The following is a 1,112,500-nucleotide window of genomic DNA, read 5'->3' as shown; positions in this document are numbered from 1 at the left end:
GCACTTAAACACCGAACCCTTACGGAAGCAAGCAATGTTTCTTTAAACAATGAAGTAAAGTGGATGAGAGGGAGGTGTGTGACGCAGAGGACAGCTTATACTGCGTTACTGTGGGGTTCCAGCCAAAAGAAAACTGTCTCTCGAGAATATAAGCAATGTGCAGCCGGGAGAAATTCAATCTGTGGAAAGCTGCCCAGGGTCCCTGTACCATAAACGTGCCCTGCAGTATTGTTGAAGATGGTTAAAGTTAGCTCTCGACTGTCCATCTGGGTTTGTTCCAGCAAACAGGAAGAGGCCATGAATCTTAAAGCCTAAAACAGGCAATTCTTTAAGTCCTAATCAGCCCAAATCAGAGTTGAAAAGGACCAGAACAAGAGCTGGATTTAAAATCTAGTTCAGACGGCTGGGATGGAGAGCTGCTCGCTGCCTCTTGTCTGGAGAGTCCATATAAATTAATTTCAAGTTCTGCAGTCAGGTTCCCTGTGGGCAAGTGTCCACAGCACACAAAAAAACACTGCATTATCAGCACACTGTTAATCAGGACATTCTGAAAATGATAGAATAGGGGCGCAGCTAAATGCTGCCGAGTTTGTTTGACCTCTCTTGGCCCACCCAGTCCCTCAGCTCCCCCGTCAAGTCTTGATAAATGTGCTGGTTTGCTGCTAGCTCTTTTGTTCAGGCAGGATTTTTGTAAGCTGCGATTTAAAGGAGGAGGCGTAGGTTCTGTGTAAATACGGTCCCCGCCACGTGTACCGCCTGCAGTTATTGTGGCCAGACGGTTATACCGGTCAACTGACGTTAACCATTCCCGGAGAGGTCAACGACAAAGTCACCGCTAACACCATGTTAAACTCTCCGGATATTTCGAGCAGACTCAGTTCGTGACTTTTATTAGCAAATGGGGCTTAAATGAAGTTTGTGAACCCTCAAACATGCTGATTTATTTTGTTTACTGGTGATTTGAAAGAAAGAAAGAACTTGCATTTATATAGCGCCCTTCGTAACCTCAGGATGTCCCAGCACCTCACAGCCAGTGAAGTACTTTTGAAGTATGGCTACTGTTTTAATATAGGAAACACGACAGCCAATTTACACACAGTAAGATCCCACAAACAGCTATGAAATAAATGACCAGATAACCTGTTTTAGGTGTTGGTTGAAGGAAAAATATTGGCCTGGACAACTCTCCTGCTCTTCTTCAAATAGTGCCCTGGGATCTTATACATCCACTTGAGAGGGCAGTTTAACATCTCATCCGAAAGACGGCACCTCTGACAGTGCAGCACTCCCTCGCTACTGCACTGGAGTGTCAGCCGAGATTTTGTGCTCAATGTCTCTGGACTGGGACTTGAACCCACGACCTTCTGACTCAGTAGGCGAGAGGGTTACCCACTGAGCCGTGGCTGACACCAGGTATTTGCTTTTCTCAAAAAAAAATCAGTCTATCTATTCCTCTGGAAAAGTCTTCCGCACATCTCCTACCCGGGACACATCAAATGTCACACATGGCCTAATCCAAATTTCCATATCACACTTTTAAAAAGTGCAAAGAACCAAAAAGAGTCGTTTGGAACAGGAGATACTGGAGCTACAATGTCCACAGCCTCGTAACTGAACTGAGTGTTTGATTAACATCAATTGGACGTTGTAGCCTTAAAGGGGCAGCACACTAACACATCAGCAGCAGAGTAGGACATTGGGTCTGAAATTGGGTCTCGGTCCATTGCCGAAAGTGCGAGCAGGGCGGGTCTTCTGACTGCCATTTGGAAAGGCCGGTAACACTGTCCCAAATCCCAGGGACAGGATCAATTTAATATGCAGGGCAGGGGGCAACACACCTGTAGAGGTACAACAGAGGTTCTCACCTCAATGAGGTACTGGAAAATCAGAGCAGCAGCCTGCCAATCTGAGCCAGAATATCTGCAGCCTCTTAATTAACCTCTGACTGAATTCAATACAATTAGACTTTTTGGTTGCAAAGTGTCACAGCTTCACCTTAGCAGCAGAATGCATTACATTCATGTTAAAACACTCCCAGACTTATAAAACAGTGCATCATCCAACTTAGTGTGAACAATCCTACGGGAGATCTGTTAACATATGTAAAAGTCTTGCATTTGTCACATTCCAGATGTCACAGTTTGTTACAGATACAAAACAATGTTAAAATTGAGAGGAAGACAGTCGCTGACCCGGAGCGTGAAATTTACAGTTGTCACTGCCCTCTGACCCCAACTGTTTGCAAGGAGCTACAGTTATTGGGTTTAGAGCTGTGGCCTTAAAGGAACAGGCAAGGTTAGCAACTAAACATCACCACTGTGCTCCAAATCCAAGGTTATCTATAAACAATGCCAGGAAGAGCCATTAATAGAATCATATAATCATAGAAGTTTACAACATGGAAACAGGCCCTTCGGCCCAACATGTCCATGTCGCCCAGTTTATACCACTAAGCTAGTCCCAATTGCCTGCATTTGGCCCATATCCCTCTATACCCATCTTACCCATGTAACTGTCCAAATGCTTTTTAAAAGACAAAATTGTACCCGCCTCTACTACTGCCTCTGGCAGCTCGTTCCAGACACTCACCACCCTTTGAGTGAAAAAATTGCCCCTCTGGACCCATTTGGATCTCTCCCCTCTCACCTTAAATCTATGCCCCCTCGTTATAGACTCCCCTACCTTTGGGAAAAGATTTTGATTATCTACCTTATCTATGCCCCTCATTATTTTATAGACTTCTATAAGATCACCCCTTAACCTCCTACTCTCCAGGGAAAAAAGTCTCAGTCTATCCAACCTCTCCCTGTAAGTCAAACCATCAAGTCCCGGTAGCATCCTAGTAAATCTTTTCTGCACTCTTTCTAGTTTAATAATATCCTTTCTATAATAGGGTGACCAGAACTGTACACAGTATTCCAAGTGTGGCCTTACTAATGTCTTGTACAACTTCAATAAGACATCCCAACTCCTGTATTCAATGTTCTGACCAATGAAACCAAGCATGCCGAATGCCTTCTTCACCACCCTATCCACCTGTGACTCCACTTTCAAGGAGCTATGAACCTGTACTCCTAGATCTCTTTGTTCTATAACTCTCCCCAACGCCCTACCATTAACGGAGTAGGTCCTGGCCCGATTCGATCTACCAAAATGCATCACCTCACATTTATCTAAATTAAACTCCATCTGCCATTCATCGGCCCACTGGCCCAATTTATCCAGATCCCGTTGCAATCCTAGATAACCTTCTTCACTGTCCACAATGCCACCAATCTTGGTGTCATCTGCAAACTTACTAACCATGCCTCCTAAATTCTCATCCAAATCATTAATATAAATAACAAATAACAGCGGACCCAGCACCGATCCCTGAGGCACACCGCTGGTCACAGGCATCCAGTTTGAAAAACAACCCTCTACAACCACCCTCTGTCTTCTGTCGCCCCCAACACTTAAACCACCCACACTTAAATCGGACAATCGTTCAAATCGCCCAAAAAGTGTAAACCATTTTCCATTCCCATTATAGTCAATAACAAGGGAAAGAAAAGATAAATTAGTTCATCAAAATAATTGCAAGAAAGAAAAGCTCTGTGTCGTTTTTTAATAAAAGAATTGCTTAACATTATAGTGTATTTTTCCACTCGAGGAGATAGATTGTGGATTTTCTACTGTAAATATCTAATTCTAATATAACTGTTGGACTATTTGCTTTTTCATTGTTTGTTTATCAAATTGGCTTCATATTTTAAATTTAACATAGATATGACGTAATGTTCTACCACTTCCAGAGACAGAAGAGGGAACCTGTGGAGGCATCTGATCAATTCCAGTAGCTTAAAGCTAATTGCCAGACAGGTTTGCTGTTCATTACCCCAGGCACATTACTGAAAGTTCAACAAGGCTGAGACAGACACTCAGGAGATACGGGGAGTCGGGCCTCACCCACGAGAGTCATTGAGGATCGAGAGTAAGAACGTGAGAAAAGAGCCAAGAATGCAGGTTGTCGTGCTATCCCTCCAGCGGAAGAGCACTGCCCGCCATTTTGGTTAGGGCTGCTCAGTAAGCGTCCAGAGTGCGTGCCTGAAACTGGCTTTAGCTCATGACATCTGCAAATCAGGGGCCTTTGCCAAATCAGTCTGTGAATGACTGCAGCTTCTTCAGTGTCTTTAGGCACTCAGCAGCCAAACCAGTGTCCACACTGAAACCAGGGGCTGCTGCCGGCCACTGCTCACCCCCTCCTCCTCCCAGACTCTCCTGAGGCCCTTGTCAAGTGCCCGAGCCGGACAGTTTTGCTCCCCCTCTCCCTCGCTGCGTGACCAATGAGCTGCCTCTGGGGCCGCGAGTGGTACCCATAGCTCTCCGTTCCTATCCCAACGAGCCCTCAATGGGCATGTGCTGCATGTGCTGCACTGGGATCATGGCCCGATTCGGGCACAAACCAATTTCTAGGTCACGGTGATTCTGTAACAAGGGTGATTCCGCAATCCAGCACTCCCAGAAGGAGCGGTGCCCACAAGGAGTGATCTCCACAGGGAGCTGTACCCACAGGGAGTGATCTCCACAGGGAGCTGTACCCACAGGGAGTAATCTTCACAGGGAGCTGTCTCCACAGGGTGTGATCTCCATGAGGAGCTGTACCCACAGGAAGCTGTACCCACAGGGAGTGATCTCCACAGGGAGCTGTACCCACAGGGAATCATAGAATCATAGAATCATAGAAGTTACAACATGGAAACAGGCCCTTCGGCCCAACATGTCCATGTCGCCCAGTTTATACCACTAAGCTAGTCCCAATTGCCTGCACTTGGCCCATATCCCTCTATACCCATCTTACCCATGTAACTGTCCAAATGCTTTTTAAAAGACAAAATTGTACCCGCCTCAACTACGCCTCTGGCAGCTCGTTCCAGACACTCACCACCCTTTGAGTGAAAAAATTGCCCCCTGGACCCTTTTGTATCTCTCCCCTCTCACCTTAAATCTGTGCCCCCTCGTTATAGACTCCCCTACCTTTGGGAAAAGAATTTGACTATCTACCTTATCTATGCCCCTCATTATTTTATAGACTTCTATAAGATCACCCCTTAACCTCCTACTCTCCAGGGAAAAAAGTCCCAGTCTGTCTAACCTCTCCCTATAAGTCAAACCATCAAGTCCCGGTAGCATCCTAGTAAATCTTTTCTGCACTCTTTCTAGTTTAATAATATCCTTTCTATAATAGGGTGACCAGAACTGTACACAGTACTCCAAGTGTGGCCTCACCAATGCCCTGTACAACTTCAACAAGACATCCCAACTCCTGCATTCAATGTTCTGACCAATGAAACCAAGCATGCCGAATGCCTTCTTCACCACCCTATCCACCTGTGACTCCACTTTCAAGGAGCTATGAACCTGTACTCCTAGATCTCTTTGTTCTATAACTCTCCCCAACGCCCTACCATTAACGGAGTAGGTCCTGGCCCGATTCGATCTCCCAAAATGCATCACCTCACATTTATCTAAATTAAACTCCATCTGCCATTCATCGGCCCACTGGCCCAATTTATCAAGATCCCATTGCAATCCTAGATAACCTTCTTCACTGTCCACAATGCCACCAATCTTGGTGTCATCTGCAAACTTACTAACCATGCCTGCTAAATTCTCATCCAAATCATTAATATAAATAACAAATAACAGCGGACCCAGCACCGATCCCTGAGGCACACCGCTGGACACAGGCATCCAGTTTGAAAAACAACCCTCTACAACCACCCTCTGTCTTCTGTCGTCAAGCCAATTTTGTATCCAATTGGCTACCTCACCTTGGATCCCATGAGATTTAACCTGATGTAACAACCTACCATGCGGTACCTTGTCAAAGGCTTTGCTGAAGTCCATGTAGACCACGTCTACTGCACAGCCCTCATCTATCTTCTTGGTTACCCCTTCAAAAAACTCAATCAAATTCGTGAGACATGATTTTCCTCTCACAAAACCATGCTGACTGTTCCTAATCAGTCCCTGCCTCTCCAAATGCCTGTAGATCCTGTCCCTCAGAATACCCTCTAACAACTTACCCACTACAGATGTCAGGCTCACCGGTCTGTAGTTCCCAGGCTTTTCCCTGCCGCCCTTCTTAAACAAAGGCACAACATTTGCTACCCTCCAATCTTCAGGCACCTCACCTGTAGCGGTGGATGATTCAAATATCTCTGCTAGGGGACCCGCAATTTCCTCCCTAACCTCCCATAACGTCCTGGGATACATTTCATCAGGTCCCGGAGATTTATCTACCTTGATGCGCGTTCATTCCACAGCTCCCTGTGGAATGATCTCCACAGGGAGCTGTCTCCACAGGGAGCTGTACCCACAAGGAGTGATCTCCACAGGGAGCTGTACCACAGGGTGTGATCTCCATGAGGAGCTGTGCCCACAGGGAGCTGTTCCCAGACGGAGCTGTTACCAGAGGGAGCGATCGCCACAGGGAGCTGTGCCCACAGGGAGTGATCTCCATGAGGAGCTGTACCCACAGGGAGCTGTTCCCAGATGGAGCTGTTCCCAGAGGGATCAGTGCCCACATGGTGTGATCTCCACGAGGATCTGTACCCACAGGGTGTGATCTCCACAGGGAGCTGTGCCCACAGGGAGTTGTCTCCACAGGGAGTGATCTCCACAGGGAGCTCTACCCTGAGGGAGTGGTGTCCACAGGGAGTGATCTCCACAGGGAGTGGTGCCCACAGGGAGTGATCTCCACAGGGAGCGGTGCCCACAGGGAGCGATCCCCACAGGGAGCGATCCCCACAGGGAGCGGTCTCCACAGGGAGCAATCCCCACAGGGAGCTGTCCCCACAGGGAGTGATCCCCACATGGAGTGATCCCCACAGGGAGTGATCCCCACAGGGAGCCGTCTCCACAGGGAGCAATCCCCACAGGGAGCTGTCCCCACAGGGAGTGATCCCCACATGGAGTGATCCCTACAGGGAGTGATCCCCACAGGGAGCGGTCCCCACAGGGAGCAATCCCCATAGGGAGCAGTGCCCACAGGGAGCTGTCCCCACAGGGAGCTGTCCCCACAGGGAGTGATCCCCACAGGGAGCGGTCCCCACAGGGAGCAATCCCCATAGGGAGCAGTGCCCACAGGGAGCTGTCCCCACAGGGAGCTGTCCCCACAGGGAGTGATCCCCACAGGGAGCGGTCCCCACAGGGAGCAATCCCCATAGGGAGCAGTGCCCACAGGGAGCGATCCCCACAGGGAGCGATCCCCACAGGCAGCGATCCCCACAGGGAGCGATCCCCACAGGCAGCGATCCCCACAGGGAGCGATCCCCACAGGCAGCGATCCCCACAGGGAGCGATCCCCAAAGGGAGCAGTGCCACAGGGAGCTTGTCTTGAGAAATCGTAGAACATGGCCTGTAATTTCCAGAGACACACTCCCTGCGAGCAGTATCAGCTGTATAGCGGAATCGCAGCACATCCATTCAGTGTGGAAAAATCCTTGGAAATACTAATAAAAAATTTATCAAGGTCAAAATCACCAAACCACCAGTTTGTATGAGATGACTGTAATATAATTTCAAAGTGATGGTACCTGCTAATGCCTGACGTTGCACAGGGTGGTAGAGTCTCATGTCTATGTGGTGTACATTGTAAGGAAGGTTTGTGCTGCACTTTACTCCTACAGTTTCCAATCATGATTCAGTTCCGTCTGGGCCTGATTGTTGCCTCCAGCTTTCATCAGCAACAATGCAGGGAGAGAGATGGCAGCTTGTGCCAGAGTCACTGACTTGTTGTGCCTGTGAGTCTTGATGTGGAGATGCCGGTGATGGACTGGGGTTGACAATTGTAAACAATTTTACAACACCAAGTTATAGTCCAGCAATTTTATTTTAAATTCACAAGCTTTCGGAGGCTTCCTCCTTCATCAGGTGAACGATGTGAACGATGTGATTTCACATCGTTCACCTGACGAAGGAGGAAGCCTCCGAAAGCTTGTGAATTTAAAATAAAATTGCTGGACTATAACTTGGTGTTGTAAAATTGTTTACAATTGTGAGTCTTGAGGCCTTGGATACTGGGTTGGTCTTACATTCCCCCTTATTTCTTCTCCCTGGGATATCTGAAGGAGGTGTTTTCCATGAGTGACCCTCAGATTGTCCCACCAGCGTTACTTAAAACCAGTGCATTAACCCGTTCACTTTAAATGGGTCAACATCATGTAATGCTGACTGGAACAGCTAGGGGGTCGATCTTAACCCTAACCGGGTGGGAAGGCTGTTAATAACAGGGGGGTTATTTACCCACTTGGTTCTGCGATTAAGGTGCCCCCCTAAAGCAGGGGCCTCATAAATTTATGCAAATCAAGGTCCTACATCAACAGGAACCCCGATTAGCCTTTTAACCTGGGCCTCAGCAGAGAAGCCAGCCTGAAGCTGTGTCCCTCCAAGGAAGGTGTGAAACTTTCCTTTGTGGGGCCAGGAGCAGCAGGGGTGCCTCCCCTTCCTCCCTCTCGCGTGACCCCCCTGAAACCCCCTGCTTGCCACGAGCCTTCCCTCAGTGCCGGCCGCCCGAACTTCAGCTCCCACTCTCCGACCAGCTGTCGCTTTCCGCTAGTTGCAAGCAGGCAGCTGCCCGGCGGAACGTAGACGAGGCCGGGGAGTTAAAATAACTCAGGCCCGTGAGTCCCTTTTGCACTCGCCCCCACCCTCCGACCGCCCGTCCGGAAACCGTCGGGGGTTAAACTCGACCCTTAGGACTTCCATGTCCAATGGGCCTTGGGCTGAGGGTTCTCAAAGGTAGAGATAGGCAAGAAATTGGTGCCATTTGGTGGGTGGGCAGAGACGTCCACCAACAAGACTACGGGGTCTTTTACTGTCGGGGCAACAAGGTACAGATTATCCCAGACTGTAATGCACTGTTGGAAGTTCCGTCTTTTGAATGAGTTGTTAAACCGAGGCCCCATCTGCCTTCTCAGGTGGACATAAAAGATCCCGTGACTATTCAAAGAAGAGCAGGGGAATTCTCCCTGGTGTCCTGGCCAATATAGATTATCTGATCGTTATCACATTGTTGTTTGTGGGATCTTGCTGTGCACAAATTGGTTGCCATGTTTCCCACATTACAACAGTGGCTGCACTTCAAAAGATATTTCATTGATGGTGAAGCACTTTGGGAAGTCCTGAAGTGGTGAAAGGTGCTATATAAATGCAAACTCTTTTCTTTCTTTAAGGGCTGGTACAGTTGGCATTTGTTCATGCCTCAGGTAAAGAGTGAGGAACCCATGTTAGCAGTTTCGATATTGTAGCTGGATATTATTGGATTGAGGGAGAGCACAGTTTTAATGGTTCCAGGTCATGATCAGACTTCTGTGGTTTGTACAGTTTTCCTGTGCACACATTTAAGTGAAAATATGGAAACAGTAGAATCTACGACAAACTATGTCAGTTCAGGCTGAATAATTCAGCCAATTAAAAATAAATCCCAGCATCCACCTGGGGTATGATAATAAGCTTCATTGCGGACAGCAGTGAACAAATGAACCTAACTATTTAAAAAAAACCTTTGAATCCTGAACTAGTAATTCTATAGAATCAATGAGGCCTCGTCTGGTTAACTTTACGGGCTGCTCCCAACTTATAGAATTGTAGAATGACACTGTAGAGAAAGAGGCCATTTGGCCCATCGTGCCTGTGCCGGCTCTTTGAAAGAATTATCCAATTAGGCCCACTCCCCTGCTCTTTCACCATAGCCCTGCAAATTTTTCCTTTTCAACTTAGGATGTCAACGACTTAGGATGTGGTCTGAATCCTGCGGAGTTACCAGATGTCTCCGTGTGGGAAAAGGCACACTAAATGTGGGGCTGAGTCACGAGACTCTGAAGGTTGCTGATCTGGGTTGAGTTAGCCGGTCCTTGACGGGAGAGACTCTAGGCCGTTAAACCTGGCCTTAACACTCCTGGGTGAGGGAGGGAAAATACTATCAGCCTGTTTCTGGTAGCTATCCAGTGATCCCTCCTGTTTGAACGCCCTGCAGACACTCTCGATCTAAGCTCACATGTGAAGTAGACGTAGAGAAGATGTTTCCACTTGTGGGGGAGTCTAAAACTGGGGGTTATAAATATAAGATAATCACTAATAAATCCAATAAGGAATTCAGATCTTTACCCAGAGAGTGGTTAGAATCTGGAACTCGCTCCCACAAGGAGTAGTTGAGACGACTAGCATAGATACATTTAAAAGGAAGCTAGATAAACACATGAGGGAGAAAGGAATAGAAGGATATGCTGGTGGGGTTAGACGAAATAAGGAGAGAGGAGGCTCATATGGAGCATAAACACCAGCATAGAACATTTGGGCCGAATGGCCTGTTTCTGTGCTGTAAATTCTATGTAATCTATGTAAAGTTTGATCAGTTGTATGAGGTGCCAGTGGATCCCGTACCTCAGCAAGAGTCAGCACCATCAGTGGACGGGAGAAAGCTGGAATAATAAAGGGATGTCCTGTCTCTCCCAGGATGAATGAAATATTAATACACACAAGGGTATGCAGCACAGTTCTTTAAAACAACACCCTCCCCTCGCTAACATACAGAACGCATACCATAGCCTGACTGCAGCAGCAACTGTGCTGTTAAATCCCCAATGCAGAGCTTGTTCTATCAAATATTTATAGCTTGTTATTTAAAGTCTACCCATGTAAAAGATGCAGTAAAATCCAAACACTCCCAGGGCAGGTACAGCATGGGTTAGATACAAAGAAAAGCTCCCTCTACACTGTCCCATCAAACACTCCCAGGGCAGGTACAACACGGGTTAGATACAGAGAAAAGCTCCCTCTACACTGTCCCATCAAACACTCCCAGGGCAGGTACAGCACGGGTTAGATACAGAGTAAAGCTCCCTCTACACTGTCCCATCAAACACTCCCAGGGCAGGTACAACACGGGTTAGATACAGAGTAAAGCTCCCTCTACACTGTCCCATCAAACACTCCCAGGGCAGGTACAACACGGGTTAGATACAGAGTAAAGCTCCCTCTACACTGTCCCATCAAACACTCCCAGGGCAGGTACAGCACGGGTTAGATACAGAGTAAAGCTCCCTCTGCACTGTCCCATCAAACACTCATAGGGCAGGTACAGCACAGTTTACTGCTGAGCAAAACTCTTCCTACGCTCTCCCACAGTGTGTCCCCCAACCTGACACATCTGCCCAGGTATTGAAACAAGCAGCAACTCACTACATTAGCAGCTCAAAATCTTTTTGTTTAACATTCAGTCTCAGTACAAAGTGATTTCTCTTTCTGTGGCCTGAAAATAAGTGTGAGGTGGGCCCCCTGCCGTGTGTGGGCCCCCTGCCTGGGTGGTACCCCTGCGCAGGTGGAACCCCTGCTCGGGTGGGCCCCCTTCCCGTGTGTTGGCCCCCTGCCCCTGTGTGGACCCCCTGCCCATGTGTTGGCCCCCTGCCCATGTGTGGGACCCCTGTCTGGCTGAGACCTGTGCCCGTGTGGGACCCCTGTCTGAGTGGGACCCGTGTCCGGGGTCGTACGCCTGCCCGAGTAGGACCTTTTCTCAGGTGAGACCCCTCCCCGGGTGGAACCCCTCCCCAGGTGGGACCCCTGCCGCAAAATTAGCAGAGTCACAACCAAAAGCCTCTGGGACTGGTGTAGTCCCCACAGACAGGACAGCATCTCTTGAATACAACACAATGTACACATGGGGAGAACCTTCACTTGGCAGAATCGAGACCTGTGGACACCACACGAAACCCACAGTTTCTTACCTCTGAGCAACAATGGATCGCTCCTGACTGCCCGTGTGCTCTGTGCAATATTAATATGGGCTGTGGAAGGTCAGGGTTTGAAATGGTACTGACTGAAAGGGGCCTGTGGACCTTCAAAGGGCAGTGTCCTACCGGCTCAAACACCAGCCTTTGATTCTGAGACTGCACGTGGAGAAAGACGAGTTCAAACAAACGTTCTCCAAAAAAAAAATTGGCACCGTTGAAACCTGTCAACAAGAATAACACAACCTGTGTGTTTTCCATTCGTTCTGAGGGGCACTTCAACTGTTAAAAGCAGAAAAGCTGGAAACATAGGCCAGAGCCTGAACGTCTGGATAGCATGGAGGCAGGTCAGGGCTTCAGATATAGACAGCAGCACTGGAGGATCCCTGGAAACATTAACCAGTCTTTACTCTGTCCGGATGTTGACTGAGTTGCTGTGTATTTCCAGCTCCTACTGATTTTGTTTTCGATTTCCAGCAAGTTTGTTTTCTTTCTATTAATTTGGCTCTGGTTTCAAAAAGGAAAGAACGTATTTTTAAAAAAATCTATACTTGCAACTTATTAGTAACTGAAAATAACAGTTGATCTTTCCAGAACTGGGGAAATGTCTTCTAAAAGCTAATGCACAGGTACAAAACGTTATCAAAAAGGCTAATGGAATGTTGGCTTTTATCTCAAGGGGGCTGGAATGCAAAGAGGTGGAAGATATTCTTCAGTTATATGAAGCTCTGGTCAGGCCCCATCTGGAGACTGTGTCCAGTTCTGGGCACTGCTTCTCAGGATATATCGGTCTTGGAGGGGATGCAGCACAGATTCATCAGAATAACACCGGGGCTAAAAAGGTTAAATTATGAGGACAGGCTGCATAGACTAGGCTTGTATTCCCTCGAGTATAGACTTGAGGTGATCTAATTGAGGTGTTTAAGATGATTAAAGGATTTGATAGGGTGGATAGAGAGAAACTATTTCCTTTGGAGTCCAGAACAAGGGGGCATAAGCTTATAATTAGAGGAGTGAAATCAGGAAGCGCTTTTTCACAAAAAGGGCAGTGGAAATCTGGAACTCTCCCCCATACTGACAACAGGAAGGGGAAATCCCCAGTGATATAAACCTTGGGGGGTAATTTTAACTTGGGGGGTGATTGGGAGGTGAAAATCACAGCCTTTTGGGTCGTGACCACAACCCGGCTCCAACGTGCCCACTTCTGGGTTTAACGTGGGTGCGTTTGGATGCATGCGGGGAACGTACTCACTGAGGTCACGTTCCCAGTTAGTGCCGGCCAGCGGGAGCCTTCACGGGGAAATTAACGTCATTAAGAAACATCAAGTCGGTTATTTTGAATTGATTGTAAACCAACTTCAAAATTAACGTCTCCAGCACGGGTTTCCGGGGGCTTCTGAATCCCGTCAGTGAAACGTAGGCGAGATTGTGTTGCAGTTCATGTGGGTTTTTAAACTTGTGATTGCCCCATCTGAATAAAAGCTCAGTCATTGCAGCTGGTCTCTCGGTCCCCTCTGGCAAACATTTGGTAGAGGGTTCTTGTGTTGAGACAGATTTTGCAAAACTTTGGATCCTTTCAAACAGACACGGTCAGGATGGGGGTGGGGGGGCGCAATTTCTTGAGAGGACATCTGAGGAGGAGGAAAATGACCATCCATGGCAGCGACCTCATGCTGTGTTGGGATCTGCTGGTGCACAAGAGAGAGAGAGGTGCACAACAAAGATATGGAGAACAGCAGATGGAATCATAGAATCATAGAAGTTACAACATGGAAACAGGCCCTTCGGCCCAACATGTCCATGTCGCCCAGTTTATGCCACTAAGCTAGTCCCAATTGCCTGCACTTGGCCCATATCCCTCGATACCCATCTTACCCATGTAACTGTCCAAATGCTTTTTAAAAGACAAAATTGTACCCACCTCTACTACTGCCTCTGGCAGCTCGTTCCAGACACTCACCACCCTTTGAGTGAAAAAATTGCCCCTCTGGACCCTTTTGTATCTCTCCCCTCTCACCTTAAATCTGTGCCCCCTCGTTATAGACTCCCCTACCTTTGGGAAAAGATTTTGACTCCCTACCTTATCTATGCCCCTCATTATTTTATAGACTTCTATAAGATCACCCCTAAACCGCCTACTCTCCAGGGAAAAAAGTCCCAGTCTGTCTAACCTCTCCCTATAAGTCAAACCATCAAGTCCCGGTAGCATCCTAGTAAATCTTTTCTGCACTCTTTCTAGTTTAATAATATCCTTTCTATAATAGGGTGACCAGAACTGTACACAGTACTCCAAGTGTGGCCTCACCAATGCCCTGTACAACTTCAACAAGACATCCCAACTCCTGCATTCAATGTTCTGACCAATGAAACCAAGCATGCTGAATGCCTTCTTCACCACCCTATCCACCTGTGACTCCACTTTCAAGGAGCTATGAACCTGTACTCCTAGATCTCTTTGTTCTATAACTCTCCCCAACGCCCTACCATTAACGGAGTAGGTCCTGGCCCGATTCGATCTCCCAAAATGCATCACCTCACATTTATCTAAATTAAACTCCATCTGCCATTCATCGGCCCACTGGCCCAATTGATCAAGATCCCGTTGCAATCCTAGATAACCTTCTTCACTGTCCACAATGCCACCAATCTTGGTGTCATCTGCAAACTTACTAACCATGCCACCTAAATTCTCATCCAAATCATTAATATAAATATCAAATAACAGCGGACCCAGCACCGATCCCTGAGGCACACCGCTGGACACAGGCATCCAGTTTGAAAAACAACCCTCCACAACCACCCTCTGTCTTCTGTCGTCAAGCCAATTTTGTATCCAATTGGCTACCTCACCTTGGATCCCATGAGATTTAACCTGATGTAACAACCTACCATGCGGTACCTTGTCAAATGCTTTGCTGAAGTCCATGTAGACCACGTCTACTGCACAGCCCTCATCTATCTTCTTGGTTACCCCTTCAAAAAACTCAATCAAATTCGTGAGACATGATTTTCCTCTCACAAAACCATGCTGACTGTTCCTAATCAGTCCCTGCCTCTCCAAATGCCTGTAGATCCTGTCCCTCAGAATACCCTCTAACAACTTACCCACTACAGATGTCAGGCTCACTGGTCTGTAGTTCCCAGGCTTTTCCCTGCCGCCCTTCTTAAACAAAGGCACAACTGAGTGGGGAACAACAGAGTGGGGAACAACAGAGAGGAGAGCAACAGAGGGGCCGAGTTCGCAGGAGGTACTACCCATGTGACAGGGAATACAGGCAGAGGCTGAGCTTCCTGGACCTGTCTGAGGAGCAGTGCCTACACAGGCTCAGAATGAGTCAGCAGGTGGTCCCAGACATCTGCTGTCTCCTTCACGAAGATCTGGTCCTGGTGGCCACGTGTCGCCGTAAAAGTCACCACTGCCCTCAATTTCTTTGCCTCTGGCCCCATCCAGGGCGCCACTGGTGACATCTGCAGGATGTGTCAATCGTCTGCACATAAGTGTATAAGGCAGTTGACGGATGGCTTGTTTGCCAGAGCATTCGATTACGTTAACTTTCCCTGAGACGATAATAGCCAGAATGAGTGGGCAGTGGGTTTCGCCTCTTTGGCTGGCTTCCCACAGATGCAGGGTGCAATCGATTACACACACGTGGCAATCCAAGGACCTCCACATGAACCAGGAGTTTTCATCAACTGAAAGGGGGTTCACTCCATCAAAGGACAGCTGGTGTGCAACCACAAGAAGCGATTTCTACAGGTGTGCGCCAGGTTCCCTAGCAGCTGTCATGATGTGTTCATTCTGCGCCAGTCCAACATCCTCTTCCAAACAGGAGACAGACTTAAGGATTGGCTCAATGGAGACAAGGGACAACCCCTACAAACGTGGCTCATGACACCTGTGAGGAGCCCCACCAACGAGGCACAAGAGCCACATGACCACCAGGTGTGTCATTGAGCAAGCTCTAGGCATATTGAAGATGTGTTTCAGGTGCCTGGGTCGGACTGGAGGCACCTTTCAGTACTCGCCAGCGAGGGTCTCCAGAATAATCGTGGTGTGCTGCGTCCTGCACAACATAGCGCAGAAGAGAGTTTTACAGGTGGAGGAGGAAGGCGCTCGTCAATCATCATCTGTTGGTGACAACATTGAAGAGGAGGAGGAGGAGGAAGATGATGTTGGGGCCACCCATCGCCTGACCACCTGTACACATTGCTGCCCGGGGATGCCAGGGATTCCCTCAACTCTCACAGGTTCTCTTAGTCAGAATGGGAAAAAAGAGACAGTGAGATACTCAGGCCGACACAACCGCCACCACCAACCCTCCCCCCACTTTACACAAAACAGTCCTCAACCACACAAGCAATACATTTTATCTGCCAATATTAAAAAAAAGAAACTTAACAACATAACATTTCTTCAAACACCCTTGTGTAAACCTTTGGTAAACTATAATTTCTTGAACTTAAGCTTCCTACCGTTTCTACGTGCTGCATCCCCTGAGGCTTCAGTAGAGGTAGAGGCGGGCTGCTCAGATCCCTGCCCTGACTGTTGAGATGCTTTTGGCCTACGACCTGTGGGTTTTGGAGCCCGCGAGGACCCTGCCAAAGACTGCTCCACCTGCACCCGTGCCGGGGCAGACTGGGCCATCGGGAGAGGAGGCAGCATTTCAGGTACTGGTTGGGGGCGGGGAGTCAACGGTTGAGATGTGGGAGCACTTTGAGTAGAGATCCCATTTTCATCTCCCCTTTTGCCATCATCCCTGTCCCAGGCCAGCGCCACATCACTCCCACCTCTCTGCTGGACAGCAGCTTGGTGCACATCTGTGACGCATTGTAAGGCCACGGATAAGGTACCTGTCATCCTGTTAAAGGGGCAGACATCTCCTGCACGGCCGTGGTCATGACCTGCATAGACTCATTTGTGAGCCCTGCTTGAAGCTCCATGGAGGCGATCACTCTCTCCATTGCAGACATTCTCGCAATCACCTACGACATCAATCCATTAATATTGGAGTTGGACTCCTCCATCCTCCCACTATTATGGAGAGTGTGTGTGGAACATTTTCCAGTACCTCGCAAAGGTACAGCCGTACCTCAATCATCCTCATTCTCATCGATGGTCCCTGGGATTCAGCATCTGTGTCCAGCGAGGCAGAGGTTGGGGAGGAGTGTGCCCCCCGACACGGACTCTCCACAGCTGCCTCTGCCACCAGTGTCTGCTCGTGCTCACTTGTGAATTGTGAATCACCAGGTGAAAACTAAATTATCTGTGTGACTGCACCCACCGAAGTGCGAGTATCTGCACTGGTGCATGGCTCTATGTCCTGTGACGGTGCTCCCTCAGAAGGAGTGAGCTCCTCTGAGGAATCGTCATTAATCTCCGATGATTGTTCTTGTACACATGAAGGCCCTGGAAGACAAAAGAAAGCGATCTGAATTAGTCAGATCAAAGTAACAATCTTGGCAATCACCAGGCTCAGTCTTCTCATAGTGCTGTCAGTCATTGATGAAATGAAGTCATCATGTGTGTGAAAGATGTTTAAGTTCTGTCACCAACCATCTGCGTGTTCCCAGTCCCTCCATCTCTGATGGATAGGGATGTAGATGTCCCATTTATCTCCATGGCCTCCTCCTCCGCATCTGTCAGCTGCACTATTTGTGGAGGGCCACCCCCAGTCCTCGTCCTCTCCCTTGCGTTCTGCGCTCCCTTCTCCTACAACGGGTGAAAGGACAGACCCGTGAGTGACTGAAGGTGCCGTATTCACCCGATGGATGCAGTGCATTGGGTGAGGCTGACTCTCAGACAGATCCATCACATTGTGTAAGGATTGGGGTGAGTGGCAGTGGTGGATGGATAAATGGGGAGGTGAGGACGTGCATAGAAAGTGATGGATGGGTGGTGCTGACACTTAAGTGGGTGTGAGGAGTGATGTGATGGAGTAGGCTTGGCAAGACAGAGTGAGAGGGGGGTGTTGAACACCACAGGATGTGGGTGAATCAGCAACTGTACTCACTTTCCCTGACCTGGTTAGGTCATCAAATTGCTTCCTGCACTGCAGCCAAGACCTGGGCACCGTGCCCCTGCTGCTCATATCTTCTGCCACCTCCAGCCACGCCCTCTTGGTGGCAGAACCAGGTTTCTTCCTCCCATTGCTGGGGTAAATTACCGCCCTCCTGGTTCTCATTGTACCCAGCAGTACCTCAATGGAACCACCAGTGAACCTGGGCCGCTGCCTTTGCTCACTTTGAATCCAATGCTTCATTTCCTCCTCTCTCCTCCAAAATCCATTTTTGCATTGTCCCTTTAAATAGTGGGCTTCAGATCGCATCATGTGAGTGCACAGTTCACCCGCTGCTCAGCTTGGAGACACGAAACCCGGAAAAAGAATTTAATTAATTTGCGATCACAGATTCTGACACGCTGACTTCGCTTCCGAGTTTCCCACGTGAAAATCTTCATCCCCTCTCCCCCACCGCTCTCCTCCCGGCTCCAGGTCAAAATCATGCCCAAAGTGTGGGCCCTTTTCAGACTCCAGTGGAGTGGCAGGGTTATGTAGAGCTCCTATAACACCTGCCACCCTAATTCCCAGAAAGAACAGGCAGCTCATGGCCTGGATTGAGTCAAAACTCAGTTTTGAGAAGAGAAGGGATAGTGTTTTAAACCACTGCACCCCACGTCTACACCACTCCCCTCAACAGGAGACGTATTGTAAGGGTGCACGAGATCACTCTTTGTAGGTCCCTTTATTCATCTGTGATGTCTCCAAACCATCTCAGGAGCCATAAATGTTTCTCCCCATCCCATCAATCTAACTCCTCAGTGTGGAGTGTGTTTTTGGAGATATCACAGCGGGGTGGCCAGGTTTGTAGACTAGAATCCAACACCTGAGCCAATGTCTCCAGCTGATCTCAGCAGGTCATAGGTGAACTGCAGTTCGACTCAGCACCCCTGGGTAAAGAAAGGAAAAACTAGCCAGGGTTTCGACTGTGTGATTGTTGGGCGATGTCAGGAGCTGCTCACCTGCGATGCCACGCACAGTTGAATAGCTGACTGTTTGGCTCACAATTGGACTGGCCATTTGGGTGAGGGAGGGGGAGGGGCAGTTCTCGTTGAACTCTGTCCCATTGAGAGGCAGCACCTTCAGAAGAGGGTGGGGAGAAAGTTGTGGGGATGGAGGCCTGAAGGTAAGGTCTCATTTGTCACGCACCTGGATCTGTTGAGAAAGAGGGGAAGGGTGTTGAGGGCTAGCAAGATATTAAGTGCACTGCATGATGGGAAGGAACTTAGTGGCCGACTTTGAGCACGATCCCAGCGGCAGACACGCACCACACCTAAACTGAGGAGTGAGCGCACTGTGCGAAACCGGCCCTCTCCCATCGTCAGGACTCTCCCGGTGTGGTGGGGTCACCAATCGCCCCCCAAGGGGCAGTGTGCCGGCCCCAATGAAGACAAAGATCAATCAGCACCGGGAGGGGTGGGGGGTAGGAGATCGGGAGGGGTGGGGGAGAGGAGATCGAGAGAGGTGGGGGGTAGGCGATTGGGAGGGGTGGGGGAGAGGAGATCGAGAGGGGTGGGGGGATAGGCGATCGGGAGGGGTGGGGGAAGGAGATTGGTGGGGGTGGGGGTAGGTGATCGGGAGGGGTGGGGGAGAGGAGATCGAGAGAGGTGGGGGGTAGGCGATTGGGAGGGGTGGGGGAGAGGAGATCGAGAGGGGTGGGGGGGTACGCGATCGGGAGGGGTGGGGGAAGGAGATCGGGGGGGGTGGGGGTAGGTGATCGGGAGGGTTGGGGGAAGATCGGGAGGGGTGGGGGAGAGGAGATCGGGAGGGGTGGGGGAAGGAGATCGGGAGGGGTGGGGGAGAGGAGATCGGGAGGGGTGGGGGTAGGAGATCAGGAGGGGCGTAGAAGATCGGGGTGGGGGGGCAGGAGATCAGGAGTGGGTGGGGGCGAGCGGTGACCGGCAGTTTACTCATGGAGATGGGGGTGAGCACTCCTCCTGCTCTTTCTGGCTGCACATTCAGGTAAGGAAAAAATGTTGTACTTAGCTTTTTGATGGCGACCTCCAGCGGCCTCCAGCAGCCTGAGGAAACTGACCGCAGTGTGCATGGCGCATGCTATCGTCAGTTGCAATCCAATATGGGAAAGGGCCTGAAATAGGCATTAGACTCCCCATTTCCACAGGCAATGGGCCTAATGCCTGTTTCAGGCAGGCGCACCCAAACCACAATGGCGTGCGGCGCACACCTGGTACGGAATGAACGCGCGCACCCCACAGGCCATATTGGACCCTTTGCCGTCCGTTTTTCATTTGAACATCGTGCGACCAAGTTTCTAGGCCTGTGATTTTTAAAGTGGGGGAGGGGGAGTCCATGATCAAATGATCAGACATGGGCTCCAGAGTGATCGGACCTGATAGGCCGAATGACCTTTTCTTGTTTGGATTTCTAGTGTAGTTTTATTTGATGAGTATAATTTATTTTTAATCAATTTCAAATTACTCACTAAAGCCAGTAATTATGGCACACAAATTACTTGCAGATAAATTGAAAAAAAAAGATTAATTAGCTTGAACACTCAGGGCATCTCTACTCTGCCCTTTATCCACTGTTCAGATAAGCCCTCCCTGTCCCACAGTGTGCGGGGGAGTCTCTTCCATTTCTATACTGTGTTACGGGGTCCTTTGACACCTCAGAGTTCCATGTGACATCTCAGAGTTCCATGTGACATCTCAGAGTTCCATGTGACATCTCAGAGTTCCATGTGACACCTCAGAGTTCCATGTGACATCTCAGAGTTCCATGTGACATCTCAGGGTTCCATGTGACACCTCAGAGTTCCATGTGACATCTCAGGGTTCCATGTGACACCTCAGAGTTCCATGTGACATCTCAGGGTTCCATGTGACACCTCAGAGTTCCATGTGACATCTCAGAGTTCCATGTGACATCTCAGGGTTCCATGTGACACCTCAGGGTTCCATGTGACATCTCAGGGTTCCATGTGACACCTCAGGGTTCCATGTGACATCTCAGGGTTCCATGTGACACCTCAGGGTTCCATGTGACACCTCAGGGTTCCATGTGACATCTCAGGGTTCCATGTGACACCTCAGGGTTCCATGTGACATCTCAGGGTTCCATGTGACATCTCAGGGTTCTATGTGACACCTCAGAGTTCCATGTGACATCTCAGGGTTCTGTGTGACCCCAGGGTTCTATGTAACCCCCAGGGTTCTGTGTGACCCCAGGGGTTCTATGGTGTTTTCGATAGGTCACAGCTGATCCTTCAAGGTTCTGTTCCAGTTGTGGATGGAGGGGCAAGAGACAAACATGCAATTCTGTAGCATCTAAAAAGGCCTTAGCTGATACCACAGTCTGATGGTATTCAAAGTTCTGAAGGCATAGTCAGGACAATATCTTTAAAGTAGTTTCAGATTCTACAATAAACGGGTAATTTTCAGGTTGGCAGGTTGTAACTTGTTTACAATCTATATCAATGACTTAGAAGAGGGGACCAGTGTAATGTATCCAAGTTTGCTGATGATACAAAACTAGGTGGGAAAGTAAGCTGTGAGAAGGGCACAAAGAGGCTGCAACGGGATATGGGTGAGTGGGCAAGAAGGTGGCAGATGGAGTATAATGTGGGGAAATGTGAAATTATCCACTTTGGTAGGAAGAATAGAAAAGCAGAATATTTTTTAAAAGGTGAGAGACTAAGAAATATTGGTATTCAGAGGGTTTTGAGTGTCCTTGTATGCGAAACACAGAAAGTTAACATCCAGGTACAGCAAGCAATAAGGAAAGCAAATGGTATGTTGGCCTTTATTGCAAGGGGGTTGGAGTATTAGAGTAAGGAGGTCCTGCTGCAATTATATAGGGCTCTGGTGAGACCACATCTGGAGTACTGTGTACAGTTTTGGTCTCCTTACCTAAGGAAGGATACACTTGCCTTAGAGGCGGTGCAATGAAGGTTCACTAGATTGATTCCTGGGATGAGAGGGTTGTCCTATGAGGGGAGATTGAGTAAAATGGGCCTATATTCTCTGGAGTTTAGATGAATGAGAGGTGATCTCATTGAAACGTATAAAATTCTTAGCGGGCTTGACAGGGTAGATGCTGAGAGGCTGTTTCCCCTGGCTGGAGAGTCTAGAACTAGGGGGTATTGTCTCAAGATAAGAGGTCGGACATTTAGGACTGAGATGAGGAAAAATTTCTTCACTCATGGGGTTGTGAATCTTTGGAATTCTCTACCCCAGAGGGCTGTAGATGCTCAGTCGTTGAGTATACTCAAGATTGAGATTGATAGATTTTTGGACACTAAGGGAATCAAGAGATATGGGGATCGGGCGGGAAAGTGGAGTTGAGGGAAAAGATCAGCCATGATCTTATTGAATGGCGGAGCAGGCTCGAGGGGCCACATGGCCTAGTCCTGCTCCTATTTCTTATGTTCTTATGTTCTTACAACAAGAGGGCACATTATGAAATTTAGAAGAGTGAGTGAAAAGAAATTTTAGATTTAACTACTTCACACAAAGGGTGGAGAATGAGTGGAATGGCCTGTTTGGGAATTCAGCGAGAATCGATTGTATTGATAAATTCAAGAGAGAGTTGGATAGGTACCCGGAAAAAAATCTGATAGATGGTATGAGATGTACAGTGGGGTATTTTTCCTGGACTCTGGAATCAGATAGCTGGACCAAAATATGAACATGTGAAATTGATGGGCAGGGAAAGACCAGTTGGTTTATCAAGCCGACCCCACACATCGATTAGATGTTTGTAGCATTATGACTAGAATAGTCCTTTCCTGGTCCTCTACATTCCTAAAGCTCAGCACTTTAGGGGTCTCAGTTGATACCCAACAGATGCAAACCCATCATACAACTTAGTGCAATCTTGAAGGTGCTTCTGCTTTTCTTTCACATCAATAGTGTGTCACTGGGGCAAAGTTTAAACTCCTACACTTTTCTTGGAAATTGTTAGCAGTTTTTGACTCTGAAGCTAAATATATCTGCCAAATGAATCATCAGATTACAGGTTCTGGAGAAAAAAGTACAAATCAGCCCAAGTAAATCAGTCATTAATATCCAACAAGAAAGAGAGCTCCCAAACACAGTGTCCAAAAGATAATTATTTGTGAAAAAATGCACCACAGAGCTCGCTCACCACTGCAAGATATCGAATTTCTTCTGTGTTTGTGAACTGTGTGCAATATTTCACACACACAAACCACGCTGCGCCTGAATGGCACATTGACATGACAGATCTCTTCAACCATACTGGGGAAGGGGAGTTAACCTGGGCCTTCCAGACCAGTAAAAGAGTGAGTTACAGGCTGGAATCTAATCGAGGGGTTCGGGGGGTTTATGTATACAATAACAGATACCTGGGAGTGATTTACAGGCTGGAATCTAATCGAGGGGTTCGGGGGGTTTATACATAGAATAGCAGTTACCTGGGAGTTACTAACAGGCTGGAATGTAATCAAGGGGCTTGGGGAGTTTATGTATAGAATAACAGATACCTATGAGTGTGGGGGCGGGGTTATATATAGAATAACATAACTGGGAGCGAGTTACAGGCTGGAATCTAGTCAAGGGGTTCGTATGGTTTATATATAGAATAATGGATACCCGGGAGTGAGTTACAGGCTGGAATCTAATCGTGAGGTTCGGGTGGTTTGTATATAGTATAATACATGCCTGGGAGTGAGCTACAGGCTTGAATCTAATCGAGGAATTTGGGTTATTTAAATACAGAATAACAGATACCCGGGAGTGAGTTACATGCTGTCATCTTACAGAGGGGTTCAGGTAGTTTATATTTAGAATGACAGATACCCGGGAGTGAGTTACAGGCTGGAATCTAATCGAGGGGTTCAGGGCCAGCCATATAAATACTGTGGCTACGAGAGCAGGTCAGAGGCTGGGTATTCTGCAGTGAGTGACTCACCTCCTGACTCCCCAAAGCCTTTCCACCATCGACAAGGCACAAGTCAGGAGTGTGATGGAATTCTCTCCACTTGCCTGGATGAGTGCAGCTCCAACAACACTCAAGAAGCTCGACACCATCCAAGATAAAGCAGCCCGCTTGATTGGCACCCCATCCACCACCCTAAATATTCACTCCCTTCACCACCGGCGCACAGTGGCTGCAGTGTGTACCATCCACAGGATGCACTGCAGCAACTCGCCAAGGCTTCTTCGACAGCACCTCCCAAACCCACGACCTCTACCACCTAGAAGGACAAGATCAGCAGGCACGTGGGAACAACACCACCTGCACGTTCCCCTCCAAGTCACACACCATCCCGACTTGGAAATATATCGCCGTTCCTTCATTGTCGCTGGGTCAAAATCCTGGAACTCCCTTCCTAACAGCACTGTGGGAGAACCTTCACCACACGGACTGCAGCGGTTCAAGAAGGCGGCTCACCACCACCTTCTCGAGGGCAATTAGGGATGGGCAATAAAATGCTGGCCTCGCCAGCGACGCCCACATCCTGTGAACGAATAAAAAAAAAGGGCGTTTATATATAGAATAACAGGTACCCGGGAGTGATTTACAGGCCGGAATCTAATCCAGGAGTTCGGGGGGTTTATATATAGAATAACAGAGTGAACTACATATTGGATGCAGTCAGTAGGTAAGACAATAGAAAGGCCTGTTTGCTGTTCCCTGCCTGTGAAGCAGAAGGCAATGTTGCTCGATGTGAAGATTGTCTAATTCAATGAATTGAAATCTAATCAGTGATACTGACTGCTCGTCGATGGCCCTGATTATTTATACCAGAGCTCCCTTGTGTTGGAGGGCAGAGTGTGTCCCTATTGGCCCTTTTTGTTTATCACCCATTGCCTCTGGCTGGGAGTTGGTTCTAATTGGAGCTTTGTCTGTGTTGTTGGATAGACACCGTTCCTAGCTTAAAATGATGGAGAATTGAGCTGTAACTGGTCAGGGGCTGGGGGGGGAGGGGGGCAGATTATTACAGGCAGTGGGTACACTGTTATGCTTTGCAGTTACAGGAGTTTGCCATCTAGCTACATTTCTGGCACCAGTGTTAGTACTTATTTGCACTCGATTTTAACATGCTACTTCATCACAAACGCTCCCATATCGAACAGAGTATCTGTTATTTCATAAATAAACCATCCAAACCTATTGCTCTAACCTACTCCAGAAATCATTTTTCAACTACACCTCAGCAGGTCAACGTTGCCCTTTCCATTTGCCCCACAGCTGCCTGTACGTCCTCTCTGAGTGAGAGTAAATTTAGTGCCTTTCATTATTATATAATGGATGGTTTTGTGTTGTAAACTCACGCCCAACTAGGAACTGCCACAGACATATTTCAAGCGAGATCCATCGAACCGTGAGGGACAGGAGTCTTGAAGCTGGGCTCGGTTTCAGAAATAAAAGTAAGGTAGGCCGGGAATTTCCTTGGAGCCGCCATAACTTAGACGGAAGCACGGCGGAAATCCCGCGAGCCCGCGTAAAGCAGGACTTCCACTGCACTACCGCCGAGGTTATAGCAGCAGCGCGGGAGCAGCTCCCAGGAAATCCCCGGCCATAGTGTTGATGAGGCCAATGAGGCTATTGAGTCCATCTCTTTCCTTTCCTTTGTCCTATTATTTATCTTCATCTCTTCCATCCCCTGTCCCCACACCGAGTCCCAACCACAGTCAAGGAATGGTGAGGCATAACAATAGTTAACCTGTTCCCAGTCTCTGCTGAGTGTCTGTATGTAACCCGTGCTGTACCTGCCCTGGGAGTGTTTGATGGGACAGTGTAGAGGGAGCTTTACTCTGTATCTAACCCGTGCTGTACCTGCCCTGGGAGTGTTTGATGGGACAGTGTAGAGGGAGCTTTACTCTGTATCCAACCCATGCTGTACCTGCCCTGGGAGTGTTTGATCCAGACACTGGGAATGTATTTAATTACCGTTTTGACACTCATCACGTTTTATATGTTACGACTATACAAACACAGCTCATTTTGCTGAATGGAAATGAGATTGTAAAAATTGAATTCATTTTTTCAGTAATTCAAAGGCAAAGTAGCCCCATGCTGCCTGAATGAACAACAGTCACATCGGTCCCCAGTGGCTTGGCCTTTAAGAATACCGCTGAATGTGGCACTGAGCTGTGCAGACCAGGGAAGACCCTGCTTTGATCCCCAGGCTATGCTGAATTATCCCATCTCAGACTGTAATTGGCCTCAGTGCCGCTGGGATAAGTAGGGTAAATCCAGCTTGGGTTCCCTTTCCTCATCTGGTGACTCTTGGACTTTTCAGGTGATGACTGTAGCACACCTGACTGCGATGACCTCCATGTGAAAATAGCCCGGTGACACTCACTGTCTGGGCTCGTGCCTGAAAAATGGCCATCTGGGTGAGGCACAGAGGGTCCTCAAGCCTGTGGAATTATACCGCACCATGAGGACAGCAGGGGGGCAAATGGGTCAAAGAGTGGGCACCTTTGGATCAGTAGATTGGATGGTGGATGAAGGAAAAGGGGTTGACGGGATATAGGAACAGGGAGGGTAACTGTGATTAGGAATATTTGCTCATGTGGAGGGTAAACACCGACACAGATTGGATGGGCCAAATGGCCTGTTTCCATGTTGTAACTTCAGTGTATCTCCTTATGGCTGGTTTCATGTCAGTTTTGGTGAGGCTTTATAGTGGGCCACCTGTACATTGTCTACATCGTGAAGGATACGAGACCCCCAAAAAGGGGGAGAGGTGACAATATCTGTACCTTAGGAAAGAAAGCGTCACCTTGAAACAAATACTGACTCTACACACAGTGTATCGATGGTTGTCGGCAGAACTAACTCCCAGAACAGCCGGGTGCAGGGTCATGCCCTCGGTGCCCTCAACGCCAAGATCTTAATTCGATCCCTACCATCAGGGGAGACACTGAATTGAAGCTCAAATTCTTTCCACTGGAGAGAATCGGAGGTGTAAATTATAAATTTATTTCCCTCAGGTTGGCGTCACACAAAATAAAAGAAGGATTTGCACTTTTACAGCAGCTTTCACAACCTCAGGACGTCCCAAAGCACTTTACAGCCAACAAAGTGCTTTTTGAAGTGTAGTCACTGTTGTAATGTAGGAAACGCGGCAGCCAATTTGTGCACAGCAAGATCCCACAAACAGCAACGTGATAATGACCAGAAAATCTGTTTTAGTGATGTTGATTGGGGTTAAATATTGGCCAGGACACCGGGGAGAACTCCCCTGCTCTTCTTTGAATAGTGCTGTGGGATCTTTTACATCCACCTAAGAGGGCAGTCGGGGCCTCGGTTTAACTTCTCATCTGAAGGACAGCACCTCCGACAGTGCAGCACTCCCTCAGTACTGCACTAGAGTGTCAGCCTGGGCTTTATGCTCAAGTCTCTGGAGTGGGTCTATGAATCCACAACCTTCTGAGCTCAGAGGCGAGAGTGCTACCCACTGAGCCATGGCGAATGGTCAGCCCATTTGTCCAGCCTTCGTGTCGTATTGGGTGTGTGAGGAGTGGTGGGGTGACATGGGAAGCCTAAAGAGGAGAGAAAGGAGGAAATACATGTTAAAAAATGGGGGCGAGGGGTGCTGAGGGAACTTTGCGCAGTTTTAGAGCTCATTTTCTCTGCATGATATAATCACTTTTGCCCAAGGCCTCACTGTCCTGTCATAGCTAGGCCTCTCTCATGTACTCATGGCCCAGTCGGAGCAGCGGGAGGGATTTTAACCCTCCCCACTCAGTGGGGGAGCAGATGAGCAGTTAAGATGAAGCATTTCCCGCCGATTGCGGATTTTAACGCCGCTGCTTTGGCGGTGGATGAGATGCCCGTGAGAGCCTCACGAGTGAATGCAAATTGGGGTCCAATCGGGACCCCAGCTCCACTTTAACCCTGGTCGGAGCGGGGAGATTGCTGTGGCTTTCCCGCCAGTTAAAACTGGGTGGGGAGGAAGAAGAGGTCCTCTGAGGTGAGTTAAAACCTTTCCTTTGTGAAGCCAGGAGCAAGAGCACAAGGAGAGTGACGGCCTCCCCTTCCCCGGACCCCTCCACCCCACTTCTCTCCCGCCACACCTTCCCATCACCTACCTGCTTGCCGTCAAGCCTGCTTTGTGCTTTGAGACATGACGTGTCTGAAAGAAAAAGAAGCTGAAGACCAGCCCTCACCTATCACACAGGCACCAGTCTTCCAGGGACACTGCAGAGTTACATTAACATTGAATCACAACGGGTTATTCTTTGCCTCAAATGTACAGGAATTATCAAAGTCAGGTGTTAATGAGGGGACAATATGAGATTGAAATGAATCTGACAGTCTCTTTATATTTCAGAATAGAGTTAATTAGCGACTGAGACCAACAACAGGCGTCTCTGTTTTGTGCAACTGTTCCATTAAGGGGGTTTGGCACAATGATGCAAAAGGGTGTTGGGTATTCATAAAGGCAGTTGCGACTTGGCTTAAAATAATAGCACTCTCCACTCTCGCCTCTGAGTCAGCAGATTGAGGATTCATGCCCTCATCCAGCTCTCCCAAACTAAAGTGACATTCCAGTGCAGCACTAAGGGAGTTCTTCATGACTAAAGGCACTGCTCTTCAGATAAGACATTAAACCAAAACCTCTTCCAGTGATTCAGGTGGATGTGCAAGATCCCATGGCACTATTTGAAAAAGAGCAGAGTTCTGCCACTATCCTGCTCAACATTCCTCCCTCAAACAGCATCACCAAAAAAAAATCAGATCAACCAGTCAACTCATTGCTGTTTATAGGATCGTGCCATGTGCAAAATGGCTGCCATGTCTTCCTATGCAAGAACAGTCACTGCACTTCAAACTCATTCACTGCAGGGCCTTTCCATGCTCCTGGCCTGGAGATTAGAGCATCTGGAACACATTTCGCAAAAATGCATTCCCGCAGCCTGTGATCTTCTCTCCGCTAAGCTGAGTGGATGATAAACCATGCACAATTTCCCGAGATGCGCTCGCAGTGGGCAAAGTTCTACACTCGGACTGCGCAGGCTGAGAAATTACTCCTGTATGCGAGCGATTTGAGACACAGCAACATAGGAATTGCTAGACGTAAAAAGACCGCGGTCCATCTCGTTCACCTTCTACATTCCAGGTAGTCCCACGATACAACGATGATGGAATTGTTGATTAATCACAGTGATCAATCTCTATCAATGAGTCTACAACAGACCCGGACATGAGGTGAGGAAAACCCCAGTGGTGGAGAGTTTTGGGAACCATAGGTCCCAAGTCACCTGTTCCTCCCAAGCCTGTAACACTCACCACTTGTCATGATTCTAATTACTCATAGACTGTATCCCAAAATATTATTTACTAAAAGAAACCTATCTAATTTACACTTGAATGAATCAATACTAACTGTTTCCACCATCTCTCCAGGCTCTAGGGATCCTGGTCCATAGATTAACCACTCACTCACTAAAATAATGTTGCCGCAAATTCGTTTTGAATTTTCTCCCCTTCAAGCGCAGACCGTATCCTCTGGTTCTACTGTTCTGGACAAGGTGAAACAGCTTGTCATGGTCTACATTATCCAGTACCATTAGAATCCTAGGAATAGCCATCATATCACAACATCAGAACACGCTCAATTTACATAATCACTCCTCGTAATCCAATCCCTCCATCCTCTCAATCATCTGGTTGCTTTCTTCTGTATCCTTTCAATAGCTGCAATATCCTTTTTGTATTGTGGCGACCAGAATTGTACACAGTTTTCTACGTGTGATCGCACTAATGATTTATAAAGTGGAAGGATTACTTCACTATTTTGGTCCAATATTGACCTTCTAATGCATCCCAACATCTGATTTGATTTACTCACTGCCACCGAGCATTGTAGTGATAGCTTCAATTTATTGTCAATCAAGGCCCCAGATCTCTTTCATTTTCCATGCACATTATTTTCTTTCCATTTAGGTAATATTTCCTTCCTGGATTGTTTGTCCCCATGTGAAGCACTTTGCATTTCTCGTCATTGATTTCCATCTGCCCCCTGTCTGCCCAATTCCCAAGTATATTCAAATCCTCCTGTTGCTTCTCCTGTTCAGCTCTGGAGTCTCCCACCTTCATTAGCTTTCTATCATCTGCACATTTGGCCACTGTGCTTGTGACTGCTAGCTCCAGATCATTTATAAAGATATTAAACAAAAGAGGTCCCTAAACAGACCCCTGGAGGGACTCACTGGTAACATTCTCCCAGGCTGATGACAATCCCTGGACCCCCACCCTCAGGGTTCTTTCGGTCAACAAAGTACGTATCCATTGTAAAATATTTCAGACCGGAGGGAATTATACAGTGGTGATCCCCAGGGGTCAGTATTAGGACCACTGCTTTTTTTAATATATATTAATGACCTGGACTTGGGTATAGAGGGTATAATTTCAAAGTTTTCAGATGACAAGAAACTTGGAAATGTAGTAAACAATGTGGAGGATAGTAACAGACTTCAGGAGGACAGAGATTGGTGAAATGGGCAGACACATGGCAGATGATGGCAGGACAAGTTGAGACGGCTGTTACAAATGCATACAGGATTCTGGGCTTTATTAAGAGAGGCATAAATTACAAAAACAAGGAAGTTATGCTAAACCTTGATAAAACACTGGTTAGGCCTCAGCTGCAGTACTGTGTTCAATTCTAGGCACCACACTTCAGGAAAAATGTCAAGGCCTTAGAGAGGGTGCAGAAGAAATGTACTAGAATGGTACCAGGGATGAGGGACTTCAGTTATGTGCAGAGACTGGAGAAGCTGGGGTTGTTCTCCTTAGAGCAGAGAAGGCTAAAGGGAGTTTTTACAGAAGTGTTCAAGATCATAAAGGGTTTTGACAGAGTAAATGAGGAGAAACTGTTTCCAGTGGCAAAAGAGTCGGTAACCAGAGGACACAGATTTAAGGTGATCGGCAAAAGAGCCAGAGGTGACACGAGGAAACATTTTTTTACGCAGCGAGTTGTAATGATCTGGAATGCACTGCCTGAAAGGGTGTTCAAAGCAGATTCAATAGTAACTTTCAAAAGGGAATTAGATAAATACTTGAAGCAAAAAAGTTTACGGGGCTATGGAGAAAGAGCAGAGGAGTGCGACTAATTGGATAGCTCTTTCAACGAACCGGCAAAGGCACGATGGACCGAATGGCCTCCTCTTGTGCTGTACCTACTATGATACTATAATACTATAATACTATGATACTATAATACTATGATTCCTGCTTTCTTTATTTTCAGTACCAGTCTTTCCAGAGGAACTGTATCAAAGGCCTTACTGAAATCCAAATACATCACATCCACTGCATCACCTGACCAAGCTCCATTGTCACACCCTGAAAGAAAACCAGTAAGTTAGATTGGCAAGGCCTTCTCTTCATGAGCCCATACTGCTTATTTTTTATGATTTTATTTCTATCCAGCTGCTCCATGATCTTATCTTTAATAAGGGTTTCCATAACTTTACCCAAAATGGACATCAAAATCTCTGGTCTGGGATCACTTTTGCTACCTTTTTGAAAAATAGGAGTAACATCTGCCTTTCCCCAGTCCCCAGTCACCTCTCCAGTATTCAGCGGTTTCTGGAAGATTTGTGCTAGTGTTCCTGCAATTTCCTCCATAATTTCCTTAAGGATACTCGGATGCATCTTATCCAGCCCCTGAGATTTATCTACCTCCAGTTTGCTCAACTGTTCAGCAACCGTGGTGGTAATGTGAATAATGTCACAACCTATCTCTGCAACACTCTCTTGTTCCCTTTCCAGATCAAATAACTTATGTCTCCTCCTTAGTAAAGACTGAGGCAAAATATTTATTTAGCATTTTTGGCAGCCTGTGTAGCATCAGTTATCATGCCCTCACCTGATCCCACTTTCAATGGTCCCACTCCATCCCTTGTTTTACTTTTTCTCTTAATATAACTGAAAAACTTTTTATTATTATCCTTCATTTCTCTTGCCTTGTTCAATTTGAAATTTTTCTTTGCCATTCTAAGCCTTTTTTACACTTGTGCCATACCTTTTGGTACTGAAACCATCTTAAATCTGTGCCAATTTCCTTCATGGCTATAAATGCTTTTTTCCCCCTTCTTTATGAGGCGGGAGTGACTTCAAGCTCGGCATCTTTGCTTTACATGGGTACACGTTGGTCCATTGCATTCAGAGTCACCTCCAAGAAGGAACTCTTTAGTTCCTCCCCTCTCCTAGCCATATTGGGACTAGCTTAGTGGTATAAACTGGGCGACATGGACATGTTGGGCCGAAGGGCCTGTTTCCATGTTGTAAACTTCTATGATTCTATATTCAAACCTTCCAGGCCCACTCTGACAAAACTTCTCAAGTGCATTAATATTGTTTCCCTTAAAATTTGGCAATTTTGTTCGGATTTTAGTGACCGCTCCAATTCTTGTAATATCAAATGTGATCACAGTATGATCTCTGGTACATAAAGTCTCACCCACCTGTGTGTTGATGATTTGATCATCTTTATTACTCATAATCAAATCCAGAATATTTTCACTTTGTTGGCTCTTTTACAAATTGAGTCATAAACAGTCTTCCATTAACTCTAGAAATCCCTTCCTTGTCTTACCAGTAGAGACATTATTGTCCCAGTCAATCTTCAACTACTATAGTTGGTTGCTTGCTAGTCACCTTACTTATTTCATCCAGCCGTTCCAGATCAAGGCTTTCACCCTGGCCTGGGGGTCTGTAACATACCCCCAGTAATAGTTTACCTCTGTTACCATCATTTCATTCTATCAAAGTGATTCTGTGTCTGCCATTTCTTTTTTTATATTCTGTCTCACTTGTGCCTCAATACTGAAGTTTATATATACTGCCTCACCACCTCCTTTTCTCCCGTTAAGGCTCTTATAAACAATATATATCCTTCCAGATATTTATCCCATTGATTGGAACCATTCCACCATGTCTCTGTGATGTTAATGATGTCCAATCTATCAACCCCTGTAGGGCCTTCCCGGTCTGACATCCTATCAGATTTTTTGCATGAATGCAAGCACAGCTTCAGTGCTTTTTACCTTTCCCATTTACTTTATTAACATTTCTGCTTTGTTTATCAAACAAACCCATTGGAATTAGACTTATTAAACTTTGATTAGTGTTTTCACTGGTACGCCTTAAGGTTTGCTCCAGTCGATGCGGGTGTTCTCTTACACCGACTGCAACCACTCCCGCATCTAGTTTAACCACTCCCCCACCATTCTATCTATCCTGCAGACTAACACCTGGACCACCCTTTTGTTTAAGTGGAGCCCATCCGGTCTGTATCGGCTCCCCCTATTTCAAAAGATGTCCCGTTGTTTGAGGAACTGAAGCCTAGATTCCCTGCACCAAAGCCTTAGCCACGCGTTCATGCCTAATGACCCTCTGTCTCTCTTCACTTTAGCGTGAAGGACCTGTGGTCTACTTCTACCCATGTTATTCGTTCCCACATGGACGACAACAATTGGTTCCTCACCTGCTCCCTCCAGCATTCTGTCAACCTGGGACGTCAGATCCTTGACCCGTGCACGGGGGAGGCTACACACCATTTATTTTAAACAGAATTCTGTCTGTAAACTAAATAACCGAATCCCCCAATACCACAACTTGCCTGTTACTCTTTCTCTTTTCCCTCCTTCCCTAACAGACTGCTGGAATAAGGTGCACCAGTAAAATCATAAATCAAAGTTTAATTCTGAAAAGAAAAAAGCACGTCCTCGCCTGTAACAGCCACCACTCGAGTCTCCACATTATCTCTCTCCAGAGGAGAACATTGTTGATATGCACCAGGATGTCTGCTCCTGCCCCATTACCTGACCACGACTTCTGGCAGAGATTCACCCTCCTTCTCGAGTACAGGAGTCTCCTCTCCTACTCCGATCCCGTGGAATTCTCTAATATCTCATCTACAAAAACATCACCCTCCGTGATATTTTGATGTGTGGCCAGTCGATCACTTAAGCTGGTTACTTCAGCCCTGAGTGCATCGACCAGCTTGCAGTTGTTGCAGAAGAAACACTCCAGAATCTGGGCCTAGAAGGCAAACATTTCACAACACCTACAACACACAAAATACTCCATCCTCGTGCAACTTTAAAATTTGAAGTTTGTCTCAGTTACAAAAATCCTTAAGGAGAAAAAATAAGACAAAAACAAACCCCTTCCTTTACCAGCTCACTCCGCTCCAGCTCACTCCGCTCCAGCTCACTCTACTGTTCTCTCTGCTCCAGCTCACTCCGCTCCAGCTCACTCCGCTCCAGCTCACTCTTCTGTTCTCTCTGCCCCAGCTCACTCCGCTCCAGCTCACTCCGCTCCAGCTCACTCCGCTCTAGCTCACTCCACTCCAGCTCACTCTACTGTTCTCCCTGCCCCAGCTCACTCCGCTCCAGCTCACTCTACTGTTCTCTCTGCCCCAGCTCACTCCGCTCCAGCTCACTCCGCTCCAGCTCACTCTACTGTTCTCCCTGCCCCAGCTCACTCCGCTCCAGCTCACTCCGCTCTAGCTCACTCCACTCCAGCTCACTCTACTGTTCTCCCTGCCCCAGCTCACTCCGCTCCAGCTCACTCTACTGTTCTCCCTGCCCCAGCTCACTCCGCTCCAGCTCACTCTACTGTTCTCTCTACCCCAGCTCACTCCGCTCCAGCTCACTCCGCTCTAGCTCACTCCGCTCCAGCTCACTCTACTGTTCTCTCTGCCCCAGCTCACTCCGCTCCAGCTCACTCCGCTCCAGCTCACTCTACTGTTCTCTCTGCCCCAGCTCACTCCGCTCCAGCTCACTCCGCTCCAGCTCACTCTACTGTTCTCTCTGTCCCAGCTCACTCCGCTCCAGCTCACTCCGCTCCAGCTCACTCTACTGTTCTCTCTGCCCCAGCTCACTCCGCTCCAGCTCACTCCGCTCCAGCTCACTCTACTGTTCTCTCTGCCCCAGCTCACTCCGCTCCAGCTCACTCCGCTCCAGCTCACTCCGCTCCAGCTCACTCTACTGCTCTCTCTGCCCCAGCTCACTCCGCTCCAGCTCACTCCGCTCCAGCTCACTCTACTGTTCTCTCTGCCCCAGCTCCAAGAGAGATGTGATGAAGCACCATATAAATGCAAACAGAAAATGCTGGAGAATCTCAGCAAGTGAGGCAGCATCTGTGGAAAAAGAAACAGAGTTAACGTTTCAGGTCAAAGTGGTGCGAAAGATCTTCGACCTGAAACATTAACTCTGTTTCTTTCTCCACAGACGCTGCCTGACTTGCTGAGCTTCTCCTGCATTTTCTGTTCTTATTTCAGATTTCCAGATCCGCAGTATTTTGCTTTTGATATAAATGCAAGCATTCTTCCATATAGATTCCCTTCTGAGTTGATAAAAAAGATTAGGTTAGTTACGTAGCACATAAGGGGAATCGATATAAAGTGTGTTATGCTTTGGAATTATATCTTGTTCTGAGGTAAGCTAACTTATATTTTAATATCAGCTGGTGATATGAGGTTGCTTTATAAATTCAGTAAGTGATCTGCTGCAGAATTGCATCCTTCCACGTCTGATATACAACACACTGATTCAGGAAACAAATCCCTGCATGCAGTCTAAGAGCCCTCCCCATTTTAACCATAAGCTTTTGCCTTCTCTCGGTCTACATTAGATATTATAGCAATTGGAACACCTTAAGGTGCACCAGTAAAATCATAAATCAAAGTTTAATTCTGAAAAGAAAAATGAACCTGCATTTCTATAGCACCTTTCACCACCTCAGGACATCCCAAAACACTTTACAACCAATGAAGTACTTTTAAAGTGTAGTCACTGTTGGAATGTAGGAAACACGACAGCCAATTTGCACACAGCAAGATCCCACAAACTGCAGTGAGATGATGACCAGACAATCTGTTTTAGTAATGTTTATTGAGGAGTAATTGGCCAGGACACCGGGGAGAACTCCCCCACTCTCCTTCAAAATAATGCTGTGGGATCTTTTCCATCTACCTGAGAGGGCAGCCAGGGCCTCAGTCTTAAGTCTCATCCGAAAGATGGCACCTGCGACAGTGCAGCACTCCCTCAGTACTGCACTGGAGTGTCAGCCTGGATTATGGGCTCAAATCTCTGGAGTGGGGCTTGAGCCCACAATCTTCTGACCCAGAGGCGAGAGTGCTACCACTGAACCACAGCCGACACATTAGAACAACACTGTTTCCACTGCAAACCTCTCGAAATTTCTTTCCCAGTTTTTCATGGTCTGGAATGTAACTCCCAGTTATTTATTAAATCAATCCAGACAGACTCTGAACACCACCATCAATAAAACCTTTCCTGTCAGTGGTGGAGATATTTAGTTCATAGAGCCACCACTCCTCATTCAGGTTCAATTTTAACACCTTGCACCTGGCAGGAGCCAGGTGAGGGGGGGCGGGGGGCGTGGTTAAAATGGAGCGGCCCCGATATACCGGCTCATGTCCCACCCCAAGCTGCGATGTCCTCCTTAAATAGGCAGGTTGGGTTCCGATGACATTAGTGGCCCCATTTCACGCTCAAATATATATTAGTGCCCCCGTTTCACGCTCAAATATATTTTGGTGCCCCTGTTTTATGCTCAAATATATATTAGTACCCCCATTTCACACTCAAATATATATTCGTGCCCACATTTCACACTCAATTATATATTAGTGCCCCCGTTTCACGCTCAAGTATATATTAGTACCCCCATTTCACACTCAAATATATATTAGTGCCCCCGTTTCACACTCAAATATATATTAGTGTCCCCATTTCACACTCAAATATATATTAGTGCCCACATTTCACGCTCAAATATATATTAGTGCCCCCGTTTCACACTCAAATATATATTAGTGCCCTCGTTTCACACTCAAATATATATTAGTGCCCCGTTTCACGCTCAAGTTTATATTAGTGCCCCCATTTCACACACACATATGTTACCATCCCCGGTTCACATTCGCACATACATTAGTGCCCTCGTTTCACACTACGCAAATATTAGCACCCTTGTTTCACACTCACAAATATCAGTGCTCTATTTCACACTCAAATATACATTAGTTACCCCCATTGTATGCTCAAATATACATTAGTGCCCCCATTTCACACTCAAATATATATTCTTACCCCTGTTTCACGCTCAAAAATATATTAGTGCCCCCGTTTCACAATCAAACATATATTAGTGCCCCCGTTTCACGCTCAAATATATATTAGTGCCCCCGTTTCACAATCAAATATATATTAGTGCCCCCGTTTCACACTCAAATATATATTAGTGCCCCCGTTTCACGCTCAATTATATATTAGTGCACCCGTTTCACGCTCAAATATATACTAGTGCCCCCGTTTCACGCTCAAATATATATTTGTGCCCCCGTTTCACACTCAAGTTTATATTAGTGCCCCCGTTTCACACTCACACATATGTTACCATCCCCGGTTCACATTCACACATACATTAGTGCCCCCGTTTCACATTATGCAAATATTAGCACCCTTGTTTCACACTCACATATGTCAGTGCTCCATTTCACACTCAAATATACTTTAGTTACCCCCATTGTATGCTCAAATATACATTAGTGCCCCCGTTTCATGCCCGAATATATATTGGTGCCCACATTTCACGCTCAATTATATATTAGTGGCCCTGTTTCACACTCAAATGTATATTAGTGCCCCCGGTTCACGCTCAATTATATATTAGTGCCCCCGTTTCACGCTCAAATGTATATTAGTGCCCCCGTTTCATGCTCAAATATATATTAGTGTCCCCGTTTCACGCTCAAATGTATATTAGTGCCCCCGTTTCACGCTCAAATATATATTAGTGTCCCCGTTTCACGCTCAAATATATATTAGTGTCCCGTTTCACGCTCAAATATATATTAATTAATGCCCCCATTTCACGCTCAAATATATATTAGATACATATGTTGCCATCCCCGGAACACATTCGCACATACATTAGTGCCCCCGTTTCACACTACACAAATAATAGCACCCTTGTTTCACACTCACATATGTCAATAGTCCATTTCACACTCAAATATACATTAGTGCCCCCCAATGTATGCTCATATATACGTTAGTGTCCCCGTTTTACACTCATGTACATTGGGTCCCTGTTTCACACCCTCATATACTTTAGTTCCCCCATTTCATACTCTCATATACATTAATTCCCCCGTTTTACACTCTCATATACATAATTCCACCAATTCACACTCATATATACATTAATTCCTCTGTTTCACACTCACATATAAGTTAATTCCTCCGTTTCACACTCACATATAAGTTAATTCCTCCATTTCACACTCACATATAAGTTAATTCCCCCATTTCACACTCACGTATACGTTAGTTGCCCTGTTTCACACGCACATATACATTAATTCCTCTGATTCACACTCACATATAAGTTAATTCCCCCGTTTTGCACTCACATATATGTTCATTCCCCCATTCCACACTCACGTATACGTTAGTTGCCCTGTTTCACACTCACATATGTGTTAGTGTCCTCCGTTCACACTCATACATACTTTAGTGCACCCGCTTACAATCATGTGGTCCATTTCATGCCCAGATTTATTTTAGAATAGACTGGCCCCTGACCAGAGTCCACCCCTGTCCCGCCCCTTTCTGCTTCAGACTGGAGAAAGATGGCTGTCTTATCCACAACCTTCTCGAGAGGCACAGAAAATCACAATCCAATTTGACAACATCCTTGCCTTGAGCATACGGCATTTCTGTTACACGAACAATACCGTAAAAAACTATGTAGATGTGTGTGATTGGTGTAAAGCAACAAACGCCAACCCTGTGGGACACCAGAACAGAGTGACTTGTTAAATCAAACTGACTGATGTTCCCATGCCTGACTAAGAACAGCTTTAAATCCCAACTTGCATCTCTATATCAAACATCTAACCTCATTTGCTGTCTGATCTGGTGGTGACCCTACAATCTCTACAGTTTTACATGGATCTACAACACTTGAGTAACTGCAGCAGTTGTTTAGAAAAGCCCAGAGCTCGCTCCCTGACTTGGTAGATCAGTGTGGTGATGTAGCATGGCACTGAGCCATCCAGACCAGGAGGGGCGCCGTTTGTCCCTGGCCTGTGCGGAGATAGCCCAGGAGTGTCCGAGCTTTTTATCTTCATAAGCTGCACAGTTGTTTATCGTGGAGCTTCAGTGACCAAGTCTGACATTTAAATCCAGCAATGGGGGGGACCAAAGCATCTCTCCCAATGGATAAATTAAGATGGTTCCTCATCCATAATTATTATGTGATCCATATTCCCCTTAATTCTCATCTATCTCCAGTTGCAGACACCAGCAGATCTTGGTGCTCTGATTTGGGATTTATCCACCGATGGGGCAGCAGCACTAATAACAGCCTATCCCAAATGTCCAGGCCAAGGACATTCAAACAGGACCAACCGGCGAGTTAGAAATAGAGGGGCAAATAGGAGTGAGGCGTCCGTGCTTAGAGGGCCAGACTGCCAGAGCTGGAAAAGCGAGGCCTCAGGGATCGCATGTGAGTTGACTGATCTCAGCCAGGGCAGTGGTAGGGGACTATTGTTGGCCTTAGCATCTCCAGGCTGGAGAGACGACAATTCAGCCAGACACCCTGCTCCTGATCACAAGCCAGTGACTGTTGTTGGAAACCACGTGCATGTGGTCATTGGAGGAGAATAGGATAAGGCTAGACTTGATGCACCCCATAGTCAAATAGCTTGCCAGACCTCACACAAAGGCGGGCCCTTTAGTGAGGTACAATTGGGGCACCAGGCTCCTGCCAAATGGTCTCCCAGTCTACCTTTATGAAAAGGTCAAACACTGGGGAGAAAATAAGGAGGGAAATGCTGAGTGGGAATGAATGGGTCGTGGCCTCTTTAAAAAGAACACACGCTGATGACAGGCACCTATTGCTTCCACTTTGCTGGCATTCCCGTTAAACAAATTCTTCGCAAACTGTGACAAGACTCGGCTGCAAATTCCCGTTAAACTAAATCCTGCATTGCACACTCCACCTCGTTACTAGTCCTAACCCGCATCTCACTCTGCATCACACTACCATAAAATCAGCATTATAACTTACTCTCTGTATAAGTCGCCACCCCCATTTACACCCTTCCTCAGCCCACTTCAAAAAAAGTTGCAAAACGTCACGTATGGAACACCTCAAAACAGGCAGTAAACCAGCTCTTATACACCGGGACTTATGGTATTTTCTGTTTAGAAAACTTACAGGCTAAATACAATGAAAACAGCAATCAGCCACAAGATGTATCTTATAATAAATATGCGTATGGACACACAGAGTGCGATAGTAATTGTACAAAACATGCCAGGAGTATCACACACATTGACTGCTCTGTGTGAGCTGACACACAGACACAATTCAGACAAGGACGTCGTACAGAGACGAACCATCGCAGGCTGGGCTTCGAAGGGTTAACTCATCCTTGCAGGGCAAACTTGATACTTGCGACTAAAAGAGCAGCTGTTAATGAGGGGTGTAAATGCAAAGGCTGGAAGACGACCAATTCTCCGCGCAGTTACAAAATAAAACAAAATGTAATGATTTTTTTTTCATCAATTTACCAGCAATGCAGCAACAGACCAGGTCTCAGAAGACAGCCAAGTACACACGGAATAGGTTGAGATACTGTCCGACCACTGTGTGAACCGTAAGACGCCCCCTCCCTGAGCCCCTCTCACCACTGGTACGGACAAAGCAAACCCCAATAATTAGGATATGTTTCTGATCTTTTCCAACCCACGATCAGCTGTGATTTCAGGATAATTCCAGGCAGACAGCAACAGATACGACATTATTGATCGTGCTTCTGCAATTCAGTTTTAAGATTCATTGTGAAAAACTAGAAACATACTCACCGATGGGAAATTGCCTTTCCTTTCTGCTGAGATAAATGTTATATTTCACACGTGTAAATATCTTTTGCTCTTTGTCATTCCCTCTAACACGAGTCCAGGAATCAAGGCATCGTTTATTCTCTACCTTCTCGCCATCTAAGTGGAGAGGCTCACAGCTAAAAGCGACCCTAACATCACCATGGTAACCTACCTGACCCACTTATCCAAACTGTCAGCAGCACCAGAACCTCAAACATCCAGGACTGCACGACATTATTGGTTTAAAAATCAAATCAGACCAACAGCGCTATAAACACACGCACACACACACACACACACACACATCCGCCTCACCAACGAGCAGGCTGGCCAAGATCAACACAATCATTAAAATGCAGGAGGTGCTCAAGGAACAGGAACGGGCTAAAAATGTCTCTCTAATTGCTTCTCTATTTAGTGCAAGGAATAAATTAACCGCCCCTCCCCTCCCCTGCTCAGTGAAGAAGCTGTTTTTATTCGGATTGGTCTAGAATACTGTAAAATGCGGAATAATTATATAGCCCGAACAATTAATTAGCAGTTCAATCCAACTGGCTGTGCCACTTTCCGATGAGCTGTCATGAATTATTGTTCCCATAACAGGCAGGGGTAATGTTCCGACTGTTTATTGTATCCAATGTCCCTCCGCTCGCCTGATGCGCTGCCTTGCTGGGGTACAGTTCCACAGGTAGCAGCCAACTTCTGGCACCTCCCTCAAGTGGGCCTGCGCTGTGCTGGAGCCCAGACGGTGAGAAATGTTTCTTGGGCATTATTGTTTCGACCGGCAGTTACAGGCCCCGCACCATATTCCGTTGCTTTGGCTTCGATATCGGGCGGGGCCTATAATGGGCAACCAATACGACGCCAGTTGAGACAAATTTCTACCCCCGAGTGCTGGCTTTGGCGAAGCATTCGCAGACAAGTCTGACCAGACGTCACCCACCCACGCAACGTTCCAGCAGGGGAGACTAAACAGTGATCGGCAGCAGGAGCCCTGATGTATCCCAATCCAGACCAGGGGCACTGAGGCCAATTATAGCACTGCTGCTACACCTGCTCAGGTCAGCTCACTCAGCACAGACAGGGGATTGACCAAAGCATCTTCCTGCTCTGTGTGCATCAGACCAACACTGAAGCACAGCATTAACCATTTAAGTGGGGATGGAGTGAAATTATGGGGTGTCATTCTCATCTTCACCTCTGGCAGTGTAATCTAACAAAATGGATCTCCCACCTGTTGTAAAACCCGTCTGAAATCAATACAATGAAAATCAGACAGGTTCTACATTGGGCGGGGAATCTGCTCCATCAGATTACCCTAACCCTAACCCTAACCCTAACGCTAACACTAAACCCAACCCCAACCCTAACCCAAACCCTAACATTAATCCTAACCCTAACTGTAACCCTAAACCTAACCCTAACCCTAACCCTAATGCTCCACCAGATTACCCTAACCCTAACCCTAACCTTAAACCTAACCCTAACTTTACCCTAACCCAACCCCAACCTTACCCTAACCCTAACCCTAACCCCAATTCCAACCTTATCCCTAACCCTAACGCTAATCCTAACCCTAACCCAACATCATGGTGATCATCTGACATCTATAACTAACAATACTAGGGATTTTGAACTCATCACATAGGCAGTGTGCCTTACAATAACAGAAAGGTACTTGGAATCTGTACACTCAGGCAATGGGTGTGAACTGATCTTATGGCTTCTGTGAACCCTTCTGTGAAATGACTTCCTTAAAATCAATCCCAGATAATTAAATGCTTTCTCTGTCTGCCTCACACTCACATGATGAGGAACTGTGGCAGCATTCTGAAATCATGGGTTAACTTTTCCAACAATTCATAGTCAATGGGCCAAAAATCCAGCCCCACACCTCAAGCTGAAATTGTAACCCTCCATATTCTCCTAAATAGGTTGTACAGACAGACGTACTTCACGGGTCTTTGTGTCTTTGATGCGCTCTATCTCACTCCAGGTTGTATTGGCCCACTGTGCATTACCAATCAGATGACTGTTTTGATAGTTAAGGGGTAGTTCAGCAGTATTATTGCAGATGAGCTCTGACTAACCCTTCAGGTCTATACTTCTTGAAACTCATCGAACATTGAGTAAAACCACACATTGCTGCCAAGTATACTTAAAATATTAACTTTATTTTCACCCATTCTAGTAACACATAGGAACATTAAGAACAGGAGTAGGCCTTTCAGCCCCTCGAGCCTGTTCTGCCATTCAATTAGATTATGTCTGATCTTTACTAATGGATACGAAGGAGCTTTTTCCCTTCGTTGAGGGTTCTATAACAAGGGGACATAGATTCAAGGTAAAAGGCGGGAGGTTTAGAGGGGATTTGAGAAAGAACTTTTTCACCCAGAGGGTGGTTGGAGTCTGGAACTCACTGCCTGAAAGGGTTGTGGAGGCAGGAACCCTCACAACATTCAAGAAGCATTTGGATGAGCACTTGAAATGCCATAGCATACAAGGCTACTGACCAAATGCTGGAATATGGGATTAGAGTAGACAGGGCTGATGGCCGGCGCGGACACGATGGGCCGAAGGGCCTCTATCCGTGCTGTATAACTCTATGACTCTATGACTCTTTACCTCAATTCCATTTACCCGCCTTTGATCCATATTTAACCAGAGAGTGGTTAGAATAAGGAACTCGCTACCACAAGGAGTAGTTGAGGTGACTAGCATAGATACATTTAGAGAAGCTGGATAAACACATGAGGGAGGAAGGAATAGAAGGATATGCTGATGGGGTTAGATAAAGTAAGGTCGGAGGAGGCTTGTGTGGAACATAAACACCGGCATGGACCTGTTGGGCCGAATGGCCTGTCTCTGTGCTCCACATTCTATGTAATTCTATGGAAATCGCTTGATTCCCTTACCCAACAAAATTCTATCTCAGTCTTGAAAATTTCCATTGTCCCAGCATCCACATCCACAATCTGTCCACACTCTCCACCTCCAACCCCTCCCTGGGCAGTTCATTCCACACACTCACCACCCTCTGTGTGAATTATTTCAATCTAAACCGTCTCTGCACTTTCCGTCTTCTTAGCTTCAGCCTGTTTCCACCTATTCTAGAGTTTGTGCCAAACGGATTATCGGGGTTCAATTGATCAGTTCCCTTCGGGCCTTGAATAATCTCTCCCTCAATCCTTCTCTTCTCCACAGTAACCAATCCCACCCTCTCCTCATAGCCTAGGTACCTGAAGCTCGGGATCAGATTGCTTGCCCTTTTATGCACTGCCTCCTTGCTTTTTTTTTATTCGTTCACGGGATGTGGGCGTCGCTGGCGAGGCCAGCATTTATTGCCCATCCCTAATTGCCCTCGAGAAGGTGGTGGTGAGCCGCCTTCTTGAACCGCTGCAGTCCGTGTGGTGACGGTTCTCCCACAGTGCTGTTAGGAAGGGAGTTCCAGGATTTTGACCCAGCGACGATGAAGGAACGGCGATATATTTCCAAGTCGGGATGGTGTGTGACTTGGAGGGGAACGTGCAGGTGGTGTTGTTCCCATGTGCCTGCTGCTCTTGTCCTTCTAGGTGGTAGAGGTCGCGGGTTTGGGAGGTGCTGTCGAAGAAGCCTTGGCGAGTTGCTGCAGTGCATCCTGTGGATGGTACACACTGCAGCCACAGTGCGCCGGTGGTGAAGGGAGTGAATGTTTAGGGTGGTGGATGGGGTGCCAATCAAGCGGGCTGCTTTATCTTGGATGGTGTCGAGCTTCTTGAGTGTTGTTGGAGCTGCACTCATCCAGGCAAGTGGAGAGTATTCCATCACACTCCTGACTTGTGCCTTGTAGATGGTGGAAAGGCTTTGGGGAGTCAGGAGGTGAGTCACTCGCCGCAGAACACCCAGCCTCTGACCTGCTCTCGTAGCCACAGTATTTATATGGCTGGTCCAGTTAAGTTTCTGGTCAATGGTGACCCCTAGGATGTTGATGGTGGGGGATTCGGCGATGGTAATGCCGTTGAATGTCAAGGGGAGGTGGTTAGACTTTCTCTTGTTGGAGATGGTCATTGCCTGGCACTTATCTGGCGCGAATGTTACTTGCCACTTATCAGCCCAAGCCTGGATGTTGTCCAGGTCTTGCTGCATGCGGGCTCGGACTGCTTCATGATCTGAGGGGTTGCGAATGGAACTGAACACTGTGCAGTCATCAGCGAACATCCCCATTTCTGACCTTATGATGGAGGGAAGGTCATTGATGAAGCAGCTGAAGATGGTTGGGGCTAGGACACTGCCCTGAGGAACTCCTGCAGCAATGCCCTGGGGCTGAGATGATTGGCCTCCAACAACCACTACCATCTTCCTTTGTGCTAGGTATGACTCCAGCCACTGGAGAGATTTCCCCCTGATTCCCATGGACTTCAATTTTACTAGGGCTCCTTGGTGCCACACTCGGTCAAATGCTGCCTTGATGTCAAGGGCAGTCACTCTCACCTCACCTCTGGAATTCAGCTCTTTTGTCCATGTTTGGACCAAGGCTGTAATGAGGTCTGGAGCCGAGTGGTCCTGGCGGAACCCAAACTGAGCATCGGTGAGCAGGTTATTGGTGAGTAAGTGCCGCTTGATAGCACTGTCGACGACACGTTCCATCACTTTGCTGATGATTGAGAGTAGACTGATGGGGCGGTAATTGGCCGGATTGGATTTGTCCTGTATTTGGTTGTAGCTGTACTGGAACAGCTTGGCTAGAGGCGCAGCTAGTTCTGGAGCACAAGTCTTCAGCACTACAGCTGGGATGTTGTCGGGGCCCATAGCCTTTGCTGTATCCAGTGCACTCAGCCATTTCTTGATATCACGTGGAGTGAATCGAATTGGCCGAAGACTGGCTTCCGTGATGGTGGGGATATCGGGAGGAGGCCGAGATGGATCATCCACTCGGCACTTCTGGCTGAAGATGGTTGCAAACGCTTCAGCCTTGTCTTTTGCACTCACGTGCTGGACTCCGCCATCATTGAGAATGGGGATGTTTGCAGAGCCTCCTCCTCCCGTTAGTTGTTTAATTGTCCACCACCATTCACGACTGGATGTGGCAGGACTGCAGAGCTTTGATCTGATCCGTTGGTTGTGGAATCGCTTAGCTCTGTCTATAGCATGTTGCCTCCGCTGTTTAGCATGCATGTAGTCCTGAGTTGTAGCTTCACCAGGTTGGTACCTCATTTTTAGGTACGCCTGGTGCTGCTCCTGGCATGCTCTTCTACACTCCTCATTGAACCAGGGTTGATCCCCTGGCTTGTTGGTAATGGTAGAGTGAGGAATATGCCGCGCCATGAGGTTACAGATTGTGGTGGAATACAATTCTGCTGCTGCTGATGGCTCACAGCGCCTCATGGATGCCCAATTTTGAGCTGCTAGACCCGTTCTGAATCTATCCCATTTAGCACGGTGGTAGTGCCACACAACACGTTGGATGGTGTCCTCAGTGCGAAGACGGGACTTCATCTCCACGAGGACTGTGCGGTGGTCACTCCCACCAATACTGTCATGGACAGATGCATTTGCGACAGGTAGATTGGTGAGGACAAGGTCAAGTAAGTTTTTCCCTCGTGTTGGTTCGCTCACCACCTGCCGCAGGCCCAGTCTAGCAGCTATGTCCTTCAGGACTCGGCCAGCTCGGTCAGTAGTGGTGCTACCCAGCCACACTTGGTGATGGACATTGAAGTCCCCCACCCAGAGTACATTTTGTGCCCTTGCTACCCTCAGTGCTTCCTCCAAGTGGTGCTCAACATGGAGGAGGACTGAATCTGCTTGCGGTGACCAGTATTGTACCCAGTACTCCAGGTGAGGCCGCACCAGTGCCTTGTAGGGACAGTGCATTGGGGTAGATCTTGACTTTGTGTGATAGTGTAAAATAGGTGACAGTGAGTCAGCAACCTGTTTTACATCGCTCCCCATTGAAGTCGGTGGAAGTAAAAATTGCGGGAGATGTAAAACAGGCTGCCAATTCACTATCACCCGTTTTACACTGTCGCTCAAAGTGAAGATCTACAGCACTATCACATCCTGGGATTTGTGCTCTATGCACTGTGCTGTTGGTTTCAGTGGGATACATACCATCACCCCAGGTCCCCCTCCTGTGTTGTGTCCTCTAGATCAGAGCCATTCAGTTTCCCTTCCCTAATCTGCTTACCTTGCATTGTTCACATTGAATGCCATTTCCCACTCCTCAGCCCACCTTTCTGACATATCCAGGTCTATTTATGTTTGGTTTGTCTCTCCCCTAATTGATGTTATCTGCAAACTGAGACAGCTCTGCTTCTGTCCCCAGCTCCAAATAGTTTCTCTACACCGTGTCCAGTAATGGCGTAGGCACTGAGCCCTGTGCCACCCCCCTGGTGACCCCCATGCCGTGTCGATGTTGCTGTATTGTTTTCTCTGCTTCAGCCAATTCTCAATTCGCCTCAGAAACTTGCCTCCCTATTCTATTCCTTCCTACCCTGTGGATTCATTGCTTGTGTGGCACAGCATCAAAAGGCTTGCTGAAATCTAAATATATCCCATCTGCACAATTACTGTTGTCAACAAGGTCTGTCATTTTCTTGAACTGCAGTAAATTAGTTGGGCAAGTCTGCCCTCCCATAAATCCACGCTGACTCCTTCTGACCATCCCATACCCTCCACGTGTTTCATTTCTCCCTCTTTCAGGCCTCCCTTCTAATGCTTAACTCACAACTGACTCAGGAGCCTGTTGTTTCCTGGGTTGTCCCTTTGCCCTTTTCAAGCACTGCTGTACTGCTAGGTCTTCCCTGTCCTCTGGCACAACTCCCGTTGTTGATGATTTTCTAAAGGTAGTGCCAAGTACGTGACTGATTTCACTGGCCATTTATTTAAATACTCTGTGTGAAGTCCATCTGGGCCTTCTCATCCTTTCACTTCCTCAGCCCATCAGTGAGGACCTGATTTGAAATTTCTGTTTCTTTCAGTGCTTCCTCCACCCCCTGGAAATTCGGATTCCATGGGAGGAAAGGCCCACCCTGGTCTCCCATGGCAGTACAAAGCACTTGGTCACTTGATGTCTTGTCATCTTTCTGATCGTCCCTCTTTACTTGCTTGCTGTGAATATGTAGAAGTGTTTGCCTTTTTTCATATTCCCTGATCTCCTAACTTCATTTTCTAATTCATCTCCCCAGTTTCTTGACTTCCTTTTATCTTTTGTATACCCATGGGTGGAGTAGTGTGGTGGTTCTGTTTCTGGACGAGTATTCAGACAATGTGAGTACAAATCCCACCATGCCAGTTTGAGAATGTGAATTCAGTTTAAAAATTCTGGAGGCCCAGAATGCAGACAGCACCCAGGTGAAGGGTTAGGGGTCAGAGTGCACCAAGGACAGCACCCATGTGAAGGGTTAGGGGTCAGAATGCACCAAGGACAGCACCCAGGTGAAGGGTTAGGGGTCAAAGTGCACCAAGGACTTCCCAAAGGTGAAGGGTTAGGGCCTCCTATCAGGCTGCCAGGGGTGCAGTTCTGCCAGTCACACGTGCACTGAAGCAGGTGAATGAGGCGTGGTACACCAGGGCTAAGGACACTACTACTTTTCCTAAAGACTTGACCGTCGAAAGGAGAGGGCTCTTCTCTTTTTCACAATGGCCGTCTTCTCTAAAGCTCAAGGCCTCATGGCTGGAGCCCCTGGTGCTGCCTGGGCTCCTTTCATCAATCCCATGGCATTTACAAACAGGAAGGGGTTTGTGCAAAACCCGGAGAGGCCCCTCTCCACGCTTGCAATGCACGGTACTCCTGTACACTCCTACCTGTGCCACATAATATGTCAGCTGTGGCTCAGTGCCAGCACTCTCGCCTCTGAGACAGAAGTTGTGGGTTAGAACCATAGAACCATAGAAAAGATACAGCACAGAAGGGGGCCATTCGGCCCATGGTGTCCGCGCCAGCTCGAAGAACAACCAGGTGCCCATTCTAATCCCACCTTCCAGCACCCGGTCCGTAGCCCTGCAGCTTACAGCACTTTAGGTGCAGGTCCAGGTACTTTTTAAAGGAGTTGAGGGTCCCTGCCTCGACCACCAATTCAGGCAGTGAATTCCATACACCCACCACCCTCTGTGTAAAAAGGTTTTACCTCATGTCCCCTCTAATCCTTCCGCCAATCAGCTTAAATCTGTGTCCTCTAGTTCTTGAACTCTGCGCTAGGGGAAACAGGTACTTCCTGTCTACTCTATCTGGGCCCCTCATAATTTTGTACATCTCAATCAAGTCACCCCTCAGCCTCCTCTGTTCCAAGGAAAACAACCCCAGCCTATCCAATCTCTCCTCGTAGCTGCAATTTTCAAGCCCTGGCAACATTCTTGTAAATCTTCTCTGCACTCTCTCCAGAGCAATTACGTCCTTCCTGTAATGTGGTGACCAGAACTGGGCACAATACTCCAGCTGTGGCCTTACCAGCGTTTTATACAGTTCCATCATTACATCCCTGCTTTTGTATTCTATACCTCGGCTAATAACAGAGAGCATTCCATATGCCTTCTTCACAACCTTATCTACCTGTACTGCCACCTTCAGGGACCTGTGCACATGCACTCCACGGTCTCTCACTTCCTCTACCCCTCTCAATATATTCCCGTTTACTGCGTATTCCCTTTTACTGTTTGCCCTCCCTCAGTGCATTACCTCACACTTCTCCGGGTTGAACTCCATTTGCCACTTTTCTGCCCACTCCACCAACCCATTGATATCTTCTTGGAGTCTACAGCTATCCTCTTCATTATCAACTACACGGCCAATTTTTGTGTCGTCTGCAAATTTGCCAATCATGCCCCCTACATTCAAGTCCAAATCATTAATATATACCACAAACAGCAAGGGACCCAACACTGAGCCCTGTGGCACACCACTGGAAACGGATTTCCATTCGCAAAGACATCCATCGACTTTTACCCTTTGTTTCCTGTTACTGAGCCAATTTTGGATCCAATTCACCACATTTCCCTGTATCCCATGAGCTTTTACCTTTCTGACCAGTCTGCCATGTGGGACCTTGTCAAATACCTTACTAAAATCCATGTAGACAACATCCACTGCACTACCCTCATCAATCCTCCTTGTCACTTCCTCAATCAGATTTGTAAGGTATGACCTTCCCTGAACAAATCCATGCTGACTATCCCTGATTAAACCATGCCTTTCCAAGTGACAGTTTATCCTATGTCTCAGGATTGATTCTAATAGTTTGCCCACCACTGAGGTAAGACTGACCGGCCTATAATTATTCGGCCTTTCCCTCGTACCCTTTTTAAACAATAGTACTATGTTTGCAGTCTTCCAGTCCTCCGGTACCTCCCCTGTATCTAGTGAGGATTGGAAAATGATCCTCAGAGCATCCGCTATTTCCTCCCTGGCTTCCTTCAATAGCCTAGGAAACAATCCATCCGGCCCTGGTGACTTATCAACCAACTTATCAGTCAAACCCTGGGCTTAAGTCCCAGTCCAGAGACCTGAGCCCATAATCTAGACTGACACTCCAGTGTAGTACCGGGGGAGTGCTGCACTGTTGGAGGTGCCGTCTTGCAGATGAGACATTAAACCAAGGCCCTGTCTGCCCTCTCAGGTGGACATAAAAGATCCAATGGCACTGTTTCGCAGAAGAGCACGGGAGTTCTCCCCGGTGTCCTAGCCAATATTTATCCCTCAACCAATATCACTAAAACAGTTTATCTGCTCATTACCTCATTGCTGTTTGTGGGATCTTGCTGTGCACAAATTGGCTGAGTGCACTGGATACAACAAAGGCTATGGGCCCCGACAACATCCCAGCTGTGGTGCTGAAGTCCAGAACTAGCCGTGCCTCTAGCCAAGCTGTTCCAGTACAGCTACAACACTGGCATCTACCCGACAATGTGGAAAATTGCCCAGGTATGTCCTGTCCACAAAAAGCAGGACAAATCCAATCCAGCCAATTACCGCCCCATCAGTCGACTCTCAATCATCAGCAAAGTGATGGAAGGTGTCGTCGACAGTGCTATCAAGCGGCACTTACTCACCAATAACCTGCTCACCGATGCTCAGTTTGGGTTCTGCCAGGACCACTCGGCTCCAGACCGCATTACAGCCTTGGTCCAAACATGGACAAAAGAGCTGAATTCCAGAGGTGAGAGTGACTGCCCTTGACATCAAGGCAGCATTTGACCGAGTGTGACACCAAGGAGCCCTAGTAAAATTGAAGTCAATGGGAATCAGGGGGAAAACTCTCCAGTGGCTGGAGTCATACCTAGCGCAAAGGAAGATGGTAGTGGTTGTTGGAAGCCAATCATCTCAGCCCCAGGACATTGCTGCAGGAGTTCCTCAGGGCAGTGTCCTATGCCCAACCATCTTCAGCTGCTTCATCAATGACCTTCCCTCCATCATAAGGTCAGAAATGGGGATGTTCGCTGATGATTGCACAGTGTTCAGTTCCATTCACAACCCCTCAGATAATGAAGCAGTCCGTGCCCGCATGCAGCAAGACCTGGACAACATCCAGGCTTGGATGATAAGTGGCAAGTAACATTCGCGCCAGACAAGTGCCAGGCAATGACCATCTCCAACAAGTGAGAGTCTAACCACCTCCCCTTGACATTCAACAGCATTACCATCGCCGAATCCCCCACCATCAACATCCTGGGGGTCACAATTGACCAGAAACTTAACTGGACCAGCCACATAAATACTGTGGCTACTAGAGCAGGTCAGAGGCTGGGTATTCTGCGGCAAGTGACTCACCTCCTGACTCCCCAAACCCATTCCACCATCTACATGGCCTATGTCAGGAGTGTGATGGAATACTCTCCACTTGCTTGGATGAGTGCAGCTCAAACAACACTCAAGAAGCTCAACACCATCCAGGACCAAGCAGCCTGCTTGATTGGCACCCCATCCACCATTGGCACCCCATCCCCAACATTCACTCCCTTCACCACCAGTGCACCGTGGCTGCAGTGTGTACCATCTGCAGGATGCACTGCATCAACTCGCCAAGGCTTCTTCGACGGCACCTCCCAAACCCGTGACCTCTACCACCTAGAAGGACAAGGGCAGCAGGCACATGGGAACAACACCACCTGCACGTTCCCCTCCAAGTCACACACCATCCCAACTTGGAAATATATCGCCGTTCCTTCATCATCACTGGGTCAAAATCCTGGAACTCCCTTCCTAACAGCACTGTGGGAGAACCTTCACCACACAGACTGCAGCGGTTCAAGAAGGCAGCTCACCACCACTTTCTCAAGGGCAATTAGTGATGGGCAATAAATGCCGGCCTCGCCAGCTATGCCCACATCCCATGAACGAATAAAAAAAAACGTCTGTTCCTTTCTTCCACACTTCCTTATCTAACTTCCTCTTAAAGTCATGAATTTATTTCCATTTTCAATTTTGACTACATAACAGTGACTTCACTTCACATGTAATTCCGTGGCAGTGTGTGAGATTGTGTGGCAGTGGGTGAGATTGTGCGGCAGTGTGTGAGATTGTGAGGCAGTGGGTGAGATTGTGCGGCAGTGGGTGAGATTGTGCGGCAGTGGGTGAGATTGTGCGGCAGTGGGTGAGATTGTGTGGCAGTGGGTGAGATTGTGAGGCAGTGGGTGAGATTGTGCGGCAGTGGGTGAGATTGTGCGGCAGTGGGTGAGATTGTGTGGCAGTGGGTGAGATTGTGCGGCAGTGGGTGAGATTGTGCGGCAGTGGGTGAGATTGTGCGGCAGTGGGTGAGATTGTGTGGCAGTGGGTGAGATTGTGCGGCAGTGGGTGAGATTGTGCGGCAGTGGGTGAGATTGTGTGGCAGTGCGTGAGGATCCTCACTGCCAACATGTACTTGGAAACTTTCGGCAGGTGAGTTAATTTGAGGATGTTGGAATTGCTGTCTGGGTTATTTGTAGCTTTCAGTTTATCACATTTGTAACAAATTTCTGGTACTCAATAAAGAAGTTAAAAAAACAAATTTGCGGGAATACATTACCCAATGTATTAAAAATAACCCAGAGATACACCCCGATATTTGAAGTGACTGTTTCCAGTTGTGTTATTTCATAATATTTTCTCAACTTAAGTAAAGTTTTATTTTTATTGATCATGTATGTTAGCGTTTTCTGGTGAAGGAAGATAAAACAGAAGGAAAAGAGTGGGGGAAAGGGAGAGCCAGTGTAATCAGACTCGTACACAGTAAAACACATGGTACAGACCCTCAGTAATAAACAGCATGACGTCACGCACAACAAAAAGGCAACCACGGTATAACTGCATCCATTGTGTCATAGTGAGTTATCTCACTAAACAAAACTTAATCAATTTAGAAAGCTGAAGCTTGGACCAAACAATCTGACCCACTTTAGTTTACTTTCATCCTTTGACCCAGATCTGTCGACAGACTATCAGCGCTATGCCACAGGGATAAGATTGCGGCAGGGTTTGGATTCATACCCCTCTCTACGGCTCCCAAAATTCAGGTTATCCAAGTCTGAAATCCCTAATTAAAATGATGGTAGATCACAGAGACACAACTTCCAAGAACAGCACAGACCTTAAATGAATATACCCTATCAGAAGGATGAAATAAAGCGCCACCAATCAGACAGGTGGACCATAGATCCACCAATCAGGTAGATGGATTAATGCACCAATCAGATCAATGGACTAAAGCACCACCAATTAGATAGATGAACCAAACCACCAATCAGATAGCTGGAGCATAGAATCATAGGAAATTTACGGCACAGAAGGAGGCCATTCGGCCCATCGAGTCTGCGCCAGCTGAGAAACGAGCCACCCAGCCTAATCCCACTTTCCCGTATTTGGTCCGTAGCCCTGCAGGTCACGGCTCTTCAGGTGCACATCCAGGTATTTTTTAAATGAGTTGAGGGTTTCTGCCTCTACCACCCTCTCAGGCAGTGAGTTCCAGACCCCCTCCACCCTCTGGGTGAAAAAACTTTTCCTCATTTCTGCTCTAATCATTCTACCAATCACTTTAAATCCATGCCCCCTGGTTATTGACCCCTCCGCTAAGGGAAACCTATCCACTCTCTCTAGGCCCCTCATAATTTTGTCACCTCAATCAACTCACCCCTCAGCCTCCTCTGTTCCAAGGGAAACAACCCCAGCCTATCCAATCTGTCATCATAGCTAAAATTCTCCAGTCCTGGCAACATCCTCATAAATCTCCTCTGCACCCTCTCTAGTGCAATTACATCCTTCCTGTAATATGGTGAGCAGAACTGTACACAGTACTCAAGCTGTGGCCTAACTCGTGTTTTATACAGTTCCAGCATAACATCCCTGCTTTTAAATTCTATGCCTCGGCTAATAAAGGAAAGCATTCCATATGCCTTCTTAACCACTTTATCTACCTGTCCTGCTACCTTCATTAAAAGGTATGACAGTGGATAGGCAATGGTTAACATTTAAGGAACGAATGCATGAATTGCAACAATTATACATTCCTTTCTGGCGCAAAAACACAAAAGGAAAAGCGGCCCAACCACGGCTAACAAAAGAAATTAAGGATAGTATCAGATCCAAAGAGGAGTCATATAAAGTTGACAGAAAAAAGTAGCGAGCCTGAGGATTGGGAACGGTTTAGAATTGAGCATAAAAGGACCAAGAGATTGATTAAGAGGGCAAAAATAGAGTATGAGAGCAAACTTGCAAGGAACATAAAAGTGGACGTAAAAGCTTTTACAAGTATGTAAAAAGAAAAAGATTAGTGAAGACAAATGTACATCCCTTTAGGTCAGAAACGGGAGAATTTATAATGAGGAACAAGGAAATGGCAGAGCAATTAAACGAATACTTTGGTTCTGTCTTCACGGAAGAGGACACAAATAACTTCCCAGAAATGCCAGGGAACCAAGGGACTAGTGAGAAGGAGGAATTAATGGAAATTAGTATTAGTAAAAAAATAGTGCTGGAGAAATTAATGGGACTGAAAGCCGATAAATCCCCAGGGCCTGATAATCTGCATCCCAGAGTACTAAAAGAGGTAGCCATGGAAATAGTGGATGTATTTGTTGTCATCTTCCAAAATTCTATAGATTATGGAACAGTTCCTGCAGATTGGAGGGTGGCAAATGTAACCTCACTATTTAAAAAAAGGAGGGAGAAAGAAAACAGGGAACTACAGACCAGTTAGCCTAAATGCTCGAGTCTATTATAAAGGATGTAATAACAGGACACTTAGAAAATATCAATGGGATTAGACAAAGTCAACATGGATTTATGAAAGGGAAATCATGTTTGACAAACCTACTGGAGTTTTTTGAGGATGTAACTGGCAGAATAGATAAGGGGGAACCAGTGGATGTGGTTTATTTGGATTTTCAGAAGGCCTTTGATAAAGTCCCACATAAGAGGTTAGTGTGCAAAATTAAAGCACATGGGATTGGCGGTAATATACTGGCATGGATTGAAAATTGGCTAACAGACAGGAAACAGAGAGTAGGAATGAATGGGTCTTTTTCGGGGTGGCAGGCGGTGACTAGTGGGGTACCGCAGGGATCAGTGCTTGGGCCCCAGCTATTCACAATATACATCAATGATTTGGATGAGGGAACCAAATGTAATATTTCCAAGTTTGCTGATGACACAAAACTAGGTGGGATCGTGAGTTGTGAGGAGGATGCAAAGAGGCTTCAAGGTGATTTAGACAAGTTGAGTGAGTGGGCAAATACATGGCAGATGCAGTATAATGTGGATAAATGTGAAGCTATCCACTTCGGAAGGAAAAACAGAAAGGCAGAGTATTATTTAAATGGTGATAGATTGTGAAATGTTGATGTACAAAGGGACCTGGGTGTCCTTGTACACCAGTCACTGAAAGTAAACATGCAGGTGCAGCAAGCAGTTTGGAAGGCAAATGGTATGTTGGCCTTCATTGCAAGAGGATTTGAGTATAGGAGCAAGGATGTCTTACTGCAGTTATACAGGGCCTTGGTGAGACCATACGTGGAGTATTGATGTATTTTTTATTCGTTCACGGGATGTGGGCGTCGCTGGCGAGGCCAGCATTTATTGCCCATCCCTAATTGCCCTCGAGAAGGTGGTGGTGAGCCGCCTTCTTGAACCGCTGCAGTCCGTGTGGTGACGGTTCTCCCACAGTGCTGTTAGGAAGGGAGTTCCAGGATTTTGACGCAGCGACAATGAAGGAACGGCGATATATTTCCAAGTCGGGATGGTGTGTGACTTGGAGGGGAACGTGCAGGTGGTGTTGTTCCCATGCGCCTGCTGCTCTTGTCCTTCTAGGTGGTAGAGGTCGCGGGTTTGGGAGGTGCTGTCGAAGAAGCCTTGGCAAGTTGCTGCAGTGCATCCTGTGGATGGTACACACTGCAGCCACAGTGCGCCGGTGGTGAAGGGAGTGAATGTTTAGGGTGGTGGATGGGGTGCCAATCAAGCGGGCTGCTTTATCTTGGATGGTGTCGAGCTTCTTGAGTGTTGTTGGAGCTGCACTCATCCAGGCAAGTGGAGAGTATTCCATCACACTCCTGACTTGTGCCTTGTAGATGGTGGAAAGGCTTTGGGGAGTCAGGAGGTGAGTCACTCGCCGCAGAATACCCAGCCTCTGACCTGCTCTCGTAGCCACAGTATTTATATGGCTGGTCCAGTTAAGTTTCTGGTCAATGGTGACCCCCAGGATGTTGATGGTGGGGGATTCGGCGATGGTAATACTGTTGAATGTCAAGGGGAGGTGGTTAGACTCTCTCTTGTTGGAGATGGTCATTGCCTGGCACTTATCTGGCGCGAATGTTACTTGCCACTTATGAGCCCAAGCCTGGATGTTGTCCAGGTCTTGCTGCATGCGGGCTCGGACTGCTTCATTATCTGAGGGGTTGCGAATGGAACTGAACACTGTGCAGTCATCAGCGAACATCCCCATTTCTGACCTTATGATGGAGGGAAGGTCATTGATGAAGCAGCTGAAGATGGTTGGGCCTAGGACACTTCCCTGAGGAACTCCTGCAGCAATGCCCTGGGGCTGAGATGATTGGCCTCCAACAACCACTACCATCTTCCTTTGTGCTAGGTATGACTCCAGCCACTGGAGAGTTTTCCCCCTGATTCCCATTGACTTCAATTTTACTAGGGCTCCTTGGTGCCACACTCGGTCAAATGCTGCCTTGATGTCAAGGGCAGTCACTCTCACCTCACCTCTGGAATTCAGCTCTTTTGTCCATGTTTGGACCAAGGCTGTAATGAGGTCTGGAGCCGAGTGGTCCTGGCGGAACCCAAACTGAGCATCGGTGTGCAGTTTTGGTCTCCTTACCTAAGAAAGGATATACTTGCCATGGAGGGAGTGCAGCAAAGGTTCACCAGACTGATTCCTGGGGTGGCAGGACTGTCGTATGAGGAGAGATTGGGTCGACTCGGCCTGTATTCACTCGAGTTTAGAAGAATGAGAGGGGATCTCATGGAAACATATAAAATCTGACAGGGCGAGACAGACTGGATGCAGGGAGGGTGTTTCCCCTGGCTGGGGGGTCCAGAACGAGGGGTCACAGTCTCAGGATACGGGATAGGACATTTAGGACTGAGATGAGGAGAAATTTCTTCACTCAGAGGGTGGTGAACCTGTGGAATTCTCTACCACAGAAGGCTGTGGAGGCCAAGTCACTGAATATATTTAAGAAGGAGCTAGATAGATTTCTAGATACAAAAGGCATCAAGGGGCATGGGGAGAGCGCGGGAATATGGTTTTGAGGTAAAGGATCAGCCATGATCATATTGAATGGTGGAGCAGGCTCGAAGGGCCAAATGGCCTACTCCTGCTCCTATTTTCTATGTTTCTACTTTCAGGGATCTGTGGACATGCACTCCAAGGTCCCTCACTTCCTCTACACCTCCCTTTTATTGCCTTGTTTGTTCTCCCCAAATGCATTACCTCACACTTCTCCGGATTGAACTCCATTTGCCACTTTTCTGCCCATCTGACCAGTCCATTGATATCTTCCTCCAGTCTACAGCTTTACTCCTCACTATCAACCACATGGCCTATCTTTGTGTCATCCATAAATTTCTTAATCATGCCCCCTACGTTTAAGTCCAAGTCGTTAATGCATACCACAAAAAGCAAAGGATCTCGTACCGAGCCCTGCGGCACCCCACTGGAAACAGACCAAAGCACCAACAGATGGATGGACCAAAGCACCAACAGATAGATGGACCAAAGCACCAACAGATAGATGGACCAAAGCACCAACCAGATAACTGGACTAAAGCACCAATCAGATAGATGGACCAGAGCACCAACAGATAGATGGACCAAAGCACCAATCAGGTAGCTGGATTAAAGCACCACCAATCAGATAGCTGGACCAATGTTCTGCCAGTGAAGTCGATGGACTAACCATCACCAAAACACCATCATGAATCCCATGGTCACTGGCCTTGATTTTCTAATCGGGCATAAGTTTGCCCTGAAGTTCATATCTGCCCGATGTCATGAAACCCAGGGGTTGAAATGACGGCTGGTTAGAGTTCGGCATCAAGCCAGGGGATAGGGCACTGCCCCTATTTAACCCTCCACACCTCCCCCCCTCCCCCACCGTTCTCGTTGTGTTAAAACCATCCCTTTAAATCTTGTTCACTTCCCTTCTGCATTGTGAATGACATGTTGAGCTCTTTAAGAGTTTTGGGGTAGGGAGAACTTTTAAGACTGTTTTCAGGCCACCCCTTGTAGCTGAATGATCCAAAACTCACAGGTGCCTTTACTGCCCTCCATTGAGCCACGTCTAATGCTGCCATGTCTTGTCATGGTTATGTAGGTAAATAAATATTGTGGTTTTTGTTAAGTAGCTTTTCGGTCTCTTTGATTGATTTTCAGTCCTGTTACTGGCATGCAAGGCTTGTTGCTGATTCATCAATTGTCCCCATGTTTTCAGCCAGTATGGTTCATGTGCACTGACCTCAATTCACTAGACTTGGCAAAGGAGCCTAGATTCATCCAAGCACCTTGCTGAGCACAGATTCAGTGAGATAGGAGTGAGAGGCTCTGTAAAATCAATAGGAAGGAAGAGGAGTAAATGTGTTAGTAGAGTTAATTTTTAAAACATTATTTCCATTTTTTTCCCTCCTCTCCCGACAAACTCCCCTGGGGTACAGCGCCATGGATGCTAGCTGCTCTCCAGATTTTTTTTTACTCATTCTTGGAATGTGGGCATCGCTGGCAAGGCTGGCATTTGTTGTCCTTTCTGAGTTGCCCTGAGAAGGTGGAGGTGGGCTTTCTTCTTGAACCGCTGCAGTCTGTGTGGTGTTTGGTAAAACTGAATGATTTGCTTGACCGCTTCGGAGGGTAGATAAGAGTCAACCATACTGGTGTGGGACTGGAGTCACATATAGGCCCAGACCAGGTAAGGACAGCAGCTTTCCTCCCCTAAAGGACATTAGTGAGCCAGTTGGGTTTTTACAACAATCCGACCGCTTCATGGTCACTTTTACTGAGACCAGCTTTTAATTTCCAGATTTTTAAAATTTGAGAATTCAAATTCTTAAACTGCCCACGGTGGGATTTGAGTTCACATTCTGTAGATTACTAGTGCAATAACATAATCACTGTAGTACCGTACCCGAGTGCCCTGCCCCATTGGTCATTTTTATGTGTAAGCCTGGACAGTGGGTGAGGAAAACTAGAGATAAAAGAAAGGAAAATCAAACAGTCTGTCCGCGAGCACCAGTGTCCCATACCCCGGAATTGAAGATTGCACACACACACTCTCTATATACACACATCTTATATACACACACTCTCAATATACACACATCTTATATACACACACTCTCTATATACACACACTCTCAATATACACACACTCTCTATATACACACACTCTCTATATACACACATCTTATATACACACACTCTCTATATACACACACTCTCTATATACACACATCTTATATACACACACTCTCTATATACACACATCTTATATACACACACTCTCTATATACACACATCTTATATACACACACTATATACATACACATCTTATATACACACCTTATCTACTCACCCTATATACACACACATCGTATACACCGTACACCCTATATACACACATAACTTATATACAACACATCTTATATGCACACACCCTATATACACACACCCCATGTATATATTTACACACATACCCTATATATACACACATGCAGACAGACTCCCCATACACACAACCTATACACACACAACCTATGTACATACACACCCTATACACACATGCCCTATATATGAATGCCCTACATACACACACCCTGTGTACATACATACTCCATATACACACAGTGTGTATATATTTACACACACACCCTATATATACACACGTGCAGACAGACACCCTATACACACACCCTATAAATGTACACATACAGACAGACACCCAATGCACACACCCTATATGCACACACACCCTTTTTACATAAAAATACACACTATACACACTACACATCCACCCTATACACATATTACATATAGATACATGCCCCCTGTATACACACGCACACGCTATATGCACACACCCTACATACACCCTATATAATAAATACACACCCTATACACACAGACGGACATGTCCTACACACACATCCTATACACACAAACACACACTATACACACACACACGATACACACGGCCCATACACACATACCTTATAAACAGATGCATGCCCCCTATATACACATGCACTCCCTATACACACACATCCTATACACACACCTTATATACACACACTGTATAAACACAACCCCTATACACACACCTTATATACACACACTGTATAAACACAACCCCTATACACACACCTTATATACACACACTGTATAAACACAACCCCTATACACACACCCTACATACACACACTGTATAAACACAACCCCTATACACACACCTTATATACACACACTGTATAAACACAACCCCTATACACACACCCTATATACACACACTGTATAAACACAACCCCTATACACACACCTTATATACACACACTGTATAAACACAACCCCTATACACACACCCTACATACACACACACCCTTTATACACCTACCCTATGCCATGAAACTACCGGATGTCGTAAAAACCCATCTGGTTCATTAATGTCCTTTAGGTGAAGGAAACCTGCCGTCCTTACCCGGTCTGGCCTATATGTGACTCCAGAGCAATGTGGTTTGATTCTTAATTGCCCTCTGAAATGGCCTAGCAAGCCTCTCAGTTGTACAATCTCGCTACAGAAAGTCACAATAAGAATAAAACCGGACGGACCACCCGGCATCAGACCACCCGGCATCGGACCACTAGGCACTGAACACGACAAAGGCAAACCAAGCCCAGTCGACCCTGCAAAGTCCTCCTCACTAACATCTGGGGACTTGTGCCAAAATTGGGAGCTGTCCCACAGACTAGTCAAGCAACAGCCTGACATAGCCATACTCACAGAATCATACCTTTCAGCCAACGTCCCAGACTCTTCCATCACCATCCCTGGGTATGTCCTGTCCCACCGGCAGGACAGACCCACCAGAGGTGGCGGTACAGTGATATACAGTCAGGAGGGAGTGGCCCTGGGAGTCCTCAACACTGACTTCAGACCCCATGAAATCTCATGGCATCAGGTCAAACATGGGCAAGGAAACCTCCTGCTGATTACCACCGACCGTCCTCCCTCAGCTGATGAATCAGTCCTCCTCCATGTTGAGCACCACTTGAAGGAAGCACTGAGGGTAGCAAGGGCACAGAATGAACTCTGGGTGGGGGACTTCAATATCCATCACCAAGAGTGGCTCGGTAGCACCACTACTGACCGAGCTGGCCGAGTCCTGAAGGACATAGCTGCCAGACTGGGCCTGCGGCAGGTGGTGAGCGAACCAACACGAGGGAGAAACCCACTTGACCTCGTCCTCACCAATCTACCTGTCGCAGATGCATCTGTCCATGACAGTATTGGTAGGAGTGACCACCGCACAGTCCTCGTGGAGACGAAGTCCCATCTTCACGCTGAGGACGCCATCCAATGTGTTGTGTGGCACTACCACCGTGCTAAATGGGATAGATTCAGAACAGATCTAGCAGCTCAAAACTGGGCATCCATGAGGTGCTGTGGGCCATCAGCAGCAGCAGAATTGTATTCCAGCACAATCTGTAACCTCATGGCCCGGCATATTCCTCACTCTACCATTACCAACAAGCCAGGGTATCAACCCTGGTTCAATAAGGAGTGTAGAAGAGCATGCCAGCAGCAGCACCAGGCATACCTAAAAATGAGGTGCCAACCTGGTGAAGCTACAACTCAGGACTACATGCATGCTAAACAGCGGAAACAACATGCTATAGACAGAGCTTAGCGATTCCACAACCAATGGATCAGATCAAAGCTCTGCAGTCCTGTCACATCCAGTCGTGAATGGTGGTGGACAATTAAACAACTAACGGGAGGTGGAGGCTCTGTGAATATCCCCATCCTCAATGATGGCGGAGTCCAGCACGTGAGTGCAAAACACAAGGCTGAAGCGTTTGCAACCATCTTCGGCCAGAAGTGCCAAGTAGATGATCCATCTCGGCCTCCTCCCGATATCCCCACCATCACAGAAGCCAGTCTTCAGCCAATTCGATTCACTCCACTTGATATCAAGAAACGGCTGAGTGCACTGGATACAGCAAAGGCTATGGGCCCTGACAACATCCCAGCTGTATTGCTGAAGACTTGTGCTCCAGAACTAGCCGTGCCTCTAGCCAAACTGTTCCAGCACAGCCACAACACTGGCATCTACCCGACAATGTGGAAAATTGCCCAGGTATGTCCTCTCCACAAAAAGCAGGACAAACCAATCCGGCCAATTACCACCCCATCAGTCGACTCTCAATCATCAGCAAAGTGATGGAAGGTGTCGTCGACAGTGCTATCAAGCGGCACTTACTCACCAATAACCTGCTCACCGATACTCAGTTTGGGTTCCGCCAGGACCACTCGGCTCCAGACCTCATTACAGCCTTGGTCCAAACATGGACAAAAGAGCTGAATTCCAGAGGTGAGGTGACATCAAGGCAGCATTTGACCGAGTGTGGCACCAAGGAGCCCTGGTAAAATTGAAGTCAATGGGAATCAGGGGGAAAACTCTCCAGTGGCTGGAGTCATACCTAGTACAAAGGAAGATGGTAGTGGTTGTTGGAGGCCAATCATCTCAGCCCCAGGACATTGCTGCAGGAGTTCCTCAGGGCAGTGTCCTTGGCCCAACCATCTTCAGCTGCTTCATCAATGACCTTCCCTCCATCATAAGGTCAGAAATGGGGATGTTCGCTGATGATTGCACAGTGTTCAGTTCCATTCACAATCTCTCAGATAATGAAGCAGTCCGTGCCCGCATGCAGCAAGACCTGGACAACATCCAGGCTTGGGCTGATAAGTGGCAAGTAACATTCATGCCAGACAAGTGCCAGGCAATGACCATCTCCAACAAAGGAGAGTCTAACCACCTCCCCTTGACATTTAACAGCATTACCATCGCCGAATCCCCCACCATCAATATCCTGGGGTCACAATTGACCAGAAACTTAATTGGACCAGCCACATAAATACTGTGGCTACAAAAGCAGGTCAGAGGCTGGGTATTGTGCAGTGAGTGACTCACCTCCTGACTCCCCATACACACACACTGTACACACACACCCTGCACACAGCCTGTGTATGCATACACACCCCCTCCATACACACGCACACCCTATACACAAACACACACACACCCTGAACACATATGTACACATGCATTAGCACACATGCTTAAAACACAGGCACATGCACAAACACACATACACCCTATATACACACATACATCCTAACACGCATGCACACATACAGAACCTATACACAAAATCACACGCACACACCCTATATGCACACACTGAATACACACATCGAATACACACACGCTATATATATAGCTTATATACGCACCCTCTGTATATATACACACACCGTATATGCATACACGCATACCCTACACACACACACCCTTACACACACACCCTTTATGCACACACCGTATATACATAAACACATGCCATATACACACAAACACCCTATACACACACACCCTATACTGAAACACTCTGTATATACATACACACCCTTTTAATACACACAAACACCCTATGCACATATGTGCACCTGATACACACCCCTATACATACACACCCTGTATACACACAACACACACACTCTATACACACAGACCCTACACACACACATACACAAACAGACATACATGTAGACATAGACACCTGTACACAAACACACACACATCCTACATACATATGCATGCACGCGCACAAGCACACATGCTGAATACCGCAGGAATATACACAAACACACATACACCCCATATGCACACATACACTAAGACATGTACAGAACCTACAAAATCACAAGCGCACACACACACCTTATGCACAAACACATGAACATGTACATACACATCCTATATACACACACAGTATGCACACATTTAGTACACCCATACATCCAAAATACACACGCCCTACATACGCACATGCCTTATATGCACACGCTCGGTATATATACACACACTATATACATAGACACATATCCTACACACACATAAACACACACACATTTACATAAACATACACCCTATACACACACTACACACACCCTATACACACACTACACACACACCCTATACACAAACACCCTGTATATACATGGACACCCCCTTAATACACATGCACACCCTTTACACACATGCACACCTGCTACACACACCCTGTATACACACACACTCTATACATACACATGCTGCAGACACACATACCTGTATTCACACACCTGCCCTATATACACATACACTATACACAATCATACAACCTATATGCATACACACACTATATACACTCATGCACCACCCTATACACATACACACCCTGATACAGACAAACACACACACCCTACATTCACACTTACCTACATAAAACACATACAGCCTAACACACGTGCACACTGACACCTTATGCAGAAACACACACATAACCTATACAAAACACAACTATACACAAACACACACATCCTATATACACGTGCACATACACAAACACACATGCATCCTATTCACACACACATCCTAACACACATGCATTCATACATAACACATACAGAAATGCACACACTTTCTACACAAACATATGCATACATCCTATACATACACATATATGCATACACACCTTATACACACACACCCTATACACCCACAACCTGGACACACATAAACACCCTATATATGTGCACACAACTGATATACACATGCCCCCTATATACACACATGTACATACACACATACACAAACACACATGCACCCTAACACACATGAAGACATAGACACCTATACAAAAACACAAGCACACACCCTATACACAAACACACACATATACCGAACACATAGGCATATACACAAACACACATACATCCCATACACACATCCTAACATACACACACCTTATGCACAAACATATGCACATAAACGTACACACCCTATATACACACAGTATACACACATCTAATGTACACACGTATCTAATATACACACACATCTAATACACACACACACCCTATATTAACAGACACATACCTTACACACGCACACACAAATACACAAATACCCTATATACTCACCCTATACACAAAAACACACACTCCCTTTAAAGAAACACCCTATATATACATACAAACCCCTTTAATACACACCCTATACACATATGAACACCTGAAACATACACCCTATATGCACACACCCTGTATACACATACACTCGAAACACAGACCCTACATACACTCACCCTACATACATACACCCTGTATACACACATACACCTTGTATACACCCCCCCAAATATACATACACAACCTAGGCACACACATCCTATACACATACATACAACCCATATACACACACACCCTAATACACACCCTATACACAAACACAAACATGTAGATACATGCACATATACAAACACACATACACCCTAACACATGTGCACATATATACACCCTATGTAGAAACACACACATACAACCTATACAAATCACACAAATCTATATGCAAACACACACCCTGTACACACACATGCACATACACAACCACACATGTATCCTATACACACACATCCTAACGCACATGCATACATACATAACATATACACAAATGCACGCACTATATACACAAACACATGCACACACTCTATACATACACACATTATATGCATACACAACTTATACACACACCCACCCTAGACACACACAACCTAGGCACACATAAACACCCTATATACATGCACACAACCTATATTCACATACCCTATATATGCACACCCTACACACACATATACACACACACATGCACAAACACGCATGCTCCCTAACACACATGCAGACATCGATACCGACACAAAAACACAAGCACACACCCTATGCACAAACACACACACCCTATACACACACCCTATACACAAACACACACACTAGACACAGCAATGCACGCACACGCACAAGCACATATGCCGATCACATAGGAATATACACAAAAACACATACACCCATACACACACCCCTCCAACACATATGCACACATACAGAACCTACACACAAAATTGCATGCACACACACCTTATGCACAAACATACGCACATACACATTCACACCCTATATACACACAGTATACATGCATCTGATATACACACACATCCTGTATACACACATGTCTGATATAGATACACACCCTATAAACAAACCCTCTGTATATATACACACACCCTATAGACATAGACCCATACCCCACACACACAAATACACACACACCCTATGTATAAACACATACCCTATACACAAACACACACCCTATACACACAAACACAAACCCTAAATACACACACTACACACACCCGATACACAAACACCCTGTATATACATACACACCCCTTTAATAAACATGCACACCCTATACACACATGAACACCCAATACACACAACCTATATGCACACACCCTGTATACACATACACTCTACACACACACCCTATATACACATGTACACTTTGTATACACCCACCCACCCTATATACATACACAACCTAGACACACACACACAATACACGTACATACAACCTATATACACACACCCTATATACATATAGACACACCCTACACACACATATATACATACACAAATACACAAACACACATACACCCGAACACACACGCATACAGAGACACCTATGCAGTAACACATGTGCATACCCTATGCACAAACACACACAAACCCTATACAAAAACACAGACACCCTATACACACACCTTATACAATCATACACCCTTCACACACAAGAATGCACACAAGCGCACAAGCATACACACCTAATACACATGCACAAACACAAACACACATACATCCCATATACACACACCATATACATAAACACACCCCCTACGCATACACCATACAAACAGACACACCAAACATACCTTATACAAACACACACCTTATAAGCACAAGCTGTATAAGGAAACAATTACAGTTGTGAGGAGGGATGATATTTTAGAAGGAGCATCAAATGAGGCCTTATGGGTTGAACGAAAGAACAAAAAAGGGGCAATCACACTGCTGGGAGTGTACTATAGACCCCGAAACAGTCAGAGGCAGATAGAGGAGCAAATATGGAGGCAAATTTCTGAGAAGTGCAAAAACAATAGGGCAGTAATAGTAGGGGATTCCAACTACCCGAATATTAACTGGGATTCAAACAGTGTGAATGGTATAGAGGGCGCAGAATTCTTAAATTGCATACAGGAGAATTTTTTTAGCCAGTATATAGCAAGCCCAACGAGAGGAGGAGCAGTTCTGGATTTAGTTCCAGGAAATGAAGAGGGGCAGGTGGAAGAAGCAGCAGTGGGAGAACATTTTGGTTGTAGTGATCATTATACAGTTAGTTTTAGCATAGTTATGGAAAAGGACAAAGACAGAGCAGGAGTTAAAGTTTTCAATAGGGGAAAGGCCAATTTTACTAAACTGAGAAGTAATTTAGCAGAAGTAAACTGGAAACAGCTACTTGAAGGTAAATCAGTGTCAGAGCAGTGGGAGATATTCAAAGGGGTGATTCGAGGGGTTCAGGGCAAACATGTTCTCACAAAGAAAAAGGGAGGGGCTGCCAAATCTAGAGCCACCTGGATGTCAAGATAAGGCAGAAAAAGAAAGCCTATGATAGACACCGGGAACTCAATACTACGGAAAGCTTAGAGGAGTATACAAAGTGCAGGGGTGAAGTTAAAAAGGAAATTAGGAAAGCAAAGAGAGGGCATGAGAAAATATTAGCAGGTAAAATCAAAGAAAACCCAAAGATGTTTTATAAATACATTAAGAGCAAGAGGATAACTAAGGAAAGAGTAGGGCCTATTAGAGACCAAAAAGGTAAACTATGTGTGGAGGCGGAAGATGTGAGTTTGGTTCTTAATGAATACTTTGCATCTGTCTTCACAAAGGAGAGGGATGATACAGGGATTGAAGTTAAGGAGGAGGAGTGTGAAATATTGGATGGGATAAACATAGTGAGAGAGGAAGTATTTAGGGGATTAGCATCTTTGAAAGTAGATAAATCACCAGGGCCGGATGAAATGTATCCCAGGCTGTTAAAAGAAGCCAGGGAGGAAATAGCGGAGGCTTTAACAATCATTTTTCCAAACCTCACTGGATACAGATATAATGCCGGAGGATTGGAGGACTGCTAACGTTGTATCGTTGTTTAAAAAGGGAGCGAAGGATAGACCGAGTAATTACAGGCCAGTCAGCCTAACCTCGGTGGTGGGCAAATTATTGGAATCAATTCTGAGAGACAGGATAAACTGTCACTTAGAAAGGCACGGACAAATCAAGGACAGTCAGCATGGATTGGTTAAGGTGAGGTCGTGTCTGACTAACTTGATTGAATTTTTGGAGGAGGTGACAAGGAGGATCGATGAGGGTAGTGTAATTGATGTAATCTACATGGATTTTAGCAAGGCTTTTGAAAGGTCCCACATGGCAGATTGGTCACAAAGTAAAGGCCCATGGGATCCAAGGGAATGTGGCAAATTGGATCCAAAATTGTTTCAGTGGCAGGAAGCAAAGGGTAATGGTCGATGGGTGTTTTTGCGTCTGGAAGGCTGTTTCCAGTGGGGTCCCACAGGGCTCAGTACTAGGTCCTTTGCTTTTTGTGGTATATATTAACGATTTGGACTTAAACATAGGGGGCATTATTAAGAAATTTGCGGATGACACAAAGATAGGCCGTGTGGTTAATAGTGAGGAGGAAAGCTGTAGACTGCAGGAAGATATCAATGGACTGGTCAGATGGGCAGAAAAGTGGCAAATGGAGTTCAATCCGGAGAAGTGTGAGGTAATGCATTTGGGAGAGCAAACAAGGCAAGGGAATACACAATAAATGGGAGGATACTGAGAGGTGTAGAGGAAGTGAGGGACCTTGGAGTGCATGTCCACAGATCCCTGAAGGTAGCAGGATAGGTAGATAAGGTGGTTAAGAAGGCATATGGAATGCTTTCCTTTATTAGCCGAGGCATGGAATTAAAAGCAGGGATGTTACACTGGAACTGTATAAAACACTAGTTAGGCCACAGCTTGAGTACTGCGCACAGTTCTGCTCACCATTTTACGGGAAGGATGTAATTGCACTAGAGAGGGTGCAGAGGAGATTTACGAGAATGTTGCCAGGACTGGAGAATTTTAGCTATGATGACAGATTGGATAGACTGGGGTTGTCTTCCTTGGAACAGAGGAGGCTGAGGGTGATATGATTCAGGTGCACAAAATTATGAGGGGCCTAGATAGAGCGGATAGGAAGGACTTATTTCCCTTAGCGAAGGGGTCAATAACCAGGGGGCATAGATTTAAAGTGATTGGTAGAAGGATTAGAGCGGAAATTAGGAAAACATTTTTCACCCAGAGGGTGGTGGGGGTCTGGAAATCACTGCCTGAGAGGGTGATGGAGGCAGAAACCCTCAACCCATTTAAAAAATACCTGAACATGCACCTGAAGAGCCGTGACCTGCAGGGCTACGGACCAAATGCGGGAAAGTGGGATTAGGCTGGGTGGCTCGTTTCTCAGTCGGCATGGACACGATGGGCCGAATGGCCTCCTTCTGTGCCGTAAATTTTCTATGATTCTATAATACAGACGCACACCCTATACAGACTCACACACCTTTATATACACACACACTGTACACACACACCCTGCAAACACACACACCCTGCATACGCACATACCTTGCGTATATACACACACACCCTATATGCATACACACAAGCCCTGCAATCCCCACACATACACTGGTGGACACTCTATATACACACACCCTAACGCACATGCACACATACAGATCCTATACACAATTGCATGCATGCACACACACTATACACAAACACACCCTATATACACATGCGTACCTCCTATACACACACATGCACATCCCCTATACACACGCCCTGTACACATGCCCTATATACACATGCCCTATATACACATGCACCCTATATGCACACGCAAACACACACCCTATACACACACACCATACACAGCCCTATACACACACACCCTATAGACACCACACGGATGCACCATATACACACCTTATACACACACAACATACATACACACACCCTATAGACACACTCATTCCCTATACGCATTGTGGCCTGGGGTGAGCTCACTCTGTCTTAGGCAGGACTATCTGTCCGTCTGTCTGGAGATAGCCCTCGGTTGGAGTACTGGTGTCTGGTGCTTGTAGAACCACGCGGCAGCACCAGGCAGAAGGAGGGTGAGACTGGGGAAAATTATTGAGAAGGGGGGTAAAAGTCCTCCCCATCTCTGGAATTATTAGCTCCCCCAATATTCACACCTGTTTTCTGAAACAAATTTACATTTCAGTCAGTCTTGTGTCCCCTGTGAGAAAATCCAGCAATGAGTTTATGAGAAACAGAGCAGTAAATCCAGGACATCACATTTAATCTACTTAAATAATTATCACTTATGGACACACTGTTTTATGGATGTAACATACAGCAGTGACATTAATCATGAGCCACACAAACACTAACACGTTATTTATGACTGAAAAGCTCTTTGCGTCTAACAGGCTGCACACAATAAGGTCGCAGGACTGGGTAATGTAATATTCTGTGGATATTAACAATGCCACGGCACTGTGTTCTGCTTTGCCTGGCGACCAGAAGTCAAGGAACGTCTGACTGATGCTTAATAGGAACATGGGGAACAGGAGGAGGCCATTCAGCCCCTCGAGCCTGCGTCGCCATTCAATTAGATCATGCCTAATCTGCACCTCAACTCCATTTACCCTCCTTTGCTCCATATCCCTCGAAACCCTCACCCAACAAAAATCTATCGATCTCAGTCTTGAAAACTCCAATTGTCCCCCAGCATCCACAGCTTTTTTGGGGAGAGAGTTCCAGATTTCCACTCCCCTTTGTGTGAAAAAAGTGCTTCCTGATTTCCCTCCTGAAGGGTCTTTACCTTCTTTTTCCAAAGTTCTCTCCTTGTATTCTGAAAGCAGTGGGGTCCAGTTTTACAGGAACAAGTCGCTCTCTTACCCAAGGTCAGGTGTTGTTCATGTGTGGTCCTGGTCAGTGAGGTGGGGTGGGGGGCAGTTACAATGGAGCACTCCCTCCCCGACCCATTCCGATTTTAAATTGCCTGACCTTTCAGGCGGGACCCTCATTCACTTATGCAAATCGAAGCCCTGGTACTCCATTAGGACCCCAGCGCCACCTTAACCCAGTCGGCGGGGTGCCCACAGAGGCTGCCCGACAGCGAGAACTTGGGCAGATCCTCAAAGAGGTCCTTTCAGGTGAGTTTAAAACTTCCCATTTAAGGGCCAAGAGGAGCAGGGGAGCCACAAAGGTAGAGTGGGCGTCCCAGGCTCAGACTCTTCCCCTCTTTCCGCATCGCTGACTGCTCTGGGTCCCCCGTCCCCTCACCAGTCCCCATGTTTACCTTGTGCTCGATGGGCATTCTCTGGGCTGCCCAGCTTTCTGCCAGTTGCCACCTAGTTCCTGGCCGTGTTTTTGACGGTAAGTCGGCCAGTGGCAGGTTAATGAAGCCTGGCCTCTATAATCGGCTGGACCTCCCAGAGAGGTTGGTCGCACACTGGGCGGCTTTTCCACCTGGGAGCTAAATACCCCTCCTTAGTGTCTTCAGGCTGCTTTACCTCCGAGGACATCACAGGCACAGCTAATCCGAAACAGGAGAAATGTTTGCGGTTTGATAACCCGTGATTTTCGGAACAGAATTCAGCCCAAAAATTAGCTGGCTGATTTCCCAGGACATGGCTCATGGGACAAGGCGGGGGGGGGGGTGGGGGGGGAATTCATTGCATCATAGAAGTTACTGCAGAGAAGGAGGCCATTTGGCCCTTTGTGCTAGTGATAGGTCTTCAAATGGGGCTGTCTTTTCCCTGCAACCCTTTATGTTTTGAAAGACTTATTTTGCTTTTAGATGGTCGCAGCCCCTTGTGGTAAAATAATCGAAGTCGTCAAAATATTACATCTCGCCCTATAGCGATAATCGTCTCACAACTTGACCTTTGCCCTGAGGCTGCGAATTTTCCAACCAGAGTCAACGATCACCGTTCCACTCATAACTGAGTTTCACCGATGAATTAACTTGGAAGTGTTGTAGGGAAATGGTAATTTTCTGTCAGCCGTGTCTCAGTGGGTCGCACTCTTGCCTCTGAGTCTACAAGGTCTTGGGTTCAAGTCCCACTCCAGAGACTTGAGCATAAGGTCCGAGGCTGACTCTCCCAGTGCAGTACTGAGGGAATGCTGCGCTGTTGGAGGTGCCGTCTTTCAGATGAGATATTAAACTGAGGCCCTGTCAGCCCTGACAGGTGGATGTAAAATATCCCATGGCACTATTGGAAGAACAGCAGGGGGAATTCTCCCCGGTGCCCTGGCCAGAAGATTTGATCATTGCTGTTTGAGGGATCTTGCTGTGTGTAAATTTACTGCCACATTTCCTACATTCAAATGTGACCACAATTCATAAAATTGGCTGCAAAGTGCGTTGGGACTTCCTGAGGTCATAAAAGGCGCTATAGAAATGCAAGTTTACTCATACATCACCCAAGGTGGACACACACAAGGACTGATGCTACACTTTGTGCGTCTGGGTGTATTGAAGGTTAGATGAAGTGGGGTGAGAGGAGGTATCGTGTGAAGCATAAATACCGGCATCGACCAGTTGGGCTGAACGGCCTGTTTCTGTGCTGTAAATTTGATGTAACTTTATGTATAGGATGGCCTGGGCAGACCGTGTAGATGGGGATTGGGCAGGGTGGATCACACACCCTAAGAGGAGCTTGCCCCACTTAATTTAATCAGATGAAAATTGGCGCAGGCCCCATCACGAGCTCTGTGGTTTCCCCAGCGGGATCGCAGATTGACAATGAGGAGCAGGAAACTTAGCCCAGAGAAGCTAATCTAGACCAGACCAGAGACTGAATCTGGCTCAGCACCTCGCCATCTTTTCTTTATTGCTTCTGTGGGTTGTGAGTGTTGGTGGCAAGGCGTTTATTGCCCATCCCTAGTTGCTCTGAGAAGGTGGTGCTGGCCCTTCTCCTTCAACCACTGCAGTCCATGTGGCGATGGTGCTTCCAATGTGGTGTTAGGTAGGGAATTTCAGGACTTTGACCCAGCGACAATGAAGGATCGGGGATATATGTTCAAGTCCCACGACATTGCTGCATTTGTTCTTCTTGGTGGTAAAGACCGCAGGTTTGGGAGGCGCTGTTGAAGAAGCCTTGGAGAGTTGCTGCAGTGCGTCCTGTAGATTGTACACATTGCAGTCATGGTGCGCTGGTGGTGGAGGGGGGGATATTGACCCCGCTGACTGGGGCATCAGTCAAACAAACTGCTCTGTTCTGGATGGTATGGAGCTTCTTGAGTGTAGCCGCAGCTGCACCAATCCAGGTGAGTGGTGAATGTTCCCTCACACTCCTGACTTGACCTTTCAGATGGTGGAGATGTTTTGAGGGGTCAGTTGGTGAGCCACTTGCCGCAGGTCACCCACCCTCTGCCCTGCTCTTGTAGACATGGTGTTGATATGGCTGATCCAGTTAAAATTCTGGTCAATGGAGACTCACAGGAAGTTGATGGTGGGGGACTCACTGATGGTGATGTGGTTGAAGGTCGGGGGGGAGATGGCTGGTCTTTCTACCTCTGACCTTCACTGGCACCATCGCTCAGTCAGCGGGGGTGCTGTGTGGGGGAGTTGGCCTCTGTCATCAGCAGCAGGAGCGACGGCAGAGAATCACAAAGATAAGGACAAATGAGGGAGGCCGTTGGTCCCATCGAGCTCACCCTTCCACAGGAGCTTACGATTCCCTCAGCACGGCATCTAACTGCCTCTTAAATGCCTTCAGAGTGTTTTCCTCCACTCCACTACCCAGAGCCCATTTAACCACTCTGTATGAAGGAGAGCTTCCTGACATCAGTCCCGAACTGGCCTTTCACCAGTTTGTCCCTGTGCCCAGGATTAACACTTTCCATCCCACTTGGTAGCTTCTCTTCCTCTGTTAAGGCCTACTCTCATTCACTTCCTTTAAAGATTAAGAAATGCACATTTTTTGAACCTTTTCTCATAGCTCAGTCCCTCCGACACGAAGGATCAGCCTCAAGGCCCTACTCTGCACCACCTCCAGAGTTTGGATATTTCCCTTGTGTCTCTGTAACCAGAAGTGAACGCAATGTTCTGACCAGATCAGTACATAGCTTCAGAACAGGACAACCTCAGACTTGGACTCCACTGATCTGACAGTTTGACTCAGCTTTCCTCTTATTTTGTTGAGTGCTGCTGTGCAAAGACTGGACATGATGAATGTTGCGTCTACCACACTCCCAGAGACCACCCCCAGATCTCCTTCAGACCCCTCCTTTTGTTGAGTATGTCCTCCATTTGCTCTTCCAGTGTGTAAGACTATTCTGTAAGAATGTCATGTGGTGTACTCTCCCCATTTGTAAATATTGTCCAGGCCCTTCTGTAGTTCCAGGCTCCTTCATAGAATCATTGAATCATAGAATATTACAGTACAGAAGGAGGACATTCGGCCCATCGTGCCTGTGCCGGCTCTTTGAAAGACCTATCCAATTAGTCCTGCTCCCCTGCTCTTTCCCTGTAGCCCTGCAAATTGTTTTGCTTCAAGTATTTATCCAATTCCCTTTTGAAAGTTACTATTGAATCTGCTTCCACCGCCCTTTCAGGCCATGCATTCCAGATCAACACAACTCACTGCATAAAAAATGTTTTCCTCATGTCACCTCTGGTTCTTTTACAAATTACCTTAAATCTGTGTCCTCTGGTTACCGACCCTTCTGCCACTGGAAACACTTTCTCCTTATTTACTCTGTCAAAACCCTTCATGATTTTGAACACCTCTATTAAATCTCCCCTTAACCTTCTCTGCTCTAAGGAGAACAACCCCAGCTTCTCCAGTCTCTCCACATAACTGAAGTCCCTCATCCCTGGTACCATTCTAGTAAATCTCTTCTGCACCCTCTCGAAGGCCTTGACATCCTTCCTAAAGTGCGGTGCCCAGAATTGGACACAATATTCTAGCTGGGGCCTAACCAGTGTTTATAAAGGTTTAGCATAACGTCCTTGCTTTTGTACTTTATGTCTCTATTAATAAAGCCTAGGATTCCATTGGCTTTTTTAACAACCAGCCAAACTTGTCCTGCCACCATCAAAGATTTATGTTCCTGCACCCCCTTTAAAATTGAACCATTTAGTTTATATTGCCTCTCCTCATTTTTCCTGCCAAAATGAATCACTTCACACTTCTCTACATTAGATTTCATCTGCCATGTGTCTGTCCTGCCCCCTCCCCCCCAAGTTTAGTATCACCTGCCGTCTGGATTGGGGCAGAAAGTCGAAAATCGACTGGTGGATGTAGTTTAACTTCAGAAGGCAAGGATTGTCAGGGAGAAGTGAGGAAAGCCCGAGAGATTTCAGACAGAGCTCGGGATGAGTCAGAAACTCACCCATGGGCTTCGACCAGTCACCGTAGAGTTACCTGAGCAGGCCATGGGCAGCAGAGACGGTGAGTGCTGGTCTCTGTGGTTCCACTTGAATATTCCACTAGAGAAACAGCAGCCCATGGGACGGTGAGAACACTATGGACAGGAGCAGGAAGCATTCAGAGATCGATCAGTGCCTGAGTCACTGTCTCACCACCTCCATACTTACTAATCTCTCGGTGTGAAAATAAAGATACCCATCTGTGAGATACATCTTTCCCGTTACACACTCACCCCACACACAACACCTCAAGCCAACTTTTAAACACCCTCAATGTTCTGACTTTGGTTAACATTTGACAAACCCAGAAACCCATAACTGATGTCACTCTCCACATCACTCAAATCACCATTTTAGTATTTTTAATTTATTTTGGATAAGTTTTTGATCTCATCAAGATGATGGTGTCAGTGCTGAGAATAGAATCTTTCTCCACATCAGGCATCCAGTAACACCATCAAACAATACCAGGTCAAATAGAAAAACGCTAAATGCAGAGTAAAGCTCTGTCCCACCAAACACTCCCAGGGCAGGTACAGCACGGGTTAGATACAGAGTAAAGCTCCCTCTACACTGTCCCACCAAACACTCCCAGGGCAGGTACAGCATGGGTTAGATACAGAGTAAAGCTCCCTCTACACTGTCCCACCAAACACTCCCAGGGCAGGTACAGCAAGAGTTAGATACAGAGTAAAGCTCCCTTTGCACTGTCCCATCAAACACTCCCAGGGCAGGTACAGCACGGGTTAGATACAGAGTAAAGCTCCCTTTGCACTGTCCCATCAAACACTCCCAGGGCAGGTACAGCACGGGTTAGATACAGAGTAAAGCTCCCTCTACACTGTCCCATCAAACACTCCCAGGGCAGGTACAGCACGGGTTAGATACAGAGTAAAGCTCCCTCCACACTGTCCCAAGTTTCATTTCCACTGACTTCAACGAAAAGGAAAATCATGCTGAGTATATAATGGGCCGGGAATATAACAGGAGGAGTATATAACGGGCGTGGTGTATAACGGGAGGGATATATAATGGGCGGGATTTATAACGGGAGGAGTATATAACGGGCGTGGTGTATGACGGGAGGGATACATAACGGGAGGAGTATATAACAGGCGGGGTGTATAAAGGTAACAGGGTTTATAATGGGTGGGGTATATAAAGGGCGGGATATATAACGGGTGGGGTATATTACAGGCGGAGTATATAATGGGTGGGGTATATAAAGGGCAGGATATATAATGGGTGGGGTATATTACAGGCGGAGTATATAACGGGCGGGGTATATTACAGGCGGAGTATATAACGGGTGTGGTATATTACAGGCGGGGTATTTAACGGGTGGGGTATATTACAGGCGGAGTATATAACGGGTGGGGTATATTACAGGCGGAGTATATAACGGGTGGGGTATATTACAGGCGGAGTATATAACGGGTGGGGTATATTACAGGCGGAGTATATAACGGGTGTGGTATATTACAGGCGGAGTATATAACGGATGGGGTATATTACAGGCGGAGTATATAACGGGTGGGGTATATTACAGGCGGAGTATATAACGGGTGGGGTATATTACAGGCGGAGTATATAACGGGTGGGGTATATTACAGGCGGAGTATATAAAGGGTGGGGTATATTACAGGCGGAGTATATAAAGGGTGGGGAATATTACAGGTGGAGTATATAACGGGTAGGGTATATTACAGGCGGAGTATATAAAGGGTGGGGTATATTACAGGCGGAGTATATAAAGGGTGGGGTATATTACAGGCGGAGTATATAAAGGGTGGGGAATATTACAGGCGGAGTATATAACGGGTGGGGTATATTACAGGCGGAGTATATAAAGGGTGGGGTATATTACAGGCGGAGTATATAAAGGGTGGGGTATATTACAGGCGGAGTATATAAAGGGTGGGGTATATTACAGGCGGAGTATATAAAGGGTGGGGTATATTACAGGCGGAGTATATAAAGGGTGGGGTATATTACAGGCGGAGTATATAAAGGGTGGGGTATATTACAGGCGGAGTATATAAAGGGTGGGGTATATTACAGGCGGAGTATATAAAGGGTGGGGTATATTACAGGCGGAGTATATAAAGGGTGGGGTATATTACAGGCGGAGTATATAAAGGGTGGGGTATATTACAGGCGGAGTATATAAAGGGTGGGGTATATTACAGGCGGAGTATATAAAGGGTGGGGTATATTACAGGCGGAGTATATAAAGGGTGGTGTATATTACAGGCGGAGTATATAAAGGGTGGGGTATATTACAGGCGGAGTATATAAAGGGTGGGGTATATTACAGGCGGAGTATATAAAGGGTGGGGTATATTACAGGCGGAGTATATAAAGGGTGGGGTATATTACAGGCGGAGTATATAAAGGGTGGGGTATATTACAGGCGGAGTATATAAAGGGTGGGGTATATTACAGGCGGAGTATATAAAGGGTGGGGTATATTACAGGCGGAGTATATAAAGGGTGGGGTATATTACAGGCGGAGTATATAAAGGGTGGCCACTTCCATATCGCCCATTGGACATCATTGCCCACAATGAAAATTATCCCCAGTTAATTTTGAGGTGCAGTAACTGTTGATGTATAGGGAGGTGTGACAACCATTTTGCGCAAAGTAATATCCCACAAGCAGCAATTGGGTGAGTGACCAGGTAATCTGCTTTTGGTGGTGTTAGTTGAGGGAGGAATATTAACCAGAGCACTTCTTCATTCAATTGTGTCAACAAGAACCAGGAGGCAGAACTGCAGTTTAACAGCTCTGTTCATTCAAAGAATGGCACCCCAATAAAACAGCCGTCCCTCAGTCTCTGAACGCACCCCCCGGCTCTGAGGCCACAGTACCTCACAGACTCACAAGTTACACACTTTTAGAGACAAGTGTCTGCCCATACTTGGTGTCTGGTTACGGGAGGGTGAGCAGCAGCCTGTGACTTGGTGATGTATTCAATATAAATTGATTCATGCCTTTCACTTGAACAAATTGAAAAAGTTTCACAGAAATTCACATGGGGATGGTCCATGCTAATTATTATATATTGAATAACAGGTATCTGGTAGTTACAGACCAAAATCTAAACGAGGGGATCGGTGGGTTTATATATAGAATAATGGAGACAGAGGAGCGAATTATAGGCTGGAATCTAAATGAAGGGAGGTTTATATATAGAATAATAGATACCCAGGGAGTGAGTTACAGGCTGGAATCCAATCGATGGGTTCAGGGGGTTTGTATAAAGAATAACAGATACCCAGGAGTGAGTTACAGACTGGAATCTAATTCAGGGGTTCGGAGGGTTTATATTTAGAATAACAGATACCCGGGAGTGAGTTATAGGCTGGGATCTAATGGCAGGGTTTGGGTGGTTTATATAGAATAACAGACACCCAGGAGTGAGTTACAGGCTGAAATCTAATCGAGGAGTTTGGGTGGTTTATATATGGAATAACAGATGCCCGAGATTGAATTACACACTGCAATCGAATCGAGGGGTTTGGAATCATAGAATCATAGAAAGGTTACAGCATGGAAGGAGGCCATTCGGCCCATCGAGTCTGCGCCGGCTCTATGCAAGAGCAATCCAGCTAGTCCCACTCCCCCGCCCTTTCCCCATAACACTGCAATTTTTTTCCTTTCAAGAACTTATCCAGTTCCCTTTTGAAGGCCATGATTGAATCTGCCTCCACCACTCCCTCGGGCAGTGCATTCCAGATCCTAACCACTCACTGTGTAAAAAAGTTTTTCCTCATGTCACCTTTGGTTCTTTTGCCAATCACCTTAAATCGATGACCTCTGATCCTTGACCTTTCCGCCATTGGGAACAATTTCTCTCTATCTATTCTATCTAGACCCTTCATGATTTTGAATACCTCTATCAAATCTCCTCGCAACCTTCTCTGTTCCAAGGAGAACAACCCCAGCTTCTCCAGTCTATCCAAGTAATTAAGCCCCTTATCCCTGGAAGCATTCTAGTAAATCTCTTCTGCACCCTCTCTAAGGCCTTCACATCTTTCCTAAAGTGCGGTGTGTAAGATTCTCAAAATTCACAGATCCCCCAAAAACTCAGAGAAAAACCCTAAAGAAATTCACCTTTACCCTGAGTATGGGAAAACTTTGACCATTGACTATAATCCTAAAATGGAAGGATAGTTGAGAGGTCACCAGACGAAATCTACAACCCACACGTGGAAGGTGGGAGAATTACTGCTTCAGACATGTCTCTGTTTTAATGCAAAATGGACAGCAGGGGGTCGATAAGGACTCCCATTGAAAGAGATAACTGTTTCCAGACTGGTGGGGCCATGCTTTTGTTTTAATGCAAAACCTATCAACACCTAGGATGTTGGATACAAAAGGAAGCCTTATGTGACAAGCTCTAAATCAGAATTAAAAACAATGACACATTGGGAGAAGCAATTTGCAATATGATTGGGACCATCAAAAGGCCATCAAAGAACTCTGTAAGAATTGTTTAAACAGACCATTGTAGAAGAGACAGCCACAAGGCGAAAGCTCTCTCTCTCTCTCTCTCTGGCTTGCTGGCTCTGGTGGGCTGCTTGTGTTGGTTCTGCCTGTGTCTGGAAAGAAGAGCAGTTTGTAGTTTCCAGCAAACAACAAGGCGAGGGGAAGGCAGTTTGACAAGGAAGATCAGCAGCTCTAGAAGCAGGCCGACACACAAGAAGAAACTGTCTTGGTTCTGCCTGTGTCTGGAAAGAAGAGCAGTTTCCAGCAGACAACAAGGAAAGCAGTTCGACAGGGAAGGACAACAACTCTAGAAGCAGGCTGACACACAAGAAGAAACCAGAGCAACAGTCCCAGTGACCATCAGACACCTCGCGGCAACAAGGGCCTTACGAAACAACCAACCGAATATTACCACCAACCAACCGGGTAATATTGAGCCACCGCGACCAAAGAAAACCAACTCGGGAGAAAACCGAAGATCCGCAAAGTTTCCACTCTACAATCTATTTCTGACCTACCTCTGGGTGAATTACTGTCAAGGTTTCGTTTGGTGAGCATTATCTCTGGCCCTTTAGAGTCCAACCTAACTAGTACAGTGGGATTTGGGAGGGGTGAGGTATCTTTCTACTGTAATTTCCCTCGTGTGTACTGAAGTGTTCCCCATTTTATTAGAGTGTTCAGATTGTTGTGTTGTATTTCCTCTCTTGAATAAAGGTCAAAGTTTCTTGCACCAAAACCAGTTGTCTGCTGCACTTTGTCACAACCCCCAAATAAGTCCAAGGTCTAGAACCCAGGGAGTGGGAGCGATTCGAACTGCTCAGTAGTCAGAGGTGAAGCTGACGCACACCACCACCCCCTACAAAATGGAGACCCAGATGGGACCTTGGCAAAAGGGATGCGATACAGTGGACACTGATTTGGAAGAGAGAACTGTAATGGAAGAGAGGATTTCAGATTATGTGTTCAGTAAGGTGAATATGGAAAAAAAATGGGTCACTAATCTGTTAAAGGCTGGGCGCCCGGTAGATGCTGCAGCTAAATGGACAGGAGGGAAGGATCATAAAAAATCCATAGAAAAGGCAGTCTGGCTGATGTGCTTCAAGAAACAGATCCAGCTTTTGGACAGGCTCGTTGAAGCACAGGCAGCTGAGATCCGGCAGTCAGCCCTGGAAGTCCAAACAAAGGCCCTAGCAGGGGAAAAGTTACTGTTAGCATTGCAGGCTCTGAACCAGGAAAGGGTGCAGTTAGTGAGGGAGCATAAGACCCAGCAGGAATATTTACAGTGTCAGGTCACCGAGGCCAAGAACAACGAGCTGAGGTTGCGGGAAAAGAATGCCCGTCTGGCAAGTCAAATAAGAGAGCAGGAGGAGAAAGTAAAAGGCTTACAGGCAGCCTATAAGATAGTGAGCACACAGAGGTTTGAGGATGCAGACCATGGCCCCTGCCAGAAGCAGATAGAGAGTCTGAACCTTGCTCTAAGGACGGCAAAAGGCCTGGTGTGCCTCATAAGCCCGAGTGCAGCCCAGGTCGACTTCACAGGGAACCTGGGGAGGACGGTTCAGACACCACAGGTAGTGCCAAGGGACGACCCGGTTGAGGAGCAGGAGGGCCCACGACCACCACCCGTAGCACCAAGCTTTAGCGAAATCTGGCAGGGGGGGGGTTGAATTAGGGGCAGAAGCTGAGGAGGAAAACCCCGAGCAAGAGAGGCTGGGACCGGGGCCGATGTGCCCGGCCCGGCAGCAAAGGTTCGGCCCGCCCGCTGATAACGGGGATGAGGGACCCCTCCAAAACCAGTTCGTAGTTCCCCACGGCACCCAACAGCTTAGGGCCATGGGAAGCCATTTAACTAAACTTGCTGCAAATGGGGACCCCTCGGTCCACTTCAGGGAAGTGGAACAAGCAGCATCAACGAGTGCAATGATGCTGAACAGGCCAAAATGCTGCTATTCTCCCTGGAGAGTCAGCTCTTCCAGTCCCTCTCTGACCAATGTAAGATGGGACAGTGTGATTATGGGGAGCTCAAGGAGGAAGTTCTTGAGGCCATGGGAATGAATGAGGGAAGTCCTTTCTCCCGGGTGGAAAAAACAGTGCAGCTCGTAGGAGAACCCCCGCAGGCTTTTGCAGACAGGTTGTGGCCGGTGTATAGGAGTGCATGCAGTGGGACGCCTAACCGAGCTAACCTGGACCAGGATCAGCGGGCCCACTGGCTCCGTTGCCTGGTGGCAAACAGCTTGCCACAGGTCAGGGCCGCGGCAGGAATGTGGTTTGACCCAAAGAATCCCCTGACTACCGAACTCACAGTGGTCAGACAATTGACCATAGCTTACCGTAATGGTAAAGGAACCGATGCACACCGACCTAAAGGGAAAGTGCATGAAATGAAACCCGGCCAGGGTAGGAAGGAGTGGCATCAGGAAGGGAATAACCCTTCCAGCACAAAGCTCAACTGTTATGGGTGTGGGAAGGATGGACACTGGAGGAAGGAGTGTAAGAATCCTTGGAAAGATAACAAGGGAAAGAATTCCTCAACCCCAGCCCAAAGGGCAGAGACAGGAATCCCTCCCGCCACAGTCGAGTCATTTTTGGACGCCATGAGAACCCTATTGACTGGCCCAGGGAAGGTAGCAGCCACCACCGGCGCTCTGACCCCATCAGCCCCATCTAACCCACAACCCTGACTAGAGCCAGCGCAGCCTGTTTACCTGTGTTCCCTTACCTACGACTTATGGAAGAGACCCCTCGTTGAGATGGAGGTAGAAGAGGTAAAGGGGACCTATCTGTTGGACACGGGAGCATCATGTACCGTGATCCATTCAGCTCACCCCACCACCTCACCTCTATCTAACGGGGTCCCAGACAGTCTGTCGGGATTCACAGGTAAAGAACAGGCTGGCTCATTTTCCATCCCGCTGACCATTCGTTTAGGAACACTCCGCTGTAAGTGGACCTGTGTCCTAATGAAGTGGGAAATGGAGGGTGGAAAAGGGATCCTGGGAGCCGACTTTATTGTAGGCCACGGGATCCTAGTGGATTTGAGGAATCACTGCCTGTGGGGGAAAATACAGGAAAGGAAGGCGGAGTGGTAGTCATCCCAGGGAAACAGGGGAAGGGGACCCTGTGCACCATGAAGCCTAAAGAGGGTTATAACCTCGAACGCATGGTCAGCAATACCCCAAGGGAGTTCCAGGCATTTGTGCGAGCCCACCGAGCCACATTTGCCACACACAAACACGACTGTGGGAGGGTCAACGGGTTCGAGGTCAGTGTAGACAGGGACCCTATGGCCCGACCACAAAAGCAATATAACTTCCCCAGGGAAGCGGAGCCAGACATGGAAGCAGCCATGTCCTCCTTAGTGCAACAGGGGGTCCTGAGACCGATAGCCACCCACATGAACTCTCCACTGTGGCCGGTTAGAAAACCGGACAACTCCTGGAGGGCCACAGTGGACTATCGGGTGCTCAACAGTAACATCCCAGCCTGTGCACCCACGGTAGCAGCAGTTGCCGACCTGATAGGAAGTATCCCAGCATCCGTGACCACTTTCACGGTGCTGGATATCTCCAACGGGTTTTGGTCCATCCCTTTAAGGAGAGAGGATCAGTACAAGTTTGCCTTTACCTTTAAAGGGCAACAGTACACCTGGAACTGTCTGCCTCAGGGCTTCCACAATAGCCCCAGCATTTTCCACCAATGCATGGCCAACAGTTTAAAGGGCTTCAGCCAGCCCAGGCAGCTGGTACAATACGTGGATGACCTGCTCCTATTCACCGATTCGAGAGAGGAGCATGGCCCACTTCTGGGCGAACTGCTGGAACTGCTCGGGCAGGAAGGTTTTAAAGTGAACCCAAAGAAAGCACAGATCGGCCAGCAGGAGGTGAAATTCCTGGGCCTGACAATACGCGCTGGGGAAAGGGCCATAGATAAAGCTAGAAGGGAAGCAGTATAGGAGTTACCAGTCCCCAACACAGTCACAGGAGTGAGATCGTTTCTAGGGCTAACCGGGTACTGCAGAGACTTCATTGAGGACTATGCGGCCACAGCAGCCCCTCTGCTCCGACTCCTGCATAAGGGAGTGGAGTGGGTTTGGGATGAGGGTTGCCAGGCAGCATTTGTCAGGCTCAAGAAAGATCTGCAGACCGCACCAGCTCTAGGGGCCATAGATGGAGGGAAAGAGTTCTTCCTGGAGGTAGCAGCCAGCGGGGACAGCCTGAGTGCTGTGCTGCTCCAAGAGCGGCATGGCAAGCTGAGACCGGTGGTCTACTCCTCCAGGATACTCACAGATGCGGAGAAGAGCTACTCCAATTGTGAAAGGCACCTCTTGGCCACATATTGGGCTGTGAAAAGATCGCTGATCTTCACAGGCACCTCTCCCATCACCCTCCTCACCCATCACACGCCCACCCAGATGCTCCTGGACGGGAGAATCAAGGATGGGACTGAGCAGTGCCCGCATTGCTCGCTGGACCCTGCTTCTCTCACAGATGGACCTGAAAGTAAAAGGGCTCTGCGAGCCAAAGCTCGCAGCTAACCTGGTATATCCTGGAACAGCCCACCGGTGTTCCATAGAAGGGGTTTGGGAAGTAAACATAGGTTTACGGGCCGGGATACACCCCACAGGCCATGAAATCTATGTGGATGGCTCCAGCACAGTATCTGCTGGTGAGCGACTCACGGGGTGTGGAGTTTATGACCCAGCGGCAAACCTTGCCCTGGCAATTAAGCTCCTCAGCACCATGAGCGCCCAGCAGGCTGAACTGTCCGCGGCAGTGTACGTGGTTACACACCCCGAGATCTTCCCCACCCCATACACGATTTGCTCGGACAGTATGTTCACATGCAATTCGTGAACGGAGTACCTGGCCATCTGGTCCCGCCGCGGATACACCTCCGCTGACGGGAGACCCCTCACAGTGAAACCCTTGCTGGAGAAAATCTTAGCAGCAGTGGGGGAGGAAGGGGAGGTTTTCATCCATAAGGTGAAAGCCCATTCCTCCGCAGAACCCCGGAGTGAGGGCAACCGCCAGGCCGATGTGCTAGCTAAGGAGGGTGCCCGCACAGGCACTTTCTGGGACCCATTTGGGTCCCGTCCTACAGCAGCAGTCACTGGTAGGAATGGGACACAGGGGAGTGCAGGGGTAGCTTTAACCCCGGACCTTAAGACGGTCCAAACCCCGTCCTCAAGGCAGTCCTCAGTGCAGTGGCAGAAGGGAAAAGGGTAGAGGGCCCTTACAGCACAGCAGCCCTCTCTGTAAAGGAGGGCATGCTGTTTAAGGGAGAGCAATGGGTAGTACCGCAGCAGCACAGGAGGGAATTCCTTCAACTGGCCCATGAGGGTCCAGGAGCGGGGCGTCCCAGGCCTGAGACCACCTGGCAGTGGGTGGAACAGGCAGGATGGTGGCCAGGACTCAGGGAAGATGTCCGCGAGTTCTGTGCCAGCTGTCTGGTGTGTGCTGCTAACAACCCTGACCCCCACAAAAGGAAAGTACCTATGGGACACATCAGGAGGGTAGAGTGACCATTGCAGTCGATCCAGGTCGACTACATCGGGCCCCTACCCACCGCCCAGGGAGGCTATAAGTACTGCCTAGTCCTGGTGGATGTGTTCACAAAGTGGGTAGAAGCCTTCCCCTGTCGAACAGCCACGGCTATGAGTACAGCCAGGATCCTGGTCAGGGAGGTGTTCTCACGATGGAGGCTACCACAGTACGTGGAGTCCGACCAAGGGAGCCACTTTACTGGGCAGGTCATGCAGAATGCCCTTATGGTACTCGGCATAGAGGGGAAATGGCACGTTGCACACAACCCACAGTCCTCAGGGATTGTAGAGAGGATGAACAGAACCTTGAAAGAAAGGCTGAGGAAAGAGACGGTAGACTCACCTAGAAAGTGGGTAGAAGTCTTACCGTTGGTCCTAATGGGGATCCGAGCCAGCCAGTCAAAAGGCACGGGGTATTCCCCACACGAGCTCATGACTGGTAGGGTGATGCGGACCCCCACCCATGTGCTAGCCCCGGTGCTCACGGAGGGTCAGCTCAGAGAGGTGAACCGGGACAGCTTCGTCAGGAATCTGTTTGAACACCTTAAACAGGTTCACTGGCAGGCTGCTAGCAACATGGGAAAACAGCATCGGAGTAACCGACTGCTGTTCGAACCCCTCAAGCACCACGAGTGGGAGATAGGGGATCAGGTTATGGTTAGGAATTTTGCTCGGGTCGGCAGTCTAGAACCATTATACATGGGGCCCTACAGCATTGTAGATAAGGCAAGCCCCATGGTATACGCCATAAAGCTGCCTCAGCGCACCAAATGGTTCCACATTAACCAATGTAAGTTGTTTAAATCCGAGAGAAGGGAACAGCCAGTTGGGGCAAGGTCTGAGGATAAAAATCCTCAGCCTGCAGCAGGAGCAAACTCCCAGACTGCACAGGCGGGTGCAGTGGCTTGTTTTAAGGGAAGGGCCATCCCACCCACCGTTTGGGACACTTCCCCGCTCATCTGGGACTCAGACGAGGTGGGACCTGAGGGCAGAGAGTTACCTGCCCCTGACACAGGTTTAGAAGAGGTACAGCCTGAGGATAGAAATCCCCAGCCAGCGGCAGTGGAGATTCCACAGACCGCACAAGAGGGGACAGTGGCTCGGGTTGAAGACCCACCAGCCAGAAAACCCCCACCAGCCAGAGTCCCTAGTAGGTCCCTATGAACGCCATGGCCAAAGAAACCGTGGTCACCGGCTTCCCAGTTTAAAAGGGCAGCCCCTCAAGTCAGGGATCGATCCGAGGACAGAGGTCCCCAGCCAGCAGCCGCAGGCTGCGAGGGACCAAAGGTACAGGACAGGGCGGCCACACCGAAGGGAGCAGTGTGTTGTAACCTGAACAGGGGGATTAGCCTGGCTGCCCGGGGACGGGCGGCGGATGTACATAGCTTCTGTTATTAAATTTTGAGATTGTTAAGTTTGGGTGTTTTAGTTAAATTTTATATAAGGTAGTTGGTAGTTTAAGTATTATTGTTCACCGTGTATTATTTTTCTATGTATGTACCGTATTTTCCAAGTGGTGCAGGGGTGTTGGACCCCCTCCGTGCTTGGATATGAATGGAACTGAATTCTGACCTGTGTCTGCATCTGAACCTAAAGGGGAATGCATGTTTTGGGTCTTAGATAGGTAAACTACAGGGGAAGGTTGGCTCTCGAGGATCGAGAATTTTGCTCACCTTTGACCAGTATGATACTTGAAGCAAGGTTAAAGTATCACAGGGGGGAGTGTAAGATTCTCAAAATTCACAGATCCCCCAAAAGCTCAGAGAAAAACCCTAAAGAAATTCACCTTTACCCTGAGTATGGGAAAACTTTGGCCATTGACTATAATCCTAAAATGGAAGGATAGTTGAGAGGTCACCAGACGAAATCTACAACCCACACGTGGAAGGTGGGAGAATTACTGCTTCAGACATGTCTCTGTTTTAATGCAAAATGGACAGCAGGGCGTCGATAAGCACTCCCATTGAAAGAGATAACTGTTTCCAGACTGGTGGGGCCATGCTTTTGTTTTAATGCAAAACCTATCAACACCTAGGACGTTGGATACAAAAGGAAGCCTTATGTGACAAGCTCTAAATCAGAATTAAAAACAATGACACATTGGGAGAAGCAATTTGCAATATGATTGGGACCATCAAAGAACTTTGTAAGAACTGTTTAAACAGACCATTGTAGAAGAGACAGCCACAAGGCGAAAGCTCTCTCTCTCTCTCTCTCTGGCTTGCTGGCTCTGGTGGGCTGCTTGTGTTGGTTCTGCCTGTGTCTGGAAAGAAGAGCAGTTTGTAGTTTCCAGCAAACAACAAGGCGAGGGGAAGGCAGTTTGACAAGGAAGATCAGCAGTTCTAGAAGCAGGCCGACACACAAGAAGAAACTGTCTTGGTTCTGCCTGTGTCTGGAAAGAAGAGCAGTTTCCAGCAGACAACAAGGAAAGCAGTTCGACAGGGAAGGACAACAACTCTAGAAGCAGGCTGACACACAAGAAGAAACCAGAGCAACAGTCCCAGTGACCATCAAACACCTCGCGGCAACAAGGGCCTTACGAAACAACCAACCGAATATTACCACCAACCAACCGGGTAATATTGAGCCACCGCGACCAAAGAAAACCAACTCGGGAGAAAACCGAAGATCCGCAAAGTTTCCACTCTACAATCTATTCCTGACCTACCTCTGGGTGAATTACTGTCAAGGTTTCGTTTGGTGAGCATTATCTCTGGTCCTTTAGAGTCCAACCTAACTAGTACAGTGGGATTTGGGAGGGGTGAGGTATCTTTCTACTGTAATTTCCCTCGCGTGTACTGTAGTGTTCCCCATTTTATTAGAGTGTTAAGATTGTTGTGTTGTATTTCCTCTCTTGAATAAAGGTCAAAGTTTCTTGCACCAAAACCAGTTGTCTGCTGCACTTTGTCACAACCCCCAAATAAGTCCAAGGTCTAGAACCCAGGGAGTGGGAGCGATTCGAACCGCTCAGTAGTCAGAGGTGAAGCTGACGCACACCACCACCCCCTACAGGTGCCCAGAACTGGACACAATACTCCAGTTGTGGCCGAACCAGTGTTTTATAAAGGTTCATCATGACTTCCTTTTGTACTCTGTGCCTCTATTTATAAAGCCCAGGATCCTGTATGCATTTTTAACTGCTTTCTCAACCTGCCCTGCCACCTTCAATGATTTGTGCTCATATGCCCCCAGATCTCTCTGTTCCTGTGCCTTCTAGTTTAGATTGCCTCTCCTTATTCTTCCTACCGAAATGTATCACTCCGCATTTTTCTGTGTTAAATTTCATCTGCCACGTGTCCACCCATTACACCAGCCTGTCTATATCCTCTTGAAGTCTATCACTATCCTCCTCACTGTTTATTACCCTTCCCAGTTTTGTCATCTGCAAATTTTGAAATTGTACCCTGTACACCCAAGTCCAAGTCATTAATATATATCAAGAAAAGCAGTGGTCCCAGCACCGACCCCTGGGGAACACCACTGTACACCTCCCTCCAGTCTGAAAAACAACCGTTCACCACTACTCTCTGTTTGCTGTCCCTTAGCCAATTCTGTATCCATGTTGCCACTGCCCCCTTTATTCCATGAGCCGCAATCTTGATGATAAGCCTACCATGCAGCACTTTATCAAACCCCTTTTGAAAGTCCATATACATCACATCAACTGCATTGCCCTCATCTACCCTCTCTGTTACCTCTTCAAAAAACGTAATCAAGTTTGTTAAACACAATTTGCCTTTAACAAATCTGTGCTGGCTTTTCTTAATTAATCCACACTTGTCCAAGTGACTGTTAATTCTGTCCCAGATTATCGTTTCTAAAAGTTTCCCCACCACTGAGGTTAAACTGACTGGCCTATAGTTGCTGGGTTTATCCTTACACCCTTTTTTGAACAAGGGTGTAACATTTGCAATTCTCCAGTCCTCTGGTACCACCCCCGTATCTACAGATGTTTGGAAGATTATGGCCAGGAGCTCCGCAATTTCCACCATTACTTCCCTCAGCAACCGAGGATGCATCCCATCCGGACCGGGTGACTTATCTACTTTAAGTACAGCTAGCCTTTCTAGTACCTCCTGTTTATCAATTTTTAGCCCATCCAGTATCTCAGCTATATCTTCCTTTACTGTCCTTGATAAAGACAGATGAAAGTACTCATTTAGTACCTCGGCCATCCCCTCTGCCTCCATGAGTAGATCTTCTTTTTGGTCCCTGACTGGCCCCACCCCTCCTCTTACTACCCATTTACTGTTTACATGCCTGTAGAAGACTTTTAGATTCCCTTTAATGTTGGCCACCGGTCTATTCTCATACTCTCCCTTTGCCCCTCTTATTTCCTTTTTCACTTCCCCTCTGAACTTTCTCTATTCTGCCTGGTTCTTACGTGTGTTATCATTCTGATATCTGTCATGCACCCCTTTTTCCCATTTCATCTTGTTCACTATCTCTTTTGTCATCCAGGGAGCTCTGGCTTTGGTTGCCCTACTTTTCTCCCTCGTAGGAATGTGCCTGGACTGTACCCGAACCATCTCCTCCTTAAAGGCCGCCTGTTGTTCAATTACAGTTTTGCCTGCCAATCTTTGATTCCAATTTGCCCAGGTCAGATCCACTCTCAACCCATTGAAATTGGCCCTCTTCCAATTGAGTATATTTACTTTAGAGTGGTCCTGTCCTTTTCCATAGTTACTCTAAACCCTATGATACTATGATTGCTGTTCCCTAAATGTTCCCCCACTGACACTTGCTCCACTTGGCCCACCTCATTCCTAAGAACCAAGTCCAGCAATGCCTCCTTCCTCATTGGGCCGGAACCATACTGGTTAAGAAAGTTATCCTGAACACTTTTCAAAAATTCCTCCCCTTCTTTGCTCCTTATATTAATATTGTTATCCCAGTCTATATTAGGATAGTTGAAGTCCCTCGTTATCATTACTCTATGGCTTTTGCACCTCTCTGTAATTTCCCTGCAAATTTGTTCCTCTATCTCCTTCCCACTAACTGGTGGCCTATAGAATATACCCAGTGGTGTAATGGCACCTCTATTGTTCCTTAACTCTAACCAAATAGATTATGTCCTTGACCTCTCCAGGACATCCTCTCTCTCCAGCACTGCAATATTCTCCTTAGTCAATATTGCCTCCCCCTCCTTTCTTTCCTTCCCTATCTTTCCTGAACACCTTGTATCCAGGAATATTTAGTACCCAATCCTGCCCTTTTTTGAGCCAGATCTCCATTATCACCACAACATCGTATTCCCATGTGGCTATTTGCACCTGCAGCTCACCAACCTTGTTTACCACGCCTCGTGCGTTCACCACATGCACCGCAAACCCGTCTTAGACTTTCTTGTACTCTCTCTTGGTCTGACCCCACCTAATACCTTACTATTTCTTACTCTAGGGCTATCCTTCTCTCCTAATCCTTTGTGCCCCTTGTTTTCCCTTTCCAATGATACATCCTGGTGCCCATCCCCTTGCCAAATTAGTTTAAATCACCGCCCCCCCCCCCACAGCACTAGCAAACCTCCCCATGAGGACACTGGTCCCAGCTCATTTGAGGTGCAACCCGTCCTACCTGTGCAGGTTCCACCTCCTCCAGAACTGGTCAAATTGCCCCAGGAATCCAAAGCCCTCCCCCCTGCACCATCTCTCCAGCCGCGCATTCATCAGCTCTATCTTCCTATTTCTATACTCACTAGCGTGTGGCACCAGGAGTAATCGGAGATTACTACCTTTGAGGTCCTGCTTGTTAATCTCTTTCCTAACTCCTTAAACTCTGTCTGAAGGACCTCATCCCTCTTCCTACCTATGTCGTTGGTACCGATATGGACCACGACCTCCGGCTGTTCACCCTCCCTCCCCAGAATGTTCTGCAGCTGCTCAGTAACATCCTTGATCCTGGCACCAGAGAGGCAACATACCATCCTGGAATCATGTCTGTGGCTGCAGAAACACCTGTCTGTTCCCCTAACTATAGAATCCCCTAGCACTATTGCTCTCCTGAGCTTTCTCTTCCCTCCCCTGTACAGCTGAGCTATTCATGGTGCTGTGGACTTGGGTCTGCTTTGTCTGGTTTATATATAGGGTAACATATACTCAGGCGTGAATCAAAGGCTAGAACCTAATCCATGGATTCGGGGCGTTTATATATAGAATAACGGATACCCGGGAGTGAGTTACAGACTAGAATCCAATCGAGGGGTTCGGGTGGTTTTTATAAGAATAACAGATACCCAGGAGTGAGTTACAGCTAGAATTTAATCGAGGGGTTCGGGTGGTTTACATATAGAATAACAGCTACCCGGGAGCGAGTGGTTTATTTATAGGATATCAGATATCTGGGAGTGAGTTACAGGCTGGAATCTAATTGAGGGGTTCAGGTGGATTATAAATAGAATAACAGATAGTCAGGAGTGAGCTATAGGCTGGAATCTAATCGAGAGGTTCGCGGGTTTTATATATAGAATAACAGACGCCCTAGAGCGAGTTACAGCCTGAAATCTTATTGAGGGGTTCAGTTGTTGTAACAAATACCCGGGAGTGAGTTGCAGGCTGGAATCTAAAGATTGCTTCAGGTGGATTATATATAGAATAATTGATACCCGGGAGTGACTTACAGGCTGGAATCTAATCGTGGAGTTCGGTGTTGGGAGGGCGGGATTATATATAAAACAACGGAAACCCGGGAATGAGTTTTTGACTTTTATCTAATTTGTGATTCAGATAACATCTTGGACTGTTCTAGTGAAGTCAGTGCAGTTTCTAAGTGTCCTAGGTTCCAGCCTTTGATTGGGTTGCTGTGTGAAACAGCTTGTGATGTTAAGTGGGAGTTCACAGTGTGGAACAAGTGAGAAGATTGCTGCTCGCAGACTTGTGGTACATTCACCCCACAGGATGGAGGGTGACTCTCTCACCATATCGCCTCCTTCCTCTGGGAGAAGGGTTGTTCTGTTTGTTAGTCGATATACGACAGGGATTCATTGTCTGGGAGTGGGAGGCGCTGTCGATCGAAACCTACCTTTTGCGATAAATGTTCGGGTATTCTATGAGAAAACTGGTATCCTGATAATAAACAGCAAACACCAGGATATTATACAGTGAACATAAATATTAATGACATTGACCCAATTGATATGAAACTGAGCAGACTCTATATAATATTTCTCCACTCTCTATTTCTGTTTTATGGATCAATCACTGACACATCATTGTTCTGTATTCTGTATAAATACTCCTGACTCGTTTTATTCTCTGCTGATAAATGAACAGCTTTCTGTCTGCCTCACGCCAGTTTGCAGGTTTAATTAAACACCATCTCACCCTGCGTCACATGGCCTGCTCGAGTTGTTTACTGAGCCCTTCCCGCAGATGAGAAGGGTGACAGCCCCACAATCCCCCTTTTGCTGGTTCACCAACAAAGTTAGCAGCCCAGGAAGTATCCCCCAGGTTTCACTTTGACCTGCGGATAAATGAGTCGGAATGGCTGATCACTGACAGGGACAAATCCAATTCCACCATAGGGTAATCCCAGAGAGACCCAGCTCAAGCTAGCAGCAAACATTAAACTGTACTTCCAGAATTCCAGCAGATTCCTAATATCCCCATTGATGTCAAAGGTGTTTGGACTATACGGCCTGTCATTGTGCTAAAAAGAGTTCCTTGTGGGTTTGGGTGAGTTAGACACCAGTTTTTCACTTCTGGGACCTGGCTACTTGAAGCCCAGATGGATCAATGACAGGTTTTGTTTAATATGCGCTTGGGATGTGGGCATCATTGGCAAGCCAGAGTTTATTGCCTTTCCCTGGTTGCCCTAAAGGCATTAAAGGTCAACCATATAGTGTGGGACAGGAGGCCAAGTCAAGGCCGGACCAGGAAAGGACAGCAGGTTCCTTTCCATGAAGGCATTGATGAACTAGTTAGGTTTTTACAAAAATCCGATCATTTCTCTTGTGCCGACCATAAATTACCATAATTATTGTGATGGTGGGATTTGAACTCAAGACCTCTGGGTCATTAGTCCAGTACTGCTAGGTCACCGTACCTCTAAAGCTTCCTCTGACTGTAAGGTAAAGGGATTTGGATGGTTCTGATTGGCCATTGGCACACAGCAGAAAAAGCACCCCTGATTTATCACTAATTGACACTCGCAGAGGCCACAACGGCCTGGTTCTATTTGTCATCACCTTTACCTCAACAGGCACAAAATTGAGACCAAAAGTGGTGCAGCACTGATGTCTTGTCCCAAGTACACCCTGTAATATCTTTTCAAAGCAGGTAAATTGTCTTAATCCCATGACAGTTGGGTGCTCATTGCGGTGAGCATTGTGGCAAAAATTAAACATTTGTGTCTAATTTCGGTTTGGTGGCAATGCCTTTAATCAAGTCAATACATAAGGTTGTTTAAAAATCAGCTACAGTCAGAATCTTATCCTCAGCCTCACTCGATAAAAATGTTGTGAAGTTTTGTTCAGTTTCCTCCAAGCAAACTTGTTTGAGGAAGGAACCGAACCACACACTGTAAATAAAAACACGCTGTGAAACTGGTTTGATTATGAGTATTACTGCCAGCTCTTTTTGAATTGAGCCGACAGTTATCCCAATCCAACAAGCCTTGGCAACTGTTTGAGGGGTACTTAAGTAGACTGAATTGTTTAAATCATTATGTCGGTCTGGAATCTTCCAAGAGATAGATCAGACCAGTTAGCTCCCACAGTACAGAGTGCGGAGGATGATAGCAGACTTCAGGAGGACATTCGCAGACTGGTGAAATGGGCAGACACATGCAGAGGAGAGTGAAGTGATGCAATTTGGGTAGGAAGAATGAGGAGAGGCAATATAAACTAAATGGTACAATTTAAAAGACGCTGCAAAGAGACCCAGAGGTGTACGTATACAAGTCTTTGAAGGTGGCAGGACAAGTTGAGACAGTTGTTAATAAAGCATACGGGATCCTGAGCTTTTTAAATAGAGGCATAGAGTACAAAAACAAGGAAGTTATGGTAAACCTTTATAAAACATTGGTTAGGCCTCAGCTGGAGTATTGTGGCCAATTCTGAGCACCACACTTTAGGAAAGATGTCAAGGCCTTAGAGAGGGTGCAGATTTACTAGAATGATGCCAGGGATAATGGACTTCAATTATGTGGAGAGACTGGAGAAGCTGGGGTTGTTCACCTTAGAGTAGAGAAGGTTAAGGGGAGATTTAATAGAGATGTTCAAAATCATGAACGGTTTTGAGAGAGTAAATAAGGAGAAACTGTTTTCATTAGCAGAAGGGTCGGTAACCAGAGGACACAGATTTAAGATAATTGGCATAAGAACCAGGGGGGAAGATGAGGAGAAATTATTTTATGCAGTGAGTTGTTATGATCTGGAATGCGCTGCCTGAAAGGGCGATGGAAGAAGATTCAATAATAACTTTCGAAAGGAAATTGGATAAATACTTGAAAAGGAAATATTTGCAGGGCTATGGGGAAAAGCAGGGGAGTGGGACTAATTGGATAGCTCTTTCAAAGAGTTAGCACAGGCATGATGGGCCAAAGGATATCTGTCCAAATCATGGTTTTCACTCGAGTTTAGAAGAGTGAGAGGGGATCTTATTGAAACGTATAAAATTCTGACAGGGCTAGACAGAGTGGATGCAGGGAGGGTGTTTCCCCTGGCTGGGAGGTCCAGAACGAGGGGTCACAGTCTCAGGATACGAGATAGAACATTTAGGACTGAGATGAGGAGAAATTTCTTCACTCAGAGGGTGGTGAACCTGTGGAATTCTCTACCACAGAAGGCTGTGGAGGCCAAGTCACTGAATATATTTAAGAAGGAGCTAGATAGATTTCTAGATACAAGAGGCATCAAGGGCTATGGGGAGAGCGCGGGAATATGGTATTGAGATAGAGGATCAGCCATGATCATATTGAATGGTGGAGCAGGCTTGAAGGGCCAAATGGCCTACTCCTGCTCCTATTTTCTATGTTTCTATGTTTCTATGGTCAGTACACCCACGATATCCCAATATGTATAGCTAGCGTACAAAGTTCCCTGCTGTCAGGGCAAGTTCAGAAAATTGGCCATTGAAGGCCTAGAACTTAACAGGTTAATACCTGTATTTAAATAGTGAATAAAATGGAGGAATATATCAACTGTTTATCCGTCAATATCACTAACAGTAACCTCTTGGCACCATTGTCTTTCCATTTAATAGTTACATCGCAATAATTAGTTGTTGACCATATTTGAATGTCTCACCATCTCACCTGGCCTCAAATGGACCTCCCACATCTCCTCCATTGCTACACCTGCTCCCAAAGAGCTTTGTTTTCTTTTTCATAGAAAAAATATCTCTTTTGCACAGACCACCTTAACTCTTCATTAAGTCCAAGTGTCTCCAAGTCTTGAATCTGCTCTTATATCTGAGGAGGCTCTTCTACCCCTCTCTCCCATCCCTCGACCGGCTACAAGAAAATATCAGATGCCTTATATCTGATTTTTCTCTCTCACAACTCTAAACTCCAAACTTCTTCACTTCATTGCATTTGTCCTCATTTCTGGACTTTATCAGCACTACTATATTGAACTTTCCTCTGTGTTCCTCCTAAACTCCAAATATCATGTCCTACCCACTCTTGCTTCTTCCTTCACCCGCACCATGTGGTAACCAACACTCATCAAACCATCTTCCACTTCGATTGGACCTCAAAATTGTGGAACTCCTTATCTCCAACACTCGTCCCTTCATTCTACAATTACAGCCTTTTACAACCCAAGCTTGCTGTCACCTAATTACCATTCCTGATGTAACTGCATCTTTTCTGCTCTTTGTAAACTCGTGATGTCCTGGACTGTGGGTCTTGGCCCTTCATGTTCAATTCTCCATTTATTTGTTTTAAAAAGCTGCAAATGGGAAAATTAAAGCCCCGTGCAGGGAACTGGGAATATGATCCAACTGTGTAAGTGCTAAACACAGACTCCTTCTCATCTGCTGCAGGTCTCACAAAGGAAACCATTCACCAACTATGAGAATTGCAGTATATTACTGCAACATGTTACTGTCACTTATTACTGCCACACATTACTATCACATGTTACTGTAAAAAATTACTATTGCATATTATATTCATGTATTGCTGTCACAGATTACCATCACAGATTACCATTACATGTTACTGTTACATATTACAGTCAATTGTTACAATCACACATCATTGTGACATATTACATTCACAAATCACTATCAGAAATTAGTGTTAGAATCAGTTGATGAAAATCAAACCAATGGAACATAGATTGTCCACAGAACAAACTCCAAAACAGGACTATCAGAAAACACATTTCAGTTGAAAAGACATTTTGACCATCCAATCAACATGTAGAAACTTAACATTCACTCTCAGAGGGATGCGTTATTAAAATGAAATACATTAAATTTGTCAAACAAAAAAAATGCTAATTAATACTTTGAAACACACAGAGACAGAAACAGAGGCGCACACACACACACACACACACACAGACATACAGAGACGTACAGAGACACTCAGACAGACAGACAGACCCACATACAGACAGAAACAGAGACAGAAACAGAGACAGAGGGACACACACAGACACAAAGAAACAGAGGCACACACAGAGACACAGAGGAACACACACACACAGGAACACACAAACATGCAGACATACAGACAGACAGACATATACGCACCGACATGCATACACACACACACACGTTCACACAAATACACCACACACAGAAAGTATGCACAGACACACACACACATAAATACACCCCGCACACAAATGCTCATAAACAGACACACATATACACACACCCAACATATACACTCACAGAAGGATACAGACAAGTTACATACTTACGCACATACGCTGACACACGTAAAGGCACACGCACACATATTTATTCACGGTTGGTGGAGGGAGTAATACTCACTGTATGTTGTTGGTTGGAGATCAGATTAGGTGATTGAGGTGACGGTACCAGGGTTGCACTGCGTACAGCTAAATCTCCTGTTGAATGCAGGCTGGAACAGAAGATTCAACAGCAAACTTCACTTTCACTCCATTTCTGAATTCAGAATACCAGACTGACTATCCTACACGTTCCCTGTGCTCCTTCTCCCTCTCACACCACAGCCAGAGTTAGTTGGCCATTTCTGAACACAGTCAAACAGCAAACCTGCTGACTGTCAAAGAAGCTTTAGTACTGAGGAGAAAACCGTCTTTCAATTCCCATTTTTGGGAATTGTTTTCGTTCTGTCACTCCCAGATGTGAACCATCCTCTTTGCTTTTCTTTATTCTCTCTCTCTCCCTCTCTCTCTCCTCTTGTACCGGCGTCCAGCAGCTTGTGATAAGCTATATCTTGAATACTAATAAGCTCTCAGAGCATGTCTGTGTGTTATTGGTTGCTATGCTGCAAAAACAGTCTCAAATGCTACCAGCTGAGGGCATTTCATCTCATCAAATGTTACATTTTCAGGTCAGTAGCGACTGTAAATAACTCATTGTGTGTGCGTGCAGCAGTTGTGTTCCCAAGCTGAGGATTGACATCTCTATCGGGGGGTGGGGGGTGGGTAGGCGAGAGGTACTGGGGAGGGGACGTTTCACGCATCTCCCCAACCAGCTCCTACCAGGTTTGGTCAGCGTCTGCAGGAATTTCCTTGCCCTCTCACTTGACCTAGATTCCACTCGAGTGGAGGTAGCTCCTCACCACCTGGTACTTCCCCCGATGACCTGCTCAAAGCTTGGGAGCTCTCCTTATCAAGAATCACAGGCTGGTTCAACTTCGGCGTAAGCACCCTGAAGGATATTCGATGGGAAACATGGGAGCGGGGAGAAGGTATCCATGGGGATTGGGAGAAGCAGTGGGTTGAACAATATTCTTTAACACCTGGTACCAAATCCTGCCCAGATTGATGGGACGAGAATACTCTTTCTCTCTGCCACCTGGAGCGTCCTACATGAAATTAATTTGGGTACGGTAGTGTAGTGTTGATGTTATTGGACCAATAATCCAGAGAACCTGAGTTCAAATGGCAGTTAAAGAATTTCATTTCACTTAAAAAAAAAAGCTGAAAATCAGAAAAATTAAACATGACCATGAAGCTGTCGGATTGTCGTAAAAACCGAACTGGTTGATCAATGTCCTTTAGGAAAAGAAACCTGCCGCCCTTACCCAGTCTGGCCTATATGTTACTCCAGACCCACACCAACGTGGTTGACTTTTAACTGCTCTCTTAAGTGGCCTGGAAAAACATTCAGTTGTATCAAACCTCTCAGCATTTCAAGAAGAAAGCCACTGCCCCCTTCTCAGGGGATCTAAGGGACAGGCAATAATGCGGCCTTGTTAGTGATGTCCACATCCCAAGAATGAAATTAAAAAAGCCTCGGCCCAGTCCTTGAGGATGAGAACTTTAAAGTTGAGGCGTTGGTGAACCAGGAGCCAAAGTAGGTCAGTGAGTAAAGGGGTGATGGGTGAACGGGACTTGGAGTGAGTTAGAATACGGGCAGCAGAGTTTTGGACGTCAGTGACTTCAGATGAAACAAGAGTAACTTGTATTTATATAACACTTGAACACAAAAGCATCCTAAGGTGCTTCACAGATAGGAAAATGAACATCAAGCCAAGAAGGGGGAGATTAGAAAGGGTGACCGAAAGTTTGGCCGAGAAATAAATCTTGAGTAGATTAGCACGGGTGGCGGAGAAATGGGGAGAGGGAGTCCAGAGAATTTATTGGATTGAATTCACTCTGTCAAACTGAATATAAGGTGGAGAACATTGCAGCAGGCATGATGATATATATTGTTAATGGAATAACCTGCGCGCACCTGAGAGATGGGAGCTGAAAGTCTCACTACCTTGAGATGTACCACCAGATTCCAGCTGGTACGAGGTGCAGAATCAGAGATTGTCTTTAAACAACTTCTCATTTTGGCCTCACTTTTCCTGAAGGTAATGACTCAAGTTGGGAAGCAATTCTGGGAGTGTTGGGTTAAAGTTCTGGGAATTTTGGGTTACAATTCTGAGAGTTTTGAGTTACAGTTAGTGCTGTGTTATGGTTCCCATACTGTTGTGTTACAGTTCCCCTAGTATTGTGTTACAGTTCCCTTAGTATTGTGTTACAGTTCCCCTAGTATTGTATTACAGTTCCCTTAGTATTGTGTTACAGTTCCCTTAGTATTGTGTTACAGTTCCCCTAGTATTGTGTTACAGTTCCCTTAGTATTGTGTTACAGTTCCCCTAGTATTGTGTTACAGTTCCCCTAGTATTGTATTACAGTTCCCCTAGTATTGTGTTACAGTTCCTCTAGTGTTGTGTTACAGTTCCCTTAGTATTGTGTTACAGTTCCCCTAGTATTGTGTTACAGTTCCCCTAGTATTGTATTACAGTTCCCCTAGTATTGTATTACAGTTCCTCTAGTGTTGTGTTACAGTTCCCCTAGTATTGTGTTACAGTTCCCCTAGTGTTGTGTTACAGTTCCCCTAGTATTGTGTTACAGTTCCTCTAGTGTTGTGTTACAGTTCCCCTAGTATTGTGTTACAGTTCCTCTAGTGTTGTGTTACAGTTCCCCTAGTATTGTGTTGCAGTTCCCCTAGTATTGTGTTACAGTTCCCCTAGTATTGTGTTACAGTTCCTCTCGTGTTGTGTTGCAGTTCCCCTAGTATTGTGTTACAGTTCCCCTAGTATTGTGTTACAGTTCCCCTAGTATTGTGTTACAGTTCCTCTAGTGTTGTGTTACAGTTCCCCTAGTATTGTGTTGCAGTTCCCCTAGTATTGTGTTACAGTTCCCCTAGTATTGTGTTACAGTTCCTCTCGTGTTGTGTTGCAGTTCCCCTAGTATTGTGTTACAGTTCCCCTAGTATTGTGTTACAGTTCCCCTAGCATTGTGTTACAGTTCCCTAGTATTGTGTTGCAGTCCTCTTTGTGTTGTGTTACAGTTCCCCTTGTGTTGTGTTACAGTTCAACAAGTGTTGTATTACACTTCCCCTAGTGTTGTGTTACATTTCCCCTGGCGCTGTGTTAAAGTTCCCGTAGTGTTGTGTTACTGTTCTACTAGTGTTGTGTTACAGTACCCCTTGTGTGGTGTTACAGTTCCCCTTGTGCTGTGTTACAGTTCAACAAGTGTTGTATTACACTTTCCCTAGTATTGTGTTACATTTCCCCTGGTGTTGTGTTACAGTTCCCGTAGTGTTGTGTTACTGTTCTGCTAGCGTTGTGTTACAGTACCCTTTGTGTGGTGTTACAGTTCCCCTTGTGCTGTGTTACAGTTATGCTTATGTTGTGTTATGTTCCCCTAGTGTTGTGTTACAGTTCCCATGTGTTGTGTTATCGTTCCCCTAGTGTTGTGTTACAGTTCCCCTCGTGTTGTGTTATAGTTTCCCTCGTGTTATGTTACAGTTCAACTTGTGTTGTGTTACAGTTCCCCTAGTGTTGAGTTACCGTTCCCCTCGTGTAGTGTTACAGTTCTCCAAGTGTTGTGTACATTTCCCTAGTGCTGTGTTACTGTACCCCGAAAAAGACCCATTTATTCCTACTCTCTGTTTCCTGTCTGTTAACCAATTTTCTATCCATGCCAGTATATTACTCCCAATCCCATGTGCTTTAGTTTTGCACACTAACCTCTTATGTGGGACTTTATCAAAGGCCTTCTGAAAATCCAAATAAACTACATCCACTGGTTCTCCCTTATCTATTCTACCAGTTACATCCTCAAAAAATTCCAGTAGGTTTGTGAAACATGATTTCCCTTTCATAAATCCATGTTGACTTTGTCTAGTCCCGTTGATATTTTCTAAGTGTCCTGTTATCACATCCTTTATAATAGACTCGAGCATTTTCCCTACTACTGATGTTAGGCTAACTGGTCTGTAGTTCCCTGTTTTCTCTCTCCCTCCTTTTTTAAATAGTGAGGTTACATTTGCCACCCTCCAATCTGCAGGAACTGTTCCATAATCTATAGAATTTTGGAAGATGACAACTAATACATCCACAATTTCCATGGCTACCTCTTTTAGTACTCTAGGATGCAGATTATCAGGTCCTGGGGATTTATCGGCTTTCAATCCCATTAATTTCTCCAGCACTATTTTTTTACTAATACTAATTTCCTTTAATTCCTCCTTCTCACTAGTCCCATGACTCCCTAGCATTTCTGGGAAGTTATTTGTGTCCTCTTCCGTGAAGACAGAACCAAAGTATTTGTTTAATTGCTCTGCCATTTCCTTGTTCCCCATTATAAATTCTTCCGTTTCTGACTGTAAGGGACCTACATTTGTCTTCACTAATCTTTTTCTTTTAACATACTTGTAGAAGCTTTTACAGTCCACTTTTATATTCCTTGCAAGTTTACTCTCATACTCTATTTTTCCCCTCAATCAATCTCTTGGTCCTTTTTTGCTGAATTCTAAACTGCTCCCAATCCTCAGGCTTGCTACTTTTTCTGGCAACTTTATATGACTCCTCTTTGGATCTAATACTATCATTTCAAGTACTTATCCAGTTCCCTTTTGAAGGCCATGATTGAATCTGCCTCCTCCACCCCCTTGGGCAGTGCATTCCAGATCCTAACCACTCACTGTGTAAAAAAGTTTTTCCTCATGTCACCTTTGGTTCTTTTGCCAATCACCTTAAATCTATGCTCTCTGGATCTTGACCCTTCCACCAATGGGAACAGTTTCTCTCTATATTCTCTGCTTAGACCCTTCATGATTTTGAATACCTCGATCAAATCTCTTCTCAACCTTCTCTGTTCCAAGGAGAACAATCCCAGCTTCTCCAGTCTATCCACGTTATTTAAGTCCCTCATCCCTGGAATCATTCTTGTAAATTTCCTCTGCACCCTTTCGAAGTCCTTCACATCTTTCCTAAAGTGCGGTGCCCAGAACTGGACACAATACTCCAGTTGTGGTCGAACCAGTGTTTTATAACCCATTATGTTGTGTTACAGTTCAACAAGTGTTGTATTACAGTTCCCCTTCTGCTGTGTTACAGTTATCCTTGTTTTGTATTAAGTTCCCCTAGTGTTGTGCTACAGTTCAACAAGTTTAATATTACAGTTCCCCTTGTGTTCTGTTACGGTTCCCTTTATGTTGTGTTACTGTTCCCTTAATGTTGTGTCACAGTTCTCCTTGTGTTGTGTTACAGTTACACTTGTGTTGTGTTACAGTTCTCTTAGCGTTGTGTTACATTTACCCTAGTGTTGTGTTACTGTACCCCTTGTGTTGTATTACAGTTCCCCTTGTCTTGCATTACAGTTCCATTTGTGTTGTGTTACAGTTCCACTCGTGTTGTATTACAGATCCCCTAGTGTTTGTTACAGTTCCCCTACTATTGTGTTACAGTACCTCTTATGTTGTGTTACAGTTCCTCTCATGTTGCATTACAGTACCCCTTGTGTTGTGTTACAGTTCCCCTCGCGTTGCGTTACAGTACCTATTGTGTTGTGATAAGTTCCCCCACTGTTGTGCTACATTTCCCCTTGTGTTGTGTTACTGCTCGCCTCGTTTTTTTCCTACAGTTCTCCTTGTGCTGTGTTACAGTTTCCTTTCTGCTTGATACAGTTACCCTTGCTTTGTATTAAGTTCCCCTAGTGTTGTGTTACAGTAACCCTTGTATTGTGTTACAGTTCTCCTTGTGCTTTATTACAGTTCTCCTAGTGTTGTGCTACAGTTCCCCTAGTGTTGTGTTACCATTCGCCTTGTGTTTTCCTACATTTTCCGTTGTGTTGTGTTACAGTCCCCATTGTCTTGTGTTACAGCTCCCCTTAGAATCATAGAATCATAGAAGGTCACAGCACGGAAGGAGGCCATTCGGACCATCGAGTCTGCGCCGGCTTTATGCAAGAGCAATCCAGCTAGTCCCACTCCCCCGCCCTTTCCCTGTTGCCCTGCACATTTTTTCGTTTAAAGTACTTATCCAGTTCCCTTTTGAAGGCATGCTTGAATCTGCCTCCCCCACACCCTCAGGCAATACGTTCCAGATCCTAACCACTCACTTTGTAAAAAAGTTTTTCCTCATGTCACCTTTGGTTCTTTTGCCAATCACCTTAAATCTATGCCCTCTGACCCTTCCGCCAATGGGAATAGTTTCTCTCTATCTACTCCGTCTAGATCCTTCATGATTTTGAATCCCTCTATCAAATCCCCTCTCAACCTTTTCTGTTCCAAGGAGAACAATCCCAGCTTCTCCAGTCTATCCACGTTATTTAAGTCCCTCATCCCTGGAATCATTCTAGTAAATTTCCTCTGCACCCTTTCGAAGGCCTTCACATCCCTCCTAAAGTGCGGTGCCCAGAACTGGACACAATACTCCAGTTGTGGTCGAACCAGTGTTTTATACAGTTCAACAAGTGTTGTATTACAGTTCTCCTTGTGCTGTGTTACAGTTCCCCTTCTGCTGTGTTACGGTTATCCTTGTTTTGTATTAAGTTCCCCTAGTGTTGTGCTACAGTTCAACAAGTGTTGTATTACAGATCCCCTTGTGTTGTGTTACGGTTCATAAGAACATAAGAACATAAGAAATAGGAGCAGGAGTAGGCCAATCGGCCCCTCGAGCCTGCTCCGCCATTCAATAAGATCATGGCTGATCTGATCCTAACCTCAAATCTAAATTCATGTCCAATTTCCTGCCCACTCCCCGTAACCCCTAATTCCCTTTACTTCTAGGAAACTGTCGATTTCTGTTTTAAATTTATTTAATGATGTAGCTTCCACAGCTTCCTGGGGCAGCAAATTCCACAGACCTACCACCCTCTGAGTGAAGAAGTTTCTCCTCATCTCAGTTTTGAAAGAGCAGCCCCTTATTCTAAGATTATACCCCCTAGTTCTAGTTTCACCCATCCTTGGGAACATCCTTACCGCATCCACCCGATCAAGCCCCTTCACAATCTTATATGTTTCAATAAGATCGCATCTCATTCTTCTGAACTCCAATGAGTAGAGTCCCAATCTACTCAACCTCTCCTCATATGTCCGCCCCCTCATCCCCGGGATTAACCGAGTGAACCTTCTTTGTACTGCCTCGAGAGCAAGTATGTCTTTTCTTAAGTATGGAGATCAAAACTGTATGCAGTATTCCAGGTGCGGTCTCACCAATACCTTATATAACTGCAGCAATACCTCCCTGTTTTTATATTCTATCCCCCGAGCAATAAAAGCCAACATTCCGTTGGCCTTCTTGATCACCAGCTGCACCTGCATACTAACTTTTTGATCTTCTTGCAATAGGACCCCCAGATCCCTTTGTACTGCAGTACTTTCCAGTTTCTCGCCTTTAAGATAATAACTTGCTCTCTGATTTTTCCTGCCAAAGTGCATAACCTCACATTTTCCAATATTGTATTGCATCTGCCAAATCTCCGCCCACTCACCCAGCCTGTCTATATCCCCCTGTCGGTTTTTTATGTCCTCCTCACTCTCCACTTTCCCTCCCATCTTTGTATCATCTGCAAACTTTGATATGTTACACTTGGTCCCCTCCTCCAAATCGTTAATATGGATTGTAAAGAGTTGGGGACCCAGCACCGACCCCTGTGTTGTGTTACTGTTCCCTTAATGTTGTGTTACAGTTCCCCAAGTGTTGTGTTACAGTTCATATTGTGCTATATTACAGTTCCCCTAATTTTGTGTTACAGTTCTCCGAGTGTTGTGTTACGGTATCCATTGTGTTGTGTTATAGTTCCCCTTGTGTTCTATTACACTTCACCTACTTTTGTGTTACAGTTCCCACAGTTCTGTGTTACTGTTCCCCTTGTGTTATTTTATAGCTCCCCTAGTGTTGTGTTATAGTTCTGCTAGTGCTGTGTTACAGTTCCTTTAATGATGTGCTACAGTTCATCTGGTATTGTGTTACACTACACTCAGTATTGTGTGATAGAGCATCTAATGTTCTGTTACAGATCCTCTAATGTTGAGTTACAATTCCCTTTGTTTTGTGTTACAGTTCGCTTTATGTTGTCTTACAGTTCTCTTCATTTTGTGTATAAGCTCCCCAGTGTTGCATTACAGTTTCCATAGTGTTGTATTGCAGTTCCACCACTTGTGTTACATTGCCCCTAACGTTGTCTTACAGTTCCCTTGTTTTGTGTTACAGTTCACTTTATGTCGCATCACAGTTTTCTTGATGTGTTAAAGCATTCCTGGTGTTGCGTTACAGTTTCCTTAACGTTGAGAACAGTTTCCCTACTGTTGTGTTACAGTTACCCCTGTGTTATGTTACAGTTCACCTAGTCTTGTGTTACAGTTCCCCTGGTGTTATAGAATAATAGAATCATAGACGATTACAGCATGGAAGGAGACCATTCGGACAATCAAGTCCGCACCAGCTCTATGTAAGAGCAATCCAGCTCGTCCCACTCCCCCGCCCTATCCCCGTAGCCCTGCACATTTTTCCGTTTCAAGTATTTATCCAGTTCCCTTTTGAAGGCCATGATTGAATCTGCCTCCACCACCCCCTCAGGCAGTGCATTCCAGATCATAACCACTCGCAGTGTAAAAAAGTTTTTCCTCATGTCACCTTTGGTTCTTTTGCCAATCACCTTAAATCTATGTCCTCTGGTTCTTGACCCTTCCGCCAATGGGAACAGTTTCTCTCTATCTACTCTGTCTAGACCCTTCATGATTTTGAATACCTCTATCAAATCTCCTCGCAGCCTTCTCTGTTCCAAGGAGAACAACCCCAGCTTCTCCAGACTATCCAAGTAATTAAGCCCCTCATCCCTGGAATCATTCTAGTAAGTCTCTTCTGCACCCTCTCTAAGGCCTTCACATCTTTCCTAAAGTGCGGTGCCCAGAACTGGACACAATACTCCAGTTGTGACTGAACCAGTGTTTTATAAAGGTTCATCATGACTTCCTTGCTTTTGTACTCTGCTTCTATTTATAAAGCCCAGGACCCCGTATGCTTTTTTAACCACTTTCTCAACCTGCCCTGCCACCTCCAATGATTTGTGCACATATACCCCCAGATCTCTCTGTTCCTGTACCCCTTTTAGAGTTGTGCCCTCTAGTTTATATTGCCTCTCCTCATTTTTCCTACCGAAATGCATCACCTTGCATTTTTCTGTGTTAAACTTCATCTGCCACGTGTCCGCCCATTCCACCAGCGTGTTCTATATCCTCTTGAAGTCTATCACTATCCTCCTCACTGTTCACTATACTTCCAAGTTTTGTGTCATCCACAAATTTTGAAATTGTGCCCTGTACACCCAAGTCCAAGTCATTAATATATATCAAGAAAAGCAGCAGCACTGACCCCTGGGGAACACCACTGAACACCTCCCTCCAGTCCGAAAAACAATTGTTCACCACTACTCTCTCTGTTTCCTGATTTAGCCAATTCTGTATCCATTTTGCTACTGCCCCTTTTATTCCATGGGCTGCAATCTTGATGATAAGCCAATCATGTGGCACTTTATCAAACGCTTTTTGAAAGTCCATATACACCACATCAGCTGCATTGCCCTCATCAACCCTCTCTGTTACCTCATCAAAAAACTCTATCAAGTTAGTTTATCATGATTTGCTTTTAACAAATCCGTGCTGGCTTTTCCTAATCAATCCACACTTGTCCAAGTGACTGTTAATTCTGTCCCAGATTATCGTTTCTAAAAGTTTCCCCACCACTGAGGTTAAACTGACTGGCCTGTAGTTGCTGGGTTTATCCTTACACCCTTTTTTGAACAAGGATGTAACATTTGCAATTCTCCAGTCCTCTGGCACCACCCCAGTATCTACGGATGTTTGGAAGATTATGGCCAGGAGCTCCGCAATTTCCACCCTTACTTCCCTCAGCAATCTAGGATGCATCCCATCCGGACCGGGTGACTTATCTACTTTAAGTACAGCTAGCCTTTCTAGTACCTCCTCTTTCTCAATTTTTAGCTTATCCAGTATCTTAATTATATCTTCCTTTACTGAGACTCTGGCAGCATCTTCTTCCTTGGTAAAGATAGATGCAAAGTACTCATTTAGTACCTCAGCCATCTCCTCTGCCTCCATGAGTAGACCTCCTTTATGGTCCCTAATCAGCCCCACCCCTCCTCTTACTACCCGTTTACTGTTTACATGTCTGTAGAAGACTTTTGGATTCCCTTTTATGTTGGCCGCCAGTCTATTCTCATACTCTCTCTTTGCCCCTCTTATTTCCTTTTTCACTTCCCCTCTGAACTTTCTATATTCAGTCTGGTTCTCACATGTATTATCAGCCTGACATCTGTCATACAACCCTTTTTTCCACTTCATCTTACTCTCTATCTCCTTTATCATCCAGGGAGCTCTGGCTTTAGTTGCTCTACCTTTCTCCCTCATTGGAATGTACCTTGTCTGTACCCAAATCAGCTCCTCTTTAAAGGCCACCCATGTTCAATTATAGTTTTGCCTGCCAATCTGTGATTCCAATTTACCCGGGCCAGATCTGTTCTCAGTTGCGTTACATCTACCTTAATGTTATGTTAACGTTCCCTTAATGTTGTGTTACAGTTCCCCTTGTGGTGTTTTACAATTCCCTTCATGTTATGTTACAGTCCCTGTGTGCTACAGTCCCTGAATGTTGTGTTACAGGTCCCCTGGTGTTATGTTACAGTTCCCCTTTTTTGTGTTACAATTACCCTAGTGTTGTGTTATAGTTCTGCTAGTGTTGTGTTACAGTTCCCCTTGTTTTGAGTTACAGTTCCCTTCATATTGTGTCAGAGTTTCCTTGATGTTGTGTAAGAGCTCCCCTGATGTGGCGTTACAGTTTTCTTAACTTAATAGTTCCCGAATACCATGTTACAGCACCCCCCCCCCCAGTGTTAAGTTACAGTTCCCTTTATGTTGTGTTACAGTTCCCTACGTGGTGTGTTACAGTTCTCCTGGAATTGTGTTACAGTTCCCCATGTATTATGTTGGAGTTACCCTGTTTTATGTTACAGTTCCCTTTTGTTGTGTTATAGTTTTCCTAGTGTTGTGTTACAGTTCCCCTTGTGTTGTGTTAGTTACTCTTGTGTTATCTTAGAGTTCTCCTAGTGTGTTGCAGTTCCCCTTGCGTTGTGCTACAGTTCCCCTAGTGTTGTGTTGTAATTCCCCTTGTGTTGTGTTACAGTTCCCAGACTGTTTTGTTACAGCACCCCTTGTGTTGTGTTATAGTTCTCATTGTGTTGTGCTACAGTTCCCTTTTTGTTGTGTTACAGTTCCCCTGGTATTGTGTTATAGTTCCCCTAGTGTTGTATTACAGTTCCCCTTTTGTTGTGTAATATTTCCCCTCGTTTTGTGTTATAGTTCCCCTAATATTGTGATGTGTTACAGTTCCTCCTGTGTTGTGTTACAATTGTATTGTGTTACAACTCCCTTAATATTGTGTTATAGTTCCTCTACTGTTATTTTACAGTTCCTCTAATGTTGTGTTATAGTTTCCCTCAAGAAATGTTACAGTTCACCTATTATTGTGTTACAGTTCCCCTAGTTTTGTGTTACTGTTCCGTTTTTGTTGTGTTTCAATTCCCCTAGTATTGCTTTATAATTCCCCTGGTGTTGTATTACAGTTCCCCTATTGTTGTGTTACTGTTCCCTTCGTGTTGTGTTATAGCGCCTCTAGTGTGGTGTTACAGTTCTCTTAATATTGTGTTACAGTCCTACTCGTGTTGTGTTGCCATTCCCATAATGTTGTATTACAGTCCCCCTCATGTTGTGTTACAGTTCCCCTGCAATTGAGTTGCATTTCCACTAATGTTTTGTTACGGTTCCCTTTAATGTTGTATTACAGTTCTGGGAGTGTTGTATTACATTTCTGGGAGTGCAGTGATACAGTTCTGGGTGTATTGTATTACAGTTCTAGGAGAATTGTATTACAGTTCTGAGGGTATTACGTTCCAGTTCTGGGATAGTTGTATTACAGTCCTGGGATGTTGTATTACATGTCTGGGAGTTTTGTATTACAGTTCTGGCGAAGTTGTATTTCAGCACTGGGGATGTTGTATTAAAGTTCTGCGCATGTTGTTTTACATTTCTAGGCATGTTGTATTACAGTTTTGGGGATATTGAGTTAAAGTTCAGGGAGTGTTGTATAACAGTTCTGGGTTTATTTTATTACAGTTCTGGGTGTGTTGAGGTACATTTCTGGGGTTGTTGTATTACAGTTCAGGGCATATTGTATTACAGTTATAAGGTGTTACATTACAGATCTGGGGTTGTTGTTTTATAGTTATGTGTGTTGCATTACAGTTCGGGGGTGTTTTATTACAGTTCTTAGGGTTTTCTATTATAGTCCTGCAGGTGTTTTGTTGCAGTTCTTGGAGTGGCATATTACAGTTCTGGGCATGTAGTTTTACACTTCTTGGAGTGTTGTATTACAGTTCTGCGAGTGATGTAATATATTTCTGGCAGTGTTGTATTACAGTTCTGGGGGTGCTGTATTATAGTTCGGCGGGTGTTGTTTTACAGTTCTGGGCCTGTTGTATTGCAGTTCTGGTGGTATTGTATTACAGTTCTGGGATTGTTGTATCACAGTTCTTGAACTGTTGTATTACAATTCTGGGCATATTGTATTACATTTCTGGGTGTGTTGTACTACAGTTCAGGGTATGTTGAGGTACATTTCTGGGGATGTTGTAGTAGAGTTCTGGGTGTATTGTATAACAGTTATGGGGTGTAGTATTACAGTTCTGGGGTTGTTGTTTTATAGTTATGTGTATGTTGTATTACAGTTCTGCGCATGATATATTACAGTTCTGGGGGTGTTGTATTGCAGTTCTAGGAATGTGGTATTACAGTTCTCCGAATGTTGTATTACAGTTCTGGGAATGTTGTATTACAGTTCACCAAGTGTTGCATTACAGTTCTAGGAATGTTGTATCACAGTTCTTCCAGTGTTGTATTACATTTCTGAGAGTGTTATATCCCAGTTCTGGGAGTGTTGTATTACAGTTCTGAGAGTGTTGTAATACAGTTCACCATACGGACTGCAGTGGTTCAAAAGGGCGGCTCACCACCACCTTCTCAAGGGCAATTAGGGATGGGCAATAAATGCCGGCCTCGCCAGCGACACCCACACCCGATGAACGAATTTTTTAAAAGATCATATTATCATATTAATTACAGCACAGGAGGAGGCCATTCGGCCAATTGTGCCTGTGCTGGCTCTTTGAAAGGGCTATCCAATTAATCCCACTCCCCCATTCTTTCCCCAAAGCCCTGTAATTTTGTTTCCCTTCAAGTATTTATCCAATTCCCTTTTGAAAGTTACTATTGAATCTGCTTCCACCGCCCTTTCAGGCAGCGCATTCCAGATCATAACAACTCACTGCATAAAAAAATGTTTCCTCATGTCGCCTCTGGCTCTTTTGCTGATCACCTTAAATCTGTGTCCCCGGGTTACCCACCCTTCTGCCACTGGAAACAATTTCTCGTTATTTACTCTGTCAAAACCATTCATGATTTTGAATACTTGTATCAAATCTCCTCTCAACCTTCTCTGTTCTAAGGAGAACAATCCCAGCTTCTCCAGTCTCTCCACATAACTGAAGTCCCTCATCCCTGGTACCATTCCAATAAATCTCCTCTGCACCCTCTCTAAGTCCTTGACATCCTTCCTAAAGTGTGATGCCCAGAATCAGCTGCGACCTAACCAGTGTTTTATAAAGGTTTAGTGTAACTTCCTTGCTTTTGTACTCCCTGCCTCTATTAATAAAGCTCAGGATCCCATTTGCTTTTTTAACAGCCTTCTCAGCTTGTCCTGCCACCGACAAATATTTGTATACGTGCACCCCCAGGTCTCTCTATTCCTGCACCCCCTTTAAAATTGTACCATTTAGTTTATATTGCCTCTCCTCATTCGTCCTACCAAAATGCATCACTTCACACTTCTATGTGTTAAATTTCATCTGCCATGTGTCTGCCCATTTCACCAGTCTGTCTCTGTCCTCCTGAAGTCTGTTACTATCCTCCACATTGTTTACTACATTTCCAAGTTTCGTGTCATCTGCAAACTTTGAAATTATACCCTCTATACCCAAGTCCGGGTCATTAATATATATCAAAAAGAGCAGTGATCCTAATACTGACCCCTGGGGAATACCACTGTATACTTCCCTCCAGTCTGAAAAACAACCGTTCACCACTACTCTCTGCTTTCTGTCCCTTTGCCAATTTTGTATCCACACTGCCACTGTCTCTTTAATCCCATGGGCTTAAATTTGCTAACAAGTCTATTATTTAGTACTTTATCAAATACCTTTCAAAAGTCCATATACACAATACCAACCACACTACCCTCATCAACCCTCTGCGTTACTTCATCAAAGAACTCAATCAAGTTAGTTAAACATGATTTTCCTTTAAGAAATCCGTGCTGACTTTCATTTATTAGCCCAGACTTTTCCAAGCGCCAATTAATTTTGTGCTGGAATATTGTCTCTAAAAGTTTCCCCACCACCGACGTTAGGCTGACTGGCCTGTAATTGCCGGGTTTATCCCACTCCCCTTTTTTGAACAGGGATGTAAAATTTGCAATCCTCCGGCACTGTTCCCATATCTAAGGAGGATTGGAAGATTGTGGCCAGAGCCTCCGCAATTTCCACCCTGACTTCCCTCAGTGATCTAGGGTATATCCCATCTGGACCGGGTGAGTTTTCTATTTTGAGTACTGCCAATCTTTTAAGAACCTCCTCTTTATCTATTTTTATCCTATCCAATATCGCTCCTCCTTTACTGCTCCAATGGCAGCATCCTCTTCTCTAGTGAAGATAATGTGAAGTATTCATTCAGTACCTCAGCCATGCCCTCTGCGTCCACAAGAAGATCTCCTTTTTTTTTCCACCCTTCCTTTGACTACCCTTTTACTATTTCGATGTTTATAAAAGACTTTTGCGTTCCTTTTTATGTGAGCTATTAATCTATTCTCATTCTCTCTTTGCCCCTCTTATTCCCTTTTTTCGATCTCCTCTGTACTTTCTGTATTCAGTTTGATTCTCTACTGTATTAGGAACCTTACATTCATCATTAGCCTCCTTTTTTTGTTTCATTTTAATCTCTATATCTTTAGTCATCCAGGGAGCTCTAGCTTTGGAGACCCTCCCTTTTCCCCTCATTAGGAATGCATCTACTCTGTACCTGAACCATCTCCTCCTTGAACCCTCCCATTGTTCAATTACGGTTTTGCCGACCAATTTTTGATTCCAATCCACCAGGGTAAGATCCCATATTAACGCACTGAAATTTGTCCTCCTCCAGTTAAGCATTTTCACATTTGATTGTTCCTCGTCCTCTTCCATAACTATTCTATGGGTGTGGTAGCATAGTGGTTATGTTACTGGACTAGTAATGTGAAGTCTATGCGTTCAAATCCTACCATAGGCAGTGAGGGAATTTAAATTTAATTAAATAAAATCTGGGAAAAAAATGAAACTAATATCAGTAATGGTGAGCATGAAACTGCTGGATTGTCATAAAAACCCATCTGGTTCATTAATGTCCTTCAGGGAAGGAAACCTGCTGTCCTTACCCGGTCTGGCCTATATGTGACTCCAGATCCACAGCAATAATGGCCACGAGGCACCGGACACGACAAAGGCAAACCAAGCCCAGTCGACCCGACAATTCCCCCTCACGAACATCTGGGGACTTGTGCCAAAATTAGGAGAGCTGTCCCACAGACTAGTCAACCACAGACTAGTCAAGCAACAGCCTGACATAGCCATACTCACAAAATCATACCTTTCAGCCAACATCCCAGACTCCTCCATCACCATCCCTGGGTATGTCCTGTCCCAGCGGTAGTGATACACAGTCAGGAGGGAGTCCTCAACATTGGAGGAAGCACTGAGGGTAGCAAAGGCACAGAATGTACTCTGGGTGGTGGACTTCAATGTCCATCACCAAGAGTGGCTCGGTAGCACCACTACTGACCGAGCTGGCCGAGCCTGAAGGACATAGCTGCCAGTCTGTGCCTGCAGCAGGTGGTGAGCGAACCAACACGAGGGAAAAACCTACTTGACCTCGTCCTCACCAATTTACCTGCCGCAGATGCATCTGTCCATGACAGTATAGGTAGGAGTGATCACCGCACAGTCCCCATGGAGACGAAGTCCTGTCTTCGCACTGAGGACACCATCCAACGTGTTGTGTGGCACCACCACTGTGCTAAATGGGATAGATTCAGAACAGATCTAGCAGCTCAAAACTGGGCATCCATGAGGCGCTGTGGGCCATCAGCAGCAGCAGAATTGTATTCCAGCACAATCTGTAACCTCATGGCCCGGCATAGTCCTCACTCTACCATTACCAACAAGCCAGGGGATCAACCCTGGTTCAATGAGGAGTGTAGAAGAGCATGCCAGGAGCAGCACCAGGTGTACCTAAAAATGAGGTGCCAAGTGAAGCTACAACACAGGACTACATGCATGGTAAACAGCGGAAGCAACATGCTATAGACAGAGCGAAGCGATTCCACAACCAACGGATCAGAGCAAAGCTCTGCAGTCCTGCCACATCCAGTTGTGAATGGTGGTGGACAATTAAACAACTAACGGGAGGAGGAGGCTCTGTAAACATCCCCATCCTCAATGATGGCGGAGTCCAGCACGTGAGTGCAAAAGACAAGGCTGAAGCGTTTGCAACCATCTTCAGCCAGAAGTGTCGAGTGGATGATCCAGCTCGGCCTCCTCCCAATATCCCCACCATCACAGAAGCCAGTCTTCAGCCAATCCAATTCACTCCATGTGATATCAAGAAACGACTGAGTGCACTGGATACAGCAAAGACTATGGGCCCCGACAACATCCCGGCTGTAGTGCTGAAAACTTGTGCTCCAGATCTAGCCATGCCTTTAGCCAAGCTGTTCCAGTACAGCTACAACACTGGCATCTACCCAACAATGTGGAAAATTGCCCAGGTATGTCCTGTCCACAAAAAGCAGGACAAATCCAATCCGGCCAATTACCACCCCATCAGTCTACTCTCAATCATCAGCAAAGTGATGGAAGGTGTCGTCGACAGTGCTATCAAGCGGCACTTGCTCACCAATAACCTGCTCACCAATACTCAGTTTGGGTTCCGCCAGGACCACTCGGCTCCAGACCTCATTACAGCCTTGGTCCAAACATGGACAAAAGAGCTGAATTCCAGAGGTGAGGTGAGAGTGACTGCCCTTGACATCAAGGCAGCATTTGACCGAGTGTGGCACCAAGGAGCCCTAGTAAAATTGAAGTCAATGGGAATCAGGGGGAGAACTCTCCAGTGGCTAGAATCATACCTGGCACAAAGGAAGATGGTTGTGGTTGTTGGAGGCCAATCATCTCAGCCCCAGGACATTGCTGCAGGAGTTCCTCAGGGCAGTGTCCTAAGCCCAACCATCTTCAGCTGCTTCATCAATGACCTTCCCTCCATCATAAGGTCAGAAATGGGGATGTTCGCTGATGATTGCACAGTGTTCAGTTCCATTCGCAACCCCTCAAATAATGAAGGAGTCCGAGCCCGCATGCAGCAAGACCTGGACAACATCCAGGCTTGGGCTCATAAGTGGCAAGTAACATTCGCGCCAGACAAGTGCCAGGCAATGACCATCTCCAACAAGAGAGAGTCTAACCACCTCCTCTTGACATTCAACAGCATTATCATCACCGAATCCCCCACCATCAACATTCTGAGGGTCACCATTGACCATAAACTTAACTGGACCAGCCACATCAATACTGTGGCTACAAGAGCAGGTCAGAGGCTGGGTATTCTGCGGCGAGTGACTCACCTCCTGACTCCCCAAAGCCTTTCCACCAACTACAAGGCACAAGTCAGGAGTGTGATGGAATACACTCCACTTGCCTGGATGAGTGCAGCTCCAACAACACTCAAGAAGCTCAACACCATTCAGGACAAAGCAGCCCGCTTGATTGGCACCCCATCCACCACCCTAAACATTCACTCCCTTCACCACCGGATCACTGTGGCTGCAGTGTGCACCATCCACAGGATGCACTGTAGCAACTCACCAAGGCTTCTTCGACAGCACCCCCCAAACCCGCGACATCTACCACCTAAAAGGACAAGGGCAGCAGGCACATGGGAACAACACCACCTGCACGTTCCCCTCCAAGTCACACACCATCCCAACTTGGAAATATATTGCCGTTACTTTATCGTCGCTGGGTCAAAATCCTGGAACTCCCTTCCTAACAGCACTGTGGGAGAACTTTCACCATACGGACTGCAGCGGTTAATGAAGGCGGCTCACCGCCACCTTCTCAAGAGCAATTAGGAATGGACAATAAATGCTGGCCTTGCCAGCGATGCCCACATCCCATGAATGAATTAAAAAAATTGTTCTAACCCGAATGACATTGTGATCACTTTTCCCCAAATGCTCCCCCATTGAATCATGCTCCACCCGCCCCATTTCATCCCCCAAAATTAGATCCAGCACTGCTTCCTTTCTGGTTGAGCTGGAAACACACTGATCTACAAAGATTTCTTCAACACATTTCAGGAATTCCTCCCCCTCTACGCCCTTTACACTGTTACTATCTCAGTCTATATTGGGATAATTGAAGTCCCCCATTATCACTACTCTATAGTTCTTGCATCTTTCTGTAATTTGCCTGCAGATTTGCTCCTCTATCTCCTTCCCACTATTTGGTGTCCTATAGTCGACACCCAGTGGTGTAATATCTCCTCGATTGCTCCTTAATTCTAATCAAATAGATTCTGTCTTTGACCCTCAACTACATCATCCCTCTCCAGTGATGTAATAGTTTCTTTGATCAATACTGCCCCCCCACCCCTCCTTTCTTTCTTTCCCTATTTTTCCTCAATACCTTGTAGCCAGGAATATTAAGTACCCAATCCTGCCCTTCTTTGAGCCGGGTCTCTGTTATTGTCACTATATTATAGTCCCATGTGGTGACTTGAGTCTGCAGCTCACCAACCTTATTCACCACACTACCTGCATTTACACACATGCACTCCAATCTCATCTTGGACTGTCTCACATTTGCCCCCTTTCTGATCCCTCCTATTTCTAGTGCTACTTGTCCCTCCCTGTCCTCTGTGCACCTTGTTTCTCCTCTTTAATGTTTCATCCTGGTGCCCATCCCTCTGCCACATTAGTTTAAACCCTCCCCCACAGCACTAGTGAACCTCCCCGCAAAGACATTGGTCCCAGCTCTGTTGAGGTGCAACCCATCCATCTTGAACAGATCCCTCCTGCCCCAGAACTGGTCCCAATGCCCCAGGAATCTGAAGCCCTCCCTCCTGCACCATTTCTCCAGACACACATTAACCTGTCTTATCCTACTATTCCTATACTCACTGGTGCGTGACACTGGGAGTAATCCAGAGATTACTACCTTTGAAGTCCTGCTTTTTAACCTCCTCCGTAGCTCCTGAATCTCTGACTGCAGCTCCTCGACCTTTTTACTTCCAATGTGATTGATTCCCACCTGGATCACGACTTCTGGTGTTCCCCTTCCCCCCATAAAAGTTCTGGCAGTTTTGGGTTACATTTCTGGGAGTGTTGCATTACAGATCTCGGAATGTTGTGTTACAGCTCTGGGAGTGTTCTCTTAAAATTATGCAGGTGTTGTATTACAGTTCTGGGGTTGTTATACAACAGTTCTGGGAGTGTTGTATTGCAGTTCTGGGTGGGTTGTATTACAGGTCAGGTGCTGTTGTCTTACATTTCTGGGTATGTTGTATTACATTTCTTTGAGTGTGGTGTTACATTTCTGGGAGTGTTGCATTACAGTACTGGAAGTATTATATTACAGTTCTGGGGGTGTTGTATTACAATTCTGAGGGTGTTGCTATACAGTTATGCGGGTGTTGTATTACAGTTCTGATAGTGTTGTGTTACAGTTTTGGGAGTGTTGTATTACAGGTCTTGAAGTGTTGTATTACAGTTATGGGAGTCTTGCACTATAGTTCTGGAAGTGTTGTGTTACAGTTCTTGGGATGTTGTATTACAGTTATCGGAGTCTTGTACTGCAGTTCTGGAAGTGATGTGTTACAGTTCTGGGAGTTTGTATCATAATTCTGGGTGTGGTGAGTTACAGTTCTGGGCATGTTGAGTTACAGTTCCATGGGTGTTGCATTACAAATCTGGGAATGTTGTATTGCAGTTCAGGGGTGTTGTATTACATTTCTGGGGTGGTTGTATTGCAGTTCTGGGGCTGTTGCATTACAGTTCTGGCAGCGTTGTATTACAGTTCTGTGGGTGTTTTACAGTGATGGGTGTGTTGTATTACATTTCTGAGGTTATTGTATTACAGCCTGGGAGTGTTGTATTACAGTTCTGAAAGTGTTGTATTACAGTTCTATAGGTGCTGTATTACAAATCTGGGCATGCTGTATTACAGTTCTAGGGGTGTTGTATTACAGATCTGGGAGTGTTGTATTATAGTTCTGGGGATGTTACATTGCAGAACTGGAAGTGTTGTATTACAGTTTTGGGGGGGTGTTGTATTACAATTCTTAGAGTTGTTTATTACATTTCTGAGAGTTGTATTACAGATCTGGGAGTGTTTTATTACATTTCTGGGAGTTTTGTATTACAGTTCTGGGGTTGTTGCATTACAATTCTGAGAATGTTGTATAACAGTTCTGGGAGCGTTGTAGTACAGTTCTGAAAGTGTTGTACTACAATTCTACGGGTGTTGTATTACAGATCTGGGTGTGTTGTATTACAGTTCTGGGAGTGTTGAGTTACAGTTCTTGGGGTGTTATATTACAGTTCAGGGCATGTGGTATTAGAGCTCTGCAAATGTTGTATTACAGTTCTTAGAGTTGTTTATTACATTTCTGACAGTGTTGTATTACAGATCTGGGACTGTTAGAATCATAGAATCATAGAAAGGTTACAGCATGAAAGGAGGCCATTCGGCCCATTGAGTCCATGCCGGCACTATGCATGAGCAATCCAGCAATCCAGCTAGTCCCACTCCCCCGCCCTGTGCCCGTAGACCTGCAAATTTTTTCCTTTCAAGTACTTATCCAGTTCCATTTTGAAGGCCATGATTGAATCTGCCTCCACCGCCCCCTCGGGCAGTGCATTCCAGATCCTAACCACTCGCTGTGTAAAAAAGTTTTTCCTCATGTCACCTTTGGTTCTTTTGCCAATCACCTTAAATCTATATCCTCTGGTTCTTGACCCTTCCGCCAATGGGAAGAGTTTCTCTCTATCTACTCTGTCTAGACCCTTCATGATTTTGAATATCTCGATCAAATCTCCTTGCAACCTTCTCTGTTCCAAGGAAAACAACCCCAGCTTCTCGAGTCTATCCACGTAACTAAAGTCCCTCATCCCTGGAATCATTCTCGTAAATCTTTTCTGCACCCTCTCTAAGGCCTTCACATCTTTCCTAAAATGCGGTGCCCAGAATTGGACACAATACTCCAGTTGTGGCCGAACCAGTGTTTTATAAAGGTTCATCAAGACTTCCTTACTTTTGTATCTATGCCTCTATTTATAAAGCCCAGGATCCCATATGCTTTTTAAACCGCTTTCTCAACCTGCCCTGCCACTTTCAACGATTTGTGCACATATACCCCCAGATCTCTCTGTTCCTGTACCCCTTTTAGAGTTGTGCCCTCTAGTTTATATTGCCTCTCCTCGTTCTTCCTACCGAAATGTATCACTTCGCATTTTTCTGCGTTAAATTTCATCTGCCATGTGCTCGCCCATTCCACCAGCCTGTCTATATCCTCTTGAAGTCTATCACTATCCTCACTGTTTACTACACTTCAAAGTTTTGCGTCATGAACAAATTTTGAAATTGTGCCCTGTACACTCAAGTCCAAGTCATTAATATATATCAAGAAAAGCAGTGGTCCCAGCACGGACCCCCTGGGGAACACCACTGTACACCTCCCTCCAGTCCGAAAAACAACCGTTCACCACTACTCTCTGTTTCCTGTTACTTAGCCAATTCTGTATCCATGCTACCACTGCCCCATTTATTCCATGGGCTTCAATCTTGATGACAAGCCTATTATGCGGCACTTTATCAAACGCCTTTTGAAAGTCCACATACACAACATCAACCGCATTGCCCCCGTACACCCAGTAATGCAATGGCACCTCTATTGTTTCTTAACTCTAACCAAATAGATTCTGTCCTTGACCCCTCCAGGACATCCTCTCTCTCCAGCACTGCAATATTCTCCTTAATCAATACTGCCACCACCGCCCCCCCAACTTTCTTTCTTCACTATACGTTGTATTACTGTTCTGGGAGTGTTGTATTACTGTTCTGGCAGTGTTGTATTGCAGTTCTTAGTGTGCTGTATTACATTGCTGGGATTTTTGTATTACAGTTCTGGGGTTGTTGCCTTACAGTTCTGGGAGTGTTGTATTACATTTCTGGGGATGTTGTTCTATAGTGCTGGGAGTATTTTATTACCATTCTGGGACTGTTGAATTACAGTTTTGGGGGTATTGTATTACATTTCTGGGAGTGTTGTACTACAGTTCTGGGGTCTTGCACTACAGTTCTGGAAGTGTGTTAATGTTCGGGGAGTGTTGCATTACAGTTCTGGGAGTATTTTATTACATTTCTGGAGTTATTGTATTGCAGTTCTGGGGCTGTTGCATTACAGTTCTGGGAGTGTAGTATTACAGTTCTGGGAGTGTTGTAGTACATTTCTGTGAGTGTTGTACTATAGTTCTGGGAGTATTGTATTATACTTCTGGAGTTGTATTGCACTTCTGACGCTGTTGCATTACAGTTCTTGAAGTGTGGTATTACAGTTCTGAGGGTGTTGTTTTACAGTTCTGGGAGTCTTGTACTACAGTTCTGGAAGCTTTGTATTACAGTTCTGGGAGTGTTGTACTACACTTCTTTGTGTGTTGTATTACGTTTCTGGGAGTGTTATATTTCAGTTCTGGGAGTGCTGTATTACAGTTCTGGTGGTGTTGTATTACATTTCTCAGAATGTAGTATTACAGTTCTGGGAGTGGTATTACAGTTCTCCATGTGTTGTGTTACAGTTCTGTGAGTGTTGCATTATAGTTCTGGGAGTATTGTATTACATTTCTGGTGTTTTATTGCAGCTCTGAGGCTGTTGCATTATAGTTCTTGGAGTGTGTCATTACAGTTCTGCGGGTGTTGTTTTACAGTTCTGCGGGTGTTGGATTACAGTTCTCTGCGTGTTGTATTACAGTTTCGGATCTACCTGTGATTATAGATATCACCATGATATTCAGCGTTCCTCGAACCACTGCTCTCGACACTTTCTGAGATCCACATTCCACACGCACGCTCTCGACCTCTCTCTCCAGCAGCACCGCCTCACTCTATTTCAGAGTTATCCTGGTCCTCAGTTACATTTCATCCTTTGCCTCATCCGGCACTTTAACAAAAACCTTTTTTCTTCCTTTCAGGTGTCAGGGACCGCAAGCTTCAACGACTCTTAGATACCAACGCCCCTCCTGATCCTTCTTCCCCTTCATTTTCCTCTGACCCCATCCCTCCCTCCAATCTCACCCTTTGTCATGTTTTAACTATCCCCTCTGACCATCCTCTCTCTGACCCCGAACGATCAGTCCTCAGCAAAGGCCTTAGCTTCATCCCCTTGTGCCCCCACCTCAACGAACTTTGAGCTCCACACGAAGCTGAGCTCTTCTTCCTCTGCACCCACTTCTTTGGCCAGGAATCTTCCCTCTGCACAACGGACCCTTTCTCCCATCTTCACGATTCTCATTCCATCTGGACCCCTCCCTCTGGCCTCTAACCCTCTCTTGATCATTTCATTGCGAACTGCCAGCGTGACATCGGCCGGCTCAATTTCTCTACTCCCCTCACTCAATCTAACCTACCTCCCTCTGAACTTGCAGCACTCCGTTCTCTCAGGTCCAGCCCTGACATTGTCATTAAACCGGCTGGCGAGGGCAGCACTGTTGTTGTGTGGCCAACTCTCCCACACCTCCTCCTACCTCCCGCTGGACCATGACCCCACCGCCGAACATCAAGCCATAGTTTCCCTGACCGTCATTGACCTCGTCCCCTCTGGAGATCTTCCCCCACGGTCACCAACCTCATAGTCCCTCAACCGCTTCTACCTCCTTCCCAAGATCCACAAACAGGACTGCCCTGGGAGACCCGTCGTTTCAGCCTGTTCTTGCCCCACAGAACTTATTTCCTCCTATCTCGACTCTATTTCTCCCCTTGTCCAGTCTCTTCCGACCTACATCCGTGACTCTTCTGATGCCCTCCGCCACTTTAACAGTTTCCAGTTCCCTGGCCCTAACCATTTCCTTTTCACCATGGACGTCCAGTCCCTCTACACCTCCATCCCTTACCAGGACGGCCTGCGGGCCCTCCGCTTCTTCTTTGAACGGAGGCCCAACCAGTCCCCATCCACCGCCACCCTCCTCCGCCTGGCTGAACTTGTTCTTACGTTGAACAATTTCTCCTTTGACTCCACTCACTTCCTCCAAATAAAAGGTGTCGCTATGGGAACCCGTACGGGTCCCAACTATGCCTGCCTTTTTGTGGGATACGTGGAACATTCCTTGTTCCAGTCCTACTCAGGTCCCCTCCCTCACCTCTTTTTCCGGTACATTGATGACTGTATCGGTGCCACTTCCTGCTATCGTCCCGAACTGGAAAATTTCATCAACTTTACTTCCAATTTCCACCCTTCCCTCGCCTTCACATGGTCCATCTCTGACTCTTCCCTTCCCTTCCTTGACTTCTCATTACAGTTCTGGGGGTGATGTTTTACAGTTCTGGAAATGTTGCATTATGTTTGTTGGGGTGTTTTGTTTTAGTTCTTGAGAGTGTTGTATTACAGCTTGGGAGTGTTGTATTACAGTTCTGGGAATGTTGTATTACAGTTTTGGGAGTGTTGTATTACAATTCTGGGGTAGTTGTATTACACTTCTGTGAGTGTTTTATTACAGTCCTGGAAGTATAGTATTGTATTTCTGGAGTAGTTGTACTGCAGTTGCATTACAGTTCTGCGAATGTGGTATTACAGTTCTGTGAGAGTTGTTTTACAATTTGGGGGTTTTGTACTACAGTTCTGGGAGTATTGCATTACAGTTCTTGAGATTTTGTATTACATTTCTCAGAGTATTATATTATAGATCTTGGAGTGTTGTATTATAGTTCTGTATGTATTTTATTACAGTTCTGATAGTTTTGTATAGTTTCTTGAGTGTTGTATTACAGTTCTGGGTGTATTCATTTACAGTTCTGGGACTGTTGTGTTATAGCTCTGGGAGTGTTGTATTATAATTCTGGGTGTGTTGTATTACAGATCTGTGGATGTTGTTTTACAGTTCTGGGAGTGTTGCATTTTTTTGCAGGAGTGCTTTGTTATAGTTCTGGGGTGTTGTATTACAGTTCTAGGTGATTTATATTACAGTCCTGGGAGTGTTACATTACTGTTCTGGGAGTAATGTAGTACGCTTCTGTGAGTGTTCTGGAAGTATTATATTACATTTCTGGGGTTGTTGTATTGCAGTTCTGGGGGTGTGAAATTACAGTTCTGCAGGTGTTGTTTTATAGTTCTATGAGTGTTGTATTACAGTTCTGGGGGTATTGCATTACAGTTCTGGGAATGTCGCATTACAGTTCCGGGAGTATTGTATTATGCTTCTGTGAGTGTTGTATTACATTTCTGGGGTTGTTGTATTGCAGTTCTGGGGCTGTTGCATTACAGTTCTGGGAGTGTGAAGTTACAATTCTACAGGTGTTGTTTTACAGTTCTGAGCATGTTGTATTACAGTTCTGGTAGTCTTGTACTACAATTCTGGATGTTTTGTGTTACAGTTCTGGAGTGATATATTACATTTCTTTGTGTGTTGTATTACAGTTCTCGGGGTTGTATTACTGTTCTGGTAGTGTTGTGTTATAGTTCTTTCAATGTTGTATTACAATTCTGGGACTATTGCATTACATTTCTCAGAGTGTTGTATTACAGTTCAGGGGCTGTTATGTTACAGTTCTGGGGGTGTTGAATTACAGGTCTGGGATTATTGTAGTGCATTTCTGATAGTGCTGCATTACATTTCCTTGAGTGTTGCATTACAGTTCTTGGAGTATTGTATTATTGTTCTGGAAGTGTTGTATTACAGTTCTCTGAGTGTTATATTACAGTTCTGGGTGTGGTCTATTTCAGTTCTGGGAGTGTTATATTACATTTCTGGGATTGTTGTATTAAAGTTTGGTAGTATTATATTAAAGTTCTGGGAGTCTTGTACTACAGTTCTGGGAGTGTTATATTACAGTTCTTTGATGTTGTATTACAGTTCTGGGGCTGTAGTATATACAGTTCTGGGAGTTTTGTACTACAGTTATAAAAGTGTTGTGTTACAGTTCTGGGAATGTTGTATTACAATTCTGGGAGTGTGGTATTACATTTCTCGAATGTTGTATTACAGTTCTGGGAGTGTTATATTACAGTTCTGGGAATGTTGTATTACAACTCCCCTAGTATTGTTTTATTGTTCCCATATATTATGTTACAGTTAGCCTAGTGTTGTGTTGCAGTTCTGGGAATGTTGTATTACAGCCGCAGGACATTGCTGCAGGAGTTCCACAGGGCAGTGTCCTAGGCCCAACCATCTTCAGCTGCTTCATCAATGACCTTCCCTCCATCATAAGGTCAGAAATGTGGATGTTCACTGATGATTGAACAGTGTTCAGTTCCATTCGCAACCCCTCAGATAATGAAGCAGTCCGAGCCCACATGCAGCACGACCTGGACAACATCCAGGCTTGGGCTGATAAGTGGCAAGTAACATTCGCGCCAGATAAGTGCCAGGCAATGACTATCTCCAACAAGAGAGAGTCTAACCACCTCCCCTTGACATTCAACGGCATTACCATCACCAAATCCCCCACCATCAACATCCTGGGGTCACAATTGACCAGGAAATTAACTGGACCAGCCATATAAATACTGTGGCTACAAGAGCAGGTCAGAGGCTGGGTATTCTGCGGCGAGTGACTCACCTCCTGACTCCCCAAAGCCTTTCCACCATCTACAAGGCACAAGTCAGGAGTGTGATGGAATACTCTCCACTTGCTTGGATGAGTGCAGCTCCAACAACACTCAAGAAGCTCGACACCATCCAGGACAAAGCAGCCCGCTTGATTGGCACCCCATCCACCACCCTAAACATTCACTCCCTTCACTACCGGCGTACTGTGGCTGCAGTGTGTACCATCCACAGGATGCACTGCAGCAACTCGCCAAGGCTTCTTCGACAGCACCTCCCAGACCGGCGACCTCTACCACCTAGAAGGACAAGGGGAGCAGGTACATGGGAACAACACCACCTGCACGTTCCCCTCCAAGTCACACACCATCCCGACTTGGAAATATATTGCCGTTCCTTCATTGTCGCTGGGTCAAAATCCTGGAACTCCCTTCCTAACAGCACTGTGGGAGAACCGTCACCACACGGACTGCAGCGGTTCAAGAAGGCGGCTCACCACCACCTTCTCGAGGGCAATTAGGGATGGGCAATAAATGCCGGCCTCGCCAGCGACGCCCAGATCCCATGAACGAATTTTTTAAAAGTTCCCCTAGTTTCCCCTAGTGTTGTGTTACAGTTCCCCTCGTGTTGTGTTACAGTTCCCCTCGTGTTGTGTTACAGTTCCCCTCGTGTTGTGTTACAGTTCCCCTAGTGTTGTGTTACAGTTCCCCTCGTGTTGTGTTACAGTTCCCCTCATGTTGTGTTACAGTTCCCCTAGTGTTGTGTTACAGTTCCCCTAGTGTTGTGTTACAGTTCCCCTCATGTTGTGTTACAGTTCCCCTCATGTTGTGTTACAGTTCCCCTAGTGTTGTGTTACAGTTCCCCTCGTGTTGTGTTACAGTTCCCCTCGTGTTGTGTTACAGTTCCCCTCATGTTGTGTTACAGTTCCCCTAGTGTTGTGTTACAGTTCCCCTCATGTTGTGTTACAGTTCCCCTCGTGTTGTGTTACAGTTCCCCTCATGTTGTGTTACAGTTCCCCTAGTGTTGTGTTACAGTTCCCCTCGTGTTGTGTTACAGTTCCCCTCATGTTGTGTTACAGTTCCCCTAGTGTTGTGTTACAGTTCCCCTCATGTTGTGTTACAGTTCCCCTCATGTTGTGTTACAGTTCCCCTAGTGTTGTGTTACAGTTCCCCTCGTGTTGTGTTACAGTTCCCCTCGTGTTGTGTTACAGTTCGCCTCATGTTGTGTTACAGTTCCCCTCGTGTTGTGTTACAGTTCCCCTCGTGTTGTGTTACAGTTCGCCTCATGTTGTGTTACAGTTCTAAGAGTGCTAGCTGCCTCCTGTATTTTGGACGAGCCTTTATCCTTTATCCTTTATTTGTGAGCCTTTTTCAATGATTTGACAATGGTGGAGGTAGGGCTGTGGGTTTAAATTTATCCAACATCTGCACACATGCACTGTCCAGCACAGGTCATTGATTAGCGATGAGGAGCCAGTGCCTTGCTGATCCTCTTTCACCCTAGTGTGCAGATGCTGGACCATGTGGCTTGGACCAGCTAACTCAGCACAGACCAAACCTGGGACCCTCCTGGTCTGTGTGGGTCAGTACCACAGCAAATGGTGCAACTACTCACTGACCCATTGGTGAAACAGCAGTCACTTGTAATGGCAGGCATGATGAACGACTCGACTGTGTTCCAATGGTTTGCAATGCTCCCTCCTCTTTACACAAACATGGTAAATTGTCTTGCAGGATATGTTACCATGGCAACATCGCTCCAATATACTTTCATCCGCAGTCTGTATCTCATTGTGCTCAGCGGTGACACCACTGGTCACTCAGGGAACTGCAGCAGGCGAGCAGAGACAGGAACTATTGCAAAAACAATTGTTTAAATTTTAAATACGATGCAGCACTGCCAGTCAGTTCATATTAGGCAACCAGACAGCATGAAAACAACCTACAATGTGACATCCAAACTGCAGGATGTGGTGTTGCTTATTCACCAATCTCAGCGTTCCCAACACTGAGCAGACTGAATTTATTTCCATTGTTTTCAGACTGGGCTAAATCTATAAGATATTTTTAAAAATATACTCTGACTTGGAGAGCTCGGGGCACAAGTTTAAGAATGGGGTGGTGAGGTGTGGGTTCATCTCCACAGTCCCCAGTACGACCTGGTCTTGGGTGGTTTGGGTTAGGGTCAGGGTTAGGGGTTAGGAGGGGGTTACTGATTACCGGAGCTGGGCTCCCCTCCGACACAGAAGCAGGCAATGCTGATGAATCGGCCTGAGGTGCACCCACAGTAGAGAATCATGGTGCCAGGACGGGGGAGTCAGAAACCTAAAGGGAAGAGAAATAACCAACAAACAACGAGAGGACTAGACACAAAATCACAAAATTTAATGTCCCGGCCAGTTGACTGTTACAGCTGTCTGGCTGCAAAGAAATTAGACCAAATCTGGGGCCTGCGTTCGTTGTAGAATTCTACAGGGAAAGGCAGGAAAAGCGTCTCAAACAACCGATTACCACAGAAAGCACAGGGAAATGTGACACACAGACTGTCCATAGGAAACTCCAGCAGTCCTTCAGACCCACGTTTTCCCAAAAACAATCTCCTGCTCCAAACTGTAAGCTGTCATTTTGTGACTGCAAAGCCTGTCAGTTCATCGGTGGCTGCGTCAGTGAGCTGGGTCACCAAACCTCCTTTTTGTGGCTCTCCATTGTGATCCCCCTCCCACCGTAAAATTAAAACTTGTAGCCAGCTCACTCACTCCGCCCATCTGCAAGGCATAGCAGGCTTTACTGAAAAGCTCTCCCTACATTTTATACTATCTTGAGGGGAGAAGGGTGGGGTTGTGAGCTCTGGTTGAACGTATTCCTGGAGATTTGATTGCGTGACATCAGATCACGTGACATCAGATCGTGTGACATCCGATCCCGTGGCATCCGATCCCGTGGCATCCGATCGTGTGACATCAGATCGCGTGACATCTGATCGCGTGACATCTGATCGTGTGACATCTGATCATGTGACATCAGATCACGCGACATCTGATCGCGTGACATCTGATCATGTGACATCAGATCACGTGACATCAGATCATGTGTTGTTTTCCAGTAGTGTTATTGCACTGAGCAGCCTGCCTGTCAATGCCCGGCCTCCCCTGCTCACTGAGCAGGAGTGGACAGCTCTTTTGGACAGCCTTCCTGCTCCAGGGCTCCAGATGAGTTGTCCTGGTTCACAAACCTTTCAGGGTACGTGCAGAGGCAATGCACAGGCAACTTCGGACTGACCCCACTGACAGCGCCTTAGCTTGAGTTGTGGAGGAGAAACATTTCAAACTAATGGAGTCTGACGTCCCACGTGTGCGGAACAGCCCTTTAAACACCAGCACCTTCACCCGAACCCCTACAGCAAAGACTGAGACAGCAGTTTATGTTAGATCCACACATATGTCCTTAACTTTCTTTACACAATCCTTGAATACAACAATAACACAAACCTCAAGCTCTAGATTCCCATAGATCCGATGTCTTGATGCTAACTGATAATAACTGGCAGATGGTCTGGGTCCTGCTCACTCCCATGTCTGACTGTGGAAATCCACCTTTCACAGAGTAAAGCTCCCTCTACACTGTCTCATCAAACACTCCCAGGGCAGGTACAGCAGGGGTTAGATACAGAGTAAAGCTCCCTCTACACTGTCCCATCAAACACTCCCAGGGCAGGTACAGCACGGGTTAGATACAGAGTAAAGCTCCCTCTATAGTGTCCCATCAAACACTCCCAGGGCAGGTACAGCACGGGTTAGATACAGAGTAAAGCTCCCTCTACACTGTCCCATCAAACACTCCCAGGGCAGGTACAGCACGGGTTAGATACAGAGTAAAGCTCCCTCTACACTGTCCCATCAAACACTCCCAGGGCAGGTACAGCACAGGTTAGATACAGAGTAAAGCTCCCTCTACACTGTCCCATCAAACTCTCCCAGGGCAGGTACAGCACGGGTTAGATACAGAGTAAAGCTCCCTCTACACTGTCCCATCAAACACTCCCAGGGCAGGTACAGCACGGGTTAGATACAGAGTAAAGCTCCCTCTACACTGTCCCATCAAACACTCCCAGGGCAGGTACAGCACGGGTTAGATACAGAGTAAAGCTCCCTCTACACTGTCCCATCAAACACTCCCAGGGCAGGTACAGCACGGGTTAGATACAGAGTAAAGCTCACACTACACTGTCCCATCAAACACTCCCAAGGTGCTGATAGGCAGTGGAGTACATAATGATGAGGAATACAGCAGGCAGAAGGCAAGAGACGCCCGAGCCACAAACGTGCCCAAAAGACTAAATACCTGTACTGGAATCCTACTTAACATCATCAATCAGAGGGTCCTGGGTCTGAAGAAAAAACAGGGGAAAATGTACTCAGCTCTAAAGGGAGCCAAGTACTATTTAATAAAAGGGTCTGGGCAGGGTCTAGGGCCTTTTTTAAAGGCTTCTGCAGGACTCACACCAGGCCTGCCTGACGATGGGCATAATTCCCAGAGAAGCCTGAGCTCTCCCCCAGACACGACCCATTGAAATGGGGGTGAGGGCAGAAGATCAGCCATGGCCCCCAAATTGGAATTGAAGGGGTGAGTGCAAATGGGATGCAATCTGAGCATAACCAGGTTCTAACCCAAATTCCTGGCCTCCTTCGGGGGGTGGGGGAGTAATGCTCCCTCCTCTCTCTGGCCGCAGGAATTTCAGGGTCTCACCGTTCAAACATATGTTCAGTCAAAACACTTGGCAACTTCCCCCCAATTTCCAATTTCAATGGCCAAAAGTTAGCAACACCCAGAATATCCATTAACAATGGAGGGAAGGTCAAGCTGTGATCCTCTTGAACCCCAGGTGACCCAGAGATTGTGCGATGTTCTAATTGTATCACTTCTCTTTTAACGGTTTGATAATATTTTTCTACTCATCAAGCCAAGGGATGTTAGATCCCTTTCTGGGACCCAGTGCAGTCGCCAGTCACTCCCAGCTCAGGTATAACATGGTCAGCTGCTCTACCCCGATCTCTCCCAGCCGCAGGCTCCTTCCTATAAAACATTCCCACTTCCCACAGTGCTCATCCGTGTGTCCACTCTGAGCAAGATTGCCAATTTTGTTCTAAATCTCAGAATCGTAGAATCATACAGCACAGGAAGAGGCCATTCAGCCCATTGTGCCTGTGCCAGCTTTTTGAAAGAGCTCTCCAATCAGTCCCACTCCCCTGCCCTTTCCCTATAGCCCTTCAAATTTCTGCCTTCAAGTATTTGTCCAATCCAGTTTTGAAAGTTACTTTTTAGGCCGTGCATTTCAGATCATAACAACTCGCTGTGTAAAAAAATTTTTGCCAAATACTTTTGCCAAATATCTTAAATCTGTGTCCTCTGGTTACTGACCCCCCCACCCCTGCCAGTAGAAACAGTTTCTCCCTCTTTACTCTATCAATTGCCATATTTAGATTGCCTGAACCGATTTCATACGGAGAGTCCTTCCAGCCGGTGCCCCATCAGACTGGGCTAGAGACAGACCCAAATCCCAAAAGTGAAAGCAGCAGTGTGCTGAGCCCCTGAACCCCTGACCACCCAGTCCCCTCCTGTAAAATGGGCTTGAACGGAAAGTTTAATATTAAAGTGGGGGGGGGCAGGAAATCTAATTCCCGCTGTTCTGCAGCCTCCTGCTGCTGGGAGGTTCACTCTGGGATTTTCCCTTCCTGTGTCATGACATGTATTCCCTTTTCTATATTTCCTTGTGTAGATTTCAGTGTGCATTGCCCTGTGTGTATTTCCTTGTTTGTATTTCCTTGTATGTATTTCCTTGTGTCCACTTCCTTGTATACATTTCCTTGTATACATTTCCTGTGTGTATTTCCTTGTTTGTATTTCCTTGTGTGTATTTCCTTGTGTACACTTCCTTGTATACATTTCCTTGTGTGTATTTCCTTGTGTACATTTCCTTGTGTGTATTTCCTTGTGTACACTTCCTTGTATACATTTCCTTGTGTACACTTCCTTGTATACATTTCCTTGTGTGTATTTCCTTGTGTACATTTCCTTGTGTGTATTTCCTTGTGTGTATTTCCTTGTGTACACTTCCTTGTATACATTTCCTTGTGTGTATTTCCTTGTGTACACTTCCTTGTATACATTTCCTTGTGTGTATTTCCTTGTGTACACTTCCTTGTATACATTTCCTGTGTGTATTTCCTTGTGTACATTTTCTTGTGTGTAATTCCTTGTGTGTATTTCTTTGTGTACACTTCCTTGTATACATTTCCTTGTGTACATTTTCTTGTGTGTAATTCCTTGTGTGTATTTCCTTGTGTACACTTCCTTGTATACATTTCCTTGTGTGTATTTCCTTGTGTACACTTCCTTGTATACATTTCCTTGTGTGTATTTCCTTGTGTGTATTTCCTTGTGTACACTTCCTTGTATACATTTCCTTGTGTGTATTTCCTTGTGTACACTTCCTTGTATACATTTCCTTGTGTACATTTTCTTGTGTGTATTTCCTTGTGTACATTTCCTTGTGTATATTTCTTTGTGTATACTTTCCTCTGTGTATTTCCTTGTATTTCCTTGTGAATATTTCCTTGTGTGATCAGCCCCTGGATGACCTGGTAGGTAACAACTCTGCTATACAAAGGGCCTCGTGTTCAGTCCACAGCACTGAATTAGCTGATGTCAACCCGGGGGAAAAGGGGGGCTGTGGTTAAGGAGCTCCAGTTGGCCTCAGGACCTTTTGTGTTGGGAAAAAGTAAAGAATCAGCCAGGTTTCCCATCCTGATTTCTGCCCAGTGACGCCTGCTGGGAGATGCGGATGGTAAGTGGTGGCAGGATCGGGCTCGGCTGTGATGCCTTTGATGGTCGAATAGCCTGCCAACTCTTAAAGGTCCCGAAATCCCTGGGCGCAGGAGAGCGTTACGAGAAGGCGCACCGAACAGGGGGCCGGAATTTGTTGTGGGAGCAACAAAACATTCCAACGGGGGTGAGAGATGTGCTTTATGGACCCTCCCTCCCCATGATGCAGGATCAGACCCCAGCGGAAGGGGGACCCACATTGCCAGTTTGCTGACGGCAGTCAGTCAGGAAACTACAAGATGGATCAGTTCTTTAGGTGAATGGACCATCTCCTTGACAGAGAAGCAAAGGTCCTCGATGGGTACTCTGCCCCCCCCACCCTTATATAAAGAACCCCTTCCCTGGGAGAGGGGCCGGGAGCAAGCTGAGTGGGTAAAAGTCCCGCCCCCTCGCAATTCCGATGGTGGAACAGATCTCCTGGACTATCCAGGCCCACGCGTAGAGAATGGGCATTTATCTGGGGTACTGTGGGGAGGGAGGGGATCGCGGTGGGAGCTGGCACTGGTATAACCACAACCCAGCACCAGCCAGCAAACACACGGAGAGCTGGGGAGAATATACTGTGCTCATACACACTGCGACTGCCACTAGCGTTAGCAGGAATTTGAGTGGTGCTGTTCCGATTACATTGAGTATTTTCCATAGTTGTTTGTTTTTTTGAGTGTGTAAACCCACAGATGCAACACTTTGAACACTCGCTATCTGGCTACAGGAACAGAAATCAAACTGACTAACCCACGTTCAATGAAAGCAGGAGGTGTCAGTGTCAGTGTTGCAGGCTATTATTTAAGGCACTGCTTTGAAAGGGAGATAATGCTAACCTATCACAGAATAAATGCTAACAGCTCACAGCAGGGTGACTGATACGATGGGGCTTGATATTCATGAGTATGATAGGATGCTCATTCAGGGAAGCTTGATGTTGATTTAACACTGGTCATAACTGGTCAGGAAACGTTGAATGGGCCAGGGCTTGGAGGCTCGGTGATGAGAGTTATGTGGCTCACAAGTGGGCATTCCCCCCCCCTAATAATGGTGTCTTTCACAGCCATACAATAGCATGTGAAAGGGTTATGTGAAGGAGAGTGCTTTATGTGGGGCTTTATAGTGAGGGAACTCTGAGACTCAATCCACATAGTACCAGAAACAAAGGCAGAAAATGCCCGAAACACTCAGTGGGTCAGGCGGCATTCATAGAGAGAACAGGCCAGATAATGTTTCAAGTGTGGACCCTTCATCAGGGCTGGAGGATATTACAGATGAACAGCATTTAAAAGGGAACAGAACAAAGAGAAAGGGGAGGAATAAACACGCAGGCACACGCGTACAAACACAAACATGCACAAACACACTCATACACATACACACAGAGGCACACAGACACACATTCACACACAGACCCACATACAGACACACAAACACACACAAACACACTCATACACATACACACAGAGACACACAGACACACATTCACACACAGACCCACATACAGACACACAAACACACACAAACACACTCATACACATACACACAGAGGCACACACATATGCACAGCCACACAGACACACATTCATACACACAGACATACAGACACAAACACAAACACACACATACACATACACACATACGCACAGCCACACACACACACATGCACACATGGACACACATACAGACATACATGCACAAACACAAATGCAAACACACATAAGCACACCCATACACATACACTCAGACACACACACATACATACAGACACACATACACACACATACACATAGACACGCACACACACACACAGACACGCACACACGTACACACACACAGACGTACACACATATACATATAATACAGACACACACACACATACATACAGATGCACACACAGATACATCATTCAGTTGAATTTGGATTGGTGCAATATATTATGGTGGGTGGGGGGAGTTATATTCACTCACAGCCAATAGGTGTACAATCCAACCCATTTAACATTGACCATTTCAGCACCAAGGAGAGCTCAGAAAACTGCAAAGGAATGTCTATGGTGAAGGAAGTCTCCATTTTGCAATTCCGGTCTTCATAATGAAAAAGAAAAAGATGTTTTGATGAAAATATCTGGACCACAAAGCTGTAAGTAAAGTGACTGGTAGGAGGTACTGACTGTAAGACCCCAGGTGTGGTCAATTGTGTTCCAGGAACTAAGTATGATCACATGAGAACTGAAAGTAACACTTTATACAATAGCATTCAGAAGAAGCTGGGAGCTGTGGGAGTTTCTGCCTTTTCTCCATTGACAAGTCTACCAGTGAGCTTTCTGACATCAATGAATGAAAATTCTGATCATTACTTGATAACGTGCATCATCCTTTTATTTACATGACAAGTTAATTGATGGCCAGTCCATCAAAAAGTAAGAAGAATGCTTTAAAAATTCGCCAAGAAAGGGACTGAATGCAAATCCAGAACAATGTGACTTTTGTAAAAATATTTCATACAGAAAAAAATTCAAATAGCATGGAAAGTACACAAAAGGCAAATAAGGCCAGAGGACTGACATATAAGATAACTCAACTTTGGAGCAGAGGATGTAAACCATTCTGATCAGTGGACTGGGGCGTGAATGGGGAGAGTTCATTAGTCCAGTTATTGAATGAAAGTGATGGTGTCCCATCAACATAAGACCTTGGAATGGACGAGGCAAGTGATAGCTCAAAACGTTTATTTCTTTTGGACAGAGAGCAAAAGAATGTGTGATGTTTGTGAGTGAATAAAGTCAAGGAGCTTGGTGAAACCGTTACACCCATCATGAAATAGCTGGGACACTATGAGCACAATATCAGCCAAGAACCAATAACCTGCAGGATTCAACGGGTGGGAACCCTGAAGAAAATATTCGTAAGATGGGGCAATATATAGTTAGGCTTAATAAGAGGACTGTCCCTTTAAAAAGGGGGGGATGGGAGGATTTGATTGGTACCAGGTTAAGATTAACTTGCATAAGTGGGATACAGGACATAGAAAAAGGACAGGACTGACTGCGGAGAAAGGAACCTTATCCATAAATGGTATGAACCGTTTAGAGAATGACGGTGAGGGAAGGATTAATGATGCAATGTAGCTTTGCAAGGAATACCTTGAACCGTCTCTGAGTGGGGGCTGAATGTCTTGTGCAGGGGTTTCCAGGGGTAAGTTAACAGGGTGCACCATCACCACAGATAAGTTGTTATGGAGGACGGTACCTGTGTAAAACCTCCCTGGGATGGCTGCACGTCCTACTGTCAGAGCATCTTTGAGGGATTAGCAATTAATACTTTCCCTGTGTTGCTGATTCCATAGGTCAAAAAGAATTCAATCCCAGGTGGGTTGTCAATCTGTAGCCCAGCAACATAAGGTCTTTATTCTTCAGTCTCAGATCCATAGATCTGTTTTCGGATGATGTCGCCAAGGGGCAGAAGGTAGATGAGAAATAGGAGGGGCCAAGGAAAGGTCCTCGGGGGACTCCAGAGGTAACGGTGAGGGAGTGGGAAGAGAAGCCATTGATTCTCTGGCTATGACTGGATAGATAAGAATGGAACCAGGCGAGCGCAGTCCCACCCAGCTGGACGATGGAGGAGAGGCGTTGGAGGAGGATGGTGTGGTCAATGTGTCAAAGGCTGCAGACAGGTGGAGAAAGATGAGGAGGGATAGTTTACCACGGTCACTGTCACAGAGGATGTCATTTGTGACTTTGATAAGAGCCATTTCAGTGCTGAGGCAGGGGCAGAAACCTGATTGGAGGGATTCAAACATGGAGTTGCAAGAAAAATTTGGGAGGCGAGAACATGTTCAAGGACTTTGGAGAGGAAAGGGAGGTTGGAGATGGGGCTGTAGTTTGCAAGGACAGAGGGGTCAAGAGTGGGCCCCGCTGTGCCTGAACCTTCTAACCTAAGATGGGTTTTGTCAATTTGCCTTCCTCACTGGAACAGTTATCCTCTCTGTACCAGCTAAGTAGTCTTTTGGTGTTGATACAGAGGAATGTGTTTGATGCTCTCCCTTATGGTCCAGGGTGGAGAGAATAAAAACGTTACCTTGCCACATTTATAACATTAGTGTCAGACATATAGTAACATCCTGTTTACCTTTCTCAAAAGTTGGCATTTACTCAGTGCCCTATCTTAATTAGGGGATCTCCTGTCGTGCTGCTCATGGATTCAAAGTCAGAAAAGGGATGGGAAAAGGGAAGGGCCAGCGTGGGTCTGGAAAGGTTTGGGCCGGACAGATGTGGCACGGGGGCCTAAAAAAGTCAGGGCCAGGAGGAACCAGAGTGGGGTGACAAAGACAGCTGGAAAGGCTGGAAGGAGCTTGGGAATAGTCAGGGGTGGGGTAGGAGGAGCAAGCCAGAGACCGGTCGGCTGGACAGGAATGGGTTAAAGGCTGGGGGAGGGGAGAAGCTGGGAGAGGGAAGTGGTGAAGCAGCACAGTGGGAGGCCTGCAACCGCACTGTGACTGGTAAGGACATCAGTGAACGGGTGCAGGACATTCTGTGAGGGGAAGGGGAACAGCTAGAAGTCGTGGTCCATGTGGGAACCAATGACTTAGGATGGAAAAGGGTCAAAGTCCTGCAGACAGAGTATCGGGAGCTAGGGAGGAAGTTAAAAAGCAGAACCTTAAGGGTAGTAATCTCTGGATTACTCCCAGTGCCTCGTGCTAGTGAGTATAGGAATAGTAGGATAAGACAGGTTAATGTGTGTCTGGAGAAATGGTGCAGGAGGGAGGGCTTCAGATTCCTGGGGTATTGGGACCAGTTCTGGGCCAGTTCTGGACCAATGCCCTCACGGGGAGGTTCACTAGTGCTGCATTATGGGTGCCGCCATATTGGTAAAGGTGGCTTTGTAGACACCCTTGGCGACTGGCTGATACAGGCGTTAGGCCCATTACATATGGAAATGAGGGGCCTATTTTAGGTCCCCTTGCTGAAATTGATTGGCTTTCAGTGAAGCAGGTGCCGGGGCCTCTGGATTCTTCAGCAGCGACTTCCAACAAAATATAAGTATTTTTGTTTTAAACTGATCAGTAATCGCTGCTGTGGAGCCAGAGGAGCGGGAGTGCTCCCCCTGAATCCACAGTATTTGTGATCGGCCCCCACCTGTTGCCTCCCCCCGCCCACCCCCCCCCCCCCGGGACTTACCTTTGGGCTGCTGCCGGCGGAGATGCGACAGGTGCCGAAAACTTGGCCCAATTAAACAATTGAGGCCCGAGGAACAATTTCATGCTGACCTTTGCCCTCCCACTTGGGACGTGCACTGTTGATGGCTCTAGCTATGGCCCTGAAAACAGGCCCGAACCAATTCCCAGCTCCTTTCTCTCTGGACACTTTCATCACTGGACACAATGGGGGCAAATTTCGATGGGGCCCATCTTCGGGCGCGGGTAGCGTGATTCGCTATTACCCCGCGCCTGCTGGCCCCTTCGCAGGCAGCATGTGAATTTTGAGCTGCCTGCTACTTACCTTGATATCTCCGTGCAGCCAGCGCTACCCGTGCTGCTGAGAGGCTGCACGGAGAATGAGGAAGCCGGAAATGGGGCGTGCACAGCGCATGTCATCAGCAGCCTGCACCTCTTAAAGGTGTAGGTGCACATTTTAAATGTGACATGCACAGTCCACTGGGAGAAGGAAAAGATGGCTGCAAGGCTGGCAGGACCACTGCGAGAGAGGGTCCCACACTTCTCCGATAATGCACTGGGGCCCTGGTGGAAGTGGTGGATGAAAGGAGGGCCAACATGTACCCGCAGGGTGACAGGAGACCCTCCAGACCCCAGCTCCGCAGGCATTGGGAGGTGTGGCCCAGGAAGTGAATGCCAGGAGCATTGCACCACGCACATGGGTGCAGTGCCGAAAGAAATTCAATGATTTGACACGAGTGGTCAAGGTGAGTGAATGCGAGTGTCAAGTGGCACATCCTCCCAACTGGACCACTGCTCCACACATCACACCTCCCATCACCCACCCACCCACCAACAAACACTGCCCATCCATACACAATGCTGCACTCGGCATGATGCATCGCACCTGCACATAGTACCACACTTGCAGGCCACCACTCACAGGTCGCACACACTGACAGCTATTCAACCATGACAGGCACATCACCCACACACCTTTCAGGATACTCACTGACACACTGTCCTCTGTCTTGCAGGAGAAGGTGGCGCATAACAGCCGGCAGCAGGAGGGACCTGAGGGTGGACAGGGATGTTTATATGTCCTCACCCCCCTAGAGGAGACAATGCTTCGGATCATTGGGTGGGCCGTTGCTACAGCCGTGACCACATGCCACGCTGGAGGTCCCGATGAAGGGGGTCTCTGCATATCTAATGCTCCTTCTCCTTTTCCACATCTCCCTCCTCCCATAATCTATTCTGACTCATGTGCTGCACATGCTGTCAGCACACACCTCTTACTTGCTCCTCTCCCCACTCCACAACTCAACCTGTTTCCCTTTGTTATTGCAGATACCCACGAACACGTGATGGCACCCGAGGAGGGGGAGGGGGAGGAGGAGGAGGAGGAGGAGGAGGAGGGGGAGGAGGAGGAGGGGGACACTGAAGCCACACCATCACTCAATCTGACACTCGCTTCCACCAGCTCAGAGACCTGACACTGTCCCTCCTTTTGAGGCTAGTTTAGAGGAGGGATCTGCATGTGGTGAGACACCGAGCACAAGTGCACAGGAGCCGGGGCGGGGGGAACAGATACCACAGGTGCCAACTCACCGGAGGGCGAGGTCGCTCACTAGTTCTACTGCAGAGGAGTCAGATGAGGACTTCGATGGGCCAGGCTACAGAAGATGGCTGATGGGCGTACACCAACAAATGCTCGGGGCACTGGAAAACCTGCCAGAAAGCCTGTGTGCAATGAGAAGGGGCATGGAGGAGTCCAGCTCCAACTTGGCACAGGGCTTTGCGTAGAGCTTGGAGCCCATCCTTTCCAACATGGAACGGGTGGTCACCTCCATCAGCGCACCAGTGGAACCCACCATGATGCAGCATCTGATGGCCGATGTCACAGCTTCCATTGCAGCACAAACCAATGTCATCAAAGGTCTGCAAACTACAGTTACTGCTCAGACTGTGCAATGGAAGGTCAGACTGTGCAATGAAAGGTCAGACTGTGCAATGGAAGGTCAGACTGTGCAATGGAAGGTCAGACTGTGCAATGGAAGGTCAGACTGTGCAATGAAAGGTCAGACTGTGCAATGGAAGGTCAGACTGTGCAATGGAAGGTCAGACTGTGCAATGGAAGGTCAGACTGTGCAATAAAAGGTCAGACTGTGCAATGGAAGGTCAGACTGTGCAATGGAAGGTCAGACTGTGCAATGGAAGGTCAGACTGTGCAATGGAAGGTCAGACTGTGTCGGACTGTTGGTGAGTTGGGGGATGTAGTTCAAATTATTGATAGTGGGTGTGGATCAGGCGAGCACGCAGAGCCCTTGCAGACAAGGCGTGTGGTTCCTGTTGCACCCTTGCGTCTTCCTCCACTTCCTCTTCCAGCTCCTCACCCCCCTCCTCCGCCTCTTCCTCCTCAGCCTCCTCCTCCTCCTTCACCTCTGGCTCAGGGTCTTCTCCCATCATTGGTGGCAAAGGCTGGTGCCTCATGATGGCGAGGTTGTGCAGCATGCAGCAGACCACCACGAATCTGCCCACCCACTCAGGGGAGTCCTGCAGGGCTCCTTCAGACCAGTCCAGGCAGCGGAAGCGTTGTTTGAGGAGGCCTATGGTGTGCTCCACGATGTTGCGTGTGGCAGCATGGCTCTCATTATAGGCCTGCTGTGCACATGTGCGTGGGTTCCTGACCAGTGTCATGAGCACGGTGTGAGGGGATCGCCCTTGTCGCCCAGTAGCCAGCCTTTGACTTGCCGAGGCAGGTGAAAGATAGCTGGCACGTTGGACAAAGGCGTGTGACTGCTCCCAGAATAGCGGGCATCGACCTCCGAGATGTGATGTGTGTGGTCGCACACCAGCTGCACGTTGAGGGAGTAGAACGCATTTTTAGTTGACCAAGGTGGCTGAGTTGATATGAGGGGCACCCTGCACCATGGGGAAGCCAGCAATACGGGTGAACCCCAGTGCTCGCTCGTTCTGATTGTCTCTGTCAAGAGAGAAGGTGATGAACCTGTTCCTCATCTCATACAGTGAGTCTGTGACCTCCCTTATGCAGCAGTGCACTACAGACTGTGAGATGTTGCACATGTCGCCAGCAGAGGCCTGAAATGCTCCTGAGCCGTAGAAATTCAGCACCACGGTGACCTTCACAGCCCCAGGCAATGTTGTCCTCGCCCTGCTCTGAGACTGCAGTTGTGGCCGCACCAGTTGACAGATCTCGGTCATGGCTTCCTTGGTGAACCTCAGGCGTCGGATGCAATCCTCCTCGGTCATGTTGAGGTGAGAGAATTGGTCCCGGAAGGCCCTCATTGGATATGGCCTCCCACTCAGTACTCTGTGCCCCCTCCTCGTCCTCCCTCTCCTCACAGCTTGACCTGCTGTGCGTGACCTCTCTGCACGATCCCAGTTGTGCTCAATGCCCAGCGGGAGCCCTAGCAGACCACCCATGATTATCAGGAATGTTGTTCAACCACGGTTGTAACTTTCTGAACCGTAAGGCAGTACCTGCGAAACCACGTTCAAATGTACTGTAGGAACTCTCAGTCAGTGTGGGGAGCTTCCTATTCAACCAGCAGCCAGAAGCAATAATCCAGCAACTAACCTTTAAATCCTGCATGGTCCCTTTAAATAGCGCTGGTGGGGGAGGTCCTCCAGACACTCTAAGGCACATTCAGATGAGTGTTAAGGTCCAAAATGGCGTCTATCACTTTAAATCAGCATTGCACACTGACTGTACCCATTTTCTCCCTACTTTGCATGCTTCCAGTGTTCGGTATTTGCGCCTGCACTAACTCCTGTACCAAGATGTCGTCCAGCGTACGGTATGCTGGAAACATGCATGCACCTACAAGAGGCCATCTTGGATGTTCAAGAGGCCATGCAGCGCTGAAACAACGGGCGCTACATGGCCCAATTTAGCGCCCAATCTTTTCATCATTTTATTTATATCAAAGAGTTGTTCCATGTCACACTATGCCTTGCTAACTCCCTCTCATTTCTAGAGATTAGACTGCCCTCCTCCTGTGCATTTGGTTTGGTCATTTCAATCCAAGTCCAAAATGTAGAACTTCTCTGGCCATTCTCTTCCCTGCAACAGTTCCTACCTCTTGTGCAGTGAGTCTGGATTGTTGGCACTGGTTGCCACTCTACAGTGTCACAGGCCTCAGATCTGACTTGTCCTAATTCTTAACTAATGATCCCTGACAATTGGCCAGTTAATCTGCTTTCTCAGTGGTGCTGACAGGAGAAGTCCCTGCTCTACAAATATAGTCTTGGGATCTTTGGTATCCACCTGATCTCCCATTTGAACGATATCACATCTAACAAGGCAGCACTCCCTCAGTACTGCACTGGAGTGTCAGCCTAGATCATACATTTAAATCCTGGAGTGAGGTTTGAACCCACAACCTTCTGACCTATTGGCAAGGGTGCTACCAACTGAACCAAGCTGGCATACAACTGGCTCTGCTGGTAAGGTAGGAGGTGTTGGATCAGAGAGGCAGAGTTTCTTAGTAATGATGTGTTCATGCCCAGCCATTGATACTGTTCTTTCAGTCAAGATGAACAGCAAAGACAATGAGCCAGGTGAAAGTTCAGGTCAATCCACATCCACATTATTGGGGACACGGGACCCCCCCCCAACACTAACTTTCTAACATTTGGAATAATAAAGGCCTCTATTGCTATATTTGTCCTGTTGCAATAAACACTGCAACATGTGATGCCCAAAGCTTCTTATCTACAAAGTACCAATCCATGACTGGAAAAGTCCAAATCCTGACTGTAATTTGAATCTGTGGGTTGGGTGCATTGTCCTCTGAAGATTTAGCAGTAGTTATTCATCTAATGACACCAGCGTAGGATAGAGTCATGTTCAGAAGACAGGAAGGTAAAGTTCATATCACCTTTTTGCTAATGCAGTATTTGTTGCATTAGATATTACTGTGGGGCATCATACATTATTCTTACACAGGTTGAAACTGGGCCGTTGTGTAGGAGGAGAAGCTAATTTTCGATATTTTGGATTCTGAGCTTCTATTTTATGAATTAATTAAGGAGTGTGGAGGAGTCAAACACAGCATGGTCTGACGAGGATCAGATGTTCAGCTCGGCTTGATTCAAAAGCTTTATTTTAATTGGACCATGTAATGTACTGGGTCAGCTCACTTTCACCTCTTGGCTCTGGGTTTTAGTGTCGTCCAGACCAATGGGGTGAAGGTCTCTTCTCTTTGCTAGTGGACGATGTAGTAAAAGTGGCCTAAAAATCCCCAGAGGTGTCCTAAAAATGGTGTTTGTAATAGTTCTGGGAAACCAAAAGAGTTAATAGTAAGAACCGTACGTGCTTAAAGATAGTACCATGTACTGTGAGAACAATTGTAAACAATTTTACAACACCAAGTTATAGTCCAGCAATTTTATTTTAAATTCACAAGCTTTCGGAGGCTTCCTCCTTCGTCAGGTGAACGATGTGAAAATGAAATCCTCGAAATGAAATCGCATTTATAATTCACAGAACAATGCTTGGTGAGTACAGACAGTTTTTTCAACTGCCCGTTGCCAAGGCAATCAGTGTGCATACAGACAGGTGTTACCTGCCAGGTCTCAGAATATACAAATCACCAAAAAAAAACAACAAACAAAAAAAAAACAGAGATAGAGAGGTAGAAATATAGAAAAGACAGCAACTGACCCGTTATATTAAAAACAGATAACATTTGTTCGCTGGTGGGGTAACGTGTAGCGTGACATGAACCCAAGATCCCGGTTGAGGCCGTCCTCATGGGTGCGGAACTTGGCTATCAATTTCTGCTCAACGATTTTGCGTTGTCGTGTGTCTCGAAGGCCGCCTTGGAGTATGCTTACCCGAAGGTCGGTGGATGAATGTCCATGACTGCTGAAGTGTTCCCCGACTGGGAGGGAACCCTCCTGTTTGGCGATTGTTGCGCGGTGTCCATTCATCCGTTGTCGCAGCGTCTGCATGGTCTCGCCAATGTACCATGCTCTGGGGCATCCTTTCCTGCAACGTATGAGGTAGACAACGTTGGCCGAGTCACAGGAGTATGAACCATGCACCTGGTGGGTGGTGTCCTCTCGTGTGATGGTGGTATCTGTGTCGATGATCTGGCATGTCTTGCAGAGGTTACCGTGGCAGGGTTGTGTGGCGTCGTGGACGCTGTTCTCTTGAAAGCTAGGTAATTTGCTGCGAACGATGGTCTGTTTGAGGTTGGGTGGCTGTTTAAAGGCGAGTAGTGGAGGTGTGGGGATGGCCATAGCGAGGTGTTTGTCCTCATTGATGACATGTTGAAGACTGCAGAGAACATGGCGTAGTTTCTCCGCTCCGGGGAAGTACTGGACGACAAAGGGTACTCTGTTGGTTGCGTCCCGTCTTAGTCTCCTGAGGAGGTCTATGCGATTTTTTGCTGTGGCCCGTCGGAACTGTCGATCGATGAGTCGAGCGTCATATCCCGTTCTTACTAGGGCGTCTTTCAGCGTCTGTAGGTGTCCATCGCGTTCCTCCCCGTCTGAGCAGACCCTGTGTATTCGCAGGGCCTGTCCATAGGGGATGGCCTCTTTGACGTGGTTAGGGTGGAAGCTGGAAAAGTGGAGCATCGTGAGGTTGTCCGTGGGCTTGCGGTAGAGTGAGGTGCTGAGGTGCCCGTCTTTGATGGAGATTCGTGTGTCCAAGAAAGAAACTGATTCTGAGGAGTAGTCCATGGTGAGCTTGATGGTGGGATGGAACTTGTTGATGTTATCGTGTAGTCTCTTTAGTGATTCCTTGCCGTGGGTCCATAGAAAGAAAATGTCGTCGATGTATCTGGTGTATAGTGTTGGTTGGAGGTCTTGTGCAGTGAAGAAGTCCTGCTCAAACTTGTGCATGAAAATGTTGGCGTATTGGGGTGCGAATTTGGTCCCCATGGCTGTGAGAACAAGAGCAACTTTCACCCTTGGCATCTGCTTCCGATCAGTGGCCAGAGTGAGGTACACCCAGGCCTGTCAAGGCTGAATAAAGAGTCTTCCTTATTTTGGTCCTTTATTTAAGGCCAGATAAGATGAAAGAAGTGTTCACAACTAGACTTGGGAGTGACCTTATTCTTGTCTGGATTGTTTTACCACTGTTATTTAGAGACGGAGGAAGCAAAAATAGTGTGTGAAATTCATAAATAGATCTGCCTTTTATCTGGTTATTAAGCGCATGACATGTTCTTCTCCAGGATATTATCACCAAATAAGGGAATCCTTGCAACAAGATGTATCACACAGACTGCTTCAAATTGCATCAAAAGAGTTCACTTTGAGAATCAACGGCACAAAAGATGCTGTTTTTTGACACAAGTGATCGTGAAAAAGAGAGGGAATTCAGGGAGAGAGGCCGGAGGTTACAAGAGATCGGAGAGGCTTTGGCTGAGATTCTCCCCTGCAATCCCACCCCAGCAGAAATTGTGAACGGTGAGTCCTGTCACTGTCTCACTACCCCCAGTGGAATTCCCCACCCCTGCCACCGATGGGACGGCCACTGTCCACTCCTCGCCTGCCCACTGCGTGAGAATGGTGGTGAAGAGTCGGGGCCCTCGGGCCCTGGTGGATTTTACTCCTATCCATCCTATGTATCACCGCTTCCCAGGAGTGCCATGGGGAAGGTGGCGGTCCAACCCAGGGTTTCCCCAGTGGAGGGACAGGGCCTCACAGTGGCCTCTCCTCCCCCACCCCACCACCTAAACATGGAATGTTGATTCCCAAACATTTCTTTGACAAGAAGTTAAGGTGAAATCATTAGGGATTTGTCTCAGGGACTTTGATTGATATTCCTTACGAAGTTGAATGGTTTGCTGCCCCCAGTGTTCTGATAGTCAACATACTACTCCTCTCACCCCTATCTTTGGGAAAAGATTTTGACTATCTACCTTATCTATGCCCCTCATTATTTTATAGACTTCTATAAGATCACCCCTTAACCTCCTACTCTCCAGGGAAAAAAGTCTCAGTCTATCCAACCTCTCCCTATAAGTCCCGGTAGCATCCTAGTAAATCTTTTCTGCACTCTTTCTAGTTTAATAATATCCTTTCTATAATAGGGTGACCAGAACTGTACACAGTACTCCAAGTGTGGCCTTACTAATGTCTTGTACAACTTCAACAAGACATCCCAACTCCTGTATTCAGTGTTCTGACCAATGAAACCAAGCATGCTGAATGCCTTCTTCACCACCCTATCCACCTGTGACTCCACTTTCAAGGAGCTATGAACCTGTACTCCTAGATCTCTTTGTTCTATAACTCTCCCCAACGCCCTACCATTAACGGAGTAGGTCCTGGCCCGATTCAATCGACCAAAATGCATCACCTCACATTTATCTAAATTAAACTCCATCTGCCATTCATCGGCCCACTGGCCCAATTTATCAAGATCCCGTTGCAATCCCAGATAACCTTCTTCACTGTCCACAATGCCACCAATCTTGGTGTCATCTGCAAACTTACTAACCATGCCTCCTAAATTCTCATCCAAATCATTAATATAAATAACAAATAACAGCGGACCCAGCACCGATCCCTGAGGCACACCGCTGGTCACAGGCCTCCAGTTTGAAAAACAACCCTCTACAACCACCCTCTGTCTTCTGTCGTCAATCCAATTTTGTATCCAATTGGCTACCTCACCTTGGATCCCGTGAGATTTAACCTTATGTAACAACCTACCATGCGGTACCTTGTCAAAGGCTTTGCTGAAGTCCATGTAGACCACGTCTACTGCACAGCCCTCATCTATCTTCTTGGTTACCCCTTCAAAAAACTCAATCAAATTCGTGAGACATGATTTTCCTCTCACAAAACCATGCTGACTGTTCCTAATCAGTCCCTGCCTCTCCAAATGCCTGTAGATCCTGTCCCTCAGAATACCCTCTAACAACTTACCCACTACAGATGTCAGGCTCAACGGTCTGTAGTTCCCAGGCTTTTCCCTGCCGCCCTTCTTAAACAAAGGCACAACATTTGCTACCCTCCAATCTTCAGGCACCTCACCTGTAGCTGTCGATGATTCAAATATCTCTGCTAGGGGACCCGCAATTTCCTCCCTAACCTCCCATAACGTCCTGGGATACATTTCATCAGGTCCCGGAGATTTATCTACCTTGATGCGCGTTAAGACTTCCAGCACCTCCCTCTCTGTAATATGTACACTCCTCAAGACATCACTATTTATTTCCCCAAGTTCCCTAACATCCATGCCTTTCTCAACCGTAAATACCGATGTAAAATATTCATTTAGGATCTCACCCATCTCTTGTGGTTCCGCACATAGATGACCTTGTTGATCTTTAAGAGGCCCTACTCTCTCCCTAGTTACTCCTTTGCCCTTTTATGTATTTGTAGAAGCTCTTTGGATTCTCCTTTGCCTTATCTGAAAGTTGTAAACAATTTTACAACACCAAGTTATAGTCCAGCAATTTTATTTTAAATTCACAAGCTTTCGGAGATTTTCTCCTTCCTCAGGCAAATGTTTCAAGAGCTCCTTGAAGCCTACGCATTTATACATATTGAACAATACATGGTGTTTACAGACTGCCCCTGCAACTGCCCGTTGCCAAGGCAATCACCGTGTTCAGACAGAGAGGTGTCACCTGCAGAACCCCCGAATACACATTCAACAAAAAAACAAACAGGGAAAAAAAACAGAGAAAAAAAACACAGAGAGAGGCAGAAACATCCGGAAGGCAGAGAGAGCCAGCAAATGACCCATTATATTAAAAACAGATAACATTTGTTCGCTGGTGGGGTAACGTGTAGCGTGACATGAACCCAAGATCCCGGTTGAGGCCGTCCTCATGGGTGCGGAACTTGGCTATCAATTTCTGCTCGACGATTTTGCGTTGTCGTGTGTCTCGAAGACCGCCTTGGAGTACGCTTACCCGAAGGTCGGTGGATGAATGTCCATGACTGCTGAAGTGTTCCCCGACTGGGAGGGAACCCTCCTGTTTGGCGATTGTTGCGCGGTGTCCGTTCATCCGTTGTCGCAGCGTCTGCATGGTCTCGCCAATGTACCATGCTCTGGGGCATCCTTTCCTGCAACGTATGAGGTAGACAACGTTGGCCGAGTCACAGGAGTATGAACCATGCACCTGGTGGGTGGTGTCATCTCGTGTGATGGTGGTATCTGTGTCGATGATCTGGCATGTCTTGCAGAGGTTACCGTGGCAGGGTTGTGTGGCGTCGTGGACGCTGTTCTCTTGAAAGCTAGGTAGTTTGCTGCGAACGATGGTCTGTTTGAGGTTGGGTGGCTGTTTAAAGGCGAGTAGTGGAGGTGTGGGGATGGCCATAGCGAGGTGTTTGTCCTCATTGATGACATGTTGAAGGCTGCGGAGAACATGGCGTAGTTTCTCCGCTCCGGGGAAGTACTGGACGACAAAGGGTACTCTGTTGGTTGCGTCCCGTCTTAGTCTCCTGAGGAGGTCTATGCGATTTTTTGCTGTGGCCCGTCGGAACTGTCGATCGATGAGTCGAGCGTCATATCCCGTTCTTACTAGGGCGTCTTTCAGCGTCTGTAGGTGTCCATCGCGTTCCTCCTCGTCTGAGCAGACCCTGTGTATTCGCAGGGCCTGTCCATAGGGGATGGCCTCTTTGACGTGGTTAGGGTGGAAGCTGGAAAAGTGGAGCATCGTGAGGTTGTCCGTGGGCTTGCGGTAGAGTGAGGTGCTGAGGTGCCCGTCTTTGATGGAGATTCGTGTGTCCAAGAAAGAAACTGATTCTGAGGAGTAGTCCATGGTGAGCTTGATGGTGGGATGGAACTTGTTGATGTTATCGTGTAGTCTCTTTAGTGATTCCTTGCCGTGGGTCCATAGAAAGAAAATGTCGTCGATGTATCTGGTGTATAGTGTTGGTTGGAGGTCTTGTGCAGTGAAGAAGTCCTGCTCGAACTTGTGCATGAAAATGTTGGCGTATTGGGGTGCGAATTTGGTCCCCATGGCTGTTCCGTGTGTTTGGGTAAAGAACTGGTTATCGAAGGTGAAGACATTGTGATCCAGGATGAAGCGGATGAGTTGTAGGATGCCTTCCGGAGATTGGCTGTTGTTGGTGTTGAGTATTGATGCTGTCGCAGCGATGCCGTCATCGTGGGGGATACTGGTGTATGGTGCCGAGATGTCCATCGTGGTGAGAAGTGTTCCTGGTTCAACTGGTCCGTGGGTACTGAGTTTTTGTAGGAAGTCTGTAGTGTCACGACAGAAGCTGGGGGTTCCCTGTACGATGGGTTTCAGGATGCCCTCGATGTATCCAGAGAGGTTCTCACACAGGGTTCCGTTGCCTGATACGATGGGACGTCCGGGTGTGTTGGCTTTGTGTATCTTTGGGAGGCAGTAGAAGTCTCCCACGCGGGGATTACGTGGGATGAGAGTGCGTAGGATGCTTTGAAGGTCTGGATCGAAGGTCTTGATCAGTTTGTTGAGCTGGTGGGTGTGTTCTTTGGTCGGATCTGCGGGTAACCGTCTGTAGTGTTCCTGGTTGTCCAGTTGTCGGTATGCTTCTTTGCAATAGTCTGTTCTGTTCTGTATGACTATGGCTCCTCCTTTGTCCGCTGGTTTGATGACGATGTTGCGGTTGGTCTTGAGAGCGTTGATGGCGTTGCGTTGTGCTCGGGTGACATTCTGGACTGTCTTCTGAGTGCGGCTGATGAATCTGGCATTGACGCATTTCCTGACAGCTTGAGCATACATGTCCAGCTGAGGGCAGCGACCCTCCGGAGGAGTCCAGTTTGACTCTTTCCTCTTCGGTTGCTGTACCGCGGATCCCTCTGTCTGCTGTTCCGGATCGTCGATTGTCTCATTGGGTTCGCTGCTGAAATCTTGGGGTTTGTGGTAGAATTCCCGGAGCCTCATTCTCCTGATGAATTCCTCTGTGTCCGCCGCGAGACTAGTGGGGTCCATTTTGGTAGTGGGGCAGAAATTGAGCCCTCGGCTGAGAACTTCGATTTCGTCTGGTTGAAGGGTGTGGTCGGATAAATTGACAATAGACTTCCCTGTGGTTGCAACCGTGGTACCAGGGGAAGCTTGGTCGTTGCTGGTGGTGATGCCGAGTTTCTCAAGCTTCCTGCTCTTGGTTTTCATGTAGGCAGCGTAGTTCCGTTGCCTCGTCTGTTTGGCGGTATAACGTAGCTGGTCTGCTGTGTCTTGAGTACAGGTTGAGAGTATGGACTCTATCTTGGTTTCGAGGTTGTGGCGTCTGCTGTAGAGTTGGTGTATGAGATGGTTGCGGAGTGTGCGAGAGGTACGGCGGCAGAGTCTCTCAGCGTAATCCGAGTTGTATGTGGACTTGAGTGGGTTCGTGATCTGGAGTCCTTTCGGGATCTTGTCTGCTTTCTTGCAGCTCTGTAAAAACTTGATGTCTGTGTCTAAATGCGCGATCTTCTTGGATATCCTTTCCACTGTGAGCCGGCAGTTTGTGGTGTCGATGGTAGTCATGATGTGGAGATGCCGGTGATGGACTGGGGTTGACAATTGTAAACAATTTTACAACACCAAGTTATAGTCCAGCAATTTTATTTTAAATTCACAAGCTTTCGGAGATTTTCTCCTTCCTCAGGCAAATGTTTCAAGAGCTCCTTGAAGCCTACGCATTTATACATATTGAACAATACATGGTGTTTACAGACTGCCCCTGCAACTGCCCGTTGCCAAGGCAATCACCGTGTTCAGACAGAGAGGTGTCACCTGCAGAACTTTCATCTTTCATCTGAACTTTCATCTGAAAGTGTTAATACACGCGTTCCTGTAGTGTGAATACACACTTTTCTTGAAGTGTGAATACACCCGTTCCTGTAATGTGAATACACCCGTTCCTGTAATGTGAATACACCCGTTCCAATAGTGTTAATACACCCGTTCCTGTAGTGTGAATACACCCATTCCTGTCGTGTTAATACACCCTTTCCTGTAATGTGAATACACCCGTTCCTGTAGTGTTAATACACCCGTTCCTGTAGTGTGAATATTCCCCTTCCTGTAATGTGAATACACCCATTCCTGTAGTGTTAATACACCCGTTCCTGTAGTGTGAATACACCTTTTCCTGTAGTGTGAATACACCCGTTCCTATCGTGCCCTGGATTATGTTTTTGAAAAGCCCACCAACCTCCCTTAATCTGCACAGGAGACATGTGCAAGCTGGCTGGCTGACCAGCAGCAACATCTGGCTGGCTGACCAGCAGCAACATCTGGCTGGCTGACCAGCAGCATCATCTGGATGGCTGACCAGCAGCATCATCTGGCTGGCCAACAGCATTTAAAGGCAAGCTGTTTGCCATTAAGTGGGGGACATTTCTTTTCCAGAACAGGCTGGCACTTGAGGCGGGCAATGGCTGGAATAAGCAACAGGTGATAAACAGCCCCTTTCATTGAATAATCCCTGGAGGTCCTCATTGGACCTGGGAGCAAATGCAAAATAAATTATCTGGTATTCACATAAGTGCTGAGGTAAGTGGACTCCCCTTTGCGAACTTGCTGTCTCTCTCACTCTGCGGACTGTGTGGCACAGACTATATCGTCTCCTTTCCCCCTCAGCAATACAGGATGAGGACAATGTATTAACATTTGCACACCCTTCCATGCACTGCGAGGTGCATGGTACATTTGCACAATAATACTGTAACATCTCTTACTTAATACTTGCAAGTTCTAAGAACATAGGAACATAAGAAATAGGAGCAGGAGTAGGCCCTACGGCCCCTCGAGCCTGCTCCACCATTCAATAAGATCATGGCTGATCTTTGACCTCAACTCCACTTTCCAGCCTGATTATCCCTTGATTGCCCTAGAGGCCAAAAACCTATCTATCTCAGTCTTGAATATACTTAATAGACTCAGCACCCACAGGCGTAGAGAATTCTCAATCCCTAGGGACCATTCTGGAATCTAGAGAATTTTGGAAGATCACAACCAATGCATCACCTATCTCTGCAGCCACCTCTTTTAGAACCCTCGGATGTAGGCCATCAGGTCCAGGGGATTTGTCGGCTTTGGTCCCATTAATTTCTCCAGTACTTTCTCTACTGATATTAATTACTTTAAGTTCCTCACTCTCATTTGCCCCTTGGTGCCCCACTATTTCTGGTATGTTTTTTTTATCTTCTACTGTGCAGACAGATACAAAATATTTGTTTGACATCTCTGCCATTTCCTTATTCCCGATTATAATTTCTCCTGTCTCAGCCTCTAAGGGACCAGCATTTACTTTTGCTACTCTCTTCCATTTTACATACTTGTAGAAGCTCTTACAATCCGTTTTTATATTTCTTGCTTTTTACTTTCATATTCTATTTTCTCCCTTTTATCAACTTTTTGGTCATCCTTTGCTGGTTTCGAAAACTCTCCCAGTCCTCAGGCTTATTACTCTTCTTGGCAACATTATAGGCCTCTTCTTTTAATCTAATACTATCCTTAACTTCTTTAGTTAGCCACGGAGGAATCACTTTTCCCGTGGAGTTTTTATTCCTCAATGGAATGTATATTCGTCAAGAATGTTGAAATATTTCTTTAAATATTCACCATTGCATATCTACCATCATACCTTTTAATCTAATTTCCCAATCTACCTTTGCCAACTCGCTCCTTATACCTATGTAATTAGCTTTATTTAAGTTTAAGTCTCTAGTTTCTGACTTAAGTACGTCACTCTCGAACGCAATGTGAAATTCTATCATATTATGATCACTCTTCCCCAGGGGATCCTTTACTGTGAGATTACTAATTAATCCTGTCCCATTAGACAGTACAAGTTCTAAAAATAGCCTGTTCCCTGGTTGGTTCCATGATATATTGTTCTAGCAAACTGTCTCAAATGCATTCCATGAACTCGTCCCCCAAACTACTTTTGCCAATTTGATTTGTCCAGTCTATATGAAGATTAAAGTCCCCCATGATTATTGCATTATTCTGCTCTAACTCAGTATTGCTACGACCAGGTTGTCCCCTCTGCCACACATTGGCTCCAGCAGGGAGCTCCCGCGGTCACTGGGGTGCTGTCTGAGCATTTGGTATGAGTTCCTGTAATATTTTTCAGTGTTTTCTGCTTGCAGGCCATGGCCCCATAACAGGTTAAGACTCTGTCTCCACATGAGAACATCCCTCGCAAAATTGTGGAGGGCATTGGAGAAGCCAGTTTTGGAGACAAAAGACCACTACCCAGCAAGTATCTCCACATTTTTGATGTCTTTCCCCACTGTTCCTGTCTTCCACCTCCCCTCAGGTGACCCATGCTACGCAGCTCTATCATGGACAGGATGTGTGATGTTCTTACCTATCTTTGAAGGCATTATGTTGGGGATGGATTGCAGGCAGTTGTCCTTTTCTCTTCCTGTAGGTGTGACCCAAGAGCAGGGCTCATGACCCAGTGACACCACGGTTTATTGTACAGGAGGACTCAAGCATTCTCCCAGCACCCAGCACCAGCCCAGCCATTAAAACCCCAGTGAGCAGCCAATTAGTGAGTCTGAGGAAAGGGCAGCAGGTGAAGCGCTTCTGATAAATGAAGAGGAGCAAGTGGAGTGGGCCGAGAGGAAGGTGGAAGATCAAAGCAGGCTGCCTGCCCATGCCATACCCTCAAATCATCCTCTTTCTCCTCTGTGCCAAGTAGCACATGAGACAACCCATTTCTTCCACTGCTTTTACCATCCAACTGATCCCAGTTTGAAGCATCTTAGCTTTCGAGATAGTCTCAATGAGCTGGGACTCTACACTTTGGAGAAGCGTGGGCTTAGGGGTGATTTGATTGAGGTTTATAAGATCATTAGGGGAATAGATTGTGTTTGTGTAGAAAACTTGTTTCAACTAAATACCAGGGATCACAGTTTTAAGTTGTATGAGGCCAGATCGAGGTTAGATGTCAGGAGGTGGTTCTTTTCCCAGAGAATAGTGGACCTCTAGAACAGGCTGCTGGCTCGTACGGTGGACACCAATTCACTGAATCCTTCAAACAAGAGCTGGACCTGTTTCTGGCTGGAGCGAAGATCACCTCTTACAAGAGGTAGGTAATATTATGCATAGGATTATCAGGGCCAGAGTGATCTCCTGGACTAGTTTCGATCGCCAAAGGAGGTCGGAGGGGAATTTCCCAGATTTGTTTCCCCCAAATTGGCCTGGGATTTTGCTTCTCCCAGGAGATCACATGGTTTTGGGTGGGGGGTGGGGAGTGTATATATTGTGGCACAAGGTATCACAATTGTGTGGGACAGGCCGGGTGGACCAGAGGGTCCTTTCCTGTCTGTCATTGTTTATATGTTTGTTTCATGCTCTGGGTTGATTCTTACATAGAATTACATAGAATTTACAGCACAGAAACAGGCCATTCAGCAGGTATTTATAGAATCATAGAATGGTTACAGCACAGAAGGAGGCCATTCGGCCCATCGAGCCCGTCCTGACTCTTTGTAAGAGCAATCCAGTTAGTCCCAATCCCCCGCTCTTTCCCCATAGCCCTGCAAATTTTTTCCCTTCAATTATTTATCCAATTCCTTTTTGAAAGCCACGATTGAATCTGCCTCCACCTTCATTTCAGGCAGCGCATTCCAGATCATAACTATTCGCTACATAAAAAAGTTTTTCCTCATGTCGCCTTTGGTTCTTTTGCCAATCACCTTAAATCTGTGTCCTCTGGTTCTCGACCCTTCTGCCAATGGGAACAGTTTCTCTTTATTTACTTTATATAAACCCTTCATGATTTTGAACACCTCTATCAAATCTCCTCTCAACCTCCTCTGCTCTAAGGAGAACAACCCCAGCTTCTCCAGTCTCTCCATGTAACTTATCCCTGGAACCATTCTAGCAAATCTTTTCTGCACCCTCTCTAAGAACTTATGCCAGTGTTCATCTTCCAGACGAGCCTCCTCCCACCTTACTTCATCTAACCCTATCAGAACATCCTTCTATTCCTTTCCTCCTCACCTACTTATCTAGCTTCCCCTTAAATGTTTCTATGCTATTTGCCTCAGCTAGTCCTTGTGGTAGCGAGTTCCACATTCTCACCACTCTTTGGGTAAAGAAGTTTCCCCTGAATTCCTTATTAGATTTATTAGTGACTATCTTATATTCATGGTCCCTATTTTTGGTCTCCCCCACAAGTGGAAACATATTCTCTACGTCTACCCTAATTGAACCTCTTCATAATCTTGAAGACCTCTATCAGGTCACCTCTCAGTCTTCTCTTTTCCAGAGAAAAGAGCCCCAACCTGTTCAGTCTTTCCTGATAGTTACACCCTCTCGGTTCTGGGATCATCCTTGTGAATCTTTTTGCACCTTCTCCAGTGCCTCTATATCCTTTTTATAATATGGAGACCAAAATTGTTCACAGTACTCCAAGTGTGGTCTAACCAAGGTTCTATACAAGTTTAATATAACTTCCCTGCTATTGAATTCTATTCCTCTTGAAATGAACCCCAGCGCTTTGTTTGCATTTTTTATAGCTGAGTTGCTACTTTTAATGATTTGTGAATCTGTACGCCCAGATCCCTTTGTTTCCATAACAAAGACCTTTCTAATGTGGACATGTCGTTGGCCTGACTCACAATCCCCTACCAGGAGGGCTGACAGTCTCCTCTCATCAGACGCGAGTAACACCGTTGGATGCCAAACCAGTATTCAGTGGCCAGAGCTCTCACCTCTGCTCGCTGGGGTTTACCCTCTAATGGCCCAGCTAGGAACTGGAGAAATGGAGTCATATTTCAGCTGATTGGGAATCAAACCCAAAGGAGTGCGAGAGGTGCCTCTGAGATCCTGTTCTGAAGCCGTCAGCTGTGCCTTTGTAGAACTATAACTCATGGTCAGGCCAGGATGAGATGCTGCTGTGGAATTCTGACTGACATCCTTTACAGTTATGAACTGGGTGGGATCCCAGAGGCCTGGAGTGTTTTGCAGAGAGCAGCAGCTCACAAAGTAACAGGCCTCCATCTGAGCATGTATTTGTGCTAAAGCACAAACAATCACCGAGCAAGGCCAAGTTGAATGTCAAGTAAAACCATTGCAAAATCGGCCAGTAAAATTACTGTCCACAGGAAACCTTATCATGGGGCGATGTCGGAGGAACCTGCAGCAATAAAGAGCTGGTCTGTTGCTCGTTTACAACGGACTCTCTGCTTAGCCAGGGATGTAATATAGTCTAGGGCACCCCCTGTCCCTGAGGCTGATTTGAGGAAAATATCTGTGTTTGCTCTTATCCCCCAGTCCTACAGGACTGGACATCCTCTGAAGTGTTGAACCATTTTCTGAAGGTTTAGCCTGATGATTTCTCTCATTTGTTCTTGACTCTACAGCTAAGAGTTTGCTCCATACAACTATTAATCTCTGAATGGTGATATAATGGCTCTCAGTTCGTTCTAAGTTTAAACACTTACCTTTTTGATCAGCCTTGCCGTAGCTTCTATTATACAGCTGGTTATAATAAATTTGTACAGGATGATGGTCAGACCATTTTTACAGCACTCTGTGCAGTTTTGGGCACCCCATTATAGGAAGGACATTGAAGACATAAAGAGAGCGTACAGCGTAAATTCATCTGGACAATGGCAGGGATGGGAAACTATAGGAATGAGGAGAGACTTAAGATACTGGGACTGTTTCTACTGGAGTATAGAAGGGTAAGAGGAGATTTAATGGAAGCATTTAAAATTATGAACAGCTTTTAAAGAATGAAGAAGGAAAGACTACGGGGATTAAATTGATAACCACCGAAACCGGGCGCGGGGGTCATGGTGCGCGATTAACCCGCGCCCGGTCATTGAGACGCTGGCAGCACATGAGATTCGTGCTGCCTGGTCATTTACCTGATATCTGCGAGCAGCCAGGCCTAACTGCGCTGCTGAGTGGCTTCTCACTAGCAGGGGGGCCCCAATATCGTGCGAATGGCTAGCATCACTCAAAGGCAGCCTGCACCTCTTATTTGCAAAACATAAGACATGAGTCCACACGGAGTCTGAACGGAGATCAGACATTGCACACGTAAAACACAGATGCAGGTCCCGTATATTTACAAACTGTTGAGTTATGTTAAAACATTGAATTAAAGTTGCACACTACTAAATCCCACATCCTCCAATCTGCACACCAGACCTCACTAATCTGCTGATCTGCGTTTGTACCGGGCCTGTGAGACAGCGTGCACCAAGGTTCTCTGATGATGCACTTGGTGCAAGAGGTGAACAGAAGGAGGGACATCCTATACCCGCAGGGGGGCAAGAGGCTCTCCAGATATATGCTCAAGAAGCAGTGGGGGACGAGGTCAATGCCAGGCGCACAGCACCACGAACATGGAAGCCATGCAGGAAGAAGTTCAGTGATTTGAGACGAGTGGTCAAGGTGAGTGAGGTCAACTGTCAAGTGACATCTCCTACCAACTGAACCACTAGCCACATCCACTGCTCCACACACTACACCTCCCATCACCCACCTACCAACAAACCCTCTCAATCAGTACTCAACTCTTCCCATCAGACACTTCCTCTCACCCTCACACATTACCACTGTTGCAAGCCGCACACCCACAACTCACAGGCCACACACACTGGCAGCTATTCAACCATGACAGGCACATTACCCAAACATCTTGCAGGACACTCACCGACACACTTCCCACTTTCTTGCAGGAGAAGGTGGCGAATAACAGGAGGCAGCAAGTGGCAGTGGCTCCGTGGAACATGAACCTGCTGTCCTCTCTCAGGATGACAGCATTCCTGTCCCACTCCGCCAGTGCCCTTGCTGTTGCCTGTCAGCTAGCCAGCCCACTCCCTGTAGAGTATTGAAACTTTATTATAGGAACAGGAGGAGGCCATTTAGCCCCTCGAGCCTGTTCCATCACTCAATGAGATCATGGCTGATCTGTGACCTAACTCCATATACCCGCCTTAGCCCCATATCCCTTAATACCTTTGGTTAGCAAAAATCTATCAATCTCAGATTTAAAATTAACAATTGAGCTAGCATCAACTGCCGTTTGCGGAAGAGAGTTCCAAACTTCTACCACCCTTTGTGTGTAGAAATGTTTCTTAACATCACTCCTGAAAGTCCTGGCTCTAATTTTTGGGCTATGTCCCCTGGTCCCAGTATTCAAATATAGGAGACTCCAAAAACAGGTACAAATGCATCAACAGCCAGAATCAATAATCCAGCAACTAACCTGTAAATCCTGCATGATCCCTTTAAATAGCGCTGGTGGGGGGTCCTCCATGTTGTTTACAACCTGTTCAGCTGTGCGAGGTTAAGACAGTGCGTTGGCTGGAGGATTTAGTTCCAAAATCACATCTGTCCCTTTAAATCAGCGTTCCACACTGATCTACCCCATATTCTCCCTACTGTATATGCTGCCGCTGCTCATTATCTGTGCGTGCGCAAACGCCTTTACCAATATGGCGTCCGGCACATGTCACGCTAGAAGTATGCGCGTGCATTCTGATCGCCATTTTGGTCCTTAGGAGGCCATGTAACGCCTACAAAACGGGCGCTACTACGCAGCCCAATTTATAGCCCTATTGCTCTGGAGAGTTAGTGACAAGGGGACATCAATTTCAAATTGTCATTAAATGAGTGAGGAGAGAGGCTGGGAGAGATTTCTTTATGCAGAGGGTTGTTGGTGCAGGGAATACTTTGCCACATGGATGTTTGAGGCAGGGACTATTGGACCTTTAATAAAGCATTTGAAGCAGAGCAAGGTATTGGGCTATAGGGAGGGTGCGGGGCACCGAGATGAGTTTTGGATTGCTCTAGCAAAGAGCTAGTACAGACACAATGGGCTGAATGGTTTCCTTCTGTGTTGTAAACCTCTATGGTTCCATGGTTCTACACCACAACCAATCCCCATCCGTCCTACTGTGAGACCATCTCTTCCAGGAGACGTGACTCAGTCACTTTAATGATAACGGAAGATTAGCAGTGACTGAGAGCAGATATATTAACTGTTATAAGACAGCGCACTCATAGTGAATGCAGCTTGCCACATTAAACCATGTCTGTTCTTGGCACAAGGAAATGCCGATACATACCGAGGACCCACAATTGGAAATTTAAGACCTGCCCATGTTCATTGCTGTGGGTTTCACCATTCTTTGCTCGGCACACTCTCATCCCCAGGCTTCATTCTATCTCAAGCAGTCCTGTCTGTGTAATTATTCAGCCCTGGACAGTCAAACCCAGGATCCTGTCCCAAGTAAGAGTCTTCAGCAAAGGGTTGATGAGATCATCCAGGGGGCATGAGGAACAATGCAGGTCCCAGCAGTGGCTGGGTTATCACTGGCTCATGCTGCTAGCCTCTCATTCCTACACACACAACTGACAGTCAGCAGAATACAAATTACAGGCTTCCAGAACGCGGGAGCTTTTTAATAAGAGTGTGTCAGCCAGGGCTGGATATTAATACCTCGCAATTACCAGCTGAAGCAAACAATGTTTGGAGTTTTGTTGAAACTATTTTTTCAGTGCAGTAAGACCCCCCATTTTCAGGAGTTGTGTGGGGGGGGATTCTATATGTACTGTTTTACAGCTATTTTATTATATATAGGAAAATAATCCACTGAATCTTGTGCTCCATGTATGGGATTTCATTAATGAGAATGGCCCACTTTCCCATTCCGTGCCCCTGGGGTGGGGTCTCCTCACGAGCAGGAATTCCCCGCCCGCATCACTCCACTTTCCCATTCCGTGCCCCTGGGGTGGGGTCTCCTCACAAGCAGGAATTCCCCGCCCGCATCACTCCACTTTCCTCCCAGAGCCTCCTCCCAGTGCAGGTTAGGAGCGGGAATACCGCCTCTCATTGGGTCACTGCCCCTGGGAGGGAGGGAAATTGAGTGGTGGAGCAGCCTTTGAAAGGCCGAAGCCAGTTAAAGGTTGTGGGGGGGGGGGGGGGAAATCACTTTTTGGAAACACAACTGCAAGAATGTCTGAAGGAGCCTCGGGGGAGCGGGGTCAGTGGTCATGACTAAAAGAGATGAACTATTGGGCAGCCCCATAGAGGATGATTCAGGCTGTGTGGAGGGAGGTGGCAAGAAGCTTCCATTACAACCCTGCCACCTCAACAAGCGCCACACAGTGTAGGAAGAGGTTTAATGACCTGCCAAGGCTGGCCAAAGTAAGTCAAGGCTCTGTTGCCAATCTACATCCTCTACCACTGATAGAGCCTTCATTACTCACCTCATTACTTAGACTCTCCCTCTCAGCATCTGGGTGTCAGGGAAACTCACCCGTGCAACTGGCAAGCTCTGTAAATACTTTTGGTGAATGTTGTTCTGGAAAGTAAACTTGGCTTGAGCACACAGAGTACTGAGTTCATTTCCAACTTTTTGGAGTTGGATGATGGCAGGGGAAATGTTGACTTCTGTCTTATGAGAGAAGTAGAGAGGAATCTTTGGCAATGAGAGACTTTGTGAGAGTGTATGGGGAGAACAGTGTGAATTGTGTTCATTAAAAGCACTGAGCTATCAGTTACTCCCTCCTGTCTCTGCCTGTCCTGTCCTGTACTTCCTGTGGACCCTCCTCATGCTATGGTGCGGGAGATCCTTTCACCCTCCACCCTCCCCATATTCATCATCACCTCCAGCTCCCAGAAACAGGAAGGCTTTCTTCATTGTGATGTTATGTAGATTCTGGAGACCCTCTCTGGGCCATGTTGCAGAGCTCCAGGCACCTAAAACAAGACTTCAGAATTCCTATAGTCTGCAGACTTCTTGTAGTCTCATGGGCCTCATTGTATCTGTTCGCCTCACTCTGTCTGCAGAAGCCTTTATGGAGTCATAAGCCATGACTGCAGGGACAGCAGCTCTGATCATCAATCTGATAATGGCTTTGAGACATCGGGGCTGGTATGGTAGATTGTCCCATGTATTGAGACAGCATCCTGGGTATTGGGCATTCATGTGCAGGGTAAGGTGATTGACATCACACACTAGCTACTTATTAATAGAATGATAGCTCTTCCTGTTCAGAAAATTGAGTGGTTTGTTAATCAAAGTAAATCAAAGGAAAATCTAGGTCCCAATATCTGCATCAAACTACAACAGATTGGGAAAATTGACATTTCAATCAAAGACTAGTGAAACATCTTCAAAGGCCCACACCTAGGACAAATACCAGAGGGGGAGATGAGGAGCACTTTTTTTACACAGTGAGTTGTTCTGATCTGGAATGCACTGCCTGAAAGGGCGGTGGAAGCAGATTCAATAATAACTTTCAAAAGGGAATTAGATAAATACTTAAAAGGGAAAAATTTTAAGGGCTATGGGGACAGAGCGGGGGAGTGGGGCTAATTGTTAGCTCTTTCAAAGAACTGGCACAGGCACAAAGGGCCGAATGGCCTCCTTCTGTGATGTACAATTCTATGGTTCTAAATACATTCCTAGGATTAGTAAGTGTAAGCAAAAAAACATGACCCTTAAATGGTTCAATAAGACAATCGAAGTGAAGTAGTAATAAAAATGAACTTCAGAGGGGCTCCAGGTGAAGGGGAGAGATTCAGTGGGAGGATTGCATTAAACATCAGGGCCTAGTCAAAAAGACTAAGGAGGAACTGGTAATGAGTGAAGCAGCAGATGGTAAACACAATAAGATGTTCTTCCAGTAGCAGAATAGCAAGTGGACAGTCTTAGATGATGCTAATGGGGTCAAACTGAGGATGAGCAGAGAATAGTTGATTTATTCAATGAATGCTTCCTTGAAGTATTCACCAGAGAACATTGCAATAACATGGTGTACTGTGTCAAGAGTAATTCCTGCAGACTTAAGTGGGTCGACTCTCACTGCCCTCTCCTGTTGTTACAATCTATATCAATGACTTGGATGAAGGGACCGAATGTATGGTTGCTAAATTTGCTGATGACACAAAGGTAGGTAGGAAAGTAAGTTGTGAAGAGGACATAAGGGGCTCTATTTTAGCACCCGCTATCGGATGCGTTTCCCGCGGGGGGGGCTCCGAAAATCGGAGAATCCCGGCGCGGTACCGAAGCCCGCCCCGAACCCGCGCACTTCCGGGTTCCCCGCTGACGCGCCGGCGTGCGCGTGTAGCCCCCGCTGGTGGGAATCCCGCAGGCACTTAAAGCCAGCGGGATGCCACTTGACAATATTTAGTTAGGTATTTCAGGTCATTAACTGACCTGATTAAGGGAATATGTGGGATTTTAGAACAAAATGGGACTGTTTCCCACACTGGGGGAAACACTCCCAGGTCGAATGGACGTGTTGCAGCTGTCAGCCTGTGGCAGCTGCAAAGGTCCATTTGACAGGTGAGGGGGGGGAGACCCTCACTCATTGCAGGAGGCCACTCCGTCACTTGGGACAAAGTTTGGCCTCCACCACCCTCCTCCTGACAGTCAAAGTCACCAACCTGCACACTTACCCCAGGGTCCGGAGACATGTACCTACCTTGCGGACCCCCTCAGATGTACATCTTGCGGATGGGGGCCGCCGTAGCTGCAGTCATGACCCCCTCGGAGGGCGAACAGCCTCACCAGCCTCGCCACAACACAGTGCTGTGACACATCCACCTGTACAGCAGGAGGGAGGGCTACCGCAGAGAGAGATGTGTCGCAGGGGGCACTACCCTCGCCACAGGGTCCACAGACCGAGGCTCAGCCTCCTGGACCTCTCTGAGCAGCAGTGCACACGGAGGCTCAGAGTCACTCGACATGTAGTCGTGGACATCTGCAGCCTCTTTCAGGCCGAGCTGCTCCTGGCTGGCCCGAGCACCATCTTCTTACCTGTCGCTGTCAAAGTCACCACTGCCCTCCACAGCTTCTCCTCCGCATCCTTCCAGGGTGCAACCGGGGACATCGCCGATGTCTCTCAGTCGTCTGCGCAGAAGAGCCCTGCAAATACACCTACACCCACTCTGCAGTGACACAATGGATGGCATCAGTGGTGGGTCCTCATAGTGATCCTCAGGAGCGGGCATTATTGCACAAACCAGACAGGATTCGCGAAGACGTGGCAGTAGTGATGCCAATATAATATGTAATGTGAGTTGTTCTGAAATTCAATATAAGTAACACCCATGACGAACCCTCAAACACCCTTGTGCATCCCCTTCATGCTCACAACACGTTTGCCTTACGCTGCCTACTGCACATACATGATGCATGCCCTGTGGCTGCAGCACAGGTAGTGGCAGGTTGAGTGAGGCTGGCCGTGAAAGAGATGCATGAGAGGGTGAGTATGAGATAGAGCCATGAGATTGTATGAGGATTGGGTTGAGTGGTAATGGCGGGATGAGTACTGGCGAGGTGAGTAAGTGCAGGTGAGATTGATGATCCGGATTCTTTCCCCTCAGTCTGGTTCAGTAATAACTGAAGTCGAATACATTTTAAAGTTCAGCACAACTTTAATAGCAGGGTTCTTAGTCTGCAGCATTGATTTGGACTCCTGATAGAGTCCCTCTATGCTGGCAGAGCAAGAACAAAAACATACAGAAATCCACACGTTTTTATACAATCAATAGGGTTGGAACATACTTAACGAGGGTCAACACCAATCATAAGCCGGGCATAGGTTGCCATGCGAGGTTACATTATTTCCGGCCAATCATAAATCGTCCATGTGCTGATCATGCTGCTGTTAGACATCAAAGGGGACACTTCCTCATCTTCCAACTTGGAATGTTCTTCCCTGTCCCTTCTGTTCCTTATCTCCCAACCTGGAATGTCCTTCAACTTTGGCTAAGCTCGTTACCTATATTGATCTGCCATAAACATGGAGACATTCAGACCAGTCCTTGACTCACATCAAAGACCTATCATTGATAAGACAATGCAGGCCTGCTGACTAAGCAAACATATGGCCCAGCAGGAGGGCCAGGCCACTTGTATCAATCTCAGTTACTAACTAATTAACCCTTTCTAACCATTTTGCATTCTGCTTCTTTGCCACGTAGGCATTTTAATATTTTACTAAAAACTGACCACGTAGGGATTCTCATTCCCCCCCTTTTATCATATCATGATAACCAATTATTACGGTGCTCACTGGTTCTGCAGCGCAGCAACATTTAAGTAAGCAATAAACTATAAGAATTATAACAATGAATATGACTAGCCCTTGAACTGGAGAAGTCCCAATGGAACACAGACATGTTTCATCAATACGCCTTTGTATCTTATCTGTTCTCAGGAACAGACTCCTTCTAAACATCTCTCAAGTAAGCTGCGAATGTCCTCGGTCAGCTCAACCTATTCATGTTAGTTTGAAAAGGCTAACATAGTCAAATATCCCATGGTGCTTTATATTTTGTTTCCAGCCTAACTAGACTGAATGGTACCTTTTAGACCATTTTACACCTGTGAATTAGTGCCCTCCCCATTATATCCCTTAATCCAAATTCTCCCTACAATATCCCGTTAGATGCTGTACCTCATCTTAACCAGGTTCTCTTCGTGTTGGCCACCAGTCCGGGTGGAAGAGAGGTAGAGCATCTGATAATCCTATCAAACTATAATTGTCTTCCCTTTTACATGCACCTTACCCCAGCGGGTGCTACTCCCGGTACCATTAAGATGTGTTCTTAGTTGAAACCACAGAGACAATGGGGACATTCTCACCCAGGCTCTGTTTTACTACCTTTGCCAAACCCTTCATCCTCTGCTTACATTTATTACATGCAATGAAAATCAAGAAGCACATTACAACAAACTGCACTACGACTAATAAATATGAAACTAATCTAATCCAAAGATGGATCTGTATATTCAGTCCCAAATTCCAGAGGTCATTTCACCAGGTGGTGACTTTAATTTGGTCAATGTCATGCTTAATGTTGTTATTGTCCTGTTGTAGGTTATAATAAACCTTCTGGGAGAGGCGTATCTCCATTCGCAATGCTTTCAAGTATTTAGGCAACAGGGGTGTCAGATACCCAAATGTGTCCTGATATGCTTTTAAGTCCTTTCTGACATTCTCAGAAACTTGTAAGGTGGTGAGGTTATGCTGGTGTATCTCTACCAGTTCCTCGGGTCCAATCCGAACCAGGACGTCAGAAATGGAGTAGAATTCTGGACTTAAAATATCACAAGTTAGATTGGCATATTTAAACGTTTTCAAATTAGTTGTAACACAATATTCGCCCTCTCCGGCATATACCACTTAAGTGGGTTTTAGATCCGCCTCTCGGGCCTCCATGGTACAGTTAATATCCAGATTGGTACCGGTATTATTAAACCCACACTGTGCTTCTAGGCTGTGTCCAACACTATGTGGACACACAGTGACAGCATGTCTAGTAACACATCCCTTTAATTTTGTTCCAGCCAATCAGCTTAAATCTACGTCCTCTAGTTCTTGAACCCTCTGCTAGGGGAAACAGGTACTTCCTGTCTACTTTATCTGGGCCCCTCATAATCTTGTAATTTTGTATCCATCGTGCGGATATCTTCTAAATATTGTTTCTCCCAATTTTATTGTTAACTGATGGGAACCTAACCCTGAATTTTGAAAATCCAAATTACTGTGTCCCTCTTTACTTTAATTTCAGTCCTTTTGATTGATACCAGTGTTTCCTGACTGTTTCATTAATTAGTTGGTTTCTCTATGGACCATGTGTCAGTGCCTTGTTTAAAAGGATTTCTCACTCGCCTGGACCACATTAACCATTTTCCTGTTGTGCTGTTGTCAAGTAACTGAGCCTGTCTGAGACTCATTCTTCAATGTATCTTCTTCATGTATCTCCGCATACTAGCAGCATCTCATAGGAATGAGCTTAGTGTTCTTGGATATTAACTTTCTGCTGGCCAGTCTCTTCATTCTCATGGTATTTCCGAACATTTTCCATGGCACACATCATATGTCCTGTAGGATTCAGTCCTGTAAAAGCAACTGGTTTGTTTAAAGAGTGGTTGCAATAGCTCACCAGGCCATAGGCCTTTGTAATCATGTTCTTCATCCTGGTCTCCATTTCAGATGATGGCAACATATATTTGTATCTTTTATGTCCACTGTAGCCATTCTTAGGTTTTCAGGTTATCTTATCAAAAAGATCAGGGGTGTCTCGAGTGCTTATCTCCCCCTGCATGGTCCCGATGTCAGGGTAGTGGCCAGGCTATTGAGTGTATTTTTCTCATTATTCATTATAGGCAAGGACACAAATATCTCCACGAGAAAGCTATCAATTTACTATTCTCAACTACACTTTCCTGACTTCCACTAGATTGTATATTTCTGCCAGATTGATTTTTTTATCATGCCCAATTCAATGACTTTAGAGAAATTCCCATATCTCCCCACCTCGAGCATTCTGTCTCGGAAGACAACAAATAGGCTAAAACAAAACAAATCAAAATGTTTTCAAAAGAAGAGAATCATTTATATCACCACGCTGTGAAATTTGGTATCTGCTGATGTCTGCAGCTAAAGTCTTAAATCTTTAACACCACTGGATCGTTTCCTGCACCAAATTTCTCCAGCAAAGGTTGCACCGTAACTTTGTAACTACTCTTGGTAATCCTGCACCATCAACACTCACGTGGTCCCAAAAAAAACCAGGGTCACCTGTTTTAAAAGAAACACAGAAAATCCATTGCGGCTCTTCTTGAGAGCCCAAGTGATTAATTTGTCAAATCTTCATTTATTATTTATTTATCCAAAGGAATAATCCCTATACCCAAAACAAATTCAGAAAACAAAACAGGAGAGAGAAATTGCCTAGTTCCACGCTCTCTGAAGCACGCAGCCTGTCTGAAAGAAACACTGTCTCTCCCACATACAGATGTACGCAGGGCTGCAGACTGGAATTTCTAACTCCAAGTCCTAATCTCTGTGTTTTCAAGATGTAACCACATTAAGCAGATATCATTAGCAGCCGCCTGCTAAGATATGTTATATTCCTCTTTTATTAATTTATTAATGGTTTGGGCATGTGTTTCTAGCACTGTAGCTATCCTTTGCAAATATATGGTCAGCATTTGATCCTCAGACAATTCCTTATCTGTATTTTCATTTATCTTTTAATATATCTTTAATGCGAGACCCTAAATCTCTGACCTTTTGATCTAATGTTGTCAAATCAATGGTGTTAACAACTGAGGCAAAGGCAGTTGCTATATCACTTATCACAGATCTTTACGTCTCCATATTTGCCTATCTCTTTTTACGATGTCCACCTCCATTCCATGTCGCTCTTTGTTTTAACACTTGAGTTAGGAGGTGTTGATCTAATTGTTGAGTTTTCTTAGCATTCTCAATGCGAGTTATATAATTTGTCAGGGAAGGTCTCCCCTCTTTGGTCAGATCTTGTATTCTACTATGAATTTCAAATAAAATTGAATAGCCCCAGAACTTGTCAAAACTTCCTTTATCATACTGTGGCAGGGTAAAACTGATAGGCGTTTAGTACCCTGTGTCAGTACATAGCTCAAGTAATGGACTTCCAATTGTCTAACCTATGCTTCCTTTTCATATGATTTGTTTTACATTCCTTTCTTATCAATTTTTCACTGTAGCGTGAAAACTTATATCTCAGTCAATTGTAGCCTTTGGCATTGCCGAGTGATTGGGACAATTTTACTAATATAACCTATACCAATTGTTACCCCATGTTCACCTGTGTTCTGGGCAAGCCTCAGACAGTTCTCAACCGACTGGGTCATTTCTATCTGTTTGAACTGGTCTTGGCATGACAGTCTGGCTTCTTGGGATGGAAGGGGTTAATATTAACTTGCTCTTGTGGTAGGAGTAACTTGATCCTTCTCCCTTTTGAGATTAAGTTCCCACCTTCAAAATTTCACTTCACACAGGTTTGACTGATTTTTTACTTCTCACATTTGTGGATTGCTTTGTACTATATTTTTGCACACTATTTTTTCACATACTTTTAATGGATGTGATTATAATCAACGCTCCGAGCTGTTCCAGCTTTCCGACTTTTCCTATCACAATGATACCAGATAGTTTTTTAATGTATCCCGTTAATTTTTAACCTCTTTTTAAACCACAGCCAATCACAAAATAAACATTCAAAATGCCAATTTTTTGAAGATCCCATGTCTGGAATTTAACATGCCCACACTTTATAAGAACCAGAATTTAATAGGTCACTTAACCTCAATAACTCCAATTTTAATTCAGCAATATCAGAATTAAACACACGACAAGACAGATACATTACACAAAGGAAGAAAACACACAAGACACAGTAAGAAGGGGGCGTAGCCCACAACACCGACAAAAAAAAACACTGATCAAAGACAGGCTTTTTAAAGGGACAGTACACTTACACAACAAAACCTTTCTTTTTCGGGTCTCTGTCTTTTAAACATTTGTCTAGTCACTTAATTCTATCCATTTTTTTTACAGTACTGTCTCCATAAAGCAATTAGTTCTTTGGCTGAGGTACCTCTGTTATTTTCCAAATTAATTCCTGAGCCTTTTTTCGGCATCTAAGTTTTATCAATAGTTCCTGTTTATATCCAATCATCAGGAACTTAAACCCTGACTACCCTCAGTGATATTAACCACTGACCTACCGCTTACAAGTTATTCCCTCAGTGATATTAACCACTGACCTACCTGCTATTTCTGTGTATTCGCCAGACTGACCTGAATCTTGTAAGGACGCACACGAGTGTTAGCGATTGGACGATTCGTCGTCAGACTGACGGATTGGAGGAAAACCGACGTAGTAAATTAAGACTACTTACATCGGGGCGCCATTTCCTTCCTCCGTGTCTGAGACAATCCGCCTCTTACTCCGCGAACTCTCTGTGAACGACCGTTAAAATCCCACTTCTGACACCAAATGACGATCCGGATTCTTTCCCCTCAGTCTGGTTCAGTAATAACTGAAGTCGAATACATTTTAAAGTTCAGCACAACTTTAATAGCAGGGTTCTTAGTCTGCAGCATTGATTTGGACTCCTGATAGAGTCCCTCTATGCTGGCAGAGCAAGAACAACAACATACAGAAATCCACACGTTTTTATACAATCAATAGGGTTGGAACATACTTAACGAGGGTCAACACCAATCATAAGCCGGGCATAGGTTGCCATGCGAGGTTACATTATTTCCGGCCAATCATAAATCGTCCATGTGCTGATCATGCTGCTGTTAGACATCAAAGGGGACACTTCCTCATCTTCCAACTTGGAATGTTCTTCCCTGTCCCTTCTGTTCCTTATCTCCCAACCTGGAATGTCCTTCAACTTTGGCTAAGCTCGTTACCTATATTGATCTGCCATAAACATGGAGACATTCAGACCAGTCCTTGACTCACATCAAAGACCTATCATTGATAAGACAATGCAGGCCTGCTGACTAAGCAAACATATGGCCCAGCAGGAGGGCCAGGCCACTTGTATCAATCTCAGTTACTAACTAATTAACCCTTTCTAACCATTTTGCATTCTGCTTCTTTGCCACGTAGGCATTTTAATATTTTACTAAAAACTGACCACGTAGGGATTCTCAAGATGAGGATGAGGTTTGAGTGGGTATGAGGGGTGATGTGACAGAGTAGTGTTGGCAGTGCAGAAGGGGATGTGGCAGACGGTGTGTAGGGGAAAGAGTAAGTGTACTCACTTTGGCTGACCTACTAAGGTCATTGGAGCGCCTCCTGCACTGTATGCAGGTGGGCGATATGTTGGTGGTGCAGGTGACCTCCTCTGCCACCTCGAGCCAGGCCTTCCAGGTGGCAGAGGCAGGCCGCTTCCTCCCACCCGCCGGGGGGACGATCTCTGTCCTCCCCCTCCTCCTCACCCCATGTATTGACACCTGGAGTGAGGCATCATTAAACTGGGAGCAGCCTTCCCCCTGGGCTGCTCCATGCTGTAATTTTTTCTAATTGTTGCAGCATCTGTCAGTGGAGGACTGCCCCTTTAAATAGGGCTCCTCCAGCTGACAGATCTTACTGCGCATGCGCAGCCTGCCTGACGCGCAGATCAGCATCGGGGAACCCGGAGGAGCAGGTAAGTGGATCCAATTAGTGGTTTCTCTGCTACGATCGCGCGGGAAACCCACTAATTTCACCGGGCGCGTTACCCACGCGCCCGATAACCCCCCCGCCGAGAACTCGCAGCCCTGCTAACATCGGGCCCAAGGAGTCTGCAAAGGGATATAGATTGGTTAAGTGAGTGGGCAAAAATTTGGCAGATGGAGTATAATGTGGGAAAATGTGAACTTGTCCATTTTGGTAGGAGGAATAGAAAAGCAGTATATTATTTAAATAGAGAGAGATTGCAGAACTCTGAGTTACAGAGGGATCTGGGTGTCCTAGTGCATGAATCACAAAAAGTTAGTATGCAGGTACAGCAAGTGATTAGGAAGGCAAATGGAATGTTGTTGTTTATTGCAAGGGGAATAGGAACATAGGAATACAGGAACAGGAGTAGGCCATTCAGCCCCTCGAGCCTGCTCCGCCATTTGATAAGATCATGGCTGATCTGTGATCTAACTCCATATACCTGCCTTTGGCCCATATCCCTTAATACCTTTGGTTGCCAAAAGACTATCTATCTCAGATTTAAATTTAGCAATTGAGTTAGTATCAATTGCCGTTTGCGGAAGAGAGTTCCAAACTTCTACCATCCTTTGTGTGTAGAAATGTTTTCTAATCTCACTCCTGAATGGAATATAAAAGTAGAGATGTTTTGCTACAGTTGTACAGGGCATTGGTGAGATCACATCTAGAATACTGTGTGCAGTTTTGGTCTCCTTATTTAGGAAAGGGCATAATTGCTTTAAAGGCGGTTCAGAGAAGGTTCACTCGACTGATTCCTGGGATGAGGGGGTTATCTTATGAGGAAAGGTTGGACAAGTTGGGCCTGTACACACTGGAGTTTAGAAGAATGAGAGGTGATTCTATAAAAGATCCTGAGGAGACTAGAAGGGGTAGATGCTGAGAGGATGTTTCCCCTTGTGGGAGAGACTAGAATTAGGGGCCACAGTTTAAAAATAAGGGATCTCCCATTTAAGACGGAGATGAAGGGAAATTTTTTCTCTCAGAGGGTCGTGGGTCTGTGGGACTCCCTTCCCCAGAGAGCGGTGGGGGCAGGGTCATTGAATATTTTTAAGGCTGAGTTAGATAGATTCCTGATTAACAAGGGAGTCAAAGGTTAGAGTAGGTAGACGGGAAAGTAGGGTTGAGGTCACAATCAGATCAGCCATGATCTTATCAAATGACAGAGCAGGCTCGAGGGGCCGAATGGCCTACTCCTGCTCTTAATTCGTATGTTCATATGTTACCGGGGTGGTAATGGACTCAGAATGGGTTCGGTCGCCTCACTGCTCCAGTAACAATGGCGATGCGGCTGGCGCCATTTTGAAAGGGGCCTCCCGCCGGGTGTCCAAAGCCCTGCCTGTTTCAGGCAATCGGCCCCTTTTAATATGGAAATCGGGAACCTATGACATAAAAAGGATCCCACTTGCCATTTAGGTGGGAACTGGGTGGAATCTGAGCCATGCTCACCATGACCAGTTCCACGGGCGATGGTACAGAAGAGGCCCAACAGGGATAAGTCTTGAATTATTGAATAATCTGGGCCGCTGCAGCCCAAGGACACCTGCCCTCCGCAATCGCAAGATGAGGAAAAATTTCTTCACGCAGAGGGCTGTGACTCTTTGGAATTCTCTATCCCAGTCGTTGAGTATATTCAAGGCTGAAGTCGATATATTTTTGGACATTAAGGGAATCAAGGGATCTGGGGATCGGGCAGGAAAGTGGAGTTGAGGTCAAAGATCAGCCACAATCTCATTGAATGGCGGAACAGGCATGAGGGGCCGTATGGCCTACTCCTGCTCCTATTTCTTATAATCTTACGTTCCAGGCTTTAAACTGGCAAGCTGGGTAGGATCGCCTGTTTGGCACCTTGCAGCTCACCTGGAGAATTTAAATGAGGCAGAGGCTTCAAAATCACAGCCAGAGTTCGCCACCAGAATGAGCAGCTGACCACGCCCTCCACCGATCGGTCAACATCTAACCCAAGGACTTTTGCATACAATGGGATTGAGGTTCTAGGAGAGATCAAAGGTTCTAAATCCCAAGGATGGATGATATTCATCCCAGGGTATTAATCTAATGCCCCTATTCAAGAAAGGGGACAAATCTAATCCAGGTGACTAGAGACCCATCAGTCTATCATCAATAACTGCTAACATAATGTAAACAGGAATCAGGGCCAAACTTGAGGACTACCTGTGTGAGAAAAATCTAATAAATGAACATTAACATGGCTTTAGAAAGTGACCGTCCTGCCTGATGAACCTCCTTGAGTTTTTGAGGAAAAGACTCAAGTGGACAATGGAAAACCATTTAACGTGGCGTACTTAGATTTCTAAAATGTTCCTCATGAAAGGCAGGTGCTGAGACTGAAAGCAGTGGAATTTAAGGTGTGGAGAATGAATTGGCTAAAGGGAAGAAATCTTTTCGAGGGTGGTGGAAGTACTGAGTGGAGTGACAAGGGTTTGGTGCTGGGACTTAGCATCAAAGGATTGAGTTAGAAGGAAAGATGGAGAAACTAGAGCTCATTAGCCTTAAAAAAAGATGCTGAAGTGTAATCCCTGTTGTAATGTAGGAAACGTGGCAGCCAATTTGCACACAGCAAGATCCCAAAAAGCAATGGGCTGAAAATTGCTTAAGAAGGAATGGTGAGCTCAACAGTGCTCACTGTTGTTGGTGGCGAATTCAAGGAGCAAGTTCCAGCATTCACACATACGCAGTGAAACTCAGAAATCCGCAACTTGTGAACATACGTACATACGGATTAAGAGCAGGAGTAGGTCATTCGGCCCCTCGAGCCTGCTCTGCCATTTGATAAGATCATGGCTGATCTGATTGCGACCTCAACCCCACTTTCTTGTCTACCTACCTTTGACTCAGCATAAAAATATTCAATGACCCTGCCTCCACCGCTCTCTGGGGAAGGGAGTTCCACAGACTCACAACCCTCTGAGAGAAAAAATTTCTCCTCATCTCCGTCTTAAATGGGAGATCCCTTATTATTAAACTGTGGTCCTTAGTTCTAGTCTCTCCCACAAGGGGAAACATCCTCTCAGCATCTACCCCTTCTAGTCCCCTCAGGATCTTATATGTTTCAATAAGATCACCTCTCATTCTTCTAAACTCCAGTGTATACAGGCCCAACTTGTCCAACCTTTCCTCATAAGATAACCCCCTCATCCCAGGAATCAGTCGAGTGAACCTTCTCTGAACCGCCTCCAAAGCAATTATGTCAATTAACCCAAATACTGGTAGGCTATAGAACCGAACATGTCGTGCATTTCCAAAATGTATCCGGCCATTGCGAGGTCACCAAAATTGGCAATTCTTAATATACTAATTCCATCCCGTCAAAATTAATTTTTAATACTTCAGTAGCAAACCTTGTTGACCCATTTACAGCGGAGAGCCCAATAATTTTCACGAGTCTGAATGAACTGAACTGAACTGAATACAATCCCTCGGGGTTCATTTCTTCTTGGGACCTTCAGATGTCATATATCAAAACCTTCAGAATGCATATAAATGCAAGGCTTAATATAGCAATGGTAAACTAAACTTCACCGAAAGATACAAGTAATATAGAAATAGATTATTGTCCAATATTGTCTTTTCTATTACACTGCAAGGCCAGGTTAGAATAGTTATTAATTCTGATGGCTGCTATATTTTGTCAGCAACATTAGTCAAAGATTAAAGTCTTAACCACTGTAGAAACATATTAACTAAATGTAATATGGAGTGTGTGTGCACAGAGTATTCTCCTCCTATTCCCACCCAAAAGCCATGAATTTACTTTGTCATTTTTTACTTCATAATGCACAGTTACGAAAACAAGAGCTGAAATTATGTCCATCTGCTGCTTGCTTTAACAAACAATGGTGAAGCAGTTCATTGTCATCATCCGTAAAAAAAATATTCGGATGAGTGGGGAAGGGGATAAATATGGGTAGAAATTCCTGTTGGTGCTATTAGCAGACAAACATTCAATGCAAACATAAGGCATTCTTTTGCCTGTTATTTTATCAGAGACTGTGATCCGTTGCTTTCAAACCGGGCAATGCGACAGAGGAACGGAATTTCAACACGAGAAGTGTCTGTCACTAATATCAACTACTGTTCTTTCTAGACTCAAATGCAAAAACTTATAACTAGCGAGTGTTTTGTTCAGAGTAGCAGCACATACGTAGAGTCAGCCCGAGGACAGAATTCTGTTGCATCCAAAAAAGGAAGTTATTGTTGTAAATATTTGCAATCTTAGGAAATTAAGCTTCGGGATACTGCTGCAGGGATCTTTCATTCTGGTTGGGAGTGATTCATTCAGTTTACAGAGAAAATTTAAAATCTAATAATACTCTCCCCTTAAATCTTTCAAATACCCCAAATTAAATTGTTTGAAACTCTATGTACATATTTACAAATTAAGTTATTACAGTAGATGGAATGCTGAAAGTGGACTGGCAAAAGAGGGCACATTGGGTTTCAAAGCAATATTTTCAACTTTCTAGGTAGTTTTCACACACTGAAACCTTAAAAATAATCTCCTCCGTCCACCTGCAATTGACAGATAAGGAGGTTGGACTGCATCACTAAGCCTGGTGCTTTCAGAAAGTTCTATTTAGGCAAATTGATACAAAACATGTTGCAACGTATTTCTTAGGGTGCTTTTACGAAGCAATTTCAAATTTGCAAAGACACTAAAATGGCAGTGTAAATCTGGTGTCAGCAAAGTGGAGTGAGAATCCCTGGACCAATACTGGCTCAGTGACAGATGTTGCTTGACACTGCATGGAGTGTAAATCTGTTGGATGCCCTCAACACTCGATAAACTTGAGCTTAAATTTAAATGCTTAGAAAGCAGGGATTCTCCTCTCCTCACTCAGTGTTTAAATTTCTAACTTTTGGGAGAGAGCGTTGCACATGTGTACCAAGGCATTGAAACTTGCTCCTTCTGGTTTGCCGGTGATCTGTTAGCTTCGCATTAAAGGGATATCTCCGGCTGCAATCAACAGAATCAACGGACCAGCGCCAACTTGCTCTTCTGCCAGCTGGAAATTAACAATATCACTACAAAACAGGTACACTTAAAAATATCAGGTCTAAACTAAGTTTTAACAGTGTGGTAAGCCTTAATGACTGCCAAACAACGAAAAATTAACTTTTAAAAATGTGGAGACTCATATTACTCCTTATTTTAATAGTTATTGGTCATTAAAAATTATTTTTTTTTTAAAAAATTAAAATTAATTTTTTTTTCACTCTCTGTAACTGTTTTTACAATGATTTCAGTGTTGTACCTTTCACTTCCTGCAGAAACTGTTCGCAGCTTGTCAAAAATGCTGCGATCTGTTGGTCGAGAGGAGAGACCGATCTTCTCACTCCTCCCACAGGTCCTAGCTTCACTGGAGCTAACGCTGGGCTCTTCTCCGCTTCCTATTAGAGGACGTTCACCCAGTTAGTGGGCTAGTATAAATCTATGGAATGGTCAGCACCGTTAGTTTACCGCTCTGAGCAATTTCTAGGCCAATGTGATAATAATCTGTTTTAGTGATACTGGTTGAGGGATTAATATTGGCCAGGATATCGAGGGATCTCCCCTGCCCTTCTTCAAAATAGCATCATGGGATCTTTTACCACCATGGGATCTTTTGAAAGTTATTATTGAATCTGCTTCCACCACCCTTTCAGGCAGCGCATTCCAGATCAGAACAACTCGCTGCGTAATTTTTTTTTTTCCTCATGTCGCCTCTGGTTCTTTTGCCAATTACTTTAAATCTGTGTCCTCTGGTTACCGACCCTTCTGCCACTGGAAACAGTTTCTCCTTATTTACTCTATCAAAACCCTTCATGATTGAGAACATCTCTCCATCAAATCTCCCCTTAACCTTCTCTGCTCTGAGGAGAACAATCCCAACTTCTCCAGTCTCTCCAAGTAACTGAAGTCCCTCATCCCTGGAACCATTCCAGTAAATCTCTGCACCCTCTCTAAGGCCTTGACATCCTTCCTAAATTGTGGTGCCCAGAATTGGCCACAATACTCCAGCAGGGGCCTAAATAGCATAACTTCCTTGCTTTTGTACTCTATGCCTCTATTTATAAAGCCCAGGATCCCGTATGCTTTTTTAACCACTTTCTCAATCTGCCCTGCGATCTTCAAAGATTTCTGTACATACACCCCCAGGTCTCTCTGTTCCTGCTCCGCCTTTAAAATTGTACCATTTAGTTTATATTGCCTCTCCTCATTCTTCCTACCAAAATGTATCACTTCACAATTCTCTGCATTAAATTTCATCTGCCATGTGTCTGCCCATTTCACCAGTCTGTCTCTGTCCTCCTGAAGTCTGTTACTGTCCTCCTCACTGTTTTCTACATTTCCGAGTTTCATGTCATCTACAAACTTTGAAATTATGTCCTGTGCACCCAAGTCTAGGTCATTAATATATATCAAAAGGAGCAATGGCCCTCCTGGACCCCTGGGGAACACCACTGTACTTCCCTCCAGTCTGATAAACAACCGTTCACCACTACTCTCTGCTTTCTGCCCCTTACCCAATTTTGTACCCACGCTGCCACTGTCCCTTTAATCCCATGGACTTTAATTTTGCTAACAAGTCTATTATGTGGCACTTTATCAAATGCCTTTTGAAAGTCCATATACACAACATCAATCGCACTCCCCTCATCAACCCTCTCCGTTACTTCATCAAAGAACTCGATCAAACTTAGTCAAACATGATTTTCCTTTAACAAATCCATGCTGGCTGTAATTTATAAAGCCAGATTTTTCCAAGTGACAGTTAATTTTGTCCCAGATTATTGTCTCTAGAAGTTTCCCCGATGCTATTTTAATTTTGTGTCGTGAGGTCAGCACCTGGTCACGGCCTCGACTGGGAATCCAGCCCCAAGGAGCAGCAGGCCCAGGAAAGAGTCGAGAAGGTAAGTCATTCTTTTTGTGAAAAGCTTTTCTTGTGGGCCAGGAGGAGCAGGAAACCCACACTGAAATCTAGTGCTCCCCACCCCTGACTGCGATCGCTTACCCTGCCTCCCCGCACCCCCCAACACGAAGACCCTTCCTACAGGTGACTCTCGCCCACCGGCCTGACATCATGACACAGAGTTCGGATGGGAGTCGGGCCTGGTGTTTTTAAATGAGACCCAGGAGTTAAAATGGCGTGGGACTCACATCTGTGGAGGCAAGCCTCACAGTTCCCTCCCACCCCGCAAACCCCCCCGCCCAGTAAAAAAAATTGGGACATTAGACTTATTCGAGAGGCAGCTAACTGACATGATGTGGGTTGGGGGGGGATGTCGGTCTTTTATTCTGGAGGGATGAGCTAAGGTGGGATGAAAAGCCACTCCATCCTGCCTAGATCCTGTGAGATTAGGAGCAGCTCTGTGCAATAGGCACATGCCCACTAGGAACTGTATGAACTCAGGAGAGTTCTCTATTTTAAAGCTATCATCTCTCATTTTAACATTCCCTCAATCCATTCTTTCCCCTGTATGTACCGTTTCCCAACCAGAAAGGCTCTCATCCTTACCTCTAACAAGCAGTAATGAGATATATTTCTGCGGTCCCAGATGATTGACAGAATATTGTTTAATAGAACAGAATATAATAAAACAGAATATTGTTTAAATGGTGAGAAACTATTAAATGTTGGTGTTCAGAGAGACTTGGGTGTCCTCATACAAGAAACACAAAAAGTTCGTATGCAGGTACAGCAAGCAATTAGGAAGGCAAATGGCATGTTGGATTTTATTGCAAGGGGGTTGGAGTATAAGAGTAAGGAAGTCTTACTACAGTTCTACAGGGCTTAAGTGAGACCTCACCTGGAGTACTGTGTACAGTTTTGATATCCTTATCTAAGGAAGGATATTCTTGCCTTAGAGGCGGTGCAATGAAGGTTCACTAGATTATTTCCTGGGATGAGAGGGTTGTCCTATAAGGAGAGGTTGAGTAGAATGGGCCCATTATCTCTGGAGTTTAGAAGAATGAGTGGCGATCTCATTGAAACATATAAGATTATGAGAGGGCTTGACTGGGTAGATGCTGAGAGGTTGTTTCCCTTGGCTGGAGAGTCTAGAACCAGGGGTTGTAGTCGCAGGATAAGGAGTCGGCCATTTAAGACTGAGATGAGGAGGAATTTCTTCACGCAGAGGGTTGTGAATCTTTGGAATTCTCCACCCCAGAGGCCTGTGGATGCTCAGTCATTGAGTATATTCAAGGCTGAGATCAATAGATTTTTGGACTCTATGGGAATCGAGGGATATGGGAATCGGGCGGGAAAGTGGAGTTGAGGTTGAAGATCAGCCATGATCTGATTGAATGGCGGAGCAGGCTCGAGGGGCCGAATGACCTACTCCTGCTCCTATTTCTTATGATACTGTTTGCTTTTTGTTTTCTTTCTCTACTAAGCCCTAACTTGACAACCTGGTCATTACTTTGATATTAACTCTCACTGCACTTTTTCTTACTCTAACTCATTCTTTCCCAGGGCCTCAAAACTGGGAAACCACAGAAGGAGGCCATTCGGCCCATTAAGTGTGTGCCAGCTTTTTGCCGGAGCAATCCAAAACTAATCCCAAGTCCAACTTTACTCCCCTTAGCCATGTACCTTGTTCTGCTTCAAATAATTTTCCACTTTTCTCTCAACAGATGCAATGATCTCAGCCTCAACTATTCCCTGTGACATTTGATGCTCCAACAACCCTTTGAATAAAGAGATTTCCCCCAACCCCTCTCCTCACTCTCTTGATGACAATTTTAAATTGACAACCCCTTATCACTGATTCCAAAACAAGAGGAAACAGTTTTTCTTTACTCAACATATAATTCATAATTTTAAAGACCTCCATTAAATCTCATCTTACCCTCCTCTGCCCCAGTGGAAATACTTCCAGTATCTCAAGTCTCTCCCCATAATTATAATTTCCCATCCCTGGCATCATCCTGGTGAATCTACACTGTACGCTCTCTATGGCTTTAATGTTCTTTCTATAATGGGGTGCCCAAAATTGTACATGGTACTCGAACTGTGGCCGAACCAATGTTTTGTACCTATTTGTGCGTCTTTACTCTGGTTCTCTGTGTCCCTCTTTAAAAAATTCAAAATTTTATCTTTATAAAACCCAAAATATTATCGGCCTTTTTATGGCTTTATGTACCTGCACTCACGAGTTCAGAGAATTCTTTATTTGAATCTCTCTGTTCATTCACACCTTCATCCCTCTCCTTTGGGTGTTTACTGCCATTCCTTGTTTTTTCTCCCCAAATCTCCATATTAAACTGCAACTGTCACCAGTCTGCCCATTGCTTTAACTTGTCAGTCCCCCTGAATTTTTGTACAGTCCTCCTGCTATCCATCAACCAGCTTTCTAGCCAGGCTGCTACAATTTGTCTTACACCGTATGTCAACAAGCTTCTTATGAGACACCTCTTCGAATGCCTCTGAAAATCCATAAGTACTGCATCCACATAGAATTACATAGAATGTACAGCACAGAAACAGGCCTTTCGGCCCAATAGTTCCATGCCGGTGTTTATGCTCCACACGAGCCTCCTCCCACCCTACTTCATTTAACCCCATCAGCATATCCTTCTATTCCTTTCTCCCTCATGTACATATCTAGCTTCTCCACGTTTGTATCCCTCCAATCAGGTTTCCACCCCGTCACAGCACTGAAACGGCCCTTATCAAAGTCACAAATGACATCCTCTGTGACTGTGACCGTGGTAAACTCTCCCTCCTCATCCTTCTCCACCTGTCTGTAGCCTTTGACACATTGACCACACCATCCTCCTCCACCGCCTCTCCTCCATCGTCCAGCTGGGTGGGACTGCGCTCGCCTGGTTCCATTCTTATCTATCCAGTCGTAGCCAGAGAATCACCTGCGATGGCTTTTCTTCCCGCTCCTGTACCTCTGGAATCTCCCAAGCATCTATCCTTGGCCCCTCCTATTTTTCATCTACATGATGCCCCTCAGTGACGTCATCTGAAAACACAACGTCAAGTTCTCCATGTACGTTGACAACACCCAGCTCTACCTCACCACCACCTCCCTCCACCCCTCTTATGTCTCTGATTCCTCACACTGCTTGTCTGATAAGCAAAAATTTCCTCCAACTAAATATTGGGACGACCGAAGCCATTGTCTTTGGTCCCTGCCAGAAACTCCGTTCCCTGGCAACCGACTCCATCCCTCTCCCTGGCCACTGTCTGAGGCTGAACCAGACCGTTTGCAACCTCGTCATCCTATTTGACCCTGAGATGAGCTTCCAACCACATATCCGCTCCATCACCAAGACCGCCTACTTCCACCTCCTTAACATCGCCCGTCTCTGCCTCTGCCTCAGCTTATCTGCTGCTGAAACCCTCATCCATGCCTTTGTTACCTCTAGACTTGACTATTCCAATGCTCTCCTGGCCTGCCTCCCATCTTCCACCCTCCATAAACTTGAGCTCATCCAAAGCTCTGCTGCCCGTATCCTAACTCGCACCAAGTCCCGTTCACCCATCACCCCTGTGCTCGCTGACCTACATTGGCTCCTGGTCTGGGAAAGTCTCAATTTTAAAATTCTCATCCTTGTTTTCAAATCCCTCCATGGCCTAGCCCGTCACTATCTCTGTAACCTCCTCCAGCCCTACAACCCTCCGAGATCTCCGCGCTCCTCCAATTCTGGCCTCTTGCACATCCCTGATTTTAATTGCTCCACCATTGGCGGCCGTGCCTTCAGCTGCCTAGGCCCTAAGCTCTGGAATTCCCTCTCCGCCTCTCTATCTCTCTCTCCTCCTTTAAGACGCTTCTTAAAACCTACCTCTTTGACCAAGCTTTTGGTCACCTGTCCTAAAATCTCCTTATGTGGCTCGGTGTCAAATTTTGTTTGAAAACACTCCTGTGAAGTGCCTTGGGACATTTCACCACATTAAAGGCACTATATAAATGCATGTTGTTGTTGTTGTTGTTGTTAAATGCTTCTATGAATTCTACTGCATCTGCTGCATTCCCTTTATTTATCCAATCGGTCACTTCTTCAAAAAAAACTCTATGAAATTTGTCAAACGTGACTTGCCTTTAATAAATCCATGCTGGCTGTCCTTGATTAACCTGTGCATTTCTAAACACCCAATAATTTTGTCTTGAATTCTGGATTCTAACAGTTTGCCCATAACTGATGTTTTGCTAATTGGTCTATAGTCACTCAGTGTATCCTCCTCTCCCTTCATTGAACAAGGCTGCTACATCACCCACTCTCCAATCTCAGAGCACAATTTGTATATTTAAGGAGGATTGAAAAGTCATGGCCAAAACCTTCGCTATCTCCTCTCTGACTTTCTCCAACAGCCTGGCTGCAGCCGTCAGGGCCAGTGGTTTATCCACTGCAATTTTGCTATTGAAAACCCTTTCTGCAGTTATCTCTAACAGTTGTTCCACATGTTCCTGTATATTCCTCTGGCCTCATTTCCACCATCATTTGTAAAAACTGGTGCAAAATATTGAATATCTCCACCATCCCTTCACAATTAGACTCCCTCCCTCATCTTTGAGTGATCCTATCCGTTCTAACTATTCTTTTACTTTTTATATGCTTATAAAAGCCCATACCATTGCCTTTTGTATTATCTACCAGTCACTGAAAGCGAGCATTCAGGTGCAGCAAGTAGTTAGGAAGGCGAATGGTATGTTGGCCTTCATTGCAAGAGGATTTGAGTACAGGAGCAGGGATGTCTCACTGCTGTTATACATGGCCTTGGTGAGACCACACCTAGAGTATTGTGTGCAGTTTGGCCTCCTTATCTGAGGAAGGATGTCCTTGCCATGGAGGGAGTGCAACGAAGGTTTACCAGACTGATTCCTGGGATGGCAGGACTGACGTATGAGGAGAGATTGGGTCGACTATGCCTATATTCACTAGAGTTTAGAAGAATGAGAGGTGATCTCATCGAAACATATAAAATTCTAACAGGACTAGACAGACTAGATGCTGGGAGGATGTTCCCGCTGGCTGGGGAGTCCAGAACCAGGGGTCACAGTCTCAGGATACGGGGTATGCCATTTAGAACCGAGATGAGGAGAAATTTCTTCACTCAGAGTGAACCTGTGGAATTCTCCACCACAGAAGGCAGTGGAGGCCAAGTCATTAGATGTATTTAAGAAGGAGATAGATATATTTCATAATGCAAAAGGGATCAAGGGATATGGGGAAAAAGCGGGAACAGGGTACTGAGTTAGATGATCAGCCATGATCATTTTGAATGGCGGAGCAGGCTCGAAGGGCCGAATGGCCTACTCTTGCTCCTGTTTCTATGTTTTCTATGTTTTCTATCTGTTAGTCATTTTTCTCTTTTAGCCCTGCTAATCTCCCTTTTCACCTCCCTGCTACACTTTCTATATTCCTCGTGATTTTCTTTAGTACTGTTAGCCCTAACTTTATTATGTGCCTCCCTTTTAAGTTTCAGTTTAGATTTAATCTATCTGTCCATGGAACTCTACACTTTCACATTCTGCTTTTTCACCTGATAGGAATATATCGAGTTGTTCCTCTAGCTGCCTTATATATGAAGATTCCACACTGCTGACTTGTTACTCTGTTTGCTAATTTTTCTGCCCAGTTATCTTGGGCTAGATTCCTTCTTCTCTCACTGAACTTTGCCTTTCTTCCAAACCAGCACCTTTATCTTTGACTCTTCATTATCCTTTTCTGTTCTTACATTGAACCTAACAATATTGTGATCACTATTTCCCAATTCTTCTCCTACTCTCATTTGTCCCACTTCATTTCTCAGAACAAAATTAAGCAATGTTGGACTAGAACTAGAATCAGACTGACCTGGGAGAAATCCTGGATGCACTCTGAAACATGCAGTACCTTTATTCCAGTCTGCTTGGGATTGATAAAATCACCCAATATTATTGTCCTGCTGTTCCTACATCTCTTTCCGAGCTGTCTGCAGATCTCCTCCTCAGTCGTATCCCACTGTTTGATGGTGTGTAATTCACACAAAGGATTGTACCATTTCCCTTCCTATTTCTTAACTCTATCCAGGTAGATTATGTCTTAATACAATCCCTAGGATATCCCTCCATTCTAACACTGTGATGGAATCCTTTCCTATCAAACCCCAGTCCAGCCCCTTATTCCCTCCTCATTTCTCCTGAAAATGTTATAAACAGGAATATTAAGTTCCCGGTCCTGTCTGAACTTAAGCCACGTCTCCATTATAGCCACTATATCATATCCCTCCATAGTTATTAATGCTCCCAACTCTCCATTTTGTGCATTCACATTCACATTTGTGCACTCAATCTAAGCTTTTGGATTGTTGACACTTATTCTTTTTCCTCGTTTTCTGGTGAACCTTTTCGATATTCCCTTCCCTTCTAAACAGTGTTTTCATCTCACTATCTCACAGCCTGTTTCTTTCCCTTTCTCCTGATATTATTTTCTCACTATTTTTTTCAACTAAGCCTTCTGTCTCTATTCCCCCATTATATTAGTTTAAATCCTTTCCTACTGATCTGTTTACCCTCTCTGGAAGGACATTGGTACCGTTTTGATTCGGGTGAAGGCCATCCCATCATTATTGCCTTTTTTTTGTTCCAGAACTCATTCAAATGCCCCAAGAATCTCTCCCTACACCACCTTCAGTCTTCCCTTCCTTTTACAACAGAAACTTCACATTGTCTAACCATTCCATCTGTTTATTATCTTAAGTGTTTCAGTGTTGGGGCTGCCTTACATTCTGGGCTTTGGCCCTTCCCTTTAGCCTCTTAATTTTGACAAACAAGACTGGGAAGTCCTGGTGCAGCCAGTTAGGTGGATCCTGTCCCTGTGCGGCACAGTGCTTTGCCTCACCAGTAGCCCACCACACACTGACCTTCTGACAGCCAGGTAGTGCATTCCACGTGACCTGATGTCACGTATTTTAAGACTCTAAAACCTAGATTTTCCACTCCTGGACTAGCCCAGCTGGAGGGGGAATGGGGTGGAGCACGATTCACACCCCTCCCAAGTCATGAGAATTGACCGCACAGTAATTATTTTAATAACTTGGGGGTCTCCAGAGGATAGAAAGGCCTCTGATTGGGAACTCACCCATGGGAAAGGGAAGGGTTGGGGAGGGGTGGGAAATAGGAAGAAGAAAGAAAGAACTTGCATTTAAATAGCACCTTTCACATCATCAGGACATCCCAAAACGCTTGACAACCAAGGAATTATTTTGAATTGTAGTCACTGTTGTTTTATAGGTAAACACAGCACACAGCAAGATCCCACAAATAACAACACAATGAATGGCCAGTTAATTTGTTTTGGTGTCACTTTTGGAGACAACACTGTCAGGCCTGGGGGACTCCTCTGGAGATCCCATGTTCTGCCCACCAAATGACCAACAGTAAGTACCCCCATTGACATTCAAGGGCTGTAGGTGGGCCCCACAATGCCGCATCCCAAAGGCAATCAATCTAAAGAGATAGGCTGTCATTGGGGGAGTGGCAAATCAGTGAGGGAGCAACTGTAAGTAGCAATTGCTGTATTTTAAGGCTAAGCCTGAAATGGCCAGGGCCTCTCTGATGGAGAGGCAAGGTGCTGCTTCAAAGCCCCACTGCCCTCCCCAGTAGTACCATTAATGGTTTGAGCACCCACACCTATTATTGAAATGACCCCATCCATGGGATTTGGGGCAGGTTAAGGGTGAGAGCTAATGGGTGGGGGGGAAGTCCCTCCCTACCCCCTCACAAATTCGGGTGGTGGAGCAGAGCCTCCGGATTTCTGGACCATTGTGTTGGGAATATCTGAAAGTGCTTTCAGGTGGTGGACTGAATGGGAAAGGTGAGTTGTTGCACAGAGAGAAGGACCCGCAGATGTTGAGATGTTTTTGGGGGGAGGGGGATGTAGACAGGACTGTTCATGCATGGACCAGTTGTGGGAGTCAGGAGAAGGCCTCCTCAATGAGAGTGAGAAAGAAAGGAAGGAATTTATTGCATTTATAAAGTGCCTTTCACGACCTCAGGACGTCCCAAAACGCTTTACAGCCAATGAAGCATTTTTTGAAGTGTGGTCACTGTTGAAATGTAGGAATTACGGCACCCAATTACACACAGCAAGATCCCACAAACTGCAATGTGATAATGACCAGATAATCTGTTTTTTTTAGTGATGTTGGTTAAGAGATAAATATTGGCCAGGATATGGGGGAGAACTCCCCTGCTCTTCTTTGAAATAGTGCCATGTGATCTTTTATGAGAGAGCAGATGGGGCCTCGGTTTAACGTCTTATCCAAAAGTCGGCATCTCCGACAGTGCAGCACTCCCTCAGTACTGCACTGAAGTGTCAGCCTAGGTTTTGTGCTCAAGTCCCTGGAGTAGGGCTCGAACCCACAACCTTCTGACCAGCACAAATGTCTCTTGCAGCCAACAACATGTGGTCCTCCGCATTCTCTTTGGGCTACTATTGCTCTTCAGGGTCTTCCTTCGCCAAGGACTCTCCGTAAGGCAGAACACCACCGTGATCTTTGAGACCTGAGCCAAACTGTGTTGTCCTAGATCGATCCAGTCCTGGAGCACACCTTCAACATGTCAATGCCATGCCCAGTTATGACTCCGGTGGATGCGTGGACCTCAGTGTACAATGCTTGGCTCATGTCCGGGAATCCTGCACATGTGTCAGGGGATAACCTTGAACTCCCAAGAGCCACCCGAGGGTTTTGCTTTAAGGCTGAAAATTGGTGGCATGTTGCATTGTCTTCAGTGGAAGGTGTTCTTTCAGGTCCCAGCAAAGCGAGCATTCATTTACATGATGTGGTGCTGCTAGTTGCGCATGAGCTGAGAGTGGGATCATTTCATGGGGGCACTGACCAAGGGAGTCCATGGGGCCATGTCGGCACAATCTATAACTTCATGGACCTTTGGGAGCCATGCTCTAGCGAGTTAGCTTGCCGCCCGCCCGCGGAAGAATAAGGTCTCTTCTGGCCCCGACCCCCTTCGTCTCTGGGCTGGCCTGGCAGGAAACTCATAAGAGCATAAGAAATAGGAGAAGGAGTAGGCCATACGGCCCCTCGAGCCTCCTCAGCCATTCAATAAGATCATGGCTGATCTTCGACCTCCACTTTCCCGCCCGATCCCCGTATCATGTGATTCCCCTAGAGTCCAACAATCTCACCGTGGTTTCCCGCTTGGTGCGGCGAGTTAAAATTGCACTTGATTCCTGATGATGCCAACGGAACCCCGCATGCATATGTCAAAAAAGGACCCCACCAGCTTCAGGAGGGTGTCCTTACTGCCTGCTCAGTTGAGCAAGTTAAAATCCCAACCAATCGGCTCCCGGCAGCTCTAGGGCAGGTAAGTAACCAAAGCGATTTTAACTGGCCACTAGCCCAGTTTCCGCTGGGCGTGTAGGATTAAAATCACTGCCAACATTTCCGCAGAACCTACTGACAGGAACTTGAGCCAACGCTAATAAGGCTGAAATGACGGAAATGTGTTGACTGCCCTTGTTACATAGGAACTTTAGGAACAGGAGGAGGCCATTCAGCCCCTTGAGCCTGATCTGTCATTGGATGAGGGCACTGCACCCCCTCCAAGGCCAATATATCCTTCCTGAAGTGCGGTGCCCAGAAATGAACACAGCACTCCAGACAAGGTCTAGCCAGAGCTTTATATAACTGGAGCATAACTTCCACCCCCTTATATTCCAGCCCTCTTGAGATAAAGGCCAACATTCCACTATCCTTTTTGATTATTTTTTGTCCACTAGTTTTTCGTGATTTCTGTACAGCCCCTTAATTTGTCTGCTCCTCCACAATTCCTGGTCTCTCTCCATAAAGAAAATATTCCAATTAGTCTTTCTCAGGTTTTTCAAGTGGATGACCTCACATTTCCCCACATTGAACTCCATCTGCCACAGTTTTGCCCACTCACCTAATGGCCTCGATGTTAACGAGGAGGCAGGGAGGGTGTGGGGGAGCCCGATAGCGGGCGATTAATCCGGCAAGGCCGGGGACATGGAGGCCATTAGATGAGGGGGGAGGGGGGCAGCTCAGTTCAAGGGAGGCCCAGGGCTTCCTTGTGAGGCCCAGAGGAGCACTCCCCACCCTCCGAGCCCACAAGGAAGCCTGAAATAAAACCTTTACACTTACCTTCTGGGCTCCCGACACTGCCCCCTCACCACCCCCCCACCCCCAGCTCAGGCCTCAGGTTGATATTACAGATCGATTCCTGATGACATTATCGGACTCAATCTGCATATTTAAAATAGGAACCCACTCCCTTCCTGTGGGTGTCCTGCTCAAAAGAGCAGGCTAATATGGGGACTCGGCAGGAGGAAAATGGGATCAGAGGAGGGGGGGGTCAGTGACGCCCGTTATTTTAACTATCCCCCCCGTCCGGTACCCACCAGGAGGGGGCAGTTAAAATCGAGGCCAATCTGCCTCTGTCCCTTTGTAACTTCCTTTTTTTTTATTCGTTCACGGGATGTGGGCGTCGCTGGCGAGGCCGGCATTTATTGCCCATCCCTAATTGCCCTTGAGAAGGTGGTGGTGAGCCGCCTTCTTGAACTGCTGCAGTCCGTGTGGTGAAGGTTCTCCCACAGTGCTGTTAGGGAGGGAGTTCCAGGATTTTGACCCAGCAGCGATGAAGGAACGGCGATATATTTCCAAGTCGGGATGGTGTGTGACTTGGAGGGGAACGTGCAGGTGGTGGTGTTCCCATGTACCTGCTGCTCTTGTCCTTCTAGGTGGTAGAGGTCGCGGGTTTGGGAGGTGCTGTCGAAGAAGCCTTGGCGAGCTGCCGCAGTGCATCCTGTGGATGGTACACACCGCAGCCACAGTGCGCCGGTGGTGAAGGGAGTGAATGTTTAGGGTGGTGGATGGGGTGCCAATCAAGCGGGCTGCTTTGTCCTGGATGATGTCGAGCTTCTTGAGTGTTGTTGGAGCTGCACTCATCCAGGCAAGTGGAGAGTATTCCATCACACTCCTGACTTGTGCCTTGTGGTGGAAAGGCTTTGGGGAGTCAGGAGGTGAGTCACTTGCCGCAGAATACCCAGCCTCTGAATACCCTGCTCTTGTAGCCACATCCACATTCCTGCTCCCATCCACATGACTTATTGAGCCTCCTAACTTAGTGTCGTCCTGATGGACACTCCCTGGGGCCGTAGGGAAGGACAGTACAAAATGGGATGGTTGCTAATGTGGGCTGGGTTCTGGCAGAACAGAAGTCCAGGCCCATCTTCCAGAGCCACTGATCCGGTTTAACACTAGTACAACAGAGGGCCAGGTGTGGACAATCCAGACTGGCGTGTGTTCCCCAGGGAGGGACACACACACTTGACGTGCTTGTGCTCACTCACTAGCTGATTGCTTTTGTTGGATGCCCACTCGGCTGGAGTGGATATTGAGTACTGAAGGGCACTGACTAATTTACCTGGAAATGGGTTTTTATATTTACAGTAGTAGGCCAATTGATAGCTGCTTGTAGAGCTAACTACAGCCTGGCAGTTAATTACCATTTACTGCGTTGAGAGCAACATTTCATTGATTTAGTTTTTGCTGTACCATCCTTGTGTTGATAGGATGCAATCAAAATAATTGCAGGCAGAGAGTCACAGGGACTGCGGTTGGGCAGTGCGTTGTTACAGCGATAAGAGGGAGATTTCAGTCTGATTTCACTGTGCTTCGAAGTCCTGCTGCAAGAGGCCTTTGTGTTTCTGGATCTTTCTTCTCCCCTCCCCTCAGAAACGTAGACTTTATAAGCTTCAAGAAAAAGGAAAAGGCCATTCGGCCCAATGAAGCTTTTGCTATTTTGACTGATCTCGAGCCCATCCCTCGATCCCTCCTCTCTCCGGAAATGCACCGTGTTGGTCCCTTGATCCAAGTGGAACTGTTTGCTTCAATGACCTTCACTAGCAACTTATTCCAGTTGGTTATTATTGCAAGGGGGCAACTCAGATGATCCCTGGTATCAGGAATCTAAGTTCTGCAGAAAGGTTAAGGAGTTGGGCTTGTTTTCTTTGGAATGGGCCTTGAGGTGACCTAATTAAAGGTTGTAATGTAGGGCAGTGACAGGGTTGCATCAGCTCAATTGTTGCCAACTCTGGTTAGACGTATTCCTGGAGTTTCATCACATGACCTCACACCTCCAACCTCCCCGCCCGCTCAAACGGCCTTTTTCCCAACTCCTCAATATTTTTATAACTAATAAACGAAAGTGTTCAAAGAAAATGAAAGCACACACAATTTTCTTCAATGCACCTGATGACATTTCTCCTGCTTCTCTGGACCCCACAACGGGAAGTTTTAAACTTACATTAGACGACCTCTTTGGGAGGTCTGCCCAGGTTCTCACTGTGGGCCCCCACTGACTTCCTGATTAAGAAGGCGCCGGGGTCCTAATGACATAATAAGACCCCAATTTGCATAAATGTATGAAGCTCGCCTAACACAGGTGGGCCCCTCATACGCCTGAAAAATCAGGCATTTTAAAATTGGAACAGATCGCGGGCGAATGGGGTAATTCATCTGCTCCATTTTAACTGCTCCCCCTGCCTGGTTTCCAATGGTGGGGAGAGTTAAAATTTCCCCAGTGTTCCTGTTGTCCAAATTTGTCGTATAAAATCCATGCAGAGTTGGCCCTAATGACATTTCTGTATTGTCCAGAGCTGACCTGTCACACACCACAGCCAAGTCTGAACGTGTGATGTGGCTGCTTTAAGTGCCTCCCATACTCAAAGTGTCCTGATACAAAATGGGATCTGATCACACCATACAGGGCTCAGTCAGGCTGCACCTTGACTATCGGGCCCAGTCCTGGTCACCAAGAAACAAGGGAGACATTCAGTCACTGGCAGCAGAGGCTCAGGATCAGGAGACTGATCCACAGGCTCAGGAGTCTGAGTTATGAGGAACGATTGGAGATACTGGGGCTTTTCAGGTTGGAGAGGAGGTGTCTGAGAAGTGATCTTAGAGGGGTACAAGATAGTAAATAGTATGGAAAGGTTAACCTGGAATATTGGCCCAGATCTTGTGGAGTGGGGCATCTCGCAGCGTGAGTCTTTAGTTAGACTTTTTCCTGCACCGGTCAGCTTGAAAATATTTTGCCCAGTAAGTTATTGGAAGTGCGAGCTGATAACGGTGAGGTGAGGACAACAGGGCACCTGGGGCCTTAGTGAACGATGGGATCAACAGTCTATCTCCTTAACCAGGGGCAGTCACACTACTGGGAGTGTACTATAGACCCCCAAACTGTCAGAGGGAGATAGAGGAGCAAATATGGAGGCAAATTTCTGAGAAGTGCAAAACAATACGGCAGTAATAGTCGGGGATTCCAACTACCCGAATATTAACTGGAATACAAACAGTGTGAATGGTATAGAGGGTGCAGAATTCTTAAATTGCATACAGGAGAATGTTTTAGCCAGTATATAGCAAGCCCAATGAGAGGGGGGGAGCAGTTCTGGATTTAGTTCCAGGAAATGAAGAGGGGCAGGTGGAAGAAGGAGCAGTGGGAGAACATTTTGGTTGTAGTGATCATTATACAATTAGTTTTAGCATAGTTATGAAAAGGACAAAGACAGAGCAAGGCCAATTTTACCAAACTGAAAAGTGATTTAGCAGAAGTAAACTGGAAACAGCTACTTGAAGGTAAATCAGTGTCAGAGCAGTGGGAGACATTCAAAGGGGTGATTCGAGGGGTTCAGGGCAAACATGTTCCCACAAAGAAAAATGGAGGGGCTGCCAAATCTACAGCCCCCTGGATGTCAAGATAAGGCAGAAAAAGAAAGCCTATGATAGATACTGGGAACTCAATACTACGGAAAGCTTAGAGGAGTATACAAAGTGCAGGGGTGAAGTTAAAAAGGAAATTAGGAAAGCAAAGAGAAGGCATGAGAAAATATTAGCAGGTAAAATCAAAGAAAACCCAAAGATGTTTTATAAATACATTAAGAGCAAGAATATAACTAAGGAAAGAGTAGGGCCCATTAGAGACCAAAAAGGTAAACTATGTGTGGAGGCAGAAGATGTGGGTATGGTTCTTAATGAATACTTTGTCTTCATTAAGTCTTTTGTCTTCACAAAGGAGAGGGGTGATACAGGGATTGAAGTTAAGGAGGAGGAGTGTGAAATATTGGATGGGATAAACATAGTGAGAGAGGAAGTATTAAGGGGATTAGCATCTTTGAAAGTGGATAAATCACCAGGGCCGGATGAAATGTATCCCAGGCTGTTAAAAGAAGCCAGGGAGGAAATAGCGGAGGCTTTAACAATCATTTTCCAAACTTCACTGGATACAGGCAAGGTGCCGGAGGATTGGAGGACTGCTAACGTTGTACCATTGTTTAAAAAGGGAGCGAAGGATAGATCGAGTAATTACAGGGCAGTCAGCCTAACCTCGGTGGTGGGCAAATTATTGGAATCAATTCTGAGAGACAGGATAAACTGTCACCTCGAAAGGCACGGACTAATCAAGGACAGTCAGCACAGATTTGTTAAAGGGAGGTCGTGCCTGACTAACTTGATTGAATTTTTCGAGGCGGTGACAAGGAGGATCGATGAGGGTAGCGTAATTGATGTAATCTACATGGATTTTGGAAAGGCTTTTGACAAGGTCCCACATGGCAGATTGGTCAAAAAAGTAAAGGCCCATGGGATCCAAGGGAATGTGACAAATTGGATCCAAAATTGGCTCAGTGGCAGGAAGCAAAGGGTAATGGTCGACGGGTGTTTTTGCGACTGGAAGGCTGTTTCCAGTGGGGTGCCGCAGGGCTCGGTACTATACCCACATCTTCTGCCTCCACACATAGGTTACCTTTTTGGTCTCTAATAGGCCCTACTCTTTCCTTAGTTATCCTCTTGCTCTTAATGTATTTATAAAACATCTTTGGGTTTTCTTTGATTTTACCTGCTAATATTTTCTCATGCCCTCTCTTTGCTTTCCTAATTTCCTTTTTAACTTCACCCCTGCACTTTGTATACACCTCTAAGCTTTCCGTAGTATTGAGTTCTCGGTGTTTATCATAGGCTTTCTTTTTCTGCCTTATCTTACCCTAAATGCTTCTTGTCATCCAGGGGCTCTAGATTTGGCAGCCCCTCCCTTTTTCTTTGTGAGAACATGTTTGCCCTGAACCCCTCGAATCACCCCTTTGAATGTCTCCCACTGCTCTGACACTGATTTACCTTCAAGTAGCTGTTTCCAGTTTACTTCTGCTAAATCACTTCTCAGTTTAGTAAAATTGGCCTTTCCCCTATTGAAAACTTTAACTCCTGCTCTGTCTTTGTCCTTTGCTTTTTGTGGTGTACATTAACGATTTGGACTTAAATGTAGGGGGCATGATTAAGAAATTTGCGGATGACACAAAGATAGGCCGTGTGGTTAATAGTGAAGAGTAAAGCTGTAGACTGGAGGAAGATATCAATGGACTGGTCAGATGGGTAGAAAAGTGGCAAATGGAGTTCAATCCGGAGAAGTGTGAGGTAATGCATTTGGGGAGAGCAAACAAGGCAAGGGAATACACAATAAATGGGAGGATACTGAGAGGTGTAGAGGAAGTGAGGGACCTTGGAGTGCATGTCCACAGATCCCTGAAGGTAGCAGGACAGGTAGATAAGCTGTTTAAAAAGGCATATGGAATGCTTTCCTTTATTAGCCGAGGCATAGAAAATAAGAGCAGGGAGGTTATGCTGGAACTGTATAAAACACTAGTTAGGCCACAGCTTGAGTACTGCGCACAGTTCTGCTCACCATATTACAGGAAGGATGTAATTGCACTGGAGAGGGTGCAGAGGAGATTTACGAGGATGTTGCCAGGACTGGAGAATTTTAGCTATGATGTCAGATTGGATAGACTGGGGTTGTTTTCCTTAGAACAGAGGAGGCTGAGGGGTGATTTGATTGAGGTGCACAAAATTATGAGGGGCCTAGATAGAGCGGATAGGAAGGACTTATTTCCCTTCGCGGAGGGGTCAATAACCAGGGGGCATAGATTTAAAGTGATTGGTAGAAGGATTAGAGCGGAAATAAGGAAAAATGTTTTCACCCAGAGGATAGTGGGGGTCTGGAACTCACTGCCTGAGAGGGTGATGGAGGCAGAAACCCTCAACTCATTTAAAAATACCTGGATGTGCACCTGAAGAGCCGTGACCTGCAGGGCTACGGACCAAATACGGGAAAGTGGGATTAGGCTGGGTGGCTCGTTTCTCAGCCGGCGCAGACACGATGGGCCGAATGGCCTCCTTCTGTGCCGTAGATTTTCTATGATTCTATGAACCAGTGAGATTAAAGGATAGAGAAAGAAACAGAGGAACGATGGAGAAGGGGGCTGAATGAAAATCAAATCAGGGACAGAAAGAGAAATAATGAGAGAGAAAGAAAGATTGGATTAAGAGAGAAAGGAGACAGAAGGGAAAAGTAAGAAAAAAATTTAAAATTGAAATGTTTTTAAATCTCTAAGAGTTGATTAACAGCAGGAATGAGACTCAACAGTTTAAATTGTTCCCTTCCTGGACTGGAGAGGTTGATTGGCATTGCATTAACAATTATCACATCGTTAAAAAGGTGCTTATGCTGTTAATTGTGAGCCATAACTTTCTGCGGCGAGTTTAATGGGCAATTAATGTGCAAATGCAGCGAATTCTTAAAAATAACAGGAGGTTGAGGGCGAGATGCTGCTTGTGTGAAGCAATTGGTGGCGCAGACATAAATCGACCAGCACGGTCTGAAGATTCACAACTCACAGCCTGTCTCTTCATCCCCTGAACTTGCTGGCCGATTTGTGCATTCATAACGGACTGTGTCTTTAACATGCCTTTATTTTACCAGCAAGATTTGGCTCATTACTTTAAAAGAGTAGAACTAGGGGATTAGTAAAATGGAACTTTAGGATAGATATCAGGAACTTCTTCATACAAATAGTGAGTAACACATGGAATAAACTCCCTGATGGAGGAGCGGAGACAGAACCCCTGGAATTATTTACCAAACAATTGGATACTGATATGGGGGGGGGGGGCAGGGGAAGGAGCATTAAGATCTATCTGAAAGAATGAATCAAATGGGCCGAATGGCCTTCCTCGTCTGTAATTGTCTTGTGATCTTGTGACTTAAGACGCTATCAGTGAATCTGCAAACAAGGGAGGCAGAACGTGGGAAAAGAAATAACGGCCAAAGGAAAGTAACCTGGGAAACCGATTTCCCTCTCAGTCGGCAGATTTCCTCAGCGAAGGTGAACTTTAAGGATCACCCATCGCACACGTGCTGCAAATTACTGGAACTGGACTGAGGCCCTGAAAAGAGATTTCAAAAAGCTTTTATACAGAAGAACCTCCAGTGATTGTAGAAAGAAGATAAAAAGGGAATTCTAGAGATAAAACTGTGGCATTGACTGTCAATAGCCCTGGGTGGGCAGCCCGCTGTCTCCCTCACTAATAGAGAATTTCACCAGTAAGATCACAAACTGTAAACGAATCACTGAGGGATCGACCAGTAACGGTACAAAATTCTAATTATCTAAATAGTAATTCATCACAAGAGAGGGTTGTGTATCTTTGGAATTCTCTACCCCAGAGGGCTGTGGATGCTCAGTCATTGAGTATATTCAAGACTGAGATCGATAGATTTTTGGACTCTCGGGGAATCAAGGGATATGGGGATCGGGCGGGAAAGTGGAGTTGAGGTCAAAGATCAGCCATGATCTTATTGAACGGTGGAGCAGGCTCAAGGGGCCGTATGGCCTACTCCTGCTCCTATTTCTAATGTTCTTATGGTCTGTAAGAATCTAGTCACTAAAGATTCTCCTCTAAATTAATATATAAATATCTGTAAAAGAAAGACCTAGGAATTGATTTGTGGGCCTGCTGGTGCAAACTCGGCACAGGGAATGGACCCTGTTCTTTTTTTAAATTGCCAACATGGATTTGTTAAAGGCAAATCGTGTCTGACTAATTTGATTGAGTTCTTCGACAAAATAACGGAGAGGATTGATGAGGGTGGTGTAGTTGATGTCGTGTATATGGACTTTCAGAAGGCGTTTGATAAAGTGCCACATAATGGACTTGTTAGCAAAATTAAAGCCCATGGGAAGACAGTGGCAGCGTGGGTACAAAATTAGCTGCGAGACAGAAAGCAGAGAGTAGTGGTGAACGGTTGTTTCTCACGATGATGTCTCGCATGGGTTGGTATTGGGACCACTGGCTGAAGGGTCGGGAAACAGAGGACGCAAATTTAAAATAATTGGCAAAAGAATCAGAGGTGAGACGAGGAGATTTATTTTTAATGCAGCGAGTAGTTATGATCTGGAATGAGCTGCCTGAAAGGGTGGTGGGAGCAAATTCAATAATACCTTTCAAAAGGGTTGAGTTTGCGTCAGTAATATCAGCACAATCTGGGCAGAATCGACCGAACAGCACAAAAGATTGGGGAATTTTAAACGTTAGTGAGCTAGGTCCAAAACCATTTACGTTTGGGTTTTCTGCGATCTTTTATACTGGTTTAAGATTCACCGGATCAGGCCCCGCCCACAAGCTGGCCCCGCCCCCAGGTCGACATTGCGAGTTCCCACCGATTGGGCTGGTCCAGGAGGGGCCTTCAAATTGGGCTAATTTTCTCAGGCACTCAGGCACCAGTAGGGACATTTTAAAACATTTTTCATATCAAAGAATATTTAATTTGCAAAGAAACTGACTAGTGTACACCAATGAAACTTGTAAATGGTTCAGTATAGCTTTTTAAAGTAATTTTCCGTGATTTTAAAATCAGGTTACTCACAGGGGGAGGACGGGACGCCACCATTATTAGTTTTGGTGATAAATCCATTTTTAGCACCAGGTTACCACTCTTAAATACTTCAAGGAATACTTTTAATGGAAAGAAAAGAAAGATTACGTTCTATTACACTTCCCAGATTGCGCTGGTTCACTGAAGATTTTACGTTTGTGATTATGCGAATGAATTTTATCGGAAACTTGAACTGTGACCAAACCAGCACAAATTCGAGGGTATTTTGGGTGCAATTTCCCGATTGCGCCCAAAGCAGAAACTCTACCCCATTGTGCATAGCAACCGCCTCAGTTACACAGCCTGTGTTACTATTTCTTTTCACATTGGGAGGATTGTTTTTGAGTTGTCAGGTTATTGGGGATTGAGGCAAATTTTTTGAAGGTGTTGCTCAGCTTTTGCTAATTTTCTAGGCTGACTGGTACGTGCAAAGTACTTTGGGACGTCGTGAGGATGTTAAGCTGCGATATAAATATCCGTCTTTTCTTTAATACAGGAAATTTTAAAGCTGTCTGAATGAATGTGTCTCAAAGTCCAGACTTTATTGCTGCAAGTCCTGCAGTCCTACTGTTGATCAGAGCAGTGCAAACCGCACTCGATTCAGATTTCTGATGCCCTGTTTTGAAGCCATTGAGTACCACCTTGTGGCGGATATGTCCTTTGCAAGACTTGCTGTCTTATTTCTGGTGTCCTATCACAGTCACTCTTCAGCAGACACTTCTGAATATTATACCTACCCCTTAACTTCATTTTGATTGACGACAGTTATGGTTGGGTGAACACTGCGTCAGGCAGAGCATTGGGACAGGTCCAACGAGCGGCAAATCTGAAACAGACAGGGTCAAAAAGTGACGTCACAAGACAAGGAGGCGGCCGAGGGTAAATCAGTGAGTATTTAGTTTATTGGTTGATGTTTTTAGGTGGTTTTTAGTGTGATTGATAGACAGACAGACAGACATGTACACACACATACCGAATATAAGTAGACTCTAAATAGAATGGAGGGAGAGCTGAAACCCTTTGCCTGCAATTCCTGCGCCATATGGGAACTCCAGGACATTTCCGGTGTCCTGGGTGACCATATGTGTAGGAAGTGCCTCCGGTTGCTTGAGCTCGAGCTTGAGAGGCGGATAGAATCACTGCAGGGCATACGGGAGGCTGAGAATTTCCGGGATCATATGTTCCAGAAGGTCACCCCACAACCACAGAGAGCTCAGGAGAGTTAGTGGGTGGCCATCCGGCAGGGTAGAGGAGGTAGGCAGTGCAGGAATCCTCCGGGAGTGTGTCGCTCACCAACCGGTTTTCAGTATTATTGGATACCGATGAGGGTGACGACACCATGATGGAGTGTAGTCCAGAGCATGACACCGCGGGGCAAAGGACTGCACAGGGAGGCACGGCGAAGTTTAGAAATACAGTGGTTATAGGCTATTTGATAGTCAGGGGGATAGGCAGGCATTTCAGCAACCACCGGCCTGAGTCCCGCATGGTGTGTTACCTCCCTGGGACCAGGCTAAAGGACATCACTGAGAGGGTGCAGAACATTTTGAGGAGAAAGTAGAACAGCCAGAGAAAAGAAAAGAGTCGAGGTGCTGCAGTCAGAGTTTCAGGAGCTAGGGAGGAAGTTAAAAAGCAGGTTCTCAAAAGGTAGTGATCTCTGGATTACTCCCAGTGCCACGCGCTAGTGAGTAAAGGAATAGTAGGATAATGTGTGTCTGGAGAAATGGTGCAGGAGGGAGGGCTTCAGATTCCTGGGGTATTGGGACCAGTTCTGGGGCAGGAGGGATCTGTTCAAGATGGACGGGTTGCACCTCAACAGAGCCGGGACCAATGTCCTCGCGGGGAGGTTCACTAGTGCTGTGGGGAGGGTTTAAACTAATGTGGCAGGGGGATGGGCACCAGGATGAAACATTGTAGAGGAGAAACAAGGTGCACAGAGGACTGGGAGGGACAAGTAACACTAGAGTAAAGAATAGTTCAGAAATAGGAGGGATCAGACAGGGGGCAAATATGAGACAGTCTAAGATGAGATTGGAGTGCATGTGTGTAAATGCAGGTAGTGTGGTGAATAAGGTTGGTGAGCTGCAGACTCAAGTCACCACATGGGACAATAATATAGTGACAATAACAGAGACCCGGCTCAAAGAAGGGCAGGATTGGATACTTAATATTCCCGGCTACAAGGTATTGAGGAAAAATAGGGAAGGAAAGAAAAGAGAGGGGGGTTGTTGGCAGTATTGATCAAAGAAACTATTACATCACTGGAAAGGGATGATGTAGTTGAGGGTCAAAGAGGGAATCTATTTGGTTAGAATAAAGGAGCAATCGAGGAGATATTACACCACTGGGTGTAGACTATAGGACACCAAATAGTGGGAAGGAGATAGAGGAGCAAATTATAGAAAGATGCAAGAACTATAGAGCAGTGATAATGGGGGACTTCAATTATCCCAATATAGACTGGGATAGTAACAGTGTAAAGGGTAAAGAGGGGAGGAATTCCTGAAATGTATACAAGAAAATTTTATTGATCAGGACACTTCCAGCCCAATGAGGAAGGAAACAGTGCTGGATCTAGATCTGGGGAATGAAGTGGGGTAAGTGGAGCATGTTTCAGTGGGGGAGCATTTGGAGAACAGTGATCATAATATCATTAGGTTTAGAGTAGTTATGGGAAAGGACAAGGAGCAATCAAGCGTAAAAGTACTTAACTGGAGGAGGGCAAATTTCAGTGATTTAAAAAGGGATCTTGCCCTGGTGGATTGGAATCAAAAATTGGGAGGCAAAACAGTAATTGAACAATGGGAGGCCTTCAAGGAGAAGATGGTTCAGGTACGGACTAGACACGTTCCCAGGAAGGAGAAAGGAAGGGCATCCGAAGCTAGAGCTCCCTGGATGAAGAAAGATATAGAGATTAAAATAAAACAGAAAAAGGAGGCTTAATACAGTAGAGAACCAGGCTAAATACAGAAAGTAGAGAGATCTAAAAAAGGAAATAAGGGGAAAAGAGGGATTAGTGGCTAACATAAAAGGGAACCAAAAGTCTTTTCTAAATATATAAATAGTAAAAGGGTAATCAAAGGAAAGGTGGGACAAAAAACGAGATCTTCTTGTGGAGACAGCTGAGGTACTAAATGAATACTTCACATCCGTCTTCACTAGAGAAGAGGATGCTGCCATTGGAGCAGTAAAGGAGGAAGTAGTAGCGATATTGGATAGGATAAAAATAGATAAAGAGGAGGTACTTAAAAGATTGGCAGTACTCAAAGTAGAAACGTCACCCGGTCCAGATGGGACGCAACCTAGGTTACTGAGGGAAATAAGGGTGGAAATTGCAGAGGCTCTGGCCACAATCTTCCAATCCTCCTTAGATATGGGAGTGGTGCTGGAGAACTGGGGGATTATAAATGTAACACCTGCGTTCAAAAAAAGGGGAGAAGGATAAACCCGGCAATTACAGGCCAGTCAGCCTAACGTCGGTGGTGGGGGAACTTTTAAAGACAATAATCCGGGACAAAATTTATTGGCACTTGGAAAAGTCTGGGCCAATAAATGAAAGTCAGCACGGATTTGTTAAATGAAAATTGTGTTTGACCAACTTAATTGAGTTCTTTGATGAAGTAACGGAGAGGGTTGATGTGTATATGGACTTTCAAAAGGCATTTGATAAAATACCACCAATATGAACAAGTGGTGTTCCCCAGGGGTCAGTATTAGGACCACTGCTCTTTTTGATATATAGTAATGACATGGACTCAGAAAGGTGGTAAACAATGTAGAAAAGAGTAACAGACTTCAGGAGGACGTAGATGGATTTTATTAATAGAGGCATAGGGCTCGATTTTACCGTCGGGTTTCCTGTGGGTTTCCAGCGGGGGGGCCCCGAAAATCCCGATATCCAGTCACGTGACGGGAACCCGCCACGATCCCGCCCACTTCCGGGTTCCCCGATGACGTGCGGGGGTGCGTGCGCGGCCCCCGCTGGTGGGAATCCCGCAGGCAATTAAAGCCAGCGGGATGCCACTTGAGGTTATTTATTTCGCTTGTTCAGGTCATTAACTGACCTGATTAAGGGACTGTGTGTGATTTTGGGGAAACATGGGACTGTTTCACACACTGGGGGAAACAGTCCTAGTTGAACTGGACGTGTTGCAGCTGTCAGCCTGTGGCAGCTGCAAAGGTCCATTTGACAGGTAGGGGGGAGACCCTCACCCATTGCAGGAGGCCACTCTGTCACTTGGGACAAAGTGTGGCCTCCACCACCCCCCTCCGGACGGTCAAAGTCACCAACCTGCACACTCACCCCGGGGTCCGGAGACATGTGCCTACCTTGCGGACCCCCTCAGATGTACATATTGCGGATGGGGGCCGCCGTAGCTGCAGTCATGACCCCCTCGGAGGGCGAACAGCATCACCAGCCTCGCCATCCACGCCGTCCACCTCTGACACGTGGAGCTCCACAACACAGTGCTGTGACACATCCACCTGTACAGCAGGAGGGAGGGCAACCGCAGAGAGAGATGTGTCGCAGAGGGCACTACCCTCGCCACAGGGTCCACAGACCGAGGCTCAGCTCCCCGGACCTCTCCGAGCAGCAGTGCACACGGAGGCTCAGAGTCACTCGACATGTAGTCGTGGAGATCTGCAGCCTCTTTCATGCCGAGCTGCTCCTGGCTGGCCCCAGCACCATCTGCTTACCTGTCGCTGCCAAAGTCACCACTGCCCTCCACAACTTCTCCTCCGCATCCTTCCAGGGTGCAGCCGGGTACACCGCCGATGTCTCTCAGTCGTCTGCGCGGAAGAGCCCTGCAAATACACCTACACCCACTCTGCAGTAACACAATGGGTGGCATCAGTGGTGGGTCCTCATAGTGATACCCAGGAGCGGGCATTATTGGACACAACAGACAGGATTCGCGGAGACATGGCAGTGGTGGTGCCAATATAATGTGTGGTGTTTGTTGCTCTGAAATTCAATATAGGTATCACCCATGGCAAACCCTCAGACACCCTTGTGCACCCCCTTTATGCTCACGACACGTTTGCCTTACGCTGCCTACTGCACATATGTGATGCATGCCCTGTGGCTGCAGCACAGGTAGTGGCAGGTTGAGTGAGACTGGCTGTGAGAGAGATGCACGAGAGGGTGAGTATGGGATAGAGCCATGAGATTGTATGAGGATTGGGTTGCGTGTTAGTGGCGGGATGAGTACTGGCGAGGTGAGTAGGTGCAGGTAAGATGAGGATGAGCTTTGAGTGGGTGTGAGGGGTGATGTGACAGAGTAGTGTTGGCGGTGCCGAAGGAGATGTGGGGTGGGGGCGGTGATGTGGCAGACGGAGTGTAGGGGAAAGACTACGTCTTCTCACTGTGTCTGACCTACTGAGGTCATTGGAGCGCCTCCTGCACTGTATGCAGGTGGGCAATATGTTGGTGGTGCAGGTGACCCCCTCTGCCACCTCGAGCCAGGCCTTCTTGGTGGCAGAGGCAGGCCGCTTCCTCCCGCCCGCCGGGTGGAAGATCTCTGTCCTCCCCCTCCTCCTCACCCCATGTATTGATACCTGGGGTGAGGCATCATTAAACTGGGAGCAGCCTTCCCCCTGGGCTGCTCCATGCTGTAATTTGTTCCATTGGTTGCAGCATCTGTCAGTGGAGGACTGCCCCTTTAACTAGAGAGCCTCCAGCTGACAGATCGTACTGCGCATGCGCAGCCCGCCCGACGCGCAGACCAGCAGCGCGGACCCCGGAGGAGCAGGTAAGTGATTCCAATTAGTGCATTGCCTGCTACGATCGCGCGGGCAACCCACTAATTTCACCGGGCGCGGAGGTCACGCACCCGAAACCCAACCCGCCGGAAACCCGCAGGCCTGCTAAAATCAGGCCCATAGAGTACAAAAGCAGGGAAGTTATGCTAAACGATTATAAAACATTGGTTAGGCCTCAGCTGGAGTTTGTGTTCAAGTCTGGGCACCGCACTTTAGGAAGGATGTCAAGGCCTTAGGGAGGTTGTGGAAGAGATTTACTGGAATGGTACCAGGGATGAGGGACTTCAGTTTTGTAGAGAGACTGGAGAAGCTGGGATTGTTCTCCTGAGAGCAGAGGAGGTTAAGGGGAGGTTTGATCTAGGTGTTTAAAATCAATGAAGGGTTTTGATAGAGTAAATAAGGAGAAACTGTTTCCAGTGGCAGAAGTGGTAACCAGAGGACACAGATTTAAGGTGATTGACAAAAGAACCAGAGGTGACATGAGGAAAGTTTTTTTTGTTAAACGCAGCGAGTTGTGATGATTTGGAATTCACTGCCTGAAAGGGTGGTGGAAGCTGATTCAATAATAACTTTCAAAAGGGAATTGGATAAATACTTGATTCAAAAAATATTACAGAGTAGGGGAATGGGACTAATTGGATTTGATCTTCCAAAGAGTCGGCACAATGGGACCAAAGGCCTCCTTCTGTGCTGTATCATACTATGATACGACTAATATACAATGTGTGAGTGAATGTTATACCATGGGGGTGAGTTTAAACCCCAAAAACAGGTGGGTTGGGGGTGGGTGGGAGTTGAAAATAGTTGTTCTTTGGGTCGCGACCGCAACCTGGCTTTATTTCTGGGTTTAACATCGGCGCAGAAAAGTACAGGCTTCCACTGGGAATGCAAAGTCCGAAAATTTTGTGGTGGAGACCCAAAAAAACAACTTTTTTCAACTCCCACCCGCCCCCAACCCACCCGTTCTTGGGGTTTAAAATCACCCCCCATGTGTCAGTGACGGGCCAAAATTGCTTTAAGAAGAATCATGTTTGACAAATCTATTAGAGTTTTTTGAGCATGTAACTAGCAGGGTAGATAAAGGGGAACCAGTGGATGTAGAATATTTGGACTTTCAAAAGGCATTCGATAAGGTGCCACATAAAAGGTTGTTACACAAGATAAGGGCTCATGGGGTTGGGGGTAATATATTAGCATGGATAGAGGATTAGTTAACAACAGAAAAGAGAGTAGTGATAAACGGGTCATTCTCAGGTTGGCAGGCTGTAACTAGTGGGGTGCCACAAGGATCGGTGCTCGGGCCTCAGCTATTTACAATCTATATTAATGACTTAGATAAAGGGACCGAGTGTAATGTATCCAAGTTTGCTGACGATACAAAGCTAGGTGAGAAAGTAAGCTGTGAGGAATCAGGGGGAAAACTCTCCAGTGGCTGGAGTCATACCAAGCACAAAGGAAGGTGGTAGTGGTTATTGGAGGCCAATCATCTCAGCCCCAGGACATTGCTGCAGGAGTTCCTCAGGGCAGTGTCCCAGGCCCAACCATCTTCAGCTGCTTCATCAATGACCTTCCCTCCATCATAAGGTCAGAAATGGCGATGTTCGCTGATGACTGCACAGTGTTCAGTTCCATTCGCAACCCCTCAAATAATGAAGCAGTCCGAGCCCGCATGCAGCAAGACCTGGACAACATCCAGACTTGGGCTCATAAGTGGCAAGTAACATTCGCGCCAGATAAGTGCCAGGCAATGACCATTTCCAACAAGAGAGAGTCTAACCACCTCCCCTTGACATTCAACGGCATTACCATCGCCGAATCCCCCACCATCAACATCCTGGGGGTCACGATTGACCAGAAACTTAACTGGACCAGCCATATAAATACTGTGGCTACGAGAGCAGGTCAGAGGCTGGGTATTCTGCGGCGGAGTGTGATGGAATACTCTCCACTTGCCTGGATGAGTGCAGCTCCAACAACACTCAAGAAGCTCGACACCATCCAAGATAAAGCAGCCCGCTTGATTAGCACCCCATCCACCACCCTAAACATTCACTCCCTTCACCATCGGCGCACTGTGGCTGCAGTGTGTACCATCCACAGGATGCACTGCAGGAACTCGCCAAGGCTTCTTCAACAGCACCTCCCAAACCCGCGACCTCTACCACCTAGAAGGACAAGAGCAGCAGGCACATGGGAACAACACCACCTGCACGTTCCCCTCCAAGTCACACACCATCCCAACTTGGAAATATATCGCCGTTCCTTCATTGTCGCTGGGTCAAAATCCTGGAACTCCCTTCCTAACAGCACTGAGGGAGAACCGTCACCACACGGACTGCAGCGGTTCAAGAAGGCGGCTCACCACCACCTTCTCAAGGGCAATTAGGGATGGGCAATAAATGCTGGCCTCGCCAGCGACGCCCACATCCCGCGAACGAATAAAAAAAAAGGAGGACAAAGAGTCTGCAAAGGGATATAGACAGGTTAAGTGAGTGGGCAAAAAGGTGGCAAATGGAGTATTATGTGGGGAAATGTGAAATTATTCTCTTTGGTGGGAAGATTGGAAAAACAGAATATTCTTTAAATGGTGAGAAACTATAACTTGGTGTTGTAAAATTGTTTACAATTGTCAACCCCAGTCCATCACCGGCATCTCCACATCATGGCTACCATCGACACCACAAACTGCCGGCTCACAGTGGAAAGGATATCCAAGAAGATCGCGCATATAGACACAGATTAATTCCTGGGATTGACAGAGTTGTCTTATGAGGAGAGATTGAGTAGAATGGGCCTATACTCTCTGGAGTTTAGAAGAATGAGAGGTGATCTCATTGAAACATATAAGATTATGAGAGGACTTGACAGGGTAGATGCTGAGAGGTTGTTTCCCCCGGCTGGAACTAGAGGGCACAGTCTCAGGATAAGGCGTCGGCCATTTAAGACTGAGATGAGGAGGAATTTCTTCAGAGGGTTGTGAATCTTTGGAATTCTCTACCGCAGGTTGCTGCGGATGCTGAGTCATTGAGTATATTCAAGGCTGAGATAGATTTTTGGACTCGAGGGAAATCAAGGGATATGGGAATCGGGTGGGAAAGTGGAGTTGAGGCCGAAGATCAGCCATGATGGAGAGAAATTTGTTGAGTGTATTCAGGAGGAATTTCTCATTCAGTATGTGGATGGCCCGACTAGAGAGGGGGCAAAACTTGACCTCCTCTTGGGAAATAAGGAAGGGCAGGTGCCAGAAGTGTTAGTGAGGGATCACTTTGGGACCAGTGATCATAATTCCATTAGTTTTAAGATAGCTATGGAGAAGGATAGGTCTGGCCCAAAAGTTAAAATTCTAAATTGGGGAAAGGCCAATTTTGATGGTATTAGACAGGAACTTTCAGAAGTTGATTGGGAGAGTCTGTTGGCAGGCAAAGGGACGTCTGGTAAGTGGGAGGCTTTCAAAAGTGTGTTAACCAGGGTTCAGGGTAAGCACATTCCTTATAAAGTGAAGGGCAAGGCTGGTAGAAGTAGGGAACCTTGGATGACTCGGGAGATTGAGGCACTAGTCAAAAAGAAGAAGGAGGCATATGACATGCATAGGCAGCTGGGATCAAATGGATCCCTTGAAGAGTATAGAGATTGCCGGAGTAGAGTTAAGAGAGAAATCAGGAGGGCAAAAAGGGGATATGAGATTGCTTTGGCAGATCAGGCAAAGGTGAATCCAAAGAGCTTCTACAAATACATAAAGGGCAAAAGGGTAACTAGGGAGAGAGTAGGGCCTCTTAAGGATCAACAAGGTCATCTATGTGCGGAACCACAAGAGATGGGTGAGATCCTGAATGAATATTTCACATCGGTATTTACGGTTGAGAAAGGCATGGATGTTAGGGAACTTGGGGAAATAAATAGTGATGTCTTGAGGAGTGTACATATTACAGAGAGGGAGGTGCTGGAAGTCTTAACGCGCATCAAGGTAGATAAATCTCCGGGACCTGATGAAATGTATCCCAGGACGTTATGGGAGGTTAGGGAGGAAATTGCGGGTCCCCTAGCAGAGATATTTGAATCATCCACCGCTACAGGTGAGGTGCCTGAAGATTGGAGGGTAGCAAATGTTGTGCCTTTGTTTAAGAAGGGCGGCAGGGAAAAGCCTGGGAACTACAGACCAGTGAGCCTGACATCTGTAGTGGGTAAGTTGTTAGAGGGTATTCTGAGGGACAGGATCTACAGGCATTTGGAGAGGCAGGGACTAATTAGGAACAGTCAGCATGGTTTTGTGAGAGGAAAATCATGTCTCACGAATTTGATTGAGTTTTTTGAAGGGGTAACCAAGAAGATAGATGAGGGCTGTGCAGTAGACGTGGTCTACATGGACTTCAGCAAAGCATTTGACAAGGTACCGCATGGTAGGTTGTTACATAAGGTTAAATCTCATGGGATCCAAGGTGAGGTAGCCAATTGGATACAAAATTGGCTTGACGACAGAAGACAGAGGGTGGTTGTCGAGGGTTGTTTTTCAAACTGGATGCCTGTGACCAGCGGTGTGCCTCAGGGATCGGTGCTGGGTCCGCTGTTATTTGTTATTTATATTAATGATTTGGATGAGAATTTAGGAGGCATGGTTAGTAAGTTTGCAGATGACACCAAGATTGGTGGCATTGTGGACAGTGAAGAAGGTTATCTGGGATTGCAACGGGATCTTGATAAATTGGGCCAGTGGGCCGATGAATGGCAGATGGAGTTTAATTTAGATAAATGTGAGGTGATGCATTTTGGTAGATCGAATTGGGCCAGGACCTACTCCGTTAATGGTAGGGCGTTGGGGAGAGTTATAGAACAAAGAGATCTGGGAGTACAGATTCATAGCTCCTTGAAAGTGGAGTCACAGGTGGATAGGGTGGTGAAGAAGGCATTCAGCATGCTTGGTTTCATTGGTCAGAACATTGAATGCAGGAGTTGGGATGTCTTGTTGAAGTTGTACAGGGCATTGGTGAGGCCACACTTGGAGTACTGTGTACAGTTCTGGTCACCCTATTATAGAAAGGATATTATTAAACTAGAAAGAGTGCAGAAAAGATTTACTAGGATGCTACCGGGACTTGATGGTTTGACTTACAGGGAGAGGTTAGACAGACTGGGACTTTTTTCCCTGGAGAGTAGGAGGTTAAGGGGTGATCTTATAGAAGTCTATAAAATAATGAGGGGCATAGATAAGGTCGATAGTCAAAATCTTTTCCCAAAGGTAGGGGAGTCTATAACGAGGGGGCACAGATTTAAGGTGAGAGGGGAGAGATACAAAAGGGTCCAGAAGGGCAATTTTTTCACTCAAAGGGTGGTGAGTGTCTGGAACGAGCTGCCAGAGGCAGTAGTAGAGGCGGGTACAATTTTGTCTTTTAAAAAGCATTTGGACAGTTACATGGGTAAGATGGGTATCGAGGGATATGGGCCAAGTGCAGGCAATTGGGACTAGCTTAGTGGTATAAACTGGGCGACATGGACATGTTGGGCCGAAGGGCCTTTTTCCATGTTGTAACTTCTATGATTCTATGATTCTATGATATGATCTGATTGAATGTCGGAGCAGGCTCAAGGGGACGTATGGCCCACTCCTGCTCCGAGTTCTTATGTTCTTATGTGAGTGCTCACCATTGTTAATGGCTAAATGAAAGCAAGTTCGCACATCCGCAGGCAAGCACGGAAATCTGGAACTTGCTCTTCCTGGTTCGCCACTGATCTGACAGGTTCATCTTAAAGGGATATCACCGGCTGCAATCAGCAGACCAGCACCAACTTGCTCATCTGCTCAGCTGGAACCTAATTAATATCACCACAAAACAGGAATGCTTAATTATACCATGTCTAAATTAAGTTTTAACAGCGTGGTAAGTCTTAATTTTTAGTTGTTTGGCAGTCATTAACTTGAAAAGGTGGAGTCTCATTATTCCTTATTTTAATAGTTTTTGGTCATTCAATTTTTTTAAAAAAATTAGACAACATTTTCCTTCTGTCTCTTTTTTAATTCAATTATTTCTTACCCTCCCTTTTCTCACTGTCGAGAACTGTTTTTACAAATGATTTTATCGTACTTTTCACCCCTGGTTATTTATTGATTTCACCCCCTGGCTATTTATTGATTTCAGCCCCTGATTTTTATTGATTTCACCCCCTGATTTTTTATTGATTTCACTCACTGGAGTTTTTTTTATTGATTTCACCCCCTGGGTTTTTTTTAATTGATTTCACCCCCTGGGTTTTTTTTATTGATTTCACCCCCTGGGATTTTTTATTGATTTCACCCCCTGGGGTTTTTTATTGATTTCATCCCCTGGGGATTGTTTTATTGATTTCACCCCATGATTTTTTGCTTGATTTCAGCCCCTGGTTTTTATTGATTTCAACCCTGGGGGGTTTTATTGATTTCACCCCTGTTTTTTTATTGATTTCACCCCCTGTTTTTTTATTGATTTCACCCCCTGGTTTTTTTATTGATTTCACCCCCTGATTTTTTATTGATTTCACCCCCTGGGTTTTTTTTTAATTGATTTCACCCCCTGGGTTTTTTTTATTGATTTCACCCCCTGGGATTTTTTATTGATTTCACCCCCTGGGGTTTTTTATTGATTTCATCCCCTGGGGATTGTTTTATTGATTTCACCCCATGATTTTTTGCTTGATTTCAGCCCCTGGTTTTTATTGATTTCAACCCTGGGGGGTTTTATTGATTTCACCCCTGTTTTTTTATTGATTTCACCCCCTGTTTTTTTATTGATTTCACCCCCTGGTTTTTTTATTGATTTCACCCCCTGATTTTTTATTGATTTCACACACTGGGTTTTTTTTTATTGATTTCACCCCCTGGGTTTTTTTTTTAATTGATTTCACCCCCTGGGTTTTTTTTATTGATTTCACCCCCTGGGATTTTTTATTGATTTCACCCCCTGGGTTTTTTTATTGATTTCATCCCCTGGGGATTGTTTTATTGATTTCACCCCATGATTTTTTGCTTGATTTCAGCCCCTGGTTTTTATTGATTTCAACCCTGGGGGGTTTTATTGATTTCACCCCTGTTTTTTTATTGATTTCACCCCCTGTTTTTTTATTGATTTCACCCCCTGGTTTTTTTATTGATTTCACCCCCTGTTTTTTTATTGATTTCATCCCCTGTTTTTTTTTATTGATTTCACCCCCTGGTTTTTTTATTGATTTCACCCCCTGGTTTTTATTGATTTCACCCCCTGGGTTTTTTTTATTGATTTTACCCACTGATTTTTTTATTGATTTCACCCCTGGGGTTTTTTTTATTGATTTCACCCCCTGGGGTTTTTTTTTTATTGATCTCACCCACTGATTTTTTATTGATTTCACCCCCTGGTTTTTATTGATTTCACCCCCTGGAGTTTTTTTTATTGATTTCACCCCCTGTTTTTTATTGATTTCACCCCCTGATTTTTTATTGATTTCACCCCCTGTTTTTTTATTGATTTCACCCCCTGTTTTTTTATTGATTTCATCCCCTGGTTATTTATTGATTTCATCCCCTGATTTTTTTATTGATTTCACCCCCTGGTTTTTGTTGATTTCAACCCCTGGGGATTTTTATTGATTTCACCCCCTGGTTTTTTATTGATTTCACCCCCTGGTTTTTTATTGATTTCACCCCCTGTTTTTTTTATTGATTTCACCCCCTGGTTTTTTTTATTGATTTCAACCCCTGGGGATTTTTATTGATTTCACCCCCTGGTTTTTTATTGATTACACCCCCTGGTTTTTATTGATTTCACCCCATTGTTTTTTATTGATTTCACCCCTGGTTTTTTTTTATTGATTTCAACCCCTGATTTTTTATTGATTTCACCCCCTGATTTTTTGTTGATTTCACCATCTGATTTTTATTGATTTCACCCACTGTTTTTTTATTGATTTCACCCCCTGTTTTTTTTATTGATTTCACCCCCTGGTTTTTTATTGATTTCACCCCCTGGTTTTTTATTGATTTCACCTCCTGGGGTTTTTTTATTGATTTCACCCCCTGTTTTTTTATTGATTTCACCCCCTGATTTTTTATTGATTTCACCCCCTGGGGTTTTTTTATTGATTTCACCCCCTGTTTTTTTATTGATTTCACCCCCTGGTTTTTTTATTGATTTCACCCCCTGATTTTTTATTGATTTCACTCACTGGGTTTTTTTTTATTGATTTCACCCCCTGGGTTTTTTTTTAATTGATTTCACCCCCTGGGTTTTTTTTATTGATTTCACCCCCTGGGATTTTTTATTGATTTCACCCCCTGGGGTTTTTTATTGATTTCATCCCCTGGGGATTGTTTTATTGATTTCACCCCATGATTTTTTGCTTGATTTCAGCCCCTGGTTTTTATTGATTTCAACCCTGGGGGGTTTTATTGATTTCACCCCTGTTTTTTTATTGATTTCACCCCCTGTTTTTTTATTGATTTCACCCCCTGATTTTTTTATTGATTTCACCCCCTGTTTTTTTATTGATTTCATCCCCTGTTTTTTTTATTGATTTCACCCCCTGGTTTTTTTATTGATTTCACCCCCTGGTTTTTATTGATTTCACCCCCTGGGTTTTTTTTATTGATTTCACCCACTGATTTTTTTATTGATTTCACCCCCTGGGGTTTTTTTTTTATTGATCTCACCCACTGATTTTTTATTGATTTCACCCCCTGGTTTTTATTGATTTCACCCCCTGGAGTTTTTTTTATTGATTTCACCCCCTGTTTTTTATTGATTTCACCCCCTGATTTTTTATTGATTTCACCCCCTGTTTTTTTATTGATTTCACCCCCTGTTTTTTTATTGATTTCATCCCCTGGTTATTTATTGATTTCATCCCCTGATTTTTTTATTGATTTCACCCCCTGGTTTTTGTTGATTTCAACCCCTGGGGATTTTTATTGATTTCACCCCCTGGTTTTTTATTGATTTCACCCCCTGGTTTTTTATTGATTTCACCCCCTGTTTTTTTTATTGATTTCACCCCCTGGTTTTTTTTATTGATTTCAACCCCTGGGGATTTTTATTGATTTCACCCCCTGGTTTTTTATTGATTACACCCCCTGGTTTTTATTGATTTCACCCCATTGTTTTTTATTGATTTCACCCCCTGGTTTTTTTTTATTGATTTCAACCCCTGATTTTTTATTGATTTCACCCCCTGATTTTTTGTTGATTTCACCATCTGATTTTTATTGATTTCACCCACTGTTTTTTTATTGATTTCACCCCCTGTTTTTTTATTGATTTCACCCCCTGGTTTTTTATTGATTTCACCCCCTGGTTTTTTATTGATTTCACCTCCTGGGGTTTTTTTTATTGATTTCACCCCCTGTTTTTTTATTGATTTCACCCCCTGATTTTTTATTGATTTCACCCCCTGGGTTTTTTTTATTGATTCACCCCCTGTTTTTTTATTGATTTCACCCCCTGTTTTTTTATTGATTTCACCCCCTGATTTTTTATTGATTTCACCCCCTGGGGTTTTTTTATTGATTTCACCCCCTGTTTTTTTATTAATTTCACCCCCTCGTTTTTTATTGATTTCACCCCCTGTTATTTATTGATTGCACCCCCTGAGGTTTTTTTTTATTGATTTCACTCCCTGGTTTTTTTATTGATTTCACACCCTGGGTTTTTATTGATTTCACTCCCTGGTTTTTTTATTGATTTCACACCCTGGGTTTTAATTGATTTCACCCCCTGGGTTCTTTTTATTGATTTCACCCCCTGGGTTTTTTTATTGATTTCACCCCCTGGGGTTTTTTAATTGATTTTACCTCTGGATTTTTGATTGATTTCACCTCCTGTTTTTTATTGATTTCACCCCCTGATTTTTTATTGATTTCACCCCCTGATTTTTTATTGATTTCACCCCCTGATTTTTTATTGATTTCACCCCCTGATTTTAAAGTTGCTGCTTGAACGTCAAGATTTTGAACCGTTGCGCCTTTTCAAGACAGCGGAAATCTGAATGGTCGAGGGGAGAGATCAATCCTCTCACTCCTCCCATGGGTCCTAGCTCCACCAGAGTTAACACTGGGATCTTCTCGGCTTCCTATTAGAGAAAGTGCCGCAGTAAAGACCACGGTAAGTTAGTGGGTCAGTATAAATCTACACACCGTTTGTTCGCTGCTCGAAGCAAGTTACGGGACATTATACCATGTGAGAGTGAATGATGTAGCGCGTGTGATAAATGAATCTTACCTGCCAGAACTCTTCAAAATGTGTGCAGGATTCAGCACACGGCCCGAGAGAACAGGAGGATAAGAGGCGCGGTCAGAGGCAAAGCCCGGAGTGCAGATGGAGGCAAGTCAGCACAGAGCCCGAGAGGGTGAGAGGCGCGGTTGGAGGCGCGGTCTGAGGCGCGGTTGGAGATGAGGTCGGAGGTGAGGTCGGAGGTGAGTCAGCACACAGCCCGAGAGTGCGAGAGGGTGAGAGGTGAGGTCGGAGGCGAGGTCGGAGGTCGGAGGTGAGGTCGGTGAGGTCGGAGGTGAGTCAGCACACAGCAAATCAACTCATCTCAGGCAGAAATCGAAAAAGTGACATCACACATCAGCAGGTAGGTGATTGGTTGGTGAGTATCACTTCTTTTTCGCTCTCCAGCTGAGAGCAGGGGTTTAACTAAGAGCTTAAAACAATAATTTAAACTAGATAAATTAATGTCAATAAAACTAAGAATAGCGACTGATTTAGAAATTCAAATAAAGTAAATAAATAAATTCTTGGTAGACAAGGAATGGCGGGTCAGGTGGTGTGTTGTAACTGCAGCATGTGGGAGCAGTGAGATCCCAGGCAATTCCAGCTGCTGTAAGTGTCTGCAACTCGAGGAACTTCAGCTCAGAGTTGGTGAACTGGAGTCCGAGCTGCAGACATTGCAATGCACCCGGGAGGAGGAGAGTTTCCTTGACATTTTGATCCAGTCTCACCCCTTAGATTAGGTAGCAGTTTAGTTTTGGTCAGTGGTCAGGGACAGGTGGGTGTGACTCCAAGTCAGGCAGGTAAGGGGACCCAGGATTATTGATGGAGGAGCCTCGGTCCTTGACCTTGTCCAACAGGTACGAGGTACTTGCTACCTGCATGGATGAGAGCAAAGACTGCAGGGAGGATGGGCAAACGGACCACGGCACCGTGGTACAGGGGCCAGTCAAGTGGGGGAGAGTAAAAAGGAATGTGGTAGTGGTAGGGGACAGTATAGACAGGGGGATAGAGACTGTTCTCTGCAGCTGCGAGTGGGAGTCCTGAAGGCTGTGTTGCCTGCCCGATGCCAGGGTTAAGGACATCTCTTCACGGTTGGAGAAGAACTTGAAGTAGGAGGGGAAGGATCCAGTTGTTGTGGTCCATGTAGGAACCAACGACATAGTTAGAACCAGGAATGAGGTTCTGCTTAAGACTGTTTGAGGAGCGAGGGTCTAAATTAATAAGCAGAACCTCAAAGGTAATAATCTCTGGATTACTACCTGGGCCACGTACAAATTGGCAAATAGATCAGAGAGTTAAATGCGTGGCTCAAAGAGGAAGGGGTTTCGGTTCATGGGGCACTGGCACCAGTACTGGGGAAAGAGGGAGCTGTTCCATTGGGATGGGCTCCACTTAAACTGGGCTGGGACCAGTGTCCTGACGAATCGAATAACTAGGGCTGTAGATAGGGCTTTAAAATAAAAGGGGAGGGGGAGGGGTCATGTAAGGAGAAATTTAGAAATCTAATGAGAAAAGTTAAGACAATAGAACACTGTAGTGACTTGGGTAAAATTAAGCAGAGTGTGGCAGGAAGGGACAGAGGCCGCTAAATTGGGCCGTGAGGCGCCCGTTGTTTCGGCTCCACACGGCCTCTCCGACATCCAAGATGGCGTCTTGGATGCGCACGCACGTTTCCTGCGTGACAGGCGCCAGACGCCATCTTGATATAGGAGTTTGCGCAGGCGCAGATAAGGAACGCTGGAATCATGTAAAGTAGGGAGAAAATTGCTTCAATCAGTGTGCAAAGCTGCTTTAAAGTGATAGACACCATTTTGGGACTTAACGCTCAACTCAAAGCACAGTCTTAACCCCGACCACCTGAACGTGTCTTAGAGTGCCCGGAGGACCCCCCCACCAGCGTTATTTAAAGGGACCATGCAGGATTTACAGGTTAGTGGCTGGATTATTACCTTTGGCTGCCGAGACATTTGTAACTGTTTTTGGAGGTCTCCTAGATTTCAATACTAGGACGCGGGGACACAATCTAACATTTAGAGCCAGGACGTGCAGGAGTGAAGTTAGGAAATGCTTCTACACGCAAAGGGTGGGAGACGTTTGGAACGCTCTTCTGCAGACGGCAGTTGATGCTCGCTCACTTGTGACTGTTAAATCTGAGATTGATAGATTTCTGTGAACCAAAGGTATTAATGGATATGGGGCTAAGACGGGTATATGGAGTTAGGTCACAGGTCCACCATGATCTCACTGAACGGTGGAACAGGCTCAAGGCGCTAAATGCCACTGCCAATTGCTGCCTCTTGATATGCGCCACCTTCTCCTGCAAGAAAGCGGGATGTGTGCCTGGGTGATGTGCCTGTCATGGTTGAATAGCTGCCAGCGTGTGTGGCCTGTGAGTTGTGGGTGGGCGGCTTGAAACAGTGGTAATATGTAAGAGCGGGAGGAAGCATCTGATTGGAAGAGTTGAGTACAGATGGAAAGAGTTTGTTGGTGTGTGGGTGATGGGGGGTGTAGTGCATGGTGCAGTTGGTAGGATTGACAGTTGACCTCACTCACCTTGACCACTCATGTCAAAACATTGAATTTCTTCCTGCACTGCATCCATGTTCATGATGCTCTGCGCCTGGCATTAACCTCGTCCCCCGCTGCCTCCCACTGCCTTTTGACTGTATGTCTGGAGGGCCTCTTGCCCCCCCCCCCCCCGCCACTGCAGATATAGGATGTCCCTCCTTCTGTCCACCTCTTGCACCCAAGGTTTCTTGTGCATCAGCAGAGAACCTTGGTGCACGCCCTCTCACAGGCCTGGTACACCCACTCAGATCAGCAGATTGGTGAGGTCTGGCGTGAAGATTGGAAGATGTGGGATTTAGTAGTGCGCAACCTTTATTCAATGTTTTAACATAATTCATCAGTGTGCAAACATAGGGATGGGATCTGCTTCTGTGTTCAGACTCCATGCAGACAGCAGACTGTTATTTTCAGCAAATAACAGGTACAAGCTACCTTTAAGAGATGTCTAAGAAACATCCTCCCTTTAAGAGATGGAGCTCCCTCTGGTGGTGGAAAGTGTGAATTGCATTGATTCCACCTGCAAGGCCTGGAAAGGATCACTGATCGCAGGTAAGTGCTCCCTTGGGACCAAACTTGTGTCCTGCCCGTGCAGGGTCCATCGGGCCCGGGGTGTTCGGGCATCGTGCTACCATCGCCCAGAACGGACCTTTATCCAATTTTTCCCCCGAGAGTTTACTAACAACAGTGCAGCAATAGGTAAGGAGAAAGCAGGGGAAAAAAACTGGTAAAAAGTCAACATTAAAAGGCTCTTTATCTGATTGGACAGAGCATTCAAAACAATATAGATGAATTAATTGCACAAATAGAGATGAATGGGTTTGACCCAATAGCCATTACAGAGACGTGGGGCTCGATTTTCACACCCGCGATCAGGTGCGTTCATGGCGGGGGGGCTGCGAAAATCGGGGATTCCCGGAGCGGGTCGGGAGCTCGGCTCCAACCCGCCCACTTCCGGGTTTCCCACTGACGCGCTGACATGCGCGCGCAGCCCCCGCATGTGGGACTCCCACCGGCAATTAAAGCCGGCAGGGTGCCACTTAAAGTAATTAACCAGGTACTTCAGGTTGTTTACAGACCTGATTGACCTGATATTTTAGGAGGGCTGGGATTATTGCAATGAACTGCGACTGTTTCCCATACTGGGGGAAACACTCCCAGTTGAAATGGACGTGTTGCAGCCATCAGCCTGTGGCAGCTGCAAAGGTCCATTTGACAGGTGGGGTGGGGAGACCCTCACTCATTGCAGGAGGCCACTCCGTCACTTGGGACAAAGTTTGGCCTCCACCACCCTCCTCCTGACAAGAAAATTCACCAACTTGCACACTTACCCCGGGGTCCAGAGACATGTACCTACCTTGCGGACCCCTTCAGATGTACATCTTCCGGATGGGGGCCGCCGTAGCTGCAGTCATGACCTCCTCGGAGGGCGAACAGCATCACCGGCCACGCCGTCCACCTCTGACACGTGGAGCTCCACAACACAGTGCTGTGACACATCCACCTGCACAGCAGGAGGGAGGGCAACCGGAGAGAGAGATGTGTCGCAGGGGGCACTACCCTCACCACAGGGTCCACAGACCGAGGCTCAGCTTCCTGGACCTCTCTGAGCAGCAGTGCACACGGAGGCTCAGAGTCAGTCGACATGTAGTCGTGGACATCTGCAGCCTCCTTCGTGCCGAGCTGCTCCCGGCTGGCCCGAGCACCATCTTCTTACCTGTCGCTGTCAAAGTCACCACTGCCCTCAACAACTTCTCCTCCGCATCCTTCCAGGGTGCCACCGGGGACATCGCCGACGTCTCTCAGCCGTCTGCACAAAAGAGCCCTGCAAATACACCTACACCCACTCTGCAGTGACACAATGGGTGGCATCAGTTGTAGGTCTTCATAGTGATCCTCAGGAAAGGGCATTATTGCACAAACCAGACAAGATTCGCAAAGACGTGGCAGTAGTGGTGATAATATAATATGTGATGTGAGTTGATCAGAAATTACATATGGATAAAAACCATGACAAACCCTCAAACACCCTTGTGCATCCCCTTCATGCTCAAGACACGTTTGCCTTACGCTTCCTACTGCACATATGTGATGCATGCCCTGTGGCTGCAGCACAGGTAGTGGCAGGTTGAGTGAGGCTGACTGTGAAAGTGATGCATGAGAGGGTGAGTATGAGATAGAGCCATGAGATTGTATGAGGATTGGGTTGAGTGGTAGTGGTGGGATGAGTACTGGCGAGGTGAGTAAGTGCAGGTAAGATGAGGATGAGCTTTGAGTGGGTATGAGGGGTGATGTGACAGAGTAGTGTTGGCAGTGCAGAAGGAGATGTGGGGTGGGGGCGGTGATGTGGCAGACGGAGTGTAGGGGAATGAGTAAGTGTACTCACTTTGGCTGACCTACTTAGGTCATTGCAGCGCCTCCTGCACTGTATGCAGGTGGGCGATATGTTGGTGGTGCAGGTGACCTCCTCTGCCACCTCGAGCCAGGCCGCTTCCTCCCGCCCGCCGGGGAGAAGATCTCTGTCCTCCCCCTCCTCCTCACCCCATCTAATGATACCTGGAGTGAGGCATCATTAAACTGGGAGCAGCCTTCCCCCTGGGCTGCTCCATGCTGTAATTTTTCCTATTTCCTGCAGCATCAGTCAGTGGAGGACTGCCCCTTTAAATAGAGCTCCTCCAGCTGACAGAGCTTACTGCGCATGCGCAGTCCACCCGCCGCGCAGCTTTCCAGCGCGAAGCCCGGAAGCACAGGTAAGTGGCTTCAATTAGCCTGCGATTGCGTGCGGAGCAGACTGATTTCATCGGGCGCGTTACCCACGCGCCCAGTCGACCCCCCGCTGCCCTCCTAATATTGGGCCCGTGGTTGCAAAGTGACCAAGATTGGGAACAAAATATTCCAAGGTACATGACATTTAGAAAAGACAGGCAGAGTGGAAAAGGAGGGGGTGTCGGCCTAATAATAAAGGATGACATAAGGACAGTGGTGAGAAAGGATCTTGGCTCCGAAGATCAGGAAGTAGAAACAATATGGGTGGAAATTAGAAATAACAAGGGGCAGAAAAGCTGATGGAGTAATTTATAGGCCCCCTAATAGTAGCAATATCGTTGGACAGAGGATTAATCATGAAATAACAGGAGCTTGTAACAAAGGTAATGCAGTAATCATGGGGGACTTTAATCTTCATATAGACTGGGCAAATCAAATTGGCCAAGGTAGTCTGGAGGACGAGTTCATGGAATGCATTTGAGGCAGTTTCCTAGAGCAATACATCATGGAACCAACCAGGGAACAGGCTATTTTAGATCTTGTGTAATGAGATAGGGTTAATTAGTAATCGCACAGTAAAAGAACCTCTGGGGAAGAGCGATCATAATATGATGAATTTCACTGAATTTGGAAGTAACATACTTAAGTCAGAAACCAGAGTCTTAAACCTAAATAAAGCCAATTACATCGGTATGAGGGATGAGTTGTCAAAGGTAGATTGGGAAATTAAATTAAAGGGTATGATGGTTGAAAAGCAATGGCAAATATTTAAAGAAATATTACAATATTCTTAACAAATATACATTCCATTGAGAAATAAAAACTCCACGGGAAAAGTGATCCACCCGTGGCTAACTAAAGAAGTTAAGGATAGTATTAGATTAAAAGAAGAGGCCTATAGTGTTGCCAAGAAGAGTAATAAGCCTGGGGATTAGGAGAGTTTTAGAAACCAAAGGACGACCAAAAAATTGATAAAAAGGGAGAAAATAGAATATGAAAGTAAACTAGCAAGAAATATAAAAACAGATTGTAAGAGCTTCTATAAGTATGTAAAAAGGAAGAGGGTAGCGAACGTAAATGTGGGTCCATTAGAGGCTGAGACAGGAGAAATTATAATGGGAAATCAGGAAATGGCAGATGCGTTAAACAAATATTTTGTATCTGTCTTCACAGTAGAAGACACAAAAAACATACCAGAAATAGTGGGGATCCAAGGGGTAAATGAGAATGAGCCACTTAAAACAATTAATTTCACTAAAGAAAAAATACTGGACAAACTAATAGGACTAAAAGCCAACAAATCCCCTGGACATGATGGCCGACATCCGCGGGTTCTAAGAGAGGCGGCTGCAGAGACAATTGGTTGTGATCTTCCAAAATTCTCTAGATTCTGGAATGTTCCCAGTGGACTGGAAGGTAGGAAATGTAACCCCACTATTCAAGGAAGGGAGGGAGAAAACAGGGAACAGCAGACCAGTTAGCCTGATATCAGTCATCGAGAAAATGCTGGAATCCATTATTAAGGAAGTGGTAACAGGGCACTTAAAAAATCATGGTATGATTAGGCAGAGTCAACATGGTTTTATGAAAGGGAAATCGTGTTTGACAAATTTGAGTTTTTTTGAGGATGGAACCAGCAAGGTGGATAAAGGGGAACCAGTGGGTGTAGTATATTTGGATTTTCATTCGATAAGGTGCCATATAAAAAGTTGTTACACAAGGTAAGGGCTCATCGGGTTGGGGGTAATATATTAGCATGGATAGAGGATTCGTTAAAGGACAGAAAACAGAGATTAGGGAGAACAGGTCATTCTCGGGTTGGCAGGCTGTAACTAGTGGGGTGCCGCAAGGATCAGTGTTTGGGCCTCAGCTATTTACAATCTACATTAATGACTGAGATGAAATGACCGAGTGTAATGTATCCAAGTTTGCTGACGATCAAAGCTAGGTGGAAAAGTAAACTGTGAGGACACAATGGGGGTGATTTTAAATCCCAAGAACGGGTGGGTTAGGGCCGAATATGAGTTGAAAATAGTTGTTTTTTGAATCGCCACTGCAACCCGGCTTTATTTCCGGGTTTAACATCGGCACGGAAAAGTACAGGCTCCCACTGGGAATGCAAAGTCAGAAAATTTTGCAGTTACGACCCAAAAAAACCAACTATTTTCAACTCCCACCCGCTCCCAACCCACCCGTTCTTGGGGTTTAAAATCACCCCCATTAAGAGAGTGGGCAAGAAGGTGGCAGATGGAGTATAATGTGGGGAAGACTAGAAAAGCAGAATTTTTTTAAATGGTAAGAAACTATTAAATGTTGATGTCCAGAGAGACTTGGGTGTCCTTGTACACGAAACATAAGGGTCTCGATGTTACCAGGGCTGCGGGTTCGCGGCGGGGGGGGCTATTGGGCACGTGGGTAACGCGCCCGGTGAAATCAGTCTGCCCCGTGCGCGATCGCAGCCTTATTAGATCCACTTACCTGCTCCTCCGGGTTCCCCACTGCTGAGCTGCGCGTCGGGCGGGCTGCGCATGCGCAGTAAGGTCTGTCAGCTGGAGGAGCTCAATTTAAAGGGGCAGTCCTCCACTGACAGATGCTGCAACAAATAGCAAAAATTACAGCCCAGGGGGAAGGCTGCTCCCAGTTTAATGATGCCTCACTCCAGGTATCATTAGATGGGGTGAGGAGGAGGGGGAGGACAGAGATCTTCCCCCCGGCGGGCGGGAGGAAGCGGCCTGCCTCTGCCACCAGGAGGGCCTGGCTCGAGGTGGCAGAGGAGGTCACCTGCACCACCAACATATCGCCCACCTGCATACAGTGCAGGAGACGCTGCAATGACCTAAGTAGGTCAGCCAAAGTGAGTACACTTACTCATTCCCCTACACTCCATCTGCCACATCACCGCCCCCACCCCACATCTCCTTCTGCACTGCCAACACTACTCTGTCACATCACCCCTCATACCCACTCAAACCTCATCCTCATCTTACCTGCACCTACTCACCTCGCCAGTACTCATCCCGCCACTACCACTCAACCCAATCCTCATACAATCTCATGGCTCTATCTCATACTCACCCTCTCATGCATCTCTTTCACGGTCAGCCTCACTCAACCTGCCACTACCTGTGCTGCAGCCACAGGGCATGCATCACATATGTGCAGTAGGCAGCGTAAGGCAAACGTGTCGTGAGCATGAAGGGGATGCACAAGGGTGTTTGAGAGTTTGTCATGGTTTTTACTTATATTTAATTTCTGACCAACTCACATTACATATTATATTGTCACCACTACTGCCACGTCTTTGTGATTCTTGTCTGGTTTGTGCAATAATGCCCTTTCCTGAGGATCACAATGAAGACCCACAACTGATGCCACCCATTGTGTCACTGCAGAGTGGGTGTAGGTGTATTTGCAGGGCTCTTTTGCGCAGACGACTGAGAGACGTCGGCGATGTCCCCAGTGGCACCCTGGAAGGATGCGGAGGAGAAGTTGTTGAGGGCAGTGGTGACTTTGACAGCGACAGGTAAGAAGATGGTGCTCGGGCCAGCCGGGAGCAGCTCGGCATGAAGGAGGCTGCAGATGTCCACAACTACATGTCGAGTGACTCTGAGCTTCCGTGTGCACTGCTGCTCAGAGAGGTCCAGGAAGCTGAGCCTCGGTCTGTGGACCCTGTGGCGAGGGTAGTGCCCTCTGCGACACATCTCTCTCTGCGGTTGCCCTCCCTCCTGCTGTGCAGGTGGATGTGTCACAGCACTGTGTTGTGGAGCTCCACATGTCAGAGGTGGACGGTGTGGCTGGTGAGGCTGGTGATGCTGTTCACCCTCCGAGGAGGTCATGACTGCAGCTACGGCGGCCCCCATCCGGAAGATGTACATGTCTCTGGACCCCGGGGTAAGTGTGCAAGTTGGTGAATTTTCTTGTCAGGAGGAGGGTGGTGGAGGCCAAACTTTGTCCCAAGTGACAGAGTGGCCTCCGGCAATGAGTGAGGGTCTCCCTCAACCCCCACCCCCGACTTGTCAAATGGACCTTTGCAGCTGCCACAGGCTGACAGCTGCAACACGTCCATTTCAACTGGGAGTGTTTCCCCCAGTATGGGAAACAGTCCCAATTGTTTCTAAAATCCCACCCCTCCTCACATAATCCCTTAATCAGGTCTGTTAATGACCTGAAATAGCTAGATAAATATTGTTAAGTGGCATCCCGCTGGCTTTAATTGCCTGCGGGAGTCCCACATGCGGGGGCTGCGCGCGCACGTCGGCGCGTCTGTGGGGAACCTGGAAGTGAGCGGGTTGGAGCCGGGCTCCCGACCCGCTCCGGGATTCCCCGATTTTCGGAGCCTCCCCCCCCCCCCCCCCCCGCTAGGAACGCACCCGATAGCGGGTGCTAAAATGAAGCCCAAAAAGTTAGTGTGCAGGCACAGCAAGCAATTAGGAAAGCAAATGGCATGTTGGCCTTTATTGCAAGGGGGTTGGAGTACAAGAGTAGGGGAGTTTTACTACAGTTGTACAGGGCATTAGTGAGACCTCACCTGGAGTACTACGTACAGTTTTGGTCTCCTTATCTAGGGAAGGATATACTTGCCTTAGAGGGGGTGCAATGAAGGTTCACTAAATTAATTCCTGGGATGAGAGGGTTATCCTAAGATGAGAGGTTGAGTAAAATGGGCCTATACTCTCTGGAGTTTAGAAGAATGAGGGGTAATCTCATTGAAACATTTAAGATTATGCGGGGGCTTGACAGGGTAGATGCTGAGAGGTTGTTTCCCCTGGCTGGAGAGTCTAGAACTGGGGGGCATAGTCTCAGGATAAGGGGTCGGCCATTTAATACCGAGATGAGGAGGAATTTCTCCACAGAGGGTTGTGAGTCTTTGGAATTCTCTACCCCAGAGGACTGTGGATGCTGAGTCATTGAATATATTCAAGACTGAGATAGTTGGATTTTTGGACTCTAGGGGAATCAAGGGATATGGGGATCGGGCAGGAAAGTGGAGTTGAGGTCGAAGATCAGCCATGATCTTATTGAATGTCGGAGCAGGTTCAAGGGGCTCCTGCTCCTATTTCTTATGTTCTTATGTTCATTATGTGATTTTTAAAATTTAAAAATTGTATCCTGGTGTGTTCATCATATCATTTTTAAAAATAGTATTTACAGGGGGATACATTTGTTATGAATATAGTAACTGTGTATATTAGTACAGTAAAACACTTCAAGATCAGGGTGATCTCAGAAAGGGGATAGATGTGAATTTCATTAGCTAATGTATCGGTTTACAATGTCTGGAACTGAGGTGCATTTTTTAAAAATGTTTAACACCTCGTTCTCAAGGTGTGAGATGTCTTACAATAGAGATAATTAAAGATGTCACAATGGATGATGGTGGAAAGTTTTTTTTAAATCAGCAAAGCTTTAGTCAGCGAAATACATACAGAAACCTAGCAGTTCTGGTGCCGGACTAGGGACTCAGAGGTCACGAGTTCAAATCTCACCTCAGCAAGTTGTAAACTTTGATTCAATAAATCAGGTAATTTGTGGGCTGGGAAGCATGAAGCTGTCGGATTGTCACAAAAAAATCAATTGGTTCACTAGTGACCTTCAGGCAAGGGAACCTGCCACCCCTACCTGGTCTGGCCTACACATGACTCCGGGCGCATGCTATGTCGTTGACTCTTAATGCCCTCAGGACAATACTGTTCTGCCTGTGACACCCACATCAAGAATTTTTTTTTAATTATTCCATTCAAGGAATTGATCAGAACCTGTGTAAGTGGACATGTTGGAGTACAGTCTGGAGATAGTGGCAGAGAGTTCTGAGAAAGGATGTTGTTCATTGTGGTGCAGAACCAGGAGTGTGTCAGATTCTGCTGGAATCAGATGTAGTAGGGATAACTGAAACATGGCTTCATAAAGAACAGGATTGGCATGTAAATGTTGCAGGATATTACGTATTTAATAAGGATAGAGAAGGAAGGTGGGGGTTTGGGGTAGCTGCACAAATTAGAGATAATATAATGGCAGTAGAAAAAAAAGGGACATAACTAATATTAAGATAGAAACAGAATCCAAATGGATTGAGATAAAGGATAAGAAGGGATCGATCACGCTAATAGGGCTATACCACAGACCACCTAATAGTGAAAGGGAAGTGGAGGAAGAAATATGTAGGCAAATCATAGTATGCTACAGCACAGGAGACGGCCATTTGGCCCATCATGCTTATGCCAGCTCTTTGAAAGAGCTATACAGTTAGTCCCATTCCCTTGTTCTTTCCCTTTCACCTTGTAATTTTTCTTCCTTCAAGTATTTATCCAATTCTCTTTTTGAAAGTTACCATTGCATCTGTTTCCACCACCCTTTCAGGCAGTGCATTCCAGATCATAACAACTCACAGTGTGAAAAAATATTTCCTCTATGAAATGAGTAAAAGACATAGAATAATAATCATGGGAGTTTTCAACTACCTCCAAACAAATTGGCAGGAAGAGTTAGTGAAAGGGGAAAGGAACTGTAGTTTTTACAGTGTTTAATGGTTTCCTTTCTTACCCAGTATGTGAGAAGCCCAACAAGAGAGGAATCACTGCTGGATCTAGTAATGGGGAATAAACCAGAGCAGGGGAGAGAAGTAAGCGTAGGGGAACATCTAGCCAATAGCGATCATAACATAATAAGGTTCAACATAATGGCCTAGAATTTGTTGAAAAAAAACGGCGCGTTAATGATGCACGCCGTTAGTAATATGAAAATCGGCCAGCAGCTTGTGGTGAGGAAAAGATACCCCGTGAATTGCAAATCACAAGTTTTTGGCCGATTTCCGAAAACGGCATCTCACCCTTAGCCTCCCCGTGATTTCCATGAAGTTGCTGCATTTGCACATTAATTGCCCATTAAACTCGCCACAGAAAATTAAGTCTAATAATCAACAGCGTAAGTACCCTTTTAACAAGGGTAAGACGGTACATGAGCAGTGGTGTTCATTTAAGGAGTTATTTTGCAACTTTCAAAAAATATATATTCCACTGAGGAAAAAAGGGTGTAAAAGAAATGACAGCCATCCGTGGCTAAGTAAACAAATTAAGGATAGTATCCGACTAAAAACAAGGACATATAAGGTAGCCAAACTTAGTGGGAGGATAGAAGATTGGGAAGTCTTCAAAAGACAGCAAAAAGTAACTAAAGGATTGATTAAGAAAGGGAAGATAGATAATGAAAATAAATTAGCAAAAAATATAAAAACAGATAGCAAGAGTTTCTACAGTTATATAAAAAGAAAAAGGGTGGCTAAGGCAAACGTAGGTCCCTTAGAGGATGAGACCGGGAAATTAATGGTGGGAAACATGGAGATGGCAAAAATGCTGAACAAATATTTTGTTTCAGTCTTTACGGTAGAGGACACTAAGAATATCCCAACACCGGACAACAGGGGGCTCTGGGGGGGAGGAGCTAAATACGATTAAATACGATTAAAATCACTAAGGAATTGGTACTCAGTAAATTAATGGGACTCAAGGCGGATAAATCCCCTGGACCTGATGGCTTACATCCTAGGGTCTTGAGGGAAGTGGCAGTAGGGATTGTGGATGCTTTGGGAATAATTTTCCAAAATTCTCTGGACTCAGCAAAGGTCCCGGCAGATTGGAAAACTGCTAATGTAACACCGTTATTTAAAAAGGGTAGTAGGCAGAAGGCTGGAAATTATAGACCAGTTAGCCTAACATCTGTGGTGGGTAAAATTTTGGAGTCTATTATTAAGGAGACAGTAGCAGAACATTTGGATAAACATAATTTAATAGGACAAAGTCAGCATGGCTTTACGAAGGGGAAGTCATGTCTGACAAATTTGCTTGAGTTCTTTGAGGATATAACGTACAGGGTGGATAAAGGGGAACCAGTGGACGTAGTGTATTTAGACTTCCAGAAGGCATTCGACAAGGTGCCACATAAAAGATTATTGCTCAAGATAAAGAATCACTGGATTGGGGGTAATATTCTGGCATGGGTGGAGGATTGGTTATCTAACAGGAAGCAGAGAGTTGGGATAAATGGTACATTCTCAGACTGGCAACCAGTAGCCAGTGGTGTTCCGCAGGGGTCGGTGCTGGGTCCCCAACTCTTTACAATCTATATTAACGATTTGGAGGAGGGGACCGAGTGTAACATATCAAAGTTTGCAGATGATACAAAGATGGGAGGAAATGTAGAGAGTGAGGAGGACATAAAAAACCTACAAGGGGATATAGACAGGCTGGGTGAGTGGGCGGAGATTTGGCAGATGCAATACAATATTGGAAAATGTGAGGTTATGCACTTTGGCAGGAAAAATCGGAGAGCAAGTTATTATCTTAATGGCGAGAAACTGGAAAGTACTGCAGTACAAAAGGGATCTGGGGGTCCTAGTGCAAGAAAATCAAAAGGTTAGTATGCAGGTGCAGCAGGTGATCAAGAAGGCCAACGGAATGTTGGCTTTTATTGCTCGGGGGATAGAATATAAAAACAGGGAGGTATTGCTGCAGTTATATAAGGTATTGGTGAGACCGCACCTGGAATACTGCATACAGTTTTGGTGTCCATACTTAAGAAAAGACATACTCGCTCTCGAGGCAGTACAAAGAAGGTTCACTCGGTTAATCCCGGGGATGAGGGGGTGGACATATGAGGAGAGGTTGAGTAGATTGGGACACTACTCATTGGAGTTCAGAAGAATGAGAGGCGATCTTATTGAAACATATAAGATTGTGAAGGGGCTTGATCGGGTGGATGCAGTAAGGATGTTCCCAAGGATGGGTGAAAGTGGAACGAGAGGGCATAATCTTAGAATAAGGGGCTGCTCTTTCAAAACTGAGATGAGGAGAAACTTCTTCACTCAGAGGGTGGTCGGTCTGTGGAATTTGCTGCCCCAGGAAGCTACATCATTAAATAAATTTAAAACAGAAATAGACAGTTTCCTAGAAGTAAAGGGAATTAGGGGTTACGGGGAGCAGGCAGGAAATTGGACATGAATTTAGATTTGAGGTTAGGATCTGATCAGCCATGATCTTATTGAATGGCGGAGCAGGCTCGAGGGGTCGATTGGCCTACTCCTGCTCCTATTTCTTATGTTCTTATGTTCTTATTGTTAATGACTGCCAATCAACCTCTCTTCCCAGAAAGTGAACAATTGTGGAGTCTCATTCCTTCAGTTAGTGAATTGTTGTTGGAGATTTTAAAAATGCCAAATTTAAAATTTTTCAATTTTTTTTCTTACTTTTCCTCTCTGTCTCTTAATCCAATCTTTCTCTATTTCTCTTTCTGTACCTGATTTGACATTGAATTGACCCTCCTTCTCAGTCCTTTCTCTGAAAATTTCTCAATCCTTTAATCACATTGGTGGAGATGATACAGGGCGCTAAATTGGGCCGTGTAGCGCCCGTTGTTTTGGCGCTACATGGCCTCTCCGACATCCAAGATGGTGTCTTGGATAAGCATGCACGTTTCCTGCGTGACGTGCGCCAGGCGCCATCTTTGTACTGGAGTTAGCGCAGGCGCAGATAAGGAACGCTGGAATCATGTAAAGTAGGGAGAATATGGCTTCAATCAGTGTGCAATGCTGACTTAAATTGATAAGTCCCAAAATGGTGTCTAACGCTCAACTCAACGCACAGTCTTAACTTCGACAATCTGAATGTGTCTTAGAGTGCCTGGCGGACCCTCCACCAGCGCTATTTAAAGGGACCATTCAAGATTTACAGGTTAGTGGCTGGATTATTGCTTCTAGCTGCCGAGACATTTGTAACTGTTTTTGGAGGTCTCCTAGACAATACCAGGACGCGGGGACATAGGCTAACATTTAGAGCCAGGACATGCAGGAGTGAAGTTAGGAAATGATTCTACACGCAAAGGATGGGAGACGTTTGGAACGCTCTTCTGCACACGGCAGTTGATGTTAGCTCACTTATGAAAGTTAAATCTGATATTGATAGATTTCTGTGAACCAAGGGTATTAAGGGATATGGGGCTAAGACGGGTATATGGAGTTAGGTCACAGGTCCACCATGACCTCATTGAATGGCGGAACAGGCTCGAGGGGCTGAATGCCACAGCCACTTGCTGCCTCTTGTTATGCGCCACCTTCTCCTGCAAGAAAGTGGGACGAGTGTCTGGGTGATGTGCCTGTCATGGTTGAATAGCTGCCAGTGTGTGTGGCCTGTGAGTTGTGGATGGGCGGCTTGAAACAGTGGTAATGTGTAAGGGTGAGAGGAAGCATCTGATTGGAAGAGTTGAGTACTGATGGAAAGAGTTTGTGGGAATGTAGGGGATGGGGGGTGTAGTGCATGGAGACGCCACTTGACAGTTGACCTCACTCACCTTGACCACTCATGTCGAAGCATTGAACTTCTTCCTGCACTGCATCCATGTTCATGATGCTGTGCGCCTGGCATTAACTTCGTCCCCCGCTGCCTCCCACCGCCAATTGAGTAAGTGTCTGGAGGGCCTCTTGCCCCCCCCCGTGGATATAGGATGTCCCTCCTTCTGTCCACCTCTTGCATCAGCGGAGAACCATGGTGCATGCACTCTCACAGGCCTGGTACCAACTCAGATCAGCAGATTGGTGACATCTGGCATGCAGATTGGAGGATGTGGGATTTGGTGGTGCACAACCTTTATTCAATGTTTTAACATAACTCATCAATGTGTAAACATAGGGATGGGACCTGCACTTGTGTTTTATGTGTGCGATGTCTGATCTCTGTTCAGACTCCGTACAGACAATAGACTGTTATTTTCAGCAAATAACAGGTACCAGCTACCTTTAAGAGATGTCTAAGAAACATCCTCCCTTTAAGAGATTGAGTTCCCTCTGGTGGTGGAAAGTGGGAATTGCATTGATTCCACCTGCAAGGCCTGGAAAGGAACGCTGATCGCAGGTGAGTCCTGGGTTGGGCCCAAACTTGTGTCCTGCCTGCGCAGGGGTACATCACGCTACCTAAGCCCAAAAACGGCCCCTATCCAATATTCCCCCACCCCCCATTGTTTGTCCCGATGTTCACTAAGGTCCCAGATGCCTCATTTCCCTCGCTGTGTCATTATCAGCTCACACTTCCAGCAACTTTGTGGGCAAAAATTTTTTGAGCTGAAAGGTGCAGAAAAAAGTCCAACTAACAGGGCATGCCCTGAGATACCTCGCTCCAGCAAATTCTGGGCCAATGATTGAGAAAGACATAAGTAAGACAAAGACCAACGTAATAGATTGGATAAAAGCTAATTTTGAGGGGATGAGAATGGAACTAGAGAAGATAAACTGGAAATAAATACTGACTGACAAAGAGAGAGCAGCAGTGGGAAATATTTAAAACGGTGATCAATAGAGTTCAGGAGAAATATATTCCTCTAAAAAGCAAGAACAAACTAGCCAATAATGAAACACCATGGACCAATAAAGAGATAAGGGTAAAATTGAAACTAATGAAACAGGCTTACACTAAGTACATAGACAATAAAGGAGAGGATGACAAAGGGGAATAGGAAGAGGTTTGGAAAGAAGTCAAAAAAACTTAGGAAAGCAAAGAGGAACTAAGGTATTAAATCATCACAGAATATAAAAAGAAATAGTAAAGTATTCTACAGACACATAAATAACAAAGAAAGATCAGGAGAGGGAGAGGGCCACTCAGGGATACACAAGATAAACTCACGGGTAATAACAGTGAAATGGCAGAAATATTGAATAATTACTTTGCCTCTGTATTTACCAGGGGTGGTAATATTTTATAATAATAATATTTAATGGGTGGACATGACATTAGGAGAAGAGATCAAAAAAGATATAAAGAAATTTAAGATGGAAAGGAGGGAGATAATTGATAAACTTAGCAGGGATAAAACCATGGATTGCATCTGCGCATACTAAATGAAGTTGGGGAGGAGATAGCAGAGGTACTATTACATATATATAAAAATTCATTAGAAAAGGGAATAGTGCCAGAGGACAGTCAGACAGCTAATGTTATACCTATATTTAAAGAGGGAAGTAGAACAAGTCCAGGGAACTATAGACCAGTTAGTTTAACGTCAGTGGTAGGAAAGATAATGGAATCTTTGATCAAAGATGTAATAGGAAAAAAAATCTACTCTAGATCAAGCCATTCAGCCCATCGTGCCTATGCCAGCTCTTTGAAAGAGCTATTCAATTAGTCCCACTCCCCTGCTCTTTCCCCATGGCCCTGTAAATTTTAGCCCTTCAAATATTTATCCAATTCCCTTTCTAACTGATGTCCCTCATCCTTGGTACATCTAGTAAATCTCTTCTGCATCCTCTTTATAACGCCTTGACATCGTTCTTAAAGTGTGATGCCCAGAAGTGAACATAATACTCCAACTGAGGCCTAACTAGTGATAAACCTGGGATAACTTCCTTGCTTTTGTACTCTATGCCACTATTAATAAAGCCCAGGATCCCATATGCTTTTTTAAACAGCCTTCTTAACTTGTCCTGCCACCTTCAAAGATTTGTGTATGTACACCCCCAGGTCTCTCTTCCTGCAGCCCCTTTAAAATTGTACCATTTAGTTTACATTGCCTCTCCTCATTTTTCCTACCAAAATGAATCACTTCACACTTCTCAGCATTAAATTTCATCTGCCATGTGTCTGTCCATTTCACCAGTCTGTCTACATCCTCCTGAAGTCTGTTACTATCCTCTACGTTGTTTACTACATTACGGAGTTTTGTGTCATCTGCAAACTTTGAAATTATGCCCTCTATACTCCAAGTCATTATTATATGTCAAAAAGAGCAGTGGTCCTAATACTGATGCCTAGGGAACACCACTGTATACTTCCCTCCGGTCTGAAAAACCACCGTTCATCACTACTCTCTGCTTTCTGTCCCCTAGTCAATTTTATATCCACGTTGCCACTGTCCCTTTAATCCCATGGACTTTAATTTTGCTAACAAGTCTTTAATGTGATATTTTATCAAATGCCTTTTGAAAGTCCACATACACAACATCAACCGCACTACCCTCATCAACCCTCTCCATTACTTCATCAAAGAACTCAATCAAGTTGGTCAAACATGATTTTCCTTGAACAAATCCATGCTGACTTTCATTTATTAGCCCAGACTTTTCCAAGTGTCAATTAATTTTGTCCCAGATTATTGTCTCAAAGTTTCCTTGCCACTGATGTTAGACTGACTGGCCTATAATTGCCGGGTTTATCCCTCTCCCCTTTTTTGAACTGTGATGTAATATTTGCAATTCTCCAGTCATCCGGCACAATTCTCATATCTGAGGAGGATTGGAAGATTGTGGCCAGAGCCTCTGCAATTTCCATCCTTTCTTCCCTAAGCAACCAAGGATGCATCCCATCCAGAACAGGTGACTTTTCCACTTTGAGCACTGCCAACCTTTTTTCAGAACCTCCACTATCTATTTTTGTCCTTTCCAATATCACTACTACGCCTCCTTTACTGCTACAATGGCAGCATCCTCTTCTCTAGTGAAGATAGATGCAAAGTATTCATTTAGTACCTCAGCGATGTCCTCTGCCTCCACAAGAAGATCTCCTTTTTTGTCCATATTCGGACCCACCCTTCCACTATTTATATGTCTATAAAAGACTTTTGGGATCCCTTTTATGTTAAATGCTAATCTATTCTCTTTACCCATTTTATTCCCTTTTTTAGATCTCCTCTATACTTCCTCTGTATTATGAATCTTATACTTGCCATAAGCCTCCTTTTTCTGTTTCATTTTAATCTCTATCTTTAGTCATCCAGAGAACTCTAGCTTTGGATGCCTTTCCCCCCCCCCCCCCCCCGCCATAGGAACCATCTCCTCCATGAAGGCTTCCCATTATTCAATTACTGTTTTGCCTGCCAATTTTTGATTCCAATCCACCAGGGCAAGATCTGTTTTAACTCACTGAAATTAGCCCTCCTCCAGTAAAGTATTTTCACATTGTTCCTTGTCTTTTTCCATAATTATTCTAAACCTAATGGAATAATGGTCACTGTTCCCCGAATGCTCCCCCACTGAAACATGCCCCACTTCATTCCCCAGAACTAGATCCAGCACTGCTTCCTTCCTCGTTGGGCTGGAAACACATTGTTCCAGACAGTTCTGTTGTACACATTTCAGGAATTCCTCCCCCTCTTTGCCCTTTACACTGTTACTATCTCAGTCTATATTGGGATAATTGAAGTTCCCCATTATCACTGCTCTATAGTTCTTGCATCTTTCTGTAATCTGCCTGCAGATTTGCTCCTCTATCTCCTTCCCACTATTTGGTGTCCTATAGTCGACACCCAGTGGTGTAATATCTCCTCGATTGTTCCTTAATTCTAATCAAATAGATTCTGTCTTTGACCCTCAACTACATCATCCCTTTCCAGTGCTGTAATAGTATCTTTGATCAATACTGCCCCCCCACCCCTCCTTTCTTTCCTTCCCTATCTTTCCTCAATACCTTGTAGCCAGGAATATTAAGTACCCAATCCTGCCCGTCTTAGAGCCGGGTCTCTGTTATTGTCATTATCTCATTGTCCCATGTGGTGACTTGCGCCTGAGCTCACCAACCTTATTCCCCACACTACCTGCATTTACACACAGTCTCATCTTAGACCGCCACACATTCGCCCCCTGTCTGATCCCTCCTATTTCTGAACGATTCTTTACTCTGGTGCTACTTGTCTCTCCCAGTCCTCTGTGCACCTTGTTTCTCCTCTCTAATGTTTCATCCTGGTACCCATCCCCCTGCCAAATTAGTTTAAACCTTATTGAATTATTTGAAGAAGTAACTAAGAGTAGGCAAGGGTAATGCAGTGGATGTAATATACTTGTGTGTTCAAAAGGCCTTTGATAAGGTACCATATAGTAGACTCATAACTCAGGTCAGAGCATGTGGAGTCAGGGGCAAGTAGCAGAATGGATAGCAAGCTGGCTACAAAACAGAAAACAGAGTAGGAAGTAGCAATTCATTCTGGCAAAATGTGGGAAGTGGTGTTCCATAGGGATCGGTGCTGGGACCACTGTTGTTCACCATTTACATAAATGATTCGGACTCAGGAATCGGAAGTACAATATCAAAATTTGCGGACGAAACCAAATTTGCAGGGGGCCTTTATAACTGGAGGGCTGGAGTTTAGTGGGGGGGGGGAGGGGGGAGCGGGGAAGAGGTTTTACTGCAGCTGTACAAAGCCCTGGTTGGATCACATCTGGAGTACTGCGTTCAGTTATGGGGACTGCACCTTAGAAAGGATATATTGGTCTTGGAGGGAGTGCAGCGCAGATTCACCAGAATGTTAGAACATAAGAACATAAGAAATTGGAGCAGGAGTAGGCCAATCGGCCCCTCGAGCCTGCTCCGCCATTCAATAAGATCATGGCTGATCTGATCCCAACCACAAATCTAAAGAACACAAGAAGTAGGAGCAGGACCCGGCCACACAGCCCCTGGGCCCTCTCCGCCACCCACAGGGCATTGACCGATCCGAACTCAGCTTCATGTCCAATTTCCTGCCCGCTCCCCATAACCCCTAATTCCCTTTACTTCTAGAAAACTGTCTATTTCTGTTTTAAATTTATCTAATGATGTAGCTTCCACAGCTTCCTGGGGCAGCAAATTCCACAGACCTACCACCCTCTGAGTGAATGTTACCCCCAATCCCGTGATTTTTTATCTTAAGTAATAATCTTTTATGTGGCACCTTGTCGAATGCCTTCTGGAAATCTAAATACACTATGTCCACTGGTTCCCCTTTATCCACCCTGTACGTTATATCCTCAAAGAACTCAAGCAAATTTGTCAGACATGACTTCCCCTTCATAAAGCCATGCTGACTTTGTCCTATTAAATTATGCTTATCTAAATGTTCCACGACTGTCTCCTTAATAATAGACTCCAAAATTTTACCCACCACAGATGTTAAGCTAACTGGCCTATAATTTCCAGCCTTCTGCCTACTACCCTTTTTAAATAACGGTGTTACATTAGCAGTTTTCCAATCTGCCGGGACCTCTCCTGAGTCCAGAGAATTTTGGAAAACTATCACCAAAGCATCCACAATCCCTAATGCCACTTCCCTCAAGACCCTAGGATGGAAGCCATCAGGTCCAGGGGATTTATCCGCTTTGAGTCCCATTATTTTACTGAGTACCATCTCCTGAGTGATTTTAATCGTATTTAGCTCCTCCCCCCGTAGAGTCCCCTGTTTGTCCAGTGTTGGGATATTCTTAGTGTCCTCTACTGTAAAGACTGAAACAAAATATTTGTTCAGCATTTTTGCCATCTCCATGTTTCCCACCATTAATTTCCCGGTCTCATCCTCTAAGGGACCTATGTTTGCCTTAGCCACCCTTTTTCTTTTTATATAACTATAGAAACTCTTGCTATCTGTTTTTATATTTTTTGCTAATTTCTTTTCATAATCTAACTTCCCTTTCTTAATCAATCCTTTAGTTACTTTTTGCTGTCTTTTGAAGAATTCCCAATCTTCTATCCTCCCACTAAGTTTGGCTACCTTATATGTCCTTGTTTTTAGTCGGATACTATCCTTGATTTCTTTACTTAGCCACGGATGGCTGTCATTTCTTTTACACCCTTTTTTCCTCAGTGGAATATATTTATTTTGAAAGTTGTAAAATAACTCCCTAAATGAACACCACTGCTCATGTACCGTCTTACCCTTTAATCTATTTTCCCAGTCCACTTTAATCAATTCCGCTCTCATACCATCATAGTCTCCTTTATTCAAGCTCAGTACGCTTGTTTGAGAATCAACCTTCTCACCCTCTAATTGGATATGGAATTCAACCATGTTGTGGTCGCTCGTTCCAAGGGGATCCTTAACTAGGACATTATTAATTAATCCTGACTCATAACACAGGACCAGGTCCAAGGTTGCCTGCCCCCTTGTAGGATCAGTTACATACTGCTCAAGAAATCCATCCCTGATGCACTCAATGAACTCGTCCTCAAGGCTGCTCTGCCCAATTTGATTTGTCCAGTTAATATGATAATTAAAATCCCCCATAATTATGGCTGTTCCCTTGTTACATGCCCCGACTATTTCCTGATTAATACTTCTTCCAGCAGAGTTGCAACTATTAGGAGGCCTATATACTACGCCCACTAATGTTTTTTTCCCCTTATTATTCCTTATCTCCACCCAAACTGTTTCATTATCTTGATGCTTTGTCCCAATATCATTTATCTGTATTACAGTGATTCCTTCCTTTATTAACATAGCCACCCCACCTCCCCTTCTTTCCTGCCTGTCCTTCCTGATTGTTAAATACCCTGGCATATTTAATTCCCAGTCGTTGTCACCCTGCAGCCATGTTTCTGTAATGGCCACAAGATCATACCCATACGTAGTTATTTGTGCCGTTAACTCGTCTATTTTGTTACGAATGCTACGTGCATTCAGATAAAGAACTTTCAAATCTGTTTTGTGACGCTTAGTTCCTGCTTTTTCCTTTTTTAACACTTTACCTATTACTCCATACCTTCTGTCCCTTCCTGTTACGCTTTCCTCTCTCTCCCTGCTCAGGTTCCCAACCCCCTGCCACTTTAGTTTAAACCCTCCCCAACAGCACTAGCAAACACTCCTCCTAGGACAGCGGTCCCGGCCCTGCCCAGGTGCAGACCGTCCGGTTTGTACTGGTCCCACCTCCCCCAGAACCGTTTCCAGTGTCCCAGGAATTTGAATCCCTCCCCCTTGCACCATTCCTCTAGCCACGTATTCATTTGAAATATCCTCCTATTTCTACTCTGACTAGCACGTGACACTGGCAGCAATCCTGAGATTACTACCTTTGAGGTCCTATTTTTTAATTTACCTCCTAACTCCCTATATTCTGCTTTTAGGACCTCATCCCCTTTTTTACCTATATCGTTGGTGCCTATGTGCACCACGACAGCTGGCTGTTCGCCCTCCCCCTCCAAAATGTTCTGTAGCCGCTCCGAGACGTCCTTGATCCTTGCACCAGGGAGGCAACACACCATCCTGGAGTCTCGGTTGCGGCCGCAGAAACGCCTGTCTATTCCCCTTACAATTGAGTCCCCTATCACTATAGCTCTTTCACTCTTTTTCCTCCCAGCCTGTGCAGCAGAGCTACCCGTGGTGCCAGGAAGTTGACTGCTGCTGCCTTCCCCTGATATGTCATCCCCCACAACAGCATCCAAAGTGGCATATCTGTTTGAGAGGGGGATGGCCACAGGGGACCCCTGCACTACCTGCCTGCACCTCTTACTCTTCCTGGTGGTCACCCATTCACTTCCTGCCTGTATACCCTTTACCTGCGGTGTGACCAACTCGCTAAACGTGCTATCCACGAGTTTCTCTGCATCGCGGATGCTCCACACTGAGTCCACCCGCAGCTCCAGCTCCGAGATACGATCGGTCAGTAGCTGCAGGTGGACACACTTCCCGCACACATGGTCGGCAGGGACACTGGTACTGTCCATGACTTCCCACATCTTGCAGGAGGAGCATATCACGGGTGCGAGGTCTGCTGCCATGACTTGCCTTAGCTGAGTTACCCCTTTTAAATTACGTTGAAATTAGAAAATGTTAACCATACTAGGGACCTAGGTTCACTAAAAAAAAACACTATCTGCTATAAAACCTGCAGACCTTCCCTTTCTTATTACTTTACTTACAGTAAAATGGTAGAAATACTCACCTGAACCTACTCACCAATCAGCTGCCTCCCCTGTGCCGCGTCACTTTCTGACTGGTGACGTCACCCCGAACTCTGCCGCTGGTCTCAGAGTCTCGCTCTCAGAGTAAGCTCTGGTCTCGCTCTCTCCCGCCGCTCACCGACTGAACTCTCGCTCTCTCAGCGCTGTTTTTATCCCTGCTCTGGTCTCGCTCTCTCCCGCCGCTCACCGACTGCTACCAGGGCTCCAAGGGTTCGATTATGAGGAGAGATTACATAAACTAGGCTTGCATTCCCTGGAATATAGATAGTTAAGAGGTGATTTGATTGAGGGTTTTAAGGATTTTGAAAGGGAATTGATGGGGTTGATCGAGAGAAACTTTTCTCGCTGGTGGGAGAGTCTAGGACAAGGGAACATAACCATAAACCAGAGCCAGGCCATTCAGGAGAGAAGTTAGGAAACACATCTTCATGCAAAGGGTGGTAGAAGTGTGGAACACTCCCACAAAAAGCAGTAGATGCTAGCTCAATTAATAATTGAGATTGATAGATTTTTGTTAGCCAAGGGTATTGAGGGATATGGAGCCAAGGTGGGTAGACGGAGTTAGGATACAGATCAGCCATGATTTCATTGAATGGTGAAACAGGCTGGAGGGACTGAATGTCCTACTCTTGTTCCTATTGTAACAGGCTGTTACTGACCCGGGACCCAGGAGTCAATTAGACACGCAGACTTATGGGGGGGGCGGGGTTTGAAGTCAAAATGACAGAAGTTGGAAGCAGGACTGCATCCCAACTTCAACGTGTCCGCTGGTGACATCTGCAGGGTGTGTCAGTAGTCAGCACACAAGTGTATAAGGCAGGTGACAGGTTGTTTGCCAGGGTGTCCGTCTACGTGAACATCCCCCCGTGACAACGCCAGCCAGAATGAGCAGGCAGTGGGTTTCGCGCCTCTGGCCGGCTTCCCACAGGTGCAATTGATTGCACACACGTGGCAATCCGAGGACCACCACAAGCCAGGAGTCTTCAACAACCGAAAGGGGTTTCACTCCATCAATGCACAGCTGGTTTGCGACCACTAGAAGAGATTTCTGCAGGTGTGCACCAGATTCCCTGGCAGCTGTCATGATGCTGTCATTTTGCATCAAACATTCCAGCCCTCTTCCAGACAAGAGGCAGATTTAGGGGCTAGCTCATCGGGGAACAATGTGGCTCATGACACCTGTGAGGACTCCACCAATGAGGTGCAACAGCGATACAACCAGAGCCACATGACCACCAGGTATGTCATTGAGCAAGCCATAGGTATGTTCAAGATGCATTTCAGGTGCCTGGGGCAAGCCCTCCAGTACTCGCCAGTGAGGGGCTCCAGGATAATAGTGGTGTGCTACGTCCTTTGCAATATTGCGCTGCAGAAAGTTTTGCAGGTGAAGGAGGACGAAGACGCTTGTCAATCATCCTCTGTCGGCTGCAGCATTGAGGAGGTGAAGGAATATGGCATTAGTGCACCCATCGCTAGACCAGCCGCACACTTGCTGACGGGATGCCCTCATCTGAGGTTCTCATTATGACATTCCAAAAATAAAGATATTTGAGGTACTCAGGCCACCTGGCAAAATCATCACCACGACCACCAAACCCCCACACACACATCATTGCACAAAACAGTCCTTCAGCTACGCAATGGACGTCATCATGTATTGGCATTGATCATGAAGCAAATGAAAGGTCCAATTGAAAGTCTGGAAGCAATAATGTAGAAGACTTGGAAGTAGTGATAATGGACAAATTTTATGTGCCAATGTGAAAAGAAATATAAATTACAACATAAACATTTCTTCAAACACCTGCATGCAAACCCTTGGTGAACTATAATTTCTTGAACTTAAGCTTCCTACCCTTCTACGTGCTGCATCCCCTGAGGCTTCAGCAGAGGTAGAGGCAGGCTGCTCAGATCCCTGCCCTGACTGTTGAGATGCTCTTGGCCTACGACCTTTTGGTTTTGGAGCCTGTGAAGTCCCCGCCAAAGACTGCTCCACCTGCACCTGTGCAGGGGCTGACTCAGCCATTGGGAGAGGAGGCAGCATTTCAGGTACTGGCTTGGGGGTTGCAATGGGCGAGACATGGGAGCGCTTTGAGTGGAGTTCCCATTTCCATGTCCCCATTTGCCATCATCCCTCTCCTGGGCCAGGGCCACATCACTCCCACCACTCTGCTGGAGAGCAGTTTGGGGTGAGGATTAGTGACACATTGTAAGGCCACAGATAACCCTGTTGATGGCAGCAGACATCTCCTGCACAGCCATGGTCATGACCTGCATAGACTCATTTGAGAGCTGTGCTTGAAGCTCCATGGAGGTGACCACTCTCCATGGCAGACATTCTTGCAATTACCTGCAACATCAATCCATTAATATTTGAGTTGGACTCCTTCATCCTCCCACTATTACAAAAGTGCAATAATTCTCCTTCTCTATGATGGCCCCCAGGGTTCAGCATCTGTGTCCAGCTGAGCAGAGCTTGGAGAGGAGTGCACCCCCGACACGGACTCTTCACCACTGCCCCTGCCACCACTCTCCGCTCGTGCTCACTTGTGATTCACCAGGTGACATCCCAACTATCTGACTAACAGCACCCACTGAAGTGCGAGTATCTGCGCTGGTGTATGGCTGTATGTCCTGTGATGGTGCTCTCTCAGAAGGAACGAGCTCTTCTAAAGAATTGACATCATCCATATTAGCAAAATCTGCTTGTAGGCAAAAAGGCCCTGGAAGACAAAAGAAAGTGAAACAACTTAGTGTTGGCACAATAACATTGGTGCCAACCTCCATACTCCGGCTTCTCATACTTCAGACATCGATTAAATAAAATCATCACCTTTGTGAAAGGTGTTTTAAATTGTGTCATCAACCATGTGAGCTTCCAGTCTCTCCACCTCTGACTGAGGGGACCAGAGATGTCCCACTTATCTCCATTGACTCCTCCTCCGCCTCAGTTAGTTCCACAATCTGTGATGGTCCATCACCAGTCCTCACCCTCTCTTGCGTTTTGCGCTCTTTTCGACTCCATTTCTCCTTTAAAAATCCATTGTTGAACTGTAAATGATGCAGTTACAATCACATCATCCGGGTACACAGTAGGCCCGCTGTGCAGCTGGAGACGTGAAACCCAGAAGCAAAGATAATCGACTGCAATCAGGATGCTCACTTTGACATAATTGTCTGTGGAAGTGGAACTCTCCATATCAGCACTCAATCCTAGAACATCACAAACAAATTCTGGTGCTGGCAACAGAGCCCATTCCTTGGGTTTTCCAGAGATTGGAACTAGTCTCTCGGGCTTTCTCCTTAACAGCTCCAGCTCTAACCGCCGCTCTTCGGCCACACTTTGCAGGATGAAGAGCGACTGTAGCTTTATCCGACCGCAAGCGTTTGGCTTAGTCCTTCATCTTGAAGCAACTGTCCCTCACTCCACTTGATTCCTGCGGTTTGCGCCTGCCTGTTGATTTGGTTCATCCGGCCCTCCTGCGGGTTTTATCCTTGCGATTTGTTCCTCTTTCCTCAGAGGAATCCTTCTTCCCCTTTCCCCAGTCCTTATTTGACCTCTGGGTGATGATTCTTCATTGCACCCTTCAACTGAAGTTTTAGTGGAGGCCCAATCTCCCGGAAACTCCAACCTGATTATGGGTTTAATCGGTCACTCCATTGACTCATCCATTTCTTCCCCTTTTGGAGCTTTTTCAGTGTCTTTACACTGGTGAAGTATCACCTTATCTGTTTCTGCCTTCTTTATAACTTCTGTTAGGATGGTTTCAATGGTTTCTTCACATAGTCCTCCAATACTTGGGTCTTGCTCTATAATTTCCAGATCCCCTCTGTCCTCAGGCATGGACTTACTCTCTTCCACTGCCACCTCCACTGAACTGACTTCATGTAACGTTTCCATCTTTTTCTCCTCTTTATTTGAACGTATGGTCTCAGACTCTGATTTCTTCCAGTTTTCTCCCTTTGATAGTCCCCTGCAGGAAAGCGAGTTGCTTGTGGAGTGTTTCGTTAGTCCAAGAACTCTCGTTGAAACCTGTCAACTTGTCTCTGCACTCTTCAAAGTCACCTTCAATCTCCTTGACCATCGTCAGTGTGTTGGAAAGATCCCTCTGTATTTTCACATATCTTTCCACCCGTTCATCGATGGATTGCCTCTTCTTTCCTGTAGGGAGACCTCCACGGGGAGCTTGACGCCCTCGGTGCCCTGCAGCTCTTGGAAATATATCGCCGTTCCATCATCGTCCCTGGGTCAAAATCCTGGAACTCCCTGCCTAACAGCACTGTGGGAGAATCTTCACCACACGGACTGCAGCGGTTCAAGAAGGCGGCTCACCACTACCTTCTCAAGGGAAATTAGGGATGGGCAATAAATGCTGCCCTAGCCAGCGATGCCCACATCCCATGAACAAATAAAAAATACAGCTCATCCTCCAGCTGGGTCCTCATCTTGGCCCTGTGCTGTTTGTTGAGGCGCTCGTGTTCCTTGTAGACCTGTCTAACCATTGGCCGCCTCTTCTCTCCATTCGCCGACTGAGCCTGCGGGGAGATCAGCTGCTGTTCTGCTTCGGCCTCTTCTCGCTCTCCTGGGTTTTTGTATTGGGTTTGGTCTCTTCAAGACAATAAACCACTCCAGACACCATCTGTAGCAGGCTGTTACTGACCCGTGACCCAGGAGTCAATTATACACACAGACTTATGGGGGTGATTTTAAACCCCAAGAACGGGTGGGTTGGGGGTGGGTGGGAGTTGAAAATAGTTTTTTTTGGGTCGCGACCGCAACTCGGCTTTATTTCTGGGTTTAACATCGGCGCAGAAAAGTACAGGCTTCCACTGGGAATGCAAAGTCAGAAAATTTTGCGGCTGCGACCCAAAAAAAAAAATTTTCAACTCCCACCCACCCTCAACCCACCCATTCTTGGGGTTTAAAATCACCCCCCATGGTATCCAAACCAGCTTAGTTTATTCACCCCTGATGGATCTTTACTTATAGCAACAAACCAGACAGACAGTCACAGGTATTATCTTAGGTCCTTCTGCTCCACACTTCTCTGTGTCACCCACATTCAGTCTTTACAGTGTACGGGGCAGGGGCCAGAGGCCGGGGCAGGGGCAAGGGCCGGGGCAGGGGTAGGGGCGGGGGCGGGGGCAAGGGCGGGGCCGGGGCAGGGGCAGGGGCCCTTTCCTGCTTACCACTTGTCCCTCATAGTTTCTATCTCTCCGTGCTCCTCTCTCGAACTAAATCATTCCCCCAGCCTTTTACAATCACAGCCTGAAGTTATTAAAGGCAATTAAGGCTTGGAGTTGTTAAAAGCAATCAAAGGTCAACAGCCTCTTAAAGTGGTACCCCTATCTCGGATACAACTCTCTCACCCTGTTAAATTATGTTATGGCCCGTGATTTTTCCAATTGCTGGGGTCCATCCCCAACAGTCCCCGGCTGCGGCCTTCGAACGCAGGCTTTCCCACCCAGCAGCCTGTCAACCTGGACAGCTGCTGGGCGGGAAACAGAATTTTAAAAATGGTAATGAGGTCCAGCCATTAAATTCGGTAGGATCTCCGCATTCCCAGAATTTCCGGGATGCCCCCCCTGCAAACACGCTCCCCCACTCCCTCCCCATAAATATCGGGGCCAATGTTCCAGATTCGACCTTTCTATACCATTTCCATTCTCCGATATCTCAGTGAGGTTCCCCTTATGTTGTCTCATTTCAAGTGTCAATAGCCCATGTTTCCCCAGTCTTTCATCAAAGCTCAGTCCTCGAACACTAGGGATCAGCCCCCCTGCCCTCCTCCGTGCTGACTCAAGGATGGAACATTTCTATTGTGTCGTGCTGATTAATAAAATCAATTTTAATTTGCATTTATAAAATGGCGAATAAATACAGTGAAACTAGAATATTCTTATAGTGATGCTGCAGGATGTGTGATATGAACAATTGGTTGCCACCCTGTTAATGTACAGATTGCTACACAATCGCCGAATTACCATCGCCGAATCCCCCACCATCAACATCCTGCGGGTCACCATTGACCAGAAACTTAACTGGACCAGCCATATAAATACTGTGGCTACGAGAGCAGGTCAGAGGCTGGGTATTCTGCGGCGAGTGACTCACCTCCTGTCTCCCCAAAGCCTTTCCACCATCTACAAGGCACAAGTCAGGAGTGTGATGGAATACTCTCCACTTGCTTGGATGAGTGCAGCTCCAACAACACTCAAGAAGCTCGACACCATCCAAGATAAAGCAGCCCACTTGATTGGCACCCCATCCACCACCCTAAACATTCACTCCCTTCACCACCGGCGCACAGTGGCTGCACTGTGTACCATCCACAGGATGCACTGCAGCAACTTGCCAAGGCTTCTTCCACAGCACCTCCCAAACCCACGACCTCTACCACCTAGAAGGACAAGAGCAGCAGGCACATGGGAACAACACCACCTGCACGTTCCCCTCCAAGTCACACACCATCCCGACTTGGAAATATATCGCCATTCCTTCATCATCGCTGGGTCGAAATCCTGGAACTCCCTTCCTAACAGCACAGTGGGAGAACCGTCACCACACGGACTGCAGCGGTTCAAGAAGGCGGCTCACCACCACCTTCTCAAGGGCAATTAGGGATGGGTAATAAATGCCGGGCTCGCCAGCGACGCCCACATCCCATGAACGAATAAAAAAAAGCAAGAGACTGTATTAAGTTTGTACAAGCTGTCAGTACATCCTCCTTATTGCTCACAGAATGGAGTAGAATGAACAAGCTGGACGGGTTGCACCTCAACAGGGCCGGGACCAATATCCATGCGGGGAGGTTTGCTAGTGCTGTCGGGGAGGGTTTAAACTAGCTTGGCAGGGGGTTGGGAACCTGAGTGTGGATTCAGATGGGATAAAGTCAGAACTGGAAATGGAAGGCAGAAAATTAGTGAGTGAGTCTGGAAGGCAGAGGGAACGAAGGTTAGAAAATAAACAACAGAGGAGTTTGGCAGTGCTTAAATGTATTTACCTCAACGCAAGGAGAATAGGAAATAAGGTGGACGAGCTGAGGGCACAGGTAGACACGTGGCAGTACAATATCTTAAATATTACAGAAACATGGCTTAAAGATGGGCAGGACTGGCAGCTCAACGTCCCTGGTTACAGGGTTTTCAGACACGATAGAGAGGGGGATAAAAAAGGAGGGGGGTGGCAGTTTTGGTTCAGGAAACAATTATAGCTGTGAGGAGGGGTGATATTTTAGAAGGAGCATCAAATGAGGCCTTATGGGTTGAACTAAAGAACAAAAAAGGGGCAGTCACACTACTGGGAGTGTACTATAGACCCCGAAACAGTCAGAGGGAGATAGAGGAGCAAATATGTAGGCAAATTTCTGAGAAGTGCAAAAACAATAGGACAGTAATGGTCGGGGATTCCAACTACCCGAATATTAACTGGGATACAAACAGTGTGAATATTATAGAGGGTGCAGAATTCTTAAATTGCATACAGGAGAATATAACAAGCTCAACGAGAGGAGGGCGGGGGAGGGCAGTTCTGGATTTAGTTCTAGGAAATGAAGAGGGGCAGGTGGAAGAAGCAGCAGTGGGAGAACATTTTGGTTGTAGTGATCATTATACAGTTAGTTTTAGCATAGTTATGGAAAAGGACAAAGACAGAGCAGGAGTTAAAGTTTTCAATAGGGGAAAGGCCAATTTTACTAAACTGAGAAGTGATTTAGCAGAAGTAAACTGGAAACAGCTACTTGAAGGTAAATCAGTGTCAGAGCAGTGGGAGACATTCAAAGGGGTGATTCGAGGGGTTCAGGGCAAACATGTTCCCACAAAGAAAAAGGGAGGGGCTGCCAAATCTAGAGCCACCTGGATGTCAAGATAAGGCAGAAAAAGAAAGCCTATGATAGACACTGGGAACTCAATACTACGGAAAGCTTAGAGGAGTATACAAAGTGCAGGGGTGAAGTTAAAAAGGAAATTAGGAAAGCAAAGAGAGGGCATGAGAAAATATTAGCAGGTAAAATCAAAGAAAACCCAAAGATGTTTTATAAATACATTAAGAGCAAGAGGATAACTGAGGAAAGAGTAGGGCCCATTCGAGACCAAAAAGATAAACTATGTGTGGAGGCGGAAGATGTGGGTCTGGTTCTTAATGAATACTTTGCATCTGTCTTCACAAAGGAGAGGGATGATACAGGGATTGAAGTTGAGGAGGAGGAGTGTGAAATATTGGATGGGATAAACATAGTGAGAGAGGAAGTATTAAGGGGATTAGCATCTTTGAAAGTGGATAAATCACCAGGGCCGGATGAAATGTATCCCAGGCTGTTAAAAGACGTCAGGGGGGAAATAGCGGAGGCTTTAACAATCATTTTCCAAACTTCACTGGATACAGGCGAGGTGCCGGAGGATTGGAGGACTGCTAACGTTGTACCATTGTTTAAAAAGGGAGCGAAGAATAGATCGAGTAATCTAGTCAGCCTAACCTCGGTGGTGGGCAAATTATTGGAATCAATTCTGAGGGACAGGATAAACTGTCACTTAGAAAGGCATGGAGTAATCAAGGACAGTCAGCACGGATTTGTTAAGGGGAGGTTGTGTCTGACTAACTTGATTGAATTTTTCAAGGAGGTGACAAGGAGGATCGATGAGGGTAGCGTAATTGATGTAATCTACATGGATTTTGGAAAGGCTTTTGACAAGGTCCCACATGGCAGATTGGTCAAAAAAGTAAAGGCCCATGGGATCCAAGGGAATGTGGCAAATTGGATCCAAAATTGGCTCAGTGGCAGGAAGCAAAGGGTAAAGGTCAACGGGTGTTTTTGCGACTGAAAGGCTGTTTCCAGTGGTGTTCCGCAGGGCTCGGTACTAGGTCCTTTGCTTTTTGTGGTATACATTAATGATTTGGACTTAAACGTAGGGGGCATGATTAAGAAATTTGCAGATGACACAAAGATAGGCCGTGTGGTTGATAGTGAGGAGGAAAGCTGTAGACTGCAGGAAGATATCAATGGACTGGTCAGATGGGCAGAAAAGTGGCAAATGGAGTTCAATCCGGAGAAGTGTGAGGTAATGCATTTGGGGAAAGCAAACAAGGCAAGGGAATACACAATAAATGGGAGGATACTGAGAGGTGTAGAGGAAGTGAGGGACCTTGGAGTGCATGTCCACAGATCCCTGAAGATAGCAGGACAGCTAGATAAGGTGGTTAAAAGGGCATATAGGATACTTTCCTTTATTAGCCGAGGCATAGAATATGCTGGAACTGTATAAAACACTAGTTAGGCCACAGCTAGAGTACTGTGTACAGTTCTGCTCACCATATTATAGGAAGGGTGTAATTGCACTAGAGAGGGTGCAGAGGAGATTTACAAGGATGTTGCCAGGACTGGAGAATTTTAGATATGATGACAGATTGGATAGACTGGGGTTGTTTTCTTTGGAACAGAGGAGGCTGAGGGGAGATTTAATTGAGGTATATAAAATTATGAGGGGCCTGGATAGAGTGGATAGGAAGGACCTATTTCCCTTAGCAGAGGGGTCAATAACAAGGGGGCATAGATTTAAAGTGATTGGTAGAAGGATTAGAGCGGAAATGAGGAAAACATTTTTCACCCAGAGGATGGTGGGGGTCTGGAACTCACTGCCTGAGAGGGTGATAGAGGCAGAAACCCTCAACTCATTTAAAAAATACCTGGATGTGCACCTGAAGAGCCGTGACCTGCAGGGCTACGGACCAAATGCGGGAAAGTGGGATTAGGCTGGGTGGCTCGTTTCTCAGCCGGTGCGGACACGATGGGCCGAATGGCCTCCTTCTGTGTTGTAAATTTTCTATGATTCTATGATTCTAATTGAATGGGCATGCTGATTAATCTAACCTTGAGTCTGATGACTACGCGTCCCAATGTTTGTTTGCAGCCCTGCTTTTTGTTTGAGGGATTGTTTTGATTTAAATCCTTGAATTTATACATCTTGTCACCTTGTCCAGTTGTCTCAAAGCGCTACACACAGCAAATTCCTTTTGGAATGCCGTGACTGTTATGGGGGGGAAATGTAACTGTAAACCGCAGGACACTGAGGAGCATTGTCTGAGGCACCTTCGCTTCACAAAGGAGACTGTTACCGAGTTATCTCACCTGCTGGAGTCACAACTCGAGCCTCGCACCATGGCATGGACAGCACTGCCTGTGGCTGTCACGCTCAATGTGGCCCTTAACTTTTATGCAACGGGCTGCTGTCAGACTGCCGCAGATGTCGTCAGTGACATGGAATCCTAGAATCCTACAGCACAAGACGAGGCCATTCGGCCCATCGTGCCTGTGCCAGCTCTTTTAAAGAGCTATCCAATTAGTCCCACTCCCCTGCTCTTTCCCCATAACCCTGAAATTTTTTCCCCTTCAAGTATTTATCCAATTCCCTTTTTGAAAGCCATGATTGAATCTGCTTCCATCTCCCTTTCAGGCAGCGCATTCCAGATCATAATAACTCACTGTGTAAAAAAAAAATCTCCACATCTCCCTTCTGCTTCTTTTGCCAATTGTCTTAAATCTGTGTCCTCTGGTTACCGACCCTCCTGCCAGTGGAAATAGTTTCTCCTTATTTACTCTATCAAAACCCTTCATGATTTTGAACACCTCTATTAAATCCCCCCTTAACCTTCTCTGCTCTATGAAGAACAACCCCAGCTTCTCCAGTCTCTCCACATAACTGAAGTCCCTCATCCCTGAAACCATTCTGGCAAATCTCCTCTGCACCCTCTCCAAGGCCTTGACATCCTTCCTAAAGTGTGGTGCCCAGAATTGGACACAATCCAGCAGAGGCCTAACCAGTGATTTATAAATGTTTAGCGTAACTCCCTTGCTTTCGTACTCTATAGCCCCGATATTAATGGGGAGGGAGCGGGGGGAAGGGAAGAAATACCAGGTAACGCGGAGGTCCTGTTGAAATTTTAAAATTTTCTCCATTTCCCAGCCGGCAGCCAGTAAGATTGAGGCAGTTGGGCAGGAAGGCCTGCGCTGGTAGGCCGCAGCCGGGGAGCGGAGAGGAGGGAGGGAGAGATCGTGGATGCAAGGTCGGGGTGAGATTGTGGGTCGGAGATCGGGGGGCATCGGATCGCGGGGAGGGGAAGCAGGTTAGCTTGAGGGGATGGGGGGGGAAGCTCTCCTGCTCCTCCTGGCCCACGAGCAGTGCTGGAAAGGCACTTACCTGATGGATCTGGCCGTTCTCCCCTCCCTTCAGCTGCCAGGTTTCCCTGGGAAACATGACCTGCAGCCTCATTAAAATATTTAAATTACTGATCTGCCTCTGGAGAGCGGGTTAGTCGCCTCCGTTAAAACCAGAAGTGGGTGCTTGGGGTTGGGTTTCCAATTTTTGAAATTTTAAACCCCCCCCCGCCCACCGATCCTGGGGGTTTAAAATCTCCCCACCCCCACGCCTCTACTTATAAAGCCAAGGATCCAATATGCTTTTTTAACAGTCTTATCAACTTGTCCTGCCACCTTCAAAGATTTGCGTACATACACCCCCGGGTCTCTCTGTTCCTGCACCCCCTTTAAAATTGTACTATTTAGTTTATATTGCCTCTCCTCATTCTTCCTTCCAGAATCTCCCAGTTTGCTGTTTGCTGTTTCTGGGAGGTCACCGAGGCTCTCTACACCAGAAGGATCACCTACATCTCCTTCCCCAATGGACAGAGCGAAGCAGGACGGGACAGCACTAGGCTTCACCCACATGGCAGGCTTCCCCAGGGGCACGGTGCCACAGACTGAACCCACGTTGCCTTATGTGCTCCCCATCACCAGACTGGCATCTTTATCAATCATAAGGTTTCCACTCCCTCAATGTCCAGCTGGTTTGCGACCACAGGCAGTGCATCATGCAGGTCTGTGCCCGGTATCCTGGCAGCAGTCATGATTCAATTATCCTGCACCAGTCCCCTGTACCACCGTTGTTTCAACCAGGCTGTAGGGTCACAGGTTGGCTACTGGGCGACAGGGGCAGTCTCCTCTGGACATGGCTCATGACTCCTGTCAGGAACCCGGGCCCAGTTGCAAAGCAGACCTACAGCGAGAGCCGTGCTGCACCAGAAAACATCGAGCAAACAATCAGCGTCCTCAAACAACACTTCCGCTGCCTGTACCGTTCCGGTGAAGCTTTGCAGTAAACCCCTGAGTGGGTATCCAGATCTGAGGTCATCTGCTGCATGGTCCACAACTTCACCATCATGAGGGACCAGCTCTTAACCACCACGTGGGCAGCAAGAACTGCAGCAGGAGGAGGAAGAAGAGGAGGAGGAAGAGGAGGAGGAAGAGGAGGAAAAGGAGGAGGAGGAAGAGGAGGAGGAGGACGAGCAGGAGGATGAGCAGAAGGAGGAGGAGGAGCAGGAGGAGCAGAAGGAAGAACAGGAGGAGGAGGAGCAGGAGGAAGAGGAGCAGGAGGAGGAGGAAGAGCAGGAGGAAGAACAGGAGGAGGAGGAGCAGGAGGGGGAGGAGGAGGAGCAGGAGGGGGAGGAGGAGGAGCAGGAGGAAGAACAGGAGGGGGAGGAGGAGCAGGAGGGGGAGGAGGAGGAGCAGGAGGGGGAGGAGGAGGAGGAGGAAGAACAGGAGGAGGAGGAGGAGGAGGAAGAACAGGAGGAGGAGGAGGAGGAGGAAGAACAGGAGGAGGAGGAGGAGGAAGAACAGGAGGAGGAGGAGGAGGAGGAAGAACAGGAGGAGGAGGAGGAGGAGGAAGAACAGGAGGAGGAGGAGGAGGAGGAAGAACAGGAGGAGGAGGAGGAGGAGGAGGAAGAACAGGAGGAGGAGGAGGAGGAGGAAGAACAGGAGGAGGAGGAGGAGGAGGAGGAAGAAGAACAGGAGGAGGAGGAGGAGGAGGAGGAAGAAGAACAGGAGGAGGAGGAGGAGGAGGAAGAAGAACAGGAGGAGGAGGAGGAGGAGGAAGAACAGGAGGAGGAGGAAGAACAGGAGGAGGAGGAGGAGGAGGAAGAACAGGAGGAGGAGGAGGAGGAAGAACAGGAGGAGGAGGAGGGGGAAGAACAGGAGGAGGAGGAGGAGGAGCAGGAGGAGGAGGAGGAACAGCATTGACCATCAGTGCCCCGAGCTACAAGAGCTCTCCGACAGCATTTTATCCAAGAGCGCTTCATGTGAACCATCCCCAAAACACCAACAGTCACACAATCCTTACCATCACCGTCCTTACCATCACCATCTGATTGCCTTCTTTCAGTCCAGCTTTATTGGTCTTGCTCTCATTTCACTGCAAATATAAACACCAAACCCAGAACAAAAAACACATTCATCAAACAACTAAACTCCATCTTTATCTAATAGTTAAAAGAAATAATTAAGACTCACCCTCGTGCATTCCCTCGGTCCTGTGTTCTGTGCTCCTTTCCCTATCCTGGTGCTCCGACGAGGTGTTTCCCCAGGGGCTACAGTTTGGGAGATGGAGGCTGCTGAGCTTCCATTGAGGACACTCGATGACCGTGGTGGGAGACCTGGAGCAGCTCTGGGCCTTGAGGGCTCAGCTACAGACTGCAACCTCTCGGCCTGGGCCGGGGCAGTCTGGGACACTCTGCAGCGGGGGCAGTCTGGGACACTCTGGGGCCGGGGCAGTCTGGGATTGGAGCAGTCTGGGGCCAGGGTAGTCGGGGGCCAGGGCAGTCGGGGCAGAGGCAGTCAAGGGCCGGGGCACTCTGGAGCCGTGACAATCTGGCCCAGCTGGCTGTATGGTTCTGACAAGGGCATTGGCGGAGTGGGTGGTGAGGGAGCAGGTGCCGCTCCCATGGAGCCAAGGCCACTCTCCTGGGAGTGGGCCTCAGCTCTCCTCCGGCTCTGTGTGAGAACAGAGTGTAGGAATGAGGTGGCACACTGGAAGCTTCAGTCAACACTGGCCCCCAAAGCCAAGATGGCAACTGTCAGAGTTGTCAGCAGAGGCTCCATCACAGTGGGTGCCAATGTTGTCCTAATAGAGCTGACTGCTCGGTCCATGTTGGACGGAATGGTCTCCGTGCTCTGCACCTTGGCACAAGTTGGAGCTGGACTCCTTGTTGCTCTGAGCAATTGTGCGCAAGCTCACTGGTGGGCTGTCCAGTGCACCCAGCATTTCCCAGTAGATGCCTGTCAGCTCTCGAGATCAGTATCTGAATCCTTTGCAGTAGAGCTAGTATGTGATCTTACCCTCCAGCGAGCTGGCACCTGTGGTGTCCTATCCCTCTGCCCCAGCTCCTGCACACTTGTGCCCAGTGATTCATCACATGAAGACCCCCCCCCCCACCACAGCCTAACCTCCAATGTATGCGTGGTGCCAGTCTCTGAGCTGCTGCTTGCTAGGGTGAGATCGAGTGATAGACATCCTGAAGATACACCATATGTCCAAGTCAGGATGGAGTGTGCCTTGGAGAGGAACTTGGAGGTGATGGTGTTCCCACAGCCAGTGGATCACAGTGAAGCTCTGCAGCCCTACCACATTCAGTCGACAATGGTGGTTGATAATCAGCAACTAATGGGAAGGGAAGGCACCATGAACATCCCCATCCTCAACCATGGTGGAGCCCAGCACAATCCCAAGGGACAAGGCTGAAATGTTTGCAAATATCTTCAGCCAAAAGCGCTGAACGGATGATTCTACTCCTCCTAACAAGGTCCCCACCATCAGATACCAGTGTCTAGCCAATTTGGTTTACTCTCTATGGCTTTAAGAAGCAGCTGAGTACACTGGACATAGTAAAGGTTATGGGCATTGACAATATCCCAGCTGTAGTACTGAACACCTGCACACCAGAACTAGCTGCCCACCTTAGCCAAGCTGTTCCAGTGCAGCTATGGCACTGGCATCTACCCGACAATCTAGATGTTTTCCCAGGTATGTCCTATTCACAAGATACAGGATAAATTTAATCCAGACAATTATTGACCTATCAGCCTCCTCCCAAATTCATTGCAATGAAAAGAAAAAGAGACTTGCATTCATGCAGTGCTTTTCACAACCTCAGGATGTCCCAAAGTGCTTTACACTTTTGAAGTGTAGTCACTGTTGTAATGTAGGAAACGTGGCAGCCATTTTGTGCAGAGCAAATTCCCATAAGATAATGACCAGATAATCTGTTTTAGTGATGCTGGTTGAGGGAGAAAGGTTGGTCAGGACACTCCTCTGTTGGGAGAATTCCTCTGCTCGTCTTCGAATAGCGACGTGGGATCTTTTACATCCACCCGAGATGGCAGATGGGAACTCAGTTTAATGTTTCATCCAAAAGTGCAGCGCTCCCTCAGTACTGCACTGAGTGTCAGCCTAGATTATGAGCTCAAGTCTCTAGAGTAGGACTTGAACCCATGACCTTCTGACTCAGAGGCGAGAATGCTACCCTCTGATCTACAGCTGACACCAACGATGGAAGAAGTCATCAATAGTGCCATCAGTGACTCTCAATTTAGATTCTGCCAGAACTAATCGGCCTCAGACTTAGTAGCAAGAGCCGAGTGCCAGTGGAGAGGTGAGAGTAGCTGCCCTCAACATCAAGGCAGCATTCAATTGAGTGTAGCAGTAAGATCCCTCGCAAAACTGAGGTTAATGGGGGTCAAAGGGAAAACCCTCCAATGGCCGGAGTTGTACCTGACATAAAGGAAAATGTTCATGATCGTTGGAGGGCAACCATCACAGCTCCAGGACTTTGCTACAGGAATTCCTTGGGTGTCCTTGGGCCAACCATCTTCAGCTGCTTCATTAATGACCTTCACTCCCTCATAAGGTCAGGTGTGGGACTGTTCACTGCCAATTCTACAGCTCCATTCATAACTCCTCCTCTGATGAAGCCAGCCTACAGAAGGCCTTGGACAACATCCAGATTTGGGCTGACAAATGACATGTAACTTTCATGTCACACCAGGTAATGACCATTTCCAACATGAAAAAGCCTAACTATTTCCCCCTGACCTTAAATGGCCCCAGCATTGCCAAATCCCTCACCATTAACATCCTGGGGGATCACCATTGACCAGAAGCTTAACTGGATGAGCCATATCAACCCTGCGGGTTTAAGAGCAGGACAGAAGCTGGGTACTCTGTGGCAAGTGTCTCACCACCCAACCCCTCAAAGTCTCTCCACCATACACGAGGCTCAGGTCAGGATTGTGATGGAATACTCTCCACTCACCTGGATTGCTGCAACCACATCAAAATTCAAGAAGCTCCACACCATCCAGGTCAGAGCAGTCTGCTTGACTGACCCTTGTCAATGGAGTCAATATCCACCCCCTCCATCACCGTCACACTGACCTTGATACATTTATGCAAATTGGGGTCTTATTACATCAATAGGCCCCTGACACCATCTTAACCAGGAAATCAGCAGCACCCCGAAAGTGAGAGCCCTGAAGTGGTCCTATAAGGTAAGTTTAAAACTTCCCTTTGTGGGGCCAAGAGAAGCAGGAGTCCCACAAAGTCACAGTTAAGATGGTGTCAGGGGCCTATTGATGTAATAAGACCCCAATTTGCATAAATGTATCAATGTATAATCTACAGAATACTTTGGAGCAATTCACCAAGCTTACTCCAACAGCACTTGTCCAATCGTCTCCTGACCCCATTTATACTGTCCACTTCAATGGCCTTCCCTGGTAACTTATTCCACAACTCGATTACCCTTTGCATAAATAATATTCCACCTGACTTGCCCTTTGACTCTTGCCTTCAGTGCATTTGGATGATAATTGACAGTGTCTGTGGGGCAAGTTCATTGATCTTTTTGTCCAAAGTGTCAATTTTGGAGTTGATTTGCGGAGGTGTTAAGCTTGTGAAACCCTAGCTTGCACTAAGTGCGACAGATAGGAATCTTTGGTAAAACTTGCAATTTATTCTAAGAATTTAGTCAATGGTTTTGTTCAGATTGGAGCTCGCTGCTGAAATTTCTAGGTGGGAATTTTAACTCCAGCACCTAGCGAGTGGCCGGCCCATCCGGGAGAGGCGGTTCAGGAAGGAGTCCAGGAGGGGGAGGCTTTCACTTCCCTTTGTGGGACTCCTGCTCCTCTTGGCCCCACAAAAGGAAGTTTTAAACTTACCTTATAGGACCACTTCAGGGGTCTCACTGTCAGGGGACCGCTGATTTCCTGGTTAAGATGGAGTCAGGGGCCTATTGATGTAACAAGACCCCAATTTGCATAAATGTATCAAGGTCAGGCGGTCACCTCATACGCCTGAAGAATCAGGCAATTTAAAATTGCCACAGATCGGGGACAGACCGGGTAATTCACCCGCTCCATTGTAACTGCCCCCACCCCCACCTGCCCCGTTTCAGGAAACTCCCCACCCACCCCGTGAAGGCAGGATTTAATTAAAACTTTTAGAAACTGAACAGCGAGATTTTATAAATTTTACCGGGTTTTCACCACAGCTTGTTTTGCCTGTACCTGATCCAGGTTTGTCATTTTAACAGACACTTCTGATGAACCATCAATGATGTTTGGGTCAAGTTGACAATCCAAAGGAGCTGGACAGCAACTGGGATCATTTTTATATTTGGGTTGGTGTAAGACAATGGAATTTAAGTCCACAGGAAGGCATGTGGATCCCTGACACTGGTGGATCCATGGAGGTCCAAGCTTATATTAGAGAGAATTGCAATTTAAAGAGATTCAAGCACATTCAATTACTTTAAAGTGCATTAACTGCTACATAGTATCCAATTTCTGCATACCAAGATCCACAAACAGCAATGGGACTAGTGGTCAATTAACCTGGTTTTTTTTGATTGGTGTTGGTTGAGGGAGATTTTGGCCAGGACACCGGGAGAACTCCCTAGCTCTTCAAATTGCGTCATGGAATCTTTAAAGTCCTCCCGTATTGGGTATAGGGTCTAGGGCTGCTCAGGGAGCCCCTGCTCTGCTACTTACTTCCCAGTTCTGAACGATTCGAGTTGGTATTAATTGGTTACAGTGCCAAGTACTTTATTGCAAAGAACGGTTTAATACACTCAGTATTTAAGCACAGTTTACAGAATGGAAACTGGAGATATATTACCCGCTTCCACACTGGGTACAGCTCGTGCCTTGGCCTCTTGCCTCTTAGAATCATAGAAGTTTACAACATGGAAACAGGCCCTTCGGCCCAACATGTCCATGTCGCCCAGTTTATACCACTAAGCTAGTCCCAATTGCCTGCACTTGGCCCATATCCCTCTATACCCATCTTACCCATGTAACTGTCCAAATACTTTTTAAAAGACAAAATTGTACCCGCCTCTACTACTGCCTCTGGCAGCTCGTTCCAGACACTCACCACCCTTTGAGTGAAAAAATTGCCCCTCTGGACCCTTTTGTATCTCTCCCCTCTCACCTTAAATCTATGCCCCCTCGTTATAGACTCCCCTACCTTTGGGAAAAGATTTTGACTATCGACCTTATCTATGCCCCTCATTATTTTATAGACTTCTATAAGATCACCCCTAAACCGCCTACTCTCCAGGGAAAAAAGTCTCAGTCTATCCAACCTCTCCCTATAAGTCGAACCATCAAGTCCCGGTAGCATCCTAGTAAATCTTTTCTGCACTCTTTCTAGTTTAATAATATCCTTTCTATAATAGGGTGACCAGAACTGTACACAGTATTCCAAGTGTGGCCTTACTAATGTCTTGTACAACTTCAACAAGACATCCCAACTCCTGTATTCAATGTTCTGACCAATGAAACCAAGCATGCTGAATGCCTTCTTCACCACCCTATCCACCTGTGACTCCACTTTCAAGGAGCTATGAACCTGTACTCCTAGATCTCTTTGTTCTATAACTCTCCCCAACGCCCTACCATTAACGGAGTAGGTCCTGGCCCGATTCGATCTACCAAAATGCATCACCTCACATTTATCTAAATTAAACTCCATCTGCCATTCATCGGCCCACTGGCCCAATTTATCAAGATCCCGTTGCAATCCTAGATAACCTTCTTCACTGTCCACGATGCCACCAATCTTGGTGTCATCTGCAAACTTACTAACCATGCCTCCTAAATTCTCATCCAAATCATTAATATAAATAACAAATAACAGCGGACCCAGCACCGATCCCTGAGGCACACCGCTGGACACAGGCATCCAGTTTGAAAAACAACCCTCTACAACCACCCTCTGTCTTCTGTCGTCAATCCAAATTTGTGGTCCTCTCAGCCCCCACCCCTTGGATCTCACAGATCCTACTCTCTGCAGACTTTTTCACTTCTTCAGACCACACAGGTGTTCGGTTCCTGCCAGCATTTACGTCCATCCGGACAAATCTAGTCTGCACCGTTGGGGTACCTCTACCCTGAACCTTTGTTTGAGCTGTATCTTTGTACACTGTTAGCTGAGGATCATGTGGTACGCTGACTTAACATCATCAATTTGTTGAAAAGTCCCGGCTGACGGCACTGACTTAACATTATCATCTTGCTGAGGAGACCAGACTTACCCTCTAATGAGGAGATTAGACTGGTAACGGTAATGTGTTCTAGATACTTAATGTTCCCCTTATCTCTTTTGGGGAATGTCGCTTGCCTTTTACCAGACATGCCAGATTCTTCTATGTCTATGAAACTCAAACAAAGTGTTAACTGTGGGGTTTAAATACACATTGTCCAGGCTAAGTACTTTAATATACTGAATAAATGTGGTTACCTAAAATAAATGTGGTTAATACAAATGTATGATTAATATAATACATGTGGTTACATATTAAATGCATTCCATGATTACATACATAGCATTGAACAATTCTTTTATACGTGTTACATTTTTAGTACACAGCAGCATAGTCTAATACCAGAATATACAACTGTTCAGCATTTCATCCAAAGGACAGCACCTCCACCAACGTAGCACTCTCCCACTCCCGCCCTGGCTTGTTAACTTAGGCCGTATGCCCAAACTCCTGGAGGGTGGGGCTTCAGCCCGCAACCTTCGAATCCAAAGGCAAAAAAATCTACCAGACAAAGATATTCCATAATGGCACACTTCTATGGAACAGAACCTTTCAAAGACTGAACCATCCTATCTGCATACATCTAGCCATGGTTTTCTTTAGTTGACTCTTTGATTATAACAATTTGGCAAGGGTATTTTTGTTAGACAAGGGTATTAAGGGTTACAAAACCAAGGCGGGTAGATAGAGTTAAGATACAGATCAGCCCTGATCTACTTGAATGGCGGAACAGGCTCGAGGGGCTGAATGGCCACTTCCTGTTCATATATTCTTATGTAACAGTGACTACACTTCATGGGCTGTGATGCGCTTTGAAACATCCTGAGATCTCGAAGGAACTAATATAATTGCAAGTTCTTTCTTTCTGATTACACTTGATCCATAGCTAGAAGAAGTTGCCTGTCAATCAGCAACTAATTGAAGTTTTGTTGACCAGTTTTGTAACAGTAACGGTGCCCACCTTCTGAAGAGCTAGTAATCCTGCCACAAGCAAAATCTGACCGCTAGTTTATTTAGTGACTCGTCTCCATGATATGTTGACACTGTGTTAGTACAAACACCCTATTTTAAATCAATAAACCGTCAGAGGAAATTATCAACTAGCTTGCGTAATCATTTGAGTGCACTGATTAACTCTTATCTTAATGATTATATGCTGAATAAACCAGCTGCCTTTGTGTTGAATTCTTCAATAGGCAACTAGAGTCTGGGCAAACAGGGTGATGGTGAATTCATTCACACCACACCAAAAACATCCCATGTTACTCTGAAATCTGCTGAACCGGGATTGTGATTACACTGTGAAGGAAGGCTAGTTATCCCAATAGCGCAATGCTGGGATGAGGAAGGAAGCTTATTGAAGAGGAGAGAAATCTCCTGGTCTCCCATGGCTGTTACTAGGGGTGAACTTCTCCTGATAATGCACCAGTTAAGTCTGAATGGATAAACTGTCCAAGCTGATAAACTACAGAGACTCCCCTGAGCTGGGTGACAGGTGGTATATACGTGTTTTAACGTTTATTATTACTCCACACCTGCCAGAAATATTTACGGGGAGGTGGGGAGAGAGAGGGGGAGGCTGAAAACGGCCGAAGATCCAGGCAAGGCTGGGCACGCGGAGGTCCTGCCGAATTAAACGGTCCCCGGCAATTAGGAGGGGGGAAGTTCGGCGATCGGCAGAGGGGAGGCTGAAGGCTTCGTTGAGGGACTGGGGGAAGCACTCTTACTCCTCCTGGCCCACAAGAAGTACCTTCTGGAGCCGGTACCACTCGCCCTCCCTTTCACTGCCGAGTTTCCAGACCCCTGGGAAACACGCGCGGCAACTGTAAAATTTAAATCCTGCTCCCAACTGCATTGTAGGAGCCCAATTTAAATACGTTAATGAAGTGTCCTGATTCTCCATGGCGGGACACTCGAACAACACAAAACCTACAGCTTTAAAAACGGCAACGGACGCGTGGGCGGCGGTTTGGGGCCACATTCCCCGTTTTTTCATTTTTAACGTCTTCGCCTGACGCTCTCCCGCCCGTCGTGGGGGGTTAATGTCGAGGCCAAAGTTTGATTCCTTCTGGCTTTACTGCCCTTTGCGAGTGTTGTACAGATGGCAGAGTTTGATATTATGCACCAGGGAGAAGTTTGGCAGGGCCATTACCTCAGGAGATGGAATGGGTCGAGTATAGTCCGTGACAGAGTGCATTGTACAGAGTGGCTCTGACCAGCTCTAAAGCAAGTATATCCTTCCTTAGGTAAGAAGACCAAAACTGTACACAGTACTCCAGGTGTGGTCTCACCAAAGTCCTGTACAATTGCAGCAAGACTTCCTCACTCTTGTACTCCAACCCCATTGCAATAAAGGCCAACATACAATTTGCCTTCCTAATTGCTTGCTGTACTTGCATGTTAACTTTCTGTGTTTCTTGTACATGGACACCCGTATCCCTCTGAACACCAACATTTAATAGTTTCTCACCATTTAAAAAATATTCTGTTTTTCTATTCTTCCGACCAAAGTGAATAACCTTGCATTTTCCCACATTATACTCCATCTGCCACCTTCTTGCCCAGTACGGAATGTTGGCTTTTATTGCTAGGGGAATAGAATATAAAAAGAGGGAGGTATTGCTGCAGTTATATAAGGTATTGGTGAAACCGCACCTGGAATACTGCATACAGTTTTGGTGTCCATACTTAAGAAAAGACATACTTGCTCTCGAGGCAGTACAAAGAAGGTTCACTCGGTTAATCCCGGGGATGAGGGGGTGGACATATGAGGAGAGGTTGAGTAGATTGGGACTCTACTCATTGGAGTTCAGAAGAATGAGAGGCAATCTTATTGAAACATATAAGATTGTGAAGGGGCTTGATCGGGTGGATGCGGTAAGGATGTTCCCAAGGATGGGTGAAACTAGAACTAGGGGGCATAATCTTAGAATAAGGGGCTGCTCTTTCAAAACTGAGATGAGGAGAAACTTCTTCACTCAGAGGGTGGTAGGTCTGTGGAATTTGCTGCCCCAGGAAGCTGTGGAAGCTACATTTAAATTTAAAACATAAATAGACAGTTTGCTAGAAGTAAAGGGAATTAGGGGTTACGGGGAGCGGGCAGGAAATTGGACATGAATTTAGATTTGAGGTTAGGATCAGATCAGCCATGATCTTATTGAATGACAGAGCAGGCTTGAGGGGCCGATTGGCCTACTCCTGCTCCTATTTCTTATGTTCTTATGTCCTCCTCACAGCTTACTTTCCCACCTAGCTTTGTATCATCAGCAAACTTGGATACATTACACTCGGTCCCTTCATCTAAGTCATTAATATAGATTGTAAATAGCTGAGGCTCGAGCACTGATCCTTGCGGCACTCCACTAGTTACAACCTGCCAACCTGAGAATACAATCTGTACGTTAACCAATCCTCTATCCATGCTAATATATTACCCCCAATACCATGAGCCCTTATCTTGCATAACAACCTTATTGAATGCCTTTTGGAAATTCAAATATTCTACATCCACTGGTTCCCCTTTATCTACCCTGCTAGTTACATCCTCAAAAAACTCCAGTAGATTTGTCAAACACGATTTCCCTTTCATAAAACCATGTTGACTCTGCCTAATTATATTATGATTTTCTAAGTGTCCTGTTACCACGTCTTTAATAATGGATTCCAGTATTTTCCCGACTACTGATGTCAGGCTAACTAGCCTGTAGTTCCCTGTTTTCTCTCTCCCTCCTTTCTTGAATAGCGGGGTTACATTTGCTACCTTCCAATCCCCTGGGACTGTTCTAGAATCTAGGGAATTTTTGAAGAACAAAATCACAATCTTTGCAGAGACCTCTTTTAGAACCCTCGGATGTAGGCCATCCGGTCCAGGGGATTTGTCGGCTTTTAGACTCATTAATTTCTCCAGTGCTTTTTATTTACTAATATTAATTACAATGGCACAGAAATTGCTCGCCCACAGCCGTCCCTAATGGCGTCCTGTCTCTCCGCCGGCAAACCGATTGTGCAAGTTCACACAAAACCCGGAAATCGCGAACTTGCTCCGATTGGTTTGCCGGCGGTTTGACAGTTCCGAATTAAAGGGACACGGCACGCTAAAATCATAGAAATCATTAAACATTCGCAAACTTATCCATCTGCCCAGCTGGAACAAAGATACTTTCACCACCAAAAGGTACGCTGGAAAATACCAGCCCTACACCACTTTTTAAAAGCTCGATGACTGTTAATAACTGTGAAACAACAAAAAATTACATTTTACAAATGTGGAATGTCAAATTACTCTTATTTTAATATTTTTTGATCATTAAATTTTTTAAATAATTTTTTACTCTTAACCTAAGTTTCATTAACCTAAATCATTTACTTGGCTTTTTATAATAAGATATGTCAAAGTTTTATTTACACAAACATAGAGAAGTTTACTTTAAATGAATGATTTTTACTTGCCTGCTTGTGGGCGGGACTTCTCTTCTTGACGGATTCTGTGGGCGTGGCTTCCATTCCCACAGTCTCTATCGTTTCGGAATGAACCTGCGCTGAAATCACAGCGCTGAACTTAAAAATGAAAAGGGAGCAAGAGGACGTCGGAGACCATGAGGTAAGTTTTCTCGTAGTCTCTGTCCACAGGATGTCCGGACAGCCTTGCCACGCTGGTCGGAGCAAGTTCCGGCCCTTTAAGCACCTCACTCTCATTAGACCCTTAGTTCCCCACTATTTCTGGGGCCTTGAAGGGACCCACGTTTACTTTTGCCACTCCCTTCCTTTTTACATACTTGTAGAAGCTCTTACAATCTGTTTTTATATTTCTTGCTAGTTTACTCTCATTCTATTTTCTCCCTCTTTATCAAATTTTTGGTCATCCTTTGCTGGTTTCTAAAACTCTCCCAATCCTCAGGCTTACTACTCTTCTTGGCAACATTATAAGCTTCTTCTTTTAATCTACTACTATCCTTAACTTCTTTAGTTAGCCACGGGTGGATCACTTTTCCCGTGGAGTTTTTATTCCTCAATGGAATGTATATTCGTTGAGAATGCTGAAATATTCCTTTAAATGTTCGCCATTGCTTATCTACCATCATATCTTTTAATCTAATTTCCCAGTCAACCTTAGCCAACTCGCCTCTCTTATTGGCTTTGTTTAAATTTAAGACTCTAGTTTCAGACTTAAGTACGTCACTCTCGAACTCAATGTGAAATTCTAGCATATGGGGCTCAATGTTAGCAGGGCTGCGGATTCGCGGCGGGGGGGGCTATTGGGCGAGTGGGTAACGCGCCGGTGAAATCAGCCTGCCCCCCGCGCGATCGCAGCCTAATTGGATCCACTTACCTGGTCTTCCAGGTTCCCCACTGCTGAGCTGCGCGTCGGGCGGGCTGCGCATGCGCAGTAAGGTCTGTCAGCTGGAGGAGCTCTATTTAAAGGGGCAGTCCTCCACTGACAGATGCTGCAACAAATCGGAAAAATCACAGCATGGAGCAGCCCAGGGGGAAGGCTGCTCCCAGTTTAATGATGCCTCACTCCTGGTATCATTAGATGGGGTGAGGAGGAGGGGGAGGACAGAGATCTTCCCCCCCCCCGGTGGGCGGGAGGAAGCGGCCTGCCTCTGCCACCAGGAGGGCCTGGCTCGAGGTGGCAGAGGAGGTCACCTGCACCACCAACATATCGCCCACCTGCATACAGTGCAGGAGACGCTGCAATGACCTAAGTAGGTCAGCCAAAGTGAGTACACTTACTCATTCCCCTACACTCCATCTGCCACATCACCACCCCCACCCCACATCTCCTTCTGCACTGCCAACACGACTCTATCACATCACCCCTCATACCCACTCAAAGCTCATCCTCATCTTACCTGCACTTACTCACCTCGCCAGTACTCATCCCGCCATTACCACTCAACCCAATCCTCATACAATCTCATGGCTCTATCTCATACTCACCCTCTCATGCATCTCTTTCACAGTCAGCCTCACTCAACCTGCCACTACCTGTGCTGCAGCCACAAGGCATGCATCACATATGTGCAGTAGGAAGCGTAAGGCAAATGTGTCGTGAGCATGAAGGGGATGCACAAGGGTGTTTGAGGGTTTGTCATGGTTTTTACTTATATTGAATTTCTGACCAACTCACATTACATATTATATTGGCACCACTACTGCCACGTCTTTGCGAATCTTGTCTGGTTTGTGCAATAATGCCCTTTCCTGAGGATCACGATGAAGACTCACAACTGATGCCACCCATTGTGTCACTGCAGAGTGGGTGTAGGTGTATTTGCAGGGCTCTTTTGTGCAGACGACTGAGAGACGTCGGCGATGTCCCCGGTGGCACCCTGGAAGGATGCGGAGGAGAAGTTGTTGAGGGCAGTGGTGACTTTGACAGCGACAGGTAAGAAGAGGGTGCTCGGGACAACCGGGAGCAGCTCGGCATGAAGGAGGCTGCAGATGTCCACGACTACATGTCGAGTGACTCTGAGCCTCCGTGTGCACTGCTGCTCAGAGAGGTCCAGGAAGCTGAGCCTCGGTCTGTGGACCCTGTGGCGAGGGTAGTGCCCTCTGCGACGCATCTCTCTCTGCGGTTGCCCTCCCTCCTGCTGTGCAGGTGGATGTGTCACAGCACTGTGTTGTGGAGCTCCACGTGTCAGAGGTGGACGGCGTGGCCGGCGAGGCTGGTGATGCTGTTCGCCCTCCGAGGAGGTCATGACCGCAGCTACGGCGGCCCCCATCCGGAAGATGTACATCTGAGGGGGTCCGCAAGGTAGGTACATGTCTCTGGACCCCGGGGTAAGTGTGCAAGTTGGTGAATTTTCTTGTCAGGAGGAGGGTGGTGGAGGCCAAACTTTATCCCAAGTGACAGAGTGGCCTCCTGCAATGAGTGAGGGTCTTTCCCCCCCCCACCTGTCAAATGGACCTTTGCAGCTGCCACAGGCTGACAGCTGCAACACGTCCATGTCAACTGGGAGTGTTTCCCACAGTGTGGGAAACAGTCCCAGTTGTCTCTAAAATCCCACCCCTCCTCACATATTCCCTTAATCAGGTCTGTTAATGACCTGAAATACCTACGTAAATACTGTCACGTGGCATCCCGCTGGCTTTAATTGCCTGCGGGAGTCCCACATGCGGGGGCTGCGCGCACACGCCGGCACGTCTGTGGGGAACCCGGTAGTGGGCGGGTTGGAGCCGGGCTCCAAACCCGCTCCGGGATTCCCCGATTTTCGGAGCCCCCCCAACCAGGAACGCACCCCATAGCGGGTGCTAAAATGAAGCCCATTATGTTTACTCTGTCCCAGAGGATCCCTTACTATTCAACAATCAACATATCTTCCGAGCTCCAGATTGCTCTTTCAGAGCACAGGCACAGATATGATGGACCATAGAAACATAGAAAATAGGAGTAAGAGTAGGCCATTTGGGCCTGTTCCGCCATTCAGAATGATCATGGCTGATCGTCTAACTCAGTACCCTGTTCCTGCTTTTTCCCCCATATCCCTTGATCCCTTTAGCATTAAGAAATATATCAATCTCCTTCTTGAATACATCTAATGACTTGGCCTCCACTGCCTTCTGTGGTAGAGAATTCCACAGGTTCACCATCCTCTGAGTGAAGAAATTTCTCCTCATCTCGGTTCTAAATGGCATACCCTGTATCCTGAGACAGTGACCCCTGGTTCTGGACTCCCCAGCCATTGGGAACATCCTCCCTGCATCTAGTCTGTCTAGTCCTGTTAGAATTTTATATGTTTCGATGAGATCACCTCTCATTCTTCTAAACTCTAGTGAATATAGGCCTAGTCGACCCAATCTCTCCTCATACGTCAGTCCTGCCATCCCAGGAATCAGTCTGGTAAACCTTTGTTGCACTCCCTCCATGGCAAGGACATCCTTCCTCAGATAAGGAGACCAAAACTGCACACAATACTCCAGATGTGGTCTCACCAAGGCCCTGTATAACTGCAGTAAGACATCTCTGCTCCTGTACTCAAATCCTCTTGCAATGAAGGCCAACATACTATTCGCCTTCCTAACTGCTTGCTGCACCTGAATGCTCGCTTTCAGCGACTGGTGTACAAGGACACCCAGGTCTCGTTGCACCTCCCCTTTTCCCAATCTATCACCATTCAGATAATAATCTGTCTTTCTGTTTTTACAATCAAAGTGGATAACCTCACATTTATCCACGTTATACTGCATCTGCCATGTTCTTGCCCACTCACCCAACTTGTCTAAATCACACTGGAGCCTCTTTGCATTCTCCTCACAGCTCACTTCCACCCCAGTTTTGTGTCGTCTGCAAACTTGGAAATGTTACATTTGGTTCCCTCATCCAAATCATTGATATATATTGTGACTAGCTGGGGCCCAAGCACTGATCCCTGCGGTACCCCACTAGTCACCGCCTGCCACCTGGAAAAAGACCCGTTTATTCCTACTCTCTGTTTCCTGTCTGTTAACCAATTTTCAATCCATGCCAGTATATTACTCCCAATCCCATGTGCTTTAATTTTGCACACTAACCTCTTGTGTGGGACCTTATCAAAAGCCTTCTGAAAATCCAAATAAACCACATCCACTGGTTCTCCCCGATCTATTCTACTAGTTACATCCTCAAAAAACTCCAGTAGATTTGTTAGGCATGATTTCCCTTTCATAAACCCACGCTGACTTTGTCCAATGCCCTCAGAGTGTTCTGTTATCACATCCTTTATAATAGACTCGGGCATTTTCCCTTTTACTGATGTTAGGCTAACTGGTCTGTAATTCCCTGTTTTTCTCTCTCCCTCCTATTTTAAATAGTGGGGTTACATTTGCCGCCCTCCAATCTGTAGGAACAGTCCCAGAGTCTATAGAATGGCCTCACCCGGCGCTGTACAATTCAATGAAATCTCTGATTTGGTCAAAGATCCCTTTAAGAAGTATTTATCCGCTGTCGTTCTAAAAATTGAAGACAGCGCCTTTAAGGGACGGGAGTTGACGCTGAGCTCTCGCGAGATGCGGGGTTTTTCCCCCCCCCCCCTCCCTCTCCTCCCCGAAGCGGCGCGGGAGCCATCTTGTTTCCGAACGGAATTTCCTCGCGGGGGGAGGGAAGTGAGCGGAGAAGGAGCGGCGCCACCCGGGTGACAGGAGGCCAGTCTGGGCGGTGCGCCGCAAGCTGCCGGGTGAGTGTAGCGGGCGGGGCGGAGCGGGGCGGAGAGGGGTCCCCGGGCCGGGCCGGGCCGGGCGGAGCGGAGCGGGGCCGGGCGGGCGGGCGCCATCTTTCCGCCGGGGTGTCCTGCCGCTCTCATTGGTGGACACGGGTCAGAGGTTTGATTGGTCTGAGGGCTGTGCCCGCTATTGGTCGGCGGGGCCTGCCCCGGACGCGGCCGCGGTTAATATTTGGCTTCGGCCCCGCGGGGAGAGCGGGGAAAGCCGGCCTGGCACTGCCGCCCGCCCCCGGCCCTGAGGATAATTCCGGCCCGTTTCCGCGCCATTTACTCCCGCTGTGCCTCACTCAAACTTGACCGGAGTTTGATTGATGTGAGTCTCCGCCAATCCCTGGGCGGTGATTGTGGAGCGCACTCTTGTTTTATCCAATCAGTGCGCCCTGGAGGCGGGGTCAGGTGCTGCCAGCAGGTTAGGTTGTTTCCGGTTAGCCTCACTGTTACCGGCAGCACAGATAAGGTTGGCCCAAAGTTTGGGGGGGGGCCACTCTGGCTCATTGGATGCACTGGGCCGGGGGGCCACTCTGGCTCATTGGATGCACTGGGCCAGGGGGCCTCTCTGGCTCATTGGATGCACTGGGCCTGGGGGGCCACTCTGGCTCATTGGATGCACTGGGCCGGGGGGCCACTCTGGCTCATTGGATGCACTGGGCCAGGGGGGGCCACTCTGGCTCATTGGATGCACTGGGCCTGGGGGGGCCACTCTGGCTCATTGGCTCATTGGATGCACTGGGCCTGGGAGGCCACTCTGGCTCATTGGATGCACTGGGCCTGGGGGGCCACTCTGGCTCATTGGATGCACTGGGCCTGGGGGGGCCACTCTGGCTCATTGGATGCACTGGGCCTGGGAGGCCACTCTGGCTCATTGGATGCACTGGGCCAGGGGGGCCTCTCTGGCTCATTGGATGCACTGGGCCTGGGGGGCCACTCTGGCTCATTGGATGCACTGGGCCAGGGGGGCCTCTCTGGCTCATTGGATGCACTGGGCCTGGGGGGCCACTCTGGCTCATTGGATGCACTGGGCCGGGGGGCCACTCTGGCTCATTGGATGCACTGGGCCAGGGGGGGCCACTCTGGCTCATTGGATGCACTGGGCCTGGGGGGGCCACTCTGGCTCATTGGCTCATTGGATGCACTGGGCCTGGGAGGCCACTCTGGCTCATTGGATGCACTGGGCCTGGGGGGCCACTCTGGCTCATTGGATGCACTGGGCCTGGGGGGGCCACTCTGGCTCATTGGATGCACTGGGCCTGGGAGGCCACTCTGGCTCATTGGATGCACTGGGCCAGGGGGGCCTCTCTGGCTCATTGGATGCACTGGGCCTGGGGGGCCACTCTGGCTCATTGGATGCACTGGGCCAGGGGGGCCTCTCTGGCTCATTGGATGCACTGGGCCTGGGGCGCCACTCTGGCTCATTGGATGCACTGGGCCTGGGGGGCCACTCTGGCTCATTGGATGCACTGGGCCAGGGGGTCCACTCTGGCTCATTGGATGCACTGGGCCGGGGGGCCACTCTGGCTCATTGGCTTATTGGATGCACTGGGCCTGGGGGTCTCTGCAGCCTTAACCTTGTTTTTGTTCTAAATCAGTATGCTCTTTACCCAGTGCTCATTGTCACCCATGGCTTCTTCCAGTGCTGCTTGGCCACAGCCACAGCTGATGGTAACCTGCCATAGCTTTTATTTTCCCTTGTGTCAGTTTGGCCTAGTGGTAGCACATAAGCCACGGCAGAGTCAGGAATCATGAGTTCAAGCCCCTCTCCAGGACTTCCCGTAATCTAGTCTGACACTTTTTGCAGTAGTGAGGGAGCCCTGCATTGTCAGAAGTGGATGTAAATGATCCCATAGCACTATTTGAAGAAGAGCAGGGGAGTTGTCCCAGCGAACATTTATCCCTCAACCTATTCAGATTAATTGGTCATGTATCTTCTTGCTGATTGTGGGACCTTTGCAGTATGCAAATTGACTGCGGTGTTTGCCTGCAAAATAACATTGACTGCACTTAAAAGTAATTCATTTGGTGTGAAATGTTTTAGGATGTGAAAGGTGACAGCTGTTGCTCATTGGCAGCACCCTCACCTCTGAGTCAGAAGTTTGTGGGTTCAAGTCCTACTCCAGAGACTTGAGCTCAAAATTTAGGCTGATACTCCATTGTAGTACGGAGGGAGTGCTGCACTGTTGGAGGTGCCATCTTTCAATGAGACGAGGCCCTGTCTGCCCTCTCAAGTGGATGTATAAGATCCCACGGTACTATTTCGAAGAAGAGCATGAGAGTTCTCCCTGGTGTCCTGGGCAATATTTATCCCTCAAGCAACACCTAAAACAGATTATCTGGTCATTATCACATTGCTGGTTGAGGGAGCTTGCTGTGCGTAAATTGGCTGCTGCAATTCCTACATTACTTCGAAAGTACTGCATTGGCTGTAAAGCGCTTTGGGACGTCCTGAGGTTGTGAAAGGTGCTACGTAAATGCAAGTCTTTCATTTTTATATGAAAGTTCTTATTTAGTAAGTGACATAACAGGATGCAGAGGGAGATAACAGTTGCACATAGAAATGAATTTGCCCTGGTGTTGTTTGTGAGACTTGGGGAAATTGTAATAGGTACCAAGTTGCAGGTTACCTACAGCCTGATGCATGCTCCAGGAACTCTGGTTCGACAAATGATGGCTAACTGTGAGAGAGGGGGTTCCAGGAGACGGCATGCACTGCGAGACTTTTTGCAGAAGCAGTGTGTCAAGTTTCACTGTTTGTATTCTGTGTGACTTTTATGTTTGATGCAAAATGTTGAGGTTCAACTGTTGCTGCCACAAATATAGGAGTCAATATTTAGCACTAGTAACTGTTACATTGCCCAGATTATAATCATGTAGCTAATTGATGTAACTGTCACATTCTTTTGACATTAGAGACTTGGGTGACTCATTTCCAGTCAGATCTACTGATCTGAACAGCTTTGAATTGCACTGAGTCTTGGAGCAAGATGTAAGTTTTCACTGTAATCTTTCATGGTGCAACAATATTCCATTAGGACAGATCATTGAAGTTTTTGACAGTGATAAGTAAAACCAAGTTTGCTTGAGCATTTCCATGATTTCATCAGTTTTCTCACCAACTTTTGCTGCTTATTTGTCCCGCAGCAGATCAGTTGGGATTACTAAACCAGGGAGCTGAAAATTTGTTATTATTGATGGAAATAGTCGATGGCATTGCTTAACTTTGTTGCAGTTAGCTTTACTATGATCAAACTTGGGTTTGGTCCATTTAAATTTGTTTCCTCTCCCTAGCCTGTCGTTGCCCTGTCCAATGCTAGTTTTGCTCTGCCTGTAGTTGCCCTGTCTAACCCTGGTGTTGCTTTGCCTGTAGTTGCCTTGCCAGACCCTGGTGTCGCTGTGCCTGTAGTTGCCCTGCCTGGCCCCGTTGTCGCTGTGCCTGTAGTTGCCCTGCCTGGCCCCGTTGTCGCTGTGCCTGTAGTTGCCCTGCCTGGCCCCGTTGTCGCTGTGCCTGTAGTTGCCCTGTCTGGCCCCGTTGTCGCTGTGCCTGTAGTTGCCCTGTCTGGCCCCGTTGTCGCTGTGCCTGTAGTTGCCCTGTCTGGCCCCGTTGTCGCTGTGCCTGTAGTTGCCCTGTCTGGCCCCGTTGTCGCTGTGCCTGTAGTTGCCCTGCCTGGCCCTGGTTTTGGTGTGCCTGTAGTTGCTCTGTCTGGCCCTGTTGTTGTGCCTGTAGTTGCTCTGTCTGGCCCTGTTGTTGTGCCTGTAGTTGCCCTTTCTAACCCAGATGTTGTGATGCCTGTTGCCCTGTCATACTCTGCTGTTGCTGACCCTGTAGTTGCCCTGTCTGACCCTGTTGTTGCTGTGCTTGTCGTTGCCCTGTCTGACCCTGGTTTTGGTGTGCCTGTAGTTGCCCTGTCGGGCCCTGTTGATGCTGTGCCTGTTGTTGCCCTCTCAGACACTGGTTTTGCTGTGCCTGTTGTTGCCCTGTCTGACTCTGGTTTTGCTGTGCCTGTCATTGCCCTGTGTGATGCTGTTGGTGTGCCTGTGGTTGCTATGTGTGGCCCTAATGTTGCTGTGCCTGTATTTGCCCTTTCTGACCTTGGTGTTGCTGTGCCTGTAGTTGCCCTGTCTGGCCCTGTTGTTGCTGTGCTTGTAGTTGCCCTCTCCGGCCCTGTTGTTGCTGTGCCTGTGGTTGTCCTGTCCGGCCCCGTTGTCGCTGTGCCTGTGGTTGTCCTGTCCGGCCCCGTTGTCGCTGTGCCTGTGGTTGTCCTGTCCGGCCCTGTTGTCGCTGTGCCTGTGGTTGCCCTGTCCGGCCCTGTTGTCGCTGTGCCTGTGGTTGCCCTGTCCGGCCCCGTTGTAGCTGTGCCTGTGGTTGCCCTGTCCGGCCCCGTTGTAACTGTGCCTGTGGTTGCCCTGTCCGGCCCCGTTGTCGCTGTGCCTGTGGTTGCCTTGTCTGGCCCTGGTTTTGGTGTGCCTGTAGTTGCCCTGTCTGGCCCTGTTGTTGTGCCTGTAGTTGCCCTGTCTGGCCCTGTTGTTGTGCCTGTAGTGGCCCTGTTGCTGTGCCTGTGGTTGCCCTTTCTAACCCAGATGTTGTGATGCCTGTTGCCCTGTCATACTCTGCTGTTGCTGACCCTGTAGTTGCCCTGTCTGACCCTGGTTTTGGTGTGCCTGTAGTTGCCCTGTCGGGCCCTGTTGATGCTGTGCCTGTAGTTGCCCTGTGTGATGCTGTTGGTGTGCCTGTGGTTGCTATGTGTGGCCCTAATGTTGCTGTGCCTGTATTTGCCCTTTCTGACCTTGGTGTTGCTGTGCCTGTAGTTGCCCTGTCTGGCCCTGTTGTTGCTGTGCCTGTAGTTGCCCTCTCCGGCCCTGTTGTTGCTGTGCCTGTAGTTGCCCTCTCCGGCCCTGTTGTTGCTGTGCCTGTAGTTGCCCTCTCCGGCCCTGTTGTTGCTGTGCCTGTAGTTGCCCTCTCCGGCCCTGTTGTTGCTGTGCCTGTAGTTGCCCTCTCCGGCCCTGTTGTTGCTGTGCCTGTGGTTGCCCTCTCCGGCCCTGTTGTTGTTGTGCCTGTAGTTGCCCTGTCCGGCCCTGTTGTTGCTGTGCCTGTGGTTGCCCTTTCTAACCCAGATGTTGTGATGCCTGTTGCCCTGTCATACTCTGCTGTTGCTGACCCTGTAGTTGCCCTGTCTGACCCTGGTTTTGGTGTGCCTGTAGTTGCCCTGTCGGGCCCTGTTGATGCTGTGCCTGTAGTTGCCCTGTGTGATGCTGTTGATGTGCCTGTGGTTGCTATGTGTGGCCCTAATGTTGCTGTGCCTGTATTTGCCCTTTCTGACCTTGGTGTTGCTGTGCCTGTAGTTGCCCTGTCCGGCCCTGTTGTTGCTGTGCCTGTAGTTGCCCTCTCCGGCCCTGTTGTTGCTGTGCCTGTAGTTGCCCTCTCCGGCCCCGTTGTCGCTGTGCCTGTGGTTGCCCTGTCCGGCCCTGTTGTCGCTGTGCCTGTGGTTGCCTTGTCTGGCCCTGGTTTTGGTGTGCCTGTAGTTGCTCTGTCTGGCCCTGTTGTTGTGCCTGTAGTTGCTCTGTCTGGCCCTGTTGTTGTGCCTGTAGTTGCCCTTTCTAACCCAGATGTTGTGATGCCTGTTGCCCTGTCATACTCTGCTGTTGCTGACCCTGTAGTTGCCCTGTCTGACCCTGTTGTTGCTGTGCTTGTCGTTGCCCTGTCTGACCCTGGCTTTGGTGTGCCTGTAGTTGCCCTGTCGGGCCCTGTTGATGCTGTGCCTGTTGTTGCCCTCTCAGACACTGGTTTTGCTGTGCCTGTTGTTGCCCTGTCTGACTCTGGTTTTGCTGTGCCTGTCATTGCCCTGTGTGATGCTGTTGGTGTGCCTGTGGTTGCTATGTGTGGCCCTAATGTTGCTGTGCCTGTATTTGCCCTTTCTGACCTTGGTGTTGCTGTGCCTGTAGTTGCCCTGTCTGGCCCTGTTGTTGCTGTGCTTGTAGTTGCCCTCTCCGGCCCTGTTGTTGCTGTGCCTGTGGTTGTCCTGTCCGGCCCCATTGTCGCTGTGCCTGTGGTTGTCCTGTCCGGCCCTGTTGTCGCTGTGCCTGTGGTTGCCCTGTCCGGCCCTGTTGTCGCTGTGCCTGTGGTTGCCCTGTCCGGCCCTGTTGTAGCTGTGCCTGTGGTTGCCCTGTCCGGCCCTGTTGTAACTGTGCCTGTGGTTGCCCTGTCCGGCCCCGTTGTCGCTGTGCCTGTGGTTGCCTTGTCTGGCCCTGGTTTTGGTGTGCCTGTAGTTGCTTTGTCTGGCCCTGGTTTTGGTGTGCCTGTAGTTGCTCTGTCTGGCCCTGTTGTTGTGCCTGTAGTTGCTCTGTCTGGCCCTGTTGTTGTGCCTGTAGTTGCCCTTTCTAACCCAGATGTTGTGATGCCTGTTGCCCTGTCATACTCTGCTGTTGCTGACCCTGTAGTTGCCCTGTCTGACCCTGTTGTTGCTGTGCTTGTCGTTGCCCTGTCTGACCCTGGTTTTGGTGTGCCTGTAGTTGCCCTGTCGGGCCCTGTTGATGCTGTGCCTGTTGTTGCCCTCTCAGACACTGGTTTTGCTGTGCCTGTTGTTGCCCTGTCTGACCCTGGTTTTGCTGTGCCTGTTGTTGCCCTGTCTGACACTGGTTTTGCTGTGCCTGTCATTGCCCTGTGTGATGCTGTTGGTGTGCCTGTGGTTGCTATGTGTGGCCCTAATGTTGCTGTGCCTGTATTTGCCCTTTCTGACCTTGGTGTTGCTGTGCCTGTAGTTGCCCTGTCTGGCCCTGTTGCTGTGCCTGTAGTTGCCCTGTCTGGCCCTGTTGCTGTGCCTGTAGTTGCCCTCTCCGGCCCTGTTGTTGCTGTGCCTGTAGTTGCCCTCTCCGGCCCTGTTGTTGCTGTGCCTGTAGTTGCCCTCTCCGGCCCTGTTGTTGCTGTGCCTGTAGTTGCCCTCTCCGGCCCTGTTGTTGCTGTGCCTGTAGTTGCCCTCTCCGGCCCTGTTGTTGCTGTGCCTGTAGTTGCCCTCTCCGGCCCTGTTGTTGCTGTGCCTGTAGTTGCCCTCTCCGGCCCTGTTGTTGCTGTGCCTGTGGTTGCCCTGTCCGGCCCTGTTGTTGCTGTGCCTGCGGTTGCCCTTCCTAGCCCAGATGCTGCGATACCTGTACGTGCTCTGTCATACCCTGGTGTTGCTGTGCCTGTGGTTGCCCTTTCTAGCCCAGATGTTGCGATACCTGTACGTGCTCTGTCATACCCTGGTGTTGCTGTGTCTGTAGTTGCCCTGTCGGGCCCTTTTGATGCTGTGCCTGTAGTTGCCCTGTCGGGCCCTGTTGATGCTGTGCCTGTGGTCTGTCTGACCCTGTTGTAGCAATGTCTGTAGTTGCCCTGTCAGAACCTGGTGTTGCTGTGCCTGTAGTTGCCCTTTCTGATCCTGATGTTGCGATGCCTGAAGTGCCCTGTCAAACCCTGGTGTTGCTGTGCCTGTAATTCCCTGTCTGATCCCATTGTTGATGTGCCTGTAGTTGCCCTTTCTGACCCTTATGTTGCGATGCCTGTTGTTGCCCTGTCAGACCCTGGTTTTGCTGTGCCTGTGATTGCCCTGTGTGATCCTGTTGGTGTGCCTGTGGTTGCTATGTGTGGCCCTAATGTTGCTGTTCCTGTATTTGCCCAGTCTGATCCCGGTGTTGCTGTGCCTGCAGTTGCCCTGTCGGGCCCTGTTGATGCTGTGCCTGTCGTTGCCCTGTCGGGCCCTGTTGAAGCTGTGCCTGTAGTTGCCCTGTCGGGCCCTGTTGATGCTGTGCCTGCAGTTGCCCTGTCGGGCCCTGTTGATGCTGTGCCTGTCGTTGCCCTGTCGGGCCCTGTTGAAGCTGTGCCTGCAGTTGCCCTGTCGGGCCCTGTTGAAGCTGTGCCTGCAGTTGCCCTGTCGGGCCCTGTTGATGCTGTGCCTGTAGTTGCCCTGTCGGGCCCTGTTGATGCTGTGCCTGTGGTTGCCGTGTCGGGCCCTGTTGATGCTGTGCCTGTGGTTGCCCTGTCGGGCCCTGTTGATGCTGTGCCTGCGGTTGCCCTGTCGGGCCCTGTTGAAGCTGTGCCTGTCGTTGCCCTGTCGGGCCCTGTTGATGCTGTGCCTGCGGTTGCCCTGTCGGGCCCTGTTGATGCTGTGCCTGAGGTTGCCCTGTCGGGCCCTGTTGATGCTGTGCCTGCGGTTGCCCTGTCGGGCCCTGTTGATGCTGTGCCTGTAGTTGCCCTGTCGGGCCCGGTTGAAGCTGTGCCTGCGGTTGCCCTGTCGGGCCCTGTTGATGCTGTGCCTGTAGTTGCCCTGTCGGGCCCTGTTGAAGCTGTGCCTGCGGTTGCCCTGTCGGGCCCTGTTGATGCTGTGCCTGCGGTTGCCCTGTCGGGCCCTGTTGAAGCTGTGCCTGCGGTTGCCCTGTCCGGCCCTGGTCCTAATGTTGCCTGATTGAGGATCTGCCCAAGCATGGATTCCGAATGCCAGACACAGAGAATGAGTTCACTTTGAGGAAGTTTTATTGTAGAAATAAATTATTTCTGTACTTCAGAATTCCATATTTAAACAATATTCTTGAGTTTTCTTTTATGTTTAAACCACCTCACAAGAGCTATGTGGCGAGATGCCTTTTAGTTTAGCAAAATTGTTGGTTTGAGCAATGTTGAGTCGAAGCGTGTGGTGAAGTGATGGTGAGCAGCACTCTGACTGTAAATGTCAATGGGAGAGGATCCCTCAGAATGACTCGATGGGTTTTTAATGATTGCTGTTGCTTTTGACCAATCGGATCCGCCGCGGCCTCCGGATGGAATGCTCGCTGAACGAAGCCGCCCAATGGGGACGGCGTGGGGGCGGGACAAGTTCGGTGAAGGGAAAAGCGGCGGAAAGTTTGCAACAAAAAAAGAGCCGCAATCTATTAAATGGGGGGAGAAACAAAGCAAGGTTACACGGCGGGGTGGGCACTGCGATCCGAGCCTGCTGCCATCACATACTCCCAAGGGGAAATGCCCAACTGCGCCCGCACATAAATGCAGGATTTTAATTTTCAGATTTGCTTTATTGCAAAACGCTGCGACCTTTTATTTGGAGCCCTAAAATTGCATTGTAATGTTTTGCATTAAACGCTGCTGCTCAGCGCGTCCTGCGCTCAGGCCTCTCCTACCTCCTCTGACCCCTAGTCTGTGGGGCAACCTAACCTGAAACCGGAAGTGTCAAGTCGCTAGCCGATTGACGTGGCGGCGCTCCAATCAGGACGCACGTTCCGCGTGCGAGGTGACGTCACGGACCAATTGAAAGCGGGCCTGCCGGGGAGGCGGGTCTTGAACGGGTAGCAGGTTGGGCTGAGTTTCAGCCTTCACTTGCCAGTGGGGAAAAAAGGCTGCAGGTTTGTTGTAGAGAGTTTATCACTGAGACAGGGGTCAAGTGAAAGACAAAGAAAAATGGCGATTGCGTTCATTTACTGGCTCCAGAGCAGCAAGGTTTATACTTTGCAATGTGTCCTGTCTGCATTGCACTGGAGCTTCCTTTGGGATTCTCTGAATTTGAGACGCTTTTGATTGTTGGCCTCCTTTTTTGGAGCCTAGGAGTGTCTTCCATTCCTCCCTTTTCCCCTCCCTCCGGACCAGGGGAGGGAAAAGCATTCCGTGAGGCTGGATGTTAGGGTAAGTTTGGGATTTATCTTAAATCTGAAAGAGCGAATGGCTGCATCGATGTTGTGGTGGGTTTGCAAAGGCTAAGATTTCCATCCTCTCAAAAAATCCGATGAAATTAATGTGAAAAAATGCTACTTGTATATTACTCTGCTCAAACATTTCTGCAGTGTCCTTCAGCTTTCCTTTTCTTTACAAACGAGATGCAAGCAATCGAAGGGCTTAGAGCAACCTTGAATTCCTTTCTTAAAAAGGCCAGTGAATAGGCACTGATTATTAAAGGAAATACAAATGTTTATTTTGACCTAGTTCTGCTTTGGAAGGATTTTACTTTGGTCATATTTATCTGTTGTTATTTAAGAAAAACAACTGTTAAATAATACCCAAGTCCACTAGTTTGGGGGAAAATGTGCACTACTTTTGAATTCTCCAGTCTTTTCCCACCCCTCAAAAAATCTGGTTTGGAATTTTTAAAAAGTCCACTATGAAAGCAATATTCTGGACTGTTAGACTTTGGAGTGGGTTAGAGTGGTTGTGGTGTGTATGTTCAGACCAGAGTGGCAGGTTCAACAGACTTTTCACAGTATTCCAAAACTGGATGGTAAATTTAATTAGAAGTTGTACATTTGTGAGTCTGACTGTTCAGAAATCCTGCTACTATCTTCTGATGACAGTCCCTTTATTGAATGCCTTGTAGTTCTTAATGGCTTCAGATGGTATTTCCATTATTGGCGGTGACTTTTTGATTACAGATCCCGGGACTTCACTTTGTTATTGGGATACAATTGTAGCAGTCTTATAGAAGACAAACCACTTGAAATTTAGTAGTCCTTCCTCAGTTACGTAGACAACATGTAATATCTCGTAAAAGGAGAAAAACAGACGAGTGCCCTGTGCTGTATTTTTGTTTGGCTTGAGAATAGTGAGTGAAGGTCACTGGAATGTTGGCTTGAATAGCTTAGCCAGTCAGTCACTATCAAAGTAAGTATTGAAACATCGAAGGAGAAATAGAATGGACAGTAAACAACACTTTTACTTTTCAATTTGTCTAAAAGCCCATTAGGATTCTTATCTGTATAGTGTTACAATGGCAGCCTGCCTGTTTCTGTTGTGAGGGGTTTGACGAAGTATGCTTGAAGTTGGCATAGCTGGGCCTTAAACTGAAAGTAAGTGACCTTGAGATACAGTTGCCTCGTTAGCTGTGCAAAGGGTGCGATTAACTCATTGAGTGGTAGGAAATGGGGTGCAGGTTATGAAAGCATTTTGCTACATGAAATGTTAAGCATTTCATGACATTGCAACAGGGTTTTCCATCTTGTAAGTAATTGTCTTCTGTATGTTTTGTAATTTGGATGAAAAGGTTGCAGTTTAGTAGAATAACTGGATTGATAACTTATGGTGATTGATAAGTTATTGTGATGTGCTGAAAACATTTCAAGAGAAATTGTGGCCAAGGAACAAATGCAGGATTGTCCTTCGTTTGTTTTTGGGATGATGTGATGCCAGCTGCTGTGTGCACACTATACAAAGGTGAGAGTTGAGTCAAAACAATCTGCTTGTGACAGATTTTGTTGTAACAGTGTATGGTTAGAGGACGGAAATATGCCCTTTTATTGGGATAAGTGTAAGGATGTAGTGCTTGATGGTTTAAATAGTTCCTGTAAGTTGTCCATCCAGTCTACAGTGCTAGATGTTGTTATGAGAGACACTACTTCTTTCACCTGTTTGGTAAACTTTATGTTGCATGCAAACACATGATATGATACACTAATTCACCTCAATGTGAATTACTTCCACAGGACGCATTGTGACAAGTAACGCACGATTCTTCTGGCTCCTCCCACTGTGTAAAAAGTGTGCCGTACACTTGAGAATGGTTCCCCTTGAAGTCCGCTCTTTGTCTATCCACAGAGGTGGAAAATACAGAGAATGGCTCACCTGTGTAGGGCATTTGCTTCTTCTAGATGAGACTGGGGGACCGCTATTTTCTTACCGACTTCTGCCAGCATTGCAGATAAGAACATGCAAATTCTTAGAAATAGGAAAGGGTCATTAGTTTTTGATCTCTCCTCCTACATATTCTTACATATTCCTTAATCTGTTCTCTCTCAAGACACACATTTAATTGTCTCTCGAGCACATTTATGTTGACCTTTCAACTTATCCCAGAACTCTTTTAGCCCCTGGGTGAAAACGTTCTGATTGTCTTCATCAATTTTTATGTGTCCCCTAGTGATTCCTTTGTTGTAACCCAAGGAATGGTTTGCTCTTGGTTACACACCAAGCTCTCATTCTTCTACAGTGCAAGATTACGGCCCACACCGTCAGAATATACCCATGCATGCATTTCTTCCACTGCCAGGATAAGTTACCACATGGTATATTGCCAGTTGCAAAACAAAAGTGGTTGTCATGTAAGTAGCAACCACAGCTCTGAAGGAATGCCATATTGTAATGTAGTAAACACAGACAGCCATTTCACTCAGGGATATGCTGGTGCTGTCCAAAATCCTCCCACAAATACAGCTTAGGGTTATGGTTATGCACACAAGCAAAGCTCTTTGTACTGCTACCAGTCTGAAATTGGTGATACTGGCTTGTCCAAATGGGGAAATTATGGGTGATATCTTGGAATTGAAGGGGTAGGTGGGATATTTTGAATAACTCAATAAAGCAATGCTGACAGTGTCCCTTCCTGTTGATGATTCACAGGATGCCTTCATCACTATACCGGCCTACCTGTTTCAAGCTGTAAACATTCTGTAAGATCGGAAGAGTTTCGCCCAGTGATATTTGATTACACTGAAACAAATGAGACTGCAGTTGGATGGTGTATCGATTAGGGGTGATTTATTGGTTAACTGGGAGCGCGTTATAATGTACCTGATGTTGGGTTCAGATATTCACAAACTGCTCAAGCCTTGCTCTCATTGTCATACTTAACATCACAATTTTCATATCTAAGAGGGCAAGTAGGCAGTCTGCTTCCAGCTCTTGCCTTTCCACTTATTGACATCTTTTCAAACATAGCCTGGGGTGATTTCTGCTCTGACTCTGTTATTGCCTTACAATGCTATTGTAGCAGCTATTACTACTCCCCTCTCCAGAAGAGCAAAATGTTGGGGTGTGTTTGCAGAATCTTTCCCACCCACCCTTAACAAATAGTAATTCACAGTAATCTGTCTATTAGTGCTCATAGCTTGCATTTTGATTAGAGTTTTGCTTTGTGATTGGCGAATCTCTCTCTTCCCATCGTTTACCAGTGTTTGCAGCTGGTGACAGTAAAGCCCAGTGGCTGGACTATTCTGCATCCCATCTATGTTTGTGATTAGTTTCTGCTGTGTGTTATATGTCAGAAGTTGGGTGTCCTTTTCTGTTGGAGCAATTTAAGTATCCCATTCCCGTCAAAATATCAAACCGCTTTCTGTCAGTTAGTGCGAGTTAATTGGAGGAGAGAAGAACCTGGTTTATTGAGGGAGACTGTTCTCTGTGCATTGAAGTGCTGACTTTCAGGGCCACAACCAAAACCAGTGTAGAGTGTGCTTCCCAGCAGTCGTACAGTATTATCTACATGGAGATGTTGAATGTTGTATCATTAAATATTGTGAATACACACACTTATTAAAGTTCTTGTACTATGAAAGCAGGGTGTGCTGGCGGGGTTTTGTCTTTAATAACGGCATCAATTGTTGACCGTTTCTCGCCCATTCCCACAATACCATCTACTCCACCCTTCATTTAAATGCAAGAGTGCTCATTTTAATTGCCAGTTGTACTGAATGTAAGGGATAAGAATGCCAGTTATTGCTGAGTGACCAACCACACCCTGGAATGTACTGAGAAATATTTAATTCTGTCCAAGAATCCGAAACAAAGCAAACTCTAACCTGTTCTAATCATGGTTCAGTATCTGACATTGCAATCAGAATCACGGGGGACTGGATACCACATTACAATAGAGGAAGTGTCAGCTTGGCTCAGTGATAGTACTCCCAGCTCTGAATCTGAAGGTTGTGGATTCGAGCCCCACTTGTGCACAAGCTAGCTTGATGCACCATTGCTGCATTGTCAGGGGTTTCATCCTTTAGATAAGACGCTAAACCCTGGAATTTTGGGTCATTGGAAGTTAAAAGACACTATTGTGCTATTTGAAGAAGAGCAGTAGGTTCTCCGTGTCCTGGCCAACACTACTCCAATTGATTATTTATCTCATTGCTGTTTGTGGGATCTTGCTGTGTGCAAAATGGCTACTGCATTTGCCTACGTAATAACAGTGACTATTACTTCAAAATAATTCTTCATATGTGAAGCAATTTGGGACATTTGAGGCCAAAGGCACTATATTAATACTTTTTCTTTCACTTCTGGGAGCTGGATTTGAATTCATTCTGGATTGATGGGATGTTAGCTGTAAGTCCTAAGGAAAATTAGTTTGGAGCAGCCTCAACCCAAGTCCAAGAAGGAATGAGCCCACTGCACAAAACTACTCCTAATTAGTACTGATGTGGAGATGCCGGTGATGGACTGGGGTTGACAATTGTAAACAATTTTACAACACCAAGTTATAGTCCAACAATTTTTATTTGAAATCTACAAGCTTTCGGAGGCTTCCTCCTTCGTCAGGTAAATGTTCAGGAGCTCCTCGAAGCCTACGCATTTATACATATAGAACAATACATGTTAGTACAAAATTGGTACACTTGGAAAAAGTATGGAAACAGCTGACGTGGAAAATGTGACTGTCAGAGTCAAGTAGGGGTTAAAATACAAGAGGAAACTTTGCTCTGCATCTATCTGACCTGGGAGTACTTTACTGGATGTTATAGAGAAAACTTTATTGTCTCTACATATAACCCACGCTGTACCTGACCTTGGCAATAAGATTGGGTACAGAAATGTTCCATGTGCCCAATGGGGACTTGCTAATTTATAATCCCACATTAAAAATTGCAACTACTTTTAAATGTTGCAAGGCTGGGAAATGTAACCTGCTAAAGTTGTTTTTTGTTACTGCTCAGAAATGCCAAAGTATCTTGTCAATTTGCAAGTGTCAGTGTATTTAGCCTTCCATCTCCAATCCGACCTTTTTTCTTTTTCAGCTTTCTTGTATTCGACCCACTGTGGGCTGTTGCATTGACTAGCTCATCGTTTTCAGCAAGGGATACTATATTCCTTTTTTTAAAAGAAAGATTTTCTCTAGAACATGCAAGTAAAGCCTCAATTTAAATGGGTGTCTAGTCAAGCACCATGTAACTTTAAAACCTTTTGCCCAGCCCTGACCGTTATAAGCAGCACAGCAGAAATTCGGTGCCAGCCAGAGAAAGAGCACCCCTTCAGATGGTATAGCAGACCCCTTGGATAATTGGAAACTGAGATGTGCATAGCCACAGTCTGGTGTTTGTGACTCGTGGTTTATTGAAGAGTTGGTCACTGTATGAGTGCAGATGCTGGACCATTCGAGCACAAGCTGAGGCAGCCACACATAATAGAATGTAGCAAGGATAAGAAGAAAGGAAAAAAAAATAGCAGTATAGATACCCCAGTCGTTTTCACCTGCCAGCAGTGTCCTCTGTTCGATCACTGGGCTGGTTAAGTTAGCTGATTTTAGTCGGGGCCGCAGCAGTATCTCTGCAATAAGTTACCGTATTCCTGGAGTCGGTAGGGGAAATATCATCAGGGTTTCTGCTGAGCACGTAAGTGTGGAAGTCAGGTGAAGCTTGGCTGTGACGCTGTTGTCATTTTGGGTGTTATAAGTTATAATTCAGGGTAGAAACTTGTAAAACACATCCGTAGAATCCAGATGTTTGTGTCTCGTTGTTATCCCATCTCACTATCTCATTATGAGCTTTCCAGACTTCAGGCACCTTGGTCTAGATCTGATTCATGGTTTGTAGAGAGTGTACTTGCAGATCTGCCATTGTATGAAAGTTGTAATCACTGTGTTTTGTTCTGCAGTGACCCTCCTAATGGTGTGCATTTAGTACAGCCTTTCGAGGCAGGTAGAATCTCTTGCTGGTTCATGCCTTTAGTAACTCACTCCATGCTTGATTTTAAAATTTCATGTAGAAGTAAGTGGCATGTGTCACACTTTATCCAAGGTGGTTGTGAGGCTGTAACACAATCCCAGGATTCGAGTGTCTTCACAAACTGCTCAACGTCTGAAACTCTTGTTTTCGTTGTGGGCTACCGGGATTTCAGATTTGTGCATGTGCTGCAGGATTGGTTTCATATTACGGCACTGTCTTCGGAGGCTGTAATATAACATAATACGGTATGTACCTGCTTCAGGCAGCGTCGAGGGCTCACTTCTGGAGCTGCCTGTGCTGCCTGCCACTTGAGGCAAAGTGTCAAGGGTGGCACAACTAAACTGTTACTGATGGTGGCACTCTCTGCTGAGTCTGATGTTTTATTCTGGTTGCAGGCAGGCTGACCTGCCCCCTCCCAAGTGCAGGCCTGTAGTGTGGATTGCTGAAAACCCTAACACTGGGAGGAGTCTGATCAGAATGCACGGTCCCATTTGTGACCATCGTTGATTTGACCGTGCAGTCCCTCTGTTCACCCTGTTGGGTAGCCTGGATCCATTCAGCGCTACAGGGATAGGGCAGGGAAGTGGGACTAGCTGGATTGCTCTTGCATAGAGCCGGTGCAGACTCCATGGGCTGAATGGCCTCCTTCCTGCTGTAACCTTTCTATGATTCTAACAGGTTATACATGGAACTGCTTCCATAGTGCCGCCTTCCTGCGATACCCTGCCTTCCCGCAAGCAGCATACTATTGAGTCTGCTTGAATCAGCTTAGGGAAAGTCAATAGATGGACAGTCCTCAGCAAAAGCAGGGTTTTTTTTTTAAACCCTACTTTAATGATTTCTTTGAAGGGCTAGTTCTTAACCAGATTTCAGAATCAGCCTCTTTTGCTTGAGGAGAGTTGGCTGAGCAACATATTTGTTAGTGACACAGTTTGCGATCACTATCTTGTTGCCCAAATCTGATAGTTTGTCCTCCAATCACATTACTGCCAGGCATTCAGAAGGTACACCATCTGTACCTTCAGATATCATTCTGATGCCTGGGTGTATTTTCAACCAAGATATTCACCTCCCGCTAAATTTCAGAGCACAGTGATCTAAATAGTGTGCAGTGTTTGCACCCATCCCAACTGCAAACACAATCCAGTGTAAGACTAGAAGACCCTGGCAACTTCATTTCATTGTTTTAATTGAAACTTGCATTTTAAAGTAACCCATGACACTCAACATGCAAATCCTACTAACGGTAAAAATCTCTGTTGAAACCCATACTGTACTGAATATAAACAGAATAAGAGTCCAATCTAGTAGGACAAATCCTATTTATTCTGAGAATTAAATTTTAGTCTTCAATCATAAGAGGTTTTAACCAGCAGTTCTTTAATAACATATTAAAGCAATTATATTGGTACCAGAATGTGGTTGGCATCTTCATATAATAAAGATTGTGTTGTTTTGAATTTTACATAATCTAAAATTAGAATTTCCCCCAAGCTTTCATTTCTTTACCATTTTTTAAAATAGATTTTTTTCCTTTTCCCCTCCCGAAATGCTGATTCTTGCTGAGGCACAGTCCTATGAGCTCCAGGCAAACCGCAGCACCTCACCCAATGGTCTGTACCTCATGTGTGAGCCTAGGCATTGAGTGGGACAGGTCATTTGACCACCTTGGGCTTCACAGACTGATTTCATTCTGTCCCCACCCATCCCACTGGCACATCGGTGATTCAGTCGCATTTTGTCAATTCTACTAGCACAGTAGAAAAGCACACCTGACACTTTAGAGTCAGTGTTATAAATATAGGAAATGTAAATTAATCTTTGGACTCCACTGTTACATGTGACCATTTTCCTTGTGAATTCTGAAGTATTATTCACAAATTGGAAGCTCAGAGTTAGTGCAAGGCAAGTGAAATCACGTGTGTTAGGTTTTTCCTAAAACTATTTATATTAAACCAAACAAATGCTTGTTTCCAACAAGATATTACTCTTGGAAGTAATTCATTACCCTGTACTGGTAACCTGAGAGTTTAAAGTTCCAGCTAAATTAGTAACTGGGGAAGTTTAAAAATTCTGAGAAGTGATAGATCTCCGATTAAAGTTGCTGAGTTCAGAGGTATGTCTTCAGTTTAACCGTTCTGATGATCCATAAGCTGGGCTGCCAGAGGGGACAATCTTCTTACCCGGAGGATGATGGGACCTATTACTTCTCATATATCCCCTTACATTTAGCCACATTCTAGATTTACAATTCTGAATTACATACTCCCACATTTGATTACATTGCCACCGCAGCTGATGTGGGCCTGTCTCTTGACATTGAAGGTTGGATTTAAGCCATTCTCTTTCCATTTGACTCCTGATATTCCAGTGTTGTCTCTTGGATTTTACTGAAGTGTAATGAATGTGTGAAATTTTCATAGCATGTCCCCTTGAACAGTGAAAAAACACCCAGTGGTAAAGTCATAACTTTTTTTCTTCCGGATTTGGTTTGTGTTTGGAGAGAGGATTTTGAGCTGAATAACACTGGGGTTATGTCTATCAGTGGCAGGAGTAACTTGAGGTGATGGTTAAGAGTTATCACATAAGATGCACATCATTCAACCGTAAAGTGTATTTGTTCAAGTGAGTTTTATTTTCTATAATTTATTGATCTGCCGAGTGGGAACACTGCTTTCGGTGATCCCTGAAGTTGGGTGTATGCAAGTATGTCCAATATGATGAGTATGGGATTGGCTATAGTATAATATCAGCTACTTTGTGATGGTCTTAACAGCCTAATATTGAAGTTGGCTACCAAATGATAAATTCTGTTAGGCCAGATTCTAATTTTGAGCTCTGACCTAGCTTCCCAGCTACTGAGTATTACTGCTTATGGATCCCACAGGATGAAAGGGGAAAAGGCTCCTTGTAATGACTCATGAAACAAGGGGAAAACTCTAAATTTATCATTGTAAATCTAATAATGATTGTATATGAAACCCATTTGGGGTCTCCTAGACCTAGCAGTTGGGGACCCAGTACTGTAGCTCAGACTGTTAAGATACCGCAATCTTGCCTCACCAATTTTTGGAAGGGAAATAAAAAGGGTGTTGTAGAGTTGGTGTTTCACCCACAGCAGCTTTGTTTTGCTCCTGGTAGTGACACTAGCACAGGCCTGCCCACAGTCTAAGATTGGAACTAAGAGGGAGAGAAATAAATGCTTGAAAATGGGGGCTGCTATCTCCCTCAGTGCCTGTGTTGGTAAATGTAAGTACTCAGTGTGAAAGTGAGTCATCCTGGCATCTGCTGGAAAGTGCACGTCTGGATGTCAGATGTGGCAGCTTTAGGCTCAGCTATGATGCTGTCTTGTGATTGAATAACCTAATGAATCTTGCTGCCGTGGCTGTGACGTGAAGATTGGCACCTTGAATGAGGTTCGGGAGAGCTGTACCCTAGCAAGAGTAAGGGCCTGGAGAAAATGGCTTTCTTTAAAAGGGCTGAATGAATGAGTGGGTGATGAGTGGGTGCATTAATGCATGTGTGATACACAAGAATCTGTCCATTATTTGACAACAGTGTCGCTTCAGTAATGTTTTGACTACCAGAAGCTCTGGTTAGTGATTTATGTTCTCGCAAAGGCACAGATAGTTTCTGGTGAGTACAGGATCAGGACGTTGCCTGCACTGAAACCTCAGATCTCTTTTTTAAAGATATGAGTGTGTAGAAAAATTAATTGTAAAAATGTGTTTCTAAAGAAGGCATTCATGATACTACACACAGCGTGCAGAGGAAATCTCTTCTGTAACCAGTGTGGCGTAGGGTGTTTAAAACTCTTGCTTCCGATTGCTTGCAGGTCTAGGAATGTCTGCCGCTGCAGATGGTTCGTTCAGTACAACTTCTCAGGGAGGTGGCAGCAGTGAAGCCCAACACTTGCTCCAGACTTTCTGGCCACGCGTCATGGAAGAGATACGCAACTTGACACCGGTACATTATCACCGCCTGTTCACTTCGCTTAACGCTCACGGCAATTTTATGAAAATCCTATGGATCGGGATTTTGAGCCCTAGATTTTTTTCAAGGGGCGAATGTACAAAAAATTGGTGTGAAGCAACAGTACTTGAAATTTAAACATCAAGTTAACTTTTACTTGCTAAACCACCACTACTGGGGTGTGGGTGAGAATAGAGGCCACAACATTCTTGGTGATGTGGTTTATAGACATGTCATATGTTGTGGTATGTGTTCGGGGTAAGAAAAAAACCATTAGGCACATGCTTGCTGTACTTACTGGACCAGTCCCTGTGTCCCAGACTTCCTCCTCTTCTTACCCCTCCCTTCCCATGAAACCCCTAGGAAAGTCAAAGAACAAAAACCTGTGGCCAATTCAAGAAACCTCTGTCAAAAATTCCCCTCTGACCTGTCAATCAGACAGACAATTCCCCAGGAGGCCCCAACCTATTGGTTATTACCAAAATCTAACCTTGCTTCTGCCATGACCTTGTTGTTTTCCAAAAATGCACCTAACACCTTCTTGAAGGACTGCAAGGAGTCCATCTTCACTACCCTCTCGAGTTATTCCACAGGTTCCTCTCCCACTGAGGAAAAATAAAATTTGTGCACAAAAATCCTCACTTCCCTACTTCCTCTCTATAAAAAGATGGCCCTTGGTTCTACCCAGCCCCGTCACCCCAAACAATTTAACCACTTGTACGTTATCAATGCCCTCAACAATTTGAAATATCTGAATCAGATCCACTTAAGGTCAACGCCTCTTCCGTGAAACCTAAGGCACGGAATCTGACTAAATAATTCGATGAGCTTAGGCTGGGGATCGGCCTCGTTGCCCCACTCTGAACCTTCTCTAGAGTCAAAATATCCTCCCTGTGCAGAGTGTGGATGGGACCAGCCCCTCATAACCCTACTGTCGTGGCCCTGGTTTTATCATGACCTGTTCGGGCAGTACCGTCCTGGAGCGTTTGCTATGGCTGCAGCCACTTGACACTGAGCTTGAACCTTTATGGAGCAGTTATTGACCACTCCCAACTATCTCACCCTTCCTGTCATCTTTAATCTACACTCACTCATGTTGTAAGCTGTACCTGAATTGTGTGCACTTGTGTGCATAACTGTACTGTTATCTACATTGAAGGACATTTGCCAATCTAGGGCCCACTTCCCCAATCTGTATAAATCCAGTTGTAATCTATTTCATTCTTCTATGGTCCCAGCTCTACTGCAAAATTTAGTATCAGCTGTGTAATTTAATAATCACACTATCTATACTCCAGATCATTAATAAACAGGAGGGAACCCAGCACCGAAGCCTGGGGCAGCACACTAATGACCAGACCCCATTGGGCAGCAGCCCCGTTTAAAACCACCATCTACCTACAGTCCTTTAGCTAATTTGCAGTCCATCTGCAATATCACCGGTGACACTATAGGACTAAATTTTAGCACAGAGTCACTCCTGTGGCACTTGATAGAAAGCGTTTTTGAAATGTCTGCATGATGACGTGTACCAGATCTCCCGTTCTAGTAACTTCTTCCCAAAAACAACTGGATCCAGTTTGTCAAACACGACTGCTATTTTCTGAAACTGCGTAGAGTATCCCCAATCAGGTGTGAGCGTTGTAGGTGATCATTAACACGATCCCTAATGGTGCTTTCCATTAATGTTCCCACCACTGAGAGTAAAACACTGGTCTATAGTTTCAAGGTTGTGATTTGAATCCTTTTTTAAATAAGCGTACAACATGCATCTTCCTCCAGCCATCCAGCACTTACCCAGTTCTTAGTGAACTATTGAAAATATATACTAGGGCATCATCAACTACCTTGGCCATTTCCCCCAGTATCCTAGGATAAATTAAATCGGGCCCTGGTAATTTTTCCACCTTGAGCTCCTTTGGTTTAGTGTGCACCATTTCCCTCGATATGTAAGCATGAGTTTTTGTTCTGTCTGTTATTCAAAGGGCAGATCCAACCCTCTCAGTTTAAAAACAACCTCTCTGCCGTGCTGTTGTCATTGTCTATAATTCTACAGATTTAGGTGTCAGCTATGGCTCAGTTGGTAGCCTCTGAGTCAGAAGATTGTGGGTTCAAGTTCCACTCCAGATACTTGAGCACAAAATCTAGGCCGACAATTCAGTACAATAATGAGAGAGTGCTCACTGTCAGGTGCCGCCTTTTGGATGAGATGTTAAACCGAGGCCCCGCCTGCCCTCTCAGGTGGACGTAAAGGTCCCATGGCAGAGCAGGGACATTCTCCCCGGTGTCCTGGCCAATATTGATCCCTCAATCACCTAAGAAACAGATTAACTGGTCATTATCACATTGCTGCTTGTGGGAGCTTACTATGTGCAAATTGGCTGCTGATTTTTTTCCCTACATTACAACAGTAACTACACTTCAAAAAGTAATTAGCTGTAAAGCGCATTGGGACGTCCTGAGGTCGTGAAAGGCGCTATATAAATGCAAGTCTTTTTCTTTATCCCAATCCTCCTGCAACAGTCCTATTTGTTTTCTAACAGACTTTTGAGCAAAAAATGCCTCTGCATTACTTGGCCACGTTCAACTATGTTCCTTTCTCAATTCATTTTAGCTTGCCTAATATTTCTTTTGGTTGACGTTAGCTGCTTTTTATACTTTTTCCTGTCTGAAAGACTATTAACTCATTTAATAAGCCTTAAAACAACTTTAAGCTCCAAAGAATCTCTGTGTTAATTCCCTTCATTATAAAGTTAATCCCTGCATACTGTGAGCTGTAATCTTAAAATGAATATTGGAAGTGCTGATGTTGTGAGGAGCAGGACTGCGCTGCTAGTGGGTGGCAGGTTGGAGATGGGGCTGTTATACTGCACTTCCAGTTCTCTGATCCACACCCAGAGCAGGACCTCGCAGTCTCAGACCAAAATGTGAAAAAATCCAGAATAGAGAACTAGTTGTCTTACTTCAGAGGGACTTGTGTAACTGGGGATCTGTTTGGAGTGGGCTGTAGTTACTGATCATTTGAAAACATCTAGTACAGGCCACCTATCTCGACTTTGCTTAAATGCAATAGGGGTAATTTCTCCGGTAGTTATTTATTCGGGATGATGTAGCAGCTTTCACAGTGTGTTTTAACCCACTCTTTCTGGCTCTTTTTTTTTCATACCTGACCCAACAGAATGATTTCAAGGTGCAAGATCTCCCCTTGGCTCGTATCAAGAAGATTATGAAGCTTGATGAAGATGTAAAGGTACAGTGATTGCTTATGCTGTGGTAACAGGGTGTCAGTCATGTTTACACATGAGCACTTCGTTCACTCATGCACTTGTAGCAGGAATTATTGGGAGTGGGAAGATTGGTTGATTTTTTTTTTTCACCCACCCTAACCCAGGGGCACAGATGCCAATTGTCTAATTGTAGCATTTCTGCTACCACTTAATCAAAGAATCATTGCAGCACAGAAGGAGGCCCATCAAGCCAAAGGACTGAGGTGAACCTTCTTGGTCCATACCTTGGTCTGCCCTCTGTCCAGCTGAGGCAAGGGAGAAGCCAGTTAATAACTCTTGTTGCTTTTACAAAGGGTGATCAGTGATGCCGTTCCCTTTAGAATGAAAATGTTTAGCCACAGATTTTATCAGTCTTGGTCCATTTTTCTGCTTTCTTTCTCTTAACCTAATCGCTTAGCAACCAAAACAAAACATTGTGTGACCATGATTTATCTGCTTGCAGCTCAAACGCTTAAAACATTCATTAAGAAAATCACACAACAGCCAACTGTTGATTCATTCTCTTTAAATCTCCATAAAAATGTTCCTTCTGGTTATGCAACAAGAATCCAATTTACTTTACTCAGGAATTTTTTTTAAAACCACAGTCATTAGCTGAATACCGCATGGTGGAAGTTTCTTATTATAATGGCAGTAGCTGCACAAAAGATGGGAGAGCTGGATAAAAATTGAAAGATTGCAGTTTCTTAAAAGATGGCTGGGAGTGTATGATAGGCTGTAACACCATGATAAGGTTATGAAGACTCTCTAAGTTTTGCTTTTTGACTCCTTCACCTGAGCCCTTTTGATTCTGTTACAGCCCTGAACCACACTCATTTTATTCCTCTGGAATGTGATATTTGCCGGTAGCCCAGTTTCCCAGCATTTGTGTGGGAGGACTGCCCACAAATATTCACTGACTCCGAGGGACCAGTTGTCTTTGGGTCTGAAAGACAGTATTGGGAAATCAGAGCTATCATTGTAGAAAAGTTCTTGATTGGTATACAGCAACAGAAATAATGTAAGTCAGCAGGTACAGACATCTGATGAGGTGGGCAGAAACCTGATGCCTTTGTGGGTCCTCGAGGGCCCTGAGCCTCCAGGGGCCTCAGTTTGAAAACTTATGCTGCAGCCGACTATAAATCCTTCGGACAGACCTGCAGTAACATAGTATGATCCAACACAGGAAGAGGCCGTTGTGCCTGTGTCGGCTCTTTGAAAGAGCCATCCAATTAGTCTCACTCCCCTGCTCTTTCCCCATAACCCTCTACATTTTTTCCCTTCAAGTATTTATCCAATTCTCTTTTGAAAGTTACTATTGAATCTGCTTCCACCACTGCTTCAGGCCGTGCATTCCAGATCATTGCTGCGTTAAAAAAAATTTCCTCATGTCGCCTCTGGTTCTTTTGCCAATCACCTTAAATCTGTGTCCTCTGGTTACTGACCCTTCTGCCACTGGAAACAGTTTCTTCTTATTGATTCTTATCAAAACCCTTCATGATTTTGAACACCTCTATCAAATCTCCTCTTAACCTTCTCTGCTCTAAGGAGAACAACTCCAGCTTCTCTAATCTTTCCACATAACTGAAGTCCCTCATCCCTGGTACCATTCTAGTAAATCTCCTCTGCACCTTCTCTAAGGCCTTCATATCCTTCCTAAAGTGTGGTGCCCAGAATTTAACACAATACTCCAGCTGAGGCCTAACGAGTGTTTTATAAAGGTTTAGCATAACTTCCTTGCTTTTGTACTCTGTCTCTATTTATAAAGCCCAGGCATCCCATATGCTTTTTTAACAGCCTTCTCAACTTGTCCTGCCACCTTCAAAGATTTGTGTACATAAATCCCCAGATCACTCTGTTCCTGCACCCCCTTTTAAAATTGTACCATTTAGTTTATATTGCCTCTCTTCATTCTTCCTACCAAAATATATCACTTTACACTTCTCTGCATTAAATTTTATCTGCCATGTGTCTGCCCATTTCACCAGTCTGTTTATATCAGCCTGAAGTCTGTTACTATCCTCCACATTGTTTACTACATTCCCGAATTTCGTGTCATCTGCAAACTTTGAAATTATACCCTGTATACCCAAGTCCAGGTCATTAATATGTCTCAAAAAGAGCAGTGGTCCTAATACTGACCCCTGGGGAACACCACTGTATACTTCCCTCCAGTCTGAAAAACAACCATTCACCACTTACACTCAGCTTTTTGTCCCTTAGCCAATTTTGTACCCACACTGCCACTGTCCCTTTAATCCCATGGGCTTTAATTTTGCTAACAAGTCTATTATGTGGTACTTTATCAAATGCCTTTTGATAGTCCATATACACAACATCAACCAAACTATTCATCAACCCTGTCTGTTACTTCATCAAAGAACTCAATGAAGTTAGTCAAACATGATTTTCCTTTAACAAAACCGTGCCGATTAATTTTGTCCCAGATTATTATCTCTAAAAGTTTCCCCACCACCGACAATAGGCTGACTGGTCTGTAATTGCCGGATTTATCCCCCTCCCCTTTTTTGAACAGGGGTTTAAGATTTGCAATCCTCCAATCCTCTGGCACTGCCCCATATTTAAGGAGGATTAGAAGATTGTGGCCAGAGCCTCCGCAATTTCCACCCTTCTCTGTGACCTAGGATGCATCCCATCTGGACCAGGTGACTTTTCTACTTTGAGTACTGCTAACCTTTTAAGTACCTCTTTATCTATTTTTATCCTATCCAGTATTGCTTCTACCACCTCCTTTACTGCTATATTGGCAGCATGCTCTTCTCTTGTGAAGACGGATGCGAAGTACTCATTTAGTACCTTAGCCATACCCTCTGCCTCCACAAGAAGATCTTGTTTTTTGCCCCAAATTGGTCCCACCCTTCCTTTGACTACCCTTTTACTATTTATATGTTTGTTTATAAGAGACTTTTGGGTTCCCTTTTATGTTAGCTGCTTATCTGTTCTCATACTCTCGCTTTGTCCATCTTATTCCCTTTTTTAGATTTCTCTACTTTCTGTATTCAGCCTGGTTCTCTACTGTATTATGAACCTTACATTTGCCATAAGCCTCCTTTCTCTGTTTCATTTTAATCTCTATATCTTTAGTCATCCAGGGAGCTCTAGCTTTGGATGTTCTTTCTTTTCCCCTTCCTGGGAATGTGTCTCTACTGTACCCAAACCATCTCTTCCTTGAAGGCCTCCCATTGTTCAATTAACGTGTTGCCTGCCAATTTTTGATTCCAATCCACCAGCGCAAGATCCCTTTTTAACTCATTGAAATTAGCCCTTCTCCAGTTAAGCATTCACCTTTGATTGTTTCTTGTCCTTTTCCATAACTATTCTAAACCTAATATTATGATCGCTGTTCCCCAAATGCTCCCCCACTGAAACATGCTCTTCATTCCCCAGAACTAGATCCAGCACTGTTTCCTTCCTCGTTGGGCTGCAAACGCACTGGTCTCTTCTGTACATTTCAGGAATTCCTCCCCCTCTTGCCCTTTACACTGCTACTATCCCAGTTTATATTGGGATAATTGAAGTCCCTCATAATCACTACTCTATAATTCTTGCATCTTTCTGTAATTTGCCTACAAATTTGGTCCTCTCTCCTTCCCACTATTTGGTAGCCCAGAGTATACACCCAGTAGTGTAATATCTCCTCTATTGTTTCTTAATGCTAACCAAATAGATTCTGTCTTTGGCCCCCCCAACTACATCATCACTTTCCTGTGCTATAATACCCTCCTCTCTTTCCTTCCCTAACTGAGTAGCCAGGAATATTAAGTACCCAATCCTCCCCTTCTTTGAGCCAGGTCTCCGTTATTGCCACTTGTGTCTGCAGCTCACCAACCTTATTTACCACGCTACATACATTTGTGCACATGCATGCCAAACTCATCTTAGACTGCCTTACATTTGTCCCATGTTTGATCCCTCCTATTTCTGAACGATTCTTTACTCTAGTGCTACTTGTCCCTCCCTGTCCTCTGTGCAGCTTGTTTCTCCTCTCTAATGTTTCGTTTCTGGTGCCCATCCCCCTGCCAAATTAGTTTAATCCCTCCCCCACAGCAATAGTTAACCTCCCCGCAAGGACATTGGTCCCAGTTCTGTTGAGGTGCAACCCATCCATCTTGAACAGATCCTTCCTGCCCCAGAACTGGTCCCAATGCCCCAGAAATCTGAAGCCCTCCCTCCTGCACCATTTCTCCAGCTACGCATTAACCTACTATTTCTATACCTATTAGTGCGTGACACTGGGAGTAATCCAAAGATTACTATCTTTTGAGGTCCTGCTTTTTAACTTCCTCCCTAGCTCCTGAAACTTTGACTGCAGGACCTCAACCCTTTTCCATCCTATGCCATTAGTTCCCACATGGACCATGACCACGACTTCAGGCTGTTCCCCTTCCTCCCTCAAAATGTTCTGCACCCTCTCGGTAACGTCCTTTACCCTGGCACAGGGAAGGCAACACACCATTCGGGACTCACGTCGGCAGTCACAAAAAGGTCTGTCTATCTCCCAGACTATTGAATCTCCTATAGCAACTGGATTGCTTTATTTTTTTGTGGTGCTCTGTGCAGTCGAATGGAGGGATAATGGAGAATGCAGTGCCTGACCATGAAATTTGGGAACTTTCACTACAAAATGGAAACGAAGATTCTATAGATGTGTGTCAATACATACTTGGGAGTCAGTTTTAAGGAAGTAACTTCATCTTAAGAGATTGTAATTCCATGTTCAGATGAAAATAACGGGCAGGAAAAGATAATCTGTTCCATCAAAATCATCTGTTCCATCAACCCGGCCCCTCACAGTCACGATACTTGAAGCATTAAACTCCCACCAACAGCCGTGTAATCTCCTGGAAGAGGCAAGAAACAGATACAAACCCCAGCCAATTAGGGGGGAGTAACTGGAAAATTCCTTTCCAACCCCCGTAGGCGACCAAAGCTAGTCCAAGAGATCACGTTAACCCTCCCTTATTATTAGTACCTCACCTACCTTCTGTATGCCATGACCTCTGCCCCAGCCAGGAACTGGTCTCTTTTGAAGGTTTGCAGAGAGTCAGCACTCACTGCAAGAGCCAGCAACTCGTTCCATAGTTCGACTATCCTCTGGGAAAAGAAGAACCGCTAAACATCTAACCTCAGCCTACCCATGTATAACTTATATGCATGACCCCAGGTCTTTGCCAAATTGAAATCATCTATTAATAGGAACAAAATCTAGTCTTTAACTATTTTATATACCTCTATTAAATCACCCTGAAGTCTACACATCTCTTAAGACCATCTGAGTAACTATGGTTGTTTAACAACAACGTCAGCTTACATTTATATAGCGCCTTTAGAGTCGTAAAATGTCCGGAGGCGCTTAAGCTGGGTATCGTTCTTGTGGCCCTGCTCTGAACCCTTTCCAAAGCTTCTATGTCACCCACCATATGAGGAGACCAAAACTGGATGCAGTATTCTAAATGTGGTCTAACCAAGGTCTTGTACAAGAACAAAATGGTATGCTTTGTTTTATATTCATAGTTCTGTTGATACAACAGAACCCTATTTGCTTTGATTATGGCTCCTCGGCATTGGTTATGAACCATTTAGAGAATTATAAATTATAAAGCCAAGATCCTTTTCTCTCAAACCGATTTTAGTTCTGTTCCATGTAAAGTGTAAGTATACTTGGTGTTGGTCTTGTCCACGTTCTTAACACTGTACTTATCTACGGTTAAATACCATTTGGCAGAGTTTGGCCCATTCTCCTAGCTCATCTAAATCTGCTTGCACAAATTGTTCTCCTAACACTCGCACAAATTTTCGTATCATCTGCAAATTTGCAGACACCTGTGGTCCAGGTCATTTTTGAAAATTCTAGAAAGCAGTGGCCCTAACATCAGTCCCTGTGGGACACCACTGGTAACTGGCCTCCAAGCAGATCCACAGCCATTAACAACTTCCTGCTCATGGGATTGCAGCCAAATTATAATCCATTGCAGCAACTTCCCACCAATTTCACCTTGCAGAGTAACCTGTTGTGAGGCATAGTTGGCAGAAGGTGTAAAGGGATGATGATCAGGGTATTTATACAGTTATTAGTTGAATCCTGTGGTGTTGCACACGGGCCCAAGGCCACCTGTGGTCTTATGGTGCTGGAGGGGTAACCAGACCAGGGTGTGCAGACATAAATCAGTCACCATATTAAAGTCATATATTTGCTTCTTTTTCTTTATATTGTCATGATCAGTTCTTATATCAACCCTTAGAATGGAAATTCCCTATGCAAACCTGTCACGCTGTAATTGCACTCACTCCACTCCAGTGCAGTACCTCCGCTAGGATTGATGGTATAATTGCAGCATAACAAGTTTGCATAGGCAGTTTCTATTACAAGTGTGAACATAGGAAATTATAATGGAATAAAGTTGACAGGGAATGTGTACAGATGTAAGATTTATAATATATTATAGATATGATGGAAGGATTGTTGTTTTGAGTGCAGTTTTGGATTCATAGAGCCATCTTGGTGAAGGTTTGTACATTAGGCAAAACACCAAATCATTAATGTGTTTCATGCATGTAACCTTGTATTTACTAATTGTGCTTGTGATAGTTAGTGGCAGAACATGTTATGTATCAATAGTTACTATGTTGACATCCTGTCTAATATGGGCACCTTCACTATTGTTGAATGGTGTCTTATTGAAATGGCCCCCATTTATTAGATACTTAGGGTAGTTTGGTCTGATGCTTTATTTTCTTTAACTACCACTCGATGCTCTTAATACACCAACAATGTTATATCCTGTAGTGTTGAACAAGTGAAATCTGCAGTGAGTGGTGTCTCACCTGATTGTTAAACAGACTCTAGGTTTTTGCTTTAACAAATAACCGAAGTTTGAATGTACCCCCTACAATTGTGAATTCTTGGTGGAAGGATAAATATCAACGGAGTTTTTGAAATCTTACTCTTTTTAATTTCCTGTCCAGGTTTGGAACGCTGATCATTTTATAAACTTTTAACAAAAAAATCCAGACTGCCAGTTGCTCGGTTTCAAATTGCACCAGAGTAACAGAAAATCAGGGACGGTTTTTAAGTCTATTATAAGCTGTTGGTCTGTGTGGGATTTTGCAGAGTGAGCAGTGCCTCTCAGCTCTGCATTAGTACAGCACTGTCAGTAGAAGTGCTTTGATCAGCCTGTTCTCATTAAGAGCAGATGACGGGAGCAGAGCCTGTTAAGATATAACCACCACATTCTCTTTCCTTTTATCTTGGCAGATGATCAGTGCAGAGGCACCAGTGCTATTTGCGAAGGCAGCTCAGATTTTCATTACAGAGTTATCCTTGCGAGCGTGGATACACACTGAAGACAACAAACGCAGGACTCTGCAGGTACTGTGCAAACTGTGGGCTGGCTGAAATCAGAAATTTGACTGGAGGGGAGGGTTTAAAACGAGACTGCAATAATCCATCTTCGAGAGGATCAGACTCTGCACAAGGAGGCCTGTCTCAGCTGATCTGCAGACTCGGACAGGGCAGGGATGTGGGTGTCAGCTGGGACCAAGGGGCAAAACTGTCCTTGGGAGGGTGTCTTTCCCAGCATCCTCCAGCACTCCTTCGCGCTGATCACATCCACATGGGACTCTTGTGCGCTGGCTGTCCCACACTCGCAGTCAAGCAGAATAGTGGAGAGGAGCTTTAACGTAATTCCTAAAAGCAGGATATATTATCCCACATACTGTCTACTCATCAATAGAAGCTGCTTAATTCATATTGTCTTTTAATTCATTATTTGTTTCAAGTAAAAACAGCACGTGTGCTGCTTTTTAATTTGAATGACTATTCCGGTGTCAGGTTATCCCTGTGGAAGTGGATATTGCTGGTGACTGGAAGTAGTTAACAGCTGGTGTAGCCAAAGTAACAGACTTTAAGCTGTTTGGTGCATATCTGCTTTTTTTTTGGGAGAGGGTATAATGCATTAACCTGTATCTGGTTGAACTGAATAGTCTTTAGCTGTAAGGTGTGGCTTCAAACCTCTGACTGACACACTCGGTCCAGTGTGTGAGGTCGCACCCGAGCTTACTTCTAAGCATAATTACAACTCTTGCTTTGTTAAAATCTTAACAAAAGAGGTGCTTCTCCACAAAGAGAACAGGAAGGTATGAATGAGCCCAGGTTGCTGTCAGCAGCTCTGAGGCTGTGACCAAGCAGTAATGTACGAAAGCTGGGAGCAGGCTGCTTGGCTGGTATAAAAGGATTTAAATGTATAAACAAGGAAGTGTAACTTTTAAACCTCCAATTTTTTTCCTCATAGCCTGCCTTCCCCTCTGGCTGGTGTATGATTCCATAGTTGGTGGGGGTGCTGTCAAGTGGTGGGGGTACAGTGTTACCTGGCACACAGCGTCCGTCAGGGGTGGCTTGGGCCATGAGTGTTGTCTGCTAATTAGCGGAGGGAGGGAGAACCAGAGTTGAACCAAATCCTGTTCTTATCTGAAGCCCACAGTGTTCATTTGCTGCAGGGATCACTCAATAGGAAAGATTGGGAACTGTGGCTGTTGGGAACAGTTCTGCTTTCCTCTCCTCCCCTCCCCTTCCCATTTGCCCAGAGATGTTGCAGTGAGTTATAGCACCTCCTCACTGCTGTAGCTGAGACTGAGCATTCAACACAGACCAGAATATAGCCCAGGGTCTCCAGTTTCTGTTGTGTTCAGTGTTTTACTCACCAGTGTTTCAAGGGGGAAAGAAATTCGAACACTTGGGGTTTCAATTCCGATGGATTTTGGGAGCCACCCATGCTGTGCATTAATAGAGTCCTATTTTTAGGGATTGGAGGGTTAACTGCTGTATAATACAAGCAAAGGTTAAAGGTCAGTATTTGGACAACTCTCGATTTGGCTGCTGCCTGGCATAAAAGATTTTAACTTTATTTTACTGCTGACTAAGAGTCTAACTGACTCAGCAGTAAAAGGTTTTAATGTAATATAACTGTACAGGAGGGTGCCCACCCAGCTTCTAAACTCGTAACACAAGCTTTTAGGAACAGGAAATGGGGCGTGCTGTTCAACATCCTATCCCTTCCTTTTTGACATATCAATCCCACCTACCCACCTTCTCATCATACCCCTCAATCTGTCAGAAACCTTTCAAACTGTCTAAGTGCTGGCCTAATCCAAGTTGTATGTTCATTCCAGGAGCTAGAACTAGAATAGTGCTTTAGGGCAAAAAGGGGGTGAACTTTCTATCATGAAATGAAGGTGTTGTGGATGGAAAACCTGTGCAACCTTGCCTCGCCAAATGAACTGGTGTTTGTTGAGAAATCTCCACTCCCGCAGCGAATTACCTGTTTGTATTGCTGCTTTGTGGCCATGCCTGTTTCTCAAGTACTTTTGGTGTTTCCCTTCCCTCCCGACAGAGGAACGACATCGCTATGGCCATCACAAAGTTCGATCAGTTTGATTTTCTGATTGACATTGTTCCTAGAGATGAGCTCAAGCCTCCGAAACGACAGGTAAGGAGAAAGAAAAATCATCTAAGAATGTTGGAGATCATCAGAAATCTGAATTGCACTCCCCCCTTTTAAGGCTGGTGGTACTGGCTGAGTATCACATTCTCCTCTAAGACTGGTGGTACTGGCTGAGTATCGTGACCCCTCTAAGGCTGGTGGTACTGGCTGAGTATCGTGTCCCCTCTAAGGCTGGTGGTACTGGCTGGGTATTGCACTCCCATCTAAGAGGGGGTACGGTCATTGGGGATTTCTCACAAGTAGTTGCATTGAGTTATTTTCTTCAGCAATGTGGAACAGTGCCTTCTGGTGGCAGAACACGCAAGCAAATCTTTTAAAATGTCTTTACCTTTCGTTAAGTTTTACATTCTCCATATTTGTCTTTTGTGAGTAGGAAAATAAAAAGGGAAACCTAGATTTATTTTTTTTTAATTTCGTTGTGTTCATTTTCTTCGTTTTTTGTCACAGTTTGTTCAGTACTGCTGATTTACAGGAACAAGATACCAACTTCCTCTGAGTTTGTTGCTAGTGGGGGATTAAAAGTTCACTGAAATATTAATAATCCCTGTGATGTAATTGTTTATTTAATCCCTGCTGTTAGGGCACCATCCTTTAGGTGGTGTGGATTTATTTTTATGACCCAAATGTAGGAGATACTTAATCTGAGGTGGTTGGAGTTTAGCGGTTTCTTGCGTTGCTGCCCTGTTACCTGTGGTTTTCTTAAGATCCTAATGAAACTTTAAAAGGGTCTGTTCTGAACAAAGTCCATAACATGTTTGCTCTTCTTCAATTTTAGACAGCTTTTTTTTGTGCTTGTGCACAGTGCGCTTCGGGCAAAGAAAATCCACCCTCAAAAAAAAAAAAAATCCACAGCTGAAAATACTCTGCCATGCACCAGTACCACACTGATGCTGCACTCCTTCAGCATGCATCTTGACAGTCGTTGGACTTTCACTCCAGTTGCTGACTGGCTTTTAATATTTTGGCATCGGTCACCAGCTTTCAGTACGCGCAGTCTCAGGAGGAATAGGGCACCTGGAGGAGGGCATACGGCCTCAGACAGGAAGCGACCTGAAGGGAATGTACCTTAAGACTGGACAAGCTGGTTAGCCGTAGGATACAGAGGAAGATGTCGTTTGATTCTAATAGGATCAGCTGTTTAGTTTTTGTAAGTGTGTGCTGTCTGTTTTTACCCTCTGACCATTCAGTTATGCTCTGGTGCAGCGGTCGTGTAAACATCTTTAACTGAAAGCTTTACATGATAAATACGGCTTTCAGTTGGATGTTTATGTTACCTTGCCACTAAAAGTCTCTGGATATCCTTGTCTCAAGTCACTGAACCAGAATCTATTTCTTGCTAAGTCACCTTCCTCAAAAAATTTGACTCCATAATAGTCTGCCTACCTTCTCACAGAAGCACTTGCCATGGTTCTAGCTGAATAATGACACTTGGGCCTCGTGGTTTCCAGAAAGGAAGGAGCTGGCTGTCGTTTTGTTTGGTTGGCTAGTGGTGTTGGAGTTAGACAATCCATTGTGGAGGAGAGATTTCCTTGATGGTTGAATTAGTTTGACTTTAATGAGCTTACATGAATACCACTGTTGCTTTGCACCTCTGGCTGGTTAGGTGTGTGCACCCGTATGAATTCTCAATGAAATCTACACCACGTCCTCTTGTTTCAGACTCAGACCAGAGTGATAATGGTATGATTGGTGACCATAACCAGCGGGTTACTACTGACTCTCCATTTGGTTAGTTAAAGTCTTGGTCTACTGGGGTTTTACCCTATACAGTGGGAGTCGCCCCTCATGGCTAGATAAGCTACACTGTATGTCTTACTGTTATGATTTCACTATGCTAGATTATTACCATATGCAGTAATGACTACACAAGTTCCTGGGCCTGCTTTCCACAGGGAGATGTGGAAATATCTTTTGAGGAGGGGTGAGGGGGGGTTCTTGTCCCAGGCGAGCACTGTAACTGTCTGGTCATAGTGTCATTGGTGGAAGTCTAGGAATAGTTCTCATGTTGGCACCTTGCCTAAGGAACAGGAAGTGGGGTAATGGAGTTATCAGGTTGGGATTTCTGTGTCATTGTTCCTTATCAAGTCTCTTCTTATGTGTACCGGTTGTGAGATTATCGCCACTGTAGTTCTAGTGCATGGTTTATGAGGCTTTAGTTAACAAGTGGCCCCTTACCCGTCTTGACCGTGCCGATTACTGGCAGTTTATGCTGCTGTAAACATCCTTGACTGGAAGCTGTGTGGAGATGGAAGGGCTTTCAGTCAGATGTTTGCAGCTGTTGGCTGCTGCTTGCTTCAATGATTCATTGCTTCTCTGTCATTCCATGGTTGAACAGCCCCATTGCATTATGTTTGTGTGTGGTAAAAGCTGAACTTCAGCGTGTAGGTGTACTTATGGTGTTCAGGGTGAGGGATGGGGAATAGAATAGGGTTCCTCCTGTTGTCGAACACTCCAAACTTAGCACAGCTTCAATAAACATTTGTCTTTTTCCTTTTTCCTCTTTCTCTCTTTTCCCCCCCCCCCCCCTCCCCCCCCGAAACGCGTGACTAGCCCTCAACCTTTGCCCAGTACCCTCCAGGTTGCACCAGTAAGACTAATGATCGTAGTAAATTTGAGTGAAGATTTTATAAATCGGCCTTCCCTTGCCACGTCCCAGTGCCTGGTTGACGGCGTGGGAAGGTTCTCTACTCCGAGCTTTGCCAATGACCACTTTAACTGGCAAGCTGGTAAAGACACGTGGCAGAAGCATAGAACCATAGAAAAGATACAGCACAGAAGGGGGCCAGTCAGCGCCGGCTCGAAGAACAACCAGGTGCCCATTCTAATCCCACCTTCCAGCACCCAGTCCGTAGCCCTGCAACTTACGGCACTTTAGGTGCAGGTCCAGGTACTTTTACAAAGACGGTTGAGGGTCCCTGCTTCTACCACCAATTCGGACAGTGAATTCTATACACCCACCACCCTCCGGGTAAAAAAAGGTTTTTCCTCATGTCCCCTCTAATCCTTCCGCCAATCAGCTTAAATCTGTGTCCCCTAGTTCTTGAACACTCTGCTAGGGGAAACAGGTACTTCCTGTCTACTCTATCTGGGCCCCTCATAATTTTGTACATCTCAATCAAGTCACCCGTCAGCCTCCTCTGTTCCAAGGAAAACAACCCCAGCCTATCCAATCTCTCCTCGTAGCTGCAATTTTCAAGTCCTGGCAACATTCTTGTAAATCTTCTCTGCATTGTCTTCAGAGAGTGCAATTACGTCCTTCCTGTAATGTGGTGACCAGAACTGCACACGATACTCCAGCTGTGGCCTTACCAGAGTTTTATACAGTTCCATCATTACACCCCTGCTTTTGTATTCCATACCTCGGCTAATAACGGAGAGCATTCCGTATGCCTTCTTCACAACCTTATCAACCTGTACTGCCACCTTCAGGGACCTGTGCACATGCACTCCAAGGTCTCTCACTTCCTCTATCCCTCTCAATATATTCCCATTTACTGCGTATTCCCTTTTACTGTTTGCCCTCCCTAAGTGCATTACCTCACACTTTTCCGGGTTGAACTCCATTTGCCACTTTTCCGCCCACTCCACCAACCCATTGATATCTTCTTGGAGTCTACAGCTATCCTCTTCACCATCAACTACACAGCCAATTTTTGTGTTGTCTGCAAATTTGCCAATCATGCCCCCTACATTCAAGTCCAAATCATTAATATATACCACAAACAGCAAGGGACCCAACACTGAGCCCTGTGGCACACCACTGGAAACGGATTTCCATTTGCAAAGACATCCATCGACTTTAACCATTTGATCCCTGTTACTGAGCCAATTTTGGATCCAATTCGCCACATTTCCCTGTATCCCATGGGCTTTTACCTTTCTGACCAGTCTGCCACGTGGGACCTTGTCAAATGCCTTACGAAAATCCATGTAGACAACATCCACTGCACTACCCTCCTCAATCCTCCTCGTCACTTCCTCAAAGAATTTAATTAGGTTTGTAAAGCATGACCTTCCTTGAACAAATCCATGCTGACTATCCCTGATTTAAACCATGCCTTTCCAAGTGACAGTTTATCCTATCTCTCAATATTGATTCTAATAGTTTGCCCACCACCGAGGTAAGACTGACCGGCCTATAATTGTTCAGCCTTTTCCTTGTACCCTTTTTAAACAATAGTACTATGTTTGCAGTCTTCCAGTCCCCTGTATCTGGTGAGGATTGGAAAATGATCCTCAGAGCATCTGCTATTTCCTCCCTGGCTTCCTTCAATAGCCTAGGAAACAATTCATCCAGCCCTGGTGACTTATCAACTTTCAAGGATTCCAGTCCCTCTGGTACTTCCTCTCTTGTAACGTTTACCTTATCCAATATTTCACACCTCTCCTCTTTAACTACGATGTCAGGATCATCCCTTTCCTTTGTGAATACGGAGACAAAATAGTCATTTAAAACCCTACCCACGTCCTCTGCTTCTACACACAGGTTACCCTTATCATCCCTGATCGGCCCATCTTTTCCTTAGCTATCCCCCTCTTTAAGCCAGGTTTCCGTTATAGTAATGATATCATGCTGCCATGTCTCCATCTGTGCCCTTAGCTCATCTGCTTTGTTTGTAATACTCCTTGCATTGAAGTATCTACCCTTTAACCCTGTCAAATTCCTGTGCTGAACACTATTTAACCTTTTGCTTCTTTTGCCTTTGAGTCGCTAACTACGTCACTAACTGCTTTTCTATTTCCCGTTTCCTGGTCTGAATTTGTCCTATCTGTACCTGCCCTTTGGTTCCCATCCCCCTGCCATACTAGTTTAAACCCTCCCCAACAGAACTAACAAATGCCCCCGCGAGGATATTGGTCCCGGTTCTGCTTGGGTGCAACCCGTCCGGCGAGTACAGGTCCCGCCTTTCCCAGAATCGGTCCCAATGCCTCAGGAATTTAAACCCCTCCCTCCTACACCATCTCTCAAGCCACGCATTCATCTGGTCTATTCTCCTATTTCTGCTCTCGCTGGCACGTGGCACTGGGAGTAATCCCGAGATTACTACCTTAGAGGTCCTGCTTTTTAATTTATTTCCTAACTCCCTATATTCTGCTTGCAGGACCTCGTCCATTTTGTTTCCGATGTCGTTGGTCCCGATATGGACCACGACCTCTGGCTGTTCACCCTCCCCCTTCAGAATGTCCTGCAGCCGCTCCGTGACATCCTTGATCCTAGTACCAGGGAGGCAACATACCATCATGTCTGCGGCCGCAGAAACACCTATCTGTTCCCCTTACGATGGAATCCCCTATCACTATTGCTCTCCCATTCTTTTTCCTCCCCTCCTGTGCAGCTGAGTCACTCGTGGTGCCACGGTCTTGGCTCTTGCTGCATTCCACTGATAAGCCATCTCCCCCAACAGTATCCAAAGTGGAATATCTGTTTGAGAGGGAGATGGCTCCAGGGGACTCCTGCTCTACCTGCATAGTCCTTTTACTCTGCCTGGCGGTCACCCATTTCCTTTCTGCCTATGTAGTCTTTACCTGTGGTGTGACCACCTCACTGAACATTCTATCCACGATAATCTCAGCATCACTGATGCTCCACAGTGAATCCACCCGCAGCTCCAGCTCCGAAATGCGGTTAGCCAGTAGCTGCAGCTGGACACACTTCCTGCACACATGGTCGCCAGGGACACCGGTAGTGTCCATGACTTCCCACATAGTGCAGGAGGAGCATATCACGTGTGTGAACTCTGCTGCCATGACTTGCCTTAGATTAAGCTCGTTAGTTACTCCTTTTAAGGAGTTTACTCCTTAAAATTACCCTTAATTTAGAGAATGTTAACTACACTAGGGACCTTGATTCACTAAAAAACACTACTTGCTATAAGACCTGCAGACCATCCCTTTCTTTTTACTTTAGTTACTGCATTGTAGAATAGTAGAAATACTCACCTGAACCTACTTACCAATCAGCTGCCACCCCTGAGCCGCGTCACCTCTGGAACTCCACCGCTGGTCTTAGTTTATCCCCCTCCGATCTCCCTTAGCTCAGCTCTCGGGCCCTCCTTTATCCCCCTCTGATCACCCTTAGCTCAGCTCTCCCGCTCTCGGGCCCTCCTTTATCCCCCTCCGATCTCCCTTAGCTCAGCTCTCCCGCTCTCGGGCCCTCCTTTATCCCCCTCCGATCTCCCTTAGATCAGCTCTCCCGCTCTCGGGCCCTCCTTTATCCCCCTCCGATCTCCCTTAGCTCAGCTCTCCCGCTCTCGGGCCCTCCTTTATCCCCGTCCGATCTCCCTTAGCTCAGCTCTCCCGCTCTCGGGCCCTCCTTTATCCCCCTCCGATCTCCCTTAGCTCAGCTCTCCCGCTCTCGGGCCCTCCTTTATCCCCCTCCGATCTCCCTTAGCTCAGCTCTCCCGCTCTCGGGCCCTCCTTTATCCCCCTCCGATCTCCCTTAGATCAGCTCTCCCGCTCTCGGGCCCTCCTTTATCCCCCTCTGATCACCCTTAGCTCAGCTCTCCCGCTCTCGGGCCCTCCTTTACCCACCTCCGATCTCCCTTAGCTCAGCTCTCCCGCTCTCGGGCCCTCCTTTATCCCCCTCCGATCTCCCTTAGATCAGCTCTCCCGCTCTCGGGCCCTCCTTTATCCCCCTCTGATCACCCTTAGCTCAGCTCTCCCGCTCTCGGGCCCTCCTTTACCCACCTCCGATCTCCCTTAGCTCAGCTCTCCCGCTCTCGGGCCCTACTTTATCCGCCTCCGATCACCCCTAGCTCAGCTCTCCCGCTCTCGGGCCCTCCTTTACCCACCTCCGAACTCGCTTAGCTCTGTCTCCAGCAGTGTCTCCAAATTTCAGCCTTGCCCCAAGTGAATTGCTGGTGCTCTGATTGGTGCTTCCCCCTGATGTTCTGGTCAAGCTCGGGAGGCCAGGGTGCGGCAAGAAACTGTGTCCTCATGCACCGCCTTTTGAGGGTTGTTTGGAGGTGTGGAATTCTCTGGCAGTGAGCCACACACTCCTCCAAGAAACCAAGGTGAAGGAATGCCACAGAAGTAGAAGAGGAGATGTTGTAAATGAAGAAATAAGGGGGAAATGATGCCAAGCTGGGCAACTGATTATTACTTAAACTGCGATTATTACTTAAACTGCTTCATTGACCAGTCCTTCACTTTGTTTGTGGTACAAAACTGATTGTATTTAGTGCCAGTTTTATTGCTGTTTTTTGAAAGTCTGGTTAAACTGTAGGATGTCCCCAGTGCCCTCCAAGATCAAAGTAGCACAGGACAGCACCAAAGTTGGAAAGAGTAGGAGACAAATGGAGAAGTAGTGGGTAGCTGTGGGGCATTGTGGGTGTGATCCCTACTCCAGCACAGTAGATCAGCAATCACTGGGCCATCCTGTTCTGGTTATTTAATTAGATGTAGGAAATCGCAGCCATACAGCAGATAACCTGGTAGTTGGAATGTGGCTCAGTAGGTTGCTAGGACATGTAATGGAATAGTGTCAGTAGATACTTGTCAGATTATTGGAACATTGACAAGTTGCCAATTGTAAGGGAAGAAATTAGAAAGGTAGTTAAATTTTATGGAATGTGTACGTGCTTATAAAAATCTTGGCAGTCAGAAGTAGATACGATTGTGTTGTTTGCAGAGATTCTGTATGTCAGGGTCATTGATTGACGTTGACCAGCAATCTATAAAAATAAGTTCAGAATCCCCACATTAGATGTGTTTTAAAGTTTATTCTTCCCCTGGCATAGAAGGCGGGCTTGGATGCCTGTTCCTATGGCCTTCCTTAACAGCATGTGATTGCAGACAGCTACTGACCGTCCATTATTGTTACTCTCATCCTCCTCTTCCTCGTGCCTTTGTTCAACAACTGTGTCTGAGTTAGAACTCGGCTGGGGAATCTGCCGCATCAAGTTAGAGCTGCGGTTTACTGTATCCCAAATGGTGTCTTAAATCGATGGCCATAAAGTGAATGGGTCTCTGGCTGAATATTAGGTAATTGATTTATAACATTTTTGATTAGATTACAGCCTTGTAACTTTCCCTCAATATCTGGGCCTGTTGAGTAACTCTATTAATTTCCTACACCTGTCTCTAATCTTTTAAGTGCATCTCAGCACTCCAGACGCACATTTCCAGAGCTTTGCTCACGTGCCACTCATCAGAGAGACGATACGGAGTCGCTTCATCCATTTTGAGACCCCTGGCAATTTTCGTTGAGCTGTGTTTGTTTTTATATCTGAACTCCCTGCTTTCTCAGATTTCATCGAACTATCTCCACAGTCAGCTCCTGGGTGTAGCTAAACTCCTCAGCAAGTTGAGACTATGAAGCAGGTCCATGTGGTAGTCTCCAATTTTGTACAGTGTGTGTATTGCTATAAGATGGACATCCATGGGCATTGTTGATATATGTATCAGTGACCTAGTGCTGAGTTTTACTCCAATATTCACCTGCAGTGTAATGCATTCATTACCATTGTAAATTGGTAATGTTCATATATATGTTCTACTTTAACTTGCTTTAGATTTATTGTTCTCTGGAAAGTTCCTGTTTGTATATCCCACAGTGTACGATATTTTGATATATTTTTGCCTATAACACTGATTCAATTTGTTGCATTGGGTGCTAGTAATGACTGCCTTCCCCAGGTAAAGGTACTCCACTACCAGATCAGGAATTAAAGTCTCTGCAGTTGTCCCCAGTACACAAGTCAGTTCCCCAAAATGTGCCAGTAGGTGTAAGGTATAACCCCGAGTTTTGTCGTTTTCAGTATAATGAATGAGTTATCTATTACAAACTAGCATGGGTTTAGGAGGAACACCTGTATTAACAGCTGTGTGTATCTAGTCTGACAGTACGCATATTGGTGATTTATAAAACAAAATCCGATTTAGACTTCAGTATCCCTCACAGTACTATTTGGAGATCCATTGTTGTCACTTGGTGTCATATCCACGTGCACTTTTGTGATTTTTTTTTTAATTATTTGGGTGTGGCACCCAAATTAAGAACTGTGGTTTGAAATGAGTGATAGGCCGTTGGCTGGATTGTGGTTTTGTGCCTAATTCACACCATGTAGCGAGGGAAAATTCACAGGTGCACACAGGGACTGCCTGTCTGTAAACAATGGTACTGAGAGAGAAGTAAACCCATGGGGTGGGTCCACTTCAAGCACAGGTTTGATCTGTTTGGGTACGGTACTGATTCCCATTTCCATTGTTGGTGACTGGCTATGAACAAGACTGTAGTTGAGAGAAAAGGTAAGAGTAATGTGGTTAGAGAGCACCTTTCTCTGTATCTCTTTTTCTAAGGTCCTGTACAAAAACAAACCAACCCAGAATCCCAACAACTCTTGTGTCAGTTCAGTGAGCAGTAATTCGGGTTCCTTGTGCTGTCGGCCTTGATAACTTTTGCCAGTTCCCATCATGAGGTCAACAGCACTCACTGTTCAATAAAATATAATCCTGGCCGAAGCTGCATAAGCTGACCTCCAACCGGGCCAGAGGTAGGAACACTACAGTTAGGGAAGCCTCCTGATTACTGTGTAGTGACTCCTGCTAGAAGTGCATGGGTGTAGAGTGTGGTGAGGAAAGGGTCAGGCTGAGCAGTGTTGTGCTGTTGTTCCACCCTGCCAACAGCCTGCTAACATCCACTGTCGAGCCTCTGACGTAGATAATGGCTGTTTGGGTGAGTTACTGAAAGTCAACCTGTGAAGTTATTCTCCAGCAAGAAGCCTTCAGGTGGAGGGGAAAGAAAGTTGGTTAGGGATGAATATTAAAGGAATAGGGAGAAAATGAACACGTCTTTTTAGTTTTTAAACCTGGTCCTAAATGTGGTGTTTACAGTCTCTTATGAGATACCAAGAAAAGGTACAAACACTGGAAAATGGTCGAAATGCACAGCAGCTGGGATGAGGCAGATTAATGCTTCAGGTGAGATCCTTGGTCAAAGTTTCTCTGTCCTGGTGAGGGGGTTACAAAATGTTAACCTGTCCTTTTCATTTACTGTTTTTACTTCTTTTTTGTAACTTCCCCTCCCTTTTCTCTCCCTGGTGTTTGAAGATCTAATACCGGAGTGTAGGAGGAGCACTGGGAGGAATCACAGTCCCAACACTGTGCTCTAGTGTGTGTAAACATCCTACACTCTCAGCTGTGGTGTGACTGAGCTGGGAGAGGGATGTTTGCTCATTCTGACACAGACTGAGCAGCAACGAGCCAGCAATGCACGCAAAGGATTGTACCGGACATGGTGGGGGCTGTGTCAGTCTCGTCGCTACAGAAAGATTAATTTTAAGGGAGAGAAACAATCTGTAAATGTGGAAATCTAAAATAGAAGCAAAGTGTTGAAAATACACAATGGGCCTGTCAGCGTTCGGATAAAAGACCCGTTAAATTTTCAGTTGGTGACCCTTTGTTTCACGGGCATAGGAGGCATCACAGCTGAATCCGATCTTGTTCTCTCCTCACCTCCACCTGTACGTTCTTTCCAGCAGGGAATGCTGGACAGTGATCAGGAACCCTTTTTTTCTCTTCCTCTTTTGCCCCTAGCCCAAGTTGTACTAAGGCCAATTATGGAGACCAATTGCTGCAGCAGCTGAGAATTAACAGACCAGGGATTGAACACAGGACTCTCTTGGTCTGTATGGTTCATTCCCAGGTTCTGTTTCTTAAAGGAGAAGCATATTCCATTAAATGACCCAATAATCTTGTGTTACAAGAGGTTGCCATTACCATCATTGGTGAGTTTCTGTGATTGCTGTGTACTGTGCTTTAAAAGCACAAGTGAGGGGTAACATTGGGGCAGAGACTGTTGTGTGGTAGCATGATATACTCCAGTGAGAGGGTCTGTGCGTCATACTCCCTCGTTCGTGATGTGGCTCAAATAGAACTCTGCTGTCACAATAAGGGGCACGTACAGTCTGTCTGCAAACAAATGTTAAACATGGCAACAGGTGACTGAAGGCAGCGAGGAAGTCTACAGAAATGAAGTTCAACCAGTTACACTTCCTCTTAACTGGCCAGCGTCCTGGTGATTTTGAAAGTGATGCGTTTTCCAGATTACCTGGGAGAGAATAGGAAGCTGTATGTCACCTAGTTACCACCTGAGTGGTACAGTCAAGATGCTGAGCTTTCTGTTTGTGAATGAGGAACAGCTGGTGTAAGCTCAATCATGTAGCCTGTGGGAGCATGTTGTATGAAGTGGATACTCATCAAGGTGAGAACAGTACTAGTACAGATTAAATTCTGAGCAGCCCCATTGTACAATACAGTACCGTGCCATCATCTTCAGGATAATATACTTGCTGTCTCATTTACAGCCTAAGAATCTGCTAATTTTGTTACGTACCTTGGCTGAGATTTTAGTGTTTTATCCCACTGTGACACCACCCTAAATGTAACAGAGGAATAGCAAACCTTCCCGCTGCCTCACCTCGGATAGATTGACTTTGTGTTTTGCTTTTGTATGTCAGGAGGAGGTGCGCCAGGCCATTCCAAGCTCGGAGCAGGTGCAGTACTACTTTACTTTGGCCCAGCAGCCCACAACTGTACAAGTACAGGGGCAGCAACAAGGACAGCAAAGCTCTGGTGGCACAAGCATTCAGCCGAGTCAGATCATCATCGGACAACCGCAGCAGGGACAGGTAGGGAGTTCTCCAGCTCTGAGGAGCAGCGTACGGTTTTATTGAAGAATAACTCCTGCTTGAAGTCAAATCCTTCCAGCCTTTCCCAAAGGTTTCTTCAAACCCACAGAAATCATGTATTCATGAACATTGAATGCTGGTTCCTTGTCTTATTGATAGTCACTGGTTACCTGAATTTCCAGGTGTTTGAGGAGCAACAGCCTTGAACTCCATGCTATGATTGCAGTGAGAAAGGATGTCTCACCGGCTAGATCTAAAACTCTTTGTACTGTCTTCTGGATTTCACTGCAGCCCCAACAGTAAACCGGCTGCAAATCTCAAATTGAGCTCATATTATCGGCATAATTCAGACCTTAAAAAAAAAAGCATTGCGATCTTATCCTTTGCTAGATCTTTAGAAACCCCCAATTGCAGCTTTCCCGATGGCTCACTGGGTTGCCCTGTGTGGAGCTATGTCATACGTTCTGTGCTCAGTTGTCTGATCTTGGCCAGAGTTCTGCAAATGATCTCAGTGCCCCATGGGCTAGAGAAGGCAAATTCAGCCCGAATTCAAGCTGCTGATCCTGTGGCCTTTGCTGGGTGTTGAATTCTGATGACGGGGCTGGACTGGGCTATATTATCCTTTTTCCTCCCTCCCACTTCCCCCCCCCCCCCCCCCCCCCCCCCACCTCGTGTAGTTCAATAGCCAGCAGACACTTGCTGTTTGAGCTGGAGTACGAAGAACTGCCAGTTGGGTGGGGTCCCAGAGAGCGGGTGATGCATGTAGAATCCTCCCCCAACAGGAGCCAGCATGATTCGGAAAAGAAAGAGAATTGGCACAAGAAAGCACCTAATTGAAATGGTACACAGTGGTACAGTAGGATCACAGGGTCAGCTCAGGCCAGTAATAGGCTCTTTTCCAGCTCACCCCAAGGAAAGTCCGGTTAGCTGTGCTATTGCTAATTGCTGCAGAAACTTTCTCTGCTGTTTTGGACTTCTTATGTGGTTGAGGCTTTTGTGGCAGTGTACGTCTCTGTCAGTGTACGTCTCTGTCTGCTTCAGTGAAGATCAGTGGACCAGGGTTTGAGAGATTACAATCTATGCCTCAGCAGTACTGTCACAAAAAGGTGTTATCCTGTGGACTCCTGGAACTCCTTTCATTATCTGCTGTAGTGAATACATTAGTCTTTCGGATGCGACGTTAAACCTCTCGGGTGGACAGAAAAGATCTCATGGCACTCTTCGAAGAAGAGTAGGGGAGTTCTCCTTGGTGTCTTGGCCAATATTTATCCCTCAACCTACATCACTAAAAAAGTTTAATTGGTTTATCTCGTTGCTGTTTGTGAAATCTTGCTATGCACAAATCAGCTGCCACATTTCCTACATTACAACAATGACTGCACTTCAAAATTATTTCATTAGCTGTGTCCTGAGGTTGTGAAAGGTGCCTTTATAAATGAAAGTCCTTTCTTTAATACCATGCTATGGCTAGCAGACAGTGACAGGGGATGTCCTGTGTGGGGCCTGCTGTTCTGTACACTGAGTGCCCTCTGTTTAGTTTTTAAAATAAAGGTTTTCCAGGGATGTTATAACCAGGTTCACTGAATCAATCAAATTGTGTTTATACTATATGAAATTCAAGAATTTTTACCAGTATTTTGGGGCTCAGGTTCAGTGATTCCATCCAGTTCTTCATACGAACTAGTGACTTTGGCCGGAATTGAGTTCATTTTATTTTTCTTTATATAAAGCTGTTTTTTTAAAAAAAAGTGGACAATTTTTTACATTCCTACCCCCAAACATTACTGTCATGTCCATGAATATTGAAATGGCTTGTAGTGGCCCAGTACTTTCACCAGAATAATGACCTGCAGGCCACAGGAGGGTGGTACGCTCAGTGTGTGCAATCCTCTTGTACCCTGCTGTCCTGGGAATAGAACATTGTGCTGTATGTTACTAGTTTGATTTGCTGATCGGGTACCACTACCAATACAGTCGATGTGATTCAAGAGCACTGCCTTTTTGGTTCATACTTCAATAAAGCTGTGGAGAGGCTAATGTTTTGAAATGTTCCATTCGCAGGTAGTGCAAGGAACCACCGTCCAGCAGCTGCAACAAGTACAGGTCGCACAGTCTCAGACTACAGCATCGCCCATCACGGTAAGATGTCTCCTGGTGGAAAAACAGCATGTGTGCTTTGCTCTTCTAGTTTATGCAATTCCCTGCCTTGATGTACAGCACAATGCTAATACATGTATCTGCTGTGTGCCTAAGCTCAGGAATTCCCTTCCTAAATTTCTCTGCCTCTCCAAATGTGTCTCCTCCTTTTAAGATGCTCCTTAAAACCTACCTCCTTCCCTGTCCTAATATTTACTTATGTGGCTCGGTGTCAAATTTTGTTTGATAACGCTCCTATGAAGTGCCTTGGGACATTTCACTACACTAAAGACGCTATATAAATGCAAGCTGTCGTATCATGCAGGTATTGTACATGATTTATACTGCGAGGATGGGCTTTACCGACACAAGATGATCCCTCCTAAAACCCAAATGGTTTATGCTTCTCCCAAGATTGACTGTTCCACTGTGGTGGATTCCAGTTGATAACATACATTCAGTGTTGTCACTGAAGTAAAACACAGCGATGGGCACATAAAATTATTCTGTTATCTCCACTTGGACTGTGAGAAAGACCAGCAGTACACTTCCTATCCTTCCAAGCAGAGTTTTTATCTGGGGAGTGCATTCTGAGCTGTATATCACTAGCGGAAGTACTGGTGGTTACAGGATTGTTACTGGTGCCGGGGAAATTTAAGACCATGAATTGAATATGGCACAAGAAGTGTACGGTACAAGCATTGTGTATCGGTACCAAACCATCCAGGACAAAGCAGCCCGCTTGATTAGTACCCCATCCACCACCTTAAACATTCACTTTCTCCACCACCGGCGCATCGTAGCTGCAGTGTGTACTGTCTACAAGATGCACTGCAGCAACTCGCCAAGGCTTCTTCGACAGCACCTCCCAAACCCACAACCTCTACCACAAAGGCAGCAGGCGCATGGGAACAACACCACCTGGACATTCCCCTCCAAGTCACACACCATCCCGACTTGGAAATATATCGCCGTTCCTTCATCGTCACTGGGTCAAAATCCTGGAACTCCCTTCCTAACAGCACTGTGGGAGAACTTTCACCACACGGACTGCAGCGGTTCAAGAAGCCGGCTCACCACCACCTTCAGGGCAATTAGGGATGGGCAATAAATGCCGGCCTCGCCAGCGACACCCACATCTCAAGAATGAATTAAAAAAATATATAAACACATCTAATGTCAAAACTACACACACAAGTGTTTACTTGCAGACCTAGCCAAAAAAATAGAGGGCAGTGATTTATGAGTGGTCAGCATTTTCTTGTGTGTGCTGTACTATATTTAAAATACTCATGTTCAAACACAGTTGAATTACTTTACAATGGAACCTCGGTAATCTGGCATTACAGAGGAATTCCCCACCCAGCGGATAATGGAAGTTAGCAGACAGTTGAGAACTCCCCTGTACTTAACCTGACACAGTGAGCTAAACTTCTGATTGGTCTGTTCAGATTAGATTACATGATCAAATTCCCAGCCCATACTAATAAGAGCCTTGCTTTTGTATTCTTAAAAGAAAATACTGGCACCCAACTACTAGTGGTCTCCCAAAGGCCTGACTGCCACTGGTGTCATGACCCAAATCTAGGTACCACAGCTGTACGTAGAATCATAGAATCGTACAGCTAAGGATGAGGCCACTCGGCCCGTGCGCCGGCACTTTGAAAGCACTATCCAATTACTCCCACTCCCCCGCTCTTTCCCCTGCAGATTTTTCCTTTTCAAGAATTTATCCAATTCCCTTTTGCAAGTTGTTATTGAATCTGTTTTCAGTGCCCTTTCAGGCAGTGCATTCCAGATCATAACGACTTGCTGCGTTTAAAAAAAAAAGTCTCATCTCCCCACTAGTTCTTTAGTAAATTATCTTAAACCTGGTTACCGACCCTCCTGCCAGTAGCAACAGTTTCTCCTTATGATCAAAACCCCTCATAATTTTCAAAAGTACAGTAAATTCCACTAGAAATTGCGTATCCCTACCCCACAATAACTACCTGCCCGGCCGTATCACAATCCCAGAGTCTGTTAAATCAGTTTAAACCACCCAATTTGTATTTTAGCTGATTTATGGAAAACAAAGCCCTGAGTCCCGGGAACGTCTTACAGGCAAAGGGAGTGCATGTAATGAGGTTCCATTGTATTACAGTTTTCAACAAATGTGCACAAACACTGTAACTGCTACAGAAATTAACCTTTTTCTCTCTCTCCTTACACTTATCCTTCTACTTACACCCTTTAAACTTCTAACTAGAACATTCAAAAATAGCCAGCCATACAAAGTACTATGTACTGACGTATTAATCAATTATTACTTGTGGCATGTTCAGGTTTCAGGTTTTAATTTCTGTTTGGATGAAGGGTCTCTACCGGAAATGTTCCCTATCCTTTCTCGGGTACTGCTGAGTATTTCCAGCACTTTCTATTTTAATCCCAATTTTATTGTTGCTTATTAATAGTAGACATGGGATGTGCCAGCAGTGAACATGAAAGCACTGCTCCCAAAAGGCAGGGAAGAACTCAAATCTCAGACTTACCTTTGCACTTGGTTTTCTGAGTTTTGTTTGGGGGAAGAGATGACTGTGCCGTTACCAAATAATGACTGTGCCGTTACCAAATATTCTGTAATGCAAGACTGGGAATTTAAGGCACTGTTTGGAGTTTAGGTAAGGGTTTGTTATGTACACAAATAAAACCAGAAAGTACTCCCCAGGCAGCCTTTCCTTCCCATTCTCAGTCAGGCTTGCTTTAAAACAAAAGGAAATGTATAAGAAGAAAGATTAGAAATGATAATTTTTTGCACTGGGTTAGCACTGTACTCGGCTGTGGCTGGGGCCCAGACTGTGTTCAGCTCCCGCTTGCTACATTCTGGGTGCTGGTTGTTGATTGATCTTGCAGCACTGTGGCTGGGTTCTGCTTGTCCACATCATTACAAGTACAGTTATCCACCTGTACCTGGAGTGCAGTGAGCGAGAGCTGACCACAGAGTGACACACATGCCACAGGTAAGTAAAGTTCAAGGAAGATAACTTCTGATCTTTTCTTTTGTCTTAAAGCAAGCCTAAGAAAAGGCAAGGCTTCTGGAGCGACTCGTTTCTATACAAAATCGTTGGGCACCTGCAGTTGGCCATTTTATTTTCACTCTTGTGTAGAGTCAGTGTCCTGATCCACTTTCTTTAGAACATTAAACCATATTCCCAGAGGTTGGGGGGACTGCTAACCAGGCAGCTCTCCAGGTCACAAGAGATTTGAAACTGCCGTTTGAAGGTAGGGCTGCTTGTGTCACTCAAAACCTGTTTTAAAAACACCACCATTAACTTGGCTGGATCAATGCATAGTGTCAGCCATGTCTCAGTTGGTAGCACTCTGAGTCAGAAGGTTGTGGTTCAAGTCTCACTCCAGAGACTTAAGCACATAATCCAGGCTGACACTCCAGTGCAGTACAGAGGTGCTGCCTTTCGGATGAGACGTTAAACCAAAATGCTTGCCTGCACTTTGTTCTAGAAGGCACGTGAGATTCAAGTGGTTGCTTACTTGCTGTCTTGTTGCAGAGTGCTCCGGTGACGATGCAGGTCGGAGATGGACAACAGGTGCAGATTGTTCCAGCACAGAACCAAACGCAGCAGGCTCAGACCAATTCAGGACAGACCATGCAGGTCATGCAACAGATCATCACCAACACCGGCGAGATCCAGCAGATACCAGTACGCACAGCTCTTTGGAACCACTTTGTAAAATTATAAAGCAAACTGATTTCAGGGACAGTTTGTTTCCCTCAAATGTGTGCACTTCTTCACACAAAGGGGAGTGGAAATCTGGAACTCTCTTTCCCCCAAAAAGCTGTTGTGGCTGGGGGTCACTTTAAAAATTTCAAAACTGAGATTGATAGATTTTTGCTAGCCAAGATTATTAAGGGATACAGAGCCAAGGCGGGTGGATGGAGTTAAGATACTGATTAGCCATGATCTAATTGAATGGCGCAACAGGTTCGAGGTGCTGAATGGTCTACTCCTGTTCCTATGCTGGCAGGAAGCCTCACCCATGGGCCATGTGTATCAGGAGATTGTGGGTGAGGTGCCCGCTACTTCCAACTGTGCATTGGTGAGGGTCCCTGACTAATGCAGGCTGAAAATTGTCCTTTTTAGTCTCTTCCCAGCTTTTTGGAGGAGGTATTTAAACTTAATGTGATTTGTGAACGTGATTTGTGCCAGTCCTGTCTGCTGCTGTTGTGAGGCTCCCTGTACTGAATTCCTTCTCCCAAATAGCTTTATTTTGTCAGGTTGCACAAACATGTTTTCTCGTGTCATGGTTTGACAGAGTGCGTGACAGCACTTGCAAATACACTGATGTAAAACAGTAAAAGCTGGTAACGCAACCAGTCACCCTGCATCGTTGGAGAGAACATATGTTTGTGTATGTAACTTTCTGAACTGAAAAATAAGAGACAGGTCGGCATAACAATACTATCTGAAAATGGGGAGCTATATATGAATATATTCAATCAGTGCAGTGATGTAGCAGATCATCTCAACCAAGTCATAGGCAGAAGGATTAAGAAACAAAGGATGTAAATAGCTGAGGAAGTGGGAGGGATGGAAAACTGGAATTAAAACAGATTTAAAATGAGGATATAGCTTAAAGTCTGAAGTTCATACCAGAGGGTTGCACATTGCCTAGAACCAAAGATGAGAGATTGTTTCTAAAGCTTGTATTGAGTTTTATTGGACCAGTGTACAAGGGCAGTGACTGAGGGTTCAGAGGGAATGGGTTAAAATGGTGAGCCACAGGTAGCTCAGAGTTACACTTGCAGACAGAACAGAGGTGGTCAGCAAAGTGGTCACTTAATCTGCCCTCAGTTTCCCCAGTGGAAAGGAGACTACACCTTGAGCATCGAGTACAGTATATGAGACTAGAAGTAAAAGTAATTCGTTGTCTCACACGGAAGGAGTGTTTGAAGCTCTGGACGGTGGTGTGGGAGGAGGTGGATAGGCAGATGTTACATCTCCTGTGTTTGTACAGGAAGATGCCAGCGGAAGGGCAGCTGGAAGTTGGGATGGTAGAAGAGTGTACCAGGGTGTATCTGAGAGAACAGTCCCTCAGGAAAGCAGGGGGAAGGGAGGGCATGATGTGTTTGGTAGTGCGATCATGTAGGAGGTGTCAGAAAAGGCACAAGATGATCTGGTGAATGCGGGGGCTGGTGCGGTGGGTGATAAGGACAGGTGGGGGACGCAGTCAAGTTGAGAGAGGAGTGAGGGCAGAAGTAGAGGAGATGGGATAGACCTGGTTAAGGGCCCTGTTGACGGGAATCATCGGCTAGGAGGACTTTCAAAAATCCTGGTGTGGAAGGTAGTCATCGAGGCAGATGAGAAACTGGGAGAAAGGGAATGGAGTCTTTACATGCAATGGGTTAGGAGGAAGTATGCAGCAGGTAGTTGTGGGAGTCTGTCCAGAATCATAGAATCATAGAAGTTACAACATGGAAACAGGCCCTTCGGCCCAACATGTCCATGTCGCCCAGTTTATACCACTAAGCTAGTCCCAATTGCCTGCACTTGGCCCATATCCCTCGATACCCATCTTCCCCATGTAACTGTCCAAATGCTTTTTAAAAGACAAAATTGTACCCGCCTCTACTACTGCCTCTGGCAGCTCGTTCCAGACACTCACCACCCTTTGAGTGAAAAAATTGCCCCTCTGGATCCTTTTGTATCTCTCCCCTCTCACCTTAAATCTGTGCCCCCTCGTTATAGACTCCCCTACCTTTGGGAAAAGATTTTGACTATCGACCTTATCTATGCCCCTCATTATTTTATAGACTTCTATAAGATCACCCCTTAACCTCCTACTCTCCAGGGAATAAAGTCCCAGTCTGTCTAACCTCTCCCTGTAAGTCAAACCATCAAGTCCCGGTAGCATCCTAGTAAATCTTTTCTGCACTCTTTCTAGTTTAATAATATCCTTTCTATAATAGGGTGACCAGAACTGTACACAGTACTCCAAGTGTGGCCTCACCAATGCCCTGTACAACTTCAACAAGACATCCCAACTCCTGCATTCAATGTTCTGACCAATGAAACCAAGCATGCTGAATGCCTTCTTCACCACCCTATCCACCTGTGACTCCACTTTCAAGGAGCTATGAATCTGTACTCCTAGATCTCTTTGTTCGATAACTCTCCCCAACGCCCTACCATTAACGGAGTAGGTCCTGGCCCGATTCGATCTACCAAAATGCATCACCTCACATTTATCTAAATTAAACTCCATCTGCCATTCATCGGCCCACTGGCCCAATTTATCAAGATCCCGTTGCAATCCTAGATAACCTTCTTCACTGTCCACAATGCCACCAATCTTGGTGTCATCTGCAAACTTACTAACCATGCCTCCTAAATTCTCATCCAAATCATTAATATAAATAACAAATAACAGCGGACCCAGCACCGATCCCTGAGGCACACCGCTGGACACAGGCATCCAGTTTGAAAAACAACCCTCGACAACCACCCTCTGTCTTCTGTCGTCAAGCCAATTTTGTATCCAATTGGCTACCTCACCTTGGATCCCATGAGATTTAACCTTATGTAACAACCTACCATGCGGTACCTTGTCAAATGCTTTGCTGAAGTCCATGTAGACCACGTCTACTGCACAGCCCTCATCTATCTTCTTGGTTACCCCTTCAAAAAACTCAATCAAATTCGTGAGACATGATTTTCCTCTCACAAAACCATGCTGACTGTTCCTAATTAGTCCCTGCCTCTCCAAATGTGCTGATCGACTAGCTGTGTGTTTCCAGCCTTTTCTGTTTTTAAACACTCAGCAATAACCCTCTCCACAACACCACAATGGAGCTGGTCAACTTTGCTTCATGTTATTTTCTCTGAGCTCGCTTGGTAAGTGCACTGCTCAGTGTGGGAGTGAGCCCCACACACCGGGAAAGTTCCAGCTTCAATCCCTGGTCTGTGCTGAGGTGGCCGATTTCACCCGGAACATTGGGAGAGGTTCTGAAACTGACAACAGCCAGGATTCCTATTGCTGACCACGCTCCAGTAATCCCCTGTGGAAAGTGCCCATGTGTCGATGTCTGGCGATATGGGATTAGGCTATAAGACCCCTCCATGGGTCAATAGTCTTTTGGCATTCTCTGTCCAAGCTTGCATATTTGGGCAAGGTACCAAAGGGAGGCTGGTTCCCATGGAACTGGATCCTTGTATAAAAAGAGTAGCATTTATATAGCAAGTCTCTCCAACATCTCAAAACACTTTCACATACAATGAGTTACTGTTATGAGGGCAAACAAGCCACTGTCTTTAGGAGAGATGAGGATGGGGACGAGAACACAAATGTAACTTCCTAGGTAGGTGGTAGCAAAACTTAGATTTTAACAAGCTCAATAAAGATAATATAGTTGCTGCTAAAATTTACTGTTGGACTTCACTCTTTTCTTAGACCCTGTAATAATGATCCCTGAATGTAACAAAAGAGGAATGTTCTCCACTCGGCTGGTTTGAGGAAATTTCTGCTTGCAATCTAAACCAGGTCACTTTAAACCAGAGGTCGAAGTCTCGTGAGGGAGTGGTTAGAAGTTTGTGCACTTAGCGAAGTAAAAGAATTTAAAGTGTTAGGGTTATGCATGCTTAGCTTGAAAGGTACTGAAAAGTTCTATGTTCTGTTAGGCTGGCCTGTGAAATGAGGTTCCTTCCTTCTGTTGTGATCCTTAGGTGCAGTTGAACGCTGGACAGCTGCAGTATATTCGTCTGGCTCAGCCTGTATCTGGAACGCAGGTGGTACAGGGGCAAATCCAGACCCTCGCCCCAGGCAATCCACAGCAGGTAGGCGCATGCCTTGTAGTGCACGCAGTCACCCCCATTTGGGAGACTGGACAGTTGGTGTTAAATTAAAACTTAACCAGTAGTGTTTGTTGGATTGAAATCGTTGGGGCTGATTGTGAACAGAAATATTCCACAGTGCAGCACAAGTGAATGCACTGAACACCAGGCTTCTGATCTCAGTGGGACCATCCTCATTGCAAACAAATGTTCAGGAATTGAATTTTAAAAAGAAATGATTTGTGAATTAAAGTGTCTCGGCACGTTTCTGAGACCAGATTCTTTGTCCAGTCTTGGAGTGGAAGGATTCTGGGGGCTGACGTTTGAGAGAATGTCATGTTTCACACCTGGAAGCTCTAGAAGGTGATGGCCCAGGTCAGGAGGTCAGCCTTATTGCTTTTATTTATTACAGGAAGCTTTTCTCTTTGTCGGACTACTCAAGAAAGCCATTCATTATCCTGCAGATTGCTATAATTTTTTCAATCATTTTTAATCTGAAATAAAATAAAGTTGTATCTCCTGGGAATGATTGGTGCACACTAAATATAATAATGAACAAAGCCGTGACCACTGTATGAAGCCTTGAACAGGGAAGTTCTGAGTGCAGTCAGTTTGGATGCACTCAGTACCTGCTGTCCATGAAGCTGTAGAAATGGGGGTCCATGTTCAACAACAACTACTTGCATTTATATAGCGCCTTTAACACAGTAAAACGTCCCAAGGCGCTTCACAGGAACCATTTTCAACAAAATTCAACAACAAGCCACATAAGGAGATATTAGGACAGATGACCAAAAGCTTGGTCAAAGGTTTTAAGGAGCATCTTAAAGGAGGAGAGAGAGGCGGAGAGGTTTAGGGAGGTGGAAGTAGGCGGTCTTGGTGATGGAGCGGATATGTGGTCGGAAGTTCATCTCCAGGTTGGATAGGATGCCAAGGTTGCAAATGGTCTGGTTCAGCCTTAGACAGTGGCCAGGGAGAGGGATGGAGTCGGTTGCCAGGGAACGGAGTTTGCAGCGGGGACCAAAGACAATGGCTTCGGTCGTCCCTATATTTAGTTGGAAGAAATTTTTTCTCATCGGACAAATTGTGACTAATGAGAGACGGTGGTGGTGAAGTGAAACTGGGTGTCATCAGCGTACATGTGGAACCTGACGTTGTGTTTTCGGGTGATGTCACCATGGGGCAGCATGTAGATGAGAAATAGGAGGGGGCCAAGGATAGATCCTTGGGGGACCCCGGAGGTAACTGTATGGGAGTGGGAAGAGAAGCCATTGCAGGTACGACTGGATAGATAAGAATGGAACCAGGTGAAGGCAGTCCCACCCAGCTGGACGACGGAGGAGAGGTGTTGGAGGAGGATGGTGTGGTCAACCGTGTCAAAGGCTGCAGACAGTTGGAGAAGGATGAGGAGGGATAGTTTACCACAGTCACAGTAACAAAGGATGTCATTTGTGAGTTTGATAAGGGCTGTTTCAGTACTGTGGCAGGGCGGAAATCTGATTGGAGGGATTCAAACATGGAGTTGCGGGAACAATGGACACGGATTTGGGAGACGACAAAACGTTCAAGGACTTGAGAGGAAAGGGAGGTTGGAGATGGGGCGGTAGTTTACAAGGACAGAGGGGTCAAGGGTGGTTTTTTTGAGGAGGGGTCAGTACCTGAGGATTTGAAGGGGAGGGGACAGTACCTAAGGAGAGGGAACCGTTAACAATATCAGCTAACATGAGGGCCAGGAAGGGAATTTGGGTGGTCAGTAGTTCAGTGGGACTTTTTTTTTATTCGTTCATGGGATGTGGGCGTCGCTGGCGAGGCTAGCATTTATTGCCCATCCCTAATTGCCCTTCAGAAGGTGGTGGTGAGCCGCCTTCTTGAACCGCTGCAATCCATGTGGTGAAGGTTCTCCCACAGTGTTGTTAGGATGGGAGTTCCAGGATTTTGACCCAGCAACAATGAAGGAACGGCGATAGATTTCCAAGTCGGGATGGTGTGTGACTTGGAGGGGAACGTGCAGGTGTTGTTCCCTTGTGCTTGCTGCTCTTGTCCTTCTAGGTGTTGAGGTCGCGGGTTTGGGAGGTGCTGTCGAAGAAGCCTTGGCGAGTTGCTGCAGTGCTTCCTGTGGATGGTACGCACTGCAGCCACTGCACCAGTGGTGAAGGGAGTGAATGTTTAGGGTGGTGGATGGGGTGCCAATCAAGCGGGCTGCTTTGTCCTGGATGGTGTCGAGCTTCTTGAGTGTTGTTGGAGCTGCACTCATCCAGGCAAGTGGAGAGTATTCCATCACACTCCTGACTTGTGCCTTGTAGTTGGTGGAAAGGCTTTGGAAGTCGGGAGGTGAGTCACTCGCCGCAGAATACCCAGCCTCTGACCTGCTCTTGTCGCCACAGTATTTATATGGCTGGTTCAGTTAAGTTTCTGGTCAGTGGTGACCCCCAGGATGTTGATGGGGGATTCGGCGATGGTAATGCCGTTGAATGTCAAGGGGAGGTGGTTAGACTCTGTCTTGTTGGAGATGGTCATTGTCTGACGCGAATGTTACTTGCCACTTGTCAGCCCAAGCCTGGATGTTGACTAGGATCAAGGGAGCAGGAGGTGGGTCTCATAGTCAAGATGAGCTCAGAGAGGGCATATGGGGAGATAGGAGAGAAACCAGAGAAAGATGTGAGTTCAGGGCTAGGGCAGGGGGGCTGCAAAGGGGAGGTTTGACTTGGTGGGCTAGGGGAAGGGAGGCAAGTGACAGAGGCAGCTGAATGGATGGTTCAATCATAGAGTTATACAGCACGGATAGAGGCCCTTCGGCCCATCGTGTCCGCGCCGGCCATCAGCCCTGTCCACTCTAATCCCATATTCCAGCATTTGGTCCGTAGCCTTGTATGCTATGGCATTTCAAGTGCTCATCCAAATGCTTCTTGAATGTTGTGAGGGTTCCTGCCTCCACAACCCTTTCAGGCAGTGAGTTCCAGACTCCAACCACCCTCTGGGTGAAAAAGTTCTTTCTCAAATCCCCTCTAAACCTCCTGCCTTTTACCTTGAATCTATGTCCCCTTGTTATAGAACCCTCAACGAAGGGAAAAAGCTCCTTAGTATCCATCCTATCTGTGCCCCTCATAATTTTGTACACCTCAATCATGTCCCCCCTCAGCCTCCTCTGCTCCAAGGAAAACAAACCCAATCTTCCCAGTCTCTCTTCATAGCTGAAGCGCTCCAGCCCTGGTAACATCCTGGTGAATCTCCTCTGCACCCTCTCCAAAGCGATCACATCCTTCCTGTAGTGTGGCGACCAGAACTGCACACAGTACTCCAGCTGTGGCCTAACCAGTGTTTTATACAGCTCCATCATAACCTCCTTGCTCTTATATTCTATGCCTCGGCTAATAAAGGCAAGTATCCCATATGCCTTCTTTACCACCTTATCTACCTGTTCCGCCGCCTTCAGGGATCTGTGAACTTGCACACCAAGATCCCTCTGACCCTCTGTCTTGCCTAGGGTCCTCCCATTCATTGTGTATTCCCTTGCCTTGTTAGTCCCTCCAAAGTGCATCACCTCGCACTTTTCCGGGTTAAATTCCATTTGCCACTGTTCCGCCCATCTGACCAACCCATCTATATCGTCCTCGCTATTTACCACCCGACCAATTTTTGTATCATCAGCGAACTTACTGATCATACCTTTTACATTCATATCCAAGTCATTAATGTAGACCACAAACAGCAAGGGACCCAGCACCGATCCCTGTGGTACCCCACTGGCCACAGGCTTCCAGTCACAAAATCAACCTTCGACCATCACCCTCTGCCTTCTGCCACTAAGCCAGTTTTGTATCCAAAGTGCCAAGGCACCCTGGATTCCATGGGCTCGTACCTTCTTGACCAGTCTCCTGTGGGGGACTTTATCGAAGGCCTTACTGAAATCCATGTATACCACATCCACTGCGTTACCCTCATCCACACGCCTAGTCACCCCCTCAAAAAATTCAATCAAATTAGTCAGACATGATCTTCCCTTGACAAAGCCATGTTGACTATCCCTGATTAATCCTTGCTTCTCCAAGTGGAGACTAATTTTGTCCTTCAGAATTTTTTCCAATAATTTTCCTACCACTGATGTTAGGCTCACTGGCCTGTAGTTCCCCGGTTTTTCCCTACTCCCCTTCTTGAATAATGGTATTACATTAGCGGTTCTCCAGTCCTCTGGCACATCCTCTGTGGCCAGAGAGGTTCTGAATATATGTGTTAGAGCCCCCGCAATTTCCTCCTTTGCCTCACACAGTAGCCTGGGATACATTTCGTCCGGGCCTGGGGATTTATCCATTTTTAGGCCTGCTAAAACCGCCAATACCTCCTCCCGCTCGATGTTAATATGTTCGAGTATATCACAGTCCCCCTGCCGTATTTCTATGTCTACATCGTCCTTCTCCATAGTGAAAACAGATGCAAAAAATTCATTTAGAACCCCTCCTACATCTGCCGGCTCCACACACAGATTGCCATTTTTGTCCCTAATGGGCCCTATTTTTTCCCTAGTCATCCTCTTACCCTTAATATACTTATAAAACATCTTAGGATTTTCCTTTATTTTGCTCGCCAGTGTGATTTCATGGCCCCTCCTTGATCTCCTAATTTCTTTTTTAAGTATCCCACTGCACTTTTTGTACTCCTCTAGGGCTTCCTCCGTCTTTAGCCTTTTGTATCTGCCAAAAGCCCTCCTTTTTTTCCTAATCCATTCTCGTATATCCCCTGACGTCCAAGGTTCCCTGGAGTTCTTGGAACCACCCTTGACCTTTACGGGAACATGTTGCCATTGTATGGTCTCAATCTCCCTTCTGAAAGACTCCCATTGCTCCGATGCGGATTTTCCTACAAGCAGCTGATCCCAGTCCATTTTGGCCAGATCCTGCCTTATCCTATTAAAATCGGCCTTCCCCCAATTTAGAACCTTTATTTCCGGCCCCTCCCTGTCCTTTTCCATGACCACCTTAAATCTCACCGAATTATGGTCACTCTCACCAAAGTGCTCACCTACTAGCACTTCTTCCACTTGGCCGGCCACATTCCCTAGAATTAGGTCCAGTACCGCCCCCTCTCTTGTAGGACTTTCTACATGCTGGCTCAAAAAGCTCTCCTGGATGCACGTGATCCAGGAGAGGGACAAAGAAGTCCATGAGCTGCTCATGCTTGTTGTTGGAGGTGAGAGTGGAGGGGGCAGGGGAGAGGGGTTTAAGAAGACGGTTTATAGTGAAGAGAAGCCGGGGGTTACTTTTGCATTCCAGAATGCAGTTTTGGCAGAGGAGAGCAGGACCCAATTGTGCTTTATGTGATCCAGCCAGATCGGGCAATGAATGGCTAAATCAGTTGTCCGCCATAAACGTTCAAGTCTGCGTCCCTTGGACTTGAGGGAGCGGAGATGAGGGCCAGGGTGAGAGTAGTGGTTTTAATGGAAACAAGGACATCAAAGGTGGAGGTGAGGGTGTGATTGAGCAGATCGGTAGCTGCAGAAATGTCATGTTGAACGGAGGGCCAAAGGCTAGACAGTTGAGAATTTGTAAGTGACTTGGGGAGTTTTTTCTGGGGGCGGACACAGAAGGAAGTGGGGTTAGGAGGGGGATGTGGGTGAAGAGGGATAAAAGGAAGTGATCAGAGATGGCCTTATCAGTGATTGACGCGATGGGAGTAGAGAGGCCACGTGAGATGGCAAGGTCGAGAGGATTGCTGTTAACGTGGGTAGGGGAGTATTAAGGGAGGATAGGAGGGCAGGGAACTCAGAGGAGAGAGAGCAAGGTGAGTTGAAATCACCGAGGATGAGAAGTCACTCGGTGGAGAGGCTGAGGGAGAAAAGCAGTGAAGATATCTCGGTGGGAAACCTGGCTTGGTACTTGTGTGGGCGGTAGGGATCGAGGATTTTAAAGGAGGTGAAACAAGGTGAGATGCTCAAAGGAAGAGAAGGTGCCAGAGGAGCCGAGGGACAGTCCAGCTTGTGATTTGGTGAGAAGGGCCACACCACCACTGCAGAGGTCTGGGTGGGGCAAGTGGTGAAAGGTATAACCAGGCAGGGAGGCTTCATTAAGGAAGAAGGTACCATCACCCGTCAGCCAGGTTTCCATTAAGGCCATGATGTTGACGCAATCATCCACAATAAGCTCATGGATGGCAAGGGCCTTGTTCACAAGTGAACGGACATTCTGGAGGGAGATGCGGAGAGGGGTGGTGATAGCTGATCCGCTGGCAGATGGGTAAGTGGGACAGGCAGGAGATTGGCAAGATTAGCCCCTAGCCGGTGCGCTGGGCAAGAAAGTCGGTGAGAGCGCAGGATAGGGCAGTTGGGGTTGGTACTCATAAGGAGGCAGCAACGAGCGCCTTGATGGGCCCTTCGGAGGGTGCCAAGATAGGCACGGAGGGAAGCTGTAGGCTTATCTTAGAAGGAATCAAGCCTGGGATGGCGGCAGGAGAGTAGGAAGGTCGAAGAGTGCTAAAGGGTTCGGGTTGGGATTGGTGGGGGGTGGGGGGGCCGAGTCCCCAGAAGGGAGAAATGAAAGGACACATGTCGATTGGAGAGAGGAGCCTAGGAGAGGTAAAGAGAAAGGAAAATGGGGAAATAGAAGAGATGGACTCGGGTCCAGAGCAGCAGCCAAAATGTACACGTGAATGGACACAGGGAAACTCGCGTTACATAGGCACTGCTGGTGGTATTTCCGTGGGAGTGAAGAGCCAGGAGGTGTGTAGAGTTAATCACGGGGCAGAAAAACAGCGGCAAGGTTGGAGGTCACTATAAGATCCAGAAGCAGTGGAGAAATGGATTACAGCCCAGGAGAGTGAATTTCTGGCCTGGAACCACTCTGTAGCAAAATAAAGCTGAAAAACCAGTAGGACAGTCATAAGCTCAGCAGGTAACAGCAGCGGTGGGGGATGGGATGTAGGCTGGACAAAGTTACTGTAAAACTTGAGCAACTGACTAGCAGATCGGAGTCACACCAGCTGAGTCTCGCAGTGTGGTCCACTGGAGTACCGTAGCCATGACGGCAGAGAAATCCAGGAATATAGAAGCCAAATTTAAGCAAAGATCCAGGGCTCCCTGATGAAAACAAAGAGCAGGCCTGGTCGGGGGATGGGCAGTGGGCCCAGGTAAATTTAAACTTGCAGCTTGAACTTGTAGTTAGGGCTTAAAATGTACCCACTATTAGAGCCAGGGGAATTTAAACAGTGGAAGAGAGATTAGGGGAGAAAGGGCAAAGGATGGCCACGGGTAGAGTTGCATAGCAAAGGAGGTCCCTCGGGAGCAGCCAACCCAGCAGCCATCCTGAGTCATTCGGTTTGGTTCAGATGGGCATATATGGCTGTCCGACATCTTCCCTGCTGATAGCGCAGGGACCTTCTCAAGAGGGTTTCCCTGCCTGCTTCCAGTGGGAAAGTGCCAGCTCTGTTGACAGCACGTGGCAACATATTGCTGGCCTCTCTGGCCTTTCTCCACTCGGGAGGTGAGCAGCCAGCATAATGGTCACAAATATGGCCTTGTGATAACTCCACCTGTGCCAATTGTCCTGCGGTCTAAATGGGCTGAACAGGGGAACTGGTTCATATTGTGGAACTGCTTCCGTCGGACATCACTGTTCGCAATTAGATAGGCTGACAGAAGAGTTTGTCTATCCCAGGAGACATTGACAACGTTATTGACCATTTTAGAAGCTAGATTTGGTAATTGGCAGGAACTTGCTGGTGCTCTGATTTACATTGCATTCACCTGTACTTGGATATGCATCAAGCAAGCAAGCAGCAACATTTACTGAACACAATATGATTTAAATTGTTTTCTCTTTGATGTGCAAACTCCTGTAGGAAAGCAGTTGGCCGCAATTGAGAATTTTCTGCAATTAATGATTTCCTAACTAACACTTAACTTAGTAGCTGTTTGATTAGCTGCTTGAAGGTCAGAACAAAAGGTTGGTAATCCCAGAACTGGAGTACTAGTGCTTTGTGCTGTGATTCCTGACTGTTGTTTGGCTGACAATCGTTCCCCTGTGTGTGGAGAAGGTCCATACAGGGCCCAGAAAGGGAAAAGCCCATCCCTGGCCTTTAGGGGATGGCGGAGATACTCCAGGTCACGGGTGACCACAAAGCTGACTGCCCATGCCTCTAATGACTAGCTGTGTATTGCTAGGTGCTTTCCCACAGAGAGGGAGAATTAGATGGGCAGGTAGCATGCATCTAACTACATAGGAATCGACTGCAGGGTGGGGAGTTAGGTCACCCCAGTGCGCTGCTACAGAATGATACATGAACTGGGGGAACCGGAGTACAGCTAAAAGTGGAAGCAGAAATATTGACTCTCATGTTTTGCATTTGCATCCTGTTTTGGTAAGTGCTTCTCCCCTTTTATTCCAGGTGGGACAAGCGGAGGTTCAGCAGGGACAACAGCAGCAGCAGCAATACAGCCAGTTTACTGACGGACAGGTATGCTGTTATCGTTAGTGATCATGTTCAACCTACCCCTTTATTTCCATGAATTGTATCAGAAATATTAGTAATCTGAGTTGAGTTTTCTGAACTACATGCAACATTTTGGGAATGTGGAACTTGCTGCATCCGTTCTCCATCCTAACATCAGTACGAGATAGATAGCCGTTAAATTTGTAATGTGGATTCTTGTGTTTTTAATATTTAAAATTTGCTAAACACAAGAAATATTTGTGTCACTGGGTGAAAATGGAACATGATTTGCAAACAAGTTGAACCATGTAAATGAGTTTGGCCCTTTTAAAGGGATTGTTGCCTTGGTGAGGAACTGTGGCGAATCGGCCTTCCTTACTGGCAGCCCAGTGATGGGCGTGTGAGAAATGTTTGTATATCAGCTGATGTAATGTCAACTTCTCCTTTGGGCCCATCATACTGCACCATTTATGGTAGTACAGGGTTCAGTAATATACTGGTTATGTTACTGGACTAGTAATCCAGAGGCCTGAACTAATAATCCGGAGAATGTGAGTTCAAATCCTGAATTTGAATTCGGGTTTTTAAAAAAAAATCTGGAAATAAAAAGCCGGTCTCAGTAAAAGTGACCATGAAGCTGTCGGATTGTCATAAAAACCCAACTGGTTCACTGGTGTCCTTTTTCGGGACGGAAACAAGCTGTCCTTACCCGGCCTGGCCTATATGTGACTCCAGTCCCACACCAACATGGTTGACTCTTAACCGCCCTCTGAACTGGCCTAGCAAGCCACTCACTTGATTCGAACCACCACATAGAACACGGTTCAAGAAGGCGGCCCACCACCACCTTCTCCAGGTAGCTAGGGATCGTCAATAAATGCTGGCCTTGCCAGCGAAGCCCACCTCTACAAATTTTTTTTTAAATGATTCATTATTATACCGCCTCTTGCTTATCAGAATACTTGCTCCCTTTTTACTACTTGCTCAGAATTATTAGTTTAAAAGTAAGAAATGATCTGAGGTATTTTGACCTTGCAGTTTGCCCATCTGCTAATGACATCTCCATTGTGCAATTGTCTAACCGGTGTGTCAATAAAAGAAAAGCCTCTTGTTTTTGAACAAATAACTAGACCCCTGTGAGGATCATAGCCTGAAATATGGTGCAATAATGATGGAGCTGTTAGAATCTTACTACAATTATTGCCATGTACTAATGAATTTACCATTACATTGCCAATGGTGAATCAGAGGATATGCTGTTTATAGTGTGGGCCCACTAATTACCAACAGCAGGCACCCCTCCTGCTCCCTAAGAACTAGAGTTGTGAGCCCCCAATTCCCTCCTTTACTCCCTCTCTTTCTTGCTGGGCAGCGGTGTTGCTGAAATAAACACAGCCAAGAGTTTGTTTATTTAAGATGGTTCCGGGCCTTTGTAGAAAAAGTACGGGTTGTAGGGGCATGGAGTGTTTTGCTAAAGGGAGTGGTTGAGACAAAGACCATTGTATCTTAAAGGAAAATTGGCTAAATTTTCAAAGCAGAGGAAGATACAGGAAAGAGAGCAAGTAGTGGGATTAGTTTTAGATTTCTTTAGCAAAGAGCCAGCACAGACATGGTGGGCTGAACAGCCTCCTTGGTTCTAAGCGCACTTTTTTTTTGTTGTTCCCTCTTTGATGTGGTAGTTAGCATACATTGTACTAGTAATGGCTGAGGCTGTAAAGGGAGTGCCAGAACTCAGTTGCAGTTGGTCATGCTCTGGAGCATGGGGCAGGGCTGTATTTCAATGATGGGGTTCTACTGGTGTTTGGAAACCACTCAAACAATCTCCTTACAGTTTATAAATTCACTGCAGCCCCCTGTTACAACCTGGTGTCTCACTCCACAGCATCCATTTGCTAGATATAAATGTCTGAGTTAAGGTTTAGCTAACCAAAAATAAATCATGTTGCAGGCTTATTTTAGAATGGAGTGTAGCATGTGAAGAGTGTGCCTTGCATTGGACAATGTTACTGCACCGTTGAAGACTGTGGGGTTTTTGGCCAAACTGCATATGGGATACTTCATCTGTAGTTCAATGTGATTGTGATGGGATTTGTTTCCACTTCCCTCTGGTACCTTGTCCAAGTGAGCATTGTTAATGTATGTTCCTAGTCTCTGAACCCTGGCTGGGATCAGCTGTTCAGCATTCACCTGAGGACCTTCTGAGAGTGTGGCTCACGGGGGGGGCTGAAATAGCTTTTTACTGTTGCCCACCAATTAGCAAGCAATGATCTTCAGTCAGTAACATTCCAAGGCATTGAGATGGAGACTATTACCCTCTGCATTCTCTAGTTCCAGGTTATATTTTGGGCATAAAGTGTCACTAAAGTATATTTATGAGCCACATTGAAAATCTGCTGTGAAGATTAACTAGTGTTTTGGACTTGGAACCCATCTCTCCTGCCAGTTTGCTCCAGAGAAGTCAAGTGTTTTGAATCGATGTTCTTTTTGGCCCATCTCCTCTTCCTGCTTTGCTTTCCTTAAAACTGGCCTCTGATCTCTTTTGTAGCCATGGGGTTAATAGTTCACCATCTGGTCTGCACTACACTGCTTTCCACTTCACTGACTACATTGACATTACAACTCATTCTTTCTGGGGCCTTAAACTCTGAAACTTTCTCCTCTCTTACTGTCTTCAGGTTTTTAAAACAGACGCTTGGTGTCTCCTGATCACTACTGCTTGATTTATCTTCTGTTTTAAAAAAAAAAGAAAGATTTGCATTTATATAGCACCTTCCACAACCTCAAGACGTCCCAAAGCACTTTCCGTACTTCTGAAGTGCGGACACTGTTGCAATCTTCTACATCCGTCAAGGAAGGCTGACCTGATAGTTTAATTTCTCATCCGAAAGACGGCACCTCTGACAGTGCAGCACTCCCTCACTACTGCACTGGAGTGTTAGCTTAGCTTTTGTGCTCAAGTCCGAGTGGAACTTGAGCCCTTGACCTTCTGACTCCGAGATGTGAGAGCTGCTGCTGAGCCATGGCTGACAACTGGGCCCTGACTCTTCCCCTGGTAGTGCCTGCTGTAGGGGCCCTAACTCCTCACCCTGATTTCTCAATGAAAAACAAATTGTAGCTCTCGCGGATGTTTGTCTGTATTTTTCTCCTTGTCTAATTGCTTTGCTTGTCTTCAGTATACAAGTACGACAACTTTGTCCGCTGTCCAGGACAACATTAAGCGGATATATAATTGGAGTGGGGGGGCGTGGGGGTGGAGATAGATGTAAATAATTTACAAAAAAATGACTTGGCTTCTGTGGAATTGCATTCCTAAGGGGTGAGAACGGGAAGAAATTCTGATACTATTAACTATATAAGTGTAATAAAGTGAAGAACTTCATAGGAGCTGCAGCAGTTACAGATATTTTATCTTGTCATTTAATTATACACACACACACACACACACACACACACACACACACACACAAAACCCAGGCTATAGCTGAAAAACCTGAACATAGTCTCACAATCTACATTGCAACCTGCCTCCCTCTCTTTTCCCCCCCCCCCTCCCCAGTGAGCCAATGTATCCCCACTTTATTAAACCAAAGGCAAAACCCTCCTTTTTACTCCTACCATCAGCTAAATGCCTTTGGCTTCAACTCCCTTCAACCTCCCAGCTGACAGGCTTAACCATTAGATGTGAGACGGTAGTTCAGCCCAGCACCCCCTCTCCCACATATCTCACCCTTTATTAAGACCCCTTTCTTCTCTACAGCATTACCTGTTTCTATCCCGCCGAGGGAGTGCTGCACTGTCTTTCGGATGAGTCGTCTGCCCTCTCAAGTGGATGTAAAAGATCCTATGACACTATTCGAAGTAGAGCAGGGGAGTTCTCCCCGGTGTCCTGGGCCAATATTTGCCCCTCAACCAACATCACTAAAACAGATTATCTGGTCATTATCATTGCTGTTGTGGGATCTTGCTGTTGCAAATTGTTTGGCACATTTCCTACGTTACAACAGTGCCCACACTTCAAAAGTACTTAGTTGGCTGTAAAATGCTTTGGGATTTCCTGAGGTTGTAAAAGGCCCTTTTGAAATGCAAGTCTGTCTTTCTTTTCCCTTCTGCCACTGAACCTTTTAGTCCACATTTTCACTGCAAGCTTCAATTTATCCAAAACACTGCAGCCCACGGCCTCACCTGCCCACAGTCTCGCCCTGCCATACTCTCACTGCAGCCCACGGCCTCACCTGCCCACAGTCTCGCCCTGCCATACTCTCCAAGTTCCACTGCCTCCCTGTGTTCCAGCAACTGACTTCAACCTTCAACCCTTTTCATGGCCTTGCTGCACCCTATTTCAGTGATCTCCTGCTTTGTGTCACACACATTAATTGTATCCATGTGATTTATATTGATTAATATTAATTATATTCAGATGGCAGGTATCAATTGGGAACTCTCTTGTATCCATTTATAAGAGAGCTGATCTAGGGTGTGGTGTGGGTAATGTTGATCTCTGTGAATAAAGGCTTGGAAGGAACTGAAGACCAGGCTGTAGTATTCTATCCTTCATTGCCTGACTATCGAGTTTATTACAACACTTACGTTCTCAGCTGCTCTTACACTGGGCTTCTTCTCCTCCCTTCTGCCATTGGTGGCACTGGTTCTGCCACTAAATCCTCACCCTCTGCAATTCACTGCCTCCTTCCACCGGCCTTAACGCCTCCTTCCCTGCTTTCAAAAAGTTGCTCAAAATTCTTCTCCACACTTTGTTGTGTATACCCCGCCCTACCTTTTCCTCTCCTGCCTGGTGTCCAGTGTTTATTTTCCTTCATTGTGTAAAGTGCTTAGAAGGCTATGCTGATGAGGTTAGATGAAGAGGGGTGGGAGGAGGCTTGTGTGGAGCATAAACCTGGCATGGACCAGTTGGGCCGAATGGCCTGTTAATTCTAAGTATTTTATGCTTTGAGATATCCTGCACCTGTGCGCCTTAGAAATGCACGTTCTTCCTTGTGTACTGTGTAAAGTTACTGTTTGATCTGTGGGAGATTCTAATATATGTCTACGTTGTTTGTCTTGTTCCCTACAGCAATTGTACCAGATTCAGCAGGTCACCATGCCCGCTGGACAGGACATCACCCAACCCATGTTCATCCAATCCACTAACCAGACTGCAGATGGACAGACTGCTCAGGTCACGGGGGAATAGTGCGATGCAATTGGAGAACGGAAATCAACTGCCACAGAAGCCATTGTATAAATAGTACAGTCACTAACCGGGACGGAAAATTACTTTTTTTTTTAAAAAGTGTTTTTTTTCCCCTTGCGTTGTGCTAAGCAAAAATAATTGTACATATATAAAATGCAATAAACTCCTTCTGAGTAGAGCTTTGTAAACTCGTGCGTGAGGGTAGATAGGAAGGAGAGTTCAAGCCTGTGCTGATTATCCAGTACCATCACTGACCATATTGCTATTGTCCTATTCAGCTGTACAATGTTGTGCCTCACTAAAGTTAATCAGCTTTTTTAAAAAAAAAATACAACTTTGAGCTTACAAGTAGACCTGGGTAAGTGGAAGCAAACGAGCAAGTTGTGTCCCTTGGCTGATTTAAGAAGCGACAGGCTAATCCACAGTTTCTCAGTAACAGGTTTATAAACTAGCGTTCCCACTCAAACTTGATAAATATTGAATTGAAAGACCTTTACATGCACGTTGGTCAAAATTCAAGAACAACAGATCATCAGGATGTGTTTACAGTGCATCATTAGCAGGCACTGATCCACACTGAAATTCAGGGTGTAGAGTAAATCTGGGGTTAGGGCCTGATCTCCTCCAGAGAGGAGCGGAATGGGACTCCCGGAGGATTATTCTCATAGCACTTGGGTTTGACACCACATTGAGAGTAAATCCAATGGAATGTCAAACACTGTTTGCAAACCACCCCCCATCCCAATAACTGCAACCTAGTGTTCTTAGCTGTTGGAGAAAATTCGATTAGATTGCCTTCTAATGCTTTTTTGACTTGTGTTAAAACTCCTTTTGATGTTTGTTTTATGAAATGTGAGAGTTTACTGGAGTTTGGGGTGTTGATGTTAAAGTGACTGTTCCTTCACTTGAATCTAGCTATGTATTGGCTGACCAGCGTATTGCACAGGGCCACGAAAATGGGCAGGTTGATAGGTCAGGTCCGGCAGTATACCTGCCAAATGTCCCGATCTATTCAGGAGGGGCCCCCAATCACCTGTGCTGGCTCCTAACTTTGCAGCACAGCTCCAGACCAGGGCGTCAGGCGATTTCCCTACAGCACTGGGAATTGTGGAGCCAGCACAGATGATCTGGGATGTTCTTAGGTGACTTGTAAGACGTTCTACAGTTAGCCTCTTATCCTCCATTACTCCAGTACAAATCACAAGATAAATATGGACAGGGGAGGCCGTTCCATCCATCCTACGGTACCCCCATTGCAGCATCCAGTTGTTTCTTGAATAATTCCATGGTTTTTGCCTCCACTACTCTACATGGGAGTCCATTCCATGTGTTGATTTTAGCATGAAGAATAACGTCCTGCCAATAGTCCAAATTTGCCTTTCACTAGCTTGAACATGTCTCCTTGACCTACTCATGAATTTGGTTTTCCAATTCTACCCATTTCTGTAGTGTTTACTATCTTGTGACCCTATTGCTCTCCTTCGATGAAAAGTCCAAGATTCTCCAGTCTTTCCTCATATCTGAGACCTTTGAGGCTACGGTTGAGCCCCTGGATCTTCTCTGCACTGTCTCCAGTGTTCAGTGTCTCCCTCGTGTTTCGATGGTCCAGAAACGGACACAGTACTCAAGATGTATTCTAACCTGAGCACTATAGCGTTTGGGCATAACTTGTACCCTACTGCTTCAGCTATGTAGTTGATCATTCAATCAGATTGTTAATTGTTGCTCTGCACAGTATTCATTCTGTAGGTGACGCTGGCAAGGCTGGCATTTATTGCCTATCCCTAGATGCCCTTGAGAAGGTGGTGGTGAGCCGCTGCCTTGAACTGCTGCAGTCCATGTGGTGAAGGTGCTACCACAGTGCTGTTAGGTCGGGAGTTCCAGGATTCTGACCCCAGAGTTTGTACATGTTTAGTGTTGAGTCTAATAGAACCTTCTAGGTCTCTTTCATTGTAATCCTTAGCCATTTTGACACCATTCATGGAGTAGCTGCTGCCCATTTCTTCCCCCATGTGTGGACTAAGTCAGTCAGTATTGTTTGATCAGTTTCTGCACTGTTTGAGCAGTTTGCTTTACTGGTCTTTTGCAATTTCCAAAATAAAATGTACCCTCGCATTGTTGCTAACCTGAAGAGGGTAACTGGTAACATCCTGTACAAAGCCTCAGCCGCACCTCAATTTGGCTTGAATGTACAGTCGAGTACCTGTATTTTCAAACGTGATGAACAAGGCCCCTTACATAAGGGCATTGGGTGGTGGTGAGTGAAACAAATCAGGGAACCCTTAGTCCATTTGAGTTTCTGTAATTATTAAATTTAGATCATTTCATGTTAATTAGTGTGTAGTAATTTGTTCTGATAATCCTGGCTGGAAGATGGTCAGTGTTGAGAGACCAGTAAGTGCTTGACTTTGAATCAGTGGAAAAATTTACTTGAGTTTGAAGGAATGAAAGCTTTCAATAATCCTTGTGGAGTGTTATGGTTTACTGTGGAGGCTACCAGACTGTAACCTGCCCCTTCTGACGTGATTTAATTGCAACCTTCTCTTCATCCTGACCAGCTGGGGTCTGATCACATTAATTTCTTAATCCTACTACTTGCATATCGAATGACACAGCATAGAAGTAGGCCGTTTGGCCCATCGTGCCTGTGCCGGCTCTTTGAAAGAGCGATTCTGTTAATCCTACTTCTCTGCCCTCTCCCCATAGCCCTGCAAATGTTTTCCCTTCAAGTATTTATCCAATTCTCTTTTGAAAGTTACTGTTGAATCTGCTTCCACCTCCCTTTCAAGCAGCGCATTCCAGATCCTAACAACTCCCCTGTGTAAAAATATGTTTGCTCATCACCTCTGGTTCTTTTGCCAGTTACCTTAAATCTGTGTCCTCTGGTTACCAACCCTCCTGCCAGTAGAAACAGTTTCTCCTTATTTACTGTATCAAAACCCATCGTGATTTTGAACACCTCTATTAAATCTCCCCCTTAACCTTCTCTACTCTAAGAAGAACATAAAGCTGACAGTCTGAGATATCTTGAGTAATGGGACATGTTGTACCCCTTAGATGTATCAGGACCAGTACCAGGACAGTTCAGTGTGTTAGCATGCTCTTCTTTCACATCTGACACCTGGGTTCAAATTCAGCCCAAAAAGATGAGATGGAATGAGCTGGCTTGAGATGGTAATAGCCCAATTCCTCGTAAGGTCCACAACATGGAACTGAGCACAAATTCTGAGCATTGCTCACTGATGCTTTAATGGTGACTAATGCGGGAAGAAGTAATATTCCCTCTGGAACAAAATAGGAGTTTTTCTCAAGATTGGACCTGGCCGTGCTTGATGTGAGTCTGGGTGCAACGTTCCCCAGTATCTATGACGCTCGCTTTGATGAGCAGAACAAATTGCACCAACTCCATAAAAAATTATTCCTCCTTTATGGATATTTGTGGAACTCTCACCTGGGCTGCTTTTCAAGGAACCTGTCATTCTTTCTAAACTCAGCTTTTTGGATTTTTAAATTAAGGTATTGCTTGGATAAAAAGTATTTCATCTGGGTCTATGAAGATGACTGGATTGCAATTAGAGTTAGGCTGAGGTCACATAGATGCAGATTTGATCCTTCAGTATTAGGATAGGACCATACATGACCTGTGTGTGTCTCCTACCTGTTGTGTTTCACATCTTTGGACAAATCATTGGTCTTAGCCCCTGGGTTAATGAGGAAAGAAATCAGTTTGGGTTCTAGTTGCTAATCAGAGAGCCCTGCTTGAAAGTGCAGTGTGTGTGGATATTGGGTGGGTATGATATTGGCCTGTTGTGATGCCCTCCGTCCTTGGTAAATAACTTGCCAGTATTCCCTGTCTAGGCTCATGCATGGTGATTAGTCCCTTGGGTGAGATCCTGGAGGGCTGAGGGGGCCCTTGGAACTCTCTCCCAGCATGATTCAACACCTTTGGGAGAGGGGGGAAAAGTTTTAGAAATGGTACCTAATGATGCTGAAACCTTATGTTTTATATATTCCCCAAAACTGGCTTTGCCCCATTAAGTCACTGAAAGGGTATTTGACTCCGACCAAACACAGCAATCGATTGCTGTTGAATTATGTGTTTTCCATATCCAATACATAAGTCTGTCTTTTTCTCCACCCTTACCTCCTGACTGGAAATCTCATTTTAACCTCTGATGCAAAATCTGCTTGCAGCTCAGGGTCACATTGGTTATTCTACAGATGTTCATGTGGCACCAGCCCATCCTTGGCCTTAACCCCTGCCCATTTAGCTGCCAAACCATGGATAAGAGGATCCTGGAGAACTTTGTCTTTTTTCTTCCCACCACCCCTTACTTCCCTTAATACAGAAAGATGTCAAAAACCATGTCCCATTGTTCCACAGTGAGAAAGAGCAACTAAGTGTTGTCCCTTCTGCTTCAGTTAAGGACATAACTGAACCACAAGGACCAGACAGTCCCCAGATTGAATTCCATGTTTGTGCTGAGTTAGCTGATTTTGGCAATGCTCCAGGTACATCTGCTATAGTTGAAGTCGCCACACAAGGGCTACAGAGAGGGGGCAGATGTCCTGCTACAGTGTCCCCCGCCACTGCTGAAAGATATCTGTGTGGACATGGAGTGAGCAGACCAGCATCTGAGATCTCCTTTCCTTCCCTCCCCCCACAATCAACAACGTGCTGGTCCTCACTGTCTGGACTTGCACAAAGAGATTGGGCACTTGCTAATGGTCAGTGAACTGATCATTAACAACGGTCCTCTCCTTCAGCATCGGAACAAACTGGCAAAATAGTTACAGGAGCTTTAATCCAGCTGGGTGTTCTTAATGGGTTTTCTAGAGAGCTGATTGATTCTGTGTGACACCGCGCTCCATCTTTCAGTTTTATGAATGGCAAACAGTTTATTCTAAGGAGTGTCCAACTTTTGTGTATACAATAGAACAAAATGTTTAGGCAGTGAGTCCATTAAATACTTGCAAACCCCTCCCCCCCCCCCCCCCGCCTTCCCCCGGTGATGATTCCCAATAGAGACCCACCTCCCTCCCCTCTGGCGATGATTCCAATTAAATCCCCCTCCCCCCCCCCCCCGGTGATGATTCCCATTAAATACCCTACTAGGGTCTGTGCTGAGACGACCCAATGTCCACACAGTGAAATCAGCCACTTGCGAGCTTCCACGTCCGTCCTTTTTTTAAAAAGAAGTTTTTTGCTAAATAAGCTTTTCAGGGAAGGTTGAGACATAGTGACTCCCCGTTCATTGGCATGGAATCACTCCTCTCCCTCACTGGTTGGATGTCTTTTCCAGGGTGATGAAAATATTCTAATTGTATGTTGGACCCTGTGTTACAATTGCTCACTCTTGCCCAACTCACCATGTTGTGTACAACACTGGGTGCATTTGTTATTGTTTGAAGCTGTCTTAAGAATTTTCTGATATCTGGAGTCTTTGGTATTATCCCACTTTTACTTTGTATATCTTTAGAAATAAAAACCTTTTGTTATAACACTTGTAATGATCTTTTTTAAAAAAAAATTTAGAGGGGGGTGCGGGGGGCAAAGAAGCATTTGGCCCATCGTGTCTCCAAGGGCCCTCTGCTAGAGCAATCCAAATCTAATCCCACCGTCCCACTCTCTCCCCATAGTCCTGGATCAATCCAAATCTAATCCCACTGCCCTGCTGTCTCCCCATAGTCCTCTATCAATCCAAATCTAATCCCACTGCCCCACTCTCTCCCCATAGCCCTGTATCAATCCAAATCTAATCCCACTGCCCTGCTGTCTCCCCATAGCCCTGTATCAATCCAAATCTAATCCCACTGCCCTGCTGTCTCCCCATAGTCCTGTATCCATCCAAATCTAATCCCACTGCCTCACTCTCTCCCCATAGCCCTGTATCAATCCAAATCTAATCCCACTGCCCTGCTGTCTCCCCATAGTCCTGTATCCATCCAAATCTAATCCCACTGCCCCACTCTCTCCCCATAGCCCTGTATCAATCCAAATCTAATCCCACTGCCCTGCTGTCTCCCCATAGCCCTGTATCCATCCAAATCTAATCCCACTGCCCCACTCTCTCCCCATAGCCCTGTATCAATCCAAATCTAATGGCACTGCCCTGCTGTCACCCCATTGCCCTGTATCCATCCAAATCTAATCCCACTGCCCTGCTGTCTCCCCATAGCCCTGTATCCATCCAAATCTAATCCCACTGCCCCACTCTCCCCATTGCCCTGCTGTCTCCCCATAGTCCTGTATCAATCCAAATCTAATCCCACTGCCCTGCTGTCTCCCCATAGCCCTGTATCAATCCAAATCTAATCCCACTGCCCTGCTGTCTCCCCATAGTCCTGTATCAATCCAAATCTAATCCCACTGCCCCACTCTCTCCCCATAGCCCTGTATCAATCCAAATCTAATCCCACTGCCCTGCTGTCTCCCCATAGCCCTGTATCAATCCCAATCTAATCCCACTGCCCCACTCTCTCCCCATAGCCCTGTATCAATCCAAATCTAATGGCACTGCCCGGCTGTCTCCCCATAGCCCTGTATCTCTGCTTCAAATAGTTATTTATTTTTTTCTGTTTGTTGGACCTTGCTGTGTACAAATTGGCTCCAACTTTCCCCTACCTTACAATAGTGACTACACTTCAAAACTACTTCACTGGCTGTAAAGCACTTTGGGACATCTTGACGTAGCGAAAAGTACTATATAAAAACAAGTTCCTCCTTTAAATAAATTTGTCTATTGGGTAATAGCCTGAGCCTCAGTCTGATAGAGGGGATCGCATGCCGGTATATGTACTCCAGTACAGTGACGAGGCTTCTCTGTTCAGTCCCTGGGTGTCGTTACATTTATCCAGATATTGGGTTCACAAACTCCTAACTTCACTTCTACACACATGGATTTCTGTATCTACTCCAGATTTAAATGTAAATTGAGGGACAGTAGCGCCTTGAGATGTTTTCCTACATTAAAGGTGCTGTATAAATTCCGTCTAAACCGCTCAATCCCGAGTTTCTGGAGGGTTCTCGGGTGCAGGAACCCAGCTGATTCTTTGTATTTTCTCTCCCTAACCTAGGGATTGGTGACACCAATTACCACTCATCCGAGACCAGCTAACTCAGGTCCAGCCCCCTCTCCGTGCTGAGACCTGCTGTTCTGTGTGATTCGGACCCCAGAGGTTCAGACAGTGCCTTCAAACCAACCATTGAAATGCACAGAATTTCCAATAGATCAGTCTCAGTCCTGTCTCCTGATTTTTTTAAAAAACATCATCCCCTGTATCAGGATCCTGGCAGCTGATGGGGCAGAGTGCTGAGGTTGTATTAAGAGCTATTGTGCACATTGCATGTCGGGGAGTGAGCATAACATTTTTCAGAAGTCTGCATGTGCTTTTAATGATAGAACCATAAAGCAGCAGGGATCTTAAAGGGAAATACTGTGCTACATGGTTATATGGGCATTTTAGGTGAGGGATGTGTCCAGGTATTAGTGTGTGAAAGCTCAGCGAGTTTTTTCCTTTGTAATTTTCAGACACCCCTTGACCTACAGAATCATGCAAAGAGTGGGTAATGTTTTACTGGTACATTAAATGATTCAGAGAAGATTCTTTAGCATTTTAGATTGAGTTACATCAAAACTACAGCACAGAAACAGGCCATTTAGTCCAACTGGTCTATGCCAGTGTTTCTGCTCCACACGAGCCTCCCCCCTCCCTACTTCACCTAACCCTGTCAGCATATCCTTCTATTCCTTTCTCCCTCATGTGTTCATCTAGCTTCCCCAAAATGCAACTATGCTATTCGCCTCAACTACTCCTTGTGGTAGCCAGTTCGACATTCTTACCACTCTGGATAAAGAAGTTTCTCCTGAATTCCCTATTGGATTTATTAGCGACTATTTCATTTTTATGACCTCTAGTTTTGGACTCAACCACAAGTGAAAACATTTTCTCTAAGTCTATCCTATCAAAGTCTTAAAGACCTCTTTCAGGTCATCCCTCAGCCTTCTCTTCTAGGGAGAAAAGCCCCAGTCTGTTCAGCCTTTCCTGATAAGTGTATCCTCTCAGTTCTGGTATCATCCTTGTGAATCTTTTTTGCACCTTCTCCAATGCCTCTATATCCATTTTATAATATGGAGACTAGAACTGTTCACGGTACTCCAACTGTGGTCTAACCAAGGTTCTATACAAATTTAACACAACAACTCTGTTTTTCAATTCTGTCCCTCTGGAAATGAACCCCAGTGCTTGATTTGCCTTTTTTATGGCCTTATTAATCTGCGTACTACTTTCAGTGATTTATTTATCTGTACCCCTAAATCCTTTTGCTCCTCTATCCCGTTTAGACTCTTATTATCCAAGCAGTATGTGACCTCCTTATTCTTCCTACCAAAATGTAATCTCTCATACCTATGTTAAAATTAATTTGCCACTTGCACCCCTATTAATGTCTTCTTGCATTTTGACGCATTCTTCCTTTGTATTAACTTCACCCCCCAATTTGGTGTCATCCGCAAATTTTGAAATTGTGCTTCCAAATCCAAATCGTTTATGTAAATGGTGAACAACAGTAGTCCCAGCACTGATCCCTGTGGAACACCACCTTCCCACCTTACCGTTAATTCCTACCCCGAACTGGAAAATTTCATTAACTTTGTTTCCCATTTCCACCCTTCCCTCGCCTTCACATGGTCCATCTCTGACTCTTCCCTTCCCTTCCTCTACTACTCTATCTCTATTTCTGGGGGTAGACTATTAACCAATATCTATTATAAACCCACCGACTCCCACAGCTACCTGGATTACATTTCCTCCCACCCTGCTTCCTGTAAGGACTCTGATCCATTCTCCCAGTATCTCCGTCTCCGTCACATCTGATCTGACGATGTGCTTCTGATATGTCTTTCTTTTTCCTCAACCGAGGATTCTCCTCCACTGTAGTTGACAGGGCCCTTGACCGTGTCCGTCCTATTTCCTGCACTTCTGCTCTCACCCCTTCCCCTCCCTCCCAGAACCACGATAGGGTCCCCCTTGTCCTCACCTTCCACCCCACCAGCCTCCACATTCAACATATCATCCTCCGCCATTTCCGCCACCTCCAGCGCGATACCACCACCAAGCGCATCGTTCCCTCTCCTCTCAGCATTCCGAAGGGACTGCTCCCTCCACAACACCCTGGTCCACTCTTCCATCACCTCCCGCTCTCCTCTCCGTGGCACCTTCCCGTGCGAGCGCAGGAGATGCAACACCTGCCCTTTCACCTCCTCCCTTCCCTCCGTCCAGGGCCCCAAACACTCCTTCCAGGTTAATCAGTGATTTACTTGTACTTTAATTTACTATACTGTATCTGCTGCTCACAATGTGGTCTCCTCTACATTGGGGAGACCAAACACAGATTGGAATGGAGGTGTTCAGCTTTGAACACCTCCGCTCTGTCCTCAAGCGTGACCCTGACCTGCCGGTCACTTGCCATTTTAATTCCCTGTCCCACTCTCACTCTGACCTCTCTGTCCTCGGCCTCTTACACTGTTCCAATGAAGCTCAATGGAAGCTCGAGGAACAGCCCCTCATCTTTCGATTAGACACTTTACAACCTTCCGGACTCAACATTGATTTCAGTAACTTCAGATCAGAACCACTGCTCCCATTTATTTATCTATTTATTTATTTTTGTTCAACTGCAGCTGCTGGTAATGGTTCTATTGTTACCATTTATAGCTCCTCTAGACCCATCTTTTGTTTCTTAACCTGTCCCATTCCCACCCTCCTTGCCTTGCACCATCTTCCCTTTTATCATTTAATCACTCATGCCCTCCACCCTATCACAGACCTTCCCTTTTGTTCTTTCCTCCCCTCCCTCCCTCCTTTCCCTGGTTCTGTACTCGCTCAAAAACTTTAACTCTTTTAACATTTTCCAGTTCTAATGAAAGGTCTTCGACCTGAAACGTTGTCTCTGTTTCTTTCTCCACAGATGCTGCCTCACTTGCTGAGCTTCTCCAACATTTTCTGTTCTTATTTCCAGCATCTGCAGTATTTTGCTTTTGACTTAACCCCTACTCTCTGTTCTGTTTTGTAGCTAGCTTGCTATCCATTCTGCTACCTGTCCCCTGACTCCACACGCTCTGTCGTTAGTCTTGAGTCTACAATGTGGTACCTTATCGAAGGCCTTTTGGAAATCAAAATATATTACATCTACTATATTACCCTTATCTACACTTTCTGTTACTTCTTCAAAGAATTCAATAAGTTTGGTCAAGCACGTTCTGAAATCCGTGCTGACTATTCTTTATTATATTATCGTTCTCTAGATGTTTTTCCAATACATCATTGAGTGAAGATTTCACTATGTTTCCTACCATCAACATTAAGCTAACAGGTTTATAGTTCCCTGGACGTGTTCTATCTCCCTTTTTAAATATAGCAATAACATTAGTTGTCCGTCAGTCCTCTGGCACTATTCCCTCTTCTAGTGATTTTATATATGTAATAGTGCCTCTGCTATCTCCTCCCTAACTTCTTTCAATATTTGCAGATGCAATTTAAAATAAGTACTTTATTTGTAATAGTAACCTTGCTAGCTAGTTACTCATCTAAAGACATCCTGCATTCATACAATGCCTTGTCTTAGAAACATCTCAAAGCACTTCAGTGACTCACTTCGAAGAGTAGGCAAACCTGGCAGCCATTTTGCACACCGCAACATCCCACAAGCAAGGAGACGAGTGAAAAGAAAGAATTGCTTTTATATAGCACCTTTCACAATGTCAGGACATCCCAAAGCATTACAGCCAATTAAATTTTTGAAGTGTAGTCCCTGTTGTAATATAGGAAATGCGGCAGCCAATTTACACACAGCAAAGTCCCACAAACAGCAATGTGATAATGATCTGCTTTTTTGGGTGATCACTTTGCTGAACTCCTCCGCTCAGTCCACAAGCGTGACCCTGACCTGTCGGTCACTTACCATTTTAATTCCCCCTCCCACTCCCACTCTGACCTCTCTGTCCTCGGCCTCTTACACTGTTGCAATGAAGCTCAACATAAGCTCGAGGAACAGCCCCTCATCTTTCGATTAGACACTTTACAACCTTCCGGACTCTACATTGATTTCAATAACTTCAGATCAGAATCACTGCTCCCATTTTTTCGGACAGCAGGTGCTGGTAATGGTTCTGCTGTTGCCATTTACAGCTACTCTAGACCCATCTTTTGTTTCTTAACCTGTCCCATTCCCACCCTCCTTACCTTGCACCACCATCCCTTTTATCATTTAATCACTCCTGCCTTCCACCCTATCACAGACCTTCCCTTTTGTTCTTTCCTCCTCCCCTTTCCCTGGCTCTGTAGTTGCTTAAAAATTGTTTAATTTTCACCTTTTTCCAGCTCTGACGGAAGGTCATCGACCTGATACGTTAACTCTGTTTCTTTCTCTACAGATGCTGCCTCACTTGCTGAGTATTTTCAGCATTTTCTGTTTTTATTTCAGATTTCCCGTATCTGCAGTATTTTGCTTTTGATTCTTCTTTTTAGTGATGTTGGTTGAGGGATAAATATTGGCCCAGGAGAATTCCCCTGATCTTCTATGTGTAGTGGCCGTGGGATCTTTTACCTCCACCTGAGAGGGAAGACAGAGCCTCAGTTTAACGTCTCATCTGAAAGACAGCACCTCCGACAGTGCAGCACACCCTCAGCGTCAGCCTAGATTATTTGCTCAAATCTCCGGATTGAGACTTGAACCCATAACCTTCTGACTTAGAGAGGCGAGTGCTACCCACTGAGTCATGGCTGACACTTAATCTATTTTTGGTGTCGTTGGCTGAGCAAGGATCGCTGCCCAGGAAACCTGGTAGACCTGCTCTCCTTTGAATAGTGCCATGGGGCTGATTTTTTGCTAACTTGGCAACTGTTTGCAGGCTGGTGCTATATACATAGGTACACTATTTGCTCAACCTGTCTCTAGAAGGGTTTGTACTTGGAGTTGTTATTGAAGCTAGTGGCTCTACCCTGTTACATGTGTGCAGTGTTGTGTTTTGTGGCTCTATACAGCAGCCAGTGATTAATGACACCCATTCTCCTTATAGCAGAGAAGGTTAAGGGGAGATTTAATTGAAGTGTTCAAAATTATGAGGGGTTTTGATAGAGTAGATAGGGAGAAATTGTTTCCACTGGTAGGAGGGTCGTTAACCAGTGGACACAGATTTAACTAAGGTAATTGGCAAAGGAACCAGAGGGGAGATGGGGAGAATTGTTTTTACGCAGCGAGTTGTTAGGATCTGGAATGCACTGCCTGAAAGGGCGGTGGAAGCAGATTCAATAATAACTTTCAAAAGGGAATTGGATAAATACTTAAAGGGAAAATATTTACAGGGCTATGGGGAAAGGGCAGGGGAGTGGGACTAATTGGATAGCTCTTTCAAAGAGCTGGCACAGGCACGATGGACCGAATGGCCTCCCTCTGTGCTGTAACATTCTATGATTCTATGATTTATATTGTGCAATTTTTTCTGCGATCTGCATTTGGTCTGAAATGATGGAATATAAACCGGTGACATTGGGTTCCAAGGAAAACTGGACAAGTTCCTGGAGGAGGCGTACATCACTGAGTACAGAAGGTCGGTGGGATGTTGGATGATGTACCTCGTGGTCACGGTTATCTCCTGGAACTCATTTTTTGATCATCTTCCGGGGTTGGAGAGAAATTTCCCAGAGTTCTTTTTCTCTGAATTGACCTGGGAGTTTAGTTTTAATCCATTTTTTTTGCGGGTCTGGTGGTGGGTGGGGAGTATTGGGGTCGTATTGCCTAGTTGCAACACCATTGAGCAGGATAGACTCAATGGGCCAGCTGGTCTTTTTCTGTCCGTTGTTTTCAGATGTTGCTATGTATGTTGGACTATTGGCATCCAAATTTCTGAGGTTAACTGTTTTGTGTAGGTTCAGGTAGTGAGTTGGCCACGTGCAGGAAGCATTAATGGTACAAGTGCTTGTACGTGAAATTTAAAGGGATGGGGACAATTAAAGGGGGGTGGCAGAATAGGTTGACAAAAATTCCGCAAGCCTTTGGAGGGCTACAGAAGGCACCTTAACCCATCATCAGACATTGCCAAGGCTGAAGGGCAGGGCACCAAGAAGTGAACAGGTAAAAAGGAAGAGAAAGAAAACCCAAGGTTTAGGGATGAACCTGCAGGCAAGTGATGGTGCAGCCCTGCACTAGAACCCCAGAATGATTGCTTCTGAAGTCCAGGTGGTGCCACATGGGGTGGTTGCAAGGACAGTGGCTACCCAACACCACCAACCCCACAGGGCAGCAGTGGCAGGTAGGTCCCAGGTGACTGATTTTGTAACTGCATTTGCCAGCTCTTTGCTGCCAGCCGTGGGTGTCCTTGCAGCAGATACAGATGTTGGTCATTGCCAGGTAAGATGTGCAGGGTCTGCATGTATGGTTAGTGGCATCATGGTGAATGCAGCCAATCCGAGATCATTATAAATCAAAGGTCACCTTGGCATGCCTCCCTTCATACTGTGCCACTGAAAGCATAGCATACAGTGCCACTGAAAGCCTGGCATATTGTGCCACTGAAAGCATGGCATATTGTGCCACTAAAAGCCTGGCATATTGTGCCACGAAAAGCCTGGCATACGGTGCCACTGAAAGCATAGCATACTGTGCCACTGAAAGCATAGCATACTGTGCCACTGAAAGCCTGGCATACTGTGCCACTGAAGCCTGGCATACTGTGCCGCTGAAAGCATAGCGTACAGTGCCACTGAAAGCATGGCATAGCGAGAGTCCGACGGGTGGGCACAGATCATATTATGAACTGCCTGAACTGCCTGGCTTCCCTTCATTGGCCTGTCTCTTCTCCCAAACACATCAGATAGGGACGTTCCCCTTTGCAAAACCCCATTGGTGCCTGTAATGGTGCTGGAGGCACAGTATAAATAATTTACAACAATTGGGCAGGGGCTCATGAGAACCTAAGTGGCAGCAGAGGAAGAAACGAGGGAAAACTTAAGAAATGTCTTAAATACACTTCCCTTTATAGAGAGTCTAACCATCTTCCCTTGACAGTCCACGACATTACCATCACTGAATCCCCCACCATCAACATCCTGGGGGGGTCACCATTGACCAGAAACTGAACTGGACCATCCATATAAATACTGCGGCTAAAAGAGCAGGTCAGAGGCTGGGTATTCTGTGGCGAGTGACTCACCTCCTGACTCCCCAAAGCCTTTCCAACATCTACAAGGCACAAGTCAGGAGTGTGATGGAATACTCTCCACTTGCCTGGATGAGTGCAGCTCCAACAACACTCAAGAAGCTCGACATCATCCAGGACAAAGCAGCCCGCTTGATTGGCACCCCATCCACCACCCTAAACATTCACTCCCTTCACCACCGGCGCACTGTGGCTGCAGTGTGTACCATCCACAGGATGCACTGCAGCAACTCGCCAAGGCTTCTTCGACAGCTCCTCCCAAACCCGCGACCTCTACCACCTAGAAGGACAAGAGTAGCAGGTACATGGGAACAACACCACCTGCACGTTCCCCTCCAAGTCTCACACCATCCCGACTTGGAAATATATCGCCGTTCCTTCATCGTCGCTGGGTCAAAATCCTGGAACTCCCTACCTAACAGCACTGTGGGAGAACCGTCACCACACGGACTGCAGCGGTTCAAGAAGGCGGCTCACCACCACCTTCTCAAGGGCAATTAGGGATGGGCAATAAATGCTAGTTATACATTTTTTATTTCCCGATATGCTGAGTGCAGTCAATCCTGTGATTATTGTCAGCTGGCAACAGCTGAACCTTTTAGAAATTGGATGAGTTTGGTGTAAATTCTAGTTTTGTATTCAGCGATCCCTTACTCCTGAGCTGGAAAATAAATAATTAAATGGGCTGCGGTTCACAGATTTACAAACTGGATTTTTTACAAAATGGAAATCCTGAATCGAGCAAGTTGGTTCTCTGTAAAACCAGTCACAAGAAACATTTCAGAAGTTGGCTGTTTGCTGCTTTCCACCTGTATATTTACCTGGCCACCAGGGGGTGGTCCAGTACCATGGCTGAGATGAGGTGACTCACTGGAGTGGCACTATACTGGCCCAACAAATAGTGAGCCAGTGTCAGCCTGTCAATATCGATCATTAGAATCCCTCGCCTACATTTAAATACAATTGGTCATAATCTGCTGTAGCGGGGCATCTAATGGCAGCTGCCGTTAGTTAGACTTGCCTTTGTATGTTTAGGTTTTTAAATTTTTTGCGTAGCAAGTTGCTGAAAGTGTGAGAAAAACAGGGCATCTGGGACCTGAGTGAACAGGGCAAGCAACTGGGTATCCCCTTAACCAATCAGATTGAAGGATTGTGAAATTAACAGCGCAAGGACTGAGAAGGAAGTGTAAATTACAGTTGGTGAATTCAATGTCAAATCAGGGAAATAGAGAGAGGGAAAGAAAGATTGAATTAATAGAGAGAGAAAAAAGAGGCAGAAAGGAAAATTTTTAAAAAATTAATTTCAATTTTAAAATTTTTATAATCTCCAACAATTCACAACCTGAAGGAATGAGACTCCACACGTGTAATAGTTAATTTTCAGTGCCAGAGAAGTTGACTGACAGTAATTAACACATCATGTTATTAAAAGGGTACTTAGACTGGAATGGACAAGACTTCGCTTTCTGTGGCGAGTTTAATTCGTATCTACCGTGAAAATACAGGAACTTCACACCATTCGATGTATTTCAATGGTGAGGCAGACAGTGAGATGCCGTTTCCATGAAGCTAACGGTGGAGTGGCGCATCTCGGACAGCAACTTTTGGATTTTTGAGTTTAACCTCATATCTGTCCCTCGCCTGACGTTGCTGTACCATTTGCGCATAAATAACGGCAAGCACCATTACCCGCACTGTTATTTTGACAGCAAAATCTGGACCGTTGATTTGTCCAACTTTCTTGCCTCCTCTCTGGGAGATGATCTCATGCTGGATACCCGATCAGTCACTTCTCCATCTGTGAGCCACATTCCATCTCCCATAGCAACAAGCATGGTCCTGTCCTCACCCAAAGTCCACACACACCACCTTTCCAGTTGGGATCACTGGATAATGATAAAGGAGCAGGAATCTTGGTTGATTTTTCCCCAACCTGATTCAGTGTCTCTGAGATTAGTTGAGTCGGTGCAGATTGAGGATCCATGTGACTCAGTACCACACCAAAAGGCGCTTTTAGCCATTCAGCCTCAGGGGGGGTCTCCATTTTCAATTTTCACCCCAGTCCACCCCTGCAGGAATCCCCGGTTGAAATGGCTGACAGACTGTCCCTTCACAAGCCCCTGTAATCGGTGTCAGCCGCAGCCCAGTGGCCTCCAAGTCAGACGGTTGTGGGTTCAAGTCCCACACCAGGGTGTAGCAGCTCGCAGATATTTATTTTTTCATGCCTTGCCCTTCCCTCATAGTGACAGACCTGAACCACAACGATACCATGGAGATACTGAACTTACTGACTACAGAACATGGCTAGTATGGACATAGATAAGTCAGGGATGAGAAAAGGCTGTTCACTCATCGAAGCCTATCCCTCTAGTACCCTAACTCTCCCATCGAAGCCTATCCCTCTAGTACCCTAACTCTCCCATCGAAGCCTATCCCTCTAGTACCCTAACTCTCCCATTGAAGCCTATCCCTCTAGTACCCTAACTCTCCGATTGAAGCCTATCCTTCTAGTACCCTAACTCTCCCATCGAAGCCTATCCCTCTAGTACCCTAACTCTCCCATTGAAGCCTATCCCTCTAGTACCCTAACTCTCCGATTGAAGCCTATCCTTCTAGTACCCTAACTCTCCCATCGAAGCCTATCCCTCTAGTACCCTAACTCTCCCATTGAAGCCTATCCCTCTAGTACCCTAACTCTCCCATCGAAGCCTATCCCTCTAGTACCCTAACTCTCCGATTGAAGCCTATCCCTCTAGTACCCTAACTCTCCCATCGAAGCCTATCCCTCTAGTACCCTAACTCTCCCATTGAAGCCTATCCCTCTAGTACCCTAACTCTCCCATTGAAGCCTATCCCTCTAGTACCCTAACTCTCCCATCGAAGCCTATCCCTCTAGTACCCTAACTCTCCCATTGAAGCCTATCCCTCTAGTACCCTAACTCTCCGATTGAAGCCTATCCTTCTAGTACCCTAACTCTCCCATCGAAGCCTATCCTTCTAGTACCCTAACTCTCCCATCGAAGCCTATCCCTCTAGTACCCTAACTCTCCCATTGAAGCCTATCCCTCTAGTACCCTAACTCTCCCATCGAAGCCTATCCCTCTAGTACCCTAACTCTCCCATCGAAGCCTATCCCTCTAGTACCCTAACTCTCCCATCGAAGCCTATCCCTCTAGTACCCTAACTCTCCCATCGAAGCCTATCCCTCTAGTACCCTAACTCTCCCATTGAAGCCTATCCCTCTAGTACCCTAACTCTCCGATTGAAGCCTATCCTTCTAGTACCCTAACTCTCCCATCGAAGCCTATCCCTCTAGTACCCTAACTCTCCCATCGAAGCCTATCCCTCTAGTACCCTAACTCTCCCATCGAAGCCTATCCCTCTAGTACCCTAACTCTCCCATCGAAGCCTATCCCTCTAGTACCCTAACTCTCCCATTGAAGCCTATCCCTCTAGTACCCTAACTCTCCCATCGAAGCCTATCCCTCTAGTACCCTAACTCTCCCATCGAAGCCTATCCCTCTAGTACCCTAACTCTCCCATCGAAGCCTATCCCTCTAGTACCCTAACTCTCCCATCGAAGCCTATCCCTCTAGTACCCTAACTCTCCCATCGAAGCCTATCCCTCTAGTACCCTAACTCTCCCATTGAAGCCTATCCCTCTAGTACCCTAACTCTCCGATTGAAGCCTATCCTTCTAGTACCCTAACTCTCCCATTGAAGCCTATCCCTCTAGTACCCTAACTCTCCCATCGAAGCCTATCCCTCTAGTACCCTAACTCTCCCATCGAAGCCTATCCCTCTAGTACCCTAACTCTCCCATCGAAGCCTATCCCTCCAGTATCCTAACTCTCCAATCAATGCCCATCCATCTAGTACTCTAACTCTACTATCAAAGTCCAATGCACTTTTCATAAATTTAAGTCTACACCTCTGGTCCTACGTACTCTGCAGTAAAATTCTATCTTACCATTTAATATTTTACATACGTTGATGAGGTCCCTCCATAATTGCCTTCTTTCTACAATATTAAGCTGGAGTTTCTCTAATCTTTAATCTTTCCTCATGGCTTTACGGTTGGGATCAGTCTCATTGCCCCTCTCTACACCATCCCCAAAACCGGCACAGCAGGGTGTCCATTGAATTGTATACCATGGAGTCCAGAGGCTGTACACACACAATCACAATACAAATTCTCTGAATTCAAGGAGTACAAGTAAAAGTCATGGAATCACAGTATCATACAGAACAGCAGGAGGCCATTCAGCCCATCGTGCCTGTGCCAGCTCTTTAAAAGAGCTATACAATTAGTCCCACTCCCCTGCTCTTTCCCCACAGGCCTGCTAATTTCTCCTGCTCAAGTATTTATCCAATTCCCTTTTGAACGTTATTATTGAATCTGCTCCCACCGCCCTTTCAGGCAGCGCATTCCAGATCATAACAACTCACTGCATCATTTTGCCCCTGTATTTTTTGCCAATTATCTTAATTCTGTGTCCTCTGGTTACTGACCCTCCTGCCAGTGGAAACAGTTTCTCCCTATTTACTCTATCAAAACCCCTCATAACTTTCAAACACCTCTATTAAATCTCCCCATAACTTTCTCTGCTCTAAGGAGAACAACCCCAGCTTCTCCAGTCTCTCCACATAACTGAAGTCCCTCATCCCTGGTACCATTCTAGTAAATCTCCTCTTCACCCTCTCTAGGGTTTTGACATCCTTCCTAAAGTGCAGTGCCGAGAATTGGACACAATACTCCAGCTGAGGCCTAACCAATAATTTATAAAGGGTTAGCATAACTTCCTTGCTTTTGTACTCTATACCCCTATTAATAAAGCCCAGGATCCCATATGCATTTTTAACAGCTTTTCAACTTGTCCTGCCACCTTCAAAGATTTGTGTACATAAATCCCCAGGTCTCTCTGATCCTGCACTCCCTTTAATATTCTACCATTTAGTTTATATTGCCTCTCCTCATTCTTCCTTCTAAAATGCATCACTTCACGCTTCTCTGCATTAAATTTCATCTGCCATGTGTCTGCCCATTTCACCTGAAGTCTGTTACTATCCTCCTCACTGTTTATTACATTTTTGACATTATACCCTGTATACCCAAGTCCAGGTCATTTATATATATCAAAAAGAGCAGTGGTCCTCATACTGACCCCTGGGGAACACCACTGTATACTTCCCTCCAGTCTGATAAACAACCGTTCACCACTACTCTCTGCTTTCTGTCCCTTGGCTAATTTTGTATCCACGCTGCCACTGTCCCTTTAATCCCATGGGCTTCAATTTTGCTAACAAATCTATTATGTAGCACTTTATCACACATTAACTGCACTACCTTCATCAACCCTCTCCATTACTTTGTGAAGGAACTTAATCAAGTTAGTCAAATGCGATTTGCCTTTAACAAATCCGTGTTGGCTGTCATTTATCAACTTGTGTTCTTCTAAGTGACAATTAATTTTGTCCAGGATTATGGTCTCTGGAGGTTTCCCCCCACCACTGACTGGCCTGTAGTTCCCGGGTTAATCCCTCCCCTTTTTTGAACAGGGGTAAAGTATTTGTAATCCTCCAGTCTTCAGCACCATCCCCATCTCTAAGGAGGATTGGAAGATTGTGGCCAGAGCCTCTGCTATTTCCACCCTTACTTCCCTTAGCAACCTAGGATGCATCCCATCCGGACCGGGTAGAAGTCAATGATAGAAGTAAGAGAGAATACGAGAAAATGTGGAAAGAATTTAAGCGAGGGATGAGGTAAGCAGGGCGTATCAGGAGAGAATCTGATGAAATACTAAAAAGAACAGTAAAGTGTTCTTCAAACCAATCGGAAAAAGAGAATTGTTAATTGTAAAGTGGGACCCCTGAGGGAAGAGGACCGGTTAAGGACAGTTTCTCAGAGGTTGGAGGTGGGTTGTCCCAGTTTGGGGTTGGTACACCTATTTACAGTGCTGCCCTCCGACTGGCAGATTCAGGATTCATTCACCAGCGAGGAGCTAACACCTACCGTCAGCTGGTGAACCCACGGCACAAGAAATAGAACAGTGAAGCACTTTTGTCATGAGATGAAGAAAGGCTCTATAAACGGAGATTTGTTCCATTTTTAGCCGACAGTGAGAGCAGACTGGGGGTGTGAGGGGAGGGGTGCTGTGGTGGGCTGGACAGGCAGGGGTTAAAATTAATTCTTACTTTAAGTGTGCAAATTACCTTGGTGGGGGGAGAGGGAGAGGTGGATTGGCTTCTACATGTATTCAGCGTGTTGTATCTGACGGTTAATATGTAGCTTGCAAGACTCCATCGCCCACATCTAACAGCCACATGTTGGTCCTGTGGGGCCTCCTGATGTTTTTGTGATTAGGTGACCAGAATGGAACACAATTGCGTATTCCAAGTGAGGTCTAAGTTTTTTCCAAGTTTTGTTCAGCTCAGGTGGTAATTAACCCTTTACATCTAATCTCCCAAGTCATTAAGAATTTACAATCTGACCTTCAGGTCTGTTTGAATATTTACAAATCAAAATTTTGCAGTGCTGAGTATAAAGACATTTTATTGAAGTTTCTTCTTTAAGTTTCGGGATTTGAGTTGAGTGCCTCAAGTTTTGTATTAGGTTGAAAATTTACTTGTTTCTACAGACATCAGAAGAAAGTCATCCCAGTCATAGCCTGGTGACAAGGCCAAGTAAAACTTAGCCTCTCAAGGGCCCAATTTTAACCCATTCATTGCCGTTTCTCAGTCTCCGACACAAATTGTTCCGATGGTTAGCTCTGAAGGCAACTGTAAGCACTCCTGCCTCTGCTCTCCATTAATTCAGCCTGGACATTGCTTGTTTGAAAAAACCAGGGGCATACAGTTGTATGGGTATTGTAACAGTCTTACAATACAATCTGCACAAAACATTTTTCGTGCTCAGAGAAAAAAGAACTGACTACAACATGCACAATATTTTAAAGAGGTCCGAAAAGGCTTAATGAACTACGTAATTGTTTTGATGGATTAGACCAAACTGTGAGGGAATTATGTTTTAAGGGGTAATGATTTTTAGTTTATTGGACAGTAAGGTTCCTCTAGGGCTCATGACCGAGATGAAATGATAATATTATGAGGATATGCAACTTAATTGGCAACAAGGAAGCTACTGGGGTATAAATAGGAAAATTGGGGTCTAAAATCAGCACCCTAGGTGATCATGGATGATCATGGTGAATTTTATGATAACCAGAACCAAGGGGTCAGGGAAAAAGATGTGAGTAAACTCACAAGAAACGTAAATCACCTGGGAACAACCACCAAAGGAATCAATCAGGAATCAATGCACAATCTAGTGAATGTCAGGAGAGAGTTGTTAAGAATAGTTAATTGATAGCTTTCTCTTGGAGATGGTTTGTGTCCTTGCCTATACTGAACAATGAGAAGAATGCATTTGATAGCCTGGCCACTACCTGAAACACTGGGACCATGCAGAGGGAAATTCTCATCAAACACCTCCAGATATCCCCCCAATCTTTTGATAAGATAGCCTGGAAACGCAGGAATGGCTTGGACCTGATGCCACGTATGACATGATCTCAGGATACCACTGTGTGTGCAAATGTGATATGTTGCACGTGAGGCAACTAGTATATGGGATGCTTGGTGAAGATGCACTGAAGAACGGGTCTCAGACATGGTCATGTTGACAACACCACTACATGGAATGGTTAATGTGCTCAGGAGAGTGAGGACAGATACTGGATCACCACTGATTTAAACTTTTTAACCAAGGCACTGATACATGCCCCATAGAGAAACCGACTTTTTACGTACAAATTAAGGAAACAATCAGGATAGAGTTAAACACACCGATTCCTATCAGAGAGATTGAAATTAAAGTAGAGAAGGACACAGAATTTGAAATTCCATAATTCAGGGTTGGGTTCCCCTGAGTTAACAGTGAAATTAGAACAATTGAGGGCTGGAGACAAATAATACTTTGTCAGAATTATCTACAAGGTGGCAGATGGAGGGTCACTAATTCCAGGGGATGATTTCTTGATAATATGTGGCATTTTGGGGGAACTGTTGCTTTCTGCACAATCTGTTATGATTTTCTTGTCTGTATCATGATGTTTAATATTAATCAATGCGACGCGAACAAGATGAGGTGTGGATCTAGAGAACATTTACAAGAGCCGCAAAGAAAGGAGAAAGAAGGACTTGCATTTTTACAGCACCTTTCACGATCTCAGGACGTCCCAAAGTGCTTTACAGCCAATGAAGTACATTTGAAGTGTAGTCACTGTTGTAATGTAGGAAACGCGGCAGCCAATTTGCGCGCAGCAAGATCCCACAAACAGCAATGTGATAATGACCAGATAATCTGTTTTAGTGATGTTGGTCGAGGGGTAAATATTGACCAGTTCACCAGGAGAACTCCCCTGCTCTTCTTCGAAATAGTGTCATGGGATCTTTTAAATCCACCGAACCCCAAACACCAGTCTGTTAGTCTTGAGACCAGGACGTCAAAAAGGAAGCCTTGAATGATAAATGTTTAGAAGGCCTGGAACATCTTAACAGAGACTAGTACCAGTTAGCACTGAGAATATGTGTATAAAAGGTTAAGCAATGCAGATGCCTATGGATTAGTGCAAATAGAAACAGTATAAATGGGGTGAGATTGTCGGCATAACTTGGAAGAAATTGGAAGAAGGAAAGAGAGGAGAGAGACGGTTGAACTGATCGAGTGTTTTTCTGCGGCAAAGTATCTTTTGTAATCTCGGTGTTGGCCGTGAGTATGTTTGTTCATTTAACCCTTCATGAGCCTGCAAGTGTTTGATTCCATGTTTCAAACTCAGTCTTAGCACCTTGGCAAAGGACTACAGCCTGTCTATATTACTACAAAAACACATTCCCAACAAGACTATATTACTACAAAAACACATTCCCAACAAGACCTCAGACTTTGACGTTGGACTCTCTCATATCATCCTCTCCCTGTCCTCTGATTCCAACAAGGACATGTCTCTCCTAATCTTTGCCATGTTCTATGTAACCTGAATTCCCACTCTGTCTGTTCATGTGCGCATTTTGGCTGCTGCTCTGGACCCGAGCTCATTGCTTCCATCTCTCCATTTTTTTCTTGACCCCTCTCGGGCCCTTCTCTCCTGTCTCTTCCCCTTCCTGTCACCTAGTCAAAGCTGCCTTTTATTTCTCCCCTCTCAGGTACTTTGCCCCCCAATCCCCACCCCAACCCATCGATACTCCCCTTCAAATCTGCCGTCATCATACCCCTCCTCAAAAAACCCCCACATCTCCAACCTCTTTCTTCTCTCCAAAGTCCCGGAATGTGTTGTCACGTCCCAAATCCATGCCCATCTTTCCCACAATTCCGCTGTTTAATCTCTCCAATCAGGATTCTGTCCCTGCCACAGCACTGAAACGGCCCTTATCAAAGCCCCAAATGACATCCTATGTGACTGTGACCGTGGTAAACTATCCCTCCTCATCCTTCTCGACCTGTCTCTAGACTTTGACATGGTTGACCACACCATCCTCCTCCAACACCTCTCCCTCGTTGACCAGTTGGGTGGGACAGCACTTACCTGGTTCCATTCTTATCTTTCCAGTCGTAGCCAGAGAATCACCTGCGATGGTTTCTCTTCCCGCTCCCGCACCGTTACCTCTGGAGTCCCCCAAGGATCTATCCTTGGCCGCCTCCTATTTCTTATCTACATGCTGCTTCTCAGCGACATCATCTGAAAACACAATGTCAGGTTCCACATTTCACTGACGACACCCAGATCTACCCCACCACCACCTCTCTTGACCCCTTCACTGTCTTTGATTTGTCACATTGGTTGTCCGACATCCAGTTCTGGATGAACCCTAATTTCCTCCAAGTCAACCTTGGGAAGAATGAAGCCATTGTCTTTGGTCTCCGCCATAAACTCTGTACCACCTACACTGATTCCATCCCCTTCCTCCGCCACTGTCTCAGGCTGAACCAGACTGTTCACAACCTTGGCGTCCTATCTGACCCTCAGCTGTGCTTCTGACCCCATATCCGTTCCATCACAATGACTACCTATTCCACTCCCGTAATATCGCCCATCTTCGCCTCTGCTTTGGATTCAAAATCCCTTTAACAAAAGACATTTGAAGGAAAGGGTTAACTGTGCCCCTTTTAAACAAAGACATTTGAAAACCTGCAAACACAGTAATGTGATAAACGGTGTTCTCTCAAATCCTGTTTTTCCCTCACTGACGCTGATGGCATTGGAGGAGTCTGAGTTTCGGGATCGAAGACATTGTACTGCGGATAGATATCTAGATTATTAAATAAATAAACTAGATGGATAATATTAAGCTTAAAGTGTTCTTAAACACATAGGCTTTTGAAAACACAAGCTTTTCAACACAACAGGGGGTAATGTAAGAGAAGGCAACAAGGGCATACATCAAAGGCTTCAGATCGGGAAAGCAATGATAGGTGAAAAAAGGCATTGGCCTCTCATTCCTATCAGGTAATCTGTTCAAAGAACTGGGAGTTGCGAAACATCAAGTGGTGTTGCATCCAACATATGGTCAAATGGTGTAAGGAATGGATTTGAAGCCATTGAAGCAATCAAAATTGGAGACGTCAGATCCATTAAGATTGTCTGGGCATAGACATGTAAGGGGCCATCTCTACATGAAAGGCCATAAACTGAGACAGTAAAGGGGCCTTTTACATTCTGTGGTTAGAGCACATGGTCTTTTCCACATCAAAGGGTCTCCAGTCACATGATTAGAGCCAAAACTGTCAATCATTGAAGTATGTTAATGATTGAGGCTTAGCAACAGGGAGCGATTGGACAAAAAGAATGACCCTCCCCAATCCTACGTCCTATTGGTAACAAAACAATATAAAAAGACTTTGAGAGAAGAACATAGAAACAGGAGTAGGCCATTTAGTCCCTCGGGTCTGTTCCGCCATTCAATGAGATCATGGCTGATCTGTGACCTAACTCCATATACCCACCGTAGTCCCATATCCCTTAAGACCTTTGGTTAACAAAATCTATCAATCTCAGATTTAAAATTAACAATTGAGCTAGCATCAACTGCCGTTTGCGGAAGAGAGTTCCAAACTTCTAACTCCCTTTGCGTGTAGAAGCGTTTCCTAACTTCACTCCTCTTCATCACACTGCAGTCGAACATCATGCAAGAAGAGGATCTCATGGACTGAAGAGCTGATCACTTTCAGGCCTTGATGAGTGTAATCCTTGGTTTACAGGTTGTATATGTATTAATGATTTGCCTGATGTGTTATAAATTGTTAAGTTTTGTTGATGAGGGCAATGCGGTTGATGTGGTGTATATGGACTTTCAAAAGGCATTTGATGAAGTGCCACATAATAGGCTTGTCAGCAAAATCTAAGCCCATGGAATAAAAGGGCAGCGGCAGCATGGATACGAAATTGGCTAACAGAGAGTAGTGGTGAACGGTTGTTTTTCGGACTGGAGGGAGGTGTACAGTGGTGTTCCCCAGGGGTCGGTGCTGGGACCACTGCTTTTTTTGATATATATTAATGGCTTGAACTTGGGTGTACAGGGCACAATTTCAAAATTTGCAGATGACACAAAACTTGGAAGGATAGTAAACAGTGAGGACACGTGGCAGATGAAATTTAACGCAGAGAAGTGCGAAGTGCTGCATTTTGGCAGGAAAAATGGGGAGAGGCAATATAAACTAAAGGGTACAATTCTAAAGGGGGTGAAGGAACAGAGAGACTTGTGGGTATATGTGCACAAATCTTTAAAGTTGGCAGGACAGGTTGAGAAAGTGTTTAAAAGAGCATCCGGGATCCTGGGCTTTATAAATAGAGGCATAGAGTACAAAAGCAAGGAAATTATTTTGAACCTTTATAAAACATTGGTTCAGGCACAACTGGAGTATTGTGTTCAATTCTGGGCACCGCTCTTTAGGAAGGATGTGAAGGCCTTAGAGAGGGTGCAGAGGAGATTTACTAGAATGGTTCCAGGGATGAGGGACTTCAGTTACATGGATAGACTGGAGAAGCTGAGAAGGTTGAGAGGAGATTTGATTGAAGTGTTCAAAATCATGAAGGGTTTAGATAAAGTAAATAAAGAGAAACTGTTCTCATTGGCAGAAGGGTCGAGAACCAGAGGATACAGATTTAAAGTGAATGGCAAAAGAACCAAAGGCGACATGAGGAAAAACTTTTTTACGCAGTGAATAGTTATGATCTGGAATGCACTGCCTGAAAGGGTGGTGGAGGCAGAATCAATCGTGGCTTTCAAAAAGGAATTGGATAAATACTTGAAGGGAAAAATTTGCAGGGCTACGGGGAAAGAGCAGGGAATGGGACTAACTGGGGATTGCTATTACAAAGAGCCGGTACGGATTCAATGGGCGAATGGCCTCCTTCTGTGCTGTAACCTTTCTATGATTCTAAGTCATTCCATAATAACATTGCGAATTATTACATTTATAACTGGATTTTATAGAGGAAGTCATACGTATGGTTTGATTTTGCTTCATGAATGCTCATATGAATTATAAATAATGACTTTTAATTAACGGAACTACAGTGAGTGAGGGTGACTTTTTTTGCTTGACTATTCGCCCAGTTCCAAGAATCACAGGAAATAAGGATCACCCGACACTGCCTCAGCCCATCTGCTGCTGAAACCCACATCCATGCCTTTGTCATCTCTAGATTCGATTATTCCAATGCTGGCCTGGCTGACCTCCCATCTTCCACCTTCCATAAACTTGAGCTCACCCAAAACCCTTTGGCTCGGCGTCTATACTTGTCTGATTACAACTCTGCGAAGCACCTTGGGATAGTATTCTATGTTAATGGCGCTATATAAACACAAATTGTTGTTGTTGTTGTTGTAGTATCATCTATAATGACCACGGGAGGGATCCACACAGCTGAGAGAAGAATCTATGCAGCAGAGGGAGGGATCCATATAGCACGGCAAGGAATGCATACAGTACGGGGGTGATCTATACAGCACAGGAGAGGGATCTATACAGCACATGGGAGGAATCTATACAGCACAGGAGAGTTTTTATTCGTTCACGGGATGTGGGCGTCGCTGGCGAGGCCGGCATTTATTGCCCATCCCTAATTGCCCTTCAGAAGGTGGTGGTGAGCCGCCTTCTTGAACCGCTGCAGTCCGTGTGGTGACGGTTCTCCCACAGTGCTGTTAGGAAGGGAGTTCCAGGATTTTGATCCAGCGACGATGAAGGAATGGCGATATATTTCCAAGTCGGGATGGTGTGTGACTTGGAGGGGAACGTGCAGGTGGTGTTGTTCCCATGTACCTGCTGCTCTTGTCCTTCTAGGTGGTAGAGGTCGCGGGTTTGGGAGGTGCTGTCGAAGTAGCCTTGGCGAGTTGCTGCAGTGCATCCTGTGGATGGTACACACTGCAGCCACAGTGCGCCGGTGGTGAAGGGAGTGAATGTTTAGGGTGGTGGATGGGGTGCCAATCAAGCGGGCTGCTTTGTCCTGGATGGTGTCGAGCTTCTTGAGTGTTGTTGGAGCTGCACTCATCCAGGCAAGTGGAGAGTATTCCATCACACTCCTGACTTGTGCCATGTAAATGGTGGAAAGGCTTTGGGGAGTCAGGAGGTGAGTCACTCGCCGCAGAATACCCAGCCTCTGACCTGCTCTCGTAGCCACAGTATTTATATGGCTGGTCCAGTTAAGTTTCTGGTCAATGGTGACCCCCAGGATGTTGATGGTGGGGGATTCGGCGATGGTAATGCCGTTGAATGTCAAGGGGAGGTGGTTAGACTCTCTCTTGTTGGAGATGGTCATTGCCTGGCACTTGTCTGGCGCGAATGTTACTTGCCACTTATGAGCCCAAGCCTGGATGTTGTCCAGGTCTTGCTGCATGCGGGCTCGGACTGCTTCATTATTTGAGGGGTTGCGAATGGAACTGAACACTGTGCAGTCATCAGCGAACATCCCCATTTCTGACCTTATGATGGAGGGAAGGTCATTGATGAAGCAGCTGAAGATGGTTGGGCCTGGGACACTGCCCTGAGGAACTCCTGCAGCAATGTCCTGGGGCTGAGATGATTGGCCTCCAACAACCACTACCATCTTCCTTTGTGCTAGGTATGACTCCAGCCACTGGAGAGTTTTCCCCCTGATTCCCATTGACTTCAATTTTACTAGGGCTCCTTGGTGCCACACTCGGTCAAATGCTGCCTTGATGTCAAGGGCAGTCACTCTCACCTCACCTCTGGAATTCAGCTCTTTTGTCCATGTTTGGACCAAGGCTGTAATGAGGTCTGGAGCCGAGTGGTCCTGGCGGAACCCAAACTGAGCATCGGTGAGCAGGTTATTGGTGAGTAAGTGCCGCTTGATAGCACTGTCGACGACACCTTCCATCACTTTGCTGATGATTGAGAGTAGACTGATGGGGCGGTAATTGGCCGGATTGGATTTGTCCTGCTTTTTGTGGACAGGACATGCCTGGGCAATTTTCCACATTGTCGGGTAGATGCCAGTGTTGTAGCTGTACTGGAACAGCTTGGCTAGAGGCGCAGCTAGTTCTGGAGCACAAGTCTTCAGCACTACAGCTGGGATGTTGTCGGGGCCCATAGCCTTTGCTGTATCCAGTGCACTCAGCCGTTTCTTGATATCACGTGGAGTGAATCGAATTGGCCGAAGACTGGCTTCCGTGATGGTGGGGATATCGGGAGGAGGCTGAGATGGATCATCCACTCGGCACTTCTGGCTGAAGATGGTTGCAAATGCTTCAGCCTTGTCTTTTGCACTCACGTGCTGGACTCCGCCATCATTGAGGATGGGGATGTTTGCAGAGCCTCCTCCTCCCATTAGTTGTTTAATTGTCCACCACCATTCACGACTGGATGTGGCAGGACTGCAGAGCTTTGATCTGATCCGTTGGTTGTGGAATCGCTTAGCTCTATCTATAGCATGTTGCTTCTGCTGTTTAGCATGCATGTAGTCCTGAGTTGTAGCTTCGCCAGGTTGGCACCTCATTTTTAGGTACGCCTGGTGCTGCTCCTGGCATGCTCTTCTACACTCCTCATTGAACTAGGGTTGATCCCCTGGCTTGTTGGTAATGGTAGAGTGAGGAATATGCCAGGCCATGAGGTTACAGATTGTGCTTGAATACAATTCTGCTGCTGCTGATGGCCCACAGTACCTCATGGATGCCCAGTTTTGAGCTGCTAGATCTGTTCTGAATCTATCCCATTTAGCACGGTGGTAGTGCCACACAACACGTTGGATGGTGTCCTCAGTGTGAAGACGGGACTTCATCTCTACGAGGACTGTGCGGTGGTCACTCCTACCAATACTGTCATGGACAGATGCATTTGCGACAGGTAGATTGGTGAGGACGAGGTCAAGTAAGTTTTTCCCTCGTGTTTGTTCGTTCACCACCTGCCGCAGTCCCAGTCTGGCAGCTATGTCCTTCAGGACTCGGCCAGCTCGGTCAGTAGTGGTGCTACCGAGCCACTCTTGGTGATGGACATTGAAGTCCCCCACCCAAAGTACATTTTGTGCCCTTGCTACCCTCAGTGCATCCTTCAAGTGGTGCTCAACATGGAGGAGGACTGATTCATCAGCTGAGGGAGGACGGTAGGTGGTAATCAGCAGGAGGTTTCCTTGCCCATGTTTGACCTGATGCCATGAGATTTTATGGGGTCCAGAGTCAATGTTGAGGACTCCCAGGGCCACTCCCTCCTGACTGTATATCACTGTACCGCCACCTCTCTATCCAGCAGAGGAGAGGGATCTATACAGCACAGGAGAGGGATCTATACAGCACAGGAGAGGGATCTATACAGCACAGGAGAGGGATCTATACAGCACAGGAGAGGGATCTATACAGCAGAGGAGAGGGATCTATCCAGCAGAGGAGAGGGATCTATCCAGCAGAGGAGAGGGATCTATACAACACAGGAGAGGAATCTATAAAGCTCCCTGGTCTATATAAGCCCACCATACAAGGCGACCCTAACTGGCCCTATATTGGAAACTCACTCAGAGGTCATGGAGAGGCTGGTGTGAGATGTAGAAAGTGTCAGTGGGGAGATGTTCGCCTGAGGTTTGGGGTGAGACACCCCAGCCTGAGCTTTATTCTGCAGTGGGCTGTGTTAAGCCTGACCCGGGACTGCTTGGCGTCGATGCCAGCTGCCCCTGGCATTGGTGCACCATACAGTATATCTGCAGGCAAGATTACTGCAAGCGTTAGTGAGTCTAAACCAGGTTAAAAAACCTAAAGTCACTGCAAGAATTGCTTTGTTCTGAACCTGTGTGAAGGCAGTGTCCTCTCTCTGATATACCCGCAGTGGCCAGCAGAGAGTGTTGTCACATTGCAGAACACATGCTGGATATTTCCACTATAATTAACCCCTTCCTTCACCCAGCTTCCGACTCACAAACCCAAACTTACCCGGTTCCTCAGATCATCCTGGTTGTAATTTCACCTGGACGTCTACAGTAGGGTAGATCCTCACTTTCTGCAATAGTGCAAAGCGGCTGATGGCGAATCAGCCGCCTGTTTTACATCTCTCCCCATTTTTATTTCCATTGAAGTCAGTGAAAACAAACGGGAGCGGTGTGAAACAGGCGGCCGATTCGCCATCACCCGTTTTGCACTATTGCACAAAGTCAAAATGCCCCCCCAGTGATGGAGCCCCTGCGAGCTGCCGTATTTTGGAATCGTTAATTTGGTCTGAGCTTGGGCTGGAGCCCAGTTTTCTGTAGAATCGGCAAATCAGCTGACTTTGTCGGACTGGCAGTTCGGCATTTTGCTGTTTAATGTCGGGACGTTCCGATAAGAGCAGGGAGAGGAGGACGGGATGGTAGGACACACCTTCCTTTTTCTGTAAGTGTGTCTCACATTTGTGCACAGTGATTGCAGAGCACCCATCGCCTAAATGTCACTGCAAGACAAGAAATGTTAAGGGCTCAGCCCCTTTAAGGGGAACACAACCTGGTGCTTTTGAAGAGAATTACTGCTGAGTTTGTTATTTTGCAGTCAGGTTGTCCTCCATACCTAGGGTTGCCAACTCTCCAGGATTGCCCTGGAGTCTCCAGGAATTGAAGATTAATCTCCAGGATATCTGCTGGGAGCAACTCGGGAGAAAAATCACAGGGGTGTTAAATAAAATTGTAGTTATTTTTATTTTCTTTGAACACTTTCGATTATTAGTTATAAAAATATTAGTGATGGGAAAAAAGGCTGTTTGACTGAGAGTCGAGAATCATCCATTCGGGTAACGAAGAGTCCGTTCATTTCCCAATTGGCTGTGGGAAGGCAGTACGCTGTGAGAATGGACATGTTGGGCGACCAATGGCGAGAGTGTGGGTGGCAGGCCGGTTGGATGCAGGAGGTCATGTGATAAATCTCCAGGAATACGTCCAACCGGAGTTGGCAACCCAATACAGCGGGAATCACAGCGGTTCCCCCATATCCTACTATTCCATGACATCACCAAGGAATGTAAGGAATCTTACAACACCAGGTTATAGTCCAACAATTTTATTTTAAAATCACAAGCTTTCGGAGATTATCCCCTTCGTCAGGAGATTATCCCTTCACCTGACGAAGGGGATAATCTCCGAAAGCTTGTGATTTTAAAATAAAATTGTTGGACTATAACCTGGTGTTGTAAGATTCCTTACATTTGTCCACCCCAGTCCATCACCGACATCTCCACATCATGATCACCAAGGAAAAGCAACAAGGTCGGAAATCAGCACAGGAATGAGAGGGAGGGAGAACCAGTAGCCGTGTTCGGGTGCTCCCTTCAGTGCCCAGGTTTAGGAAGTAAAAATCAGCCAGGTTACAATCTCGAGATTGCTGGCTGCTGACACAAGCTGGAAAGTGTCGACGGATTGTGCCCAGTTATGATGCCTCCCGTTGTTGAGCACCCAGCTGACAGTCACTACCTATGCTCCCTCCGAAAGACTGAGTGTCTGAGTGAGATACTCAAAGCTGTCTGTACACAGCAGAATTCAGGAAACTACGGGAGAAATTTATAGCGGGAAGGAGAATGTGAGCTCCCTGCAGTGACTCTGGCTGTGTAACAAGAAATTGCATTTAATACAGAAAAACATCCCAAGGAGCTTCACAGAAACATAATAGGAGAAAAATTAACACCAAGCCAAAGAAAGAGAGATTAGGGCAGGTGACTAAAAGCTTGGTTAAAGAGGAAAGAGAGGCAGCAAGTTTAGGGTGGAAATTCCACGGCATGGGGTCTAGGCCATGTCAAAGGCTTCAGACAGGTGGAGAAAGATGAGGAGGGAAAGTTTACCACGGTCACTGTCACAGAGGATGTCATTTATGACTTTGATAAGAGCCATTTCAGTGCTGAGGCAGGGACGGAAACCTGATTGGAGGGATTCAAACATGGAGTTGCAGGAAATATGGGCACGGATTTAGGAGGCGGGAAAATGTTGAAGGACTTTGAAGAGGAAAGGGAGGGTGGAGATGGGGTGATAAATTTCAAAAACAGAGGGATTGAGCTGGGATTTTGTAGGTGGAGGGTGAAATTGGAGATTTGAAAAAGAGCGGGTCAGTATCCAAAGAGACTGAACCATTTATAATGTCGCTAGCATGGGGGCCAGGAAGGCATGTTGGATTGTCAGCTGATCAGTGGGAGTGGAGTCAAGGAAGCAGGAGGTGGGACTCATGGACAAGGTGAGTTCGGAGAGAGCATGAGGGGAGGTAGGAGAGAAATTAGAGAAAGATGCAGATTAGGGCAATGGCAGTGCAGGGCTTTCAGTGAGGTTTGACTTAGTGCGCAAGCTCACTCTCACACTATACACTGTAAATAGTGACAACTCCCTCCCAGTGAGTCCGACTCACACTATATACTGTAAATAGTGACAACTCCCTCCCAGTGAGTCCACTCTCACACTATACACTGTAAATAGTGACAACTCCCTCCCAGTGAGTCCACTCTCACACTATACACTGTAAATAGTGACAACTCCCTCCCAGTGAGTCCACTCTCACACTATACACTGTAAATAGTGACAACTCCCTCCCAGTGAGTCCACTCTCACACTATACACTGTAAATAGTGACAACTCCATCCCAGTGAGTCCGACTCACACTATACACTGTAAATAGTGACAACTCCCTCCCAGTGAGTCCGACTCACACTATACACTGTAAATAGTGACAACTCCCTCCCAGTGAGTCCGACTCACACTATACACTGTAAATAGTGACAACTCCCTCCCAGTGAGTCCGACTCACACTATACACTGTAAATAGTGACAACTCCATCCCAGTGAGTCCGACTCACACTATACACTGTAAATAGTGACAACTCCCTCCCAGTGAGTCCGACTCACACTATACACTGTAAATAGTGACAACTCCCTCCCAGTGAGTCCGACTCACACTATACACTGTAAATAGTGACAACTCCCTCCCAGTGAGTCCGACTCACACTATACACTGTAAATAGTGACAACTCCCTCCCAGTGAGTCCGATTCACACTATACACTGTAAATAGTGACAACTCCCTCCCAGTGAGTCCGACTCACACTATACACTGTAAATAGTGACAACTCCCTCCCAGTGAGTCCGGCTCACACTGTGCACTGTAAATAGTGACAACTCCCTCCCAGTGAGTCCGGCTCACACTATACACTGTAAATAGTGACAACTCCCTCCCAGTGAGTCCGACTCACACTATACACTGTAAATAGTGACAACTCCCTCCCAGTGAGTCCGGCTCACACTATACACTGTAAATAGTGACAACTCCCTCCCAGTGAGTCCGACTCACACTATACACTGTAAATAGTGACAACTCCCTCCCAGTGAGTCCGACTCACACTGTGCACCGTAAATAGTGACAACTCCCTCCCAGTGAGCCCGACTCACACTGTGCACTGTAAATAGTGACAACTCCCTCCCAGTGAGTCCGACTCACACTATACACTGTAAATAGTGACAACTCCCTCCCAGTGAGTCCACTCTCACACTATACACTGTAAATAGTGACAACTCCCTCCCAGTGAGTCCACTCTCACTATACACTGTAAATAGTGACAACTCCCTCCCAGTGAGTCCGACTCACACTATACACTGTAAATAGTGACAACTCCCTCCCAGTGTGTCCGATTCACACTGTGCACCGTAAATAGTGACAACTCCCTCCCAGTGAGTCCGGCTCACACTATACACTGTGAATAGTGACAACTCCCTCCCAGTGAGTCCGGCTCACATTGTGCACCGTAAATAGTGACAACTCCCTCCCAGTGAGTCCGACTCACACTATACACTGTAAATAGTGACAACTCCCTCCCAGTGAGTCCGACTCACACTATACACTGAAAATAGTGACAACTCCCTCCCAGTGAGTCCGGCTCACACTATACACTGTAAATAGTGACAACTCCCTCCCAGTGAGTCCGACTCACACTATACACTGTAAATAGTGACAACTCCCTCCCAGTGAGTCCGGCTCACACTGTGCACCGTAAATAGTGACAACTCCCTCCCAGTGTGTCCGATTCACACTGTGCACCGTAAATAGTGACAACTCCCTCCCAGTGAGTCCGGCTCACACTATACACTGTAAATAGTGACAACTCCCTCCCAGTGAGTCCGGCTCACACTGTGCACCGTAAATAGTGACAACTCCCTCCCAGTGAGTCCGGCTCACACTGTTCACCATAAATAGTGACAACTCCCTCCCAGTGAGTCCGGCTCACATTGTGCACCGTAAATAGTGACAACTCCCTCCCAGTGTGTCCGATTCACACTGTGCACCGTAAATAGTGACAACTCCCTCCCAGTGAGTCCGGCTCACACTATACACTGTAAATAGTGACAACTCCCTCCCAGTGAGTCCGGCTCACAATATACACTGTAAATAGTGACAACTCCCTCCCAGTGAGTCCGGCTCACAGTGTGCACTGTAAATAGTGACAACTCCCTCCCAGTGAGACCGGCTCACACTGTGCACTGTAAATAGTGACAACTCCCTCCCAGTGAGTCCGGCTCACACTGTGCACCGTAAATAGTGACAACTCCCTCCCACTGAGTCCGGCTCACACTATACACTGTAAATAGTGACAACTCCCTCCCAGTGAGTCCGGCTCACACTGTGCACCGTAAATAGTGACAACTCCCTCCCAGTGAGTCCGGCTCACACTATACACTGTAAATAGTGACAACTCCCTCCCAGTGAGTCCGGCTCACACTGTGCACCGTAAATAGTGACAACTCCCTCCCAGTGAGTCCGGCTCACACTGTGCACCGTAAATAGTGACAACTCCCTCCCAGTGAGTCCGGCTCACACTGTTCACCATAAATAGTGACAACTCCCTCCCAGTGAGTCCGGCTCACACTGTGCACCGTAAATAGTGACAACTCCCTCCCAGTGAGTCCGGCTCACACTGTTCACCATAACTAGTGACAACTCCCTCCCAGTGAGTCCGATTCACACTGTGCACCGTAAATAGTGACAACTCCCTCCCAGTGTGTCCGACTCACACCGTGCACCGTAAATAGTGACAACTCCCTCCCAGTGAGTCCGACTCACACTATGCACCGTAAATAGTGACAACTCCTATCTAGTATATCTGACTCCACATTGTAACAAAAGAAAGAACCCTCAGTATATCCCAAAGTAATTGATAGTCAATGAAGTACTTTTGAATTGTAGTCACTGTTGCAATGTCGGAAACACAGCAGCCAATTTGCGCACAGCAAGATCCCACAAACAGCAATGAGCTAGTAACCAGTTCATCTGTTCTAGTGAAGTTTATTGAGGGGTAAATATTGGCTAGAACACACAGGAAAACACCCTGTTCTTCTTTGAAGTAGTGTTATGGAATCTTTTACGTCCACCTGAGAGGGCAGAAGAGGCCTCGGTTTAACATCTCATCTGAAAGATGGCACCTCTGACAGAGTAGCACTCCCTCCGTACTACACTGGAGTGGGACAACCTCCTGAATCAGAGGTGACATTGCCACCACTGAGCTAAGGCTGACTCAACACTGTAAATAGTGACAACTCCCATCTAGTGAGGCTGACACCCACTGTGTACTGTAAATAGTGACAACTCCCTCTTAAAGAGATATTAGGACAGGTGAAAAAACCTTGGTCAAAGAGGTAGATTTTAAGGAGTGTCTTAAAGGCGAAAAGAGAGGTAGAGAGGCGGAGAGGTTTACGGAGTGAATTCCAGAGCCTAGGGCCTAGGCAACTGAAGGCATGGCTGCCAATGATGGAGTGAAGGAAATCAGGGATGCGCAAGAGGCCAGAATTGGAGGAGTGCAGAGATCTCGGAGGGTTGTAGGGCTGGAGGAGGCTACAGAGATAGGGAGGGGCGAGACCATGGAGGGATTTGCGTACTCACATTGTGTATTGTAAATACACAATCTGGTGAATCTGACTCCACACTGCAAAGCAAAAGAAAGAACTTACGAACATACAAAATTGATGGAAAAGACCTGCTGGTCCATCAAGCCTGCCCCACACCCACGATGATCGGAGCATCATAACCAAAACCTCCTCCCCCCTACAGCCCTGCCCGCTGCCATGTAATCTCCTGGGAGAGGCAAAGAAACAGAGTAAAAACCCACGGCTAATTAGGAAGAAATACCCTGGAACATTCCTCTCTGGTGATTGAAACCAGTCCAGGAGATCACACGGACCAAGTGTTATCTATAAAAACACTGACCTTCCATGTAATGCAATCTCTGCCCCAGTCAGGAATCGGTCCAGCTCCCTCTTGAAGGCAGAGAGTCTGCGCCCACCACACCAGCCATCAATGTATTCCAGAGGCTCACTGCTCCCTGGGAAAAGAAGAACTGCCTATCCAGTCTATTCCTACTCTTACATTGTTTGAACCCCTGTCCCCTGGTCCTCATCAAGCTGTTAAACTGGAATAATCTATCAATAGGGATGCTATCCAGCCCTTTAATTATTTTATAGACCTCTATCAGGTCACCTCTAAGTCTACCCTGTTCTAAAGTAAATAGACCAAGGTCCTCAAGCCTATCTGAGTAGCTAAGTTTCTTTAAGTTGGGAATCATTCTAGTAGCTCTCCTCTGGACCTTTTCCAAGGCCACTATATTACTCACCATGTGGGGGGACCAAAACTGGGCCCAGTTCTCTAGATGCGACCAGACCAGCGACCTCTACAGTGTCAAAATGGTGTCCTTTGATTTATGCTGAGTGGTTCTATTAATACCACCCAATACCTTGTTCACTTTAGCTACAGTTTTTCTACATTGGTCATGAACCTTTAATGACCTGTGTACAATAACACCAAGATCTTTACCTCTCTCAACCTCTATTCAGTATTGTTCACTGCAAATGATACGTGTGCTCTGTGTTGGGCCTACTAACATGCATGACACTACTTTAATCTAAATTAAACGTCATTTGCCAACATGTGGCCCACTCCCCTAGTATATCTAAATCTTTTTGGATTTGATTGCACTCCTTTATTGTCTTAATCCTTGCACAGATTTTGGTGTCATCTGCAAACTTACTGACCATACTCCCAACACCACTGTCCAGGTCATTAATGAAGAGTAGCAGGCCCAGGATCGATCCCTGGGGGGCACCACTAGTAACATGTCTCCAGGCTGAACCACACCCGTTAACTGCAACTTTTTTGCTGCGGGATTGGAGCCAGTTCCTAAACCAGCATTTCAAATTTCTACTGATACCACATGGTTCTATCTTGTGAAGTAACCTAGTTTGAGGTACCTTATCAAAGGCTTTCTGAAAGTCCAGGTAGACAATGTCTATCGGATTACCCACATCCACTACCCTAGTGACGTCCTCAAAAAACTCTATCAAATTTGTTACGCACGGCCTATTTTCTCGGAAGCCGTGTTGTGTATTTCTAACGGCCCCTTCCCTTTCTCAGTGATAACAAAGGGCATCTCTGATGATCCCTCTAGCATCTTCCCAATTATGGATGTCAGGTTGATAGGCCTGTAGTCCCCTAGCTCTGATTTGTCCTCTTTTTGAAAATAGGAACTACTTGAGCGAGCTTCCAGTCTAAGGGAACTATCCCTGACTCCATTGAACTATTGAAGATACAGGCGGGGCTCACAGAGCACCTGTCCCATCTCTTTAACCATCCTTGGATGAATTTCATCCGGACCTGGAGCCCTATCAATTTTGAGCTTTCCTAATCTATCCAAGATGACATTACTATCTATTTTAATATTAATAATGAGATTCAATACTAAGCACCCCTCACCTGGAACATAGGCATCGTCTAAAGGAGCATAGACTGATACAAAATAGTCATTTAGCAACTCTGCCATAACCTGAGAATCAGTTTAAATCTGCCCTACAGTATCCTTTAATGGCCCTATGCACTCCTTTCTGGTCTTCTGACGACTGACATAGCTAAAAAAGCTTTTGCTATTACTGCCACAATTACTCACCATCTTCTTTTCCAGAGATCTCTTAGCTATCCTTATGGCTGTTTTCATCTCCCTCAATTGCATACAATACGTTCCTCTGTTCTCTTGTGCATTAAATGCCTTAACTGTGCAGAATGCATTCGGTTTAATCTGATTTACCTCTGTACATTCCTTGTTTTTCTTTTATTTGTTCATGGGATGTGGGCGTTGCTGGCGAGGCCGGCATTTATTGCCCATCCCTAATTGCCCTTGAGAAGGTGGTGGTGAGCCGCCTTCTTGAACCGCTGCAGTCCGTGTGGTGACAGTTCTCCCACAGTGCTGTTAGGAAGGGAATTCCAGGATTTTGACCCAGCGTCGATGAAGGAACGGCGATATTTTCAAGTCAGGATGGTGTGTGACTTGGAGGGGAACGTGCAGGTGGTGTTGTTCCCATGTGCCTGCTGCCCTTGTCCTTCTAGGTGGTAGAGGTCGCGGGTTTGGGAGGTGCTGTCGAAGAAGCCTTGGCGAGTTGCTGCAGTGCATCCTGTGGATGGTGCACACTGCAGCCACAGTGCGCCGGTGGTGAAGGGAGTGAATGTTTAGTGTGGTGGATGGAATGCCAATCAAGCGGGCTGCTTTGTCCTGGATGATGTCGAGCTTCTGAGTGTTGTTGGAGCTGCACTCATCCAGGCAAGTGGAGAGTATTCCATCACACTCCTGACTTGTGCCTTGTAGATGGTGGAAAGGCTTTGGGGAGTTAGGAGATGAGTCACTCGCTGCAGAATACCCAGCCTCTGACCTGCTCTTGTAGCCACAGTATTTATGTGGCTGGTCCAGTTAAGTTTCTGGTCAATGGTGACCCCCAGGATGTTGATGGTGGGGGATTCGGCGATGGTAATGCCGTTGAATGTCAAGGGGAGGTGGTTAGACTCTCTCTTGTTGGAGATGGTCATTGCCTGGCACTTATCTGGCACAAATGTTACTTGCCACTTATGAGCCCAAGCCTGGATGTTGTCCAGGTCTTGCTGCATGTGGGCTCGGACTGCTTCATTATTTGAGGGGTTGCGAATGGAACTGAACACTGTGCAATCATCAGCGAACATCCCCATTTCTGACCTTATGATGGAGGGAAGGTCATTGCTGAAGCAGCTGAAGATGGTTGGGCCTGGGACACTGCCCTGAGGAACTCCTGCAGCAATGCCCTGGGGCTGAGATGATTGGCCTCCAAGAACCACCACCATCTTCCTTTGTGCTAGGTATGACTCCAGCCACTGGAGAGTTTTCCCCCTGATTCCCATTGACTTCAATTTTACTAGGGCTCCTTGGTGCCACACTCGGTCAAATGCTGCCTTAATGTCAAGGGCAGTCACTCTCACCTCACCTCTGGAATTCAGCTCTTTTGTCCATGTTTGGACCAAGGCTGTAATGAGGTCTGGAGCTGAGTGGTTCTGGCGGAACCCAAACTGAGCATCGGTGAGCAGGTTATTGGTGAGTAAGTGCCGCTTGATAGTACTGTCGACGACACCTTCCATCACTTTGCTGATGATTGAGAGTAGACTGATGGGGCGGTAATTGGCCGGATTGGATTTGTCCTGCTTTTTGTGGACAGGACATACCTGGGCAATTTTCCACATTGTCGGGGAGATGCCAGTGTTGTAGCTGTACTGGAACAGCTTGGCTAGAGGCGCAGCTAGTTCTGGAGCACAAGCCTTCAACACTACAGCCGGGATGTTGTCGGGGCCCATCGCCTTTGCTGTATCCGGTGCACTCAGCCGTTTCTTGATATCACGTGGAGTGAATCGAATTGGCCGAAGACTGGCTTCCGTGATGGTGGGGATATCGGGAGGAGGCCGAGATGGATCATCCACTCGGCACTTCTGGCTGAAGATGGTTGCAAACGCTTCAGCCTTGTCTTTTGCACTCACGTGCTGGACTCCGCCATCATTGAGGACGGGGATGTTTGCAGAGCCTCCTCCTCCCGTTAGTTGTTTAATTGTCCACCACCATTCACGACTGGATGTGGCAGGACTGCAGAGCTTTGATCTGATTCGTTGGTTGTGGAATCGCTTAGCTCTGTCTCTAGCATGTTGCTTCCGCTGTTTAGCATGCATGTAGTCCTGAGTTGTAGCTTCACCAGATTGGCACCTCATTTTCCGGTACGCCTGTTGTCAACCAAAATGGATTTGTTTTGCTCGGTGACCTTCTTTTAACATGCTGCTGAGCATGGCTTTAAATAGAACCCACATATCCTCAGTACTTGAGCACGGAGGTTGGCAAAGGCAGAGAGTGAATCTCCAACGGAGTGAACTGGTAACAGAGTGAAGACTTTCAACTGGGAATTTGGTGAATGTGGGAATCATGCTAAGTGATTTAAACCAAGGAACTGTAAATGAATCTATCAAGTTTTAAAACTTAAATAAAAAAATACATAAAATTTAAAAATAAGACTGAGACTAAGACCGAGCGAGAAATCAAGAAATCAAGAAAAAGTCAAAAAGTGACGTCGCAAGACAAGGAGGAGCACCGAGGGAGAGTCAGTAAATATTTAGTTCATTGGTTATTGCTCTTAGTGGTTAATGTCTCTCGTGGCTGGTTAGTGTTTTTAGTGGTTAGTGTTTTCATGTTAGATAAACGGTAATATGAACGTAAGAATCAGGAGCAGGAGCAGGCCATATGGCCCCTCAGGCCAGCTCCGCCATTCAATAAGATCATGGCTGATCTTTGACCTCAACTCCACTTTCCTGCCCGATCCCCACATCCCTTGATTCCCCTAGAGTCCAAAAATCTATCGATCTCAGCCTTGAATATACTCATCCACAACCTTCTGGGGTAGAGAATTCCAAAGATTCAGAACCCTCCAAGTGGAGAAATTCCTCCTCATCTCAGTCCTAAATGGCCGACCCCTTATCCTGAGACAGTGTTCCCTAGTTCTAGAGTCTCCAGCCAGGGGAAACAGACTCTCAGCATCTACCCTGTCAAGACCTCTCAGAACCTTACATGTTTCAATGAGATCACCTCTCATTCTTCTAAATTCCAGAGAGTATCGGCCCATTCTACTCAATCTCTCTTCATAGGACAACCCTCTCATCCCAGGAATCAATCTAGTGAACCTTCTTTGCACCGCCTCTAAGACAAGTACATCCTTCCATAGATAAGGAGACCAAAACTGTACACAATGTCCTGTACAATTGTAGCAAGACTTCCTTACTCTTTTACTCCAACCCCCTTGCAATAAAGGGCAACATACCATTTGCCTTCCAAATTGCTTACTGTACATGCATGTTAACTTTCTGTGTTTCGAATACAAGAACACCCAAATCTCTCTGAACACCAACATTTCTTAGTCTCTCACTTTTTAAAAAATATTCTGTTTTCAATTTTTCCTACCAAAGTGGATAATTTCACATTTCCCCGAATTATATTCTGTTCTTCCTACCAAAGTGAATTTCCCCACATTATACTCCATCTGCCACCTTCTTGCCCACTCACTTAACCTGTCTATATCCCTTTGCAGACTCTGTGTCCTCCTCACTGCTTACTTTCTCACCTAGTTTTGTATCATCAGCAAACTTGGATACATTACACTCGGTCCCTTCATCTAAGTCATTAATATAGATTGTAAATAGCTGAGGCCCAAGCTTGTGGCACCCCACTAGTTGAAACCTGCCAACCTGAAAAAATGACTCGTTTATTCCTACTCTCTGTTTTCTGTTGTTAACCAATCCATGCTAATCTATTACCCCCAATCCCATGAGCCCTTATCTTGCGTAACAACCTTTTATGTGGCACCTTATCGAATGTCTTTTGAAAGTCCAAATACTCTACATCCACTGGTTCCCCTTTATCTACCCTGCTAATTACATGCTCAAAAAACTCCAGTAGATTTGTCAAACACAATTTCCCTTTCATAAAACCATGGTGACTCTGCCTAATTATATTATGATTTTCTAAGGGCCCCATTTTCACGCCCTTAATACTAGATTCTAGCACTTTCCCTACTACTGATGTCAGGCTAACTGGCCTGTAGTTCCCTGTTTTCTCTCTCCCTCCTTTCTTGAATAGTGGGGTTATATTTGCTACCTTCTAATCCACTGGGACTGTTCTAGAATCTAGGGAATTTTGGAAGATCATAACCAATGCATCCACTATCTCTACAGCCACCTCTTTTAGAACCCTCGGATGTAGGCCATCAGGTCCAGGGGATTTGTCGGCTCTCAGTCTCATTAATTTCTCCAGTACTTTTTCTCTACTGATATTAATTACTTTAAGTTCCTCACTCTCATTAGCCCCTTTGTTCCCCACTATTTTCGTTATTTTTGTGTCTCCTGTGCAGACAGATACAAAATATTTGTTTAACGTCTCTGCCATCTCCTTATTCCCCATTATAATTTCTCCTGTCTCAGCCTCTAAGGGACCAACGTTTACTTTTGCTACTCTCTTCCTTTTTATATACTTGTAGAAGCTCTTACAATCCGTTTTTATATTTCTTGCTGGTTTACTCTCATTTTATTTTGTCCCTCTTTATCAATTTTTTGGTCGTCCTTTGCTGGTTTCTAAAACTCTCCCAATCCTCAGGCTTACTCCACTTTTTGGCAAAACTATAAGCTTCTTCTTTTAATCTAATACTATCCTTAACTTCTTTAGTTAGACACGGAGGGATCACTTTTCCCGTAGAGTATTTATCCCTCAATGGAATGTGTATATTCGTTGAGAATTACGAAATATTTCTTTAAATATTTACCAATTCTTATCTACCATCATATCTTTTACTCTAATTTCCCAATCTACCTTCGCCAACTCAGCCCTCATACCTATGTAATTAACTTTGTTTAAGTAAATTGCCATAAAGCTAAACAAACAGTTTTAAAAACTGTGAGCTAACATGGCAGGACAGCTGGGGCCCATCGCATGCACATCCTATACCATGTGGAAACTCCAGAACACTTCATGTATCCCAGAAAACCACATGTGCAGGAACTACCGCCAACTGCTCGAGCTCGAGCTCGGAGTTTCTGAGCTTGAGGGACGGCTGGCGTCACTACAGTGCGTACGGGAAGTTGAGAGTTTTGTGGATAGCACGTTTCAGGAGGTGGTCACCCCGCAGCCTACAGAGAGTTCAGGCGGAGAGGGAGTGGGTGACCACCAGACCCGACTAGGAGGAACAGGCAGGCAGTGCAGGAGTCCCCTGGGAGTGTGGCACTCACAAACTGGGATTCAGTGTTGAATACCAGTGAGGGTGTTGCTGCCTCAGGGGAGTGCAGTCAGGAGCAAATCCACGGCACCGTGAGAGACTCAACTGCACAGGGGGGCAAAAGAAAAGCAGTTGTTAAAGGGGATTCAATAGTCAGGGGGAGAGACGTTTCTGCACCCGTCAACGTGAGTCCCACACGGTGTGTTGCCTCCCTGGTGCCGGGGTAAAGGACATCACTGAGAGGGTGCAGAACATTTTGAGGAGGGAAGGGGAACAATCAGAAGGAATAGACAGGTTAATGTGTGTCTGGAGAAATGGTGCAGGAGGGAGGGCTTCAGATTCCTGGGCCAGGAGGGATCTGTTCAAGATGGACGGGTTGCACCTCAACAGAGCCGGGACCAATGTCCTCGTGAGGAGGTTAACTTGTGCTGTGGGGGAGGGTTTAAACTAATGTGGCAGGGGGATGGGCACCAGGATGAGACATTAGAGAGGAGAAACAAGGTGCACAGAGGACTGGGAGGGACAAGTAGCACTAGAGTAAAGAATAGTTCAGAAATAGGAGGGATCAGACAGGGGGCGAATGTAAGGCAGTCTACCCTGAGATTGGAGTGCATGTGTGTAATTGCAGGTAGTGTGGTGAATAAGGTTGGTGAACTACAGGCGCAAGTCGCCAAATGGGACTGTAATATAGTGGCAATTACAGAGACCCGGCTCAAAGAAGGAGGAGGATTGGATACTTAATATTCCCGGCTACAAGGTATTCAGGCAAGCTAGGGAACGAAAGAAAGGAGGTGGGCGGCAGTATTGATCAAAGAAACTATTATATCACTGGAAAGGGATGATGTAGTTGAGGGTCAAAGACAGAATCTATTTGGTTTGAATTAAGGAACAATCGAGGAGATATTACATCACTGGGTGTAGACTGTAGGACACCAAATAGTGGGAAGGAGATAGAGGAGAACATTTGCAGGCAAATTACAAAAAGATGCAAGAACTATAGAGCAGTGATAATGGAGAACTTCAATGCAGACTGGGATAGTGACAGTGCAAAAGGCAAAAAGGGGGAGGAATCCCCAGCCGTGCCTCTTGCCAAGCTGTTCCAGTACAGCTACAACACTGACATCTACCCGACAATGTGGAAAATTACCCAGGTATGTCCTGTCCACAAAAAGCAGGACAAATCCAATCCGGCCAATTACCGCCCCATCAGTCCACTCTCAATCATCAGCAAAGTGATGGAAGGTGTCGTCGACAGTGCTATCAAGCGGCACTTACTCACCAATAACCTGCTCACCGATGCTCAGTTTGGGTTCCGCCAGGACCACTCGGCTCCAGACCTCATTACAGCCTTGGTCCAAACATGGACAAAAGAGCTGAATTCCAGAGGTGAGGGTGAGAGTGACTGCCCTTGACATCAAAGCAGCATTTTACCGAGTGTGGCACCAAGGAGCCCTAGTAAAATTGAAGTCAATGGGAATCAGGGGGAAACTCTCCAGTGGCTGGAGTCATACCTAGCACAAAGGAAGATGGTAGTGGTTGTTGGAGGCCAATCATCTCAGCCCCAGAACATTGCTGCAGGAGTTCCTCAGGGCAGTGTCCTAGGCCCAACCATCTTCAGCTGCTTCATCAATGACCTTCCCTCCATCATAAGGTCAGAAATGGGGATGTTCGCTGATGATTGCACAGTGTTCAGTTCCATTCGCAACCCCTCAAATAATGAAGCAGTCTGAGCCCGCATGCAGCAAGACCTGGACAACATCCAGGCTTGGGCTCATAAGTGACAAGTGCCAGGCAATGACCATCTCCAACAAGAGAGAGTCTAACCACCTCCCCTTGACATTCAACGGCATTACCATCGCCGAATCCCCCACCATCAACATCCTGGGGGTTACCATTGACCAGAAACTTAATTGGACCAGCCATATAAATACTGTGGCAACAAGAGCAGGTCAGAGGCTGGGTATTCTGCAGCGAGTGACTCACCTCCTGACTCCCCAAATCCTTTCCACCATCTACAAGGCATAAGTCAGGAGTGTGATGGAATACTCTCCACTTATCTGGATGAGTGCAGCTCCAACAACACGCAAGAAGCTCGACACCATCCAGGACAAAGCAGCCTGCTTGATTGGCACACCATCCACCACCCTAAACATTCACTCCCTTCACCACCGGCGAACTGTGGCTGCAGTGTGTACCATCCACAGGATGCACAGCAGCAATTCGCCAAGGCTTCTTCAATAGCACCTCCCAAACCCGCGACCTCTACCACCTAGAAGGACAAGAGTAGCAGGTACATGGGAACAACACCACCTGCACGTTCCCCTCCAAGTCACACACCATCCCGACTTGGAAATATATCGCCGTTCCTTCACCGTCGCTGGGTCAAAATCCTGGAACTCCCTTCCTAACAGCACTGTGGGAGAACCGTCACCACACGGACTGCAGCGGTTCAAGAAGGCGGCTCACCACCACCTTCTCAAGGGCAATTAGAGATGGGCAATAAATGCTGGCCTCGCCAGCGATGCCCACATCCCATGACGGAAGTCTAGATTAAACTGCATTTATTTCAATGCAAGAAGTCTGATGGGCAAGGCAGATGAACTCAGGGCATGGATGGGTACATGGGACTGGGATGTTATAGCTATTACTGAAACATGGCTAAGGGAGGGGCAGGACTGGCAGCTAAATATTCCAGGGTACAGATGCTATAGGAAAAATAGAGCAGGAGGTAAGGGAGGAGGGGGAGTTGCGTTCTTGATTAGGGAGAACATCACGGCAGTAGTGAGAGGGGATATATCCGAGGGTTCGCCCACGGAGTCGATATGGGTAGAACTGAAAAATAAGAAGGGAGAGATCACTTTGATAGGATTGTACTACAGACCCCCAAATAGTCAACGGGAAATTGAGGAGCAAATATGTAAGGAGATTACAGACAGCTGCAAGAAAAATAGCGTGGTAATAGTAGGGGACTTTAACTTTCCCAACATTGACTGGGACAGCCATAGCATTAGGGGCTTGGATGGAGAGAAATTTGTTGAGTGTATTCAGGAGGAATTTCTCATTCAGTATGTGGATGGCCCGACTAGAGAGGGGGCAAAACTTGACCTCTTCTTGGGAAGTAAGGAAGGGCAGGTGACAGAAGTGTTAGTGAGGGATCACTTTGGGACCAGTGATCATAATTCCATTAGTTTTAAGATAGCTATGGAGAAGGATAGGTCTGGCCCAAAAGTTAAAATTCTAAATTGGGGAAAGGCCAATTTTGATGGTATTAGACAGGAACTTTCAGAAGTTGATTGGGAGAGTCTGTTGGCAGGCAAAGGGACGTCTGGTAAGTGGGAGTCCTTCAAAAATGTGTTAACCAGGGTTCAGGGTAAGCACATTCCTTATAAAGTAAAGGGCAAGGCTGGTAGAAGTAGGGAACCTTGGATGACTCGGGAGATTGAGGCCCTAGTCAGAAAGAAGAAGGAGGCATATGACATGCATAGACAGCTGGGATCAAGTGGATCCCTTGAAGAGTATAGAGATTGCCGGAGTAGAGTTAAGAGAGAAATCAGGAGGGCAAAAAGGGGACATGAGATTGCTTTGGCAGATAAGGCAAAGGTGAATCCAAAGAGCTTCTACAAATACATAAAGGGCAAAAGAGTAACTAGGGAGAAAGTAGGGCCTCTGAAGGATCAACAAGGTCATCTATGTGCGGAACCACAAGAGATGGGTGAGATCCTAAATGAATATTTCGCATTGGTATTTACGGTTGAGAAAGGCATGGATGTTAGGGAACTTGGGGAAATAAATAGTGATGTCTTGAGGAGTGTACATATTACAGAGAGGGAGGTGCTGGAAGTCTTAACGCGCATCAAGGTAGATAAATCTCCGGGACCTGATGAAATGTATCCCAGGACGTTATGGGAGGTTAGGGAGGAAATTGCGGGTCCCCTAGCAGAGATATTTGAATCATCCACCGCTACAGGTGAGGTGCCTGAAGATTGGAGGGTAGCAAATGTTGTACCTTTGTTTAAGAAGGGCGGCAGGGAAAAGCCTGGGAACTACAGACGGTGAGCCTGACATCTGTAGTGGGTAAGTTGTTAGAGGGTATTCTGAGAGACAGGATCTACGGGCATTTGGAGAGGCAGGGACTGATTAGGAACAGTCAGCATGGTTTTGTGAGAGGAAAATCATGTCTCACGAATTTGATTGAGTTTTTTGAAGGGGTAACCAAGAAGATAGATGAGGGCTGTGCAGTAGACGTGGTCTACATGGACTTTAGCAAAGCCTTTGACAAGGTACCGCATGGTAGGTTGTTACATAAGGTTAAATCTCACGGGATCCAAGGTGAGGTAGCCAATTGGATGCAACATTGGCTTGACGACAGAAGACAGAGGGTGGGTGTAGAGGGTTGTTTTTCAAATTGGAGGCCTGTGACCAGCGGTGTGCCTCAGGGATCGGTGCTGGGTCCGCTGTTATTTGTTATTTATATTAATGATTTGGATGAGAATTTAGGAGGCATGGTTAGTAAGTTTGCAGATGACACCAAGATTGGTGGCATCGTGGACAGTGAAGAAGGTTATCTAGGATTGCAACGGGATCTTGATAAATTGGGCCAGTGGGCCGATGAATGGCAGATGGAGTTTAATTTAGATAAATGTGAGGTGATGCATTTTGGTAGATCGAATCGGGCCAGGACCTACTCCGTTAATGGTAGGGCGTTGGGGAGAGTTATAGAACAAAGAGATCTGGGAGTACAGGTTCATAGCTCCTTGAAAGTGGAGTCACAGGTGGATAGGGTGGTGAAGAAGGCATTCAGCTTGCTTGGTTTCATTGGTCAGAACATTGAATACAGGAGTTGGGATGTCTTGTTGAAGTTGTACAAGACATTAGTTAGGCCACACTTGGAATACTGTGTACAGTTCTGGTCACCCTATTATAGAAAGGATATTATTAAACTAGAAAGAGTGCAGAAAAGATTTACTAGGATGCTGCCGGGACTTGATGGTTTGACTTATAGGGAGAGGTTAGATAGACTGGGACTTTTTTCCCTGGAGAGTAGGAGGTTGAGGGGTGATCTTATACAAGTCTATAAAATAATGAGGGGCATAGATGAGGTAGATAGTCAAAATCTTTTCCCAAAGGTAGGGGAGTCTATAACGAGGGGTCATAGATTTAAGGTGAGAGGGGAGAGATACAAAAGGGTCCAGGGGGGCAATTTTTTCACTCAAAGGGTGGTGAGTGTCTGGAACGAGCTGCCAGAGGCAGTAGTAGAGGCGGGTACAATTTTGTCTTTTAAAAAGCACTTGGACAGTTATATGGGTAAGATGGGTATAGAGGGATATGGGCCAAGTGCAGGCAATTGGGACTAGCTTAGTGGTATAAACTGGGCGACATGGACATGTTGGGCCGAAGGGCCTGTTTCCATGTTGTAAACTTCTATGATTCTATGAATAAAAAAAGAATTTTCTGGATCAGTGTGTTTCCAGCCCAACCAGGAAGAAAGCAGTGCTGGATCTAGTTCTGGGGTATCAAGTGGGGCAGGTGGAGCATGTTTCAGTGGGGGACCATTTGGGGAAAAGTGATCATAATATCATTAGGTTTAGAATAACTATGGGAAAGGACAAGGAACAATCAAATGTGAAAATGCTTAACTGGAGGAGGGCTAATTTCAGTGAGTTAAAAAGGGATCTTGCCCTGGTGGATTGGAATCAAAAAATGGTCGGCAAAACAATAATTGAACAATGGGAGGCCTTCAAGGATGAGTTGGTTCCTGTATAGAGTAGACACATCCTAACAAGTGGACAAGAAAGGCATCCATAGCTAGATCTCCCTGGATGGATAAAGATATAGAGATTAAAATGAAACAGAGAAAGGAGGCTTTTGACGAATGTAAGGTTCATAATACAGTAGAGAATCAGACTGAATACAGGAAGTACAGAGATCTAAAAAAAGGGAATCAGAGGAGCAAAGAGAGAGTATGAGAATAGGTTGGCGGCTAACATAACAGGGAACCGAACAGTCTTTTATAAACATATAAATAGTAAAAGGGTAGGCAAAGGAAGGGTGGGACTGATTAGGGACAGAGAAGGAGATAGTCTTTTGGAGGCTGAGGGCATGACTGAGGTACTAAATGAACTCTTCGCATCGGTCTTCACTAGACAAGAGGATGCTGCCATTTTGGCAGTAAAGGAGGAGCTAGGAGTGATATTGGACAGGATAAAAATAGATAAAGAGGACGTGCTTAAAAGATTGGCAGTACTCAAAGTAGAAAACTCACCCGGTCCAGATGGGATGCATCCTAGGTCACTGAGGGATGTAAGGGTGAAAATTGCGGAGGCTCTGGCCACAATCTTCCAATCCTCCTTAGATATGGGGACAATACCAGAGGATTGAAGGATTGCAAATGTTACATCCCTGTTCAAAAAAAGGGAGAGGGTTAATCTCGACAATTACAGGCCAGTCAGCCTAATGTTCGGAGGTGGAGAAACTTATGGAGACAATATTCCAGGACATAATTAATTGGCACTTGGAAAAGTCTGGGCCAATAAATGAAAGTCAGCACGGATCTGTTAAAGGAAAATCGTGTTTGACTAACTTGATTGAGTTCTTTGATGAAGTAACGGAGAGGGTTGATGAGGGCAATGTGGTTGATGTTGTGTATATGGACTTGTAAAAAGGGTTTGATAAAGTACCACATAATAGTCTTGTAAGCAAAACTCAGTGGCAGTGTGGGTACAAAATTGACTAGGGACATAAAGCAGAGAGTAGTGGTGAATGGCTGTTTTTCAGACTGGATGGAAGTATACTGTGGTGTTTTTTTTTATTCGTTCATGGGATGTTGGCATCGCTGGCGAGGCCAGCATTTATTGCCCATCCCTAATTGCCCTTGAGAAGGTGGTGGTGAGCCGCCTTCTTGAACCGCTGCAGTCCGTGTGGTGAAGGTTCTCCCACAGTGCTGTTAGGGAGGGAGTTCCAGGATTTTGACCCAGCAGCGATGAAGGAACGGCGATATATTTCCAAGTCGGGATGGTGTGTGACTTGGAGGGGAACGTGCAGGTGGTGTTGTTCCCATGTGCCTGCTACTCTTGTCCTTCTAGGTGGTAGAGGTCGCGGGTTTGGGTGGTGCTGTCGAAGAAGCCTTGGCAAGTTGCTGCAGTGCATCCTGTGGATGGTACACACTGCAGCCACTGTGCGCCGGTGGTGAAGGGAGTGAATGTTTAGGGTGGTGGATGGGGTGCCAATCAAGCAGGCTGCTTTATCTTGGATGGTGTCGAGCTTCTTGAATGTTGTTGGAGCTGCACTCATCCAAGCAAGTGGAGAGTATTCCATCACACTCCTGACTTGTGCCTTGTAGATGGTGGAAAGGCTTTGGGGAGTCAGGAGGTGAGTCACTCACCGCAGAATACCCAGCCTCTGACCTGCTCTCGTGGCCACAGTATTTATATGGCTGGTCCAGTTAAGTTTCTGGTCAATGGTGACCCCCAGGATGTTGATTGTGGGGGATTCGGCTATGGTAATGCCGTTGAATGTTAAGGGGAGGTGGTTAGACTCTCTCTTGTTGGAGATGATCATTGCCTGGCACTTATCTGGCGCGAATGTTACTTGCCACTTATGAGCCCAAGCCTGGATGTTGTCCAGGTCTTGCTGCATGCGGGCACGGACTGCTTCATTATTTGAGGGGTTGCGAATGGAACTGAACACTGTGCAATCATCAGCGAACATCCCCATTTCTGACCTTATGATGGAGGGAATCATTGATGAAGCAGCTGAAGATGGTTGGGCCTAGGACACTGCCCAACTGTGTTCCGATGGGTCAGTATTAGGACCACTGCTCTTTTTGATATATATTAATGATCTAGTCTTGGGTATAGAGGGTATAATTTCAAAGTTTGCGGATGACATGAAACTCGAAAATGTAGTAAACAATGTGGAGGATGGTAACAGACTTCGGGAGGACAGAGACAGACTGGTGAAATGGGCAGACACATGGCAGATGAAATTTAATACAGAGAAGTGTGAAGTGATACATATTGGTAGGAAGAATGAGGAGAGGCAACATAAACTAAATGGTACAATTTTTAAAGGGGGTGCAGGAACAGAGAGACCTGGGGGTGTATGTTCACAAATCTTTCCAGATGGCCGGACAAGTTTAGAAGGATGGTAAAAAGCAAATGGGATCCTGGGCTTTTTTAATAGAGGCAGGGAGTACAAAAACAAGGAAGTTATGCTAAACCTTTATAAAACACTGGTTAGGTCTCAGCTGGAGTATTGTGTTCAATTCTGGGCACCACACTTTAGGAAGGATGTCGAGGCCTTAGAGAGGGTGCAGAGGAGATTTACTAGAATGGTTCCAGGGATAAGGGACTTCAGTTATTTGGAGACTGGAGAAGCTGAGATTGTTCTTCTTAGAGTAAAAAAGGTTAAGAGGAGATTTGATAGAGGTGTTCAAAATCATGAACGGTTTTGACAGAGTAAATAAGGAGAAACTGTTTCCAGTGGCAGAAGAGTCGGTAACCAGGGGACACAGCTAGTTGCCTCACCAACGTGCTGTGTAAGGAAACAATCATTGATGGTATCCACAAAAGTCTCAGCAACTCTCCCCACTGCACTAGTTGGACTACACTACACTAAACTTGTATTTATATTGACCCTTTCATGACCTCAGGATGTCATAAAGTGCTTTACAACCAATGACTACTTTTGAAGTGTAGTCACTGTTATAATCTAGGAAATGCAGCAGCCAGTTTGCACACAGCAAGATCCCACAAACAACACTGAAATAAATGACAAGATAATCTTTTATGGTGATTTTGGTTGAGGGATAAATATTAGTCCAGGACACCGGGAGAACTCCCCTGCTCTTCTTTGAATAGTGCCATTGGATCTTACATGTCAACCTGAGAGGGCAGACAGAGCCTCGATCAGAAAGACGGGACCTCTGACCATGCAGCACTCCCTCAGTACTGCACTGAGTGGGAGTGGGGCATTAACCCACAACCTTCTGACACAGAGAGGGACATTGCTAGCACTGAGCTGAGGCTGACTCAACAGTGTAAATAGTAACAACACCCATCTAGTGAGTCGACTCACACTGTGTACTGTAAATAGTGACAACTATTTCCCAGTGAGTCCGACTCACACTACAAAGTGTAAATAGTGACCAGTCCTTTCCGGTGAGTCAAGCTCATACTGTGTTCTGTAAATAGTAACAACTCACTCCCAGTGAGGCCGGCTCGCACTGTGTACTGTAAATAGTGAAAATTGCCACCCAGTGAGTCCGACTTACACTGTGTAGTGATCTAGTGTATCTGACTCCACAATGTAAAGCAAAAGAGAGATTCTGCATTTATATAGATCCTTAAACAACCTCAGGTTGTCCCAAAGCACTTTCATCCAATAATGTACTTTTCCAGTCGCATGGTGTCATAGTAGGTACAGCACAGGAGGAGGCCATTCGGCCCATCATGCCTGTGCCGGCTCTTTGAAAGAGTAATCCGATTAGTCCTATTCCCATGCACTTTTCCCATGGCCCTGTAATTTTTTTCCCTGCAAGTATTATTCCAATTCCCTTTTGAAAGTTACTATTATCTGCTTAATCACCACCCTTTCAGGCAGCACATTCCAGATCATTACAACTCACCGCGTAAAAAATGTTTCCTCATGTCGCATCTGGCTCTTTTGCTGATCACCTTAAATAAGAACATAAGAACATAAGAAATAGGAGCAGGAGTAGGCCAATCGGCCCCTCGAGCCTGCTCCGCCATTCAATAAGATCATGGCTGATCTGATCCTAATCTCAAATTTAAATTCATGTCCAATTTCCTGCCCGCTCCCCGTAACCCCTAATTCCCTTTACTTCTAGGAAACTGTCTATTTCTGTTTTAAATTTATTTAATTATGTAGTTTCCACAGCTTCCTGGGGCAGCAAATTCCACAGACCTACTACCCTCTGAGTGAAGAAGTTTCTCCTCATCTCAGTTTTGAAAGAGCAGCCCCTTATTCTAAGATTATGCCCCCTAGTTCTAGTTTCACCCATCCTTGGGAACATCCTTACCGCATCCACCCGATCAAGCCCCTTCACAATCTTATATGTTTCAATAAGATTGCCTCTCATTCTTCTGAATTCCAATGAGTAGAGTCCCAATCTTCTCAACCTCTCCTCATATGTCCGCCCCCTCATCCCCGGGATTAACCGAGTGAACCTTCTTTGTACTGCCTCGAGAGCAAGTATGTCTTTTCTTAAGTATGGAGACCAAAACTGTATGCAGTATTCCAGGTGCAGTCTCACCAATACCTTATATAACTGCAGCAATACCTCCCTGTTTTTATATTCTATCCCCCGAGCAATAAAAGCCAACATTCCATTGGCTTTCTTGATCACCTGCTGCACCTGCATACTAACTTTTTGATTTTCTTGCTCTTGGACCCCCAGATCCCTTTGTACTGCAGTACTTTCCAGTTTCTTGCCATTAAGATAATAACTTGCTCTCTGATTTTTCCTGCCAAAGTGCATAACCTCACATTTTCCAATATTGTATTGCATCTGCCAAATCTCCGCCCACTCACCCAGCCTGTCTATATCCCCTTGCAGGTTTTTTATGTCCTCCTCACTCTCTACTTTCCCTCCCATCTTTGTATCATCTGCAAACTTTGATATGTTACACTCGGTCCCCTCCTCCAAATCGTTAATATAGATTGTAAAGAGTTGGGGACCCAGCACCGACCCCTGCGGAACACCACTGGCTACTGGTTGCCAGTCCGAGAATGAACCATTTATCCCAACTCTCTGCTTCCTGTTAGATAACCAATCCTCCACCCATGCCAGAATATTACCCCCAATCCAGTGATTCTTTATCTTGAGCAATAATCTTTTATGTGGCACCTTGTCGAATGCCTTCTGGAAGTCTAAATACACTACATCCACTGGTTCCCCTTTATCCACCCTGCACGTTATGTCCTCAAAGAACTCAAGCAAATTTGTCAGACATGACTTCCCCTTCGTAAAGCCATGCTGACTTTGTCCTATTAAATTATGCTTATCCAAATGTTCCGCTACTGTCTCCTTAATAATAGACTCCAAAATTTTACCCACCACAGATGTTAAGCTAACTGGTCTATAATTTCCAGCCTTCTGCCTGCTACCCTTTTTAAATAAGGGTGTTACATTAGCAGTTTTCCAATCTGCCGGGACCTTTGCCGAGTCCAGAGAATTTTGGAAAATTATTACCAAAGCATCCACAATCCCTACTGCCACTTCCCTCAAGACCCTAGGATGTAAGCCATCAGGTCCAGGGGATTTATCCGCCTTGAGTCCCATTAATTTACTGAGTATCAATTCCTTAGTGATTTTAATCGTATTTAGCTCCTCCCCCACTAGAGCCCCCTGTTTGTCCAGTGTTGGGATAGTCTTAGTGTCCTCTACCATAAAGACTGAAACAAAATATTTGTTCAGCATTTTTGCCATCTCCATGTTTCCCACCATTAATTTCCCGGTCTCATCCTCTAAGGGACCTACGTTTGCCTTAACCACCCTTTTTCTTTTTATATAACTATAGAAACTCTTGCTATCTGTTTTTATATTTTTTGCTAATTTATTTTCATAACCTATCTTCCCTTTCTTAATCAATCCTTTAGTTACTTTTTGCTGTCTTTTGAAGACTTCCCAATCTTCTATCCTCCCACTTCGTTTGGCTACCTTATATGTCCTTGTTTTTAGTCGGATACTATCCTTAATTTCTGTGTCCTCTGGATACTGACCCTTCTGCCACTGGAAACAGTTTCTCCATATTTACTCTGTCAAAACTATTCATGATTTTGAACACCTCTATCAAATCTCCTCTTAACCTTCTCTGTTCTAAGGAGAACAACCCCAGCTTCTCCAGTCTCTCCACATAACTGAAGTCCCTCATCCCTGGAACCATTCTAGTAAATCTCTTCTGCACCCTCTCTAAGGCCTTGACATCTTTCCTAAAGTGCGGTGCCCAGTATTGAACACAATACTCCAGCTGAGGCCTAACCAGTGTTTATAAAAGGTTTAGCATAACTTCCTTGCTTTTGTACTCTATGCTTCTATTAATAAAGGCAAGGATCCCATGTGCTTATTTAACAGCCTTCTCAACTTGTCCTGCCACCTTCAAAGATTTGTGTATGTGCACCTCCAGATTCCTGCACCCCCTTTAAAATTGTACCATTTAGTTTATATTGCCTCCCCTCATTCGTCCTACCAAAATGCATCACTTCACACTTATCTACATTAAATTTCATCTGCCATGTGTCTGCCCATTTCACCAGTCTGTCTCTGTCCTCCTGAAGTCTGTTACTATTCTTCACATTAGTTACAACATTTCTGAGTTTCGTGTCATCTGCAAACTTTGAAATTATACCCTCTATACCCAAGACCAGGTCATTAATATATATCAAAAAGAGCAGTGATCCTAATACTGACCCCTGGGGAACACCACTGTATACTTCCCTCCAGTGTGAAAAACAACCATTCACCACTACTCTCTGATTTCTGTCCCTTAGCCAGTTTTGTATCCACACTGCCACTGTCTCTTTAATCCCATGGGCTTTAATTTTGCTAACAACCCTATTATATGGTACTTTATCAAATGCCTTTTGAAAGTCCATATAAACAACATCAACCGCACTCCCCTCATCGACCCTCTCCGTTACTTCATCAAAGAACTCAATCAAGTTGGTCAAACACAATTTTCCTTTAACAAATCCAGGCTGACTTTCATTTATTGGCCCAGACTTTTCCAAGTGCCAATTTATTTTTCCCGGAATATGATCTCTAAAAGTTTCCCCACCACCAATATTAGGCTGACTGGCCTGTAATTACCGGGTTTATCCCTCTCCCCTTTTTTGAACATGGATGTAATATTTACAATCCTCCAGTCCTCTGGCACCGCTCCCATATCTAAGGAGGATTGGGAGATTGTGGCCAGAGCTTCTGCAATTTCCCCCCTGACTTCCCTCAGTAACCCAGGATGCATCCCATCCGGACCGGGTGACTTTTCTACTTTGAGTACTGCCAATCTTTTAAGTACCTCCTCTTTATCTATTTTTATCCTATCCAATATCACTCCTAGCTCCTCCTTTACTGCTCCAATGGCAGCATCCTCTTCTCTAGTGAAGACGGATGCGAAGTATTCATTTAGTACCTCAGTCAGGCCCTCTGTCTCCACAATCGGTCCCACCCTTCCTTTGACGATCCTTTTACTATTTATATGTTTATAAAAGACTTTTGGGTTCCCTTTTATGTTACTCACTAATCAATTCTCATACTCTCCAAGTGAGTCCGACTTAAACAATGCAGTGTAATAAGTGACAACTCCCTCCCAGTGAGTCCGACTCACACTGTGTACTGTAAATAGTGACAACTCCCACACGGAGAGTGCCACTCACACTGTGTACTGTAAATAGTGACAAATCCCACACGGAGAGTGCCACTCACACTGTGTACTGTAAATAGTGACAAATCCCACACGGAGAGTGCCACTCACACTGTGTACTGTAAATAGTGACAAATCCCACACGGAGAGTGCCACTCACACTGTGTACTGTAAATAGTGACAAATCCCACACGGAGAGTGCCACTCACACTGTGTACTGTAAATAGTGACAAATCCCACACGGAGAGTGCCACTCACACTGTGTACTGTAAATAGTGACAAATCCCACACGGAGAGTGCCACTCACACTGTGTACTGTAAATAGTGACAACACCCACACGGAGAGTGCCACTCACACTGTGTACTGTAAATAGTGACAACACCCACACGGAGAGTGCCACTCACACTGTGTACTGTAAATAGTGACAAATCCCACACGGAGAGTGCCACTCACACTGTGTACTGTAAATAGTGACAACACCCACACGGAGAGTGCCACTCACACTGTGTACTGTAAATAGTGACAACACCCACACGGAGAGTGCCACTCACACTGTGTACTGTAAATAGTGACAAATCCCACACGGAGAGTGCCACTCACACTGTGTACTGTAAATAGTGACAAATCCCACAGGGAGAGTGCCACTCACACTGTGTACTGTAAATAGTGACAACTCCCACACGGAGAGTGCCACTCACACTGTGTACTGTAAATAGTGACAAATCCCACAGGGAGAGTGCCACTCACACTGTGTACTGTAAATATCGATAACTCCCTCACGGTGAGTCCGACTCACACTGTGTACTGTAAATAGTGACAAATCCCATCCAGTGAATCTGACTCCCACTATGCACTAGAAATAGTGACACCTCCCACACAGTGAGTCCGACTCATACTGTGTACTGTAAATAGTGACAACACCCACCTAGTGAGTCTGAATCACACTTTATCCTGTAAATAGTGACAACATCCATCTGGTGAGTCTTTCACATCTACTCAAGAGGGCAGACGGGGCCTCGGTTTGAAAGACGGCACTCCTGACAGTGCAGCACTCCCTCCTTACTACACTGAAGTGGGACATGAACAAACAACCTTCTGACACAGAGGTGACTTTGCTACCATTGAGCTAAGGTTAACTGTGTAAAGCGACAACTCCAATTTAGTGAGTCTGGCTCACACTGCATTCTGGAAACAGTGACCAGTCCTTCCTGGTTCGTGACAACACCCTCCCAGTGAGGCCAGCTCACATTGTGTAGTGTAAATAGTGACAACCCCCTCCTATTGTGTCCGACTCACATAGTCTACTGTAAATAGTGACAACATCCATCTAGTGAGTCTCCCTCACACCGTGTACTGTAGTGACAACACCCATCTAGTGAGTCTGCCTCACACTGTGTAGTGTAAATACTGATAATTCCCAACTACTCTGTCTGATCCCACAATGCAAAGCAGAGGAAAGAACTTGCATTTATATAGGTCCTTTCACGACCTCAGGACATCCCAAAGCTCTTTACAGCCAATGAAGTTCTTTTCAAGTGTAGTGACTGTTATATCACAGGAAATGTAGCAGCCAATTTGCGCACAGCAAGATCCCACAAACAGCAATGAGTGAACTGATCAGGTAATCAGTTTTAATGATGTTAGTTGAGGGATAAATATTGGCCAGGACACCGGGGAGAAGTCCCTGCTCTTCTTTGAAATAGTGCCATGGGATCTTTCATATCTACTCAAGAGGGCAGACAGGGCCTGGGTTTAACATCTCATTCGAAAGACGGCACTTCCAACAGTGAGACTAGAGCCCACAACCTTCTGACACAGAGGCGACTTTGCTACTACTGAGCTAAGATTGACTGTATATAGCGACAACTCCAATCTAGTGAGTCCGACTCATACTGCATTCTGTACACAGTGACCAGTCGCTCCTGCTGAGTCCGACACACTGTGTACTGTAAATTGTGACAACACTCTCCTGCTGAGTCCGACACACTGTGTACTGTAATTAGTGACAACACTCTCCTGCTGAGTCCGACACACTGTGTACTGTAATTAGTGACAACACTCTCCTGCTGAGTCCGACACACTGTGTATTGTAAATTGTGACAACTTCCATCTGCTAAATCAGTCTCGCAATATGCACAGTAAATAGTGGCACCTCCCAAACAGTGACTCCAACTCACACTAAGTACTGTAAATAGTGAAAACTCCCTTCCAGTGAGTCTGACTCACACTATGTACTTTTAAATAGTGACAACTCCGTCCCAATTAGTCCGGCTTACACAGTGTACTGTAAATAGTGACAGTTCCCTCCCAGTACGTCTGACTTATACTATGTAGTGTAAATAGAGACAACTCTCTCCCAGTGTGTCTGACGCACACGGTGCACTGTAAATAGTGACAACACCCATCTGGTGAGTCCGACTCACGTTGTGTACTGTAAGTAGTGCAATTCCCTCCCAATGCATCCAATTTATACTGTGTAGTGTAAATAGTGAAAACCCCCTCACACTGTGTACTGTAGTGACAACACCCATCTAGTGAGTCTGCCTCACACTGTGTGCTGTAGTGACAACACCCATCTAGTGAGTCTGCCTCACACTGTGTGCTGTAGTGACAACACCCATCTAGTGAGTCTGCCTCACACCGTGTGCTGTAGTGACAACACCCATCTAGTGAGTCTGCCTCACACTGTGTGCTGTAGTGACAACACCCATCTAGTGAGTCTGCCTCACACCGTGTGCTGTAGTGACAACACCCATCTAGTGAGTCTCCCTCACACTGTGTAGTGTAAATAGTGACAACACCCATCTAGTGAGTCTCCCTCACACTGTGTACTGTAGTGACAACACCCATCTAGTGAGTCTCCCTCACACTGTGTAGTGTAAATAGTGACAACACCCATCTAGTGAGTCTCCCTCACACTGTGTACTGTAGTGACAACACCCATCTAGTGAGTCTCCCTCACACTGTGTAGTGTAAATAGTGACAACACCCATCTAGTGAGTCTCCCTCACACTGTGTACTGTAGTGACAACACCCATCTAGTGAGTCTCCCTCACACTGTGTAGTGTAAATAGTGACAACACCCATCTAGTGAGTCTCCCTCACACCGTGTACTGTAGTGACAACACCCATCTAGTGAGTCTCCCTCACACTGTGTACTGTAGTGACAACACCCATCTAGTGAGTCTCCCTCACACTGTGTAGTGTAAATAGTGACAACACCCATCTAGTGAGCCTCCCTCACACTGTGTAGTGTAAAAACTGATAATTCCCAACTACTCTGTCTGATCCCACAATGCAAAGCAGAGGAAAGAACTTGCATTTATATAGGTCCTTTCACGACCTCAGGACATCCCAAAGCTCTTTACAGCCAATGAAGTTCTTTTCAAGTGTAGTGACTTATATTACAGGAAATGTAGCAGCCAATTTGTGCTCAGCAAGATCCCACAAACAGCAATGAGTGAACTGACCAGATAATCTGTTTTAATGATGTTAGTTGAGGGATAAATATTGGCCAGGACACCGGGGAGAAGTCCCTGCTCTTCTTTGAAATAGTGCCATGGGATCTTTTACATTCACCTGAGAGGGCAGACGGAGCCTCGGTTTAACATCTCATTCAAAAGACGGCACTTCCGACAATGCAGCACTCCCTCCATACTGCACTGAAGTAAGACATGAATCCACAACCTTCTGACACAGAGGTGACATTGCTACTACTGAGCTAAGTTTAACTGTCTATAGCGACAACTCCAATTTAGTGAATCCGACTCACGCTGCATTCTGTAAACAGTGACCATTCCCTCCTGGTGAGTCCGACACACACTGTCTACTGTAAATAATGACAACACTCATCTGGTGAATCTGACTCACACTTCGTACTGTAAATCGTGACAACTCCCTCACAGTGAGTCCGACTCACACTGTCTACTGTAAATAGTGACACCACCAACCTAGTGTGTCCGACTCACATTGTGCACAGTAAGTAGTGACAACTCCCATCTAGTGAATCCGACTCACGCTGTGTGCTGTAAATAGTGACAACTCTCTCCCAGTGTGTCTGACTCACACGGTGTACTGTAAATAGTGACAGCACCCATCTAGTGAGTCTGACTCACACGGTGTACTGTAAATAGTGACAGCACCCATCTAGTGAGTCTGACTCACATGGTGTACTGTAAGTAGTGACAACACCCAACTAGTATGTATGTCTTTCATTGTGTATTGTAAATAATGACAATACCCATCTAGTGAGTCCGACTCACATTGCATACTGTAAACAGTGACCAGTGCCTCCCGGTTAGTCTAACTCCTACTGTGTACTGTAAATAGTGTAACAGATCCGGAGGTGACACCAATTGATTTTCAATGTTTTATTTATTAATAGTCAAATCAAACATGTAAAGGTATCAAATATTTAGACACCAAAGATCAAAACAATATTACCCCGTTTGATCTCTGGGCAGAGGTCGTAATTAAGTTAGTGACCTGGTCATTTTGAGTTTTCTCACAGTGAGGTAGTCTTCTGATAGTCGGGTGTTCTTCTGACTGTGGTGTCATCTTCAGACAGCGAAGTGTTCTTCCCACAGCTGGTGGTCTTCACTGATCCCTCTGCCCTGAGCTCAAAAGATGTTGGTTTTACGTCCCCCCGACAGGAAACTCGCACCATATATGGAACAACACTCATAAGATCCTTATAGATTAACAAGTTGTTTTTCAAAGAATTCAAGATGGTCAGCTTGTTTTAACATTACTCATTTAACCATGAGACCCTTTTCAAGGTAGCTTTGTCTCGCTATCTCGTCATGGTCCTGGTCTTGTTGCTATCTTTGGATTATTGTTCTGCTTTTTGGGTCATTTTTCCTCTTTATCACATTGTTGCCATATCTAGCAGGGAGGGTGACAGGGGTCAGTCACTAGTCAGAGGTTAACAGTTTACAATTCAGCAAAATAGCTGCACACTCAGCAAAATACACAGCACAACCTGCAGAGCATGATGCTTAATAGCCTTAAGAAAAAAATGTCAATTTTTCCCTATTTCCAATATTCTTACAGATTCCTCACCTTGAGTGGGAGAAGACTAAGTCTTCGACCCCTCACTTATTTAATCAATCTAGTCCAATCGGGGAATGGTTTGGAATGGCACACATTCTGTTTTAACTTGGAGATCCACCTGCGGACCCAGCAGGTAGACACTATTAGGGATATGTAGGACTTGTATGATCAGGAAAGCATAGGACGTTAAATGTGCCCATGGGGATTCACCAGCATTATAGACATTTTCCCACCATGATTTAGCCCCAAGGGTTTGTATACCTTTCTCTATTTCCTTGTTATCCTGCTGCATTTGACCAGATGTTTCTGAGAAGTAACGCTCCTATCCAAGACGTCCTTAAGACTGAATGTAAGGGGGGAATGGGCTGCCCTAAACGAATTACAGCCTGTAATGCTTCCTCCATCAAGTCCCCATGTATCTTCAGTCTGGTGATGTCATGATCAACTACAGTTACCGGGGCGGCCCGATGGGACCCCACTTCGAATTCGTGGGAGGGGGTTACACATCCCATTGAGCATGTTAGTGGATACTTCCTACCTCCAGCTCATGTTCCTGATAGCACTTTTAAGTGCACTTGATGCATTTGCGGCCAAAATTTACCACCATTCATAAGCTTTCTGTCTGGAGGGTAATGTTTACTTGCATTTTTGTATCATTGTGACCATAAAAGGCACCAATATCTTAGCCCCAATTTAGTTATTCTGGTTGGTGTAATGCAAAGTGTTAACCGCCAAACCGGACATATGGTGTTGCCTTACGTGCAGTGCTTCTTGTTAGTTGTAACACAATACTCCCTCTCTCCGAATAAATGACATTGCTCCATCTCAAATTCAATAGTACAATTAGGGGTTTCTTCATCTAGGGTGAAACCACAAGCTGGCAGTGCACTTTGTAAAACATCACATCTGCACAACCAGGATCCACTTTTCCTGGAACAGCATCAAGTGTTCGGTGCAATCCAGATCACTTCTTTTCCCCTTTACTGATATCTTCGATCTTTGGATAATTTACAATTCCTTATATATATCATCCTCCAACAAGCCCATCGATTCCACTTTAGATACTTTCATTGGTTTTACATCAGCAGACAGAAATGGCATTGCCACTACCGCAGGAATCAGTCACAAAACAATGTCACTTTGCTTGCAAGGCTTCCTGGCATAATACACCAATCCAAGTCTTCACACTTTACACCAATCCATATTCCCGTCTGATTTCCAGATTTCCATTTGTTTGTACAATATAAAATTTGGGATCCAATTGTTTGATTGTTGGAGGCCCAGGACATTGCTGCAGGAGTTCCTCAGGGCAGGGTCCTAGGCCCAACCATCTTCAGCTGCTTCATCAATGACCTTCCCTCCATCATAAGGTCAGAAGTGGGGATGTTCGCTGATGATTGCACAGTGTTCAGTTCCATTCGCAACCCCTCAGATAATGAAGCAGTCCGTGCCCGCATGCAACAAGACCTGGACAACATCCAGCTTGGGCTGATAAGTGGCAAGTAACATTCACGTTAGACAAGTGCCAGACAATGACCATCTCCAACAAGAGAGAGTCTAACCCACTCCCCTTGACATTCAAAGGCATTACCATCGCCGAATCCACCACCATCAACATCCTGGGGGTCACCATTGACCAGAAACGAAATTGGACCAGCCACATAAATACTGTGGCTACAAGAGCAGGTCAGAGGCTGGGTGTTAGAACCATAGAATATAGAAAAGATACAGCACAGAAGTGGGGCCATTCGGCCCATTGTGTCCGTGCCGGCTCGAAGAACAACCAGGTGCCCATTCTAATCCCACCTTCCAGCACTCGGTCTGTAGCCCTGCAGCTTACAGCACTTTAAGTGCAGGTCCAGGTACTTTTTAAAAGAGTTGAGGGTCCCTGCCTCTACCACCAATTCGAGCAGCGAATTCCATACACCCACCACCCTCTGGGTAAAAAAGTTTTTCCTCATGTCCCCTCTAATCCTTCCGTCAATCAGCTTAAATCTATATCCTCTAGTTCTTGAACTCTCCGCTAAGAGAAACAGGTACTTCCTGTCTACTCTATCTGGGCCCCTCATAATTTTGTACACCTCAATCAAGTCTCCCCTCAGCCTCCTCTGCTCCAAGGAAAACAACCCCAGCCTCTCCAATCTCTCCTCGTAGCTGCAATTTTCAAGCCCTGGCAACATTCTTGTAAATCTTCTCTGCACTCTCTCCAGAGCAATTACGTCCTTCCTGTAATGTGGTGACCAGAACTGTGCACAATACTCCAGCTGTGGCCTTACCAGCGTTTTATACAGTTCCATCATTACATCCCTGCTTTTGTATTCTATACCTCGGCTAATAACAGAGAGCATTCCATATGCCTTCTTCACAACCTTATCTACCTGTACTGCCACCTGCAGGGACCTGTGCACATGCACTCCAAGGTCTCTCACTTCCTCTATCCCTCTCAATATATTTCCGTTTACTGCGTATTCCCTTTTACTGTTTGCCCTCCCTAAGTGCATTACCTCACACTTCTCTGGGTTGAACTCCATTTGCCACTTTTCCGCCCACTCCACCAACCCATTGATATCTTCTTGGAGTCTACAGCTATCCTCTTCACTATCAACTACACGGCCAATTTTTGTGTTGTCTGCAAATTTGCCAATCATGCCCCCTACATTCAAGTCCAAATCATTAATATATACCACAAACAGCAAGGGACCCAACACTGAGCCCTGTGGCACACCACTGGAAACAGATTTCCATTCGCAAAGACATCCATTGACTTTTACCCTTTGTTTCTTGTTACTGAGCCAATTTTGGATCCAAATTTGGGTATTCTGGGAGAGTGACTCACCTCCTGACTCCCCAAAGCCTTTCCACCATCTACAAGGCACAAGTCAGGAGTGTGATGGAATACTCTCCACTTGCCTGGATGAGTGCAGCTCCAACAACACTCAAGAAGCTCAACACCATCCAGGACACAGCAGGCCGCTTGATTGGCACCCCATCCACCACCTTAAACATTCACTCCCTTTACCACCGGCGCACTGTGTACCATCCACTGGATGCACTGCAGCAACTCATCAAGGCTTCTTCGACAGCACCTCCCAAATCCGTGACCTCTACCACCTAGAAGAAAAAGGGCAGCAGGTACATGTGAACAACACCACCTGCACGTTCCCTCAAAGTCACACACCATCCCGACTTGGAAATATATCACTGTTCCATCATCGTCGCTGGGTCAAAATCCTGGAACTCCCTTCCTAACAGCACTGTGGGAGAACCTTCACCACACGGACTGCAGCAGTTCAAGAAGGCGGCTCACCACCACCTTCTCAAGGGCAATTAGGGATGGGCAATAAATGCTGGCCTTGCCAGTGACGCCAATGTCCCGAGAATGAATTTTAAAAATCGCTTTTGAATCTGAACATTGTAAATACCCTCCATACATAATTGCCTTTAGGATAAGTTGTTCCTTAGTCCTTGTTAGTCTGAATGATTGCCAATATCCCTAACCTGTCTCTTTGCCAGTTGTTTTATTAAAACCAGGGACACCCCTTGTTCTGATATAACATCCCCATCTGCCTATTCATTCCTTTTGAGTAATCCCTCTCATTGCTTGTCCGTTATCTCGATGTGAGTTCACCTAAATCTCTTCCCAATTGCGCTTAGTAAATCTGTGTACCATTTCTCTTACTGTGATAAAAATCTAATACATTCAATTACATAAATCAGAAGACAAATGATACAGAAGGAAAAATTTAACAAAGCAGCTCTGACTGCAAATTATAACAAGCTCCTTGTGTTTGCATCACCACAAGTTCGTTCACGCATCTTTTGCAGTGCCTCCCATTTTAAAGTTTTAGGTTCAATTTTAGATCACGTTTACATTGTCTGCACTCAGACACGGGGCAGAGAAATATCCACATCAGCCCAGGTATCAGTTCCCCTGCTCGACACAACAATCCAAATTGGGCACCTTCTCTAATGCAGTTTTCCTGTCATAGACCGTTAACTTGGGCAAGTTTAGCCTTTGCTTCTCCGTCTAAATATCCCACAGAATGTGGTTCTGCCAATTTGATAAATACTTGGGTCGTAACATCCTCGATAAGTAAGGATAGGGTAAAAATCGAGGTTTATTCTTATCCCTAAATTGGCCCATTGGGTGAATAGGAGCATCCCCCAGATTGCGGATTGTTGATACAGGTGGAACTTCAACCCTTACATTTGTTTCCCCATTTCCCTTCGAATACCAATGGACGGTCGTGGTCCCTTAACATATCCGGGACTTCAGCTCGCATCAAAAACCTCAGTGTCTGATCAATAAACGAAAGCACACATGCTCCGTATGCCGTACAAACCGTTGCCTCTCCATTCCCTTTGCTCACTCATATCCCGAGTATTTTTTTAACCGCTTTCTCAACCTGCCCTGCCACCTTCAACAATTTGTGCACATATACCCCCAGGTCTCTCTGTTCCTGCACCCCTTTTAGAATTGTACCATTTAGTTTATATTGCCTCTCCTCATTCTTCTTACCAAAATGCATCACTTCGCACTTTTCTGCGTTAAATTTAATCTGCCATGTGCCCACCCATTCCACCAGCCTGTCTATGTCCTCTTAAAGTCTATCACTATCCTCCTCACTGTTCACTACACTTCCAAGTTTTGTGTCATCTGCAAATTTTGAAATTGTGCCCTGTACACCCAAGTCCAATTCATTAATATATATCAAGAAAAGCAGTGGTCCCAGCACTGACCCCTGGGGAACACCACTGTACACCTCCCACCAGTCTGAAAAACAACCGTTCACCACTACTCTCTGTTTCCTGTCACTTAGCCAATTTTGTATCCATGCTGCCACTGCCCCTTTTATTCCATGGGCTTCAACTTTGATGACAAGCCTATTATGTGGCACTTTATCAAACGCCTTTTGAAAGTCCATATACACCACATCAACCGCATTACCTCATCAACACTCTCTGTTACCTCATCAAAAAACTCAATCAAGTTTGTTAAACACGATTTGCCTTTAAGAAATTGGTGCTGGCTTTCCTTAATTAATCCACACTTGTCCAAGTGACTATTAACTTTGTCTCCGAGTTTCATTTCTAAAAGTTTCCCCACCACCGAGGTTAAACTGACTGGCCTGTAGTTGCTGGGTTTATCCTTACACCCTTTTTTGTACAAGGGTGTAACATTTGCAATTCTCCAGTCCTCTGGCACCACTCCCATATCTAAGGATGTTTGGAAGATTATGGCCAGCACCTCAACCCTTACTTCCCTCAGCAACATAGGATGCATCCCATCTGGACTGGTTGACTTATCTACTTTAAGTGCAGCTAGTCTTTCTAGTATCTCCTCTTTATCAATTTTTAGCCCATCCAGTATCTCAACTACCTCCTCTTTTACTGTGACTTTGGCGGCATCTTCTTCCTTGGTAAAGAGACATGCAAAGTACTCACTCAGCCATGCCCTCTGCCTCCATGCCTAGATCTCCTTTTTGGTCCCTAATCAGTCCCACCCCTCCCCTTACTACCCGTTCACTATTTATATGCCTATGGAAGATTTTTGGATTCCTGTTTATATTGGCCACCAGTCTATTCTCATACTCTCTCTTTGCCCCTCTTATTTCCTTTTTCACTTCTACATTCAGCCTGGTTCTCACTTGTATTATCAACCTGACATCTGTCATACACCCCTTTTTTCTGCTTCGTCTTATCTCTTTCATCATCCAGGGAGCTCTAGCTTTAGTGTGAATGTACCTAGACTGTACCTGAACCATCACTTCTTTAAAGGCCACCCATTGTTCGATTACAGTTTTGTCTGCCAATCTTGGATTCCAATTTACCCGGGCCGGATCTGTTCTCAACCCACTGAAATTGGCCCTCCTCCAATTGAGTATTTTTACTCTAGATTCCCGTTTGACCTTTTCCATAACTATCCTAAACCTTATGATACTATGATCGCTGTTCCCTAAATGCTCCTCCACTGACACTTGCTCCACTTGGCCCACCTCATTCCCCAGAACCAGATCCAGCAATGCCTCCTTCCTCGTTGGGCCGGAAACATACTGATCAAGAAAGTTTTCCTGAACACCCTTCAAAAATTTCTTCTCCTCTTTGCTCTTTACACTATTACTATCCCAGTCTATATTAGGATAGTTGAAGTCCCTCGTTATCATTACTCTATGGCTCTTGCACCTCTCTGTAATTTCCCTGCAAATTTGTTCCTCTATCTCCTTCCCACTGGTTGGTGGCCTATAGAATATACCCAGTGGTGTAATGGCACCTCTATTGTTTCTTAACTCTAACCAAATAGATTCTGTCCTTGACCCCTCCAGGACATCCTCTCTCTCCAGCACTGCAATATTCTCCTTAATCAATACTGCCACCCCCCCTCCCCCTCCTTTCTATCCTTCCCTATCTTTCCTGAACACCTTATATCCAGGAATATTTGGTACCCAATCCTGCCCTTTTTTGAATCAGGTCTCCGTTATCGTCATGACATCATATTCCCATGTGACTATTTGCGCCTGCAGCTCACCAACCTTGTTTACCACGCCTCGTGCGTTTACACACATGCACTGCAAACCTATCTTAGACCTTCATGTATTCTCTCGTAGTCTGATCCTACCTAATACCATGCTATATTTTACTCTAGTGCTATCTGTCACTCCCAATCCTTTGTGCACCTTGTTTCTCCTTTCCAATGCTACATCCTGGTGCCCATCCCCCTGCCAAATTAATTTATACCCTCCCCCACAGCACTAGTGAACCTCCCCTAAGGACATTGGTCCCGGCCCTGTTGAGGTGTAACCTGTCCGGCCTGTACAGGTCCCACATCCCCCAGTGCCGGTCCCAATGTCCCAGGAATCTAAAGCCTTCCCTCCTGCACCACCTCTCCAGCCACGCATTCATCTGCTCTATCCTCCTATTTCTATTCTCACTAGTGCGTGGCACCTGGGAGTAATCCAGAGATTAATACCTTTGAGGTCCTGCTTATTAATCTCTTTCCTAGCTCCCTAAAATCTGCCTGCAGGACCTCATCCCTCTTTCTACCTATGTTGTTGGTACCGATATGGACCATGACCTCTGGCTGTCCACCTTTCCCCCTCAGAATTTTCTGCAACCGCTCAGTGATATCCTTGACCCTGGCACCAGGGAGGCAACATACCATCCTGGAGTCACGTCTGCGGCCGCAGAAACACCTATCTGTTCCCCTAACTATAGAATCCCCTGAATCACTATTGCTTTTGTATTGAATACCTCGTTATCACACCTCTCTGTCCCACAGCATCTAACTGTAATTGTCATGTCCTGAAGATACTCATCTCTGGTCTAGTTTCTACCCCCATTATGTTTTCTATCACTCTCCACCTCTCATTCCCATTTTATCCGCACATCTTTTGTGGGCATTTATTACAGTACTGTATATTGGACGTTAGTCACTTACGGCACATTTTACAGTTTCTAAGTCCCTTCATATTATACTCCCCAATAATAAATGTAATTATTATCTCGTTGTCCATTTCGCTTCATCTGTGGAGAAAGCACAAAGAATTATTTCTTCCACCTCCAGTTTTTTTGGAGACTTGGAGTAGAACACCCTACACAGTCCTGACCTGATGTCTCAACAGTCTGTGGTCTTGGACTCTCTGTACTTTGCTACCGACGGCTGTAGACCCACAGAGTCAAAATGATCCCAAATGTGGCACTAATTCTGTGTTAGACAACATGATTTTAAAACTTCTTTGCAGTACTGACTGACAGAGCCAGCTTCATCACAGCAGCTCCAGACTCAGGCAGATTTCAACTCAATTTAAAGAAACTTTGCCGAATTGAAAAGAAAACAATTGATTTTGATCTCAAATCTCAGACATAATTAGAATATAGTCTCGTAACTGTATGATAATTCTTCAAACTCTTTTGACTTCTTCTTGTACATTTAACAGTGGTACTGTGCTAAGAAAACACAATGACTGAAATGCTTATATTAAACGACCGGGACTATAAAGGGTGAACGCTGCTTCAGTTTTGTGAAAAAAGTGGAAATGGAGCCAGCTGCAGCCTGCGTGCTGCAGAGTGTAAAAAACTTAAAGAGACAGGAGACCAAAAACCAAAGAAAAATCCAGATGGAATCTTCCCTTTTCACCTTTTCCCCCTGTTTTAAATCATCTCTCTATCTCTCATCTTCATTTTCAGTATCTGATGTTTCCTACTTAACTCAATTTTGTACCAATTCAAAATTTTGGCTCTCCTGTTTACAAGTTTTCTCCTTCCCCTCCGTTGCTGGAAGGACGGGGTATAGTGAATGGAAAGGGGGGACCAGGGAACCAGTTGGGAGTTCCACTCTCTTCCTCGGTTCACTTTCTAGAACCTCGACGACTGCCTCTCTCCCTTCTGGTCTTTTACTCTGTAACACGCTTTGGGTTTGCTTAAATGATCCTTTGACTTCTGCAACTTCGCTGTCGTGATCTAAAGTTTCACGATCTACTTTATTCTCATCATTGGCTCCTTGTGTCATTGTGTTGTCTGGGGAGCAATAGTTCACAGCCTCCTCTGCCAATCATCTCCTCCTCTCCATCACCACCCACTTGGGTCATTGTACATATACTATCTCTCTTAACTCTCAACTGTTCTTGGTACCATTGTGTCTGTTTCTGTTGTTGCTAGTCAGGAGGGTTATTAATTTATCTAATTTTTGTTCCATCCCTCCCGGTTTTTGGGGAGTTAAGGTCCAATTTCCCTCATTGTTTCTCCGCCAAGGTGGGGGCTGCATTACTCCGGCAGTCTATGGCGTAGTGACCCATTTTCTGACATCAGAAGCATCTGCCGTTATGACCTTCTGTTCCTCCCATGACTCCTCCACTACAGTGCCTTGTCGGTTTGTCCCGTAACTCCTGAATCATTAACTTGCACCGTGTGTGCTCTATCAAATTTATGGGTCGACATATAATCTCCCTTAAAGCCCCTCTACAGCCGGCGAGTTCCGACTCTAGTCTCCCATTTTTCTCTGTAAGTCTATCTCTCTCTCGTAATATTTTCTGACTCTGTAGTCCCTGTGATGTCGCAATCTTAGCCACCAACGGTGAACTCTCCAGCATCGTAAGGACATTGGTCAGACATTCTTTCAACCTCTCGTTTTAATCTGACTGTCTCTTAATTTCCTCTAACTGCTTCCTATTTTCCCTATTTAATTGTTCAATACGTTCCTCACTCTTAAGTGCACACAAGTTAGCCGCCCACATAAGGGTCCTTTTACCAACTCTCTCCTTCATCTTTTTATTTCAAACTTGCTCCTCGACCCATTCTATAGCTGTCTAATAAGCCTCATCCTTCTCCGCTATTTTGGAGATTAATTCTACTGGTTCCTTGGATCCCTTTAGTTTCTTTTTCAGTTTCTTTTCGAACATTTCATGGACACTTGCCATGATCACTTATGCTGAACAAAACCTCACTTCCGGAACTTGAACAAGTCGCATCTTTTGTGGTCAAATTAAGTCTGTCAATATTTAAACATATTTTTGTCTAGATGTTTGATTCTATGTCAACATGAAACATTGAATAGTCATCTCCTGGCTGGCTCGCCAATTGTAACAGATTCAGAGGTGACACCAATTGGTAATCAATGTTTAATTTATTAATAGTCAAATCAAACATGTAAAGGTATCAAATATTTAGACACCAAAGATCAAAACAATATTACCCCGTTTGATCTCTGGGCAGAGGTCGTAATTAAGTTAGTGATGTGGTCATTTTGAGTTTTCTCACAGTGAGGTAGTCTTCTGACTGTGGTGTCATCTTCAGACAGCGAAGTGTTCTTCCCACAGCTGGTGGTCTTCACTGATCCCTCTGCCCTGAGCTCAAAAGATGTTGGTTTTACGTCCCCCCGACAGGAAACTCGCACCATATATGGAACAACACTCATAAGACACTATAGGTTAACAAAGTTGTTTTTCAAAGAATTCAAGATGGTCAGCTTGTTTTAACATTACTCATTTAACCACGAGACCCTTTTCAAGGTAGCCTTGTCTCGCTATCTAGCTATGGTCCTGGTCTTGTTGCTATCTTTGGATTATTGTTCTGCTTTTTGGGTCATTTTTCCTCTTTATCACATTGTTGCCATATCTAGCAGGGAGGGTGACAGGGGTCAGTCACTAGTCAGAGGTTAACAGTTTACAATTCATCAAAATAGCTGCACACTCAGCAAAATACACAGCACAACCTGCAGAGCATGATGGTTAATAGCCTTAAGAAAAAAATGTCAATTTTTTCCCATTTCCAATATTCTTACAATAGTGACAACTCCCTCCCAGTGAGTCTGACTCGCGCTGTGTTCTGTAAATAGTGACAACTCCCTCCCAGTGAGTCCGACTCGCGCTGTGTATTGTAAATAGTGACAACTCCCATCTGGTGAATCTGACTCCCATTTTGTACTATAAATAGTGACAACTCCCTCCCAGTGAGTCTGGCTCACACTTTGTACTGTAGTGACAACTTGCTCACAGTGAGTCCAACTTACACTGTTTGTTGTAAATAGTGACAACTTCCTCCCAGTGAATCTGACTGTTACTATGCACTGTAAATAGTGACACCTCCCAAACAGTGAGTTTGACTGTGTACTGTAAATAGTGACAACTCCCTCCCAGTGAGTCCAACTCACACTATGTACTGTAAATAGTGACAACTCCCTTCCAGTGAGTCCAACTCACACTATGTACTGTAAATAGTGACAACTCCCTTCCATTCACACTGTGTACTGTAAGTAGTTACAACTCCCATCCAGTGAGTCCGACTCACACTGTGTACTGTAAATAGTGACAACTCCCTCCCAGTCCCTCGCTGTGTACTGTAAATTGTGACAACTGTAAGTCCAGCTTACAGTATGTACTATAAATAGTGACAACACCCATCCAGTGAGTCCGACTCATACTGTCTACTTTAAGTAGTGACAACTCACTCCCAGTGAGTCCGATTCCCACTGTGTACTGTAAATAGCGCCAGCACTCTCCCAGTGAGTTTGGCTCTCACGCTGTACTATAAATAGTGACACATCTCTCCCAATGAGTCTGGCTCACACTGTGTACTGTGAATAGTGACCACCCATTCCCAGTGAGTCCAACTCACACTGTATGCTGTAAATAGTGAGCACTACCTCCCAGTGTGTCCGTTTTATACTGAAATAGTACAACTCTCTCACAGTGAGTCCGACTCACACTGTGTACTATAAATTGTGTCAAAACCCCTCTAGTGTGTCCGACCCACACTGTGTACTGTAAATAGTGACAACACCCATCTAGTGTGTCCGACTCACACTGTGTACTGTAAATAGTAACAACTCCCATCTAGTGTGTCCAACTCACACTGTGTACTATAAATAGTAACAACACCCACCAAGTGTGTCCGACTCACACTGTGTACAATAAATAGTAACAACTCCCATCTAGTGTGTCCGACTCACACTGTGTACTGTAAATAGTAACAACTCCCATCTGGTGTGTCCGACTCACACTGTGTACTGTAAATAGTAACAACACCCATCTAGTGTGTCCAACTCACACTGTGTACTGTAAATAGTAACAACTCCCATCTAGTGTGTCCGACTCACACTGTGTACTGTAAATAGTAACAACTCCCATCTGGTGTGTCCGACTCACACTGTGTACTGTAAACAATAACAACTCCCATCTAGTGTGTCTGACTCACACTGTGTACTGTAAATAGTAACAACACCCACCTAGTGTGTCTGACTCACACTATGTACTGTAAATAGTGACAACTCCCATCTAGTGTGTCCGACTCACACTATGTACTGTAAATAGTAACAACTCCCATCTAGTGTGTCCGACTCACACTGTGTACTGTAAATAGTAACAACTCCCATCTAGTGTGTCCGACTCACACTGTGTACTGTAAATAGTGACAACTCCCATCTAGTGAGTCCGACTCACACTGTGTACTGTAAATAGTGACAACACCCATCTAGTGCGTCCAACTCACACTGTGTACTGTAAATAGTAACAACTCCCATCTGGTGTGTCCGACTCACACTGTGTACTGTAAATAGTAACAACTCCCATCTAGTGTGTCTGACTCACACTGTGTACTGTAAATAGTAACAACACCCACCTAGTGTGTCTGACTCACACTATGTACTGTAAATAGTGACAGCTCCCATCTAGTGTGTCCGACTCACACTGTGTACTATAAATAGTAACAACACCCACCTAGTGTGTCTGACTCACACTGTGTACTGTAAATAGTAACAACACCCACCTAGTGTGTCTGACTCACACTGTGTACTGTAAATAGTAACAACACCCACCTAGTGTGTCCGACTCACACTGTGTACTGTAAATAGTGACAACTCCCATCTGGTGTGTCCGACTCACACTGTGTACTGTAAATAGTAACAACACCCACCTAGTGTGCCCAACTCACACTGTGTACTGTAAATAGTAACAACTCCCATCTAGTGTGTCCGACTCACACTGTGTACTGTAAATAGTAACAACACCCACCTAGTGTGTCTGACTCACACTGTGTACTGTAAATAGTAACAACACCCACCTAGTGTGTCTGACTCACACTGTGTACTGTAAATAGTAACAACACCCATCTAGTGTGTCCGACTCACACTGTGTACTGTAAATAGTAACAACTCCCATCTGGTGTGTCCGACTCACACTGTGTACTGTAAATAGTAACAACACCCACCTAGTGTGCCCAACTCACACTGTGTACTGTAAATAGTAACAACTCCCATCTAGTGTGTCTGACTCACACTATGTACTGTAAATAGTGACAACTCCCATCTAGTGAGTCCGACTCACACTGTGTACTGTAAATAGTGACAACACCCATCTAGTGCGTCCAACTCACACTGTGTACTGTAAATAGTAACAACTCCCATCTAGTGAGTCCAACTCACACTGTGTTCTGTAAATAGTGACAACTCCCATCTAGTGTGTCTGACTCACACTGTGTACTGTAAATAGTAACAACTCCCATCTAGTGTGTCCGACTCACACTATGTACTGTAAATAGTGACAACTCCCATCTAGTGAGTCCGTCTCACACTGTGTACTGTAAATAGTGACAACACCCATCTGGTGTGTCCGACTCACACTGTGTACTGTAAATAGTAACAACTCCCATCTAGTGTGTCCGACTCACACTGTGTACTGTAAATAGTAACAACACCCACCTAGTGTGTCTGACTCACACTGTGTACTGTAAATAGTAACAACACCCACCTAGTGTGTCTGACTCACACTGTGTACTGTAAATAGTGACAACTCCCATCTAGTGTGTCCGACTCACACTATGTACTGTAAATAGTAACAACACCCATCTAGTGTGTCCGACTCACACTGTGTACTGTAAATAGTAACAACTCCCATCTGGTGTGTCCGACTCACACTGTGTACTGTAAATAGTAACAACACCCACCTAGTGTGCCCAACTCACACTGTGTACTGTAAATAGTAACAACTCCCATCTAGTGTGTCCGACTCACACTATGTACTGTAAATAGTGACAACTCCCATCTAGTGAGTCCGACTCACACTGTGTACTGTAAATAGTGACAACACCCATCTAGTGCGTCCAACTCACACTGTGTACTGTAAATAGTAACAACTCCCATCTAGTGAGTCCAACTCACACTGTGTTCTGTAAATAGTGACAACTCCCATCTAGTGTGTCTGACTCACACTGTGTACTGTAAATAGTAACAACTCCCATCTAGTGTGTCCGACTCACACTATGTACTGTAAATAGTGACAACTCCCAACTAGTGAGTCCGACTCACACTGTGTACTGTAAATAGTGACAACACCCATCTGGTGTGTCCGACTCACACTGTGTACTGTAAATAGTAACAACACCCACCTAGTGTGCCCAACTCACACTGTGTACTGTAAATAGTAACAACTCCCATCTAGTGTGTCCGACTCACACTATGTACTGTAAATAGTGACAACTCCTGAAGGGATTCGCAAAATTTCACATGTTCCCCCCACCCCGAAGATTTATTGGAGTTATTAAAGTAACCCTGGTGTGACTGTTTTAAAAAATCCAAGGTCTCTCAAAATGGCTGCAGTCAGACACATGGCCAAGGACCGGCAGATTTGAAATTGCATTCTCAACAACTTGGCAGGTTTTCGTGTCTAGACAGGTTTCTTTAAACAATGCAGCTGCATTCTAGCCCTGAGGCAAGCTATCAACATGGCCGGTCAACACATCAAAATTCGAGCAGGAAGTGATCGCAGGACAAAAGGTGAACCATCAAGGTACATTCGGAACAATGGTAAAGCAGTTAGCAAACAGATCGATACAGGAACCGGACATTAATGTAAATGGGCCAGAGTTGGGGTCCTTTGTCTTACGTTTCGTGCTTAAATCAAACAATGAAGCAAGCTGATAAGGTATGAAAAAAAACCTGTTACCAAGAGGGTATAACTGAAACTGCCCAGTATATTTCTGGGTAGTAGGAGGAGTAGCTGCTCTCTTCGCCTCTTGGCCCTGTCCTGTCTGTCTGCTAGCAACTAAGAAGGAAGCCATCCAGTAAACCTCGCAACCACATGTCGACTGCAGCAGCAGGCACAGGGGCCAGGCCTTTTCATCTGTTTTCACCGGTGAGCATTAATTTTCTGGCTGCCACAAGACAACCTAGCATAAGTGTAAGGTTGGGGGTTAAGGGATATTGCTAAACTTGTGATTTTAGAATTTTCCCTCGATGTGTCCGTTTCTTTCAACCCGATAAGTGTAAGACTGTATTACATCCATAGCGATTTTCTTTTATCTTCTGTATTATACTGTTTACTTTGTAGTTTTAGTTTTCTTATTAATAAACATTGGTTTTCCTTGTACCAATCCACTGGTCTGTTTGTCTGTCTTTGTTACCACTCGATAAGTCCTCAGCTCAGAATCAGGAAGGGGTAAGCGATTCGCAACCGCACTGCGGGCAGGGCAGCTCAGGAAAAACATAACTGGCTGACCTATTATAAGCCCGAGAAACAGTAAAAAACCCCTTACAGAAATGGCGAGCCAGGTAGGAGCTGAGGCGAAAGTGTGTAACAAGACAGACAGTGGTGCGGAGGAGGAATCCGCAATGGAGATAAGGTTGTCTGCCTATGTGTGCGGCAAGGTAAATATCGCGAAAAAGTGGGTGGGCGATATGTTAAAGGCCGAGCGTCCCATAGATGCAGCCGTCCAGTGGACAGCAAGTAAACAGTATAAGAAAAGTATTGAGAAGGCGGTCTGGCTCTTGTGTTTTAAAAAGCAGGTCTTGGTACTAGACCGTGCTGTAGCAGCGCGAGCAGCCAAGATTAAACAGTTGACCCTAGAGCTGCAGGAAAAGACAGCAGCCGAAGAGCAAGGGGTAGCAGCGCTCCAGGCAATAAACCAAGAAAGGGCGCAGATGGCAAGGGACCACCAGGCAAAGGTAGAGCGCCTGGAATACCAGATCGCTGAGCTCAAAAGTAGCGCTAGAGGTAGAATGGAACACCTGGAATACCAGGTCAGAGAGGCGAGAGGCAGTGAGGTTTGGTTAATGGATAAGATCCACAGCCTCACCCAAGAATTAAAAGAGCAGGAGGAGAAAGTAGGCGAGGTAAAGGCAGCATATAAGCTGGCCTGCGCCCAGGGGTTTGAGGACGCAGATCATCGCCCCTGCAGGCAAGAAATAGAACGTTTGGGCATGGCCTTAGCGAGGGCGAAGGGCATGGTATGCCTCCTTAGCCCGAAGGCGGGCCAGTCGGATTTTACCGGCAACCCAAGCAGGGAAGTCCCACAGGCAGCTCCCAGAACGACACTGGTTAGGGAACCAGAGGCTTCACGGCCACCACCCATAGCCCCGAGTTTTCAGGAGGTCTGGCAGCAAGGGGGGGTGGAGGATGAAGCATTAGGGGAGACCCAGCAAGCCCTGGTAGATAGACCAGGACCGGGACCAGTGTACCCCCTCCGACAACGGAGGTACGGCCCGCCCGCCGATGGCGAGGACCTAGGGGCCATCCAGAACCAGTTTGTAGTGCCGCATGGCACCCCACAGCTCAGGGCCATGGTTAGCCATATCCCTAAGCTTACAGTGAGGGGAGACCCCTCTCTACACTTCCGTGAGATAGAGCAGGCAGCGTGCGTTAATGACTGCGATGAAGCAGAACAAGCAAAAATGCTGCTGTTTTCTCTGGGGAGTGACCTCCTCCAAACCTTATCAGATGAGTGCAAAAGGGGGCAGAAAGATTACGAGGAGTTGAAGGATGAGATATTGGAGGCCATGGGACTAAATGATGGGAGTCCGTTCGCCCGGGTGGGAAAAACGGTACAGCTCCCTGGGGAGTCCCCACAGGCTTTCGCAGACAGGCTGTGGCCAGTCTACCGGAGCGCATGCCCGGGAATGCCAGGGCGGACACTCCTGAACAGAGATCAATTAGCCCACTGGCTCCGCTGTCTCATGACAAACTGCCTGCCCCAAATTCGAACACGAGCTGCGGCTTGGTTTGACCCCCGTAGCCCCCAGACCACCGAGGAAACGGTGATCCGCCAGCTCACGATAGCATTTAAAAATATCAGGGGTATCGAGACGCCCCAACCCAAAGGGAAAGTCCACGAGGTTAAACCAGGAGCCCAGCATAAAAGGGAATGGCACTAGGAAGGGAATCGTCCCGCCCAGGCTAAGTTAAACTGCTATGGGTGCGGGAAGAACGGCCACTTGCGCAAAGATTGTAAAAACCCCTGGAAGGATACTAAGGGAAAGAATCCCACCGCCCCAGCCCAAAAGGCAGCGATGGGGGAGGCAGAGACAGGAATTGCCCCCGCTGCCATGGAGTCATTTTTTGAGGCCATGCGATCTTTTATGGCCAGCCAGGGAAGAATAGCAGCCACTACCGGTGTGGTAGCTCCCTCAGCCCCCCCTGACGATGCCCCGCTATGACTCGAGAAGAAAGCGCAGATCGGTCAGCAGGAGGTGAAATTCCTGGGCCTGACCGTCCGCGCAGGGGAAAGAGCCATAGACAAGGCTAGGAGGGAAGCGGTCCAAGAGCTACCAGTTCCCAGTACTGTGGAGGTGAAAAAGCAAGCAGCTGGGATCCAACCCGAGGTTAGAAATCCCCAGCTCCCAGCAGCTCCCAGCTCACAGGCAGCACATGCAGGGGCAGTCAGGGGAGGAGTCACCCAGACCCCTGTCCTAACCACTCCCCCTCTCTTCTGGGACTCAGGTGGGGAGGAGGAGGAGCCCGAGGCAGGTAACCCCACCCCCGACCCAGGTTTTGAACCTGGAGAGGAAGACTCTCAGCCTCCGGCAGCAGGCAGCGAAGGGTTGCCTGTCCCCAGCTCAGACTTGGGAAGGGAGGAGCCACAGGGGAAAAGCCCCCAGCCAGCGAGGACTGCGACCCACAGCAAGGGTCCGCTCGCCAGGGTAGCCCCACCAACAGCACTTCCTAGGGGGTCCCCTCGGACACCCCAGCCTAGGAAGGCATGGTCACCGGCTCCCCAGTTTAAAAGGGCGGCCACTGGCTGGGGACAGAGGTCCCCAGCCAGTGGCCGCAGGCTGCGAGGGACAAAAGGTACAGGACAGGGCGGCCACACCGAAGGGAGCAGTGTGTTGTAACCTGAACAGGGATTAGCCTGGCCGCCCGGGGACGGGCGGCGGATGTACATAGCTTCTGTTATTTAATTTTGAGATTGTTAATTTTGGGTGTTTTAGTTAAATTTTATACAAGGTGGTTGGTAGTTTAAGTATTATTGTTTACCTTGTATTATTTTTCTATGTATGTCCCGTATTTTCCAAGTGGTGCAGGGGTGTTGGACCCCCTCCGTGCTTGGATATGAATGTAACTGAATTCTTACCTGCGTCTGCATCTGAAGGGGAATGTATGTTTTGGGTCTTAGCTTGGTAAACTACAGGGGAAGGTTGGCTCTCGAGGATCGAGAATTTTGCTCACCTTTGACCAGTATGATAATTGAAGCAAGGTTAAAGTATCACAGGGGGGAGTGTAAGATTCTCAAAATTCACAGATCCCCCAATAAACTCAGAGAAAAACCCTAAAGAAATTCACGTTTTCCCTGAGTATGGAAAAACTGTGGACCCTGACTAAAATCCTAAGATGGAAGGATAGGTGAGAGGTCACCAGACGAAATCAACAACACACACACCGTGGAGCTTCATACATGTCTCTGTTTTAATGCAAAACGGACAGCAGGGGGTTGACAATCACCCCCATTGAAAGAGGTAACTGTTCCAGACATCGTGGGGCCATGCCTTTGTTTTTAAAGCAAAACCACCAACACCTAGGACATTGGATACAAAAGGAAGCCTTATGTGACAAGCTCTAAATCAGAATTAAAACAATGACCCATTGGGAGAAACAATTTGCAATATGATTGGGACCATCAAAAAAAAAGCCATCAAAGGGCTTTGTAAGTACTGTTTTTAAACAGACCATTGTAAGAGAGACAGCCACAAGGCGAAAGCTCTCTCTCTCTCTCTCTGGCTTGCTGGCTCTGGTGGGCTGCTTGTCTTGGTTCTGCCTGTGTCTGGAAAGAAGAGCAGTTTCCAGCAGACAACAAGGAAAGCAGTTCGACAGGGAAGGACAGCAGCTCTAGAAGCAGGCCGACACACAAGAAGAAACCAGAGCAACAGTCCCAGTGACCATCAGACACCTCGCGGCAACAAGGGCCTTACGAAACAACCAACCGAATATTACCACCAACCAACCGGGTAATATTGAGCCACCGCGACCAAAGAAAACCAACTCGGGAGAAAACCGAAGATCCGCAAAGTTTCCACTCTACAATCTATTTCTGACTTACCTCTGGGTGAATTACTGTCAAGGTTTCGTTTGGTGAGCATTATCCCTGGTCCTTTAGAGTCCAACTTAGCTAGTACAGTGGGATTGGGAGGGGTGAGGTATCTTTCTACTGTAATTTCCCTCGCGTGTACTGTAGTGTTCCCCATTTTATTAGAGTGTTAAGATTGTTGTGTTGTATTTCCTCTCTTGAATAAAGGTCAAAGTTTCTTGCACCAAAACCAGTTGTCTGCTGCACTTTGTCACAACCCCCAAATAAGTCCAAGGTCTAGAACCCAGGGAGTGGGAGCGATTCGAACTGCTCAGTAGTCAGAGGTGAAGCTGACGCACACTACCACCCCCTACACTCCCATCTAGTGAGTCCGACTCACACTGTGTACTGTAAATAGTGACAACACCCATCTAGTGTGTCCAACTCACACTGTGTACTGTAAATAGTAACAACTCCCATCTAGTGAGTCCAACTCACACTGTGTACTGTAAATAGTGACAACTCCCATCGAGTGTGTCTGACTCACACTGTGTACTGTAAATAGTAACAACACCCACCTAGTGTTTCCGACTCACACTGTGTACTGTAAATAGTGACAACTCCCATCTAGTGAGTCCGACTCACACTGTGTACTGTAAATAGTGACAACACCCATCTAGTGCGTCCAACTCACACTGTGTACTGTAAATAGTAACAACTCCCATCTAGTGAGTCCAACTCACACTGTGTACTGTAAATAGTGACAACTCCCATCTAGTGTGTCTGACTCACACTGTGTACTGTAAATAGTAACAACACCCACCTAGTGTTTCCGACTCACACTGTGTACTGTAAATAGTGACAACTCCCATCTAGTGAGTCCGACTCACACTGTGTACTGTAAATAGTGACAACACCCATCTAGTGTGTCCAACTCACACTGTGTACTGTAAATAGTAACAACTCCCATCTAGTGAGTCCAACTCACACTGTGTACTGTAAATAGTGACAACTCCCATCTAGTGTGTCTGACTCACACTGTGTACTGTAAATAGTAACAACACCCACCTAGTGTTTCCGACTCACACTGTGTACTGTAAATAGTGACAACTCCCATCTAGTGAGTCCGACTCACACTGTGTACTGTAAATAGTGACAACACCCATCTAGTGTGTCCAACTCACACTGTGTACTGTAAATAGTAACAACTCCCATCTAGTGAGTCCAACTCACACTGTGTACTGTAAATAGTGACAACTCCCATCTAGTGTGTCCGACTCACACTGTGTACTGTAAATAGTGACAACTCCCATCTAGTGTGTCCGACTCACACTGTGTACTGTAAATAGTGACAACACCAACCGAGTGTGTCCGACTCACACTGTGTACTGTAAATAGTGACAACACCCATCTAGTGAGTCCAACTCACACTGTGTACTGTAAATAGTGACAACTCCCATCTCGTGAGTCCAACTCACACTGTGTACTGTAAATAGTTTCAACTCCCTCCCGGCGGTCTTACTTACACTGTATACTGTAAATAGTGTCAACTCCCTCCCAGTCCCTCGCTGTGTACTGTAAATTGTGACAACTGTAAGTCCACCTTACAGTATGTATTATAAATAGTGACAACACCCATCTAGTGAGTCCGGCTCACACTGTGTACTGTAAGTAGTAACAACTCCCATCTATTGAGTCCGACTCACGCTGTGTACTGTAAATAGTGACAACTCCCTCCCACTCCCTCGCTGTGTACTGTAAATTGTGACAACTGTAAGTCCAGCTTACAGTATGTACTATAAATAGTGACAACACCCATCTAGTGAGTCCGACTCACACTGTGTACTGTAAGTAGTTACAACTCCCATCTAGTGAGTCCGACTCGCACTGTGTACTGTAAATACTGACAACACCCACCTAGTGTGTCCGACTCACACTGTGTACTGTAAATAGTGACAACTCCCATCTAGTGTGTCCGACTCACACTGTGTACTGTAAATAGTAACAACACCCACCTAGTGTGCCCAACTCACACTGTGTACTGTAAATAGTAACAACTCCCATCTAGTGAGTCCAACTCACACTGTGTACTGTAAATAGTGACAACTCCCATCTAGTGTGTCTGACTCACACTGTGTACTGTAAATAGTAACAACTCCCATCTAGTGTGTCCGACTCACACTATGTACTGTAAATAGTGACAACTCCCATCTAGTGAGTCCGACTCACACTGTGTACTGTAAATAGTGACAACACCCAACTGGTGTGTCCGACTCACACTGTGTACTGTAAATAGTAACAACACCCACCTAGTGTGCCCAACTCACACTGTGTACTGTAAATAGTAACAACTCCCATCTAGTGTGTCCGACTCACACTATGTACTGTAAATAGTGACAACTCCCATCTAGTGAGTCCGACTCACACTGTGTACTGTAAATAGTGACAACACCCATCTAGTGTGTCCAACTCACACTGTGTACTGTAAATAGTGACAACTCCCATCTAGTGAGTCCAACTCACACTGTGTACTGTAAATAGTGACAACTCCTATCTAGTGTGTCTGACTCACACTGTGTACTGTAAATAGTAACAACACCCACCTAGTGTTTCCGACTCACACTGTGTACTGTAAATAGTGACAACTCCCATCTAGTGAGTCCGACTCACACTGTGTACTGTAAATAGTGACAACACCCATCTCGTGAGTCCAACTCACACTGTGTACTGTAAATAGTAACAACTCCCATCTAGTGAGTCCAACTCACACTGTGTACTGTAAATAGTGACAACTCCCATCTAGTGTGTCCGACTCACACCGTGTACTGTAAATAGTAACAACTCCCATCTAGTGAGTCCAACTCACACTGTGTACTGTAAATAGTGACAACTCCCATCTAGTGTGTCCGACTCACACTGTGTACTGTAAATAGTGACAACACCCACCTAGTGTGTCCGACTCACACTGTGTACTGTAAATAGTGACAACACCCATCTAGTGAGTCCAACTCACACTGTGTACTGTAAATAGTGACAACTCCCATCTCGTGAGTCCAACTCACACTGTGTACTGTAAATAGTTTCAACTCCCTCCCGGCGGTCTTACTTACACTGTATACTGTAAATAGTGTCAACTCCCTCCCAGTCCCTCGCTGTGTACTGTAAATTGTGACAACTGTAAGTCCACCTTACAGTATGTATTATAAATAGTGACAACACCCATCTAGTGAGTCCGACTCACACTGTGTACTGTAAGTAGTAACAACTCCCATCTATTGAGTCCGACTCACGCTGTGTACTGTAAATAGTGACAACTCCCTCCCAGTCCCTCGCTGTGTACTGTAAATTGTGACAACTGTAAGTCCAGCTTACAGTATGTACTATAAATAGTGACAACACCCATCTAGTGAGTCCGACTCACACTGTGTACTGTAAGTAGTTACAACTCCCATCTAGTGAGTCCGACTCGCACTGTGTACTGTAAATACTGACAACACCCACCTAGTGTGTCCGACTCACACTGTGTACTGTAAATAGTGACAACTCCCATCTAGTGTGTCTGACTCACACTGTGTACTGTAAATAGTAACAACACCCACCTAGTGTGTCCGACTCACACTGTGTACTGTAAATAGTAACAACTCCCATCTGGTGTGTCCGACTCACACTGTGTACTGTAAATAGTAACAACACCCACCTAGTGTGCCCAACTCACACTGTGTACTGTAAATAGTAACAACTCCCATCTAGTGAGTCCAACTCACACTGTGTACTGTAAATAGTGACAACTCCCATCTAGTGTGTCTGACTCACACTGTGTACTGTAAATAGTAACAACTCCCATCTAGTGTGTCCGACTCACACTATGTACTGTAAATAGTGACAACTCCCATCTAGTGAGTCCGACTCACACTGTGTACTGTAAATAGTGACAACACCCATCTGGTGTGTCCGACTCACACTGTGTACTGTAAATAGTAACAACACCCACCTCGTGTGCCCAACTCACACTGTGTACTGTAAATAGTAACAACTCCCATCTAGTGTGTCCGACTCACACTATGTACTGTAAATAGTGACAACTCCCATCTAGTGAGTCCGACTCACACTGTGTACTGTAAATAGTGACAACACCCATCTAGTGTGTCCAACTCACACTGTGTACTGTAAATAGTGACAACTCCCATCTAGTGAGTCCAACTCACACTGTGTACTGTAAATAGTGACAACTCCTATCTAGTGTGTCTGACTCACACTGTGTACTGTAAATAGTAACAACACCCACCTAGTGTTTCCGACTCACACTGTGTACTGTAAATAGTGACAACTCCCATCTAGTGTGTCCGACTCACACTGTGTACTGTAAATAGTGACAACTCCCATCTAGTGTGTCCGACTCACACCGTGTACTGTAAATAGTAACAACTCCCATCTAGTGAGTCCAACTCACACTGTGTACTGTAAATAGTGACAACTCCCATCTAGTGTGTCCGACTCACACTGTGTACTGTAAATAGTGACAACACCCACCTAGTGTGTCCGACTCACACTGTGTACTGTAAATAGTGACAACACCCATCTAGTGAGTCCAACTCACACTGTGTACTGTAAATAGTGACAACTCCCATCTCGTGAGTCCAACTCACACTGTGTACTGTAAATAGTTTCAACTCCCTCCCGGCGGTCTTACTTACACTGTATACTGTAAATAGTGTCAACTCCCTCCCAGTCCCTCGCTGTGTACTGTAAATATTGACAACTGTAAGTCCACCTTACAGTATGTACTATAAATAGTGACAACACCCATCTAGTGAGTCCGACTCACACTGTGTACTGTAAGCAGTTACAACTCCCATCTAGTGAGTCCGACTCGCACTGTGTACTGTAAGTAGTAACAACTCCCATCTATTGAGTCCGACTCACACTGTGTACTGTAAATAGTGACAACTCCCTCCCAGTCCCTTGCTGTGTACTGTAAATTGTGACAACTGTAAGTCCAGCTTACAGTATGTACTATAAATAGTGACAACACCCATCTAGTGAGTCCGACTCACACTGTGTACTGTAAGCAGTTACAACTCCCATCTAGTGAGTCCGACTCGCACTGTGTACTGTAAATAGTGACAACACCCACCTAGTGTGTCCAACTCACACTGTGTACTGTAAATAGTGACAACTCCCATCTAGTGAGTCCAACTCACACTGTGTACTGTAAATAGTGACAACTCCCATCTCGTGAGTCCAACTCACACTGTGTACTGTAAATAGTGACAACTCCCATCTAGTGTGTCTGACTCACACTATGTACTGTAAATAGTGACAACTCCCATCTAGTGAGTCCGACTCACACTGTGTACTGTAAATAGTGACAACACCCATCTGGTGTGTCCGACTCACACTGTGTACTGTAAATAGTGACAACTCCCATCTAGTGTGTCCGACTCACACTGTGTACTGTAAATAGTGACAACTCGCATCTAGTGAGTCCGACTCACACTGTGTACTGTAAATAGTGACAACACCCATCTAGTGAGTCCAACTCACACTGTGTACTGTAAATAGTGACAACTCCCATCTCGTGAGTCCAACTCACACTGTGTACTGTAAATAGTTTCAACTCCCTCCCGGCGGTCTTACTTACACTGTATACTGTAAATAGTGTCAACTCCCTCCCAGTCCCTCGCTGTGTACTGTAAATTGTGACAACTGTAAGTCCACCTTACAGTATGTATTATAAATAGTGACAACACCCATCTAGTGAGTCCGGCTCACACTGTGTACTGTAAGTAGTAACAACTCCCATCTATTGAGTCCGACTCACGCTGTGTACTGTAAATAGTGACAACTCCCTCCCAGTCCCTCGCTGTGTACTGTAAATTGTGACAACTGTAAGTCCAGCTTACAGTATGTACTATAAATAGTGACAACACCCATCTAGTGAGTCCGACTCACACTGTGTACTGTAAGTAGTTACAACTCCCATCTAGTGAGTCCGACTCGCACTGTGTACTGTAAATACTGACAACACCCACCTAGTGTGTCCGACTCACACTGTGTACTGTAAATAGTGACAACTCCCATCTAGTGTGTCTGACTCACACTGTGTACTGTAAATAGTAACAACACCCACCTAGTGTGTCCGACTCACACTGTGTACTGTAAATAGTAACAACTCCCATCTGGTGTGTCCGACTCACACTGTGTACTGTAAATAGTAACAACACCCACCTAGTGTGCCCAACTCACACTGTGTACTGTAAATAGTAACAACTCCCATCTAGTGAGTCCAACTCACACTGTGTACTGTAAATAGTGACAACTCCCATCTAGTGTGTCTGACTCACACTGTGTACTGTAAATAGTAACAACTCCCATCTAGTGTGTCCGACTCACACTATGTACTGTAAATAGTGACAACTCCCATCTAGTGAGTCCGACTCACACTGTGTACTGTAAATAGTGACAACACCCATCTGGTGTGTCCGACTCACACTGTGTACTGTAAATAGTAACAACACCCACCTAGTGTGCCCAACTCACACTGTGTACTGTAAATAGTAACAACTCCCATCTAGTGTGTCCGACTCACACTATGTACTGTAAATAGTGACAACTCCCATCTAGTGAGTCCGACTCACACTGTGTACTGTAAATAGTGACAACACCCATCTAGTGTGTCCAACTCACACTGTGTACTGTAAATAGTGACAACTCCCATCTAGTGAGTCCAACTCACACTGTGTACTGTAAATAGTGACAACTCCTATCTAGTGTGTCTGACTCACACTGTGTACTGTAAATAGTAACAACACCCACCTCGTGTTTCCGACTCACACTGTGTACTGTAAATAGTGACAACTCCCATCTAGTGTGTCCGACTCACACTGTGTACTGTAAATAGTGACAACTCCCATCTAGTGTGTCCGACTCACACCGTGTACTGTAAATAGTAACAACTCCCATCTAGTGAGTCCAACTCACACTGTGTACTGTAAATAGTGACAACTCCCATCTAGTGTGTCCGACTCACACTGTGTACTGTAAATAGTGACAACACCCACCTAGTGTGTCCGACTCACACTGTGTACTGTAAATAGTGACAACACCCATCTAGTGAGTCCAACTCACACTGTGTACTGTAAATAGTGACAACTCCCATCTCGTGAGTCCAACTCACACTGTGTACTGTAAATAGTTTCTACTCCCTCACGGCGGTCTTACTTACACTGTATACTGTAAATAGTGTCAACTCCCTCCCAGTCCCTCGCTGTGTACTGTAAATTGTGACAACTGTAAGTCCACCTTACAGTATGTACTATAAATAGTGACAACACCCATCTAGTGAGTCCGACTCACACTGTGTACTGTAAGCAGTTACAACTCCCATCTAGTGAGTCCGACTCGCACTGTGTACTGTAAGTAGTAACAACTCCCATCTATTGAGTCCGACTCACACTGTGTACTGTAAATAGTGACAACTCCCTCCCAGTCCCTTGCTGTGTACTGTAAATTGTGACAACTGTAAGTCCAGCTTACAGTATGTACTATAAATAGTGACAACACCCATCTAGTGAGTCCGACTCACACTGTGTACTGTAAGCAGTTACAACTCCCATCTAGTGAGTCCGACTCACACTGTGTACTGTAAATAGTGACAACACCCACCTAGTGTGTCCAACTCACACTGTGTACTGTAAATAGTGACAACTCCCATCTAGTGAGTCCAACTCACACTGTGTACTGTAAATAGTGACAACTCCTATCTAGTGTGTCTGACTCACACTGTGTACTGTAAATAGTAACAACACCCACCTAGTGTTTCCGACTCACACTGTGTACTGTAAATAGTGACAACTCCCATCTAGTGAGTCCGACTCACACTGTGTACTGTAAATAGTGACAACACCCATCTCGTGAGTCCAACTCACACTGTGTACTGTAAATAGTAACAACTCCCATCTAGTGAGTCCAACTCACACTGTGTACTGTAAATAGTGACAACTCCCATCTTGTGTGTCCGACTCACACTGTGTACTGTAAATAGTGACAACTCCCATCTAGTGTGTCCGACTCACACCGTGTACTGTAAATAGTAACAACTCCCATCTAGTGAGTCCAACTCACACTGTGTACTGTAAATAGTGACAACTCCCATCTAGTGTGTCCGACTCACACTGTGTACTGTAAATAGTGACAACACCCACCTAGTGTGTCCGACTCACACTGTGTACTGTAAATAGTGACAACACCCATCTAGTGAGTCCAACTCACACTGTGTACTGTAAATAGTGACAACTCCCATCTCGTGAGTCCAACTCACACTGTGTACTGTAAATAGTTTCAACTCCCTCCCGGCGGTCTTACTTACACTGTATACTGTAAATAGTGTCAACTCCCTCCCAGTCCCTCGCTGTGTACTGTAAATTGTGACAACTGTAAGTCCACCTTACAGTATGTATTATAAATAGTGACAACACCCATCTAGTGAGTCCGACTCACACTGTGTACTGTAAATAGTGACAACTCCCATCTAGTGTGTCTGACTCACACTGTGTACTGTAAATAGTAACAACTCCCATCTAGTGTGTCCGACTCACACTATGTACTGTAAATAGTGACAACTCCCATCTAGTGAGTCCGACTCACACTGTGTACTGTAAATAGTGACAACACCCATCTGGTGTGTCCGACTCACACTGTGTACTGTAAATAGTAACAACACCCACCTCGTGTGCCCAACTCACACTGTGTACTGTAAATAGTAACAACTCCCATCTAGTGTGTCCGACTCACACTATGTACTGTAAATAGTGACAACTCCCATCTAGTGAGTCCGACTCACACTGTGTACTGTAAATAGTGACAACACCCATCTAGTGTGTCCAACTCACACTGTGTACTGTAAATAGTGACAACTCCCATCTAGTGAGTCCAACTCACACTGTGTACTGTAAATAGTGACAACTCCTATCTAGTGTGTCTGACTCACACTGTGTACTGTAAATAGTAACAACACCCACCTAGTGTTTCCGACTCACACTGTGTACTGTAAATAGTGACAACTCCCATCTAGTGTGTCCGACTCACACTGTGTACTGTAAATAGTGACAACTCCCATCTAGTGTGTCCGACTCACACCGTGTACTGTAAATAGTAACAACTCCCATCTAGTGAGTCCAACTCACACTGTGTACTGTAAATAGTGACAACTCCCATCTAGTGTGTCCGACTCACACTGTGTACTGTAAATAGTGACAACACCCACCTAGTGTGTCCGACTCACACTGTGTACTGTAAATAGTGACAACACCCATCTAGTGAGTCCAACTCACACTGTGTACTGTAAATAGTGACAACTCCCATCTCGTGAGTCCAACTCACACTGTGTACTGTAAATAGTTTCAACTCCCTCCCGGCGGTCTTACTTACACTGTATACTGTAAATAGTGTCAACTCCCTCCCAGTCCCTCGCTGTGTACTGTAAATATTGACAACTGTAAGTCCACCTTACAGTATGTACTATAAATAGTGACAACACCCATCTAGTGAGTCCGACTCACACTGTGTACTGTAAGCAGTTACAACTCCCATCTAGTGAGTCCGACTCGCACTGTGTACTGTAAGTAGTAACAACTCCCATCTATTGAGTCCGACTCACACTGTGTACTGTAAATAGTGACAACTCCCTCCCAGTCCCTTGCTGTGTACTGTAAATTGTGACAACTGTAAGTCCAGCTTACAGTATGTACTATAAATAGTGACAACACCCATCTAGTGAGTCCGACTCACACTGTGTACTGTAAGCAGTTACAACTCCCATCTAGTGAGTCCGACTCGCACTGTGTACTGTAAATAGTGACAACACCCACCTAGTGTGTCCAACTCACACTGTGTACTGTAAATAGTGACAACTCCCATCTAGTGAGTCCAACTCACACTGTGTACTGTAAATAGTGACAACTCCCATCTCGTGAGTCCAACTCACACTGTGTACTGTAAATAGTGACAACTCCCATCTAGTGTGTCTGACTCACACTATGTACTGTAAATAGTGACAACTCCCATCTAGTGAGTCCGACTCACACTGTGTACTGTAAATAGTGACAACACCCATCTGGTGTGTCCGACTCACACTGTGTACTGTAAATAGTGACAACTCCCATCTAGTGTGTCCGACTCACACTGTGTACTGTAAATAGTGACAACTCGCATCTAGTGAGTCCGACTCACACTGTGTACTGTAAATAGTGACAACACCCATCTAGTGAGTCCAACTCACACTGTGTACTGTAAATAGTGACAACTCCCATCTCGTGAGTCCAACTCACACTGTGTACTGTAAATAGTTTCAACTCCCTCCCGGCGGTCTTACTTACACTGTATACTGTAAATAGTGTCAACTCCCTCCCAGTCCCTCGCTGTGTACTGTAAATTGTGACAACTGTAAGTCCACCTTACAGTATGTATTATAAATAGTGACAACACCCATCTAGTGAGTCCGGCTCACACTGTGTACTGTAAGTAGTAACAACTCCCATCTATTGAGTCCGACTCACGCTGTGTACTGTAAATAGTGACAACTCCCTCCCAGTCCCTCGCTGTGTACTGTAAATTGTGACAACTGTAAGTCCAGCTTACAGTATGTACTATAAATAGTGACAACACCCATCTAGTGAGTCCGACTCACACTGTGTACTGTAAGTAGTTACAACTCCCATCTAGTGAGTCCGACTCGCACTGTGTACTGTAAATACTGACAACACCCACCTAGTGTGTCCGACTCACACTGTGTACTGTAAATAGTGACAACTCCCATCTAGTGTGTCTGACTCACACTGTGTACTGTAAATAGTAACAACACCCACCTAGTGTGTCCGACTCACACTGTGTACTGTAAATAGTAACAACTCCCATCTGGTGTGTCCGACTCACACTGTGTACTGTAAATAGTAACAACACCCACCTAGTGTGCCCAACTCACACTGTGTACTGTAAATAGTAACAACTCCCATCTAGTGAGTCCAACTCACACTGTGTACTGTAAATAGTGACAACTCCCATCTAGTGTGTCTGACTCACACTGTGTACTGTAAATAGTAACAACTCCCATCTAGTGTGTCCGACTCACACTATGTACTGTAAATAGTGACAACTCCCATCTAGTGAGTCCGACTCACACTGTGTACTGTAAATAGTGACAACACCCATCTGGTGTGTCCGACTCACACTGTGTACTGTAAATAGTAACAACACCCACCTAGTGTGCCCAACTCACACTGTGTACTGTAAATAGTAACAACTCCCATCTAGTGTGTCCGACTCACACTATGTACTGTAAATAGTGACAACTCCCATCTAGTGAGTCCGACTCACACTGTGTACTGTAAATAGTGACAACACCCATCTAGTGTGTCCAACTCACACTGTGTACTGTAAATAGTGACAACTCCCATCTAGTGAGTCCAACTCACACTGTGTACTGTAAATAGTGACAACTCCTATCTAGTGTGTCTGACTCACACTGTGTACTGTAAATAGTAACAACACCCACCTCGTGTTTCCGACTCACACTGTGTACTGTAAATAGTGACAACTCCCATCTAGTGTGTCCGACTCACACTGTGTACTGTAAATAGTGACAACTCCCATCTAGTGTGTCCGACTCACACCGTGTACTGTAAATAGTAACAACTCCCATCTAGTGAGTCCAACTCACACTGTGTACTGTAAATAGTGACAACTCCCATCTAGTGTGTCCGACTCACACTGTGTACTGTAAATAGTGACAACACCCACCTAGTGTGTCCGACTCACACTGTGTACTGTAAATAGTGACAACACCCATCTAGTGAGTCCAACTCACACTGTGTACTGTAAATAGTGACAACTCCCATCTCGTGAGTCCAACTCACACTGTGTACTGTAAATAGTTTCTACTCCCTCACGGCGGTCTTACTTACACTGTATACTGTAAATAGTGTCAACTCCCTCCCAGTCCCTCGCTGTGTACTGTAAATTGTGACAACTGTAAGTCCACCTTACAGTATGTACTATAAATAGTGACAACACCCATCTAGTGAGTCCGACTCACACTGTGTACTGTAAGTAGTAACAACTCCCATCTATTGAGTCCGACTCACACTGTGTACTGTAAATAGTGACAACTCCCTCCCAGTCCCTTGCTGTGTACTGTAAATTGTGACAACTGTAAGTCCAGCTTACAGTATGTACTATAAATAGTGACAACACCCATCTAGTGAGTCCGACTCACACTGTGTACTGTAAGCAGTTACAACTCCCATCTAGTGAGTCCGACTCACACTGTGTACTGTAAATAGTGACAACACCCACCTAGTGTGTCCAACTCACACTGTGTACTGTAAATAGTGACAACTCCCATCTAGTGAGTCCAACTCACACTGTGTACTGTAAATAGTGACAACTCCTATCTAGTGTGTCTGACTCACACTGTGTACTGTAAATAGTAACAACACCCACCTAGTGTTTCCGACTCACACTGTGTACTGTAAATAGTGACAACTCCCATCTAGTGAGTCCGACTCACACTGTGTACTGTAAATAGTGACAACACCCATCTCGTGAGTCCAACTCACACTGTGTACTGTAAATAGTAACAACTCCCATCTAGTGAGTCCAACTCACACTGTGTACTGTAAATAGTGACAACTCCCATCTTGTGTGTCCGACTCACACTGTGTACTGTAAATAGTGACAACTCCCATCTAGTGTGTCCGACTCACACCGTGTACTGTAAATAGTAACAACTCCCATCTAGTGAGTCCAACTCACACTGTGTACTGTAAATAGTGACAACTCCCATCTAGTGTGTCCGACTCACACTGTGTACTGTAAATAGTGACAACACCCACCTAGTGTGTCCGACTCACACTGTGTACTGTAAATAGTGACAACACCCATCTAGTGAGTCCAACTCACACTGTGTACTGTAAATAGTGACAACTCCCATCTCGTGAGTCCAACTCACACTGTGTACTGTAAATAGTTTCAACTCCCTCCCGGCGGTCTTACTTACACTGTATACTGTAAATAGTGTCAACTCCCTCCCAGTCCCTCGCTGTGTACTGTAAATTGTGACAACTGTAAGTCCACCTTACAGTATGTATTATAAATAGTGACAACACCCATCTAGTGAGTCCGACTCACACTGTGTACTGTAAGTAGTAACAACTCCCATCTATTGAGTCCGACTCACACTGTGTACTGTAAATAGTGACAACTCCCTCCCAGTCCCTTGCTGTGTACTGTAAATTGTGACAACTGTAAGTCCAGCTTACAGTATGTACTATAAATAGTGACAACACCCATCTAGTGAGTCCGACTCACACTGTGTACTGTAAGCAGTTACAACTCCCATCTAGTGAGTCCGACTCGCACTGTGTACTGTAAATAGTGACAACACCCACCTAGTGTGTCCAACTCACACTGTGTACTGTAAATAGTGACAACTCCCATCTAGTGAGTCCAACTCACACTGTGTACTGTAAATAGTGACAACACCCATCTAGTGAGTCCAACTCACACTGTGTACTGTAAATAGTGACAACTCCCATCTCGTGAGTCCAACTCACACTGTGTACTGTAAATAGTGACAACTCCCATCTAGTGAGTCCAACTCACACTGTGTACTGTAAATAGTGACAACACCCATCTAGTGAGTCCAACTCACACTGTGTACTGTAAATAGTGACAACTCCCATCTAGTGAGTCCGACTCACACTGTGTACTGTAAATAGTGACAACTCCCATCTCGTGAGTCCAACTCACACGGTGTACTGAAAGTCGTTTCAACTCCCTCCCGGCGGTCTTACTTACACTGTATACTGTAAATAGTGACAACTCCCTCCCAGTCCCTCGCTGTGTACTGTAAATTGTGACAACTGTAAGTCCAGCTTACAGTATGTACTATAAATAGTGACAACACCCATCTCGTGAGTCCGACTCAAACTGTCTACTTTAAGTAGTGACAACTCACTCCCAGTGAGTCCGATTCCCACTGTGTACTGTAAATAGCGCCAGCACTCTCCCAGTGAGTTTGGCTCTCACGCTGTACTATAAATAGTGACAAATCTCTCCCAATGAGTCTGGCTCACACTGTGTACTATAAATAGTGACAACCCTCTCCCAGTGAGTCCGTCTCACAGTATACTATAAATAGTGACAACTCCCTCACAGTGAGTCTAAGACAATGATTCTCTATCAAGATTCTGTTCACATTCGTAAACTGCTCAAGTTTCACTCCCATGGTTAGTGATGTCACAAGACGGACATGATTGAATTACTCTCCTGTCAGTCTTTTATTATTCTGCATTCATTGGATTTTTTTAATGCAGTTAAATATTGTGCTTCTTGCATGTAAGATGATAATGGCTGCAAATCCAACAAGGCCATCCGAGTACCACATAAACCATCAGAGTGAACCTCAAGTGATGTGTTAATCACCCAAAAGCTGAGATTAGAATATTGTTAATTTCACCTACAGCTGCTCATGTCTGGCACACAGGACTGAATTTACTTGACAACTCTTTCTCTTCCCCATTGTAACAGACAGCCTGAAGATTGTGCAATTTGTCCTCTGTGAGTATTGATAGTAATATTTCCCACAATCATTGCACAAAAATTCACCATCTACGTATTATATGTAGAAACGGACCCAGAGTAACAGGCTGGAATCTAACTGAGGGGTTCAGGTGGTTTGTATGTATAGAATAGCAGATACCCGGGAGTGAGTGTTAGGATCAAAATTATATGGGGTTTTGATAGAGTACATAGGGAGAAATTGTTTCCACTGGCAGGAGGGTCAGTAACCAGAGGACACAGATTTAAAGTGATCGGCAAAAGAGGAAATATTTATTATGCAGCGAGTTGTTATGATCTGGAATGCGCTGCCTGAAAGGGCGGTGGAAGCAGATTCAATAGTAACTTTCAAAAGGGAATTGGATAAATACTTGAAGGGTATGGGGAAAAAGCAGGGGGGTGGGACTAATTGGATAGCTCTTTCAAAGAGCCGGCACAGGCATAGAATCATAGAATCGTAGAAAGTTATGGCACAGAAGGAGGCCATTCAGCCCATCGTGTCTGTGCTGGCTGAAAAAGAGCTATCCAGCTTAATCCCAATTTCCAGCACTTGTCCGTAGCCCTGTAGGTTACAACACTTCAAGTGCACATCCAGGTACTTTTTAAATGAGTTGAGGGTTTCTGCCTCTACCACCTTTTCAGGCAGTGAGTTTCAGACCCCCACCACCCTCTGGGTGAAAAAATTTCTCCTCAGCTCCCCTTTAATCCTTCCACCAAATGCTTTAAATCTATGCCCCTTGGTTATTGACCTCTCCGCTAAGGGAAATAGGTCCTTCCTATCCACTCTATCATGTCCTGTCACAATTTTATATACCTCAATTAAATCTGACCTCGGCCTTCTCTGTTCCAAAGAAAACAACCCCAGCCTATCCAATCTTTTCTCATAGCTAAAATTCTCCAGTCCTGGCAACAGCCTTGGAAATCTCCTCTGTACCCTCTCTAGTGCAATTACATCTTTCCTGTAATATGGTGACCAGAACTGTAAGCGGTACTCAAGCTGTGGTCTAACCAATGTTTTATACAGTTCTAGCATAACCTCCCTGCTCTTATATTCAATGCCTCGGCAAATAAAGGAAAGTATCCCATATGCCTTCTTAACTAACTTATCTACCTGTCCTGCTACCTTCAGGGATCTGTGGACATGCACTCCAAGGTCCCTCACTTCCTCTACACCTCTCAGTATCCTCCCATTTATTGTGTACTCCCTTGCCTTGTTTGCTCTCTCCAAATGTATTACTTCACACTTCTCCGGATTGAACTCTGCCCCCCTGACCAGTCCATTGATATCTTCCTGCAGTCTACAGTTTTCCTCCTCACTATCAACCACATGGCCAATTTTTGTATCATCTGCAAACTTCTTAATTTAGGCATGATGGGCCGAATGGCCTCCTCCCGTGCTGTACCTACTATAATACTATGATGCTATGATATAGAATAACAGATACCCGGGAGTGAGTCACAGACTGGAATCTAATGGAAGGGTTCAGGTGGTTTATATATAGAATAGCAGATACCCATAAGTGAGTGACAGGCTGGAATCTAATGGAGGGGTTAACGACTGAGGACTGAGAATCTCCTCTCTCTGCCAGCTCTGCAATGAGTTTGAATGAATTGAACCCTGTCCTCACTTGTCATTAACTGACATCACTAAACAAACACGAAGTTGGCAACAGATTGTCAAGCTGAGTCAGGGAGGAAAGAGAAATGCCGCCCTGGCTCAGTAGATGGTGCTGTTCTTGAGTTGGGGCTGAGGGATATTTTTGGGGCAGAGTCGAGAGTGAGATTGACTCTTAGAGTAACTCATGGACCTGATCTGGGACCCAGATACAATGCTGGCAGGGGTGCAGAAAGTCAGAGAGTCTCCCACTCCCCAGCACTGACATCCATCACCGTGATGTGAATAAGAATTCACCCCCCCACCAAAAAAAACAGACAGTGATCTAACCAAAGCTTCACTTCACTGTATCTTCACTGCAAGAGCTGATGTGCTTGAGTTGACTCTGGAGGTTGAGTTACTGTCTTAAATTCACCCACAGCTGTCTGGTATTTACAATGCTCTGTGAGAAGTCAATTTATATAAAAGTAGGTGTCAGTGCTGGTGGCTGGGTGTATTCAGCAGATTTGCATCATTCGTACATTGTGACACGTGTTCTGAGGCCTCACAATGTGACTTGTGGGTCCCACGAGTTGAGAGAACGCGAGCTTTGTGCATATAACTGGTTAATTCTCAATACTGAATTAGAAAGAGGGAAGAATCCTTATTTCTCCCTGGTAAACCAGTGTGTACCTGGTCCTCACCTGCTATTTCAGGAGTCCACTGCACAGGTACAAATGCCTCAATGTGATGCCTTGGTCGAAAGTGCGGTCTTCACTTGTCTGCGTTCCGAGTTTCCTTGGTCCAGCGGTGGAGAATGAGCAGACAGCTGTGTTGCTGAAAGACCCGTCACATCTGTAGTTTCAGTGAAGCCACGTGCGTTGGGCTGATGAAGGGGGAGGGAGAGGAGGGGAGGGAGAGGAGGAGGGAGAGGAGGGGAGGGAGAGGGTGACGAAACGTTACAAGCGGCAGTGTGTAAAAAGGGGGGAGGCGGAGTTGGAGCGAAGTGCTGGGTGCCCTGGAGGTGGGGATGTCAGCCTGTAAATGGCAGGTGGAGTGAGAGAGGCACCAGTGTGTGTGTGTGTGTGTGTGGTGTGAAGTTAAGTAATGTTGAAGTTGGATTTTCTCGAGTGAAAAGACGAGAGAGAGAAAGGACCGCTGGTTGTGTCTGAGGCAACTCACTGCTGGAGAGTCCTCGGACTTGTAGCTGAATAAGGCAAAAAGAGACACACACCCAGCAAGTGAAGAGCTAGAACTACCAGTCCATCAGAAGATAGCCCTGTCTCTCACTGGGATGCACACTTAAACTCCCCTAAACTGGGACTGGTGCACATCAGACTGGGCTTTGAGACTTTGCTCTGATCTTCTCCAAGTTTCACCTTGTCTTTTTTCCTCTATTACTGGTTTTGAGAGCCGCCCAGTTTCCTTTCACTCTGCCCGGCTGGCTGCAGCGAGAGAGCCGGGCTAGTGGCGCATGGTCAAGCCGAGCTTGAGTGCTCCCCGGGCGGCTGCTGCAGGAATCGGCTCCCGCTCCATCATCTCGACTTCTCGGTCTCGGACCGTGGCGATGCCGCGGAACCACGCGGATAACGGCGGAGTGCCGGACGACAAGCGGGTGGAGTTCGTGGGACTGACGGCGGTGGAGAGCGGCTCCTCTAGCCGGGAAGGGATGGCGGGAAACCCCGGGGACAGGAACCAGGGCAGCCGGCTCAGGCTAGCAGGTTGTCCCGGGGACGGAGAGCGGCTCGGACTGGCAGGGGTACCCGGGGACAGCGCGCAGAGTGCCCGCGTCGGGCTGCTGGGCAGACCGCTGCCCCTCAAGCACGGCAACAAGAGGAATGCCCGTTACCGAAAGCTGCAGAACTGCCTGTACAACGTGCTGGAGAGACCCCGCGGATGGGCTTTCATTTACCATGCCTTCGTGTGAGTACCGAGCACCCACCCGGGCACCCACTCACTCCCTGCTCCGTCAGGGCTCCAGCTCCCGAATATCTGCCGTGTTCTGGGCCAGTCTCACCTGGAACAGAACGGAACAGGCTGGAAAATCAGCAGCTCCCAATTTATTGGTTTAAAACCTCCCCACACACACACTACAATGTTTACAAACTACACTGGTGGTTTTATTAAAGTATATTTAAATATATTGCTTATATATTTTGGTGTGCATTTTAACTATATATATATATGTATATATATATTTAATTGTATATAATATATCTATATATATAGTTTATAAATTGCTGGTGTTTTTATTTTTAAAGTATATTTAAATGTATTGCTTATATATTTTGATGGTGCATTTTAAATATATTATAAACTGTGCTGGTGTTTTCAAAAGTACTTATAAGTACAATGTTTATATATTGTGCGGCTGCATTTTAAAAATATATGTATTTACAATGTTTATAAACTGCGCTGGTGTTTTTGTAGCGTACATAAATGCAATGCGTATAGTTTGATGGTACATTTTAAATGTATATATAGTTTATAAACTGTGCCGGTATTTTTAAAGTGTATATAAGTACAATGTTTATATCTTGAGCTGGTACTTCGACACGTATAACGAAATAATTGCAAATATTTATTTCAAATTACTCGCGAAAGTTGAAGGATTGTTTCTGCATTTTAAGTTTACTTAGAGATTGTAACATCGCAGCGCCCTTTAACTGTGTCCTCCTAAAATGTGACAGCCCGGGCTGTGCCGGGAATGGTTCAGTCCGGTGACTTTCTCCAAATCGGTTATGTTCGGTGTCTTTGCCCGGAGCCCCAGTGTTTGGGATGGTGCGGCGGCGAGATCTGTCCTCAGCCCATCTACAGTTAACAGTCAGTAACTCGGGACATGCCGCTCTCCCCCCTTCACAAGAGTTCCAAACACTAGGGGAGTTGAGTCAATTAGTAACTTTAACAATAGATGTGAGTGGTGAATTCGGCGAGTTGTCTTAAAGGAGTATCAGTACACAAAGTAAGACTGTTTTACAAGTACGTGTGAAGCAGCGAACTCGCGTGTGACCTTTAAATCCCATCAGTTAGTGTATTGTACCCTGGGCCAGAAATAAACAGGACACCACATAATGAGCTATGTTTGTGCAGGTCGGACTGTTTAGTTTATGTTCCATTTGTGTTTAGCGGTTGGAAATTACCCTGTGCCCCCTTCAAATAAAACGATCGATAGAGTGCGGTTATATCCCAAATTATCCCCCCTCCCTGTGTAATCTCATTCCCACTGAAAGATGTTCTCCGAACAATGTATTGACACTCAGTCCAGGTTTCCTCTTGTCTCCTGTAGTTGGGGACGAACTGGGGGTCAGATATTTTACTGTGAAAAAGTAAAGAAATGAAAGAGAAAAGTAATTGTTGAGAGAGAGACGTAGAGAGAGAAAGTTCCTGACACTTTGTAAATCGCAGCACAGGCTCGAAGTGCCAGCCCTGTCCCAGTTGGTACTGCGTTAGTGAGAAGTTCAGTGGCAGTGTTACTGCAGGGTGTGTGGACATCACCGATCTCCTGGGAGATCAGCTGGGCAAGGCTGCCGAATGGGGAGTCACCTGCTTGCTGGCAACTGACCCTGTGCTCACACTCACCTGTGCTCACACTCACCTGTGCACACCCGTACTTCAGTGATGAAGTAACCGTGACAGCAGCTGATCGTGATCTCTCATCTGAGCGAACGGACACATTACTTCAAACCAGCATGGAACATCCATAACACACAACCTGTCTCAACTATTAAAAGTTATTATAATTCAGATTACAGATGACAGTTATGATTTTTTTCTACCCCCAAAAAAAGACCTCGTGATGAAGTGTAAAAGTTTGAAGTCCAGCATAAATCCAGAGAGTGAGGCACCGGCCTTCCCCCTCTGGGACCCGTGTCCCAGGTTGAGCCCAGACTAGTAGGATCGAAATGTCTTGTTTTCTGTCCTTAAGCGTCCGGCATGAAAGGCGTTTGATCAGTTATAATGGGCGTGCGGGTGGGTGATGTGCCGGCTCAGCAGTAGCTGGTGTGAAGGTGGAAGCTTCACTTCGAAAGGCTGTAGCCGATGCTCACGGTGGGAAATGGAAGAATTTACAGTGAGGGACCTGCGGGTGCTTTTATGAGGTTAAGTTGGAGGAAAGCAGAGGAAGCTTTTCACATTTTACATAGAATGTACTCAATGGGTCGATGCCGGTGTTTATGCTCCACACGAGCCTTCTCCCACCGCTGTTCATCTCACCCTATCACCATATCCTTCTATCCCTTTCTCCCTCATGTTTATCTATCTTCCCCTTAAATGCATCTATGCTATTCGCCTCAACCACTCCTTGTGGTAGCGAGTTCACATTCTAACCATTTCCTGGGTAAATACCTTTCTCCTGAATTCCTTATTGGATTTATCAGTGACTATCTTATATTTATGGCCCCTAGTTCTGAGCAGTGAATTCTCTTATCTAGTCAAAAAATAACATGATTTTGGAAAGTGTCACATGAACAGGTCAAATAGATTCCTAAATCACTAAGATGACCTTTTAGCACCTATCTGGGCCAATTTCAGCAGCTGTATCAGGACGCAACAAGGAACGAGTGTGACCAAAAGGTCACAAAAGGTCACACTCGTTCCTTGTTGCGCCCTGATACAGAAAAAAAACACTTTTAAATTCTCAGATTCCCCACGGTTTCCCAATCTTTGACTTATTTTGAGGGGAGAGAGGCAGCGGGTACATTGCGCTCGTTTGAAACATATAATGGAACACAGTGAGAGAAATCCGGCCTTTCAGCCCTCTGAAGGGGACTGGTCAAATTGACCCTGGTGGCAAAGTTAGGAGGGAACGAGAGGTCACTCCCAGGGTCGCTTAGGAGGAAGGGCGCTGTAGCATCCAGCAGAGTTGAGAGAGTTGTGTTTTGGAGAGAGACAAGACGTGGTGGGAAGGAGGGGGTGGGTATGTGGAAGAAGGGGGTTATTATTGATGAAAGGACAGATTTTTTGGTCAATTCGTCTTTTACTGTTCCTTAAAACTCAAATGTTCTAAATGGTTTATTTCTGGGCCAAATGTTAGCAAACTGACCCCGGCACCCCGTTTAGCAGATTGAGGTAACCCGTGTCAAAAGTTTTATGTGATTTGAGGTTAATTTTAAGTTGCTGCTACCTCTTGTCCGATTCCTCCTGAGTTGTTCATTGGAAATTCAGCGAGTCTGAGTGGGTGAGGGTTTGTGTGACTTACTTATCGCGGTGAGTTTATATTGTTCCAGAACTGCATCGGTCGGAGGCGGTTGTGTGTGTGGTGTGTGTGTGTGTGTCTACTCTGGGTGTAGTGAACTGGACTGCGCTTTGTGTATGATGAGGCATTTAAAAGCTGTGATCGTGACTTTGTTGGGTGAAGATCGGTACAGTCCTGGACCGGTCCTGTGTGGCTGAGCTGTGGCCAGAATAAGTTCAGCTGTTCCCCTGGTGATAAAGTGTCTCTCGGGGTGGGTGTCTGTGCCAGTTGAGATATTGGCACCAGCTTCTTTATATCACGGCACTGCTGCTGAAATCAGGGTCCCAGGAATGTAGCACCAGAGCAGGGGGCTGTGATGCTCCTGAAATGGACATCAGCGGAGGTTTGAAAAATTGCTGTGTGAGGGCTCCGGTACGGAGCGGAAACCTGTATTATGGAGGAGGTGGGTGATGAGAGGTGCAAAAAGTTAAGTTCAGCGAGGGAGCATTTCTGGTTATTTTGGTAAGCAGTCAATTATCAGCCAGGAGCTGGTATTGAGTCTAAAAGAGATACTGGCAGCCTGGCGACTATCCATCTCGAGGAGAGTGCTAAGCCTCCCTATGCAGACAGACAGATTGAGAGGGGGGAGGCAGGACCTACTGCAGGGTACTAGAAAGACCAACACCAGATGTGGCGGAGATGGAGGGTGGGGGCGAGTGCCTGTGACAGCGAGCTGGTGCGTTCCAGGTGCCATTCATGGCCAAGTGCTAAATAAGGATGCCAACTCTGGCTCGACGTATTCCTGGAGGTTTCATCACATGACCTCTCATCTCCAACCGCCCGGTCAAACAACACTTTTTATCCTTCTCCAATATATTTTATAACTAATAAATGAAAAAGCTCAAAGAGAAAGAAGAAAACACAATTTTTTTGAATGCCTCTATGATTTTTCTCCCTGGTTTTCTCGCAGCAGTGTCCAGGAGATTAAACTTTAATTCCTGGAGACTCCGGGACAATCCTGGAGAGTTGGCGACCCTAGTGCTAAACGGGAGAGAGGGACATCCCCCCTCCCCTCTTCCCCCACCATCGGTGAGGAAGCTGAAGTGTCCTCGCCCACTCCTGGCTACTTCCCTGGTGGCTGGTTAGACTGAGCTTGGCAGAATATTGTCCACAGATGACCGAGGAAAGGAAGGCCCATTGTCTAGCCAGTCAGGAAAGTGCCAGGATTGGTTCCTGGTCAGTGCTGAGTAAGCTGATAGCTGGGTCGTAGTGCCAAAGGTGGGGGGAATAAAATCAGCCAAGACCCCCGCTCCAGTAACTCCTGCTGGGAAGTGTGACTGATGCAGGTGTGTCTTGTGGACATGAGTGGGGTCATCTGCAGTGCCCCCTGCAGTCAAACAGCCGGCTGCCCTTAACCATCTAGGTTGACGCATGACCACCAGGTGTAAGTGCTGGAGGGGCTCAGGGCCTGAGGAGCCCCTATCCCAATTACAGCCAACACCTTCACCACAGGTCTAGTCAGGAAAACTGGGAGAAGAGGAACAACAACTTGCATTTATATAGCGCCTTTAACTTTTGTTTTATTACAGCGATTATCAAACAAAATGTGACACTGAGCCACAAAAGGAGAGCAAAAGCTCGGTGAAAGAGAGAGGTTATAAGGAGCGTCTTAAAGGAGGAGAGAGGGAAAGGTTTAGGGAGGGAATTCCAGAACTCAGGGCCTAGGCAGCTGAAGGCACGGCCGCCAATGGTGGAGCGATTAAAATGGGGGATGTGCAAGAGGTCAGAATTGGAGGAGCGCAGAGATCTCGGAGGGTTGTAGGGCTGGAGGAGGTTACAGAGATAGGGAGGGGCGAGGCCATGGAGGGATTTGAAAACAAGGATGAAATTTTAAAATCGAGGCGCTCCTGGGCTGGGAGCTAATGTAGGTCAGTGAGCACAGGGGTGATAGGTGAACGGGACTTGGTGTGTGTTTGGATGCGGGCAGCAGAGTTTTGGATAAGCTCAAGATGGGAGAAAAGTGATAAAAGCCCAATAATTGTGTGAATGGCAGGGGAAAGCCGGGGTACGGTCAACACCAGATCAAGTTCAACAGACTGTGCTTCTCGGTAAAGAGCCTGTGCAATTATCAGTGCAAACTATCCATAGAAAAGGTGCGTGTGACCTTTACTGTCTCTGGCCCTGTGGAGACCATCTAACTCAAGTAAGGGTGAAGGAGCTTGCTTCGCTGCCCTGCGTCTACCATCTCTGTGTGTGCTGCGATTAGCCACTGAACAAAGCAGAACCAGCAAATCCATACAGGTTCTATCGATGTATGATAGCTCAGGGGGCTGATAATTTAATGTTCCTGCTCTGTCATCAATCACTTTTACATAATGCAACTAAAGCTCCTTTTTTAGATGACAATTCAATGTATACACATTGGGGGAGGGGGAGGAATCACAGAAGCGAGCTCACCTATGAGGGGGAAACTCGTCCAATGTTATTCCCAAGAATGCAAGGGTTTTGCCCACTGATTGTGTACTGGGATGGGAAGAACACCCCCCAGTCTGTACTCCTGGTGTTAACAGATGGAAATCACTGCACAAAGCCCTGCCCCTTAAATACAAAGGCAGAGGGTGCTAGTGAACTGATGATTAAAACACAAATTCTTAACCTTAACAAGCAGAGAGGCGCTGAGCACAGGCCCAAACTCCCAGTACGTTGGGGGTGGTGATGGGGAGTCAGAGGGAACTGCACTGCCTGGTGTAGGTTAAAGCAATTATGGGAGCAGCCTATGTGGCCATGCTGGGAGAAGGCTGTGAGGATGTTCTCTTTCTGTCACTCTGTCTCTCATACTCTGTCTCTCTGTCTCTCTCTCTCTCAGTCTCTGTCGCTCTCTCTCTCTCAGTCTCTGTCTCTCTGTCTCTCTCTGTCTCTCTGTCTGTCTTTCTCTCTGATTGATCTGAGAATGTGTTTTCTTAACAGCAGTTTGACCTTAGTTGGGCACAGCTTCACTTTAGCAGCAGAATAATACATAGGACATTACATGGTATAGCCCTCCCGCCTATCAACCGACCTCCCTTGAGCAACACCATGGGACATCCACATAACTAGATTAAACATAGGGCCAGAAATCGGTCCTGAAATAACGGAGGAGCCCAACAGCGCCCTCAGTTTTTGGTGGCGAATTGAAGGACCAAGTTCTCGTGTTTGCACATGCTCAGTGAAACGTGGAAATCTGGAACTCACTCCCAGTGATTCCCTGGCGATATGACAGCTTCGGATTAAAGGGCCATCGCACGCTGCAATCAGAGAAATCATTGAAAAATCGCCAACTTGCTTAATCTGCCCAGCCTGAAAGTAACTAATTACTCCCCAAACAGGTACGCTTAAAAATACCAGGTCTAAACTAAGTCTTAAAAATGTGGAGTCTCATATTACTCCTTATTTTAAATAGTTTTAGGTCATTAAAAAAAAATTAATTAAAAAATTAAACTTTTTTTTGACTTTCCCCTTCTGCTTCTTTAATTTAATTCAATCATTTCTTTGGCTTTTTATAAAGAAAAAAATAAATTTTTTATTTACAATGACACCCAGAACACTAACTTTAAATGAATGAAGTCTGCTCGCCTACTTGAGCAATGCAGCCTGAATCTGTGGGCGGGTCTTCTCTTCCTGACAGATTTTGTGGGCGTGTCTTCTCCTCACAGATGTTTCCAGCCGTGCAGCAACTCACGCTGCTCACAGGCCGGGTTGATAGCTCACAATTTTTTTAAGGTTCAAAATCAAGCAATTCGACACCTGAGAGCCCGCAGTAAGTATTTTCGTTAATTTAATTAGCAGGAGCTGCGGTGAGCGTTACCTCACTGCTTGGAGCGATTTCTGGCCCATTGTGTTCAGTGCTTCTACATTCCAGACATCACACTCTAAATCACACACTCGCATGTTAGAGATGAGAAATAATCTTATAATGCTGGCTGCTCCTGATTTGCAGCCTGAAACTGACAAGTGCATTCCAATCTGCACAATCCCTGACCAAACTGCAATGAAAGGCTGGCTGTCCTGAGCCGCACCAATTCAATTTCATGGCCTTAAAGGGGCAACTGAGCAGCAGAGTACACTGTGTGCTATGTGGAATCCCATCCTTATAAAACACATGAATCATCCGATTCATCAGAGTGACCTGGAGCATGAAATCTACAAGCCGTCACAATTGCATTCCGATCAACTTCAGCAGTTTAGAAGCAGCTGCAATAGTTTGGCTTTGCCTAATCAGAGCTGTGGCCTTAAAGGAACAGGCCAGGTTAGCAGCTAAACATCACAACAGTCCTTCAGATCCCAGACTACCCTTGAGCAATGCCATGGGAAATCCTGTAAAAAACAATTAATAAATGCTTGATGATGGCTTCACTGCCCTATTGATGTCAATTCCCATTCTCTTATCCCTGTTATACTTTGATTTCAGTGCTGCTGTGATTAACTTTATTCTTTATTCCCAATCTGTCTTTGATAGTACTTCAGAGGACTGAAACCTGCTACATTCTTGTTAAAGCTTTTTTTTGCACAATTTACAAATTGCAGAAACCACAAGGTGCGTAAAATAACGAGTAAGGATTCACAGTTAGTGATGGAGTTCTACAGCAGCCTGCCACTCGAACACAGCTGCATTGACTCCAGATTCAGGGGGGAGGAGAGATCAGCAGATTCTTATTGGGAAACCAGGTGAAGGACCAAAGCCCCCAGTACAGGACAGCAGCGTTGAGAAAAGCAGGAGAGAAGGTGAGTTCAGGTGACACCAAGGCCTGGAGAATCTAGAGGGCAGGGAAGACTGAGGGAGGGAGGTGAGTCACAGGCAGGAATGAGTTGTGATGGACAGAGCCACTAACTTTGTGACAAAGTGAAGTTCTGTTATTACATGGGATTCTGTAATTTTTACCAATATTTTGGGGATCACTTTTTAATGAGTGACTTTTTAATGAGTGTTCTTCAAACACATTGAGGATGCAGGGAGCAGGGCAATTGACTAAAGAAAGAAAGGAGAGAGGAGGGACATTAGATCAAGAAAGAGAATCTGAGCGGCAGGGGCTGAAGGTTGTGTCTCATTTCCATGGGTCCAAACTGGGGAAGTGGCTGGTTTTGTCCATACACCAATCGATGGGAGCATGTGGCTTTGAAATGTGCGAGTTCGGATTGTGATAGTTTGTTAATGATGGAGAAAGACTGTAAAAGAAGTATTTGTATGGGAGTGTGCCAGTATTCTCGAAACTCCCCACTCAGGTCAGCAATTGCTTTGATTCTGTTCTTTAATTGGCAAGAATGTCTGTGGCTAATTATTGTTAAAACTACCCTAGTTAAGTAATTGGCAACGTTACTCAGAGAGGCCACAGTATCGGTGATGCAAAAAATGGAAAAATATTACACTGGAATATTAGAGGTGCTTTTCTCAGCTCGGGACAGTGTAGAGGGAGCTTTACTCTGTATCTAACCCTTTACCTGCCCTGGGAGTGTTTGATGGGACAGTGTAGAGGGAGCTTTACTCTGTATCTAACCCTTTACCTGCCCTGGGAGTGTTTGATGGGACAGTGTGGAGGGAGCTTTACTCTGTATCTAACCCTTTACCTGCCCTGGGAGTGTTTGATGGGACAGTGTAGAAGGAGCTTTACTCTATATCTATCCCTTTACCTGCCCTGGGAGTGTTTGATGGGACAGTGTAGAGGGAGCTTTACTCTGTATCTAATCCTTTACCTGCCCTGGGGAATGTTTGATGGGACAGTGTAGAGAGAGCTTTACTCTGTATCTAACCCATGCTGTACCTGCCCTGGGAGTGTTTGATGGGACAGTGTAGAGGGAGCTTTACTCTGTATCTAACCCGTGCTGTACCTGCCCTGGGAGTGTTTGATGGGACAGTGTAGAGGGAGCTTTACTCCGTATCTAACCCTGCTGTACCTGCCCTGGGAGTGTTTGATGGGACAGTGTAGAGGGAGCTTTACTCTGTATCTGTCCCATGCTTTCGCTGGGAGTGCTTGATGGGACAGTGTAAATGGAGCTTATTGATAAACCAGATTTTAAAAATGGCTTGTAGATGACGCTACTCCACCCAAGGAGCTGTCCAATCATAGCAGAACTCTCCCACAGAGAGGGAGAGAGAGTTGTGGAGGGCGACTGACTCACTGGTGCCTTTCCCAGGATTGCATAGCGGGTGGTCGCACAGTACCAGGTGTGATAACACTGGCTTGGTTCTGCTTGCTGCTCCTTGGCTCGTACCTGAATGTACTTGTTCCTGCACTCTGTGCCCTGTGTGTAAACCAATGTGGGTTGTGTTTTGAGTAAATCTCAGGCGGCTGATGGGAGAGGGGCGGCCAGCGAGGGAATGGGGCATCAGTTCTGATCTGGTCTTTGCCGTTGATAATATGGAACATTGGCTGAGCGGCAGGAGACAGAGAGTACGAATCATGGGCAGGCACTCAAATTAGCAGGATGTGACTAGTGGCGTCCCACAGGGATCTGTGTTGTGGCCTCGACTATTCACTGTATTTATTAATGACTTAGATGACAGGATGGAGAGCCACATATCCAAGTTTGCCGATAACACAAAGATAGGCAGCATTTTAAACAGTGTAGATGGAAGCATAAAATTACAGAGAGATATTAATAGGTTAAGTGAATGGGCAAAACTGTGGCAAATTGATTTCAATGTAGGTAAGTGTGAGGTCATCCATTTTGGACCTAAAAAGGATAGATCAGAGTACTCTCTGATGGTGAAAAGCTCGAAACAGAGATCATTAAAATGTCATGGACGCATACAGAAAATAATCAAAAAGGCTAATGGAATGCCAGCCTTTATATCTAGAGGACTATAATACAAAGGGGTAGAAGTTATGCTACAGCTATACAAAGCCCTGGTTAGACCACACCTGGGGTACTGTGTTCAGTTCTGGGCACCGCACCTTCGGAAGGATATACTGGCCTTGGAGGGAGTGCAGTGTAGATTTACCAGAATGATACCTGGACTCCAAGGGTTAAATTACGAGGATAGATTACACAAACTAGGGTTGTATTCCTTGGAATTTAGAAGATTAGGGGGTGATTTGATTGAAGTTTTCAAGATATTAAGGGGAACTGATCGGATAGATAGAGAGAAACTATTTCCGCTGGTTGGGGAGTCTAGGACGAGGGGACATAGCCGAAAAATGAGAGCCAGGACTTTCAGGAGTGAAGTTAGGAAACACTTCTACACACAAAGGGTGGTAGAAGTTTGGAACTCTCTTCCGCAATCGGCAGTTGAAGCTAGCTCAATTGTTAATTTTAAATCTGAGATTGATAGACTTTTGTTAACCAAAGATATTAAGGGATATGGAGCTGAGGCGGGTATTTGGAGTTAGTCACAGATCAACCATGATCTCATTGATTGGCGGAACAGGCTCGAGGGGCTGAATGGCCTCCTCCTGTTCCTATGTTCCTAGCCTGCACCACCCTTCTTGTGCACTCTGTATTTTAGAATTTAAAGAAAGGACTTGCATTTACTTCAGGATGACCCAAAGTGCTTTACAGACAATTAATAAGTTTTGAAGTGTCGTCACTGTTTTAATGTAGGGAAATGCAGCAGCCAATTTGCGCACAGCAAGGTCCCACAACAGCAATCAAGTAAATGACCAAGTTAATTGTATTGGTGGCATTGATTTAGGGATAAATATTCGCCAGGACACTGGGAGAACGCCCCTGCTCATCTTCAAAGAGTGCCATGGGATTTTTTACATCCACCTGAGAGGGCAGATGAAGCCTCAGTTTAATGTTTTATCTGAAAGATGGCACACCCAGTGCAGCACTCCCTCAGTACTGCACTGGATGTGTCAGCCGAGATTTTGTGCTCATTGCTCTGGAGTGGGGCTTGAACCCATGACCTTCTGACTCAGAGTTGTGAGGGCTACACTGAACCACAGCTGACACCTAAATTTCCAGATTGTTCACTGAAAAACTGAACTGTCCGATCGAAAACCAAAGGGTGGCAGCCTAAAGATGCCCTAGTGTAGATACAGAATGGGCACTGGTTCACGGTGATGGTTTCAAATACAAGTTATAAATTAGCCAGTTAAGGAAACCGGGTGGAATATTACTTCCGTAATTGGGTCATGAAACAAGTTCCCAGGGAAGGACATTGAAGTGAACAGTGTAAATAGATTTAAGATAGAAGCAGATGAGTTACTAGGGTGACTGAGGAAGTAAAAAGAAAGGCTTGTATTTAGATAGCACCTTGTCACATCTCTCAGTCTTCATATGTTAACCAACATGCTGAGTGCCCAGTTCATCCGTGGTGCTCGTTGAGGGAGAAATATTGGCCAAAACCTCCTTTTTAACAACACAATAACATCAACTTGCATTTATATAGCGCCTTTAACGTAGGCTGAAGAGTTGCAACCATCTTCAGCCAGAAGTGCCGAGTGGATGATTCATCTCGGCCTCCTCCCGATATCCTCACCATCACAGAAGCCAGTCTTCAGTCAATTCGATTCACTCCACGTGATATCAAGAAACGGCTGAGTGCACTGGATACAGCAAAGGCTATGGGCCCCGACAACATCCCGGCTGTAATGCTGAAGACTTGTGCTTCAGAACGAGCCGCGCCTCTAGCCAAGCTGTTCCAGTACAACTACAACACTGGCATCTACCCAACAATGTGGAAAATTGCCCAGGCATGCCCTGTCCACAAAAAGCAGGACAAATCCAATCCGGCCAATTACCGCACCATCAGTCTGCTATCAATCATCAGCAAAGTGATGGAAGGTGTCATCGACAGTGCTATCAGATGGCACTTACTCACCAATACCTCTCACCGATGCTCAGTTTGGGTTCCACCAGGACCACTCGGCTCCAGACCTCATTACAGCCTTGGTCCAAACGTGGACAAAAGAGCTGAATTCCAGAGGTGAGGTGAGAGTGACTGCCCTTGACATCAAGGCAGCATTTGACCAAGTGTGGCACCAAGGAGCCCTAGTAAAATTGAAGTCATTGGGAATCAGGGGGAAAACTCTCCAGTGGCTGGAGTCATACCTAGCATAAAGGAAGATGGTGGTTGTTGTTGGAGGCCAATCATCTCAGCCCCAGGACATTGCTGCAGGAGTTCCTCAGGGCAGTGTCCTAGGCCCAACTATCTTCAGCTGCTTCATCAATGACCTTCCTTCCATCATAAGGTCAGAAATGGGGATGTTCACTGATGATCGCACAGTGTTCAGTTCCATTCGCAACCCCTCAGATAATGAAGCAGTCCGTGCCCGCATGCAGCAAGACCTGGACAACATCCAGCTTGGGTTGATAAGTGGCAAGTAACATTCGCGCCAGACAAGTGCCAGGCAATGACCATCTCCAACAAGAGAGAGTCTAACCACCTCCCCTTGACATTCAACGGCATTACCGTCGCCGAATCCCCCACCATCAACATCCTGGGGGTCACCATTGACTAGAAACTTAACTGGACCAGCCACATAAATACTGTGGCTACAAGAGCAGGTCAGAGGCTGGGTATTCTGCGGCGAGTGACTCACCTCCTGACTCCCCAAAGCCTTTCCACCATCTACAAGGCACAAGTCAGGAGTGTGATGGAATACTCTCCACTTGCTTGGATGAGTGCAGCTCCAACAACACTCAAGAAGCTCGACATCATCCAGGACAAAGCAGCCTGCTTGATTGGCACCCCATCCACCACCCTAAACATTCACTCCCTTCACCACCGGCGCACCATGGCTGCAGTGTGTACCATCTACAGGATGCACTGCAGCAACTCGCCAAAGCTTCTTCGACAGCACCTCCCAAACCCGCGACCTCTACCACCTAGAAGGACAAGGGCAGCAGGCACATGGGAACAACACCACCTGCATGTTCCCCTCCAAGTCACACACCATTCCGACTTGGAAATATATCACCGTTCCTTCATTGTTGCTGGGTCAAAATCCTGGAACTCCCTTCCTAACAGCACTGTGGGAGAACCTTCACCACACGGACTGCAGCGGTTCAAGAAGGCGGCTCACCACCACCTTCTCAAGGGCAATTAGGGATAGGCAATAAATGCTGGCCTTGCAAGCGACGCCCACATCCCATGAACGAATAAAAAAAGTAAAATGTCCAAAGTCGCTTTACAGGAGCGATTATGAAACTAAATTTGACACCGAACCAAATAAGGAGATATTTGGACAGGTGACCAAAAGCTTGGTGAAAGAGATAGGTTTTAAGAAGCGTCTTAAAGGAGGAGAGAGAGGGAGAGGTTTAGGGAGGGAATTCCAGAGCTCAGGGCCTAAGCAGCTGAAGGCAGGGCCACCAATGGTGGGGCGATTAAAATCGTGGATTCATAATAGGTTAGAATTGGAGATCTCTGAGGGTTGCAGGGCAGGAGGAGGTTACAGAGATAGGGAGGGGCGAGGCCATGGAGGGATTTGAAAACAAAGAAGAAAACTTTAAAATCAAGGCATTGGCGGACAACATGCCAATGTAGGTCAACGAGTACAGGGGGTGATGGGTTAACGGGACTTGGTACGAGTTAGGATACGGGCAGCAGAGTTTTGGATGCGATTGGAAGCTCATCTCAGGATCAAATAGGATGCCAAGGTTGCAAATGGTTTGGTTCAACCTCAAATAGTGACCAGGGAGAGGGATAGAGTCTGTGTAGACCCCTGGGATTTTTCATATTACATAGAATTACATACAATGAACAGCTCAGAAACAGGCCGTTCCACCCTACAGGTCCATGCCAGTGTTTATGCTCCACACGAGCCTCTTCCCTTCTTACTTCATCAAGGCCTATTAGCATATCCTTCTATTCCTTTCTCCCTCATGTGTTTATCTACCTTCCCCTTAAATGCATCTATGCTATTCACCTCAACTATTCCTTTTCATAGTGAGTTCCACATTCTCACCACTCTCTGGGTAAAGAAGTTTCTCTTCAATTCCCTATTGGATTTATTAGTGACTATCTTATATTTATGGTCCCTAGTTCTGGTCTCCTCCGCAAGTGGAAACACCTTCTCCATGTCTACCCTAGCAAACCCTTTCATAATCTTAAAGACCTCTATCAGGTCACCCCTCAGTCTTCTCTTTTCTAAGGAAAAGAGCCCCAGACTGTTCAATCTTTCCTGATAGGCATAACCTCTCAGTTCTGGTATCATCCTAGTAAATCATTTTTGCACCTTCTCCAGTGCTACTCACAGTACTCCAAGTGTGGTCCAACTAAGGTTCTATACAAGTTTAACATAACTTCCCTGCTTTTCAATTCTATCACTTTAGGAATGAACCCCAGCGTTCAGTGTTTGCTTTTTTATTAACCTGAGTCTCTACTTTTAGTGATTTGTGTATCTGTACCCCCAGATCCCTCTGCTCTTCTACTGTATTTAGACTCTTATTTTCCATGGAGTATATGGCCTCCTACCAAAATGTACCACCTCACATTTATCTATATTGTAATTCATTTACCAATTACACGCCCATTCTGCAAGTTTATTAATGCCTTCCTGTATTTACGCTGTCCTCCTCAATATTAACTATGCCCTTCAATTTGGCCTCATCCGCAAATTTTGAAATTGCATTTCCGATTCCCGAGTAAATGTAAATGGTGAACAACAGTGGTCCTAACACCGATCATTGTGGCACACCACTTTCCCCCTTTTGCCAGTCTGAGTAACTGCCTTTAACTCCTACTCTCTGTTTTCTGTTTTGTAGCCAGCTTGCTACTATTCTGCTACTGTCCACTGACTCCACATGCTCTGACTTTAGTCATGAGTCTACAATGCGGTACCTTATCGAAGGCCCTTTGAAAATCCAAATATATTACATTTACTACATTACCCTTGTCTACTCTCTCTGTTACTTCTTCAAAGAATTCAATAAGGTTGGCCAAGCACAACTTTCCCTTCTGAAATCCGAGCTGACTATTCTTTATTATATTTTTGTTCTCTAGATGTTTTTCTATTACATCTTTGAGTAAAGATTCCATTATCTTTCCTGCCACCAATGTTAAGCTAATTGGTTGAGAGTTCCCTTGAGTTGTTCTATCTCCCTTTGTAAATTTAGGAATAACATTAGCTGTCCTCTGGAACTATTCCCTTTTCTAATGAATTTTTATATCTATGTAATAGTGCCTCTGCTATCTCTTCCCTAACTTCTTTTAATATTCTTGGATACAATCCATCCAGACCAGGGATCTTATCCTCTCTAAGTTTGATTAGTTTATCAATTATCTCCCCCTTTTCTATCTTAAATGTCTTTATATCTTTTTTGATCTCTTCTTCTAATGTCACCTGAGCCACCAGAGAATGCTGACAATGCAGCACTCCCTCAGCAATGTGGTCATCTTAGCTTCAGATGCTCAAGTTCTAGAGTGGGTCTTGAACCCACCACCTTCTCACTCAAGAGGCAAGAGTCTTACCGACCGAGCGAAGCTGATGGTTGCAGAGACACTGTGTGAAAGCTGATAGGTAGGGCTAATTCGAGGGGCCTATAATTGGCTTTTCCTCTTCCTAAACACTTGTTATGCTCGTAAGGAAATGGGTTGGATCCCAGGTGCCAGTGACAAGGGCACAGAGTACCTACTGACAGTGCCAGTCCAGTCCCACTGCCCATGCCTGCAGCTGGTATATCTTAAACACTTTCAAAACAGGATTAAAAAATGCTACGTGAACTCCAGATATTTGATTCCTATTTTAGATCTAAACTTGCTTGTAGGTCAGAGTAAAAATTAATTCAGATGTAGCACTTCTACTTATGGGGCACATTCATAAATCAGTCTGAGTATAAACAACAAAGGCAAGCTTTTCGCACCAAAAGGGATGACAAAATAATAAATTATGGAAGTTAAATGAGTGCTTCCCCATTTCCATTTGCTCTCTGCTTTATCATGCATGGTCTTCAGCTTGTACAGTTTATATGAGGTCTACGTCTGGATGTCCAAACTGTGACCTATCGACCCCTCATGCCGCACAAGCCCTAGAATCCCAGGCAACTTTCCGATTTGCCCTTCGATTTATTATTCGCTGGTTTGTACTGTTTGAATTTTGTGTTCCTGGATGTTTGGAAAAGCCTGTTTTAGCGCTGATGCTTTTTGCTGGATAAACCCTAACTTAGAACATGGGAATCTGTTAGTTTTAGCAAACTGGAGATAGATATGAATGAATGGGAAGATTCATGTGAATGTTGTGTTTTGGAGACTCCATGGTGCGCTGTCCTGTGGCGTGGCCCATGAAAGCAAAAAGTTTGGACACTCCTGGTGCACCTGAGTGTGGGGTTACATTCACTGAGAGAGGCGCTGGGATACGGAGAAAAGGAGAGAGCGGGGATGTGATGAAAGGAGTGGGAGGGTGTTGTGTGCAGAGACCCTATCACACCCGTGGCTGTAAAGTGTTACTCTTTATGCAGTAAGAATGCAGAGTAATGTCTGCATTTTACCAAAGAATTTCATGTGCATATAAAAATAGAAATTCTGGAAATAAACAGCATCGGGAAAGAGAAGCGATTAATGGTTTGTGTGTGGACCCATCGTCAGAAGCTGTACATCCATATTTGTAGTGGTGGTGGTGTGGATAATGGTACAGTCTAATGCTCAACACTAGTCTGTGCATTCACTTTCCCTGAGACCCACTGCAACATCCTCAAACATCTGCATCACGATTTGGATGATGGAGCAAACCATTTAAAGCCCTACTGATGGGTTTAATGACCCTGTTTAAATCCCTGCTGATGGGGTTAATGACCCTGTTTAATGACCTACTGATGGGTTTAATGACCCTGTTTAAATCCCTACTGATGGGGTTAATGACCCTGTTTAATGACCGACTGATGGGGTTAATGACCCTGTTTAATGACCTACTGATGGGTTTAATGACCCTGTTTAAATCTCTACCGATGGGTTTAATGACCCTGTTTAAATCTCTACCGATGGGTTTAATGACCCTGTTTAAAGCCCTACTGATGGGATTAATGACCCTGTTTATTGACCGACTGATGGGTTTAATGACCCTGTTTAATGACCTACTGATGGGTTCAATGACCCTGTTTAATGGCCTACTGATGGGGTTAATGACCCTGTTTAATGACCTACTGATGGGGTTAATGACCCTGTTTAATGATCTACTGATGGGGTTAATGACCCTGTTTAATGACCTACTGATGGGTTTAATGACCCTGTTTAATGACCTACTGATGGGGTTAATGACCCTGTTTAATGACCTACTGATGGGGTTAATGACCCTGTTTAATGATCTACTGATCGGGTTAATGACCCTGTTTAATGACCTACTGATGGGGTTAATGACCCTGTTTAATGATCTACTGATGGGGCTAATGGCCCTGTTTAATGACCTACTGATGGGGTTAATGACCCTGTTTAAATCTCTACCGATGGGGTTAATGACCCTGTTTAATGACCTACTGATGGGGTTAATGACCCTGTTTAATGACCTACTGTTGGGGTTAATGACCCTGTTTAATGACCTACTGATGGGGTTAATGATCCTGTTTAATGACCTACTGATGGGGTTAATGACCCTGTTTAAATCCCTACCGATGGGTTTAATGACCCTGTTTAATGACCTACTGATGGGTTTAATGACTCTGTTTAATGACCTACTGATGGGGTTAATGACCCTGTTTAATGACCTACTGATGGGGTTAATGACCCTGTTTAATGACCTACTGATGGGGTTAATAACCCTGTTTAATGACCTACTGATGGGGTTAATGACCCTGCTTAAATCCCTACTGATGGATTTAATGACCCTGTTTAATGGCCTACTGATGGGGTTAATGACCCTGTTTAATGACCTACTGATGGGTTTATTGACCCTATTTAAATCCCTACTGATGGGGTTAATGACCCTGTTTAATGACCTACTGATGGGGTTAATGACCCTGTTTAATGACCTACTGATGAGGTTAATGACCCTGTTTAATGACCTACTAATGGGGTTAATGATCCTGTTTAATGACCTACTGATGGGTTTATTGACCCTATTTAAATCCCTACTGATGGGGTTAATGACCCTGTTTAAATCCCTACTGATGGCGTTAATGACCCTGTTTAATGACCTACTGATGGGGTTAATAACCTGTTTAATGCTCTTAGTGTGGAATTTATAATAACCAGAAAATGCTCAGTTTTCCCTGGTGTTGGTTTCAGGTGCTATGTTCACCTGCTGCTCCTGCGATGATGCCTTTTTTCAGCCAATTAACTGACACTAGAACTGGTCTAGCCAATGAACACTTCAGTACTGCAGCCATGGAGTGTCCATGGTGCTGGTCTCTTGCAATGGGACACCCTGCTCTGTCAATCACAGGAAGCTCCACGCACCCGGTGATCCATGCTGTATTTTGTTTCATAACGTCCTTCTGATGGGGTTAATGATTCTGTTTAATGACTTACTGATGGGGTTAATAACCCTGAAATTTTTGGGGCCTCTGGTGAGATCACACCTGGAATACTGTGTACAGTTTTGGTCTCCTTTCCTAAGGAAATATGTACTTGGCTTAGATGCGGTGCAACGAAGGTTCACTAGATTGATTCCTGGGATGAGAGGGTTGACCTATGAGGAGAGATTGAGTAGAATGGGCATGTACTGTCTGGAGTTTAGAAGAATGAGAGGTGATCTCACTGAAACGTATAAAATTCTTAGAAGGCTTGACAGGGTAGATGCTGAGAGGCTGTTTCCCCTGGCTGGAGATTCTAGAACTAGGGGTCATAGTCTCAAGATAAAGGGTCGGCCATTTAGGACTGAGATGAAGAAAAATTTCTTCACTCAGAGGGTTGTGAACCTTTGGAATTCTCTACCCCAGAGGCCTGTGAATGCTCAGTCGTTGAGTATTTTCAAGATTGAGATCAATAGATTTTTGGACACTAAAGGAATCAAGGGATGTGGGGATCGGGTGGGAACGTGGAGTTGAGGTAGAAGATCAGTCATGATCTGATTGAATGACGGAGCAGGCTCGAGGGGCCGTATGGCCCACTCCTATTCCTATTTCTTATGTTCTTATTTACAGTGGTAAATGTCAGGAGTTTTCTGTTCAGTGATTAATGGCGTTAGGATGCAAAAAAGCTGATCTCAGGAGTTAGACTACAGCAGTGCGATTAAATATTGCAAGGCAATCAGAAATTAATTTTTCAATTTCAATTAAAATCTGATTGAACCACACCTCATACGGTTTATGAAATGATAAGAATGTCAAATTCTATTTGGACTGTACTTCAATATATCTGATATCTTTTTGCTTTTCTGCCCCATGGCTTCATGCACATCTATGACGGAAACTCTGAAAGCACAAGTTTGAGACATGGCTTGGTGGTGAACAGTAGTCTGTCCATTTGGTGATTTGTCCCCTCAGCAATGTGTACGAAAGAGTACAACAGGATCTGATGCATTTTAGAAAAATTCCAAAATGGAAAATCAGAGTGTAAAAATGAAGAACAGTTTTAGTTGTCTTTAGTTGATAATGAATAATAAGTTGATGATTTGTGCCACATATTTAAAAAGATGGTTAACATGCTTTGCATATATCAATTTCTCCACAGGTGTTAACTGTAACTCAGTGGGCAGCACTCTCTGAGTCAGAAAGTTGTGGGTTCAAGCCCCATTCCAGAGACTTGAGCACATAAATCTAGGCTGACACTCCCAGCACAGTACTGAGGGAGTGCTGCGCTGTCAGAGGTGCTGTCTTTCGGATAAGATATTAAACCGAGGCCCTATCTGCCCTCTCAGATGGATGTAAAGGATCCCATGCCAATATTTCAAAGAAGAGCACAGCCGTTCTCCCCGGTGTCCTGGTCAACCAACATCACTAAAACAGATTATCTGGTCATTATCTCATTGCTGTGTGTGATCTTGCAGTGCACAAATTGGCTGCCGTGTTTCCTAAATTAATCACAACAGTGACCATGCCTGCCCAGTAGGGGGCACTGACACAAAGGGGGTGGATCTGGACACTCCTCACATCGGGGGGATGCCATGTCCGCGGCCTCTCCGAGGCCTGGTGGAGCGTTAGCAGCCTGACACCAAGCATACCAGGTTGGCGAGTGGTGGATGTGGAATCACCTTGGGGGCCGAGGCCTGGGCACATGGCTTGGACTCCCAACAATTCTGTTGGCAGGGCAGGAGCCCTCAACTCCCATATAAAGGGAGCCTTGGAGTGTATTTTTGAGAGGGTTCCAGCACTCACCCTGCACCCTCGGATGGTCACTGCCTATCTCAGTACTATGATGGGTGCTTGAGATGCGCTGTCAATGGCATTCAAATGAAAGGACCTCCCCCTGACCCTGCAAACTTTGCCATCAATGGTGGAGGTCGCTGGTTGGTGTGACCCTGGTAGTAATTGCTGGGATCACGACCTCCACATTTCCAGGGCCATGGTTTAATACAGATGGAGACTGCATATCCAGTGACTCCCGCTAGACTTCGGGGGGGGGTATAGATGAGCTCTATTGCGATATCTTCAACAGTTGAACAGACATTAATTGTCTAGGATCACGTTAAGATTGGGCAGTTGGGTGGCGTCCCATTGGGCAGCTATGGTCTTGTCGCTCTCAGCTTCAGGGGGCATTGGGAAACAGTATTAAAACCAGTCCTTGGTGAAGTGAGTTGCAGATGAGGAGATAGTGTCATATTTAAAAATGAATTGCTACAACTAGGAATTACCCCATGGTTATTGGTCTGTGCAAGTGTCCTGGATATTGTATGCTGCAACTTAGAGGATTCAGAATCTCCCTGTGCAATGCAAAGATAAACACAGCAATAATGGACTGGTTGCTGTTCATGGAAATGGAGCCATAAGGCCATTTATCAGTCTAGGGAAGAAAGGTTCAGTGCAGTTCATGACACTCATGTGGACCCTGAATATGGGAGTTACACTCAGAGTGACCCCACAGGGCATTATAGGGCAATGTTGCGTCATTAAAAGCAGGAAGGTTCATGGGGTCATCCCTGCCCTGGGCCAAGTTAGCAGTTGGGAATATTTCATTTGGCATAAGACCCTGAGTTAGGGAGGGGGAAAATCAGAGACAGTCCAGTCCCTGATCAATGTACAATACTCTCTGCTGCAAACTGTGTGTGTGTGTGAGAGTGTGTGAATGTGTGTGTGTCTGTGGTGAGTATATTTGTGTGTTTGTGTTGTATGTGTGTGTGTGCACACCTCTGTGTGTGATTATGTGTGCGTAGGTGTGTGAGTGCAAGTGTGTAGGTGTGAATGTGTGTGTGTGTGAATGTGGGTGTATTTGTATTTGTCTATGAGTGTGTGTAGGTGTGTGTGACTGTGTGTGACTGGATGGTGAGTGAGGGCAGGATTCTGCCCAGCTGTGATGTGCCCTCATGGTTAAATAGCTGGTCAGTGCCTGCTGTCTAACCTCCATTAATAAGGGACTGAGGTTTTGTTGCCCATGATGTTGTAGCCCAGCTTGAGCTAGAACCATTGCAAAGGGAAAAATTGCTTGTGATAGTGAAATGCTGGATCGCCACCAAAGACTGGAGGCTGAGGTGAAGACCAGATGTTCTTTGACTCACACACTGTGAGGACCCTGATCTGTTTTAAGGGGGGATTTTTTTCCCTTCCCCCTGACCGTTTCAGATCACATTGTGAATGTTACTGTGTCTAATGCTCTTTGTCATGGAGCAGGGTACCTGAAGTCTTATTCAACTTGCACTCTGCTCAATTCCTGCTGTGAGCCGTGTCGGTGGAGTGGGGCAGGGGGAGGATGGGGGAGGGAGGAGTGTACAGCATCTCCCAGCAGGGAAGGAACATTGAACGGGAGAGTCTGCCAGCAGCCACTGACAAGGAACTTAGGCGGGGGTCTGGAGCATCCTGTAGACCCACCCTCCCAGCGACAGGTGTGTCGGGACAGATGGTCCAGGGAAAACAGGGAGGAGTTAAAGAAAGGGGGGACACCAAATAAAAGATTTAAGCTTTGGGTCGTACAGTTTGTACCCTGAGCAACCTGTAATCTTAGGATTCTCTTAAACAGAACTTTTTTGCTCCATTTACTAGGTTTATTTTTTTTTTCATATGCAGCAATACAATCGACCTCACTCCAGATCTTAAAGATCAGAAACAGGACACATTCTTGCCAAGCTGCACTGGCTCGCCATCCCCCAGTGTATGGACTTCAAGGTGCTTGTTATTTTCAATTTACACCCCATTATACAGCACTCGTGTCTCTAAGTCAGAAGGTCCCAACACACGGTGCTATCATCCTGTACAGGCCAAATCACATGGTGATATCACCCTGTAGCTGGGACTGTCCCGGTGAGATGTCCCTCAATTCAGTCTCTAATCGTATTTGTTGTTTTGTGGGATGTTGTTGTATTCAGTTTGATCGCTTTTAAGAACATAAGAACATAAGAAATAGGAGCAGGAGTAGGCTGTATGGCCCCTCGAGCCTGCTCCGCCATTCAATAAGATCAAGGCTACTCTGCTACCTCAACTCCACTTTCCTGCCCGATCCCCATATCTCTTGATTCCCTTAGTGTCCAAAAATCTATCAATCTCAGTCTTGAATATACTCAACGACTGACCATCCACAGCCTTCTGTGGTAGAGAATTCCAAAGATTCACAACCCTCTGAGTGAAGAAATATTTCCTCATCTCGGTCCTAAATGGCCGACCCCTTATCCTGAGACTATGCCCCCTAGTTCTAGACTCTCCAACCAGGGGAAACAGCCTCTCAGCTGTCAAGCCCTCTGTTAAAGTAAAATTTAAGCTGTTGGATTAAAGGCAAAGATGAAGTGACTATTGTGTGCATGGCTGTGGTCAATGTCCCAAGACCACACTGAAATGCGCTTTGCGCAGACCAGACTAGGGAAACAGCCTCTCAGCATTTTCCCTGTCAAGCCCTCTAAGAATTTTATATGTTTCAATAAGATCACCTCTCATTCTTCTAAACTCCATAGGCCCATTCTACTCAATCTCTCCTCATAGGACAACCCTCTCATCCCAGGAATCAATCTAGTGAACCTTCGTTGCACCGCCTCTAAGGCAAGTATATCCTTCCTTAGATAAGGAGACCAAAACTGTACACAGTACTCCAGGTGTCGTCTCACCAGAGCCCTATATAATTGCAGCAAGACTTCCTTACTCTCATACTTCAACCCCCCTGCAATAAAGGCCAACATACCATTTGTCTTCCTAATTGCTTGCTGTACCAGCATGTTAACTTTCTGTGATTCGTGTACAAGAACACCCAAATCCCTCTGAACACTAACATTTCTTAGTCTCTCACTTTTTAAAAAATATTCTGTTTTCAATTTTTCCTACCAAAGTGGATAATTTCACATTTCCCCAAATTATACTCCATCTGCCACCTTCTCACCAACTCATTTAACCTGTCTATATCCCTTTGCAGACTCTTTGTGTCCTCCTCACAGCTTACTTTCCCACCTAGCTTTGTATCATCAGCAAACTTGGATACATTACACTCGGTCCCTTCATCTAAATCATTAATATAGATTGTAAATAGCTGAGGCCCAAACACCGATCCTTGAGGCACCCCACTGGTTACAGCCTGCCAACCTGAGAATGACCCGTTTATTCCTACTCTCTGTTTTCTGCCCATTAACCAATCCTCAACCCATGCTAATATATTACTCCCAATCCATGAGCCCTGATCTTGTGTAACAACCTCTTGTGTGGCACCTTATCGAATGCGTTTTAAAAATTCTACATCCACTGGTTCCCCTTTATCTCCCCTGCTAGTTACATCCTCAAAAAATCTAATAAATTTGTAAAACACGATTTCCCCTCATAAAACTGTGTTAACTCTTATGATTTTCTAAATTCTCCCCTTATCCTGCAATTGATTAGTAACTATGGAATGGGCCTGATTCAAGCTATTTGTTTTTGTTAACTGAACGTACCACTAATAGTAACTGGCTGTCAGCCTGTGCTGAAATAATTGATTTGAACTGACGCACCAGTAGGGACACTGTAATTGGCCTTAACATTCTTGGGCATGGAGGGGGAAAGTCAGCCACAGACTCAGGCTGGGAAGTGCACTCTACAGACTTCGAGTGAGGGTAGCGTTGGCTTCAGCTGGGCTGCCAGTCTCTGCAGAATACCCTGCTAGAGTTCACTGTCCACATTCTAGGCTCACACATAATGAGTCGCCATTGGGTAAGGTACCAGAGGATTGCAGCTCCCAGCAAAACTCATCACCCATCGAAGGTTCGCTGATTAGGAGCCAGGAGCAAGAGATTTCCCTCGTCCCTCCCTACACCCAGGAACACTGAGGCCAACTGTAGCATTCCAGACAGGCTCCATGGCCAAGATCAACCAATGTAAAGAAAAAGAATCATAGAATCACAGAATCATAGAATGGTTACTGTACAGAAGGAGGCCATTCAGCCCATCAAGCCCATGCCGGCTCTTTGTAAGAGCAATCCAGTTAGTCCCACTCCCCCGCTCTTTTCCCGTAATCCTGCAAATTTTTCCCTTCAAGTATTTATCCAATTCCTTTTTGAAAGCCATGATTGAATCTGCTTCCACCGCCCTTTCAGGAAGCGCATTCCAGATCATAGCCACGCGCTGCGTAAAAAAGTTTTTCCTCATGTCGTCTTTGGCTCTTTTGCCAATCACCTTAAATCTGTGTCCTCTGGTTCTCGACCTTTCCACCAATGGATTCAGCTTCTCTTTATTTACTTTATCTAAACTCTTCATGATTTTGAACACCTCTGTCAAATCTCCTCTCAACCTTCGCTGCTCTAAGGAGAACAACCCCAGCCTGTCCAGTCTATCCACGCAATTGTAGTTCCTCATCCCTAGAACCATTCTAGTAAATCTTTTCTGCACATTCTCTAAAGCCTTAATATCCTTCCTAAAGTGTGGTGCCCAGAAATGGACACAATACTCCAGTTGTGGCCAAATCTGTGTTTTATAAAGGTTTATCATAACTTCTTTGCTTTTGGACTCTGCCTCTATTTGTAAAGGCCAGGATCCCGTATGCTTTTTTAATTGCTTTCTCAACCTGCCCTGCCACCTTCAAAGATTTGTGCACATATACCTCCAGATCTCTCTGTTCCTCCACCCCCCCTTTAGAATTGTACCATTTAGTTTATATTGCCTCTTCTTGTTCTTCCTGCCAAAATGTATCACTTCGCACTTCTCTGCGTTAAATTTCATCTGCCACGTGTCCGCCCATTCCACCAGCCTGTCTATATCCTCTTGAAGTCTATCACTATCCTCCTCACTGTTCACTACACTTCCAAGTTTTGTGTCATCTGCAAATTTTGAAATTGTGCCCTGAACACCCAAGTCCAAGTCATTAATATATATCAAGAAAAGCAGTGGTCCCAGCACTGACCCCTGGGGAACACCACTGTACACCTCCCTCCAGTCCGAAAAACAACCGCTCACCACTACTCTCTGTTTCCTGTCACTTAGCCAATTTCGTATCCACGCTGCCACTGTCCCTTTTATTCCATGGGCGTCAATTTTGCTGACAAGCCTATTATGTGGCACTTTATCAAATGCCTTTTGAAAATCCATATACATCACATCAAACACATTGCCCTCATCGACCCTCTCTGTTACCTCATCAAAAAACTCAATCAAGTTAGTTGAAGACGATTTGCCTTTAACAAATCCGTGCTGGCTTCCTTTTATTAATCCACACTTGTCCAAGTGACTGTTAATTTTATCCCGGATTAACGTTTCTAAAAGTTTCCTCACCACCGAGGTTAAACTGACTGGCAGGGTTGTCGGGTTTATCCTTACACCCTTTTTTGAACAAGAAAGAAAGAAAGACTTGCATTTATACAACACCTTTCAAGACCTCAGAACATCCCAAAGCGCACTACAGCCAATTAAGTACTTTGAAGTGTAGTCACTTTTGTAATGTAGGAAATGCAGCAGTTAATCTGCACACAGCAAGATCCCACAAACAGCAATGTGATAATGACCAGATAATCGGTTTTAGTGATGTTGGCCAAGGGATAAATATTGGCCCGGACACCGGGGAGAACTCCCCTGCTCTTCTTCAAATAGTGCCGTGAGATCTTTTCCATCCACATGAGAAGGCAGACAGGGTCCCAGTTTAACACCTGATCCAAAAGGAGACACCTCAGTCCCGCACTGGACTGTTGGCCTGGATTATGTGCTGCAAGTTCCTGGAGTGGGAATTGAGCCCACAACCTGTTGACTCAGAGAGTGCGAGCCACTGAGCCAAGGCCTGGCACAGAACAGGGATGGAACCCAGGACTTCCCTGCTTTTTCTCCCACAGGGCCACACCGGGCAGTTCTATTTACATGTGGCGTTTCTGGGAGATGCTGCCAATTACTGCTGAGGTGTGGACTTTTTGTGTTGTGGAATCTGCCCCAGATTCACTGATAGCCCGTGCAGCCAACAGAGAAAGAAGAGGTTCACCCCTTCGGTACGGTTGGATTGAAGCTTAGGTGGGAGAGATAGTATAGGAATTTGCTAGTAGACGGTCCTCTTGAAATATAAAATAATTCTTTGAGTAAGGAAGACTTCATACTGATGAATGACTTAAAAAGTTCTCACAAATTAAATAAAATTGGTGTTCTACTCTTCCCCATTGTGTATTGTGTTTATAGCACATGTAAACATTTAGACACACAAACCGCTTTTATATTTATGAAATAGTTTAAGTGTGTTGATACAGTGAGCCTCTGAAGGCAGTTCGGTTGCTTTATGATGTCATGGGAAAGATGTTGAGTCATTTGGAGAAAGCTGGTTGGGGGGTGTCCAATGTACGTTAAGTTGCTCACCTATAGTGAGATGAACATCAGCGTAGCTTACTGTGAGAGCTGTGATTTCTAGGGGACAAATAGGTGGGATCAAAGAATGGAGAAAATGTGATGAGAGGTTCAAAATAGGGCTGGGAGCAGGATGAGAGTGGGAACAGGGGGTGAGTTGAAACTTGTTTTGTTAATACTAACTTCAATAACCAATGATAACCTCAATACCTAATGATACCTTCAATAACCAATGATAACCTTAATACCTAATGATAGCTTCAATAACTAATGATAACCTCAATAACTAATGATACCTTCAATAACTAATGATAACCTCAATAATCAATGCCTCCATATTGTAAGACACAAAAAGAAGCAGAAAATGGACTTCCAAATAGACAGAGGGCAACTCTGGACAGGAGTCCTGTCTCAGATTTTTGGTGAGTTAGCCTACAAATGGGAATATGGGGAGTAAGGATTTAAGCACTGTTGAAGTTTTCACAGTAGAACTGCACTACAGGGCAGATTATGCTTCTACACCATGAGTTCATTTTCTAGTGAAGATAGAGACAGCAGATAGCCAATAGAATCCAATCTTGAATGAGCCCCAATTTAGAGTCATAGAGTCATAGAGTTATACAGCACGGATAGAGGCCCTTCGGCCCATCGTGTCCGCGCCGGCCATCAGCCCTGTCTACTCTAATCCCATATTCCAGCATTTGGTCCGTAGCCTTGTATGCTATGGCATTTCAAGTGCTCATCCAAATGCTTCTTGAATGTTGTGAGGGTTCCTACCTCCACAACCCTTTCAGACAGTGAGTTCCAGACTCCAACCACCCTCTGGGTGAAAAAGTTCTTTCTAAAATCCCCTCTAAACCTCCCGCCTTTTACCTTGAATCTATGTCCCCTTGTTATAGAACCCTCAACGAAGGGAAAAAGCTCCTCAGTATCCATCCTATCTGTGCCCCTCATAATTTTGTACACCTCAATCATGTCCCCCCTCAGCCTCCTCTGCTCCAAGGAAAACAAACCCAATCTTCCCAATCTCTCTTCATAGCTGAAGCGCTCCAGCCCTGGTAACATCCTGGTGAATCTCCTCTGCACCCTCTCCAAAGCGATCACATCCTTCCTGTAGTGTGGCGACCAGAACTGCACACAGTACTCCAGCTGTGGCCTAACCAGTGTTTTATACAACTCCATCATAACCTCCTTGCTCTTATATTCTATGCCTCGGCTAATAAAGGCAAGTATCCCATATGCCTTCTTTACCACCTTATCTACCTGTTCCGCCGCCTTCAGGGATCTGTGAACTTGCACACCAAGATCCCTCTGACCCTCTGTCTTGCCTAGGGTCCTCCCATTCATTGTGTATTCCCTTGCCTTGTTAGTCCCTCCAAAGTGCATCACCTCGCACTTTTCCGGGTTAAATTCCATTTGCCACTGTTCCGCCCATCTGACCAACCCATCTATATCGTCCTGCAGACTGAGGCTATCCTCCTCGCTATTTACCACCCTACCAATCTTTGTATCATCAGCGAACCTACTGATCATACCTTTTACATTCATATCCAAGTCATTAATGTAGACCACAAACAGCAAGGGACCCAGCACCGATCCCTGTGGTACCCCACTGGCCACAGGCTTCCAGTCACAAAAACAACCTTCGACCATCACCCTCTGCCTTCTGCCACTAAGCCAGTTTTGTATCCAAAGTGCCAAGGCACCCTGGATTCCATGGGCTCGTACCTTCTTGACCAGTCTCCTGTGGGGGACTTTATCGAAGGCCTTACTGAAATCCATGTATACCACATCCACTGCGTTACCCTCATCCACACGCCTAGTCACCCCCTCAAAAAATTCAATCAAATTAGTCAGACATGATCTTCCCTTGACAAAGCCATGTTGACTATCCCTGATTAATCCTTGCTTCTCCAAGTGGAGACTAATTTTGTCCTTCAGAATTTTTTCCAATAATTTTCCTACCACTGATGTTAGGCTCACTGGCCTGTAGTTCCCCGGATTTTCCCTACTCCCCTTCTTGAATAATGGTATTACATTAGCGGTTCTCCAGTCCTCTGGCACATCCCCTGTGGCCAGAGAGGTTCTGAATATATGTGTCAGAGCCCCCGCAATCTCCTCCTTTGCCTCACACAGTAGCCTGGGATACATTTCGTCCGGGCCTGGGGATTTATCCATTTTTAGGCCTGCTAAAACCGCCAATACCTCCTCCCGCTCCAACTAAACATTTCCTCCAACTAAACATTGGACAGTCCAAAGCCATCATCTTCAGCCCCCACCACATACTCCATGACCTTGTCATCCCTCTCCTCAGCTGAACCAGTCTGTTCACAATCTCAGCGTCCTACTCAACTCCAAGTCTGAGCTTCTGACCCCATATCCTCTCCATCTCAAAGACAGACCAACTACTTCCATCCCCGTAACATCGCTCACCTAAGCCCACCTGCTGCTGAAACACTCATCCAGTCTTTATTACTACAAATAGCTCCTGGCTAGCCTCCCATCCTCCACCTTCAATAAAATTCAGCTCAAATCCTTTCCCACATTGCTCCCCTCCACCCGGTTCCCCAACACCTCAAATTTAAAATTTTCACCCTTGCGGTTAAATCCCTCCATGTCCTCAGCCCTTCTTATCTCTGTAACCTCCTCCAACATTACAAATCCCCCAAACTCTCTGTTCCTCTTATTCTGGCCTCTTGTGCATCCCCATTTTCCTTCATCTTACCATTGGCGGCCCTTCCTTCAGCCCTTCGGTCCCAATCTCTGGAATTCCCTCCCCAAGCCCCTCTCACCAAACTCCTGATCATCCTTCATTGGCTCAACGTCTATTATTTCCTCATGCTTCCATGATGTGCCTAGGAATGTTTTTCTACGTTAAAGGTGCTGTATAAATCAGGGCATTGGTTGTTTGGTCAGCACTAGGGGTACCAGCTGTGGCTCAGTGGGGGCTCACTGGCCTCTGAGTCAGAGGGTCATGGGTTCAATTCTCCACTCCAGATACTCGAGCACAAATTCTCGGCCAACACACCAGTGCAGAACTGAGGGAGTGCCGCCTTTTGGATGAGATGTTAAACCAAGGCCCTGTCTGCCCTCTCAGGTGGACATAAAAGATCCTATAGCCACTATTTCAAAGAGCAGGAGAGTTCTCCCCGGTGTCCTGGCCAATATTTATCCCTAAACCAACATCACTAAAACAGATTATCTGATCATTACCTCATTGCTGTTTGTGGGACCTTGCGCAGATTGGCTGCCACATTTCTTACATTACAACAGTGTCTACATTTCAAAAATACTTCATTGGCTGTAAAGTGTTTGGAATGTCCTGTGGTCGTGAAAGGTGCCTTATAAATGCAAGTTTTTTTGTGGAGGGGACACAAAAATAACATGGAGTGATTGATGACCGAAATGGAGGATTTCCTAAAACTGTGTCGGTCTTATGAACAATTGCAGAGGCCTAAAACCCCCTGAGATCGGAGACCTTCTCTGGTTGGACCTTTCCAAATTTTCGTCTGTGTATGATATCAGTCCTGTAATTATCGCTGATAGGCATGGAACAAAAATGGTCAGTGATTTGGAGAATTAAAAAGGGTTATGTGCCCGGGAGAATCCTTGACAATTTGCATCATCTTAAATGACTATGGTATTCCTCACTTAGCTGCCCAATAATTAAAGGAAAGGGCTTGTGCAAGAGACAGAGCACATTAATGATAAATAACAGGCCTACTGAGGTAGCAAAAGATGAGAGAGTTTGCACAGCAGAGAAAGTAGAAGCTGGTTCAGAATTCCCAGTGCAAACTTGATTTATTATAATTCATTATATAAACAACGTGGGAATTCTCACCATGGTAACTCAGCTAAAACAAATTCATAATACAAAAAATTATTTATATGTGTATATACGTAAGTTGTTTTTATCTCCCAGCTGTGCCAGGGATCCATGTTATTGATTCTATTTTTTTAACCCTTTCCTGCAATAAAGCCCCTCCCCCTTCCTTCTGATGGCCAGGCACTGATCTTCAGTCTGCTCAAATCGGGGATGGGTTGAGCTGAATTGGGCTCCTGATGACTTCCTTCAGTTCCTTTCATTCCTTCCATTCTTGGTCCATTGATCCATCAGATGGTCAATTGATCCTCCTTCCCTCTCTCCTCCTTCCCTCTTTCCTCTTTCATTCCCTCCTCCTTCCCTCCCTTCTCCTTCCCTCTCTCCTCTTTCATTCCCTCCTCGTTCCCTCTCTCCTCCTTCCCTCTCTCCTCATTCATTCCCTCCTCCTTCCCTCTCTCCTCCTTCCCTCTCTCCTCCTTCATTCCCTCCTCCTTCCCTCTCTCCTCCTACCCTCCCTCCTCCTCCCCTTCCTCCTTCCTCCTTCCATCCCTCCTCCCCACATAGACAAGGCTCAGTATTTGGGCACTGGTGGTGAACTTTCTGTTGGAAGTCCTTGCACTTAGTTGCTAATCTACCCGAATTCATTCCAGGTTTTTACAATATTTCTAATGGGGGTGTTTTGGTGAAGTTTCCACTTATCTCACCTGCAAGAGTTGGGGGGGGGCAGTGGAACACCCCCATTAGAAGGGAGAGACATAACTGGGCAGTCTCAGTTGCCCTCGGGGTGACTGGCATTGGCTGGCTTATTCCATGTATAGTGCATGTGCCATTGGGGGTACAGTAGTGTAGTGGTTATGTGACTGGACTAATAATCCAGAGGCCTGGACAAGTAATCCAGAGACCTGGACTAATAATCCAGAGGCCTGGACCAATAATCCAGCGGCCTGGACAAGTAATCCAGAGGCCTGGACTAATAATCCAGAGGCCTGGACAAGTAATCCAGAGGCCTGGACTAATAATCCAGAGGCCTGGACTAATAATCCAAAGGCCTGGACTAATAATCCAGAGGCCTGGAAAAGTAATCCAGAGGCCTGAACAAGTAATCCAGAGGCCTGGACCAATAATCCAGAGGCCTGGACAAGTAATCCAGACGGCGTGAGTTTGAATCCCACCATTTCAACTTGAGAAATTTGAATTCAATTTAAAATATCTGGAAATAAAAAGTTGAAATCAGTAAAAGTGACTCTGAAGATGTCAGATTGTCATTAAAAAAATCCAACTAGTTCACTAATGCCCTTTACATAGAATGACATAGAATTTACAGCACAGAAACAGGCCATTCGGCCCAACTGGTCTCTGCCGGTGTTTATGCTCCACACGAGTCCTCTCCCACCCTACTTCATCTCAATCTATCAGCATATCCTTCTATTCCTTTCTCCCTAATCTACTTATCTAACTTCCCCTTAAATGCATCTTCAGGGAAGGAAATCTGCCATCTTTACCCGGTCTGACCTATATGTGATTCCAGTACCTTATCAAAATGGTGACTCAACTGCCCAATGAAGAGGCCCAATAAGCCTCACGGTTGTATCAGACTTTCTAGGACAACTCACAAGCTACAGCCCAGTTTCATCCCTCCCTTCTGATTTCTCCTCCTTTTGCTTCAGTGGCTCATTTTGGCAACTGAGTAGACCCAGAAGTTCCCATCCCTGACCCATGGCACTGAGTATCAGCTTGCTAACACTTGGCACCAATGTGCCATCCAGAGCTCATTCCATAACTGAGGACTATGTTCTCTCCCTGATCCAACGTTCCTGATCTTTGTTCAGCTGAGATGATCGTATATTGTCTGCTGCCCCACCACGTGCCGTCTCAAGATGGGAACGGGCAAGGTGCAGAAGATGCAGCTCCAAGTGGCTCAGTTCACCACCCTGCAAGCTAGCAGTGCTCTGGGGGAATGACAGTATAAGTCCCTCTACAGCTATTAAAGCATTTTAGAGAACAATGTGAGATCAATGGTTCTGAATAAAGGAAAGTTAGTCTGAGATTGAAATAATTGTGCCTGATCCTTCATTAAGTGATGCTAGGAAGGTCTAGAGATATGTAGAGCAGTTGAAAGGGTAGTAAACAGTGAGGAGGATAGTGATAGACTTCAAGAGGATATAGACAGGCTGGTGGCGTGGTTGGACACGTGGCAGATGAAATTTAACGCAGAAAAATGCGAAGTGATATATTTCATTAGGAAGAACTAGAGGGCACAATTCTAAAAGGGGTACAGGAACAGAGAGATCTGGGGGTATATGTGCACAAATCATTGAAGGTGGCAGGGCAGGTTGAGAAAGTGGTTAAAAAAATATTCGGGATCCTGGGCTTTATAAATAGAGGTGTAGAGTACAAAACTATAGAAGTCATGATGAACCTTTATAAAACACTGGTTTGGTCACAACTGAAGTATTGTGTCCAGTTCTGGGCACTGCTCTTTAGGAAGGATCTGAAGGCCTTAGAGAGGGTGCAGAAGATATTTACTAGAATGATTCCAGGGATGATGGACTTTAGTTACGTGGATAGACTGGAGAAGCTGGGGTTGTTCTCCTTGGAACAGAGACGGTTGTGAGGAGATTTGATCGAGGTATTCAAAATCATGAAGGGTCTAGACAGAGTAGATAGAGAGAAACTGTTCCCATTGGCAGAAGGGTCAAGAACCAGAGGACATAGATTTAAGGTGATTGGCAAAAGAACAAAAGGTGACATGAGGAAAAACTTTTTTACACAGCGAGTGGTTATGATCTGGAATGCACTGCCTGAGGGGGTGGTGGAGGCAGATTCAGCCATGGCCTTCAAAAGGGAACTGGATAAGTACTTGAAAGGAAAAAAATTACAGGGCTACAGGGATAGGGCGGGGGAGTGGGACTAGCTGGATTGCTCTTGCATAAAGCCGGCACGGACTCGATGGGCTGAATGGCCTCCTTCCATGCTGTGACCTTTATATGATTCTGTGAAAAGGCCAGAAGGATAAAGTTAGGATGAAATGATTATGGTGAGCTAAGAGGCAGGTTATTCAGGATGTGGTAATGTTACCAAGAGTTACAGAGTAAAGCTCCCTCTACACTGTCCCATCAAACACTCCCAGGGCAGGTACAACATCGGTTAGATACAGAGTAAAGCTCCCTCTACACTGTCCCATCAAACACTCCTAGGGCAGGTACAGCATGGGTTAGATACAGAGTAAAGCTCCCTCTACACTGTCCCATCAAACACTCCCAGGGCAGGTACAGCACGGGTTAGATACAGAGTAAAGCTCCCTCTACACTGTCCCATCAAACACTCCCAGGGCAGGTTAGATACAGATTAAAACTCTTGCACTATTCCCATAATGTGCCTTGTCCTTTCCATTTCCTAGTAGATTTGCCATCTGTCTCACTGACACTACCAGTTTAGTGCTAAATCACAGACAGTTTTATGTTTGATCCTGCGCACACTTGCGAACTAGATTGAAACAATTTGCTGATGATCTTTTGAGGGAGAGAGTTTTATCCCATCAGTTAGGGTTAGTGTTCAAACCTCGGTCCCAGAGACAAAGACACGTTAACCCACTATGCCATCTGGTTCCAGCATTTCCCTTATTGTTACTGATTTGAAATGAATGTGGAGTCAACCCATTCAGGTTGAACCCACGTGTACTGGTTTATATATATCCACTCACTACCAATATCAAACTCATGCTTCTGGGAAAGGGCATCATTAACAGACTAGTCTGAGAAAGGGAGCGAAAAATGGCTGAGTTGGGCTGGACGAGGTAAAGGACATCTCACAGTGATTGGATCTTTGAGTGGCGCTCATTGCCCCCAACTGTGAGCACAACTACAGAACTAACGAGCCTTAAATGAGACCAGAGAATAGAGATTCCCCATAGGGAAATAAATCCGTGGAACTGGTTCAGCAAGAACTGCTGATGCTGTGGATACAACTCCTTTAAATCAGTGAATATCTGGTTAGAAATGGGATTGGAGAATTCAGATTAGTAAAGAAGACTTGCATTTATATGGTGCACCTGATGGCCTCAGGATGTCCCAAAGCGCTTTACAGCCAACAAAGTACTTTTGAAGTGTGATCACTGTTGTAATGTAGGAAACGCGGCAACCAATTTATGCACAGCAAGATCCCACAAACAGCAATGAGATAATGACCAAATAATCTATTTTAGCGATGTTGGTTGAGGGATAATTATTGGCCAGGGGAGAACTCCCCTGCTCTTCTTTGAAATAGTGACATGGGATCTTTTACATCCACCTGAGAGGGCAGACAGGGCCTCGGTTTAATGTCTCATCCGAAAAACAGCATCTCCGATAGTGCAGCACTCCCTTAGTACTGCACCGGAGTGTCAGCCTGGATTATGTCTCAAGTGTTTGGAGTGTGACTTGAACCCACAACCTTCTGACTCAAAGGCGAGAGTTCTATGAACTGAGCATGGCTACCATGTGATATGCTGACTCCTGTGCAACAGGGACCCATGGAATTGTTATCTATGAAATGCGAGTAGACAAGTTTGAGTAACGGAGGTGTAAATCTAAATGGAATGTTCTTTGCAAAGAGAAGAAATTTTGCACACCTTCTCTTCAGGTGATCGGATAAGTGGGGTACAATCAGATCTGTCCATGGAGCAGCGTTGATGGGTTGAATGGCCTTTTCTCATTCCATGATTTCTGATAGAGATGGCTACAAATTGAACCATATCCAACCAAGGAACATGAGAGTAAACTTGCAAGGAACATGAAAGTGGAGTATAAAAGCTTCTACAAGTATGTAGAAAGAAAAATATTAGTGACGACAAATGTAGGTCCCTTACAGTCAGAAACAGGAGAATTTATAATGGCAGAGCAATTAAACAAATACTTTGGTTCTGTCTTCACGGAAGAGGACACAAATAACTTCCCAGAAATGCCAGGGAACCAAGGGACTAGTGAGAAGGAGGAATTAAAGGAAATTAGTATCAGTAAAAAAATAGTGCTGGAGAAATTAATGGGATTGAAAGCTGATAAATCCCCAGGACCTGATAATCTGCATCCCAGAGTACTAAAAGAGGTAGCCATGGAAATAGTGGATGTATTGGTTGTCATCTTCCAAAATTCTATAGATTATGGAACAGTTCTTGCAGATTGGAGGGTGGCAAATGTAATCCCTCTATTTAAAAAAGGAGGGAGAGAGAAAACAGGGAACTATAGATCTGTTAGCCTAACATCAGTAGTAGGGAAAATGCTACAGTCTGTTATAAAGGATGTGACAACAGGACACTTAGAAAATATTAACGGGATTAGACAAAGTCAACACGGATTTATGAAAGGGAAATCATGTTTGACAAACCTACTGGAGTTTTTTGAGGATGTAACTGGTAGAATAGATAAGGGAGAACCAGTGGATGTGGTGTATTTGGATTTTCAGAAGGCCTTTGATAAAGTCCCACATAAGAGGTTAGTGTGCAAAACTAAAGCACATGGGATTGGGAGTAATATACTGGCATGGATAGAAAATTGGTTAACAGACAGGAAACAGAGAGTAGGAATAAATGGATCTTTCTCAGGGTGGCAGGCAGTGACTAGTGGGGTACCGCAGGGATCAGTGCTTGGGCCCCAGCTATTCACAATATATATCAATGATTTGGATGAGGGAACCAAATGTAATATTTCCAAGTTTGCTGACGACACAAAACTAGGTGGGATTGTGAGTTGTGAGGAGGATGCAAAGAGGCTTCAAGGCGATTTAGACAAGTTGAGTGAGTGGGCAAATACATGGCAGATGCAGTATAATGTGGATAAATGTGAAGCTATCCACTTTGGTAGGAAATACAGAAAGGCAGAGTATTATTTAAATGGTGATAGATTGAGAAATGTTGATGTACAAAGGGACCTGGGTGTCTTTGTACACCAGTCACTTGAAGCAAACATGCAGGTGCAGCAAGCAATTAGGAAGGCAAATAATATGTTGGCCTTCATTGCAAGAGGATTTGAGTACAGGAGCAAGGATGCCTTACTGCAGTTATACAGGGCCTTGGTGAGACCATACCTGGAGTATTGTGTGCAGTTTTGGTCTCCTTACCTAAGAAAGGATATACTTGCCATAGAGGGAGTGCAGCGAAGGTTCACCAGTCTGATTCCTGGGATGGCAGGACTGTCGTACGAGGAGAGATTGGGTCGACTCGGCCTGTATTCACTAGAGTTTAGAAGAATGAGAGGGGTTCTCATTGAAACATATAAAATTCTGACAGGGCTAGATAGACTGGATGCAGGGAGAATGTTTCCCCTGGCTGGGGGGGTCCAGAATGAGGGGGTCACAGTCTCAGGATATCGGGGTAGGACATTTAGGACTGAGATGAGGAGAAATTTCTTCACTCAGAGGGTGGTGAACCTGTGGAATTCTCTACCACAGAAGGCTGTGGAGGCCAAGACACTGAATATATTTAAGAAGGAGCTAGATAGATTTCTAGACACAAAAGGCATCAAGGGGTACGAGGAGAGAACGGGAATATGGTATTGAGATAGAGGATCAGCCATGATCATATTGAATGGAGGAGCAGGCTAGAAGGGCCAAATGGCCGACTCCTGCTCCTATTTTCTATGTTTCTATGTTTCTATCACATGTTTGGGGAGGAAGGTCAAAAACAACTCAATGGGCCATGTAAGGGAACAGGAGTCTGCGTGGCCAGCTGACATTGGTGCATGGTTTTGAGGCCAAACCTTGGACAGACAAGTACTGAGCTTGTAGGATAAGTGGAAGCTTTTTCAGGTCTGACATAACATCAGCTAGAGCAATAGAAGTTTACAGCACAGGAAGCCATTTGGCACAGCATGTCTATATCTGCCTTTTGCTGTATCAATCCCAATCTAATCCCACTGCCCCACTTTCTCCCCATAGCCCTGTATCAATCCCAATCTAATCCCACTGCCCCATACTCTCCCCATAGTCCTGTATCAATCCCAATCTAATCCCACTGCCCCACTCTCCCCATAGCCCTGTATCAATCTCAAACTAATCCCATTGCCCCACTCTCTCCCCATAGTCCTGTATCAATCTCAAACTAATCCCATTGCCCCACTCTCTCCCCATAGTCCTGTATCAATCCCAATCTAATCCCACTGCCCCACTCCCCATAGCCCTGTATCAATCCCAATCTAATCCCACTGCCCTGCTCTCTCCCTATAGCCCTGTATCAATCCCAAACTAATCCCACTGCCCCGCTGTCTCCCCATAGCCCTATATCAATCCCAAACTAATCCCACTGCCCCGCTCACTCTCCTTAACCCTGTATCAATCCCAATCTAATCCCACTGCCCCGCTCTCTCTCCATAGCCCTGGATCAATCCCAAACTAATCCCACTGCCCCGCTCTCTCTCCATAGCCCTGGATCTTCCTCTGCTTCAAATATTTATCTACGTTTTCCTTAAAAGATACAATGTTCTCTGCCTCAACCACTCCCTATGAAAAACATTCCATGTTCTTAACATGGTAGGAACATAGGAATTGCTGGATGAGAAAAGACCGCGGTCCATCTAGTTCACCTTCTACCATTCTGGGAGTCCCACGATACAACGATGATGGAATTGTTGATTAATCACAGTGATCAATCTCTATCAATGAGTCTACAACAGACCCGGACATGAGGTGAGGAAAACCCCAGTGGTGGAGAGTTTTGGGAACCATAGGTCCAAAGTCACCTGTTCCTCCCAAGTCTGTTACACTCATCACATGTCACGACTCTAATTACTCATAGACTGTAACCCACAAATGTTATTTTCTGAAAGAAATCTCACTAATTTACATTTACTAACTGTTTTCACCATCTCTCTAGGCCTGTTCCATTGATTAACCACTCACTCACTGAAATTTGTTTCCGCAGATTAGTTTTGAATTTGCCCCCCTTCAAGCCCAGGCCGTGTCCTCTGGTTCTACTGTTCTGGACAAGGTGAAATAGGTGAAATGATAATTTAAAGAAAATAAAACTGGGAATAGGGCAGGTGGGAGTTGAATGAAGGAAATAGAAAATTTATAGTTACCAGTTGTAGTAAATGCAGCCAATGTAAAAATGACTTCTGCCCAGGGCCAAAAAGAAGCTCACTTCAGATAGGATAGAATTGAGTTCAGATTTGAAGCTTAAATCAGCAAAAGAGTGAGATGGAGGGGGGAGGGAGAGGGACAGGTGACTTTGGACCTATGGTTTCCAATCATCCAGATGCTCACTGGGAATGGTTCTTACTTTGAGTAAATTCTGGGTTATTGATGGGGTTTGGTAACAGGCAACTTTCAATGGCTTTGAGCAGAATTCTACTGGTCTTTCAGCGTGAAAAATTGCTTGCGGAGAGAAAGTGAATTGGGGGAGGGGTGCGTAAAGGAAGCTGGAATGAAGAGTGATGATGTGACGGCAGGTCCACAATAATAACCACACTCTGATTAAAAACAAAATGCCGGTTGAACACAGCAGATTGTCCAGGATCTGAACCAGAGCGATGGGTTCATGTTTCAGGAGAGAGCTGTAGTAGACCGACCCACCTGGAGTGTTAACCTCTCTCTTGGAGGCTGACTGGCCTGCTGTGCATTTCCAGCATTTACTGCTGTTATTTCAGATTTCCAGCTTTTCTCTATTTATAATCCAATCACCTTCACCTCATGCTGAGATTGGTATTGAGAGGATGTGTGAGGGGCTGTGCAATGTGAATCTCACCAAATGATGGATTCAACTTGAGGTTTTATACTGGAATAATGGATGGGCCAAGTGTGGGTGGGGAAGGAGCACAGAGTTTTATACCGTCATCCCACACATATAACTCACTCTAGCTCATGTTAAATGGTTCAGGTGAATCTCTACATGTAGTTGTGGGTTACACTTGGTGAGGTAGGAAAAGTTACAATGGCCAAACCACCTGAATGGTGAGGAAACAGTTCAAGGTGTCCTATGAACATTGGCTTGCCCTGCTTTTGTGAATGGTGATGATGTAATATTATTGTAATATTATGTGTGTGTGTGGTTACATGGAACGTGTCATGAGGAGAATGATTCAGTTGTAGTGGGACCGTCCAATCTGATCTCCAGACAGCTGAACCAGCTTAGCTCACAAGGCGAATGAAGGCCTCTGTTCAACTCAGGAAATGGCTGCTGGGAGTCCAGACCTCTGGGGGATTTTAACCCCGATCCTGTCTGTTGTCTCACTTCCTGCCAAATGAGAACCTTTAGAATCTTCATTTGTTGCAGTAGATGATTTCACCTCTCAGATCTGTGACCATCTCTCCCGCCTGTTTTAATCAATCCCACCACGCTTCCATCCCTCACACAGCACTGAAACATCCCGAACCAAAGTCATATATGATATTCTCTATGACTATGACCATGGTCCCTTAGCCCTGCTCATCCTTTCTGCAGTCTTTGACACAGTCAACGGCACCACCCTCTCCTCCGTGGTCCAGCTCGGTGGGACTGCCCTCGCTTGGTTCCACTCTTACTTATCTGATCATTGTCAGAGCATCTCCAGGAATGGCTTCTCTTGCCGCCCCCACAATGTCATCTCAAGTCCCCCAAGGATCTCTTCTTGGCCCCCTCCTCTGCGTCATTTACATGCTGTCAGTTGGTGACATGATCGGAAGACATGGAGTCAGATTCTCCATCTACGCTGATGACACCCAGCTCTACCTCTCCACCACCTCCCTCGACCCCTCCCCTGACTCTGTGTCGTAGATTGCTTGACTGACATCCAGTGTTGGATGAGCTGTACCATGTCCACTTAAACATTGGGAAAACCGAATCTATCATCTTCAGCCCCCACCACAAACCCTGAACGCTCGCCACTGACTCCATCCCCCTGCCCAGCCATTGGCTCAGGTTGAAGCAGACTATCTGCATCCTTAGCATCCTGAGCTGTAAACTTCTAATCCCATCTCCTCTACATCACAAAGACCACTTATTGCCACCGCTGTGACATCGCCCGTCTGCACCCCTACCTCAGCGCATCTGTCACTGAAACCCTCTTCCATGCTTTTGTCACCTACAGACCCAATTATTCCAATGCTTTCCTGGCCGGCCTCCCATCCTCCATCCTCCGTGAAATTCATCTCATCCAAAACTCTGCTGCCCGGATCCTATCGTACACTAGGTCCCATTCACTTATCACCCCTGTCCTTGCTGAGCTACAGTAGATCCTGGTCCCCCAACTCCTCCAATTTAAAATTCTCATCCTCTTGTTTAAATCCCTTCATGGCCTCACCCCCACCCCCACACCCCCCCACGCCCCCACCCTACCATCTCTGTAACCTTCCTCAGCCCCACAAACCCCCCAACCCAAAACCCTCCATACGTCTGACTCCGGCCTCTTGTGCATCCCCTCTCCCTTCACCCCACCAATGGGGGCCGTGCCTTCAGGCGCCTAGGCCACCAAGCTGTGGAACTCCCTCTCTAAACCCCTCTGCTTCTCCCCCTCTCTCTCCTCCTTTAATACCTCCTTCAAACCAAATTCTTTGGCCAAACTTTTGGCGCTCCTAATTTCTCCTTTTGCTCTTTGTCCATTTTTTTTCTCACATCACTGTGAATTGCCTTTGCACATTTTTCTTTGTTGAAGGCACTCTATAAATGGAGTTATACCGGAGGTGATGTAGTCAGTGGTTTCTCGGCTGTCTCATTGAGAGAACCGATATAATGATGGGGTGTATCAATCATCAACACCTTCAGAAAGTTTAGTTTCTGACATGTTTCTGCCCTCAAAATCTTTATTTACAACTTGTAACTCGAGGTTGTGAGCCATTCCTTCCCTGAGGTAGGGTTATATCTATTGGATGCATCACAGATCCATCATACAGTGTTAGCTTAACTTTACTTCTTTGGAGAAGCAGATTGTCTGGACATCCCAGTGTGTTCATGGGCTCTTGGATATGGAGTAGATTTCACTTAACTCCACGATCTAACTGAAACGTAACAGTTACGTGGTCATAAATACGTTTTTGGAATAGCTTTCCCGTATCCCCCACTGCTCCAGTTGTGTGTGTGTACTCATCAACTCATCCATCTGTCTCCGTGAGATGCATTCACTTCTTTTCTCTCTATATATATCTCTGTTTCTGTCTCTTTCTCTCTCTCTCTCTCTTTCTCTTTATCTTTCACTGTCTCTCTGTCTTTCTCTTTATGTCTATCTCTTCCTGTCTTTGTCTCTCTCTCTCTCTGTCTTTCTATCTCTCTGTTTCTTTTTCTCTGTCTGTCTGTCTCTCTCTCTGTCTCTCTCTCGCTCTGCTTGCCTGTCTGTCTCTCTCTGACGAATCTGTGGCTCCTTCAGTTTACCAAATTTACAAGTGTCTGGAAATTCTTCCACTCTGTAATGCAGTGATTAATCAGCCTGCCTCTCTTTGAATTAAACAGATATCTCTAATATTAGATATTCTTCTTTGGTTGGCAAAAAATTCTCAAACTTCTCTGTTCTTTTATCCCGCCCAAATCCCCTGTAAATGTGTCTGCGAATAACAGTTTCATGACCAATCACGATAAGGAGTGTTGTGACCCCTGAGTTAGCTCGTAATTCACCCATCTTTCTCAAACTGCTTCCAGTTCCGCACTGGGTTTCCAGTTAACAGTTGCAGTTGTTCAAGACCTACTTAACTCCAGCAGCTACTGAAATGTATTTAAATACCTGCCTGCTAATGATACTAATACTGTCACACCCGCCCTCATTAGAAGAATGCTCATTTGGGTGTGGGGGGAGGGGAGGGAAAAGAGACAAGACAAAAACAAAACAAGCAAGCACAACGCAGGGTTAAAACGGCTGACACGAGGCTCTGTGTTGGAAGATGGAAGGAGAAATGGGGAGTGAAAGGGTTAAAGTGAGGTGTGGGCTGACCCTTCTGCTAGGCTGTCTCTCATAAACAGAGGAGCGGGGTAACTGGATAATGTGGCCTGTCGGCTGGGAGCTGCCGCTTGCCCTTAGCTTTGTGAACGTCTTCTCTCCAAAGAAGGTGAAGTTTGTGAAGAGAATGAAGTTGCTCAGAGATGGATGTTAAACAATCTGTCAGTGCTATAGGAAATACGGGGTGTCAGGAAACACTACAGAGTGCTCGAGCTTTCTAAACACGTGGTTTGTTTCTAAACATGGCATTTGGTACCGGCTGGAGTGTACTGGGAACTTCCCATATTGTAGGAAATGTCAGGTTGGGTTTTTTTTGTTTCAGTTGGTGATTTGCGCAGCTGTCGTATAAAAGTTTACTGGCCTGTTTTTTTTGGAACGCTGTTCTTTTCAAACAACTTTGTTGTTTCTTAAATGGTTTCAGCATCAGTTTAAGGAAACAGGTTTAAAATGAAGCTGATTGAGCGGCCAAGTATGAGCCAATCAGAGAAGAAGGTCCCCAGTTTGGTCAGGTGTCAGCTGTGGCTCAATGGGAGCGCTCTCCCCTCCGAGTCTCAATGGGAGCGCTCTCACCTCCGAGTCTCAATGGGAGCGCTCTCACCTCCGAGTCTCAATGGGAGCACTCTCACCTCCGAGTCTCAATGGGAGCGCTCTCACCTCCGAGTCTCAATGGGAGCGCTCTCACCTCCGAGTCTCAATGGGAGCACTCTCACCTCCGAGTCTCAATGGGAGCACTCTCACCTACGAGTCTGAAGGTTGTGAGTTCAAATCCCACTCCAGAGACTTGAGCACAAAATCCAGGTTGACACTCCAGTTCAGTAGTGAGGGAGTGCTGCACTGTCAGAGGTGCTCTTTTTCGGATGAGACATTAATCCAAGGCCCTGTCTGCTCTCTCAGATGGATATAAAAGATCCTATGGCACTATTTGAAAAAGAGCAGTGGAGGTGTCCTGGCTAGTAGTTATCCCTCACTTAACAGATTATCTGGTTATTCTCTCATTGCTGTTTGTGGGACCTTGCTGTGTGCAAATTGGCTGCCACATTTCCTATACTACAATAGTGACTACACTTCATTGGCTGTAAAGCACTTTGGTCGTGAAAGGTGCTACATAAAGTGTAGAGAATTGAGACTGAGTGTAGAGTCAATGAGACTGAGTGTAGGGTCAATGAGACTGAGTATAGGGTCAATGAGACTGAGTATAGGGTCAATGAGACTGAGTGTAGAGTCAATGAGACTGAGTGTAGAGAAAATGAGACTGAGTGTAGGGTCAATGAGACTGAGTGTAGGGTCAATGAGACTGAGTGTAGAGTCAATGAGACTGAGTGTAGGGTCAATGAGACTGAGTGTAGAGAAAATGAGACTGAGTGTAGGGTCAATGAGACTGAGTGTAGGGTCAATGAGACTGAGTGTAGAGTCAATGAGACTGAGTGTAGGGTCAATGAGACTGAGTGTAGGGTCAATGAGACTGAGTGTAGAGTCAATGAGACTGAGTGTAGGGTCAATGAGACTGAGTGTAGAGAAAATGAGACTGAGTGTAGGGTCAATGAGACTGAGTGTAGAGAAAATGAGACTGAGTGTAGGGTCAATGAGACTGAGTGTAGGGTCAATGAGACTGAGTGTAGAGTCAATGAGACTGAGTGTAGAGTCAATGAGACTGAGTGTAGAGAATTGAGACTGAGTGTAGAGTCAATGAGACTGAGTGTAGAGAATTGAGACTGAGTGTAGAGTCAATGAGACTGAGTGTAGAGAATTGAGACTGAGTGTAGAGTCAATGAGACTGAGTGTAGAGAATTGAGACTGAGTGCAGAGTCAATGAGATTGAGTGTAGAGAATTGAGACTGAGTGTAGAGTCAATGAGACTGAGTGTAGGGTCAATGAGACTGAGTGTAGAGTCAATGAGACTGAGTGTAGAGTCAATGAGACTGAGTGTAGGGAATTGAGACTGAGTGTAGAGAATTGAGACTGAGTGTAGAGAATTGAGACTGAGTGTAGGGAATTGAGACTGAGTGTAGAGAATTGAGACTGAGTGTAGGGTCAATGAGACTGAGTGTAGAGAATTGAGACTGAGTGTAGGGTCAATGAGACCGAGTGTAGGGTCATTGAGACTGAGTGTAGAGAATTGAAACTGAGTGTAGGGTCATTGAGACTGAGTGTAGAGAATTGAGACTGATTGTAGAGAATTGAGACTGAGTGCAGAGAATTGAGACTGAGTGCAGAGAATTGAGACTGAGTGTAGAGAATTGAGACTGAGTGTAGGATCAATGAGACTGAGTGTAGAGAATTGAGACTGAGTGTAGAGAATTGAAACTGAGTGTAGGGTCATTGAGACTGAGTGTAGAGAATTGAGACTGAGTGCAGAGAATTGAGACTGAGTGTAGAGAATTGAGACTGAGTGTAGGGTCAATGAGACTGAGTGTAGAGAATTGAGACTGAGTGTAGGGTCAATGAGACTGAGTGTAGGGTCAATGAGACTGAGTGTAGGGTCATTGAGACTGAGTGTAGAGAATTGAGACTGAGTGCAGAGAATTGAGACTGAGTGCAGAGAATTGAGACTGAGTGTAGAGAATTGAGACTGAGTGTAGAGAATTGAGACTGAGTGTAGGATCCATGAGACTGAGTGTAGAGAATTGAGACTAAGTGTAGAGTCATTGAGACTGAGTGTAGGGTCAATGAGACTGAGTGTAGGGTCAATGAGACTGAGTGTAGGGTCAATGAGACTGAGTGTAGAGAATTGAGACTGAGTGCAGAGAATTGAGACTGAGTGCAGAGAATTGAGACTGAGTGCAGAGAATTGAGACTGAGTGCAGAGAATTGAGACTGAGTGCAGAGAATTGAGACTGAGTGTAGAGAATTGAGACTGAGTGCAGAGAATTGAGACTGAGTGTAGAGAATTGAGACTGAGTGTAGAGAATTGAGACTGAGTGTAGGGTCAATGAGACTGAGTGTAGAGAATTGAGACTGAGTGTAGAGAATTGAGACTGAGTGTAGAGAATTGAGACTGAGTGCAGAGAATTGAGACTGAGTGCAGAGAATTGAGACTGAGTGCAGAGAATTGAGACTGAGTGCAGAGAATTGAGACTGAGTGCAGAGAATTGAGACTGAGTGCAGAGAATTGAGACTGAGTGCAGAGAATTGAGACTGAGTGCAGAGAATTGAGACTGAGTGCAGAGAATTGTGACTGAGTGCAGAGAATTGTGACTGAGTGCAGAGAATTGAGACTGAGTGCAGAGAATTGAGACTGAGTGCAGAGAATTGAGACTGAGTGCAGAGAATTGAGACTGAGTGCAGAGAATTGAGACTGAGTGCAGAGAATTGAGACTGAGTGCAGAGAATTGAGACTGAGTGCAGAGAATTGAGACTGAGTGTAGAGAATTGTGACTGAGTGTAGGGTCAATGAGACTGAGTGTAGAGAATTGAGACTGAGTGTAGAGAATTGAGACTGAGTGCAGAGAATTGAGACTGAGTGCAGAGAATTGAGACTGAGTGCAGAGAATTGAGACTGAGTGTAGAGAATTGAGACTGAGTGTAGGGTCAATGAGACTGAGTGTAGGGTCATTGAGACTGAGTGCAGAGAATTGAGACTGAGTGTAGAGAATTGAGACTGAGTGTAGAGAATTGAGACTGAGTGTAGGGTCAATGAGACTGAGTGTAGAGAATTGAGACTGAGTGCAGAGAATTGAGACTGAGTGCAGAGAATTGAGACTGAGTGTAGAGAATTGAGACTGAGTGTAGAGAATTGAGACTGAGTGTAGAGAATTGAGACTGAGTGTAGAGAATTGAGACTGAGTGTAGAGAATTGAGACTGAGTGTAGGGTCAATGAGACTGAGTGTAGAGAATTGAGACTGAGTGTAGGGTCAATGAGACTGAGTGTAGGGTCAATGAGACTGAGTGTAGGGTCAATGAGACTGAGTGTAGAGAATTGAGACTGAGTGCAGAGAATTGAGACTGAGTGTAGGGTCAATGAGACTGAGTGTAGAGAATTGAGACTGAGTGTAGAGGCATTGGGCTCAATTTTCCTGGGAAATTGCAGGTAGGTTGGGAGTGAGGGGGGGGCTCTGAAATTCGGGCAAATCCCTTTCGGGTTTGGAGCCCAGACCCAACCCGCAGACTTCTGGATTCCCCATTGACACCTCCCAAAGGCAGAAATCCCATCAGCAATTAAAGCCGGAAGGCTGATCATTTGTTGAGCTAGTTTAAGTACTTGAAGTACTGAATTTTCTCCACATTTTCGCAGGGGTGCGATTTTGAAGGATCCTCCGCGTGTTTCCCGTGCTGTGGGAAACACTCCCTGTTGGAGCAGACGTGTTTCAGTCAGCAGCCAGTGGGAGATGCAAAGGATTTTTTGACAGTTGGGGGGAATACCTCATTTATTGCAGCAGGGCACTCTGTCACTTCAGACAAAGGTTTGGCTGCAAGACCTTTGTGTTTTCACTCAAAATTCTTACTTTCCACTCAAAATTCTACCGTTCAATCATATTTAGCTACTTTGCGGACCCCCTTAAACTCACACCGTCAGGATGGGAGGGCGCCATGGCTGCATTCACCACTACATCCGAGAGCAAGCAACATCACCAGCCTCGCCAGGCACGCCGTCCGTCTCCGCCACGTGGAGCTCCACAAGACAGTGCTGGGCCACAGGAAGCACTACCCTCGCCACAGGGTCTACTGGCCGAGGCTCAGCTCCCTGGACCTCTCAGTGCACACGGAGGCTGAGAGTCAGTCGCCAGGTAGTCGCGGACATCTGCAGCCTCCTTCATGCTGTGCTGCTCCCGGCTGGCCCGAGCAGCATCTCCTTATCTGTCGCTGTCAAAGTCACCAATGCCCTCAACTTCTTCGCCTCCGGATCACTCCAGGGTGCCGCAGGGACATCACCGGGGTCACTCAGTCGTCTGCACGCAAGTGCATAACGCAGGTAACTGACGGCTTGTTTCGCAGGACCTCGAACCACGTCAACTTCCCCATGGACAACCTCAGGCAGATGAAGAGGGCAGTGAGATTCTACGCTGTGGCTGGCTTCCCACGGGTGCAGGGTGCAATCAATTGCACCCACGTAATAGTCAGAGCACCTCCACACGAGCCAGGACTGTTCATCAACAGGAAGGGCTATCACTCCATCAACACTCAGCTCATCTGTGACCACCGCAGGAGATTCCTTCACGTGTGCGCCAGATTCCCTGGCAGCTGCCACGATTCCTTCATCCTCCGGGAGTCCAACATCCCGCCCCTCTTCCACGCACCGAACACCCATAAGGGCTGGCTCCTCGGGGACAAGGGATACCCCCTGCTCATGTGGCTCATGACACCTCTGAGGAACCCATCACCGAGCAACAGCGTCAATATAACGACAGCCACATCACTACCAGGTCTACAATTGAGCATGTTATAGGGCTGCTCAAGATGCGATCTAGGATCGTTCTGGGGGAACGTTTTAATACGCACCAGACAAAGTGGGCCGCATTATAGTCGTGTGTTGTGCCCTGCACAACATGGCACAACAGAGAGGGGTGCCACTTGTGGAGGCTCCATCCACATCTGCCACCCACATTGAGGAGGAGGAGGAGGAGACAGAGGAGGAGGAGCAACCCATGGGCAGAGCAGTGGCTCACCTGGCTGCTCGTGAGGCCAGGGAGTCACTGATATGTGAACGGTTCTCCTAACATCAGACAGTGTGAAGAGTCCAGTCCTCACCACCTGGACAGAGCAGCGCCCACACCAGCCCCCTCCCCCTCCCTGCAAAAAACAGTCCTGCAACTATATGTACACCCACTGTAAAGTGACCCAATGGGTGGCATTAGTGTTGCCGTTCATGGTGAACCTCATGAAAGGGACTTATTACAGAAGCCAGTCAAGAATGGGCAAGATGTGGCAGTAGTGGTGACAATAATAATATTTAATGTGAGTTTAACAAAAAGCTAATATAAATATAAAAAATGACCAACCATCAAACACCCTTGTGCATCCCCTTCGTGCTTACAAAACCTTTGCCTTTCGCTTCTGACTTATCCTACGTGGTGCTTCCCCTGTGGCTGCAGCAGAGGTAGTGGCAGGTTGTTCTTGTTCATGCCCTGACCGATTAGATGCTTTCGGCCTACGCCCTCTGGGTTTCGGTGCCCGTGAGGGCCCCTCCAAAGACTGCTCCACCTGCACCTGTGCAGGGGCAGACTCGGCCACCTGGAGAGGAGGCAGCATTGTGGTACCGGTTGAGAGGGGGCAACGGGTGAGACGTGGGAGCACTTTGAGTGGCGTCCCCACTTCCATGTCCCTATTCGCCATCATCCCTTTCCTGGGCCAGGCCCACATCACTCCTACCTCTCTGCTGGACAACAGTTTGGAGGACATGTGTGAAGCTTTGTAAGGCCAGTGCCAGTGTATCTACCTGCCTGTTTAAGGCGGCAGAATGTTATTCACTGTGAGTCCGAACAGCCATTGTCAGGACCTAAATGGACTCATTTGTGAGCCGTGCTTGAAGCTCAATGGAGGCTAGCCTTCCCTCCATCACAGACATTCCCGCACTTACCCGCGACACTATCTCAGAGATTCCCTCCCTTACCTGTGCCACCATTCCACTCATGCAGGAGTTGGACTCCTCCATCCTCTGCGCGATTGTGGAGAGTGCGTGTGGCACCTGTTCCAGCACTTCACAAATGTGCTGCTGCCCCTCGATCATTCTCCTTTTAAAGGATGACCCCCGGAGGTTCAGCATCTGTGTCCAGCTGAACAGAGCCTGGAGAGGAGTGCTCCCACCGACACGGACTCTCCGCAGCTACCAGTGTCTGCTCGTGCTCACTTGTGTGTGGTGACTCACCAGGTGCCAACCCAACTAAGTGAGGACTAGGACCCACCGAGGTGTGAGTATCTGCGCTGGTGGATGGCTCTCTCAGATGTGGCAGTGCCCCCTCAGAGGCCGGCAAGTCCTCTGAGGAATCACCCTTCACTGTCACAAAGGTCACTGAAGACCCTGTAAGAGAACAGAAGGCAATATTAAGCATGATCACAGATGTGTCATGTTGCAATGAGCATACTGAGGTGCTGAAGATGGCAAGGCATGTTAACATCAATTCATATTGTGTGTGCTGAATGTTAAAGTTCTGTCACCAGCTGTTTGTCGGGTGCCAGTCTCGGCATCCCCAATGGACAGGCACTCGAGGGTGTGGCTCAGCTCCAGCGCCTCCTGCTCCGCATCTGTGAGGACGACGGTTTGTTGCGGCCCCACTCCAGTCCTCGCCCTCTCCCGTGCATTCTGGGCTCTCCTCCTATAAGGGAAGAAAGTAGAGGAGTGTGAGTGAGGGATGGTGACGTGGCCGACCGCTGAATGCATTGGTTTGGGTGAGGCTGACCGTGAAAGAGATGCATCAGAGGGTGAGTATGAGACAAGAGCCATGACATTGTATGAGGATTGGGTTGAATGGTAGTGGTGGGATGAGTACTGGCGAGGTGAGGAAGTGCAGGTAAGTTGAGGATGAGCTTTGAGTGGGTGTGAGGAGTGATGTGGAAGACGGAGTGTAGGAGAATGAGTAAGTGTGCTCACTTTTGCTGACCTAGTTAGGTCACTGAAGCGCTTCCTGCACTGGATCCAGGTGCGGGAGATGTTGCTGCTGCTGGTGACCTCCTCTGCCACCTCGAGCCAGGCCTTCTTGGTGGCAGAGGCAGGCCACTTCCTCCCATCTGCCGGGTAGAAGACATCCCTCCTCCTCCTCATCCCGTCCAATAGCACCTGGAGTGAGGCATCACTGAATCTAGGAGCAGCCTTTCCCCTGTGCTGCTCCAATGTGCTGTGTGGTTGTTTGCTCCAGGATGAGCCATTGGAGGACTGCCCCTTTAAATAGAGCTCCTCCAGCTGACAGCCTGTGATGTGGGTGTGCAGTCTGCCCACTGCGCAGCTTTCGGACGGAAAACCCGGAAGCCACGGTAAGTGGCTCCAATTGACCCGCGATCGTGTGGAGAACGGACAGATTTTATTGGGCGGGTTACCCACGCGCCCAATCACCCCCCCCCGCTGCCATCCCGCCTGCATGCTAATATCGGGGCCATTGAGACTGAGTGTAGGGCATTGAGACTGAGTGTAGGGCATTGAGACTGAGTGTAGGGCATTGAGACTGAGTGTAGGGCATTGAGACTGAGTGTAGGGCATTGAGACTGAGTGTAGGGCATTGAGACTGAGTGTAGGGCATTGAGACTGAGTGTAGGGCATTGAGACTGTGTGCAGGGCATTGAGACTGAGTGTAGGGCATTGAGACTGAGTGTAGGGCACTGAGACTGAGTGTAGGGCATTCAGACTGAGTGTAGGGCATTGAGACTGAGTGTAGGGCATTGAGACTGAGTGTAGAGCATTGAGACTGAGTGTAGGGCATTGAGACTGTGTGTAGGGCATTGAGACTGTGTGTAGGGCATTGAGACTGAGTGTAGGGCATTGAGACTGAGTGTAGGGCATTGAGACTGAGTGTAGGGCATTGAGACTGAGTGTAGGGCATTGAGACTGTGTGTAGGGCATTGAGACTGTGTGTAGGGCATTGAGACTGAGTGTAGGGCATTGAGACTGAGTGTAGGGCATTGAGACTGAGTGTAGAGCATTGAGACTGAGTGTAGGGCATTGAGACTGTGTGTAGGGCATTGAGACTGTGTGTAGGGCATTGAGACTGAGTGTAGGGCATTGAGACTGAGTGTAGGGCATTGAGACTGAGTGTAGGGCATTGAGACTGAGTGTAGGGCATTGAGACTGAGTGTAGGGCATTGAGACTGAGTGTAGGGCATTGAGACTGTGTGTAGGGCACTGAGACTGTGTGTAGGGCATTGAGACTGAGTGTAGGGCATTGAGACTGAGTGTAGGGCATTGAGACTGTGTGTAGGGCATTGAGACTGAGTGTAGGGCACTGAGACTGAGTGTAGGGCACTGAGACTGTGTGTAGGGCATTGAGACTGAGTGTAGGGCATTGAGACTGAGTGTAGGGCATTGAGACTGAGTGTAGGGCATTGAGACTGAGTGTAGGGCATTGAGACTGAGTGTAGGGCATTTAGACTGAGTGTAGGGCATTGAGACTGAGTGTAGGGCATTGAGACTGAGTGTAGGGCACTGAGACTGAGTGTAGGGCACTGAGACTGAGTGTAGGGCATTTAGACTGAGTGTAGGGCATTTAGACTGAGTGTAGGGCACTGAGACTGAGTGTAGGGCACTGAGACTGAGTGTAGGGCACTGACACTGAGTGTAGGGCACTGAGACTGAGTGTAGGGCACTGAGACTGAGTGTAGGGCACTGAGACTGAGTGTAGGGCACTGAGACTGAGTGTAGGGCACTGAGACTGAGTGTAGGGCACTGAGACTGTGTGTAGGGCATTGAGACTGAGTGTAGGGCATTGAGACTGTGTGTAGAGGTCCCTCCTATTGTCTTAGCTGAGATCAGCGAACTCAGCACAGATTGAGCTTTGAACTGGGGCCTTCCTGGTCTGTTTGGCTCCGTTCCACAATAGGGGGGTGCATTCACCCATTGAGCCATAAGGATGTTACGCTGTGTACCTTTCTCCTCCTGCTTTGGACAGGGTGCCCTGGTCAGAGGCGAGAGCTCCAATACACACCCTCAGGACTGCTGATGGTCTGTGGAAAGAGAAAGAAGAAAGTTAGAAAGAACTTACATTTATATAGCGCCTTTCACCACCTCAGGACGTCCCAAAGCACTTTACAGCCAATTAAGTGCTTTTGAAGTGTAGTCACTGTTGTGATGTAGGAAACAAGGTAGCCAATTTGCGCACAGCAAGATCCCACAAACAGCAATGTGATAATGACCAGATTGAGGGAGAATTGGAATTCGAACTTTTTCACTGAGCTTTATCAGACCTGTCAAAATTGTCCAATCCCAGGTGGGATTATCAGGGAAGAGCCAGAAAGCATGTAATCACCTCACACATAAACGGGGTTAAACGGGGTTAAACAGGCCAGTCACAGGAGTGGGTGGTCCCTGCTTCAGTGGGCTTTTCCTGTCTTCGTACAGTGTGGCTGCTCATGGCCACTGATTTCCGTTACTCGGAGTTCGTGACCCAGTCCCATCGGACTGCAACGGGAAGCCCCTGGATGTTAATGGAGCGTTTTCTGTGCTTCAGGACAAGTGTACTGAGAGAAGGGAATAGAATATGGTCAACTGGTTTCTCATTGTGCACATCAACATGTATTGTGCTGCCCTTCGCTAAATTAGTGCAGTACTCTATTAATGGGGTCTCTGTTAGTGGGGTTCTCTGTTAATGTGGTCTTTATTAGTGGGGTCTCTACTAGTGGGGCCACTGTTAGTGCGGTCCTCTATTAGTGGGGTCTCTGTTAATGGGGTCTCTATTAGTGGGGTCTCTATTAGTGCGGTCTCTATTAGTGGGGTCTCTATTTGTGTGGTCACTATTAGTGGGGTCCCAATTAGTGGGGTCTCTATTAGTCGGGTCTCTATTGGTGGGGTCCCTATTAGTGTGGTCTCTATTAGTAGGGTCACTATTAGTGGGGTCCCTATTAGTGGGGACTCTATTAGTGGGGTCTCTATTGGAGGGGTCTCTATTTGTGGGGTCTCTCTTGGTGGGGTCTCTATTGGAGGGGTCTCTATTTGTGGGGTCTCTCTTGGTGGGGTCTCTATTAGTGGGGTATTTATTAGTGTGAATTGATCCTGAAGTGGATGGATGGGGATGTTGGGCGTGAGTTTTGAGTTGAAATGTGAATGTGAATGAGAGCCTTTCGTTCATTGTTTCACAAATTCAGATTCTGTGAGATTTTGACACTTTAGAAAACCTGCTTTGCTAAAATCCATGGAGGGAGATAATGAGAAGTGGAGTCGATGTATCTCTCTGGGCCCTTGGCACTTCCTGCAGCCTAGTGCTTGGTGTGGTGAGTTCCTGATCTCGGCCCCACTCTAGTGAGCTTCCCTGCAAAGAGAAAATAATCAGAGGCAAAACTCATCCTGGTGTGTGATCGAGCACTCCCTCACCTCTGGGCTTAGAGAAGGCCCAAGAACAGGTCATGGGTGGATTGTGAATAGCACACGTCATCCATGAATGAGAAAACGTCATCAAAACACCTCAGCCACCAACACAGAACATGTTTGGGATGGAGAGGGTTAAACTGGATCAAGTGAGGCGAGAAGAGATCACAGAACTCTGAGAACCGAGGTCTGGACAGGAGCTCAGCTAAACCCCTAGCCTATTGGTATATTAAAAGCCTCTGCTTAAAAGTTCAAAGTGGCTCTGCCTGCATCTTGTGTTATTCTTGGCACATGGTGACTCCCTCTTTCCCATGAGCTGTAGTGCTGTCAACGTTTGGAAATATTGGTGAGATTTATATCCGTGTCGGGATGGGAGTGAAGGCAGGGCCTTTCTTCATTTCCCTTTATTTGTGCATGTAAGTCTATGGGTCTCTTGCTTCGTTTTGTCTTACTCTCTCCCTCTCTGTCACACTCTCCCTCTCTCCCCCCCTCTCTGCCTCACTCTCTCCCTCCCTCTCCCTCATCTCTCCCTCTCTCTCTTTCCCTCCCTCTCTCTGCTTTACTCTCTCCCTCTCTCTCTCTCTCCCTCCCTCCCTCTCTCTCTCCTTCCCTCTCTCTCTCCCTCCCTCTCTCTGCCTCGGCTTTTCTCTCTCCCTCCCTCTTTCTCCCTCCATCTCTCTCCCTGATCCCCTACTCCTCTTCTGTTCTGTGTCATTTTGCCTGAAGTATTCCCCATTGATGTAGCAGCCCCCCTTGCCTTGCTCTCTCTATATACATCTTACTTCATATTTCCCTTGATATTTAAAATTAATCTTCTGATTTAAGCAAATGATGTTCCATTCAACTGGAACCTTTCTTTCTGGTGACTCCATAACCCTGAGAAACAACAGGGATTTTTCTTTTTGAAAACATGACTAAAAATTCAATCATTTTGTGAACTTGATTATTGCTGTGAATAAATAAATTGCTTTGTCTATTTGCAATAAACAGAGCTCGAAGCAAACATTGATGATGATTTCTTCCCTTAACTCTGTGCCACCTTCAAAACTTTTACCCCCCAGCCCTACCTCCCAGGCCCTGGTTTGGGACCTTCAATCCCTTTCATGCTTGGAATTGGAATGTGTTCAGCTTCCTCACTGTCAAGCTCCCTTTGCTAAAGAGTTTAATTCTTTAAGAATGAATTTCTGAGTGCTTGCAATTTCACCTGTGTGTAACATTATGCTGTTTTAAAGGAACTTTCAGAAGTTGATTAGGAGAGTTTGTTGGCAGGCAAAGGGAAGTCTGGTCAGTGGGAGGCTTTCAAAAGTGTGTTAACCAGGGTTCAGAGTAAGCACATTCCTTATAAAGTGAAGGGCAAGGCTGGTAGAAGTAGGGAACCTTGGATGACTCGGGAGATTGAGGCCCCAGTCAAAAAGAAGAAGGAGGCATATGACATGCATAGACAGCTGGGATCAAGTGGATCCCTTGAAGAGTATCGAGATTGCCGGAGTAGAGTTAAGAGAGAAATCAGGAGGGCAAAAAGGGGACATGAGATTGCTTTGGCAGATCAGGCAAAGGAGAATCCAAAGAGCTTCTACAAATACATAAAGGGCAAAAGAGTAACTAGGGAGAGAGTAGGGCCTCTTAAGGACCAACAAGGTCATCTATGTGCGGAACCACAAGAGATGGGTGAGATCCTAAATGAATATTTCACATCGGTATTACGGTTGAGACAGGCAGGGATGTTAGGGAACTTGGGGAAATAAATAGTGATGTCTTGAGGAGTGTACATATTACAGAGAGGGAGGTGCTGGAAGTCTTAACGCGCATCAAGGTAGATAAATCTCCGGGACCTGATGAAATGTATCCCAGGTCGTTATGGGAGGTTAGGGAGGAAATTGCGGGTCCCCTAGCAGAGATATTTGAATCATCGACAGCTACAGGTGAGGTGCCTGAAGATTGGAGGGTAGCAAATGTTGTGCCTTTGTTTAAGAAGGGCGGCAGGGAAAAGCCTGGGAACTACAGACCAGTGAGCCTGACATCTGTAGTGGGTAAGTTGTTAGAGGGTATTCTGAGAGACAGGATCTACAGGCATTTGGAGAGGCAGGGACTGATTAGGAACAGTCAGCATGGTTTTGTGAGAGGAAAATCATGTCTCATGAATTTGATTGAGTTTTTTGAAGGGGTAACCAAGAAGATAGATGAGGGCTGTGCAGTAGACGTGGTCTACATGGACTTCAGCAAAGCATTTGACAAGGTACCGCATGGTAGGTTGTTACATAAGGTTAAATCTCACGGGATCCAAGGTGAGGTAGCCAATTGGATACAAAATTGGATTGACGACAGAAGACAGAGGGTGGTTGTAGAGGGTTGTTTTCAAACTGGAGGCCTGTGACCAGCGGTGTGCCTCAGGGATCGGTGCTGGGTCCGCTGTTATTTGTTATTTATATTAATGATTTGGATGAGAATTTAGGAGGCATGGTTAGTAAGTTTGCAGATGACACCAAGATTGGTGGCATTGTGGACAGTGAAGAAGGTTATCTAGGATTGCAACGGGATCTTGATAAATTGGGCCAGTGGGCCGATGAATGGCAGATGGAGTTTAATTTAGATAAATGTGAGGTGATGCATTTTGGGAGATCGAATCGGGCCAGGACCTACTCCGTTAATGGTAGGGCGTTGGGGAGAGTTATAGAACAAAGAGATCTAGGAGTACAGGTTCATAGCTCCTTGAAAGTGGAGTCACAGGTGGATAGGGTGGTGAAGAAGGCATTCAGCATGCTTGGTTTCATTGGTCAGAACATTGAATACAGGAGTTGGGATGTCTTGTTGAAGTTGTACAAGACATTAGTAAGGCCACACTTGGAATACTGTGTACAGTTCTGGTCACCCTATTATAGAAAGGATATTATTAAACTAGAAAGAGTGCAGAAAAGATTTACTAGGATGCTACCGGGACTTGATGGTTTGACTTATAGGGAGAGGTTGGATAGACTGAGACTTTTTTCCCTGGAGAGTAGGCGGTTTAGGGGTGATCTTATAGAAGTCTATAAAATAATGAGGGGCATAGATAAGGTAGATAGTCAAAATCTTTTCCCAAAGGTAGGGGAGTCTATAATGAGGGGACATAGATTTAAGGTGAGAGGGGAGAGATACAAAAGGGTCCAGAGGGGCAATTTTTTCACTCAAAGGGTGGTGAGTGTCTGGAACGAGCTGCCAGAGGCAGTAGTAGAGGCGGGTACAATTTTGTCTTTTAAAAAGCACTTGGACAGTTATATGGGTAAGATGGGTATAGAGGGATATGGGCCAAGTGCAGGCAATTGGGACTAGCTTAGTGGTATAAACTGGGCGACATGGACATGTTGGGCCGAAGGGCCTGTTTCCATGTTGTAAACTTCTATGATTCTATGATTCTAAGAATGTTTTGGGATTGTTTCATTCTATCCAATCAGAAGGTTGTGGGTTGAAGCCCCACCCAGAGACTTGAGCACATAACCCAGGCTGACACTTCGGTGCAGTACTGAGGGAGTGCCACACTGTCGGAGGGTCAGTACTGAGGGAGTGCCACACTGTCGGAGGGTCAGTACTGAGGGAGTGCCACACTGTCGGAGGGTCAGTACTGAGGGAGTGCCACACTGTCGGAGGGTCAGTACTGAGGGAGTGCCACACTGTCGGAGGGTCAGTACTGAGGGAGTGCCACACTGTCGGAGGCGCTATCTTTGGGATGAGATGTTAAACTGAGGCCCTGTCTGCCCTCTCAGGTGGACATAAACGATCCCATGACACTATTTGAAGAAGAGCAGGGGAGTTCTCCCTAGTGTCCTGGCCAATATATATCCCTCAACCAACATCACTAAAACAAATTATTTGGTCATTATCTCGTTTGTGGGATCTTGCTGTGTGCAAATTGGCTGCCCTGTTTTTTACACTACAACAGTGACTACACTTCACAAAAGTACTTCACTGGCTGTGAAGCAGTTTGGGACATCTTGAGGTCGTGAAAGGTGCTAAATAAATGCAAGTTATTCCTTTCTTTTCTTCCTTCTTTCTAATCTACATATTTTGCTTAAATACATAACCAGAGTGAATGGGCCAAGATCCGTTTTAAGGGGAGTACCAATAATGTAACGGTTACCCCGAGTCTCTGCTGGGTGTTTTTTGGGGTATTCCGCTGGTGACGGGCCAGAGTTATAGTGGGGAGACCGGGAGAACCCCCTGTGGAATTTTAGGCCCCCAATCTTCACAACCTGAACCTCCTGACACATGACAGGCCACAAACGACGATCGGCCCACTGAAATACGGCAAATAAAATTGTCGGTAATCTGGCCACATTGAAGATAATTCCATAGTGGAATTGGTCACTTGTCAGAATCTAGTATTTCAGGACGAGGGGTGAATTTGAAAGTGCCCTGTGATATTTAACCAAATGTAACAACTTCCTACGCTAGTATAGTTAGTTTCTTTTTGAAAATAAGCATGAGTGGAAACAAAGCCGGGTCTCAACATGTATTGGAATTGTGGGTGTGAATCTCACAAAACTCATCTGAACTGTATCCCAAAGCTGATCCAGTTTTATCCAACTGTAAAACAAGGCCTATAAAGTCCTACCACCCTTGTGTCCTCTAAGTATTGTGTCCAATTCTGAGCACCACACTTTAGGAAAGAAGTCAAGGCCTTCGAGAGGATGCAGAGGAGATTTACTAGAATGGTTTCAGGGATGAGGAACTTCAGTTGCGTGGATGGACTGGAGAATCTGGGGTTGTCCTCCTTAGAGCAAAGAAGATTGAAGGAGGATTTAGTAGAGGTGTTCAAAATTATATGAGATTTTGAGAGAGTAAATAAGGAGAAACTGTTTCCACTGGCAGGAGGGTCGGTAACCAGAGGACACAGATTTAAGGTAATTGGCAAAAGAACCAGGGGGGAGATAAGGAAAAAATTTTTTAAGCAGCGAGTTGTTATGATCTGGAGTGTGCTGACTGAAAGGGCGGTGGAAACGGATTCAATAGTAACTTTCAGAAGGGAATTGGATAAATATTTGAAGGGGAAAAATTTGCAGAGCTATGGGGAAAGAACAGGGTGGGTGGGACTAATTGGATAGCTCTTTCAAAGAGCCTGCACTGGCACAATGGGCCAAATGGCCTCCTTCTGTGTTGTATGATTCTATGATTCTATTTGTGAGTGACTTGTATATGGGGCAATATCCATCTACCTTTTTGTTCATTGTACATAGTACATGACAGAAGAACAGAATTCACTGCAGTCTTGCATGTTGTGGGTGGTTGCAAATGCCCAGATTGAGTTCTTCACACTGGGTTGGGGCGGGGTGGGGAGAGGCACTTAGTGACAGGGTCAGGGTCAGGACCATTTCATGTTATGGCCATGGAGGAAGGAGAGAGCGGGTGGACTCATCGAGTGCTGTGTTGGGCAGTGTTTGGTTGCTGTGGGAGGTGAGAAGGTCAGAGAATGTGAGGGTGCTGGTCTGGCTATTTAGTTGCAGTACACATCAGGTTAAAGCTGTAGTAGTCTGCTTCACTGTGCTGTTTATAAATATTATTTATATAACTTCTCTGAACATTAGAGAACTGACACATTGAGCAGGGACAAGTGCGGGTTTAGTGCTGCTCAGCACAATTTCTAATATGAATTGGTTCAGAGTGGGGAGGCTGGCATCACACTGGAGAGACGAAGCAATTCGAAGGATTATCTCACAATGCTTCCTATGTATGATGCTCTTAAATCCTCCCCTCAAATTATCCCCACTACCATCCCCAGCGACAGACCCGTACCCACCTGTACTGTACCCCAGTGTTATACACTGACAGACCCGTACCCACCTGTACTGTACCCCAGTGTTATACACTGACAGACCTGTACCCACCAGTACTGTACCCCAGTGTTATACACTGACAGACCTGTACCCACCAGTACTGTACCCCAGTGTTATACACTGACAGACCTGTACCCACCAGTACTGTACCCCAGTGTTATACACTGACAGACCTGTACCCCCCAGTACTGTACCCCAGTGTTATACACTGACAGACCTGTACCCACCAGTACTGTACCCCAGTGTTATACACTGACAGACCTGTACCCGCCAGTACTGTACCCCAGTGTTATACACTGACAGACCTGTACCCACCAGTACTGTATCCCAGTGTTATACACTGACAGACCTGTACCCACCAGTACTGTACCCCAGTGTTATACACTGATAGACCTGTACCCACCAGTACTGTACCCCAGTGTTATACAGTGACAGACCTGTACCCGCCAGTACTGTACCCCAGTGTTATACACTGACAGACCTGTACCCGCCAGTACTGTACCCCAGTGTTATACACTGACAGACCTGTACCCACCAGTACTGTACCCCAGTGTTATACACTGACAGACTTGTACCCACCAGTACTGTACCCCAGTGTTATACACTGACAGACCTGTACCCACCAGTACTGTACCCCAGTTTTATACACTGACAGACTTGTACCCACCAGTACTGTACCCCAGTGTTATACACTGACAGACCTGTACCCACCAGTACTGTACCCCAGTGTTATACACTGACAGACCTGTACCCACCAGTACTGTACCCCAGTGTGATGCAGCTGTAAATGCTCTTTCCAGACACAGCCCAACTTTGGGAGGACAGAATCCTATCATTGTTTTTCACAGTTTTACATAGAATCACATCGAATGTACAGCACAGGAACAGGCCATTCGGTCCAACAGGTCCATGCCGGTGTTTATGCTCCACATGAGCCTCCTCGCACCCTTCATCATCGAACCCTATCAGCATATCCTTCTATTCCTTTCTCCCTCATAGGGATCGGGCGGGAAAGTGGAGTTGAGGTTGAAGATTAGCCGTGATTTTATTGAATGGTGGGGCAGGCTCGAGAGGCTGAATGGCCTACTCCTGCTCCTATTTCTTATGTTCTTATGTTCTCATGTGTTTATCTAGCTTCTCTTTAAATGTATCTATGCTATTTGCCTCAACTACTCCTTGTGGTAGTGAGTTCCACATTCTAGCCACTCTCTGGGTAAAGAAGTTTCTCCTGAATTCCCTATTAGATTTATTAGTAACTATCTTATATTTATGGCCCCTAGTTCTGGTCTCCTCCGCAAGTGGGAACATTTTCTCTACATCTACCCTATCAAACCCTTTCATAATCTTAAAGACCTCTATCAGGTCACCCCTCAGTCTTCTCTTTTCTAGAGAAAAGAGCCCCGTCCTGCTCAATCTTTCCTGATAGGTCTAACCTCTCAGTTCTGGTATCATCCTAGTAAATCATTTTTGCACCTTCTCCAGTGCCTCTATATCCTTTCTATAATTTGGAGCTGTGCACAGTACTCCAAGTGTGATCTAACCAAGGTTCTACACAAGTTTAACATAACTTCCCTGCTTTTCAATTCTATCTCTCTCAAAATGAACCCCAGAGCTTGGTTTGCTTTTTTGATGACCTTATTAACCTGTGTCATTACTTTCAATGATTTGTGTACCTGTACCCCCAGATCCCTTTGCTCCTCTCCCCCATTTAGACTCTTACTATCCAAGCAATATTCTTTTATTGTTCCTACCAAAATGTAAGTTGAAGTGGACACAGTCTGAGAATTTCCCACCATTACACATTGCTGTATTCCTGGTGACAGCTCTGCCGTCACAGCTCTGCTACACTTTGAAATGTGCGTGGTGAAGGTTTGGCCTGCTTGGCTGTACAGTACATAGTGTCTGCACTTGCTTGGCTGGGTGGTGTATTGTTTGAATCAGAGACCAAGATTTGTGCTCTCAAAGGGATGCCCCTTTCTTAAATCAGAGGTAATCCTGGAATTCTCTTTTAAGATGCAGCTGCCTGAGTCACTGGGCTCTGGATTTTGTCTGTGTGCACGGGAAGCGAGATCAGTTTCTGGGCTGTGTTCCGCTGTCAAAGTCCACCATAGTTTACAGGACAAAGCACCGCAACAGGCTGTGTGTCTTGGTGATAACCAGACAGCTAATTGCAGGGAGTATGTGAGGTGCTTGTTTCTGGAGGAGTCTGCACTGTCCCTGCAGAACAGCAAGCAACGTTCATTAAAAAGAGAAGTAAAGAGCAGGTCAATGAGGTGAAGGGTGAATGATGAGGTGATGGTGCTAGAACTGAAGACTGAAAGAGAAACAGACATTGTCGCAGGGTTGGAATGAGAAAGAGGGGAGGGGAAGAAGGAGGCATTGGGTATTTTTAACCCATTTAAAGGGGCAGTGAGAGAGATCGTGCATTTATATGGCACCTAATCACATCACAAAGTCCTTGACAGCAAATGGATTTGAAGTGCGGTTATGTGGGCAAATGCAGCAACCAAAAGGTGCACAGCAGATCCCACAAACAGAAAATGAGCTGAATGAGGAGGTTTTGGGATGAATGCTGGTTGGGACACCTCCCCTTCCAACAGTGCCATGGGAGGATTCACATCCACCTGTACAGGCATCCAGGGTCTGGGTTTAACATCTCCAGTGAAAGAGGACACCTCTGACAATGCTGCACTCCCTCAAGTGCTGCATTGGAGTGTCAGCCTAGATTATGTGCTCAGTCCCATAATGGGGCATAAACGTCCTGACCCAGAGTACTACCAATGAAGTGAAACTGACAGGTGGTGGCCAGTACTGGAGGCGGGTTTCCAGGGACAGTTTGCTGCCACACGTCCATGGTGATTCCATCAAGTTGCCTCCGGTGGTACCTTCCCAACACAGTGCAATGTCACGGGGGCTCGAATCCCTGAGGGGTTCTACCAGAACGAGAGGCTGAGGGGAGCCCCTGGTCAGGGCAAAGACCCCAGTTGCGCCAAGTTTCCGACTTGCCCACCAGACAGATGTCACCAGGAGTCTCCCTCTGTCGGGTGTTCCCACGCCCGTGGCTCAGTCAGAACCCGGAGTATCTCTGCCGGTTGATAAACCCGGTGAGTTGAGGTGTAACAACCTCCAGATGGTGGAGTCCAGGCCTGGACCCACAACGAAAGGGAGCATGTTAATCTTTGCTGATCAGACCCCTTATTCAGGGGGCCCGAGGGGAACCTGACCAGAGTTTGGAGGAGCCTTTGGGCAAACTCAGCCTCCCAATGTTCGGCAGGTGCTGAAGTTTCTGGGTGCTATGGGAGATGCTTCTATGGTGCTGCTTGTGCCTGTGTGCCCCATACAAAATAGCAGCCCACCCATTGACCCCACAAACACAGGTCTGAATGATTTTGGGGGCCAGTTTTTGTATTTAAAATGCAGTCAGAAGGCCCCAATCTGATCAGCCCAGTTGTAACCCAAAGAGTCCTGCAGCTGCACTTCCAATGTCCTCCCTGATGTGTAGGTGCCCACCCGAGCCCAGCCCAGGCCACCCCAGCCCAGCCCAGCCCAGGCCAGCCCAGCCCAGACCAGGTCAGCCCAGGCCAGCCCAGCCCAGACCAGGTCAGCCAGACCAGGCAAGCCCAGACCAGGCCAGCCCAGGCCAGCCCAGCCCAGCCCAGGCCAGGCCAGCCCAGCCCAGCCCAGGCCACCCCAGCCCAGGCCAGGCCAGCCCAGCCAGGTCAGAGGGTAGTGCCAGCTGGAGTTCACCCAGGGCATGACAAAGGCACATGGGAGGAAAAGTGCAGGCAGTGTTCTCCTCTCCCAGGGAGGGGAATCTCCCCGCAATCTGGGGCTACAATCCCACCCACTTGAGGGTCACTCTGAGGAAGGACCCAATACACAGAGCACTTCTCACCACTGTGAGCTGATTTCTAAGTTGCCAAGAAGAGGTCAGACAATCCCTTGCTGGGATTGAAGACGGCTAGACTGATAGTCCTGTAACAGAGCCCCTTCACTTGCTCCATGGATAAAGAAAGAAAGAAGAAAAAGGAAGACTTGTATTTATTTAGCACCTTTCACAACTTCAGGATGTCCCAAAGTGCTTTACAGCCAATGAAGTACTTTTGAAGTGCAGTCACTGTTTTAATGTAGGAACTGCAGCAGCCAATTTGCACACAGCAAGATCCCACAAACAGCAATTAAATAATGACCAGATAATCTGTTTTTAGTGATTGAGGGATAAATATTGGCCTGGACACCGGGGAGAACTCCTCTGCTCTTCTTTGAAATAGTGCTATGGGATCTTTTATGTCCATCTGAGAGGGCAGACTGGGCCTCGGTTTAACGTCTCATCTGAAAGACGGCACTTCTGACAGTGCAGAACTCCCTCAGTACTGCCCTGGGAGTGTCGGCCTGGATTATGGGCTCAAGTCTCCGGAGTGGGACTTGAACCCTCAACCTTCTGATGGTGCGACCCACTGAGCCATGGTTGACACCTATGATAGTCCTCATTAGACAACAGGGGAAGGAAAGGTAAGGCCACTTCATTTCAGCTCTGGTAACATCGCACGGCCAGGCACGGAGAGGCAGGGGCTTAAGGGAGGGAGGAGGCTCGTGCGGAGCATAAACACCGGGATAGACCAATTGGGCCAAATGGCCGTTTCTGTGCTGTAGATTCAGTGTAAATATGAGAGGGCCCTGAGTTTGATCCCTAGTCTGTGCCGAGTTAGCTGATCTGAGGTAGAGCTGCATTGGGCAGTTACAGTCCCCAGACTGGGCAGAGGAAACAATTGGTCAGAGTTTCTGCTGCTGAACATTATCCTGTAACTTGTGCTGTAAAGCGTGGTGGTGTGGAGATCAGGTGGAGACTGGGTCAGGCCAGGGATGCTTGCCATGATTGGATAACTGTCTCTCGCTTATGTTCTGAGCTCACCCATGAAGCTTGCTGACTCTGAAAAGGAGCAATGATGCAAACTGTGGACCTGAACTTTGGAGTCAGGAGAGAAGAGGAGAGGATTACAGAGGGGAGGTTAGCATAACCCAATTTTACAACGACTACTTAATGTGTCTGACAGTACTTATAGAGGCAGTTGGTAATATTTTATAGGAAGGGCGCCATGCAAACAATGTTCCACGTCTAACTGTGATTGGAGCTCAAAGCGATTCATTCCTGCTATTGGTGCCTGTGATCCAGATTTACAGCAGGGAGTGCGGGTCATAGATGAGGCTAGAGCAGTGTATCCTCACATTTGACCCTCACAGAGCATTGTACCCTCACATTTGACCCTCACAGAGCATTGTAACCTCACATTTGACCCTCACAGAGCATTGTAACCTCACATTTGACCCTCACAGAGCATTGTATCCCTCACATTTGACCCTCACAGAGCATTGTATCCTCACATTTGACCCTCACAAAGCATTGTATCCCTCACATTTGACCCTCACAGAGCATTGTATCCTCACATTTGACCCTCACAGAGCATTGTATCCTCACATTTGACCCTCACAGAGCATTGTATCCTCACATTTGACCCTCACAGAGCATTGTATCCTCACATTTGACCCTCACAGAGCATTGTATCCTCACATTTGACCCTCACAGAGCATTGTAACCTCACATTTGACCCTCACAGAGCATTGTAACCTCACATTTGACCCTCACAGAGCATTGTAACCTCACATTTGACCCTCACAGCTCCCTGAGAGTGTGACTTCCCCGTTGGGAGTTCCCCGGCTCTAGTTCTGTGTGCACTTGTGATCATGTCCATTGTTGTTTTTCAGTCAGGTAGTTCTCAGTGAACAAGATCCCAGGGGGTAAGTCAGATAACAGTTGCTCCCATGGATCTTGAATTCCCCAGAGCTAAAGTCTAGCAGCTGCTGATTATGGGGTCTGAATCAGCCCAGGCACATGTGAAGTCCAAAATCCCAGTGGCTGTGCAGGCGGAGAGCCTGATGGTAGGGAAACAATTGATTCCTCAAGGGCCATAGTGGACCCAGAAACAAATTGGCACCAGGTGCTTATGTTCTGTGCGATGTTCATTGGGTGGATGACAGAATAGGTTCACCTGTGTATCAGCCCAGCAAGGGTGGGTGAGCTTTTGGATGCTTCCAGTCTCTTGGTTACAAATTGGTCCGAAAGATTTGGTTAACCTGCAGCTCTGCAGGGTTGTTTCAGGGTCTTGTCCAATGTTCCTTACGTAGCCAAGAAGCTGCTGAAATGGCGAGGGAGAGAGGAGGTGAAGTCCTGAAGAGAAAGTCGTGCCTGGGCAGGCTCTGGAACATCCCACTGGCCAGCTGAGAACGGGCCTTGGGAGTAAACTGTGCACCCAGTCCGCAGGCACTGATCAGGAAAAGGGAAAAATATAGAGCAAAACATGGTAGAAAAGTGAGGAATATTGATCAGAGGAATCCAGGGACAGTCTTTGGTGCTTCAATGGGGCTGGATACAAAGTGTTTCACTCTCATACTTCCCTCTTTCTTCATGCAAAGGGTATTAGAAATCTGGAACTCTCTTCCCCCAAAAGGCTGTGGATACTGGGGGTCAATTGAAGCTTTCAAGACTGAGATCGATAGATTTTTGTTGGGTAAGGGTAGCGAGGGATATGGAGCAAAGGCGGGTATAAAACATTCACAAGGATGACACCACAACTGAGAGGATATACTTATCAGGAAAGACTAAACAGGCTGGGGCTCTTTTCTTTAGAAAAGAGAAGGCTGAGGGGTGACCTGATAGACGTCTTTAAGATAATGAAGGGGTTTGATAGGAACATAGGAACAGGAGTCGGCCATTCAGCCCCTCGTGCCTGCTCCGCCATTTGATAAGATCATGGTTGATCTGTGATCTAACTCCATGGCCTTTGGCCCATATCCCTTAATACAGGGTAGGGTAGACTACAGAAATTATTCCACTTGTGGAGTCCATGAATATAAAATAGTCACTAATAAATCCAAATGGAATTCAGGAGAAACTTCTTTGCTCAGAGAGTGGTTAGAATGTGGAACTTGCTACCACAAGGAGTAATTGAGGCAATTAACATAGATGTATTTAAGGGGAAGCGAGATAAACACATGAGAACATAAGAACATAAGAAATTGGAGCAGGAGTAGGCCAGACAGCCCCTCAAGCCTCCTCCACCATTCAATAAAATCATGGCTGATCTTCTACCTCAACTGCACTTTCCCGTCCTATCCCCATGAGGGAGGAAGGAATAGAAGGATATGGTGATAGGGTTAGATGAAGTAGGGAGGGAGGAGGCTCGTGCGGAGCATAAACACCGGGATAGACCAATTGGGCCAAATGGTCGTTTCTGTGCTGTAGATTCAGTGTAAATGGGGTTGAGGTACAGATCAGCCATGATCTAATTGAATGGCGGAACAGGCTCAAGGGGCTGAATGGCCTCCTCCTGTTCTTAACGTTCCCGCGGCAACTTTGAAATCATGGCCACTCTGTCAGAATGCTGGGAAAGTCTGTATTGGAAGTTTGCCACCCCTACCCAACTGGTGCAGTGTCTGTCTTCAAAGCTCATTGTTTACTAATATTATGGTTGCGTGTTTGCTCTTTATGAACAGTTGGCAGTAAAGCACACTCAGTGTATGAAATGTGACCTCTACATTTCTCTCAATTTACTGCAGCGTAGCATTGGTGTGAGAGAGTTCTTGGAAAAAAGTGTCTGTGCAGCTGCACTGAGTACAAACACGGAGTGGCTGGTTTGGCTGAGGATCTTTTACTCGGGGAATAGGAAGTGAAAGGATTGCATTCGTCATGGTTTTAGAAAGTAATGTTCATTTTGGCACTGGACCACTCAGAGTCCAAAATAAATGCAGCCTTCCAAGAATTGTTATGTTTGCATCAAATTTCCTACTCACTCCTTAATGACCAACCTGTGATACTGGCCCTTCGGTCTCTATAATTACTTACAATCCAACTGAATCTATAGACAAATGTTTTAATTCTCCCTCATTTTCTTCAAGCTCCTCATAACTAGGCCATCCCTCAGACGGGAGAGGGGAGAGAACCACACCGAGTGTCCTTATCAGCCCTCGCTACGTTCCGCAGTAACAGTGTGACCCACCTGATGCAACTCCCAGCCTAGGCTGCACACTGGGTCTCTGCATTCTGGGATCATGTCTCAGCAGTTCCACTGTCGCCTCAGACCTGTCATTTGTAGTTACCAAAAAAACGTTTATTCACCATCTTGTACCTCAGGATGTTCCAAAGCTCTTTACAGCCAGTGAAGTACTTTTGAAGTGCAGTCACTGTTGGAATGTAGGAAACGCAGCAGTCAATTTGTGCACAGCAAGATCCCACAAACAGCAAGGTGATAACGACCTGATTGTGGCCTCCATATTTACAGGAAGGTGAGGAGGAAGTGGGGCTGGGGGTCCGGAAATGCGGAGGTAGTCATTGTACAGATATTTATTAATTATTTACAAGTGCTTTGTTTTTAATTTTGGGCTAATCGCAGTGAAGGATGTCAACGTTGGAGAATGGGACACTCACCCACTTATTCTCATATGCGATGCCCCGCACCCACTCCCACATGCCGCATCAGTTAGATGCAGAATAAAGGGTCTCCTGCATCATCTCAACCCTCTATTATATCAGCATGACATTGAAAATTCCGACAGAAGCCTCGCTTTTGATGACTCTGAGTGGGATTGCCACCCAGGAGAGTTTGATGCCATGAACTCATACCATTGGTTGAAACTAACCCTTTGCATTTCACATGGGAAACTTACTGCCAGCAGAGAGGGAAACACGGCACTCCGACTGATCCTGGGAGAACATAAGAACATAAGAACATAAGAAATTGGAGCAGGAGTAGGCCAATCGGCCCCTCGAGCCTGCTCCGCCATTCAATAAGATCATGGCTGATCTGATCCCAACCACAAATCTAAAGAACACAAGAAGTCGGAGCAGGACCCGGCCACATAGCCCCTGGGCCCTCTCCGCCACCCACAGGGCATTGACCGATCCGAACTCAGCTTCATGTCCAATTTCCTGCCCGCTCCCCATAACCCCTAATTCCCTTTACTTCTAGGAAACTGTCTATTTCTGTTTTAAATTTATCTAATGATGTAGCTTCCACAGCTTCCTGGGGCAGCAAATTCCACAGACCTACCACCCTCTGAGTGAAGAAGTTTCTCCTCATCTCAGTTTTGAAAGAGCAGCCCCTTATTCTAAGATTATGCCCCCTAGTTCTAGTTTCACCCATCTTTGGGAACATCCTTACCGCATCCACCCGATCAAGACCCTTCACAATCTTATATGTTTCAATAAGATCGCCTCTCATTCTTCTGAACTCCAATGAGTAGAGTCCCAATCTACTCAACCTCTCCTCATATGTCCGCCCCCTCATCCCCGGGATTAACCGAGTGAACCTTCTTTGTACTGCCTCGAGAGCAAGTATGTCTTTTCTTAAGTATGGAGACCAAAACTGTATGCAGTATTCCAGGTGCGGTCTCACCAATACCTTATATAACTGCAGCAATACCTCCTTGTTTTTATATTCTATCCCCCTAGCAATAAAAGCCAACATTCCGTTGGCTTTCTTGATCACCTGCTGCACCTGCATACCAGGTAGTGGGTAATGGGAGTGTGGGTAATGGGGGTGTGGGTAATGGGGGTGTGGGTAATGGGACAGTGGGTAATGGGAGTGTGGGTAATGGGACAGTGGGTAATGGGAGTGTGGGTAATGGGGGTGTGGGTAATGGGAGTGTGGGTAATGGGGGTGTGGGTAAATGGAGTGTGGGTAATGGGGGTGAGGGTAATGGGGGTGTGGGTAATTGGAGTATGGGTAATGGGGGTGAGGGTAATGGGGGTGTGGGTAATTGGAGTATGGGTAATGGGGGTGTGGGTAATGGGGGTGAGGGTAATGGGGGTGTGGGTAATGGGGGTGAGGGTAATGGGGGTGTGGGTAATGGGGGTGTGGGTAATGGGGGTGTGGGTAATGGGAGTGTGGGTAATGGGGGTGTGGGTAATGGGGGTGTGGGTAATTGGAGTATGGGTAATGGGGGTGTGGGTAATGGGGGTGAGGGTAATGGGGGTGTGGGTAATGGGAGTATGGGTAATGGGGGTGTGGGTAATGGGGGTGAGGGTATTGGGGGTGTGGGTAATGGGAGTGTGGGTAATGGGTGTGTGGGTAATGGGAGTGTGGGTAATGGGAGTGTGGGTAATGGGAGTGTGGGTAATGGGAGTGTGGGTAAATGGGGGTGTGGGTAATGGGAGTGTGGGTAATGGGAGTGTGGGTAATGGGAGTGTGGGTAAATGGTGTGTGGGTAATGGGGGTGTGGGTAATGGGAGTGTGGGTAATGGGAGTGTGGGTAAATGGTGTGTGGGTAATGGGAGTGTGGGTAATGGGGGTGTGGGTAATGGGGGTGTGGGTAATGGGGGTGTGGGTAATTGGAGTATGGGTAATGGGGGTGTGGGTAATGGGGGTGAGGGTAATGGGGGTGTGGGTAATGAGAGTGTGGGTAATGGGAGTGTGGGTAATGGAGTGTGTGGGTAATGGGGGTGTGTGTAATCGGAGTTTGTGTAATGGGAGCTTTTGTAATGGGGGTGTGTGTAATGGGGGTGTGTGTAATGGGAGTGTGTGTAATGGGAGTGTGATTAATGGGAGTTTGTGTAATGGGAGTTTTTGTAATGGGGGTGTGTGTAATGGGGGTGTGTGTAATGGGGGTGTGTGTAATGGGAGTGTGATTAATGGGAGTTTGTGTAATGGGAGTTTTTGTAATGGGAGTGTCGGTAATGGGAGTGTGATTAATGGGAGTTTGTGTAATGGGAGTTTTTGTAATGGGAGTGTGGGTAATGGGAGTTTGTGTAATGGGAGTTTGTGTAATGGGAGTTTGTGTAATGGGAGTGTGGGTAATGGGAGTTTGTGTAATGGGAGTTTGTGTAATGGGAGTTTTTGTAATGGGGGTGTGTGTAATGGGAGTTTGTGTAATGGGAGTTTGTGTAATGGGAGTTTTTGTAATGGGAGTGTGGGTAATGGGAGTGTGGGTAATCATGTAATGGAAAAGCACATATTCGAGTTTCCAATGTCCTTTAATAGTCTGAATGGATCAGTAAGATATTGAAGCACAGATGATATCAGCAAGCATGAGAAAGGGTGAAAAAACAGGAAATTCGAGCTGTTTCCAAAATAAATTTATCTGTTGCCCATCTTGTTTCATAATCTGATGGTATTTTTCTGTTGCAGTCACAGATGTTAATATTTCCCACACCTCCCTTTTCTCATTTAGTGTACCCCAGCGTTTCAGAATATTATCTTTGCTACCAAAAAAATGTATTCCCGATTGGAATTGTAATAAATATTGGGGTCAGGCCCATGGCTTCTGGCTGCGTCCACTCCCTCAGGCCAGAGACTGATTGTTCCCTGCGTCATAGTCCAGTGAAAGTGAATGACACAGTACTTAGAGTCTTAATGTGTATTTGTAGTCCATGTGTCCCTGTGTACAGACCCTGTGTGCAGTTTATTTCTCGCCTCTGTGTGTGTACAATCCCAGTATGCAGTACATTCCTGACCTCTGTGTGTGTACAGTCCCTCTGTGAAGTGTACTCCTGACCTCTGTGTGTGCTGTCCTTGTGTGCAGTACCTACCTGGCCTCTACGCATGTACAGGTCCTGTGTGCAATATATACCTGACCTCCGTGTGTGTACAGTCCCTATGTGCAGTATATTCCTGACCTCTGCGTGTGTACTGTCCCTGTGTGCAATGTATTCCTGACCTGTTTGTACAGTCTCTGTGTGCAGCATATTCCTGACCTCTACACGTGTACAGTTCCTGTGTGCAGTTTATAATGGTCCCCTGCATACAGTCCCTGTATGCAGTATATTCCTGACCTGTGTGTGCAGTCCCTGTGTGCGGTATATTCCTGACCTGTTTGTACAATCCCTGTGATAAGTATATACCTGACCTTTGCATGTGTACAGTCCCTGTGTGCAGTATATTCCTGATCTGTGTGTACAGTCCCTGTGCAGTATATTCCTGACCTCTGTGTCTACAATCCCTGTGTGCAGTATATTTCTGACCTGTGTGCACAGTCCCTGTATACAGTTTATTCCTGACCCCAGTGTGTGTACAGTCCCTGTATACAGTTTATTCCTGAGCCTTGTATGTGTACAGTGCCTGTGTGCAGTGTATTCCTGACCTCAGCGCGTGTCCAGTCCCTGTGTGCAGTATCTAACTGGCCTCTACATGTGTACATGTCCTGTGTGCAGTGTATACCAGACCTCTGTATTTGGGCAGTCTCTGTGTGCAGTGTATTCCTGACCTCTACATGTTTACAGTCCTTGTGTTTATTTTTTATTCATTCATGGGATGTGGGCGTCGCTGGCGAGGCCGGCATTTATTGCCCATCCCTAATTGCCCTTGAGAAGGTGGTGGTGAGCCGCCTTCTTGAACCGCTGCAGTCCGTGTGGTGAAGGTTCTCCCACAGTGCTGTTAGGGAGGGAGTTCCAGGACTTTGACCCAGCGACGATGAAGGAACGGCGATATATTTCCAAGTCAGGATGGTGTGTGACTTGGAGGGGAACATGCAGGTGGTGTTGTTCCCATGTGCCTGCTGCCCTTGTCCTTCTAGGTGGTAGAGGTCGCAGGTTTGGGAGATGCTGTCGAAGAATCCTTGGCGAGTTGCTGCAGTGCATCCTGTGGATGGTACACACTGCAGCCACTGTGCGCCGGTGGTGAAGGGAGTGAATGTTTAGGGTGGTGGATGGGGTGCCAATCAAGCGGGCTGCTTTGTCCTCGGTGGTGTCGAGCTTCTTGAGTGTTGTTGGAGCTGCACCCATCCAGGCAAGTGGAGAGTATTCCATCACACTCCTGACTTGTGCCTTGTCGATGATGGAAAGGCTTTGGGGAGTCAGGAGGTGAGTCACTCGCCGCAGAATACCCAGCCTCTGTGTACGGGAGGTCAAGGGGAGGTGGTTAGACTCCCTCTTGTTGGAGATGGTCATTGCCTGGCACTTGTCTAGCACGAATATTACTTGCCACTTATCAGCCCAAGCTGGATGTTGTCCATGTCTTGCTGCATGCGGGCATGGACTGCTTCATTATCTGAGGGATTGCGAATGGAACTGAACACTGTGCAATCATCAGCGAACATCCCCATTTCTGACCTTATGATGGAGGGAAGGTCATTAATAAAGCAGCTGAAGATGGTTGGGCCTCGGACACTGCCCTGAGGAACTCCTGCAGCAATGTCCTGGGGCTGAGATGATTGGCCTCCAACAACCACTGCCATCTTTGTGCTATGATGTGGAGATGCCGGTGATGGACTGGGGTGGACAAATGTAAGGAATCTTACAACACCAGGTTATAGTCCAACAAATTTATTTTAAAATCACAAGCTTTCGGAGATTATCCCCTTCGTCAGGTGAATGAGTGAAAAGGTTCTCAAATCGCATATCTTATACTAGGCTGGGACAGCATCACACCAATCAAAAGGTGTCGTTGTTATTCAAACAGGCCAGTCACGGAGAACAGCACGTCCCAGTACACTGGATATACATTGTGTCAATTACACAGACAGACAGAAAGAAACCCAAATGGCAGAGAGAGAGGGAATATTAAAAACATAATTTTTTTTTCTTTTTTTTCCCCCCTTTTTTGCTGGTGGGGTTACGTGTAGCGTGTAGCGTGTAGCGTGATAGCTTGATAGCCAAGTTCCGCACCCATGAGGACGGCCTCAAACGGGATCTTGGGTTCATGTCATGCTACACGTAACCCCACCAGCAAAACGGGGGGAAAAAAAGAGAAAAAAAAATTATGTTTTTAATATTTCCTCTCTCTCTCTCTCTGCCATTTGGGTTTCTTTCTGTCTGTCTGTGTAATTGACACAATGTATATCCAGTGTACTGGGACGTGCTGTTCTCCGTGACTGGCCTGTTTGAATAACAACGACACCTTTTGATTGGTGTGATGCTGTCCCAGCCTAGTATAAGATATGCGATTTGAGAACCTTTTCACTCATTCACCTGACGAAGGGGATAATCTCCGAAAGCTTGTGATTTTAAAATAAATTTGTTGGACTATAACCTGGTGTTGTAAGATTCTTTATCTTTGTGCTAGGTATGACTCCAGTACATGCAGTATATTCCTGACCTCTGTGTGTGTACAGTCTCCGTGTGCGGTATATTCCTGGCCTACTGCACTCGATAGCGATCCAGTACTGAGGACATTCTGATGTCTTTGCCACCACCACCAGTTCAGCACAGACCAAGGCTTGAACCTGTGACTTTCCTGGCCTGCAGGCCTCAATTCCTGATATCCTTGTGTGCTTGCATGTGCAGCACAAGAGATCGGCTAAAGGTAGTCTGGAGATGCACAGCCCTGCAGAAATGAGAGTGGAGATCTCTGTAGTGTAGAGTGCCTACACTGGAATGATTTGGGGTCATGAAACAGTCTGTGAACAGCTCCCCTCGGGTGAACCTGCAATCAAACTTCAGAGAGTCTGCCTCTCAATGAGCTCTACTATCAATTAGGGATCTATTGCAGCAGTCAGGAATTGTCTGAAATGATCAGAAATAATATCTAACAACAGACTCAAATGTTCTGTTTACTCCGAACTGGGAAATGCTTTCATTATAATTATGGTCCCAGGAGCGGAGCACCATCACCAGTGTGGTACACTACCCGTATCCTGCATCACTGAATGGATAATAACAGCACCCAAAGCTTGGGTAACTGGCCACTTCGTTATTTCTGTCAGTTATTGCTCTTTGCGAGTTTACTTTTATCTGATTATTTCCCCCTCCTGCCTAAGCTCTCTTTCCAGCTCTCTGTATGTGTCTCTCTCACTCTCTGCAAAAGATAACAATTCACTCCCGCCTGGTACTGTACGGCCCGTGTGTGTCTCAATATCAGCTCCTGTACGTGTACAGTACAAAGCGGGTAAAAGTGAAGGATTCACTCCTCTTGTATTATAAAGTTCGCTCACACGCGTGTGGACCTCAAATTGCTTACATTTGCACTGACTAATTCCAAAATACCCAGTCTATGACCTTCCATTCTTTGCGATATTTTAGCAGCTGTTGGTTTACTCAACCACTACCACTTTTGATGTCCTTGTCCCCAGCGAGACCTTCACTAATTCCCATCCTGGTTGTTATCCTGGTATGGCCACCTTCTTCGCTCCCTCAAATCCAAAGGGTATAGACTTGGACATCTCTGGTGCACAACTGCTTTCACCATTCATCTCCAGATCTGGCTCAACCACATTGAGCTCTATCAGGCCTTGCTGCCCTTTGCCCAAACTGCCCATTCCTCCAGGATCATACGAGAGAGCACAGATAACCCCAGGCAACTTTTTCCCCCTATCAATCATGTCCTTAAGTCCCTCGCCCGTGCCATAGGAACATAGGAACAAGAGTCGGCCATTCAGCCCCTCAAGCCCGCTCCGCCATTTGATAAGATCATGGCTGATCTGTGATCTAACTCCATATACCTGCCTTTGGCCCATATCCCTTAATACCTTTGGTTGACAAAAAGATATCTATCTCAGATTTAAAATTAGCAATTGAGCTAGTATCAATTGCCGTTTGCGGAAGAGAGTTCCAAACTTCTACCACCCTTTGTGTGTAGAAATGTTTTCTAATCTCACTCCTGAAAGGTCTGGCTCTAATTTTTAGACTGTGCCCCCTACTCCTAGAATCCCCAACCAGTGGAAATAGTTTCTCTCTATCCACCCTATCCGTTCCCCTTAATATATTATAAACTTCTATCAGATCACCCCTTAACCTTCTAAACTCTAGAGAATATGACCCCAATTTGTGTAATCTCTCCACTTAACTTAACCCTTGAAGTCCGGGTCTCATTCTAGTAAACCTACGTTGCACTCCCTCCAAGGCCAATATGTCCTTCCGAAGGTGCGGTGCCCAGAACTGCTCACAGTACTCCAGGTGTGGTCTAACCAGGGTTTTGTATAGCTGCAGCATAACTTCTGCCCCCTTGTACTCCAGTCCTCCAGATATAAAGGCCAGCATTCCATTAGCCTTATTGATTATTTTCTGCACCTGTTCATGACACTTCAATGATCTATGTACCTGAACCCCTAAGTCCCTTTGGACATCCACTGTTTTTAACTTTTTATCATTTAGAAAGTACCCTGTTCTATCCTTTTTTGATCCAAAGTGGATGACCTCACATTTGCCTACATTGAATTCCATTTGCCGCAGTTTTGGCCATTCACCTGATCCAAGTTTACACTCGCTAGAGGTGAGAGGTGCCCTTCCACTCTCACCTCTCACCTCTAACTTGGATTTCTTCAACATCAACATAGAGACCGTCCGTTCGGCTGCCTCTGCTGCTACCCCCTTCTCCTTGGCCAGCATGCCAATCATCTCCAGCCTTCTTCCTGCCCTAATCCTGAACCCCAGTCTCTCCAGTTTCTCCCCCCTCCCCAAGTGTCAAGACTTGGGGAGGGGGGAAGGAGGTTCCTGGATGTCTGTCAATATTGGCAAGTGTCTCTGAGATTATCTTAATATCCAGAGGGGTGATCCAGAGGAGTGTGCCAGTGTTTAGAGGGGTGATCCAGAGGAATGTGCCAGTGTTTAGAGGGGTGATCCAGAGGAATGTGCCAGTGTTTAGAGGGGTGATCCAGAGGAGTGTGCCAGTGTTTAGAGGGGTGATCCAGAGGAATGTGCCAGTGTTTAGAGGGGTGATCCAGAGGAATGTGCCAGTGTTTAGAGGGGTGATCCAGAGGAATGTGCCAGTGTTTAAAGGGGTGATCCAGAGGAATGTGCCAGTGTTTAGAGGGGTGATCCAGAGGAATGTGCCAGTATTTAGAGGGGTGATCCAGAGGAGTGTGCCAGTATTTAGAGGGGTGATCCAGAGGAGTGTGCCAGTATTTAGAGGGGTGATCCAGAGGAGTGTGCCAGTATTTAGAGGGGTGATCCAGAGGAGTGTGCCAGTGATTAGAGGGGATCTCTGGGATTGTGCCATTATTTAAGAGGGTCCCCAGGGGAGTGTCAGCATTTGCAGACCCCGGACCCACATAGAACAGGTTGAAAACATTCCAGTCGTGCAAATTGTGCACACCAGCTTTTGAAATGGTGTACAGTCCTGTACTACTGAGTGTGTTTAAATGGGTGGTACATCAAAGAATCTTTCAAAATTATTCCAAAGAAAAGCGAGAGTGATCTGATGGCCTGCTTTCAGAGTATTGGCAAGTCTAGAAAAGGGTAAATAAAGCACGCACACACCATCAAAAAACACTGCTGGACAGCGCCTTTTAAGGACAAAACATTGACACGTTTTCAAAGCCTCGGCCAGATTCCTGCACCAGGCTGCTTTGTGCAGCTAAATCGTTGGGTGCTGCAGTTATTGACTCCCATCTCCTTACTGAATCGTAGCTTTGTTGTCAATCAGAATTATCTTTTAAAAGATGAAGGATTCCAGCAAGCAGATGTTTGCTGATCCCAGCAGTTAAAGAGTGAAGGAATTACCCAGAATCGCAAAAAAAAATCTACTCGCTCAAATCTGGCCTGAGCTGTTTCTGGAAATGCCGTGTCACCTCACAATCGCTGCCAATTTATCCAATTGTAAACAGATATTCATTTCTTTTAGCTCCCTGGTGTGAAGATGTTGACTCCTCGCTGGGCTCCATGTGTGCAAGCTCCTTCATCACCCCACCCGAGCAACTATTCATCTGTGAGTCTAGACCACATTCCCGATCACCATGGTACGATATCCCTCTTTGACCTTTGACATGGTCGACCACACCATCCCAATGCCGCTCCTCTGTTGTCCAGCTCGGTGTGACAGCTCTCACTTGGTTCCACTCTTACCTGTGCCACAGCAACTCCAGCAATGGCTTCTCTTCCCACCCGCTACCTCCAGAGCCCTAACCTTCCTCATTTACGTTCTGCCCCTCGGTGACATCATCCACAGACATGGGGTCAGCTTCCAGATGTACGCTGACACAACCCCAGCTCGACCTCTCCCTCACCTCTCTGGATCCTTCACTGTCTCTTTGTTGTCAGGCTGCTTGTCCGACATCCAGTCTTGGATGAGCCGTAATTTGCCCCAGCTAAATATTGAGAAGGCCGAAGCCATTGTCACCGGCCCCCGCCACAACTCTGTCCCGTTGGCCTGACTCCATCCTCCTCCTCCGCTACTGTCTAGGCTGAACTAGAGTGTTTGCAATCTTGGATTCCTATTCGATCCTGAGCTGAGCTTCCAACCCCATACACTCACCATCACAAAAACAGCCTGAGCTTCACCCCATACACTCACCATCACAAAAACAGCCTGAGCTTCACCCCATACACTCACCATCACAAAAACAGCCTGAGCTTCACCCCATACACTCACCATCACAAAAACAGCCTGAGCTTCACCCCATACACTCACCATCACAAAAACAGCCTGAGCTTCCAACCCCATACACTCACCATCACAAAAACAGCCTGAGCTTCACCCCATACACTCACCATCACAAAAACAGCCTGAGCTTCCAACCCCATACACTCACCATCACAAAAACAGCCGACTTCCACCTCTGTAACATCGTCCGTCTCCACCATTACCTCAACCCATCTGCCGCTGAAACCCTCATCCATGCCTTTGTTACCTCCAGACCCAACACCAACAACAATTTGCATTTATATAGCGACTTTAACGTCGTAAATTGTCCCAAGGTACTTTACAGGAGCGTAATTAGACAAAAATTGACACCAAGCTATTAAGACAGGTGAGGTAGGGCGAAATTGGACCGTGTAGCATCCATTTTGTAGGCGCTACACGGACTCCTAAGCCCCCAAAATGGCGTCCGGAATGCGCACGCACACTTCAGATGTGAAGTGCCATCTTGGTAAAGGTGTTTGTGCACGCGCACCTAACGAACACCGGCAGCGTGTAGAGTAGGGAGATTATGATGTTAATCAGTGTGCAACGCTGACTTGAAGCAGCTGGTGACATTTTGGAACTCCCTGCTCGAGCAACGCACTGTCCTAACCTCGCACAGCTGAACAGGACTTAAAGGGCATGAAGGACCTCCCACCAGTGCTATTTAAAGGGATCATGCAGGAGTTACAGGTTAGTTGCTGGATTAGTTATTCTGCCTGCTGGTTCAATTGTGGGTGTTTGTGGAAGTTTCCTGCACTTGGAGAAAGTTGCAATATTATATAGACAATGGTCGTGCAGTATCGTGAGTGGTATTTAAAATAGTGTGCTGACGAAAGCTGCTTCCAGACATGGATGGCCTGCTGGGGCTTCCTCTGGGAATTGAACATGACTGGGAGCATGCAGAGAGGCCACGCAGAGCAGGACAAGCTGCTAGATGAGAGAGGAGGAGGCACTCAGCAGGAGGCCATATCCTACCAGGGCCTTCAGGGACCAACTCTCCTCCCTCAACTGCAGCGACGACCAGTGCACCCGACGGCTACGGCTCACTAACAAGGTCGTGACTGAGATTTGCCAACTGCTTCAGCCACAACTGCAGCTTCAGAGCAGGACAAGAACAGCACTGTCCGTGGCTGTCATGTATAAAGGGGGGGGGTCACTGAGACTCTGTACGCAATGAGAAACAGATTCATCTCATTCCCTCTTGCCAGAGGTAAGCAGCACAAGGGATTGCTCACATTGCAGGCTTCCCCATGGTGCAGGGTGCCATTGCCTGAACACATATTGCCATGCGTGCTCCACATCAGAACTCTGCCATATTGATGAACAGAAAGGGATTCCACTCTCTCAATGTGCATTCGGTGTGTGATCACACCCACTGCTATCCTGACAGCAGTCATGATTCTTTCATTCTGCACCAGTCCAATGTGCCACCTATATTTCAACCAGCGCGGCAAGTCAAAGGCTGGCTATTGGACGACATGGGTTATCCCCTCATGAAGTGGCTCATGACTCTGGTCCGGAACCTCTGGCGAGCTGGCACCTGTGGTATCCGTCCCCCCCACCACCCACCCCCCCCCGCCCCGGCTCCTGCACACTTGTGCCTGGTGTCTCACCACGTTCAAATCCCTCCTCTATCCTGGCCTCTAAAGGACGCACAGTGTCAGTCTCTGAGCTGGTGGATGCGAGTGTCAGATCAGGTGTGTCTGCATCGTCACTATTATCGTCCTCTGACGATGCCGGTTCCAGGTCTTGGGTATCTGAAATGACAAAGGGACACGGGTTGAGTTGTGGTGAGGGGAGAGGAGAAAGTAAGGCGTGCGTGCTGACACCATCTGCAGCACGTGAGTCAGAAAAGATTGTGGGATGAGGGAGATGTGGGAAGCGAGAAGGAGGACTAGTTATGCAGAGATCCTCATCATCGATACCTCCAGCACCGACAGTGGCCATGGCCGCAGAAATGGACCATCCAATGATCGCCAGCACGGTGTCCTCAATGGGGGTGAGGACTTGTAGGCATGCCTGTTCTGCTCCAGGTCTTTCCTGCTGCCTACTGTTGTGTGTCACCTTCTCCTGCAAGAATGCAGGAAGTGTGTCAGTGAGTGTCCTGCAAGATGTTTGGGTGATGTGGCTGTCATAGTTGAATAGCTATCAGTGAGTGTGATCTGTGAGTTGTGGGTGTGCAACTTGCAACAGTGGTAATGTGTGAGGGTGAGAGGAAGTGTCTAATTTGAAGAGTTGTGTACTGATTGAAAGAGTTTGTTGGTAGGTGGGTGATGGGAGGTGTAGTGTGTGGAGCAGTGGATGCGGCTAGTGGTGCAGTTGGTAGGATATGCCATGTGACAGTTGACCTCTATCACCTTGACCACTCGTGTCAAATCATTGAATTTCTTCCTGCACTGCATCCATGTGCATGGTGCTGTGTGCCTGGCATTTACCTCGTGCCCCACAGCCTCCCACTGCCTCTCCAGCATATGTATGGAGGGCCTCCTGCCCCCTTGAGGATATAGGATGGCCCTCTGTCCATCTCTTCCACCAAAACCTCCAGTGCACCATCCGAGAACCTTGGTGCATACTCTCTCCCAGGCACAGCCATTCCTCGATATCTTCCAGCACAGAGTTATTCCCCAAAGGACTTCCTGCAGCCACAGAGCACCTCCTCTTTAAGAGGTGCAGGCTGCCTTTAGGTAGTGCTGCCACTCATGATAGCGGGGCCCCCTGCTGATGCACGCAGTCAATCAACAGCACAGATAGCACTGGCTGCACGCAGCAATCATCGAAATCATCAGGCAGCACGAATGTTACATGCTGCCTATATTGCTACGACCGAGCGCGGGTTAATCGCGCATCTTGATCCCAGTACCTGTTTTCAGGAATTATCCAATATATCCCCCACTGGTTTTAAGGAGCATCTTAAAGGAAGAGAGAGAGGTAGAGAGGTGGAGTGGTTTAGGGAGGGAATTCCAGAGCTTAGGGCCTTGGCAGCTGAAGGCACGGCCGCCAATGGTGGGACGATGGGAATCGGGGATGCGCAAGAGGCCAGAAATGGAGGAGCGCAGAGATCTCGTGGGGTTGTAGGGCTGGAGGGGGTTACAGAGATAGGGAGGGGCGAGGCCATGGAGGGATTTGAACATAAGGATGAGAATTTTAAAGTCGAGACGTTGCTGGACCGGGAGCCAGTGTAGGTCAGTGAGCTCAGGGGTGATGGGAGAACGGGACTTGGTGCGAGTTAAAGCCTCGACTATTCCAATGCTCTCCTCCAGCCTCAAGAAACTTCAGCTCATCCAAACCTGTGCTGCTGGTATCCTATCCCACACCAAGTCCCACTCACCCATCACCCCTGTCCTCGCTGATCTACATTGGCTCCCAGGCCCACCAACTCCTCAAATTTAAAATTCTCATTGTAGGAGAGGTTGCACAGAGGTTGGAAAAGAGAAAGCATGAACCTTTAATGGAGTGACTCGCTAACAGTGTGAGGATATTCATCTGGGAATTTGGTGAGTGTGGGAATTAGGTGCAAAGGGGAAGGAGGTGCTGAGTGATTTAAACCAAAGAACTACAGACTGAGTGGAGCATAAAGGGAGCGTCGAGGGTGAGTCAGTAAATAGTTAGTTCACTGGTTAGTGTTTTTAGTGGTTGGTTAGTGATTTTTAGTGGTTAGTGTTTTAGTGTCAGATCAACAGTAAATTGCCTTGAAGCTAAACAAACAGTTTAAATAACTGTGAGCTAACATGGCAGGTCAGCTGGGGCCCATCGCATGCACATCCTATACCATGTGGAAACTCCAGAACATTCCGTGTATCCCAGAAAACCACATGTGCAGGAAGTGCCTCCAACTGCTCGAGCTCGAGCTCGGAGTTTCTGGGCTTGAGGGGCGACTGGCGTCACTACAGTGCGTACGGGAAGTTGAGAGTTTTGTGGATAGCACGTTTCAGGAGGTGGTCACCCCGCAGCCTACAGAGAGTTCAGGCGGAGAGGGAGTGGGTGACCACCAGACCCGACTAGGAGGAACAGGCAGGCAGTGCAGGAGTCCCCTGGGAATGTGGCACTCACAAACCAGTATAAGAGCATAAGAACGTAAGAAAGTAAGAAATAGGAGCAGGAGTAGGCCACGTGGCCCCTCGAGCCTGCTCCGCCATTCAATCAGATCATGGCTGATCTTCGACCTCAACTCCACTTTCCCGCCCTATCCCCATATCCCTTGATTCCCCTAGAGTCCAAAAATCTATCCATCTCAGCCTTGAATATACTCAACGACTCAGCATCCACAGCCTTCCGGGGTAGAGAATTCCAAAGATTCACAACCCTCTGAGTGAAGAAATTCCTCCTCAGCTCAGTCTTAAATGGCCGACCCCTTATCCTGCAACTACACCCTTTAGTTCCAGACTCGCCAGCCAAGGGAAACAACCTCTCGACGTCTACCCTGTCAAACCCCCTTAGAATCTTATACGTTTCAATGAGATCACCTCTCATTCTTCTAAACTCCAGAGAGTATAGGCCCATTCTACTCAATCTCTCCTCAAAGGACAACCCTCTCATTCCAGGAATTAATTCAGTATTTAGTGTTGAATACCAGTGAGGGTGTTGCTGCCTCAGGGGAGTGCAGTCAGGAGCAAATCCACGGCACCGTGAGAGACTCAACTGCACAGGGGGGCAAAAGAAAAGCAGTTGTTAAAGGGGATTCAATAGTCAGGGGGAGAGACGTTTCTGCACCCGTCAACGTGAGTCCCACACGGTGTGTTGCCTCCCTGGTGCCGGGGTAAAGGACATCACTGAGAGGGTGCAGAACATTTTGAGGGGGGAAGGCGAACAGCCAGAAGTTGTGGTCCATGTAGGAACCAATCACACAGGACGGAAAAGGGTCGAGGTGCTGCAGTCAGAGACTCAGGAGCTAGGGAGGAAGTTCAAAAGCAGGACCTCAAGGGTAGTAATCTCTGGATTACTCCCAGTGCCTCGTGCTAGTGAGTATAGGAATAGTAGGATAAGACAGGTTAATGTGTGTCTGGAGAAATGGTGCAGGAGGGAGGGCTTCAGATTCCTGGGGTATTGGGACCAGTTCTGGGGCAGGAGGGATCTGTTCAAGATGGACGGGTTGCACCTCAACAGAGCCGGGACCAATGCCCTCACGGGGAGGTTCACTAGTGCTGTGGGGGAGGGTTTAAACTAATGTGGCAGAGGGATGGGCACCAGGATGAAACATTAAAGTGGAGAAACAAGGTGCACAGAGGACAGGGAGGGACAAGTAGCACTAGAAATAGGAGGGATCAGACAGGGGGCAAATGTAAGGCCGTCTAAGATGAGTTTGGAGTGCATGTGTGTAAATGCAGGTAGTGTGGTGAATAAGGTTGGTGAGCTGCAGACTCAAGTCACCACATGGGACAATAATATAGTGACAATAACAGAGACCCGGCTCAAAGAAGGGCAGGATTGGGTACTTAATATTCCCAGCTACAAGGTATTGAGGAAAAATAGGGAAGGAAAGAAAGGGGGGGGGCAGTATTGATCAAAGAAACGATTACATCACTGGAGAGGGATGATGTAGTTGAGGGTCAAAGACAGAATCTATTTGATTAGAATTAAGGAGCAATCGAGGAGATATTACACCACTGGGTGTAGACTATAGGACACCAAATAGTGGGAAGGAGATAGAGGAGAACATTTGTAGGCAAATTACAGAAATATTTAAGAACTATAGATTAGTGATAATGAGGAACTTCAATTATCCCAATGGGACAGTAATAGTAAAGGGCAAAGAGGGGGAGGAATTCCTGAAATGTGTTCAAGTGAACTTTCTGGATCTGTGTGTTTCCAGCCCAATGAGGAAGGAAGCAGTGCTGGATCTAGTTGTGGGGAATGAAGTGGGGCAGGTGGAGCATGTTTCAGTGAGGGAGCATTTGGGGAACAGCGATCATAATATCATTAGGTTTAGAATAGTTATGGAAAAGGAAAGCAATAATCAAATGTGAAAATGCTTAACTGGAGGAGGGCAAATTTCAGTGAGTTAAAAAGGGATCTTGCCCTGGTGGATTGGAATGAACAATTGGTGGGAAAACAGTAATTGAACAATGGGAGGCCTTCAAGGAAGAGTTTGGTTCGGGTACGGAGTATTCACATTCCTATGAGGGGGATAGGGAGGGTATCCAAAGATAGAGCTCCCTGGATGAATAAAGATATAGAGATTAAAATGAAACAGAGAAAGGAGGTTTATGATGAATGTAAGATTGATAATACAGTAGAGAAGCAAGCTGAATACAGAAAGTACAGAGGAGATCGAAAAAAGGGAATAAGATGGGTAAAGAGAGAATGAGAATGGATAAGCAGCTAACATAAAGGGGAACCCAAAAGTCTTTCATAAACATATAAATAGTAAAAGGGTAGTCAAAGGAAGGGTGGTCATTTATTTCATTGCTATTTGTGGGACCTTGCTGTGCGCAAATTGGCTGCTGCATTTTCTTTAACAGTGACTACACTTCAGGAGTATTTAATTGGCTGTAAAGTGCTTTGGGACGTCCTGAAATGGTGAAAGGCACTATATAAATGCAAGTTCTTTCTTTCTAGGTGTGTATATTGCAAGGAGAATCATCATTAACCTTATGTATAGTATAACTAGGCACCTGATGGTAATGATACACATTACATGGAGCCCTATCATTTTCCTTACTGCCCTGTGACTGATTAACTATAAGGAGCTGTGTCATTTGTTTCATCATGCTGTACATCAGTGGGAGTGTAACTAAGCTCTGATTTATACCACATATGGTGTGAATAGTCTCATTTTTAATTACACTTATATTTTATCTTGGGTTTTGCTGTCCTGCTCTCCTGAATGTGTGGTCTCTTCTCGGGATACAGTTTCATTTGGGCCAGTCACCTTCACTTGCTTCCTGACCCAGACAGTGAGTGTCAGTTGGATATTCAGCTGTGGGAGGATTCAGCCGAGCCTGATCCCGTTCTCACCCACTCTCACTTTCCTGCTGGATGGTGATGAGGAGCAGGAACCCTGGCTGGTTTTCCTTCCTCCCTCCCTAAGCATGGGGCACTGAAGCCAATTGTAACACTCCCACTGCCAGCACTGCTGGTCAGTATTTCCAGCACAGAAACTGGAACATTCCTGATCTGTGTGGCTCAGTCACACACTATATAAACTCACTGAGTCCTGCAGCCATCATTAGTTTTAGTTTTAGTGATAGTCTTAGTGTTATTTTAAAGAAATCATATCCATTTAACCTTTAAATAGAACCAGAGATGTTTAAAACACAGAGGGAGGATGCTTGGTCATTCATGTGGGTGCCAGCTCCTTGGTCGAGCAATCACAGACTGACCATGGTGCCCCGCTCTCTCCCCATAACCCGGTTTCTTTCTCTGCCAGTTTTCCCTTAAAAGATTCAATGGTCTCTGCCTCAAACACTCCCTGCAACAAAGCAGTCCATGCTCCAACAAAACCCTGTATTTCTCCCAACCCGTCTCAGTTTAAACCGCTGAACTCCTCATCACTGACTCACGGCATACAACCATGGCCAGATCCTATGTGGACAGTAAATGTGTGGATGTGGGTGTGTGTGTTCATGTGTGTCTGCATGTACATATACATGTCAGTGTACATGTGCATGTGTGTGGATGTGTTGTGTGTGGACGTGTTGTGTGTGGACGTGGTGCGTGTGGACGTGTTGCGTGTGGACGTGGTGCATGTGGACGTGTTGCGTGTGGACGTGTTGTGTGTGGACGTGTGGGTGTGGACGTGTTGCGTGTGGACGTGTGTGTGTGGACGTGTTGTGTGTGGACGTGTCGTGTGTGGACGTGTTGTGTTGTGTGTGGACGTGTTGTGTGTGGACGTGTTGTGTTGTGTGTGGACGTGTTGTGTGTGGACGTGTTGTGTGTGGACGTGTCGTGTGTGGACGTGTTGTGTTGTGTGTGGACGTGTTGTGTGTGGACGTGTTGTGTGTGGACGTGTCGTGTGTGGACGTGTTGTGTTGTGTGTGGACGTGTCGTGTGTGGACGTGTTGTGTTGTGTGTGGACGTGTTGTGTGTGGACGTGTTGTGTGTGGACGTGTTGTGTGTGGACGTGTTGTGTTGTGTGTGGACGTGTTGTGTGTGGACGTGTTGTGTGTGGACGTGTTGTGTTGTGTGTGGACGTGTTGTGTGTGGACGTGTTGTGTGTGGACGTGTCGTGTTGTGTGTGGACGTGTTGTGTTGTGTGTGGACGTGTTGTGTGTGGACGTGTTGTGTGTGGACGTGTTGTGTGTGGACGTGTTGTGTTGTGTGTGGACGTGTTGTGTGTGGACGTGTCGTGTGTGGACGTGTTGTGTGTGGACGTGTCATGTGTGGACGTGTTGTGTCGTGTGTGGACGTGTCGTGTTGTGTGTGGACGTGTTGTGTGTGGACGTGTTGTGTGTGGACGTGTCGTGTGTGGACGTGTTGTGTGTGGACGTGTTGTGTGTGGACGTGTTGTGTTGTGTGTGGACGTGTCGTGTGTGGACGTGTTGTGTGTGGACGTGTTGTGTTGTGTGTGGACGTGTCGTGTGTGGACGTGTCGTGTGTGGACGTGTCGTGTGTGGACGTGTTGTGTGTGGACGTGTTGTGTGTGGACGTGTTGTGTTGTGTGTGGACGTGTCGTGTGTGGACGTGTTGTGTGTGGACGTGTTGTGTGTGGACGTGTTGTGTTGTGTGTGGACGTGTCGTGTGTGGACGTGTTGTGTGTGGACGTGTTGTGTCGTGTGTGGACGTGTCGTGTGTGGACGTGTTGTGTGTGGACGTGTTGTGTCGTGTGTGGACGTGTTGTGTGTGGACGTGTTGTGTGTGGACGTGTCGTGTGTGGACGTGTCGTGTCGTGTGTGGACGTGTCGTGTCGTGTGTGGACGTGTTGTGTGTGGACGTGTCGTGTGTGGACGTGTCGTGTGTGGACGTGTCGTGTCGTGTGTGGACGTGTCGTGTGTGGACGTGTCGTGTGTGGACGTGTCGTGTCGTGTGTGGACGTGTTGTGTGTGGACGTGTCGTGTGTGGACGTGTCGTGTGTGGACGTGTCGTGTCGTGTGTGGACGTGTCGTGTGTGGACGTGTTGTGTTGTGTGTGGACGTGTTGTGTGTGGACGTGTTGTGTGTGGACGTGTTGTGTTGTGTGTGGACGTGTCGTGTGTGGACGTGTCGTGTCGTGTGTGGACGTGTCGTGTCGTGTGTGGACGTGTCGTGTCGTGTGTGGACGTGTCGTGTGTGGACGTGTTGTGTGTGGACGTGTTGTGTTGTGTGTGGACGTGTCGTGTGTGGACGTGTCGTGTGTGGACGTGTCGTGTGTGGACGTGTTGTGTGTGGACGTGTTGTGTGTGGACGTGTTGTGTGTGGACGTGTCGTGTGTGTGGACGTGTTGTGTGTGGACGTGTTGTGTGTGGACGTGTTGTGTTGTGTGTGGACGTGTCGTGTGTGGACGTGTTGTGTGTGGACGTGTTGTGTTGTGTGTGGACGTGTTGTGTGTGGACGTGTCGTGTGTGGACGTGTCGTGTGTGGACGTGTTGTGTGTGGATGTGTTGTGTGTGGACGTGTTGTGTTGTGTGTGGACGTGTCGTGTGTGGACGTGTTGTGTGTGGACGTGTTGTGTGTGGACGTGTTGTGTTGTGTGTGGACGTGTCGTGTGTGGACGTGTTGTGTGTGGACGTGTTGTGTCGTGTGTGGACGTGTCGTGTGTGGACGTGTTGTGTGTGGACGTGTTGTGTCGTGTGTGGACGTGTTGTGTGTGGACGTGTTGTGTGTGGACGTGTCGTGTGTGGACGTGTCGTGTCGTGTGTGGACGTGTTGTGTGTGGACGTGTCGTGTGTGGACGTGTCGTGTCGTGTGTGGACGTGTCGTGTCGTGTGTGGACGTGTTGTGTGTGGACGTGTTGTGTTGTGTGTGGACGTGTTGTGTGTGGACGTGTTGTGTGTGGACGTGTTGTGTTGTGTGTGGACGTGTCGTGTGTGGACGTGTCGTGTCGTGTGTGGACGTGTCGTGTCGTGTGTGGACGTGTCGTGTCGTGTGTGGACGTGTTGTGTTGTGTGTGGACGTGTTGTGTGTGGACGTGTTGTGTGTGGACGTGTTGTGTGTGGACATGTTGTGTTGTGTGTGGACGTGTTGTGTGTGGACGTGTCGTGTGTGGACGTGTCGTGTGTGGACGTGTCGTGTCGTGTGTGGACGTGTTGTGTTGTGTGTGGACGTGTTGTGTTGTGTGTGGACGTGTTGTGTGTGGACGTGTTGTGTGTGGACGTGTCGTGTGTGGACGTGTCGTGTGTGGACGTGTCGTGTGTGGGCGTGTTGTGTGTGGACGTGTTGTGTGTGGACGTGTTGTGTGTGGACGTGTTGTGTGTGGACGTGTTGTGTTGTGTGTGGACGTGTCGTGTGTGGACGTGTCGTGTCGTGTGTGGACGTGTTGTGTTGTGTGTGGACGTGTTGTGTGTGGACGTGTCGTGTCGTGTGTGGACGTGTCGTGTCGCGTGTGGACGTGTTGTGTTGTGTGTGGACGTGTTGTGTTGTGTGTGAACATGTTGTGTGTGGACGTGTTGTGTGTGGACGTGTTGTGTGTGGACGTGTCGTGTTGTGTGTGGACGTGTTGTGTGTGGACGTGTTGTGTGTGGACGTGTTGTGTGTGGGCGTGTTGTGTGTGGACGTGTTGTGTGTGGACGTGTTGTGTGTGGACGTGTTGTGTGTGGACGTGTTGTGTGTGGACGTGTTGTGTGTGGGCGTGTTGTGTGTGGGCGTGTTGTGTTGTGTGTGGACGTGTCGTGTGTGGGCGTGTTGTGTGTGGACGTGTTGTGTGTGGACGTGTTGTGTGTGGGCGTGTTGTGTTGTGTGTGGACGTGTCGTGTGTGGGCGTGTTGTGTGTGGACGTGTTGTGTGTGGACGTGTTGTGTTGTGTGTGGACGTGTTGTGTGTGGACGTGTTGTGTTGTGTGTGGACGTGTTGTGTTGTGTGTGGACGTGTTGTGTGTGGACGTGTTGTGTGTGGGCTTGTTGTGTGTGGGCGTGTTGTGTTGTGTGTGGACGTGTCGTGTGTGGGCGTGTTGTGTGTGGACGTGTTGTGTGTGGACGTGTTGTGTGTGGGCGTGTTGTGTTGTGTGTGGACGTGTCGTGTGTGGGCGTGTTGTGTGTGGACGTGTTGTGTGTGGACGTGTTGTGTTGTGTGTGGACGTGTTGTGTGTGGACGTGTTGTGTTGTGTGTGGACGTGTTGTGTGTGGACGTGTCGTGTGTGGGCGTGTTGTGTGTGGACGTGTTGTGTTGTGTGTGGACGTGTTGTGTGTGGACGTGTTGTGTTGTGTGTAGACGTGTCGTGTGTGGACGTGTTGTGTGTGGACGTGTTGTGTGTGGACGTGTTGTGTTGTGTGTGGACGTGTTGTGTGTGGACGTGTTGTGTGTGGACGTGTCGTGTGTGGGCGTGTTGTGTTGGACGTGTTGTGTGTGGACGTGTCGTGTGTGGACGTGTCGTGTGTGGACGTGTTGTGTGTGGACGTGTCGTGTGTGGGTGTGTTGTGTGTGGACGTGTTGTGTGTGGACGTGTTGTGTGTGGACGTGTCGTGTGTGGACGTGTCGTGTGTGGGCGTGTGGTGTGTGGACGTGTTGTGTGTGGACGTGTTGTGTGTGGACGTGTTGTGTGTGGACGTGTCGTGTGTGGACGTGTCGTGTGTGGACGTGTCGTGTGTGGACGTGTTGTGTTGTGTGTGGACGTGTCGTGTGTGGGCGTGTTGTGTGTGGACGTGTTGTGTGTGGACGTGTCGTGTGTGGACGTGTCGTGTGTGGGCGTGTTGTGTGTGGACGTGTTGTGTGTGGACGTGTTGTGTGTGGACGTGTTGTGTGTGGGCGTGTTGTGTGTGGACGTGTTGTGTGTGGATGTGTCGTGTGTGGGCGTGTTGTGTGTGGACGTGTTGTGTGTGGACGTGTTGTGTGTGGACGTGTCGTGTGTGGGCGTGTTGTGTGTGGACGTGTTGTGTTGTGTGTGGACGTGTTGTGTGTGGACGTGTTGTGTGTGGACGTGTTGTGTGTGGACGTGTTGTGTGTGGACGTGTTGTGTGTGGACGTGTCGTGTGTGGGCGTGTTGTGTGTGGACGTGTTGTGTGTGGACGTGTCGTGTGTGGGCGTGTTGTGTGTGGACGTGTTGTGTGTGGACGTGTTGTGTGTGGACGTGTTGTGTGTGGACGTGTCGTGTGTGGGCGTGTTGTGTGTGGACGTGTTGTGTTGTGTGTGGACGTGTTGTGTGTGGACGTGTTGTGTGTGGACGTGTCGTGTTGTGTGTGGACGTGTTGTGTGTGGACGTGTTGTGTGTGGACGTGTCGTGTGTGGACGTGTTGTGTTGTGTGTGAACATGTCGTGTGTGGACGTGTTGTGTGTGGACGTGTCGTGTGTGGACGTGTCGTGTGTGGACGTGTTGTGTGTGGACGTGTTGTGTTGTGTGTGAACATGTTGCGTGTGGACATGTTGCGTGTGGACGTGTTGTGTGTGGACGTGTTGTGTTGTGTGTGGATGTGTTGTGTTGTGTGTGAACATGTTGTGTGTGGACGTGTTGTGTTGTGTGTGGATGTGTTGTGTTGTGTGTGGACGTGTTGCGTGTGGACGTGTTGCGTGTGGACGTGTTGCGTGTGGATGTGCATGACTGTGTGTTAATGTAGACAGAGGCAACAGGGCCATTTCAGGCCAACTATTTTCCTATTTGTTTAGCAATTGCATGTTGTAAAATGTATTGGATTCTCATGATGGAAGACAGTAAAATATCTAAAGTGAACTCGTAAAACAGGCGTAACATTCCATTACATCCCCTAACACGAGAGCTTTTGTACTGAGCTACCGTGTATGATCAAAGTATAATCAGCCAATGGGCTTCTGCCCGAATGGACAAAAATGTTTATTCAATTGGCTCTGCTTCTTGAGAAACCCACAGACTGAGAACATTGTCGAGAGATTAGTGGGATTAATGTCACCAACTCGATTCCAATTATATCTTTATTTCACTTGTTTTTGAGAATTTTTTGCTTTTCCTCCCCTCTGTCTCATTCTGCACATAGTTCTCTCTAACCCTTCTAAACTCACACGAATATAAGCCGAGTTTATGCAACCTGTCCTCATAATTTAACCCTTTAAGCTCTGCTATCAGTTTGGTGAATCTGCGCTGCACCCCCTCCAAGGCCGAAATATCCTTCCTGAGGTGCGGTGCCCAGAAACGAACACAGTTCTCCAGATGGGGTCTGACCAAGGCTCTGTACAACTGAAGCATAACTTCCTCCCCTTTGTATTCCAGCCCTCGAGATAAAGGCCAACATTCCACTAGCCGTTTTGATTGCTTTTTGTACCTGTGCACTAGATTCAGTGAGTTGTTCCTCCACTGCTCTGAGTCTCTCACCATTAACAAAATATTCCAATGTCTTTCTTGGATGACCTCACACTTCCCCACTTTGAACTCCATCTGCCACAGTTTTGCCCACTCACCTTATCTATGTTCCTTTGTAACTTCCTGCTCCCATCTATACAGCTGACACTCCCACACTCCCTCTTAACTTAGTATTTTTTTTTATTCGTTCACGGGATGTGGGCGTCGCTGGCAAGGCCGGCATTTATTGCCCATCCCTAATTGCCCTCGAGAAGGTGGTGGTGAGCCGCCTTCTTGAACCGCTGCAGTCCGTGTGGTGACGGTTCTCCCACAGTGCTGTTAGGAAGGGAGTTCCAGGATTTTGACCCAGCGACAATGAAGGAACGGCGATATATTTCCAAGTCGGGATGGTGTGTGACTTGGAGGGGAACGTGCAGGTGGTGTTGTTCCCATGCGCCTGCTGCCCTTGTCCTTCTTGGTGGTAGAGGTCGCGGGTTTGGGAGGTGCTGTCGAAGAAGCCTTGGCGAGTTGCTGCAGTGCATCCTGTGGATGGTACACACTGCAGCCACAGTGCGCCGGTGGTGAAGGGAGTGAATGTTTAGGGTGGTGGATGGGGTGCCAATCAAGCGGGCTGCTTTATCTTGGATGGTGTCGAGCTTCTTGAGTGTTGTTGGAGCTGCACTCATCCAGGCAAGTGGAGAGTATTCCATCACACTCCTGACTTGTGCCTTGTAGATGGTGGAAAGGCTTTGGGGAGTCAGGAGGTGAGTCACTCGCCGCAGAATACCCAGCCTCTGACCTGCTCTCGTAGCCACAGTATTTATATGGCTGGTCCAGTTAAGTTTCTGGTCAATGGTGACCCCCAGGATGTTGATGGTGGGGGATTCAGCGATGGTAATGCCGTTGAATGTCAAGGGGAGGTGGTTAGACTCTCTCTTGTTGGAGATGGTCATTGCCTGGCACTTATCTGGCGCGAATGTTACTTGCCACTTATCAGCCCAAGCCTGGATGTTGTCCAGGTCTTGCTGCATGCGGGCTCGGACTGCTTCATTATCTGAGGGGTTGCGAATGGAACTGAACACTGTGCAGTCATCAGCGAACATCCCCATTTCTGACCTTATGATGGAGGGAAGGTCATTGATGAAGCAGCTGAAGATGGTTGGGCCAAGGACACTGCCCTGAGGAACTCCTGCAGCAATGCCATGGGGCTGAGATGCTTGGCCTCCAACAACCACTACCATCTTCCTTTGTGCTAGGTATGACTCCAGCCACTGGAGAGTTTTCCCCCTGATTCCCATTGACTTCAATTTTACTAGGGCTCCTTGGTGCCACACTCGGTCAAATGCTGCCTTGATGTCAAGGGCAGTCACTCTCACCTCACCTCTGGAATTCAGCTCTTTTGTCCATGTTTGGACCAAGGCTGTAATGAGGTCTGGAGCCGAGTGGTCCTGGCGGAACCCAAACTGAGCATCGGTGAGCAGGTTATTGGTGAGTAAGTGCCGCTTGCTAGCACTGTCGACGACACCTTCCATCACTTTGCTGATGATTGAGAGTAGACTGATGGGGCGGTAATTGGCCGGATTGGATTTGTCCTGCTTTTTGTGGACAGGACATACCTGGGCAATTTTCCACATTGTCGGGTGGATGCCAGTGTTGTAGCTGTACTGGAACAGCTTGGCTAGAGGCGCAGCTAGTTCTGGAGCACAAGTCTTCAGCACGACAGCTGGGATGTTGTCAGGGCCCATAGCCTTTGCTGTATCCAGTGCACTCAGCCGTTTCTTGATATCACGTGGAGTGAATCGAATTGGCCGAAGACTGGCTTCCGTGATGGTGGGGATATCGGGAGGAGGCTGAGATGGATTATCCACTCGGCACTTCTGGCTGAAGATGGTTGCAAACGCTTCAGCCTTGTCTTTTGCACTCACGTGCTGGACTCCGCCATCATTGAGAATGGGGATGTTTGCAGAGCCTCCTCCTCCCGTTAGTTGTTTAATTGTCCACCACCATTCACGACTGGATGTGGGAGCTTTGATCTGATCCGTTGGTTGTGGAATCGCTTAGCTCTGTCTATAGCATGTGGCTTCCGCTGTTTAGCATGCATGTAGTCCTGAGTTGTAGCTTCACCAGGTTGGCACCTCATTTTTAGGTACGCCTGGTGCTGCTCCTGGCATGCTCTTCTACACTCCTCATTGAACCAGGGTTGATCCCCTGGCTTGTTGGTAATGGTAGAGTGAGGAATATGCCGGGCCATGAGGTTACAGATTGTGCTTGAATACAATTCTGCTGCTGCTGATGGCCCACAGCGCCTCATGGATGCCCAGTTTTGAGCTGCTAGATCTGTTCTGAATCTATCCCATTTAGACTGCCTCTGCAACTGCCCGTTGCCAAGGCAATCACCGTGTTCAGACAGAGAGGTGTCATCTGCAGAACCCCCGAATACACATTCAACAAAAAAACAAACAGGGAAAAAAACAGAGAAAAAAAAGAGAAAAAAAAACAGAGAGAGAGGCAGAAACATCCGGAAGGCAGAGAGAGCCAGCAAATGACCCATTATATTAAAAACAGATAACATTTGTTCGCTGGTGGGGTAACGTGTAGCGTGACATGAACCCAAGGTCCCGGTTGAGGCCGTCCTCATGGGTGCGGAACTTGGCTATCAATTTCTGCTCGACGATTTTGCGTTGTCGTGTGTCTCGAAGGCCGCCTTGGAGTACGCTTACCCGAAGGTCGGTGGATGAATGTCCATGACTGCTGAAGTGTTCCCCGACTGGGAGGGAACCCTCCTGTTTGGCGATTGTTGCGCGGTGTCCGTTCATCCGTTGTCGCAGCGTCTGCATGGTCTCGCCAATGTACCATGCTCTGGGGCATCCTTTCCTGCAACGTATGAGGTAGACAACGTTGGCCGAGTCACAGGAGTATGGTACATTGGCGAGACCATGCAGACGCTGCGACAACGGATGAACGGACACCGCGCAACAATCGCCAAACAGGAGGGTTCCCTCCCAGTCGGGGAACACTTCAGCAGTCATGGACATTCATCCACCGACCTTCGGGTAAGCGTACTCCAAGGCGGCCTTCGAGACACACGACAACGCAAAATCGTCGAGCAGAAATTGATAGCCAAGTTCCGCACCCATGAGGACGGCCTCAACCGGGACCTTGGGTTCATGTCACGCTACACGTTACCCCACCAGCGAACAAATGTTATCTGTTTTTAATATAATGGGTCATTTGCTGGCTCTCTCTGCCTTCCGGATGTTTCTGCCTCTCTCTCTGTTTTTTTTTCTCTTTTTTTTCTCTGTTTTTTTCCCTGTTTGTTTTTTTGTTGAATGTGTATTCGGGGGTTCTGCAGATGACACCTCTCTGTCTGAACACGGTGATTGCCTTGGCAACGGGCAGTTGCAGAGGCAGTCTGTAAACACCATGTATTATTCAATATGTATAAATGCGTAGGCTTCAAGGAGATCTTGAAACATTTACCTGAGGAAGGAGAAAATCTCCGAAAGCTTGTGAATTTAAAATAAAATTGCTGGACTATAACTTGGTGTTGTAAAATTGTTTACAATTGTCAACCCCAGTCCATCACCGGCATCTCCACATCATGACTATCCCATTTAGCACGGTGGTAGTGCCACACAACACGTTGGATGGTGTCCTCAGTGCGAAGACGGGATTTCATCTCCACGAGGACTGTGCGGTGGTCACTCCTACCAATACTGTCATGGACAGATGCATTTGCGACAGGTAGATTGGTGAGGACGAGGTCAAGTAAGTTTTTCCCTCGTGTTGGTTCGCTCACCACCTGCCGCAGGCCCAGTCTAGCAGCTATGTCCTTCAGGACTCGGCCAGCTCGGTCAGTAGTGGTGCTACCGAGCCACTCTTGGTGATGGACATTGAAGTCCCCCACCCAGAGTACATTCTGTGCCCTTGCTACCCTCAGTGCTTCCTCCAAGTGGTGTTCAACATGGAGGAGGACTGATTCATCAGCTGAGGGAGGACGGTAGGTGGTAATCAGCAGGAGGTTTCCTTGCCCATGTTTGACCTGATGCCATGAGATTTCATGGGGTCCAGAGTCAATGTTGAGGACTCCCAGGGCCACTCCCTCCTGACTGTATATCACTGTACCGCCACCTCTGGTGGGTCTGTCTTGCCGGTGGGACAGGACATACCCAGGGATGGTGATGGAAGAGTCTGGGACGTTGGCTGAAAGATATGATTCTGTGAGTATGGCTATGTCTGGCTGTTGCTTGACTAGTCTGTGGGACAGCTCTCCCAATTTTGGCACAAGTCCCCAGATGTTAGTAAGGAGGACCTTGCAGGGTCGACTGGGCTTGGTGTTTTGCCGTTGTCGTGTCCGGTGCCTAGTGGTCTGATGCCAGGTGGTCCGTCCGGTTTTATTCTTATTATGATTTTTCGTAGCGAGATTTTACAACTGAGTGGCTTGCTCAGCCATTTCAGAGGGCAATTAAGAATCAACCACATCTGCAATGTAAACCTGTCAGATTTTTTTTAGACCTGCAACAAGGAAGACGCAGTTTTTACAGTGTGTTCTTAGCTGGCATTAATCTTACTGGGGGTAGTGAACTTGGAGCCGTGGCAGCAGGAACACACATCTCTCTTCCCTCCTCTCCTGACTGTGTGAGCCTTGACAGACCAGTGTTAGCTATTTGACTGCTGGGGGCATCATACCTAAGCCTATTGCTGTTCTCAGCTGCTGCTTACACACGCACTTCCATCAAAGATGGATGGATAGTAACCAGACCCAGGAATCCAGGGCCTCTGAAGTTTTTTTCTAACACCCCGAACACTGCTCTACTGAGACTAGTTAACTTAGCACAGAGTCGCTCTGTTACATTTTTCTAATATACCTCAAACGCTCCAAGAACAAATCAGATATCTACACCAATACCTGCCCTTCAATCGTCGTCACGCCCATTATTAAAAGTTCTGATCTATTCCTGCTTCCCCAATCACTTCACCCCCATTTTACACTGTGGTGGAACTGCTTGCTCCATGCTTCGTTTATTGATACACCACTGTTTCTGCCGTTCTTTACAATCCCTTTCGCTTATCGTCAAGCCACAAACTTCAGAATGATACTGGGGCTTAGAGGGTTAAATTATGAGGACAGGTTGCTTAAACTTAACTTGTATTCCATCGAGTACAGAAGGTTGAGGGGTGATCTGATTGAGATGTTTAAAATGTTAAAGGGATTCGATAGGTTAGATACAGAGAAACTATTTCCTCTGGTGGGGGAATCCAGAACAAAGGGATGTAATCTTAAAATTAGAGCTAGGCCATTTAGGAGGGAAATCAGGAAGCATTTCTTCACACAAAGGGTAATAGAAATCTGGAATTCACCCCCCCAGAGAAGGCTGTGGATGCTGGGGGTCAATTGGAGCTTTGAAGACTGAGATTGGTAGAGTTTTGGTGGGTAAAGGTATCAATGGTTATGGAGTTAAGATACAGATCAGGTCTGATGTTTAAAGTGCAGATGATATGAAAATTGAGTGCTTCATAAAAGATGAGACTGTTGATGATCCTTACCCTGCTGAGTAAAAAGCAACTCCGTCCAGTAACACTGTGAGTAACAATCACCCGCTGAATAAAAGGTAACTCCATGCAGTTACATACCAAGTAATCCTTACCCTGCTGAATAGACAGTGATTAACCCTTAACCTGCTTAACACATTACTCTGTACAGTTACACAGTGAGCAAGGTCAGTTCACAAAAGAGTGAGCAGGATGATTACACAGTATCATGTGTACATCTCACCATCCTCGGATTCACACAGCTTAACACTCGCTAAACCTGAGTCTGTTGGCCAGTCAGCTCATCTACCAGGAGGTGAAAGATTCCGAATGTATGTTTATTTCATGCCACAGGTCTGAAACCTGATCCCCGGTGTAAGTGATGTTGATTAGCCATCGTGCCTGTGCTGGATCTTTGAAAGAGCTATCCAGTTAGTCCCACTCCCCTCTTTCCCCATAGCCCTGCAAATTTTTCCCTTCAAGTATTTATCTAATTCCCTTTTGAAAGTTATTATTGAATCTACTTCCACCGCCCTTTCAGGCAGCGCATTCCAGATCATCACAACTCGCATGATTAGGCACCATGTCGATACCTCGAGAGAACCAACTATGTTTTGTGTTCCTTACTGGAGGAGCCAACATGAACTGGAGGGAAAATAACATTGAGATTGAATTAAATGTGCTGAGGAGGCATTTCATGTACACGGTTCCTACATAACAACAGTGACTACCTTCACAAGTACTTCACTGGTTGTAAAGCACTTTGGGACGTCCTGAGGTCATGAAAGGCACAATATAAATGTAAGTCTTTCTTTCATTTTAATGAACAAAGGCAACCTGAGCCTGACAGAACAAGGGCCCAGGTTTGATCAATGCAGCAGTATAACTACCTTCTGCATCCCTGAGCTAGGGAGAGGGGAAAGTAGCTTATAGTTCCCATTCCAGATCACTGTCCAGTGCCACCTGCTGCAAGCTATTTATCACAGTATCATAGTAGGTACAGCATAGGAGGAGGCCATTCAGCCCATCGTACCTGTGCTGGCTCTTTGAAAGAGCTATCCTAATAGCCCCACTCCCCTATCTTTCCCCATAGCCCTGTAAATTTTTCCCTTCAAGTATTTATCTAATTCCCTTTTGAAAGTTATTATTGAATCTGCTTCCACCGCCCTTTCAGGCAGCGCATTCCAGATCAGAACAACTCGATGCATAAAAAAAAGTTTCCTCATGTCGATTCTGGTTCTTTTTCCAATCACCTTAAATCTGTGTCCTCTGGTTACCAACTCTTCTCCCTATTCAAAACCATTCATGATTTTGAACACCTCTATCAAATCTCCCCTTAATCTTCTCTGCTCTAAGGAGAACAATCCCAGCTTCTCCAGGGTCAGCGATAAAAGGAGGAGAGAGAGAGGAGGGAGAGAGTGGAGCACGGGGTCAGTGATAAAAGGAGGAGAGAGAGAGAGAGAGCAGAGCGCGGGGTCAGTGATAAAAGGAGGAGAGAGAGAGGAGAGAGAGAGAGAGAGAGCGGAGTGTGGGATCAGTGATAAAAGGAGGAGAGAGAGAGGAGAGAGAGAGAGAGAGCGGAGTGTGGGATCAGTGATAAAAGGAGGAGAGAGAGAGGAGAGAGAGAGAGAGAGAGCGGAGTGTGGGATCAGTGATAAAAGGAGGAGAGAGAGAGGAGAGAGAGAGAGAGAGAGAGAGCGGAGCGCGGGATCAGTGATAAAAGGAGGAGAGAGAGAGGAGAGAGAGAGTGAGGAGAGAGAGAGAGTGGAGCGCGGGATCAGCGATAAAAGGAGGAGAGAGAAAGGAGAGAGAGAGAGCAGAGCGTGGGATCAGTGATAAAAGGAGGAGCGAGAAAGGAGAGAGAGAGAGAGAGGAGGGAGAGAGTGTGGAGAGAGAGAGAGCGGAGAGAGAGAGAGTGAGGAGAGAGAGAGTGAGGAGAGAGAGAGAGTGAGGAGAGGAGAGAGAGAGAGTGAGGAGAGAGAGAGAGCGGAGCGTGGGATCAGTGATAAAAGGAGGAGAGAGAGAGGAGAGAGAGAGAGTGGAGAGAGAGAGAGTGAGGAGAGAGAGAGTGGAGCGCGGGATCAGCGATAAAAGGAGGAGCGAGAAAGGAGAGAGAGAGAGTGGAGAGAGAGAGTGTGGAGAGAGAGAGAGCGGAGAGAGAGAGAGTGAGGAGAGAGAGAGAGTGAGGAGAGGAGAGAGAGAGAGTGAGGAGAGAGAGAGAGCGGAGAGAGAGAGAGTGAGGAGAGAGAGAGAGTGAGGAGAGAGAGAGAGTGAGGAGAGAGAGAGAGTGAGGAGAGAGAGAGCGGAGAGAGAGAGAGTGAGGAGAGAGAGAGCGGAGAGAGAGAGAGTGAGGAGAGAGAGAGAGAGTGAGGAGAGAGGGAGAGTGAGGAGAGAGAGCGGAGAGAGAGAGAGTGAGGAGAGAGAGAGTGGAGAGAGAGAGCGGAGAGAGAGAGAGTGAGGAGAGAGAGAGAGTGAGGAGAGAGAGAGAGTGAGGAGAGAGAGAGAGTGCGGAGAGAGAGTGAGGAGAGAGAGAGCGGAGAGAGAGAGAGTGAGGAGAGAGAGAGAGTGAGGAGAGAGAGAGCGGAGAGAGAGAGAGTGAGGAGAGAGAGAGAGTGAGGAGAGAGAGAGAGCGGAGAGAGAGAGAGTGAGGAGAGAGAGAGCGGAGAGAGAGAGAGTGAGGAGAGAGAGAGCGGAGAGAGAGAGAGTGAGGAGAGAGAGAGCGGAGAGAGAGAGAGTGAGGAGAGAGAGAGCGGAGAGAGAGAGAGTGAGGAGAGAGAGAGCGGAGAGAGAGAGTGAGGAGAGAGAGAGAGTGAGGAGAGAGAGAGAGTGAGGAGAGAGAGAGCGGAGAGAGAGAGAGTGAGGAGAGAGAGAGCGGAGAGAGAGAGAGTGAGGAGAGAGAGAGCGGAGAGAGAGAGAGTGAGGAGAGAGAGAGCGGAGAGAGAGAGAGTGAGGAGAGAGAGAGCGGAGAGAGAGAGAGCGGAGAGAGAGAGCGGAGAGAGAGAGAGTGAGGAGAGAGAGAGAGTGAGGAGAGAGAGAGAGTGAGGAGAGAGAGAGCGGAGAGAGAGAGAGTGAGGAGAGAGAGCAGAGAGAGAGAGAGCGGAGAGAGAGAGAGTGGAGAGAGAGAGAGAGCGAAGAGAGAGAGAGTGAGGAGAGAGAGAGCGGAGAGAGAGAGAGTGAGGAGAGAGAGAGCGGAGAGAGAGAGAGCGGAGAGAGAGAGAGCGGAGAGAGAGAGAGTGAGGAGAGAGAGAGAGTGAGGAGAGAGAGAGAGAGTGAGGAGAGAGAGAGCGGAGAGAGAGAGAGTGAGGAGAGAGAGAGCGGAGAGAGAGAGAGAGTGAGGAGAGAGGGAGAGTGAGGAGAGAGAGAGCGGAGAGAGAGAGAGTGAGGAGAGAGAGAGAGTGAGGAGAGAGAGAGTGAGGAGAGAGAGAGCGGAGAGAGAGAGAGTGAGGAGAGAGAGAGCGGAGAGAGAGAGAGTGAGGAGAGAGAGAGCGGAGAGAGAGAGAGTGAGGAGAGAGAGAGAGTGAGGAGAGAGAGAGAGTGAGGAGAGAGAGAGCGGAGAGAGAGAGTGAGGAGAGAGAGAGAGTGAGGAGAGAGAGAGAGTGAGGAGAGAGAGAGCGGAGAGAGAGAGTGAGGAGAGAGAGAGCGGAGAGAGAGAGAGAGTGAGGAGAGAGAGAGAGTGAGGAGAGAGAGAGAGTGAGGAGAGAGAGAGAGCGGAGAGAGAGAGAGTGAGGAGAGAGAGAGTGAGGAGAGAGAGAGAGAGAGTGGAGAGAGAGAGAGCGGAGAGAGAGAGAGCGGAGAGAGAGAGAGTGAGGAGAGAGAGAGAGTGAGGAGAGAGAGAGAGAGAGTGGAGAGAGAGAGAGAGAGAGCAGAGCGCGGGATCAGCGATAAAAGGAGGAGAGAGAGAGGTGAAAAAACACCTAAAGTGACATCTGCACAATGGAAGGAGCTGATTGGTGAGTAGTTGGTGTGTAGTTTTTTTTCTGGTGAGTGGTTTTTTTAAGTCTTTAGTTTATTTTTGTTTCATTTAGTTAAAAATATAATAAATAGAGACATGGCAGGGCACCTCGATCCCATCGAATGCACACCTTGTGCCATGTGGGAACTCCAGGATGATTCCCGTGTCCTGGACAGGAGCAGGAGGTGTCGTCAGCTGGAGGAGCTCGAGCTCCGGGTTTCGGACCTTGAGCAGCAGCTGGGGTCACTGCAGGAGGTGCTCACCCCACAACTTAAGAGAGTGCAGGCAGAGAGGGACTGGGTGACCGCCAGACAGACAACGAGGACCAGGCAGGTAATGCAGGAGTCCCCTGAGGGCATCTCACTCTCTAACCAGTATTCAAACCGGTGAGGGAGAAGGTTCCTCTGGGGAGTGCAGCCAGAGCCAAGTCCACAGCACCATGGGTGGCTCAGCTGTACAGGGGGGGAGGGGAAAGGTCAGGAGAGCAATAGTGATAGGGGATTCTATAGTTAGGGGAGCAGACAGGCGTTTTTGTGGCCGCAGACATGATTCCAGGATGGTATGTTGCCTCCCTGGTGCCAGGGTCAAGGATGTCACTGACCGGCTGCAGAACATTCTGGGGGGGGAGGGTGAACAGCCAGAGGTCATGGTCCATATCAGTTCCAGCGACATAGGTAGAAAGAGGGATGAGGTCCTGCAGGCAGATTTTAAGGAGCTAGGAACGAGAATAATAAGCAGGACCTCAAGGGTAGTAATCTCCGGATTACTCCGGGGGGCCACGTGTTAGTTAGTATAGAAATAGGAGAATGCGTGGCTGGAGAGATGGTGCAGGGGGGAGGGCTTTAGATTCCTGGGGCATTGGGACCGGTTCTGGGGGAGGTGGGACCTGTACAAGTCGGACAGATTGCACCTCAACAGGGCTGGGACCAATATCCTCACGGGGAGGTTTGCTGGTGCTGTTGGGGAGGGTTTAAACTAACTTGGCAGGGGGATGGGAACCTGAGTGTGGAGAGAAACAGAGCTGGAAATGGAAGGCTGAAACTTAGTGAGCGAGTTTGGAAGGCTGAGGAAACACAGGTTAGAAACTAGACAACAGACGTGTTTGTCAGTGCTTAAAGGTATATACCTCAATACAGGGAGTCCAGTGAATAAGGCGGATGAGCTGAGGGCACAGATAGACACGTGGATGTACGATATCTTAGCTATTACTGAAACATGGCTTAAAGAGGGGCAGGAATGGCAGCTCAATATTCCTGGTTACAGGGTTTTCAGACGAGATAGAGGGGGATAAAGAAGGAGGGGGGTCGCAATATTGGTTAAAGAAACAATTACAGCTGTGAGGAGGGATGATATGTTAGAAGGATCGTCAAATGAGGCCATATGGGTTGAGCTAAAGAACAAAAAAAGGGGCAGTCACACTGCTGGGAGTGTACTATAGACCCCCAAACAGTCAGAGGGAGATAGAAGAGCAAATATGGAAGCAAATTTCTGAGAAGTGCAAAAACAATAGGGCAGTAATAGTAGGGGATTTCAACTACCCGAATATTAACTGGGATAGAATCAGTGGAAAAGTTATAGAGGGCGCAGAATTCTTAAAATGCATTCAGGAGAACTTTTTTAGCCAGTACGTTGCAAGCCCAAAAAGAGAGGGGAAGGGCAGTTTTTTAGGGAATGAGGCTGGGCAGGTGGAAGGAGTATCAGTGGGAGAGCATTTTGGTGATAGTGATCATAATTCAGTTAGATTTGGCGTAGTTATGGAAAAGGACAAAGATAGAACAGGAGTAAAAGTTCTCAATTGGGGAAAGGCCAATTTTACTAAGCTGAGAAGTGATTTAGCAAAAGTGGACTGGAAACAGCTACTTGAAGGTAAATCAGTGTCAGAGCAGTGGGAGACATTCAAGGGGGAGATTCAAGGGGTTCAGAGTAAACATGTTCCCACAAAGAAAAAGGGAGGAACTCCCAAATCTAGAGCCCCCTGGATGACAAGGAGCACACAGGGTAAGATAAGGCAGAAAAGGGAAGCTTATGTCAGACACGAGAGCTCAATACGACAGAAAGCCTAGAGGAGTATAGAAAGTGCAGGGGTGAAATTAAAAAGGAAATTAGGAAAGCAAAGAGAGGGCATGAAAAAATATTGGCAAGTAAGTTTAAGGAAAACCCAAAAATGTTTTATAAATACATAAAGATCAAGAGGATAACTAAGGAAAGAGTCGGGCCTATTAGAGACCAAAAGATAAACTATGTACAGAGGCAGAAGATGTGGGTATGGTTCTTAATGAATACTTTGCGTCTGTCTTCACAAAAGAGGGGGACGATGCAGAGATTGTAGTTAAGGAGGAGGAGTGTGAAATATTGGATGGGATAAACATAGTGAGAGAGGAAGTATTAAGGGTTTTAGCACCTTTGAAAGTAAATCACCAGGGCCGGATGAAATGTATCCCAGGCTGTTAAAAGAAGCAAGGGAGGAAATAACAGAGGCTCTGACCATCATTTTCCAATCCTCCCTGGCTACAGGCATAGTGCCGGAGGATTGGAGGACTGCTAACATTGTACCGTTGTTTAAAAAGGGAGAAAAGGATAGACCGAGTAATTACAGGCCAGTCAGTCTAACCTCGGTGGTGGGCTAATTATTGGAAATAATTCTGAAGGACAGTATTAATCGATATTTGGAAAGGCACGGACTAACCAAGGACAGTCAGCACGGATTTGTTAAGGGAAGGTCGTGACTGACTAACTTGATTGAATTTTTTGAGGAGGTAACAAGGAGGATCGATGAGGGTAGCGAGTTTGATGTAATCTACATGGATTTTAGCAAGGCTTTTGACAAGGTCCCACGAGGCAGACTGGTCAGAAAAGTAAAAGCCCATGGGATCCAAGGGAAAGTGGCAAATTGGATCAAAATTGGCTCAGTGGCAGGAAGCAAAGGGTAATGGTCGATGGGTGTTTTTATGACTGGAAGACTGTTCCCAGTGGGGTTCCACAGGGCTCAGTACGAGGTCCTTTGCTTTTTGTGGTATATAGTAATGATTTAGGCTTAAATGTAGGGGACATGATTAAGAAGTTTGCAGATGATACAAAAATTGGCCGTGTGGTTGATAGTGAGGAGGAAAGCTGTAGTCTGCCGGAAGATATCAATGGACTGGTCAGGTGGGCAGAAAAGTGGCAAATGGAATTCAATCCGGAGAAGTGTGAGGTAAAGCAATTGGGGAGGGCAAACAAGGCAAGGGAATACACAATAAATGGGAGGGTACTGAGAGGTGTAGAGGAACAGAGGGACCTTGATATGCATGTCCACAGATCCCTGAAGGTAGCAGGACAGGTAGATAAGGTCGTTAAGAAGGCATATGGGATACTTTCCTTTTTTAGGTGAGGCATGGAATATAAGAGCAGGGAGGTTATGCTGGAACTGTATAAAACACTAGTTAGATCACAGCTTGAGTACTGTATACAGTTCTGGTCACCACATTACAGGAAAAATGTAAGGAATCTTACAACACCAGGTTATAGTCCAACAGTTTTATTTGAAAATCACAAGCTTTTGGAGCTTTCCTCCTTCGTAGCTTGTGATTTTCAAATAAAACTGTTGGACTATAACCTGGTGTTGTAAGATTCCTTACATTTGTCCACCCCAGTCCATCACCGGCATCTCCACATCACATTACAGGAAGGATGTGATTGCACTAGAGAGGTTATAGAGGAGATTTATAAGGATGTTGCCAGAACTGGAGAATTTTAGCTATGAGGAAAGATTGGATAGGCTGAGGTTGTTTTCTTTGGATCAGGGAGGTTGAGGGGAGATTTAATTGGGGCGTATAAAATTATGAGGGGCCTAGATAGAGTGGATAGGAAGGACCTATTTCCCTCAGCAGAGAGGTCAATAACCAGGGGGCATAGATTTAAAGTAATTGGTAGAAGGATTAAAGGGGAGCTGAGGAAATATTTTTTCACCCAGAGGGTGGTGGGGGTCTGGAACTCACTGCCTGAAAGGGTGGTAGAGGCAGAAACCCTCAACTCATTTAAAAAGTACTTGGATGTGCCCTTGAAGTGCCGTAACCTACAGGGCTATGGACCAAGTGCTGGAAAGTGGGATTAGGCTGGATAGCTCTTTTTTGGCCAGCACGGACACAATGTGCCAAATGGCCTCCTTCTGTGCCGTAAATTTTCTATGTTTCTGTGTTTCTCCAGTCTCTCCACATAACTGAAGTCCATCATCCCTGGAACCATTCTAGTAAATCTCTTCTGCACCCTGTCTCAGGCCTTGATGTCCTTCCTAAAGTGTGGCACCCAGACTGGACACAATACTCCATCTGAGGCCTAACCAGTGTTTTAATAAGTTTAGCATGACTTCCTTGCTTTTAAACTCTATGCCTCTATTTATAAAGCCCAGCATCACATATGCTTTTTAACAGCCTTCTCAACTTGTCCTGCCGCCTTCAAAGACTTGTGTACATACACCCCCAGATCACTCTGTTCCTCCACTCCTTTTAAAATTGTACCATTTAGTTTATATTGTCTCTCCTCATTCTCTCTACCAAAATGCATCACTTCACACTTCGCTGTGTTAAATTTCATCTGCCATGTGTCTACCCATTTCACCAGTCTGTCTCTGTCCTCCTGAAGTCTGTTACTATTCTCCACATTGTTTACTATATTCCCGAGTTTTGTGTCATCTGCAAACTTTGAAATTATACCCTTTATACCCAAGACCAGGTCATTAATATATATCAAAAAGAGCAGTGGTCCTAATACTGACCCCTGGGGAACACCACTGTATATTTCCCTCCAGTCTGATAAACAACCGTTCACCACTACTCTCTGCTTTCTGTCCATTAGCCAATATTCTACCCACGCTGCCACTGTCCTTTTAACCCATGGACTTTAATTTGCTAACAAGTCTATTATGTGGCACTTTATCAAATGCCTTTTGAAAGTCCATATACACAACATCAACCGCACTCCCCTCATCAACCGTTACTTCATCAAATAACTCAATCAAGTTGGTCAAAACGATTTTCCTTTAAAAAAATCCGTGCTGAATTTCATTCACTGGCCCAGCCATTTCAAAGTGCCAATTTTGTCCCTGATTATTGTCTCTCAAAGTTTCCCCACCACCGACGTTAGGCTGACTGGCCTGTAATTGCCGGGTTTATCCCGCTCCCCTTTTTTGAACAGGGGAGTTACTTATAGAAGCCTTCAGTCCTCTGGCACCATCCCCATATTTAAGGAGAATTGGAAGATTGTGGCCAGACCCTCCGCAATTTCCACCCTGACTTCCCTCAGTAACCCAGGATGCATCCCATCCGGACCGGGTGAGTATTCTACTTTGAGTACTGCCAATCTTTTAAGTTCCACCTCTTTATCTATTTTTACCCTATCTCTCTACATTGCCCTGTCAAACACTCCCAGGGCAGGTACAGCACGGGTTAGATACAGAGTAACGCTCCCTCTACACTGTCCCATCAAACACTCCCAGGGCAGGTACAGCATGGGTTAGATACAGAGTAAAGCTCCCTCTACACTGTCCCATCAATCACTCCCAGGGCAGGTACAGCACGGGTTAGATACAGAGTAAAGGTCCCTCTACACAGTCCCATCAAACACTCCTAGGGTAGGTACAGCAGGCTTTATGCCTGAAACACCAGATGATATATGTTCGCTTGTCAGATGCTGCCTGACCTGCTGAATATCTCCCACATTTTTTGTTTCCCATTAATTGTTTTTGGTGAAAATTCCAGTTCAGGTTGATAGGGCAGTCACTAAACCCCACAGAGTCTCACTCACTAAACCCCACACAGTCTCACTCACTAAACCACACAGAGTCTCACTCACTAAACCCCACACAGTCTCACTCACTAAACCACACAGAGTCTCACTCACTAAACCCCACACAGTCTCACTCACTAAACCACACAGAGTCTCACTCACTAAACCCCACAGAGTCTCACTCACTAAACCCCACACAGTCTCACTCACTAAACCACACAGAGTCTCACTCACTAAACCCCACACAGTCTCACTCACTAAACCACACAGAGTCTCACTCACTAAACCCCACACAGTCTCACTCACTAAACCACACAGAGTCTCACTCACTAAACCCCACACAGTCTCACTCACTAAACCCCACAGAGTCTCACTCACTAAACCCCACACAGTCTCACTCACTAAACCCCACACAGTCTCACTCACTAAACCCCACAGAGTCTCACTCACTAAACCCCACACAGTCTCACTCACTAAACCCCACACAGTCTCACTCACTAAACCCCACAGAGTCTCACTCACTAAACCCCACAGAGTCTCACTCACTAAACCCCACAGAGTCTCACTCACTAAACCCCACAGAGTCTCACTCACTAAACCCCACAGAGTCTCACTCACTAAACCCCATAGAGTCTCACTCACTAAACCCCACACAGTCTCACTCACTAAACCCCACAGAGTCTCACTCACTAAACCCCACACAGTCTCACTCACTAAACCCCACACAGTCTCACTCACTAAACCCCACACAGTCTCACTCACTAAACCCCACACAGTCTCACTCACTAAACCCCACACAGTCTCACTCACTAAACCACACAGAGTCTCACTCACTAAACCCCACACAGTCTCACTCACTAAACCCCAGAGTCTCACTCACTAAACCCCACACAGTCTCACTCACTAAACCCCACACAGTCTCACTCACTAAACCCCACAGAGTCTCACTCACTAAACCCCACAGAGTCTCACTCACTAAACCCCACAGAGTCTCACTCACTAAACCCCACAGAGTCTCACTCACTAAACCCCACAGAGTCTCACTCACTAAACCCCATAGTCTCACTCACTAAACCCCACACAGTCTCACTCACTAAACCCCACACAGTCTCACTCACTAAACCCCACAGAGTCTCACTCACTAAACCCCACACAGTCTCACTCACTAAACCCCACACAGTCTCACTCACTAAACCCCACACAGTCTCACTCACTAAACCCCACACAGTCTCACTCACTAAACCCCACACAGTCTCACTCACTAAACCACACAGAGTCTCACTCACTAAACCCCATAGAGTCTCACTCACTAAACCCCAGAGTCTCACTCACTAAACCCCACACAGTCTCACTCACTAAACCCCACACAGTCTCACTCACTAAACCCCACAGAGTCTCACTCACTAAACCCCACAGAGTCTCACTCACTAAACCCCACAGAGTCTCACTCACTAAACCCCACAGAGTCTCACTCACTAAACCCCACACAGTCTCACTCACTAAACCACACAGAGTCTCACTCACTAAACCCCACACAGTCTCACTCACTAAACCACACAGAGTCTCACTCACTAAACCCCACACAGTCTCACTCACTAAACCACACAGAGTCTCACTCACTAAACCCCACAGAGTCTCACTCACTAAACCCCACACAGTCTCACTCACTAAACCACACAGAGTCTCACTCACTAAACCCCACAGAGTCTCACTCACTAAACCCCACACAGTCTCACTCACTAAACCCCACACAGTCTCACTCACTAAACCCCACACAGTCTCACTCACTAAACCCCACACAGTCTCACTCACTAAACCCCACACAGTCTCACTCACTAAACCACACAGAGTCTCACTCACTAAACCCCACACAGAGTCTCACTCACTAAACCCCAGAGTCTCACTCACTAAACCCCACACAGTCTCACTCACTAAACCCCACACAGTCTCACTCACTAAACCCCACAGAGTCTCACTCACTAAACCCCACAGAGTCTCACTCACTAAACCCCACAGAGTCTCACTCACTAAACCCCACAGAGTCTCACTCACTAAACCCCACAGAGTCTCACTCACTAAACCCCACACAGTCTCACTCACTAAACCCCACACAGTCTCACTCACTAAACCCCACAGAGTCTCACTCACTAAACCCCACAGAGTCTCACTCACTAAACCCCACAGAGTCTCACTCACTAAACCCCACACAGTCTCACTCACTAAACCCCACAGAGTCTCACTCACTAAACCCCACAGAGTCTCACTCACTAAACCCCACAGAGTCTCACTCACTAAACCCCACACAGTCTCACTCACTAAACCCCATAGAGTCTCACTCACTAAAGCACACACAGTCTCACTCACTAAACCCCACAGAGTCTCACTCACTAAACCCCACAGAGTCTCACTCACTAAACCCCACACAGTCTCACTCACTAAACCCCACAGTCTCACTCACTAAACCCCACACAGTCTCACTCACTAAACCCCATAGAGTCTCACTCACTAAACCCCACAGAGTCTCACTCACTAAACCCCACACAGTCTCACTCACTAAACCCCACAGAGTCTCACTCACTAAACCCCATAGAGTCTCACTCACTAAACCCCACAGAGTCTCACTCACTACACCTCACACTGTCTCACTCACTACACCTCACACTGTCTCACTCACTACACCTCACACTGTCTCACTCACTACATCTCACACTGTCTCACTCACTACACCTCACACTGTCTCACTCACTACACCTCACACTGTCTCACTCACTGCACCTCACACTGTCTCACTCACTACACCTCACACTGTCTCACTCACTACACCTCACACTGTCTCACTCACTACATCTCACACTGTCTCACTCACTACACCTCACACTGTCTCACTCACTACACCTCACACTGTCTCAGTCACTACACCTCACACTGTCTCACTCACTACACCTCACACTGTCTCAGTCACTACATCTCACACTGTCTCACTCACTACACCTCACACTGTCTCAGTCACTACACCTCACACTGTCTCAGTCACTACACCTCACACTGTCTCACTCACTACACCTCACACTGTCTCACTCACTACACCTCACACTGTCTCAGTCACTACACCTCACACTGTCTCAGTCACTACACCTCACACTGTCTCAGTCACTACACCTCACACTGTCTCACTCACTACACCTCACACTGTCTCAGTCACTACACCTCACACTGTCTCAGTCACACCTCACACTCTCTCAGTCACTACACCTCACTCTCTCAGTCATTACACCTCACACTCTCTCAGTCACTACACCTCACACTCTCTCAGTCATTACACCTCACACTGTCTCACTCACTACACCTCACACTGTCTCAGTCACTACACCTCACTGTCTCAGTCACTACACCTCACACTGTCTCAGTCACTACACCTCACACTGTCTCAGTCATTACACCTCACACTGTCTCACTCACTACACCTCACACTGTCTCAGTCACTACACCTCACACTGTCTCAGTCACTACACCTCACACTGTCTCAGTCACTACACCTCACACTGTCTCACTCACTACACCTCACACTGTCTCAGTCACTACACCTCACACTGTCTCAGTCACACCTCACACTCTCTCAGTCACTACACCTCACTCTCTCAGTCATTACACCTCACACTCTCTCAGTCACTACACCTCACACTCTCTCAGTCATTACACCTCACACTGTCTCACTCACTACACCTCACACTGTCTCAGTCACTACACCTCACACTGTCTCAGTCACTACACCTCACACTGTCTCAGTCACTACACCTCACACTGTCTCACTCACTACACCTCACACTGTCTCAGTCACTACACCTCACACTCTCTCAGTCACTACAATCTATATTGAGATGATTGTGAAATTCCAGGGCCCTGATCCCTGCTCCACCCAAAAAAGTGATTGAAATTTACCTGTTGCCATCAGTATCCATGTTGTATTGGCAGTGCCCTAGTTTGCCCATGTGTATGTTTGGCACGTTAGTGCCTCTTCCTTTCATCATACTGGCAGCGTTACCTGTTGCCATCCATCGATTCAGTCTGACACAAGTCTATTGATATGGCGGGGGGGGCGGGAGGTTCGACACTACTTTCTGTGGGGCTCCACCAGACGCTTTCAGGCCAGTTCCTTGAAAGGAGGGTGTGCTTTTGACATGTATATAAATAAAATCAGCCATCCTTTGTAGCACATCTGTGAGATGTTTAAATTTCTTCACTTCAAAGTAGGCATTTGAAAGGAAAAGTAGCTGTTTAAAATTACTAGAATGTATTGGTTAATAAAAGTGACAAGACATGGAAATTGGCCGTAACCTTCAAAGGAACTGTCAGCGCTGTAAGTGGCTTTTCAGAGAAGATCTGTCAAATCCTCACCTTCCTTCATTTATTACAGGGAACCGATGTTGAAACTGTGCAGTTCTGAAGATCCCATTGCTAGCTGGGCGAGGGCTTCAGGAACTCACACTTTCAACTAGGTGAAGCAGCTTTAAGAAGGCACATAAGGCAGTTTCACCCATGCAAAGAAGTATGGGTAAGGACACCCACCATTATGACTTACACACTGCACACCCTGGGCATAGACAAAGCTGGTACGGGATGTACTGCAGGATAAGTGAGCTATTGTGGTGGGTTAAAATGAGATTGTTTCCTTGTATCGCAGGATAAGATTTCACATGTAACTGTAAAACAGTAAGTACAAGTTAGTGTTGTCATTGTCTCCCTTCCTAGCAGGAAGTTGCTAACTTGGCGCTGGGCATAGTTCCCCACGGCCCTCTATGGTTGCACCCCAGTGACTCTTCTTCATGTTGGAGTCTCGGAAGCCTTGTAATGGGGCTAGCACAACTGAGCCAGGTCCTGTCTTTACCCGTGGCCCTCACACACTCATTTTCCAGCAGGGTCACTGGATCGCGATCAAACATGGCAGACCTGTCCGCCATTCTTCTCCCTTTGCTACAATTCCGGTTGATTGTAATGGTACTGACTGCTGCCCTGCTGAAATCACTCACTCAGCACAGGCTGGGGGACGAACTCAGATCTCCCCTGCTCTGTGTGGTTGGTAACACATCAGCCGGTGAATATGTACCTCCATTGGGTGAGCCGAAGGAAATGTTTTCACATATTTCCTTATTTCCGATCTCCTGCTCTGTTGCCGTCTCCCTGTCTCGTTGCTGGTCTAGTTGCTAGGAGACATTATGTGCCACTTGTTGACTTGCCGCCTGATTAAAATTATTATTGTATTTATTTAAATTCCCTTTGACTGTACTGAGCTTCAACATGCTACATCTATCTTAACAACTGTTGCTTGCAGCTGTGAGCCTGCAGTCTGCATCTCTGTTGTTCAATATGTTGGTACATGAAAGGCTTGTAACTCCTGGGGGAGGCATCTTCTGCACAGACTGAAGCGGGTAAATAAGTGAAATAAGTCTGAACTTCTTGATCCATCCAAGTAGCATGTGCCTCAAGGAGCAGTGCAAAAGACTCCCTGTTAAATCCAGACTGAGTTTTGGACTGTCAGCTGCTTTATTGAGAAACCAGGAGAGAGGCCCAGGCCCATGGTACAGCACAGCACCGTAGTTGAAAAGATAAGGAGAGAAGATGATTGAATCAAGAAGCAGCGAGTAGATGACACCAAGCTTTGGTGTTAAAGTCTGTAGATTGTAGGAGGAGGGAAGGCTGAGGTCAGTGATTGAGGTCCTTGGAAAGAACGATTTGAGTAAGAGATGGTGAGGGACCATATCAGAGCTTTTAATACGTACGGTTTGAATGTTCTTTCTAAAGCTTTTTTGTCCTTTGTCAACTCTATTCTTTCCAAGAAAAACTATTACAACCATTACGCAGAAGTCACTTACTGTCCCACAGATTTGCCCCACATCCATCCTTGGTTGGGAGGACAACATGGTGGAGCTGATGGACATCCCAGTCTGATGCCTCCAGTGTTCTTCTTTGGGTTCGTATTCAATGACCTACCTTTCCAGAAGATGTGTTTAAGACGCCCTAGAAGGGACCTCTTCTGTAGGTACACGAACACAGCCATTTGGAGTAGATGGAAATGACTGTTTAAGACAATGTGATTCACTAACCTTTTGTTGAGATCCATTATCCCACTCAGTGACTTAACCAAGGATGGCTCTCAGCACTGAAGAAGATGCATTGATGCAGAGCCTTTCACAACCCCAGGACGGCCCAAAGCAAGTTACAGCCAATGAAGTACTTTTGAAATGTAGTCCCTGTTGTAATGTAGGAAACTCAGCAGCCAATTTGCGCACAGCAAGATCCCACAAAAAAGCAATGAGATAATGACCAGATAATCTGTTTAGTGATGTTGGTTGAGGTATAAATATTGGCCAGGACACTGGGGAGAACTCCCCTGCTATTCAAATATTGTCAAGGGATCTTTTACGTCCACCTGAGAGGGTAGATGGGATCTCGGTTTAACGTCTCATCCGAAGCTATGTCTGGTGAGATGATACCAGATGGATTGGTCCTCCGGAGCCTTCACATGGTCAACACTAGGTATCTGTCTTGCGGCAGAACAAAATGCTGATTGGCCTTTAATTCCTGCTATGGATGCTGGGATAGTCCACCTGTCTGATTGTGGTCTATTAGTCTCTCGCTTTGACAGCATCAACCATGTAGGTGCTGTGACTGGAGACCTAGAAGGCAGGAACAGCAACTCGCCTGAGGGTGGTGTGAGATGGAGGTGAGTCTCAAATGGTTTCTTGGCCATATTAGAAGTATTGCTAGTTTAAAGGCAGACAGTTCAGTTTGGAATCAAGTTTGGAAAGCCATTCAATCAGATCTCATCGATAAAGTTGTTAGCTTGGCAATTTGTCTCATCGCTCCTGTATTTATGAAGGAACCTGTTGTGCTCATTATTCTTGCTGTAAAGCTCCTTCAAATTCCTTCATTGGTGTCCCCTCCCCCTCCTGTAGCTAGCACTCTACGCACTTCCTCCCATTACTCCATGTACATGCATAGTCCTGTTCACTATTGGAGGTAAATATAACAGATATATATCAACATAGTGAACAGCCCTACACATGTACTCAGTGAACAACCCTACACATGTACACGGTGAACAGCCCTACACATGTACTCAGTGAACAACCCTACACATGTACACAGTGAACAGATCTACACATGTACACATTGAACAGCTCTACACATGTACACAGTGAACAGTCCTACACATGTACACGGTGAACAGCTCTACACATGTACACAGTGAACAGCCCTACACATGTACACAGTGAACAGCTTTACACAGTGAACAACCCTACACATGTACACAGTGAACAGCTCTACACATGTACACAGTGAACAGCCCTACACATGTACACAGTGAACAGCTCTACACAGTGAACAACCCTACACATGTACACAGTGAACAACCCTACACATGTACTCAGTGAACAGCCCTACACATGTACACAGTGAACAGCCCTACACATGTACACAGTGAACAGCCCTACACATGTACACAGTGAACAACCTTACACATGTACACAGTGAACAGCTTTACACGTGTACACAGTGAACAGCCCTACACATGTACTCAGTGAACAACCCTACACATGTACACAGTGAACAGCTCTACACATGTACTCAGTGAACAGCTCGACACAGTGAACAACCCTACACATGTACACAGTGAACAGCTCCACACATGTACACAGTGAACAGCCCTACACATGTACACAGTGAACAGCCCTACACATGTACACAGTGAACAGCTCTACACATGTACACAGTGAACAGCCCTACACATGTACACAGTGAACAGCTCTACACATGTACACAGTGAACAGCCCTACACATGTACACAGTGAACAGCCCTACACATGTACTCAGTGAACAGCCCTACACATGTACGCAGTGAACAGCCCTACACATGTACACAGTGAACAACCTTACACATGTACACAGTGAACAGCTCTACACAGTGAACAACCCTACACATGTACACAGTGAACAGCTCTACACATGTACACAGTGAACAGCCCTACACATGTACTCAGTGAACAGCCCTACACATGTACACAGTGAACAGCCCTACACATGTACACAGTGAACAACCTTACACATGTACACAGTGAACAGCTCTACACAGTGAACAACCCTACACATGTACACAGTGAACAGCCCTACACATGTACACAGTGAACAGCTCTACACGTGTACTCAGTGAACAGCTCTACACAGTGAACAACCCTACACATGTACACAGTGAACAGCTCTACACATGTACACAGTGAACAGCCCTACACATGTACACAGTGAACAGCCCTACACATGTACACAGTGAACAGCTCTACACATGTACACAGTGAACAGCCCTACACATGTACTCAGTGAACAGCTCTACACAGTGAACAACCCTACACATGTACACAGTGAACAGCTCTACACATGTACACAGTGAACAGCCCTATACATGTACTCAGTGAACAGCCCTACACATGTACACAGTGAACAGCCCTACACATGTACACAGTGAACAACCTTACACATGTACACAGTGAACAGCCCTACACATGTACTCAGTGAACAGCCCTACACATATACACAGTGAACAGCTCTACACATGTACTCAGTGAACAACCCTACACATGTACACGGTGAACAGCCCTACACATGTACTCAGTGAACAGCTCTACACAGTGAACAACCCTACACATGTACACAGTGAACAGCTCTACACATGTGTAGGGCTGTTCACTGTGTACATGTGTAGGGCTGTTCACTGTGTACATGTGTAGGGCTGTTCACTGTGTACATGTATACAGTGAACAGCCCTACACATATACACAGTGAACAGCTCCACACATGTACACAGTGAACAGCCCTACACATGTACTCAGTGAACAGATCTACACAGTGAACAACCCTACACATGTACACAGTGAACAGCTCTACACATGTACACAGTGAACAGCCCTACACATGTACTCAGTGAACAGCCCTACACATGTACACAGTGAACAGCTCTACACATGTACTCAGTGAACAACCCTACACATGTACACGGTGAACAGCCCTACACATGTACTCAGTGAACAGCCCTACACATGTACACAGTGAACAGCCCTACACATGTACACAGTGAACAGCCCTACACATGTACACAGTGAACAGCTCTACACATGTACTCAGTGAACAGCCCTACACATGTACTCAGTGAACAGCCCTACACATGTACTCAGTGAACAGCCCTACACATGTACACAGTGAACAGCTCTACACATGTACACAGTGAACAAGACTATGCATGTACATGGAGTAATGGGAGGAAGTGCGTAGAGTGCTAGCTACAGGAGGGAGGGGGGACACCAATGAAGGAGTTTGAAGGAGCTTTACAGCGAGAATAATGAGTATTGCAAAGGGAGATGGAAGGCCGCAAATGGGTTCAGCTGGTGTACTGTGAATCATAGAATCATAGAATCATAGAAGTTACAACATGGAAACAGGCCCTTCGGCCCAACATGTCCATGTCGCCCAGTTTATACCACTAAGCTAGTCCCAATTGCCTGCACTTGGCCCATATCCCTCTATACCCATCTTACCCATGCAACTGTCCAAATGCTTTTTAAAAGACAAAATTGTACCCGCCTCTACTACTGCCTCTGGCAGCTCGTTCCAGACACTCACCACCCTTTGAGTGAAAAAATTCCCCCTCTGGACCCTTTTGTATCTCTCCCCTCTCACCTTAAATCTATGCCCCCTCGTTATAGACTCCCCTACCTTTGGGAAAAGATTTTGACTATCTACCTTATCTATGCCCCTCATTATTTTATAGACTTCTATAAGATCACCCCTTAACCTCCTACTCTCCAGGGAAAAAAGTCCCAGTCTGTTTAACCTCTCCCTATAAGTCAAACCATCAAGTCCCGGTAGCATCCTAGTAAATCTTTTCTGCACTCTTTCTAGTTTAATAATATCCTTTCTATAATAGGGTGACCAGAACTGTACACAGTACTCCAAGTGTGGCCTCACCAATGCCCTGTACAACTTCAACAAGACATCCCAACTCCTGCATTCAATGTTCTGACCAATGAAACCAAGCATGCCGAATGCCTTCTTCACCACCCTATCCACCTGTGACTCCACTTTCAAGGAGCTATGAACCTGTACTCCTAGATCTCTTTGTTCTATAACTCTCCCCAACGCCCTACCATTAACGGAGTAGGTCCTGGCCCGATTCGATCTACCAAAATGCATCACCTCACATTTATCTAAATTAAACTCCATCTGCCATTCATCGGCCCACTGGCCCAATTTATCAAGATCCCGTTGCAATCCTAGATAACCTTCTTCACTGTCCACAATGCCACCAATCTTGGTGTCATCTGCAAACTTACTAACCATGCCTCCTAAATTCTCATCCAAATCATTAATATAAATAACAAATAACAGCGGACCCAGCACCGATCCCTGAGGCACACCGCTGGACACAGGCATCCAGTTTGAAAAACAACCCTCGACAACCACCCTCTGTCTTCTGTCGTCAAGCCAATTTTGTATCCAATTGGCTACCTCACCTTGGATCCCATGAGATTTAACCTTATGTAACAACCTACCATGCGGTACCTTGTCAAATGCTTTGCTGAAGTCCATGTAGACCACGTCTACTGCACAGCCCTCATCTATCTTCTTGGTTACCCCTTCAAAAAACTCAATCAAATTCGTGAGACATGATTTTCCTCTCACAAAACCATGCTGACTGTTCCTAATTAGTCCCTGCCTCTCCAAATGCCTGTAGATCCTGTCCCTCAGAATACCCTCTAACAACTTACCCACTACAGATGTCAGGCTCACAGGTCTGTAGTTCCCAGGCTTTTCCCTGCCGCCCTTCTTAAACAAAGGCACAACATTTGCTACCCTCCAATCTTCAGGCACCTCACCTGTAGCGGTGGATGATTCAAATATCTCTGCTAGGGGACCCGCAATTTCCTCCCTAACCTCCCATAACGTCCTGGGATACATTTCATCAGGTCCCGGAGATTTATCTACCTTGATGTGCGTTAAGACTTCCAGCACCTCCCTCTCTGTAATATGTACACTCCTCAACACATCACTATTTATTTCCCCAAGTTCCCTAACATCCATGCCTTTCTCAACCGTAAATACCGATGTGAAATATTCATTCAGGATCTCACCCATTTCTTGTGGTTCCGCACATAGATGACCTTGTTGATCCTTAAGAGGCCCTACTCTCTCCCTAGTTACCCTTTTGCCCTTTATGTATTTGTAGAAGCTCTTTGGATTCACCTTTGCCTGATCTGCCAAAGCAATCTCATATCCCCTTTTTGCCCTCCTGATTTCTCTCTTAACTCTACTCCGGCAATCTCTATACTCTTCAAGGGATCCACTTGATCCCAGCTGCCTATGCATGTCATATGCCTCCTTCTTCGTTTTGACTAGTGCCTCAATCTCCCGAGTCATCCAAGGTTCCCTACTTCTACCAGCCTTGCCCTTCACTTTATAAGGAATGTGCTTACCCTGAACCCTGGTTAACACACTTTTGAAAGCCTCCCACTTACCAGACGTCCCTTTGCCTGCCAACAGACTCTCCCAATCAACTTCTGAAAGTTCCTGTCTAATACCATCAAAATTGGCCTTTCCCCAATTTAGAATTTTAACTTTTGGGCCAGACCTATCCTTCTCCATAGCTATCTTAAAACTAATGGAATTATGATCACTTGTCCCAAAGTGATCCCTCACTAACACTTCTGTCACCTGCCCTTCCTTATTTCCCAAGAGGAGGTCAAGTTTTGCCCCCTCTCTAGTCGGGCCATCCACATACTGAATGAGAAATTCCTCCTGAATACACTCAACAAATTTCTCTCCATCCAAGCCCCTAATGCTATGGCTGTCCCAGTCAATGTTGGGAAAGTTAAAGTCCCCTACTATTACCACCCTATTTTTCTTGCAGCTGTCTGTAATCTCCTTACATATTTGCTCCTCAATTTCCCGTTGACTATTTGGGGGTCTGTAGTACAATCCTATCAAAGTGATCTCTCCCTTCTTATTTTTCAGTTCTACCCATATAGACTCAGTGGGCGAACCCTCGGATATATCCCCTCTCACTACTGCCGTGATGTTCTCCCTAATCAAGAACGCAACTCCCCCTCCTCTCTTACCTCCTGCTCTATCTTTCCTATAGCATCTGTACCCTGGAACATTGAGCTGCCAGTCCTGCCCCTCCCTTATCCATGTTTCAGTAATAGCTATAACATCCCAGTCCCATGTACCCATCCATGCCCTGAGTTCATCTGCCTTGCCCATCAGACTTCTTGCATTGAAATAAATGCAGTTTAATCTAGACTTCCCTTGGTCTTTGCCCTGCTTTCTCAGACCATTTGTCCGGTCATGTTCTGTACACTCTCCCTTACTGCCTTTTGTTTCTGTCACCATTTTATTTCCCACTGACTTCCTGCATCGGTTCCCATCCCCCTGCCACATTAGTTTAAACCCTCCCCAACAGCACTGGCAAACACTCCCCCTAGGACATTGGTTCCAGTCCTGCCCAGATGCAGACCGTCCAATTTGTACTGGTCCCACCTCCCCCAGAACCGGTTCCAATGGCCCAGGAATTTGAATCCCTCCCTCTTGCACCATCTCTCAAGCCACGTATTCATCTTAGCTATCCTGTCATTCCTACTCTGACTTGCCCGTGGCACTGGTAGCAATCCTGAGATTACTACCTTTGAGGTCCTACTCTTTAGTTTAACTCCTAACTCCCTAAATTCAGCTTGTAGGACCTCATCCTGTTTTTTACCTATATCGTTGGTGCCTATATGCACCACGACAACTGGCTGTTCACCCTCCCCCTCCAGAATGTCCTGCAGCCGCTCCGAGACATCCTTGACCCTTGCACCAGGGAGGCAACATACCATCCTGGAGTCTCGGTTGCGTCCGCAGAAACGCCTGTCTATTCCCCTTACAATCGAGTCCCCTATCACTATAGCTCTGCCACTCTTTTTCCTGCCCTCCTGTGCAGCAGAGCCAGCCACGGTGCCATGAACCTGGCCACTGCCACCTTCCCCTGGTGAGCCATCTCCCCCAACAGTATCCAAAACGGTATACCTGTTTTGGAGGGAGATGACCGCAGGGGACCCCTGCACTGCCTTCCTACTCTTCCTCTGTCTGTTGGTCACCCATTCACTATCTCCCTCAGTAATTTTTATCTGTGGTGTGACCAACTCACTGAACGTGCTATCCACGACTTTCTCAGCATCGCGGATGCTCCAAAGTGAGTCCATCCGCAGCTCCAGAGCCGTCAAGCGGTCAAACAATAGCTGCAGCTGGACACACTTCCCGCAGGTGAAGGAATCAGGGATACAGGAAGGATCCCTGAATTCCCACATCTCACAAGAGGAACATGACACGGCTCTGGGATCTCCTGCCATGACTTAACCCTTAAGTTAGCTTAACAACATTAGAACAGCCTGGCAGACTAACCAGACAGCTCACATTATTGTCCATCACTAGGCTCCAGTGGTGAGGGTCAATGGAACTGAAAGCCATCTGAACCCAAGATGAGATCCCAGGCTCGGACTACTTTGCTGATCAGTGTGATATTTTGTGGTGCAGATACTGACAGCTGGCTGATGACCTTAACAACACAGTAACTCTGTGCCATGAGGTCATCGCTCTGCTATCACTGATGTTAACAATTATGCTCTAGGTTATTATAAGTTGCAATGCTCGGTGTCATGTTATATTTTGAAATGTATTCATTTTCTTTCCCCTGGTGTCTGTTTTCTACCGTGGCCCAGAACTCTTGCCCTTGTTTGGGTGCACTGAAAAAGATTAAAGATTATTTGAGATTCCAGCACAAACGGTTGAGGCAGACATCATGGATTCTTTTAAAGGATAACTGGATAAATATTTGACTCGGGGAGGGGGGGGACTCGGAGCTACGGGAGAGGACGGAGCAGTGCGATTCATTTTCAATCACTCCAGTAAAAGGCCGGCACAGACACGAAGGGCTGAATGGCCTCCTTCTGTACAGTAACATTTTGTAGTCTATGGGCTGGACCTTTGGGTACGTTAGTGAAAGCCAAAACCCTGGAATTATTTAAGGTGCAGTGATTGAGGGGGTGTACGGTAGGTTATCTGTGAGTGGATGAGATGCGATGGACTGAGTAGCCTCCCATATATACTTAGTGACACCTTTACGGTATCTGCAAAACAAACAAGAATCAACGCATTAAAACCCCAGGGAAAGGGGTTATGTATTTGGAGTGCAGCCACCAGCACACGGGATTCTGCCAACTACCAGAGCGAGCCATGCTGTGCATAGCTTTAACATGCCATGCTGCTGTGTTGTTCAGATACTGCAGCTTCAGCTGGAGCCTAGTGATGGACAATAATGTGAGCTGTCTGGTTAGTCTGCCAGGCTGTTCTAATGCCAAGACCCTAGAGAAATAGTGTTGACTTGAGATGCCCCACAGTTCAGCATGCTGCACTGCAGGACTTGAAACGATGATTCCGTCAGCTACAGGGGGAAACAAAAGTATTCCTGGCTGGTTTTAGATTCACAGTTTGTTGAGAAACTCCTGATTTTCTGAGTGACCGGTCAGTCCAGACGGGCACAGCTAGTTATGTAACCCCTGCGGTTAAATATAGGTCCTTGTAACAGTGATTATACATTACAGGAATACTTTCAGCTGCTTGTGAAACCTGGCTCCCTTTCACTCTCAGTGTTCACATAATACGCTCCATTTATTCTCCAACTGTAGGAGCTTTCACTTTGCAATGAGTCTGACGTTGCCTGGGTGGAACCAATACTGCTTCTATCCATCTCCAACTGTAAGTTAAAGGACAGCCCCCAGCACAGTGGAGGAGCCCAGGACTGCATATAACAGTGCTGCAGAATTGGGCACAGCACGATGTCCCTCGTGATTGAAAAGCCACTCTCTGACCAGGTTCATGGACGAGGAATGAGGTCCTGGAGAGCAGCTGGCACTAATGGACCAGCGCCCACAAAGAGAGAAAATTTCAAGAGAGGAGGGGAGAAAAGAGTTCTTTGACCTTGTGATGTTGGGGGATGTACCTCCACGTATTTCTCACATGCAAACTCGACTTTTCCTGCACTTGACAACTAAAAGACCTTCGGTGTTCGATTACAGGTGCAAACTCAGATGTTTCCCTCACTGCTCTCTCACTCCAGTTCTCTAGTTTTCTTTCTCTTACAGGCTCAGTTCACTGTCCTCTCTTGTACTCGCTCTCATCTGACTGCACACATTTTCATGCTTGGATCTCTTTTTTGTCTCACTTTTTTCTCTTTCTGTCTTTTGTTCTGTGGCTCATTTTGCCTCTCACTCTTTCGCTCTCTCTCTCTTTCATAGCCAGGCCCTCCCACTCTTTTTATCTCCCTGGCATCTCAATTCTCCCTCTCTCGTTCTATGTATGTCTCTCTCTCTCTCTCTCTTACTCACTCTCTGCCCCCTCACAGATTGGGCCTGAATCAGAGTGCAGTGAGATAAAGGAGAGACTGGTCCTCTGTCTGTTTCTCCCAGTTACTTACCCATCTTGCTGTCCTCCCTCTTAAATTTTGACCTCTCTCAGTAGCTCTCTGCCTCATACTGTTTCCCTCAGTCTCCCCTTCTCAACCAAATGGATGCCAATGTGCAGCACAGGCTACACCCAATCCACACTTGAGATCCGAATTAATCTGCACCTTAACCCGACTCCACGGCACATTGCAGAAAAATGTGCAAAACCAGAGGGGAGATGAGGAGAATTTTTTTTACGCAGTGAGTTGTTATGATCTGGAATGCGCTGCCTGAAAGGGCGGTGGAAACAGATTCAATAGTAACTTGCAAAAGGGAATTTAATAAATACTTGAAAAGGAAAAATTTGCATGGTTCTGGGGAAAGAGCAGGAGAGTGGGACTAATTGGATAACTCTTTCAAAGAGCCGGCACAGGCATGATGGGCCGAATGGCCTCTTTTTCTGCTGTACAATTCTATGATTTGTATTCTAACCTCTGAAATGTTAGATGTATTGCCTTCCCCTCTTTCTATTTCATCCCTAAACCTCATCCCAGGTCAGGTTTTTGAGCAGGCTTTCAGGAAATGCCTAAAATGTAAAGCAGGCACCAAAAGTCTGCATTTTAAAATAGAAATCCGATCTTCCCTCGTAGGCTGGTGCTGTGGAGGAGTTATCAGTGATTAGAGATTTTGATGAATTTTCATCAGTAGAAAAGCAAACACCAGTAGGCCAATCCTCAATCCATTCTTGCCCTCTCCTTTCCCTGCCCCCTATCCCACTCTGGTCCTGTTCCCTGCTCCACCCCTACCCCACCTCATGCCTGGTTTTGGATTTGAGAAAAGGTGGTACCCCAGTTTCTCCTCCTTTCTCCCCGCATTTTCTTGCTCAATGCTTGTTAGCTAAGCAGCCAGTCAGAGAGCTCTATCGAGGTGTGACCAGCCAGTCAAAGAGCTCTATCGTCATGTGAACAACCAGTCAAAGAGCTCTATCGAGGTGTGAACAACCAGTCAGAGAGCTCTATCGAGGTGTGACCAGCCAGTCAGAGAGCTCTATCGAGGTGTGACCAGCCAGTCAGAGAGCTCTATCGAGGTGTGACCAGCCAGTCAGAGAGCTCTATCGAGGTGTGACCAGCCAGTCAAAGAGCTCTATCGTCATGTGAACAACCAGTCAGAGAGCTCTATCGAGGTGTGACCAGCCAGTCAGAGAGCTCTATCGAGGTGTGACCAGCCAGTCAGAGAGCTCTATCGAGGTGTGACCAGCCAGTCAGAGAGCTCTATCGAGGTGTGACCAGCCAGTCAGAGAGCTCTATCGAGGTGTGACCAGCCAGTCAAAGAGCTCTATCGTCATGTGAACAACCAGTCAGAGAGCTCTATCGAGGTGTGACCAGCCAGTCAGAGAGCTCTATCGAGGTGTGACCAGCCAGTCAGAGAGCTCTATCGTCATGTGAACAACCAGTCAGAGAGCTCTATCGTCATGTGAACAACCAGTCAGAGAGCTCTATTGAGGTGTGAACAACCAGTCAGAGAGCTCTATCGTCATGTGAACAACCAGTCAGAGAGGTGTGGGGCCTGAGATATCAATTTGGAGGCTGGAGAGGCAATCACTGTGAACCATCCCCCCAGTGTTAGTGTCAGGGGTACAATGAAACCGGAGAGGTGGTTACTGGGAGGAGGCTGTTTGTCTGCGGGCACAGGCAGCTGAGAGAGTGCAGGATTCTTTCTGCATGTCAGTTCTCAGCAGCTTCTTTCTAAGTGTCAGAATCAGTTGATTGAATCTTTCTGTGCTCGAGGGAGTCTTCCCCCGCCCCCCCCCCCCCCCCCCACAATCAGTCTTGCAACTGTTCAGAACAGGGCAAGCTTTAATCCACTGGATCAAATGCGCCTGTCCTGATAATTGACCCCCTGTAGAGTCCTGCTCAGCTGCTGCTCCCCACACAGCCACATGTCGATTCACGACCCGTGCCTCTGTGTATAAATTCAGAGAAATAGAACACCGGGGTTAGGGAAAGAACAGTGACGGGGGTGGGTCAACAGGGCAAGGCCCATCCCCCCAACGTTTGTTCAAATTGGCACTTATGGTTGCGACTGCTGCCCTGGGGTGCCCTTTGTAATTCCCACTGGAGAAAATGTCTGCCTTTATATTTGACGCATCCCCATGGCAACCAGGCCCAGACCAGATACATTTTGTGTTCACCTGGTAACAATTTGTGATTATAAATGAAGCTGTGAAGATGGTTTTTACACAACAATAAATCACAGGTTCTTGTCGCATTAATGAAACGTGTGTTCTTGAACTCGTGGCCATGCAGTCCAGCATCCCTTACTGCATTTGTTCGGTGAAACCCAGCCCTGCCCCTTCCCCAGTTCTTACCTATATTAAACTGTAGCCCAGTTAGATTCACTCCAATTACCCATGCTTTTCTCTCTAAATATTTAAATGAATATTTGTTGTGGCTTTTTAATTTAACAAATGTTGTTGTGAATGTAAAACTCTTGAGGTGAGTGTAGGACTCTCTCTCATTGATGAGGTGAGTGTATAGAATCATAGAATCATAGAAGTTACAACATGGAAACAGGCCCTTCGGCCCAACATGTCCATGTCGCCCAGTTTATACCACTAAGCTAGTCCCAATTGCCTGCACTTGGCCCATATCCCTCTATACTCATCTTACCCATGTAACTGTCCAAAATGCTTTTTAAAAGACAAAATTGTACCCGCCTCTACTACTGCCTCTGGCAGCTCGTTCCAGACACTCACCACCCTTTGAGTGAAAAAATTCCCCCTCTGGACCCTTTTGTATCTCTCCCCTCTCACCTTAAATCTATGCCCCCTCGTTATAGACTCCCCTACCTTTGGGAAAAGATTTTGACTATCTACCTTATCCATGCCCCTCATTATTTTATAGACTTCTATAAGATCACCCCTTAACCTCCTACTCTCCAGGGAAAAAAGTCCCAGTCTGTCTAACCTCTCCCTGTAAGTCAAACCATCAAGTCCCGGTAGCATCCTAGTAAATCTTTTCTGCACTCTTTCTAGTTTAATAATATCCTTTCTATAATAGGGTGACCAGAACTGTACACAGTACTCCAAGTGTGGCCTCACCAATGCCCTGTACAACTTCAACAAGACATCCCAACTCCTGCATTCAATGTTCTGACCAATGAAACCAAGCATGCCGAATGCCTTCTTCACCACCCTATCCACCTGTGACTCCACTTTCAAGGAGCTATGAATCTGTACTCCCAGATCTCTTTGTTCTATAACTCTCCCCAACTCCCTACCATTAACGGAGTAGGTCCTGGCCCGATTCGATCTACCAAAATGCATCACCTCACATTTATCTAAATTAAACTCCATCTGCCATTCATCGGCCCACTGGCCCAATTTATCAAGATCCCGTTGCAATCCTAGATAACCTTCTTCACTGTCCACAATGCCACCAATCTTGGTGTCATCTGCAAACTTACTAACCATGCCTCCTAAATTCTCATCCAAATCATTAATATAAATAACAAATAACAGCGGACCCAGCACCGATCCCTGAGGCACACCGCTGGACACAGGCATCCAGTTTGAAAAACAACCCTCTACAACCACCCTCTGTCTTCTGTCGTCAATCCAATTTTGTATCCAATTGGCTACCTCACCTTGGATCCCATGAGATTTAACCTTATGTAACAACCTACCATGCGGTACCTTGTCAAAGGCTTTGCTGAAGTCATTGATGAGGTGAGTGTAGGACTCTCTCATTGATTAGGTGAGTGTAGGACTCTCATTGATGACGTGAGTGTAGGACACTCTCTCGTTGCTGAGGTGAGTGTAGGACTCTCTCATTGATGAGGTGAGTGTAGGAGTCTCTCATTGATGAGGTGAGTGTAGGACTCTCTCTCATTGATGAGATGAGTGTAGGACTCTCTCATTGATGAGGTGAGTGTAGGACTCTCTCTCGTTGCTGAGGTGAGTGTAGGACTCTCATTGATGACGTGAGTGTAGGACACTCTCTCGTTGCTGAGGTGAGTGTAGGACTCTCTCTCATTGATGAGGTGAGTGTAGGACTCTCTCTCATTGATGAGGTGAGTGTAGGACTCTCTCTCATTGATGAGGTGAGTGTAGGACTCTCTCTCATTGATGAGGTGAGTGTAGGACTCTCTCATTGATGAGGTGAGTGTAGGACTCTCTCTCGTTGCTGAGGTGAGTGTAGGACTCTCTCATTGATGAGGTGAGTGTAGGACTCTCTCATTGATGAGGTGAGTGTAGGACTCTCTCATTGATGAGGTGAGTGTAGGACACTCTCTCGTTGCTGAGGTGATTGTAGGACTCTCTCTCATTGATGAGGTGAGTATAGGACTCTCTCTCATTGATGAGGTGAGTGTAGGACTCTCTCTCATTGATGAGGTGAGTGTAGGACTCTCTCTCATTGATGAGGTGAGTGTAGGACTCTCTCATTGATGAGGTGAGTGTAGGACTCTCTCTCGTTGCTGAGGTGAGTGTAGGACTCTCTCATTGATGAGGTGAGTGTAGGACTCTCTCATTGATGAGGTGAGTGTAGGACTCTCTCATTGATGAGGTGAGTGTAGGACTCTCTCATTGATGAGGTGAGTGTAGGACTCTCTCATTGATGAGGTGAGTGTAGGACTCTCTCATTGATGAGGTGAGTGTAGGACTCTCTCTCATTGATGAGGTGAGTGTAGGACTCTCTCTCATTGATGAGGTGAGTGTAGGACTCTCTCTCGTTGATGAGGTGAGTGTAGGACTCTCTCTCATTGATGAGGTGAGTGTAGGACTCTCTCTCATTGATGAGGTGAGTGTAGGACTCTCTCTCGTTGCTGAGGTGAGTGTAGGACTCTCTCATTGATGAGGTGAGTGTAGGACTCTCTCATTGATGAGGTGAGTGTAGGACTCTCTCATTGATGAGGTGAGTGTAGGACTCTCATTGATGAGGTGAGTGTAGGACTCTCATTGATGAGGTGAGTGTAGGACTCTCATTGATGAGGTGAGTGTAGGACTCTCTCTCGCTGATGAGGTGAGTGTAGGACTCTTGTTGCTGAGATGAGTGCAGGATTCTCTCTCGTTGCTGAGGTGAGTGAAGGACTTTCTTGCTGTTTATGTTAGAGTAGAAATCTCTTGTTGCTGAGATAAGTGTAGGACCCTCTCAGTGCTGCGATGAGTGTAGGACCCTCTCAGTGCTGAGATGAGTGTAGGACTCTCTCAGTGCTGAGATGAGTGTAGGACTCTCTCAGTGCTGAGATGAGTGTAGGACTCTCTCAGTGCTGAGATGAGTGTAGGACTCTCTCAGTGCTGAGATGAGTGTAGGACTCTCTCAGTGCTGCGATGAGTGTAGGACTCTCTCAGTGCTGAGATGAGTGTAGGACTCTCTCAGTGCTGAGATGAGTGTAGGACTCTCTCAGTGCTGAGATGAGTGTAGGACTCTCTCAGTGCTGCGATGAGTGTAGGACCCTCTCAGTGCTTAGATGAGTGTAGGACTCTCTCAGTGCTGAGATGAGTGTAGGACTCTCTCAGTGCTTAGATGAGTGTAGGACTCTCTCAGTGCTGAGATGAGTGTAGGACTCTCTCAGTGCTGAGATGAGTGTAGGACTCTCTCAGTGCTTAGATGAGTGTAGGACCCTCTCAGTGCTGCGATGAGTGTAGGACCCTCTCAGTGCTGCGATGAGTGTAGGACTCTCTCAGAGCTGAGATGAGTGTAGGACTCTCTCAGTGCTGAGATGAGTGTAGGACCCTCTCAGTGCTTAGATGAGTGTAGGGCTCTCTCAGTGCTGCGATGAGTGTAGGACTCTCTCAGTGCTGAGATGAGTGTAGGACTCTCTCAGTGCTGCGATGAGTGTAGGACTCTCTCAGTGCTGCGATGAGTGTAGGACCCTCTCAGTGCTGCGATGAGTGTAGGACTCTCTCAGTGCTGCGATGAGTGTAGGACTCTCTCAGTGCTTAGATGAGTGTAGGACTCTCTCAGTGCTGCGATGAGTGTAGGACTCTCTCAGTGCTGCGATGAGTGTAGGACTCTCTCAGTGCTGCGATGAGTGTAGGACCCTCTCAGTGCTGAGATGAGTGTAGGACTCTCTCAGTGCTTAGATGAGTGTAGGACTCTCTCAGTGCTGCGATGAGTGTAGGACTCTCTCAATGCTTAGATGAGTGTAGGACCCTCTCAGTGCTGCCCATGAGTGTAGGACTCTCAGTGCTGAGATGAGTGTAGGACTCTCTCAGTGCTGCGATGAGTGTAGGACTCTCTCAGTGCTGCGATGAGTGTAGGACTCTCTCAGTGCTGCGATGAGTGTAGGACTCTCTCAGTGCTTAGATGAGTGTAGGACTCTCTCAGTGCTTAGATGAGTGTAGGACTCTCTCAGTGCTTAGATGAGTGTAGGACTCTCTCAGTACTTAGATGAGTGTAGGACTCTCTCAGTGCTGCGATGAGTGTAGGACTCTCTCAGTGCTTAGATGAGTGTAGGACTCTCTCAGTGCTGCGATGAGTGTAGGACTCTCTCAGTGCTGCGATGAGTGTAGGACTCTCTCGGTGCTGCGATGAGTGTAGGACTCTCTCAGTGCTGCGATGAGTGTAGGACTCTCTCAGTGCTGCGATGAGTGTAGGACTCTCTCAGTGCTTAGATGAGTGTAGGACCCTCTCAGTGCTGAGATGAGTGTAGGACTCTCTCAGTGCTTAGATGAGTGTAGGACTCTCTCAGTGCTGCGATGAGTGTAGGACTCTCTCAGTGCTTAGATGAGTGTAGGACCCTCTCAGTGCTGAGATGAGTGTAGGACTCTCTCAGTGCTGAGATGAGTGTAGGACTCTCTCAGTGCTTAGATGAGTGTAGGACTCTCTCAGTGCTTAGATGAGTGTAGGACTCTCTCAGTGCTGAGATGAGTGTAGGACTCTCTCAGTGCTGAGATGAGTGTAGGTCTCTCTCAGTGCTGCGATGAGTGTAGGACTCTCTCAGTGCTTAGATGAGTGTAGGACTCTCTCAGTGCTGCGATGAGTGTAGGACTCTCTCAGTGCTGCGATGAGTGTAGGACTCTCTCAGTGCTTAGATGAGTGTAGGACTCTCTCAGTGCTGCGATGAGTGTAGGACTCTCTCAGTGCTGCGATGAGTGTAGGACTCTCTCAGTGCTGCGATGAGTGTAGGACTCTCTCAGTGCTGCGATGAGTGTAGGACTCTCTCAGTGCTTAGATGAGTGTAGGACTCTCTCAGTGCTGCGATGAGTGTAGGACTCTCTCAGTGCTGCGATGAGTGTAGGACTCTCTCAGTGCAGAGGTGATTGGCCCTCCTGATGTCACCAAGACCTTAGTTAAGGAAATGAAACTCTGGGTGAGAAAGCAGAGGTCAGTCTGGTCAGTACCAGGTGGTTTATTTCCCGAGGTAGATCTCTGGCAAGAATTAAATCATTTAATCCTCTGTATTGTTTTAATGGCTTATATTTTTTCCAATCCCCACACCCAGTTTTGCCTTCCTCCGCTGAGAGTGCAGACTTCGCCGAAGTTGGTAACACAGGTGATCTCCTGTATCTCGCCCAGGTGCCCATTGGTCATATGTGAGCCTGCAGAGTTATTCATCCATGTTGGGGGGGGGTATCATGATTGAGCCCAAATCATGTATTCACACCAAGGGTCACTGGATAGTGATCAGCACTAAGAACCCTGACTATAGTTCATTCTCTTCCTAGTCTAGGAACACTGAGGCAATTGCACCCCTGTCACTGCCCTAGCTGAGATCAGTTAACTCAGCACGGAGCAGGGATCAAACGGGTGACCCAGTACCGCACCAGGTGGTGCATTTATTTATTGAGCTCTGGGAGCGGTTTGTACCCACGCTGAGGGAAAGTTCACTTACAGAATCACTGCGAGGCCCCAGGCCTAGTAAACTGAAAGCCCATAGAGCTGCAACTCTACTTGTTGAACATGGATAATGTCTCTGGAGTGAGGCCATGTTGTTCTTGGCTGTGGTCCAGTGATTGCTGTGTGCAGCAAAACCTCTGTCATCAGTAAAACAACTGGATCTACGTAACAGTTAACCCCTAGAGACTTAAAGAAAGAATTTATATTTGTACAGCATTTAATCACCTCTCCCTGAACGTCCCCCACAGTGATTCACAGTCAATTCATCACTTTCGAGGTCACTGTTTCTTTTTGTAGACAAACATAGCAGTTGATTTGCGCATGGCAAGATCCCACAAGGAGCAATGAGACAAATGACCAGTCAATCTGTTTTTTGGTGATGTTGGTTGAGGGAGGAATGGTGGTCAGGACACCAGGAAAACTCCCTGCTTCTAGTGTCGTGGAGGCCGCAGATTTCCGCTTGTGCTGGGCGGTCAGTGCGATGATCAGGTCTGAAGTCTCATCAAAAGGTTCACACCTCTCATGATGCAGCACTCACTCAGTACTGCCCTGGAGTGTCAGGCTGGAATAGATCCTAGAGGGGATTCACATGATATAAATTCGAATGGTAATTTTTTCTTAAACTACATTATCCCTAATGCATTTTAAAATATTTAGAATTAAATTTCTTTGTTCTGAATAATATTTAATATAATGGAATGCTTATTAATTTCCTGTGGAAAGTTGGGCTCTGACTCTGTGATCTGTCTAGCACGCCCCACTCCTGTTTAATTTTAGAATGTATGAGATGTAACTGCACTGGTGAGACTTCCATCACAAGATCAAACTGATGAGTTGGTGCCAAGACTTCTGAGGTTTTATAAATTTGGTGTTGATTTAAGACAAGATGGAATGGTGCCTTTCATTTGTGAGATGTGTTACATATATGAGAGATTGTATCCAGCAGGAGTTGTCGGGAAAACTGGACTTCAGCCCTTGACTCAGACAGGCCCTTTCCACCGACACATTCCATACTTATCTCTGTATCCTCCCCATCCTTTCCTGAAGTTGCTGACTCGTGCTTGGTGGACACGGATTCTGCAGGTGTCAGTCACCCTCTGGGGTCTTCTTCACCTGTGAGCCTAGACAGTGAGTGTTGGAAGGCGGTACAAAGGAAACCTAAAAATAAGTCATGGGGTGGAAGTTATTGGATTTAATATAAGTTTAAAAAATGGAGAAAATAATGGGACTTTAGATAGACAAATCTCCATGACCTGATGGTTTCCATCCCAGAGTATTAAAAGAAATAGGTGAGGAAATTGCAGATGCATTAGTCATAATTTTACAAAGCTCTCCAGATTCAGGAATTCTACCTTTGGATTGGAACATTGAAAATGTCACTCCATTATTTCATAAGGGAATGAGGGAGAAATCAGGAAACTACAGATCTGTCAATTTAAAGTCAGTTACGGGGAACCTACTAGAATGTATTTGACTGAGAGACTAAGCACTTGGACAAGTACGAGCCGGTCAAAGAGAGTCAGCATGGATTTGTGAAGGGTCGATTTTGTCTGAATTTTTTGAGGAGGTCACTAACATCACGATTAAGGAAGTGTCTATGGTTATTGCCTATGAATAGTGTCTATGGAGCAGGCTCGAGGGGCTGTACAGCCTACTCCTGCTCCTATTTCTTATGTTCTTATGTTGTCTATATGGACTGCCAGAAAGCATTTGATAAGGTTCTGCACAAGACATTATTGGCAAAAATTAAGAGTGCATAGAATTGGAGATAACCTTGTGATATGGGTTGCTAATTGGTTGGAAAGTAGGTGACAAGAGAGTGGAGATAAAGGGAATGTTCACTGATTGGCAGAATGTGGTAAGTGGTGTTCCCCAGTCAGGGATCTGAACTGGGGCCTCAACTTTTCACCATATATATCAATGACTTAGTGAGTTATATATCCAAATTTGAACATGACACTAAGTTAGGAGGCACAGTAAGTTGTATCAATGGGAGTAGGAAGTTAGAAATGGAATAAGACAGATTAAGTGAGTGGACAAAACTGTGACAGACAGAGTTCAATGTGGGGAAGTGTGAGGTCATCCAGTTTGGATCCAAGAAAGGCAAATCGGAATATTTTCTTAATGGTGGGGGACTAGAAGCTGTGGAGGAGCAAAGGGATTTGGGTGTCCAGGTGCACAAATCACTAAAAGCTAGTGCACAGATACAAAAAGCAATCAAAATGCCGAATGGAATGTTCGCCTTTATCTCAAGGGGGTTGGAATACAAAAGTGAGGAAGTTATGTTTCAGTTGTATAGAGCCTTGATCAGACCCTATCTGTAGTACTGCATTCAGTTCTGGTCACTGCACCTCAGGAAAGACATATTGACCATGGAGGGGGTGCAGGCCAGATTCACCAGAATGATACCAGGGGCTTAAAGGGTTAAATTATGAGGCCAGGTTGCATAAACTTGGCTTATATTCCCGTGAGTTTAGAAGATTGATGGTTGACCTAATTGATGTGTTTAAAATGTTAAAAGGACTTGATAGGGTAGATATGGAGAAACTATTTCCTCTGGTGGGGAATCCAGAACAAGGGGGCATAATCTTAAAATTAGAGCTAGGTCATTTAGGAGTGAAATCAGGAAGCACTTCTTTACACAAAGGGCAGTAGAAATCTGGAACTCTCTCCCCGACAAAAGACTGTGGATGTTGGGGGTCAATTGAAATTTTCAAGACTGAGATCGATGGATTTTTGTTGGGTAAGGGATATGGAACAAAGGTGGATAAATGGAGTTGATGTCCAGATTAGCTATGATCTAACTGAATGGCGGAACAGATTCCAGGACTAAATTGCCTTCTCCTGTTCCTATGTATTCACCCCTTGGGAGGTAAAGCCAAACCTGGTCCTGTTCCTACCTGATGTCCACACGTATAAACTTCTCAGCAAGTACCACTGGCTAGCAATCAGGAATGAGGAACCGCCCACATAACTGAAGCCCCTCATCCCTGGTATCATCCTGGTAAACCTCCTCTGTACCCTCACCAAGGCCACTATGTCCTTCCTAAAGTGTGGTGCCCAGAATTGTACACAATACTCCAGCTGAGGCCTAATCGGTGATTTGTAAAGGTTTATCATGACTTCCTTATTTTTGTATTCAATGCCCCTATTTACAAAGCCAAGTATCCCATACACTTTCTTAACTTGCCCTGCCACCTTCAAAGATTTGTGAATATGCACCCCCAGGTCCCTCTGCTCTTGCACCCCCCTCAAAATAATTCCATTTAGATTATAATGTCTCTCCATGTTGTTCCTCCCAAAGTGCACCATTTCATACTTATCCGCATTAAATTGCATCTGCCACCTGTCTGCCCGTTTCACCAGTCTGTCTATCTCCTCCTGAAGTCTGCTACTATCCGCCTCACTATTTATTACGTTGCAAAGTTTTGTATCATCCGCAAACATCCCTATGTTTGGTCCAGGTCATTTATATATAACAAGAAAAGCAATGGTCCTAATACTGACCTCTGGGTGACCCCACTGCATACTTCTCTCCAGTCAGAAAAACATCTGTTCACCACTAATCTCTGCCTCCTAACCCTTAGCCAATTATGTAGCAAGTTACCACCGTCTCTTTAATACCATGTGCTTCTATTTTCCGAATAAGTCTGTTTTGTGGCACCTTATCAAATGTCTTTTGAAAGTCTATAGATACAACATCTACTGCATTACCTTCATCAACCCTTTCTGATACTTCATCAAAGAACTCAATCAGGTTAGTTAGACAGGATTTGCCTTTAACAAATTCGTGCTGGCTGTTCCTTATTAACCCATGTTTCTCCAAGTGAGAATTAATTTTGTCCTTGACAATGGTCTCTAGTAGTTCCCCCACCACTGATGTTAGGCTGATTGGCCTGTAGTTACCAGGTTTAGCTCCCCTCTGGCACCACTCCCATGTCCAGGATTGACAGATTGTGGTCAGTGCTTCTCCTATCTCCACCTTTACTTCCCTCAGTAACTCATCTGGACCGGGCAGATTGTTAACTTTGAGTGATGCCAACCTATTTATCATCTCCTATCTATCTATTTTTATCCTATCCAATATCTCCACTCCCTCCTCCTTTACTGCGACATTAACTTCATCCTCTTCTTTTGTGAAGACAGATTCCAAGTTCTCATTCAGTACCTCAGTCACGCCCTCTGCCTCTATAAGAAGATTTCCTTCTTTGTCCCTAATCGGCCCCACCATTCCTTTGACTATCCTCTTACTTTTTATATTTTTATAAAAGATTTTTGCATCCCCATTTATGTTACCCACTAATCTTTTCTCATACTCTCTCTGTCCATCTTGTATCCTTTTTCAATTTCCCCCTGCACTCTCTGTATTCCGTCTGGTTTTCTACTGTATTCTGTACATGACATTTGTCATAAACCTCCTTTTTCTGTTTTATTTTAACCTCTATTTTCTTTGTCATCCAGGGAGCTCTAGCTTTGGATGCCCTATCTTTCCTCATTATGGGAATAAGCTTGGCTTGTACCCGAGCTATCTCCGCCTTGACGGCCTGCCATTGCTCATTTACTGTTTTTTTGGCCAATTTTTGTTTCCAGTCCACCTGTGCCAGATCCCTTCTCAAATCATTGAAACTGGCTCTCTTCCAGTTGGGTATTTTTACCGTAGATTTTTCTTTGTCTCTTTCCGTAACTGCTTTAAGCCTAATTACATTATGATCACTATTACCCAGATGTTCTCCCACTGAAACACACTCCACTTACCCGACTTCATTCCCCAGAACTAGATCCAGCACTGCTTCCTTCCTCGTTGGGCTAGGAACATACTGATTAAGAAAGTTGATCTGTACACATTTTAGGAACTCTTCACCCTCCTTGCCCTTTACACTGTTCCCTCGCCCCACTCTATATTCGGGAAATTGAAGTCTCCTACTATTACTGCTCTATTATTTTTACATTTCTCTGAAATTTGCCTACAGATTTGCTTCTCTATCTCCTTCTCACTATTTGGGGGTCTGTAGTGAACACCCAGCAATGTAACAGCAACTTTTCTGGTCCTTAACTCCAACCCACTCCAACTAGATTCAGTCTTTGAACCCTCGAGTATATCGTCCCTCTGTAGAACTGTAATATTATCCTTGATCAATACTGCTACTCCTCCTTTCTTTATTCCTTCCCTATCCCTCCTGAATACATTGTAGCCAGGAATGTTTAGTTTCCATTCCTGCCCATGTTTAAGCCAGGTCTCCGTTACAGTCATTGTATCATAACCCCATGTGGCAACTTGTGCCTGGAGCTCATCACCCTTATTTGTGAAACTCCTCACATTAACAGACATGCATTCCAACACCATGCTAGTCTGCTTTGCTTTTTTCCTCCATCTAATTGCTGCTCTTTCTACACTATTCTTTATTCTGTTACTAATTGTCCCTCCTATTTGTATATGCACCTTGTCTCTCCTTTCTGCTGCTACGTCCTGATTCCCCTCCCCCTGCCAAATGAGTTTAAACCCTCCCCCACAGCACTAGTTAACCTCCCTGCAAGGACCATTGGTCCCAGTTCTGTTCGGGTGCGACCTGTCTGGTATTTTTGGCCTGGAAACAAGAGATGGTATTGGTTTATCCAGGATCACAGCAGTACTCAAAGTCGTTTATTAAAACTGTCAGCCTTACAACTTTCTCCAACAAAATAAATATTAACAGATCCCAGAGCCACAGAGACAGGTGGTAAACAGAGAGAGAGAGAGAGAGACAGAGACATAGAGGCAGAGACAGAGAGCATGAGAGAGAGAGAGACAGAGAAGTAGAGACTCAGAGAGACAGAGAGAGAGATATACAGAGTCAGAGAGAGAGATATAGAGACAGACAGAGAGAGATACAAAGAGTGAGAGAGAGAGATAGTGAGAGAGAGAGACAGAGAGGGAGATAGGGAAAGATTGAGATAGAGACGGACAGAGAGAGATACAGAGAGAGAGACAGAGAGAGAGAGAGAGAGAGCTAGAGACAGATTGAGATAGAGGCATAGAGAGAGACAGAGAGACAGAGAGAGAGAGAGACTGAGACTGAGAGAGATAGAGACAGAGAGAGAGAGGTATACAGAAAAAGGGAGAAAGAGAAATGAAAACTATGGAGGAAAAAGGATATGAAAGGCCCCTATGGCCCCTGTGACACCACAGCGTGCTGATTTTAGTTTTAGTGTGAGGTGAGGCCACAACAACAACAACTTGCATTTATATAGCGCCTTTAACGTAGTAAACGTTCACAGGAGCGATTTTCAAACAAAATTTGACACCGTGCTACATAAGGAGATATTAGGACAGGTGACCAAAAGCTTGGTCAAAGAGGTAGGTTTTAAAGAGCGTCTTAAAGGAGGAGAGGTGGAGAGACAGAGAGGTTTCGGGAGGGAATTCCAGAGCTTAAGGCCTAGGCAGCTAAAGGCATGGCCGCCAATGGTGGAATGATTAAACTCGGGGATGAGCAAGAGGCCAAGTACATGGCTTGCAATTTAAGATCTTCTATCTGGAATTCATCCGACAGTCAAGTCACAGGAGCTGAGACATTGTTGGCATTCACGAAGGGTTAACTCTTTGCCCAGTTGACAGAGGGTTAACACTTTGCCCAGTTCACCAAGGATTAACACTTTGCCTAGTTTGCCAAAGGTTCATACTGCCCTGACTGTCAGATTGATCCCGCTGTCTGGCAGATCTTCCAAATGACCCCAGTTTTTTATTGACCGGTAGAGCTCTCCTAATAGCAGCACTCCCCAACTGTGCCTGCTAATGAGAGATATTACCCTCCTGAACATTTTGACAGCCAGGTGATATATGGGATGGAAAGTGGCATCACATCCACATGCTAGATTTGTATTTTGACCATGTGGAATTTCCTGTTGGCACGGAGAGTGTATGATTACTTAATGTCTGGTGTGGGTGGTGTCATCTGTGTGTTTCAGGATCAGTGTGTGACAGTTCCAGTTGGAGAAGCACTTCTCACTGCTACGTCTCGCTTATGATTAAAATTCTTGCCATGGCTGACATCATTTCCTACACAACAGACTTTTTCCAGGGGTTATTTTGACATCAGCGGGTAGCTCAGGTTTGGATGCTACACAGTTCACCAGCCTCTCAGACTGAACCTGGATAGGGTATGCATCAAAAAGGGTGATGGGGCAAAGTCCCATGCACGGGGTGATGGGTGTGAGTTTGAGCCCATGGTTGTCCACACCACTGTAGACCAAGTAGCTGGTCTCCATTACCTTGATATGGAGTAGCATGAAGCAGAGCCTAACAAGTGTCTGCACGGGAGCAGAGAAAATCAGAGGGAGAGTCTCCCGTAAGAACATATCTACGTGCCATCTTGTATCTCGTTGGCCTGTCCGTGGGTTGTCCACTGGGCCCTCTCAGCCACAGTTGCTGCATGAGTTGCATATTCCCTGGAGGGGAGATGGTGGGAAAGCTGCATCACAAAATAAAGGTCCATTCTGTGAAAGTGGTTGTTGTCAAACAATGTCTGACAATGACTGAGCCTGCCTGGATCCTAACTCCCACCTACGAACCTGCACTACCCAGTGCTGTGTTATCTCACCATGTTATCTGGGACTGTTTAGCAATGGTCTGCCTTCATGTAAACTAGCACCAGGCAGTAAACAATTCAAACCATTTTACAAATATTTCCATCTATGTGGTGTGTAACAGTTGAAACTGGAATAGATAAGATCCCAGCTGTAGGCTCAGTCTGTGCTGCGTTCGTTGACCTGACCTGGAGCGGTGACTGGGGGAGGCTACAATTGGAATCCTCTGGCCCTTAGGGAGGTGTAAATCTGCCAGAGTTCCTGGTAGAAAGTCAGTATTTGTTGGAGACAGGATTAATATTCAATGATGAGGTCCATCATAGAATAGCCTGCTTCCTCTCACTGACTCAGCTTGATAATAGCCATTTGGGCAAGGGACGGGTCCATTGAACAGTTCGTGAGGAGTCACTACCTTAGGAGTGAAGAACGATTGGCGAGGGAAAGAAGGAACTAATAAAATATCCCAGGGCTATTTTCCCAAATGAGTGTTGGAGAGCCTCACCCACAAGCTATCGCAGGAACACTTCATTAATCCAAAGGCACGAATTTGGGAAATCGGCTCAAATGTTGACCTGAATTCAATCCCCTTCACGATGTTTTGGATTTTGGTGGGATTGGATAAAGATGGAATATCCTTTCCACAAACTGTAGTACAGTAAACTGTGATGATTTTACAATCCTAGCCCCTTTGGGACTATCCCAGATCAGGAGCACTTTTCAGGCGTTCACTCTCAATCTAAGGTCGGGGTAGCCAAATCCTAGACATAGAATGGGTCTGAAGGTCTGGTCTATCTCTCCCCAAGGGAAAGGGATCACCCGAGAATATTACCGTCCTCCAGATAGCGTTTTTAGCAAGTTCCAGCCAGATTGTAATATCCCGGATATTGTGAGGGTCTGGGGGTTTCTCCTCAGTAATGTACCTCTTCACCAAAAGAGTGTACGGAGATGGGGTTCACGAGTTAGTGATACAGAAGACTATTCCAGACAATATAAAAGCAAAACAGAGGTTTATTGATGAAACAATTTGCAATCTACAGCTGGTGAGACCGGTCAATCGCAACATTAACAGTTTCTTAATAAGGTAAAAATTATAATTCTTAAAAGCGTTTAGACAGAATATCCATCAAATATCGAGGTAGCTTTTACCTTAAATCCCCGAGTACTGGAAGACTATAGAGTCACCTTACTCTGATAGTCGAGAGATGCTTCAGCCCTTCGAAGTGAATCTAAAAAACTTGAGCCGAGCTCTCAGAATTTATACCATTTTTCCGATTACTTCATCTTGGCTGTGAGCATTCCTGTTGACAAGGCTCTTGTTGATTAACTTGGTTTCAATTCTTACTTATTAATATTAATCAAAACTAATTACATTTTGGCTGACCGCTGTTTTTCTTCAGCCTATGTTCTTTGTAAAGAGTTATTTCAAGTCCTGGTTAAAGGTAGGTGCCCTTGAGCCAGCTGCTGTATTCAGCTTTTTGCTTATTTGTGTCCCATTGTGTAGGGTTAGCAAGGAATGCTCTAAGGTAGGCCCTCTTGACCATACCTGCTGTCTTCCTCATGTGATTATTTGTGTCCCATTGTGTAGGGTTTATCAACAACTTGTCAATGTATGTCCCCTTGGTGAAATCAATCATCCATGATTTAACTGACTGGTCTTATCAGCATTTTGCTTACTGCAAAGTATTTTCAAATGATTATTTAAAAATGTCAAAAATTTGTTGTAAAAGGTCTTCAAATGATTATTAAAAGTAGGTACCCCTTGTTTCCAATTTCCTTCACAAAACACTTCAAAGACAAACAAATAGATCTCCTTTGTACAGTCAAACACCCCCATCACAAACAGGTCCATCTCCTGTCATACAATCAAACACCCCCATCACAAACAGGTCCATCCCCTGTCATACAATCAAACACCCCCATCACAAATAGGTCCATCTCCTGTAGTACAATCAAACACCCCCATCACAAACAGGTCCATCTCCTGTCGTAAAATCAAACACCCCCATCACAAACAGGTCTATCTCCTGTAGTACAATCAAACACCCCCATCACAAACAAGTCTATCTCCTGTAGTACAATCAAACACCCCCATCACTAACAGGTCCATCTCCTGTCATACAATCAAACACCCCCATCACAAACAGGTCCATCTCCTGTCATACAATCAAACACCCCCATCACAAACAGGTCCATCTCCTGTCATACAATCAAACACCCCCATCACAAACAGGTCCATCTCCTGTCATACAATCAAACACCCCCATCACAAACAGGTCCATCTCCTGTCATACAATCAAACACCCCCATCACAAACAGGTCCATCCCCTGTCATACAATCAAACACCCCCATCACAAACAGGTCCATCTCCTGTTGTACAATCAAACACCCCATCACAAACAGGTCCATCTCCTGTAGTACAATCAAACACCCCCAGCGTTGAGATTCTCTCCAATGCCTATACTAGGTACTTAGAACAGCATTTGTTGTAGCAGTAGGCTTGTGACACTGATGTTACAGGCTTGTACTTTTCCTTTCCTCTCATTGCTCTGTCCTGACTGACAGAATCACAGCCATGCCCAATCTTGTGTCCGCTGACATCCATACGCACTTTCCAGCAGGAGTCATGGGTGATGATCAGGAGGAGGAACACCTCCTGACTGATTTTCCCCTCCTCAGGCCACTATCATTGAGGCCAATGTAGAGACCCAGTTGAGATCAGTGATGACTAACATTAAACCTGGGACCTTGCTGGCTGAGTATGACACCAGGCAATGCATTAACCATCCAAGCCCTGAGTGGGCCTCACACTATTGTTCTTGCCCCTGAAATATTAGAGGATATTTAACAGAATTGCTATTTGAGCAACAAGTATGAGAAGTGGCTTGGAGTGTTGGTAAATGGTATGAGTTTGTGTAGATTTTTCCTAATGATATTAAATTATATTGAAAGTTAGTGATTACATGGTGCTTTAATTAGCCAATCGATGGAACGCACAACATCTCAAAAAAATATTATTGGTTATATCAGTAGCCGTGTCACACTCAAAGCTGACCTGACCTCATCTACTGAATAAGCAGAAACTGTGAGCAGGGAGGGCAGGAGAGGTTGGGACTATATCACAGCAAGGGTTAACACTGTTCCAGTGATGCTGAATGGGGACCTATAAATAGATTTATGTTGATAAAAATAGAAAAAGGTATCATGACATGGGTCTGCAAGTATATACATCATCTCCAATAACCGCTACATCATCAGATACTACCCTGACCTTCGGAATGGAAACAGAACAAGGCAGAATCCTGAATCGCACAATGGAAGCAGCAGTGCACTCTGACCTTAACTAGCTCTCACCAGTAATTGTGGTGTTTAAAAGGTATTGAATACTACCCTGAAGGTGTTGACACATGCTGGGGTACAGTTCCTTGGGCCAAGTGGCCTTTCTTCATGCGTAAGCTTCATGTGCTGCTGGGGGTGAGGTGCAGTCAGTGAGATACTCCAGCCTCGTATTGTCCATCTCCTAGTCACTGGCAATGCAGGGTGACAAGGGAGGGGTAAAAGAGGAAAGAAGAAAATAGAAAGAACCGGCTAAGTGTTGTTCAAACAGCGTTTGCTTTGACCATGAGAGGTTCATTCAGCTCAAGCGTTTGAATTAATGCCTCTGACAGTTGATATCTGAAACTATTCTAAGTTGAAGGAAAACTTCAGCAACTCCAGCCAACACAAACCTCTATCTCTGGAAGGGACACTGAAAGGGTTAAAGGTCACCATAATTTCTTGCTGTGTGCTGACTTGATGTCACAGGTCTGCTGACGAGTACTTGAATGGGGCGGGAGCTGAAGGCCAGTGGGAAACACTGCTCATGGTTCAGCAACGGTACTGTATCACATGGCGTGGAGGGTTTGCTCCTCCACACAGTGAGTAACAGAGCACTACTGGCTGAGGCCTGCAATTGGGTTGCACCTATGACTAGGGTTGCCAACCCTCCTGGATTGCCTGGGAGAAAAATACTTTGTGTTCCTGGTTCGTGTCACAGTTCTGCTCTGGTGGAGTGTGATGAAGCCAAATTTTTACAGCAAAGTTTGTGAAACTTGATGGTTTTCACTCATTGAAAAAGTGTTCAAATTTGAATGCCTGAAGGCTAAAAACTTGATCTGAAAGACAACACTTACCATCCCGCTTTCAGTAAATCCGCAATGGTGTGGAGCTTTGAATTGCAGCTACTGCAGCCATCTGCTTCAAATCTGGTCATTTTGATGACTCTGCCTCTGTCACTGTTAATAGCATCTATTCACTTTAGCAGTCCAAGGAAGGAGAAAACCAAACATTCAGAGATTAGATTAGTGAAAATGTCTTTTCTCACTTTAAATCTTTAATCTAAATAAGTATCCACACACCTTTCCAATATAATCATTCATAATGAGAAAACAAAAAATGGACAATGGAAGCCCAGCAGTATTGTAGCAAAAAGCCTGCAAAAATTAATACCCAAAACATGTTAATTGAAACAGGAAATGTACAAGAGTTGATCTAGCAGAGCTGAAGAAAAGGGCTGGAAGTATCTTGTAGGGGAGAGCTATGAAGATTTTATTTAAGAAAAATGGCAGTCAAGAATGTGCGTATCATGTATAGAACTTTAAAAAGGCCAAATAGCAGGTTTGAAGGAAGAGCGAAAACAGATTGATCGGGGAAATAATTTATTAACACCTCAGTACAGGACAAATGGAACACCTTCAAAGACATACACGAGAAGACACAGGGCGAATACTTCATTAAATTAGCAAGGGTGGAGTCAAAAAAGGCCCTAAATTAATCAACGAGACAATTGATTGTAAATAAGAAAGTAAAAGGAGTTTGAAAAAGGTTAATTGGGAAGAACAAGGGAAACTTCAGAAGTGTTTGAAAAGGGTGACCAGACAAGTGTAGTGGGAAATGGAAATGAGCATAGAGCAAGGGTTTCTTACATTCTTACAGGAAGAGTCAGTCAGTTTGCGTTCCCTTGAGATTAGAAGGTTGAGGGGTGATCTAATCGAAGCATTTAAAATGATGAAGGGATTTGATAGAGAGAAACTATTTCCTCTGGTGGGGAAATCCAGAACAAGAGTGCACAATCCTAAAATTAGAGCTCGGCCGTTCAGGAATGAAATCAGGAAGCACTTTTTCACACAAATGGTAGTGGAAATCTGGAACTCTTTCCCCAAAAGACAGTGGAGGTTGGAGGTCAATTGAAATTTTCAAGACTGAGATTGATAGATTTTTGTTGGGTGAGGATATCAAGGGATATGGAGCAAAAGCGGTAAATGGAGTTGAAGCACAGATCAGCCATGATCTCACTGAATGGTGGAGCAGGCTTGAGGGCCAAATGTTTCAATGTTCAAACCCAGGTCCTACAAGAGAAAGGTCAAAGTTCTGACCCACTACAGCACACAGTTCCTGGTCCTTTCTTAAGCAGGATGAAAATGACTGGATGTGTCCTCCAATAACAGAAAGAGAATTAAATAAATGTTTTGTACGAAGCATGTTTTCTGTTATGATAAACTTAGTGAATGGAGGGATGTGTTTTGTGACACCTGATAAATAACCTGACACCTGATAAATAAATCAGTCACACTGATGCCCAGCCTAGGCTACACTGTTGTATGCACCTTAACAGTAACAGTAATGCTCCAAGTGTAATAATGCCTTCCTGTTCTATTATAGGTTAGCTTAAGGATTCCAGATTTCTGTCTGTACAAACAGATGATTAGATAGCATTATATAGAATTTACAGCATAGAAACAGTCCATTCAGCCCATGCCGGTGTTTATGCTCCAGACGAGCCTCCTCCCTCCCTACTTCATTTAACCCTATCAGCATATCCTCCGATTTCTTTTTCCCTCATGTGTTTATTTAGTTCCTCCTTAAATGCATCTATGCTATTCGCCTCAACTACTCCTTGTGGTATCAAGTTCCACATTCTCACCACTCTCTGGGTAAAGGCATTTCTCCTGAATTCCTTATTGGATTTATTAGTGACTATTTTATATTTATGACCCTTAGCTTTGGACTCCCCCACAAGTGGAAACATCTTCTCTATATCTACCCTACTAAAACTTTTCATAATCTTAAAGATTTCACTCAGGTCAGGTCACCCCTCAGCCTTCTCTTTTCTAGAGAAAGGAGCCCCAGCTTGTTCATTCTTTCCTGATAGTTAGAACCTCTCAGTTCTGGTATCATCCTCGTAAATCTTTTTTGCATCTTCTCCAGTCCCTCTATATCCTTTTTGTAATATGGAGACCAGAACTGTGCACAGTACTCTAAGTATGGTCTAACCAACGGTCCATATAACTTTAACATAACTTCTCTGCTTTTCAATTCTATTCTTGTAGAAATGAAGCATTTTTTATGGCCTTGGTAACCTGCAGTGCTATTTTAATGTTCGCTTTGCTCCTCTACCCCATTTAGAGTCTTATTTCCCAAGGAGTATGTGACCTCCTTATGCCTCCTACTAAAATGCAGCACCTCACACTTATTTATATTGGAATTCATTTGCCATTTACACGTCCATTCTGCAAGTTTATTTTGTTGTAGACCCCTCAGTATTAACTACACCACCCAATTTGGAGTCAACTGAAAACTTTGAAATTGTACTTCCGATTCCTGAATTCAAATCGTTTATGTAAATGGTGAACAACAGTGGAACATCGCTTCCCACCTTCCGCCAGTCTGAATAAATATCTTTAACCCCTACTCTCTGTTTTCTGTTTTGTAGCTAGCTTGCTATCCATTCTGCTACCTGTCCCCTGACTCCACATGCCCTGACCTTAGTCATGAGTCTACAATGTGGTACCTTATCGAAGGCCATTTAAAAATCCAAGTATATTACATCTACTGCATTACCCTTATCTACTCTTCCTGTTACTTTTGCAAAGAATTCAACAAGGTTAGTCAAGCATGACTTTCCCTTTCAAAATCCATGCTGAGTATTCTTTGTCATATTTTCAGTTTCTAGATGTTATTTTGTTGCATCTTTGATTGAAGATTCCATTATCTTTCCTACCACCGATGTTAAGCTTATTGGTCTATAGTTCCCTGGACTTGTTCTATCTCCCTTTTTAAATATAAGAATAACATTAGCTGTCCTCCAGTCCTCTGGCACTATTCCTGTTTCCAATCAATTTTTGTGTATATATGTAATAGTGCCTCTGCTATCTCTTCCTTAACTTCTTTTAATATGCATAAATGCAATCCATCTGGACCAGGTGTTTTATCCTCTCTAAGTTTGACTAGTTTATCAATTATCTCCCCCCTTTCTATCTTAACTGTATTAATATATTTTTCGATCTCTTCTTCTAATATCATATCCACCTTCTAAGTCTCCCTGGTAAATACTGAGGCAAAGTAATTATTTAATATTTCTGCCATTTCACTGTCATTACCTGTGAGATTATTGTGTGCATCCCGTAGTGGCCCTATCCCTATCCTGATTTTCCTTTTGTAATTTATGTGTCTGTAGAATAATTTACTATTTATTTTTATATTCCTTGATAATTTAATTTTGTAGATCCCCTTTGCCTTCCTAATTGTTTTTTTCGACTTCTTTCCTAACTCTTCCTATTCCCTTTTGCCATCCTCTCCTTTATTGTCTATGTACTTAGTGTATGATATGATACTTAGTGTAGGCCTTTCTCTTTAGTTTCAATTTTACCCTTATCTCTTTATTCATCCATGGTGTTTCATTATTGTCTAATTTGTTCTTGTTTTTTAGCGGAACTCTATTGATCACTGTTTTAAATATTTCCCACTGCCGTTCTATCTCTTTGTTTGTCAATATTTCTTTCCATTTACTTTCCCTAGTTGCATTCTCATCCTCTCAAAATTATCTTTTTTCTAATCTATTATTTTGATATTTGTCTTAGTTATTTCTCTCTCAATCATTATCTTAACCCTCATTATGTTGTGATTGCTATTGCCTAGATGTTCCTCTACGCTCATTTCTCTTATCTGTTCTAGATCCTGCAGTGATCCCTCTCTTGTTGAGCTTCTTATGTACTGAATAAGAAAGGAGTCCTGTTCACATTGTAAAAACTCCATTCCCTCTACCCCCTTCCCTACCTCTTCTTGCCAGTTTATTTGGGGATAGTTGAAATCAGCCATAATTATTATTCTATGTCTTTACTAATTTCATACATTTTGCTACATATTTCTTCCTGCACTTCCCTTCCACCATTCGATGGTCTGTAGTATAGCTCTATTAGCATGATCAATCCCTTCTTAACCTTTATCTCAATCCATATGGACTCTGTTTCTATCTTATAGTATGTTATCTCTAATTAGTAGAGCTACTCCACCCCCTCCCCCTACTTCTTCCTTCCCTGTCCTTTCTAATACACCCTGCAATATTTAACTGCCAGTCCTGGTCTTTAGGTAGCCGTGTTTCAGTTATCCCTACTACATCTGGCTTCTCGCTATGAATTGTTGGCTCTAGTTTCCCGTTTTATTTCAGATGATGTGCACATTGCTTTACAGGAAATTTAATTCGTTTTTCTTAATCGATCATCTCACTTTATTTTTAACTGTCATTTTATACTGATGTTCTCTACCTGTATCTGTTCCCTGACTGTTTCTGTTACCCTTATTCCTTACCTTGGTTTGACCTTTACTCTCACCTCCTATCTCTTTTATCTTCAGGCTTATGTTATTTCCACCACATCCCTGCCTCCATCTTACTAGTTTAAAGTCTTATCCACAGCCCTATTTATCATTTCCATCCAGACTTTGGTCCCATTCCGGTTCAGGTGGAGCCCGTCCCAGTACAGCTCCTTCCTATCCCATAAAATGGAACCCTTCCTTCCCACACCACTTTTTGTGCCAATTAACCGGGGCTCAGGTAGTAATCCTGAGATTACCGCCCATGGGGTCCTGCTTTTTAATTTAGTTCCTAGCTTCTGATACCCCCTTAGCAAGACCTCCTCCCTGTTCTTCCCTATGTCATTGGTCCCCACATGGACCACAACAACTGAATCATCCCCCTCCCTTTCCAAGTTCCTACTCAGCTGCTCTGAGATGTCCTTTATCCTTGAATGAGTTAGGCAACACACTCTCCTGGACTCTCGGTCGCAACTGCAGAGGACACTATCTATCCCCCTAATTATCAAATCCCCTATGACTACAACCTTTCTATTCTGCTCCCCCCCCCCACCCCCGCCTTGGACTGCCTTCTGCTCCACGATGCCATGGTTAGCATTCTGGCTGTCCATCCCACAGCCTACATTCTTACCCTCACAGGTAGAAAGTACATTGTACCTGTTGGATAGGACCAGTGTCTGAGGGACCTCCTTCTCTATCTCCCCTAAGTTCCTCTTACCCTGCTGACTGACAATCACACACTCCCATTCCTGCACCTGTGCTTTCCTCTGAGGTGTGACTGTACTCTGGAGTATCCAGAAATTCCTTTATGTGTCGGACTGTCTCTAACTCACACTCCAGCTCAAGGACTCTGAGTCATTTCCTACAGATGTGGCAATCCGGCACAATCTTGCTGTCTACAAATCCCCACATACTGCAGTCCCGACACACTCCCTGCGCTGCCATTTGTAATCTTTATTTATTTATTAGTTAGCAGTAATTTATTTCCAAAACTAATAGAATCACATGAGATCTAGATTATATTTAGTGGATGGATTTAGCTTGATTTCAAATTAATTAGTACTTAATTATTCTGATTATCTATTTATTTAAAGTTGATAGATTGGTTTATAGTAAAATTAGCTTGTGGATGATAAATTAAACACTTAGCTATAATTCCTTGGGCTCCGTCGCTCCTCCCTCTATGCTGACTATGGCGTCACTTTTTCTGATTTTCCCCTGTGTTTGTTATACTGCCGCTCTGCTGATTTTCACCCTTGTTTTCACTTGTGGGGATTCCAGAACTATGGGCCATAAATATAACATAGTCACTAATAAATCCAGTAAGGAATTCAGGAGAAACTTCTTTACTTAGAGAGTGGTGAGAAGGTGGAACTCACTACCACATGGAGTGGTATAAAATGTGTTGGAAAATTCTATGTAACACATTTACGAACATATTACAACTATCAGACAGAGGAAGAAATAGATACGTTTTAAAACATGCACAGATTGAGAACAGAGATTACTTTGCCATAAAACCCTTTGTGGCAGCTTTTCCAATAGCCTTGCAATTTTCTTTTTCATTTTCAGGATATGGGCATCGCTGGCAAAGCGGGTACCCCCTCGACCTTACCATCTCACGGGACCGCTCCACTCTCATCATCTCAATCACAGATAAGGCCATCTCTGATCACTTCCTTGTAACCTTCACCACCCACACCTCCGTTCCCCCTCCCAACCTCACTTCCTTCTGTGTTCGCCCTTGGAAAAAACTCTCCGCTGTCACTTACAATGGCACTTTCAAATTCCCAATTGTTTAACCTTTGGTCCTCCATTCACCATGACATTTCTGCAGCTACTGATCTGCTTAATCACATCCTCACCTCCACCTTTGATGTCCTTGTCCCCAGTAAAGCCTTTGCTCTCTCCTACCCTGGTCGTTCCCACTGGTACCACCCCCACCTCTGCTCGCTTACGTCCAAGGGTCGCAGACTTGAACGTTGATGGCAGACAACTGGTTTAGCTATTCATCGCCAGATCCGGCTGGACCACATAAAGCACCATCGGGTCCTGCTCTCCTCTCCCAAAACTGCTCACTATTCCAGGATCATTCTAGATAACCCCTGGCTCTTTTCCACTTCAAACTATCTTCTTAAATTCCCTCTCCCCTGCCCCGTCCACCCTCACCTCCAACGAAATGTGTGAGGAGTTCATGGAGTTCTTTGACACTAAGGCTAAGGCCATCCATCCAGCTGCATCTGCTGCATCCCTCTCTTCCCCTAGCCCACCAAGCCAAATTTCCCCCAAGGATCCCCCCCTGCCCTAGCCTTGAACTCACATCTTTCTCTAGTTTCTCTCATATCTCCCCTTATGGCCTCTCCAAATTTATCTTGACCATGAGACCAACCACCTGCTCCCTCGACCCTATTCCCACCAAACTGGTGACCACCCAACTTCCCTTCATGGCCCCCATGTTAGCTGATATTGTTAACGGTTCCCTTCTCTCAGGTACTGTCCCTCTCCCCTTCAAATCGGCCATCATCACCCCTCCTCAAAAAACCTACCCTTGACCCATCTGTCCTTGCAAACTATCTCCCCATCTCCAACCTTCATTTCCTCCCTAAAGTCTTTGAACGTGTTGTTGCCTCCCAAATCCATGCCAAACTTTCCCAGAACTCCATGTTTGAATCAGGTATCTGTCCTGCCACAGTATTGCAATGGCCCTTATCAAAGTGACAAATGACATCCAATGTGACTGTGACCGTGGTAAACTATCCCTCCTCATCTTTCTCGACCTGTCTGCAGCCTTTGACATGGTTGACCATTCCACCCTCCTCCAATGCCTCTCCTCCATTGTCCAGTTGGGTGGGACTGCCCTCACCTAGTTCCAATCTTATCTATCCAGTCATAGCCAGAGAATCACCAATGGCTTCTCTTCCCAATTCTTAACCATTACCTCTGGAGTCCCCCAAGGATCTATTCTTGGCCCACTCCTGTTTCTCATCTACATGCTGCCCCTCGGCGACATCACCCGAAAACACAACTGACGATACCCAGCTTAACCTCACCACCACTTCTCGTGATCTCTCCACTGCTCCACTGCCTATGATTTGTCGCACTGCTTGTCCGAATTAAACATTAGGAAGACCAAAGCCATTGTCTTCGGTCCCCGCTACAAACTCTGTTCCCTAGCCACTGATTCCATCCCTCTGCCTCGCCACTGTCTGAAGCTGAACCAGACTGTTTGCAATCTCGGTGTCCTAAGCTCGGCGCCCTGAGCTTAGCTTCCAACCCCATGTCCTCTCCATCACCAACACCGCCTACTGCCACCTCCGTAACATCGCCCGTCTCAGTTCATCAGCTGCTAGAACCCTCCAGACACGATTCCGATGCTCTCCTGGCCGGCCTCTCATCTTCCACCCTCTGTAAACTTGAGCGCATCCAAAACTCTGCTGCCCGTATCCTAACTCGCACCAAGTCCCGTTCACCCATCACCCCTGTGTTCGCTGACCTACTTTTGCTCATGATCCGTCAACGCCTCAATTTTAAAATTCTCATCCTTGTGTTCAAATCCCTCCATGGCCTCGCTCCTCCCTATCTTTGTAACCTCCTCTAGCCCCACAACCCTCTGAGAATTCCAAATTCCTCCAATTCTGGTCTCTTACACATCCCCGATTTCCTTTGTCCCACCATTGTCGCCCGTGCCTTCAGCTGCCTAGGCCCCAAGCACTGAAATTCCCTCCCTAAACCTCTCCGACTCTCTATTCTCCATTAAGACGCTCTTTAAAACCTACCTCTTTGACCGAGCCTGTCCTAATACCCCCTTACATGGCTCAGTGGCAATTTTTGTCTGATTACACTCCGATGAAGCGCCTTGGGACTTTTTACTATGTTAAAGGTGCTATATAAATGCAAGTTGTTGTTGTTTGTTCCCTTTCCCTAGTTGCCCCTTGAGAAGGTGGTGGTGGGCCTTCTTCTTGAACCGTTGCAGTCCGTGTGGTGAAGGTGCTTCCACAGTGCTGTTAGTTAAGGTATTCAAGGATTTTGACCCAATTTCTTTATGGCTTCAGGTTTAACTTGCCGTGCTCTGCCTCAGTTGCCCACTGCTGCACTCTTAGTTTCCCACTCCACCATCCTTGTCACCTCTTTGAGTGAGAGAATCCTATTTGTAAAACTAATTTGATTGACTACATTGAAAATCACTAAGACTTCAGGAGGCGCCAATACCTATATATCTGAAAGGACTTATTATCCTGGTAACAGCATTGACGGGCTGTTGTTGCAAGGTTCTAACCCACCCTCTCCCTGAAGGCATCGTCTGTTGCTGAGGTACTGGGGACCAGGGGAAAGGGTTGCTGGGATATTGGGGCACAAGGTTACTGGGGTACCAGGGGATTGGGTTACTGGAGGACAGGGTTACTGGTGGACTGGGGTACCAGGGGACAGGGGTAGGGGGGACTGGGGTACCGGGGGACTTGGGTACAGGGGGACTGGATTATGGGGGACTGGGGTACAAGGGGACTGGGCTACCAGGGGACTGGGGTATGGGTGGATTGGGGTACCGGGGGATTGGAGTACCGGGGGACTGGGGTACGGGGGACTGGGGTACGGGGGGACTGGGATACGGGGGGATTGAGGTACTGATCCACTGGCACCAGTTCATTCAAGTGGACTTTCTTCATACAGAAACAGAAAATGCAGGTCAGGCAGGACCTGTAGAGAGAAACGAGTAGTTAATAATATTTCAGTTGTGGATCCTTTCAAAACTGAAGGATATTACAGATGTTCAAAATTTAATAAAGAACAGAACAAAGGGAAGGAGGAGTGAAAAAAGACACACACAGGGTTTCAGATTTCCAGCAATCAGCAGTTATTTGTAGATATTCTTCACCTCTGAGTATAGGCAGTGAATGATAATAGGCTATTTGACCATGGAAACTATCACAGCCTGGCCCCGCGCTCACCCAGCCTTCACCCAGACATGTTCAGGTCGGAGTCATGGTATAGTAATCTAGAGTGGGAACCCTGGCTGATTGATTTTTTTCCCCTCACTAACCCGGGAGTCCTGAGGCAAGTTATAATGTCCCTGGGTTGTACTTGGGGCAGCTGCTTGCTGGCTGGGCAGACTGTTGACCGAACCAGAGCCAGGGTTGAGGCACTGCAGTTACTGGACTCAAATTGCAGAGAGATGGATTGGATTGGGGGCTCTGTTATTTCAGCTCATCGCGTGTGCTGACTCTATTTCTCTGTAGATCAATGATGTGAAAAACTGCAACTCCCTCACTTTTAAATTTCATTTTTGTTTTAATAGTGTCTTTCTTGATTCTGCTGCTGCAAGGCTCCCCACTTTGTTCTTTAACAACACATAGAGTAAATAAGGAGAAACGGTTTCCACTGGCAGAAGGGTTGGGAACCAGAGAACACAGATTTAAGGTGATCAGCAAAAGAGCCAGAGACGACATGAAGAAACATTTTTTACGCAGCGAGTTGTTACGATCTGGAACGCTCTGCCTGAAAGGGCGGTGGAAGTAGATTGAATAGTAATTTTCAAAAGGGAATTGGTAAATACTTAAAGGGGAAAAAGTTATAGGGCTATGGGGAAAGAGCAGGGGAATGGGACTAATTGGATAGCTCGTTCAAAGAGCCAGCACAGACATGATGGGGCAAATGGCTTCCACCTGTGCTGTACCATACACTGATACTATGATACTAAGACTTTAACCGTCAGGACTGTCCGAAAGATAAACCAGATAAAGAACTATAATTAACTTCAGCAACTTTTGCTTTCTCCATTTGTACTGATGATCTTTTTGTTTAAGCAGTGAATGCTGTGTAATGCTGCTGTCTCCGCGTGGGGTCTGTAACACTGAGCTGTGTAATACTGCTGACTCAACTTGAGGTCTGTAACACTGAGCTGTGTAATGCTGCTGTCTCAGCGTGGGGTCTGTAACACTGAGCTGTGTAATGCTGCTGACTCAGTGTGGGGTCTGTAACACTGAGCTGTGTAATGCTGCTGTCTCAGCGTGGGGTCTGTAACACTGAGCTGTGTAATGCTGCTGTCTCAGCGTGGGGTCTGTAACACTGAGCTGTGTAATGCTGCTGACTCAACTTGAGGTCTGTAACACTGATCTGTGTAATGCTGCTGACTCAGTGTGGGGTCTGTAACACTGATCTGTGTAATGCTGCTGACTCAGTGTGGGATCTGTAACACCGAGATGTGTAATGCTGCTGCCTCAGTGTGGGGTGCACTTTGGGTGAGATGTAATGCCCCTCATGGTTGAATGGCCTATAAACAGTTACTGTCCAGGCTCAGATATGAAGAAAGGCCTCCTGGAGAAGGTTGACACTCAGGGAACCCTTACCCCACTGAGAGCTTGAGGCGAGAAAGTTACTACAAAAATTCTGGAGTTATGAAAAGGTATTAAACTGAATCATCATTCTTTGGTAGATGGTTTGAGTGGCAAACTGTCATCAAAAATATTTGATAAATTTATTTTGTTTTTTGACAGATAATCTATATAATATATATTATCAATGATTGACCTCATTCATAAAGGGCATAGAATCGACAGTCTGGGAAATGGGACAAATGTCATAATGGTGGAATAGTGGGCACTGTTCCGAGGTTGGAGCTGAGTTATGCTGAAAATCAATACAAGGATAGATACCCTACATCTACCCCATGCTAAACCTGAACTGGGAGCATTTGGTGGGACAGTGCGGAGGGAGCTTTACTCTGTATCTACCCCATGCTAAACCTGAACTGGGAGCATTTGGTGGGACAGTGCGGAGGGAGCTTTACTCTGTATCTATCCCATGCTAAACCTGAACTGGGAGTGTGTGATGGGACAGTGTAGAGGGAGCTTTACTCTGTATCTAACCCATGCTGTACCTGCCCTGGGAGTGTTTGACAGGACAGCATTTTTTTTTGTTCATTCATGGGATGTGGTTGTCGCTGGCAAGGCCAGCATTTATTGCCCATCCCTAATTGCCCTTGAGAAGGTGGTGGTGAGCCGCCTTCTTGAACCGCTGCAGTCCATGTGGTGAAGGTTCTCCTACAGTGCTGTTAGGTAGGGAGTTCCAGGACTTTGACCCAGTGATGATGAAGGAACGGCGATATATTTCCAAGTCAGGATGGTGTGTGACTTGGAGGGGAACGTGCAGGTGGTGTTGTTCCCATGCACCTGCTGCCCTTGTCCTTCTAGATGGTAGAGGTCGCGGGTTTAGGAGGTGCTGTTGAAGAAGCCTTGGTGAGTTGCTGCAGTGCATCCTGTGGATGGTACACACTGCAGCTATTGTGCACCGGTGGTGAAGGGAATGTTTAGGATGGTGGATGGGGTGCCAATCAAGCGGGCTGCTTTGTCCTGGATGGTGTTGAGCTTCTTGAGTGTTGTTGGAGCTGCACTCATCCAGGCAAGTGGAGAGTATTCTATCACGCTCCTGACTTGTGCCTTGTAGATGATGTACGTCCAGTTATGTTTCTGGTCAATGGTGACCCCCCCGGATGTTGATTGGGGGGGGCGGGATTTGATGATGGTAATGCCGTTGAATGTCAAGGGGAGCTGGTTAGACTCTCTCTCTTGTTGGAGATGGTCATTGCCTGGCACTTGTCTGGCGCGAATGCTACTTGCCACTAATAGAGGGAGCATACTGCAGCATATCTAACCCATGCTGTGCCAGCCCTTGGAGTGTTTGATGGGACAGTGTAGAGGGAGCTTTACTCTGTATCTAACCTATGCTGTGCCTGCCCTAGGAGAGAGCATTGACTATGCATAATAGATAAAATTAAAATTAAATATATCAGTGCTGCACAGATGTGTAAGATCATCAGAGTGAGATAATGCAGATTTTTGTCCAACACGTTGCTGTGCCGATGGCCATTAGAAAGAAATGGATTTTTGCAGTAAAGCTATTTTGAGGTTTGGCTCAAATTCGCTAAAAACAAGATTTGCTGCCTCGTTGAGTTTACTACATAGATTTCCAAGAGGATTAATGCAAGAACAATGGGATTGATTTTATATTTTATGTTTACTATCAGATGACGGTCTGGTCCCTCAGTTGATCCTTGCTCACTCTCTGCTGGATCTTCTCCTTTTAGCTGGAAAGGCTTTGCATTTGTTCAGGATGTGAAAAGCACCTACTTAGATATATTTCCTGCTGGTCAATGATGTGAGTGAAGAGGTCTGTGACTTTAGAGCAGAGCCTGTTTTATACGCTCTCATATTAGCAACTGGAAGGAGCTCACGGGCTGAAATTGCTGACGTGGAGCTTCACTGGGTGCAGGGCCTATAACACTATCGCCCTGATTCTCCAATTCGTCGCAGTGCCAGCCCTTAAATCCAATTATCTTCTGGGGATGAAGGAAATGGAATGTTTTACTTTATTTCCTCCAGTTTTCTGTGTCCCCCGCTCCCTGAAAATGCTCGCCCGTGTGGGTTACTGTTCTTGAGTGCTGGTAACTGCCTCACCCAAGTGTCATTCTTTGTAAAGGCAGTGAGTGTCAGCAATCTACTTTATTATGGGAGGCTTCAGAATCAAACCGGATCCTGTCCTCATCTGATGAGCACACACACATGCACACACACAGTCCCACACACATACATACAAGCTCATAGACATGCTCACACACACGCACACTCACACACACTCATACACACTCACTCACACGGTCATAGACATGCTCACACATACTCTCACATACACACTCATAGACATGCTCACACACACTCTCACATACATACATGCACTCACACATGCACACTCACACTTATGCACTCACATACACAATCACATATACACTCAGTCACACTCACATACATGCTGACATGCTCACACACTCTTAAACACACATACACGCACTCACACACATGCACTCACACACGCTCACAGACACACTCACAGATGCACTTTCACACACACACTTACACACTCACATACACGCTCACGCACACTCACATACATGCTCTTGGACACGCACTCATACACACACATACATGCACTCACACACATGCACTCACACACACACACTCATACAGACACGCACACACTCTCGCACACCCACATGCATGCACTCACACATACTCACATTCGCACACACACATACACACAAAACACACAAACACAAAACACACTCACACACTTTCCAGCAAGAGGTCATTAGACTCACTTATCTATCTGCCCTGATTGTATCATCATTCCCTAATAACTCGAGGCTCATTTAACTGTTCTGATTGTATCATCATTCTCTAATAACTCAAATCCCAGGGAAAGCAAGTTAAAAATTAGGAGCAAGAGAGGGAATTGAGCAGCGTATGACCACCCAAAGGGTAGTCGGGTCATGGAAAAAATTACCAGGGAAGTGTCTTGAAGTAGACAGTACAAATGGGTATGGAGTAAGTTACCAAGAGCGTTGAAAAGGACAGTATAAATGGGTTCAAGAGACAATGGGATGTGTTTCTGAAGAGAGAAGAGATTGATGGATATGTTGAGATGAAGTTCATCTATGAAAAAGGGAGGGGCTTGTTGGCCCTAGTAACCTGTCTAGTTCCTGAAAATGAAGCTCTAATTGCATTCATTTACTCACTGGTTACTGATACATGTTAGAGGCGGCTCAGTGCTAGCTGGGGGAGACTTTGTTCAAACTGTACTGGAGGGTCCCCAGGCCCCATATAACTGTACCCAAGTATGAATCATCCCCTCGAGAGGAGGAAATGAGGTTGGGAGGTCAGGGTTATTGATGGGGACTATTGTTTCTGGATCGATGGTCTAATTCTACATTACTCAGTTTAAAGACAAACCTTCACCTTCCTAATCTATCAATGACGGAAGTTTTGACTTCATCTGTTGGAGTTCTTTGTCTTAATCCAGAGCAAATTGGAGAAAAGATTCTGTCAGACAGCAACTTGAAGCAGGCAAAGTGGGGTCTGTGTGTAGACAGTGAGGATTAGGAGTAGGAAAACTCCACATCAGCAATATTCCCTTTCACTCTCAGATCAACAGATTTAATTTGGCATCAAACTGAATCCATCACCTCCTATTAACAGGGGTATGTGGGTGAAACACCATTCGCTCTACCATTGGTGGCCGTACCTCCAGCTGTCTAGGCCCCAAGCTCTGGAATTCCCTCCCTAAACCTCTCTGCCTCGCCACTTCTCTCTCCTCCTTTAAGACGTTCCTTACAATCTATCTGTTGGACCAAGCTTTTAGTCACCACTCTCAATATCTCTTTCTTTGGCTCAGAGTCGATTTTTATCTAATTACACTCCCATGAAGCGACTTTGGGCATTTATTTCCGTTAAAGATGCTATATAAATGCAAGTTATTGTTGAAAGTGTTAACAGGAGGTGATGGATTCAGTTTGATGCCAAATTAAATCTATTGAGTGCTCCGATAGGATCTGAGAGTGAAAGGGAATATTGCTGATGTGGAGTTTCCTGAAATGTTTAAGTGTGTTAATTTCCGCTGATAGTACCAGCTCAGCTCAATGGACAGCGTGCTGTGTGGACAGAAGAGTTTGTGCCAGGTTGAGTCACTGGCAATTTTCTGATATTCTTGAAAAATATTATTACATGATTGTGAAATCATTTACCGATAGAGTTAAATTTTCCAGTCTCTATATGGCATGCACTGGCTAAACGCTAGCTGTTCCCTCACCTGATCCAGTATATCTCACATGTCTCAGTGAGGGCAGTATATGCACACTGGGTAAAAGGTTACAATCTAACACTGTCTTCTACGGCTCATGGATAATCTCAGTGTCAGCTTCTGGAAACGTACTGTATACTCTGCATAAAAATAGCAATTTATCTCGGGCACTATACAGCTCATGTCTGTATGTGTCTGTGTCTGTGTCAGCTCCTGTACATGTACAGTACACAGCAGGTAAAAGGGAATAATTCACTCCTGTCTGGTAATGTATTGCCCGTATGTGTCTCAAAGTCAGCTCCTGTACGTGTACAGTACTCACTGGGTAAAAGGGAACGATTCACACCCATCTGGTGCTGTATGGCCTGTGTGTGTCTCAGTGTCAGCCCCTGTACATCTACAGTACACAGCGGGTAAAAGGGAGTGATTCACTCCCATCTGGTACTGTATGGCCCATGTGTGTCTCTATATGGCACATGTAATGAGTAGGTTGTATACTCACTATAGCCAAGATACTCGAGAACAGGACAAATTGTTTTAGTGTTGGTATGTGGTGGAGTCAGTGGTGGAACACACTTCCCCAACAAGTGCTGTGCATCTGCTGTAGAAATACATCCTGTTACTATCCCACTGCCTGTGCATGGTGTGCAGCAAACAGTTGATCCTGTGCCCACCTTTATTGACTCCAATGCATGAATCCTTGAGGGTTAATACCCTGTGTAAGTTGTTTGAAACAGAGGTACAAGGGAGCCCTCAGTGTTTTGTTCAGTGAACCTGTCCCGTTTTCGCAGGGCTTGCGACCATTTTTGGTAAATTATGTTATCCCTTGGTTGGGCGCTGAGCCAAGGCAGTCCCCTCATTTATATGTTTTTCACAGATAAATATTCTGCATGTTAGTGTTTTCATTATAATGAGATATTATAGACCATATATTATCCTTGAAGTGGAAAATCCGAACTGCTGATCCATATCAGTAGATTAATGCAGTAATATTCTATTTTGCTGGCATACTTCGGTGTTGAAACGCACTGAGAACTAAATGTGGAATTTCTTTGAAAATAACCAAGTCGCATTAGGTTGGAGACAATCCATTTGCTCTTAAAGAGGGCAGGTCTGCATCAGTAACAGAGACATGCAATCAAGACCCAATTTTTAAAGAGGTAATATTATAATCTGAATGGGAAGAGATAGTTTTCAGCAATGGTGACAAGAGACTTTGTATTTATTTTTGTTTATATAAATGCAAGTTTGTTCTTTCTTAACAACCCCCCCCGCCTCCCTCCTTTCCTTAAGTAATCTGGCTCAGACTGACAGAACCAGTGCTGTTGACCAACACTCCAGTGTTGCAGCTACCAGATCGCCTTGACGCTACAGTTGGAACTCATGCTCTGTATTTGGTGGTCCAAAACTCTAGGTCTATAGCTACCAGGGAGTCCTAAATTCTAACCATCTACTCCCTGTAAGTATGAGTTGTATTTGAAAAAGAGCAGTGTTGTTTCAAAGTTTTATTCTGTAAATTCCTCCCGTTCTGAAGGCATGATTTATGTTGGGTTCCAGTTCCCCAGATAAACCTCTCATTCCTTCTCAGTGCTCCTAGTTATTGAGTTTCATCTGGGCAGCAGGAAAGTCAATCCCTATCCTGTCCCTCAACCAACACCGACATGTTGGATAGTGATTAGGAGCAGGAACCCTGACTGACTATTTCTCCCCTCTCTAGTCCAGGGTGCTGACACCAATTGTGAGATCGGGTGATACATTAGGGATCAAAATGGGGACTCACCTGCTCTGTGGGGTTCACCACTGCATCACACTTACCAACAGAACCACCAGGAAGTTGCTGAGCAGGTGTCCAGTGAGCGTGGAGGTATGATCTGTATAACGGTGCTGTCTTGTATGTTCACATTTTAGCAGAGAATTTGTGGACTTTATAGAAAGTGTAAGCAATGCCTTGTAGATGTGGTTGTCAACAACTGATAGCTTGTTTCACAAGAGGCTATTCTTTCTGTAGCGTAGCCCTGTGGTTAAATCCATTACAAGACTTAGCGTGAGTCTAAAACAGTGAAAGGATTGACCGGGTTAGAGGTGATATAAGCCAGAACAGAATATCGTGATGAGGGGGACCTGAGACCACCTGATTCACAGATTTAAACTTCTGGTGATGCCTGAAAGAAATATGAATAAGTACAAAAGTGATTCTAAAACAGAGAAATATTCAGTTTTATTCATTTATTTCTACAGTGAATCAGTTTAGTTGCGGGGTGTGGGGGGGTGTCTGTTTCCTTCTCTTCTCTCCTGAAGGCGCTGCCTCTTGCTGGGGCACGGTTCCACAGGCACACAAATAGTCATTCTTTACTGTTAGCCTAGACAATGAGCGTCCATAGGAAATTCTACCATGGAGAGCACTACAGCCCAGGCCGGTTCTCATCTAGTGTCCACACATGTATGCTTTCCAGCAAGTAGAGAGCAATCAGGTGCAGGAACTCTGGCTGATATGTTTCCTTCCTAGTCCATGGTTACTGAAGCCAATTATAATGGCCCACATTGGCTTCCTGCATCTACCCGACAATGTCGAAAACTGCCCAGGTATGTCCTGTCCACAAAAAGCAGGACAAACCAATCCGGCCAATTACCGCCCCATCAGTCTACTCTCAATCATCAGCAAAGTGATGGAAGGTGTCGTCAACAGTGCTATCAAGCGGCACTTACTCACCAATAACCTGCTTACCGATGCTCAGTTTGGGTTCCGCCAGGACCACTCGGCTCCAGACCTCATTACAGCCTTGGTCCAAACATGGACAAAAGAGCTGAATTCTAGAGGTGAGGTGAGAGTGACTGCCCTTGGCATCAAGGCAGCATTTGACTGAGTGTGGCACCAAGGAGGCCTAGTAAAATTGAAGTCAATGGGAATCAGGGGGAAAACTCTCCAGTGGCTGGAGTCATACCTAGCACACGGGAAGATAGTAATGGTTGTTGGAGGCCAATCATCTCAGCTGCAGGACATTGCTGCAGGAGTTCCTCAGGGCAGTGTCCTAGGCCCAACCATCTTCAGCTGCTTCATCAATGATCTTCCCTCCGTCATAAAGTCAGAAATGGGGATGTTCGCTGATGATTGCACAGTGTTCAGTTCCATTTGCAACCCCTCAGATAGTAGTCCATGCCTGCATACAGCAAGACCTGGACAACATCCAGGCTTGGGCTGATAAGTGGCAAGTAACATTTGCGCCAGACAAGTGCCAGGCAATGACCATCTCCAACAAGAGAGAGTCTAACCACCTCCCCATGACATTCAATTGCATTACCATCACTAAATTCCCCACCATCGACATCCTGGGGGTCACCATTGACCAGAAACTTAACTGGACCAGCCACGTAAATACTGTGGTTACAAGAGCAGCTCAGAGGCTAGGTATTCTATGGCGGGCGACTCACCTCCTGACTCCCAAAGCCTTTCCACCATCTACAAGGCACAAGTCAGGAGTGTGATGGAATGCTCTCCGCTTGCCTGGATGATTGCAGCTCCAACAACACTCAAGAGCTCGACACCATCCAGGACAAAGCAGCCCGCTTGATTGGCACCCCATCCACCACCTTAAACATTAACTCCCTCTATCACCGGCACACCGTGGCTGCAGTGTGTACCATCCACAGGATGCACTGCAGCAACTCGCCAAGGCTTCTTCGACAGCACCTCCCAAACCTGCGACCTCTACTACCTAGAAGAACAAGGGCAGCAGGCACATGGGAACAACACCACCTGCACGTTCCCCTCCAAGTCACAGACCATCCTGACTTGGAAATATATCGCTGTTCCTTCGTATCGCTGTTCCTTCAGGTCAAAATCCTGGAACTCCCTACCTAACAGCACTGTGGGAGAACCTTCACCAGACGGACTGCAGCGGTTCAAGAATGCGGCTCACCACCACCTTCTCAAGGGCAATCAGGGATGGGCAATCCCACATCTCATGAACGAATAAAAAAAAAAATCAGTTAACTCTGCACAGATCAGGAGATCGAACCTGGGACCTTACCTATTGTAAGTACACTGGGCAGTGCATCCACTGATCATCGTTCCATTTTGCTGTGAAGTGCCCAGTTACAAGGAACCCCCATGGAGCTCTGTATTTCTCCCTTTTTGCCGAGGTCACTCACTTTGTGTGTACAGACAGACCTTTCCCACAGACTCCAAGTTTATGGAGCAGAGCCACTGACATGGCATTGGCATCTGTGAACGCCTCAGCTCCGTAAGGCTTGCCTGACCAATCACAGGCAAGGTTCTTCTTCCTTTTAGCAAATACTCATTCAAGATTAGGGAACAAAATTCTTAATTATTGTGTAAACTAAACGATCTCAGCCCACACTGAATGGTCAAGCGTGTAAAAGGTAATGAGCCATGTAGATTAGAGGGGCGCATGATCCATCCCTGGCCTGTGATGAGTTACATGTTCTCAGCCATGGCAGCATTAAAGGTGCTACAAGTGGCCTCAGTGCCCCTGGGCTAGAGATGGGAATAAAATCAGCCAGGGTTCCCATTCCTCACCTTTATCCAGTGCTGCAAAGTGCACATATGTGGGTGTCAGATAAGTGGCTTGGCCGTGATGTCTTCTACACTCATATAGTCTGCTGACACTCTGGACTTGATGTGAATAATGGCTACGTGAGTGAGCTACTGGAGGGCTGGTGTCTCGTACCCCAGGAAGAGGCAGCATCTTCAGGAGAGGAGGGGAGAAGATCTGGGGGAAGAGGAGACAGATTAATTAGAGATTGCTCTAATAGTGGCATTGTGCAGGGTACGTCAGATGCCCTGTGCTTTCACCCTTGAACCCTAGACACTAACCAGTTTTGGGATTACTTGGAGAGTTTGTGATTGCTGATGATTTATTCCCAGTTCAACGTTCTGTTTGTTTTACTTGGAACACCTCAGCTGGATCAATTTCATAAAGTAAAATCCTTTTACACAACTCAACATTTTATACCTTGCAATAACTTTTTCCATTTTGAAAATCTCTGAGTGTGCATTTTGTCACATTAAACACTGAAGACTAAATATGAAAATAAATCCCTGTCTTACCGTGGTGTGTCATGTTGAAATGAGCTCTGGTTATCTTTCTGGGAATGTGCTGTGCAGATCTTGGACACATTAAGCAATTGTGAACTAAGGTCTCCCAGATTTTATTCTATCCTTCAGTACGGTGATTAACTCTCCAGTTCATGGATACCCTGCTGATATCAATTGTCCATTTAGACAATTTGTTAAATGTAGTGGTATTTCTTCCCCTGTAATTTCCTCCTCTCTTGAAGGCTCTGGTTGGGGTTGGTTTCTACAAGTACTAGCTGTCCTTTGGTACCTCACCCTAGTGTGAGCTGAAGCACATAGAACTCGATTCTAACACCCGGGTGGTAGCGTGACACAGCGAGCGGTGTGCCAGTCAGGGAGTTGTAGCAGCGAGGCTTGCCCGATTCTAACTCCCAGGTGATAAAGTGACACAGCGAGCGGTGTGCCAGTCTGAGAGTGGTAACAGCGAGGCTTGCCCAATTCTAACTCCCAGGTGATAAAGTGACACAGCGAGCGGTGTGCCAGTCTGAGAGTGGTAACAGCGAGGCTTGCCCGATTCTAACTCCCAGGTGATAAAGTGGCACAGCGAGCGGTGTGCCAGTCTGAGAGTGGTAACAGCGAGGCTTGCCCGATTCTAACTCCCAGGTGATAAAGTGACACAGCGAGCGGTGTGCCAGTCTGAGAGTGGTAACAGCGAGGCTTGCCCGATTCTAACTCCCAGGTGATAAAGTGACACAGTGAGCGGTGTGCCAGTCAGGGAGTTGTAGCAGCGAGGCTTGCCGGATTATAGCTGCCGGGCCCCATTAACCTGCTGACTTGCTGATCAAGACGATCGGGAAGTGGCTGCAAGGCCATTAAAATTGGGCAGCAGGTGGCTGTCGGCAGAGACCCAGGGGATAGGTCCCTGGCACAAGATAAGGCTCCAGGAGCGGAATCCCAGGGATTGGGGGCTGCTCGGGGAAGGGGATTTTTTTAGTTTCCTTGTGTCTCTCCATGTGGGACCTGGAGAGACACAAGGAAACTAAAAAAATTTCAAAAACTTACCTTGCTGGGCCTCTTCTAGCCTTGGCTGTTGTTCCCAGCAGGGTTTGCCTGGTTGGGAATTCATCACTGCTCCCCACCCCGGGCCTCAGGTTAGAATGACGTTATCAGAGTCGGATCTGCATATTTAAGGAGGACCCCGCCGGCCTGGGGCGGATGTCCTTGTCTCCTGCAATTTAATCTTGCAGTAGGCCAGATTGGGGGGGAGGTGTCAGGGCGGGGTTGGAGTAGGTAAGTTTCCCTGCTCCATTTTAATTTCCCCTCCCCCACCACCTGGTTTCCGCCAGGCAGCAGGAGTTAAAATCGAGTCCTAAATGTTGGCAGGATATTCAATGATGAATAGGCGTCAAAATCTGATTGTGTCCTCGGATGCTTCATACAAGGGTTTTCCAGCAGGTTAGTGGTGCGGGTGGAGGTATCAGGCTGATTTTCCCCCCACTTCCATGAGGACTGAGGCCAGTTCTAGCACCTCCCTGGGCTCTTGCTGAGCTCCAGGTTTGTGTAGCTCTAGTCAATGTAGTTACAAGCTGAACAATGTGGGGTGGAGGTACGCTAAATAGGTATATTTATGCATAGAGTTAAAATTTGCAATAGTTCTTTCCCTTGGGTGGAAGACCCAAGGAGGAGCAGGGTTGAAACAGTTGTCAGGCAGTTCACCCTGTCTGCGGGTAGTCATAGTCAGCTATAGTTGTGGTGACAATGTACCATAACGCAGAGCGTTCAGTGCTTAACATCGAGACCCAAGCTGCAATCACAGGCCACACCAACGCCTTGAAATCGAGCTGCATGATATTAGTAATGAGTCTGTTTAATGGATTCTTCTGTCATATAAAAAAAGTTCACCATTTTTGTTATAATAACTTGGCATTTGGTATGAACGCGTTAACATGTTTTTTATTAATATTGCACAGTGCTACCTCAAGAAATAAAAATTATGCTCTTATTCTAACCCTGCAGATTTCCTGTGGCGGTGCTCATGATAAACTATGTGATATTGTGTATTACCATGTAATGCACAATGTATTACTCTGCTGCTATGTTGAAATTCTGTTCAACTTGTCAGTGCCTTTAAAGTCTTATGGTTGTAAGTAGGAGAATCTGGGGTCAGTTAGAGATTATTTGCTGTTGGTGAGGGGAGTTTGTACATTGGCAGGTACTAGTAAATTTCCAGCTCCAGGTTAGAAGAAACCAACAGTTTAAAGTGTGATGTCAGAAGTGCGAACGTTAATTTTTAAATGTATTAGTAGTAGATCTCTAATGACATTGCTCATATTAAGTTAGATAATGTACTGATTTATAAGGACAGGTTCTACACCATGTAACACCCCTTTAAGTGAGTTCTGGTCATTCAGAGTTCATTTGGTCAGAGAATTGTACAGATTGGAATGTGCTTGTCAGTTTCATGTTGGTGGTTAGAAACACCCAGCATTTAAAAATGATTTTGCACTTGTGACAAAGTAAAATTTGGGCAGGTTACGTGCATGATCCCAATAGTCCATTGTGGTCTGGGATGATTCCTGTGGATTGGAGAGTGGCTCCAGTGATTCTGTTATTTAAAAATAAAGAATCTGGATGTTGGGAATAGTAGGAAGATGAACTTGACATTACTCATAGGGCAGATAGGGGATAAAACTATGCGAGATACTGTAACAAGCATTTAAAGAGTATTGCAGTTCTTGGGGATTCCCTTATAGAGTACTGCTGGTTATTGGGGATTCCCTTATAGAGTACTGAGGCTATTGGGGATTCCCTTATAGAGTACTGCGGGTTATTGGGGATTCCCTTATAGAGTACTGCTGTTATTGGGGATTCCCTTATAGAGTACTGCTGTTATTGGGGATTCCCTTATAGAGTACTGCAGTTATTGGGGATTCCCTTATAGAGTACTGCAGTTATTAGGGATTCCCTTATAGAGTACTGCGGGTTACTGGGGCTCCCTTATAGAGTACTGCGGGTTATTGGGGATTCCCTTATAGAGTACTGCAGTTATTGGGGATTCCCTAATAGAGTACTGCAGTTATAGGGGATTCCCTTATAGAGTACTGCAGTTATTGGGGATACTACCCTTCTTGGGGATTACTACCCTTCCAAGTTTTGTGTCATCTGCAAATTTTGAAATTGTGCCCTGTACACCCAAGTCCAAGTCATTAATATATATCAAGAAAAGTAATGGTCCCAGCACTGACCCCTGGGGAACACCACTGCATACCTCCCTCCAGTCCGAAAAACAACCGTTCACCACTACTCTCTGTTTCCTGTCCCTTAGCCAATTCTATATCCATGTTGCTACTGCCCCCTTTATTCCACTGTACGCAATCTTGATGATAAGCCTACCATGCGGCACTTTATCAAATGCCTTTTGAAAGTCCTTATACACCACATGAACTGCATTGTCCTCATCTACCTTCTCTGTTACCTCATCAAAAAACTCTATCAGGTTAGTTAAACACAATTTGTCTTTCCCTAATCAATCCACCCTCAATCAAGTGACTGTTAATTCTGTCCTGGATTATCGTTTCTAAAAGTTTCCCCACCACTGTGTTAAACCGACTGGTTTATAGTTGCACCCTTGGGACGACTGTCCTTACACCCTTTTTTGAACAAGGGTGTAACATGTGCAATTCTCCAGTCCTCTGGCACCACCCCCATATCTAAGGATGTTTGGAAGATTATGGCCAGTATCTCTGCAATTTCCACCCTTACTTCCCTCAGCAACCTAGGATGCATCCCATCCGGACCGGGTGACTTATTTACTTTAAGCACAGCTAGCCTTTCAAGTACCTCTTCTTTATCAATTTTTTTAGCCCATCCAGTACCTCAACTATATCTTCCTTTACTGAGACTGTGGCAGCATTTTCTTCCTTGGTAAAGACAGATGCAAAGTATTCATTTAGTACCTCAGCCATCCCCTCTGCCTCCATGAGTAGATCTCCTTTATGGTCCCTAATTGGCCCCACCCCTCCTCTTACTACCCATTTACTCTTTACATGCCTGTAGAAGACTTTTGGATTCCTGTTTATGTTGGCTGCCAGTCTATTCTCATACTCTCTCTTTGCCCCTCTTATTTCCTTTTTCACTTCCCTTCTGAACTTTTTATATTCTGCCTGGACAGAATCCCCACAGAGAGAGGGAAAATTCCCAGGACAGTCATCCCAAGCTGCTGTTGGGACAAGCACCTCACCTAAAAAGATGGTCTGGTGTTAGACCTAATAAAATTCAATCTTAAGATTGTTTATTTCATTCCATTTTTATTCTATTTTCTCGTCGAAGTATGCATTTGAAAGAAGTTCAGACTGTGAGGAGCATATCTGAAATGGAGACTGTTTTGATCTGGGCATGGCAGGATCTCTTACTTGAGGCCTTGAACATGGTTCAGTTTTGCACCGTAAAGGCTAATAAAACAGGCCTCAGGATGTTACAAAGCATTTCACAACCAATTAATGACTTTTAAAGTACAGTCAGTGTTGTAATGTAGGAAACGTGGCAGCCAATTTGTGCATAGCAAGGTCCCACTAACAGCAATGTGACAGTGACCAGATAATCTGTTTTTAGTGATGTTGGTTGAGGGATAAATGTTGACCAGGACACTGGGCAGAACTCCCCTACTCTTCTTTGAGTAGTGTCATGGGATCTTTCACATTCACCTGAGAGGGCAGATGAGTAACCTGTGTAATTCAATGCAATTACAGTAGCTTGTTTGTAAAGTCAGAGATTGCGTCAAAATCTTAAAACTCATCTAGGATTGAATCACAGTGACTGAAAAGGATAGTGAATCCATCAACATTACAAGTTAAAGCATCTTTACTTCAAATGTTCCTTATAGTACACAAACCAAGTTGTGCAAAATTGCTCGTTGGCTTATTTTAATCAGAGCTGCACTTCAATTGATTTAATTGGGTGTTTGCTCCTTGAGTACGTATGCAGTACACTTGGAATTTATTAACTCTGCAAAGTGCAAGTTTATATTATTCACTCCTAAAGTCAGAGAGTGCTGAGTGCTGATGGCAACATTACTGCAGTCAACGCCATTATGTGAATTACGATTTTTCCTTTGATATTTTCGCCTTCTCTCCAGAAGGCAATAACTGATGCTGATCTATGGTTCTCCACAAGCCAGCCACCGTCTGCTACATTGCCCAAGCTCACAACCTGGACAATAGCAATAACAACTTGTTTTTATATAGATTCTTTAACAAAGAAAAACACCCCAAGGCTCTTCACAGAGGTGTAAGACAAAAAAATCAGACGATGAGCCATAGAAGGAGATATTAGAATGGGTTTTAAGGATGATCTTAAAGGAAGAGGGGGAGGCGGAAAGGAGGGGTTTAGAGAAGGAATTCGGTGTGTGGGCTTAAGTGCTGAAGACACAGCTGGCAGTGGTGGGGTGAAGTGAAGAGGGAATACATAAGAGAGCATAGAATTCGGGGGGGGGGTGGGATTACAGTGGGGGGTAGCATTACAGGAGGTTAGATAGGGAGGTCTGAGACCACGGAGGGATTTAAACACGAGGATGAGAATATAAATTTGAGGCCCCTGATGTGACTCAGCAAGGATAGGGACGATGGGCGAGCAGGACTTGTTGGGACTGGGATTCAGGTAACAGGCTCGCCGAGGCTTCTTCGACAGCACCTCCCAAACCCGCGACCTCTACCACCTAGAAGGACAAGAGCAGCAGGCACATGGGAACAACACCACCTGCATGTTACCCTCCAATTCACACACCATCCCGACTTGGAAATATATCGGCGTTCCTTCATCGTCGCTGGGTCAAAATCCTGGAACTCCCTTCCTAACAGCACTGTGGGAGAACCTTCACCACACGGACTGCAGCGGTTCAAGAAGGCGGCTCACCACCACCTTCTCAAGGGCAATTAGGGATGGGGAATAAATGCCGGCTTCGCCAGCGACGCCCACATCCCATGAACGAATAAAAAAAAATAATTTTGGATGAGTTGAAGTATACAGAGAGTGGAGGACGGGAGGCCAGCCAGGAGAGCATTGGGATATCTAAGTCTGGAGGTGATAAAGGCATGGATGATGATTTCAGCAACAGATGGGCTCAAGCAGGGGATGAGGTGGGTGATGTTACGCAGGAGGATGTAGGCGGCCCATTTGATGGAGTCGATGAGTTTAGAAGGCAGTTTCAGCCTCGGGCAGGGGGCACGGGAGCGTTATCAAAGCATGCACAAATCTTTAAAAGTGGCAGGACAAGTTGATCAGGCTGTTAAAAAAGCATATGGGATCCTGGGCTTTATTAATAGAGGCATAGAGTACAAAAGCAAGGAAGCTATGTTAAACCTTTATAAACAACTGGTTAGGCCTCAGCTGGAGTATTGTGTCCAATTCTGGGCACCACCCTTGTAGGAAGGATGTGAAGGCCTTGGATAGGGTGCAGAGGAGATTTGCTAGAATGGTACCAGGGATGAGGGACTTCCATTCAATCTCTTTACAGTAGAGAACGTTAAGGGGAGATTTAATAGAGATTTTCAAAATTATGAATGGTTTTGATAGAGTAAATAAGGAGAAATGTTTCCACTGGCAGAAGGGTCGGTAACCAGAGGACGCAGATTTAAGGAAATTGGCAAAAGAGCCAGAGGGGATAAATTTTCTTATGCAGCGAGTTGTTATGATCTGGAATGCGCTGCCTGAAAGGGTGGTTGAAGCAGACTCAATAGTAACTTTCAAAAGGGAATTGGATAAAAACTTAAAAAGGAAAAATTTGCAGGGCTATGGGGAAAGAGTAGGGGAGTAGGATTAATTAGATAGCTCTTTCAAACAGCCAGTACAGGCATGATGGGTTAATTGGCCTCCTTCTGTGCTGATTGATTCTATGAAAACCAGTGTCTGCTCATCCAATATCCACACATGCACTTCTAGCAGGGGTTACTAGATAATGAGCAGTCACAGGAGCTCTGGCCATCATTTCTAGCCTGGTGACCTTGAGACTAATTGTAGCACTCTGTCAAACCTTAGCTGGGATCAGTTCACTCAGCATAGACCAAGGGCCTTAATGATCTTTTTTTTTGTTGTACAGCACAGAAACGGGCCATTTGGCCCAACAGGTCCAAGCCGGTGTTTATGCTCCACACGAGCCTCCTTCCTCCCCTCTTCATCTAACCCGATCAACGTATCCTTCTATTCCTTTCTCCCTCGAGTGTTTATCTAGCTTTCTCTTAAATGCATCTATGGTAGGCGCCTCAACTACATCTTGTGGTAGCGAGTTCCATATTCTAGCCATTGTCTGGGTAAAGAAGTTTCTCCTGAATTCCCTATTGGATTTATTGGTGATTATTTTATATTTATGGCCCCTAGTTCTGGTCTCCCCCGCAAGTGGAAACATCTTCTCTACGTCTACCTATAAAACTCTCTCATAATCTTAAAGACCTCTATCAGGCCACCCCTCAGCCTTCTCTTTTCTAGAGAAAAAAAACCCTGCCTGTTCAATCTTTCCCGATAGGTCTAACTTCTCAGTCTGGTTGCATCCTACTAAATCTTTTTTGCACCTTCTCCAATGCCTCTAAAGACTTTTTATAATATGGAAACCAGAACTGTACACAGTACTCCAACTTTTTTTTAATTCGTTCATGGGATGTGGGCGTCGCTGGTGAGGCCTGCATTTATTGCCTATCCCTAATTGCCCTTGAGAAGATGGTGGTGAGCCGCCTTCTTGAACCGCTGCAGTCCGTGTGGTGAAGGTTCTCCCACAGTGCTGTTAGGAAGGGAGTTCCAGGATTTTGACCCAGCGACAATATATTTCCAAGTCGGGATGGCGTGTGATTTGGAGAGGAACGTGCAGGTGGTGTTGTTCCCATGTGCCTGCTGCCCTTGTCCTTCTAGGTGGTAGAGGTCGCGGGTTTGGGAGGTGCTGTCGAAGAAGCCTTGGCAAGTTGCTGCAGTGCATCCTGTCGATGGTACACACTGCAGCCACAATGCACCGGTGGTGAAGGGAGTGAATGTTTAGGGTGGTAGATGGGGTGCCAATCAAGCAGGCTGCTTTGTCCTGGATGGTGTCGAGCTTCTTGAGTGTTGTTGGAGCTGCACTCATCCAAGCAAGTGGAGAGTATTCCATCACACTCCTGACTTGTGCCTTGTAGATAGTGGAAAGGCTTTGGGGAGTCAGGAGGTGAGTCTCTCGCCGCAGAATACCCAGCCTCTGACCTGCTCTCGTAGCCACAGTATTTATATGGCTGGTCCAGTTAAGTTTCTGGTCAATGGTGACCCCCACTGTGGTCGAACCAAGGTTCTATACAAGTTTAACATAACTTCTCTGCTTTTCAATTCTATCCCTCTCGAAATGGACCCCAGTGGTTTGCTTTTTTTTAAATGGCCTTAATAACCTGCGTCACTACTTTTATTGATTTGTGTATCCGCACCCCCAGATCCTTCTGCTCCTCTACCTCATTTAGACTCTTATTTTCCAAAGAGTATGTGGCTTCCTTATTCTTCTTGCCAAAATGTACCACCTCACACTTATCTATACTGAAATTTATTTGCCAATTACATGCCCGTTCTGCAAGTTTATTAATGTCCTCCTGTATTTTGTCACAGTCCTCCTCAGTATTAACTATACCACCCAGTTTCGTGTCGTTCGCAAATTTTGAAATTGCACTTCCGATTCCCGAGTCCAAATCGTTTATGTAAATAGTGAACAACAGTGGTCCCAGCACCGATCCCTGTGGAACACCACTTCCCACCTTTTGCTAGTCTGAGTAACTACCTTTAGCCCCTACTCTCTGTTTTCTGTTTTGTAGCCAGCTTGCTATCCATTCTGCTACCTGTCCCCTGACTCCACATGCTCTGACCTTAGTCATGAGTCTACAAGGCGGTACTTTATCCAAACATATTAGATCGACTACTGTATCCTTGTCTACCCCTTCTTCAAAGAATTCAAGAAGGTTGGTCAAGCATGACCTTCCCTTCTGAAAGCCATGCTGACTATTCTTTATTATATTTTCTATTACATCTTTGAGTAAGGATTCTATTATCTTTCCTACCACCAATGTTAAGCTGATTGGTCTATAGTTCCCTGGACTTGTTCTATCTCCCTTTTCAAATATAGATATTACATTAGCTGTTCGTCACTCCTCTGGCACTATTCCCTTTTCTAATGAGTTTTTGTATATATGTAATAGTGCCTCGCTATCTCTTCCTTAACTTCATCTGGACCAGGGGTTTTATCCTCTGTAAGTTTGATTAGTTTATCAATTATCTCCCCTCTTTCTATCTTAAATGTCTTTATATTTTTTTTGATCTCTTCTTCTATTGTCATGCCCACCATGTCAGTCTCCCTGGTAAATACTGAGGCAAAGTAATTATTTCATATTTCTGCCATTTTGCTGTCATTACCTGTGGGTTTATCTTGTGTATTCCTTAGTGGCCCTCTCCCTATCCTGATTTTTCTTTTGTTATCTATGTGACACTTTGTTATCTATGTGACTGTAGAATACTTTTCTATTTCTTTTTATATTCCTTGATAATTTAATTTTGTAGTTTTTATTTGCCTTCCTAATTGTTTTTTTAAATTTCTTTCCTAACCCTTTCATAGTCTCTTTTGTCATCCTCTCCTTTATTGTCAATGTACTTAGTGTAGGCCTTTTTCTTCAGTTTCAATTTTGCCCTTATCTCTTTAACCATCCATGGTGTGTTATTACTTCCTAGTTTGTTCTTGCTTTTTAGTGGAATATATTTCTCCTCGACACCATTGATCACCATTTTAAATGTTTCCCATTGCTGTTCTATTTCTTTGTTTGTCAGTAAATTTTTCCAGTTTATTTTCCCTATTTCCATTCTCATCCCTTTAAAATCAGCTTTTTTCCAATTTATTATTTTCGTCTTTGTCTTACTTATGTCCTTCTCAATCTTTATCTTAAACCTTATAATGTTGAGATTGCTAGACATTCCCCTACGCTTACTTCTCTTATCTGTTCTGGTTCATTTCCCATTACTAGGCCCAGCAGTGCTTCCTCTGTTGTTGGGCTTTTTACATACTGGGTAAGAAAGGAGTCCTGCACACATTTGCTTACATATTTCTTCCTCCACCACCTTTGCACTATTAGGTGGTCTGTAGTATAGCCCTATTAGCGTGATCGATCCCTTCTTATCCTTTATCTCAATCCATATGGATTCTGTTTCTATCTTAATATTAGTTATGTCCTTTTTTTCTACTGCCATTATATTATCTCTAATTAGTACATCTACTCCACTGCCCCCCTTCTTCCTTCCCTGTCTTTTCTAATATATTATAGCCTGCAATATTTAATTGCCAATCCTGTTTTCTTCACAGCCATGTTTCAGTTATCCCTACTATATCTGGCTCCTCGCTACGAATTATTGCCTTCCCTTCCCTATCCTTTCTTATTATGTTATAACCTGCAATATTTAGTCTCTATAGACTAGTATCACACTGTGCAAAGTGTAATTAACCTAAGAATATTGTGTGTATGTACTGTGTTAGCGCAGTGTTATTCAGTAATTTCAGGACAGTAACCCAGGATCAGTTTCTCACAGTGCAGCACGGAGTGACTGCAGGAGATCTATGCTTGCAATGGGCAATTGCCAAGTGCTTCCCCGCAGCAACAGAATAAAACCTATAGGGTATAGGGTACCTATAGGCTGTTGGTGATCTTATATTAGTAGACAAACACTTTAGTGCATTTGTATGGCATTACTCTGTCTTCTATTTTAACTGAGGTGCTAATTCATATTATTTTAAACAGGTTAATTAAATTAGCAGAAACAGGAATGTCACATGTATGTGTTAAGTGTCATCTGCCAATATCAATGACTGTAATTCCAGCTTTACATCCCTAATAACTATTAAAACTAATAAAGCCCTTTCTTATCATATCCATACTGAAATATGCTTGCCTCCTGATAGCCTTCTTTTCCTGGGAACAGATAAGGAAAAGAGAAGAGCAGTGAATCCCAGCTCTGGCAACATGCCACATCTGGGCACACTGTAAATGATGGCCTAGGCACACACACACAGAAGGGAGTCTGCCAAGGTGTGGAGGAGGTGGGCTGCAGGTAATTCCGTGGCCCTATTATGTGTACCCCTCACTGTGCCACCCTTCCGAATTCCACACAAACTTTCGCACCTAACATATGCTGATGCAGCAAAATATGGAGCACAGCAACTTCCAGGCATAGAGAGACCTGAGCTAAGCATAAGAATTCTTGGCAAATTAGTCATGCATTTGTCAGAATACAGCCCTTTTACATGAGGTTTTAAAAAATAGTTTTCATCAACCCAATTTTGATTTTTGTTTGATTTAAAATGTAATTACGTCCTATCCTTGTTTTAGTCTCGCTGCACTCCAGCTGGGCCAAGAGCCATTGAAAGAGGAAAAACTCACTGTTAGCATATTTGAAAGGTTACCTTTTTATTGTAAGATCCAACTGATTGGTGTAGCACACAAATCAGGCAGATTGATAATAAAAAAGGGAAACACACAGCCCATTCCACTAATATTCCTGGTGGGAAGATTCTTCTAATGGTGGGAACTTTGAACTGTGCTTTAATTCCAGTGAACCAATCATAACCAAGCACTTAATGTGAATGTAAATAATTTAAACTCCCAATGAATTAGTCCCTAAAGACATTGGAATACAAAGTTGTTTAAAGAAACGTTTCCATTTTTTAAGTAAGTTGTTTTAACAAATGCAATGGTTGAAATTGCACTATGCGATATGCGACATTGCTTGTTTGCTACCTGAACTAAGGTGTTAAGCAGGTTTTGGGTTACTGCCTCAGATCAATAGAACAGGCAGAGGTATGAATGCACTGACATGTATCAGGCAGCAAAATTTCAATCCCAACAGTCGTAGAGTTAAGCAGGAAGTGATGCTATTTTGCACTCTGAATTGTAACCATCAGCAGTCTAGATAATTTAGTAAAGTCAGTAGAAATGCAGCAGACTACTCTCCTGCCAGCACCTCACACATACTGAGGACTGTGAGCCTGTTCTCCTCAACACATCTTATTTGGGGTTCTTCAGGGTACTTTTTTAAAAATGATTTTTCACTGATGGGTAGAACTTATCCAGATATTTGAATCAATATAAAATCTACAGGACTTCTAAACCATTAGAACAACTGGTGTGATATTTAATATATACAGGAGTGCGATATCTGTAACATATTATCTTATATAATGTATAGAGAAATGTTATATGTGTAACACACAAGTGTGCCATACAATATATAGGACGGTTATATCTATAACATACAAAGTATTATATTATAGACAAGTGTGTTATATCTGTAATACATGGTGTGTTATATAATATATACTGGAGAATTCTATCTGTAACATGCAATGTATTATATAATATATATAGGAGTGTTACAGCTGCAATACTATGCAATATATGCGGTCATCTCCCTCCAAAACAGGTATACCGTTTTGGATACTGTTGGGGGAGATGGCTCACCAGGGGAAGGTGGCAGTGGCCAGGTTCATGGCACCGTGGCTGGCTCTGCTGCACAGGAGGGCAGGAAAAAGAGTGGCAGAGCTATAGTGATAGGGGACTCGATTGTAAGGGGAATAGACAGGCGTTTCTGCGGACGCAACCGAGACTCCAGGATGGTATGTTGCCTCCCTGGTGCAAGGGTCAAGGATGTCTCGGAGCGGCTGCAGGACATTCTGGAGGGGGAGGGTGAACAGCCAGTTGTCGTGGTGCATATAGGCACCAACGATATAGGTAAAAAACAGGATGAGGTCCTACAAGCTGAATTTAGGGAGTTAGGAGTTAAACTAAAGAGTAGGACCTCAAAGGTAGTAATCTCAGGATTGCTACCAGTGCCACGGGTTAGTCAGAGTAGGAATGACAGGATAGCTAAGATGAATACGTGGCTTGAGAGATGGTGCAAGCTGGAGGGATTCAAATTCCTGGGCCATTGGAACCGGTTCTGGGGGAGGTGGGACCAGTACAAATTGGACGGTCTGCATCTGGGCAGGACTGGAACCAATGTCCTAGGGGGAGTGTTTGCCAGTGCTGTTGGGGAGGGTTTAAACTAATGTGGCAGGGGGATGGGAACCGATGCAGGAAGTCAGTGGGAAATAAAATGGTGACAGAAACAAAACGCAGTAAGGGAGAGTGTACAGAACATGACCGGACAGATGGTCTGAGAAAGCAGGGCAAAGACCAAGGGAAGTCTAGATTAAACTGCATTTATTTCAATGCAAGAAGTCTGATGGGCAAGGCAGATGAACTCAGGGCATGGATGGGTACATGGGACTGGGATGTTATAGCTATTACTGAAACATGGCTAAGGGAGGGGCAGGACTGGCAGCTCAATGTTCCAGGGTACAGATGCTATAGGAAAGATAGAGCAGGAGGTAAGAGAGGAGGGGGAGTTGCGTTCTTGATTAGGGAGAACATCACGGCAGTAGTGAGAGGGGATATATCCGAGGGTTCGCCCACTGAGTCCATATGGGTAGAACTGAAAAATAAGAAGGGAGAGATCACTTTGATAGGATTGTACTACAGACCCCCAAATAGTCAACGGGAAATTGAGGAGCAAATATGTAAGGAGATTACAGACAGCTGCAAGAAAAATAGGGTGGTAATAGTAGGGGACTTTAACTTTCCCAACATTGACTGGGACAGCCATAGCATTAGGGGCTTGGATGGAGAGAAATTTGTTGAGTGTATTCAGGAGGAATTTCTCATTCAGTATGTGGATGGCCCGACTAGAGAGGGGGCAAAACTTGACCTCCTCTTGGGAAATAAGGAAGGGCAGGTGACAGAAGTGTTAGTGAGGGATCACTTTGGGACCAGTGATCATAATTCCATTAGTTTTAAGATAGCTATGGAGAAGGATAGGTCTGGCCCAAAAGTTAAAATTCTAAATTGGGGAAAGGCCAATTTTGATGGTATTAGACAGGAACTTTCAGAAGTTGATTGGGAGAGTCTGTTGGCAGGCAAAGGGACGTCTGGTAAGTGGGAGGCTTTCAAAAGTGTGTTAACCAGGGTTCAGGGTAAGCACATTCCTTATAAAGTGAAGGGCAAGGCTGGTAGAAGTAGGGAACCTTGGATGACTCGGGAGATTGAGGCACTAGTCAAAAAGAAGAAGGAGGCATATGACATGCATAGGCTGCTGGGATCAAGTGGATCCCTTGAAGAGTATAGAGATTGCCGGAGTAGAGTTAAGAGAGAAATCAGGAGGGCAAAAAGGGGATATGAGATTGCTTTGGCAGATCAGGCAAAGGTGAATCCAAAGAGCTTCTACAAATACATAAAGGGCAAAAGGGTAACTAGGGAGAGAGTAGGGCCTCTTAAGGATCAACAAGGTCATCTATGTGCGGAACCACAAGAGATGGGTGAGATCCTGAATGAATATTTCACATCGGTATTTACGGTTGAGAAAGGCATGGATGTTAGGGAACTTGGGGAAATAAATAGTGATGTCTTGAGGAGTGTACATATTACAGAGAGGGAGGTGCTGGAAGTCTTAACGCGCATCAAGGTAGATAAATCTCCGGGACCTGATGAAATGTATCCCAGGACGTTATGGGAGGTTAGGGAGGAAATTGCGGGTCCCCTAGCAGAGATATTTGAATCATCCACCGCTACAGGTGAGGTGCCTGAAGATTGGAGGGTAGCAAATGTTGTGCCTTTGTTTAAGAAGGGCGGCAGGGAAAAGCCTGGGAACTACAGACCAGTGAGCCTGACATCTGTAGTGGGTAAGTTGTTAGAGGGTATTCTGAGGGACAGGATCTACAGGCATTTGGAGAGGCAGGGACTAATTAGGAACAGTCAGCATGGTTTTGTGAGAGGAAAATCATGTCTCATGAATTTGATTGAGTTTTTTGAAGGGGTAACCAAGAAGATAGATGAGGGCTGTGCAGTAGACGTGGTCTACATGGACTTCAGCAAAGCATTTGACAAGGTACCGCATGGTAGGTTGTTACATAAGGTTAAATCTCATGGGATCCAAGGTGAGGTAGCCAATTGGATACAAAATTGGATTGACGACAGAAGACAGAGGGTGGTTGTCGAGGGTTGTTTTTCAAACTGGATGCCTGTGTCCAGCGGTGTGCCTCAGGGATCGGTGCTGGGTCCGCTGTTATTTGTTATTTATATTAATGATTTGGATGAGAATTTAGGAGGCATGGTTAGTAAGTTTGCAGATGACACCAAGATTGGTGGCATTGTGGACAGTGAAGAAGGTTATCTAGGATTGCAACGGGATCTTGATAAATTGGGCCAGTGGGCCGATGAATGGCAGATGGAGTTTAATTTAGATAAATGTGAGGTGATGCATTTTGGTAGATCGAATCGGGCCAGGACCTACTCCGTTAATGGTAGGGCGTTGGGGAGAGTTATAGAACAAAGAGATCTAGGAGTACAGATTCATAGCTCCTTGAAAGTGGAGTCACAGGTGGATAGGGTGGTGAAGAAGGCATTCAGCATGCTTGGTTTCATTGGTCAGAACATTGAATGCAGGAGTTGGGATGTCTTGTTGAAGTTGTACAGGGCATTGGTGAGGCCACACTTGGAGTACTGTGTACAGTTCTGGTCACCCTATTATAGAAAGGATATTATTAAACTAGAAAGAGTGCAGAAAAGATTTACTAGGATGCTACCGGGACTTAATGGTTTGACTTACAGGGAGAGGTTAGACAGACTGGGACTTTTTTCCCTGGAGAGTAGGAGGTTAAGGGGTGATCTTATAGAAGTCTATAAAATAATGAGGGGCATAGATAAGGTCGATAGTCAAAATCTTTTCCCAAAGGTAGGGGAGTCTATAACGAGGGGGCACAGATTTAAGGTGAGAGGGGAGAGATACAAAAGGATCCAGAGGGGCAATTTTTTCACTCAAAGGGTGGTGAGTGTCTGGAACGAGCTGCCAGAGGCAGTAGTAGAGGCGGGTACAATTTTGTCTTTTAAAAAGCATTTGGACAGTTACATGGGGAAGATGGGTATCGCGGGATATGGGCCAAGTGCAGGCAATTGGGACTAGCTTAGTGGTATAAACTGGGCGACATGGACATGTTGGGCCGAAGGGCCTGTTTCCATGTTGTAACTTCTATGATTCTATGATTCTATGATATAGAATATTTTATCTGCAACACACAATGTGCTATATTATATACTGGAGAGTATATGTGTAACATGCAATGTATTACATAATGGCCCACAATTTGCTGTAATTGGTCTAAGAACGGCATCCACCATTAGTTAGACTTGCCCTTGCCCATTTAATTTCCATGAGATTTTGCCCTGCAATTTGCCGGAAGTGGGAGATGGAAACAACGCGAAGCCCTCTACAGGACATCTGGGACCTGAGTGAACAGGGCAAGCAACTGGGTATTTTTTTATTCATTCATGGGATGTGGTCATTGCTAGCAAGGCCAGCATTTATTGTCTATTCCCTAATTGTCCTTGAGAAGGTGGTGGTGAGCCACTTTCTTGAACCTCTGCAGTCCGTGTAGTGAAGGTTCTCCCAAAGTGCTGTTAGGTATGGAGTTTCAGGGTTTTGACCCAGCGACGATGAAGGAACAGTAATATATTTCCAAGTCAGGATGGTGTGTGACTTGGAGGCAAACGTGCAGGTGGTGTTGTACCCATGCACCTGTTGCCCTTAACCTTCTAGGTGGTAGGGGTCGCGGGTTTGGGAGGTGCTGACGAAGAAGCCTTAGCGAGTTGCTGCAGTGCATCCTGTCGATGGTACACACTGCAGCCACGGTGATGGAGGGAGTGAATGTTTAAGATGGTGGATGGGGTGCCATTCAAGTGGGCTGCTTTGTCCTGGATGATGTCGAGTTTCTTGAGTGTTGTTGGAGCTGCACTCATCCAGGCAAGAGGAAAGTATTCCATCACACTCCTGACTTGTGCCTTGTAGATGGTGGAATGGCTTTGGGGAGTCAGGAGGTGAGTCACTCGCCGCAGAATACCCAAACTCTGACCTGCCCTTGTGGCCACAATATTTATTTACAGTTAAGTTTCTGGTCAATGGTGACCCCCAGGATGTTGATGGTGGGGGATTTGGCGATGGTAATGCCGTTGAATGTCAATGACCTTCCCTCCATCATAAGGTCAGAAATGGGGATGTTCGCTGATGATTGCACAGTGTTCAGTTTCATTCGCAACTTCTCAGATAATGAAGCAGTCCGTGCCTGCATGCAACAAGACCTGGACAACATCCAGGCTTGGGGTGATAAGTGGCAAGTAACATTCGTGCCAGACAATGACCATTTCCAACAAGAGAGAGTCTAATCACCTCCCCCTAACATTCAACAGCATTACCATCGCCAAATCCCCCACCATCAACATCCTGGGGGTCACCATTGACCAGAAACTTAACTGGACCAGCCACATAAATACTGTGGCTACAAGAGCAGGTCAGAGGCTGGGTATTCTGTGGCGAGTGACTCACCTCCTGACTCCCCAAAGCCTTTCCACCATCTACAAGGCATAAGTCAGGAGTGTAATGAAATACTCTCCACTTGCCTGGATAAGTACAGCTCCAACAATGCTCAATAAGCTCGACATAATCTAGGACAAAGCAGCCCGCTTGATTGGCACTCCATCAACCACCCTAAACATTCACTCCCTTCATCACCAGCGCACCGTGACAGCAGTGTGCACCATCCACAGGATACAATGCAGCAACTCACCAAGGCTTCTTCGACAGCACCTCCCAAACCCGCGACCTCTACCACATGGAAGGACAAGGGCAGCAGGCACATGGAAGCAACACCACCTGGACGTTGCCTTCCAAGTCACACACCACCCTGACTTGGAAATATATCGGAGTTCTTTCATCATCACTGGTTCAAAATTCTGGAACTCCCTACCTAACAGCACTGTGGGAAACATTCACCACACGGACTGCAGCAGTTCAAGAAGGTGGCTCACCACCACCTTCTCAAGGGCAATTAGGGATGGGCAATAAATGCTGGCCTTGCCAGCGACACCCACATCCCATGAATGAATAAAAAAATAGGAGTTTCGTAACTGTTATTTGATTATTATATAATATATAGATAGGAGTGTTGAACCCCAGTAACATATGGGGCTGATTTCAGTCTGCATTATGCCCCAGTAATGGGAGCAAACAGGCATAGTGGAGTGTAAAATTCAGTAAAGATGTATCTTGACTCATCTCCACCCATTTGGACCCCATAGTAGTTTCTTGCACGAGTTTCATTAAAAACTCCCATCCAACATGCAATTTCCTAATGTGTGGGCATGTAGGAGGTCCCATCTAAACCTTATCTTGGAAACCAGGCATCGAGGGTTGCTCTGCACTAAGAAGTCAGGCCGGAGTTCATTCCTGGTGTTCAGTAATACAATGGGAAATGTTTTCTCAACTTTATTGAATATTTCTTTTGTTTTTCTTCTGCTGGCCCTTGAGTTCTCATGACTCTTTGTGCCAGTTGTTTGATTTTTTTGGCTCAGCATCAATGGGAGACCACTTATTCAAATGCTACAGTCCACTATTGACTGAGATAGGAAGGCCAGGGCTGATGCCCGCACATTCAATGTGCAGACAGAGGTGAACATACCTCACTTTGGCAGATGATTAGTGCAGGTGGAGACTCCTAGTCCTAAAGGAAGCTGGTTCAGCAGACTTAGTGGCATCACTAATTTATGTGAATGCCTGACTGGCTGTGATTTTGGATGCCTGCTCAGAGGCACCCCAATCACCTCTGTCCTGCTTTGGAGTGATGCTTCACGAAAGCAAGCATGCCAGGGTGATTCACAACCAGGATAGCCTGATTGCCCACATCTGCCAAGATGCCATCAACCATATCTGCAAGTATTGGCAATGACAATGGGAAACTGTCTTCACAGGGTCTGGGTCAGCAGAGAGCCAGATGGACAGCAATGCCATCTGCTGCAAGGATGCTTGCAGCCACTATGCAGCATAGTAACACATCCTGTAACAGCAGTTAGGTGTGGCCTGAAAATTGGTTAACCACCTTGCAGTTGAACTGATCTATGACTGGCATCACCTCCACTTCAGTCGTCATCAAACAGGGATTTGGGCTCTGGGCTGCTCTGTCATTTGCCTGCAGATTCATGCCTGCACCTTAGATTCCCTTTCTCTTCATTGTTACCTGTATCTTCTCCTGCTCTCTTAGCCTTGAAAAGTCTGCCAACGGGTTCAGAAGCTCCTTTTTCAAACATTTCAGAAATGTTGTCCTCCTATTGTGACAGTCTTCTTTAAATAGCCCCTTCCTTAAAATTTCTTATGAGCTATAATATACGCACGGGATTATTACACCTGCGTAGCACACAATGTGTTACGTAATATGCACAAGAGTGTTAAACCTGGGTGACATACAGACAGTGATATAATGTACACAGAAGTGTGTTATGTGTATCTGTTGACAAGCATAATGGTGGCAGGAATGCGACAAAATTGTATTCATTTGAATTGACACATAAGTTGGACGAGATACTGGAGAGCGACTGCCTTAGAGCTGTAACCCAGCAGGAGTCGGAAGCCACCAGGAGTAAAGGGGAGGGGAATGAACATCATTGTTGAGAAAAGAGAAAAAGACACCAAAGCTAACATACCGAGAATAAAGAAAAAAGCACTAATACTAACAAACTGAGAATAGAGAAAAAGACACAACGCTAACATACTGAGAATAGAGAAAAAGACACCAATACCAACACAGAGAATAGAGAAAAAAGCACTAACACTAACACACTGAGAATAGAGAAAAAGACACTATCGCTAACACAGAGAATAGAGAAAAAGGCACTAACGCTCACACACTGAGAAGAGATAAAAAGGCACTCACATGAACGCACAGAGAATAGAGAAAAAGGCATTGACGCTAACACACTGAGAATAGAGGAAAAGACACTATCGCTAAAACAGAGAATAGAGAAAAAGGCACTATCGCTAACATACTGACAAGAGAGAAAAGCACTAATGCTAACACACTGAGAATAGAGAAAAAGACACCAACGATAACATACTGAGAATAGATAAAAAGGCACTAATGCTCACAACCTGAGAATAGAGAAAAAGGCACTAACACCAACACACTGAGAATAGATAAAAAGGCACTAACGCTCACAACCTGAGAATAGAGAAAAAGGCACTAACGCTCACAACCTGAGAATAGAGAAAAAGGCACTCACACAAACACAGTGAGAATAGAGAAAAAGGCACTATCGCTAACACACTGACAAGAGAGAAAAGCACGAACGCTAACATACTGAGCATAGAGAAAAAGACACAATCGCTAACACAGAGAATAGAGAAAAAAGCACTAACGCTAATACACTGAGAATAGAGAAAAATACACGATTGCTAATACTCACTGAGAAAAGAGAAAAAGGCACTATTGCTAACACACTGAGGAATAGAGAAAAAGGCACTAACGCTAACTCACTGAGAATAGAGAAAAAGACACGATTGTTAACACACTGAGAATAGAGGAAAAGGCACTTCTGTTAAGACACCAAGAAGAGAGAAAAAGGCACTGTTTTAACAAACTGAGAATGGAGACAAAGACACTATTGTTGACACACTGAGAATTGAGAAAAAATACACTAACATTAACACACGGAGAATTGAGAAAAAGTCACCAACGCTAACACACTGAGAATAGAGAAAAATACACTATCGCTAACACACTGAGAATAGAGAAAAAGGCACTAATGCTAACAAACTTGAGAATGGAGAAGAACATAAGAACATAAGAAATAGGAGCAGGAGTAGGCCAATCGGCCCCTCGAGCCTGCTCCGCCATTCAATAAGATCATGGCTGATCTGATCCTAACCTCAAATCTAAATTCATGTCCAATTTCCTGCCTGCTCCCCGTAACCCCTAATTCCCTTTACTTCTAGGAAACTGTCTATTTCTGTTTTAAATTTATTTAATGATGTAGCTTCCACAGCTTCCTGGGGCAGCAAATTCCACAGACCTACTACCCTCTGAATGAAGAAGTTTCTCCTCATCTCAGTTTTGAAAGAGCAGCCCCTTATTCTAAGATTATGCCCCCTAGTTCTAGTTTCACCCATCCTTGGGAACATCCTTACCGCATCCACCCGATCAAGCCCCTTCACAATCTTATATGTTTCAATAAGATCGCCTCTCATTCTTCTGAATTCCAATGAGTAAAGTCCCAATCTACTCAACCTCTCCTCATATGTCCACCCCCTCATCCCCGGGATTAACCGAGTGAACCTTCTTTGTACTGCCTCGAGAGCAAGTATGTCTTTTCTTAAGTATGGACACCAAAACTGTATGCAGTATTCCAGGTGCGGTCTCACCAATACCTTATATAACTGCAGCAATACCTCCCTGTTTTTATATTCTATCCCCCTAGCAATAAAAGCCAACATTCCGTTGGCCTTCTTGATCACCTGCTGCACCTGCAAACTAACCTTTTGATTTTCTTGCACTAGGACCCCCAGATCCCTTTGTACTGCAGTACTTTCCAGTTTCTCGCCATTAAGATAATAACTTGCTCTCCGATTTTTCCTGCCAAAGTGCATAACCTCACATTTTCCAACATTGTATTGCATCTGCCAAATCTCCGCCCACTCACCCAGCCTGTCTATATCGCCTTGTAGGTTTTTTATGTCCTCCTCACTCTCTACTTTCCCTCCCATCTTTGTATCATCTGCAAACTTTGATATGTTACACTCGGTCCCCTCCTCCAAATCGTTAATATAGATTGTAAAGAGTTGGGGACCCAGCACCGACCCCTGCGGAACACCACTGGCTACTGGTTGTCAGTCTGAGAATGTACCATTTATCCCAACTCTCTGCTTCCTGTTAGATAACCAATCCTCCACCCATGCCAGAATATTACCCCCAATCCAGTGATTCTTTATCTTGAGCAATAATCTTTTATGTAGCACCTTGTCGAATGCCTTCTGGAAGTCCAAATACACTACGTCCACTGGTTCCCCTTTATCCACCCTGTACGTTATATCCTCAAAGAACTCAAGCAAATTTGTCAGACATGACTTCCCCTTTGTAAAGCCATGCTGACTTTGTCCTATTAAATTATGTTTATCCAAATGTTCTGCTACTGTCTCCTTAATAACAGACTCCAAAATTTTACCCACCACAGATGTTAAGCTAACTGGTCTATAATTTCCAGCCTTCTGCCTACTACCCTTTTTAAATAAGGGTGTTACATTGGCAGTTTTCCAATCTGCCGGGACCTTTGCCGAGTCCAGAGAATTTTGGAAAATTATTACCAAAGCAGCCACAATCCCTACTGCCACTTCCCTCAAGACCCTAGGATGTAAGCCATCAGGTCCAGGGGATTTATCCGCCTTGAGTCCCATTAATTTACTGAGTACCAATTCCTTAGTAATTTTAATCGTATTTAGCTCCTCCCCCCCTAGAGCCCCCTGTTTGTCCAGTGTTGGGATATTCTTAGTGTCCTCTACCGTGAAGACTGAAACAAAATATTTGTTCAGCATTTTTGCCATCTCCATGTTTCCCACCATTAATTTCCCGGTCTCATCCTCTAAAGGACCTACGTTTGCCTTAGCCGCCCTTTTTCTTTTTATATAACTATAGAAACTCTTGCTATCTGTTTTTATATTTTTTGCTAATTTATTTTCATAATCTATCTTCCCTTTCTTAATCAATCCTTTTGTTACTTTTTGCTGTCTTTTTGAAGATACCAACGCTAACATACTGAGAATAGAGAAAAAGACACAACGCTAAATCACTGGGAATAAAGAAAAAGACACGAACGGTAACACACCGAGAATAGAGAAAACGGCATTAATGTTAACACACTGAGAAAAGAGAAAAAGGCACTCATGTTAACACACTGAGAATAGAGAAAAAGGCACTAATGTTAACACACTGAGAATAGAGAAAAAGGCACTAATGTTAACACACTGAGAATAGAGAAAAAGGCACTAATGTTAACACACTGAGAATAGAGAAAAAGGCACAAACGCTAACACACTGAGAATAGAGAAAAAGGCACTAACGCTAACACACTGAGAATAGAGAAAAAGGCACTAACGCTAACACACTGAGAATAGAGAAAAAGGCACAAACGCTAACACACTGAGTAGAGATAAAAAGGCACTCACACGAACACAGTGAGAATAGATAAAAAGGCACTAACGCTCGCAAACTGAGAATATCGAGAAAAAGGCACTGATGCTAACACACTGAGAATAGAGAAAAAGGCACTATCGCTAACATACTGACAAGAGAAAAAAGCACTAATGCTAACACACTGAGAATAGAGAAAAAGACACAACGCTAAAACACTGGGAATAAAGAAAAAGACACTAACGTTAACACACTGAGAATAGATAAAAAGACACTAACACACTGAGAATAGATTAAAAGGTCACTCACGCTAACACACTGAGAATAGATAAAAAGGCACGAACACTCACACTGAGAATAGAGAAAAAGGCACTATTGTTACCATATTGAGAATAGAGAGAAAAGCACGAACACTAACAAACTGAGAATAGAGAAAAAGACACCAACGCTAACACACTGAGAATAGAGAAAAAGACACTATCGCTAACACACTGAGAATTGAGAAAAAGGCACAATCGCTAACACAGTGAGAATAGATAAAAAGGCACAAACGCTCACAAACTGAGAATGTAGAGAAAAAGGCACTGATGCTAACACGCTGAGAATAGAGAAAAAAACACTATCGCTAACACAGAATAGAGAAAAGGGCACTATCGCTAACATACTGACAAGAGAGAAAAGCACTAATGCTAACATACTGAGCATAGAGAAAAAGACACCAATGCCAACACAGAGAATAGAGAAAAAAGCACTAACGCTAATACACTGAGAATAGAGAAAAAGACACCAATGCCAACACTGAGAATAGAGAAAAAGACACAACGCGAAAAAAAAATGGGAATAAAGAAAAAGACACGAACGGTAACACACTGAGAATAGAGAAAAAGACACCAATATTAACACACTGAGAATAGAGAAAAAGACACTAACACACTGACAATAGATTAAAAGGTCACTCGCGCTAACACACTGAGAATAGAGAAAAAGGCATTATCGCTAACATATTGAGAATAGAGAGAAAAGCACGAACACTAACAAACTGAGAATGGAGAAAAAGACACCAACGCTAACACACTGAGAATGGAGAAAAAAGCACTAATGCTAACACACTGAGGATAGAGAAAAAGACACTATTGTTAACACAATGAGAATAGAGAAAATGGCATTAATATTAACACACTTGCGATTAGAGTAAAAGGCACTACTGTTAACACTCATAAAAGCAGAAAAGGGCACTAATGCTAGCACACTGAGAATAGAGAAAAAGACACTAATGTTAACACACTGAGAATAGAGAAAAAGACACTAATGTTAACACACTGAGAATAGAGAAAAAGGCACCAATGTTAACACAGAAAATAGAGAAAAAAGCACTAACGCTAATACACTGAGAATAGAGAAAAAGACACTAACGGTAACACACTGAGAATAGAGAAAAAGACACTATTGCTAACAAACTTGAGAATGGTGAAAAAGGCACTAACGCTAACATACTGAGAATAGAGAAAAAAGCACTAACGCTAATACACTGAGAATAGAGAAAAAGACACCTACGGTAACACACTGAGAATAGAGAAAAGGACACGAGCGCTAACACACTGAGAATAGAGAAAATGGCATTAATATTAACACACTTGCGAATAGAGTAAAAGGCCCTACTGTTAACACTCAGAAAAGAGAAAAGGGCACTAATGCTAGCACACTGAGAATAGAGAAAAAGACACTATTGTTAACACAGAGAATAGAGAAAAAGACACTACTCTTAACGCAATGAGAATAGAGGAAAAGACACCAACGCTAACATACAGAGAATAGAGAAAAAAGCACTCACGCTTACACACTGAGAATAGTGAAAAAGATAACAACGCTAACACACTGAGAATAGATAAAAAGTCAATCACGCTAACACACTGAGAATGGAGAAAAAGGCACTAACGCTAACATACTGAGAACAGAAAGAAAAGACACCAACGGTAACACACTTAGAATAGAAAAAAAGCACTAACGCTAACACACTGAGAATAGAGAAAAAGACACAATCGCTAACACACTGAGAATAGAGAAAAAGGCACTAACGCTAACATACTGGGAATAGAGAGGAAAGCACTAACGCTAACATACTGAGAATAGAGAGGAAAGCACTAACGCTAACATACTGAGAATAGAAAAAAAGCACTAACGCTAATACACTGAGAATAGAGAAAAAGACACTATTGCTTACACACTGAGAATCGAGAAAAAAGCACTATTGTTAACACATAGAGCAAAAGGCACAATCGCTAACACACTGAGAATAGGGAAAAAGACACCAACGTTAACACACGGAGAACAGAGAAAAAGGCACGAAAGCTAACACACTGCGAATAGAGAAAACGACACTAACGCTAACACACTGAGAACAGAGAAAAAGACACTATCGCTAACACACGAGAATACAGAAAAGGGCAATAACGCTAACACATTGAGATTAGAGAAAAAGACGCTAACGCTATCACACTGAGAATAGAGAAAAAGACACCTACGGTAACACAGTGAGAATAGAGAAAAAGACACCTACGGTAACACAGTGAGAATAGAGAAAAAGGCACCAATGCCAACACTGAGAATAGAGAAAAGGACACTAACGGTAACACACTGAGAATAGAGAAAAGGACACTATTGCTAACACACTGAGAATAGAGAAAAAGACACTATCACTAAGGCTATGAGAATAGAGAAAAAGACACTATTGTTAACACACTGAGAATAGAGAAATAGGCACTAACGATAACACATTGAGAATAGAGAAAAAGACACTCCTGTTAATAATTGTAAACAATTTTACAACACCAAGTTATAGTCCAACAATTTTATTTGAAATTCACAAGCTTTCGGAGGCTTCCTCCTTCCTCAGGTGAATGTTGTGGAAAATGTGGAAATGTGGAAAATACACAGAGAATGGAGAAAAAGACTCCAATGCTTAGGAACATAGGAACAGGAGTTGGCCATTCAGCCCCTCGTGCCTGCTCCGCCATTTGATAAGATCATGGCTGATCTGTGATCTAACTCCATATACCTGCCTTTGGCCGATATCCCTTAATACCTTTGGTTGCCAAAAAGTTATCTATCTCAGATTTAAATTTAGCAATTGAGCTAGTATCAATTGCCGTTTGCGGAAGAGAGTTCCAAACTTCTACCGCCCTTTGTGTGTAGAAATATTTACTAATCTCACTCCTGAAAGGTTTGGCTCTAATTTTTAGACTGTGCCCCCACTCCTAGAATCCCCAACCAGTGGAAATAGTTTCTCTCTATCCACCTTATCTGTTCCCCTTAATATCTTATAAACTTTGATCAGATCACCCCTTAACCTTCTAAACTCCAGAGAGTACAACCCCAATTTGTGTAATCTCTCCTCGTAACTTAACCCTTGAAGTTTGGGTATCATTCTAGTAAACCTACGCTGCCCTCCCTCCATAGCCAATATGTCCTTCCGAAGGTACGGTGCCCAGAACTGCTCACAGTACTCCAGGTGTGGTCTAACCAGGGTTTTGTATAGCTGCAGCATAACTTCTGCCCCCTTGTACTCTCGTCCTCCAGATATAAAGGCCAGCATTCCATTAGCCTTATTGATTATTATCTGCACCTGTTCATGACACTTCAATGATCTATGTACCTGCACCCCTAAGTCCCTTTGGACATCCACTGTTTTTAACTTTTTACCATTTAGAAAGTAGCCTGTTCTTTCCTTTTTTGATCCAAAGTGGATGACGTCACATTTGTCGACATTGAATTCCATTTGCCGCAGTTTTGCCCGTTCACCTGATCGATCAATATCGCTTTGTAATTTTATGTTTTCATCTACACTGCTTACAATGCCACCAATCTTTGTGTCATCAGCAATCTTCGACATGAGACTTTCTATGCTTCATCTAAGTCGTTAATAAATATTGTGAATAACTGAGGCCCCAAGACAGATCCCTGCGGGACTCCACTAGTCACATCCTGCCAATGTGAGTACCTTTTTTTTTTATTCGTTCATGGGATGTGGGCATCGCTGGCGAGGCCAGCATTTATTGCCCATCCCTAATTGCCCTTGAGAAGGTGGTGATGAGCCGCCTTCTTGATCCGCTGCAGTCCGTGTGGTGAATGTTCTCCCACAGTGCTGTTAGGAAGGGAGTTCCAGGATTTTGACCCAGCGACGTTGAAGGAACGGCGATATATTTCCAAGTCGGGATGGTATGTGACTTGAAGGGGAACGTGTAGGTGGTGTTGTTCCCATGTACCTGCTGCTCCTGTCCTTCTAGGTGGTAGAGGTCGTAGATACCTACCCATTATCCCTACTCTCTGTCGCCTTTCGCTCAGCCAACTTCCTAACCGAGTCCGTACTTTTCCCTCGATTCCATGGGCTTCTATCTTAGCTGACAGTTTCTTATGCGGGACTTTATCAAATGCCTTCTGGAAGTCCATATAAATAACATCCATTGACATTCACCTGTCCACTACTTTAGTCACCTCTTCAAAAAATTCAATCAGGTTTGTCAGGCACGACCTACCTTTCACAAATCTGATTAACTGAAAATTCTCAAGGTGTTCAGTCACCCTATCCTTAATTACAGACTCCAGCATTTTCCCCACAACAGATGTTAGGCTAACTGGTCTATAATTCCCTGGTTTTCCTCTCTCTCCTTTCTTAAAAAACGGAGTGACATGTGCAATTTTCCAATCTAGAGGGACAGTTCCTGAATCTAGAGAACTTTGAAAGATTATAGTTCGGGCATCTGCAATGTGCTCACCTACTTCCTTTAAAACCCTGGGATGGAAACCATCTGGTCCTGGGGATTTGTGACTCTTTAGTGCTATTATTTTCTTCATTACTGTTGTTTTACTTATGTTAATTTTATCGAGTCCCTGTCCCCGATTCAATATTAGTTTTCTTGGGATTTCCGGCATGCTAAATCTCTTTTTCTGCTGTAAATACTGACGCAAAGTAATTGTTCAACATGTCCGCCATTTCCCCATTGTTAATGACAATATCCCCACTTTCAATGATAACAGAGAATAGAGAAAAAAGCACTCACGCTAACACACTGAGAATAGAGAAAAAGACACTATTGTTAACACAGTGTGAATAGAGAAAGAGGCACTAACGTTAACACACTGAAAACAGAGAAAAAGACACTGTTGTTAACAAACTGAGAATAGAGAAAAAGGCACTAATGCTAACACACTGAGAATAGAGAAAAAGGCACTATTGTTGACACACTGAGAGCACAGAAAATGGCACTATTGTTTACACACTGAGAATAGAGAAAAAGACTCCAATGCTAACACAGAGAATAGAGAAAAAAGCACTCATGCTAAACACTGAGAATAGAGAAAAAGACACTGTTGTTAACAAACTGAGAATAGAGAAAAAGACACTACTGTTAACACACTGAGAATAGAGAAAAAGACACTGTTGTTAACAAACTGAGAATAGAGAAAATGGCACTACTGTTAACACACTGAGAAAAGAAAAAGACACTAATGCTCACACTGAGATAGAGAAAAAGGCACTATCGCTAACATACTGAGAATAGAGAAAAGGGCACTACTGTTAACACACTGAGAATAGAGAAAAAGACACCAATGCCAACACAAAGAATAGAGGAAAAAGCACTCACGCTAACACACTTTTGTTGACACACTGAGAATGGAGAAAAAGACACCAACCCTAACACATTGAGAATAGGGAAAAAGACACCAACCCTAACACACTGAGAATAGGGAAAAAGACACCAACCCTAACACATTGAGAATAGGGAAAAAGACACCAACCCTAACACACTGAGAATAGGGAAAAAGGCACTAACCCTAACACACTGAGAATAGGGAAAAAGGCACTAACCCTAACACACTGAGAATAGGGAAAAAGACACTAACCCTAACACACTGAGAATAGGGAAAAAGGCACTAACCCTAACACACTGAGAATAGGGAAAAAGACACCAACCCTAACACACTGAGAATAGGGAAAAAGACACTGTTGTTAACAAACTGAGAATAGAGAAAAAGACACTACTGTTAACACACTGAGAATAGAGAAAAAGACACTGTTGTTAACAAACTGAGAATAGAGAAAATGGCACTACTGTTAACACACTGAGAAAAGAAAAAGACACTAATGCTCACACTGAGATAGAGAAAAAGGCACTATCGCTAACATACTGAGAATAGAGAAAAGGGCACTACTGTTAACACACTGAGAATAGAGAAAAAGACACCAATGCCAACACAAAGAATAGAGGAAAAAGCACTCACGCTAACACACTTTTGTTGACACACTGAGAATGGAGAAAAAGACACCAACCCTAACACATTGAGAATAGGGAAAAAGACACCAACCCTAACACACTGAGAATAGGGAAAAAGGCACTAACCCTAACACACTGAGAATAGGGAAAAAGACACCAACCCTAACACACTGAGAATAGGGAAAAAGACACCAACCCTAACACACTGAGAATAGGGAAAAAGACACCAACCCTAACACACTGAGAATAGGGAAAAAGACACCAACCCTAACACACTGAGAATAGGGAAAAAGACACCAACCCTAACACACTGAGAATAGGGAAAAAGGCACTAACCCTAACACACTGAGAATAGGGAAAAAGGCACCAACCCTAACACATTGAGAATAGGGAAAAAGACACCAACCCTAACACACTGAGAATAGGGAAAAAGACACCAACCCTAACACACTGAGAATAGGGAAAAAGACACCAACCCTAACACACTGAGAATAGGGAAAAAGGCACCAACCCTAACACACTGAGAATAGGGAAAAAGGCACTAACCCTAACACACTGAGAATAGGGAAAAAGGCACCAACCCTAACACACTGAGAATAGGGAAAAAGACACCAACCCTAACACACTGAGAATAGGGAAAAAGACACCAACCCTAACACACTGAGAATAGGGAAAAAGGCACTAACCCTAACACACTGAGAATAGGGAAAAAGACACCAACCCTAACACACTGAGAATAGGGAAAAAGGCACCAACCCTAACACACTGAGAATAGGGAAAAAGGCACTAACCCTAACACACTGAGAATAGGGAAAAAGGCACTAACCCTAACACACTGAGAATAGGGAAAAAGGCACTAACCCTAACACACTGAGAATAGGGAAAAAGGCACTAACCCTAACACACTGAGAATAGGGAAAAAGGCACTAACCCTAACACACTGAGAATAGGGAAAAAGGCACTAACCCTAACACACTGAGAATAGGGAAAAAGACACCAACCCTAACACACTGAGAATAGAGAAAAAGACACCAACCCTAACACACTGAGAATAGGGAAAAAGACACTATCGCTAACACACTGAGAATAGGGAAAAAGACACTACTGTTAACACACTGAGAACAGAGAAAAAGGCACTAATATTAACACACTGAGAATAGAGAAAAAGACACCAATGCCAACACAAAGAATAGAGGAAAAAGCACTCACGCTAACACACTGAGAATAGAGAAAAAGACACTATTGCTAACACACTGAGAAAAGAGGAAAAGACACTATTGTTAACACACTGAGAATAGAGAAATAGGCATAAACGCTAACACTGAGAATAGAGAAAAAGGCACTAACGTTAATGCTAACGCACACTCTCAGAGTTCAGATAATTAAGGCCTTCGAAGTTTGTTGCCGAGGTTTATGACGTATACTATTGTAATACACTGCACACCGGAAACCAAGCCCCTGTTAAAGTGCCACTCAGTGGCTGGTTGACTTTGAGAAATGTAGTGGTGGGATTGATCTGTAGGACTTATTTTGGTTCCTTTGTCACTTCCTCTGTGAGGTTTAGAGCGGAAAGTGCGAATGTGTTGACGTAAGTGCAGTCTCCCTGGGCTCACTGTCATTTTGATGGATTTGATGATGTTGCAATATGTGTGTGGTTTACACTGTTTAACTATTCCTCTTCAGCCGTGTTATAACACCCTCCTTAAGCCAAACGTTTTGTGACCAATAACATAGTGTGAACGCCTTCCAACTTCCAGTCAAATATATCAAAGTAACAATCTCAGTCTGCATGTGGTGCAGTGGGTTAACAAGCTGCACCTTCACCTCTGGGACTTGAGGTTAAATCCAGCCAACACTAATGGGATGAAAGTTTCCTCTTCCTCTGTAATAGCCTAAAGTAATATGAATTTTGGACAATTTCAACCCAGTTCCTGGTGGGCATGAGACCAAGACAAACGAGCCCTCATAATTCAGCAATAATTGGCACAAAACTGGCAATTTTCCTGAGAAGCTTTAAGAATGGCTGTTGTAGGAAATGGACCTGGTGCAGCAGTTACTGAGGTGGGGGATGTAGGTGTGCTCTTGGGACAGAGTAAAAGGAGCTTTAATCTGTGCTTAAAGCAATGTTGTTACTGACCTGGGAGTGTTGATGCTGTCGCCAGTGGCACAATTTTCTGAGCACACATTGCCTGTGATCTCCTGATATATGTGGCTGGCAGGCAAGATTTCCAATTGGCAGCACATGCTTAGTAAACTGGCCCTTCGACGTAAAAATGCAAAGTGTTCCTCATCAGTAATACCTCAACCTTGAAAAACACAAAAATATTCAGAAGGAGGACTTTAATCAGTCAAATCAAAGTAACTAAATTTAAAAGTCTTATTGCAATTTCTTTCTCTTGTTAATATTCTTACTGTGTTCCTGCACTCTAGCTTTTGGTATCGTGCTCTTTCTGCCTGCTCCTCCATGTTTGCTGCTGTGTGTTTGCTTTGACACATTTATGGACACTCAATCTATCTCTCCCTCACCTCCCATCTACTTGCCCTTGCTGAATCAATCTCACACTTTCCCTTTATCACTTTTTACCATTTTCTCCCTCCTCTCCTGAAGGTGCTGACTCTTGCTGGGGTAGAGGTCCACCTTGCACAAATTACCACACTACATGGGTGGACTGCAACAGTGAGCATCAGCAGGCTATTGGGGACTGTCACATTTCAGGAGTTTTGATCTTTCATTTTATGGAAAGGATTTTGGGATTGAGTTCTGTTTAGTGTTGTGTTTTAAAACAAAGTGAATTCGCACAGGTGTAATAAGAAAGCTGCAGGCTGCTGGATTGAAGTCAGATAGGCCAGTTTGTGGCATGTCACAGCTCACAGTCCATTCCAAACTGATTCAATGAGAGTTAATTGTCCAATCCATTCTGGGCCCATTAGCCAGGATGGCCTCCATTCATTTTAAGAACAGCAGGAGATGTTCTCTTTCAACTCACACCCCAAAATAGGAGGCGAGGTTACCAAATTTATTGACAACCTACTGGCAAATCATTAACCAGGGAGGAAGTCAGTGTCACAGCCTTCCACAGAGGAAAGAGATCAAGGGACACAGTGGCAGACAAGTGTTAAAATAAGGTACTGCAAGCTCCAGGCCTGGGGGTTGGATCTGGAAGCTAAAAATGCAGAAGGTTAGTCTTTGCAGATAGAAACAACCTAGGAAGAAACCTAATGCCAAAAACAAATCAACCAGCCCAAGTAAGAGACAGGGCACGTGGTTTATTCTTTATTCTTATTTTTCAAGGAGATAAGTTAGATTGAATGAAGTAAATGGAATTTGCTTTGACTGTTGCTCTGTACCATCACTTGCTCTCAATAGCATAAAGCAGCACGTGTTTACAGCCAAGTGTTTACAGCCCATCTTTGGAAAGATTGGAGAAATGTATGTGAGGTCAAAAGACACAATGGGCTCGATGTTAGCAGGGCTGCGGGTTCGCGGCGGGGAGGCTATTGGGCGCGTGGGTAACGCGCCCGGTTAAATTAGTCTGCCCCCCGCCCGATCGCAGCCTAATTGGATCCACTTACCTCTTGTTCCGGGTTCCCCACTGCTGAGCTGCGCGTCGGGCAGGCTGCGCATGCGCAGTAAGCTCTGTCAGCTGGAGGAGCTCTATTTAAAGGGGCAGTCCTCCACTGACAGATGCTGCAACAAATAGAAAAAATTACAGCATGGAGCAGCCCAGGGGGAAGGCTGCTCCCAGTTTAATGATGCCTTACTCCAGGTATCATTAGATGGGGTGAGGAGGAGGGGGAGGACAGAGATCTTCCCCCCGGCGGGCGGGAGGAAGCGGCCTGGCTCGAGGTGGCAGAGGAGGTCACCTGCACCACCAACATATCGCCCACCTGCATACAGGGTATGCATCACATATGTGCAGTAGGCAGCGTAAGGCAAACGTGTCGTGAGCATGAAGGGGATGCACAAGGGTGTTTGAGGGTTTGTCATGGTTTTTACTTATATTGAATTTCTGAGCAACTCACATACTGACCTCAGTAGGTCAGCCAAAGTGAGTACACTTACTCATTCCCCTACACTCCATCTGCCACATCACCGCCCCCACCCCACATCTCCTTCTGCACTGCCAACACTACTCTGTCACATCACCCCTCATACCCACTCAAACCTCATCTTACCTGCACTTACTCACCTCGCCAGTACTCATCCCGCCATTACCACTCAACCCAATCCTCATACAATCTCATGGCTCTATCTCATACTCACCCTCTCATGCATCTCTTTCACAGTCAGCCTCACTCAACCTGCCACTACCTGTGCTGCAGCCACAGGGCATGCATCACATATGTGCAGTAGGCAGCGTAAGGCAAACGTGTCGTGAGCATGAAGGGGATGCACAAGGGTGTTTGAGGATTTGTCATGGTTTTTACTTATATTGAATTTCTGAGCAACTCACATTACATATTATATTGGCATCACTACTGCCACGTCTTTGCGAATCTTGTCTGGTTTGTGCAATAATGCCCTTTCCTAAGGATCACTATGAAGACCTACAACTGATGCCACCCATTGTGTCACTGCAAAGTGGGTGTAGGTGTATTTGCAGGGCTCTTTTGTGCAGACGGCTGAGAGACGTCGGCGATGTCCCCGGTGGCACCCTGGAAGGATGCAGAGGAGAAGCTGTTGAGGGCAGTGGTGACTTTGACAGCGACAGGTAAGAAGAGGGTGCTCGGGACAACCGGGAGCAGCTCGGCATGAAGGAGGTTGCAGATGTCCACGACTACATGTCGAGTGACTCTGAGTCTCCGTGTGCATTGCTGCTCAGAGAGGTCCAGGAAGCTGAGCCTCGGTCTGTGGACCCTGTGGCGAGGGTAGTGCCATCTGCGACGCATCTCTCTCTGCGGTTGCCCTCCCTCCTGCTGTACAGGTGGATGTGTCACAGCACTGTGTTGTGGAGCTCAACGTGTCAAAGGTGGACGGCGTGGCCGGCGAGGCTGGTGATGCTGTTCGCCCTCCGAGGAGGTCATGACTGCAGCTACGGTGGCCCCCATCCAGAAGATGTACATCTGAGGGGGTCCGCAAGGTAGGTACATGTCTCTGGACCCCGGGGTAAGTGTGCAAGTTGGTGAATTTTCTTGTCAGGAGGAGGGTGGTGGAGGCCAAACTTTGTCCCAAGTGACAGAGTGGCCTCCTGCAATGGGTGAGGGTCTCCCCCCCCGCCACCTGTCAAATGGACCTTTGCAGCTGCCACAGACTGACAGCTGCAACAGGTCCATTTCAACAGTATGGGAAACAGTCACAGTTGTCAATAAAATCCCACCCCTCCTCACATATTCACTTAATCAGGTCTGTTAATGACCTGAAATACCAAGGTAAATACTGTTAAGTGGAACCCCGCTGGCTTTAATTGCCTGCGGGATTCCCACACGCGGGGGCTGCGTGCGCACGCCAGCGCATCTGTGGGGAACCCGGAAGTGGGCGGGTTGGAGCCGGGCTCCGAACCCGCTCCGGGATTCCGATTTTCGGAGCCCCCCCCCCGCCAGGAACGCACCCGATAGCGGGTGCTAAAATGAAGCCAGTTCAGATCACAAGGGGATCCTCCTGTTACAGCCCTGGGTTATTGGGCAGTGCAGGCACACTTCTGAACATAAGGCGCTCAAACCACTTACGGAGTGACCAGCACTGTTACACCCAAGGGAATATCTAAGGCAGACCCAAAGCTTGTAACGGGGCATTGCAGCCAAGACCACTCCTGAGCTCCCAACTTTCATACATGTGCACATTCCACCAGGGGTCACCAGATAGTGATCTGGAGCCTTGCCTGATCTTTTTATCCCAAAGGGCACTAAGGTCAATTGTAGCAAGCCAACTACCACTCTGGGTGAGATCAGCTAACTTAGCACAGATGAGGGATTGAACCTGGGACCTTCCCTGTCTTTACCGATCAGTTCTACACCAAGCAAGGCATTTGGCAACTGAGCCCTTATATTTTGCTTTTTACAAATTCTGTTTCAGTAAATTAAAATGTCTGAGTTGTCGAGTTTTGAGGACTTGACTTTAGGTGATGTTTGAGTGGTGGAGATATTTCTGGGCAGTATCCATTAATCTACAGGCCTGTTCAAAATCACCCGTTCATCTGACGGACTGCATTTCCTAGTATCAGTACAAAAGTTCAATGTTGGGTTTGACTGTCAGCAGGATCTGGGAATGCTGTTCAAGGCTTTTCACTCAGCCTGGGTCTTAACTGATGAAAAAGTGTCGCTTGAAATCCTAGAGCAGGAAAAAGGCAGGATTTGTAACACACTAAGAGTTACTCGATCTAATCATGTTGTTGGGCTGTGAAGCTCTGAGGCTGTGTGCAGCGAAGCACCACTGTTTACCTTGTGTTTATGCAGAAGTTGCACCTGTGTGTGTTCATACAGTGTATTAGGATGTGTTGACAGGGATGAGTGTTGAGTTCAGTCTGCTACTTTACGATTCCAAATATGACCAGTGCACTGACAGGACCATTAAAAGTAATTTTGTTCTCATATTTGCTTCAAGATGTCCTGGGCAAGAACCATGCCCTTTTTTTAGGAAAGGCTGGGATTGTAGCCCAAGAGTTGCCCGTGAGAAATTCCACACTGCCCAATTCCTACCTTCAAGCAGTCCCCAGTGAGCCCCCTGACCCACACTCTTGGCCTATCCGAAGCCCCTCCTCTATCTAGAGATTAGTGGCCCTATGAGCCACTAATCTCTAGGGTTTCCATTCTGTACAAAATTGTGATAGACCCTCACTCTGTGTAACTGTGGGTAGTAGGTTCAAGCCCCAATCCAGGATCTGAGCCCATAATCTAGGTTGCCACTCTTGTGCAGTATTGAGGGAATGCTGCACTGTCGGAGTGCCATCCTTCATATGGGATGTTAAAACAAGGTGCAGATGGCCTTTTTCCTGTGGCTCAGGTAGATGTTGAAGATTCCATGGCACTATCTGAAGAAGAGTGGGGAGTTCTCCCGGTGTCCTGGCCAAAATTCCTTCCTCAACCAACATAACCAAAAATCAGATTAACTGGTCACTCATTCATTTGCAGCCTGTGAGACTTTGCATGTGGACTGCTGAGTTTGCCTACATAACAACAGTGACTGTATTTTAAACTCGGGTAATCTGTGAGCTTTTCTGAATTCAATGTGAAAATGAATGCTTTGATTGAGATCATGTTAGGGTATGGTTCTGAGCATTGGATGCCACCTAGTTCCTCAACCGAAGTGGCCATTCCTCATATGTGAGTGTCAGCAGTCCATTCAGTCGAGAGGGCATCAGAGTCAAGCCCTTTCCTGCCCTCACCCAATGATCACTCACACTTTCGAGCAGGGATCACTGGATATGGATCAGGAGCAGGAAATCTGGCTGACTTTTCTTCTCCTTAGTAGCCCATGGATGCTGAAGCCAATTCTAGCACTGTCTCTGCTCCTCAGCTGAGATTAGGGATGTAATCTGGGACCTTTCAGACCTCTGTGACTCAGTTCTACATGACCAGCCCACTGAGCGATTGAGGGAGACTCACTGTAGCACTTCTAATCGTTTTTCATACATGGCATATAATAGCATTACCATCTGAGATACCATTTTAAATTCTGACAGTTCACGTGTCTCCATGTTTGATGGTTTACGGTCTTTACATGGTGAAGTGTAGAAATACATGAACTGTCTGAATTTTCAGCTTTAGTCTCCAAGATTGCGGTGTCCCCTCCCATTCTTTGTTTGCAGTGTTACAGCTGCCTTCAGCCAAGTTTCCCACTCTTGATCACTATCCAGTGACTGCTACTGGATATTGCACACGTTCGGATGACAGATGTGGTCTGGATTGGGCTTGGCTGTGGTGCCCTCCACAGTCGAATATCCTGCTGACAATCACAACTTGGACTCACAGTCTGGGCTCAGCCAATGAAGAGTGGTCACTCAGGCGAGGTGGTCAATATCCAAACAGATAAAGAAACATGGCCAATGTTTAACCAGTGACATCATCAGCTGAATATTCTATTGAGTGCAATATCAATTTGGCCATAAGATGAAAGGAGCAGACAGTGTATTCAGGAGTTTAAATCTCTGAACATTATTATTTTAATAAGTGATCTGTTTCTTGTCAGATTTTAAATAGTTTGGTTTTTGCAGCTTGATTTAGGGACCGGTTTAGTTTAAATGATTATAAATTGCACACATAGAGTACATCAAATGTGGAGGCCAAGGCCGGAACTGTGCATTCCAAACTGCGATACAAGGGAAAATCGTGAATGATGGAAATCTGAAATAAGAACAGAAAGTGCTAGATATTCACAGCGGGTCTGTAAGCATCTGAAGTGGGCGATGGTCTCAAACAGCTGCCTCAGTGGAGTTGTGTCTCTCAAACATTAAGTAACTGGCAGTCTCTCTCTCTTTTCCCCCATATCTGCTTGTGCAATGAAAAGAAACAGGGGCGTAGTTAGAGCATACATCAGATACAGCCATGACGCACTGTGTGGACCGCGCAGTTGGCAGGCAGTGTGGTGTTAGGGGAGGTACACCATTGACAGTGCTGTTGGTTAATGCTATTGAATCGCTGCTGTTGTGGAACCAAAATGTCCTTATAGCTCAGTTACACTTATCCACCTCCTTCTCATTCTCTGCACACCTTCCAGTACTTGCTTCCCTTGTGCCTCAGAAACCAAAACTGAAAGGACTACTCAATGTACGATCTGGCCAGAGCACTATACGGCTTCAATCTTTTGAGCCAAAGTGGTTCATTCCATTGATTGATGGGGTCTTCTCAATTGTGCTTGGATCTCCGCAGACAGAAATGCATTTTCCTTCTGTGCATTGTGTGACTCCTGCCAGGTCCCATACTTGTATAATGCATTTACTCACATATCTATAATGTGACATTGCCAATTGTATATTAGAATGTAATATCATAAAGTTTATCTATTAATCTCCACATCAAAGCAATTAAGAGGATAAAAGCAGGGGTTTTAAGGAGATCAGCAGTTCTTTTGGAATTCTATGAAACTATCAAAAGCCTTTGTTCTCGCTTTGCTCGAGATGTTACATTACAATATGCTGCGGCCAAAAGTAATACAAGTAGATGATGACAACCTATTGAACTTGCTTTGCCAGAAACTAGCACATTGTTTTGTGAACCATCAGAAGCTGTTTTATTTCTTCAGACGTCATCCTTGTGAAGGGTGACTGACCCATTACAGACTTCCTTGTATGTACCATCAGACACATTGTGCTTTTGGTATTCTGATGAGTTTTTGTGCTTCCTATCATTATTTAATTGTAAAGAAATATGATGTTAGTAGTTTTATTCTGGTCTGTGTTTAATATTCACTAATTCAGAATGTTTGGTAATGTAATGTGAGGCTATATTAATCCAGTAAGATGATTATAGTAGAGTAATTGTTAATCCTCAGAATATGGAGTTCAAAGGGGGCAAGGACTGCTTTGGGGAACTGCTGTTAAAACATTGAGGGAGAAAACAGTTCTATAAAAACCCCGAACTGTAACAGACAGCCTGTATGAACTCTACCCTGTTCATTATGAAGAATTCTGGGGTACTGGCAAGGACACTGATGCAATTTTCCAGTCTGAGGAAGTTGCTTGAGATTTATGCTGGTGATTTATAATGGCTTGAAAGCCCTTGATGAGAGACTGCCTTGTATCAAGCTTCACGCTATCTATTATCCCGCTTTTTACAGCCTGAAATTCCTCCCAGTATTGCGTTAATTTTAGCATTGGGCCATAAATTGGTGAGTATTATCTACCCTCAAGCATTTTGGGCATAATTTTGAAAAATAGAATCACTCTCGGACTTTTGTTCCAATACAGCACAGACAGGCCAGATGAAGCTCTCTCTTTCTGATCTTTGGGACCTTGGTTCCAGTCCAACCCACATGAAAGTCTCCTTTGTCTGCTGGCTCACCTACCAGAAATGATTTAGCAGCAGCCTCAAACCAGTGCCTTGTTGGCATGAACCCACAGCATAAAACCACCCCTGATTTGGCGATCTCAGTCCGTGCAATTTTATACTTGCTGGCTTTTATGATCGTGTTATGGGACTCCAACCTCAGTATCTCATCCTTCCCCTTTTACATTCCTTATCAGAGTCCTCTATCTCAGTAGCACTCCTGGACTGCACTAGATAGTATGGAGACCCACTCTACATTTACTGCATTGAAACCAGCACCCACCACCTGATGACATATTCATAGGCCACATTTTTGTACATCAATGATGTTGTCAGTTAGCTAAATATCGGGTGTTCACACTATAAAGTATGCCTCACTGATGGAGATCTGTATTACTCTCATCGACTGCATACCTACAGTGCTAAAGCGCTTTCAGAAAGATTGCAGCATGTTATACGTGTAATATGTCAACCTGAACAGTGAAAGGCCCTCTTCTGAGCTTGTAGCTGAGGTACATTGTTGGGCAGTGTGAAGGGAGCTTTACTCTATATCTAACTCTTACTGTACCTGCCCCTGGGAGTGTTTGATGGGACAGTGTAGAGGGAGCTTTATTCTGTGTCTAACCCATGCTCCACCTGCCCTGGGAGTGTTTGATGGGACAATGTAGAGGGAGCTTTACTCTGCATCCAACCTGTGCGTACCGCACCTGGGAATGTTTTCTTTTATTCGTTCACAGGATGTGGGCGTTGCTGGCAAGGCCAGCATATATTGCCCATCCCTAATTGACCTTGAGAAGGTGGTGGTAAGCCGCCTTCTTGAACTGCTGCAGTCAGTCTGGTGAAGGTTCTCCCAGAATGCTGTTAGGTAGGGAGTTCCACGATTTTGACCCAGCGACGATGAAGGAACGGTGATATATTTCCAAGTCGGGATGGTGTGTGATATGGAGGGGAACATGCAGGTGGTGTTGTTCCCATGTTCCTGCTGCCCTTGTCCTTCTAGGTGGTAGAGGTCGTGGGTTTGGGAGGTGCTGTCGAAGAAGCCTTGGCGAGTTGCTGCAGTGCATCCTGTAGATGGTACACACTGCAGCCATGGTGAACCGGTGATGAAGGGAGTGAATGTTTAGGGTGGTGGACGGGGTGCCAATCAAGCGGGCTGCTTTGTCCTGGATGGTGTCGAGCTTCTTGAATGTTGTTGGAGCTGCACCCATCCAGGCAAGTGGAGAGTATTCCATCACACTCCTGACTTGTGCCTTGTAGATGGTGGAAAGGCTTTGGGGAGTCAGGAGGTGAGTCACTCGCTGCAGAATACCCAGCCTCTGACCTGCTCTTGTAGCCACAGTATTTATGCGGCTGGTCCAGTTAAGTTTCCAGTCAGTGGTGACCCCCAAGATGTTGATGGTGGGGGATTCGGCGATGGTAATGCCATTGAATGTCAAGGGGAGGTGGTTAGACTATCTCTTGTTGGAGTTGGTCATTGCCTGGCACTTGTTGGACTAGAATGTTACTTGCCACTTATCAGCCCAAGCCTGGATGTTGTTCAGGTCTTGCTGCATGCGGGCATGGACTGCTTCATTATCTGAGGGGTTGCAAATGGAACTGAACACTGTGCATTCATCAGCGAACATCCCCATTTCTGACCTTATGATGGAGGGAAGGTCATTGATGAAGCAGCTGAAGATGGTTGGGCCTAGACACTGCCCTGAGGAATTCCTGCAGCAATGTCCTGGGGCTGAGATGATTGGCCTCCAACAACCATTACCATCTTCCTTTGTGCTAGGTATGACTCCAGCCACTCGGGAGTTTTCCCCCTGATTCCCATTGACTTCAATTTTACTGGGGTTCCTTGGTGCCACACTTGGTCAAATGCTGCCTTGATGTCAGGGCAGTCACTCTGACCTCACCTCTGGAATTCAGCTCTTATGTCCATGTTTGGACCAAGGCTGTAATGAGGTCTGAAGCCAAGTGGTCCTGGCGGAACCCAAACTGAGCATCGGTGAGCAGGTTATTGGTGAGTAAGTGCTGCTTGATAGCACTGTTGATGACACCTTCCATCACTTTGCTGATGATTGAGAGTAGACTGATGTGGTGGTAATTGGCCAGATTAGATTTGCTCTGCTTTTTGTGGATAGGACATACCTGGGCAATTTTCCACATTGTCGGGTAGATGCCAGTGTTGTAGCTGTACTGGAACAGCTTGGCTAGAGGCGCAGCTAGTTCTGGAGCACAAGACTTCAGCACTACATCCGGGATGTTGTCGGGGCCCATAGGCTTTGCTGTATTCAGTGCACTCAGCCGTTTCTTGATATCATGTGGAGTGAATCGAATTGGCTGAAGACTGGCTTCTGTGATGGTGGGGCTATCGGGAGGAGGCAGAGATGGACCAACCACTCGGCACTTCTGGCTGAAGATCGTTGCAAACGCTTCAGCCTTGTCTTTTGCACTCATGCGCTGGAATCTGCCATCATTGAGGATGGGGATGTTCAAGAAGCCTCCTCCTCCCGCTAGTTGTTTAATTGTCCACCACCATTCACGACTGGATGTGGCAGGACTGCAGAGCTTTGATCTGATCCGTTGGTTGTGGAATCGCTTAGCTCTGTCTATAGCATGTTGCTTCCGCTGTTTAGAATGCATGTTGTCCTGAGTTGTAACTTCACCAGGTTGGCACCTCATTTTTAGGTACGCCTGGTGCTGCTCCTGGCATGCTCTTCTACACTCCTCATTGAACCAGGGTTGATCCCCTGGCTTGTTGGTAATGGTAGAGTGAGGAATATGCCAGGCCACGAGGTTACAGATTGTGCTGGAATACAATTCTGCTGCTGCTGATGGTCCACAGCGCCTCATGGATGCCCAGTTTTGAGCTGCTAGATCTGTTCTAAATCTATCCCATTTAGCATGGTGGTAGTGCCACACAACACGTTGGATGGTGTCCTCAGTGTGAAGACGGGACTTCGTCTCCACAAGAACTGTGCGGTGGTCACTCCTACCAATACTGTCATGGACAGATGCATCTGCGACAGGTAGATTGGTGATGGGGAAGTGTAGAAATAACTTTACTCTGTATCTAACCACGCTGCACCTCGTCTGGGAGGTGCATGACACTACCACTGGGTGTCTTGAATGGGAAAGTGCTCCATTTCCTAGCACTGACATCCCTCACCCTGATGAGCACAATATGAACCAAAAAAGCCATTACTCAATTGGTTTTGTTTCCCTCCAGATAATGTGATGTGTTAGGTGTGAAATTGAACCAGTGGCATCTTCCACAGCTCCACAAACTGACTGGTGAATGGAGTCAGACTGTAGGCAGGTGGAATTGTGCAGCTGGCCACCACAGAAGTGTTTGGGGGCTGGGATTGCAAAAGCACCTTAATATTTGAGGATTTTGCTATATAAATTTAAATGGCAGATTGATGCCGGTAAAATTGCAACATTAGCAATTCTCCTGCCAACTGTGCTGAGACACACAGCTGTTCTAAGCACTATGTTGCTGAGGTCACCTCACTCTATTGAATCCCAGTGTCATTTTTGTGTTTTTATTCTGTAATTTTGGTGCTCATATGTTGAGGATTTTTAGTGCTGAGGAATAGAACACATTCCATTTTGGGACTCAGTGTCTATATCAATGACTCCCAGTTCAGGTATAGTGCAGAGTAAAACTCCCACCGTGCTAAGCATAACAGTGCACCTCAGCTCCAACCTGAGAACAGTTCCCCAACTCCTCCACTATGACAATTTTCCCTTTCACACACCCCTCTTGTTGTCCTCTGAGGGAGATTGCCAATTTGTTCCAGATTAATTTTAATACAATTTTGAAAGTGGCACAGCCTTGCTCTGGTGTTTTAAGATCACATACCTGAGGAAAAAGGGAATGGATGGATACAGGGCCAGAGTGGAAAGAGTTAATTAGAGTGCGAGGATGCTCATGTGGAGTATAAACTCTGGCATAGACCAGTTGGAGCGAATGGCCTGTTTCTGTGCTGCAGATTCTATGTAAGGGTTAGCTTCTTTTGTTGAGCCATGTACACAAGGAACTGTATTGAAACTGCCCAAAGTCACATCACACAGGCCCGCTACAGTAAACAGACCCAAGAGACTGTCATCCCATCAGTTTGGGCTGGATTCAAGCCTAAGTCCTACAGGGGAAAGGCCAGTGTTCTGATTCACTGCTGCACACAGTCCCTGATCTTTTCTTGAGCAGGATGAAAATGACTGCATGTGTCCTTTAATACTGGAATGAGATTTAAATAAATGTTTCTCTTGTGCATGAAGCATGTTTTGGTTTTGCGCCAAACTATCGGTGAATGGTAAGATGTGCGTTGCGATATCTGGTAAATGTTCAGTTATGTTTCTGGGACATCAGTCACACAGGGACAGGGCTGCACTGTTGTGTGAGACTTAATAGTCACAGACTGCCTGTGGCCTCTCTGAGTGAGATTGCCAAGTTCGTACCAGATAAGGGTCACTTTGGGCTGTGGGCCCATTGCCTATTGGGAACTGGATTAAGAAAGTCCTATTTTTATTTTGCATAGTACCCTTACACTGAACAGACACAGGAGATGTTAATCCCATTTGGGCTGGATTTGCGCCAAGTTTCCACAGGTGAAAGGATAATGGCTAACTCAATATACCACTCAATCCCCTAGCCCAGTATCTTCATAAACAGGAGTAATGAGCAAACCTGTGGTCACCCAGCTAACAAAATAAAAATATTCCAGGGCTAAACCCTTTTTTGAGACTCTGCATGCAATTACAGACTCTATGCTTCAAATCTATCAGGTTCACCAATGCTTGTCCGATTGTCCTGTGTATAATCAATGATGGCAGCATTGGCAAAAAATGTGCCCAGTCCTGTTTTGAGTGTCAGCTTGGTGTTGTGCCTTTGAGTCAGAAGGTCATGTGTTCAAGCCCCACTATAGGTCTTAAGCACATAATCTAGGCTGACACTCCAGTGCAGTGCTGAGCGAGTGCTACATTGTTGAAGGTGCTGTCTTTTGGATGAGACATTAAACTGAGGCTCCATCTGCCTGTTTAGTTGGATGTTAAGGATCCCATGGCACTTTTCAAAGAATAGCACAAAGTGATTCTGGGCTTCTTCCTCAAACAAAACCACCAAAAATCGATTAACCGGTTACTAATCTTGCTACTGTTGGAGTCATCTTGCTGTTTGCAAATGGCTGCTGTGTTTGTCTACAAAGTAAATCATTGTATGAGAAGCGATTTGAGACGTTTCTGAGAGACATGATGAGGTGCTATATAAGTGCAAGGCTTTAATGGGTTTTGGTTTTTACCCTTGTGTGCTGCTGGTTCTGGTTTTTACCCTTGTGTGCTGCTGTTTCTGGTTTTTACCCTTGTGTGCTGCTGTTTCTGGTTTTTACCCTTGTGTGCTGCTGTTTCTGGTTTTTACCCTAGTGTGTTGCTGGTTCTGGCTTTTACCCTTGTGTGCTGCTGGTTCTGGCTTTTACCCTTGTGTGCTGCTGTTTCTGGTTTTTACCCTTGTGTGCTGCTGTTTCTGGTTTTTACCCTAGTGTGTTGCTGGTTCTGGCTTTTACCCTTGTGTGTTGCTGGTTCTGGCTTTTACCCTTGTGTGCTGCTGGTTCTGGCTTTTACCCTTGTGTGCTGCTGTTTCTGGTTTTTACCCTTGTGTGCTGCTGTTTCTGGTTTTTACCCTTGTGTGCTGCTGTTTCTGGTTTTTACCCTTGTGTGCTGCTGGTTCTGGCTTTTACCCTTGTGTGCTGCTGTTTCTGGTTTTTACCCTTGTGTGCTGCTGTTTCTGGTTTTTACCCTTGTGTGCTGCTGTTTCTGGTTTTTACCCTTGTGTGCTGCTGTTTCTGGCTTTTACCCTAGTGTGTTGCTGGTTCTGGCTTTTACCCTTGTGTGCTGCCGTTTCTGGCTTTTACCCTTGTGTGCTGCGGGTTCTGGTTTTGGTTAGCCAAGTACCTGACACACAGAAACCCATCCATACTTAAAAGTTTCTGAACCAAGCTACTGAGGAACCCACAGATTTGTTTGGTTTGCCTTATATGGAGTGGATGCACGCTCCCCATTTAGAGTGTAAAGAAGGTACAATCTCCTGGTGTGTAGTATCCAAGCTTTGTCAGTCTAGAAGTAAGAAGGAATGCAGCCTTGTTGCCTGTAGGTGTCTGATTACTGCTGGTTCAAGGTGACGAGAAAGATGGAAGGATATCCAACCCCTAATAAGAACATAAGAACATAAGAAATAGGAGCAGGAGTAGGCCAATCGGCCCCTCGAGCCTGCTCCGCCATTCAATAAGATCATAGCTGATCTGATCCTAACCTCAAATCTAAATTCATGTCCAATTTCCTGCCCGCTCCCCGTAACCCCTAATTCCCTTTACTTCTAGGAAACTGTCGATTAAATAAATTTAAAATAAATAAATTTAAAACTTTCTGTTTTAAATTTATTTAATGATGTAGCTTCCACAGCTTCCTGGGGCAGCAAATTCCACAGACCTACCACCCTCTGAGTGAAGAAGTTTCTCCTCATCTCAGTTTTGAAAGAGCAGCCCCTTATTCTAAGATTATGCCCCCTAGTTCTAGTTTCACCCATCCTTGGGAATATCCTTACCGCATCCACCCGATCAAGCCCCTTCACAATCTTATATGTTTCAATAAGATCTCCTCTCATTCTTCTGAACTCCAATGAGTAGAGTCCCAATCTACTCAACCTCTCCTCATATGTCCACCCCCTCATCCCCGGGATTAACCGAGTGAACCTTCTTTGTACTGCCTCGAGAGCAAGTATGTCTTTTCTTAAGTATGGACACCAAAACTGTATGCAGTATTCCAGGTGCGGTCTCACCAATACCTTATATAACTGCAGCAATACCTCCCTGTTTTTATATTCTATCCCCCTAGCAATAAAAGCCAACATTCCGTTGGCCTTCTTGATCACCTGCTGCACCTGCAAACTAACTTTTTGATTTTCTTGCACTAGGACCCCCAGATCCCTTTGTACTGCAGTACTTTCCAGTTGCTCGCCATTAAGATAATAACTTGCTCTCCGATTTTTCCTGCCATAGTGCATAACCTCACACTTTCCAATATTGTATTGCATCTGCCAAATCTCCGCCCACTCACCCAGCCTGTCTATATCCCCTTGTAGGTTTTTTATGTCCTCCTCACTCTCTACTTTCCCTCCCATCTTTGTATCATCTGCAAACTTTGATATGTTACACACGGTCCCCTCCTCCAAATCGTTAATATAGATTGTAAAGAGTTGGGGACCCAGCACCGACCCCTGCGGAACACCACTGGCTACAGGTTGCCAGTCCGTGAATGTACCATTTATCCCAACTGTCTGCTTCCTGTTAGATAACCAATCCTCCACCCATGCCAGAATATTACCCCCAATCCTGTGATTCTTTATCTTGAGTAGTCCAGTAGGAGGAGGGGATTGGGAATAGGCAGCCTTGATGTTGTTTTTAATTCTTGGGATGTGGTCGATGCTGGCAAGGCCGCATTTATTGCCCATCCCTAGTTGCCCTGAGAAGGTGGTGGTGGGTCTTCTCCTTGAACCGCTGCAGTCCGTGTGGTGAAGGTGCTCCCACAGTGCTGTTAGGTAGGGAATTCCAGGATTTTACCCAGCGACGATGAAGGAATGGTGATGTAGATTGAAGTTGGTATGTGACTTCGAGGGGAACTTGTAGGTGATGGTGTGTCCTGTCGATTGTACACATTGCAGCCACGGTGCACCAGTTGGTGAGGGGATGGATATTGAGTCCATTGGCAGGGGAACTAATCAAATGAATTGCTCTGACCTGGGTGGCATTGAGCTTTTTGAGTGTTGTTACAGCTGCACCAATCCAGGCAAATGATGAGTATTCTATCACACTCCTAACTTGAGCCTTGTAGATGGTGGAGAGGTTTTGAGAAGTCAGGAGGTGGGCCATTCATCGCAGAGTACCTGTCCTTGTCCTGCTCTTGTAGTCATGGTGCTGGTGTGGCAGATTCATTTCAGCTTCTGGTGACCCCTGGAATGTTGATGATGGATGAGTCAGTGATGGCGGTGACATTGAGGGTCAAAGGGAAGTCGCTGGGCTTTCTCTTGTTTGAGATGGTCATTACCTGGCACTTGTGTGGCGTGAATGTAACCTGCCACCCGTCAGCCCAAGTCTGGATGTTATTCAGGTCCTGTTGGAGGCTGGAATTAGCTGCTTCATTATTAGAGGAGTTGTGAATGGAACTGAACACTGCGGAATCATCAGCAAACAGCCCTACTCCTGACCTTATGATGGAGGAACGGCCACAAATGTTGCAGCTGAGGATGATTAGACTGAGGAAGCTTCCCCAAGGAACTGCTGCAGTGATGTCCTGGGATTGTGATGACTGACCACCAACAACCATGACCATCTTCCTTTGTGTTAGGTATGATTCCAGCCATTGGAGGGTTGGTGAATGGTATTGTTTAATGGTATTATTGATAACTCCTTCCATCAAGATCTGTAGAACCTTGTCAGTCCTGGGCCGGGAGTGAGGTATCCAGCCTGTATCTGTCTGACCCTTGGCAGTCCAGGGCGGGGGTGGCCTTTGTGGGGATAACGCTTGTGCTTCTAATCAAGTTCCTCCAAGCAACCAGGTCCATTAGTAGTTTCATCTTCAACGCCAATCAGGAACATGCTGGTCACGCATTATTGAGCTTATGTGAAACCAGCTCTAAACTGTAGCTAGCAATTTTCATCCACACTGAGGAGTGTGAAACAAAGGTTTGTTAACAAAAATTCAGCAGAAAGCCTTGATAATGGACCCTTCTGAATTGTGAAAGTGGAAGAAGTTGAATTTTAATTTAGTGATCAGATTTGTGATTTACAGTTCTACGCAATCATTCAGAAAGTGATAGTCTGGTCCAAGACTGGATGGGTAGCGACTGTACTGTCACCAGCTTCACTTGGATAACATTGATATAAAATCTGAACTCCGTCTTCAGGTTCTGCCCTGAATTTTGGAATCCCTGGGATTGACAATACACAACCCAAAACTTCTTCCTCAAGCATTTGGCACATCTTGCTCGAAAATAATTACAGTCTCCTCCAATTCTAAATGGATGGGAGCCCGGTTAACCAAGGCTTGTACACAATCTGTTGGGTCCAACCAGTGACAGACTTTGCTGTAGTTCCAGAAACAGTATATGCTGGTGTTTTGAGTGGCTGCCTACTGGGACCAAACTACTGCACCTGTACCAGGGGTTAGGAGAGAAAATAACTGTTTTGGGTTGAAAACTGGGCTCTGGGGCAGGAGCAGCTAATTTGTATTTTTCCCCAAAGGCATTAAGTTGGTGAAAAAGCAGAGTATGTAGCTATATGCCTAGCTCTTTGCTGACTAAGTCCAAGCTAACCCTCGCATTAATATCTGTCATTTATAAAATGAACCCAACGTATACCTAAAAATACTTAAAGCTTACTAAATAGCCATTTCAGCACTCCGTGTGTCAGCGAGTCAATTCCCAGCCCGGCTCTTTACATCTGTCTCACTTTCCTACGTATGTCTCTTCTCCTTACTCACCAAAGCGCTTTTCTACGCCTGGCTGGATTATGAAAGAAATTATCATTGATAACGCTTCATTTAATTGTTCAACTGAGAAATCTAGATGAAGGGCCGGAGCTGTTGGGACAAGACATCAGCAAAGTTGAAAAGAGTAGGAGAGAAGATTAGGGAAATCGGGTAGTGATTTTCCAGATATAACTAGGCACTTCAAACTAAAGACTTGTTGCTTTCGTTACGCCAGGGTCCTCTGGAGGTTGCCCAGGCAGCTTATTGTGCACTTGTAGACCATCAGCATAAACTGATAGCGGTCAGGAGTTAGGCAGAGGGCAAGCGCCCGATGTGTGAAGGCTGAGCACAGCAACAAATCCAGACGGTTGACGTCACAGCAGACATAGAGTGCACAAAATGTTCTCCTTCTCCCCCAAGGTTTCTTTTTCTATTTTAAAACAAAACTCAAATGTCATCTGTCTTTATCTGCTCTTGTATGATCTACTTCGGTTTCTCTGTTGCTCAGGATTGCTCTAGAAGATCTGATAAATGTTCTCATAAGCGGTGGGGTCATCTCTGTGCAACTTGCTTTTTGTGCCTGTTTTCCCATCCTCTCCTGAAGGCACTGAGTTGCTGGAGGATGCTTCAGTTGCTGTTGGCACCTGCGCAGTTACCTAACCCAAATGGCCATTTTTCACCTAGACTATGTGCGTCTGCAGGCTGTTTGACCATGGAGCTATCACAGCTGAACCTGATCATGCTGTCACTTGACATCTAAACAAGAGCACTTTAGAGGGGTGGGGGTGGCTTTTTAATTTGGACCCTAGCTCCTCAAACTCCCTCAGCAGAACCTCATTCCTAGTTCTACCTATGTTGTTGGTTCTTATGCGGATCCTCAACTGGATCCTCCCTCTCCTGCTTCAAGTTCTTCTCCAGCCACGAGATGTCCTTAACCCTGGTACCGGGCAGGCAACACAGCCTTCGGAACTCCCGGTCTCGGCTGCAGAGAACAGTATCTATCCCCCTGACTATACTATCCTCTAACACTACCAAATTCCATTTACCCTCCCCACTTGAATGGCTTCCTGTACCACGTGCCGAAGTCAATTTGGCCAGCCTCCCTGTGGTCTTTGTTCTCATCCACACAGGTAGTAAGTACCTCGTACCTGTTGGACAAGGACAAAGACGGAGGCTCTTCTACCATAGCATCTGGGGTCCCCTTCCCTGCCTGACTCGCAGTCACATCCTCCTATCCCTGATTACTAACCAAATCTAAACCACCATCTAACCTAAGGGGTGTGACTGCCTCCTGAATCGAAGTGTCCAGATAACTCTCCCCTCCCTGATGCATCGCATTTTCTGCACCTCAGACTCCAGCTCAACAACTCTGAACCGAAGTTCTTCGAGTTGCAGACACTTACGACAGATGTGGTTGCCTGGGATCATGCTGCTCTCCACAAACTCCCACATGCTGCAGTTACTGCACACCACTTGCACTGCCATCTTGATCTAACCTTGTTTTATTTATTTAATTAAAGCTTTTATTTAATTAATTCACTCGGTTTATAGAATCATAGAAAGGTTACAGCACAGAAGGAGGCCATTCGGCCCATCAAGTCTACGCTGGCTCGATGCAATTTTTTTGCTCTCGAAGCTAGGGGAGTGGTTTAAACTAGGAACCTATAACTTGCTAATACTTTATTAAATTTATAACTTAAACTAGATGAATTAATTAGCTTAAAAACATAACTAAAATCAGGAAGGGTCCAGACAGAGTAGATAGATAGAAATTGTTCCCATTGGCAGAAGGGTCAAGGACCAGCCAGTCCCACTCCTTCACCCTTTCCCTGTAGCCCTGCAATTTTTTTCCTTTCAAGTACTTACCCAGTTCCCTTTTGAAGGCCAGGATTGAATCTGCCTCCACCACCCCCTCGGGCAGTGCATTCCAGATCCTAACCACTTGCTGTGTAAAAAAGTTTTTCCTTTGGTTCTTTTGCCAATTACTGTAAGTCTATGGGCTCTATTTCAGCACCCGCTATCAGGTGCGTTCCTAGCGGGGGGGGGGGGGGGGGGGAGGCTCCGAAAATCGGGGAATCCCGGAGCGGGTCGGGAGCCCGGCTCCAACCCGCTCACTTCCGGGTTCCCCACAGACGCGCCGACGTGCGCACGCAGCCCCCGCATGTGGGACTCCCGCAGGCAATTAAAGCCAGCGGGATGCCACTTAAGAGTATTTAGCTTGGTATTTCAGGTCATTAACAGACCTGATTAAGGGAATATGTCACGAGGGGTGGGATATTAGAAACAACTGGGACTGTTTCCCATACTGGGGGAAACACTCCCTGTGGCAGCTGCAAAGGTCCATTTGACAGGTGGGGGGGGGGGGGGGGGAACCCTCACTCATTGCAGGAGGCCACTCTGTCACTTGGGACAAAGTTTGGCCTCCACCACCCTCCTCCTGACAAGAAAATTCACCAACTTGCACACTTACCCCGGGGTCCAGAGACATGTACCTACCTTGCGGACCCCCTCAGATGTACATCTTCCAGATGGGGGCCGCCGTAGCTGCAGTCATGACCTCCTCGGAGGACGAACAGTATCACCAGCCTCGCCGGCCACGCCGTCCACCTCTGACACGTGGAGCTCCACAACACAGTGCTGTGACACATCCACCTGCACAGCAGGAGGGAGGGCAACCGCAGAGAGAGATGTGTCGCAGGGGGCACTACCCTCGCCACAGGGTCCACAGACCGAGGCTCAGCTTCCTGGACCTCTCTGAGCAGCAGTGCACACGGAGGCTCAGAGTCACTCGACATGTAGTCGTGGACATCTGCAGCCTCCTTCATGCCGAGCTGCTCCCGGCTGGCCCGAGCACCATCTTCTTACCTGTCGCTGTCAAAGTCACCACTGCCCTCAACAACTTCTCCTCCGCATCCTTCCAGGGTGCCACCGGGGACATCGCTCTGATCTCGGTCACTGGTCCCTCTCCTTTATATCACCACTCTACTCTCGGTCACTGGTCCCTCTCCTTTATATCCCCGCCCTGCTCTCAGTCACTGGTCCCTCTCCTTTATATCCCTGCTCTGCTCTCAGTCACTGGTCCCTCTCCTTTATATCCCCGCTCTGCTCTCGGTCACTGGTCCCTCTCCTTTATATCCCCGCCCTGCTCTCGGTCACTGCTCCCTCTCCTTTATATCACCACTCTACTCTCGGTCACTGGTCCCTCTCCTTTATATCCCCGCTCTGCTCTCGGTCACTGGTCCCTCTCCTTTATATCCCCGCTCTACTCTCGGTCACTGGTTCCACTCCTTTATATCCCCGCTCTGCTCTCGGTCACTGGTCCCTCTCCTTTATATCCCCGCTCTGCTCTCGGTCACTGGTCCCTCTCCTTTATATCCCCGCTCTACTCTCGGTCACTGGTCCCACTCCTTTATATCCCCGCTCTGCTCTCGGTCACTGGTCCCTCTCCTTTATATCCCCGCTCTGCTCTCGGTCACTGGTCCCTCTCCTTTATATCCCCCCTCTACTCTCGGTCACTGGTCCCTCTCCTTTATATCCCCGCTCTGCTCTCAGTCACTGGTCCCTCTCCTTTATATCCCCGCCCTGCTCTCGGTCACTGGTCCCTCTGCTTTATATCCCTGCTCTGCTCTCGGTCACTGGTCCCTCTCCTTTATATCCCCCCTCTACTCTCGGCCACTGGTCCCTCTCCTTTATATCCCCGCCCTGCTCTCGGTCACTGGTCCCTCTCCTTTATATCCCCCCTCTACTCTCGGTCACTGGTCCCACTCCTTTATATCCCCGCACTGCCCTCGGTCACTGCTCCCTCTCCTTTATGTCCCCGCTCTGCTCTCAGTCACTGGTCCCACTCCTTTTATCCCCAATAACCACTAAAAACACGAACCAATGAACTGAATACTTACTGACTTACCCTCAGTGCTCCTCCTTGTCTTGTGACGTCACTTTTTGACTTTTTCTTAATTTTTTTTTTCTCACTCGGCTCCCGTTATGCTCTGCTCAGTCTTCGTCTATTGTTCTTTGGTTTAAATCACTTAGCACCTCCTTCCCCCTAATTCCAACTCTCACCAAATTCCCAATTGAAAGTCCTCATTCTGTTTGCAATTCACTCTGTTAGCGGGTCACTCTCTGTCTTTCCTAACCTCTGTGCTTTTGCAAAGATCGTTGTACTATATACTTTTCTGACACACTCTAGTTACAATAATTAACACCTAGTCAGGAACCTACTTACAGCTGATTGTCTGTTAACTACTAACTGACACTGACTTGCAGCACTAACTTGCAGCTTTTTAAAGTTATTAAACTAAGTTTAAACTTAGGGCACAACTCACCCACCCAGATGGCTCGGGATGTCTTGTGCTTTTTAGTTTCTCAAAGAAATGTGTTCCTGTCAATTCTTAACTTAAAAAATAATCCATTTTTTCCCTACCTCTTCTAACCATGTTGACCCATGCTAGGTAAGGTTCTCCCGTGTTCCAACTAACTCACTCAACTGGCAATTTTTCATATGTTAGAGATGAGAGGCTATTTATTCATAGAGAGCCTCATCCTGTCCTCACCTGACACCTGCACTAGCAGGGGTCATTGGATAGTAACCAGAAGGAGCCTGGCTGATTTTCCCCCTCACTAGACCAGGGGGCAGAGACCAACTGGTGCAACACAACTGAAATCAGCTAATTTAGCACAGACCAAGGACTGAACCTGAGTCAGTTCCTGGTAAAGGAGAAACCTGTTATCTATGATCTTTTCATCCACTTATCACTGTGGAACATCAGTAAGAACATTGTGTTCAACAATGCGTTGAAAACCTTTACTAGAGGACCTTCATCCTGGTACAATGATGGGCATATCATTCATCAGGGATTTGTAGACAGCACCATACATTCGTACGTAGATGCTAATACATCACCAATGCTGTTGGTGCCAAAAAATATTTTAACCAGAATGGTGACAATTCTACAATGGACTTAAGCATCCTGGGATCGAGCGGGGGGGGGGGTGGGGGAAATCACCCAGGATTACTGCTCCCTACAACGCCCAGTCACCCCTGCTGGAAAGTGTGTGTATGCACACATGCATGTACGTGTGTGGATTTGTATAGGTATGTATAATGTGTGTGTTTGAGACAGCGATGAGCTGCCTGAAGTGGAAAGTGTTCCATTCCAAGCACTGACATCCCTCCCCTTGAGCACTAAATGAAGCAGATTTGTTTTTAGATAGATTTAGGAGTCACTTGTCAGGCATTTAGTTTGGTGAGGATGGTCACATCTTCCCTGAGGTGGGTTTGCAGGCCTGAGTTAGCTGTATTTAAACTCTCATTCATTGCTCCCACAACCTCATAAAACACCAAAATACAGTGAGAAATGCCCGCACTGTCCTGTCAGTACATGCAGGTCAAAACATTACAACTGACATTTAATAACACAGTCAATACCACAATCTACCACATGTCTAATCTAAACACGAACTTCCCATATTCCACTGTACTTCCTGTCCACTCTGACTGTACACACTTTTCGATCACATCCCAAAATGTGCTTGCTTTTTTCTGAATCCTCTGCTCAATAAATAATTTGCCTGTTGTCGAATCTCACTCAGAGACAAAAACATGCTTTAGAATCCCTTCTGTGTCATTGATCCCCTCCCCCACTACAATATTTTTTCCCTCTGATTTTCTCCCCTCTCTCCTGAATCCATTGACTCTTGCTGGGTAACATTCCAATCATCGTCTAGTACTCTAGCTTCACCTGATGTCCACATACATGAGCTTCTCCATGGGAGTCACGAGATAGTGATCAGGAGTGAAAATTCTGATGCTGATTGTTTGTGGGGTATCGTAGCCGAGCCCAATCCCGTCCTCATTTAATGTCAACATGTCTGCGTTTCCTGCTTTGTCAGCACAGACCGGGGATTGAACCTGAGATTGTCCTGATCTGTGTGGCTGAGTAACACACTTGGCAGTCCACAGCAGCTGACCTTATGTTTAAACTGTGAGTGAATTCACTGCCACATTGGATCCTAAACCAACCACGTCAAAACCTCTGCTCTCACTCTGCCATATTGGTCATACAGCAGTCAGTGCAGCAATAGATTCTACATTTACAGTAATGTGTTGTTTTTAATTATCTTAATAAGAGAGAGATCATAGTGATGAGCAGGAAGCGCCATGTCATTATAATGCTGTGCCATGATGTCATAATGCAGCGCCTTGACATCAAATCGCTGATGCTCCTGAAGCAGGTTAAAGTATCTCACAGGATACTGTACACCAGCAGTCCTTTTTGAAGTGGACTCTGGCACATAGATTTGTAAACTGTGACGTCATTGCACAATCCTTGATTCGAAGCCAGCGTTTTCCAGTAAAACTAGGTTACTGATATGGATTCAGCTGCCAGTCTGGATTCATTATTGTAATAGGATGGCAATGGGGAAAACAACCTTCTGTGTAAAACCCAGACGTGGTTGGCGTTATGTCCTTAAAGCAGGTCGCCATGACATTCTATATAGGGAGCAAAGCTGTCGGTCTTCATTGAGCTTTTTTTTTTGCATACACTAGGTGTTATGCTTTATGCCAATCAAACAGGTGTTCTCTCAATAGAGGAAAATAAATCTTTGGGAAAGTGCAGTTCTCTTCATGGGATTTGTTGCTGGCTCACAGTCACAATGTCCTTTAAAAATCTAGACTTCGGGTATGGCAGCAAGTTTAAATTATAGAGTCATAGAATGGTTACAGCACAGAAGGAGGCCATTCAGCCCGTCGAGCCCGTACCGGCTCTCTGAAAGAGCAATCCAGCTAGTCCCACTACCCCAGCCTTTCCCCGTAACCCTGCAAATTTTTTCCCTTCAAGTACGTATCCAATTCCCTTTTGAAAGCCACGATTGAATCTGCCTCCACCACCCCCTCAGGCAGTGCATTCCAGATCATAATCACTCGCTGCGTAAAAAAGTTTTTCCTCATGTCACCTTTGGTTCTTTTGCTAATTGCCTTAGATCTATGTCCGCTGGTTCTTGACCCTTCCGCCAATGGGAACAGTTTCTCTCCATCTATTCTGTCTAGACCCCTCATGATTTTGAACACCTCTATCAAATCTCCTTTCAACCTTCTCTGGTCTAAAGAGAACAACCGCAGCTTCTCCAGTCTATCCACATAACTGAAGTCCCTCATCCCTGGAACCATTCTAGTAAATCTTTTCTGAACCCTTTCTAAGGCCTTCACATCCTTCCTAAAGTGCAGTGCCGAGAATTGGACACAATACTCCAGTTGCAGCCGAGCCAGTGTTTTATAAAGGTTCATCGTAACTTCCTTGCTTTTGTACTCTATGCCCCTATTTATAAAGCCCAGAATCTCGTATGCTTTTTTAACCGCTTTCTCAACCTGCCCTGCCACCTTCAACAATTTGTGCACACAAACCCCCAGGTCTCTCTGTTCCTGTACCCCTTTTAGAATTGTACCCTTTAGTTTATATTGCCTCTCCTCGTTCTTCTGACCAAAATGCATCACTTTGCACTTCTCTGAGTTAAATTTCATCTGCCATGTGTCCGCCCATTCCAACAGCCTGTCTGTGTCCTTTTGAAGTCTATCACTATCCTCCTCACTGTTCACTACACTTCCAAGTTTTGTGCCTTCTGCACATTTTGAAATTGTGCCCTGTACAACCAAATTTTGAAGTTTGTACACCCAAGTCCAAGTCATTAATATATATCAAGAAAAGCAGTGGCCCTAGTACCGACGTCTGGGGAACACCACTGTACACCTCCCTCCAGTCTGAAAAACAACCGTTCACCACTAATCTCTGTTTCCTGTCACTTAGCCCATTTCATATCCATGCTGCCATTTTCCCTTTTATTGCGTGGGCTTCAACTTTGCTGACAAGCCTATTATGTGGCATTTTATCAAATGTCTTTTGCAAGTCCATATACACCACATCAAACACATTGCCCTCATCAAACCTTTCTGTTACCTCAACAAATCACTTTAAATCTATGCCCCCTGGTTATTGACCCCTCCACTAAGGGAAATAAGTCCTTCCTATCTGCTCTATCTAGGCCCCTCATAATTTTGTGCACCTGAATCATATCACCCTCAGCCTCCTCTGTTCCAAGTTAGTTAAACATGATTTGCCTTCAAATCTGTGCTGGCTTTCCTTAATTAATCCACACTTGTCTAAGTGACTGTTAATTGTGTCCCAGATTACCATTTCTAAAAGTTTCCCCACCACCGAGGTTAAACTGGCTAGCCTGTAGTGGCTGAGTTTATCCATACACCCTTATTTGAACAAGGGTGTAACATTTGCAATTCTCCAGTCCTCTGGCACCACCCCCCATATCTAAGGATGATTGGAAGATTATGGCCAGTACCTCTGCAATTTCCACCCTTACTTCCCTCAGCAACCTAGGATGCATCCCATCTGGACCTGGTGACATAGAATCATAGAAAATTTATGGCACAGAAGGAGGCCATTCGGCCCATGATGTCTGCGCCGGCTGAGAAACGAGCCATCCAGTCTAATCCCACTTTCCCGCATTTGGTCCATAGCCCTGCAGGTTACGGCTCTTCAGGTGCACATCCAGGTAATTTTTAAATAAGTTGAGGGTTTCTGCCTCCATCACCCTCTCAGGCAGTGATTTCCAGACCCCCACCATCCTCTGGGTGAAAAACCTTTTCCTCATTTCCACTCTAATCCTTCTACCAATCACTTTAAATCTATGCCCACTGGTTATTGACCCCTCTGCCAAGGGAAATAAGTCCTTCCTATCCGCTCTATCTAGGCCCCTCATAATTTTGTGCACCTGAATCATATCACCCTCAGCCTCCTCTGTTCCAAGGAAGACAACCCCAGTCTATCCAATCTGTCATCATAGCTAAAATTCTCCAGTCCTGGCAACATCCTCAGAAATCTCCTCTGCACCCTCTCTAGTGCAATTACATCCTTCCCGTAAAATGGTGAGCAGAACTGTGCGCAGTACTCAAGCTGTGGCCTAACTAGTATTTTATACAGTTCCAGCATAACATCCCTGCTTTTATATTCTATGCCTCGGCTAATAAAGGAAAGCATTCCATATGCCTTCTTAACCACCTTATCTACCTGTCCTGCTACCTTCAGGGATTTGTGGACATGCACTCCAAGGTCCCTCACTTCCTCTACACCTCTCAGTATCCTCCCATTTATTGTGTATTCCCTTGCCTTGTTTGCTCTCCCCAAATGCTTTACCTCACACTTCTCCGGATTGAACTCCATTTGCCACTTTTCTGCCCATCTGACCAGTCCATTGATATCTTCCTCCAGTCTACAGCTTTACTCTTCACTATCAACCACACGGCCTATCTTTGTGTCATCTGCAAATTTCTTAATCATGCCCCCTACATTTAAGTCCAAATCGTTAATGTATACAAGAAAAAACAAAGGACCTAGTACCGAGCCCTGCGGCACCCCACTGGAAACATCCTTCCAGTCGCAAAAACACCCATCGACCATTACCCTTTGCTTCCTGCCACTGAAACAATTTTGGATCCAATTTGCCACATTCCCTTGGATCCCATGGGCCTTTATTTTTTTGACCAATCTGCAATGTGGGACCTTGTCAAAAGCCTTTCCAAAATCCATATAGACTATATCAATTACGCTACCCTCATCGATCCTCCTTGTCACCTCCTTGAAAAATTCAATCAAGTTAGTCAGATACAACCTCCCTTTAACAAATCCGTGCTGACTGTCCTTGATTAGTCTGTGCCTTTCTAAGTGACAGTTTATCCTGTCCCTCAGAATTGATTCCAATAATTTGCCCACCACCGAGGTTAGGCTGACTGGCCTGTAATTACTCGATCTATCCTTCGCTCCCTTTTTAAACAATGGTACAACGTTAGCAGTCCTCCAATCCTCCGGCACCTCGCCTGTATCCAGTGAAGTTTGGAAAATGATTGTTAAAGCCTCCGCTATTTCCCCCCTGGTTTCTTTTAACAGCCTGGGATACATTTCATCCGGCCCTGGTGATTTATCCACTTTCAAAGATGCTAATCCCCTAAATACTTTCTCTCTCACTATGTTTATCCCATCCAATATTTCACACTCCTCCTCCTTAACTTCAATCCCTGTATCATCCCTCTCCTTTGTGAAGACAAATGCAAAGTATTCATTAAGAACCATACCCACATCTTCCGCCTCCACACATAGTTTATCTTTTTGGTCTCTAATAGGCCCTACTCTTTCCTCAGTTATCCTCTTGCTCTTAATGTATTTATAAAACATCTTTGGGTTTTCTTTGATTTTACCTGCTAATATTTTCTCATGCCCTCTCTTTGCTTTCCTAATTTCCTCTTTAACTTCACCCCTGCACTTTGTATACACCTCTAAGCTTTCCATAGTATTGAGTTCCCAGTGTCTATCATAGGCTTTCTTTTTCTGCCTTATCTTACCCTGAATGCTTCTTGACATCCAGGTGGCTCTAGATTTGGCAGCCCCTCCCTTTTTCTTTGTGGGAACATGTTTGCCCTGAACCCCTCGAATCACCCCTTTGAATGTCTCCCACTGCTCTGACACTGATTTACCTTCAAGTAGCTGTTTCCAGTTTACTTCTGCTAAATCACTTCTCAGTTTAGTAAAATTGGCCTTTCCCCTATTGAAAACTTTAACTCCTGCTCTGTCTTTGTCCTTTTCCATAACTATGCTAAAACTAACTGTATAATGATCACTACAACCAAAATGTTCTCCCACTGCTGCTTCTTCCACCTGCCCCTCTTCATTTCCTAGAACTAAATCCAGAACTGCTCCCCCCCGCCCTCCTCTCGTTGAGCTTGTTATATTCTCCTGTATGCAATTTAAGAATTCTGCACCCTCTATAATATTCACACTGTTTGTATCCCAGTTAATATTCGGGTAGTTGGAATCCCCGACCATTACTGCCCTATTGTTTTTGCACTTCTCAGAAATTTGCCTACATATTTGCTCCTCTATCTCCCTCTGACTGTTTGGGGGTCAAAAGTACACTCCCAGTCGTGTGACTGCCCCTTTTATCTACTTTAAGTACAGCCAGCTTTTCTAGTACCTCTTCTTTATCAATTTTTAGCCCATCTAGTGTCTCAACTACCTCCTCTTTTACTGTGACTTTGGGAAAGTCAGATGCAAAGTACTCATTTAGTATCTCAGCCATGCCCTCTGCCTCCATGCGAAGGTCTCCTTTTTGGTCCCTAATCGGCCCCACCCCTCCTCTTACTACCTGTTTACTATTTATATGCCTATAGAAGACTTTTCGAATATCTTTTATATTAGTTGCCAGTCTATTCTCATACTCTCTCTTTACCCCTCATTTCCTTTTTCACTTCCTCTCTGAACTTTCTATATTCAGCCTGGTTTTCACTTGTATTATCAACCTGATATCTGTCATATGCCCCCTTTCTCTGCTTCATCTTACTCTCTACCACTTTCATCATCCAGGGAGCTCTTGCTAAGCTCTTGCTACCTTTCTCCCTCATGGGAATGTACCTAGACTGTACCCGAACCATCTCCTTTTTAAAGTCCGCCCATTGTTCGATTACAGATTTGCCTGCCAATCTTTGATTCCAATTTATCCAGGTCAGATCTGTTCTCATCCCACTGAAATTGGCCCTCCTCCAATTAAATAGTTTTACTCTAGAGTGCTCATAGAATAGAATCATAGAAAGTTACGGCACAGGATGAGGCCATTCGGCCCATTGTGTCCTTGTCGGCCGAAAAAGAGCCATCCAGCTTAATCCCACTTGCCAGCACTTGGTCCGTAGCCCTGTAGGTTGGATGTGCACTTCAAGTGCATATCCAAGTACTTTTTAAATGATTAAATGGGATTAGAGTAGACAGGGCTGATGGCCGGCGCGGACACGATGGGCCGAAGGGCCTCTATCCGTGCTGTATGACTCTATGAGTTGAGGGTTTCTGCCTCTACCACCTTTTCAGGCAGTGAGTTCCAGACCCCCATCACCCTCTGGGTGAAAAAATTTCTCCTCAGCTCCCCTCTAATGATTCTACCAATTACTTTAAATCTATGCCCCCGGTCACTGACCCCTCTGCTTCGGGAAATAGGTCCTTCCTATCCACTCTATCTAGGCTCCTCATAATTTTATACACCTCAAGTAAATCTCACCCCGGCCTCCTTTGTTCCAATGAAAACAACCCCAGCCTATCCAATCTTTCCTCATAGCTAAAATTCTCCAGTCCTGGCAACATCCTCGTTAATCTCCTCTGTACCCTCTCTAGTACAATCACATCTTTCCTGTAGCGTGGTGACCAGAACTGTATGAAGTACTCAAGCTGTGGCTTAACTAGTGTTTTATACAGTTCTAGCATAACCTCCCTGCTCTTATATTCTGTGCCTTGGTTATCTCTAATTATTGTGCTGTGATGAGTTAAAGACAACTGAAGGAAATTAAAAGAACAGGTGGAAGAGGATAAAAGAGTTGTACCAGGTCATGAATGGAGCTTTCTATTTTCACTATGTTTATGGATTTGGTGCAAGAGGATGCCGCAAGTATACAGCTTTGGGGCTGAACATCTCACACCCAGGATGCGTGCAGTGCTAGCAGCTCTGCGGCCCTCACCAGCTTGTTCCTCCCTCTTGCTCTCCCCTGCTAAAGGCTTGGCTCAAGGTGATAATGACCCTGCTTTAAATCTGTGGGGATTTGTGGCTTTTTACTTAAGTTACACAGAGGATATAGTGTTGTTTTTCCTGGCAAGTTGTGAAAGTGGAAGTTACAGATGCAGTATGTGCCTGTCAGATGGTGCTTAGTGAGCAGATTTAGGTTAGCCCTTCAACTTAATGTGCCATTTGTTTGAGTAACTCTCTAGATAGAGGTTATTATGTGATAAATACCTTGTCTGTAGATGTACGAGGCTGACTTTGATTTTTGCTGTTGCCCTCTCACTCTGTCTTTATTCTGCAAATGCAAATGCAAATGACAGCAAATGCTATCCCAATATTCAAACAATAAGCCAGACATGGCCCTGGGAATTACACACCAGATAATGGGGAAAATGTTTGAGAGTGTCATAACAAATAGTATCAGTGTTCATCTAAAGTACACAGAGACCTGAAGGAAGCAATAGGTCATTCCTTATTAACCTGCTGGAATTCCTCAGGGCAGTGTCCAAGGCCCAACCATCTTCAGCTGCATCATCAATGACCTTCCCTCCACCATAAGGACAGAAATGGGGATGTTCGCTGATGATTGAACAGTGTTCAGTTCCATTCGCAACCCCTCAGATAATGAAGCAGTCCGAGCCTGCATGCAGCATGACCTGGACAACATCCAGGCTTGGGCTGATATGTGGCAAGTAACATTCGCGCCAGACAAGTGCCAGGCAATGACCATCTCCAACAAGAGAGAATCTAACCACCTCCCCATGACATTCAACGGCATTACCATCGCCGAATCCCCCACCATCAACATCCTGGGGGTCACCATTGACCAGAAACTTAACTGGACCAGCCACATAAATACTGTGGCTACAAGAGCAAGTCAGAGGCTGGGTATTCTGTGGCGAGTGACTCACCTCCTGACTCCCCAAAGCCTTTCCACCATCTACAAAGCACAAGTCAGGAGTGTGATGGAATACTCTCCACTTGCCTGGATGAGTGCAGCTCCAACAACACTCAAGAAGCTTGACACCATCCAGGACAAAGCAGCCCGCTTGATTGGCACCCCATCCACCATCCTAAACATTCACTCCCTTCACCACCGGCGCACTGTGGCTGCTGTGTGTACCATCCACAGGATGCACTGCAGCAACTTGCCAAGGCTTCTTCGACAGCACCTCCCAAACCCGCGACCTCTACCACTTAGAAGGACAAGAGCAGCAGGCACATGGGAACAACACCACCTGCACGTTCCCCTCCAAGTCACACACCATCCCGATTTGGAAATATATCGGCGTTCCTTCATCGTCGCTGGGTCAAAATCCTGGAACTCCCTTCCTAACAGCACTGTGGGAGAACTTTCACGACATGGACTGCAGCGGTTCAAGAAGGCAGCTCACCACCACCTTCTCAAGGGCAATTAGGGATACGCAATAAATGCCGGCCTTGCCAGCGATGCCCACATGCCATGAGTGAATAAAAAAAAATGTAACTAAATCGTCTGGGTATAAGTTATTTGGCTCTTTGGAAGGCATTTGGTGAAGTTCCATATGTGAGTATTTTTGATTGAGTATCATGAAATAAACAGAAAATTAACCCGCTAGAATGAAAATTTGGTTTCGAAATAGGAAGCAGAAGGTAATGATATCTGTGGGGTCTATGAAAGGTGAGGTTCCACAGGACTTGGTTGTTGGTCCCCAGTTCTTCACACTGTTCACAAATGGTTTGGAGGGGAGCACTTTGGGTAATATTATGAAATTTGTTGTTGAGAGATCGCAAGCACTCAAATGGATCTGGAGAAATTAAGCAAATAGGTTTAGGAATGGAAAATTGAATTACAAAAAAAAAATACTTGCATTTATGTAGCAGTTTATCACATTTCTCAGAATCAATGAATTACTTTTCAAAGTGTGGTTGTTATGTCGGCAGCCTTCAACCAGCAATGAGCAGTTGACCTGTGCTTTTGGTGATGTTGGTTTTGGGGTGAATGTTGGTCAGGACATCGAGCTTTAACAAGTTTAACAACACATGCAAAGGATAATTCTGAGACTAAGGGCTTTAAGTTGTGAGAAGACACTCAAGGACCTGAACTTTTTATTGTGAAAAGATTGAGGGGGACTTGCTCCTAGTCTTAAGATGCTGATAGGCAGAGATTCAGGAAAGATTGAGTAGACTGGGGCTCTTTAAAGAACATAAAAACCATAAGAAATAGGAACAGGAGTAGGTCATACGGCCCCTCGAGCCTGCTCCACTATTCAATAAGATTAGCGCTGATCTCCTACCTCAATTCCACTTTCCTGCCCTTTCCCCATATCCCTTGATTCCCCTAGTGTCCAAAAATCTATCGATCGCAATCTTGAATGTACTCAACGACTGAGCATCCACAGCCCTCTGGAGTAGAGAGTTCCAAAGATTCACAACCCTTTGAGTGAAGAATTTTTTCCTCATCTCAGTCCTAAATGGCTGACCTCTTATCTTGAGACTATGAGTTTTAGACTCTCCAGCCAGGGGAAACAGACTCTCAGCATCTACTCTGTCAAGGCCTCTAAGAATTTTATACGTTTCAATGAGATCACCTCTCATTCTTCTAAACTCCAGAGAGTATTGGCCCATTTTACTCAATCTCTCCTCATAGGACAACCCTCTCATCCCAGGAATCAATCTAGTGAACTTTCGTTGCACCCCCCTCTAAGGCAAGTGTATCCTTCCTTAGGTAAGGAGACCAAAGCTGTACACAGTACTCCAGGTGTGGTCTCACCAAAGCCTTGTACAATTGAAGCAAGACCTCCTTACTCTTATCATAGAATCATAAAATGGTTATATTACAGAAGGAGGCCATTCAGCCATCGAGCCCATGCTTATACTACAACCCCCTTGCGATAAAGGCTAACATCCATTTACCTTCCTAATTGCTTGCTGTACGTGCATGTTAAATTTCTGTGATTCATGTACAAGGACACTTAAATCCCTCTCAATACCAACATTTCTTAGTCTCTCAACTTTTAAAAAATATTCTGCTTTTCTATTCTTCCTACCAAAGTGGATACTAACACATTTCCCCAATTATACTCCATCTGCCACCTTCTTGCCCACTCACTTAACCTGTCTATATCCCTTTGCAGCCTATTTGTGTCCTCCTCACAGCTTACTTAACCACCTAGCTTTGTATCATCAGCAAACTTGGATACATTACACTCGGTCCCCTCTTCTAAGTTATTGATATAGATTGTAAACAGCTGAGGCCCAAATACTGAACCTTACAGCACCCTACCCGAAATTGACCCATTTATTCCTACTCTCTGTTTTCTGTCCGTTAACCAATCCACAATCCATGCTAATACATTACCCCCAATCCCATGAGCCCGAATCTTGTGTAACAACCTCTTGTGTGGCACCTTATCGAATGCCTTTTGAAAATCCAAATATACTACATCGTTCCTCTTTATCTAGCCTGCTAGTTACACCCTCAAAAAACTCTAATAAATTTGTCAAACACGATTTCCCTCTCATAAAACCTTGTTGACTCTGCCTAATCATATTACGTCTTTAATAATAGATTCTAGCATTTTCCCTAACTGGCCTGCAGTTCCCTGTTTTCTCTCTCCCTCCTTTCTTGAATAATGGGATTACATTTGCTACCTTCTAATCCACAGGAACCATTCTAGAATCTAGGGAATTCTGGAAGATCACAACCAATGCAACACTGTCTCTACAGTCGCCTCTTTTAAAACCCTGGGATGTAGCTCATCAGGTGCAGGGGATTTGTCAGCTTTTAGTCACATTAGTTTCTCCAATACTTTTTCTTTACTAATCTTAATTACTTTAAGTTCCTCACTCTCATTTGACCCTTGGTTCCCCACTATTTCTGGTATGTTTTTTGTGTCTTCCACAGTGAAGACAGATACAAAATATCTCTTTAACGTCTCTGACATTTCCTTATTCCCCATTATAATTTACTTCTCTAATTAGCCACTTTAGTTAGTTGGAGCACTTTTCCCATGGAGTCTTCATTCCTCAAGGGAATGTATACTCGTCGAGAAATATTAATTATTTCTTTAAATGTTTGCCATTGCTTATCTACCGTCATATCTTTTAATCTAATTTCCCAGTCTACCTGAGCCACCTCGCCCCTCATACTTACGTAATTGGCTTTGTTTAAATTTAAGACCCTAGTTTCGGACTTAACGACATCACTTTCAAATTCAATATAACATTCTACCATATTATAATCACTCTGCCCCAGAGGATCCTTAACTATAAGATTACTAATTAACCCTGTCTCATTACACAACACTAGATCTAAAATAGCCCGTTCCCTAGTTGGTTCCTTGACATATTGTTCTAGAAAACTATCTCAAATGCATTCCATGAACTCGTCCCCCAAACTACTTTTGCCAATTTGATTTGTCCAGTCTATATGAAGATTAAAGTGCCCCACGACTATTGCATTACCCTTTTTACGTGCTCCTCTAATTTCCTGATATACACTCTGTCCAACACTATAACTATTGTTAGGGGGCCTGTAAACTACTCCCACCAGAGTTTTCTGCCCCTTGCTATTTCTTAGCTCCACCCTGATTCTACATCTTGATTTTCTGAGCTAAGATCCTTTCCCACTACTGCCTTTATCTCATCCTTTATTATCAGGGCTATCCCCACCCTGCCCCCCTGCTTCCTCCCCCCGCCCCCCCCTCCACTCCTTTCCATTTTGCCTATCTTTTCTAAAAGTCGAGTACCCTGGAATATTTAGTTCCCAACCTTGGTCACCATGCAACCACGTCTCAGTAATGGCTACTAGATCAAATCTCTGTTTGTGCCATTAATTCATCTATCTTGTTACGAATGCTTCGTACATTCAGATATAGCGCCTTTAATTTTAACATTTTACTATTTTTCTCTGATGTGACCTTAGTGACTAATGCTCTATTACCTTTGTTAAACTCTGTCCTTTCCTGACACACTCTGCTCTACAGCCTTGACTTTTCTCTTTGCAGTTATAAACTTACCCCTACCTGAACTCCCCCCTCTTGTTAGTTTAAAGCTCTATCTACTGTCCTAGTTATTCAACTCGCCAGGACATTGGTCCCAGCCCAGTTTAAAAGGAGCCCATCCCAACGGTACAGCTCCCCCTTTCCCCTGTACTGGTACCAGTGCCCCATGAATTGAAACCCCTGCTTCCCACACCACTCTTTCAGCCACGCATTTAACCATCTAATCTGTTTGTCCCTATGTCAGTTTGCACATGGCTCAGGTAGTAATCCAGGGATTTTAAGTTCTGCTTTTTAATTTAGACCCTAGCTCCTCAAATTCCTTCAGCAAAACCTCATTCCTGGTTCTAACTATGTCGTTGGTTCCTACATGGACCACAACAACTGGATCCTTCCCCTCCTACTTCAAGTTCTTCTCCAACCGTGAAGAGATGTCCTTAACCCTGGCATCGGGCAGGCAACACAGCCTTCAGGACTCCCACTCGCAGCTGCAGAGAACAGTCTCTATCCCCCTGTCTATACTGTCCCCTACCACTACCACATTCCTTTTTACTCTCCCCCACTTGAATGGCCTCCTGTACCACGGTGCCGTGGTCAATTTGCCCATCCTCCCTGCAGTCTTTGCTCTCATCCACACAGATAGCAAGTACCTCGTACCTGTTGGACAAGGGCAAAGACTGAGGCTCCTCCACCACTGCATCTGAGGCACCCATACCTGCCTGACTCACAGTCATATCCTCCTGTCCCTGACGACTAACCAAATCTAAACCACTACCTAACCTAAGGGGTGTGACCTATCAGGAAAGATTGAGCAGGCTGGGGCTCTTTTCTTTAGAAAAGAGAAGACTGGGGGGTGACCTGATTTGGTCTTTAAGATTATGAAAGGGTTTGGTAGGGTAGACGTAGAGGAAATGTTTCCACTTGCGGGAGACACCGGAACTAGGAGCCATAAATATAAGATAGTCACTAATAAATCCAACGTTAGGAGTGTTTAGAGTGGTGAGAATGTGGAACTCGCTACCACATGGAGTAGCTGAGGTGACTAGCATAGATGCATTTAAGGGGAAGCTAGATAAACACATAGAGAAAGGAATAGAAGGATATACTGATAGCATTAGAAGAAGTCGGGAGGGAGGAGGCTCGTGTGGAGCATTAATGGGCATGGACCTGTTGGGCCGAATGGCCTATTTCTCTGCTGTACATTCTATGTAATTCTATGCGATGATGCATATATAAGCAGGGTGTTTAACTGGAACTGTAAATCGAGAACGGGACACACGAGCACAAAATTAAAGGGTCTCCAGTGCCACAAGAGAGGAGAGGAACTTTCTTGCATTACATTGTGGACTCATGAAACAGATTCTCATTTGAATCAGTTAATGCTGTTTCAATTAACTCCTTCAACACAGAACTGGATGAGTATCTGGTTAGATTGGGATGGAAAGTCTGGGGTCAGTACAGACAGAAATGGCCAACTACCCCATGGAAGGCATGCTGCAGAACTGTGTGAGTGTAATCAGTGGAATGTGACTAGCCTGTGTGGAATAGGAAGCATGTCAGTGGAATAGATGTTGTGGAGATTTACTGATCTTTGGAGGAGAGGGAACGCAAAGAGAAATTTTCCATAACTTACCCTCAGGAGACTAAATAGGTGTGGTAGACAGAGGCACCAAGTTAGGGCACTGTGAAGGGGCATTAAGCTGAGACAATGTGAAGGAGCATTAATCTAAGACATCGAAGGGGCATTAACCTAAGAGACTATGAAGGGGCACCAGGCAAAATCACTGTGATGGGGCATTAACCTAAGAGACTGTGAAGAGGCACCAGGCAGAATCACTGTGAAGGGGCATCAAGCTGAGACACTGTGATGGGGCATTAAGCTGAGACACGGTGAAGGGACATTAAGCTGAGACACTGTGAAGGGACATTAAGCTGAGACACTGTGATGGGACATTAAGCTGAGACACTGTGAAGGGACATTAAGCTGAGACACTGTGAAGGGACATTAAGCTGAGACACTGTGAAGGGACATTAAGCTGAGACACTGAAGGGACATTAAGCTGAGACACTGTGAAGGGACATTAAGCTATGACACCGTGAAGGGACATTAAGCTATGACACCGTGAAGGGGCACCAGGCAAAATCACTGTGAAGGGGCATTAAGCTGAGACACTGTGAAGGGGCATTAACTTAAGACATGTGAAGGTACATTAATATAAGACACTTTGAAGGGGCATTAAGTTAAGACACAGTGAAGGTACATTAATATAAGACTCTTTGAAGGGGCATTAAGCTAAGACATTGTGAAGGGGCAATCAGTTAAGACACTATGAAGAAGCATTAACCTAAGACACTGTGAAGGGGCACCAGGCAGAATCACTGTGAACATAAGAACCTAAGAAGTAGGAGCAGGAGTAGGCCATCTGGCCCCTCGAGCCTTTTCCGCCATTCAACAAGATCATGGCTGATCTTCTATCTCAACGCCATTTTCCTGCACTATCCCCATATCCCTTGATGCCTTTAATATCGAGAAGTCTATCGATCTCTGTTTTGAATGTACTCAATGACTGAGCCTCCACAGCCCTCTGGGGTAGAGAATTCCAAAGATTCACCACCCTCTGAGTGAAGAAATTTCTCCTCATCTCAGTCCTAAATGGCCTACCCTTTATTCTGAGACTGTGACCCCGATTTTAGATTCCCCAGCCAGGGGAAACATCCTCCTTGCATCTACCCTGTCGAGCCCTGAAAGAATTTTGTATATTTCAATGAGATCACCCTTCATTCTTCTGAACTCTAGAGAATACAGGCCTAGTCTACTCAATCTCTCCTCATACGACAATCCCGCCATCCAGGGAATCAGTCTGGTGAACCTTCGTTGCGCTCCCTCTATGGCAAGTATATCCTTTCTTAGGTAAGGAGACCAAAATTGTACACAATACTCCAGGTGCGGTCTCACCGAGCCCCTATATAATTGCAGTAAGACAACTTTACTCCTGTATTCAAATCCTCTTGTAATAAAGGCCAACATACCATTTGCCCTCCTAATTGCTTGCTGCACCTGCATGTTAGCTTTCAGTGACTCATGTACAAGGACACCCAGGTCCCCTTGAACATCAACATTTCCCAATTTCTCACCATTTAAAAAATACTCTGCATTTCTGTTTTTCCTACCAAAGTGGATAACTTCACATTTTTTCACATTATATTCCATCTGCCATGTTCTTGCCCACTCACTTAGCCTGTCTATCCCCTTGAAGCCTCTTTGCATCCTCCTCACAACTCACATTCCCACCTAGTTTTATGTCATCAGCAAACTTGGAAATATTACATTTGATCCCCTCATCCAAATCATTGATATAGATTGTGAATAGCTGGGGCCCAAGCACTGATCCCTGCGGTACCCCACTAGTCACAGTCTGCCAATCTGAAAAAGACCTGTTTATTCCTACTCTCTGTTTTCTGACTGTTAACCAATTCTCAATCCATGCCAGTATATTACCCCCAATTCCATGTGCTCTAACTTTGTTCACCAACCTTCTGTGTGGGACCTTATCGAAAGCCTTCTGAAAATCCAAATACACCACATCCATTGGTTTCCCCCTTATTTACTCCTCAAAGAACTCCTTTCGTAAATCCATGTTGACTCTGCCAAATCCTATTATTATTTTCTAAGTGTTCTGTTATAACATCCTTTATAATAGATTCTAACATTTTTCCTACTACTGATGTCAGTTTAACAGATCTGTAGTTCCCTGTTTTTTCTCTCCCTCCTTTCGTAAATAGTGGGGTTACATTTGCCACCCTCCAATCTGCAGGAACTGTTCCAGAAGCTATAGAATTTTGGAAGATGACAACTAATGCATCCACTATCTCTATAGTCACCTCTTTCAAAACCCTGGGATGTAGATCATCAGGTCCTTGGGATTTATCAACTTTCAGTCCCATTAATTTCCCTAGTACTATTTTTTTACTAATTCTAATTTCTTTCAGTTCCTCATTCACGCCAGACCCTTGGTTCTCCAGTATTTCTGGGAGGTTTTTTAAGTGTTCTTCAGTAAAGACAGACACAAAATATTTGTTTAATTTCTCTGCCATTTCTTTATTCCCCATTATAAATTCTCCCATCTCTGTCTGTAAGGGACCCACATTTGCCTTCGCCAGTCTTTTCCTTTTTACATACCTATAGAAGCTTTTACAGTCCTTTTTTATGTTTCTCACTTGTTTACTCTCATATATTCTATTTTCCCTTTCTTTATCAATTTCTTGGTCCTCCTTTGCTGAATTCTAAAATGCTCCCAATCCTCAGGCTTACTGCTTTTGCTGGCAACTTTATATTCCTCTTTCTTTGATTTAATACTATCTTTAATTTCTCTTGTTAGCCATGGTTGGACTACTTTTCCTGTTGTGTTTTTGTGCCTTAAAGGAATATATATTTGTTGCAAATTATATATTAATCCTTTAAATGCTAGTCATTGCCTGTCTACCACCATACCTTTTAATGTAGTTCCCTAAACAACCATAGCCAACTTGCGCCTCATATCTTCCTAATTTTCTTTGTTTAGATTTAAGACCCTAGTTTCGGATTGAACTACATCACTTTCAAACTTAATGAAGAATTCTATCATATTATGGTCACTCTTCCCTAAGGGCTCCTTTACAACAAGATTATTAATTAACCCTTTCTCATTGCACAATACTAGATCTAAAATATCCTGTTCCCTCGTTGGTTCCTCAACTTACTGACCCAGAAAACCATCTTGTATACATTCCAGGAATTCGTCCTCCAAAGTATTAGTTCTAATTTGGTTTGCCCAATCTATATGTAGATTAAAGTCCCCATGATTACTGTATTACCTTTGTTCCGTGCACTTCTAATTTCCTGCTTTATATGTGCCCTACATTACCACTACTGTTTGATGGCCTATAAACAACTCTCATCAATGTTTTCTGCCCCTTGCTGTTTCTCAGCTCCACCCAAACTGATTCTACATCTTGATCTTCTGAGCCAAGATCCTTTCTCACTATTGTACTGATCACATCCTTTATTAACAGCACTACCCCACCTCCTTTCCCTTTTTGCCTGTCCTTCCTAAATGTCGAATATCCTTGAATATTCAGTTCCCAGCCTTGGTCACCCTGCAGCCACATCTCCGTAATGGCAATTAGATCATACCCATTTACTTCTATTTTTGCCGTCAATTCATCTACCTTGGTGTGAATGCTGCGTGCATTCAGATAAAGCATCTTTAATTTTGCCTTTTGAACTTTTTTTCCTATTTTGACCTTATTTGATGCTGGCCTTTGTTTTTGCTGCCTTCCAATTCCACTTTCTACTTTTCTGCCTTCCACTTCCAGCTTTGTTACTCTCCCTTTTGAATATCCTCTCAGGTTCCCAACCCTCTGCCAAGCTAGTTTAAACCCTTCCCAACAGCACTAGCAAACCTCCCCGCAAGGATATTAGTCCTGGCTATGTTGAGGTGCAACCCATCCGGTTTGTACAGGTCCCACCTCCCCCAGTACCAGTCCCAATGCTCCAGGAATTGAAAGCCCTCCCTCCTGCACCATCTCTCCAGCCACGCATTCATCTGTTCTATCCTCCTATTTCCATACTCAGTAGCACGTAGCACTGGGAGTAATCCGGAGATTACTACCCTTGAGGTCCTGCTTGTTAATCTCTTTCCTAACTCCTTAAACTCTGCCTGCAGGACCTCATAACTCTTTCTACCTATGTTGTTGGTACCGATATGGACCACAACCTCTAGCTGTTTACCCTCACCCCCCAGAATGTTCTGCCAGTTACATCCCACAGTTCATGCCCATCAGAGTGGGAAAAAGTGCATATCGTAACAGCATATCAGTGCCTCTTCACAGTACTTTAGCTTGGTGCTTCTTCACAGTGCCTCAGCTCCATACCTCACGGGGCCAATGTCATCTGGACTCGGTTCGATTGACTAAGGTTGGGGGAGGGGGTCAGGGATGAATTTTCCAGTTTATTCCCCCATATTGGCCAGCATTTTATCTGATTTTTCACCTCTCCCAGGAGATTACATTGCTCCTGGTGGGTGGGGAGTGTATGTATTGTGATGCATAAGTCATCACAAATATATGAGGCAGTCTGGAAGGACCACTGGGTCTTTTCCTGTCTGTCATTTTGGTATGTTCTTATGCTCTTCACAGTGCTTTCACCAGGTGCCCCTTCACAGTGTCTTAGCTTAATGCCCCTTCAAAGAGTCTTAGATTAATGCACCTTCACTGCGTCATAGCTTAATGCCCCTTCAAAGTGTCTCAGCTTAATGCTTCTTCATAGTGTCTTAGATTAATGCCTCTTCACAGTGTCGCTCAGTTACATCCATGACCTTGGCAACAGGGAGGCAACATACTATCCTGGAATCACGTTTGCGGCTGCTGAAACGCTTGTCTGCTCCCCTAACTATGGAATCCCCTATCACTATTGCTCTTCTGTCCTTTCTCCTCCCCACCCATACAGCTGAGCCACCCATGGTGCTATGGACTTGGCTCTGGCTGTACTCCCCACAGGAACCCTCTCCCCCACCAGTATTCAGAACTGAACTTGGTTGGAGAGTGAGATGCCCTCAGGGGACTCCTGCACTACCTGCCTGGTCCTCCTTGTCTGTCTGGCGGTCACCCAGTTCCTCTCTGCCTGCACCTTCTTAAGCTGTGGGATGACCACCTCTGAAACGTGCTATCCAAGCTCGCGGATGGGGTGGGGGGGGGGGTCATTAAGCTAAGGCACAGTGAAGGGACATTAAGCTGAGACAATGTGAAGGGGCATCAAGCTGAGACACTGTGAAGGGACATTAAGCTGAGACAATGTGAAGGGGCATCAAGCTGAGACACTGTGAAGGGACATTAAGCTAATACACTGTGGAGGGGCATTAATCTAAGACACTATGAAGAAGCAGTAAGCTGAGACACTTTGAAGGGGCATTAAGCTAAGACGCAGTGAAGGTGCATTAATCTAAGACTCTTTGAAGAGGTATTAAGCTAAGACACTGTGAAGGGGCACCTGGTGAAAGTACTGTGAAGAGCATAAGAACATACCAAAATGACAGACAGGAAAAGACCCAGTGGTCCTTCCAGACTGCCTCATATATTTGTGATGACTTATGCATCACAATACATTCACTCCCCACCCACCAGGAGCAATGTAATCTCCTGGGAGAGGTGAAAAATCAGATAAAACGCTGGCCAATATGGGGGAATAAACTGGAAAATACATCTCTGATCCCCTCCCCCAACCTTAGTCAATCGAACCGAATCCAGGAGATGACATTGGCCCCGTGAGGTATGGAGCTGAGGCACTGTGAAGAAGCACCAAGCTAAAGTACTGTGAAGAGGCACTGATATGCTGTTACAATATACACTTTTTCCCACTTTGATGGGCATGAACTGTGCCAAACACATTATTTAATAACAGGACCCAGTGAAATATTGATATGCATTAGTTGAGAAGATATCTGGCACACATTTGCGCAGACTGAAATTGCTGACACAGCATTTCTTGTGTAATCCTTTGGCGTTCCAGCTATTTGTGTTTGACACAGAGACAGGGAGAAGGGACTGATGGGGCCAAGGATCGATTTTTTTTTATTCGTTCATGGGATGTGGGCGTCGCTGGCGAGGCCAGCATTTATTGCGCATCCCTAATTGCCCTTGAGAAGGTGGTGGTGAGCCGCCCTCTTGAACCGCTGCAGTCCATGTGGTGAAGGTTCTCCCACAGTGCTGTTAGAAAGGGAGTTCCAGGATTTTGATCCAGCGACGATGAAGGAACGGCGATATATTTCCAAGTCGGAATGGTGTGTGACTTGGAGGGAACGTGCAGTTGTTCCCATGTGCCTCCTGCCCTTGTCCTTCTAGGTGGTAGAAGTTGCGGGTTTGGGAGGTGCTGTCGAAGAAGCCATGACGAGTTGCTGCAGTGCATCCTGTAGAAGACGGTACACATTGCAACCATGGTGCACTGGTGGTGAAGGGAGTGACTGTTTAGGGTGGTGGATGGCGTGCCAATCAAGCGGGCTGCTTTGTCCTGGATTGTGTCGAGCTTCTTGAGTGTTGCTGGAGCTGCACTCATCCAGGCAAGTGGAGAGTATTCCATCACACTCCTGATTTGTGCCTTGTAGATGGTGGAAAGGCTTTGGGGAGTCAGGAGGTGAGTCACTCGCCGCAGAATACCCAGCCTCTGACCTGCTCTTGTAGCCACAGTATTTATATGGCTGGTCCAGTTAAGTTTCTGGTCAATGGTGACCTCCAGGATGTTGATGGTGGGGGATTTGGCCATGGTAATACCGTTGAATGTCAAGGGGAGGTGGTTAGACGCTCTCATGTTGGAGATGGTCATTGCCTGGCACTTGTCTGGCGCGAATGTTACTTGCCACTTATCAGCCCAAACCTGAATGTTGTCCAGGTCTTGCTGCATGCGGGCTCGGACTGCTTCATTATTTGAGGGGTTGCGAATGGAACTGAACACTGTACAATCATCAGCGAACATCCCCATTTCTGACCTTATGATGGAGGGAAGGTCATTGATGAAGCAGGTGAAGATGGTTGGGCCGAGGACACTGCCCTGAGGAACTCCTGCAGCAATGCCCTGGGGCTGAGATGATTGGCCTCCAACAACCACTACCATCTTCCTTTGTGCTAGGTATGACTCCAGCCACTGGAGAGTTTTCCCCCTGATTCCCACTGACTTCAATTTTACTAGGGCTCCTTGGTGCCACACTCGGTCAAATGCTGCCTTGATGTCAAGGGCAGTTACTTTCACCTCATCTCTGGAATTCAGCTCTTTCGTCCACGTTTGGACCAAGGCTGTAATGAGGTCTGGAGCCGAGTGGTCCTGACGGAACCCAAACTGAGCATCGGTGAGCAGGTTATTGGTGCGTAAGTGCCACTTGATAGCACTGTCGACGACCACCTTCCACCACTTTGCTGATGATTGAGAGTAGACTGATGGGGCGATAATTGGCCGGATTAGATTTGTCCTGCTTTTTATGGACAGGACATACCTGGGCAATTTTCCACATTGTCGGGTAGATGTCGGTGTTGTAGCTGTACTGGAACAGCTTGGCTAGAGGCACAGCTAGTACATGAGCTCGAACACAGTACACCACTGTGGTGCTTAATAAATTCCTATTATTTCTTTTGGCCATTTACCATCCTGGTCCTGACAGCTTCCAGTTGAAGCTGGAATGTGAACCCCTCTCACTGGGCTTTTAACACATCTACTTTAATTTTTTTTGTACAAAGTAAGTTTTGGGGATCAGAAATGACTATTCACACCTTTTATTTGAGTGCCTCTCATACTTTGCCCTTTAATCCTTGAACACAGTGCTGGAGATGATGGCTCGAGGACAGGGCCATGGAGGAACAGTAATAAATGTTCTGCAGGTGGGAGCTCTGCACCAATCCAGTGCTGAAACTTGCTACTACCCTTGGTGTGGTACAAAACACAATACTGTGGTGGGGTAAGGGGATATCAGGATGGGAAATAAGCAGAGTAGAAATATTTTTGAACGGGCAGAATGGAGAAAGATTTTTTTTAAATGAGTTCAGGTGTTACAATGCTCAGAATGCAACACTTCCTATTTCAGGGAGGCAGTGTCAGCATCAAACAGTCCCAGGTAAAGCACAGTTTAGATACAGAGAAAAGCACCTGCAACACTGACCCGTCAAACACTCCCAGGGCAGGGAAAGCACAGGTTAGATACAGACTAAAGCTCCCTCTATACTGTTCCGTAAATCACAACCAGGGCAGGTACAGCGCAGGTTCAGTACAAAGTAAAGCTCCCTCTACACTGTTCCATCAAACACTCCCAGGGCAGGTACAGCAACGATTAGATATTGAGTAAAGCTCAGTCTACACTGTCCCATCAAACACTCCCAGGTCAGGTAAAGCAACGATTAGATATAGAGTAAAGCTCCCTCTACACTGTCCCATTAAACACACCCAGAGCATGTACAGCACAGGTTAGATACAGAATAAAGCTCCCTCAACACTATCCCATCAAATAGTCCCAGGGCAGGTACAGCAAAGGTTAAATACAGAGTAAACCTCGTTCTACACTATCCCACTAAACACTCCCAGGGCAGGTATAGCACAGTTTAGATACAGAATAAAGCTCCTTCAACACTGTCCCGTCAAACATTCCCGAGGCAGGTATACCAAGGGTTAGATATAGAGTGAAGCTCCTTCTACAGTCCCATTAAACACTCCCACGGCAGGTTAAGCACAGGTTAGACACAAAGTAAAGATCCCTTTACACTCATCAAACACTCTTAGCGCAGGTAGAGGAAGCTTTACTCTCTATCTAACCTATTCTGTACCTGTCCTGGGAGTGCTGGATGCGACAGTGTAGAGGGAGCTTTACTCTATATCTAACTCGTCCTGTACCTGTGTTACATAAGGTTAAATCTCACGGGATCCAAGGTGTGGTAGCCAATTGGATACAAAATTGGATTGACGACAGAAGACAGAGGGTGGTTGAAAAGGGTTGTTTTTCAAATTGGAGGCCTGTGACCAGCGGTGTGCCTCAGGGATCGGTGCTGGGTCCGCTGTTATTTGTTATTTATATTAATGATTTGGATGAGAATTTAGGAGGCATGGTTAGTAAGTTTGCAGATGACACCAAGATTGGTGGCATTGTGGACAGTGAAGAAGGTTATCTAGGATTGCAACGGGATCTTGATAAATTGGGCCAGTGGGCCAATGAATGGCAGATGGAGTTTAATTTAGCTAAATGTGAGGTGATATATTTTGGTAGATCGAATCGGGCCAGGACCTACTCCGTTAATGGTAGGGCATTGGGGAGAGTTATAGAACAAAGAGATCCAGGAGTACAAGTTCATAGCTCCTTGAAAGTGGAGTCACAGGTGGATAGGGTGGTGAAGAAGGCATTCAGCATGCTTCGTTTCATTGGTCAGAACATTGAATACAGGAGTTGGGATGTCTTGTTGAAGTTGTACAAGACATTAGTAAGGCCACACTTGGAATACTGTGTACAGTTCTGGTCACCCTATTATAGAAAGGATATTATTAAACTAGAAAGAGTGCAGAAAAGATTTACTAGGATGCTACCAGGACTTGATGGTTTGACTTATAGGGAGAGGTTGGATAGACTGAGACTTTTTTCCCTGGAGAGTAGGAGGTTTAGGGGTGATCTTATAGAAGTCTATAAAATAATGAGGGGCATAGATAAGGTAGATAGTCAAAATCTTTTCCCAAAGGTAGGGGAGTCTATAACGAGGGGGCATAGATTTAAGGTGAGAGGGGAGAGATACAAAAGGGTCCAGAGGGGCAATTTTTTCACTCAAAGGGTGGTGAGTGTCTGGAACGAGCTGCCAGAGGCAGTAGTAGAGGCGGGTACAATTTTGTCTTTTAAAAAGCATTTGGACAGTTACATGGGTAAGATGGGTATAGAGGGATATGGGCCAAGTGCAGGCAACTGGGACTAGCTTAGTGGTATAAACTGGGCAACATGGACATGTTGGGCCGAAGGGCCTGTTTCCATGTTGTAAACTTCTATGATTCTAACCAATTCTCAATCCATGCCAGTATATTACCCCCAATTCCATGTGCTCTAACTTTGTTCACCAACCTCCTGTGTGGGACCTTTCGAAAGCCTTCTGAAAATCCAAATACACCACATCCACTGGATCCCCCTTATCTATTCTACTAGTTACATCCTCAAAGAACTCCAATAGGTTTGTCAAACATGATTTCCCTTTCATCAATCCATGTTGACTCTGCCAAATCCTATTATTATTTTCTAAGTGTCCTGTTATCACATCTTTTATAATAGATTCTAGCATTTTCCCTACTACTGATGTCAGGCAAACAGGTCTGTCGTTCTCTGTTTTCTCTCTCCCTCCTTTCTTAAATAGTGGGGTTACATTTGCTACCCTCCAATCTGCAGGAACCGTTCCAGAATCTATAGAATTTTGGAAGATGACAACCAATGCATCCACTATCTCTATAGCCACCTCTTTCAAAACCCTGGGATGAAGATCATCAGGTCCTTGGGATTTGTCGACTTTGAATCCCATTAATTTCTCCAGTACTATTTTTTTACTAAATGTAATTTCCTTCAGTTCCTCATTCTCAGAGTAAAGCTCCTTTTGCACAGTCCCATTAAACAGTCCTAGAGCACGTACAGCACTGGTTAGATACAGAATAAAGCTCCCTCAACACTGTCTCATCAAATATTCCCAGGGCAGGCATAGCACGGGTTAGATACACAGTAAAGCTCCTTCTACACAATCCCATTAAACACTCCCAGGGCAGGTAGAGCAATGGTTAGACACAGAGTAAAGCTTCCTCAACACTGTCCCATCAAGCACTCGCAGTGCAGGTACAGCACGGATTTGATACAGAGTAAAGCTGCCTCCACCCTGGCCCATTAAACACACCCAGTGCAGGTACAGTACAGGTTACATACAGAGTAAAGCTCCCTCTACACTGTCCCATCAAACACTTCCAGGGCAGGTACAGCATGGGTTATATACAGGGTAAAGCTCCCTCTACACAAACATCCGTAGATACGGGGGGGCGCTGTCAGAGGACTGGAGAATTGCAAATGTTAGACCCTTGTTCAAAAAAGGGTGTAAGGATAAACCCAGCAACAATAGCTTAGTCAGTTTAACCTCAGTGGTGGGGAAACTTTTAGAAACGATAATCCGGGACAGAATTAACAGTCACTTGGATGAGGGTGGATTGATTAGAGAAAGCCAGCACGGATTTGTCCAAGGCAAATCGTGTTTAACTAACCTGATAGTGTTTTTTGATGAGGTAACAGAGGGTAGATGAGGGCAATGCAGTTGATGTGGTGCATATGGATTTTCAAAAGGGGTTTGATAAAGTGCCGCATGGTAGGCTTATCATCAAGATTGCGGCCATGGAATAAAGTGGGCAGTAGCAACATGGATACAGAATTGGCTAAGGGAAAGGAAACAGAGAGTAGTGGTGAACGGTTGTTTCTCGGACTGGAGGGAGGTATACAGTTGTGTTCCCCAGGGGTCGGTGTTGGGACCGGTGCTTTTCTTGATGTATATTAATAACTTGGACTTGGGTGTACAGGGCACAATTGCAAAATTTGCAGATGACACAAAACTTGGAAGGGTAGTAAACAGTGAGGAGGATAGTGACAGACTTCAAGAGGCTGGTGGAATGGGCAGACATGTGGCAGATGAAATTTAACGCAGAAAAATGCGAAGTGATACATTTCAGTAGGAAGAGGCAGGAGGAGAGGCAATATAAACTAGAGGACACAACTCTAAAAGAGCTATTGGAACAGAGAGATCTGAGGGTTTAGGTGCACAAATCGTTGAAGGTGGCAGGGCAGGTTGAGAAAGTGGTTAAAAAAGCATACGAGATCCTGGACTTTATAAATAGAGGCATAGAGAACAAAAGTATCGAAGTCATGGTGAACCTTTATAAAACACTGGTTCAGCCACAACTGGAGTATTGTGTCCAGTTCTGGGCACTGCACTTTGGGAAGGATGTGAAGGCCTTAGAAAGGGTGCAGATGAGATTTACTAGAATGATTCCAGGGATGAGGGACTTTAGTTACATGGATAGACTGGAGAAGTTGGGGTTGTTCTCCTTGGAACAGAGACGGTTGCAAGGAGATTTGATAGAGGTATTCAAAATCATGAAGGGTCTAGACAGAGTAGGTAGAGAGAAACTATCCCATCAAACGCTCCCACTCCAGGTACAGCACGGTTTAGATACTGAGTAAATCTCCCCATACGCTTTCCCGCTAAACACGACAGGGCAGGCACAGCGTGGGTTAGATACAGAGAAAAGCTCCTACTACACTGCGCCGTCAAGCACTCGTAGTGCAGGTACAGCACAGGTAAGATACAGAGTAAAGCTCCTACTACCCTGTCTGATCCAAGACTCCCAGTGCAGGTACAGCACAGGTAAGATACAGAGTAAAGCTCCCATTACCCTGTTCGATCCAAGACTTCCAGTGCAGGTACAGCACAAGTAAGATACAGGGTAAAGTTCCCTCTGCACTGTCCTATCAAACATTCCCAGGGCAGGTACAGCAAGGGTTAGATACAGAGTAAAGTGCACTTTACACTTTCCCATCAAACACTCCCAGGGCAGGTACTGTATGGGTATGATTCAGAGTAAAGCTCCTTCTACACTGTCCCATCAAGCACTTGCAGTGCAGGTACTGCACGTATTAGGTACAGAGTAAAGCTCCCTCTATACTGTCCCATTGAACACACCCAGGACAGGTACAGCACAGGTTACATACAAAGTAAAGCTCCCTCTACACCGTCCCATCAAACACAGAAGGTGCAGGCACAGCAAGGGTTAAATACCGGGTAAAGCTCCTTCTACACATAAGAACATAAGAGAAGGAACAGGAGTAGGCCATTTGGCCCCTCGAGCCTGCTCCGCCATTCAATGAGATCATGGCTGATGTGATTCTGTCCTCAACTCCACTTTCCCGCCTGTTCCCCATATCTATCGACTCCCTTGCTGATCAAAAATCCGTCTAACTCAGCCTTGAATATACTCAATGACTCAGCCTCCACCGCTGTTTGGGGCAAAGAATTTCAAAGGTTCACAACCCTCTGAGAGAAGAAATTTCTCCTCATCTCCATTTTAAATGGGCGACACCTTATTCTGAGATTATGCCCCCTATAAGGGGAAACATCCTCTCAGCATTTACCCTGTCAAGCCCCCTCAGAATCTTATATGTTTCAATAAGATCTCCTCTCATTCTTCGAAACTTCAGTGAATATGGGCCCAACCTGCTCAACTTTTCCTCATAAGAAAACCCTTCCATACCCGGAATCAACCTAGTGAACCTTCTCTGAACCGCCTCCAATGCAAGTATAAACTTCCTTAGATAAGGGGACCAAAACTGTTCACTGTACTGTAGGTGTGATCTCACCAGCACCCTGTACAGTTGTAGCAAGACTTCCCTGCTTTTATAGTTCATCCCCCTTGAAATAAAGGTTAATATGCCGTTTGCCTTCCCAATTACCTGCTGCACCTGTATGCTAACTTTTTTTGTTTCATATACGAGGACATCCAAATCCTTCTGAACCGCAGCATTCTGTAGTCTTTCTCCATTTATATAATATTTGCTTTTTTATTCTTCCTACCCAAGTGGATGACTTCACATTTTCCCACACAGTCCCATTAAACACTCCCAGAGCACATACAACACAGGTTAGATACAGAATAAAGTTCCCTCAACAATGTCCCATCAAACATTCCCAGGGCTGGTATAGCACTGGTTAGATACAGATTGAAGCTCCATCCACACAGTCCCATTAAACACGCCCGGGGCAGGTACAGCACAGGTTAGACACAGAGTAAAGTTTCCTCAACATTATCCCATCAAACACTCCCAGGGCAGGTACAGCACGGATTAGATACAGAGAAGCTCCCTCAACACTGTCCCATCAAAAATTCCCAGAGCAGGTATAGAATGGGTTAGATACAGAGTAAAGCTCCATCTACACAGTCCCATTAAACACGCACAGAGCAGGTACAGCAAAGGTTAAATACAGAGTAAAGCTCCCTCTGCACTGCCCCATAAATCACAACCAGAGCAGGTACAGCACAGGTTAAGTATAAAATAAAGCTCCCTCTACACCGTCCCATCAAACACTCCCAGCGCAGGTACAACACAGTTTAGATACAGAGTAAAGCTCCCCCTACTCTTTCCCATTAAATGCATCCAGGGCAGGTACAGCATGGGTTAGATACAGAGAAAAGCTCCCTCTACACTGCCCCATCAAACACTCCCAGGGCAGGTACTGTATGGGTTAGATGCAGAGTAAAGCTCCTTCTACACTGTCCCATCAAGCACTCGCAGTGCAGGAAAAGCGCAGGTTAGATACAGAGTAAAGCTCCTGCTACACTGTCCCATCAATCATTCCCAGAGCAGGTACAGCACAGGTTAGATACAGAGTAAAGCTCCCTCTACACTGTCCCATCAATCATTCCCAGAGCAGGTAGAGCAAAGGTTGATACAGAGTGAAGTTCACTCTATACTGTCCCATCAAACACGCCCAGGGCAGGTAAAGCATGGCTTAGATACAGAGTAATGCTCCCTCTACACTGTCCTAACAAACACTTCCAGGGCAGTTACAGCACGATTTGGATACAGAGTAAAACTCCCCCTACACTTTCCCATTAAATACACCCAGAGCAGGTACAGCACAGGTTAGATACAGACTAAAGTTCCCTCTAACTGCCCCATCAAACACTCCCAGGGCAGTTACAGCATGGGTTAGTTACAGAGTAAAGCTCCCTCTACACTGACTCATCAAGTATTTCTAGTGCAGGTACAGCACGGGTTAGATACAGAGTAATGCTCCCTCTACACTGTCCCATCAAACACTCCCAGAAACAGAATCGGTTAGACTAAAAAAGAAAGAGTTTGTGATTATATGGCGCCTTTCACACACTCAGGATGTTTCAAAGCGCTCACAGCCAATGATGCACTTTTTGTTTGAAGTGTCATCACTGTTGTAATGTCGGGAATCGTGGCAACCAAGGTCCCAAAAGCACAATTAAATAAATAACCAGATAATCATTTTCATAGTGTTGGTATAGGGATAAATGTTTCAGGACACCAGAGAATTCCCCTGCTCTTCTTCGAAATAGTGCCATCAGATCTTTTACGTTCACCTGAGAGGGCAGATGGGACCTTTGTTTCATGAAAGACAGTACCTCTGACTGTGCAGCACTCCCTCAGTATTGCATTGAAGTGTCAACTTAGATTATGTACACACATCTCTGTAATGGGGCTTGAGTCCAGAAGGTTCTGACTCAGAGGCAAGTGTGTTACCATTAATGCCAAGGCTGGCACCAGATAGAGAATACAACCCCCTCTATACTGGCCCAACAATGTATCTTAGCCCAATTGTACAAAAATCTCCCTCTACTGCATGTGTTACTGATCAAATTCTCCCACCAACCATTCTGTGACTTCCCTGAATGAGACTGCTGTTACAGGTCCAATGAGTGCTAAAATGGGGGCAGTTTGGGCAGCAGAGGGAAGAGACGCTTGTCAGCCTGAGCTGGGTATGAGCTCAAGTCCCAGAGGTACAAGTGCATTGTCTGTCCCATTGCCCCAAGCCCATAGTCCCAGCTACTCAGCTAGAATTTCTAAGTTAGCAGCAGTTTGGCCTCTGGCCAGAAATGTCACTTTAGTTTACAAAATGTTTTTGTTGCATGAAATTAATGTCAAAACAGAACAAATATTTTGTCAACAAGGAGGAGCGATGGCTCAAACATGCCCAGGTTGCTATTTTATTCTCTTGTTCAAATACAGTAGGAACGTGCATGTGCAGAATTCCATGCCAGGGAGCACAGCTGATACATTTATCCCTCTGAGGCTTGCAGTGCTGGAAAAGATTCCCGAGCTGAGTATCAGAGTGAATGTATTGAGGCTCGTCAGCAGTTAACTGCACACAGACCCACAGCAATGTGGTTGATTCTTAACTGCCCTCTGAAATGGCCTAGCAAGCCACTCAGTTGTAAAATCTCGCTACGAAAAGTCATAATAAGAATAAAACCGGACTGACAACCCGGCATCGGACCACAAGGCACCGGACACGACAAAGGCAAACCAAGCCCAGTCGACCCTGCAAGGTCCTCCTCACTAACATCTGGGGACTTGTGCCAAAATTGGGAGAGCTGTCCCACAGACTAGTCAAGCAACAGCCTGACATAGCCATACTCACAGAATCATACCTTTCAGCCAACATCCCAGACTCTTCCATCACCATCCCTGGGTATGTCCTGTCCCACCGGCAGGACAGACCCACCAGAGGTGGCAGTACAGTGATATACAGTCAGGAGGGAGTGGCCCTGGGAGTCCTCAACATTGACTCTGGACCCCATGAAATTTCATGGCATCAGGTCAAACATGGGCAAAGAAACCTCCTGCTGATTACCTCCTACCGCCCTCCCTCAGCTGATGAATCAGTCCTCCTCCATGTTGAACACCACTTGGAGGAAGCACTGAGGGTAGCAAGGGCACAGAATGTACACTGGGTGGGGGACTTCAATTTCCATCACCAAGAGTGGCTCGGTAGCACCACTACTGACAGAGCTGGCCGAGTCCTGAAGGACATAGCTGCCAGACTGGGCCTGCGGCAGGTGGTGAGCGAACCAACACGAGGGAAAAACTTACTTGACCTCGTCCTCGCCAATCTACCTGTCGCAGAGGCATCTGTCCATGACAGTATTGGTAGGAGTGACCACCGCACAGTCCTCGTGGAGATGAAATCCCGTCTTTGTACTGAGGACACCATCCAACGTGTTGTGTGGCACTACCACCGTACTAAATGGGATAGATTTAGAACAGATCTAGCAGCTCAAAACTGGGCATCCATGAGGCGCTGTGGGCCGTCAGCAGCAGCAGAATTGTATTCCAGCACAATCTGTAACCTTATGGTCTGGCATATTCCTCAATCTACCATTACCAACAAGCCAGGGGATCAACCCTGGTTCAATGAGGAGTATAGAAGAGCATGCCAGGAGCAGCACCAGGCGTACCTAAAAATGAGGTGCCAACCTGGTGAAGCTACAACTCGGGACTACATGCATGCTAAACAGCGGAAGCAACATGCTATAGACAGAGCTAAGCGATTCCACAACCAACAGATCAGATCAAAGCTCTGCAGTCCTGCCACATCCAGTCGTGAATGGTGGTGGACAATAAAACAACTAACGGGAGGTGGAGGCTCTGTGAATATCCCCATCCTCAACGATGGCGGAGTCCAGCACGTGAGTGCAAAACACAAGGCTGAAGCGTTTGCAACCATCTTCAGCCAGAAGTGCTGAGTGGATGATCCATCTCGGCCGCCTCCCGATACCCCCAACATCACAGAAGCCAGTCTTCAGCCAATTCGATTCACTCCACGTGATATCAAGAAACGGCTGAGTGCACTGGATACAACAAAGGCTATGGGCCCCGACAACATCCCAGCTGTAGTGCTGAAGACTTGTGCTCCAGAACTAGCTGTGCCTCTAGCCAAACTGTTCCAGTACAGCTACAACACTGGCATCTACCTAACAATGTGGAAAATTGCCCAGGTATGTCCTGTTCACAAAAAGCAGGACAAATCCAATCCGGCCAATTACTGCCCCATCAGTCGACTCTCAATCATCAGCAAAGTGATAGAAGGTGTCGTCGACAGTGCTATCAAGCGGCACTTACTCACCAATAACCTGCTCACCGATGCTCAGTTTGGGTTCCGCCAGGACCACTCAGCTCCAGACCCCATTACAGCCTTGGTCCAAATATGGACAAAAGAGCTGAATTCCAGAGATGAGGTGAGAGTGACTGCTGTTGACATCAAGGCACCATTTGACCGAGTGTTGCACCAAGGAGCCCTCGTAAAATTGAAGTCAATGGGAATCAGGGGGAAAACTCTCCAGTGGCTGGAGTCATACCGAGCACAAAGGAAGATGGTTATTGGTGGCCAATCATCTCAGCCCCAGGGCATTGCTGCAGGAGTTCCTCAAGGCAATGTCCTAGGCCCAACCATCTTCAGCTGCTTCATCAATGACCTTCCCTCCATCATAAGGTCATAAATGGGGATGTTTGCTGATGATTGCAGTGTTCAGTTCCATTCGCAACCCCTCAGATAATGAAGCAGTCCGAGCCCGCATGCAGCAAGACGTGGACAACATCCAGGCTTGGGCTGATAAGTGGCAAGTAACATTCATGCCAGACAAGTGCCAGGCAATGACCATCTCCAACAAGAGAGAGTCTAACCACCTCCCCTTGACATTCAACGGCATTACCATCGCCGAATCCCCCACCATCAACATCCTGGGGGTCACCATTGACCAGAAACTTAACTGGACCAGCCATATAAATACAGTGGCTACAAGAGCAGGTCAGAGGCTGGGTATTCTGTGGTGAGTGACTCACCTCCTGACTCCCCAAAGCCTTTCCACCATCTACAAGGCACAAGTCAGGAGTGTGATGGAATACTCTCCACTTGCCTGGATGAGTGCAGCTCCAACAACACTCAAGAAGCTTGACACCATCCAGGACAAAGCAGCCCGCTTGATTGGCACCCCATCCACCGCACTAAACATTCACTCCCTTCACCACCGGCGCACTGTGGCTGCAGTGTGTACCATCCACAGGATGCACTGCAGCAACTCGCCAAGGCTTCTTCGACAGCACCTCCCAAACCCGCGACCTCTACCAGCTAGAAGGACAAGAGCAGCAGGCACATGGGAACAACACCACCTGCACGTTCCCCTCCAAGTCACACACCATCCCGACTTGGAAATATATCGCCGTTCCTTCATCGTCGCTGGATTAAAATCCTGGAACTCCCTTCATAACAGCACTGTGGGAGAACCGTCACCACACAGACTGCAGCGATTCAAGAAGGCGGCTCACCACCACCTTCTCAAGGGCAATTAGGGATGGGCAATAAATGCTGGCCTTGCCAGCGACGCCCACATCCCATGAACGAATAAAGAAAAAATAGCTTATTTGTGTTGAATCATGACAGTTGCTCTTGTAACTTTACTTTTGCCCACCTTTCTTTCACAAAGAAACTAACTCTTACTGAGTATGGTTTCTCAGACTTTAGCAACCGTCTGGTATCTCTTCCAAAAAAATTATTTTTTGAGCCCAGACAGTGAACTTTTTCAACCATGGGATTGGCTAACACAGCTGAGCACTAACCTGTCTTCCCTCGACACCTGCACTTGAGGTTAATAAGGAGTTGAAGAAGAACTAGAAATTCCTGTTTTAATGAGAAATGGGAAAATGCATCTTTTCCTCCAAACATTACGTGAAACCATGGGAATACACAACTTTGATATGTGGAATTTCTGAAAATACGACTTCTTTGAAGGAGTGTTAATTACAGAAACATCGTGATTCTCTCATTTTTCTGGATAAATGAGGAATTTTACTCTTAATGTGTGGTTCACATATCAGAAATTTCCAGATATTTGTACAAATGAAGCCCCCCATTAACTGGACAGGTGCCTTCCCTACACATGAAGATCCATTGAACTGGACTGGTGGTATCCAAAACGTGAAAGCCCCATTAAAGTTGATTCAGGAGGAGAAGTCTCAGTAGGATAATGGGACCTGTGGCAATTTAACAATACCCACTAGTTCACAGCAGCAAGGTTAAGTCATATGATCCAGTTCTTGTATTTTTAACAGGAGTCTTCAGTATTATGGGGACCAAATCCAAATTCCAAAAGCCCAGATTAACATGACTAGAATCATAGAAAGTTACGGCACAGAAGGAGGCCATTCGGCCCATCGTGTCTGTGCCAGCCGAAAGAGAGTTATCCAGTTTAATTCCACTTTCCAGCACTTGCTCCGTAGCCTTGTAGGTTACGGCACTTCAAGTGCACATCCAAGTACTTTTTAAATGAGTTGAGGGTTTCTGCCTCTACCACCCTTTCTGGTAGTGAGTTCCAGACCCCCACCACCCTCTGGGTAAAAAAATTTCTCCTCAGCTCCCTTCTGATCCTTCTACCAATTACTTTAAATCTATGCACCCTGGTCACTGACTCCTCTGCTAAGGGAAATAGGTCCTCCCTATCCACTCTATCTAGTCCTGTCATAGTTTTATATACCTCAATTAAATCTCCCCTCAGCCTTCTTTGTTCCAAAGAAAACAACCCCAGCCTATCCAATCTTTTCTCATAGCTAAAATTCTCCAGACTAATGACACATTGCTGCATCATTAAAGATTCAGGCGCTGGCAGTACCTTCAGCCAGACAGTCTGAGCTGGGTGACTCACTGGAACACAGTAAAACAGTCATCACTGGACTTCTGGATTGTGCTTGGGATAGAGAAAGAGGGAGGACACATGTGGTTGTCTTCAGTTTAATCATTGAAGAAAAATCCCAAATTATATGTTATGGTTTATAATTTTGCAAGAAAAATATTAGCCCACAGAACCACCTTGTTTGATATAGTGACTGCTTCCTTCCTCGTTGGGCTGCATACTTATCAAGAAAGTTATTTTGTTCACATTTCAGGAATTCCTCCTCTCTTTGCCCTTAACACTATTATTTTCCCAGTCTTTATTAGGATAATTGAAGTCCCCCATTATCACTACTCGATAGTTCTTGCATCATTCAGAAATTTGCCTGCAAATTTGCTCCACTATCTCCTTCCCACTATTTGGTGGCCGATAGTATACACAATATATAGTGACTGCCACACCCCACAGTACCACCACGCTTGGGCCCCGACAACATGCCGGCTGTAGTGCTGAAGATTGTGCTCCAGAACTAGCCACGCCTCTAGCCAAACTGTTCCAGTAAAGCTACAACATTGGCATCTACCCAACAATGTGGAAAATTGCCCAGGTATGTCCTGTCCATAAAAAGCAGGACAAATCCAATCCGGCCAATTACCGCCCCATCAGTCTACTCTCAATCATCAGCAAAGTGATGGAAGGTGTCATCAACAGTGCTATCAAGCGGCACTTACTCACCAATAACCTGCTCACCGATGCTCAGTTTGGGTTCCATCAGTACCACTCTGCTCCAGACCTCATTACAGCCTTGGTCCAAACATGGACAAAAGAACTGAATTCCAGAGGTGAGGTGAGAGTAACTGCCATTGACATCAAGGCAGCATTTGACCAAGTGTGGCACCAAGGAGCCTTAGTAAAACTGAAGTCAATGGGAATCAGGGGGAAAACTCTCCAGTGGCTGGAGTCATACCTAACACAAAGGAAGATGGTAGTAGTTGTTGGAGGCCAATCATCTCAGCCCCAGGACATTGCTGCAGGAGTTCCTCAGAGCAGTGTCCTAGGCCCAACCATCTTCAGCTGCTTCATCAATGACCTTCCCTCCGTCATAAATGGGGATGTTCGCTGATGATTGCACAGTGTTCAGTTCCATTCGCAACACCTCAGATAATGAAGCAGTCCGTGCCCACGTGCAGCAAGACCTGGACAACAGCCAGGCTTGGGCTGATAAGTGGCAAGTAACATTCATGCCAGACAAGTGCCAAACAATGACCATCTCCAAAAAGAGTCTAACCACCTCCCCTTGACATTCAACGGCATTACCAGTGCCGAATCCCCCACCATCAACATCCCGGGGGTCACCATTGACCAGAAACTTAACTGGACCAGCCATATAAATACTGTGGCTACAAGAGCAGGTCAGAGGCTGGGTATTCTGCGGCAAGAGACTCACCTCCTGACTCCCCAAAGCCTTTCCACCATCTACAAGGCACAAGTCAGGAGTGTGATGGAATACTCTCCACTTGCCTGGATGAGTGCGGCTCCAACAACACTCAAGAAGCTCGACACCATCCAGGACAAAACAGCCCGCTTGATTGGCACCCCATCCACCACCCTAAACATCTACTCCCTTCACCATCGGCACACGGTGGCTGCAGTGTGTACCATCCACAGGATGCACTGCAGCAACTCGCCAAGGCATCTTCAACATCACCTCCCAAACCCGTGACCTCCACCACCTAGAAGGACAAGGGCAGCAGGCACATGGGAACAACACCACCTGCACGTTCCCCTCCAAGTCACACACCATCCCGACTTGGAAATATATCGCCGTTCCTTCATCGTCGCTGGATCAAAATCCTGGAACTCCCTACCTGACAGCACTGTGGGAGAACCTTCACCAAACGGACTGCAGTGGTACAAGAAGGCGGCTCACCACCACCTTCTCAAAGGCAATTGGGGATGGGCAATAAATGCTGGCCTTGCCACCGACACCCACATCCCATGAACAAATTAAAAAAAACATAGTGACCAATATGATCCACAAGAGATATATCTCTGAGTTGCTAATAGCAACAACAATGCATTTTTAAAACCAATTGGAAACAATATTTCCCCCCCCCCATTTCCTTTGCCCTGTTCGCTCATCTGATTTGTGCCGCGGGTTGGTTTCACAGGTTCTGGGTGCCCAGTGAATGTTGGCAGGCTAGTTGACCATAGGCCCTTTCTTCACCTGGTCTCCACACCCACTTACACTACCCAGTAGGATTAGCTCAGTGATCAGTAGAGGGGAGTCCGGCTCGGTTTCTTTTTCCCTTCCTTTTTTTCAGCCCAGAGATGCTGATGCCTCTTGCACACAGCAGAGGTCAAATCTGGTCCCTTCCTGGATCTGTGTCAATCAGTTACAATCTTTACTCACTGAGCCACTGAGCCAGTAGATGGAGTCTGTGACCTCTTGTGTGTTCTGCGCTCTGCATTTAGTGACTGTGTATGTAGGGACTGCATACACTTGTCTGATATTTCATCCATGAAGCTGAAGGTAGGTTTTTGGTGGCAAAGCCAAAGTGCAACCAGCTTTAATCTCTGATCTGAGGGATTGAAAGATTGGGACATGAGAGGCAGGAGCTAAGCTTTGCTTTGCTCAAATTTAGGGAATAGAGGGAGAAGAGAACAGAACCAGTCTATCAGACGGAATGAATGAACACCATTTAACTCTCTAGGTTCCTGAATGTGGATTGGCATTACCCTTGGCAGGGAGCACTGGCCTCTTTGCTCCAGCTGGTTCTATCAGTTACTATTTGTGCTGCCATAGTAGAATAAACCTGGAGCAGTCAGTTACTGGCAACTACTTCAAGTGGAAGTAGGATTGCAGGCAGTGGGGGGTAGGGGTTATGGGCTTCACTGAGCCACCAGTTGAATTATTTAGTACTAGCACACCCAACACATTAATGTGCTAACATGTGCAAGCTGGGGATGCTTGCAACTGCGTATGCTCATGTTATTAGCAGTAAAAGGAAAACATTCATTTTCATAGCACCTTTCAGATCCTTAAAAGCGCGTCACAACCAATGAATCACTCATGAAGTGCAGTTGCTATTGTTATGTAAGCAAATGCAGCAGCCAATTTTGTGCACAGCAAGATCCCACAAATAGCAAGGTTGAATATTAAACTGTTCTGGTGGTGTTTATTGAGGATACATGTTGGCCAGGATAACTCCATGCTCTTCTTTGTAAAAATGCCATGGGATCTTTTACAGGCAGACAGGGCCTCAGTTTAACATCTGATCCCAAAAATGGCAACTCCATCAATGCAGCACTCAGAGTAGATTGTTTACTCAAGCCCCAGATCAAAGCTTGAATCCACTAACTTCTGATTCAGAGGTGGTACCAATTGAATTAAGATAATACTTAAGAAACTTTAATGCGATTACCTCAACACTCTCGATGCCCCACTCACAAATCAGCTGTTGTCCATATATGGTGTTTGCTATAACTGTTCCTTATTGGCCTTCTGTGCACAGTACCTTTGGTGCCTCCTAGTAGTGGTGCTGTGTATTCAGTCCTGCACCTACCCTACAAAATACTGATCTGAAGAGGTGTGACATTTCTTTGTGTATAATTCAAATTTTGAATTGATTATTATCAATTAACTGTGTCTGGTGTATATATTCCAGTGTGACTGGAGTATTAAATGCAGTCCTATTATATGTATTCATTCAGTCCTATATATATCTATCCAGTACAATATACAGCTTGAATGATCTTACTTTAGTTGGAGTTTCAGTTTAAGACCAAGGTGACCCCCAGATCTGAACCACAGAATTGTGGAGCTGGCAGTGATGGTAAGGTGAAAGGTCATCCTAACTGGCTGCCAGTAGTTTCTCAGGTGTGAGTTTAAAATGTTAGTTTTATTAATTTTTAACCCCAGTACTTGAGCACATAATCTAGGCTGACACTTCAGCATAGCACTGAAGGACTGCCGCCTTGTCAGAAGCATTGATGTTTGGATCAGACATTAAATGTAGGCCCCATCTGCCTGTTCAGCTTGGTGCAAAGATTCCATGTCACTATTCAAGGGAAGAACAGAGAGTTCTCCTCATGTCCTGGCCAACATTCCCCCTCAATCAACATCACTAAAACTGGTTTGTCAACATAACAACAGGTGTCAGCTGTGGCATTGTGGTAGCACTCATGCCTCTGAGTTAGAAGGTTGTGGGCTCAAGTCCCACTCGAGACTTGAGCACATAATCCAGGCTGACACTCCAGTGCAGTACGAAGGGGGTGCTGCATTGTCAGAGCTGTCTTTCAGATGAGACGTTAAACTGAGGCCCTGTCTGCTCGCTTAGGTGGACATAAAAGATCCCATGGCACTATTCAAAGAAGAGCAGGGGAGTTCTCCCTGGTGTCCTGGCCAATATTTATCCCCCAACCAACATCACTAAAACAGATTATATGGTCATTATCTTGTTGCTGTTTGTGGGGCCTTGCTGTGTGGAAATTGGCTGATGCGTTTCCTACATTCCAATATCAAAAGTATTTCATTGACTGTAAAGCACTTTGGGATGTCCTGAGGTCATGAAAGGTGCTGTATAAATGCAATTTCTTTCTAATATTTAACCCTGTAATTTTATATATGAGAAGGGTGACAGACCTCCATACCAGGCAAATACAGAACAATACCCAGCAACTACAAACCCACACCTAGCAACTACAGACTCAATAACTTGACCTCAATAATTACAAAATTAATTGAATCATTAATCAGAAACAGAAGAGTAACTGTAAGAAAAAACCAAATAGCATCCGTTTATGGCTTCAGAAAGGGCAGATCTAGCCTGGCCATCTTAATACATTACTTGAGCAGGTGACATCACAAATCAACAAAGGGAATCCATATGACATGATGCACCTAGATTTCCGAAAGTCTTCGATAAAGTGCTGCATGAGAGACTCCTTTACAAACTAGATTAGTGCGTATCAAAGGTAAGGCCTGGATGTGGATTAATAACCGGCTAAAGAAAAGGAAGCAGAGAATATTTGTAAGAGCAGCCAGGTTGCAAGAAGGAGTTCCCATTGAAGGAGTGTCCCAAGAGTCTGAGCTGAACCCCCCCCCCCCTGTTCCTGATATCCATAAATGAGTTGGAATCTGTCTCAGTGCAAAATAATTGAATACACAGCTGACACCAATTTAGGAAGCAAAGTGGATTCTGTGGATGCAGCCAATATCTTACAAAGAGAGCTTGAGAGGGTTTGCATCTGGACTGATCAGTTGCAAATGTAGTCCAATACAGACAAATGCAAATTTAAAAGTAAAAATATGAGTATGTGTGCTGCATATGGGATGGGATAAAACTTGCCAAGAGTGGTGTGGGAAGGAGGGATTCCATTTCTGCACCTGAACCAGGCTGGGACAAAGGTCCTAGCGGAAAGGATAAATAGGATTGTAGAAAGGACTTTAAACCAGCAATTGGGGTGGAGGGTCTGCATGGAAATAATAGTAACCTAAAGATAAGAAAGGATAAGAGCAAAGGTCAGAGTACAAAAAGTGATAAAGATAACACAATTACTCTGGGAATAAAAAAAGTTAAAAGAAGTAATAATAAAAAACCTGTTAAAAATAAAGCAAGAGTGACAAGAAATAAAAACATATTAAATTGTCTGCATAGCGATTATCAAACAAAATTTGACACTGAGCTACATAAGGAGGTATTAGGGCAGGTGAGAGCTAGATTTTAAGGAGTGTCTTAAAGGAGGAGAGAGGTAGAGAGGGTTTAGGGAGCGAATTCCAGAGCTTAGGGTATAGGCAGCTGAAGGCATTTTAATTTTCACATAGACTGGGAGAAGCCAAACAGCTCAAGTAGTAAAAGCAATGAATTTCTAGACTGTATTCAGGACAGTTTTCTGGAACAATATGTTTTAGAACCAACAAGGGAACAGGCCATACTAGATTTAGTGATGAGTAACAAACCAGATTTAGTTAACAATCTTACTGCAAAGGAGCATCTTGCAAATAGTGACCATAATATGATTGAATTTGAAATGTGGTTTGAAAGGGAGAACAGAGTCACAATCCAAGGTTTTAAATTTAAGGAAAGCAAACTTTGATGGGATGAGAAATGAATTGACCATGTAAACTGGGCTGAACTGATAATGGATAAATGTACAGACAAACAGTGGGAAGTATTTAAAGAAGTATCTGGTATGATACAAAACCAGTACATACTCCTAAAAGGCAAAAGCTCCACTTGTGCAGTTAAGGAACCATGGTAAACAAATGAGGTAACACAGTATCAAGCTAAAAGAAACGTTTTACATAAATGCAAGTAAAAGTGGCGCTCCCGCAGACTGGGAGAGTTATAAAAAGCAACAAAGGGATAGAAAGAAAGTAAGAGGTGCAAAAAGGGATATGAACAAAACCTTCCAAGGGATAGCCAAGCTAACAGTAAAAATTTTCCTAAGTATATTAAGAGAAAGAGAGTGGTAAAGGAGAATGGAGACTATAAAGGACAATAAGGAAATAGCAGACTTGTTAAATTAATCTATATCTGTTTTCACAGTGGAGGAAGAAGACAAAATACTAGCAGTACAAGGGAACCTAAAAATAAGACAAAGGGAGGAACTTAGTGGATTTAATATAAGTTTTAAAAAATGGTAATGGAGAAAATAATGGGGCTTAAGATAGTCAAATCTCCAGGATATTAAAAGAAACAGGTGAGGAAATTGCAGATGTGATAATCATAATTTTCAAAGCTCTCCAGATTCAGGAATTGTGCCTTTGGATTGTAAAATAGTAAATGTCACTCCATTATTCAAGAAGAGAGGGAGGGAGAAACCAGGAAACTACAGACCTGTCAGTTTAACATCAGTTGTGGGGACGTAACTGGAATCTATCATCAGAAGCAGAGTGACTGAGCCCTTGGACAAGTATGAGCTGATCAAAGAGAGTCAAATTGGATTTGTGAAGGGTAGACCATGATTAATCTAGTTGAATGTTTTGAGGAAGTCACTAGCATGATGGATAGGTGAGTGTCGATGGACATTTTTTATATGGACTTCCAGAAGGTATATGATAGGATTCTGTACAAGAGATTATTAATGTAGGAAATTAGAGGTAACCTTGTGATATGGATTGGCAAATGGTTGGGAAGTAGGATGCAGAGAGTAGGGATAAAGGGAATGTACTCTGACTGGTGGCATGTGACAAATGGTGTTCCCCATTGATCTGTACTGGGGCTGCAGCTTTTTACCATACACACCAATGACTTTTATGAAGGAATAGAGAGTTGTATATCCAAGTTAGGAGGCATTGTGAGTTGTGTAGATGGGAGCAAGAGGTTACAAAGGGACAAAGACAGATTATGTGAGTGGGCAAAACTGTAGCAGATGGTGTTCAGCGTGGGGAAGTGTGAGGGAACTTCAGAACAGGGGCGCAATCTTAAAATTAGAGCCAGGCCATTTAGACGTGAAATCAGGAAATACTTGTTCACACAGACGGTAGTGGAGTCTAAAACTCTCTCCCTCAAAAAGTTGTGGATGCTGGGTAAATTGAAAATTTTAAGACTGAGATAGATAGATTTTTGTTAGGTAAGGGTATCAAGGGATATGGAGCAAAGGTGGGCAAATGGAGTTGAAGTACAGATCAGCTATGATCTGATTGAAAGCCGGAACAGGCTTGAGAGGCTGAATGGCCTCCTCCTGTTCCTATGTTCATAAAAACTGAAAGAGACTCAGCAGTGTTATTTAACTTATTACTCACGATATGCAAATGGTATACAAAGTAAATAGGATGTTGGATAATATTGCCAAGCTAGTTGTACAGGGCACTGGTATGGATGCACCTGGAATACTGTGTACAATTTTGGTCACCATGACATAACCATTCAGGCTTTACAGTGTCACAGTGTAATAACCTGAACATTTCACAGCAGCAGAACAAGAAGGCGCAGGTTCACGGTGAAAAGTAAGTATCGAACAGACACCAGCAAAAATTTCTTCACACAGAGACTGATGAATAGCTGCAGTTGGTCAAGACCAGGACACTGGACTCATTTAAGAAACATGATGTTGTAATAATATGGTAGCTGTTTGTTCTGAAAGAATGAGATGAAAAGGGCTAATGGGCCTTCTTCATCGTAACGTATATGGTGATATATTTCCACTTCTCTCAGCTCACTTAGGTTACATGCTACTCCTAGGCCAAGCTGGTAGGCAGCTAACCTGCTTCCAGACCTCGGGTAGTCCAGGAGAATTGTGGGGAAGTGACTCTGTAAACTCAATGCCCTTCCCCAGACTGTCACGCTACTGTAACTGTAAAATGGCTTTGTGCGACCTTGTACCGGGCAGGGCCCCAGGGAGCTCGCACAGTGACTGTAAGCATTTCATTATAAGAAAGAATTCATAATCCTGGGGTGAATCACCTTCCCTCGCCCCTCCCCAGGCTATGCTTGAGCTTGTCGTAGAGCGGCTTTGGCACAACCTAGGAGCAGACCGAAGTGCACCAGAATTCTGGTCTACCTGATCCAAACGTCCTACATTCAGTGAAGGTTGTAGGTGGGGAATTTTTTACTGTTATTTTATATAGGTATTTGGGTAAGGCCTCCTGTTTCATATTCTTTACTTTTCCCCTTTTATTCTTTGTCTGTGAGATGGAAAGTGTACAGGCTGCTTCCAGGATGCCCCCATTACCCCTTGCAACTGGTTCCCAGAAGGTTCCAGAGATCAGGCAGATGTGACCTTCCTCTGCAATTTCCTCTCCTATGCTGAGAGAAACCACATTCGGTGTGTCCCCACTCGGTATATCCCCATTTGGTATATCCACCCTCGGTGTGTGCCCACTCGGTGTGTCCCCATTCAGTGTATGCCCATTCGATGCGTCCCCACTCAACATATCCACACTCGGGTGCGTCCCCACTCGGTGCGACTGCAATAGGTGTGTCCCCATTTGGTATGTCCATACTCGGTGTATCCCCACTCAGTACATTCACATTCGGTGTGGCCCCACTCGGGTGTGCCCCCACTCGGTGCGTCCCCATTCAGTGTATGCGCACTCGGTACATCCCCACTTGGTGTGGCTTAGATCATGAGCCAAGTGCTGCAGAACTCAATGTTGTGGCCGCCCTTGCTCCATAATACTGAGTGACTTTCCTTTTAATAATCTACCAAATTCTAGTTACATTCTCTGAGGGGGTTAACGTGGCCCCAAAGGACACTGGATCTGCTAAAGCGGGACGAAGTGCAAGCTAATGGTGCATAGAGTGAAATGAACTGGTTGGTAATGAGTGAGAGGGAGTCAGTGAATCAGGAACACAATCACACACATTGTGATTAACCCTGACAGCGCAGCCAATAACCAGCTTACTTCAGCAGCTGAGGCTGAATGCAATGTGTGTAACCAGCTGAGATGGGAAAGCCGAAGTACAAGTTTTAGTCAACATAGACAATAAAATCAGTGTAATTGCAATGAAAGCTCAGTGACAAGTTTTAAAGGGGATATGCCTAAGTAATATATTGAAGTCCTGTGGAGTTGCACACAGTAAGTCGAGTAATATGCTGCCTTATAACAACCGGACTGTTACACCATGTAACGCACAATGTGATATTCTCCTGCCAGGGTGGAGCTGTGTTTAACTTGGTCTCTCCTTTTAAATGAGAATTACCGTGAATCTGCACAACCTGAAGCCAAGTCTTCAGGTCAGTCAGAGCTTAAATATTTTATTTTATTAATAAAATTTTTGTTGATCCTACTTTGCCACTGTGATTTGTTGATATTTACCATTAATATTTGAGCGAATTAGGCGCATGTGTGTCATATATTTTTGTCACTTTTTTGTGACATATTTGAATGTGATGTTTTCGAATGTGACATCTGTAAGATGTATATTTATATAAAATATTAGTAGGTGTCCCGTGGTGTTGTACGCAGCAAGTTCTTCTGGGTGGCAGGTGGTAGATGGCGTGACATGGCGTAGCGAGGAAAGAAGCTACTAACAGCTGTAGCTGCATTTTCCAATCGGGGGTGTGGGGAAAATGTGACCTGCAGCCCTCAGCTCTTCCTATCCTTTACCCCATCACTCATGCTTCCCTTTCAGCCCTTGCTCACATTGTGTCACCTGCCTATTCAATGGGAGGGTAGGAGGGAGAGTTGAAGAGGGAAACGAGTAGTGTGAGATGGCCTCTGGTCTCAGGGGAGCGAGTGGGGAGTGGATGGAGGGTTAAAAGTGAATAATAGTGTAGCAAGGCAGAGGGGAGGATACAATGGTTGAGTGGGTTGTTCAAAGGTAAGGTTAGCAATGGGAGTGAAAAGGGATAGCAATGAGGGAGTGATAGAAAGGGCGTAGCTAGTGGGGAGGTGAAGGGGCTGACACATGGTGGGAGTGAGAGGATTGATGGGGGAGGAGACAGGGAGGGAGCTACTGAGGGCTGCAGGCCACATTTTCTCTGCAATCTCCAGTGGAAAATATGGCTTCCAGCTCGTGGCTGCTCCATTCCTCCACAACACTATCCACCACCTTCTGCTCAACATAAAAGATTAGAAAGACAAAGAGTGAAGAGAAAAAAAGAGTTAAGGAGAGAGAAGCAGAAAAGAGAAAGAGAAATAGAAGCAAAAGGGGAAAGACAAAGAAAAAAGCAGCAACACGAAGACACCAGAGACAAAGTCGATTGTAAGCTCCACTGCATCGCTGGAACCCGGTTTATCCCGGCCGACCAAGCTTCTCGTCACCTGTCCTAATATCTCTTTATGCAGCTTGGTATCAAATTTTGTTTGATGACGCTCCTGTGAAGCACCTTGGAATGTTTTTATTATGTTAAAGGCGCTATATAAATGCAAGTTATTGTTGTTGTTGAGGGGGAAATGAAGGGGGTGAAGGAGGATCATGGGGCCTCTCATTTTTGTGTATGTGGGAGTTCTCACTTTCAGTGCGCAGGGTCTCACTTTTGGGTGGTTTATTTTTTGTGTGTATGATGGGGGGGGTGGGGGGGAGGTTTTGGATTTTTATGTATGGGACTTGCATTATTGCGTATTCATATGAGGCCCACTCACTGGTTTTGTCACATGTATCCAGCCCCCAGCTCCATACGAACAATGACAGACAGGAAAGGACCCTCTGGTCCACCCAGCCTGTCCCACACAATTGTGATACCTTGTGCCACAATATATACACTCCCCACCCCCCACCCAAAACCATGTGATCTCCTGGGAGAAGCAAAAACCCAGGCCAATTTGGGGGAAACAAATCTGGGAAATTCCTTTCCGACTCCCTTGGCGATCGAAACTAGTCCAGGAGATCACTCTGGCCCTGATAATCCTATGCATAATATTACCTACCTCTTGTAAGAGGTGATCTTCGCTCCAGCCAGAAACAGGTCCAGCTCTTGTTTGAAGGATTCAGTGAATTGGTGTCCACCGTACGAGCCAGCAGCCTGTTCTAGAGGTCCACTATTCTCTGGGAAAAGAACCACCTCCTGACATCTAACCTCGATCTGGCCTCATACAACTTAAAACTGCGACTCCTGGTCCTCCCTAACATATTTAATTGGAACAAACTGTCAACTCAAACACAATCTTCATCATCTTCTAAACCTCGATCAGATCACCGCTAAGTCTACGCTTCTCTAAAGTGTATAGTCCCAGCTCTTATCGCCTACCTTGACAACTAAGAGGCTTTAAGCTGGGAATTAGTCTATTGGCCCTCCTCTGCACCCTTTCCAAAGCCTCAACATCACCCACCTTTGAGGAGACCAAAACTGGACACAGTATTCCAACTGTGGTTTCAACCAAGGTCTTGTGCAAGGACAAAATTGTCCTATAAATGCATCTCAACACCCTGTTCGCTCTAGCTATTGCTTCACGGCATTGCTCATGAACCTTTAGAGATCCATGCACTAGAATGCCGAGATCTCTTTCTTCCTCCACCTGCTTTAATGCTTTTCCCTGAAGGGTGTATGTATGTTGAGCATTTGCCCTGCCCACATGCATAACACTGCACTTTTCCAAATTAATCATCATTTGCCAGAAACGGGCCCAATCCCCCAACACATCAAGATCCGCCTGAAGCAGCCAAGCATCGGCTACAGTCCTAACATTCAGTTTAGACATCCCCACCATTGGAGTCTTTGATAAGGCTGTGCTGGTGTCTGATTCAAAACATGGAATGAATCAATACAATACATTAAGTCTCAGATACAAAACATGGAGTGGATCAATAACTATATTAAGTGTCAGACACAAAACATGGAGTGGATCAATACACTAACTCATCATTTTGGGTCACCTTCCCCACTGAACTTCTGTGGTGCAATCACTGATGGGAAGAGGATTCTGCTGTCCTTGATCGGCTCCGTTCATTTTAATGGCAGTTGGGAATTCAGACAGGCTTGGAAACCAATCAACATGATACTACTGGCACTGGGTCCCAGACTGCTTCTTGTGCCCTCAAGGATGCTTTACGGTTTGTGGGAACAGTACTTGTAATGTTTAATGCTGTAACTGAATAAAGGAGGTGTTTGTGTAATGGCTGCTGTTTCATTTAAGAGGTGTCCAGTTGAGCACTGTTAGCAGAACTTCTAATGTTTCAGGGTGCATAAACCCATAAGGCAATAAACAGATCCATAATTGCCTTAAACCGACAAGGCTTCTTAAAGATGGTGCAGCACTTGTGGATCACAGGCAAGACAGATTGTAGGGTAGAAGGCAGACAGCAGGTGTGTACAAACTAAGAAAGACACACATGAATCAGAAACCAGGAACAGGCAGGCACTTGGGAATGTGGAAAGAGGCAAATCTATAAGATGTATATACATGAATGCTAGAAATAAGATGCCAGAACCGGAGACTATTGTAGGAGTCGCGAACTACAATGTGATGGGAATATCAGAAACATGGTTAAACCCAGAGGGTGGAAATTTATAGAATGTTCAGGGGTACAGAGTGTTTAGAAAAGACAGAATGGACAGAAGAGGAGGTGGTATCGCCCTGTCTGTCAGGGATACCTGGGGGTTAAAGAAGTGGATCCTGTGGGAGGTAGAAAACTACAAAATGAACCTCTCTGGATCGGAATCTCTAATGCTAACACTGGGGTCTGCAATAGACCACCACGTCAGAGTAAGGAGGACAATTTGCTCTATGGAGAGATAGGGAGAGGATGTGAGAGCAGGAATGCTATTTAAATGGGAGACTTTAATCAACTCAACATAAACTGGAAAAACCAATTGGCTTAGAGTTAATGTACAAGATATGGAAGTCACAGCACCTCCGGGGAACAGCAACCAGAAAATGATAAATTTTAACATGATCTGGGAGTCAAAAATACCTAAAAGCAGAAGCCAGGTACATAATTTTAAAAGGGCTAAATTCAAAGAAATTAGGGAATAATTGAAGTAAATAAATTGGGGGAGGTTATTCAACAGCACTTCAGTCAGGGTGAAGTGGAACACCTTTAAAGGCATAATGCTGAGCATGCATGATAGATACAGTCCCAAAGTGAACAAGATCAGACTAAGCAAACGTGACCCTCAATGGATTAACAAACAAATTTAAAAGTGAGATAAAGAGGAAAAATCCCACAGGGAGAAAGGGGAAGGGGCTCACTGGGATGAATACAAGAAAATGCAGAAATTCATTAAAAGGGTGACCAAAGGGAAAGGGTGACCTGGAAAAAAGTTGAGACTAAAAACTCTCAACAGTAAAACACTCTCAGTCCACAACAGCAAGCAGACAGTGAAAATATAAAAGACACAGGGAGAGAAATTGGACCTTGTTATACCTTTTTTACAGGTGCGAAATGTGGGAAAACAATCTAATTTTGCGGCGGTATGACCAAGGACCTCAAAGGTCCCTGAAAGACGACCAATGCCATTTTAGCTCAGGCAATAATCAGGCCTCTCTGGCGGCATGCATTAAACAGGCGGTAGGCTCTTTACATATGCTAAAGAGGTGCCTGTTTAAGAACCCCGTTTGGAAATTGGTGAGAGCTGAGTAGAGTAAGGGCTGGATTGTTTCACTCAGGTTTTCTTGTTCTTGCTATGGCCTAACTATCAGTCATCAAAGGGACTGCTGCAGCCCACCAACAAAAATGGTAATTTTTAATTTACCTTCATGTGGAGCCAGGAGCATTCCTGAGAGCTGCTGCAAGCCCACACTCGCCCCCCTCCCATTCACGCACCCCCTCCCCAGGACCTACCTGAGGGCTGTTGCCAGCCCACACTCACCCCCCTCCCATTCACTGCACCCCCCTCCCCAGCACCTACCTTAGGGCTGCTGCCAGCCCACACTTGCCCCCCCACCTCCCAGAACCTACCTGAGGGCCACTGCCAGCCCAAACTGTTGGGGAGCCAAGTCTGGATGCCCAATTGGGTGTCCGTAGCTCGCCAAATTTATGCTGATGAGACCCGGAGCCCAATTTTGGACGAGCCTCAGGCCTCCAGCTTCTGGTGTGGCTTTGAGTGCGTCACCTATTTTGGGCCTAGAAACAGGCCAAAACCAATTTCTAGTCTACAAATGAGCACAAAGTAGTAAATTGTCTGAATGAAAAGCAAAATACTGCGGATGCTGGAAATCTGAAATAAAGACAGAATATGCTGGAAAGATCAGCAAGTCAGGCTGTGGAGAAAGAAACAGAGTTAACGTTTCAGGTCGAAGACCTTTCGTCAGAACTGGAAGATGTTAAAGAGTTAAAGTTTTTGAGCAAGTACAGAGCCAGGGAAAGGGTTGAGGGAGGGGAGGGAAGGAAAGAACAAAAGGGAAGGTCTGTGATAGGGAAGAGGGCACGAGTAATTAAATGACAAAAGGGAAGATGGTGCAAGGCAAGGAGGGTGGTAATGGGACAGGTTAAGAAACTAAAGATTGATCAGCTGTAAATGGCAGCAGCAGAATCATTATCAGTTCTAGCTGACCGAAGAAATGAGAGCAGTGGTTATGGTCTGAAGTTATTGAAATCAATGTTGAGTCCGGAAGGTCGTAAAGTGCCTAATCGATAGATGAGGTGCTGTTCCTTGATCTTACGGTGAGCTTCATTGGAACAGTGTAAGAGGCCGAGGACAGAAAGGTCAGAGTAGAAGCAGGAAAGAGAATTAAAATGCCATTTACAGCTACTCCTGATCAATCTTTTGTTTCTTAACCTGTCCCATTACCACCCTCCTTACCTTGCACCATCTTCCCTTTTGTTATTTAATCACTCATGCCCTCTACCCGATCACAAACCTTCCCTTTTGTTCTTTCCTCCCCTCCCCTCCCTCCCCCCTTTCCCTGGCTCTGTACTTGCTCAAAAAACTTTGACTCCTTTAACATTTCAACAGTTCTGACGAAAGATCTTTGACCTGAAACGATAACTCTGTTTCTTTCTCCACAGATGCCGCCTGACTTGCTAAGCTTCTCCAGCATTCTGTTTTTAAATCCTCTGAATGAATATTTTCTCCAAGTATTCACAAGGGAAGACATGAGCAACATGTCCAAACAAAGTTATACCAAGTAAAATTAATGCTGTCATAAATAAGATGGAAATCCTAAACAGGCTAAATGGGCTCAAAACCAATAAGTCCCCAGTGATAGATAGTATGATCCCAAAGTGCTGAGAGAGACTGGTGAGGAGACTTGTGAGGCACTGTCAATCATTATGTAGGAGTTGATAAATACTAAGGAGGTGCCAGTAGATTAGAAACAGACTAATGAGTCCATATTCAAAAAGGTTGACAAAACAGATACCTGCAACGACAGATTAATAGTCACTTCCCTTCCTTTAAAATAATGGAATTGGTTAATAGAAGTAATCTTGATGATAATCTATACAACTATAATCTAGCTAAGGCATGATGGATTCAGACAGGGAACATTCTGCCCGATCAACCTGCGTGACTTCTTTGAGGAAGTGACAACACAAGAGGACAGTGGGAAGCTCTCATAAAGTGGTGTATCTCGACTTTCAAAAGGTTTTTGACAAAAGCTATTAATTAAACTCAAAACTGTGGGGATTCAGGGTAAACCCTGAGCATGCATACGAAACTGGCTGGAGGGTAGGAAACAACAAGTACACAATAGAGGAGTTAGTTGGAGTAAGGAAAGTACTGAGTGGGGTATCTCTGGGCTCACTGCTGAGACCACTGCTGTTTCTAAATTACATAGATGATCTGAATTCAGAAACTCAATACAAATTGGGAAAATTTGCAGATGATACCAAACCAGGAGGGGCAGTGGAATCAGACGAGACAGCTCAGAAATTGGTCAAAATATGTAAGTGGGCAGAACGAGAGAGGCAGAACATAAATCACTGGATACTTCAAACTGTTTTGTTAAAAAGACTTTTATTTAAATTTTTCAAACTACTTCATACAAGGATGTTGTTCAGTATAGCTGGGTTCAATGCGCACAGTACTTGGCAAAGTAATTACAAACACTCACTCTGGGCAAATGTGTCCAATATATACATTAACCTATATGAAATATTAAGCCATACAAAGCAGGAAGACTTCAGATTTGAACCGTGGGTATTACAAGCTGCCATTAATTCAGTGGGTAGCAGCAGTGCCTGGTCTGGTACAGAGCTACACCGACATTAAGGTCCCAGGTTCAATTGCTGGTTTGTGCTGAGTTCGCTGATCTCAGCTGGGGCAGCAGTAGCAGCAATGCAATTTGCTTCAGGTGCTGCAAGTTAAAGAGGGAGGAAAATCAGGCAAGTTCCTATTCCCGATCACTATCCAGTGACTCCTGCTGGAGAATGTGTATGTGTGTGCGTATGAGTATGTATATCTGTGAGTTTGTGTATATGTCTGCAACTATATGTGCTTGAGTATGTTTATGTATGTGTGTGAATTTCTGTATGCGTGATTGCATGCGTATGTATGTGTATGCATGATTGTGTGTATGTGTGTGCATGTATGAGTATGCGTCATTGTGTTTATGAGCATGCATGTATGAGTGTGTGATTGTGCATGCGTGTGAATGCATGATTGTGTGTATGTGCAAGCATGTGCGTAAGTGCATGCATGATTGTATGTGAATGCATGCGTAAGTGTGCGTGATTGTGTGTGTATGTGCGCGTGTTTTTTTTATTCGTTCATGGGATGTTGGCCACGCTGGCAAGGCCAGCATTTATTGCCCATCCCTAGTTGCCCTTGAGAAGGTGGTGGTGAGCCACCTTCTTGAACCGCTGCAGTCCGTGTGGTGAAGGTTCTCCCACAGTGCTGTTAGGTAGGGAGTGCCAGGATTTTGACCCAGCTACGATGAAGGAATGGCGATATATTTCCAAGTCGGGATGGTGTGTGACTTGGAAGGGAACGTGCAGGTGGTGTTGTTCCCATGTGCCTGCTGCCCTTGTCCTTCTAGGTGGTAGAGGTCACGGGTTTGGGAGGTGCTGTCGAAGAAGCCTTGGCGAGTTGCTGCAGTCATCCTGTAGATGGTACACACTGCAGCCACAGTGCACCGGTGGTGAAAGGAGTGAATGTTTAGGGTGGTGGAGGCCAATCAAGAGGGCTGCTTTGTCCTGTGTGGTGTCAAGCTTCTTGAGTGTTGTTGGAGCTGCATTCATCCAGGCAAGTGGAGAGTATTCCATCACCTCCTGACTTGTGCCTTGTAGATGGTGGAAAGGCTTTGGGGAGTCAAGCGGTGAGTCACACTCCGCAGAATACCCAGCTTCTGACCTGCTCTTGTAGCCACAGTATTTATGTGGCTGGTCCAGTTAAGATTCTGGTTAATGGTGACCCCCAGCATGTTGATGGTGGGGGATTCGGCGATGGTAACGCCGTTGAATGTCAAGAGGAGGTGGTTTGGCTCTTTCTTGTTGGAGATGGTCATTGCCTGGCACTTGTCTGGCACGAATGTTACTTGCCACTTATCAGCCCAAGCCTGGGTGTTGTCCAGGTTTTGCTGCATGCGGGCATGGACTGCTTCATTATATGTGGGTTTGCGAATGGAACTGAACACTGGGCAATTGTCAGCGAACATCCCCATTTCTGAACTTATGATGGAGGGAAGATCATTGATGAAGCAGCTGAAGATGGTTGCACCTAGGACACTGCCCTGAGGAACTCCTGCAGCAATGTCCTGGGGCTGGGATGATTGGCCTCCAACAACCACTACCATCTTCCTTTGTGCTAGGTATGACTCCAGCCACTGGAGAGTTTTCCCCCTGATTCCCATTGACTTCAATTTTACTTGGGCTCCTTGGTGCCACACTCGGTCAAATGCTGCCTTGATGTCAAGGGCAGTCACTCTCACCTCAGCTCTGGAATTAGCTCTTTTGTCCATGTTTGGACCAAGGCTGCAATGAGGTCTGGAGCCGCTTGTGTGATTGTGTGTACGTGCGTGCCTGCGTGATTTTGTGTGTATGTGCACGCATGTGTGTGTGCGGGCATGTGTGTGTCTGCCTGATTGTGTATGTGCATGCATGAGTGTGCATGTTTGCGTGTATGTGCGTGCATTATTGTATGTGCATGCATGTATGAGTGCGTGTATATGGACAATGGGTGAGGACAGGTTTGGAATCACTGTCTGTGCTCACAGACGAAGGGTGGCTACTTGGGAAAGATACCTTAGGGCAAGTGGTCCTGTGAACCTTCAGGAGAGGAGAGATGGAAATCAGAGGAATTTAAAAAAAGGAACAAGTGAAGCGACTTCTGAGGATCATTCCAGAACCTGGTGGGAAAAGTAACTGAAAGACAGGAATGAAAGGGAGAAGCAGGAACATGATCAGTGAGAAAGGAGCTCAGAGAAACTCAAGTGTCAGGTGAGAGGACAGTTGCCAGTGAAGGAAATTTCTTTAATAAAATAAATAACCGTAAAAGAATAAAAGGACAAGGAAGCGGCAGAAGAAAGAGACAAAAATGAAATCAACGACAGAAAGTGTGGGAAGTTGGAAGAGAAACAGAACACTAAATCACCGGATACTTCAAACTGTTTTGTTAAAAACACTTTTACCTAAATCACAGGACTGGTATTCAATAGAAGTTTGCAATAAATTTCAGTATAGCTGAGGTTCTCTGTTCAATGTGCACAGTACTTGGCACAGTAGTTACAAACACTCACTCTGTGCAAATGTGTACAATATCTACACACTAACGTATATGAAATACAAAGCCATAGAAAGCAGGAAGATCCCAGGTTTGAACTGTGGGCTATACTGATCTCAAATAGGACAGCAGCAGGGCCACTTCATATAAAAAGGTTTATAACTACAAATGCTAATAATCTGAATGAAAAACAGGCTATGCTGAAATATACAGCAGGTAAGTCAGCCTCTATAAAGAGAAAAGACAGATTAATTTTTGGGGAATATTCCTTAATCAGATCTAGTTCCCAAAGTCCAAGGAGAATTGGTGAAGAAAAAGGAGGATTAGATGAAGGGAATGGATGTGAAACACTATTATGATGGGCTTTCTGTGTTTCCAGCATATCCTGATTTTATTTCAGTAGGGGATTACAATTGACTTCAACTTCCCTAGCTGGAAATGGGAAAACAATCAGAGCTCCTGCTCTTTATCAAAGGTGGGTTGGGCTGAAGAACACCTTTCAGTACACTTCACCTGATTCTCCCAAAGTCGTGACCCTACCATTTCCCCATTACATCATCACATTGCTTTTAAATGAATCCAATGTCCTGGCCTCAATCAACTTTACAAAAGTCAGCACCTTCAGGACATGTAACAAGCTGATTCAGCACCTTCAGGAACTGTACCCCAGTGAGAGTCAGCACCTTCAGGAACTGTACCCCAGTGAGAGTCAGCGCCTTCAGGAACTGTACCCCAGAGAGAGTCATCACCTTCAGGAACTGTACCCCAGAGAGAGTCAGCACCTTCAGGAACTGTACCCCAGTGAGAGTCAGCACCTTCAGGAACTGTACCCCAGTGAGAGTCAGCACCTTCAGGAACTGTACCCAGTGAGAGTCAGCACCTTCAGGAACTGAACCCCAGTGAGAGTCAGCACCTTCAGGAACTGTACCCCAGTGAGAGTCACCTTCAGGAACTGTACCCCAGAGAGAGTCAGCACCTTCAGGAACTGTATCCAGTGAGAATCAGCAACTTCAGGAACTGAACCCCAGTGAGAGTTAGCACCTTCAGGAACTGTACCCCAGTGAGAGTCACCTTCAGGAACTGTACCCCAGAGAGAGTCAGCACCTTCAGGAACTGTATCCAGTGAGAATCAGCAACTTCAGGAACTATACCCCAGTGAGAGCCAGCACCTTCAGGAACTGTACCCCAGTGACAGTCAGCACCTTCAGGATCTATACCCCAGTGAGAGCCAGCACCTTCAGATAATGTACCCCAGTGAGAGTCATCACCTTCAGGAACTGTACCCCAGTGAGAGTCAGCGCCTTCAGGAACTATATCAGGTAGAGACCACAGTTACAGTAAATACCTTCGGGAACTGTACTGAGTGAGAGTCAGCACCTTCAGGAACTGTACCCCAGTGAGAGTCAGCACCTTCAGCAATAGTACCCAGTGAGAGTCAGCACCTTCAGGAACTATATCAGGTAGAGTCAGCGCCTTCAGGAACTGTACCACAGTTACAGTAAATACCTTCAGGAACCCCAGTGAGTGCCAGCACCTTCAGGAACTGTACCCCAGAGAGAGTCAGCACCTTCAGGAACTGTACCCCAGTGAGAGTCAGCACCTTCAGGAACTGTACCCCAAAGAGAGCCAGCACCTTCAGGAACTGTACCCCAGAGAGAGTCAGCAACTTCAGGAACTGTACCCCAGTGAGAGTCAGCACCTTCAGGAACTGTACTCCAGTGAGAGTCAGCACCTTCAGGAACTGTACCCCAGTGAGAGCCAGCACCTTCAGGAACTGTACCCCAGTGAGTGCCAGCACCTTCAGGAACTGTACCCCAGAGAGAGTCAGCACCTTCAGGAACTGTACCCCAGTGAGAGTCAGCACCTTCAGCAACTGTACCCCAGTGAGAGTCAGCACCTTCAGGAACTGTACCCCAGAGAGAGTCATCACCTTCAGGAACTGTACCCCAGTGAGAGTCAGCACCTTCAGGAACTGTACCCCAGAGATTCAGCACCTTCAGGAACTTGTCTCCACTTGGAGAAGCAAGGATTAATCAGTGATAGTCAACATGGCTTTGTCAAGGGAAGATCATGTCTGACTAACTTGATTGAATTTTTTGAGGGGGTGACTAGGCGTGTGGATGAGGGTAACGCAGTGGATGTGGTATACATGGATTTCAGTAAGGCCTTCGATAAAGTCCCCCACAGGAGACTGGTCAAGAAGGTACGAGCCCATGGAATCCAGGGTGCCTTGGCACTTTGGATACAAAACTGGCTTAGTGGCAGAAGGCAGAGGGTGATGGTCGAAGGTTGTTTTTGTGACTGGAAGCCTGTGGCCAGTGGGGTACCACAGGGATCGGTGCTGGGTCCCTTGCTGTTTGTGGTCTACATTAATGACTTGGATATGAATGTAAAAGGTATGATCAGTAAGTTCGCTGATGATACAAAAATTGGTAGGGTGGTAAATAGCGAGGAGGATAGCCTCAGTCTGCAGGACGATATAGATGGGTTGGTCAGATGGGCGGAACAGTGGCAAATGGAATTTAACCCGGAAAAGTGCGAGGTGATGCACTTTGGAGGGACTAACAAGGCAAGGGAATACACAATGAATGGGAGGACCCGAGGCAAGACAGAGGGTCAGAGGGATCTTGGTGTGCAAGTTCACAGATCCCTGAAGGCGGCGGAACAGGTAGATAAGGTGGTAAAGAAGGCATATGGGATACTTGCCTTTATTAGCCGAGGCATAGAATATAAGAGCAAGGAGGTTATGATGGAGCTGTATAAAACACTGGTTAGGCCACAGCTGGAGTACTGTGTGCAGTTCTGGTCGCCACACTACAGGAAGGATGTGATCGCTTTGGAGAGGGTGCAGAGGAGATTCACCAGGATGTTACCAGGGCTGGAGCGCTTCAGCTATGAAGAGAGACTGGGAAGATTGGGTTTGTTTTCCTTGGAGCAGAGGAGGCTGAGGGGGGACATGATTGAGGTGTACAAAATTATGAGGGGCACAGATAGGATGGATACTAAGGAGCTTTTTCCCTTCGTTGAGGGTTCTATAACAAGGGGACATAGATTCAAGGTAAAAGGCGGGAGGTTTAGAGGGGATTTGAGAAAGAACTTTTTCACCCAGAGGGTGGTTGGAGTCTGGAACTCACTGCCTGAAAGGGTTGTGGAGGCAGGAACCCTCACAACATTCAAGAAGCATTTGGATGAGCACTTGAAATGCCATAGCATACAAGGCTACGGACCAAATGCTGGAATATGGGATTAGAGTAGACAGGGCTGATGGCCGGCGCGGACACGATGGGCCGAAGGGCCTCTATCCGTGCTGTATAACTCTATGACTCTATGAACTGTATCCAGTGAGAATCAGCAACTTCAGGAACTATACCCCAGTGAGAGCCAGCACCTTCAGGAACTGTACCCCAGTGAGAGCCAGCACCTTCAGATAATGTACCCCAGTGAGAGTCATCACCTTCAGGAACTGTACCCCATTGAGAGTCAGCGCCTTCAGGAACTGTACCACAGTTACAGTAAATACCTTCGGGAACTGTACTGAGTGAGAGTCAGCACCTTCAGGAACTGTACCCCAGTGAGAGCCAGCACCTTCAGGAACTGTACCCCAGTGAGAGTCAGCACCTTCAGCAATAGTACCCAGTGAGAGTCAGCACCTTCAGGAACTATATCAGGTAGAGTCTGCGCCTTCAGGAACTGTACCATAGTTACAGTAAATACCTTCAGGAACTGTAGTGAGTGAGAGTCAGCACCTTCAGGAACTGTACCCCAGAGAGAGTCAGCACCTTCAGGAACTGTACCCCAGTGAGAGTCAGCACCTTCAGGAACTGAACCCCAAAGAGAGTCAGCACCTTCAGGAACTGTACCCCAGTGAGAGTCAGCACCTTCAGGAACTGTACCCCAGTGAGAGTCAGCACCTTCAGGAACTGTACCCCAGAGAGAGTCATCACCTTCAGGAACTGTACCCCAGTGAGAGTCAGCGCCTTCAGGAACTGTACCACAGTTACAGTAAATACCTTCGGGAACTGTACTGAGTGAGAGTCAGCACCTTCAGGAACTGTTCCCCAGTGAGAGCCAGCACCTTCAGGAACTGTACCCCAGTGAGAGTCAGCACCTTCAGCAATAGTAGCCATTGAGAGTCAGCACCTTCAGGAACTGTATCAGGTAGAGTCAGCACCTTCAGGATCTATACCCCAGTGAGAGCCAGCACCTTCAGATAATGTACCCCAGTGAGAGTCAGTACCTTCAGGAACTGTATCGAGAGTCAGTACCTTCAGGAACTGTACCCAGTGAGAGTCAGTACCTTCATGAACTGTACCGAGTGAGAGTCAGTACCTTCATGAACTGTACCTCAGTGAGAGTCAGCACCTACAGAAACTATACCCTTAGAGCAATGGGGAGAAATTTGATGTGCAAAAATAATGAACCTGTTAAACACAGTGACAAATAAAAAGATGTGTCGTGTGGAAGTCTGTAGTTTTTGGTAGCTCTACCAGGGAATTTGTAAATTGAAAATGGAATGGAAAAAGCTAGGAATGCACCCTGATCTGCAGAGTGTTTACTGTTTCATGAACGCACTTGTAGAAGGGTAGGCTTTAAACTACCCCATATATTTGGGTTAAACCTTTATCCAGAAGTACAGCTGGAGTGTATGTGGTTGGCTTATAGACAGAGGGGTCTTATGTTGCTTCAAATACTATAGCTTGTTGACTTATTCAACAGTAGCTGCTGACAAAAGCCAGAGATCCCAGTCAGGAATGGAACCTTTGATGTGGGAGAGTTTTCCTCACATCTGCTGTGAGAGAGAGAAGCACTTTCACTGTTTACAGCAGTGACTCAAACTCCACCTGTTTGAGGCAAAGCTGCCAGAATTAACCCACAGTCAGTGCCTGGCTTGCACAGGAAATCACTGACATGAACCTTTCACTTCAGATGACAGGCCTCTCTTCTGTGAATGTGGCTTTGAGTCTAGACTGAAAACGGTGTGTGTATGTTGAATGTGCTTCAGTCACAAATGTGTCCAACCATAATTATTCAAAATGTTGCTAATAGATCTCCTATGGTGTTACTCATGGTAAGTTGAAGGATGTACTATTGTATCGGGACAGGCTTGTTATGCCAAATACATATCATGGCCCTGAAATCACTCAGCTGTTCTGGCAGGGTCCCACCATAAATTCAGTGGGAAGCCACCAGAACGGCTGCAAACTTTGCCAGAACCCGCATATGCTGAGCTTCCTGTATGGCCTCTGCTTGACCTTACAAGGTCATCAACTCAAGGAGGGTGTAGCAAGGGGCTCCATAGGTCAAGAGTTCCTGTGCTCCTGCCCCAAGTCGGGACCCAACGTAGCATCAGCACAACTATGTGTGGTCTCACCAGCGCACAAGACAAGGCGTACCAGGTCAAAACCGGGCAAAGTGGGGCCCATCTGCTGATCCAGGCTCGGGTTGTGTCAGGATCTCTGAAGATGAAGGGGGTGTGCACATTCTATTTAAAGCAGGTCCCTTTGAAAAGGGGCCGCAGGGGCAGCCAAATTGTTCACCAAGGGAGCGGGGTCGGGACAACAACCTGTAATAACCCACCACTCAGCCTGCCAATTTCCACAGGCATTTTCAGGGTCTTTGGTGGGGGGAGGGCACTGCAGATGCACCCACAAACTCTTGAAGGCCCACTCCTGGAGGATACCCCCCCTCCCATCCCATGACCATACAACCTTCAGTGGGATCAGTGACAGACTTCTGCGACAGGCGCAACCCCGGGGTAACTGCTGGGATTTTGTTTCTGTAGATTTTCTAGGCCAATGTATTGTTCTAGTGATAAAGCACAGGTATGAGCAAATTTCGTCTGTCCATTTGAGGGCACAAGGTCACATTGTCATAATGTCCTGAGGACAATGAGAAGCTAGTTACTCTGTATGACATCCTGAGATCTATGATATATTTTTGTTGCTATTGATTGGCTTTATCTTTTTTTAAAGCTTTTTTAAAACGTGACACAAATTTGTGCATGTGACAGTATGATTCCTGTAGTGTGAAGGATGTGTCTCAAAACATTTTTATAAACACTAGTCGATCTCCCATGGCACTGCATATGGGGAATCATGACCAAGTGTAGTCTTCAAGTGAAGCAGTGATAGTGGGTGAGAGGGAATTGGACCAGGGTGTGCAGACAATACTCAGTCCCCATTTGAAAGTCATATGGGGACTGAAAATTGTCTGCTGGATGCATTGGTTGCGATCTTCCAAAATTCCCTAGATTCTAGAACAGTCCCAGTGAATTTGAAGGTAGCAAATATAACCCCGCTATTCAAGAAAGGAGGGAGAGAGAAAACAGGAAACTACAGGCTAGTTAGCCTGATATCAGTAGTAGGGAAAATGTTGGAATTTATTATTAAGGAAGTGGTAACAGGAGACTTAGGAAATCATCATATGATTAGGCAGAGTCAACATAGTTTTATGAAAGGGAAATCGTGTTTGACAAATCTACTGGAGTTTTTTGAGGATGTAACTAGCAGGGTAGATAAAGGGGAACCAGTGGATGTTGTATATTTGGATTTTCAAAAGTCATTCGATAAGGTGCCACACAAAAGGTTGTTACACAAAGTAAGGGCTCATGGGATTGGGAGTAATATATTAGCATGGATAGTGGATTGATTAACGGACAGAAAACAGAGAGTAGGAATAAACGGATCATTTTCAGATTGGCAGACTGTAACTAGTGGGGTGCCACAAGGATCGGTGCTTGGACCTCAGTTATTTACAATCTATATTAATGACTTAGATGAGGGGGCTGAGTGTAATGTATCCAAATTTGTTGATGATACAAAGCTAGGTGGGAAAGTAAGCTATGAGGAGGACACAAAGAGTCTGCAAAGGGATATGGACAGGTTAAGTGAGTGGTCAAGAAGGTGGCAGACGCATTGTAATGTGGGGAAATGTGAGGTTATTCACTTTGGTAGGAAAAATAGAAAAACAGAACATTTTTTAAATGGTGAAAAGCTATTAAATGTTGGTGTTCAGAGGGATACGGGTGTCCGTGTACACGAAATACAGAAAGTTAACATGCAGGTACAGCAAGCAATTAGGAAGGCAAATAATAAAAGGCAAATTGGCCTTTATTGCAAGGGGGTTGGAGTACAAGAGTAAGGAAGTCTTGCTGCAATTGTACAGGGCTTTGGTGAGACCACATCTGGAGTACTGTGTACAGTTTTTCTCCTTACCTAAGGAAGGATATACTTGCCTTAGAGGCGGTGCAACGAAGATTCACTAGATTGATTCCTGGGATGAGAGGGTTGTCCTATGAGGAGAGATTGAATAGAATGGGCCTGTGCTGTCTGGAATCATAGATGTGGAGATGCCGGTGATGGACTGGGGTTAACAATTGTAAACAATTTTACAACACCAAGTTATAGTCCAACGATTTTATTTTTAATCCCACAAGCTTTCGGGGGCTTTCCCCTTCCTCAGGCGGTGTGGAAGTGACAATTTCGAATCCTTCGCATTTTAAGATCACATAACAAAGCCTGGTGATTACTGCCCGTTGCCAAGGCAATCACAATGAGCAGACAGAAAGGTGTCATCTAAAAGGCCACTGAATATACAACCCCCCAAAAAAAAAGGGAAAAAAAAGAAAAAAAAAGGAAAAAAAAAGAAAAAAAAAAGAAAAAAAAGAGAGACAGAACGAAGACAGTCAATGACCCCTTATATTAAAAACAGATAACATTTGTTCGCTGGTGGGGTTACGTGTAGTGCGACATGAACCCAAGACACACCTTCGAGACACACAACAACGCAAAATCGTCGAGCAGAAATTAATAGCCAAGTTCCGCACCCATGAGGACGGCCTCAACCGGGATCTTGGGTTCATGTCACACTACACGTAACCCCACCAGCGAACAAATGTTATCTGTTTTTAATATAACGGGTCATTGACTGTCTTCGTTCTGTCTCTCTTTTTTTTTTCTTTTTTTCTTCTTTTTTTTCCCTTTTTTTTTGGGGGGTTGTATATTCAGTGGCCTTTTAGATGACACCTTTCTGTCTGCTCACTGTGATTGCCTTGGCAACGGGCAGTAATCACCAGGCTTTGTTATGTGATCTTAAAATGCGAAGGATTCGAAATTGTCACTTCCACACCGCCTGAGGAAGGGGAAAGCCCCCGAAAGCTTGTGGGATTAAAAATAAAATCGTTGGACTATAACTTGGTGTTGTAAAATTGTTTACAATGGAATCATAGAGTCATAGAAGTTACAACATGGAAACAGGCCCTTCGGCCCAACATGTCCATGTCGCCCAGTTTATACCACTAAGCTAGTCCCAATTGCCTGCACTTGGCCCATATCCCTCTATACCCATCTTACCCATGTAACTGTCCAAATGCTTTTTAAAAGACAAAATTGTACCCGCCTCTACTACTGCCTCTGGCAGCTCGTTCCAGACACTCACCACCCTTTGAGTGAAAAAATTCCCCCTCTGGACCCTTTTGTATCTCTCCCCTCTCACCTTAAATCTATGCCCTCTCGTTATAGACTCCCCTACCTTTGGGAAAAGATTTTGACTATCTACCTTATCTATGCCCCTCATTATTTTATAGACTTCTATAATATCACCCCTTAACCTCCTACTCTCCAGGGAAAAAAGTCTCAGTCTATCCAACCTCTCCCAATAAGTCAAACCATCAAGTCCCGGTAGCATCCTAGTAAATCTTTTCTGCACTCTTTCTAGTTTAATAATATCCTTTCTATAATAGGGTGACCAGAACTGTACACAGTACTCCAAGTGTGGCCTTACTAATGTCTTGTACAACTTCAACAAGACATCCCAACTCCTGTATTCAATGTTCTGACCAATGAAACCAAGCATGCTGAATGCCTTCTTCACCACCCGATCCACCTGTGACTCCACTTTCAAGGAGCTATGAACCTGTACTCCTAGATCTCTTTGTTCAAAAAACTCTCCCCAACGCCCTACCATTAATGGAGTAGGTCCTGGCCCGATTCGATCAACCAAAATGCATCACTTCACATTTATCTAAATTTTTTAATTTTTTTTATTCGTTCACGGGATGTGGGCGTCGCTGGCGAGGCCAGCATTTATTGCCCATCCCTAATTGCCGTCGAGAAGGTGGTGGTGAGCCGCCTTCTTGAACCGCTGCAGTCCGTGTGGTGACGGTTCTCCCACAGTGCTGTTAGGAAGGGAGTTCCAGGATTTTGACCCAGCGACAATGAAGGAACGGCGATATATTTCCAAGTCGGGATGGTGTGTGACTTGGAGGGGAACGTGCAGGTGGTGTTGTTCCCATGTGCCTGCTGCTCTTGTCCTTCTAGGTGGTAGAGGTCGCGGGTTTGGGAGGTGCTGTCGAAGAAGCCTTGGCGAGTTGCTGCAGTGCATCCTGTGGATGGTACACACTGCAGCCACAGTGCGCCGGTGGTGAAGGGAGTGAATGTTTAGGGTGGTGGATGGGGTGCCAATCAAGCGGGCTGCTTTAACTTGGATGGTGTCGAGCTTCTTGAGTGTTGTTGGAGCTGCACTCATCCAGGCAAGTGGAGAGTATTCCATCACACTCCTGACTTGCGCCTTGTAGATGGTGGAAAGGCTTTGGGGAGTCAGGAGGTGAGTCACTCGCCGCAGAATACCCAGCCTCTGACCTGCTCTCGTCGCCACAGTATTTATATGGCTGGTCCAGTTAAGTTTCTGGTCAATGTTGACCCCCCAGGATGTTGATGGTGGGGGATTCGGCGATGGTAATGCCGTTGAATGTCAAGGGGAGGTGGTTAGACTCTCCCTTGTTGGAGATGGTCATTGCCTGGCACTTATCTGGCGCGAATGTTACTTGCCACTTATGAGCCCAAGCCTGGATGTTGTCCAGGTCTTGCTGCATGCGGGCTCGGACTGCTTCATTATTTGAGGGGTTGCGAATGGAACTGAACACTGTGCAGTCATCAGCGAACATCCCCATTTCTGACCTTATGATGGAGGGAAGGTCATTGATGAAGCAGCTGAAGATGGTTGGGCCTAGGACACTGCCTTGAGGAACTCCTGCAGCAATGTCCTGGGGCTGAGATGATTGGCCTCCAACAACCACTACCATTTTCCTTTGTGCTAGGTATGACTCCAGCCACTCGGAGAGTTTTCCCCCTGATTCCCATTGACTTCAATTTTACTAGGGCTCCTTGGTGCCACACTCGGTCAAATGCTGCCTTGATGTCAAGGGCAGTCACTCTCACCTCACCTCTTTAGCTCTTTAGCCCATATTTGGACCAAGGCTGTAATGAGGTCTGGTGCCGAGTGGTCCTGGCAGAACCCAAACTGAGCATCGGTGAGCAGGTTATTGGTGAGTAAGTGCCGCTTGATAGCACTGTCGACGACACCTTCTATCACTTTGCTGATGATTGAGAGTAGACTGATGGGGCGGTAATTGGCCGGATTGGATTTGTCCTGCTTTTTGTGGACAGGATATACCTGGGCAATTTTCCACATTGTCAGGTAGATGCCAGTGTTGTAGCTGTACTGGAACAGCTTGGCTAGAGGCGCAACTAGTTCTGGAGCACAAGTCTTCAGCACTACAGCTGGGATGTTGTCGGGGCCCATAGCCTTTGGTGTATCCGGTGCACTCAGCCGCTTCTTGATATCACGTGGAGTGAATCGCATTGGCCGAAGACTGGCTTCCGTGATGGTGGGGATATCGGGAGGAGGCTGAGATGGATCATCCACTCGGCACTTCTGGCTGCAAACGCTTCAGTCTTGTCTTTTGCACTCACGTGCTGGACTCCGCCATCATTGAGGATGGGGATGTTTGCAGAGCCTCCTCCTCCCGACTGGATGTGGCAGGACTGCAGAGCTTTGATCTGATCCGTTGGTTGTGGAATCGCTTAGCTCTGTCTATAGCATGTTGCTTCCACTGTTTAGCATGCATGTAGTCCTGAGTTGTAGCTTCACCAGGTTGGCACCTCATTTTTAGGTACGCCTGGTGCTGCTCCTGTGCACTCCTCATTGATCCCCTGGCTTGTTGGTAATGGTAGAGTGAGGAATATGCCGGGCCATGAGGTTACAGATTGTGGTGGAATACAATTCTGCTGCTGCTGATGGCCCACAGTGCCTCATGGATGCCCAATTTTGAGCTGCTGGATCCGTTCTGAATCTATCCCATTTAGCACGGTGGTAGTGCCACACAACACGTTGGATGGTGTCCTCAGTGCGAAGACGGGACTTCATCTCCACGAGGACTGTGCGGTGGTCACTCCCACCAATACTGTCATGGACAGATGCATTTGCGACAGGTAGATTGGTGAGGACGAGGTCAAGTAAGTTTTTCCCTCGTGTTGGTTCGCTCACCACCTGCCGCAGGCCCAGTCTCGCAGCTATGTCCTTCAGGACTTGGCCAGCTCGGTCAGTAGTGGTGCTACCGAGCCACTCTTGGTGATGGACATTGAAGTCCCCCACCCAGAGTACATTTTGTGCCCTTGCTACCCTCAGTGCTTCCTCAACATGGAGGAGGACTGATTCGTCAGTTGAGGGAGGACGGTAGGTGGTAATCAGCAGGAGGTTTCGTTGCCCATGTTTGGCTTGATGCCATGAGATTTCATGGGGTCCAGAGTCAATGTTGAGGACTCCCAGGGCCACTCCCTCCTGACTGTACCACCACCTCTGGTGGGTCAGCACATACCCAGGGATGAATGATGGAAGAGTCTGGGACGTTGGCTGAAAGATATGACTATGTCAGGCTGTTGCTTGACTTGTCTGTGGGACAGCTCTCCCAATTTTGGCACAAGTCCCCAGATGTTGGTAAGGAGGACCTTGCAGGGTCGACTCGGCTTGGTGTTTTGCCGTGGTCATGTCCAGTGCCGGGTGGTCCGTCCGGTTTTATTCTTATTATGACTTTTCGTAGTGAGATTTTATAACTGAGTGGCTTGCTGGGCCATTTCATGAGGGCAATTAAGAATCAACCACATTGCTGTGGGTCTGGAGTCACATATAGGCCAGACCGGGTAAGGACGGTAGGTTTCCTTTCTTGAAGGACATTAGTGAACCAGATGGGTTTTTACAACAATCCGGTAGTTTCATGGCCATCATTACTGATACTAGTATTTTAATTCCAGATTTTTATTTAATTAATTGAATTTAATTAATTAATTGAATTTGAATTCGCCAGCTGCCGTGGCGGGATTTGAACTCATGATTCTGGATTTTAGTCCAGGCCTCTGGATTACTAGTCCAGTAACATAACCACTATGCTACCGTACCCTGAATTAAACTCCAAGGGGTTTGAAACATGTAAGAATTTGAGAGGGCTTGACAGGGTAGGTGCTGAGAGGCTGTTTCCCCTGGCTGGAGGGTCTCGAACTAGGGGGCATAGTCTCCGGGTAAGGGGTCGGACATTTAGGACTGAGATAAGGAGGAATTTCTTCACTCAGTGGGTTGTGAATCTTTGGAATTCTCTACCCCAGAGGGCTGTGGATGCTCAGTTATTGAGTATATTCAAGACTGAGATCGATAGATTTTTGGACACTAAGGGAATCAAGGGATGTGGGTATCAAGCGGGAAAGTGGAGTTGAGGTTGAAAATCAGCCATGATCTTACTGAACGGCGGAGCAGACTCGAGAGGCCCTATGACCTACTCCTGCTCCTATTTCTTATGTTCTTATACGCTATCCTTTTTATGTGTATACTTTATTTATTTAATTATTTATAGTTATATATCATAAGTAATAAGTTTACATAGCCAGTATCCATTATCAATATGAACATAAGAATACGAAAGTGTGCCAAAATGTGACAACAGGAAGTAAGGTATTGTAGGCAGGAAGTATGTGCAGAAAGAAGATTTTTATATGTATAGACAGAGAGATGGAGACAGTAAAAGACAAAAAGAGACACACAGAAAAAGAGAGATATGCACATCATATCAAATTGGAAACTGACCCAAAATTACTGACTACCTTTGTAGCCGGGATTTTAAACCTATGCAACATCTGGTTTGACAAAGCAGCTTTTCCCTGAAGCTGTTATGCCAGTGACTACAGTAAATGTACACCTTATCAGACACTACATTTGCTGCAACACAGATTTTTCAATTTTAAACCAACCCACCTACACTTCTTCTTCACCTGACCCCCTGCGGTCCGATTTCATGGGCATCAGGTGCTCTCTAATACCTCGTCCAAATGACCATGCTTCATGATTGAGTATTGGCAAATTATTTGACGCTGTGTGTGTGTGTGTGGGGGGGGGAAAGAGGGTGATCACAACTGCTCCAACATACACTTTCCAGCAGGGGTCACTCCCTGCTTACACAGGATTCTGCACAGAGTCAGGGGTACTCACCAGCTGTTGATTTCCCCCTCCCTAATGCAGGGACACTGAATGCAAATGTAATACACCCACCATTGCCATCCCAGTTGCGCTTAGGTAACTCAACACAGACCAGAGATTGAACCTGGGATCGTCCTAATCTGAGATCAGTTAGTACCACATCAAGAGGTGCCTTCGCCCACTGAGTCTTGAGGAGTTGGCAAAAGCACTGCCCTCCTGTGTGTCAAAATGGTAACATGTTTTCCAGGATATGTTATCCAGTGATACTATCCCTTTAAGCTATTTGGAGGTGAGGTGCTGGCTGTACGTTCAGTACAGGAACACTTTGTGTTTGCCAGTTTCAGTACTGCTAACTGTAAAATGAACAAAGGGGACATTCAGTGAAATGCAGAAGAGAGGAGCCCAGGACTAACATGCATGAGATTATAGATGCTTTAAATGAATGTTTTTCTCTCAGTGACTTATTCCAATTAATATGGAATTTAATCTCTTCAACTTTCCCCTTTAGTAGTTTTATCAATTGAAACTGCCAGGAGTCATCAGGAGGCAATGTGCCCCTCCCCCTCCAAAGGAAACTTGGTGGCCTGTTTTCTGCAGGTGGTGCTGGCACAATTTGCACTGCAGAATGTTTTAAGTTGAGGAAGCCTGCAAAGGCCAAGGCCTATAGTGCAGGAAGCCTACAAGGTTAAAAGTATGGAAGACTGTAGGATGTAGGGAAGTCTGAGAGGCAAGGAATTACACAATTGTGAGGCCTTGTTTGGGCCTATGCACAAATGCAGACAGTTCTAGTCTGTAACCTTCTTAATGGGGAAGAGGGAGAAGTGACAGGGTTTGGTGAATCAGTTTGGAGTGAGATTGCTCATCATTTTGCTATCGTAGAACTGGAACCCTTCCACAAGATGTCAGTAGTGAGCTGTATAATTCCAATTGGTAGCCTCCTGAAGCAGGAACAAAACCCACGAACCCTCTGCTCTTTTGCACAGTTCTTCAGGCTTTTAAATTAGTATTTCTTTGGCTGGTCAAGGAGTTCACTGGAGTGCTCCAGCACAAAGGATCATAGGAATGTGCAGGATTAGAACAGATCATCTGGCCAGTTCCATCATATCCCACCATGCCTTTCTTACCCCTTATAGCGAATGTTCCTCCGGGCACAATTTGCTGATACAATCAACCCCAATTCCTCCCTTTATAGTCCATTCCAAGCATTCAGTCCCCATTGACCCTTTTGCAGTCCATTCCATGCATTCATCATCCATGGTGACTGACATGCAAACCTTAGCTGTTTATCTCCCCAACCAGCACCCCCCCACCCAAGTTTTTGCCCCTTCCCTCTTCTCCTGAATGTGCTGGTTCTTGCTGGGGTAGTGTTCCACAGAGGCAAACAGCTCTCTCTGGTAACTCATCCTAATGGCCATTGGATGAGTGTCAGTGGGAGGGGACCACAGCTCAATCTCTTCCTCACCTCTATTCATACAAGCTTCCTGTCCAGCATGCAGCAGTGTGCAGTGACCAGAAATAGGTATCTAGCCTGTTTTTTTCTCCTCCTTCGGCCACAGACACTGAGACCAATCATAGCACTAGGGAATGAGACTTGGAAACAAATATGAGGACTTTTTTTTGCCAATCATAACTTGTGTAGTGATACGCTTGATGTTAGGGTTTACAAATCAGATGTTGTAGGTTATACTTGGTGTGGTAGTGGTTGTAAGCTGTACAGTAAGGTATATATGTGCCGGTGAAGTAATATGTATGGTAGAGTATATATACGTGTTGGGGTGTAAGCTGTACTATAGGGTATATATAATTGTTGATGGTGTATGCTGTACAGTAGGATATATATACATGCTGGTGGTGTAAAAAGTAGAATACATATAGAGTTTGGTGATGTAAGCTGTACAGTAGGGTATATATGTGTGTTTGTGGTGGATGCTGTACAGTAGGGCATATATGTATTGGTGGTTTAAGATATACAGTAGGGTATATATGCATGCTGGTGATGTAAGCTGTATAGGAGGGTATATAAAGGTGTTGGTGTAAACTGTACAGTAGGGTATATATACACATGTCTGCATAAGCTGAACACTATACCTGTTGGTGGTGTATGCTGCACAGTAGGGTATATATACATGTTGGTGTAAGCTATACAGTAGGGTATATAAAGGTGTTGATGCAAGCTGTACATAAGGGTATTTATTTCTGTTGGTGTAAACTGTACAGTAGGATATATATAAATATGTGTTGGTGGTGTAAGATATACAGTAGGGTATATATATATATAGGTGATGTAAGCTGTATAGTAGGGTATATATAGGTGTTCGTGTAAGTTGTGTATAAAAATGGGACTTAAAACTGATTCTACCCTAGCAACAACCATGAGTTACTAGGCCTGTCATTATTCAATGGTTTATTCCCTACTAAATTCCCCACTTGGTGCCCTGTATCCTCGCATATCTTCCTAAGTGAAGTGTTCTAGTCCAAAATATTTGAGGTGAATCTCCAAAATGAAAACACATTATCCTTCTCAGAATCAGTACACAGTGACTTGTTATTGATGATTCTCTGCCGTAGTTTGAGGAGAGAGGGTCAAACAGTGGGTCTGCAGATATATATCGCACTATAGTGTTCTCACTGGATTTATATATTCTACTGGTGCCTACAAACTGTAGGAAAAGTCACATTTTAAGATAAGACACTTGAAAGAAAGTACTATATTTATATAGTAACTTATCACATCTCAGAAACGTCCCAAACTACTTTGTGTACAATGGTTGGCTTTGAAATGCAATGACTGCAAGTAGACATGGCAGCTGTTTTGCACACAGAAACATCCTATAAACAGCAATGAGATGAATGACCAGTTATTTTTTGTTTAATGGTGGTGGTTGAGTTAGAAATATTGTTTGGGACAGTGGCATCATTAACATTCACCTAAACCAGCGGAACAGGCAAACAGCTTCTCAGTTTAACTCTCAGCTGAAGGACACCAACTTTTGATAGCACTCCCTTGGTAACTGCACTGAATTGTCACCCTAGATTATATGTTCAAGTCCTGATATATTTCTTAAGAAATCACCTCTAATTGCTCTGTGTCCTCATACATCTTCCATAATGAAGTGCGCCAGTCAAAAGACTTCCAATAAATTTCAAACATGGGGTTTGAATCCACAGCCCTCGTTCTTTTGTGATCATCTTAACTTCTTAACTTAAATTGCTCCCGCCCTCAGTGACAGTCCTGTACCCACCAGTACTGTACACGTGTTATATACACTTACAGATTTGTACCCACCAGTACTGTACCCCACTGTTGTAAAGTGACTGACCTCTACCCACCGGTACTATACCCGTGTTATACAGTGACAGACCTGTGCCCATCAGTACTGTACCCCAGTGTTATATAGTGACAGACCTGTACCCACCAGTAATGTACCCCAATGTTATACACTTACAGATCTGTACCCACCAGTACTCTACCCCAGTGTTATACACTTACAGATCTGTACCCACCAGTAATGTACCCCAGTGTTATAAACTGACAGACCTGTACCCACCAGTACTGTACCCCAGTGTTATGCCCATCTCCTGTGACAGATATTGATGTGTGAGCCTAGAGAAAGTATTGTTTTTCAGGGGGGGCATTATGTCCTGTCCTCAGTCAACATCCAATTGGGGTCACTGGATAGTGATCAGAGAACCTTGGCCACCAGTACTGAGACCAATTCTGACACTTCTCCTATCATCCCAGCTGTTCACGCAGTGCAGACCGGGCTCAGTACCACATCACGTGATGCATCAGCTACGGTTTAATGTGAAAGTACATGTTGTTAAAAAGTTTTGTTTTGCAATGTATTGCTTTCTGGGTGCACAGGTCACAGCACAGTGACCCTTGCTCGTGCTGAACACAAGTAATTTGAAGCAGAAATCTACACTGCCAATTTCCTGCTGTGATCCGATCATGTCTTCTATCCCTGGTTCCTTTCACACAAGAAAAGACCCAGGAGATGGTGCTGGTGAGTAGATGCTGTCAGTGATCAATCCATGCAAACTTCACTGCTGATGTCTACATATCCATGAGGGAAAGGGCCGCAATACGATTAGTTTGGAAAAAAAACAATTGTGTAGGATTGCTAAACTACTTCAGTCAACTATCCTGAGCTTCTGTACAGAGTCAGCGGCACTCACCAACGTACACAGGATTCTGTAGAGTCAGGGGCACTCACCAACGTACACAGGATTCTGTACAGAGTCGGGGCACTCACCAACGTACACAGGATTCTGTACAGAGTCGGGGCACTCACCAACGTACACAGGATTCTGTAGAGTCAGGGACACTCACCAACGTACACAGGATTCTGTACAGAGTCGGGGCACTCACCAACGTACACAGGATTCTGTACAGTCAGGGGCACTCACCAATTTACACAGGATTCTGTAGAGTCAGGGACACTCACCAACGTACACAGGATTCTGTACAGAGTCGGGGCACTCACCAACGTACACAGGATTCTGTACAGAGTCAGGGCACTCACCAACGTACACAGGATTCTGTACAGAGTCGGGGCACTCACCAACGTACACAGGATTCTGTACAGAGTCGGGGCACTCACCAACGTACACAGGATTCTGTAGAGTCAGGGACACTCACCAACGTACACAGGATTCTGTACAGAGTCGGGGCACTCACCAACGTACACAGGATTCTGTAGAGTCAGGGACACTCACCAACGTACACAGGATTCTGTAGAGTCAGGGACACTCACCAACGTACACAGGATTCTGTACAGAGTCGGGGCACTCACCAACGTACACAGGATTCTGTAGAGTCAGGGACGCTCACCAACGTACACAGGATTCTGTACAGTCAGGGACACTCACCAACTTACACAGGATTCTGTACAGAATCAAGGGCACTCACCATCGTACACAGGATTCTGTACAGAGTCAGGGGCACTCACCAACTTAGACAGGATTCTGTACAGAGTCAGGGGCACTCACCAACGTACACAGGATTCTGTACAGAGTCAGGGGCACTCACCAACGTACACAGGATTCTGTACAGAGTCGGGGCACTCACCAACGTACACAGGATTCTGTAGAGTCAGGGACACTCACCAACGTACACAGGATTCTGTACAGAGTCGGGGCACTCACCAACGTACACAGGATTCTGTACAGTCAGGGACACTCACCAACGTACACAGGATTCTGTACAGTCAGGGGCACTCACCAACGTACACAGGATTCTGTAGAGTCAGGGACGCTCACCAACGTACACAGGATTCTGTACAGTCAGGGGCACTCACCAACTTAGACAGGATTCTGTACAGAATCAAGGGCACTCACCAACGTACACAAGATTCTGTACAGAGTCAGGGGCACTCACCAACTTAGACAGGATTCTGTACAGAGTCAGGGGCACTCACCAACGTACACAGGATTCTGTACAGAGTCAGGGGCACTCACCAACTTACACAGGATTCTGTACAGAGTCCGGGGCACTCACCAACGTACACAGAATTCTGTACATTCAGGGGCACTCACCAACTTACACAGGATTCTGTACAGAGTCCAGGGCACTCACCAACGTACACGGGATTCTGTACAGAGTCAGCGGCACTCACCAACTTACACAGGATTCTGTACAGAGTCAGCGGCACTCACCAAAGTACACAGGTTTCTGAACAGAGTCAGGGGCACTCACCAACGTACACAGGATTCTGTACAGAGTCAGGAGCACTCACCAACTTACACAGGATTCTGTACAGAGTCCGGGGCACTCACCAACGTACACAGGATTCTGTGCAGTCTGGAGCACTCACCAACTTAGACAGGATTCTGTACAGAATCAGGGACACTCACCAACTTACACAGGATTCTGTACAGAGTCCGGGACACTCACCAACGTACACAGGATTCTGTACAGAGTCGGGGCACTCACCAACGTACACAGGATTCTGTGCAGTCTGGAGCACTCACCAACTTAGACAGGATTCTGTACAGAATCAGGGACACTCACCAACGTACACAGGATTCTGTACAGAGTCCAGGACACTCACCAACGTACACAGGATTCTGTACAGAGTCGGGGCACTCACCAACGTACACAGGATTCTGTGCAGTCTGGAGCACTCACCAACTTAGACAGGATTCTGTACAGAATCAGGGACACTCACCAACTTACACAGGATTCTGTACAGAGTCCGGGACACTCACCAACGTACACAGGATTCTGTCCAGTCAGAGGCACTCACCAAGCTACACAGGATTCTGTATAGTCAGGGACACTCACCAATTTACACAGGATTCTGTCCAGTCAGGGGCACTCACCAAGCTACACAGGATTCTGTATTGTCAGGGGCACTCACCAATGTACAAAGGATTCTGTACAGAGTCAGGGGCACTCACCAATGTACACAGGATTCTGTACAGAGTCAGGGACACTCACCAACTTACACAGGATTCTGTACAGAGTCAGGGACACTCACCAACTTACACAGGATTCTGTACAGAGTCAGGGACACTCACCAACGTATACAGGAATCTGTACAGAGTCAGCGGCACTCACCAACTTACACAGGATTCTGTACAGAGTCAGGGACACGCACCAACATATACAGGATTCTGTACAGAGTCAGGGGCACTCACCAAGCTACACAGGATTCTGTACAGTCATGGACACTCACCAACATACACAGGATTCTGTACAGTCAGGGGCACTCACCAACATACACAGGATTCTGTACAGTCAGGGGCACTCACCAATGTACACGGTGAAGATAACGATCCTGTATAGTAGTGACAGTTAGGAGAGGTGATGGAACAGAGGTAAGGTAAAGGACTGTGAGCTCAATACAGTGTAGTCAAGAAGTTAATACTATATCACGCATACCCCAACGAAACATAGCAGGTGCTGTGCTGATATGATGATGCCTCCTGTCAGACACATACCACTGAGCTATCAGGGGAAACTAAAGCTACAGTCCTGAGCAGAGACCTGCTTGATGGTAGACCCACTCTTAAGCAAATCGAACGTACTTCATTTTTAAAACTTTTTATTCTGTTTTTAAAAAGCCCTCCCTCTCACACATGCAAATGCACACATGTACTAAACTCTGTTTTCTGTCTGAGTTGAGAGCTGAGAGAGTTTGGGCAGTAAAGCTTAGTGCTGTACACTCGCATAACTCTTAAAGTTATACCAATGTAAAACTGTGCCACTGGAAAAGTCAAGTCTGAGGTTGACAAAGGATGAGGGTTTTAGTGGCAGATGGGGTGAGGTAGGGGCGGAGCTGAACAATATTACAGAGGTAGTAGTAGGCAATCATTGTGATGGAGAGGATCTGAAGACGGAAGTTCAGCTCAGGGTCAAACTGGATGCTGAGGTTGCCGTCAGCCTGGTTCAACCTGAGACAGTGGTCAGGAAGTCGGTAGCGAGGGTATGGAGTTTGTGCTGTGCACCCAAGGTGATGGTTCAGGTTTTCTCAACGTTTAGCTGGAAGGTTTTACAACTCATCCAAGACTGGTTGTCAGGCAAGCATCTGATACACAGGCAGTGGACAGGTTGAGAAGGGCTGGGTGTCACCAGCGTATATCTCTGTAGATGTTGTCATGGGCAGCATATAGCATATTGACTCTGAGCTGATCTTCCAACCCCATATCCTCTCCATCACCAAAACCGACGACATCCACCTCTGCCTCAGCCCATCTGCTGCTGAAACCGTCATCCATGCCTTTGTAACCTCTAGACTGGACTACTCCAATGCTCTCCTGGCCGGCCTCCCATCTTCAATACCCATAAACTTCAGCTCTTCCAAAACTCTGCTGTCCGCACCAAGTCCCGTTCACTCATCACACTTGTGCTCGCTGACCTGCAATGGCTCCTGGTCCAGCAATGCCTCAAATTTAAAATTCTCTTCCTTGTGTTCAAATCTCTCCTTTAAGAAGCTTTTTAAAACCTACCTCTTTGATCAAGCTTTTGGTCACCTATCCTAATATCTCCTTATGTGGCTCGTGTTAAATTTTGTCTGATAATCGCTCCTGTGAAGCTCCTTGGAATGTTTTACTACTTTAAAGGCGCTATATAAATGTAAGTTGTTGTTGTTATTATTATTGAAGAGGAGGAGGCCAAGGATGGATTCCAGGGGACTCCCAAGGCAATGGTGTGGGGTCAGCAAGAGAAACCATTTCTAGAAATGCTCTGGCCAGGAACAAATAAGTAAGAGTGGAACCAAGTGAGGGTAGTTCCCCAGATCTGTACTATAGAAGAAAGGCGTTGGAGGAGGTTGGTGTGGTCGACAGTGTCAAAAATTACAGAGGGGTTAAGAAGGTCACACTCACAGAGAACGTCATTCAAAATTTTACTTAGGGCCATTTCGGTGCTGTGGGAGGGACAGAAATCTGAATGGAGGAATTCAAAAAGGCAGTTGCAGGAGCGACGGGCACAGATCTAGAAGGTGACAACACTTACAAGGTCCTCGGAGAGGAAAGGGAGATTGGAGATTGGATGGTAGTGAGACCATAGGAGTCCAGAGTGTGTGTTTTGAATGGGTAACAATGGCGGTTTTAAAAGAGAGGGGTATAGTGGCTGAGAAGGGGGAATTGTTTACAATTATTAACTCACCTGAGGGCCAGATCAGGAGTTTAGTGGAAATGAGGTCAAAGGATCAGGAGGGAGGTCTCATGGACATGATAAAATTGAAAAGAGCAGCTGGGGGAGAAACTCGAGAGGAAGGGATTCAGGTCTAGGGTATTAGGGGGACTGGATTATTTGGCTTAGAGGGCAAGGAAAAGGGGGGAAGCAACAAAGGCAGCTGAACAGATGGATTTTATCTTGGTAACAAATAAATCCACTAGCTTCTCGCAGTTGTTATTAGAGATGAGGATGGAGGAGGTAGGGAAGAGGGATTTTAGGGGTCAGCTGGTAGTGGAGTAAAGAAGCCTAGGGTTATCTTTGCTCTCTAGGATAATCCAAGAGTGTTGGGCAATTTTGGCTGAGGAGAGTGGGTCCAGGTACAGTTTTCCATATTTGGTTGTCATTTCCTATTTTATTTATCCGAAGTTCCAAACACTTCCTCCTTCTTAGATTTAAATCAAGACTTATCGCACCATCTCCTCCTCTAACTCATTTTTTCCAGGACCACAAAACTATGGAACTCTTATATTTCCAGTCTTCTCTTCCTCCTACAACCTACACAGGCTTTTAAAACCCAGGCTTGGTGTCACTTAATCACCAGTTCCTGATTTACCTGATCCCCTCTTCTATTTTTTCACTCTTGGTGGTGCCCTGCAGTATGGGGCCTTGGCTCTTCTCAGGGTCCTTTTAATAAAAATATTGTTTTCCTCTCATCGCTGGTAGATCAATCAAACTAGCTCTGCGGCTCCTTGCAGCTGAGCCAAACCGACAAAGGTCAAGGGTGAAAGAGGGCTTGTAACTTTCTCTTATTTTCTCTTAATCAGTAAGTTATTATATATTTTATGGAAATAAAGATTTTAAAACACTTCACTTTATTTAAGGATCTGTTTAAATGATTTAGAATCTGCTTAGCAGTAATTTACTGTTTATCCCCGCCGCAGTCGAGTGGTAGTGCTTGAAGTTATGTTGCCTGGAGTCCTCCGAGTTGTCTTCTACAACTTAACTCCTTGCGTCGCTGCTCTCCTCTGCGGCACACGTTAACACATGTAATTATAGCTCCACCAATTGGTGAAGGCAGGGCGTAGCTGAGCTATACAGAGCAAAAGGTCTTGGGTTCAATCACTCATCTATGCTGAATTTATTGATCTTAACTAGTAATGGGGGTGTTACAACTAGCCTCCGTGTCCTTGAAATTGATCTTGTTTTTACTGAGAATGAGGCTCCCACTTTATTTTCCCTCTTCCTATCCTGATGGTGCAGATTCAGCACTGGTTCCACACATGGCCATGTTCCATAGATATTACAGTTCCATGGGTGGCAAGCTCCATGGATATTACAGTTCCATAGGTGACCAGTGCCATGGATAATACAGTTGCATAGGTGGCCACTTCCATGGATATTACAGTTCCATAGATGGCCAGTGCCATGGATATTACAGTTCCATAGCTGGCCGGTCCCATTGATATTACAGTTCCATAGGTTCCAATTCCATTGATATTACAGTTCCATGGATATTACTGTTCCATGAGTGGCCAGTTCCGCGGGTATTACAGTTCCATTGGTGGCCAGTTTCATGGATACTACAGTTCTATAAGTGGCCAGTCCAATGGATATTACAGTTCCATGGGTGGACAGTTCCATGGATATTACAGTTCCATAGATATCACAGTTCAATAGGTGGCCAGTTCCATGGGTATTACAGGTCCGTGGGTGGCCAGTTCCATGGGCACTTTACTTCCATGGGTGGGCAGTTCTACGGGTGTTACAGTTCCATGTGTAGCCAGTTCCATGGGTATTATAGTTCCGTAGGTGGCCAGTTCCATTGCTATTACAATTCCATAGATATTACAGTTCAATGGGTGGCCAGTTCAATGGATATTACAGTTCCATGGGTGGCCAGGTCCATTGATATTATTGTTCCATGTGTGGCCAGCTCCAATGATGTTACAGTTCCATTGGTGGCCACTTCCATGGATATTACAGTTCTACGGGTGGCTACTTCCATTGATATTACAGTTCCATGGGTGGCCCGGTCCAAGGATAAGCCAGCTCCAATGATATTACAGTTCCATGGGTATTACAGTTCCATGGGTGGCCACTTCTATTGATATTACAGATCCATAATTGGCCAGTTCCATGGATATTACCGTTCCATGTGTGGCCAGTGCCATGGGTATTACCATTCCATGGGTGGCCAGTTCCATGGGTATTGCAGTTCCATGGGTGGCCAGTTGCATAGATATTACAGTTCCATAGGTCACCAGTTTCATGGATAGTACAGATCCATTTGTGGCCAGTTTCATGGATATTACAGTTCCATGGGTGGACAGTTCCATGGGTATTACAGTTCCATAGATGCCCATTTCCTTGGGTATTCCAGTTCCATGGGTGGCCATTTCCATTGATATTATACTTCCATGGATGACCAGTTCTATGGGTGTTACAGTTCCATGTGTGGCCAGTTCCATGATGATTAGAGTTCCTTAGGTGGCCAGTTTCATGAATATTACAGTTCCATGGGTAAGCAACTTGATGGGTATTATAATTCCATGTGTAACTAGTTTCATAGATATAACAGTTCCATAAGTCACCAGTTTCATATATTTTACAGTTCCATAGGTGGCCAGTTCCATGGATATTACAGTTCCATGGGTGGACAGTTCCATCAATATTACAGTTCTATTGGTGGACAGTTCCGTGGATATTACAGTTGCACAAATGCCCAATTCCATGGATATTACTTTTCCTTGGATGGCCAGTACCATGGATATTACTGTTCCATGAGTGGCCAGTTCCGCAGGTATTACAGTTCTGTGGTTGGCCAGTTCCATGGGTACTACAGTTCCATAAGTGGCCAGTCCAATGGACATTACAGTTCCATGAGTGGGCAGTTCTATGGGTGTTGCAGTTCCATGGGTATTATAGTTCCTTAGGTGGCCAGTTCCATGGATATTACCGTTCCATGGGTGGCTAGTTCCATGGATATTACAATTTCGTAGGTGGCCAGTTCCATGGGTATTACACTTCCATGGGTGGGCAGTTCTATGAGTGTTAAAGTTCCAGGTTTAGCCAGTTCCACGGGTATTATAGTTGATTAGATGGCCAGTTGCATTGCTATTACAATTCCATTGGTATTACAGTTCAATGGGTGGCGAGTTCCATGGATATTACAGTTCCATGGATATCACAGTTCAATAGGTGGCCAGTTCCATGGGTATTACAGGTCTGTGGGTGGCCAGTTCCATGGGCATTACACTTCCATGTGTGGCCAGTTCCATGGGTATTAGAGTTCCTTATGTGGCCAGTTCCATGAATGTTACAATTCCATGGGTAAGCAACTTGATGGGTATTATAATTTCATGTGTGACTAGTTCCATAGATATTACAATTCCATAGGTCACCAGTTCCATGTATTTTACAGTTCCATAGGTGGCCAGTTCCATGGATATTACAGTTCCATGGGTGGTCAGTTCCATCAATATTACAGTTCTATCGGTGGCCAGTTCCATGGATATTACCAGTTGCACAGATGCCCAATTCAATGGATATTACAGTTCTATGGATGTTACTGTTACATGGGTGGCCAGTAGCATGGATATTACTGTTCCATAAGTGGCCAGTTCCATGGGTACTACAGTTCCATAAGTGGCCAGTCCAATGGACATTACAGTTCCATGGGTGGGCAGTTCTATGGGTGTTGCAGTTCCATGGATATTACAGTTCCATGGGCGACCAGTTCCATAGGTGTGCAGTTCCGTGGGTTTTACAGTTCCATAGGTATTTCAGTTCAATGGGTGGCCAGTTCCATGGATCTTTTTTTTAATCCGTTCATGGTATGTAGGCATTGCTGGCAAGGCTAGCATTTATTGCCCATCCCTAATTGCCCTTGAGAAGGTGGTGGTGAGCCTCCTTCTTGAACCGCAGCAGTCCGGGTGGTGAAGGTTCTCCCACAGTGTTGTTAGGTAGGGAGTTCCAGGATTTTGACCCAGCGATGATGAAGGAACGGCGATATAATTCCAAGTTATTACAATTCCATGGGTGGCTAGTTCCACTGATACTACAGTTCCATAGAAATTACAGTTCCATGGGTGGCCAGCTCCATGGGTATTACAGTTGCATAGATATTACAGTTCCATGGTTGGACAGTACAATGGATATTAAAGTTTCATGGGTGACCAGCTCTAAGGATATTACAGTTCGCTACGTGTTCAGTTAATGGGTATTACAGTTCCGTAGACAGCCAATTCCACAAGTGGCCGGTTCCATGGATATTACAGTTCTGTGGGTGGCCAGTTCCATGGGTATTACAGTTCCATGGGTATTACAGTTCCACCGGTATAACTGTTCCGTGGGTTGCCAGTTCCCTGTGTGGCCAGTCCCATGGGTATTACAGCTCCATTGCTGGCCAGTCCCATGGGTATTACTGTTCCATGGGTATCACAGTTCCACGGGTATCACAGTTCCGTGCTTGGCCAGTTCCATGGGTATTACACTTTCATGGGTTGCCCATTCCATGGGTATTACAGTTCCTTGGGTAGCCAGTTCCATCTTATTACAGATCCATAGTTGGCCACGGTCATGGAAATTAAAATTCCATGGGCGGACAGTTGCTTGGATAGTACAGTTTCATAGATATTACAGTTCCATGAGTGACCAACTCTAAGGATATTACAATTTCCTAGGTGTCCAGTTAAATGATTATTATAGTTCCGTAGATGCCCAATTCCATGGGTGGCCAGTTCCATGGTTATTATAGTTTTGTTGCTGGCCAGTTCCATGGGTATTACAGTTCCATGGATTGACAGTACCACCGATATAACAGTTCCAGGGGGGCCAGCTCCATGGGCACAAATAGAAGTAAATGGGTATGATCTAATTGCCATTACGGAGATGTGGCTGCAGGGTGTTCAAGGCTGGGAACTGAATATTCAAGGATATTCGATATTTAGGAAGGACAGGCAAAAAGGAAAAGGAGGTGGGGTAACGCTGTTAATAAAGGATGAAATCAGTACAATAGTGAGAAAGGATCTTGGCTCAGAAGATCAAGATGTAGAATCAGTTTGGGTGGAGCTAAGAAACAGCAAGGGGCAGAAAACATTGATGAGAGTTGTTTATAGGCCATCAAACAGTAGTGGTAATGTAGGGCACGTATAAAGCAGGAAATTAGAAGTGCACGGAACAAGGGTAATACAGTAATCATGGAGGACTTTAATCTACATATAGATTGGGCAAACCAAATTAGCACTAATACTTTGGAGGGTGAATTCCTGGAATGTATACGAGATAGTTTTCTGGGTCAGTAAGTTGAGGAACCAACGAGGGAACAGGATATTTTAGATCTAGTATTGTGCAATGAGAAAGGGTTAATTAATAATCTTGTTGTAAAGGAGCCCTTAGGGAAGAGTGACCATAAAATGATAGAATTCTTCATTAAGTTTGAAAGTGATGTAGTTCAATTCGAAACTAGGGTCTTAAATCTAAACAAAGAAAATTAGGAAGATATGAGGCGCAAGTTGGCTATGGTTGTTTAGGGAACTACATTAAAAGGTATGGTGGTAGACAGGCAATGACTAGCATTTAAAGGATTAATATATAATTTGCAACAAATATATATTCCTTTAAGGTACAAAAAACACAACAGTAAAAGTGGTCCAACCATGGCTAACAAGAGAAATTAAAGATAGTATTAAATCTAAGGAAGAGGCATATAAAGTTGCCAGAAAAAGCAGTAAGACTGAGGATTGGGAGCATTTTAGAATTCAGCAGAGGAGGACCAAGAAATTGATAAAGAAAGGGAAAATAGAATATATGAGAGTAAACTAGCGAGAAACATAAAAACGGACTGTAAAAGCTTCTATATGTAAAAAGGAAAAGACTGGCGAAGGCAAATGTGGGTCCCTTACAGACAGAGACGGGAGAATTTATAATGGGGAATAAAGAAATGGCAAAAAAATTAAACAAATACTTTATGTCTGTCTTCACGGAAGAAGGCACAAAAAACCTCCCAGAAATACTAGAGAACCAAGGGTCTGGCGAGAATGAGTAATTGAACGAAAACAGTATTGGTAAAAAAAATAGTACTAGGGAAATTAATGGGACTGAAAGTTGATAAATCCCAAGGACCTGATGATCTTCATCCAAGGGTTTTGAAAGAGGTGGCTATAGAGATAGTGGATGCATTGGTTGTCATCTTCCAAAATTCTATAGATTCTGGAACAGTTCCTGCAGAATGGAGGGTGGCAAATGTAACCCCACTACTTAAGAAAGGAGGGAGAGAGAAAACAGGGAACTACAGACCTGTTAGCCTGACATCAGTAGTAGGGAAAATGCTAGAATCTATTATAAAGGATGTGATAACAGGACACTTAGAAAATAATAATAGGATTCGGCAGAGTCAATATGGATTTATGAAAGGGAAATCATGTTTGACAACCTATTAGAGTTCTTTGAGGATGTAACTAGTAGAATAGATGAGGGGGATCCAGTGGATGTGGTGTGTTTGGACTTTCAGAAGGCTTTCGATAAGGTGCCACACAGAAGTTTGGTGAACAAAGTTAGAGCACATGGAATTGGGGGTAATATACTGGCATGGATTGAGAATTGGTTAACAGACAGAAAATAGAGAGTAGGAATAAACAGGTCTTTTTCAGGTTGGCAGACTGTGACTAGTGGGGTACCGCAGGGATCAGTGCTTGGGCCCCAGCTATTCACAATCTATTTCAATGATTTGGATGAAGGGACCAAATGTAATATTTCCAACTTTGCTGATGACACAAAACTAGATGGGAATGTGAGTTGTGAGGAGGATGCAAAGAGGCTTCAAGGGGATATAGACAGGCTAAGTGAGTGGACAAGAACATGGCAGATGGAATATAATGTGAAAAAATGTGAAGTTATCCACTTTGGTAGGAAAAACAGAAATGCAGAGTATTTTTTTAAATGGTGAGAGATTGGGAAATGTTGATATTCAAAGGGACCTGGGTGTCCTTGTACATGAATCGCTGAAACCTAACATGCAGATGCAGCAAGCATTTAGGAAGGCAAATGGTATGTTGGCCTTTATTACAAGAGGAATTGAGTAAAGATGTCTTACTGCAATGATATAGGGCCTTGGTGAGACCGCACCTGGAGTATTATGTGCAGTTTTGGTCTCCTTACCTAAGAAAGGATATACTTGCCATAGAGGGAGTGCAACGAAGGTTCACCAGACTGATTCCTGGGATGGTGGGATTGTCATGTGAGAAGAGATTGAGTAGACTGGCCCTATATTCTCTAGAGTTTAGAAGAACGAGAGGTGATCTCATTGAAACATACAAAATTCTTACAGGGCTCGACAGGGTAAATGCAGGGAAGATGTTTCCCCAGGCTGGGAGTCTAGAACCTGGGGTCACAGTCTCAGAATAAGGGGTAGCCCATTTAGGACTGAGATGAGGAGAAATTTCTTCACTCAGAGGGTGGTGAATCTTTGGAATTCTCTATCCCAGAGGGCTGTGGAAGCTCAGTCATTGAGTACATTCTAAACAGAGAGCGATAGATTTCTAGACATTAAAAGGCATCAAGGGATATGGGGATAGTGCAAAAAAATGGTGTTGAGGTAGATCATCAGCCAAGATCTTGTAGAATGGCGGAGCAGGTATGAGGGGCCAGATGGCCTACTCGTGCTCCTATTTCTTATTACAGTTCCTTGGCTGGCCAGTTCCATGGGTATTACAGTTCCATAGGTATTGTAGTTTCACGGGTATAACTGTTCTGTGGGTGGCCAGCTTCATGGGTATTACACTTTCATGGGTTGCCCATTCCATGTGTATTACAGTTCGTTGAGTGTCCGGTTCCATCAGTACTACAGGTCCATGGTTGGCCAGTTTCATGGATATTAAAGTTCCATGTGCAGACAGCTCCATGGATATTACAGTTTCACGAATATTACAGTTCTATCGTTGGACAGTAACACGGATATTGAAGTTCCATGGGTGACCAGCTCTAAGGATATTACAATTCCCTAGGTGACCAGTTAAATGCATATTACAGTTCTGTAGATGGCCATTTCCATGAGTGGCCAGTTCCATGGCTATTACAGTTCCATGGGTGGCCACTTCCAGGGTATTACAGGTACACGGGTGGCCAGTTAGATGGGTATTACAGTTCCATTGGTGGTCAGTTCCACGGATATTACAGTTCCATGGATACTAGAGTTGCATGTGTGACCAATTCCATGCTTATTACAGTTCAATGGATCTTACAATTCCATGAGTGGCCAGTTCCATGGGTATTAAAAGTCCTTAGATGACGTGTTTCATGGATATTAAAAGTTCCATGGGTATTACAGTTCCATGGGTGACCAGTTCCTTGGCTGGTCAGTTCCTTGTTTATTAAAGGTCCTTAGGTGGCCAGTTCCATGGGCATTACAGTTCCATGGGTGACCAGCTCCATGGGTATTACCGTTCTGTGGTTGATCAGTTCCAAGAATATTACAGTTCCATAGGTGGCCACTTCCATGGAAATTATAGTTCCAAGGATGCACGGTTCGATGTATATTATAGTTGCATGGGTGGCTAGTTCCATGGTAATTATAGTTCGATAGTTGGTCAGTTCCATGGGTGGCCAGTTCGATAGGTATTTCAGTTCAATAGGTGCCCAGTTCCATGGATCTTTTTCTTTATTCGTTCACGGGATGTGGGCGTCGCTGGCAAAGCCAGCATTTATTGCACATCCCTAATTGCCCTTGAGAAGGTGGTGGTGAGCCTCCTTCTTGAACCGCTGCAGTCCGTGTGGTGAAGGTTCTCCCACAGTGCTGTTAGGAAGGGAGTTCCAGGATTTTGACCCAGGGACGACGAAGGAACCGCGATATAATTCCAAGTTAATACAATTCCATGGGTGGCTAGTTCCACTGATATTACAATTCCATGGGTATTACAGGTACATGGGTGGCCAGTTCCATGGATGTTACAGTTCCATGGATACTAGAGTTGCATGTGTGACCAATTCCATGCTTATTACAGTTCCATGGATATTACAATTACATGAGTGGCCAGTTCCATGGGTATTAAAAGTCCTTAGATGACCAGTTTCATGGATATTACACTTCCATGGAAATTAGTTCTGTAGTTTTTTTTTATTCGTTCATGGGATTTGGGCGTTGCTGGCGAGGCCGGCATTTATTGCCCATCCCTAATTGCCCTCGAGAAGGTGGTGGTGAGCCGCCTTCTCAAACCGCTGCAGTCAGTGTGGTGACGGTTCTCCCTCAGTGCTGTTAGGAAGGGAGTGCCAGGATTTTGACCCAGCGACGATGAAGGAACGGCGATATATTTCCAAGTCGGGATGGTGTGTGACTTGGAGGGGAACGTGCAGGTGGTGTTGTTCCCATGTGCCTGCTGCTCTTGTCCTTCTAGGTGGTAGAGGTCGTGGGTTTGGGAGGTGCTGTCGAAGAAGCCTTGGCGAGTTGTTGCAGTGCTTCCTGTCGATGGTACACACTGCAGCCACTGTGCGCCGGTGGTGAAGGGAGTGAATGTTTAGGGTGGTGGATGGGGTGCCAATCAAGTGGGCTGCTTTATCTTGGATGGTGTCGAGCTTCTTGAGTGTTGTTGGAGCTGCACTCATCCAAGCAAGTGGTGAGTATTCCATCACACTCCTGACTTGTGCCTTGTAGATGGTGGAAAGGCTTTGGGGTGTCAGGAGGTGACTCACTCGCCGCAGAATACCCAGCCGCTGACCTGCTCTCATAGCCACAGTATTTATATGGCTGGTCCAGTTAAGTTAGCAAAAAATATAAAAAGATAGCAAGAGTTTCGATAGTTATATAAAAAGAAAAAGGGCGGCTAAGGCAAACGTAGGTCCCTTAGAGGATGAGACCGGGAAATTAATGGTGGGAAACATGGAGATGGCAAAAATGCTGAACAAGTATTTTGTTTCAGTCTTTACGGTAGAGGACACTAAGAACATCCCAGCACTGGACAAACAGGGGGCTCAAGGCGGGGGGAGGAGCTAAATACAATTAAAATTACTAAGGAATTGGTACTCAGAAAATTAATGGGACTCAAGGCGGATAAATCCCCTGGACCTGATGGCTTACATCCTAGGGTCTTGAGGGAAGTGGCAGTAGGGATTGTGGATGCTTTGGGAATAATTTTCCAAAATTCTCTGGACTCGGCAAAGGTCCCGGCGGATTGGAAAACTGCTAATGTAACACCCTTATTTAGAAAGGGTAGTAGGCAGAAGGCTGGAAATTATAGACCAGTTAGCCTAACATCTGTGGTGGGTAAAATTTTGGAGTCGATTATTAAGGAGACAGTAGCGGAACATTTGGATAAACATAATTTAATAGGACAAAGTCAGCATGGCTTTACGAAGGGGAAGTCATGTCTGACAAATTTGCTTGAGTTCTTTGAGGCCATAACGTACAGGGTGGACGTAGTGTATTTAGACTTCCAGAAGGCATTCAACAAGGTGCCACATAAAAGATTATTGCTCAAGACAAAGAATCACTGGATTGGGGGTAATATTCTGGCATGGGTGGAGGATTGGTTATCTAACAGGAAGCAGAGAGTTGGGATAAATGGTTTATTCTCGGACTGGCAACCAGTGGCCAGTGGTGTTCCGCAGGGGTCGGTGCTGGGTCCCCAGCTCTTTACAATCTATATTAATGATTTAGAGGAGGGGACCGAGTGTAACATATCAAAGTTTGCAGATGATACAAAGATGGGAGGGAAAGTAGAGAGTGAGGAGGACATAAAAAACCTACAAGGGGATATAGACAGGCTGGCTGAGTGGGCGGAGATTTGGCAGATGCAGTACAATATTGGAAAATGTGAGGTTATGCACTTTGGCAGGAAAAATCAGAGAGCAAGTTATTATCTTAATGGCGAGAAACTGGAAAGTACTGCAGTACAAAGGGATCTGGGGGTCCTCGTGCAAGAAAATCAAAAAGTTAGTATGCAGGTGATCAAGAAGGCCAACGGAATGTTGGCTTTTATTGCTAAGGGGATAGAATATAAAAACAGGGAGGTATTGCTGCAGTTATATAAGGTATTGGTGAGACCGCACCTGGAATACTGCATACAGTTTTGGTCTCCGTACTTAAGAAAAGATATACTTGCTCTCGAGGCAGTACAAAGAAGGTTCACTCGGTTAATCCCGGGGATGAGGGGGCGGACATATGAGGAGAGGTTGAGTAGATTGGGACTCTACTCATTGGAGGTCAGAAGAATGAGAGGCGATCTTATTGAAACATATAAGATTGTGAAGGGGCTTGATCGGGTGGATGCGGTAAGGATGTTCCCAAGGATGGGTGAAACTAGAACTAGGGGGCATAAGCTTGGAATAAGGGGCTGCTCTTTCAAAACTGAGATGAGGAGAAACTTCTTCACTCAGAGGGTAGTAGGTCTGTGGAATTTGCTGCCCCAGGAAGCTGTGGAAGCTACATCATTAAATAAATTTAAAACAGAAATAGACAGTTTCCTAGAAGTAAAGGGAATTAGGGGTTACGGGGAGCGGGCAGGAAATTGGACATGAATTTAGATTTGAGGTTAGGATCAGATCAGCCATGATCTTATTGAATGGCGGAGCAGGCTCGAGGGGCCGATTGGCCTACTCCTGCTCCTATTTCTTATGTTTTTATGTTTCTGGTCAATGGTGACCCCCAGGATATTGATGGTGGGGGATTCGGCGATGGTAATGCCGCTGAATGTCAAGGGGATGTGGTTAGACTCTCTCTTGTTGGAGCTGGTCATTGCCTGGCACTTAGCTGGCGAGAATGTTACTTGCCACTTATGAGCCCAAACCTGGATGTTGTCCAGGTCTTGTTGCATGCGGGCTCGGACTGCTTCATTATTTGAGGGGTTGCGAATGGAACTGAACACTGTTCAATCATCAGCGAACATCCCCATTTCTGACCTTATGATGGAGGGATGGTCATTGATGAAGCAGCTGAAGATGGTTGGGCCTAGGACACTGCCCTGAGGAACTTCTGCAGCAATGTCTTGGGGCTGAGATGATTGGCCTCCAACAACCACTACCATCTTCCTTTGTGCTGGGCATGACTCCAGCCACTGGAGAGTTTTCCCCCTGATTCCCATTGACTTCAATTTTACGAGGGCTCCTTGGTGCCACACTCGGTCAAATGTTGCCTTGATGTCAAGGGCAGTCACTCTCACCTCACCTCTGGAATTCAGCTCTTTTGTCCATGTTTGGACCAAGGCTGTAATGAGGTCTGGAGCCGAGTGGTCCTGGCGGAACCCAAACTGAGCATCGGTGAGCAGGTTATTGGTGAGTAAGTGCTGCTTGATAGCACTGTCGATGACACCTTCCATCACTTTGCTGATGATTGAGAGTAGGCTGATTGGGTGGTAATTGGCCGGATTGGATTTGTCCTGCTTTTTGTGGACAGGACATACCTGGGCAATTTTCCACATTGTCGGGTAGATGCCAGTGTTGTAGCTGTACTGGAACAACTTGGCTAGAGGCACAGCTAGTTCTGGAGCACAAGTCTTCAGCACTACAGTTCTGTAGTTGATCAGTTCCAAGAATATTACTTCCATAGTTGGCCACTTCCATGGTAATTACAATTCCAAGGGTGCACGGTTCGATGGATATTACAGTTGCATGGGTGGCCGGTTCCATTGGTATTCCAGTTCTATGTGTGGCCAGTTCCATGGGCATTACAGTTCCATGGGCATTACAGTTGCTTGGGTGGCCAGTTCCATGGGTATTACAGGTCCGTTGTTGGCCAGTTTCATGGATATTACAGTTCCATCGTTGGACAGTACCATGGATATTAAAGTTCCATGGGTGACCAGCTCTATGGATATTATAGTTCCCTAGGTGTCCTGTTAAATCGGCATTACAGTTCTGTAGGTGGCCAATTTAAATTAAATAGGGCAGTCTCAAGGATTTTAAACTAGTAAATGGAGGGGGGGGCGGGGGTGGAGGGTGGACTCAGGTGAAAAAGGTAGTATAAATAATAATTCTAAAACAATCAAACAAGAAGAGAATAGAGTGATAGTCAGAAATTATGCTTTAGTCACTACAGGTAAAGGGAAAACTAAAAGATGTAAAGTAAATAAATTAGGAGAGAGAAATAATAAATGTGTGAGAAAAATAACACTACAGCAGAAGGACAGGTTAGGGTGTGTGGTCCAAATAAGCATTCTTTATACAAATGCACGGAGTAATAGGAACAAATTGAATGAATTACAGTCACAAATTCAACTTAGAGGGTACGACATGGTAGACATTACTGAGACATGGCTGCAAGACAGTCAGGACGGGGACTGAATATACCAGGTTATAAGGTCTGTCGGAAGGATATGGAAACTGTTAGAGGGGGAGGAGTAGCCTTAGCGATTAAGGATGAAATTACTTCAATGATAAGAGCGGTTATAATGAGAGGTAAGCAGGCAGTGGAGACTTTATGGGTGGAATTAAGAAGTAGAAAAGGATTTAAGACTGTAGTGGGGGTTGTGTATAGGCCCCCTGGTAGCAGCTGTGAAGTGGCAGAATGTATAAATGCAGAGATTAGACAAGCATGGAGCAAAAGCAGTGTGGTTTTAATGGGAGATTTTAACTTTCATATTGATTGGGATAAGCAGATGAGCTCATGTAAGAAAGATAGTGAATTTCTTGAGTGAGTTCAGGACCACTTTCTTCAATAATATGTCCTAGAACCAACAAGGGGGCAGGCCAAATTCGATTTAATAATCAGTAATGAGCCAGATTTAGTTAACAGCCTAACGGTGTGTGAACATTTATCTAATAGCGATCATAATATGATTGAGTTTAACATGTTTGAAAGGAAGAAACCTGTATCAGCTACTAAGATTCTGAATTTAGGTAAGGCTGAGTTCAATGGGATGATACAGAGACTGTTGACAGTATACTGGGCAAATCTATTAATGGGTAAAATGACAGAAGATCAGTGGGAGGTGTTCAAAAAAGAATTTAATGTGATACAGAACCAGTTTATACCTCTAAGGGGCAAGAGCTCTACTTGCCAAAAAAAGCCAGCCATGGAGGGCAAAAGAGGTAAGGGACAACATAAAACTAAAAGATAAAGCACATAAAAATGCAAAAAAATAGCACAGATCCTGGCGACTGCGAGAGACACAAAGAACAACAAAGGGTGACAAAACAGATAGTAAGAGCTACATAGAAACAAAAAGGGAGTGTGAAATGAAACTTGCAAGGGATATCTAAATCAACTCAAAAATTTTTTACAATTATATTAGGAAAAAGAGGGTGGTTAAGAGCAATGTGGGCCCCTTAAAAATTGATAATGGTGATATTGTAAATGAAAATAAGGCAACGGTGGACATGTTAACTCATTACTATGCTTCAGTATTTACAGTAGAGGAAGAGGATAGCATGCCGGACACCCCAGGGAAACTAATTTTGAATCAAGGATGTGAACCCACCATAATTAACAGCAATGAAGAAAATAATGACACTAATGAGTGACAAATCCCCAGGACCAGATGGTTTCCATTCCAAGGTTTTAATGGAAATAGGTCAGAACATTGCAGAAGCCCGAACTATAATCTTCTAAGGTTCTCTTGATTCAGGAAATGCTCCTTTAGATTGGAAAACTGCACGTCACTCCACTATTTAAGAAAGGCGAGAGAGGGAAACCAGGGAATTATAGACCCGTTAGCCTAACATCTGTTATTGGGCAATTACTAGAGTCTATAATTAAGGATAGAGTGACCAAACAACTTGAAAATTTTCAGCTGATCAGAGAGACCCAGCATGGATTTGTGAAGGGTTGGTCATGCTTGACAAACCTGAATGAATTTTTTGAAGAGGTAATTAAAGTAGTGGACAGGGGAATGTCTAAGGATGTTGTTTATATGGACTTCCAGAAGGCTTTCGATAAAGTCCCTCATAAGAGACTGTTAGCTAAAGTTAAAGTTCATGGAATTGAGGGCAAATTATTGACCTGGTTCGGAAATTAGCTGAACGCCAGGAGAGTGAGTAAGGATAATGGGCAGGTACTCAAATTGGCAGGATGTGACTAGTGGTGTCGCATAGGGATCTGTGTTGGGGCCTCAACTATTCACTATATTTATTAACGACTTAGATGACAGGATGGAGAGCCACATATCCATGTTTGCCGATGACACAAAGATAGGCAGCATTGTAAACAGTGTAGATGGAAGCATAAAATTACAGAGAGATATTAATAGATTAAGTGAATGTGCAAAACTGTGGCAAATTGATTTCAATGTAGGTAAGTGTGAGGTCATCCATTTTGGACCTAAAAAGCATCGATCGGAATACTTTTTGAAAGCTCGAAACAGTGGAGGTTCAAAGAGACTTCGGGGTCCATGTACATAGATCATTAAAACAGGTACAGAAAATAATTTAAAAGGCTAATGGAATGCTGGCCTTTATATCTGGAGGACTAGAATACAAGGGAATCGAAGTTATGCAACAGCTATACAAAACTCTGGTTAGACCACACCTAGAGTACTGTATTCAGTTCTGGGCACCGCACCTTAGGAAGGATATATTGGCCTTGGAGGGAGTGCAGCGTAGATTTACTAGAATGATACCTGAACTCCAAGGGCTGAATTACGAGGAGAGATTACCCAAATTAGGGTTGCATTCTCTGGAATTTAGAAGATTAAGGGGTGATTTGATTGAAGTTTTCAAGATATTAATGGGAACTGATAGGGTAAATAGAGAGAAACTATTTCCGCTGATTGGGAATCTAGGACTAGGGAACATAGCCTAAAAATTAGAGTCAGGACTTTCAGGAGTGAAGTTAGGAAATACTTCTACACGCAAAGGATGGTAGAAGTTTGGAACTCTCTTCCGCAAATGGCAGTTGATGCTTGCTCAATTGTTAATTTTAAACCTGAGATTGATAGATTTTTGTTAACCAAAGGCATTAAGGGATATGGGGCTAGGGTGGGTATATACAGTTAGGTCACAGATCAGCCATGATCTCATTAAATGGCAGATCAGGCTCGAGGGACTAAATGACCTACTCCTGTTCCAATGTTCCATGAGTGTTCAGTTCCATGGGTGGCCAGTTCCATAGGTATTACAGGTCCATGGCCAATTCTATGTTTTTTACAGTTCCACGATGGCCAGTTCCATGAGTATTACAGGTCCGTGGCCAGTTCCATGTGAATTACAGTTCCATCAGTGACCAGTTCTATGGGTATTACACTTTCATGGGTGACCAGTTTCATTGATATTACAGTTCCATGAATGGCCAGTTCCACGGGTATTACACTTTGGTGGGTGGCTAGTTCCATGAGTACTAAGTGTCCTTAGGTTGCCAGTTCCATGGATATTATAGTTCCATGTGTTACTGTTCCATGCGTGTCTAGTCCCATGGCTATTACAGTTCCATGTGTTGTTGGTTCCATAGTTATTACAGTTCCAAATTAGGCTGGTTCCACAGGTAGTACAATTCCATGTGTGGCTGGTTCCATGGATATTACAGTTCCATGTGTATTACAACTCCATGGATGGCCATTTCCATGGGTATTACAGTTCCAAGGGTATTACACTTCCATAAGTATTACAGTCCTTGAGTGGCCAGTTCCATGGGTCTTACAGTTCCATGTGTGGCTGGTTCCACAGGTAGTACAGTTTCACGTGTGGCAGGTTCCACTGGTATTATAGTTCCATGTGTGACTGGTTCAGTGGTTATTACAGTTCCATGTGTTACATTTCTTTGTGTGGCTTGTTCGATGGCTATTACAGTTGCATGTGTGGCTGGTTCCACAGGTATTACAGTTCCATGTGTGGCTGGTTCCATAGGTAGTACAGTCTCGGGTGTGGCTGGTTCCACAGGCATTACAGTTTCATGTGTGGCTGGTTCCACTGGTATTACAGTTCCATATATTACAGTTCCACATGTTGTGGGTTTCATGGTTTTTCAGTTTCATGTGTGGCTGGTTCCATGGTTTTTCAGTTCCATGTAAGGCTGGTTCCATAGGTAGTACAGTTTCATGTGTGGCTGGTTCCACTGGAATTACAGTTCCATATGTTACAGATCCACATGTGGCTGGTTCCATGGCTATTACAGTCCCATGTGTGGCTGGTTCCATGGCTATTACAGTTCCATGTGTGGCTTGATCCATGAGTATTAAAGTTCCAAATGTGTTGTGGCTCTATGTGTGGCTGGTTCCATGCATGGTCAATTCCATGAATGTCAACTGTGGTCTACCACCATGTCCAATTTTTCTCATATGGGCCTAGATGGTGAGTGCTGGCAGGCTATTCAACTGCACAAGGGCATCACAGCAGAGCCCAGTGCTGTGGTGTCCTAATATTAGCACACATCTTTAGTAGGTGGGAAACTTGGCTGATTTCTACATCCTCCTCCCCCACCCAGCCCAGCAGCACTGATGGTAATAATAGGGGCACAACTACTGCCAGGACAATGAGGCAACCTTATCTGTTACATCCAGAATTCTTTAAAAATAAATTATGTAAATTAGAGCCGGGAACACTGAATTATAAAAACTCATCGCAGAAGGTATCCTGTGTTCCCAGCGTGTACTGTAAATGTACAGGAGCTGACACGGAGACACACACAGGTCGTACAGTACCAGACAGAAAGGAATTGTTCCCTTTTATGTGGTGTGTACTGTACATGCACAGGAGCTGACACTGGGACATACAGTATCAGACAGAAGTCAATTGTTCTCTTTCATTTTGGATGACATTTACAGTTCTCACTCTGCTAGAGATGATTGTGAGTGAGCAGTTTGGCTGTGAGTTACAGACAAAAATCTGTGAAATAAGTAACAGAACTATTCGCAGACACTCCAGCAAAACGGAAGCAAGGCTGAAAAAGCCCCTCTCACACTGGAACACTAAGCTGAACACAGAGGAGCTGTGTGTTACATAGAGGAATCTGGAGCTCCTCACACCGAAAGGGATGTTGCACAAAGGAGCACTGTGGAAAAGAACAGGACATTGCAGAAAGACCTTTCTGGGTTTGTGTCAAAAGTTCAATTGCTCTCTGTTAGCCATTTAATTGGAATGTTTTTTGGTCGTGTTATGCCTCAAACTGGAGATGTGGGGGTTGGTAATCTTTGGCCAAATGTATAATACTCTAGTAAATCACCTTGGTGGTGTTCTTACCTCTAAGTTATAATGTTCTGGATTCAAGCCCCAGTCCAGGACTTCAACACATAATCTAACACTGTAGTGCAGTACCGACAGAGTGCTGCATTATCAGAGATGAGGGGGGGGGGGGGGGAAATTGGATGGGGCCTGTTTTGGGCGGGAGCAGCGCAATCCGCTATTACCCCACGCGCAACAGTCCCTGCGCAGGCAGGACAAGATTTTCGTCAGGCCTAACGACTCACCTGCAATCTGCGTTGGAAATCAGCGTTGAACGAGCATTCCATGCAATTCGCATTTTCCACCAGCAGGAGGAGGCTCCAATCTCTTAAAGGCAGGCTGTCTGTTAGAAACCTCTTAAAGGAGCTGATACCTGTTATTTTTTTTATTCGTTCACGGGATGTGGGCGTCGCTGGCGAGGCCGGCATTTATTGCCCATCCCTAATTGCCCTCGAGAAGGTGGTGGTGAGCCGCCTTCTTGAACCGCTGCAGTCCGTGTGGTGACGGTTCTCCCACAGTGCTGTTAGGAAGGGAGTTCCAGGATTTTGACCCAGCGACAATGAAGGAACGGCGATATATTTCCAAGTCGGGATGGTGTGTGACTTGGAGGGGAACGTGCAGGTGGTGTTGTTCCCATGTGCCTGCAGCTCTTGTCCTTCTAGGTGGTAGAGGTCGCGGGTTTGGGAGGTGCTGTCGAAGAAACCTTGGCGAGTTGCTGCAGTGCATCCTGTGGATGGTACACACTGCAGCCACAGTGCGCCGGTGGTGAAGGGAGTGAATGTTTAAGGTGGTGGATGGGGTGCCAATCAAGCGGGCTGCTTTATCTTGGATGGTGTCGAGCTTCTTGAGTGTTGTTGGAGCTGCACTCATCCAGGCAAGTGGAGAGTATTCCATCACACTCCTGACTTGTGCCTTGTAGATGGTGGAAAGGCTTTGGGGAGTCAGGAGGTGAGTCACTCGCCGCAGAATACCCAGCCTCTGACCTGCTCTCGTAGCCACAGTATTTATATGGCTGGTCCAGTTAAGTTTCTGGTCAATGGTGACCCCCAGGATGTTGATGGTGGGGGATTCGGCGATGGTAATGCCGTTGAATGTCAAGGGGAGGTGGTTAGACTCTCTCTTGTTGGAGATGGTCATTGCCTGGCATTTATCTGGCGCAAATGTTACTTGCCACTTATGAGCCCAAGCCTGGATGTTGTCCAGGTCTTGCTGCATGCAGGCTCGGACTGCTTCATTATCTGAGGGGTTGCGAATGGAACTGAACACTGTGCAGTCATCAGCGAACATCCCCATTTCTGACCTTATGATGGAGGGAAGGTCATTGATGAAGCAGCTGAAGATGGTTGGGCCAAGGACACTGCCCTGAGGAACTCCTGCAGCAATGCCCTGGGGCTGAGATGATTGGCCTCCAACAACCACTACCATCTTCCTTTGTGCTAGGTATGACTCCAGCCATTGGAGAGTTTCCCCCCTGATTCCCATTGACTTCAATTTTACTCGGGCTCCTTGGTGCCACACTCGGTCAAATGCTGCCTTGATGTCAAGGGCAGTCACTCTCACCTCACCTCTGGAATTCAGCTCTTTTGTCCATGTTTGGACCAAGGCTGTAATGAGGTCTGGAGCCGAGTGGTCCTGGCGGAACCCAAACTGAGCATCGGTGAGCAGGTTATTGGTGAGTAAGTGCCGCTTGATAGCACTGTCGACGACACCTTCCATCACTTTGCTGATGATTGAGAGTAGACTGATGGGGCGGTAATTGGCCGGATTGGATTTGTCCTGCTATTTGTGGACAGGACATACCTGGGCAATTTTCCACATTGTCGGGTAGATGCCAGTGTTGTAGCTGTACTGGAACAGCTTGGCTAGAGGCGCAGCTAGTTCTGGAGCACAAGTCTGCAGCACTACAGCTGGGATGTTATCGGGGCCCATAGCCTTTGCTGTATCCAGTGCACTCAGCCGTTTCTTGATATCACGTGGAGTGAATCGAATTGGCCGAAGACTGGCTTCCGTGATGGTGGGGATATCGGGAGGAGGCTGAGATGGATCATCCACTCGGCACTTCTGGCTGAAGATGGTTGCAAACGCTTCAGCCTTGTCTTTTGCACTCACGTGCTGGACTCCGCCATCATTGAGAATGGGGATGTTTGCAGAGCCTCCTCCTCCCGTTAGTTGTTTCATTGTCCACCACCATTCACGACTGGATGTGGCAGGACTGCAGAGCTTTGATCTGATTCGTTGGTTGTGGAATCGCTTAGCTCTGTCAATAGCATGTTGCTTCCGCTGTTTAGCATGCATGTAGTCCTGAGTTGTAGCTTCACCAGGTTGGCACCTCATTTTTAGGTACGCCTGGTGCTGCTCATGGCATGCTCTTCTACACTCCTCATTGAACCAGGGTTGATCCCCTGGCTTGTTGGTAATGGTAGAGTGAGGAATATGCCAGGCCATGAGGTTACAGATTGTGGTGGAATACAATTCTGCTGCTGCTGATGGCCCACAGCGCCTCATGGATGCCCAGTTTTGAGCTGCTAGATCTGTTCTGAATCTATCCCATTTAGCACGGTGGTAGTGCCACACAACACGTTGGATGGTGTCCTCAGTGCGAAGACGGGACTTCATCTCCACGAGGACTGTGCGGTGGTCACTCCTACCAATACTGTCATGGACAGATGCATTTGCGACAGGTCGATTGGTGAGGACGAGGTCAAGTAAGTTTTTCCCTCGTGTTGGTTCACTCACCACCTGCCGCAGGCCCAGTCTAGCAGCTATGTCCTTCAGGACTCGGCCAGCTCGGTCAGTAGTGGTGCTACCGAGCCACTCTTGGTGATGGGCATTGAAGTCCCCCACCCAGAGTACATTTTGTGCCCTTGCTACCCTCAGTGCTTCCTCCAAGTGGTGTTCAACATGGAGGAGGACTGATTCATCAGCTGAGGGAGGACGGTAGGTGGTAATCAGCAGGAGGTTTCCTTGCCCATGTTTGATTTGATGCCATGAGATTTCATGGGGTCCAGAGTCAATGTTGAGGACTCCCAGGGCCACTCCCTCCTGACTGTATATCACTGTACCGCCACCTCTGGTGGGTCTGTCCTGCCGGTGGGACAGGACATACCCAGGGATGGTGATGGAAGAGTCTGGGACGTTGGCTGAAAGATATGATTCTGTAAGTATGGCTATGTCAGGCTGTTGCTTGACTAGTCTGTGGGACAGCTCTCCCAATTTTGGCACAAGTCCCCATATGTTAGTAAGGAGGACCTTGCAGGGTCGACTGGGCTTGGTGTTTTGCCGTTGTCGTGTCCGGTGCCTAGTGGTCCGATGCCGGGTGGTCCGTCCGGTTTTATTCTTATTATGACTTTTCGTAGCGAGATTTTACAACTGAGTGGCTTGCTAGACCATTTCAGAGGGCAATTAAGAATCAACCACATTGCTGTGGGTCTGGAGTCACATATAGGCCAGACCGGGTAAGGGCGGCAGGTTTCCTTCCCTAAAGGACATTAGTGAACCAGATGGGTTTTTACGACAATCCGGTAGTTTCATGGCCATCATTACTGATACTTGTATTTTAATTCCAGATTTTTATTTAATTAATTGAATTTAAATTCGCCAGCTGCCGTGGCGGGATTTGCTGAATATAACAGCCTGCTGTCTGCACGGAGTCTCAACGGAGATCAGATATTGCACACATAAAGCGCAGATGCAGGTCCCATCCCTATATTTACATACTGATGAATTATGTTGAAACATTGAGTAAAGGTTGTGCACCACCAAATCCCACATCCACCAATCTGTATGCCAGACCTCACCAATCTGAGAGTCTGTACAGCCAAGTTCTCTGCTGATGCACCAGAGGCCTTGGTGCAAGAGGTGGACAGAAGGAAAGACATCCTGTATCCGCCAGGGGGAGTGGAGGGGAGCAAGAGGCCCTACAGACATACACCCAAAAGGCAGTGGGAGGCAGTGGGGGATGAAGTCAATGCCAGGTGCACGAACATGAATGCAGTACAGGAAGAAGTTCAATGCTTTGACAGGAGTGGTCAAGGTGAGTGAGGTCAACTGTTAAGTGGCGTCTCCTACCAACTGCATCATGAGCCGCATCCACTTCTCCATGCACTAAACCCACCTACCAACAAACTCTTTCCATCAGAACTCAACTCTTCAAATCAGATGCTTCTTCTCACCCTCACACATTGCTACTGTTGCAAGCCGCCGTACCACAACTCACAGGCCACCACACTGGCAGCTATTCATAAATGACAGGCACATTGCCCAGACCAATGTCCCACTTTCTTGCAGGAGAAGGTAGCGCATATCAGTAGGCAGCAAGTGGCAATGGCATTCAGCCCCTCGAGCATGTTCCGCCATTCAATGAGATCATGGTGGAGCTGTGACCTGATTCCATATTTCCGCCTTAGCCCCATATCCCTTAATATCCTTGGTTCACAGAAATCTATCAATCTCATATTTAGAATTCAGCTCGCATCAACTGCCGTTTACAGAAGAGCTTCCCAAACTTCTCCCAACCTTTTCATGTAGAAGCATTTCCTAACTTCACTCCTACACGTCCTGGCTCTAAATATTAGGCTATGTCCTCCCAAGTGTCGGAGACCTCCAAAAACAGTTGTAAATGTGTGGGCAGCCAGAAGTAATAATCCAGCCACTAACCTGTAAATCCTGCATAGTCCCTTTAAATAGTGCAGGTATGGGGTCCTCCAGGCACTCTAAGACACGTTCAGATGGTCAGAGTTAAGATTGTGCGTTAAGTTGAGTGTTAAGTCCCAAAATCATGTGTATCACTTTAAATCAGCGTTGTACACTGATTGAAGCCATTTCCCCCTACTTTACATGATTCCAGCGTTCGTTATCTGCACCTGCGCTAACTCCTATACCAAGATGGCGTCTGGCGCATGTCGTGCTGGAAACATGCATGCGCATCCAAGACGCCATCTTGGATGTCGGAGAGGCCATGTAGCGCCAAAAGAACGGGCGTTACATGGCCCAATTTAGCGCCCATGGTCTTTCAGATGAGATGTTCGGCCAAGGCCATGGTCAGGTGGGCATCCTGATTGTTGATCTCACTGCTGTTGGTTGGATCTTGCAGTGTACAAAATTCACTGCTAATTTGCATACATCAAAAAGTTGTTGCACTTCAAAGTAAATGTATTAAGTGCTTTGAGATGCTTCAGGTAAAGTGATAAATAAATAAAAGTCTCTGTTAATTGTCATTGCTATTACATTAAAAATGTTAATTATTTACCTTTTTAGTCCTTGCTTCTACCTTCTGCCACTTCCTATGCCCTGACTGAGTGTTTGGCTAGCCTGTTGTTTGCTCTCTGGATCCAATATTGCTCCACAGGTGTGAGAGTGGTGCAGGTGAGGGAGATGCCTGCTGTTGTTTTTCCCTTGTTGCTTGCACTTGCTCATCATTTTATACAAAAACATGGTTGAGATATTGACATGCCATTAGGCGAATCGGGGTTGTCAACTTACCTGCCGTTCTGTGACAGGGCGAGTCCAAGAGTGCTGTGTCACCCACATTTCACCCACTTGCCACCGATTCTCTGTGAGGGGGTCGGTTCTGGTGGAATCGTATTCTCATCGAGGAATTATGTTGTGATTTGGTAGCACAAGAGCGCAGAGCGATTCCAGCACTGAGCTGGGGTTTGGTAACATTGGAGCATGGAGTGATATCAGCACTGTACTAATTGCGCCTGCTATTAGAAATGTTAAATACCACTAATTGTGGTAGATCGTATGCCTACCACACCTTGATCTTGGCCCAGTGGCTGAAGTGACGGACATCAAGTCCTTGTTATTGGTAATGGACTACAGCCTATCCTCAGCGTGAGACAGGAAAGCCACACACCATGCTATGATGGAAGCTGTCTTTCACAGCGGCCAACAGTGGGGAACTGTTTATGGTGAAAAAGAGTGAGACAGATTCCAAGCCCATTTAAACACATAGAGCTAGGTTTATTTTTACACAGTAAGATACATTAAACCAGGTGACAATTTCAAATCACAGTGGGTAAGCCTCAATTCAAGTGAGTGACAGTGAAGACACTGTGAGGAAGACCCCAACACTAAATAGGCATCAAGTGTAGATCAGCCACAGTCCCTCATATCGAGAAAGGGAAATCTCAATCAGGGACTTCCTGGGCCAGATGCGCAGTGCACCTTGGAGCAGCTAGTTTCAGAAGGACATTGCCAGAGGCCTGGTGTAGGCTGCCAGGCCATTCTGTAAGCCTGGGCATGGTGCTTAACAACCTGAAATGGGAAAAATAATTCAGAAGAAAACATTCTGCAGACAGTGCAAGGTATGGTTCAGATTATCGGATTATATCTTCCTCAAAAAATATTGATAAGCGTCAGAATCATCAATGGTGAAGAATATCAATGCTGAAGAATATCAATGCTGGGTAATGCACCTCCAGTGTCATCATGAAGCACTCCAGAGCAGGGGCAGCACAGAAAAAAAATTACACCAATAGACAATTTGCACAGAGCAAGGTCCCACAAACAGCAATGTGATAGATAACCAATTAATTTGTTTTAGTGCTGTTGGTTGAGGGAAGAATGTTGTCCAAGATACCGGGAAAACTCTATGCGCTTCAAATAGTATCACAGGGCCTTTTATATTCAGCTGAACAGGCAGATAGTTTATCATCTTATCTGAAAGATGGCAGTATTACTACATTGAGGTGAGGTGAGGTGAGGTGAAAGGAGGGAGGGAGTGATGTAGTGAGGGTTTCAAATTGTTGTTTTCATTTATAATGGATGGTGACATTGGACATAGATAAGTAAAGAAAAACAGAAAGGAGGTTATGTACAAATTGTGTCGTGTTTCAGAAAATTTTCCAAGCCACATTAAAAAAAAACCCAGGTCAAATGCCTGTTAATATTTCACTAACACTGTGTGCATGGGTGGGAAAAATTGAATTTGGAAAACTGGTCATGGGAGGTGTAGTACACACTATGAATATTTAGTAATTGCCTCTAGCTAGTTTTTTAAATGTTATTTTCTTAACTGACCCCTGTAACTCCACTGCCCAATGTGCTACTGAGCCATGCAGAGTCGGAAAGTCGCTGATTTGATTCTTGATCTGTGTGTAGTAGTAATAGGGTTACTACAATTGATCTCAGTATCCCTAGGCTGGGGGTAGGGGGATGAATCAGGCAGGGTTTCTGCTCTGTTCATCATCCAGTGACCCCCCTGCTGGAAAGAGTTCATAGATGAAGACAGAATCAGGGGTCAGCTGTGATGGCCCCCACAGTAAGAATCTTACTTGAATAATCAGCACTTGTGTGAGATACTTGAAGGTGCTGGTACTTAACTCAAGTGGTCATCAGTCACTGGGTAGCGATCACAATTTGTACATAACCTGGTTGATTTTCCCCTACCTCGGCCAGGGTATTAGGGCAATTTTAGGGTCCCACCTACCACTGACTGGCTAAGTTACCACAGACAGTAAATTGAACCTGGGACCATCTGGTCTGCATAGTGATGTATTCATCCGCTGAGCTATCATGCAAGGGTGGAAAGAACCTAAACTCATTTTTTCTCCAACTGTTTGTTTCTGAAAAAGCATCAAATAAAAAAAATCAGAGACTCAAGCGGGACTCCACTGAGGAGAGGTATGGACATGGAGGCACCAAACTGCACTCGTCACCCAAATCCTGATTTCATCCTGTTCTTCAAAAATGATATGTAGGACAATTACTTGGAGCCAATTCTGCTGGGTTTTGTTGCATTGTCTCACTGGCCCTCTGAAGGGGCTCATGTGTTTTGTGTCTGGTGAGCTGGCAAAGTGATGAACAGCAGGGAATCGCAGTTGGCCTTCTAACCTACTGCTGTCACCCCTTCCCCCCCCCACCTGCCCTCAAACCTACACAATGAACTACAATCTCCCGAAGATCAATGCAAATCTATCCAACATCCATTATTTTTTTTTAACTCATCCAAATCCAGATTATTATACAAATGATTGTGTTCTGTGATCCAAACAGGAACATCATATGGGAATGACAATACAGTATTAGGATGAACTGGAGGATGGACGCAAGGTGGGGCAGTAGGTTAGACGCTGGCCTTTTACCTCGGGGTTTAAGTCCTGATAGAACGAAAGTCTTCTCCATCTGTTGGCAGTTAGGATCCTTTGTATGAGCTTGAGTGTATAGTTTTGGTCTCCTTACCTAAGGAAGAATATACTTGCCTTAGAAGTGGTGCAGCGAAGGTTCACTAGTTTAATTCCTGGGATGAGAGGGTTGTCCTATGAGGAGAGATTGAGTAGAATGGGCCAATACTCTCTGGAGTTTAGAAGAATGAGAGGTGATCTCATTGAAACATGTATGATTATGTGGGGGCTTGACGGGTAGATGCTGTGAGGTTGTTTCCATAGCTGGAGAGTCTAGAACTAGAGGGCACAGTCGCAAGATATGGGATCGGCCATTTAAGACTGAGATGAGGTAGAATTTCTTCACTCGGAGGGTCGTGAATCTTTGGAATTCTCTACCCCAGAGGGCTGTGGATGCTGAGTCATTGAATATATTCAAGGCTGAGATAGACAGATTTCTGGACTCTAAGGGAATCAAAGGATATGGGAATCGGGCAGGAAAATGGAGTTGAGGTCGAAGATCAACCATGATCTGATTGAATGGCAGAGCAGGCTCGAGGGGCCACGTGGCCTACTCCTGCTCCTATTTCTTATGTTCTTATGAGTTTGCAGTGGGCATGGATGCATTGTCCCCAAGTGAATATTAATTGGTATGCACTGTCAATCTCACTTAGAAAAGCCACAGGATGGTTGGTGTGGGAAATTGAAAAACGTCACCCTGATGCAATATGCGTTGCACTTCTGACACTGGGGTTGAGACATTGTTAAGACAGTGTGGAGGGAGCTTCACTCTGTATATAACCCGTGCTGAACCTGGGTGTGTTTAATATGAGGAAGCTTTACTCTGTACTTGATCTGGTAGTGCTTGCTGGGGAACAGCTGAAGCATGGTCAGTGCCTGTAATTCAGTTTGAGTCGACACCTATGGGGGGGGGGGGGGGGGGGGGGGAGTGGAATTTTGATTAAAATTGGTCAGTTCAACAGTTTGTTTCCCGTATATGAACAATCAATGTTTGAGCGTGTTACTGAGCGTTTCATTTCAATACACTGCCAATCAGACCGTCAGTGTTCTGCAAATTGAGAATCTGGAGTCAGGTGAACTGGGGGCTTGGTTTTAAGAGCTGGCACCGAGACAGTGATATACATGGTCTGGCTGAAAAAAATGCAGCAGTAAAATAAAATGTAATGAACTACCTTGAGTGCTTGTATGGTCTGTATCACACCGGCGGTGCCTTTACCCAATGAGGCATCAGAACAAGCAGACTCTAGCGCCAATTTTGCAAACGCACACTCCTGGCAGAGAGCCTTGCCTAACGGCCAGAAAGTTGTGGAGTGTACCTAATACAGTCTCATCAGGCAAGGCTCCCCACTGGGTGCTGATTTTATAAAATTGCCCCTTAGATCTAACCAGATTTATACCCACTTTATAAGGAAAAAGGACTTTCAAATCTAGTTTTAGAGAGTAATGAGTGTACAGGAAATATGCTTCAAGTCAGTAGCTGTGTGGGTCCAACTGATAGCTTGTAACAAGGTGTGGCTAACAATCTGAAGCAATTCTTTGCTCTCTCTGCCCCACAGAACTGGTGTATGAAGGATGGAGGGTTCATGGAGCAGGGTAACTTTCAAATATCTCCCACGGATCAACTTTTCAGCAGTACTAGGATGAGCCCTAGAAGCAAGTCCCCTGGCTGACCCCGTACTCAGGGCCGTATGCATGAAGGGAAGGACTCTTAAGAGACAAAGAAAGATCCTGCATTTACTTAGCACCTAATCTTGTCTTTCAGAAACATTTCGAAATGCTTCATATAGTTTGAAGTGTAGTGACTTATGTTGCAGGTAATCGCAGTAGTCATTTTGCACAAAGCAAGATCCCACAAACAACAAACGAGATGAATGACCAGTTCACCTTTTTGGTGATGGTAGTTGAGGGAGGAATGTTGGGCTTCCTACACATGAGATTTTTAAACTAATGCACTGGACCAGGCAGAGTGCCTTCATTTACTGTCTCATCCGTTGCACTGAAGTGTTAGCTTCAGATTATGTGCTTATGTCCTGGATTGGGTCTTGAACCCATAACCTTCCAACTCAAACAAATGCTGCCACTGAGCCAAGCTAGAAAGGACCCAATAATTTGCAGTGGATAGAGAGTATCTGTGATGTTTCAGTGTAAAAACCTTGGTAAATGCAACCCGGTCTTTGCCGTTACTGATACAACTATAACTCTGGGAAGAGATATCATCAGGATGGTTTCACAGCCTTAATCTGGATCTTACAAAGGGGGTTAAATCTGATCAAAGGTGGGATCTGTGTTCATTGAATAGATGCACTCCTCAGTGTGGTACAGAGCTATGGAGACCAGAATATCCCAGGCACTATCTGTGCTGAGTTAACTGATCTTAGTCAAAGCAGCAGTCGGCTATGACAATTGGCCTCAACTTTCCTGGGCTTGTGGGAGGAGGGAGGAAAATCCAGCTGAGCCTAGGCAGGGGATCCAGACTCATTGCTTCAAGACCCCATATTATCTGCTCTGATGTAGTGCCTATGCAGAAGCAGATGCTGTTTATTGTAGCAGTCTTATGCTAAGTTCGTGGAAAATAAAGACTACAGAACGGTACACTGTGATACCTGCGACCCAGATGAGGCCATTATTAATAATACTGCTATGGCCAGCTGAGAAGCGCTAAATATCACTGCAGCAGGCAGAGCGAGGGTTCGGTCTCACTTTCAGCTAATTCCCAAAGTAACTATAACACGAGGAGACCATAAGTGACTGTAACAGTGGATCTCCTGATATTTTTCTTCTCACTCTGTTGTGAGAATATCAGAAATCTGGGTGTGACTATTCCATGCTGTCAAAGTCAGGAAATTGATCCTTCATGAAGCAGAAACCAAAGTTGTGCTGTTTAAAACAGCAGCTCCATTATTTCCCCCACATTACTGGTTGTCATGTGGAGGCACTACTTATTGAGCCTAACATTTCTGATCGAAACGACATCAGCAACAATGTAAACATCAGTACTTGTGCCATGATCCAACATCTATCTCGCCCCCTAAACCACCTGACCCAGCCCAACCTGGTGAAAAAAGGCCCTACTTCAGTGAAAAACTATGAATGCAACAGCGTTCTTCGTGCACAGAACATGATCTCAGAGCACTTTACACTCAGGTGAGCATTGCGTGAGAGAGGAAGAGGGAGAATCAGAACATGGGATGGGGAAGGAGGCGTGGACAAAAGTTGCTTTTATATTGCTCTTTGGCACTGGCCCCCATAGCCTGGGCTTCATGCAGCCAGCAGTCAAATAAATATGAAACTGTTTTCTTCAGACTGGGGTAGATAAACATGCCACTCTGACAGCACCAACACACACTGGTGGTGACACAATGTCCTGACATTACTGCTCCACTGCTGAACGCTGGCCCAAGCTTCATGGCCAGACTGGAAAACTCCCAGCTGTACTTTAGAAAGTTAAATGCTACAGAGTAGTGCAGTTAGTTTGCTCACCCAAGAACTAGGTTGTAATATAAAAGCTGCTAAAGAGAGAGGATTTAAAGTAACATTGAAAACAGGGAGGGAGATGAAGAGAGTTCCAGAGGATAGAAATTTACCTCTTTCATTAGGAATCATCACCAAATTGTACGAGCTCCCAATGTGCTGACCCAGACTGTGCTGATAACGCTGACGTACTCTTCCACATGTGGCTGCAATCAGCCGTAGTGCCCAGTGTCCAAATCTCAATCTCAATCTAGCTATGTTTAAGAATGAAAAGCAATCTATAAAAGGAGACACAGGCTGTGTTTTGATGAAGGAAAATGTGGAACAAATGTCCACCAATGATATAGGCAAAAGAATGGGGAATGAGGAGTAATCCAGCCTTTGAGAAGAAATAGAGTTGCAGTGAGCCGTTTTCTAAATCACTTTCTGCTGCCATCTTGAAGTCATGATGTCATCTTTCTATCGCTTGCTCTGATGTTACTGGTTTCTTAAAGCAGCTGCTGCCTCACACTCAATCATTCAGCTATTCGCCAGCTAAAGACCACTGTAAACTCAGGAACAGGACTTTTACTGTAACCATATCCCACCAGTCCAGGGGAGTTTTTAGTGAGTCACAAATTGCTGACATGCAATTGTAGTTTCCCATCACAGCCAATTTAAAAACAAACAAACCTACTCTTAAATATTTAGGTCATTTTGGAAACATAAATACATCCACACTGCACTTCAGATAGAAGTAACATTTATTAATGTGTTGAATTAATATTCTAGAGGTGCTGTCTCCTTGAAAGGGTGTTTGGCAAACCTTTCATTTACACTTTACTTTTTCTCCCTTCCTCCTCTGAAGCTACTGACTCTTAGCTAGGGTTCGGTTCCATAAGCACCAGCCAGCCTCCAGTATCCCAACCAAGGTGTGTAAGCCTAGACAGTATCAGCAGGCTATTCATCGTGGAGGACATTACTGCCAAGCCTTATCCTGTCCTCACTCGACACCAATACTTTCCAATAGGAGTTACTGCAGAGCGACTAGGAGCAGGTATCCTGGCTGCAGAGGGGTTACCAGCAGCCTGGAAGCCCTACTGAGAAACGTAGAGAAGATGTTTTCACTTGCGGGGGAGACCAGAACTAGGGGCCAGAAATATAAAATAGTCACTAATAAATCCAATGGCGAATTCAAGAGAAACTTCTTTACTCAGAGAGTAGTGAGAATGTGGAACTCACTACCACAAGGAGTAGTTGAGGCGACTAGCATAGATGCATTTAAGGGGAAGCGAGATAAACACATGAGGGAGAAAGGAATAGAAGGATATGCCGATAGAGTGAGATGAAATAGGGAGGGAGGAGGCTCATGTGGAGCATAAACACCGGCATGGACCTGTTGGGCGAATGGTCTTGTTACTGTGCTGTACATTCTATATAATTCTATGATCTGATGGCCTCTTCCACACCCTCCCCCCTCCACAAATACCCAGACCATTCACAAAAGTGGAAATATGGAGCAACACAGGAAGGGGAATAACTTCCCAAAGCCACACAGCATGATGAGTCAGTGATGCAAGTTTACTTAGGATCCTTGAAATCTCCTGACCTGCCAAGCATTAAGAACCATTACCAAATTGTCCTCAGCCTGTGCCCAACTGTGCTGAAAACCCCAATGTACTCTCCCACGTATGTCTGCAAGTGTTTAAGTATCTAAATCTCTATCTAGCTATGTTCGAGATTGCCTCAAAATCTAGAAGTGGGGACACAGGCTGGTGTTTAGAGGAGGGAAGGTGCACAGACAGTTTACACTGAGCGTGGTAAACGTGTGGACTGTCCAAGGAGGCAAACAGAGTGAAAAAAATTAAGGGAATAACACTCCGCTCTGTGATATCAGTGATACAAATTTACTGGTAAATAACTGGCAGTAGATTTTGATGAAGGTCGCTGTCTAGGACATAAGGACGACATATCCTGGCCAGCAAGGGGAGGCTGACAAAGTCACAAGGGGACTGTCGCCTGCCCCATGACTGGAAATTATTTCACAAGTCACATTGACTGACTGGAATATATTCTGATAAAATACTTGGAGTGTATTTTCAGTGGGGGAGTTGCCGAGAAGTTGAGCCAGTTGAGGTTTTTACTGCACATCTGTGGTGGGTCAGTAGGCATCAGATTTTTATTTCCCTTTGTAATTTTCAAACTTCACGCTCTCAGTATCATATGTTGGAATTTTGGGCAAATGATTTTCCAACCATTTAGATTACTTAGGAAAATTGTGAGCAGCGTGAAGCCAAATTTCCAGTATTAGCCACAGGACAGCAAACTTCCCCTCTCGGCCATGAAGTTGGTACATTACCCCTTCCATATTTCCCCCATTTTCTCCCTTTCTCTCCTGAAGGCATTAATTCATGCTAAGATACGGCTCCACGTGTGCCATTACCCTGAGCTACCTCATCCAAGTGACCAATCTTGATGTGAGCGCAGTGAGTGAGTGTCAGCAGTTCAAACCCACCCCCGCCCCCCCAAAAATGAAGAGCCAAGCTCACTCTGTCCTCAATCGACACAAACTTACTTTCTAACCGGGAGTCACTGGATAGCAATCAGGAGTAGGAATCCTGGGCAATTTACATACTTACCAATCTAGGAAACCAAAACCAAAAATAGCTGACAGCACAAAAACAATCCTAAATATAGGCCTATCACACACGTGGACAAGGAGTTAGACTGAAAGTGTAGTGGGTCAAAGGCTTGTCATAAATTAAGCTGCAGATTCACCCAATGTTCTATAACTTTTCATAGGATCTTGGAATCATACTGTGCAGAAGGAAGCCATTCAGCCCATTGTGTCTATGCTGGCTCTTTGAAACAGCTCTCCAATTAGTCCCATTTCCCTGCTCTTCCCTCATAGCTCTAAGTTTTTCCCTTCAAGTATTTATCCAATTTCCTTTTGAAAATTACTACTCAAAATCATGAACGGTTTTGACAGAGAAAATAAGAAGAAACTGTTTCCAGTGGCAGAAGGATCAGTAACCAGAGGACACAGAGTTAAGGTGATCGGCAAAAGGGCCAGAGGTGACATGAGGAAACATTTTTTTATGCAGCGAGTTGTAATGATCTGGAATTCACTGCCTGAAAGGGCAATGGAAGTAGATTCAGTAGTAGCTTTCAAAAGGGAATTGAATAAATACATCTCTTCTCTTTTCCAGAGCGAAGAGCCCCAGAACAGATAAGGCTGAGGGGTGACCTGATAGATGTCTTTAAGATAATGAAAGGGTTTGATAGGGTAGACAAGAGAAAATGTTTCCACTTGTGGGTGAGTCCAAAACTAGAGATCATTAATATAAGATAGTCACTAATAAATCCAACAGGGAATTCAGGAGAAACTTCTTTACCTAAAGAGTGGCAAGAATGTGGAACTTGCTACCACAAGGAGTAGTTGAGGCAAATAGCATAAATGCATTTAAGGGGAAGCTAGATAAGCACATGAGGGAGAAAGGAATAGAACGGTATCCTGATAGGAATAGATGAGGTAAGGAGGGAGGAGGCTCGTGTGGAGCATAAAGACCGGCATAGACCAGTTGGGCCGAATGGCCTGTTTCTGTGCTGTAGACTCAATGTAACTTGATGTAACTCACATTTCCCTGTGGATGTTGGTGGCTCTGACAAGGATTGTACAAGCTTTCTTTCCTGCTAGTTTACAGTAATAAAGGGACCTCCAACCAGCAGTATTATCAAACTGAAGGAAGTGGGTGCTGGAATTCACAATAAGACCAATGATGTAGATCACAGGAGTACATGAGAATGAATGTGCCAAACTCAGTATTATTTCTTTCATGTCACAAAGAGTAAAACTCATTGTACCCAAAGCACACATCTCTCATTTCCAAACCCTGGCAATTTCACTAGAACTGGGACTAAAATGCTCAAATAAACACCCTCCTTGCTTCAAAAAAGCAGCTGCAACTGATCCTGAAACCTCTTCATAACTGTGTTGTGATGAGACTCGCTGAGATGGCTAGAAAACCCTTTCCTATCCCATGCATGGCAACCTTCTGAATAGGGTGTGCAGGTGCAATGTAAACAAAAGTGAGCCCGTGATGACTCTGCACAGCATTGTCCAGAAGGTTCACATCACTTGATTTTCACTACAAATGCAGATACGCCAGGTGGACACAGGTCGAAACACTGATCATCTGTATAAAACCAGGCAGTTGACATGTATGTGAAATCCCACCGCAGCCATTACCCAGCAATCTACTGGTTTAGCAGGCATTACACGACAGGGATTAAAAAAAACACACACACACAGATCAACCACCACAACACCATACACAGGGCAGGTGCTGATATGATACTTCTCATGTCTGTAAGTTTTTTCTTAAAAGTTTCTTGTAAGTTATGTGAAAGTACTTCTTGGAGGCTGAAAATAAAAGTTCCAAATCCATTTTCTTGTTGAATGCTTAGCAACTTGTTAAGAAGTTTGCTGTTATCAAAAAAAAAATCAGCAATGTATTGTTATCCTGAAATGGAGATGAGCCATTTAATATACCACCTGGTATTAAAAGCCAAACTTATACACCACACTCCTCCTTTGCTTGACATCCACTGGTATTGTTTTGTTACTGATTAGCATAAACCAGTTAAAACATAAAATACACACTCTCACAAAGAAAAAATGAAACATATATGGGAGTGTCTGCTAACAGTGAAAGGCTATGTCTGCAGCAGGCTGGGGATGAACTGTTGGGCCAGAACACACTGTCCGCAGCAGGATGGTGGCAGACTGTCGGACTGGGAGGAACTGTTGGTGGGATTATTAGGCTGAAGAGGGGACTGTTGGTTGGAATGCAGGGGGAGGTACTATTAGGTTGGGGGAAAACCAGAGGGAGGTGACTATCTCCCTTATGTTACAGTTATATGAAGCTCTGGTTAGACCCCATCTGGAGTACTGCATTCAGTTCTGGGCACTGCTCCTCAGGACATATCGGCCTTGGAGGGGATGCAGCACAGATTCACCAGAATAACATCGGGGCTAAAAGGGTTAAATTATGAGGACAGGTTGCATAGACTAGGCTTGTATTCCCTTGAGAATAGAAGATTAAGGGGTGATTTAATTGAGCTTTTTAAGATGATGAAAGCATTTGATAGGGTAGATAGAGAAAAACTATTTCCTCTGGTGGGGGTGTCCAGAACAAGGGGGCATAACCTTAAAATTAGAGCTAGGCCGTTCAGGGTTGAAATCAGGAAGCACTTCTTCACACAAAGGGGAGTGGAAATCTGGATCTCTTTCTCCCAAAAAGCTGCTGAGGTTGGAGGTCAATTGAAAATTTTCAAAACTGAGATTGATAGGTTTTTGTTGGGTTTTAAGGGTTTCAGAACCAAGGAGTTAAGATACAGATCAGCCATGATCTAACTGAATGGCGGAACAGACTCGAGGGGCTGAATGGCCTCCTCCTGGGCCCATATTCCCGCTGCACTTATCTTCCTACCTGAGCTGCCTCGGACTGGCCGCTGATACCGTTTCGCTCCCTAGATGCCGGAGTCCCTGAGTGAAATGTTCTTGAGCAGACTGTGTTCTAGCTCTAACGGAGACATGGTAAAACTAATTAAAAAGAACACACATTCAGATGATCCTGTTTGTCCATGTCCAGATGCAGTGATTTCAGCCGTTGTTACGGTCACAGGGACCACCAGCCCTTCCTGCAGTTTTACCGCCGCCTGCGCGCGCTGTTTCAGTTGCCAATCCCGCGCTTTTCCACCGTGCGCGCCAGGAGCGGACGCTGCCTGGGTGTGACGGTTGTGCCGAGCGCGCGCTGCCTTTCAACCGTCAACCGACACGGGGCGGGCGAACGTCGGCCGCCTGCCTGAACCCGCAACGTTAACGGGTATGGACTTGTTCTTTCCCCCATCCCTAACCTGGCGACACCAAAGCCTGCCCTTCTATCTGAGCACAGACCTGGGTTGGAAGCAGAACCCTGCACCCTCTTAACCAGGGGCTGGATGTCTGTACTGCGCCGCCGCGTACGGAGAGTTGGAGGCCCAACCGACCCCGCTTTTAGTGCCGCCCTCCTTCCCGCTGAGCAGCGGGTCCAGCGGCCTTACCCGCTCTTCATCATCCCTCCCTTCAACCCAAACCAACCGACCTCCCTCTTTCATTCTCCCAACAACTTGCAGCTCAAGCCTGGTGTCTGAAAAACAACCATTCACCACTACTCTCTGCTTTCTGTCCCTTAGTCAATTTTACATCCACGTTGCCACTGTCCCATTAATCCCACGGGCTTTAATTTTACTAACAAGCCTATCTACTTCTATCAAGTGCCTTTTGAAAGTCCGTACACGCAGCATCAACCGCACAACCCTCTCCATTACTTCATCAAAGAACTCAATCAAGTTAGTCAAACATGATTTTCCTTTAACAATTCCGTGCTGACTTTCATTTATTAGCCCATACATTTCCAAGTGCCAATTAATTTTGTCCTGGAATATTGTCTCCAAAAGTTTCCCCCATCTCCGATGTTAAGCTGACTGACCTGTAATTGCTGGGTTTATCCCTCTCCCTTTTATTGCTCAGGGTGTAACATTTGCAATCCTCCAGTCCCCTGGCACCACTCCCTTACCTAAGGAGGATTGGAAGATTGTGGCCAGAGCGTCCACCCTTACTTCCCTCAGTAACCTAGGATGCGGGTGAGTTTTCTACTTTGAGCGCTGCCAACCTTTTAAGTACCTCCTCTTTATCTATTTTTATCCTATCGAATTTCTCTACTATCTCCTCCTTTACTGTGACATTGACAGCATCCTCTTCTTTAGTGAAGACAGATGCAAAGTATTCATTTTGTACCTCTGCCTCCACAAGAAGATCTCCTTTTTGGTCCCAAATTGGCCCCACCCTTCCTTTGACTACCCTTTTACTATTTATATTTTTATAAAAGACTTTTGGGTTCCCTTTTTGTTACCTGCTAATCCTTTCTCATTTCCTCCATCATTTGTAAAAACTAGTGCAAAGCATTTATTTAATATCTCCACCATACCTTCATAATTAGACTCTAAAACAAAAGGAAAATACTGCAGATGCTAGAAATCTGAAATAAAAACAGAAAATGCTGGAAACACTCAGCAGGTCAGGCAACATCTCTGGAGAGAGAAACAGAGTTAATGTTTCAGGTTAACCTTCATTAACCTTTCGTCACAACTTGTCCTCATCAAACACTTCCAGGGCAGGTACAGCATGGGTTAGATAAATAGAATAGTTCCCTCTACGCTGTACAAACAATGTGCTGCAGCCTTAACCTCAGAGAGCCTCTTACTGCACCAGGATTACATTAGCAATCCTGTAACCTCTGACTGAAATTGGTAATTAGTTCTAATTAAAGACAGTTTTGTGCTGTGCATACCTACTTCTAACTGGTGTAACAGGCTGTTACCGACCCAGGACCCAGGAATGAATTAGACACACAGACTATGGTATCCAAACCAGCTTAGTTTATTCATCCCCGATGGACCTCTACTTACAACATCGAACCAGACAGTCACCTGTATTATCTTAGCTCCTTCTGCTTCACGCTGCTCCATGTGGATCAGTCACCCACATTCAGTCCTTACAATGTACTGGACAAGTACTTTCCTGCATACCACTTGTCTGTCTATCTGTCTGTGTATGTCACTCCCTCTTCCTTGCCCTCCACCCCCCCCCCCAGAACAATAATCACTGGTAAATGTACACTATTACTGTGCCTATTGTTCAATAATCACCGGTAATTGTACTCTAGCACTGTGTCTATTCGACAAAAATCAGTGGTAATTGTACGCAAGCACTGTGCCTAGTGTGCAATGATCACCGGTAATTGTACTCTAGCTCTGTGTCTATCACATAATAATCACTAGTAATTGTACTCGAGCACTGAGTCTAGTATACAATGATCACTGGTAGTAGTACTCGAGCACTGAGTCTATTAAACAATGATCAATGGTAATTGGAATCTAGCACTGAATCTATTATAATATGATCAATGGTAATTGTACTCTAGCGCTGAGTCTATTATATAATAATCACTGGTAATTGTATTCTAGCACCGAGTCTATTATACATTACTCACTGGTAATTGTACTCTAGTTCTGTGTCTGTTTTACAATAATCACTAGTAATTGTTGTGTAACACAATGTCTGTTATACAATAATCACTGGTAGTTGTAGTGCAGCAATGATTATTATACATTAATCGCTGTTAATTGCACCCTAACACTGTGTGCTTTGTACAATAATCACTGGTACTTGTACCTTACCATTGAGTCAATTATACAATAATCACAGGTAATTGTACTCTAGCACTGAATCTATTATACAATAATCACTGGTAATTGTACTCTAACACTGCGTCTATTGTTCAGTAATCACTGGTAATTGTAGTGTAGCACTGTGTCTATTATACAATAATCACTGGTAATTGTTGTGTAACACTGTGTCTGTTAATACAGTAATCACTGGTTATTGTACTCTAGTACTGAGTATTATACAATAATCACTGGTAATTGTACTCTAACACTGCGTTTATTATACAATAATCACTGGTAATTGTACTCTAACACTGCGTTTATTATACAATAATCACTGGTAATTGTACTCTAACACTGCGTTTATTATACAATAATCACTGGTAATTGTACTCTAACACTGCGTTTATTATACAGTAATCACTGGTAATTGTACTCTAACACTGCGTTTATTATACAATAATCACTGGTAATTGTACTCTAACACTGCGTTTATTATACAATAATCACTGGTAATTGTACTCTAACACTGCGTTTATTATACAATAATCACTGGTAATTGTACTCTAACACTGCGTTTATTATACAATAATCACTGGTAATTGTACTCTAACACTGCGTTTATTATACAATAATCACTGGTAATTGTACTCTAACACTGCGTTTATTATACAATAATCACTGGTACTTGAATACCGTAATTATTGGTAATTGTACTCTAGCACTGTGGTTATTATACAATAATCACCGGTACTTGTTCTCTAGCACTAAGTCTAATATACAATGATCACTGGAAATTGTACTCTAGCACTGTCTATGATATGATAATCACCGGTACTTGTACTCTAATCTTGAGTCTATTATACAATAATCATTGGTAATTGTACTCTAGCACCGAGTCAATGATACAATAATCACTGGTAGTTGTAGTGCAGCAACGATTCTATTATACATTAATCACTGTTAATTGCACTCTAGCACTGTGTGCTTTATACAATAATCACTGGTAAATGCACTCTAGCACTGTGTCTATTATAAAATAATCACTGGTACTTGTACTCTGGCACTGAATCTATTATACAATAATTAGTGGTAATTGTACTCTAGCACTGTGTGTATTATACAATAATCACCGGTAAGTGTATTCCAGCACTGAATCTATTGTACAATAATCACTGGTAATTGTAGTGTAGCACTGTGTCTATTATACCAGAATCATTGGTAATTATAGCATAGCACAGGGTCTATTATTCAATAATAATTGTGCTCTACCACTGTGGTTATTATAGAATAATCATTGGATTTGTACTCTAGCACTGTGTTTATTATACAATAATCACTGGTACTTGTACACCGAGTGTATTATACAGTAATTACTGGTAATTGTTCTCTAGCACTGTGTTTATTATACAATAATCACTGGTACTTGTACACCGAGTGTATTATACAGTAATTACTGGTAATTGTTCTCTAGCACTGTGTTTATTATACAATAATCACTGGTACTTGTACACCGAGTGTATTATACAGTAATTATTGGTAATTGTACTCTAGCACTGTGGTTATTATACAATAATCACTGGTACTTGTACACCGAGTGTATTATACAGTAATTATTGGTAATTGTACTCTAGTGCTGTGTTTATTATACAATAATCACTGGTACTTGTACACCGAGTGTATTATACAGTAATTATTGGTAATTGTACTCTAGCACTGTGGTTATTATACAATAATCACTGGTACTTGTACACCGAGTGTATTATACAGTAATTATTGGTAATTGTACTCTAGTGCTGTGGTTATTATACAATAATCGCTGGTAATTGTACTCTAACACTTTATTATACAATTATCACTGGTACTTGTTCTCTGGCACTGAGTCTAATATACAATGATCACTGGTAATTGTACTCTAGGACTTAGCCTATTGTACAATAATCACTGGTAATTGCAGTGTAGGAATGTGTCTAATTTACAATAATTTCTGTTAATTGTGCTCTAGTACTGTGTCTATTATACAATGATCACTGGTACTTGTACTCTAGCACTGTGTCTATTATACAATGATCACTGGTAATTGTGCTCTAGTACTGTGTCTGTTATTGTATGATCACTGGTAGTTGTACTCTAGCATTGTGTCTATTTAAGAATGATAACTGCAATTATACTCTAGAACTGAGTCTATCTTAGTATGATCATTGGTAATTGTACTCAAGCACTGAATCTATTATATAATAAGCACTGGTAATTGTACTCTAGCACTGAGTCTTTATATAATAATCAGTGGTAATTGTACTCTAGCACTGAGCCTATTATACAATAATCAATTTTAATTGTACTTCAGCACTGAGTCTATTATATAATAATCACTGGTATATGTAACTCTAACAAATTAGCTAATTGGCATCGTGGAATAGAAGGCAAATTCTGCTTGGGAATTTTCAAATTTAGTGCCATTTATACTGGGGGGTGAGGGGTGATAGGAGATGAATGGAGGTCAGACAGACCTGAAGGGAGGGAATTATAATTTCTGAATAACAGTAGAGTGAGCCAGGAAGTTCAGGTTACTTGTACATCCTTCTGGTCAGTTGATACTGCAGTACAGCTGAATAGGCAGTTGTTTTTACAGAGTTACAGTATAGTCATACTGGTGTAGTTACAGGGAAAGACTACAGTTTAGGCAGATGTAGTTCCAGGGAATCCATGCAGCCAGATAGATGTAGTTACAGGGATACAGTACAGGCAGGTGTAGTTACAGGGATACTGTACAGACAGGTATATTTACAGGGATACAATACAGTCAGACAAGTCTAGCTATGGAAGTAACATACAGTCAAATGAACCAGTGTATTTACAGGGATGCAGTACAGTGAGGTGCAGTTACAGGGATGCAGTGCAGTCAGACAGGGAATGCTCGCCCATAAAGTGTTCATGCAGCAGTCAGCAAGGATCCAGTCTCAAAGCACATTGACAAACCCAGGACAGAACAAAATTCTAACACTTGTTTGCTGAATAGATTTTCTATCTGTAGTCTGGTTCCATAACAAGTGTGGGATGATGGACAACAATATATTCACTGAATTTTGGGAATAGTTGGGAGCTATGGAAAGGTGAGATAGACATTGACACAGTTAGATTAATGATCCACAGCTCCTGTGTTCACTATATCTGATTCAATTATTTATCTTCTCTTTGTCTCCAACAGATTCCTGCTTGTGTTCAGCTGTCTCGTCCTGTCAGTGTTTTCAACCATACCCAGTCACCAGAGTTTGGCAAATTCCGGACTCTTTATCCTGGTAAGAGGGACAAGTGGGAGCAGCGGGTAAAGGTTAACTGAGTATATATGTAATTAGCCATTTTAAATTCTGTCATTTTTTAACTTATTATAATTGTTTGAGAATGGAATGGTTGGAACAGTAACCAGGAACAGTGCCACAGCTGAGGGCGCACATTAGTGTCACAGGCAGAGATGCACGTAACAGTCTGCTCAGGTTATTAAGGATGCACATCAGCTTCCCCAATGATCCAGTGGGCAAGATACTACTCAGTGTATGGCTCTGAGTCATACACCAGAAGGTCCCATGTTCAATCCCTTATCTATGCCGAGTTAGAAGATCTCAGTCAGGCCAGTAGTGAAGGCTCAGTAAATGGCCTTAGTGCCCCTTAGCTCAAGAGGGGAAGAAATCAGCGAGTCCTGCTCCTGATCAGTGTGCAGTGACTCTGCCTGGAAATTGTATGCATGTGGTCACTGAGCGAAACAGGGCTGGGCTCAATTGTGACACTCCCATGGCCAAATATGCTGCAGACACTCACTGCGGCTGAAATGCGATGGCAGGACTCCCAACTGCTCCAAACTTTACGCTCTGTATTATTGGGCGCAGGGACCTGAGGTCTGCGGTACGTGTGACGTGCTCAACACGTCCCAATGCAACCACCAATGCATAGTGTGCTCAGAGTGCACTATGTGCACAAAGCTCGTTAAGACCTGTAGGGAGGGCGGGCGGCATCCCATCATGTAACTGGAGCACCTAAAATAGAAAAAAAAACCGTGGCACTGAATGGGCAGCCAGCAGCTATTGATTGACTGCTGTTGCTCAATATTGTAGCCCCTAACCCAAAAGTGGTCCCAGCATGCCATTCGCTACACACAAGGAGTACTGATAAAATATTAAATGAGCTAACCGTACATTATTGTGCAAGGCCATTTGATATTAGAGCAGGCATGGCTGGGGTCCAATTCGTTGCAGTCTCAATGCAGCTGCAGTGGGACAGCATTATTGACCCCTGTAGTCTGGGCCACACTTGAAGAATGGCCAGTTGGGCAAATTACCAAAAGGCTAGCAGTGCCATGGAACTGAGCCCCAGAATTATTCAGCACCTTCAGGACAGGACAAAAGAAAACCGAGAATGCCTGGAACAGTAATTACTGATTCAGTCAGAGTTCAGCAAGCAGCTGAAATGTTGCACAGGGTTTAGAGGAGGCACATCATGGACCAACAGTTTATGCAATTAATAAACCACCAAGTGGCAATATTGTCCAGAGATTGTGGTATGTTATTTATTTTTCAGGTCCTTTATGTGTACTTTATTCATACAGGAATTGTTCCCCTTGTATCCGATGTGTCCTGTGCATGCACAGGAGCTGACACTGATACAATACCAGACAGGAGTGAATTGTTCCCTTTTACCCGTTGTGTACTGTATATGCACAGGAGCTGACGCTGAGACACACTTGAGCCATACATTACTAGACAGGACATACCTTACTGCCTTGCAGCCAGTCCTTCGCTTCCTCCTCATCACTTATAAAGATCCCTGTAAACACTGCAGAACACCTGACTAATCCATCTGTTCCTAAACAGCAACCAAAATGCTACGTTTATGTAAGGAATATTAACCGTAGTATGTTGCTGACAATAGTAAACCTGCCCAGGGAGCTCCAGTAAATAACGCAAGGGCTCCAATTATATAACTAGCATTCTGCTGTGCAAGGGGCATCTCTCTCACACTGACTGTTGGCACCAGATTCCTGCCTGATACTCTCTTAATTAGGAATTTCAAAATTTGCATATCCGGTAAAGCCCAGAATATAATTAAGTAATAAATCAGAAATGTCAATTAGAGCTTTAAAAAGAATCAGAAATCTGCAAGTTTTTATCCACATTGGTTTGGTAATCAGCAGAGCCATATGCCTTGGACAAATTCTGTGTGTGAGGCTTTTAGTCACAACCTTTACATCTCAAGCACCACCCTGTGAGAAAAATCATAAACTTGGACCCAAGCTGTGTCCTTCATGTGGGTTGCAGACACTCAGTGAGTTACTCAGAGACACTGTGCTGAGTTAGCTGATCTCAGTCGGTAGTGGGACCACCATAACTGGCCTCAGCAGAGTAGGGAAGGGAAAAATCGAGCAGGGTTCTCACAGCTAATCGCTGTACAGCGGTCTCCCGTTTGAAGTATTGTGTGGACACTAGATCAATTTTCCGAGCATACACTGGTGGCAGGAAACCTCACCCATCACAAGTGCACATTCAGAGAATTGCCCCCATTGGGTAACGGTAGGCTCGGTCACCCCCATTGGTAACAAAACAAAATTTTATTTCACTCCTCTTTCGTGTTCTCTGTTCCTTAGTTTTTTCTTTTTTCTTGCTGTCTCCTTTTCCCTGTATTTTTCTTTCTCACTTCACCATCCATGCAGCTATGGGATTACAAATAGTTTCTCTTACTTCCTGTCAATGAAGAATGAGCGAAAGAAAGAGGTAGTTTCTTTGGAGGCAGGGCCATAGATTCATAACCATAGTGCTTGCCACCCCAATTAAAACTATAAGATCTGTATTTGATACAACTCCTCGTGACTTTCTGTGCACGGGACTGCAGCCAAGATAAGGATCTTAACAAAATTGGTGGGGATTTCAACTTGAACCCTATCACTAGCGATACTGCACTTCGACAGTCCAACACACTGTACCAGTAGTGCTAGCATTACATCAATCAGCATCTATCTCACATGACCCTCTGGGGTCAACTGGTCCCAATATTTTTATTCTTCCATTCAAGTTTCATTGGAATCTTCTAGTGAGATCCATAGGCTTGGCATGGTTAGGTCATTGTACACTTTGTTGAGAGATGTCACATTGCAGCCTGTCATTTAATTATGCCACTTTAGTTGAACAGATATTGGTACAGAGGTGGATGGAATTTCAGGAGTGGGAAACCTGGCTGATTTTTTCCCCCCCTCCTTAGTTCAGGGATGCTGAGTCCAATTTTGGTGCCCCTAAGATGAGCTAACTCAACACAGAGTAGGGATGGAATGTGAGGCCTTTCTGATGAATCTGGGTCAGTAGCAACAACAACATCATGCATTTATATGCGTCTTTAACGTAAGAAATCCTCCCAAGACACTTCACAGAAAAATTGACATTGAGCCAAACAAGGAGATATTAGGATGGGTGACTAAAACCTGGTCAAAGAGGTATGTTTAAGGAGGGTCTTAAAGGATGGGAGAAAGGTGGAAAGGCAGAAATGTTTAGGGAAGGAATTCCAGAGTTTAGGACCTAGACGGTTGAAGGCACGGCCGCCAGTGATGGGGCAAAAGGATTGCAGGATCCATAAGAGGTCAGGATTGTTGGAACGCAGAATTCTTGGAGAAAGGTAGGCACAGATTTGGGAGGCAACAGCACATTCAGAGACTTTGGAGTGGAAAAGGAGGTTGGAGATGGGGTGGTAGTTTGCAAGGACAAGGGTGTTTTTTTGAGGGGGGGTGATGACGGCAGATTTGAAAGAGGGTACAGTACCTGAGGAGAGTGAACCGTTTACAATATCAGCTAGCATGGGGGCCAGGAAGGGAAGTTGGGTGGTCAGCAGTTTAGTGGAAATATGGTTGAGAGAATAGGAGGTGGGTCTCATGGACAAGGTGAGCTTGGATAGTGCATGAGGGAAGATAGGACAGAAACTACAGAAAGATGCGAGTTCAGGGCTAGACCAGGGGGGAACCTTGGGGGTAGCTTGGCTTGGTGGGTAAGGAGAAGGGAGGGAGGCAGCAGAGGCATAAGAGCATAAGAAATTGGAGCAAAAATAGGCCATACAGCCCCTTGAGCCTGCTCTGACATTCAGTCAGATCATGGCTGATCTTCGACCTCAACTCCTTTCCCGCCTGACCCCCATATCCCTTGATTCCTCTAGAGTCCATATAAATACTGTGGCTACAAGAGCAGGTCAGAGGCTAGGTATTCTGCAGCGAGTGACTCACCTCCTGACTCCCCAAAGCCTTTCCACCATCTACAAGGTACAAGTCAGGAGTGTGATGGAATACTCTCCACTTGCCTGGATGAGTGCAACTCCAACAACACTCAAAAAGCTCGACACCATCCAGGGCAAAGCAGCCCGCTTGATTGGCACCCCATCCACCACCCTAAACATTCACTCCCTTCACCACCGGCGCACAGTGGCTGCAGTGTGTACCATCCACAGGATGCACTGCAGCAACTCGCCAAGGCTTCTTCGACAGCACCTCCCAAACCCACGACCTCTACCACCTGGAAGGACCAGAGCAGCAGGCACATGGGAACAACACCACCTGCACGTTCCTCTCCAAGTCACACACCATCCCGACTTGGAAACATATCGCCGTTCCTTCATCGTCGCTGGGTCAAAATCCTGGAACTCACTGACAGCACTGTGGGAGAACCTTCACCACATGGACTGCAGCGGTTCAAGAAGGCGGCTCACCACCACCTTCTCAAGGCCAATTAGGGATGGGCAATAAATGCTGGCCTCGCCAGCGACGCCCACATCCCATGAACGAATAATTTAAAAAAGTCCAAAAATCTATCTATCTTTGCCTTGAATATATTCAACGACTCAGCATCCACAGCCACCTGGGGTAGAGAATTCTAAAGATTCACACGCTCTCATCTGAAGCTGAATGTATGATCTCAATCTTAGTGATAAAGAGATCCACGCTCTTGTTGAAGATGAAGCTGGAGGGGTCAGGGGAGAGGGGTTTAAGAAGAAAGAAAGACTAGCATTTATATAGCGCCCGTCACGACCTCAGGATGTCCCAAAGTGCTTTACAGCCAATAAAGTACTTTTGAAGTGTTTAAACTGTTGTAATGGAGTGACGGTTGGTAATGGAGAAAAGAAGCCGGGGGTTATCTTTTCATTCCCGGATGATCCTTGAGTAGTGAGCAGTTTTGGCAGAGGAGAGCAGAGCCCGATAGTGCTTGATGTGGTCCCGACAGATCTGGAGATGAATAGCTAATCCGGTTGTGTGCATATACGTTCAAATCTGCGCCCCTTGTACTTAAGGGAGCAAAGATGGGGGCCATATGAAGGGGAACAACCAGGGTGGGAGAGAATAAAGGTTTTACTGGGGACAAGAGCATCAAAGGCAGAGGTGATGGTGTGATTGAGCAGATCGATAGTTCCAGAAGTTTTGTGTCGAATAGAGGGCCAAAGGCTCGACAGTTGGGAATTTGAAAGTGCTGTTGTAAGTGATTTGGGGGAGAGTTTTTTCCAGGGGTGGACACAGGAGGAAGTGGGGTTGGAAGAGGGATACAAGGAAGTGATCAGCGATGGCCTTGTCTGTGATTGAGATGATGGGAATAGAGAGGCCCCGAGAGATGGCAAGGTTGATGAGGTGGCTGTGAATATGGGTAGGAGAGTTTATATGGAGCGAGAGGTTAAGGGAAGACAGGAGGGCAGTGAATTCAGATGAGAGAGGGCACGGTGAGTTGAGATGGGGTTGAAAACATCAAGAATGAGAAGGCACTCGGTCCAGATGGAAAGGAATGAGGATATTTTGGCGAGAAACATGAGATGGGGGAGGTGAAGAACAAAGATTTTAAAGGAGAGGCGAGAGGGATGGAACAAGATGAAATGCTCATAGGAGGTGAAGGTACCAGAGGAGTAGGGTACAGACGCAGGTGAGATTTGGTGCTAAGAGCCACGCCACCACTAAGACGGGCGGGCGAGCCGGCAATGTAAGGTATAGCCAGGCGGGGAGGCTTCAATAAGGGGCAACATGTCATCACTTGTGAACCAAGTATCCATCAAGGCCATAATATCAATGCAATTATCCACAGTAGGTCATGGATGTCAAGGGCTTTGTTTGCAAGTGAACAGACATGTTGGAGGGAGATGTAGTGATTGTTGATCCGCTGGTAGAGTCCACGGGGTCAGCGGTAGGAGGGATGAGTAGGATGGGAAGGAAGTTGGCAAAATTAGTCCCCAGCGGGCGCATTGGTTGGGATGGTCAGCAAGAGAGGAGGATGTGACAGTTGGGGTTGCTGCTAGTAAAGAAGCAGCGACGGGTGCCTCGATGGGCCCTTCGGAGAATGGCGAGAGGCACAGAGTCAAGGGAGTCCAAAGGGGAGTCAAGCCTGGTACAGTGACAAGAGAATAGGAAGGTAGAGGGATAATGAAGATCCTATGAGCACCTCACCTTGTTCCATCCCTCTCGCCTCTCATTTAATGTTCTCATCCTTCACCACCCCCCCACCTCAAGTTTCTCACTGAGATATGAAGGTTTGGGGGAGCAAAGTACCCGAGAGGGGAGAAACGAAAGGACGCATGACTGGGTAACAGGACGGGTAGGTGACAGAAGAGAAGGGTCCAGGTTTGCTGACGATACAAAGCTAGGTGGGAAAGTAAGCTGTGAGGAGGACCCAAAGAGTCTGCAAAGGGATATAGACAGGTTAGGTGAGTGGGCAAAAAGGTGGCAGATGGAGTATAAAATGGGGATATGTGAGAAAAATAGAAAAACAGAATATTTTTCAAATGGTGAGAAACTATTAAATGTTGGTGTTCAGAGAGATTTGGGTGCCCTCATACAAGAAGCACAAAAAGTTAGCATGCAGGTACAGCAGGCTATTAGGAAGGCAAATGGCATGTTAGCCTTCATTGTAAAGGGGTTGGAGTGCAAGAGTAAGGAAGTCTTACTACAATTGTACAGGGCTTTGGTGCGACCTCACCTGGAGTACTGTGTACAGTTTTGGTCTCCTTATCTAGGGAAGGATATACTTGCCTTAGAGGCGGTGCAACGAAGGTTCACTAGATTGATTCCTGGGATGAGAGGGTTGTCTTATGAGGAGAGATTAAGTAGAATGGACCTATACTCTCTGGAGTTTAGAAGAATGAGAGGTGATCTAATTGAAACATACAAGATTCTGAGGGGGCTTGACAGGGTAGATGCTGAGAGGTTGTTTCCCTTGGCTGGAGAGTCTAGAACTAGGGGGCATAGTCTCAGGATAAGGGTCGGCCATTTAAGACTGAGATGAGGAGGAATTTCTTCACACAGGGCTGTGAAACTTTGGAATTCTGTACCCCAGAGGGCTGTGGATGCTGAGTGTGTTCAAGGCTGAGATAGTTGGATTTTTGGACTCGAGGGGAATCAAGGGATATGGGGATCGGGCGGGAAAATGGAGTTGAGGTCGAAGATCAGCCATGATCTTAATTGAATGGCAGATCAGGCTCGAGGGGCCGTATGGCCTACTCCTGCTCCTATTTCTTATGTTCTTAGAGGGATAAAGAGAAGCGAAAGAAAAAGGGAGATAAAAGTAATGGGCTCAGGGCCGGAGCGGCAGCCAAAATTCGCCTGCAAATAGACACAGAGCAAATTCAGGTTGCATAGGCATGGCAAAGACTAGGATAGAAATGTCCTGGTACCAAACAGTGTGGTGTCACTGAGTCTCCAGTGCAATTCTAGGGTTCACTCCTTATCACTGCTGTACTGATGACCATACATACTTGTTCTTCCTCTCCCTAATTCCTTGTGCTAATATAAAGACTCATGGCTCTGTGTACTGTGCTAATTCCCAGAGTATCCAAACTTTAGAAGTCTTTATTTCCACACCCCACTGCAGTCTTACCTTCCTCCTACAATCCATTAGATGTTAAAATCCAAGCTTCCGATTTACCTTGGCACCTCTTTTATTCTGTCCACCCTTCTTCTTGTCCTACACGAGGGACCTTAACTTTCCCTTTGTTTCACAGTTTAAAAGAAATCTCTTCTATTGTGCTGCTCCACTGTTTTGGAGACCGTGGATCACACCATGTCGCTACTTTCATGTCATTGTGCGAACCTCCTGGCAAAATGGAGCTGGTACATCTGCCTACGGTGGGACATTTAAGATCATACCGCCCCCTCCCCTGCTCGCTATCTTGGCTGTCACTGCGTTACACACCACTGGAATGTGTCTCCAATATTTCCTTCTCTAGCTGCGAAATATCCTGTGGTTGCAAAATACATTGCTTAAAATGGCACAAACATGTTTCAACCCATTGAGCCACAGAGAAGGGTCACACCCAAAACAGTAACCTAACTATTTCTTAGAAGTTCCTCTGATGCCTCAGTCAGTATAAACAGTTTACAATTGACTCGTACAGACCAGGAAGGTCCTCGGTTTAATCCCCTATTTGTGTTGAGTTGGCTGATCTCAACTGAGTGGAAGTAGGTGTGCTATGATTGGCTTCAGCACTCTTGTAGTAGGGACGGAATAATCAGCCAGTATTCCTGCTCCTGATCGTGATCTAGTGACACCTGTTGGAAAGTGCTTGTGTGTGAACATCAGCTGAAAATAGCTTTGAGCTCAGCTGTGATGCCTCCTATGGTAAAATAACTTGCCAACACCAATCTGCGATGAATAGGTAGTTAGGAGAGATACTGGAGCAAAGCTGGCACCTGTGAAACTGTACCCCACAAGAACCTTCTCCTTCAGGGGGGGTGGGTGAGAATGGAAGGGGTAAAAGAAATTCAGAGATATTTTGGACTGAACATAAGTCTCCAAAAAGCTTATGTATAAAGGGCTTATTGTAAGTTTCTCACTCCTAGTGTGTGTAAATAGTTCTATTTACTTAAGAGTGCTGGGATACAGTGGAATGTAAAAATTGTACTTTTGCATCATTTCATTTTGTCTCGTGGTAGATTCTCAAATATTTATGTTCTGATGCTGCATTGAGAAAGCCATTAAAGAGAGAGTCTGACCTCTAACTGACTAGGATACAAATCCAGCTTTGTGCACCTTGGGCACTGGTGAGAATATGATATTGCTTCATAGCCACTCTGAAGTTTATATATATTTTTGTGTGATTTGTAGGTGAGATTGGCTGTTTATCATGGTGTGCATTTGCCTGTGCTTTTTCCCAACCCTGACCTCCACATTTCCCTAATGGCAAGGATTCCTATTCATGCCTAACATGCCCAGCCCTCTTCCAAACATGGATGCAGTGCCTCTAAATCCAAATCTCACTTCAGTTCAGAAACTGATGGGAAACAATTAGTTTAAAAACGCTTTTCTAGTGATGCCACTTTATGTGGCTGGAACGCCGGCAATCTGACCTCACTAGCATGGACTGGACAGACTGTAAGAGCACTGGCTTTGGGTATCCTGACAAATATATGCCAAGAAACCAGCAAAATCTTTAATCCATCGTTTTAACTCCTCACCACAGAACCGCCCGGGGATTAACCATGATCAGGTTTGAGGTCTAGGAGTGAATGATGCACAAGTTGGATCAACTAATCACCCACCTTGGATTGAACTGACCAACCCTCGATTAGGATAGTCACAAGCTGAGTGAATGAATTAACCCTTTCTTGCCAAATCATCAAAGAAGAAGTCAGACAAGTCACGCACTAACAAATATTCATTGACTACAAAAGCACAACATAAAGTTGAACATTGAGTGTACAAGCAATTAATCGATATAAATAAATGTAGTCAGGGTCATCTAGCAGTTTGTATAACATTCAATTAACGGCCATAGTTACTCAACAAAATGAGTAACAGAGGTTGTAAAAACAATTCAGTAGTGTCACTGTAATTAAGCATTAACTGGAAGCTGAGTGTTAAATTATAGCTGAGATCACTGTCTGAGATTACTAAATTAGTGAGGTTAACGTAGGGCTAAATCCCTAGATAGTTGACAAGTTAACAGCATTGGATAGCCAGTCTATTGGATAGATTAACGTCTAGATGCTGGTGATTAGCAATGTTCCCAGAGCTTATACAACCTTGTCCTTATGAATGGCGTGGTTGAGTCAATCTCCTTCCTTCCCTGGGACACAGGCGTTAGCTTCTGAAGCATTAAGTCGATGAACCCCTTGGGTGGTATGGTTATCTGTTCCACTTGGATCCTTCGTTCTGGCCGAGCCCACCTTCGCACGAACAAAGATATCTGCTAGCTAGCATTTTTCTCCCTGTCTGACGCATGTACAGTTAAACGACACACTTATCTTTGCCTATAATGTCTATAATCTCTGATCCTCTGTCCTAAAGATGCCTTGTACTTGTAAAGGTTCTTTTCTACATCTGCTAGGTAAAGCTTTAGAGAAGACAAAGAGAATCTCCTTCTAACTACGAACTAGCTAAGAGAATCTAAGATACTACTCTACTACCATCCTTAAATACCTTAAATTCATGGACAAACCCTTCCATACAAATGACCAATCTCAGTGACACATGTGTGAGAAGGTTTCACCTCTTTTGCTGTCAATCATTGCTAACAAACATGGATGGGTTTGAGTCACTGAAGCATGGATTTCGAGAGACTGTGTGTCTCCGTTTTACAACCCACTGTGCCTACCTATTGTGGTGTCTCAAATACGTGAGGAGATGTGACATCTTTAGGTCTCACTAAGTATCATTTATCGAAGCCTGAATCTTCTAAATGCTTAAGGGATATCTTATTTATATACATATGCCTTCATGGTGTAATTAACTTTGAAGAGTGGACAGACCACAGGTTGACCTCACTAACATGGAGTGGACAGACAGCAGGTTGACTTCACTAACATGGAGTGGACAGACCACAGATTGACCTCGTCAACATAGAGAGGACAGACCACAGATTGACCTCGTCAACATAGAGAGGACAGACCACAGATTGACCTCGTCAACATAGAGAGGACAGACCACAGATTGACCTCGTCAACATAGAGAGGACAGACCACAGATTGACCTCGTCAACATAGAGAGGACAGACCACAGATTGACCTCGTCAACATAGAGAGGACAGACCACAGATTGACCTCGTCAACGTAGAGAGGACAGACCACAGATTGACCTCGTCAACGTAGAGAGGACAGACCACAGATTGACCTCGCCAACATAGAGAGGACAGACCGCGGATTGACCTCGCCAACATAGAGAGGACAGACCACGGATTGACCTCGCCAACATAGAGTGGACAGGCTGCAGATTGACTTCACTAACATGGACTGGACAGACTGCAGGTTGACCTCACTAACATGGAGTGGACAGACTGCAGGTTGACCTCACTAACATGGAGTGGACAGACTGCAGGTTGACCTCACTAACATGGAGTGGACAGACTGCAGGTTGACCTCACTAACATGGAGTAGACAGACTGCAAGTTAACCTGACTAACATGAGTGGACAGACTGCAGGTTGACCTTACTAACACGGAGTAGACAGACTGCAAGTTGACCTGACTAACATGGAGTGGACAGACTGCAGGTTGACCTCACTAACATGGAGTGGACAGACTGCAGGTTGATATCACTAACATGGAGTAGACAGACTGCAAGTTGACCTGACTAACATGGAGTGGACAGACTGCAGGTTGACCTCACTAACATGGAGTGGACAGACTGCAGGTTGACCTCACTAACATGGAGTAGACAGACTGCAAGTTGACCTGACTAACATGGAGTGGACAGACTGCAGGTTGATATCACTAACATAAGTGTATGGACCACAGGTTGACCTCACCTGCATGGAGTGAATGGACTGGAGCTTGACCATACTAGTTTAGAGTGGAAGCAAACACTAAATTGCTACTTGTTTTTTTGTCCTGTTCTCCAGGAATTTGTCATGATCATTGTATTTGGGCTGGAGTATGTCATTCGAATCTGGGCCGCTGGCTGCTGCTGTCGGTACAGAGGATTGCAGGGGCGGCTCCGATTTGCTCGAAAACCTTTCTGTGTAATAGGTAAGAACAGTTGCACTGTGTGACATCCTTTAATAAATATCTAGATCTCAGCAAACACAGACTTTTATATTAAAGAAGTAGATGGGACATTTCTTCTGTTTGCTTATTCTAGTGAAATATATACACGTTCTTTATATACACACTGGTATATAAGGAAAAACTGGTAAAACATGGGCCGTTCATTTTGAAAGGAGACAACTGAAGGAGACTGCTTGGAGATATGTAAGGCAGTAAATGTTATAGAAAAGGCCATTCCAAATTAAAATGTGACAGTAGGACATGGTCATACTGGTAAAAAATACATTTTGGACTGATCGCAGGAAATTCTCCTTCACACAAAGCATGATCAACACTTTGAATGGACTTCTGGTTAGGGTAGTGGAAGTGAAAACCCCAGAATTATTTAAGAAAGAGATGGATGCTGTGTAGGGCAGCCTGTCGGATCTTTGTGGATAGATAAATGCAGATGGACTGAGTGGCCTCCCTCATCTGTATCTATAAAATGTGCTCAGTTACTTCCCTCCAGCTCCATCCCTGAGTTCTCTATAACTTTCCTTACCTCTGCTCTGCTCCATGGTATTCTTTATTCTCCCAGAGTGTGCCAGATTGATCTAAAGGATATTTTGATAATAAATCTATAACTTTTTATACTGGTTATTAATTGTTAACCATTTGTTGTTTACTTGTGAGGATTTGATTTTCCCACGACAAAGCTGTGGCTGTGATCTACATCCTGGCCTGTAACTGATCCGAGCCTTCATTTCAATATTTCATAGCAATTACACCTTGTAGCCATTAATGGATACATGCCTGCACTTTAGCAGCAGAATAATACATTGACCCTGAAATTGCACCAGTTGTGTTCCAAAGTACGTGGGTCAGTGGGACTGGCAGGTGCCTGCACCACTATGGGCGCATCACAGGCACCCACCAGCCTCACACTGCCAGAAACTCCAGTGCCTACTGCCATCTGAGGGGTGCCCAGTTCCCCTCCCCCCTAGAGAAATGATGTCTGTGCCTCCTTTAGCCCCCTTCTTAAGGGAGTCAATAATAAAAAAACGTTTTTCAAAATTTGCCTGATCAGATTAATGTCTCATCCAAAAAACGCCACCTCCTACAGTGCAGCAATCCCTCAGTTCTACACTGCAGTGCCAGCCTAGATTATGTGCTCACGTCCAGGAGTGCGACTTGAATCTAAAAGCTTCTGACTTAAAAGCAAGAGTGCAATCATCTAAACCAAGCTGACACACCTCTGACTTTTAGTGCTAACACCCCATTTAAAATAGTGCAAAGAAAGCTTTACTGTGTATCCTGCCCATGCTGTATCTGCCCTGGGAATGTTTGACGGGACAGTGCAGAGTGAGCTTTACTCTGTATCTAACCCGTGCTGTACCTGCCCTGGGAGTGTTTGACGGGACAGTGTAGAGTGAGCTTTACTCTGTATCTAACCCATGCTCTACCTGCTTTGGGAGTGTTTGACGGGACAGTATAGAGGGAGCTATACTCGATATCTAACAACAACAACTTGCATTTATATAGTGCCTTTAATGTAATAAAATGTCCCAAGGCATTTAACAGGGATGTTATCAAACAAAATTTGACACCAAAGCACAGAAGGAGATCTTAGGACAGGTGACTAAAAGCTTGGTCAAAGAGGTAGATTATAAGAAGTGTCTTAAAGGAGGAGAGAGAGGCAGAGAGGTTTAGGGAGGGATTTCCAGAGCTTAGAGCTTAGGGCCTAGATAGCTGAAGGCACAACTGCCAATGGTGAAGTGATGAAAATCGGGGATGCACAAGAGGCGAGAATTGGAGGAGCACAGAGATCTTGGAGGGTTGTAGAGCTGGAGGAGGTTTCAGAGATAGGGAGGTGCAAGGCCATGGAAGGATTTGAAATCAAGGATGATAATTTTAAAATCGAGGCGTTGCTGGACCGGGAGCCAATGTAGATCAGCGATCACAGGGGTGCTGGGTGAATAAGACTTGGTGTGAGTCACGATATGGGCAGCAGATTTTTGGATGAGCTCAAGTTTATGAAGGATGCAAGGTGGGAGGCTGGCCAGTAGAGCATTAGAATAGTCAAGTCTAGAGGTAACAAAGGCATATATAAGGGTTTCAGCAGCAGATGAGGGGCGGTGCGGAGAAGGGCAATGTAACTGAGTTGGAAATAGGCGATCTTGATGATGAAGGGGCTATATGGTCAGAAGTTCATCTCAAGGTCAAATAAGACACCAAGGTTGCGAACGGTCTGGTTCAGCCTCAAACAGTGGCCAGGGAGAGGGATGAGTCAGAGGCTAGGAAACAGAGTTTGTGGCTGGGACCAAAGACAATGGCTTCGGTCGTCCCAATATTTAATTGGAGGAAATTTCTACTGGTGGTGAGGTAGATCTGGGCATCGTCAGCATACATGTGGAAACTGACGTGTATTCAGATGTGGCCGAAAGGCAGCATGTAGATGAGAAATAGGAGGGGTCCATGGGTAGATCCTTGGGGGACTCCAGAGGTAACGATGCGGGAATGGGAAGAGAAGCCGTTGCAGGTGATTCTGTGGTTATGACTGGATAGATAAGAATGGAACCTGGTGAGTGCAGTCCCCCTCAGATGGACAACGGAGGAGAGGCGTTGGAGGAGGATGGTGTGGTCAACTGTGTCATAGGCTGCAGACAAGTCGAGAAGGATGAAGAGGGATAGTTTACCATGGTCACAGTCACATAGGATGTCATTTGTGACTTTGATAAGGGCCGTTTCAGTATTGTGGCGGGGCAAAAAAGTGATTGGAGGGGTTCCAACATGGAGTTGCTGGAAAGATAGGCATGGATTTGGGAGTTAACAACACGTTCAAGGACTTTGGAGAGTACAAGGAGGTTAGAGATGGGGGAATAGTTTGCAAGGACAGAGGGGTCAAGGGTGGGTTATCGGAGGAGGGGTGATGATAGCAGATTTAGAGGGGACTGCACGGTTGAGAATATAAGTTTTAAAGGAACTTTAAAAGGTGTTGGGTGGGGGGGTGGGGTTAAGTAGCAAGACATAGAGGTTTAGGGAGGGACTTTCAGATGGTTGATAGCTTTGACAAGTGTGCAAAATCGCAGTTAAACGCGGAAATCGGGAAGTTGCTGTCCGAAATGCGATGCTGCTCTGTAAGTTCCGGGGGAACGACATCTCGCCGTCTGGCTCCCTGTTCAAATGTATTGAAAGGTGTGAAGTTCCTGTACTTACCCGATAGATACGAATTAAACTCACCAAAAAAAGTTAAGTCATTTCAAGTAAGTACCATTTTAACAGTATGGTAAGTCTTAATTACTGACAAACAGCCTCTCTGGCACTGAATATTAACTTTTATAAGCGTGGAGTCTCATTCCTTCAGATTTTAATTATTGTTGGGCATTAAAAAAACAAATGAAATAATTTTTTTTAACTTTTTCTTTCTGTCTCTTTTATCTCTGTCCCTTAATTTAATCTTTCTTTCCCTCTCTTTATTTCGCTTTTTCTACCTGATCTGATATTGAATTCACTATTCTAACTTACACTTCCTGGTTCTGACTCAGCGCTGTTGTAAATGATGCTTCACTACCCAGTTGCTTGCCCCATTCACATGGGTCCCTGTAGGGACGCCGTGCTGCTTGGTGAAAATTAGAAATAATTTTCAGGAACTTGCCGTGCTAAAGCTCATGGAAGGTCGATGGACAAGTGCAAATCTAACAAATGGCTGACGCCGTTCATTTGCCGCTCACATCAGAATCCGGCCCTATGGAACAAATGTTTAAATTGCACCAAACAGTATAATTTCTGTTTTAAGGTTGCCCAGTTCGTAAAGGAGTGTGTAACTGAACAGTACAGGGCAGAGAGTCCCAGGCGCCATTCCTGCTCTCAACAACAACAACTACTTGCATTTATATAGCACCTTTAACGTAATAAAATGTCCCAAGGCACTTCACAGGAGCATTTATCAAACAAAATTTGACACCGAGCCACTTCGGGAGATATTAGGTCAGCTGTCCAAAAGCTTGGTTAGAGAGGTAGATTTAAAGGAGCATCTGTAAGGAGGAGAGAGAGGTAGATTTAAAGGAGCATCTGTAAGGAGGAGAGAGAGGTAGAGAGACTGAGAGTTTAGGGAGGGAATTCCAGAGCTGAGGGGCTAGGCAGCTGAAGGCACGGCCGCCAATAGTGGAGCGATTAAAATTGGGGATGTGCAAGAGGCCAAAATTGGAGAAGTGCAGAGTTCTCGGAGGCTTATAGGGCTGGAAGAAGTTACAGAGACTGGGAGAGGATGAGAATTTTAAAATTGAGGCTTTGCTGGATCGGGAGCCAATTGGGTCAGCGAGCACAAGGGTGATGGGTGCACGGGACTTGGTGCGAGTTAGGATATGGGCAGCAGCGTTTCAGATGAGCTCAAGTTACGGATGGTGCAAGAAGGGAGGCCAGCCAGGAGAGCGATGGAATAGTCGGCCCTAGAGGTAACAAAGGCATTCACTGCAACTGGGGTAGTGGTTGAGGAGCCACAGTTGGTTTCAGTGCCCCCTGAGTTTGAGGGAGGGAAAATTGGCCAAGGTTCCTGCTCCTGATCATTCCTGCTGGGAAGTACATGTAAGTGGATGTCAGGTGAGGACAGAATCGGGCCCTGCTGCAATCCCCTCCCACGATAACAAATAACCCACTGGTGGTCAAATCTGAGGCTCAAACATGAAGAATCGACACTTGGGTGAATGGAACTGACCTGCAGCAGGAATCAGTCTCTTGAGGAGAGAAAGAGGGGAGAAAATAGCCACAAAAAAATGGGAGAGTTGCTTTAATAATCCTCATCCTTATACCTGCTGCAGGGTCCTGTTGATCAGCTGCAGGAGGTTGTGCTGAATCAGCCAGGGTGAGGTAATGTTTATGAGAATGATTCACTAAATAATTCAGCTCCATTGGTGCACAGAAAGCGTAACTGGGAACGAGATGCCTGATGATCATTTGGCTCTCTGGACACCACGGCACAGGTGCTGTGTCTGCCTGGCACCGACCACCAGCTTATGTTTTAAAACGTCTTGTTTCAAATGCTTCCGTCAGTACTTTCAGTGCTGAAGTGCACAGTTAACCATAGCTACTTCTATCCTTTGCATGTTGCGGACAGGGCATTAAAGGGGAAATCCATTCGCGCTTTTTTTTGCCTCATAATTAATTCATTTTATTTGAATTTACAGTAAGGGTTGGAGGCACCCAAATGGCTCAGTGTGCAAATACACAATGCAGTGTGGTACCGAGTCAAATAGACAAGGAGGTCCCAGGGTCCATACTTGGTCTGTGCGGAGTTTTCTGATCTCAGCTAAGATGGCAGTAAAGGTGCCGTAATTGGTATCAATGCACCTGGGCTCAAGAGATGATGAGGGTAATTTTAACCAAACTCGCCGGGCGGGAAATCCAAGGGATCGGGTGGAATGCAGGTTTTATACCCTGCCCGATATTACTCTCCATTGATTTCAATTATCATTTCAATAATTATTCCAGAAAGTGATAAAGCTTTAGAACATCTGTTTAGAAGCTCTCTCCCCATGCCTCAGTTAGCACTATTGTGAGACTCAGCTACACAGACCAGGGAAATCCCAACTTGGCCTCTGCTGAGTTGGCTGATTTTAGCTGGAACAGCTGTAGTGGGTTACAGTGACCTCAGTGCCCCCTGCGTTGCGGTGGGGAAAAAAAATCGGCCACGGTTCCTCTTCCTGATCCCCATCCAATGGCCTTTGCCTGAAAGTATCGGGTGAGGACAACTTTAGGTTTGACTCCGATGCCGACATTTTCTGTCCAGCTCAAACGTAGCTTTTTCGAGGACTTTCAGCATCTGTGCAACCATACCTGCTGTGAGTCAGCGTCTGCTGGAGAGGAAGAGCAGAATTATTAATTTTTCAAATCTGAAAATACAGCAATAATGCAGAATGCAACTAGTTCCACAACCCCCAGCCTCAGCCGATTACTCAGCACTTAATATCGCAGCTACGCAATATACCAAGTCATTTTATTTATGTTTAGCTTCCGGTATATTAAACAGCCGAAGGCATAAAAACATTCAGAGTGCCCTGAAAAGCAATAGTGAGTTCTATTTCAATTGGCAATTTGTTCATAATGTTCTCCAAACTGCGGTAATAGGCTCTGATAACAGAAAGTGAATTAATCATTTGTTTTAAAGTGTTTTCTCCATGCAACATAATGACATAATGGACCCGATATTTACAGGGTGGGAGGGAGAGGTCACGGGGGTGTGGGGATCGGCCTAGAGACCATGGAAGGGGAGTCATCCAGTCGCGGGGAGGGGGGTCTTCGGATTGTGGAGAGTGAGGCCAATCATGGCAGGTTAGCTTGAGGGGTCGGGGGAATAACTCCTGCACCTCCTGGCCCACAAGCAGTGTTATAAAAAGCGCTGACCTGCTGGATCTGGCAGTTCTCGCCTCCCTTCAGCTGCCGGGTTTCCCGAGCCCTCGGAAGTCTGACCCGCAGCCGTTAAATCTAAAAGACTGCTAAAATCTGAGGCTCGCAGCTTCATTAACATATTATAATTACTGACCCGCCTCTTGAGAGCAGGTTACTCACCCACCCCGGTTAGAGCGGAAGTAGGCATGTTCTCGGCGGGTTGGAGTCAGGTTTCAGATTTTTTTAGAATTTATCCCCCCCCCCCCCCCCGACCCTTTCCTGTCCTGGGGATTTAAAACTCCCCTCAATATTTCTGGAGCAAATCCCTAAAGGGATTTCCATCCTGTGCGCTTACATCTTTCTTATTGGCTGGCACGCTGAGGTGTAAAAGCAACAGGCCTCCACATCACTTGGTACATAAATGGGAACCTGTGCTGGGACCGAGTCAGTCTGTGCTGAGTTAGCTGGTCCAAGCACAGCAGCAGTTAGAGGTGCTACAATTGGCCCCAGTGCCCCTGAGCTAGGGAAGGAAAGTTCAGTCAGGGCTCCCAGTCCTGTTCACTATTAAGTTATCACTGCTGGGAAGTGTGTGTATTTGTGGATGTCAGTGATGCCTTTCACATTTTAGATGGCCTGCTAAAACTCACTGTTAGGGCTCACAAGTAAAGTTTGGTGAGGTACTAGAGGGCTGCAGGCAGCTGAGAAAAAAGTACTATGGCTTTAATATATTGGGAGCTAAATTGGGCCGTGTAGCACCCATTGTTTCGGCGCTACAATGGCCTCTCCAACATCCAAGATGGCATCTTGGATGCACACGTACGTTTCCAGCGTGACGTGCGCCGGCCGCCATCTTGGTATAGGAGTTAGCACAGGCTCAGATACAAAATGCCAGAAGTATGTAAAGTAAGGAGAAAATAGATACAATCAGTGTGCAACGCTAATTTAAAGTGATAGACACCATTTTGGGACTTAACGCTCAACTCAACGCACAGTCTTAACCCTGAACACCTGAACGTGTCTTAGAGTGCCTGAAGGACTCCCCACCAGCGCTATTTAAAGAGACCATGCAGGATTTACAGGTTATTGGCTGGATTATTGCTTCTAGCTGCCGAGACATTTGTAACTGTTTTTGAAGGTCTCCTATACTTGAATACCAGGACGCGGGGACAAAGCCTAACAATTAAAGCCAGGACGTGCAGGAGTGAAGTTAGGAAATGCTTCTACACGCAAAGGGTGGGAGAAGTTTGGAATGCTCTTCTGCAAACGGCAGTTGATGCTAGCTCAATTATGAATTCTAAATCTGGGATTGATAGATTTCTTTGAACCAAGGGTATTAAAGGATATGGGGCTAAGGCCCTAAGGATATGGAGTTAGGTCACAGGTCCACCATGATCTCATTGAATGACGGAACAGGCTCGAGGGGCTAAATGCCACACTGCCACTTGCTGCCTCCTGATATGCGCCACCTTCTCCTGCAAGAAAGCGGGATGTGTGTCTGGGTGATGTGCCTGTCATGGTTGAATAGCTGACAGTGTGCGTGTGAGTTGTGGGTGGGTGGCTTGCAACTGTGGTAATGTGTAAGGGTGAATGGAAGCATCTGATTGGAAGAGCTGAGTACTGATGGAAAGAGTTTTTTTGGTAGGTGGGTGATGGGGGGTGTTGTGGATGGAGCAGTGGATGCGCCTAGTGGTGTAGTTTATAGGAGATGCCACTTGACAGTTCACCTCACTCACCTTGACCACTCACATCAAAGCATTGAATTTCTTCCTGTACTGCATGTTCATGATGCTGTGCACCTGGCATTGACGTTGTCCCCCGCTGCCTCCCACTGCCTTTTGGGTATATGCCTGGAGGGCCTCTTGTTTCCCCCCCCCCCCCCACGAATATAGGATGTCCCTCCTTCTGTCCACGTCTTGCACCAAGGCCTCTAGTGCATCAGCCAAGAACCTTGGTGCACGCACTCTCACAGGCCTGGTACCAACTCAGATCAGCAGATTGGTGAGGTCTGGCATGCAGATTGGAGGATGTGGGATTTAATAGTGCGCAACCTTTATTCAATGTTTTAACGTAACTCATCAGTTTGTAGACATAGGGACAGGAGCTGCATCTGTGCTTTGCATGTGCGATGTCTGATCTCCGTTCAAACTCCGTGCAGACAGCAGACTGTTATTTTCAGCAAATAACAGGTACCATCTACCTTTAAGAGATTTTTAAGGGACAGCCTGCCTATAAGAGATTGGGGCTCCCCCTGCTGGTGGAAACTGCAAATTGCATTGAATCCTTGTGTCAATGCTGATTCGGAATGCCGCTTGAAGGTAAGTCCTCAGGCCGGATGAAAGTCTCGTCCTGCCTGCTCTTGCTACCCCTGCCCAATAATAGGCCCTATCTAATTTTTTTTCCCCCATTGTGCTTGACCCAAAACAACTCAGAACCTTGCAGAACACTCTCTGCTGGAGGCTCATTGCTGTAGTGAGTTTGTATACTAATATTACAGAGCGACAGGATGGGGTGGGTAGCATATCCCAAATCCCTCATCCTTTCACCCCCTTCCCTAGAACACCTCATCTATCTCATTGTTGTTTGTGGGACCATTCTGTGCACAAATTGGCTGCTGTGTTTCCATACAGTGACTGCACTTCAAAAGTACTTAGTTGGCCGTGAAGCGCTTTGGGTATCCTGAGGTTGTGAAAATTGCTATATAAATGCAAGTTCTTCTGTACTTTTTTAGAAGGAACAACGGGACAAGAAGATCAGATGTAGAAACAGAGGATATGAAAAGAAAACTAGAAACGCCTTGCGTGCTGCCTCATGGCGAGGTAGTGATGGGAGATGTGAAGCTGAAGATTGCCTGCAAGTTCTCTTGTGGGGGTGGGGGGGGCTGGCATGTAATTTTTTAAAAATCTGTTCTCGGGATTTGGGCGATGCTGGCAAGGCCACCTTTATTTGGCCTGACATAGTAATTACTCATAGAACTGAATGGCTTGCTAGGCCAGTTCAGAGGGCATGAGGAGTCAACCATATAGTGTAGGCCAGACTGGGTAGAGGTAGTTGATTCTCTTCCCTGAAGAACATTGGTGAACCAGTTAGGTTTTTATGACAGTCTAACAGCTTCATGCTCATGTTTTCCTGGTGCCTATAAATTACCACATTTATTGAATTCAGTTAAACAACTTATCACGTGGGATTTGAACTAGTACAGTGCTGTAACTACTACACCACCGTACCCATGTGATTTGGAAAACCATAAAATACCGAGGAACGGAAAACTCTGTCAATAGTGTTGGAAAGTTTTGGTGTCCTATCTTTTGAGGAACATAGGAACAGGATTAGGCCATTCAGCCCCTCGAGCCTGCTCCGCCATTCAATTAGATCATGGCTGATCTGGAGCATTAACCCACTACAGTGTCATTTCCTACTGTAACATTAACCCACTACAGTGTCATTTCCTACTGTAACATTAACCCACTACAGTGCCATTTCCCACTGTAACATTAACCCACTACAGTGCCATTTCCTACTGTAACATTAACCCACTACAGTGCCATTTCCTACTGTAACATTAACCCACTACAGTGCCATTTCCTACTGTAACATTAACCCACTACAGTGCCATTTCCTACTGTAACATTAACCCACTACAGTGTCATTTCCTACTGTAACATTAACCCACTACAGTGTCATTTCCTACTGTAACATTAACCCACTACAGTGCCATTTCCTACTGTAACATTAACCCACTACAGTGCCATTTCCTACTGTAACATTAACCCACTACAGTGTCATTTCCTACTGTAACATTAACCCACGACAGTGCCATTTCCTACTGTAACATTAACCCACGACAGTGCCATTTCCTACTGTAACATTAACCCACTACGGTGCCATTTCCTACTGTAATATTAACTCACTGTGGTGCCATTTCCCACTGTAGCATTAAATCACTATGATGCCATATCCTTCTAAGAATGTAGGGACAGGAGTAGGCCATTCAGCCCCTCGAACCTGTTCCGCCATTTAATTAGATCATGAATGTAGATTAACCCACTGTGGTGCCATTTCCTACTGTAGCAATAACACAATGCAGTGCAGTTTTGACATCATCTTTGCATTTTTAGTTCCAATTTTCTCCTCTTCCGTTCTTAAACTGACACATGTTGGATGACAACTCGCTTGGATACTTCGCCCAAAGTATTGATTGTTCATGAGCGTTAGCAGGCTGTTTTACCACGGAGGCATCGCAGCCTTTCCTGAGCCTGCCCTCATTCAACATTCGCACACCTACACTTTCTAGCAGCGATCAGTAGTTGGGAGCAAGAACCTTGGCTGATTGGTTTGCCTTCAACAAAACTTGCATTTGTATAGCGCCTCAAACATAGTAAAATGTGCTAAGACTCTTCACAGGAGCGTAATCAGACAAAATTTTGCACCGAGTCACATAAAGAGATATTAGGACAGGTGATCAAAAGCTTGTTCAAAGAGGTGGGTTTTAAGGAACGTCTTAAAGGAGGAGAGAGAGGTAAGGAGGCGGAAAGGTTTAGGGAGGGAATTCCAGAGCTTGGGGCCAAAGCAGCTGAAGGCACGGCCGCCAATGATGGGGTGATGGAAATCAGTTCATTGGTTCTGAGCTAAATTGTAGCACCTGCACCACTGCTCCCACTGAGATCAGCTAACACAGCAGAGACCTGACATGGATTTGTGTAGCTCAATACTTCACTTGACGGCACATTTACCTACTGAGGCAATGGCGAGAGCTCTTTAATTCTTCTGAACACTCTCCAAGAAGTGTGCTTGGATCACTAAAGGAATAGAATTGAAAAGCTGAGAAGTTATGATAAACTTATATAGAACCTTGGTTAGACCACACTTGGAGTACTGTGCACAGTTCTGGTCTCCATATTATAAAAAGGATATAGAAGCACAGGAGAAAGTGCAAAAAAGATTTACAAGGGTGATACCGGAACTGAGAGGGTACAATATCAGGAAAGACTGAGCAGGATGGGGCTCTTTTCTCTAGAAAAGAGAAGACCGAGAGATGACTTGAAAGAGGTCTTTGATAGGGTAGACGTAGTGAAGATGTTTCCACTTGTGGGGGAGTCCAAAACTTTAGGCCAGAAATATAAGATAGTCACTAATAAATCCAGTAAGGAATTCAGGAGAAACTTCTTTACTCAGAGTGAGGTGAGAATGTGGAACTTGCTACCACAAGGAGTGGTTGAAGCGAATAGCATAGATGCATTTAAGGGGAAGCTAGATGAACACATGAGGGAGAAAGGAATCGAAGAATATGTTGATAGGGTGAGATGAAGTAGAGTGAGAGGACACTTGTGCGGAGCATAAACACCAGCATAGACCTGTTGGGCCGAATGGCCTATTTCTGTACTGTAAACTTCTACGTAAACATGAAGCTGTTTCACAAATTGCGAGCTCCTTTCTCACACTTGCACAGTGATAACCTGAGCTCCACATACAATGCAGAGTAGCGGCCTGTGACGAAGAATCATATATTAGACACAGTCTGTTCACTACATCAACCTTAATGTAAATTTATTTTTAGCTTCTGAACTGTTTTGAGCTGCTGAAGAAGTGATACAGTACAGTGGGGGAGGGAGGTAAAATCTCCTTTCCCACAGAGGATTCTAAGCCACTGGGACTGGGAAACAGCTGCGAGCTGCCACATGACTCTAATGCTGCCTTTGTACCTGTCTGTCAGGACAGAGCCCCAGCTGTTACACAGGCAGCCCAGCGCCAGTCTGAGCTCTATAACTGGCACTCTCACAGGACGATGGAGTGTGTACTCATATTGCTCTGGAATTCATTCCACCTTCTACCAAGAGACGCACAGAGTAATGCATTGTGCTTTCAGACAAGGAGGTGCAATGGTGGCTAACCAGAACTTTACCCGGAGCCAAGGCCTTTCCGTCTGTGCTTTCACTGCAGTTTGCACCAACTTTCATCCTATGTATGCACAGCCATCCTCACACAGATTGTATTAATAAAATGCATCACAAAATAGTGGGACCAAGAAAATGTTTTTATTTAATTCACATTTACCCACTGCTCCCTCTTCTAGAATTATTTTTCACTCCACTTATGAGTTCCCCATCTACAGCATCACTCACCTTCCTGGAATGACTACTTTAGGGTGCTCAGTTCCTAATGTATATAAATCCACAGCACAAAACTGCTGGGAATTCATCACCAAGTAAGCAATTCTACTTAGTTACCACATGTCTGGTCAGCAAGTGGAAAATAACACATTAGTGCAGCAGACTGCTTACATCTGATTGTTGAATGAGATTCATGTAGAGGAAAGTTTACACTGTATCTAACCCATGCTGAGTCTGCCCTGAGTGCGTTTAATGGGAAAGTTTAGAGGGTGCTTTATGCTGTATCTAACCCATGCTGTGTCTGCCCTGGGAGTGTTTAATGGGACAGTGTAGAGGGTGCTTTACTCTGTATCTAACCTATGCTGTGTCTGCCCTGAGAGTATTTAATGGGACAGTGTAGAGGGAGCTTTACTCTGTATCTAACCTATGCTGTACCTGCCCTGGGAGTATTTAATGGGACAGTGTAGAGAGAGCTTTACTCTGTATCTAACCTATGCTGTGTCTGCCCTGGGAGTGTTTAATGGGACGGTGTAGAGGGAGCTTTACTCTGTATCTAACCCATGCTGTGTCTGCCCTGGGAGTGTTTAATGGGACGGTGTAGAGGGAGCTTTGCTCTATTTCTAACACGAGCTGTACCTGACCTGGGAATGTTTGATGGGACAGTGTTGAGGGAGTGTTACTCAGTATCTAACACTTGGTATACCTGCCCTGGGAGTGCTTGATGGGACAATGTAGATGGAGTTTTAATCTGTACCTAATGAGGAACTGTTAGATGCTGACACTGTATATATCCCAACATTAACTGGAAAATGATAAAAATATACATACACAAATGAGAAGAAAGCACTTTCAGTTGTTGCGCACATAGGATCATGTTCACCCTCTATTCCACTGGAACTTGCTTACATACCCACCTACACTGAAAATACAGAGAGTTGCATGTATATGGTTGTGGTAATTAAGATTCTAAGAATTTTAACTTTACTTGGGTGAGATGAGCAGAAGTCCATGCACTTTCAAAGCCTGGGATTTAATGTTGGGTCACCTGTTCAGGAATTGAACATGGCAGCTCTGTGGCCTTGGAAATATATCGCCGTTCCTTCATTGTCGCTGGGTCAAAATCCTGGAACTCTCTTCCTAACAGCACTGTGGGAGAACCGTCACCACACGGACTGCAGCGGTTCAAGAAGGCGGCTCACCACCACCTTCTCAAGGGCAATTAGGGATGGGCAATAAATGCTGGCCTCGCCAGCGCCGCCCACATCCCGTGAACGAATGAAAAAAAAAGTGAAAGTTAACTGCTCAGTTTTCCAAACCAGAGGGTGAAGGACATGGATGGAGATTTTTCCCTGTGTTGGACTTTCCCTATATTGAGAACTAGTTTACCCTGTGTCACTTAAGCAGCAGCCAGCATAAGAGGAATGCACTCATCACTTCATGTATTTGTTCAACTCCCTCATGCCCCTCTCCCCCAAAGAGATAAGTGTCTTGTCTGCTGCCCAGATCTCTGCAAGGACTCATTTGTAATTTTGAGAGCCATGTGAGCGCAGAGGATGGTGACTGCATTATATTTCACCCCCTTTGCTTTCTATAAGGAAGCACCTGCTAAGTACCTCCTGTCGGCCCAGCTCAGCATTTAGAAACCGAGGGCATGTAACCATCGTTTTGCAGGTTTCCACACTAACCCAGGTACACCCGCCAGCAGCTCATCCTGCCAAATGTAGCTCAGAGTTTTGAAGGGTTTGATATACCCACTGCTCTCTTGATCTACCCTCTGACAGGTTATGGTTACAGTTCTGTGGTACTGGCATCCCACCAGCACTCAGGGGCCATTCATTTTGTGTGAACAATTAGTGTAGGCAGGCTATCCAACAGAGGTGCAACATAGCCAAGCACAATGTCCAGCAGGGCTCAGTGGAAAGTGATCATGAGCATTAACTAGCTAAATTTCTGCCTCCCTAATCCAAATTACAGGTCAATAGTGACAAGGCTACCATAACCATGATTGAAATCACCTAACTTAGCCAGGGCCTTCCTGATCTCTATTGACTCAGTACCACACCATAAGTGAGCTTCTCTGACCTCTAGTCTCCAACTTGTCTTCATCAGAATCTTTCTAGCCTCTCTCTATTTCATCAACTTGGGGTCATGCTGCTCTGAACTTTCCTTTCTTGTTCCACATAATCTTCTACAAACCGTTTGCGCTCCCATATCCTCACTGTCGAAATCAAGGCTCATCACACGGTTTTTTACTTTTAATCATGCTTTCCTAGGATCTCAAAGCTCTCTTAAGTCTTTTGTCCCTCCTCCCATTTAGAGGCTTTTAAAAGGTGAAGCTTATTGTTCTCTAACTAATACTTTCAGATTTATCTTATCTTCACTCCTACTCCTTTCACCCTTTTTGGTGTCTTGCACCAGGAGCCTTGGTCCCTGACATTGGTTTGTTGATTTAAAAAAGAACATATGGTACACCCAGCTGAGATTTGAACTTGTGCTCCTTTGTGAGTTTGATGGAAAGGGAACTGACCAGCTGTGCTGGATTGTTACCTGGGCTAAAGCGAAAAATTTTAGATGGGTGGAGGTTCCTTTCTTGCACCGTTTAAAAGTGGCCTTGATGACTCAGTTGGCAAATGCAGTGGTCAGTGTGTACTGGACTATACGCCTGGCTTGGACCATGGTTTGTGTTGGATGATGTCAGCCAAGGGGTCAGTGGGGGTGCTACAAACGCCCTCAGTGTTTGGGAGGGGAAATGAGCCAGGATTCCAACTCAACACTACAGTACTATCCAGTGACCTGTGCTAGAAAGTGTATGTGTGAGTGTGAACATTAGGTGTCAATAGGTTTAAGCTTGGCTTTGGCGGCCCCTCATAATCAAATAGTCTGCCAACACTTAGCTGTCTAGATTCACACATGAAGAATGATCACTTGGGCAAGTTCCTAGAATCTACAAGTGCCCATGGAACCCATACCACAGCAAGAGTCAGCAACCTCAACAAATGAGGGGGGAGAGGTCAGTAATATTGGTAACTCGGACCTTCAGCAATAGTTCCAGCTCTTCATTTTCATCTCCTTTCTGCCTTTCAGATTTTATTGTATTTGTCGCCTCTGTTGCGGTGATAGCTGCTGGGACCAAGGGCAATATCTTTGCCACCTCAGCACTTCGCAGCATGAGGTTCCTACAGATTCTCCGGATGGTGCGGATGGATCGTAGAGGAGGAACCTGGAAATTGTTGGGATCCGTTGTATATGCTCACAGTAAGGTCAGTCCAAGCTTTGTGTGTCTCTGATTTCCTTACTTCAGTTCTCTCAGTTCTCCCACTTTTTATTGCCAATTTTCTCCCCTCCTCTCCTGAAGGCATTGACTGCCTGCTGGGGTACAATTCCACAGTGACAGAGCACTTTACAATACCTCACCCAAGTTCCCATTCTTTGTATTTGACATTGATTCGGCTGGTTACCTTGAAGGGCATCACAACTGTAAGCAACCACAGCCTCACCTGATGCCCACACATCACCAATTTCCAACAGTGGTCACTGGATGGTGATCAGGAGCAAGAACCGGAGTTGCTTTTTCCCCCCTCCCTAACCCAAAGTCATTGATGCCACTTGTAGGCTTCCCTACTGCTGCCTTGGGGACATGAGCTAACTCAGCAGACTGGAAATCCATCCTGGGGCCTTCCGGTCTGTGTGTCTCAGCTTTCTTAACCAGCCAAGCTATCTATTCTTATTGGCAGGAAAAATCAGAGAGCAAGTTATTTTCTTAATGGCGAGAGACTGGAAAGTACTGCAGTACAAAGGGATCTGGGGGTCCTAGTGCAAGAAAATCAAAAAGTTGGTATGCAGGTGCAGCAGGTGATCAAGAAAGCCAACGGAATGTTGGCTTTTATTGCTAGGGGGATAGAATATAAAAACAAGGAGGTATTGCTGCAGTTATATAAGGTATTGGTGAGACCGCACCTGGAATACTGCATACAGTTTTGGTCTCCATACTTAAGAAAAGACATACTTGCTCTCGAGGCAGTACAAAGAAGGTTCACTCGGTTAATCCCGGGGATGAGGGGGCGGACATATGAGGAGAGGTTGAGTAGATTGGGACTCTACTCATTGGAGTTCAGAAGAATGAGAGGCGATCTTATTGAAACATATAAGATTGTGAAGGGTCTTGATCGGGTGGATGCGGTAAGGATGTTCCCAAAGATGGGTGAAACTAGAACTAGGGGGCATAATCTTAGAATAAGGGGCTGCTCTTTCAAAACTGAGATGAGGAGAAACTTATTCACTCAGAGGGTGGTAGGTCTGTGGAATTTGCTGCCCCAGGAAGCTGTGGAAGCTACATCATTAGATAAATTTAAAACAGAAATAGACAGTTTCCTAGAAGTAAAGGGAATTAGGGGTTATGGGGAGCGGGCAGGAAATTGGACATGAAGCTGAGTTCGGATCGGTCAATGCCCTGTGGGTGGCGGAGAGGTCCCAGGGGCTATGTGGCCGGGTCCTGCTCCGACTTCTTGTGTTCTTTAGATTTGTGGTTGGGATCAGATCAGCCATGATCTTATTGAATGGCGGAGCAGGCTCGAGGGGCCGATTGGCCTACTCCTGCTCCAATTTCTTATGTTCTTATGTTCTTAACCAGCCAAGCTATCTATTCTTATTGAGGATATGAAGGATACACTGCTGTGATACTCATCTGTCCGTCTCCAATGGTTTCTGCAATAATTATCATTTTTTTTGTGCTTATCGGGATGAGCATGTGTGTGCTGGAGAATGGAATGTTTTTCACTTTTGTCTCCCAGTGTTAATATCAATATCTACCAGGTTAAATGTGGCACAGCCAAACTTGTGTGGAGTTTCCTCTACACTGCTCCCAACAGTATGTTGTGGATGTGTTTTAATTTATAGAGATTTTTCCCTTTTTTAAGTAGCGCTTTCCTTCTAATTTTCTCCTGCACTTTTCTCTCCTCAGCATTGCGCTGACATACTGCAAGACTTTGTTGGGGTAATTTTGACTTTGTGCGATAGTGTGAAAAGGGTGATAGCGAGTCAGCAACCCGTTTTGCATTGTTCCTGATTTTTATTTCCGTCGAAGTCAGTAATAATAAAAATGGGGAGAAATGTAAAGTGGACTGCCGATTTACTATCACCTGTTTTACACTATCGCACAAAGTCAGAATTACCCACTTTGAGTTAGGAGCAGAGTACTGTGTGATGCAGTGGGTTAGACACTGTCCTTTCATCTCAAAAACTTGTGTTTGAATACTGCTGGGATGAAAATTTCCTCTCTCTGCTGGCTGCTATGTAAAATAAGTTTGGAATGAGAAAGTGCTCCGTTCCATAGCATAAACATCCTTCGACTTGATAAACACAAAATTCACAAACCAAACAATTAGCTGCCAGGAGTGCATGCATGAGCAGTGGCTGGGGATTATTGACCAATGCATTATGCTACCACGGGGTATTACAGCCGAGTTTAATCCTGCTATCATACAGTGCCCAACACAGGCACTTTCCTGCAGGAGTCAAGTGGGAGCAGGAACAGTGATTTAATTTCCCTACCTCGCATCGCGGAACACTGAGGCTGGTTGCCCCCAGCTGAAATCAACTAACCTAGAACACAAGTGTATGACCTTCCTGGCCTAGATGGCTCAGTAGCTCACCTGGCAATATATATACCAAATAAGCTGTCGGGAGCATGAATTATTTATTTGTTTAAAACAGTGCCTCATTGTTTGCATCACTGTAGTAACATGTTCTCTTGTTCTGTTGCAGGAGCTGATTACAGCCTGGTACATTGGATTTTTAATCCTCATTTTCTCCTCTTTCCTCGTCTATCTGGCTGAAAAGGAAGCAAATTCTGAGTTTTCGACGTACGCAGACTCCCTCTGGTGGGGTACAGTAAGTCCAGAAACTAGTACTCTTGTTAATTGTTTTTTTTTGAATGGCTCCCCTGTGTCTGTTGGTGATGCTACTGTGATGAATAAAAACTAATGTGCTGGAAACTTGCTGTGTGATATTAGTGTGTGAACATATTAACAGATATCAAGACATATGGATCAACGGCGAGTAAATGGATTTGAAGTACAGATCAGCCATGATCTGATTGAATGGCAGAACAGGCTCAAGAAGCTGAATGGCCTCCTCTTGTTCCTATGTGTTCATATGAAACTCCTTTGATTGCTATTGTATCAGAGATGGTAGCCAGTGTAACTTTTACCGCACAGCATGGTTTCACCCTATAAATGTTGTTTGGCAAGCTAATCTATAGAGCCAATGCAGGCTCAAATCAAGCAGCTGTCTATCCTGGATTTCTCAGTCCAAACGCTGTCAGATTAAACATGTCTCCTCTGCCATGTAAATTCAGACATGTGAGACCAAAATGGGTTGGTGATTGCTTGGTGTGCCTTCTCCAGATCCACTTACCTAGGGATTTAATTAGCCCTGCGAATTAAGAGAGCATATGCATTAATCGTAGTCATTATGTTTGTGTTAACAGAGATGGGCCTAATGTTGCCCCATGCTCTTAAAATTGTTCCTGAGAGAAATATTTCTACTTCACATTAACACATAGATTTGGTGTTAACATTGCTTTTGCTTGTAAACTGCTTGTTAATCATGGAACATAGAGATTTACTTAATTTGTACATCACAGTAATTTGTCCCAATTAAACTGGGGGAAACTAGCAGAGCTTCAGCAAAGCGGGGGATAGGTTATCATGAGGGTAAATTCTGTGTGGGCCTGTGCCGTTTGCTGTTTCCTGTCCATTAGATAGCAGCCCGTCCATGATTTTATGATATAATACTGGCTAGATGTGAGGCCACACGAAATTTACTCTACTGTCGTTCAGTGGGTGTAGCACCATGTTTCCCTGATATTTTGGAGGAGGAGAAGCAGGAACAACAGGACTTAGGTGAGGAGGCAGACATTCCAGTCACAACTCTATCCATTGCAGTGCAAATAATGCCAGCATGGAGACTATGCCTCAGTGCATTTTCAGATTCATGTCAGCTCCTGGAACGAGAACTGCAGCCACAGAGCAACAGATGACAGTGGATGTGAAATTGACCACCGCATTTAATTTCTACGTTCACTGGGTGCTTGCAGGTGGTGCCCTCCCATTTATTTTTTTATTCGTTCATGGGATGTGGGCGTTGCTGGCGAGGCCAGCATTTATTGCCCATCCCTAATTGCCCTTGAGACGGTGGTGGTGAGCCGCCTTGAACCACTGCAGTCCGTGTGGTGAAGGTTCTCCCACAGTGCTGTTAGGAAGAGAGTTCCAGGATTTTGACCCAGCGACGATGAAGGAATGGCGATATATTTCCAAGTCGGGATGGTGTGTGACTTGGAGAGGAACTTGCAGGTGATGTTGTTCCCATGTAGCTGCTGCCCTTGTCCTTCTAGGTGGTAGAGGTCGTGTGCTTGGGAGGTGCTGTCGAAGAAGCCTTGGCGAGTTGCTGCAGTGCATGCTGTGGATGGTACACACTGCAGCCACAGTGCGCCGGTGGTGAAGGGAGTGAATGTTTAGGGTGGTGGATGGGGTGCCAATCAAGTGGGCTGCTTTGTCCTGGGTGGTGTCGAACTTCTTGAGTGTTGTTGGAGCTGCACTCATCCAGGCAAGTGGAGAATATCCCATCACACTCCTGATTTGTGCCTTGTAGATGATGGAAAGGCTTTAGGGAGTCAGGAGGTGAGTCACTCGCCACAGAATATCCAGCCTCTGACCTGCTCTTGTAGCCACAGTATTTATATGGCTGGTCCAGTTAAGTTTCTGGTCAATGGTAGCCCCCAGGATGTTGATGGTGGGGGATTTGGCGATGGTAATGCCGTTGAATGTCAAGGGGAGGTGGTTAGACTCTCTCTTGTTGGAGATGGTCATTACCTGGCACTTGTCTGGCACAAATGTTACTTGCCACTTATCAGCCCAAGCCTGGATGTTGTCCAGGTCTTGCTGCACGCGGGCACGAACTGCTTCATTATCTGAGGGGTTGCGAATGGAACTGAACACTGTTCAATCATCAGCGAACATCCCCATTTCTGGAGGGAAGGTCATTGATGAAGCAGCTGACGATGGCTGGGCCTAGGACACTGCCCTGAGGAACTCCTGTAGCAATGTCCTAGGCCCAACCATTTATTAACAGAAGGGGTTCCTGCTCCCTCAGAGCCACTGCTTTTTGAACACTGGCAAAAACATTTTATAAATGCATGTTTTCTGAGGAGCGCTTACGATGCAGATATCTTGAGAGAATCTAGGGAATCTAGGTTTGATTAATTATCTGAGATTGCAAGATTGGTTCCTTGGGGACATGAGTTACCTGGTCCAAACTTGGCTGATGATACCTCTGAGTAGCCTCCAGATGCCCCGTAGACATTCATGAGCCAGAAATATTATGGAAGAGACATTTGGCCATTTAAAATAACATTGCCAATGTTTGAATTCCTCTGATGATGCCTTGCAGTATGAGTGAGTTGCCAGAATAATTGGAGTGTGCTGCATGCTGTATAATATTGCCATTAATAAGGCATACACATACTTACTGAAGGAGAACTTCAGCAAGGCAGGCCCCAGGAAGAGGGTAATGGGAAAAAAAGTTGCACCACACCAGCCAGCGCTCGAAGTAGCACAGTGTCACAATCCTGATCATTGACTCGTCCCCTTGTGACCTACACATAACTTTTTCTGCAAACAAAGCGACAGATTGCAGAACTTTGTACATACATTTTAGCTAAAATCGGCTGGTGTTTTTTTCCAGAAGTGTATTTTTTTCTACTGCTATGTACAAAGCAATTCTTTTTAATGTTAATTTTACATTGAAAGATACTAACTGCAAATCTCTTACTGTGAGAGAGCAAGCAATGTTCAACATGCTTTGCTACTGTGCTGTTATTTTTTGCAGAGTACTTTGTGTTACATTCTTTCTTGTGCATGTCCTTAAAATGATGCTCTATTGGAAGTGGTAAATGTGGTGGATTTCTGAGAGCTTTCTTGAGGACCTGCTTGTGATTCCGCTGGCCACCTACCTTCATGTGTCACAGAAACAGGCAGTCCTACTTGTGTGCCAGGAATAAACTGACCTTTCCAGCCTTGCAGGTATGCATGCTTTGGGGGAGCTTCTCCTGTCACCAGCACAGAAGCAGATGCTGGCAGGAGACTGATGGTAACTTGGAAACCATTGGCCAATTTACTTGATTCTGCATATATGCCACTACTGAAGGTTGAGTCCTGGCTGCAGTCACTGCTCTCTGTCTGCTGCGAGATCTCTGAATCCCTTCTGCTTCTGTGCTGATGACAGGAGAAGCCCCCCCCAAAGCATGCAGATCTGCAAAGCTGGAAAGGTCAGTTTATTCTTGGCACACAAGTAGGACTGTCTGTTTCTGTGACACATAAAGGTAAGTGGCCAGCGGAATCACAAGCAGGTCCTCAGGAAAGCTCTCAGGAATCCACCACATTTACTACTTCTAATAGAGCATCATTTTAAAGTAGTGCACAAGAAAGAAGTCCCTGTTGTGGTTCCAAGCACAGCAAAACTATGTTTTATTGTATTGGATTGTGGACCTCATTGCCTTGATATCATCAATGGGAGCATTCCCGAGAGATGCTCCAGCGATACTCACTGCCTGCTTGCCTGAAATTCTGCTGATGCAGCATGATGCTCATTGACAGTGCATGGAGTAGTCAGCTCTTGCTGTTACTGTATCATCCAACTACGTGGTAGAATCTGCAATTCTATCCAGACCATCTTCCATCATTTCATGTGATGAGGCATGTGACTTACTAATTCTTGCTTTGAAAGATCATTTGCTTCATCGGTGGCCCCATAAGGTGAGAATCGAAAAGTGAGTCAGTAAGTCCTGTGAACGCCATACAATAACACTCAGCCTTTCTTCACCCACCATTTCCCTCACCTGTCATCAGTGAGTAACCTTGTTTTGCCCTTGTGAAATCCACTAGCATTCTCTGAAGTGTATCCAAACTAGTGCTGTTTCAGGCAGTGTGGATTATGCAGAGTAGTAAGAGCATTGTGATGGTTCCAAGATACAGGCTTCCTCCTCCTGGGCTCATGGCCTTTCTGTTAAAAAAATGATTGAGCATCTAATCATTGTTATGTATATTGTTGCATTGATAGTGCATTGCATTTCAAACTCCCAACTGCCTAGTCTTTACCTGTCACAGAAACAGACAGTCCCATGATACTTTTCCAGTTGTCACTTTACACAATTACTCCGTCACCTCCATCTTTGATGCCCTTGTGGCCAGCAAAACCTTTACTCTCTCTTACCCCGATCGTCTCCCCTAGCATGGCTCTTATCTTCACTCCTCAAATCCAAGGGATGCAGACTTGAGTGTATCTGGTGCACAACTGGTTTAGCCATCCATCACCAGATCTGGCTGGACCACATCAAGCGCTAATGGCCCTCACTCTTCTCGGCCAAAACCACCTACTATTCCAGAATCATCCTGGAGTGCAAAGATAAACCCTCACTTTTTCTCCACTACCAACTATCTCCTTAAGCCCCTCTCTCCTGCTCCCATTACCCTCACCTCCAACAAAAAGTGTGAAGAACTCATGACTTCTTTGTCACGAAGATTGAGACCATCCATTCAGTTGCCTCTATGGCTTACTGCTCTTTCCCTTGGCCACCAAACTGAACTTGTCCCCCCTGTTCCTAGCCCTAGTTTCTCTCCAAGCTACCCTTGTCCATGAGACACACCTTTGGCTCCTATTCCCACTAAACTGCCAACTATCCAACTTCCCTTCCTGGTCCCCATTCTAGCTAATATTGTAAATGGTTTCCTCTCCTTGGGTACTGTTCCCCTCCCTTTCAAAACTATCGTCTTCACTCCCCTCCTCAAAAAACCCACCCTTGACCCCCTCTGACATTGCCTCATCTCCGATCTCTTTTTCCTCTCTAATGCCATTGAACTTGTTGTTCCCTCCCACATCTGTACCTATGTTTCCTGCAACTCCATTTTTGAATTTCTCCAATCAGTATTCCACCCCTGCCAAAGCACCGAAACAGCCCTAAACAAAGTCACAAATGACACCCTCTGTGACTGTGACCTGGACCTCTCTTTAGCCTTTAATGTGGTCGCCCACACCATCCTCTTGCAACACCTTTCCTCCATTGTCCAGCTTGATGGAACTGCCCCCTCTTGGTTCCAATCCAGTCCTATCTGATCGTAGCTAGAGCTTATCCAGCAGTGGCTTCTCTTCTCTCCCCCGCACTGTTACCTCCGGAGTCCTCCAAAGATTTATTCTTGGCCCCCTTCTCTTCCTCATCTACATGCTGACTATTCACAACTTTGGCGTCCTACTCAACCTTGAACTGAGCTTGCAACTCCAATCCTCTCCATCTCAACACCTCTGTAACATTGCCTCCTCCACCTTTACCTCGGTCCATCTGCTGTAGAAACCCTCATCCATGGCTTTCTCACCTCCAGACTCGACTAGTTCAATGCTCTCCTGGCTGGCCTTCCATACATAAACTTGAACTCATCCAAACTCTACTGCACCTCAACTGTATCCTATCCCGCACCAGGTCCTGCTCACCCATCAACACTGTCTTTGCTAACCTACTTTAGCACCTGGTCCCCCAATACCTCAAGTTTTGAATTCCCATTCCATCCTATCTCTACAACCTCCTTCACCCCTTCTAATGCATCTGAACTCTCCATTCCTCTAACTCTGGCCTCTTGTGCATCCCATCTCCACCACTGACAGCTATATCTTCAGCCACCTAGGAGGCATCCTCTGGAATTCCCTCTATAAATCCATCACCACTGTATCTCCCTCTCCTTTCTTAAATCCTATTTTTTCGACCAACTCTTTGAATCACCCCTCCTCTACCTCATTCTTTTGCAGTGCCCATTTTTTGACTATGTCTCTGTGAAGCACGTTGAAACATTTTGGAACACGTTAAAGGTGCCACATAAATGCAACTTGTATATACAGTATATATATTATTACATTGACAGTGCATGGTGCATATAGTTATTGCACTGACAGTATATGGTTGAGATATTGGAGGGAGTTTTAACCCCCAGGACAGACGGGGAGGGGGGTTAAATTCTTAAAGATCTGAAACCCAACTCCAACCCGCCACGAACACGCCTACTTCAGGTTTAACCGGGCGGGTGGGAGGAGGGTGACTACCCTGCTCTCGAAAGACAGGTCTGTAATTATAATATATTAATGAGGCAGCGAGCTTCAGATTTTATCAGACATTTAGATTTAACAGCTGCTTTTCCCAGTGCTCGGGAAACCCGGCAGCTGAAGGAAGGCGAAAACGGCCAGATCCAGCAGATGAGTGCTTTTTATGACACTGCTTGTGGGCCAGGAGGAGCAGGAATGCTTCCCTTTGCTCCCGACCACCCATCTCCCAACCCCCTGCGATCGCCAGGCCAACCCATGTTCTCTTCCCGCCTCCCCGCGATCTCACCCAGGATCCCTCCCTTCCTCATTTTTTTTTATTCGTTTATGGGATGTGGGCATCGCTGGCGAGGCCGGCATTTATTGCCCATTCCTAATTGCCCTTGAGAAGGTGGTGGTGAGCCGCCTTCTTGAACCGCTGCAGTCTGTGTGGTGATGGTTCTCCCACAGTGCTGTTAGGAAGGGAGTTCCAGGATTTCATCCCAGCGACGATGAAGGAACGGCGATATATTTCCAAGTCGGGATGGTGTGTGACTTGGAGGGGAACGTGCAGGTGGTATTGTTCCCATGTACCTACTGCCCTTGTCCTTCTAGGTGGTAGAGGTCGCGGGTTTGGGAGGTGCTGTCGAAGAAGCCTTGGCGAGTTGCTGCAGTGCATCCTGTGGATGGTACACACTGCAGCCACTGTGCGCCGGTGGTGAAGGGAGTGAATGTTTAGGGTGGTGGATGGGGTGCCCCAGCTGCCGCAGGCCTTCCCACCCGACAATCAGTCAACCTCTCGATCTGCCTGGCTGCCGGCTGGAAAATGGAGGAAAAAAGTTCAAATGAGGTCCTCCCGTTCAATTCGGCAGGACCTCCTCATTTCCCGCATTTCTTTGTTTCCCAGATGCTACAAGTTCCCCCCGTTCCCTCCTGGTAAATATCGGGTCCATTATTGCGCTTACATTACAGTGTATATATTTTGTTGCACTGACAGTACATGCTATAAATATATTATTGTACTGACAGCACGGGGTATATATAATGTTGTTACACTGACTGTATATAACAACATCAATTTACATTTATATAGCACTTCATGGCGCTTCACAGGAGGGTAATCAGACAATTGATACCGAGATAAAGAAGGAGATATTATTGCAGGTGACTAAAAGCTTGGTCAAAGATGTAGGTTTTAAGGAGCACTTTATTGGAGGAGAGAGAGGCAGAGAGGCTTAGAGTGGCAATTTCAGAGCTTAAGGCCTAAACGGCTGAAGGCATGGCCGCCAATGGTGGGGCGAAGGAAGTGGGTGATGCACAAGAGGCCAGAGTTGGAGGAACTCAGAGTTCTCGATGGGTTATAGGGCAGGAGGAGGTTACAGAGATAGGGAGGGGCGAGGCCATGGAGGGATTTGAATACAAGGATGAGAATTTTAAATCTGAGACATCACTGGACTGGGAGCCATGTAGGTCAGCGAACACAGGGGTGATGGGTGAACGGGACTTGCTGCGAGTTAGGATACACGCAGCAGAGTTTTGGCTGAGCTCAAGTTTATGGAGCGTGAAAGTTGGGAGATCAGCCAGGAGAGCATTGAAATAGTCAAGATAGAGACAACAAAAGCATGGATGAAGGTTTCAGTAGCAGATGGGCTGATGCAGGGGTGAAGACAGGTGATACTATGGAGGTGGAAGTAGGTGGTCTTTGTGATGGAGTGGATATGTGGTCGGAAGCTCAGCTCAGGTATTTATATTATTATATTGTATATATAATATTGTTGAGCTGATATACATATATATATATATTTTAATTCTTTCTCGGGATGTGGGTGTTGCTGGCAAGGCTTGTCAATCCCTAGTTGCCCTTGAGAAAGCGGTGGTGGGCCTTCTTCTTGAAGCACTACAGTCCATGTAATGAAGGTACTCCCATAATGCTGTTAGGTAATTAGGGCATTCTAGGATTTTGAAGCAGCAACAATGAAGGAACGACGATATATCTCCAAGTCGGGATGGAGTGTGACTTGGAGGGGAACGTGCAGGTGGTGTTGTTCCAATGTATCCGCTGCCCTTATCCTTCTAGGTAATGGAAGTTGCGGGTTTGGGAGATGCTGTTGAAGAAGCCGTGGTGGCTTGCTGCAGTGCATCCTGTCGATAGTTAGTATACACTGCAGACACTGTGGTGGAGGGAGTGGATATTTAAGCTAGTGGATGGGGTGCCGATCAATTGGACTGCTTTGTCCTGGATGGTGTCAATCTTCTTGAGTGTTGTTGCAGCTGCACCCATCCAGGCAAATTATCCAGGAGAGTATTCCATCACGCACCTGTGCCTTGTAGGTGGCGAAGAGGCTTTGGGGAGTCAGGAGGTGAGCCACTCACCACAGAATACACAGCCTCTGACCTGTTTCAGTAACCACGGCATTTATGTGGCTGATCCAGTTGAGTTTCTGGTCAATGGTAACTCCCAGGATGATAATCATGGGAGATTTGATGATGGTAATGTCATTGTATATCAAGGAGAGATGGTTAGGCTCATTTGTTGGAGATGATCATTGCGTTGCACTTGTATGGTGTCAATGTTACTTGCCACTTATCAAGTCAAGCCTGGATGTTGTCCAGGTCTTGCTGCATGTGGGCATGGTCTATTTCATTATCTGAGGAATTGCGAATGGAGCTGAACACTGCAATCATCAGCAAACATCCCCACTTCTGACCTTATGATAGAGGGAAGATCATTGATGAAGCACCTGAAGATGGTTGGGCCTAGGACACTGCCCTGAGGAACTCCTGCAGCGATGTCCTGGTGCTGAGATGATTGGCCTTCAACAACTACAACCATCTTCCTTTGAGCCAGATATGACCCCAGCCACTAGAGAATTTTCCCCCTGATTCCCACTGACTTCACTTTTACTAGGGCTCCATGGTGCCACACTCGGTTGAATGCTGCCTAGATGTCAAGGGCAATTGCTGTCACCCTACATCTTCAGCTCTTTTGTCCATGTTTGGACAAAGGCTGCAATGAGGTCTGGAGCTGAGTGGTCCTGGCGGAACCCAAACTGAGGATCGGTAAGCAGGTTATTGGTGAGTCAGTGCCGCCTGATAGCACTTCCGACGACACCTTCGATCACTTTGCTGATGATTGAGAGTGGGCTGATAGGGCGGTAATTGGTCGGGTTGGATTTGTCCTGCCTTTTGTGGACAGGACATACCTGGGCAATCTTCCACATTGTCAAGTCGATGCCAGTGTTGTAGCTCTACTGGAACAGCTTGGCTAGAGGCTTGGCTAGTTCTGGAGCACAGGCCTTGTCGGAATATTGTCGGAGCCTGTAGCCTTTGCTGTGTCCAGTGCACTCAGCCATTTCTTGAAGTGAATCGAATTAAAGAAGAAAGTAAGAAGAACGACTTGCATTTATACAACCTCAGGACGTCCCAAAGCACTTTACAGCCAATGAGGTACTTTTTGAAGTGTAGGCACTGTTGTAATGTAGGAATCACGACAGCCAAATTGTGCACATCAAGATTTCACAAACGGCAATGAAATAATGACCAGATCATCTGTTTTTGGTGTTAGTTGAGGGATAAATATTGGCCAGGACACCAAGGAGAACTCCCCTACTCTTCTTTGAGTAGTGCCGTGGATCTTTTACATCCACCTGAGAGGGCAGACGTGGCCTCGGTTTACAATGTAAAGAATTGGCTGAGGATTGGCATCTGTAATGATGGGAGCTTCAGGAGGAAGCAGAGAAAGATCCTTCACTTCTGGCTGAAGATGGTTGCAAACGCTTCAGCCTTGTCTTTTGCACTCACGTGCTGGGCTGTGCTATCATTGAGGACTGGGATGTTCATGGAGCCGCCTCCTCCCGTTAGTTGTTTAATTGTCCACCACCACTCATGACTGGATGTGGCAGGATGGCAGAGCCTTGACCAAATTTGTCAATTGTGGGATTCCTTAGCTCTGTCTGTAGCATGCGGCTTCCGCTGTTTAGCATGCATGTATGTAAGGAGTCTTACAACACCAGGTTATAGTCCAACAGCTTTATTTGAAATCACAAGCTTTCGGAGCTTTCCTCCTTCCTCACCTGACGAAGGAGGAAAGCTCCGAAAGCTTGTGACTTCAAATAAAGCTGTTGGACTATAACCTGGTGTTGTAAGACTCCTTACATTTGTCCACCCCAGTCCATCACCGGCATCGCCACATCATAGCATGCATGTAGTCCAGTGTTGTAGCTTACCTCATTTTCAAATGCGCTTGAGTATGTATATTGTTATACTGACAGCACATTGTACATATAGTACTGACAATACATGGTATAAATATTACTGTTGCACTTACAATACATATATACATAGTATAGCCATTGTTATCTATGCATAAGAATAGTTAATGAACAATCTTTGTCAGCTGGTTGTTTGAATATCTGCTTTTTTAGCCTGTTATAAGACTTCTGAAACGTCCTAATTCCCTGTCTTTTGTGCTCCATTTCCAATAAGGTATTGGTTCAATTCAGGATAACAATGCTCTTCTGGGAGACTATTTGGGCAAACTTGCTGTCACTTGTAACCCCCTTGGATAGGCATTCCTATCAATGTAAGATAATTAGCACTCATATCCTATATATATAACAATGTAAAGTCATTGACAGGTGTGCCCCTTTACATCAGTGTCAGATATTTAGTTCTCATTGCTTATCTTAGCAATTTCTTCAAATCAGACACTGATGTTTTGATTTTTGGAAGGAAATTTGTTTACCTCCCACACGTATATGGAACCCTCTATTTATTAGCGGGTTGTCCTTCTGAGCATTGAAGCTATTTTTCTGTTCCCTCACACGGTCCACAATGAATTGCTGGGCGTCGTGTGAAGAAGGCTTTCCCATCCCTTTCTCCTTCCATCAGCATTCCCATTATCTCAGAGTTTTCCCATTCCTCACTCCTTCCATCAGCACTCCTATTATCTCAGAGTTTTTCCATCCCTCACTCCTTCCATCAGCACTCCTATTATCTCAGAGTTTTCCCATCCCTTTCTCGTTCCATCAGCACTCCTATTATCTCAGAGTTTTCCTATCCCTCACTCCCTCCATCAGCACTCCCATTATCTCAGAGTTTTCCCACCCTCACTCCCATTATGTTCTGATTGAAGAGGTTAATGAATGATTCAGCAGCTTCATTGGAAGTTTGTTCTGATTGGCTGCTCAGTTGTGCATCAGTTCTCATACATCCAATCCTTAAGAAAGTGCAATAAGTAAACCCACACCTTGCTACAGGTTTGGTTTGGCTGTCCATTGTGGTGTGTTCTCTTTCTGTGCTGTCAAGCTGCAATGTCACCGTCGCCTTGACATTATCCATCTACTGTTGGTTCAGACTACTTTTTCCAGTTCAGACAATGGACCTGGCTGTGCTGTGCCATAGAACTCTTGGAGCTACACTGGCCCGGTGTTCACCTGACCAATTACAGTACCCTCCCCAAACCTGCTCATAACCATTTCTCTAATAAGGGGATTAGATAAGAAATACTTCTTGACACAACATGGATTCGCCATGAGTCAAAACTGGGTATAAAAGTCAATTTAAAAAAAAATCTTCTCTAATTTTATAGGTTACACTAACAACAATCGGTTACGGTGATAAAACACCACAAACGTGGCTTGGTCGAATGCTGGCAGCAGGATTTGCACTATTAGGAGTCTCCTTCTTTGCTCTACCAGCTGTAAGTATACAGGAATGATATAGATAGCTGCTACAAATGGCTTAGAACGAAGTTAGGAATCACTGTCATACATTAAAACAAACTGGCTACTATGCTTTTTCAGCTCAGAAGTTAAACACTGTCAGTTTCCAGCTCTGATTTTCGTGTGCAATGGGCGGTATTATTAGTTCGAACATTGGCCTTTAGCCTGAGGCCATTGCTCGAACCTCCCTGAAATCCCCTCTGTGTGCTGGCTGTTGTGATCCTACATGAATGGGTTTGGGAGGCTGGCTGGTGCAGGGGAGTTCGATCAATGTCCTGCCATTTCTAGGACCCAGACTCAAAATCCAGCCTAGACAAACAGGATGAACATCTTCTCCTTCTACAGGGATCCTACTTGAAATGAGTTTGGAGTAGTCGCAACCCATAGCACAGTGGGCTTGAGTGTTCAGCACAAAACTCCCCCAATTGGCTTTAAAAAGCTAAGTTCTATAGCATTCCTCAATTGAGAGATATGTCAATGGAAGGTGCTGACGTGTTGCAGGCTTCGCTCTCTGCTGTGCTGGGTCTGGTTGCTAAAGTGTACACAAGTGCAGCCACCGAGTGGCAGGATGTGGGTTCACTCTTAATCCCAGACCCAAGTAAGCTTAAAATCCACAAAAAAGTTATTTTAAATTTTTCTCATTACTTCCAAATGGTCAGATTAATGTGTTGCGATGATTCAATGGGTAAATGAACTGCCCTGTGTGCTGCTGAGCCATACAGGTTTACCCTGGTTTCTGCTGAGTTCGCTGATCTCAGCTGGGGCAGTGGCAGAGATGCTATAATTGGCCTCAGTGCCTTAGGCTAGAACATAAGAAATAGGAGCAGGCGTAGGCCATATGGCCCCTAGGGAGGGGGAACATCAGCCAGGGGTTCTATTTTTGCTCACTATCCAGTGCGCATCAGGTAAGGGCAGGTTTACGTTTGTTTCTGCTTCCCGCATGGTCAAATAGCCTGCCATCTCTTGCTGCCGAAGCTCACACTTGAAGAATGGCCAATTGGATAAGGTATTGGAGGGATGCTGGCCCTCATGGAGCCACTTCCAGCAAGGGTTAGCAACTTCAGGAAAGGAGGCTAGAAAGTCAGAGGAAAAAAGCAATAAAGAATCTGGTTCCGATATTTTCTTATCTTGTCACTGCCAATACTGACTGTGCAATTCAGACCATTGCTGGGTCTCTGATTAGTGACTGACTATGGTGTGTCGCCTGCAGGGAATTCTAGGTTCAGGGTTTGCTCTCAAAGTTCAAGAACAACATCGACAGAAACACTTTGAAAAAAGAAGAACCCCTGCCGCCAATCTCATTCAGGTGAGTGTGGAATTACGCACTCTGTCAGAATCATGTGGCGTCACATGAGTGAAGGCTACAATCACAACAAACCATTGAAACAGTCAGGCGGTGCCAACACACTGTGTTAAGTAAGACTTAGAGCTGGAGAATGGCTTTGAGCAGTAATGTTGGGGTTGGGTTTCACTGCAGTGAGAGACACGAGGAGTCTGGCAGTAAGAATAAGGCAAAGGCTTTCAGCCTTCCCAGCCCCATACTACTCCTGGAATTCATTACAGCTGAGGAAGAATAATCGTAATGAGATGGGAAGAGGTGTGAGGGTTGGGATGGGAATCAGTTGTAGTAGAGGAAAGCTGGGAGTTGTGGAGTAGGAACAAGACTGGCTATAAGGGAACGCTGGTAAATGTTATAGTCAGGTCTACTTTCTGAAAATACACATAGCTAACTAATTTGATTTTCAGTGAGTTAGCATCTATGGTCAACCTTAAATGGGTTGCTAAAAGGTCACAACAGCATGAAGCTTGCTAATCACGTACAAACTTTAAGTTTAAAGTTTCTCTCCCTGGCAACGGCAGCTCTGTAATCATGTTAAGAATTCCAAACCCACAACACATTGTTGCGGAACAGCCAAGGCACAAGGTTTTTTTTAAATTTTGCTGCTGAAGTTTCCCCACTGCAGGAAGAATTCTGGCTGACCTCCGTGACAACCAGTACGGGTCCGAAGTATCTGCTGCTTTGTTGAATGTGAATGTGAATAAGATCTTAGGAGATATCCACAGGGAGCTGATTCAATTGGCATCCAAATTACCTTCTAAAGAACAAGTATGCAGAGGTTGAAGCGTCCACCCTTTAAGAGTAGTTGCATCTTGCCAACTAAACCTTTGATCCTGTGTGGCTGCAATCGTTTTTCATTCTTGAGACCCTGAGGTGAAGGGTCCAGGCCTATAATTACAGTAAATACAAAGGGTGAGAAGAATAGGCGTGAAACAAGGCAATCAGGAGGTATGACACAAAGCTTGAGATTTAAAAACTTGTAGAACAGGAGGAAGGGGAGACTGAGGGAACATAGGAACAGGAGGAGGCCATTCAGCTCCTCAAGCCTGCTCCGCCATTCAATTAGGGCACGTGGAATTGGAGGTAATACATTAGGATTGATTGAAGATTGGTTAATGGACAGAAAACAGAGGGTAGGGATAAACGGGTCATTTTCGGGTTGCCAGGCTGTAACTAGTGGGGTACCGCAAGGATGGGTGCTTGGGCCTCAGCTATTTACAATCTATATCAATAACTTAGATGATGGGACCGAGTGTAATGTATCCAAGTTTGCTGACGATACAAAGCTAGGTGGGAAAGTAAGCTGTGAGGAGGGTGCAAAAAGGCTGCAAAGGGATATAGACAGGTTAAGTGATTGGGCGAGAAGATGGCAGATGGAGTATAATGTGGGGAAATGTGAAATTGTCCACTTTGGTAGGAAGAATAGAAAAGCAGAATATTTTTTAAAAGGTGAGAGAATAAGAAATGATGGTAGTCAGAGAGACCTGGGTGTCTTTGTACATGAATCACAGAAAGTTAGCAAGCAATGAAGAAGGCAAATTGTATGTTAGCCTTTATTGCAAGGGGCTGAAGTATAAGAGTAAGGAAGTCTTGCTGCAATTATATAGGGCTCTGGTGAGACTACACCTGGAGTACTGTGTATAGCTTTCGTCTCCTTATCTAAGGAAGGATACACTTGCCTTAGAGGGGGTGCAATGAATGTTCACTAGATTGATTCCTGGGATCAGAAGGTTGTCCTATGAGGAGAGATTGAGTAAAATGGACCTATATTCTCTGGAGTTTAGAAGAATGAGAGGTGATCTCATTGAAACATATAACATTCTTAGAGGGCTTGATGCAGAGAGGCTGTTTCCCCTGGCTGGAGTGTCTACAACTCGGAGTCATAGTTTCAGGATAAGGGGTCGGCCATTTAGGACCGAGATAAGGAAATATTTCTTCATTCAGGGTGGTGAATCTTTGGAATTCTCTACCACAGAAGGCTGTGGATGCTCAGTCGTTGAGTATATTCAAGACTGAGATAGATAGATTTTTGCACACTAAGGGAATCAAGGGATATGGGGGCAGGAAAGTGAAGTTGAGGTAGAAGATCATCCATGATCTTATTGAATGGCGGAGCAGGCTCGAGGGGCCGTATGGCCTACTCCTGCTCCTATTTCTTATATTAGATCATGGCTGATCTGTACCTCAAATCCTTTTTCCCACCTTTGTTCCACATCCCTTGAGACCCTTACCTAACAAAAATCTATCTATCTCAGTCTTGAAAACTCCAATTGACCCCCAGCATCCATAGCCTTTTGGAGGAGTGAGTTCTTGATTTCCCTCCTAAATGGCCTAGCTCTAATTTTAAGATTATGAACCCTTGTTCTTGATTCCCCACCAGAGGAAATAGTTTCTCTGTATCCACCCTATCGAATCCCTTTAATATTTTAAACAGGGAGGGCAGGACTCCAAAAGTTTGGAGGTCCCTGGTCAAGAATATTTGATAACATTTGATTTTGATAGTGAGGATATATTGAAGGAAGATCTGTCGCCCACCTTTGTAGTGCAATAGCTGGACGAATAGGAGAAGAAAGCTCAGTGGAGCATGTATTAAAGTAGTGGGAATAAAATAGAGAAATGAAAGAAGGATCCTCTCCCCGATATTGAGCCTTTTCTTGTGTATGATTTGGCCTGTGTTTGCATCGATCAATACTTTAGCTTTTCTTTTGCCATGGTGTATTTTTCTGTTTACGATTCCCCCCACCCTCCCATATATCATAATTTTTCTCCCCTCGTTTCTCTACCTGTCTACCGTGACACTTTGGGGTTAGAGAGTGGGTATATGATTTACTCCTGCTCATATTCCCTGGAGCCACCTGCTAAGAGGTGTCAAGGACTATCCAGGCTTGACTGTCTGCTGATTTTTCCCCTCCCTTGTTGGGAGGTACCACAACTTCCGAACAATTTCTCCTGCTAGGTGACACAGCGTAGGAACTGAGTGGAGTTGAGCTCAACCCTCAATCTGACCCCACTCTGTAACCCTGAATCTGTTCTGACTCTACAAATCCTGAATCTGTCCCCACCCTTTGACCTTGAATCTGCCCCCTCTTGCCAACCCTAACTCTGCCCCCACTTCCTGATCCTGAACTTGCTCTCGCTCTGTGACACTGAGTGCCGATATGCTGTTGCTAGTCACCACCATCGCGTGTCCAGAGTCAGATCGCAGCTGACTCATTGTCAGCTGAATGCAACCCTGAAAGTACATTCTGTACAAATGTACAAATCTCCATCACCAATCGATTCATTTGAGAATGAAGTAGCAGAGTTGGCGAGATTCTATTCATGGCAGTGATTCAGTTTGCCAGTTGCTCTGTTTCACTTACACTTTTGCATGTTTCTGTCTGTGTCCAGTCCTTCCAGCGCTCTGAAATAGCTAGTGCTGTTCCCGGCCTCAAATGAGTTTGGCATCCCTGCTGTGACATCTCAAATGCACGATATACCGTTCATCAAGATGCACAGGTTGACATTGTAACCTTGGCAACTGCACTGCAAAAATATGCTCACCTATGTACCTAAGGATGGTTCACCTTAGGATGGGTAAAGGGCACAGTTGCCATACTGGGAGGGGTTTATTCTCAACAGGCTAACCTCCTGAAACAGCCCATTACCAAATGCTGTCCAACCACAATGTTTGCAAATCATATAGCAGACATAACGCACACTACTTCATAAATCTTTGTGATACTTTTTTTACTTTTATCTTTGTTTTAATAAAAAGAAAATAAGAGGCAAACCTGTGCGGTGATGGGACTGTGCCACTGGGACCATTGCTCTTCACCATTTGTATCAGTGATTTGGATGAAGGTATTAAGGAAACAAAGAATAAAACATGAAAGGCCTATAAGCAATGTCATGAAAGTGAATAGGGTGTATAGCTAAGACATTTCAATATAAAACTAGAAATATGATACTTAGCTCAGAAAAGGCCTTAGTATGTCCACATTTAGAGTACTGTGTCCTGTTTTCGCCCCCTCACATGGTGGGGGTTAGTTAGGCCCTGGAGAAAGTCCAGAGGAGGGCGACCAGAATGTTACCTGATCTTAAGGGCCTTGGTTATCAGACTAGGCTCAGATAACTGGATCTTTTTTCATTGGACAAGCATAGTCTTTGAGGTAATATGATTGTGGTTTTGAGCTGAAGCACAGATTGGGCATTGCGAAGAGAGAGAATCATGAACCGAGTGGGAACTTGAGAATTTGATGAGAGTGGGAATTTGGTGTAGAGCGGGAAGGATGTGCTTAATTTTTTAAAAAGCAGAAAAAAAAACAAAGCAGACTAAAAAGTAATTATGTATAAATAAATATAGACTAAGATATGTAAGAGCAGGTTGTGTGTCTGGACTGCAGCATGTGAGAGCTTGTGGACATCGAGACTGTCCCAAGTGAACACATTTGCAGTAGATGTCTCTGCCTTGAATCTCTCCAGCTCAGAGTCATTGAGCTGGAGTGTGAGTTGGAGACACTCCGACACATTAGGGAGTGGGAGGAGTATCTGGACAGTTTGCTCCAGACCTCGGTCACACCTGTACAGAGGTATAGGATCGGAACGGGGTTGGTGTGACCGATAGTGTACAGAGTAAGGGGAACCCAGGTGAGATAGAGAATGAGGATCCACAAAAACTGATCCTATCCAACAGGTACAATGTACTTGCTACCTGTGAGGATAAGGATGTCGGAAGGAAAGCTAGAATGCTGACCATGGCACCCTGGAGCAGGAGGCTGTCCAAAGTGAAGGGGAGGAGGAGGAGGAGAAGCATGATGTGGAAGTTGTAGGGGATTCAATCATTAGGGGGACAGATAGCATCCTTTGTAAGCAGGATCAAGAGTCCCACATGGTTTGTTGCCTACTTGATGCCAGGGTGAGGGACATCTCAAACTGGCTTGAACGATATTGGAGAGGGAGGGGGAGGATCCAGTCATTGTGGTCCATGTTGAGACCAACAACATAGGAAAGAGTAGGCAAAGTGTCCTGTTCAGAGAGTACTAGGAGCTAAATTTAAAAACAGGACCTCAAGGGTTATAATCTCTGGATTATTACCTGAACCATGTGAAAATTGGCGTTGGGGTAAGCAGATTAGGGAGGTGAACATGTGGCTGAAGGAGTGGTGTGGGAAAGAGGGGTTCCATTTCATGGGACACTGGCACCAGCACTGGGACAGGAAGGAACTGTACCACTGGGACCGACTCCACCTGAACCGGGAAAGGACCAGGGTCTTAGCGGAAAGGATAAATAGGGCGGTCACAGGGACTTCAAACTGGTAAATGTGGGGGAGGGCTCAGGTGGAAAAGGTAGTATAAATAATTATTCTAAAACAAACGAAAAGGAAGAGAGTAAAGTGATAGTCAGAAATTATGCTTTAGGCACCACAGGTAAAGCGAAAACTAAAAGATGTAAAGTAATTAAATTAGGAGAGAGAAATAAGAAATGTGTGAGAAAAATAACATTACAGCAGAAGGACAGGTTAGGGTGTGTGGCCCAAATAAGCATTCTTTATACAAACGCACGGAGTATAAGGAACAAATTGAATGAATTGCAGGCGCAAATTCAACTTACAGGGTACAACATGGGAGCCATTACAGAGACATGGCTGCAAGATGGTCAGGACTGGGAACTGAATATACCAGGTTATAAGGTCCGTAGGAAGGATACGGAAACTGTTAGAGGGGGAGGAGTAGCTTTAGTAATTAAGGATGAAATTACTTCAATGATAAGAGAGGGTGTAATGAGAGGTAAGCAGGCAGTGGAAACCTAATGGGTAGAATTAAGAAATAGAAAAGGATTTAAGACTAGTGGGGGTTGTGTATAGGCCCCCGGTAGCAGCTGTGAAGTGGCAGAATGTATAAATGCAGAGATTAGACAAGCATATAGCAAAGGCAGAGTGGTTTTAATGGGGGATTTTAACTTTCATATTGATTGGGATAAGCAGACGAGCTCATGTCAGAAAGATAGCAAATTTCTTGAGTGTGTACGGGACAGCTTTCTGCAACAATATGTCCTAGAACCAACAAGGGGGCAGGCCATATTAGATTTAATAATGAGTAATGAGCCAGATTTAGTTAACAGCCTAATGGTGCATGAACATTTATCTAATAGCGATCATAATATGATCGAGTTCAAAGTTGTGTTTGAAAGGGAGAAACCCTTATCAGCTACTAAGATTCTAAATTTAGGTAAGGCGAGATCAGTGGGTTGAGTCAAGGACTGTCCACAGTTAATTGGGCAAATCGGTTAATGGGTAAAACGACAGAAGATCAGTGGGAGATGTTCAAAAAAGTTTAAACCAGTTTATTCCCCTAAGGGGCAAGAGCTCTACTTGCCAAAAAAAAAGCCATGGATGACAAAATAAAACTAAAATGCAAAAATTAGCACAGATCCTGGCAGCTGGGAGATAAACAAAGAACAACAAAAGGTGAGAAAACAGATTGTAAGAGCTACAAAAAGGGAATATCAAAACAAACTTGCAAGGGATGTCAAAATCAACGCAAAAATTTTTTACAATTTTATTGGGAAAAAGAGGGTGGTCAAGAGCAATGTGGGCCCCTTAAAAACTGATATTGTAAATGAAAATAAAGAAATGGCAAATAAATAATTACTTTGTGTCAGTATTTCCTGTAGAGGAAGAGGATAGCATGCCAGACACCCCAAGGAAACTAATTTTTAATCAGGGACGGGGACTCACCATAATTAACATAAGCAAATTAACAGTAATGAAGAAAATAATGACACTAAAGAGTGACAAATCCCCAGGACCAGATGGTTTCCATTCCAGGGTTTTAAAGGAAGTAGGTCAGAACAGTGCAGAAGTCCTAACTATAATCTTCCAAAGTTCTCTTGATTCAGGAACCGTTCCTTTTAGATTGGAAAATTGCAATTCACTCCACTATTTAAGAAAGGCGACAGAGGGAAACCAGGGAATTACAGACCAGTTAGCTTAACATGTGTTAAATCGGGAAATTACTGGAGTTTATAGTTAAGGATAGAGTGACTGAACACCTTGAAAATTTTCAGCTGATCAGAGAGAGCCAGCATGGATTTGTAAAGAGTAGGTCATGACGAACCTGTTTGAATTTTTTGAAGAGGTGAGTAAAGTAGTGGACAGGGGAATACCTATGGATGTTCTTTATATGGACTTCCAGAAGGCATTCGATGAAGTCCCTCTTAAGAGACTGTTAGCTAAAGTTGAAGCTCATGGAATTGAGGGCAAATTATTGACCTGGTTAAAAATTAGCTGAGCGCCGGAAGACAGAGAGTGGGGATAATGGGCTGGTACTCAAATTGGCAGAATGCGACTAGTGATGTCCCACAGGGACCTGTGTTGGGGCCTCAACTATTCACTGCATTTATTAACGACTTAGATGATGGGATTGGGTGCGACGTATCCAAGTTTGCCAATGACACAAAGATAGGTAGATGGAAGCATAAAATTACAGAGAGATATTAATAGATCAAGTGAATGGGCAAAATTATGGCAAAAGGATTTCAGTGTAGGCAAGTGTGAGGTCATCCACTTTGGATCTAAAAAGGATAGATCAGATTACTTTCTAAATGGTGAAAAGCTTGAAACAGTGGAGTTCCAAAGTGACTTAGATATCCATATACATAGATCATTAAAATGTCATGGATAGGTACAGAAAATAATCAAAAAGGCTAATGGAATGCTGGCCTTTGTATCTAGAGGACTATAATACAAAGGGGTAGAAGTTATGCTACAGCTATACAAAGCCCTGGTTAGACCACACCTGGGGTACTGTGTTCAGTTCTGGGCACCACACCTTCGGAAGGATATATTGGCCTTGGAGGGAGTGCAGCATAGATTTACCAGAACAATACCTGGACTCCAAGGGTTAAATTACGAGGAGAGATTACACAAACTAGGGTCGTATTCCTTGGAATTTAGAAGATTAAAAGGTGATTCGATCAAAGTTTTCAAGATACTAAGGGGAACTGACAGGGTAGAGAGAGAGAGAAACTATTTCTGCTGGTTGGGGAGTCTAGGACTAGGGGACATAACCTAAAAATTAAAGCTAGGAATTTCAGGAGCGAAGTTAGGAAACACTTCTACACGCAAAGGATGGTAGAAGTTTGGAACTCTCTTCTGCAAATGGCAGTCAACGCTAGCTCAATTGTTAATTTTAAATCTGAGATTGATAGATTTTTGTTAACGAAAGGTATTAAGGTATATGGGGCTAAGGGGTATATGGAGTTAGGTCACAGATCAGCCATGATGTCATTGAATGGCGGAACAGGCTCGAGGGTCTAAATGGCCTACCCCTGTTTCTATGTTCCTATATTCCTAAAATGATGAAGGGAATAGATTCTGTCTGGGTGAATGGGTTATTTGAGCTAGTTAGGAAAGGGAGAACTAGGGGTGTCAGAACAAAATATGAAAACAAAGAGTTAGATTAGATGCCAGGAAGTATTTCTTTTCACAGAGAGTCGTGGACCTCTGGAATAGATTATCGGTATATGCAATAAGTATGGATTCACTGCAGCCCTTCAAAAGGGAGCTGAGCGAGTTCCTGAGAGTCAAGGACGTCTCCAGTTATAGGAGATAAGTAAGGGGGAGCTGTAATTATAAAGATGAGTTCATGCAGTCTTCTGGAGCTTACTTCACTGCTTTCAGGGTTCGGAGATGAATTTCCCAGTAATTTTTCCTAAACTGACTGAAGGTTTTTTTGCTATCCCAGGAGATTGCATGTCTTGACGGGGGAAGTGGGGGTAGTTGATGGTGCTTCATGTCTGAATGGGGCAGGCTTGATGGACCAGATTGTCTTTTCCTATCTTTCTTTATCATATGTTGATTCATGTGCATGTATCACCACCCCCGCCCCCCACCATTGTTACAGTTAAATTATGTCGTGAGACAGATGATCTCACACTCACCATATTTTTTGATAGTTTCCACAATATAATTAGGAATTAGAGCAATCCTGCCATAGTATTAAGCCTATAATGTCCCAATAGCTTGGTTGGTAAGTATGCCAAGTGTTATGATACCAAACAATAAAGACCAGAAATATCCTAGGTTCCACCTCTGGTCTGCACTGAGTTAACTGATCTCAACCAGGCCAGTTGTAGAGGCAGCACAGTTGGCCTGGGATAGGATTCCCTCTTCAGATTGCTATACAGTGACCCTGCTGGAAAGTGCATCTGTGGACATCAGGTGAGGACAGGAACAGGTCAAACTTACAACTAAGGTCTGCAATAGAACAAAAAAAAACATTGGGGGCCAAAATTGCTGCTCAGTTACGTGTGTGGACCGACGTAACCTAGGCGGTGGGGGAGGACAGTTGGGTAAGGATCTGGAGCCTGCTACCTGACGCCACTTCCCGGATTTCCTGCTTGAGATACAAATGTGGATAGGTTTATTATAATTAGATGCTCATGATCGGTATATGTCATATTATGTATTTCCTTAGCAACAGTGGGAGCAATATATGCGGGTATATGCGTTCCTGGACTGTGACGGTGACGGAGGATTACATTTTAATTGTAGACCAATCAATTGCATTAGTTAAAGGAGGAATTTAATAAATTTAATTTAAAAATTATTTTACAACCTTCATCCAACATCGCTGGCCATGCTACAAAGCGGTAAGATGCTGCATCAATTTCCCTCTCCCCAACATCTGAGGCAGACAACTTGCCGGCAGCATAAACATCTCTGGTGCCTGTCCAAATTCTGATAACTATCTGACCTCAGGAAATTAGCTGGATTCAGGCATGCAGCCCTGCCATAGATACATCACAGTGGCTCCAAAAAGGAAAATCCCCAACGAGTTCTAATACATTAAGGAAACACTATCTAATTCAATAGTATGAATGGCTTTGCCTGCACTGTACCAATGAATCATCAACAACTTGCATTTATATAGTGCCTTTAACGTAGATAAATGTCCCAAGCCATTTCACAGAGGCATAATCAGACAAAAATGGACACCGAAACAAAGAAGAAAATATTAGGAAAGGTGATCAAAAGCTTGTTCATAGAAGTGCACTTTAAGGACGGCCTTAAAAGAGGAGGTGGAGAGGCAGAGGGGTTTAGGGAGGAAATTCCAGAGCACGGGGCCCACATGGCTGAAGGCACAGTCAGCAATGGTGGGGCAAAGGGTGGGGGGAGGCAGAGATGCACAAAAGGCCAGAGTCAGAGGAACTGAGAGTTTGGGGGAGTGTTGTATGGCTAGAGTAGGTTACAGAGATTAGGAAGGGGTGAGGCCAAGAAAGGATTTAAACATGAGAATGTGAATTTTAAATTGGAGGTGTTGGAGAACCGAGAGCCAGCAAGGACAAGGTGAGCGGGGCTTGATGCTGGATAGGATACGGGCAGCAGAGTTTTGAATGAGCATGGAGAAAGGGAGGCTAGCCAGCAGAGCATTGAAATAGTCGATTCTGGAGGTGACAAAGGCATAAGCCCCAATTTTCAAATCAAATTTCGGGGGGGGGGGGGGGGGCTGCGAAAATCGGGAAAATCCTGAGTGGGTGAGGAAGCCGGCCCCAACCCGCCGACTTCCGGGTTTCCCACAGACACAACTACGTGTGCACATGCTTCCCGAATGCGTACGTCCCACCGGCAATTAAAGCCAGCGGGATGATAGTTAAAGAACCAAATGTACCTCATTGAGGTACTAACAGTACTTTATTTCTGACATAGTAGATAGCTAAAACAATTTTAAACTTACCGGGGTGGCTTTCCCACGGCTTCCGATTCACGCCTGGTGAAACCAGGCGTGAAGGGCTGGATCAGACAAAAGTAAACTAAAGTAAACTAAATAAATTAAATAAAAAACCATTGCACAAAGTTTAAAAAAAACAAAATAAACCTACCTTTCCACTGATGTCACCTGCACCAATGTCTGATGTCCCCCTCTCTCCCCGATTCTCCATCTCCAATGTCCCTCTCTGTCCCCGATGACTCCCTTTCCGATCTCCCTCTCTCCCCCTCGATCCCCCTCTCAACCCCAATCTCCATCACCCCCTCATCTTCCCCTTCCCCTGCCCCCGATCTCCCCCCTCCTCCCCCTCTCCCCTGATCTTCCCCTTCACCACCCTTCCCGATCTTCCCCTCTGGCGCCCCCCCAACGATCTTCAGCGCCCTCCACTCTCTGTTCCAGCGTGGATGATGCATCTCTTTCTCTCCCTCACCCCCTCGGCGTTGCAACTCCTGTCAGCTGGCTGCCCGGCGCAAAAACCCAGAAACAGCTTTAATCACCATCATTTACATCGCGATTGTGTCGGAAAAGCTAAGTTTTTTTTAAATTTGGATTTGCCACGCGCACCTCCACCCCCCCCCCCCCCCCGCTGCGAACCCGCCACCATTTCAAAATTGAGCCCATAGAATGTCAGCGGCAGATGGGCTGAAGCAGGTACAGAGGTGAAAGTAAGTAGTCTTTGTAGCATCTGTAAAGAAAGGAAAAATTTTGACGTTCCAGGCATAGCTCTTATATATCTTCCAGTTCTGATGAAGTGTTATGCCCGAAGTGTCAACAATTTTCCTTTTTTTAACAGATGCTGTCTGACTTTCTGAGTGTTTCCAGCATTTTCTGTTTTTATTTCAGATTTCCAGCATCTACAGTATTTTAATTTTTGTTTGGTGGACTTTGTGGTGGAGAGTATATGGATTCACAAGCTCTGCTAGGGACTGGATAGGTCGTCAAGATTTTGATCAGTCTGGTTCAACCTCAGACAATGGCCAGGGAGGGGGTGGGGAGGGTATGGTGTTTGAAAACGTTTTCAGTCTTCCCAGTGTTTAACTGAAGGAAAATGTGGCTCATACAACTCTTGATATCAGACAAGCAGTCTGACAACACAGAGGCAGTGGAGGGGTCGAGAGAGATGGTAGAGAAATAGAGCTGGGTATTGTCAGTGTACATGTGGAAGCTCCATGTCTTCGGATGATGTCACCAAGGGGCAGCATGCAGATGAGGAAGAGGAGGGGGCTAAAGCTCAGCTTTTGGGGGATTCCAGAGGTAATGGTGCGGGGGCTGGAGTAGAAGCTATTGTTGGAGATGCTGTGACTACAATCAGATAGCTAAGAGTGGAACCAAGCAAAGGCAATCTCATTGAGCTGGACAGTGGAGGAAAGGTCTTGGAGGAGGATGGTGTGGTCAGCCATGTTCAGGGCAAGATCATAAGGATGGCTCAAGATCTTAAACTCTCTGGAAAGGCTACCTGGGTATGGGTTCACTATTGTCGTTTAAAAACAAATGTGTCAGATTCCTGAGCGATATATCCAGTTAAGTTGCTCGTTACTTCTGATTGTCAGGAGTTATGGCCTATCATAGCTTTGCCTGATGCCTTAGGGAATCAGAAAAATTTCCCAGAGTTTTTTCTGAATTGGCTGCAAGGTTGTTTTCTCTGTTTTTTGCCTCTCCCAGGAGATTTCATGATTAGGGGGTGAGTCAATACTATCACCATGTCTGATGGGGCAGGCTTGATGGACCCGGTGGTACTTTCCCACCCTTCTGCTCGTATGCTCACCCATGATTTTGTTCAGTCGCCCTGCCTACCTTGAATTCTGTGCCGCTGTTCAGGCAGATTTCCTTCATTGATTATTCAGGATTCAGTCACAGTGAAACCAGAGTACTTGGATGATTGCAAGGCAATTAGATCTGCTTGAGAATCATCTGACAAAGCAATGTAACACAGATGGGGTGCCAACCAATCACTGTCTTCAGCACATCAATGGCAATGGATAGTCCTGTGCTACTGCCAGCGATTGGTAGAAACTGCAAAGGCCCACAAAAAATGAAGTAGTGTTTCAGACAGTAACCAAACCTATGATTAAATAATAAGAACGAATAATCGATTGCATTGTACCAGGGAATGAGCTCAGCACTTTAATAAAAGAGACCAATTTAGCTCTGTATCCTAAGCTCACGTTGATCGTTAATACTAAAGAAATTACAATTGTCATTCACTCCTATTGTATAGAATAGTGACTGGATCCCTGTCATTCACTCCCATTGTATGGAATAGTGACCGGATTCCTGCTATTCACTCCTATTCTATAGAATAGTGATCGGACTCCTGTCATTCACTACTATTGTATAGAATAGTGACGTTGCTATTGACTCACTTTGTATAGAAAAGTGACTTTTATGCTTGCCATTCGTCTAGGTTTCTTAAAATAAGAAAAATTGCAGCAGCATATGATCACAGCTTTGGCTTGGACTGAGGCAAATCCTCTTAAAAGGTTGGGAGCCCCCTCTCTGAATTTGTACTGATTCTTTGAACTGATGCTCTTCAGGTCAACAACAGGAGGCCACAGTTCATGTAATAAATCTCCACAGTGTCACTTTACACATGAATACGAACGTTAGAAGGGCAGAGGTCTAATGCACAGCATCACAGACTCACACTGAGGGTCCACTTTAATCACCTTCATCTCCTTTCTGCCTCATCACCAAACTCATATTCCCTGAACTCTCTCTTGGAATCAGGAATTTGTCCATTTCCTCTTTGAATGCTTAAACCATACCTCATTTGACTGCATCTTAAGTAGTTATTTTTAATTGTTTTTAGTTCAAGGTTTGTTTGTAATTATGTCTCTCACTCTCTTGTTCATATATAGCCCTGTTCAGTATTCATTCCACTGATCTCCTTCACAGTTTTAAAAGCTTGCATCATGTCTCCACCCCAAGTCTTATTTTGAGAACAGATATTGCTCCCTCAACTCTGATCCCAGCTCAGAAAATTAAATTACAGTCCCATCATTGTTCCCAATGTCTTTTTGTACTTAGGGTGACCAAATGTGGGTGGAGTCTCCAAGTCTGGTCTCGCCAGTGTTACTGTAACCTTAATGGATCTATTTATTCAACTTTAGTGTTGAGTAATGAGCCAGAAATAACATGATTGAATTCAATATTAGGTCTGAGAGGGAGACGGGTGAGTCAGAAACCAAGGTTTGAAATTTAGGTACGGTGGACTTTGAAGGAATGAGACAAAAATTGACCACAGTAAACTGGGTGGAACTATTAACGGGTAAAACTACCGATGAGCAGTGGGAGGTGTTCAAAAAAGTATTTGGTACAATAGAAGACCTGTGTATACCCTTAAAGGACAAGAGCTCTACTTGTGTAATTAAACAACCTTGGACAACAAAAGAAAGGGCTTACACAAATGTAAAGTGTAAACAATTTTACAACACCAAGTAGCCTCCGAAAGCTTGTGAATTTAAAATAAAATTGCTGGACTATAACTTGGTGTTGTAAAATTGTTTACAATTGTCAACCCCAGTCCATCACCGGCATCTCCACATCATGACAAATGTAAAGAACAGTGGAGAGGTATAAAGAATAGCAAAGGGACACAAATAAAGTGGTACGGGTTGCAAAAAGAGAATACAAGAAGAGACTTACGAGGGATATCAAGGATAACACTAAAAGTTTTTACAGGTATATTAAGAGAAAGAGTGTGGCTATGGGTAATAAAAACAGAAAATGCTGGAGTAGCTCAGCAAGTCAGGCAGCATCTGTGGAGAAAGAAACCGAGTTAACGTTTCAGGTCGAAGACCTTTCGTCAGAACTAAGGGTAATGTGGGCCACTTAAAGACAGACGTAGGTGATGTTGTAATTGAAAATAAGGAAATGGCAGGCTTGCTAAATAATTACGTTGTATCGGTCTTCACAGTAAAGGAAGAAGATAAAATACCAGAGGTACGAGGAAAACTAAAAATAAATCAAGGAGAGGAACTTAGTGGATTTAATTTAAATTTTTAAAAGTGGTGGTGTATCTAACCCGTGCTGTATCTGCCCTGGGAGTGTTTGATGGGGCAGTGTAAAGGGGGCTATACTTTGTGCCTAACTCACACTGATAAGGTCTTCAAATAGCAGTGACGTAATTAGCTAGTTTATACTGTTTCTTGGTGTCGCTAGTCGAGAGAGGGATGTAGGCCAGGACACTGGGAGAATTCCTTGCTCTTCTTCAAAAAAGTACCATGAAATCTTTAACATCGACCTGAACAGGCAGAAAGGGCCTTGACTTAACATCCAAATGAAGGTCGGCACTCTGACAATGCAGTACTCTCTCACTACTGCACGGTGTCAGCCTATATTACGTGCTGAAGCCCTGGAGAAGCGCAGCTCCTGGTGGAACCTAAACTGGGGGGGGGGGGAATCTACTGAAACTGTTGTGGTGAGCATTTACATTATTGGCATTAACACAAGATGCATCCATTTACCAAAATATTAAAAGCTAACAAAGCCTTAGAGAAAAAGGACATGGAATCATATGTAGAGCTGGTCAGGCCTTGTGGTCATGGGTGAATCCTCTTGCAGTCATCACCTCGTGTAGGAATTCCTCTTTGTGGCTGATGAAATAGAGGATACACAGGGTTGCTTGGAGAGCCCTATTATAGAGATGATTTTAAAAGCCTATCAGTGGTTGGGTGCATAGTCCAGTATGATTCTTATCTATAAAAACTCAGGAAGGTCTCAGCTAGGATGGTAGTAAGGGCAGTATGATTGGCTTAACTGTCCCTGGGTTATAGAAGGGGAAATTGAGCAGTGGTTTCCACTCCTGATGATTCTGCTACGACCTCTGCTGGAAAGGGCCTCTGTGTGGACATTGAGTAAGGACACGATTAGGCTGAAATGTGACACGTTCCATGGTAGAACAGTCTTCCAGCACTCACACATGACGAACAGGCACTTAGGCAAGATGGCAGGGTGTCCGGCACCCCTGGAACATTACCCCAAAAAGTGTTGTTGTCTTGACAAGAAGGGAAAGTTTAGGTGGAGACGCTATTTAGTTTTAAAAAAAGAAAGTCCTTGCAGCCCATTTAGCGTGAGTATGCACCATTCGCTGCACTCATGCCAAGAATCTGAGCCCCTTCAATCACAGATTTGAAATGAATTCTGGGGTTTCCACAAAGGGCTACAGATTGGTGAGTGTTATTTCACAAATACCAACAATTGTATTTACTGTTTTTTTCACACCCAAAAAGGCAATGCTGATTTCAGCTGTAACATTCCTATCCAGATAAAATTCCCATTACCTTACGTGCTGTTTATGTGCCACTTTTTATTTTGCTTTCTCTTGTCCTGTCCTGTTAGATGGTTTGATCTGTTGGTGTGTGTCTTTCTCTGTTTTTATTTACCCAGGCTGCTTGGCGTCTCTACTCTACAGATGTGAGTCGGCCTTACCTGACGGCCACCTGGTATTACTATGACAGTGTTCTACCTTCGTTCAGGCATGTACCCACACACCACTAAAGTAACAGTACTTTGTATCGACCTGCCTTTCAATATCTACCTGACTTCAATCTTCTCTCTTTGTCTAATCTATGCCGCTTCCAATGAAGAGAAAGCACCTGTTTAATTGGTCTGCCGGGCAGCCCTTGAGATCCTACAGGATTAACAGCACACTATGAACTCTTACAGAACTTGCTTGCTGATATATATAACCTGAAAATTCCAGGAGTATTTTTATTTGAGTTTATGGGGGTGATTTTAGGAGGCAAATGTGTGGGGGGGCTCCGAAAATCGCGCAAACCCCGTTCGGGTTCGGAGGCCGGCTCCAACCCGCCAGTTTCCGAGTTTCCCAGGGACCCATCTGTGTGCCCGCAGGCAACCCGAAACTGGAAGTCCCGCCGGCGACTGTTAAAGAGCCAAATGTACCTCATTGAGGTACTTAAGGCACTTTACCTGTGACAGATGGGGCTCGATGTTACCAGGGCTGCGGGTTCGCGGCGGGGGGTTATCCACGGCGAAATCAGTCTGCCCCCCACGCAATCGCAGCCTAATTGAATCCACTTACCTGGTCTTCTGGGTTCCCCACTGCTGATCTGCGCGTCGGGCGGGCTGCGCATGCGCAGTGAGCTCTGTCAGCTGGAGGAGCTCTATTTAAAGAGGCAGTCCTCCACTGACAGATGCTGCAACAAATAGAAAAAATTACAGCATGGAGCAGCCCAGGGGGAAGGCTGCTCCCAGTTTAACGATGCCTCACTCCAGGTATCATTAGATGGGGTGAGGAGGAGGGGGAGGCCAGAGATCTTCCCCCCCCGGCGGGCGGGAGGAAGCGGCCTGCCTCTGCCACCAGGAAGGCCTAGCTCGAGGTGGCAGAGGAGGTCACTTGCACCACCAACATATCGCCCACCTGCATACAGTGCAGGAGGCACTCCAGTGACCCCAGTAGGTCAGCCAAAGTGAGTACACTTACTCATTCCCCTACACTCCATCTGCCACATCACCGCCCCCACCCCACATCTCCTTCTGCACTGCCAACACTACTCTGTCACATCACCCCTCATACCCACTCAAAGCTCATCCTCATCTTACCTGCACTTACTCACCTCGCCAGTACTCATCCCGCCATTACCACTCAACCCAATCCTCATACAATCTCATGGCTCTATCACATACTCACCCTCTCATGCATCTCTTTCACAGTCAGCTTCACTCAACCTGCCACTACCTGTGCTGCAGCCACAGGGCATGCATCACATATGTGCAGTAGGAAGCGTAAGGCAAACTTGTCGTGAGCATGAAGGGGATGCACAAGGGTGTTTGAGGGTTTGTCATGGTTTTTATCCATATTTAATTTCTGACCAACTCACATTACATATTATATTGGCACCACTACTGCCACGTCTTTGCGAATCTTGTCTGGTTTGTGCAATAATGCCCTTTCCTGAGGATCACAATGAAGACCCACACCTGATGCCACCCATTGTGTCACTGCAGAGTGGGTGTAGTTGTATTTGCAGGGCTCTTTTGTGCAGACGACTGAGAGACGTCGGCGATGTCCCCGGTGGCACCCTGGAAGGATGCGGAGGAGAAGTTGTTGAGGGCAGTGGTGACTTTGACAGCGACAGGTAAGAAGGTGGTGCTCGGGCCAACCGGGAGCAGCTCGGCATGAAGGAGGCTGCAGATGTCCACGACTACATGTCGAGTGACTCTGAGCCTCCGTGTGCACTGCTGCTCAGAGAGGTCCAGGAAGCTGAGCCTCGGTCTGTGGACCCTGTGGTGAGGGTAGTGCCCTCTGCGACGCATCTCTCTCTGCGGTTGCCCTCCCTCCTATTGTGCAGGTGGATGTGTCACAGCACTCTGTTGTGGAGCTCCACGTGTCAGAGGTGGACGGCGAGGCTGGTGATGCTGTTTGCCCTCCGAGGAGGTCATGACTGCAGCTACGGCGGCCCCCATCCGGAAGATGTACATCTGAGGGGGTCCGCAAGGTAGGTACATGTCTCTGGACCCGGGGTAAGTGTGCAAGTTGGTGAATTTGGTTGTCAGGAGGAGGGTGGTGGAGGCCAAACTTTGTCCCAAGCGACAGAGTGGCCTCCTGCAATGAGTGAGGGTCTCCCCTGCCCCCCGCCCCCTGTCAAATGGACCTTTGCAGCTGCCACAGACTGACAGCTGCAACATGTCCATTTGAACTGGGAGTGTTTCCCCCAGTATGGGAAATAGTCCCAGTTGTCTATAAAATCCCACCCCTCCTCACATATTCACTTAATCAGGTCAGTTAATGACCTGAAATACCTAAGTAAATACTTTTAAGTGGCATCCCGCTGGCTTTAATTGCCTGCGGGATTCCCACATGCGGGGGCTGCGCGCGCACGCAGGCGCGTCTGTGGGGAACCTGGAAGTGGGCGGGTTGGAGCCGGGCTCCAAACCCGCTCCGGGATTCCCCGATTTTCGGAGCCCCCCTGCCAGGAACGCACCCGATAGCGGGTGCTAAAATGAAGCTTATGAAATTTTTAACTTACCTGGGCGGCTTGCCCACCGCTTCTGATTCACGCCTGGTGAAACCGATTTCTAAGCCAGAGTGTCCATCTTTTTGTCCTCCAGGCAGCTTAGATGCATACCATGGAGCTACATGGGAAACATTGGATGGAAATGAAAATCGGGTGCAATGTGTAACGGGCAGCTGCTCCGATATCACCGGTTTTACAATATTGTACAAAGTCAAAATTACCCCCATTCAGTTTAAACTCAATGTTCAGAACGCAGCAATTTGCCAATACAAATGGTGAAACCAGGCGTGAAGGGCCAGATCAGGGAGAAAGAAACTAAATAAATTAAATAAAAAACCATGCAAGGAAGTGAAAATACTAAATGCACCTACCTTTGAAACCTGCTCCGATGTCTCCGGCTCTGATGTCCCCCGCTTCACCCTCCCGATCTTCCCTTCTCCCCCCGATCTCCCCTTCTCGCCCCCGATCTCCCCTTCTCGCCCCCGATCTCCCCTTCTCGCCCCCGATCTCCCCTTCTCGCCCCCGATCTCCCCTCCCGCCCCCGATCTTCCCCCCTCCCCCCCGCGATCTTCCCCCCTCCCCCCCCGCGATCTTCCCCCCTCCCCCCCGCGATCTTCCCCCCTCCCCCCCGCGATCTTCCCCCCTCCCCCCCGCGCGATCTTCCCCCCTCCCCCCCCCCCCGATGTGTACTTGAAAAGATCTATTGCTGACCTCCGGGCCCCGGGGGCGGGGGGGGAATCAGTTAGATTTTCCACTCTTCATCATTGTGCAGTAACCACTGCTGGGGGTGCACCTGTGTGGATGTCAAGGGAGAATAAACTGGGCTTGACTGTGCATACTCCCAGGGTCAGATGGCCTGTCAATGCTCATTCTCTGGACTCACACATGTAGAATTGTCACTTTAGCAAGGTTGCAGGTGGCTGCTAGTGGAAGCGTACCCTAGCATGAATCAGCACCCTCAGGAGAATAGGGGAGAAATGTGGAAAGAAAGATTGTTGCTCTAGTTCCATGGTGCTCCTGCATCTTTTCCTTTTACTTATTGCTTATTGGCTTATTGCTGGTGTGCCACAAATGCCAGTCACAAGCCAGTACTTTGCCCAAGTGACCATTAATAATGTGTGATACTTGAAAGTGAGTGTCAGCAGGCTGTTTAATAGTAGAGGGCATCACAGCTGAGTGCAATTCTGTCCTATGATGTCCACACCCCTGCACTTCCTGCAGAAGTCACTGGAGGGTGGGGTGATGAGGAGCAGGGCAACCCTGGCCATTTTTCCGCTCTCTGATCCAAGAGTACTGAGGCTTATTGTTATGCCGTTACTGCTGCCCTGGCTGGGATCAGTTAACTGATGGAACCTGGGGTCCTCCTATTCTGTATGGCTCAGCTACTCAGTGTATAAAGCCGCTGAGGTATTACACAGCTTGCAAACTTTAAAAAAAATACTTCTAATATGTTTAATATTTGCTGTATGTGACTCATAGCTGACAGTAGACCAAGAATAAAGGTTACTTTCTCTTTGTTGTGCATTTTGCTATTATATTACTGTCATACTCACTGGTAATTGAAGGCCTTGTATAAGAGACAGCAACAGCCTGTGTCATAATGTTAGCCTCCCCACCCCTTGTTGCCCTGGTATTGTGTTAAAAAAAAGTGATTATTTTTTAACTATATTTTGTTCATATATTTTCCATGAAGCACCCATGACTACTCAGGGGTGGATGGAGAGGTAGGATTTTATATGTGATTACCTAGGCTATGGATTGACAGTGGAGGGATTGGGTTTGTTTGGTTCAGTGTTATTTCCACACAGGTGTAGAACATTGCACACTGATGGGAGAATTTTAACCTCCAAGATCAGGTGGGTTGGGGGCGGGTGGGAAGCTAAAATAATAGAATTTTGCAGCGCAACCGCAACCTGGCTCCAAGCGACCACTTCCGGGTTTAACGGAAGCACGTTTGGCTGCATGCGAGTAACCTACTCACCTGAGACGGGTTGATAATTAGTACGGGTGGGTAGGAGCTTTTCAGAGCAATTTAGGTGATTATCACATGTTAATAAGGCGATATTGAATTTAACAGGCATTAGAATTTAATGCCTCCAGCACGGGTTTCCCAGGCCGTGGGAATTGCGGCAAGTAAAATTAACACTGTGATGACACTTCCACGTAAATGATCGGTGACGTAATACCACTTCCTGGAAATGTCACTTCCTGGAAAATCCTCCAGCGAGAAGGGCCGTATCCATGAGGTTAGTGCCTTTATTGCACTGCTTGTGAGCCCGAAGGAGCAGAAGTGCTTCCCTGCTGCTCACCAAGCTTACCTTTTAAATACCCCGCGATCGGCCGACACCCCTCCCCACGACTTCCCCCAGCCCCCAACCGCCCCCCCCCCCCCCCCCCCCAAGAAAAATGCAACTGGAAAATTAAACAATCAGATATTGGGCTCGATTTTAAAAGTAAAAAACAGGTGGGTTTGGGGGGGGGGGGGGGCGGGGGGCATTGAAAATTGCCACCATTTCAGACCGGCCTCCAACCCGCCCATTTCCGGTTTTCACCGGGGCGGGATGAGGGGCGGGCAGCCAACCTGCTCCCAGGAGGCGGGTCGGGCCTTAAAACCTTTCAAGGAGGCTTCAGGCCTCCATTTTTAACTAATTCCCCATTTCAACCCTGGGGGGGACCAGGATTCCCGGGCCTTCTGTTTTATGCCTCGTGAAAGGAGGCAAGAAGGCCGAGACTGCAAGACACAGCTTGTGGGCCTGGAGGAGCAGGAGTGCTTCCCCCAGGCCCAAGAAACCTACTTGCACTACCCCCGCCCGATTGCGGACCCCAACCCCGATCCTCCGACCCCTCAACAATCGCGGACCCCAGCGATGACCCCAATCCTGCTCCCCCCCCACCTCGTGACTGACCCCCGGTCCAATCCCCCATGACTCGCGACCCTCGTGCCCACCTATGCCCATTGCCCACCTATGCCCCCCGTTTCCCCCCCCTCCCAATGCAAACAAAGACTTACCTGCAGACATCCTCTTCCTGGCTGGTCTCCCTTCTGACTGAGACCAGCCTGTGGATCAGCCGGCTAGTCGGACAGGAAACCGACAAAAGAAATAAAAGACGTCCTTAAGTCAAAATCGTAAGGAAGTCCGGGAAACCTGTACTAATGGGTTTCCCAACCTCAAATTGACCCCCCCACCCCCTTCCCGGCTCCTTTTCAAAATTGAGCCCATAATCATTCTAAGAGTTCTGGGATTTAATTTACAGCTGGAGTTCCTCCGCAGCAACAATTGTGACCATGGCTGCTCTTTTTCTGCAAAACGTTGGGTTTCAAAGCCTGTTTTCCCAATTCCCAGTATTCACATTCATAAACAAATCAATCATCCTCGCTAGTCTCGCCTGCAGCCTTTTCAGATGCCAGAACCACAAATAAATATACCAATCCAGCCCTGTGATTGTGATATTCCCATGGGATGAATCATGGACAAACACTTCTTGTTGGAAAAAGTTATTTTGTTATTTTAACAACGTGTTAGCCTACTTAAAATGATCACACAGCTTATTTGTAGGCTTTATTCTTTAGGATGTAGAGGCTGCCATTGATTGCATAGCATATAAGCAGCTTGGGCCTTCTGGGCTTGATTATCATTCCCCTTTCCCCACTGCTTGGTCAAATAACATGTTAACATTTGCTCACTAGGCTCACATGAAGAATGGCCATTTGGGAAAGTAAGTAGAGGGCTGGCATTGCCCATGAAAACATTCTCCAGCAAGAATCAGCACCCTCGGGCGAGGAGAGGATATCAAGGCCCCATCCACCCAATATTTCTATGCTCGCCCTAAGCTAAAAATGAAGGACCCAAAATTCCTAGGATCTGCCTGTAGGCTCAAGTGCAGTGGAGCAGAACCCTACTTGCCCTAGGCCCAAGTCGGAGATGCAGTTATATAACTGGAGTGAGAGCATCGTGCCTGCAAGGGCGCTTCATTGGGTCTGCCCCCATAAACCTGCCATAAGATAAAGTGGCCCACATCCGCCAGGCCCTTCTGAGCTAAGGGAAAAAAATTGAAAAAAAAACTCTTTGCTCCCAGTGGAGCCACACTGCCTCCAGAGTAGGTAATCGATCTCCTTTGGCATTGCTTTACTCCGAAGATTCAATAGCCTCAATCTGGGATGAATTACCTTACTCTAGTAAAGGTTTGGGGCATTCACTGGACCCACAATGAAACTTATGCCTTCGCCCTGCCTTCAGCAGATGCAGGTTCCTTTGGGTCTATCAGGAGGTACCCTGGGTGGAACTCTTCCAAGATACGAACCCCTCAAAGTGAGGGGTTGGGCAGAAGATCTGCCCATGTGCCCCTACTGGAATTTAAAGGCCAACAAAAGGGAGTGGAATCCCATGTTGAAATTGCTGGACCCCTTAGCAGAAATCAGTCTTTCCACCCTTTCCGGCTTCAGAAATTTCAGGGCCTAAATGTTCTCTGAGGACTAAGGATCTTCCCTGTGGAATCCTGTGATTTGTACAGTTGGCGGCGAATTTCCTCTCGTCCTGCTCCACTGCCGTAAGAATGGCAGAGCAGGACCCAATAGTTGTGCCCCTTGCCCTGTCCCAGTTCCTGGGATCTGCTGCATTTAAATATTTCTAATAGGCGCCCATTTATGGAGCCCCTCGGCACCTACCTCTTGGTGGGGGGAGGGGGTGGAAGCTTTAAGGGATCAATTGCAGTAGGGAAACCCTGGCCTTTTAAATTTTTAATCACCCAGATGCCCTTAGCATCAATGACTGCCAGTGACATACAGGCGTCCCTTATGCCCAGCTTTGCCAGAGCTCAAGGGTTGGGAATTAAACAATATGACCAAACTTCCTCCCTTGCATGGCATCATAGTACACTTTCCCATTTGTGGGCGGGCGGAAATGCTGATGTGTTAAAAATGGAGCAGGGCATCAGCGTAACTGGATCCCATCTCAACTCCCATCCCTACCCAGATTACGTTTTAGCATCAGAGGAAATTAGGAGCCACATTCTTTACACATAGTGCAGCAAAAACTGTTGCTTGGTACCAGATCCTGTGGCAAAATCCTTCAATGGATTGTTGTCAGTCTAATTAGATGCTATAGGAAGGATTCTAGGTGTCTGAATTGGGCAATCTGTCAAAATAATAATGATGCTAAATATATCTGGTACAGTATAGATGTCTCCAACTCTAAAAGAAAGTTAGTACTTGTTACAGGTCTTCACAGCTAGCGACGCCCACATCCCATGAACGAATGAAAAAAAAACGTGTGTGTCACTCTGACCACACAGACGAAAATATAAAACCGCATTAATTTTTGAACATAGACCTAACAGAATAGATTTAGATCAGGGTGTCCATGCTTTTTGCCTTTAAGGGCCAGATATAAGGTTTAAATTCATGTTACCATTAATTTGTATCTATCTCAAGTTGCTAGCATTAACAGATGTTAATGTTCAGATTCAGGTTTTATCCACCAATAAAGCAACAGCAATAAGAATAGCCCTTTCCAATCCACCAGACCCACAAAATTCAAGCAGGGTAAACCAGCAAATAAGAAATATAGGTACAAATAGACCGAATTTCTGAGTCTCCGGGGCTAGAATGCCAGGGCTCAGGGGTTGCATGTGGCCTGGGACCACTGTTAGGACGCCCCTGAGCTGAGTGCTTCTTTGATTTACATAAGAATGTAACTATCAACAATTGTCACAAAATTTATAGAGGAATCTATAATGATGTTGCAATTTTCTTTGAAGTTCTGGAACAACTGGAAATAAAAAGTTCTTGTATATTTTTGAGTGGTCATGTGGTTTAAATGGAAAATACTTCTAATTCAAAGCTATAATTGGGCTTTGGAGCTAGATCTAATGCTCACCTTGTAGGACTGTATTAGGGCTTTGCTGCATTGTGCTACCTGCATAGCTCCATCCCAGCAATTACCTAGTGTTACTGTCTCCTCGACTTTCTCCTGTGTTACATGCTCAGTGTGAATAAACTTTTTTTCTCCTTTCAGTCCCAGCCTTTGCTGCATGAGAAGCTCCTCCTGAATCCTTCTATTATTCAACTGAAAGTCCTTTTATTACTTTTCTGCACCCCTTCTCACTCTCCCCCTATTCCCCAACTACCTTTACTCTCCCCATTAGCTTTGATTTTTCTGTAGAGCCTCTTTAAACTTGCTTCAGGGTCCATTCAGCAGTGGTATGTGTGACATTATTATAGCTGTCACTTTTAGTGGTCTGAATATCAATCTTAATTGTACAAAGGCATGATTTGATGACCACTTCCCTTTCCATTCCCCAGGGAGAGGGATAATGCCTGTGTCTAGTGGAACCATTCACTAGTCTTATATTTTGGGGGCTTGTTCCCTAGATTGCACCTGTTGGCCAAACTTTGGCCAAGAGCATGAGGAAGGAACCACTTTTTCCAACATTGAGATTGATGATTGGAGAGAATTCAACCCAGCCAAATGTCCAAAAATGCATATGGTTGACTACAAGGGACAAACATCTGATCTCTAGAGCTTACTTGGTAGTGGAGTATCTGTATAAATGTACCCCAGCAGGCAGCTACGATTTCAAAATTGGTTGAAGGAGCATGTCTCTTCTTTCCCTTTACCATATCTTATAGTTAGCTCAAATAGTCTATCTCTTCTTCCCCCGGATTAAATATCTTGGCCTGTAAAAGCAATGAGTAAAAGAGTGATTGACTTACTGAGAAGGGTGGATAGCACCATCTTGTGCAATGCCCAAATCTAGTGTTGCAGTGAATACTTCCATAATAAGACTTAAGAACTGAAGCAAGTTAGGGGTGATCTCATATTGCCAGTGGGCTCCGATAGTTATTTTGGGTGAGGGAGAGGTTTGGGGGTGGGGAGGAGGTATGCAAGTTAAAATCATTTCACATGGAACTTAATTTTGTCTTTGTGAGATCACTCCTGGACTTATCAACTTCAATGTCCCCATTCTGTCTCTCTTAATCACCTCTCTCTCTCTCTATACCTCTTTTTCCACCTCACCTTGTGGCTGTGCTCATTTTACTGCATGATTGGAAGTTAATTTATGATCTATTGGCTCCTTCCCTTGTTTTTCCAAGATAAAAACTGTTCTGGGAAAACAGGGAAGATGCCATTACTCAAATTAGATCACCTCACAAAGGTCAAATAGTATTTGTCTCCTACCTGTCGGCTCTACTTCACCAAACGCTTTGTAAAGCACCAAACAAGCACTACTCACTATGAATGCTTTCACTGACGTGCTCACATAAACCGCACAATCTGACAAGCTAATAATTCAGTTTATATTTTTTGTTTCTTTTTTTACGGATTAAAGTTACAGTATCTTCTTGCTGGATTCTGCAAACTTTGGGTGAGAGCTGCTTCAGAATTAGAATTAAAAACTGTTGAACTCAACTCATCTCGTTCAGCCTGTCAGGATGCTTCCAACCCTGTTACAATTGCTTGACACCATAAGAATTCTCACTTGTCGGTAGAAGAGAATCCCCTGAATCACAAGGGTACTGCATACTGCTTTTCCTTTCTTAGGCCTCTCAATTATTCTTTCCTTGTCCCAATTCCCCCCAGTCCCAGGCCTTGACAGGACAGCAAGACCACTTCTTTCCAGAACTCTTAACTGTGCCACTCTATAGCTAGCCACTAGTAGGCGTACATGACCAGTCTGCGATGGCTCATTAATCCAATTTCCCCTCCCCTCTTGTGGGGAGATACATTTGGAAGCACCTACGAATAATTCAGCATGACCAAAAATTACCCATGTAAGAAAAGACAGGTGCAAGTCCGTTCTGTGATGCAGAAAGCCCACCTGACCCACAGTGTCACCAGGCCTGCGTGCGGCTGAAGGCTGGAGATGGATGAGATTCTCTTTTCAGTGTCCATAGTCTTGCCTGCTTTCCTTATATGCTCAGATCCGATTGGTAATGCCCATCAACGACTGCCCACTCGTTCACCAGCAGTAATTGTTGGATTTTGTTGGTCTGGTTCAAATTTATTCTCTGCATCGTAGGTTTGGGTCAGAAAAGTAGAATCTGCACCTTCCTCTGATGCTTCCTCTGCCTGGTGCCATAAGGCATTGTTAATGCTAACATACTTCACCACCAGGGACTCCACTTGTGTTGTTGAAATGTTGAGGTACACAGAAAGATCTGCTCTGGGGAGCTCTAAACACTTTTTCCACATGCCTGCATTTCAAATGGATCCTGCTTATCTGAACTGGAGAGATCTGGTAGGGTGATCTGGGAATGGAATGATTTTCCTGAACCTGTGCAGAGATTTTTTGTTTAAGATTAACCTTTTAGCCCACCCCCCTCCCCCAATGGCTCAGTGGATGCCAGTCAGCGTGGTACTGAGTGACTCCAGGAAGATCGCAGGTTCCATTTCTGGTAATCTGCTGGGATGACATGGGGCGGGGGAGGGGACTACAACTGGCCAAAAAGTCCTGCGCTAGGAAAGGGGAAAACCAACCAGGATTCCAGCTCTTGATCCAATGACCTCTGCTGGAAACTGTGTATAAGGGCATTGGGTATCAACAGAATTGGGCTCAGTTGTGTTGCTCTCAGTGGTTGATGATTTTCACATGAGGACTGGCCACTTGGGTGAGGTACTGGAGGGCAGCTGGCACCGGTGGAACCCTTCCCTAGCAAAATTCAGCACCTGCAGAAAAGGAGGGAAGAAAATTGGGGGAAAGAACATTGAGTTCAGATGCTTATTCCTACAGATAGAGTGTAGTCCCCACCACAGTTCTGTGATGGGATCTGATGTGTATTGTTGTTGAGATTCTTCACGTCCTCTCCTCTAGAGCAAAATATTGGTCATGGGGCCTTCTACTAAATTACATGAAAATGCTGCCTCCAGAGCTGGGAGCATTTCCTCCTCAGTTACAGCTGAGTGGTGTGCCCATCTCACAGCACAGTTTCCTCACTGTCCGTGGGTCTTGATCAGGGAGGGTGATGTCAGGAAATGGAGACTCACCCACACAGAAATCCTGAGCAGCTTTTCCCTGGATACCGAAATGCAAACCATGCAAAGAAATGAAAGATACTGTCTCTTTAAGAGAGTCAGAATGTTTGCCATCAGAAAGGAATGATCATTTTCATTTGTTAAAACCAAACTCTAGAGAACTGGCAGTTATGCTTGAATCACTGAGCCGTTGGCGCAATGGTGGACTTAGAAATTCAGACTGCAAAAAATTGCAAGAAGAATCCCCACGGATACATGCATTTAATTCAAGTCAAAGATTAAATGTTCCCCCCTGTAATTTGGGGGAGAGGTAGGTGACAAATATATTTACCTCAAACTAAATCTTACATTTGTGTGTGTGTATGTGTGTGTATGCCTCTCTGGGTGGTATGGCTGTATGTTTTCATTGTTCACCCGTAACCTAAAAGTCAGCTCATGGGATAAGGGGCTGCATTATTTCTTTTATTTGGTAAGTCTTAAGGTAGCGGTATCCAAAAAGAGGTGTTTTACTGTATCTTGGTAATGCCAGTGCGCTGCTTACACGATGAGCTCCAGTCTTTAGCAGAACACTGAGGAGGAGAGCAAGTAATGAGTGACAGCTTCCTCAAGGGTAATGTCAATCAGCTAGTTTTGAGGTCTGAGAGTAGCTTGCCTGCCTTCCTTCTCAGTTGGGAAATTCAAAGGAGAATGACCAGCATTACTTCAGGATCCTGTCATGAATACACCTCCTGACTCTCCTCGACCATAGGCTAGTTATACTTACCATGTAGTTCCATCATTGTTCACTGGACGTTTAGCCCTTCCATTGGAGGTGATTCTCATTTTGGGTGAAGATGGTTACCTACTCCTGTCAGTGTAGGTGCTAAGTGCCCAAGAGAAGGCCACAATTTTCACGTGTTCTCCAACTGGAGGAGGCTGTGTGGAATTAAACCAGCAGACTGATGTGTCCTTTGTGACACATACATGTAGTGACTAGGTAACATCCCGTCCCTCCAAACATGGGTAGGGTCATCTCGTCACTCTCTTGGATGGGAGCTGATGTGTGAAGTGGGGGACAAAAGTAGGGGAGAAGTTCAAAAATAGTGGGGGAGAGGAAGTAGCCACTCATCCCAGGAGTTGTGCTCTTGTCGTTGCCATTTCACTTTATTAATCCTCATTTCTCTTTCCATTCTTCCATTCATTAACACCAGTGAGGAAAAAAAGTCGGATGACAGGTTTGTGTCCATCAGGACAGATTTCAAAGAGTTTGTCTAACTCTCAGTCCCAGTGAAAAATATGTTTGCTGTGTTTAATTAAATTGTGATTTCATTTTTAAATAACAATGTTATTACAAACTAGACTGATTACAGCTTGCTGCTAACATTTTCTGAGCTATGACTTTGTATTCCTTACATTGTATTTGCAGTTTTATATCCTAAAATGTGCTCTTGTCATGATGCCTCTGTCTGTTCAGAACCCATCATCTGTCGGTCTATACCTCCCAAGAGAGAAACAAGTTGTTTTTTTTAACTCAATTAAAATTAAAGATATTTGAAGGATTGAGGCAGTTGGAGTGTCAGTCCTTCATCTCTGGAAATTAAGTTCCAATCCAGTTGAAGTTGTTGGATGAAAGTCTCTCTCTGAAAACTGAAATGAGTTTGAGACAGTCTTTGTATCCGTTCAGTGAAAGTTCCTATAATAAAATAGTCCTATTGTCAGATTCATCAAGGGAAGCCACCAGGATGGCTGGTGTGGAAATAGAGAAGCCAGTTAAAGATTTTGTAGGGTGCATCCTTCTGAGGTTGGGGCTTAGGCAGCTTGAATAAAAGGAGATTCATTCTGCATCTATTCTGTCCTATCCCAGACCTGGGGGCGCTTGATGAGACTGTGTAAAAGAATCTTTACTCTGTACCTATCGCATACTGAACCTGATCTTGGAGTGATTCATGTGGACGGTGTAAAGGGAATTTACTCTGTATCTAACTCATATGCTGTATCTGCCCTGGAAGTGTTAGATCAGACACTGTTAGATGAGACAGGGTAGAGGATTCTTCACTCTGTACCTAAACTGTCATGTACCCGCCCTGGGAGTGTTTGATGGGACAGTAGAGAGGGAGCTTTAGTCTGTATCTAACCCGTGCTGCACCTGACATTGGAGTGCTTACTGGAGCAGTGTAGAGGGAGTTGTGCCCTGTATATAACCCGTGCTGTACTTCAGCTTGGAGTGCTGACAATAATTGTCAAAAAAGGAGTAATATTCTGTACTCCCACGCTGACATACCTTACACAAAATGCACCATCCCTATTTTTCCTTTTTTTCCCATAAAGATACATGCCAGGTGTATTAATAAATTAAAAGATAGTCTAACAAGGTATAATTGCTTGTAAAACAAAATATTTCCATGGTAAGATCTTTTCTGCAATATGTACAGGAGATTAGTTAGTGTCAATACTTTTCATTAGCAATTCAATAGCTGGAATACTTGGCATTTGAGTAATTTGTGTGGAAAATATGTCTTGGAGCTACTGAGGTGGAAGTGTTCAGTTTCACTGTATATATCTTAGGGACTTGTGACATGTTGAAATCTGATGGGTGTTACATGTTGATAACTTTAGAAGCTCCATTACCAAGCAAAGGCTACTGAAATGGGGTCAAGCTCCTGGCACAACTCCTGGTGGCCAATTACTGAGTGCTGTTGGCAGGAATTCACCTGAGACCAGGGAGTAATGTGTGAAGTAGGGCATTTAGCAGGAAGAGAAAAATTATAGTGGACAATGTGTGCTCTCATCTTGAACATCTATTGATGATTCTCATATTTCCTTCCATCAGTAACATTTGTGGGAAGGAACAGCAGGTCTCTAGCAGGTTTGTGTGCATCAGCATAGAATTCATTCTTACCCATCTTTAACACTCAGCCCCAGTGCTTCTTGTATTCCGTTCAATTTTGATTTTACTAGGGAATAGACTCAATACATCTTTGTGCCAACATTTTCTGAGTTGTCACCTCTTATTCCTTACAATGAATTAGTGGCTTCATCTGCTGCAGTGTGCTATTGTTATGAACCGTATGTGCTCATCTGCACAATGCTCACTGTTAATTAATGTTAGTTTCAAAAGAGAAGATTGTTTTCCGTTGCTCCTTGCTCATTTTATTTAGGAGACTGGGGAGGCAGGGATTACTCGGGACTTCAAGAGTCTTTCACCTCTGGAAACTGGGTTTGAATCCAGGTCAAATTAAAGGGAGGGATTTCTCTTCCTTCTCTGTCAAATGTACGTGTCTTGGGTGAAATGAATTTGGGACAGTTTCAACCCAGTTTCTAGTGGCAAAAGCCCACTTGACAAAACTGTTCTATTTTAGCACAAGGTGACAGAAAGAATACAAGGTAGGCAAGTGTTGGAAGTGGAAAAACCAGTAGAAGGTGCTTTTCTGAGATTGGGGTTAACACACCTTGATGGGGCACAGTAAATGGAGTTTTATCCTGTAACTTACCTGTCTATCACTGACCTAGGAATGCCTGATGCAGCAGTATAAAGGGAGCTGAACCCTATATATATATATATACCCACACCAAAGCTGGGTAAACATTCTACAGAAAAGTTATTCTGTTCCCCAACATTGACATTCCCACACATGAGAGAATTCAAGCTCAGTCCTACCCTTATTCAGTATAAATATTGAACGGGTAATTAAGAAATTTAAAAAGAAGTTTAAAAATTCCAATCTTTTGTAACGTGTTTCCATGGTAAGATATTTTCTGCAGTATGTACAAGAGATTAGTGAGTGTCAACACTTTCCATTAGCAAATCAATAGCTGGAACACTGGTCCTTGGCACTGGAGTACTTCATGTGGAAAATATGTTTTGGAGCTATTTGTAATATTATTGATGTGGAAATGTTCAGTTTCACTGTACACAGCTTTAGGGACTTGGGACATCGTGTTACTTTAACAGAGAGCAGTACCTTCAACAGGTAAGCTTGTACTGTTGAAAATTTGGTTTCTTCTATTTCTTCTTTGAAGGAACAATTGCCTTCACCTGTTAATGACCTGGCACTGCCTAATGACATAGTATAGAAGGACTTTTACACTGTATCTGATCATACTGTACCTGACTTGGAAATGTTTGATGGGACAGTGTAGAGGGAGGTTTACTCTGTATCTAACCTGTGCTGTATCTGCCCTGGGAGTATTTGATGGGACAGTGTAGAGGGAGCTTTACTCTGTATCTAACCCGTGCTGTACCTGCCCTTGGGAGTATTTGATGGGACAGTGTGGAGGGAGCTTTACTCCGTACCTGATCTGCTGTATCTGCCCCGGGAGATTTTGATGCTTACCCTGGTGTCTTGAAATTAGGATGTGGAGATGCCGGTGATGGACTGGGGTTGACAATTGTAAACAATTTTACAACACCAAGTTATAGTCCAGCAATTTTATTTTAAATTCACAAGCTTTCGGAGGCTTCCCCCTTCGTCAGGTGAACGATGTGAAAATAGTTTGAAACGATTGAAATTAGGGTCTTTGAATATAAGACGTTTATATGAAATTCCATTTTGCTATTTTAACAGAGATGTTACTTGGTTTATTTTAAATTGGTGAGCACCTCCATTGAATAGTGAAAAAGGAATTTATACAAATAGATTAAGCAGGCATACATTAATATTTGAAGAGCTTAGTTTCGATGCATCGGTTTCAAAAGTGGAAAATGTACTATTCCCCAGCATGCATTGCTGTCCCTTATATGTTCTCATTGTCCTGCTGCATTATGCTTGATCTAAGGAGGTAGTATCCCTGTTTTATTGTCCCTTCTTGCCCGTTTGATAGCAATTTCATCAGTCATTGTGTCTGTACTTGAGCTCATTGATTAGTTTGTGCATGAGTGCCAATAGTGTTCAGCTGTTGGCCAATATGAAACTTTCCCTTTTGAATTCCGCATTGTATTTGATTTGGTCTCTGGATCTCAGGTTTGGGATCAGATGTCATCATCAGTTGTGTGGCATTGTCTTTCATGTTCTGTGTTCCAGTTCCTGCCACTTCACCCATCTGGAACGGACAGAGTGACATCTGAACTACTTACTCTTTATGAACCCATCATCAATCAGCACTTTCAGCGGAGATGGGAAGAACTTGGGGGGAAATTTGGGAAAGAGATAATAGAAAGGAGAGAATAGGATCAAAGTATAATGATGGTAGAACCTCCAATAGGATAGTCTGTAGAGAGCAAAGTGATATCTTCTGCAGAGAGGAGTTTGCAAAGTGAGATCCATCATTACGTCAAAACACTGCAGTTGATTGCAGCCAATACAGTTTGTACGCACATTAGGAATCGTTTCAAAACTCCTAGATATTGTCACTTGAAATCCTCCTGCTTCTACCGTGTAGGTGCAGTAATTCTGGACAGCTGGAATCCCAACCTTTGTCCCCTGAGGGAAATGGTTGGAATCACCACCTGCTTCTCCTGAGGGAGGGGGATCGATAGTCTAGTGGCTGAAAGAAATTACAAATCAGAACAGTGAAGATGTCGCTCTGCCATCAACAATATTTAGAGTGTGCGAGTGAAGGAAAGGACTGCAACAGGGCATAAGCAAACATTAATAATTGTGGAGGCAGTGGAATTAAAAGGAAAGGATTAAAGACACAAAACTATATTGGTATTATTCAGAGTGCCCAACACCAATACCAAAACTGCTGTGAGAGATGGCTGTCAAATGATGGTGCCTGGAAACAAATGTCAAAATCCAGGTGAAAGAGTAGAAAGAAAACAAGATTAATAAAGATGCAATGAATAAGTGACTCCAAGCTTTGGTTTTAAAACCTTTGAAGTGATTATAGGAATGAGACAGAAGCATAGGTAGAGGAAGGAAGTAAATGAAAGAGTCCACAAACCAACTCAGGACATTTTAACATCCTTGAAGGACTCCATCTTTGGAGGCCTCTGCCCTTGGAGAGTGCAGCGACACCTGTGAGGGGTAGTGATATGTAATGTGATGTCATCATAAATTTTAATTGTATTAAAATATCAGACTTAACTTCTGAATAGCTGAGTCAGGACAGGGTTGTATTTCATAAAAAAGCCAGTTTAGATTGATTTCTATTAGACAGAACTATTCTGACAAAATGTTGTGATGACCCATAGTTTTTTCTGCCCTTGTAAATATTAGCAATAAATCAGAGATCCAGGAAATTCTGCCAACTCAAAAGGTTCCTTTTTATCAATCTCTGGAAATTGGTTGATGTCACATGTTTGGTAGTGTCCTTCTCCATTAGTAACTCCAGTCACGTAGATTACCACATGAGAGGGGGAGCACAGGATGAGAAAACAGGGCAAGAATCACCACATATTTCAGATTCCAATCGGGACCAGGGATGAACCAGATTCCATGACAGGAGCACAAACCATATTCGTACAGGCACCTGTATCACAGACCGGATAAAATACCTGTATAGGGGGGTCAAGATAACAGACCTGGTTCTACTCTTATAAAGTGGCTGGAATTACAGACCTGGTCCTACACTTTTAAAAGGGCCAAGTTAATATATCAGGTCCTATACTTGTATAGGGGCCAAGATAACAGATCAGGTCCTACACGTGTATTGGGGCCAAGATAACAGATCAGGTCCTACACGTGTATTGGGGCCAAGATAACAGATCAGGTCCTACACGTGTATAGGGGCCAAGATAATAGATCAGGTCCTACACTTGTATAGGGGCCAAGATAACAGATCAGGTCCTACACGTGTATTGGGGCCAAGATAACACATCAGGCCCTATACTTGTATAGGGGCCAAGATAATAGATCAGGTCCTACACTTGTATAGGGGCCAAGATAACAGATCAGGTCCTACATGTGTATTGGGGCCAAGATAACACATCAGGCCCTATACTTGTATAGGGGCCAAGATAATAGATCAGGTCCTACACGTGTATAGGGGCCAAGATAACAGATCAGGTCCTACACTTGTATAGGGGCCAAGATAACAGATCAGGTCCTACATGTGTATTGGGGCCAAGATAACAGATCAGGTCCTACACGTGTATAGGGGCCAAGATAACAGATCAGGTCCTACACTTGTATAGGGGCCAAGATAACAGATCAGGTCCTACATGTGTATTGGGGCCAAGATAACAGATCAGGTCCTACACGTGTATAGGGGCCAAGATAACAGATCAGGTCCTACACTTGTATAGGGGCCAAGATAACAGATCAGGTCCTACACTTGTATAGGGGCCAAGATAACAGATCAGGTCCTACACGTGTATAGGGGCCAAGATAACAGATCAGGTCCTACACTTGTATAGGGGCCAAGATAACAGATCAGGTCCTACACGTGTATTGGGGCCAAGATAACAGATCAGGTCCTATACTTGTATAGGGGCCAAGATAACACATCAGGTCCTATACTTGTATAGGGGCCAAGATAACAGATCAGGTCCTACACATGTATAGGGGCCAAGATAGTAGATCAGGTCCTACACGTGTATAGGGGCCAAGATAACAGATCAGAGCCTACACGTGTATAGGGGCCAAGATAATAGATCAGGTCCTACACTTGTATTGGGGCCAAGATAACAGATCAGGTCCTACACGTGTATTGGGGCCAAGATAACAGATCAGGTCCTACATGTGTATTGGGGCCAAGATAACAGATCAGGTCCTACACGTGTATAGGGGCCAAGATAACAGATCAGGTCCTACACGTGTATAGGGGCCAAGATAACAGATCAGGTCCTACACTTGTATAGGGGCCAAGATAACAGATCAGGTCCTACACGTGTATTGGGGCCAAGATAACAGATCAGGTCCTATACTTGTATAGGGGCCAAGATAACAGATCAAGTCCTACACGTGTATAGGGGCCAAGATAACAGATCAGGTCCTGCACATGTATTGGGGCCAAGATAATAGATCAGGTCCTACACTTGTATAGGAGCCAAGAATACAGACCAGGTGCTACATTTGTATAGGGGCCAGGTTCACAAACTGGGTCCCATGCCTTTATGAACGCAGGAAGATTCAAGCTCCCAAATCAATGTTAGTTCTATGGACAGACTCTTGGATCTCTCGAAGAATTAGGTAGGATGGGGACACTCAAGGACAAATGGAGGAGCGGATTTAGTGAGACCAAGGAGGGAGGTGACAGACCCTTTGCCTAAAACAGGTCTGACCACAGGTTCTAGTAATTGTTACCATACCTTGCACTTGCTTTGTTTGAAACTGAGTACAAGTACCACAAGATGGAAAGCCAGAGAGAAAGCAAATAGATTCTATGGGCAGAAGGCAGGGTGTTATATAATAATGACAAGAGTCCAACTAAAAGAGAAGGATTATTGGGTGTTTGACAGCGGTGGAAGGTAAATTCACCTTGCTGGGCCAGTCAGAAACTATAACTGTTCATCTTACTACAAGGAAACTATCAGAATGATTTAAAAGGTCCCTTATCATTGCCAATATCTGATGTTCACACTTGTCAGCTTACAAACTGAAACAAGTGTGAACATCAGATATTGGCAATGATAAAGGATCTTTTAAATCATTCTGATAGTTTCCTTGTAGTAAGAGGCTGATAAAATATTAAATACGTATATGTATATACTTAGGAAGTACAGCAGCATCCTCATGAACATTGCATTTTTGATCGGATTCCTGCTTCAGGAGCAAATATTTTCTTTCCCGGAGGCAGTTCTTTTTGTTGCTCCTTTTTCTGCCAAGTTCTCTCCTCTCCTGAAGGTGCTGACTCTTACAGGGCTATGGGTTCCACAGGCACTCCAATACTTCACCATTTGGGAGTTAGACAGTAAATGTGAATGGGTAATTTGATCAGGGTATCATCACAGCTGAGCCTGATCTGTCCTCACCTGACACCCCTACACTCTCACTTTCGATAGTGATCAGGAGCAGTGATCTCATCTGATTATTTTTCTTTTGCTAGCCAAATGGCACTGAAGCCAATTGTAGTACACAACAAACCTGAGACCTTCTTGGTCTGTATTACTCACTGACTCATTATCTTAACCACTTCAAGAATTCTCTTATTTATTGCCTTAAAAATGTACTTTTTAAATACAATCTATGTTAAATGCATGGCCCCACCTCTCCCCTGCATGGTACTCAGCCACACTCACAAGAAATTTACCAGATTCAAGCCCTGGTCTGTGCTGAGATAGCTGGGAAGCTGGTGGGAGCTACAGTTGGCTTTAATACCTCCAGGCTGGGGAGGAGAAATATCAACCACAGTTCCTGTTCCTGATCACTATCCTGTGGGCTCTGCGGTAAACTGTGTGTTAACCTGTTGGTGTCGGGTTAGAGCCAGATCAGGCATGTCAGTAATATCAATAGCCTGCTGCATTTCACTGCCGGGGTTACATCTGAAGATTGGCCTTTTGGGGGAGATACCCAGGAACTGCCGGTACCCATTTAACCATACACTGGTGTGAACCCATTTAAATATACACTGGTGTGAACTCATTTAAATGTACACTGGTGTGAACCCATTTAAATGTACACTGGTATGAACTCATTTAAATATACGCTGGTATGAACCCATTTAACCATACACTGGTGTGATCTGATTTAACCATACACTGGTGTAAACCCATTTAACCATACACTGGTGTGAGTCCGTGCTTTCAGGAGAGGAGAGGTGATAAAAATAATTCTCTCCAAACAATGAGTCTATTTTTTTTGCTGTTTGTGTCTATATTTAATGTGCATATTATGTAAAAGCTTCTGCCTTCATCCGAGGGGAGCTGAGCTTGGAAAAAACTCGAATCGTACTATATATTTAATTTTGTTTCTCTTGCCCTTGTTTAATTTCCCTATAGCAGAGGCTACCTGGATGTTTGTCCTTTATACATGCAGTGAAACCACCAAATAATGACTCAATTTTCAGGATGCATTTGTATTTTCGTTTTTTTTCCCTTGTTTATGCATTATTCACAGGGAGTTCGGCCATGCTATGACTGTCAGACTCTTTATTTGGCCTCCTATATAACTTAGCAAGCTGTTGGGAATTTGTAACAGTTCTGGAGGCAATTGCCAAGCCACAGGAATAGGCTGTGTACCTCCACTAAGCCCAAGCTAAGACTGTGCACTCCCACTGAATTCCAGGCATGAAGCGTGCACTATCATCAAATGCCAGTTATGGACCACATTTCCACTACCAGTTGTGGGCCCTGCTTTTCCACTGCCAGGCATGGGTAATGCACTTCCACTGCCAGGTGTGGGTCATGCTCTTCCACTGCCAAGCGTGGGTAATGCACTTCCACTGCCAGGTGTGGGCCATGCTGTTCCACTGCCTGGTGGGGGCCATGCTCTTTCACTGCCTGGTGTGGACCATGCTCTTCCACTGCCAGGTGTGGGCCATGCTGTTCCACTGCCTGGTGGGGGCCATGCTCTTTCACTGCCTGGTGTGGACCATGCTCTTCCACTGCCAGGTGTGGGCCATGCTGTTCCACTGCCTGGTGTGGGCCATGCTGTTCCACTGCCTGGTGTGGGCCATGCTGTTCCACTGCCTGGTGGGGGCCATGCTGTTCCACTGCCTGGTGGGGGCCATGCTGTTCCACTGCCTGGTGGGGGCCATGCTGTTCCACTGCCTGGTGGGGGCCATGCAGTTCCACTGCCTGGTGGGGGCCATGCAGTTCCACTGCCTGGTGGGGGCCATGCAGTTCCACTGCCTGGTGGGGGCCATGCAGTTCCACTGCCTGGTGGGGGCCATGCAGTTCCACTGCCTGGTGTGGGCCATGCAGTTCCACTGCCTGGTGTGGGCCATGCAGTTCCACTGCCTGGTGTGGGCCATGCAGTTCCACTGCCTGGTGTGGGCCATGCTCTTCCACTGCCTGGTGTGGGCCATGCTCTTCCACTGCCTGGTGTGGGCCATGCTCTTCCACTGCCTGGTGTGGGCCATGCTCTTCCACTGCCTGGTGTGGGCCATGCTCTTCCACTGCCTGGTGTGGGCCATGCTCTTCCACTGCCTGGTGTGGGCCATGCTCTTCCACTGCCTGGTGTGGGCCATGCTCTTCCACTGCCTGGTGTGGGCCATGCTCTTCCACTGCCTGGTGTGGGCCATGCTCTTCCACTGCCTGGTGTGGGCCATGCTCTTCCACTGCCTGGTGTGGGCCATGCTCTTCCACTGCCTGGTGTGGGCCATGCTCTTCCACTGCCTGGTGTGGGCCATGCTGTTCCACTGCCTGGTGTGGGCCATGCTGTTCCACTGCCTGGTGGGGGCCATGCTCTTTCACTGCCTGGTGTGGACCATGCTCTTCCACTGCCAGGTGTGGGCCATGCTGTTCCACTGCCTGGTGGGGGCCATGCTCTTTCACTGCCTGGTGTGGACCATGCTCTTCCACTGCCTGGTGTGGGCCATGCAGTTCCACTGCCTGGTGTGGGCCATGCAGTTCCACTGCCTGGTGTGGGCCATGCTCTTCCACTGCCTGGTGTGGGCCATGCTCTTCCACTGCCTGGTGTGGGCCATGCTCTTCCACTGCCTGGTGTGGGCCATGCTCTTCCACTGCCTGGTGTGGGCCATGCTCTTCCACTGCCTGGTGTGGGCCATGCTGTTCCACTGCCTGGTGGGGGCCATGCTGTTCCACTGCCTGGTGGGGGCCATGCAGTTCCACTGCCTGGTGGGGGCCATGCAGTTCCACTGCCTGGTGGGGGCCATGCAGTTCCACTGCCTGGTGGGGGCCATGCAGTTCCACTGCCTGGTGGGGGCCATGCAGTTCCACTGCCTGGTGTGGGCCATGCAGTTCCACTGCCTGGTGTGGGCCATGCAGTTCCACTGCCTGGTGTGGGCCATGCAGTTCCACTGCCTGGTGTGGGCCATGCTCTTCCACTGCCTGGTGTGGGCCATGCTCTTCCACTGCCTGGTGTGGGCCATGCTCTTCCACTGCCTGGTGTGGGCCATGCTCTTCCACTGCCTGGTGTGGGCCATGCTCTTCCACTGCCTGGTGTGGGCCATGCTCTTCCACTGCCTGGTGTGGGCCATGCTCTTCCACTGCCTGGTGTGGGCCATGCTCTTCCACTGCCTGGTGTGGGCCATGCTCTTCCACTGCCTGGTGTGGGCCATGCTCTTCCACTGCCTGGTGTGGGCCATGCTCTTCCACTGCCTGGTGTGGGCCATGCTCTTCCACTGCCTGGTGTGGGCCATGCTCTTCCACTGCCTGGTGTGGGCCATGCTCTTCCACTGCCTGGTGGGGGCCATGCTCTTCCACTGCCTGGTGGGGGCCATGCTCTTCCACTGCCTGGTGGGGGCCATGCTCTTCCACTGCCTGGTGTGGGCCATGCTCTTCCACTGCCTGGTGTGGGCCATGCTCTTCCACTGCCTGGTGTGGGCCATGCTCTTCCACTGCCTGGTGTGGGCCATGCTCTTCCACTGCCTGGTGTGGGCCATGCTCTTCCACTGCCTGGTGTGGGCCATGCTCTTCCACTGCCTGGTGTGGGCCATGCTCTTCCACTGCCTGGTGGGGGCCATGCTCTTCCACTGCCTGGTGGGGGCCATGCTCTTCCACTGCCTGGTGGGGGCCATGCTCTTCCACTGCCTGGTGGGGGCCATGCTCTTCCACTGCCTGGTGGGGGCCATGCTCTTCCACTGCCTGGTGGGGGCCATGCTCTTCCACTGCCTGGTGGGGGCCATGCTCTTCCACTGCCTGGTGTGGGCCATGCTCTTCCACTGCCTGGTGTGGGCCATGCTCTTCCACTGCCTGGTGGGGGCCATGCTCTTCCACTGCCTGGTGTGGGCCATGCTCTTCCACTGCCTGGTGTGGGCCATGCTCTTCCACTGCCTGGTGTGGGCCATGCTCTTCCACTGCCTGGTGTGGGCCATGCTCTTCCACTGCCTGGTGTGGGCCATGCTCTTCCACTGCCTGGTGGGGGCCATGCTCTTCCACTGCCTGGTGGGGGCCATGCTCTTCCACTGCCTGGTGGGGGCCATGCTCTTCCACTGCCTGGTGGGGGCCATGCTCTTCCACTGCCTGGTGGGGGCCATGCTCTTCCACTGCCTGGTGGGGGCCATGCTCTTCCACTGCCTGGTGGGGGCCATGCTCTTCCACTGCCTGGTGGGGGCCATGCTCTTCCACTGCCTGGTGGGGGCCATGCTCTTCCACTGCCTGGTGGGGGCCATGCTCTTCCACTGCCTGGTGGGGGCCATGCTCTTCCACTGCCTGGTGGGGGCCATGCTCTTCCACTGCCTGGTGGGGGCCATGCTCTTCCACTGCCTGGTGGGGGCCATGCTCTTCCACTGCCTGGTGGGGGCCATGCTCTTCCACTGCCTGGTGGGGGCCATGCTCTTCCACTGCCTGGTGGGGGCCATGCTCTTCCACTGCCTGGTGGGGGCCATGCTCTTCCACTGCCTGGTGGGGGCCATGCTCTTCCACTGCCTGGTGTGGGCCATGCTCTTCCACTGCCTGGTGTGGGCCATGCTCTTCCACTGCCTGGTGTGGGCCATGCTCTTCCACTGCCTAGTGTGGGCCATGCTCTTCCACTGCCTGGTGGGGGCCATGCTCTTCCACTGCCTGGTGGGGGCCATGCTCTTCCACTGCCTGGTGGGGGCCATGCTCTTCCACTGCCTGGTGGGGGCCATGCTCTTCCACTGCCTGGTGGGGGCCATGCTCTTCCACTGCCTGGTGGGGGCCATGCTCTTCCCCTGCCTGGTGGGGGCCATGCTGTTCCCCTGCCTGGTGGGGGCCATGCTGTTCCCCTGCCTGGTGGGGGCCATGCTGTTCCCCTGCCTGGTGGGGGCCATGCTGTTCCACTGCCTGGTGGGGGCCATGCTGTTCCACTGCCTGGTGGGGGCCATGCTCTTGCTATGCCAGTTGTGGGCCATGCTCTTGCTATGCCAGTTGTGGGCCATGCTCTTGCATTGCCAGGTGTGGGCCATGCTCTTGCATTGCCAGGTGTGGGCCATGCTGTTGGGGAGGGTTTAAACTAATGTGGCAGGGGGATGGGATCCGATGCAGGAAGTCAGTGGGAAATAAAATGGTGACAGAAACAAAAGGCAGTAAGGGAGAGTGTACAGAACATGACCGGACAGATGGTCTGAGAAAGCAGGGCAAAGACCAAGGGAAGTCTAGATTAAACTGCATTTATTTCAATGCAAGAAGTCTGATGGGCAAGGCAGATGAACTCAGGGCATGGATGGGTACATGGGACTGGGATGTTATAGCTATTACTGAAACATGGATAAGGGAGGGGCAGGACTGGCAGCTCAATGTTCCAGGGTACAGATGCTATAGGAAAGATAGAGCAGGAGGTAAGAGAGGAGGGGGAGTTGCGTTCTTGATTAGGGAGAACATCACGGCAGTAGTGAGAGGGGATATATCCGAGGGTTCGCCCACTGAGTCTATATGGGTAGAACTGAAAAATAAGAAGGGAGAGATCACTTTGATAGGATTGTACTACAGACCCCCAAATAGTCAACGGGAAATTGAGGAGCAAATATGTAAGGAGATTACAGACAGCTGCAAGAAAAATAGGGTGGTAATAGTAGGGGACTTTAACTTTCCCAACATTGACTGGGACAGCCATAGCATTAGGGGCTTGGATGGAGAGAAATTTGTTGAGTGTATTCAGGAGGAATTTCTCATTCAGTATGTGGATGGCCCGACTAGAGAGGGGGCAAAACTTGACCTCCTCTTGGGAAATAAGGAAGGGCAGGTGACAGAAGTGTTGGTGAGGGATCACTTTGGGACAAGTGATCATAATTCCATTAGTTTTAAGATAGCTATGGAGAAGGATAGGTCTGGCCCAAAAGTTAAAATTCTAAATTGGGGAAAGGCCAATTTTGATGGTATTAGACAGGAACTTTCAGAAGTTGATTGGGAGAGTCTGTTGGCAGGCAAAGGGACGTCTGGTAAGTGGGAGGCTTTCAAAAGTGTGTTAACCAGGGTTCAGTGTAAGCACATTCCTTATAAAGTGAAGGGCAAGGCTGGTAGAAGTAGGGAACCTTGGATGACTCGGGAGATTGAGGCACTAGTCAAAAATAAGAAGGAGGCATATGACATGCATAGGCAGCTGGGATCAAGTGGATCCCTTGAAGAGTATAGAGATTGCCGGAGTAGAGTTAAGAGAGAAATCAGGAGGGCAAAAAGGGGATATGAGATTGCTTTGGCAGATCAGGCAAAGGTGAATCCAAAGAGCTTCTACAAATACATAAAGGGCAAAAGGGTAACTAGGGAGAGAGTAGGGCCTCTTAAGGATCAACAAGGTCATCTATGTGCGGAACCACAAGAAATGGGTGAGATCCTGAATGAATATTTCACATCGGTATTTACGGTTGAGAAAGGCATGGATGTTAGGGAACTTGGGGAAATAAATAGTGATGTCTTGAGGAGTGTACATATTACAGAGAGGGAGGTGCTGGAAGTCTTAACGCGCATCAAGGTAGATAAATCTCCGGGACCTGATGAAATGTATCCCAGGACGTTATGGGAGGTTAGGGAGGAAATTGCGGGTCCCCTAGCAGAGATATTTGAATCATCCACCGCTACAGGTGAGGTGCCTGAAGATTGGAGGGTAGCAAATGTTGTGCCTTTGTTTAAGAAGGGCGGCAGGGAAAAGCCTGGGAACTACAGACCAGTGAGCCTGACATCTGTAGTGGGTAAGTTGTTAGAGGGTATTCTGAGGGACAGGATCTACAGGCATTTGGAGAGGCAGGGACTAATTAGGAACAGTCAGCATGGTTTTGTGAGAGGAAAATCATGTCTCACGAATTTGATTGAGTTTTTTGAAGGGGTAACCAAGAAGATAGATGAGGGCTGTGCAGTAGACGTGGTCTACATGGACTTCAGCAAAGCATTTGACAAGGTACCGCATGGTAGGTTGTTACATAAGGTTAAATCTCATGGGATCCAAGGTGAGGTAGCCAATTGGATAAAAAATTGGCTTGACGACAGAAGACAGAGGGTGGTTGTAGAGGGTTGTTTTTCAAACTGGATGCCTGTGTCCAGCGGTGTGCCTCAGGGATCGGTGCTGGGTCAGCTGTTATTTGTTATTTATATTAATGATTTGGATGAGAATTTAGGAGGCATGGTTAGTAAGTTTGCAGATGACATCAAGATTGGTGGCATTGTGGACAGTGAAGAAGGTTATCTGGGATTGCAACGGGATCTTGATCAATTGGGCCAGTGGGCCGATGAATGGCAGATGGAGTTTAATTTAGATAAATGTGAGGTGATGCATTTTGGTAGATTGAATCGGGCCAGGACCTACTCCGTTAATGGTAGGGCGTTGGGGAGAGTTATAGAACAAAGAGATCTAGGAGTACAGATTCATAGCTCCTTGAAAGTGGAGTCACAGGTGGATAGGGTGGTGAAGAAGGCATTCGGCATGCTTGGTTTCATTGGTCAGAACATTGAATGCAGGAGTTGGGATGTCTTGTTGAAGTTGTACAGGGCATTGGTGAGGCCACACTTGGAGTACTGTGTACAGTTCTGGTCACCCTATTATAGAAAGGATATTATTAAACTAGAAAGAGTGCAGAAAAGATTTACTAGGATGCTACCAGGACTTGATGGTTTGACTTACAGGGAGAGGTTAGACAGACTGGGACTTTTTTCCCTGGAGAGTAGGAGGTTAAGGGGTGATCTTATAGAAGTCTATAAAATAATGAGGGGCATAGATAAGGTCGATAGTCAAAATCTTTTCCCAAAGGTAGGGGAGTCTATAACGAGGGGGCATAGATTTAAGGTGAGAGGGGAGAGATACAAAAGGGTCCAGAGGGGCAATTTTTTCACTCAAAGGGTGGTGAGTGCCTGGAACGAGCTGCCAGAGGCAGTAGTAGAGGCGGGTACAATTTTGTCTTTTAAAAAGCATTTGGACAGTTACATGGGTAAGATGGGTATAGAGGGATATGGGCCAAGTGCAGGAAATTGGGACTAGCTTAGTGGTATAAACTGGGCGACATGGACATGTTGGGCCGAAGGGCCTGTTTCCATGTTGTAACTTCTATGATTCTATGATTCTATGCTCTTGCATTGCCAGGTGTGGGCCATGCTCTTGCATTGCCAGGTGTGGGCCATGCTCTTGCACTGCCAGGTGTGGGCCATGCTGTTGCACTGCCTGATGTGGGCCATGCTCTTGCATTGCCAGGTGTGGGCCATGCTCTTGCATTGCCAGGTGTGGGCCATGCTCTTGCATTGCCAGGTGTGGGCCATGCTCTTGCATTGCCAGGTGTGGGCCATGCTCTTGCATTGCCAAGTGTGGGCCATGTTATTGCATTGCCTGATATGAGCCATGCACCTCCACTGCCAGAATTGGATATTTATTAAGGATTGAACATGGTTAGATTGGACCACATATGTGATACATAGGTCAGACATCAATAGGGTTGATTGCATGGCACTCTTCAGGGATAGGACACAGCTTGCTAATGAATTGATGCCTACAGTCAGTAGGCTGCAGAGGCCTAGTCTTGTGCCACTATGTATTAGCCTCAGCCCTTCAGATAGTTTGGGGCATTCATACTCCCACGAGATCAGTAAGAATTAGCTGCATGCCACAATTAGGATGCTGGGGAAGGGATGTATATCACCATTAGAAATCTAAGGAAACCGGCATTAGACTGCCAATGAAGAAGTTCAACCACAGATGGGATCCAAGGTGCCATAAGGATGTTTGGGGATTGGGTTCACGCTGCCAACAGATTGCCAGTTATTGGCCATGCTAAGAGTGCATGCCACCAGTGATAGGCCATGTCCTGCTTTGAGATTGGCTGAGACAGAAACTTTTTTTGAAGCCTTCAGGGTAGGTATCGTTGCTATCTGTGATAGGACTGAGAATCTCTGCAATCTAGATTTTCATCAGTTGGCAGACTGACTTTTAAAGCTATGTTTCAGCAAATTAAAACCTTCATTTTAAAAAATATAGTTCCTTCCAACTCCAAAATGTACAATGAAACCTGGGAGGCAAAAGAATAAGAGCAAGTAAAAGATTACAAAGTTGACATTTTTTTAGAATTGGTACAAAAATAAGAAAATAAAGATTGAGAGGCAGAATAGAGGAGGGAAGGGATACAGGGAGATTACAGTAAAATATAAAATAGTGTTTTTGTCATTTAATTTAGTAGTTTAGTGCTTTATGTTCCAGTAATGAATATATTTCTGATCTTTGAGTAGATTTATTACTGTAACATACTGTTTTTTAAAATTCATTCTTTGGATGTGGTCATCACTAGCAAGGCCAGCATTTATTGCCCATCCCTTGTTGCCCTGAGAAGGTGGTGGGCCTTCTTGAACCGCTGGGTGAAGGTACTCTCACAATGCTGTTAGGAAGGGAGTTCCAGGATTTTGACCCAGCCAATATATAGAATCATAGAAAGGTTACAGCACAGAAGGAGGCCATTCGGCCCATTGAGTCCACGCTGATATGTCCAAGTCGGGATGGTGAGTGTGACTTGGAGGGGAATTTGGAGGTGATGGTGTTCCCATGCACCTCCTGCCCTTATCTTTCTAGGTAGTGGAGGTCGCGGGTTTGGGAGGTGCTATCGAAGAAGCCTTGGCAAGTTACTGCATTACATCCTGTAGATAGTACACACTGCAGTCACGGTGCGCCGACTCGGAACATCAATATCTTGGTTTAAGATGAAAATATGCAAGAAATTTTGGCCTAGGGATACAGGAATTGCCCTGACCTGCTGGCAGTCTATTGATTATATTGCAGCGTGTGTTAAAATGTGCCTTTATACATAGGAGGAGAATTCCTGAGGGTTCTCTCAATCTGCTGCCTTAACGTCAGTAGAAGATTGGCGGAACCCCTGGAGAAACAGGACCAATGGTTTTTAGCCTCTTGTGCCGATTCTTCGGGGGCAATGTCACAGCAGGCGATCGAGAGAATCCTGCGCAAATTCCAGCCGATATTTATTAATGTAAAAGATAAGATACTCCGTCCAACTATAATGGATTTCACATTGGCAAAATCCTTAGTTTAATTGAAAATCAATAAATTATTCTGGTTGATATATTCTGACATTGGGAAAAAGGTGTTTTAAATTCAGTATGATGTTGGAAATTGTTGCCAAACTGAGCTAAATGAGTTTAATGTACAAACCTCTGAACACACGAGCTGTGTGTAAGACCACACTGAACTACACATTAGTAAATGGAATTTGAATATGTTCTGGGATATTACCTCTCTGTAAAGACCTGCGCCGGGAATTTCCTTGGTGGTTCTTCCAATTGGCGGCCATAACTTTGGTGGAAGTTGATATAGTGAATTACCCATTTCAGCCAGCAGAGGGGAGGCTGTTTACATACCTCCCTGGTGAAGATCTCTTATGATGTGGAGATGCCGGTGATGGACTGGGGTTGACAATTGTAAACAATTTTACAACACCAAGTTATAGTCCAGCAATTTTATTTTAAATTCACAAGCTTTCGGAGGCTACCTCCTTCCACATCGTTCACCTGAGGAAGGAGGTAGCCTCCGAAAGCTTGTGAATTTAAAATAAAATTGCTGGACTATAACTTGGTGTTGTAAAATTGTTTACAAAAGATCTCTTATGGCAGTGTTAATGGCCTTTATATTAAATACCTGATTGATTACATCTCTATTCCTTTCCGCCCACCAAATATTGAAGTCACTTGGAATTCTGAATTAATTAATAAAAGGAGACTTTGGTAATGAAAAGTAACCTATGGCTTGTAAATAGCCATCACGGGCATACCCTCAGTAAGAAGAGACTCAGCACTTGTCTTCTGTAGGCAGAGAAGTACTTACCTTTATGTAAGAACAATTCACAATAAAGGTCTTTCCATTTATTTCACTGTTCTATTTTTGGGCTGCAGTATGACTCAGGTAACACAGCATCTGCTTTATTTCTTTAATCCCCTAATATGTACAGTAACATTATACTTTTATCTTCTTCTTGACTCCAGTCATCTCTTTAATAGTAAAAAGAATTTCTTCCGGAATCAGACCACTCGGAAACAGAGGTATCAAGCGCCTGGATGGGTCACGTGATCCTTTGGAATGCCAGCTAACTGAATCTGCATGAACCCTTCCCCCCTCAGTCCCAGAATTCCTTGCTTCAGCTCGCATTGGAGACTAGCCTGCTCTCCATTAGGTAGACTCTTAGATGCTTGATTTTAGATGACTCTTTATGCTGGTTCTTGCATGGGATGATGGGTTTATTCATTTGATAATCAAAATACTAACTTATTAACCCTTCTGAAATTCCAAACTAAGTTCTGATTAACCTGGAGTTCCAGATGCACTGTGGCCTTTTCTGTTGTCTGTGCAGGAATACTGTTTTGTGTGTTGCTCAGAGATTCTCAACCTGCTATCTGGTGGGCCGCTCCAAATGGTGGAAGGTATTGCACCTAACTTTTTATAATGCTGATCCATCTTCTCTACAGTCCTTATTAGAGGATATTGATTCAATAAATGTGGTGTTTTAAAAGGAGGGAAGGGAATATAGAGAACCCTGCTTTAGTTTTAAGATTTGTTTGTATCTATTTCCTTCTGTGCTGAAATTGATGACATGGGTATAGTTCCACGAGTGCCAGAAGCCCCCCAGTACCTCACCTAAGGGAGCATTCTCCAATCCTGAACAATGAGTCTCATCAGGTTATTCATCTATGGAAGCATTGCAGTCAAGCTTCACCCAGTATTTACTTGTTACCCACTTTTCAACAGGGGACACTGGATAGTGATCAGAATACAGGTTGATTTTTTTTTGCCTCCCTGGCCCAGTGGCACTGAGGCCAATTGTAACTCCTCCAGCACCACCCCAACTGAGATCAGATAACTTAGCATGAACTGGGGATGGGACATACAGCCTTGGTGGCCCGTGTGGCTCAATACCACAGCAGGCTGTGCAGTTCCCAACTGAGTTCCAGGAGGAAGCCCCTGAAGTGTAATTTTCACCCCACATGTGTTAGATTTATTGGCTTTCCAAATGCCACTGTTTTCTTGTGACTTGACACCGAGAGTGTTTTTTTAAAAAAGTCCATTGATAATGGGAGGAGAGCAAAAAGGCACTTGGGAAATGATTGAACTCCCAGTATCAAATGATGTGATTAGGGCTGTTGGGACCAACCAGTCAAAACTCTGCATTTTGTGACCAACCCACTTCTACCCCACCAAAAAAAATCAGCCAATTACTTAGTTTAGAGTTAAATCCAGGCAACAGTTTTATTTGAAATTCACTGTTTAAAACACACCTTGTCAGAGTGGAGAATGGACTTTTGGGTAGGGTATTGGAGGACCCATTTAAGAAAGAGTTGGATACTGAGATGGGGGTTGAGTGGATAAGCTAGGATGGGCTGAATGACGTTCCTCGTCCAAGCGCATCCTTTGCTGCGGAGCAGTCAATGCATAAGGTGTTCTGGTGCTAGACTGCCACAGCGTGAGAGGGCAGAGAACAGCAGGTTATAGTGTAACCCCAGCAAAGAACACACAGTTTCCTATTACAGCATGGGCTTGTCAACCTTACTGATAAATTTGCACAGCTCATTAGGCTCTAAGGAATGAAAGGTGACTTTGGAATTTCTGTAGAAGAAAAAAAAGATCTGCCCACAATTCACCAAAGACAATACAGGGCTTGATACTAATACTGGTCTGTAAACTGAAGCAAGGACGTATAACAATGCAAAACCACTCACTACCATCAACACTACGTTGATACTGGCAAACACATTCCCCAAGGCTGGTCCAAGTCTGGAGTGCTGATCAAAACTCCAGGTAATCCCAACTTTCTAAATCCACTTTGGGATCACAGTGCCAACCCAGTTGCCTTTCCTGCCTGTACCTGAGGCGACTGTGTGCATTTTGTTGTATAAAAGACATAAAACCTGACTGTTCTGAATAGTGAAGCAGGTACAGTGATAGTTAGGACTGGAGTTTGAGGGGGCCAAAAATCCGCAGCCCTTGCAACACACTCGGCAGAGGGGCTGAAAATCAGGCCAGGACCTGGATACGTCAGATCCTGGCCTTCCGAAAGAGTTTCTGTGTGACCTTGTAAGGGGTTGCCCCACATAAGGCTAGAGGCATAAGGGAGTGCGGGGCCAGGACTGGGGAGTCCTAGACTCAGGGGTTCCCATGTCACCAGCCTCTCACCTGCTGAGCGGATCATTGAGAGCCGGTACTCCGAGTGAGCCCAGGGGTACCAGTCCCTTCAGCATCAGAAGTTGGGCCCGCCTGAGAGGAAGGGCCCCTGCAGCCCCTTCCCAAACCAGCACTCTACACTTCCTTCGGTGAGCAAACACTCTAGTAGCGCCCCTAGTGGTGCAGGTACCCACCTGCCATATTTAAATTAAGGAAGTTCCCCTGACCCTGCTACCTTTGGCAAGGTCAGTGACCGTGATGCCCAGGATAGAAGATTAAGGGGTGATCTACTCAAGGTGTTTAAGATGATTAAAGGATTTGATAGGGTAGATAGAGAGAAACTATTTCCTCTGATGGGGGAGTCCAGAACTCTCTCCCCACAAAAAGTTGTTGAGGCCGGGGGTCAATTGAAAATTTCAAAACTGAGATTGATAGATTTTTGTTAGGCAAGGGTATTAAGGGTTAATGAACTAAACTGATAAATGGAGTTAAGACACAGATCAGCCACGATTTAATTTCACTTACTTTTTGGCCTCTGCGTCTCAGCTTCCTCTGACCAGGTCCGCTCCATACTTCAACCTTTTCCCCCTGGTGTTCACCCGCTTTGCATCGGATGCTGAACGCTGCCAGGCGGCTTTTTTGGCCACCAGTTCTTCCTCCATCAGCCATCCTGGTACCTGGTAGCTGCTAAGGTTCTCTTGCAGCCAAACTCACTATCCCACATCTCGTCACTGGACTCTTTCTCGTCTCAGCGGTTCCCCAACATCCTCCACCATTGCCCTTGCAACCTCACTGATGTCCTGCTGTTTGACCCCACCGCTTCCGTCGTTCCATGATGCTTTTTGCTGCTACTCTGCCTTCCACAGCTCTTCACCACTTAGTCTCCTTCTGCCACATCCTCCCCCACCCCCACATCCTCCCCCACCCCCACCCCCAAACACGGTGCTTTTTCCCATTGTCATTGCTGCTCCAAGCCTCAGTGATGCTAAAACTACTAGCCCACTGCACCTCGATCTCCCTGCCCTACTCCATTTCAGCGCCAGCGGCCCTGCTCATTTTCCCCACTGTGCTTCCCGATGTCAACTTTTGGCCCAGTGGTGTTCCAAATGCACCACATATAGTCTCTTGGATCCCCCATGGTATGATTGGTACTGTCTGCTGCTCTTGAATCCAATATTCCCTACAGGGGTCACCCACTCTTCACTCAGCTTCCCTCTGATAAATTAACTAGTAAGACAAGTTACTGTGCCCTTCAATCTGCTGTCTGAAAGCATTTTGTAATAACCACAATAGAAAGAATCAGACAGGTGAATACGATAAAAAAAACAGCTCTTTATTAAGATATGTTTGGATTCCACATGAAAATATTTGTGTGCTTTGAACAAGGAACATTTTGTATGTAATCAGTTAGCAAATGGAAAACTGTGCAGCAGTTCTTTTTTATTGTTGCATGAAACTTATTTAATTATAGATTAATGTAAAGCTATAAAAAGTTATATAAAAATTATATTTAAAAATGTTTTGAATAATGGAGGGGTTGCCTTAAGAATGGTAAAAGGTTATTATGAGTTTCCAACATCTCATTACTTTTGTGGAAAAGCCATGGAAACCATGGGAAAACGACATGAACCGGGTCTCCATGACTCATCCACCAAAATAACAAATGGGAGAACACCGGCGGAAATTCACCTCCACTGAGTGGTCACAAAATTGTAATACCGTCATACCTGTAGGTGAAGCTGTAATGCCGTCACACCTGTAGGTGAAGCTGTAATGCCGTCACACCTGTAGGTGAAGCTGTAATGCCGTCACACCTGTAGGTGAAGCTGTAATGCCGTCACACCTGTAGGTGAAGCTGTAATGCCGTCACACCTGTAGGTGAAGCTGTAATGCCGTCACACCTGTAGGTGAAGCTGTAATGCCGTCACACCTGTAGGTGAAGCTGTAATGCCGTCACACCTGTAGGTGAAGCTGTAATGCCGTCACACCTGTAGGTGAAGCTGTAATGCCGTCACACCTGTAGGTGAAGCTGTAATGCCGTCACACCTGTAGGTGAAGCTGTAATGCCGTCACACCTGTAGGTGAAGCTGTAATGCCGTCACACCTGTAGGTGAAGCTGCAAGCATAACATTATGGCCAATTGGTTACTGTGGAACCACGTGTAACATAAATTGACGACCCCAAAAGAGAAAAGAAGAATCACAACCATCCTCCTCCCCACCACTGAAATTCATCCCTCACCCCACTGAGTTAAATTTCATTCCTCAACCACTCCCCTCACTGAGCGAGTTTTCAGCCTTAAATCCCCACCCACTAAGCAAGTTATTAGCCCTCCACATTCACCCTATACTGAGCAAGATATCGGCCACAACCCGTCTACCCTGAGCCAGCAAGTTTTCAGTCGTAACCCTCTCCCGCTGTGTATATTTTTGGCCCTCTACCCTAGCTGTAATGCCGTCACACCTGTAGGTGAAGCTGTAATGCCGTCACATTTTATTATGAGTTTCCAACATCTCATTACTTTTATGGAAAAGCCATGGAAACCACGGGAAAACGGCATGAACCGGGTCTCCATGACTCATCCACCAAAATAACAAATGGGAGAACACCGGCGGAAATTCACCTCCACTGAGTGGTCACAAAATTGTAATGCCGTCACACGTATCAGTCATTGATACATATCAAGAAAAGCAGTGGTCCCAGCACCAACCCCTGGGGAACAAAAATGTGGCCCCACTCTCCCCCTACGATCACCCCCCACCTCAATTTAATTTCCCTGCTATAGTAGCACCCCCACCCTGCCTGCACATCACACCCACCCCCACTATTGTAATTCTCCTCCCCCCAATGGCTGCCTGTTCCATGTCTCAATCCAACTACCCCCTCCAATTTGAATTTCCCTACCTCAGCACTCCTTTTCTTTCCTCTTCTCTCCCCTTACTCTTCTCACATCCTCACCTCTCTCATTGTTTTCTCCCTCTTCTCCCTGCTCCCCTTCCCTTCTCTCCCCTCCCTTCCTCTCACAATTTTCCTCCTTTCCACCTCCCCTCCTCTTCCTCTCCCCCACTACCCTTACTTAGCTCCTTTTCCCCATCCTATTTGCCCCTTCTTCCCCCTCCTGCCCCCACTTCTCCACATTGGGTCCATTATTCCCTACGCCCTAAACTTGGTTGACCTAAACAATTTAACTTGGTCTTGACTGCCATGTGCAATTTCACAGGAGGTCAACTAGTTATATTTTAAATTCAGTACGTAGGAAGTTTCTTCGAAAACTTGTTCTAAGTACGCTCAGTACCTGTTACCCTTGCAGATAGTGCTGTGATAGGTATTTTCAAAATTGAATGTGTCATGCTGTGAATTTTGAAATCAAACAAAGCCTCTGAGGGAAACAGGAAGGAAAGGCAGGATGGGAGGAAGGCAACTGGATGAGGGTCAGGCGGCTTCTGGCCCCTCAGCATCCACCCTTGGGGGAGTGGGGGAGAAGAGATGGATGGTTAAGGGTGAGGTGAGTGACTGGAGCAAGAGCAGGGGAGGATACAGGGGTTGAGTAGGTAGTTTGAAGGGGACGAGATAGTGGTAGCAATAGAAGTAAGGAGGTGGTACGAAGGGGAATGGGTAGGGCGATGGGAGCAAGGGGGTTGGGGGAGCATGCCTGATTGGGGGAGGGGATGGGAAATGTGTTGCCACCATATTTTCCCAAAACCCCAACCCAAATGCAGTCAGCAGCTGTTGGTGGCTCCTTTCCACACCACAACATGCCTTACCTGCCATGACCTCCCATCCAAAAGAAGGAAGAAAAGAAAAAAAAGACAGAGAAATAGATGAGGACAGAGAAAAGCAATAAGAGTTATGGGGAGGGAAGAGAAAGAGAGACAGAAGAAGAAAAAGAGAGACAGGTAAGAGATAGGCTTTTTGTGTTCAATGCCACAGGAGATCATAGAATCATAGAAAGGTTACAGCATGGAAGGAGGCCATCCAGCCTATCGAGCAATCCAGCTAGTCCCACTTCCCTGCCCTATCCCCGTAGCCCTGCACATTTTTTCATTTCAAGTACTCATCCAGCTCCCTTTTGAAGGCGATGATTGAATCTGCCTCCACCACTCCCTCGGGCAGTGCATTCCAAATCCCATCCACTCGCGGCGTAAAAAAGTTTTTCCTCATGTCACCTTTGGTTCTTTTGCCAATCACCTTAAATCTATGCCCTCTGGTTCTTGACCCTTCCGCCAACGGGAACAGCTTCTCTCTATCTACTCTGTCTAGACCCTTCATGATTTTGAATACCTCTATCAAATCTCCTCTCAACCTTCTCTGTTCCAAGGAGAACAATCCCAGCTTATCCACGTAATTTAAGTCCCTCATCCCGAGAATCATTCTAGTAAATCTCCTCTGCACCCTCTCTAAGGCCTTCACATCCTTCCTAAAGTGCGGTGCCCAGAACTGGACACAATACTCCAGTTGTGGTCGAACCAGTGTTTTATAAATGTTCATCTTGACTTCCTTGCTTTTGTACTCTCTGCCTCTATTTATAAAGCCCAGGATTATAACCGCTTTCTCAACCTGCCCTGCCACCTTCAATGATTTGTGCATGTATATCCCCAGAGCCCTCTGTTCCTCTATCCCTTTTAGAATTATGCCCTCTAGTTTATATTGCCTCTCCTAATTTTTCCCACCGAAATGCATCACCTCGCATTTTTCCACGTTAAACTTCATCTGCCACGTGTCCACCCATGCCACCAGCGTGTTCTATACCCTCTTGAAGTCTATCACTATCCTCCTCACTGTTCACTGCCCTTCCAAGTTTTGTGTCATCTGCAAATTTTGAAATTATGCCCTGTACTCCCAAGTCCAAGTCATTGATATATATCAAGAGAAGCAGTGGTCCCAGCAACGACCCCTGGGGAACACCACTGTACACCTCCCTCCAATCAGAAAAACAACCGTTCACCACTACTCTTTGTTTCCTGTCATTTAGCCAATTCTGTATCCATGTTGCTATTGCCCCCTTTATTCCATGGGCAGCAATCTTAATAGCAAGCCTACCATGCAGCACTTTATCAAATTTTTGAAAATGCATAGACATCACATCAACTGCATTGCACTCATCTACCCTCTCTGTTACTTCATCAAAAAACTCTCTAGTTGGTTAAACTCGATTTGCCTTTAACAGATCCATTCTGGCTTTCCCTAATCAATCCACACTCGTCCAAGTGACTGTTAATTCTATCCCAGATTATCGTTTCCAAAAGTTTCCCCACCACCCAGGTTAAACTGACTGGCCTGTAGTTGCTGGGTTTATCTTTACACCCTTTTTTGAACAAGGGTGTAACATTTGCAATTCTCCAGTCCTCTGGCACCAACCCCGTATCTAAGGATGTCTGGAAGATTATGGCCAGTACCTCCTTATTTCCCCCTTACTTCTCTCAGCAACCTAGGGTGCATCCTATCCGGACCAGGTGACTTATCTATTTTACGTACAGCTAGCCTTTCTAGTACTTCTTCTTTCTCATTTTAGCCCATCCATTATTTTAACTATATCTTCCTTTACTGAGACTCTGGCAGCATCTTCTTCCTTGGTAAAGACCGATGCAAAGTACTCGTTTAGTACCTCAGCCATGCCCACTGCCTCCATGAGTGCATCTCCTTTATGCCCCCTAATCGGCCCCACCCCACCTATTACTACCCGTTTACTATTAACATGTCTGTAGAAGACTTTTATGTTGTCTGCTAGTCTATTCTTATACTCTCTCTCTTTGCCCCTCTTATTTCCTTTTTCACTTCCCCTCTGAACTTTCTATATTCTGTCTGGTTGGCATTCGTGTTATCAACCTGTCATCCACTTTTTTCCGCTTCATCTTACTCTCTATCTCCTTTGTCATCCAGGGAGCTCTGGCTTTAGTTGCTCTACCTTTCTCCCTCATTGGAATATACCTTGTCTATACCCGAATCATCTCCTCTTTAAAGGCCGCCCACCGTTCAATCATAGTTTTGCCTGCCAATCTGTGATTCCAATTTACCCGGACCAGATCCGTTCTCATCCCACTGAAATTGGCCCTCCTCTAAATGAGTATTTTTACTTTAGAGTGGTGCATGTCCTTTTCCATAGCTATTCTAAACCTTATGATACTATGATCGCTGCTCCCTAAATGCTCCTCCACTGACACTTGCTCCACTTGGCCCGTCTCATTCCCTAGAACCAAGTCCAGCAATGCCTCCTTCCTCATTGGGCCAGAAACATACTGGTCGAGGACGTTATCCTGAACACATTTCAAAAATTCCTCCCCTTCTTTGCCCCTTATTATTGTTATCCCAGTCTATATTAGGATAGTTAAAATCCCCTGTTATCACTACTCTATGGCTTTTGCACCTCTCTGTAATTTCCCTGCAAATTTGTTCCTCTATCTCCTTCCCACTAGCTGGTGGCCTATAGAATATACCCAGTGGTGTAATGGCACCTCTATTGTTCCTTAACTCTAACCAAATAGATTATGTCTTTGACCTCTCCAGGACATCCTCTCTCTCCAGCACTGCAATATTCTCCTTAATCAATATTGCCACCTCCTCCTTTCTTTCCTTCCCTATCTTTCCTGAACACCTTGTATCCAGGAATATTTAGTACCCAATCCTGCCCTTTTTTGAGCCAGATCTCCATTATCACCACAACATCGTATTCCCATGTGGCTATTTGCACCTGCAGCTCACCGACCTTGTTTACCACGCCTCGTGCGTTCACCACATGCACCGCAAACCCGTCTTAGACTTTCTTGTACTCTCTCTTGGTCTGACCCCACCTAATACCTTACTATTTCTTACTCTAGGGCTATCCTTCTCTCCTAATCCTTTGTGCCCCTTGTTTTCCCTTTCCAATGATACATCCTGGTGCCCATCCCCTTGCCAAATTAGTTTAAATCACCGCCCCCCCCACAGCACTAGCAAACCTCCCCATGAGGACACTGGTCCCAGCTCATTTGAGGTGCAACCCGTCCTACCTGTGCAGGTTCCACCTCCTCCAGAACTGGTCAAATTGCCCCAGGAATCCAAAGCCCTCCCCCCTGCACCATCTCTCCAGCCGCGCATTCATCAGCTCTATCTTCCTATTTCTATACTCACTAGCGTGTGGCACCAGGAGTAATCGGAGATTACTACCTTTGAGGTCCTGCTTGTTAATCTCTTTCCTAACTCCTTAAACTCTGTCTGAAGGACCTCATCCCTCTTCCTACCTATGTCGTTGGTACCGATATGGACCACGATCTCTGGCTGTTCACCCTCCCACTCCAGAATGTTCTGCAGCCGCTCAGTGACATCCTTGACCCTGGCACCAGAGAGGCAACATACCATCCTGGAATCACGTCTGCGGCTGCAGAAATGCCTGTCTGTTCCCCTAACTATAGAATCCCCTAGCACTATTGCTCTCCTGACCTTTCCCCTCCCCCCCCCCCCCCCCCCTGTACAGCTGAGTCACCCATGGTGCTATGGTCTTGGCTCTGGCTGCACTCCCCAGAGGAACCCTCTCCCTCACCAGTTTCAGAACTGAATACTGGTTAGAGAGTGAGATGCCCTCAGGGGAGTTCTGCACTACCTGCCTGCTCCTCCTTGTCTACCTGGCGTTCACACAGCCTCTCTCCCTTAGGCTGTGGGGTAACCACCAGATTGATCTAGACCACGAGATTGACTAGTTATATCTTAAATTTGGTATGTGCAGTGCACATTTTATTGAAAACTCATTTTAAGCACCTGTCACTCACAGAGGTGACACTGTCTTGGGTATTTTCAATGTTAAATATGTCACTTTGAGTGATACACAATAGCTGCTGTTTTATAGTGAGAGCTTATTACCCTGTGATTGCACAACCTGGACATTGGGTTGTCACATATTGCTCAAGATGCTTTCTGAAATTGTTTTTCATTGCCAATTTTCTTCTCAGTAACTAAAATTTCTATTTTCCAAAATAAGAGCTTAAACAAATAAAAAAAATACATATTTTACAATAAAATGATTACATTTATCCTCTGAATTGTCTTTTGTGTCTTTCAATGCCTTCATTAAAGTTTTTACATGAAGGCCTCAGCTTCTCCCAAAAACCGAAGCTTGGATTTGATATTTTTGCCTAGATCTGTGAACTTGGATTTTGCAGGCTGAGTACGTATGGTGTCCCTAATTTCCAAGGATACATCAGTACCATTCAGTCATCTGTACTCATGGAGTGCTTTTCCTTAGCTTTGAGAATTTTCTACTCAGTAGCTTTCCTTCAAATTATTTTCAACAAAAAGGGAATAAATTCCAAAAGTTTTGAGGTATAATTCATATTTAGCATTTTTTTTTATCAACAGATAAGCTGTATATGAGCAGAAGAAATTATAGTGTTCTGATTACACACCTGTTGTAGCTTGAGTAATAAGTTGAGGACAGGAGACAAGGGGCAAGAGAGTCTTTATGTTAATTCAATTTTCAAAAATGTTGAATTTTAAAGCCAGCTAATTATCTCACCCATGTTTTGTTGGCAGTTAGATAAAGGTCACAGCTAATTGCTTACACTTTTGAGGCAAAGATTCTAATTTTAATGGCTAATAGACAATTAGAGAAAGAGACACAGGGAAAGACACAATTAAAGTAAAAGCTTCCTTTTCTTATTCTAATTAGATTCTTTTATGAAAAAAAACAAGTTGAATTCTGAAAGCAAACAAAGCCTCTTTGAGGGAAACAGATAGGAAGGGTAGGTGGGAGGGCAGGGGAGGAGGGCAACTGGTTTTGGTTGATTGTGAGGGGGAATCTCTGGCCTCTCACCCCCTCCCCCCTCTTGCAGGGGATCAAGGGGGATTGGATGGAGGGGCTGTTAGGAAGGAGAGTGGGTGGTGAAAAGGTGACGGGGTAGGGTACACATTGGTAGCGAGGGGGTGGGGGAAGCCTGTGTTTAGGGGAGGGGATGGGAAGGACACACTGAGAGCCATATTTTTCCCAGAACCCTCATCCAAAATGGAGACTGCATCATTGGTAGCTCCTTTCCCCACCACAACACACCATATCACCCATCACCTCGCAGCCAAATAGGAAGAAGAAAAAGAAGCAGAAGAGGACAGAGAGAAGCAAAAACCTCCTGACCCATCAAACCCTCTCCACAATCTAAAGGTTCAAGTCAGGAGTGCAATGAAATAGCACTAGGCTGGATCTCGACATCTGTCTCCGCACTGGGACATCAGTTTGCCAGTGCTCCAAACTGACTCCACCCTGTCTGCAAGTCAACTTCATCCCACCACGGGATCTCTGCCTTCAACTTTGGACTCTCTTATCGTCTCCTCCCTATTCTCCATTTACAACCAGGATATATCTATCCTAATCTTTGCCATGCCTATGTAACCAGTTTCCCCGTGTCCATTCACGTGCGCATTTTGGCTGCCACTCCGGACCCGAGCCCATTACTTCTGTCTCCCTTTTTCATTGTTTTCTGTATACCCCTCTATCTCTACTTTCCGACTTTCTTGCCTCTTAGACTTCCTCTTAGATAAGCCCATAGCTTACTTTTCTGCCTCTCTTGGCATTCTCCAAAGGGCTCATCAAAGCACTCGTCACTTCCTACTTGCTTACGAGCAGCAACCCCAACCGCACCATCCTCTCTCGCCAACCTATCCACCCAGCGAGTCCGCTGGGGGCTATTCTTGCCAATCTATTTCCCGTTGTACTCACTGGAGAGTTTTCCCCCTGATTCCCGCTGACTCTGTGGACTATGCCAATGGATCAACAAAATCACCACCTCTCTCCACATCTCTCTCCCGAATGTCCGATATGGTGTGTTGTAGTGGGGAAAGGAGCTACCAATGGATGCAGCCTCCTGAAGATACCTTCCCCCTTATTAAAGCCTCCCTGCCCGGCTATACCTTCCACCACCTTCCCAACCCCCCCAAACCGCTGTGGCAATGTGGTCCTTATCACCAAATTTCACCTTGGGCTGTCCCCCTATTCCTGTGGCACGTTCTCTTCCTTTGGTCAACTCACCTTGTTCCACCCCTGTTGCCTCTCCTTTAATATCCTTGTTCTCTATTGCCCACCGAAGCTCCTGTATAATTACTTTTCTCTCTGGTTCAGAATACAAAAGGCTAAGAAATCAAGCAAGACACTGTAGTTATTTTCTAACTTTAATGAATTTAATTTGACATACAATGCAACATTTCGTACCAGAAAGAAAGTAGTTACCTTTCACACAACCTTTTTCTTTCTAGCGAGTACAACTCAAGACAAAAAATTGATCAGATTCCTTGTCTGGGGGAGAAAATGTCCTGATGTCTGTGGTTCTCCTCAAAACCCTTGTAGAATTTTTTTTATTATTCATTCATGGGATGTGGGCATCGCTGGCAAGGCCGGCATTTATTGCCCATTCCTAATTGCCCTTGAGAAGGTGGTGGTGAGCCACCTTCTTGAACCGCTGCAGTCTGTGTGGTGAAGGTTCTCCCACAGTGCTGTTAGGTAGGGAGTTCCAGGATTTTGACCCAGCGACGATGAAGGAACGGGCGATATATTCCCAAGTCGGGATGGTGTGTGACTTGGAGGGGAACGTGCAGGTGGTGTTGTTTCCATGCGCCTGCTGCTCTAGTCGTTCTAGGTGGTAGAGGTCGCGGGTTTGGGAGGTGCTGTCGAAGAAGCCTTGGCGAGTTGCTGCAATGCATCCTGTGGATGGTACACACAGCAGCCACTGTGCGCCGGTGGTGAAGGGAGTGAATGTTTAGGGTGGTGGATGGGGTGCCAATCAAGCGGGCTGCTTTGTCCTGGATGGTGTCGAGCTTCTTAACTGTTGCTGGAGCTGCACTCATCCAGGCAAGTGGAGAGTATTCCATCACACTCCTGACTTGTGCCTTGTAGATAGAGGAAAGGCTTTGGGGAGTCAGGAGGTGAGTCACTCGCCGCAGAATACCCAGCCTCTGACCTGCTCTTGTAGCCACAGTATTTGTATGGCTGGTCCAGTTAAGTTTCTGGTCAATGGTGACCCCCAGGATGTTGATGGTGGGGGATTCGGTGATGGTAATGCCGTTGAATGTCAAGGGTAGGTGGTTAGACTCTCTCTTGTTGGAGATGGTCATTGTCTGGCACGAATGTTACTTGCCACTTATCAGCCCAAGCCTGGATGTTGTCCAGGTCTTGCTGCATGCGGGCACGGACTGCTTCATTATCTGGGGTTGCGAATGGAACTGAACACTGTGCAATCATCAGCGAACATCCCCATTTCTGACCTTATGATGGAGGGAAGGTCATTGATCAAGCAGCTGAAGATGGTTGGGCCTAGGACACTGCCCTGAGGAACTCCTGCAGCAATGTCCTGGGGCTGAGATGATTGGCCTCCAACAACCACTACCATCTTCCTTTGTGCTAAGTATGACTCCAGCCACTGGAGAGTTTTCCCCCTGATTCCCATTGACTTCAATTTTACTAGGGCTCCTTGGTGCCACACTCAGTCAAATGCTGCCTTGATGTCAAGGGCAGTCACTCTCACTTCACCTTTGGAATTCAGCTCTTCTGTCCGTGTTTGGACCAAGGCTGTAATGAGGTCTGGAGCTGAGTGGTCCTGGCAGTACCCAAACTGAGCATCGGTGAGCAGATTATTGGTGAGTAAGTGCCGCTTGATAGCACTGTCGACGACACCTTCCATCACTTTGCTGATGATTGAGAGTAGACTGATGGGGCGTAATTGGCCGGGTTGGATTTGTCCTGCTTTTGTGGACAGGACATACCTGGGCAATTTTCCACATTGTCGGGTAGATGCCAGTGTTGTAGCTGTACTGGAACAGTTTGGCTAGAGGCACGGCTAGTTCTGGAGCACAAGTCTTCAGCATTACAGCCGGGATGTTGTTGGGGCCCATAGCCTTTGTTGTATCCAGTGCACTCAGCCGTTTCTTGATATCACGTGGAGTGAATCGAATTGGCTGAAGACTGGTTTCTGTGATGATGGGATATCGGGAGGAGGCTGAAATGGATCATCTATTCGGCACTTCTGGCTGAAGATGGTCTGCTTTCATACCCATCACCTCAGAAAACCCACCATTGATCCCTCTGCCCTTGCATACTATCACCCCATCTCCAACCTCCCTTTCCTCTCCAAAGTCCTTGAACATGTTGTTGCCTCCCAAATCCGTGCCCATCTTTCCCACTACTCCATGTTTAAGCCTTTCTGATTAGGTTTCCACTCCTGCCACATTACCGAAACAGCCCTAATCAAAGTCACAAATGACATCCTCTGTGACTATGACTGTGGTAAACTATCCCTCCTCATCCTTCTCGACCTTTCTGCAGCCTTTGAGACTGTTGGCCTTAGCATCCTGCTCCAACCCCTCTCCTCCATTATCCAACTGGGTGGGACTGCCCTCGCCTGGTTCCATCCTTGCCTATCCAATCGTAGCCAGAGAATCACCTGCAATGGTTTCTCTTCCTGCCCCCGCACCATTACCTCTGGAGTCCCCCAAGGATCTATCCTTGGCCCCTCCTATTTCTCATCTACATGCTGCCTCTCATCTAAAAATATGTCAGATTCCACATGTACGCTGATAACACCCAGCTCTACCTCACCACCACCTCTGTCAACCCCCCCACTGCCTCTATGTTATCACACTGCTTGTCTGACATCTAGTCATGGATGAGCCTAAATTTCCTCCAATTAAATATTAGGAAGACCGAAGCCATTGTCTTCGGTCCCTGCCACAAACTCCATTCCCTGGCCATTGATTCCAGCCCCCTCCTTGCCACTGTCACAGGCTGAACCAGACTGTAACCTCAGCATCCTATTTGACCCTAAGCTGAGCTTGTGACCCAATATCCTCCCCATTTCAAAGGCCGCTTACTTCCTCCTCCATAACATCCCCCGTCTCCGTGCCTGTCTCAGTCCATTTGCTGCTCAAACCCTCATCCATGTTTTTGTTACCTCCAGACTCAACTATTCCAATACTCCCCTGGCTGGCCTCCCATCTTCCAACCTCCATAAACTAGAGCTCATCTAAAACTCTGCTGCCCTATCTCTGTAATCTCCTACAGCCCTCCGAGAACTCTGTTTTCTTCTAACTCTGGCCTTTTGTGCATCCCCTACTCCCTTCACCCCATCATTGGAGGCCGTGTCTTCAGCTGTCTAGGCCTTAAGCTCTGGAATTCCCTCCTTAATTAACTTCTCCACCTTTCTCTCCTCTTTTAAGACTCTCTTTAAAACCTACCTCTTTGACCAAGCTTTTAGTCACCTGTCCTTATATCTCCTTCTTTGGCTTGGTGTCAATTTTTGTCTTATTATCCTCCTGTGTACCGCCTTGGGATGTTTTACTACATTAAAGGTGCTATATAAATGCAAGTTGTTGGAGAAGTGCAGCTGCAACAATACTCGAAGCTTAGCACCATCCAGGGCAGAGCAATCTGCTTGATCAGCGCACCTGCCAGTGGACTCACTATCCACCCCCTCCATCATCAGCATACTGTGGCTGCAGTATGTACAATCTACACGATGTCCTGCAGCAGCTCACCAAGGTCACTTTGACAGCACCACCAACCCATGACCTCTACCACCTAGAAGGACATGAGCAACAAGATAATAGAAACGCCATCACCTCTCTTCCTATCCAAATCACACACCGTTTTGACTTGGATATATATCCTATTCCTTCATTATCACTGAGTCAGAATCATGGAATTACCCACCTAACACTATCATGGGAGCATTATCACCACAAGAACTGCAGCAGTTTAAGTAGGCCCACCATTACCTTCTCAGGGCAACTAGGGACGGGCAATAAATGCAGCCTTGTCAACATCGCTCACTTCCCAAGAACAATTTTTTAAAATTCCTAATACCTATTATGATTGTTCTCAGCCTGTGCGCTATTCTGGGAGTGGATGTGTACTATTCTGGGCTGCCCGCAGGTATCATAGGAATAGGAACAGGAGTAGGCCATTCAGCCCCTCGAGCCTGCTCCACCAATCAATTAGATCATGGATGATGTGCTCCTCAACTCCATTTACCCATCTTTGTTCCATATCCCTTGATACCCTTACCTAACAAAAAATTATCGATCTCTGTCTTGAAAGTTCCAATTGACCCCCAGCATCCACTGTCTTTTGGGGGAGTGAGTTCCAGATTTCTACTACCCTTTGTGTGAAGAAGTGCTTCCTGATTTCACTCCTGAATGACCTAGCTCTAATTTTAAGATTATGGCCCCTTGTTGTTGATTCCCCACCAAAGGAAATAGTTTCTTCATATCTACCCTATCAAATTATTTAACATTTTAAACACCTTTATCAAATCACCCCTCAATCTTTTATACTCAAGGGAATACAAGTCAAGTCTATGCAACCCGTCCTCATAATTTAACCCTTTTAGCCCCGGTATTCTGGTGAATCTGCACTGCACCCCCTCCAAGGCCAATATATCTTTCCTGAGGTGCCAAGCCCAGAACTGAACACAGTATCTCCAGACAGGGTTTGACCAAGGCTTTATACAACTGAAGCATAACCTCCTACCCTTTGTATACCAGCCCCCTTGAGATAAAGGCCAACATCCCACTAGCTGTTTTGATTGGTTTTTGTACCTGTGCACTAGCTTTTAATGATTTTTGTACTTGGACTCCCAAATCTCTTTTCTCCTCTACAGTTTCCAGTTTCTCACCATTTAGAAAATACTCTGATTTATCTTTCTTGGGTCCAAAGTGGATGATCTCACTTTCCCACATTGAACAACATTTGCCGGAGTTTTGCCCATTCACTTAATCTGTCCATAGCCGTTTGCAACTTCCTGCTCCCATCTACACAATTTACTATGCCACATAACTTGGTGTCATCAGCAAACTTGGATATGAAACTGTATATCAGCCTCTGTACCATTCTGGGGCTGCTCGTAGATATCACAGCCTGTGAAAAATTTTGGGACTGGCTGTGCACCATTCTGGGGCTGGCTGTGCGCCATTCTGGGGCTGGCTGTGCGCCATTCTGGGGCTGGCTGTGCGCCATTCTGGGGCTGGCTGTGCACCATTCTGGGACTGGCTGTGCACCATTCTGGGGCTGGCTGTGTGCCATTCTGGGGCTGGCTGTGCGCCATTCTGGGGCTGGCTGTGCACCATTCTGGGACTGGCTGTGCACCATTCTGGGGCTGGCTGTGCGCCATTCTGGGGCTGGCTGTGCACCATTCTGGGACTGCCTGTGGACAATTTTGGAACTGGCTGTGTACCATTCTGGGAGTGGCTGTGCACCATTCTGGGGCTGGCTGTGTGCCATTCTGGGGCTGGCTGTGTGCCATTCTGGGGCTGGCTATGTGCCATTCTGGGGCTGGCTATGTGCCATTCTGGGGCTGGCTGTGTGCCATTCTGGGGCTGGCTGTGTACCATTCTGGGACTGGCTGTGCACCATTCTGGGGCTGGCTATGTGCCATTCTGGGGCTGGCTATGTGCCATTCTGGGGCTGGCTGTGTGCCATTCTGGGGCTGGCTGTGTACCATTCTGGGACTGGCTGTGCACCATTCTGGGACTGGCTGTGCACCATTCTGGGGCTGGCTGTGTGCCATTCTGGGGCTGGCTGTGTGCCATTCTGGGGCTGGCTGTGTACCATTCTGGGACTGGCTGTGCACCATTCTGGGACTGGCTGTGCACCATTCTGGGGCTGGCTGTGCACCATTCTGGGATTGGGTGTGCACCATTCTGGGGCTGGCTGTGTACCATTCTAGGACTGGCTGTGTACCATTCTAGGACTGGCTGTGCACCATTCTAGGACTGGCTGTGCACCATTCTGGAGCTGGCTGTGCACCATTCTGGGACTGGCTGTGCACCATTCTGGGACTGGCTGTGCACCATTCTGGGACTGGCTGTGCACCATTCTGGGGCTGGCTGTGCACCATTCTGGGGCTGGCTGTGCACCATTCTGGGGCTGGCTGTGCACCATTCTGGGGCTGGCTGTGCACCATTCTGGGGCTGGCTGTGCACCATTCTGGGGCTGGCTGTGCACCATTCTGGGGCTGGCTGTGCACCATTCTGGGGCTGGCTGTGCACCATTCTGGGGCTGGCTGTGCACCATTCTGGGGTTGGCTGTGCACCATTCTGGGGCTGGCTGTGCACCATTCTGGGGCTGGCTGTGTACCATTCTGGGTCTGGCTGTGCACCATTCTGGGTCTGGCTGTGCACCATTCTGGGTCTGGCTGTGCACCATTCTGGATCTGGCTGTGCACCATTCCGGGACTGGCTGTGCACCAGTCCGGGACTGGCTGTGCACCATTCCGGGACTGGCTGTGCACCATTCCGGGACTGGCTGTGTACCATTCAGGGGCTGGCTGTGCACCATTCCTGGACTGGCTGTGCACCATTCCGGGGCTGGCTGTGCACCATTCCGGGGTTGGCTGTGCACCATTCCGGGGCTGTCTGTGCACCATTCCGGGGCTGGCTGTGCACCATTCCGGGGCTGGCTGTGCACCATTCCGGGGCTGGCTGTGCACCATTCCGGGGCTGGCTGTGCACCATTCCGGGACTGGCTGTGCACCATTCCGGGGCTGGCTGTGCACCATTCCGGGGCTGGCTGTGCACCATTCCGGGGCTGGCTGTGCACCATTCGGTGGCTGGCTGTGCACCATTCCGGGGCTGGCTGTGCACCATTCCGGGGCTGGCTGTGCACCATTCCGGGGCTGGCTGTGCACCATTCCGGGGCTGGCTGTGCACCATTCCGGGGCTGGCTGTGCACCATTCCGGGGCTGGCTGTGCACCATTCCGGGGCTGGCTGTGCACCATTCCGGGGCTGGCTGTGCACCATTCCGGGATTGGGTGTGCACCATTCCGGGGCTGGCTGTGTACCATTCTGGGGCTGGCTGTGTACCATTCTGGGGCTGGCTGTGTACCATTCTGGGGCTGGCTGTGCACCATTCTGGGGCTGGCTGTGTACCATTCTGGGACTGGCTGTGCACCATTCTGGGACTGGCTGTGCACCATTCTGGGACTGGCTGTGCACCATTCTGGGACTGGCTGTGCACCATTCTGGGACTGGCTGTGCACCATTCTGGGGCTGGCTGTGCACCATTCTGGGGCTGGCTGTGCACCATTCTGTGACTGGCTGTGCACCATTCTGGGGCTGGCTGTGCACCATTCTGGGGCTGGCTGTGCACCATTCTGGGGCTGGCTGTGCACCATTCTGGGGCTGGCTGTGCACCATTCTGGGGCTGGCTGTGCACCATTCTGGGGCTGGCTGTGCACCATTCTGGGGCTGGCTGTGCACCATTCTGGGGCTGGCTGTGCACCATTCTGGGGCTGGCTGTGCACCATTCTGGGGCTGGCTGTGCACCATTCTGGGGCTGGCTGTGCACCATTCTGGGGCTGGCTGTGCACCATTCTGTGACTGGCTGTGCACCATTCTGGGTCTGGCTGTGTACCATTCTGGGTCTGGCTGTGCACCATTCTGGGTCTGGCTGTGCACCATTCTGGGTCTGGCTGTGCACCATTCTGGATCTGGCTGTGTACCATTCTGGGATTGGGTGTGCACCATTCTGGGGCTGGCTGTGTACCATTCTGTGGCTGGCTGTGTACCATTCAGGGGCTGGCTGTGCACCATTCCGGGGCTGGCTGTGCACCATTCCGGGACTGGCTGTGCACCAGTCCGGGACTGGCTGTGCACCAGTCCGGGACTGGCTGTGCACCATTCCGGGACTGGCTGTGCACCATTCCGGGGCTGGCTGTGCACCATTCCGGGGCTGGCTGTGCACCATTCCGGGGCTGGCTGTGCACCATTCCGGGGCTGGCTGTGCACCATTCCGGGGCTGGCTGTGCACCATTCCGGGGCTGGGTGTGCACCATTCCGGGGCTGGCTGTGCACCATTCCGGGACTGGCTGTGCACCATTCCGGGGCTGGCTGTGCACCATTCCGGGGCTGGCTGTGCACCATTCCGGGGCTGGCTGTGCACCATTCCGGGTCTGGCTGTGCACCATTCCGGGATTGGGTGTGCACCATTCCGGGGCTGGCTGTGTACCATTCTGGGGCTGGCTGTGTACCATTCTGGGGCTGGCTGTGTACCATTCTGGGGCTGGCTGTGTACCATTCTGGGACTGGCTGTGCACCATTCTGGGACTGGCTGTGCACCATTCTGGGACTGGCTGTGCACCATTCTGGGACTGGCTGTGCACCATTCTGGGGCTGGCTGTGCACCATTCTGGGGCTGGCTGTGCACCATTCTGGGGCTGGCTGTGCACCATTCTGGGGCTGGCTGTGCACCATTCTGGGGCTGGCTGTGCACCATTCTGGGGCTGGCTGTGCACCATTCTGGGGCTGGCTGTGCACCATTCTGGGACTGGCTGTGCACCATTCTGGGGCCGGCTGTGTACCATTCTGGGATTGGCTGTGTACCATTCTGGGGCTGGCTGTGTACCATTCTGGGGCTGGCTGTGCACCATTCTGGGGCTGGCTGTGCACCATTCTGGGGCTGGCTGTGCACCATTCTGGGGCTGGCTGTGCACCATTCTGGGACTGGCTGTGCACCATTCTGGGGTTGGCTGTGTACCATTCTGGGGTTGGCTGTGTACCATTCTGGGGCTGGCTGTGTACCATTCTGGGGCTGGCTGTGTACCATTCTGGGGCTGGCTGTGTACCATTCTGGGGCTGGCTGTGCACCATTCTGGGACTGGCTGTGCACCATTCTGGGACTGGCTGTGCACCATTCTGGGACTGGCTGTGCACCATTCTGGGGCTGGCTGTGCACCATTCTGGGACTGGCTGTGTACCATTCTGGGGTTGGCTGTGTACCGTTTTGGGGCTAACTGTGTACTCACTGACATTTTTGATTTTGCCAAGTCCAGGACCGGAAATTGTAGAAATTACCAGATAGTTCACTCACTGTGGAGCATACAGCCCAGAGCTGAACAAGTGGTGACTCGTGCTTCCACATACCTCTGCCTGTATGTTTGCCTACTGCTGCCTGTCTGCTCAGAAGTGGCTCTGTCTGTATGTTATAGAGTCATAGAATATTCCAGCATAGAAACAGGCCATTCAGCCCAATGTGTCTGCGTTTTTCTCCACATGATCCACCTAGTCTCATCCCACTCTTCTTATCACTCCCCATTTCCTTAAATATTCCACTTTTTCAAGCAACTATCTCATTTCCTTTTAAAAGAATTTATGAATTTATTCAACAACATTTTGAGGCAGAGAATTCTACCTTTGCATGTGTACAACTGAACCCAGTATAGGTTTGCTCACATCTGATCAAGCGTTTACCCGTTTCCTGCTAGTGTGATTGAATCTCTTTCTTGTTTTGCACTCATGATTGAGCCCATTTTCTGTCACACTCGTATATGATGGAGCGCATTTCCTCTCACACTAGTGTATGATTGAGCTCATTTCCTGTCACACTAGTGTATGATTGAGCCCATTTCCCTATTTCACAAGTGTAAGTTTGAGCCCATTCCTTGTTGCACTAGTGTATGATTGAGCCCATTTTCTGATTCACTTGTGTATGGACCCGAGCCCATCACTTCTAACTCCCCTCTTTTTTTCCTATTTTCTCTTTACCCCTCCTAAGCCCCGAATCTGCTTATCCCTACGCCAATTTACATGTGGCTCGGGTAACAATCCAGAGATTATAACTCTTAAGGTCCCGTTTTTTAATTTAGCTCTTAGCTCCTGGTACTCTCTGAACAGGACCTCTTGCCTACAACATGGACCACAATGACTGGATCCTCCACCTCCCTCTCCAGTATCCTTTCAAGTCAGTTCGAAATGTCCCACACCATGGTGGAGTCTCGATCCTGCTTACAAAGGATGCTATCTGTTTTCCTAATTATTGAATCCCCTACAACTTCCTCCTCCTCCTCCCTTTGGACAGCCTCCTGCTCCAGGATGCCATGGTCAGCATTCTGACTGTCCTTCCGAGAGATTTATCCTTATCCTCACAGGTAGCAAGTACATTGTACTGTTGGATAGGATCAGTTTCTGTGGATCCTCGTTCTCTATCTCACCTGGGTTCCCCCTCCTCTGCCAAAACTGCTCACTTTTCCAGGATCATCCGGAAATGCAAAGATAACCCCCGGCTTCTCTCCTCCACTACAAACTGTCTTCTTAAACCATTCTACCCTGCCCCCTCCACCCTCACCTCCAACAACAAGTGCGAGGAGCTCATGGACTTCTTTGTCACTAAGATTGAGACGATCTGTTTAGCTGCCTCTGCCGCTTGCCTCCCTTCCCCAAGCCCACCAAACCAAACCTCCCTTAAGGTTCCCCCCTGCCATACCCCTGAACTCGCATTTTTCTCTAGTTTCTTTCCTATCCCTCCTCATGCCCTCTCCGAGCTCATCTTGACCATGAGATGGATCTCCTGCTCCCTCGACCCTATTCTCATCAAACTGCTGACCACCCAACTTCCCTTCCTGGCCCCCATGTTAGCTGATAATTGTTAACGGTTCATTATCCTCAGGTACTCTCCCCCTCCCCTTCAAATCTGCCGTCATCACTCCCCTCCTCAAAAAACCCGCCCTTGAGCCCCCGTCCTTGACCCCTCTGCCCTTGCAAGCTACTACCCCATCTCCAACCTCCCTTTCCTCTCCAAAGTCCTTGAACATGTTGTTGCCTCTAAAATCCGTGCCCACCTTTCCCGCAACTCCATGTTTGAATCGCTTCAATCAGGTTTCCGCCCCTATCACTGCATTCAAACGGCCCTTATCAAAGTCACAAATGACATCCTATGTGACTGTGACCATGGTAAACTATCCCTCCTCATCCTTCTCGACCTGTTTGCAGCCTTTGACATGGGTTGACCACACCATCCTCCTCCAACGCCTCTCCTCCATCATCCAGCTGGGTGGAAATGCACTCGCCTGATTCCATTTTTGCCCAGTCGTAGCCAGAGAAGCACTTGCAATGGCTTCTTTTCCTGCTCCCACATCATTACCTCTGGCATTCCCCAAGGATCATCATTGGCCCCCTCCAATTTCTCATCTACATGCTGCTCCTCGGCAACATCATCCGAAAACACATCAGGTTCCACATGTACACTGACGATTCCCAGCTCTACCTCACCACCACCTCTCTCGACCCCTCCACTGTCTCTGATTTGTCACACTGCTTGTCCGACATCCAGAACTGGATCAGCAGAAATTTCCTCCAACTAAATATTGCCTTCGGTTCCTGCTACAAACTCCGTTTCCTAGCCACTGACTCTGTCCCTATCCCTAGCCACAGTCTGAGGCTCAACCAGACCGTTAGCAATCTTGGTGTCCTATTTGACCCTGAGATGAGCTTCTGACCGCATATCCGCTCTATCACTAAGACTGCCTCCCACCACCTCTGTCTCTGCCCCCGCCTCAACTCGTGTTGCTGAAACCCTCATTCATGTCTTCGTTACCGCTAGACTTGACTATTCCAATGCTCTCCTGGCCGGCCTCCCATCTTCCACCCTCCATAAACTTGAGCTCATCCAAAACTCTGCTGCCCGTATCCTAACTCGCACCAAGTCCCGTTCACCCATCACCCCTGTGCTTGCTGACCTCCATTGGCTCCCAGTCCAGGAACGCCTTGATTTTAAAATTCTCATCCTTGTTTTCAAATCCCTCCGAGGCCTCGCCCCTCCCTATCTCTGTAACCTCCGCCAGCCCTACAACCCTCCCAAATCTCTGCGCTCCTCCAATTCTGGCCTCTTTTGCATCCCCGATTTTAATCACTCCGCCCATTGGTGGCCGTGCCTTCAGTTGCCTAGGTCCTAAGCTCTGGAATTCCCTCCCTAAACCTCTCCGCCTCTCTACCTCTCTCTCTCCTCTTTTAGGACGCTTCTTACAACCTACCTCTTTGACTAAGCTTTTGGTCACCTGTCCTAATATCTCCATATGTGGCTCGGTGTCAAATTTTGTTTGATAACACTCCTGTGAAGCGCTGGGGACGTTTTACTACATTAAAGGCGCTATATAAATGAACATTGTTGTTGTTGTTGTTGTGACTGAGCCCATTCCTTGTTGCACTAGTATAGGATTGCTCCCATTTCCTGTCGCACTAATGCATGATTAAGCCCATTTCCCGTTGCACTAATATATGATTGATCCCATTTTCTGTTTCATTAGTGTATGATTGAGCCCATTTGCCTTCGAACTAGTGTATGATTGAGCCCATTTTTGGTGTTATTCATGCATGATTCAGCCTGTTTGCTGTTTAGCGGCTGAATGATTGAGACCCTCTCTCCTGTTTGTTATGTGTTTGATTGAGACTCTCTCTCCTGGTTGGCGTGTATATGATTGAGACTCTCTCTCCTGGTTGGTACATGTATGATTGAGACTCCCTCTCCCGGTTGTTACATGCATGATTGAGACCCTCTCTCCTGTTTGGTCTGTGTATGATTGAGACTCTCTCTCCTGGTTGTTACGTGCATGATTGAGACTCTCTCTCCTGGTTGTTACGTGCATGATTGAGGCTCTCTCTCCTGGTTGTTACGTGCATGATTGAGACCCTCTCTCCTGTTTGGTCTGTGTATGATTGAGACTCTCTCTCCTGGTTGTTACGTGCATGATTGAGGCTCTCTCTCCTGTTTGGTCTACATATGATTGAGACTCCCTCTCCGATTGGCATGCGTATGATTGAGACTCTCCTGGTTGGCATGTGTATGATTGAGACTCTCTCTCCTGGTTGGCATGCATATGATTGAGACTCTCTCTCCTGGTTGGCATGTGTATGATAGAGGATGTCCTGGTTGGCACATGTATGATTAAGTCATTTTATGTGCACAGCAGTGTTACTCTTCTCATCCTGTCCAAATTTGGATTGAGCAGAAGGTGCTTCACTCCCAAAGTCCTCTCCAACAAAGTAAAACAGCTAAAACATGCATCTGAATCTTTGAATAAGATAGTAATTTTGGAACGTAAATAAGGATATATCCTGTGCAACAGTGAGTTAGGATAAATACCTTGAGAAGTGAAACAAACAGGTGAGCAAGTGCTTTATGGGCAAAGACAAGAGCAAAGATATCCATCCCAGCTCACTGCTGCTCATAACTTATCCTATTTATACCACACATTTCAAATAATTTTAAACAAGTTTATATGTTTTTGGCCTCATAAATGTGGAGATTAGAAACTTAAAAAAACTCCACGAGAAAAGCAATCCATCCGTGGCTAACTAAAGAAGTTAAGGATAGTATTAGATTAAAAGAAGCCTATAATGTTGCGAAGAAGAGTAGTAAGCCTGAGGATTAGGAGAGTTTTAGAAACCAGCAAAGGACGACCAAAAAATTGATTAAAAAGGGAGAAAATAGAATATGAGAGTAAACTAGCAAGAAATATAAAAGCAGATTGTAAGAGCTTCTACAAGTATGTAACAAGGAAGGGAGTAGCGAAAGTAAACGTTGGTCCCTTAGAGGCTAAGACAGGAGAAATTATAATGGGGAATAAGGAAATGGCAGAGACATTAAACAAATATTTTGTATCTGTCTTCACAGTAGAAGATAGAAAAGACATACCAAAAATAGTGGGGAACCAAGGGGTAAGTGAGAGTGAGGAACTTAAAATAATTAATATCAGTACAGAAAAAGTACTAGACAAACTAATGGATCTAAAAGCCGACAAATCCCCTGGACCTAATGGCCTATATCCTAAGATTCTAAAAGAGGTGGCTGCAGAGATAGTGGATGCATTGGTTATGATCTTCCAAAATTCCTTAGATTCTAGAATGGTCCCAGCGGATTGGAAGGTAGCAAATATAACCCCGCTATTCAAGAAAGGAGGGAGAGAGAAAACAGGGAACTACAGGCCAGTCAGCCTGACATCAGTCGTCAAGAAAATGCTGGAATCCATTATTAAGGAAATAGTAACAGGGCACTTAGAAAATCATAGTATGATTATGCATAGTCAACGTGGTTTTATGGAAGGGAAATCCTGTTTAATAAATTTATTGGAGTTCTTTGAGGATGTAACTAGCAGGGTGGATAAAGGGGAACCAGTGAATGTAGTATATTTGGATTTCCAAAAGGCATTCAATAAGGTGCCACATAAAAGGTTGTTACACAAGATAAGGACTCATAGGGTTAGGGGTAAATTAGCATGGATAGAGAATTGGTTAATGGACAGAAGACAGACAGTAGGGATAAACAGGTCATTTTCAGGTTGGCAGGCTGTAGCTAGTGGGGTGCTGCAAGGATCGGTGCTTGGGCCTCAGCTATTTACAATCTATATTAATGACTTAGATGAAGGGACCAAGAGTAATGTATCCAAATTTGCTGACGATGTAGAGCTAGGTGGGAAAGTAAGCTGTGAGGAGGACACAAAGAGGCTGCAAAGGGATATAGACAGGTTAAGTGAGCGGGCAAGAAGGTGGCAGATGGAGTATAATGTGGGGAAATGTGAGGTTATTCACTTTGGTAAGAAGACTAGAAAAGCAAAATATTTTTTAAATGGTGAGAAACTATTAAATGTTGGTGTTCAGAAAGATCTGGATGTCCTCGTACAAGAAACAGAGAAAGTTAGCATGCAGGCACGGCAAGCAATTAGGAAGGCAAATGGCATGTTGGCCTTTATTGCAAGGGAGTTGGAGTACAAGAGTAAGGAAGTCTTGCTACAATTGTACACGGCTTTGGTGAGACCATTTCTGGAGTACTGCATACAGGACTGCAGCGGTTCAAGAAGGCGGCTCACCTCCACCTTCTCAAGGGCAATTAGGGATGGGCAATAAATGATGGAAGCCAGCGACGCCCACATCCCATGAATGAATAAAAAAAAGTTTTGGTCTCCTTATCTAAGGAAGGATATACTTGCCTTAGAGGCGGTACAGCGAAGGTTCACTAAATTGAATCCTGGAATGTGAGGGTTGTCCTATGAGGAGAGATTAAGTAGAATGGGCCTGTACTCTGGAGTTTAGAAGAATGAGAGGACGTCTCATTGAAACATAAAATGATGAGGGGGCCTGACAGGGTAGATGCTAAGAGGCCATTTCCCCTGACTGGCTAATCTAGAACTAGGGGGCATAGTCTCAGGATAAGGGGTGGGCCATTTAAGACTGAGATGAGGAGGAATTTCTTCACTCAAAGGGTTGTGAACCTTTGGAATCCTCTACCCCAGAGGGTTGTGGATGCTCAGTCATTGAGTGTATTCAAGGCTGAGATAAATAGATTTTTGGACTCTAGGGGAATCAAGGGATATGGGGATGGGGCGGGAAAATGGAGTTAAGGTCGAAGATCAGCCATGATCTTATTGTATGGCGGAGCGGGCTTGAGGGACCATATAGCCTACTCCTGCTCCTGCTCCTATTTCTTAAGTTCTTATGTTATCACCAACATTTTGGGGAATTTTAAGTCCTGAGGAAAAGCTAAGGAATTTTCCTCTTTGGAAACAAGCAGACTGGGACTGGGCCAACTGAAGATTTGAAGATTGTGAAGGGTGATTCCAGTAAAGTGTCCCCTGTGATAAAAGGTTAAACTCCCAGGTGGACACAAATGAAAAATGAGGACGTTAAGAGCATGAAAGGAAGTTATGGGGAACTTTTTCACACAGAGTGATTGAATTTTGGAATAAGTTACCAGATAGTGTAATGGGGGCAAGAGACAATGGGATGTGTTTCTGGACAGAGAAGGGGTATGGTGAGAAGTTGGGTAGATGGGATTAATTACAAAAAGGATGGACTCCTTGACCCTCATGATCTTTCTCTGTTCTTAAAATATTTTGCTCTTATTTCCACGTGTGGTATAAATATATTTATGCATTTTTTTAAAAACACTTTGGCTTTGTATTGGATAAACATGTAGATGAATACAAGGATTTTTGATGCTTTTTTACCTTGTTTCAGTAACCAGAGGCTGGGCTTCAGAGACAGAATGAAGATGAACAGTCCAAGGATTCAGAGCATGAGGAGCAAGCAGGCATCTGCCCCGAGTATCCAGCGCTCGCCCAGTGCAGAGAATGCGACGCAGGTCAGCCCCACCAAGGTGCAGAAGAGTTGGAGTTTCAACGACAGAACCCGCTTCCGAGCATCACTCCGGTTAAAGCCCAGAACAACAGTGGAAAGTAAGAACAGAAGAATCTCAGAGACAGTGTGGAAATCCTGTCTGAGTTAGCCCTTGGGGCCGATAGCTTGCTGTGCTGTGCTGTCCCCCGGGCGCTCTGTGTGCCTATGCATGAATAAGCTGACCTTTCACATAATGTAGGCTCAGCTCATTTCAGTGTTAGGATTCCTGGAGGTTTCATCACATGATCTCCCATCTCCAAACAATCTTCAGTCAAACAACCTTTTTCCCCTGTCTCCAATATTTTTATAATTAATAAACAAAAGTGTTCAAAGAAAGTTTTTTTAAAACATTTTTTTAATGCCCTTTGACTTTTCTCCCAGGTTTGCTGACAGCAGCGTCCAAGAGATCAATCTTCAATTCATGGAGACTCCAGGGCAATCCTGGAGAGTTGTCCCTCCCCACATGTAGTGCATGATACACTGGGATGGCCAGCGGAGTGGGGAGGAATGCAACACAAGGGCTGGAGTTGGAGGTGCAGCCTTTCGGGATGTTGATTACCCATATGGGGGTGGGGGGCGGTCCGGGACAGCAGAAAACTTCAGATTTTTCAGACCAATGTGCAGAAGAGGAGGCAAGCTGGGTGGCATGAGGGGAAGGGAGGTGAGGCAACCCAGGCAAAATGTTCTTTTTTCTTTATTGTGTCTCCCCTTCAGTGGACTGGAATGTGCCTAGGTATTCCAGTCACATTATGAGAGGCCCCTTCTATTAAACATTTTCTGCAGCCCGAATGAGCCTCATGTGCACTTTATGCACAGGTTCTCAGCACCCTTGGCACTGATCAGCTCCATTGGGTCACAGGCCCAAGAGATTCAGATCCAATAATACAGGAAGCTGACATCCACCATTGCATTATCAGCTCCTTGTATCATAAAGGTAATCACCCCATTGTTCAATTTGATACCAGTAGGAACTTCTCTGGCAAATTATTTGAACAGACAAGCTTTAGGAGGCTGGTTAGAACAGTGGGGTAGCACAATGTCCAGTTACCTCTGGATTCTGGATTCAGATCTAACACAACTGATTGGATGATGTGTAGTTCTGTGCTGTTTAGTTCCCGATTGAAGCGATTTTGGGGAATTGCATAGGACCTATCACACAGAACTGCTCAACTGACTCAACATGTAGGGGGCGCTTTTCTGAGGTTGAAGCTAAGGCACTTTATTGGGGCATTGAAGAGGCAGCTTTATTCTGCAGCTAGCTGTGCTGTACCTGGCCTGGAGTGCTTGATGCGACATTAAGTGCCTGAAATGAGAAGTGTTCCATTCCACAGTGCAAACCTCCCTCAGCTTGATTGAATCAAAGAAATTGCAGCATAGAAAGAGGCCATTCAACCCATTGTATCCGTATTGGTGCTAGCTCTTCAACTGGAGCTACCAACTCTAAGCCCATATCGCTGCCCTTTCCCCGTATACTTTTATGTTCTTTTACAAATACTTATTTAATTCCCTGAAGCATTTTTTGGGATCTAATGGTGACTTAGGTCATTGGAATCTTTGGAATTCTCTACCCCAGAGGGCTGTGGATGCTGAGTCGTTGAGTATATTCAAGGCTGGAGCTGCGGATGGACTCACTTTGGAGCATCCGCGATGCTGAGAAAGTCGTGGATAGCACGTTCAGTGAGTTGGTCACACCGCAGATAAAAATTACTGAGGGAGATAGTGAATGGGTGACCAACAGACAGAGGAAGAGTAGGAAGGCAGTGCAGGGGTCCCCTGCGGTCATCTCCCTCCAAAACAGGTATACCGTTTTGGATACTGTTGGCGGAGATGGCTCACCAGGGGAAGGTGGCAGTGGCCAGGTTCATGGCACCGTGGCTGGCTCTGCTGCACAGGAGGGCAGGAAAAAGAGTGGCAGAGCTATAGTGATAGGGGACTCGATTGTAAGGGGAATAGACAGGCGTTTCTGCGGACGCAACCGAGACTCCAGGATGGTATGTTGCCTCCCTGGTGCAAGGGTCAAGGATGTCTCGGAGCGGCTGCAGGACATTCTGGAGGGGGAGGGTGAACAGCCAGTTGTCGTGGTGCATATAGGCACCAACGATATAGGTAAAAAACAGGATGAGGTCCTACAAGCTGAATTTAGGGAGTTAGGAGTTAAACTAAAGAGTAGGACCTCAAAGGTAGTAATCTCAGGATTGCTACCAGTGCCACGGGTTAGTCAGAGTAGGAATGACAGGATAGCTAAGATGAATACGTGGCTTGAGAGATGGTGCAAGCTGGAGGGATTCAAATTCCTGGGCCATTGGAACCGGTTCTGGGGGAGGTGGGACCAGTACAAATTGGACGGTCTGCATCTGGGCAGGACTGGAACCAATGTCCTAGGGGGAGTGTTTGCCAGTGCTGTTGGGGAGGGTTTAAACTAATGTGGCAGGGGGATGGGAACCGATGCAGGAAGTCAGTGGGAAATAAAGTGGTGACAGAAACAAAAGGCAGTAAGGGAGAGTGTACAGAACATGACCGGACAGATGGTCTGAGAAAGCAGGGCAAAGACCAAGGGAAGTCTAGATTAAACTGCATTTATTTCAATGCAAGAAGTCTGATGGGCAAGGCAGATGAACTCAGGGCATGGATGGGTACATGGGACTGGGATGTTATAGCTATTACTGAAACATGGCTAAGGGAGGGGCAGGACTGGCAGCTCAATGTTCCAGGGTACAGATGCTATAGGAAAGATAGAGCAGGAGGTAAGAGAGGAGGGGGAGTTGCGTTCTTGATTAGGGAGAACATCACGGCAGTAGTGAGAGGGGATATATCCGAGGGTTCGCCCACTGAGTCCATATGGGTAGAACTGAAAAATAAGAAGGGAGAGATCACTTTGATAGGATTGTACTACAGACCCCCAAATAGTCAACGGGAAATTGAGGAGCAAATATGTAAGGAGATTACAGACAGCTGCAAGAAAAATAGGGTGGTAATAGTAGGGGACTTTAACTTTCCCAACATTGACTGGGACAGCCATAGCATTAGGGGCTTGGATGGAGAGAAATTTGTTGAGTGTATTCAGGAGGAATTTCTCATTCAGTATGTGGATGGCCCGACTAGAGAGGGGGCAAAACTTGACCTCCTCTTGGGAAATAAGGAAGGGCAGGTGACAGAAGTGTTAGTGAGGGATCACTTTGGGACCAGTGATCATAATTCCATTAGTTTTAAGATAGCTATGGAGAAGGATAGGTCTGGCCCAAAAGTTAAAATTCTAAATTGGGGAAAGGCCAATTTTGATGGTATTAGACAGGAACTTTCAGAAGTTGATTGGGAGAGTCTGTTGGCAGGCAAAGGGACGTCTGGTAAGTGGGAGGCTTTCAAAAGTGTGTTAACCAGGGTTCAGTGTAAGCACATTCCTTATAAAGTGAAGGGCAAGGCTGGTAGAAGTAGGGAACCTTGGATGACTCGGGAGATTGAGGCACTAGTCAAAAATAAGAAGGAGGCATATGACATGCATAGGCAGCTGGGATCAAGTGGATCCCTTGAAGAGTATAGAGATTGCCGGAGTAGAGTTAAGAGAGAAATCAGGAGGGCAAAAAGGGGATATGAGATTGCTTTGGCAGATCAGGCAAAGGTGAATCCAAAGAGCTTCTACAAATACATAAAGGGCAAAAGGGTAACTAGGGAGAGAGTAGGGCCTCTTAAGGATCAACAAGGTCATCTATGTGCGGAACCACAAGAGATGGGTGAGATCCTGAATGAATATTTCACATCGGTATTTACGGTTGAGAAAGGCATGGATGTTAGGGAACTTGGGGAAATAAATAGTGATGTCTTGAGGAGTGTACATATTACAGAGAGGGAGGTGCTGGAAGTCTTAACGCGCATCAAGGTAGATAAATCTCCGGGACCTGATGAAATGTATCCCAGGACGTTATGGGAGGTTAGGGAGGAAATTGCGGGTCCCCTAGCAGAGATATTTGAATCATCCACCGCTACAGGTGAGGTGCCTGAAGATTGGAGGGTAGCAAATGTTGTGCCTTTGTTTAAGAAGGGCGGCAGGGAAAAGCCTGGGAACTACAGACCAGTGAGCCTGACATCTGTAGTGGGTAAGTTGTTAGAGGGTATTCTGAGGGACAGGATCTACAGGCATTTGGAGAGGCAGGGACTAATTAGGAACAGTCAGCATGGTTTTGTGAGAGGAAAATCATGTCTCACGAATTTGATTGAGTTTTTTGAAGGGGTAACCAAGAAGATAGATGAGGGCTGTGCAGTAGACGTGGTCTACATGGACTTCAGCAAAGCATTTGACAAGGTACCGCATGGTAGGTTGTTACATAAGGTTAAATCTCATGGGATCCAAGGTGAGGTAACCAATTGGATACAAAATTGGCTTGACGACAGAAGACAGAGGGTGGTTGTCGAGGGTTGTTTTTCAAACTGGATGCCTGTGTCCAGCGGTGTGCCTCAGGGATCGGTGCTGGGTCCGCTGTTATTTGTTATTTATATTAATGATTTGGATGAGAATTTAGGAGGCATGGTTAGTAAGTTTGCAGATGACACCAAGATTGGTGGCATTGTGGACAGTGAAGAAGGTTATCTAGGATTGCAACGGGATCTTGATAAATTGGGCCAGTGGGCCGATGAATGGCAGATGGAGTTTAATTTAGATAAATGTGAGGTGATGCATTTTGGTAGATCGAATCGGGCCAGGAACTACTCCGTTAATGGTAGGGCGTTGGGGAGAGTTATCGAACAAAGAGATCTAGGAGTACAGATTCATAGCTCCTTGAAAGTGGAGTCACAGGTGGATAGGGTGGTGAAGAAGGCATTCAGCATGCTTGGTTTCATTGGTCAGAACATTGAATGCAGGAGTTGGGATGTCTTGTTGAAGTTGTACAGGGCATTGGTGAGGCCACACTTGGAGTACTGTGTACAGTTCTGGTCACCCTATTATAGAAAGGATATTATTAAACTAGAAAGAGTGCAGAAAAGATTTACTAGGATGCTACCGGGACTTGATGGTTTGACTTACAGGGAGAGGTTAGACAGACTGGGACTTTATTCCCTGGAGAGTAGGAGGTTAAGGGGTGATCTTATAGAAGTCTATAAAATAATGAGGGGCATAGATAAGGTCGATAGTCAAAATCTTTTCCCAAAGGTAGGGGAGTCTATAACGAGGGGGCACAGATTTAAGGTGAGAGGGGAGAGATACAAAAGGATCCAGAGGGGCAATTTTTTCACTCAAAGGGTGGTGAGTGTCTGGAACGAGCTGCCAGAGGCAGTAGTAGAGGCGGGTACAATTTTGTCTTTTAAAAAGCATTTGGACAGTTACATGGGGAAGATGGGTATCGAGGGATATGGGCCAAGTGCAGGCAATTGGGACTAGCTTAGTGGTATAAACTGGGCGACATGGACATGTTGGGCCGAAGGGCCTGTTTCCATGTTGTAACTTCTATGATTCTATGATTTGGACTCTAGGGGAATCAAGGGATATGGTGATCGGGCAGGAAAGTGGAGTTGAGGTTGAAGATCAGCCATGATCTGATTGAATGGCTGAGCAGTCTCGAGGGGTCATATGGCCTACTCCTGCTCCTATTTCTTATATCCTTATGTTCTTGCAGGTATTTGGCAGTTAAAGGTCAAATCAACAGAGGCAATACAAGAGAAGGCTCCTACAAGCAGGCGAAGGCCACCATGGATCAAAATTAAACATTTCTGGGGATGGCAGGGGAGGAGGTAGCAGTCCTCCCCATCGGTATTGGCTCAAAGTGGCACCGAGGGGCTGGAGTGCTGCTGAGGTGCCTCAAACCAGTTAAGGGGAGGGCCCCTCATTTGCTTCACCTTTGGCTTAGTGAGCTTTGCATTCACTGGATATTAATTGTCACCTGAATGGCCATTCTTCATGTGTGAGCCTAGATGGTGAGTGTTGACCAACTATTCTACCATGGAGAACATCACAGTCAGACCAGATCCTGTCCTCACTTAATGTCCACTCACACACACACACACACACACACACACACTCGACAGCCGGAGTCACTGGACAGTAATCTGGAGCAGGAATCCTGCCTCCTTCCCAGTCCAGGAGCACTGAGGTTAAGTGTAATGCCCCTACTGCAACCCCAAGGGGGTGATTTTAGGAGGCAATTGCGGTGCGTTGGGGGTGGGGGGCTCCAAAAATCGCGGAAATCCCGGCTCCAACCCGCCAACTTCCGAGTTTCCCAGGGACCCATCTGTGTGCGTGTGGGCGACCCAAAAACAGAAGTCCCGCCGGCAATTAAAGCCGATGGGATGACCGTTAAATAGCCAAATGTATCTCATTGAAGTACTTAAGGCACTTTACCTGTGACAGATGAAGGGATCAGAAAGATTTTTAACTTACCTGGCTTCTGAAGGGCCGGATCAGGGAAAAAGAAACTAAATAAATTAAATAAAAAACAATGCAAGGAATTGAAAACACTAAATGAACCTACCTTTGAAACCTGTTCCAATGTCCGATGTCTCCCGCTCCGATGTCCCTCCCTCTCTTCACCCTCCCAATGTCCCCCTCTTCACCCTCCCGATGTCCCCCCGATCTTCCCCTCTCCCCCCGCGATCTTCCAGTCCAGCGCCGGATCTTCCAATTCCCCCCCCCCCCCGCCATCCGATCTTCTGTTCCAGCTCTGGATGACATCTGGCTCTTTCTACCCCCGCCCTCGCATTGCAGCTCCTGACAGCAGCCAGCCTGTCAATCAGACTAACTGCCAGGCGCGAAACCCAGAGAGGACGTTAACCACTATCAATCAACGTGCGATCGTGTCAGAAACGGTAAGTTTGGTTCATGCGGGTTTACCACGTGCCCAATCGCCCCCCCCCCCCCCCGCCCCCGCTGCCATCACACCTCCCCGTTAATATCAGGGCCAAAGTAACTCCACACAGACTGGGGATCAAACATGGGATCTTTCTGGCCTGTACAACTCAGTATCTGATACCTCTCTCTTTAAAATGGGTCCTGATGGCGAGATGCTATCTCTTCGGGAAAATGTCAAGACGCACAGGGGGTGTCATCGCAGTGGCTAGTGTCTCTTTAATTGGGTGCGATGGTCCAAGGCCTGTCACATGCCCAATGTGCTTTACTTCCCAAGTGAGGTCCCAAAGTGCTGCCAACATGGTGGGAACATGAGCCCCTTCCAGGTATTTGGCCGTTGACTTCAGATAAAAACAGGATCAGGCCCAGCTAAGATGCTTTCCATGGTGGAAAAACCTATCACATTCACTGTCCAGGCTCACACAGTTGTTATGGAGAGGAAGCGGAAAGTTGGGAAATGAGAGAGTCTTGCTCCTCAGGACTTTTTTATAAAGAGGGTCTTATGTTAGGACACTTTAACTGTTATCGTGACTACACTTCAAAAGTACTTCATTGGCTGTGAAGCACTTTGGGATGTCCTGAGGTCGTCAAAGGCGCTATGTAAATGCAAGTCCTTTCTTTTTTTCTTTGTTTAAAATCCAATGCAGAGTGTTAACATACTGTGATGACTCTTTTCTTTGTTTTTCTTTAAGCTGAGAACCTGGGAGATGACAACTATGATGAAAAGGCGTTTCATTGTGACATGAGTATGGAAGATGTAACACCCATCGTGAAAACCCTGATCCGAGCCATTAGGTCAGTGTTTCATAACAAGGCGTGGCATGGGGTGCTAGCGCTGCCACAAACTGCACTGACAGCAGCACATCCTGGCCAATGAAAAATCAGATTACTGAGAGGTAGGCTTCAGGGCTGTGATTGGCTGAGTCAGCCTTGTAAAATTGTTGGGGTGGGGGGTGAGTTTCCACAGGGATTCTTCCACTCGCCCGCCATTTTCCGGGGTTTCGTGGCTCTTCCATCGAGGTTGCTATGGGTGAGGAGGAGAACCTGCCCAGAAGGTCACCCCCTTGGTATTTTTACCTGAGGTTAAAGCTTCTGAATCATTTTATCATGGGCGATTCTCTTTGCCATCATGTTGATTATAACAGGCGTAGAGTTAAATGCAGTACTGGAGGGAGATGGAGGATATTTGACCAATTACTATCAAACCTCCCGTGGTACTTGTACACACAATATATTATTATGCTGCTATGGTGGAGCTGTGTTTTAAGTTGTCTATTTTAAGCCACAAAGTCTAATTGCTGTAAATGAGCACCTCCTGAGGTCAACCAGAGATTATTTGCTAGTAAATCAATTAGAAAATGTTTTCCTTTGTAGATTGACAGGTGCTTGTAAATCCCTGGATCCTCCCCAAGGCAGGAAAAAAAACAAAAGGAAATGGCTGGTTTTATTTTTCTTAATTATGCTTTTTAAAGTGTGATACAGAAATGTGCATGTATAACCTGAAGATTGATCAATGTGTCTCAAAGCGTTTACATGTGGCTGTCCTATAACGTAACAGTAAATCAGATGATAGTGTTCTATACAGACAGAAGCGATGTACCATGTAATACCAAATGCTGCTGAAGTGAAGTTGTGTCTCTTTAAGGCCACAAAGTCTAATTCCTGCAAAAGAATCTCTGTGTGAGTTGGTATAAAAGTAATTTAGCAGCTGCAGATATTCTGACTGGTATTTTCTTTGGCTGGAGAATTTCTCTATACTTTCAAAATAGTTTCCTTTGTTTCTTTATATTCTTTTTTAAGTGTGACACAGAAATTTGAGTGTGGCACTTGAAGTGTGATGGGGAAGTGTGACAGATCAGAAAGGCATAAGGTCAGAGCTTGGGAACAGGAGCAGGCCATTCAGCCCCTCTAGGTGGAGCCTGATCCACCATTTAATGAGATCATGGCTGATCTGTATCTTAGCTCCATTTACCTGCCTTTGTTCCATATCCCTTGATGCCCTTACCCAACAAAAATCTATCGATCTCAGCCTTGATCATTTCAATTGACCCCAGGATCCACAGGCTTTTGTGAGAGAAACTTTCACATTGCCACCACCCTTTGTGTGAAAAAGTGAATTCTGAGTTCACTCCTGAATAACTTCGCTCTAATTTTAAGATTGTTCTAAATTTCCTCACCAGAGGAAATACCTTTTTTATATCTACCCTATTGAATCATTAAATCATTTTAAACACATTGGGGCCTAGATGGTGATGGCACAGCTGCCAAGGGTTGCGCGAAGTGGGAAGGAACGCACAAAAACCAGAATCATAGGAACAGAGATTCAGGGTGGGTTGTAACACTGGAGAAGTTACAGAGATAGGGAGGGGCAAGGCCATGGAAGGATTTAAACACAGGTTGAGAATTTTAAATTTGAGGCACAGGAACCCGAGTTATAGGACTGATGGGTGAGCGGAACTTGGTGCAGTTACAATAACGGCAGCAAAGTTTTGGAAGAACTGAAGTTTATGGAGGGTGGAGGATGGGGGTAGGTCAGGAGAGTATTGTAATTATAGAGTCTGGATCTAACAAAGGCATGAATGAGGGTTTCAGCGGCAGATGGGCTGAGCTAGAAGCAGAGGATTGCAATGTTACAGAGGTACGTAGGCAGTCTTTGCGACACAAATATATTGGATTGGAAGCTCAGCTTGGGGTTGAATGAGATGTTGAGGTTGCAATCTGTCTGGTTCAATCTGCGTTAGTAGCTATGGAGTCAGCGGTGAGAGCCATAGACAATGGTTTCTCTCTTCCCACTACTTAGAAACAAGCTGGGAACAACAGTACAATCTGGGAAATCAGCTGCTGCAGTGGGTTCCTTGGGTTAGAAGCAGCTTGCAGACTGGTCTGACATCCCCACTGTTCTCTGGAGCCACGTGGTGATGATGATGACACCATCACCGCAGCCAGACAGTGAGGGAGACCCAGCTTTAGGCTGTCTGCCAGAAAGAAATTACTTTCACACCATTCCTGTCAGCGTGTACTCTGATTACTCTCACACCACTCCCTGTCAATCACCCATCGTGTACTCTGATTACTCTCACTCCACTCCCTGTCAGTCACTCATAATGGACTCGGCCTGTTGTCTCTCTAGTTCTTAATCCCGACTTTTGTGTGTAATTTCCCTCTTTTTACCTGTTCTGCACCCTATCTTGCTCCTTGGTTCACCTCACTAACCCTGTACATGCCTGTCTCCTGCTTCCACTCTACAGTTGGGAGTCGGAGCAACTTTATCTCCTTTATAAAAAAAGGTTTTCCCTTGGTTGAACTGGATCCTCTTAAGAGCAGGATTTTGGAGCTAATGATAACCTTTCATTCAGAAGATTGAGATAGTTGAATCACAAGTCAGTCCAATCTCTAACGCAAAACCAGGAATGCAGCAGGTATCTGTTTGCCAGTGCGAGTAACCGAAGGGTTAAAAGAGAGCACCTGAAGAGGCTGGCAGAGATCGCATCATTCCCCATCATCCTATATCCCAAACAAATCTTGCGTCCTCCCTGCTATCAAGAATGTGGAAAAACCACATTTGTTTTCCATTAGTTCAACTGCACTGGAACATTTTTCGAATGCATACCTGCATGGAATGTTCTAGATAGTGATAGAACTAAGGTAATGCTCCTTTGTCTGAAATGGGGGTAAAGGTTAAAAGTTGCAGGATTCAAAGGCCTGCTGAGATATGCCCATTTGTGATATTGAGAAGTGTGTGGCAATTCAGGAGAAGACAATTCCTCTTTAAGGCAGTTGATGAATATTTTAAGTCAATTTATTGAATTTAATTGTATCTCAAATTTCACAGAGGGAGTGAAATGTGAGACAGCGGGGTTGTCTGCCAGGATCTTTATTCCTGAATTCCACATTGACTTAGGGAATGCAATCAGATTTTATTTTGTCAACTTTAAATTTGTGGTCTTTCCGAGTCAGCAAAATCAGGATCTGGGGAATTTGAAAGGGGATCCAGCCCTGTGCCTGCCCCTCCCCCACAGCAATGAGCTCACTGCCGACAGTCCTCTGAACTTCTCTGTTAACTGCTTTCAATGTTGGTGCTCATTAAGTGATGGGTGCCAGTGTTTGCACCCAATTGTATCCAGTGGTGGTGTATTTTCATCCAGTGCCCATGTTTGTACCCCGACCTAGTGCTTATAAGAACATAAGAAATAGGAGCAGGAGTAGGCCAATCGGCCCCTCGAGCCTGCTCCGCCATTCAATAAGATCATGGCTGAACTGATCCTAACCTCAAATCTAAATTCATGTCCAATTTCCTGCCCGCTCCCCGTAACCCCTAATTCCCTTCACTTCTAGGAAACTGTCGATTTCTGTTTTAAATTTATTTAATGATGTAGCTTCCACAGCTTCCTGGGGCAGCAAATTCCACAGACCTACTACCCTCTGAGTGAAGAAGTTTCTCCTCATCTCAGTTTTGAAAGAGCAGCCCCTTATTCTAAGATTATGCCCCCTAGTTCTAGTTTCACCCATCCTTGGGAACATCCTTACCGCATCCACCCGATCAAGCCCCTTCACAATCTTATATGTTTCAATAAGATTGCCTCTCATTCTTCTGAACTCCAATGAGTAGAGTCCCAATCTTCTCAACCTCTCCTCATATGTCCGCCCCCTCATCCCCGGGATTAACCGAGTGAACCTTCTTTGTACTGCCTCGAGAGCAAGTATGTCTTTTCTTAAGTATGGAGACCAAAACTGTATGCAGTATTCCAGGTGCGGTCTCACCAATACCTTATATAACTGCAGCAATACCTCCCTGTTTTTATATTCTATCCCCCTAGCAATAAAAGCCAACATTCCGTTGGCCTTCTTGATCACCTGCTGCACCTGCATACTAACTTTTTGATTTTCTTGCACTCGGACCCCCAGATCCCTTTGTATTGCAGTACTTTCCAGTTTCTTGCCATTAAGATAATAACTTGCTCTCTGATTTTTCCTGCCAAAGTGCATAACCTCATATTTTCCAATATTGTATTGCATCTGCCAAATCTCCGCCCACTCACCCAGCCTGTCTATATCCCCATGTAGGTTTTTTATGTCCTCCTCACTTTCTACTTTCCCTCCCATCTTTGTATCATCTGCAAACTTTGATATGTTACACTAGGTCCCCTCCTCCAAATCGTTAATATAGATTGTAAAGTTGGGGACCCAGCACCGACCCCTGCGGAACACCACTGGCCACTGGTTGCCAGTCTGAGAATGAACCATTTATCCCAACTCTCTGCTTCCTGTTAGATAACCAATCCTCCACCCATGCCAGAATATTACCCCCAATCCAGTGATTCTTTATCTTGAGCAATAATCTTTTATGTGGCACCTTGTCGAATGCCTTCTGGAAGTCTAAATACACTACGTCCACTGGTTCCCCTTTATCCACCCTGTACGTTATGTCCTCAAAGAACTCAAGCAAATTTGTCAGACATGACTTCCCCTTCGTAAAGCCATGCTGACTTTGTCCTATTAAATTATGTTTATCCAAATGTTCCGTTACTGTCTCCTTAATAATAGACTCCAAAATTTTACCCACCACAGATGTTAAGCTAACTGGTCTATAATTTCCAGCCTTCTGCCTGCTACCCTTTTTAAATAAGGGTGTTACATTAGCAGTTTTCCAATCTGCCGGGACCTTTGCCGAGTCCAGAGAATTTTGGAAAATTATTACCAAAGCATCCACAATCCCGACTGCCACTTCCCTCAAGACCCTAGGATGTAAGCCATCAGGTCCAGGGGATTTATCCGCCTTGAGTCCCATTAATTTACTGAGTACCATCTCCTTAGTGATTTTAAACGTATTTACCCCCCCCCCCCCCCCAGCCAGAGCCCCCTGTTTGTCCAGTGTTGGGATATTCTTAGTGTCCTCTACCGTAAAGACTGAAACAAAATATTTGTTCAGCATTTTTGCCATCTCCATGTTTCCCACCATTAATTTCCCGGTCTCATCCTCTAAGGGACCTATGTTTGCCTTAACCACCCTTTTTCTTTTTATATAACTGTAGAAACTCTTGCTATCTGTTTTTATATTTTTTGCTAATTTATTTTCATTATCTATCTTCCCTTTCTTAATCAATCCTTTAGTTACTTTTTGCTGTCTTTTGAAGACTTCCCAATCTTCTATCCTCTCACTAAGTTTGGCTACCTTATATGTCCTTGTTTTTAGTCGGATACTATCCTTAATTTCTTTACTTGGCCACGGATGGCTGTCATTTCTTTTACACCCTTCTTTCCTCAGTGGAATATATTCTTTTTGAAAGTTGTAAAATAACTCCTTAAATGAACACCACTGCTCATTTACCGTCTTACCCTTTAATCTATTTTCCCAGTCCACTTAATCAATTCCGCTCTCATACCATCATAGTCTCCTTTATTCAAGCTCAGTACGCTTGTTTGAGAACCAATCTTCTCACCCTCTAATTGGATATGGAATGTAACCATGTTATGGTCACTCATTCCAAGGGGAACCTTAACTAGGACATTATTAATTAATCCTGGCTCATTACACAGGACCAGGTCCAAGGTTGCTTGCCCCCTTGTGGGATCAGTTACATACTGCTCAAGAAATCCATCCCTAATACACTCAATAAACTCTTCCTCATGGCTGCCCTGCCCAATTTGATTTGTCCAGTTAATATGATAGTTAAAATCCCCCATAATTATAGCTGTTCCCTTATTACATGCCCCGACTATTTCCTGATTAATACTTCTTCCAGCAGAGTTGCAACTATTAGGAGGCCTATATACTACGCCCACGAGTGTTTTTTTCCCCTTATTATTCCTTATCTCCACCCAAACTGTTTCATTATCCTGATCCTTTGTCCCAATATCATTTGTGATTCCTTCCTTTATTAACATAGCCACCCCACCTCCCCTTCCTTCCTGCCTGTCCTTCCTGATTGTTAAATACCCTGGCATATTTAATTCCCAGTCGTTGTCACCCTGCAGCCATGTTTCTGTAATGGCCACAAGATCATACCCATACATAGTTATTTGTGCCGTTAATTCGTCCATTTTGTTACGAATGCTACGTGCATTCAGATAAAGAACTTGTACCCAGCACTGTATTTTTATCCAGTGCCAGTGTTTGTACCTGGTATCAGTGTTGCAACAGTACTAATATGTTTGTACCCAGTGCCGGTGGTTGCACCGTCAGTGTCAGGGTTATTGTCCAGTGTCAGTGTTGGTTCAAACACTGACCCTGGGAACAAAGAAGCTCAACACCATCAAGGACAGAGGCAGTTTGCATCATCTGTGCCCCTGTCACTGGGCTCAATATCTACCCCATCCAACTATGGCTCACTGTGGCTTCAGTGTGTATTACCTACAGGATACACTGCAGCAACTCCCCAAGGTTACTTCAATAGCATCTCCCTCTCATGCAACCTCTACCACTGAGAAGGACAAGAGCTACAATGTCATGGGAACACTATCACCTCTGAGTTCCCCTCTAAGCTACACACCATCCTGTCTTGTACATACATCGCCATTCCTTCATAGTCGGGTCAAAATCCTGGAATTCCCTACCTAACAGCACTGTGGAAGCACCTTCATCACAAGGACCGCAGTGGTTCAAGGAGAAGGCTCACTGCCACCATCTCAGAACTAGGGATGGGCAATAGATGCGGCCGTGCCAAAAGATGCCCACATCCCCAGGACAAATCTAAAAATAGTGGGGTAAATGTTCATCTTCATCGCATGGGTGGAATCTGGTGTAGTGGATTACCCGTCCATTATAGAAGACGCTCAATTTTCATTCCATTCATTTCATACCTCAGCCAATTAGCTCTCTCCTCTTCCTCATCTATGTACTGCCCCTTGGCAGTATCATCTGCATGCATGGGGTCAGCTTCTACTGGCAATATAAACTAGAGGGCACAATTCTAAAAGGGGTACAGGAACAGAGAGATCTGGGGGTATATGTGCACAAATCGTTGAAGGTGGCAGGGCAGGTTGAGAAAGCAGTTTAAAAACCATACAGGATCCTGGGCTTTATAAATAGATTAAGTTATAGTCCAACAAGTTTATTTGAAATTCACAAGAATTTCAAATAAAATTGTTGGACTATAACTTGGTGTTGTAAAATTGTTTACAATTGTCAACCCCAGTCCATCACCGGCATCTCCACATCATTTATAAATAGAGGCATAGAGTACAAAAGTAAGGAAGTTATGTTGAACCTTTATAAAAAGCTGGTTCAGCCACAACTTGAGTATTGTGTCTAGTTCTGGGCACTGCACTTTAGGAAAGATGTGAAGGCCTTAGAGAGGGACTAGCTGGATTGCTCTTGCATAAAACCAGCGCAGACCTGATGGGCTGAATGACCTCCTTCTGTGCTGTAACCTTTCTATGATTCTACATGACAGCTCTAATTCTCCACCACCTCTCTTGATCCCTCCACTGTCTGTGTTCTCAAACTGCTTGCCCAACATTCATCCTTCGATGAGATGCAGTTTCCACCAGCTAAACATTGGGAAGCCCCAGCCAGCAACTCCACCCCCCCACCCTGGCCACTGTCTCAGGCTGAACCAGACTGTTCACAACCTGGTCAACCATGTACTGAGCTTTCGACCCCATATCTGCTCCATCACAAACACTGCCTACTTCCGCCTCCACCCCTACCTCAGCCAATCTGCCACTGAAACCCTCATCCATCCTTATTTTTAAATGCCTCCATGGCCTTGCCCCTCCCTTTCACTGTAACCTCATTGAGTCCAACAATCCCCCCTGCCCAAAACTATCTGTTCCTCTAATTCTGGCTTCTTGTGCACCCCTATCTCCCTTCACACCACCCGCCCCCCCCCCACCATTGGTTGTCATGCTTTCAACCACCCAGGCCCATGTACTGGAACTCCTCCGCCACTCTATACCCCCCTCCCCCTTTAAGACCCTCCTTACAACTCACTTTCACTAAGGTCTTTGTCTCCCCCTTCTAATATCTCCTTCTTTGGCTCAGGATCCATTTTTTGTAGATGGGAGCAGAAAGTTGTAAAGGGACTTTGAAAGCTTAAGTGAGTTGTCAGAACTGTGGCAGATGGAGTTCAATGTAGAAAAGTGCAAGGTCATCCACTTTGGACATAAGAAAAACAGATTAGAATATTTTCTAAATGATAAGAACCGTGGAGGAGCAGAGATTTAGGAGTCCATGTATAGAAATCACTGAAAACTAGTGGACAGGCGCAAAAAACAATGAAAAAGTTAATGTAATGTTATCCTTTATCTCAAAGGGATTGGAATTCAAAGAGGTGGAAGTTATACTGCAGTTATATAAAGCTCTGGTTAGACCGCATTTGGAATACTGCGTTCAGTTCTGAGGAAGAATATACCAGATTCACCAGAATGATACCAAGGCTAAAAGGGTTAAATTATGAGGACAGGTTGCATAGACTAGGCTTGTATTCTCCTGAGTATAGGAGATTAAAGGTGAACAAATTGAGGTGTTTAAGATGATGAAAGGATTTGATAGGGTCGATGGAGAGAAACTATTTCCTCTGGTGGGGGAGTCCTGAACAAGGGGGCATAACCTTAAAATTAGAGCTAGGCCGTTCAGGGATGATGTCAGGAAGCATTTCTTCACACAAAGGGGAGGGGAAATCTGGAACTCTCTCCCCAAAAAGCTTTTGAGGCTGGGGGTCAATTGAAAATTTCAAAATTGAGATTGATAGATTTTTATTCGGTGAGGGTATTAAGGGATATTGAACCAAGGCGGGTAGATGGAGTTAAGATACAGATCAGCCATGATCTGATTGATAGGCGAAACTGACACCAGGGACTGAATGGCTTCCTCCTGTTCCTATGTTCCCACTTGCGAAGCCATTTTGAAGAATTAGAGTTTTGATAAATATAATTTTAGACATTTCTAGCCACACTGTTCAAACACCTGACTGGTGCGAAACCAGCCAGCGGCAGTACGATCACTTTGAGCTTCTGAATTGTTCTGGTCAGATTGCCTGGTATTGCATTAAAAGAAAGAAAAGTCTTTTCAATCTAGGAGAGAAATAACAGATACCAAGGAAAGTCTCGGCGACATCCTCCTCGGTGGAGCCGAGAGACAGACACTCGAGGTGTACAGCTATATCAAACGGGGCTTTGCAAGCGTGTGTTATAAAATTTCACTAATTCACAGCCATCCTGACTGACGCTTAGCTATTAAGATGGGTATCCTGTACCAGAGGCTCTGAGCACATGCTTGTCCTTTAATCCTCTAGCTGGTGTGTACAGCTTGTGTGTTGTGTTGTTTGTATGCATATGTGCTGCTCGTTCCCTGTGTCTGTACAACACTTGGCACACATGTTTGCCACAAGCCAATCTGTACTTTGTACACCACTGTCTATGTTTTTGGACACTACATTTTGAAGAATGGGCTGCCATGCTGCCTTACGGTTCCAGTTTCCAATAGCCCTTCATGATCCCACCCGTTATCCATGTGTGAGTCTAAACAGCGAGTGCCAGCAGCTTGTTCACCCTGGAGGGCATCACAGCCGAACCTGATCCTGTCACTAGCGTCTGAAAGCACACACTTTCTAATGGGAGCAGGATTTTCCCCTCCCTAGCCCAGGGAACATTAAAGCTAAGTGGAGCACCTGCGCCACCTCCCAGCTGAGATCAGCTAACCCAGTACAGCACAGGGACTCATGACTCCCTGGCCTGTAAGGCACACCGCAACATAAGACAGGGCATTTATCCATTAGTTATTGAAGGAGATGGAACCCACCTATTTCTGACCCATGCACTCATCAAGCACATCTCCCCACTGAGGGCATGGGGTCAGTTAATTACCCTGAATTGTTTTCATAGAAGTCCCAGTGCATGTTTTTCACATTACATAGTCTCAGGATAAGATGTTGCAGTTCATCTAATGGTGTTAGTTGTAAATTCAAGGCGACCCCCACACCTCTCAAGCCCTGTAAGAATTTTATACATTTCAATGAGATCACCTCTCATTCTTCTAAACTCCAGAAAATGTAGGCCAATTCTACTCAACCTCTCCTCAAAGGACAACCTTCTCATCCCAGGATTCAATCTAGTGAACCTATGTTGCACCGGCTCTAAGGCAAGTATATCCTTCCTTAGGTAAAGAGACCAAAACTGTACACAGTACTCCAGGTGTGGTGTCACCAGAGCCCTACATAATTGCAGCAGGACCTCCTTACTCTTGTACTCCAACTCCCTTGAAATAAAGGCCAACATACCATTTGCCTTCCTCATTGCTTACTGTACCCACATGTTAACTTTCTGTGTTTCGTGTACAAGGACACCCAAATCCCTCTGACTACCAACATCTCTTAGTCTCCCACCTTTTAAAAAATATTCTGCTTTTCTAAACTTTCTACCAAAGTGGATATTTTCACATTTCATTAATATATATTGTAAACAGCTGAGGCCCAAGCACTGATCCTTGCGGCACCCTACTAGTTACAACCTGCCAACCCGAAAATGACCCATTTATTCCTACCCTCTGTTTTCTGTCCTTTAACCAATATTCAATCCATGCAAATAAATTACCCCCAATCCCATGAACCCTAATCTTGTGTGGCACCTTATTGAATGCCTTTTGAAAATCCAAATACACTACATCCACTGGGTTCCCCTTTATCTACCCTGCTAGTTACACCCTCAAAAAACTAATAGATTTGTCAAACACGATTTCCCATTCGTAAAACAGTGTTGACTCTGCCTAATCGTTTTATGATTTTCTAAGTGCCCTGTTACTACGTCCTTAATAATAGATTCTAGCATTTTTCCTACTACTGATGTCCGGCTAACTGGCTTATGGTTCTGTTTTCTCCCTCCCTCTTTTCTTGAAAAGCAGGGTTACATTTGCTACCTTCCAATCCAGGGGGACCATTCTACAATCTAGGGAATTCTGGAGGATCAAAACTAATGCATCCACTGTCTCTGCAATCACCTCTTTTAAAACCCTAGGATGTAAGCCATCAGGTCCAGGGGATTTGTCGGCTTTTAGTCCCATTAATTTTTCCAGTACTTTTTCTTTACTAATCTTAATTATCTAAAGTTCCTAACTCATTAGGCCCCTGTTCCCCACTATTTCCAGTATGTTTTTTGTGTCTTGTACTGTGAAGACAGATACAAAAAATTTGTTAAATGTCTCTGCATTTCCTTATTCCCCATTATAATTTCCTGTCTCAGCCTCTAAGGGACCCATGTTTACGTTCGCTACTCTCTTCCCTTTTACATACATGTAGAAGCTCTTACAATCTGTTTTTATATTTCTTGCTGGTTTACTTTCATATTCAATTTTCTCCCTCTATCAATTTCTTGGTCATCCTTTGCTGGTTTCTAAAACTCTCCCAATCCTCAGGCTTACTATTATTCATACAACATTGTAAGCCTTTTCTTCTCATCTAATACTATCCTTAACTTCTCTAGTTAGCCACAGTTGGATCACTTTTCCCGTGGAGTTTTAATTCCTCAGGGGAATGTATATTCGTTGAGAATTCTGAATTATTTCTTTAAATGTTTGCCACTGCTTACCTACTATCATATCTTTTAATCTAATTTCCCAATCTACTGTAGCCACCTCACCCCTCATACTTACATAATTGGCTTTGTTTAAATTTAAGACCCTTTAAGTTTCGGACTTACATCACTCTCAAACTCAATATGAAATTCTATCATATTATAATCACTCTGCCCCAGAGGATCCTTAACTATAAGATTACTAATTAACCCTTTCATTACACAATACTAGATCTAAAATAGCCTGTTCTCTAGTTGGTTCCTTGACATAATGTTCTAGAAAACTGTCTCAAATGCATTCCATGAACTCGTCCTCCAAACTGCTTTGATAATTTGGTTTGCCCAGTCTATATGAAGATTAAAGTCCCCCATGATTATTGCATTACCCTTGTTACGTGCTCTTCTAATTTCCTGATTTATAGTCTGTCCAACACTATAACTAATGTTAGCACTTTTCAGACCTGAAGCAAGGTGCACACTCCATGACAGCAAGATCACAGGCATGAACTTGTGGGTGCCTAGCTCCACGAGATGCAAGTGAGCGCCCCCTACTGCCAATCACTTTCTCTGAAATGAAGGAGAAACCTGATGTGTTAAGGATATAACAGAACAAAGCTAGAGAGGAGATAATCAGCCAGGGTACCTACTCTAGATCGTTATCTACTGACCCCTGCCACGAAGTGCACAAGTGCATGAACATCAGGTGAGGACAGAATTGGGCTCCGCAGTGATACCTTCGACAATTGAATAGGCTGCCGACGGTCAGTGTCTCGGTTCACACCTGAAGACGGACACTTGGGCACGGTATAGCTCCCTGTAGAACCCGTACTACTGCATGAGTCGGCCCTTTCAGAAGAGAACACTGGAAACAAACACAGTTAATGGTGCGGAGCAAGTTTACATTTCTTCTGCTCATTCAGCACATTTCTGGAACAAGCTGACAGAAATAGATGCTTTGATATTTGGTACCCAAACTTCACACACGCACATACCTGGAGGGGAGGAGCAGGAATGTGCTAGTACCTGCAAAAAAGGCTTTAACATCGAAAAACAAATCTGGAATCTGCCATCCATCTCGGAGCAGAGTGTGTCATCAGCAAAGTAACTAGAGAAGGGTAATTACTGAGACAAGACATGCAAGGAAAGACAACAGGGTTTTCTTTTAAATGGTGTGCACACCATGCAGTAAGTGTCAAGGAAACAGCATATTAACCATTTCACTGGCCATCCAGTGATTGTGGAAACTGTATGACACCAGAATGAAGGGTGATGGGGGAATAGCACCTTCCCCTTACCACAGATCAATGGATAGGTAAAGGAGTTATTTTATGGTGGATGATGTTGAGGTTTACTCAGTGGAGGGGGGGGCGTGGGTGACCTTCAGTTCCTTACCAGAGCTGCCTCCAGTGGGAAACCACGAGCAGACGCTGCAGCACATCCCGGAGCTCATTGAGAACATCAGAGGGGACCTCTGCAGTCCACCCTCTCTGATACAGCCATCAATCCAGGCAGACAGGAAAAAAGCAAAAAAAATGACAATTATTCTTGTTGCACACGAAAGATCTAAGACAACAAAATATGGGTGTCTGGAAAACACATCATTCAACCTTGCAGACGAAGGAGTGTAATGGTGCCTTGGATCAGTTATTCAAAACCAGGCTGTATTTCTTCATTTGTATCGGTGCTCATCAAGGTGAGGGATGTTGGTACTTGTAATGTAACATTTTCTTTTTTCAGAGATACGATATCAGTATTATGCTTGCCGATGTTAGGTACAGAACGAGTTAGATACAGAGTAAAGCTCCCACTACACTGCCCCATTGAACACTCACGAGGCAGATTGTCGTAAAAACCCATCTGGTTCACTAATGTCCTTTAGGGAAGGAAGCCTGCCGCCCTTACCCGGTCTGGCCTATATGTGACTCCAAACCCACAGCAATGTGGTTGATTCTTAATTGCCCTCTGAAATGGCCTAGCAAGCCACTCAGTTGTAAAATCTCGCTTTTACGAAAAGTCAGAAAAAGAATAAAACCGGACGGACCACCCGGCATCGGACCACTAGGCACCGGACACGACAACGGCAAAACACCAAGCCCAGTCGACCCTGCAAGGTCCTCCTTACTAACATATGGGGACTTGTGCCAAAATTGGGAGAGCTGTCCCACAGACTAGTCAAGCAACAGCCTGACATAGTCATACTCACAGAATCATATCTTTCAGCCAACGTCCCAGACTCTTCCATCACCATCCCTGGGTATGTCCTGTCCCACCGGCAGGACAGACCCACCAGAGGTGGCGGTACAGTGATATACAGTCAGGAGGGAGTGGCCCTGGGAGTCCTCAACATTGACTCTGGACCCCATGAAATCTCATGGCATCAGGTCAAACATAGGCAAGGAAACCTCCTGCTGATTACCACCTACCGTCCTCCCTCAGCTGATGAATCAGTCCTCCTCCATGTTGAACACCACTTGGAGGAAGCACTGAGGGTAGCAAGGGCACAAAATGTACTCTGGGTGGGGGACTTCAATGTCCATCACCAAGAGTGGCTCGGTAGCACCACTACTGACCGAGCTGGCCGAGTCCTGAAGGACATAGCTGCTAGACTGGGCCTGTGGCAGGTGGTGAGCGAACCAACACGAGGGAAAAACTTACTTGACCTCGTCCTCACCAATCTACCTGTCGCAAATGCATCTGTCCATGACAGTATTGGTAGGAGTGACCACCGCACAGTCCTCGTGGAGATGAAATCCCGTCTTCGCACTGAGGACACCATCCAACGTGTTGTGTGGCACTACCACCGTGCTAAATGGGATAGATTCAGAACAGATCTAGCAGCTCAAAACTGGGCATCCATGAGGCGCTGTGGGCCATCAGCAGCAGCAGAATTGTATTCCAGCACAATCTGTAACCTCATGGCCCGGCATATTCCTCACTCTACCATTACCAACAAGCCAGGGGATCAACCCTGGTTCAATGAGGAGTGTAGAAGAGCATGCCAGGAGCAGCACCAGGCGTACCTAAAAATGAGGTGCCAACCTGGTGAAGCTACAACTCAGGACTACATGCATGCTAAACAGCGGAAGCAACATGCTATAGACAGAGCTAAGCGATTCCACAACCAATGGATCAGATCAAAGCTCTGCAGTCCTGCCACATCCAGTCGTGAATGGTGGTGGACAATTAAACAACTAACGGGAGGAGGAGGCTCTGCAAACATCCCCATTCTCAATGATGGCGGAGACCAGCACGTGAGTGCAAAAGACAAGGCTGAAGCGTTTGCAACCATCTTCAGCCAGAAGTGCCGAGTGGATAATCCATCTCAGCCTCCTCCCGATATCCCCACCATCACGGAAGCCAGTCTCCGGCCAATTCGATTCACTCCACGTGATATCAAGAAACGGCTGAGTGCACTGGATACAGCAAAGGCTATGGGCCCCGACAACATCCCAGCTGTAGTGCTGAAGACTTGTGCTCCAGAACTAGCTGCGCCTCTAGCCAAGCTGTTCCAGTACAGCTACAACACTGGCATCCACCCGACAATGTGGAAAATTGCCCAGGTATGTCCTGTCCACAAAAAGCAGGACAAATCCAATCCGGCCAATTACCGCCCCATCAGTCTACTCTCAATCATCAGCAAAGTGATGGAAGGTGTCGTCGCCAGTGCTATCAAGCGGCACTTACTCACCAATAACCTGCTCACCGATGCTCAGTTTGGGTTCCGCCAGGACCACTCGGCTCCAGACCTCATTACAGCCTTGGTCCAAACATGGACAAAAGAGGTGAATTCCAGAGGTGAGGTGAGAGTGACTGCCCTTGACATCAAGGCAGCATTTGACCGAGTGTGGCACCAAGGAGCCCCAGTAAAATTGAAGTCAATGGGAATCAGGGGGAAAACTCTCCAGTGGCTGGAGTCATACCTGGCACAAAGGAAGATGGTAGTGGTTGTTGGAGGCCAGTCATCTCAGCCCCAGAGCATTGCTGCAGGAGTTCCTCAGGGCAGTGTCCTTGGCCCAACCATCTTCAGCTGCTTCATCAATGACCTTCCCTCCATCATAAGGTCAGAAATGGGGATGTTCGCTGATGACTGCACAGTGTTCAGTTCCATTCGCAACCCCTCAGATAATGAAGCAGTCCGAGCCTGCATGCAGCAAGACCTGGACAACATCCAGGCTTGGGCTCATAAGTGGCAAGTAACATTCGCGCCAGATAAGTGCCAAGCAATGACCATCTCCAACAAGAGAGAGTCTAACCACCTCCCCTTGACATTCAACGGCATTACCATCGCCGAATCCCCCACCATCAACATCCTGGGGGTCACCATTGACCAGAAACTTAACTGGACCAGCCATATAAATACTGTGGCTACGAGAGCAGGTCAGAGGCTGGGTATTCTGCGGCGAGTGACTCACCTCCTGACTCCCCAAAGCCTTTCCACTATCTACAAGGCACAAGTCAGGAGTGTGATGGAATACTCTCCACTTGCCTGGATGAGTGCAGCTCCAACAACACTCAAGAAGCTCGACACCATCCAAGATAAAGCAGCCCGCTTGATTGGCACCCCATCCACCACCCTAAACATTCACTCCCTTCACCACCGGCGCACTGTGGCTGTAGTGTGCACCATCCACAGGATGCACTGCAGCAACTCGCCAAGGCTTCTTCGACAGCACCTCCCAAACCCGCGACCTCTACCACCTAGAAGAACAAGGGCAGCAGGCGCATGGGAACAACACCACCTGCACGTTCCCCTCCAAGTCACACACCATCCCGACTTGGAAATATATCGCCGTTCCTTCATTGTCGCTGGGTCAAAATCCTGGAACTCCCTTCCTAACAGCATTGTGGGAGAACCGTCACCACACGGACTGCAGCCTTCTCGAGGGCAATTAGGGATGGGCAATAAATGCCGGCCTTGCCAGCGACGCCCACATCCCGTGAACGAATAAAAAAAAAAAAATACAGCAGGGGTTAGATACAGCGTAATGCTGTCTCTATACTGACCCACTAAACACTCCCAGGACAGGTACAGCATGGGTTAGATACACAGTAAAACTCGTTCTGTACTGTCCAATCAAACACTCCCAGGACAGGTACAGCGCTGGTAAGATACAGGGTAAAGCTCCCTCTGCACTACCCATCAAACACTCCTAGGGCAAGTATAGCATGGGTTAGATACAGAGTATAGCTCCTTCTACACTGTCCCATCAAACACTCCCAGTGCAGTAGAAACAGAGTAAAGCTGACTTGTAGTTCTCAGAGAATACACCTAAGTCTGAATCTCAGAAGAGTGCCTCCTACTGTGCTATGCTAACATTCTCCATTTCTAACACCAGACTCCCTGTGGCCTCTCTTGAGTATGATTGTGATGTAATTGCTAACTGGTCATACTTCAGTGGTGTGATTCCCACCCACAGAGAACTGCCTTGTTCCAGGCTCATTTCCTGCAGGACCCTTACAGGAAACTTTCATCCAATCAGACTGGTCTGAATTGCTGCTTCATTACTACATCCTGATTTATCTCACCTCCTTACACTTTTGGTGGGTCCTGCACTGTGGGCCTTGCCGCAAAAAAACTCAACACCTGGTCACAAAGTAGACAGGGCAGTTTGCTAATATAGGAACATTAGGAATAGGTGGAGGCTATTCAGCCCCTCGAGTCTGATCCTCCATTCAGTTAGATCATGGCTGATCCTTACCTCAACTCCATTTTCTTGCCTTTGTTCCTTTTCCCTTGATACCCTTACCTATCAAAGAAATATTGATCGCAGTCTTGAAACCTCGATTTGACCCCCAACATCCACTGCCTTCTGTGCTAGAGAATTCCAAATTTCTACTACCCTTTGCGTGAAAAAATGTTTCCTGATTTCACTCCTGAATGGCCTAGACCTAATTTTAAGATTATGTCCCCTTGTTCTGGATTCCCCCACCAGAGGAAATAGTTTCTTTGTAACTACTCTATCAAATCCTTTTAACATTTTAAACACCTCAACTGTCTAAATTCAAAGGAATGCATGCCCAGTTTGTTCAGCCTGTCCTCATAATTTAACCCTCTATGCCCTGGAATAATGCTGAAATACATCAATCCAGTTCCAGAGCGTGAAAGGATAGGGTGAACAAGGGAGTAATGTTCATGGAACAGTAATAAGCAGACAACAAAGAGGTGACAGTGTGGATTTTTTTAACATTAGTCTAATTGAGACTTGTATCCCCAGGTAAGCTGCGGTATTTCCTGTGACATGCGCACACTGCCCTAGTGCGCTGTACTCACCACATGGAGCAGTGGGTTGGAGGTCTGAAGTGCCATGGTGCAGAGCGGCTGGATGGGGACCTGTGCCTGCTTCAGGTTTCAGTCTCATTCACCCCTTGCATGGAGGACTTGTGCGGCACATCATGGTCCCCACCGAGAGTGAGAGGACATCAGAGAGCCAGGAACGGTTTCACAATCTCCTAGCAGCAGACTACATGACTGAGCCTAGAGCTAAATCAACAGCTGACGAGGATGTGGAGTTCAGGGATAGAAGAGGGCAGGGAAGGAGAAAAACATAAATACTGAAATAAGACACTGAATTAGCTTCAGAAACTGTTGTTAAAAAAAAAACGGTGAAAGGAACTTGTCCAGTCTTTTCTCCATTATTTTTCTGTCCCCGGTCTCCCTGACCTGAAGGCAGTTGTAGCTGAGAGGGGCAGAGAGTAGCCCCACACATTTATCTCACACCTAATAGAGGCAACGGCCTGTGTCCTGGGAATGACAATGCCATCAATATACCCTCTCACTCTCTCTCTCTCCCACCCCCCGTCCCCTGTGGGCAGATGGGCAGGATGGCCCATGACGGCTACAGGTGGTAGCACAGCTGAGTTTGACAGTTGAAGGATGGGTGATGATCCCATGTTGTAAGTTACAGCCAGAAGGGTGATGTACCACACCCATTGTCCTGGGCAGCGGTTCTGTGCTACAATTTGCCTTGGGTTGGAAAAGTTAAATATTGCCAGAGGTTCACCTCCAGATTGATATTTATTGACCCATACGAGAATCTGCAGGTGTGGTTGTTAGATGTTGGTATTGAGTTTAGCTGTGAGGACCTCTGTCGTGGGATAGTATGGTATCTCTGTGCAGTGCTAGGAAGGAGCGGTCTGTGTAATGTGCCTCTGTACAGTGCTGGGTAGGATTGTGCTTTCTATAGAACGGAATTTGGTTCTTTGCTGACAAAGATTTGGAAAGTCGTTCATCACAGCTGGGAGCTGAAAGTTGTCTGCTGCCATGTTTTGCTGTGTTGGCATTTTCACAGAATTGTTAATTTTTTTGCCTTTTGCTTGTTAGCTGGAACTAGTGTTCTGATCATCATCATATTTACTTATAAATACACTGCTTCACACCTGCCTTCTGCTGAGGAATGTAGGTCAGCACTCATAGTCTCTCTGTACAGATGTGTTCAGACACAAGTTGCCGACAGAGAGCGCCACCTCCTGGTGACTTGGCACGAGCTGGTCGAGGAATGTTGGCAAGATGCATTTGGGAACATCGTTTGGGATTGGGGAATATTGTAAGTGGTTTGCCTCGATGGTTCAAATCACCTCCCCCTCACACAGTTCTAGACGACGGGAATTATGGTGAACAGAATTGACTCACGGACAAATTTTTTGGGCTCAATCGTACAGTGTTTATTAAGGTTAACACACACCGCCATCTTCAATATATCAAAAAAAACGGTGGCATAAGACAATACAGTACACTACATCACTACCCAGAGTAGAGTATACGCTATACCCCACCCACTAGACCCCGATAGCTTGGTTGGGAACACACAACGCCCCTTCACACAATACCGGTGGTCTTAAGGATGTGGACTTGGACAATGCTCACCCCGATTGTCCTTGACTTTCTCGCTGCTTCCCCTTGTAGAAAACGTGTCTCCTGATTCTGTACCGCCGCACAGTATTCAAGTCTCAGTTTGAGGTTTGTCCATACAGTTGAAGAGCAAGGCTCTGCTTCTCGTGGTGTTTCTTCTCTCCGCCCCAGGCGGAGTGCTCGTTTCTTGTTGTGAACGTGAGGACAAGCGAAGACGAGAGCAGGCGAGGAAGCAAGAGGGCGAAAAGTCCCTAAACTGCCTCCTCTTATACCCCGCAAAGTTCCAAACTTCTTCATGCCCAAAAAATAAAACGTTCCTTTTCCTGTGGTGCTGTTTTCGCAGCCTGCTGTTTTTGTGTAGTCAGTAATCTTACAGTGATGTCCTTTTGCTTCCAAACAGTCTGGGATTTTGATGGCCCTCCTTTGTTTGGTTTGCCGCCCTTGGGGGTTACCTCATCTAGGTAATGGCTGATAGTGGGTTTCACTTCGCACCCGGTCCTGGGTTAAGTGGTTTAACATTGATTAACAATGGTGTCTCCATCTCCTGCCAATTACCGTATGCATTGCCCTTCCTGGCTCATTGTGTTCCCAGAGAAACTCTGTCCGCTCAGACATTTCCCTTCATTGGCTTAGGGGTCTGGTCAGAATCCCTTGTCCATTGCACACACCTGGGCCACACCCACTTTTCAAACGGGCTGCTGTTTTTTTTCAGCAGAAAAGTCTTAAAACACAAAAGTCCACAAAATGTCTGTTTGTAAGTCCCTGGGGCCTGCGCCGAGGCTTACAATATCTTTTCCGATTTTTTGTTTCCTGAAGCCACTGACTCATGGGATTACAGGTTCCACAGGCACTATCCATTCTCCAGTACCTCGTCCAAGTGGTCATTCTTTGTGTTTGAGCCTTGGCAATAATAACAACTGGCTTTTTTAGAGCAATCCTCGCCCAGGAAGACATCTGAGAACGCCTATCAATAACTAGAGGAGGGATATAACTCAGCTTTGGGAAGAGGGAGGGAAATGGAGAAGCAAAGATGGGAAATGGAAAGCATGGTCATGGGGAAGGTTTTTATGGTGTTGAGGACGGTGGCAAGGTAGAGGAAAATAGCAGTGAATAGGAGCTTAATGGCTTAATAGATGGAGTGGCGGGCAGAGGCAGGGAAGTCTGGTGTCAGAGGAGAAGTGTGCAGAAGAGGCAAGGTGCCAGATGGAGCGTAGGGAAAGCAGTCTGGTGCTGGAGGAGCAGAGGGGACGAGAAGTCTGGTGTTAAAGCAGAAGATGAGTGTAGGGGAAGCGATCATTATGGTAGAGTGAGGTGAGGCTGTGGAGGGGTTTGACAACAAGGAAATTTTGAAATCAACACACTGGGGCACCGGGTGGCACCATTGGAGCTCGGAGAGTCCTGGGGTGCTGGATGAGTCAAAGCTTGTGGAGGATTGAAGCAGGGAGGCCAGCCAGAAGGATGTTGGAGACGTAAAGCCTGGAGATGGATTAGGTTATGGATTAAGTTTTGGCAGCAGAAGGGGAGAGATGGGGCAGAGACAATGTTGTGGAGGTGACAAAGAATTTTGGTAACAGCGGATATGTGGGGGAGGAAGCAGAGTTCGGGATCAAACACGATGCCAAAGTTCACACTTTCTGACTCAGCTTGAGATGGCAGCAATGGATGGACTCAAGGCCAGACACTTGGAGGTGCTAATAGGAGCCAGAGGATGGCCTCCGTCTTGCCAACATTCAGCGAGAGAAACTTCTAGCCCATTCAGGTATTAATGTACAGGCCATTTGACCATAAGACCTTAAGAGATAAAAGCAGGAGTAGGCCATTTGGCCCCTCTAGCCTGCTCCGCCATTCAATGAGATCATGGCTGATCTGATTTTTACCTCAACTCCATTTTCCCGCCCTTTCCCCATATCGTTTGACTCCCTTGCTGATCAAAAATTTGTCGAACTCAGCCTTGAATGTATTCAATGACTCAGCCTCCTCAGCTTTTTGGGATAAAGAATTCCAAAGATTCACGAGCCTCTGGGAGAAGAAATTCCTCCTTATTTCCGTCTTAAACGGGCGACCCCTTATTCTGAGACTATGCCCCCTAGTTTTAGAATCCCCTATGAGGGGCAACATCCTCTCAGAATCTTGAATGTTTCAATAAGATCTCCTCTCATTCTTCTAAACTCCAATGAGTGTAGACCCAACCTGTTCAATCTTTCCTCATAAGACAACCCTTCCATACCCGGAATCAACCAAGTGAACCTTCTCTGAACTGCCTCCAATGCAAGTATGACCTTCCTTAAATAAGGACAGCAGGACTGTATGCAGTACTCCAGATGTGGCCTCACCAGCACCCTGTACAGTTGTAGCATGACTTCCCTGCTTTTATACTCCATCCCCCTAGAAATAAAGGCTAAGATTCTGTTTGCCTTCCGGATTACCTGCTGCACCTGTATGTTGACTTTTTGTGTTTCATGTACGAGGACACCCAGATCCCTCTGTACCGCAGCATTTTGTAGTATTTCTCCATTCAAATAATATTTTGCTTTTTTATTTTCCCTCCCAAAGTGGATGACTTCACATTTTCCCACATTATATTCCATCGGCCAAATTTTTGCCCATTCGCTCAACCTGTCAATATCCCTTTGCAGACATTTTGTGTCCTCATTGCAACTTGCTTTTCCACCTATCTTTATATCATCAGCAAATTTGGCCACAGGACACTCTGTTCCTTCATCCAAGTCATTGATATATATTGTAAATAGTTGAGGCCCCAGCACTGAGCCCTGCGGCCCCCCACTAGTTACAGATTGCCATTTTGAAAATGACCCTTTTATCCCGACTCTTTGTTTTCTGTTAGTTAGCCAATCCTCTATCCATGCCAGTATATTACCCCCAACACCATGAGCTCTTATCTTGTGCAGTAATCTTTTATGTGGCACCCTATTGAATGCCTTTTGGAAATCCAAATATACTGCATCCATTGGTTCCCCTTTATCCACCCTGCCCGTTACTTCCTCAAAGAACTCTAATAAATTTGTCAGACACAATTTCCCAATCTACTGCAGCAGGTGATCAAGAAAGCCAACGGAATGTTGGCTTTTATTGCTAGGGGGATAGAATATAAAAACAGGGAGGTATTGCTGCAGTTATATAAGGTATTGGTGAGACTGCACCTGGAATACTGCATACAGTTTTGGTCTCCATACTTAAGAAAAGACATACTCGCTCTCGAGGCAGTACAAAGAAGGTTCACTCGGTTAATCCCGGGGATGAGGGGGTGGACATATGAGGAGAGGTTGAGAAGATTGGGACTCTACTCATTGGAGTTCAGAAGAATGAGAGGCGATCTTATTGAAACATATAAGATTGTGAAGGGGCTTGATCGGGTGGATGCGGTAAGGATGTTCCCAAGGATGGGTGAAACTAGAACTAGGGGGCATAATCTTAGAATAAGGGGCTGCTCTTTCAAAACTGAGATGAGGAGAAACTTCTTCACTCAGAGGGTAGTAGGTCTGTGGAATTTGCTGCCCCAGGAAGCAGTGGAAGCTACATCATTAAATAAATTTAAAACAGAAATCGACAGTTTCCTAGAAGTGAAGGGAATTAGGGGTTACGGGGAGCGGGCAGGAAATTGGACATGAATTTAGATTTAAGGTTAGGATCAGATCAGCCATGATCTTACTGAATGGAGGAGCAGGCTCGAGGGGCCGATTGGCCTACTCCTGCTCCTATTTCTTATGTTCCCCTTCATAAAACCATGTTGACTCTCCTTGATTGTATTATGAGTCTCCAAATGTCCTGCTACTACTTCCTTAATAATGAATTCTAGCATTTTCCCAATGACAGATGTTAGGCTAACTGCTTTCTGTCTCACTTTTTTTTATTCGTTCATGGGATGTGGGCATCGCTGGCGAGGCCGGCATTTATTGCCCATCCCTAATTGCCCTTGAGAAGGTGGTGGTAAGCCGCCTTCTTGAACCGCTGCAATCCGTGTGGTGACGGTTCTCCCACTGTGCTGTTAGGAAGGGAGTTCCAGGATTTTGACCCAGCGACGATGAAGGAACGGGATGGTGTGTGACTTGGAGGGGAACGTGCAGGTGGTGGTGTTCCCATGTGTTTGCTGCTCTTGTCCTCCTAGGTGGTAGAGGTCGCGGGTTTGGGAGGTGCTGTCGAAGAAGCCTTGGCAAGTTGCTGCAGTGCATCCTGTGGATGGTGCACACTGCAGCCACAGTGCGCCGGTGGTGAAGGGAGTGAATGTTTAGGGTGGTGGATAGGGTGCCAATCAAGCGGGCTGCTTTATCTTGGATGGTGTCGAGCTTCTTGAGTGTTGTTGGAGCTGCACTCATCCAAGCAAGTGGAGAGTATTCCATCACACTCCTGACTTATGCCTTGTAGATGGTGGAAAGGCTTTGGGGAGTCAGGAGGTGAGTCACTCGCCGCAGAATACCCAGCCTCTGACCTGCTCTCGTAGCCACAGTATTTATATGGCTGGTCCAGTTAAGTTTCTGGTCAATGGTGACCCCCAGGATGTTGATGGTGGGGGATTCAGCGATGGTAATGCCGTTGAATGTCAGGGGGAGGTGCTTAGACTCTCTTGTTGGAGATGGTCATTGCCTGGCACTTACCTGGCGCAAATGTTACTTGCCACTTATGAGCCCAAGCCTGGATGTTGTCCAGGTCTTGCTGCATGCGGGCTCGGACTGCTTCATTATCTGAGGGGTTGCGAATGGAACTGAACACTGTGCAATCATCAGCGAACATCCCCATTTCTGACCTTATGATGGAGGGAAGGTCATTGATGAAGCAGCTGAAGATGGTTGGGCCTAGGACACTGCCCTGAGGAACTCCTGCAGCAATGCCCAGGGGCTGAGATGATTGGCCTCCAACAACCACTACCATCTTCCTTTGTGCTAGGTATGACTCCAGCCACTGGAGAGTTTTCCCCCTGATTCCCATTGACTTCAATTTTACTAGGGCTCCTTGGTGCCACACTCGGTCAAATGCTGCCTTGATGTCAAGGGCAGTCACTCTTACCTCACCTCTGGAATTCAGCTCTTTTGTCCATGTTTGGACCAAGGCTGTAATGAGGTCTGGAGCCGAGTGGTCCTGGCGGAACCCAAACTGAGCATCGGTGAGCAGGTTATTGGTGAGTAAGTGCCGCTTGATAGCACTGTCGACGACACCTTCCATCACTTTGCTGATGATTGAGAGTAGACTGATGGGGCGGTAATTGGCCGGATTGCATTTGTCCTGCTTTTTGTGGACAGGACATACCTGGGCAATTTTCCACATTGTCGGCTAGATGCCAGTGTTGTAGCTGCACTGGAACAGCTTGGCTGGAGGGGCAGCTAGTTTTGGAGCACAAGTCTTCAGCACTACAGCTGGGATGTTGTCGGGGCCCATAGCCTTTGCTGTATCCAGTGCACTCAGCCGTTTCTTGATATCACGTGGAGTGAATCGAATTGGCTGAAGACTGGCTTCTGTGATGGTGGGGATTTCAGGAGGAGGCCAAGATGGATCATCCACTCGGCACTTCTGGCTGAAGATGGTTGCAAACGCTTCAGCCTTGTCTTTTGCACTCACGTGCTGGACTCTGCCATCGTTGAGGATGGGGATGTTTGCAGAGCCTCCTCCTCCCGTTAGTTGTTCAATTGTTCACCACCATTCACGACTGGATGTGGCAGGACTGCAGAGCTTTGATCTGATCCGTTGGTTGTGGAATCGCTTAGCTTTGTCTGTGGCATGCTGCTTCTGCTGTTTAGCATGCATGTAGTCCTGAGTTGTAGCTTCACCAGGTTGGCACCTCATTTTTAGGTACGCCTGGTGCTGCTCCTGGCATGCTCTTCTACACTCCTCGTTGAATCAGGGTTGATCCCCTGGCTTGTTGGTAATGGTAGAGTGAGGAATATGCCAGGCCATGAGGTTACAGATTGTGCTGGAATACAATTCTGCTGCTGCTGATGGCCCACAGCATCTCATGGATGCCCAGTTTTGAGCTGCTAGATCTGTTCTGAATCTATCCCATTTAGCACGGTGGTAGTGCCACACAACACGTTGGATGGTGTCCTCAGTGCGAAGACGGGTCTTCGTCTCCACGAGGACTGTGTGGTGGCCACTCCTACCAATACTGTCATGGACAGATGCATTGGTGAGGACGAGGTCAAGTAAGTTTTTCCCTCGTGTTGGTTCGCTCACCACCTGTCGCAGGCCCAGTCTGGTAGCTATGTCCTTCAGGACTTGGCCAGCTCGGTCAGTAGTGGTGCTACCGAGCCACTCTTGGTGATGGACATTGAAGTCCCCCACCCAGAGTACATTCTGTGCCCTTGCTACCCTCAGTGCTTCCTCCAAGTGGTGCTCAACATGGAGGAGGACTGATTCATCAGCTGAGGGAGGACGGTAGGTGGTAATCAGCTGGAGGTTTCCTTGCCCATGTTTGACCTGATACCATGAGATTTCATGGGGTCCAGAGTCAATGTTGAGGACTCCCAGGGCCACTCCCTCCTGACTGTATATCACTGTACCGCCACCTCTGGTGGGTCTGTCCTGCCGGTGGGACAGGGCATACCCAGGGATGGTGATGGAAGAGTCTGGGATGTTGGCTGAAAGGTATGATTCTGTGAGTATGGCTATGTCAGGCTGTTGCTTGACTAGTCTGTGGGACAGCTCTCCCAATTTTGGCACAAGTCCCCAGATGTTAGTAAGGAGGACCTTGCAGGGTCGACTGGGCTTGTTTTGCCGTTGTCGTGTCCGGTGCCTAGTGGTCCAATGCCGGGTGGTCCGTCCGGTTTTATTCTTATTATGACTTTTCGTAGCGAGATTTTACAACTGAGTGGCTTGCTAGGCCATTTCAGAGGGCAATTAAGAATCAACCACATTGCTGTGGGTTAGGAGTCACTTTTAGGCCAGACCGGGTAAGGACGGCAGGTTTCCTTCCCTGAAGGAAATTCGTGAATCAAATGGGTTTTTACGACAACGGTTGCATCGCGACCATTACTGATACTAGTATTTTAATTCCAGATTTTATTTAATTAATTTAATTTAATTTAAATTCACCAGCTGCCCTGGCGGAATTTGAATTCATGAAGCTGGATTTTTAGTCCAGGCCTCTGGATTACTAGTCCAGTAACATAACCACTATGCTACTGTACTCCCTTCTTGAATAGGGGTATTACTTTTGCGGTTTTCCAATCCGCTGGGACCTTTCCAGAATCTAGTGAATTCTGGAAGATTACAACCAATGCATCCACTATCTCTGTAGCCACTTCCTTTAAGACCCTCGGATGCAAGCTATTAGGTCCAGGGGACTTGTCAGCCTTTAGACCCATTAGTTTACCTCGTACTTTTTCTCTAGTGATAGTGATTGTTTTTAGTTCCTCCCTCCCCTTTGCCCCTTGATTTTCTACTATTATTGGTATGTTATTAGTGTCTTCTATTGTGAAGACAGATACAAAATATCTGTTCAATTCCTCTGCCATTTCCTTGTTTTCCATTATTATTTCCCCAGTCTCATCCTCTAAGGGACCAATGTTTATTTTAGTTACCCTCTTTTTATATACTTATAGAAGCTTTTACAGTCAGTTTTTATATTTCTTGCTAGTTTACTCTCATCATTCATTTTCTCCCTCTTTATTATTCTTTTAGTCATCCTTTACTGGTTTTTAAAGTTTTCCCAATCTTCGGGCTTACTAGTAATCTTTGCCATGTTGTATGCTTTTTCTTTTAACCTGATACTATCCTTTATTTCCTTAGTTAGCCATGGTTGGTTCACCCTTTTTGTGGAGTCTTTCCTCCTCACAGAGATATATTTTTGTTGCGAGTCATAAAATATCTTTTTAAATGTTTGCCACTGCTTATCCACCATCATACCATCTAATCTGTTTACCCAGTCCACTTTAGCCAATTCCGCCCTCATTCCTTTATAATTGCCCTTATTTAAGTTTAATACAGTAGTTTCAGACCCAAGATCCTCGCTCTCAAACTGGATGTGAAATTCTATCATGTTATGATCGGTGCTTCCCAAGGGATCCTTTACTTTGAGATCATTACTTAATCCTGTTTTGTTACCCATTACCAGATCCAAAGTGGCCTGTTCCCTGGTTGGTTCCCCGACGTATTGGTCTAAGAAACAGTCCCTAATACACTCTATGAACTCCTACTCAGGGCTATTTTTGCCAATTTGATTTGTTCAATCTATGTGAAAGTTAAAATCGCCCATGATTATTGCATTACCTTTTTTACAAGCCCCCCTTATTTCCTGATTAATATTTTGCCCTACAGTGTAGCTACTGTTAGGGGACCTATAAACTACTCCCACAAGTAATTTCTTTCCCTTGCTATTTCTTACCTCCACCCGAATTAATTCGACATCTTGATCTTCTGAGCCAAGATCATTTCTCACTATTATACCAATTTCATCCTTTATTAACAGAGCTACCCCACCACCTTTACTTTTTTTCCTATCCTTCCGAAATGTTAAATAACCCTGAATATTTAGCTCTCAACTTTGTTCACCTTGCAACCACGACTCTGTAATGGCCACGAGATCATATCCATTTTTTTCTATTTGTGCCGTCAATTCATCTATCTTATTACGAATGCTGTGCACATTCAGATAAAGAACCTTTAATTTTGTCTTTTTACCATTCTTTCCTACCCCGGCCCCATTTGCTAGTGCACTCTTATGTTTGTACGCTCTGTCCCTTCCTGACATACTCTGCTTATCATTACCCCCATCACTTTCCTGTACTACTTCCTTGTCTTTTCTCTTTATCAATCTAAACTTCGCCCCACCTGAGCCCACCACCCCCCCCCCCCCCCCCTCTATTTAGTTTAAAGCCTTCTCTACCGCCCTAGTTATTCGGTTTGCCAGAACACTGGTCCCAGCATGGTTCAGGTGAAGCCCATTCTAACGGAACAGCTCTCTCTTTCCCCAGTACTGGTGCCAGTGACCCATGAATCGAAACCCACTTCTCCCACACCAATCTTTCAGCCACGCATTCATCTCTCTGATCTGATTTACCCTGTGCCAATTTGCTCGTGGCTCAGGTAATAATCCGGAGATTATCACCTTTATGGTTCTGCTTTTTAATTTAGTCCCTAGCTGCTCAAACTCCCTCAGCAGAATCTCTTTCTTAGTCCTACCTATGTCGTTGGTATCTACGTGGACCACGACAACTGGATCCTCCCCCTCCCACTCCAAGTTTCTTTCCAGCCCTGAGGAGATGTCCTTAACCCTGGCACCGGCTAGGTAACACAGCCTTCAGGACTCTCGCTCTTGACTGCAGAGAACAGTATCTATCTCTCTAACTATACTGTCGCCTACTAAAACCACATGTTGGCAATAACCTTTGCTAATTGAGGAGACAGAGAGGTGGAGCTGGGTGTCATCAGCATACGTGTGGAAGCCAGCCGCATGCTTCCGAATAATGTCATCGACGGATAGCATATGAGATTGAATGGAAAGATGGACCTCTGGGGTACGCTAGAGTTGACTGTGCAAGCAGAAGAGGAGAAGCCATTGTACTGCCTGTGTTGGATCCAGAGGAACCAGGAGAGAGCAATGCCTTGCAGGCAGACTGTGGAGAAGAGAGTTTGCAAGAGCATGGGATGATCAAAGGCGCTGAAGATGGTAGAGAGGTCAAAGAGCATGAGGAGAGATAGGGAGCCAGATTGGAGAGAGACGACTAAGGAACAATGAAAGAGGTGGGAGTAGAGTCACAAGGTAACAATACTTTGGAGAGGGAGCAAAGGTTTGTGATAGGCAGTAGTTGGAGGGTTTAGGATGGGTTTTTTGAAACCAAACGAGAGAGAGGTTGACAGTGTCAGCAGTTGTGGGGGAGTGGAAGTGAAACTGGTGGGGATCGAGGTAGTAGGTGGGGGGGTTCATGGATGAGGTAAATGAGCTGAAGAAGAAATGGGGAGAAGCTGCATGGAGCAGGATGACTGAGGAAATAAGTATCAGCAGGATATTTGGCCATTGCTAGCATCACAGCCAAACCCAATTGTGTCTGTTTCTGACATTCACATACACATAATCACACTTAGGTGTATACACACTCACATAGACTCTTGCACACATACACATTATCCAGCAGAAATTGTGATCAACAGCAGGAATGCTGGCTCTTTCCCCCCTCCCTGGGCCATTGGAGGGCAGGGTTTTGCATGTCTGTGATGCACCCCACTTGAGCCTGTTCAGCCCCTTGAACCTGTTCTGCCATTCAGTTAGATCTGGGCTGATCTGCACCTCAACCTCATTTAGAATCATAGAACGGTCATAGTACAGAAGGATGCCATTTGGCCCATCGAGCCCGTGCCGGCTCTTTGTGAGAGCAATCCAGTTAGTCCCATTCCCCTACTCTTTTCCCGTAGTCCTGCAAATTTTTTCCCATCAGTTATTTATCCAATTCCTTTTTGAAAGCCACGATTGAATCTGCTTCCGCCACCCTTTCAGGCAGCACATTCCAGATCTTAACTACTTGCTACGTAAAAAAGTTTTTCTTCATGTCGCTTTTGGTTCTTTTGCCAATCACCTTAAATCTGTGTACTCTGGTTCTCAACCCTTCCGCCAATGGGAACAATTTCTATTTATTTACTTTATCTGAACCCTTCATAATTTTGAACACTTCTATCAAATCTCCTCTTAACCTTCTCTGCTCTAAGGAGAACAACCCCAGCTTCTCCAGTCTATCCATGTAACTGAAGTCCCTCGTCCCTGGAACCATTCTAGTAAATCTTTTCTGCACTCTCTTAAAGGTCTTCACATCCTTCCTAAAGTGCGGTGCTCCGAATTGGACACAATACTCCAGTTGTGACCGAACCAGTGTTTTATAAACATTCAAAATAACTTCCTTGCTTTTGTACTCTATGCCTCTATTTATAAAGCCCAGGATCCCGTATGCTTTTTTAACCACTCTCTCAACCTGCCCTGCCACCTTCAAAGATTTGTGCACATATACCCCCAGATTTCTCTTCCTGCACCCCCTTTAGAATTGTACCATTTAATTTATATTGCCTCTCATTGTTCTTCACTTGTATCACTTTGCACTTCTTTGCATTAAATTTCATCTGCCATGTGTCTGCCCATTCCACCAGCCTGTCTATGTCTTCTTGAAGTCTATTATTATTGTCCTCACTGTTTTCTACACTTCCAAGTTTTGTATCATCTGCAAATTTTGAAATTGTGCCCTGTACACCCAAGTCCAAGTCATTAATATATATCAAAAAAAGCAGTGGTCCTAGTACCAACCCCTGGGGAACACCACTGTGTACCTTCCTCCAGTTTGACAAACAACCATACACCACTACCCTCTGTTTCCTGTTACTTAGCCAATTTAGCATCCATGCTGCCACTACCCCTTTTAATCTATGGGCTTTAATTTTGTTGGCAAGCCTATTATGTGGCACTTTATTAAACGCCTTTTGAAAGTTCATATACACATCAACCGTATTGCCTTCATCAACCCTCTCTGTTACCGCATCAAAAAACTCAATCAAGTTAGTTAAACATGATTTGCCATTACCAAATCTGTGCTAGCTTTCCTTTATTAATCCACACGTGTCCAAGTGGCTATTAATTTTGTTCCGGGCTATTGTTTCTAAAAGCTTCCCCACCACCGAGGTTAAACTGACTGGCCTGTACGGGTTTATCCGTACACCTTTTCTTTGAACAAGATTGTTACATTTGCAATTCTCCAGTCCTCTGGCACCACCCCATATCATAGAATCATAGAAATTTACGGCACAGAAGGCGGCCATTTGGTCCTTTGCGTCTGTGCCAGCCGAAAAAGAGCTATCCAGCCTGATCCCACTTTCCAGCTCTCGGTCCGTAGCCTTGTAGGTTACGGCACTTCAGCTGCATATCCAACTACTTTTTAAATGCGATGAGGGTTTCTGCCTCTACCACCCTTTCCAGACCTCCACCACTCTCTGGGTGAAAAAATTTCTCCTCAACTCCCCTCTAATCTTTCTACCAATGACTTGAAATCAGTGCCTCTGGTTATTGACCTCTCTGCTAAGGGAAATAGGCCCCTCATCATTTTATATACCTCAATTAAATCTCCCCTCAGCCTCCTCTGTTCCAAAGAAAACAACCCCAGCCTAGCCAATCTTTCCTCATAGCTAAAATTCTCCAATCCTGGCAACATCTTTGGAAATCTCTTCTGTACCCTCTCTAGTGCAATCACATCTTTCGTGTAATGTGGTGACCAGAACTGTACGCAGTACTCAAGCTGTGGCCTAACTATTGTTTTATACAATTCTAGCATAACCTCCCTGCTCTTATAGGCTATGCCTCGGTTAATAAAGGAAAGTATTCCGTATGCCTTCTTAACCACCTTATCCACCTGTCCTGCTACCTTCAGGGACCTGTGGACATGCACTCCAAGATCCCTCTGTTCCTTTACACTTCTCAGTATCCTACCATTTATTGTGTATTCCCTTGCCTTGTTTGCCCTCCCCAAATGCATTACCTCGCACTTCTCTGGATTGAATTCCATTTGCCACTTTTCTGCCCACCTGACCAATCCATTGATATTTTCCTGCAGCTTTCCTCCTCACTATCAACCACACGGCCAATTTTTGTATCATCTGCAAACTTCTTAATTACGCCCCCTACATTTAAATCATTGATATAAAGCACAAAAATTGATTTTACTTGCCAATATTTTGTCATGTTCTCTCTTTGCTTTCCTAATTTCCTTTTTAATTTCACCTCTGCACTTTCTATACTCCTCTAAGCTTTCTGCAGTATTGAGCTCTCGGTATCTGACATAAGCTTCTTTTTGTTGCCTTATTATACCCTGTATGCTCCTTGACCTCCGGGGGCTCTAGGTTTGGGAGTCCCACCCTTTTTCTTTGTGGGAACATATTTGCTCTGAACCCTCACTATCTCCTCCTCGAATGCCTCCCACTGTTCTGACACTGATTTATCTTCAAGTAGTTGTTTCCAGTCCACATTTATTATATCACATCTCAGCTTAGTAAAATTGGCCTTTCCCAATTGAGAACTTTTACTCCTGTTCTATGTTTGTCCTTTTCCATAACTACACTAAATCTAACTGAATTATGATCACTACCACCAAAATGCTCTCCCACTGATACCGCTTTCACTTGCCCAGCTTCATTCCTTAAAACTAAGTCCAGAACTGCCCCCTCTCTTATTGGGCTTGCTACGTACTGACTAAAAAAGTTCTCCTGAATGCATTTTAAGAATTCTGCACCTTCTATACCTTTTACACTGATTCTATCCCAGTTATCATTAAGGAGGCTATCGAAGGAGGATAAAGCACTATCGGGTCCTGCTCTCCTCTGCCAAAACTGCTCACTATTCTAGGATCATCCTGAAATGCAAAGATAACGCTCGGCTTCTCTTCACTACAAACCGTCTTCTTAAACCCCTCTCCCCTGCCACCTCAACCCTCACCTTCAACAACAAATGCGAGGAGCTCATGGAATTCTTTGTCACTAAGATTGAGACCATCCGTTCAGCTGCCTCTACCACTTCCCTCCTTTCCCCTAGCCCACCAGGTTCCCCCCTGCCCTAGCTCTGAACTCACATCTTTCTCTAGGTTCTCTCCTATCTCCCCCCATGTCCTCTCCGAGTTCATCTTGGCCATGAGACCCACCTCCTGCTCCCTCGACCCTATTCCCACTAAACTGCTGACCACCTAACTTCCCATCCTGGGCCCCATTTTAGCTGATATTGCTAACAGTTCCTTCTCCTTAGATACTGACCCTTACCTTCAAATCTGCCGTCATCAACTCCCTCCTCAAAAAACCCACCCATGACCCATCTGTCCTTTCAAATTATTGTCCCATCACCAACCTCCCTTTCCACTCCAAAGCCCTTGAACATGTTGTCGCCTCCCAAATCCATGCCCATCTTTCCCGTAACTCCACGTTTGAAAACCCTAAACAGGTTTTGGCTCCTGCCACAGAACTGAAACGGCCCTTATCAAAGTCATAAATGACATCCTCTGCGACTGTGACTATGGTAAACTATCCCTTCTCAACCTGTCTGCAGTCTTTGACATGACTGACCACACCATCCTCCTCCAATGCCTCTCCTCCGTCGTCCAGCTGGGTGGGACTGCCCTCGCCTGGTTCCATTCCTATCTATTCAGTTGTAGCCACAGAATCATCTGCAATGGCTTCTCTTCCCGCTTCTGCACCGTTACCTCTGGAGTCCCCCAAGGATCTATTCTTGGCCCCCTCCCATTTCTCATCTACCTGCTGCCCCTCGGTGACATCATCTGAAAACATAACATCAGGTTCCACATGTACGCTGACATCACCCAGCTCTACCTCACCACCACCTTTCTCGACCCCTCCACTGCCTCCAATTTGTCATACAGGTTGTCCGACATCCAATATTGGATGAGCAGAAATTTCCTCCAACTAAATATTGGGAAGACCAAAGCCATTGTCTTCGGTCCCCGCCACAAACTCCGTTCCCTAGCCACCAACTCCATCCCTCTCCGTGTCTGAGGCTGAACCAGACTGTTCGCAACCTTGGCATCCTGTTTGACCCCGAGATGAGTTTCTATCCCATATCCGCTCCATCACCAAGTCTGCATGCTTCCATCTCCATAACATCGCCCGTCTCCACCCCTGCCTCAGCTCATCTGCTGCTGAAACCCTTATTCATGCCTTTGTTACCTCTAGACTTGACTATTCCAATGCTCTCCTGGCCAGCCTCCCATCTTCCACCCTCCATAAACTTGAACTCATCCAAACCTCTGCTGCCCATATTCCAACTCACACTAAGTCCCTTCACTCCTGAAAGTCCTGGCTCTAATTTTTAGGCCATGTCCCCTAGTCCTAGACTCCCCAACCAGAGGAAATAGTTTCTCTCTATCTACCCGATCAATTCCCCTTAATATGTTGAAAACTTCGATCAAATCACTCCTTAATCTTCTAAATTCCAGAGAATACAATCCCAGTTTGTGTAATCTCTCCACGTAATTTAACCCTTGGAGTCCAGGTATCATTCTAGTAAATCTATACTGCACTCCCTCCAAGGCCAATATATCTTCCTAAGGTGCGGTGCCCAGATCTGAACACAGTACTCCAGGTGTGGTCTAACCAGGGCTTTGTGTAGCTGTAGCATAACTTCTGCCCCCTTGTATTCTAGTCCTCTAGATACAAGGGCCAGCATTGCATTAGCCATTTTAATTATTTTCTGTACCTGTCCATGACATTTTAATGACCTATGTACATGAACCCCCAAGTCTCTTTGAACCTCCACTGTTTCGAGCTTTTCACCATTTAGAAAATATTCTGATCTATCCTTTATAGGTCCAAAGTGGAAGACCTCATACTTGCCTACATTGAAATCCATTTGCCACAGTCTTCCCATTCACTTAATCTATTAATATCTCTCTGTAATTTTATGCTTCCATATACATTGCTTACAATGCTCCATACCTTTGTGTCATCGGCAAACTTGGATATGTGGCACTCTATCCCGTCTTTTCTAAGTCATTAATAAATACAGTGAATAGTTGAGGTCCCAACACAGATCACTAGTCGCATCCTGCCAATTTGAGTACCTGCCCATCATCCCTACTCTCTGTCTCCTGCCGCTCAGCCAATTTCCTAACCAGGTCAATAATTTGCCCTCGATTCCATGAGCTTCAACTTTAGCTAACAGTCTCTTATGAGGGACTTCATCGAATGTCTTCTGAAAGTCTATATAAACAACATTCATAGACATTTACACGTGGCTCAGGTAATAATCCAGAGATTATAACCCTTGAGGGTCCTGTTTTTTAATTTAGCTCCTGGCTCCTGGTACCCTCTGAACAGGACCTCTTGCCTACTCTTTCCTATGTTCTTGGTCCCAACATGGACCACAATGACTCGATCCTTCCCCCTCCCTTTCAAGCTGGTTCGAGATGTCCCTTGAGAAATTAACAATGCAAGGACTGAGAAGGAAATGTAAATTAGAGTTGGTGAATTCAATGTCAAGACAGGTACAGAAAGAAAAATAAAGAGAGGGAAAGAAAGATTGGATTAAGACAGCAAGAAAAAAGAGACAAAGAAAAAAAAAAATGTTTAAATTTTAATTTCAAATTTTACATTTTTAAAATCTCAAACAACAATTAAAACCTGAAGGAATGAGACTCCACACGTGTAATAGTTAATTTTCAGAGCCAGAGAGGTTGATTGGCAGTAATTAAAACTTACCATGTCGTTCAAAGGGTACTTAGACTTGAAATGATTTGACTTAACTTTCTTTGGGGAGTTTAGTTTGTATCTACTGTGAAAATACAGCAACTTCACACCATTCGATGTATTTCAATGGTGAGGCAGACAGTGAGATGCCGTTTCCATGAAGCTAACGGTGGAGTGGCGCATCTCGGACAGCAACTTTTGGATTTTTGAGTTTAACCTCATATCTGTCCCTCACCTGACGTTGCTGTACCATTTGCGCATAAATAACGGCAAGCACCATTACCCGCACTGTTATTTTGACAGCAAAATCTGGACCATTGTTCTGGAAAACTCTCAAAATACATTCTAGTATTTAATTACCTTTACAACTTGATCTGTTCTGCTTCTCCCAGTCTATATGAAAATTAAAATCTCCCATTTATAACCACATTGTTTCTCCCTGATCCCCATATTTATAAATCCGCCCACTACATCACTACTATCAGGAGGTCTGTAGCCAACTGCCGCCAGAGTCTTGCATCCTTTGCTGTTCTTTAACTCTACCCTTACTGTTTCCACTGCCTGAACTAAAGTCCCTTCTTTCTACTGCTGTATCAATATTGCTCTTCCTCCTCCTTTCCCAATTTCCCCGTCCTTTCTATAGATCCTATAGCCTGGTATATGTACATTGAATTACTTAGAATGTACAGCACAGGAATAGGTAATTCAGCTCAATAGGTCCATGTTTATGCTCCACACGAGCCTCCTCCCACCCTACTTCATCTAACCTATCAGCATACCCTTCTATTCCTTTCTCCCTCATGTATTTATCTAGCTTCCCCTTAAATGCATCCAGGCTCATTGCCTCAACTACTCCTTGTGGTAGCAAGTTCCACATTCTAACTATTCTCTGGATAAAGAAGTTTCTCCTGAATTCCCTATTGGACTGTCACTCCCAGTCATGCTCAGCTTGTAGCCAGATCTCTCTAATAGCTACTAGATCATACCCTTTAAGCTGAATTTGTGCTTCTAACTCATTTGTTTTATTTCATATGCTTCCTGCGTTTGTGCACAGAATTTTTATTTGTGTAACTGTCTGCACCCTACCCGTATACCCTGATGGTCTTTGACTTACTGTGCTCGATTCTGAAAGGGCGGTGGGATGGCACCGGTGGGGGGGTGGTGGGGTGGCATCAATAGGCGCGCGGGTAACCCGACCATGAAGATTTTACCGTTTCCCCCGCGATTGCAAGTTAATTGATGGCCCTTTACGTGGCTTCCAGTTTTGCCATCGGAAAGCTGCACAGTGGGCGGACTGCGCACCCGCGAGACAGGCTGTCAGCTGGAGAGGCTCTATTTAAAGGGCCATTGCTCCAATGGCTTTTGCTGCAGCAAACACCAAGAACACATAAAATGTAGCAGCACAGGCGCAAGGCTGCTCCAAGGTTCAGTGATGCCTCACTGCAGCAGCTACTGGTCAGGGTGAGGAGGAGGAGGGAAGTGTTCCACCCCGGGGACGGGAGGAAGTGCCCTGCCTCTGCCACCAAGGAGGCCTGGCACGAGGTGGCAGAGGAGGTCACCAGCAGCAGCAACATCTCCCGCACCTGGATCCAGTGCAGGAAGCGCTTCAATGACCTAACTAGGTCAGCAAAAGTGAGTACACTTACTCATTCTCCTACATTCCGTCTTCCACATCACTGCACCCCCCCAACAACTCATTCTGCACTGCCACGACTATTCCATCACATCACTCCTCACACCCACTTAAGCTCATCCTCAACTTACCTGCATTTCCTCAGCAGTTCCTCACCTCCGCATTAGCCACCCCACTACTGCCACTCACCCCAATCGTCATCCAATGTCACGGTTCTGTCTCATACTCACCCTCTGATGCATCTCTTTCATGGTCAGCCTCTCTCAAAACAATGCATTCATCGGCTGGCCACTTCACCATCACTCACTGACACGTTTGTACTTTCTCCCCTTCTAGGAGAAGAGAGTGCAAAATGCACGGGAGAGGGCGAGGACCAGAGGTGGGCCACAACAAATAGTGGTCCTCACAGACGCAGGGCAGGAGGCCCTGCAGATCAGCCGCACCCTCGAATGCCTGTCTGTCGGTGACACAGAGACTGGCAGCCCGCAAACATCTGGTGAAACAACTCTAACATTCATCACACACAACATGAATTGATGTTAACAATGATTGGCATGTTGAACACCTCAGTATGTTCATCCCAACAATACACATCTGTGATGATGCTTAATATTGCCTTCTGTTCTCTTATAGACCATTCAACGACTGCAGTGATGGCAGAGGGTGATTCCTCAAAGGAGCTCCAGGCCTCTGAGGGCGTACCGTCAGATCTTAGCGAGCCATCCACCATCACAGATACTCACACCTCCTGGGTCCTAGTAGTCAGTTAGTTGGGTTGCCATCTGGTGAATCACCACACACAAGTGAGCATGAGCAGACACTAGTGACAGGGGCAGCTGTGGAGAGTCCGCGTTGGTTGGTGCACTCCTCTCCAGGCTTTGCTCAGCTGGACGCAGATGCTGAACCCCGGGGGCCATCCTTTAAAGGGAGAATGATCGAGGGACAGCAGCACATTTGCGAGGTACTGGAACAGGTGCCACGCGCACTCTCCACAATAGTGCAGAGGATGGAGGAGTCCAACTCCTGCATGAGTGGAATGGTGGCATAGGTAAGGGAGGGAATCTCTAAGATAGTGTCGCAGGAACGTGAGCAACTGTCTGAGATAGTATCACACGTAACTGCTGAAATGTCTCAGATAGTGTCAAAGGTAAGTGCAGGAATATCTACGATGGAGAGGAGGCTAGCCTCCCTGTTGAACTTGAAGCACAGCTCACAAATGAGTCCATTCAGGCCCTGACAATGGCCGTTTGGACTCAGGGTGAACAACATTCTGCCGCCTTAAACACGCTGACAGATACTTTAGAAGTGGCCTTTCAAGGCATCACACATGTCCTCCAAACTGTTGTCCAGCAGGGTAGTAGGAGTGATGTGGGCCTGGCCCAGGAGAGGGATGATGGTGAAAGGGGACATGGAAGTGGGGACGCCACTCAAAGCGTTCCCATGTCTCCCCCGTTGCCCCCCTCTCAACCAGTACCTGCAATGCTGCCTCCTCTCCAGGTGGCTGAATCTGCCCCTGCACAGGTGCCGGTGGAGCAGTCTTTGGAGGGGCCCTCACGGGCTCCAAAACCCAGAGGGCGTAAGCCGAAAGCATCTAAGCAGTCACGGCATGGACATGAGCAACCTGCCACTACCTCTGCTGCAGCCACAGGGGAAGCACCATGTGGAAGTAGTAGGAAGAGAAAGGCTACGGTTTTGTGAGCACGAAGGGGATGCACAGGGTGTTTGACAGACGGTCATGTTTTTCATTTATATTTGGTTTTTGTTATATTCACATTAAATGTTATCATTCTCACCACTACTGCCACATCTTGCCCATTCTGGACTGGCTTTTGTGATGGCGCCCTTTCATGAGCTTCACCATGAATGGCGACACTTGATGCCACCCATTGGGTCACTTTACAGTGGGTGTATGTGTAGTTGCAGGACTATTTTGTGCAGGGATTGGGGGGGGAGGGGGCTGGTGTTGGCGCTGCTCTTCCCAGGTGATGTGAGGACTGGACTCTTCACATTTTCAGATGTTAGGAGTGAGCCACTGCTCTGGCCATGGGTTGTTCCTCCTCCTCCTCCTCCTCCTCCTCAATGTGGTTGGCAGATGTGGATGGGGCCTCTTCAAGTGGCATCCCTCTTTGTTGTGCCATGTTGTTCAGGACACAACACGACTATAATGCGTCCCACTGTTTCTGATGCATATTGAAGCGCTCCCCCAGAATGATTAAGGCACCTAAATCACATCTTGAGCAGCCCTTATAGCATGTTCAATTGTAGACCTGGAGGCGATGTAACTGTCATCGTATCGACGCTGTTGCTGGTGATGGGGTTCCTCAGAGGTGTCATGAGCCACATGTTCCGGGGGTATCCCTTGTCCCCAAGGAGCCAGCTCTTAAGGGTGTTCGGTGCGCCGAAGAGGCCCGGGATGTTGGATTCCCTCAGAATGAAGGAATCGTGGGAACCTGGTGCACACGTGAAGGAATCTTTTGCGGTGGTCACAAACGAGTTGAGCGTTGATGGAGTGATACCCCTTTCTGTTGATGAACAGTCCTGGCTCATGTAGAGATGCTCGTATTGCTATATGGGTGCAATCGATTGCACCTTGTACCCGTGGGAAGCCAGCCACAGAGTGTAATCCCACTGCCCTCTCCGTCTGGCTGAGGTCGTCCATGGGGAAGTTGATATACTGCGAGGCTCTACAAAACAAGCCGTTGGTGATCTGCCTTATGCACTCATGTGCAGGTGACTGAGAGATGCCAGCGACGCCACCGGTAGCACCCTGGAATGATCCAGAGGCGAAGAAGTTGAGGGCAGTGGTGACTTTAACAGCAACAGGAAATGAAATGCCGCCAGGCCCAGCCGGGAGCAGCTCGGCATGAAGGAGGCTGCAGGTGTCTTCGACCACCTGGCGACTCACTCTGAGCCTCCATATGCACTGCTGCTCAGAGAGGTCCAGGAAGCTGGCGAGGATGGTGATTTTGCACGGATGTAATGGTGAATGCAGCTATCACGCATCCTGATGGTGTCAGTTTGAGGGGGTCCAAAAAGTTGGTAAATATGCATAAACAGAAGAATTCTGAGTGTAAACCAAGAATTTTCAGTCTAAACGCAAAGATCTCCCAGCCAAAAGTTTGTCTGAGACACCTGCATGCCCTGCTGCAATAACTTACCTATTATCCCCATCTGTCAAACAGGCATTTAAATGTCCAACTGGCTGCTGCCTGAAACACGTCGCCTACAACATGGAGTGTTTCCCACAGCATGGGAAACACGCTGAAGTTGAATTAAAATCACACCCCTGCCTCAGTCTCCACAAAATTAACAACTTAAATAAGATCAATGATGTCAATAAGTGGTTTAACTATTGTCCCGCCGGCTTTAATTGCCAGCGGGACTTCCGAATTCATGAAGCACGCACACAGGTACGTCTGTGGCAACCCCGGAAGTCGGCGGGTTGGAGCCGGCTTCTGAACCCGCTCGGGATTTTCGCAGCCCGCCCCCAGCGCACCTGCAATTTGATTTTAAAATTGAGCCCACGGTGTGGATTTCTCTTCATTTCACAGAAACTAACAGAATCCTCCCACTGTGCATGGAGCAGTGTCACACTAAATAAAACCTAATATGCAATAAATAGAACTGAGGCACGGCAGGGAGAGAGTTCAATAATGTGCTTCTAAAATGTGGAGATGCCGGTGATGGACTGGGGTTGACAAATGTAAGGAATCTTACAACACCAGGTTATAGTCCAACAGTTTTATTTGAAAATCAAAAGCTTTCAGAGACTTTCTCCTTCGTCAGGTGATTCGAAAGCTTGTGATTTTCAAATAAAACAGTTGGACTATAACCTGGTGTTGTAAGATTCCTTACATTTGTGCTTCTAAAAGACATTGATGGCACTCGGTGTAAGCATCGAACACTCTGAGGGCAGGTACAGCGCGGTTTATCTACAGAGCGAAGCTCCTTCTACACTATCCCATCAAACACTCAAAGGGAAGGGATAGCATGGGTTAGATACAGAGTAAAGCTCCCTCTACACTGTCCCATCAAACATTCCCAGGGCAGGTACAGCACGGGTTAGATACAGAGTAAAGCTCCCTCTACACTGTCCCATCAAACACTCCCAGGGCAGGTACAGCACGGGTTAGATACAGAGTAAAGCTCCCTCTACACTGTCCCATCAAACACTCCCAGGGCAGGTACAGCACGGGTTAGATACAGAGTAAAGCTCCCTCTGCACTGTCCCATCAAACACTCCCAGGGCAGGTACAGCACGGGTTAGATACAGAGTAAAGCTCCCTCTGCACTGTCCCATCAAACACTCCCAGGGCAGGTACAGCACGGGTTAGATACAGAGTAAAGCTCCCTCTACACTGTCCCATCAAACACTCCCAGGGCAGGTACAGCACGGGTTAGATACAGAGTAAAGCTCCCTCTACACTGTCCCATCAAACACTCCCAGGGCAGGTACAGCACGGATTAGATACAGAGTAAAGCTCCCTCTACACTGTCCCATCAAACACTCCCAGGGCAGGTACAGCACGGGTTAGATACAGAGTAAAGCTCCCTCTACACTGTCCCATCAAACACTCCCAGGGCAGGTACAGCACGGGTTAGATACAGAGTAAAGTTCCCTCTACACTATCCCGACATTGTGCTTCCGCCCCAACTTCGGAAGCGTGTCCTCTACTGTCCAATTGTGACATTTTTACATTTCTCATTTTCCGTGGCTTCTGCGTGAGATTACCTTTTTACAAATCTGCTATGTTGTGGATTAACAACCATCAGGTTGGTTCTACCCAGATGTACTTCAGGAATGATTCTTAAGGCTGATTGACCATATACCTTCTGCCCATCACACCCTCGAGGTGATAGGCCAGTCAGAAAGGTTAGATTTAAACCCTGGACCCAGAAGTTAATGGTCATTGTTTAATGAACTGCACCTTTTATTTTCTGAGGGCACAGATACCAACCTAGAAAACTAGTATTAGCTGACCTCAAAAACAGGCCTGAATATAGGCCTATGACACAAGTAGGCAAGGAGTTAGACTGAGAGTGGAGCAGGACACTTGTTCGCACTTAAGCTGCAAGTACACCCAACATCACGTAACTTTTATTTCAGGGGAAACCTAAAGTACATGAAGTGTCAGTTTGCAGGGATCTGGGCTATGCGCCCCACCCCTGCCCCCTTAGGAAATTCTGATTTTTTTGACATTTTATTTGGTGCATTTTCTGCTATTTTAGCCCCTAATTTAAACTTCCTTTCAACTCAAAAATAATTTCTCCTGGAAAGGTTATAAATATTTTAAAGAGGAAAATAAAAGTAGTTATGAGGACTTCAAACCAATTTTCCAGTTCCTTTCATTGAGAATCTCGCCCCAGATAGAACATGTTGATGTGTGAACTGAAACCTTTTACAACACATCTAGAATAATTGCAGCTCAAAGGCATGCAGGGATCATTTGGATTAATGATGCAATTATTTTAAATAAATATTTTATATTTTACATGGCATCGGGAGGGATAAGGGTGGGTCAGTAGCATTGAAGTAAAACTTCGAGTCGAGTTCTGAGGAGGGTCTGACCTACACATGAAACTCCCTTTTCCTCTTTTAGATGCTGATCAGCCTGCTGTGCATTCCAAACCTTCAAACACGAGGGTAGAAGTTACTGCCGGTGATAATACTGGACGACGCTGAACAGGTTGAGATGAGAATCCTCTGACTGTTACTTTAATGGAAGTGATAACCTGTGTACAATGAACAGGTTCTTATCTCTGTTGAAACTGGTGACAGAGGAGGCTTGTTGCAACTCGCTGAGCATCCCCATTAGTATTGCTAATGTTCATTTTAACCCTGTTTGGCTCTTTCAACCCAGTCAAACAGGTCAATTTTCTTGTACTGGAAATAAAAATCACTACATGTTGTAATCACTGAAAAAAACGAAAGAGAACAAAAGCAAAATATTGCAGGTGCTGGAAATCTGAAATAAAATCAGAAAATGCTGGAAACACTCAGCAGGTCAGGCAGCATCTGTGGAGAGAGAAACAGAGTTAATGTTTCAGGTCAAAGACCTTTCATCAGAAAAAAATGTGGTTTTCAGGCCTGAGGAGCTGAATGTTGTGGTCTTAGGTGGAGCTGACTGAAAGCCCCGAATAACGGCCCATTATCACTAGCGGTAGTAAAATCCTAAATACAGGAAGGTTTTAAATTAAATGAAACTCATCCCCACTCCAAGCCCACTCCCTATTTTGTTTCCAACCCCTGGTGATTCTGTGAGTATAGTAAGAGGAATGCTCAAATAAAGCCACTTAATGCAATCACACCGGGAACACCCTTCTTATCTAAAAAAAATCTAATCTTGAAGTAAATAAACTTTCACATAAGACAACAGAAGTTCCTTTGAGGAAGGTAAGTTTCTAACAACTGTATTTAAGGAGTTTATTTATTACATATAACTTATTTAGAGACAAACATTAAATAAATACACCCGTGACTGTGACTCTCATCTTAAAACTTTTCTGCTTCAAGTTCATGTGCAACCAACAATAGGAGGAAGGAATGCCTTGATTGGTTCTAATAGCCTTTAGTCCCGCCTTCCAACCAATCTGTAGTTCTGATAGGCTTGAGTCCCCTGCCTTGTACCTGATCTAATTAGTTGATACCCTCAAATCCAAGTGAAAAAAGTAGATTTTTATTTAGTCAAATGCTGACTAGCTGGTGCATTGGTTGACACTTTGTCAACTTAAAACAAAGACATTTATGCAAGGATGTCATCAGAACTAAGAAGGCATGAATAAAAGCAGGCCATTGAGCCCATCAAACACGCCGCTGTCACAGATCAGGGACACTCTACCCAAGCATGAACTCTACCCCACCCATTTAATCCCCTGAAGGAAGGTTCTGGGTAAATCAACCCCAATTACCAAAGTTAATAAAACAAAACTCTAGAATATTCATCCACCCTCATAATAGCAAAGTTTGCTAAAATTGGGATATATGTCAAATTGTGATAAGAATGATGAAAAACTGCAGGAGGACACAGGGTGAACTACGTGAACTAATACATTTTGGGCATAAGCATAGGTAGAGTGCAGAGTAGATTCACTACGATGTTGCAAGTTATGAAGGTTTGCAGGGCTGAGGGGTTACAGTCATGAAGAGAGACTTGAGAAGTTAGAGCATTTTCACTAAAGCTAAGAAGATTAAAGGGTGACCCAATAGAGGCCTTCACAATTATGAAGAGTGCAATAAGGTGAATAGTGTTAGTGTTTCCACTGGTCCATGAGACGGTAATGTGAAAGCACAAATTTAAGATTATCACAAAAAAAAAGGAAGGGAAGATTAGAGCAAATTTACTTACACAGAGGATGGCTAGAATTCTTTGCCTCAAAAAGTTGTTGAAGCAAAGTCCATAGATTCTTTTGAAAGGGAATTAGATAGTTGCTTGCTAAAGAGGAATATTAAAGGATATGGAGAGTGAACAGGACTGCGATGAGACCAGGAGGCCCATATGGAGAAAAACACCAGCATGGCATTGATTGGCCAAACGGCCTGTTTCTGTACTGGAACATTTTATGACTCTGTGACTCCATCTCCACTATTCAACTCTCACCTGATGTCCTCCAGACAATTTCCCTCCTCAATCCCTGCGACACAGGAACTATCATGTTTCATGGACCATAGATTACCACTGCAACAGTTAGTTAATGACGTCCCAACAGATCTAAAATTAAATAGCACCAGCTCGAACAGAATGTGTTTTCTAGATAACTGATACGCTGGGTGATTCCAGATCAGTAATGTGCTCTTGGTTTTCAGTGATAATTATAAATCACTTAAGCTTTTCTCTCACTATTTCTGATGTTATGTGAACCCATCAGTTACATTGATGGTGTGTCATCACTCCACAGTATTGAACATTAGCCCCTGGTAACAGTGAAGAGGTTTGTACTCAGTCACACTTTGCCTTCTTGTCACAAAGCATTTCCTTTCTACAATGAAACAACCAAATCCATTCCCACAATGGCTCAATAGTGGTGTGGCAGTCTGTGCTGAGTTAGCAACTGTCAGTCCAACAGGAAAACCCAGAAGCTGCAGATAAACCAATTAAAGGTTGTAATATGCTGGTGTGTAATGCTTATGTTCTAGGCATTATCTTAAAATATTTAGCAGCAGTTCTCCTGGTCACTCAGCTCGTAAACGTGGCCCCTGTGGTTCAAATTATACACTAACTCACAGCCTTGTAACACACTCTAAGCCACTTAGTATTGTCCATTTCATTGGCCTAATGCTTTCTTGCACTCTTCTCCCCTGCAGGATTCTGAAATTTCTTGTAGCAAAGAGAAAGTTTAAAGAGACCTTGCGACCATACGACGTCAAAGATGTGATAGAGCAATACTCTGCTGGACATCTGGACATGCTCGGCCGAATCAAGAGCCTCCAATCCCGGTACGTTCACTAATGTCACCTGAGTCAACATGTAGAAGGCAAATAAGGTTGGTGAGCTGCAGGTACAAGTTGCCACATGGGATTATGATATAGTGGCAGTAACGAAGACCTGACTGAAACGAGGGGAGGAATGAGAACTTAATATTCCTGGATGCAACGTATTCAGGAAAAATAGGGAAGGAAAAAAATGGAAGGGGGTGTAACATACTTGTTACAGGTCTGGAAAGGGATGATGTGCTTGAGTGTTCAAAGACAGAATCTATTTGGGTAGAGTTAAGATACAGAAGAGGAGCTGTAAGACTATCTCAACCTGACACCAATTGGTTATAGTAATGATCTTTTATTTGAATAAAAGCAAGAATTAATACAGGCAAGTATTTAAGCGGTACTTATCAAAGAACAAGGAATTATATTACCCCGCTGTCCTCTAGTTAGAGATTGTAAATTTGTTACTGCCTCAAATCCTGCCTGCTTCGTTCTTATTGAGCTGTCTTCCTTCTCCACACACTCTACATATAGGTGTTGGTTTGAATGGGTTCATATACACCCCTTTTAGAAACCCAACCCCTGAGCCATCAAAACTGTCCGTGGTTAGCACTTCCCCAATTTCATAAGAACATAAGAAATTGGAGCAGGAGTAGGCCAATCGGCCCCTCGAGCCTGCTCCGCCATTCAATAAGATCATGGCTGATCTGATCCCAACCACAAATCTAAAGAACACAAGAAGTAGGAGCAGGACCCGGCCACACAGCCCCTGGGCCCTCTCCGCCACCCACAGGGCATTGACCGATCCGAACTCAGCTTCATGTCCAATTTCCTGCCCGCTCCCCATAACCCCTAATTCCCTTTACTTCTAGAAAACTGTCTATTTCTGTTTTAAATTTATCTAATGATGTAGCTTCCACAGCTTCCTGGGGCAGCAAATTCCACAGACCTACCACCCTCTGAGTGAAGAAGTTTCTCCTCATCTCAGTTTTGAAAGAGAAGCCCCTTATTCTAAGATTATGCCCCCTAGTTCTAGTTTCACCCATCTTTGGGAACATCCTTACTGCATCCACCCGATCAAGCCCCTTCACAATCTTATATGTTTCAATAAGATCGCCTCTCATTCTTCTGAACTCCAATGAGTAGAGTCCCAATCTACTCAACCTCTCCTCATATGTCCGGAGGGTGCAGAGGAGATTCACCAGGATGTTACCAGGGCTGGAGCGCTTCAGCTATGAAGAGAGACTGGGAAGATTGGGTTTGTTTTCCTTGGAGCAGAGGAGGCTGAGGGGGGACATGATTGAGGTGTACAAAATTATGAGGGGCACAGATAGGATGGATACTAAGGAGCTTTTTCCCTTCGTTGAGGGTACTATAACAAGGGGACATAGATTCAAGGTAAAAGGCGGGAGGTTTAGAGGGGATTTGAGAAAGAACTTTTTCACCCAGAGGGTGGTTGGAGTCTGGAACTCACTGCCTGAAAGGGTTGTGGAGGCAGGAACCCTCACAACATTCAAGAAGCATTTGGATGAGCACTTGAAATGCCATAGCATACAAGGCTACGGACCAAATGCTGGAATATGGGATTAGAGTAGACAGGGCTGATGGCCGGCGCGGACACGATGGGCCGAAGGGCCTCTATCCGTGCTGTATAACTCAATGACTCTATGACTCATCCCCGGGATTAACCGAGTGAACCTTCTTTGTACTGCCTCGAGAGCAAGTATGTCTTTTCTTAAGTATGGAGACCAAAACTGTATGCAGTATTCCAGGTGCGGTCTCACCAATACCCTATATAACTGCAGCAATACCTCCCTGTTTTTATATTCTATCCCCCTAGCAATAAAAGCCAACATTCCGTTGGCTTTCTTGATCACCTGCTGCACCTGCATACCAACTTTTTGATTTTCTTACACTAGGACCCCCAGATCCCTTTGGACTGCAGTACTTTCCAGTCTCTCGCCATTAAGAAAATAACTTGCTCTCTGATTTTTCCTGCCAAAGTGCATAACCTCACATTTTCCAATATTATATTGCATCTGCCAAATCTCCGCCCACTCACCCAGCTTGTCTATATCCCCCTGCAGGTTTTTTATGTCCTCCTCACTCTCTACTTTCCTTCCCATCTTTGTATCATCTGAAAATTTTGATATGTTGCGCTCGGTCCCCTCCTCCAAATCGTTAATATAGATTGTAAAGAGTTGGGGACCCAGCACCGACCCCTGTGGAACACCACTGGTTACTGGTTGCCAGTCCGAAAATGAACCATTTATCCCAACTCTCTGCTTCCTGTTCGATAACCAATCCTCCACCCATGCCAGAATGTTACCCCCAATCCCGTGATTTTTTATCTTAAGTAATAATCTTTTATGTGGCACCTTGTCGAATGCCTTCTGGAAGTCTAAATACACTATGTCCACTGGTTCCTCTTTATCCACCCTGTACGTTATATCCTCAAAGAACTCAAGCAAATTTGTCAGACATGACTTCCCCTTCATAAAGCCATGCTGACTTTGTCCTATTAAATTATGCTTATCTAAATGTTCCGTTACTGTCTCCTTAATAATAGACTCCAAAATTTTACCCACCACAGATGTTAAGCTAACTGGTCTATAATTTCCAGCCTTCTGCCTGCTACCCTTTTTAAATAACGATGTTACATTAGCAGTTTTCCAATCTGCCGGGACCTCTCCTGAGTCCAGGGAATTTTGGAAAACTATCACCAAAGCATCCACAATCCCTACTGCCACTTCCCTCAAGACCCTAGGATGGAAGCCATCAGGTCCAGGGGATTTATCCGCTTTGAGTCCCATTATTTTACTGAGTACCATCTCCTGAGTGATTTTAATCGTATTTAGCTCCTCCCCCCGTAGAGTCCCCTGTTTGTCCAGTGTTGGGATATTCTACTGTAAAGACTGAAACAAAATATTTGTTCAGCATTTTTGCCATCTCCATGTTTCCCACCATTAATTTCCCGGTCTCATCCTCTAAGGGACCTACGTTTGCCTTAGCCACCCTTTTTCTTTTTATATAACTATAGAAACTCTTGCTATCTGTTTTTATATTTTTTGCTAATTTCTTTTCATAATCTAACTTCCCTTTCTTAATCAATCTTTTAGTTACTTTTTGCTGTCTTTTGAAGAATTCCCAATCTTCTATCCTCCCACTAAGTTTGGCTACCTTATATGTCCTTGTTTTTAGTCGGATACTATCCTTGATTTTTTACTTAGCCACGGATGGCTGTCATTTCTTTTACACCCTTTTTTCCTCAGTGGAATATATTTATTTTGAAAGTTGTAAAATAACTCCCTAAATGAACACCACTGCTCATGTACCGTCTTACCCTTTAATCTATTTTCCCAGTCCACTTTAATCAATTCCGCTCTCATACCATCATAGTCTCCTTTATTCAAGCTCGGTACGCTTGTTTGAGAATCAACCTTCTCACCCTCTAATTGGATATGGAATTCAACCATGTTGTGGTCGCTCGTTCCAAGGGGATCCTTAACTAGGACATTATTAATTAATCCTGACTCATTACACAGGACCAGGTCCAAGGTTGCCTGCCCCCTTGTAGGATCAGTTACATACTGCTCAAGAAATCCATCCCTGATGCACTCAATGAACTCGTCCTCAAGGCTGCTCTGCCCAATTTGATTTGTCCAGTTAATATGATAATTAAAATCCCCCATAATTATAGCTGTTCCCTTATTACATGCCCCGACTATTTCCTGATTAATACTTCTTCCAGCAGAGTTGCAACTATTAGGAGGCCTATATACTACGCCCACTAATGTTTTTTTCCCCTTATTATTCCTTATCTCCACCCAAACTGTTTCATTATCTTGATGCTTTGTCCCAATATCATTTATCTGTATTACAGTGATTCCTTCCTTTATTAACATAGCCACCCCACCTCCCCTTCCTTCCTGCCTGTCCTTCCTGATTGTTAAATACCCTGGCATATTTAATTCCCAGTCGTTGTCACCCTGCAGCCATGTTTCTGTAATGGCCACAAGATCATACCCATACGTAGTTATTTGTGCCATTAACTCGTCCATTTTGTTACGAATGCTACGTGCATTCAGATAAAGAACTTTCAAATCTGTTTTGTGACGCTTAGTTCCTGCTTTTTCCTTTTTTAACACTTTACCTATTACTCCATACCTTCTGTCCCTTCCTGTTACGCTTTCCTCTCTCTCCCTGCTCAGGTTCCCAACCCCCTGCCACTTTAGTTTAAACCCTCCCCAACAGCACTAGCAAACACTCCTCCTAGGACAGCGGTCCCGGCCCTGCCCAGGTGCAGACCGTCCGGTTTGTACTGGTCCCACCTCCCCCAGAACCGTTTCCAGTGTCCCAGGAATTTGAATCCCTCCCCCTTGCACCATTCCTCTAGCCACGTATTCATTTGAAATATCCTCCTATTTCTACTCTGACTAGCACGTGGCACTGGCAGCAATCCTGAGATTACTACCTTTGAGGTCCTATTTTTTAATTTACCTCCTAACTCCCTATATTCTGCTTTTAGGACCTCATCCCCTTTTTTACCTATATCGTTGGTGCCTATGTGCACCACGACAGCTGGCTGTTCGCCCTCCCCCTCCAAAATGTTCTGTAGCCGCTCCGAGACGTCCTTGATCCTTGCACCAGGGAGGCAACACACCATCCTGGAGTCTCGGTTGCGGCCGCAGAAACGCCTGTCTATTCCCCTCACAATTGAGTCCCCTATCGCTATAGCTCTTTCACTCTTTTTCCTCCCAGCCTGTGCAGCAGAGCTACCCGTGGTGCCAGGAAGTTGGCTGCTGCTGCCTTCCCCTGATAAGTCATCCCCCACAACAGCATCCAAAGTGGCATATCTGTTTGAGAGGGGGATGGCCACAGGGGACCCCTGCACTACCTGCCTGCACCTCTTACTCTTCCTGGTGGTCACCCATTCACTTCCTGCCTGTATACCCTTTACCTGCGGTGTGACCAACTCGCTAAACGTGCTATCCACGAGTTTCTCTGCATCGCGGATGCTCCACAGTGAGTCCACCCGCAGCTCCAGCTCCGAGATACGATCGGTCAGTAGCTGCAGGTGGACACACTTCCCGCACACATGGTCGGCAGGGACACTGGTAGTGTCCATGACTTCCCACATCTTGCAGGAGGAGCATATCACGGGTGCGAGGTCTGCTGCCATGACTTGCCTTAGCTTAGTTGCCCCTTTTAAATTACGTTGAAATTAGAAAATGTTAACTATACTAGGGACCTAGGTTCACTAAAAAAAACACTATCTGCTATAAAACCTGCAGACCTTCCCTTTCTTATTACTTTACTTACAGTAAAATGGTAGAAATACTCACCTGAACCTACTCACCAATCAGCTGCCTCCCCTGTGCCGCGTCACTTTCTGACTGGTGACGTCACCCCGAACTGCCGCTGGTCTCAGAGTCTCGCTCTCAGAGTAAGCTCTGGTCTCGCTCTCTCCCGCCGCTCACCGACTGAACTCTCGCTCTCTCAGCGCTGTTTTTATCCCCGCTCTGGTCTCGCTCTCTCCCGCCGCTCACCGACTGAACTCTCGCTCTCTCAGCGCTGTTTTTATCCCCGCTCTGGTCTCGCTCTTTGCCGCCGCTCACCGACTGAACTCTCGCTCTCTCCGCGCTGTTTTTATCCCCGCTCTGGTCTCGCTCTTTGCCGCCGCTCACCGACTGAACTCTCGCTCTCTCCGCGCTGTTTTTATCCCCGCTCTGGTCTCGCTCTCTCCCGCCGCTCACCGACTGAACTCTCGCTCTCTCCACGCTGTTTTTATCCCCGCTCTGGTCTCGCTCTCTCCCGCCGCTCACCGACTGGACTCTCGCTCTCTCCGCGCTGTTTTTATCCCCGCTCTGGTCTCGCTCTCTCCCGCCGCTCACCGACTGAACTCTCGCTCTCTCCGCGCTGTTTTTATCCCCGCTCTGGTCTCGCTCTCTCCCGCCGCTCACCGACTGGACTCTCGCTCTCTCCGCACTGTTTTTATCCCCGCTCTGGTCTCGCTCTCTCCCGCCGCTCATCTCTCTTCAATAGAGAATGGCCATCCTGTTTTGTCTAACTACTAATCAGTTTAACCTGATGTTCCCTGCCAGGCATTTCAAAGGAACACGAGATGTCTTAAACCCATCCCAGATGGTTAAATGTGATCCCAGGGCTGGTCTGTCGACCGGTTTCTGTCCCTCCACTGTTCCGGCTAATCTCCAATATATTAGCATATCTTAGAAGACATGGAATGCCTTCCACACTCTATGTGGAATGGGGCCAACCTGTCTGCTAGCTCCTGCTTCTCCATTGTCCCGACTAATTTCCAATATTAGCATATCACAGTCTATGTGGAATGGGGCCGATCTGTGTGCTAGTTGTGGAAAAATATTGAGTCTGTTAGAAAAACACTAAATGCTGGATAGATGACTGAATAAATGCAGTAACTTAAACTAAACTTCTAATACATTTAAAAAGCGCTTAATCTAAAAGATACTCCCTTACAGAGCTGTTACGCTGCTGGGTGTATAATTAAACGCTACCAAGTAGTGGGAAGGAGATAGAGGAGAACATTTGCAAGCAAATTTCAGAAAGATGCAAGAACTATAGAGTAGTGATAATGGGGCACTTCAATCAACCTAATATAGATTGGGAAAATAACAGTGTAAAGGGCAAAGAGGGAGAAGAATTCCTAAAATGTGTACAAGAGGACTTTCTTAATCAGTATGTTTCCAGGCCAACAAGGAAGGAAGCAATGCTGGATCTAGTTCTGGGTAATGAAGTAGGGCAGGTGGAGCATGTTTCAGTGGGAGAGCATTTGGACAACAGAGATCACAATATCATTAGGTTTAGAGTAATTATGGAAAAGGACAAGGAACAATCAACTGTAAAAATACCCAACTGGAATAGGGTTAATATCAATGAATTGAAAAGGGATCTGGCCCAGATGGAATCGAATCAAAGATTGGCAGGTAAAACAGTAATGGGAGGCCTCTAAGAGGAGATAGTTTGGGTACAAACTATTTACATTCCCACGAGAGGGAAAGGAAGGGCATCCAAAGCTAGAGCTCCCTGGATGGATCAAAAAGTAAATTCTCTTGTGGAAGCAAAGGGCATGGCTGAGATACTGAATGAGTACTTTGTATCTGTCTTCACAAAAGAAGAGGATGCTGCCAATGTCACAGTAAAGGGGGAAGTTGGATAGAATAAAAGTAGATAAAGAGGAGGTACTTAAAAGGTTGGCAGTGCTCAAAGTAGAAATATCAGCGGGTTCGGATGGGATGTATCATAGGTTGCTGAGTGAAGTAAGGATGGAAATTGTGGAAACTCTGGCCACAATCTTCCAATCCTCCTTAGAGATGGGAGTGGTGTCAGAGCACTGAAGGGTTGAAAATGTTACACCCCTGTTCAAAATCAAGGATGAACTAGGTAACTACGGGCCAGTCAGCCTAATATCGGTGGTAGGGAAACTTTTAGAGACAGTAATCCAGGACAAAATTAATTGTCACTTGGAAAATCATGGGTTAACCAATGACAGCCAGCACGGATTTGTTAAAGGCAAATCGTGTTTGACTAACTTGATTGAGTTCTTTGATGAAGTAACGGAGAGGGTTGATGAGGGTAGTGCGGTTAATGTCTATATGGACTTTCAAAAGGCATTTGATAAAGTACCACATAATAGACTAATTAGCAAAATTGAAGCCCATGGGACTAAAGGGACAGTGGCAACATGGATACGAAATTGGCTAAGGAACAAAAAGCAGAGAGTAGTGGAGGAAAGTATACAGTGGTGTCCCCCAGGGGTCAGTATTAGGACCACTGCTCTTTTTGATATATATTAATGACATGGACTTGGGTATACAGGGCATCATTTCAAAGTTTGCAGATGACAAAACTCGGAAAAGTAGTAAACAATGAGGAGGATAGTAGCAGACTTCAGGAGGACAGAGACAAACTGGTGAAATGGGCAGATACATGGCAGATGAAATTTAACGTAGAGAAGTGGAAATGATGCATTTTGAAAGGAAGAATGAGGAGAGGCATTATAAACTAAATGGTACAATTTTAAAAGGAGTGCAGGAACAGAGAGTAGTGGAGGATTATGTACAGAAATCTTCAAAGATAGCAGGACAAGTTAAGCTGTTAAAAAGGCATACGGGATCCTTGGCGTTATAAATAGAGGCAGAGGGTACATACGCAAAGAAGTTAAGCTAAACCTTTATAAAACCCTAGTAAGGCCTCAACTGGAGTATTGTGGGCATCACACTTTAGGAAAGATGTCAAGGACTTAGAGAGGATGCAGAGGACATTTCCTAGAATGGTACCAGGGATGAGGGACTTCAGTTATGTAGAGAGACTGGAGAAGCTGGGACTGTTCTCCTTAGACCAGAGAAGGTTAAGGGGAGATTTAATAGAGGCGTTCAAAATTGTGAAAGGTTTTGATCGAGTAAATAAGGAGAAACTGTTTCCAGTGGCAGAAGGGTTGGTAACTGGGATGCACTGCCTGAAAGGGTGGGGAAGCAGATTCAATAATAACTTTCAAAAGGAGAATTGGATAAATACCTGAAGGGGAGAAATTTGCAGGGCTATGGGGGAAGAGTAGGGGAATGGGACTAATTTGATAGCTCTTACAAAGAGCCGGCACAGGCACAATGGGCCGAATGGTCTCCTTCTGTGCTGTAAGATTCTATGATTTTATGATTCTATGTCTAGTGCCATAGAACTGGCCTCTTCCTCCAGTAGCTGGTCAGGGGATATGTGAGAGTAAGTAACTCAAGCGGTCTCCTTCCATCCCTCCCCCTAATCTGCCACCAGAAGTCCTGCCCAGAGATTCCTACCTGCTGATAGAATCATAGAACGGTTACAGCATGGAAGGAGGCCTGTCCCATCAAGTCCATGCCAGCTCTATGTAAGAACAATCCAGCTAGTCCCACTCCCTCGCCCAATCCCAGTAGCCCTGCAAATTTTTTCCTATCAAGTACTTAGCCGGTTCCCTTTTGAAAACCACGATTGAATCTGCCTCCACCATCCTCTCGGGCAATGCATTCCAGATCCTGCGTAAAAAGTTTTCCTCATGTCACCTTTGGTTCTTTTGCCAAACACCTTAAATCTATGCCCTCTGATTCTTGACCCTCTCCGCCAATGGGAACAGTTTCTCTCTATCTATTCTGTCTAGACCCTTCATGATTTTAAATACTTCTACAAAACTCCTCTCAATCTTCTCTGTTCCAAGGAGAGCAACCCCAGTTTCTCCAGTCTATCCACATAACTAAATTCCCTCATGCCTGGAATCATTCTAGTAAATCTTTTCTGCACCCTCTCTAAGTCTTCACATCTTTCCTAAAGTGTGGTGCCCAGAGCTGGACACAAAACTCCAGTTGTGGTCAAACCAACGTTTTATAAATGTTTATCATGACTTCCTTGCTTTTGTACTCTATGCCTTTATTTATAAAGTGGAAGGAGGAAGCCTCCGAAAGCTTGTGAATTTAAAATAAAATTGCTGGACTATAACTTGGTGTTGTAAAATTGTTTACAATTTATTTATAAAGCCCAGGATCCCATATGCTTTTTAACTGCTTTCTGAACCTGCCCTGCTACTTTCAACGATTTGTGCACATATACCCCCAGATCTCTTTTAGAGTTGTGCCCTCTAGTTTATATTGCCTCTCCTTGTTCTTCCTACCGAAATGTATCACTTAGCATTTTTCTGCATTAAATTTCATCTGCCACATGTCCGCTCATTCCACCAGCCTGTCTATCACTAGTCTCCTCACTGTTCACTACACTTCCAAGTTTTGTTTCATCTGCAAATTTTGAAATTGTGCCCAGTACACCGAAGTACAAGTCATTAATATATATCAAGAAAAGAGTGGTCCCAGCACCGACCCCTGGGGAACACCACTGTACACCTCCCTCCAGTCCGAAAAACAACCATTCACCACTCCTCTCTGCTTGCTGTTACTTAGCCAATTTTATGTCCATGCTGCTACTGCCCCCTTTATTCCATGGGCTTCAATCTTGATGACAAGCTTACGATCAAATGCCTTTTGAAAGTCCATATACACCTCATCAACCGCATTTCCCTCATCTACCCTCTCTGTTACCTCATCAACAAACTCTATTAAGCTAGTTAAACACAATTTACCTTTAACAAATTCGTCCTGGCTTTCCCTAATCAATCCATAGTTGTCCAAGTGATTGCTAATTCTGTCCCGGATTATTGTTTCTAAAAGTTTCTCCGCCACCGAGGTTAAACTGACTGGCCTGTAGTTGCTGGGTTTATCCTTACACTCTTTTTTGAACAAGGGTGTAACATTTGCAATTCTCCAGTCCTCTGGCACCACCCCCGTATCGAAGGAAAGATAGGTGAGCAGATGATAGATGAGCAGATCAAATCCATGGACTCTGGCTCTTGGGGAAATGCAACACCAACTTGCATTTGTATAGCACCTTTAACATAGAAAAATGGCCCATTGCACTCAATAGAGGCATAAGGAAAATGGGCGCTAAACTAAAATTGGAGAGATTAAGAGGGGTGACCAAAAAACTAGTCATAGACGTGAGTTTTTAGGAGGGTTTTAAGAAGGAGAGGCAGGTAGAAAGGTTTAGGGAGCTAATTTCAGAGTGTGGGACTTAGGCAACTAATGGCACAGCTGTCTATTGTGGGGCAAATGGAGGGAAAGATCAGAGGCCAGAGTCAGAGAAAGAGAGAGTTCGGGTGGGGAGGTTTGTAGGTCTGAAGCGATTTAGATAGATAAGGAGGGGTGAAGCACAAAGGTGAGAATTTTATTTTGAGGTGTTGGGGTCAGGGAGGCAGAGTAGACCAATGTAGACAGGGATCATGGGTGAGTCGCACCTGGTGCAGGATAGGATATGGGGACAGCAGAGTTTTGGATGAGCTCAAGTTTACAGAAGGTAGATTTGAAGGAGTGAGATCAAAGGTGAGAGAGTAGGACTGGGGACCAGGGAGTCGTATTCCGGACTAGGGAGTGGGATTGGGATGGGGGATTGGGGTTTTGAAAGTCCTCGAGTATTGCTCTAAGAGTTTGGACTACAGTTACAGATCAGGTTTTAGCCTGAGCAAAAGGAACAGCAACAGCCTAATACATAATGTGGTTGTTGCTCCGATTTCACTAGATGTTCGAAAGATCGAACAAATAGGTTAGCAACCTTTCCTTTTAGGGTTCAAATGTAAGTTTGGGCTGAACAAACACACCGGCAACAGATTTTGCGTACAAAGATTTATCTTTAATAAATGCTTAACAAACACCGTTCGTAGTTTAAAGTACAATTCCAAAATATAAGACTCACAACTTATATTGATATTACCCGATTTGGTCCGAGGTGATCAATCTCTGTCCAAACCTCTACGTAGGGTTTCTGTCCCCAGGTCCCTGCTGTCGAGTGTTGCTCCTAGGATCTCGCTGCTATCTGGGGTTTTTCCTCCTGGTTTATACTATCCTATAATCTGTCCCATCTCCTTGATTACACATTTGTTCCCTTTTCCTGCGCCCTGATGATTAGTTTATCCTATTCTACAACCTGTCCCATCTCCTTGATTAGTTTACATCCTACTTCATCCATTGACCCATTGTTTGTTAACTGGCGTCTGTAGTGACCTCACCCGTGTCTGACAAGGTTACCTATGAGCCCTCTGTTTCAGAACATTACTAAACCTCTGCATTATTTATCCACCATCCCTTACACATGGTGACTCCTTCATTTTATTTCAGTTTTACACTACTTCTTCCATTTCCACATTCCTCCCTTTGATCATTATCATTTGGCCAAATGATTTGATCACCATAAAGCTGTTTCCCATTGTCGGGGTGTGTCCTTTTTCCTTTGTAAAGCCTGATACGCTGCCATTGATTCCACCCGAACCTTCAGCCTTTTCTCTAGTCTTTTCATACTTACCCAGGTGAAACATAGGCATATGAACACCAGCATGATCATAATTACAATCAGGTGGGACACGAGTCTCACCCAGGGGTGTATGTTCACATTTTCGCCCCAATTCCTAAGGTCGTCCCACCAAGTATTGATTTTGATTTGTTTAATCTTTTGTTCAATGTCCTGGGGATTCATTTCCACCCTTTCGTAGATTTCATGAACAAGATCAAGCTTATGTCTAATTTCCGTTATATGTTCCCCCTCTAGCTGGATGTTGATGCCGATTTTTATGAAATATTTTGTCAAGTGATTCTTCAGGTCTATTGACACATTAAGATAAACAGTTGCATGCCTCTGGATGTTGATAATTTCCTCATTTCCTATTCTCATCGGTATCAGGGGGTGCGTGCAGAAGGTTGGGTTTTGGATAGGGCAGTCCTTATTCCCATAATGGTAACTAGCTTTGGTGGTGGTAAAACAATATGTTCCGTCACCCATATAAGCGCTTCGAGTGATAGGTTTGTGAATCGCGTTCTCCATGATCAAGGAGCTATTTTTAGCCGTATTTCCCTTAAATCCGCATCGCGCAGTGCAGGTCGGGTAAATTTTGTATGGGCATATTACTGTTCTTTCCGTAGTGGCACATTGTCCCAATGCAGTTCCCACTAGAATACCGTTCTGCTTCACAGCATATGGCCTCATTCCTGCCACGGCCACCCATACTCCTTTTTGTATAGTGCCTATGGTTTGGATCTCAAATAATGGCATTCCTTCCTGGTGTCCTATCATGGGGACTCCTATCACCATCCCTACAGCAGTACTTCCACGGGGGCCCGTACATTCCTCGTTGAACCATACCCTGCTGAGTTTCCGTAGTTCACAGTTACTGATAGTAGCAGGAACATTCAGCTTTATCAGACGTACTTCTTCACGTTTTGCCAGCATTAAGTTTTCTCTCAGCTGGTCCAGCATCCAATTGCCATATGTCATGCACAGTGTTTGTTGTTAGGTTCCGTTCGCCGCCTTTTTGGCTGTGTTGATAAGTTGATTATTAGTCCGTGCATGTCCTTCTAAGACCTTCACCTGTTGTGTTTGGATCCCTATACTTTCCTGTCCTGCCTGTGACTCTTGTTTTAGATTATTATACAGTTCCTCCAATAATGTTTTGACTTGCTGGGTTAAGATTTTAACCTTGGAGTTCAAATTAGGGATGGGCAATAAATGCCGGCCTTGCCAGCGACGCCCACATCCCGTGAACGAATAAAAAAAAAAATTAGTTATATCTAGAGTATTTACAGTGGCCATTCCTGCTCCATAGACTGTCCCTGCATCATTCAGTAACCCTCTCTTCCTCCTTTTCCTAGCTGTCCTTGTTTAATTTCCCTGCTTCCCTCCGATCTCTCCCTTGAGCAACATCGAAGTCAAGTCCTGATACAATCTTTTGGTTCCCTCCGGGCACCAATCGGGTAATTGTACATTGATTATATTCAGTACTATAGGTATTAATTCATATTGTATATTATCATAAATAATTTTGGTCGTGTTTCTTAATATTACTCCTCCCTTGGGTCCCAGCTCGTGTTCGGGGCAGTCCCAAACTGGAACTGGGATCGTAGGGATCGGGGTGGTGGTCTGAACAATGAGTGGGGTAGTTGGCTCGGGGGTAGTAGGTGTCTGTAACACCTGAACCACTAGCTTTCCTTGGTGTTTACACGAGCACATTGGTTTTAAGCTCTTCCGTGGATTACTGATTAGGTTTCATAAGAACATAAGAACATAAGAAATTGGAGCAGGAGTAGGCCAATCGGCCCCTCGAGCCTGCTCCGCCATTCAATAAGATCATGGCTGATCTGATCCCAACCACAAATCTAAAGAACACAAGAAGTCGGAGCAGGACCCGGCCACATAGCCCCTGGGCCCTCTCCGCCACCCACAGGGCATTGACCGATCCGAACTCAGCTTCATGTCCAATTTCCTGCCCGCTCCCCATAACCCCTAATTCCCTTTACTTCTAGGAAACTGTCTATTTCTGTTTTAAATTTATCTAATGACGTAGCTTCCACAGCTTCCTGGGGCAGCAAATTCCACAGACCTACCACCCTCTGAGTGAAGAAGTTTCTCCTCATCTCAGTTTTGAAAGAGCAGCCCCTTATTCTAAGATTATGCCCCCTAGTTCTAGTTTCACCCATCTTTGGGAACATCCTTACTGCATCCACCCGATCAAGACCCTTCACAATCTTATATGTTTCAATAAGATCGCCTCTCATTCTTCTGAACTCCAATGAGTAGAGTCCCAATCTACTCAACCTCTCCTCATATGTCCGCCCCCTCATCCCCGGGATTAACCGAGTGAACCTTCTTTGTACTGCCTCGAGAGCAAGTATGTCTTTTCTTAAGTATGGAGACCAAAACTGTATGCAGTATTCCAGGTGCGGTCTCACCAATACCTTATATAACTGCAGCAATACCTCCTTGTTTTTATATTCTATCCCCCTAGCAATAAAAGCCAACATTCTGTTGGCTTTCTTGATCACCTGCTGCACCTGCATACCAACTTTTTGATTTTCTTGCACTAGGACCCTCAGATCCCTTTGTACTGCAGTACTTTCCAGTCTCTCGCCATTAAGAAAATAACTTGCTCTCTGATTTTTCCTGCCAAAGTGCATAACCTCACATTTTCCAATATTATATTGCATCTGCCAAATCTCCGCCCACTCACCCAGCCTGTCTATATCCCCTTGCAGGTTTTTTATGTCCTCCTCACTCTCTACTTTCCCTCCCATCTTTGTATCATCTGCAAATTTTGATATGTTGCACTCGGTCCCCTCCTCCAAATCGTTAATATAGATTGTAAAGAGTTGGGGACCCAGCACCGACCCCTGTGGAACACCACTGGTTACTGGTTGCCAGTCCGAAAATGAACCATTTATCCCAACTCTCTGCTTCCTGTTCGATAACCAATCCTCCACCCATGCCAGAATATTACCCCCAATCCCGTGATTTTTTATCTTAAGTAATAATCTTTTATGTGGCACCTTGTCGAATGCCTTCTGGAAGTCTAAATACACTATGTCCACTGGTTCCCCTTTATCCACCCTATACGTTATATCCTCGAAGAACTCAAGCAAATTTGTCAGACATGACTTCCCCTTCATAAAGCCATGCTGACTTTGTCCTATTAAATTAAGCTTATCTAAATGTTCCGTTACTGTCTCCTTAATAATAGACTCCAAAATTTTACCCACCACAGATGTTAAGCTAACTGGCCTATAATTTCCAGCCTTCTGCCTACTACCCTTTTTAAATAACGGTGTTACATTAGCAGTTGAATTGCTGTTACATCCCACCATGATCTATAAGGAGGTGCTTGTCTTGCTTATGTTGCAACACAGTTGTTTATCTATCTTAGTACAATTCATCTCATGCTCTGAACCAACGGGAGTTGCCCCCGATAGAACCCTGTGGGTGTCCCCTGTGTTCTGCATAGCTATCCATACTATAGCCTTAACATCTTTTCCCGTACAAGCAATACATACAAAGTTCCGTTGAGTTTCAGTTGCCGTCTCATAGCAGGTATTTCCTTGGCTGCTACAACTGCACTCGTTGTTGCCATTGGTAGGTGCATGGAAACCTGCATTGTTGTCTTGGGCACAGTTCTGACTGTTCCGTCCGTCTGCGATAATAGTTACATCTGAGTTCTCAGCGAGGATGATACAGCCAAACACCAGACCACAGTGCCCCAGAAGGGTGGGTACTGGGATTTCCATGAGCAATAATCAGTTACCTAGAAAGAAAAAGAAAGATCAGGGTAGCAACTGCTCTTATTTACAGTTCTATCTTTTCTGATACCCGACGCAACCGTTTGGGTCGTCCTGGACTGGGCGGGGGTAGAGAATGGTTTCTAGTCCAGTTGACAGGTCGGATTAAAGACGGGGTTCGAGGGGCCACCCTAGGAGATTCCAAAAACAACCTCTGTAATCCCCGGGCAAGGTCTTCAGTCGGATCGTCAGAGTTGGATCCCAATTGATCAGATCCCAATTCAGTGCTGGACCCCGTTTCCCCCTCCGACTCTTCTGGGTCTGAGCCAGACCTATTCATGTTTGCCGGTTCGAGAGCCCCTGGCGCAGGGAGGCCGGCGGTGGCTGGGCCTTCAGTATCGTCCTCCCCCGCGTCCAACGTGACATGGTGCATATGGAAGGAGCCCATTTTCCCAAAGGGTTTTGCAATCTGCGCCTTTTTAGGGTTCACCTTTATCCCAATCTTGTGGAGGGTTTTAAATAGTTCCTGTAACAGGACCTTATGTTCCTCCATGGTGTCAGTTTGGAGGAGGATATCATCTACGTACTGAACAAGTGCTGAGGGCTGGGAAAATCCCTTCAAACTATTTGCCAGTATGTTTGAGAATATTGAGGGGCTGTTGTGGAAATCTTGAGGCAACCGGGTCCAAGTGTACTGCTGTCCCTTGTGAGTAAAAGCAAATTTGTACTGGCATTCTTTTGTTAAGAGTATGGACCAAAATCCATTACTGATGTCCAGGACAGTAAAGATTTTTGCAGTTGGGGAAAGTTTTGAAGCGGTCTCTGGGGCAGTGGCAACAGTGGATGCCACGGAAGGCGTAACCTTATTCAAGGCTCGGTAATCTATAGTCATTCTCCAGGACTTATCGGGTTTTTGAACAGGCCAAATGGGTGAGTTATTGGTAGAAGCAATGGGTCGGAGCACGCCTTGATTCAAGAGACTGTGAATAATATTGTCTAAGTCCTTTTCTGCCTCTACGGGAATTTTATACTGCTTCTGGGGCGGGGGATCGGGTCCCATGATTGAGACCGGTCCTGTCATCCGGCCACACTCATGTTTGTGGGTGGCAAAAACATTTAAGTTTTGGGTTAAAATTTCCTGTATTTCTGGGTCGTCTGTTACGGTAGAAGGAACAAAAGTAAAAGTTTTCATGCAGCATACGCACGCGTCATACGTCCCCGTGGGTATTAACCCGTCAACACAAGTTTCGCACATTCTCCAAATACATCGGTTTGCTGGGTCATAAGCCAAATTATATATTCTCATGAAATCAATACCAATTATTGCCGATTCCCCCTGCATCTGTGGCACTGACAAGCAGGCATGCTTAAGTTTGAAACTTCCCAATTGAATCTCCAATGGCTTCGTGATTGTAGCGGTCTGCCCATGACCGGTGAAGCCGCTAAGGAGAATTTCTTGATTAGTTAAGTCGTTGGGCGAGAGAGAGTGCTGGTTTCCCAGACATGTTCTGGATCCGCCTGTGTCCCATAAAAATGTGGTATCGCGACCTCTTACGACACCTGAGACTATAGGCCGTCCATGATTGTCACATCCTGCCTTGCACACGACCTCTGAGGTCGGACCCCGTCATTGTTGGCCCCCGGGCTCGAGTGCCGGTTACTCATGGAAGGGTGCCATTCGCCTGGAGCATCCCACAGCGCCGGACCGGTTACTTTTTGGCGCCTGACACTCCCTTTGCCAATGTCCCATCTTTCCGCAGTTATAACAGGGTCCCCTTAGTGGCCCATATCCCCTATCTCCCTGGTTTGATACCAGATACCTTGGAGATCCCTCAGTCCTCCATGCTGGCGGGTCATTTCTATCTGGGCCTGAGCGGAAAGCATGGATTTTATCGTTTGGTTGGGGAGAGGATTGATTTTGATTGTCCTGCCAAGCCCTGGTCATATGCCTTAAAACCCAAGCCTCATTATGAGTGTCGTCGGTAGGGTCGAAGAGCTTACATGCCCTTTTACCGGAATCGGAGGCATGGGAAATGAGGGACTTAAACCAGGTGGCACGAGGACCATCATCCAGATTGTCGCGGTTCAATGTTCCCATCAGGTTACAGAAAACCACCCACAAGCGTTCCACGTAAGCGCGGGGGTGTTCTTCGTCACCCTGTTTGCTAGTTCCATAACGGGATCCTTGCAGTTAACTCCTGCCGCCTCCTTAATGGCGATCCACATTTCAACTATGGTGCCCTGCCCTGTTCTCTGGGTTTGGGGCATGGCCCCGAATATAACGGGTCCCAAACACAAAGTCACTAGTTTCCTCAGCTCTCCCTCATCTAGTCCCTGAGTCTCAGAGGCCATAATTCAAAGTTAATCTTGCCATTGAACTTGGGTACGTTTTTGATAATATCATTCAATTGGGAGAGAGTAAAAGGGGTGGCATAATTGATGGGTCCGTTGGGCACAGCGTCTACCGCTTGACCGTCGGTCCTTTCCTGTGTCCGAACAGTGACCATAGGGTTCATGGGTAGTGGGGGTGGCGGCTCCTCTGGGGCAGCAAGCCCATCCTCTGGGACAGTAGGACCTTTATTATCTCTATAGGTTGGCGGGGGATCGTACCATGACAGGTCAGGGGGGCTGTAGTCCCTTTCTCCTGATTGAGCCCTCTCATAGTTCTGGGCCGCCTCGGCCAGACTTGAGTAGTCGATACCCTTTCTGCCTCCGTCGGAGAAAGCGCATATTATGCCTCTGTGTGAGGATAATTGTGACTTTAATACTTCTACTTCTTGACGACAGTGGGTATGATCCGTTTTATCGTATTTTTCCCGCTGGTGAGACTGTTGTATGACCTTGAGGGCTGATTTCAAATCCCGACATTTTCCCTCTAGGGCACAGCGGTCCCTTGTGGACTCGTCTAGTTGCTCCTGCATTCGGTGTAATTTTTGATTACTTGCTTCGACTGCAGTCATACTAGAGGCCATGTGGAGAGTGTGCTATCTTTTATCACTACGTAATTCCTCATTTTCTTTTTTAACCTGATTCCGGAGCTTGTCTAAATCAGACTGCAATTGGTTTTGGGCCTGACCCTGACTGTGTGTTAATGCTCGCTCGCTCATTAATTCGGAGTAACAGGCTGCCATCAGAAAATATTTAAATTTTTTTCGTTTCATTTTTCCCTTTTTATTATTGTGCTCAAAGAAGGTCTGACCTCCTTTTGAAACTTGGACCGGCGATCGTCACCGCCCAGTCCTTATATTTTCCTCCATTAACTGGTTAAACTGTTCTTCCCAATCCTGGGAGGTCTCCCCTTTAGACGCGTCATGTTCCACCATAGTTACTGCTTTAAAACCTTATCCGACTCTAACGGATATTCCTTATCCGACTCTAACGGATATTCCTTATCCGACTCTAACGGATATACCTTATCCGACTCTAACGGATATTCCTAATCCGACTCTAACAGATACTGTCTGTTGCTTGTTCAGCCCCTTACTGTGGTATATTTTGTCCAAACCAAAGTTCTAAAGTCCCATCTGGGGGTGCCAATTGTTGCTTCGATTTCACTCGATGTTCGAAAGATCGAACAAATAGGTTAGCAACCTTTCCTTTTAGGGTTCAAATGTAAGTTTGGGCTGAACAAACACACCGGCAACAGATTTTGCGTACAAAGATTTATCTTTAATAAATGCTTAACAAACACCGTTCGTAGTTTAAAGTACAATTCCAAAATATAAGACTCACAACTTATATTGATATTACCCGATTTGGTCCGAGGTGATCAATCTCTGTCCAAACCTCTACGTAGGGTTTCTGTCCCCAGGTCCCTGCTGTCGAGGGTTGCTCCTAGGATCTCGCTGCTATCTGGGGTTTTTCCTCCTGGTTTATACTATCCTATAATCTGTCCCATCTCCTTGATTACACATTTGTTCTCTTTTCCTGCGCCCTGATGATTAGTTTATCCTATTCTACAACCTGTCCCATCTCCTTGATTAGTTTACATCCTACTTCATCCATTGACCCATTGTTTGTTAACTGGCGTCTGTAGTGACCTCACCCGTGTCTGACAAGGTTACCTATGAGCCCTCTGTTTCAGAACATTACTAAACCTCTGCATTATTTATCCACCATCCCTTACACATGGTGACTCCTTCATTTTATTTCAGTTTTACACTACTTCTTCCATTTCCACAGTGGTCATGTGGCAAGAAGGAAGTCTAAATAAGCGATAACAATCTATCCTTTTGTTGAGGCAACCGATTGCTGATACACAGTAACGTTATCACAATGTGTAAGAGGGGAGTGGCGGCTCCCCAAGAAGAAAAATTCAGACTGAATTAATCATTGAAAAAAATTCAAATAAAGTAGAAAACGCTGGAATTTCACAGCAGTTCACTCTGGACCTTCAAGAGTCATGATCTAAAGTTGAAATCGTAAATATCCTCGAGTTAAGGATTTGACCAGGAATTGCCCTTCCTCCAGTTACTCAGTGCCCTCGGCCTGATCATTTCTAAATCACAATATTTGAGTACAATAAATAACTAAAATTAGCAGCATCTTCTACAAACTACGGTAATCTATTAGATAGTCAAATACACACAACTCCCCCAGCTACAGGGGAACATCTCACCAGGACTGTCCCAGATTCAAGGGAACATCTCACCAGGACAGTCCCAGATACAGGGGAACATCTCATCGGGACAGTCCCAGATACAGGGGAACATCTCATCGGGACAGTCCCAGATACAGGGGAACATTTCACCAGAACAGAAAGTTAGGTGGTACAACTAATAGTGTAGATGAGCGCAGAACGTTGCCAACGGCATTGGTGGATTAATTGAGTGAGCAAAACTGTAGGAGATAGAATTGAATGTGGGGTAGTGTGAAGTCATCCACTAAGAAAGATAGATCAGAGTATTTTCTATCTGGTGAGAAGCTAGGAACTGTGGAGGAGCAAAGAGATTTAGGGGTCCAAGTACAGAAATCTCTAAAAACTAGTGGACAGGTACCAAAAATAATTAAAAAGGTTTATAGAATGTTGGCCTTTACCTCAAGGAGGCTGGAATACAAATGGGTAGATGTTATGCTGGTGTTATATAAAGTTCTAGTTAGACCCTATCTGGAGTACTGTGTTCAGCTCTGAGCACTGCTCCTCATGAAGGATATATTGGCCTTGGAGGGGGAGCAGCGCAGATTCACCAGGATGATACTGGGGCTAAAAGGGTTAAATTATGAGGACAGGTTGCACAGACAAGGCTAATATTCCTTTGAGTATAGAAGATTAAGGGGTGATCTAATTGAGGTGTTTAAGATGATTAAAGGATTTGATAGGTTAGAGAGAAACCATTTCCTCTGGTGAGGGAGTCCAGAAGAAGGGGGCAAAACGTTAAAATTAGAGCAAGGGTGATGGCAGGAATCACTTCTTCACACAAAGGGTAATGGAAATCTGGAACTCTGTCGCCCAAAAAGCTGTTGAGACATAGAAACATAGAAAATAGGAGCAGGAGTAGGCCATTCGGCCCTTCGAGCCTGCTCCGCCATTCAGTATGATCATGGCTGATCCTCTATCTCAATACCATATTCCCACTCTCTCCCCATACCCCTTGATGCCTTTTGTGTCTCGAAATCTATCTAGCTCCTTCTTAAATATATTCAGTGACTTGGCCTCCACAGCCTTCTGTGGTAGAGAATTCCACAGGTTCACCACCCTCTGAGTGAAGAAATTTCTTCTCATCTCAGTCCTAAATGTCCTACCCTGTATCCTGAGACTGTGACCCCTCATTCTGGACCCCGCAGCCAGGGGAAACATCCTCCCTGCATCTCGGCTGTCTAGCCCTGTCAGGATTTTATATGTTTCAATGAGATCCTCTCTCATTCTTCTAAACTCGAGTGAAAACAGGCCGAGTCAACCCAATCCCTCCTCATACGACAGTCCTGCCATCCCAGGAATCAGGCTGGTGAACCTTCGCTGCACTCCCTCTATGGCAAGTATATCCTTTCTTAGGTAAGGAGACCAAACTGCACACAATACTCCAGGTATGGTCTCACCAAGGCCCTGTATAACTGAAGTAAGACATCCTTGCTCCTATACTCAAATCCTCTTGCAATGAAGGCCAATATACCATTTGCCTTCCTAACTGCTTGCTGCATCTGCATGTTTGCTTTCAGTGACTGGTGTACAAGGACACCCAGGTCCCTTTGTACATCAACATTTCCCAATCTATCACCATTTAAATAATACTCTGCCTTTCTGTTTTTCCTTCCGAAGTGGATAACTTCACATTTATCCACATTATATTGCATCTGCCATGTATTTGCCCACTCACTCAACTTGTCTAAATCGCCTTGAAGTCTCTTTGCATCCTCCTCACAACTCACAATGCCACCTAGTTTTGTGTCGTCAGCAAACTTGGAAATATTACATTTGGTTCCCTCATCCAAATCATTGATGTATATTGTGAATAGCTGGGGCCCAAGCACTGATCCCTGCGGTACCCCATTAGTCACCGCCTGCCACCCTGAAAAAGACCCATTTATTCCTACTCTCTGTTTCCTGTCTGTGAACTAATTTTCAATCTATGCCAGCATATTACCGCCAATCCCATGTGCTTTAATTTTGCACACTAACCTCTTATGTGGGACTTTATCAAAGGCCTTCTGAAAATCCAAATTATCAACATCCACTGGTTCTCCCTTATCTATTCTACCAGTTACATCCTCAAAAAACTCCAGTAGGTTTGTCAAACATGATTTCCCTTTCATAAATCCATGTTGACTGTCTAATCCCGTTGATATTTTCTAAGTGTCCTGTTGTCACATCCTTTATAATAGACTCTAGCATTTTCCCTACTACTGATGTTAGGTTAACCGGTCTGTAGTTCCCTGTTTTCTTTCTCCCTTTTTTAAATAGTGGGGTTACATTTGCCACCCTCCAATCTGCAGGAACTGTTCCATAATCTATAGAATTTTGGAACATGACAACTAATACATCCACTATTTCCATGGCTACCTCTTTTTTAGTATTCTGGGATGCAGATTATCAGGCCCTGGGGATTTATTGGCTTTCAGTCCCATTAATTTCTCCAGCACTATTTTTTCACTAATACTAATTTCCATTAATTCTTCCTTCTCACTAGTCCCATGATTCCCTAGCATTTCTGGGAAGCAAAGCTCCGAAAGTTTGTGATTTCAAATAAAGCTGTTGGACTATAACCTGGTGTTGTACGACTCTGTACATCTATCACTTTTGTCATCCAGGGAGCTCTGGCTTTAGTTGCCCTACCGTTCTCCAGTGTGGGAATGTACCTAGACTGTACCTGAACCATTTCCTTCTTAAAGGCCGCCCACAGTTTTGCCTGCCAATCTTTGATTCCAATTTACCTGGGCCAGATCTGTTCTCATCTCATTGAAATTGGCCCTCCTCCAATTGAATATTTTTACTTTAGAGTGGTCCATGTCCTTTTCCGTAGCTATTCTAAACCTTATGATACTATGATCGCTGTTCCCTAAATGTTCCCCCACTGACACTTGCTCCACTTGGCCCGTCTCATTCCCCAGAACCAAGTCCAGCAATGCCTCCTTCCTCGTTGGGCCGGAAACGTACTGGTCAAAAAATTTCTCCTGAACACACTTCAAAAATTCCTCCCCCTCTTTGCCCTTTATTTTACTACTATCCCAGTCTATATTAAGGTCCCAGTATATATTAAGGCAGTTGAAGTCCCCCGTTATCACAACTCTACGGCTTTTGCACTTCTCCGTAATTTTCCTGCAAATTTGCTCCTCTGTCTCCTTCCCACTAGTTGGTGGCCTATAGAATATACCCAGTAGTGTAATGGCCTCTCTATTGTTTCTTAACAATAATTAAACATCTCACCGGAACACGAAGTTAGGTGGTACAGTAAATAGTGTAGATGGGAACAGAAAGTTGAAAAAGGACATTGTTGGATTAAGTGAGTGAGCAAAACTGTGGCAGATGGAGTTGAATGAGGGGAAGTGTGAGGTCATCCACTTTAGCTCTAAGAAAGATAGATCAGTGTACTTTCAGTGTGGAGGAGCAGAGAAATTTAGGGGTCCATGTACAGAAATCGCTAAAAGCCAGTGAACAAGTACAAAAAAAAATTAAAAATACAAATGGAATGTTGGCCTTTATTTCAAGGAGGCTGGAATGCTAAGGGGTAGATGTTATGTTACAGTTATATAAAGCTCTGGTTAGACCCTGTCTGGAGTACTGTGTTGAGGTCTGGGCACTGGACCTCATTAAAGATATGTTGGCCTTAGAGGGGGTGCAGCACAGATTCACCAGAATGATAATGAGCCTAAAAGGTTTAAATTATGAGGACAGGTGGCATAGACTAGGCTTGTTATCCTTTGAGTTGAAAAGAATAAAGGGTGATCTAATTGACGTGTTTAAGAAGCTTAAAGGGTTTGATAGGGTAGATTGAGAGAAACTATTTCCTCTGGTGGGGGAGTCCAGAACAAGGGGGCACAATGTTAAAATTAGAGCTAAGCCATTCAGGGGTGATGTCAGGAAGCACTTCTTCACACAAAGGGGAGTGGAAATCTAGAACTCTCTCCCTGAAAAAGCTGTTGAGGGTGGGGGTCAATTGAAAATGTCAAAACTGAGATTGATAGATTTTTGTTAAGTAAGAGTATTAAGGGTCACGGAACCAAGGCAAGTAAATGGAGTTAAGATAAAAAATCAGCAATGATCTAATTGACTGGCGGAACAGACTTGAGGAGCTGAATGGCCTCATCCTGTTCCCAAATGCAGGGGAAAATCTCATCAGGACAGTCCCAGATACAGGGGAACATCTCACCGGGACAGTCCCAGATACAGGGGAACATTTCACTGGGACAGTTCCAGCTGCAATATCTAATCAATGCTGTAACTATCCTGGGATTGTTTGCTGGGACAGTGTTGTATAGAAACATGCTGTTTGATCCATAGGTCTATGCTGGTGTTTATGTTCCACACGAGCCTCCTCTGACTTTACTTCATCTCAGCCTATCACCATACACTTCTATTCCTTTCTCCTTCATGTACTTATCTATAGAGGGAGCTTTATTCTGCATCTGAACCGTATTGAACCTGCCCTGGGAGTGTTTGATGGGATAATGTGGAGTGAATTTACCCTGTATCTCACCTGTGTTGTACCTGCCCTAGGAGTGTTTGATGGGACAATGTAGAGTGAGCTTTATTCTCTATCTAACACGTCCTGCACCTGCACTGGGAGTGTTTGATGGGACAGTATAGTTGGAGCATTATTCTGTATCGAACCCGTCCTGCACCTGCACTGGGAGTGTTTGATGGGACAGTATAGTTGGAGCATTATTCTGTATCGAACCCGTTCTGTACCTGCACAGGGAGCGTTTGATGGGACAGGCTGGAGTGAACTTTATTCTGTATCTAACCAATACTGTACCTGCACTGGGAGTATTTGTAGGGACAGGGTAGAGTGAGTTTACTCTCTATCTCACCCGTGCTATACCTGCCCTGGGAGTGTTTGATAGGACAGTGTGGAGCGGGCTTTATTCTGTATCTAACCCGTGCTGTACCTGCCCTGGGAGTGTTTGATGGGACAGTGTAGAGGGAGCTTTACTCTGTATCTAACCCGTGCTGTACCTGCCCTGGGAAAGTTTGATGGGACAGTGTAGAGGGAGCTTTACTCTGTATCTGACCCGTGCTGAACCTGCCCTTGGAGTGTTTGATGAGACAGTGTAGAGGGAGCTTTACTTGGTATTTAACCTGTGCTGTACCTGCCCTGGGAGTGTTTGATGGGACAGTGTAGAGGGAGCTTTACTCTGTACCTAACCCATGCTGTACCTGCCCTGGGAGTGTTTGATGGGACAATGTAGAGGGACCTTTACTCTGTATCCAACCCGTGCTGTACCTGCCTTAGGAGTGTTTGAAGGGACAGGTAAGATGGAGCTTTACTCTGTTTCTAACCCATGCTGCTAATGTTATTCCCATATTTAAAAAGGGAGGTAGAACTATAGACCAGTTAGCTTAACGTCAGTGGTAGGAAAGATAATGGAATCTTTACTCAAAGATGTAATTGTAAAACATCTAGAATACAAAAATATAATAAAGAATAGTCAGCACGGATTTCAGAAGGGAAAGTTGTGCTTGACCAACCTTATTGAATTCTTTGAAGAAGTAACAGAAAGAGTAGACTAGAGTAGTGTAGTAGATATAATATATTTGGATTTTCAAAAGGGATAAGGTACCACATTGTAAACTCATGACTAAGATCAGAGCATGTGGAGTCAGAGGACAGGTAGCAGAATGGATAGCAAGCTGGCTACAAAACAGAAAACAGAGAGTAGGGGTTAAGGGTAGCTTAAGGTGGGAAGTGGTGTTCCACAGGGATCAGTGCTGGGACCACTGTTGTTCACAATTTACATCAGTGATTTGGACTGGGGAATCGTGAGTACAATTTCAAAATTTGCGGACGACACAAAATTGGGGAGCTGTAGTTAATACAAAGGAAGAATGCGTTAAAATGCAAGAAAACATTAATAAACTTGCAGAATGGGCATGTAACTGGCAAATGAATTTCAATATAGATAAGAGGCCTCATATTGCTTGGATAATAAGGGTCTAAATGGGGTAGTGGAGCAAAGGGATCTCGGGGTACAGATACATAACTCACTAAACATAGCAACACAGGTTAAGAAGGCCATATAAAAGGGTTTGCAGAGTGCACATGAATGCTGTGTATGGATTGCAGGAACAAGACAAAGGGCCCAGCACAAAGCAAGGCAGCTCACTGGAAAATCATGATTTTCTGGCCATTAATGTCAAGTGTTGGCTTTTTTCCGATAAGTTGCCCACTGCATGCAACACCCAACAGTAGGGAGGAGTATCAGAACGTTCAGCCCCATTTCTCCACCCTGCCTTGGTTTCTTTTTAATTTTTTAGCATAAAAGGCAAGAACACAGGACATAGCAAAACTGTTTTAGATTTAGTTGACTTTGATGTTGTTTTACCCATTTCACAGAGTTGACCAAATCGTTGGGAAAGGTCAGATGCCAACAGACAAGAGGATGCGTGAGAAAGGAGAGAAAGCCCCAACAGAACTGGAACCTCTCGATGAGATGAGCATGATGGGACGGGTGATAAAAGTGGAGAAACAGGTAATTTGCCATGTGGGTTTGTAGCTCAAGGTCTCTACGCTAGTCCACTTGCTACCTGCACAGGAATCTGGGAAGATGCAACTGCAAAGCAGAAATCTCAGCTGTGGATTCAGTCCATTGTCCTGTGGAGAGGCAAGCCCACACTGGCCCAATATATCAACAGATGCAAGGAATACGAGGCAAGATTTTCCTTGTATCCCCTGGAGACTGGGAACTGGGAAAGGAAACACAACTGACCCTGTTTTGTTCCGTGGGCCCATACCCATTGAGTTAAGACAGTCCTGAGCTCCAATCTCAGTTTACATACAACTAATAGAGAGCTTATGGGATGGCTTGTTGAGACCAGAGCTTCTACCTGCTCCAAACGATACCATTGGCATGAGAGTGACAGGCATTCCCTTTGTTAGGAGTTCCCATATTCCCAGCCAAAAAGGCATGTATCATCAGTATGCCTGTCTGGTGAGTCTGAGCAGAACATTCTGTAGTGGCTGCATCATATCCTGAACCCCTAAAGAGGAACTAGTAAAAAATATTCAAATGTAGTCCCATTATAATGGGGATTGCTGAGTGGGTGCAGCTAAGAGATGTTTCTGAAGGTGGGGTACCCAGCAACCACAACCGTTCATTCTTCCGTTGGATTATTAACCTCTAGTGTAGCCCTGGGTGCACCTCTAATGGAGCAGGCACCCACCATTGCCATACAAATCAGAGGACCTCACAAGCCTTGAAGATCAGTGGCAGCAGTCCTGGACAGGGATAAAAACAGAAAATGCTGGAAATACTCAGCAAGTCAGGCAGCATCTGTAGAGAAAGAAACAGAGTTAACGTTGCAGGTCGATGACCCTTCGTCAGAATTGTAGGCTGTACAGAATAGGTGGTACAGAAACAGAATTGCAGGTGCTACATGGCCTTCTAAATTCCGAAAATGCCATCCGGAATGCACGCGCACACTTCTAGCGTGACGTGCACCGGACGCCATATTGATAAAGGCGTTCGCGCAAGCGCGGGTAATGAACGCGGGCACCATGTAAAATAGGGAGAATATGTGGTAGATCAGTGTGCAATGCTGATTTAAAGGGACAGATGCGATTTTGGAACTCAGTGCTCCAGCCAACGTACTGTCTTAACCTCGCACAGCTGAACAGGTCTTAAATAGCATGGAGGACCCCTAACCGGCGCTATTTAAAGGGATCATGCAGGAGTTACAGGTTAGTTGCTGGATTATTGCTTCTGGCTGCTGATGCATTTGTACCTGTTTTTGGAGGTCTCCTATACTTGAATACTGGGACCAGGAGACATAGCCCAAAAATTAGAGCCAGGAATTGCAGGAGTGAAGTTAAGAAACATTTCTACACACAAAGGATGGTCGAAGTTTGGAACTCTCTTCCGCAAACGGCAATTGATACGAGCTGAATTGTTAATTTTAAATCTGAAATTGATAAGATTTTTGTTAACCATTAAGGAATATTTAAGGGATATGGGGCTTAGGTGGGTATATGAAGTTAGGTCACAGATCAATCATGATGTCATTGAATGGCGGAACACAGCAATGTGGTTGATTCTTAATTGCCCTCTGAAATGGCCTAGCAAGCCACTCAGTTGTAAAATCTCACTAAAAAAAGTCACAATAAGAATAAAACCGGACAGACCACCCGGTATCAGACCACTAGGCACCGGACACGACAAAGGCAAACCAAGCCCAGTCGACCCTGCAAAGTCCTCCTCACTAACATCTGGGGACTTGTGCCAAAATTGGGAGAGCTGTCCCACAGAATAGTCAAGCAACAGCCTGACATAGCCATACTCACAGAATTATACCTTTCAGCCAACGTCCCAGACTCTTCCATCACCATCCCTGGGTATGTCCTGTCCCACCGGCAGGACAGACCCACCAGAGGTGGCGGTACAGTGATATACAATCAGGAGGGAGTGGCCCTAGGAGTCCTCAACATTGACTTCGGACCCCACGAAATGTCATGGCATCAGATCAAACATGGGCAAAGAAACCTCCTGCTGATTACCACGTACCGCCCTCCCTCAGCTGATGAATCAGCCCTCCTCCATGTTGAGCACCACTTGGAGGAAGCACTGAGGGTAGCAAGGGCACAGAATGTACTCTGGGTGGGGGACTTCAATGTCCATCACCAAGAGTGGCTCGGCAGCACCACTACTGACCGAGCTGGCCGAGTCCTGAAAGACATAGCTGCCAGACTGGACCTGCGGCAGGTGGTGAACGAACCAACACGAGGGAAAAACTTACTTGACCTCGTCCTCACCAATCTACCTGTCGCAAATGCATCTGTCCATGACAGTATAGGTAGGAGTGACTACCGCACCGTCCTCGTGGAGACGAAGTCCCGTCTTCGCACTGAGGACACCATCCAACGTGTTGTGTGAAACTATCACCGTGCTAAATGGGATAGATTCAGAACGGATCTAGCAGCTCAAAACTGGGCATTCATGAGGCGCTGTGGGCCATCAGCAGCATCAGAATTGTATTCCAGCACAATCTGTAACCTTATGGTCTGGCATATTCCTCACTCTACCATTACCAACAAGCCAGGGAATCAACCCTGGTTCAATGAGGAGTGTAGAAGAGCATGCCAGGAGCAGCACCAGGCGTACCTAAAAATGAGATGCCAACCTGGTGAAGCTACAACTCAGGACTACATGCATGCTAAACAGCGGAAGCATCATGCTATAGACAGATTCCACAACCAACGGATCAGATCAAAGCTCTGCAGTCCTGCCACATCCAGTCATGAATGGTGGTGGACAATTAAACAACTAACAGGAGGAGGAGGCTCTGCAAACATCCCCATCCTCAATGATGGCGGAGTCCAGCACGTGAGTGCAAAAGACAAGGCTGAAGCGTTTGCAACCATCTTCAGCCAGAAGTGCTGAGTGGATGATCCAACTCGGCCTCCTCCCGATATCCCCACCATCACAGAAGCCAGTCTTCAGCCAATTCGATTCACTCCACGTGATATTAAGAAACGGCTGAGTGCACTGGATACAGCAAAGGCTATGGGCCCCAACAACATCCCAGCTGTAGTGCTGAAGACTTGTGCTCCAGAACTAGCTGCACCTCTAGCCAAGCTGTTCCAGCACAGCTACAACACTGGCATCTACCCAACAATGTGGAAAATTGCTCAGGTTGTCCTGTCCATAAAAAGCAGGACAAATCCAATCCGGCCAATTACCGCCCCATCAGTCTACTCTCAATCATCAGCAAAGTGATGGAAGGTGCCGTCGACAGTGCTATCAAGCGGCACTTACTCACCAATAACCTGCTCACCAATGCTCAGTTTGGGTTCCGCCAGGACCACTCGGCTCCAGACCTCATTACAGCCTTGGTCTAAACATGGACAAAAGAGCTGAATTCCAGAGGTAAGGTTAGAGTGACTGCCCTTGGCAGCATTTACCGAGTGTGGCACCAAGGAGCCCTAGTAAAATTGAAGTCAATGGGAATCAGGGGTAAAACTCTCCAGTGGCTGGAGTCATACCTGGCACAAAGGAAGATGGTAGTGATTGTTGGAGGCCAATCATCTCAGCCCCAGGACATTGCTGTAGGAGTTCCTCAGGGCAGTGTCCTAGGCCCAACCATCTTCAGCTGCTTCATCAATGACCTTCCCTCCATCATAAGGTCAGAAATGGGGATGTTCACTGATGATTGCACAGTGTTCAGTTCCCCCTCAAATAATGAAGCAGTCCGAGCCCGCATGCAGCAAGACCTGGACAACATCCAGGCTTGGGCTGATAAGTGGCAAGTAACATTCGTGCCAGGCAATGACCATCTCCAACAAGAGAGAATCTAACCACCTCCCCTTGACATTCAACGGCATGACCATCGCCGAATCCCCCACCATCAACATCCTGGGCGTCACCATTGACCAGAAACTTAACTGGACCAGCCATATAAATACTGTGGCTACAAGAGCAGGTGTTCTGCGGTGAGTGACTCACCTCCTGACTCCCCAAAGCCTTTCCACCATCTACAAGGCACAAGTCAGGAGTGTGATGGAATACTCTCCACTTGCTTGGATGAGTGCAGCTCCAACAACACTCAAGAAGCTCGACACCATCCAGAATAAAGCAGCCCGCTTGATTGGCACCCCATCCACCACCCTAAACATTCACTCCCTTCACCACCGGCGCACAGTGGCTGCAGTGTGTACCATCCACAGGATGCACTGCAGCAACTCGCCAAGGCTTCTTCGACAGCACCTCCCAAACCCGCGACCTGTACCACCTGGAAGAACAAGAACAACAGGTGCATGGGAACAACACCACCTGCACGTTCCCCTCCAAGTCACATACCATCACGACTTGGAAATATATCGCCGTTCCTTCATCGTCGCTGGGTCAAAATCCTGGAACTCCCTTCCTAACAGCACTGTGGGAGAACCGTCACCACACAGACTGCAGCGGTTCAAGAAGGCGGCTCACCACCACTTTCTCAAGGGCAATTAGGAATGGGCAATAAATGTTGGCCTCGCCAGCAACATCCCATGAACGAATTTAAAAAAAGCAGGCTTGAGGGGCTAAATGGCCTACTCCTGTTCCTATGTTCCTATAATAAAGTTTCAATACTCTACAGGGAGTGGGCTGGCTAGCTGATAGGCAGCCAACCCAAGGGCACTGGCGGAGTGGCAGAGGTGGGACAGGAATGCTGTCATCCTGAGAGAGGACAGCAGGTTCATGTTCCATGGAGCCACTGCCACTTGCTGCCTTCTATTATGCGCCATCTTCTCCTACAAGTAAACGGGACATGTAATGGTGAGTGTCCTGTCAGATGTTTGGGTGATGCGGCTGTCATGTTGGAATAGCTGCCAGTGTGTGTGATCTGAGTTGTGGATGTGCGGCTTGCAACAGTGGTAATGTGTGAGGGTGAGATGAAACATCTGATTGGAAGAACTAAGAACTGATTGAGAGGGTTTGTTGGTAGGTGGGTGATGGGAGGTGTAGTGTGTGGAGCAGTGGATGTGGCTAGTGGTGCAGTTGGTAGGAGATGTCACTTGACAGTTGACCTCATTCACCTTGACCACCTGTGTCAAAGCATTGAACTTCTTCCTGCACTGCATCCATGTTCGTGATGTTATGCTCCTGGCATTGACCTCGTCCCCTACTGCCTCGGGAGCATGTGTCTGGAGGGCCTTTTGCCCGCCCCCCCCCCCCCCCCACCCCTCCGTGGATATAGAATGCCACTCCTTCTGTCCACCTCTTGCACCAAGGCCTCTTGTGCATCATCAGAGAACCTTGGTGCAAGCTCTCTCGCAAACTCAGATCGGCAGATTGGTGAAGTCTGGTGTGCAGATTGGAGGATGTGGGATTTAGTAGTGCGCAACCTTTATTCAATGTTTTAAAATAACTCAACAGTTTGTAGACCTAGGGACGGGACCTGCATCTGTGTTTTACGTGAAAAATGTCTGATCTCCGTTCAGAATCCATGTGGACCTGTATCTTATATTTTGCAAATATCAGAGTCCCACAAAGGTTGAGCAGCCCAATTGTTGCTCATTAAAAATTCCAGAGTTCCCATCATCACCATGCTGCACTATATTGTAGCACAGATTCACTTCACCATTGATTCCACCACTTCCTGCAACCATAATGCGCGTTCCCTTTAAGAGGTGCAGGTTGCCTTTAAGTGGTGCGAGCCCCTCCTGATATTAGGGTCCCCTGCTCAATAGGGCAGGTAGGGCTGGCTGCATGCAGCAATCAAGTAAATCACCAGGCAGCATGAATGCAACACGCTGCCTGCATCTCAACGACCGGAAGCGGGTTAATCGCACACCGCGACCCCCGCAGCCGGTTTCGGGGGTCAGCCAATATAACCCCCTTACTGTTTAGACTAATTTGAAGAATGGTCACTTGGGTGGACAGCACCTATGGAACTTCCACCCCAGAAAGAGTCAGTACCTCCTTCAGAGGAGGGCAGAAAACATGTGATTGCAGATCACTAATCACACCACGCCCTACATCTCCATTTTGGCATTTGACCACACTTTAATATAGCTTGACTACTGTGGAAATCAGTAGTTTTGGTCCACTGTATCCTTGCTTCATTTCACTTTTAGTTATTTGCATTAAGTCTTTGCTCTGTATATTTCAGGTTCAGTCCATAGAACAAAAGCTGGACATGTTGTTGATGATCTACAGCCAGAGTTTAAGCAAAGGTTCAGTGACAGCATTGACTCTGGCTGCAATGAACATTCCTCTAATTGACCAGGACCTGACCTCTGACTATCACAGCCCGGTGGACACTACAGATATCTCCACGTCTGCCCAAACGTTGAATATATCTGCCACTACAAATCTAGAGTAAGATCATTTGAAGGTCCAGGTGACCCAGACTCATCTACAATCTGACTGAATTTAATTATGTGGATTAGCACAAACAGATCTAAGAAGACATTTAAAAACCATCTTTATTGTTTTTTCATTTTAATTTAATGATGTCTTCACTGTATCAATGATCAACTTTTGAAGAACAGTTCCTAACACTTCAAAGAATATCTTCTGTGGCCTCAAGGACCATCACTAGCCCAAAATCAGAATAAACTTGGACAGTGTCTCCAATGATTCTAAAACTGCAGACAACACAAATCATCAGCGCGGCATGTGAAATTTCTTACACAAGGCTTGTAACAAAAGCACTGTCTTCCAGCCCCAACTTCAGTAGTGCATCTGCACAAGGCACTCCGTAGTAAAAGATGTAACGTTGGCCAAAAAAACTGATAGGATTTCCAGAAAAAGGAGGAATTCCTATTTTCTATTCAGAACATTCCAATGAAACTGTTTATCATATTCGAAGTGTGTCTGAGATCCCTGGTTATTGCTTGGCCTTCTTGGAAATGCACACAGGTATAAGATTTTTAATACAATATTTACACGTACTGTATCCTCTTACTCACTGTTCCCAGTAGGGATCACTAGATAGTATCAGAGCGTGATCCTTGCCTGAGGTTACGCGAATTGTAGTGACCCATTGCTGCCTTGCTGAGATGTCTAACTCAGCACAAACTGGGGATGGAGCTGAGAATCTCCCTGCTGAATGCAGTTCATTTGTGGGGGATGTTTTGAATCATGTTTTTAATGTGATTTTCAATTTGAAAATAGCACACAATAAACAAGTGGTCACACAATCTGATTGAGAGATAGTTAACAGGGGTGGAGCTAAGGACCAAAGGACTGAGGCGGGAAGGGATGGGGGGGTGACTTAGCATAGCACAGCAACGACCATGTCCTCCAGTGGTGTCAGACTCAAAACAGTAATGCATCGCAATCAGGAATTTAAAAGTTACGGGAGTAAATCATTTGCAGTCAGTTATGGCCGAGTCCTGACATATAAAATTGCACCTCCCCCACCCCACTAGCTCCGCCACTAATTGTTAAGGGTAAATTTTGCAAGACCTCACTGCATCGGAGGGCCCGCGCAGATATTGGTTAATCGCAGGCGGTTTGCAAAATGTGCTGGCTTTGGTGCTGGGCCTGGTATTATTTACCCTTAACGTCGCGCCCTTTGTGTTGAACTGCTGCGCTCCACATAGCTGGTCTAGATCACTGATGGGACCTGGATGGGTGGATTTGCACTTTGGCCCGGGATTCTTCCCTCTCAGATATATCAGCAAGCCAATGCCCTAACTGGTAGGGTGCTAGATGGTGTTTATTTCTGTGGTTAGGAAGCAGTTTTCCAGATCTCTGGGCAGTTTTAGAAGAATTATTCAGGAGAATAAAGCGATCATTCTCTGGCTTTGAACTCCCAGTAGTGAGAGCCTTGGTCGCTGGGAGTGTACATCAAATATTTATGCACAGCTTGCACCCGAATCCTAACACACACACTTGATGGGTGAGGCTCCCAGCCAGGAGTGCAAAGTCATAAAATGGCCCTTTAAATGTGTTGTAGCGAGTCTAGGACACTACCAACTAGAAGGAGTAGGCTCGGTATGGCCTTTTCTCATTGTTCTCTTTTTTATGTTCTGACAGGACAGGCAATGTTAGATATCCTGATAGCTGTACTAAGGCAAGTTAGAAATAAACCCAAAATTAGGAAGAAACCAAAATTCAGCTGTGCTCAGTTCCTCTGCCCGCCAGATGTTCCTCTTTAACAAGATGGCGCAGAGATCAAGGGACACTGGAAGGAAAATAAAATTGGTAGGGCAGACTGACTTTCCTGAAATGGAATTTTCATTCACTTATTTTTCAGATGTGAGACCCCCAGTAATCATGCTGGGAGCCCCCATGTCGTGCTGGAGATCCCATTATTGGTAGGTAAAATCCCGACCTAACCCATTGCTTCCAGTGCCCAACATCTCGTGGTAGAGTGTTTCCTCAAAGCACACGGATAAAACAAACTCTTCAAAAACCCCTTTTCCATATATGTATGTGTATTGTTATCCCTTGTCCTCAGGTATGTCACCACCAAGGTATGGGATGAATGGGTTTTACCATGTTCCTGTTGCTTTCACTGTGTGTAACATACTTCAGGATATTGTGATCCCCGTCTTCACCCTCCAACTGGCTTTTAAATCCTTTTGTACTGGAGCAGAGCCAGAAGACAGGGAGCCAAACCATCCGAGAGGAATCTTCAGTTAGTGTTGAAGGTGGCAGGAAGATGAAAGCCCAGCTCATTAGAAACTGCACAGAGCAATATTTTATCCATTTCAACATACAAGCATAAACTGTGGGATTTGTGACATTAATAATCCACAAACTTCTCACTGACTGAGAACAGGGCTTCAGTACAAACCCTAAATGTGACCTAACGAGCCCGGGATAAGCACGTTGGGGGAGGGCAGTGTTGGCACAGGTCATTTAAGCATATTTTGACATTTACTCACTAGAAATCTTGGGTCTAGAATATGGAGCACAGTTGTGATGTTTAGTTGCGAATCTGGCCTGTCCATTTAAGGTCCATTCTCTATTAAGCAAATCCAGCAGTAATTGTATCCGCCTATAAACTTCTGCAGTCAATCAGTGAGCAATTGTAACTGCTTATAAATTTCACTGCTGATCAATGACTGAGTTTCACTCTCCCACAGTTGACCTGAAGACATTTAAGGTTGTTTTGTATCTGTAATGGCATATGGAGTCTGGGTGTGGTGGATGCACACTAGATGCAAGACTTTATAAAGCCCCCCAACTCCCAGTATTTAGTACCAAACCCTACCGTTAAGTATATGATCTTCTCACTCGTTCACTGTTGCCACAACAGCATTCACCTGGTTGCTCATTCATGTGGAACTTTCATTGCAGTCTGGGGCGTTCACCTTGTGAACAAGCTGAATTCCCTGGATTGACATACACCAGAACTCTGCACCCAGAGATAGTTCACATTGGCTGGCAGTCTCCTCCCCCATTGTTCGAACTTTACCCTGATGGTATTAAAAAATGACTAATTATTAACCAAATGGAAACCATTTCCAGTTTATCATGGTGTGTGTCTCCCTTGCATCACGATGATGTTATTGCATGCTTACCCCCCCACACCATCCCACCCCCCAGCCATGGCATTGAGCATGACCCTTCAACGATTCCTCAATCTGTTCCTTTTAAAGAATATTTTATTATTATTATTATTATTAATAATAATGATTGCTAATTAATAATAATACTAATTAGTAAGCCAGGTACCACCATGCTAGTCTCATTAGTCCAATTCTAACTGAGCCTGGCTCCCTCAGAGCACCTTACGTTGAGCTGGGCTGGAACGTAGGGTATATGAAATAGGTGTAGTATATCCTAACCATCACACCGATCGCACGTAGAAACTGCATGTCACGGAACAGTTACACGTTTTGTCTCACACCGTCTGCATGAGATGCATGCGCTGCCACCAAGCGCTAAGCGAATATTATTGGCAAGAGGCAAGTCAGTGTTAACGGAATTAGGGGAGAAGTTTTCAAAACACCATCTAGATGTAAAAGTGTTCAATATCCAATAACGCAATGTCCTCATCCAACCAGACTTAACGACCCATATTGTACGTAGTAAAAAGACAATCCTAACCAGCTTCTAACAAGTTTTGTTTAACAAAAGAAATGAGTACCTCACTCTGACAATGAAATGTTATTTATTACAATAAACTTTTATGAAGAAGACTTTCTCAGTTTGTTGTGATTTGCCCGTTGATCACTTGTGTGCCTTTATTATGAGAACTCTCCAATATTTCACTGAATTTATAATCTCTGGGCTAACACATTCCATGCTCACACACCCTCTGTACACACACTCCCTGTATACACACACTCCCTTTACACATTCCCTATACACACGCCCCATTTACACATTCCCTATACACACACTCCCTGCTCTCACACTCCCTGTACACACACTCCCCGCTCACACACTCCCTGTTCACACACTCCCCGCTCACACACTCCCTGTTCACACACTCCCCGCTCACACACTCCCTGTTCACACACTCCCCGCTCACACACTCCCTGTTCACACACTCCCCGCTCACACACTCCCTGTTCACACACTCCCCGCTCACACACTCCCTGTTCACACACTCCCCGCTCACACACTCCCTGTTCACACACTCCCCGCTCACACACTCCCTGTTCACACACTCCCTGTTCACACACTCCCTGTACACACATTCCCTGTACACACGCGCCATTTACACATTCCCTATACACACACTCCCTGCTCTCACCCCCTGTACACACACTCCCCGTGCACACACCCCCGGTACACACACCCCCTGTCCACACATTCCCTGTACACAAATTCCCTGTACACACATTCCCTGCTCTCACACACCCTGTACACACACCCTCTACACACACTCCTTGCTCACACACCCCCTGCATACACACTCCCTGCTCACACACACCCTCTACACACATTCCCTGTACACACACACCATCCACACACACACCCACTATGTACACTCCCTGCTCACACCCCCCCGTACACACAATTCCTCTCACAACTCTGGTACACACACTCCCATCTCACACACTCCCTGTACATACACTCCCTGTACACAAACCCCCTGTGCACAAACCCCCTGTACATACAAACCTCTACACACACTTCCTGCTCACACTCCCTGCTTACACAACCTCTGTATACACACTCCCTGCACACACACACCCTGCACACTCAATCTCTGCGCACACACTCCCTGCTTACACACACCGTGCTCACCCACCCCCTGTACACACACTCCCTGCTCTCACATCCCATGTACACACACTCCCTGTACACACACTTCCTGCTCATACACACCCTCTACATACACACTCCCTGCTCACAAACACCCTCTACTCACACACTCCCAGTACACACTCACCCTGTTCACACACACCCCTGTACACACACCCCCTGCTCACAGACACCCTCTGCACACATTCCCTGTACACACACTCCCTGTACATACACAACCTCTACACACTCTGCTCACACACCCCATGTAGTCACAGCCCCAAGTACACACACACCCTGTACACACATTCCCTGTACACACACTCTCTGCTCACTCATCACGTTCTCTCACATTCCATGCACACAGTATATGACACACTTCCCGCTCACATACATCACTTCCTGCATGCACACTGCCCGCTCACACTCTCCCTGCCCACACACTCCCTGCTCACGCACTCCCTGACAACACACTGTCCGCCCAAACACTCTCTCCTCATACACACACATCTCTTGCTTATACACTTCCTGCTCATACACTCGCTATCGATACACCCCTCGCACACACACACTCCCTCCTTACACTCCAGCTGATTGTACAGGACTCAATCATCTCCAATCTGAGGAACGCTATTCACAATTATTCACCTGGAGGCAGCATCAGTGGGAGATTATAAACCAGTGACAGGATTGAACTAGAATCATAGACGTTTACAACATGGAAACTGGCCCTTCGGCCCAGCATTTCCATGTCGCCCAGTTTATACCACTAAGCTAGTCCCAATTGCCTGCACTTGGCCCATATCCCTCTATACCCATCTTACCCATGTAACTGTCTAAATACTTTTTAAAAGACAAAATTGTACCCACCTCTACTACTGCCTCTGGCAGCTCGTTCCAGACACTCACCACCCTTTGAGTGAAAAGATTGCCCCTCTGGACCCTTTTGTATCTCTCACCTTAAATCTATGCCCCCTCATTTTCGACTCCCCTACCTTTGGGAAAAGATTTTGACTATCTACCTTATCTATGCCCCTCATTATTTTATAGACTTCTATAAGATCACCCCTAAACCTCCTACTCTCCAGGGAAAAAAGTCTCAGTCTGTCTAACCTCTCCCTGTAAGTCAAACCATCAAGTCCCAGTAGCATCCTAGTAAATCTTTTCTGCACTCTTTCCAGTTTAATAATATCCTTTCTATAATAGGGTGACCAGAACTGTACACAGTACTCCAAGTGTGGCCTTACTAATGTCTTGTACAACTTCAACAAGACATCCCAACTCCTGTATTCAGTGTTCTGACCAATGAAACCAAGCATGCTGAATGCCTTCTTCACCACCCTATCCACCTGTGACTCCACTTTCAAGGAGCTATGAACCTGTACTCCTGGATCTCTTTGTTCTATAACTCTCCCCAACGCCCTACCATTAACGGAGTAGGTCCTGGCCCGATTCGATCTACCAAAATGCATCACCTCACATTTATCTAAATTAAACTCCATCTGCCATTCATCGGCCCACTGGCCCAATTTATCAAGATCCCGTTGCAATCCTAGATAACCTTCTTCACTGTCCACAATGCCACCAATCTTGGTGTCATCTGCAAACTTACTAACCATGCCTCCTAAATTCTCATCCAAATCATTAATATAAATAACAAATAACAGCGGACCCAGCACCGATCCCTGAGGCACACCGCTGGTCACAGGCATCCAGTTTGAAAAACAACCCTCTTCAACCACCCTCTGTCTTCTGTCGTCAATCCAATTTTGTATCCAATTGGCTACCTCACCTTGGATCCCGTAAGATTTAACCTTATGTAACAACCTACCATGCGGTACCTTGTCAAAGGCTTTGCTAAAGTCCATGTAGACCACGTCTACTGCACAGCCCTCATCTATCTTCTTGGTTACCCCTTCAAAAAACTCAATCAAATTCGTGAGACATGATTTTCCTCTCACAAAACCATGCTGACTGTTCCTAATCAGTCCCTGCCTCTCCAAATGCCTGTAGATCCTGTCCCTCAGAATACCCTCTAACAACTTACCCACTACAGATGTCAGGCTCACCGGTCTGTAGTTCCCAGGCTTTTCCCTGCCGCCCTTCTTAAACAAAGGCACAACATTTGCTACCCTCCAATCTTCAGGCACCTCACCTGTAGCTGTCGATGATTCAAATATCTCTGCTAGGGGACCCGCAATTTCCTCCCTAACCTCCCATAACGTCCTGGGATACATTTCATCAGGTCCCGGAGATTTATCTACCTTGATGCGCGTTAAGACTTCCAGCACCTCCCTCTCTGTAATATGTACACTCCTCAAGACATCACTATTTATTTCCCCAAGTTCCCTAACATCCATGCCTTTCTCAACCGTAAATACCGATGTGAAATATTCATTTAGGATCTCACCCATCTCTTGTGGTTCCGCACATAGATGACCTTGTTAATCCTTAAGAGGCCCTATTCTCTCCCTAGTTACTCTTTTGCCCTTTACGTATTTGTAGAAGCTCTTTGGATTCTCCTTTGCCTTATCTGCCAAAGCAATCTCATGTCCCCTTTTTGCCCTCCTGTAACTATCGCAGTTACAGGAGAAACCCCTGTACTCCAGCAGGGCCTGTCAAACAGAGAAGCAAGGGCTGCAATGAACTTTGGACGGTATCTGTGAAGCATGGATAAAACTCCTTCGTTCTTCCTCATTCAGTCGACCCCATGGACAAGCAGGAGCGAGAGAACGATGCCTGGGGCTGATGCTGGGGCTACAAACCTGTTATCATGTTGACACTGCAATGATTCCACACGGGCTACTCCGAGTAGCCTGAGCAGATCAGAGCAGGAATAATGAGCTCTAACTTTAACTGGTGGGTCCTCCGCTCAGGGATGAGGACAGGGGGACACCCTCCATTACCCAGTTTGCTGAATGGGTCTGATTGATGGGTTTTCTAAAGCTCCATTTCCAAAGGCAACAAGCCTGGAATTCGACTGGTGAAACTCCATGAAGGTGACGATACCCTGCAGGTCTCCAACATTTCAATACAATCAATTTCGGGCGAGGGCAATAAAATCTTCAGCAGTATAATTAACTGAGACAAGGAAAGCAAGACAGAGGAAGGATATACCTGATGGAGGGACTGAGATCAGGCACAGTCCCTCAACATTCTCCAAATCATTCCATGCTCCTGCTCACGGCTGCAAATAGAACAATTTCCATTTTAGACACCTAGTGCCGGCATCAAACACTCACTCCCAGGGCATTTAATCACCGGTTAGTGACAGTAAATTCTCCCTCTACACTGTCACATTAAAAACTCCCAGGACAGGTAAAGCACAGCTTAGATACAGAATAAAGCTCCCTCTACACTATCCCATCAAACACTCCCAGGGCAGGAACAGCACGGGTTAGATGCAGAGTAAAGCTCCCTCTACACTGCCCCATCAAACACTTCCAGTGTAGGTACAGCACAGGTAAGACACTGAATAAAGCTCCGTCTACACTGTCCTATCAAAAGTTTCGAGGGCAGGAACAGCATAGGTTAGATATAGAGTAAAGCTCCCTCTACACTGTCTGATCATACACTCCAAGGATAGGTACAGCACGAGTTAGATGCAGAGTAAAACTTCCTCTACACGATATTATCAATAACTCCGAAGGCAGGTACAGCATGAGTTAGATGCAGAGTAAAGTTCCCTCAAAATTGTCCCATCAGACACTCCCAGGACAGGTACAGCACGAGTTAGATACAGAGTAAAGCTCCCTCTACACTGTTGCATCAAATATTACCAGGGCAGTTACAGCACTGGTTAAATACAGACTAAAGCTCCCTCTACACTATTCATTCAAACATTCCCTGGAAATGTACAGGACAGGTTAGATTCAGAGTAAATCTCACTCTACACTGTCCCATCAAGCACTCTCAGGTAAGGTATAGAATGGGTTAGATACAGAGTAAAGCTCCCTCTACACTGTCCCATCAAACACTCCCAGAGCAGGTACAGCACGGATTAGATACAGAGTAAAGCTCCCTCCACACTGTCCCATCAAACACTCCCAGGGCAGGTACAGCACGAGTTAGATGCAGAGTAAAGCTCCCTCGACACTGTCCCATCGAACACTCCCAGGACAGGTACAGCATGGGTTAGATACAGAGTAAAGCTCCCTCTACACTGTCCCATCAAACACTCCCAGGACAGGTACAGCATGGGTTAGATACAGAGTAAAGCTCCCTCTACACTGTCCCATCAAACACTCCCAGGACAGGTACAGCATGGGTTAGATACAGAGTAAAGCTCCCTCTACACTGTCCCATCAAACACTCCCAGGACAGGTACAGCATGGGTTAGATACAGAGTAAAGCTCCCTCTACACTGTCCCATCAAAGCCTCACAGGTAAGGTACAGCATGGGTTAGATATAGAAAAAAGCTCCCTCTACACTGTCCAATCAAACATTCCCTGGAAATGTACAGGACAGGTTAGATTCAGAGTAAATCTCACTCTACACTGTCCCATCAAACACTCCCAGGGCAGGTACAGAACGGGGTTAGATACAGAGTAAAGCTCCCTCTGCACTGTCCCATCAAACATTCCCTGGAAATGTACAGGACAGGTTAGATTCAGAGTAAATCTCACTCTACACTGTCCCATCAAACACTCCCAGGGCAGGTACAGAACGGAGTTAGATACAGAGTAAAGCTCCCTCTGCACTGTCCCATGAGGCACTCCCCTGGCAGCTGCAGCACGGGTTAGATACAGAGTAAAGCTCCCTCTACACTGTCCCATCAAAAACTCCCAGGGCAGGTACAGCACGGGTTAGATACAGAGTAAAGCTCCTTCTACACTGTCCCATCAAACACTCCCAGGGCAGGTACAGCACGGGTTAGATACAGAGTAAAGCTCCCTCTACACTGTCCCATCAAACACTCCCAGGGCAGGTACAGCACGGGTTAGATACAGAGTAAAGCTCCCTCTACATTGTCCCATCAAACACTCCGAGGGCAGGTACAGCAGGGGTTAGATACAGAGTAAAGCTCCCTCTACACTGTCCCATCAAACACTCCCAGGGCAGGTACAGCACGGGTTAGATATAGAATAAAGCTCCCTCTACACTGTCCCATCAAACACTCCCAGGGCAGGTACAGCACGGGTTAGATACAGAGTAAAGCTCCCTCTACACTGTCCCATCAAACACTCCCAGGGCAGGTACAGCACGGGTTAGATACAGAGTAAAGCTCCCTCTACATTGTCCCATCAAACACTCCGAGGGCAGGTACAGCACGGGTTAGATACAGAGTAAAGCTCCCTCGACACTGTTCCATCAAACACTCCCAGTGTGGATACAGCACGGGTAAGACACTGAATAAATCTCCTCTACACTGTCCTATCAATAGTTCCGAGGGCAGGAACAACATGGGTTAGGTACAGAGTGAAGTTCCCTCTACACTGTCTGACCATACACACCACAGGGCAGGAACAGCATGGGATAGATACAGAGTAAAGATCCCTCTGCATTGAACCATCAAACGCTCCCAGGACAGGTACAGAATAGGTTAGATAGAGAGTAAAGCTCCCTCTACACTGTCCCATCCTGCACTCCCAGGACAGGTGCAGCACAAGTTAGATGCAGAGTAAAGTTCCCTCTACATTGTCTCATCAAACACTCCCAAGGCAGGTACAGTATGGGTTAGATACAGAGTAAAGCTCCTTCTACACTGTCGCATCAAATATTCCCAGGACAGGTATAGCACGAGTTAGATACAGAGTAAAGCTCCCTCTATACTGTTGCATCAAATATTACCAGGGCAGTTACAGCACAGGTTAAATACAGACTAAAGCTCCCTCCACACTGTTCAATCAACCATTCCCTGGAAATGTACAGGACGGGTTAGTTTCAGAGTAAATCTCACTCTACACTGTCCCATCAATCACTCTCAGGTAAGCTATAGAATGGGTTAGATACAGAGTAAAGCTCCCTCTACACTGTCCCATCAAACACTCCCAGGGCAGGTACAGAACGGGGTTAGATACAGAGTAAAGCTCCTTCTACACCGTCCCATTAATCACTCCCAGAGCAGGTACAGCACGGGTTAGATACAGAGTAAAGCTCCCTCTACACTGTCCCATCAGACACTCCCAGGGCAGGTACAGCACGGGTTAGAAACAGAGTAAATCTTCCTCTACACTATACTATAAATAACTCCCAGGGCAGGTACAGCATGGGTTAGATACAGAGTAAAGCTCCCTCTGCACTGTCCCATCAAACACTCCCTGCATAGGTACAGCATGAGTTACATAGAGGGTAAAGCTCCCTCTACAGTGTTGCATCAAATATTCCCAGGGCAGGTACAGCAAGGGTTACATAAGAACATAAGAACATAAGAAATTGGAGCAGGAGTAGGCCAATCGGCCCCTCGAGCCTGCTCCGCCATTCAATAAGATCATGGCTGATCTGATCCCAACCACAAATCTAAAGAACACAAGAAGTCGGAGCAGGACCCGGCCACATAGCCCCTGGGCCCTCTCCGCCACCCACAGGGCATTGACCGATCCGAACTCAGCTTCATGTCCAATTTCCTGCCCGCTCCCCATAACCCCTAATTCCCTTTACTTCTAGGAAACTGTCTATTTCTGTTTTAAATTTATCTAATGATGTAGCTTCCACAGCTTCCTGGGGCAGCAAATTCCACAGACCTACCACCCTCTGAGTGAAGAAGTTTCTCCTCATCTCAGTTTTGAAAGAGAAGCCCCTTATTCTAAGATTATGCCCCCTAGTTCTAGTTTCACCCATCTTTGGGAACATCCTTACTGCATCCACCCGATCAAGACCCTTCACAATCTTATATGTTTCAATAAGATCGCCTCTCATTCTTCTGAACTCCAATGAGTAGAGTCCCAATCTACTCAACCTCTCCTCATATGTCCGCCCCCTCATCCCCGGGATTAACCGAGTGAACCTTCTTTGTACTGCCTCGAGAGCAAGTATGTCTTTTCTTAAGTATGGACACCAAAACTGTATGCAGTATTCCAGGTGCGGTCTCACCAATACCTTATATAACTGCAGCAATACCTCCTTGTTTTTATATTCTATACTATAAATAACTCCCAGGGCAGGTACAGCATGGGTTAGATACAGAGTAAAGCTCCCTCTGCACTGTCCCATCAAACACTCCCAGGTCCGTTACAGCACAGGTAGATAGAGAGTGAAGCTCCCTCTACACTGTCCCATGAAACACTCCCAGGGCAGGTACAGCACGGGTTAGATACAGAGTAAAGCTCCCTCTACACTGTCCCATCAAACACTCCCAGGGCAGGTACAGCACGGGTTAGATACAGAGTAAAGCTCCCTCTACACTGTCCCATCAAACACTCCCAGGGTCAGGTACAGGGTTAGATACAGAGTAAAGCTCCCTCTACACTGTCCCATCAAACACTCCCAGGGCAGGTACAGCACGGGTTAGATACAGAGTAAAGCTCCCTCTACACTGTCCCATCAAACACTCCCAGGGCAGGTACAGCACGGGTTAGATACAGAGTAAAGCTCCCTCTACACTGTCCCATCAAACACTCCCAGGGCAGGTACAGCACGGGTTAGATACAGAGTAAAGCTCCCTCTACACTGTCGCGTCAAATATTCCCAGGGCAGGTGCAGGTGTAGAAGTGAATGATTCACTCCTGCCTGGTCCTGTGCAGATGATGGCCTCTGGCTGCAGGACCTTGTGACCTCTGTCCAAATCCAACAACCAGATATCCTCTCACATAGAAACCCATTCCTGTATCTGTAGGAAGGGTGCATCCTACATGTTTGTGCCTCCAGTATCTTCTTCCCAGCCCCTCTCGAGTTCTGTGTTGTGGCTTACTGTGTACAGCCAGTAAGGTCCACAATCAGGGGGCACAGGTCAGTGGAGCGGAGGCTTTGGAAAGTGAGGAATGCGGAAAGTTTCTCCTTCCTCATCATTGTGTGATGGACAGGTTTTTGATTATTCCTGTTCTCCCCTCCGGGAGAGAAGGGCAGGAGGTCACTGGGTAATGCCAGTTTGGCAGAGACTTGGGTGTAATGGGTACTTGCCCCCTTTTCCTCTGCCTAGCGACCTATAAATACGGCCCCAGCTCCCCCTCTGAGCAGTGGTGCTGACCCTCCTGAATCGCAGTGTGAGGTGAAGACACTCACCGTGAGAGCTCACACATGGTGTGTCCGATCAGGGGAAGTACTGGAGGCTGCCAGGGGGCGAGTGGAGCCACAGTCCAGCATGAGACAGAACCTTCTGGGGAAAATCAGAGAAGATGGAGTGATTGCCCTTTTGGGAATGGCATGAGCTCACTCAGGTCAGGCAGAGAGCAGTGCCATTTTCTTGCAGTCTGACCCTTGCACTCTCACTTTGATGTAGCACAAGACACTCCCGCAGCACACGGATATTCTCCAGACATCCAGAGCTCGGTCTGCCAATCATACAGTTTTAATTATACTACGACACGAATTCTGCTCCCGCACAGGGACCCAGTTACGCCCCTTCCAGAAGGATCTGTTCATGTTGACTCTCATTGGGTACATAGGAATATAAAACATAGGAACAGGAAGAGGCCATTCAGCCCCTCGAGCCTGTTCTGGCATTTGATGAGATCATGGCTGATCATGTACCTTAACTCTATTTACCCGGCTTTGTTCCACATCCCTTGATACCCAACAAAAATCTACCAATCTCAGTCTTAAAAATTTCAATTGACCCCCGGCCTCAACAGCCTTTTGAGGGAGAGAGTTCCAGATTTCCACTCCCTTTTGTGAGAAAAAGTGTTTCCTGATTTCACTCCAGAATGACCCAGCTCTAATTTTAAGATGATGTCCCCTTGTTCTGGATTCCCCACCAGAGGAAATAGTTTCTCTATATCGACCTTATCGAATCTCTTTATAATTTCAAAGATCTAAATTAGATCACTCCTCAATCTTCTAAACTCAAGGGAATACAAACCAAATTTATGTAACCAGTCCTCAGAATTGAACTATTTAAGTTCTGGAAACACTCTGGTGAATCTGCAATGTGCCTCTTCCAAGACCAATATATCTTTCCTGAGGCGCGGTGCCCAGAACTGAACACAGTGCCCCAGGGGGGGTCTGACCAAGGCTCTATACAACTGACGCATCACTTCCTCATTTTTGTATTCTAACCCCCTTGAGATAAAGGCCAACATTTCATTAGCTTTTTTCATTATTTTTGTACCTGTGCACTAGTATTTATTGTGCACCTGGACACTCAAACCTCTGCTCCTCCACAGCTCCTAGTCTCTCAATGTTAATAAAGTAATAGTGTGGGACTAGAGTCACTTAAAGGCCAGGCCAGCTATAGAGTTAGTTAGGTTTTTACGACAATCTGACAGCGTCATGGTCACTTTTACTGATAGAGTCCTCACCTTCGCACATCACCCATGCTTATCACAGGCAGCCGCCTATATCGGGGAACAGTGCTAATCATTCCCACTGGAGTCAATCACAAAGACACCGCTTGTAACACATTAGGCTAATTTGGGCAGTTCAATAGGCTTTCCCCACCTTGTTATTATACTGTATTTGTAATTAAATCCCCTCACTTTATGTTCTTTTGTGGGTTTCAGTGGGTTTTATTACATTAGATTTGGTGATTGTCCGGGTTGTAGATTCCCTCATAAGTCGGCAGATATCGGAGGGGCCTCTCCTCTGATGATGGAGATGAGCAGAGTGGTGAGTTCCAGAGGGAAGTGATGAAACGCAGGGCAGTGCCTGCTCACTGTGGGGAGAATTGCGCCTTCTGTGAAAGGACGAAGCTCAAACAAACACACAAAAGTGGAGTGGTGCCTGGGGTGGGAGAGGGATTGTGTGAGGCCCCGTTCACAGCTCTTAGTCCTCCGATAGTGAGGAAGGTCTTTGTCCCTGTAAAAGACGATAAACCATTGCAGTGCGTACAACAGGCTAATCCCATTCAGACTAACACCCCCGCTACAAGCAGTGGGGATTGTACTCGCTGTTTATTTCCAGAATATTTTAAAACTGAATTTAAATTCTAATCTGCCATGGTGGGATTCAATCTTGTTCTCTTGATTATTAGTCCAGTTACAGAACCACTACATTACTGTACCCCTATTTCACCATGAAATGCATACAGTTCGTGTTCTCACAGAGGTGGTCTTCTAGCGGGAGGGAGGGGGGGACACAGGATGGAGATGAGGAGGTACAGAGCTCATTTATCCTTCCCTTAATCTCAGGCCACTGATTCCTCTCACAGTCTCCTTTCTGCCACCCAACCTTAGATTAACTAACTCAGCGCTGACCGGCGATAGGGCCCGGCCTGTGTGGGCTGTTTCAATTGGTCATTAATTCGGCCCAATGACAGACAGATCAGTCTTTCCGACTGCAGGTCCTTGAATTGAAAGTTTGAAATTGGCTCCCATTGCCCAGGCCAACAGGTAGGGTTGCCAACTTTGATTGGCCGTATTCCTGGAAGTTTCACCATGTGACTTCCAACCGCCCTGCCCAGTAAAATCGCCTTTTCTCCCCCATCTCCAGTATTTTTACAATAAACAAAAGTGTTCAAAGACATCTGAAAAAAAAGACACCATTTTTTCTAATGCCCCTATGATTTTCCTCCTGGTTTACTCACATCAGAGTCCGGGAGATTAATTTAGAATTCCTGGAGACTCCAGGACAATCCTGGTGGGTTGGCAACTCGACCAACAGGTGAACAGCACTCAGGCCTCAGCTTTTTTTTTTCAAAAAATATACTTTATTCATAAAATTTGCAGCAGTACATACAATACAGTTGTCATATCACATTCCAAACGTACACAATACAGATTATACAATTTGCAGGTTACGTTAAGTGCAGTACAATGAACACATTGGACATCATTACAGTTCATGACACTCTATGGTGTCTCATTGCATCATACTCAACACAGATTATTGCTTACAGATTCATTTCAGATTCATTACAGGTACATTACAGCAATTTGAATTTTACATTCTGCCCGAGGGGGTTTTTCCCTGATTGCAGCCCCTCGGTTTACAATGGCGGGAAGGCTCTAAACGGTTGCCTTTCCCCACAGGGCCTTTGCGGCGGCCGCACCCGTCCTCAGTGCGTCCCTCAGCACGTAGTCCTGGACCTTGGAATGTGCCAGTCTGCAACACTCGGTCGAGGACAGCTCCTTGTGCTGGAAGACCAGCAAGTTTCGGGCAGACCAAAGGGCGTCTTTCACCGAGTTGATGGTCTTCCAGCAGCAGCCGATGTCCGTCTCAGTGTGCGTCCCCGGGAACAGCCCGTAGAGCACAGAATCCTGTGTTACGGAACTGCTCGGGACGAACCTGGACAGATACCACTGCATCTCTCTCCAGACCTTCTTTGCAAAGGCACATTCCATAAGGAGATGGGTGACGGTCTCGTCTCCACCGCAGCCTCCTCTGGGACAGCGCGCGGTGGCGCTGAGAGTCCGGGAGTGCATGAAGGATCTGACGGGAAGGGCCCTTCTCACCACCAGCCAAGCTAGGTCTTGGTGCTTGTTTGAAAGCTCTGGCGATGAGGCGTTCTGCCAAATGACATTGACAGTCTGCTCGGGGAACCAACCGACAGGATCCACCATCTCCTTTTCCCGCAGGGTCTCGAGGACGTTACGTGCGGACCACTTGCTGATCGCCTTGTGGTCAAAGGTGTTTTCCTGCACAAACCTTTCCACGAAGGACAGGTGGGGCGGAACGGTCCAACTGGACGGAGCGTTCCGTGGCAGCGTGGCCAGGCCCATCCTTCTCAACACCGGGGACAGGTAGAACCTCAGCATGTAGTGACACTTTGTGTTTGCGTACTGAGGGTCTATGCACAGCTTGATGCAGCCGCACACAAAGGTGGCCATCAGGATGAGGGCCACGTTGGGCACGCCTTTCCCCCCTTTCTCTGGAGATTTGTACATCGTGACCCTGCGGACACGGTCCATTTTTGATCTCCAGACAAAGTGGAAGATGGCTCGGGTGACTGTCGCGGCGCAGGAGCGAGGTATGGGCCAGACCTGCGCCACGTACAGCAACACCGAGAGCACCTCGCACCTGATGACCAGGTTCTTGCCCACGATCGAGAGGGATCGTTGATCCCACAGTCCCAGTTTCTGCTTAACCTTGGAGATACGCTCCTCCCAGTTTTTGGTGCACGCCCCGGCCCCCCCGAACCAGATCCCCAGCAGCTTCAGGTAATCCGACCTGACGGTGAAGGGGACAAAGGATCGGTCGGTCCAGTTCCCAAAGAACATGGCCTCGCTCTTGCTACGATTTACCCTGGCCCCCGAGGCCAGTTCGAACTGGTCGCAGATGCTCATCAATCTGCGGACCGACAGCTGATCCGAGCAAAAGACGGCGACGTCATCCATGTACAGGGAGGCCTTGACCTGAGTGCCTCCGCTGCCTGGGATCGTCACCCCTCTTATGCCCGCATCCCTCCTGATGGACTCGGCAAAGGGTTCGATGCAACACACGAACAAGACGGAGGAGAGAGGACAGCCCTGCCTGACTCCAGATTTGATCGGAAAGCTTTCTGATTCCCACCCGTTGATTGAAACTGCGCTACTGATGTTTGTGTAGAGCAGTTGGATCCAATTGCGGATTCCCTCCCCAAACCCCATTTTGGAGAGCACGTCCATCATGTACGTGTGGGATATTCTGTCAAAGGCCTTCTCCTGGTCCAGGCTGATGAGGCAGGTGTTCACCCCCCTGTCCTGTACGTAGGCAATCGTATCCCTGAGTAGCGCCAGGCTATCAGAGATCTTCCTGCCGGGTACAGTACAGGTCTGATCGGGGTGGATCACCACCTCCAGGGCTGACTTGACCCGATTGGCGATGACCTTGGACAGAATTTTGTAGTCCACGTTAAGTAGTGAGATGGGTCGCCAATTTTTGATTTCTTCCCTCTCCCCCTTCTGTTTGTAGATGAGGGTGATGATGCCTTTCCTCATGGAGTCTGACATGCTGCCTGCCAGGAGCATACCCCCGTACACTTCCAGCAGGTCTGGGCCTATCCAGTCCCACAGAGCCGAGTACAACTCCATCGGTAAGCCGTCGCTTCCGGGAGTCTTACTCTTCTCGAAGGATCGGACGGCCTTTGTCAGTTCGTCCAGAGTTAGCGGGAGATCCAGACTCTCCCGCTTGCTGTCGTCTAGAACCTCCGTGATAGACGACAAGAAGGACTGGGAGGCCGCGCTGTCTGTGGGCTTCGCGTCGTACAGTCCGGCATAAAAGGATTTGCAGATCCTCAGTATGTCGGGCTGCGAGGACGTGACCGAGCCGTTCTCTTCCTTCAGGCTGCTGATCACAGAGCTCTCTCTGTGCACCTTTTGGAAGAAGAAGCGCGAGCAAGTCTCGTCCTGCTCCACGGAGCGGACTCTGGACCGGAAGATGATCTTGGAGGCCTCGGAGGCAAAGAGCGAGGCTTGCTGGTCCTTCACCTCTCTGAGTTCCTCCCCGACATCGATCCCCATCGACTGCAGCAGGAGAAGATTCTGCATGCTTTTCTGGAGTCGGGACGTTTCCCTCTGCCTCTCTCTCGCCTTCTGAACACCTTTGAGGATGAAGAACCTCTTGATGTTCGCCTTGATGGCTTCCCACCAGTGCACTGGGGAATCAAAGAGGGGCTTTACGGTTCTCCAACCTTTGTAATCCCTCGTCAGTTCCTCAATGTTTCCCGGGGTCAACAGTTTCACGTTCAGCTTCCATGTCCCCCTGCCCACTCTCTGATCGTCCTGTAGGTGACAGTCGGCCAGGAGGAGGCAGTGGTCAGAGAAGAACACCGGTGTGACCTTGGTGGATCTGACCTTGAGCTTCGGGGATACAAACAGGAAGTCTATCCTGGAACGGACGGACCCGTCTGGTCTGGACCAGGTGTATTGACGCGCCGCTCCGTCTGCAGGGTTGCTGAAGACGTCGCACAGCTTGGCGTCTTTCACCGCTTCCATCAGGAGTTTGGACGTGGCGTCCAGTTTGCTGTCGGCTCTGCCGGATCGTCCAGCCGCATCGATGATGCAGTTGAAGTCACCGCCGAGAATGACCGGCTTGGACGTCGCCAGCAGCAGTGGGAGCTGCTGGAAGACGGCCAGCCGCTCGTCCTTCAGAGCCGGGGCGTACACGTTGATCAGCCGGAGCGGAGCGTTTTTGTACATTACGTCTGCTACGAGGAGACGGCCCCCCACCACCTCCTTTACTTCGGTGATGGTGAAGTTGCCCCCCCGCAGCAGAATCCCCAGGCCGGAGGCACGGTTGTCGTTGCCTCCCGACCAGATAGACGGCCCGTGGGCCCAGCGTTGCGACCATTGCCTGTAATTGCTGAGATGCGGCAGGCCGCACTCCTGTAAGAACAGCAGGTCGCTCTTGACCTTGGCCAGGTAGTCCAAGGTCGACACACATCGCGTAGTGCTTTTAACGCTACGCACGTTAATGGATGCGACTTTCAGACCCATTTTAACAACTGTTTAAAGTCTCACCCATCAGTCCGTTTGCTGTTTCCAGCTCTTGGCCGTGTTTCTGCATATAGGTGATCTGTGTAAAGTGTTCCACGATCCCTGAGCTGAGGTACGAGTTCTGTTCTGCCTCAGAGAGGGGGTCGTCGTTCCGCCGGGGTGACATCGGCGGCCTGGTGTCGGGTGAAGAGTCCGTGCGATCCTCGATCGGTTGGGGCTCCTCGTTGTCGCTTCTCCCGGTTTCCCGGAGCTGGTCTTCGCTCTCTGCGGTGCTGCTCCCGGTTTCCCGGAGCTGGTCTTCGCTCTCTGCGGTGCTGCTCCCGGTGTCTCGGAGCTGGTGTGCGCTGGGCACTACGATGCTGCCGGCTTCCCGGAGCTGGAGGGCACTGGAGGCGTTGTCGCTCCCAGTGTTCTGGAGATGGGGGCTGCCGATCGCATCGGGGTCACCTTGGGTATTTTGCCGCTTTCGGTGGGACGGCTGACCACTTCGCTCCTGTCGTCCCTCCTCGTCAGACTCGGGGTAGTCGTTGCAGTCCGACTGCGACTCGAGTGCTCTTTTGACCCCTGGTGTAGTGTCGGCAGGGGCTTGTTTCCTTTTCTCTGGCTTCTTCATTTTGGTTTTATTGACCACCAGCTGCCATCCTCCCTCTGCTGCCTCCTCGTCCATGGACTCTGTCGTCTGTTGGGGAGGCTCGGAGCTGGGTGTCGGGGTCTGGCAGTTTTCGGCTTGACCCTTTCCTCGTTCATTGTTTTCCTGGGCTAGGGGCTTCTTGGAGGAGGTCGCGGCCGGGCGCTGACTCTTGGCCTTCTTTGGGGCATCCTTGCTTGTTGCCCCCTCCTCCTCCGCTGTGTTGTTCTTGGCCGCCTGGGCGTAGCTGAGGTTGCGTTCGGGGCAGACCCTGTAGAGATGGCCTTCCAGCCCGCACAGGTTGCAGCGCTTGCTCTCCTTGCAGTCCTTAGTCTGGTGTCCTTCCTGCTTGCAGTTCTTGCAGACGGTTGCAGTGCAGGTGTTCGCCAAATGGCCGGATTTGCCGCAGGTGCGACAGACTCTGGGCTGCCCCACGTACGTGATGTATCCTCGACTTCCTCCGATGGCGAAGCTGGAGGGAGGGTGGACGATGTTGCCGTGGGCGTCCAGTCTCAACGTTGCCGTGACCTCCCTCTTGCTGGTCCAGATCCCAAACTGGTCGGTGACGTCGACGCTGTTCTCCGCCCCGTCGACGTATCTGGCGAGGAACGTCAGCACATCGGCGACCGGGACGTGTGGGTTGTACATGTGTACAATGAGCTTGCGATTCCTCTGTGTTGGGAGGGTGAAGAGCGGCTCCGCAGCGAGCATGGCCAGCAGTCCGACGCTCCCCTTCTCCTTGAAGACTTGAAGAAGCTTCTGGCATCCAGCGACGGTCTTGAAGGTGACGTCAAAATGTCCGCTTCGAGGGAAATCCTGGAGGCAGAAGATGTCCGTCGCTTTGAATCCACAGCAGTCGAGCAGAACGCGTTTGACGAAAAGCTCCCGATCCACCGGCGAAACACATTCGACTGTCGTTACCGTCACCCTGACGGTGTTTGGCACACCATGGCCGACTGCCCGGGTGCCCTTCCCTGCCATTGCAGTGTTGATGTGGTCCTTATGCAAATTTAGGGGCGGAGCCAGCACACAAACGACCAATCACAGCAAAGTCCGCACTTTGCGAGCGCACGAGGTCGCGGCCAGCGTTCCAGTCCGCTCAGATCCAAATAAGCCCGAAAAGGAACACACTTGATCTTAGCTGGTGTTGTTCTTGAGTCAGTCACTAGAGGGTGCGTGTGAGCCAATGTTTGGTCGGGCTTTCCTCAGACGATGGGCCGTCTGATCCACCGGCTGGTGGAAGTAACTCAGTTCGAAGTGAATCCCGATACATGGTTCTCTCACCCCACAAGCCTAAATTGGTGTTTCGGTAAATTTTAGCTGTATCCCACCGTTCACTAAATCCAGTTACTGCAGGACTGATGGTCACTCAGGGACCGAGTGAGAAAAGATCAAAGGTCTGACAATGTAAACGACCTCTGACCTTGCCCGAGAGATGGCCTCTCGGTTTAGTGATGATTGCCGTGTGTTTGTGAACGGCATGCTGTCTTTAAAGAGAGGATAATTATTAAATTCAATCACCAGTAGCACAATCTCCCATCCAGCTGTGTCCCAGGCACACGATCCACTTTATTCTGTAACCTTATCTCTCCGGGTCCTACAGAGTGTGTGCAGATGTTACAACCAAATCCTGTCTATGGGTTAAAATGGGCACTGTCAGCCCAGCTGGCCTGGTGTAGTGTGCCAGTACTTTTTATCATTCTCGGGATTTTCATTCATGGGATGTGGGCTTCGCTGGCGAGGCCGGCATTTATTGCCCATCCCTAGATGCCCCTTGAGAAGGTGGTGGTGAGCTGCCTTCTTGAACCGCTGCAGTCCGTGTGGTGAAGGTTCTCCCACAGTGCTGTTAGGAAGGAACGGCGATATATTTCCAAGTCGGGATGGTGTGTGAATTGGAAGGGAGGTTGGAGGTGATGGTGTTGGACTTCTAAGTGTGTATGCATGTGTCTTTGTGTGTGTGTGTCAGCTTGTGTGTGTGTGTGTGTGTGTGTGTGTATGTGTGTGTATCTTTTTGTGTGTGTATACGTGTGCGTGCATCTGCGTGTCTGCTTGTGTGAGTATGTGTGTATGTACGCGTGTCTATGTGTTTACGTGTGTGTGTGCACGTGGCTGTGTGTATGTGCGCATGTGTTTGTGTGTTTGTCTGCATGTGTGTGTAGTTTGCACATGTGTGCGTGTGTCTGTATGTGTATCTGTAGGCATGTGTGTGTCTGTGTCTTTGTGTTTGTCTGTGTGCGTGTGTAGTGCGTGTGTGTGTTTGTGTGCGTGAGTCTGTGTTGTGTGTCTACGTGTGCATGTGTTTGTGCATGTGACTATGTGTATGTGTGCTTGTGTTTGTGTGTGTGTCTGCATATGCGTCTGTGTGTATGTCTGTTCGTGTCTGTATGTGCACACATGTTTGCATGCATGTCTGTGTTTGTGTTGGTCTGTGTGTGTACACGTGTCTCTGTGTGTGTATGCGCGTGTATCTGTGTGTGTCCGTATGTGTATGTATCTGTGTGTAAGCATGTGTGTCTGTGTCTATGTGCGTGCATTGTGCGCGCGTCTGCATGTGTATGTGTGCCTGTGCATACATAGCACTTGTGTGTCTGTGTACATGTGTAGTGTATGTGCATGTAGCAAATGTATGTTCTGTGTGCATGTGTAGCACCTGCGTGTTTATGTGTGCATGTGCAGCATGTGTGTCAGTATCTGTGTGCATGTGTATGGCATGTGTGTGTGTCTATGTGTGTCTGTGTGTGTCTGTGTGTCTGAGCGTGTGCATGTGTGTGTACGTGTGTTTGTGCCTTTTTGTGCGTCTTTGTGTGTGTGTGTCTGTGTGTGTCTATGTGTGTGCGTGTGCATGCATATTTGTGCGTGTGTGCCTATGTGTGTATGTCTGTATGTGCGTGCGCATGTGAACGCAGCATGTACGTGTGGCATGTGTCTGTGTGAGTGTGAGAGTGTGTGTGTCTGTGTGTGTGTATGCAGCACGTGTGTGTTTATGTGTGTCTGTGTGTGTCTGTGTGCCTCTATGTTTGAGCGTGTGTGCCTATGTGTGGGAGCATGCATGTGTGTGTATCTATGTGCGTGTTTCTCTGTGTCTGTTTGTGTGTGTGTGTCTGTGTATGGGTTTGTGTGTCTGGACCAATAATCCGGAGAAATTAGTTCAAATCCCAGCACGGCAGCTGGGGAATTTAAATTCAGTTAATTAAAATAAATTCTGGAATAAAAAACTAGAATCAGCAAAGTTGACCATAAAACTACCGGATTGTCATAAAAACCCATCTGATTCACGAATGTCCTTTAGGGAAGGAAACCTGCCGTCCTTACCCAGTCTGGCCGATATGTGACTCCAGACCCACAGCAATGTGGTTGATTCTTAATTGCCCTCTGAAATGGCCGAGCAAGCCACTCAGTTGTACAATCTCGCTGGGACACAAAACAGATCTAGCAGCTCAAACCTGGGCATCCATGAGGCGCTGTGGGCCATCAGCAGCAGCAGAATTGTATTCCAGCACAATCTGTAACCTCATGGCCCGGCATATTCCTCACTCTACCATTACCAACAAGCCAGGGGATCAACCCTGGTTCAATGAGGAGTGTAGAAGAGCATGCCAGGAGCAGCACCAGGCGTACCTAAAAATGAGGTGCCAACCTGGTGAAGCTACGACACAGGACTACATGCATGCTAAACAGAGGAAGCAACATGCTATAGACAGAGCTAAGTGATCCCACAACCAACAGATCAGATCAAAGCTCTGCAGTCCTGCCACATCCAGTCGTGAATGGTGGTGGACAATTAAACAACTAACGGGAGGAGGAGGCTCTGTGAACATCCCCATCCTCAATGATGGCAAAGCCCAGCACATGAGTGCAAAAGACAAGGCTGAAGCGTTTGCAACCATCTTCAGCCAGAAGTGCCGAGTGGATGATCCATCTCGGCCTCCTCCCGAGATCCCCACCATCACAGAAGCCAGTCTTCAGCCAATTCGATATCAAGAAACGGCTGAGTGCACTGGATACAGCAAAGGCTATGGGCCCCGACAACATCCCAGCAGAAGACTTGTGCTCCAGAACTAGCTGCGCCTCTAGCCAAGCTGTTCCAGTACAGCTACAACACTGGCATCTACCCGACAATGTGGAAAATTGCCCAGGTATGTCCTCTCCACAAAAAGCAGGACAAATCCAATCCGGCCAATTACCGCACCATCAGTCTACTCTCAATCATCAGCAAAGTGATGGAAGGTGTCGTCGACAGTGCTATCAAGCGGCACTTACTCACCAATAACCTGCTTACCGATGCTCAGTTTGGGTTCCGCCAGGACCACTCGGCTCCAGACCTCATTACAGCCTTGGTCCAAACATGGACAAAAGAGCTGAATTCCAGAGGTGAGGTGAGAGTGACTGCCCTTGACATCAAGGCAGCATTTGACCGAGTGTGGCACCAAGGAGCCCCAGTAAAATTGAAGTCAATGGGAATCAGGGGAAATCTTTCCAGTGGCTGGAGTCATACCTAGCACAAAGGAAGATGGTAGTGGTTGTTGGAGGCCAATCCTCTCAGCCCCTGGACATTGTTGCAGGAGTTCCTCAGGGCAGTGTCCGAGGCCCAACCATCTTCAGCTGCTTCATCAATGACCTTCCCTCCATCATAAGGTCAGAAATGGGGATGTTCGCTGATGATTGCACAGTGTTCAGTTCCATTCGCAACCCCTCAAAGAATGAAGCAGTCCGAGTCCGCATGCAGGTTTGGGCTGATAAGTGGCAAGTAACATTCACGCCAGACAAGTGCCAGGCAATGACCATCTCCAACAAAAGAGAGTCTAACCACCTCCCCTTGACATTCAATGGAATTACCATTGCTGAATCCCCCACCATCAATATCCTGGGGGTCACTATTGACCAAAAACTTAACTGGACCAGCCACATAAATACTGTGGCTACAAGAGCAGGTCAGAGGATGGGTATTCTGTGGCGAGTGACTCACCTCCTGACTCCCCAAAGCCTTTCTGCCATCTACAAGGCATAAGTCAGGAGTGTGATGGAATACTCTCCACTTGCCTGGATGAGTGCAGCTCCAACAACACTCAAGAAGCTTGACACCATCCAGGACAAAGCAGCCCGCTTGATTGGCACCCCATCCACCACCCTAAAGATTCACTCCCTTCACCACCGGCGCACAGTGGCTGCAGTGTGTACCATCCACAGGATGCACTGCAGCAACTTGCCAAGGCTTCTTCGACAGCACCTCCCAAACCCGTGACCTCTACCACCTAGAAGGACAAGACCAAGAGGTACATTGGAACAACACCACCTGCACGTTCCCCTCCAAGTCACACACCATCCTGACTTGGAAATATATCGCCGTTCCTTCATCGTCGCTGGGTCAAAATCCTGGAACTCCCTTCCTAACAGCACTGTGGGAGAACCGTCACCACACGGACTGCATCGGTTCAAGAAGGCGGCTCACCACCACCTTCTCAAGGGCAATTAGGGATGGGCAATAAATGCCGGCCTCGCCAGCGATCCCACATCCCATGAACAAATTTAAAAAACACACAAACAAACAAACACACACACACAGTGCACATTAGAGGCATTAGTGCTCCAGCAAGAATCGGCAGTTTCCGGGGTGGGGGGGTGCGTGGGGAAGGAATTGAAGGGGGAGGGGCATAGAAAACAAATCGATGCTGTTTGCTGAAACAATCCAAAACAGAAAATGAAAGCACATAAATATCCTGCACAGTCTGGTAGAGAAAAGTTAATTCAGCACAAGGTCACCCGAACTTATTATTGGAGGGATTGTTTTCTGCGCTCCTCATATCGCCTCCCGATGAAGGCCAAGGCCTTGTGTTGGGGAATGGGAGTGAGCTCGAGACACAGCGTCTCCTGACTGTGCACTGTACACAGGCACTCCCCATTGTCCACGTGCACTGTGTTATCTTATTGCCACAACTGTCATTCCTTCAGTGTTAATGTTCTCACATCAAAACTAAAGTCAATAAACCTGCAATTTGTGAACTGGTCCCAGAGAATGACCATGAAGCTGCCGGATTGTCATAAACACCCAACTGGTTCACGAAAGCCCTTCAGGGAAGGAAACCTGCCACCCAACCAGCCTAGTCTATATCTGACTCCAGTCCCACACTATGTGATTCACTCTTAAAGCTCTCAGGGCAACTAGGGATGGGCAATAAATGTAAACATCATGAGAAGGGCCAGAGAGTGGGTTATTTAATGTGAATTTCTTTGCTCACAGTTACAGCAGACTCTGACAGAGCTGTATTTTATAAATCCTTTTTTGCATTATTATATTACTTACCAGACTGGCCCATCTTTTAGACTTTAATTTGAGGGACTTTTCCATCAGTTACGGTAGTTCCATCAGTTATCGGGGACAGTAGCACAGTGGTTATGTTACTGGACTAGCAATCCAGAGGACTGGATTAAAATCCAGAGTTATGAGTTCAAATCCCGCCACGGCAGCTGGTGAATTTAAATTCAATTAATTAAATTTTAAAAAATCTGGAATTAAAATACTAGTATCAGTAATGGTGGCCATGAAACTACCGGATTGTTGTAAAAACCCATCTGGTTCACTAATGTCCTTTAAGGAAGGAAAACCTGCCGTCCTTACCCAGTCTGGCCGATATGTGACTCCAGACCCACAGCAATGTGGTTGATTCTTAATTGCCCACTGAAATGGCCGAGCAAGCCACTCAGTAGTAAAATCTCGCTACAAAAAGTCACAACAAGAATAAAACCGGACGGACCACCCGGCATCGGACCACTAGGCACCGGACACGACAACGGCAAAACACCAAGCCCAGTCGACCCTGCAAAGTCCTCCTTACCAACATCTGGGGACTTGTGCCAAAATTGGGAGAGCTGTCCCACAGACTAGTCAAGCAACAGCCTGACATAGCCATACTTACAGAATCATATCTTTCAGCCAACGTCCCAGACTCTTCCATCACCATCCCTGGGTATGTCCTGTCCCACCGGCAGGACAGACCCACCAGAGGTGGCGGTACAGTGATATACAGTCAGGAGGGAGTGGCCCTGGGAGTCCTCAACATTGACTCTGGACCCCATGAAATTTCATGGCATCAGGTCAAACATGGGCATGGAAACCTCCTGCTGATTACCACCGACCGTCCTCCCTCAGCTGATGAATCAGTCCTCCTCCATGTTGAACACCATTTGGAGGAAGCACTGAGGGTAGCAAGGGCACAAAATGTACTCTGGGTGGGGGACTTCAATGTCCATCACCAAGAGTGGCTCGGTAGCACCACTACTGACCGAGCTGGCCGAGTCCTGAAGGACATTGCTGCCAGACTGGGCCTGCGGCAGGTGGTGAGCGAACCAACACGAGGGAAAAACTTACTTGACCTCATCCTCACCAATCTACCTGTCGCAAATGCATCTGTCCACGACAGTATTGGTAGGAGTGACCACCGCACAGTCCTCGTGGAGATGAAGTCCCGTCTTCGCACTGAGAACACTATCCAACGTGTTGTGTGGCACTACCACCGTGCTAAATGGGATAGATTCAGAACAGATCTAGCAGCTCAAACCTGGGCATCCATGAGGCGCTGTGGGCCATCAGCAGCAGCAGAATTGTATTCCACCACAATCTGTAACCTCATGGCCCGGCATATTCCTCACTCTACCATTACCAATAAGCCAGGAGATCAACCCTGGTTCAACGAGGAGTGTAGAAGAGCATGCCAGGAGCAGCACCAGGCGTACCTAAAAATGAGGTGCCAACCTGGTGAAGCTACAACTCAGGACTACATGCATGCTAAACAGCGGAAGCAACATGCTATAGACAGAGCTAAGCGATTCCACAACCAACGGATCAGATCAAAGCTCTGCAGTCCTGCCACATCCAGTCGTGAATGGTGGTGGACAATTAAACAACTAACGGGAGGAGGAGGCTCTGCAAAAATCCCCATCCTCAATGATGGCGGAGTCCAGCACGTGAGTGCAAAAGACAAGGCTGAAGCGTTTGCAAGCATCTTCAGCCAGAAGTGCCGAGTGGATGATCCATCTCGGCCTCCTCCAGATATCCCCATCATCACGGAAGCCAGTCTTCGGCCAATTTGATTCACTCCACGTGATATCAAGAAACGGCTGAGTGCACTGGATACAGCAAAGGCTATGGGCCCCGACAACATCCCAGCTGTAGTGCTGAAGACTTGTGCTCCAGAACTAGCTGCGCCTCTAGCCAAGCTGTTCCAGTACAGCTACAACACTGGCATCTACCCGACAATGTGAAAAATAGCCCAGGTATGTCCTGTCCACAAAAAGCAGGACAAATCCAATCCGGCCAATTACCGCCCCATCAGTCTACTCTCAATCATCAGCAAAGTGATGGAAGGTGTCGTCGACAGTGCTATCAAGCGGCACTTACTCACCAATAACCTGCTCACCGATGCTCAGTTTGGGTTCCGCCAGGACCACTCGGCTCCAGACCTCATTACTGCCTTGGTCCAAACATGGACAAAAGAGGTGAATTCCAGAGGTGAGGTGAGAGTGACTGCCCTTGACATCAAGGCAGCATTTGACCGAGTGTGGCACCAAGGAGCCCTAGTAAAATTGAAGTCAATGGGAATCAGGGGGAAAACTCTCCAGTGGCTGGAGTCATACCTAGCACAAAGGAAGATGGTAGTGGTTGTTGGAGGCCAATCACCTCAGCCCCAGGGCATTGCTGCAGGAGTTCCTCAGGGCAGTGTCCTAGGCCCAACCATCTTCAGCTGCTTCATCAATGACCTTCACTCCATCATAAGGTCAGAAATGGGGATGTTCGCTGATGCTTGCACAGTGTTCAGTTCCATTCGCAACCCCTCAAATAATGAAGCAGTCCGAGTCCGCATGCAGGTTTGGGCTGATAAGTGGCAAGTAACATTCACGCCAGACAAGTGCCAGGCAATGACCATCTCCAACAAAAGAGAGTCTAACCACCTCCCCTTGACATTCAATGGAATTACCATTGCTGAATCCCCCACCATCAATATCCTGGGGGTCACTATTGACCAAAAACTTAACTGGACCAGCCACATAAATACTGTGGCTACAAGAGCAGGTCAGAGGCTGGGTATTCTGTGGCGAGTGACTCACCTCCTGACTCCCCAAAGCCTTTCCACCATCTACAAGGCACAAGTCAGGAGTGTGATGGAATACTCTCCACTTGCCTGGATAAGTGCAGCTCCAACAACACTCAAGAAGCTCGACACCATCCAGGACAAAGCAGCCCGCTTGATTGGCACCCCATCCACCACCCTAAACATTCACTCCCTTCACCACCGGCGCACAGTGGCTGCAGTGTGTGCCATCCACAGGATGAACTGCAGCAACTCGCCAAGGATTCTTCGACAGCTCCTCCCAAACCCGCGACCTCTACCACCGAGAAGGACAAGAGCAGCAGGTACATGGGAACAACACCACCTGCACGTTCCCCTCCAAGTCACACACCGTCCCGACTTGGAAATATATCGCCGTTCCTTCATCATCGCCAGGTCAAAATCCTGGAACTCCCTTCCTAACAGCACTGTGGGAGAACCTTCACCACACGGACTGCAGCGGTTCAAGAAGGCGGCTCACCACCACCTTCTCAAGGGCAATTAGGGATGGGCAATAAATGCCGGCCTCGCCAGCGACGCCCACATCCCATGAACGAATATTAAAAAAAGTTGGGCTCTGGTTTTGAAACAGAGGATTGTAAGAAAATGCATTAAAATAGTTACCGCAAAAAGAGCTCAGCTAACTGACCTCAGGTCTTGGAGACCCATTATTTCGCTCTGGAGTCCTGATGTTTGGCCCTGGAGTCCTGATGTTTGGCCCTGGAGTCTCGGTGTTTGGTCCTGGAGTCTCGGTGTTTGGTCCTGGAGTCTCGGTGTTTGGTCCTGGAGTCTCGGTGTTTGGTCCTGGAGTCTCGGTGTTTGGTCCTGGAGTCTCGGTGTTTGGTCCTGGAGTCCTGATGTTTGGCCAAGGAGTCTCGGTGTTTGGCCCTGGAATCTCAGTGTTTGGCCCTGGAGTCTCGATGTTTGGCCCTGGAGTCTCGATGTTTGGCCCTGGAGTCTCGATGTTTGGCCCTGGAGTCTCGATGTTTGGCCCTGGAGTCTCGATGTTTGGCCCTGGAATCTCAGTGTTTGGCCCTGGAGTCTCGATGTTTGGCCCTGGAGTCCTGATGTTTGGTTCCAGAGTCCAGATATTTGGTCCTGGAATCTCAATGTTTGGTCCTGGAGTCCTGATGTTTGGGCTCTGTGCCACGAGTTGTTCCCTGTATGCAAGGCGCTTTGAGACGGTTCTTGGAGCTGTGATGAGTTGGCGTATAAATAAATACTTGACATGGGGCAGACCCAGCAGGCAAGGGCCTGTATCAGAACACACAAACCCAACATTTTCCCGAAAAGTCTTCTTTTTACTTTGGTGGTGTTTGTAACTCGGTGTATCTCAGGGTCAGGCGTTAGAGTCTCAAACAAACTCAAAATCCTAAATCCTCGCTCCGCGAACATGTGAGTGGAACGGGCGGAGTGGGGCTGGGGGTGGGAGTGAAGTTATGGGGGTGGGAATGGGGAATGTTGTGCAGGGGTAGGATGGAGGGGTGGGAGGGGGGCGGGGTGCAGGGCTGGGGTTTGGTAGTGGGGGATGGGAGAGTGGGGGAGGTGGTGCGGAGAGGGAGTGGGGGAGGTGGTGCGGAGGGGGAGTGAGGTAGGTGGTGAGGAGGGGGGCGGTGGGGGAGGTGGAGAGGAGGGGGGAGGTGGGGGACGTGGTGAGGAGGGGGGAGGTGGGGAGTGGGGAGGCGGTGAGGAGGGGGAGTGGGGGAGGTGGTGAGGAGGGGGAGTGGGGGAGGTGGTGAGGAGGGGAGTTTGGGAGGTGGTGAGGAGGGGGAGTGTGGGAGGTGGTGAGGAGGGGTCGTGGGGGAGGTGGTGAGGAGGGGGGAGTGGGGGGAGGTGGTGAGGAGGGGGGAGTGGGGGAGGTGGTGAGGAGGGGGAGTGGGGGAGGTGGTGAGGAGGGGAAGTGGGGGAGGTGGTGAGGAGGGGGAGTGGGGGAGGTGGTGAGGAGGGGGAGTGGGGGAGGTGGTGAGGAGGGGGGAGTGGGGGAGGTGGTGAGGAGGGGGAGTTTGGGAGGTGGTGAGGAGGGGGAGTGGGGGAGGTGGTGAGGAGGGGGAGTGGGGAGGTGGTGAGGAGGGGGAGTTTGGGAGGTGGTGAGGAGGGGGAGTGGGGGAGGTGGTGAGGAGGGGGAGTGTGGGAGGTGGTGAGGAGGGGGGCGGTGGGGGAGGTGGTGAGGAGGGGGAGTGGGGGAGGTGGTGAGGAGGGGGAGTTTGGGAGGTGGTGAGGAGGGGGAGTGTGGGAGGTGGTGAGGAGGGGTCGTGGGGGAGGTGGTGAGGAAGGGGGAGTGGGGGAGGTGGTGAGGAGGGGGGAGTGGGGGAGGTGGTGAGGAGGGGGAGTGGGGGAGGTGGTGAGGAGGGGGAGTTTGGGAGGTGGTGAGGAGGGGTCATGGGGGAGGTGGTGAGGAGGGGGGAGTGGGGGAGGTGGTGAGGAGGGGAAGTGGGGGAGGTGGTGAGGAGGGGGAGTGGGGGAGGTGGTGAGGAGGGGAGTGGGGGAGGTGGTGAGGAGGGGGGAGTGGGGAGGTGGTGAGGAGGGGGAGTTTGGGAGGTGGTGAGGAGGGGGAGTGTGGGAGGTGGTGAGGAGGGGTCGTGGGGGAGGTGGTGAGGAGGGGGGAGTGGGGGAGGTGGTGAGGAGGAGGGAGTGGGGGAGGTGGTGAGGAGGGGGAGTGGGGGAGGTGGTGAGGAGGGGGAGTGGGGGAGGTGGTGAGGAGGAGGAGTCGGGGAGCTGGTGAGGAGGGGGGAGTGGGGGAGGTGGTGAGGAGGGGAGTGGGGGAGGTGGTGAGGAGGGGGAGTGGGGGAGGTGGTGAGGAGGGAGAGTTTGGGAGGTGGTGAGGAGGGGGAGTGGGGGAGGTGGTGAGGAGGGGGAGTGGGGGAGGTGGTGAGGAGGGGAAGTGGGGGAGGTGGTGAGGAGGGGGAGTGGGGGAGGTGGTGAGGAGGGGGAGTGGGGGAGGTGGTGAGGAGGGGAGTGGGGGAGGTGGTGAGGAGGGGGAGTTTGGGAGGTGGTGAGGAGGGGGAGTGGGGGAGGTGGTGAGGAGGGGGAGTGGGGGAGGTGGTGAGGAGGGGGAGTTTGGGAGGTGGTGAGGAGGGGGAGTGGGGGAGGTGGTGAGGAGGGGGAGTGTGGGAGGTGGTGAGGAGGGGGGCGGTGGGGGAGGTGGTGAGGAGGGGGAGTGGGGGAGGTGGTGAGGAGGGGGAGTTTGGGAGGTGGTGAGGAGGGGGAGTGTGGGAGGTGGTGAGGAGGGGTCGTGGGGGTGGTGGTGAGGAGGGGGGAGTGGGGGAGGTGGTGAGGAGGGGGGAGTGGGGGAGGTGGTGAGGAGGGGGAGTGGGGGAGGTGGTGAGGAGGGGGAGTTTGGGAGGTGGTGAGGAGGGGGAGTGTGGGAGGTGGTGAGGAGGGGTCGTGGGGGTGGTGGTGAGGGAGGGGGAGTGGGGGAGGTGGTGAGGAGGGGAAGTGGGGGAGGTGGTGAGGAGGGGGAGTGGGGGAGGTGGTGAGGAGGGGGAGTGGGGGAGGTGGTGAGGAGGGGAGTGGGGGAGGTGGTGAGGAGGGGAGTTTGGGAGGTGGTGAGGAGGGGGAGTGTGGGAGGTGGTGAGGAGGGGTCGTGGGGGAGGTGGTGAGGAGGGGGGAGTGGGGGAGGTGGTGAGGAGGAGGAGTCGGGGAGCTGGTGAGGAGGGGGGAGTGGGGGAGGTGGTGAGGAGGGGGAGTGGGGGAGGTGGTGAGGAGGGGGAGTGGGGGAGGTGGTGAGGAGGGGGAGTTTGGGAGGTGGTGAGGAGGGGGTGTGGGAGGTGGTGAGGAGGGGGAGTTTGGGAGGTGGTGTGGAGGTGGAGTGGGGGAGGTGGTGAGGAGGGGGAGTGGGGGAGGTGGTGAGGAGGGGGAGTGGGGGAGGTGGTGAGGAGGGGGAGTGGGGGAGGTGGTGAGGAGGGGGAGTGTGGGAGGTGGTGAGGAGGGGGAGTTTGGGAGGTGGTGAGGAGGAGGAGTGGGGGATGTGGTGAGGAGGGGGAGTGGGGGAGGTGGTGAGGAGGGGGAGTGAGGGAGGTGGTGAGGAGGGGGAGTGGGGGAGGTGGTGAGGAGGGGGAGTGAGGGAGCTGGTGAGGAGGGGGAGTGGGGGAGGTGGTGAGGAGGGGGAGTGGGGGAGGTGGTGAGGAGGGGGAGTGGGGGAGGTGGTGAGGAGGGGGAGTGGGGGAGGTGGTGAGGAGGGGGAGTGGGGGAGGTGGTGAGGAGGGGGAGTGGGGGAGGTGGTGAGGAGGGGGAGTGGGGGAGGTTTTGAGGAGGGGGAGTGGGGGAGGTGGTGAGGAGGGGGAGTGTGGGAGGTGGTGAGGAGTGGGAGTTTGGGAGGTGGTGAGGAGGGGAGTGGGGGAGGTGGTGAGGAGGGGGAGTGGGGGGAGGTGGTGAGGAGGGGGAGTGTGGGAGGTGGTGAGGAGGGGGAGTTTGGGAGGTGGTGAGGAGGAGGAGTGGGGGAGGTGGTGAGGAGGGGGAGTGGGGGAGGTGGTGAGGAGGGGGAGTGGGGGGAGGTGGTGATGTTTGATCCTCCCCCCAGTAACTGGCACATCACAATTTACCGGTGTGTGTGTAAAGTCCTCGATGCCCTGAATCCTGGGCTCTGATCTCGCTCTGGTTTAATGCCCCGTTGATGTCAATGAACGGGCAGAAATTTGCCCTAAAGCCTGACTCACCGCTGCAGGCCCACCCGTTCTGATTTCGTTGGCCAGCGCTTCTGCCAGAAACAGGCCGGGGCCTCATTAAAATATTCAAAACGAGCTCAACTGGCGTTTTCAGGACACCAACGCCAATTTGTTGTCCGTTGACACTGCCTGCGCTGCTTCCTCACCCTGTCTACAACTCAGGAGACAACCGTTCCAGCCTCGGTTAAATGGATCATTAGCTGCGATCAGGGAAAGCTGGAGGAGGGTCTGGTACTCATCATTGTTTGGGAGGTTTGAGCTTCCATGAGTTCATCTCCTTGTTGCTGCCTGTCTGAGCCGCACTCCACACCAAATCGATCCTCCAGATCTCAGCCTCACCGACCATGGAGGGCACATCCTGCACTGATTTCTTTAAAAATAAACAAGTGGGTTGAATTTTGAAAGTTGTATAGTACAGTATAGAAGGAACAGCGCAGAAGGAGGCCATTCAGCCCATCGTGCCTGTGCCGGCTCTTTGAAAGTGTTATCCAATTAATCCCACTCCCCTGCTCTTTCCGCATAGCCCTGTAAGTTTTTTCCCGTCATGTATTTATCCAATTCCCTTTTGAAAGTTATTATTGAATCTGATTACATCACGTTCGTGCCAGACAAGTGCCAGGCAATGACCATCTCCTACAAGAGAGAATCTAACCACCTCCCCTTGACATTCAACGGCATTACCATCGCCAAATCCCTCACCATCAATATCCTGGGGGTCACCATTGACCAAAAACTTAACTGGACCAGCCACATAAATACTGTGGCTACAAGAGCAGGTCAGAGGCTGGGTATTCTGCGGCGAGTGACTCACCTCCTGACTCCCCAAAGCCTTTCCACCATCTACAAGGCACAAGTCAGGAGTGTGATGGAATACTCTCCACTTGCCTGGATGAGTGCAGCTCCAACAACACTCAAGAAGCTCGACACCATCCAAGATAAAGCAGCCCGCTTGATTGGCACCCCATCCACCACCCTAAACATTCACTCCCTTCACCACCGGCGCACTGTGGCTGCAGTGTGTACCATCCACAGGATGCACTGCAGCAACTCGCCAAGGCTTCTTCGACAGCACCTCCCAAACCCGCGACCTCTACCACCTAGAAGGACAAGGGCAGCAGGCACATGGGAACAACACCACCTGCACGTTCCCCTCCAAGTCACACACCATCCCGACTTGGAAATATATCGCCGTTCCTTCATCTTCGCTGGAATCAAAATCCTGGAACTCCCTTCCTAACAGCACTGTGGGAGAACCGTCACCACACGGACTGCAGCGGTTCAAGAAGGCGGCTCACCACCACCTTCTCAAGGGCAATTAGGGATGGGCAATAAATGCCGGCCTCGCCAACAACGCCCACATCCCATGAACAAATTTTAAAAAATCACCATTTGAGGCACCGCATTCCAGATCATAACTACACGCTGCATAAAAAAATATTTCCTCATGTCGCCTCTGCTCTTTTGCCAATCAACTTAAACCTGTGTCCTCTGGTTACCGACCCTTCTGCCACTGGAAACAGTTTCTCCTTATTTACTCTATCAAAACCCTTCATGATTTTGAACACCTCTTTCAAATCTCCTCTTAACCTTCACTGCTCTAAGGAGACAAGAAAACAAAACCTTTCTAAAAGGTCCTCTAGGAGAGTGACTGGGAGTGAGAGGGAGTGGATGGAGGTTTAAGAGTGAGGTGAGTGAGAGTGGAGTGAAGGGGAGGGGAGAATACAAGGCTGAATGAAATGTTCAAAAGGGAAGAAGTAGAGATGATGATGGAACAAGATAGGGGGAGAGAGGGGATGAGTAGGGAAAGATTGGATGATTAGGGATAGAGATGGGAGTGAGTAGGGTAGAGAAGGGATGAGTGGGGTAGAGAGGGGATGAGTGGGGTAGAGAGGGGATGATTAGGGTAGAGAGGGGATGAGTGGGGTAGAGAGGGGATGAGTGGGGTAGAGAGGGGATGAGTCGGGTAGAGAGGGGATGAGTGGGGTAGAGAGGGGATGAGTGGGGTAGAGAGGGGATGAGTGGGGTGGAGAGGGGATGAGTAAGGTAGAGAGGGGATGAGTGGGGTAGAGAGGGGATGAGTGGGGTAGAGAGGGGATGAATGGGGTAGAGAGGGGATGAGTAAGGTAGAGAGGGGATGAGTGGGGTAGAGAGGGGATGAGTGGGGTAGAGAGGGGATGAGTAAGGTAGAGAGGGGATGAGTAGGGTAGAGAGGGGATGAGTGGGGTAGAGAGGGGATGAGTGGGGTAGAGAGGGGATGAGTGGGGTAGAGAGGGGATGAGTGGGGTGGAGAGGGGATGAGTGGGGTAGAGAGGGGATGAGTGGGGTAGAGAGGGGATGAGTGGGGTAGAGAGGGGATGAGTAAGGTAGAGAGGGGATGAGTGGGGTAGAGAGGGGATGAGTGGGGTAGAGAGGGGATGAGTAAGGTAGAGAGGGGATGAGTAGGGTAGAGAGGGGATGAGTGGGGTAGAGAGGGGATGAGTGGGGTAGAGAGGGGATGAGTGGGGTAGAGAGGGGATGAGTGGGGTGGAGAGGGGATGAGTGGGGTAGAGAGGGGATGAGTGGGGTAGAGAGGGGATGAGTGGGGTAGAGAGGGGATGAGTAAGGTAGAGAGGGGATGAGTGGGGTAGAGACGGGATGAGTGGGGTAGAGAGGGGATGAGTGGGGTAGAGAGGGGATGAGTGGGGTAGAGAGGGGATGAGTGGGGTAGAGAGGGGATGAGTAAGGTAGAGAGGGGATGAGTGGGGTGGAGAGGGGATGAGTGGGGTAGAGAGGGGATGAGTGGGGTAGAGAGGGGATGAGTGGGGTAGAGAGGGGATGAGTAGGGTTGAGAGGGGATGAGTGGGGTAGAGAGGGGATGAGTAAGGTAGAGAGGGGATGAGTGGGGTAGAGAGGGGATGAGTGGGGTAGAGAGGGGATGAGTGGGGTAGAGAGGGGATGAGTGGGGTAGAGAGGGGATGAGTGGGGTAGAGAGGGGATGAGTGGGGTAGAGAGGGGATGAGTAGGGTTGAGAGGGGATGAGTGGGGTAGAGAGGGGATGAGTGGGGTAGAGAGGGGATGAGTAGGGTTGAGAGGGGATGAGTGGGGTAGAGAGGGGATGAGTAAGGTAGAGAGGGGATGAGTGGGGTAGAGAGGGGATGAGTAAGGTAGAGAGGGGATGAGTGGGGTGGAGAGGGGATGAGTGGGGTAGAGAGGGGATGAGTGGGGTAGAGAGGGGATGAGTGGGGTAGAGAGGGGATGAGTAGGGTTGAGAGGGGATGAGTGGGGTAGAGAGGGGATGAGTGGGGTAGAGAGGGGATGAGTAGGGTTGAGAGGGGATGAGTGGGGTAGAGAGGGGATGAGTAAGGTAGAGAGGGGATGAGTGGGGTAGAGAGGGGATGAGTAAGGTAGAGAGGGGATGAGTGGGGTGGAGAGGGGATGAGTGGGGTAGAGAGGGGATGAGTGGGGTAGAGAGGGGATGAGTGGGGTAGAGAGGGGATGAGTAGGGTTGAGAGGGGATGAGTGGGGTAGAGAGGGGATGAGTAAGGTAGAGAGGGGATGAGTAAGGTAGAGAGGGGATGAGTGGGGTAGAGAGGGGATGAGTGTGGTAGAGAGGGGATGAGTGGGGTAGAGAGGGGATGAGTGGGGTAGAGAGGGGATGAGTAAGGTAGAGAGGGGATGAGTAAGGTAGAGAGGGGATGATTGGGGTAGAGAGGGGATGAGTGGGGTAGAGAGGGGATGATTGGGGTAGAGAGGGGATGAGTGGGGTAGAGAGGGGATGAGTGTGGTAGAGAGGGGATGAGTGGGGTAGAGAGGGGATGAGTAAGGTAGAGAGGGGATGAGTAAGGTAGAGAGGGGATGATTGGGGTAGAGAGGGGATGAGTGGGGTAGAGAGGGGATGAGTGGGGTAGAGAGGGGATGAGTGGGGTAGAGAGGGGATGAGTGGGGTAGAGAGGGGATGAGTAAGGTAGAGAGGGGATGAGTGGGGTGGAGAGGGGATGAGTGGGGTAGACAGGGGATGAGTGGGGTAGAGAGGGGATGAGTGGGGTAGAGAGGGGATGAGTGGGGTGGAGAGGGGATGAATGGGGTAGAGAGGGGATGAGTGGGGTAGAGAGGGGATGAGTGGGGTAGAGAGGGGATGAGTGGGGTAGAGACGGGATGAGTGGGGTAGAGAGGGGATGAGTGGGGTAGAGAGGGGATGAGTGGGGTAGAGAGGGGATGAGTGGGGTAGAGAGGGGATGAGTGGGGTAGAGACGGGATGAGTGGGGTAGAGAGGGGATGAGTGGGGTAGAGAGGGGATGAGTGGGGTAGAGAGGGGATGAGTGGGGTAGAGAGGGGATGAGTGGGGTAGAGACGGGATGAGTGGGGTAGAGAGGGGATGAGTGGGGTAGAGAGGGGATGAGTAAGGTAGAGAGGGGATGAGTGGGGTAGAGAGGGGATGAGTGGGGTAGAGAGGGGATGAGTAGGGTTGAGAGGGGATGAGTGGGGTAGAGAGGGGATGAGTGGGGTAGAGAGGGGATGAGTGGGGTAGAGAGGGGATGAGTAAGGTAGAGAGGGGATGAGTGGGGTAGAGAGGGGATGAGTGGGGTAGAGAGGGGATGAGTAAGGTAGAGAGGGGATGAGTAAGGTAGAGAGGGGATGAGTGGGGTAGAGAGGGGATGAGTGTGGTAGAGAGGGGATGAGTGGGGTAGAGAGGGGATGATTGGGGTAGAGAGGGGATGAGTGGGGTAGAGAGGGGATGAGTAAGGTAGAGAGGGGATGAGTAAGGTAGAGAGGGGATGATTGGGGTAGAGAGGGGATGAGTGGGGTAGAGAGGGGATGAGTGGGGTAGAGAGGGGATGAGTGGGGTAGAGAGGGGATGAGTGGGGTAGAGAGGGGATGAGTGGGGTGGAGAGGGGATGAGTGGGGTAGACAGGGGATGAGTAGGGTAGAGAGGGGATGAGTGGGGTGGAGAGGGGATGAGTAGGGTAGAGAGGGGATGAGTGGGGTAGAGAGGGGATGAGTGGGGTGGAGAGGGGATGAGTGGGGTAGAGAGGGGTTGAGTGGGGTAGAGAGGGGATGAGTGGGGTGGAGAGGGGATGAGTGGGGTAGAGAGTGGATGAGTAGGGTAGAGAGGGGATGCGTGGGGTAGAGAGGGGATGAGTGGGGTTTAAGGGGATGAGTGGGGTAGAGAGGGGATGAGTGGGGTAGAGTGGGAATGAGTGGGGTAGAGAGGGGATGAGTCGGGTAGAGAGGGGATGAGTGGGGTAGAGAGGGGATGAGTCGGGTAGAGAGGGGATGAGTGGGGTAGAGAGGGGATGAGTGGGGTAGAGTGGGGATGAGTGGGGTAGAGAGGGGATGAGTGGGGTAGAGAGGGGATGAGTGGGGTAGAGAGGGGATGAGTGGGGTAGAGAGGGGATGAGTGGGGTAGAGAGGGGATGAGTGGGGTAGAGAGGGGATGAGTGGGGTAGAGAGGGGATGATTAGGGTAGAGAGGGGATGAGTGGGGTAGAGAGTGGATGAGTGGGGTAGAGAGGGGATGAGTGGGGTAGAGAGTGGATGAGTGGGGTAGAGAGTGGATGAGTGGGGTAGAGAGGGGATGAGTGGGGTAGAGAGGGGATGAGTGGGGTAGAGAGGGGATGAGTAGGGTAGAGAGGGGATGAGTAGGGTAGAGAGGGGATGAGTGGGGTAGAGAGGGGATGAGTGGGGTAGAGAGTGGATGAGTGGGGTAGAGAGGGGATGAGTTGGGTAGAGAGGGGATGAGTAGGGTAGAGAGGGGATGAGTGGGGTAGAGAGTGGATGAGTGGGGTAGAGAGGGGATGAGTAGGGTAGAGAGGGGATGAGTGGGGTAGAGAGTGGATGAGTAGGGTAGAGAGGGGATGAGTAGGGTAGAGAGGGGATGAGTGGGGTAGAGAGGGGATGAGTAAGGTCGAGAGTGGATGAGTGGGGTAGAGAGGGGATGAGTGGGGTAGAGGGGGGATGAGTAGGGTAGAGAGTGGATGAGTAGGGTAGATAGGGGATGAGTGGGGTAGAGAGGGGATGAGTGGGGTAGAGAGGGGATGAGTGGGGTAGAGAGTGGATGAGTGGGGTAGAGAGGGGATGAGTGGGGTAGAGAGGGGATGAGTGGGGTAGAGAGGGGATGAGTGGGGTAGAGAGGGGATGAGTGGGGTAGAGAGGGGATGAGTGGGGTAGAGAGGGGATGAGTCGGGTAGAGAGGGGATGAGTAAGTTAGAGAGGGGATGAGTGGGGTAGAGAGGGGATGAGTGGGGTAGAGAGGGGATGAGTAAGTTAGAGAGGGGATGAGTGGGGTAGAGAGGGGATGAGTAGGGTAGAGAGGGGATGAGTGGGGAAGAGAGGGGATGTGTGGGGTAGAGAGGGGATGTGTGGGGTAGAGAGGGGATGAGTTGGGTAGAGAGGGGATGAGTCGGGTGGAGAGGGGATGAGTGGGGTAGAGAGGGGATGAGTGGGGTAGAGAGGGGATGAGTAAGGTAGAGAGGGGATCAGTGGGGTAGAGAGGGGATGAGTGGGGTAGAGAGGGGATGAGTAAGGTAGAGAGGGGATGAGTAGGGTAGAGAGGGGATCAGTGGGGTAGAGAGGGGATCAGTGGGGTAGAGAGGGGATGAGTGGGGTAGAGAGGGGATGAGTTGGGTAGAGAGGGGGTGAGTAGGGTAGCGAGGGAGTGAGTAGGGTGGAGAGGGGGTGAGTAGGGTAGAGAGGGATTGAGTAAGGTGGAGAGGGGATGAGTGGGGAAGAGAGGGGATGTGTGGGGTAGAGAGGGGATTAGTAGGGTAGAGAGGGGTTTAGTGTGGTAGAGAGGGGATGAGTGGGGTAGAGAGGGGATGAGTGGGGTAGAGAGGGGATGAGTTGGGTAGAGAGGGGATGAGTTGGGTAGAGAGGGGATGAGTGGGGTAGAGAGGGGATGAGTAAGGTAGAGAGGGGATGAGTAAGGTCGAGAGGGGATGAGTGGGGTAGAGAGGGGATGAGTGGGGTAGAGAGGGGATGAGTGGGGTAGAGAGGGGATGAGTGGGGTAGAGAGGGGATGAGTGGGGTAGAGAGGGGATGAGTAAGGTAGAGAGGGGATGAGTAAGGTCGAGAGGGGATGAGTGGGGTAGAGAGGGGATGAGTGGGGTAGAGAGGGGATGAGTGGGGTAGAGAGGGGATGAGTGGGGTAGAGAGGGGATGAGTGGGGTAGAGAGGGGATGAGTGGGGTAGAGAGGGGATGAGTGGGGTAGAGAGGGGATGAGTGGGGTAGAGAGGGGATGAGTGGGGTAGAGAGGGGATGAGTGGGGTAGAGAGGGGATGAGTGGGGTAGAGAGGGGATGAGTGGGGTAGAGAGGGGATGAGTAGGGTAGAGAGGGGATGAGTGGGGTAGAGAGGGTATGAGTGGGGTAGAGAGGGGATGAGTAAGTTAGAGAGGGGATGAGTGGGGTAGAGAGGGGATGAGTGGGGTAGAGAGGGGATGAGTGGGGTAGAGAGGGGATGAGTAAGTTAGAGAGGGGATGAGTGGGGTAGAGAGGGGATGAGTGGGGTAGAGAGGGGATGAGTCGGGTAGAGAGGGGATGAGTGGGGTAGAGAGGGGATGAGTCGGGTAGAGAGGGGATGAGTGGGGTGGAGAGGGGATGAGTGGGGTAGAGAGGGGATGATTGGGGTAGAGAGGGGATGAGTGGGGTGGAGAGGGGATGAGTGGGGTAGAGAGGGGATGAGTCGGGTAGAGAGGGGATGAGTAAGTTAGAGAGGGGATGAGTGGGGTAGAGAGGGGATGAGTGGGGTAGAGAGGGGATGAGTGGGGTAGAGAGGGGATGAGTGGGGTGGAGAGGGGATGAGTCGGGTCGAGAGGGGATGAGTGGGGTAGAGAGGGGATGAGTCGGGTAGAGAGGGGATGAGTAAGTTAGAGAGGGGATGAGTGGGGTAGAGAGGGGATGAGTGGGGTAGAGAGGGGATGAGTGGGGTGGAGAGGGGATGAGTCGGGTCGAGAGGGGATGAGTGGGGTAGAGAGGGGATGAGTAGGGTAGAGAGGGGATGGGTGGGGTAGAGAGGGGATGAGTAGGGTAGAGAGGGGATGATTGGGGTAGAGAGGGGATGAGTGGGGTGGAGAGGGGATGAGTGGGGTAGAGAGGGGATGAGTCGGGTAGAGAGGGGATGAGTAAGTTAGAGAGGGGATGAGTGGGGTAGAGAGGGGATGAGTGGGGTAGAGAGGGGATGAGTGGGGTAGAGAGGGGATGAGTGGGGTGGAGAGGGGATGAGTCGGGTCGAGAGGGGATGAGTGGGGTAGAGAGGGGATGAGTAGGGTAGAGAGGGGATGGGTGGGGTAGAGAGGGGATGAGTAGGGTAGAGAGGGGATGAGTGGGGTAGAGAGGGGATGAGTGGGGTGGAGAGGGGATGAGTAAGTTAGAGAGGGGTAGAGAGGGGATGAGTAGGGTAGAGAGGGGATGAGTGGGGTAGAGAGGGGATGAGTGGGGTGGAGAGGGGATGAGTGGGGTAGAGAGGTGATGAGTGGGGTAGAGAGGGGATGAGTAAGGTAGAGAGGGGATGAGTGGGGTAGAGAGGGGATGAGTGGGGTGGAGAGGGGATGAGTGGGGTAGAGAGGGGGTGAGTAGGGTAGAGAGGGATTGAGTAAGGTGGAGAGGGGATGAGTGGGGTAGAGAGGGGATGAGTCGGGTAGAGAGGGGATGAGTGGGGTAGAGAGGGGATGAGTGGGGTAGAGAGGGGATGAGTGGGGTAGAGAGGGGATGAGTGGGGTAGAGAGGGGATGAGTGGGGTAGAGAGGGGATGAGTGGGGTAGAGAGGGGATGAGTGGGGTAGAGAGGGGATGAGTAAGGTAGAGAGGGGATGAGTAAGGTCGAGAGGGGATGAGTGGGGTAGAGAGGGGATGAGTGGGGTAGAGAGGGGATGAGTGGGGTAGAGAGGGGATGAGTAAGGTAGAGAGGGGATGAGTAAGGTCGAGAGGGGATGAGTGGGGTAGAGAGGGGATGAGTGGGGTAGAGAGGGGATGAGTGGGGTAGAGAGGGGATGAGTGGGGTAGAGAGGGGATGAGTGGGGTAGAGAGGGGATGAGTGGGGTAGAGAGGGGATGAGTGGGGTAGAGAGGGGATGAGGAAGGTAGAGAGGGGATGAGTAAGGTCGAGAGGGGATGAGTAAGGTAGAGAGGGGATGAGTAAGGTCGAGGAGGGATGAGTGGGGTAGAGAGGGGATGAGTGGGGTAGAGAGGGGATGAGTAGGGTAGAGAGGGGATGAGTGGGGTAGAGAGGGGATGAGTGGGGTAGAGAGGGGATGAGTAAGGTAGAGAGGGGATGAGTGGGGTAGAGAGGGGATGAGTAGGGTAGAGAGGGGATGAGTAAGGTCGAGGAGGGATGAGTGGGGTAGAGAGGGGATGAGTGGGGTAGAGAGGGGATGAGTAAGGTAGAGAGGGGATGAGTGGGGTAGAGAGGGGATGAGTAGGGTAGAGAGGGGATGAGTAAGGTCGAGGAGGGATGAGTGGAGTAGAGAGGGGATGAGTGGGGTAGAGAGGGGATGAGTGGGGTAGAGAGGGGATGAGTGGGGTAGAGAGGGGATGAGTAGGGTAGAGAGGGGATGAGTAAGGTAGAGAGGGGATGAGTGGGGTAGAGAGGGGATGAGTGGGGTAGAGAGGGGATGAGTGGGGTAGAGAGGGGATGAGTGGGGTAGAGAGGGGATGAGTGGGGTAGAGAGGGGATGAGTGGGGTAGAGAGTGGATGAGTGGGGTAGAGAGTGGATGAGTGGGGTAGAGAGGGGATGAGTGGGGTAGAGAGGGGATGAGTAAGGTCGAGAGGGGATGAGTGGGGTAGAGAGGGGATGAGTCGGGTCGAGAGGGGATGAGTAGGGTAGAGAGGGGATGAGTGGGGTAGCGAGGGGATGAGTAGGGTAGAGAGGGGATGAGTGGGGTAGAGAGGGGATGAGTGGGGTAGAGAGGGGATGAGTGGGGTAGAGAGGGGATGACTGGGGTAGAGAGGGGATGAGTGGGGTAGAGAGGGGTTGAGTAAGTTAGAGAGGGGATCAGTGGGGTAGAGAGGGGATGAGTAGGTTAGAGAGGGGATGAGTGGGGTAGAGAGGGGATGAGTGGGGTAGAGAGGGGATGAGTGGGGTAGAGAGGGGATGAGTAAGTTAGAGAGGGGATCAGTGGGGTAGAGAGGGGATGAGTAGGTTAGAGAGGGGATGATTGGGGTAGAGAGGGGATGAGTGGGGTAGAGAGGGGATGAGTCGGGTGGAGAGGGGATGAGTGGGGTAGAGAGGGGATGAGTGGGGTAGAGAGGGGATGAGTCGGGTAGAGAGGGGATGAGTGGGGTAGAGAGGGGATGAGTTGGGTAGAGAGGGGATGAGTGGGGTAGAGAGGGGATGAGTAGGGTTGAGAGGGGATGAGTGGGGTAGAGAGGGGATGAGTCGGGTAGAGAGGGGATGAGTCGGGTAGAGAGGGGATGAGTCGGGTAGAGAGGGGATGAGTGGGGTAGAGAGGGGATGAGTGGGGTAGAGAGGGGATGAGTAAGGTAGAGAGGGGATGAGTCGGGTAGAGAGGGGATGATTAGGGTAGAGAGGGGATGAGTGGGGTAGAGAGGGGATGAGTGGGGTAGAGAGGGGATGAGTAAGGTAGAGAGGGGATGAGTCGGGTAGAGAGGGGATGAGTGGGGTAGAGAGGGGATGAGTGGGGTAGAGAGGGGATGAGTGGGGTAGAGAGGGGATGATTAGGGTAGAGAGGGGATGAGTGGGGTAGAGAGGGGATGAGTGGGGTAGAGAGGGGATGAGTAAGGTAGAGAGGGGATGAGTCGGGTAGAGAGGGGATGAGTGGGGTAGAGAGGGGATGAGTGGGGTAGAGAGGGGATGAGTCGGGTCGAGAGGGGATGAGTGGGGTAGAGAGGGGATGAGTGGGGTAGAGAGGGGATGAGTGGGGTAGAGAGGGGATGAGTGGGGTAGAGAGGGGATGAGTCGGGTAGAGAGGGGATGAGTCGGGTAGAGAGGGGATGAGTGGGGTAGAGAGGGGATGAGTGGGGTAGAGAGGGGATGAGTGGGGTAGAGAGGGGATGAGTGGGGTAGAGAGGGGATGATTAGGGTGGAGAGGGGATGAGTGGGGTCGAGAGGGGATGAGTCGGGTAGAGATGTGATGTCTGCCCCTTCGCCCTCTCAGATGGGCATAACATTCCCAGGGCAACATTTCTCCCAGATTTCTCCCAGAGCCCAGCCAATTATTGTCCAATACATCAGCCATGAATCTAATTGTGAGTCCAGATGTGGCTAATTTAATTTCTGATTTGTAAATAAAAAATCAATGATGGAGCCCATCATTGGGCATTTGATCTCAATGTTAATGTTCACATGGCGTATCCACATGAACTTTAGTTTGTGGATCTGTTGTTAAAATGGTAAGATGGAAAGCAGAGTGTGTGAGTGTTTTTTGATCATTGTGAGTGCTTTACTTCCTTGGTGACTGAGGTGGGAGATGTTTGTTCAGTAAATATACACATTTGGAGTACATTTCTCTGTATTGTGTGAGTGTGTGTACAGTGTTTCTACTAAAATGAGTGCATGCGGCTATAACAGTGTTGCCATAGCCACACCCATGGCTAGTCAGTGATTTCTATGGACAACACTGTCCTGGCCAATATTTATACCTCGATTAACACCATAAAAACAGATTATCTAGGCATTTATTTAAATGTTGTTTGTGAGAACTTGCTGTGCACAAATTAGCTGCTGCGTTTCCTACATTACAACACTGGCACCTCTTCAAAAATACTTCATTTGTTGTGAAGCGCTTTGGGAATCCTGAGGTTGTGAAAAGTGGTATAAAAAGTGCAATTTCTTTTAATTCTTTCAATGTCTCGGTCGACATTAGTGAAACCCAAGTGTAGAACAGGGAATCATAGCACAAACCAACAGACAATCCATTGAACATACAACAGGTAAATGAACGGTATTCAGTGTAAAACTGTGTGTTTAAAGTAATTACAAACTTTTCTATCCTTTACCATATATCAAAATAATAGGCAGTTTCGCTGCACTATCTTTAAACATAACTAGATGCCCCAAAACTGGCCTCTCACTCATATGGTGAAATGCTACTACAGCATCAATCAAGCTCAGATCCTCGACTAGCTGTAGACTGGCTGGGTTCAGACTCCGTCAGATAAACCCCCATTCACAGTCTTCGGCCATTGAGCTGTCAATCATTGGCCCAATCACAGGTCTCAGGCATAGTTGTCAATCAAAACCACCATTCTGGGATGTTGGGTACTTTGATCCGTGTCAGAGGATTTCATTGGCCATCAAGATCCTATGAGAACATCTCAAAACAAAAGACATTAACAAACTCGATTCTTTGATTCCACAGATTGGCTGCCAATGATTGAGGAAATCTGAAATCTCCCGTGTCTCAGCAGATGAAAACTGGAAAGCTTGGTCATTGAAACAATGAAAATATTAAGCTCTCTGGTAACTACACAGAGCCAACTATACACCAACTATTATCCACTTATCCCCACTGAGCCACTCAGACAACTTGTTTACCTTTAGCTCTTCCATATCAAAATTCCTGAGTAATCTCTGTGAACTGACGTTTTATCCCCTCCTATAATTACTAATAATAAAGAAATTCAAATCAGTAATATAATAACAGGAGAATATGTTTGTTTTTTGTGAGGGACAGATAATTCAGGCTTGTTTGATAAACTGTTGTTTCTGTAGTGTCTGAAACACTCTGTGATTGAAACATTCCTCTTCAATGTTATTACAGGCTGAGATGGGCATTCTGCAGGGACCAATGAAAATAATAAGCAAGAGTTTTATTATAATGAGACTCTGCTGTAAAGTGACCAATGGCTGGGTAACAGTCGACGATTCACTCCTGACTGGTACTGTACGGCCCGTGTGTGTCTCAGTGTCAGCTCCTGTACAAGTACAGTACACAGTGAGTAAAAGGGAACGATTCACTCCCGTCTGGTACTGTATGGCCCGTGTGTGTCTCAGTGTCAGCTCCTATACAAGCACAGCACACAGTGGGTAAAAGGGAACGATTCACTCCTGTCTGGTACTGTATGGCCCGTGTGTGTCTCAGTGTCAGCTCCTGTACAAGTACAGTACACAGTGGGTAAAAGGGAACGATTCACTCCCGTCTGGTACTGTATGGCCCGTGTGTGTCTCAGTGTCAGCTCCTATACAAGCACAGCACACAGTGGGTAAAAGGGAACGATTCACTCCTGTCTGGTACTGTATGGCCCGTGTGTGTCTCAGTGTCAGCTCCTGTACAAGTACAGTACACAGTGGGTAAAAGGGAACGATTCACTCCCGTCTGGTACTGTATGGCCCGTGTGTGTCTCAGTGTCAGCTCCTATACAAGCACAGCACACAGTGGGTAAAAGGGAACGATTCACTCCTGTCTGGTACTGTATGGCCCGTGTGTGTCTCAGTGTCAGCTCCTGTACAAGTACAGTACACAGTGGGTAAAAGGGAACGATTCACTCCCGTCTGGTACTGTATGGCCCGTGTGTGTCTCAGTGTCAGCTCCTATACAAGCACAGCACACAGTGGGTAAAAGGGAACGATTCACTCCTGTCTGGTACTGTATGGCCCGTGTGTGTCTCAGTGTCAGCTCCTGTACAAGTACAGTACACAGTGGGTAAAAGGGAACGATTCACTCCCGTCTGGTACTGTATGGCCCGTGTGTGTCTCAGTGTCAGCTCCTATACAAGTACAGTACACAGTGGGTAAAAGGGAACGATTCACTCCTGTCTGGTACTGTATGGCCCGTGTGTGTCTCAGTGTCAACTCCTGTACAAGTACAGTACACAGTGGGTAAAAGGGAACGATTCACTCCAGTCTGATACTGTATGGCCCGTGTGTGTCTCAGTGTCAGCTCCTGTACAAGTACAGTACACAGTGGGTAAAAGGGAACGATTCACTCCCGTCTGACACTGTATGGCCCGTGTGTGTCTCAGTGTCAGCTCCTATACAAGCACAGCACACAGTGGGTAAAAGGGAACGATTCACTCCCATCTGACGCTGTACGGCCCTTCTGCGTCTCAGTGTCAGCTCCTATATAAGCACAGTTCTCAGTGGGTAAAAGGGAACGATTCACTCCAGTCTGATACTGTATGGCCCGTGTGTGTCTCAGTGTCAGCTCCTATACAAGCACAGTACACAGTGGGTAAAAGGGAACGATTCACTCCAGTCTGGAACTGTACGGCCCATGTGAGTCTCAGTGTCAGCTCCTATACAAGTACAGTACACAGTGGGTAAAAGGGAACGATTCACTCCCATCTGATACTGTATGGCCCGTGTGTGTCTCAGTGTGAGCTCCTATACAAGCACAGTACACAGTGGGTAAAAGGGAACGATTCACTCCCATCTGATACTGTATGGCCCGTGTGTGTCTCAGTGTCAGCTCCTATACAAGCACAGTACACAGTGGGTAAAAGGGAACGATTCACTCCAGTCTGATACTGTACGGCCCATGTGAGTCTCAGTGTCAGCTCCTGTACAAGTACAGTACACAGTGAGTAAAAGGGAACGATTCACTCCCGTCTGATACTGTATGGCCCGTGTGTGTCTCAGTGTCAGCTCCTATACAAGCACAGTACACAGTGGGTAAAAGGGAACGATTCACTCCAGTCTGATACTGTACGGCCCATGTGAGTCTCAGTGTCAGCTCCTGTACAAGTACAGTACACAGTGAGTAAAAGGGAACGATTCACTCCCATCTGATACTGTATGGCCCGTGTGTGTCTCAGTGTCAGCTCCTATACAAGCACAGTACACAGTGGGTAAAAGGGAACGATTCACTCCAGTCTGATACTGTACGGCCCATGTGAGTCTCAGTGTCAGCTCCTGTACAAGTACAGTACACAGTGGGTAAAAGGGAACGATTCACTCCCGTCTGATACTGTATGGCTTGTATATGTCTCAGTGTCAACCCCTGTCACTGCTATCAGTGATCCTCTATTAACTAAGTAAGATGTTATCTAGTGTGGAAGGACGGTTGATAGTCCGTTGTACAGTGTGTGCCCTGGAAATAAGATGACGGAACTTGGCAATTTTTCTTTTCAAATTGAAATTTTCAAGTCCCAAAAACAGATTTTGAAAAGCTGTAAGAGAGACCTTTGATAGTTCCAACAATACCAACTATTTACATTATATAAAGAAAAAGATAGAACCTGCATTATATAAAGAGAAAGAATATAGGGAGTTAGGAAATAAATTAAAAAGCAGGACCTCTAAGGTAGTAATCTCGGGATTACTCCCAGTGCCACGTGCCAGTGAGAGCAGAAATAGGAGAATAGACCAGATGAATGCGTGGCTTGAGAGATGGTGTAGGAGGGAGGGGTTTAAAATCCTGAGGCATTGGGACCGATTCTGGGAAAGGCGGGACCTGTACAAGCTGGACAGGTTGCACCCAAGCAGAACCGGGACCAATATCCTCGCGGGGGCATTTGCTTGTTCTGTTGGGGAGGGTTTAAACTAGTATGGCAGGGGGATGGGAACCAAAGGGCAGGTACAGATAGGACAAATTCAGACCAGGAAACGGGAAATAGAAAAGCAGTTAGTGACGTAGTTAGCGACTCAGAAAGGCAAAAGAAGCAAAGGTTCAGCACAGGAATTTGACGGGGTTTGTGGGGGGTGGTGGTGTGTGTCAGCTTCACCTCTGACTTCTGAGCGGTTCGAATCGCTCCCACTCCCTGGGTTCTAGACCTTGGACTTATTTGGGGGTTGTGACAAAGTGCAGCAGACAACTGGTTTTGGTGCAAGAAACTTTGATCTTTATTCAAGAGAGAAAATACAACACAACAATCTTAACACTCTAATAAAATGGGGAACACTTCAGTACACACAAGGGAAATTACAGTAGAAAGATACCTCACCCCTCCCAATCCCACTGTACTAGCTAAGTTGGGCTCTAAAGGACCAGAGATAATGCTCACCTTGACAGTAATTAACCCAGAGGAAAGCCAGGAATAGATTGTTGAGTGGAAACTTTGCGGATCTTCGGTTTTCTCCCGAGTTGGTTTTCTTTGGTTGAGGTGGCCCAATATTACCCGGTTGGTTGGTGGTAATATTCGGTTGGTTGTTTCGTAAGGCCCTTGTTGCCGCGAGGTGTCTGATGGTCACTGGGACTGTTGCTCTGGTTTCTTCTTGTGTGTCGGCCTGCTTCTAGAGCTGCTGACCTTCTCTCTGTTGCCCCCTCGCCTTGTTGAACTGTCGCCTCCCGAGCTGTTGAACAATCCTTTGCCCTTGCAGGTCTGGCTGACCGGCTCTCTCATGTTGGGTTCGTTGGTTTCACTGGAAGCTGCTCTTCCTTCCAGAGACAGGCAGAACAAGAGAAGCAGAACACAAGAGCCAGAGAGAGAGAGAGGTTTCGAGTTTCCACTTCTATATCCCTCTCTTACAATGGTCTTCGTCACTTAAAAAAAAAGCACTTCATGTTTGTTTAAACAGTTCTTACAAAGTCCTTAAGAATCTTTGATGGCCTTTTGATGGTCCCTCATCATGTTGCAATTGCTTCTCCCGATGGGTCATTGTTTTAATTCCGATTTGCTGATCACCTGACATACAGGCTTCCTTTTGTATCCAACGTCCTAGGTGTTGATCGGTTTTGCTTTAAAACAAAGACATGGTCCCACCATGTCTGGAGCAGTTGCCTCTTTCAATGGCCGACTGCCTTTCGAATTAGTGCTGAGTGTTGACCACCTGCTGTAGGTTTTGCATTAAAACAGAGACATGTCTGAAGCAATAATTCTCCCACATTCCACTGTGTGTGTTGTTGATTCATCTGGTGACCTCTCACCTATCCTTCCATCTTAAGATTTTAGTCAATGGCCAAAGTTTTCCATACTCAGGGAAAAGGTGAATTCCCAGAATTCTTACAGTCGCCCCTACTGTTTAAACTGTTTAAACAGACATGAAGTGCTTATTTTTAAGTGACGAAGACCATTAGTGAGGAGCGAGTCCCTTAAAGGACGTGGATTCCTCGAAAAGTACTTTTCCCTGGTTGATGCTTCCTGGTGCAGCACGTGTGTGAGTTGGCCCAATATTTCATCACCCTGAAATGGTTAGAACAGAGTCTAAAGTCCTTTTCTTTAGGGTTTTCCTTCGAGTTTTGGGGGATCTGTGAATTTTGAGAATCTTACAGTTAAAGGGTATATACTTCAATGCAAGGAGTATTACAAACAAAGCAGATGAGCTAAGGGCACAGATAGACACATGGCAGCATGATATCATTACTATAATGCAAACCTGGCTTAAAGAGGGAGATAATTGGCAGCTAAATATCCCTGGATATAGAGTTTTCAGGCAGGATAGAGTGGGTGATAAAAAATGAGGGGGGGTAACATTATTGGTTAAAGAATCAATTACAGTTGTGAGAAGCGATGATATGCTAAATGGATCATCAATCGAGGCCATATGGATTGAGCTAAGAAATAAAAAAGGGGCAGTGACACTACTAGGAGTGTACTATAGACCCCGAATAGCGAGGGGGAGATAGAAGAACAAATATGTAGGCAAATTTCTGAGTGCAAAAATAAGAGGGTAATAATAGTCGGGGACTTCAACTACCCGGACATCAACTGGGATTCAAACAGTGTGAGGGGCACAGAAGGCGCAACATTCTTGATCGGTGTCCAGAACTAGTACGTGACAAGAGGGGATGCAATTCTAGATTTAGTCCTGGGAAATGAAGATGGGCAAGTGGGTGAAGTGACAGTGGGTGACCATATTGGTGATGGTGACCACAATTCAGTTAGTTTTAGCATTATTATGGAAAAGGACAGAGTTAAATCAGGAGTAAACATTTTAAATTGGGGGAAGGCAAATTTTACAGAACTAAGAGGTGATTTGGCAGAAGTGGACTGGACACAACTACTTGAGGAGAAATCAGTGGCAAGCCAGTGGGAGGCACTAAAAAGTGAAATTCTATGGGTACAATGCAGGCACGTCCCCGCAAAGAAAAAGGGTGGCACTGGCAAATTTAGAGCCCCCTGGTTGTCTCGAAGTATACGGGGCAAGATAAAGCAGAAAAAGAAAGCTTATGACTTTCACAGAAAACTAAATACAGCAGAAAGCCTAGAGGAGTATAGAAAGTACAGGGATGACGTAAAAAAGGAAATAAGGAAAGCAAAGAGAGGGCATGAAAAAATATTAGCCAGTAAGATTAAAGAAAACCCAAAGATGTTTTATCAGTACATTAAGAACAAGGAAAAGGTGGGACCTAGCAGGGATGATAAGGGTAACTTGTGTATGAGAGATGTGGGTAGGGTTTTAAATGAATATTTTATCTCTGTGTTCACAAAGGAAAGGGATGATCCGGACGTAGTAGTTAAAGAGGAGAGGTGTGAAATATTGGATAAGGTGAACATAACGAGAGAGGAAGTACTAGAGGGACTGGAATCCTTGAAAGTTGATAAGTCACCAGGGCCGGATAGATTCTTTCCTAGGCTATTGAAGGAAGCCAGGGAGGAAATAACAGATGCTCTGAGGATCATTTTCAATCCTCACTAGATACAGGGGAGGTACCGGAGGACTGGAAGACTGCAAACGTAGTACCATTGTTTAAAAAGGGTACGAGGGAAAGGCTGAACAATTATAGGCCGGTCAGTCTTATCTCGGTGGTGGGCAAACTATTAGAATCAATACTGAGAGATAGGATAAACTTTCACTTGGAAAGGCATGGTTTAATCAGGGATAGTCAGCATGGATTTGTTCAGGGAAGGTCATGCTTTACAAATCTGATTGAATTCTTTGAGGAAGTGATAAGGAGGATTGATGAGGGTAGTGCAGTGGATGTTGTCTACATGGATTTTAGTAAGGTATTTGACAAGGTCCCACGTGGCAGACTGGTCAGAAAGGTAAAAGCCAATGGGATACAGGGAAATGTGGCGATTTGGATCCAAAATTGGCTCAGTAACAGGAAACAAAGGGTAAAAGTCAATGGATGTCTTTGCAAACGGAAATCCGTTTCCAGTGGTGTGCCACAGGGCTCAGTGTTGGGTCCCTTGCTGTTTGTGGTATATATTAATGATTTGGACTTGAATGTAGGGGGCATGATTGGCAAATTTGCAGACGACACAAAAATTGGCCGTATAGTTGATAGTGAAGAGGATAGCTGTAGACTCCAAGAGATATCAATGGGTTGGTGGAGTGGGCAGAAAAGTGGCAAATGGAGTTCAACCCGGAGAAGTGTGAGGTAATGCACTTAGGGAGGGCAAACAGTAAAAGGGAATACGCAGTAAACGGGAATATATTGAGAGGGATATGCACAGGTCCCTGAAGGTGCAGTACTGGTAGATAAGGTTGTGAAGAAGGCATACGGAATGCTCTCCGTTATTAGCAGAGGTACAGAATACAAAAGCAGGGATGTAATGATGGAACTGTATAAAACGCTGCTAAGGCCACAGTTGGAGTATTGTGCACAGTTCTGCTCACCACATTACAGGAAGGACGTAATTGCTCTGGAGAGAGTGCAGAGAAGATTTACAAGAATGTTGCCAGGGCTTGAAAATTGCAGCTGCGAGGAGAGATTGGATAGGCTGGGATTGTTTTCCTTGGAGCAGAGGAGGCTGAGGGGAGACTTGATTGAGGTGTACAAAATTATGAGGGGCCCAGATAGAGTAGACAGGAAGTACCTGTTTCTCATGGCGGAGAGCTCAAGAACTAAAGGACATAGATTTAAGCTGATTGGCGAAGGATTAGAGGGGACATGAGGAAAAACCTTTTTACACAGAGGGTGGTGGGTGTATGGAATTCGCTGCCCGAATTGGTGGTAGAGGCAGAGACCCTCAACTCTTTTAAAAAGTACCTGGACCTGCACCTAAAGTGCTGTAAGCTGCAGGGCTACGGATCGGGTGCTGGAAGGTGGGATTAGAATGGGCACCTGGTTGTTCTTCGAGCCGGCACGGACACGATGGGCCGAATGGCCCCCTGCTGTGCTGCATCTTTTCTATGGTTTCTATGGTTTCTAATGGACACTGAGACATATTAGAAGGGGTGAGGATTCTCACTGGAAAACTGAAAGGAGAAATTAGAAGAAATTGTTTCACTCAAAGACTTATCGGAACATGGAATACTTTACTACAAGTGGCCATTGATCCAGAGTGTATAAGATCACTGAAAAGGGAATTGGTGAAGTATTCGAAGTGGAAGAGAAATAGTATTTACATTGTAAATAGTATACAATGTATTCAGGAGGAATACAATGCTGGGTGTATACTATAGGCCAGCAAATAGTGGGAAGGAGATAGAGGGACAAATCTGCAAACAGATTTCAGAAAGATATAAAAGCAATAGAGTCGTGATAATGGGGGACTTCAATTATCCTAATACAGACTGGGAAAATAACAATGCAATGGCAGGGCAAGGAGGGGAGGAATTCCCATGGCGCTTCACGGAAGTGGAATCGGACAATGAACACTGAGACAGGAGAACTGTATGATCAGTATGTTTCCAGCCCAATCAGGAAGGAAACAGCGCTGGACTTGCTTCTGGGGAATGAAGTGGGGCAGGTGGAGCATTTGGGAAACAGCGATCACAATATTGTTAGGTTTAGAGTAATTCTGGAAAGGGACGAGAAACAATCAGAGGTGAAGATACTCAACTGGAAGAGGGTAATTTCAGTGGGTTGAAAAAGGATCTGGCCCAGGTGGATTGGAAACAAAGATTAGTAGGTAAAATAGTAAATGACCAATGAGAGGTCTTCAAGGAGGAGATTGTTTGGTGACAGAATAGACACTTTCATATGAGGGAGAAAAGAAGGGCATCCTTAGCTAGAGCTCCCTGGGTGACTAAAGTCGTTTAGATTAATATGAAACTGATAAAGGAAGCTTATGATAAATGTCAGATTCATAACACAGTAGAGAACCAAGCAGAATACAGAAAGTGCAGAGGTGATCGATAAGAGGAAATAAGAGGGGCAAAGAGAATACATGAGAAAAGATTAGCAGATAACATATAAGGGACCAGTAAAGTATTTTGTAAACATGTAAAGAATAATGGGATAGTCAAAGGAAGGGTGGGGCTGATTAGGGACCAAAAATGAAATCATTTTGTGAAGGCAGAGGTACAAAATGAATACTTTGCATCTGTCTTCACTAAAGAAGAGGATGCTGTCAATGTAGCAGTAAAGGAGGAGATAGTAGAGAAATTGGATAGGATAAAAATAGATAAAGAGGAGGTACTTAAAAGGCTGGCAGTACTCAAAGTAGAAAACTCACCCGGTCCGGATGGGACGCATCCTGGGTTACTGAGGGAAGTAAGGCGGGAAATTGTGGAGACTCTGGCCACAATCTTCCAATCACCCTTAGATATGGGAGTGGTGCCGGAGGACTGGAGGATTGCAAATATTACATCCCTGTTCAAAAAAGGGGAAAGGGATAAACCCGGTAATTACAGGCCAGTCAGCCTAACGTCGGAGGTGGGGAAACTTCTAGAGACCATAATCCGGGACAAAATGAATTGTCACTTGGAAGAAGAAGGGTTAATAAGTTTAAAGACAAATCATGTCTGACGTACTTGATTGAGTTCTTTGATGAAGTAACAGTCAGGGTTGATGAATAGTTTGGTTGATGTTGTGTATATGGACTTTCAAAAGGCTTTTGATAAAGTGCCACATAATAGGCTTGTTAGCAAAATTAAAGCCCATGGGATTAAAGGGATGGTGGCAGTGTGGATACAAAATTGGCAAATGGACAGAAAGCAGAGAGTAGTGGTGAACGGTTGTTTATCAGACTGGAGGGAAGTATACAGTGGTGTTCCCCAGGGGTCAGTATTAGGACCACTGCTCTTTTTGATATATATTAATGACCTGGTCTTGGGGGCATAATTTCAAAACTCAGAAAAGTAGTAAACAATGAGGAGGATATTAACAAACTTCCGGAGGACAGAGATAGACTGGTGAAATGGGCAGACACATGGCTGATGAAATTTAATGCAGAGGAGTGTGAAGTGATGCATTTTGGTAGGGAAAATGAGGAGAGGCAATATAAACTAAATGGTACAATTTTAAAGCGGGTACAGGAACAGAGACCTGGGGGTAAATGTACACAAATCTTTGAAGGTGGCAGGACAAGCTGAGAAGTCTGTTAAAAACGCATACGAGATTCTCGGCTTTATAAATAGAGGCGTGGGGCTCGATTTTCACACCCGCGATCGGGTGCGTTCATGGCGGGGGGGCTGCGAAAATCGGGGATTCCCGGAGCGGGTCGGGAGCCCGGCTCCAACCCGCCCACTTCCGGGTTTCCCACTGACGCGCTGACATGCGCGCGCAGCCCCCGCATGTGGGACTCCCGCCGGCAATTAAAGCCAGCGGGGTGCCACTTAAAGTAATTAACCAGGTACTTCAGGTTGTTTACAGACCTGATTGACCTGATATTTTAGCAGGGATAGGATTTTGCAACTGACTGAGACTGTTTCCCGTACTGGGGGAAACACTCCTAGTTGAAATGGACGTGCTGCAGCCATCAGCCTGTGGCAGCTGCAAAGGTCCATTTGACAGGTGGGGTGGGGAAGACCCTCACTCATTGCAGGAGGCCACTCCGTCACTTGGGACAAAGTTTGGCCTCCACCACCCTCCTCCTAACAACAAAATTCACCAACTTGCACACTTACCCCGGGGTCCAGAGACATTTACCTACCTTGCGGACCCCCTCAGATGTACATCTTCCGGATGGGGGCCGCCGTAGCTGCAGTCATGACCTCCTCGGAGGACGAACAGCATCACCAGCCTCGCTGGCCATGCCATCCACCTCTGACACGTGGAGCTCCACAACACAGTGCTGTGACACATCCACCTGTACAGCAGGAGGGAGGGCAACCGCAGAGAGAGATGCATCGCAGAGGGCACTACCCTCGCCACAGGGTCCACAGACCGAGGCTCAGCTTCCTGGACCTCTCTGAGCAGCAGTGCACACGGAGGCTCAGAGTCACTCGACATGTAGTCTTGGACATCTGCAGCCTCCTTCATGCCGAGCTGCTCCCAGCTGGCCCGAGCACCATCTTCTTTCCTGTCGCTGTCAAAGTCACCACTGCCCTCAACAACTTCTCCTCCGCATCCTTCCAGGGTGCCACCGGGGACATGGCCAACGTCTCTCAGTCGTCTGCACAAAAGAGCCCTGCAAATACACCTACACCCACTCTGCAGTGACACAATGGGTGGCATCAGTAGTGGGTCTTCATTGTGATCCTCAGGAAAGGGCATTATTGCACAAACCAGACAAGATTCGCAAAGACGTGGCAGTAGTGGTGCCAATATAATATGTAATGTGAGTTGATCAGAAATTAAATATAAATAAAAACCATGACAAACCCTCAAACACCCTTGTGCATCCCCTTCATGCTCACGACACGTTTGCCTTACGCTTCCGACTGCACATATGTGATGCATGTCCTGTGGCTGCAGCACAGGTAGTGGCAGGTTGAGTGAGGCTGGCCGTGAGAGAGATGCATGAGAGGGTGAGTATGAGATAGAGCCATGAGATTGTATGAGGATTGGGTTGAGTGGTAGTGGCGGGATGAGTACTGGCGAGGTGAGTAAGTGCAGGTAAGATAAGGATGAGGTTTGAGTGGGTGTGAGGGGTGATGTGACAGAGTAGTGTTGGCAGTGCAGAAGGAGATGTGGGGTGGCGGTGGTGATATGGCAGACGGAGTGTAGGGGAATGAGTAAGTGTACTCACTTTGGCTGACCAAATTAGGTCATTGCAGCGTCTCCTGCACTGTATGCAGGTGGGCGATATGTTGGTGGTGCAGGTGACCTCCTCTGCCACCTCGAGCCAGGCCTTCTTGGTGGCAGAGGCAGGCCGCTTCCTCCTGCCCGCCGGGTGGAAGATCTCTGTCCTCCCCCTCCTCCTCACCCCATCTAATGATACCTGGAGTGAGGCATCATTAAACTGGGAGCAGCCTTCCCCCTGGGCTGCTCCATGCTGTAATTTTTCCTATTTGTTGCAGCATCAGTCAGTGGAGGACTGCCCCTTTAAATAGAGCTCCTCCAGCTGACAGACTATGCTGCGCATGCGCAGCCCGCCCGCCGCGCAGCTTTCCAGCGCGAAACCCGGAAGACCAGGTAACTGGATCCAATTAGCCTGCGATTGCGCGCGGAGCAGACTGATTTCACCGGGCGCGTTACCCACGCGCCCAATCTACCCCCCCCGCCGCGAACCTGCTGACATGGTAATATCGGGCCCATAGAGTACAAAAGTAAGAAAGTTATGGTAAACTTTTGTAAAACACTGGTTAGGCCTCAGCTCGGGTTTTGTGTCCAATTCTGGGCACCGCACTTTAGGAAGGATGTCAAGGCCTTAGAGAGAGTGCAGAGGAGATTTACTAGAATGGTACCAGGGATGAGGGACTTCAGTTATGTGGAGAGATTGGAGAAGCTGAGATTGTTCTCCTTAGAGCAGAGAAGTTTAAGGAACAGTAAATGCTTGAAATACTCAGCACGTTTCAGTGTTCTGACGAAGGGTCATCGACCTGAAACGTTACCTCTGTTTCTTTCACAACAGATGCTGCCTGGCTTGCTGATTAATTAGAGGTGTTCAAAATTATAAGGGATTTTGATGGAGTAGATAGAGGATGGTCGGTGACCAGAGGGCACAGATTTGAGATAATTGGCAAAAAATCTAGGGGAGAAATGAGGAGAATTTTTTTTACGCAGAGAGTTGTTGTGACCTGGAATGCACTGCCTGGAAGGTCAGTGGATCAGATTCAATATCAAAAGGGAATTGGATATATACTTGAAAAGGAGAAATTTGCAGGTCTATGGGGAAAGAGCAGGGTAGTGGGACCAATTGGTTAGCTCTTTCAAAGAGCCAGCACAGGCACGATGGGCTGAATGGCCTTCTTCTGTTCTGTAAGATTCTATGATTCTATGATTCTATGAAATGGCTCCATTTGAGCAGCTGGCACCAGGTACGATGGGCTGAATGGCCACCCTCTGATTCTAAGTATCACTTGTGCATGACAACGCTGTGATGAATATTGTATATGGCTTGGGGTTCGACTTCTTGACAAAAATAACCCTCCCAAAGAACAAAAGCTGATAGAGGGTCTGTATCTGTATTCATGGGCAGTCTGACGATATAACTTTGGCTGACGATCCCTCAATGCCTCAAATTTAAAATTCTCATCCTCGTATTTAAATCCCTCCATGACCTCGCCCCTCCCTATCTCTGTAACCTCCTCCAGCCCTACAACCCTCTGAGAATTCTGTATTCCTCCAATTCTGGCCTCTTGCGCATCCCCCACTCCCTTTGTTCCACCATTGGCGGCCGTGCCTTCAGCTGCCTAAGCTCTAAGCTCTGGAATTCCCTCCCTAAACCTCTCTACCTCTCTTGTTGTAAATATAAATGTTTTGGGTGCAGACTCATCATCAGAGCTGGAAACTGGAAGATGAGAGAGCTGCTTAAAAGGGCTAAACAAAGCAAATGGGGAGTGAGGGAACAATGGGTAGAAGGCAAGAGTCAGTGAGAGAGGTAAATGGGGAGTGAGGGAACAATGGGTAGAAAGCAAGAGTCAGCGAGAGAGGTAAATGGGGAGTGAGGGAACAATGGGTAGAAGGCAAGAGTCAGCAAGAGGGGTAAATGGGGAGTGAGGGAACAATGGGTAGAAGGCAAGAGTCAGTGAGAGAGGTAAATGGTATAATAGCAAAAAACAAGTGTTTTGGCAAAACTGGAAGTAGGTGAAAACTGGTTAATGATAAACAAAAATCATCTCAGTAAAACAGTGAAGCGGCTTGAGAAAGGTGAAAGATATTCCAGAAATAGCGGGGAACAGAATGGGATGTCGGGAAGAGAAAAAAGACAAGAAAATGGGGATATAATCGGGGCTGAATCTGTTGGAGTCCGTTATCAGACCTGAAGTGATACAGAGTGCCCGAGAGATAGATGAGATAGGAGCTCGGATCTTGTGAGGCCTCAGTTTGCTGTCACCGCACAATTTCTGTGGTGGAATTGGGCAATCCTAGTGATTTTTCAAAGTTTATAACTATCGGGGGATAATTTTAGCTCAGGGATTTTGACACCCTGTTGCTGTAGGGAACTAGTTTCTTAAGGACTTAACTTTTTGTCTTTAATAATTTACTTCACTGAAATGCGAAGCTTGTGGGAAGTTTTGCGTAACATTTTGCACTGGCAAAATAGGATCGACTTCTAACTAAGATCGAGTGATTAGTGAAGAGGTGTCCCATTTGTGTTGGTCTGTATTGCTGCATGGGATCTGATGACCCACAGTGGGTTTACTTGTTACCGGAGAGCTTGTTACATGGGAAGGTGACATCATTTACCTGATCACATTAATGATGTGAATAGGTCAGAATTCATCACCTGGTCGATCACTGAGATTAATAATCAGCTTTTAAATCCAGTTTCAATCAAATAAAACCTGAATAAGAACATGCTGTTCATAGCCTGTCTCCAAAATGGACGGTGGAGTAGGGAGAAGAATAAAGATGGTAAGGGACAGATTACAACATTAAAAAAGAATCAGATTGGATCAAAACTTAAAATAAAGAAAATAAGAAAAGGACAGAGAAAAGGAAATGGGGAAGGTCCAGCAGAAATAATGTTTAAAATATATTATTTCTAATAAAGATCCCATTCAATACAGCAATCCTGATATTTAAGTAGATTTATTACTGTAATATTAACGTTTTTTCTTACAGTGACTGTGTGTGAACTGAAAACAAATAGAACTGGGCAGCTCAGGGAGCCACCCGAGAGAAAGAAAGACTTGCATTTATATAGCGCCTTTCACAACCTCAGGGCATCCCAAAGCGCTTTACAGTGAATGAAGTACTTTTGAAGTGTAGGAGAGCTAAACTGATTAACCTGTACTATTAGATCCTACATTCTAACAAATGACTTCACTCACCATTCACATTAAATTAAGGACAAAAAACCCCAGAAAAAGTCATTCAAATGGCAGTAACAACTTAAAATAACCATATCAGAGTCACATGCATGCACATATCCACCCCAAATCACCAAGGAAGCAAAAATATAAAAAATGAAAGTTTTGTGCTGAGAATCAATAACTGGGGATCGGTGTACAGACGTGAGTATCAAACTGGGAGCCATTTCCTGACTCAGCCCTCTCTCTCTGCAGTCATGTCATCAAGAGAAACTATTTTTCCCCCTCTCACTTTCAACAACTGCATTAAAAAGAGAAATAAACTGGATTTTTATCATGAACCTTATTTCATGCTCTTCACGGTAAGGCTTATTTGCAACAAAATAGACCCAGGCCCTATCTCAGTCTTTCCATAGAATTGAAGAAGCCCTCCCCCTTAAAAAAAAGTCAAAACTTTGAATGGAGCGCCCAAATGCTGAGGTGCTCATTAAAGTTGGCAATGGGACTTCTGCTGGGACCATGCCCAGGCCAGAGGACCTGAGGGATGACCGGGTGGAACCTGAAAATGACAGAATCAACAGGTAAGTTGTTTTCAGTGTTCTTCCAGGATCGATGGGTCTTGGAGCCTTTGGCCTACTGATCTCCATTGGGCGCTCAAATCAGCAGCCACAAGCTAACATAGAATTACACAGAATGTACAGCACAGGAACAGGCCATTCGGCCCAACTGGTCCATGCTGGCATTCATGCTCCACACGAGCCTCCTCCCACCTTTCTTCATCTCACCCTATCACCATTTCCTTCTATTCCTTTCTCCCTCATGTGTTCATCTAGCTCCCCCTTAAATGCATCTACACTATTCGCCTCAACTACTCCTTGTGGGAGCGAGTTCCACATTCTCACCACTCTCTGGGTAAAGAAGTTTCTTCTGAATTTCCGATTGGATTTATTAGTGACTATCTTATTTATGGCCCCTACTTTTGGTCTCCCCCACAAGTGGAAACATTTTCTCTACGTCTACCCTATCAAATCCTTTCATAATCTTAAAGACCTCTATCAGGTCACCCCTCAGCCTTCTCTTTTCTAGAGAAAAGATCCCCAGCCTGTTCAGTCTTTCCTGATAGGTATAACCTCTCAGTTCTGGTATCATCCTTGTAAAGCTTATTTGCACCTTCTCCAGTGCCTCTATATCCTTTTTGTAATATGGAGACCAGAATTGTTCACAGTACTCCAAGTGTGGTCTAACCAAGATTCTATACAAGTTTAACATAACTTCCCTGCTTTTCAATTCTATCCCTCTAGAAATGAACCCCAGTGCTTGATTTGTTTTTTTTTATGGGCTTATTAACCTGCTTTTAGTGTGTTGTGTATCTGTATCCCTAGATCCCTACTCCAATTAGACTCCTATTACCCAAGCAGTATGTGGCCCCCTTATTCTTCCTACCAAAATGTAACACCTCACACTTATTTATATTGAAATTAATTTGCCATTTACACGCCCATTCTGCAAGTTATTAACCTCGTGTTGTATTTTGTCGTAGTCCTCCTCAGTAATAACTACACCCCCCAATTTGGTGTCATGCACAAATTTTGAAATTGTACTTGCGATTCCCAAGTCCGACTCGTTGGATGGCCTGGCAGGTTGGCCCTCCAGCCCATTATGTGACAGACTGCTTGGATGTCTTTGATGTCTGCGGTTCCCAGACCAGGGCTTGGATTTGAGTTGAGCTCAGACGTTTCTCACAGGGAGTGAGGTAAATGCGTTGGAGGGTAGTTATAAGTTGGCCAAGGCTGCTGCCTTGTCCGTCCTAATGGCCAGCTCCAGATCCCTCCCAGGTCTCTCCTGTGGGGAATGATGGGTGCATGTGGAGAGATAAAGAAGCTGCTTTATTCTTCTCCATGGCTGACTATTGAATAAGAAAGGCAGCCTGCCATTTACCGGGAGCACCTCAAAGTGCCTCACATACAATGAACTACTGCGCAGTGCAGTGACTATTATTGCACAGGTGGACGCAGCAGCCATTTTACAGATGATGAGACTCCCATAGACATGAGTGAGATGAGTGGTCAGATTTTAGTGGTGTTGGTTAAGGAAGGAGTTTATGCCAGAACTCCTTGTCCCCAAAATTCGAATCGGACCCAGAGTGAATCTCCACCCTATTAAGGGAGTGCGTCTGTTGTAATTCCCTGGAATCCCCTCCAGTGTGCCCTTATAATTCCTGAATGGAGCTGGCATGGGTTCTGTGGAGGCCCCAGGAAAGGCCCAGACTGGAGTAATAGACCCCAGAAGGGATGGATTACCCATCAATTATGACAGATTCCTCCCTTAGTAGCTGAAGATCATTTCAAGCTTTTTTCTCTTCAGCCTGGGAAAGGCCTCAGGATCTTGAAATGGAACAGATTTGGGTTTCTCCACTGGCAAATCAGGGCAGGTGTTGCTGATTTGGCCTTACAGGCACAGACAGACTATCCATGATCAGACCATTGACCCCACCCTGACCAATTTGGGACAGGCTTTGGGCCCTTCTGAATTTCAGCTCCCTTCTTTCTTCAAATGTCCAACCTGCATCACTGGAACAGGCAGAATGTTTGACATCTCATCCCATGGACAGCATATCTAACAATGTAGCACTCCCTCAGTATTGCACTGAAATCTCAGCCTACATTAAATGCTTAAGGATTCCACACTGGGGATTGAACCCACAATCTTTTACCTTGTAAGCAAGAGTGCTACCAACTGAGCTAAGTAGCATTTACAACTGAGGGGTTACATAAAGAGGAAATAAAGAGGGTAATTGGGGACAAAGAGAAAGGATACTAGAGATCTGAGTGACTCCACTGAAAATCTAATAAATTAAACAACCCATAAAGCAAGAAAGAACTTCCATTTATATAACCCCTTTCACAATCTCAAGATATCCCAAAGTGCCAATGAAGTACTTTTGAAGTGTAGTCACTGTTGTAATGTAGAAAACGTGACAACCAATTTGCACAGAGCAAGAGCCCATAAACAGGAATGAGATAAATCACTAGATAATCTGTTTTGTAGATGTTAGTTGAGGGATAAATATTGGTCAGGACATCTGGGAGAACTCTCCTGTTCTTCTTCAAATAGTGCCATCTTTCACGTCCACCTGAGAGCGCAGACGGGACCTTAGATAAACGTCTCATTCAAAAGACAGTACCTCCAACAGTGCAGCACACCCTCAGTACTGCACTGGAGTATCAGCCTAGATTAAATGCTCAAACCTCTGGAGTGGGACGTGAACCCACAACCTTCTAACTCAAGAGGTGAGAGTGCTCCCCACTGAGCCACGGCTGACATTTAAAGCAGTAAAGAACAGCAAAAGCACCATAATTGAGGAAAAAAGCTGGAAATATTTTTTTTCTAATGTAATTCACCCAGTTTTGGACTTGAGGTGAATGAACGTCATTGAGTTTTGGCCCATGTGAAACTGTAGTTCCTGCTTTCTCCCTTGGTCATTTCCTGCAGCCGCTAATTTTTCCACACAGGAAATGTGTGTATAGCTCATTCGGTGAATTGTGAAACTGTGTTTGAATCTGATCATAGAAAAACCACAAGATTGCTGAACTCATCAAAATGGTTCAGGTTCATAGAGTCATAGATTCAAAAAGCACAGAAGGAAGTGATTCAGCCCATCGTGCCAATGCCAGCTCTCTGAAAGAGCTATTCAATTAGTCCCACTATCATTGAATCATAGAATTATAGAATGGTTACAGCACAGAAAGAGGCCATTTGGCCCATCGAGCCCATGCTGGCTCTTTGTAAGAGCAATCCAGCTAGTCCCAATCCCCTGCTCTTTCCCCATAGCCCTGCAATATTTTTCCCTTCAAGTATTTATCCAATTCCCTTTTGAAAGTTATTATTGAATCTGCTTCCACCGCCCTTTCAGGCAGCGCATTCCAGGTCATAACAACTCACTGTGTAAAAATGTTTTCCTCATGTCACCCTTGGTTCTTCTGCCAATCACCTTAAATCTGTGTCCTCTGGTTCTCGACCCCTCCACCAATGGAAACAGTTTCTCTTTATTTACTTTATCTAAACCCTTCATGATTTTGAACACTTCTATCAAATCTCCTCTCAACCTTCTCTGCTCTAAGGAGAACAACCCCAGCTTCTCCAGTCTATCCATGTAACTGAAGTCCCTCATCCCTGGAACCATTCTAGTAAATCTCTTCTGCATCCACTCCCCTCCTCTTTCCCCACAGCCCTGCAAATTTCTCCTTTTCAAGTATTTATCCAATTCCCTTTTGAAAGTTATTATTGAATCTGCTTCCACCGCCCTTTCAGGCAGCGCATTCCAGATCATAACTACTCACTGCTTAAAACAATTCTCCTCATTTCCCCCCTGGATTTTTTGCCAATTATCTTAAATTTGTGTCCTCTGGTTATCGATCCTTCTGCCAGTGGATACATTTTCTCCCTATCTATTTTATCAAAACCTCTTATAATTTTGAACACCTCTATTAAATCTCCCCTTAACCTTCTCTGCTCTAAGAACATTAGAACATAAGAAATAGGAGCAGGAGTAGGCCATACGGCCCCTCGAACCTGCTCCACCATTCAATCAGATCATGGCTGATCTTCAACCTCAACTCCACTTTCCCGCCCTTTCCCCATATCCCTTGATTCCTTTAGTGTCCAAATATCCATTGATCTCAGTCTTGAATATACTCCACGACTGAGCATCCACAGCCTTCTGTGGTAGAGAATTCCAAAGATTCACAACCCTCTGTGTGAAGAAATTCCTCCTCATCTCAGTCCTAAATGGCCGACCCCTTATCCTGTGACTATATCCCCTAGTTCTAGACTCTCCAGCCAGGGGAAACAACCTCTCAGCATTTACCCTGTCAAGCCTTCTAAGAATTTAAACGTTTCAACGAGATCACCTCTCATTCTTCTAAACTGCAGAGAATATAGGTCCATTCTACTCAAACTCTCCTCATAGGTCAACCCTCTCATCCCAGGAATCAACCTTCGTTGCAAGGCAAGGATGACCTTCTTTAGGTAAGGAGACCAAAACTGTACACAGTCCACCAGAGGTGTTGCCTCACCAGAGCCCTATATAATTGGAGCAAGACCTCCTTACTCTTATACTCCAACCCCCTTGAAATAAAGGCCAACATACCATTTACCTTCCTCATTGCTTGCTGTACCTGCATGTTAACTTTCTGTGATTCATGTACAAGGACACTCAAAACCCTCTGAATGCCTTTTGAAACTCCAATATACTACATCCATTGGTTCACCCTTATCTACCCTGCTAGTTACACCCTCAAAAATTCTAATAGATTTGTCAAACACAATTTCCCTTTCATAAAACCATGTTGACTCTGCCGAATCATATCATGATTTTTTAAGTGCCCTGTTACTACGTCCATAATAATAGATTCTAGCATTTTCCCTACTACGTCAGAACAGTCTCAGCTTCTCCAGTCTCTCCATATAACTGAAATCCCTCATCCCTGGTACCATTCCAGTAAATCTCCTCTGCACCCTCTCCAAGGCCTTGACATCCTTCCTAAAGTGTGGTGGCCAGAATTGGACACAATACTCCAGCTGAGGCCTAACCAGTGATTTATAAAAGTTTAGCATAACTTCCTTGCTTCTATGCCTCTATTAATAAAGCCCAGGATCCCATTATCTTTTTTAACAGCCTTCTCAACTTGACCTGCCACCTTCAAAGATTTGTCTACGTACATCCACAGGTCCCTCTGTCCTTGCAAACCCTTTAAGATTGTACCTTATAATTTATATTGCCTCTTTGCATTTTTCCTTCCAAAATGCATCACTTTACACTTCTCTGTATTAAATTTTATCCATCATGTGTCTGCCTATTTCACCAGTTTGTCTATGTCCTCTTGAAGTCTGTTACTATCCTCCTCACTGCTTATTACATTTCTAAGCATTGTGTCATCTAAAACTTTGAAATTATGCCCCCTATACTCAAGTCCAGGTCATGAATATATATCCAAAAGAGCAGTGGTCCTAATACCAATCCCTGGGGAACACCATTGTAAACAACCGTTCACCACGACGCTCTGCTTTCTGTCTCTTAGCCAATTTTGTATCCACGCTGTCACTGACCCTTTAACCCACGGACTTCAAGTTTGCTAACAAGTCTATTATGTGGCACTTATAAATGCATTCTGAAAGTCCAATATCAACTGCACTACCGTCAAAAACCCTCTCCATTATTTCATTGAAGAACTCAATCAACTTTGTCAGACATGATTTGTCTTTAACAAATCCAAGTTGGTTGTCATTTATTAACCCTTCTTCTTCCAAGTGACAATTAATTTTGTCCCGGATCCCGGTCTCTAGAAGTTTCCCCACCGCTGACGTTAAGCTGACTGGCCTGTAATTGCCGGGTTTATCCCTCTCCCCTTTTTTGAACAGGGATGTAATATTTACAATCCTCCAGTCCTCTGGCACCACTCCCATATCTAAGGAGGATTGGGAGATTGTGCCCAGAACCTCCACAATTTCCCCCCTTACTTCCCTCAGTAACCTCAGCTGCATCCCATCCGGACTGGGTGACTTTTCTACTTTGAGTACTGCCAGCCTTTTTAATACCTCCTCTTTATCTATTTTTATCCTATCCAATTTCTCTACCCTCTCCACCTTTACTGCTCCAATGGCAGCATCCTCTTCTCTAGTGAAGACAGCTGCGAAATGGTTCATGGTAGGTGTGTGTTGTGAAAGGTTTCAGTTCACACATTAATACGATAGATCTGGGGTTAGATTCCCAGTGAAATCATAGAATCATGGAATAATAGAAAGGTTACAGCATGGAAGGAGGCCATTCGGCCCATCGAGTCCGTGCCGACTCTATGCAAGAGCAATCCAGCTAGTCCCACTCCCCCACCCTAACCCCTTAGCCCTGCAAATCTTTTCCTTTCAAGTACTTATCCAGTTCCCTTTTGAAGGCCATGATTGAAACTGCCTCCACCAGCCTCTCGGGCAATGCATTCCAGATCCTAACCACTCGCTGTGTAAAAATGTTTTTCCTCATGTCACCTTTGGTTCTTTTGCCAATCACCTTAAGTCCATGTCCTCTGGTTCTTGACCCTTCCACCAATGAGAACAGTTTCTCTCTATCTACTCTGTCTGGACCCTTCATGATTTTGAATACCTCGATCAGATTTCCTCGCAACTGTCTTTGTTCCAAGGAGAACAACCCCAGCTTCTCCAGTCTATCCACATAACTAAAGTCTCACGTCCCTGGAATTATTCTGGTGAATCTCTTCTGCACCCTCTCTAAGGCTTTCACATCTTTCCTAATGTGCAGTGCTCAGAACTGGACACAATACTCCAACTGTAGCCGAACCAATGTTTTATAAAGGTTCATCATAATTTCCATGCTATTTTACTCTATGCCTCTATTTATAAAGCCCATCATTTTAACTGCTTTCTCAACCTGCCCTGCTACTTTCAACGATTTGTGCACATATACCCCCAGATCTCTCTGTTCTTGTACCCCTTTTAGAATAGTGCCCTCTAGTTTATATTGCCTCTCCTCGTTCTTCCTACCGAAATGTATCACTTTGCATTTTTCTGCGTTAAATTTCATCTGCCACATGTCTGCCCATGCTACCAGCCTGTCTATATCCTCTTGAAGTCTATCACTATCCTCCTCACTGTTTACTACACTTCCAAATTTTGTGTCATCTGCAAATTTGAAAATTGTGCCCTGTACACCCAAGTCCAAGTCATTAATATATATCAAGAAAAGCAGTGGTCCCAGCACCGACCCCTGGGGAACACCACTGTTCACCTCCCTCCAGTCCGAAAAACAACCGTTCACCACTACTCTCTGCTTCCTGTTACTTATGATTGGAGATGCCGGTGATGGACTGGGGTTGACAAATGTAAGGAATCTTACAACACCAGGTTATAGTCCAACTGTTTTATTTGAAAATCACAAGCTTTCGGAGGCTTTCTCCTTCGTCAGGTGAGCGAGTGTGGGATTCCATGGAAGGTTACCGCATTTATAGTCAGAGAACAATACCTGGTGATGACAGATAATCTTTCCAACTGCCCGTTGTCAAGGCAATCAAAGTGTTCAGACAGAGTGATGTTACCTACAGGACCACCAAATACACAAACGGCCAGAACACAAAACAGAGAGAGAGAGAGAGAGAGAAACATCCGAAAGGAAGAGAAAGACAGAGAATGACCCGTTGTGTTAAAAACAGATAACTTTTTTTCGCTGGTGGGGTTACGTGTAGCGTGACATGAACCCAAGATCCCGGTTGAGGCCGTCCTCATGGGTGCGGAACTTGGCTATCAATTTCTGTTCGATGATTTTGCGTTGTCGTGTGTCTCGAAGGCCGCCTTGGAGAACGCTTACCTGAAGATCGGTGGCTGAATGTCCTTGACTGCTAAAGTGTTCCCCGACTGGGAGGGAACCCTCCTGTCTGGCGATTGTTGCGCAGTGTCCATTCATCCGTTGTCGCAGTGTCTGCATGGTCTCGCCAATGTACCATGCTCCGGGGCGTCCTTTCCTGCAACGTATGAGGTAGACAACGTTGGCCGAGTCACAGGAGTATGAACCATGTACCTGGTGGGTGGTGTCCTCTCGTGTGATGGTGGTGTCTGTGTCGATGATCTGGCATGTCTTGCAGAGGTTGCCGTGGCAGGGTTGTGTGGTGTCATGGACGCTGTTCTCCTGAAAGCTGGGTAATTTGCTGCGAACGATGGTTTGTTTGAGGTTGGGTGGCTGTTTGAAGGCGAGTAGTGGAGGTGTGGGGATGGCCTTAGCGAGGTGTTCGTCGTCATCGATGACATGCTGAAGGCTGCGGAGAACATGGCGTAGTTTCTCCGCTCCGGGGAAGTACTGGACGACGAAGGGTACTCTGTTGGTTGCGTCCCGTGTTAGTCTTCTGAGGAGGTCTATGCGGTTTTTCGCTGTGGCCCGTCGGAACTGTCGATCGATGAGTCGAGCGTCATATCCCGTTCTTACGAGGGCGTCTTACAGCGTCTGTAGGTGTCCATCGCGTTCCTCCTCGTCTGAGCAGATCCTGTGTATTCGCAGGGCCTGTCCATCGGGGACGGCCTCTTTGACGTGGTTAGGGTGGGAGCTGGAAAAGTGGAGCATCGTGAGGTTGTCCGTGGGCTTGCGGTAGAGTGAGGTGCTGAGGTGCCCGTCTTTGATGGAGATTCGTGTGTCCAAGAAAGAAACCGATTCTGAGGAGTAGTCCATGGTGAGCTTGATGGTGGGATGGAACTTGTTGATGTTATCGTGTAGTCTCTTCAGTGATTCTTCGCCATGGGTCCATAGGAAGAAAATGTCATCGATGTATCTGGTGTATAGTGTTGGTTGGAGGTCCTGTGCAGTGAAGAAGTCCTGCTCGAACTTGTGCATGAAAATGTTGGCGTATTGGGGTGCGAATTTGGTCCCCATGGCTGTTCCGTGTGTTTGGGTAAAGAACTGCTTATCGAAGGTGAAGACATTGTGATCCAGGATGAAGCGGATGAGTTGCAGGATGACGTCTGGAGATTGGCTGTTGTTGGTGTTGAGTATTGAGGCTGTTGCAGCAATGCCGTCATCGTGGGGGATACTGGTGTAGAGTGCCGAGACGTCCATCATGGTGAGAAGTGTTCCTGGTTCAACTGGTCCGTGGGTGCTGAGTTTTTGTAGGAAGTCTGTAGTGTCGCGACAGAAGCTGGGGGTTCCCTGTACGATGGGTTTCAGGATGCCCTCGACGTATCCAGAGAAGTTCTCACACAGGGTTCCGTTGCCTGATACGATAGGACGTCCGGGTGTGTTGGCTTTGTGTATCTTTGGGAGGCAGTAGAAGTCTCCCACGTGGGGAGTACGTGGGATGAGAGCACGTAGGATGCTTTGAAGGTCTGGATCGAAGGTCTTGATCAGTTTGTTGAGCTGGTGGGTGTGTTTCTTGGTCGGATCTGCGGGTAACCGTCTGTAGTGTTTCTGGTTGTCCAGTTGTCGGTATGCTTCTTTGCAATAGTCCGTTCTGTTCTGTATGACTATGGCTCCTCCTAACATAAGAACATAAGAACATAAGAAATTGGAGCAGGAGTAGGCCAATCGGCCCCTCGAGCCTGCTCCGCCATTCAATAAGATCATGGCTGATCTGATCCCAACCACAAATCTAAAGAACACAAGAAGTCGGAGCAGGACCCGGCCACATAGCCCCTGGGCCCTCTCCGCCACCCACAGGGCATTGACCGATCCGAACTCAGCTTCATGTCCAATTTCCTGCCCGCTCCCCATAACCCCTAATTCCCTTTACTTCTAGGAAACTGTCTATTTCTGTTTTAAATTTATCTAATGATGTAGCTTCCACAGCTTCCTGGGGCAGCAAATTCCACAGACCTACCACCCTCTGAGTGAAGAAGTTTCTCCTCATCTCAGTTTTGAAAGAGCAGCCCCTTATTCTAAGATTATGCCCCCTAGTTCTAGTTTCACCCATCTTTGGGAACATCCTTACTGCATCCACCCGATCAAGACCCTTCACAATCTTATATGTTTCAATAAGATCGCCTCTCATTCTTCTGAACTCCAATGAGTAGAGTCCCAATCTATTCAACCTCTCCTCATATGTCCGCCCCCTCATCCCCGGGATTAACCGAGTGAACCTTCTTTGTACTGCCTCGAGAGCAAGTATGTCTTTCCTTTGTCCGCTGGTTTGATGACGATGTTGCGGTTGGTCTTGAGAGCGTTGATGGCGTTGCGTTGTACTCGGGTGACATTCTGGACTGTCTTGTGAGTGCGGCTGATGCATCCTACGCGCTCTCATCCCACGTAATCCCCGCGTGGGAGACTTCTACTGCTTCCCAAAGATACACAAAGCCAATACACCCGGACGTCCTATCGTATCAGGCAACGGAATCCTGTGTGAGAACCTCTCTGGATACATCGAGGGCACCCTGAAACCCATCGTACAGGGAACCCCCAGCTTCTGTCGCGACACTACAGACTTCCTACAAAAACTCAGCACCCACGGACCAGTTGAACCAGGAACACTTCTCACCACGATGGACGTCTCGGCACTCTACACCAGTATCCCCCACGATGACGGCATCGCTGCAACAGCCTCAGTACTCAACACCAACAACAGCCAATCTCCAGACGCCATCCTACAACTCATCCGCTTCATCCTGGATCACAATGTCTTCACCTTCCACAACCAGTTCTTTACCCAAACACACAGAACAGCCATGGGGACCAAATTCGCACCCCAATACGCCAACATTTTCATGCACAAGTTCGAGCAGGACTTCTTCACTGCACAGGACCTCCAACCAACACTATACACCAGATACATCGACGACATTTTCTTCCTATGGACTCATGACGAAGAATCACTGAAGAGACTACACGATAACATCAACAAGTTCCATCTCACCATCAAACTCACCATGGACAGGCCCTGCGAATACACAGGATCTGCTCAGACGAGGAGGAACGCGATGGACACCTACAGACGCTGAAAGACGCCCTCGTAAGAACGGGATATGACGCTCGACTTGTCGATCGACAGTTCCGATGGGCCACAGCGAAAAACCGCATAGACCTCCTCAGAAGACTAACACGGGACGCAACCAACAGAGTACCCTTCGTCGTCCAGTACTTCCCTGGAGCGGAGAAACTACGCCATGTTCTCCGCAGCCTTCAGCATGTCATCGATGACGACGAACACCTCGCTAAGGCCATCCCCACGCCTCCACTACTCGCCTTCAAACAGCCACCCAACCTCAAACAGACCATCGTTCGCAGCAAACTACCCAGCTTTCAGGAGAACAGCGTCCACGACACCACACAACCCTGCCACGGTAACCTCTGCAAGACATGCCAGATCATCGACACAGACACCACCATCACACGAGAGGACACCACCCACCAGGTGCACGGTTCATACTCCTGTGACTCGGCCAACGTTGTCTACCTCATACGTTGCAGGAAAGGATGCCCCGGAGCATGGTACATTGGCGAGACCATGCAGACACTGCGACAATGGATGAACGGACACCGCGCAACAATCGCCAGACAGGAGGGTTCCCTCCCAGTCGGGGAACACTTTAGCAGTCAAGGACATTCAGCCACCGATCTTCAGGTAAGCGTTCTCCAAGGCGGCCTTCGAGACACACGACAACGCAAAATCATCGAACAGAAATTGATAGCCAAGTTCCGCACCCATGAGGACGGCCTCAACCGGGATCTTGGGTTCATGTCACGCTACACGTAACCCCACCAGCGAAAAAAAGTTATCTGTTTTTAACACAACGGGTCATTCTCTGTCTTTCTCTTCCTTTCGGATGTTTCTCTCTCTCTCTCTCTCTGTTTTGTGTTCTGGCCGTTTGTGTATTTGGTGGTCCTGTAGGTAACATCTCTCTGTCTGAACACTTTGATTGCCTTGACAACGGGCAGTTGGAAAGATTATCTGTAATCACCAGGTATTGTTCTCTGAATATAAATGCGGTAACCTTCCATGGAATCCCACACTCGCTCACCTGACGAAGGAGAAAGCCTCCGAAAGCTTGTGATTTTCAAATAAAACAGTTGGACTATAACCTGGTGTTGTAAAATTCCTTACATCCTGTTACTTAGCCAATTTTGTATCCATGCTGTTACTGCCCCCTTTTATTCCATGTTACCTCTGTTACCTCATCAAAAAACTCTATCAAGTTAGTTAAACACGATTTGCCTTTAACAAATCCGTGCTGGCTTTCCCTAATCAATCCACACTCATCCAAGTGACTGTTAATTCTGTCCCAGGTTATCGTTTCTAAAAGTTTCCCCATCACTGAGGTTAAACTGACTGGCCTATAGTTGCTGGGTTTATCCTTACAGCCTTTTTTGAACAAGGGTGTAACATTTTCAATTCTTCAATTACTTCATCATTTTAAAACCCTCCATCATATCCCCTCTTAGCTGATGTTTCATTAAAGTAAATAGCCCCAACTCTTGTAGCCCATCCTCATTGCTAAGAGTTCTACCCTCAGGGACCATCCTGGTCGCCCTTTTCTGCACTCTCCCCAGAGCCTCAATAGCCTTCACAAAGTGTAACCACTAAAACTGGACACAGTATTTCAATTGTGGACGTAGCGGAGTCTTATATTGGGTAAGTTTAGAAATCCTCATTTTGTATTCAAGGATCGTCGCAATAAAGCCTAAAACCATATTTGTGTTCCCTATAGCCATCTCAGACTGCGAGAGCCCCTTTAATGAGTGATGGGCTATTTTCTCCAGATCCCTTTCATGATCCGTTATCTTTAATGGATACCCTGACATGACATATACATGCCTGCAGTGCCCCAGCCCCAAATACCTGACTCGTGTCCACATTAAAGGCCACCTGCCACTCGCTGGTCCAATCCCCGAACCTGCCGAGATTGGCTTGTCACCAATGATTTGTCCTAATTGACCCAGCTCTGTACATATGTTTCTGTCACCTGTGAATTTAAGATGGTTCCTCCTCTGAATCATTAATGAAAGTGATGAAGAGCAATGATCCCAAAGTGAAGCCTTGTGGGACTCTACTTGAGGCCAGGCTCCAGTCAGGCGCACTTCAATTAACCATAACCCAGATGAGGAAAGGATCAGATTTGGTTGTCATGCTCTCATTGCCAAATTAAACTGTCCAGGGGCACATGCAGAAAGATTATTTGAGCTGTATATAAGGAAGGAGGAGCAAGAGTTCACCATGGAACCAGCAAGACAACAGTGCCTTTAGGAGAGGAGGGGACAAAAGGGGGGAAATTGGAAAACAAATGGAAGTTTGACAGGAAGAAGCAGCATTGCCACAGAATCAATGTGTTGTTATTGGCCCAGGGTCCCTTGCGACTGGTGGGATGTGCTGATAATTTCCTGCCTTACGCTCTCACTCACTGAGTCATGGTCTAACTATGCGACGATAAGGAGCTAAACTCAGCGCTGATTGTTGTAACCAGTGCTAACATTATTTTAATTTAGATCATCAAAGACCCATCAGGTTCCAATTATAGTTAGACTCTGATAAAAGGTTGGATCTCATCTGCCAAGAAATAGCTTGGCTCAGAATGAAATTGGATTGAGATTACTGCACAAAATTACAGCCAATTTTTTTGTTGCATTCTTTCGTTCCATAGCATGTTGAATCAAGTGCTTCAATCAAAATCAATATATTGAGCACAGATCCGTATTCTGCACGAAAGGGGCTCTTGTTACTGAAATGTTCTGTCATCACCCAATCAATGCTGAATTTTTCAAATCAGGTGACCTGGGGAAGGTTTCACAATTGAGTCATTATTTGGAATTTAATTGGTTTGTAGATCAAGAATTCTATAGTATGAAAGTGAATGGGAAGGGGTTTGTTCCATTGGGATTCTGTACAATGGGAGTGAATGGGAAGGGGTTTGGTCCATTGAGATTCTGTACAATGGGAGTGAATGGGAAGGGGTTTGTTCCATTGGGATTCTGTACAATGGGAGTGAATGGGAAGGGGTTTCCCATATTTGAATTCTGTGTTTTGATTGGAATGAAACTGTCCGAGCCCGCATGCAGCAAGACCTGGACAACATCCAGGCTTGGGCTGATAAGTGGCAAGTAACATTCGCGCCAGACAAGTGCCAGGCAATGGCCATCTCCAACAAGAGAGAGTCTAACCGCCTACCCTTGACATTCAACGGCATTACCATCGCCAAATCCCCCACCATCAACGTCCTGGGGGTCACCATTGACCAGAAACTTAACTGGACCAGCCACATAAATACTGTGGCTGCGAGAGCAGGTCAGAGGCTGGGTATTCTGTGGCAAGTGACTCACCTCCTGACTCCCCAAAGCCTTTCCACCACCTACAAGGCACAAGTCAGGAGTGTGATGGAATACTCTCCACTTGCCTGGATGAGTGCAGCTCCAACAACACTCAAGAAGCTCGACACCATCCAGGACAAAGCAGCCCACTTGATTGGCACCCCATCCACCACCCTAAACATTCACTCCCTCCACCACCGGCACACCGTGGCTGCAGTGTGTACCATCTACACACTGGTAATGCAATAATCATGGGCTATTTTAACTTTCACATAGATTGAACAAATCAAATTGCCAAAAATAGCCCTGAGGAGGAGTTCATAGAGTGTATTAGGGTCTGTTTCTTCGACCATTACTTCAGGGAACCAACCAGGGAACAGGCCACTTTGGATCTGGTAATGGATAACAAAACAGGATTAATTAATGATCTCAAAGTAAAGGATCCCTTGGGAAACAGTGATCATAACATGATAGAATTTCATATCCAGTTTGAGAGCGAGGATCTTGGGTCTGAAACTACTGTATTAAACTTAAATAAGGGCAATTATAAAGGAATGAGGACGGAATTGGCTAAAGTGGACTGGGTAAACAGATTAGATGGTATGATGGTGGATAAGCAGTGGCAAATATTTTAAAAAATATTTTACGACTCGCAACAAAAATATATCCCTGTGAGGAGGAAAGACTCCACAAAAAGGGTGAACCAACCATGGCTAACTAAGGAAGTAAAGGATGGTATCAGGTTAAAAGAAAAAGCATACAACATGGCAAAGATTACTGGTAGGCCCGAAGATTGGGAAAACGTTAAAAACCAGCAAAGGATGACTAAAAGAATAATGATGTGGAGATGCCGGTGATGGACTGGGGTGGACAAATGTAAGGAATCTTACAACACCAGGTTATAGTCCAACAAATTTATTTTAAAATCACAAGCTTTCGGAGATTATCTCCTTCGTCAGATGATTGAATGAAAAGGTTCTCAAATCGCATATCTTATACGATGTTGGGACAGCATCACACCAATCAAAAGGTGTCGTTGTTATTCAAACAGGCCAGTCACGGAGAACAGCACGTCCCAGTACACTCGATATACATTGTGTCTTTTACACAGGCAGGCAGAAAGAAACTCAAAATGGCAGAGAGAGAGAAAGAGAGAATTTTAAAAAACATATAAATTTTTTCCCCCTTTTTGCTGGTGGGGTTACGTGTAGCGTGACATGAACCCAAGATCCCGGTTGAGGCCGTCCTCATGGGTGCGGAACTTGGCTATCAACTTCTGCTCGACGATTTTGCGTTGTCGTGTGTCTCGAAGGCCGCCTTGGAGAACGCTTACCCGAAGATCGGTGGCTGAATGTCCTTGACTGCTAAAGTGTTCCCCGACTGGGAGGGAACCCTCCTGTTTGGCGATTGTTGCGCGGTGTCCGTTCATCCGTTGTCGCAGCGTCTGCATGGTCTCGCCAATGTACCATGCTCCGGGGCATCCTTTCCTGCAACGTATGAGGTAAACAACGTTGGCCGAGTCACAGGAGTATGAACCATGTACCTGGTGGGTGGTGTCCTCTCGTGTGATGGTGGTATCCGTGTCGATGATCTGGCATGTCTTGCAGAGGTTGCCGTGGCAGGGTTGTGTGGTGTCGTGGACGCTGTTCTCCTGAAAACTGGGTAACTTGCTGCGAACGATGGTCTGTTTGAGGTTGGGTGGCTGTTTAAAGGCGAGCAGTGGAGGTGTGGGGATGGCCTTAGCGAGGTGTTCGTCGTCATCGATGACATGTTGAAGGCTGCGGAGAACATGGTGTAGTTTCTCCGCTCCAGGGAAGTACTGGACGACGAAGGGTACTCTGTTGGTTGCGTCCCGTGTTTGTCTTCTGAGGAGGTCTATGCGATTCTTCGCTGTGGCCCGTCGGAACTGTCGATCGACAAGTCGAGCGTCATATCCCGTTCTTACGAGGGCGTCTTTCAGCGTCTGTAGGTGTCCATCGCGTTCCTCCTCGTCTGAGCAGATCCTGTGTATTCGTAGGGCCTGTCCATAGGGGATGGCCTCTTTGACGTGGTTGGGGTGGAAGCTGGAAAAGTGGAGCATCGTGAGGTTGTCCGTGGGCTTGCGGTAGAGTGAGGTGCTGAGGTGCCCGTCTTTGATGGAGATTTGTGTGTCCAAGAAAGAAACCGATTCTGAGGAGTAGTCCATGGTGAGTTTGATGGTGGGATGGAACTTGTTGATGTTATCGTGTAGTCTCTTCAGTGATTCTTCGCCGTGGGTCCATAGGAAGAAAATGTCGTCGATGTATCTGGTGTATAGCGTTGGTTGGAGGTCCTGTGCAGTGAAGAAGTCGTGCTCGAACTTGTGCATGAAAATGTTGGCGTATTGGGGTGCGAATTTGGTCCCCATGGCTGTTCCGTGTGTTTGGGTAAAGAACTGGTTATTGAAGGTGAAGACATTGTGATCCAGGATGAAGCGGATGAGTTGTAGGATGGCGTCTGGAGATTGGCTGTTGTTGGTGTTGAGTACTGAGGCTGTTGCAGCGATGCCGTCATCGTGGGGGATACTGGTGTATAGTGCCGAGACGTCCATCGTGGTGAGAAGTGTTCCTGGTTCAACTGGTCCGTGGGTGCTGAGTTTTTGTAGGAAGTCTGTAGTGTCGCGACAGAAGCTGGGGGTTCCCTGTACAATGGGTTTCAGGATGCCCTCGACGTATCCAGAGAGGTTCTCACACAGGGTTCCGTTGCCTGATACGATAGGACGTCCGGGTGTGTTGGCTTTGTGTATCTTTGGGAGGCAGTAGAAGTCTCCCACGCGGGGAGTACGTGGGATGAGAGTGCGTAGGATGCTTTGAAGGTCTGGATCGAAGGTCTTGATCAGTTTGTTGAGCTGGTGGGTGTGTTCTTTGGTCGGATCTGCGGGTAACCGTCTGTAGTGTTCCTGGTTGTCCAGTTGTCGGTATGCTTCTTTGCAATAGTCCGTTCTGTTCTGTATGACAATGGCTCCTCCTTTGTCCGCTGGTTTGATGACGATGTTTCGGTTGGTCTTGAGAGCGTTGATGGCGTTGCGTTGTGCTCGGGTGACATTCTGGACTGTCTTCTGAGTGCGCCTGATGAATCTGGCATTGACGCATTTCCTGACAGCTTGGGCATACATGTCAAGCTGAGGGTAGCGACCCTCCGGAGGAGTCCAGTTTGACTCTTTCCTCTTCGGTTGCTGTACCGTGGATCCCTCTGTCTGCTGTTCTGGATCATTGATTGTCTCATTGGGTTCACTGTTGAAATCTTGGGGTTTGTGGTAAAATTCCCGGAGCCTCATTCTCCTGATGAATTCCTCTGTGTCCGCCGCGAGACCGATGCGGTCCATTTTGGTGGTGGGGCAGAAATCGAGCCCTCGGCTGAGAACCTCGATTTCTACCGCAAGCCCACGGACAACCTCACGATGCTCCACTTTTCCAGCTTCCACCCCAACCACGTCAAAGAGGCCATCCCCTATGGACAGGCCCTACGAATGCACAGGATCTGCTCAGACGAGGAGGAACGCGATGGACACCTACAGACGCTGAAAGACGCCCTCGTAAGAACGGGATATGACGCTCGACTTGTCGATCGACAGTTCCGACGGGCCACAGCGAAGAATCGCATAGACCTCCTCAGAAGACAAACACGGGACGCAACCAACAGAGTACCCTTCGTCGTCCAGTACTTCCCTGGAGCGGAGAAACTACACCATGTTCTCCGCAGCCTTCAACATGTCATCGATGACGACGAACACCTCGCTAAGGCCATCCCCACGCCTCCACTGCTCGCCTTTAAACAGCCACCCAACCTCAAACAGACCATCGTTCGCAGCAAGTTACCCAGTTTTCAGGAGAACAGCGTCCACGACACCACACAACCCTGCCACGGCAACCTCTGCAAGACATGCCAGATCATCGACACGGATACCACCATCACACGAGAGGACACCACCCACCAGGTACATGGTTCATACTCCTGTGACTCGGCCAACGTTGTTTACCTCATACGTTGCAGGAAAGGATGCCCCGGAGCATGGTACATTGGCGAGACCATGCAGACGCTGCGACAACGGATGAACGGACACCGCGCAACAATCGCCAAACAGGAGGGTTCCCTCCCAGTCGGGGAACACTTTAGCAGTCAAGGACATTCAGCCACCGATCTTCGGGTAAGCGTTCTCCAAGGCGGCCTTCGAGACACACGACAACGCAAAATCGTCGAGCAGAAGTTGATAGCCAAGTTCCGCACCCATGAGGACGGCCTCAACCGGGATCTTGGGTTCATGTCACGCTACACGTAACCCCACCAGCAAAAAGGGGGAAAAAATTTATATGTTTTTTAAAATTCTCTCTTTCTCTCTCTCTGCCATTTTGAGTTTCTTTCTGCCTGCCTGTGTAATAGACACAATGTATATCGAGTGTACTGGGACGTGCTGTTCTCCGTGACTGGCTTGTTTGAATAACAACGACACCTTTTGATTGGTGTGATGCTGTCCCAACATCGTATAAGATATGCGATTTGAGAACCTTTTCATTCAATCATCTGACGAAGGGGATAATCTCCGAAAGCTTGTGATTTTAAAATAAATTTGTTGGACTATAACCTGGTGTTGTAAGATTCCTTAAAAGAATAATAAAGAGGGAGAAAATGAATGATGAGAGTAAACTAGCAAGAAATATAAAAACTGACAGTAAAAGCTTCTACAAGTATATAAAAAGGAAGAGGGTAGCTAAAGTAAACATTGGTCCCTCAGAGGATGAGACTGGGGAAATAATAATGGAAAACAAGGAAATGGCAGAGGAATTGAACAGATATTTTGTATCTGTCTTCACAATAGAAGACACTAATAACATACCAATAATAGTAGAAAATCAAGGGGCAAAGGGGAGGGAGGAACTAAAAACAATCACTATCACTAGAGAAAAAGTACGAGGTAAACTAATGGGCCCGATATTACCAGGGCGGCGGGTTCGCGGCGGTGGGGGGGGTGCGATTGGGCACGTGGGTAACGCATCCGGTGAAATCAGTCTACCCCGTGCGCAATCGCAGGCTAATTGGATCCACTTACCTCTTGTTCCGGGTTCCCCGCTGCTGATCTGCGCGTCGGGCGGGCTGAGCATGTGCAGTAAGCTCTGTCAGCTGGAGGAGCTCTATTTAAAGGGGCAGTCCTCCACTGACAGATGCTGCAACAAATAGCAAAAATTACACCATGGGGAGGCTGCTCCCAGTTTAATGATGCCTCACTCCAGGTATCATTGGATGGGGTGAGGAGGAGGGGTAGGACAGAGATCTTCCCCCCAGTGGGCGGGAGGAAGCGGCCTGCCTCTGCCACCAGGAAGGCCTGGCTCGAGGTGGCAGAGGAGGTCACCTGTACCACCAACATATCGTGCACCTGCATACAGTGCAGGAGGCGCTGCATTGACCTCAGTAGGTCAGCCAAAGTGAGTACACTTACTCATTCCCCTACACTCCATCTGCCATATCACCGCCCCCACCCCACATCTCCTTCTGCACTGCCAACACTACTCTGTCACATCACCCCTCATACCCACTCAAACCTCATCCTCATCTTACCTGCACTTACTCACCTCGCCAGTACTCATCCCGCCACTACCACTCAACCCAATCCTCATACAATCTCATGGCTCTATCTCATACTCACCCTCTCATGCATCTCTTTCACAGTCAGCCTCACTCAACCTGCCACTACCTGTGCTGCAGCCACAGGGCATGCATCACATATGTGCAGTAGGAAGCGTAAGGCAAATGTGTCGTGAGCATGAAGGGGATGCACAAGGGTGTTTGAGGGTTTGTCATGGTTTTTACTTATATTTAATTTCTGATCAACTCACATTACATATTATATTGGCATCACTACTGCCACGTCTTTGCGAATCTTGTCTGGTTTGTGCAATAATGCCCTTTCCTGAGGATCACAATGAAGACCCACACCTGATGCCACCCATTGTGTCACTGCAGAGTGGGTGTAGTTGTATTTGCAGGACTCTTTTGTGCAGACGACTGAGAGATGTCGGCCATGTCCCCGGTGGCACCCTGGAAGGATGCGGAGGAGAAGTTGTCGAGGGCAGTGGTGACTTTGACAGCGACAGGTAAGAAGATGGTGCTCGGGCCAGCCGGGAGCAGCTCGGCATGAAGGAGGCTGCAGATGTCCACGACTGCATATCGAGTGACTCTGAGCCTCCGTGTGCACTGCTGCTCAGAGAGGTCCAGGAAGCTGAGCCTCGGTCTGTGGACCCTGTGGCGAGGGTAGTGCCCTCTGCGATGCATCTCTCTCTGCGGTTGCCCTCCCTCCTGCTGTACAGGTGGATGTGTCACAGCACTCTGTTGTGGGGCTCCACGTGTCAGAGGTGGACGGCGTGGCCGGCGAGGCTGGTGATGCTGTTCGTCCTCCGAGGAGGTCATGACTGCAGCTACGGCGGCCCCCATCTGGAAGATGTACATCTGAGGGGGTCCGCAAGGTAGGTACATGTGTCTGGACCCCGGGGTAAGTGTGCAAGTTGGTGAATTTTGTTGTTAGGAGCAGGGTGGTGGAGGCCAAACTTTGTCCAAAGTGACAGAGTGGCTTCCGGCAATGAGTGAGGGTCTCCCTCAACCCCCACCCCCGACCTGTCAAATGGACCTTTGCAGCTGCCACAGGCTGATGGCTGCAACACGTCCATTTCAACTGGGAGCGTTTCCCCCAGTACGGGAAACAGTCTCAGTTGTTTGTAAAATCCCAACCCTCCTAAAATATCTCGTTAATCAGGTCTGTAAACGACCTGAAATACCAAGATAAATAGCTTAAGTGGCACCCTGCCGGCTTTAATTGCCTGCAGGAGTCCCACATGCGGGGGCTGCGCACGCATGTCAGCGCGTCTGTGGGAAACCCAGAAGTGGGCGGGTTGGAGCCTGGCTCCCGACCCACACCGGGAATCCCCGATTTTCGGAGTCCCCCAGCCAGGAACGCACCCGATCGCGGGTGCTAAAATAGAGCCCAATGGGTCTAAATGCTGACAAGTCCCCTGGACCTGATGGCTTGCTTCCGAGGGTCTTAAAGGAAGTGGCTACAGAGATAGTGGATGCATTGGTTGTAATCTTCCAGAATTCACTAGATTCTGGAAAGGACCCAGCGGGTTGGAAAACCTCAAAATTAGCACTGCTATTCAAGAAGGGAATGAGACAGAAAGCAGGTAACTATAGCCCCGTTCGCCTAACATTGTCATTGGGAAAATGCTGGAATCCATTATTAAGGAAGTAGTAGCAGGACATTTGGAGTCTCATAATACAATCAAGGAGAGTCAACGTGGTTTTATGAAGAGGAAATCATGTCTGACAAATTTATTAGAGTTCTTTGAGGAAGTAACGGGCAGGGTGGATAAAGGGGAACCAATGGATGCAGTGGGCCCGATTTTACCAGGGGTGCGGGTTGGCAGCGGGTGGTCAGTCGGGTTCGAGGAAAACGCGCCGTCCAAATTGAGTGCGTTGCGCGCGCGATCGCGGGCTGATTGATGTAATTAGCCGGCAGTTACGGGTTCCGCGCTTCTCAGCTGCGTGCCGGCGGCCTGCGCATGCGCATTGATGTCTGAGCGATGGTGGCGCTCTATTTAAAGGGGCAGTCCACCAAAGCCCCTCCAGCCACAAACTATACTCCATGAAGGATGGAGGAGCACAGGGGTAAGGCTGCTCCCCGTTTCACGGACCACGCCCTCCAGGTGCTGCTGGACGGGGTCCGCATGAGGAGGGAGACGCTGTTCCCCACAGATGGAAGGAGGTGCCCTGCCCGCGCCACCAAGAGGGCATGGGAGGAGGTGGCCGCGGAGGTCACAAGCAGAGGAAACAACACCTGCACTTGGATTCAGTGCCGCAAGAGATTCAATGACCTTACCAGGTCCGGGAAAGTGAGTACACTAACGCACTCTGCGTCACTCCGTCTTCCACATCACCTCAAACACCTCACAACCCCATCTCCACTGACAGCACTGCGCTCCCGCACCAATCCTCACAGCCACCCAACTATCATCCTCACAGTGCCTGCATGTACCCACCGTCCCTGTCCCCACTCGACCAATACCACACACCCCAATGCCCATACAATGGGATGGCCATGTGGCACACGCATCCTCCCATCCATCTGGCACACGCTCAACCCACTCACACCAATGCTTGAAGCGTCTCACATTGTAATCATCACTCAATAACGTTTTTGTGTTTTGCCCTCACAGGAGAAGAGGGCCATGAACGCACGCGATAGGGCACGCACCGGAGGGGGCCCGCCACACGAGGTGGCCCTGACAGACGCCGAGGTCGAGGCGCTGGAGATCAGCCGCACGCTGCATTGCCTGTCGATGGCGGATGGCGAGGCTGGTTCTGGCGAAACGGCCGGTAAGGGAAAGCTGGCACTCATCACTCATGAGCGCGAATGATCTTAGCATCACATGGCATATGCCGCACCGCCACATTTGGTCACATGCCTGATATTTCCCTCTGTTCTCTTGCAGGACCGTCTGCGATCAACGTTTCGGTTGAGGGCGATTCCTCAGAGGACATGCCCGTCTCTGAGGGTGCATCGTCACACATGAGCCTTGCATCCACCAGCGCAGATACACACACCTCGGTGGGTCCCCCCCCTCAGTTAGTTGGGATTGCACATGGTGAGTCACCGCGCACACGTGAGCATGAGCAGACCCTGGTGGCAGGGTCAGCCGCGGAGGGTCCGCGTCGGTGGGAGCACTCTTCTCCAGGCTTTGCTCAGCCGGACCCAGATGCTGAACCCAGGGGGCCACCTGTCAAAAGGAGAGTCGTCGAGGGGCACCAGAACATTGCTGAGGTACTGGGAGAGGTGCCACGCGCACTCTCCACAATCGCACGGAGGATGGAGGAGTCCAACTCCTGCATGAGGGGAATGGTGGCACAGGTGCAGGAGGGTATCGCCGAGATAGTGTCACAGGGACGTGAAGGCATCTCTGAGATAGTGTCACGGGTAGGTGTGGGAACGTCTGCGGTGGAGGACAGGCTAGCCTCATTGTCGTCCTCAATGTGGGTGGCGGGTGTGCATGGGGCCTCCTCCAGCGGCACCCCTCTCTGTAGTGCCATGTTGTGCAGGGCACAGCAGACAACTATAATTCGTCCCACTCGGAGTGGCGTGTATTGGAGCGCTCCCCCGGAACGATCAAGGCACCTGAAGCGCATCTTGAGCAGCCCTATAGTCTGCTCAATTGTAGACCTGGTAGCAATGTGGCTGTCATTATACCGACGCTGCGGCTCGGTAATGGGGTTCCTCAGAGGTGTCGTAAGCCACGTGTGCAGGGGATATCCCTTGTCGCCGAGGAGCCAGCCGTTGCCGGCGTTGGGTGCGTGGAAGAGGGGCGGGACGGTGGACTCCCTGAGGACGAAGGCATCGTGGCAGCTGCCAGGGTATCTGGCGCACACGTATAGGAATCTCTGGCGGTGGTCACAAATGAGCTGGGCATTCATGGAGTGATACACTTTCCTGTTGATGAACAGCCCTGGCTCATGCGGAGGTGCCCGTATGGCGATGTGGGTGCAATCGATTACACCCTGCACCCGTGGGAAGCCAGCCATGGCATGGAATCCAACCGCCCTCTCCGTCTGGCTGCGCTCATCCATGGCGAAGTTGATGTAGGTCGAGGCCCTGCGGAACAACCCATCGGTGACCTGCCTTATGCACTTGTGTGCAGACGACTGACAGACCCCGGTGATGTCCCCCGTGGCACCCTGGAAGGATCCGGAGGCGAAGAAGTTGAGGGCAGTGGTGACTTTGACGGCGACGGGTAAAAAGATGCTGCTTGGTCCATCCGGGAGCAGCTCGTCATTGAGGAGGCTGCAGATGTCGGCGACTACCTGGCGACTGACTCTGAGCCTACGTATGCACTGCTGCTCAGAGAGGTCCATGAAGCTGAGCCTCGGTCTGTAGACCCTGTGCGGAGGGTAGTGCCTCCTGCGACGCATCTCTCTCTGCGGATGCCCTCCGTCCTGCTGTGCAGGTGGATGTGCCACAGCACCGTGTTGTGGGGATGCACGTCTCTGAGGCGGACGGCGTGGACTGCGAGGCTGCTGAGGCTGGTCATGCTGTTCGTCCTCCGAGGATGTCAACGCAGCACCCACCTGGCAGGTGTAGGTTTGCGGGGTTGTGCACGCTAGAAAAGTGTGTCCTCGCACAGGGGTTGGACTTCCACGCCGGTGAATCTTCTTGCTTGGAGGAGGGTGGTGGAGGGCAGGCGTTGCCCAATGTTACGGAGTGTCCTCCTGCGATGGTGAAGGCTCTCCCCCCGCCCCCACCTGTGGAATGCACCTTGGCAGCTGCCACAGGCTGTTGGCTGCAACACGTCCGTTGAGAGTGTGAGTGTTTCCCCCAGTATGGGAAACAGTCTCATTTCACTGTAAAATCCCACACCTGTTAAATAAACAGCTCAATCAGGTCATTTAATGACCTGAAATACCTAGATAAATACACTCAAGTGGAACCCCGCTGGCTTTAATTGCCTGCGGGATTCCCACCAGCAGGGGCTACGCACGCACCCCCGCACGTCAGCGCGGAACCCGGAAGTGGGCTGGATCGAGGCGCGATCCGGTCCCGGTCCTCGAAATCGGGATTTTAGAGGCCCCCCCGCCGAGAACGCACCCGGGACCGGGTGCTAAAATCGGGCCCAGTATATTTGGATTTCCAAAAGGCATTCAATAGGGTGCCACATAAAAGATTACTGCACAAGATAAGAGCTCATGGTGTTGGGGGTAATATACTGGCATGGATAGAGGATTGGCTAACTAACAGAAAACAAAGAGTCGGGATAAAAGGGTCATTTTCAAAATGGCAATCTGTAACTAGTGGGGTGCCGCAGGGCTCAGTGCTGGGGCCTGAACTATTTACAATATATATCAACGACTTGGATGAAGGAACAGAGTGTCCTGTGGCCAAATTTGCTGATGATACAAAGATAGGTGGAAAAGCAAATTGTGATGAAGCCACAAAGTGTCTGCAAAGGGATATTGACAGGTTAAGTGAATGGGCAAAAATTTGGCAGATAGAATATAATGTGGGAAAATGTGAAGTCATCCACTTCGGGAGGAAAAATAAAAAAGCAAAATATTATTTGAATGGAGAAATACGACAAAATGCTGCGGTACAGAGGGATCTGGGTGTCCTCGTACATGAAACACAAAAAGTCAACATACAGGTGCAGCAGGTAATCTGGAATGCAAACAGAATATTGGCCTTTATTTCTAGGGGGATGGAGTATAAAAGCAGGGAAGTCATGCTGCAACTGTACAGGCTGCTGGTGAGAACACACCTGGAGTACTGCGTACAGTTCTGGTGCCCTTATTTAAGGAAGGGCATACTTGCATTGGAGGCAGTTCAGAGAAGGTTCACTAGGTTGATTCCAGGTATGGAAGGGTTGTCTGATGAGGAAAGATTGAACAGGTTGGGTCTATACTCATTGGAGTTTAGAAGAATGAGAGGAGATCTTATTGAAGCATATAGGATTCTGAGGGGACTCGATAGGGTAGATGCTGAGAGGATGTTACCCCTCATGGGGGAATCTAAAACTAGGGGGCATAGTCTCAGAATAAGGGGTCGTCCGTTTAAGACAGAAATGAGGAGGAATTTCTTCTCCCAGAGGGTCGTGAATCTTTAGAATTCTTTACCCCAAAAAGCTGTGGAGGCTGAGTTAGACAAATTTTTGATCAGCAAGGGAGTCAAAGGATATGGGGAAAGGGCGGGAAAATGGAGTTGAGGTAAAAATCAGATCAGCCATGATCTCATTGAATGGCGGAGCAGGCTCGAGGGGCCGAATGGCCTACTCCTGCTCCTATCTCTTATGGTCCTATGATCTACAAAATGCACTGCAGCAACTCGCCAAGGCTTCTTTGACAACACCTCCCAAACCCATGACCTCTACCACCTAGATGTACAAGGGCAGCAGATGCATGGGAACAACACCACCTGCACGTTCCCCTCCAAGTCACGCACCATCGTGACTTGGAAATATATCGCCGTTCCTTCATCGACGCTGGGTCAAAATCCTGTATCTCCTGACTTAACAGCACTGTGGGAGAACCTTCACCACATGGACTGCAGCGGTTCACGAAGGCGGCTCACCATTACCTTCTCAAGAGCAATTAGGAATGGGCAATAAATGCTGGCCTTGCCAGCGAAGCCCACATCCTATGAACGAATAAAAAAACTCTCAGTTTATATACAACCATTAGAGAGCTTATGGGATGGCTTGTTGAGACCAGAGCTTCTACCTGCTCCAAACTAAACTATTGGCATAAGAGTGACAGGCATTCCCTTTGTTAGGCATTCCCATCTTCCCAGCCAAAAATGGATGTATGATCAATAGATGTATGCCTGCCTGGTGAGACTGAGCAGAACATTCTGTAAAGTGGCTGCATCATATCTTGAACCCCCAAAGAAGGCGGCTTGCCACCACCTTCTCAATGGCAATTAAGGATGAGTAGTAAATGCTGGCCTTGCCAGTGACGCCCACATCCCATGAATGAATTCCATTTTGTGCATTCAATGAAGCTGAAGATGGAGCAGGAAGTGGAATCCTCATAACTGGAGAGGTTGTTGTGAGGAAGCTGGAGTCTCCATTCAAAGGGGAGCAGATTCAAACTTTCTTTCCACATCCTGGGTTTTTGTGCGCTATGGGGATTGAATTCAGTGCAAGTATTGCTGAAGCAATATGAGCTTCAGGCAGGCAGAGCAGGAAAGGGGTGTCAGTGATATCAGGTGGCACATGATGTGCCATCAGTCCCAGAGTACTACAAGGATAAATAGACAGGGAGAGATCTATGGATAGATGGACAGGGAGAGATCTATAGATAGACGGACATCGAGAGATCTATAGATAGATGGACATTGAGAGATCTATAGATAGATGGACATTGAGAGATCTATAGACAGATGGACATTGAGAGATCTATAGATAGATGGACATTGAGAGATCTATAGATAGATGGACAGGGAGAGATCTATAGATAGACGGACATCGAGAGATCTATAGATAGATGGACATTGAGAGATCTATAGATAGATGGACATTGAGAGATCTATAGATAGATGGACATTGAGAGATCTATAGATAGATGGACACCGAGAGATCTATAGATAGATGGACATTGAGAGATCTATAGACAGACGGACATTGAGAAATCTATAGATAGATAGACATTGAGAGATCTATAGATAGACGGACATCGAGAGATCTATAGGTAGATGGACATCGAGAGATCTATAGATAGATGGACATCGAGAGATCTATAGATAGATGGACATCGAGAGATCTATAGATAGATGGACATCGAGAGATCTCTAGATAGACGGACATCGAGAGATCTATAGATAGATGGACATCGAGAGATCTATAGATAGATGGACACCGAGAGATCTATAGATAGATGGACATCGAGAGATCTATAGATAGACGGACATCGAGAGATCTATAGGTAGATGGACATCGAGAGATCTATAGATAGATGGACATCGAGAGATCTATAGATAGACGGACATCGAGAGATCTATAGATAGACGGACATCGAGAGATCTATAGGTAGATGGACATCGAGAGATCTATAGATAGATGGACATCGAGAGATCTATAGATAGACGGACATCGAGAGACCTATAGATAGACGGACATCGAGAGATCTATAGATAGACGGACATCGAGAGATCTATAGATGGATGGACATCGCGAGATCTATAGATAGACGGACATCGAGAGATCTATAGATAGATGGACATTGAGAGATCTATAGATAGACGGACATCGAGAGATCTATAGATAGATGGACATCGAGAGATCTATAGATAGATGGACATGAAGAGATCTATAGATAGATGGACAGGGAGAGATCTATAGATAGATGGAAATTGAGTGACCTATAGATAGATGGACAGGGAAAGGTCCATAGATAGTTGGATATCGAGAGATCTACAGATAGATGGACAGGGAGAGATCTATAGATAGATGGACATGGAGTGACCTATTGATAGATGGACAGGGAGAGGTCTATGGACAGATAGACATCGAGAGATCTATAGATAGATGGACACCGAGAGATCTATAGATAGATGGACATTGAGAGATCTATAGATAGATGGACAGGGAGAGATCTATAGATAGACGGACATCGAGAGATCTATAGATAGATGGACATTGAGAGATCTATAGATAGATGGACATTGAGAGATCTATAGATAGATGGACATTGAGAGATCTATAGACAGATAGACATCGAGAGATCTATAGATAGATGGACACCGAGAGATCTATAGATAGATGGACATTGAGAGATCTATAGACAGACGGACATTGAGAAATCTATAGATAGATAGACATTGAGAGATCTATAGATAGACGGACATCGAGAGATCTATAGGTAGATGGACATCGAGAGATCTATAGATAGATGGACATCGAGAGATCTATAGATAGATGGACATCGAGAGATCTATAGATAGATGGACATCGAGAGATCTCTAGATAGACGGACATCGAGAGATCTATAGATAGATGGACATCGAGAGATCTATAGATAGATGGACACCGAGAGATCTATAGATAGATGGACATCGAGAGATCTATAGATAGATGGACATCGAGAGATCTATAGATAGACGGACATCGAGAGATCTATAGATAGATGGACATCGAGAGATCTATAGATAGACGGACATCGAGAGATCTATAGGTAGATGGACATCGAGAGATCTATAGATAGACGGACATCGAGAGATCTATAGATAGACGGACATCGAGAGATCTATAGATAGATGGACATCGAGAGATCTATAGATAGACGGACATCGAGAGATCTATAGATAGATGGACATCGAGAGATCTATAGATAGATGGACATGAAGAGATCTATAGATAGATGGACAGGGAGAGATCTATAGATAGATGGAAATTGAGTGACCTATAGATAGATGGACAGGGAAAGGTCCATAGATAGTTGGATATCGAGAGATCTACAGATAGATGGACAGGGAGAGATCTATAGATAGATGGACATGGAGTGACCTATTGATAGATGGACAGGGAGAGGTCTATGGATAGATGGACATCGAGAAATCTATAGATAGATGGACAGGGAGAGGTCAATAGATAGATGGATAGGGAGAGGTCTTTAGATAGATGGACAGGGAGAGATCTGTAGATAGATGGACAGGGAGAGATCCATTGATAGACAAACATCGAGAGATCTACAGATAGATGGACATCGAGAGATCTATAGATAGATGGACATCGAGAGATCTACAGATAGATGGACAGGGAGAGATCTATAGATAGATGGACATCGAGAGGTCTATAGATAGACAGACATCGAGAGATCTATGGATAGATAGACATGGAGTGACCTATGGATAGATGGACATCGAGAAATCTATAGATGGATGGACATCGAGAGATCTATAGATAGATGGACATCGAGAGATCTATAGATAGATGGACATCGAGAGATCTATAGATAGATGGACATGAAGAGATCGATAGATAGATGGACAGGGAGAGATCTATAGATAGATGGAAATTGAGTGACCTATAGATAGATGGACAGGGAAAGGTCCATAGATAGTTGGATATCGAGAGATCTGCAGATAGATGGACAGGGAGAGATCTATAGATAGATGGACATGGAGTGACCTATTGATAGATGGACAGGGAGAGGTCTATGGATAGATGGACATCGAGAAATCTATAGATAGATGGACAGGGAGAGGTCTTTACATAGATGGACAGGGAGAGATCTGTAGATAGATGGTCAGGGAGAGATCTATAGATAGATGGACAGGGAGAGATCTATAGATAGATGGACAGGGAGAGATCCATTGATAGACAAACATCGAGAGATCTATAGATAGATGGACATCGAGAGATCTATAGATAGATGGACATCGAGAGATCTACAGATAGAAGAAAATGGAGAGATCTATAGATAGATGGACATCGAGAGGTCTATAGATAGACAGACATCGAGAGATCTATGGATAGATAGACATGGAGTGACCTATGGATAGATGGACAGGGAGAGGTCTATGGATAGATGGACATCGAGAAATCTATAGATAGGTGGACAGGGAGAGGTCTATAGATAATTGGATATCGAGAGATCTACAGATAGATGGACATCGAGAGATCTACAGATAGATGGACATCGAGAGATCTATAGATAGATGGACATCGAGAGATCTATAGATAGATGGACATCGAGAGATCTATAGATAGACGGACATCGAGAGATCTATAGATAGACGGACAGGGAGAGATCTATAGATAGACGGACATCGAGAGATCTATAGATAGACGGACATCGAGAGATCTATAGATAGACGGACATCGAGAGATCTATAGATAGACGGACATCGAGAGATCTATAGATAGACGGACATCGAGAGATCTATAGATAGATGGACATGAAGAGATCTATAGATAGATGGACAGGGAGAGATCTATAGATAGATGGACATGAAGAGATCTATAGATAGATGGACATTGAGAGATCTATAGATAGATGGACAGGGAGAGATCTATAGATAGATGGAAATTGAGTGACCTATAGATAGATGGACAGGGAGAGGTCCATAGATAGTTGGATATCGAGAGATCTACAGATAGATGGACAGGGAGAGATCTATAGATAGATGGACATGGAGTGACCTATTGATAGATGGACAGGGAGAGGTCTATGGATAGATGGACATCGAGAAATCTATAGATAGATGGACAGGGAGAGGTCTATAGATAGATGGACAGGGAGAGGTCTTTAGATAGATGGACAGGGAGAGGTCTTTACATAGATGGACAGGGAGAGATCTGTAGATAGATGGTCAGGGAGAGATCTATAGATAGATGGACAGGGAGAGATCTATAGATAGATGGACAGGGAGAGATCCATTGATAGACAAACATCGAGAGATCTATAGATAGATGGACATCGAGAGATCTATAGATAGATGGACATCGAGAGATCTACAGATAGATGGACAGGGAGAGATCTATAGATAGATGGACATCGAGAGGTCTATAGATAGACAGACATCGAGAGATCTATGGATAGATAGACATGGAGTGACCTATGGATAGATGGACAGGGAGAGGTCTATGGATAGATGGACATCGAGAAATCTATAGATAGATGGACAGGGAGAAGTCTATAGATAGATGGACAGGGAGAGGTCTTTAGATAGATGGACAGGAAGAGGTCTAAGGATAAATGGACAAGGAGAGATCTGTAGATAGATGGACAGGGAGAGATCGATAGACAGATGGACATCGAGAGATATATAGATAGATGGACAGGGAGAGGTCTACAGATAGTTGGATGTCGAGAGATCTACAGATAGATGAACAGGGAGAGATCTATAGATAGATGGTCATGGAGTGACCTTTAGATAGATGGACAGGGAGAGGTCTATAGATAGACGGACATCGAGAGATCTATAGATAGATGGACATTGAGAGATCTACAGATAGATGGACATGGAGTGACGTACAGATAGATGGACATTGAGAGATCTACAGATAGACAGACATCGAGAGATCTATAGATAGATGGACATTGAGAGATCTATAGATAGATGGACATCGAGAGATCTATAGATAGATGGACATCGAGGGATCTACAGATAGATGGACATTGAGAGATCTATAGATAGATGGACATCGAGAGGTCTAGAGATAGACAGACATCGAGAGATCTATAGATAGATGGACATTGAGAGATCTATATATGGACGGACATCGAGAGATTGATAGATAGACAGACATCGAGAGATCTATAGATAGATGGACATCGAGAGATCTATAGATAGATGGACATCGAGAGATCTACAGATAGATGGACAGGGAGAGATCTATAGATAGATGGACATCGAGAGGTCTATAGATAGACAGACATCGAGAGATCTATGGATAGATAGACATGGAGTGACCTATGGATAGATGGACAGGGAGAGGTCTAAGGATAATAGATAGGGAGAGATATGTAGATAGATTTTCAGGGAGAGATCTGTAGATAGATGGACAAGGAGATCTACAGATAGATGGACAGGGAGATCTATAGATAGATGGACAGGGAGATCTGTAGATAGATGGACAGGGACGATCTATGAACAGACAGATGTCAAAAGATCTATAGATAGACAGACATCGAGAGGACCATGGGCAGAGATTCATGAAGAGAGAATGAGATAAGACCATCAGCTCATCAAGTCTGCTCCTTCTATAGACCACACCTGTTTACGTCTGTACTCTAAATTTAATCTGCAGAGTGTGGGTTGTGCAAAAAAAGTCCCTGATCCCCAGATTATTAAGAAAAGACTTCATAATATTATTCCCTTTTCCCATATCCATTGTTCAACTTTAACTTGCTGCCCTCCACAGACAACATACCGTCCCTCTCACGGAGGTCGGGGGGGGGGGGCGGTGGGTGGTGGGGTGGTCATGTGTTCCATGGAGTATTTGATCATCTCAGTTTCTGCCTATCATTATAGTCTCCTGGCCCCTTCCTAATATTTATCCTTTTTAAAAGTGGTGATGAATTCAGCTTCTGTATCAGAGAATGGTATTAGCTTCACACATGAGCTGGGAATGGAGAGGATTTAGTCTGTATAAAATTAGTTGCTCCTAATTAGACCAAATTGTAGCATCTCCTGGTGCTTATCTTCATGCTCAGGCACAGATAACTTAAAGAACAGGGCATGGCCGAATAACTAGCGGTGAATTATGGAGGGTGTGCACAGCCGAAACTCTCTGACCAGCACACTCTCTGACCAATAGACTCTGTGACCAACACACCCTCTGACCAAAACACTCACTGACCAACAGACTCTCTGACCAACACAGCTACTGACCAACACACTCACTGACCAACACATCCACTGAACAACAGACTCTCTCACCAACACACCCTCTGACCAACACATTCTCTGACCAACGCACACTCTGATCAACACACCCACTGACCAGCAGGCTCTCTGACCAACACACCCACTGACCAGCAGGCTCTCTGACCAACACACCCACTGACCAACACACTTTCTGACCAACACATCCACTGACCAACACTCCCATTGACCAACAGTCTCTTGGACCAAAACACCCACTGACCAACACACCCTCTGACCAACACACCCTCTGACCAACACAACCACTGACCAACACACCCACTGACCAACACTCCCATTGACCAACAGACTCTTGGACCAAAACACCCACTGACCAACACATCTGCTGACCAACACACCCACTGACCAACACACCCACTGACCAACACTCCCATTGACCAACAGACTCTTGGACCAAAACACCCACTGACCAACACATCTGCTGGCCAACACACCCACTGACCAATAGGCTCTCTGACAAACACATCCACTGACCAACACATCCACTGACCAACACATCCACTGACCAACATACCCTCTGACCAACACATCCACTGACTAACACACCCACTGACCAACACATCCACTGACTAACACACCCACTGACCAACATATCCACTGACCAACACTCCCATTGACCAACACATCCGCTGACCAACAGACTCTTGGACCAACACATCCTCTGACTAACAGACTCACTGACCAACACATCCACTGCCAAACACATCCACTGACCAACACACCCACTGACCAACACACCCTCTGACCAACACATCCACTGACCAACACACCCACTGACAAACACATCCACTGACAAACACATCCACTGACCAACACACCCACTGACCAACAGACTCTCTGACTAACACACCCACTGACCAACACACCCACTGACAAACACATCCACTGACCAACAGACTCTCTGACTAACACACCCACTGACAAACACATCCACTGACAAACACATCCACTGACCAACAGACTCTCTGACTAACACATCCACTGACGAACACATCCACTGACAAACACATCCACTGACCAACAGACTCTCTGACTAACACACCCACTGACCAACACACCCACTGACAAACACATCCACTGACCAACAGACTCTCTGACTAACACACCCACTGACCAACACACCCACTGACAAACACATCCACTGACCAACAGACTCTCTGACTAACACAACCTCTGACAAACACATCCACTGACCAACACATCCACTGACCAACACATCCACTGACCAACACATCCACTGACCAACACATCCACTGACCAACAGACTCTCTGACTAACACACCCACTGACCAACACACCCACTGACAAACACATCCACTGACCAACAGACTCTCTGACTAACACACCCACTGACAAACACATCCACTGACGAACACATCCACTGACCAACACACTCTCTGACTAACACAACCTCTGACAAACACATCCACTGACCAACACATCCACTGACCAACACATCCACTGACCAACACATCCACTGACCAACAGACTCTTGGACCAACACATCCTCCAAATGGCAGATGGAGTTTAATTTAGATAAATGTGAGGTGAGGTGCCTGAAGATTGGAGGGTAGCAAATGTTGTGCCTTTGTTTAAGAAGGGCGGCAGGGAAAAGCCTGGGAACTACAGACCAGTGAGCCTGACATCTGTAGTGGGTAAGTTGTTAGAGGGTATTCTGAGGGACAGGATCTACAGGCATTTGGAGAGGCAGGGACTAATTAGGAACAGTCAGCATGGTTTTGTGAGAGGAAAATCATGTCTCACGAATTTGATTGAGTTTTTTGAAGGGGTAACCAAGAAGATAGATTAGGGCTGTGCAGTAGACGTGGTCTACATGGACTTCAGCAAAGCATTTGACAAGGTACCGCATGGTTGGTTGTTACATAAGGTTAAATCTCATGGGATCCAAGGTGAGGTAGCCAATTGGATACAAAATTGGCTTGACGACAGAAGACAGAGGGTGGTTGTAGAGGGTTGTTTTTCAAACTGGATGCCTGTGTCCAGCGGTGTGCCTCAGGGATCGGTGCTGGGTCCGCTGTTATTTGTTATTTATATTAATGATTTGGATGAGAATTTAGGAGGCATGGTTAGTAAGTTTGCAGATGACACCAAGATTGGTGGCATTGTGGACAGTGAAGAAGGTTATCTGGGATTGCAACGGGATCTTGATAAATTGGGCCAGTGGGCCGATGAATGGCAGATGGAGTTTAATTTAGATAAATGTGAGGTGATGCATTTTGGTAGATCGAATCGGGCCAGGACCTACTCCGTTAATGGTAGGGCGTTGGGGAGAGTTATAGAACAAAGAGATCTAGGAGTACAGATTCATAGCTCCTTGAAAGTGGAGTCACAGGTGGATAGGGTGGTGAAGAAGGCATTCGGCATGCTTGGTTTCATTGGTCAGAACATTGAATGCAGGAGTTGGGATGTCTTGTTGAAGTTGTACAGGGCATTGGTGAGGCCACACTTGGAGTACTGTGTACAGTTCTGGTCACCCTATTATAGAAAGGATATTATTAAACTAGAAAGAGTGCAGAAAAGATTTACTAGGATGCTACCGGGACTTGATGGTTTGACTTACAGGGAGAGGTTAGACAGACTGGGACTTTTTTCCCTGGAGAGTAGGAGGTTAAGGGGTGATCTTATAGAAGTCTATAAAATAATGAGGGGCATAGATAAGGTCGATAGTCAAAATCTTTTCCCAAAGGTAGGGGAGTCTATAACGAGGGGGCATAGATTTAAGGTGAGAGGGGAGAGATACAAAAGGGTCCAGAGGGGCAATTTTTTCACTCAAAGGGTGGTGAGTGTCTGGAACGAGCTGCCAGAGGCAGTAGTAGAGGCGGGTACAATTTTGTCTTTTAAAAAGCATTTGGACAGTTACATGGGTAAGATGGGTATAGAGGGATATGGGCCAAGTGCAGGCAATTGGGACTAGCTTAGTGGTATAAACTGGGCGACATGGACATGTTGGGCCGAAGGGCCTGTTTCCATGTTGTAACTTCTATGATTCTATGATTCTATGATCCTCTGACTAACAGACTCACTGACCAACACATCCACTGCCAAACACATCCACTGACCAACACACCCTCTGACCGACAGACTCTCTGACCAACACACCCTCTGACCAACACACTCTCTGACCAACACACTCTGACCAACACACCCACTGACCAACACGCCCTCTGACCAACAGACTCTCTGACCAAAACACACACTGACCAACATTTAATTTCTGTTATTATGGTCCCAAAGTGGAAATGTCTAAAAAGCTGGACCTTGCGGTCAAGACTGGCGGGCTCAGGTACGTAATGAATAAACTTGGATCTAATCTCTACCCCACACAGCCCTGAAGCAATCCCAACCTAATCCCACTGTAGTTTATAGATCCATAGAAGTTCACAGTGCAGAAGTAGGCCGATCAGTTATTAATCCCATGATGTGGAGATACCGGTGATGGACTGAGGTGGACAAATGTAAGGAATCTTACAACACCAGGTTATGGTCCAACAGTTTGGACTCTAACCTGGTGTTGTAAGATTCCTTACATTATTAATCCCAGGTTAATGGGTTAATCCCTGTTTTAAAGTAGGTATTTAATGCAATTAATTGGGTATGGGTAGCATAGTGATTATGTTACTGGCCTAGTAATCAAAAAGCCTGGACTAATAATCTGGAGATGTGAGTTCAAATCCTGCCACGGCAGCTAGGGAATCTAAATCCAGTTAATTAAATTTTAAAAAATCTGGAATAAAAAGCTAGTATCAGTAATGGTGGCCATAAAACTACTGGATTGTTGTAAAAACCCATCTGGTTCACTAATGTCCTTTAGGGAAGGAAACCTGCCGTCCTTACCCAGTCTGGCCTATATGTGACTCCAGACCCACAGCAATGTGGTTGATTCTTAACTGCCCTCTGAGATGGCCCAGCAAGCCAATCATTGTACAATTCTGCTTCAAGAAGGTAGCTCACCACCTTCTTAAGGGCAATTAGGGATGGGTAATAAATGCTGGCCTTGCCAGCAACGCCCACATCCCATGAATGAATTTTTTAAAAATCCCTCTTTAAAGAAGAAGCTGAACTGGTTTCTGGTGAGGGACAGCGCTGAGAGATGGAAAGATGGGGAGCGCTGGGTGTGGGGATCGTCCCTCGTCATCAGTGCAAATCAGAACATTGTACCTCGCTAATACATGCCATTGTTGCATAGGATCTCAGCACTGCTTCACAACTGGAAAACTCCCCCATTCTTCGAAGTCTCAAACCCCACCCTCACCGCAAATCTGTGCAGCTCTTATTTTAAAAGTCGCTTCAAGGAAGTGAGCTGGCTTGTGACATGGAAGGTGGGAGAAATTCTGGAGTTATTCTTGATTAATCTTTCTGGGGCTGGGGAATCTTTCCTCAGGAGAGGAGTTGGGTTGGGTAGAGCCAGGCGAGGCTGCTCTGCGATAGGAATCAGCTTGATAGGTTGGGTCGGACTTCATATCTTGTAGGTCCTTGCAAGTCTAAAATAGCTTTCAGCAGATGAGTATCAAAAACATTTGAATAACATTCGCCTGGCATGAAATGATTTAAAGATTTGGCGCACAAGGAAACAACATACGAACACTATCACTGGGAATTCCCTCAGGGAATCTCCCAATTATCCGACGTTGCTTTGGCAGAAACTCCGGATAGAAGCATAAAGGGGATTTCCGCCGCACATCTGGTGAAGTTACAGCGGTGGAGTGGGAGCAGCTCCAAGGACATTCCCAGACCATAGCTATCTTTTAATCCATTCTCGGGATGTGGGCATTGCTGGCAAGGCTGGCATTTATTGCCCACGACTAGTTCCCCTGAGAAGGAGGAGGTGAGCCTTCGTAAATCAATGCCATCTGTGTTTGTAGCGATTTGATACAACTGAGTGGCTTGTTAGGCCACTTCAGAAGGTAGCTAGGAGTCAACCCTGGAGACAGGTTAAAGACGGCAGCTTTCCTTCCCTAAAGGACATTAGTGAACCAGTTGGGTTTTTACAACAGTCTGACAGCTTCATGGTCACTTTTACTGAAACTAACTTTTTATTCCCAGATTTTTTAAAACTGAATTCAAATTCTCAAACTGCCAAGGTTGGATTTGAACTCACGTTCTCTGAATTACTCATCCAGTAACAAAGACCAATAACCAGCCTGTGGAGGGATTATAAGTGCAGGGTAGTCACAGAGCCTGTAGAAGCATCAGGTCTATCTCTGGGGAGGGAGGAGTGGGGAAGTCGGTGGCATCCCTGGACTATTGACTCCGGATCAAGGGAAGCACAGACACAAGGTGGGAGTGACCAGCCTTCTCATTGGCTATTGTGCGTGTACCAGGGAGAGCAAGGGGGAATGGGGAAAACAACAGGAGATTTACCAAACCCCCTCGTCCAAAAAAAACCACAAAATAAATTGCTGTAAATAACACAGCTAATGGTGCGAGGGGAATATTGACGCTGAACTCCCATCATATGGATCCAGTGAATGAGTCCAGTCCTCATACAATAGGAGTTAAAGGAAGTGATTCGGGTACAAAGGAATTCTCTCCTTGGCTCCTGGCTATACTTGGCTGGGGTACACATCAAGTCAGCTTCCTGACGGGAGGTTTCAGGATGAAGATACTGGGGAAGTGAATGAGAATAGCCGAGTGAAATCACCAAGCACAGTTCCAGTGTTCATATTCGCTTATCTAGAAGCCAGAATCAAGTATTACAAAAATGTGTTTACTGAATTATCTCAAGTGAAAAATGCGGCCTGACTCAATCAAAGCACATGGCCAGTTATGCAGTAATTCATGCTCGCTGCATCATTGGTTACTTAACTTGCCCTTAGCCACACACGGCTGATTAGCAGAATCGAACAAATTCAGGTAGCCTACCCTAAAGGCATTGCAAATTGGTTGATGTGGGAGAACTGGGAGGTGTCGTGGGCTTGAATCCAGCCCAGACAAACTGCTGCTGGCTGTCTCAAACCTGTGACTGGTGGAAATAAGTGCCCATAGCACGAAAGTGTCACTCAGAATGTGTCCAGGATAGCTGGTATACCTGCCCTGGGAGTGTTTGATGGGACAGTGTAGAGGGAGCTTTACTCTGTATCTAACCCGTGCTGTACCTGCCCTGGGAGTGTTTGATGGGACAGTGTAGAGGGAGCTTTACTCAATATCTAACCCGTGCTGTACCTGCCCTGGGAGTGTTTGATGGGACAGTGTAGAGGGAGCTTCACTCTGTATCTAACCCGTGCTGTACCTGCCCTGGGAGTGTTTGATGGGACAGTGTAGAGGGAGCTTTACTCTGTATCTAACCCCTGCTGTACCTGCCCTGGGAGTGTTTGATGGGACAGTGTAGAGGGAGCTTTACTCTGTATCTAACCTGTGCTGTACCTGCCCTGGGAGTGTTTGATGGGACAGTGTAGAGGGAGCTTTACTCTGTATCTAACCCGTGCTGTTCCGACTCACTGGGGACAGTATTTAAGTGGATGCTTCCAGCTGCTGACTTCACTCCCAGAGGGAAATGGCATCGGCTGTTGTCAGGGGCGGGGATTCAGTGATAAACTTCAACCCATTCTCCACACCTGGCTGCAGCAAATTGCCCAAAATAGAGGACAATCCAGGCCTTCCTCACCATTATACTTCATTGGCTGTAAAGCACTTTGGGAAGTCCTGAGGTTATGAAAGGTGTTCTATAAATACAAGTTCTTTCTTTTCTCTTTTCTGATCTCACTCTCCATTGCAACCCCCCTTGTCTCTCTTCACTTTATTGATAATATATTATAGTGATTGGTCCCCTCAGCTCTCTCCTGTTCTTTCTTAGCTCTAAGTCAGCCAATCTACAGGCTTCTCCTCCTCCCTGCAGCCTGAATGTGCTGGAACCAGAACTCATTGCATCATCACCTGCTCGAACTCACCCTTTCTCAGAACCTCAAACCTGCGGCCCTCCTCTCCTCCCTCAGTTCTTCACTCCACCTACAATCAACGGGCCTTTACAACCCAAGCCTGGTGTCATCGAACTACCAACCCCTGATTTATTAATCTTCTCTCCTACCTTTCCCAGTGATCAATACAGTGGGCCTTGACCTTACACCAGTTAGAACGCAGCATGACTGAGGAGGAGGGAGGTAAAAGGGCAGTAAAGGAAATGTTTACAAATTAGCGCTCCTGGCAGAGAGTTTAATGGAGTTGACCTTCACGGTCGAATTGCTGATATGCGCTCCTGACACACGTAGCTCTGCGCCTGGAGGGCTCATTTATAATATCTAGCCCGAGATTTATTACATAGCAATTAAGCAGCTTGAAGTCAGCAACAGTAGTGCTTTCTGACAGAACAGTGCACATCCAAATTCATTCATCATATGAAGTATTCTGAGACGTCTGGATGGGATAAGGGCCTGTTTCAAGGTAAATATTCAATGTATTTATTCAACTTTAATAGAGACGAGCAGCTCCATTATTTATTGGGATCACTCAGTCAAGTCAACCCTCTGTTACTGGCTGTCCAGATGTAGTAAATAGTATAAACCACAAGAGCAACCAAACCACAATACCACAAATTCATGAGCAACAGGTTTCTGTGAAAAAGCCAAGAGCCTGGTGTCTTGGTCAACATTCATCCCTCAACTATTTGTACACAAATTGGATGCTTGTCTACATAACAACAGTGACTGCACTGAGGGTATGAAAGGTAAGGTACAAATGCAAGTTATAAATAGACTTGCATTCATATAGCGCCTTTCACAACCTCAGGACGTCCTAAACCGCTTTACAGCCAATGAATTACTTTTGAAATGTAATCACTGTTGTAATGTAGGAAACATGGCAGCCAATTTGCGCACAGCAAGATCCCACAAATGGCAATGTGATAATGAGCAGATAATCTGCTGTAGTGATGTTGGTTGAGGGATAAATATTGGCCAGAACACCAGGAAGAACTCCCCTGCTCTTCTTCAAAATAGTGTCATGGGATCTTTTACATCCACCTGGGAGGGCAGGTAAGGCATCAGTTTAACGTTTCAAAAGCAAAATACTGCAGATGCTGGAAATCTGAAATAAAAACAGAAAATGCTGGAGAAGCTCAGCAAGTCAGGCAGTGTCTGTGGAGTTAATGTTTCAGGTCGAAGACGTTTTGTCAGAACTGGAAGATGTTAAAGAGTTAAAGTTTTTGAGCAAGTACAGAGCGAGGGAAAGCGGGGAGGGAGGGAGGGGAGGAAAGAACAAAAGGGAAGGTCTGTGATAGGGTGGAGGGCAGGAGTGATTAAATGATAAAAGGGATGATGGTGCAAGGTAAGGAGGGTGGGAATGGGACAGAGTAAGAAACAAAAGATGGGTCTAGGGTAGCTGTAAATGGCAACAACAGAACCATTACCAGCACCTGCTGTCCGAAAAAATGGGAGCAGTGGTTCTGATCTGAAGTTATTGAAATCAAAGTTGAGTCTGGAAGGTTGTAAAGTGAGCAGTTAAATATTTCATCCAAAAGACGGCACCTCTGACAGTGCAGCACTCCCTCAGTACTGCACTGGAGTGTCAGCTAAGATTATATACTCAAGTCCAAGTCTCTGGAGTGCGGACTGCACTCACGACCTGTACGATTCAGAGGTGAGAGTGCTACCACTGAGCCATGGCTGACACCTTTAAAGTACGTTAGACACTGGCCCAAACGGGAATGGTGAGGAAGCAAATGATCTCTCTACCATTTCAGACAGGGAGGGGGAGATGTGAATCGTAAGGAAGATATACTCTATTATCAGTTAGATTACTGCTCGACACAAAGCCCATCCCTTAAAATGGGAGAGTGTCATTCTAATAGAAGCTACAGTAATCTGAAATGTCACTGATACTGTTTTCTGACCTCCCTACATTGCTCACTTGTATTCTCTGCTCCCTCCCTAACCCCCAACACTTTCTTCTGTGCATTCATAGGAATGGACGTCGAGCGTAATGGTTCTGAGTAATTAAATTGAACCACTCAGTAATGTGACAGAAATAAATCTGCTCCACAGTTTAAACAATTACTGTAGTCAGCTAGTGAAGGTCATGGACTCCCCTCCCCCATCTCGGACTCTCGGATGTGAAAGGCATGTGGTTGACAGTTGAATCCTGGTTAGTCAACAGCTGCGGCTCTTGGTTGTTGAGTAATGAAGGTGGTTACATCGGTTAGGACAAAACAATAGGACCAATTCTCCAATTATTTCTAACCAGACCCTACTTTGATTTTATTTTCTTGGATTCCCTGCGAGACTTCTTTTTAACCTCTGGATCCTGTAATAAATGAATCATTTGAGTCTGAGTAATGTATCGCTCACTGGGGTTTGCTCCAAAGATAAAGGAGAAGGAGGCCGATATAATTATTCGGGTCTTGTTGGTTCCTTGGCTGCTGACCTTCAATTAACTGAGAATATTTTCGATATTCGGTAGCTGCTGAGTGTGCAGGATGAGTGTTCCTTGTCTCACATCTTAGGACCATTGCCCTCTGAGTCAACCCCTCGAGACTGAATTCTCTTGCACTTGTTTTTACGCACATGAGCATCACTCATTCACCGTCTGATTGTGTCGGAGATGGTGGTCACGGTTGGCAGCTTGCTGATGTGCACGCCCCCCCACCACACCAAGCTCACAGAGTTGAAACGAAATGTTGTTCTCATTTGACACTGATGCAGTGGGGTGGGGGTATTGGCACTGTTGGTATCTCAGGGAGTGCTCTACACATATCACATGGTCTTCATTCAATGGAAGGCTAGTGAGGGGACAAGTACAAGGAATGATGAGAAGTCACCTCAACACCAGCTGAGGTGTTGGGTTTTTTAGGCGGCGTTGAGTGTTTGTTAAAGCAGGTAAAATACCGAGCAGAGACTGGAGCTAAACCCAGATACAAGAATAGACTCACAGACTTGAAGACAGTTGTCGAGTTACCCCAAGCGATGGGCAGGTGCAGCGTGAGGTATCATCTTGCTGATCTGTCCAACACACCTGGCCTCCTACAGATGAAAGAGCTCAGACCATGAGCTCAGACCATGAATCAGCCGGTAGCACTCTCACCACTAGGTCACAAGGTTGTGGGCACCAGTCATATGGCAGGGGGCTGATTTCCCCAACTCAGGCTGCTGGCACTGGGCCTCATCGGCACTCCCTGGTATGCAGTCCCGACAGGAGAGGCTCGACAATGGGAGCCTGCACTCGGAAAATCTGCCATCAGGGCTGGAGCACAGTGCGGTACTGAGGGAGTGCTGCACTGTCAGAGTTGCTGTCCTTCAGATGAGACGTTAAACTGAGGCCCCGTCTGCCTGTTCAGGAGCCTGTTAAAGCTTCCCTTTGTTACATCCCTTTGTTGGCAATTTACAGGCTGGCCTCTGAGGATCACCAATCCTTTGCATTTTTGTTCCTTCAATAATTGGTTAAAACTCCCTGACTGGCACAGCTCATTAAGATTAAGGGCGTAAGCGAGCAACACAAACCCAGGTTCCATCTGCAGGCTGATCTCTCTCGGCCAGCACTTAAGGTGCTAGAATTGGTCTCAACAGCCATGGGAATTTAGGAAGCAGCACCGTATATGGACAGAGAGGATCAGAGTGGGAGCAGGGTTGCCTCTCCCTCTCCAGGGCAGAGGCCTGTGCTTAACTGAAATCATAGAAATCAAAGAAATCATATAAAAGGTACAGCACAGAAGGAGGCCATTCAGCCCATCGAGTCCACGCCGGCTCTATGCAAGAGCAATCTAGTTGGTCCCACACCCCGCCCTATCCCCATAGCCCTGCAAATTTTTTCTCTTCAAGTACTTATCCAGTTCCCTTTTTAGCCCATCCAGTATCTTAACTATATCTTTCTTTACTGAGACTGTGGCAGCATCTTCCTCCTTGGTAAAGACAGATGCAAAGTACTCATTTAGTACCTCAGCCATCCCCTCCACATAGTGATACATCTGAAAGTCCTATCTGTTTCACAATTTCCTGCTGCTTTTTACTGTAGAGGGAGAAGTATCCGGAATTTCAGCATGACTGAAGTATGATGTCAGCATTTATGATTTTGAACTTGCTGCAGTTGAAGGTTGTAGATGTGGGGAGTATGGTCAATCAGAGAGGTCCAACCCTCACTGGGAGACCAGGTGGTTCCTGGGTCTCACGTACCCAGGGGAATCACATTCATATAGTGCTGTGCATGGGGAGCACTGTGATAAAGTACTGGGGGTCCTAAGGGTACTATCTGTGGAGTATAAACAGGGGGTCCATTGGGTGCCCTCTGTGAGGCATAGGGGAACAGTCCATCTCATCTACAGAGCAAGAAGCCAACTCACCTAATGGCTAACAACCCAACTCTCCAATAAAGCAACAACCCAACTCACCTACAGGTCAAGAAACCAACTCACCTACGGGGGCAACAACCTGACTCACCTACAGATCAACAATCCAACTCACTTACAGATCAACAATCCAACTCACCTAGAGAGCAACAACCCAACTCACCTACAGATCAACAATCCAACTCACCTACAGAGCAAGAAACCAACTCACCTAGAGAGCAACAACCCAACTCACCTACAGATCAACAATCCAACTCACTTACAGATCAACAATCCAACTCACCTAGAGAGCAACAACCCAACTCACCTACAGATCAACAATCCAACTCACCTACAGAGCAAGAAACCAACTCACCTAGAGAGCAACAACCCAACTCACCTACAGATCAACAATCCAACTCACTTACAGAGCAAGAAACCAACTCACCTAGAGAGCAACAACCCAACTTACCTACAGGGAAACAACCCAACTCATCCACAGAGCAAAAACTTGACCCACCTGCAGGGGCAATAACCCAACCCACCTGCGGGGGCAATAACCCAACTCACCAACATTGCAACAATCTAACTCAGCGAGAGAGCAACAACTCAACTCACCTACAGAGCAACTACAAAACTCATCTACAAGGGCAAGATCACAAGTCAACAAAAGGGCAACAACCCAAATCACCTACAAGGCAACAACACAACTAACCTACAGAGTAACAACCCAAATCTGCTAGAGAGCAACAACCTAACTCATCAACAGGGCAACAATCATACTCACTTACTGGGCAAAAACACAACTAACCTACAGAGCAACAAACCAACTCACCAACAGGGCACCAACCCAACTCACCTACAGAACAACAAAACAATTCACCTACAGAGCAACTACCCAACTCAACTACAGAGCAACATCACAACTCTCCTACAGAACAACAACCCAATTCATCTACAGGGCAAGATCACAATTCAACAACAGGGGAACAACCCAAATCACCTGCAAGGCAACAACCGAACTCACTACAGGGCAACAGCACAACTCACCTAAAGAGCCACAACCCAACTCAACAACAGAGCAACATCCCAACTCACTTACAGGGCAACAACACAACTAACCTACAGAGCAACAATCCAAAACTCCGAGAGAGCAACCCAACTCACCTACAGAGCAACAACCCAACTCACCTACAGAGCAACAACCCAACTCACCTACAGAGCAACAACCCAACTCACCTACAGAGCAACAACCCAACTCACCTACAGAGCAACAACCCAACTCACCTACAGAGCAACAACTCAACTCACCTACAGGGGAATAACCCACCTCACCAACAGGGCAACAACCAAACTCACTGACCGGACAACAGCACAACTAACCTGCAGAGCAACAACCCAACTCACAAACAGGGCAACATCCCAACTCACCTACAGTGCAACAACACAACTAGTCTACAGAGCAACAAGCAAACCACTTACAGAGCAACAACCCAACTGACCAACACAGCAACAACCCAACTGAACTACAAAGCAACAACTCAACTCACATGAAGGGACAACAGCCCAACTCATCTACAGAGCCACAACCCAACTCACTTACAGAGCAACAAACCAACTCACCAACAGGGCAACAACCCAACTCACCTACAGAACAACAAAACAATTCACCTACAGAGCAACTACCCAACTCAACTACAGAGCAACATCACAACTCTCCTACAGGACAACAACCCAATTCATCTACAGGGCAAGATCACAATTCAACAACAGGGGAACAACCCAAATCACCTGCAAGGCAACAACCGAACTCACTACAGGGCAACAACTCAACTCACCTACAGGGCAACAACCCAACTCACCTACAGAGCAAAAACCCAACTTACCTATAGGGCAGCAAAACAAATCACCTACAGAGTAGAAACCCAACTCACGTACAGAGCAACAATCCAAATCACCTACAGAGAAACAATCCAAATCACCTACAGGACCAACAACCCAACTCACCTACAGAGCAACAATCCAAATCACCTACAATGTGACAAACAAACTCACCTACAGGGCAACAACACAACTCATAGACTGGGGCAAAAACCCAACTCACCTACAGAGCAACAACTCAACTCACCAACAGAACCATAACCCAACTCACTTACAGAGCAACAACACAACTCACCTACAGAGAAACAATTCAACCCACCAAGAGAGCAACAACTCAACTCACCTACAGGGCAACAACCCAACTCACCTACAGAGCAAGAACCCAACTCATCTACAGGGCAACATCACAATTCACCAACAGGGCAACAACCCAAATCACCTACAGAGCAACAATCCACCTCACCAACAGGACAGCAAACAAAGTCACTTATAGAGCAACAATCCAACTCACCTAAAGAACAATAAGCCAACTCACCGACAGTGCAACAACACAACAAACCTACAGAGCAACAAAACAATTCACCTACAGAGCAATTACCCAACTCACCTAGAGGTCAACAACACAACTCTCATAGAGAGCAACAACCCACCTCATCAACAGGGCAACAACCAAACTCACTTTCAGGGCAACAACACAGTAACCTAGAGAGCAACAACCAAACACTCCTAAAGAGCAACAACCCAACTCACCTACAGGGCAACAACACCAAACATACAGACCAACAATTCAACTCACCGAAAGAGCAAAAATCCAACTCAAATACAGGACAACCACACAACTCACCAACAGAGCAAGAACTCAACTCATCTACAGGGCAACATCACAATTCACCTACAGGGCAACAACACAAATAACCTACAGAGCAACGACCAAACTCAGTTAACGAGCAACAACCCAACTTGCCTACAGGACAACAGCACAACTAATCTACAGAGCAACAACCCAAATCACCCACAGGGCAACAACCCAACTCACCTAAAGAGAAACAACCCAACTCACCTAAAGGGCAACAACCCAACTCACCAAGAGGGCAACAATCCAAATCACCTACACGGCAATAAAACAACTAACCTACAGAGCAACAACCCAACTCACCAACAGGCAACAAACAATGTCACTTACAGGGCAACAACACAACTAATCTACAGACCTACAGAGCAAGAACCCATCTCACCTACAGGGCAACAACACAACAAACATATAGACCAACAACCCAACTCACCTAAAGAGCAACAATCCAACTCATCTACAGAACAACAAATCAATTCACCTACAGAGCAACTACCCAACCCATCCACAGGGCAACATCACAATTCACCAACAGGGCAACATCACAATTCACCAACAGGGCAACTACCTAAATCAGCTACAGGGCAACAACTCAACTAACCTACAGAGTAGCAACCCAACTCACCTAAAGAGCAACAACCCAACTCACCAACTGGGAACAACCCAACTCACCTACAGGGCAACAACTCAAATCACCTAGAGGGCAACAACACAACAAACCTTCAGAGCAACAATCCAACTCACCTAAAGAGCAACAACTCAACTCATCAACGGGCAACAAACAAACTCACTTTCTGGGCAACAACACAGCTAACTTACAGAGCAACAATCCAACTCACCTACAGAACAACAACCCAATTAATCCACAGATCAAATACGCAACTCATCTACAGGGCAACAACACAACTCACCTACAGAGCAAGTTCCTAACATCTACACGGCAACAACACAACTCACCTACAGAGCAAGATCCCAACTCTTCTACAGGGCAACATCACAATTCACCCGAAGGGCAACAACCCAATTCACCTACAGGGCAACAACCCAATTACCCAGAAAGCAACAACCCAACTCACCTACAGAGCAATAACTCACCTCACGAACAGGGCAAAAAACAGGTCAGAAATGGGGATGTTCACTGATGATTGCACAATGTTCAGTTCCATTCCCCTCAGATAATGAAGCAGTCCGTGCCCGAATGCAGCAAGACCTGGACAACATCCAGACTTGGGCTGATAAGTGGCAAGTAACATTTGAGCCAGACAAGTGCCAGGCAATGACCATCTCCAACAAGAGAGAGTCTAACCACCTCCCCTTGACATTCATTGGCATTACCATCGCTGAATCCCCCACCATCAACATCCTGGGGGTCACCATTGACCAGAAACTTAACTGGACCAGCCACATAAATACTGTGGCTACAAGAGCAGGTCAGAGGCTGGGTATTCTGCGGCGAGTGACTCACCTCCTGACTCCCCAAAGCCTTTCCACCATCTACAAGGCACAAGTCAGGAGTGTGATGGAATACTCTCCACTTGCCTGGATGAGTGCAGCTCCAACAACACTCAAGAAGCTCGACACCATCCAGGACAAAGCAACCCACTTGATTGGCACCCCATCCACCACCCTAAACATTCACTCCCTTCACCACTGGTGCACCGTGGCTGCAGTGTGTACCATCCACAGGATGTATTGCAGCAACTCACCAATGGTTCTTCGACAGTACCTCTCAAACCCGCGATCTCTAGCACCTAGAAGGACAAGAGCAGCAGGAACAACACCACCTGCACGTTCCCCTCCAAGTCACAAACCATCCCAACTTGGAAATATATCGCCGTTCCTTCATCGTTGCTGGGTCAAAATCCGAAAACTCCCTTCCAAACAGCACTGTGGGAGAACTTTCACCACACGGACTGCAGCGGTTCAAGAATGCCGCTCACCACTACCTTCTAAAGGGCAATTAGGGATGGGCAATAAATGTTGGCCTCGCCAGCAACGCCAACATCCCATGAACAAATAAAAAAAAAAACAACTCACCTACAGAGCAACAACCCAACTCACTTCCAGGGCAACAACACAACTCACCTACAGGGCAACAACAAACCTTAACTACAGGGCAATAACACAACTCACCTAAAGAGCAACAACCCAACTCACCGACAGAGCAACAGCTCAATCCACCTACTGGGGCAACATTCCAACACACCCAGAGAGCAACAACACAACACACCTTCCGGTGAAACAAGCCAACTCACCTACAGTGCAACAACCCAACTAACCTAGAGAGCAACAACCCAACTCACCTAAGAGCAAAAACTCAACTAACCAACAGGGCAACAACCCAAATCACCTACAGAGCAACTGCACAACTCACCTACAGAGCAAGAACCCAACTCATCTACAGGGCAACATCACAATTCACCAACAGGGCAACAACCCAAATCACCTACAGAGCAACAATCCACCTCACCAACAGGGCAAAAACCCAAATCAGCTACAAGGCAACAACACAACTCACCAACAGGGGCAACAACCCAACAAAACAACAGAGGCTAGAACAAAATTCACCTCAAGAGCAACAACCAAACTCAGCTACAGGGCAACATCCTGACTCACCTACAGGGCAACAACACAACTCACCTACAGGGGCAACAACCCAACTCACCTACAGAGCAACAACCCAACTCAACAACAGAGCAACAACCCAATTCACATACAGAGCAACTACCCAACCTGCCTACAGGGAAACAACACAATTAACCTATAGAGCTACAACCCAATTCAACGAAAGAGCAACAACCCATCTCACATACAGAGCAACAAAACAACTCACTTACAGTGCAACAACCCAACTCACTTACAGTGCACCAACCCAATTCACCTTCAGGGGCAACAGCCCAACTCACCTACAGGACAACAAACCAACTTACCTACAGGGCAACAACAACACTCAACAGCAGAGCAACAATCCATCTCAACCACAGAGCAACAACTCAACGCACCTACAGAGCAACATCCCATTTAACCTACAGAGCGACAACCCAACAGGGGGAACAGCCCAACTGCTCTACAGGGACAACAGCCCTATAGACATACAAAGCAACAAACGAACCCCCATACAGAGCAAAAACCAATTCACCTTCAGGGGCAGCAACCCAACACACCTACAGGGGCAACAACTCAACTCACCTACAGGAAAACAAACCAACTTACCTACAGGGCAACAATAACACTCAACAGCAGAGCAACAAACCATCTCAACTACACAGCATCAATCAACATACTAACAGAGCAGCAACCCATTTAACCTACAGAGCAACAACCCAACTCACCTACAGGGGGAATAGCCCAACTGCTCTACAGGGGCAGCAACCCTATACAAATACAAAGCAACAAACGAACACAATTACAGAGCAAAAATCAGTTCATCTTCAGGGGCCTCAATCCAACACACCTACAGGGGCAACAAAAAAACTCACCTACAGACTAACAAACCAACTCACCTCCAGGGCAACAACACAATTCACCTACATAGCAACAACCCAACTCACTTCCAGGGCAACAACACAACTCACCTAAAGGGCAACAACAAACCTGAACTACAGGGCAACAACACAACTCACCTAAAGAGCAACAACCCAACTCACCGACGGAGCAACAACTCAATTCACCTACTGGGGCAACATTCCAACACACCCAGAGAGCAACAACACTACACAACTTCTGGGGAAACAAGCCAACTCACCTACAGTGCAACAACCCAACTAACCTAGAGAGCAACAACCCAACTCACCTAAGAGCAAAAACTCAACTAACCAACAGAGCAACAATCCAACTCACCTACAGGGCAACAACACAACTCACCTACAGGGCAACAACCCAACTCACCTACAGGGCAACAACACAACGAACCTACAGGGCAATAATCCACCTCACCAACAGGGCAACAAACAAAGTCACTTATTGGGCAACAACACGACTAACCTACAGAGCAACAATCCAACTAACCTTCAGAGCAACCACCCAACTCAACTACAGGGGCAACAACCTAACCCACCTACAGAGTAACAACCCAGCTTTCCTACAAGGCAACAAACCAACTCACCTGCAGAGCAACAATCCAACTCACCTACAGAGCAAAAACACAAGTAACCTACAAAGCAACAATCCAACTCACTTACAAGGTAATATCCCAACTCACCTACATGGCAACAACCCAACTCACCTATAGAGCAACAACCCAACTCACCTACAGGGCAACATCACAATTCACCAACAGAGCAACAACCCAAATCACCAACACGGCAACAACACAACGAACATACAGAGCAACTACCCAACTCATCTAAAGAGCAACAACCCAACTCACCTACAGAGCAAAAATCCAACTCACCTACAGAGCAACAAAGCAAAACATCGTCAGGGGCAACAACCAACTCATCGGCAGAGTAACAATCCAGCTATCCTAAAGAGCAACAACCCAACACACCTACAGAGGAACAACCCAACTCACCGACAGAGCAAGAACCCAAATTAATTACAGAGCAACAAAGCAAAACATTGACAGGGGCAACAACTAACTCATCTGCAAAGCAACAATCCAGCTTTCCTAAAGAGTAACAACCCAACTTAACTACAGAGCATCAACCTAACTCACTTACAGAGCAACAACCCAATTCATCTACAGAGCAACAACCCAACTCACCTACAATGTGACAAACAAACTCACCTACAGGGCAACAACACAACTCATAGACTGGGGCAAAAAACCAACTCACCTACAGAGCAACAACTCAACTCACCAACAGAACCATAACCCAACTCACTTACAGAGCAACAACACAACTCACCTACAGAGAAACAATTCAACCCACCAAGAGAGCAACAACTCAACTCACCTACAGGGCAACAACCCAACTCACCTACAGAGCAAAAACCCAACTCACCTATAGGGCAGCAAAACAAATCACCTACAGAGTAGAAACCCAACTCACGTACAGAGCAACAATCCAAATCACCTACAGAGAAACAATCCAAATCACCTACAGGGCCAACAACCCAACTCACCTACAGAGCAACAATCCAAATCACCTACAGGGGCAACAACCCAACTCACCTACAGAGCAACAATGCAACTCACCTACAGGGCCAACAACCCAACTCACCGACAGAGCAACAATCCAAATCACCTACAGGGGCAACAACCCAACTCACCTACAGAGCAACAATCCAACTCACCTACAGGGCCAACAACCCAACTCACCTACAGAGCAACAATCCAACTCACCTACAGGGCCAACAACCCAACTCACCTACAGAGCAACAATCCAACTCACCTACAGGGCCAACAACCCAACTCACCTACAGAGCAAAAACCCAACTCACCTATAGGGCAGCAAAACAAATCACCTACAGAGTAGAAACCCAACTCACGTACAGAGCAACAATCCAACTCACCTACAGGGCCAACAACCCAACTCACCTACAGAGCAACAATCCAACTCACCTACAGGGCCAACAACCCAACTCACCTACAGAGCAAAAACCCAACTCACCTATAGGGCAGCAAAACAAATCACCTACAGAGTAGAAACCCAACTCACGTACAGAGCAACAATCCAACTCACCTACAGGGCCAACAACCCAACTCACCTACAGGGCCAACAACCCAACTCACCTACAGAGCAACAATCCAACTCACCTACAGGGCCAACAACCCAACTCACCTACAGAGCAACAATCCAACTCACCTACAGGGCCAACAACCCAACTCACCTACAGAGCAACAATCCAACTCACCTACAGGGCCAACAACCCAACTCACCTACAGAGCAAAAACCCAACTCACCTATAGGGCAGCAAAACAAATCACCTACAGAGTAGAAACCCAACTCACGTACAGAGCAACAATCCAACTCACCTACAGGGCCAACAACCCAACTCACCTACAGGGCCAACAACCCAACTCACCTACAGAGCAACAATCCAACTCACCTACAGGGCCAACAACCCAAATCACCTACAGAGCAACAATCCAAATCACCTACAGAGCAACAATCCAAATCACCTACAGAGCAACAATCCAAATCACCTACAGAGCAACAATCCAAATCACCTACAGAGCAACAATCCAACTCACCTACAGGGCCAACAACCCAACTCACCTACAGGGCCAACAACCCAACTCACCTACAGAGCAACAATCCAACTCACCTACAGGGCCAACAACCCAACTCACCTACAGAGCAACAATCCAACTCACCTACAGGGCCAACAACCCAACTCACCTACAGAGCAACAATCCAACTCACCTACAGGGCCAACAACCCAACTCACCTACAGAGCAAAAACCCAACTCACCTATAGGGCAGCAAAACAAATCACCTACAGAGTAGAAACCCAACTCACGTACAGAGCAACAATCCAACTCACCTACAGGGCCAACAACCCAACTCACCTACAGGGCCAACAACCCAACTCACCTACAGAGCAACAATCCAACTCACCTACAGGGCCAACAACCCAAATCACCTACAGAGCAACAATCCAAATCACCTACAGAGCAACAATCCAAATCACCTACAGAGCAACAATCCAAATCACCTACAGAGCAACAATCCAAATCACCTACAGAGCAACAATCCAACTCACCTACAGGGCCAACAACCCAACTCACCTACAGGGCCAACAACCCAACTCACCTACAGAGCAACAATCCAACTCACCTACAGGGCCAACAACCCAACTCACCTACAGAGCAACAATCCAACTCACCTACAGGGCCAACAACCCAACTCACCTACAGAGCAACAATCCAACTCACCTACAGGGCCAACAACCCAACTCACCTACAGAGCAAAAACCCAACTCACCTATAGGGCAGCAAAACAAATCACCTACAGAGTAGAAACCCAACTCACGTACAGAGCAACAATCCAACTCACCTACAGGGCCAACAACCCAACTCACCTACAGGGCCAACAACCCAACTCACCTACAGAGCAACAATCCAACTCACCTACAGGGCCAACAACCCAAATCACCTACAGAGCAACAATCCAAATCACCTACAGAGCAACAATCCAAATCACCTACAGAGCAACAATCCAAATCACCTACAGAGCAACAATCCAAATCACCTACAGAGCAACAATCCAACTCACCTACAGGGCCAACAACCCAACTCACCTACAGGGCCAACAACCCAACTCACCTACAGAGCAACAATCCAACTCACCTACAGGGCCAACAACCCAAATCACCTACAGAGCAACAATCCAAATCACCTACAGGGGCAACAACCCAACCGACGTACAGAGCAATAACACAACTCAGCTGAGATCAGCCCAATTCATCTACAGAGCAACAACTCAACCCACCTACAGAGCAACAACTCAACCCACCAAGAGAGCAACAACTCAACTCACCTACAGGGGCAACAACCAACTCACTTGCAGAGCAACAATCCAGCTATCCTACAGAGCAACAACCCAACTTAACTACAGAGCAACAACTGAACTCACCTACAGGGGCAACAACACAAATCACCTACAGAGCAACAATCCAACTCACCTACGGAGCAACAACCCAACTCACATACAGGACAACAGCCCAACTCACCTACAGAACAACAGTTCAACTCACCTACAGTGGAAACAACTGCACTCACCTATAAGGGTAACAACCCAACACACCTAATGAGGAACAACCCAACTGAACTAAAGTGCAACAACCCAACTCGTCTACAGAGCAGCACCCCAACTCATCTACAGGGGCAACAGCCGAAATCACCTTCAAAGCAACAGTCCAACTCATCAACAGTGCAACAACACAACTTACCTACAGAGCAACAACCCAACTCACCGACAGGGGCAACAACTGAACTCATCTATAGGGGCAACAACCCAACTCACCTACAGAGGAACAACCTAACTCACCCACAGAGAATCAACTGAACTCAACTATATGGCAAAAAACAAACTTTCCCACAGGGCAACAACCTAACTCTCCTACAGGGCAACCACCCAAATCAATGACCAATCAACAACACAACTCAACCACAGTGTAACAACCCAACTCACCTACAGGGCAACAACCTAACTCACCTACTGGGTCAGAACCAAACTCACCTACAGACCAACAATCCAACTCACCTACAGAGCAACAATCCAACTCACCTACAGAGCAACAACCCAAATCAACTACTGAGCAACAACCCAACTCACCTACAGAGCAACAACCCAACTCACCTACAGAGCAACAACCCAACTCACCTACAGGCCAACAATCCAACTCACCGACATGTCAACAACCCAACTCACCTACAGTGCAACAACCCAACTCACCCACAGGGCAACAACCCAACTCACCTACAGGGTAACAACCCAAATCAACTACGGAGCAACAAACCAACTCACCTAAAGAGCAACTACCCAACTCCCCTGCAAAGCAACATCACATGACACCTACTGAGCAACAACGCAACTCATCTACAGAGCAACAACCCAACTCACCGACAAAGCAACAATCCAACTCACATACAGAGCAACACCCCAACTCATCCACAGGTGCAACAACCGAAATCACCTTCAGAGCAACAGTCCAACTCAACAACAGTGCAACAACACAACTCACCTACAGAGCAACAGCCAAATTCACCTGGAGAGCAACAACCCAACTCACTGACAGGGGCAACAACTGAACTCATCTATAGGGGCAACAACCCAACTCACCTATAGAGGAACAACCCAACTCACCTACAGAGAAACAACCTAACTCACCCACAGAGAATCAACTGAACTCAACTATATGGCAAAAACCCAACTTTCCTACAAGGCAACAACCTAACTCTCCAAAGGGCAACAACCTAAATCAACTACACAGCAACAACACAACTCAACCACAGTGCAACAACCCAACTCACCTACAGGGCAACAACCTAACTCACCTACAGGGTCAGAACCCAACTCGCCTACAGAGCATCATCCCAAGTCACCTACAGAGCAACAATCCAACACACGTATAGAGCAGCAATCCAACTTACCTACCGAGGAACAACCCAACTCACCTACAGACCAACAACCCAACTCATCTACGGGGCAACAGCCAAACTCACCTACAGAGCAACAGTCCAACTCACCCACAGTGCAACAACACAACTCACCTACAGGAAAACAACCCAACTCACCAAGAGGGCAGCAACCTAACTCACTTACAGGGTAACAACCCAAATCAACTACCGAGCAACAAACCAACTCACCAACAGAGCAACAACCAAACTCACCTGCAAAGCAACATCCCATGACACCTACTGAGCAACAACGCAACTCATCTACAGAGCAGCAACCTTACTCACATGCAGAGGAACAACCCAACTCACTGACAGAGCAACAATCCAACTCACCTACCGAGGAACAATTCAACTCACCTACAGAGCAACAATCCAACTCAACTACCGAGGAACAATTCAACTCACATACAGAGCAACAACCCAACTCACCTACAGAACAACATCCCAATTCACCTACAGAGCAACAAACCAACTCACCTACAGAGCAACAACCCAACTCGTATACAGAGTAACAACCCAACTCACCTACGGGGCAACAGCCAAACTCACCTAGAGGGTAACAACCCAAATCAACTACCGAGCAACAAACCAATCCACCTACAGGGTTGTTGCTGCAGGAGTTTCTCAGGGCAGTGTCCTAGGCCTAACCATCTTCAGCTGCTTCATCAATGATCTTCCCTCCATCATAAGGTCAGAAATGGGGATGTTCGCTGATGATTGCACAGTGTTCAGTTCCATTCGCAACCCTTCAAATAATGAAGCAGTCTGAGCCCGCATGCAGCAAGACCTGGACAACATCCAGGCTTGGGCTCATAAGTGGCAAGTAACATTCGCGCCAGATAAGTGCTAGGCAATGACCATCTCCAACAAGAGAGAGTCTAACCACCTCCCCTTGACATTCAACAGAATTACCATCGCCGAATCCCCCACCATCAACATCCTGGGGGTCACCATTGACCAGAAACTTAACTGGACCAGCCATATAAATACTGTGGCTACAAGAGCAGGTCAGAGGCTGGGTATTCTGCGTTGAGTGACTCACCTCCTGACTCCTCAAAGCCTTTGCACCATATACAAGGCACAAGTCAGGAGTGTGATGGAATACTCTCCACTTGCCTGGATGAGTGCAGCTCCAACAACACTCAAAAAGCTCGACACCATCCAGGGCAAAGCAGCCCACTTGATTGGCACCCCATCCACCACCCTAAACATTCACTCCCTTCACCACCGGTGCACAGTGGCTGCAGTGTGTACCATCCACAGGATGCACTGCAGCAACTCGCCAATGCTTCTTCGACAGCACCTCCCAAACCGGGGCCTCTACCACCTAGAAGGACAAGAGCAGCAGGCACATGGGAACAACACCAACTGCACCTTCCCCTCCAAGTTATACACCATCCCGACTTGGAAATATATCGCCGTTCCTTCATCGTCGCTGGGTCAAAATCTTGGAACTCCCTTCCTAACAGCACTGTGGGAGAACCGTCACCACACGGACTGCAGCGGTTCAAGAATGTGGCTCACCACCACCTTCTCAAGGGCAATTAGGGATGGGCAATAAATGCCGGCCTCGCCAGCGACGCCCACATCCCATGAACGAATAAATAAAAAAAAAACAACCTAACTCCCCTGCAAAGCAACATCCCATGACACCTACAGAGCAATAACCCAACTCACATGCAGTGGAACAATCCAACTCACCCACCGAGGAACAATCTAACTCACCCACCGAGGAACAAACCAACTCACATACAACTCACCTACAGAATAATATCCCAAGTCATCTACAGAGCAAAAATCCAACTCACCGACAGTACAACACCCCAACTCATCTACAGGGGCAACAGCAGAAATCACCTACAGAGCAACAGTCCAACTCATCTACAGTGCAACAACACAACTCACCCACAGTGCAACAACACAACTCACCGACAAGGGCAACAACCCAACTCACCTACAGAGCAACAACTCACCTGACATACAGAGCATGAACCCAACTCATCTACAAGGCAACAGTCCAACTCATCTACAGAGCAACAACCCAACTCACCGACAAGGGCAACAACCCAACTCACCTACAGAGCAACAACCCATCTCAAAGACAGTGGCAACAACCGAACTCACCTATCGGGACAACAACCCAAATCACCTACAATGCAACAACCCAACTCACCAACAGGGCAACAGCCTAACTCTCCTACAGGGCAACAACACATATCAACTACTGAGCAACAAACTCACCAACAGAGCAACAACCGAACTCACCTATAGAGCAACAACCTAACGTATCTACAGACCAACAATCCAACTCACCTACAGAGCAACAATCCAACTCATCTACAAAGACAACAGCCGAACTCAGCTAAAGAGCAACAGTCCAACTCACCCACAGAGCAACATCCCAAGTCACCTACAGAGCAACAACGCAACTCATCTACAGGGGCAACACTGAAATCATCTACAGAGCAACAGTCCAACTCATCTACAGTGCAACAACACAACTCACCCAAAGGCAGCAACCCAACTCACCCACAAAGCAACAACCCACTTACTTACAGAACAACAATCCAACTCACCGACAGGGGCAACAACCGAACTCACCGATAGGGACAACAACCCAACTCACCTACTGAGCAACAACCCAACTCACCTACAGAGCAACAATCCAACTCACCGACAGGGGCAACAACCCAACTCACCGACAGAGCAACAACCCAACACACCGATAGAGCAACAACCCAACTCACCTATAGAGCAACAACCCAACTCACCTACAGAGCAACAACCCAACACACCGATAGAGCAACAACCCAACTCACCTACAGAGCAACAACCCAACTCACCTACAGAGCAACAACCCAACACACCGATAGAGCAACAACCGAACTCACCCACAGAGAAACTACCTAACTCACCTACATGGCAAAAACCCAACTTCTCTACAGGCAACAACCTAACTCTCCTACAAGGCAACAATCCAAATCAACTACCGAGCAACCAACCAACTCACCTACAGAGCAACAACCGAACTCACCGGCAAGGGAAACAACAAAACTCACCTATAGGGACAACAACCCAACTCACCTACCGAGCAACCAACCAACTTATCTACAGGGCAACAACCCAACTCATCTACAGGGGCAACAGCCGAACTCAGCAACAGAGCAACAGTCCAACTCATCTACAGTCCAACAACACCACTAACCCACAGTGCAAAAACCTAACTCACCGACAGGGCAAAAACCTAACTCACCTACAGGATAACAACCCAAATCAACGACCGAGCAACAAACCACTCATCTACAGAGCAACATCCGAAGTCACCTACAGAGCAAATACCCAACTCACCTAATTTAATTTATTCATTCATGGGATGTGGGCGTTGATGGTGAGGCCAGCATTTATTGCCCATCCCTAATTGCCCTTCAGAAGGTGGTGGTGAGCCGCCTTCTTGAACCGCTGCAGTCCGTGTGGTGAAGGTTCTCCCATAGTGCTGTTAGGAAGGAAGTTCCAGGATTTTGACCCAGCAACGATGAAGGAACGATGATATATTTCCAAGTCGGTATGGTGTGTGACTTGGAGGGGAACGTGCAGGTGGTGTTGTTCCCATGTGCATGCTGCTCTTGTCCTTCTAGGTGGTAGAGGTCGCGGGTTTGGGAGGTGCTGTCGAAGAAGCCTTGGCGAGTTGCTGCAGTGCATCCTGTGGATGGTACACACTGAAGCCACAGTGCGCCGGTGGTGAAGGGAGTGAATGTTTAGGGTGGTAGATGGAGTGCCAATCAAGCGGGCTGCTTTGTCCTGGATGATGTCGAGCTTCTTGAGTGTTGTTGGAGCTGCACTCATCCAGGCAAGTGGAGAGTATTCCATCACACTCCTGACTTGTGCCTTGTAGATGATGGAAAGGCTTTGGGGAGTCAGGAAGTGAGTCACTTGCCGCAGAATACCCAGCCTCTGACCTGCTCTTGTAGCCACAGTATTTATATGGCTGGTCCAGTTAAGTTTCTGGTCAATGGTGACCCCCAGGATGTTGATGGTGGGGGATTCGGCGATGGTATTGCCGTTGAATGTCAGGGGGAGGTGATTAGACTCTCTCTTGTTGGAGATGGTCATTGCCTGGCACTTGTCTGGTGCGAATGTTACTTGCCACTTATCAGCCCATGCCCGCATGCGGGCTCGGACTGCTTCATTATCTGAGGGGTTACGAATGGAATTGAACACTGTGCAATCATCAGCGAACATCCCCATTTCTGACCTTATGATGGAGGGAAGGTCATTGATGAAGCAGCTGAAGATGGTTGGGCCTAGGACACTGCCCTGAGGAACCCCTGCAGCAATGTCCTGGGGCTGAGATGATTGGCCTCCAACAACCACTACCATCTTCCTTTGTGCTAGGTATGACTCCAGCCACTGGAGGGTTTTACCCCTGATTCCCATTGACTTCAATTTTACTAGAGCTCCTTGGTGCCACACTTGGTCAAATGCTACCTTGATGTCAAGGGCAGTCACTCTCACCTCACCTCCGGAATTCAGCTCTTTAGTCCATGTTTGGACCAAGGCAGTAATGAGGTCTGGAGCCGAGTGGTCCTGGTGGAACCCAAACTGAGCATCAGTGTGCAGGTTATCGGTGAGCAGGTGCCGCTTGATAGCACTGTCGCCGACACCTTCCATCACTTTGCTGATGATTGAGATTAGACTGATGGGGCAGTAAATGGCTGGATTGCATTTGTCCTGCTTTTTGTGGACAGGGCATACCTGGGCAATTTTCCACATTATCGGGTAGATGCCAATGTTGTAGCTGTACTGGAACAGCTTGGCTGGAGGCGTCGCTAGTTCTGGAGCACAAGTCTTCAGCACCATAGCTGGGATGTTGTTGGGACCCATGGCCTTTGCTGTATCCAGTGCACTCAGCCGTTTCTTGATATCACGTGGAGTGAATCGAATTGGATGAAGAGTAGCTTCTGTGATGGTGGGGATATCGGGAGGAGGCCGAGATGGATCATCCACTCGGCACTTCTGGCTGAAGATGGTTGCAAATGCTTCAGCCTTGTCTTTTGCGCTCACATTCTGGACTCCGCCATCATTGAGGATGGGGATGTTTGCAGAGCCTCCTCCTCCCGTTAGTTGTTTAATTGTCAACCACTATTCTCGACTGGATGTGGCAGGACTGCAGAGCTTTGATCTGATCTGTTGGTTGTGGAATCGCTTAGCTCTGTTTATAGCATGTTGCTTCCGCTGTTTAGCATGCATGTAGTCCTGAGTTGTAGATTCACCAGGTTGGCACCTCATTTTTAGGTACGCCTGGTGCTGCTCCTGGCATGCTCTTTTACACTCCTCATTGAACCAGGTTTGATCCCCTGCCTTTTTGGTAATGGTAGAGTGAGGGATATGCTGAGCCCTGAAGTTACAGATTGTGCTGGAACACAATTCTGCTGCTGCTGATGGCCCACAGCGACTCATGGATGCCCAGTTTTGAGCTGCTAGATCTGTCCTGAATCTATCCCATTTAGCACGGTGGTAGTGCCACACAACACAGTGGGAAGATGGGACTTCGTCTCCACGAGGACTGTGCGGTGGTCACTCCTACCAATACTGTCATGGACAGATGCATTTGCGACAGGTAGATTGGTGAGGACGAGGTCAAGTAAGTTTTTCAAGAGCAAGAACCCAACTCATCGACTGAGCAACAATCCAACTCACCTACCGAGGAACAACACAATTCTCCTACAGAGCAATAACCCAACTTATCTATGAGGCAACAGCCGAACTCACCTACAGAGCAACAGTCCAACTCACCTACCGAGGAACAATACAATTCTCCTGCAGAGCAACAACCCAACTCATCTACGAGGCAACAGCCGAACTCACCTACAGAGCAACAGTCCAACTCACCTACAGTGCAACAACACAAGTCACCCATGGGGCAACAACCCAACTCACCTACAGGACAACAACCTAACTCGCCTGCAAAGCAACATCCCATGACACCTACAGAGCAACAACCCAACTCATCTACAGAGCAACAAACCCACTCACATGCGGAGAGACAACCCAACCCCACGAACAGAGCAACAATCCAACTCACCTCCCGAGGAACAACCCAACTCACTGACAGAGCAACATCCCAAGTCACCTTCAGATCATCAACCCCACTCATCAACAGGGGCAACAGTCAAAATCACCTACAGAGCAACAGTCCAACTCACCGACAGAGCAACAATCCAACCCAAATCAACTACCGAGCAACGATCCAACTCACCGACAGAGCAACAATCCAACTCACCTGTAAACCAACATCCCAGGGCACCTATAGGGTAACAACCCAAATCAACTACCGAGCAACGATCCAACTCACCGACAGAGCAACAATCCAACCCAAATCAACTACCGAGCAACGATCCAACTCACCTACAGAGCCATAACCCAATGCACCTACAGAGCAACAATCCAACTCACCTACAGAGCAACAACCCAAGTCACCTACAGAGCAACAACCCAACCCACCGACAGAGCAACAGCCCAACTCACTTACACAGCAACATCCCAAGTCACCAACAGAGTAACAATCCAACTCATCTACAGAGCATCAAACCAACTCAGCTACAAGGGCAACAGCCGAAATCACCTATAGAGCAACAGTTCCACTCATCTACAGTGCAACAGCACAACCTACCCACAGGGCAACAACCCAACTCACCTTCAAGGACAACAACACAACTCACCTACAGAGCAACAACCCAACTCATCGACAGAGCAACAACCCAACTCATCGACAGAGCAACAACCTACCTCATATGCAGAGAAACAACCTAACTCACCTACATGGCAAAAATCCAACTTACCTACAGGACAACAACATAACTCTCCTGCAGGGTAACAACCCAACTCACCTACAGACTAACAATCCAACTCACGTACAGAACAACAACCCAACTCACCAGCAGGGGCAACAATCGAACTCACCTATAGGGGCAACAACCCAACTCACCTATAGAGCCACAACACAACTCACCTACAGACCAACAACCGAACTCCTTTAGAGAGCAACAATACAACTCACCTGCAGAGCAACAACCCATCTCACCGGCAGAGGCAACAACCAAACTTACTTATAGGGGCAACAAACCAACTCACCTATAGAGCAACAACTTAACTCACCCACAGAGAAACAACCTAACTCACTTACATGGCAAAAACCCAACTTACCTACAGTGCAACAAACCAAATCAACTACCAAGCAACAAAAAAACACACCTACAGAGCAAAAACCCAACTCATCTACAGGGTAACAACCCAATTCACATACAGAGCAATAACTCACCTCACCTACAGAGCAACAACCCAACTCATCGACAGGGGCATCATCCCAACTCATCTTCAGGGGCAACAGACAAAATCACCGAACTCACTTACAGAGCAACAGTCCAACTCACCTACAGAGCAACAACACAACTCACCTACAGGGGCAACAACCCACCTCATCTACAGGGCAACAACCCAAATCACCGACAGAGCAACAACCCAACTCACCTACAGAGCAACAACCCAACTCATCTACAGAGCAACAACCCAACTCATCTACAGAGCAACAACCCAACTCACCGACAGAGCAACAACCTAACTCACCTACAGAGCAACAACCCAACTCATCTACAGAGCAACAACCCAACTCACCGACAGAGCAACAACCTAACTCACCTACAGAGCAACAACCCAACTCATCTACAGAGCAACAACCCAACTCATCTACAGAGCAACAACCCAACTCACCGACAGAGCAACAACCTAACTCAACGACAGAGCATCAACCCAACTCATCGACAGAGCAACAACCCAACTCATCGACAGAGCAACAACCCAACTCACCAACAGAGCAACAACCGAACTCACCGACAGAGCAACAACCCAACTCACCTACAGAGCAACAACCCAACTCACCTACAGAGCAACAACCTAACTCACCGACAGAGCAACAACCCAACTCACCTACAGAACAACAACCCAACTCATCTACGGGGCAATAGCCAAACTCTCCCACAGGGCAACAACCCATATCAACTACAGAGTAACCAACCAGCTCACCTACAGAACAACAACCCAACTCACCGACAGAGCAACATCCCAAGTGACCTACAGCGCAACAACCCAACTCACCTACAGAGCAACAACCCAACTCACCGGCAGTGGCAACAACCCAACTCACCTATAGATCAACAATCCAACTCAACTACAGGGACAACAGCCGAACTCAGCTACAGGGCAACAGTCCAACTCATCTACAGGAGCAACAGCCAAAATCACCTACAGAGCAACAGTCCAACTCATCTACAGTGCAAAAACACAACTCACCCACGGGGCAACAACCCAACTCACCCTCAAGGGCAACAACGTAACTCACCTACAGAGCAACAACCCAATTCATCGACAGGGGCAACTACCGAACTCACCTACAGAGCAACAACCCAATTCATCGACAGCGGCAACAACCGAACTCACCTACAGAGCAAGAACCCAATTCATCGACAGGGGCAACAACCGAACTCACCCACAGAAAAACAATCCAACTCAACTACATGGCAAAAATCCAACTTTCCTACAGGACAAGAACCTAACACAGCGACAGGGCAACAACCTAACTCATCTACAGGGCACCAATCCAACTCACCTACAGAGCCACAATCCAACTCACCTATAGGGGCAACAACCCAACTCACCTACCAAGGAACAACCTAACTCACCTACAGGGCAACAACCGAACTCACCTATAGATCAACAATCCAACTCAGGTACTGACCAACAACCCAACTTACCTACAGAGGCAACAGCCAAAATCACCTATAGAGCAACAGTCCAACTCATCTACAGTGCAAAAACACAACTCACCCACAGGGTAACAACCCAACTCACCATCAAGGGCAACAACGCAACTCACCTATAGAGCAACAACCCAATTCACCTACGGAGCAACAACCTAACTCACCCACAGAGAAACATCCTAACTCACCCTCAAGGCAAAAATCCAACTTACCTACAGGACAACAATCCAACTCACCTACAGACCAACAATCCAACTCACTGGCAGGGGCAACAACCCAACTCACCTACAGAGCAACAACCTAACTCACTTACATGGCAAAAACCCAACTTACCTACAGTGCGACAACCTAGCTCTCCTACAGGGCAACAAACCAAATCAACTACTGAGCAACAAACAAACTCACCGACATAGCAACAAACCAATTCACCTACAGAGCAACAACCCAACTCACCTACATGGCAAAATCCCAACTCACCTACAGGCAGCAACCCAACTCACCGACAGAGCAACAATCCAACTCTTCGACTGAGGAACAACCCTAATCACCTACAGAGCAACAAACCAACTCACCTACAGAGCAAAAACCCAAGTCACCTACAGAGGAACAACCCAATTCACCTACAGAGCAACATTCCAACTCATTTACAGGGGCAACATCCCAAGTCACCTACAGAACAACAACCCAACTCACATGCAGAACAACAATCCAACTCACCCACAGGGCAACAACCCAACTGACTGACAAGTGCAACAACCCAACTCACCGACAGGGCAAAATCCCAACTCACTTACAGGCAGCAACCCAACCTACCTACAGAGCAAAAACCCAACTCACCTACAGGGGCAACAGCTCAAATTAGCTACAGAGCAAGAGTCCAACTCACCTACAGTGGAACAACCCAACTCACCTACAGAGCAAAAACCCAACTCACCTACAGGAGCAACAGCTCAAATTAGCTACAGAGCAAGAGTCCAACTCACCTACAGTGGAACAACCCAACTCACCTGCAGAGCAAAGCCCAACTCACCTACAGGGGCAACAACCCGACTCACCTACAGATCAACAACCCACCTCATTCCACCATCTACAAGGCACAAGTCAGGAGTGTGATGGAATACTCTCCACTTGCCTGGATGAGTGCAGCTCCAACAACATTCAAGAAGCTCGATACCATCCAAGGCAAAGCAGCCCGCTTGATTGGTACCCCATCCACCACCCTAAACATTCACTCCCTTCACCACCAGCGCACAGTGGCTGCAGTGTGTACCATCCACAGGATGCACTGCAGCAACTCGCCAAGGCTTCTTCGACAGCATCTCCCAGACCGCAACCTCTACCACCTAGAAGGACAAGAGCAGCAGGCACATGGGAACAACACCACCTGCACGTTCCCCTCCAAGTCACACACCATCCCGACTTGGAAATATATCACCGTTCCTTCATCGTCGCTGGGTCAAAATCTTGGAACTCCCTTCCGAACAGCACTGTGGGAGAACCTTCACCACACGGACTGCAGTGGTTCAAGAAGGCGGCTCACCACCACCTTCTCAAGGGCAATTAGGGATGGGCAATAAATGCCGGCCTTGCCAGCGACGCCCACATCCCATGAACGAATAATAAAAAAAAACCTACAAAGCAACAACCCAACTCACCAGCAGGGCACCATCCTTACCTCTAGAGACTCAATAGGGTATTTTAGTGTGCTTTAGTTTATGGTATCATAGTGGTCATGTTACTGGACTAATAATCCAGAGGCCTGGACTAATAATCCAGAGACATGAGTTCAAATCCCGCCACAGCAGTTGGGGAATTTAAATTCAATTAATTAAATAAAATCTGGAATAAAAAAAAAACTAGTATCAGTAAGACCCATCTGGTTCACTAATGTCCTTTAGGGAAGGAAACCTGCCGTCCTTACCCGGTCTGGCCTACATGTGACTCCAGATGGACCGCCTTGTATCTGATCACAAGGCACCAGACACAACAAAGGCAAACCAGGCTCAGTCGCCCCTGCAAAGTCCTCCTCACTAACATCTGGGGACTTGTGCCAAAATTGGGAGCTGTCCCACAGACTAGTCAAGCAACAGCCTGGCATAGCCATACTCACAGAATCATACCTTTCAGCCAACTGTCCCAGACTCTTCCATCACCATCCCTGGGTATGTCCTGTCCCACCGGCAGGACAGACCCACCAGAGGTGGCGGTACAGTGATATACAGTTAGGAGGGAGTGGCCCTGGGAGTCCTCAACATTGACTCTGGACCCCATGAAATCTCATGGCATCACGTCAAACATGGGCAAGGAAACCTCCTGCTGATTACCGCCTACCGTCCTCCCACAGCTGATGAATCAGTCCTCCTCCATGTTGAGCACCACTTGGAGGAAGCACTGAGGGTAGCAAGGGCACAGAATGTACTCTGGGTGGGGGACTTCAATGCCCATCACTAAGAGTGGCTCGGTAGCACCACTACTGACCGAGCTGGCCGAGTCCTGAAGGACATCGCTGCCAGACTGGGCCTGTGGCAGGTGGTGAGCGAACCAACACAAGGGAAAAACCTACTTGATCTGGACCTCACTAATCTACCTGTTGCAGATGCATTTGTCCATGACGGTATTGGTAGGAGTGACCACCGCACAGTCCTTGTGGAAACAAAGTCCCGTTTTCACACTGAGGACACTATCCAACGTGTTGCATGGCACTACCACCGTGCTAAATGGGATAGATTCAGAACAGATGTGGAGCTCAAAACTGTGCATCTATGAGGCACTGTAGGCCATCAGCAGCAGCAGAATTGTATTCCAGCACAATCTGTAACCTCATGGCCTGGAATATTCCTCACTCTACCATTACCAACAAGCCAGGGGATCAACCCTGGTTCAATGAGGAGTGTCGAAGAGCATGCCAGGAGCAGCATCAGGAGTACCTAAAAATGAGGTGCCAACCTGGTGAAGCTACAACACAGGACTTCATGTATGCTAAACAGCGGAAGCAACATGCTATAGACAGAGCTAAGCGATTCCACAACCAACAGATCAGATCAAAGCTCTGCAGTCCTGCCACATCCAGTCGTGAATGGTGGTGGACAATTAAACAACTAACGGGAAGAGGAGGCTCCATGAACATCCCCATCCTCAATGATGGCGGAGTCCAGCACGTGAGTGCAAAAGACAAGGCTGAAGCGTTTGCAACCATCTTCAGCCAGAAGTGCCGAGTGGATGATCCATCTCAGCCTCCTCCCGATATCCCCACCATCACGGAAGCCAGTCTTCATCCAATTCGATTCACTTGACGTGATATCAAGAAATGGCTGAATGCACTGGATACAACAAAGGCTATGGGCCCCGACAACATCCCAGCTGTAGTGCTGAAGACTTGTGCTCCAGAACTAGCTGCCCGTCTAGCCAAGCTGTTCCAGTACAGCTACAACACTGGCATCTAGCCGACAATGTGGAAAATTGCCCAGGTATGTCCTGTCCACAAAAAGCAGGACAAATCCAATCCGGCCAATTACCGCCCCATCAGTCTACTCTCAATCATCAGCAAAGTGATGGAAGGTGTCGTCGACAGTGCTGTCAAGCGGCACTTACTCACCAATAACCTGTACACTGATGCTCAGTTTGGGTTCTGCCAGGACCACTCGGCTCCAGACCTCATTACAGCCTTGGTCCAAGCATGGACAAAAAAGCTGAATTCCAGAGGTGAGGTGAGAGTGACTGCCCTTGACATCAAGGCAGCATTTGACAGAGTGTGGCACCAAGGAGCCCTAGTAAAATTGAAGTCAATGGGAATCAGGGGGAAAACTCTCCAGTGGCTGGAGTCATACCTAGCACAAAGGAAGATGGTAGTGGTTGTTGGAGGCCAATCATCTCAGCCCCAGGACATTGCTGCAGGAGTTCCTCAGGGCAGTGTCCTAGGCCCAACCATCTTCAGCTGCTTCATCAATGACCTTCCCTCCATCATAAGGTCAGAAATGGGGATGTTCGCTGATGACTGCACAGTGTTCAGTTCCATTCGTAACCCTTCAAATAATGAAGCAGTCTGAGCCCACATGCAGCAAGACCTGGACAACATCCAGACTTGGGCTTATAAGTGGCAAGTAACATTCGCGCCAGACAAGTGCCAGGCAATGACCATCTCCAACAAGAGAGAGTCTAACCACCTCCCCTTGACATTCAACGGCATTACCATCGCCGAATCACTCACCATCAACATCCTGGGGGTCACCATTGACCAGAAACTTAACTGGGCCAGCCATATAAATACTGTGGCTATGAGAGCAGGTCAGAGGCTGGGTATTCTGTGGCGAGTGACTCACCTCCTGACTCCCCAAAGCCTTTCCACCATCTACAAGGCACAAGTCAGGAGTGTGATGGAATGCTCTCCACTTGCTTGGATGAGTGTAGCTCCAACAGCACTCAAGAAGCCTGACACCATCCAAGATAAAGCAGCCCGCTTGATTGGCATTCCATCCACCACCCTAAACATTCACTCCCTTCACCACCGGCGCACAGTGGCTGCAGTGTGTACCATCTACAGGATGCAATGCAGCAACTCGCCAAGGCTTCTTCGTCAGCACCTCCCAAACCCGTGACCTCTACCACCTAGAAGGACAAGAGCAGCAGGTACATGGGAACAACACCACCTGCACGTTCCCCTCCAAGTCACACACCATCCTGACTTGGAAATATATCGTCGTTCCTTCATTGTCGCTGGGTCAAAATCCTGGAACTCCCTTCCTAACAGCACTGTGGGAGATCCGTCACCACACGGACTGCAGCGGTTCAAGAAGGCGGCTCACCACCACCTTCTCAAGAGCAATTAGGGATGGGCAATAAATGCGGGCCTCGCCAGCGACGCCCACATCCCATGAACGAATAAAAAAAAAGAATCCCCCACCGTCAACATCCTGGGGGTCACCATTGACCAGAAACTTAACTGGACCAGCTACATAAATACTGTGGCTACAAGAGCAGGTCAGAGGCTGGGTATTCTGTGGCAAGTGACTCACCTCCTGACTCCCCAAAACCTTTGCACCATCTACAAGGCACAAGTCAGGAGTGTGATGGAATACTCTCCACTTGCCTGGATGAGTGCATCTCCAAGAACACTCAAGAAGCTCGACATCATCCAGGACAAAGCAGCCCACTTGATTGGCACCCCATCCACCACCTTAAACATTCACTCCCTTCACCACAGGCGCACTATGGCTGCAGTGTGTACCATCCACAGGATGCACTGTAGCAACTCGCCAAGGCTTCTTCGACAGCACCTCCCAAACCCACGACCTCTACCACCTAGAAGGAAAAAGGCAGCAGGCACATGGGAACAACACCACCTGCACGTTCCCCTCCAAGTCACACACCATCCTGATTTGGAAATATATCACCGTTCCTTCATCGTCACTGGGTCAAAATCCCAGAACTCCCTTCCTAACAGCACTGTGGGAGAACCGTCACCACACGGACTGCAGCGGTTCAAGAATGTGGCTCACCACCACCTTCTCAAGGGAAATTAGGGATGGGCAATATATGCTGGCCTTGCCAACGACGCCCACATCCCATGAACGATTAAAAAAAAATCCAACTCACCTCCACAGGAACAACCCAACTTACGTACAGAAGAACAACACAACTTTTCTAGAAAGCAACATCCCAACTCAGCTGCAGGGAAACGTCCTACTCACCCACAGGGCAACAACCCAACTCTTCGACAGGGCAACTACACAACTCACCTACAGGGCAAGATTCCCAACTCACCTACAGGGCAAGATTCCCAACTCACCTACAGAGCAAGATTCCCAACTCACCTACAGAGCAAGATTGCCAACTCACCTACAGGGCAAGATTCCCAACTCACCTGCAGGGCAAGATTCCCAACTCACCTGCAGGGCAAGATTCCCAACTCACCTACAGAGCAAGATTCCCAACTCACCAGCAAGGCAAGAACCAAACTTACCTGTGGAGGCACAATCCAACACCCGATAGGGCAACAATGTACCCTCACCTGCAGGGAGATAGAGTTAAGGGCACGGTCAGTTTATAGTGAGGGAGAGTCTATCTCTCTCTATCTCAGTCACAGTGTTCTGTAATTTAACAGCCACCAAGAACACCATTTTGTAGTTTCGGGGGTAATTTTAACCTAACCCTCCCTGTGGCAATCTGACAGGATCAGATCAGCCGCCCAATTTTATTTTCCGTTGACACCAGTGAAACGTAAAATCCGGCAGACTGTAAAACAGGTGGGTGATCTGATCTCGTCAGCTTCCCCCTCGGGTGGGATAGGTTAATCTTACCTGCTTAATGTCTGAACCAACTTATCTTCAAAGGGTTAAGCTAGGAAAGGCAATCTTATATCTTGGAGCCTATGTTTAGAGAGAGTCAGTGCCTGTATTGTTTTTGAGTGTAGTGAAGTATGTCACTGTGAAAGATGTGTGCTCTTTATTTATGTTCAAAGCTTGTGCCTCATCGCAATCGAATGCTTTTCAGTCTGCCTGCGAGAGGAAAATTGACATGGTGACACATTTCAATATTCAGTCCATGGGTTGGGTGATCTCCATTCCAATGCCAATGCTTCACTATCAGTTAACTAGATAATGTGCAGGAAAGGTGCATCCAGATTGTATAGTCGGTGAGGTCCACGTATGGGAGTGACTGGTGATGCTGAACCCAACAGAATATGTAGTGTAAATCCCAGAATGTACAGCAAGTGCCTTGGCACATCCTCGGGATGCTGGCCAGGATATTGGGAGAGCTCCCTGCTCTTCTTTGAATGGTTCCATGAGATCTTTAACATTCCCCGATCAGGCAGGAAAGGTCACAGTTTAATATCTCAGCCGAAAGACGGCACCTCCGACAGTGCAGCATTCCCTCAGTGCTGCAGTGAAGTGTCAGCATGGATTATGGGCTCAAGTCCTGCATTGATGCTTGAACTCATGACCTTCTGACTCAGAGGCAAGACTGCTACTACAGCCAAGCTGACAAATAAAGGCAGATTTTACCAGTGCATGCTCCCAGCATGGAGCTATTCATTATAATGAATGGAGCATTGCAGGCATCGTGTCTGTGATTTTCCAGTATTCACACCAGCAGACCAAGATCTGTGCCAGGAGTACGCATAGAGAGAATCAATTTAAAGAATAAACTTAGCCTCAATGAAATAAAATAGAAAAAGGAAATGGGTTTAGAATTTGTTTGATGAATTCACTGGAGTTATATTCTCATTATGTAAACATTGCAAAGCCATTGTCTTCAGTCCCCGCCACAAACTCCGTTCCCTCGCCACTGACTCCATCCCTCTCCCTGGCCACTGTCCGAGGCTGAACCAGACCGTTTGCAACCTTGGCGCCTATTTGACCCTGAGATGAGCCTCTGACCCCATATCCGCTCCATCACCAAGATCGCCTACTTCCACCATTGTAATATTGCCTGTCTCTGCCCCTGCCTCAGCTCATCTGCTGCTGAAACCCTCATCCATTCCTTTGTTACCTCTAGACGGGACTATTCCAATGCTCTCCTATCCGGCCTCCCATCTTCCAGCCTCCATAAACTTCAGCTCATCCGAAACTCTGTTGCCCGTATCCTAACTCGCACCAAGTCCCGTTCACCCATCACCCCTGTGCTCGCTGACCTACATTGGCTCCCAGTTCAGCAATGCTTCAAATTAAAAATTCTCATCCTTGTTTTCAAATCTCTCTATGGTCTCGCCCCTCCCTATCTCTGTAACCTCCTCCAGCCCTACAACCCTCCGCGAACCCTGCGTCCCTCCAGTTCTGGCCTCTTATGCATCCCCGATTTCATTTGCCCTTCCATTGGCGGTTGTGCCTTCAGCCATTTCGGCCCTCATCTGTTGAGCTCCCTCCCCAAATCTCTCTGCCTCTCCATCCTCCAACTTAACCCTTTGACGGAGCTTTTGGTCACCTGTCCTAATATCTGGTTATGTGGCTCGGTGCTAATTCTTTTCTCTGATAATCGCTCCTGTGAAGCTCCTTGGGACGTTTTACTTCCTTAAAGGCGCTATATAAATGCAAGTTTTGGTTGTGTCCGAACGCGGTGCAGCCAATGTATGTTCAGCTGTTCCTCCGCCTCTGAGACAACCTGCCCTGTAATTGCCTGTAAGCCTGACGGGGGCGCGTCGCTCTACATAAGCAGGGGAGCGACGGCGAGAGCTGACCACTCGCTGCCGGCTCTCGGGAACATAAACCCGGGCAGACAAAGTCCAGCTCCCGAAAACAGCCGTCCCCTCCCTGCCGACTGCTCCTGCGCCGCACCGAGGTAAGTGGAGCATTAAAACTCACACCGCCGGCTTAATGCGCCCGGTCAGAGGGGGTAAGGGGAGTGAGTGTAAAACTTTGTTAGAACCAAACTAGGCAGAGTTTGAGCAGGTCTGAGGATGGGTTTCCAGGGCAGGGCTGAGGGTGGGTTTCTCGGGCAGGGCTGAGGGTGGGTTTCTCAGGCAGGGCTGAGGGTGGGTTTCTCAGGCAGGGCTGAGGGTGGGTTTCCAGGGCAGGGCTGAGGGTGGGTTTCCAGGGCAGGGCTGAGGGTGGGTTTCCAGGGCAGGGCTGAGGGTGGGTTTCCAGGGCAGGGCTGAGGGTGGGTTTCCAGGGCAGGGCTGAGGGTGGGTTTCCAGGGCAGGGCTGAGGGTGGGTTTCCAGGGCAGGGCTGAGGGTGGGTTTCCAGGGCAGGGCTGAGGGTGGGTTTCCAGGGCAGGGCTGAGGGTGGGTTTCTCGGGCAGGGCTGAGGGTGGGTTTCTCAGGCAGGGCTGAGGGTGGGTTTCTCAGGCAGGGCTGAGGGTGGGTTTCCAGGGCAGGGCTGAGGATGGGTTTCCAGGGCAGGGCTGAGGGTGGGTTTCTCAGGCAGGGCTGAGGATGGGTTTCTCAGGCAGGGCTGAGGGTGGGTTTCCAGGGCAGGGCTGAGGATGGGTTTCCAGGGCAGGTCTGAGGGTGGGTTTCTCGGGCAGGTCTGAGGGTGGGTTTCCAGGGCTGGGCTGAGGGTGGGTTTCCAGGGCAGGGCTGAGGGTGGGTTTCCAGGGCAGGGCTGAGGGTGGGTTTCCAGGGCAGGGCTGAGGGTGGGTTTCCAGGGCAGGGCTGAGGGTGGGTTTCTCGGGCAGGGCTGAGGGTGGGTTTCTCGGGCAGGGCTGAGGGTGGGTTTCTCGGGCAGGGCTGAGGGTGGGTTTCTCGGGCAGGGCTGAGGGTGGGTTTCTCGGGCAGGGCATGCAGTTACTCCGGGCAACAGATTTGTGAAATGACAAATACTGAAATGTACAGGAGAGCAAAACAGATCGAAAATGTGAATGTAATAATTGTGGCGGATCAGTGAGAGTGTGAGTTATATAATAGTTCAGTCTGGTTACTGATATATCTGTAGGAGAATCTCTGGAAGTAATCGAACATCAGCCAGGTATTAAAAGGCAGACAGATCCATAACTGGATGTTTAAAACTATCAAACTATGGGATGGGGCAACAGGCGAGGCAGATAATCAAACACACTGAGGGAGAACGGGGAACGAAGGGCGGTGATTTACAGTTAATGTGAGAGTGAAGTTATTAAATGGGAAGCTGGCACTTTGTAAATGTGAGTGGGCTAGGGATGGTTTTGCCTGTGATGTGCAGGATGTATTTACCCTCTCTCCCTTTCCCTCTGTTACAGGACTGAGAGAGTCAGTGATTTCTCTGGGAGTTTGGAAGCTGTCCGTTTCCCAATGGATATTAAACTTGCCCCCGTTGTCTTGCTGCTCCTCTCTCTCCTCTCACAGGGTCCGGAGGCCGCCTTGAGCCGCAGCCGCCGGGAGCTGAGCCCGGGCTTACACCGCACGGGGATCCGGGACCCGCAGGGCTCTTACTGCAGCCGCCTGGGGTCGTGCTGCCCGGGCAGGGATGATATTTGCACGGTGCCTTACATTGACACCATCTGTTACTGCGACCTGTTCTGTAACCGGACCGTGTCTGATTGTTGCCCCGACTTCTGGGCATTCTGTCTGGGAACCCAGCCTCCCATCGACAACAGGCTCGGTAAGGAACCCATTAATATGTCAATAATGCATGAGTCTGATGGACAGACAGGGCTGTGAGTCTACAGGGCAGGCGGGACCGGTGGGATTCTCCAGTGCTTCACAGCTTTGCAAAAATATTGACATTTCTGACAGGCTTGGTTGATTGATTTATTTGGGGGAGGAAGGGTTAAAGTGAATGTTTTTCAGTTTCTGCACAGTGTCAATTGGGATTTGGGGGGTTACTGGGAACACAGAAAGGAAAAATCAACTCTGGTCCCCGTTCCTTTGCATTGACTCTGGATACAATGTGCGTGTGTGGTCATTGGGTGAGGATTGGACCGGACTCTCCCCTGGTCCCCCCCCCCCGCCACCTCTCCTGGTCCCCTCCCCCAGGTACACACCCCTGGTCCCCCCCCCCCCGCCACCTCTCCTGGTCCCCTCCCCCAGGTACACACCCCTGGTCCCCCCCGCCTTGACCCTCGCTGACTGGACTCCCAGAAGATGAATGGCCACTTGGGTAAAGATCCCAGTGTTGGCGGAGAAGTGGAAAGATCGCACTCTGGGTGTATGTTTAGCCCACATTGTGTTTTCTTGTTATGTTTGAGTCAGGCTATTTGATTCCGCAGAGATGGAGAGGTGTTTCACAGTGACCCAGACAGCAGTCCAGTGCTGAGAGCTATCACACAGTGCTGTGTCCAGTGCGTCTCTCCAGGTGGGGCAGTGCTGTGTCCAGTGTGTCTCTCCAGGTGGGGCAGTGCTGTGTCCAGTATGTCTCTCCAGGTGGGGCAGTGCTGTGTCCAGTGCCTCTCTCCAGGTGGGGCAGTGCTGTGTCCAGTATGTCTCTCCAAGTGGGGCAGTGCTGTGTCCAGTATGTCTCTCCAGGTGGGGCAGTGCTGTGTCCAGTGCCTCTCTCCAGGTGGGGCAGTGCTGTGTCCAGTGCCTCTCTCCAGGTGGGGCAGTGCTGTGTCCAGTGCCTCTCTCCAGGTGGGGCAGTGCTGTGTCCAGTGCCTCTCTCCAGGTGGGGCAGTGCTGTGTCCAGTGCGTCTCTCCGGGTGGGGCAGTGCTGTGTCCAGTGCCTCTCTCCAGGTGTAGGCAGTGCTGTGTCCAGTGTGTCTCTCCAGCGGGGCAGTGCTGTGTCCAGTGTGTCTCTCCAGGGGGCAGTTTTGCTGGGTGTAGGGACTGCCATCAGTCTAATAAATCGGTGGCTGAGGTGGGGGAGGTTTGACTGAGTGGTAAATTAGAGGACAGCGCTGTAATTCCAGCCTGGGTTGGTCTTTGGTTCGGTTGTAACAGGTGTGCACAGAACACGGCAGGTTCACTCTCAAACTGGGCACTGGAGTAGTGACTGAGAGGCCAACCCCAGCCTTGGATAAAATTCCATCGCAACAGGAACAGCCAGTGAGACTCGATCTGTTCTCTGTAGCTGAAATCAAAGTATCTGTAGCTGGGAGAATGCAGGATGCTGTAAACCTGCCCCTGAGGATCGTTCCCTTGCTGTCTGAGATACCCGGTCTCAGTGCAGTAGACCACACTCCTATTTGTGGACGAATTGTTGGGGATTAGTGTGGATCAGCAGTGCTAAGGGTAGGGTGACTGTCAGAAGCAGCACATCGAGATGGCAGTGTAGATAGAGGCAACCAAAGAGGAGGAGGGTCACAGTGTGTGGGTGGAATTATACAGAGCCTTCCAGTGGATCAGTAGGTAAACGCACTGTCCAGGAGCAGTGAGCCTCGCAGAGCAGGAAGATCCCAGCTTTGATTCCCAGAGACAGAGAGAGACAGTGAGACAGACAGACAGAGAGAGAGAGAGAGAGAGAGGGAGCAAGACAGACGGACGGACGGACGGACGGACGGACGGACGGACGGACGGACGGACGGCGAGACAGACAGACAGAGCGACAGACAGACAGAGCGAGACAGACAGACAGAGCGAGACAGACAGACAGACAGAGCGAGACAGACAGACAGACGGAGCGAGACAGACAGACAGACGGAGCGAGACAGACAGACAGACGGAGCGAGACAGACAGACAGACGGAGCGAGACAGACAGACAGACAGACGGAGCGAGACAGACAGACAGACAGACGGAGCGAGACAGACAGACAGACAGACGGAGCGAGACAGACAGACAGACGGAGCGAGACAGACAGACAGACGGAGCGAGACAGACAGACAGACAGACGGAGCGAGACAGACAGACAGACGGAGCGAGACAGACAGACAGACGGAGCGAGACAGACAGACAGACAGACGGAGCGAGACAGACAGACAGACAGACGGAGCGAGACAGACAGACAGACAGACGGAGCGAGACAGACAGACAGACAGACAGACGGAGCGAGACAGACAGACAGACAGACAGACGGAGCGAGACAGACAGACAGACAGACAGACGGAGCGAGACAGACAGACAGACAGACAGACGGAGCGAGACAGACAGACAGACAGACAGACGGAGCGAGACAGACAGACAGACGGAGCGAGACAGACAGACAGACAGACAGACAGACAGACAGACAGACGGAGCGAGACAGACAGACAGACAGACAGACAGACGGAGCGAGACAGACAGACAGACAGACAGACAGACGGAGCGAGACAGACAGACAGACAGACGGAGCGAGACAGACAGACAGACAGACGGAGCGAGACAGACAGACAGACAGACGGAGCGAGACAGACAGACAGACAGACAGACAGACGGAGCGAGACAGACAGACAGACAGACAGACAGACGGAGCGAGACAGACAGACAGACAGACGGAGCGAGACAGACAGACAGACAGACAGACGGAGCGAGACAGACAGACAGACAGACAGACGGAGCGAGACAGACAGACAGACAGACAGACGGAGCGAGACAGACAGACAGACAGACAGACGGAGCGAGACAGACAGACAGACAGACAGACGGAGCGAGACAGACAGACAGACAGACAGACAGACGGAGCGAGACAGACAGACAGACAGACAGACAGACGGAGCGAGACAGACAGACAGACAGACAGACAGACGGAGCGAGACAGACAGACAGACAGACAGACGGAGCGAGACAGACAGACAGACAGACAGACGGAGCGAGACAGACAGACAGACAGACAGACGGAGCGAGACAGACAGACAGACGGAGCGAGACAGACAGACAGAGGGAGCGAGACAGACAGACAGACAGACAGACGGAGCGAGACAGACGGAGCGAGACAGACAGACAGACAGAGCGAGACAGACAGAGCGAGACAGACAGACAGACAGACGGAGCGAGCCAGACAGACAGACAGACGGAGCGAGACAGACAGACAGACAGACAGACAGACGGAGCGAGACAGACAGACAGACAGACGGAGCGAGACAGACAGACAGACGGAGCGAGACAGACAGACAGACAGACAGACGGAGCGAGACAGACAGACAGACGGAGCGAGCCAGACAGACGGAGCGAGACAGACAGACAGACAGACAGACAGACGGAGCGAGACAGACAGACAGACAGACGGAGCGAGACAGACAGACAGACAGACAGACGGAGCGAGACAGACAGACAGACAGACAGACGGAGCGAGACAGACAGACAGACAGACAGACAGACAGACGGAGCGAGACAGACAGACAGACAGACAGACAGACGGAGCGAGACAGACAGACAGACAGACAGACAGACGGAGCGAGACAGACAGACAGACAGACAGACGGAGCGAGACAGACAGACGGAGCGAGACAGACAGACAGACAGACAGACAGACGGAGCGAGACAGACAGACAGACGGAGCGAGACAGACAGACAGACGGAGCGAGACAGACAGACAGACGGAGCGAGACAGACAGACAGACAGACGGAGCGAGACAGACAGACAGACAGACGGAGCGAGACAGACAGACAGACAGACGGAGCGAGACAGACAGACAGACAGACGGAGCGAGACAGACAGACAGACAGACGGAGCGAGACAGACAGACAGACGGAGCGAGACAGACAGACAGACGGAGCGAGACAGACAGACAGACGGAGCGAGACAGACAGACAGACGGAGCGAGACAGACAGACAGACGGAGCGAGACAGACAGACAGACGGAGCGAGACAGACAGACAGACGGAGCGAGACAGACAGACAGACAGACAGACGGAGCGAGACAGACAGACAGACAGACAGACGGAGCGAGACAGACAGACAGACAGACAGACGGAGCGAGACAGACAGACAGACAGACAGACGGAGCGAGACAGACAGACAGACAGACAGACGGAGCGAGACAGACAGACAGACAGACGGAGCGAGACAGACAGACAGACAGACAGACGGAGCGAGACAGACAGACAGACAGACAGACGGAGCGAGACAGACAGACAGACGGACAGACGGACAGACAGACGGACAGACAGACAGACAGACAGACAGACAGACAGACAGACAGACAGACAGACAGACAGACAGACAGACAGAGCGAGACAGACGGAGCGAGACAGACAGACGGAGCGAGACAGACAGACGGAGCGAGACAGACAGACAGACAGAGACAGACAGACAGACGGACGGAGCGAGACAGACAGACAGACAGAGACAGACAGACAGACGGACGGAGCGAGACAGACAGACAGACAGACGGACGGAGCGAGACAGACAGACAGACAGACGGACGGAGCGAGACAGACAGACAGACAGACGGAAGGAGCGAGACAGACAGACAGACAGACGGAAGGAGCGAGACAGACAGACAGACAGACGGAAGGAGCGAGACAGACAGACAGACAGACGGAAGGAGCGAGACAGACAGACAGACAGACGGAAGGAGCGAGACAGACAGACAGACAGACAGACAGACGGAGCGAGACAGACAGACAGACAGACAGACAGACGGAGCGAGACAGACGGACAGACAGACAGACAGACGGAGCGAGACAGACGGACGGAGCGAGACAGACAGACGGACAGACAGACGGACGGAGCGAGACAGACAGACGGAGCGAGACAGACAGACAGACAGACAGACAGACGGAGCGAGACAGACAGACAGACGGAGCCAGACAGACAGACAGACAGACAGACGGACAGACAGACAGACAGACGGAGCGAGACAGACAGACAGACAGACAGACAGACGGAGCGAGACAGACAGACAGACGGAGCGAGACAGACAGACAGACGGAGCCAGACAGACAGACAGACGGAGCCAGACGGACAGACAGACAGACAGACGGACAGACAGACAGACAGACGGAGCGAGACAGACAGACAGACAGACAGACAGACGGAGCGAGACAGACAGACAGACGGAGCGAGACAGACGGACGGAGCGAGACAGACAGACGGACAGACAGACGGACGGAGCGAGACAGACAGACGGAGCGAGACAGACAGACAGACAGACAGACAGACGGAGCGAGACAGACAGACAGACAGACAGACGGACGGAGCGAGACAGACAGACGGAGCGAGACAGACAGACAGACAGACAGACAGACGGAGCGAGACAGACAGACAGACGGAGCCAGACAGACAGACAGACAGACAGACGGACAGACAGACAGACAGACGGAGCGAGACAGACAGACAGACAGACAGACAGACGGAGCGAGACAGACAGACAGACGGAGCGAGACAGACAGACAGACAGACAGACGGAGCGAGACAGACAGACAGACGGAGCGAGACAGACAGACAGACAGACAGACGGAGCGAGACAGACAGACAGACGGAGCGAGACAGACAGACAGACAGACAGACGGAGCGAGACAGACGGAGCGAGACAGACAGACGGAGCGAGACAGACAGACGGAGCGAGACAGACAGACAGACAGAGACAGACAGACAGACGGACGGAGCGAGACAGACAGACAGACAGACGGACGGAGCGAGACAGACAGACAGACAGACGGACGGAGCGAGACAGACAGACAGACAGACGGAAGGAGCGAGACAGACAGACAGACAGACGGAAGGAGCGAGACAGACAGACAGACAGACGGAAGGAGCGAGACAGACAGACAGACAGACGGAAGGAGCGAGACAGACAGACAGACAGACAGACAGACGGAGCGAGACAGACAGACAGACAGACAGACAGACGGAGCGAGACAGACAGACAGACAGACAGACAGACGGAGCGAGACAGACGGACGGAGCGAGACAGACAGACGGACAGACAGACGGACGGAGCGAGACAGACAGACGGAGCGAGACAGACAGACAGACAGACAGACAGACGGAGCGAGACAGACAGACAGACGGAGCCAGACAGACAGACAGACAGACAGACGGACAGACAGACAGACAGACGGAGCGAGACAGACAGACAGACAGACAGACAGACGGAGCGAGACAGACAGACAGACGGAGCGAGACAGACAGACAGACAGACAGACGGAGCGAGACAGACAGACAGACGGAGCGAGACAGACAGACAGACAGACAGACGGAGCGAGACAGACAGACAGACGGAGCGAGACAGACAGACAGACAGACAGACGGAGCGAGACAGACAGACAGACAGACAGACAGACAGACAGACAGACGGAGCGAGACAGACAGACAGACAGACAGACAGACGGAGCGAGACAGACAGACAGACAGACAGACAGACGGAGCGAGACAGACAGACAGACAGACAGACAGACGGAGCGAGACAGACAGACGGAGCGAGACAGACAGACAGACAGACGGAGCGAGACAGACAGACAGACGGAGCGAGACAGACAGACAGACGGAGCGAGACAGACAGACGGAGCGAGACAGGCAGACGGAGCGAGACAGGCAGACGGAGCGAGACAGGCAGACGGAGCGAGACAGGCAGACGGAGCGAGACAGGCAGACGGAGCGAGACAGGCAGACGGAGCGAGACAGGCAGACGGAGCGAGACAGGCAGACGGAGCGAGACAGGCAGACGGAGCGAGACAGGCAGACGGAGCGAGACAGGCAGACGGAGCGAGACAGACAGACGGAGCGAGACAGACAGACGGAGCGAGACAGACAGACGGAGCGAGACAGACAGACGGAGCGAGACAGACAGACGGAGCGAGACAGACAGACGGAGCGAGACAGACAGACGGAGCGAGACAGACAGACGGAGCGAGACAGACAGACGGAGCGAGACAGACAGACGGAGCGAGACAGACAGACGGAGCGAGACAGACAGACGGAGCGAGACAGACAGACGGAGCGAGACAGACAGACGGAGCGAGACAGACAGACGGAGCGAGACAGACAGACGGAGCGAGACAGACAGACGGAGCGAGACAGACAGACGGAGCGAGACAGACAGACGGAGCGAGACAGACAGACGGAGCGAGACAGACAGACGGAGCGAGACAGACAGACGGAGCGAGACAGACAGACGGAGCGAGACAGACAGACGGAGCGAGACAGACAGACGGAGCGAGACAGACAGACGGAGCGAGACAGACAGACGGAGCGAGACAGACAGACGGAGCGAGACAGACAGACGGAGCGAGACAGACAGACGGAGCGAGACAGACAGACGGAGCGAGACAGACAGACGGAGCGAGACAGACAGACGGAGCGAGACAGACAGACGGAGCGAGACAGACAGACGGAGCGAGACAGACAGACGGAGCGAGACAGACAGACGGAGCGAGACAGACAGACGGAGCGAGACAGACAGACGGAGCGAGACAGACAGACGGAGCGAGACAGACAGACGGAGCGAGACAGACAGACGGAGCGAGACAGACAGACGGAGCGAGACAGACAGACGGAGCGAGACAGACAGACGGAGCGAGACAGACTGACGGAGCGAGACAGACTGACGGAGCGAGACAGACTGACGGAGCGAGACAGACTGACGGAGCGAGACAGACTGACGGAGCGAGACAGACTGACGGAGCGAGACAGACTGACGGAGCGAGACAGACTGACGGAGCGAGACAGACTGACGGAGCGAGACAGACTGACGGAGCGAGACAGACAGACGGAGCGAGACAGACAGACGGAGCGAGACAGACAGACGGAGCGAGACAGACAGACGGAGCGAGACAGACAGACGGAGCGAGACAGACAGACGGAGCGAGACAGACAGACGGAGCGAGACAGACAGACAGACAGACGGAGCGAGACAGACAGACAGACAGACGGAGCGAGACAGACAGACAGACAGACGGAGCGAGACAGACAGACAGACAGACGGAGCGAGACAGACAGACAGACAGACGGAGCGAGACAGACAGACAGACAGACGGAGCGAGACAGACAGACAGACAGACGGAGCGAGACAGACAGACAGACAGACGGAGCGAGACAGACAGACAGACAGACGGAGCGAGACAGACAGACAGACAGACAGACAGACGGAGCGAGACAGACAGACAGACAGACGGAGCGAGACAGACAGACAGACAGACAGACAGACGGAGCGAGACAGACAGACAGACAGACAGACGGAGCGAGACAGACAGACAGACAGACAGACAGACGGAGCGAGACAGACTGACGGAGCGAGACAGACTGACGGAGCGAGACAGACTGACGGAGCGAGACAGACTGACGGAGCGAGACAGACTGACGGAGCGAGACAGACTGACGGAGCGAGACAGACTGACGGAGCGAGACAGACTGACGGAGCGAGACAGACTGACGGAGCGAGACAGACTGACGGAGCGAGACAGACTGACGGAGCGAGACAGACTGACGGAGCGAGACAGACTGACGGAGCGAGACAGACAGACGGAGCGAGACAGACAGACGGAGCGAGACAGACAGACGGAGCGAGACAGACAGACGGAGCGAGACAGACAGACGGAGCGAGACAGACAGACGGAGCGAGACAGACAGACGGAGCGAGACAGACAGACAGACAGACGGAGCGAGACAGACAGACAGACAGACGGAGCGAGACAGACAGACAGACAGACGGAGCGAGACAGACAGACAGACAGACGGAGCGAGACAGACAGACAGACAGACGGAGCGAGACAGACAGACAGACAGACGGAGCGAGACAGACAGACAGACAGACGGAGCGAGACAGACAGACAGACAGACGGAGCGAGACAGACAGACAGACAGACGGAGCGAGACAGACAGACAGACAGACGGAGCGAGACAGACAGACAGACAGACAGACAGACGGAGCGAGACAGACAGACAGACAGACGGAGCGAGACAGACAGACAGACAGACAGACAGACGGAGCGAGACAGACAGACAGACAGACAGACAGACGGAGCGAGACAGACAGACAGACAGACAGACAGACGGAGCGAGACAGACAGACAGACAGACAGACAGACAGACGGGGACCGGGAGAGGGGGACCGGGAGAGGGAGAGGGGGACCGGGAGAGGGAGAGGGGGACCGGGAGAGGGAGAGGGGGACCGGGAGAGGGAGAGGGGGACCGGGAGAGGGAGAGGGGGACCGGGAGAGGGAGAGGGGGACCGGGAGAGGGAGAGGGGGACCGGGAGAGGGAGAGGGGGACCG

At 46.3% G+C, this 1,112,500-nt stretch overlaps 5 protein-coding genes across 7 annotated transcripts in view; 4 read left to right on the top strand and 1 right to left on the bottom strand.

Moving 5' to 3' along the window:
* Positions 1-262,945: 262,945 nt before the first annotated feature.
* Positions 262,946-336,234, top strand: nfyc (nuclear transcription factor Y, gamma). Of its 3 annotated transcripts, none has more exons than XM_068006382.1 (11): positions 262,946-263,079; positions 282,608-282,738; positions 285,923-285,994; positions 293,287-293,400; positions 295,421-295,516; positions 306,991-307,161; positions 309,223-309,300; positions 312,843-312,995; positions 317,016-317,126; positions 325,497-325,565; positions 330,613-336,234. In XM_068006382.1, the coding sequence occupies exons 2-11, from the start codon at positions 282,616-282,618 to the stop codon at positions 330,730-330,732; spliced, it is 1,107 nt and encodes a 368-aa protein (XP_067862483.1). In that variant the 5' UTR covers positions 262,946-263,079; positions 282,608-282,615; the 3' UTR covers positions 330,733-336,234. The 3 variants fall into 3 exon arrangements, with proteins under 3 accessions (XP_067862483.1, XP_067862485.1, XP_067862484.1); XM_068006383.1 differs by lacking the exon at positions 262,946-263,079 and adding an exon at positions 272,465-272,758; XM_068006384.1 differs by lacking the exon at positions 317,016-317,126.
* Positions 270,635-271,570, bottom strand: LOC137342477 (mucin-21-like). The gene has a single exon (XM_068006366.1). It carries the CDS (start codon positions 271,568-271,570, stop codon positions 270,635-270,637), a length of 936 nt encoding a protein of 311 aa, XP_067862467.1.
* Positions 336,235-428,982: 92,748 nt separating the features above from the next.
* Positions 428,983-970,761, top strand: LOC137342490 (potassium voltage-gated channel subfamily KQT member 4-like). Its single transcript, XM_068006381.1, has 13 exons — positions 428,983-429,853; positions 761,510-761,600; positions 773,130-773,256; positions 788,829-789,004; positions 791,508-791,633; positions 803,455-803,565; positions 804,798-804,893; positions 821,066-821,158; positions 880,378-880,588; positions 888,054-888,156; positions 933,817-933,948; positions 960,566-960,701; positions 966,817-970,761. Exons 1-13 carry the CDS (start codon positions 429,405-429,407, stop codon positions 967,027-967,029), a joined length of 2,064 nt encoding a protein of 687 aa, XP_067862482.1. The 5' UTR covers positions 428,983-429,404; the 3' UTR covers positions 967,030-970,761.
* A 119,932-nt stretch (positions 970,762-1,090,693) lies between these two features.
* Positions 1,090,694-1,093,000, top strand: LOC137342475 (GATA zinc finger domain-containing protein 14-like). Its single transcript, XM_068006365.1, has 2 exons — positions 1,090,694-1,091,044; positions 1,091,552-1,093,000. Exons 1-2 carry the CDS (start codon positions 1,090,694-1,090,696, stop codon positions 1,092,998-1,093,000), a joined length of 1,800 nt encoding a protein of 599 aa, XP_067862466.1.
* An 8,231-nt stretch (positions 1,093,001-1,101,231) lies between these two features.
* tinagl1 (tubulointerstitial nephritis antigen-like 1) overlaps positions 1,101,232-1,112,500 on the top strand; it is a 130,339-nt gene continuing 119,070 nt past the window's right edge. The window contains exons 1-2 of the mRNA XM_068006380.1: positions 1,101,232-1,101,357; positions 1,102,733-1,103,094. Coding sequence (XP_067862481.1) covers positions 1,102,785-1,103,094 — 310 coding nt within the window. The 5' untranslated portion in view covers positions 1,101,232-1,101,357; positions 1,102,733-1,102,784. The remainder of the gene's footprint in view (positions 1,101,358-1,102,732; positions 1,103,095-1,112,500) is intronic.

Source organism: Heptranchias perlo, chromosome 26, assembly GCF_035084215.1.
Source record: "Heptranchias perlo isolate sHepPer1 chromosome 26, sHepPer1.hap1, whole genome shotgun sequence".
In the NCBI taxonomy this organism is placed as follows: Eukaryota; Metazoa; Chordata; class Chondrichthyes; order Hexanchiformes; family Hexanchidae; genus Heptranchias; species Heptranchias perlo.
This window is presented reverse-complemented; position numbering and strand designations above follow the sequence as displayed.

Coding starts and splice junctions, on each gene's coding strand:
- LOC137342490 (XM_068006381.1), top strand. CDS start 429,405: ATGGTCAAGCCGAGCTTGAGTGCTCCCCGGGCGGCTGCTGCAGGAATC. Junction 429,854..761,509: donor TTCATTTACCATGCCTTCGT/GTGAGTACCGAG, acceptor TGTCTCCAACAG/ATTCCTGCTTGTGTTCAGCT. Junction 804,894..821,065: donor CTGCCGCCAATCTCATTCAG/GTGAGTGTGGAA, acceptor TTATTTACCCAG/GCTGCTTGGCGTCTCTACTC.
- LOC137342475 (XM_068006365.1), top strand. CDS start 1,090,694: ATGCACCTACAGAGCAACAATCCAACTCACCTACAGAGCAACAACCCA. Junction 1,091,045..1,091,551: donor CAACCCAACTCATCGACAGA/GCAACAACCTAC, acceptor ACTCATCTACAG/GGTAACAACCCAATTCACAT.
- LOC137342477 (XM_068006366.1), bottom strand. CDS start 271,570: ATGCTTGGGCAGATCCTCAATCAGGCAACATTAGGACCAGGGCCGGAC.
- nfyc (XM_068006382.1), top strand. CDS start 282,616: ATGTCTGCCGCTGCAGATGGTTCGTTCAGTACAACTTCTCAGGGAGGT. Junction 307,162..309,222: donor GACAACCGCAGCAGGGACAG/GTAGGGAGTTCT, acceptor TTCCATTCGCAG/GTAGTGCAAGGAACCACCGT. Junction 317,127..325,496: donor CCCCAGGCAATCCACAGCAG/GTAGGCGCATGC, acceptor CTTTTATTCCAG/GTGGGACAAGCGGAGGTTCA.